Source organism: Miniopterus natalensis, chromosome 6 (assembly GCF_054644295.1).
Source record: "Miniopterus natalensis isolate mMinNat1 chromosome 6, mMinNat1.hap1, whole genome shotgun sequence".
Lineage (NCBI taxonomy): Eukaryota > Metazoa > Chordata > Mammalia > Chiroptera > Miniopteridae > Miniopterus > Miniopterus natalensis.
The window spans coordinates 25,464,116-26,617,548 of NC_142086.1; the positions used below are offsets into that span (position 1 = coordinate 25,464,116).

General features: G+C 37.3%; 5 protein-coding genes and 2 pseudogenes across 12 annotated transcripts; 5 read left to right on the forward strand and 2 right to left on the reverse strand.

The window, feature by feature from the left end:
- Window positions 1–77,428: 77,428 nt before the first annotated feature.
- LOC148092861 (U6 spliceosomal RNA) lies at window positions 77,429–77,523 on the forward strand (annotated as a pseudogene).
- Window positions 77,524–101,463: 23,940 nt separating this feature from the next.
- LOC107541192 (ran-binding protein 3 pseudogene) lies at window positions 101,464–106,761 on the forward strand (annotated as a pseudogene).
- A 43,198-nt stretch (window positions 106,762–149,959) lies between these two features.
- On the forward strand, window positions 149,960–921,722 carry EPHA6 (EPH receptor A6). The gene is made up of 19 exons (XM_087818112.1): window positions 149,960–150,341; window positions 205,575–205,639; window positions 293,622–294,285; window positions 483,218–483,373; window positions 497,319–497,654; window positions 615,096–615,220; window positions 656,427–656,589; window positions 684,975–685,083; window positions 690,253–690,323; window positions 693,627–693,752; window positions 722,834–723,019; window positions 768,622–768,747; window positions 784,708–784,769; window positions 808,147–808,356; window positions 885,159–885,308; window positions 899,661–899,854; window positions 902,075–902,146; window positions 911,690–911,839; window positions 912,890–921,722. Exons 1-19 carry the CDS (start codon window positions 149,960–149,962, stop codon window positions 913,002–913,004), a joined length of 3,462 nt encoding a protein of 1,153 aa, XP_087674238.1. The 3' UTR covers window positions 913,005–921,722.
- A 6,081-nt stretch (window positions 921,723–927,803) lies between these two features.
- On the forward strand, window positions 927,804–956,956 carry ARL6 (ARF like GTPase 6). Of its 3 annotated transcripts, none has more exons than XM_016199678.2 (9): window positions 927,804–927,823; window positions 929,180–929,281; window positions 931,569–931,718; window positions 935,721–935,782; window positions 936,757–936,825; window positions 940,824–940,918; window positions 947,294–947,423; window positions 951,099–951,154; window positions 956,265–956,956. In XM_016199678.2, exons 3-9 carry the CDS (start codon window positions 931,596–931,598, stop codon window positions 956,288–956,290), a joined length of 561 nt encoding a protein of 186 aa, XP_016055164.1. In that variant the 5' UTR covers window positions 927,804–927,823; window positions 929,180–929,281; window positions 931,569–931,595; the 3' UTR covers window positions 956,291–956,956. The 3 variants fall into 3 exon arrangements, with proteins under 3 accessions (XP_016055164.1, XP_016055163.1, XP_016055165.1); XM_016199677.2 differs by lacking the exon at window positions 927,804–927,823 and adding an exon at window positions 928,285–928,396; XM_016199679.2 differs by lacking the exon at window positions 927,804–927,823 and adding an exon at window positions 928,285–928,396 and having other exon boundaries at window positions 929,223–929,281.
- Window positions 956,957–977,110: 20,154 nt separating this feature from the next.
- CRYBG3 (crystallin beta-gamma domain containing 3) lies at window positions 977,111–1,077,891 on the forward strand. Of its 3 annotated transcripts, XR_015714664.1 has the most exons (23): window positions 977,111–977,259; window positions 994,289–994,355; window positions 1,006,241–1,006,671; window positions 1,010,884–1,016,839; window positions 1,018,388–1,018,432; window positions 1,018,674–1,018,789; window positions 1,019,945–1,020,092; window positions 1,024,568–1,024,704; window positions 1,025,897–1,026,011; window positions 1,027,156–1,027,191; window positions 1,029,267–1,029,400; window positions 1,032,179–1,032,305; window positions 1,039,030–1,039,172; window positions 1,039,279–1,039,405; window positions 1,040,243–1,040,275; window positions 1,046,235–1,046,344; window positions 1,049,512–1,049,638; window positions 1,066,290–1,066,429; window positions 1,069,168–1,069,291; window positions 1,073,339–1,073,497; window positions 1,074,836–1,074,995; window positions 1,075,777–1,076,107; window positions 1,077,414–1,077,891. XR_015714664.1 is itself a non-coding variant. In XM_087818113.1 (22 exons), the coding sequence occupies exons 1-22, from the start codon at window positions 977,111–977,113 to the stop codon at window positions 1,075,860–1,075,862; spliced, it is 8,670 nt and encodes a 2,889-aa protein (XP_087674239.1). In that variant the 3' UTR covers window positions 1,075,863–1,077,300. The 3 variants fall into 3 exon arrangements, 2 of the variants coding, with proteins under 2 accessions (XP_087674239.1, XP_087674240.1); XM_087818113.1 differs by lacking the exon at window positions 1,077,414–1,077,891 and having other exon boundaries at window positions 1,075,777–1,077,300; XM_087818114.1 differs by lacking the exons at window positions 1,039,279–1,039,405; window positions 1,040,243–1,040,275; window positions 1,046,235–1,046,344; ... (5 more) ...; window positions 1,075,777–1,076,107; window positions 1,077,414–1,077,891 and having other exon boundaries at window positions 1,032,179–1,032,292; window positions 1,039,030–1,039,118.
- On the reverse strand, window positions 1,068,715–1,102,396 carry RIOX2 (ribosomal oxygenase 2). Of its 4 annotated transcripts, none has more exons than XM_087818117.1 (10): window positions 1,102,353–1,102,396; window positions 1,094,607–1,095,077; window positions 1,090,966–1,091,085; window positions 1,089,777–1,089,905; window positions 1,084,787–1,084,890; window positions 1,082,125–1,082,227; window positions 1,081,190–1,081,361; window positions 1,079,084–1,079,172; window positions 1,078,223–1,078,309; window positions 1,068,715–1,068,811 (listed from the first exon to the last, which is right to left on the reverse strand). In XM_087818117.1, exons 2-10 carry the CDS (start codon window positions 1,095,036–1,095,038, stop codon window positions 1,068,758–1,068,760), a joined length of 1,290 nt encoding a protein of 429 aa, XP_087674243.1. In that variant the 5' UTR covers window positions 1,095,039–1,095,077; window positions 1,102,353–1,102,396; the 3' UTR covers window positions 1,068,715–1,068,757. The 4 variants fall into 4 exon arrangements, with proteins under 4 accessions (XP_087674243.1, XP_087674244.1, XP_087674242.1 ...); XM_087818118.1 differs by lacking the exon at window positions 1,068,715–1,068,811 and adding an exon at window positions 1,074,698–1,075,464; XM_087818116.1 differs by lacking the exon at window positions 1,068,715–1,068,811 and adding an exon at window positions 1,077,471–1,077,819 and having other exon boundaries at window positions 1,081,190–1,081,358.
- A 7,304-nt stretch (window positions 1,102,397–1,109,700) lies between these two features.
- Window positions 1,109,701–1,136,400, reverse strand: GABRR3 (gamma-aminobutyric acid type A receptor subunit rho3). Its single transcript, XM_016199735.2, is given in 8 exon segments — window positions 1,109,701–1,110,003; window positions 1,115,217–1,115,386; window positions 1,115,389–1,115,409; window positions 1,124,993–1,125,048; window positions 1,125,050–1,125,119; window positions 1,131,687–1,131,827; window positions 1,132,811–1,132,982; window positions 1,136,245–1,136,400. Coding segments are annotated over 8 exon segments (1,089 nt in total).
- Between the last annotated feature and the right edge of the window lie 17,033 nt (window positions 1,136,401–1,153,433).

Here is a 1,153,433-nt window from a genome sequence, read left to right on the forward strand (position 1 = left end):
ATGACAGCATTTAGTGAAAATATGAATGTCAGGAAGAGAAAATCCAGATCCATATTCTACCCTGTAATTGAAAGTAAAGCACATTTTTTTCAAGTCATAAATATGTAATTAACATTTGATTCTATTTATTGTTTATAAAAGAATACACATCAATACAGCAATTTGTCTGGCAGTATATAATAAGGGTAGATAACTAATTATCGTTAATATAGACATAGAATTTTAAAACACTAATTAACACCAGTGTGTAAGAAACATAATGAAGGACATATTCTCTGTTAATGAGGAAAGAACTTACCTCAAGACTTTACTTTCACACCTTATGCTGTTGAGTTCCTAGAGTCAGAACTTAATCCATAGTATGCAATTTTAACCACACTGAGGATCTTTCAAATTTGTAGCCAGAACCATATTGATAAAACTAGTTTACTTTCTATAAACCTAGCTTCAAAATTTCAAAGAAATCTAAGACAAGGAAAGATGCATTAACATTTGTTTTCCTTCTAATAAAATTATATTAGTTTTATTTGAGAACTTGTCTTATCCTTGAGAGTATTCATGATTAAAGCATATTTTATTTTGCAACATTGCAAAGTAATGTCAAAATACGGCTCTTTCTAAGGAATATAATCATTAGAAGGATGTTTGGCCCTATTGAAATTTCCTGGTAACTTTCCTACAGTCTTGGTTTTTCAGAAATATATATATATATTTCTTTTTCTTATTATTGCTATTTGGAAGTTCTTGGAAAAGCTACAAAGCTCGTGTCTTGTGAAATAAGTTCTGACAATGTAAAGCTAGATCTAAACCAATTCAGATTTCTATTGTTATTGGCTCAGCTGAAACAGTAATATCCTGGGTTTTCGATTGAAGGAATAGGCTTTATGAATATATTTATGATCAGAAATTCTACTTTAAATTTTGTTTTCTCTTGGTCCTTTCTCAGCAATCTTATTGTAATAGTGAAGCAGTGACCTTTATTTAGATTAAACTTGTCAGGGCATTGAAGCTTGAGAGAATTTTACAATCTTTGAAAATGGGATTACTTCATTTTTATTGAAAAGCCCCACAGGCAAATCATGGAAGACAAATAAAATTTTGTAAATGATTTCATTGATGGGTTTTTAATGACCAAGTTTGAAGGAAGTTAATTAGCATATCTTCTCAGTTTGTGAAAGTCTGAGGGGAAGGGCAGAACAAGAGACAGCCCATAGAAGATAGTGCAGCTTCCAGTTCTAGTGTCAAAATGAGAAATAAAGTCTTTCCCTTAACGGCACACAACACCCTCCATACAGATATAAGTAGACAAGAGGTGGGTTATAAAGTAAAATGAGTTCTGAGATGTCTTGTATACTCCGTAATTTCCTCACCAGTCCTGGAAGACTTATAAGAACTGGTACAGAACACTTGGGTGGACAGTCATACCTACACTTTGCAAAATGAAATTTATTTTCTATATTTCTCTGCTTGATGGGGACTAGGAAAGTATAACTAAGTAAAACTAATGCATAATATCAAAGTTTTTATAGATAAATGGCATAGGAATACTTTCCGAACTGGATGCTGCCAGTTGGAAAAAAAGGAATATTCAGGTCTTTTTAGAATTGCCTTTGCTGAAAATTTTGTAGGAAATAACCATGGATTAATCAGATTTAAACATTTCAAACAGGCAGCAGAATACTATTACCTCTCATAGATGTTTCAATGAAAAATATTATATAATAACCCACCTATTTGGAACTAGAGTGCAGCTTCCTTCGACATTCATCCCTACCTATGCATGGAATTTAAGGAGAGGAATTTAGCTTCATAATTATATTTAGTATGTTCTGTAATTAAAATTAATCAGTTTCTCTTCTAACAGCAATTGATGGCAGATGAGCGCTAATTAGAACGCAGTGGTTTTCAGGAGACTACTTTAGAGTGTGGATATTATAGTAGCAGGTACAAATTTTATTGAATACTGTTGTGTGATATTGGCTACCTTAGGCAAACAATCAACTTCAGTAAGTGAAAAATCATTCATAGTTTTCTGTCAATGTCTTTGTCATCAATGTTTAGTTTAGGAAAAAAGGCAAAGGTCTAGCTTGTTGTCAAGAGGTCATTTTGTTTTCTGGGCAAATCACTTAACCTCTTTACAGTCAAAAATTCTTCTTTATAAATTGCAAGGGTTGTCCAGTTGAACTGTACAGCTGTGCCTGTTGCTAAACATTCAAATATAAATCAGATTTTCTCCTGATGCTGTTCATACACTGGGGAAAGGCAGAGATGTAACTAACAGTTGCAGCCCAGGGTGTGGTCTAAGCTGAAAAAGATAAGCAGAGTTGTGAAAGCAAACCGGAAGAGGATTTCCAATTTTGAAAGCTTGTACTTTACAATAAAAAAGCTATCAAAAAACAATGACAGTTAAATGAGCTCTTAAATGGTGGGCATGACTTGAACTTGTAGAAAGGAAGTAAAACGCGATCCAAAAGGGCATTGTGAGTTACAGCTGAAGTGTTGCTGAATATACAAAGCTCTGATTTTGTACTGAGCCAGTGGCAGTCAAGGAACTATATAACTGAATCTCTGAAACCTAGACATGATGCCTCATTGGAATAATTTAATAAATTGTAATTAAACCAGAGTATGTATTATAGCTGCAATTTTAGTTTTTAATAAAACAGGGGTGGGGAACCTATTTTCTGCCAAGGGCCATTTGTATATTTATAACATCATTCACGGGCCATGCAAAATTATCAACTTAAAAATTAGCTATGAAAAAAGCTTCTTGATTTATTTGATTTTGAATCCAGCCTGTGGTTGCCTTGGAAGGGCCAGACCAAATGATTTCGAGGGCTGCATATGGCCTGCAGGCTGGACATTCCCCACCCCTGAACTAAAAACAGAAATATATAAACATATATCAAATGCTGTATTTTAAGGCTTTCTTGTTTCAATAGTTTCTAACAAGTGTTATAAGTATTTTCTTTCCAGCATCACCAGCTCCAATAACAAATTTAAATGTAAATAATTAACATGGTGAAAGGCTTTAGTCTGATGTGGAGAAAATGATAGAACATAGAAACATTGGTGCTAGTGCAGCAATATTGATTAAAAATATTTTCAAGTTTTACCTTTTTAGAAATACTGATAGAGCATTATCCCAACTATCGTGGTGCTCTGGTGTATGCTCTCAGAGGCACCGATTTTTTTCTTTGGATGGAAAAATGTGAATTGGATGGGAAGAGCCAAGTTATGCTCATCAGAATTACATTCTCAAGGCCAGGAAGGCAAGCATTTTGATTCTAATTATTGTATGTATTTCTTCATCTTCATATAGTGCCTTCCATGTTAAGTGTATTTTTGAAATAATCTTTGATGAAAAAATGAATGGATTTCCTTGAGGATAATACCTGCTTTTACCTGTTCAAATTGAGCATGCCCTGTTCTGTGCCTGTATGAAAAGGGTGATATATAATTGGCAAGAGAAGCCTCATAAGACCATAAGAATCTAAACTCAAGCCCAAAGACAGGACGTTTACTGCAGTTGGTCAGGAGAGATAAAACACCAGAAAGGACAGCTGTTGCAGAAAATAGTCTTCAAAATAGCAGGTAAGCCAGAATATGATAACCTTCTTGATGGAGGCCATAAAAGTCAAGAAAGCACCCTCTAGTTCCAACCAGGGCAGGGGGACCTATCAACGACTTCAGAAAGGTAAAATTGGCAAGTGTTTGGTGCCCTGCGCAGATTTATTCAGCAAAACTCAGAAAATAAAATAGTGAATAAAAAAGAAGAGAATTATTATGTGCTTATGTCATAGTTTTAGGACTGATCATTACAAGTTAGAGATAGAGGGACAAAACACTGTCTGGTACACATGTCAGCAAGTGATTAATTCAGTTGCGGACCTGGAAGTGAATATTTCATCCAAAAACAGAGTAATTAAAAATCAGGACAATTAAAAATTGAGTCAGGACAAAGAAACAAATCTCCACCTTAACCTCTCCATTAAGCCAGGCATTCTAGTAATCTGCCTCTATTTTTATATTCATTTATTTATTACACATGTGTGGCCATGTGTATATGCATATATACACCATTAATACAAATATAGAAGAAAACTGATAAGTGCAATAATTTTGTGACATATACACACACATACACTTGCAAACACACATGGCCAAGCTTCTCACAACCAAGAAAATACTGATTTTTTTCACATCTCCTGGCTTCACTGTTTGTCATTCAGTAAACGTATTATTGTGATTTGCAATTGTCTATGTGCCTTTTCTCTCTCCGTTAGAAAACTGTTAGTTCCTTGGGTATCACATAATCTTAATCACCTCCGCTTCCCAAGCACCTTGCTTATTTCTTTAGGAAGAGTGAGCTCTGGCAAATTTTTATTGTTGCTAAACTTGGTCAAAATGCAGAATACGAAAAGGACTTCCCTGTAGCATTAGCTTCCTAGGGCTGAGTGTAACAAAGTAAAAATAAACTAGTTGAGTTAAAACACAGAATTTTATTATCTTGGAGGCTAGAAGTCTAAAATCAGGGTGTCAGCAGGGCCATGCTCCCTCTGAAGGGCCTAAGAAAGAATCTGTCTTTGCCTCATCCAGCTTCTGGTGGCCCCAGGCTTTCCTTGGTTTGCGGCAGCATAACTCCAATCTCTGCCTCCATCTTCACGTGGCCTTATGCCTGCGTCTGTGTCCTCTCCTCTTCTGGTAAGCACACCAGTCACTGAATTTAAAGTCTCTCTAAATCCAGATGATTTAATTTTCAGATCCTTAAGCAGTTATATCTATAAAGTCTCTATTTCCAAATAAGGTCACACTCTGAAGTTTCAGGTGGACACAATTCAAACCATTACCTATAAATTGGACATTCCTATAAGAAAGTCAATGAGTGCATTCTTTCTCCATCCAACAAATATTTACTGAGCTTACTATGAATCAAGTGAAGGAAAATACCAGTGAACCAAATAGACAAGGTACTGTTTACTTTTTATTGGGGTGTGGAGGAAACATTGCAAATTAGATGATAGATAGATAGATGATTGATAGATAGATAGATAGATAGATAGATAGATAGATAGATAGATAGATAGATAGATAGATGATAGATGATAGATAGATGATAGATGATGATAGATAGATAGATAGATAGATAGATAGATAGATAGATAGATAGATAGATAGATAGATGATAGATAGATAGATAGATAGATAGATAGATAGATAGATAGATAGATAGATGATAGATGATAGATAGATAGACAGACAGACAGACAGACAGACAGATAGATAGATAGATAGATAGATGATAAATAGACAGACAGATGATAGATAGATATAGATAAATGAATAGATAGAAGACAGATACAAGAATGGATACATAAATATGACTATATACAAATAGAAGTGGAGCTAGAGACAGAGAGGTAAGGAGTATAATAAAGAAAAATAGGGCAAGAAGAGAGTGAAAGTTGTTACATCATTAAGGTTCTACTTCTATGACTTATATTAGCAAAGTCTATTTAAACTGTTAAGTCATATTTTGAATATGTGTCTATTTAACCTAGTAGCATTCTAATTTAAATGCTACTCAAATTGAATCCTTCTCATTCTCAGAGGACACTTTTGTACAAGTTATGGTAGATATTGTATAGAGTTATAATTTTTAATATTTATTTTTGAAAAAGGAAAGATGTCACCATGCTATTTTTACTCTCCTCCATGAAAACAGGTAGATATAAAATTTTAAAAGAAAAAAGTTAATTAAAAAAAAGCTGTGGTACATTTATACACAATGAAATACTACTCGGCCCTCAAAAAGGAGGAAAACTCATCTTTTGTGACAGAGTGGATGGACCTGGAGAGCATTACGCTAAGTGAAATAAGCAAGTCAGAGAAAGACAAATGCCATATGAATTCACTTATATGTGGAATCTAGTGAACAAATTAAACTGATGAATAAAATAGAAACAGAGGCACGGATACATGGAACAGATTGACAGCTGTCAGAGGGGAGGAGGATTGGGGGGCTGCATGAAAAAGGTGAAGGAATTAAGCAAAAAACAAACAAAAGAGGCAGACAAGAGTATGGTGATTGCCAAGAGGAAGGGGGTTGAGGTGAAGAAGGCAATGCAGGGGTAAACGGCGGAAGAAGGGGCTTGATTTGGGGTGATGAACACACAACGCAGTATGCAGGAAATGTGTTACAGAGCTGTACACTTGAAACCTGAATTTTATTAACCAATGTCATCCGGATAAATTAAAAAGAGAAATATAATTCAAAAAGAAAAGAGTCACTGACTAAGTATACTAGACGAGAATCACAGATTTGTCTTTTAATAACTACATGATGTTGAGATTGTTTCCTCACTTAAAAATGAGGACAGAAATCATCCTTCAATAGATAGTTGTGACAATTAAACAAGATAGTACATGTGAGGTGGTAACCTAGCAAATTATCTGGAACATACTAGGCTTGAAACAAATATTAATTGATTCTTTAATTACTGTTTCTACTAATATCCATAATAAAAAGGTGGTATAATCTTTGCTATCATCATATAACTATAGACAGTTTGATTGTAATTGAGTTGAATTTATGGCCATACCTCAGTCTGCAATAAAAGTTTTTATTAAGAAAAACTGAAAAAAAGTAAGAAATACAGGATTATTGTTAAAGGGTACTTTTCAGTCCCCCCCCTTTTTAATTACTTTAACCTATTGAAATCAAATCTTCCCTTTAACTATCTAATAGTATTCCCCTTCAAATTAAACATATTGCAAGGTAAATTATTTTAATGCAGTAGACATAGTTTTGTCATACTTCCAGGAAATTAATCCACCATACAAATGTCACGTGTTATCTCCTCTGATAGTTTCAAGAAAATGGATATTGAATAGCACCCTTGCTAGTGCCCCCATGCTGATAAGTAGTTTATGAATAATATGGGTAAACAGAATAGGCGTTGCATTAATTTGAAGCTGGGGATGATGTCATTCTGCCCTAAAAACTATGTCAGTCTTTTGGATTGAAAACCTGCTATTGATCAAGAGTGCGTATTTCTCTCCCACTTCATCTGCTTTTATTCTAATCAAAGTGATGCCAATCCTTTTGTTTTTAATTCAAGTCTAGGTATTTCTCTACTTACTGTCAAGATATTTAGATTTAGAAGTATCTGTTCCTTTTGACAGAACAAACCAGCAAGAGTGCTTTCTTTAGTTTGTCACGCAGTTTTAATAATTCTCTTCTTGAATTTAGAGTTTTCTTGAAATGGGCTGAAATCTAAAAATATTTCTGCAGAAGCAGATTTACCAGACATCTTAATTATTATGTTTCCCAGGAAAGGAAATGACAGGCTGTGTAAGGGAAGCTGACATGTCTCCCTGCAGCTATGTGCTTTTTATACTGGAACTTTAGGCTATTCTAAATTACCGAGGCCTGAGACTGGCGTGAGCACAAAGCCTCAGATATAAACCAGCTGCCACATAATGAAGCTGGTGTTAACTCCTTGTGATTTTCCCTTTTTGCCTTATGGTACGCTACCCAAATATGATACTTTTAGGACCATACAGATTTCTAAGTGGGCAGTAAAAATATTTATCTTGTTCTCTTTTTTTTCTTGAACACTGTTGTTTATTGTTCACTGTGGGAATCATTCCTAAGGATCAAATTGAACATGAAGTTGGAGCAAGCTGGAGGTGAAGAGGTTGGACTCCTCGGAGTGCTGGAGGTTGGCAGTTATTCTGTTGGGCTGATGCTCTTGACAACTATTGTTTGATTTGAGTCCCTGCCTACTCTGCTCAATGCCCTGTTTCCACATCAGGAAAGGAACTTGATCTTTGCACCTGCTGCCTCCTTGTTAGAGGGGAAGGGAGAAGCTCTTGGAGATCTTTGACTTAAGCAGCTGACACAACAGCACTGCACAGTAAATTGAACAGAGCAACCATGTTAAACTGTTTCCTGTTGGGAAGGTATTTTGAATTGTAGTGCCATGCTCTTTTAGCTTGTTTCCCGAATTTGGGGCACTCTACTGGGTATTATTCCATTGTTAAAATCCTCAGCCACGTCTAAGTACCGCAGCTAACAACTGTGTTATTTTCCATTGCACATTTAAATTTGCTCTTTTTAAACTAAGAATTTGCTTCTTGTGTTTTTTTATTGATTTATAAAAACTCTACACATTGAAAAATCATAATAATTTGCTGAATATAGAAAATATTTACCTAAATGATGTTTGCCTTTTAACTTGATAATTCTGTGTTTTTACTACTCAGAAATATTTACTCTTAATACAGTTCTATCAATCATTAAAAAAAAAAAAAAAAAAAGAGCCCGGCCAGGCGTGGCTCAGCAGTTGAGCAGCGACCTAGTAGATCCAGTAGATCACGGTTCGATTCCCGGTCAGGGAACATGCCCGGGTTGCAGGCTTGATCCCCAGTTGGGGATGTGTAGGAGGCAGTCAGTCAATGACGACTCTCATCATTGATGTTTCTATCTCTCTCTCTCCCTCTCCCTTCCTCTCTCTGAAAGCAATACAGATATATTTAACAAAAATAAATAAATAAAAAGAAAGTAATTAGTAAAATTGTCATTCTCCAAATATGAGGGAGTATCAAATGGGCCTACTTAACTTTGCGTTATTAAATCTCTAGAATTATGTGATTGATATATTCCATTTATAATATGAAAATAATGCCATGAATTTTTTATAGACAGTTATTTATAAAATGTTTATTGTCTACGAAGAGAAAACACTAGGATATTATAAATGTTAAAATGCTCTGGAAGTATCAGAAAATGGACTAAGTCTTGTTTTGGATCTAACACTTTCTTTTCATATTACCTTGGATATGGTTGACTGTCTGTTTTTCATCAAAAAGAAATAAAAAAACCCATAAAACAAACAAATAAAAAATCCAGACTTAGTAATGCCCTGCCAACTTCATAGTATAGTTGAAAAAACCAAATGACAGTGAAAATGTGACAGTGGCTGAAACACTGCACAGTGCTATAAAAATGTACATTTTTATCACCATTTCAGGGGATTTCTTTTATTGTTACAAATCGCTTGTTCTCTTCTGGGAACACAAATCAGCGAACAGTGTTGAATAAAATAATGAGTGGTGTGATTTTGGGAATGAGTGCCAACTTGATAAATCTAGTGGAAAAGAAGCACCTTCATTCACAATAGAGCATCCTGTCAGTCTCCCCTTACAAGTAAAATCCAGTGAAATCCATCAGGGTACTGACAGAGCTGTTATTAGGAACTCCTGCCTATAGACAGCTGAGCCTGATTGATGAGTTTATAAAAGTCCAGCCTCTATGCTGCTTCTTTATGAGTTATTCCAGAACATTTGCCAAAGATTCTTATATTCTATAGGTGGTTTATCTTAGCATAAACCTCAGATATATGGAATGTCATTTTCAAATAAGATCATTAATAAAAGTTATACCTATATGATTTTATAATAAGAATATTCTTTTCTTGCATCCAGGTTACTTTATTTCATTATGCAGCAATTTTGGTTTTGTACCCAAGAGAGATGATTTCAAGTGTTATCATCAATGATTTAGCCACTTACTAGAATTAATTAAATATTCTTATTGCTAATTATAATACAGGTAATAAATAACCTTGGATTATAAAAATGAGAAAATTTTATTATGTAATACTATTTAAAGTATTTTAATTGAAAGATAATAGAACATATCCAATATAAATATATGTATCCCTTTTTGATAAAATGAAATATTAAAATATCAATTACCAGATAAGTTGCAAGTCATGAAATTATATATCAATTTTAAAATGTAACCATTCACTCTTGCCATAACTCACTTGTAGCAGAGTTACAAGTCCCCTTTTCTGAGCCAGTGTACCCATTTCCCAGCTCTTGTGAGTACTGATGTCTAATGGCTCATAGACTTTCCCTTTAGGAAAACTGCCCTTAGCAAATAGTAGCTGCTTCACCAGAGAGGTCAGCACACTCAGAGGAAGCCCACAGCCAAGGACTGACTAAAACAGGGTCACAAAATTCTGGTCCACTCGCCTTAAGATGGGATCAACTTTGTGTTGCAACTCATAAAATTTAGACTCCAGCTGAGACCACATTTTTGTGCAGGTCGCCTAGGTCTCCATTGCTTTATTCTCCTTTCTTTATGTAAACCTTTTTTCCTAAGAGCATAACCTTGGTAAATCTTGCTCCCAAATCTTTGTAACAGTCTCAGCTTCTAGGTAAGTCAATATAAGACAGTTGGGCCCAAGAATGGCTCTAAGAAGCAGATTTTAAGGATTCTGGAGTTTGATCACCCACCAGCTAGCAAACAATGAGAGTGTCACATCTCCATAGTATAGTATTGATGTTTCTTAACATCCTATAGAACGTAATTGCTAATATTTTAACCTGCACTGAAATGGGGGAATGGAGTGAAATGGACCCCCTTATCTCTGACATGAGAGGTAGAGGGTAAATAATAATTATAAGGACTGGTTAATTAGGTGCCTATTATTGAGTACTAGTGATGTTTCGAAGAGAGAAAATGACCAGTTTAAGAAATCAGAAATCAATTTAAAGAAAAGTATGAGAGTCAAAGGGCCTCTGTGAACGCATATGAAGTAACCTTGATAGAGTATAGCCTGAAGCAGCCAGGCCATGGGTCAAGGTCAGGACCCAATCCTAAGAGTAGAGGGAATTCAGAAAATGCTGAAATCAGGGCTTTCTTGGGATTAGAATTTCTGGGAAGATGCTCTTGAGATTTTCCTGATCTTTTTAGGGTATAGAAATGGCTAAATCTTTATCATTAAAAAAAAAAAAAAAAAAAAAGCACTCTACCCTTCTTGAAGATTATTGTAAGGCTTTAAATGGACAAGTGTCTTGCCAAATACCCACTCAGGATCTGCTCTCACCTGTTCTCCTGGCCGACAAACCAGTCACTAGCATGGCTTGACTGGGGAAGAGCTGGTCCTGTATACAAGGAGAGATATTATAAACGCTACGAGCTACAGGTTCTGGCTAATAAGTACCAACAGGAGCCAGGAGCATATGCCTGAGTGGATTATGAGGCATCTGGAACAAGGGTGGATAATATAAAACTGGATATGTGAGAGTTTATTAACCTTCTGTGCCAGAGGATTTAACAACCTGGCAAGATCCCTCAAATTCAAATTCCTAGAATACCATGCTTTGGTTTCTGAGAAAGTGACCCACACTTCATTACCTACAATTTTAATCCATAAAACCCTATACACTTTAGAATTAGGTCTCTGCTTTGATCCTCAAGTTTAATATGCCGTCTCTGTGACTTGTTTTGCCTTATGCACACCTGCTACATTCCTAAATCAGTAGTGTTCTGGTCTGTATACCTCTCTTCTATTAGCAAGAATGCTGGTTTTAATGTGGTAAAATGAATGCATTGTTTATATTTATGAGCCGGGCATTCTAATATCATCCCATGTAGGCTGCCAGTATGTCCACAGTTTCAATAAGGTTCCCCAGTTTGCTTTAGAACCTGTTTAACAGATCCCATGAGAACAGGGACCACTGCTGACATTATTTCTCCCATGTGATCTTTTCATTCCCCTTTACTGGAGAATTACCATCCCTCATTGTTCTACTGAGACTGTGCCTTCTCTAAATCATCTGGATCTTAATTATAAACAATATTGTTAAGAGAAATTTCATTTTGTTCAGGCAATAACAAAAGTTCTCTAAATAAAGGCTCAGTAAATATCAGGAGCTTGAAGAGTTACTCATGGTTTTTAATCTAGTTGATACTCCATTTCATCCCTCTGCATGGTATGCCCAGAACAAGTACCTGAAGCGAATACATAAGAAATGGTATTAGCCTGGTCAGGTGTGGCTCAGCGGTTGAGCGTCAACTTAGGATCCAGGCAATTGGGGTTCGATTCCCAATCAGGGCACATGCCCGGGTTGCGGGCTCCATCCCCAGTAGGGGGTGTGCAGGAGGCAGTGGATGAATGACTCTCTCACCATTGATGTTTCTATCTCTCTCTCCCCCTCTCCTTTCCTTTCTCTGAAATCAATAAAGATATTTTTTTTTTAAAAAAAGAAATGGTATTAAAACTGTGATATGAAAACCTATGGGTCTGTGCCATGGACAGACTGATAATAGGGCTTATTATGAAATATAAACTAATTATTCTCTATTGTTCAATGTTTTATTGAATATATTCAATATTATATAATAATGGAAATAACTCAATATCTATAGATAAAAATTATATTTAGAAACAGATTCAATTATTAACTCATGATTGGTTCATATAAAATATGAAAAGGTGAGTAAACACTTCACAATTTTCTGTAATACCTAATTATTCCTTTTTGTACATGTGTAGATGTCTATGTTTTCACTGAAGCCGAACCATTTTCAGTTTTCTTTTTTGCTAGTTAAATCAAGAGTTGCTTCTAAAAACTACAGTTAAATGGCACTATATTTTAACCTATTCCCTGATGTTTTAGAAACCTTTACTATTGGTCACTTTAGGCAGTTATCTGTCTGTTCTACCCAATCAGTAGGCTCTGGATTAAATGGCTTAAAAAGATGTAAAAGAAGATGAGAAACCATAAAGGCAACACTTTTTTACTCTACATTGTTCATGTGTCCAGCCCAATTATTTTTATAGATGTTTCCCACTGTTGAATTTTTTATTAGACAAATATGACTTACTTAAAAATTATAAATTACCGAGAAAATTATTAGTGATCCAGTAAACACAATGACTTTTATTTCATATGGGGAAAATATATTAAGTAAGAATTTGATTAAGCAATTGTAAGGTGAATTTCGCCTCCTTATTTTGGGAATATGGTATTGTTAAATCTTTTGGTTCAGCAGTTTTTATATTAGACTCATTCATCATTTCATCACTACAAGTTTAGTCTTCATCAATAAGTGACTGAATATAGTTTCTCTAAAACAGTACTGAATTCTAATACTTTGGTTTACAAAATCTATGTAGGAATAAGTAGGGAAAGTTTTTAAAGGGAAAACTTTTATATGAAAAATAACACATAAAAAGTACACAAATAGTAAAAGTACATACACATAAATTATGACAAAATTAAGACAGCCAGTTAACTCTCAAACACGATAGAAAATAGACCTTTATATATATCTCAGAAGCTTCTCCTATAATTACTCCAATTACCTCCCTCCTCCTTCTTCAGAGTTTAATCATATTCTGACTTCTAACATCAGAGATGCGTTTTATATGCTTTTGAATTTTATATAAATAAAATTATTTGTGTCTGGGTACTTTCACTCAAAAATTTGGGAGGTTGAGCCATATTTTGTATGTAGTAGTTTGTTCATGTTTATTGCTGTATCATATCCTATTTATTATAAAACAATACATTTATCCATTCTTCTGTAGATGAACATATGGATGGTTTCATTTTGGCTATTACAAAAGTGTGCTACTATGAACATTCTTGTACATGATTTTAGTAGGCATTATTCTCATGGATATACATGGAAGTACAGAGAATTTCGGGGGGGAAAAACAACATACAAAGTTAAAATACATAAATCTATTGCGTTTCTTCATACCAACAACAAAAAACTGAATAATGAATATTTTTAAAAATCCACTTACTATAGCATCAAAGCCAAAGTAATTATGAATTGCTTTTTTAAGATGTACAAGATCTGAACTGAACTACAAAATATTACTGAAGAAAATTAAAGAACTAGAAGACGGAGGTATGTACATGTTCATCAACAAGAAAATTCAATATTGTTAAGCCATCAGTTCTCTGTAAATTTCTGTATCTATTAAAAGCACTTCCAAAATAATCTCAGTACAGCCTTTTCTTGGGGGAAATTCATATTTTAATAAAAAATGTATAGAAATGCAAAGAACATAGAATATAAATAGTATTCTTGAAAAAGAATAAGATTTGATCTCTTACATGCCTGACTTTAAGACATGATACAGAGCCACCATAATCAAGGCAGCTGGTATTTGTGGTATAGAATAACAGAGAGAAGGGAATAATGCAGAAAAAGAGTTTCAGAAAATTGCCTATGATTCCTTTGAGTTTACTCATCATTGAATCTGAAGTGCTAATTCATTGGTTAAAAGTCCTCAAGACCAGTCAAAGAACTACCCCAAACTGTAAACTGAGTTTATTTTACAGCTCACACCTGTGAAACATTTGTGATTCCCACCAACTAAAGTAAATAAACTCCATTGACAACTCAGAACATTCAATAGAGATGCCTAAAAGATCAAGCATAATAGAAACCCTGGATTAAATGCTACTCTAATTCTGCTTTACAAAATTTGGGTTAATAGTCCCAAAAGAGTCAACTGAATATGCAAGTAACATGCATACTTTCTAAAATGAACTTCAACACTCTTTACAGTGGGATTTTTAAAAAATCCAGATACCAGAAAACTAACATTTACAATGTCAGGATGCAACTGAGTAATAATTACTAGATGTGTAGAGAAATGAGAAAACATGGCCCATAACCAGGAGAATATCAACCATTAGAAACAAATTCAATAATGGCAGAGCTGATAGAATTTGTAGACAAGGACTTTTAAGCAGCTATTATACCACAAAATTTTAAAGAAAAAAAGGACTTAATGTGGGAGAAATAAAAGATAGAAATGGAATCATATAGTTTTACATCTGAAAAATATAAACTTTCAAATTAAAAAAATAAGATTATTGGGTGACTTAAGTGCAGACTACATATTACAGAATAAAAGATCAGTAACCATGAAGACAGCACTAGAAACTATATGGAAACAGAGAGAAAAAGACACACAAAAATCAGTATGACCTGTGGGACAATATTAAGCTACCTAGCATGCATATAATTGGGAAGGATATGTTGATTAAAAATATATATATTTTGAAAAACTCTCACAAGTTTTTCATATTTGAGAAAAATCTTAGATAAACACATCCAAGAATGTCAACAAAACCCAAGCAGGACATATAAACAAGAACTGCACTAGAGCACATCAAAATTCTATTGCTGAGCACCAGTGATAACAAAAAATCTGAAAAGCAACCCCAGTAAGAGACATATTCTGTACAGAGAGCAAAAAATTAAACAAACCCCAGAATCTGTATCAGAAATGAAAGAGACATGAAAAATATAAACCACCATTAAATTACCAAAGGACAAATGATAAGGTGAAACTAAAATGCAATATCCAGCAAAAACACCTTTCAAAATTGAAAAGGAAAAAAAGATTATTTCAGAAAAACGAAAGCTTAGGGAATTCATCAAAGGTAGATGTTGAATTACAGTAAGTTAAAAACATTTTTTTTGATTATAAGAAAATGAGAGAACTTTGGCTTCACCTTTGAGAAAAACAACTTGGAAGTTGTTACCGCCATCCTTACAAGAAGAAAACAATGAACAAAGTGAAAATAAACATTACTTGAATTCATCAAAGAACTGGATTTGCAAGAGATATCACCGCTCTGAAATCAGAAGAGACAGGAAAATGCAGAGAATCACAACCGAGATCAGAAACAGAAGCCTCTAGAGCTATAAACTGATAGGAGCAGTTAAATGGTAATTTTGATGAATTACCTACCAGAGGCATGAGACTGAGAAAATCATGGAGACCAGTCAGGGAATCTAGATTTTCATGGGTTTTACCTCCAAGTACCTCCCAGGAGAAAGAGCCCCTCATGGCTGTGGCAAGGGGAGGTGAATGTTTACTGTTTACGCTAATAAACAAAATATAAGTTCTTTTTCTTTGTATAGCCAAGGAGCATAAACAAGAGTCTCTTACATGTTTTAAGACAGTCAACTTCCAGTATGTGCAAAGGGGAGAAAATAATTTCATAAGCTTCCTGTACATTTTAGATACAATTTTAGTATACATTCTTCAAATTTTTATGTTTTTCTCTGTTAATCTTGTGCAATTTAAACAAAATGGTTTTCTCCCAAATATGTCTTCAGTGAATCATCACTTCAAATGCTTTATTGTAATAAACAATGGAATTACTTAAAAGCATAAAGAAGAAATGTTTAGGATTTCTGGTTTTTATTTTCTCTTTACCCCTAATGGCTTTGGAAATTCAAATACATTCAAAGTACATTAAAATAACCTTTTAGAAAAAAATCATAGAGTAAGTCTTTCTTCCTCTGAACACATAATGTGTATAAAATAGCACTACCTGTTTTATTTTGTGTTCCAAAACTACAGGGGATTTTAAGTAAGCCCTAAGGTTAGCATTCTATAAGTGCCAATATGGAAGAAGAATAGCACAGTTTCCTTTCTACAAATATTTTAGTGTATTTCTTGTATTTTAAAATTATGGACTTGCTATAAGTACACTTTGCACATGCCACAAAATTAGCTGTTTTAGTCCCTAGCTGTTTTTTCTCAGTGGTTAGAGCATGGGCCAGCAGACTGAAGAGTCCCCAGTTCGATTCCGGCCAAGGCCATGTGCCCCGATTGTAGGCTCTGTCCAGTCAGGGCATGTGCAGGAGGCAACCAGTTGACATGTCTCTCTCACATTAATGTTTTCTCTCTTTCTCTCTCCTCCTCCTACTCCTCCTACTCTCTCTGAAAAAGCAATGGAAAAAATATCCTTGGGTGAGGATTTTTAAAAAAATGAGCTGTTTTATGAGTATGGGCTTTTTAAGAAAGATTCATCTTACCGTGTGAAAGAAATTTCTATTTTCAAATGAGGTCTTTTATTTTAGAGATAACATATGCATTCTGGAAAATATTCAATGCTATATATTGTAGTATGTATATGGAATATCTGTATACAGGTACTCTACATATACATATTAAAAAAATCAAAGAAGATGTATAATCAGTTGTGCGTACTCCAGACATTATGAAAATATGAGGAAAATAAAAATTCTTGTGAATGTATAATTTAATAAATTATTTTGAACATGCATCAATGTTTTATTTCCATAAATGCAGCGTCATTTTCCAGGGTTAAATTATGTTTTAAAAGAAAAAGTGTTCTTTATTTTATTGCCAAAATGGCATTAAGATCTGGCACTCCCGCTTATAGAGTTCAGCCATGCACAATAACAGGAAACAACAACAAAGCAAGATTCTCTCCAAAGTATTTAACATATAGGCTTTATAGAATAAGTACTGCATTTTGCTCCTTTCTTGATAAAGACTCTTAGAAAGGCAGTCATAACACAGAAAATTTGGAGAGGGGGAGGGAGTAGGACAGAATACAGGATTTTGTTGAGAATTAATAATTCAATTTATGACTTGCCTAACCTATTTGAACACAGGCCTACAATTATAATTGCAAAGCCTGATTTTCAAAAGGGTACCAATCGAAAAACATGCCATACATTCTATGACAGGCATAAAGATTATACAGTAGCAAATTATGCCACCTTGTTGGTTTAAAATATCTTAATATTTGATATAAATATTTGTTTCTAGAATGACACAAAACAGTAAAAAAATCAATAAATAAAAATGTTAGTCTTTGTTTAGAAACTCTCCAACAACCATCTGTCTACTGTACGACACATGGTTATGTTTATCGCCTCTGTTCTAGAGCTTCCCCATGTATGCTTTTCCAAACCAGGATGGCAGAAAAATAAAACTGCTTCCTGGCTGGCTTTACTTACAGCCTCAATTTGACTGAAATTATTTTGCTGCCTTCTTTAAGATTAGAAAAAATATATATCAATTTATCTAAACTCATTGAAATTTTTATTCTTTCATTAAAACATGTTAGTGGTAGTTTAGGATATTTTAATACCACACTTGGAGAACCACAGAAGACAACATTCAAACAAAAAGTGTAAACAAGACAACTTCAAAACTTATAGAGAACAAATTGAATTAAATTTATAAAAAGAACACATAAAAATTTGGTTACATTAATATGAAATTTGCTATTTAAAAATTAACTATTTTAAAGTTGAATTGCTAATACTCATTCCCTGAAACAGTATACTGGCTCTTCATTTTCATCACCCTCCATTTACATTAAAAAGGCTTGCAAAAATCAAAACTGAAAGAACTCTCCTCTTTTTCTTACTTTTTTGTATTGTAATCATACTTATAGGTATAGAACCCTATAAGATTTATATTTCAAAAATGAATGTTAAAACTTCAAGTAGAAAAAGACAATACTGTTACAGTAGGCAACCAGTAGGGTATTAACAAAAGAGAAGGGAGCAAAACTGGCTAAGTCTGATTAAATCAGAAAGCCACAGCTTCGCCAACACCCCCTACTTCCCTCCACCCAAGGAAATAGCCATATCCTCTGCCAAAGGGACATTAATCCCTGAGCAGGCAGGAAAGACCATCTTTTCCATTTCCCCAGGGGAACAATCAGCCCGTTACTGGGAGAGGGGGTAAACAGTAGAGGAAATTTACTTTGCCGGGTGCATGTGCAGTAGAAACCAAGGTGGCAAGGGGTGGCTGGGGGGGGGAGCATCTTTCTACTAAGGGCACGCAGCAGATCCACTAAGTAGAAGCCAGATGACAGTGCAGACCTTCACGGCATGTGCAGTATGAGCTAAAATGGCAACCACAATGGAAGGTGTCTAGCCTGGAATAATCTGGGGAAAGGATCAGGTAGGATAAGGGCACAAAACCTCAAAAGATCCAGGAAGGGGACTGGATAAGCGGAGACACCAGCACAGTCTTGGGAAGATTCTGGAAAATGACTGGATAGTTTGAAAGAAAGCCTGTTTTCCCCCAAACCCAAGGAAATATAATCAAAGCTTAACAAATGTCCAAGGCGGGCATGTGCTCTGTCCTTTCATCAGGTGCATGGGGTGGGCAGGAACAGAGACTAAGCTAGACTACTGGAGCCTCAGATGCCCTGCTAATGGCACAGCAGGTGTGGGTCTTAGTGCTCTTCCTGGGCTTGGTGGGGACAAGTGTGGGCCTGTGGCCCCAGAGGCTAGACTTCTTCCAGAGTGAGACGGAACTGAGCCACCTGGTCATGGATGAGACATCAAGCATAATGTAATTAGGGGTAGTCCTTTGTTTTTGTTCCAATAAATCTTGCCACGACACCTCAAATTCCTCTAAGCATGTATCCTTGAAATGCACTTCCTGTGATACCATTGAAGAACCCTATTTCCTACAGCAACAATACTACTATAATTATTTGACAGAACAATATTGCCTTTCTGACCAAGCTCCATGCCCAAATGTCAGCTGCAGCAACCTAGGCGAATCTATGGCCCTTCCTCTTTGAAAACAAGCTTAGTATAGGTGGAGCCCTCAGGCATTCATCCCCAAAGCAACAATGTGAATTGAACTACTATTAATCTGATCCACTTCCACTGTTCCCTGACTTAGTAAATGGCTCTTCCCTCCATCAAAACCATGCAAATTTCTGCTGACATTTAGTATAATCTTGATTGTATGGACTAGCTCTATCAAAATTAGAATTAGATTTGACTTCTAGTTTCAAAAACCCAGAATAACAGTGTCTTTAAAAAACTTAGAAATGTATTTAACTCTTATATTTATGTGGCACTCTAGAGTCTTCATGTAAAATTTGTATTGTCAGGTATCTAGGCTCCTTCTGACTTGCCTCTAATGCATGGCCTCTTTGCCCACCTAGTTCAAAAAGGCTTTTCCAGTTCTAGCTTTTACATTAGCATTCCAGACAAAAGGAAGAATAAATTAAGGAGACAGGATAGAACCCATCACTTTAAAGACATATTACAGAGTTGGCACACACCACCTCTGTTTATATCCAAATGGACTGAACAGAACCACAACTATGTATAAAGGAAGATAAGAGATATAGTCTTTATTTTAGATGGCCAAGTACCAAGATAAAAATTGAGGATCATACTATAGCTATTTCTCAGCTATTCTTTTCCAGTTATTTATCAATTGAATAAAGCTCACCCGCTTTAAAATTACAGAGCACAGTAATTCTTGTTCTTACTCTCAAAAAACAAAAAAATTTCTGGTGACTGGTTAAAATGAGGACACCTTAGATGGTTATTAAACTATTGGATTACATTTTTGAGTTCTTGAGTTTCCTGAAAATGCATCTCTATTTTTGCCTTGTAGATTTTGCTGTCAAAATTCTGATACCAACCTGATTTTCTCTCCTTTGCAAATTAATAAAACTTTTCACCTTGACAACCCTAGAATTAAGCCTTTACCTTTAATTCTCAAAAATGTTGCCTATATATCTTGAGGCAGACCATCCCAAGATAAATTTCCAGGTACGAGAAGGACCATTTCAAAAACAGATTCAGATAATGTTTCTAGAAATGTTTCTTATATTTTATCTTGAAAATTAGCTTTTTCCCATTTTTTGGTTTACTGTTTCCCAGACTCTAAGATATCTATGTTGGGTTTTCTTACATCATCACCATCTTCTTATGTCATCACTCTGTTGACTATATATTTTTTATCTTTTTAAATAAATTTTTATTGATTACAGAGAGAGGAAGGGAGAGGGAGAGCTAGAAACATCAATGATGAGGGAGAGTCATTGATCAGCTGCCTCCTGCACACCCTCTGCTGGGGACCAAGCCCGAAACCCAGACATGTGCCCTGATGGGGAATAGAACCATGATCTCCTGGATCTACTAGGTCCATGGTCAACCGCTGAGCCATGCCCTCTGGGCTTGACTGTATTTATTCATCTCCTAAATTCTCCTATTGAATTTGGATACATTGAAATTTAGTACTGTGTTCAATTTTAAATGATTTTGTCTTTTTTATTTATTTCTGCTTTTTTTTGAGGTTTTGTTTTTCTTTTTTAAAGTTTAAATCTTAAGGATATTTAATTCAGATTTCAAAATTGTGACAGTTTTCCTCTGTTTTGAATTATTTTCTTATAATATATTTATAAAATATTTTGATTCTTATTGTCTAAATTTTGCCAAAACAGTTTGGCCTATGAATGTGGGTGGAAATAATCAATACAACCTTCTGGTTTGGCTTTTAAAATTCTTTGGGTTCGTCCTTTCTTTCTTCCCTCTCATGATCATCAGCCAGATTCAGATAATTTATCTGAGACTCCAAAACCCTAGGAGATGGTGAAACCTCCAGGTTAAAAGCCTGGAGTGAATATATGGGAGAGAACATCCTTCTACTTCCCTACTTCCTTCTCACATTTTGACTGAGTTATAAAAGAGCAGTAAACCTGACTCCAAACCTGAATCCAGTTGTCTTTCATTCTCTTCCTCTCCTCATTACTTTTTTTTTAATTTAACAAACACAAACACAGTGTTTAGTATGCCCTGGTAGATACTTTAAAAGCACAAGTATTAGCTAATACTAAGGCATATTTATGTTAAGTATATATCACATAGCTGAGGAGTGTTGGGACCAGACAGAGAGTTTGGTTACATTTTTTTGCTTTTTAATATTATAATACATTGCCTCTCATGGGACCATTTTCTTATGTGCTTTTCTTTATATAATTTCATTATATTTTATATAAATATATCTGCAGTAACAAGAATTTAATTTTATATTGTTAATATTCATCCAAAATTAGACTGTTTTAATATTAATTTTAAAATGTGAGATGCTTCAGTCTATGGTAATAACTCATTTCCATCTTTTATTCAAGTGTTAATTGACTAAGGTCTTTCATTTATCAACTTATTATTTAGTATAATTTTAATATGATGCATAATGTGCATTTGAACAATGGTGTTAACTAATGAGGAATAATTTTGAGAGAGCTGAATCATAACCACTAGACCTCCAGGGGGGAGGGGAGGAATAATTTTGATCCATACAGAGTAAAATTATAATATTTTTGGAACATTACATAACAAAGGTCAAAGACAATGTCACTGAAATAAGTTATATGGTGTTAAAATATTAATTCTCAGTATAAAATCTTCATCTCTGCAGTTCTTTTTCATGAAGGAAAGCAATTACATTTTTATATTTTAGTAATTTTAATGAGGCTTTTATTAAATTTTATTTTGTAGTCACAGAAAAAAAACAAACAGGCAATATAAAAGGCCTTAAAACACCCAGCTATTGGACTTAGAGGACAAAAACTTTAAAACATCTATTATAAGTACTTTCAGAGAAGTAAAAAAAGCCATGTTTAAAGAATTAAAGGAAAGTTTAATGACAATGCCTTATCAAAGAGAGACTATCAATAAAGAGATAGAAAATATATAGAAAGAGAAGACCAAAAGGAAATTGTGGATTTGCAAAGCATAATCATCAAAATTTACAACACAGAGACAATCACAAAAAACTAAAGCCAAATTAGAAAAAAGGTTGAAATTCCAGGTTCAGAAAACTTTGGCCCAACAACTTTGAGTAATAGTCTGAGGCATATTTGGAATGGGATGAATATATTTGAGATACATGGGGCAGATGCATTGTTCTGTAGAAGCTTCTTTCAATGTACAGAAAGTAAGTTGGTTGTTTTTTTTAATCCTTACCCAAAGATATGTTTTTATTGGTTTTCAGAGAAAGAGGGAGGAGATCAAACCCACAACCTAGGTATGTGCCCTGACTGGGAATTGCACCAGCAACCTTTTGGTGCACGGGACGACACTCCAACAAACTGAACCACCGGACCAGGGCAGAAAGGAAGTTGTGTTTTGTTTGTGTGTTTGTTCATGGATACATGTATATGTGCATTGGTTTGTTGTATGTGCATAAAAAAAGAGAGAAACAGAAATGAGCAAAGTGCAAAAATGAATTGGAATGGATTTTCAGACTACACTTGAACTGTATAGGTCTAAATATATTAAAGAAATTGAATTGATATTGATAAACTTCCATATAAGATAACACTGGGCTCAGATGGTTTCAGTGATGAATTCTACCAAATATTTTGAAAAGTAATGATACCAATTCTCACAATCCCTCCAGAAAATAGCAGAGAGAACATTTCCAACACATTCTCAGAGGGCAGCATAACTCTAACACCAAGCCAGATAAAGACATTATAAGAAAGAAAAAGTAGTCCGGCTGGCGTGGCTCAGCAGTTGAGCATCAACCTATGATCCAGGAGATCGCAGTTCAATCCCAAGTCAGGGGCATGCAGGAGGCAGTCGATCAATGACGACTGTCTCATCATTGATGTTTCTATCTCTCTATCTCCCTCTCCCTTCCTCTCTCTGAAATCAATAAAGATATATTTTTTAAAAAAGAAAGAAAAACTAAAGCCAATATCTCTCATGAACCCAGATGCAAAACTCTACAGAAAAAATATTAACAAATCACATTCAGCAATGTATAAAAAGGATTGTATACCACAAAATATAAAATTTATTCAACATAGGGATGGTTGATTCAACATTCAAAAGTAAATTACTATAACCCACTACACCAAAAACTAAAGAAGAAAAATCGTAAGTGCACAGCAACTAATGCAGGAAAAAATACTTGAAAATATCTAGTGCCCATTCATGTTAAAAACTCAGAGGACTAGAGAGGAACTTCCACAACTTGATAAAGAACATCTGCAATAAATCTAGGGTAACATCATATTTAATGATGAGAAACTAGGCACTTTCCCTTTAAGATCTGAAACATGGCAAGAATTTCCCTTTTTACCATCTTATTTACCATTGTATCAGAAGTCCTTGCTATTATAGTAAGGCAAGAGAAGAATATAAAATATATAGATTTGAAAGGAAGAAATAAAACTATTTTGTTTTCACATGACAAAATTGTCTATGTAGAAAACCCCAAAGAATCAGTGACAAAACTCCTGAAACGTACAAGTGACTAGAGCAAGGTCACAGTATACAAGGACAATGTACAAATGTCAACTGCATTCCTATATATCACCAGTAAAAACTGGATTTTGAAATTAAAAAGAAAAACTGATTTACAAGAAACCCTAAAATAAAATTTTTAAAGATAAATAAAACATACACAGGATCTATATGGAGGGAATTACAAAACTTTGATGAAAGGGTTCAAAGTAGATCTAAGTAAATGGAGAAAACCTCCATGACCATGGATTGTAGGACACAATATTGTTTAAGGCTATAATTCTTGTCAATTTAGTATATTCAATACAATCCCAATCCAAATCCAAGCAAAGCATTTTATAAATATTGAAAAAGTTATTCTAAAATATATATGGGAAGGCAAAAGACCCAGAATACCCAATGTACTACTAAAAAATAATGTTGAAAAACTGAGATTATATGACTTCTAGACCTATGATAAGGTTATGGTAATCCACACAGTTTAGTATTGGTGAAAGGCTAAACACACAGGTTGACAGAACAGATAACCCAGAAATAGAACCACATAAATATAGTCAACTGCTCTTTGACAAAATAAACAGGCAATTCAATGGAGAAAAGATACACCTTTCAACAAATGATGCTGGAACGTGAAGGGCAAAAAAGGAAACCAAACACAGTTCTTACATCTATCACGAAATTAACTCAAAATGGACCAAAGACATTAAATATAAGATGCAAAATATATTTTTCTTGAAGTAACATAAGAGAAAAGTAAGTGGCCTTGTTTTTGGCAATCAGTTTTTAGATGCAGTATCAAAAGCATAATTCATTTTTAAAAATTGATAAGTTGAACTGAATTAAAAGTAAAAACTTCTGCTTTGCCAAGTCACTGTTAAGAGAATAAAAAGACAAGCCAAACAGTGGGAGGAAATGTTTGTAAAATATATCTCCCATAAATGTTTGTAAAACTCATCTCCCATGAAAAGTACTCTTAAAACTCAATGGTAAGAAAACAAACAATTCAATTACTTAAATGGGCAAAATAGCTGAACAGATGCCTCAAAGAGCAATATATACCTAATGAAAAATAAGTATTTAAAAAAAATTCAACATTATTTGTCAATGAGAAACAGCAAATAAAAACAATGTGATTCTACTACATATCTATTATAATGTCTAAAATTCAAAAACAAACCAAAAAAAAGTGATAATACCAAATGTTTGTGAGGATATGGCACCACAGTAACTCTCATTCATTGCTGGTTAAAATAGAAAATGGTACAGTCAGTTTGAAAAACAATTTTACAGTTTCTCAAAAAGTTAAGCAAAATCTTACCATACAATCAAGCAATAAGCCTTCTAGGTATCTAACCAATTGAGTTGAAAACCTATTTCACACAAACCTGAATGTGAATATTTATAACAACATTATTAATAACTGTCAAAACACAACCAAGTTGTTCTTTAATAAGTTAATGGATAAATAAAGTATTATATATCCATAATTTAATTTGAGGTATAAATCTGGAATCATGGAATTTTATTCAGCGACGAAAAGAAATGAGATATTGCTCAAGGCCTCAGGCTTCTGGTCAAGATGGCAGAGTAGGTAAATGTGCTTCTCACATCCTCCCATAACCACATCAAAAATACAACTGAACTACAGAACAATCATCATTCAGAACCACCTAAATTCTAGCTGAACATACATCCCACAACTAAGGATATAAAGAAGCCATATTGAGACTGGTCGGAGGGGTAGAGACACAGAATGAGTTGGTCCCACAGGGCAGAAAAAAATCAGGAGGGATCCGGCTGGTGTGGCTCAGAGGTTGAGCATCAACCTAAGATCCAGGAGATTGAGGTTCAGTTCCCAGTCAGGGCACATGCCTGGGTTGCAGGCTTGATCCCCAGCTCTGGGCGTGCGGGAGGCAGCCAATCAATGACTCTCTCATCACTGATGTTTCTATCTCTCTTTCCCTCTCCCCTCCTCTCTCTGAAATTAAAAAAAAAAAAAATCTGGAGGGACATCAAGGATGCAGAGGTTCCCTCTGAGTAGCCAGGGGTCCCATCCCCACACCAGGCTCCCTATCCCAAGGTTCAAGTGCTAGGAGGAAAAGTCCCCATAAATTCTGGCTGTGAAAAACTGCAGGAATTGTGGCTGAGTGAGACAAAGGGCTGCTGGAGTCCCCAGCAGTACCTCTTAAAAAGTTCACACATGGACTTACTTCAACTCAGTCACTCTGAGTTCCAGCACTGGGCCAGTGGCTTTATGGCACCAGGGACATACAAGGAAGAACTGAAGTGTCTGGCATCAGGATGGCAGCTGGAGGGACAGCTTTCTCCCAGACAAAAGTGCTGGCAGAGCCTATGGTTCCTTTTCTGAGCCTTCCCCCCCCCCCCACCCCCGAGCCTGCAAGTGAGTGCCATATTTGAGTCTCCATTAACCTGGCTCACACTGATAGCCCTGCCTCGGTGACTCCCTGAAACACTGCCCCACCAACTTGAGGGCCAATCCAAGCAGCTTCAGAGGCTTTTCCACATGAATGGCCTATCTTGGCTCATGCTTCAACTTCCTAAAATCTTTTAAACAAGCAGCATCTGGCCTCTGTATGCCCCATACCTCTCACTAAGTGGCCCCAGGCCCAGTACTAGTGGAAGTCAGCCTTGGTTTGCAGCCTCGCCTCACCTGGGCACTTCCAAGCCCAGCACAAGTAGCAGCTATCTGCAGATCACTTTGTAGCTCATGCCAGGTGACCCCAGGGAGAACACAGCAAGTGGCTGACCTTGGCCTCCACCTCCAGAGTTGCCCTAGAGCCAGCACACCAGGTGGACAGCTTCAGACCACAATGAAGCACTGTTCAACCACCTCCACAGATTCAGCAACCTTGCTGAAGTAATTCTTGCCCATGAGGTAGGCCCCTGCACAGCTGATCCTCCATAGTGGTTGGAGCAAATCAATAGGCTTTGGGATAAATCCCTCCAATTGACATGCCAACAGCAATCAAGGTTCAACTACAACAGGAGGTTGTACACAGCCCACATGGGGTGGGGGGTTGAACCAGGAGTGCCCAGCTTTGGTGAACAGAGAGGCTGTGACACTGGACCCTATAGGACACCTACTACATTAAGTCACTCTACTAAGCCTGAGAGACATAGCAGCTCTAACTAATACACAGAAACAAATGCAGGGAGGCTGCCAAAATGAGGAGACAAAGAAACATGTCCCAAATGAAAAGAACTGACATAACTCCAGCAAAATAACTAAACAAAGTGGAGAAAAGCAATCTATTAGATGAGTTCAAAACATTGGTTATAAGGATGCTCAATGAACTTAGAGGAAGAGTAGATGAATGAACTTAGAGAGAACTTCAACAGCATAAAAAAAAAATGGAGACCACAAAAAATAATTAGTCATATACTAACTGAAATGAAGAATAAACTAGAGTAGATGAAGCAGAAAATCAAAACAGCAATTTGGAATATAAGGAAGCATAAAGCATCCAATCAGAGCAGCAATAAGAAAAAAGAATCCAAAATAATTAGAACAATATAAGGAGACTCTGGGGCAACTTCAAGCATACCAACATTTGCATCATGGGAGTACCAATAGGAGAAGAGAGAGAACAAGGAATTAAAAACCTATTTTAAAAAATAATGATTGAAAACTTCCCTAACCTAGTGAAGGAAATAGACATACAAGTGCAGAAAGTGCAGAGTCCCCAACAAGATGAACCTAAAGCACTCACACCAAGATACATCATAATTAAAATGCAGAAGGTTAAAGACAAAGAGAGAATCTTAAAATCATCAGAGAAAAGTAGTTAGTGACTTATAAGGGAGCTCCCATAAGACCGTCAGCTGATTTCTCAACAGAATTTTGTAGGCCAGAGGGATTAGCAAGAAATATTCAAAGCGATGAAAAGCAAGGGCCTACAATCAAGATTACTCTACCCAGCAAAGCTGTCATTTAGAATTGAAGGACATATAAAGAACTTCACAAACAAGAAAATGCTAAAGGAGTTCATCACCACCAAAACAGTATTACATGAAATGTTTAAAGGCTCTTCTGTAAGAAGAAGGAAAGAAAAAAAAAGATAAAAAGTATGAACAATAAAATGGTAATAATACATATCTATCAATAACTTAAACTAAAGAACAAAATAAACATGTAGAACAGAAACAGATTCACAGATATAGAGAACATTTTGATGGTTGCCAGATGGGAAGGTGTTGGGGGTTGTGTGAAAAAGGCAAAGGAATTAACAACTACTAATTGATAGTAACAGAATAGTCATGGGGATGTAAAGTACAGCATAGAGAATATAGTCAATTATTATTCTAATAACGGTGTCTGTACAGTGTCAAATGGGTATGAGATTTATCTGGATGATCACTTAGCAAGTTATATAATGTCTAATCACTGGAATATACACCTTAAATTAATATAATATTGTATGTCAACTGTAATTGAAAAATAAAAAATGATTTAACAATTTAAAAAATAATAAACAAACACACACAAAAAATGAGCTATCAAGTCATGAAGACCATGTATGAACCTTAAATGCAATTTGCTAACTGAAAAAAGCCAGCCATAAAAGACATTGATTATGATTCAAATTATGTTAATTTATGGAAAAGACAAAACTATAGATAGAGTTAAAAATAAATCAGTGGTTCCCAGGACTGGGAACGGGAGAAGGGGGAGTTGAAGAGGTGAAATACTGTAATGGGGAATGCATGTCATTACGCAATTGCCAAAGCCCATGGAGCTTTACAGTATAAACAACGAACCTTAATATATGGAATTATGTGAAAAGTCTAGGGATCCACGAATGGAATGCAGAATGTGACACAATGATCTAAGTGTATTACATATGTATGTAAAACCTCACTGGGGTGGTTGTTGGGGGAGGCAGGGCATTTGCTGACCTAAGTAACTTTAGAAACTAGTGGAGAGTGGAAGAGTAAAAGAAAAAGGAACTGTAAATAAGAACTATACTCAACAGATGGTCCCAACTAACTATGGTTCTACTTACAATTCTCCTATTTTATGATGGTGTGAAAGATATACGAATTCAGTAGAAACTGCACTTCGAATTTGAATTTTGATCTTTCCCTGGGCTATCGACAAGCGATACCATACTCTCTTGTGATACTGAGCAGCAACAGTGAGCCAGAGCTCCCAGTTAGTCTCAACAGTTAGAACAAGAGTCAACAACTGATACTCTACAGTGTATTGTGCTGCCAGGAATTTTTAGACACTGTGCTTTGTATTTTTGCATCCCATGATGTCTTCCAAATGTCCATCTGTGTCTCCTGCTCCTGGTGAGAAGTAGCAGAGGAAGGCAATTACAAATTATCCTTGACTTAAGATGGAGTTACATCTCAATAATGTAAGTGTCCTGAGCACTCTTAAGGTAAGCTAGGCTAAGCTATGATGTTTAGTAGGTTAGTTGTATTAAATGCATTTTCGACTTACACACTTTCAATTTACAATGGATTTATCAGGACACAACCCCATTGTAAGTCAAGGAGCGTTTGTAAGTTGATAAAGTTTTTCCCACAGGGAAGCAATTCTTACAGTACTACAGATGCAGATTGGAACTGAACAAATAAGTAAATGAATGGTGGGTGGAGGGAGCCAGGTTCTTACTGTAGAAGTGGAAGTACATAAATAAGCAAGAGGAGGCTGGAACAATCCACATGGTAGTAAATTATAGATGTAGCCATCAGTACGAACTCATTTCTAGCTTATTATAGATGCAGATGGCTACAGAAATATTTATAGGTATGTGTATATGCACGTTAGTATATATATACATTTCCTTATTCTGTCAGTTCAGCTAAAGCAACAACATACCAGTAGCAGAGTACACCAAGTACCACTATCTTTGTTTCTAATGTTCTTCTGTAGAAGATACTACAGTCCTTGGAAAAATGGCAGATCTAAGATGAGCAGGAAATATACATGATGAGATTAAAGCATCTTGTTGAGTCAGAGAATAAGAAAGTAGTCAAAAGATAAACATACATAACCTGTATTGATGGGGTGTGAAAAAGACACAGAAGTCAACAGAAATAATGGCCAAAGGTGGAACAAGTTAAGAAACAAAATAAAGTAATATTTAACTATACCCCAAAGTATAAAACAAATATCCATAATTCCATAATGAACTGATATATATAAATAACTGAATAAAAAATAAATGGGATAGAAAAGATAAATTTCCCATGCAGAATAATTCCAAATAATTTATGAAAACTAAATGTAATACAGTATACTGAATGGTGTCATAGAACAGAAAGAGAAGAATTAGGTAAAAACTAAAGTAATCTGAATAAAGTATCAAATATGATTAATGATATTATCCCAAAATTGGTTCATTAATTGTAACAAATATACTATATTAATGCAAAAAAGTTAATAGGGAAAACTATGTGTGAGATATATGAGAACTCTGTACTGTCTTCTGAATTTTTCTGTAAATCTAAAACTGTCCTCAAATGTGTCTGTTTAAAATAAAGAAAATGATGGAAAAAGATACCATGCAAACATTAATTTTTTAAAAGCAGGGATGGTTATATTATCACATAAAGCATAAATTGAATTTATTTTGGACAGCTACAGTTGTGAATAAAACTCAAGAAATTATAAACATAAGGACACTGCAATTTTAGTTTCACACTATTCACTAGAATTTCTTTTATATATAAAATCTTGAAATCAACAAATTACCTCTATAACATGTTGCTACATTATGTTGAAATTCTAAAGGTTAGACTCCAAGATGAAATGTTCTTTTCCCCATGTATTCTTTCTTTTATATTCTTGTAAATTTGCTAAGAAAAATGCCTGAGGCTCACTCATTCAGAGAAAAGGTGAAATATCGAGAATTTGGAGCAAAATTGGTTATTATATGTGAAAGTAAAAAATAAGTCTCCATCTGCAACAAGATATTTCTTGTACTCAAAACTGAAGAAAAAAGGAATTATCAGAATGTAGAAGCCATGGAAAATGATAAAAACAAAATTTAAAAGAAAAAACCCTTTTTAGCCTATTAATACAAAATTACCATACTTCTCACATTAAATATTACTGTGTAAAGGTTATTTCTACAACAAGACAAGAGCTAATTCCAATCATCATGATATTGTAACTTTATTATACATTTCCTTTTATAAATTACTAGAAAATATTTTAATTTTATTTTGTCTAATTTTTTAAAAGGTCTTTATTCCATAAAAAATTATATCATATTTCTACTTCAATAAGTAGAAATAAAATAACTTCTGAATAATTTGCTAGATTTAATACAGGGTTAGGCAAAACTAGGTTTACAGTTATGAGTATGCGCAACAGTATATATTCTTGTATTAATTATTAGTTATTTTGTAATTTTCCATGTGAACAACTGTAAACCTACTTTTGCCCCACCCTTATTTCCATCAATAAGGAAAATATGTTTTAAAAAATCAGTATCAATATGGCCAAATTTAAATCAACACAAACTGTGCATTCATTTCATTCAAAATATTAGGTATCATGAATCATTAATACTTGATCAATGTAAAACTCAGTTTCCTTAAATACACATCCTTTTTACATTAACTTTTAGTTTATTCCCCTTAATATTTAGGAAATTAGGATAAAAGCAGCTAGCAACATACGTGGGGATAAGAATTAGTCTGACATATAAAATGTATGTTGCTCACAGTTTTAGAAATATATTTACATTTTTGAGGTTTTTAAAAATTTCTACTACCTATAACTATGGAAACACTGGCTACTTAAAAATGACATACATAAAATATCTTTAAAAACAAATTGAAAATTTATAAGAAACTCAATCTCCAGCCCTACTTCGTCCATCTTCAAGCAGGAAAGTAAACATGAAATTATAAGAGCCTAATTTATTTGCATAAACGTAAAAAGCATAAATGAGAGGAACAGGAGTCCTACTGTACCCCTTAATCTTCAAGCTCAAAGAACTGGTCTGACCCAGATTATCTACAATTCATGTCCATTCCCATTTCCTCCCATCATTTTCCAGTGAAAAAGCAATGATCCACCTCACCCATCCCAATCCTACCCAAAGTCAGCCAGCCACCACTGACTCCTATTTCATTTCTTTGCATTATGAGCAGTCTTGCTTAATAGAATGCCATTAACATGAGGAGGAAACTCATGAAAGACTCTGCTTTGGTTGAACCTAACATTCCACATTACAAACTGCAGCTATATTCTTAAGTCTTCTCACCCATGAACTCTCAACTGTATAAACACACTGCAGCCTCCCATCTACCTACTCTCAGATTTTCATTTATTCCCCCTATCAACCCTGGTTTCCATAAATTCAATGACTTAATGAACAGATACATGACATTTATTTTATAGTAACATAAAAAGGACAACAAAATAAACTAGAAATATGAATACCTATCTGGAGAGATATCATAAAAATCCACTGGGAGGCAGAAAGGCTAAAAAGTAATTAAAAATCATTCAGTAAGATATTTCAAAGGTGGAAACATACATTTCCAACAAATTAACATGGGTGGAATACATTGTGATCCTTATCAAAATTCACTTTTATTTTCTTGTTTTGTTTAGCTTACTTTCACTTTTGTTATTGTTTTTCTAAATTTTGAAAATAATGAATTAGTATAAATTTTATCTAGTAAAATAAACATTTGTAAATATCCAAGAAAATGCTTTTTTAAATGTTTAAAAGGGGTATACTATATTAGATACTAAAAGTATTATAAAATTACAATAATTAAGCAAAAGGTTAAGAATGACTTGAGGCAGGGTTTTAAAGGTGCTCAAACTATATCTTATGCCATCAGGAATCGATTCATTCTCTCTCTCGCTCTTGCTCTCCCTCTCTCTCTTCCCAAAGTCTCCGTATTCAGCCAGTTTTCAATTCATACTTTCAAGATAGATGCTGTAGTATAATATCCTTTATTCTTCCTTACATAAAGTCAGTTGGAAAATCACAAGGATTTCTTTTCCAGGATATTTAGCAAAAAAAATTTAGCAAAATATTGCTTTTTTTTATCGAATGGCAATACTGAAACCAATCAATGTACTAAATGACTAAAGCCTGGTTCATTTGCTCTATAGATACAGTTTGAAGGCAGATTATTGCCTAAAATAATTTTTATCTCTACAAATAATACATGTCTAGCTTTAAAATTCACAACATTCTAATTTTCAAGTTTAATTTTATTATTTAACTATTAAATAATAAAAAGGCTGCATTTCTTTTACAGAGAAAATGTAGAACTATATGATGTAATGCAGGAAGAAATGGGATACAAAATGAAGGTAAATATATTTGTTTGAACTAAAGGAAAGGGACTTTTCTTTCTATTAACAATAAAACAATGGATAAATATAAAGAAGAGTTGGTGGTTGGAAGCAGAACAAGTATTTGCCTAATGGCCTACTCAGAAAGAAAGATTACATAATGGAAGTAAAGAGAAAATAATGAGAAAAAGCTTGAAGAAAGAGTGAAAGGTAGTGAGAAACTAGGTCAACAGAAGATGGAATTGACAGTCCTCTTGAAACTAGAGAACAAAAATTTTAGTTGCACCTAGGCACACAGTTACATTGTTTTATCTAAAGTAATTTAATGTTACTACTTGGACTGGACATACAGTATACCTCTATGATTGAGGTTTAATAAACAGCTGAAAAAATGGAATTGAGTAAAATGGCAAGAGATTAACTGATGTCAGAGATGATGTAATCTAGGCTGGATAGAAAAGAAAAAGAAGTCTGAAGTGAAATAACACACAGAAAAGGAACTGGAGATCTTGATGAAACTGAAAATGGCTATTGATATTGAGAGAGTAATAGAATAGCAAAAATAGGAGGCTATTTTTCAAAGAATGAAAGACAGGTTTCAGAGCTGAGAAAATTTCAGGAAATAAAATCTGGACTGTGACCATGGGAATGAGGTTGCTAGAATGACATCTGAATAAAGATCATTTGAATTTAACTGGAATTCATGAAAGTTTTCTTATGTCTTTTCTAGGCTAGTCCAAGTTTAACCAATGTTGTAATAAAATGGCTCTATGACTGATGGTCAGACAATTTGATCTAGCCCTAGATTCCTCACACTCTGTGTGATCAGGAAATGTAGAAGTAATTGTTGATGACACAGGATCCCCAACCAGTGTTTCAAGTCTCATTCAGATGTGTAATAAAACTCACCCACTCATTTTTTAAATTGCATTAAGGACCTCTCTTTGTCAGCCACTGTTATATACAGGAGGGATATAACAGCAGTACGATGTGGTCTCTGTTTTAAATAACAAAGTGTATTATTACATGTATTATTACGGAAGACAGGAGACACAGACAGATAGAGATGGAAGGCTTGAACCTAGGAAAGAGATCACAGAGGAGACCCCCTTTCTCTAAAGTAAATGGAGGCAAAGAGAGGGAAAATTATATTTTTTTTACTCCAGAGGAATCTTTTAAAGATGGGTTTTAAAACTAAGTTAAACCCATAATCCTCTTAATAAAAAAAAAAAATAGTTTGACTATCTGAAGCTATCTCAATCAGGAAAATTACTGGAACTGTTTTTGATTAATATCATGTTCAAATGATTATTAACAAGGAGAAATGTGGTGCACTACTATAAACATTTTAAATATTAAATTGAATGGATTCTCATAGTCTAACAAATAAGGAAAATTATGAGATTAAATCTAGGAACATAAATTTAACTCAAACTTAAATGCTCTTATATGCTATAAAACTAGCATAATAATCCATATAATTCAAGGGCATATATGTATACTCTTTATTTGCAATACTTTCCATCTAATGTGTTATTCACAGGATAGAAAAATATTTTTCAAGTTATCCCAGTCAAGAAATCATGAATACTTTAATATTCAATTTCTAACTTCACATGTATTAAGACTTTAAAATCAACTAGTATTCAATTTATTCATACTTTGCATTTACCAGGGTTCATGTCTGTAAATCAGTATCTCTTTATGACACTAGGATAACGAATTGTGCCCACACTGTTTGCTGCTAAGATCTAGGCATTTCTGCATGTGTTCTTATTAACTTCTAGGAAAGTTCTATTTATACAGAGGGCATAGGGTAGGAGGAGACAGACACAACAGACTTGACTTAATATCAAGCCTTAGTCTTCTGCATTAGACAGAAATGTTGTGTATAATACAATAACTATCATACAGACGTAATATTTAGCTTACTTAGCCCTCAATGGATTTCTCTCTCAAACCTGTGGCAGGCAGACAACAGAAATGAAGAGGTGAAAAATATTATGTACTGAACTCTTTAACCTTTGGTTATACACAGAACTTTTTTGAGGTCTTTTTAATACCACATTTAAAAAAAAGAAAAAATAAGTTACCTATATATCTTTCAAGATAAGCTAGGCTATACTATGCAACAGATAAACACAGAAATCAGTCTGATGTGATTTGGGGATATCTTTCTCCAATTTACAGCTAGAACATTTGGATCACATGCTCTCCTAGGTCACAATGTTAGAGAAGAAAAGCCTGAGGATGGCCCACTAGCTCTTCACTGTCTTGGCGCAGAAGCAGTCTATGTCCCCTCCACTCATAATTCAATCCCACAACTCAGTCACCGCGTCTCACCTAACTGCAGGGGAAACTGGGAAATCAAGAGTTTCTGTGAGCAATGGCGGGGGGGGGGCGGGGGAGAAATAAAATAAAATAAAATAAAATAAAATAAAATAAAATAAAATAAAATAATAAAATAAAATAAAATAAAATAAAATAAAATAAATAAAATAAAATAAAATAATAAAATAAAATAAAATAAAATAAAATAAAATAAAATAAAATAATAAAATAAAATAAAATAAAATAAAATAAATGAAATAAAATAAAATAAAATAATAAAATAAAATAAAATAAAATAAATAAAATAAAATAAATAAAATAAAATAAAATTAAAATAAAATAAAATAAAATAAAATAAAATAAAATAAAATAAAATAAAATAATAAAATAAAATAAATAGGATTTGGTGAAACCTAGGCTCACACGAACCTGTCACTGATGCAGATTAATGTCTATTTTCAGCATTAGTTGTTCAGGGTGTGAGCAGTGTTTTCCCAGCGGGTGTTGGGCACTAGGTTAGCAAGTATTTCTGGGGGCAGTGGGAGAACTTAAAGTACAAAGCTGAGCACCACTGGAGTAACAGCTGAGTTCTTCTGGAACAGTAGGGACAGGAGGAAGGCAGACCGGCCTACTCAATAGAAGCTGAGTGGCCCATCAGAGAAAAACATGCCTGGACTGTGGACTGCTAACCAGCACATGTAGACTTATTAATGAAAATATGTTGGTGAGGAATGGAGAAAACTAAGGTTACACATGTTTTAGGTTTCCCTCAATTTCTACCTTAATTCAATTTTTAAGTGGCCCTACTTTTAACTTTCAGTTTGGTCCAATCAAAATAAAATTATTGGCATCCTGAAGTTTTTATTGGTGAACTTAAGGTGAATCAGATTTAAGCATTTCATCTTTGAGTTTCTAGCTTGAAATGCTTTTGTTTTATTCTACCCTATTGTGTTCTGTAAATATTTGTTGCTTCTTTTTATGTGCAAAACATTACTAAAGGCAATGAAGGAAACAGAAAGTTAAATAAATGTTTCTTCACCCAAGGAGTATTCAGACAAATAGAATGGTAAGTTTACAAATAATTATGGAACAAAATATCGATAGGTGCAATAGCTGTGGTATAAAATGATATGGGAAATGAACAAAAGGGAACACTTCAGTTTGGAACCTAAAAATATACACACATATAACTTCTCTTTAAATATCCATCTCAATAATTTTCATGAATTTAAACATATACTTTGTAGGAATTAACAAACCAATTACTGATCTCTCTCAAACCCCAGATTATAATTTCCAACTGCCTGTTGAACACATCTAATATTACCTTTCTCCCTCCTCCTAACTGCTCGGCACCACTGTTTTTTTTCAGTCAAACTGGCTTAGAATCAATCTGTTATTGTTAATTTTTTGTTATGTATCATTTTCTATAGTCCATCAGTTGAAATTCACTTTCCCTGTTAACACTGTATGTCATCAGAGTTGGGAATTATCCCCCTGCTATAGCTTATTGTAAAATTATTACTTTCTGTGCACTATAGTTCCCCTCTTAATGTCCTTCTCTTGATGCATCTTACAACACCGCATTCAGCCACCGGCTCAGCCTTTCAATGCTCTGTCCTGTCTTACCCAAACGGAATGTTAAATGATTCAGAATCTATTTGGTTTATAACTCTTTATCCTATCCAGTATTATACTATCCAGTATACTGTTTTTACTTGCTTGTTTTATTATTATCCTCACCACATATTTATCTGCTTGAAGGCAGGAAACAATAATACCCTGCACTTGTTAGGTACTTAATACACATTTTGAGCTGAAATGAATTATCTAAACTACACAACTTAAAACTGAAAGAGGAAATGTGATGCCTCCAGCAAGAGATACCAAAATACATTTTAAATAGTCTCTTCAATATTCTATAGTATATAATTTAAACAATAATTAGAGAATTAATGGTATCAGCTGTATATTTCCAATTTTTAAGTATTTCTCATTGATAATACTCTGCAATCATGTAATTTGCTAGAATGATAATAGTCTTGGTTTCCAGACAAAAAGAGAAATTTTTCTACTTAGGTCCAATAGCTTCTTCCAGCCACACCACATATAGAAGTTTTAGAAAGACGGTGTTCCTATTTACCACTTTGTAAAAAAGAAGTGTTGTAATATTATTAACTCTAGGACAGCTTGCCAAGTCCCGCTAGATGTTGCAAAAAAAAGGTCAAATTATTTATACATTATTTTATGCTCCAGTATTAGTAATAGATTAAGGGGAAGCTATATTTAAGAAAAAAAATAGACCTTTTAAAGATCTCGAGTGGAAGTACTGCCAAGGAAAAATTTATGAGATCATAGAACTCTAGTAAAAATGTCAACTCGTCTGTTTCAGTGTTTTATACATTGGTTAGTAGTTGTGCCAGGAAATCTTTTCACAATAAAAAAGAATAAATTATGCCACCACTGCCCACAGAGAATGCCTTCCTTTCCTGGTGCACTGTGGCTTCAGTTCACTCCTGGAGCCTGCATCTGTCACAACAGTTTATGATTAGTAGAGAAGTATATTTTGAGTATTTCATGGAGGAGTAATTGGTTTATCATTCAGAGTACAGATCATATATCAAGGGAAAATGTCTAATACTAGAAATGATAAAATTATGATTGTATGATGTTATATATTGCTTTTTTTGGCAGAAAATAGGTTCATTCATTAAAGAAAGAGACTTCATTCTCTCAACATATTTAAAATGTTATGAGATTATTATAATATAAAACATTAAAACCTAAATAACCAAGGCTTTTAGTTTATAAAAATACAAAATCTGGAAAAAATGCCTTTTGTCTGGGACCATGATCTTAAATACTTTAAGACACTACAATTAAAGAATGTTATCACTGATAGTTTAAATATACATAAAAATTCACTATTTAGTCAGTCTTACAATAGCCATTTTAGGTAAAATGATGAGATAGACCGAATAGGAAATAACTGGTACCTGAAAGCGAGATGAGATTATGGAAGATAGCATATGAAGCTGAAAGTCAGCCACAGGTAGAAATCTACACTGTCAGGTACTCTTATCAGAAGCAATGGACATGACCCCAAAATAAAAACTGGCATCAAGGAGATCTACATGGGACCCATTCATTCTTTAATATGTATACAAATATTTATTAACTACTAGGTGCACTTCACTTCTCAAGGTAGTAGGAAAAGAATAGTAAATAAAACAAATAAAAATATTTTATTATAGAGCTTACATGGCAAGTGAACAGAATGCAAACAAATATAAATATATAATATCTGGCAATAATAATCTTATAAAGGAACAGAATTGGCTAAGGGAATACCTAACAGAGCCAGGTCTATGAATCGGGAATGCTGGAGGAGATGGAAGACTAGAAGAGAAAGCAGGTTGGTTGCTTCCTGTTCCTAATAGTGGGGGCTTAGCAATGGCTTTTCATCCTGGCGGTAACAGCTGAGACCAGCAGCAGCAGTTGATCCCAGGCTGATGTCTTTCCAACAGTCAAGAAAGAGTCTCATTGGGTCCCCTTAGAGACGACAGTGCCAACAGCCAGCATATTCTACACAGTCTGATCCCCGTATGCCCTCCCCTAACTTCAGAACACTAGGACCAGCCAAGTAATGTCCTCTCTTTATAAGTCTGAATTCCAGCTTCATGATGTCCTCCTCCAAACTTTTTAAATTTAATTTATGGGGGTGGCATTGTTTTAATATGATCATATAGGTTTCAGATGTGGGTTACAAGATCTGTATATTGCATGGTGTGCCCACCACCCAAAGTCAAATCATCTATCATCACCAAACTTTTGGTTTTTAATAATTTCAACCTTTTCTTTAGTTCCACAAGCCTTAGGAGGGGTAGCTACTTTCTGAAATAACTACTTCCATTGTCCCTTTTTTCCTTTTGCTCAGTTCTTTAATATCTACTTAACAATTTTTTCACAGTTTAGTCTCCGAGTTAAAAATAACACATTAGTTTGGTCTTCTAACCAGACCCTCACTGACACAGTTCTAAAATACAAACATATCATTCCTTTTTCTCCTCTCTCTGTGTATGTGTGTGCACGCACGCAAACATACACATCCACTCACACAAATTTGCTTCTTTCAGTGCTCTCTATTTCAGCTTACATCATCAAAAATTCAGCTATATAAGACAGAAATCAAATTGTTCTTGAAAACTTAATCCCCTGACCCCATATCAAATATCTCACTAAAATTTAGTTAAGTTTTTCTTAAATGTCTCTGAAACGCATCCCATAATCTTTTCCACCACCACCTTACTAATATATGCCCCAACACACTGTCCTTCAGTTGGTCCACCATAATGAGGACCTAATTAGATATTTCTATCTATTGTGTGTCTCCTGCACTCCCCATAAAACAGGCAAAAGATAAAAACAGACTAATATCACCAAATATTGGCAAGGGTGTGGAGCAATCAGAATTCTCATACATCATTGGTGGAATTATAAATTGTCAAACCATGATTGAAAAAAGCCTGACAGGTTCTCTTAAACCTTTCTTTTAAATGATAATTAAAGCAAAACTAAACACTTCAGGTGTTCATCAGCAGGAAAATAGCTAAACAACTGTAATATATTCATACGATGGAATATTATCAGGAATACAAAAGAACAAATAAGCACTGGTACATGCAACAAACAAGATAAATATCAAAAAATATTATGCCAAATACTTTACAAAAACTGTACTTGCACATGAATAGACAAGCAGATCAATGGACTAGAATAAAGGTCCAGAAATAGATGCAAGCACATATAGAAATTTATCAAGTATTATATGATAAAGGTGGCATTTCAAATTAATAAGGCAAAGAAAGACATTTTAATAAATGGTGCAGGGACAACTGGTTAGTCATTTGGAAAAAGATAAAATTAAATCCATACTTCACCACCATACTCAGGAATTTAATTCCAAATGGATCATCAATTTAAATGCAAAAAAAATGAAGAGAGAGAGGAACCATACAAATACTAGAAGAAAACATATATGAATTCTTTCTTAATTTTGGTGTCAGAAAAAAACTTTAATTGTATTTCAAAAGCCAGAGACAATCAACTATTGATTACTTAGAAATGGGAACATATATTACGGCCAAAAAATTTCCACAAAGTCAAAAGACTACTGATGAACTAGAAAGTATATATTCCAAACATAATATACTAAAAATGAAGCGTTAATATTCCTATTATGTAAACAACTCATAAATTAGAGATGCAGGACCAAAAACTCAATATAAAATTTTTAAAAAGACACAAAAACAATTCAAATTAAAAGTATAAAGTAACCCTTTAATTATGTGTAAATATATTTATCATTATTATTACAGAAATATGAATTAAAACCTCATTAAGATAACATTTCTCATTTATCAGGTTGGTGAAAATGAAAAAGAATGACACCACATTCTGAAGGCAAGGCTGTGGGACACCTGACACACTCACACACTGCTGTGGGGAAGGCAAGTGCTAGAACCCTTCTGGAGAGAAGTTTCCAGTAAATTAACACCATTACACGTACACTTACCTTTTGATCCAGAATTCCCTCCTCTAAAGATTTACTATAATTATACGCACCTCCAACAAGAAAGGAAAAAAACACTTATGCACAAGGCCATTCATTGCAAGATTATTTATAATTGCAAAATTTTAGAAGAAATAAAAATGTCCAAACCTTGAAGAAAGGCTGAATAAGCTGTAAAACCTAACTAGGTGAAGCATTATGCATCTGTAAAAATATTGAGGATCTCTATGTGCAAATATGCAGTGATATCCAGGGTATATTGTTAAATAAAAAAGCAAAGTGTACATTCCTGTGTATAATAGTCTAGCTTTCAGGTAAGAAAGAAGGGAGAAATTAAAAATGCATTTGTATCTGCTCAAAAAAAAGAAGGAAAAAAAATGAAGAAGAAGAAATTAATCAAACTGATTACCGGGGGTGTGAGTGGAAATTGGGTAGAAATATTGAAGAATGCAAATGGAATTGGGTTATCTTTTCCTGACTTAAGCAGAAGTAATTAATAATCATACTTTTCTATACAAAAGATAAAACCAAACTATTAACGAAAAGTGCTTTCTCTATTCATCTGTTAATATGATCACATATTCCAAACTCTGTAAAATTGTTCATTATTTATCTTCTCTACCTTACATAAATCCTTTTATGTCCACTGGACATTACTAAGGCACTTCAGAAAAAATAATTTCATTTATTTTTTTAATTGAATTTATTGTGACATTGGTTAATAAAATTATATAGGTTTCAGGTATGCAATTTTGTTTCTCTTGCCAGAGGAGACATAGAAAACATATGCTATGAGAAATGTTTAAGATCTTACTCCCTATTTTTTCTTCTAGAATTTTTATCGTTTCAAGTATAAAATTTAAGTCTTTAACCCACCTTGAGTTTATTCTTGTGTATGGTGGAAGAAGGTAGTCTAGTTTCATTGTTTTGCACACATCTGTCCAATTTTCCCAACATCACTTATTATCCCATTGTACGTTTTTGCTTCCTTTGTCAAATATTAATTGACCATTAAGGTGTTGGTTTATTTCTGGGCTCTCTGTTTTGTTCCATTAATCTATGTCTTTTTTTATTCTAGATGATGCTGTTTTGATTACTATAATATTGTAGTATAGTTTGATACCAGGTAGCATGATTCCTCCACCTTTTCTATTCTTTCTCAAGATTGCAATGGCTATTGAGGGTCTTTTGTGATTCCAGATAAATGTTTGGAATATTTTTACTACTTCTGTGAAAAAATTTGATTGTAATTTATAGTAATTGTGTTGAATCTATAGATTGCTTAGGGTAGTATGGACATTTTAATGATGTTATTTCTTCCTATCCATGAACATGGTATATGCTTCCATTTATTTGTATCTTCTTCAATTTCTTTCTTTGGTGTCTTATAATTTTCCAAGTACAGCTCTTTTACATCATCCTTGGTTAGATTTATTCCTAGCTATTTTTTTATTCCATTGTAAATGGAAGTGTTTTCTTAGTTTCCCTTTCTGATAGTTCATTACTGGTATATAAAAATGCAACTGATTTCTGAAATTTTATATCCTGCTGCTTTACTGAATTCATTTATCACCTCTAGTGGCTTTTGGTGGAATCTTTAGGGTTCTTTATATACAGTATCATGTCACCTGTAAATAATGAGTTTTATTTCTTCCTTTCCAATTTGGATGCCTTTTATTTCTTCTTCTTATCTGATTGCTGTAGCTAGGACTTCAGGTACTAAGTTAAGTAAAAGGGATGAAAATGGACATCCCTGTCTTCTTCCTGATCTTAAGGGAAACACAGTGTTGCCCATTGAGTATGATGTTGGTTGTGGGTTTGTCATATGTGTTCTTTATTATGTAGAAGTATGTCCCCTCTATTCCAACTCGGCTGAGAGATTTTATCATTAACAGGTGCTGGGATATTCCAAGTGTCTTTTTCTGCATCTATTGATTTGATCATATGTTTTCTATTTTCATTTCGCTTATGTGATATAGCACAATTATTGGTTTGTGGGTATTGCACCAATATTGCAAACCCAGAATAAATCCCATTTGATCATGGTGTATGATTTTTTTTTAATGTCTGTATTGATTTCAGAGAGAGGAAGGGAGAAGGAGAGAGAGAAACATCAATGATGAGAGAGATTCATTGATCGGCTGCCTCCTGCATACCCCCTGCTGGGGATAGAGCATGAAACCCGGCATGTGTCCTGACCAGGAATTGAAATGAGACCTCCTGGATCATAGGTCGATGCTCAACTACTGAACTACACTGGCCAGGTGGTGTATGATCTTTTTAATGTATTTCTGGATCCAGTTTGCCAATATTTTGTTGAGGATTTTAGCATCTTTGTTCAAGGACATTGGCCTATAATTTTCTTTCTTTGTAGTGTCCTAATCTAATTTTGAAATAAGGATAATGCTGGTCTTGTAATGATCTTGGGAGTCATCCTTCCTCTTAAATTTTTGAAATAATTTGAGAAGGGCAGATGTTAGTTTTTGAATATTTGGTAAAATTCATCTGCAAAGCCATCCAATCCAGGACATTAGTTTGTTAGGAGATTTTTGGTTTTTTATTACTGTCTCAATTTAACTAGTTGTAATCTGTCTGTCTAGATTCTCTGATTCTTAAGATATATATATCTTTACATGTATATTTATAAAATATATAGTTTTTAAAAAATCTATAGTTATTTTGGCCCCAAAAAATAATTTAATTGAAAACATGGCAATTAAGAAAATTCTTAGATATTAAAGCCAACATTAACTGTATTTAATACAGTTTTTAAAAGAGCATAGGACTGAATGTTTATTAAAGATAACTTTCAAAGATGTTTAAATTTGATTTTCTATTTAGTCAAATTTTTTAAAATCATTTTTTTGTGAAAGAAGATTCAATTGTAGAAGATAAGAGTTTGCATACATATTTATTTCATAAATAATTTCATTCTCAGGTCAACAATGAATGCTACTTTGAAAGAATATATCCATTCTTAGTAAGTCATCTTACTTTAAATGCATTCTTTAAGGCCATGTTCTGAAGTGCTTCTTCAAGTATTTTGACTTGATTTTAAATTCACTGCTCCTTTAGTAGCTGAACAGTCATTTGACAACAGATTACTTTTATGGTCATTTCATTTCCAACTAAGCCTTACACATCTGTTTTACTCATAAATTATAACTTCAAATTAATCATAACTCTGAATTAGACCATAAAAGAATAATATTATGACTTAAATGTATCAGTATGATCTTTGTTCAATGCAACATGGCTTTATAAGACTTTCCCAGGTTTATGATGTAAATTATGAAATATATTCTCTTTATTTCAAAATCAGCTTCATCATAAAATGATTCTATGTGTATTACATATTTGTGACCATCCAGACATCAATGTACGATTATATTTGAGACCAAATTTGTTAAAAGTGAACTATTAAAAAATACAGTAAAATGAATCATTCCACAATCTTTCCTTTTAGCAATATCATAAAAACTGGATAATCACATCACCAAAGGAAAAACAAGTAATTGAGATGACAATGATACTTTAACCAAGACTTCAGTCTTCAATGACACTTACACAAATTGAATTGTGCTAAAATTTAATTTGTAATGTAATGATTACTGAGAAAGGAGTACTTAATTTAGGCCATGTTAATTGACTACAGAATTTTTCAGTAACCAACTGAATAAATGAGTGATAAAGAGTGTAGTACATATGTTTTTATGTATAAAGCTGCTTCTACAAAATTCTAAGTGTATATACTTCCAAGTGCTTGCTGCTTCCTGGAAGGAGTTTAATCAAATATTATATCATAAACCACTTAAACAACATGAAACAAAGTTTTTCATTATTTAGTCTTCATTATTTAGCATTCAGCCATCTGTTCAATTAGAATTCCATTCACATATACACTAGGTGTTTTCCTCACAAGTTTAAAGTTAGTAACATGTCACTTCATATTTCAGTCATTATAGCAAACCATGCAGCATATTGAAATGTACTAAAATTTAAAACAAAACTGTTTCAAATCTAAGAATAATATGTGACCTATGATATGATAAGGAGGTCGACTGCATTTTAAGTATCAAGCAAACTTACCTAAATAATTGTGTGTGTGTGTGTGTGTGTGTGTGTGTGTGATATGCGTGAGAGTGCTGATCAATATTTTCAAAATGTTTTGAAAAGTTAAGTTCTATGAATAATTTTGTTGATGGATGCACATTACAGACTTTATCCTGGAATTTATCTCTTTTTTATAAAATGGAAAACAGCAACTTTATGTACATATCAGTTTAGAAATATAGGAATAGAAGCATAATTAAAATCATCATTTCTGAAACATAGAAACTCTGAAACTTCTAATATTATTCACCATTCAAAGTTGTCATCCACTCCAGAATGTCTCCAACAAATGTTTAACAAGCCTGTTTATGAACTACATTGATAAGGAACCTCATCTTTCTAGCCAGGGCATGATTGTATAAGCTTGAATTTTTTAAACCACTGATATAAAATTATTACTTGCACACCTTTTTCATACAACATGTAAATTCATGTCAAATTGAGTGAATTTTTCTTTATTATAAAAGTGGTGAATATATTTAATATGATGGTCATTATTCAGAATCCAAATAAATATGACAGGCACATACACGTATTAAAAAAAAGATACAGTCACTCACAGTTACAAAATATTGAGCAATGAAACCTAACAAAGGGTATTAAAAGTGTCATCCTTATTTTACATAAAAATGTAACCTCTGAGGTATAAATATTTAGATATTGTTTTAGATGGCATTATGTCTCCCTCAAAATTCATATGCTGAAGCTTTAACCCTAACCCCCAGTATCTCAGAATGTTACCAAGACAGGGCCTTTAAAAAGGTGATTAATTTAAAAGGAAGCCTTTAGGGTTGGCCTTAACCCAATCCAATTGGTATCCTTATAGAAGAGGCAATTTGAACACACGGAGAGACAACAGGAATACCTGCGTACTGAGAAAAGCAAATAGCACCTTCCACATCCAAGGTGTTCAAGTCAACTGCAGGAGGAAACCTGAATCTCTAATTTTCAGTATTCTGAGGTAGGATTTATGAAATGGATCAACATAAATTCATTGTCATAGGTCAAATTTAGAAAGGATTTAAAATAAATAAAAGCCCAGCCGGGCGTGGCTCAGCGGTTGAGCGCAGACCTGGGATCCAGGCGATCGGGGTTCGATTGCTGGTCGGGGCACAGGCCCGGGTTGCGGGCTCGATCAGTGACTCTCTCATCATTGATGTTTCTGTCTCTCTCTCTCTCTCTCTCCTTTCCTCTCTCTGAGGTCAGTGAAGATATATTTAAAAAAATAAATAAATAAAATAAAATAAATAAAAAACAAAATAATTAAACTGGTTATAAATATTTGATAATATTTTATTTTTCAATTACAGTTGATATATAATATTGTATTAGTTTCAGGGGTACAACATAATGGTTAGACATTTATATACCTTATAAAAGTAGTCACCCTGATAAGTCTAGTACCCTTCTCACACCATACATAGTTAATTTTAAAAATTTGTACACTGTACAAAAGTAAAGCTAGATGATCACCTAGCAACATACTTTGAGCTAATCTCCAAGCAGAGTTGGAAAACTCAGCTGGATAACAGTGTTGACTCCTAACAACATTGTGTTTTGGATATCATCATACCCTCTATAATTTATGTATTCATAATTTGACACATAATTACTGAGGACATACTGTGTGCAAAGCATATTTCTAGGCCTTGGGCAATAGAGCAGTGACTAAAACAGGAAAACCTGGTGCCCTAACACATCCCATAGTCTGGTGGGAGTGATGGCTCCTAACCAAGCCGATGCTTGTTACTAAGTGATTGAGCATAATGAAGAGCGGAGGGTGAGGGTGTAACAGGTGCGCTAGATCTTTAAAGGGCAGCTTTACGTGCTGAAATATCTCCTCCCAAAATGCACGTGCTGGAGTCTTGCTCCCCATTGCCTCAGAATGTAATTGTATTAGGATATGGGGTCTTTACAGAGACAGTTAATTTGGAAAGAGGAAGTGAGGGTAGGCTCTAATCCAATAGGACTGGTATCCTTATAAGAAGAGTAAATTCAGACAGACACATGCAGAGGGAAGATGATGTGAATGCACAGGGGAAGATGGCCATCTGAAAGTCACGGAGGAAGGCCTCAGAAAAACGATACTGCCAACATCTTGCTCTTGCACTTCTAGCCTCCAGAACTGTGAGAACATAAATTTCTGTTGTTTAAACCTCTTAACCTGTGATTCTTTGTTATAGCAGCGCTAGAAAACTAATACAGATGATCTGGGAAGAGCTCTCTGGGAAGTTAATTTTAGCAGAAAATAGCAAAATTTAATGGCTTTAAGACAGTACAACGAGACATCTTTGTAGCTGAAATAAGTTGAGCAAAACAGAAAAGGAGGGGAAAATTAGAGCAGAGATGAAGGCAGAGGGCAAATAACATTTTTCCTGCAAGACAGTTTGTCAGAGTAAATAATAAAGAAGAAATATTTATTACCCAAAATTTTTCTGTCTTCTCTTAAAAACACTAATCTGAAACACAAAATTCAACAATTGAAACTCATCTTCCAGAATTTCTAAACTCTGAAATCTCATTACAACCAGTGCTGTAGAGGTTATGTTATCAGTGGAGTAGAGTTCTTGGGATGCCATCAGGAAAAGAATTTCCTGAGGTCCCCATGGGAGGATGGGGTTTCTGGAAAGCTTTATTGATGATGTAACATTAAGGGCAGTCTCCTCCAAGGCCCCATTTCTGTCCATCTTGCCATGGAAGAAGTCCAACCTTGTCTTCAGCCAGAATTAAAGCCACTGCCCAGAATTTCTGTTCCATATTAAAATCCAGTCAAGCATCTGGCTAGTTAAACTTATGTTTCCAGCTACAGTCCATTGCATGTGGGGTCTGCATGGTCATGGGCCATGCAGCTGCTTAAGGCCACATGAGTATGGAGAGAGTGCACAAGTGCACAGGTGAGTACAGGTCACAGAACAAGCAAGATCAAGGAGAAGGGGAAAAGGAGAGTGGGAACTCTTTGTCTGGGGTTTTAACTTTCCAAGATTTTGTGCGCTTCTGATGGGGTCCACCTCCTAGCCAATCCATTATTCCCTAGGCTAGACTGAGAGGCAAGTGCCTCCCTACAACATCCACACTTCACTGCACATGCACCCATCTCCCCCTTTGTTCGATCGCTTTCCCTAGTGATCTGCAGGGAATGGACTGGTGGTTCCCGGGGGAGCATGGAGCTGTAGTTTCGTGGTGAAGCTGCCCAGATGACCATGCTTACAGTGTCTGGCCTCCCATTTGCTTTCTTCCTTTTTTAATATTAATTAGCTAATTACGATGGTAACAGTTGAAGTAAAATAAACTCTCCTATTGTTAAAAATTGATCAGCAATATCTGTTCAAATTTCAAAAAGCAAATATTCATTGAAAGCAGTCACATCTTTATGACTCGTCTATAAAAATAAATACACAAGTACTGAGGAATACAAGTAAAATGATATTTATTATGCCACTGGTTACAAGAGAAAATATTGGAAAATATTTGACTAAAAATAGAGCACTGAAGAATACAAAGTTTAGAGGAACACAAATTGGCGAAATATCCAACAGAAAGAATCCATGGTGACAAATAATTTGTGTTTTCTCCCTCCTCGGAGTAAAATTTTTTATCTCCTACTGTGTATGATATGTAATAAACTGGAATGTGGCCTGTTATAGTCTTCAAACAAATTTTGCTACATAATTTTATTTCTTCATGATGATAACACTGAGAATTAGATATTATCCCCATTGTAAAAAAAAATACACAAGCAATATAAGATTGAAAATGGTACAATCACTAATTCTAAAACCAGTTTCATATTAGAAACTCACAAGGAGCTTTAAAAACACCAGTTTCCACATTCCATGCTAGACAATTAAATGAGAATAGGGAGCAGAAGGGGGGGAGAATGCCTCTAATGTTTCAATAATTTTAGAACCATTAGAGTAAGTGACTTGATTAAAAGGCTGAGGTTGCATCAAGTAGATTCAAGAATGAAATGCTTACAACTGAAGTGGACGAATGATTTGCCACCCCAACATGTGCCTTTTAGGATATTTATTTTACTCTGGTTAATAAGAAACAAAAAACTGTGAAAGAACTTTTGACTCTCCCCCTTCCAGCCTAAAGGAGCTCAGATTTCAAAACCTGCTTCAGGAAAGGAAGCCTGGCATATTCACCTTAGCACATATCTAGCAAAACCTGTCTCCCTCTGTGTCCCACTGTTTCTAGATGGACCCAGCAATAATTTGTTAACCACATGTCTGCTCTTTCAGCTACCTGTAAATTGCTTACTTTCCTTCTGAAACCCCACACCCCTGCCCCACTGCCCCCCTACCCCTTTGTTTAGAATGGCATATAAGCCTCAACTGCACCAATGTGTTGTGGGTCTCATATCTAATAAGCTCTGCCCCCTCACATGTACATCCAAAATAAATCTTGGACATTTTCTCTACTTAACTTGTCTCTGTTAACTATTAACCCAGCTAGAAGAACTCAGAATGTGGGAGAAAATTATTTTTTAAACCACCATACATCAGTGTTACCGGAGAAAAATGTGTCTTGTCTCCCTGGCTGCTAGTGGGAGTGGGGTCCATGTGATATCCCGAGAAAAGGAATTTTCTGAGATTCTCATGGGAGGATTTGATACGGTAGAAAGCTTTGGTTCCATGGAATTATATCCCTGGTTTCTCAACGTCCCATTTCCCTTAGTCCAGTCATAGAAGAAGTATAGCTGGAATTTCAGTAGGTCTAAAATCAGAGCCAGTGTCCAGAATTTCCATTCCATATGGCAGCCGGGTCCAGCACAGCATCAGGCTAGCTGCAGTCCTTTAGCCCATTGTGAGTGGGGGTCCGCATGGCCATGGGCCACAGGGGAGAATGCCAGGAAACCAGTGGCGAGCCATGAGCCGAGTGTGCTAAGAAGAACCAAGAGAGCTAACTTCTTTGTTCAGGGGATTAAGTATCACAAATCTTCATGCCCTTGCAGTGGTCATGCCCGTTCTGGGAAATGACCTCTGTTCCCAGGTGTGACTGACAAGCAAGTACCTTCACTATGTTGTCCCAACTTTACTGGACAGTCTTCTAGCTTCCCTTTGTTGGACCCCTCCCCCAGTGTTTTGCAGGGAACATGCCTATAATGTCTGTCCTCTCCTGTTATTAATAAGTAGTTTACAATGGCTAACTCTGATACCATTATAAGAACCTGGTTATTAATAAAAGGAAAGGAGCAAAGGGGAGACTAGATAATATGGGATGCCATTTATACAGCTTTGCCAGGAAGCTACGGTTAACATTCTCCAAGTCTGTTCCTTGAAGATTGCTGGGGGAAACAGACACACGCCCAGCAAGGTCTGGTTGATGTGCGGAGTCAGTCACACCTAGGAGTGAGTCAGTGGCCAGAATAGGTGTGGCCACTGCAAGGACACGAAATCTGAGATACTTAACTCCTGAACAAAGAAAGTTCGCTCTCTTGGCTCTTGCTTTCTTGTTCTCTTGGCCCTCTTGCTCTCTTGGGACTCCTGTTACAGCGGGTATGGTCCCCTGCATTCACCCACATGGCTCATGGCCACGTGGGTCCCACACAATAGACTAATAGACTAAATCTAGCCTGATGATACATCTGACTCAACTGCACCAAGGAATAGAAACTTTGGACACTAGCTCTGCTTCTGGCCCTGCTGAATCCCCAGTTGCACCTTTTCTAGGACTGATTTAAGGGAAATGGGACTTTTAAAACTGAGGGATATAACGCTATGCAAATAAAAACTGCTCATTCTTCCATGCTAGTCTTATAAAATTCTTTTTCTCAAGATATCACAAGTACCCCACTCCTGCTAGCGACAGAGAAATTCCACCTATCCAATTCTCTGGCAACAACTCCAATATCAAAGGAAGAAAATAAATTTCTTTTATGCCAGAAATGAAGTGGACATTCAAAGACAAAGCAGTAAACAAAATGCCACAGAGACACTGAAGAGTTTCAGTCTTATATAGAACCAGTGGGCTGCAAGGACTTTGGTTCTGACCACCACGTGAAGACAGAAGACATGTACTTGGGTCTGGGTGAATGATGGAGCTGGAATTAACAGCTACACACGAAGACAGAACTATGAATGGGCTGTGTGCTTTCAATGCCTTCTTAGCCATATTATTAGATATCTTAAGCTTCTATTTCTCTTGCCAGTAGCACCAATTAAGAATGGTGAATGTGCCCGGCCAGGGGTGGCTGAGCAGTTGAGCATCAACCTAGGATCTAGGAGATCGCAGTTCCATTCCCAGGTCAGGGCACATGCCCAGGTTGGGGGCTCCATCCCCAGTCGGGGGCGCAGGAGGCAAGTGATCAAAGAGGACTCCCATCATTGATGTTTATCTTTCTATCTCCCTCTCCCTTCCTCTCTCTGGAATCAATAAAGATGTATTAAAAAAACAAAAAAGAATGGTAAATGTAATTTACACTTCCTTATTAACTTTCACATATTAATACTAATTGAATGCACTGCTGGAAATTAACACTTCACAAGGGCTTTCTTTTGTCAAGGACATTTCTGAACCATTGTGCACACATTTTGATTGAGAGTGACTAATAAACATTATCAAAGTCAAAAATCGACTGATGCTTCTGGTTTTATGTTCTATTTCCAAAAGTTTTTTGAAAAAGAAAAACCACAAAGCATTGCATTAGAATTTAGTGTGTCTTTTCAAAAGTTATGACTGCTGAGTATTTCAAATCAAGTTATGATACAAAAATTTTTAAGTCATCTGGTTTAAGATGAGCAAGAAGCCCATTACAGATCTACACTTAACACAGCGAATACAGATCATCCGGAATCCCTCAAGAAAAACCACAATTACAACATAGTCCTGTGATGATTCTCAGCTTCATAAATAATATCCCCAAATCTAAGGATGCAATAAATGCCGTCGAACTTTAGAACCTGGCTTTCTTTTTCCTATAAAATGCTATTTCTAAGATGTCTTTGGATGAAATATCTTATTATTAATGTATAATAAGTTATTTTAAATATGCAAAGCACAAAAAGAAAAATAGAATCATTAGCACATTAAAGAATTTTAAATAGTTCTTTTCTCAGTGAAATACTGATACTACTAATGGATCCCAAATTTTATCTGTGGTCCACATTTTTTGTGAATGTGTAGTTTCCTATTTTAACTCTGTGCAAAAACCCTAAAGTTCTATTATAAATAGTGAGTTCTGTTCAGGGAGCATCCATTTGTAAAGGAGGCTAGAGGGCAGAAGGGAGCTATCTATTCATTCAAAAATATTAACAGAATTCTGTGTGCTAGCACACTCTGATAGGCACATGGGTTCCATGGAGAAATGAAAAAAAAATAAACCATTCAGGAATTTCTTCCTTGAAGCAGGTAATATATTGCATATATCTAAGTTTCTCAGTATCACTTACAAGGAGCTGGGTGCCATCATTAAAAACCAAATTCTTGAATAATTTCAATACTTTGAAAGCTTTGAATATAGATCTTTACTACAGTTTTCACTGAAAGAGTAGATTTTACAAGGTTCATTACCTATCAAATGTTCCTAAAAATTTTTTTTTTAATCTTTCTCTTTCCAATGTTTCTTATAGCAACTTAGAGAAACTACAGAAATTGGTATTTCTCTTATACCAGTACAGTTCAGTAACTGCCACATAGTTACAGATCCAGCCCTCCTTCCTCTTCCTTCCTGGTATGTACATTCAAAACCTGACAAACATTACAAATATTACCTGCTGTGTACAGCTCTCGGGGAAATACAGATTTCATTCTACTCTACTCTACTCTACTCTACTCTACTCTACTCTACTCTAGAAAAAAAATCTCTACTACCATCATAATATTCACATTAACCACAAGGGCTGGGAAATAAAATTATCTGAATAATAAACATTTATTTGGTGACCCTGGATGGGGCAGTTAGCATGCTGAATGCTAATATGCTCTATACAGCAAACATGAGATCCTGTAGCCTCCTATGTTTATGATTGGCCTCTGCTTATTTATTAATAGTCAACTCCACAATTCTATGTATTCCTAGGTGAAGAAGAAACCTGTTTTGATGCACTCACTGTACTCTGGCTTCTAAATCCTACTAAGCAAGCTGAAGCATAGCCCCAGGACTCCATTTACTCTGAGTAGGACAGCTATCACCTGGCTCCTTTCCCACAGCAGCAGAAGTGAACAGGGGCATGAGAGGTCTGCTTTTACCTGTCAGCCTCTTTCCTTTCCTCCCCTGAACGAACAATCACTGTTTGGGCCTCATATCCACCACTCATTTTGTGCTCATGGGGACTTTTCTCTTTATGCCCATTATAGTCAGTGGCCTTAAAGGGTCCATACAGCTTTGACTATCCATCTCACTTCTTTCAAACCTCTCCCCTTTCACTCATCCTTCTGTAACTCACAATCTTTCATCACCAGAATCACTTCCAGTCCCATCTTCTTTGATACCTTTACTCTACTTGCTCTTAACCAAGAACTGGCTCTGTCATATGAACCCCGGGGACCCTATCAAGTCAAATTATCTTGAAAGAATGGTCATATTTGTACCTCATTACTGTGTCCAAATAATTTCCTTCCCTCCTTCCCATAATTCAAATTTCAAATTACTTGTCAAAATGCTTAATTCAGTCCTAATATTTAGTGATATAAAAATATATACATAGATGACCCACCCAATTCTCTAGAACTCTTCCAAGAATATCACTGTCTTTTATAAAAAAATAATACATCTCAAAAACCTAGAAGAGTGCCTGGTGAATATTAGAGGCTCAATAAATTTTTGTTAAATAATAAAAAAATGAGTCTCAGTACAAATTTGATTCAAGAAAAAAGGAAAAGATTAATGCAAATATTTCCTATTCAATGTGTTTGATATACATGAGGTAAGATGTATCCCTTATAAATGCCCAGGGCCTAGTAGACAAATTCTTCTCAAGAACCTAAGGAGATGTGATGACTGAATATACTGTAAGATCTGGGATGGGATCCTAGAATGGAAAAAAGGTATTAGGTAAAACCAGGAAAATCTGAGTCAAGGATGAACTTCACTCCATTATTTAAATATTATTAAAAATAATATATACTAGTTCATTAACTGTGACAGATGTACCAGGCTAATACAAAATGTTAATAATATGAGAAACTCAATATGGGGTACATGGGAGCTCTCTGTACTATCTTTGCAAATTTTCTATAAAGCTGTAACTACTGTAAAATTAAAAGTATAATAAATTATTTTCAATTAAATTATGTACCTATTAACATTGTCATTCTTTTAAGGATCGTCTACTCCAAACTTGGTACAGTATCCATAGTTCAAATAACAATGACTTAGAATATGCTTTCCAATAGAACTTCCTGAAATGAGGTAAATGTCCTAACTCTGTACTATCTAATTTGGTAGCCAGTAGCCAGATGTGACTAGTAAGCATTTGAAAGATGGCCAATATGACTGACAAAATTAATTTTTAATTATGTTTAATTTTTATTAACATGAAAGTAAATTGTCACATATAGATAGCTATTGCATTTGAATGGTGCAGATGTAATCAATTTTACATTGGTCGCAGAAGTTTTGAAATTATTATGATTTATTTTTTTCTACTGAGAAATTTATTGTTTTGACTGTTTTACCTTACAAAGGGCTTATTTTCCTTTAAGAATACAAATATATCATAGATGCACATTTACCTTAAGTTATTAACTCTTATGTAAAAATAGCCTAACATAGAAAATGATATCACTTATTTCTGAATTGGTATCAAAGTGTGAAAATTATTCTGTATTCTAGTGTTACATACCTAATCAATATAGTTGACAAGAAAAAAGAAAAGTCATATAAATATTAAATTGTGTTTTCAGTTATCAAGAGGAAAACACAAGGATTTATTAATATATGCAGAGGTATTTAATATTGCCAGATCTCAATAGGTAGATAACACAGTTCAAAAAGATTAGTGATAAACAGAGTGATTGTTTGCAGAAAGCAGTTTCAAATGATAAAAAAGACATACCTGAAGTTAGAGAACCCACATCTTTATTAGGGGGAAGAGAGACAGAAATGGAGAGGCAAAATTCCTCTAAAATATATAAGATAGGAAGATATTATAAAATAAAAAAATACAACAGTGAAATGTGAGGACTACACAATGTAGTTACCTCATAATAGGAACATATGTAGTGTTTTCAATGGCTATGATTTTCACTGCAGTACTAACTAATTTAGGGTGATTTGTTAAAAAGTTAGCAGCATTTTCCTAGATATAACAAATTTTGGAAGAGTGATTATTCTTTTTATTTCCCTTCTAATGTATACTTAAATTTTTATTAGCCCATACTGGAAAATAGACAAAATCTAAGCACTATCAATGGTGCATTCTATGGTTGAATCTATATTGAGCAAAGGTTATTATTATAGTCAAACAAGTCAGGTCATCACTTTTTTTCCTGTGGCATTTGAATAAATGGTCCCTGAAGAATAGTTCTTGAGTGAATTTTATTAAAGATTAGTTTTATAGTGATTTTCACTGCAAGATCTCTCTAGTGTTTGCTCTTTTGACATCTTTCCCTGTCTGAAATTTTGAAGAAAAACCTAATATATTCTCAGTTCAGAATATCATAACTTTCTAACCCTCTCCTGTGGTTACAACACATCAGTCACTTAAGGTCAGCATTATGAACATAATTGAAAATATGAGATGTGAACGTTGATGTGAACTAAATATAAAAATACATCAAAAACAAAATAGGTGTATTCATCTCCTAGGAAAGTAAATTTTTATTAAAAATTATCTACAGAGATACTAGTATATTTTTTCTCCCTTTAAGAAATCAGTATTTTTAAAATCAGTAATATTAAAAATCCATTATTTGTGGATTTCCTACCATTTAGATCAAAAAATTTTTAGGTATTTTTACCTTGGAATAAACCTAACTTTATGAATTAATGTTTTTGTCATTAGTTTCAATCAAATGAACATATCTAAATAAGAATCGCTCTTGCTATAAAGTTATAATGAGTCTCTTAAACCAGATATTTTACAATAAGTGTAAGCATAATTTAAGCACACATTTTGCTTGTTATTATTGATAACTTTTCAATCAGAATCCAGCATAAGTCAATCCAGCAACTATTAATCCAATAAAGGTTAAAGTTTATGTATTCAATACATTTTTGCTCTAATTCAAATTACAGCACTCAAGATGACAGAATAAAGTGAGGCTAAATACAAGTAATTATGTTTCCATCTCTACTTATTTGAATTGACATTTAATGTGACTAATCATAAAAGTAAAACATGTCAATAATCACATTAAAATTAAAAGAAGTAAGCAACATGCAAATTATTTCATCCTAAAATAAAAACCAAATTTATTACATTTTTACTACCAACCTTGCCATCACTTATGAACTCAAATGATGCTTTTCTTTGACTAAGAAATTGGTTCAAAATTGGTCAAGTTACATCTACTCCATAGCTCATAAATTCCAACTTTCATTATTCCATATTAGGATTGTTTAGAGGAGTTTGCTAGAATTATCTCCACAGATTGCCAGAGACATTGAAATCTTGAGATATTAAAGGTATTTTTAAACCAATGTAGGTACTGACCACAGAAAAGGGAGACAAGCTTTAGATATAGAGGAGGGCTCTAGAGCTGCCTGGAATTAATTCTTTCATTGTTGGATACGGGGGCAGTTCTTTGACAGGGGTCACATGGCTTGGAGTTAACACTGAAACACTTCAATATTTTAACAAGAAGTATAGCTGAGCAAGTGTGTACCACTCAAGAATTTAATTATAGCCTTCTTTCCTTCCGTCAGAAAATACTGTTAAAGAGGTAAGAGAATAAAAGTTTCCCAAGCCCTTAGTATTATATTATGAGAGTAAACCAGTGAATTGTAATAATTTATAGCACTACTGTAGGTCAAAGATGAAATGGAATTGACTGACTTCTGATAGAGAAATGAAGATAAAAGGTAACACCATATGTCAATCACCCGCAAGTGAGATACTGACTTCATTATAATGGTCATTTCAAAGACAGCAATCTAAGAGACCACCTTATTTATTATTTATTTATTTATTTATTTTTGTTAACCCTCACCCAAGGATATTTTTTCCATTGATTTTTAGAGAGAGTGGAAGGGAGGAAGGGAGGGAGAGAGAGAGAGAGAGAGAAACATTAATGTGAGAGAGACACATCTATTGGTTGCCTCCCAAAGAGAATTTGATTTTCACGAAGATCCTAGATCTTACATCTCCATGATTAACAAAGAAGTGTTTTTTTTTTATCACACCCCACAAACTGCAGTATTTTCTGGAATTAGGGAAACTCTTATGACTTAAAAAATCATCTTTCCACTAATGTTTGCCTAACCTTTAAATTTATGACCCCTATTTATAATATTCTTCACTCTTGGTTCCTATTTTACTCCATGTGCCTGATGTAAACTCAACACTCCTGAACTGATGTACTTCATTGATCTTATCAAAAGTCCAAAAAAAAGTTAACTTTACCCTGTCTTAATGTCTCTAAAATATTGCTTAATCACCAAACCCCAAAAGTTTGAAGCTAGCTGTAAGTTTCAAGGCAGGCCCCTTGACACTATTATATAGTGTCCCAACACTTTGAATAATTATAAAGTGTTTAAAATACATTTCATTTTCAAAATTGAGCTATAGGTTGCTAAAGTGTATATATATTTGGGGGACACCTTGTACATATATTTATTTACTTATTTACTGAATTTATTGAGGTGACATTGGTTAATAAAATTACATAGGTTTCAGGTATACAATCCTATAATACATAATCTGTATATTGTATTGTGTGTTCACCACCCCAAATCAAATCTCCTTCCATCATCATTTATCCCCCCTATACCTTCTTCTACCTCTCCCCAGCCCCCTTTCCTCTGGTAATCACCATACTGTCTGTGAATATGAGGTTTTTTGTTTGTTTGTTTGTTTGTTTGTTTTTTGTGTAATCTCTTCACCTCTTTTACCCAGGCGCAACTTCCCTCCCCTCTGACAGCTGTCAGTCCGTTCTCTGTATCTATGAGTCTGTTTTTAACTTGTTTATTAGTTGTTGGGGTTTTTTTGTCATTGGATTCCAAGTCATTCAACTGTATTCTCAAAGAAAAATAACAAACTTCTTTATAAAACAACAGATAATCAACTATTAAAAACAAAACAAAACAAGAAAAACTACCTCTCAGTTCTCAGCCTGTATCATTTTTTCATAAAACCAACCACGTCTTTCTTTGCTACATCTCTCATCCCTTTGCTTCTGTTACACGATCACTCTCCCACCCCCTACTCCTCTCCCTCTCTTCTCCCTTAATTATTTGACTCTCTTCTTCACAACTTTTAATAGCTTCTTTTCCTCTGCTTGACATCAAGTTGCAAATGTTCTGCTAAACTGTGTCTTTCATTGACAATCTCTTCAACAACTGAGCTTCATTTACTTACTTTGACTATTACGGTCACTAATCTAAGTCCCAATATTAAACTTAACCTTGAACTGATCGATGATCATTGCAATAACTTACTAGGCTTATCAACCTAAATACCTTACATTTAAACTCAAATTACCCAAGTTAAATTCTTGGCACTTCCAGGTACAATGGCAGATGGAGCAGACATGAGTAATACTATCACTCACACATACATCAGTCACACCACACATTCATATACCCTACATATACACATTCCAATTACATAAATCATATAAATTAGTTTAAAAACTTTTTAAAAATACATGGTTGCCCTAGCTGGTTTGGCTCAGTAGTTAGAGCATCAGCCTGCAGACTGAAGGGTCTCAGGTTTGATTCCAGTCAAGGGCACATACCTTGGTTTGAGGCTGGGTAGTTGGGGCTCCTGAGGGAGGCAACCAGTGTGACTTTCTCACATTGATGTTTCTCTCTCTCTCTCACTCTCTCCTTTCACTCTCTCTGAAAAGTAATGGAAAAAATATCCTCAGGTGAGAATTTAAAAAAAAGAGACGAACCTGAGTAATTCTATTACATCTCTGAATATCTTCAGGCATCAGCCTAACATCTTAGTATCAAAGGCAGCACCTCAGGTAGTCAGGGAATTCAGGCCAAAGCACACATTTAAAAACCTGAGCCAACAATGGTTCACAGAGTTCAAAGAAAGAACAGGATACATTAAAAAAAAAAAATTGAACGTTATTACAGAAAACAAAATATATATATAATAAAATGTATAGGTTACTTGCTAAAAAAGAGACACAGTGACAGAACTACAAAATAGTAACTAACCATAAAGAAAGAAGTAGAGATATGAAGAAATGAAAAACAGATGAGAAACTCTGGAAGGCAGACATATAATTAACTAATAGAACTTTCAAAAGAAAAAAAAAAAACGGGGGGGGGAGAATGAAGGAAAGTAAATGTTTGAAGAAATAATAATAGTATTTTCCAGAAATGAAAAGTACATGATTTTCAGATTTAAAAAACACTGATATTCAAAAGAGGATTTAAAAAATTTACTTAAGAGTTGACTCAAAACTGGTCAAGTTACATCTACTCCATAGCTCACATATCTTTTTTTAAGGAAAAGATATTTTTCTTTAAAAAGAAAAAATAAACAAGAACATTTTCAAATTTAATGCCATTAATGGTCAAATTCTTCCGAGCATTACTAAATACTGCATAAACACAACAATTAGATTTAGTGAGTCTCTCAGGGCAGGCACTGTGCACATGGTGAAGCTCTTTGTGGTGTCAGAAGAATAAACTCACATCCCTGCCCCACCGTTTACCAAACCAGGTAACATGAGAACATCACTTAGAGTTGTTTATGGAAGTGCCATGCTTCACCCGGTTTTACGCAGGCCTCTCCTTCTCTGAAAATAGGCTATTGGAGTTGACCATTAGGTGAACTGCAAGAAAGCAGTTTTTCAAAAGAAGTAAGAACGAATCATAAAAGACAGTCCAGGAATTGAAGACTGGTATTGCGAGCAGGGAGGCTCTCCTTCAAAATGTTCTGTAGCAGAGAAAGGCAACTAAGAATTTAACCAGGCAGGAAGCCAAGAATAATGAAAGTTTGATTTACTCTTATTTTTAAAATGAGGGTAGTTGAAATATAGAGGAGGGGAAAGTAATGGTTTATGAGAAAGAAGGTGATGAAGGGGTAAGTGGACGGCACAGATGTCGTACCTTTGCAACAACGAGAGAAGTGCTGGATGTGGAAAATACAAAGAAAGGAAGTAAAGATGAGGAGAAATCTGCACATACATACATATAAATATATGTACACATATACACACCTACATTTAATGCAGGAAGTGAATATATGGCTGAGAGTCAGATTCTTGGAGATATATGAGGCTTGAAGAGCAGGATAGGAAGTGCCAGCATAATTGATGGCCTAAACAAAATTGCAAAACGTAACTTTTTGATAAACATTTTTTAGTTAAAAAAATGTAGCTAATAAGCTTCATCAGATTTGCTTTTTAAAATAACTTTATACTCGTGTATATTAGTCTTCTGCCAAATACCATATACACTGTATCATCACAGAAGCAAACTAAGTCAAAAATGGCAGATTATATTAGCATAGATATTATGTCAAATATGTTTCACTATACTCTAATTCTTTGAAAATTTATAATGTATGTATGAATTATGTTATAATTCTGAATAACCAAACTAATTCCAATTTACTATTCATGTGAACAAGAGTTTACTGTGCATTAAAATGCATAACTCGTCTGATTCAATAGTCTACGAAATGTCAATTATTTTCAGAACAAGCTTGAGGAATTCAGAATTGCCTCAAGGATTTTATAATTGTAGACATACTCTGGGAAATGTACTTGCAAATTCCAAGTTTAAATTGTTCATGTTTTTGAGATTCAGAGTGATTCACCTAGAGAGTAAAAATGAGTGGGTTGTTTTCAAGAATTAGATCCGATACTTGTAATACAGCCTAAAGGCAAATAATTTCATCCTAATGCTTATAAACTCACAACATAATTTTTCCTGCCTATCATGTCCTTTCTCATATTGTTCTGCAAATGGGATTTTTTATACATAACCTATATGTCATAGCATTATTCGTTGTCTGTGCCCATAATAAAATATTCTATAATTATCCAATAAATCTGTTCTAGAATATTTACTGACTTTCCTAACCTCTTAATCTAGAAAATCCATTACGTCAGTATAGTGTAAGCTATGTATATAGAACAGCATATAGAATTGGTCAAATAGATTACTTTTTATCACATATTCTTATTTGAGAACTAAGAAATTAGGAATCCTTTGCAGTTAGTTTTGTCTAACTTCCAGGAAAATTGCAAATTTCCCCTTGGTTATCTCTGAGGCATATAACCTATTATTCTGAAAATAAAGTTGTGAAGATGTTGAATTAAAGTCCCAGTTCCTTTAATACGACAGCTAAGCCTTTTGGGTATCAGGATATTTCTCTTGCTATGGCTGCTACTGGAAAATGTTTTAAAGGAAACACATTTTGAGAATGTATATGTATCTGAGCAGCAGTATCTCAGAAATGGAATGTGTTCTGCTAGAGAAATATGTCAGGAACATGCTTCTTCCAAACTGTTCTCTTTGACTATATGGAGTAGAGGTTTCCTCACCAAAATGTTGGCTTTCTCTAATCTAAACAATCGGAATGGTCTACGTTTTTGCTCACTTGAATGACACAGAGGCTTGAAAAGAAAAAGTGAATTCATATCAGAAGTTGACTGAGAAAAACACCTCAGCAGTTGTCCTAAACAAACATTCCAAGCAAAGTCTCACAATATTCTATTAATTGTTATAAAAATAGTTGCCCTCTCTCTGTCTTAAATAATGAAAAGACTAGTGGGATATAGCCTAAGCATTTGAACAGAAATATCTTCTCAGCTGATATGGCAGGAGACTAGGGCAGGAAACTAGGGATTTTTAATGGTGCAGCCCAGAACTCTGCTTCAATATGTCTACACTATTCTCCTGTTTAGTAAAGACAAGACAGATAAGAACGCTTCCTTACAGAATCTTATATCACTAAGACTATTTTCTGCCATGTGAGCACATTTTATATCCATTTAAAAATCATGTAAATGTAACCTTAAAAACCTTATATATTATCATAAAATAGGCAAAGTATCATATTATGAACAGTTACTAGGTTCGAGAATCAGCAGACATAAATCCTGTTTGTTTTTTTTATAATTATATAACTATCTTCAGTTTCCTTACTAGTAAATTGCAACATTCAAATAAAATACGATATAAATGAATGTTTAAGTTGATACAATATGTTAGTCACAGCTATTACAACAAGGTTTACATATTATCCAATTTTATATAGTCAAATTGCTTAATTTGATGAAAAACATTTTTTAATTTATAACAATATGCAAATGTCTCTATTTGAATGACAAGAACCTTTAAGAAGGTAAGGAGTTAATCCTGTACTGTAACTTAATTTGCTGTAACTTTAATTTGGAGCTAAGCAGATGGCTAGAAAATATATGTGTCTGTGTATATTAAGACATTTTCCTTTATCAAAGTCCCCTACTTATTTTTACTTAATTATTTTTAGGCAGAAAATTTGAAATACATTGTAAAACTTCTAACACCTTTATATGCATTTTCTAAAACATTAATGTTTGGTAGAGTCAGTAATTGAACCGATAGTTCCTTCTTTCCAATTATTCAATTGCAGATCTAGTGTACTTAAATCAAGGTCTACTACTGAAAGAGAAACATGAAGGAATTTTTCTGGATAATTTAGTCCCAGAAGAATTTGACTGCATATATGATAGTGTGTCCTATCTTTTCTCCATCATCTCTGTCCTCCCTAATTCACTTAGAAGTGTCTACATATAACATAACCCTGTGACTACAGCAAGAGCAACTCTTAAAATAACTCTTTAAACAGGTTTCAAAAGGCAGCCTCATACACACCAACCTTGCAGTTTGTAACTTAAGTATCCTCCCTAAAACTAAGCCAGCAAGTTAGCTGTGACTCCAAAGCTGCTGAGTGGCTACAATTTACCTCACAGCACCCTGTGGATTTGGGTCCAGCCACATCCATATGTGCTCATTCAGTGAGTGCTAGTCTCTAGTTCAGCATCCTAATTGCTGAATTCCACACTCCCTTTATCACATCACTCATTCTTGTGAATTATAATTATATATTGCTCCCCCACCCTCTTGTCAACCTGTTTATTCTGCCCAGTATTTCAATCACCCTCCAAATATTAGGCTAATGTTTGCCAATTAGTTCCCACTACACTTGCTCTCTCAATTCCTCAGTTTTGTCTTGGTTTCACCACTTTTGCCTCTAAATCTGTTTTCAAATGGATCCATCAGAACTCACTTTCTCTCCACATGTTTTTTGTTTTGTTTTTTTCTTCTTCTTTTTTTAATATATCTCCATTGATTTCAGAGAGAGGAAAGGAGAGGGAGAGAGAGAGAGATAGAAACATCAACGATGAGAGAGTCATCGATCGAGCCCGCAACCCGGGCATATGACCTGACCAGGAATCGAACCCTGATCGCCTGGATCCCAGGTCAATGCTCAACCGCTGAGCCACGCCCGGCCGGGCACTGTCTCTCCACATGTTGCTCCCAGTGATGATCAACTAGATTTGAGTCTGCTGTGCGCTACCTCAGGTTGTTCATCCCAACTCCAGAGACAGCTCTTTCTTCTCTGTATCTTAGGCTGTCAATCTCATCTCCTTATGTCTGTCCTACTGCTACAGGATTTTCTCTTCTCTCTTAACTATTGCTTCTGATGACTCACCATAGCTGTGCCACCTTCTTTTGCTTTAACTTCAAGAAAAATTCTATCTGATTTGTAATTTACATTTGCATTTTATTTTGATTTGCACATATATTGTGATTAAGCCTTTACTTAATATTTTTAATTATTTTCCTGAAGAGCATACACTAACAATAAAATATCTATTCTAAAAAACTAATGTAACCCAATCTCACACACTAATGTAAAAGGTAACCCTCTTTAACACAGCTAGATTCATGGACATGGAATCAGGGAAGTCACACAACACCCCACGATGAGAGAGTATTCTTTGCTTGGTTTAATGAACTACTGTCATCATATTGAAATTCTTAATAATTTCATGTTTGAACTTGTGTGGGTTTTTGTTTTAACATGTTTTTATTGGTTTTTAGAGAGGAAGGGAGAGAGATAGAGAGAGAAAAACATCATCAGTCGGCTGCCTCCTGCACGCCCCTACGGGGGATCGAGCCCAAAGCCCAGGTATGTGCTGGGACTGGCAATTGAACTGTGACTGCTTGGTTCCTGGGTTGACGCTCAACCACTTAGCCACACCAGGCTGGGCTTGACATGAATCCAATGAGACAATGCAGCATGCACATGAGTGGAGAAGTTCCCTGCAGTCTGCATGTTCATTGTTCTTTGTCACCCTGGTCCCATACAGTATTTGAGGTCCTCATAGCACAGAATTCCACTGGACCTGTGACGCATGGGGAATCAGTCAGACTCCAAGCAAGTACAAGACAACCTTGCTTTGCCCTATTAATGAGAAAGCAGAGGCAATGCCAACCCAGAGAGGCCACCCTTTTCATTAGTACCAGAATTTGCTTAAATATAGAAAAGCAATGGCATGTTAAGGAACACAAATACCAAAGGAATCCTTTCATGTACTTTGTTTCTTGTGTTATTTCTCTGTATTAGACAACCACTTATGATGAAAATGATCGCATAGAAAGAAAGGGAAAGATATGGCAACTCTGTAGTTTCTTTTCCTTTCAGTCCTTCTTTAGTTACCAGAAGCTAAAGGTAGACTTTTTTTTTAGTATAATCTGTGTATATCAAAAGTGAAATAAAAACAATTCAGCTAGTTTTGTGCAGCATTCCCTCTATTCTGATAAGGATACAATGCAGAGGCATATACAAGGTAAAAAATACAAACTGTGTAATTTCAGTAACTTAATGAGTTCAAGGCTCTATACTTGCATTAAAAACTGGCATGGATCTCTCAGTTACGTGGCTGGCCCTCATCCTTCAAAACGAATTTGAATGCACTATTCAGCCTGTAGCTAATTAATCTTCCTGGACTTTTAGTGGTCACAACGTATTGATTAGAAGAGTAAATTTACCTCATTTCTTCTCCAGGGATGTCCATGGTTGACAAAAATATACTTGTGGTTTCTACCCTCTCTTCTCTTTTTTTATCTCCTCCCCTCCTCTCCAGTAAAGCACTATATAAAAACTTAGCAGTGTTTCTTCTTGATCAATGAGATGTCTCCCCTTTCTAACAACATTTTCTATAGCAGACTCTGTCCCCCAGGGTCTTAAACACATTAATGCTTCTATTCTGCTATTTTTCTTCATTTAGTGCCTCATCCTGAGAGAGCACAAGAAGACAAGCAGATTGTTTATCAAGGAGTGGAATCACTGTTGTTATACACAGGCCATGCTCACTCTCTGTACCCTTCCTATACTCAGTGGGATAAAGTAAAAAGTACCCAAAAGTAAAAAGTACCCTAATATATGCTTTTCTGCTGTTTCTCCCCCAAGTGTTTATTGCTACATTTTCTTCTAGCTATATGAATAACCTTACGGCTACCTTCAGGGGTATGGTAAAAATTAGGCTCTAGAATGAACTTCTTATGTGGTGTCCTCGACTTCACCTTTCTGGTCCTGGGAAGGGCCACACAATTTAAGTCTTGTCCTTGGAATACAACTTTCAAAATAAAATTAATTTGCCCCACTTTTCTCCATTTTAGTTTCAGCAGTTGACATGACAGTTGGTAGATCTTTTGAAAGTTTTTTGAAGATATATTATCTGCTATCTGCAGGTTATCTGTATTTGCATTTATATTAGAAGACCTTTGAAACATCTGCTTAAAACTTAAACATGTTAAATATTATGCATATATAAAATGAAAAAATAAAATATGAAAAAGTAAAATCTTCTCAAAGCATCCTACAACATAATTTATTATCCAAGAAATAAAATTAGTATATTCTATGTTTCTCAGTTATATTAAATTAAAATTTAATCTTAACAAACTGATATTCAATTTATATAAATATAAATTCATATTAAATTTTATATTTAATTTCTATTAAATCTAAAAATGTAGTGTTATCTCTAAAGACATAGTGAAATAAACTTTTATAATCTTTTATAATTCAAAAAGTAGAAAAATATACTGGTGTGTAAAGCAAAATAGTACAATTGATATCTTCTCAGAATGTATGAATTTTGGGGCACATAATTTTAATATTCAATTTCTATAACAGCATAAAAGATAGCATAGAGTCAGAGGGTGTAAGAGCAGATTCTAGACAACCCACCTGTCTGGGTTGTAATCCAAGCCCTCCCACTTACAGTGCAGTATGAACTAAGCAAAGTACTTGATTTTCTGCCTGAGCTTCCTCAGAATATGAGGGCACTAGAAATGACTATCAGAGGTATGTTATAATTATTACCTAAGTTAACATTTGTGAACTACTTAGAGCAATTACAGGTATATAATAATGGCTAGGTGTATTTGGGTATATAAAATTTGAGATTAATATACCTAAGTTATTAATACTATTTATAATGCCTAAATTTAAAATCACAAATCAGTGAATAGAAATGACTCCAAAAACTGGAAAGCCTATAAGAAAATAGTATTCAGATACTGTTTCTAATGATGACAAAATTTTATATTTATAAATTTATGGCATTAAAAAGTGTTCTGTAAAATTTTAGCTACTGTCTAAATGTACAATTTAGGATGCAACATAGGTGAATTAACTATGCTTTGGTAGACCATAAAAAGGTAAATTCGAGTTCAAATAAATTACCTAAAAATGTGTAAGAGAATCAGAATGACAAAAATGCCTCTAGGAAGTTAGCCAAGCCACGAGTCATAAGGTTCACACACATTGCACATAATGACATAAAATATAAACCAGACCAATCTTGACTTACCACTAATTTTTTCACCGAATTATGCTCACTACAAAAAATTTTGAACTATCATAATCAAGCATTGATCCAGTCTATATAATACTCATATATGTACTCATTTCCACCGCAGAATATACCACTTTAAGATATATGTTTCAGAACTTTGAGTTTACACACTGTGAAATTAATACGGCTGAAATAAACATTATCTTGTCACTTTCATACTAGAACCTGAAATTGAGTGGGGTTGAGGTCACCAGGAAGAGAGCAAGGATAAATGAAATCAAGTTGAAGCATGTTCTTGTTTGCCATTTCTGAAATCAAGGTAAATCAGAGCCCTTTACATTCAACACTGGCTACAACTCTGTCTAGCAATAGCTGAAGAGAAGCTCATCAGTTCTGGAAACTGAGATCAAAGGTATATTCTACAAAGCCACATAAAATTAAATACGATCTGATTTTGTTTGGTTTTCTTTTCATTTTTATGCACAAGTTAACTATTTAAACCTACAGTTGAAATGAATGGATCCATTTTAGAACAAATAACAGTGTATACCTGAGTAGAATTAAGATAAATTGAATATATATAGTTGTAAAATTTTAGTAGAAAAATTAGATGGCGAATTGAATGAATTTCTTCCACTGCTCAAGTCCTAGCATGTAGACGTTCACTGTGTATTTTGAACCCCAGGCATGCTGAATAATTTTTAAAACCTGACTTAAAATTTTATGTCTTTATTCTTTGATTTAAGTTATTCCAGGATATCTTCTGTCTAAAATGCAAATTAAACTTAATTCAAATGTTGTTTCGCGTCTGAAGTGATGACTGATCCGGGCCCCAAAATGAATTATTCTCCAGGTTGTACTGCCTTTTCAGTTCTTCCCCCCATAAAGCTTTTGTCCTGTGTAACAAGGCCTTTTCTATCACAGAGGGAAGAATTTATTCTTCAATCTGTAAACTTATACAAGGAAAGTAAGGGTCCTAAATATATTCTAAGTTTTTCTTCCATACTTTAGAACTTTTACAATCTAGGTTTTAGTAGTTATTGAAGTTGAGATCTCATTTTCATTTTTATCTAAATGGGAATGAATTTCACTAACTTCACTAAGTAAGTGTTCCGGTATTCCCCGCCGTTTGAAAGCCACCTTCACCATGCACTCCATGCTCAACCACTCAACGTGTTTATTTCTTGATTTTCCATAATGTTGCACTGCTTAATTTGTCCTTCAGTTCCAATATTATATTATTTCTCATTGCTATACTTTAAAAAAAAAAGTTTTGATAGCTGGGACAAGTTTAAGCTTTATGCATCTCCCATTGACGGACACACTGGTTATTTCCACGTATCAACTATTGTGCATAATGCCTCAAGGATACAGATAACTCTTTGAGATAGCGATTTACTTTCCTTCAGAAGTGAGATTAGTGGGTCCTATGGTAGACCTATTTTTAATTTTTTGAGGGACCTCCATACTGTGGCCCATAGTGGCAGTGCCCTTGATCCTGCCACCAACAGTGCACTAGGTTTCCCTATTATCTACATCCTCCCTCACGGACATTTGTTATTTCCTGTCTTTTTTATAATAGCCACCCTGTGAGGTGTGATGTGACATCTCATTGTGGTTTTGATTTACATTCCTATGATGATTAGTGATGTTGGACTTGATGGCCATCTGAATGTCTTCTTTTAGAAAATAGAAAATGTCTATTTGGAACCTCTGCCCGTTTTTAATTGGATTATTTTATTTATTTATTTTGCCCTTGAGTTGTAAGAGTTCCGTATGTATTTTGGCTATTAACCCCTTATCTGATACATGGTTTTGGAGTACTTTTTCCTATTTCACAGGTTGTCTTTTCATTTTATTTAGGCAAACGCACTGATTTTGCTTTCTCAGCTAGAATGTTAGTACAAAGTTCAGGGTTTGTGCTGGGGCTATAACCAGATGGGCACTCCAGATAAAGCAATTTGGGAAAATTTTAATATGTGTGAAATTTGGAACACACAGTATCATGATGCTATGAAATGATGCAAGTAGTCAGCAACCAAGAGAAGAATATTCAAAGAAAGTAAATCTCTCGCCCAGCCGGCATGGCTCAGCGGCTGAGCATCAATCTAGGATCCAGGAGATCAAGGTTCGATTCCAGGTCAGGGCACATACATGCCCAGGCTGTGGGCTCAAACTCCAGTAGGGGTTGTCCCTCTCCGTCTCCCTTCCTCTCTCTGAAATCAATAAAAATATAAAGAAAAAAAAAGAAGGTAAATCTCTCTTATCACATAATACCAAAAATGGGCTTTCCCCCCATCTATAAATTTCTCCTACAAAACAAAAATTTTAGTTCTTTCTTTTTTTGAAGTTAATCGTAGAAATCTAAAATGTACAAAAATATCTTAAGCGCATTAAAATGATATGTATAAGATCTTCACAATACAATCTCCCCAAATCGTGGTTCTACTCAGTTGATTTTTCCAAGTTTCTCCTTCCTTGCCTTGGCAAATTCTTTGTAAAGTTGTCACCATAGCTCACCCCTCATCCTCATTTTTGAGTAGTCATCTCCTATACTAACTCTGAGTTTGGGAATATGATTGCTTTGGGCAACGAAACTTTAGCAAACTTAATATAAGTAGAAACTTAAAAGTTCTTATCCATTGGGACTCCCTCTGTCTTAAAGTTGTTTGAACGTAGCTACCATGTGAAATGCAGACACACCAAAAAAGTTCACTGAGGAGCCACATCCAAGAAATCTCTTCTGTATCTGGACTTGATTTAAATGATGAAATCATGAGATTCAACTTTTGAAGGAGGGCGAGTATATCTTCCAAGCAAAAGAGTATATATTAGTCTAGCAGCTAGAGAGTTAAATGACACAAATTTTTTGCCAGATGGCCATAATAATCCCCCATCTTGCATCTATGTCCTTGGGCTTTTCCTCTCAGACTCGGATTGGCTATGACTTGCTTTGGCTGTGACTTGCTTTGGCCAAGGGAGCATATGAAATACAGTACAAGGAGAAACTTGAAAAGTGTTTGCTGTTCCAGCTTTTCTTCTTTGAAATGGAATCACCACATGGAGTAAGTTAAAGCAATCATAAGGCACATGAGTGAGTGTCACCCAGGATTAACAAACCCTTAGTCTACCCAGCGGCTAACTATATCTGAATGATTAAACTAGGCAAGGCCAGCAGAGGCATAATGCATCTAAGCTGAGGCCAAATTCCCAAACCAAAGAATCAGGAGCTGATAAATGAGTATTGGTTAGGCCATTAAATTTTAGGATATTCTGTTACATAACAAAGGCTAACTGATTTAACTCAAACCCTATACTCCACCTTGGCTAATCCACATTGTGACCTGAACAATAACTGCAATCAGAGAATAGGTTTCTATCTTTTGGGGGGGGGGGGGGCGGCGGGGATCTGCATACAGCATAGTCTCTATTTTTTCAGACTTATTCATGTAAAACTATTTTAATAATAAATATTTTATAGATAAGTGGGGAATACATAATTTTCTAATATTACTTTTTACTCACATTAATTATCAATGCTTTGCATTTTCCTTTCAGTTAATGTTAATTGAAAAAACATACTGAGAAAATGTATGACGGTTTACCATGAAATCAATGCCAGTGTTATTTCTCCAGTAGCTAATAAGCAACCACTTCTGGCTTCCACACATCTATTAGGTTTTTCAAGAAAACAACCATATTGCACGGCCAGGCGTGACTCAGTGGTTGAGCGTCGACCTAGGATCCAGGCGATCGGGGTTCGATTCCCAGTCAGGGCACATGCCCAGGTCGTGGGCTCGATCAATGACTCTCTCATCATTGATGTTTCTGTCTTTCTCTCTCCCTCTCCTTTCCTCTCTCTGAAATCAATAAAGATATATTTAAAATAAAAGAAAAAGAAAATAACCATATCAACTCCAGAATCATGATATGATTTTGAATTATTACTAGTCACTAATATTTCTTCATATATGAATACATGTATAAGTATTTCAACTCATGATTAAACACGTCAATTCATAATAAATTAGACTGTAGCATTTGTAACTTTGATGCTTTTTAAAATAAAAGTGATTTCCTGATCCAAATACTTTCAATCATTTCAACTGCAGAAGCAAATATTTATAAAGCCAGCTGTGCAATGAATCTCAGAGCCCTAATAGTATACAAAAACTCCACGGATCCCACTATCTTCATGTCAGATATGGAAAGAAGTGCTGGGAGATCCAAGAAGGAATATCAAATAGGAAGCTTAATAAATACATGAGAACTCTGGACCCCAATTCCAACTTCTCAACCATTAATTAACAGTAAAGAAGAGGCAGCAACAAGTATGGAGTGGGCAAAGAAGCAAATCCAGTTCTGTAACTCTAAGTATACTGTCACTTAATACAAAGGAGTTGAAAGAGTGGTGGCTTAGGATCCTCAGATCTAGACTTAGTGTCAGAAAAGTGCCTTCAAAATTTTCTTAGGGGCTCTTTTTAGTTGGAAAAAGCATCATCCATGGTTTCAAAGTACACACTTGTCTCTTAATCATTCTTCTTGTCTACAATACCCTCCATCTAGTCCATTGTCTTAAGGATTGTTTTCCTGAAACATTTGTCTAATCAAGCAACTCTCATGCTTCAAAATCACCCCTCTTTCCCCACTATCCACATCATGATGAGAACACTGCCCTTACCATGGTGAGGAGTCAGCTCTTGTTATAAAACTGTGAGTTTTCAGTCCCAAACATAGGCAATTACAAATGCTTCAAGAAAAAAGCATCCTGTTCCCCCTCAGCCACAGACACATGCACTCACTCACACACTCACAGTCTCATACACACATACACACAGCAGACTTGGTACACAGCCAAAGCACTGCAGTTTCTAAAGGGCACTGAGTTGTTGTCAAGGACTCCCATACCCCTGGATGGTCATGTCTTCTGCTAATTTGAGGTGCTTTCATTCCTAGATCTCTTTATCTAAGGCCTTAGGCCAAGGTCCCATTTCTGGCACCTCTGAGAAAGCCTTCTCATGGGGAGAGAGAAACCTTGAAGACACTTCCCCACTCTGACTCAATACCCAGTACTTTTCCACTCCCAGTACTTCCCCACTCACTCTTCCCCTAGCTTTAGGTTCATAAAACTGCCAGTCTTAAGTTGGGGCTTGTCAACAGTGAGAGGATCTCATCCATGTCTGCTCTGATCCTCATGACTTTTGACCAGTGCACCTTTCCATGGGAAAAAATGAAACAGAGTCCATGCTTTCTCTGGGTTTAGCTTCTTGCTTATACCATTTTTTGCATGTTGTTTTAATTCTTTAACCAGCTATTCAGACAGATGATAGCTCAGCTCTCTGGCTCCTACCTCAACGGAGCTCCAGACATATGAAGCCTTGTCAGGACTTGTCAAAGTTTGCTCCAATGTATTTTCAGGGCATCTTTTCCCTCTACAACTTCCCCCATACCTCAGATTCAGCCACACTATACCTGCATCAGTTTCCAAATTTATTCTTTCTTACCCAGTAGTTTGGAACAGTTCTTTGTGTAGAACCTTCCCTTTCTCCCTGCCACTAAATAACAGAAAAATAACTAATATTACTAAGGAACAACTGAGACATTACTTCCTCTCTAAAGTTCTGTACATCTTACTTATATGGGATTACCTTTATGCTCCCCTGAAATAATAAGAGCTTTACCACAGTTTTATACATACCAGGTTATATTGCAAATTTTTTTCACGATTTAAAACTTATGAATTGTTTATTTCTGGAATTTTCTATTTAATATTTTTGCACTGTGGTTAACTGAGAGTAACTGAAACTGGGAAAGTAAAACCAAGGATAATGGGGAAAAATTACTGTATTTTAAATTGGTTCTGCATAGTTAATGATAAAACATGGCAATCCAATGCAAACATGATTTTATTGTAAATCTTAGTATTTTAGCCATAATGAAAATATTGTTCATGTTAATATCTATCATTTCTAGACACACACACTTTACCTAAAAGTGTGGTCAGGTACCTCTGCAGATAAGAACAGCATTTGGGACAATGCAACACCGTATCAGCTGCTCTTCCTCCCCCTCCCCCATCCTTTAGTTTTGTGGGTCTTTTTTGAAATAATATTAATTTTCTATTACAGTTGATATATAATATTAGTTTCAGGTGTACACCTCAGTGATTAGACATTTATATAACTTACAAAGTGATAGCCCTAATACATCTAGTACCCATCTGACCCCATACATAATTATTACAATATTATTGACTATATTCTTTATGCTTTACTTTACATCTCCATGACTATTCTGCAATTACTAATTTGTATTTCTCTCTCTTTTTACACCCTCACCCAAGGACGTGTTTTTATTGATTTTAGAGAGAGGAGAAGAGAGAGAGAGAAACATGGATGTGAGGGTGAAACATTGATCGGTTGCTTCCTGCATGACCAGGAATCAAACCCACAACCTCAGTATGTACCCTGACTGGGAATCGAACCCATTTTGACCTAGCCCTGGAGCTCAGAGCAAGTGAGTCCTAATAAGTCCACACGCAGGCCTTTAAAGGGGAACGCCTGACACTCCAGCAGCCCTCCATCGCACTAAGCCTCAATCTCTGACGGTCTTCAGAGCCAGAATTTATGGGGACTTCTCTCCCTAGCACTGAAACCCTGTGTTGGAGGTCCTGAAGTGGGGCTAGGACCACTTGTTTCTCAGGGAGCACTTCCACAGCCCAGATATTGCTCCTGATTTTTAACCACCACATGTGGGACCGGTCGGTCCATTTAGCATCTCCCCCCTCCTACCCATCTCAACCTGAATTCTTCTGTATATAAAAGGTGTTTGTTTAATTAAAAAAACACCTTATATTCCTAATAAAGATTCTTATATTTTTATCATAAAAGTGAATTAAAGGTTCTGTTTAGTAATGTGTTGAACAGAAAGATGATAGGAGTAGGAAGGAACTCTTGATTAATTGCTTAAACATTTTTGCGAAGCATATCTAAACTTGCATTTATCTTTGCTCAAAGATTTTATATAAAATTATAGTTCTGACATTCCTATGAATTGATGTAATTGAAAAGCTACACAATGAAAAACTTCCTCTACACTCTAAGAATTTCTGTAATAAATGTAATACCCACTGGAAAAAGTTGAGTTTTACACATTAATGTTATGAATATTGTTTAAATAAAGCATGGTATTAAAAAAGCTTAGTCTTTGAAAGAACAGTGCTTTTCTTACTTTGTGGATAAAATAATCAAAATTGTAATTTTTTTATTCTCAAAAATACAAAGTAATATTTAAAAACTTTTGCTTTTATGCAAAGCCAAGAATTATGTAAGAAAGAAAATGTAATCAACTCTACTTTAATTTTTGCTTTTAAATAAAAGAAATATGGACAGGGATCTTTTTAAAATAATTCCTCCAGAAACAAACCACTGTCACTTTTTCCTTATGTCAAACTCTATTCCTTTGATTCTTGGTCTCAAACTCCCTAATTTTTTTTCTTTCATTTTAAGATTTTCATGTATCATAATTTTTTAACTTTATCTTAATTCCTTTCTTTCCTCACTCTTCTGTTTTGCTTTATTTATTCCACTTCCCTCTCCTGTATTAAGCATATAGGTGGTGCCTTTTTGAAAATTGTAAGAAAATCAGATCCTATTGTTCTCTTGAATAATTTTTTTAAAAATTACTCTGAGTTTTTGTTACCTTTATTTAGTAAAAACAGAAGCTTCTTTTGAACATTTAACAGAATAGATTTAATAGCTATACAAAAATATGTTTTTCCCAAAATCTTGATCTGATCTTAAAATAATTTATTCTGATGATTGCTGTTCAGCATTGTAGTTATCATAATTAAAGATTAAAAACTGGCAGAAGTTTAGAGAAAAAAAGTAAATATATCAACTTCATACATAAGAAAACTGTTTTTCACATCTAATGTCATTTAGAATAATTCATTTTCTCTAAATTGGATTGTCCTAACTTAATCATCACTCTGTCAAAAAAAAATTACAGGATATTTAAGTTTCCACAAATAGTTTTAAATTTGCATGCTTATATTTATAAACAGAGATTCAAACTCTATATTTTGAATTGCACTGAAAGCATAGAAACATATCTAAGTTAACAAATTACATCATTCACACCAGAACTATAAGAAAAACTCTGACTCATTACAGTGCTGTTTTATAACCTTTAATCAAATTAGTAATTCTTCCCTCAGTTTAGCTCTATCTACAAATAAACATCAAAATAATTGTAAAGAAAATAACTTCAGGCTTGATAGTATGAGTGAAACTGGTGAAAACTAAAAAAGATACAACCACTTGAAGCCTCTGGTCCTAAGGGTGATCAAAAATTAAGAAATATCTATATAAAAGAGCTATAACAATCTGTTAAAAAAGAAATGACTTTGTGGTATTTGAACCAAGAGCCCTCCCTTTCACCCTTCTCCCAACCCAGTGAGGTGAAGACTACACTCTAGACTGCTGCAGCCAAGAACACAGGGAGAGGTCCTCTATCCCTGGCACCTAGATGGACAGCTTTCTTCCACAGAGAAGCAGAATATTAGCATTTCTCATCTGCTCTCATCTATCTGTTACTGCAGCTAAGTCCTGGGGGAGTGCAGTTTTAACCACATAGAAACTTCATTTCTTTACAATGACCTTTTCTCCTTTCTTTCCTTTTCATTCAAACTGGCCTCAGCCAGCACCCTGACTCATCTGCCTCCTCCTTTGCACATCCACTGCCTTCATTGTGAAGCCCTGAGGACAATGAGATTTGGTCAGCATTTTAGGAACAAACCCTCGGGTCTGTTGACTCACCGGACAGTTTCTGTCAAACTACAGATAACATTTAGGCCTCAGTTGTGTTTCAGCTCCAGGCCCAGAAAAGAGGTAAAACCAGATGAAGCGATGCCATGGCTGGCATAGGGATAAGAGGCATTGATCAGCTACCCCAGACCCTAGCACTGACCAATCAGTAGAGACCACAACCACAATCCTAACTTTCTTAGTCATCATGATTAATAATTTCCCCAATATATAACCCATCCCCTGGAAGCCATCAGGGAGCCATGTCTTTGAGTATTAGCTCTCCTGTCTCTGAGGCGGGCCACTTGCTAAAAATAAACCCTTATATTCTTTGTTGCAAACTCCTGTTCATGTCTTATTGGGCTTTGATGGGTGCAGACAAACGCACCCCTTTAGTTTGGTAATACAGATGCAAGGTAGGACACTTGTGGAACAGAGGTTCTGCTTTGTGTGTGGAGCTGCTGAGAATACTGAAGTCCTAATCACCCTTGTTCTAGCTTCTAAAATTGTTGTTTTAAGTCAAGAGAGGACTCAGGGCTCTGCTCCCTCCAAGCCCATCGCTCAGCTACTAGAGCAGGGGTGTCACTCAGACAAGAAGCCTGCCATTGTTCCCATTCTAGCTACTGAGCTCTGGCTCAAGATTTACTCTTGAGTGGAGAAGCAGACCAAAAAACATAAAAACTCCTAATCTCTCCCCAAAGAAACTGACTTCATTTGTAAAAGAGTAAAGAAGTTCAAGCATAAAGGTACTCTTAAGAACAGTGGGGTCATTAGTCAATACAGCGGGTCCTGATGCTAGACTTGGCATCGCTCCATCTGATTTTGCTGCTTCTCAGGACCTGGAACTGAGGCCTAGACATCACCTCCAGGGGTTAATACTTAAGGGAGTGGTTGTGCAAGGGCTTATAGTCTTGCCCGTTGCTAGGCACCCGGGCTCTCCCCACTTGTGACCCTCTGTACCTGGAATATCGTTCCTGTTCTGCTCATGCCTATCTAACTACCTAGGAGAGTTACAGAATAGTCACAGGGATGTAAAGGACAACATAGGGAATATAGTCAGTAAGATTGTAGTAACTATACTGAGTATCAGATGGGTACTAGATTTATCAGGATGATCACTTTACTAAGTTACATAAGTTTACCAAGTTATATAAGTTATATAAAGCCTAATCACTGGTTGTATACCTGAAACTAATATAATATTGTGTATTAACTGTAAATGAAAAATAAAAAAAATATTTAAAGTTAAAAAAAGAAGAAATGTCTTAAATATAAAATGGTTTTTAAAAAATTTTAAGTGAAGACATTTTGGGAGCTTGAATTAAACATCTAGATTGTGCTAATTCACTCTTCGCTTCACTCCATAAACGTAGCCTAATCCAAACAACTGGCAGAAATGCAGGAGGCCACTTTTTGTATTGTAAAAGCTATTATTCATTTTTAAAAGATACAATTTGTACATCACTGCAGGCAAAGAAAATACATTAGTGATATTTGAATAAGCACTAGATCAATATGCTCTAAATGAAGCATTTTAGGATTTCTTTTGAGTATTTTATTATCACCAAAGCAATTATAAAATATGCCAGGGGCTTCTAAGAAGTTGTGCTTATATTCATGTTGATCAGTTTCTCTAGAAGAGAAGCATATATCTAATTATTTTGTATATAAAACTATTAAGAAAAAGAAACAGTATTTTTGTGCTCACTTTGGCAGCACATATACTGAAGTTGGAATGACAAAGAGAACATTAGCATGGCCCCTGACCCAAATTCAAGAAGAGTTCCATATTTAAAAAATAAAAAGAAACTACTTTGAATGAATATACTTTATATTGATAATGCTGATATTATTTTGTTATTATCTATATAATAATGTCTTGCTATTACCTCTAAGATATATATGAAAATATATATTATTTATATTGCATATATATGAAAATTTGTGAAAAAAGTGAAATCCTCAAGGAAGAGGATTTCCTCTTCTTTGGAATCCTCATGGAAGTGAACTAGAGCTTAGTTTCATAGAAATTGGTGGAATCGTAATTCTGTTTCTATGAAATACCAAATGCTTATAGAAATCGTTTTAATTTTGGTAGAACCAAAGATAGTTTTAATATTTGATAGTTCCTGAGAACGGTGTACCAGATAGCAATGCTTGTAAATAAAAGTAACAGGGATTTAAATAAGGTGGGGTGGGACACTTTTCTCACATAAAAAGAAATTTAAGCCTGGCCGGGCGTGGCTCAGCAGTTGAGCATCGACCTAGCATCCAGGAGATAGGGGTTCGATTCCCGGTCAGGGACATGCCCAGGTTGAAGGCTCGATCCCCAGCAGGGGGCATGCAGGAGGCAGTGGATCAATGATGACTCTCTCATCACTGATGTTTCTGTCTCTCTCTCTTCCTCTCCCTCTCAGAAATCAACAAAGAATTAAAAAAAAAAAAAAAAAGAAATTTGAAGGTAAGTTGTTACAAGCATTCCTGCAGCCTCTTAACAATATTATCAAGACTCTGTGTTTTTCTTTCTTCTCCAGTATCTTTTTCCCCACCATGGTTGCAAGAAGACTTCAGATCCTAATAAGATAACTGATGGAGACATTCAGAAGCAGGAATGGGATGGAGTCAGAAACAATTGAGCCTTTTACTTAATTTACCAAAGGGAGTAAGGAAAATATTTGTAACACTCTCAAGCTGACTTCCCCTTACATTTTCATCTAATTTGCCAGAAATGGAACCATGGACAACCTTAGCTGCAACTCTGATGGGAATATATTCAGTTTTATGTTTTTTCCTTAATATTTCAAGATTAGCAACTGAGAAAGATATTAGGAATAGCTAGCTCTTGGATAATCTAACCAATAATATCTAGCAAAAGTACTATGAAACAAGAAACTATTGAGACACATATGTGTGTGCGTGTGTGTGTGTGTGTATGGAGTAAGTTTTAAATATTCCAGCATATGAGAAAGTCTTTGGGTACAATTTTCCCACAACTAATTTATGTATGAAACTTCCTTTTGAGTTATCATTTTTTCCAATTTTTTAAATAATTTTGTTGCTACAAAAGAAGTAAAATCTGAATCTGGTGCTAGTCTACAAAAAAAATGTGACTTAAATTCTTTTCTATTATAAGATTGTTTCCAAAAAATAATTCCAATTACTATCCTTAACAAAAAGTTTCCGCTACCAACTCAAAGACTATAATTAAATTTTGGTCTGTTCACATAAGTCCGATTTTCTTATTCCAAGAATATTTGGACTTTTCCAACTTTTTGAACTCAAGCATAATAAGGGAAGGAGAATTCTTCCCAGGCCCAGTGAAGTGGGGCTTGCCCATGTTAGTTTTTACCAATGGAAAGTGAGTGGAAGTGATGGATTCCACACCTGATCAGAAGTTCTAAGAGTCACTGAATAATCTTGCTTATTTCTATTTTCATTTCTCTGGATAAATATATGAAAGCCAAATTAATTTATATACTTAATATTTATACCAGCAGAAAACTTTTACGTTAACTTTCTAAATAAGCAAATAAGCAAATACTTAAAAATATATGTGATTTTTATAAACAGTCTCTATCACCTGACTACACTGTGCTCTGTGGGAAGGCAGCCCCATCCAGTTGAACTCTGGGGAAATATATCTAGGTGTTTTGTACAGACAGAAAACACAAGATCACTTGCGAACATGACAGCAAAGCCATCCCCTCCAGCTCCTTTTCTGATGCATTTGCTCAACTTGGGCAGAGACTCTTTAAGTTCTGTGGGGAGAAGTGATGGTAAATCATTGAGCTCAGAGGCTGCAATGTTTAATATGGTAATTTTGGGGTAGTGTTATAAACTATTTCTGCAGCCCGTTCTCATGGGCCTAAATTAAATCTTGCTCCAACTGGTAGCTCCACTTCACCAGGGCCATGAAGAAGACAGTGAGCTGAGTAATTCTAGAATGTAGTAAATTTTATTAAATTCAAAAGCATCATGATCCTAATTGAGGCACTGACAGAAATCCTAAGCTCAAAGATGCTTTACAATGAATTACCCAGTGGTCTTTAAAAGCAGGCTAATTAGAGGCAGGGGCCTTTATCAGATGATGTCATAAATAACTAAATATTTTGAAATATTTTGGTTTAATAAAGTCTATACCTTCAAATTAGCTCACATTTTCAATGCTTAATTCTATGTAATTTAAGAATATTCAGAATGATGGGCTTCTAAATTATTATAAAGTATTACTTTATTCCTTGAGAATACATTTATATACTTCTCAGTAAAATATATTTAAATTTTTCTTAGGCAGTTTTATTATGTTGACAAATACTAAGATTAATCTATATATACTGTGATATTAAAAATAGTTGTGAACATTTAAAAAATAAATCTAAATATTTATAAGAACACTGAAAGGAAAAAGGACAACCAAAAGACCTAAAGCAGCAATAACAACAGAACCTTTTGTTTATGAATTAATGATGCATGTAAAACGCTCAATTCAACTATGTTTATTTGACCAAGATATGCTGTGTAAAATCTTGGCTAACTAAAACTAAGTTTGTATAACAAGTATACTTATATAAAAGTAAAATAAAAGTGATCTACATCATTACGGAAATCATATGTATGAGGAAGAAATAGCCAGTATTGTTTTTCTATTACAAGGACATTTTCTTCTCAAGCTGTTCAGTCACAATAAATTTGAATATATATAAAGCTACATAGTTCCTTTAAAGTGATGCCTTTTATTTCATAAGAAAGTAGTTGTCTGTGAGGTTCAGTAAAACTTCAAGAATGTTGATCAATGTAATGGTCTTATTTACCACTTGCCTGCTTTGTTTTTCATTTACATTTAAATGTGCAACATCTTACACTCATCCCTGAATTCTTGCTGAATTAGATAATTTTGCCATTGGAAGCATGATGATGGTCATAAAAGTAACTATTATAGCAAATGTCTAACCTTAGAATTATGTTTAATGAGATGCTTCTGGTTTGTTTCAATCCTTTATTTGCCTTAGGAAATGGGATTTTGGGGGAGTTATGATGGGTTGTAAATTTTATTCTGAAAAATTCTTTGCTCCCATTTATTCTAAAACTTGTGTAGAGAATAGTATGTTAAGATTAAGAATATAACATGAGTTTGGGGAAGAGAGAAAGATCATAACAGGACTCATTTGTATAATGTATGAAAGTTTGACTAAATAAAAAACTAATTATAATATATTCATCTTCTAATGAGTAAATTTAATACTTTACAATAGCAACTAATCACCTGTGCATATTGTAAATCAGTTAGAACCATAAATCCAGTAACTCAGAGGTGCTGATTGATTTTACTTACTGATAGGTTTGTAGTCTGACTGTTATCTAGTTAGTCACCGATTCACTAGTCAAGTAAAAAAACTTTATGTGATGCAAAGGTTTTATTACTTAAAACTTGAAAATATAAAATAAAATAAAATTGTTGCCTTATTAGGAAAAGTAACAGAACAAAATGATGTAAAAATAATGAATGCACTTAGAATACCTCATATACTCTTTACTGTTATTATCGCTTAAAGGGTGTCCGGAAGCTTGGTTATTTTTTTCAAATCACTTTCATTTGAGTGTAGTTCTTAAGGCATGAGACTGAATTATGTCTAAAACAAAACTAAAAGCCAACTTGTGTATCTATACAGTATACTAAGTTAGTAGTGTTTTTCATTTTGTTTTGTTTTTCCTCATGAAACTAAGGTATTCGCCTTAGTTACAGGCAGGCTGATGATTTCAAAGATAGATGCAATTGCACCACACATCTGTTTCATCCCTTACCTCTGGTATCAAAAATGTAATCCTCTTGCCAAAGGACACCAACCTAGATGCAGTTCTCTATTTTAACAAAGTGAAATAAAATTGCTAACTGTTATTTATTTCAGAGCTTTTCCCTGATTTTGTTTTCATATGCAAAGGAACAGAGGTTTGAAAGTGTATGGCACTTTCTTGGCCTGACTCTTCACCCCTTCCTCATGAATACAATGGCTATGGCCTCGTCTTAGCAGTAGATACTCTCCATTCCTTGATTATGGGACCTATTTAGCTTGCTTTGACTAATGATATATGGGCTGAAACAACAGTGTTGAGGGGTTAGCAAGCATCGTATATTTTTAACCTCTATTTTCTCTACCCTCAAGGTTCTTCTGGTTGGTCTAATAATCAAATAGATATGAGACAGATTAGCAAGAGAAAATAACCAAATTTAATACATACATATGTATGGAAACCCCACATACATGGGAGAGTGAGAGACCCCACAGGCATGAGAGGTTCAGAGACACAAAGGGAACATAAGACATCCTAAGCTAGGGATGAGGTGATGCACCCTGGGGGCTTCAAAGGGTCACTGCAGGCTAACAAGCAGAACAGACATTTAGGAAATAGGCCTTCCCCTGTAGATAGGTCAGAAGAAGTTATCTTTGATAATGTCTTATTGTAGGAGAGGCTTCTAATTCAAGTTCTTCTAGGTAAAGGAAAGGGAAGAAGTTTCTCTTGAGCCTGAGGCTAAAATTGACTTTAGTTCAAAGTAATCTGTATACTACTGAGGAACATCTTGTGGTAACCTATTATGAACCCCCACACTTTCAATCTCTCCGTGAGAGCAGTATCACTTGGCTGCCTATTGGTTGAAAAAAGATGGAGACATGTGGAACAGACCCAGAGCTGAAAATTTTGCATCCTAGAGTAGGTTAACACACAAATTCATATGTGAGAAATAAATATTTATAGTTTATAGATTACTAAAGTGTCAGGTTTTATTTTATGCAACAAAACCATATTACAGCACAGGTAACATTGGAAAATAGTTAAGGAAAAAAAAAAACACCTATAGAAGGGCCTTTGAATGGCCATAACAAGGTGTTTATGCCTCATTTTTCAGGCAATGGAAGATTTTTAAAGCAATGTAACTAATCTAATCTTAAAAGATTATACTAACAAAGTACTAGTACCTAATTAAAGAGGATAGAGGCTAGGGACAAATTTTGGAAGTGATGCTGTTGAAAGTACTCAGTAAGAGAGTTTGAGATGATGAACTGAATGAAGCATAAGGAGAGACAAGTTTAAAGAAATATATGGAGATTTCACAGGAAAAAGTAAATTAATGGGTGTGGTGAGAAGAGGAAACAGCTGCCCATTCAGTAATATGGTTGCTGCATTTTTGGTTTTGGTTGATGTTCTAAAGCAATCAGGGGTTAGGTAGACAGCCAGGTACCAAACCTTTTACTAAATCAAAGAAGTATTTAGAAAATCAGTAGCTATTAGAAGGTAGAAAGATAGTAGTATAATTAGATCATCTGATCCTCAAGTGGAGGGATTTTTAAATAAAGAAGTAAAATTGATTGGAATGTGTTATAAGGGGCCAGAAGAATCTTTTAAATATATTTTCTTCAAGACATGAGAACATAGGGAAGAATCCTCCATTTCTACAGGGTAGTGAGAGCTTCAAATAAGATAAAAAGGTAGAGAGCATAATAACCTAGGAAAAGTTTAAGTGTGTTGAGATACTTTTTGACAACTTAATATATTTATTAAAGGTTTAAGTGAAAGAATGAGACACTAATTGAGAAGATGGATGATAGTCTATAGCAGTGTTTCTCAACCAGGTTGATTTGGCCATCCATGGGACATCTGGCAATGTCTGGAGGCATTTTTGTTTGTCACAGCTGGGGGCAAAGTATAGGGGACATGCTACTGGCAAGTAGTGAGTAGAGGCCAGGATGCTGGTAAACATTAAACAATGTACAGGGCATTCCCCCACCACAAAGAATTATCTGTCCCAAAAGCGCAATACTGTTTAAAATGAGAAACCCTAATGTGGAAATTAGTCTGGAGCTGTGGATGAAAATCAGGACAAGAAGTGATATGAGAGACTAAAGCAAAAAGAGAATGGAATTAAAGCTTCAAAAAGCTGTTGTTCTTTTTGGCCCTTGTTTGTCTCACTTTAAATTCTAATTTATATGGTTTTCTGAAGCACATGAAAACCTCTGATGCACATGAAAACCTATGTGTTTTAAGTTTTTAATAAATACTTTAAAAAGAATAATGTTTTCATCCTGAAGGAGAATGTACATAACTCCTCACTCCATAAGTGTGGGCTTCATTCCAAAAAAATACAGTGTAGCCCTGGCCTGTGTGGCTCAGTTGGTTGAGGATTCTCCCATGCACTGAGAAGGCTTTGGTTTGATTCCTGGTCAGGGTACATGCCCAAGTGGCAGAGTCCATCCCCAACAGGGGGCATGCAGGAAGCAGCTGATTGATATTTCTCTCTCTCCCTCTCACCCTTCCACTCTCTCAAATCAATTTTGAAAAAACATTCAAAAATACAGTATAGAAAGAAGAAAAATAGAGTAACTTCACCGTGGAGAAACCTGACAAACACCACTTCAACTGGGTGATCAAGATCAACATGAACAGTGATAAATCATGTTAATAATATATATCATTGATATAATGTAATAAAAATGACACTTTATCTTTGTGCTCGTCCTTCTAAAATTCATAACTCCAGTCTAATCATGGGAACATCAGGCAAATTCCAATAGAAGGGCATCTTACAATATACCTGCCTGATACTCCCCAAAACTGTAAAAGTTGTCAAAAAACAGGAAAGTCAGAGAAATTATCACAGCCAAGAGGAGTCTGAGGAGACATGACAACTCAATGCAGTCTGGTAACCAGAATGAAATCCTGGAACAAAAAGAATATTAGATAACAATGAAGAAAATCTGAATAAACTATGGATTTGTTAATGTAAGAAATATTTAAGCCTGTGAAGAAATTTTGTGAGTTTGAGGCAAACTGTGGACAGATGTGGGGAAGCAGAACCTCAGCTGATTGAGATAATGCTCTGGAGAATGGCAGTTTTGCACCTTGTTTTATACATTACAATTAAAAGAGAAGACTTAAGTGGGTTACATGAAATTCATTGGGAGAAAGCAAAGCAAGGACACCTGTGGGACTGGATAAAAAGTAAAATGATAGACTCACACTTCTTTTACTTAGGTGGGTGTAGGATACTTAAGTCAACAATTAACTAACAATGAGGGGATTTGTGGTCTCTGCAGAGTGTTGCCTGTGCTTTGAGGGATCCGGAAAAAGGAAAATTACTTTGACATTTCAATGCAATGTTACTGTAGATGCAAAAAGACAATAGACAGACTCAGTTAAGGTAAAGGTTGACCTCTGTCAGGGAAGATACTGGCCTAGGACAAGACTACCCACCACAGACTGCTCTTTTGTTACAAAAAAGTTTTAATTTCAGACCATCCTTTGAGGTTACTTTAAGACTCTGAGTTTGTAAGGCTGCCACACAGGCCTTCCCTGAGCTAGTTAGGTTAACATGTCGCTCCTTTTCATCCACAGATTTTAGCCAGCAATATTAATATACCAATATTTCTTGGTTAATTATAACAAATATACCTCAATGTTATATATAACATTGTCATTTTAGACAATATAAATATCCTCTTTCCATCATCTATCTATTAACTTTTCCATGATTTTCATAACATACTTTATTAAATAAAAATTTGGAAATTTTTAATTAATTAATTTTGGCTTATGGTTTCGATTGTTTTTTAGAAATTTACTGTATAATATATATATGAAAATCAATAATAGTCTTTTCAATAAATGATATTAAGAAAAATGGAACTCCATATGGAAAAATATGAACCTCATATCTTACACAAAAGTTAAATTAAAGTGGATTATTTACCTAAATGTAAAATGCAAAACTATAAGACTTCAAGAATATGTAGGAGAAAAATAGGTGTAACCTGTTTGGTTATGAGTTTTTAGATAGAGTACAAAATACACAATCTATGAAAGAAAAAATTGGTAAGTTGAAATTTATTAAAATTAAAAACACTTTGTGAAAGAAAGAGAATAAAAAGACAAGCTACAGACTAGGAGAAATGTTTGAAAACCATATATCTGAAAAAAATTGTATCTAGAATATACAAGGAACCCTTTAAAAGCAACAATAAATGCAATCTATTAAAATTTGGGGAAAAGATATGAATAGATATCCATCAAAGAAACTGTACAGGTGGCAAATAAACATATGAAAAGATGCTCAACATCATTTGTCATTAGGGAAATTAAAACAACAATGGCATACCACCATAAACCTATTAGAACAGCTAAAACCCAGAAACTGACAATAACCATTGTGGATGAGAATTCTAAGCAATAGAAAGTGTCATTCATTGTTGGTGAACATGCAAATGGTCCTCAGCCACTTTGGAAGACAGTCAGGCGGAGTTTATAAACCTAAACAATCTTATCAGATGACCCCACAATGGCATTTCTAGGTAATGACATAACTGATTGAAAACTTATGTATACAATAAGACCTGCATGTGAATGCAGCTTTACTCATAATCACCAAAATCTGTAAGCCGCCAAGATGTCTTTCAATGGGTCAACTGATAAAGTTGGTACATTCAAAGAGCGGACTACTATTCATCAGTAAAAAAGAATTAGCTATCAATTCCTGCAACATCATTAATGATTCTTAAATTCATATTGCTAAGGGAAAGATACCAGTCTTAAAAGGCTACATGCTGTTTGATTCCATTCATATAACATTCTGGGGGAAAAACCAAAATTATGGAGACAATAAAATGATCACTGTGAGGGCTGTGAGGTGGTAGTGGTGAGGGGGTTAAAGCACAGTGTCTCTTAGGGTGGTGAAAGTATTCTGTATGATACTGTAATTTTGGAGACATGACACTATGCATTTGTCAAAACCCATAGGACTTCATGGCACAGAGAGTAAACTAATATTTTTAAAAATCCTTTAGGTGGTTGGTGAATCCCAGAACAACCACAGGAACTCATCTCATGCTTCATTTTAGTCCATATCCCTATATCCCTAGGAATAAAAGCTATTTTTCCATCTGTGTCATTTTCCTTCTGTCTAAAGAACTTTCCCTAACAGTTCTTGAAGGGCAGATCTGACCATGATGAATTATTTCAGTTTTGTAGCCTGGTTGAGGCCATTCATTTTCCTAGATGTGCCCAAGTGGAGGAGTGAGTTAGAGGACTACCATGAACCCTTTCTTTCCTTCTAAGGCAAATATGGATTTTAGTCTTGGAATATAAAATACAATCACAGAGAATAATTGAACAGTAAGGTTGCCAGTTTGACCATATGTTGTAAATTTAAATACACACCTTATAAGCCCCACTTTCGCTCTAGAAATACATGTAGACAAGGAGATACGCACAAGAGTATTAGATCCTCATTGTTTGTAAATATCAAAATTATATATATAAATAAATAAGACAAGTAAAAGCTTAATAAAAATTGTATATCAAAAGGACTATAGTAAATATATATTTACATATAATACAACTTAATACTATATCATAGACAAAGCAAATGAATTGGAGTTATATGTATAAACATGAATAAATCTCACAAACATATTATGCTAACAGCAAGTTGAAGAAAAAAATGCAGTCATTATATCTTATTTATATAAAAATAAGCAATTTTACAGTCTGCTTAGGGATCTGAACATATGTAGATAAATACAAAGATATGCATATGAATTCCAAACACCAAATCTGTGATCTTAGCCATCTCTGGGTAGGAGAAAAGGAAATGTGTTCAGAAAGAGTAATAGGGGCTAAAACATGTTTGAAAATTGTATTACTAAGAAAAGTAATGGGCACATTTTTCTGGATTATAAATAATCTATACTTAAACTTAAAAAGTAATTACCATAAACTAAAAGAATAAAAACTTTTTCTGTGAGGAGGCACAATTGTTGAATGGCAGACACTATGATAGTTTCTATTAAATTATAAATTGTATGGAAAACAAAATCCTATACTTGTGTAGTTTAAAACAATAAAGGAGTTTATAATCCACTGAGGAATTCACAAAAGTAAAGAAATACAGAATATATGACAGAGTACAGATTATTACAGTTTCAAATTGAGGGCTATTTTTATCTAACTGGATGGATTAAGGAAATCAAAAGTGACAGCAAAAGCCTGTGTTGGAAACTTACTTATACATTACTGGTCAAAAAATGCAGACACTATGAAAAAAATTAAAATAAACTGAATGGAACATAAATAATTGCTTTAGTTAGAGCTAGATATGGATTTCATCAATTCCTCAGTGAGAGTTCTTTTTAATTTGATTACATCCTTAGTACCTTGTCTCAATGTTATGTTACCAAATAAAAAAAAATTATAAGTATTTTTTGAATTTTTCAATTACAGTTTACATTTAATATTATGGTAATTTCAGATTGACAGCATAGTGGTTAAACATTTATATAACTTACGAAGTGGTCCTCCTGGTAAGTCTAGTACCCATCTGGCACTATACAAAGTTATTACAATATTATTAACTATATTCCCTACGCTGTTCTTCACATGCCCATACAAACAGAAAATTATACACTCTTCTCTACCTACTATGAAGAATCACTCATTCTCAACTCATTTTTTAAAAATCTTTACAAATTTTTAATTTAAGCAATCTATCCCTATATTATAGTTAGAACAGATCTTAACTAATAAATTATAACTGACAACTGAAGTTATGATACTGGTGCCTACAGTGGGCAGACCAAGTAACCAAGTAAGTGTTGATGCTTAAAGCAGCATTTTCCAAATAGTAATGAGTGCCACTCCAGCTGGTACTAATTATTCAAATTTTCAAAAAAGTTTTGATCACACACATTTAAGAAACTTGGGTTAAATAAATTTAGAAAGGCTTCATGTCCATTATGAATTCTCAAAGCCTTTTATATGCTAATATGCCTTATGAATTATTGGGTAGAGTATACATTATCAAAAGTATCTGTGCTTTCCAAACTCATTTGATAATGGAAACTTTATTTTTATTAACTCCCTATTATCTGAATTTTGTCTTAACAAAGCTTGCTTGTAAATGGGCATAGACATGCATAGACATGCCAAAATTCTAAAAATTTAAGAAATTATAAAGTAATTGACCTTTATAGCCATTTTGATATTTATGTAAAATGTTGTATTTCAGCTTTCACAAAATCTAAAAACAACAGCTTTCACTCAGTCTAACATATTTTAAAGAAATAAAACATTATCTCCTTCAACCAACTGAAATATTGCCATTATTCCTCTGGCCTAAGTTTAATTGGAATTTACAGAGAAATAAGATAAGGTATGAAGAACTTTCCACCAACTAGAACAAGGGAATAGAGCACATTAAAAAAGAATTATCTGTCCCCAGACCTTTTTCAAACAGCAGGTGAATGGTTCTTTCTAAAATATATAAAGAATATTCTTTCATTAGGCAACCCCCAGAGTACATTCAATCTTTTGGTATCCATAGGTGACAAGAGGTCATAAAAAAAATTGGATATCCACTTTCCTAATAGGTCTCTAAGTCAGGAAATGATTGGAAGCCATTAAACCAGATGATTGTTAAGTCTTTTATCAGCTTGAATGTTTCTACAAAAACTTACTTCAGTTTTTGCACTATAGTAATAACATAAAACTTACATAGCCATAGGCTTTATGTTGCTTTAAATGTATTCAAATCCTAGACATAGCTATTTTACTGTCACACAGAAGGATATCAAACATGACTAAATCATTCATTCTGAAGTTGCATAAGTATAAGAAATGCTTAGGTCTTCATAACAGATTCAGGAGGCTTTTACATAATTTTTGAAAAATGTGTTTAAGTTTCTGGAAAGATAATTGACTACCTCCATCATAGCAGCATATCTCATTTAGATGAGCTGAGCTATAGAGTGTAGCATTGTTTAAAATTACCCTGGAGTGAAAGAGCTCTTGCAATGAAACAATGCTATCGGTTTTGAGAACTAACTTTAAATATTGGTATAGTCGTTCAGATAAATGAAGCAAGAAAAAGAAAAAACACAGTTATGGAAATAGTAGGAAAGGGAATATCTAATGATTTATGATAAGTCAGTGTAATATAATGAATTTTAGTATTATGAATAGAATTATGAATGAAGTTAAAAATAACAACAGAATTCTTTGGTATTCTTCCATTTATAATTTTTTTTAAATATAAATAACTGTTACCTAGAGCTGGGCTTTTACATTAACATTCTTACTTAAAAGAGGTAGACTTACTAACATGTCCATCACAGTTTTATAGCAGTAAGTCACTGAAAAGATGCAGTATAATTGTAGCTGTTATTCACAGTTTTAACCAACATCATGTCTACTCTCTAGAGATGATTACAGAAATGATTTTCTTTTTCCATACATCTAATTAGCCTGAGTGCAGTGGCCCAAAAACTGCTAGACTATCCTGGTTTTTCTGTCTGAAGAACGTAATAATAAATTGTGGATAAAAGAAAGTACTGTGGATAAAGGGGAAATGGAGAAAACAAGATACAAGCCACACAAGTGGTCCACATAGAGACTGAGAAGGAAAAAAATCTAATACAATAAGCACCTATTCTGTTGAAAAGAGTAGTGGGCTGAGGATCAGGAAACCAGCTCTGGGTAATCCTTTCTGGTTAATCTCTTGAAGACTCACTTTTCACAATTTTAAAATTAGAGTGAGAGGAATCAAACAAATAAATTTTAAAGTATTTTCCTGTTTTAAAGTTCTAGATTCTGTGTTCAAATTATAGAGGTCTTTGTGTGTGCATTTGTGTGTGTTTTCTCTTGCTAAAATATTTTGAGAATTAAATATACTTAGGGTATTAAGGATTCTGCATTCAATTCCCATGTGCAGAGGGTTTTTTCTCCTCACACCAAACAGTTCTCAGATACCAACCGAATGTCTGACAATTCAACCCAAATTCAGACACTACCTGGAGATAACATCAGATCCCACTGGTTAAAGCCTCAATCCTGCAAGACTGCTATCCATCCCCAACCATACCACACACACACACAACACACACACACACACACACACACACACACACACTCCCTCTCTCTCTTCAAATGCCAATCACAATTTCAGGTGACTACCTGTACTTCTGACCTACCGCAGACAGACTGGAGGTTCAATTAATTTGCTAGAGTGACTCCGGGAACTCAGAGAAACATTTTACTTACTAGATTACTAGTGTATCAAAGGATGTAACTCAGGGACAGTCAGATGTAAGAAATGCAGAGAGCCAAGTAATGGGAAAAGAGCTCAGAGTTCCCATACTCTCTCCTAGTGAGTCACTCTCCTAGCATCTCCTTTTGCTTTTGACCTAATCAGAACAGGGAGATATAGCAAATCTCCTGCAAAGGAATTTTCTCTTCAATCAACCTAGATTCCTTTCATGTTTTAATAAAGTAGACTTCTATGCCTTATTTTTAAAATCTTTGTTACAATAGTCATTCTCTTACTTTAGATTTCATTCAAATGAATGTCATAAGCAAAATATGATATTCCCTTACGCTATGCTCATTGTTATGATCTATCTTAACTTTGAAAAGAAACTTTCAAACCTTAATGCAGACAATACTGCAGTGAATATCACTGATTATATTTGTGCAACAATAATAAAAGAAACTATTTCAAGAGGGCTTACATAAAAGCATCAGGAGAATGCCAATGTATAGCAAATCACAAGCATAAAAACAAACACTATGCTGTACCTGATCTGCTCCATAAGGCAATGTAGGCTAGGAAAACATTATATGGACACATCTACCTCACAACAGTAATTAACTGGGCAACTAGGTAACTTGGACATATTAGTTACACAATGAAAAATACATCAACTGAATACTTTCTCTGATAAAACAATGGGACCTTTTATAATTTGGAAGTGTTATCTAATTATAGATCTTAAATGTCAAATCTTTAAGAAGTATAATTTGAAATGATCTTATTTTAGCTATTTTCCTACTAACTTTACCAAGTCTACTTTTTCAGATGCCTTATGTTAAAAAACACCTTATCTATAATGCTGTGAAATATATAAGCATAATGATTTTTAGAGATAACCATGTGAAAATTAATAAATTAATAAATTGATACTTGTAATTGAAAAAGAAAAAAATGAACTCTGAAAGGATGCTTTGTTTAAGCATTTTAACTAATTGAATGAATAAGCGTAAAATATGATTATACACACGCATTTGTATAATATTAATAACAAATAAAATTATTTTATACTATTAACAAAAATTCAATCTTGAATATAACATTCAGTTTAAACTATGCCTTAATCACTATTTTCATTTAAAAAATAAAAATGAATGAGGCTGGCATTTTGATATGTTTATTAATAAAAACAATAATGTAACTTGATCAATGAATGATCCAGTTACATGTAGGCATTGCTATAATTTTTAAAAGATACTAAATGCCATTTCAAATTCAACCTAAAAGTATATGTAAACTTTGGATGACTCACTGTATAGGTATTTTGTCATAACTGCTTTTGAAACACCGATGTCCAAATGTTTCTGCAGACTAGGCATTAGATTTACATAGACCCAGCTGCACTTTTGTTCTTTGGTCCCTTTGAAGGAAGAATTCTATTTTAGAGTAATATTAAATTATAATACCAGGCTACATGCCTCAGCAGAATATAAATTAAAAAAAAAAAAAAAAGCACTGACTTCTGGTTTTGGCTCTGACAAGTAAAGACCTTGGAATTTGTCACTCCTCTCTCAAAACAAGCAAAAGCTGAACAAACTGAAAATCAATGACTTTAATTAGACTTATCTCTGACAATTCACGTCACAAGATAAAGCCCAACCCGAAATCTGTAAAGAAAGGCAAAAACAGACTCAGCCTACATTAGCTTACCAGAATCAGAAGCCACTAGAGATATAAATTGGTAGAAACACTTAGATAATATTGACAAATTGCTACAGGCAAAGTGTACACTAGTGTGAGAATGAGAAATTTCTGGGTTTCATAGTCTTAGGATTCCCCCACATTTTCATAGTTGTAATGCCCAGGATACCAACCAGGTTCTCATGATGAAGAGACAAAAAATACTCTTGTGTTTCTGGCAAGGATGGGGAAAGAAAAACATTTTTATATATGCCTAGTATTCTCCCTAACAAAGGACTACCCAGCAAAAGAAAAACTTTACCAGAAACTGATATCACATGGGTGAAGGGAAATTACCCAACTACAGCCCTTCTAACTTTTCACCTAAGGGAGAAAAGGAAAAAGCTGAGAAACGCTTGTGAGATCACAAACCAGGGACCCAGACCCACTAAAAGAATGAGACAAACACAGGAGTCCAGAATGCGCCTCCTCCTCTTACATCGCACCACTACAGGGTTGTAGTATAGCAACATTGTTATATGGCTTAAAGGGCCACAAAGACTGTCAAAGAAGGAGTGTTTAGGAAAACTCAAAATCCACAGAGACAACTTAAAAAACAAAGCAAAACAAAAAACAAGGGCACTAGAGGATATGGAAGCTTAAAGCCTCTGAAGCTTAAAGCTAAAGCAAAGATTAAACACAGCCCCACATCCAGAAAGATTAACATAAAACCTTACACTAAATGTCTTTTACCTCAGTTCCTATTACCTGATATATTATGCTTGGCTTTCATCAAAAAAACCTACTAGTACGCCTCGGGGGAAAAAGGTACAGTCTAAACAAAGAAAGAAAGGTCTAAATCAAATTTAGATAAAATGAAAATATTGGATCTATAAAACCAGGAGTTTAAATAACTATGACTAACAGGCTAAAGGCTGTAGTAGAAAAAGTAGACAACTCGCAAGAACAGATAGGGAATGGAAGCTGAGAAATGGAAGCCCAAAGAATTAAAAGACATACCAGAAATCAAAAACCTTGTGATAAAAATGAAGAATTCTTTTGATGAACTCACCAGGGAAGCATCAGTGAGCTTTAAGATGGGTGCATAGAAACCTCACAAAATGAAATGTAAATTCACTAATTGTGGAACAATTTTGAATGTGTAATTACATGTTATTGTAATACTAGAAGGAAAAGAGACAACAGAGCTGAAGAAATATTTGAAAAACTAATGAAGGAAAATTTTCCGAAGTTATTTTTAATCACCAAACCACAAAACAAGAAAACAGTTCAGAGAACACCAAACAGGATACATACCAAAAATCTAAACATAGGTGTTTTGTATTGGAATTGTACAAAAACAAAGACAAGAAAAAATCTTTTAAGCAACCAGAGAAATAAAACATCTGACCTATAGAGGAATAAGAATGACATCCACTTCTTATTAGAAACCACACAAGCAAAGAGATTCTGAAGTGAAATATTTAAAGCGTTGAAAGATAAAAAACCACCAACCTGGAATTCTTTATGCAGTCATAGTATCGTTCCAAAGAAAAGAGGGCCCATGTGACTCAGTTGGTTGAGCGTCATCCCATGTACGGAAAAGTCAAGGGTTCAATTCCTGGTCAGGGCATGTGTACAGATTGTGGGCTCTATTCCCAGTGGAGGGAGGGGGGGTGCAGGAGGCAGCCAACAGATGTTTCTCTCGAATCTATGTTTCTCTCTCTTTCTCCCTCTCCCTATCTCTCTAAAATCAATAAATACATTTAAAAAAAAAAAGCCAGAAAAGAGGAAAAGCAATACTTTCTCAGACAAATAAAAACAGGCAATTATCACCAGTAGATCTCTGCGTAAGAAATGCTAAAAAGAAAAGAAAAGAAAAGAAAAGAAAAGAAAAGAAAAGAAAAGAAAAGAAAAGAAAAGAAAAGAAAAGAAAAGAAAAGAAAAGAAAAGAAAAGAAAAGAAAAAAGAAAAAACAACAACCTCACAAGGAGTGTCAAAATATGTCAGGCTAAAACCATTAAGAGGAATAGACAAATCCATCGTTACAGTTAAAAATGTAAACTTTCCTCTTCCAGTAATTGATAGATCGATTAAGCAGAAAATGACTAAGCATACACTTGGTAGAACTGTACCATGTACCAACTAGACCTAATTAAATTTTGTAGACTGTTTCATCCAAAAAAGGTGATTAAATGTTACTCTCAAGTTTACGTAGAGCATTCACTCCTAAAGAGCACATTTGGGACCATACAACTTCTCTCACAAATGAAAAAAAATGAAATCTTACAAAGTGTTTTCTTAGATCCTAGTGGAATTAAACTAGAAATCAATAACAGAAAGATTGCTGGAATTCCCTCAAATATTTGGAGATAAATAAAACACTGCTAAATAACATACTGATTAAAGAAATCTCATGGGAAATTTAAAATGTATTTTTAATAAGTTGAAAATGAAAATTTATCATAATTTATGAAATGTGGTGAGTGCAGTGGTTATAGGGAAATTTATAGCATTAAATGTATATATTAGAAATGAAGAAAAATATAAAGTAAATAACCATAATATCTGCCTTAGGAAACTAGGTAAAGAAAAGCCTAAAGAAATCACACAAAAAATAAAAACAAAAGCAGAGATCAATAAAATTGAAATCAAGAAAAAAATAGAGAAAAATCAATAAAATCATTGAAAAGACAAATAAAATTAACAAATCTTTAGCTAATCTAACCAATAAAAAATACAAAAGGTACCAAAGGAAAATATGCAGAACTGACACAGTATAAATCTAAAATGACCAAATTTACCTGTAACTGAACAAAATTAGATATTTTCTATAAAAAAATGGTCACATTTTTACGTACTTGAAATTTGCAGCCTGTGATTTTGAATCTAGGACACTAAATAGTTACTATTCTTATTAATTGTCATGTCAGAGATTCAACAAAGCTTTTCTTACAGGAGGAAAAGCACAGATTTGTAGAATGATCTTATTTAGATACAACAACATGGTTATTAAGAAATTTACCTTCACATTGAAAAATTAATCATCTCATTAATCTGTCAGCTTCCTATGAATTCTGACATGATAGAAGACTATGGAAAAGCAGTGAAAAGGACTGTGTATCATGAAAACAATTTAACATCACATTTAGCACTGTGATTAAGTAATAGCACTGATTGGTCCCTGGAGTAACATACACCCATAGATTAAGTGTCAAGACTGAAAAACTGCACTTTAGATCACGGCCTTGCTAACCTAAGAAGGCTTATACCACAAAATAGCCACAGCTTCTGATATGCTAAAATTAGTTAACTTGAAAAGATCTGTGGTTAGAGTTCATTTATTTAAATTATTTCATATTTCCCTTCATGTAAATCATTCAATAACTAGAAAAATCTAATAAAATGAAAAAAATCTAAGATAATACATAAACTATTTAAATAAATTCTACCTTTAATTATCTCATCTGGCTAAGGATATTATTTAAGCTATAAGTACTATATCTGATTTCTGTGTTAATGATTTGTGAACTAGACAAATATATTATCAGTAGAGAAGTCTGAAGCAGAAATGTCTTCTAGAGAATATATAGTGATAATGCATTTAAAAAGTTTACTGCTCAGACTTGAACCCCACTAACTAATAGTGAGGGAAATAATATGCTGATTCAAGGACAGAATAACTAGTATCACATCAAACAATATCACAAAGACTATTTCCTCGTCACCCCGTACAGTCTAGACAATCTTTTCTAATAACAAATTACCCTCAACAATGTATGTCTATAGCCAGCTTCCATTTGGCCTTGATTTGTGACCCAGTAGGGAGTCTGGCCCATGTGTAATGGGAATATGAAGTTTCTCCAAACCTTCCCTGACATTTCCTTATGTCTCTCAATTCCTGGTTCCCTGCTGTGCTGACTGAATTTGCTATTCATTTCCTCATTTCATATCAAAATCTCATCAGAATTACTAACATCACTCAGAGGCTACACCTCTCAGAACACAAAGGACCATATCTATTCAGTCACTTTTCACTTGCGATTTTAGCCACTCCATGATTTTAAAACAGAGTTGGACTTTCTATATTTTGTGTGATTACTCAATATAGGTTAATTTTTTCTGTTCTTGGTACTGTTCCCACATTACCCTAAACTATTCAATTCACAAATAGACATAATTTTATAATTCATAAAAACATAAGTACTTAATTTTATTAACTTTTAGAGGCTTTTAGTTGTTTTGAAAAAAGCAAATGCTTTAAACAATAAAGGGTGTTCACTGTTTTTTCTAACAAAAAAAAACAGGTTTAGGCACAGTTTGACCTGAGATCTACCTTAAATTCTCTGTGATAATTCCTAATCGGAATTTAGTATTATGGCAAGATGAGAGGTATTAGTCTAACTGACTTAGACCAATAAGGACCCAACTCTGAAGCTGAAGATGGGGATGACTCTGCCCATTTATTTAGCTAATTTATTAGGGTCAGGTAGAATGTTGGGGTCTACATAGCATCTGTACATACCTCAGAAACCTATGAAGGTGTTAAGCTATTCAGAATTCTAGGAAAATACATTGGCCTTTAGAAATGTCTGAGCTATTATAAAACCAGTCCATTTTCTCCCCCAAAAAGAGACAACACAAAGTTTCCAATACCTGTGTCTGTATGCGCAAGTCCACATTCCCCAGGGATATTCCATTTTCTTTGCCAGCCCTTCTTCAGGAGCCTCTTTTATGGCCTAGTGATATATGGTTAAACCAAGACTTCTCTTCCTATAACATTTTAACTATTCCATGGTAATAATTACATGACTAATGACTCACCTTTGGAAACGAGAAGGATTGACTAGGATATATGTAGGATTCATTGGTCATAGCACATATCATAACTAGACTCTTCCCTGGCAGTGTAATGAATTATTTGGTCAGTAAGCCTGGCAGCTTCTAGTTTTGCTGTCTGGAAGAATAGCTCTTGTTCACTGTCCTACATGTCCATACCTGGAACAGGCATAGCCACGATGTCTTTCTGGGAACTGGATCAATTTCACAGTACTCTTATTAGAAGAGTTCTGTAACCCAAAGGATTAAATAAGCAACCAGCTTGAAGATACTTTCACAATGCAGTCTGCTGTAGTAGACCAAATCACTTTCCCCTCTCTTAATCCTTCCTTTATCCATGCCCTTTGTCATATGACTCTGGCCCTCCCGCATGAAGCAGCGTATATCCTTTGCCTTACTAGTTTGGTACAGTCATTTGACTCATTTGGCCAATGGACATGATTCAAACAGGGGACTGAAATGTGCATGTCTATTTGAGCTTGCTTTCTGGTGCTTCTGCCACCATCATGAGGTCATACCCCAGAGGTCCACTGTCCACAGAGGTATAGCCACAACAGAAACCAATGGTTTGGAGACAACCCAGCTGGGCCTAGTTTACATCTACGGGGATGTGAGTGAGAAATAAAGCCTTTTGTATTGTACACCACTGAGTTAAGGAGTGTATTTTTACAAAGCATTGTTAAGAATATAGATGACAGTGACAAAATTGGTACAGTACTGTCACACCAAAATTTTCAAATATGTAGCATTGTCTTTGGGGCCAGTAGGGGGAAAAGCAATGGTTATAGAAGACTGAAAATATAGATAAAGAAAAAAACTTTGAAAAGATAATGGAAAAATTGACAATGAGCAGGGCTGAACCCATGGAGTGAGACTTTTCATCTTGAAGTAGTGTGGTATGAGTTTGGTCAAACACAGAGCACCAGTGTTGATAGCAGCAACATAAAAGATAAGAGGCAGAACATGCCTATAACCATCTCTAGAATAATTCTCTAGGGCTGGTGGCTGTGGACACATCCGCTAAGTATTTACTAAAGTATTCCAGTAATGGACATTTTAGTGACATTTCATGGCACTCATACAGCTAAAATACAAAGCCTACAATACTTACCTGGTACAATTTATAAATACAATTTGTAAATACAATTAGGCAGTTGAGAAGCTTGGCAGCCGGTAAGATCAATTTAAGAAAGACAGTTTTCCTAAGAAATGCTTTTAATCATTAAAAAGATGTACAACTTCATAAATGTAGACTGCTTATCTAAATCATCTGAACATTTTAGAAGAGAGTATGGTTATCCTAAATATAAAATAGTCTTCACACTACTTGTTTACCTTCTCTTGTTACAGTAACTGGGAATGTATCTTATTTTATGAGAACAAGCATCATATCTGTACCAACACCATGAAATAATCTTGAATTGATCCCTGCACTGAGTTTATGTTTTTCATTCTGTGTAATTGAAAGAAATTTAACAATCATAACCCATGTTTACATTTTACATCCAATAGAATTCACATAGAAACGTTGAATATTTTGCATTTTTATTAGCTCTCAGAATCTGGATCACAAATATTAGTTTTATAGTGAGTCTGGCAAATCTTATTACAGTTTCTGTAGTAGGAATATCTTAAACATAAGATAAGTGGGTTTAACAGATACTATTTTGAAAATATTATAAAATACTTAACAATATAAGAAATATTTCCATAATCTGAAAAGAATGACTTATTTTGATTTAAGTACAGATATAGTCATTCAACTTCTGTCAAGCATTTCCATACTTTCTGGCCTAGAAAGTCCAAGTTCCTATTATATTTTTCTTGCCCCAGCCCTAGAATTAATTAGTCCTTAAAGAATTTGTGGCTCCTTTTATTAAAGAATGTTGTTTAAAACCAAGCTCTGGGTGCATTTATTAAATATACCTGTCTTCTTTTTCAATACCCAAATGTTCTTCAAGATGGTGCGACATAAATAAGTGAATCTTGAGTTTTCCTCAATCTCACTTAGACTGTTTTGAGAACTAAGTGGAACCTTTACTTCAGGTGGAACAAAATTTGGAAAAATGTAGAGGCAGAGATAAACAGAAAGCACAAAGGCACAATTTTGCTTTACACTCTTTTATTATGATTTTGGTGGTCTGTAATAACTCCCATTTGTGGACATGGTCTGATAAAAATCTATTTCAAACCTTTTTGAAAGTAGGTATGGTTAAATAATGTATTTAAATTTAATTATAGTGCACTTAAAAATGAAAAGATTTCAACAATTTTAATTTTTTGAAGTAACATGATTTATAGTTTTAGAAATAGTCATTAAATATATTGGAATATTCTATAAAATGTTAATAAGAGTAAAAATATCCTAAAATGTTCATTGCTCTAAAAAATTATATTTTTATCTCTTATTATACAACATAATATGTAATACACACACAGACACACAGACTGGAAGCATGAGAGAGAAATACCATATATTTAATTCATCTCAAATCACTACAGTTTGTATGTTTGTGTTTTCAAATGAGCAAGTTAATCAGAATAAGTCGATAACAAAATGTATGAATCTGTTTTACTCCAATGGTCTCGGGCTGGGTGAAAAGATACCTGAAACCTTAATATAAATATGCTCCAAATAATTCCTAAGACATATTTATACTAAAGATTTGTTGTTTATATGAAATTCAAATTTAAGGAGGTGTTCTGTATTTTATGTAATAGCCCTATCCTAGTAGGACAGGACTGAATCAGACTTAGTAAGTTATTAAGAAAATACGGTGACACTTCATGCACACCTAAGCATGGAGTAAGAGTCCAAGGTCCTACACAACCATGGGACTTAATCAAATTCTAATGAATACATACATGGATATTCACTTATCTTTTAGTGATGTGAACTCATAAGTACATTAAAATTTCAATATGGCTTCCAACAAAGCTTACTATGACCCAAGAAGCATGGGGAAGCCTCCCTGAAAAGCTGCTATTCCTGCTCATATGCTTTATAGTACTGGTGCTGTGGTCAGGAACAATTATGGAAGGCTGTTTCAGTTGCATACAGAATCATTATCCTACTCTCTGTCCCTGTCTTCTGTACAGAAAGGGACTCAGGGTTTCACAGTAGGAAGAGTTTCAGAATTAGAAAGCCCTTGTTTCATTGGCTATCCAAACTGAAATTTAGGAAAAGAATGAACAAAATCAGGTTCATGTTCTTAATTTGTGTGTGTGTGAACTGTTTTTGAATTCCTACTAGAATCATATAAAGAGAGAGACAAAAATAGAATTATGTACCGTTTCAGAAAGAGAGAGAACAGCTAAAATGGCATAGAGAATACTGGTAGTAGTAAAAGTTCTAGAATTGGGTACTTATTAGAGGACAACAAAAATTTGCTATCTTTTGTATTTATCCCTCAGTTATATTTTGCCAGTAGAGACTGTATTACAGTACAAATGGAAAAATATTGTTAAGTGCATGCATTTGCTGCCCTAGTTTATGAAAGATCATCAGTGTTTTCAAATTGTGCATAAAAGTAAAAGTAAATTATTTAGCCAAATTATGTCAGGAAATAGGGAGAAAAATAAAAGCATAATTATGCTTTATTTAATATATTCTCCAAGGTACACATAGTAATTTGTTTCACTACTTGTAATACATAGGGGTATTTCTAATAGCTTTTCTTCCAGATATTTATCTGTCAATCTCCAACTCATTAACACTACTTATTAATATTTTATTTGGAAGCAAAAATCTTAATTTGTAATATACTGTAAACTTGATATTAGTATGTATACATTTTTTAAAATATAGGCAGTCTTCACTGTACATAATTGTACAGTGACATAAAAATGACTTTACTAGCTAAACTGTACAAAGTAATATTACTAAAATGGAAGAAATTATAATTTCCATGACCTTTAAAAATATTTGTCAAAACATTAAAAACTCACTCTCAAGTATGTTTAAAGAAAAAAAAATATATATATATAGCTAATATTTATTTTGTACACTGTACTTTCTTCTTTAGACATTTATACATTATACATTAAAACAATTCTTAACATTTAGAAACATTAAGAATTAAAGTGACTTATTTCTTTGTATAAAACATGTCAATAGTTTGACTAGTGCTTGCTTTCTGATCGTACTATATGGAGTAAGTGCCTTTCCTATGCCTTGTCATACTGACGTCAGGTGGCCCATGGGGATGCCAAGGGAGGCCTCAACCCAGTAGTCCAGGTTCTTGTCACCACACAAGAAAGAATTCAGGTTCAAAACAGAAAGACTGAGCAAAGCATAACAGGTTTATTTAAGTAAGCACACAAGAAGGAAGTGAGGACAAACTCAGAGAGCAAGTCGTCCCTACAGGGTCTGGGCGGAGGTTCTTATCAGCTATGGGTAAGGGGAGGGAACGGGGGTGGTTCCTAGTCTTTGGTTGTGGTGGTGGTGAGTGCAGACCATCCCAGTCCTTCCTCCCTGGATGGCGGCTCTTTTTTGGTTTTCTTGAAACTGTCATAGTGATATGGAGGGCAGAATGGCTTCAAAGCCTTGGTGTAGGGCAACATGGTTGCCAACTTTGGCTGAGACCAGATTTTGTTTGTCTCAACTGTTTCTTACCCCAGAAAATTGGGGGGACAGGTGTCTAGCCACAAGTTACATGTATAGTGTTCTAGCCTAGAAGGGGAGAGAAGAGGTAGAGCCCAGGGCCTCTGTTCCCTATGCTAGCTTTCCTGCCTCAACACTCCCAAGTTTTGATCAGCTTCCAACCTTATATCCTTTCTATTTATAAAGTCATGAACTATCTCCAAAGTTTCTTTAATGTGAAGTTTGTTGCCAACATCAATGCCTGATATCTTCCTCCATTTTATCACAACTACTTTTCTCATTTACATGGATAAATTTGCCTTTACTAAGTGCCTCTACAGTCTCTAAAGCTATTCTAGAATTCTGTTTACCCAAGATTTCAATTTTATTTCCAGCATTATCACTTTTTGTTTCCTTGCTTCATTTCATCTTTGTTGGACAATTCCCTGTTTTGATTATCCATCTTTATAAAATGTCACCTGAGTTTATCAGGGGAAACAAAGAAGCAATATTACTTAGCTTTGCTTTCTGTGTGTGAACTGGATAACAAACACACAGTGACCAATCACTGACAGACCTTGGAAGAAATGACATGATTGGTCACTGATCATCATGTGCATCTATTATTTACAGAGCTCTGTGGACTGATGAGGTAGCAGCCAAGTTTATGCTTTATGCGATTACTCAGTTAATATACTGTAGTAACTGAAATTTGAACTGTGTTTTTAGGGGGCTGGGGTTAGTTAACTAAACCGTGGTGAATGAAATTTGTTCATGTTGAAATTGCAAAGCTAGAACTGTTTGTATTTACTGCAACCAGAACTAGGCTGGATATTAAACTTAATCAGTAGAAAGCTTCCCTCATTGACCGACCAGGTGACTCAGCAGGGTTAACAACAAAAGGCTAACTTACAAATAAATGAGCAAACAAAATTGGAACAGACTCATAGACACGGGCTGAACAGACTGATGGGTGTCAGAGAGGAGGGGTTGGAGGACTAAGTAAAAAAGGTGAAGGGATTAAGATGTACAAAGTGGTAGTTACAAAATAGTCATGGGGATATAAAGTACAACATAGGGAATATAGTCAAGGATATTGTAATAACCATGCACGGTGCCAGATGGGTACTAGATTTATCAGGAGAATTACTTTGTAAAGTATGATTGTAGAACCACTATGCCGTATACCTGCAATTAATACAAAAAGAAGGCTAATTTACAGAGCACTTAGCTTGTGCCATAAGCCTCAAAAGAACCTGCAAACATGTACCAGTACCCAAACAAATGTAGAATATAAGTAAAAATATCATGCTTATCATGTAAATCCATATAGCTTCAAGACCAGTGCCCTAGTTGCCCCAACCATATGGACACACATAATCCAATCTTACATACAAATTCTGGAGTTCTCACTACTTCTCAGCCTCTATATCACATGCCTCCATCAGTGAGAGAGCTCAGTACAGAACAAATAATTTTATAGAGACCAGCATTCAACTGAAACTTTGAGCTCATTAGTCTCCCAATAAATAATAGCTATGAATAGTGCTTCTGCCTTATCTCCACAAAACTTGGTCTATGATTCTGTCAGTTTATATCTATTATTTTTGTGATTATCTATAAATATAGAACTTGGGACATTATCTAATCCCATCACACCATATTGGACTTTTGGTCCATAGAGCTCACATCTATTCCTTTAACTCAGAATCCTTCCTTATCTAATCACTTCATTATCTGCCACATGGGTTCTCTCTTCTAAATACCAAGGAATTCCCCCAAATTGTACGTAAATATTAGGTTCACTTTATATACAACCATAGTTATGTAAATTTCTTCTATTCATTTTCCTTCCATGGAGAAAAGAATAAACGACTTGAGAAAATGAAAAATTATATATACTAAATATACATATATATGTATATAAGTTAATTTATAAACATATATTTTCATATATGTAGTGTATCTAATATATATTAGGTATAAATATGATATATTTATAAACATATATAAAATTGTGTATGTGCTGAGAATTAACAAAGATTTAGAAAGGCTGAAAGAAAATTTTTAGCAAAGAAAAGTTTTAATAGAAGAGATAAAAGACATCATTCACCCAAACTACACGTCCTTTACATGTTTTTTATTTTTCTATAAAACAAGAAAATTTTTGTTTGCTTTGAGACAGATACTAAAACTTTGTGGGTATGATCCTCAGGAGGAAGAAAAGAAAAACACCCTAAAAAGCTTATTCTCAGTAGTCAGGAGCTAATGTTAAATTCTTTAAACTGACATTACCAGAGTTCAAAGATTGTTGTAAATGTCAGCAATCAAATCTACAAAGGATGTCTCTGAGGATGGGATTAGGCAGCAAACACATCCTGAAGTCAACTGTTAACCTCAAATATCATTCTATACTCCAGCAAAACATCAAGGAGATTAGAATCAAGGAAAAAACACACACTAATTGGTCCTTCCTAACAAAGGTCCGCCACAAATAGTAATTTAGACCTTCTATGAATACCCAGAAGAACTTATTCTCTGCCTGTGCAGCAATCTTCAGCTACAGACCCTTAGGAGACACTGCTTCACTTTGTGTGGCTGAGGAGGATCCACATGAAAGTGCAAAAGATTAGCAAAGACAGGCATTAGGACGTGGAGTTGGGAAAGAAGCAACCAGGGCTGACCTAAGAGGCGAGAATCAGCAAGTGCATCACTTCCAGGCTCAGAGCACACTGAGCAGTCCTATCTCAGTAACAGTCAGATGGGCACAAGCACATTTTAGAACCAAGTGACTCAACTGGAGGGAAGAATTCCCAGGGAATACGCTGAGCCACAGAATCACGCCATAAAGAAGCAAAACTTCTCACCAAAGCTTGAACATTCAGCAACAAGACAGCGAGAGTTAGTCCCCGAGCATGTACTTTTCCATGTGCAGAGGCCTGCGGTTCACATTCTTTATCTTCTCTTCTCTCAAATTAAAAGCAAAACATAACCTACACACACAAGCACGCTGTGCTTACCAAATGCTTTGTTAACACTCTGACCTTGAGCGGCGAGGTTTTTGGTTTTCAAAGGCAAAGCCTCCGTGAACTCGGAGGCTCTGAGGGGGACGCTGAATCTGAAAACACCTGCTTCCTAACAGTCCTAGGTTTTAGGAGTTTAATACGGCCAAAACAGTGTATTTGGTGACAGCGAAGTTTTCATTTCACTCGGGTGGTATGGATCTTTATTCTTCCTTCACTTTTCTACTCAAAAGGCATTTATTACTGACCTAAAATGTGGCAAGAGCTTTATTTTCTATTGATTAGGAATAAAAATATAAAGGAGAGTCCCTACCTTTAAGAGCTTCTATTCCAGGGGATCGGGAGTGATAAAGGGAGACGCAAGTAGAAAATTCCACGATCAGCTCTGAGCATATTAAAAACGCGAACTTAAAAGGTTCCAAGTTGGCCAGGGAAGCGCGCATGCGCAGGTGGTCCCGCAAGCAGGCGAGCGGGGGGCCGCGCGGGGCCTTGTGGGAGGAACTGAGGGAGAAAAATGGCGGACCCGGCGAGGGAAGAGGTCAGCCGGCGGCTCCAGCCCCCAAGGGGAAGATTCTTACCGAGAAGATGGAAATGACTGCCGTCCTGTCAAGAGAGAAAGGATGACCTCTTTAACGCAATTCCCACGTTCACAGTCAGTATCAAAAAGCCATGTTTTTATGCCGTCAACGGGCTGCGAGCCGTCTGCAGGCAGGTCTGACGCAGAACCAGAGGAAGGGAGCGGTGCGTTCCGGTGAGGCCGCCGACCCGGGCCCACGGCCGGGCACCCAGCGCAGGTCGGCCACGCCAGAAGCCCAAGAGGCGGCAGCACCAGCAGGCTCAGTGTCCCAGCGGGTCACAGAGGAACCGCGACATCTCCCAGCAACGCCAAACGGAGAAGTCTGAGGAGGAAGAGCCCCAGAAAAAATGAGTCTAGCGATACTTCTGAGGAGGACCGTTGTGAGGAAAAAGTGCAAGTGGCACAGCAAGCGTTTGTGTTTGGGCAGAACTCTAAGGACAGAATTAAGGTACTAAACGGGAATCCCGAAGCAGCTGACGTGGAGGATGCCAGACAGCGCCAATGGAGGCCAGCCGTTTCCTTCGGTTGGATCAGCTCCGGTTTAGACAACTCGACCGGTAGTGCCCAGGCTGCCGGGGCCGCTTGCAACATTTTTGTATTTGGCCAGAACCGGAGCGAGCGCGTATTGGGCCCCCTGCATTAAAGGAGGTCACTTCAGATGCCAACAGGGAAAACTCGGCTGTCACGCCCGGGCCTGAGTCCTAGTCCCACGAGGCTACCTCCCAGAGAGAGTCCCGGGTCCAATCAGCTGCCGCCTGCACCCCGGCGACATCACAAAGCGTTTGCTGGAAAAAGTGGAGGTCGTCACCGGCGAGGAGGCAGAGAGCAACGTGTTTCAGATCCAGTGTCGGCTGTTCGTCTTTGACAAGACCTAGCAGTCTGGGTGGAGAGAGGCCAGGGGCTGCTCACGCCCAACAATAAGGCATCAACTGACCAGTGGGCGTTACAGCCCCAAGTAGTGATGCAAACCCGGGTAGCCTGCGGCTAATCCTCAACACCAAGCCGTGGGCCCAGATGCAGATTCGCAAGACCAGTGAGAAGGGCATTTGCATCGCAGCCGTGGATACCGAGGACCAGGACATAAAGGTCTTTCTGATATGTGCTATATGTGCGGCCCTGCCCCACCGCATCCTGGCCCTGTGCAGCCGCGTGGAGCAGGAACAGGAGGCCAAAACATCTGCCTCAAGCCAGGTGCAGCCCCATTGAATGAGGATGACAGTCACGATGACAACGAGGAGGCAGCACTGACGATGAAGGGGACATAGCAGCAGGAGCTGGCCCCCCGGGAGCCTGCTGCTTTGTCCTCTGTCTACCCATCCGTCCGCCCCTCACCGGCAGCCTGGAGTGGAGGAGTTGGGGAACCACACTCCCCACTGGGTTGGCTGCAGTCCAGGTTCTCACTGCCTGTTAAGAAGCCGACTCAGGAACTGCCCAAAAGTGGTTTGGGACACAAGACCTCATCATATTGATGAGTAAAACAAAAAGAACATTTCTTCCCTCCCCGCTTTGAATTAAAATGGCACCTTAAGACTTGTCACAGCTTCTCACTGGGACTGGGACGCCTGGTTTCTGCACCCTTCTCATGCCACCGCCATGCCCGTGAGTTCTGCCACCTTTCCAGGCTACCAGGTGTGTCCCCTTGAGTGTAAGCACTTGCCCTGCTGGATGTTCTGCTAACTACTATCTTTATCTCCTGTTTCCCACCTTCTGATTTGGGGGGTATAGTTTTAGATTCCCCCTACCCCCAAAATTTGTTTTTGGTTTCACATATTAAGTCGCTGCTGTGTGTGGAGCAGGGGCGTCTCCTGAGTCCTGGGTCTCGCTATGGTAATGGCTTGTGTGTTGGGGCCTTACTGGGGAGGTGGGGTGCTAGGAGAGCTGTTGGAGGGCAGGCCCCCCAGTTGTTATCCACCCCGGGTTCCTCCAGGCTATCACAGGTGTTGAGGGGTAGGCCTGATGCCTGGTGAGAGCTTATCTAGAAAAGGGTCACTGGATCTTGGAGGGTTCCCATCCCACTCCCCTCCTGCTTGCCCTTGTCACATGGGGCACACATCATCAGGCACCCCGGGCACACACCTACTTCCTGCTGTTGGCCATTCCTTGCCCAGCCCTGGACATCACCACCCTCAAGGCCATCCAGGGCCAGGGGTCTCCATGACAGGCAGGGGGGGTCCCTAGCAGGGCCTTTGAGGAGGGCAGGGGACTGGTTCCAGACAATAGGCCACCACACCAATACTGGCAGCAGGCACTGGAGCAGGCCCCATGCCCCCACCCCTACCCCCTAATGAGGATCAAAAGCCCATGTGGGCACTGCATGCCTTCCAGAAAGGTCCCTGTACACAGGCCTCTGAGGGATTTCAGAAGAAATTTCCCACCCCCACCCACCCTCATAGGCAGGGAGATAGCGTGGTCTCCGAAACTGTGCAGCCCACACCTTGGGTGGACTATAGGCAGCAGAGCCTGAGCCATAGAAACACGCCCCCTCTACCCTCCCCACCCCAGCAGATCTAGTCACACTTCTCCGATTGACATTTTAGTTATTAGTGACAAGTAAAACCAGATAATGCCCATGTGTTTTGGAGCATTTATGTAAGATTGTGTAATGAAATGTATTTGGGGAACTACAATTAAGACTTTTAACTAAAAAAATAAAACAAAATATGGACTTGATCACTTTTTGCCTTTCCAGATAAGTAATTACAGAAGTTGGCAAATATTCCTAGCCCCACACAAGCAAAAAAATTTTGCAAATGATGTCAATTGGGACATAACATTATTAGATGTGGGGCTAATAAGAGATAGTGTTCAAAATGTTGATTCTACAAAATAGTCTGGGGTAGATTTAATGTTCGCGAAAGCAGTATATGATAATGATATTATATAATATCAGGGGTGGCATCCATCATTGTATTTATATTTAAGTTTAGTTTTTATTTACTATATATATTTATATAATTATATTTATATGTACATTTATATGTGTTATATTACATAATGTATTTGATTTATATATTTTGTGGTCAACTTATGTAGTGAATGCAATTTTTCCAATGTTGTATAGAGAGCAGAAATTTTTTGTTTTATTCTTTGCTATATTTCTAATGCCAGAGCAATGCTTGCAACATAATAGATGCTCAATAGTATTTATTGACTATCATGTCATGTAACAGCAGGAGTAGGACTATATTATCAGATTTTTCTTACCCTCTACCTCACAATGATATAGTCAGAGAAATGCATTAGTGAAGGGTAAAATTAGAATTAATGTCTTTAATTTGATGCTGTTTATTTTATTAGCCTATAGGTAATTATCATGTCTCTAGTAGCCATGTGGGTTACAAACATGAAAGGAAATACACTATTTTGTGGAGAGATTAAAATTTTGCCATGTCAGTATTGCTTGATAATGAGGGTTACCCATTACAGATGTGTCTTCTGCAAGGAAGGACATGTGCATAATATTGTGATGCATTTAATAACACTAAAACACAAAGACACATTATTCAAGTATCTATCAATCTTCTGATTAAATCAAAGATAATGTCAGTATGCTCTTATTATGTCTTCCACACCTTACTTACACTTTTACGGAAGAAAAAGCAAGTTTTGTTATTACAACCTTTGTTTAATTTAAATTTATTTTGCATAGATATATTCTATTATAATAAGTTTATGATATATAATATAATATATTCTATAATATAATATTCTATTATAAGTTTATGATATATATCATATATAATAATATGATAGTTTTTTAAAATAATACAAAGTTTTAAAAACTATGTTTATGTCTTAAAAAGTCAGTTGATTTAGTCAAAACTAAACAGTCTGACATGAAATACTTGGACATGGTTAAAATTGTAAAGGTGATATTAAAAAGACTGAAATTTTGAAAATACCAGTTAAACTCCAAGGATATAAAATTGGTTCATTATTTGTCATGAAGCATAATTGGGGTATCAGTACTAGAGGTGGCCTAACATTAGGATCAAGATCTTCATAATGGTATACAAAGACCGCAAAGAGATTGTCTTAGAAGGAATTTCTAATTCCTCTTTCTCAGCCTCTGCAGCTCACAGTGCTTGCCCAAGTAACACACTTAGTACCTTCGCCTTTCTTAAGATTGGCTCATCCCGATTGCGCCTGCCCAGTCTGACTTATAAGTCTGGCCGTTTGATTGTCACCTGGTTTACATCCTTTTTCAATCTGACCCTGTGACTAATACCATAATTTTTCTACAGCTTTGTACTATCTTGAATTAATTTTCTCCAAGGCTGATACAGGTCCTGTTTCCCAGTACTTCATTCTCCCCAGTGGAGTGTTTGACCCTACTTCTATGAAGTTGCAACTCAGGGAGATACATACTGTTTTGTTATATAATTCTACATAGAAATGGATTTACCCTGACAATAATGGAGTATAAGTATCACTCCAAGTATAAGAATCACTGGAAAAGGCACCTTTCAAAGCCATGTGCCTAATTACTTTCCATTATTTTGTGTTCTTTTTCCATAAGAGAGCTGGCAAAATTATATAAGCTTTAGGTCCCATAAAATGTGGGTTGATGTCAGCTTCAACTACAGCAATAAGAATAATTCAGGCATATTAGGAAAATAGTGAAACATTAGTAAAGAAACGATGGATACAATTATAGCTGGGACAGAATGAAGCCACCTACTCTCACAGCTTATTTTCTATTTTCTAAAATAACGTGATTTTATTATTCTAGTCCCTTCATTAGCATAACATTACTATTCCAGAAGACCTTTACCCAGGCATATAAATATATTGTTTATTAGAGGAACTTCATGAAAGACCCATCAACTTTTCAATATAAAGCATTAACAGTGCATGTCCTATGACTCTGAATCCTTAGCCCCCAAATCTTTGCTATTTCTACCAATCTTAGAGTGTTAAATCCTGATTCTTACTCAGTTCTAACCAATCCCTCTTCACCTCCACATTAAAATACCTGCATTAAATCAAGCTGCAAGTCATCAATAAAATTTAATGTTGCTAACCACTCCCCCCCATGAGACATTTGCAAAACTCCTGTTGAGATGGTCTTCTCCCTTACCATGGTAAGCAATAACTCAGATCTGTCTTAGGAATAGATTGTGTTGGTGATATTTGGGGATACAGCACACAACAGTTTACAAGCCCCTTTATTTATCTACCTGAAGAGAATGATTTTGACTGTAAACATTTCTAAATTATGACCAAACTGAATAGTTAAGAGTATTTAATTTGCTAAAAGATGAACAGATAAGTACAGCCTGGTGATATCCATAGTTACCTTTATTAATTTTTCAACATCCTTTGGATGTTGGATATAAATCAGAATTTTAACATTTAAACAATCTGATTTTTCTATAATTTTTCAATTTCTTCTAAAAGTATGTAAATATTTATGTAAAAATATGTAAAATTGTAAAAGTCAAAGCTTTAAAAAGTAACATCTGGTTTTTTATAGGAAACAAATGGAGCAGAGTGAATTTTTGGAATTGATTAAATGTTTTATATATAAGAATTCTTTTTCTTTCATTTGATTTCAAGTAAGAGTCTTAAACCACCAAGTTTTAATTTCAGAGATAGGGGAAATATAAGGTCAAGTAAAGAATGTTCTGGTCCCCATTTTCAATTTATTCAATTTAGTTTCTAAATATATGTGATTCCCTCTTATTTTCTATATCTGCAAAATTGGAGCAAAAAAACAGGAGGGGCAAGGGCTCAAGTCTGCATAAAAGAAAGAGGAGACAGCATGACAACATGACAAAAATAATTACTATTTGAAAATATTCACTCATTTTCATTGCCTCAGAGACAAAGGAGAAACCCTTCGCCGATTTCATTTTTGCAGCTCCACTATCCTGCTTCTTTCTCTTTCCATTCCTATTGATCCTGATGTTCATTTAAACCAATTTCATTTTTGTAACAATATGTGTGATACTGACATGAGGAAATAAGAAAGAGGAATAAAAATCAAGGACCCATAGTCTATAAGTAGGGATACTGTGATGCCTGTGACAGTAATAAGCTTGGTAATAGCTCATAATTTGCTTTCGAGATTGGACATAATATATTGCTAGAGATAGAAAGAAAATAAAGATAAAGGGTGTGGATAAATCTGTTAGATGAAAATGAGGGATGTGAAGAACCACAGGCCAGGTCAAGAAATACATCCGGAATCTTCTACAAGGTTAAATCTTTATGATTTAACCATTTACTTTTCACCTTTCTTGAAAAAAGAAATGTAATCTTTGTTTAAAGAAACTTTTGGTATTAAAAATTCCAAAATAAACCAAACCAAAATAAACAAGTCTGCATAACAAAAAAGAAAAAAATTATAGAGAAATAATTTTTCTAGATTTTTTCAGAAAAATAAAAAAATGAGTAGGCATGCATTAAGTGTCTATACCTTTATATAAATATGCTAATATTATATAGTAAAAACGGGCAATGTGAAACACCAACTGTGATATAAATAGAGAAGATATTTCTGCTGCTACGATAATATTTTTTCTGCAGCTTGAATTAGTCCTACATCTGCTTCTGTCTGTCTTGATAGTCTGTTTTAGATCGTAAATTCTCAGAGGTCAGGATCTTTGGTCTCGAGTTCTTTGAATTCTCCGTCAGTTTAATATGTAAACTAGAATTATGAAAATCTGTGACAATTGCCTGAGCTAAGATACTCATTTTCACTTAAGAGATACTCATTCCACAACTTGCTCTTACAGAAGGCTATTCCCCCAAATCCACATATTTTTATTTATAAAACCTCCATGTATGCTTCACTCTGAGTTAGACATTTTGAATTCCAAAGTTACTTCTTTACCTCTTGTTACTGCTAAAATTAACACTTATTAGCATGATTTCCAGTCCAATATAAGAGGACAAAGCGTTTTTTCACAAGTTGGTTTCTTATAGAAGTGTTCTGTAAGTCATATTCCAAATGCTTAACCTCCCCCGTCCTCCCCCCCCCCCCCCGGGTCATTGCATGACATTTTACCCTGCTCTTTACCCTAATAAGAAAAAAAAAAGCCTGGTTCACAGGTGACAAAAATAACAAATTTACATTTGTCAGATGTCTCAGCAGAAAATATAATTCATAATTGTTTAAGTACTTTTTCCTCATAATATTTACTTATCTCCCGGAATTGTGTGTCACATCAATATTTCCCCCCTTCATGAAAGTCAGGCAACGGATGATATGCCCCTACTAACATTTGGAGGAGGAAATATAACTCATTTTGAAAATCATCTGGGTGGCAGCCTTCCTGTTTTCAAAAGTATTGGAGTCACTGGGATCTGAGATTCTGAATTTGTGTTTCAATTTACAGTTAGAGCACCATTCATCTCTTGATTCTACTACGGAAGCCAGATATCAGATCACAGAAAGCCATGAAGTAATGCTAAAAGAAGAAATATCTCTATGCTTCAGGTCTGCAAAGGCCAGCAGAAACTGAGACTATATATTTACTGATAAGTAAAGTTATTACTGCTCAAACAAAGTCCTTTTGATTGAAAAACAGCATTTCTCTATTGTTTGACAGGCTTGGAATTGTTACTTTGCTTTTAAGAAATCCATAAAAGGGGGAAAATTAGTCCCAGTGTCCTGGAACAAAGGAGATAGTCAAGTGAAAAACCTCTCTAGGGTTCACACAAATGTTTTCATTTACATAAATCAGCATCATTCTATCAACTCATTTGGCAAGGATCAATTTGAGGATAACTCTTTTGCTAAATATCCAAAGAATCACTTAGGATGACATTTTTACCTTGGATTTTCTATCACACCTCAAAGTTATGCAAAAAGAGAAGAAATCCTGTCGTCGATTTGTCCAGCCACAACCCACGTGAAATTATTTCACATCTTAGGAAGGGACCCAAGTTATGAATTCACCACTAGTACATATAGCACCCTGGATGACTTCAATACCTCCTGCCTTGGAGCAGATGAATGTTCATCAGAGGGGCAAGCGGTAGGATGTTAGCCTTTGTTAGTTCCCTCAGCCAGGTGCCTCTGAGCTATTAACAAATTACACAACCATATGTGATAGCCGCGGGCCCAGTCAGCAGCTTTGCGCCTCACCTGTCCTGATGGAATTATTGCTCTGTGAGTTTGTTCTGGGTTCATCATAGCACAGGGTTGTGGAACACTTATCTTTATTAATTAGGTACAGAATACATGTTCTATAATTCTAATTAGACAAGCTTTAAATGTCATGGCAAGGTCTTTTTTTTTTTTTTAATCCTCACCTGAGGACACGCTTAGAGAGAGGAGGTGAGAGAGAGAAACATCAATGTGGAAGAAAAACATTGATTGGTTGCCTTCTGCACATGCCCTGACTGGGGATTGAACTCCACAACTCAGGTGTGTGCCCTGACAGGGAATCAAACTGGCAACCTTTTGGTGCACCAGAAGGCTCCCGACCAACTGAGTCACACCAGCATGGGTAAGCAATATACTTCTTGAGTGTTCATCTTTCTTGTCCTTAGGAACACTATCGTCTATTAGATATTGCCATAGGTCTCTTAGCTATTGTCAAGGCCTTACAGCCCATTTTGCAATTATGTTCACCTTGACACTGTGTTAAATGCTACCCCCCACCTCTGCTATATTCTATAAGCCTATAACCCACAATGACTATGGAGTGATTGGCTCTGTAGCAGCATTTTCTGTTACCAACCTGGGACTACAAAGGAAATACATCACTGCACTACTAAATGATTCAAGTAACCCCCCGCCATTCACATTTTCTGTATCATTTTAGTCAGGGGAATGTTCTCTGGGCCTGCTCAGGAAATGTAGTCAAATGGCATATTCTTTGTTCTTATATAATAAATCACTTCTAACAAGTCTACCTTTTTGAACATTTTGAGTTTCTCCTCAATATACTACCAAGGAAATTCTAGTAATTCCTCCTACTCAACTATAAGCTGCCTTTTTTTTTCCAATTTAAATTTCCAGTTGTCCATTTTCAACAGCTTATAAACAGATAACATCTTTTTTTGCCCAAGTTATGGGAGAGCACTTTCATTTAAAAAATCTCTCACTTATCCAGCTGTATGTTCTTCCCTCTCTGGTCCAGTATCTATAAGTTATATTCCCAAATATGTTATATATATATTAGCCAGCTGCAGTAGCTCTTTCATTGAACAATGTCTTTCAGCAGCAAGGATAGTACCTCTCTCTGTAGGCTTTACAAAGATTTAACTTAGTCATCATACTGGAAGAAATGAAAATAGTTGGAAAGCAACACAGGGATCACAAGCATCATCATGTAGGGTATTTTCTTCATGCGAAGCCTTTGCTTTATCTCCAATCAAGGAGTAGCAGATATTCTCTAATAGCCAGGCTTGTGGTCCTGTGCCTTAAGACGCATTCAGTACTTCAACTCACCTCTCTTCTTTATGCCCCAGGTACTATTGGTCCCACAGGAATTAGACACACATGAAACAGACCTGAACCCAATTCACGACTTAGAGCTGAGCTAGACAAGCCTAGATCAGATGAGTTGCAAACAAATCACAAACCAATGTATGTAAAATGAAACGATGATTATTCATATCGCCTGAGTTTGGGAATGGCTTTGCCAGGCACCAATATTATTATGAGTTGCCTGTTACAGAATAATATTCACTTCAAAAACTGTGCCATTAAATTAACATATACCATTTCATATTTTCTCCCAGGAGTCTGATGATCTTATTTAATGTTTTATCAACTAACGTGTCTTTAAATCTTGAAAACAGCAACCATATTCATTGTTACATTCTTGTAACATAAAAATTAATTTTCATCTAGCATATATTACAAAGGAGAGAGAGTTCAATAACCATTTTTCCTAACTTGTTTTGGATTCTAACCAATTAACTAACCAATCAAACATTAATAAGTAAATAAAAGAATGAATGAACAATTGAATAGAATTTAAATGAACTTCAATTTTCTACAGACTTATGTTTAAATGTTTATTCTAAAGCTACCTAGTTTTGTTCATTTTAGCAGACTATGTAAGTTACTGAGATATAATTTTCCAACTGTAAAACAGGAATAATCAAATGGACTTCCAAAGAGCTGGTGTAAAAATATGAGTTATATGTGAATTTGCATATCACATTATATATTGTAGGATCTGGAAGACAATAGTCACTCAGTCAATGTTTTTTCCCCTTTTTCTATTCCTCCTATCACTATATTTTTAAAAAGAATAACCCTGAACAGTAATATCTGTATTATGACTATCTCTACAAATTTTTTTCAAAAATACCTAATCATTTTGATACCTAGCTTAATTTTTGTTCAACTTGTCCAGATATAATTTTGGTATAATTATGCTGGCTTGGTCTTATATGTATTAAAAATATGGGAAATCAAGATTCTTAGGAAACTTATAAGGAAACCATAATGCCAACAGGACAGTCATTCTAGAAATACACATAGAATATATATATCGAAGTTCTGAGTTTTAGTTTTCTGGTACTTTAGTCTGTGAAATATTCATTCATCTTGAATGTTTTAAAATATATTTTTAGTAAACAATGGGTATAAAATTGAGATGGAAACTTTACCCAGGAATCTAAAAACACATTTTAAAAAGTGGTTATACATTAATTTCACTTTTTTAGGTGTTTAAAATAAACTTAAAATACAAGGAAAATGCAGGGATAGATAGTTGCTGTTTTTCCCTGATATCTGCTTCTCTCCTCTCCTACTACTGATATTCTCATTTCCTACTGACAAGTTCACTCTTAGGTTCTCAGCCACCAGGTTTGAAAGATTGCCCAGCGAGGAGTGGACGTAAGGTTCCTGAGTGGCTTCAGCCTCAGCAGATCATGCTTCTAATGCACCAAGGAGACCCCTAACGGGTGCTTCTAGGAGAGAAAAAGTCCTTCTTATGAGGAAATAGACTCTCACTACATGGAAAAGGGGATATAGCCCTGGAGTGTCCCTTTTTGATGCCAGGAAAAGAAAAAGTCTATCTGAAAATGGAACTAACCAGAGAAAACAAAGCCAAGAACTAAAGAGACACTGAACCTTCGTCACATCTTTTGAGTCTGAATCCAGGCTTACCTGATGTCAGAGGCCTCTCTGGACTTTTAAGTTATCTGAGCCTGTAAACCTGAGTCTTGTGTTCTGCAGCTTGTCACATAAAGCATAATAACTGATAAAAAAAGCAAGGAATGACTTACAGTAGTGCCCCCTATCCACAGTTTCAGTTAACTGTGGTCAACTGTGGTCTTAAAATACTAAATGAAAAATTCCAGAAATAAACAATTCATAAGTTTTAAATTGCTCTTCATTCTGAGTAGCATGATGAAATCTCATGCCTCCCTTTTGAGAGGTGAATCATTCCTTTGTCCAGAGCAACCCTGCTATGTATACTACGGGCCCCATTACCGTTTAGTCTCTTGGGAACTGTCTCAGTTATCAGATTGACTGTCACAGTATCACAGCATTTGTTTTCAAGGAACTTTTATTTTACTTTAATAATGCCCCCAAATGCAAGAGTAGCAATTCTGACAATCCAAATGTGCCAAAGAAAGGATGTAAAGTGCCTCCTTTAAGTGATTACAGTACAATAGGTGAGAAAGAGAGAGGGGAGAGAGATCACATTCAATTACAGGCAACACATTTAAAATCTACTTGTGAATTTACATATTCAACAATTATTAAACTACACATTATTTTGTAACAGTTACAATATCTATGATGTTATTTAAATTAAGAGAATAAAAATTTTTCTAGAAAAATATTTTTAATTTTCAACATCCACACTCAAAGAAAAACATATTTTTACTATTGCAATTTTCTGGAATAGACAACTATAATACAATTTTTTAATTTGTTTTTAAAAATAGAATTAATGCATGGTCTCAGTTTATCTCTAGAACAGGACCGATATTTGACTTTAGAAACAACTTTTCTTTCATCAACAGACATGTGGCTCCAAAACTAGATTAATTCCTTTGAGTTTAGAAAGAGTTAAAGCAAAAATAAGAATGCTGACTTTATACATAGGTGTTTATTGTTACTTGGAAATGACAGGAGGGTATATAAAACAGAATATTTATTCTTATATTGAAAGGAATGGAGTACTCGAAATTTCCCAGAAAGATGGAGGCTTGAGATTGACATGAATAAACAATCTTTCCTCATAATTTCTTCTGTAACATAAAACAAGAGTCAGAGCAAGAAAGCTAATAAAACAGGAAGAGTTTTAATAAATAACTGCATACACACATACACATATAAATATATGCAAGTGTCAGAAAATTCAACATTTAAAAAAATCTTTAATGAAAATATTGGTGTTAGCAAAACTGTGGAAGAAATAGAACTCTCATGTATTCCTGATAGGAATGTGAATTGTTATAACCATTATGAAAAATTGTCAGCATCTACTAAAAGAAGTCTATTCTTTGACTTAGTAATTACATGCCTATGTTTGCACCCAACAGAAATGCATACGTATAATCACTGAAAAACAAGCTCCAGTATGCTCAGAGCATTGCTATAAATAATAGCTTCCAACAGAAACTACCCAAAGGCTTATCAGCAGCAAAACCAGTAAGTAAATTGTGTAGTCCCACATCAGAATCCAGAATATCAATACAAGTAAATAAACCGTAAGTACACATGATGATATTAATATATTTCACAAATAAATTATTGAGCTAAAAAATCCAGATTAAAAAGATCATATACATTCCATTTATATAAAATTTTAAAATGGCAAAACTAATCTACACTGTTAGACTGTAGAACAGTGGTTACCCTTGGATGTTACTGACTGACTGAAAGGAAGCATGAAAGGAGCTTCTAGGATAATGGTAATGTTTTATTTCTTGACTTAGGTTTGAGTTACAGAAGTTTGTGCAGATTGTGAAAATTTATTATTTATGACTTTTCAAAAATTATTTTTTAAACTCCTTAGCAAAAGAGTGTTGATTCACAAACTGGACCCATTACATGGAGGGCAAGGAGAGACCAAAGAAAGAGGCAGATCACTTCAGATTGGTAGGTGGCAGTTTTCATAAACAAGGGAACTTAACATAAGAGGCATGTCTTGGGCATCTGGAAGACAAATAGATCACTACACCACCCACCAGAATCTTAAAAGTTTATATGAAGCCCTTAACTGGGTTCAGTAATGTATACCATCCAGATAGTCCCAACACCACCTTACTCCCTCAGGGCTGCATCCTTGAAAATGGCTTTGTTGGTGGGAACAGAGGGCAGATCATACATTCCAAGGACAGGGGAGGGAGTTAAGAGACTCTGATTGCACAGATCCAGCGTAGAGGTCAACCAGAGGTTTTTCTCCATGACCTCCTCCAACAAAGAAACATTTATTGTCTCACATAATTGAAAACTTCAGATGTAACACAGGCCTCAGACAACCTATTTCTCAGGTACACAAAGTGAGTCCATTTCTCAACTCTGATTTCTCATCTGTATTTACTTATAAGGCAATGTATGGTGTGAAGAAAACTTCCAGCCATTCTAGATGTTTCCTTTCAAATATAAACCCAATAGAGAAACTATTTCTCATTTAATAAATGGCTTTTGCCTAAACAGACTGTACTCAGCTGTGTAACCATTCTTTGAGCCAACCAGGAGAGCTACCAGGAGTAGAGAGTACTGATGACTATGGTTTCAGTCACACACCCTTCCTCCCATGAAGGGTGGTGTGGGCTCTTTTCCTTCCAAACTACTTAGACTAAAAAATGGGAAAAAGTGATTTTCTATTTATAAAAAAAAATGAACAAACAAAATACACTTTCTTACTAGAAATAGAATGAATGGATGTGCACCTGAGGTCAAGATAACCCTCAAACAACATAGAGCAGTTTAGTTTGACTTTGAGAGCTAGATCAAAGCATCAATATTCTGAGTGTCTTAAGGGGAAGGTTTCATCTACACTGCAACTTATCTTGAGTGAGGTGCTTAAAGAACCTGGAGGATCATGAACATAGCTGCTTGGAGGACTGATATGTTGCCAAGTCCTGTGGACATTGATGTATGCTAGCCGGGATGATTATTGCCTATGATGTCACTGTATTTGAAAACATGAGCAAGCGAAGAAAACAGCAAGAAAATAAAAAAAAAACAGAGGTGGAAACGAACAGCATCTCACAAGAAGTGGAACTAATTGAAATGTCAGATGAGACAAATACAGTAATAAGATCTGTCAAGGACATCAAATATAAAACACTTTATGAAAGAACAAAAACAAAAATAGATTTTCAATTTAAAATTCTCAATAGTTGAACTTTTTAGTTTTTAGTTTAAAAAGAAGTTATGGTTGAAAGTTAAATTGACTAAAAAGATCTAATGAAAAAAATACAAAATATGTAGAAAGAGGTTCCTCAAAAAATTAAAAAATGGAGCTGCCTTTTGACCCAGTGATCTCACTCCTAGGAATATATATATCCTAAGAACCCTGAAACACTAATCAGAAAGAATATATGTACCCCTATGTTCATAGCAGGGCAATTTACAATAGCTAAGATCTGGAAACAGCCCAAGCGCCCATCAGTAGGTGAGTAGATAAAAAAGCTGTGGGACATTTACACCATGGAATACTATGCAGCTGTAAAAAAGAAGGATCTCGTACCCTTTGGGACAATATGGATGGACCTGGAGAAAATTATGCTAAGTGAAATAAGCCAGTTAGAGAAAGACAAATATCACATGATCTCGCTTATATGTGGGATCTAAAGAACTTAAACTGATGAACAGAATAGATTCAATGACATGGAAGCATAGATGAGACTGACAAACCTCAGAGGAATGGAGGAGGGCGGGTGGGTAAAGGGGGAGAGAGTAATTAAAGAATTTATATGCATATATGCATAACCCAAGGACACGGACAGTGGTGGGGAGAGGGCCTGGGGAGGGGGATGGGACAGGGTGGAAAGGGTCATTGGGGAGAAAAAGGGACATCTGTAATATTTTAAGCAAAAGTAAAACAAAAAAGAGTATAAATAATGGAAATCACTAATGAAAAACAAGAGTTAGTGAGGGCATAGACAAGAGAATTTTCATGTGTATAAAAAGTGTTCTGCAGTTTAAAAGAATGAGAAGTTATAGAGGAGAAGTAATATTTAAATAAATCAAGAAATTTTCTTTTATTTGAAGAAAGATTTGTGCCTGAAGATTGACAAGGCTCCCTAGATCCTGGGGAGGATTAATAAAAAAGGTCATTTACTAGACTTATCCCAGTGAAAATTTTCAATTCCAACAGTAAATATAAGATCTTATAAGCTTCTGAAGAGCAAGTAACTTTTAAAGAAAAGATAATCTGACTTATAGATTGTACTCACTTATAATATTAAAATTTAGCAATCAAAGAAATATAATCTCCTGAGACCAAAGGAGTTAGATTCAAGATAGTATTCACCTGTCAGGGAAAAGGAATGACATTTTCAGATATAAATGGATTCTGAGTATATATCCCCCATGTGTTCAAGGAAAAAAATTATGAAAATAAAGTAACGAAATGACAATTAAATCAGAACTAAGATATTGTAAAAAATGAGGATTATATTGGGGAAAAGAGTGGTAAGTAATGACTTACAATTTGCATAATTACTGTAAATGGAAAATGTCATTATGATTGAGAAACTGTAATAGTGCTGTAAAATAAGGGTCATAAAAGAAATGAGACAAACTGTGAGGTAAACCCTAAAACTTGATTTCAACAAAATCCAGGACCTTGAAGCCATAGGAAATGAATAAAAGCATTCTAATTGTACTCAAATCTAGAATAATACACAGCAAAAACAGTAACTACCCAGTACCCATTTTATTTTTCTTCCTAGTACTAGAAATTGAATCTTATTCATAGCAACAATGTATCCAAATAAAAACATGCCGTTTCCCACCAGGCCTTGCAGGTGGAAGAGCCATGTGAGCAGGGCCAGGTGATAGATACAGGCGGGGCCTTCGGCCTGATGGCTGGAAGGGTGCTGAACGGCTGCCGGCTGGGATGCAGTGTGTGCCTACTTGGCCCTCTCTCTTCCCCCATTTATGCTCGGAACATGAATTTAATGGCTAAAGGCCTTGAGACAGTACAGTAAGATAAATGGAAAAGAAAGAAAAGTTAAACCAAAAGTAGGAAGACAAAATTAGGAAAATTAATGGAAATCGCTAATGAAAAAATGAGTGAGGGCATAGACACTCATGTTAATGCTTAAAGGTTACGCATTAATCTTTAATGCTTCAAATAATGAAATGGGGGAAAAGAAGGATAATGAAGTATAGATTTTTAAAATTACTAATATGAGAGACTAATACATGTCATTTGCAATAAAATAAACTAAAATCTACATGAAATGCATTATTTACATGCAATGTGCAACTTAATAAAATTGGCCAAAGAGTAGAAATCATTAATATGCAATAGAAGAAATTATAAAAGTGGTTAAATATTTTAAAATAACATCAATATAGTGTTTTACAACTAGTTTATTGTAGTATTTTAAGTAGTTAAAAAAGGGTACAGAGTAATGTTGGATAAACTGTAGTGTATTCATACTTTAAATCTGATCTCATCAATTGAGAGAAATTTAAGTCATTTTATTTAATAATTACATAATATTTCAGATGTGTATTATGTGAGTAAAGTAGCCTGTATTACTGTATTATGGAATTATGAATTAATTTTCTTCATTTTGTTTACTAATATCAAATGGCAATACTGTGCTTAATAAAGCTATATTGGTTTTCATGAGACAGTGAGTATGAAAGATTGACAAGCGACCTGGGGGAAAAATAGGGATGTAAAGGAAACATACTTCTGAGGCTATTGTATTAATTTTTTGTTGTTGTTTTATCTTCACCTGATGATGTTTTTTCCATGCTTATCAGAGAGAAACACATGGATGTGAGAGAGATATCAATTGGTCGCGACCCTCACTCAACTCAACGGGGTCCAGGGATGGAGCCTGCAACCGAGGTACGTGCCCTTGACCAGAACTGAACCCGAGACCCTGCAGCCCGCAGGCCCACGCTCCCGCCACTGAGCAAACCGGCTAGCGCTGCACTTACTCTATCTCCATTCTCCATTCCTGTCCCACCCTCCTTTATCTGATTTTAATGTCCTTTCTCTATTTAACTATCTTCTCGAAAGTATAAACTAGGAAAAAATTATTGAAAAAATTAGGCACACAATAGTAAGGTTGTTTTAATTTTTCCCTTTTTGACTACATTGAGAAAGTAAAGCACACATACACACACACAACTTTGATTTTACAGAAAGCATGTAAGTAAGCACAAACATTTTTGCATTTTAAAATATCCTTTAGCCAAGCAATCTCCTTTGTATCACTTCACTTTATTTTTAACAACTTAGCCTTTACCATTCAGTTATCTCTCATGCAATGCCATGTTCTTCCTTCAAGCTTTCCTGAACCTTCCAAGTACATAATCACTTTTTCTATAAATTCCCAGAGAAAGTTATTACACCTTATCTAAGGTTTTTTGTGGTTTTTTTTACTACATACTTGAAATTCAAAGTATTGTTTTGTACAGCAGTTTAGTCTCTACCCCTTTGCTGAATACATTCCCTTAGTCCCTGTAGATTCACTCTTCAACCTTGTCTACCCTGAGCTCTGCCCTGAAGGCTGTCCCATCAATGAGCTGCATAAAGGGGAGCCCTGAAGAGTTTATTTTGACATTACAGTGCTTTCGAAATCACAAAGTAAGGCAGAGCTACTTAAAAAATTTTAAAGGGCTTAAACAATAGGTCTTATACAAATTATTGAACTATTGCTTCTTAATACATTACTTTTAATGACTTAAAATTAAGTTCAAAATATAGTAATTCTTAATAGTACACAATATACCAATTACTGTGAAATAGTCTTTAGAAGCGAGATGAATTAATGCAAAACAATAGTTTTTATTCTTCATAAAATGCTGAAATTCTAAATCTAAGCAGCATTACCTGGAATTTTTATTTTAATGCCGTTTCCTGTTAGAATCCTTACTGATGCTTCTGAAAGACACTTCTGATAATACAAGTCCCTCTAGTGGCATCTGATGTGAAATTTGTAATATAAATAATGTTACCATTCTTTTTACTGCTTAGAGATACATTAGGGCATTTAAACATTTATTAATAAAATTGATATTTAGAAATGATGGTACCATCAGTCATTTACTTGTTGCAATATTTATTCATTCTAATATATAATACATATTTATTCTTTGTGTTGAATTAATTTTAAAGTTGATAAATAAGAAGATCACATTTTCCAACTCAAAAGGGGCAGTTTGATATGAGGCAGGAAGACTATAATTCTTGACAGATAGTCTGTGCTCGATGTTTTATCCACTAATTCATTTAATTTAATAAACAATGAGCTTATACAATATATTTTATCATTTCTGCTTTAAGAAAAATAAAACAAAACTCAGAAAATAGTATCATGTATATAATTCGTGACAAAATACAGGGTTCAGACACGCTTATCTAAGGTTTTTTGTGGTTTTTTTTACTACACACTTCTACTTAAAATAAAGCTGTATAAAATGAAGAGGAAGACTGACATGTAACCAGAAAAATGTGACAGCTCATTCTAAGCTGACAAGTAGAAGGGCAACACTAAGCTGCAAGGGGGTGAACAGGTCAAACAGAAGTTTCTAAATCTCTAGAATTCTAATGTAGTTAAATTGGTGCTCTCATGCTCTTCCACATTTCTCTTTTTAAATAGATAATGTCTTAGTGAAAGATAAATTAGTAAATGTCTCGCTTCCTTTTTAAATAAAGTTTTAAATTGGACCATGTAGCTTATTGTATTTCTGATGGTTATTCACATTCAGATTTCTGTTGAAATTATGTAAGGGATACTCTATAGTATGCTGATAAGTAATATCAGTCCACGTCAGGAGAGAAAATAAGATACACAACAATAGGGCATTTCTTATCGGAATCTTTTTTTTTAGTCAAAAAGACATCACAAAGAAGTATAGTTGTATAGGAGATGGGGAAAGCCCACTTTGGGATCCTCACCCCATTTTTCTAGGGAAAAAAACACACACCTAAATATTAAAATGTTGATGATTCTACTTTATTTTTATTTTAATTAAGGTGTAATCTCTGAATTATAATCATGCTATTATTTTAGTACTCATGTTTATAGATCTGATTAATATTTTAATATGATGTGCTTATAAAAGCAAATCTAATATTTGCCCATTGCCAACTGTTTCTAGCATGCCCCAAATCTGGCACTTCTTTCAGGTAAAAAAAAAAAATAACTCTAGTATTTCCATATTATTACCCAATTAAGTCTACCTTTATGATACTAGTTCTTTCTCTGTCCTGGGGATAAAATCTCAACAACAACAACCCCTGCTATTCACATTCTCAATCCCGGGGAGAGATCTGATGTACATTATCTCTGGATGTGACAGATGTTTAAAGCTGACTTTCCCCCTTGAGGGCATTTTCATGGGCATGGAGAATGTAGGCCATAGAGATCCTACATTATTGGGGACCTTTCCCTTAAATTGTCCTTGATGTGATGTGTATCTTTTCTAGCTGTTTGCAGATAATTCCTACCTTCTTCTCTGGACTTTAAATATTACAACTCCAACCTTTTTCAGCAGTCATCTCTCAGACCATCCAGGTAGCCATTTTAGACATGATATAAGACAACATCATGGTGCTTCTTTCATTGTTAGCCATAAAAAAAGAATGAAATATTGCCATTTACAAGCACATGGATGGACCTAGAAAGTATTATGTTAAGTGAAATAAGAGGGACAGATATCTCATGTTCATGGATCAGAAGTCTTAACATGTCAAAACTGCAATACTCTCCAAAAGATGGCAATATTCAATTAAATGTAAGAATAAAAGAAGACATTAATGCAGAAATACAAAGGATTATAAGGATAGTAATATGAGTTACCATATACCATCCAATTAGATAACAGATGAAATAGGCATATTCCTAAAAAGACCCAAATTATGGAAACTAACTCAAGAATAAATAGACCTATAACAAGTAAATAGATTGAATGAGCAACTTAAAACCTCCCACAAGACAAGCCCAAGCACTCTGGCTTCACTGGTGTATTCTACCAAACTTTTAAAAAAGAATTAATAACAATTAAAAAAAAAAACAGAAGTGAGAACATTTTTCAACTCGTGCTATGAGTATTTCCTTGACCCCTAAGTCAGGCAAAGACATCACAAGAAAAGAAAACTATAAGCCAGTATCTCTTATGAATATAGATGCAGAACTCAACAAAATATTTGCAAATGCAATCTAGCAAAATAGAGGAAGGATTGCATATCATGACTAGGAATACCGGGTTGGTCTAAAATCTGAAAATCAATTGATCTATCCACAGTTCTAATAGAAGACAAAGGGCACATGGTCATTTCAATAGACACAAGAAAAGTTTTTGAAGAAATGCATCACCGTTTCATGATACGAACACTCAGCAAACCAGGGGTGGAAGGGAACTTCCTCAACTTGACATAGGACTTGATATAGGCATTTCCAAAAAATCCACTACTACGTCATACTAATGTTGAAATATTGAATGTTTTATCCGTGAGATCAGGAGCCAAACAAGGACATTAGCTTCCCCCTTCCATTTACTGTTATACTATAGGTTCTGACAAGGGCAATCAAGCCAGAAAATGAAAGCAAAAGCATCCAGATTTGAAATATAATAGTATTTCAAACTATTTGCAAACTATCTCTATTTGCAAATTACATGATATCATATATAAAAATCCTACCAACTCCAACGCAAAACTATTAGAATTAATAAACAAGTTCAGTGAGATTGTAGGCTACAATATCAATGTACAAGAGTCAATTGTATTTCTATACACTAGCAATGATAATCCTAAAATACAGTTAAGAAAAAAATTTCATTTACAATAGTATAAAAAATAAAATCTGTAGGAATAAATTTAACAAATGAAGTAAAAACTTATACTCTAAATGATACAAAATGTTGTTGAAAGAAATTAAAGATATCTAATTATATTGAAAGGTATCTTGTGTTCATGGATCAGAAGTATGAATATATTAAACCTGAAATACTCCCCAAGTTGATTTATACATTCATGGAAATTCTTATCAAAATTCTAGCTGGTGTTTTTGTATGCAGAGAGCAAGAAGCTAATCCTAAAATTCAAGTGGAAATGCAAATAAATCAGAATAGACAAAACGAATCTTGAAAAAAATAAAGTTGGAAGACTTACTTCACAATTTCAAAACTTAAAACAAAACTACAGTACAAGAAAACAATGTTGTACTGGCATAAGGATAGGCATATAGAATAAAGTCGAGAGTCTAGAAATAAATCTTCATGTCTCAGTCAACTGAGTGTGCCAAAACAATTCAAAGAGGGAAAGAACATCTCTTCTACAAATGGCACTAGAAAACTGTATAATTTATATTCAAAAGAATAAAATTGGATCCTTTGGACACACCGTATATAAAACTTAATTCAAAATGAATCATAGACCTAAGTGTAACAGCTACCACTATGAAACTCTTATAAGAAAACATAGGAGTAAATATTCATAAACTTGAATTAAGCAAAGCCTAACATCAAAATCACACCAAAATCACAAATGACAAAAGGAAACTAGATACATTTAACTTTATCAAAATTAAAAACTTTTTTTTTTTGCTTCAAAGCATATTATTAAGATGGTGATAAGAAAACTACCCAGCCCAGTCGGGCGTGGCTCAGCGGTTGAGCGTTGACCTAGGATCCAGGCGATCAGGGTTCGATTCCCGCTCAGGGCACATGCCCGGGGTGTGGGCTGTGGCCGATCAATGACTCTCTCATCATTGATGTTTCTATCGCTCTCTCTCCCTCTCCCTTCCTCTCTCTGAAATCAATAAAGATATAAAAATATAATAATAAAATAAAAATAAAAATGTTAAAAAAAAAACTACCCAATGGAAGACAAGTTTTGCAAATTATATCTGAGAAGGGGCGTGTACCCAGAATATATAAAGAACTCTTACAAGAATGAAAAATGAGTAGCTTAATTTTGAAATGGGCTAAAAATCTAAGCAGAGGTTTCTCCAAAGATGACATACAAATGGCCAATAAGCGCATAAAAAGATGTTTAACATCTTTAGCTATCAGGAAAATGAAAATCAAAACCACAATGAAATATCTCTTCACACCCACTGAGATGGCTGTAATATATATGACAGATAATAGCAGGTGTTGGCAAGGATGTGGGGAAATTGGAACCCTCAGACACTGCAACCACTTTGGAAGTAAAATGGTGCAACCACTTTGGAAAACATATCGGCAGTTCCTCAACAGGTTAAACATAGAGTTACCATATGAAAACATACTTCCACACAAACATGCACACACGTTCTTAGTAGCATTATTTCTAATATTCTTTTTTGAAATATACATTTTTATTGAATTTTAGAGAGATGAAAGGAGAGGAATAAAGAGAGAGAAACATTGATGAGAGAGAAAACATTGATCGGCCGCCTCCTGCACGCCCCTCACCAGGGATTGAGCCTGCAACCCGAGCATGTGCCCGACAGGGAATGGAACTGGTGACCTCCTGGTTCATGGGTCGACACTCAACCACGAGCCACACCGGCTGGGCTATTTCTAATGTTCTAAAAGTGGAAACATCCCACATGTCCACCCACTGATGAATTAATATATAACGTGGTAAATCTGTACTACAGATTATTTGCCAACAAAAAGGAATGAAGTACTCATATATACATGGCTAAGCCTTGAAAACATTATGTTAAGTGAAAGAAAGTCACAGAAGACTACATTTTGTACAATTCCATCTATATAAAATGTCCAGAATAGGCAAATCTCTAGAGACAAAGTAGAGTATCTGTTCCCTAGCGCTTAAGGAAGGAAATGGGGAGAAAATGGGAAGTAATTCTAATGAGTATGGAGTTTAATTTGGGGGGGATAAAAATGTTCTAAAATTGTGGTGATAGTTGCAGAACTCGGAGTATATACTAAAAACTATTGAATTGTACAATTTAAATGGTTGAATTGTATGGTGTGCAAATTACATTTTCATAAAACAAAGAAAAATAAATAGAAATATATTTACAGCAAAAAGTTATCCAAGCAGTGGGAGAAAAAAGTAAAATTAAGATTACATTTCAACAGGTAAGCTTTTTTAGCATATTGTTTATATTTATAATGTCTTTAATTACAGTTTCATTGTTTTATTATTTTACTTTTAAATCATATTATTGGCAAATACAGGAGACTTAATTTTGACAATAAAACAGAATGTAAATTTTGTCATACTTGAAAATGTAAAATAACTGTGTAGATAACAGAGAATGGGGGATCGAAGAGGGAGTGATATAAGGTGAAAGAAAAGGGAAAAGATCAAGATCTATTTTCTAGTTGATGGAATAATAAATAGTAACCTAAGTACATTAGTTAAGTATATCATGAGATATATTCAACAGAGAAACAAAATACTGATATAATTATGTTTGGGGATCAGGAAAACAAAGGATGGGAGGGAGAAGAGGGGAAATAAATGCACAGTAGAAATGAAAGGAGTTATAAGACATCTTTCAAAGCAAGGACAGAATAGCAGAGTTACAAGTTACAAAAAACATATAGTTCAGAGATGTGGAATTAGGCAACAGAGGAACAAGAAGAGAAACAAAAATCAGCTATGTCTGATAAAAGATGGGAAGTAGGGGAGGGCGAAATATGTTAGTTTTCTATTATAACCTCTTGATATAGTTTAAATTTTGTAACTAAAGAGCATTATGGTGTAATTTTTAAAAAATGAGATTCTTAAAATTGCTCCAGCCTAACATTTTCTTCAAAATAGTGCCAAGGAACTAGATTTATGGAGTTTAAAAAAGTACAACTCTTGATAGATGATAGATAAATGGATAGATAGATACTGTCTTTATTAAAGGGGAAAATTACATGTATATAATTTTAAATTTTGACCCCAACCATGTAATATATATATGTATGTATATTTACATATATGTACACACACACACATATATATATATAACTTTCTTTACAGCAACCTGAATATATTTTCAGTATGGAAGGACTTAGGAATTGTACGATTCAACTACTTTTCTTATAAAGGTTTAGGGTACAAAGATCTGATATATGGATGTTCACCATAATGTTATTGTTAAATAAAACTTAAACAAAAATTATCCAAATATACTTTTAAAAAGCAAAGGGTTAAAGAAATGATTATATACTCATACCTTAAAATACTTAGAAATCACTAAATGTGTTAATTACCAATATTTGTTGACATGAATACAGGCCACCTTATACTAAACGAAGAAAATTCAAGCCATAAAATATACTCTGATCTTTGAAATAAAAATCACAAGAAATATTACATAGACAAACTAACCCAGGGACAGCCCTTGACTCTCCAAAATAACCAGAATTTCACAATGTATTTTATTTTATTTCATAGTAAAAAATATATCTTAAATGCTTGAGAAACTTGCAAATTTCCTTTTTTACCACTCATCCATCCAAACTGGTCCTGCTCTGCTCACTGCTTTGGGAACAGATATGACATTAAAATAGAAATGAGTCTATTTTTGGCTTTGTGTTTCTTTATCTCATGGAGAAAATGTATTCCCTGAGGTCCTGCATTAGAGACTTGGGCTACCATGTAATGAATAATAGGAGTAAGACATGTTATATTTCTTCTTTCTCTCACTTTTTCAGGAAAATTATTCCTTTAAAATGTGGTGGAAAAGATCAGAGGAAAATGACAAGCTCCTAAAAATCAAGTGGGGTCTTGAAAAGAGACAATTTTTGCACAGTTTTCCAGGCTTAGTAATAGAGGTTGGAGGATGCAAAGCGTGAAGTCCCTCAGATTGCCTTAGCAGTTGAAAAGGCAAAGGAAGCCTGTACCCAGGAACACTGCTACTGCCTGTCATCTTCACATTGACTTGAAAGACCCATACCTTGAGGAAAACCTGATGCCTTTCTGCATAGTAACAGGCACCCCTTCCTGCACCAGGCAGAAACTTGGACAAGTGGGCTGCCCAGGACGTCAGCCTCCACCCACGCTTTTGGCCGCGCAGTTTGGGGCCGTGCAAAAGCTATGCAAAGCTACCACGTCTGTCGCCCAGGTAGGGAGCTAGAATGCTGGAAGGGCTCTCCTGAGAGAACGGAGGTATGGGACGTACCTCAGACATCTTCCTAGAGCTTTCCATGTCCCAAATGGACCTGAAGGAGCAGAAGGAGTCCCATGCACCCAGAAGTAACATGGACATGGTTCAGAGAGCCATAGGTCCTTCAGGAAGACAATAAGGAGTGGATTAGCTAAAACCTGAATGAAGAGATAGTTGAGGAAAATACAAGGTGAAAATAGTATCAGCAGAGGCTGATGCGAATAGGCACACTGACACTTGATGTCCCTAACCCCAACACTGAAATTCGATGTCCCTAACAACACTACCAATAACAACAAAATATTTTTACAAATAGAGCCATAACCCTGAAAAAGGAGTGTGGGGAACCCCTTAAATAAATAATGAGATGATGTTTCTTATGAAATAGAAGCCTGAAATTAAAATTAAGTTGAGTTTGCCCTGGCTAGTGTTGCTCAGTTGGTTGGGTATCATCCTGTGCATGGAAGGGTTGCTGGTTCGATTCCTGGCCAGGGCACATGCCCAGGTTGCAGGCTCAGTCTCCGGTGAGGGGTGTGCAGGAGGCAGCCAGTCAATGTCTCGCTCTCACATCGATGTTTCCCTGTTCCTCTCCCTCCTTTTCTCTCTAAAAAAATCAATAAAAATATAAAAAAATAAAATTAAGTTGAATTATAAGAAAATGCTATTTTTTTGCACTCAAGTTTGTGTAATAAGATGCATATTTGCTAACTTAAAATAACATATCATAGCTACCTTTAATAGCCAGGTCCTGACTAGAATTCTAGAAGCCTTTTGAAAATTACTCTGCTTAACTTACACTTCTTCTTCCCAACGAAGAAATATCTGAGGTACTGAGACATATTTGAGCATAATATCGGAGACTGTTTTATATATTTTTATAAAGGTAAACAAGATAGCACTAGAATTGACTCAGGTGATCGTTGAGGGGGAAAAACTAACTGAATAATTTGATAGACCTTAACTTTATCCTTGAGTATTTTTAATTTTATTGATGATATTTTAACTATCCAGACTCCAAAATTTATAGGACCATTCTATTCAACTTTCATTTGATTATCCAGACAATGGCAAATGCTTACACCTCTCAATGGAAATTGAAGAACTAATATTATTGGCAGTGTTCACTTTCCTAACTCACTGGAGCTTATTTAAAAACCTTCCTCTGGCATCTCAGCCTGTCGATGCTCACTACCTGATCCAAACATCACCATTTGTGAATTATCAGCATTTTCTTCAATTAACCCTTTTTCAAATGCACCATAAAGACTCCATATTTTCTTCTACTCTAGGAGCCAATATTGTAAATCATGATCTTTATGAGTTATGACTCTGTAATATTAATAAGAAATCACCACGGGACCACACAACCTAAAGATTCAAAAGCAAAAATATTGCATTTTATGAACCTGAGGGGATTATTTTATTATTTTTTTACCTTACTTGCCAACACAAACTCCTTTCCTGGGATGCAACCCAATGGTGAACCCAGAGTAAAATATCTGACCATCTAAACTTCATTCATGCTTTTGCAAGCGCTGTCTACAATAACTAGGGTTTTATAATATGAACTTTTCTATGTGTAAAATTTAGTATCTTATTTGTAGTCAACCTTTGGGCAATCAGGAATAACAGTAAAGACAATTATACTGATTTCTGTTATTAAGAGTCAAATTCTGAAATATTTGCTTTAAGTAACAAGAACATATTCTTCCCAAGCCTGAAGAAACTTGCTGACAAGCCTGCCTGGTTATGTATTCTATACCCACAACATAGAAGAGGGCTGTTTACTCCACTAATGAGCACAAAAAGCCAGCAGATGTCTAGAACCAATTTGGCAGCTCCTAAGCTTTATATCCGTATTCCAAGAATCCATTAGCTAAAAATAATTTATAGAAACTGAAATGTCAGAATTCTACCAATGCCATATCCATAGGAGATCTAGAATTGGAAGATCACATTGCTATATGATATTTCTCACCTAAAAGCAGCTGAGAGAATTGGGTAAACACATCTGAAATATTCACATAGCATCATCAATGTCATAGTTAAACTTAAAGTTTGTCAGCATTCTTAAACTTAAAATATTAAATAATTTCACATGTGTAGCCCTTTCGGTGACTAGGGATGGGAGAACCAGAGAGGAAAGGTTGCAGCTTATATTTTTGTAGATCTTATTTTAATTAGTTTTTTATGGAAGTCAGTTTACAAAGCTGTGGCCAATTGACCTGTACTCTTAATTTTCTGCTTCTGACCCAAATTTATCTTAATCTACTACTTGTTTAAGTGTTTGGGATATTTAAAACTACTTTCTGGGGAAACACTCTGCCTCAAGAACCCTTTTGATCCAACCTTATAACAGGACAGGTCTCCATTTGACAGATAATATATGTCAGACTCTTAAATTAACATGGTAAGATGTTAATTCTACCACCTGAATATTATTGTGAGTCATACTTACAGTCAGTAATGTAAAATATGGCACCCTAATCACTACTGTCAATTATAATATTAGGCTGAGTGAAAATTGGTACTTATAAACCAACATGAAATATTTGTAACTGGGAAAATATTATTTAAGGGGCACTAGTTTTTTCTTTGTATTGTGCTAGGATCTTTGTAAATATGTTCTCAGGCCAAGGCAAAGCTGCTTACCTGACTATATTATTAGTGTTATACAGACATACCTTTTCTAAATTATAACTTAATTATATGGTTTGGGTGCCTTTTATTTGATAATACAAGGAATATTCACTCAAAAATTCCTTCAGTACCTCTTTATTCTACAAAAAAAACCCCTTATTATCAGCATATTGAATGCCCTGTATACTGTGTAGGGGCTGGGGGCAAAAATCAGGGTCAGATGCTCCTATGAAATTTTAGCTTATACAAATGGACACACAAATTATAAAAATATATAAATATACAAGTTGCTACATGCATGGGTTGCCATATATCTGTGGTGCTATGAAAGTACAGAGATGGCTCACTTAACATTGCAACTGAATACAGTTTCAATTATGTTATCCAATATCCCTGAGAGGTGGGATCATGTTTATTTCTCCTAGAAGTCAATGAAGAGAAGTATGTTTATCTCCAAAGAGAAATTATATGCTTTCTTATATTGTATTGTGAGAACTAGATAGCCTGGGGTAATTTGCCTTTTCATTTTGACTTTAGTTCATGCAGTAACTAACATATACTAAGTGCCTGGTAAATGTTTTTTATCTTTTCCAAATTAGCTTTTGATGTTTACTTGTAAGGGCCTTGTTTTACATGTTTTTTGAATTGTATAATTTTACAGCAGCAGGGGTTAGAAAGATAATCTTTTTTAATCCCCTAAAGTTTCAAAGGGATTAATTTAGGCCTCAAGATTGTAAGTAAACTAACCAAGATTACATATCTAGTTACTTGCAGAATTTAGATTAGAAACTAGGTGACCTGAATCCTACTATTTTGCTTTAGTTATGTTATCTTTCCAAATGATGAACTAGAAATCGATGGCGACAGATCAGAAAGTGAGGGATGGGAGAAGAAAGATAAAAAAACAAAAGAAAGAGAAAAAAAGGAGAGAAATTTGAAGAGTTTAAAATTTAGTTTTTTCAATATTTAGATATAAAATTTTAAAGATTGCAACAGTTAAAAACCTCACCATAAGGTGAAATATTATTCTCTTGCCCATTTTTTTGATAAACAGCCTTGAACTCACATATAATGTTTATAATGCAGCAGAACATGTATCTTTCTTCAGGGATATGTATTTTAAGGTGTAAATGTGAACAAATTTATTTTTCCAGACACTTGAAAAATAATGAGAATTACTCTTGCTATTTTTCCTAAAATCGATTAGTGTTTTAAGACCTAAATGCTAACAGCTCAGGCCTCCATACTAACAACCTTACTAACATTCAGCCTAGTATGGGCTCTTAATTCATGAGGAGAAATAATTTATTAATGAATATAATTTTGTTTCTTTCTAAAATATTTATAAACTGAAAAACACGTTTGTGTGTTTGTGCCTGTGTGATTTGTAAAATTAGGAAAAGAGCACTTGTCTGCTTACAATTCATAAGGCTAAACCTGCCATGTATCTAATGTTTGTTTGACCAAAAGAAAAAAAGAGCTCAATTTTATATATTTGTTAGTGCTTGGAGGGAAAAAAAAAAAAATGCTTATTGAGATTTGTTTCCGTTTTCTATTGCTGCATAACTAACTGCCAAAAACTCATGATTTGGAACAATTTATTATTACCTTTGAATTTGGTGAAACAGCAATTTTAACTATGGCTATTGCCCATTATTACCTGTGGTCCCATGGGCTGATTGAACTCAAGCAGGCAGTTTTTTCTCAGGGTCTTTCTTGCAGCTGGGGCTGGAATCTTCTGACAGATCAACCAAGATGGCTCATTCACATGACTAGCAGTTGATGCTATTAGCTGGAAGCCAAACTGGGGCTGTCAACCAGCACACCTACCGTGGTCTCTCCCTGTGCTCAGGTTTCTTACAGTATGGGGGGCCATGATCCAAGAGGCAGGTTCCCAAGCCTCCCAAGAGGCCCATGCAGAAGCTGAAATGCTTCTCATGGCCTAGCCTCACATGTTCCAGGGAACCACTTGCACTGGATTCTAATAGTTCAAACAAGTTATCACACCCAGTCTAGATCCATGCTGATGAGGAATTAACTCTACCTTTGGATGTGAGGAAGTAACTGTTAGCACCCATCTTTGCATATCATGTACCAAAAGAAGTCTCACCAGTATCCTCACACAAATGAAAACTCACCTGCTGACTGCATGGGATGGGTTGCAGGGGATACATCTCACCAAAACATTCTTCAATAAGCGATTTTGAATCTGTTCAAGTGTATAAGTTTGTGATTTAGATTCATCCTCACTCACAAGTTTTGCTGTAAAAAACCTGTAAATATGAATTTACCCTTTAAATTTTAAAAATAAATTATTATGTGCTGTTTACTTTTCCTTCAAAGAACCTCAACACTGCTTTCTTTATACAATGGAAATGAAATCAATCATTTTCTTTGTCATTATATTTTTCTTAACTACTTTTGCATTTTCACTATTGACCACTACTGACCAGTTATTTCAATTACAAGACTGTTAAGACACTTATTAGTGGACCTAAAACTATGAATAAAAAAGCTAAATTAACCATATATTCTATATGCACAGATATTAAAAACAGAATGATGAACATTCTGTTTTGCACATGTTTTTTATTTATCATATTCTGCGAATTTTATCTGAATGCTTTCTCTGGTATAAAGCCAGAAATAACATAAAGTACAATTGTGTTGTATATCTCATAGAGCTTTTGTTATATTAGTATTTTAAGAACAACTCCATCATATTTTACACAGCTCCCCAGCAAGCAGTAATATTTTCAGTCATATCAATACTTCCTTAGCTTAGCTATCTTAAAGATCTGCCATTCACATAAAGTATTTATCTTTCAAATATTGGTGGAAAATCACAATAACTTATGGTTTACATTATTTGGGCCCAAGGGCCTTATCAGTTATTATTAAGAGCAGTGTAAGTCTCCCTACAAGAACATATTTTTTGATAAGCAATCCTATTAGAATTCTCCTTCAGCAACATGCCTACCATTTCACACATCCACAAATATTCTCACTGGTTCATGTTAATATCTTCGCTCTTTGCTAATTACCAACTAATTTATCTACCCTTAAAATGCAAATTAACACTGCAATTACTATTAATTTATGGGATTATTTATTTAATATTTTGTCTTATTATTTTATTTGTATGATATTGATAGAGATTTTTTTTCTTTCTATTAAATCCAAAGCAGTCTTACAAATGCCAAACTACTCACCTCAGCAGTCAGGAAGTTTCATTTTGCAACCCAGTTAAGTGAATCCCCAGAAGTGATAACTTTTAGATTGCTTTGGATAAGCTTCTGATACTTCTGTTGTTGCCAAGTTATCACCTGAGAAATACTGTTCCGGTTCTTCAACAGGGTAATGCCACACCTGTGTACCCATAACTCTCCATCGAAAGTGTCAGGGACATATCAAGTTTCATTCCATATTTCCTAAATCAACTCTGGTATAAAATGATATCTTGAATACATGTGAACCAGTTATCACCAGGAATGCTACTCTTGTCCTACAAGGCATTACCTAGTCCGAAAGGATATGGTGAGGTAAGGATTTCAACAGAAAGCCAGCAGGATGAGAGGAGATATCCCATTTCTGAAAAAGAGGTTACAACAACTTGGATCAGAAATGGCTGGCAAGTCTGGTGCTCAATATTCTCTACTAGTCCGACTCTGGGTATTGCTTTGTCTGGGATTGAGGTTAATCTGGGGATGCTTGTTTTCTGCCCTTATTACTAGTAAAGAATAAAAGCAATTTCACAGCAGTATTAGAAGCAGGCCATTAACTAATAGAAATAGGGATTTCTGGAAGACAGATAGAAGGGCAGGAAAAAAGTAAGCCAGATTAAAACTGGTCTATTAAACATATGAGTTGTAGGCTGTCACCTAAATGAAAATCTATTTGTATTTCCTCTTGTCCCTTTATATTATTTTCAGTGAGGAAGGACATTTTCCTTAGCACCAGACAAATTTGGACGTACCACATGAGTATTCTGTTTTAGACAATGAATAGTCACTGAGCCTCATAATCATAGGCTCAATTTAGAATGCAGAATATCCATCAAAATACAAATTAAACATGAATTAATTCAAGAGTATGATTTCTTAAAATATTTCCCTCCTCCTCTAACTCTTACTCCTACATTAAACCCTGAAGAAGGAGGCCCAGCCGGGCGTGGCTCAGCGGTTGAGCTTCGACCTAGGATCCGGGAGACGGTGGTTCGATTCCCGGTCAGGGCACGTGCCGGGGTTGCGGGCTCCATCCCCAGTCGGGGGTGTGCAGGAGGCAGCTGATCAATGACTCTCTCATCACTGATGTTTCTATCTCTCTCTCTCCCTCTCTCTTCCTCTTTCTGAAATTACTAAAGACATATTAAACAAACAAACCACCCTGAAGGAGGATAGCTGCTTTTAGCTACAACGATATAGTTCATCTCAACTCTCTCTTCATAGCCAAGGCTTTCCACTCTAGCTGTGGTTTGGTCTACAAGGAAAGAGCCAAGATTTAAGGGGAAATGAGAACTTTTACTTGGATTGGGTAGCTTCTCTTTTACACTGACTTTGTGTTCCTTTCTCATGAGATGATACTATAAATTTTTCAGATATTTTCTCCTCTGATGATCTTTCTCATGCAGTTCCTTTGAACTGAGAAAATGCATCTCTGTTCCAATTGGACTCCAATGGCTCATTCCATATTCCCTACAAACCTAGTGTTTATCTCCTGTTTTTTTAAAGAATTTTTTTTTTTTTTAGAGAAGGATTGGGTTCACAACAAAGTTCATGGGAATGTACAAAGATTTTCCATGTACTCCTGCCCCCAAACATGCATAGCCTCCCTCATTATCAGAGTTCCTCACCAGCCTGTACCTGTTACAACTGATGGCCCTACATTTATGCATCATGATTTTCCAAAGTCCACAGTTCACATTAGGGATCACCCTTGGTGTTATTATACATTCTAAGTTTGGACAAATGTGTAATGGCGAGTGTTCATCGTTATAGTATTATACAGGGTATTTCCACTGCTCCAAACTTCACTGTGCCCACCTTTTCGTCCTTTCCTGCTTCCCAATCCCTAACATTGATCTTGCTATTTTTATTTTATTTTTATTTACTTATTTATTTATTTTTAACCCTCACCTGAGGATATTTTTTCCATTGTTTTTCAGAGAGAGTGGAAGGGAGGGAGAGAGAGAGAAACATCGACGTGTTCCTCCCACACCCCTCCCCACCCCCCCCCCCCAGGACAGAAATCTAGCCTGCAACCAAGGTGTGTGCCCTTGGCTGGAACTGAACCCGGGACCCTTCAGCCTGAGGGCTGATGCTCTAACTACTGAGCCAAACCAGCTAGGGCAGGCGATTGATCTTTTTAGTATCTTTGTTTTGCCTTTTCCAGGAGGTCATATATTTGGAATCATATAGCATGCACTCTTTTCAGATTGGCTTCTTTTACTTAATAATATGCATTTGAGCTTCACCTAGGTCTTTTTTCTCCTTTTAAAGAAGTTTTATTAACACTTATTGGGGCGACATTGGTTAATAAGATTATATGTTTTAAGCATACAATTCTATAATACATTATCTGTATGTTGCATTGTGTTTACCATCCAAAGTCAAGTCTCCTTCTGTCACCGTATATTGAGCCCTTTCACTCTTCTAGCTCACCCCACTCCCCTTCCCCTGGTAACCACCATACAGTTGTCTGTGTCTCTGAGTTTTTTGTTTGTTTGTCCTATTGGTTCATTTGCTGCTTTCTGTTTTATATCCCACATCTGAGTGAAATCTTATGTCTTATTTCATTTCCTTTTAATATTAATGAATAACATTCCATTGTCTGGATGTACCACAGTTTATCCACTAATCTACTTGAGGGAACCTTGGTTGCTTCCTAGTTTTGGCAAATATGAATAAAGCTGCTATAAACATCTGTGTGCAGGTTTTTGTGTAGACATATGTTTTCAACTCCTTTGAGTAAATACCAAGGAGCATGATTGATGGATGATATGGAATGAGGGAAGGTTAAGACACTTGAAATAAAATATACTAAAACAATATAGTAATTACTTTAGAGTACAATCAAAGGGTATTATCTTCTTTTCAATTTTCCACATATTCCATGATATTATTATATTACTTTTAAAATTTAAAAGAGTAACTTAAAAATAAAAATATGTTCTAAATTTGTAGCAAAACATATCAATTGTCCCAAATGTCTTTTAGATTTCTGGCATGAACACGTTACCATTTTCATAATGGCAAGGGAGTAAAATACTCATAGGTACATCCTTCTTGAATTTTCCCTTTTTAAAAAAATACTCCTCAGTTATGCATAGTATATTTGTGAAAAAGTCTTTATACTCACACACAGAATTTTAGCATTTCGTATAATCCTCCTATTCTCTCTGGCTGAAGATCTAGGAACTTTTCCCATGAGGACTTGAGTCCCTTATTTTTGGTACTGTCTTAAGCACACTGAATGCAGATTACTTAGTCCCTGCTTAGTTGATAAATACATGATAAACTCAAATCTGGCTTTGGGAACAATAGTTATTTCAGTAAGAAACTTGGTGCTGAGCCACAAAAAACATAATAATATAGATAGTGAACATTTTGCTAACTCTTATACAGCATATGACTAATTTAATTTTTTAACTTTTATAAAAATAGAGGCTATACTCTAATTCTTAAATTACCAACTTTGTTATGTCTCTATGTATAGTTTAAGAATATAGAATAATAAACAAGGAATTTTTAATTATTCAGAATGATCTGAGCTGTTTTTCTTGAAGACGAATGAGGGCAGAGTCTAGGTATGATTTTAAGAATACAGAAAATGACTTTCCCTTCTGAAAATATGTATTGTAGTTCAGAAGCCAGAAACATTGTTTCAAAGTCGTCTTCAATCGCTCAATTCATGGTTTAATAGGCTTATTGTTAAAAATGTAAATTCTTTATCTGAAGAGTTAGGCACTTGAGCCATTTCTAGTCACTAACAATATCCAAATTATCAGGAAGTCCTATACTATCTACTTTCAAAATACATGGAAAGTCCATCCATGGCTCTCTCTCTATCCCTACCCAAAGAAAAACCACTATTATCTCACTCCAGAATTACTGCCCTAAACTCATATTTCTTCTCTCTGCTTATAATTTTGCCTGCATTACAAAGAGCAGACAGAGCCCTTTTCAAAATGTAAGAATCATTGCCCTGCCTCTTAGTAGCATGCAACCTATATGTTTTAGTATCACCATTTCTAAAAATGGGTACAAAAGAGTACCTACCTCATAGGGCTGTGACTATATATTTTAAAATTAATTTTATTGTTGAGAGTGTTACAGATGTCCCCCACTTCCCCCCTTTGCCACCCTCCACCTGGCTGCCTCCCCACTCCAGATCTTCACCTGCCTATTGTCTGTGTCCATGGGTTATGCATATATGCATATAAGTTCTTAGATCAATCTCTTTCTACCCTCCCTCCCACCTTCCCTCTGAGATCTGTCAGTCTGTTCCATGCTTCCATGCCTATGGTCCTATTTTGTCCATCAGTTTATTTTGTTCATTAGATTCCATATATAAATGAGATTGTGTAATATATCCTAAGGATCCTGAAACACTAGTCAGAAAGAATCTATGCACCTCTTATGTTCATAGCAGCACAATTTACAATAGCTAAGGTCTGGAAACAGCCCAAGTGTCTATCAGTAGATGAGTGGATAAAAAAGCTGTGGCACATTTATACCATGGAATACTATGCAGCTGTAAAAAAGGAATATTTTACCCTTTGAGACAGCAGGGATGGACCTGGAGATTATTATGCTGAGTGAAATAAGTCAGTCAGAGAAAGATAAATATCATATGATCTCAGTTATATATGGAATCTATTGTGAATATTAAATTACTTAGCTTGTATAATGCATTTAGAAACAGTGAGACACATGATGAGCACTTATTACATAAGTGCTGTTTTGTCTGTTTTGTTCATCGTTTTAATACTCAGTGCCCCACACACAGTGCAAAACATAATAGCTGAATTAACTTGTTAGTAACATTAGGAGACAGGTGCTATTCAAGAGGAAGATTTTAAGAAAAAAGTGAAAAAGTAACCCGCAGGAGTCACAAATGTGTAAATGTTGGGGCATGAGAACAAAGCATGAGGTCATTTGTAAACTGAATCACAGCTGGGAAGAAGATTCACTAAAAATATTCCAGGACTTGAGTGTAGTTTCATAGAATTAGATAAATTTTACCTAAATAGATAACACAGATAGTATATGCAAACTATATATGTGTACACTTGTGTATATTTGGGTCAGTTTTCAGTGATTATAAGAGAGGTAGCATAGCAATTAATGGCCAGCTTTTGGTCCGGACTGCCTGGGTTTTGGTCCCTGTTTTATCACCTGCTGGCTGGGTTACTGTTGACAAGTTCTATGCTTCAGCTTTCTAATTTATAAAATCAGAATAATAATTGCAACTACTTCAGAATGTTGAGAATTGAATTCCTACTTGTAATTAATACTTGTAATTATTATCTGAAATTAATATTGTACTTTGAACAGTGTCTGGCACATAGTAAATACTATAGAACTGCTTGCTAAATAATATAAAAATTAATACTTTTTACTTCATCATATTTCAAGATTTGTTTAAGAGATTATGACATTTTTATTGTATTTTTTTTCTTTCTTTTTTTAACTTTGGTACTTATGACAATTAAAGTTATAGAAGGAAACCATGAAGAGACAAAATTTAGGATGAAGTAAATGAAACAGTATTGAACAGATTCTCTGTTTTTCCTGGGGACCCTCATATTTATTTATTTATTATTTTTAAAAAATATATCTTTATTGATTTCAGAGAGAGGAAGGAAGAGGGAGAGAGAGATAGAAACATCAATGATGAGAGAGTCATTGGTTGAGCCGGCAACCCGGGCCTGTGCCCTGACCAGGAATCGAACCCCGATCGCCTGGATCCCAGGTTGACGCTCAACAGCTGAGCCACGCCGGCCGGGCGGGATGCTCATATTTTAAAAATCTACTATCATAAAAACGGGATCCTGATAGTGTATTTAGAAAGTCAGAAAGGAAAACAAAACAAAACAACAAAGACAAACATTAGTATCTAAATGAAAGACTCCTCTGTTTCTTTAGCAAGTCGCTGGCTGAGTGTTAGTTGAGGGAACTTCACTACCTTTCCTGAGCCCCTCCGTTTACTAATTTTGTGGGACCCGGGGCAGCAGAACAGACACAGTGGGCATGCAGGGTTGACGGCAGTCCCCGAACCATCTTTAGAATTGTAGCATCAAAGGTTAGGCACCTTAGGCAAGTAATGCTGTTCAGAATGGAAATTATTTTTTAATAATGTTATGAGTTTCTATCAGTGACTACTATTAATATCTTCCAACCGACTCAATGTAATATGCAAAAGACACATCACATCAGACTAGCTCTGAAGACAGTGTAAACACATGTAGTGGCAGAGTTATTGTTCCAAGAGAGCTGCTTTTTTGTTTGTGATAAGCATTACTGGGTGCAACTGAATTTCTATAGTAAGTATAAACTCTTTTAGTAGAGTTGTACTGTGTGCACTGGATGTTTACATGGTTTTCAAGTCCCTTTTTTATTTCCCCCAATTATCAATGTGGAAGTAATGAAAATAAAACTATATACACATATATAAAATACCGTACTATCCATTGTGGTAGGCACTGCCACATATGGCTATTTAATTTTAAATTTATTAAATTTAATGGAAACTGAAAACTCAGTCCTTCGGTTGTACTAGAAGTATTCAAATACACAAAAGCTGCATGTGGATGTGCTAGTGGCTACTGTATTGGACAGCACAGATATAGAACGTCCATACCATTGCAGTAAGTCCTATCAGGCATTAGTTTTATTAGCATTAATATATAGCATTTGTTTTGGATAAATCACATATAACCTTAATATTTTATTTGAAAGTTGCACGTATTTTCAACAAACAAGACATTTTTCTTTTTCCTTGGAATAAAAATACTCACAAACAAGCATGAAACTTATATGTATACATATAAACACTACATTTCTTAAATATTTTAATCCTTGGTGAAAAGTAAGTCAGAAGCAATAAGTCAGGAATAGCAGTTGACTATATTAATACTAATCTAAGTCAATCAAGTATTTGTTTGCATTTTTCATTTATTTGGAAAATTTTATTTTCACCAAAATATCGAGGATATCGAAGATATTACAATTGAATTCCAAATACTGTGAATGTAAGTATACTTCTAATACCATAAGTGGAATTTATCAGTGAAACACTAAAGGACTTTCACAAAAGGGGTCTATAGTGGGATTTAGTTCCCTGAGTAATAAAAAGCCATTTTCATAACAGCTCAGAATAGGCACAACATATACATAAATATATATTATTCACATATAAGAAATTATAGTTTTAATGACTCAAGTATTTATTGATCTTTAATAAACAGAAAAGGGACAACTACATACTATTTTTACAGTTTAAATGTATAAGTATTAAATTATCCTTTATGAAAAGTTAATAAAGGTGGTAAATTTGACCAAAAAGACAAATATAATTAGTATTTAAACACAATTATTTAGCACATATTTTTGTAGAGGTGTAAAGGAAACATTCTCTGACTTTTAAAAACTTTTTAAGGTCCTTGGGATGGTTGGATATGAGGGTCAAAGTTAGTCAACAATATTAAAAACCATATGCTAATTTTAAATGATTGGTTTAACTGAGTTATATAGAATTTTAATCACCCAATAATTATAAGATGACATTGAGAAATGTTTATGTTCCATGAAATAATTTTAACAACCTTAGTTAAGAAATACATTGCGATTAAAATGATATAGAACCCCTGACATAAAAGGCAAATATTAGGCATAATAAGTTTTTATAGGGTTGTTATAGGTCACTTGGAAATATAATGAGATGTCACTCAAGATTTGTTCTTTTATTTTTTATCAAGTTTAATATACACAAAAAAATATAGAACTTAAAAAATGCAAACATGGTTCTTGATTTTGAACTAAATTCAAATATTAAAAAATATTTTTATAAAAAACTTGACCCACAAAATCCAGCTTAAGAGATACATTAAGGAATCAATCACTTCTCTTCTTCTAACACCTTAATCTATTTCTAATTTGATTGTAGTAAAAGAATATATTTTGCATTATTTGTATCAAAATAATTAAAATGTTGACAGTGGTTATTAATATGGATGTTATTAATAAATTTAATATTTAACTATTTGACATACCCAAGTATTTTTATCACAAAACCCATTTTTTACTGAAGCAGGGCATAAGGTGTCTGAATGCAGGTATAATACAAGACAAAATACTAAGTCTATTTTGGTACACTAATTTGATACTTGAATAGAAATTAATAGCAGTATTCCTGTTACCATGTTATCTTATTTGTTGTGATGGAAATAATCATGCATACTTCAATATAGAAAGAGTTTTTTTAAAGGTAGTTTTACCTCTACAATTAGTTGTTTACTGCTTGAATTTTAGAACATGTGCATGATTATTGTTACAACTGAATGAAAACAAAATTGTTTTAACAGAGCTGATCATTCTGGGGCACGAAAGATAAACTGAATAATATATCACTAGTAAAATTAAAATAAATTTAAATGTATCATTTAAAATATTCTCCACATAATTTAGCTAAATTTACTTTTTGTGGATAATTGATGCCACACAGACTATTAAATAAATTTTATTTAAAAAATTCAAGTTAGTTTAATTGAGTTGAATTATTTGGCGATTGTGCATAACCTTTAATATTGTATTTGATGTTAGTATAAGTTCATGCACTAGTTTTCAGAGGATGAATCAATCCAAACGAAGAGTAAGTTTAACTCAAGCAGATGTAGTAACTATAGATATCCATGTCTAAGAGGGAAGAGGTATGACTCCTTTCCTCTTTCATAACTAATTTGGAACTTCACTAGGGGAAATTATAGAATGATTTGTGTTGGAATAATTCACTTCTTTGCCCTTCAATATAATACAAACTCTTGATGATTAGAAACTAAATATGATAATCTTTGTACCTTGTCCATAATGCTCAGCACAAATGCACATGAAAATCTCACTTGATAAATGGTTACTGAATTAGAAAAGTACTAGCAAGGATGTTGTCGTTGAATTACAAACACATAAACACGTATGTATTATTTATATAAGTGATATGTATATGAGATGTATACGTATATTTTTATTTTACCATAAAATATCATACACACAAGAACAAAATGAAGTATCGTCGCAGATAACACCACAGTTCATTTTATGTAGTCTCAAGTTGATTTTTTTCTGAGGTTTTTAAGATTCAATATGCTACCAATAAGGTAAAATACCCAGCACTGTTTTGAATTTTCTATTTATCAAAAATATTAACTACATCCTAATATCAAAGAAAACATTCTAATTAAATATGTGTTTCCCCTGATTACATATTTTCTTAAAACAAAGGGCCTCAAATTTACCTCATTTAAATTTGTGGATTTTTTTAAACTTTAGCTGTCCACATGCTATTTAGTTGTCCACAGACCACTTAATCTTTCAATTGATTAATATATTAAAGTTAATGGTATGGCAACTATAGTATTGTTTGCAGCATATCTCTAAATTTTATATTAACAAAAAGACTCAGATGACTTTATCTATTCAAATTACTAAACTAATATTTTAAGACCTGATGTTCTGACACACTTCAGGATTAACATTGTTTTTATTTATGTTGCTTCCACCTTGACCGTTAGACAATAAAATTACAGATATAAATGGAATAACTTACTCTTCTATCAGAATAAAACACTTAAGACTTTCTCAAGCTTTAAAACATGCTGACTATTAAACATTATACTAATCCTTTTTTTCCTCAAAGGAATTAATTGCAGGTTAAGTCTCTCCTCCTTTCATCATGTTAAAAAGCAAATAGTATTTGTGAATACTATTATTTCTACCATAAATGAAAGTTCAGACTAATTTTAGTGTCAGATGTTCTATTTAATAAAAATGTGATCAGTCTTACCTGAATCCAGACCAATGATCTGAAAGAACACAAAAGAACTGTCAACAGTATAGTATTGAAAAATGAGACATGAATGCTTTTCTGAATATGGGTGTGATTTAAACAGACAAGTGCAGATAAATCTATATGAATATCGCATCTGGTTCATTGAGTGGCTTATAATTTTTAAACTGTCACAGGTCAGCAGATACATCAACACTGCTAGAAAACAAAAAAGAAAGTACATTTCTGTTAAATACAGTTGCTTCAGCTCACATAAGACAACCATGACAATATTTTAAAAAGTTAGTTTTAAAAACAAAATTTTTTACTCATATAACCATTAGCAGCTCTTCTCTGAATGAAGAGAATCTAGCATATAAAAAGAGCTCAACAAATATTTTAGAATGAATACACATATGCATGTTGTATATGTGTGTATATATAAATACATATTTATATGTATATAACGGTGACACAAATAGTCAAATGGTTATGGTAATTCTTTTTACAATTATGTTTTAAAATTGATAATCATGTCAAACCCATGAAATCACCTTATAGCCAAAGTTTATGATAATTATATTTCAATTCATCTCCTCTAAGTTTTACTTGAAGACATTGTCTTCTAGGCAATGCAACAGACAATATCTAAACATATGAAATATGTTTATTTTAATATTGAGAAAAATGTTGTAATTTTTTTTTTTTTTTTTTTTGCTTAAAAATCCAAACCAGAATGTGACAATCAATTATTTGACCGGGTAAAAGTAATATATTATACCATAGTTGACTCTGACTTATTTAAACAAACAAAAATTGTGAATTTAGGTGAATTGTAGGCCAAGGTGAGGCTAGGAATCCAATGTAATCAAGATGTTTTTGTTACTCTGAAGTAAATAATAGATTACATTTCACATATTGTGCCATGATTTGTAATTAAGTGTAATTCCTAGAAATGAACCGTAGCTTGTATTTTCCCTGCCTCCCTCCCTGTATTATTAGAACCATTTCCTTCTAGCCTAATTTAAAAAGAAGCTTCCTGGTGTTCCGTTTATATTGCATTCTCTAAAATGTTATGCTCATGCAAAGTATCAGAATTTTACATTTTGATATTAAATATTTTTACTCTAGGAATTTTTTTCATTTAAAAATCTCCTTGCAAGTCTAGTTAATTGAAAAATCAGAATTTTAGAAATAGATTAACATGGTTTACATTTTGAACATAACAGTATTATACATTCCTTCAGTTTCTCAGAATATAGTATACTTTAGGCATTTATAAGGAGAGTGTTCTTTGGATATAATTTTTCTCTTAGTGAGTTATCACTTAAGTCTATAAAACTATTCACTATAAGTCAACAGTTAAATTTTGAAACAATTATAAAAAGGTCATGGAAATATATTCTTTGATAATAAAGTACATAAAAAGATTATTTTGAATCAAAACATCAGCATAATGAATCATTGAACACTTCCAAGAAAATTATTTATTTAGACATTCAATTTAGATTACATTTTAGCCCTTTACTTTTACAGTTTGTTCACTTTAAGTTCAGTTTGCAAATGCCCCTGTGGTCAGTCAGTATCAGTGAGAATGGTAAAATCAGCAGCAAAAGCAGATTTTACCTCTTTAAGTACCAACAGATAAACCCCATGCTTGGTTATCTTTGCGGAAGTGATCTGCGCACGTTTAAATCGGCGCGGACACCTCCGAAGGCGGCGTCCGCCAATCAGAAACCTTCCTCACGGGCAGGAATCCGGGCCGGCACGTTTCTCCGCGCGCAGCCGCAGGAGACGCGGGCTTCCTGGGCGTCTTTGCTTCCAGTTGACTACAACTGAAACCCTCAACTGAAGTATGTCCCGCACACGCCCAAGGCCGCAAAACCTTGAAGGGGAGGGTCCTTTTCCAAAACGCTCTAAGAGCCGAAGGCTCCTGACCCCTCCATTTACTATCCCCCCCGACTCCTGCCCCTGGGCCATTTCCCTCTCGGCCCTCTGCCCTTGGTAATACAGCTACTTTCTCTTCTCGGTTCACTTTTCTCCACTGCCATACTTAAAAAAAAAAAAACCAAAACGTTCTTATGAGTTTTGAAGGGGGCCTAAGTCCCTTCAAGAAGGAAAACGAGGGCGATGAGAGCGAATCAAGTCCCGGAGAACTCCCCACCCTAGCAACAGGGGTCCTCCGCGCGCAAGAACGCACGAGGCGTAGGGCGAGCGCGTTCCCCCTGCGCTCGGGCTCCTGGCGCCACGAACGGTCTCCACCTGCGCGCGGTGGAGGCGTTTTTGTTGTCGACTAACCCCCTCTAGCGCCGAACTGGCAGCATCGAGCCGCGGCGGCCGGGCCAGCCGAGCCGGGCTGGGCGCAGCTCCCCAGCGCTCGGGGCTCCGGCCCTGCCCTCGTGCCCGCCGCGGCCGCGGGGCGACGGCGTGAGGACCACGGATGCCAAGCCCCCTTCCTATCAGCCCTGCGTGCTGCCGCGGCCCTGGCACGGGCACCTTGAGGTTCCACCAAGTGGACAGCGCAGCGGCTCCTGACCGACCCCTGCGAGCGCTGGGACGGAGCGGGGACCCGAGAGGGAGGCTCACGCGCGACAGCGGTCAGTCCGCCGCGCTCTCGGCGCCGCCGTGGACGTGGCCACGCGCGCTCGGCCCTTGGGCTGCTCCGAGCGCGCGATCCGAAGCTGCCACGCCGTGGGCGCTCGGGCCCCTGAATCCCAGCGCCCACAGCGGCGACAATGCTAGTGACCTCCACCGCGAAGTCATCCCCGCGCGGCGACGCGAAGACCTCGGCGAAGCCGGGCGCCAGGCACCCGACCGCGTCCAGCCTGACGTGACTCCCCGGCCGCTGGCTCCCCCCCCTCTGCCTCCCTAGGATTCGGGGCTGCGGAGGAGGCCACGGAGCCGAGGCGCTCGCGCCGGGGGGCAAGTTTGGGCGACCGGCGCTGGGGATCGGTCCGGCTGGTCCTCCGCCACCAAGCTCGCCCTGCACAGGGACGGAGACAGAGAGAGACAGAGACAGCCCGCCCACAGCGCTCAGCCCCTCCGGCGGCGGAGAGGTGAAGTCTGGGGGAAGCGGCGTCGGGAGCCCGCTAGCCTGAAGCGCGGGGCGCAGCTGCCGAGAAATGGGGAGCAAAGTGCTTGGGGGACTAGGTGCTGCTTCAGAAACGTCGGTGAAGCGGCTGCCAAGGCCCAGGTGCGGCGCAGACGCGGCCGAGTTGGAAGTGTCCGGGGTGCGAGCCGCTGCCGTCGCCACAGCAGCGAGGGGCTGAGGGCGCAGCTCCCCGGCTGGCTCGGGCCCCCCGCGGCCGCACGTCCCTCGCTCGGCTCGCCCCGCACAGGCCCGAGGAAAGTTCCCGCGGCCCCCGCGCGGGCTGCCGGCCGCCGCGCCTCCCCCCCGCGGCTCCGCGAGCGCACGCCCGGCCCGGAGAGGCGCGCGGGCCGCTGCCCCGGCGGTCCCGCCCCCGTCCCCGCCGCGAGGCGCCCGCCCCCGCCCCCCGCTCCCCGCCCCCGAACCACAGCCCGAGCTCGCTCCTGCGCGCGCGCTCCCAGGCCCGAGCGAACAGTCCTCGCGCGAGCGGGACGCGGCGGTGGATGCGATTCCGCTCGCCGCCGGCCGCCGGGAGCTCCCTGGCGCCGCGGGCAGCGCCCGCCCCCGACGCGGCTGCGCCCGCCCCCGGGCAGCCTGGACCCTCGTGCCCTGCGCTCGGGGCCTCGCGCGGGGGGCGCCCCGGGACACCCCCTGCGGGCCGGGTGGAGGAGGAAGCGGAGGAGGAAGAAGACGTGGACCCGGCCCTCTGCCCTGCACGGAGCACCTGGCCGCGCGGCTGCCGCTTCTCTCTAAGGGGGAGCCGCGGCGAGCGGGGGACAGCCATGGGGGGCTGCGAAGTCCGCGAATTTCTCTTGCAATTAGGTTTCTTCTTGCCTCTGCTGACAGTTTGGCCGGGAGACTGCAGTCACGTCTCGAGCAACCAAGGTAGGGGCCGGGGCGGAGGGGCGGGGGGCGGAGGGGCGGGAGCTCGCGGACCCCGCGCCCTGGCGGCCGGCGCGCGGGTCGCCTCGCGCAGGTAACTTCTTCCCGGGATAGGCTGCTCTTGGCTCGCGCCCCGAGGGCTCCAAGAGGTGCCCCTCACCAGAGCTCCCTGTCCGCCTTGCCTGGCACCCGCGACCTGACCAGCTGCGGTCCCTGCAGCCTCCAAATGTCTTTAAAGGGACGCGTGAGCCTCAGGCGCAGCCGGGTGCCCCGCTGGCGGCCGCGGGCTGCTCCGGGCGGCGCGGTCTCCGCGGGAGGCCGGTCTCCCCGGCGCGGGCCTCCCGGAGACTCGCGCTCTGGCGCCCGCCCCCCCTGGGTAGCGCGCAGGGGCTCGCGCGGCTTCGGGGAAGCGCAGCGCGGCCGCTCCGCCGGTGACCGGTAACCGCGCCTCTGCCCCGGCGCCCCGCCGCCCTCGCGCCTCCGCGGCCGGCCCCTTGCCCCGTGCGGACCGCGTGTGACGGACTCGGTGGAAACCATGCCCAGACCAGACGCCCGCAGATCCGTGTCTGCGGTTTCCCGTTTCTCGTGAGCCAGGACATGGAGGGAGATAAGCAAACGATAGGTGTGAACATCCAAGTTGTGAACACGCGTCCCCACATCCAGCCTCGGCGGCTCGCCCGGGAGGAAGACTGTTTCCCTGGGTGACGTGGACAGTGTGTGGCGAGCGGGAGTCAGGCTCACAGAATGGGAAGCACTTAGAGTTTCTGAATTCTCTCTCTTCGTCTGCTCAAACAGTCTTTATGAGACATAGCTCATTGGATCTGCTATGATTTTTTTTTTTTAAAGAGCTATAAAAATATCACCTGCATAATCTAAAGACCCTCTTAGGCTCAGCAGCGAACAGCCATAAAAGTTTTCCAGCGTGTACCTGGCTGGATGCGCTCATGGGCAGTGTGAGGCCCACGGATATGTCACCGGTGAGGCCACACGGTTCTAAAGACTTCAGTTATAAAACTTGAATTATTTAACACACAAGGCCTCGGAGTAATTTGCAGATATAAAAATGGAGGTCAGATGACATAAGAGGGTGCACACTTTTGCGGGGGTAAGAAGGTTGGGAGAGAAGACAAGTGAAACAACACAGCTTTCTTTTTTTCATAAGCATAGATGACCATTTAATTTTATTTAGACAGATCCAGAGTCAATAGTCGATTGTTCTCATTTATACAGTTCATATTTTTGGCATGTTTTCCTAAACATTTCCGTTTTTGTTTTTCTGTTTTTTACCTGCCGGGTTGCAGTCACAAATGCATATGTAAATTTGGAAATCAGGCACAGCGTTGGTGACTTTGAAGATGTACCACATGATAAGTGCCCCCTGTAGTGCCATGCTCTCCTGTGGCTTGTGGTGGTGTGTACCTTCAGGCACATCCCCTCGTTTGGTTTTAAGGGCTATTGGCACTCAATAGCGAAGGGATGGTAACTGAATCCACCTGTGCAAATATAGATTGTTAAAAATAATGTAATTATTTACCTGGTCTTTTTATATTTTAAGGAGAGAAAAATAACTTTTAATAATTGGAAAATCAGACATTTCGGTTGTACTCTATGTTAGTATGTAGGGCTACTAAAAAAGATGTATACTTTGAGAGTCAGGTTTATTAGAAGTATTTAAAAGTTATTTCCATGCAGTGGTTTCCCTCAGTCAACATTTATTTATTCATTAAATGCCTTCGAGACACCAGTAACCACCCTAGGCTCTTAAAGATACTAACGTAAATAAGACACATATCTGAATCCGCACATGACTAACGTGCCATTCTACCAAAATATGTCAGGTGTTAAAGCATGACCTTTCAGATAATTATGTTAAATTAAAGGCATAGAAGAGTTACTTGTTAACCTCTTGCAGTCATTTTTATTTGTTCATCTATTATAAGGACTTTCCTATACTTTTAAAAGACATTGCACCTACAGTGTTTACCAAATATATATAATTTATGTGTGTTTTTATCAGTTAGCTCAACTTCATGTTAATAAATGAGTATTACTCAGTTTAGCCATCAGTTTAATGATCAGGATCATTAAAGACAGTCTACTAAAGCTCTTAATTTGAATTTCTGTTAATATACTAAAAATGCAGGCTATGCATAAGATTACACTTGGATAAAATAGTACCTAAAGGCGAAGTTGGGTGAAATTTAGTGGAGTTTCTCAAAAGTGTAGATTAAAGAGAATGTATGCTCAGAGTTTTTCATCAGATGTAAGTGGTTGCTTATAAAATGCTTTTACATCCTAAGTCACAGTGATTAGAAAGTATGCCTTATAATACCTTGGAATAACTTTCAAATACTGAAGTGATTATACTAATAGTTAATAAAATCTCAAACTTCAAAATGTTATTCTTATGAACACTTTGGGCGTATTTTCTTAATTTTTGGTTTCATAGATAGCATGAATCAAAGTACAGCTTACCAATTTTTAAACATTGAAAACATGGGACATTACAGAATTACAGTATGTATATAATGTAGAAAGATTGATGTAAAATATAAATTAGATTTCTAATACACATAATAAATATCAGTGATATGATTAATAGTCAATTTCAAGGAAATGGTGTTCATTTTCCTAGTAAATTTTCATCTTAAGAGCTAATGGAATCATGTTTTATGTTTAAAATTTGTTATTTTATGAAGGGTAAAATTTAATTTTTATATTACTTGCTTTCTGATTAAGGATATTAACAAAATAAAATTTTTAATGTTATCTGTTTTTACCAAATTATATGAAATTCTTCATGATTAAGATGAATGGATTCACTCTCTTCTCCCCACCCTAGTTTTCCATACTTAGACTAGGTAAGATAATGATAATGGCAACAAAGTGAACTATCTTATTTTTAACTGGGTGCTTAACATGGTGCTAAGAGTAACTTGACTATAGGAAGCAATCTTTCCTCTTGCCTTGCTGTGAAGCCGTGCACTATAAAGATGAAATAAATCAATTTGACTCTGTCTTCCTATTACCCAACCTCCTTGAATTGATCAGAAACTAGTGTTGCTTCCTAGATCACTCTGTTTAGTAGTGAAAGGTGAAAGCATAATCTGTATTCATACTACTATTATTCTAATAATTCTCTCTGTATTTAAGGTCTCAGGTTTTTGGTGTTTGTTTTTTTTTAAATATATCTTTATTGATTTCAGAGACAGGAATGGAGAGGGAGAGAGACAGACAGAAACATCAATGATGAGAGAGTCATTAATCGGCTGCCTCCTGCACACCCCCAACTGCGGATGGAGCCCAAAATCCAGGCATGTGCCCTGACCGGGAATCGAACCCCGATCTCCTGGATCCTGGGTTGATGCTCAACGGCTGAGCCAATCCCGGCCGGGCAAGGTCTCAGTTTTTATTTAGGTGTTGGCAATTTTTATTTTAAAATAACACATTTTGTCTTCTAATATGTATAAACTTTCATCTGTGCTACTGACACTTAGGTCACTCTAAATCACGGTCTTGTTGCGTATGTAAGTAACTACGTATATCAGTTATAGTGGTTAGAAGCCACCAGGGGTCCATTTACTCAAAGATTACTCTGACTTAGCAAATAGTACTGTATAGCCTGAAAGAGTTGATGCATCTCTCAGGGTGTGGCTTATTTTCCAAAAATCATCAATCAGATACTCAAGTAATTCATTAAATCAAAATATGGCTTGGATCAAGAATGTAGTGAGCTTATTTTACTACCAAGATTGTGTGAATTCCCCCCCTCCCCGGGAATTCGGTGACCAGTGAAGCAAGCAAAAACAGTAGTCTGACTTGTTAGTTTCATTGAATTTATTGCTTTGTATGAATTGAGTGTAAAATTCACTAAGTTGCATGCGAATATAAGTGAACATACCTGAACAGAAAAATACCTGCTTAATAAAATTTGTAGTCTAAAATTAAACTGCTGTAAGTATTGTTCACAAATTATAAAACCGGATATTGTTCTCATAGTAAGTGAAAGGGAGGAATTGAAATCTTTTTTTGAGAAAGTTCAAGAGTGACCTTTACTGAAAATATTTTAAAAAATGTTTAATAAGGGAAACTGGATGATTTACAAAGAATATTTCTAAAAGAATTTCACTTAGATAAAATTCATTTACAGGGATAAACTATTCATAGTTGTAAAGGTACAGAAGATTTTAATCACATGCCTTCATATGATTAAAAACAACCTGGAATGTAATTTTATTATACATTTACAAATTAAAATAAATAATTGTGTAATTCGTTGTTTTGATTAGTATTTGAAGTAGAAAGATAAATGTCATTAATATGCATTGATCATATAAGTGTTGTTTTCTCTGGGTTTGGGATAAGACTCTATCTAAAAACTTCTTGCAAAAATGTTATACATTGTTCTTTAAGGATCTCTTCTTCAAAGGAGAAGTAACACGAGTAAAGCATTTTTATTTGGATTTTCCTAAGAGGGAAAATATATATCTAATGGTACAAGACAAAATTAATGTTTAAATTACGTATTTTTACTGTTTTTATATTGTGAAACTTTTCTATAAAGAACTCATCTTACTTTTATGTTAAAAAGTTAAACATGAAGAAATATATTAGAGTAGAAATTTTTGTTTCTTCACTAATCATTGCAAGTATAAACTACTGAAGTACAAAAGGCATCATAGATTTCTTGTATTTCCATCTACCAATCCTCTTTCCCTATCACAGGCATCATCTCTCAGTCATGCTCTTTCTCTCTTCACACACACGAGTACTTCGAACTGTGTACTCCATTTGTCCCAAATGGCAAAAGACTAGGTCCTGTTTCACACTGTCTATCAAGCAAACCCCTATAGTAATTTTAAGCAATTTTCATTTTAAGCACATTATGGCTAGTGAGTAAAGAGATTGGAAGATGGCAAGAGTAGAATTAGGAGTCTATTGAGATTGTTTAGGAGAGAGGTTATGGTGGCTTGGCCTGGATTAGTGGAGATGTAGAGATAATAGATTTGAGATATATTTTGGAGGTTTATGGGACTACCTTATCCGTACAGAGAAATAAATGTAGATATTTAACATTTAAATCATTTTTTTCTCTTGGGGCCCAAATACGTTTTTCAGTGCTCCCCACAAAAATGAACTTGCTATGTAATTATTGGTAATAAATAGGGCATAAAAGGAGTGGGGTGAGTTGTCCATTTTCCACTTTATGTAGCTCAGACCCTGATTTAAAATATAGTCTTCATATACAGTTCTGCTATTTTAAACTGTTGTACAAAATGTACATTCATTGGATCAAAAAATGCAATTTTTTAATGCATTTCTCACTTGGTAATGTTCCCTCTATAGTTAGATATTTTTCAGAATGGATAATGGCATAAGTGAGTGGGGACATCTTCACAATGCAATATAGCAATATAACAGAGCCTAGTTTTTAGCTAACAAGGAGTAATATTTGGAAGTTTGGCTCATGCACCAGTTTTATTCATCTCTATTACGGTCAGATTACTGTTATTAAAAACAAAAAATCTAGGTGATACTAGATATAAAATAGGTGTGTTTTCAGATATTTTTCATTAGTCTTCTTTCCTCTCTGCATTTGTTTAAATGAAAAGAAACAAAGGTTCAGAAAGCATGTAAGAGACCAAGAAAATGAGATTTGGGGATATATGATGTTTTGGTAACCAGGACAAAGGAAGAAACCATTAGGTTTTCCACTAAATAATAGTAAATTGCATGTAATTTAAAAAATTTCCCTGACCAGTTAATTATTCATTACTTTGAGTTGTCTTTAATAGTACTATAGGAATGCAATTATTAAATATATAGAACAACAGTCATATATACTTAGTGTATATTTAGAAAATTCATACTCTGGAGATGCTTCATTTAAACATTTCCAAATATTCTTAAATATATATTCAAACATAGTAAATCTTACAGTCTGGTGCTTAGAATGTTCTGGAAAAATACTACTTGTATTGTTATTTCCTTTGATAAAAATTATGACTTCTTATAGGTATACAATTTTAGTTTTCAATAACAAATATTCTTAAACTGAATGAAGCCATTCATTCTTTTAATAGATATTTATTGAAGGCCTACTGTTTTAAAGGAAGTGTATTGACCATATGTAAGGGTTCAAGGAGAACTTTCCTTCCCAGAATATATGATCCAATGAAGAGTTTCCAGTCTCCTTCCAGATCTGACAGGAAAATTTTGTTTTCTTAAAATTAGATTTAAAATCAATGAGAAAAAGTTAAAAAACACATTCTAAAAATATGATAATATATAACAGTACTGGTGATCAGCCCTCATAAAGTATTTAGGTACCATTTCTTTGAAGGTAATATCTGTTATTTCATTACATTTTATCTCAGAGTAAAAATAAGGCCCTCAGCAATCACATATTAAGCATCTTCCTTGTGTTTGCTTGGTTCTTAGGCTACAACAATGATTATCTTACAGTCTCTGTTCTTTAGAAATTGACCCTGCTCTGTTGATGTTATATATCTTTGAGTGGTTGATGTTTACTCTTTAATTTCTTGATTTTTATAAGATGATCAATTTTATAGTAAATTAGACTATGTGGAAGAGAAGGAGTAAAGAAACATTATCAACCTTTTTATGTGTTTTATTTGTAAAATTGATTTGTCTAATGTTTACAGATGGGCATACATTCTATTTAATTACATGAACAGAAAACATAAATATGCATTTTAAAAACATTCATGTGTAGAAATAAATATTTCACATAGGTAATGGCATTCCGTGGACTGACATGTGGAGTGAACTTTTGTTTAAAGAATATTAGATTGGCTTATTTTGTTTTTTTTAAGGTGTGTTAATTATTAAAAAGAGTAATTCATATTGAAAGTGCAAATTTCCAGTTTCAAATACTAGCAAATGTATACCTTTTAATTGAGCTTTGCAGTGAGAATTTTGATGAAAGTGTGTATTTTCAGTACATGTCCTGAAAAATACATTCAGCTACTTTCCTAAGATACTGTTGAGTTATCTGGCCATTGGCCTGTTTGATGACCCGTACTTGGTGGATATGATTGAAAACTCATAGCTTTTCCTTCTATTTTATTTCATACCTTCAGGTGTTAAAGTCATGTTCACTTTATTTTTAGAGTTATTTTTTCCCTTTTAATTAAATGTATTGAGGTGACATTAGTTAATAAGATTATATAGGTTTCAACTGTACATTTCAATGATACATGATCTGTATATTGCATCATGTGCCCACCATCCAGTCAGATCATTTCTATCACCATATAGTTGACCCTTTACTACCCCCACAACCCCTTTCCCTCTGGTGATCACTATACTGCTGTTTGCGTCTATGAGTTTTGTTTGTCTTTCTTGTTTGTTCATTTGTTGCTTTCAGGTTTATAGCCAACATATGAGTGAAATAATATGGTTTTCAACTTTTTCTGTCTCACTTATTTATTATGTATGATATTCGCAAGGTCCCTCTGTGTTGTTGCAAATGGCAGTATTTCATCTTTTCTCATAGTTGAGTAGTATTCCGTTGTGTACATGTACCACATCTTCTTTATACAGTCATCTGTCAAAGGATCTTCAGTTGTTTCCATGTCCTGGCCACCATGAATAATGCTGCAGCTAACATAAAAATGCATCTGTCTTTATGAATAAATGTTTTAAAATTTTTTGGTAGGTACCCAGGAGAGGTGTTGCTGGATCATATGGTAACTCTATTCTTAATTTTTTGAGGAACCTTCCTACTGTTTTCCCTAATGGCTGTATACCAGTTTACATTCCCACCAGCAGTATGAGAGGGTTCCTTTTTTTGTACAACCTCTCCAACATTTGTTATTGCTTGTCTTGTTGATAATAGCCATTCCAACAGTTGTGACATGGCTTATATCATTTTAGTTTGATTCCTATTTCCCTAATAGCTAGTGAAGTTGAGCATCTTTTCATATATCTGTTGGCGATTTGTAAATCTTCTTGGGAGATGTCTGTTCAGGTCCTCTGCCCACTTTTTAATTGGATTGTTTGTTTGTTTGGTGTTGAGTTGTATGAGTTCTTTGTATATTTTGGTTATTAACCCCCTCTTGGAGCTGTTGTTTGCAAATATCTTCTCCCATTTGGTCAGTTGCCTTTTTGTGTTGTGCAGAAGCTTTTTAGTTTGTTATAGTTCCATTCATTTATTTTTGTCTTTACTTCCCTTGCTTTTGGGGTCAAATTCATAAGATCCTCTCTAAGACTAAGGTCCATAAGTTTAGTACCTGTGTTGTCTTCCATGTAATTCATTGTATCAGGTCTTATATTTGGGTATTTGATCCATTTTGTGTTAATTTTTGTATATGGGACAAACAGCAGTCTAGTTTCAATTCTTTTGCATGTGGCTTTCCAGTTTTCCCATCACCATTTATTGGAGAGTCTTTATTTTCTCCATTGTATGTTTTAGGCTCCTTTGTTGAAAATTATTTGCCCATGTACATGTGGTTTTATTTCTGGGCTTTCAATTCTGTTCCATTGGTCTATGTGTCTTTTCTCATGCTTGCTTTTTGATCATAGGAGGTACAAAATAACATATCCTTAGAAACTCCATGTTTAGGAAGTAGAAATAGTTAAGCAATTATTTTCATTATCTCTGTAGGTATCTGGAACAGATAAAAAGTAAGCACTAATGTAAATATATACATAATTTGTTCATTTATTTAATTAATTTACTAATAAATAATTATTCTTTCAGGTTGGCTGTACTATATTATGATACTTATATTTTGTGGAACAAGAGCATTGCAAAGAAAAACATGTTGTTAGATAGACATAGCATGCACTCTCCAGGATAAGGAAACGCACTTACCCACTATTTTAAAAAAAAATCAATGATGTATGGACATTTGCCTACCTGTGATGATTATAATAGGTATATTTGAAGCAACTTAATAAAGAGAAATATTTTATATACTAGGAAATAAAAAGCCATTATATTAATACGTATTCCAAGTAAGAATTATCTAAATTGAAGTGATTACCCCCAAATTTGAATTGTATCTTAATATCACCTTAATTTTTATTTTTAGTGGCAGAAATTTTTTCTTATGTTGCTATAAGATGCTGTTTTAATATTCCTAAAGATACCAGAAATTAAGTGTATAATAAGTGAATTTAGGTAGAGGTCAATGTACTTTATTCTAAAAATTGTTATCTCAGACAACTGAAGTTTATTTTTAAATATGAGATAACTATAAACATACCAAAATGAAAGAAAAATAGGGATAGAAACAAAAGCTGAATTATGGTACTATTTTAAAAATGAGTCTATGTGCCTGGATGAGCATGGCTCAGTGGGTGAGCATAAACCTCAGATCCAGGAGATCACGGTTCAGTTCCGGGCACATGCCTGGGTTGCGGGCTCGAACCCCAGCTGGGGGCATGCAGGAGGCAACTGATTAAGGATGCTCTCATCACTGATGTTTCTCTCTCTCTCTCCTTCTCCCTTTCTCTTTCTGAAATCAGTAAAGATTATATATGTAAAAAAAAATGAGTCTATTTGGTTAAGGAATCTCTTTTGTTATGTTTGTCTAGCAGTATTGTGGGTAGATCCCTTAGTCTCTGCAGGTATAGAAGTGTCCACTCACGACAAACAATCTTAGCACAAACTTAAAAAAAAAAAAAGCACACCAAAAATTTCCTTCCATTGTCCCTCTGGATTTAGAGTATACTCATATAATAGTTATCTGATTTAGTGAATACAAGTGAAAATAATTAGTAGTTGCCATTAAGTGTAACGAGAAATAGCTGAGCAAACAAGTAGAGTGCATTGAACAAAATCATAAGAGTTTTATCAATTTCTAAAAAAAAAAGAATTAAAATCTGTACTTGGTCCACTGGTAAACAGTATCATGCCTGAATGAAAAAAAAAAAAAAAAAAAAAAAAAAAAAGCATGTAATAGCCAGGAAAATTTTAGAATACTAGGACATTTAATGAGGAAAGTTCATTATTATATGCTCAATTTAATGAAGGAGCAATCAGAAAGAGATCTCAGTTTTTAATCAGAAAAAGAAACACAAAATTTCAGAAGTGCATGTTACTGGTATAGCATATTGCTTAGCATGGTTTAAAGTAAAAATTAAGATGCTCCAATTTTACTCAGTGTTATTTTCATGACACTATATTAGGGCAAGAATATACCTATTGTGTAATAACTTACTCTCTTAGAGTGTTATAGTATAATAACTTCATTTTATAGATTAGAAAAGCTATAGATCATCCAGGTTATTAAAACAACCATTTGGTAGTTTGTTTAAAAAATTACATGTGTAAGTGCCTTTGTAACATTCACTATTTTATGGCCAGAAATCTATATATGTATGCATTGTGTTTTAGATTATTCAAGAGCCCTATTACCCAGTAAAATAATTAAAATTTAAGAATTTATTTTAAAGGTTAGTATTCTGAAGGTTTAATATCCTTGTTAAAACTAAGTGACTTTGTTTTTTCCTTAAAAATGTTACTGAATGTTAAAATCAGATTAAATTTGTTAGCCTTTTTTTATTAGAAAGTTCTCATATTTTTATTGCAATGTAGCTATAGTTACCTTTGGGTTTTTTTGTTTGTTCATTTTTATTTTTATCATTTAGATATAAACACTTTATTTCTTAATTTATATGGTTTATTCATGCAATTTCCTAGAATTCTCAAGTTTCTTAAATCGTAAATGTATATTCACCCAATTTTTATATGAAATCTATTAATATCTACTATGTTTTTTTCATTGTGCTTGGCACAGGAAATACAAAGACAGGCCACCACCTGGAATTTCTGAGAGCTTTAGATTTAACTAATGAGGCTGTTTATATGTCAGTGAATAATTAAGCATTATTTTATATATCGAAGCAATACGGATTTAGCTGTTACATAGATAAATTCATATCTATGAACTATTGCTTACAGAGATGAAAATATAAAAGTACTATTCTCAAGGACCTATGAATTGATATATGGAGACACTGAGAATAAATATTCATTCAATATATTCAATATATGATTTGGTGTGATTGCTAGAAATCAAATAAGATTTTCCCCTCTACCCCACCCCACTCCTGACCTTAGGACAATGTTATGAAATAGAAGAGATACAGTTGACAGTTAAACACTACCAATATAGAAAAAGTAAAATGAAGGGAAATAATATAAAATTTTGCAAACAAATAAGCATGTGTTACACATGAGAAATGAAAATGAATCTCACATTTATCAGGATACATCATGGATATATCAAAATAATAAAATAATTAAAATGAATGAGTCTTGCAGAGGCCTTAATTTTTAAGTTACTTTAGTTATTCTGCACTGAAAGATTAAAACTTATTCTGCATATAAATAAAAATAATTATCCAACTGAAAAATATCTTAGCTTGAGCACAACACTTTTAAATAAGTGGTATTACTTGTCTTTTTCATTAAAATTTTTATCATATTCTTTAAGAAATAGTATTTCTAATGATGATGGTTGCTTTTAAAAATATAACAACACACAGTCTAAAATTTAATGGATTATATGTTTTGCCTACTGATGTTTACCTATAGTTGAAGGTAAAATTGGCAATATCTGTGTGGTTTACATTATACATTAGCTTAAAGGTTAAAAATGTTTTTATAGCCCTAGCTGGTTTGGCTTAGTGGTTAGTGTTGGCCCTCAGACCGAAGGGCTCTGGGTTTGATTCCTGCCCAGGGTACATGCCTCAGTTGCAGGCTCGATCCCCTGCCCCGGTCTGGGAGAGTACAGGAGGCAACCAATTGATGTGTCTCTCTCACATTGGTTTCTCTCTCCCTCTCTCTCTCTCCGTCCTTCCCTCTCACTCTTTCTGAAAAGTAATGGAAAAAATATCCTCAGGTGAGAATTAAAAAAAAGATTTCTATAGTTTCCTTGTCATCTTCTAACATGTTAATTTCTTGTTTATTGCGATTCTCTCTGTCTTAAATCTATTAAATATTTGTTCTTAGCAGTGTTTGATAACTCTGAAATTGCTGGTATTCTTTAATATTTATCTTGGTAAATTACTATTTGATAGATCCTGTATTTTATGCTTGAGAATTGTGCTTGTAGAAGCACAGACAGACAGAAATTGCTGCCAGAATTTGGTATTTTTAAACACAGAAAAATCAATAGCAGATTATCCATGACTAGCTGTTGACATTTAAATTTGTACATTTAGAATGTCACAAAGCACTGAAAACTATCAATTTAGTTTCTAAAATACAGTAATATTCTCATTTTCAAATCCATCATTTTATGGCCCTCCTTCTTTCTCTGATATAAATATGTTTTTTAAAAAAATTAATTGAAATAATTACAGGTCTTTTGAAAAACTGGACTTTAAATGGTTAATTAATTGAAAAAAATTACAGCTCTGCCAGTTAACCTAATAGATTGCTCATCTCTTTGCCTGCCTCTAGGTTTGTTGTTGTTATTGTCATTATTATAACATCCTAGTGCAGGTATTCTTTCTAACTTATGAAAATATATATATAAGATATATTAATGTATTGATATATTTCTCTTTTAATCACTATATAATACCTAGAATATGGTTGTTTATTGCTATGTGATAAAATAATTTTAATTCCATGCCAGACTATTTATATATATGTCTTTAAAGTATTTTCGTCCACAGCAGATGATTTACCTAGGCTGCCAGAATCTGTTGTTGCCACACCTTACTAGATTGGTGATGTTTTCTGAGGTTTTATATTTGAATTATGAAAGGTTATGATTTTATATACACCCCACTGCAGACACATGACACGATATGAATCCTGTTCTTCAAATGCACCACTTGCTTGTTTGGAAGTTCTGCTTCTGATTTGGCACCAGATCTAGGAAGCTTATATGGTACCTACAAAACTAAAGGAAAAAAACACTAATTTTCTCACATATTTGTCATGATATATTTATTGTCCAAGCCAAGAGTATTTAGTTCAGTGCAGCTGCTTTCAAATTCTGGCTTTAATGTTTGCCCTTAATTCTATTCCCGTGCAAAAGTAGGGAATATGTCATGTGAATTGGACATTTTTAATTTATATCTTAAGTTGGAAAGATTATGATTTTTGCTTTTCTTATAACATAAGTTCTTTATATACTGCTTACATGTGTCATGTTAATTCAAGTGTTTTCCCCAAGTTGTCTTTTAATATATTACTGTTTGGATATCACAGTTGACTTCAGCCTCCACATTTTTGCACTTGTCATTTCTCCTCCCTCTTGAGATTTACTTCTGAAGATTCATGCTCATACACACATTGATGAATAGGCAGTTGGGAAATAAAATGTCCCCAATCACTCCAATACTACTATACTAATGATAAACTCCCTGCCAAAGGTCAGTTGTGGAACTGCAATAAATAGAACTTATTCTGAAGTGGGGTTTATTATCTTCCAATATAAATATATTGTCCCGATCACTTGCCTATTATTTATATGAACAAGAATGGCCGATGCATACCTAGTTATAGGTAGACGAGAGCAGGAGAGAAAGATAGGCTCAAACATAGGAATGTTTACTATTTGGTTAGGAGCCCACACGAGAGCAGGTGCATGTTGCTTTATTGCAAGTGTGACGTTTTCTTGAATCCTTGCACCCATACACAATCTTACAAAATTGTCTGGCTCTGAAAAACTTCTCCCTGGGTGGAAAAAGCTAGAAAGCAGTTGAAAGGGGGTTAAGAATTTGAGTAAGAAGTAAGGCTGAATCTCTGTGAGAGCAAGGATGATTCCTTCTCCAGCTATCATTTCTCAGCACTTAATATTTTTGGAGGAATTATAATTTTATGAAATGATGTCTGTTGATCTTTTCCTCAGCTTATTTTCTTAGTTTTTTGTGTGTAGAGAATCTTTGCACATCCTATTTAACTGTATTTTCTAGATATGTTATGGCCTCAGATTAATATAACATGCCTCAGAGGACACTATGACAGCAAATATTTCTTTTGAAGATGTAAAATATTCTAGAAAGCAATTAAGAAGAATGTTGAAAAATACTCATGCACTTGAATCCATTAATTCCACTTTTGTGAATTTAAACTCTGGAAATGAATTGATAAAGACAGGCCAAGATTTATGTACAGGAATTTTCATCTGAGCCTTATTTTTAAAACTGAAGATTGAAATAAAAGTAAATGCCCCTAAATAGAAAGTCTTTTTAGAAAGATAACTACCGTTATTTGGAAAAGTTTCTCTCTTTTTTTATTCTATTTTGATATATGTTTATTGATTTCAGAGAGAGGAGAGAAGAGGGAGAGAGAGAGAGAAACATCAGTGATGAGAGAGCCGTTATTGATCAGCTGCCTCCTGCACGCCCCCGACTGGGGATCGAGCCCGCAACCTGGGCATGTGCCCTGACCAGGATCTGACTACAGTCTCTTGGATCATAGGTTGCTGCTCAACCGCTGAGCCACGCCCGGCCAGGCTAGATATGTTTCTTAAATGAGGTCATGCATGTGGCATCAACAGGAGTCCCAAATTTCTCTGTTACCAGAGAGTGGAAAAACTTGTTTTGCTACTGAGAGAGAAATCAGAGAGGTGTTAGGAGAACAAGGAAAGAAGGCTTGCAAGAGGAGGAGTCTGATGGAGATTCTGGGATTATTTTAGGGTAGCCAAGAGGATGGTTTAGAAATGATGGTGACTGTTCTGTTTTGAGCTGTTTGTACTACTGAAGTGTTAACCTCCACCCCACCCACCATTGTCACCTCCAAAATTTATCAAACTCTGTTATACTCCAAAAGAATAAGAACATAGAAAAGGGGAGTAAAAATTATCTGAGGAAGGAAAACCAGTTAGACCACCCCCACCTCCCACAAGAAAATTCATGCAGGTATCAGTTTAGCTATTAGGTAAGTAGGGTTTTGCAGAGACTCCCCTCTTAGCGTCATAGGCCATTCAGAACAGCAGCTGGGTCAGGAATTCTGTTGTCATCTGGTCCTAAAATGAGTTCCCAATCTTCAGAGGAGGTAACATGGATCTACCTAACATGACAATATTCCCACACATAATTTACAGAGGGCAAAGAATTGACAAGAAAAAGCAGCATAGTCACCTATGTGTGTGCTTTTTCATATCAGGAAACACAGGTCAAATGTACAGGGGATTTTAGAGGTGCAAAAAGGAAAGTGGTAACTTTAACACTCTTACATGTGCTTGAAACACGCTTGTTCCACCTTCATTTACATAAATGCGTAAAATGGCTTGGCCAGCTTTGCTTCTGAAAATGAGCCCTAGAAATTAGTAGTTTGGCCATAATTTCCAGCCAAAGGGATAAATGGGGGGACTATCTTAGCAAAAGTGAAGGAATAGGGCTCTGTCTACCTTTATCTGCCTTTTTTTTGTGGATAATAAACACTATCTTATGCCCCAACGCCTCTACATAGCTCTGTCATACTGAGCTTTCCAACACATTTTGCAGTGACAGCCCCCAGTCCTTGACTCCCTTTGCTGCTTGATATCATTTGAGATCTGACTTAACATTCTCCCTGATTTTCAGCAACCAGAAGTTTAATTTTGATCATGTGCTATCATTGGCAGATGAATCTCTAGTAAGGGTATAATTTGAATGACAACATTTTCTCTACAAACTGGTTGGAGTCACCAGGGTCAGAAATAGATCCTAAGGCCATGTCATAAACAAAACCTGAGACTCAGATTTTATTTATTGGTTGTGTTTTGGTGGTTGGAAGCCATCCCAGCCCAACTCCGTAATGGCTGTAAAAGAAAGCACACTGTGGCATGCAGACCACTTTATCTTAGGCTAATATGTGCAATCTGTTTATCAAGAATACTTTTGCTTAAAAGTCTTAATAGTTCTTTTTAAAAAATTTGATTGGATCATTGCTTTCACTTTTGGCAAACTTATAAGAAGGGAAAATAAGCCCACATAATACAGAAAGGAAGTAATGCAGTGAAATACAATTATCTCCTTTTAGTCCAGGCAGTTTATTTCCTGTCAGTAACCTGCTCTCAAGCACTGTATGATGCTCCCTTCCTGATAAAATTATACTAGAAATAGCTGAATTAGGAGTCTACATTTTTTAGAAATACTCAAAGGAAAAGAGGTGGTGCCATTTGCTTGCTCTCCTGTTCTTGGAAAGTACTGACAATTTTTAAACATTTTGGTATTCAACAATTAATGTGTGTTTCTTCTGAGAACTGAGTATATGGCAGTACACGGTCCTATAAGAGCTGTCTTCCAGTCTCACGGGGAAATAGAGGAAGCATCTGCTGCTTGTTTTCTTTTCCTTCTCAACATTCAGATTTAAGGATTAAAGTTCCGTGTTAAATACTTATGATTGTAATACATGGGAAATGGAATATATTTGAAATACATTTTGTAAAGCTTGCATTATTGAATTTTGTTTAAAACTTTTAAAAATAGCTTACTTGGCTATTACTGTAGCTCTTAATACATTTCTACCCTGATCTAGTACTTACTATATATCTACACATACACATACACACATACATAACATACATACACACACACAGAATCTGAAACACTATGCTATTTGCTGTATAAACTCGAGTTTCTTTTTACTAGTGTGCAGTGATTTACATAATTTCAAATATCTCATTTCAGTGCTATAATTAAAAGAACTATAAATTTCAAGTGTGAGTACATTTTAATTTTTTCTACTGTATTTCAGGTCATATTGCATTAAGTATTCCAAATATAACAGTTTGAGCCTGTAGTTGTTGGGAAAATCAGTTCTAATTTTAGTTCAAAATAAGTGGATCGCATCTTTGCTTAAAAAGGAAAAACTTGAACATGTTTTACATTCAGCAGTCTTTCCCATTAATGCATATAAAAATGTATCTCTATTGATGGAGGATTTGACATACTAGGAAAAAATAAAGAAAAATGTGGTTTTCAACTGTGTATATTAACTTAATTTTACTACTTTAACTTTTTTATGCCACATCTCTAAGGTGAGTAAAAAGCACCCTTATTTTACTAATGGAGTTTATAGAGACATTAAGTTACTTGGCAAAGCTGATAGGACAAATTAGTCACCACAGAGGAAAAACAAAACAGGTCGTAGGCCTGTTAAATCAGTGTATTTTCTAAATGGGAAAGAAAATTTCAAGCACCACCTAGACTATTAAAAGTGCAAAGATATTAAATTTAATATCTTGAAACACAGTGTGTTTCCTTATAAGTAATGATAATCTGTTTTAAAAGAAAAGAATAATTATTTGGAAAAAAATCTTTATAAAGAAGAATTTGTTTCCTGGACTGTACAACTGTACTTTATTAGAAGTTAATACTCATGACTTTACTATTACCATTGTAATAGTAAGTATTATTGTCATTTTTACTCTCACATTCTTTTTATATATAATTTTTGAGACTATAAGTCTCTTTATTATGTGCTTTTGCTTCTCTGTTTATCATCTGTTTGTTGAAGAATTTATCCTAATATGTTTCAACTTTGTTAAGCACTGTGAAAGCAGCCTTGATTAATGAGCAATAATGATAATTTACGTAACTAATGAGAGGTTGTACAGTTTGAGTCTTCAGCCCCTGACCCTTCTCCATGTGGGCTCCTTTTAATTTTCCCTCAATTCCAATCTAGCATAGCAACTATCAAGTCTTAGTGTCTATAAGAATTTCTGCAGATCTTTTTAAATCATAGTTTGGTTAGTCCTACTACCAATGAGTTGCATATAGTGTTTGAGAGAGAGTGTTCAGAACTGTTCACTTTATTTTTGTGTGTCTATGAGGTGTTTTTTGTTTTTTTCTCAGTCCCTTTATCTTTTTCACCCAGTCCTCAAAACCCCCTCCCTTCGGACAACTGTCAGTCTGTTTTATATATATATATGAGTCCACAGTTAACTGAAATCATATGGTATTTGTCTTTCTCTGACTGGCTTATTTCAGGTCCATCCACACTGTCACAAAAGGTAAAATTTCCTTCTTTTTTTATGGACAAGTAGTATTCTGTTGTGTAGATGTACCCCAGCTGTTTTATCCACTCATCTACTGATGGGCACTGCTTCCAAATCTCGGATATTGTATATAATGCTGCAATGAACAAAGGGGTGCATATATTCTTTGGACTTAGTGTTTTGCTTTTCTTCGGATATATTCCTTAGAACGGTTCACTTTAAAGTAGCACTCTACCTAATTTAGATGACTGAAGAGATACCCATCTGTATCCATTCTGTTTCTTTCTTTATAAGCAGTAGGAATTAAAACTAGCTAAAATAAGCAGAAAATAAATTTATAAGAGATAGGAATCTGGGCAGCACTTGGAATCTAGGCATCAGGAATTAACCATCAGTCTCATTGGGCTGAATTTATTTCAGCCCTTTTCTTCTTGTAATTGTATTACTCAGCTAAAAGTCTCATTCATGCAAGAGTGAGTCTGATTAGCCTAGATTGGGCCATGAACCCCTGCATCATAGAAAGAGTAGGACCTCTTTATTGACAGCCTTTCTTTATGTCATCACTATGTGGGGCAAGTAATTCCTTAAAAATGCTATCACTAAAGCAGTGGTAATAGATGGCCAAAAGCCAGAATGTCTAATTACGATCATGTAATGTAGTCATCTAAATGACTTATTTTAGAATTTTAGCCCTTACCCTAAAAACTCAATTACTAAGTGAATATGACTTTGTCTAATTAGAGTTTATATCATTTGCCAGTCCAGCCCAGGGGATTTAGGCATCACTTTGCTACCACCCTCAATAGAGTATTAGCAATTTAGGAGGCATGTTATAATAGTATCATGAAGCCAGTCTCCCAAAAGGACAGCGTATATTGGCTTTTACCCAAGTACAATTTGGAACGTTCCTTGTTATGATAAAACTCTTACCTTGCAATGTAGAAGACAAGGAAAAGTATACATGGCCTGTAAACTTTTCTTTATAAGAAATTTGACTTACAGTAAATGGCTTATTCTATGTCCAAAATTTCAGTACATTCAAAACATTGTAAAATATTCTGGTCATTCCCATTTGTCTGTTTAACATGAGAACATTTATAACCCAAAATACTGCCCAATATTGATCTAACTTCCATACACAATTATTATGCCGTTAAAAATAAAGTGATTCCTAAACTATAGAACACAACTGATATGCTTCTAAGCCTTGTATTTTTAAAATATTCAGTAACATTTAAGGACTTGGATTATAAGGTTGCCAATGTTTCTTCTTAAAATAATTACTTGTCTGTGTTTCATTTCCCAGAAATTGCTGCCCAAATGCAGTGGCATAAACTCTTGAGTTTTTGAGAGCTTACTTTTGCTGGACACCATCCTAAGTACTTCAGTGGTATATTCAATTATGTAATCCCCACAACAACTTCTAAAGTAAATATTGCCATTACCATCTCCATTTTATACTTGAGGAAATCAGGACATGAAATAGGTTAAGTAACTTAACTACGCTAATGTCCTAGTACAATGTTAAAGGGTATTAATTACAAAGTGTCATGGGTAAGATTATGTTCCCCTAAAATTCATGTTTGAGTCCTAATGCTCAGTACCTCAGAACATGACATTTTTTGGAAATAGAGTAATTGCTGACATAATTTGTTAAGATGAGGTCATACTGCAGTACATTGGGCTACTAATTCAGTACATCTGGTGTCCTGATAAAAAGGGGAAATTTGAACATAGACATGCAGACAGGGAGGATGCTATGTGAAGATGAAGGCAGATATTTGAGTTATGCATTTACAAGCCAAGGAACACCGTAGATTTCCAACACACCACTGGATTCTCCCTCACGGATCTCAAAAGGAACATCTAGGTCTCAGACTTCCAGCCCTCAGAACTGTAAGACAGTAAATACCTGTTGTTCTAAGCCACTTAGTTTGGTACCTTGTTATGGCAGCCCTAGGAAACTAAAACATAGAGTAAGGATTAGGATGTAGGCTTTATGGCTCCAAAGCATTCTTAGCACACTGTGGTGTCTCCCTAAAGGTAAGAGTTTTGAATAAATACATCGTCCCTTACGATGTGAAAGAGATCTAGGCCAAAAAAGCTAATCCAGGCTAAGAGAGCTAATAACATTTTTCTGAAGCTTGAAGTACCTCTTTGCAAGGATGTTGTATGAGAAAGGAGCCTAAAGTACTACTTTCCTTCAAAACTGACAACAAAAGAGAAACAGGAAACTATGACTATAGTTGGATAAAAACATGATCTGAGAATTTAACCATAAATTATAAATTTGTATAAATTAAGTTTATTTAAATATAAAAAATGTGTCTCAATAAATCTCTAGAGAAAGAAAAAATCTTATGGAAGATCTCTGCTACTCCTGTTTGATGACTTAAAAATATCTCAGTTTTCATAGAATGTAACTTTTACATAAACCCCGGCTTTGAATACTAGTGAATTAAACAGAAAAAAAATGTAGTAGAAAAATGGGATTTTTATTACACAAAGACCGTAATGGAGAAATTCTGCATGGCCTTCTGCCTATGGCGTTTTCTAATTAAAACAGACAGCTGTGGAATAAAGGAAGAATCATGCATAACCTAGGTTTTTTTCTGTTCACAAATAAATGCAATGAAAGATGAAATGAGAAGGGAGAGTTAGAAGTAAGTAGGAAGTCCTTAGAAAGTATATTGATACCTCAGTTTTGACATATTAGAAGCAATAATTAAAAGCTCAAAACATCAGTTGCTCTGAACTGCCAAGAATGGAAAGGTAAAAGCCAACTTCCCTTAACTTTTTTTTCTTCTAACTCTAGCAAGTGATTAAAGATAAATTAAAGGGAGCCTTTCGCTTGGATTCAGTAGAGGAAATGATAATTTATAGAGCAGAGATAGCTTACTATTAAAGTTTTGTCAGTAAGGTGCTTGATTTGTATCTCCTTATATTTCTTTAATCTTTACCCTGTTCAGAGCTGCATAATCAAATAGGCCTGGGACTGAATCCCAGCCATATGCCTATTAACAATGAGTTTTTGAGAAAATGGCTTAATATATTGGCCTTTTTTTAATCATCTATAAAATAGCAAAAATAGCACCTCTTTAGTTTTGAGAATTTAGAGATAGAATATATGCAGAGGTACCTGGCCATACAACAATAATATAAAAACATTAATTATATTTAAGGACTTCAGTGCATTATTTCATTTAGTCCCCACATCTGAACTAGGAAGTGGGTCATATTATTTATTCCAGTTCAGCAGCTAAAGAAACTGAGAGAGAGTTTGAGGAATTTGTTCAAGAGCACAATCTTGTAGGTTATGTAGATTTTGGAATCAAACCTAGACCTCTACTTTTGAGTAGCAGAAACAACATTCACTGAATATATGACTAGTGGCCCTGTATTATGGATAAAAATATGAGTAAACTTAGTTCTTTATGAATTTACTGTCTAATAAGTGGGCAGCAATAACTGTTGTAGGTGTGGTGATAGAAATATGTACAGTTACCAAAGACTTCAAAGGAAGAGGTAGTCATATATACATTCATGCATCAGGAAAGACTTTATATAGGAAGTGAAACTTGAGCTGAGTGTTGAAATATTGTAGCTATTCATCAGGTGACTGGTGATTACAAATCATTCCAGACAGAGGGAGTAATAAATATAAGGACATGAAGATCACATATGATAGCATTTGGAGAAGGGTAGATAGTTAAGAGGTAGAGGCTATCAGGAGGAGTGAGGCAGGAATGAAGGAAGAAAAATAGACAGGGCTCAGAACATGAAGAGCCTTGAATGCCATGCTAAGTGGTTTGTAGTTTATCATGAGAATCTAGAGGTTCTTAACCTGGCTGCACATAAAAATCATATTGAGAGTTTTGAAAAAAATGTTCATACTTGGGTTCAACCCAGTTCTACCTTTATAAACACATTCTTAAAGAATTTAGAACATCTTTCCCAGCCATTCTGGCTCAGTTGGTTGAGTGTCTGTCATACCATGCACCAAGAGGATGCTGGTTCTATTCCCTGTCAGGTCTCACGCCCAGGTTGTGGGCTCAATCCTCAGTAGGGGGCATGCAGGAGGCAGCTGATTGATGTTTCTCTCTCATCGATGTCTATATCTCTCTCCCTCTTCCTTCTCCTCTCTCTAAAATCAGTAAAGGCATTTTTTGTAAAGAAGAATTTAGTATGATGTTAGAGCAATGGCGGTGTGAGAGATACCCTTGACCTCTCCCCCTCAAATTTTAACAAGTTAACCAACTATAATTCAACAAAGAATTACCTACTCAATACAGAGGCATTCCTGAGAGGCCCACACATTGAAACATCTAAAGGTGGCCAACCTGGAAAAAAAAAGAATTTAGAACATCTTATTCTTGTTGAGGTTCTATTAGGCATGTAGTAGGCCCTCAATAAATATTGGCTGATGTTAGAAGTTAGGATTTTTTAGCTATTACAACCACTCCAAAATTATTTTTAGTTATTTTTGTGAGTTAAATGAACAGAACATTTTATTTTCATTATTGAAAACTTATATAAGGATGTTTTATAATATAAAACATATTAAGTTAATGATGACCTAGTAGCTATCAACTTGATATGCTAGTTATTTATTGATGATTTACTGGTAAATAGCCAAAGGGAGCCTTATTTTGTGAGCAGCACATTCACATATCCCTTCCTTACCCAATTTTGTTAACATTAATATAAGGCAAATTGACTGCATTTTTTCATAGTATTCAAGCTGATAGTCTAGTTATTTCTCTATTTCAACTTCTAATACAGAATAAGTATATTAACTATGTTTTTTAAATGATACTACTTGCTGATTTAAAGCTTTTCATTAGTGCTTCAAAGGCAGAAAAGAATGAAATTAATAATAAAGTTTGACCTGGGAATAAAAAAAAAAGAAAGACCATTTAGTTCCAAATATAAGGATCTCGTAACTCTCTTCTTGGTTCTAAGAACAAGTAAAAAGCTGAACTAATGAAAAATTGATTCTTTTGTAAGAGAAGGGACAGACAGACAAATATAAGAAGTCACTGCTTCCCAAAGCAGAGACTCAAAAGGGATTCAGTTGCTTTGTAATCATGTCCAGCTATCAACAAAAATATCACAAGGTATACCAAAAGACAAAAATCACAATTTGAAGATCAAGCATTAGAACCAGACATGGCAGTGATGTTGAAATGATCAGAACAGCAATTTAAACCAACTTTGATTACTATGCCAAGTGCTGTAATAGATTAGTTAGATAGCATGCAAGAAGAGACGAGCAATGTAAGCAGAGAGATGGAAATCCTAAGAATGAAACCAAAAGAAATTCTAGAGATAAAAAACACTGTAACAGAAATAAAGAATAGCTTTGATGGACTTATTATTAGAGTGGGTATGGATGAAGAAAGAATCTCTGAGCTAGAGTATATATCAGTAGAATCCTCAAAAAACAAAACATACTGGAAGAAGAAGAAAAATAAAAGAATATTCAAGGACTGTGGGACATCTTCAGAAGGTACAACAAGCACATCATGGGAATAACAGAAGGAAAAGAGAGAAAGGAGCAGAAGGATATTTGATACAATGTTATTTGAGAATTTCCCTGAAATGTCAGACACCAAACCACAGACCTAGGAAGTTCAAAGAACGCCAAACAGGATGAATGCCAAATAACAACAACACTTAGGCATATTTTTAAACTACAGAAAATCAAAGGAAAAGATCTTTAAAGAAACCAGATTAAAAAAAAACACCATCCCTGGAGGAGCAAAGATAATTATATATGTCTTCTCAGAACCATGTAAGCAAGACGAGAGCGGAGTGAAATATTTATAAAGTGTTGAGAGAAAAACACCAACCCAGAATCCTGTACCCTGTTGAAGTTTTTCTACAGAGGTGAAGATATTCTCACACAAACAAAAAATAAGGGAATGTTGGCAGTAGACCTGCCTTCCAAGAACTTTTAAAAGAATTTCTTTAGAGAGAAGGAAAATACTTTGTCATAAACTTGGATCTGTATAAAGTAAGGAAAAGCAAAGAAGGAATAAGTGAAGGTAAAATAAAAACTTTATTTTTTGTATACTTCATTGATCTAACAGCTAACAGTTTTTTTTCAAAATACATATAAATAAAATGAATGACAGCAATGTTAAAAAGGGGTAGGAGAGGAAGCAGGATTTTTTTGTTGTTGTTATTATGAGGCAGTCTACCTACAAAGAGGTATAATTTATTTGCAAGTGGACTTGCATTAGTTGTAAATGGATATTGACTCAAAAGGAACCACTAAAATACGTTTAAAAAACACACAAAACAAACCCAAACATATGCTATTAATGGAGAGAAAATACATTGATATAAAAGCTTAATTCAAACGACAAAAACAGAAAAAGAATGAGGGCAAAGAGGAATAAAGAACAAGGGCAACAAACAGAAAACAAAAATGTTAGATGTTAATCCATTTATACCAATAATCACATTGAATATCAGTAACCTAAATGAGCAAACTAAAAGATGGAGAAAAATATATCATCCTCATGCGAAGCAAAAGTATGTGAGTAACTAGATTAATTTCAGACAGGGAAGACTTCACACAGCAAGGATATTTCCTAGGGATAAAGAAGGACTGACATAATAATGAAGGGATCAGTTCTCTAAGAAACATAACAGTATAAGACCTGTGACCATAAAACTAGAAGAAGGTAAAGGGGATAAGCTTTTTGACATCAGCCTTGGCAATGATTTTTTAGATTTGATACCAAAAGCAAAGGAAACAAAAGCAAATATAAACAAATATTACATTGAAATAAAAAGTTTCTGTGTAGAAAGAAAACCATCAGCAAAATAAGCAACCTATGCAACAGGGAAAAATACTTGCAAGTCATTTATCTGATAAGGGGTTAATATTCTGAATATATAACAAACTCACTCAACTCAATAGCAAAAAAACAAGCCAATTTTAAAAAATGGTCAAAGAAACTGAATAAACGTTTTTCCAAAGAAGGCATACAAATGCCCAACAGATACATAGATACTCTGCATTACTAATCACCAGGATAATGCAAATGAAACCAAAATGAGCTATTGCCTCATTTTTTTATTGTTAGAATGGCTGTAATAAAAAAGACAAGAGATAAGTGTTGGCAAGAGTGTGGAGAAAAGGGAACCCTTCTTCAGTGTTTGTGGGAAAGTCCATTGGTGCAGCCACTATGGAAAACAGTATGGAGGTTGCTCAGAAAATTAAAAATGGAATAATCAATGATCCACCAATCCCACTCCTGAGTAAATATACAAAGGAAATGAGTACATGATATCAAAAAGATATCTGTATTCCACCTTCACTGCATTATTATTTACGGTAGCCAAGATGTGGAAACAACCTACATATTTGTCAACAGATGAACAAAGATGTGAGATACAGACACACACACACTGGAATATTACCCAGCCTCGAGAAAGAAGGAAATCCTGTCATTTGCAACAACATGGATGCACCTTGAGGGCATCATGCTAAGTAAATAAGCCAGACAGAGAGAGAAAATACTGCATTGTATCACTTACATATGGGATCTAAACAAAAAGTCAAACTTATGGAAGCAGAGTGAAGAAAAAGCTTTGCCAGGTCTGGGGTGGGGTGGGGTAAACAGGAAGGTTGATGAGAGGGTACACATCTAAGGTGAATTAGATCTGAGGAGCTAATGGACAACGTGGTGACTATAGTGAATAACATGGAATTGTATTATTGAATTTTACAAAGAGAGTAGAACTTAGATGCTCTCACACACAAAGATAAATATGGGAGGTTATGGGTATGCTAATTAAGTAGATGAGAGGAATCGTTTCACAGTGTATACATATATCAGATGATCACAATTTATATATATTACAATTTTATTTGTTAGTCATACCTCAATAAAGCTCATAAAAGAAAGAAAAATTTTAAAATTAAGAGAGAAACTGAAGGCAGAGTAATTGACCTATGTCACAAATTATGTGTTGACCTTATAATAGACCCAATGATAAACTACCTTCATGCAAGTATTACACTTTTGCCTCTATATTTTCAAATATATGATTTACTTATATATTATTTCTGTTATGTATTTTTTCTATAATATAAAATTACTAATTCAGGAAAGACTTATAGTTTTATTGCAAATGTTTTCTCAATGAATTAAAGTGTTTTTATTCAATTTTTACATTTTAATATTAAAATATGATAACATTTTATATATTTACTTCCAAGTGATACATTTTAAAAATATTTTAAGTGGACTTTTTATATATTTTAATCATAGAAGTCAATAACTGATGTTTTGATTTCTTAACAGAGTTCTATAGTTGTCTTGTTTTACTTATATTTGTTTTTGTTTATTTATTTGGGTAATTGGGTTATAAGAATTTAGAGGTAGATAGAAAGCCCTCTGGCTTCTATTACTAGCAAAACTCTTTAATTTTTAGTGAAATGAGACCAAAATATATTAAATGACTTGTCCACAGTCACTTAGTAATTATTGGCAAAATGAATACTAGAACCTCTACAACACACAAACTATAAAATACAAAATTGATTTTCATTGATTTTCCTAACAAGTGTTATGGGATAAACCTTATCATTTCTAAATGGTAATAAACAACTTCAAGACTGAAAATTGTACAAAAAATATTGTCAAGAATTTCACAGTATTAAGGGGAAATAAGTGTTGATGACAATTCTCACATTACTTGTGTAAAATCTCTCCCAAGATCTATGTGATGGAGGTAAATTCTATAGGAAGAAGCTCTGAAATACCTAGAGACTGTATAATTTAAAAACAATTTTTTTTTTTTTACTATTTAGGCTATGCAGCACTTAACAAGTAGCTTTAATCTCTTTTTCCATAAACAGGACAGTCATATATTCCCTTTCTCATTCCCTCAAATTGCAAACTTTTCTCAATCCTGGTTCTGGTTCATAAATAACTACCAGGCAAAACCATTTAGGCAAGTAATAGTTAACCCAAATTTTGCTAATTTATTGAAATCATGGTAAAACATGTAAAAAAGCTTAAGGGAGTAAAAACCCCTTTCCCAGGCACCGCACAGACTTAGTTAGTTTGGCTGGCTGACATTGGTCTTTTTGTGACATTGGGCAAATATTTCAGTCTTTCTGAGCAACAATTTCCTCCTTGGTAAAATGCTGATAATCCTTGAAGTTTCTATTTTACAGGGTTGTTGCAACAGAATATTGTTTGTCAAAATGTTTTGAAAATTGCTGAGTGTCGCACAATTGCATTATTTCGTTGCTGTTTCTCAATAATGCTGGAATACCTTTAAACATTGTTGATCAAGTCATTTAATCATTCTTTCCACATTTAACGAACAAACATTAATTGAATTCCAGAAACTGTGATTCATGTTTACATGAAAAAGATGAGCCATCCCCCCTCCCATTAAAATGGCGAACCATCCTACCTTTCTCTCTAGTCAAGAAGAAAAACAGTGGGAGAGGGAAGGGCAGGCAATCCAGTTGCGTTTAGGTATTGTGATCATGCCTGTGCTCACCTCAGCCGGGCTGCAGCGTATGTCAGTGCCACTGCCTTGGCCTGTGCTGCCAAGGTGGATATTCTAGTCCTGAGTTATCAAATTGAAACAGGGCCAAAGGGGAAAGGAAGTCTACTGTTGTGCATAGATGATACATACTTAATTTTATCAACCATGGGAAGTAGGTACTATTACTGTGCCTTTATATATATATGTGTGTGTGTGCGTAAAAAGGAAACTGAGATAGAGAGGTTAAGTAATTTACCCAACACCACTCAAGACCATAAAAAGAAAACAGCAATGTGTGAGGGCGCCTAGAACGGGCAATATAAGATGGGGAGGCAAGAGGAATTCGGAGACAGCAGTGACTTTTCATAATAGTTGTTAACCATCAAATAGAAATGTGTCCTGCATTCTCAAGCTGTAATCCAGAGACAGATGGCAATAGCTTCTCTAAGAAGCTCAGATTTCTTAAGCACAGAATGGAGAAATATTAAACTAGTAATTATAATCCCATGTGATAAATTATCTACTAGGAATATGCACAAGATTTCCTGGGGGATGAGAAAGGGTGGTGCGACTTAACTCTGCACAGCGGAATCAATAAAGGCTTTTCACAGAAGATAATGCTTGTGCAGTCTTTTTGTGTGTGTGGTAAAATATAGATACCATAAAACTGACTATATTAACCATTTATGAGCGTACAGTTAGTGGTATTAAGGACATTCATATTGTTGTGCAACCATCACCACCATCTACATCTGGAACTCTTAATCTTGCAAAATTGAAACTCTGTACCTATTAAGCAGTAATTCCCCGCACCTACTCCCAGCAGGGCTTGAAAATCACCATGCTTTCTGTCCTTCCTCCCTCCTTCCCTTCCTCCCTCTCTTCCTCCCTTTTTTTTTTTTTTAAGTCTCCCCTCTTTTCCCTCTTCCCCATCCTTTGGTAACTGTAGTTCTAATCTCTTCTTACTAGGAATTTAACCACCCCCACTCCCCACCCACACACATAAGTGAGAACGTGCAATATTTGTCTTTCTTGGTCTGGCTTATTTCACTTAGCATAATGCCTCCTAGGTTCATTCATGTCGTTGTAAATGAAAGGGCTTTCTTCTTTTTTAAGGCTGAATATTATTCCATTGTGTATAAATAAACCAACCAACCAGTATCTTCTTTATCCATTCATCCATTGATGGACATTTACATTGTTTTCATATCTTGGCCATTTTGAATAATACTGCATGACCAAGGGAGTGCCAATATCTCTTTGAGGTAGTAATTTTATTTCCTTGCAGTATATATCCAGGTTGAGATTACTGCATCATATGGTAATTCTGTTTTTAAATTTTTTTAAATATGTTTTTTATTAATTTCAGAGAGAGGAAAGGAGAAGGAGAGAAATTAAAACATCAATGATGAGAGAGAATCATTGATTGGCTGCATCCTGCACACCTCCTACTGGGGATTGAGCCCACAACCTGGGCATGTGCCCTGACTGGGAATAGAACCATGACCTCCTGGTTCATAGGTCGGCACTCAACCACTGAGCCATACCAGCTAGACTGTTTTAAATTTTTTTATGAACCCCCATACTGTGTTCTATAATGACCGTACCAACTTACATTCCCACCCAAAGATTGCTTTTTCTCCACGTTATAACAATAGTTTTGACTTTTTTATAATTGCCATTCTAACACGTCTGAAGTGATATGGCCATTTTTAAAAAACATACTTTTTTTGATTTTTTTTAGAGAGGAAGGGAGAGGGAGAGAGAAGGAGAATCATTGATGTGAGAGCAGAACATCCATCAGCTGCCTCCTGTATACCCCCTACCAGGGATGGAGCCCATAACCTGGGCATGTGCCCTGACTGGGAATCAAACCACCAACCTTTCGAAGCATGAGATGATGCCCAACCAACTGAGCCACACCAGCCAGGGCAATATTGGCATTTTGATTTGCATTTATTGGTGGTTGGTGATATTGGGCATCTTTTGATATGCCTACTGGACATCTGTATATTTTGCCTGTTTTTAAAATTGGATTATTTGGTTATTTCACTATTGAAGAGCTCCTTCTATATTTTCAGTATTAACCCCATATTGGATAAGTGGTTTGCAAATCATTCCTCCTATTCCATAGGTTGCCTTTCATTTTGTTGATGGTGTCTTTGCTGTGCAGAAGCTTTTTGGTTTGCTTTGGTTTCACTTGTTTATTTTTGCTTTTGTTGCATGTGCTTTAGGTGTATATCCAAAAAATCATCACCAAGACCAATATCAAGGAGCTTTTCCCTTATGATTTCTTCTAGGAATTTTAAGGTTTTAAGTCTTACCTTTAAGTGTTTAATCTTTGAATGTTTTTTTTGTGTGTGTGTGGCATAAGATAAGGGTCCAATTTTATTCTTTTGCATGTGGATATTTAGGCTTTCCAGTGCCATGTACTGAAGAGGCTGTCTTTTCCCCATTGTGTATTCCTGTCAAAAATCAGTTTTCTCTATATGCGTGGGTTTATTTGCAGGTTCTCTATTCTGACCATTGATCTATGTACCCGTTTTTATGCACAGAATCTTGATTGACATTATTTATGATGTGGGAGAGTCAGCACCGAAGGGCTTTTCCAAAAGATTAAAGAGACAATTCCAAGACACAGAGAAAGAGCTTTACATTTCTGTGAAAGAGCAACTAATTAGTAGCTGCCTTTGGGGGGGGGGGGGCAGTGCAGAAGGAAGTACAGTAGAGGAGAAATTGAAAAAAAAATGAGGTGATCCTAAACTGTTTCAGGTCAGCGTGTTTCAATAATATTTTACTTTGGTACCCTTTCCACTATGATATAACATCTTTATATCTTTAAATATTAGATCATTTAATTATTTTTGATGTACTATGACAACTTTGGGTAAAGACAGTTTATTTTGGTTATACTATTAAAAGTATAATAAAATTAATTTAAAATTAAATGAAAATAGGCAGAATTTCATCTTTTTACTTGATAATACATTTAAATTAATTATTTAAGAAATAATTATGATTTTTCTACAATTAAAAAGTATATTTTAATATACCAATTAAAATGAATCTAATTGATATGGCAGAAAAATCTCTTAATATTTTGATACTTGAAATTTATCAAATTTGCACTAAAATTCTCAGTGGTTCATTTTTATAATGTTCACATTCTAGCTCTAAATGATGAAATAAAAGGAGGTCAAACTGCAGTTTCACGCATTTATCTGCAAATAACACATTTTGTGTGTTGAAAGCCTCCTCCAAATAAATGAGTAATTATATACAGTCTTATCATATTTTACCTTTTTAATGTAATTCTGCACCAGTATTTTTCATTGTTTCTACTTTAATTGGTGATCATTTATGGGTAGGTATTTAGTACTATGTGACTTAGAATGAGCAATTTCATGTAGTTTGTGGAGCCTGTTAGGCTGATTGAGTGTTCGCTTTATCTCCATGAACTACCGTTAGTTTGTATCCCTATGGCTTCTACAAGGGAACAATATGAATATTTTTATCTATTGATTAAAAAAATATATTTTCTGGAAAGCCCAAATTAAAAGTTTTCATTTGTACATTTAAAACTTAGTATCAGGGACCCAAGGGTTTTAGAAGACACTAGTTAGGAAATATAAGAGATGAGAAACCCTTAATTGATTTTAAGAAATAAGTATAGGGCCAGGCCAGTGTGTCTCAGTTGGGTGAGCATCATTCCTTGCACCAAGAGGTTGCTGGTTTGATTCCCAGTCAGGACACATGCCTGGGTTTTCGGCTCAGTTCCCGGTAGGGGGCATGCAGGAGGCAGCCAGTCAGTGTTTCTCTCTCATCTATGTTTCTATCTATCTATCCCTCTCTCTTCCTCTCTCTCTCAAAAATCAATAAAAACTATTTTAAAAAAGAAAGAAAGAAGTATAGGATCCAAGAACGTGGCAGAGTAGATGGAAGCTACACCCACCTCCTGCCAGGCCCAAACTGGAATTGCTTCCAGTTGAACTGCTTCCAGTTCAAACTGGATTGCCGAAGTAGAGCTTCCATCCAAGACCACAGTGTAGTCTAAATATAGAGCAATCAGTCTGAATAGCCAACTGAAGACTAGCTAGAGAGATGACTTATAATCAAGGATTTACAGACGAAAGCAAATTGAGACTGGTAGAAAGGGTGGGAAGGCAGAAAGGGCTGTCCCCACTCACACAGGTGGTGGCTGAGGTTACAGAGGGATATCTCAGCTGCAGAGGCTCCCTCTGAGAAGAGCGAGCTCTCAACCCCGAGCCAGGCTCCCCAGCCCAGAGCACCCGAGCCAGGAAGAGGCGCCCACATAACATTTGGCTGTGAAAATCAGAAAGTATTCTGCCTGCCAGGGAGAGATGGGGGTCTGCTAGAGACACAATCAACCTCCTAAAGGACTGACTCACAAAATCAAATCCGCAGCCACTCACCTTGGGCTCTGGCAGAGGGAGGGCAGAGTGGACTACAGTTGTGTGAGCAGAGGACAAGGAGAGTAGAATTGATGGCGGAGTAGAGGGACTAATGGGGACATGAATTGCTCCCTGGTTGACTTGTAGGTTGTGTATGGGATAGCAGTTTTGATTTCTCTTCTTACCTCAAACTTCAGCCTTCTTTAGGCATGAAGGTAGGATACTGGGAAGGGCAGTATTCAAAATAAAGGAGATACTGAATCCTGATTACTGGATAATGTCTTGGGGTGAGATAGAAATCAGAATTTGTTAAAGTTGGGTCATTAGAGTGACTGTTTAGAGGAAATAAGGGAGTTGTAATTGGCCTCATTGTAGCAATTGAGTTAACAAATACTGAATTTGAAAAAAAATTGTTTTGTTTCAAAGTTTTAAGGAAACCTATGAGAATTATAAAAGTAAAAAGCAAAAAGTATGGTAAATTAATACCATTTGTAAAATAGTTCCTGCTGTTTTCTAAGCATGGAGCGGTAGTCCATTTCCTAGCCACCTTTGGGTTGGGTGAGGCCATGTGGCAAGTCCTGTCTAATGGGTTTAGTTAGATCAGAAGTGATATGTATGTTACATTTAGTACTAGAGTAACACTCTCTAGAGGCTTTTCCCCTCTCCCATGGTGACCAGCGTCAGTCTGGTTGGTGGCTTCTCGTTCAGCCTTGGTTTCTGAGTTATTACCAGGAGTAGAGCTTCCATCCAAGACCACAGTGTAGCCCATTGAACTTTTAGAGTTTATTTTCTATGACATGCCCAGCCTATTTTGATATGCCTAACAGTATATATTGGCAAACCTTTTTATCTGATGCGGGGTAAAAGTATCCTGTATTAATCTGCATTTCTTTGAGGAAGGTTTAATTTCAGATGCTGGCAGCAGTGCCACGAGAACACCGAAGCTGCTGCCTTTGCCACTGCCACTGCCACAATTAATTGTGCCTGTGCTTCTTGCCATCGCTCACCCAGGATCAAAAGTCCGGGCTGCAACTTCCCACTGAGCACCTGTAGGTTGTGGTGCCTATAATACAGCTGCCAAGGAGCCAGATATCTGCCCATTAAGATCCTCTTCTGAGAGGCAGCCTCCCACCGACCCTGAGGTTTCCCAAAAAGATGTGATTCAGGCAAGGGCCCTACTCTAGGCTGGAGGTCAGAGGCACGAAAATGTCATATCTGAACATCTTAATCCCGGCATGAGTGAACCAGAAGTGCTCTCAGTCTCTGAGGAGCTTTATCCCAGGCCCAGGCGTGAATTAGGTTCACACCAGCGAACAGCAAGATCGTGACCACTAAACTGAGCATAGGTGTCAGGTGCCCTTTTCCTGGTCTTTTATATTCTGGTGATCGGTGTGGGAGAACACAAGGGTTAGAGCTGTATTTCATGATCAGGAAACTAAAAGAGTAATGTAGCTCCTCTACAGGTGATTATATCAGAAACGTTAGAGTTCCTGCAACGTATCACTGCCCTCCCTTACCTCTGAGTATTTCTTTAGCACTACATTTTAACTGTAATCTTATAAACAGGCTTCTATTTTTATCTTATTCTTTTAAACACTGTAGGTTTCAACTTTATGCTAACATTCCCTCAGTGATTAATTCATTACATATGGCAATGGGTATTAAGACGTTTACAGGTTTATTGTACCTTAAGCGGTTTTACTTTCTGTCTTACAAAATCTTTAATTTTGTTTAAGACATAGCCTTTCTAATGTCTTATGCTCTTTCACTATAAGCAGAGGTAATTCCCCAGGAAATAAAACCAACAGCATCACTTTCTCCAGGTTGCAATGTTCTATCTTAAACATCATTATTTACTTAATATTTCGAGTCAAGAGTCAAGGGGGGTTTGTTTTGCATGGGATGGCTATTTACTCTTGATATATACATATATATATTGTGAACTTTGCTTTTTTATTTATATTTTATAAGATATTTTTTACATATAGATGCTTTTTAAGAATCTGCTTTGGCGTTTCTCCCAGCTAAGGTTTTCAGTTCAGCATCTTTAAAATTTGATGCAGTCAGAAAATTTAAGGTGACCATATGTATTAGAACCCCAATTGAAAACACACAAATAAATGTGCTTTCATCACAGCAGAGTTCATGCTCAGTTTCCATTAAGCATCTCCATATAGGTGTAGGATTTCCTTTGTGCAAGTCGATACACATCCTCTGTCATTTTCAACCTTGTGTCAGTAGAGCTGTCGGCACCCAGGATTGTCCCTGCTCTCGTATTTTTGTTAACCTAAAATTTTGTTATATATAAATGCAGTGTTGAGAGGTTGAATTGGACAAAATATTTTGATCAAGCTGTTACCATTATTCCACCTACCTGAGATTTGTTTTTTTGTTTGTTTGTTTTAAGTCTTGCAGGAATAAAGATTCAGGGCTTATTTATTTTAGCTAGAAATGAGTATTAATGAAAATATTTTGAGACTTGATGGTGAGAAAGTATGAGAAGACATGAATAGCTGTATGATGTATGTTGTTTGAAACATGGTCATGTAAATAATGCTCTTCAACTATAGATATGGAATATTTATAGAATTTTTTTCTTTCTTTTTTTTGAAAGACTCTTTTTTAAATCAACCATTTGAAATATACATTTACTATCCAAAGTACCCCTGGAGCACTAGAACCTTCAGGAAGAGTGAAAATTGGTACTGACCATATCACTGAAATATTTTTAGAGTGAGAATGGCCTCTTTATGGGCACAGAAAGAGCTTATGTTCCCCCACACTGGGAGGAAGATTCTCTTTGAACTGCATAGTTGTTTGCTGTGAGGACTGTCCTTTGCATTGTAGGTTGCTTAGTACTATCCCTGGCACTCTCTTACCAGTTGTGACAACCAAAAGTGTCTTCAGATTCTGTTAAATATATAGGAAATATATAGAACTCTTTAGCAAAATCAGATTTAGGCTAGGTAGGAAGACAAGGCTGTTTGTCAATTTTGTGAGGCAATTCTATGCATGAGGGGGCAGTGAACATGTAGAAAGTATTAATGAAGTTGGATTTTAGCTTGTAGGAATCATGAACTTCTTGTCCTAACAAGGGAAATTTGAATGTTAGTGTTAAGAGTATAGGGATTGTATTAGAATGATTGATAAGGGATGCTTATGAGTATAATTATCACTTGGATTGACAGCCAGGCAAAAATTGAGCCTATATTGAGAGCTATATTGAGGGCATACAAATTATTACTTTGATAATACCCTGGAACAGCCTTTTTTTACATGACACCCTGATGATGATGTTTATGATGTTAAAAATAACAATACTTAAAAATAATAAGAAATGTTCTTTCTTTTATTTTCCACTTCTCTAATTTATACTTCGTGGTTTTTTTTTTTTAAGAAACCAGTATTGCTAAATAGATGTGCTTTTTTTGAATATATTTCTATTTATATAAAATGCACAAAGTATATTGGAACCATATGATTCTTTCCCAGTAAATCTTTCTTCACTAAACCCAGACCCATTTGAGTTCCACAGGCAGGTACATTTCACTTAGGCTAGAGGGTTAGAGGTAGTCATGACTGAGTAGAAAAGTTTCAGCAGTTTTTAACACAGCACCACAGATTCTGGTATTAGTTTAATTTTATATATTCACCCTAATCTCTAGCCTTCTCTGTCTTTTTCCTAAGACCAAACTGTGATTTGGCCTAGTGATGAAAGCTCTGTGTTTGAGTCCTTACTTGTATCTATAAACTTGATCCTCAAACAGTGTTCATACTCTGCCCTGAATATCTATAGTTAAACTTACCCTGACTGACCCTGTGACTAGATAAGAAAATGTGTGTCATGCATTATTCCTTTGCCCTTTTCAGTTATTCATATTTAAATTGAGACCAGCATCTGGATATATGCTACTCTCTATAATCAAGCTCTGACATTTTACTGTTTTTACTTCCCAAAGATAAAGGTCTTGCTGTATCTGTTTTATCTTATAGATTTCAAATATAATGAAGCATTTATGAGATTATACAAATTGAGTTTACATAGGTATAATAAAAACTGTATCTAGAAGAAAATTAGAATAATTGGAAAATAATTTTTACTTGAAGGGTTAAACCTTTTTTTTAAAGAATATAGTGATTTTGAGTGATCCTAAGTTATATAAAGTCTGAATTCTTACAGTACTAAAAACCAATTTGCTGTTATTGGTTCACTTTTTTTAAGGTTAAATTTTTGGAATATCTGAGTTGTGTTAGCCAGTTCAGAGTTGTGGCACAGTTTTTATCAAAGAGCAGTCAAATTGTTATGAAATGTGAAAGTGCCACATTATCCGCTGAAGAATAAATAAAAATGAGTAATTTCTCTCAGCATTTGTGGGATGTATCTGATAATTGTAACAGAACTTGACCTATGAAAGAGTGAGAGACAAGTATAAGATAGTACTTAGAAGAGAGGTAGAAAATGTGAGAAAGATCAGGACAGGTAGATACATGGAGCTGACTGATACATCTCAGAGGAGGTGAGGGAAGGGAAGAGATTAACCAAAGAGCTTACGTGCATATATGCATAGCCCGTGGACCCAGACAGTAGTGTACTGAAGGCCTGGGTGGGGCAGGGTCTGGGAGGAGGGGGGCTAGGGGGATGTTGGGGGACATTTGTAATACTACAATTTAAAAAAAAAGACAGTAACAAAGGAGGAATACCAGCAGAAATAAAAAGTCAACCAAGATCGTTCTAGCATGCATAATTCTATTCTAAGGGATGCTGATTCCCAATTCGTCCAGTAATGTGAGACCAAATAATTTAAGAGTATATAAATCATAGACTAGTTAAGGCTACCATTGAACAAGTATAGATAAAATGAACTATACTGTACATTCCATGGAGGTACACTTGTCATGCCCACTATTGTCTCCCCAGCACTTGACACAGAAACTAGTACAAAAACAAGACAAATATTTTTGAATTAATGAACAAAATTTTTAAAATGATGAATGGATGATTTTAAGAATATAGCTTTTGTGATAAAAAAAAATAATTTCCAGATTTTAATGGATTTTTCCTCTTTAGATAGTATAATTAAATGGCAGTATGTAAAAAATGTAAGTTATATTTCTCCAAATATAATCAATCTGCAAGAATTCAAAGTGGGAGCTTAAAGAAGGCATTAATTTGGTGAGCAGTTGTGTTAGGGTTAATCTTATGTTGTGCCCAGTTAACTTTCATTCAGCAGACTAGCTCATGTGCTATAATACAGAGACTTACTATCTGGCTGGAAATGAAAATAAAACCCTCACATCTGTAACTTTGATGATGCCTCTCTGCTCATGGTCCAAATGTCTGGTTATTGGTTTCAATAGATTGCTGAAGATTTTCTTTCTTATGTCCCTGTTTTGCCTGTCTTAACTTCCCAATAGCAATCAGTGAATTTCTAATCTTTACCCACAATGAAAAATAATGTATTAATTATCTCATTACTTGATTCAAGTTAGTAGGAATGGGGAACTTAGCACATATCTGTATATCCTTAACTGGTTATAGGTTAAGGAATATGTGTGTGTAAGGGGTAATATTCTACATGACACACTGAGTTCTGTAGCATCTTATCTGTTCTTCTGGTTCTGAACTGGCTCTATTTTGCAGTGCCAGTTCTAGCATATATTGTGAATTGCAGGGACAGTTAGCTAAACTAGTCATAGGCAGTGATGATGTATTTGAATGTCTTTTTGAAATGTGAGTGATAAAATCCTAGTATTTCCTAATATTTGAGAGTAAAATTATAGTCAGAAAGGTATAGGTCAGTGGGTACTTGAAGACAAAATCCTAGAGCTTACATCTGTTGAACAGTGTTTTTCAAATTGTGACTCCAGTAGGTTAATTTTTTAAAAATTGAAAAATAAAGCAAAAGGGAATAAAAATATAAAATTGTATCAGAGGCAAGTCTTGTTTTATGAAACTTTACTTCATTTCTATATTTACTGGTTCCTAATGTTAACTGTAAGTTGAAAGCTATTGAGAGAGCAGTGATTCTCAAAATATGGTGACTAGAGAATTTTGTGAGGAGGGGGAGGGAGAGAGGTAGGGAGGCAGGGAAAGAAAGAAAGAAAGAAAAGGAAGGATGCTATTGCCTGTCTCTACCATATGAGATTCTGAGCCAGTAAAGCTGAGGTGAGGCCCAGGAATATTCTATATTAACAAACATTCCAGATGACTCTAATGCAGGTGGTCTTTGTCTCATTTTGAAAATCAGTACTCTTGTGAAAATGGAAGAGAGAGACTATGAGCCTAAAGCTTTCTTCTGTGGAAGTAAAGGAAGATACTGTCTATTCTAATTGTTATACTAAACCAAATATTTCAGAGGAAATGAAATATAATTAAATCATTGGATAATTTTGTACATTTGGTATGTGGAAGTGATGTACAAAACTCAGTAATTAAATTTAATTCAACTGGATTTTCCAGTTAGTTCAACCAAAAAATGAAGTCAGAAAAAACTGAGAAAGGACATTTTATTGGATATGATATACCAAGTTTCTTTCTAAATTTATCTCACTCACACATCCTTGGTCCCATCTACCTGTCCTGTTTCTTCTTCATCGCCAGTGTGCCATCCCTACCCTGCATTACTCTGATGTCCTGTTAATCCTCAAACTCACCTTGTCCTCTCACCTCTCCACATTTCATGCCATTCCTACTGCTTGGAATACTCTCATTCTGTTGGTCTGCAAGAAGACTTCTAGTCATCACTTATGGCTGAGCCAAAATATGATTTCTTATAGACCCTTCCCTAATTTATGCCTGAAAACAGATGCTCTTACTCTAGTGCCCCACTGAAATTTGTGATACTTCACAAACAGTAATGCTCTTACTTTACCACAGTGTATGTATTTTTGTATTTCTTTGTGTAAGTTTCCTTCCATAGACTCTACATTCCTTGAAGGTCAGAACTCTATATGTTAATCCATACACTCCTCCCAAAGATTAAATATTGTTTAAAAAGCAATAATTGAATGGGATTGCAAAATGAAAATCAACAGGTGAGGAATTTAAAATAGCTAAATACATATAACTCTCCAGTTAGCAAATGGTTGAAAATGTCAATAAAAATGAAGTACACAAACATACATAGTACACCTTCAGTAGCTGCAAAATACTGAGAAGAGCACATTAAAGAGGGAGGGATTTCAGGTTCTGTTGTTATAAATTCAGTATTCCAAAGAAATAGATAATAAAAGAAATTAGTACTTTTTATCAGATTGTGTCAAAAGAAGTTACTAGAGCAGAGTTAAAGACCAGCATAGCCAAAATAATAATCCTGAAATCCCAATCATATGGGGAAGAAAAAAAGAGGAAAAAGGAGAAAAAGACTACTGAAATGAAATCATAAGTACTTACATACTTAAGCAGAAATGTCAATGGGAGCCTAGTAGGGGACATTTTATATATATATAAAATAAAGTATTTTTGAAGTAGTCTTGGGAATATTCTTTGATTATTTTTATATACACACATACAACTATATAATTATATATAAACTTATATAAATAATTATAAATATATAGAGAGATATATAGATATATATTCTGAAAGAATACACTCAAATGTAGGGGAGAAATTACCTATGAACAAGTTCTTGTTCAGAATAAAATAAGTCAGTGCTCTTAACAAAGAAAATAGTCAATGTATTATGGCCACTGTAGTTGGAGAACTGCTAAGAAAAGGGACATTAGAGGGTATTGAAAAGCATTTAAAAGGAGCTATAGAAGAGGCTACATCTTTGAAGTTAAGTATAGAGTTCCTACTGGTTTGATACTTTCATCTTGAAGTGGCCAGAATGATACCTTTTATAGAGCCCTTATTTGGTTGGGTTTTCCTATAAATTCAAATTTTTAATAAGTTATTTTTATTAGAGAAAAGATATATTGAAACCTCAAAAAGAAAGTTAGACTATTAATAAATCTCCATTCCTAGTATTGCTCTGGGACATAGTTATAAATTTTGATAACATGACTTTGTGCCTTAAGGGAGTAAATTGTGAATACAGAAAAGTGTGGAAGTCGCTATGGAGTAGAGAGTTCACATTATTACTGAGGAAAAGGTCCTCTCTTTCCTAAGCAGGGGACCCAAATTGATAATAATCAGCAAGATGTAGGTTACTTTAAGTGCGGGATCAATGACAATGATCTCATATACCACCTGGAATAAGGGCAATGATAAGTGATATAGTATATCATGTAAAATCTTTAAAAATAGGGTGCCTGAGAATATTTAGGAAACTGATGCAAACTTGTGAAACTGAATGACATAAACAATTTTGAATTCATCCTATCCAGAAGATTAAACTTCAATGAACACCCTCTTCTATCAACACCTTTGTTGATAACTGGAATTTCTGTGTGTGTTTTCTAGAAGATCAATACTTCAGTTGCTTCAGATCAACTCCAAAATGTCACATATTATAATGAAATGCTCCTACCATACCATGATAAGTGATGATGAAACCAAGCTAAAACGTTTGGTCAATTTAAAAAGAAAGACAACTTGCAAGTCTGTATTTATTCGCTAAGCCTTTCTTTATTCTTGTTCCTCTTGAAGAGGGTGTTTTCTCCACTATTCCCTAATACAACAAACATTCTGAGCAAATCTCAAGTGACCAACGTTTTGTTTCCATGTCCCTAGAGAATCTTGACATTCATTTCTCAAGCCTTTTTTCTAAGCACTCCTGCCCAGAGCTTCAGGACACACTGAATTTATTTCACATTCTTAAAAACATCACACTCTTTGAGCCTTCTCACAAACTAATATTCTCTCATCTTGGTGACTACTGACTCACCCTTGGTCTCAGTTTACATGACATTTCTTGTTGGACGTCTCTTCCGATATCTTTTTCACAACAGTGGGGAAGTGTCATGTTTAATGAGCCTCCTTAGACTAATGCATGTTCCACAGCCAAAAAGCAAAACTTTACCGTAACTAACCATTTATCTCCTAGAGGACACTAAGTTTCACGAGTTTAGGGACCTTCGTCAGCTTGTTTACCAACTTTTTTCTAGTACCTAGCAAAATGACCTATCAGAAGGCTATTGTAAGAGTCCAAATGAGAAATAATGGTAACCTTGGCATAAAAAATTCTCCCAATTGGTTAAGGCCACAGTGAACTCTCCCTTCTCTAAATATACTTAATATGTCCAGCCAAATTTTGCTTTTTACTGAATACTTACCATATGTCTGATCATATTATTTATAGATAACTTCATATTATAGATAAGAAATATGGGACCCAGAATATTAGAAGACTTACTAAAGATCACTAAGGTAATTAGTGTTAACACTAACTAGGCATAGTGCTTTTCCTATTATACCATAAAATTTGATTTCCATAGCTAGCATTCATGCTTCCAGAGGGCACCGAGATATGTACCCCTCCTGTAACTAGGTGACATAGTTGTTAAGGGCATGTCTGATTACATTAAGTGATGACTGTATTGAAATTTTATTTATATTTGTTTATTCATTTAGTTTATGTTATGCATATTTTTATTTGATTTTAATTTTCTGCCATTCTCCCTTCAAAACAGTCTCTGTGAGCTAGTTTTAACATCCTCCAATGAAATCTCAGGCAGGTAATGTTATTTTGCCATGACTTTTTAGTCACAGCATTTTACATTGCAAACATTTTTAATATTTAGTTCAAGAAAATAACCAAAACTCAAAAATTCAAACAACTCTGCACTTCTCCATCAACTTGATTTTGCTCAAAGCCTGGAAGCTTACAGTAGAGAAGGGGCATATGTTTAGGTTCTCTTCATAATCCCCCATTCACTGACTGCTGTTTCGGACTCACCAGCATCAAGCACAGCGATTAAGCTGAGAGGAGGACAGTTTGTCCCGGCTGGTTCAGTCTTGATCTGGCTTGGGCAGCACTCTCTCTAAAGGATTCCAGGACAGCTCCTCTCATGATGGCCCACATTTAGAATATGGACATACACACATCTGACCCCTAGGCACTGCTTTATGGAGTTCCCTCCTGGCACAGCCCTCTCTCTGCCCCTGCTCTCCTACGCCAGGCCACCTAGTCACAGACTGTCCTATCATCCTTATGCATCCTTATGCGCATTTAACCTTTGAGTTGGCCCTTTACTGTCTCCTGCACTAAAGTATCCCTTCTCCAACCCAAAATGCAATTCTTTCCAATCTCCCCAAATTTGATCACTTATATTAGTTGAAACTGGTCATCTCTTATGGTGGAAAGATAGGTTTTTAAAAAACTTTTAACTATGAGCTGCAGAGGAAATAGTATAGTAATTCACTTTAGGATACGTAGATATTGGCATATATCTATATCTCTATCTCTATCTCTATATGTATATCTATATCTATATCTATATATGTACAGTTCTTGGCTTTGAAACTTCAGCTTAATTTACAAGTCTCATTTTCAAATTCTGTATTATAATAATTTTCACACTTGTTGAATGATTCCTGTGTGTCAAACACAGCCCAGCATGTTCTACATGCATTACCTTATTTGCTATTTATTTCAAACTTTTTAAAAAGTCCCTATTGCTACTTACACTTTATAAGTTAAGGAAGCAAAGTCCCGAAGAGGTAAAGAAACAAACATACTCCAGAAAGCAAAGCTTATAATAAGAGGCATGATCATTTGAATTTAATATCAGCTTGTCCTGCTTTATAACCAAAGTACCCAAGCACTATGCAGGGCTTTTCTGGTCTTGCAAAGGAGAACAGGAGGGTTTAAGAGAGAGGAAAATAGAGCAGTCTAAAGTGCAAGAAGAATGAAAGAGATAAAGTTATTTCTAATACGTGAGATTTTAGAGGAATCCTGCTCTTTCTTTTTCATTTAAAGGATTCAACAAACAGCTATAAAAAATTAACGCAGCAAGACATAAAAGTTTACACAATTTTATATGGCTCTTTTCCTTACATAAAACAAAAAACCAATTACCTTAATGTTTGTTTTGAATTGTAGAAATAAAAAATCATGAAACTTGATTTTAAATTTAATTGATTTTATAAGGAGTCCTACTTCAGTGCCTAATCTCCCACAGTGTGAAATGGATAAATACCCAGTCAGAGTCAAACACATACCTATTGAGCACAAAATATTTAAGCTGGCACTTTTCAAGCATTTACCTGTGAATTTTATAATACGTCATACCTAATCTAAGCAACTGGACCAAGCTAATGAAAAAATCTTATGACAGAAGGCTATTGACATTTGTATTTGGTCTGCAGTTTCTGAATTAATCATGCTGGGAAGCTAAACTTCATGTCATATTTACTTCATGTCTTATTTACAGCTTTGAAGGCTGTTCAAGAAGACAGCTCTAACTTTGATAAGCATATATTTTCCCCTAGAAAATATCCATTTCTTTAAACTCTTCTGGAAAAAGCTGTTACTATTTGTTTTGTAGACCAGAAAGCAAAATTACAGTATGTCACTCATGAATGTCTAGACCCCAGCATTTTCATATGTGTCTAAATTGGATTAATAAACTTGGAAAATTTTGTAAGAAATAAAAGAATAAGTCTATTCAGATGACCTAAGAACAAGGAAAACAAATGCAATTTAGCCTGACATAAAAGATGTTTAATTTCTAAAATGACCAATTTACTCCATCTCAAGTAATTCTTAAACATTAAAAAAAATAATTTAGTATTATAGGGCATGATACAGTGTGCCAATCAAATTTTCAAATAAAACTTTTAAAATATGAAATTTTAAATATTTTTATGACAATGTGGTTATTAATAGTTTTCATAAATGTTTATTTTAATATATTTTTGCTTTTCAGAGAGAGTGGAAGGGGGAGAGAGAGAAAAATCGATGGGAGAGAGATGCATCAGTTGCTTGCCTCCTGCATGAGCTGGGGAATGGAGCCTGCAACTGAGGTATGTGCCCTTGGTTGGAATCAAACCCAAGACCCAATGCTCTAACCACTGAGCCAAACTGGCTGAGGCAGGAGAAAACTATTAACATTAACATAAGTTGCTCAGAAACTGTTTGCATGACGACTAAATGTAATGTGATATCCTGGAATAGGAAAAGGCCATTGAGTAAAAACTAAAGAAATCTGAATAAAGTTAATAATCATAAGTCAAAAAAGAAATCAGTTGTTTTAAGTGTTTTAAATTCTTCTTATTCTTGGGCAATAAAAATAAGATCTGCCATGTGTTTTTCTCTATAAAGAACAACCTAAGACAGAGACAATCTGGCCAACCAAATGTGAACCAAATGCCCAGAAGTTTAGATTTCTTTCCAAAATTATGTGGCATGGTCAGCAAATGTTATTCTGTGTCCTTATATGAAACTATGAAATCAACTCAGTAATTGGGATTTATTTTACTCACATGTAAGAATCCTTCTTGGAAAAAATATACTCTATTTTGTCATTAAAGAGTGTATGCATAGAACCAATTTTCTTTAAAAGAAAAAATTAGGCCTTTCAGAATTTAGCCAATAACAGGTTATAACTATGGAACCTATAATATGCCTTGTAAATAGTATTTGAACTGGCAATACATTTCATCAAGTAGAAAACATTTTGTTGTTTCAGCATTATTCAAAGTTAAGAGCTTTAAAATGGGTGGATAAAACTCTTTATTCCTTAAATAGAAATAGACTAAATCAGCATTATTCAAAGTTAAGAGCTTTAAAATGGGTGGATAAAACTCTTTATTCCTTAAATAGAAATAGATCTAGCCCAGCCCTGCGTAGCTCAGCGGTTGAACATCAACCTAGGATCCAGGAGATCGAGGTTCGATTCCCAGTCGGGGCACAGGCCCGGGTTGTGGGCTCAGTCCCCAGTCGGGGGCGTGCAGGAGGCAGCTGATCAATGACTCTCTCATCATTGATGTTTCTATCTCTCTCCCTCGCCCTTCCTCTCTCTGAAGTCAATAAAGTTATATTAAAAAAAAAAAGAAATAGATCTAGAGGGTTTAATAAAGTAAAACAGGGTTACTCCTTTCCAGTAACAGTACTTTCCAAGAAATCTTTGATCTATAATTTGGTCTCTTGAATGTGTTTACCTACAAGGAGGAAGATTCCCTGGGGAGACAAATCATCAGTGAATAAATTGTCCTTTTTGTTCATGAATTAGACTCTTGTATGCCTGATAAGCAAAAATTGGTGTCCTGAAATATGATTTCTTCTCCTTGGAGAGATAAAAACTGAGCTTCTCAGCCATGAAAGCTCAGGGTGGACTTTGGAGCCTGATGACTTCATCAAAAGGGTTTGTCAACATTTTACATTTCTTAACATAATCCATGTCTTGGGTAATCAATAAACTAAAACTGATCAATGTCTTAATGTAAGCCTGCATTTGCTTTCTTATGCTTAATTACACCTGAGAAACATGTGTTGGATAAAATATTCTTCATTTGCCTAAATGACAAAATGTCATTATCGTTTCTGTTGCATTGACTTTATTGCACAAGATCCTGGTGATAAACACTTTGATAACAGCACTTAATGACTTGTCTTCCCTACAGGCTGATGATGATAATGCCTGTTTTTTTGTTTGTTTGTTTTCTTTTATTTTTTTTCTGCCAGCAATGAAGCTTCCATCTGTCATTCTTTTCTCTATACTGAAGCCATGCTGCTCTTGGCATGGGTCACCTTTGTAAATGTTTCATTTATGAACCATTCTTCCTCCCAACTCCTCTGCAGTTCAGAAATATGCCACAAAAGAGAGCTGTCTTGCAGTTCATGCGCCTCTAAACCTGGCATGGTATTTGTTCTGTCATTACCTCTAGTTTCCAGTAGGAAGTTGTCCTATGTAATTCTCATGACTGTTTATCAAATAATTATGCTAAAAGCTGTTTCATGTGTAAATGATACAACTGGTTGCCTTAATATTTTATTTGTCTTCACACTTTTTCTTCCCATTTCTGTCTTTAAAAACTACTGTAGTTCCACAGGCAATACTACTTACCAAAATCTTTACTACGATTCAACTGAGTGATTCAGAAGACAACACACATTTTTTATATTTTAGACAGTCAAGGATGTTGAAATTATGGTACAAGGGTTAGGAAATTACATTTTTATTTAAAATATTCTTTTTGTAGCGCCTCCTCAGAATGTATATTATTGTATGCACAGATTATCAAGTTTCATGACCTGACAACTATGTTTTATAGGCAGCTGACTATGAAATCTAAGTGTTCACGAACAGTTTAATTGCTTTACAGAAGTCTTTAATATTGGCAATTTGAATCTACCTTCTTTTAGAGACTAAAGGAGCTAGAGTATGGTTAATATTTCTGGAGTCAGTTGGTGGGAATGTAAGAAAAATACAGCATTGTCCTTCAATCCCTCTTGTACTCTTTAGTGGATCAATTAACGAGAGCAACTCAAAGGGCAAAGGAGATAAAATCATCACCCATCATACAATAAGCAAACTTTCATTTGTTGTTCTTATTATTACAGACGAAGGCATGCTTCTGTGGAAAAATGGTTAATCAGGCCAGAGACTGTGGAGAGCCAGGTTGGAGTAATTACAAAGATTTAGAGAATTACTTGATTTAGGGCAGAGTAACTCCAAACAACTGGTAGAATAAGAATTATGACTTAGCCAAGTTTATACAAACACATAATATTAGAACGATGCAAAAAACAAAAACAGGTATTAAATAGAAGAAGATATAATTTAAAACAGGGAGTAATTTCTTGGTACATAATAAAAGTTGGAGTTTTACAAAGTATTTTTCAGTATATTTCTGTGAAGAATTGCTTATGTGGTGTGATTTTAGGTATGCTAGGAAAGAATCCCAAGTCATTGTCACCTGAAGGGTGCTATAATTCAGATTTAACTTGGATAAATAAATAATGACATTGAAGCATGCAACAAACTGATGTATTTCAGAGGGAAGGAGGGGGTGGGAAAAGATTAACCAAAGAATTTATATGCATCTGTGCATAACCCATGGACACAGACCATAGTTGGGTGAAGGCCTGGGAGGGGGTGGGAGCCTGGGGGAAGGGAGCAGTGGGGATACAAAGGGGACATGTGTAATACTTTCAACAATGAAGATAAACAAATACATAAATGATGCAAGAAGGAATAAGGAGAGATGAGTATTCATAAGCGCATTTGTGTGCTACTTTAGCTACGTTTTCTGGATTTGACGGGTGCTTTCAGTGGGGCAGCAGATGAGACGGGATAAGTTGAACACTGTGCACTGTTAGCCGTGAGGATAGGTGCACAGAGTTTAGGTTGACAGCAGGTAGCCGAGGGCGTTCCTTGCTGAAAGAGTTGGGGCCAGGGTGGACTCCAAAAGGCATAGAAAATGTTTGTCTTCTCACAGTCTGTTCTGTGTTCAAAACAAATGCCTACTTTGATTTTATTTTTTCTGAAGACCACTTTGTTCCTTAACCACATATGAGAGGTCATATGTGAATAGGCTTTTGACCTCTGCATTACAAACCAAGCACAATGGCTATTTAAATTTCATCCAGTGCCTGCCTTCTCACTAAGTCTGCACTGCTTTTTCAAAAGCTGGTTAAGAATGTGTTTTTGCCAAGGCATGAGTTTCTTGCAATGGCTCCTTTCCATTCACTCAGTTCAGTTACTCATTTCATTCAATAAACACACACACACACACACACACACACACACACACATACACACATACACACATACTCCTTGACCTTGAGGAGCTAGCTCATACTATGTTGGTAGAACTAATTTTTAAATTAAAGTAATAATGATTGTAACTTGATTTGGCCATAATTTCAATGGACAAAGGAGAAAATTGTCCTTTCAAAGTTAATATGTTTTATTTCAAAATTATGACAAGGCAGTTAAGGTTTTTACTTGATAATTTTTTATTTTTGATGACTAAAACTTAGATTAGAAAAAGTGCTTACTTCTGATGTTTACCTCAACTTTATTTTTATCTCCCACTCTAAGTGAAATGCTCTATCTCTCATGATAAATTTAGCAGAAATTTCTTGAATTTGGGATTATTTTGGAGAGGATCCTTCAGGTATAAAATTATTGTTTCCCTTCCTGTTGACTAGTAGGATGCACTTACAATCTATTCATCCCTTGGCACTTCTATAGAAACTAAGATAAGTGGTCCAATTACTGACAGTTTCCATGCTGATGTTGATGTGCTATTGGATGTCTGCCCTTTTGGAACAGCAATTTAATTCCACACAGTCTACTAAAGAGCTGCAGCCTTTCTTCATCTGAAGCCTCCAAACAAGGGCATTTTAATGTTTTGCTATTTTTACATGCTTGAATAAACTATGGTGTGTGGATTGACACAGAAATCCTAACAGTGGGAGTGAAGAAATTACACCAGGTGCTCCTTGAGGGTAGACATTTTATTTTATAAGCTTTCTATACCCTGCAATAGCTAGTATAGTCTTAAATATATCAGATTCAATAAAGCTTATTAAAATATGTCATAAAAGGCCTTAATGTAAAACCAAGTAACATTGTTGTGACTCTATATGTCCATAATGAAAGGTGAAAACTATTTTCATTATGTCCTCGTAAGTGTAATGGGAAAACAACAGCATTGTAGGGGGAAAATTTTTTCATTCAATTTTCAAGTAAAAAACTCTTTTACCTATATGATTTTTTTTAGATTCTAGTAAAAGTCATTTTTTTTCCCTCCTCAGTGCAAATCCACTATTCTTTCTTTTTAAAGTAAGGATTTTAATAATTTTTAGACTGTTCTATTATGTAGAAATGTTTTTTATTTATTTTATCGCTAAGAGTATTGCAGATGCCCCCCATCCCCCCCTTGCCCTCCTCCACCCATCTCCCCCACCCACCCCCAGGCCTTCACCTGTCTATTGCCTTTGTCCGTGGGCTATGCATATGTGCGTACACTGAGATGGCCATTGTATTATAGATAAGACTTTCAAATAAGTAGTCATAATATCTTTTACCAGAGCCATAAAAAATGATTTAAGTGAATTTAAAACCTTGAGTTTCAGAATATCCCCCTATGCCCCCAAATGGGAAAGTGTCCAAAACCCATGAGATTAAATGAGAAATATAAGAAAGGAAAAAACTAGAACAGCAAGAAGTGTCTCTGATGCTGTGGAAGCAATGGAGAGGACATTTAGGTTAAATGGGTGTATGTAATGCCCCGGCCAGTGGGCTCAGGGGTTGGAGCATCACCCCTTGCACCGAAAGGTCTCAGGCTTGATTCCCCGTCAGGGCACATACCCAGTTGGGGGTTCAATCCAGAGGCAACTGATCCATGTTTCTCTGTCACATCAAAGTTGTTGTTTTTTTTCTCTCTCTCCCTCTCTCTGTAAAATAAATAACACCATAACCTCAGGTGAGGATTAAATGGATATATGTAATAAATATTGTCGAGTTTCTGTGAGACATGAGAAAATCACATTTATTAAATGTGATTATAAGACTAGCAAATTTAAGGCTAAAGCCAAATAGACTTTTTCACCTGTTTAAACTCTGTGCAACTGAAACAAATGGAAATAATACAGGTCCTAAATGAGCTATGTAGTTTATTTATAGATCAAAGTGTTGAAGATGTCACAATAGAAGAATTAGGTATTACTTAGGAACATGACAAATTTTCTTTCCTCTTTTTTTAAACCGTGTAACTAACAACAATTCTGAGTGGAAAGCAGGACTGGGAGGTGACTCACTGATGAGTCTTAATGACCTTGCTCAGGTCACTAGCATTTATAGTGAACCTGTGATCCACACCTGGGTTCTCCTGAGGTCTCTGTTTTAAGGATTTATGTCTGACTGCAGGCTTTAGAAATGATTTTGAGGCTGAATTAAATAAAGCTGTGTTAAGCCGGAGACCCATACAGAAGTTCTTAGAGCAAATTAGGAAGGTATGGAATTGAGGATGAACATTACTAGTTTTAATCAGCTATTAACCATTCAGTATCTGGATGAGGTTTTCAGTGGCAGTTCTTAATGGTATATCTTACCTTCTAAATAGCAGGCTTGATTGGATTATTTGCCCTTTTTCCCTATTTGAGGTGATAGTGAAGGAAAATAATTTCTGGTTATTATAGCTTATTTTTCCATTGGAACTAAAAAAGAGTGATATGTGTTCCAGAAGAGACAGAGGCAGAGGTTTGAACATGCTTTCTGAAAAGTGTATTTTCTAGTAGAGTAGAAAGCTGAAGAGCATGAGTTCAGAAGTCCTAGACTTGATTTAATTATCTAATTTTGAGAAAGCTATTTAACATCACTATGTTTATATTACATTATCTTTCAAATAGGATTTCCCATCTCTCGTGTGGTAGAAATATAAGTTATGAACAATGCCTATATTAAAAATAAGCAACAACAAAGCAAAGTGCCATAAGTACACCTAATGAACAAATACTGATCTCAGTTTTTCGATAAAAGTAGTTTTGTTATTTTTAAGAAGTGAGCTTTTTTGGAAAATGTCGCCTTGAAAATAATACCACTATACAAACGGATATACCATGGATAAACATAATCCTGCATTTATTTAAAGCAATATATGTTTTATTTTTTAGGAATTAAACATTAATTCTGACTGTATGTCTGGGTAGATACTGCATCATACTCTACAGATCTAGAAGTAAGACTTTAATTTTTGTTGATCAAAAATATGCAATTATAGCAAAAGTAGATTAGTTAATGTAGTAACCTGAATGTCAGGATCTAAACAGGATGGCGTCCAAATAGACTCTTGTTAAATGTAGGTATATACACCCGCACAAACACATGTACTACTGCCTTTATGTGTTTTTTGACTTACCAAACTCTTTATTTATTATGACATGAATAAATACATTTTCATGTGTTCTCTTTAAATAAATTACAGGTGTTAATCTTACTACATTTAAAACCATGCCATTAAATTAAAAATTAAAAAGTATTGACTTTTACTGAAGTGAATGTCATTACATTATAATGTTTTTTTCCTCCTTTGGTTTATAGTCTTTTTGCACTCGAGTAGGGACTAGATAACTTTTGTTTAAAACCAGCAGGAGGAGCTCTCACCTTGCTGGGTTTAATGCAATTAGTGTTCCTGAAAAACCTGTATTTGTGGGGGTTTTATATATGAGACAAAAGATAAAATTTAAACATTTATCACGTGTAATGGTATTAAAGATTTCAAAAACCCTCAGTTTTTTATTTTATATAAATGTATAATTCACTTGTTTGGAATACAAATTTGAAACTTTACTGTTTTTATACATTTTTAAAAGGTATAATTGCAGTTTAATGAGGAAAATAAAGCAATTATGTATATTTTGTTTCTTGAAGCAACTAAGAAACAGAAAAATTCTTCCTAAGGATCTACAGTGTTGTAGTTATTTACATATTTTCTTTGTGTTTGTTTTGAAATGAATATACTTTACAGTTTACAAGTTATAAATATTGAGAACCAAATAGCCTAAATATGTTTTAGGAAAAATAATCTCAATTAATCAGATTAATTTGCCATAAATTCTATATGCAGTTTACAAAAAAATAAATCTCTGTTGGTAGACTTCAATTCATATTTTGGATTTTTGAACACTCTACTTCATAAAACCCCTTAAATGGTATGATTTGTAGAGTGTAATGATAAATTTTCCATAGAAACCATTAATGTGAAAACTAGGATAAAAACTTACGAAAATTCGGAATTAGATAAAGAAATACTGATGGTTCTCTGCATCCACAAAAATAAAAAAAGAAAACAAATGACTAAGTTTTATATTCAAATTTAAAAAGGTAGGAAAAAAACAACACTTAAGAAAAAGTTTACTTTTAAATGGTAGGAATCCAAATCTATTACTTAATGATCTCCAGAAAAATTATTTAACCTCACCTGAGACTCAGTTCTCTCATCTGTAAATTGAGTATTTAAAAAAATAAAACAAAACATATAGGATAATGTGGATATTACTGAAGAAGAAAATATAGAAAGCCCTTTCTATATTGATTGTGATTAGTATCATCATTATTTTACTAGCCTGTTAGGGAAATAATGATTTATTTCAAATATATAAATGTTCTAGATGACTAACATTAACTTTTTAAGTCTCCCAAAGTAGATAATGGTATGACATACTTCTGAATTCTTTTTAATAGACTATGCCAAAAGTAAAAATAACTTTTACTTGATAATGAGATAAGCTTTTAGTTTTGAATATTTATTATAATTTCAGCTTTTTTCTCTAATATTTCATTTATTTTTGTTATAGTGAAGGGAAACCAGATGTCATAAAGTATTTTGTGTATTTGTGGGTTTTTTTTTGTATATTTGTGTATTCATACGTGTTGTATGTGTACATATATGATATGTTTATATATTACCCTTACTGTACTCTGTTCCTTCCAGACTTATTAGAATTGTTGTTGACATGAAGTAGCTGAAACTATAAAGAAAGCCTTTGAAAAACTCTAGCCCCTTGTGTTTGCCATCATCTTTTTGTGATGGAGGTTAGCAATCGTTGAAAACCATTAGCTAAACATGTTGATTCATTAGGAGTAGAAAATGGTGTAAACTGATTTGGTTATTTCTTCTTCATTAATTAACTGAAATATTTCATTAACAGAAATGTCCCTTCTTTAACAATTTTGTTATTCAGAAGTAATTCATATGAAAAAAGCAAGATAAATGTTTTATTCTTTTCAGGTTATTTACAGCATTTTTTAAAAATAATGGCTTCCTAGGATGCTGTGAAAGTTATCAGAAAGTATATTTTATCATTATGAATGCATGGATTTAAGCATATTTGAAATATTTTAATCCTTTAGAGTCATTAACCTTGTTTATGATCAAGTTCTTTTTGGCCAGTTGAAGCCTATGCAAGTTGGTTCCTGACTCCTTTTTACATAATAGCCTTCCTGTTCCTTGGTATAAGGACCATGAAACACCACCAATGAAGTAATCTCATGAAATATAAAAATAAATGGAACCTGAATCACATCAAGCCACTAAATATATCTAGTAATTTAAAGAAAGTAGAGGAAATGGGGAAGCACTTTTCAATGATATCTCATGATTAGGAAAATCTGGAAGGTGTGACAAAACAACCTTGTTTTATTTAGTAAATTTGATATCAAGTAGTGAAAAAGAAAACTGGGTGGTCACTAGGAAAGCACCTATTAAAACAATGAGATCCTGCCGCACACCCGTTAGAATGCCTCAAACACTCGACGATCACCGGGCCCTGCTGAGGACATTGAGCAGCAGGAAAATCCTATGTAAAACTTCACAGCCATTTTGGATTATGACACTTTAAAAAAAAAAAAAAAAAAAGTAAGCATTTCTTGTGTAATGCAGTAATTTATATTTACCGTAGAAAACTGAAAGCATCCCATAAGAATCTGTAAATGAAATGTTATGGTGGTGTTATCTATAATGCCCCAACTGAAAATAGCCCACATGTCCATCAACTAGGTAATTCCATGCAGTAGAATACCTTTCAGCAATAAAAAGGAACTTCTTATTGATACATACAGCAACATAGATGAATCTCAAATGTGTTATGCTAGCATGAAAGAACAAGTTCCACTGGTTACCTGCTGTATGATTTCATTCATTTGACATTTTGGGAAAGGCAGAACCATTGAGACAGAAATCAGATGAGTGGTTGCCAGGGGCTAGGTGGGCAAGGGATTCACTATAAAGAATCACAGGTGAGCCCGGCCGGGCGTGGCTCAGCGGTTGAGCATCAACCTAGGATCCAGGCGATCGAAGTTCGATTCCCGGTCAGGGCACAGGCCCCAGTTTCCGGCTCAATCCCCAGTCGGGGGTGTGCAGGAGGCAGCCGATCAATAACTCTCTCATCATTGATGTTTCTCTCTCCCTCTCCCTTCCACTCTCTGAAATCAATAAAGATATATTTTTTTAAAAAATCACAAGGGCAATTTTGGAGGTGATGGAACATTCGATAGCTTGATTGTAAAGTGGGTTATATGGATGTAGGGGCTTGTCACAGTTCATAGCAATATACATTTAAAATGGTGAATTTTATTGTAAGGACATCATGCCTCAGTAAATCTAACTAAATAAAAGATCATAGGGAAGCTATTGATTAAAAATCACTTAAAAAGAAATGTTTACTCACTGTAATGGATAGTACTTATTAGATATTGATTTTCTGTTAAAAGAAGTTGAGACAATAGGAATATTAAACACTGACTAGATATTTGATGACATCAAGGAATTACTATTTATATTAATAAGTTATTGTAATTAAAAGGAATCTTTACAGTAGAAATACACACTGAAATTTTTACAGATGAAATGATATAATTATTGGAATTTTCTTCAAAGAAATCTTGCAATGGGAGAACATGAAATAAGATTTACCATAACCTGGTAATTATTGAAGCTGAGTGATGACTGCATGAGGGTCGAATGTACTGTTTTCTCTACATGTTAAAATATGTTTGAGAATTTTCCACAATAAAAATTAAGGAATTATAGCTCAGTTTTATAAATGTTTGGTGAATAGATTTTAACAGTACTGAAAGAATATTCTTCAATGAGTAGAGTTTATCCCAGAAATTTAAACATGGTTTCATATTTAAAAATCAATCAGATGTATCACAGTGATTCGAATAAAAAAAACTACAGAATAATTACAATGGACACTAAACAGCAGAGCCAAATAACAAACTCCTAATGGCACTTTTAAACTTCAAATTAAAAAAAAATAAAAACTACAATACCACTTCTTAACTAGATGAAGACTTAAAGTCATGATAAGATAACAAAGCATTGTTTCTCAAGGGCCTACTGGTGTCTGGGGGAATTGGAATATGTTCTAATTGTTTGTTTACATATCTGCCTTTGCCACCAGATATGAGTTACTTTTGGTCAGGAAAATGACTGGTGGTTTTTATTTTTGTTTTTGCTTCCCTTAGTAAGTATATTATCTGGCACATGCAATAACAGTGTAATCTATGCTTTAAAGATTCTGGATTTATTCATAATGAATTGTTTTCATACTTTGCAAATAATATATAAGGGCGTTTAATAACACAGAAAGAAGGTAGAGAAGCCTGCTTTAATACAGTTTTTTTCTTTAATGTTGTATAAAAAGACCATATGTGAAAGGTGGGGAGCAAAGGTGGTTATTTTATCAATTTTAGAAGACAGCTATTAAAAATGACTTTGTTATTAAATTATGTTTCATGTAGTATTGTTAAACACAAATTACATATTTTAAAATTTACTTATAACCACCTCATGCATGTTACCATTACTTATTATTGTTACATATTAATACTTAATATATACAAATAATTTAAAGTAAGTAATGCAACTTACTAAAGCTAATGCAATTAATAATAGGGTAGTTGACATTAATGATTTAAATAACTGATGTATTTTTTGTCAATTGAGATATTTATGCAAGTATTTATTTATTTAATTCCAGTTGTGTTGCTTGATACTACAACTGTGCTGGGAGAGCTAGGATGGAAAACATATCCATTAAATGGGGTAAGTTTGAATATCTTCTTGTTAGATATTTGGGATCTGTTATAATAAAAAGGAATGGTGAATTTTTGGCTCTTTGTAATACCCATTTTAGCATATAACTTAAATCCCATCGAAAAGATTAAATTACAGCTAGAAGTGGTGATCAGTGGGAATAATATGTAAAACATCTTTGCTTTCTTCTAAATAACTGCTCTTTAATACAGTGTTTATACAGAGTAATATTTGAATATCTCATAAATATTTTCTTCAGAAACAAATTTCTATGTGTATGTTTAAGATACTTTTCTGTATATATGTTATTTGGTAACCTCAGTGAGTATTTGTACATAAACAAATTTGAGCTGACCATAACATAAGTGGATTTTCCAGATAGTAACAATTTGGTTTTTATTAGAAACTATGAGCCCACTAAAGTAGTATGTGTTTTTTGAAGTTGGCAAAAATATACATTATGATTAGGTTTTTTTACCTGGTAGTAGTAACTTTTGAAAGGCATATAAGGATGTATAATTTACAAAGTACAATTTTTCAGGGACTGACATTATTTTAGCTATGGTTGTACTTGACTTTTTATGTTTCAGTATATTTTGCATTATTTTCACATTGAAATATGTTTCTACTTTATTTCAAGCTAAAATAAAAGGGTGGTTTGTGAAGCTTTTTACTTTGTTTTTGTCTATTTAAGAAACATCTTTAATAATGGAGGTAGTCAACTGTTTTCAGATACAGTTGGGTTAGCTTTTCTTCCTTTTTTTAGCAATTGTATTTTTCTCATTTATCACATTCTTGATAATTTTACATTGCTACTTCCATTACACCTACAAATTTAAATCTGAAAGGAGAAATTGACCCAAAGAGGTTTTAATTTTTTAGAATCGTTCAAATATTGCTGCTTAAATTTGACTTTTATATCAACAGTTATTTATTAAATATGTGTATTTTCATCTAAAAATTTCTGTGAAGAGAGTTAAATCTTCCTGTTTTTGATCAACAGGATGTTTTTTATTTGTCTTATAGACTGGTTTTATTTTTTTCTGAAAATATCTGAGAGCTTTATCAAATCATTTATGAGAAATATATCTTTTAAATTAAGATTATGCTTCAACCTTCATTATCTTCTCTCCATTAAAATGACTAAACCTAAGTATTTGTTGCATGTATCAAGTATGTCACATTTATCAGTTACTTTCAAGAAGTAAATGAAACTTTTTTCCTAGAAAACTTCTAAAATAATACATCTCTGTATAAGTTCTTAAACAGAGTAACTTATAAAAACTTACAAATAATTAATGTAGAAGGCAAACTTTTCTATTTTCTGAAATAAAGACAAAAGAAATATTAGAGATCCTGCTATCACTGCCCTCCTCTAGTCATAGCCAGAGAACCATGTGAGAATCGGAGTCAGCCCCCTGTCTCAGGGAGTGTGTTTGGCTTGATTAGGCTGCATTTCTGAGCAAACTGGCAACCGGGACACACGAGGATTTACAGTTAAAAATAAACTTACTACTATCATTCTTGTGATGATTTTAACATAGGTATTATGAAAGGGAGAAATTGTTACTACTGCTGGTTTATAAGTTACAGAGAGAGAGGGCAGACTTGTCTTAAAAGTGACTCTTTATAGTTTTCTATTTGCCAGACACGGCACTAGGAATTTTACATTTTATTTTCACAGTGGCCCTATAGTGAATGATGCACTCTAATTCAAAATAAGTTAGTTCTTACTCCGAAGCCTGTGTCTTTATCATGGCACTGCTGACAGAGAGGAACGTCGGAAATTCCAAATAAGGCCAGATACTTACGTGTCATGTTTGCATAACTGATTTAGATTTCTTTTCTCCCCTTGACACATAAATTGCTAGACTGAGGTGTGCATTTTGAACACCGGCCTAAGATTAGCAAGAGGAAAGAGAGAAAGAAGAGCGGAAGGAGACCGCAGGAGAAAAGAAATACGATAGAAGGAGGAGGGAAAGATGATTAAAGTTTATTGAGCATTTACCATATGCTAGGCTTTGTTCAAAACATGTTACTCACATCAGTCATATAAATCAAATACAATTTTTCCCCTATTGAAAGAAGTGCGAGTTAAGACTCAGATACATTCAATGACTTTTACAAGGTTACGGTGCTAGGATGTAGTACAGCAGAAATTCTCAGCCAAACGTATCCTAATCTTGACACTTACGGGTGGTCATTTCACAGCTAGGTGCTTTTTATTTCTTCTACAATTGTACCATATAAAGATAAAGGCCAACGACCAGGTAGACTACAGAGGGGAAAAAGTAACACGGAGATTTAGATGTTCAACATAAGTGGAATACTCAGGGACCTTGGAATGTCACTCTTGGAATCATAGGCTGTATTACTTTTAGATTATCCCCCAAATAATAATGCATAAATGGCAAGTGGCAGCAGTAGGGATACTTGAAAATACGAACCCTGGAACATACTTTCAAATAGATAGATCACATAAGTAAGTTTTAAACAAAATATACAGCCCCGACCAGCGTGGCCCAGTGGTTGGAGCATAGGCCCAAGGACCAAAGGGTCTCGGGTTTGATTCCTGGTCAAGGGCATGTGTCTGGGTTGCAGGTTTGATCCCTGGCCGTGGCCGGGGTGTGTGCAGAAGGCAACCAATTGATCTCTCTCCCCCCCTCCCTCCCTCCCTCCCTCCCACTCTCTAAAAATCAATGAAAAAAATACCCTTGGGGGAGGATTAACCAAACAAACAAAAAAGAAAATATACAACTTTATTTTAATGAAAATAGATTACTGACCACAATGGACTTTTACTTAATGCTATTTATAGGTTAAAACAAGGGTGGAAGTAGTCAGTGAGGATGAAGAACTTTGAAAAAAATGCTGCTCAGTATTGCAATAATGCAAACCATCTGGTTAATCAGTACTGCTTAAATAATTTAGAATCTATGGAAACTTTATCAGAACAAACATCTAAACCAGCACTTATTTCTGAATATTAAAGTTGTAATTATATCTATTTAAAATGGTATATTTTCCAGGTTCTCAGGTTTATTGAGCCATGCTAATTTGAATGCCAATTTTAACTAACGTTGCCTTTTTTTCAGACACTAATTCAGTTGCTTTTACAAATATGTCATGGGTAGAAAAGAAAACTTTATGATGTATTTGTCAATTTCATGGTATAAAGTGTATTTGGTATCTCTCTGGATAAATTATTTCCTAGTAACATTTTAATTGATGAAATTTTCTTTTTATAAAGATGGTTTTGAAATTATATAATGTACTATATAAAATCTAAGTCATTTAATAAATGACTTCATGGTTCTTTTTTTTTTTTTTTTACTTAAAATAGCCATTTCACCATTAGTATCATGCTGATATAGTTACAGGACTAGGCGTTCACTGTGTGCCTGTGAACAAAACCCTTAATGGTTACTTGAGTAGGAGGTGAGCAAATATAGAACATACTTGAATACTCTTGAGCAAATGACTGTTTAGACTTGCAAACAGGAGAAGAAAATTATTTATTTTCTGAAATGCTTACTTGAAAACTTATTTGTGTCAACTTTTACATATACTTTCTTTTAATTAATGTCTGGAGTTCAATTTAACGAATATCTATTTTATACTAATTGTGCCAGGTGTACTTTTAGAGGGTTTAAGACAGTTTTCATCTGCCCTAAAAGAGTCTTGAGTATAGAGGTAATTCTACACAGTCCTAAGTCCAAAGAAAGTGTCTTCAGGTCGTTTTGAATAATGTTTTGTGAAAGAATAATTAAGGAATGGATTAATCCTGATCAGGGAAAAATGGTAGTAGGATGTAACATATCAGCTTTTTGGCAAAGTGCATGGCTTGAGGAAAAGCACATAATTTTTAAATGTGTGCATTAAGTTTTAGGAGTAATGAGAATCATTTGTGTGTCTGGAGTGGAGGGATGTGGAGTGAAATAGGACTGTGATCATAGGCTAAGTCATATTGTGGAAGACTTGGAATTTACATGTCTTAATTGATCTACATAGTGTATATCTCAGTGCCAGTAAGTAAAAGTAAACACTTTCTGGATTCACTTAAACAAACAAACAAAAATTATTGAAGTATTTTTTGTTTAAGGCAATAATGTAGACCCTTAGAAATGAAAGATGCCTTGGAAATTTGGAAGGAAAAGATGTTGAATATATAGAGGGTGTAATATTACAGTCATGTGTCACTAAATGATGGGGATATGTTCTGAAAAATGCATAGTTAAGCAGTTTCATCCTTGTGTGAACATCACAGAGGACACTTACACAAACATAGATATTATAGCCTACTACACACCTAGGCTATATTGTATAGCCTATTGCTTCTAGGCTACAAACCTGTACACCATGTTACTGTACTGAATACTGTAGGTAGTTGTAGCACCATGGTAAGTAGTATTTGTATATGTAAACAGATCTAACAGAAAAGATACAGTGAAAATACAATGTAAAAGATAAAAATGGAATACCTGTATAAAGCACTTACCATGAGTGGAGCTTCCAGGCCTGGAAGCTGGTCTGGAAGGGTCAGTGATGAGAGTCCAGTGAGTGTGAAGGCCTACACTACTGTGACTTTATAAACACTGTCCCACCTGCCCTCCCCCTGTTTCCTTCCGACAAGGTCAGAAATAGGACGTTGTAGCTGTCAGTATTGCTCCATGAACAGGGATATGGGCTGGGTGATTGGAAATATCGAGGAGACACTGGCTGAGTAAGGCATAGATCACCATAATGACTGTCGGGAGGGAGTGAAAGGTGGTCTGAGGATTAGCAGAAATGAGAAATCAAGATGGAGAGATAAAGGAATATAGGTGATTGTTGTGGCAATGTGGTTTTGGCTACTGCACGTTGGAGCATTGGTTAGATTAGGAAACCTTAGTGGTATTCATTAAAATAGAGGTTATATAAAAACATTTAAAAAAAATTTTCACATCGAGAAGGTATAGAACTGACCCAATATTTTGACTTTAGAAATTTGTTTGTGATTCTATTGACCCATCTGGCACAAAGGGCTCTCTCTGGCATTGAACTGATAGAAGACACAAAACTTGCCTATGCTTTACATCATCACAACCTGAAAATATTTCCAAAGTACAGGGACAGGCCGGCTTCACACAATCACAGGAAGCTTTTACTAAAGTGGTGCTTAATACTGGTTAAGGTAGTTCCTAGGAACCTGTGTCCTTATAAACAGTCTTAGGTCCTTCACAAAGAATTTCCAGCAATGTCCTCTGAAGACCATCAGGCTAGGTCTGGGAGGCTGTAGCGCCTCTGAATATGTAGTGATAGGGGAAAAGGCTCCTCTGTGCTGGAACAGGTCATTGACTGACTGATTGGGATGTAATCCGTGCACTCACAACTGAGCTGCTGTGAGTGAGAGGGAATCTACTGTCAAGACCCACAGATATTGCTCTTGTCAGAGAAAATAAATTCCTCCTAAACCACATATCCTTCTTTTTCTTACAGAAAATTCAGCTCCATTGTATTCTTATGAGACCACTGTCATATATATGTGGTCCATTGTTGACCAAAATATTGTCATGTGGTATATGACTATATTGATATACTGAGAACTGAGTGGAATTGAATAATTATATTTGTATTGTGGTTGAAGCCCAGTTTTAGAAAAGAACATCTGAGAATTTGGACCATAATTCTTAAACTGTGTTCTTACTGTCTGTAATGTCAAGAATTATATGTCTACATAATTCAAAGCTCTTAAGAACTTTATTCTGTAAGTGTCCCTTCCATCCTTTATTTGTCAACATACTACATTAAGAATAAAATTATGATGATCTAGCAGAGTAGCTGAGAGTTCCTGGTAATCAATGAAAGAATGCTGCATGAATAAAATTTTTGCATAGCACTGTAGAAGTTATAAGTGCATACTGAAGAAGTATTTTCACAAACATTAAGTACCGGCATATGCCCTGGATTTTTTATTTGCTATGAATAACTAATAACTGGTTAATACTAAATCTTACTCTGCAGAAAAGTGAAGGACCTATTTCAATTTTGAAAATCTCCTGGGAAATAGACAGCTTAGTTTTTAAGACGTTATGCCAGTCTAATGCTAATGAGAAAAAAAGAAACATGAAATGTACTACTCATGCAGTAACTTTGTACAAAGGAAGAAACTTAAAAATATATCTGAGTTTATTATTGTAGTCTGCAAATGTATGAAAGAAAATTATATAAATTTTCTTGAAACTTTAACTTTCATGTTTCCTCTTTTCCTTTTGATATTTTAATTTATTCTATTTATTTTTAGCCAGTATATAACATTGTAAATGAAAGAGAAAAATACACTTATAATAAGAGGGCCTGTAGTTAAATGCTATATTAAAAACTCTTAATACCCGTTATAGATCAGGCCCATTCAATGCCACATAGCAGCGGGCATGTCATATTGGGGCATCTTGGCTGAATATTAACTCTGACTAATAAAAGCTAACTGCTAATAATCAGAAAAATAAAAGATTTTATAATATAAAAAAGATTTCGTGATTAAAAATTTATATTGTTTCCTTTGAGCGTTAGTAATTATATTTGATACTTCTAACAATGTAATAGCAGTGTAGCTTTTTAATTTTGATACTGTAATTGAAAAGAAAAGTGACCTGCTTGAGTAGCCACATACTTGTGATTAAAGGTACTTAACCTGAATAAAACCTGACCATTAAAACATAGCATTTCATAATAATAATTCCATAAGATATTATTTGATTTATACCTAAAATTACATGTACTTAAAATTGACAGAAAGAACATGATTTTTAAGAACTCCATCAACTTTCCTGAAAGATTTTCACCATTTGTTTTTATTCATAGCAATATTTTTAGCAAGAAAATGAAAAATTTGCTTGTCTCAGATTTTTTTCTCACTCTTCACATTTGGCACCTTATAGGTAGTTAAGTTTTAAAAGCTCATTTTTAATGCATACACAGTAGATCAGATCTTTGCTATAAAGTCATAGTGGACATAGCTGTCGGCATGCCAATATTCAAAATCAAACTTTCTTTTCAACAGTGAAGTACACTTTAATAAAAAATTAAGAGAAAACAATGTTAGTAGCAAAAAAGTGTTAATGGATATTAATTGCATTTTTTATTAAGCATGACCATTAGAGTTGGGAAAACTTTGTGTTCCTCTGATGCCAGGTGTTGGTTTTAAATAGCATGTTATATGTACATCCCGCACACTGTGACTGAGATGATCGTTATGGTTTGAATAGTGCAACATCATACTAGATGTGTGATTTTATCTGTTTAACATAGTGAATTAGAATTAGGAAATTTACCCTGAGATATTTAGGAAAATAAGGATATAAGTCATTCATGTCTAAATAAAAGCTGTAAGTGTATTTTGTATACATAAGTACTAATTATTTAAATATTAAAATGTAAAAAATGTTATACTAATTACTAAGTTAATGATTTTTATAATAAAAATTTAATAATTATAGAAGAGGCCTGTATTAGATATAAACTGAATAGAAAGATACTTTATTCCATAAATCAGAGATTATCACTTTCCAGTATTATTGTTCTGAAGCTGAAAAATCAAAATAGAATGTATTTATGATGAACACAATGGAATATTAATTTCTATTATTGTGTTAAATTTCTACATTTCATATCGTGACCATGCAGAACCCTATTTTCTTTAATCTGGACGTTTATTTTTATTTTTTTCTTTTGTCTCAAACTGGCCTCACCTAGCACCCTGACTCACTCACCTCCCTCTCCCCTGCTTAATCATTAACCCTCAGGACATTGAGGTCCTGGTCAGCATCCAATAGTCTTAGAAACAAGGTCCTGGCTCTATTGACTATTGAGACATAGTTTTCAGTCAAACTAAACATAATATCTTGGCCTCAGTTGTGGCTTAGCTCCAGACCCAGGAAAGCGGAATGATCCCACAGAAGAAATCCTTGTGAAATTGGACAGAACAACTCTATGGCGGACGTCAGGACCAGATGCAATAATCGATTACTCCATACCCTAGCACCAGCCAATCAGTAGAGACCACAATCCTAACTCTGTCAGTCACTATGATTAATGATTTTCCCCCTAAATATTCCATCCCCTGGACGCCATCAGGGAGCCACTTCTTCGAGCATGAGCTCCCTGTGCCTCGGCATGGCTCCATCTCCGGCCATGGCACTATCTCCTGTTAAATCCTTACTTTCTTGGCTGCAAACTCCTGTTAGTGTCTTGTTGGGCTTTGATGAGTGCAGGCAAGCAAACCCCTTCAGTCACTAACAATATAGTAAGAATAATTTATCCTAATTGCAGACTTCTGTATTGCATTTAATTCATTTTATAATACATTGAAATTCAAAACTATATGTATGTGCTTGAATTCTGAAAATACAAACTTCTGTTTGTATAGTGATAACTTCTGTTAAAATGCATTTGTAGTTATTTTCAAAACTGATTTTCTGAAGAGCTGAAGTTGGGTATTTCTCTCTCCCTACATGGAAGGCTAGAGCCAGAGCCAGCTGGAGCTGGGTATTTTCCCTCCCTCAAGTAGATTAGGTTCTGATAAAACCCCAGCAAGATAGGCTCTGTCGGATAAAATAGTTTCTCCTGAAGTCAGTCCTTTTTAAGAACAAAATGCTCTGGCATATTTCAAAGTGGTGTGTTTTTTTTTTAATATTTTCAGCTGTCCTAGACATTATATAGTGGGCTGAAACATTGCTTAAACAGTTTCATGAATTATGATTTTACTTAATTTCCCTTACTCTCCTGTTTTGATGCACTTAACTCTGGATTTTTTGCTTTCTCTTCACTTCAATCGCTATCAGTGGCAGTTGGCTGTATTTTCAAGTCCATTTAATCTGAAGAATTAATCAAGCTCTTATGCTGTGCTTTACATGACATTATTGTCATTATTCTTCACAAATCAATAAAGGGAGACTTCAGAGCTTCCCTGTGGTGTGCAGGTTGAGCAGTAGACCACGACGCTCCAGGTGCCCTTGGAAATTTGGTTCCACATATATGCCTTGGCTTCACAGGAGCCCTAATGTAAATTTCCGCCTCAGAATATTCAAGTTCTGAACGTGTCATGGATCTGCAGAACGAATCGTGCTAAAGCATTTTAAGTGCTTTTTCATTTAATCCTAATAATATCTACTTGATGTAAATATTATTAACACTATTTTATAGATTAAGAAAACTGAACCTGAAAAAAGTTACATAACCTGCCCAAGTTTGTGGTGACCTTACCCAAAGGAATTGGTACTAAAACCAGGGTCATCTCAATCCCCAAGCCAGCTTTTTAGCCATTCCGTGTACCTATAACCATGGCTTGATTTTCAACATTGTGACTGATGTGGTGAGAATGTAAAGTAGCCTATAAGGTTGTTCAAATGCCGTTTTAATGTAAGTTATAATGTTGTTAGAATGACAGATTTTGTGTAAAAATCACGTAGTTATTGAAAAGTGCCGAAAATGTTAATTCATCTTTGACTAAAGGATATCCCACACCAAGGACAGTTAATTATTAAGCGCTGTTGTTTAGTCAGTGGCATAAGAATATTTGGTACATGTTTAGATTGTTTTGATATTTTTTTCTATTAGAAAATAAATATTCCTTTACTGTATTTCTTCTGGATTTATTTCTTTGTGCCTCAATTTTAATAGCTATGTCTTTATACATGTCTGTTATTGACTACAAGCTAATTAAGTGTAAAATATGGAGTAGTCCAATCAAAAAATACCCTTGTAGCAATAAGTGTATTAGAAATGTTAGAGTGCTTGTCATTCTGACACCATCTACTAAGTAAACTGAGCAAGAAGCTTTGTTGAAGGATATCTGTTATGGTTAGTGCCACAGTGCCCTGCTCCCTAAATCGTATTTTATTGGGGCAGAGGTGGACAGCTGGTGATAAGTTATCCAGTTCACTGTCTCAACTGATACCTGCTGCCTCTCACGTATGATTTCCATACATGGCTAATCCAGTCAGGCTCCTCTTTAGGAATCCAGTATTCCTAAATTAAGAGCCGAGGAAAAGTAGTTATCAGATACCTTTGTCATAAAGAGACACTGAAAGACACATATAAAAGGATTAGAGCAGAGGGGTCTGTGAAAACCCAAAGTCATGTGCAAGTAAAAGTTTTAAGAAAGCAGGGAAAAAAAAAAGACAGCCTTTAAAGGGCAACCAGTTAGTAGTAGGAAGAAAGGCTGGCCCACACTGAGAAAAAGCTATCAGAAAAGGAAAGATTGGGATAGCCATCTTACTTCTAGAGCTTACGAGGTTCTTACTATAGCTGAACCTCCAGATCCAGTTCTTAGGTATTTTTAAAACGAATTCACTTTAATTGAGCTGCCAAATTGTAAAGGCAGATTGTAAACATTATCATCATCATCATCATCATCATCATCATCATAACAATGATGCAGATTGTAAACCTGATGCTGATGATGATGACGGTGATGATGATAATGGCAGATCGTAAACCTCCCAATAATGAATATGATGATGATGATGATAGGAAAAAAATAAGAGAAGGCAGTGAAACCCTGGTACAGCTTTGAGGCACACCAGGAAATACAAAAAGCCGTGGAAGGTAAAATTTTCTTAAGGAAAACATAGCAACATGAACCATCAGAGCTACAGGCCTTCTATCAACTCACACGTTGGTAAGTGACCTCCCCTGCGTGCCGGCAGGGTGGGAAAACAGGTGAATGAATTGCATAGTTTATTAGAATCCATACATTTTAAAATACTTAATAATTTAATACAGGAGCAACTGTGATTTGTGGCAATTCTCTCTCCACTATCTCAGAGCATTCCTTCCCATGTAGAATTCTCTGCTAAATAAATAAATAAATTGCCGCCTTATTCTTCACCAATTGAAACAACACATTAGATAATAATGAAGTTAATTCTATAGTGAGGAAAAGTAAGAGAAAAGCAGGTAACAATGATTAAGGAAATCAGAGGTGAAGAATGAACTGATATCTGTGAATATGTAATTAGTTTCATATTCTCTGAGCAGCTGAGAACTGTGTATGCAGTTAATTTTTCCAGTATCTCTGTTGTTCTTTAATTGTATAATCTTGAGGGTGTCTTCTCACAAGCACATATTTTTTAAAGGTATGGGTTTCCTTAAGCCAGTTACTCTTGATTTACATAATATAGTCTTTTCTTTGGTCTCTTTATTTTTTTAGTTACTTATGAAGGTTTAAACTTCCATTCTCCTATTTCCAGGAGAAGCTTCCAGTTTTTTTCCGTTTACTTTAAATAACTCCTATATTATATAATCTAAGATTTTGGTTTTATCAGAAAGTTCTAATTGTTTTAACAAGAATCATTCAATATACTTATAATGAAAGCCTACATCAAAACCCAAACAAGTATATACAAATGCTGAATTATCTTATGAAATCATAAGGGAATATTAGTAAAACACTTAACTAGATGAAACATCGTAGACCAGATATTTTTATAAATTTAATTGTTTGGATTTTAATTGATTCACTCACTCTTATGTCACATGACCAATCACCAATTCCCATCAATTCTACTTTCTAAAGCTTTTTCCAATCAGTCTCTGTCACCATTGCATCAGTTTGGCACCTCATCATTTCTTCTCCAAATTACCAAGATTATGTTTTACATTATCCACAGATTTAATAAAAGCTGTCTGAATAGCTAAATAGATGTACAAATAAATTATTTTAGATATTGGTTAGAGGCTGTAGTTTGGAACTCTCATTGGGGTTGCAATAGTTTGGCATTAACTTTGGGCAGAATCAGCTGTGGAAAATAGGCTAAATGGTTGTGAAAATTGAACTGTGCTCTTATTTAACATTGGTCTTAAGTACAGGTAGAAAAGTTTATCCATTTACTCTCCTTATTGCATTTTAGACAATCCAATTCATTTTCTCATTATCAATTTTCTCACCAAAATTTAAGTTGAAAGGTGGTTGGGAAAGATATTTACCTACGAAATAAAAAGGCTATAAAAGAGTTTATAAGCTATTTAAGCAACACCAATCAAGACATAATACACTTTCATAGAATTAATGACCAGGGGAGAACAGTTGATGATCTGAATCACATCTGGGAAATATTAACCCCAGATGGTTATTAATCCTGCATCATGTTATTATGATGAGAATAAAAAATAGAACATATGGGTTTTTAATGGTTGATAGATGGACTGCAAATTTTAGAGAATTTATTCCAACCAGTCAAGCTTTCAAAAAGCATAGGTCAAGATTAAATGTTAAATAGGTTTTTGTACTCTGTAGTCCATGAAATTAGTGTTTTGAACTAATGTGCCATAGTAAGCAAAATAGGTTCTTCAAAGGTTTTGACTGTTTTATTTTAGCAAACAAACCTGTTGTGCTAATAAATGTAATACTTAACTTAGTCTTCATCTTCCCTAAAATTAGTTGCAATGTATACCAAAATATTTCAATGTAAGTTAAAAAAAGTATTTCAAATAAAAGCATGAAACTGGGATTTTAAAAAATACACACACACACACATGTATTTTATCCTTTGAATGATCATGCATCCTGCATACCACATTTAGAGGGTAGAATTTAATCTGCATTGTTGATTTAGATAGCTCCATTTAATAATGTTTATTTAATCAAATCATATGCCAGCCTTAGATGCAGTGCTTTCTGATGCACCTTTAGAAGGAATTTCTTCCTGGTTTCTTTTGAGGGTTGTTCTAAGAAATAACCACATTATAAATCTTACAGTTTAAGAAATAGATACAGCAAATACCTTACAGTTATTTTTATTCTTTCTATTTATAATACTATATTTGTTGTTTGGATGATCATAAGTCTGGCTTGCCTATAACAGACCCGTTTTATTTCTGTTGTCCTAGGATAATTATTAATTGTGCCCTTTCCATTTTTAAAAGTGTCCTTGTTTGTATGATAAATTGTGTAGTTACTCTGATATTTCAGGCAATATTAACTGTATTACAAATAAACTCCAAATGTATACTTTAAACACAAAAGAATATTATTCTCACTCTTGTAATAGTCTAAAGTGAGTATTCCCATCATTTAGGAGTTCCTCCTCTCCAGGGAGCAGATAATCCTTTTTAAAAGTTCAGAAGGTGGAACCCTGGCTGGGTTGCTCAGTTGGTTAGAGTGTCATCCAGATAGGCCAAGGTTGCAGGTTCGATCTCCAGTCAGAGCACATACAAGAATCAACAATGAATGCATAAATAAGTGGAACAACAAATCTCTCTCTCAAAATAAATAAATAAAATTTCAGAAGTGGGACACAGTACTTCTCCACATATTTTGTTGGTTGTTACAACCCAGCTACATTACTACACTTAACTACAAGGGAGGCAGAAAATGTAAGTTAGCCTGGGAAGAAGAGGAAATGGATTTTAGCTGAATCGACTAAACTACTAGCTGTCACTCAATAGTCATTCTCCTCATTTTCTCTCATTAATGGCACCGTGATTTGGAGGCAGCAATGTGTCCATCTAAAAAATCTGACAGTTCCTAGTGTATTTTGCAGGTAGTTGTGACAAAACACTATGTTCTAGCCAATGAGATGAAAATGGTGATGTTTTGTGTTATTTCCAGGAATGCTGCTTAAAATGACCTCTTTCAACCAGAGGTCAAACCTTTTGGCTGCCACACTGCCCTTTTGCTGTCTAGAATGCAAATATGTTGTCTAGGACTTCAGGAGCCGTATTGAACCCTAAGGTGAATTTGAAGATGAGGTCACATGCTAAGAAGATAGAGATACCTGCTGCACAGTCATTAAAATTATATTTATACTATAGACCTAAATAACACTGGAAGATTATACTATATAATATTGAGTGAAATAAAGAGCAAAGCATTTCTGATCTTATTTTTTAAATGTTTATGCTGGAACAAACAAACAGACATGAAAGGAAGTAAAACTACTTATTAAGAATATCTTTCTCCCCTGGCTGGGCGTGGCTCAGCGGTTGAGCATCGGCCTAGGATCCAGGAGATCGAGGTTCGATTCCCTGTCAGGGCACATGCCTGGGTTGCGGGCTCGATCAATGACTGTCACATCATTGATGTTTCTATCTCTCTCTCTCCCTCTCCTTTCCTCTCTCTGAAATCAATAAAGATATGTTTTTTTAAAAAAAGAATATCTTTAGGTCATGAGACTATGGGTGATTTAGTTTTCTGTTCATATTTCTATTTTGTCAAAATTCTCTGCAATACATATATATTTATTTCATTATTATATCATTCCAATAGTGGTTTCTCTTTTACAAAATATTGTACTATGGTTTCCAGTGGTTCTTTAATATTTAAATCTCTACGTGCCCAATTATAATCACTTAATGAAAAGTAGGAATAAAATTTAAATGGTGAAAAACATGAAAATAAACATTCACAGATATTGTCTGCCTTGTTGCTAATTTATGCTCAGGATCTAATTTTAATTTCTAGCTCAGAGTAGTCAACAAATATTAAGTGAGAAATTGAATAACTCACTAAAATGATTCATTACTTTTTGAATAAGTGTGTTATAGAAAAATGTACTTCATAAATTTTCACTTACATAACACTTAATATATCATTAGCATTGTGCTTAATTTAATTCTGACATATTTATTTTCTGATCTAAGGTCTTATAGAATTATGCTTTTATTTCACTGAAAATCTAAAAAAGCAGATAAATTTTACACATGAAAACTATGAACATTGCACTTAAAGTATGCTCTGTATATTTCCTTATTTCATTAAAGTTTCATTTCCAGCATTTTGCCTTTGTTTGTAAACGGAATAGGGATAAAAAACAAGGAACATAATCCTGGATACAAAGTCAATATACAAAAATCAATTTTATTTCTGTATACTATTAACAAATAAAAAATTTTAAAGTTTTTTTTAATTTATTAAGAGAGGTAGGGAGGGAGAGACAAAGACAGAGACAGAGATTTTTTCCACTTACTTATTGGTTGATTCTTGTATGTGCCCTGACCAGGGATCCAACCTACAACGTTGGCCCATTGGGATGGGGCGACATTCTGACCAATTGACCTATCCGGCCAGGGCCTTAAAAGTATTTTTAGTGACATCAAAAATCACAAATACTTAGAGACAAAATAAAACTAAGGAAAAATGTAAAGGACCACTTTGTATTGGAAACAACAAATAGTCTTTAGAAAAAAATAAAGATTTATAGAAATGGAAAGTATACATATTCATGGATTGGACAAATTACTATTATATAATAATGAATTCTCTCAAAATACCTTATAGATTCAATAAATTCAATACAAAAAATACCTCATTTAGTGTTCTTTGTCTCTCAAATAAGAAATGTGATGAAATTAACATAACATAAAATTAATAATTTTAAAGGGAACCAGAGACTTTTAGTACATTCACAATGTTGGCAACCACCACTTTTATCTAATTCCAAAACGTTTCATCACCCCAAAAGGAAAGCCCATACCCATTAAGCAGTTCCTCCTCTTTCTCTCTTCCCACCAGCTCCTGGTAGTGAGCAATCTGCTTTCTGTCTGCATGGATTTACCTGTTCTGGATATTTCACTTAAGTGAAGTCATACAATGTGTGACCTTTTTTGTCTGGCTTTTTTCATTTAGCATATTTCAGAGTTTTACCTATTTTTACCTATGTTGTAGCATATACCATTACTTTATTCCTTTTTATGGGTGAATAATATTCCATTGTATGTACCTACCATTCAGGCAATGATGGACATTCAGACTTTTTTCACTTCATTGTTAATAGTGCTACTGTGCATATGCATGTATTTTTTTGAGCACCTGTTTGCCATTCTTTTGGGTGTATACTTAATAATGGAGTTGCTAGGTCATGTGGTAATTCTGTGTCTAGCTTTGTGTAGAACTGCCCAACTGTTTTCTTTCCCACAGTGGCTGAGGCCTTTTACATTCGCACCAGCACTGTATGAGGGTTCTGACCCCTCCACATCCTCACCAGCACTTCTTATTCTCTATTTGTTTTTCTTTCCTGTGTGCATATGGAAATGGAGAAGCCAATTCTAAAATTTTGTGCAAATTCAAAGAATACAAAGAAATCTGGAAGAACAAAATATTGAGGCATTGCACCACAAAATTATGTCTAAGCTACAGTAATTAACGCAGTATGATATTGGTGCAAGGTTAGGCAAAGTGACCAGTAGGACAGGCTAGAGAATATAACAGTACACCCACCATGTGTTACATCACCTGGTTTACAACAAGGTGACAGTGCAGTAATATAAGTAAAGTATTGTTTGCAATAAACAGTTTTAGGGTCAATTGGTTATGGAAAAAATGTGTATCTTTATCCTTTGCACCAGCTGCTGGTGGTTTGAGGGGTTCTTGGGAGGGGCTTCAGCGGAGGCCTAGGCAGCCGCCCGCTGTGTCCTGCTGGGGCCACCTGGGAGGGGCTGCAAAGTGCTCTGCAGTTGGTAGCTGCTGGTGCTTGGCTTGGAGGCCCTGAGATAGACTGCGCTGCAAACTACGGACGGCTGCCACTAGTGCCAGGCTGGGGTCAGGTAGAAAAGGGTACAGGAAGGCATGCCAAGGCCAGATGCTACTTCTTTTGGATTTGTGGGCCTTTTAGATATTTTAGGGAAGTCCGTAGCTCTGGCTGAGGCTGGCCGCTTGAGAGTAACAGCTGCTGAAAAAGGTCCCGGCCTGTGCTTGAGTTGGGTTGGGTGGGTTCTCAGGGAATCTCCAGCTCAGAGCAAGTGAGTCATCAGCAAGTAAATCTGTGCGAGGGCCCTTTGAGAGAAACGCCTGGGACTCAGCAGCCCTCCCTCTCACCTGGACGGAATCCCTGCTGATTTTCACAGTCAGATGTCAGGGGCACTTCTTTTCCTGGCACTGGTGCCCTGGGCTGGGGGCCTGGTGTGGGGCTGGGACCCATCACTCCGCAGAGACAACTCTTGCAGCCCAGATATCCCTTCCGATTCTTAACCATCACGTGTGGGTGTGGGACCAGCCCGTTTCACATCTGCGCCCCCCCACCTGCCTCCACGGGGCTTCTAGGGGTCCTGTTCTAGGGGTCCTGTTCTAGGGGTCCTGTTCAGCTAGTCTTTGGGTGATTCTCAAGGGTGGTGGTTCTATGGTTTGTAGCTTAGATGTAGTTGTGGGAGGAGGGGAGCAGAGCATCTACCCACACTGCCATGTTGACCGGAATTTCCTGGCAAGCTCCCCAAGAATTGACTTGATTTAAGGACTTATGTTTTTCCTCCTGAAGAAAAATCCACAGCTGTTATCTCCTCATGTATTGTTTCTTCCATCGTAAGACAAGTATTGGAATGTTTCCATCTGTTCCCTGTATTTCATAGCAGCTCTTTCATCATTTTAAATTCTTTCCTGCCTTGTAGAGTAAATCAGGATAAATTATCAGGGATACATTCCAATGTATATTTCCATATATTAGTCATTTTTGTGCCAGTCTTGCGTTTTGCCTATGTCTTTATTACCTACCAATTAAAACATGTGTGAGTCTATTCATATATATATATGTGTGTGTGTGTGTGTTTTATGTGTATATTTCTGGTGGCTTCTCTTTGCTCTCCTCTCCTTGTACTTCATATTCTGTTTTGCCTTCCCCCATTTTTATTTTACTATTTTATAATGGAAGTCATTCTATCATTTATATAATTGACATCTTAAATACATTTATAAATCTTTTCAGGCTGTATTGTGAAATTATTTTCATCCATATTTACTTTGTCACTATTGATTTTATTGGCTCACTTCCCTAGGATTCGATTTCTTTAGTTTGGCTCAATTCTTTGCTGCTAAACTAGGCCTGCAGATAGCTCAGAACCATCTTTGCTGGTTCTCAGCTTCCGTTCCTGTGTTGAAGCGGATGCTGACCTGGTGTGAGAAGTCGGCCTTCAGGCAGAAAGCCTGGCTTCTGGCTTCGGTCTCATGCAATGATTTTAGTTATTGACACCGCCTGAAGATTTAAGACTGCTGGCACCTATGCTTGCTTTCAGACCAAGGTCTCAGCAGGTCTGTGGCTTCGGCCATTTTCATTGCTTTGCATTTATGTTCTTTTTTTCTTCCAAGGAGCTCTTGTCTTGTTTTCATCCTGGCTGTGTAATTTTGATTTTGATTTTATTTTTAATTTTACATTTTATTTGTCGTTTCTCTATGTTGAACAGAGGAGGGCTATCAAAGCAAGGGATTATGACATCATCTTGGCCAGAAATTCAACATCACATAAATTAACACTGCTGACTTGCCTATTGGATAAAGGACCTTTTATATACCTGTTAGTTTTTGTAATTTTTTTCATTTATCTATTAAGGTTCAATCGTTTTTAAGTCCAAACCACCTATTTAAAATTTTAGAACCAGCCCTTTTAAAAAAGCATTAAAGATTATATTTTTTTAAAAGTATGAACAATTCTTTTGCCCTTTATGTGTTAATCAATAAAAAACTACCACAAAATTAAAATAGCTGTTTCCCCCAGTATCATTCATAACATTTCAGGGGAAAAGTCATATACAAGTAGTTGTTACAGTTTTATTATAATAAAAAAGTGTGATTTTTATAAATATATTTTATTGCCATTGCCTGCTAAATTCTCTCCAAATACCAATACATTGGTAACAAGGTTTTTGAACAAAAACCAGTTGGCATTCCATGACAATTACCTGTTTTATTTCATGTGTTTTATACTAGGCTTCAAGTACACACACACACACACACACACACACACACCACACACACACACACACACACACACACACACACACACACACACCACACACACACACACACCACACACACACACCACACACACACACACACACACACACACACACACACACACACACACACACACACACACACACACTGTCTGTCCCTGTTTATTGAACAACTTTCTTCTTACAGCAGCCATTTATTAATTATCTAATTTGCTTTCAGGTAGATCTTGGTAGGTGCTAGCACCAGACCACCCTGGATAAAGGCAGAGGGCAAGCTCTCCTTCGCTCTGGTTCTTCAGGTTTACACCTAGGAGGCAGAGAGCATGTTACTCGAACATAAATGCCTCTTTACTCGTTGTCAGCCCTGGGTGCCTCTTCTGTTCAGAGGCTTACTCTGTGTTCACAAATGCAGCCTGCGCCCGGTGTCCTCAGATTATGCTCCTCTACAGCCTATCCCTTCTATAAAATAAATGTGTATTTTGTCCCTGAGCAGATGTTAAAAAATATAATCAGAAATTCTAACGTGGCCACTTATATAGAGAGAGCAGCAGAATAAAGGGGAGGGATACTAACTAAAATTAAAGTGTCCTTTGAGTAAGAATCTTTCCAAATGGATTCCAAAATTCGTAAATATTTTGTGAATGTGTTGATTGACAGTGTAAATGATAACAGCAGAGACCTTCACAACAAATTTTGGAGCCTGGGTATGCGTGACGGAAGCCGTGGCATGGGGGAGTGAAGCAGGCCTCATGGGCGCGCTGGCTAATGCCGTCATTTGTGCTAGACAGTTATTGGGCAAAGTGTTTTATCCCTCAATACATAATTTTTAATCCTAAAAATTTAAGACATCAAACCTAAAAATGAATAAAAAGGAAAAGTATTGATTTTATAATGTTTTACATTACTTAGGTTTTAAGAAATCAGTGTTGTTGCAGTTACCTGTTTTGAAATAAATATTGCTAAAGAAGGAAACCCTCCATTGAAACTAATGATGCTGAATTGAAATTTAACTCTTAACGACAAGGACACTGCCTAAAAACAAAGTATGGCTTTACATGCTATCATTTTCTGTTTATTACCCAAACTATTTTTAATATTGAAACAATGATCTCTGCCTACATGTGTTTTAATATTTGTAATGTGACTTAAATATTGTTATTGGGAGTCGTGCTAAGAATAAGACACAGATTTCTATTGAAGTGGAGGAAACATAGCTTATAGAATAAATCTGTCATAGCATGAACAATAGAGAAGGATAGTTTAATAACTTCAGCAGTACTTTCTGGGCTTCATTTTCTCGCTCTCACAACCACACATCTCCTTTTGGTAGTCAGGGGAATCACTCAGCAGTGCAAAGGATTCTTCTATTCCCAGTGTTCTCCTGCTCATCAGTTACTTAAATAATATGTACAACCAATGAATCTTTATGTGTACATCTAAGAAATGTAATTTGTACGTAATTTCAGTAACCAATTATGACTTGCTGAAAGTACAACCTAATCAGGAATTATTATATATAATATTATACATTATGTCATGTATTAGATTCCCAGGGCTGCAGTGCAGCAGCAAATCTTCACTAACTGCTTATCTTAAAACAACATGAATTCTCTCACAGTTTTGGAGACAAGAGGTCTGAAATTAAGGTATTGGCAATGCCATGTTCCTCTGAAGAATCTTGAAAATAATACTTCCTTGCTTCTCCCAAGCTTCTGGTGTTTGCCAGCAATCCTTGGAATCCTTGGATTGTAGCTTTATCATTCCACTTTCTGCCTCTATCTTTACATGACTATATTTTCTTAGCATGTTTCTCTCTTTGCTTGGGCTTTTCTTACAAGGGCTCCATTAATTGCATTTAGGGTCTATCCTAATCCATTATGACTTTATCTTAACTTGGTTATATCTGCAAAGACTGTTTCAAAATGAGGTCACATTTGCTGGTTCTAGATGAACATGAAGTTTGGGAAACTGTTCAACTTACTATATGTCAGCATATTAATTTTCATAGTGATATAAAAGGTACACTCCTGATTTAAAGTAGAGCAAGTTACATTTAAATATGTAGACTGATTCAATGGAAGTCATTACTTTTGTTCAATGTCTGTATCTTTCTCTGAGGTTAACATCTGACATTCTGAGTAAACTCATTCTCATCAAGGAGTTGTTGGAAAGTTAAGGAGAGTTAAACACATACGCATTAGTAAAAGATATTTGATTATGTGCTGGTAGAATAATTGCTCCATGTCTTATATATTTTGGTCTTTCATTATAAACAATTCTTTTGTCATAGATGATGCTGTCTTTAGTGAAATCAGAAAAAAAGTGTTAAATATAACAGAATAATGGAAACAAAGGTATTTGGGAAATTTGCAGATATTATTCTAATTTTAGGAAATAATCTTAATTTAAGGGTTCTAACAACCCTTAAATAAATCTTGAAATGTTCCTAAAATGATAGAAGCATATAATCATTTTTTATTAATTCTTGGTGGTCTATGGATGCCTCCCCCACTGTCAGGCTTTGGTGTGCTTTGTACTATGAATCAATGGCAGTTACAATAAATCATTATCCAAACTTGTTCCTTTTTGAAAATGAAGTGAACACTATTAATAATTATCCTGGGATAATGGGCATAAACAGGCATTTAATTCTGCTAGCTATTATCTCTCTACTGATCTTTTTATTCATAATTGGAATAATTGAGCCTCTCAACATAGCAAAATGTAATGATTAGACATAGCTCCTCTAAGTCATGCTTAATATGTCACAGTTATTGTACTAAGACAGAGGATGGTACTAATTCAGTGAGATGACTGTGCAAATTGGTGTTATCTGTTTTGCATAATCCCACAGAGGAGAGAAACTACATACGCAGTTTCAAAGAAAATATAAAAGTTACTGTCTGCTTAAAATTTCACGTGACGAATTAAATAGTATTCTTATGCACATGTCTTTTTTCATCCCAGATACTTCGGTTACTACAAATGAAGTAAAAATATTGAATGCCATCAGAATATCATTGAAAATATTCTGAAAGGAAACTTAATTTTTTAAAGAAAAAAAACTGCCATTAATCTTGACGATAGGTTTTTTTGTTTGTTTGGGTTTTTTTTGGCAAAGAACCAGAATTTCCTTTTTAGGTTCTTCAATTTAAAATAACTTCCAATTCAGTTGTGCAAGTTCATTGGTCAAGTCTCATTTATAATAGAGGCTATGTGGAAGGATATATGTTTCAGAGATAATATTTTCAGTGTTCATAAGAAAAAGCAAAAAAACATGATAAGAAAATGCAAAACCAATCAAAACAGAGGACAGACGAAGAAGACAGTGAGCATAGGAAGATGGGGGTGAGGGAGGAAAGAGAGGGGCTTTGAGGAGCAGACTGTGGCTGTGGTAACAAGCACGGAGAGAGATGTCCAGCTTGGGACGTTCCCTTGTTATGTGCAGAAGGCCACTGAAGGAGCAGCCTTCCAGGAGGGTGTGACCGCGGGAGGGGACCCCGGCCCGCGCCAGTGCCGCTAAGCGTCCTGTTCATCTCCGTCAGCCATGGCCCCGCAAAGGCCGATTTCAAAGACGTGCTTATTACAGGGAGGACGGCACGAGGCATTTGAAATAGCAAGTGATTGATGGCATCATTACGGAGTCCTGTAGCTATTATGCAAAACCTATAATATTTATGTAAACAAAATGGGGGGGAAAAAACCCTGGAATACCCATGGGTTACCACATTGTGAACATTTTACCCAAAAGGCATTAATGTAACAGGCCACAGGTTGCAGATCAGCTGGCTGACTGGCTCAATGGGAAGTGGTAAACAGTAGTGATTCTAACTACACATTTGGCTGGGAATAGGAAAGAACTGATGTCATTTCTGTTGCATCAATTGTGACATTTGATGCCTAGAGCCTGAATGTTAGGAGAAGCTAAAACTTACAGAGAGTGAGGCCTTCTGTAAGACAAGACAGTTTTTATTAGCACATGAACTCCATCAGCCAGGAGATTCTGAAGTTCTCCGCAATAAGCACTTAGATGAACCTGAGTATATTCATGGGAGCTGCAGCAGGCTTAAATATTTGAGTTTGGTGTTCTGGCCAGGTAGCTCAGTTTCTTAGAGCATCATCCCAATATGACAAGGTTGTGGGTTCGATCTCTGGTCAGGGTGCATACCAGAAGCATCCAATGAATGAATAAATGAATGCAACAATAAATTAATGTTTTTCTCTCTCTCTCTAAAGATCAATTAAAAATTTTTAAAAATATAAAAATATATATTTGAGTATGCTCATAAGGAAACAGTACATATACTGGCTGTCAATGAAGGGAAAAAAATATATGTGCAGATGTATATATGGTTAAATAAATTAAAAAAAAAACTATTTAATTGACTATATGTGTAACACAGTCTCCTTTTTTAACTTAAAAATAAAACCTTCAAAAATTATTGGCACTATATATGTATGCACAATATACATACAATCATATGTATATTATAGAAAAATAATGGAAAAAATATTTGGTGTGTGACTTCCAATTGATTATACTGTGGTAACCCAATAATCTTCCTGGATTCAGGATTGGGTTGAGAGAACTCTGGGAGAAGATGACCTTTATTTATTTATTTTTATTTTATATCCTTTTATTAAAAAAATAGTAGAATTATAGATGATATTCATATTCATTTTTATCTTTTTAAAATAATGAAGGAAAATGCCTGGACTTCTAAAAAGGAATGAAATTATTAAAATTTTGGGTGTCATAACAGAATAAAAATAAAAGTACATGATTTATAACTTAAATTTCCCCTGAAGGAATGACAGCCTTCCTGTGTTGCCAAATGGATTGGAGTGGTGTCTTGGTCCTTAGGGGAAAAGGGTAGAGGGGAGTGTATTTCAAAATTCCTGTTGCCAAGCACAAAAGGAAGATACAGGCTTCATTTTATAGCTAAGAGACTACAAATACAATTATGATTTTTATGAGTTTTCAACTGACCACTGGCCACCTTCCAACAAATCATAGAAATAGTTGTGTTATAAACTATTTGGATATGTAAGGATATGTAATCATTTACACTAATTATGCATTAATGTATCAGTTCTGCCAAACATCTATTAATATGCAAGTTACATAGAACCAAAAAAAAGGTTGGACATTGTAATGAAAAGTATTTTTTTATCTATTGTACTTACAAGTAAATTACACGGAGTTAAGGACATCACTATGATTACTACAGAGAGTCAGATGATTCTGCCAGTGTCACAAAAGTTATTGCTCATTTAATACATTAGAGTATTATAGTGCCAATAAGAAAGACAATGAAAAGATGGGAAAAGACCATGGAAAGGGCTAGGGCACTTAGCATTTTGTGAGACTGCTGCATTGGGAAGGATGGGCACACTTGCTGTTAAATTGAGCAGATATTTAGCAAAAAGTTATTTTTAAAGCAATGGTTCCATTGTGTCTAGTAGGAGAACAAGAACCTCCCTCCATAATCCAAACAGAGGAATTAAAATAGGAAATTGTTTACAATGTGTTAAAAGGACTGGAGGGGTAAAAGGGGGGAGTAAATATACATAAAGACCTGCTGGAAACTACTGCTGCCCCTAGGCTGGAGGGGCCAAAGGAAGGTGATTACCCAGAGCCCCAGGTGGACTGCTGCTGAGGCCACTTCTGCTGTTGAAACTACTGGCTCCCATTTTTCAGCAAGCCCGGAGTCACACGCCTACTGAGGCTGCAGGAGCCTCGGAGCCCACAGTGGGCTGAAGCTCGTGGCCTAATTGATGACGTTGCTGGAGCCCACATCCTTGCTGCTGCATCGCCTGCAGCCAGTCAGTGAGACTGTGCTAAGGCTGCTCAATCCCCCGCCTCTGGCCTCTGCTGCCAGAGCCCCAAGCAGGACAGGCGAACAAAACTGCCTTTTCTCCTCCTGCTCTTAGTCTCCCACCAGCGTCTCTCATCTACAGGACCCAACTGAAGTTAGGCGGCAATGGATTCAGGGAAACTGCTGCTACATGTGCTAAGTGTATTCTTTCAATCAACAAGTATATGTTGAGCATCTGCTATGTGCTAGATATATTTTAAGCGCTGAAGACTCAAAAGTGAACAAAACAGACACAGCTTCTGCCTCTTTGGTGGTTACATTTTAGCAGAGAGGGGGAAAAATAATTACATGTGTATGTTACTGTAATGTAAAGTGGTGGTAAGCGCTAAGAAGAAATAAAGTAATGTCAGAAGAGTGACAGACTGATGGGGAAATGGCGACGGAATTAGGAGAGATTTCACTGATAAAAGTAATATTTGAGCAAAAATATAAAATAGTAAAATGATGGTGACTCATGGGTATTAGAGGGCAGAGTGCTCTTGGGAGAAGTATCACTTAGTACAAAGCCTTTCAAGCTGGGACGATTGCCGAGTATGAGGAAAAACGTGGGGCCAGCATAGATAAGTGCAAAGGGACAAGACTGGTAGGAATTGAGTACAAAGAGAGATCATCTCCCTTCCTCCTGCATTAATAACAATTAGCTCATTTCACTCATTCTGTGGAACCCTCTTTGAGATACTCTGTTCAAAAGGCACAGCAGAAATTTGTAGGTACCTGTCAGTCTTCTGGCACTGACAATACTTCTAAATTTGATGCACAAGATGATATGCATGGAGCTCCTGCCAAATAAAATTAGCTCTCAAAGACAGGGAAACTATAATATTTTACTTGTCAAATTAAAATTGTAAACAGACAATAACACGGACAAAAGGACATTAAAATTAGTGTTCTTATCATGATAGCAGTGTACACACGGAGAAGCAAGTACATAGCACCAACTTCAAAGCCAACACCATTGTTTCCTAGTATTACCATTTATGAGAATCTTGCCCAGGGGATGCAAAAGTCATGTGGCATGTGCTTGATGCAGTTAATTGCCTAATTTTCAAACATTTCTAAGAGAACAAAGAAAAATGGCTTTACAATTTAAAGTACATTAATTGAAAATATTCATGATACTGCAAATAGAGCTTCACTAAATCATAGGTGTTTTATAGTGACTTGGGTTTATTAAGAACTCCAAGGTCTTAAGATCTTTCCTGTTTTGTGAATAATTTTGTAGAAATATTTTATTTTAAAATTCTTTGTAAATTATTTTAAGTAGGATGTAGAATGTTCTTTCTGTGTTTGACTTTTTTGCTGTAATTTTAATGTGTTAGTCTGAGCATCCCATCAGTGAATCCATGACACTTGACTTAATCACCCAGCATCCTGAATTCATCTAGTAAAGTGTGAAAATACAGATTAAAACAAAACCATATGAATATTAATATATCTTTCTACAAATAAAATAAATACAAAATTAAATTAAAAGTTATTAATGTTGTTTAAACAAAACTAAATATTTTACAATTAAAATGATAAATTTTAGATTCTAGAATGGTAAATGTACCTGAATTGAAATATCTCATGTGTTTTGTCACTTGTAGGAAAACTTGTAAAAAAAGCTTGTAGCATGTGGGAAAGTAGAGTATTATTTATTCTCATCGGGTTTTTCTGACAATTATAGGAATCGCCAAGGGTGACAATCTCTATAAATGACTGAGAAGGGAAATTGGTTTTAGTTTACCATCTGTGGATATTTAAGTATAGTAAATTTTTAGGCTCTTAAGAGTAATGAATTTTACCTACACTGCAGAATCTCATATTTTAAGATTTTTAAATTGGAATACCTTTATTATTACATACCTAACCTATGTAGGAATGTGTATGTGCATGCATATGTGTGTACACACATGCACAAATATATATATAGGGTGTCTCAAGAAAACGTATATACATACTTTGAATAATCATAAAGGTGATGTTTATTAAAATGCATTGCATTTTTAAAATTGAGCTATCAGCTGTTAAAGCATGAATACATTATTTTGGGGATACCCCATATATTAGTAGTTCAAAACTCAAAATTACATCTTATAAAATCTAACTATGATAGGTCTGCTGAGTACAGATCATATTAAAAAATCGAGAAACCCAGTGAATTACCAAGAATATTTTTTTCTTTCTTTTTTCTTTTTTAAAAACACCCAATAATCCAGATTTCATTTACCAAAAAATTGCTAAGTATACCTGCAAGAGAGGTGGCAGCCAGATAACTTCCATTCCCCCTACTATTTTTTTCTCTCTTTCTCTTTTTGTTTTTACTTTTATTTTCGCAGATCCTGCAGTCTCAGATTTCCACTGTATTCTGACACCAACACTGTATGTGGAGTGGGTCAAATGCCACCACCTTGGTAAGTTTCACTTCAGCCCAGGCCCTTGTCTTCCCTGGTTCTCGGTTCCTTTCCTCTTGGACACTCTTCCTCACGCCCTGACACCTGCTCCACGGGTGCAGAGGCATTAAGACCCTCTGATCTCACTTATTTACCCCCTGAGCATCTTGAACACTCAGCCAGTAAGGGATCTTTTATCACAGCTGTTCGAGACATGCCATGTGCCCTTGTGCCCTGTCATATCTTTCTTTCACACATCTTTGTGTCTCTACCGTTGTCTACAGTTTCCAGTTACATTATCTGATCTTTTCCTTAATTTTCTGTGTTGCTTCTTGTCGTCCATAGGATACATAGCAGCAGCAAAAGTGGCCTAGGACAATTATTGAGTTAGGTGAGGAGTTTCCAGGATACCTTTCCTTCTAGAAAGTTTCGAGTATGGAAATTGTGCCAAATTTGGGTCGCTGGAAGTGTGTAGGAGAAACTAGGACACGGGGAAGAATGGAGATGTAAGAAACGACCTAAGGTTCTGCGGGGGAAGATTATTAGGTCTAGGTTTGCAAGATACTGAGGTTCCAGATGAATGATCCCTGGAATCCTGGTGGAAGTGTAGGTAGTGAAGGGGAAGGGAAATTGAGCTATTAATGGACAAAAGTAGTCCCCTGTTTTGCATTTATAAAAGATGACTTTATGCCACTTGTCATTCATTCTCTTGATGAAATAAATTAAAAGATCTAATCTATAAAATAATGTGCTTGCCTTTGATTTCTGTTATATATTATTCATTAAAATGTGGTTAGCACTTCCTGGAAAATTTTACTATAGATATCTTGAATGCAAATATTTTAAGTTTGACCATTTAGATATTTTATCTTATTTCCTTATTAATATTTATCATGCACCTGTTATAGTCAAGGGACTATCTTATAGGTATTATTTATTATATACCCTACTTTAAAAATGTTTGCTTTTATTTCTGTGTGTTTTTTCAGTTATTCATTATGATGAAGGAAAAGTTGTAAGTAAAATTTATTAGTTTCTAGTGTCTTACAGCTATTTCTAGACCTTTACCTATTATTGATAACAAGGGGAAAATGATTTTGATTATTTATTTTCTGTTGTTTTATAATTGCCTATTTTCTCATCTGTTGTTTGCATTGATAGTGCCTCTTTTGTATGCATCTTTTGTTTCATTGATACTCTTAATTTTAGTATCTTTAATATTCAGTAAAGATGTCAGGTTCCAGAGAAGATATAGGGATACTTCATGTTTCTACTTTCTGAAATTAATGATTATTTTATTATTGATTTTAAGATATCCAGTAGTCTCTCCCCAAAGTAACACATTTAGTGCAATGTAACAAAATAATTTACAAGGTATCTTGAGATAAGCAACCTTAGGAAAATGTCAAAGTTCAGTACCATTCAAACAGGTTATGTTTTTTTTTCTTTCTCTTTTGAGCCCATATTACATGGTTATGTAGAATTCCATTCAAAAAGCCAAGTTAGCCTTATTATTTAATTAATTAACCATATTCCTATTTTTTTTCTATCAATACAGGAATACAACTGGATAACCACAGAATTTTGCAAAATGTTTCAGCTGTTTCATTAGAGAATTGCCATATCTTATCACCAATGATAGGGAATGGCAAAACGAAATACTGACTTGTATAGCTTTTTTGATTGAATTTTATATTGCATATTCCTCATATTTTTACACCTGCATAGCTTATTATTCTTATCTGAGGCCAGTTGGTAGGGTAAAATTCTATTTCTTCATTCTTTCTATTAAGATTTTATCAATTTTATTTCATATCCCGAGATAATATCTATTGTTTATGGAGCAAGTCAATGAAGTGCAATGGGATCTAGGGGCAACTGGGTTGGAGGGTTGGTTAGTTATGAGAGGGCTACTATAAAGGAAAAGAAGTGTTGAGTTCTTTAGAAAATTTTACAAAAAAAGGTTTTTTCCCTATTATTATTGTAAACTGTTGATAACTTTGAAAGCAAAAGCGATTTGAGTTTATTTGGAGGCACTGTGAAATGAAAGGATCATCTTAATCTGGTTTTAAGGCTATGGCTTTGTTGATGTTAATCACTATGAGCCAGAAGTGGAGTTTCAGAGATTTGTAAAGTAATCGAAGCAGTTGGGAAAGATAAAGAACCGGCGCCAAAGATTTCTTTTGCTTTATATTGAGTCAGTCAGTGAGCAATCTCGTCTTTAAGGTTTTAGCAATAGACACAGAGGTATAGACAGACTTTTGGTGGCACACATAATATTTTTTATGTTTGTTCAGCTGGTGGTTTTGTTTTGTCCTTATATTAAAAAAATAAAATAGTTTGGAGAGATTTTTCAGGATAGAGCTAAGTGACATACTAACTTCCCAAAGAAGTTTTTAAATTAAGGTAACTTTTGTAGGTGAGAATTATTTGGGCACACCTCTCAGATAATTAAGAGAAAAAAAACAATAATTTATTTTAATGTCTTCTAGTCCACAAGATTCATAATCGTTGAATTGGTATTTAAAATTAAATAGCAGTGAAAACTGTGGCATAAATAAAAGACAATATGAATTTTGTTTCACAAATACCGTTCAAGACTTGTTCGATTTTTATTCTGCCCTGCTGTCGCCCTCTCGCTGGCATTTAAGAATGCCTACCATCCACGCAGGGGATGTTAAACTGACTATCATAGATGTACAGTAGTAATAAAAGTAACAATGTGTTTCTGGTTTCACTTAATAAAGTTATTTATACTTTAATTTTTTCCAGAAGGATATGAGACAACTGATCATAACACTGTTATTTCTGTGTATATTAATTTAGAACTTTGAAACTAAAGATGGGATAACTTTAATATATTTGAAATATTACATCTTAAGAAGCCTTCACAGTGCCTTTTATGTTGAAGGTGCTCATATATGTTTTTTTGTATAAATGAATAAATGAAGTTGGAAGACATGGCAGATTTCAGTGACCTGCATAACTCAACAGTTATGTGATGTGAGTAACTGGAATATCATGGCCTAAAACCTCAGTTTACCTAATGGGCAACTCTGGATGGGAGTCGTGAATGTTGATTCTGCTGCTGAATTTGTGCTTGACCTTGAACAATGTACTGTGTGTCCCTGGGCATATATTTCTTCGTTCCTACAATGTGAGGGTTGGTCTAGATACAATCTAAGCTTCCTCCCTTCCATCTCGTGTGTGTGAATAGGCTATTGATGCTTACACACTCCTATCAATAGCTTGTTAATTTCTGAGCATGACCAATTCATCTCCGGATCATTCTAAATGTCTGTAAAGTTCTCCTTATACTGAGCTCAGACCTGTCTTCCTAAGTTTTGCGTTGCTCATAAGTGTGCGAAGTGTGCCCTCAGTATATTCATAGAAATTATTGATGAAAGTGGCATATAGGACAGGACAGGGCATTGTGTTAGGGTTACATTTTTTAACAACAAAAAATTTTATTAATCCATTTCAAAATCAGTACCATTTGGATATAGCCATTCAATTAGTAGTAAGTAATCAATTAATTGTTCCTGTGGTTCGACCGATATTTCTCCATTTGTGCACAGAAAGACATCACAGTAAATTGACAGTTCCCTTGCAAAGTCCCGATCCGTTCTGATGGCTGCCTTTTCTAGGACGGGAGGGAAGAAAAAGGAAAGGGGGAGGGGGGAGAGAGAGAAGGAAAGGCAGAAGGGAAGAGGGGAGGAAGGACGGAAGGAAGGAATTCATTTACGTGGGTAAGAATTTCTCCATGTGCTGAAAGATTTCTACCAAATGTGCTGTAGCCGTCATGTTAAAAACAATCCTTCCTTGACAGGCCGTGTCTCACGCCTTCGCCCTCTTGATAGTGGGCAGCCAGTGTCCATTACTTTGGCTCACCTTCTTTTCGCACTGAAACTGCTTTTATCAGCTCTTAAAATCGTTAACTTCATGTTGCCGAGTATTTGGGCCTGTTCCCATTTTACTCATCTCAGGAAGATCTGACAGAGCTGATGGCTGCCCTATGCCTCTAGTTTGTAAATACTATCTTCCCTTGACTTCCAGGTTTTTGTATGCCGTGTATTTTCCTTCTGCTTTATTAGGGTTTTTCTCTGTCAATGATGACGGGTGATCCCAGCTAGTCAATGGCTTAAATAACATTAATTTAGCAGTGTTTAATTTTTCTCCAATGTTCCTTCTGAGCACCAGGCTTTTGTATCTAACTCTCTCTGACATCACCACTTCGATTCCTAACTCTAACCTGAAAGCACTGTCCAACAAGGAATTATTGATTCCTCTCACCCACCACAGCCAAAACAAAACGAACCCTATTCCCGCCTTTTCCCAGTCTCCATGGATTGGAGCCATAATCTCCCTAACTGCTCAGGCAACAATCTTAGGAGTCAGCTTTGATTCCTCTCAACCATTAAAATACAGATTCTGTTTAAACACTTAACTAACGGTCTTCACCACTACCATCTTAGTCCTGGCCTAGCAGTAGCCTGATAATTGGTCCCTTCTTTCTACTTCTTGCCTGGTTCTCTCCACAGCAGCTACAGTGATCCTTTAAAATTACACTATATCACTGTTTTTGCTCAAAACCTCCAATAGCATCTTTTCACTCTTAGAGCAAAATTCAAAGGACTTGATATACCCTGCAAGCATCCACATGACCAGGCCTGGCCTGCCTCTCCAGCCCCATCGTCTCCCACTCCCTTTGTTCATTTTGCTCCAGCCATCTTCTCGGATCTCCTTGAGCTTACCTTTAAATTCATTCTTTTCTCTGCCTTAAATGTTCCCTGCTCAGGTTTTCAGGTGGCTCCTTCCTGCATCATTCAGCCCTTTGCGCAAATGTCGCTCAAGCTGTCTAAAATAATCTTCTGAATTCATCATTCTTTACCTTTTACCCTCTCTTCTTTCCTCCCTAGCACTTATTTATTGTCCGTTTCCCCAGAACAATGTAAGTGTCTTGAAGTCTATCTTGTTTACCACTCTATGTAGAATTCCTGGCCCATATAATTATTCTTGATTGAAAAAACGTCATTTTTCTTTTAAACAATATCTCATTTCCATTGCGCTTATAATTTGCTGTGCTTCGGAGTGGCTTATGAATTGTCTTACTTTGATATATTTGCTTAAACCACAATAATGACAGTTTCAACCTTTTTTTCTGAAAATCAAGCTGTATTTTGAGGAGGAATGCTAATGGCTGTTATATTAAAATATTAGCCTTATACAGATTCCACACACATGGTTAGAAATGCTATTTATTTAGCTACAATTTTAAAAGTTTTCTATTAAATCTAATAAGTGTCTTTTGTAATTATAAAAATTTAAATATCATTACCTTGATTGAGATGATGGTTCCGTGGGTATATGCATATGTCCAAACTCATCATATTGCATACATTAAATATATGCAGTCTTTTGTATGTCAGTTATACCTCAGTAAAGCTGTTTAAAAAAAGTAAATAAAAATTTAAATTTAAAATTAAAATATCAAGAATGAGTTAAATATTTTATTTAAACCTCATATTTTGGGATTATAGGTCAGAAAGTGGATGCTATTTGTATTCGTTCAAGTTAAATTTTTTTATTCGAAGACTAAAACCCCATCTTATTCAAGTTAATCTCACTTTAATGAAAAAATATGGTCATTTTTTAAATGTTGGGGGCCTTAACTTCTTAAGAACACTTATTTCAATAGAAAAGTCATGGCTATATGTAATAAAATATGAAAAATGCACACCACCTTTAAGATCGCAGTTATCTCTGAGCATACCCATGGAATAGGGCAGAGGATATGACCTTTTGTGGTTATTTGTAAAATATTACTTTTTGAAGTAAAAGATATGGAATTAATAAAATCAAAGTTTAACATTTGTTCAAACTCGGTGCTGCGGAAATCTTGTCTGTTTTATATTATTACTTATAACTTTTGATATGTTTTAACTATTTTTAATAAAAATCTAAACAACCGACTATAAGAAAATTATAGTGTCTTTTAAATGAATTTATAGCCTGGTGATGGTTGGCTCTATGTATAACTTGAGTAAGTTTGCTGTTAAAGCTAATACTTTTTAAAGAATTTTATCTACCTATTTCAATTTATAGATTTAAATGCCTTTTTCACATTTTTGACATTATATCGTCTAAAAGTTATTTGTTTTTCTACCTCCTATTAGATGTCCTCTACTGACTATAGGATGTCTCAGTTTAGATGCCTAAGAACTGGAACACAAGAGATTTAAAACAGAAAGAAGCCATCTTAAATAAAGTTAAATAATTTTGGACAGAAATGGAACATAGTAAATGAAATACACTTTAAAAAGCTATGATTTATGTTCCAAAGTTTCCATTTTTTTAAGCTGATCATTACTGTCAATGGTGTCAATCTTCTGTGTCTTTTTAAGGTTTTCATTTTTGACCCCCTTCAATCAGTCATTAAATATACATAACATAACCTGTTCATAATGCCATAAGCATAGTCTGAAATTCGTTTGCCCTAATAGATGATCCCTTCATGTCAAAATGCATAGAATCACTAATGAGCCTTCTGAGTAAGTCAGGAACCAATTGCCAATCAATAGTGAAAACAACAGATGTGTCTTCATGAAATGTGTAGCCTCGGAGAAAAGAGAAACACGTCAACAGGAAATTTCAATATTTTGAGATAAGTGTGTTGATGTAAAAAAATACTGGCGACTATAAAAGAAGAAAGAAGTTACCCAGATCGTAGTGGTTAGAAAAAGCTCAGCAATAGCATCGAATGGGAGACTGAAGGTTGGGGAAGATTTAGCCAAACAAAAAGCGGGAAGGTGGAAGTTCTCCAGACATCATCCCAAGTCCTGGAGCAACAAGAGCAGAATGACTGGAAAGAAGACACGGCTGGCCAGGCGAGCAGCATGGTTCCCAAGAGGAAAAGCAGTGAGGGATGGAACTGGAAGCGGACCCAGGAGCAGCTTCGAAAGCCCTGTGCGTTACACATCACAGAATCTGGATTTCCCTGTGCGTTACACGTCACGGAATCTGGATTTCCCTGTGCGTTACACGTCACGGAATCTGGATTTCCCTGTGCGTTACACGTCACAGAATCTGGATTTCCCTGTGCGTTACACGTCACGGAATCTGGATTTCCCTGTGCGTTACACGTCACGGAATCTGGATTTCCCTGTGCGTTACACGTCACGGAATCTGGATTTCCCTGTGCGTTACACGTCACGGAATCTGGATTTCCCTGTGCGTTACACGTCACGGAATCTGGATTTCCCTGTGCGTTACACGTTACAGAATCTGGATTTTACCCTAAGGGGGAAACAGTCCAGTTCACACTTCAGGAGGATCCTCGGCTGCAGGCCCTGCTCCATAGCACTATGCATTGTTCAAGACAACGTTTTTATTAGGGGAGAAAGCCTTACCTCCCCAAACTTGCTCACATCCCCCCTTTTTAAAATGATTATTTAGAGAGAGAGAGGAAGGGAGAGGAGGGAAAAAAACACATCGTTGTGAGACCAGGACATCCCTCAGCTGCCTCCCACAGGCCCCACCGAGGGTCAAGCCTGAAGCCAGGGCAGCGCCCGGCCAGGACTAGAGCTGCAGCCCGACCCCGACCCTCCGAGCGCATGTGCTCTGTCAGCGCTTGGTGCTTTCCCTGCAGAGTACATTATCATTATAATAAAATAAGAAGTTGTGAGATTTCGTTAGGTGTCTGATTCTGCCCCTGGTTCATAACCTCTGTTAGGAGGGACCAAACTGCGGTTTATTGCTGTATCCTCAGCGCCTGTCCCAGTCAGTGCCTCTTCTATAGCAGTAGGTGCTCTGTGAGTACGAATTAAATGGATAATCTGTAGGGGTCTAAGTGCTATGAATGAGATAGTTTTCAAGATTAATGATTTAGCTAAAGATAACTAAAAATAAGTATTGATTTTAACTCTATTTTTGTCATTCTTATTTCCCCGAATTCATTTAACAAACTATTGTTGAAGGCCTTCTTGTGCCAAGTATTGTGATAGAAACTCAGGAAGGTAAGTGATAGGGTGTGTGAATAATAAATATTTTAAAAACGAATGGCTAGAGTTCAAGCAAGGGGTATTGTAAAGGTACACGCAGTGATATTAAATATACAGCTAAAGATACAGATTTCTTCCTCGTATCACAATTACAAAAAAGTTTTATCTTTTATGGATTTTTTGTATTCCTGAAGCTGCACGTCAGCTTTCACATAATTGTTTATGCCAGCATAGAAAGAATTGCCTGAATAAAACTTCTTTAAAATATAATTACAGCCCGGCTGGGCGTGGCTCAGCGGTTGAGCGTCGACCTAGGATCCAGGCGATCAGGGTTCGATTCCTGGTCAGGGCACATGCCCGGGTTGTGGGCTCGATCAATGGCTGTCTCATCATTGATGTTTCTATCTCTCCCTCTCCTTTCCTCTCTCTGAAATCAATGAAGATATATTTATATATATATATATATATATATATATAATTACAGACAGGCTGTTAGTAATTTGTTAAAGGGAAAACACTGGCCTGAAGGATCAGGAGATACTGATGAATTGAAAAGAGCTATCTTTATGTTATTCTTAAAAATCTAGGTAATTTTCTTGATCAATGATAAGTGAGTGCTTCTCTACTTAGGAAAGTGTTATCTAAAAATACAATGCCGGCTTTTTTTTTTAGCTGGAAAAGTGAATATGACTTTAGACACTGTTAGTAATAATGTTTTTAAAAAGTCATTTTACTTATGAACATCAGCCACAGATGTACTGATAAAAGTACCTGAATTTGAAGGGATCTGTTTAGGATTTTGGATTCCAAAGCAAATATTACACTGAAAAGTTCCTGACAAAATTAATTTCAGCTCTTAAAGTCAGCTCTTAAAGTTTGTAGTTTTAAAAGAACAGCAGTTCCAGAGAGCTCAACTCAGTTAAAGGGATGCCTCATATGAAGGAATTACTTCCTTATCTTTGATAGAATTAAATGGCAACGTGACAGAGTTTAGTAGAGAAACTCCTGTCAAAGGATGTAATGTATTATTCAGCAAGAAAAGAAAGTGGAAAGAATCTCCTTGTTTGCAAGGGGCATATGAAGATTTGTGCATATCCTAAAGTTACCTAGTTTGATTTGTCCCACCTTTTCTTTTATTGAAATAGAAATTAAAAGTATGTTGAAGAAAGTCATCTAAATTTTTTTTGTCTGATTGTGAGATAAAACAAAAAGAAATTTTATACAAATTAGTGAAACGACATTGGTGTCAAGAAAAAACAAACCTGTAAGATAGATCATTGAATCAGTTATTTTTTGTCAGTACTATTTAAATATCAAGTATGGGAACTATAGACTGAATCTAAAAGTTTGTAAAATCATGGGCATATCAAGGCATGCACTTTTTAAAAACTAAAAGCACTATAAAGACTAAGATATGTCTTCTTTAAAGGGAAATATGGGGAAAGGAAGTTAAATTATGGCAGCTAACACTTAAAATTTAATGTAAGGAAAATGTCACATATATTCAAATAATTGTGTCTTTATCTTGTTTTAAAATTGTGCATTTCTTTATGTGTTGTTTATATTTTAATGACAATATGAGGAGTCTTTTTTATAAGTGGTACATAAAAGTAATTTAGGTTAATCCAATTCATCTATACTTGAAGAAAATCATTGCTCCCTAAGTGGGAGATGTAGAATTGCTGGCTTAATGCATAGGCATGGTTAAATTGTGATAGTTTGGCTAAAATGGCAAGTGACAAGGGCAATTAATTCTAGAAACACCTGCTACTAAAAGTGGTGTGCTTCTAACTACATATATTTTGAAATTTAATTTTCACAAAAATTTTGTCATTTATTGTTGTTCTCATTTTATAGATAAGGAAACTGAAACTTATAAAGCATAATAAAATATTTTCCATAATACCAGCATTTCCCTTTCAGGGAGCCAATATTTAAATAAAGACATGTCTCACTCCAATACATGTTCTTCCCTTTTTACCGCCATAGCCCCCTCACATGATGATAATGGTAGTCATGGCAGCAGCAACAGTAATAATAATAGTGACAGCACACTCTTTAAAAAATGTTCCAGGCACTCTCCTCAGCACTTTATATACATTAATTTTACTTAACTGGAAAAGAGCCCTCTGAAATAAGAATTGTTTTGTCCTAGTTTTACAGAGGAGAAAAAGAATTTGGAAAACAGGAGAAACCACTAATTGTACGAATGTGTACTGGTTTGTGTTGTTCTAGAGATGCAAATGGAGAAATGCAGACCTTTAATAAATTAAAATTGTATAGATGCTCTGTGTTTCAGTGTGGTTTTAATGTATGTCATTTTTTAAATAATTAATTATTTAAATGCTATTCATTGAGTCCTGGAAAGGTTATGAAGCATTTAAATCGTAAAGAAAGAGAAGGCAGAGAGCAGACCTTCTGTATTTTGGAATGGGTAAAAACTGATGTGGACAGATTTGAACTTCTTGGTTCCAGGGTTACCTAAGAGGCATAACTGAATTTACCTTTTGACTTAGAAGCTTGAGAACAGAGCCTTGGGGAACTGATCCACACTGGTTGTCTATAGACAGGTTTCTAATCAGAGATAGAAATTGTGATGTTAATTATTGTAAAGGAGAAAGGAATATAAGCCTAATGGATAAATCTCATAATTGTAAATGCGGGGAGTAACTGGAATCCTCTTTTAGGCTTTTCCTTTTTTTATATATCATCTTTACTACTTTGGTAATAGTAACATAGGAGCATTGTTGCCATTACTTGATAGAGTAATAAAGATTTTAAGGTACTTACTGAAGGTCAGAGGGAAAAAAGAAGTATGTAGGAGTCATGAAGGAACCATAGGGAGAAAGCAGGGCATATGTTTGGAAGGACGGGAGAGAGATGGCTCCCGTGCAGAATGAGTGACGAGCCGGAGATTGAAAGAGCTGCCCTCCAATGGGAGGAACCAAGTTGGGCTTAATACAGCAGGATGTGCAGAGGGCTGTCCTTTAGATTGAAGGACATGAATTGCTACCTGAGAAAACCACTGTTGTTGTTATAGGTCTCCAGAAGAGGGGATCAATTGCTTCAAAATACCAGGCAATCAAGAAATACAAGAAGTCCCCCAAACTGTAAAGATCCAGTTTGAGTAACTTAAAAGAGATTTGCAAAATGAGAAATCATTTTGTCTTATTAGTTGACTTGTGTTGTCTTATGCTTAGTAATCTTCAAAAGTGTGGAAGTTTGGTATTTATGAACCACTGCGATATTTTTTACATTGCAACCCAGTACACAGACAAAGCTCTTTTTAGAAAATCATGAAAACAATACTTACCCAATTTTCTATCTTACTTTTTTCTAGGCTCCTCTCCCCCCCTCCCTACCTCCCTCACCCTTTCTCTCTCCTTTCTTCTACCCTCCTCGCCCCATTGCCAGTCATTACCCACTAAATTACTTTGATGACCCCATCAGGCTTGAGACTGGCAGTGAACAGAGATTGGAGCACAACATGATATGATCTATAGATAAGTAGATAAATTTACACATATGCTAGAGGTTAAAATAGGTTTTGAAAGAAGAAAGTAACTAATGCTATCCTTCTCCAACTGGATGAAATTACATTTTAAATTTACAGATTAAATTTTTATAGTCTGATGTTATTAAAACATGAAGAAGTATGCTTTTAAATCATTAACATTAAGATTTCAAGAGTTGTGCTATAATAACTTACAAGAAGTACTATTAGTGATAGTTAATTTACAAAGGAATTGCCTGATGACTAGAATTCCTTCATAGTGTGGAGCTCTTTCGGTGATGGAGAGCAGTGTGCAGAGCAGCAGAGAGATGAGTCAAAATAAAGTTAAAATCCTGTTGCATGCAATTTTATACTTCAGGATTTTACTTTATAATGTTTTTTGAAAATGGGTTTTACTATTTTAAGTAATTTATAGTTGACTTTACTGTTCTATTAAGGAAAATAAATATGTTTCATATTTCAAGCATGGTTTTGACATGTGTATAAAACATGATGGAAGATATCACACCATTTTTCAAAAATATCAGATGTTTGAGATATATTTATGCAATCTAGAAATAATTTACTCAAAACATGTGCCAGCAACCCTTTTCAAAGAGATTTTGAAACAGAGCATTTTGTACTGGCTCCGTCAAGAAGGTTAATGCTTACGGGGGGTGGGGGTGAGGGTGCCTGTAATTCTTTCAGCAGTAAAGATAAATTTAAAAAAGAAAAAGATTAACGTTTGAATTAATAAACCAGGTGACAAGTCATCAGACCATGCGATTATACTTGTCCCCTATTATGAAAAAATGTTTATGGATGTAAAACTTTTAAATTGCTTATAGTATCACTGAGATATTATTCAGTTTGTGGTAGGGAAAGTAGAAGTAAATGCTTTTGAAATCTTAAAAAATAATTGACTTTTATCGAGTATTTTAATCATAAATTGTCTTGATTTTATGAAATGGTGCTTTCAGAATTATTTATAATTTTTCAGAGATCATTCACCTCAATTTATTTTACCAGCCTTTGTTCTAATTGCATAGCTAGTAATATTTCTTATTTGTTCTTTAAAAAAAGTTTTTGATTCCAGCTTATAACAAATGATGACTAAAAGGCTACTGTGATTTGAAGCGTAATATGAGTCTTGATTCATTACTTTAGTTCACATTCTTCATACTTAAGTGTCTGACTAAGTTTCTATGGGGGCAGAGGTTTCTTTTTTATAATACTACATCATAAATTAATGTGTCCTGAATTAATTTTTAAAGTAAATCAAATAAATAAATGAGGAAATATAACTTTAATAAAGTATCCATGTTATAATTTTTAATATAAGCAGGCAAATTTTATAGTTAACATAAAGCTAATTCTGTTTTCTCTCTTTCATTATACTACATTACTCATAAATAAAATATGGGCCACAATAGAATATAGCCATTTATAATAAGTGGGTAATTGAAACAGTTCCTACTCTTTACATGGTTTAAGGATATGTTGTATTTTTTTAACATTACTATCAACAGTAAATAATTAGATAATATATTAGAATACTACTCTACAAACCAGGGAGAATATGAAATATCATGAACTTCAAAATTAAAGTATTTTGGGGGGAATGACAAAACTCATGGGTTCAGGTTTGAGAGCAAGGCTCAAATTTACACATCTTTTCATAAAATACAGCGTAAGAGAAGCCTGAGGAAGAATGTAGTTAAAGTTTGCGACAGGGTAATAGATGCCATAGAAATCCATAATAATATGTTAATATCATCTACAAAGTAATGTTGTCTCTTACTTTAAAATGACTCATTTAGGCACATCATGTAATTTAGCTTTAGGGAAATTTTTTAATATATGTGCCTATTTCAATAAGAAAATATCATTTTTCAGTCTACTGAGGCAGGGATTATAATTGGCTGTAACTACTTTTAGGTATTGGGGGCTACTTAATGGTTCATAAATGTAAAAGTCAATGCCTTTGGTCAAAGTAAAAATGTGTGTCCATCTCTAATAAGACTTTTCTTAATATTTCTTTATTTGACAAATCACTCTGCCGCAAGCTCTTTGTGCGAGTAAGAACAGTAGGGTATTTCTTTTCATTTTTCATACTGTTTTATCCAAGTATAATCATAGATGAAAAAGAGTGTATATAAAATCATAGTACATTTCTGAGTGTAGGTAAGTATGTAATTTGTGAAGTTTTTCCTTAACAGTTTCCCAGTTATTTGATTCATATAATCATTAAAAATAATTTTCTAAGTAATAGCATATATGAAAGCTAAGAGCATAAAACTTCTTGGAAATAAAAACAATAGGAGAATATGTACAAGTAGGCAAAGATTTCTTAAAGACTACTCAAAATACTTCTATAACAAATTAAGTTAAGGAAACAAGGAAAAGACAAAAGAAGTCTATTTTATGTTTTGCTTCTGATCACGATAAATGGTTGGTGGAGGAAAATATTTTAAAAATTTACCAAAACAGTTTAAATATATGTGAATTATCTTTTTTAATGATGTGTCTTCCAACAACAAAGAGGTTTACATTAAAATTGTAAAATTAAACCTAATTAGTTGATGGAAAAAGTGATTAAGTGATGAAAACTATAAGGAATTTAAGGGTATAATTTTCATCTACCTATCAGATAAATTAGAAAAATCTCCTTCATTACATTACAGTGTAGAGAAAGTAGAAGAAAATATTGAACAAAATAAAATCATGCCTTTACTTACTTAATTCACAATATATTAAGTGAATGCCTATTTAGTGCCAAAGATCTGCCCATCAGGAGTTCTTAAAGCTAGTGTCAAACTTCTCTTGGTCAATTAAGTTCTATTTACAAAAAACAAATAAACCCACAAACATTTTTATTTAAACTACCCTTGTGTTAATATGTAGACATTTCCTTTGCAATGAATTCTTTAAGGAGGACTTACTGTATATTTTTTATGATAGTGTGTGTCTGTAATATATTTTAATATATATGAATTTTACATTGTACACATATGTATGTGTATATTTGTAGGTTTTCAGGAAGACTACTCCTAATTTTTAAAAAAAGTAAAATTAGAGCCATAAAATGGCTTCAAATTAAATAAAATGTTTTATTCTCTGCAATGAAAACTTATATAATTAAAACTTACAGATATTGTAAAATAAAATAATTTGTTCCAGTTTTGAGTAGAATTTAAGATACTACTTTTTTGTATAGCCTTTTAAGAGGAATAAAGTTTTATTTAATCCAAAATTTTATGGATTACAAAAGGATATTAACTTTAAGCCATTCTATGCCCAGAACATTTTAAGGTCATTAACTGTATAAGAAAAAGAAGTTAATTCTAATACAGATATTTAAGGATATTATTGTCTTTGTTTATACAAATTATGTTTTACTTTAAGACAAAGATTACATATATAACTTTATCTAGAAAAATAGGAAAATATACATGGTGACAGCACTGTGTGATTTTTTTCTTCATGATTAGCACTACAATGGGAACGGGTTACCTTCTAAAATTGATTAAAATCATGTGATGATTAGAAATCAGTAAGCACTTTTTTAAAAAACATCATACATAAATAGCTGGAGAAACATATTAGTTAATTCCAAAATTATTTTACATGCTTACTTTTTATATTTATTCTGATTTTGCTTTTAAAAAATACATATATGCTTGGTTAGTTTTTTAAAACAAATATTCAGAAAATTAAATTTATTATCTTTAAAATCATGCATTTTTATGATGATCGTGTTTCTCCTAACATAGCTTGTTAAAATATTTATGATTGTCATGACTTAACAATGGCTAATTTCTCCAGGCCTTCATTGAGCTCTTCAATGAGAATAACTAAGGAATAATCAGTAATTTCCAACGATGCTTTTGCAGTTCACCAGGAGGTGATAACTTTTAATGCATTATGTGTATATTTGTGATAGCATAGAGGCCAAGTGGATGGGGTTTCTACCGACCAAGATTGTGAAAATTTAATCAAAAAGACTGATTGAAGTTGATTGAAACATATTAAGTGTATTAAAATCATCAGTCTTCCTTGATGAGAGAAAGAGAGGACAGGGAGGAGAGAAAGTAGGGGAGGGGCGGAGAGAGGAGGAGAAGGGGGAGTGGCATTTAATGAGAGCTCTGCCAAATCCTTACTCTGAAAATTTGTAACGAAATAAAGGAATTAAGCATTTACGCTCCTTTTCCGATAGGAATTCTGTATCTGGGTAATGAGATGATCTCAGTTCATGAGGGTCAGCTTTACATTTCAGAAAAATGCCTCCTATAGAAAGAAGGAATGATAGAATTAAAAAATCATCATTTTCCAAAAGTTAATGGAATGTTTAATTCAGAAAATATTGTCAAAGGATGTTAAAATAACTAGTTGAAATATTTGAGGGAAATAACTTTTTTAATTTAGAAAATAGAGACATAACCAAATGCGAGATAGAGACCTGAACTAGATATGTAGGCATTTGAAAATAGACTAGATTTTTAGATAGCATTTTTACTAGGCATGGTAATGGTATTATAGTTAGTAGGAAGCAGTATTTTTCAAAGATGCTGACTGAAGTACTTACAATTAAAATGTTATGATATCTGAAATTTAAATCAAATAATTAAAATGATAAAATATATAATATATTCATAATTAAATTGAAATGATGCAACTCATCGAACTTTATTTCCTGTATCCTTTACTGTTTTGGGGGGAAAATTACAAAATAAAATATTGAATGCACATAAATTATTCAGCGTACCATTTGTATTTTTTTTTTACTTTATCTAAAGCCAATAAGAGAACTACTTTTATAGTATTTAACATATTTTATATTAGTTAAATCATCTGAATTAGAAATAATGAAAAATTGATGAATCTTCAATAGAATTAATATGCAATATTTAGAAAGAAATTAAATTCCCTTAGTACATATGTCTTCTAGTAATGAATATTTAATTATTGGAGTTGTAAGTTTTAAAAATTGCAGACCTTTCTTTGTTATTCATCTATTGATAAATTTCTTCAGTTTAAATTGTTTTGTATTTTTTGATTGCACACTTTGCCAGACAAATATCTATATAGCAGATAGTCTAGCTTATTAGGTTTTCCCTAGCTCTACTCACTTTCCAAGTTTCTCGAGATGAAATTAGTTATAACAGAGTTCTGTAATTCTAGTTTCATTGGCGCCTTGCAAGAAGTGGGAAAACGGGAAAGATTCGGAATCAAGCCGCAGATCATTATGAAAAGTCGAGGCAGTTTATGACATATGAAAGGTGTTTGGGAGGGAAGAAGTTAGTACGAAATTACAGGGACACAGAGTAATTTACGACTATAAATTTGGAATTGAAATGGAAGGAAAGTTCAATATGTGAAACCGCTGCCAGTGGGTTGAGCACCCAAGGAAGAGAGCACAGGTACTTGTTGGCACCTGGCGCTGCCATTGAACTACTGGGGCGACCCTGTCGGACCGTAGGAAGCAACCGGGTAGCAGCTGTCATAAGAAATGGCCTACTGCTATAGTGTTTTATGATCAAATATTTTATAGCAGTTGATGAAAAAGGATCTGAGATGAGTTGAGGTGATGTAGTATTTTAATGTACAGGACAAACAAGTTTAACTTTTCTTACGTCAAAATTCTAGTACTTACTAAAATTTTTAGGACTCAGTGTATTAGGGCATTTTCCTTTTCCACACATCCCACCTCAGCGCGCACTCACACACACACACACACACACGCACAATCTTGACTGGTAGTTTGGTTTTCGTGAAGCAGTTAGTACAGTTTATACAAGTGATTTCCAAGAAAGAAGCCTCGCGCCCTGGCCGGGTTGCTCAGTGGTTAGAGCGTCAGCCTGCGAACTGAAGAGCCTCAGGTTCGATTCCCGGCCAAGGGCATGGCCCCGCTCGCACAAGCGACGTGCTTCCCTCGCATTGATGTTTCCCTCTCCCTCCCGTCAACTCTTTCTAAAAATGTAATGGGAAAAATATCCTTGGGCAAGGATCGACAAAACAACCAAAAAAAAGGAACTTTTGCAAAATAAGTGCCTACAGCCGACCAACCGCATGAACTCCATAAGGATCTACAATTTATTTTCTTCGATAACCTTAAAAATAAATTTTATTTACATCCAAATAATCTGCAAAATTGTAAGACTTTTGGTACCAGTCACGACTAGAAGTGAGTTGTATAAGGGCAGAGATTTGTACACACTTTGCTCACAACTATTTAAAAAATGACTTGGCAAATAGGATGTAATTAATAATTACCCTTTTATGGCCCCATATAACAATATGCTAGACCAAAGCTAGTAATCTTTTAAAAAATTAATGTGAAATCTTACAGTAACATTGCTTGAAATAATGCAAATACAGATATTACACATTTGAAAATAACTCCCATTTATAAAGCAAGCTCACCCTCATTTTCTTAAAAACCTGACAACAGTGCAACCCATATTTTACTCAGTTACTTTTGAAATTTAGCATATAGCATTAATATTGGGTTTTATTATATTAGCCAATTTAATAGACTAAAAATGTTCTGATTTGCAATACCCTGCTTGCTAATTAGCCATTGGAATTTACCATTGGTATCTCTTTTTCATAAATTGTCTAATCATGCCTTTCACGAGCTCTTAGGCCCTTACTTTTTAACTGTTTCCAATATGTATCTTTGAACTGCAATACTTCATACAATTTTAATGGTCATTATCTAAATATTTCATTCTAAGAGATTCCATATCTTCATTCTATCCTGACACATCAGGAAAAAAATGCAGTACCTACCACTAGAAGTGCTTTAAGGACTACATTTTTAGTTTGGTGCCTTACTTTCAAATATTTCAAATCTCTGATATTTTCCAGATTGTAATGCTCTTGAAAATTCATCACAAACAACTTTTTGCAACAACTTTGCTACTTTTATAACCATTTATCAAATAATTCATTTATTAGTTTTCAGTTTGGTCTATAACAAACAAATGATATCTGTAATTAAAATCAATCAAGTTCAGAACTTTAAAAAGAAGCATTAATTTTATTTATTTATCCTGCTTTCAATTTGCTGAACTTCCTCAATCTGTGGATTTCTGTCATGAAATTTAGAAAATTTTTGTCATCATTTTTAAAAATAATATTTCTTTCCCATTCTCTCTCTCCTCTCTGTTTGGGACTCTGAAAATATGTATGCAAGGCATTTTCATACTGGCCCTCAGGTCATGGAGATTCTATTCTTTTTTTTGTTTCAATCTTTTTGTTCCCCCCTCTGTATAATTTGATGTGGATGATTTCTATTAAGTTCTGTTTCAGGTTCACTGGTCCCTTTTTTTGTTCTGTCCAATATGTTATTAATCTCATACAATGAATTTTTCATTTTAGATACTGCATTGTTTAATTCCACAATTTCTTTTTGGTTTCTTTGTTTTGTTTTGCAGTTTTTTATATTTCTCCTGAATTATTTGTATATCTTTGTTCATTATAGTCATCTTTTCTTGCAGATTCTTCAACAGATTTATCATAATTGTTTTTAAGTCTACTCCAGTAATTTCAACATCTGGTTTGTAAGTTTGTTTCAATTGACAGTTTTTTGTCTTGATACTAGGTCACATTTTTCTGTTTCTTCACATGCTTTGTAAATTTTTATTGTATACTGGATATTATGGATAATATATTTTAGAGACTTTGGATATTTTAATTTTCCTCTAAAATTTTTTGAGTTTTCTTCTGGTGGGTAGTTAATTTACTCTCAGATCACATTGATTTTTCCTCTTTCTTTGGAGGCTTGGTTTTAGCTGTGTTGGGTCTATTTAAGGCTGTTGTGGTTTTGTACGTAGTTGTAGAGACAGTCCCTTATTCTGGAGACAAGCTCTTTATTTCTAAGGCATGACTTTTCTGGTGTTTCAATGGAAAGCCAGAGTGTTTACAAAACCTCTCTATTTATTTGTTGGGACTTGAACTGCAAACTTCTCTCCCTTGGAGTGGGCAGCTGCTAAAATATCTACTAAGTTCCCTCAGACTTCCAGCTGTTTTCCTCTGGGCTGCTTTTATCTTGTCCAGAACAAGAGCAGTTTGAGTGAGCTAAGGTTTGAGGAGTTTGTTTATGCAACTTCTGGATTCCCCCTTTTCTGGCTCCCCACAACTGCACGCCCACCCCCAATTTCTAGCTGCTCTGAAAGCCCAAAAGTCCAACCTCTATATTAACCAATAAAATAGCAGAGTTTTGCTTGAGCTCTTTTTTCCCACCTTCCAGCCACCTCCCTTCTCTGCTGTTATAATCCAAGGGGTGCCCTCAGTGTAGATGGGGCGCCTGAAACCCTACCAGTGTGATACTTTTCTTTCAAGTGTCGTCTTTAGTTTCTGCCTCCCTTAAGTCTCTTTCAGTGTCTTCATCACCCCCTTCCACCAGAGTGTATTATCATTAGCAGGAGACTCAGTCCAACATAAGCTACTCTGCCATTATCAGAAGCTAAAAATATCCCAGTTAGTTTTTTTCAACAGTCTCTTTAAAAGACGGAAATCTAATAACATTTAAAACGTTAGAGCTGTGAAATTTTATTTATCTTTTAAGATTTATTTTGTGACCCTGTGAGGCTGTGTTTCCAAGGTATCCCCCACCCCTCTTGCCATCATGTCCTGGCTACGCGTTATTTCAGCTTCTGTCAATATCATATGTAGATATTCTTATTTAGATCTTTAATTTCTTTTCTGCATAATTCTGAATATCTTTAATATAATGCCGTTCAACCAAATGAAATTTAATCTTAGGATTTTTTTTGCTTTATTAGGTCAGAAAAGCATTTAGCTTACCAGGAGTGCACTGGAGTATCAGTCTAGGAGAGAACGTCCAGAGCAGGAAAGGCCAAGCGTCCCAGGGTCATTGCTGCACCCTAGTAGCAGATTCCCAATAGGGACGAGAGGAGGGGGTGGATTAGTGTCCTTTCATCTCAGATTTAAGGACCTGGCTACCTTTGGTTCCACCTGAAAGCCTCTCAAAACCAGCAATCACTTGGATCATCTCCGACCCCTGCCCATTCCTAAACTTAGAATATGTATGCTGAGTTGGATTTGGAAATTTTGCTGAGAGACTCCCAGTATTTGCAATGGCAACTCAGCGGAAAACACTACAATTTTTCTACCATGATCTTTTCCCATTGCCATATGCTGTGTTTTTCACCGCAGGCCAATGCTATCTAAAGTGTCCACGGGAGAGAGGTGTCCCACGATGAGTTTCACCAAAAATGGGGCCACAGAGAGCGTACCGCTCCTGGTAGGCTTTCCTCAGTTAGAACGAAATTTTAAAGACTGAAGTATTTTTCAATTGTAAGAATAGATAATGCAACACTAGTACCCACACCACTTAAATTTTATTATTTCAGGTTTTCCAATCTCTCTCCCAAGGAAGAATCCTTTCGGTTAGATGTGTCCCCCCCTTTCTTCCTGCTGCTGACTCCGTTGGCCGCTGGTGACTCGGGTGCCCGCAGGCCCTCCGTGCCCTGGTGGCCTGGCCGGCTGTCCCCTTGATTCCCCGTTGCCCTGGAAGCTGGCGAGGCGGGCACTGCGAGCTTTAAAGCCAGCTCCTAACCGGCTAATCCTATTACTCTTTATTTTACTCCGTAATGGAGTCTGTAAGGAAGGGTGTTCATGAGCCGGCCATCACTCTCTTCATTGTATTCATCTTAATACTTGAGTATCCAATATGCTTAGAAAATTTGATCTTTTTTCCTTTAAACTTAAGTTTATATTCTATTTCTTATAAGATACTGCCTTTATTTTTTTCTTTTTAAATTTGTTTTATTGTTGAAAGTATTACAGACATCCCCTCCCCCCCATTAACACCCTCCAGCCACTCCTACCCCCTCCCCAGGCCTTCCCTGCACTATTGTCTGACCATGAGTTAGGCACGTAAGCATACAAGTTCAGTGGTTAATCTCTTCCTCCCACCCTCTCCTCTGAAATACGTCAGTCTGTTGCGTGCTTCAGTGTCTCTGGATCTTTTTTGTAAGTTCATTTTGTTCATTAGACTCCACATATAAGTGAGATCATGTGATACTTGTCTTTCTCTGACTGACTTATTTCACTCAGCATAATATTCTCCAGGTCCCTCCATGCTGTCTCAAAGGGTAAGAGTTCCTTCTTTTTCACAGCTGCATAGTATTCCATAGTGTAAATGCACCACAATTTTTAATCCATTCCTCTACTGATGGGCACTTGGACTGTTTCGAGATCTTAGCTGTTATAAATTGTGCTGCTGTGAACATAGGGGTGCATATATTCTTTCTTATTGGTGTTTCTGGCTTCTTAGGATATATTCCTAGAAGTGGGATCACTGGGTCAAATGGCAGTTCCATTTTAAATTTGACTGGCACAACCACTATGGAAAACACTGTGGAGTTTCCTCTAAATAAATAAATAAATAAATAACAAAAAAATTTAAAAAGATACTGCCTTTAAATGCCTAAAATAATTTGATATTTAAAATGTTTCTAATGTCAAGTGCACATGTGTATCGTCAATCTAATCTGATATACTCTTTCAAAGAGAAAGAAATTTGCCATTGTTCTGCAGTTACAGCTACTGTGGCTTGGGAACTCTATATTTAATTACTGAATCATGGACAATAAAGTTGTCACTAATTTCACCTGTATAATATGCTGGGTTTACCTGTCATAACTTTGAAAAGGTTTCTCTTGGATTGTGCTTTTGTTCAGCAAAATCTTTTCCCTGCTTTTTTTTTGCTTTTTTTTTCTTTCAAAATCTGCTCTTTGCAGTCCTTTGAATTCTCCTTGGTTGCATAAAGGGGCCATCTATTGGCCAGAAATGTATGGAAATCAAACTAATTTTATAGTTATTTTATGTCTTAACTTTAACACCTTCAAATTTAAAAGATGTATTTAAACATTAATCCTTTATTGTGAACTCTTATGAACTCTTTTGTAGATAAATTGGAAGGATTTTATTTGCTTAAGTTACGCCTGGTTTTTAAGACAACCCCACTTCTACCTTGTGTACTTTTTGTCTCAGCCAGTTGTCTGTGGGCATATTTTCAATTTAGTAGGTTTTCTGATTGTCCAGTTTTAAATGATTTTCTTTAAGTATCTGCAACATCATATTAGTGAACACCTTAACCTTAGAATTTTCTTTTGTTAAATCATAGGCTTTTCCCCCACAATATTGTATTGTTCATGTTAAAATAAGTTATTAATAGAATTTCCCTTTCAAAATGTGAACTATCCTGTTTTAATGAGTTTTATTCACGGGGTAAATAAATTTGCAGATATTTAAGCCACAAAGAAGGTTGTTTGTAAATATAATACTTCACTTGAACCTACTAGACTGTTTTGATTTTCAACTTAAATATTATCAGTGTTCATGGAGCCAGCATAGTTCCTGCCAAATATTCCTTCCTTGCAACTTTAGTCTTCATTTTTGCTGTTATAGGTTATTTTTAAAGATAAATTTTAATTTCATCTTATTATGCTGTTAACATTAAAGAAATTACATTAACACATTTGGGTTTTCTAGTTTTAGTTGCAAATTATCATTTTCATAAGTGATCATTTGTTTTTTAGAACTGTTTTTCCAGCATACCTTGTTATTTTTTAACTGTGGCTTTGAAATAACCAAACACAGATTTCTAGAATAATTAGATAAAGTATATCGAGCAGAAATAGATATTTCAACTGACTTTGTGTTTTGTTAAGCAGACTACATATTGAGTAACTAAAATTTTACTGGATGGATAACTGTGTCATAGCCATATGGTAATTGGGTATAGGAATATGTATAAAAATTTATAGTATTATTTTTAAATGTTTTCAAATATTAGTGAAGTTTAGATAACATTACGAGTTCAATAATGAACAACTAGGTAGGCAAATAAATTGAAATGAATATTAACAAATTAAGTACTTAAAAGAATCACATAATTCAGTTGTCTTTTTCCTAAAGGACCATCAATCCTCAATATGAGAATATGTGGTAGAAAAGTCATTTACATATAATAGCCCTAAATATTATCTTTGCTCCTAACATTATAAAACTTAGTCTTTTCAGTACTTGTTTTTATGTACTAGCATCATAAGGAGTAGTGATACTGTTTATAACTTATATCCACTTCAAATTGTAGTACAAGTGTTCAAATAATATTGGCTCTCTAATGTCTACCCAGGCCTGTGCAAGTTTAAATAATTCAGTAACACTGAGAGCACTTAGATTAGTGGTTACTGTTTTAGCAACCTCTCTAAGTATTTGTTACTATGCTTGTTTTCATTAACCTGAAAGTATACTCATATTACAACATTTTATGGATTTAGAAAACTACCAATGAATTATCAGTAGTTTTACTACATGTCATATAGTCAATATTGAGAGGAAATCAAGTCAAAATATATTTTTTACATTGTAACTAATTATACTGATAATTTGAATAAATTAAGGAAGATAAATATTTGCCAATGAACAATCATCTTTTTAGTTTCAAAGTTAGAAATGAAATTAGTGATATTTTCATTTTTGCTAAACATACATTTATATATAACTATTACATATGACATGTATATGTAAAACAATTCTATGTAGTACACATGGCAAGAATTCTTATTTATCCTTATTAAACAACGCATTTCATATTTTATAGACTGTATAAGAGCATATAATACTTAAATACTTTGCATATTCAGCTTATAAAGAAAGCACATTAAAAGTCCTAGAGAGTTCCAAAGTGTCATATTTCATTTTGTATAAAAGACATCATTGAAAATAATACAGTTTTCCTCAGAAATCATTTTCACACACGTATAGTTCTAAGGATGCTTTTGATCTGACTCACACATGTATATTTTCAAACATAGCCTGATCTGAGTTCATATAACTATATTTATTTTGAGGATATTGTTAATTTTACAAGGGAGGACTCATTAGTGAAAATGAGTAGGTAATGTCATATCATATAACACCTTCACCCTGCAACGTTGCTAAAACAGAATGGAAAAAAAAACCTCCTAAGGAAAATTTGATATAGCTTTCCTATGCTTTTCCAGACCTATTTTCAACACTGCTAAAAGGGGGGAAAATTCGAGAAGGCACTGAAGAGACCGCCTCACCAGACCCTGATGTTACTTCTCCTCTGGATGTACATGCTGCAGCTCCATAGGAGCCAGGTTGGAAAAGTTTCTAGGAAAACAACATATTCATTAATAGCATATATTTTTAAGCAGAAAGATTCTTTTTCTTTTGCAGTTGTTTTTTTAGGCCCCAGAGTTAAGTAGTTTTAAAAATCCATAGTTTTACTTTGAATTTAACATTTGTTTCTTAATTGTTTTTTTTTTTTTTTAAATATATCAATGACAAGCTCCAAATATTTTGGGGCTTCCCCTCAAATATTTTTGAAATGTAATGGCTTTAAAGCATGCAAATTTAGCTGATTAAAATGTCATGGTTTTATATTATACAAACTTAAAAATATCAAGCTATTATTAATAATTATAATGACAGTGTGAAGTTAAATTACTGTAAAAAACTTTATCAACTTTTCCAAGCACTTCTGTGTATACTACAGAAGTGGCAGTAGGTAGTTTCTATAATGCTCTTTTTTTTATACTTCAAACTCAATATAGACATATAATTGATCTTGATTTTAAGTCAAAGTTTAAAATAATAAGTGTTTATATAATGTCAATTCTTTATACCTGGGAAGACTGGAGATACAGGTCAGTGAGTTAGCAAAATGACCTTAAAATGACATATTTTTCTTTCAGACTGATCTCAAAACTTAAATTACAGGTTTTGTATATTTTGAAAACATAATGAAGCTCCACTCAGAATATTGAAATGCATTGCCATAAGGAAGGGTAATAGTAATTCTATGAATAGAGGTTGCACATAATAATTATAAGTAATGTATTTTTTAAAAAACACAGTTGAGACTTAAAGATATAAATGCCTAGCAATAATTGAAGTATATAAACATGAAGAACTAAAAAATAATTTAATTTTTACTTAGGAACATAATTTAAGAACTAATGAATGAATTTTATTTTTAAAGAAAAGTTCTAAAAAATACAATAGGTAATATACCCCAGGTAGTTTTCATTGTGAAATAATAGGTACACAAAAAGTAGGATTTATCTTTGTATGTATGTAAGAGCTAATGTAGAAATAGTATATGTGTCTACATGTCAGCTTAAAGTGTGGTATGTCTACAGATTAGGACATCTCTCTGTTCATAATTCTCTTGCTAACTTTTCAAAAGAGAAATACACAGTAATCTATACTAGATTTATAGCTTTTGATACATTTGCCTTTCATTTTATTATTGTTTCAAGGAGTATGTTTTGTTGTTGTTCTTTCCTTAGCACTAAATTGTGAACTACCTGAGACAAGTGATTATATCTCAATATACCATTTATGTTTCTGTCTCCTATGAGACAGAAAATTAATAAATTAATTTTCAAATAGTAATTACTTAGAAAGATTGCTGATAGAACTAAATGAACAAAGTCAGCATAAAAATAAATACTTGGCCAGAAATGTGTTTTATTGACTTGATTGAAAATAGGCTGTTGGTTCCAACATTTTGTATTAATTCAAAAGCACTTATAATTTTATCGGCCTGGAAACTGTAAAGCAACTTTGGCATATGTGACTACTCTCTTTCCTTATTGGTCTAAGACAGCGATTTGCAACCTTTTTCATCTCATGGCGCACATAAACTAATTCCTAAAATTCTGTGGCACACCAAAAAATATATTGTTTGCCCATCTGACAAAAAAAATAGCCATAATTTTGATTCATTCACACCGGCCCACTGTTGTGTTGCCTGGGTCACTTTTTTCCTTGCCAGCCTAGGGGAAAGAGGCCAGTGCCCTGCCTACGTGGCCGGGGTCGCGTGTTTCACACCGTCCGGAGGCGCGGCCGGCCGCCCGGGCCGCAGCAGGGCCTTTGAAAATCGTGGTCAGGACCGTGCTGACCTGGGCAGAGCCAGAATGGCGGGCCAAATTGCCCTGTAAATCTTAACTTTTTCTTTCCGTGCTGTATTGAGTAAGTACTCAATGGGATTAAATGTCTAGCCTCGTTTTCAGATCCAGTAAATGACAGCGGAGCGTTCGGTTCCTGAGACAGGCGCGGCCGCCGGCGTCCCGGACGGCACAGTGCAGGGGAGCCGGAGGGGAGGCGCCCGCTCCCAAGGAGAAAAGGGGGCAGGGAGCGAAAGCTTTGACAGGTTGAGAGAGAGGGGGAAACTTCATAACCTGGTAATTAGTAAGGAATTAATGTGTTTAAACATATTTTTTTCAGTGAAGAAGAAAGGGTCATAAATAGATTAGCTTCATGAGTTCGTAGAGACAGGTGAAGATAAGTAATGGCTCTACAAATACCCGCTGCCAGTAAATTAAGCAAATCTCAACAGAGGCTGTAAGAAAGGATGATAGTCCCTTAGAAGCAGCCCGGGGACTAGAAATAATTTAGTTCAAACCTCTAACCTTGTCTCATAATAGAGATTACATTTATATCCACATGTGTGTATATACGTATATATATATATATATATATATATATACACAAATAGATGTTTATATATATGTTTATGTGTGTCTATGTGTACACACACACACACACACACACACACACGTTTTACAATTTATAGGTGAAAGATGTACCAGCAACTTAATTTTTAGTTTCTTCTCCAGAAAATATATCTATTAAATAAAAATAAAGGAGATAAAGTGAATTTACAATTTTGGAAATTATCAATGAAATATAACAAAGATGAATTATGCAATTTATGATATATATTCTTTGATATTAATAGTGCTATTCTAATGCAACATCAGTTGTATTATATACATCAGCATATAAATTGCTGCAATATGTTTATCCCTTTCTAGCTACTATACATTTCTCTATAAAATTTCTTGAAAAAATCATTTATGTTGTCTCCATCACGTCTTCACGAAAGAGCTGTCTGTGTCCATCTTCTCTCACAAAACCATTCTCCTTAGGCTTTGGCCAACTGCTCTATGTATACAACTAAAGTCAAGATCACCTTGCATTATCAGAATAACACCTTGTCAGTGTAACACATTGTCAAAGTCACAAGTCAATTTTCAGCTTTCACCCTACTTGATTTATTAGCAGCATTTATCACATGTAATATCTACCGCTTTTTTGAAACAGTCATATCCCTTGGCTTCCATGACATTAATTTGTTTCTTGTCTTAACTTTCCTATTTCCTTGGCTGATTTCTCCTCTAGGGATCAATACTTTGACTCATAGTTATTGCCATTTGGTCTTGATCAGTCTCAAGGCTTCAAATATGTTAATGAACCTCAAATTGATATTTCAACTTGGACTTCTCTACTCCGATTTGTATGTCCAGAATTGTACCTGTTCAACATAGATGTCTGTCAGGCATCTTATATAAGATATCTAAATCTGAACTCATCTACTCACCTCAACCTATTCCTTTAATAGTTATCGTGTTTTACAAAAGGGAAATTCTAGCATTCCAGCAACTCCAGACAAAAATTTGGAGTTATACTTGACTTCAGCTTTTCTCAAATTTTATAATTGATTCAACAGCAAATTTATGTGGCTTTATCTTAAATATATATTCAGAATTTGATCACCTTTTAACATCATTACTGCAAGCACTCTGGTCCACGATACGATCATTTTCCCCTGGATTCATAAAATAGACTTCTAAGTAGATTTTCTGATTTTGTACTTACTGTCCCCCAAATATTCTATATGCCTTTATAGACCTGTGCTGTTCAGTACAGAGCCACAGAGGTGATGGGTTTCCTGAAAAGGAGGAATAGTTTTCACTTATTCTGTGTTTTCTGAATTGTTTACCAGGACAAATTGAATGAGTGGCTGACTCATATAGGACCAAGGCTAATAAAGGTTATGTAAGCCATATATTGATTGGAATAATGATAGGTTCCAAGCTTATTCTAATAAAAGTAGCATATATTCCTAGTCTGAAAAAATAAAAATATAGACCTGTATGACTTTGGTCAGAACACTTACCAATTCCATATTCAGTTTCCTCATCTGTAAAATAACTGAAATAATATCACTTATCTTTCTAGACTGTTTTGAGGGTTAAGAAAAAATAAGTGGAAAGCATTTAGTGCAGCATAAAAATGTAATTATGGATTTATTTCTATAATTAAAAGGTGAATAATATATAGATCTATAATGACTGATGAAATTGACAAATTGAAGTTGAGAACTTTAAATATATATATTAAAGGCCAAAGTGAAGGAAGGCAAATTTGCAATCATTAAAACCATTATTGTTCTAATGCACAGGAAATAATATCAGCCACCAAAATGTATGTGGAAAAGAGGAAATACGGAAAAACTGTAATAAATCAATATTTTTTCTCTGTAAAATTCTTTATGGGATTTAAAAAACAGAAATCTGTACATGTTTTGTATTATTTTTCCTAATCATTTTAAAATAAGTACAAGGGTAAAAATTGTGATTTTTATTTGCACTGTGGTAAAGTGTACTTTCCACATCTCTTATAATAGACATACTCGTTTAAAAATTTAACTATTTTAAAGATTAGTTGTTTTCATATACACTTTGTGTGCTTTGTATGTCCTGTAATTCATCAAGGAAACATTATTATTGCTCGTCAGCTACAGCATAAAAGAAACTAAAATTCTCTTTCACTACTCAGTCTATATCCTGTTACAGTTCATGTCTAACCCTGATGTAATTTTCGATATTTTAGGATATACTTTAAAACTTATTGATCAGTACATTCTTTATGCTATAGGAAGATGTTGCAAATCTTATTGATGTTACTTTGTTTTTCTGAAAGTTAGAAGACATATTCGATATTTTAAACTCAATCAATTTTTTTAAAAAAGTCAAGTACTTAAAATGTAATTACATTTTAATACAATTTAAAGATTTTATATTATAATATAAATTCATGGTAGAAGGAAAGTATTAATATCTTGTTAGTGATCTTTTCTTTAGTTTCCCACATGCCTCCTTATACCACAAATTTGAGGGATTTATAGCTGTATACCAGATCCAAGACAGATGGGAATCTGGCCAGGTTTTAATTGAATGAAACAACTATACCTAAATGTCGAGATGGCTTACTGGGTAATAATTAACCAGGGTTGATACACCAGGGAATTGGAGCTAGGTATAAAAGCTTCAGGGTCCCCAGAGCTGATGGGTTCCCTGAAATGAGACTGTCTTCCCCTACCCTGCAGGCCTCTTTTGACTGTATTCCAAGTTCTGGGTGAGTGGGACATTTAGAAGCCATGCCTCGGAGTCTTCTGCTAGCTGTTTATTGCCTGTTCCTCTGTATGGCATTTTGGTGTGTGCCCTTAGCCCTTCATAACACTAAATAAATGTGGTATTAGATGAAGCCTTGGGGTGAGATTACTGTGTCTGTTACACTTAATTGTTAATTCAAAATGAAGAACACTGCTGCTTATTTATAGGTACATATCAGATCTAAGAAAATGCAAATCTGACCAGCTTACTGATTCATAAAGAATGAGTTATAGGTGGTTTTTTTACTTCTTTTAAATTTAATTCTAATACAGAATTTAATTAAAATTATTCAACTGAAAATGATAGCATAAATCAAAGGTAGCTACTGGTAGTAAAATGTATAAAATATATGGAAAGGCAGTTTAGCAGCAAATATCAAGCAGCATTATTTACAATACCTAAGATCTGGAAACAGCCCAAGTGCCCATCAATAGCTGAGTGGATAAAAAAGCTGTGGGACATTTACACCACGGAATACTATGCAGCTATAAAAAAGAAGGATCTCTTACCCTTTGGGACAGCATGGAGGGACCTGGAGAGCATTGTGCTAAGCAAAATAAGCCAATCAGATAAAGACAAGTAGCACATGGTCTCACATATATGTGGAATCTAATCAACAAAATAAACTGAAAAACAAAATAGAGCCAGAGACATGGAAGCATGGAACAGACTGAGGATTCTCGGGGGCAGAGAGGGTGGGTAGGGAGTGGTTAACCAAAGAACTTATCTGCCTGTATGCATAACCCATGGACACACACAGTAGTGTGGTGAAGGCCTGGGGGTGGGGGGTGGGAATGGGGAGGAGGGAGATATCTGTAATACTTTCAATGGTAAAGATTAATTAAAATAAAATAATAATAATAATAATAATACAAAGAAAGGCAGTTTGATGTAGCTGATGAGAAGGTGGATGGACTGTGGGTTCAAATCTCTGCTCCATTATTTATTAGTTGTGTAACTTTGGGCACGTTATCTAACCACTCTATGCCTTGTTTTCTTTATTTATAAAATTAGGTTAATAATTAATGACTCCATGGGATTTTTTTTGAGAATTAAATAAGATATTTTATGATATATAATGTTAGCTGTTAGTATATGAAATTAAACATCTTTAACTAATAGGGATTGCAAGAAAATGATATAGGATTAAAAGAGGTAACAATTTTTTAATGATAAAAAACATCAAAAGGGGAGGAGAGGGGCATTGGGGAACTTATTTAATTCCTGAAATATTTGACTTAATGCAAATACAATTTTAAATTGTAATTTTTCTTTCTCTCTCTGCTTTTAAGTGCCAGTGTTTTCACTATTTTCCATTTTTCTCTACTGCTTAAATTTAACTCTTTTGGGACAACTCATCTATGGCTACCATAATTATACAGAACTGCATACTTATCAAATTATGTTCTACAATGCAGAAATTTTATCTGAGCACCAGCACCATAATCCAAGTTAACTACTGGAAATTCAAGTCTTAATATTAAATGCTTTATGTCTGTAAATTCAACAGTTTTAACATTAACTCTTTATTCTTGACCTCCCCTAAAATATATCCTTTCCATTCGTCTTCTAACTGATGAAGTTCTACTCAGGCAGACCTCAGTTTTAAAACCTTTAGTGACTTGCAGTTACATAAAGTTACAGTGTTTAGCAGACTTTTTGGGTTCTTGGAAACCTATTGTGTGCCTCCCTTTCCAATTTTATATCATTTCTTACCATCAGCCTTGTTTTCCAGCCACAGTGGACATCTTAGTGCCCTGTAAGTCTAATTTCTTCTGTGCTTCTCTCTACCTACTAGGGATTCTCTAACTTTTCTATATCTTGCTCTGGCCAAACTTCGTAATTGAGATTTTGATGTCATTCCTGACCTGTGAAGCCTAGAACCTCTTGGGCCATAGTCAGTTACTGTTCACCCTGTGTGATCCCCTGTGCTCAGTACTGGTGTTACCCTTATTGCCCTTTCTATTCTGAGTTGTTGTTCTCTCCCCCATGAAGGTGCAGTTCTGTGAAGCCAATGACTGTGTCTTTTACTCAGTTGTAATATATTAATTCATGGAAAAATGACTGTGGCAATTGGATTTTTAAAATTGAAACAACTCAACAATAGAAGTTGAACAGAAGCAACTAATCATTATTCATGGGAGACCATCTTCCAAAGATACTCTTACTCCTTGATAACTATTTGTCAACTCTAAAACCTCCTGATTCTCTGAAATCGTTTTTGAACGTTAATGTCTTTTGTATATACCCAAGTTTAACTTTATTTGCTTTTTATTACTTTATATTGCTGTACACATTACCACTCTCCTTGGTGATATATTTATTTTTTACCAACGTCTGTGATGTTTAGCTAGTTTTATTGTTAAATGTTGAAATATTTGTATTAAAATTAGTGATTTAAGAGAGGTGGTGATGCCTAATTGTAATTTTCTATAATTTAGGCCAAATGTATTTTTTCTTCTTTCAGTGTTCCTTGATTATGAAGCATATTTTAGTGTTGACTTCTTGGCCTTTCCTTTTATTTAATTAAGAACTGATATTTAGTGTTGGCAGCGATATTATGGTAGTGAAACAAATTTATTTTTTATTTTTTAATTGCTTATTGTTTCACATCTCATTTTCAAGATAAAATTAACTGAGAAATTTCTAGTAGAAGGGGAATTTTTTCCGACATGGTCAATATTTGTCTGACAACCAGATAATACTCCTATAACACCTACTATTTATCCTGCATTATTTTTTACCTATCACTTGAATTAACTCCTTGTTCTGATATACTTTATCTCATATTTGGGACATAAAGGAATCAAATTGTGCACCTTTTAGTTTTAGCATCTTTTATTTTAATGAAGATTAACTTATTTGATAAATCAATAGTATTTACAAACTATTCCTTACTAACTAGTCAGTAATTAATACCTCCTAGTAAAAAGCCACAAAATTTTTTGCTGAGAGTATTAAAGTATTTAAGAAATAATCCCTGACATCAAGAATATTATGACATAATAGATTATACACTCTATAGATCATTATCATAATTTTATTTTAACATATCTTATTTTACAGCTTATCAAATATTTTCATTTATGGAGATATAACATCTTCATATCAATTCTGTAAAGTCTTATGTTCTTTATTATATAGGTATAGATCTAAGATTAGATAAGTTTAAATAGCTAATGTAAATTTGTTCAAATTAAAGTGCTGAAACCACCGGTTAAAAATCACATATTGTAATTAAAATTTCCAGGTTATATTATGCAGCTCGTTCCTTTTTTACAAAGACAGAAAACAATGCACTTAGTACATTATAAATGCAAGCTTGATATCATAGTCCATGTACTTCACAAAAAGAAGAGATCTCTATGATCTGGGGTGGTCATGAAAAGGGGCACGGTCTCTGGGGAGGAAGAAACATAAGAGAAGATGACTTACTGTTTCCCAGCAACCTAGGGGCCTGGTTTACTTGACTCAAGCTAAGAGCAGAGAAGGTGGTTAGGCCTGATCCTAACAGCCAAGGTTCTTGGACAACTTAATCCTTTCTCAGCACCCAAACTGGATACTTGCTTCGTTGCTTCATACTGTACCAGGGAGTTGTCCTCATCACTTAGCAACCCCCATCCATCCATCCATCCATCCATCCATCCATCCATCCATCCATCCATCCATCGGAGGGAGTGAGCTAGTTGTGGTCTGAGACTTCTGTCGAATGACTGAAAGGCAGCACTGAACACATTGACTAGCATGTGATAGATATGTTTTCTGAACTTGCTTTCTATTAATTAGTGTCAGGGTCAGTATTTGAATTCAGGATTTTCTGGATTTTTCATAGCCCATTCTTTCACCATACACCATGTACTTATGTTTACATGCTTTGTTATATGCCAATAAAATATTTTATTGTGTTTCCTAAATAAGAAATTGCATTTGGAAATTCAATTTAATATTTATATAATTGAAAAACAAAATATAAGATTTATATTTTCAACTCTTAATTCACTGTTGAGAAGTTGTATCGGGAAATTCGTTTGATGTTAATATTATTGAAAATTATGTCAATTATCAGAACTACATTTACTTCTAATTTAAAGATTAATCATACATGTCATCATTTTTCCTTCCTTCCAGTGATGAGGCAATTTTAAAATTGCTTTAGAAGTGCCAAAATTATATAATCTCAATGCCAAAAGTCCATGAAGTAAAATGTGAAAGTTTGCAGCTCCTTCTTTCATAGACTTAACTGCTATTAAAACTTGCTATCTATGTTGCAAGATTTTTAAAAAAATTAAAATGATCTATTTCTACACATTTTTATGGTTATTTCTTTCCTTGACCTAACATGGGCAGCTTTCTATATCAGCACATGCTGATCTCATATTTGCCGTCCCCTCCTTCCCTGATATCCTCTGTCCTCTTATCCCCCGCATCCAAATCATTAGCAAGCTCTAGCAGGTCAACCTTAAACTACATCGAGAATCATTACGTTTGCTGCTGCTCTACAAATCCAGGCTCTGTCTCCTCTCCCCGGGACTGTTAAATAGCATCTTCACTGATGTCCCTTCCTCACTTGCCTCCTGAAGTCCATTATGCACACAGCAAACAAGATGACCCACTTAATGTAAGTCAGAGCTTGTCATTTCTCCAGATAAAACCTTAGAGTGGTTTGAAATCTAAGAAGAATCCAGAATCCTCACTCTGGCCTGCCGGAACATTGGCGATCTTGCCTCTCAGCTACCTCTTTGAACTCATTTCTTAACCGCTCCCACCCTTGCACACTGAACTGGAGTCACCTTGGCCCCTTGCGGTTTCCCAAATAAGCCCTGCTTGCTCCCAACTCCCGCCCTTTGATCTCCCTTCTCTTGCGTGAATGCTCTCCCCGTTTTCTTCTTGGCTTGCTCCTTCAGGTGTGTTTGAACTATCGCCACAGCAGAGAAGCGCTCCCTGATAACCTGCTGTGAAAGAACAGCCCCCTCATTCACTCACAGCTCCCTTACCACACCTCACTTCATTTTCCTCTTCGTACTTTTCACCGTTCATATTGTTTTTATTTTTATATGTTTCTTTTAAATTTATTTTTTAAATAAGCTATCGCCTAATAAGCATTCCATGAAAACAGAAACTTTGTGTTATGTATTCACTGATATATAAAATACTTTCTGGCACATAACAGGTTCTTAATAAATATTTATTGAATGAATTATTGAATGATTTGAATGATTAATGAGCTATATTAATAGCTGTAATATATTCTAAATATAGATCAACCATAACTAATCTATTGACCTATTATAAATATTTCATCTGTCTCTAATTATTCACCAGCAGAAATACTACTTGGTGAACATTCCTGTGATGTGTTTCCGTAGAACATATTTCTAACACAGTCACGTGCCACATAATGACATTGCAGTCAATGACCGCACGGCATAGATGACAGTGTTGGAGCTGAATTTTCTGCAAGAAATGGAATGAAATGTGGTTCAGTAGGAATTTCTTTTTTCTCTGGTGAGAGAATACCTGTGGGACTTAGCAATAGATTCCCTCTCACTCACAGCAGCTCAGTTGTGAGTGCACGGATTACATCCCAGTCAGTCAGCCACGGACCTGTTTCAGCACAGAGGAGCCTGTCCCCCCGTCACTACGTATTCAGAGGGTGCTGCAGCCTCCCAGACCTCGCTTGATGGTCTTTAGAGGGCATTGCTATAATTTCTTTATTGAAGACCTAGGACCCTGTATGAGGTCACAGGTCCACAGGAACTACCTTAACCAGTATTAAGCACCACTGCCAGTTTAGTAAAAGCTTTCAATGGTAATGTGAAGCCAGCCTCCCCCTCTACTTTGGAAATATTTTTAGGTTGTAATGATATTAAACATAGATAAGTTGTATTTCTTTCATCAATGCAATGCCAGAGAGAACACTTTGTGCCAGATGGGTCAATAGAACCAAAAACAATTTTCTGAAGTCAAAATAGTGAGTCCTCAGTTCTATACCCTCTTCACGTTGCACCCTCTTTTTATTAATGAATACTACAAGGTCTCCTAATCTGACCACTGCTCCAACAGGCAGCAGCCAAAACCACATTGCCATGACAATCATCTATATTCCTTTATCTCCCCATCTTGATTTCTTATTTCTGCTAATCCTCACCTTTCACTCCCTCCCGACAGTCATTATGGTGATCTATGCCTTATTCAGCCAGTGTCTCCTCGATATTTCCAGTCACCCAGCCCATATCCCTGTTCATGGAGCAATACTGACAGCTACAGCGTCCTATTTCTGACCCTGTCAGAAGGGGGGGGGGGCAGTATTTATAAAGTCTACAGTAGTGTAGGCCTTTACAATCACTGGACTCTCATCACTGACCCTTTCAGACCAGCTTCCAGGCCTAGAAGCTCCACTCATGGTCAAGTGCCCTATACAGTATTCCATTTTTATCTTTTATACCATATTTTTACTGTATCTTTTCTATGCTAGATGTATTTAGATATACAAATACTTATTATTTTGTTACAGTTGCCCACAGTGTTCAGTACAGTAACAGGCTGTACAAGTTTGCAGCCTAGGAGCAATAGGCTATCCCATATAGCAAGGTGTGTAGTAGGCTATACCATTTAAGTTTGTCCAAGTGCACTCTGATGTTTGCACAATGACAAATTGCCTAACAGAGCATTTCTCAGAACATCTCTCTGTCATTAAGTGACACATGATTGTAGTGAACATATCAAAGGTTTAAAATTTTTAATTTGAAGGGTCCCTTCAAAAAGATGGGTCATACATACGTATCTTTCCTCTATTGAGTGTTTTTATCCTTGGGTATGCTATATCTCTTATATTTATTCAGATTTCCGTGTTTTGATGTGTATTATTTTTATTTGTGAATAGACTTGATATTTCATTCTGTTCATGTTTTTTTCAGTATCTATGCAAGAAATATTTAAGATATTTAGTAATGTGTATTTTCCAAGGAGGCAGAAGGAAACAAGGTTTGACCTATGAAGAACTTGTGCTAACATTGTGGAATTAGGATTGGCTCTGTTCAATACTTGAATCAGCATTCCTAGACTTTCTTAAAACTCATATTTGGTAAATTTCAAGATTAATGTCAAAACGGAATGTATGATCCAAAAAAAGATATGATGATGCATCCAGAAGAAGGCAGAAATTTTAAAAATATGACTGAGGTCATTACTTTTTGTTCAGTAATCTTTATTTAAACCTTTACAGAAGGAATTCAGTAATTTATAATGAACAACACTCATTTTATTATCCATGTCAGTAAAGCTAGTATTACCCATCTTCTCACATGTTATGCTAATGATTTTTCAGATGAATGCATTTCCGTTAAAAAATAGGAGTCACTTGAAAAGTGTTGCAAGTAGGGACAAATGCAAACTGTGCTTTGTGTGTTATGAAAAAAGGCCTTGAAGAAATCAGCTGAAGAATAATGTGCTGGTAGCTCTGAGAGATAAAATGTGTAAAACATATGTCTTTTTCATAGTTGCATGAATCAGTGCTCAGTAGTAAATGGAGTACACATGCCCTCTGCATTCCTGAGCAAATGCTTCTGCAGGTCAGTGTCAAAAGGCTGCTAAATGGAAAAGTGTTCCATGCTGTAAAAAGAGCATAAAAGTAAATGTTAGAGCATTATTCAATACAGGTGAATCTCTTTACAAGCGTCTTTCTAAGCCTTCCGAGGAGGTAACAATTCATACACATAGAGAAGTGGCTTAGAGATGGGTAATTAGGAGAAATGTCTTCCTTTGCACCCTTCCCTCTCCCAGAAGGTTATTGAGAAACTGCTAATAAAGAGGCACATGGGTGATAGTAACAACCCTGATGAGTTCATCAGAAAGTCTAGGCCTATCCAGATAACTATGACCCATTGAATTGACCGGGCTGCTGCTAACCCAGCATAAATCAAACGCATATAAATAATGCACTTTCCCCAAAGCTAGAAAACAACTGTCAGGTTTTTGAGGTTCTGGGAGGGCATCTAATAGACTCTGTTGACATTTCCACTCCCTCCGCTTGAATGTTACGACTTTGGAATGAAAAGAATATATGTGAAGTGAAAGCAGGTTACAGACCTTAGAATTCCACAAAGAGGGCTTCTGACAAGATAGAAGATGCATTTTACAAAGACTTGAACGCATAAATGTGGCAGTAGAATTGTCCCTGTGATCAGGAAGGCATTAAAATAAAATTTAATAAAAAGATTAAAAGTTATTCCGATGATTCCACAAACCCAGTACAGGAGAGAAAATAGAAAATTTGAATCATAGTGATGAGAAGAATAAAAATAAAAATAATGGATTTGACTTCAAGTATATTGAACAAAGCAGGAATCATGTTCAGAGTGATTTGGAAAAATAAGTGACTATTCACAAGGAGCCATGGAAAGGAATGTGGGCAACAGTCGTGCAGTTGCATTGGTGGGTCAAACTGAAGACCCAGACGGGAGGGAGGTCTGGGAAGCAGAGGAGTATGTGGAGAATAGAAAAAGGGGAAATAGTGTTGACAATATTGGATGGCTAAGACTGTTAGCATATTACACACACAGGTTCTCCATTTAATTTTGAAAATTTGAACCAAATAAAGATACAAAATGGGGCCTCTGACCTCTGGAAATCTCTTCCTGCATGCACACTCGTGCTTTACTTACTTCTAATGAAACTCTCCTATTGCACAATGCAAAGAATATGCAATTAGGAATATATCAGAAACTCGTAACTGAAAAGAATAATAGAAGTTATTCAATTTAAGTCACTTGTTAATTCCTGTCAACATAGTACTGAGTGATGGGAAAATAATGGAATACTTAGGAGTAAATAACCAAGTTACTTCGCAGTTCTCATTAGTTAAGTAAAATAAAGGGGCTGGAAAAAGTAATTTAGTTCTGTTTGTTTTTATTTAACTTAAAGAGACTTCTAATGATGTATATACATGGGACCCACCCCCCCACCCCCAAACTGAACTATTAGACCACAAGGAGAGAAAAATGTAATAAAGTTATGCCTCGTAGCAAGAGTCTAGATCAAGTCTCTGAAGGCTCAGCGGCGGGAGTTTACAGGCCTCTACCTGTAAACTCATGTTCTTCAGTATGTGACTTACTCATTGAGTACTGGACTTTCTCCGTGGTGTGCTCTCACGTTCCTTTAACATTTTGGTTTTCAGTTCTGCTATTTGCTAGTTCTTTGACTTTAGAGTATGTGATTCAACTTTGTAAGACTCAGTCTCCTTACATTAGAAATGTGGATAATAATATTACCTGTCTCGTAGGATTTTTGTGAGGACTGAAGGTGATATCACATGTAAAGGTTAACACAGTGGTTCTACTCATTCAGTAAATACCGTAATAATATTGATCCATACTTTAATAATATTGGTAATGACATTTATTGAATGATTTAAATCTTGTACTGGCATTTTGCATGGCATCCTTACTATATATGTTTGTTGGAGGGAGAGATGGACAGCAGTGGACCATTAACATGAAATACACATTTGTTATTTCTGTTGCTAAAATTCATAGTCTCCATATATTGCTGAGGCTGTCCCAATAATTGTCTTACTTACATTTTTAAAGGGTCACTTTTGCTCCACTGTGGTTATTAAGTGGATCATGAGGGGCCAGGAGTGAAAGTAGGGACACTGGTCAGATGGCCATTGCAACGTTACCAGTAAGAGACGAACTAAGTTGTTGGCAAGAGAGATGGAGAAAAATTGACATACGTTGGATATGTTTGGAAAGTAAAGATGAATGTGTCTAGCTGTTGAATTGTGTGTCAGATATCAGTGGGACAATAATCGATTACTCCTAGCCTTTTGCCTAGACTACCTGGTAGATTTATTAACATTGGCAAGACTGGCAGAGAAGCAGAAGGCTGGAAGGATAGAATCAAGAGTTCTAGTTTAACCACGTTTTCTGATTGATGCCAGTTCGACATCTAATAGATCAGAAAGGCTGCTGTATGTATGAGTTTGGAGTTCAGTGGAGAGGACAGGACCCTAGATGTAAATTTGGAAATTGTTGGCACGAAAATGATATTTAAAGTCATCAGACTGATTGAGATGATGTAGCAGGAGAATGTAGATCTAACAAAGTAGTTGGAATAAGTCAGGATTTTATTTTCTCCCAGTATCTAATCCCTTCATAAGTGAAAATCCACATTGCTCTCATGGTCTTACATCACTCTGCATAATAAACTTTCAGATTTAGTTCATTTAGAACCAAATGCTAACTGGTTCTCCAACCTATACCCCACCCTAAACCCCATGTTTCTTAATTCAGATTTCTTAAAAGAAATATCTAATTGGCCTACATCAATCTAATAGTTCCTGACCATTAAGTTAGGGGCTAACCTCCCTTCACTAACCTGGATAACTTTCCTCTAGGTTAGGAACCAATATTTTCAATAATCACTGCATATTAGATATTATGCTACACATTGCACGTGTATTATCATTAAATCATTGAAATAAACTATGAGATTGGTACTTTTAATATATTTCATTGATGAATAATTGAGGATCAAAATAAATCTTTCAGATCACATAGCTCGTAAATTATGAAGTTGGAATTTGAAAACAAGCCTATGTACCCCCAAAATATAAACTGACAAAGAAAGAGTTATAAGGACTTAAACCCTGAGCTCCTTGTAGCCCTGTTTACCTATATGTGAAAAGACTTCACGTACTGTAAGGCAGACAAAAGCTACTAAAACACTAGAGAATAGGACTGACAATTCTAACAGCATTTAAATTTTAGAATCTATTCCTCCCAGAGACAAGCTCTTTCCCCTTATTTTCTGACATACTTTTCTGAGATACAGTTCGACCTTTTTCTTTGAGATTGTTCAGCTTGAAGCTGGACCATTTTAAATAACACAGACAAAGATGATCTACAACAAAGGATGAATATTATTATTTAACATTTATTAATATATCATTTAGTTAATAAAGATATAATTTACATATTATAAAATTCAGTGACATTTAAAGTGTACAACTTAGTGATTTGGGTGTATTCACAGAGTCGTGCAACACTCACCACAAAGTTTAGGACATATTAAAAACCCTGTTCCCAACATAGCAATCCTTCCCCACCCTCCTCTCACCTCACCCCTCCCCTTCCAGCACTAGGCAAACATTAATCTCTTCTCTATCTCTCTAGATATGCATATTCCAGACATTTCGTATAAGTGGAATCACAATATGTGTGGTATTTTGTGACTAGCTTCTTTTACTTAACATAAGATTTTCCAGTTTCATCTATTTTGCAGTGTGGATTTATTTTATTCATTTAGCATTTACTTACTGCTTTTTATTGTCAAATGCTATTTACTTATACAAATATACAGCGTTTAACTTATCCAATCATCCTCTGGTGGATATTTAGGATGTTTCCATTTTGGACTAGTGTAATAATGCTGCTATGAATTTTCATTTACAAGTTTTTGTGTGGAAGTATACTTTCATTTTTCTTGAGTATGTGCTGAGGAATAGAATTTCTGAGTCACAGGTGACTATGTTTTACATTTTGAAAAACTGCCAGACTATTTTCTTTTTTTAAAAATATATCTTTATTGATTTCAGAGAGAGGAAAGGAGAGGGAGAGAGAGAGAGATAGAAACATCCATGATGAGAGAGCCATTGATCAAGCCTGAGACCCGGGTATGTGCCCTGACCGGGAATCGAACCCTGATCGCCTGGATCCTCGGCCTACGCTCAACCGCTGAGCCACGCCCGGCTGGGCGCTAGACTATTTTCTGAAGTGGCTGTGCCACTTTGCATTTTCACCAGCAATGTATGAAAGATTCAGTTTCTATGTGTTTTCACCAGCATTGATTGTTGTCTGTCAGTTTATTTATAGCCATCCTAGTGGGTGCAGAGTGGTTTTTCATTTTGGTTTTAATTTGTGTTTCCCTAATGGTTAATGATTTGAGAGCTTTTTGTGTGTTTATTAGCCATTTGTCTATTTTCTTTGGAGAATTTTCTATTCAATCCTTTGCCCATTTTTTATATTAGTTTATTTGTCTTTTTGTTTCTAGTTGGAAGAGTTCTTTACACTGTATACAAGTCCCTTATCAGATATATGATTTACAAATAGTTTCCCCCATTCTTTGGGTTGTTACTTTCTTCATGATATTATTTTCAGCACAAAAGTTGGCGGTGGTTGTTTTTAATTTTGAAGTCCAAGTAATCTATTTTTTTTTTCTTTCTGTAGCTTGTTCCTTCCGTTTCATATCTAGGAAACCAGTGACTAGTTCAAAGTCACAAAGGTATACTCCTATGTTTTCTTTAAAGATATTTATAGCTTTAGTTCTGACATTTAACTCTACGAAGAGTGAAAGAAAGGGATCCAAATTCATTCTTTTGTACGTAGGTTTACAGTTGTCCTGAATATTATGTTTTACTCATGAAATGGTATTGCTCATGAAATGGTGGGGGTGGGGGGGAGGCTCTACTTCAGGAGATTAAGGAAGCTTTATTTAATCTGTGGCATTTGGTAATTTTCTGAAGTGTGAAAAGAATTTGGATGGGTCAAGAAGTACTAGGGAAGGCAGTCATAGGGAAAAGTAGAAAAGAGAAAGGAGCAGAATGTTAATCATTTCATTTTGACTATAGCATGGTTTGCAGAGCACCTGGAACCTAAACATAAACAGAGATTTAGAAAATGGTTCAAGTGCAAGAAATGCCCTTGGGAGGGGCCTCAGAATCATTACCCCCCTGCACCCTCACCCCCCAAGGCAGCTGCGCTTTTGTATTTGTAAACCAGTTCTCTAAAGTCCTTTGGTTAAGGACAGTTTTGAATTGTGTGTTAATTCCTCAGAGTTTGTGGCCTCCTCTGGCCTTACGGTTACCTTCCTCAAAGGGATTGGCCTGCATTAGAGTTGATGGGCTTGGGGGATGAAACCAGTGCAGTGCAGAAAGTGGTCTAGGTTAATGACTTCATTGACAGAGCTGACTAGCTTTGATGTCATCTGGTCTTAAAAATTCATTGGTTTCTCACCTATCTCATTTCTGGGTACATCATGACCTGTTGTACCCAGAAATAACATACATCCTTGTGTGTCATTCAATCTTGAGTGCCTGTTTTGACATTTAGAACAATTACAACTACCTTCCCTCTTATAGTTGAGCCTTGCCATCTGGCCTCTGCTATGCCAAAATACCATCATTCCTGTTGAAACTAGTGAACCATTTTCATAAGCAGACCCCAACTCTACTTCCAAATCTGGTCTTTGAAGGACAACCATAGCTGAGTTTTTAGGGTGAGGCTGTTTTCATTAACACAGTCCTTTTTGATTTTGTGAGGAGTTTGTTTTCAAGCCCATCCCAGGGAGGTGGATTCTTTAGTGTTATTTAATAAATCCAGTCTAGCATGCTCATCTCTATCAACCAACTCTCTTTTATCTGGCCTTATATTCAGTAGTCTTGAGAAAATGATTTCACAACTTCTGCCTGTACTTTATTAGCCTGGGCCTACAGTTCTTTTGATCAATAATCTCTTTCCTCCCAAGGAAGAGAGAGTATTTCTCCACTTGGGTTATATTGAAAATTAACTATAGTTGTTGGCTTATAAGCCTTGAAGGAGGTGGAGAGGGAGATCTTGAAGAGAACAGGCTTCATCTTACTTAGATATCTACCTGAGGTGAGAACACCGCATATCCTTTAAGCAAAGGGAGGTTATTTTCCTCTAACAAGGGCACCTGAGCCATTTCTGCAGGCCCAGAGGTATATGGAAATCTGGGGATTCAAGTTCTCAAATATATCCATTTGTCTGTATTCTAGGTCTTAATTCCTTCCCCATCCATGCCTGACTTTAATGTAAGAGACACAATTAGTCTGTGAATTCATCTTTCTTTGCAGTTTGGTTCCTTGCATAGTCATGTCCTGAGATTGGTTTGCATCACTACTGCCTCTTGGCTGCAGGAGACTAATGTTTCTATAAATGCTATTCTTTATTCTTTAAAAAACCTTTCATTTCACACCATGCCCTGAGTTGGGTATTGGCTGAGTTGAGCATGTCATTTTTCTCTCTTCAGTGCATTGATGGCATTTAACAGAAGCCATTATCCTAATAATTACCTTTCCTCCTACAGTGTAAATCTCTCAAATCCTTGAGATATTACATAAACCAATGCAACCCATTTACTTTATGATATCCAAGTTCACCACAGGTAAAAAGGTTAATAATTGTGATACTTAAGAATGCCAGGGGTTATCACTATCCCACCTACTGCCAGCGGTGGAGCCCTCATTGCCATTTGGCCAGTGAGTAATCAGTTACTGGGATAATTGCTTCCAAGAATCATTTTTTTGTAGCATCTTAGTTGCAGTTCCTTTGTAAGCTGATGCTGAAATGAGAATTCGAGTTCAGGCAGTTTATTCGGGAGGTGCAGAGAGCTTGGCTCCAAGAAGAGAAGTGACACAGAAAAAGGGTGGCCGCAGTAAAGGGTGCTTTCTTTATTAGGCTAGTTAATACCGTGGGTAATTGGAGCCGAATTCCACTGGAACAGTCAGGGAAATGGCATAAAACATAGGCTGCACGCACTAAATTCATGAGTTGTTTTTCCGTGGAGGGCTTTTCCCCAGGGGTGTTAATTACTCAGACTGCTGACCTGGTGTCTACACAGGCAGAAAAGCCTTCTGCAGTTTGGGGGAATAAAAAACCAGGTCCCACGCACAGTGTTGATTTTAGAGCATCCTGAAAGGCGGGAGGAAATGGCAGAGCACTAACAACAACGGATAGGGGAAGTGAAATTAAAGTTGATTACCGTCAGACCATGGAAGGCATTGAATGCCATTCAAGGAAGTCAGTTTTTAGACTTGATTACCTTTTGCACAAGAGAGTTCACTACATTGGTGTATAGGCCACATTGGGGAACAGAGACTGAATCGGGGAGTGCATTGGAGGGGGAATGTGACATGATGACCTTCCTCCTATTTCCAGTTCTAATCAGGACCCATACCCGCTTCGAAATACTAAAGCTACTTTTAGAAGGCTTCACCAAGTAGGATAGCATGTTAAGCATACTTCAGCAGTAACATGCCAAATTAAAAGAAATTCCATTCTCAAAAGAATTGGGAGCTTCGAATGCAGGCAAGCATTCCCAAGGTTACTTTCTGTATTCCATTTTGAAGATTCACAGATATTTTTTACCTTCACCTTTAAATATCTTGCTTTAGCTAAAGCAGATTAGCCTTGTTCTGGCACAAGGAGCTTGATGTAGGGGGACAGCATGGCTCCTGCCTGTATTTCCTTGTCTGCTGCACTTGTTCCGTCACCTACATGTGCCCTTTGAATTCCACTTAGTAATTTGTCATTCCCAGTAGTGGTTTGTGAAAGACAGGAACAAAAATTGGGTATGTAAGAAAAAACATTGAGAAAGGAGGAAGCACTGAGGAGCACTTTTAGGAGTAAACCGAAATCCACTTAGAAACAGAAGAGCAAAAACCAAGAGAAAATGTTTTCAGACCTTCATGCTAATCTAGTAATAGCTGCATTAATTTGTTATCTCTCTATATAAACATCAATAGGCAGACTCAAATTAGGGTAACTCAGGTCTCTGCTCACTCACGCTAACTTTAATCCCCTGTGAACCCCATCTATTTCTGGGATTTATGCTAAAAAACTCTCTCCTGTCCAACTTCCCAATGTTGAGGATTTGCTTACTGAGTCTACTGTAGGTTGGCTTTTTCTATCTTTGGGTGGAATTCTCCACCAGCATTCACAGCATATTGCAACAAATCCAGTGAAGAGACTTCTGTAGGGTGCAGCAGATTGCCAGACATGCTTGGGTATTTGTGTGTCCCCAGTGAAGACGATTTAAGTTGATTTTTTTAAAAATCTCATTTGTCATTAAATAGAGTTCTTTCGGTTTTCTCCTACTTGTTACATAAAAGTGACAAGATATGCTGATATATGAAGTGGTGAGAAAAAATATTATGGCTTAAACTGTTACCTCTTTTACATATGATTATATAAAGTGAAAAACAACCTCTGTGGTAATTATATATACAAACCTCTAGTATTGGGTAAAATACAGTCATATCCCTAAGATGTCACAGCCCTGTTCCCCAGTTTGCCAGGATCAGAAGAAATCATCCTTTTAATGTGGCTCTCTCCCAGATTTTCAAAATTGTAGGATAGTTTATTCATGTATAAGAAGTGAGATCTAGTTAGTCTCACCACTTCCCAGAAGAGAGATGCTTCTTCAGGCGGGGAGAGCCAGTCGTAGCTACCTCTAAATCCCGGCCACTTACTTCAGTGCCACGGTATTATCATGAGTCTATGTGAGTACTCTCTTGCTTTGTTTATTTATTTAATCCTACTTTCTACTCCCTCTTCTTTCACCCTAGATAACTGCTCTGTTGTATTTCAGGTGAAAACCTTTGCTTTGTATAAGCTCTTGGACACTGTAAATTCCCTTGTGAATACGTTGTTCTAGTTTTCATAAATGATATTGTACCGTAGATCTAACTTTAATCCTCACTATATTTTCATCAGCCCAGTGTTTTAAGGCCTGTCTTTGTTTCTGGGGGTATATTTACCCCTTCAATACTAACTTCTGTGAATATCTGATGATAATATTACATGCAAGATCATCAGATGTGCTTCCATTTATTCAGAGCTTCTTTTGAGATCCTAACAGGAAGGCCAGCTGGCAAAGCAAAGCTGTGGTTCACAGACTGCATCCCTACACTCATATGTGGATATGAAGCAGAGTAGAGAAACATGCCTCTGAAGCTGAGAGACAACTTAGTGATGGCTCAGATGAGCATTAACTATTTTTAAAAAGTTTGTTAGAATCTATTTTATTGCACTGTACTAAGGATTTGGGGCATTTACATTTGTGCTCCCAAGTTAGTCTGAGCCATGAGTTTGTTGTTGTTGCTATTACTTTTCATAGGGAAGCGATTTGTTGTTTTTTGGGGGGTAATAAATAAGATGTTTTATTTTTACTTTCAGAGTGTATGAATTTTCTAGAGTTAATTAGGAAGACTTTAGTCTGTGCTTGGTAATTCCATTTTGTTTAAAAAAAGAATTTTATGTTTACATATGAAATACAGATTCTATTCCCGTATATGTGTAAAATTATGGAAATTATAAAAATTTATAAATTATGAAGAAGAAAAATTCACTGATAAGCCCTTCTTTCAGAAATAACCAGTTATTTTAGTTTCTTAAGATATTTTTCTCCAGCTCTGTGTGTGTACATCTATACTTTCTCTGTGAATATATATGTTCATATATATACATACATATGTTACTATTATTATGTAAGACACAGGTCATAATATATGCATGTTTTTGAAGATGGAAAATATAGTTAACTCATTGTTTGTAATTCCATTTTTTCACCTAATCTATTATGGATATTTTCTAAGCCATTAAGTGCTTTTCTTTAATATTTTAAAAATTGTTGATTACAGTTGACGTTCAATATTATATTAGTTTCAGGTGTACAGTATCGTGGTTAGAAATTTAAATAACTTATAAAGTGATTCCCCCAATAATTCTAGCACCATCCTGAACCATACATAGTTATTAGATTATTATTGACTCTATTCCCTGTGCTGTACTTTACTTCGTCATGACTATTTTGTAACTACCAACTTGTACTTCTTAATCTCTTCACCTTTTTCACCCAGCCCCCCAACCCCTCCCATCTAGCAACCATCAGTATGTTTTCTGTTTCTATGAGTATCTTTCTGTTTTGTTAGTTTATTCTGTTCTTTAGATTCCACATATAAATGAAATTATATGTCATTTTTCTTTTTTCCCTCTGACTTATTTCAGAATACCTATTAGCATAATGCTCTCTAGCTTCACCCATGTTGTTACAGATGGTAAGACTTCGTTCTTCTTTAGGGCTGGGTAATATTCCATTGCGTCTGTGTATCGCCTCTTTATTCTGCTTAGATTTCTTCTGCATCCTGGCTATTGTAAATAATGTTGTAATGAACATAGGGATGCATATATCTTTTCAGATTAGTCTTTTGCATTTCTTCGGATAAATGCCCAGAGGTGGGACTGTTGGGTCATAGGGGAGTTCTAGTTTAATTTTTTAAACTAGAGGACCCACCGCGCTGTCACCGTGGCCGCCCCAGCTTGCAGTCCGCCCACGTGGCAGACTGGTTCCCTTTCCCCGCATTCTCATCAACACTGCTCTTCGTGGGTTTGCTGATGGTGCCATTTGACAGGTGACAGGCGGTGAGGCCTCATTGTTTCTATTTGCATTTCTCTGATAATTAGTAACATTGAACATTTTTTCATATGTCTATTGTCCATCCCTATGTCCTCTTTGGCGAAATGTTTACTTAGGTTCTCTGCTGTTTCTTAATCGGATTGTTCGCCTTTTTTATGTTAAATTGTATGAGCTCCTTCTATGTTTTGGATATCAATTTTTGGTGAATATCAGCTGTATCATTGGCAAATATCTTCTCCCATTAAGTAGGTTTTCTTTTCATTTTGTTGATGGTTTCCTTTGCTGTGCAAAACTTGTAGATTAATGTAACCCCATTTGTTTATTTTTTTCATTTGTTTCTTTTGCTCGAGGATGCAAATCCAAGAATATATTCCTGAGAGCAAAGTCAAACAGTTTACTGCTTATGTTTTCTTCTAGGATTTTTATGGTTTCAGGTCTTACACTTAAGTATCTAATCCATTTTGAGTTTATTCTTGTATATGATGTAAGAAAATGGTCTAGTTTCATTTTTAGCATGTATCTATTCAGTTTTCCAAACATCATTTATTGGAAGGACTGTCTTTACCCCATTGTATGTTCTTGCCTCCTTTGTCACATATAATTGACCATGTAGGTGTGGATTTATTTCTTGGCTTTTTATTCTTTGCCACTGATTGTTGTTTTTTTATGCCATAAATGTTCATTTTAAAATTATTTTTAATTACTTGATTGCATTCTATCACGCTGCTATATTCCCAAAATTTTAAACCTTATGATAAAATTCTAGAGGTGGAATTACTAGATTGGTGGCTACATACCTTCTTAGAGTTCTTAAATGTATTGCCACACTTTTTATGATTGGTGACCATCATATGCCAATATTTTTTCTAGGAAGTCCTTGTACTCTTCACTCTTTTATTATTATTTTCTTTTAGTTGTTACTCTTATAAGCAACATTCAAATGTGTAACAGTTGCTTTTTTTTGTGCAGGTGTGTATGTTTTAATTATTGGAAGATACTTTGGCTAGGCAATTTTTTTTTATTTTTGTATTCAAGTTTGGAAATAGAAGTCAGAATGGGACTAAACAATCTAAATAGGAAAAAATGAATTTTATGTGCGTGAAGAAAATTTAGAATGAGGAGAGTAGAGCCACATCTAATATGTAGGTTGTAGTTGGCTTATGTTTATTATAAAATCTGGGAGTCTTCATCTTTGAAAAATGGATATTTAACAATAATTCTTTGGTAACTGACATGTACATTTTGTCTTCTGTCAGGAGCTGTTATATACCTTCTATTTATATTCTTACATTTTTTTTCTTCTCCCCTTATGACTCATTTTTCTTGAAATGTTTTGTATATTCTACTTTACATTTCTACTTTCTCACATATGTAATATATTCATTGACTTGTTTCTATTAATTTACAAACTATTGTACTTTGCTTAAATTATCTCTCTAAATATTGACTATTTTTAATAAATGTTAGAACCTTTAAGTATATGTTAGGTGATACTGACTTTGAGTGCAAGCTTCTTAATTGTAGGAACCATATCTATTTATGTATATGTAGCACTTACCTTAACTCCATGTCCTTTTAATTTTTAGCTATTTGGGAGATGTGCAATATTTTGCCCATTGGATTTATAAATTGTAAACTTTTATAGAAAAAAATATAAGCAAACACATATACAAAAACATGTTTTCCATTTATTTTTATAGTATCTTCATATAAAAATATTTCACAAATATGTATTTATAACACCCTCATATTCTTCTATCTCTTAAGAATAGCAGATTAATCAGAGGTACACATGATAATTAATATCTAATCATTTTTGTCTGTTACAAAGCACCTAACTATAAAAGTTTAAGTTCATTTGTTCTGTATAATATACTTTAGAGCTGAAAGATTTATGTTGTTAACAAGACCTAAAAAAATCTATGTGATGCATCATAATGTTTTTTATTACTATGCTAACAGCAATTTTAGCTTATTTTCCTGTGGAATATAATATGTAATATTCAGGGATAGTTGTCATCTGTTGCTTGAAATTTGCAAGGAGAATGGTTGTTAAGCACTGTTATTTAGTTAGCTTGCAATTATTTTTTTCATAAGAAAAGATTAAACTTTTTCTAAAGGTTGTTAGAAATAACAAGGTAAGTTTATTACACTGTCTGGCTTTGGCACAGTATGAATTGTGTCAGATTCTATTTAAAGGCATACTGTTCTTTTAAAGTCTAACAGAAGGAAGCATATAATAGATCTAAACTGTACTCTAGGTGATTAATAGTTTGTGAAATTAGAAATGGGGCGTGTATAGGGAAAAGTTCTCAACTTGTCAGCAGGATCAAACTTCCCCTCTAACTACTACTAATCTGATATTCTAGCATAATTTTTATTAATTGGAAATCAGTACCGCAGTTATTTGATAAGAATAGTGCCTGTGTTTTTACAATTTTCCTGCTGCTGTGTTTGAGAATCTTTAAATACAAATATGCCACACAAAATTATTGTAAACTATAGTAATTTTATTCAAGTCAGGCATTCGTATATATCACATGTAATTTATACCTCTATGTCAATTAATGCAGACAAAATTTACTAGCCATTGGAGTTGATGATGATTATTAGATATATTTTCACATGTAGGATTCTGATGGCAAGCAAGCTTTGACCTACCAGGAACCATTTTTATGGAACTATAGTCCTGGGCAGAGTTAGAATTTTAATTGAATTGCAAAGGTCTAATGTATTTTGAAAAACCAAGTCAAAATAGATATCCGAGTGAAGTGTTAAACAACATTTTTTTTTAATCCTTACCTGAGGATACTTTTTCCATTGATTTTTATTTATTTTATTTTTTTAGAGAGTGGAGGAGAGGAAGGAGGGGGAGAGAGAGAGAAACATTGATGTGAGAGAGTCACACTGATTGGTTGCCTCCCTCACATGTACCAACTGGGGCCTGGGATCAAGCCTGCAACAGAGGTATGTGGCCTTGGCTGGAATTGAACCCATGATCCTTTGGACCGCGGGCTGATGCTCTAACCACTGAGCAAAACCAGCCAGGGCTAATCAACATTAATGAGCCAGACGTAAACTAAGAATCATCTTCTTACCTTGAAAGAATCTCTACAAATTCATTTTATTCATTTTACACATTACATGTCTATAACAAGAAAGCAGTCTTCTCTGGATTTCTGCATTAAGATTGTGCTTCTGCTCACATCTGCACTCCACCAAACCTTTTCTTATCGTAGGCACCATAAATCTTCTTTATCAAGTCCATTAGATGGGGACTGCCTTTATTTTACTGGATCTTTCAGTAGCAGTTGATATACTTAAATACTTTCTTCTTCAATAATCTCTTTTGTAATGTGTGTAGAACATCACACTCTTGGGGGTTTCTTCTCCCAATTTGCATTAACATGTACAGTTCAAATATTCATTATTTCATACTTTATGCTTATAAGACTTACAATTCATCATTTAATATACTTAAATATTATACCTTTCAGTTAAAGTATAAAAGGCTGTAGACTTTATTAGTCATTGAAGCAAAGACAGATGATCTGACTGGATCAGTAAGTGGTTTTTTTTATATTAAAGTTCTCTATTAAAAGATGCCTTCTAGGCCTTCTGGGTATTATATCAACTGCCCAGTTCACTCTTTCTCCTGATGCAGACACATTTCATAATACCATTTTCCTCTCCTCCTTCTTCCTCCATCCTGAAAGCGCGCGCGCGTGCGCACACACACACACACACACACACACAGAGAGAGAGAGAGAGAGAGAGAGAACCTCTCATTTCTAAACCTGAGTCTTTCTCCTAACTTAAAATGTTCATTAGCACAGTGCTGACTGGTTCATCTGATATTTGCAGGCTTCAGTTAAGTCATCTGATAAATCTATGTTCAGCTAAGTTATTACTAAACCTCTAAAATAAGATGATTAGTTTAGGACATTGCTCAAAGTTTATATCTTTCTCGATAATGCAGGGTGTTTAGAATCCTTATTTAAGAAGTGGTAAGTCTCCCATTAGTGGAAGCATTTAGAATTGTTTTAGTTAGAATTCAAACCTTCTATTATTCATTTGTATAGTCAACAAATATTAAGAACTTACTGATACAATAGTGAATAAAACAAAGTCCCTGCCCTCATGGAGATTCCCAGCGTCTTAAATGTATTTCAGTTCAAAGCCTCCATATGGGCCGATAGGACTTTTCTGCCAATTGTGGTGCTGGTTCCTCTGCATGTTCTTTGCAAACTCAAGTAAGTTGTTATGGGTGGAAAGCCTGGATGTCCTTCTCCATTGCTAGTGGGAGTGGGGTTCTTGGAGTACTGTTGGAATAAGCATTTCTAGAGGCCCCCACGGGAGGATGAGATGGGGTAGAAAGCTTTATTTGCATGGAATTACGTCCCTTGGTTTCCAAAGTCCCATTTCCCTTACTCCAGTCCTGGAAAATGTGCAGCTGGGGATTCAATAGAGCTAGAAGCAAAGCCAGTGTCCAGAGTTTCTGTTCCATGGCGGAGCTGGGTCCGGTTTAGCATTAGGCTAGTTGCAGTCCATAGTCCATTTTATGTGGGGTCCACATGGCTCTGAGCTGTGGGCGAATGCAGGAGCATGAGAGCCCCGCAAGCCAGGACAGCAAGCTCGTGCAAGAGGCAAGAGAGCAAGCCAGCAAGAGAGCAAATGCCTTTGTTTAGGAGCTTAAGTATTTTATATCATTTCCCTCAGAAAATTAAATATGGAACTGCCATTTGACCCAGTGATCCCACTTCTAGGAATATATCCTAAGAAACTAGAAACACTGATCAGAAAGAACTTACGCACCCCTATGTTCGTAGTAGAGCAATTCACAATAGCTAAGATCTAGAAACAGCCCAAGTGCCAGATGAGTGGATAAAAAAGCGGTGGGACATTTACACCATGGAATACTACACAGCTGTAAAAAAGGAGGATCTCTTACCCTTTGGGACACCATGGAGGGAACTGGAGAGTATTATGCTAAGCAAAATAAGCCAGTCAGAGAAAGACATGTACCACATGATCTCACTCATATGTGAAATGTAATAAAGAAAATAAACAGTGAACAAAATAGATCCAGAGACTTAGAAGCATGGAACAGGCTGAGGGATCTCAGAGGGAAAGAAGGGGTGTGTGTGGGGGGGAGATTAATCAAAGAATTTATATGCATATATGCATAACCCCTGGACACAGACACTGGTCTGGGGAAGGCCTGGGGGTAGGGTGGGTTTGGGGTGGAGGAGTCAATGGGAGGGGAAAAAGGGACATTTGTAATACTTTCGACAATAAAGATAAATTTAAAACTTTTTAAAAAGCAAGAAACTTAGAACTTCAACAGCATAAAAACACAGAAACCATAAAAATAAAAATACAAAAGGAGCTTAAGTATTTTAAATCTTCTGGTGCTTGCTGCAGTGGCCACACCTGCTCTGGCCAGTAACCTATTCCCAGGTGTGACTGACGGACAGGTACCTTCCATAGGCCACCCAGACGTCACTGGGCATGCAGACTGCAGCTGCCTGGCGAAGCTGCACCATTGGCATGCCCATAATATTTGGCCTTCCCTTTGCTCCCTTCCAGTTATTTAATAACTGGGTTAATTACAACCATATCAACGTTAATTCCCTCCTTTAAGGAAGGTTCCTCATCCATAAAACAGGGCTAATGTGCTTTAGTCTCTCTACCGAACGGCAATGAAATTAAATATGGTTGTGAGGTTATTTTTATATACAGTATTTATGAAGTACTGTGGCACCGAGCATGGTGTTCATGTATTGTCAGACATACGACAGGATAAAGGTAGTTACCACGTATGTATTGTAGAGATCCTACTCAAAGATGATATTTGCAGCATCTTTTTGACTGAAAATCTCAACTTTTTATATAAATTAAGGATTTTAGACATTCAGAGGATAGACTCTATATAAGAATTTTTAATCCTCATGAATATATTGTGAGAAGTTTTTAATCAGAAAATTCATTCCTTCTTAAAAGAAACTATTATTTTTCTATAATACTTTGATATTTTTACTAGGATGGTGCACCTAAAGTAATAAATGTATTTATAAAATTTGCTTAGTTTAGCAGTGTCTTCCAGACATGCCACTGAGTTCATACTTTTTTAAATGAATCTCTGTAGTGCTAGTAAAAAAGTAGTATGTTTGCCCAAAGTGAAATAGAAATGTATCTGCACGTGACGCATTTCACTTGTTTTATTCTTCAAAATTAGTTATCATTTAAATGTAGAGCCTTCACTTTTCTTCTGCAAAAACGGGTTGATGTTATTAACTACATGCCTAGCGGCAGAATTCAGGGTGCTAAGTTTCTAAGTTTATGTCAGTATGTGGACTCAAAGTGAGTAGTTCTGAGGAAAATACCTCTTTACAATAAGGCCACTGTAACAAGCTTTCCTTTGGTAGAGAATATTAGAAACTTATGATTTAAAAATTAATCCACTGTAGTGTCACATAATGAGATCGTGTGCGGTCAATAACCTTATTTGGATTCTGGAAGGTAAGATGTAGAATGTTTGGAACAGATCGGATATGTGCCATTTTACCAAACGAAGACTTGTTTTCATTCTCAGCTATACTATTTTTTTCATTCTAAGAATGAAGTTGAAGGTTTTTCCTCCTTGCCTGCCTCCCTTTCTTAATTTAAATTTCGTTTATGGTGAGGAATAATTAGACACTGCCACATACTGCAAAGCACTTGTGTCCCAGTTTCTCTGGAGACATAAACGCAGGTGGTCTAACTCCCAATACGTGGCTATACCACCGTGAGGGTCGAGAGACACTTTAATTCAATAAGACCGAGCCAATAATTCAAGTTTCAAGAAGGGAGACAGAGACAAACATGAAGCAAATCACACAGGGTTTATTTACCAGTTCCCAATGGCTCTTGGCACCAGCAGGCCACCCGGAGGATCCGCTGAAAGACACACACAAGGTCTGGGGGTGCGGCCCGACGGCGTCGGTCGCTGCAGCCCTCTGGGAGTTCTCCTAGAGAGGTGCGGGCAGAGCAAGGCAGGGTCAGCTTTCCCGGAGCTGGGGACGAAGTCTGTGGAGGGCAGACAAGCATCCAAGCATGTGGCCGAAAAGCCCCTGCTTTTAACAGCTGGGTTGAAGGTGTGGTGCGTCTTCAGTGTGTCTTATCAGGGTCCTACAGAGCGCGGGCCTGCTTGGAAGCCAGGGCTACAAAGTGTTAATCTTATCGTGGCACGCAGGCCTCACAGTTACACTCGGTCACACAAGATGAAGTTACTTATTTCAAATCTAATACATACATCACACTTATATTCCTGACTCTAATACACACACAAATCTATTTCTATAACAACTTGGTAGCAAGTTATACAGGGAACTTGATGAGGATTGTTACTTATGTGTTTATATGATTTTGTTGTTTCTTTGTTTTATTTTAATCTATCTTGAGATTATATTTTACTTTTGGAAAAAAATCCCTAATAATAGGCTCTCATTGCTTTATTAACTAAGCATCTACCAATATATCACTAGCTAATTTAACAAGGCATTTTGTCTTTTGGATTCTTTCACTTAAATGATCTTTTGTTATAGTCTACTTTTTTTTGCATATTTCCCCTTTATCTATTTATCATAACCACATTTTGAAGAAATGAATCAAGAAAAAATATTTTTGCACCCTATTTATTTTGCTTTTATGTATGTTTTACTTATTATTTTTATTTATTTTATTTATTTTTTATTTTATTTTAAATATACCTTTATTGATTTCAGAGAGAGGAAAGGAGAGGGAGAGTTAGAAACATCAATGATGAGAGAGTCATTGATCGGCTGCCTCCTGCACGCCCCCGACTCGGGATCGAGCCTGCAACCCGGGCATGTGCCCTGACTGGGAATCAAACCTCGATCTTCTCTATCCTAGGTCAATGCTCAACTGCTGAGCCACGCCCGGCCAGGCTATCTTGCTTTTAAGTTATAGCTGGGATCTGTTACAAATAGAGGCAGAAATAAATTTGAGACTTAACTAACTTTACTATTATAGTGCATAGCAGTGTTGTGCATGATATTTTAAAAGGCAGACAGAAAAGGGAAGAGAGGAAAGCAATTCCACATACATATAAATAAGTACTTATGCATTTAAGAAGCACAGGGAAAAGTAAAAACCAAAATATTTTTCTATAGCTGTTTCACTCTTCAATGTCGTTAGAGTATTTCCTTCCCTAGTCCCTAATATCAGCATATTTAACATTGATTTTTAATGATTTTTTTTTCTTAAATTAGACTGGCTTTGGAGCCGCTTAGGGTCCTAAGGTATCTAAGATGTGATTTTTTACTCTCCCTTTCCTCTCTAGAGATGAGTATGTAGTATGAAGGTAATTGCTCTCTTTTTTGCTACAGGTTTTTTTTAAGGTATGGCCCAAATTTGCATAAGTTATCAAAATTTATCACTACCATTTGAAATTACAATTAGCTTTCCATCAGCCCTTTCTACATTGAGAAATAGCCTGTCTTTTATTTTAAAAATTCTAAATTTGTTTTTGAAATAAATGTTTATATTTGCATTGAATTCTAAAGATTTTCAAAGCAAAGAAGGTATAACTTTGAAAAATATATGGTAGAAACTTGGATGTTTGGGTCAGTTTACCAGCATATTATCTGAATATTCTTGACTAGAAAGACTATTGCTTTTTTGTTCTTTGAGTAAAGAAAGCCATCTGATTCCACAATGACTGCCAGTTGCTTTAGGACTTAATTGCCTTGTTCTAACTTTTTATGCCCCAAAGGAATTCAGCTGTTTGCCCTAATTTATGCTATGGAAAGGAAAAAACCCTCACTGTGTGTGGGTGGGGATGGGTTTTTAGAGAACCCTTAGGCATAAATGGATTAAGTACTGTTCAGAGCTCTTTATATTTCCTATCACTTCTAACAAACATTTACATTAAATGGGACTGCCCAAGAGATCCATTAGCGGAGAAATGTTCTTGGGTGCTGTAAAGCATTAAGCTGTAAGCACACACTTTGGCAACTTCAGTCCTGTGCCAAGTGTTTTACAGCCGGTAAAAGTTCCTGCCCTTCTTTAAGACAAGAACACACATAAACATGAAATATTTAGATTTATGTAAACCTTGTAATTGATGAAATAAGCAAATCTGTCACTAATTCTACTGTTAAAATAGTTGGTCAATTCTATCAGCTACTTGCTTTTACGTAATAGGAACTGAACCTGAAATATTCCAACTCTTCTATTTCATGTTGTTTATTTGACTTTTTTATATTTTCATATAAGACTTAAATACTAGCATGTATAAAACAATTCACTGTTACATAATGTAGAAAATAACCCAGTAGAGCAAAACTCAAATTATATATGTATTAAAAAAGAAACTGGCATATTAAAAATTTTAGGAGTTTATTGAGCCAACATCAATTCCAATCAAGCAGCATCAAACCGAAAGCAAAAGGGTCACTGTGCAGACAGGCGCTGAGGAAGGGATTTATAGAGCAGCAACAAAATTATTTCATTGGCTATTGCTTAAGCAGTTGCTTAATTTGAGACAGTCTAGTTGGCTATTGTGACCAGTTGTCCTTAGGTTTTGATTTCTTAACCTTGAGACATTTACAGGAATTTGCTATAGAGCAGGTTTCAGTTTGCTTACACAGGCTCCCCAGGCCTTAGAGCCACCTCAGCCTAATGGTGTCCTTACTTAATGCTGCTGCAGACTAGAATATTTTGCAGACCGTATGTGTTCTTAAGGCTTGAATGAGTAGGATAGAGAGCTTCTTCTGTCCTATGGTTATTTTCTGAGTCCTTTTCAAGGAGTGTATACATAAATTACATGTGATGAATAGAAAAGCTTTGTCACTTGGGGTGTGTTGCTTAATGAAAGCTTTTGGTTAAACAAGAATCAGTTGTTTTCCAAACGATTGCCAGGAAGAACGTCTCATGACCCATATGGGGGTATTTGTTCTAAGAATGTAAATGCTGGATATGGTTCTTGGGGTCATCTCTAGTTGCCTGACGCGGCCCTGTAATGATTTAGGACAGAGGAAATACTGGCTTGATGTGTGAGAGTTAAGAGAAGATTGTGGTTGGGGCTATAGACTCAGGATTGGTTGGTTTGCATATGAAAGGTATTCTCCAGGCCCAGAGCCCTGTGCTGTCTCTATGAACTGGCTAGTCCTGGAAGGTGCAGTCTGTCCCAGGCCAGCAAAACATACAAAACACAGAAAATAAAGTTAGAAGGCCTGGTCCATACCTTACCAGGCAATTACTTTAATTCCTAGGTATTAGGGTGTTTTTTTAATCAGGAATGTGAAACAGAAATTACCTGTCTTTAGTTGGGCTGATGAGGATCAGAGGAGTTAACATTTGTTAAAAAGCTTTGACAAGTATAAATTCAGTATGTAAATAGTTGGCCTCAGGAATCATCACATCTAAGGTGCCCTTGAAGTTTCTTAAAGAAAGAACCCTTTGCTGTATACCTAATGTTTACTTAACCAAGACGTCTCATTAAGCAGGAAAACTTTTCCATCCTTCAGTTTGTAATTCATCTATCTACTCCTTGATTCAAAGAAAGGGCTTATAAAATGACCATGAGATAGAGAAAGCTTTCTATTCTACTCATCCTGGCCGTAAGAACAGATATAGTTTGCAAGGAATTCTTTTCTGCAGGGCATGTATGATTTATTTTTTATTTACTGTGTTCTTTTCTACATTAGGTATACTGGTAAATTTTTTATATGTTGGTATACTATTTTAATACCTACATAAAGAGAGTGTGTGTGTGTGTGTGTGTGTGTGTGTGTGTGTGTGTGTGTGTGTGTGTAAATAAGCCTGAGGAGTAGAGAATTTGGGGTTTAGGGCCTATTATGTAACAGCATGCAGCTGACTGAGTTGACCGACTTAATAGCAGAATTAATGACTGGTTTGATACATATTTCCATCGTGTGATTTCTACAATTACCAGGTTTATGTACATAGAAATATTTCCCAGCTGAGAATAAATTATGTAGTTGTTTGTTTTAAATAGGGACAAAAACTTTAACTCGCTGAATATATGTATGTTGTACAGGGCTAAAAGGGCCCCAAAGTGTATGTATATAGGTTAGTGTTACACATTAATCCTGTTTACTCTTCTCCCTGGGCTTATTGAATCTTATCACCCTTTAAGGTTCAAGCCCCTCCCCTTTGGCCAGACCTCCAAAACAATCCCAGTTCATGAGCATTGCTATCCTTTGAACGCTCACTAAGGCCCATGATACTCTAGGATGAAAAGTATTTAGATGGGCAATTTTATGTGAATCTCTATGAGTTTATTGGATCACCCTGACAAACAATGGACATGTATTCAGAATTCTTTTCACAGAAACTCACTGCTACTTCTGGAAAATACTCTGAATTTCAAGCAAGTAACTTGCAAATGAAAATTCTATATACAGATCATTTTTAAGTTTGCTTGGTGGATAATGTAAATGCTTTATTTGTGGAAATTTATGGTAAATAATTGAAAGTACTTAGTGTCATAATGGTTTTGTAGATTGAAGAAAGTAGCCACTCTATTAGGGACTATACTAATTAAAACTCAACTAGCCATGATTAAATGACTCTGTATAGCCAATTAAAATGAGAAACTACAAGTAGAATGCATTAAATAATTTTATTATAAATCACTAAAGTATAATATCAAGAAATTGAACACTTATTCACTATAAAATATAGTTTATCATTTCCACTAAACTTTAATAGAAATGAGAAACTATGATGATTAGCCTGTTTCCCCAAGCTGGCTATAAAGTTACCAGAATGATTTTTTTATTGAAAATTACAACTATATATGAATAAAATACAATTACAATATAAATTTATATGATAGAATTAAGCAATATTCTATGTATAAATATTGACAATAACAACTTGAAAGCACTCAAAGATTTTTATTAAAATTTTAAAAGGATAAATAACATTTTCTCTTTTAATCAGTAGCAGAATGCTTCTATGTTAACCCACAGAAGTAAAATATCCCAGTGATCCAGCTCAGAGTAAAAGCCAAAGTGCTTAGAAGTTTATAAAGGCTATTTTTTTGTTGTTCTTTCTTTGCTTCTCTGTTCTTATTACCTATTGTGCTTCCAGTGCCCACTCATGCTATTCCTAAAATATGCCTGTACATTCCTGCCTCAGGGTATTTGTACTGTTTTCTCTCCTGAAAGCTCACTATCTCATGTCCAAGACATTGGTCAAATGGCACTACCCCAATAAGGCCTTTTCTGGACACCCTGTTTAAAACTGCAACCTTCGTCTCCACCTCCCTGCCTTATTTTTTCTCATTGTACTTTCTACAATATTATGCAAATTATTAATTTACTATTTTTATTTCTATTGTCTCTCCTCACTCTAAGTAAGATCCATAAAGGAAGGGAGCTTTCGTTTAGCTAGTTCATTGCTGTGTTTCCAGTGTCCAGAACAGTGCCTGATAAATATTTCTTGAATAAATCTAAGGCTTATCTATGTCTATTTTCTATCCAAATAAACATGTAAATATTTAATTGAATAATGGTAAATATACCTCAATTTGTGGCAAATGGATATGAGGACAGATGGGTAACCAGAATGCATTTGTTATTGGTCTAGTTATTTGATCAGATATGACATTTTACATTCCTATAGTGTACTAGGAATGATTTAAAGTGCTTTGCATATATTAACTAATCTATGCTTTACAAAACCCTATGCAACCGGGTACATTTTGCATTTAAGAAAACCAGAGTTTAAATTTAGTAGCCCTTGGTCATGCAACTAATATATAGGAAGTTAAGATTTACCAGGACGGCTGGTATGTCCAAAACCCACACTCCTTACCAAAGGGCCATGGGTAAAATTCTGCTGCATAGTTGCTTTGACTAGTTTTATTTGTATCCTTTTTATTTATTTATTTTCTTTTGCAAAATTAGAAAATTTGAGAAGCAGTAATTTCTGTTTAACCTCTGTAGTTTTACAAACATTTCATTATTATTGTTATTTTTTGCAGTGGGATGCCATTACTGAAATGGATGAACATAACAGGCCCATTCACACGTACCAGGTATGCAATGTAATGGAACCAAACCAAAACAATTGGCTTCGTACCAACTGGATTTCCCGAGATGCAGCTCAGAAGATTTATGTGGAAATGAAGTTCACACTGAGGGATTGTAACAGCATCCCATGGGTCTTGGGGACTTGCAAAGAAACATTTAATCTGTATTATGTGGAATCAGATGAGTCCCATGGAATTAAATTCAAGCCAAGCCAGTATACAAAGATTGATACAATTGCTGCTGATGAAAGTTTTACCCAGATGGATTTGGGTGACCGTATCCTCAAACTCAACACTGAAATCCGTGAGGTGGGGCCTATAGAAAGGAAGGGATTTTATCTGGCTTTTCAAGACATTGGGGCTTGCATTGCCCTGGTCTCCGTCCGTGTTTTCTACAAAAAGTGCCCCTTCACTGTTCGTAATCTGGCCATGTTTCCTGACACCATCCCAAGGGTTGACTCTTCCTCTCTGGTTGAAGTAAGGGGTGCTTGTGTGAAGAGTGCAGAAGAGCGTGACACTCCCAAACTATATTGTGGAGCTGATGGAGATTGGCTGGTTCCTCTTGGAAGGTGCATCTGCAGTACAGGATATGAAGAAATCGAGGGTTCTTGCCATGGTAAGAAATATTCAAGTAATTTATTATACATTTAAATGAGAGTTTTTAAAGTTAAGTACTGTACCTTTCACATTGCTATGATAATATAATACCTATAGTTTTCAAGATGAAACGATTTTTTTCTTCATGTGAATTATTTTATGAGGGATTAATATAATAAATATATACATTTAAAAATTTTACATATCCCTGCTAAAGATAATCTATATGAATTGTGTTTGGATTTAGGACTCATAATCAAAACACAAATATAGAAATACAACTATTGCTTGGTAAATAGTAGCGAAGTAGAGATACTTCCCTCTCGGTCGTAAATTATTTATAGGTTTGTTTTCCATAGCACTGTATTGAATTTGTTGACTTCTTTCGTTGATTCTGTATTCATACTCATTAAAACATTGAGACTAAATAAAGAAAACACACTTTTATATACATAAGGAGTAATATGTGTGAATATTTAAAGATTTTATATATTTATAAAACACTTGGGTTTTGAAAAGTTCACTAGAGCCCCCAATGATGATTATGTTGGTCATTTGAAAAAATTAATATTTGCATAAAAATCTGCAGTATATTTTTAAGATGCACGAGCTACTTTCCTCCATTATTTAAAAATTTAAATATATTTCATTGAAGCTTATCAATATAGATTGAATTCAAAATTTTTATTCACTCATAACAAAGACTTAGAATGGAACAAAAATAACTCACAAATGATCCTTTGGGGGGACTCTATAAAATATTTCACATTGAAAAATATTCTAAAGAAAAATTCATATATATGAGTAATTATTCACTGAGATTAAGAAGACTTGTAAGAGCTTGGAATAAACATACTAGATATACGATCCATGTAGTTTTACCATGTTTTAAAGTAGGAGAAGCTAGGCATTAATTGGTAAAAATAGTTTTTAAAATACTTAGAGAATAGTTTTATAATTTAATGATTTATATGATTAGCTATTATTAAACATTTGTATTTTTTCATGGTGTTGACTACAGAATTACAGGTACTGACAACCACTGGTGGCTAGATCATTTTTACATAATATGTTTGTTCTGTGAAATTATATTCATATATATACACATATATATATTAAAATTCCTTCTACTGTTTGGCAAAGTCAATTTTGAACAAATGATAATTATTATCAGCTTATCTAGAGCTTCTGCTAGACTCATCAGTTTTTATGGCTTGTTACCTGGATTATAATTTATTTGAGTGCAGAAACATGAGTGGGTACAGTGTGTGTTCTTGATGTTTTGTTTCATATTGCACTTGTATCTTTTGATAACACTTTGTATCATTGACTCTATTGATATCTATCAACAAGTTATCTCCCAACCAAATCTCTGAATTACATATAATGTAAATGGCAGATTAATTGGAATTTATAGGAATAAACCATACCTTAAGTAGTAGTGTGACACCATATATATATATATATATATGTGTGTGTGTGTGTGTGTGTGTGTGTGTGTATAGTGGCACTATATATATGTATGATTTTCTTTTCTTTTAGTTTGCTCTGTTAGAACAATTAATTTAAGTTATTAATATCTATGAATATCTGCTATCTGTTAATCACCTTGGTATTTGGTAGAGATAAATATAAAGTATATGTTTCAGTTATCTATTACTATTAACGCAAAACAGCCCAACACTGATTAGTATAACACCACAATGATCGATGACTTCTCAAGACTCAGCAGGGCGGTTCTGCTTAATGTCAGTTAAACAGAGGTCACTCATGCAGCTGTTTCCAGCTGGGAGCTTGACTGGAGTAGGCATGTTCAAGATGACCTCTCATCCTCTATGGTCTTTCTCTAGATGGCCTCTCTAGATTTTTAAATCTAGTCCAAGCCTTTTTACAGTGCAGTGATGGGACTACACAAGGGGTGAATACCTGGTAGAATGTTTATAGTGAGCTACCAGTCTGATAGTATACCACAGTTCACTCTCTAGTCTCTCAAGGTTAATGTTTCTACTTCACGCACAAATACCCACGGCCTTTTCTCCTGCTTTTTCAATATTTTTTCTGGCTGCATAGTGTCTCTTTCTTTTTCCTTTCTCTGTAATGGAATTTTATTCATCCTTCAAAGTCTAGCACAAATGTCATGTGTGTGGGTCCTCACGAAGGTAATCCCTCTTTCCCGTGTACTATAATCTATACTAATTTGATTTAGTGTCTGTTTCACCAGGGCGGTCAGATCAAAGAATTGTATTTTAAAATCTTGTCTGTAATGAAAGGTAAGAAATTTATTGGTGTGAATGATCATAAGGCTCTGATGACTAGGCTCTACTGAGTAAAGATAAGACAATATTGATATACCTATGGCATGCTCAGTTTCTTCTCATTCCTTGAAATAAGAATGTTTTCTTCAGGGAGGGGTATAGTGTTTTAGATCTAGAGAGCCTTAGAAGATATTTTTACCTCTAATTTTATGAATCTGAATGCTAAGTTACTGAGGACAGACTGTTATTCCCTGGGTCCACTTAGTAACTAATACTAAGCCTAGATTTTTCTCAACCTGGCCTTTGTGCGTGTTCCTTCATTGCTTGCCTTCCACACGTCCCTTCCTTCTCCCCTTCCTCACTTCCTCCTTTCTTTCTCTTTCCCTTAATTTCCTCTTTGCAGGCATCCATGCCCTTACCTTGATGCTTTCCTGTCTGCCAAAGAGTGTAGAGGAACCCTAAGTTCTGGTCATTAATTAGGCCCTTTGTCCTACATTCATTTTCTGGAGCCTGATATGGGCACTAGCAGAACAGTATCTACACATCCACTCTGAAATGCAGGCTACTAAGAATGATGGAAAAATAGATAGATTTATCTGTAAATTTGCTGTTAGAAATGATAAACAGAATAAAATTACAATGAGGTTTTAGGGATTTTCATATTTATTTGAATGAATTTGATAATCTTGGTCTGCTATGTAACCCAAACACAATAAGCTGTTTTAAAATAGAATAATAAATCTATATTTACCCAAACTATCAATATCAAATTAACGATGAGTATTTATTTGTATCTAAATAATTTATTATATTTTACCCAAAATATTGTATTACTGAATGTTTGAGCATGTGATTCCTTTCTCTGTAATGTTATTAAGAAATATCCAGATCCAATTTTTTTTTTTAATTTTATTATTGTTTAAAATATCAGATCCAAATTTTAGAAGCACAAAAGAGGGAGGCACTCTTATCTTTGCTATAAATCAGGTTTAATTAGACATAAACATCATATTAAGCAGATATGGTAAAATTTAAAACCAAGCACAGTAATTTAGATTATTCTATTATACATAATAAGCAGTATTTTATTCTTGGCTCAAATCTCAACTTGTTTTTCATAACTATTTTTATTTTATTTCATAGGTTTATAATTAAAACTATCATACTTAGGCATATTGATTTTACAGACTTAATTTTTAATTGTCTTAATTTATTTCACTAAGGGTTTGAATTAAAAAATAACACTGATTCATAAAGCATTAATTTACCTCAAATAGTCTTTCACTTCATATATCTAAACATATTTTAACACTATGGGAGAAATAATTGGAAATAATTAACATGCAATATTGAATGAAATTTTGTTCATTTGTGATTATTGAAGTGACATATGAATCCCTAATAAAGCCCTCTTGGATCATAATTTAGAATAAATCTCATTAAGGCAGTGGCATTTGTACTTAGAGATATTAGTTAGGGTTTGGGATTTTAGACTTGAGCTCTATCTATCTGTCTATCTATCTAGAGATATATATATTAAGGACACATTCCTTAAGCCTTTAAGTATCATGATATAATTTAACAAAATAACATTTGGTTATGGAAATTAAAGTCCTGAAACATTGAGAATTTTTTTAAATGTTCCTCTTTCTAGACAAGTTTTTATTTATTTATGTTTTCTTCTAGTGCTACTTTAAAATTCAGGAGGAAAGGGTGGTGGCAATTCGTGGGCCACTGCAGTATTGTTCAGAGAGATGAATGAGGTATTCAGGGCCTTTAGTGACATAGCTATTGATTTGATCTCCTGAAGAGTGTTGTTAAGCTTTCATGGTTTTGTCTTCTGTTGCAGTTCAGGAGCCTTTATGCTTTGTGTTTATGATCTTCTGTCTAATCATTTATCAGAGACGATTGTGGAAGCAGAGAGCATTAAGAAATTTTGAGACACCACAATTTGATGGTGTTAAATAAGGGGTTTGAGGATATGATGAAAAGCTGAAAGGTGAAACTGGGATCAGTCAAAAAGGGCAGACTTATTGGTTCAAATAGTATTTTCACTTTCTGAAGGTTTTCACAAACTAAATATGAACTCTTACAATATAACTTTCAATTCCAAATAAAGCTGCTTTTTCATGAAGCAATTCTGGACTTTCACTCAGCTTGAGAAGAACATGAAACCAAGAGGCTTGGAGGGGGAATCTAAAAATGGAAGGTATTATTTCCAAGCAAAACAGAGTAAAGTTAAATAATTATATTATTTTTGTCAGAATTTTAAAAATAGGTTAAAACATACACTGGTTTGAAATGATTATTTTTAGTCAATTACTTTAACCGAATTATAACTTCTATTTTTGTTCCTATTCTCTGCTGACTTGAAAGTTATAAATCATATTTCTATACAGGCTATACCTATTTTTTAAATTCTTTCTTAACACATATATTTATAAGAGGAGATAAAATTATTCAGCATCTCTGTTTTCTTTCCAAACAGCACACCATGCCATCCATACAAAATTGCTACCTTTCCTGTGAATATTGTCTAGAATTTAGTTTTACCTTATAAAGGACCCAAATGAATAGGCTTATAAAGTCAACACATAGATACACCAAGATATATTAATAGTTTTTATATTTGGTAGTTTTTATCATTGTCTCATTTCTTCTGGGTTAATATTTCATTTGCTTAAGTATATGCTTTGGTAGATCTTCAACAAGGTTCTATAAGTGTTTAAGCTCTTTATTTGGCATGTATCTAAAACTACTTTTACTTTTCCTTCCCTCTTCAATGGTTGTTTATTTGATATAGTATACTAGGTAACTATTATTTTCCTCAACACCCTGAAAATATTATTTCTCTATTCATAAAAATCTATTGTTAATAATATTCTGCTGACAGTCTAATGTAATTACTTGGGAGATTACCTATAGGTTCCATATGTTGGGTACTCAGTTACATTATGATGTAACTGGCATGGGCTACTTTTTTTCTGCTTTGCATTCTGTGTTTTCAACCTGAGAAAGTGTGTTTCTGTGTGTGTGTGTGTGTTGTGACTTTTTTCTGTTTTCTATTTCTACAATGCCTATTAGATGTTTGTTGGAGAACTTCAATATTATCCTCTTTGTCTCTCATATTTTTTAATATTTCAACCTGAGCACAAAATTTCACGTTATGAATTTTCAATTTGAGTACACCTAGGTAACAATTTACCTCCTCCACTGAGTTATTTTATCTTCACCAGTTTTGGGGGGTTTTTCACTTCTCACTTATCAATGTTTTATTTCTACCTACTTTGTTTTGGAATTTCTTTTTCTCTTTTAGGGATATTATTTTATTCTTTGTGAATTTAAAAGTCACATTCATATTAATTTAGAAATTGGGTCTAACTTAATCTCCTGGGTGACATCAGCATCATGGCGAGTGAATCAATCCCTTTATCTCTCCCTTTTAAATTACAACCAAGAGGACATCCCTAGCTCAATATAGGATCTTCTGCATAACACATCAGAACACCTGAAAGATCCATACATCTGTACATGTGAAGGTGGGTGGATTAGACCTCATGGAGGTGGTGGAACCAGAAGAGCAGTGGCAGTAGAGCCAGTGACCAGAGGCTCTAGGAACTATGGTGTCACTGGGAGCCAGAGAACTCAGGATCTGGGGCAATGTCCAAGGCAGGGGCTTCAGGAACCATGGCTACACTGGAGACTCAGCAGCAGCAGCTGTGTCTGTGATAGGAGGCTCCAGGAACTACAATGATACAAAATACTGGGATTTCCAGGAACAGTGGTGGCATCCATGACCCAATGACATCAACGGCAGCAAAACACCAGCAACCTCAGAGGTACAAGCTGTGACAAGGGTGTCTGGTAAAGGCAGTGATGGTTGTGATCTAACTGATAAGAGAATTCAAAATAGGTGTCATGAAGAAACTCAGCCAGCTACAAGAAAATTCATAAATACAGTTCAGTGAGCTCAGGAATAAAATTAGTGAACAGAAGAATTACTGTACCAAAGAAATTGTAACTCTAAAAAGGAACCAAACAGAAATTCTGGAGCTGAAGAACTCAGTAAATGAGATGAAGAAGACATTAGAAAGCTTTAGAAATAGAGCAGACCACATGGAAGAGAGAATTAGTGAGTTTGAAGATAGAAAATTAGAAATGATTTAGGTAGAAATGAAGATAGAACTAAGATATAAAAAAAGTGAAGAAACTCTATAAGAATTATTTAATTCCATTAGGAAATACAACATAAGGATAATGGGCATCCCCGAAGATGAAGAGTGGGAGATGGGAGCAGAGAACTTACTTAAAGAAATAATAGCTGATAACTTCCCAAATCTGGGGAAAGAACTGGATATCCAAGTCCAGAAAGCTAACAAAGCACCTATCTATCTCAACAGAAAAAGTCTTTCTCCAAGGCATGTATTGTATTAAAATTGTCAAAAGTCAATGATAAAGAAAGAATTTTAAAGTCAGGCAAAGAAAGATAGACAGTAACCTACAAAAGTACTCCAATCAGACTATCAGAATATTTCTCAGAAACTCTATGGGCAAGGAGTGAGTTGGAATGACATATTCAAAATATTGAAAGATAAAAAGTCACCAGCCAAGAATAGACTATCCAGCAAAGAAATGTGATAAGTACACATTATCAGAAAATTATAAAGCTACTTCAGATTGAGGTGTTAAAGCCTGAAGTTTAGTATAAAGGTTGAAGGGGGAGGGAGGAATAAAACTAACTATGGCTACTTAAATTTGGTAACAAACACACAACATAAAAGGGAACAATTTGTGAAAATAAAAACAAAAATAAAAGGGGAGGAAGAAAAGAATGAACCTATGTAGTCAAATGAAGACAAGACACTGTCAGCCGGGAAAGGAGTAGCCATTTTATACAAACCACATGGTAAACACAAAGCAAGAGTCCAGGACAGAAACATGAAACATAAAAAAGAATAAAAATGAGAAAAATATCATAGAAAACCATCAAACTAAAATGGCAGAAAGAGAAGGGGAAGGAAATAATGGAGATACAGAGCAATCAGGAAACAAAAGCAGAAATGTCAGTAAGCTCTCATATATCTATAATTATTCTAAATGTAAATGGAATGAACTCGGGAATCAAAAGGCACAGAGTGGCTGGATGGATTAAAAAAACAAGACCCAACTATATGCTTCCTGCAGGAGATTCATCACAGCTCTAAAGACAAACGTAGGCTCAAAGTAAGGGGTAGATGATTATATTCCAAGCAAACAGTAGCCAAAAGAAAGCAGGTGAAGCCATGTTTATATGAGACAAAACAGACTTTAAGCCAAAAAGGCAAGACACAGATGGACACTATATAATGATAAAGGCTACAGTCCGTCAAGAAGATAGAACATTTATCAATATTATGTACCCAACATAGGAACACTAGGAACACCAAAATCTATGAAGCAACTATTAACAGCTCTAAAGGGAGAAATTGACAGCAGCACAATAATAGTAGGGGACTTTAACACCCCACTTACATCAGTGAATAGATCATCCAGGTGGGAAGTCAGCAAGGAAACAGCAGCCTTAAATGACATATTAAACCATATGAACCTAATGAATATACGCAGAACATTTAATCCAAAGGCAACAAAATACACATTCTTCTCAAGTACATAGGGAACATTTTCAAGGTTAGATTCTGTGTTGGTACACAAAACAAGTTTCAATAAATTTAACAAGATTGAAATCATATCAAGCAACTTTTCTAAGCACAGTAGTATGTAATTACAACACACGCCACACAAGTACAAAGTATCATAAAACGGTCACTACTGACAGCTATTCACCCACCGACAGATTAGAAAACTTAAAGGAAATGGATAAACACTTAGAATCATACAACCTTCCAAGACTGAATCGTGAAGAAATGGAAAATATGAATAGACCGATCACTAGTAAGGAGGTTGAAAGAGTAATCAAAAACCCAGGACCAGAGGGCTTCACTGCTGAATTCTACCAAGTATTTAAAGAAGATATCTACCTTTCTTAAAATCTTCCCAAAAAAATTGAAAGGAGGGAATGCTTCCTAATTAATTTTACGAGGCCAGTGTTACCCTGATATCAACACAAGACAAGAACAACACAGAAAAAGAAAATTACAGGCCAATATCTCTGATGAACATAAATGCAAAAATTCTCAACAAAATATTGGCAAACTGAATACAATAATGTATTAAAAGGATCATACACCATGGTCAAGCTGTATTTATTCCAGGGATGCAAAGATGGTTCAACATCCACAAAACAATCAGTGTAAAACTGGTGAAAAACTGAAAACCTTTTCTCTAAGATCAGGAACAAAATAGGACGCCCACTTTCACCACTGTTATTTAGCATAGCATGGGAAGTCCTCGCTAAAGCAATCAAGCAAGAAATAGAAATAAAAAACATCCAAATTGGGAAGGAAGAAGTAAAACTGTTGCTATTTGCAGATAATGTTATTTTATATATAGAAAACTTGAAAGATTCCTACAAAAATTATTTGGAATAATAAACAAATACAGTTAAGTTGCAGGGTACAAAATCAATATACAAAAACCTGTTGATTTTGTGTGCACTAAAATGAAAAATCAGGAAGAGAGAGATTAAGGTAACAATACCATTTACAATTGTGACAAAAAAGAATAAAACACCCAGGAATAGCCCTAGCCAGTTTGACTCAGTGGTTAGAGCATCAGACTGAGGACTAAAGAGTCCGGGTTCAATTCTAACCAAGAAACGTACCTCAGTTGCAGGCTCAATCCCCAGCCTTGGTCGTGGCATGTGCAGGAGGCAACCAATCAGTGTGTCTCTCTCACATCGATGTTTCTTCTCTCTCTCTCTCTCTCTTTCTCTCTCTCCCTTCCACTCTCTGAAAATCAATGGAAAACGTATCCTCCGGTGAGGATTAAAATAAATAAAATTAAAATAAAACAAAATAAAATAAAATAATAAAATAAAATTAAAAATACCTAGGGATATATTTAACTGAAGATATGTACTCTAAAAACCATTACACATCGTTGAAAGAAATTGAAGACACAAAGAAATGGAAAAATATTCCATGCTCATGGACTGGAAGACGTAACATTGTTAAAAGGTCCATACTACCCAAGGCAATTCAATCCCTATCAAAATACCAATGGCATTTTTCACAGATACAGAAAAAAATTTTCTAAATTTTTATGGGACTGCAAATGGCCAAATCAATCTTGAAGAAAAAGACCAAAGCCAGAGGTATCACACTTCCTGATTTCAAAATATACTACAAAGCTGTAGTAAACAAAACAGCATGGTATAGATAGACAAAAGACACATGGATCAATGGAACAGAATCAATATCCCAGATATAAAGCCACACACATATGAACAACTAATTGACAGCAGAGGAGCCAAGAACATATAAAGGAGAAAGGGAAGTCTCTTCAATAAGTCACGTTTGGAAAAATGGACAGACACATGCAAAAGAATGATGCTAGACCACTATGTTACATCATACACAAAAATTAACTCAAAAGAGATTAAAAACTTGAATGTAATACCTGAAATCATAAAGTATATAGAAGAAAACATAGGCAGTAAGCGCACTGACATTAGCCATAGAGATATTTTTGTGGATTTGAGTCCAGTGGCAAGGAAACAAAAGCAAAATAATTTTGTGGATTTGACCCCAATGACAAGAAAACAAAAGCAAATGTAAACAAATAGGACTGCATCAAACTAAAAAATTTTTGCACAGCAAAGCAAACCATCAACAAAATGAAAAGGCAACCTACCAAATGGGAAAATATATTTATTTGCATTTCTTATATCCAGTGAGGAGTTAATATCCAAAATATATAACGAAATTATTAAACACAACAACCAGAAACAACCCAATTAAAAAATGGGCAGAGAATCTGAATACACATTAATGTAAGAGAAAACAGACACATTAAAAGATGTTCAACATCACTAAATGTTAGGGAAATGAAAATCAAAACCACAATAAGATACCACCTTACACCTCTCAGCACATATGCTTTTCAACCAACCAGAATGGCTATTATCAAAAAGACAAGAGTCAAGTGTTGGAAAGGATGTGGAGATACAGGAATCTTGTGCACTCTTAGTGAGAATGCGAATTGGTGCAGCCACTATGGAAACCATTATGGAGATTTCTCAGAAAATTAAGAATGGAACTACCATATGATCCAGCTATTTCACATCTGGGTATTTATTCAAAGACTACAAAAACACTACTTCAAAAAAATATATATGCGCTTCTGTGTTTATTGCAGCATTATTTACAATAGCCAAGACATGGAAACAACCTAAGTGTCCATTGATGGATGAATGAATAAAAGAAAATGTGCTATATGTAGAACACTCACATAGCGAAATACTACTCAGACATAAAAAGGTGACATTTGCGACGACATGGATGGAACTTGAGGGTTTTCTGCTAAGTGAAATGTCAGCTGTAAAAAGACAAATAGTATATGATTTTATTCACATGTGGAATATAACACAAAATGTAAGAGAAAACAAATTAACAAACAAAAAACCAAAAACAAAAACAAATCACAGAGGCAGACAACAGATTGGGAGTTACCAATGGAAGGGGGATAGGGTGAGAGTAAAATAGGTAAATTGTATGATGACAGATGGAAACTAGACTTTTGGTGGTGTGCATACAGATTTTGAATTATAATTTCATACCTGAAATAAAAACAGAATAAAATAATCTACTGATGTTAGTGTTTTGGCTATATTGAAGCCATTAGTGTTGATTGTGTACTTTGGAATTGTACTTGCAAGCTAACTTGTTTTCCAATTCTATCTTTTTTTTTTTAATTTGGAGATTACATTGGTATTCCTGGTTGACAGGATTTCCAGGGATTCAGGAATTCAGACTTCTTGCATTTAGTGAACCAACCATGTCTTAGAGACTTTGTAGTTTTCTGTGTGCAGCTCAGAGATTGTAAAGGGGGTTGGAGAAGGCACTGATGCTTTTTAACCAACCCAGATCTTAAGAGACATCATTTTCTCTCACATACCAGCAACAAGAACTGGTTATATGACCACATCTAGCTGCAGATAGAGGTGGGTTGTTGTTAGGTGTTGTTCATGGCTCAGTAGTCACTTTCCAGTGACAATTCTCTATCCTGGAGGAGGGAGCCCAAATTTTTGTAGATATTTGGTTATTTACAAATAATATTTTACCAAGAATGATACTACTGTATAATATAATGAGGCCAGTCTCCTGTTACAATTTTTATGTATCACCTGCCTCTTGATTGTTAGATTAATCCCACATATTTTAGATTCTTGGTTTGGGTATATCCATGCACACACACACACACACACACACACACACACATTTGAAATAGGGTAATACTTAAAAGCTGAGAAGACAAAATTTTAAATTCTAGAGCCTTAACATGTCAAAGTTCATTTTTCATTTACCTTATAGTCCAAGGCATTCCTGGTTGTTGAGGACTTTCCTTTATGCAGAGGAAAATTAAGAAAAAATTACAGAATATTAATTGCACATTTTCCACCTGTAGCCCCACTATCACCTATGGCCTTGTAGTCATTGTATCCAAGGAGAGGAAGAAGGGGAGCATAGAGAGTGCTCTCCTTCTTAAAAGTCTTAGCATAGAAGTGAAATACAAGTTTTACCCACAGTCATCACACTTGTAAAAATTATTTAATCCATAGAGTAAAAGCTTTTTAGTGTAAACTTTACTATAAAAACATTAAGCTTTACCCCGTATAAATAATCAGGATTTTTTTTGATCAATTGATTAGTAGCATCAGTGTTCCGTCGGACCAAATATAAACTGAACTAATAATACTAAATGAAACATTCAAAGAAGACTTATTTCTGTAAATTCAAACTCTATTCTTTTTCCATAGAAATAAACAGGAATAAACTATTTTGAAGGGGGTGTGATTATTTCTATGTAGTATCGACAAATAGCAAAAGAGAACTTTCAGGATAAATCTTCCACTTGGACGGAATGCAGTACATTGAAGATAAAATGGCAAAATTTTACCAGAGAAGAAAACAATCTCATTTTTATTTTATATAAATACAATATTTATATTATTACATTGATATTATTGTAATATTGTAATATTATTACAATATTATTATATTGATAATAAGAAAAGATTGTTTTAATAAATCTATACATAATTCAGATTAAATCTTATTCTAAGTGTTATAACAACTATAATTAGTAAGGTTAATATATATACATCTTAAAATTCTGAGATAATTTCATGTTATAAGGTTTTTATTATATATCCAGAGCTAGCATTGGAACTACAGAGGTGTAACTGACTGTGCACACCCATATGAACAGAAATGAAATAATTTTCATTTTTAGTATTTCACATATTTAACCTCTATGGAGGTATGTTTCAAAGGGAAACATAGTTCTAGGAAAATAGACATCAAAGGTAAAACTTGATATAGAGAAAGGAGTGGATGACACAGGAGAGAAGAATTTCTGATATAAATACACGTTAACATGTTTACTTTGGTTTAAGATATCTTAGTTTTTGTGAGAAAGACATTCTTGATTTTATTTATAATAACAGTTACTGGGAGGTCATGATAAACTTAAATACACATTACGATGATATTGGGGGACATTCTTAATGTTTTTGAGTACTTTGAGATAATGACGTAAAAATTAAAGAAGTGACTGGTATCCTCAATTATGCATATGGCCTTTTAAAGAAGTAGGTTCTTTTCTGTACTTGAATTTTTTCTCTTTCAGCATATAATACTAAATAATAATAAAAATTTAGTATCATAAATAGTTCCCCATCATGATTCTGTATCAAAAATAAACTTTGATAACCAGTTACTATTTTCAGTCTGAACTTAGGACGAACAGTTTTTAGAATGATTTCCAATAAATATGGAATATAGTGTTACTGAAAATGGTAGTCTCAGTTTTACAGGGAACTGTAGAGGGGTGATAAATTTACAGAGATGAAGATTTCCAGTTGCGAGTTGCTCTATACAGGGACTATCACCGTATAAAGAAGCATCAGGACCAAAATTGATGGGAACTTTGGGAGCAAAAACAACAAGCTCTGCTTTATCTTTAACAGTGGAGAACGAAAAGGCATGATTTATTCCCATTATTTGACAGTATCAAAAGTGACTGCTATAAAAAGTCGTGAAAATCTCTTGAAAGATGCAAACCCTGTTCTGTTGGACAGAGATAAACAACCGTTGTCTTTGAGAGAATTCTTTATATAGGATCACTGCTTTTTTTTTGGTCTTTTTCTTAAGATGACAAATATCCTCATTTCTTTGTTTTCTTACTATTCTTGTTTTAAAGCTAACTCTATTCAGGATGGGTTATTTTTCACCCTACCACAGTGAAAAATCCTATATTCTTTATCTCTGTGTTGACCAATTAAATATTTTTAATAAAATTAACTAAAAATTTTAATTGATAAAACTTTGAAGTGACAATAATGTGAGAGCTTTTCTGAATACTCTATATTAATTTACTAATTGCATTATGACTAAGAGCATATTCTTCTTAAAGCCTAATTATAGGTGGGTATATTCACATGTAATTATAGATTGCTAAATGTGAACAAATTTGCCATGCATGTGAAATACTATACTTATGTAATTTTCTGAATTATAAAATAAATAGCAAACATTACTTAGATAAATGTTTTTATTCATGATGACTGCTAAAAATTTTTTTCAAAATTTCTCTGGCATATATTGAGTTGACCATAAAATTCCTATATATACGTATTGGTAAGATGTTATAATAATATATTTCCTTAGATGACCCATATTTTATTCAGTGAGATAAAGTTATTTGATCTTGATGGATTATTTTAATGTTGAATTATATATTTTTGTTAAATGTGTTAAAAATGGAATGAGTAAATGCTATAAAATGCAATGATTCACAAATTTGTTTTGGGTGATGTAAAGAAGACTAGAATAATTATATATATTTCACTGTGTTCTTGGATGAGAAGTTTAAATATTTGGGAGATATAAATGCTAGTTTAGTGTTGTAAACAAATCACATTCAGAATTCTTATTGTACTTGCCACTTTGAACTTACCAAAAACGATAGTAAATTTTATATGAATAAATAGAATGAGATATAGAAGATTATTTGAAAAAAACACAGTAAGGGAGAGCAATAATCTGGAAGATATTAAAATATATTTAAAGGAAATTATTTAAAACATGTAGAATAGCCCAGCCAGGCATGGCTCAGTGGTTCAGCATCAACTTGGGATCCAGATGATTCCCGTCAGGGCTCATGCCCGGGCTGTGGGCTCAGTCCCCAGTCGGGGGCGTGCAGGAGGCAGCCGATCAATGACTCTCTCATCATTGATGTTTCAATCTCTCTTTCCCTCTCCTTCCTCTTTCTGAAATCAATAAAGATATATTTAAAAAAACAAACAATCATTCAGAATGTACTTCCAAAGAGAAATTTTTATCAGTGTTACCAAGTAGAAAGGGAAAAAACAGACTAACTTACATGAAATAGTGTAACCTATGGTAAAATAGTGATTGAGATTGGGGAGGGGGGAGCAATAGTGATTTGGGTGTAGAGCTAGCACTACCACCTATCACTAAGCCCCAGAGGAATTATCTTCATTATTGAAAGTATCTTTCTTTAGAAAGTGGGTAATGGGCCTTCATGGTAGTTTAGTTTAGGGATCTATTTGGGCCAAGAAAAGCACCATAAAGAATTTCCTGTTGCAATAAAATGAAGCCTAATAGCAAAGTTATAACGAAAAATTTCTGACCTGTAGGATACAAATTAAGATTTCCATGGAAAATTATAATTATAATGAAATAATATTTTTGAAGGAAAATACTAAATAATTCTAAAGTATTTAAGGATGAGACTTTATAGGAAGGGACAATGATCTTTGAACCATATGTATTGGTGATGCGTACACAATTTAATTATTTGACTGCTGAATGGAAAAGATATCATTTAATTCTTATACCTACTAATGAAATTTGGAAGAAAGTCTGACATTGCATGTGAACTGTCTCTGTAAATGAATATTACTTTTCAAAGGGCTTATGATCAAAGGATGTAAGAATTCCTAAAGGAGATAGCAGTACTTTTTTTGAGAGCATTTCTCTCAGTGTGATAACAATTAATTTTATTTATTTACTGTCTGATGACCATGGACTAGTAGTAGTATTTCATGAGAAATGTCTTAATTTTGCTATGACAGCTTGCCTGTTTTCCCAGATGGCCAGCTTTCAAATTTGTCTTATATATTCATGAGGAGGATGAAAGTGTTAATTCTAATTAAAATGATGCCCAGTTCATTAGTAGGTAAAATAAAGCCTCCAAGGATAAGTAAATTAAACTGAAGATTGTTGATGAAAGTTTTATTATTGAAGAAGAAAGTAACTACCACATCATTGACTTTTTTGGTCAACATTTCACTCCTTTTTCATAGAAAATTATGAGTTAAAGTTGAGTTAAAAAAGACAATAACATTACACATAATAAGTATTGTAGAAAGGCTCACATATTGTAAGAAAAGTAAGGATAACATGTTAAACTGGAAAAATTAGTGCAAAGGTAAAAACTTAAAATGATTTTTTTATAGCTCTATGACTAAACAGGGTCTAAAAAACAACAGTGAAACTTATACCCTACATGCTTTTCCAAAAGATCTAAGATGACTTGAATTGCAAGTAATTCCATTTCTTAATACAGGATGACCTTCAAGATCTTTCTGGACCATTGCTTTTTTTCTGTTTGTTTTTGTCTGGACCATCTTAAATGCCAAAATAAAGATGGTGTTCAAGTAAAAGGATGTGGCCAGGTGGCTCATATGGTTGGAGCATCTTCCCATATGTCAAAAAGGTTGCAGGTTCGAGCCTGGACAGGACATGTATGGGAGGCAGCCGATTGATGTTTCTCTCTCACATCGCTGTTTCTCTGTCTCTCTCCCTTCCTCTCTCTTTAAAAACCAATGAAAGCATATCCTTTGGTAAGGATTTAAAAAAAAAAGCGTAGGTCTGGCTGGTGTTGGTTAGGCATCCTCCCGCACACTGAGATGTTGCTGGTTCAACTCCCAGTCAGGGCACGTGTCCCAGTTGTGGGCTGGATCCCGGGTAGGGGGCATGCAGGAGGCAGCTGATCCATGTTTTGTTCTCATATCAATGTCTCTCTCTCTCTAAAAAAAAAAAGAAAAAAAGAAAAGATAAAAAAGAAAAGTCAATAAAAAAATCTTTAAAAAACAACAATGCGTAAGTGTTGTAAGGGGAAAAGTCATTAAGGCTGTTTCTAGTTGTAACAATTATAATATCAAAAGGAAAAATATAGATAATTAAAATAAGATATGTTCGTGAAAGACTGAGCATACATAACACTCAAAGGGATACGTTGATATGAAACTTTCAGAATGGAAGGGGCCAGGGAGAGGGGTGGACACCGCTGGCAAGGACAGTGCTGGAGAGCATGGCCCCACATCCAGAAGGTGCAGCTGCCCCAGGAGCTCAAGTGGCTCGCAGGCACCGAGAGCATTCCCCGGTTGGTTTAGCTCACGGAAACAGGTGATTTTTTAAAATTAGAAACTGGAACTTTTCAGAGAGGAGATCTGTCAGAAGTGACATTTTTTAATTAAGGGAAAAAATGTAAAGAAATTCAATGTAAAAGCATTCAATTTCAGAATGACCTCAGGAATTGTCTTTTCTTCAGAATATTTGTACCCCTTGAATATCTTGCAATTTGTCTATTATTCTCTCCCCCCAAAATAACACCTTGATTAATCTTAAAATACAAAAGGAAAATCCCAAAGTGTTAAATGAAATAAACACTGAAGATTAGTGTCTTATTAAAGTAGCTTATTACAGGTATCGGTTGTCTAAGAAGCTTCCTGACCATGGTTGTTCATATAAGAAAGACAATGAATTGATAGAAGATAATGTGGATCCACCAAGAAAAAGGAAGTATGATAGTAATGAATTAGGATTCAATTCAGTTTGTACTGTAAAATTGTATGACAGCATTTTCTCATTTTGTGTATATAAAAAGTCACTTAAATGACAGTTCTTAATTATTGCTGCTGGTCGAATAATTATTTCTGCCATTTTACTTGCTTGCTACACTACTGCTTATATTTGATTATATAATACACTGTTTTTATATTCAGATTGTCACTTATATAGAAATCAAATTGTGCAAGCCACTCATTATGATGTCAAACAGTTAATGCATCCTCCAACAATAAGATCAACACTTTTTATTTTAATTGAGAAATATAAATTTTTGGCAATTTGGGTCCAAAGCCATTTCTTTGAGAATTAATATTTTTAACATAATCTATACTTAAAATTTTTCCCCATGCTGTTAAATATATTAATTTTAGAACTACTTTGTTTTGATCAGTTGAAACAATTAGTCTTTCATTTTTTTAGATGCATATGAAATATATTGCCATTAAGAATTACTTGAGTTTTCACAGAAATAAACTCTTTATAGAGATTATTACCTTATTAATAAGAAAATCCAAATTTCAGAAAAGAAGTAAACTGGATATAAAATGTTCTAATAAGGAAGAGTTATTTATTTACATTATAAAGGCTTTGTTTACTTTAAAATAAAATGTGTAAAGTTCTCTTAAAAAGCTAGAGATAACTGTAATAAGACAATTATAACAGCTTTATGAGTTATAATGACATACAATAAACTGTATTTTAAAGGGTGCAATTTGCTAAGTTTTCCTCTACATATGACCATGAAGCCATCAGCTTAATCAAGATAATGAACATATTTATCATATCTAAATATTGCCTCATGCAGCTTTGTAATTTCTCTCTTCTTGTCCTTCCTGTAACCAATCACAATGGCTCTATACATTAGTCTCTATATTTTAGTTGACATTTTCTAGAATTTTATATTACATAGATAATACAGTATGTACTCTTTTGCCTGACTTCTTTAATTCAGCATAATTATTTTGACATTTATCCAGGCACTTGCATTCATTACTTTTTTACTGAGTATTAGAACATTGTTTGGATATACCTCAAGTTGTTTATCCATTCACTTGTTAATAGACATTTTCATCATTAATAGACATTTTGATCATTTCCTGTTGTTGGCTATTACAAAATTTCTAAGAACATTTATGTACAATTCTTTAATTGGCCATATGCATTTCTTTTTCTCAGTAAGTACTGTGAATGGAATTGCTAGGTCATATGATGGATGTGTATTTACATTTTAAAGAAAATGTCAAATTGTTTTCCAAAGTTGATCCATTTTACATTTTCACTGGTGGTAGTTTCAGCAGCTCTGCATCCCCACCAACACTTTATATGGTCATTCTTTTTTATTTTAAACATTCTGAAGCTGTGTAGTAGTGTCTCATTGTGGTTTTAATTCTTATTTTCCCAGGGCTTAGTGATACTGAGTGTCTTTTCATATGCTTATTTGTCATCGTTGGTGAAGTGTCTCTTTAAATCTTTTTGCCCATTGGGCTGTTTGTTTACATATGATTGGGACTGGAGAGTCCTTTATACATTCTCAAAACAAATTCTTTATCAAATATGTGATTTGAACATGTTTCCCCTCATTCTGTGTCTTGTCTTTTCATTCTCTTATCAGGATATTTCAAACAGAAGTTCCTACGATGAAGTACAATTTACTGGTTATTTTTTAATGGGTCTACTAGTTCTTTTCTTAACCCAAAAATCACAAGGCTTTTTCCTGTGCTTTGTTCTAGAAGTTTTATAACTTTAGGTTTTATATTTAGGTCTAGGATTTATTGCAAGTAAAAGTTTTATAAATGGTAGGAAGTATGTATAGAATTATATTTTTTGTCTATTTTTAGATTATTTTATTCCTTTGATCTATTTGTCTATTTTTATACAACATCTTGATTAATGTAACGGAATAATAGATCTTAAGTCAGGAAGTGAAAGTCTTCTTTGTTGTTCTTTTTCAACATCGTGTTGGCTACCATAGGTCTTTTGTATTTTCATAAGAATTTTAGGATCAATTTGTCAATTCCTACCAAAAAAAAAAAAGTTGACTTGGATTTTGATTGGTATTGGGTTAAATCTATAAAATAATTTGGGAAGAAATTACATCCTAGCAATATTAAGTCTTCTGATTCATGAGCATGTTTTATCTCTCCATGTATCTTCTTAATTTCTCCCAGCAGTATTTCTTCAGTTTTTAATATATAACTATCCCAAATATTTTGGAAGATTTATCCCAAAGTATTTTATATTTTGATACTATAGTAAATATTGTTTTGTTAATTTTGATTTCCAACTATTTGTTCCTAATATAGAGAAATACTAATAATTTTTGTATATATACCTTACATCTTGCAACTTTCCTAAACTCATTCATTTTGAAAGTCTTCATATGGTCCCTAGACATTTTTAATTCCTACTTTGATGTCATCTATGAATAAGAAAAGTTTTCTTCCTTTCCAAATTGGACATTTTTTTTAAATTTCCTTGTTTCATTGTCTAGATCCTCCAGCACAAAGTTGAATAGAAGTAGTGAGAACAGATATTCGTGCCTTGTTCCTGATCTTAGAGTAGAAGCATTCAGTGTTTTACCCTTAAATATGATGTTAGTTGCATTCCTGGGATAAACTCCCTCTTTGTCATAATTTAATATCCTTTATAAATATAGTTGCATTTATTTCCATAAAAATTTTAGAAGACTTTTTTCATTTATGAAACTTATTCACTTGATATACCTCTTTATGGTTTTTGTATCATAGTAATACTGAGCTCATAGAATGCATTGGATTTGATGTCCCACTTTTCAGTATTTTGGAAGTTTTTTTCAGAATAGGTATATTTATTTTTTAAATGTGTGATTGAATTCACTAGTGAAGCCATTTGTTCCTGAACATTGGATTATTTCCTTACATGTTTGTGCTGATCATCACTCAACTAAGCACCCAAGGGAGCCCTCAAATGTTTTTTCCATTAATCAATCTCCTCTTGGGGTTTGGGTAGATATAGATGTAGATAGATATAGAATGTATATGTATATGTACATTTTTATTTTTCCTAATAAGCGTGTTTATTTATCATAACTATGCACTTGTTTCAACATGTGTAATTAGAGAAGAGTGAAAAATGTGTGATATTTGAATATAGGTGTGACAAATTGAATTATTGGCCCCAATTCTTCACTCTTTGCTGTATTCAAGCTCTTTCCTTTTAACTTTATAGTTCTTCCCATTAAAGGGCACGTGTTTTTCCAGACTCCTTGATTCTGGCCTCAGCTATAAGATTTTTATTTTTATTTTTGCCATTAGAATAAGAGCCTAAATTACTATTGCCAGTTCTGAGCCTGTGTATCAAGAGGCCTAGCTTGGTTTTTGTTTGTTCTCTTGCACTTCTGCCAGTAGCATCAGAAGAGCTTTACTAGTACTTGCTGGAGCAAACTGAGCCCAGACTGTAATGAGGAGCTGAGCCCAGACTATAATGAGGAGCCGAGCCCAGACAGATCCACAGGTTGAAGCAGGGTCACCTTGCCAAGTCGAGGCTAGATCAGATTTCCCCAGCAAAATCCTAAAATAAATACTAGGAGATGAAAAATATAGATATATCTGAATCTGCTTGCAATAGTAAGATATGAATAATACATACAAAAATCTAACAGATCTGGTCATTATATCAAAATGACAGGATGATATACCATGTAACCCTGGCCAAGCTAGAAAAATATATTATTTCTAGGACAGTCCAGTTTACAAGAACCTGAAATGGGCCTGCACACACCTAAGTCTGTTGGAACATGGATAAAGGGTCAAGAAAATGCAGGATGGCAAGACAAAGCAATAACTATCAATGATAACAAGGATAGAAACTTAATAATTATATTATCATGATCATCCATAAGGGTCCTAAGGTGAGAAATGCAAATTCTGTTATCTAGGCTCATGCATTAAAAGCTCTGTGGGATACACTGGAGAGGTTTCACAAATAGAGATTAACACTGGCCCAATACAGTAATTTCCTGTAGCCCTGTGGGTAAAAAGTTACTTGCAGTACAGAATCCAATGAAAGTGTTAAGACCTCTTTTAGGGCTTGTTTTTAAGAAGTTGTCTTTATTTAATTGAATATCATCTTTATATGAGTTTGTCAACAATGCTTTCCTTCATTTTAATGAATCACAAGTTGTAAAACAAACAAACAAAACAAAACAAACAAAACCTATAGTATAATCTAAATCTTATGGTCCCTGCTTGGCTGTTAGAATGAGGACACTTGCAGGCAATACGGGCAAAGTGAAGTAACTGACACTTGTTTTCTTCATTCATTCATCAGCAAGTTCCATAGACCCTACCCCAAAATCTGTCCCCTCCTCTTGACCAACCTCATAGATTAAGTCTGTACTGGAGTAGCCTAATATTTCCACATTTGAATTTCAACAGTCCGTTTTCCTCAGAGCAGCTGATCTTGTCTTTTCTTTTCCCTTGGCTTCACGTTGTCTTTAAAATAAAATTTCAATTCCTGGTTGTGGCCCAATAGGCCTGCCCTGCCCCATGATCTAGCTCTTGCCTGCCTCTGCAACTTCATCTCCTACATTTACCACACTTCATACGGACTGAACTACTCGCATCACATTAGCTTTTAGAACTCTCCAAGCTGCTTCCTTCTTTAGGGCCTTTGCATTAGTAGTTTCCTCTGTCTTAAATACCTTTTCATCCATATTAGTCTGCAAGGGCTGCCATAACAAAATACCACAGATTGAGTGGCTTAAACAACAGAAGTTTATTTTCTCACAGTTCTAGAGGCTTGAAGTCCAAGATCAAGGTGTGAGCAGTCGGTGTTTGGTTTCTGGAGATCTCCCTTCCTGACTTTCCGGTGGCCACCTTCTTGCTGTGTCTCATATGGCCTTTCCTCTGTGCACACACGCTTCTGGTGCCTCTTCCTCTTCTTATAAGGACACCAGTACTATTGAATAAGACCCCATCCTTATGATCTCATTTAACCTTGGTAACCTCCTTAAAGGCCCTATCTCCAAACTCAGTCACATGGGGTTCACCTATGAATTCTGGGTGACACAATTCAGTCTATAACACACCCTCCCTCTCCTACCACTTATATCATCACCTGGCCGATGCCTTTTCACTTTTCAGGTCTTATTTTCAGCATCACTTCTTCAGAGCATTCTTCCTTAACTATGGTTTATTCCTAGTATAATGTAACTCTAAAGGACTAGAGATGTATCTCATTCTGTTCACTTATCACCAAGGTCATTATAACCAGAATTGTGCTTGGCACATATGAGGCATTGAAAAAACATTTCATGAATAAATGCATTCTTACAGTGCTCGGGTTTATGGGCCATGGTTATTTCTGGGTGTGCCACACACTTTAACAACATATCTCCTACGCCATTTGTCAGAGGTGTATGTATACACCTGAGCTTCGTGATCCATGGCGTTATCCAGAAAGATAGACAACAATGTTATCCTAAGTATACCACTGAATAGAGTAACTGGCTAATTGAGGAGTTACAACCTGTTGTTATTTAAAAATTGTTTCCACCCAATAATTGCCCCAGCTACTTTATAATGGCACTTCTCCCCTTTTTCTCAGTTGGAAACAATTTTCATGACTTTTTTTTCTTGGACAGATGCCATAACCTTTTAGCCACTTGGGTTATTAGTTTATTCTATTATTGATTTTAAAATGTCAATATCAGATTACACTCAAAGCTTTTCTACACTTGCTAACAGCTCTTGTACGTCAAGAGTACTGGGGTGTAGGAGGGCTTCCAGACAACTCTTGTCTCTCCCACTCTCCCACTTCTAGGTGCCAGCTGTGATGTGACAAGAGAGGACAAATGTCTCCCTATGGACTCAATGAGATTGAAGTCTTCTTTTTATTGGTTGTTGCTGCTACTCAGGCTGACACTCACTCCAGATGTCCAGTGCCTGGCTGGCCTCCCAATGCCTGTGCTCCTCCTGTGTGGTATCTGCGTGCTCTCCCCTGAGAGTTATGTCACTGGTATCCCATTTCTTGAGTCACTGAAGAGGCAGATCAAGATTCACCTTTATTTCTCTCATCCCTTTATTCTTCATTAAAACTCAAAAAAGATAGCCGTTAGGGTGCCTTTTGCTTGTGGTCACTTGCTTCAGTGGGTATTAGAAGATTGGTTGAAGCCCAGGAGTCTTATTCATGTGCATCTGTCCCAAGGAAAGTTCACATTCTTGCTTCATCAAAGAGCAGGACATCTTACTCACCCGACCTGCTGACCTCCGCACCACGTCCCTCTGTTTTGGTCACTATTTTCATGGCTGGGAAGCATTAAATGATTCATTTATCTAATGTCTCACCAATTTTTTAGAAGAGAGACTATATCTGATTTAATGAATTAGAGGGGACATTTTGGTAACCTTAAATTGGAGGGGTTCTTTGACCACCTCACTTCATATTACCCTGAAAAAACAGTCTCTCTCATTACTCATTATTGTTGAGATGACTGAGGGCATTGAAAATGATGAATTCTACTGAACCATTCCTTGAGTTCGCTGGCACTAGCCATTAAAGTTTATATATCAGGAGTATGGACTCCTAGCAGTTATTGAATTCAACTTGGGTCTTTGTTGAAATTTTTGGTTGTGGGAAAATTCCCATTCAACATTAAGTTGCAGTAGCATTTACAGCATAATGTGCTTTATAGCATATTTCTTATATAAATAGAGATTATGAAAAATTTTCTACTTTCTCCATTTTTATTTTTATTTTACTTGTCATTTGTCATTCACACTCTCCTTTTGTAAGACTACATTATGTAAATTTGCATATCAAAGTCCTGATACAAATATTAATATACTTTTCCCAGATTTTAAATTTATAACTTACATATTAAGTATTTTAAATGGCCCTGGCTGGTGTGGCTTAGTTGGTTGGAGCATTGTCTCATGGACCAAAGGGTTGCGGGATTCATTCCAGGTCAGGGCTAATACCCAGGTTGCAGGTTCGATCCCCGGTCAGGGCATTTGTGGGAGGCAACCAATCGATGTTTCTCTTTCTCTCTTTCCCTCTCCCTTCCCCTCTCTCTAAAAACCAATAAAAAATAAATAAATAAGTAAATAATATATTAAATGTTTTTATATACACTATAATTTTGGTTTGCCTTTACATCTATTTTTTTCAAATTTGAATTTTCTTTCTCATAGGGATTCCTCCCAACCAGAATGCTATTAAGATTTCAAGGACTTTTTTTCTTATATTACTTACTTTTATCTTTATGATTTGCCTTTTAGAATCTGTTTTTTGCTCTGGTCCAGTGGCTCAGTTGGTTGAGGCATCAACCCATACACCAAAGAGGTTAGATGTTCTGTTCCCTGCCAGCGTTCATGCCTAGGTTGTGGGTTCCATCCCTGTCAGGGCTCCTAGTTTAGACAATCGATCGATCTTTCTCTCTTAGATCAATGTTTTCTCTTTCTGTCTCCCTTTATATATATCTCCATATCCTCTGGTGAAGATTTTTTTTTAAGTTTGTTTTTCATGTTCTGATTTTACTACTGTATATATGTACTAGGTGAAATATTAGATACAATATAAACAAACAAGACTAAAAGCTATTGTGAGAAAAAATACATTTTTCAGTCTTGTGTTGTATAATTTTTATAAGTAAAATCTTAGGGCTCTTAACTGTTTTATAATGTTCATTTTAAAATTAGTATCTATTTCTATTTATTTAGATAAAAATCCTCAAATAAAGAACTATCTCATTTCCCCTGCTAAGGACTTGTAAAATTCAGTTATTCATAAAGACAAATATCAGCCTGAGTAAAGAATAATCTGTAAGATTAGCAGAATGAATCTATTGCACCATTTACACTTTATACTCTGAAATTGATTCTTGATGCCTTTTAATGGAGGTAATATTTTGCATTTGAGGATATTACAGTAGGTCAAAGATTATACCACTTTCTCCCTCCTTCTCTCTCTCTCTCTCTCTGTTAGAGGAATTTTCTTATGAGAATGCCTAGTGGTTTAGTTCATTTCTTATTCTTGTAGACAGAAATTTGCATATCAAAGTCCTGATACAAATAAGCATACTCTGTGGTATTATGATACTCTGCTATTCTTGTTCTACTGAGACCTAGTGTAGGAAAATGCAGTATATTGGAGAAGACAGCCTAATTTTTCAAATATATACCAGTTTCTTTCAAATGGCAGAATACACAAATTTTTTTCATATGTTTAAATTAATACTGTTTCAGAACTGTTAGAGCCAAAATAAAGTATTGATTCCAGTCGTGGGAAGAGGTGGGAAGGGATGATTATCAGATCTCTACTACAGCTTGCTTTGATGTCATATAAAGAATGTTGTCATTTTTATAACTCTAAATTCTAAGTATTATGCATAAATCAGTTTTTGAGCTTTAGAATTAACACATATATCCTGACTTTTTTTCCTAATTGATCTGAAAGAAATTCTAAAAATAAACATTTTAGATTCTCAAACGTGAAAGTAAACAAAGCGTGAAATGAACACATGAATGTTTGTTCATTTTCTTTTGAGGGTCTGAAACTTAGAATGTAAAGCACATAAGAAAATCTAACCCAGATTTTCAAAATTCAAGAAATTCACCGGACTCATTTAACTCTCCTCTTAGTTAGCCAAGAGTTGCTTTCAAAGATATCACCACACTGAATAAGACACAGTCTCTGCCAGCAAAGAGATAACATTCGCAAAGCTACTCACTAATTGCTTCTATCTATTCTTCCCATTTTAGTGTTAGATTATTTTAAGTGACTCTTGATTCTGATTTAATTTAAAAAATTATCTAAAAAAAAAAGAAAAGAAACCACTATTTAATGTCAAGCTTTCTGGTCTCTGAAATCACTGGAAAATTGATTTTTTTTAGATATATATAACAATAAGTCTTTGTAAGGAGTTGGTTCTGATTTAATTGGAAATGCCACCTCCATAGGCATAAGCGTAAGAGGAGGCATGTAGTTTAGTGATGAGGCAGGCAGGCTCTGGAGTCAGAGCTGAGTTCAAAGCTCAGTTCTGTCGCCCACAGAGTAAGCTCTCGACCATCACCAAATGGGAAAAAGCAGTACCTGTGTCATAAGGCGTTTGTGAGGATTTAATGCATCATGTACAAGAAGATTTAGCACAGCACCTCTGACCTTATGAGCAGTCACTACGTTAGCTGTTATTCTTATGCAAAATGCCAAAACATACTTTTAATAAAAAGTAACATAAAATCCTCGTAGGGAAGTGCGTGAGAGAGAGAGACTGAATGAGTTGGAACTAAGGAGAGAGTTGATTTAAAAAAAGAGAGACTGATACTAGTGGTTTGAAACTGGGCAGAGAAACTTTATATCTGCTTCCTACAAGTGAAGGTGTTGATGCTGCTTGGAGAGTACTGGTCTCGGTAGAATTTTAGCTATCTTTAGTCTGTTAAGAATTGGCTTGAATGAATATTAACAGGCTAATGAAACCTCTGTCTGGAAATAAGGGAACTCAGTTGCTTGTTTAATGTACCAAAACCCAACCTTGTATAAAGCTTTATAATGATCTCAGTTCCTCTTAAAACTGTGAGGAAATCGCTTCTGTCCCAGATGTAGACTGCCTTTAAAGAAAGTATTTTTATTAACATCCCTTTGTGGCCATAACTACTATTCTGTGGTTTGAGTAAAAATACCTTGCTGATGACCCATTTATGTTTCTAATAGTTCTTAATCAAGAATGATACGCAACACAGACATTTCTACACCCTGGTCCCCAAAGTGCAATTAGGTATCTACAATTCCCACTATAACTGTCAGTGGCCAAGGTTTCTTTGTTATAATCTAGCATTTTAAACCTGTTTAGCATCACTTCAGAATTCTGATACATTTTATTTCTGTGTTTCAAAAGTGGAAAATAAAGAAAGAATTTAGAGAGGGTACAGAGGGTAAGGGTAACAATGCTCCATCACTCCACCCAGGAATGAGTGAAGGAACTGGTTTGTTTTGTATAGAGAGGAGGAAACTGAAGACTGGTTTCGTAATTAGCTATACAGAGGACAGAACTAAAATGCAGCTTTTATTTCCTGGGTGGATTTGTGGACCTTCTCTAACCATTTTAAACAACATTCTCATAGTTTGCAAAATGAAAATCATCCCCTCCCTTATGAGGGTTAAAGGAGATGATACAGATTAAATGTGGAATATAGTGCCTGGTAATAACAGAAGCTCAATAAAAAGTATTTCTCTCTTTGTGTCCTTTATAGATGGTGCGGTCACCGTGACTATCAAGACAGGAAAAGGTGGTTGTGATTACCTGTAACACTCAGGCGTTATCTGTGCCGCAGTACTTACCGTGGCATTCTCTCTCGCGCTTTCTCTTGCCCTCTCGCTCTCTCTCAGAAGAAAAACTGAAAAGTGATTTCTTCCTGCAACCACTACAATGGTTTTCACAATTAAAAGTTAATTTAAAAAGACCTTAAAAAGTGATGATGATTTTTCCACTTGATTAAAACTGAAAATTTCTTATTTTAAGTTTGTGAAAAAGGGGCTGTAACTGAAAGCACTGTAAGTTAAATAAAATTTCTTATATAATAAACACAACCAATTAATAAAATAATTATGTTCTTATGGATCATAACTAAATATAAACTTTGTCATTCGATAATTTTGTTCAATTATTGAAATGACAAAAGTTTTTTTGCTTCAGTCCGAGCATTTACCTCAGAGTCAATATAGGTCGTTTATTTTCCTTTTAATGCGTAGTATAGACTCAAAAACATTTAAAAATAAGAAGTAGCCCGGCCGAGTGTGGCTCAGCGGTTGAGCGTCGACCTAGGATCCAGGCGATCGGGGTTTGATTCCCGGTCAGGGCACAGGCCCGGGTTGCGGGCTCCATCCCCAGTCGGGGGCCTGCAGCGGGCAGCCGATCAATGACTCTCTCATCATTGATGTTTCTCTCTCTCCCTCTCCCTTCCTCTCTCTGAAATCAATAAGAATATGTTTTTAAATAGTAAATAAATAAAATATTGACGTTTTATAAAGTGCAAACAAAAACAAGGATTAGAAAATTGATTTCATTCTTCTATATCACAATTGCAGTTATACTTCCTACAAAATAACAACACAACCATAGTAGGAGTGGTGCTTCACTTCTGTACTTAATGTGGATGGAAGAATGACTAAATATTTACTTTCAAATATTGAATTTCCGAGCCCTGGTCGGTGTGGCTCAGAGGCTAAAGCATTGGCCTGCTCGCTGAAGGGTCGCAGGTTTGATTCCTGGTCATTGGCACGTACCTGGGTTACAGGTTCCATCCCCAGAGTTTTGGGAGGCGGCCAATTGATGTGTCTCACATCGATGTTTCTCCCTCTCTCCCTCCCTCCCTCCCTTCTACTGTATCAAAAATATCTATGGAAAAAATCCTCGGGTGAGAATTAGCAAACACAATATATATTTAAGCAAAATATGCTAGAATAATTTTATGTAAAACTTTAAAATTTCGTTCTTATGGTTTATAATTTAGCATTTAGTAATATTAAGAGGAAAAAGTAACATCATATATTATTTTTTAAAAATTAAAATTCCATGTAATATCTTTAATAATAGTTTATTTTAATAATGGCTTTTAAAAATGATTTGAAAGTAAATGAGAAAACAGCTCAAAGTAATTTATATGAGATAAATACTGATACTAAATTCTCAAAAATCATCATGCTGATTGAAAGAAGTTGGAACAGAGTACACACTGAAGCACGGAAGAGTGCACATTGAGTGATATATCAGTCTTTAGAAAATTTAAACTATTCTAACAGACCAACTGAGTCTGGGAGAGATGGTTTCCAAAGAAGCACAGGCACTAGGGTGATGGTAATATTTTGTAACTCTATCATGGTGGTGGTTTCATCAGAATTCACCAAATTGTACACTTCAGTTGGATGTGGTTCATTTTACAGGAATTATATCTCATTAAAATTGATTTTTAAAAGAAAGAACAAGGACAGTAGTTCACTTTACTGGTCTCAAAGTAAAGAAATGTAAGAAAATATGGAGGCACAATTTGTTTTTAACCAATGGATAAAACAACAAAAAATCCCATAATAATGGTATCATTTAAATCTAGTAAATGTTAATGACTGGGGCAGTATTAAATGGTAAGACTTTTGGATAAGCAATTTGTTAATACACTTCCAGGTCATTAAAAATGTCCCTACCTTTGGACACATCAATTTCACTACCGTGAAACTGTCAATGGGATAATCCAGAAAGATAAGTAACATACAAAAATATCTACTTTTCAAAGTAGGTTATTTAGTAGTTTTGAATCTTAGTCCAGATATTCAGCTGTGCAATAAGTATTTCATGTTCTCTTTTCCTTGAATCAATCTAAATATATTCTTAAACCACCTTCCACCAAAGAGGCAGGGATTCGACCTGAGTCGTCGTCCCTGCCTTCCCCGGTTGTGCCGTGTTGGCTGCTGGAGCCTAACGCAGTGCCTGTGAATCCGGTGCCTGTCGAATGATCTCCCGCTGGTCTGCGCCGGACTGCATCGCAGGCCGTCCCACTCTGTGCAGGGCCACCTTCGGAGAGAGAATGAGGCGCCCTCTGCTCCGCACCCTAAGTAGCCACCCCTTTGATGTCTTGTCATCATTCAGTTAGCGCCGTGGAACAGAGCTTATATCCCCAGTTCCTCTGTAACCCTTTCATTCTCTGACACTTTTCCTGCCTCTCCTTACCCCTCATGTTCTCCTGACCCCCCTTCCTCGTTCAGAGCATTTAATATAATCACTTCATGAGTTTAACAACTTCTTAGAACCTGTGTGCAGAGATGTGTGTAGTGCCTAATTACTACCTCATGATTTACTGTGATAAATTTATTTTAGTGAAGCATTTGTAAGCAAACTGAGTATCTAATAGTCAAGGAATGAGTTAGAAAAGTATCCACTGAATGAAATATCATGTTTATGCTAAAATTTAAGGACTAGAAGAAGAATCTATAATTGTATAAACTGTAAGACTTTATAAGAATTATGTGTATTTGTTATGATGAGGATATTATGAGAGTTTTCTTATCTTTTTAAATTATGGAATTGGTGTGTGTGTGAATGTGTGTTTGTGTGTGTGTGTGATTAATTTATCGAGAAAAGGACACGTGACTTTTTAACGTAAAAATGGTGATGTGGCCAGTTCAAAACCAAAGAGCTAGAAACTGCTGATGAACAGTAGTTACTCGTTGTCCCTGTTATGAAAGTTATGCAGGGTAGAAGAAGGGACTGAAAAGCTTTGAAGAAAATTTAAGGCATTCTTAGGAATGTGGCAATGGCAGTGCCTTCACCAAGGAACGTGGAAAATCCTGAGCAAGAAGTGTGAGGAGGCAGCTGGAGACAGTCTTTTCAGAAAGTGTACTGTGAACTGACTTTAGGAGGTGACAATTTAATATTTATTATATGCACTGTTTTATTGAAGCTGAATATTTAATCACAGTGATTGTATTTGAAGTGTTCTAAGTGTGCACTGATGTTAATCAAAACACTCTAAATAAAAGAAAACTTGCAGATAATTATATGGACATAATTGAATCCAGGAAAAACTGCAACACTTGATTTTAATCATACAGATGAAACAGTAGTCAGTTTGTCACCACAAATAAGCAATGAAATAACACCCTGAATTGATCACTACATATATGATGGATCTTTAAGAAAATTCTAGAAGTGATGCTGAAAACAAATTATTTAAAGATCACTGGTAAGCAAACAAAAAGTTCTAATTTTATCTGAAAAAAGTAGTAGCCATATGATGGTGCTTGGCTGAATAAGGTATCGTAATGCTGAATATATTCTATAGAAAATTGAGCATACTCTTAACCTAATAAGTAGATTAAAAGATGGTGTGGAATGTCAATTCAAACCAAAAATAAAAACCAAAATATTCGTAATTCCTGAAATGGGAGACAAATGAAAAAAAACCCAAGTTTATTATTATGAAAATGGCATTGAGTTTCAATAAGACTGCATTAGAAAAGAGCCCCAAATCAAAGCTGCATAGTTCCAAGAATTCAAAAAAAATGCTGCTATGCCAGTCATATTTTAAAAATAATGATATCTAAAATAATTTTTAAAAATACATGTATCTATTATGGTTTTATAAATCAAATGATTTTCTAAGAATTATGAACTAAAAATTAAAATAAACTCTATATTGGATTTCAGGTGATTTACCTTAATTGTTGTCTAATTCATTTTTAAACTAACTATTGACCACAATTCTGCCTTTCTGTATCACACAATAAGATTGTATTCTAAGCCTACAGTCTAATCCCTCTATATTGGCAAAAACAAAACACTTCCTTGATAAGTTTTAATTTGAACATTTTTTTCTCAACTGACATAAACAAATTGCTCTAATTGTTAAAAATTAAAATATAATCTATTTCTGAATTATAATTTATGTTTGCATTAAAAAAACCCGTCTGATCCTAGTGATGAGTTTTGCACTTTCTGACCTCCAATGAAATGTTAATGTGAACAGATGTAAACCCTGCCTCTGTTCCTTAGGGAGAGTTTTACAGTTTTTTATAATCAGTGCCATGGCAGGCCACTATCACAACTTAGGGATTTTCATAGGCTTAATATGTGAACATTTTTTATCCATGAAAACACCATTTAGTGTAATGTGAATGGCTTATCCAATTTTCTAAATAGAAGTTTCAGTTTCTGTTAGGATCTCTTTTAATTTCTGCTTAGCTAATGTGTTCTTTCGAAGGCTTTATCCCTTGCTTGAAGTCATGTCCAGCAATAAATTATTGTTCAAAACATTTAGAATTCAGTCGTACCTGAGCAGATGGCTTTTTTGGCTTTTCCTTTACCTAATTGCTTAAAATCTTCCAGATTTAGCTATTATTTTTAGTAGATTACCTACACAAGTTATTTTCAAAGTAGAACAAGCAATCTACTAAATAGAACCTGCACGCACACACACAAATAGTATTGATTTTAGGTTCCAAATTGAATTGTTTATGGAACTACAGTAAATTAAACAGTTAGATGAAGAGGTCTGCTTGTTCTTCTCTTTGAACTTTTCTGGGACGTGAGGGCAACTAAAGTTCCTCAAAATGCAGTTTGAAAACCCTTAACCATTGTTGTCCTGTGTGAATGTTAAAAATGATTTTGATAGAAAAAAATTATAGCTATATTTCCACATGCAATTATATTTTCAGAATATAATGCCAGACTCCTGAGAATCAATTAAGAGTAAATGTAAACAGTATTCTCTCTTTTTAGTACTTTGTTCCTGGTTTTGCTCTCAATTAAGATTTAGAGTGTCTACGAAATCTGTTTAGAAACCAGAAAAATAATATTTTTGTGGGCTTTTTTAATTATTAAATTTCTTGGATAATGTTGGTTAATATTATATGTTTCAGGTGTACAAGATTTAGAGTGTTTACAGAATCCCTTTAGAAACAATAGAAATAAAATCTTTAGGATAATCCCTGTAGGTCTAAAGCAGCCCAATTTTCCCTGGAACAAGAACACAAACAGTCCAGCAACTTTCAGTTATTTTGGCTTATCCTCCCTAGGTTGTTTCTTCCCAAGCTTTCTTTTATTTTCTTTTTTCTTAGGCTAGAGCAAGTACCTTACCTTTTCAGCAATTCAAGTGTCTCAGCAGGATGCTTTGCAGATAAAATTTCTCTTTGGTGTAGAACACGCAGTTGAGAAGTGAGCCCTGGAGGTACATAGCTTGTATAGCCACTAGGACTTTTTAGATGTTGCCCTTTTACCATCCTTCTTTCTTAGTAATCTCCCCAAGAGTATTTTGAAACAGTGCTATGCCTCTTCTAGTATTCGAAGAATTACTTCTTCCTTGACTCTTACTTAATATTTCATTCATGTATCTAGAAATCTTGTGATAACAGCCCTTAAGGTTCCATTTAAAAAAGAAATGGATTCACTTAAAGTAATGGATTGTGTCTTAATGATTAAAAAAAAATCTTCTCTACAGTTCTCTTGGGAATTTAGCCTTCAAAATTAGAGGAATTGTGTAGCATATTTCATATTCCAAAATATTTCTTTAAACATTTTTAACTTCCTTCCTGTAAAGATGGATGTGTCTGCCTTGTTGTCAGAGATTTCTAGTTTTAGAGTTGCATCTGTCATTATCTTCTTTAGTCCCTTGTTCTGTATCTGAATCTTTCTTCATTTGCTATAACAAAATATATGATGGTGCTTTGATTGAATCCTTACTGTATTTCAGTAATTAGTGTGGTTTGAAGAATGAAGTGTGAATTATATTATTAAATTTTAATTATTTTCTAAGATATTTTTGCTCTATTTCTCTCATAAGATTTTTGTCCTACTAAGAGAATGATTTTGTTACATATAGAATTTGATAAAACAGTTCATTTTGCCAGTGACATTCATTAGTAACACAGACTCTAGTACCAGGCTGATGAAGTCCAAATACACCACTGCCTGGTTTATGACCTTGAGTAAGACAGAAATCCTGCTGCTTACCTTTTCATCTATTTTACAGGAGTAATAATAGTATCTATCCCATCAGGCTGTAGGTAATATTAAATATGAAAATGCCTTCAGAGATTTCAGCATGATCATAGACACGTAGGAAACACCAAACAAATGCTAGATAGTATTATCTTTATTATTAATATGATGGTTCTCTTCATGACAAGAAGAATAGATACCTTTATTTAAAACCTGAGTCATGAATGTTTTTACATTTTAATCTTTCTCATAATTTCCTTGACTAATTTAAAAAGATGCCACTGGCAAGTAAGTCACTGTTTCTGTCCCCCGGCTTAGAGTTTCTTTGTTTCTGAAGGATCCCTTTGTATATATAAAGCGGGGTTTAATGGAGAAAAGACTTGGTTTTAGAGTTTTAGTCCTGGGTTCCAATTTGGGCAGCAACTTGTGCTGAAATATTCTGTTAAATTAATCATTTAACTTTCACATGTAATTTCATCATCATAAAATAGGGTTAATAATCTTACTAAATGATTATTTAAATGTAACAGTGTATGTAATGGCCCGTATTCCATTTACTGAGCAAGGGCACCCATCCCTCAACTAAGCGTTGGCTGCTAATGGCTCACAGCTGCCCCCTTCTCCAAAAATCGCCCTTGGCTGGGAGCTGCCTGGTCAGGGGAGCTGTGTCCCCTGCTAGCCTGTGGAGAAGCCCACGGCCATGGATGGATTGGCATGGAGTTTCTAAAGGCCAGGCCTTTTGCCTTAGTATGAGAAAAACTCTGGTTGAATTCATGCTCCCTGGTTCCAGCTAAACCCAGATTCTGAGCCTGCATCTTCGCGTAGCTTCTTTCACTGCCCTCTCCTGAGTCCTTCACATCCTTTGAAAAGAAATTCACAGTGCATCACATGTGCCTGAATCCTTGTCTTGGGCCTTGTTTCTGTAAAACAGACCTAACCAAATATATGTGAAATGCTTTGCAATAATGTCATGGTAAGCAGTTTTGTTTTGTTTTTGTTTAGATAGCATAAGAGACTGTCAGGAGGTTTTAAAGAATACCTTCAATAAGGAGATTTATTTAAAGGGCAAAACATTTAAGTTTGTTCATAAAAAAATTAAAACTAAAATAGAATTAAAAACTGTATTTAAACAGACTAAATGGTGGATTTCTTAACATCACTTATTAAAGCACCTATTACATGCCAGATCCGTGATAGTTAACTGAAAACAAAATAATAATTAAGACAGACACGGTCCTTATCTTCAAAGACCTTGTATTTCCGTGAAGTAGTTAAACGCACAACCTCTCTCACACACACACACGAAAATTGCAGTAACTCATGAAACTTTCTGTGAAGTTTCACACCATGAAATGGAGAGTAAGTACAGATCTAAACGCAGAGCAGTCGGGAAAGACTTTTTTTGATCAGGTGTCAGTTTGCCTAAAACCTGAAGAAGACAAAGGGGAAGGTGAAAGGGCAAAGCGCGGAGGGGAGAGCGTGGGGGGAGCAGCCTTTCCACGGGGCCCTGGCGTTCGCAGAGGGCGTTGAGCTCCCTGAGCCACGCAACCGGGCGGGAGGCACAGGGGAAAGGGAAGAGCGGGTGGGACCACAGGGGTTACATGCCGCGCTACAGAGTCCGCACTTGGCTCTTCATGTAGCCACAGGAGGCCACTGAAGGGTTCAGTGGTGAGGGCTGGGGAGGGACAGGGCTTGGTAAGAGCGTAGTGGTGATAAAGGGCGAGACAGGAGGCAGGGAGGCCGGGGAGGCTGGAGGAGAGACCCTGTTGGACAGGACAGGACAAGGGGAGTGGCAGAAAAAGATGTATTTCTGAAATAGTATTTGCAGATGAGTGAATGTAACAGTTCAGGAGGTGGGAAGTAGAGTCTGCAGGTAGGCTGGATGTTGGGCAAGAGGAGAACGTGGAAGAAGCCAAGGCTATGACGCCCGCTTAATTGCGGGCGTGGTAAACATGACACTGGCGTGAGGCATTGAAATGGAGATACTGAGTTTTACCTGACGGTCCAGATGCTCTGGACGCGCGTATCTGAAGGTCAGCAACATGGAGATAGTCTTCAGAGCTTTGGAACGGATGTGCTCAGTCAGGGAGACGACGGAGAAAGACTGAAAAAGACTGTGTCGAACGCTGCGAATCAAATGAGATAGTGAGTGAATGTCCACTGGCATTTGCAACTTACAGGGCTCGGTGAGATGGCCTTCGGGTGAAAATGCGGGAGCGGCAGGGGCTCAGGTTGGAGTAGATCGAGGAATAAGTGGGCGTTGAGGAGTAAAGATGACATCAATAGAAAAAGTGGGGAAAAGAAGAGAAATAATTAGTTGAAATGGGTTAGGAGCACCATGGAAACTTTTTCTTTTTAACTAAAAGTATATTATGGGAGTGTATATATAGTTTTGCTTGATTTCAAAAATTTATTAATTTTCAGCATTTTATTTTTAGTTTTTAGTTTCAAATATCCTGAAGAAACAAGATGGTTTTAAAATGGACATTAATGTAAAATGTACAAGCAGCCGATAGTAAAGAGTTAAGAGAAAAAGTGGCAGCTGCTTGCTCCGAGTTTACAGCTTTTGATCCTGGCTGTTTTGTTGCAGCCAGGGGACATTTTGAAGTAAGCTGTTAGGCGTTAAGTCCTTTTACTATAATTGGAGACTGTGCAAATTACAGCCTCAGAGTGAGGCCTTGTAACCTTTACTCTACTAAGTTCAATAAAACTGCAGAAGATGATGAAAAGGAAACATGACTCAGAGAGGAGAAAAAGAACAGAACAACCCAAGGCTTGATCTAGCAGCCAGTTGTTTGAGACACACTGCAGACTCCAGTGGGAAGGAAGGTAGTTAAATGAGAACCACATGTGCTGTGAATAATGATGCTGCTGATGATAATGCTATTTATTACAAATATATGCATCTGTGAGCACTGAATTCTTGATGTCCATTTGGAAATGGTGGATTTAAGCATTCCCAGCTCTGATTGCCTTTATTTTTAATATTTTTCAGATACTATCCATTTGGATCTCAATTCTCAAAAAGTATAGGGAGATACTAATTAAAATATATTCATCATACAGATGAGCTAATATTATACAGTGGAAGTCCTGATAAGGACTTTTAATTAATATTCTAAATATGGATCGTATTTCATAACATAAAACAACTTTATTATGTCTGAGATTTTATATCAAAATAGGTTGTTAAAGTAGGAAACAAATAAAAGATAATAGATCATGATTAAGGCATGCAAGCCAGTATCAGTTTATCATGGTCTTTGCTCTTAGGGATGGAAAAGCTTATTATGAATTCTTCATGTTTTGGGAACTTGAACTCTTTGGAGTGTTTTCAATATTATTATTTCAGCTCTCTTTCTCTGATCAATCCTAATTGATTTTAACTTAGCTATCACGATTGGGGATTCTTCTTCTCTCTGGAGATTCCAGAAATAAAATAATTTAAGTCTTTGGCTCTGTCAAATCATTCAGAGATCATTTATTTTATAATCAGTAACACCAGAGAAGTTTTGCAGTTGTTTACCATGGAGTGGGAAGCTTAAATTAACCATTTATTCTGAGTCTTACCTGTATTTTATGTATGCCTATGGATTCAAAACCTTATATATCATTGGTAAATATTCTGTACCTGCAGTGTTTAGAATTTAATGCTGATACTTTTGAAATGAATATAACGCCGAAGGACCTGTTTACTCAAGAATGCTAATAACCGGTATTCAGATAACTTTCTCATTTTCTTTCCCTCCCCATCTAATTACTTCTTGTTCCTAGTTTTGCTTGTTCATAAAAGGTTGAGATGAATTAGCATGCATCTTTATTTTATTTTATTATTTTATTTTATTTTATTATTTTCTCTGTACCAAGAATTCTTAGGTAAAAGCACCCAAATGCATGACCCCAAATGGGCTGACTTTTTCATTGCTCCCATGCATTCCTACAGAATTATATCCACACTTTTTTTATTGTCATAATTGCCACTAACTACTTGAAATCAAAAACCTTCCCTGGTTTTTGCCAATCCTTGTCTCTCCGATTTGATGTCTGGAGGTTGCAAATGGAACTGAGAATTTTGAATCTATTGGACATTACTCCTGGAAGCCCTGGCCCTTCCCTCCTGTTGGTGTATTAGTAATGGTGTGATGTGAATTGTATCATCCAGGCGTGTAACACACTGTCTGTAACCCAGATGCAAACCTCTAGGAAAGGATGCCCTTTTCCTCGGCAGCCTGTTTTCAATCTGCACATTCTTATCTGACTCTCCATGTCTCCGAACTTTCTGTTGGGCTGGAAAACCAGTGCTAGGTATCCGCCTCCCCATAGATCCATCCTTGGCTCCAGCCATTAGAGAACTCCCCCGCTTTCAAGCCGGCAAGGTTACTCGGCAGGAGGGACTGTGGATTTTTTAAATCTCGGACTGAACTCTGACTAGAAAAGCATGCGCTTGCCGACATCCAAATTCATGCAGTAAGATCAGACGTACTGCCTTGTGTATAATCAGATCAAACTAAAATCTTGACAACCCCTCACCACTCACATCCTCTATAGCAGCAGCTGGGGCCTGTTGTGAGGACTTGGCCTATCCATGTAGCTCCCTCCCAGCTTGATCTCAGCAGGTGAGGCCGCAGAGCAGAGGGTAGGAGGCAAAAGGCGGCTGTCATAGCAGAGTGGCCGAGGGAAGCGACTTCCTGCCGCAGTCACTGCCTCGCGTGAGTACGGCTGTGGTCTGGTGTTTCATCCGTTTTTGGCTAATCGTATAACTCTTTTTAGGTAGAGCAGACTAGACTTTTATTCTTTGTTATTTTTTTTTATGTATTTATTGGCTTGTTTATTTTTTAATTGAGTTTATTGGGGTGACATTGGTTAAGACAAGATAGTTCAGCCTTGGTCATATGTTAGGACCAGAGAGAGGTATGGTATTTCAGCTGCACAGACGGGCCAGCTCACTCTGCTTTGGCAGGGCCAGCCAGCCAGCTGTGTACGCCGAAACCAGGGCTGCCTGCTTTCTCCTTTTGGACCTTCGTCCAGCCATAGGTCCCTCAGGGGTATCCTAATCCTCTGAGCAGGAATATACGCTTATAAAACATAAGTGGGTCACTCTGTGTATCGGGAACCCTGGGAGACCTTTCCAAGAGCAGAGACACTCTCAGCAAACACTGAGAGACCTAACTGACCTTGTGCCAGGAGCTCCAGTGTGACAAGGCTCCTTCCAGCCTCGCACCTTTAGTTTTGACTCTTTTGATTTCCTCAGTGTCCATTGCTTTTTCCAATGTTCAGTTAAGATAAGAAACATCCTAAAATATAGCTAGTATAAAACCTAATATCTTTGTCATAAGGTTTTTAGAGATGTTTCCAAGATTTTTTAAAAATCCTAGAACATGAAGAAAATAAATCTGTTCAGCACCCTGGAGCCAACATGCCTGTTAATTGCTAGAGGTGATTGTCCTAAGGGCTGCCCCAGGCCCTACCCAAAGCCTTGGTGGCTGCAGGAATCAGTATCCACACTGGTTGGAAATCCCTGGTTTATATACAACACTCAGTTCCTTAGCATGACATTTATGATTTTTCACAGGCCATACCCTTACATCACCTCTCCCTCTTTCTCCAAGGCATCCTACTCTACAGGCCACATATAGTCTGTATGCATTCAATATAGTTTTAAGCTCCCAAGCATTTGCAGATATTACTCTCGACGCATGGACTGCTTGCCCAGTCTTTCTTGAGCTGGCAAAGTCCAAAGTATCTTTAGGAATTCAGCAAAATATTCATAACCTATCTTTTATAGAAAGATTTAGTTATTCCTTCTTTGTTTCCTTAGGATTTTTCTCATATTACAATCTTAAAATATTTCACATTGAACATAATTATTACTTTTTTAATCAACCACTCTGAGAAAGAAAATGAAATTAACTTTTGATTAATCAACTTTCATATGCCAAGTATGGTGCTTTGTGCTTTTACAAACGTGATTAAGTTTAATCCTCTAAATTATGAAGGTTAGTTGTCAAAATCATTTTTGCATGAGGGGGGGAAAAAAGATATTTGCAATCATTTTACAGTTTTCCTAAGGTGAAATATCTTTAGATGTTCTTAGACTTCACTGACAATGTCCTTCTCACTAGCACAGTTCTATATAACCCAACCTAACATGAAGATACCTATTAAAATGCTCAAGGAAGGAAGGAAGGAAGGAAGGGAGGGAGGGAGGGAGGGAGGGAGGGAGCCAAACAAACTACAAAACCACTGAACTGAAATCGCTGGGTTTCTTTCTGATACACAAACATAATTGGCTGTTGACTTTCAAATAATTGTTGAACTATACCTTAGAGTTTAGGGATAGAGTAAATATAATGAAAAAGTTGAATAAACTACAGAAAGTTTGTTTGTCCCAACTTTTTTTTTTAATTAAAGTGTATGTGTTAAGGTAAACACCAAGAACTAATGAAAATATAAATTAGTAAGCCTTTATAAATTATTGACAAAAGGATGTTTTCCATGTGGATAAGCTTATAAAAGAATACTTTATTGAGAAGACTTTTATCCAATCTGAAATATATGTAGTTATGGATATATTTCAATGTGTAATATTGTATGAATGGCTTTTAATTTATCCCATAGCTAAATTTGAATGCAAATGTTTCGGTAAATTATGCTATTTTTAAGATTTAGTACAGTATCTAAAGTGATATCTAAAACATCATGTAGTGAAGATGAAATTCAGTAATTTATAGTTTAAAAATGTAGATTCTCTTTCTCAAATGTCCCATTTTTTAATAAAATACCTGATACTGATATTTCATACCCTTTTAGAATTCAATCAAGATTGTTTCCCCGGCAGATGGCTACATGCAAAGCTAATTACAATATGATTAAGAAGGGTAGGAATGAAAATGATGAATTATTATAAATAGGATAAAGCGAAAATCACATAGTCAACACTTATCTGACATTGTCTTTTTATGAAGGGTGTGAAGCACTAATCTGCTTTAACCATGTTGTTTTTCTTCTCAGTAAAAAGAAAGGCAGTCAAGCACTCAAAATAATATTATCAGAAGTAACACAGAAAGCTATAGGTAAATCTTTAGCCTGAAATTCTAAAATGCCAGTTTCATTGTTTTCTGATTAAAAAGGAACACATAAGCATTTGGGGAGATTTTATGAATAAAGATTAGCAAAAACAATTGCCTGTAGTCCCATTACAGAAGATAATATACTTTCAACAGTCATATATATTTTTTGAATAGTTGTAATGGCAAAATGGCCATGTTTGTCAATAAAAATTGGCACTCCCTTTCTTGAAACAAGGTGGACAGAGATGCAGACATGTGGGTATTTGTAGTGGTGGAAGTTTGTGGACAGTCTCTTTTGGTTGACTTCATTTGCACAGTATACTAAGAAGCAAGGTAACTATCTGAGAGTGATGGGAGGCAGTGATGTTAGACACAGGGAAACAGTGTGAAACAGACATCCAGGAGTCTGCAAATAAATAGACTAGGGAAGCACAGTGTGATTTCTGGGAAGCATTAAACTCTTGAAAAAACATAAAAATTTCTATTTTACGCAAATTCCTCCATTATTAGAAAAGGATTATTCTTAACTTAAAAAGCTAATAAAACCTTACTACCAAGTCTACACAATGGTAGTATAAAAGAAAAAATCAAGCAAATTTCACATTTGAACAAAGACATCACAGTCTTAAAGAAAATAGACTTAACACAACAATGTGTAAAAGCTAATTCTCATGACCCAGTTGGTTTTATCTCAGATATTCTGGGATATTTTAATGTAAAATCTTTTAGTGTAATTCATTGCCTTAGTAGCTTAAAGGAGAATTATGATCATCTCAGTAGATTCAGGAAAAGCCTTTGATAAGATTCGGTATCTATTCATGATAAAGACTGTTGGTATAAAAGTAATATGTTGGAATGTTCTTAACACAATAAAAGATTTTAAAATCAAAAACAAATTTGATTGTGAAACTTTAGATGAACTGAGGGACTTGACAAGATACTCACTGTCATTTTGTTCAGCATTTTAAAAGGATAGAAAATAAGAATGGAAATGAAAAAATAAGATTGCTGTTATTCAGAGATGTTATCTGTATGAAAATCCAAGATAATAGATCTTAATATAAGATATAAATATAGAAGATATAAAAGACATAAATCAATGAGGCTCAGCAGTATCATTGAACACAATCAGTTTACAAAGCTGGTAGTATTTCTATCTACTAAAAGGAAACAATTAGAAATTAAAATTAAAAGGAAGATTCCATCTATGTCATCGAAAACTATAGAGGTCCTAGGAAAAGATAAAACAAGACCTGCAAAAATTCTAGAAAATAATTATAAAACTTTCTTGAATTATAAAACTTTCTTTATTTCTTGAAGGTCAAGAAATAAAACCCAAGTAGATAAATGTTCTATATTCATTAATGAGAACCTTCAGTTATCAAAATATATAAATGTATACCATGAATGTTGACAAAATGGTATGCAATTTATCTGAATGAATAATTCAGTTCAAAATTTTAATTTAAAGTTCAACTTGCTTGATCTTATTTAAGAAATCCATATGTGCCCTATCACCATAGATGCTCTGTATGTTCTTTTAAAGGTTTGATAGATTTTCATATGAAATTTCTATCAATCTGGAGGAAACTTAATATGAAAATCCATCTTAAACAAGGATTTCTTAAACAAGATCCATCAAAATAAACTGTAACTAAAAGTACTGAACATGTTAATCTAATCAATATATAAAATTATTTAAGAATATAAGAAAGCATTAAAAAGGTGAAAAGACTGTCCACATTCTGACTGAAGGAATTTATAGCTCACATCATGTGCCTGAAGTCTAGAGATTGGAAAACTTTGACAAATTATTTTAAAAAATAAATAAGCAGTGCAATGTGCTAGAATCTAATTAATATTTGTAAAATAGTAGGATAGGTTATTAAATAATTATCTTGCACAACTTCAGTTAGAAGGAAAGAAGTAGTGATCATTGGGAATCTAAGTTCACTAGAAGCAAGGCTTATCAAGGTAAATGAATTTTCCTTCTGAAGGAATTAGTGAAGAAATGCTGTAGTGGATGTCAATATCAGCAAGACATTTAGCTGTCATTCGCAATAGCCTTGCAGACAAATGAAGAAATATTCACGCTCCAGGACTATTGACTAACGGATAAATGTCTACTTTAATGGCATTGTCTAATGTATGTTACACAACTCCTCGTAGAAATATCATGTTTTAGCTTGGTCAGTACAGTTGATAAAGATGTCTTTTTCATAAAATCAGAAAGAATAAAAATATGGGATGTATAAATAATTCAATAAAACAAACATAATGCTGTCAAAGCTGAGAATTTATTTTGACAATCTAGATCAGCGATTGTCAACCTGTGTGTCCCAAGAATTTTTAAAACATGCCGTACCTGACTGTTTAGTCAGGACCACTGACCTCTGTTACCTTAGATTGTCAAATAAAAATAAATGACAACAGCAAACACAGCAATTGCTGTCTGGTGTGAATTGCTGTCTGGCAGATCAAAAAAATATATAAAAATATATAATATACTTTTTGTTGTGCTGCAGGATTTTAGTATTCAGTGTATATGTGCCATGAAATGAAACGAATCGCTGATGTAGATAAAGAGGTTATAAATTAGTAGGAAAGTTAAGCCAAGCAGATTTCGTTGTGCTGTGGCCAAATCTGTTGAGAGGAGAGAATTATTTGGGGCTGGGAGAAGAAAGCACTAAGAACGTAGCAACCGAGCAGCGGCTTGACTGCAAGGTAAGGTCTCGTGCCGGGGCTGGAGTGGGGCTCTTGCTGATGGAAGAAACTGCATGTGAGCAAAGGCATAGAGGGGAGAACTTGTGAGACATTCACAGATGGCTTGAATCTGACATCTAGGGATCGAATTCAAAGAATCTTGATGCTGTGTTGTGTAGTTAGGGCATTATTTGTTAAACAGTGGCACTGAAGGTGAATTGAACATAAAGTTTATTCTTGCAGCAGGATGTAGGATGTACTGGGTTAGTGAGAGACCTTGTGAGGAAGACAAGAATTGCCGTAAAATGTAATGTGATTTCGAGCTGTGACATCAGTGATGGATGAGATTGATGGGAGAAAAGCTGTAGGGGTCAAGTCATTAGAACTCTAATATTTGTTCACGGGGAATTCATTCATCTGACAAATATTTATTGATTGGCAGGCACTGAAGGAAAAACAGTGTACGAAATCAGGCAAAAATCCCCACTCCCAAAGAGCTTGTTTCTGGTGAGGAAAGACAGGTAATGAACAGAAACAAAAAAAGCAAATATTATAGTAAGTTATAAAACAAATGCTCTAAGGAGACACAAAGCAGTGAAGAGGAAATAGAAGTGTGGCAGGGGCAGGGGAGTGTACAATTTAATATAAGGTGATCAGGAAAGGCCTCACTGTATTTGCGATATTTGAGTGAAGACATGAAGGAGGTGAGGGACCCAGCTCTAGGGGTATCTTGGAGGCAATTTTCCCAGGTAGAACGGCCAGAAAAATGCCCTGAGGCAGAAGTATGTTGAAAGAAACATGAGGCTGGTGGAGCTGGGAGAATTGAGTGAATGGGACTGGAAATCAGGGAAGCACTGGAGAGCCTCTTCCTGTACTGTGAGAGGGCTTTGGCTTTTAGTCAGTGGGAGATAGGACTCATTGGGTCGCTTTGGTTAGAGAAGTGTCATGATCTGTCTTGTATGTTAACAGGATCACTCTGGCTACTGTGCTGAAAATAGATTGAAGGGAATAAATTAGAAGTCAGGAGACCATTTAGGAGGTTACTAGAATAAGCACCTGGGAGCAGTGAAACATTATCCTGGCAATTTAAGTTGGAGAAAGTATGGCTGTTAATAGGTGGATCCAATAGAGCAATTAGGAAGATTATCAGATTTGTTGTAAAGATAATGATTCTGGTGTTGGGTCAGGCTGAATTTAAGTGCAGATAGTGCTTTCAAGTGGATTTATTAATCTAGATTTAGAAGTCATCTGTGCACAGAGCTTATTAGTTAGTATGGAAATTATTTGGAAAATATGCTTAGTAAAAAAATGAAATTTTAGAGAAATTAAAGGAGGAGCATTAGGGGTAACTAAGAATAAGTATCTTTAAGTCATTTGAAAACTGTCAGAAAACAAGTCAGATATTTTCTTCTGCTAACCCCCGTCTTGCTGACAAGTGACCTAGGGCTCAAGACTCAGCCTAGGTCAGGTTTGAGTCAGAGCACTACTGAGAGGTTTGGATGTGAAGCCTTCGAATAAGTGTTAAATCCACATGCAATCATGAAGAGAGAGACTCTGGATACAAAAGTGAGTATCATGTCCAAAAGATTGTAATTAGCAATAGCGTTTGAAGCAAAAGGGGAAATGCAAACATGCCAGAACTAATTCACCTGTCATTTGGTAGCTGGACTCAGTGACTTATCTGCTCTTGGGCTATCTGTGACTTGGGCAGGGATGTGTGCCAGAGGTTAAAAGACATAGTAGTAAGCCTAAAGAGTATAAAATCCAAAATATGTGGGTTATTGCAAAATGTCAGTGTATACCAGGAAGCCTATGTTTCCTAAAAATTGAGTGTGTTGCTTTGAGAAAAATTAAAATTAAACTAAAATGGAGATCCCCATGTCAGAGATTTTTTTTTTAAGTGGAAATTCGAGCAGGCATAAGGAAATAGAGTTAATAATATCTCTATTATTCTCTAATTCCAACAGTATGTGACTATGAGACTGGTACTTGTTATTTTGAACACAAAGATTGTATGTGATAGCTTCTGCTTTGTATAATTCTTCCTTTATTTATTTGTCTATTTACAATTCTCGTAGTCTTAGACGGGAGAAACCAAAAGATTGTTGCTCATTTGTTGTGCACTCCAGGTGCAGAGAACTTTACCAGGAAGGCATCAGAATCCTATATTTCAGCCAGACCTTTTAGGAGTAAAGTAGACTAAAAAATGTGATCCACAGCATAACCTTGGAATTCACTCAATAAATTTATGTACTAATCTAGAACTTGAATTTATTTAGCACTGGTATGAAGAATCCTTTTGAATGAGGTTTCTATTGATTGAAAATATGGATCTTGTCAAAAAGAATAAGTTTATCCAGGAAACACTTCCTATGATACTATTTCAGACAGGCTTGTCAGAAGCCTTAGAGAATTGAGGGAATTGAGAATGACAACACCCTACTGGAGACAATCTGGGAAATAATTAATAAGCTATGTATCGCTCATTCATTTATTACTAAATAGCCTGAATAAGTTTATTTCTACTGACAAAATATCTTAAAAACGACCACTAGGACATGTAGAGTTTGAAAAGTGTCGCTAGAGAGCTGCCTTTTTTTCTCTAATAAATTGAACAAAAATGCTTATTAAATATGTTCTTTAAAGAGCTGCAGTATGCATGTTTATGTGTGGCCCAGGTTTTCTGGTGCTTCAGGCCTGGCGCCTGCCCTCCAGGAATGACTATTTTATAGAAAAGGTAAAAAATGTACATAATAATTATAATATAAAGCACCATATGCTATGCTTCATATGAGTGACATACAATGTTATAGGAAGTCTGATATGCATGTCATCTACATCAGAATAACCTAGAATACCTTTTAAAAATAAAGATCCATTGGCCTTGTTCAATCTAAAGTCATAAAACCAAAAACTCTGGGATGAGACTTAGGAACCTGTATTTTTTTAAAGCTCACTGAATATTAGATATGGCACCCCCAAATATTATATGTGTTAGCATACTTATCAAATATTGGAGGAAGTTCACTTCCAATTATTCTGAATCCAGTGAAGTTCCCTGATCCAGGTAGTGATTCTCAGCCTTGGCCTCACAGTGGAGTTATTGAAAGCTTTGCTGATGCTTAGGTCTCACCCCCGGAGTCTGATGTTCCAGACTGCAGCCTGGGTTTCGGGGTTACCCAGCCAACATAGATGATCTGTTCCAAATGTTACAGCCTATTTATAGAGCCATTCATGATCTCAGACATTTTCTACTCCATCCACTAGCCATACTGAACTACTTGCAGACTCCAAAATGATATGATGATGATAATGAAAATAATAGTGACCATCAGCATTTTTGTTATTATTTATTTTGTTATTGTGTGCCAAGTATTAATTTGTTTAACCCTCGTGAAAAGCCTATGAGGTAAAATGCTGTTAATTATTCCCATTTTACAGATGAGAGACAGAGTTAAAGTGACTTGCCTAAGGCCACAATGCTAGTAAATGACAAAGTTGGGTTTTGAACCCAAGGAGCCTGGCTCTGTAGTCCATTTTTGTAATATTTGCTCACACATGTGTACCCCAGCCACAAGCTCTCTCATATCATTGAACTATGTACTATGTATTTACACTGCCTTGAAAAACCTTCCTTCGACCTCTTACATGATAAATGTTTGCCATGTTCGATTCATAGCTCAAATGTCACCTTCTATAAAACGTTTTCCCTACCTTGCTGCCCTGAGAACTGATATTCCTGTTGTAGCAGTGCTCAAAGACTTTAATGTTTTTTTTAATTTTTGCTGTGTCCACACTACTGTGAATGATCCCTGAGGGAACAGAGTGTGTCCTATAAATGTTTTTGTAGTTGCCTTAGCAATGTCTGGAATATAATAACTACTCAATACTTCTTGACTAAGTAAATAATTAAATGGAGGAATACATAGTGAATGTATGGAAAAGCAAAAGTGCATTTTAGTTTCATATAAATTAATTTATTAAGAGGCAAAGCCAAAAATATTTCAGAAGCCATTATAAAGCTGCTTGAAGTTTGGATAGTCATGGAGTTTGGATTTCATTTGATTAGAGATAGTGGGGGATTATTGAAGATTTTAAGTAAGGAAATCACATGATCCATCTTGTTTCCACTAAGAGGACTTAAGTAAACCCAGAGGGACCACCTGAGAATACTGTAAACAAGTCTTAACATTTCAAGTCACCCTGGATACAATTTTATCTCTATCCAAGGATACCTACCTCCATCTAACCAAAGACTCACTGTGACTTGTGGTGGGGCGTGGAAGTGAGTAAAATATGAGGAATGAAGGAATGGTGCTAAGCCCTACTCAAGGGGTGTGGTAGGGCCATCAAGTATAAAAGGAGTTGCGAGGGCAGCAGTCAGGAAGGTCGGGCACAATTTGCAAGAGAAAGAAGAGTAATTCAGAACAAAAGCTGGGAAAACTGTCCAGGAAAAAGGCCTGCTTTAGCTGAGGCTGGGTTAAAGATAAGCGGGCGAGCCTGGAGGTTCTGGAGTGGGAACCTGTGCAGGTACTAAGGTAGAACTAATGAGTGAGTCAGAATTGGACTTAAAGGAGAGGGTAGGGGTTAGTTTCTTTATCACAGCAGGCACTTCATAAATGACTACTAAATTGACTGAACTAAAACTGCTAGGGAAGTGAAGCAGCGTCAATATCCAGAGACAGACCTACAGAGAAAGGCTGCGCAAGAGTGAACCCGTCCCAAGCAGCCGAGGCTCAGGGTCCTAGGAGCAGTCAGCCTCAATACTGAGCTATTATTTCCTAGACAGCTTACATATGTTCATCTCCATATGTTATTTCATGAAGACCCCTTACACTAATCCGGCAATGTAGGCTAGTGAGGCAGACATTGTGCCTTCCTTTTTACATTTTTCATAATAGAGAATCATAACTTCTCTCCAGAGGGACATTTAGAATTACCATGTACCTAACAAAGATTACGTTTCAGGGTCCTTCATTCTCATGGGTCCTTTCCCAAGCCCTGGTGTCTCTATCATAGAGGATGCCTCAAATGTTATGATTTCAGGACCAATAAAACCTTGGTTTGCCCTTGTGTTACACTTAACCCAGATGGAACTGGCTGGGGCTGAAACTTCAGATCCAGTGTTCTTCCTGTTACACCTTGCTGGCCACTGGCTGCCTTTTCTAACTTTTATGGTTAGGAGATTAATCAGTTCCTATGGGGCTCACCCTACAGATGAGATGAGAACATTCTAGACAATCAGCAGATGAAAAAAAGCATGTAGACAGGAAAGCAAGTAGACAGGAAAGCACCATTTGACAGCCCCCAAATCAGATTAACTAAACTATCTGAATCCCTGAAAAGAGGCACTGCTCAAGGCCTACAAATTTAATATTGAATGGCTAAAACCAGGCTTCCCAATGCCCTCTGTTATTCAAAAACACGTAATTGCTCTAAGGCTACTGAAAGTAAATATTAGTACAGAGAAAAGAATGTTAGCTTACAAAAAGCAGCATTTCTATTCCCTTTAAAACAATTTAATAAGTGCATCATTACAGAATGGCATAAAATATGACAAAATAATCTCTAAACAGATTAAAGTAACTTAAATAAGTCTAAGTAAGGGGAAGAATAAAAATGTTCATTGTACAAGTAGTTATATCATTATATACAAAATGAGAGTAAAATATTTGCATCTTATTTTGAAAAACATCTTGAATGTAACAATTATCAACAGTATGAAAAAAATCCTGTTTTGCTTCCAAAAGGAATTGTTCTCAGAAAAATGAAAATCCTTTTCTTATTATTTTATTTAGCCTATTTTATATGACAGATTTTCATTTTAGTTTCTTTGTTATTTGCTCAAGATGGATATTTTAGTTTCCATAAAAATCTTTTCACATGTCTGTGCATGTATATGTCTGTGTGCTTTTGTGTGTATTTAAGTTTCCAGCTTTCACTGTAACTGAGTAGTTATTGTGGGCATTTTTCCTTTTCTTTCTTTCTTTCTTTTTTTTTAAATAAACCTTTCCAAGGATAAGAGACCTTTGACTTCTCTTCCTATTGACCTTCTGCCATTTTCCACTTTCGTTCCTTCTAAAAGAAATTCCCCGGTTTGGGAAATAATGAGGACGATTCTGTTTAACTATGATTTTGAAAAACTAAATCTAAATTATGTATACTTACATGCTTCTAAGTAGTTGCATGGGAAATAGGCCAACACATTTAATTTACTTTCCTCCTATAAAATGTTGCAAGCTAACTCTTAAAAAGCACTAAACCAGAGATATAATCTAGGGTAACCTTCATCAGAATGACCTGGATTGCTTATTAAAAATAAAAGTTCCACTCTGGCTGGTGTGCTCAGTGGTTAGAGCATTGGCCACACACCAAAGGGCCTTGGGTTTGATTTCCTGTCCAGGGCTCTAACTGGGTTGCAGATCTGATCCCCGGCCCGGGTTGGGCAGGCGCGGGAGGAAACTAATCCACGTGTCTCTCTCACACCAGTTTCTTCCCCCGCCCCTTCCTCCCTTCCACTCTTTCTCAAAATCAGTGAAAGAAATATCCTTAGGTGAGGACTGACAGACAAAAAAATGCAAGCCCCACCCTGGCCCATGTCCTCCGTGGTTAGAGCGATGTCTCATGCACCAAAGGGTTGCAGGCCGATTCCCCATCAGGGCTCATACCCCAGGTTTCGAGTTTGATCCCTGGTTGGAGCATGTGCTGGAGGCAACTGATCTCTGTTTCTCTCTCACATTGATGTTTCTCTCTCTCTCTCCTTCTACCCTCCCCTCTCTCTAGAATCAATGAAAAGCATATCCTCGGTGAGGATTTTTTTTAAAAACCCAAAATAAACAAAAAACAAGTTCCTGTGTCCTAGCCAAAACCTACTGAACCTGAACCTCTGAGGATGTAGACTGAGGATATACATTTTAAACAAATTCCCCAAGTGATTCTTAGTCACATTAAAGTTTTAGAAGTAAGGTAGTATATAGCCTACTTCATTTAAGTCTTAGGACTGTTGCAAATGTATTATGATGTAGTTGCTAAGAATAAAAGGATATTCTTCATCCATAGAGAAAATTCGGGGAATCTTAGCTTTAAAACCTCTGCTAATTAAGATTCATGAGTAGAAATGGTTTGTTTATAGAAGGACTTTTGCCTGGATCATTAATTTTTAGAATGGTTTAAAATCTTTCAGGAATTAGATTCATCTGGAAATACACAGGGTTTGCCAACTGACACTCAAATGAACAGCTGAGAGCTTGAGTGCAGTAAGAGACATTAAGAAAACAGAACGAGTTGTTCGATAAAATGTAATGTTGGGGAAAAACTGTCCTCCAGGCATCTATTTCCTTATAAAACACTTGAAAATGTTTTTTTTTTCCTAATAACAAATCATATATGCAGTTTTTTAAGACTATAATTATAGTAAATAGCATTCTCCTACTTTTCCTTTAGGGCTCATTTGATTGCTTTATTTTTAAATAAAAATAATATATTTCCTAAGAGTTGACAATAATAAAAACTGTAGCACTTTATAGTAAAGGTTAGAAATAGAGCATCCCAGGAAACTCAGTTCTGCATTTTTAACTTTGGGAAAGTTTTGATATGACATAATAAAGTATGGTACTTTAATTTGAAAATGTAATTTCCTCTGCAGTGTAAAGCCTATTCTTAAAATATAATTTTCCTAGTATTATTAACACTTACTTTTACAAAAGACATTTAATATTATTGTAATTAGAATACCACCCTTACAGTAAGTCAATTATTTAGAGAAAATCAAATCAGTACTTAACACAAATACCTGGAAATGTTATTTATCTCACGATGACTGGTGTCATCCCTGAAGTAAACAATGCAGTATCCCAAAACTACCTTAAATCTATTTTAGGTACTGTATAATCCAACGTGCCTGGAATAGTCACAATTTACACCTGTTATCCCAGCCTAGATAGTAGTGGTGCCCATTTCACTACTAGTTAACCTGATTTAGATATCAAATTATCCTAAATTTGTTATCTTTTAAATTAGGCATTCCTTTGTACTAATAGGTAAATCCCCTTCTCCCACTTAAACATTTTCACAAACCCTTTTTTTGATGTTTTCACAAACTTTTTTGGGAGGTAGAATGATTTATTTTCCTGTTACAGGAAAGTCATGAGTGACTTGTGAGGTATGTTTTTGCGCTATGAAGGACATCTATTAGAAAACTCCACACACTTGAAGGTCCCTCTGCAGGTGGTAACATTTATGGCTGGACAGTCTCTGCAGGCACCAGATTCCCTGTCGTATCCACCTGCACACATTTACACGTGCATGCAGACACAGGACACTCCGCATGGTGCATGGTCCCTGAACCAACTAAGCCTATGTCCAGCATTCCCACCGTGCCTGCAATTGTGACACCATGTAAACCGGTTGTTAAATTGAGCTAATTTTTTGTCCTTGCTCAAGTCTGCATTTCGATCTGATTTGAATCCTCCAGGACGCTTGAAACGGGTGTTCCCATATTAATAAGACAAAGTGCACATCGAGGAAGGGGGTTTTGACAGCTGAGGCAACGTGTGACTTTCAGTTTCGTTGGCGAGCCACTGACACCACACTGGCTAAAACCTCGGCCCTGAGGAGGCACAGGCGAACAACTGTAGGAGCCAGACAAACTCTTCCCTCACTACCCCGTAACAGGTGGAAGCACTGCCACAACAGACGAGAGGAAGGGTCCTCCAGTTTGAACTTCTCCCCCAATTTGGAGATGTCTGTGCTCGCAAGTCTCATTACTTCATGTTGGTTCCTGCCTCCTGTGTTGTGCGCCTTCCCAGAAGTGGGAAAATGTCTAAGCAGATCTGTGGTGCTGCTATTTTGGTAAGAGGAGAATTGCTTGCACCTGGACCCAGCCGCCGTGGAGCCCCGTATCGACAGTGCAAACGGGTATAAAAGCAGTGGAAGTATGTTAGAACAGAGGTTGAGTACTTAGCCCATGGAGTTAAACAGACCTGGGTTTGGACCCCGGGATCCTCATTTACTTGCTCTGTGATCTTGGACAACTCATTCGAGCTCCCTAAACTTCAGGTTGTCTGTAAAATGGAGTTATGAAAAGTCCTTCCTTCCTTCCCTCGTGTATCGTGAGGTTTGATTGAGTGAAGACATTTCTCACCAGGCATTACACGTGGTGCCTGTTATGTTGATAGCTACAACCACCACAACTACTGCTACTGATATTCTTGCTTCTTTTATTTATATATTTTTAACTTTTTAAACTTATCTTTATTGTTGAAAGTATTACAGATATTCCCCCCCTTTTTCCCCATTGATCCCGTCCACCCTGCATCCCTCCCCCAGGCCTTCACCACACTATTGTCTGTGTCCATGGGTTATGCATATATGCATAGAAGTTCTTTAATTAATCTCTCCCTACCCACTCCCCCACCCCCACCTTCCCACTGAGATTCATCAGTCTTTTCCACACTTCTATGTCTCTGGATCTGTTTTGTTCCTCAGTCTGTTTTGTTTATTAGATTCCACATTAGAGTGAGATCATGTAAATCTGAATCAGGAAGAATCAGAAAACCTGAATAGACTAATAACAACTGATGAAATCTAAGCAGCAATAAAACAACTCCCAGCAAACAAAAGCCCTGGTCCAGATGGCTTCACAGGGGAGCTTTCTAATTCTTTAAGTTGTAGGCTTAGTTTACTAAAAATGTTTCTTGCTTTTTGAGGTAAGCCTATAGTGCTAGGAACTTCCCTCTTAGGACTGCTTTTGCTGTGTCCCATAGATTTTGAGTTGTTGTGTGTTCATTTTCATTTGTTTCCGGGAAGGTTTTGATTTCTTTCTTGATCTCTTTGGTAACCCATTCATTGTTTAATAACATGCTATTTAGCCTCCATGTATTTGAATGTTTGGGGGTATTTTTACTGTAGTTGATTTCTAATTTCATGTCCTTGTGATCTGAGATGCTTAATATGATTTCAGTCTTCTTGAACTTACAGAGACTTGTTTTGTATCCTAACATGTGGTCTATCTTTGAGAATGACCCATGTACACTTGAGAGGAATGTATATTCTGCAGCTTTGGGGTGAAATGTTCTGTAATTATCAATTAAATCCATCTGATCTAGTGTGTCATTTAGAGTCATTGTTTCTGTGTTGACTTTTTGTCTGGAAGATCTATCCAGTGAAGTCAGTGAGGTGTTGAAGTCCATAACTATGACTGTATTGCTGTTGATCTCTCAAAGTCCTTAAGGTTATTATTGATAGGTCCTTATTTATTGCCATTTTAATTCTTTATGCCTATGTTTCTCTCTCTATTTCTTATTATTATTATACCAGTCCCTTTAACATTTCGTGCAATGCTGGTTTGGTGGTGATAAATTCCTTTAGCCTTTTTTTTCGGTCCGGGAAGCTCTTTATTTCACCACCTATTTTGAATGATAACCTTGCTGGATAGAGTAGTCTTGGTTTCAGATCCTTGTTTTGCATTATCTTGAATACTTCATGCCATTCCCTTCTGGCCTGTAGAGTTTCTGATGAGAAGTCAGATGACAGCCTTATGGGAGCTCCTTTGTAGGCAACAGATTGCTTTTCTCTAGCTTCGCTTTAAGATTCTCTCTTTGTCTTAGATTCTTGGCATTTTAATTATGATGTGTCTGGGCGTGCACCTCTTTGGGTTCTTCTTGCTTGGGACTCTCTGTGCCTCCTGAACTTGTGTGATTTTTTCCTTGACCAGGTTAGGGAAGTTTTCTACCATTAGTTCATCAAATAGCTTCTCTAACCCCTGCTTGCTTTCAACCTCTTCTGGCACTCCTATAATATGAATATTGTTACTTTTCATGCTGTCCCACAGCTCCCTTAGACTGTCTTCCTGTTTTTTAATTGTTTTTTGTTTTTGGATCTCTGATTGAGTGGTTTTTTATACCTGTCTTCTAATTCACTGATCCGATCCTCAGCTTCCTCTAACCTGCTTTTCATGTCTTCCAATGTATTCTTTATTTGTGTTATGTCATTCTTCATTTATAACTGGTCATTTTTCATAGTTTTCATATCTTGGCATGTACCTGGGTTGCAGGTTCGATCCCTGGGCCTGGTCAGGGCTCATGTGAGAGGCAACCAATCGATGTGTCTGTCTCTCTCACATCAGTGTTTCTCTCTCTCTCTTCCTCTCTCTCTCTCCCCCCCCTTCCTGCTTTCCTTCTACTCTAAAAATCAATGGAAAGTATCCTCAGGTGAGGATTAACAACACCACCAACAAAAAAACAAATTACAGGACCAAGCACCAGGAAAGTCATTAATACTAATAAAAGCACATATCTCAATTATCAGATAGTAATTCTTTTTGATAAAAGGGAAATACCCCTAATGTGTTGATAAGAGTAGGATACTCTTGACCACTGTTTATAACTACACTAGATATTAACTTTCTCTTCAGCTTCAGGCATGAAAGAACTTCTTGTCTTATTTCTTAGAATGGAAGGGATAATTGAATACTCTTGTAATGCTGTCTTAATTTAGAGTCTGATCCTTTATCATTGGTAGCACTAATGTTTCTGTCTTTGTACAAAATGCAAGATAAATTATCTAGTTTTATTCTGTTCTTGTGATTATTATATGTTGTACTCTCATTTTTTCCTAATGATACTGACTTTTCTATGGATTTTCTATTTTAACTTAAACAATATTTTTATCACATTTTTAGTTGTAAGACAATTAGAATGATTGAGAGTATTAAAATGCATTGCAGCAGAAAAATTGGTAATGATTTTAATGGTTATTTTAAAATTCATAATCTGTATCTGTTCTTAACAACATTACTAACACCTTCGAATGTATCAAGGTATATATGTTTAAAAATAGTACATATGAATATGAACTCACATATGCCTTTTATTTGGAACATAAAGTAGTATAAAGTAATTAAGAGTATAATTGTAATTAAGTAGTATAATCTAATTACCAAGACCTTTTTGTCATTCTTTTAAATATAAGGATTCAAATGATCAAGAAATAATTTTTGAAGTCCTTAATTAAATCAATAGCTTAACTTTTCTTATATAAAAAAATAGACAAATCATGTAGTGAACTTCTCCTTATTCATCTTGAGCCTGCAACTAGACTTTTAAAAAATCATTTAAAGATCTGTGGATCAATTCTACTAATTTAAAGAATGAACTAATAGAGGTAGCTTGTCTTAGTGATTACATCAATAACGTCAGTAACATTGTTTTTATATTTTCATATTTGAAATGATTTATCAAAAACACAGAAGCCTCAGGATAATGCTGGAAAGAAAATGTCTTTCTGATAGCAAATGAAATCTAACCTCAAGAGCTTGACTTTTCATTCTAAAACTGGGGCGATCTGGGGTGAGAGGAGGAGGAATTGTCTCTGCCCAAACAGTGGAGTCTTTTGATCAAACACTAAGAATAGGAGATAAAGAAAAAAACAAGCCTGAAGTACATATACAGAAGTGAGGCAAATGGGGAGTAAGGGCACTATTGTTTTCATGGCTGTAGGAGCAAGAAAAGGGATCCCAGAAGAGAAGCGAGCAACTAAACACTCCTGTGTATCTGATTTTCAGTCACTGAACCCTATATCTGAGAATCCATTTTTTTCTCTCAAATGACTTCTTTTTATAATGATAGCCTATGTAAAGTAAAACCAGCCATCTCAGAGGAAAACAGATTTCTTTCTTTTGCATTCCATATACTTTCAATTGAAGCAAACCTCAGACACTGTAGGACAATCGCCTCTTTTGGAGAAGATAATCATTTTAGGGTTTCATAAGTGTAAAAGTGTAACACATATTGCTATTTCTGTGAGATGTTTTACTAGTATAGGATGTTAGTCATTAAAATGATTAAGTTATTTCAAATACTTCCTCATCAAGAGTGTTTTTATGTAGGGGCATAGGAAGATCTCCCTGTTCAACTACATGGCTTCCTGAAAACTATAAAATTAGGTCATCATAAATTGGCACATATTTTCACTTTAACAGTTTGGTCATTGAGAGTTGTGTTTTTGATAAGTAATTTAGCACCAGATTTATTATACATGTAACTAAAAATAATTAATAGAATAGATTAGGTAAATATTCATAATTGAAATTTATTTCTCAAGCACCATAAGACAAATGTGTTTACTATGTAGTAAAAATAAGAGCTAATGTTTATTAAACACTTCCTGTGTTCAAAACATTAAATCTATTACTTTAAGTATATCATCAAATCATCTATTGGATGTTATCCTCTTATTAAAGACAAGAAAGCTGAGATAAAATAATCAATATGGAATCAATAGTAATACCTAAATTAATTATCCTTATTAAGCACATTGTTACATTCTCTGGCTTATAATTTAAGGAAGCTAATGCATTATGGAGTGTATATATATATATATATATATATATATATATATATATAGAATATAAAGTAATTTCATCATTTCATCAAATGAACATTCATATTATTATAAGGAATTATATTTAATAAAATTTATGCTGGCCTTTTAGAATTAAGTAAAGCCATTTTGTGAATGATTTCAATAACCTAAACATTAGAAGAAAAAGTCCAGTGAATTCTTTCCTTTGTTCATAAATTTTCTCCTAACAAAGGATTACACATTCAAAATGATTAGTTAATTAATATCCTGCATTATTAAAGAAAGTCAGTTAACAGCCCAAAAAAACCACACTGGTAAACTCAGGAATAGAAACCCTGGAACTGAGAAGCAGATAACAGTGGTTTGGGTGGATAAGAGATTCCAATGGAAAGAAGACTTGCAGAATCTTGGTAATACACAAATCAGTGAAGAAGTCACAGCTAAGGCTTTCTTCTAGGACCCAAACACCAAGAAATGAGGTGACAGGAATTGGATGTGGAGTGCGTATTCCATAACAGGTAGAGGTGTACCCTGGAGGTATACAGGAGTTAGATATTAAATGGTTCTAGTGTCAATTCCAATGTGTGTGTGTGCGGGGGTTTTCCACACCACCAAGCAATTCTTGGACACCACTTCTGCCATCCTACAGTTCAAGCCTATTCTGACACTGCCTACCCAGAGATAATGTCAGATTTCACAGGTTAAGGTCTCGGTCCTGCAAGACTGCTGTCCCACAACCCCTTCAGACAGGTTGTCCAACTGTGCTTCTGACTGAGAGGCTATAGATTGGAGTTTTCAATCTATAAACCCAAAGACCCCCTCCTTGGGTTTGATCAATTTGTAAAAGCATCTCACAGAACTCAGAGAAACATTTTACTTACGAGATTACTGGTTTATAATGAAAGGATACAGAAACAGTTCAATGGAGGATGCACTGGGCAAGGTACTGGACAAGGCCAAAGAACTTCCATGCCTTCTGTAGGTGTGTCACTCTCCCCAAATCTCCAGGTGTTCACCAATCTGGAAACTCTTTGAACCCAGTCTTTTCAGATTTTTATGAAGGCTTCATTACATAGGCACGATTGATTAAATCATTGGCCATTGGTGATTGAACTCAATTTCTAGTCCCTGTCGCCTCTCTGGAGGTTATTGTGTCACTGAAAGTTCCAACCCTCTAATTACATGGTTTGCCCCACTGGTAACCAGCCCCATCCTTAGATGTTTTCTAAAAGCTACCTCATTAACATACAGAAGACACTTGTGTTGCCCTCATCACTTAGGAAATTCCAAGGGTTTTAGGAGCTCTGTGCCAAAAACAAGATGAAGACCAATATATATTTATTATAAATCATAATATTGTAGATGTGGATCAGGAATTGGACAGGAATGAGAATTATGTAATTTCCCCTTTCAGCAATAGGACTAAAATCAGAATGTAGTCGAGAAACAGATGCAGAGTGGGGAAAAGGAACAACATTGAACTGGAGAGCCAAAGGAAAGTGGCACTGTCACCGTAAATAGTCATATTCAAGTATTCAAAAAGCAGAGTCCCATAATTTTGTTGCTAGAGAAAATGGGCTCTTCCAAAGTCGTGAGAGAATAATTTCAAAGACTGATGGGGGAGAAATTTAAGTGTAGTGGCAAGATTTATTGGAGTGAAAAGAAATAATATGTCCTTAGGGTTGTAGAGAGCTGGTAGATGTAGCAGCAGCTGCCCTGAGGTTTTTGCTAATCCTCCATGTATTTTCTTGGTTTCTGGAACAAGCCTTCTGTCTTTCAAACTATTCAGCCTCTTTTGTGGGGTTTCCCAGGGCTGTGCTGGGTCTTCCCCCTAGCCAGTCATTTTTCTGGACTTCCTTAGTTTCATACCCTTATCCAATCAGATCCTTTTCCCAGGCTAGACTCTTCCCTTTATGGCTGCCATTTGTCTCCTACTAGGTATACCTCAAAGTTCTGTTTCATTCATTATCTGGCTTCTACCGCACATGTGCCCAGCAAAGGAATTTCCCCTTTACCCTTTATCCACCCCCCACCCCCCTTGTAATCTGGGTGAATGGGCTGGTTGTTCCCCTAGGGACTTTGGAAAGACAGTCTTCCCTGCCTGCTTGGAACCCCTTTGACAGAGGATATGGCTGTCCCCTGGGGTGTCTGTGAAGCTGTAGCTTCCAGACTTAATCAGGTTTAGCCAGTTTAGCTCCCTTCTCTTTTGTTAGTACCTAACTAGCTACCTACATTAACACTTTGCGCTCAGAAGTAACTTCCTCTTGTTCTTTATCTCAAAGAAACCCTGAGCAACTCAACAAGCTGCAGGGAAGGGTCAGTTCTGTGTTTCTGGAAGCTGATAGATTTGGAAAGCATGACCAGAGAACCATATATGGTCAGTATAAAATGGAAATGATACCACCAGTATGTGTTTATGGTAAGGGGAGGTGGGGAAAGAAACCTGGGGAAAGATGAGAAGGTAAAAGGAAATAACTGCCAGTAAAGCATCATTAATAAATGTTTCTCAACTGGATAACTGAACAAATCACTTAAAATTTTGCTAAGATGGTCTTGATAAAATTGGACAGAAAAGTTTCTATTTTTCTCAGTGCCATTCAGAGATAATGATATCTTCATTAATCTCATTTAAGTCTTGAGTGCTTCTTATAACAGCAAGTAATGCTGGCCAAGGGTTTTCCTAATTATTTTTAAAATTACATATCAGTTGTACACATACCCCCCACCCTCTTCTCAGAGTTGCTATAATCACTACTCTCAGGAAAGCTCCAAGCACTTCACAGCTCCGTTTCCTCCAGCCACATTTGTTTGCCAAGATTGTTACTTCAGGATTCATCCTTTAATGACTGTTCTTTTTCCAGAAAGCAAATAAATGGAAAGGAGAAAAGGCTTAAGTCTTCCATTTTTTTTTCACTGTTTACTGCTAAACCTATTCAAAATGTATGTACTCACAATTTAGGTAAAGCATATTTGAGTTTGAAAAATTTATTGCCAATCGAAAATATATATCTGGTGTGAAAATTATTGCTTTGAGCTGTGAGTGTCAAAATTCTTTGAACTAATGGGCCTTTACAGGGAGTGCATTATACAGAATAGTTTAAAATATGCAAACAATGCACAAGGTGATTTTTAGAGCTCTAAAATTATTCTGAGCCAGAACAAAATTTTCCTGATCTTTAAAAGATTTAGCTGTTAAATTTTTTTTTTTTTTTTTTTTAAGTCTTTATTGATTTCAGAGAGAGGAAGGGAGAGGGAGAGAAAGAGATAGAAACATCAATGATGAGAGAGTCATTGATTGGCTGCCTCCTGCACACCCCCGATTGGGGATCAAGCCTGCAATGTGGGCATGTGCCCTGATCAGGAATCGAACCTTGATCTCCTGGAACCTAGGTTGATTCTCAACCGCTGAGCCATGCCCTGCTGGGCTAGCTGTTAATTTTTAAATGCTGAACATAGTTGACATTTCTAATTGAATTGTTACTGAAATAATCACATCAAATTCCTTGGTTAAATGTTCAAAGTAGAGCCCATGAAATATGCATGTTACCAAATCAAAGCAAAGGGAGATTCTTCTGTATACTTATTTTTATTATGATAAATGTTAGGTGCCTTTTATTTAGAAATAAAATAACCTCTTAAGATAAGATATGCTTACTCTTCTAAGAAAATTTGAGTGTGTGGAACTCAAGGGGTTTATGCAATGTCTATTTTATAGTTAACTTGTTAGGTATCTGCTGTTTGTAAGTAAGTAAATTTAAAAACTTATAAAACTCAGTTTCTGATGTTGAGCTAATTAGCTTCTGATGGTGAATATTGGGAAAATACACTATTTCAAGGTGATGCTACATATCAGTAATATGTCCCAAGACCAAAGTTCTCAGTGCGGTATGTGTACTTTTGTTGTCCTATTAAATGAGTTTACATGTTACATGGATGAACATTTTATATTTTATTTCATTTTTAATTTTGTATGCTTGCCTTCCAGTCTATTCAAAGAATATAGTACTAGTTGTTTAGTTTTTGATAACTGTATAAAGTTTACTTTTTAAATAAATCTAAATTTTCTAAAGGAACTTTAAAAAAATTATGTAGATAATAATACATGTGGAACACAGATATTAACCACAAAATGATTCTCTAATAATTGATGATTAAGAACAACTCTAAAAACTCTCATGATAGACGTTTAATAAATATTTGTTGAATGATGATTAGTGAATGAGGAAAGTGTCTTTTTAGAACTTTATACTTCTAATAGAATTGTTGCCTTGTTATCGATGTTGTTGGCTCTCGGTTCTTGAGTTTGGCAAAATCAGAATTCAGAGCCAAGAACTCTAGTGCAAGAAGTTTATTTAGCATGCAAAGTGAAAGTGAGGATTCAAGTGGGCTGCTCAGAGAGCTGCCTTGGCCTTTTCGAAAGAAAGTCACAGAGGCAGAAGAAGTGAGCCAGCTGGGCTGTGTGGACTTAGGAAACAAGTTACAGAGGCAAAAGCAAGGCCCTTGAAGACAGGTTCAGGGGGTTAGCCTGGGACGAGCTACCACTGCTCACTGTTCCCCTGGTTGCAAGTCTCCTGGGGACCCTTAGAGCTTAGGACAGAGAAAGCAAAGATGAATGCCTGAAGATGGAAGGCCTGGATGTGCTCTAGAGAGACTGTGTACACTGGGTCCTTTGTCTCAAGGGTTTTTATGATTTCTAAAGGCAATAATTTTAAGGGAGGTCTTAGGGAAGGTTCTCAATAGAATATTCATTAGCTTTCCAGGTGTGTTTTTTAATATGCTGATTCATCAAAATGAGCATATAGGGTAAAGGGTCACGGTCTCTACTGTTTGGTCAGTGCTAGGGTAGGGGGATCATTGGTCATTGCATCTGGTTCTGATGCTAGCCATGGTGTCACTTTGCTTTTGCTGCTTTTCTGAGCATGGAGCTGAAACACATCTGAGCCTAGATGTTATCTCTAGTTTGACCAAAACTCTCTCTGGTCAACAGACTGTCTTGGTTCCTAAGCTTATTTGATGCTGATCAGAACCTCATTGTCCTGAGGGCTTAATGCTTAAGGGAATGGACGTGCAAGAGAGAAGGAGGCAGGTGAGTCAGGGTGCTGGACAAGGCCAGTTTGAAGTAGTTATCTGTCTCAGTTTCCCCATTCCACTTACTAAGGAATTTTCCTGGCCTCTTGCTATCCTGCCTCAGAATCAAGGAGGGAATACATCTTATGAATTTATTTTTCCAGTTAACTCTTTGTAATTTGTTTCATAGAGTGTTTCTCCACCTACCATATGTCCAATGTAGTAACATCTACGCCATTTGTTCTGTTGGGAGATCTTCTTTATATAACCTACACAGAAGAAAGAGTTAGAAAACATAACATTTACAAAGTAATCTCAAAAGAGCAAATTTCTGTAATGAAAACTAGATGAGGGATTTCTCAACATATTAATTAAATGTTCTTTTTAATATATTTGAATATGTATAAAATATATATGTCAGTTATAAAACAGACAATATGTACTGAGATTTCTAGGTCTTAGTTATCTTAAGGAACAGAAAGATTTCATAAAATATTTCCAGGAGAGTGTTACAGAAGACATAGTAGTGTTCCAAATGGGGTGAATTTCTGTTGATAAGACCCAAGAGAAGTACATAGGTTTATCTAATCAAAACAGATGTCTATAGCTACCACCTTTATCTACATTTTTCAGTAAACTGCCTCTTTGGGGCCTTCTTAGCACATCAAGCACCCAGTCAACAATTTAGGGACTATAGAGATTTCAGAATCTAGATTACATACACGTATTTTCATTTTTTGTTTTAATGAAGCTAATTCAGAAGTCAAATTTTTATGTGTCTGAGCCCTAAATGTCTCCCGAAGTATACCCAAATCAGTTCAGTGGCAGGTGGGAGTCAGCCAGGAATTAAAAAGAAAAAGCCATCACCAGATAATGCAAACTGATCTGAAAGGGTAGACAATATGGAACAGAGATAGTGAGCAATTTAATAGGCCAAGAGGGAAAATTTGCCTTTGTTTTCTGTACCAGCATCTCTCAGAATGGTGTTTAGCAATATGCAGTTCTCCGAACTGAACACTTTTTTCATCTTCATAGTACATCTTCCATTTTGGATTTTTAAATTTTTTTTTCCCTTGAGTACTATCAGTAAGTAATAGTACATTTTAAATGTGTATTCTGTCACCCCTTATCCACAGTTTTGCTTTCTGCAGTCAGTCAACCATGGTTCGAAAATATTACATGGAAAATTCCAGAAATGAACAATTCATAAGTTTTAAATTGTGTGCCTTTCTGGTTAGAGTAATGAAATCTCCCACTTTCCCTCTCCAGTATGTGAGTCATCCCTTTGGCCACTATATCCATGCTGTATGAACCACCTGTCCCTTAGCAGCTATATTGATTATCAGATCTGTTATCAGAGAGAGAGAAAAGAGAGACTGAGACAGAGAGAACTCATTCATATAACTTGTATTACAGTATATTGTTGTAATCTATTATTACTTGTCATTGTTAATCTCTACTGTTCCTAATTTATAAGTTAAACATTATCATAGGTATATATGTATAGGAAAAAGCATAGTATATAAAAGTTTGGTGTTATACTAGTTTCAAACATCCACTGGGGATCTTAGGATCTATGCCTCATAGATAAGGGGAAACTACTGTGTTATTTAGTTTCCATCTGACCTAGGCAAAAATCTGAAGAGCATGCTTTTTATATCATAAATTTATATTATATAATCTTTGAGTATTAAATTTGTTTAAATATTTATTCAGTATTTGGCATATACTAGGTTGTGTTGTGTCAAGAATACAAATATGAATTAGATGCAATCCATGATGTAAGCAGCTTCAAGTTCAGGAGGGGGAAAGGAATGTTTTCATTGTGTTTTCATTTGAAAGTGAGAGATATAAAGATTGTAGTTAATAAATGATAGCTGGAGATTTGGGCATGATGCTAAAAAGAGAAGTGTGTAAACAAAGTACAAAGTTTGAAGTCAGTAAGTTCTAGGTAATTGTTGGAGAAATGATGAAGACTTGAGATTGTTCAGGAAATATATACAGAAGGGAGGCAATGGCGGGAGAGAAAAGAGAGCCAAAGAAAGAATATAAGAAAACCCAGGTCCAGCACGTAAGCAAATCAAGAGCACATGGTAGGTAGTAGGACACTATGAGAGCAGAGGTTTTAAGAAGCAGAGAGGATCCAGCATTCCCAATTCTTGCCGAGAGTACACTGAGCACTGAGACTAAGCCATTGGCAACTTAGGCCAAATAAATTAGCCTTTGAGACAACCGTTTACACAGAGAGGGGAATGGGTTGTGAGAGTGGAAAGTTTGTTTTCTGAAATGTGTCAAAAAAGTGGAGCTGGCTCAATAGGGAGTCACAGCTAAAAAGAAGTTTGTTTAATGATGGAAAGACTGTGCTCAAGTATTTATGAGTGATGGACAAAAGCCAATGAAAAAAAAGCAAATTAAACCCCAAAGGTGAAAGGACTCAGCAAGGTGCAGAACAGGGTCGGGACAGGGCCTGAGCGCCAGGGGAGGTGTTCAGCGTGAAAGGAGGGTTGTGCGCCCCACACAGGCGGGTGCGTCAAAGGTGTGATGTTGTGGGTAACTTGGGAGCCAAAGCTGGGAAAGCTGAGTGGTCTGTGGTGTGTCGGAAGCAGGGCGATGCTGAGAGGCTTACAGAAGGGAGCTGGCGCTGGGAAAGGGAGCTGTGAGGAGAGCACACTCCACCAGCTGGAGACGAGTGAATGCCTTTCCCAGAAGCACCTGGGGCGCGGGCCTGTGCAGTCACACGGTCCACAGTACGTAAATGCCTCAACATAAAGGAATCAGAGTCTTCAGGAGTGTGTGTGCGTGCACACATATATTTACACATGCATATACCTATGTGTATAAGAACATGTACACACATGTGTGTATATATTATGTGTATATAATACATAGTGCGTATAGATAATATGTGGAGAGACAGACATACTCTTTGCTGAAGCTCTAAGGCATCTATTTTCATGGAGCTTCAAGTCAGAAAAAGTGGGAGCTTTTCTGAAGTTAGGAGAATTTAATTCTAGAAACTTTGCCACCTCGCTTAGAAAGGAGCTCGACGTAGTCATTAGGAAATGATCTATTTAAGGATTTCCTCAAATGGCATATATACGGCACTCTAATGATATAGCCTACAACATCTGTGAACACAGTAAAGTGTTTCTGGCAAATTAAGCATCTATTTTGAATTAAATATATGACAATATCAAAAATGAGTTTAAAAACATGCTTTTAAAGCAGTTACCAATATGGTTATTATGGTTATTATGAAATATTATAGTTCAACATGTAATAAAATAATAGGAAAAAGTAGAGAAAAGAAAGTGCACAGTAATAATGTGTTTTCTCTGTGGTCTGACAACAGTGATGATGATGTCTTTAAGGAGCGTGGCCTCCTGTTCTCCAGCTTCCCTGTGGCTCTTTCAGGTGTGGTCTTGCTCTTGCTCTTTTCTCTCCCTGGAATGTTCTGCCGCAGACGTGGCCTATGAGAAACAGTCATTCTTGTCTCAGACCACGTCAGGAAAACCTTCTTGGTTGTCTGATCTAAAAGAGTTTCCCTGCCATCCAGTACTTTATCGTATTCCTGGGTTTTCTTCAGAGATTTTCGCCTGTTTGCTTTTTATCATTAACCAAGATCATCTTTGCCATTCATTTGCTTGTGTATTACTGTGTACATTCCTTGACTACCATATAATTTTAGGAGAGCCTAGACATAGTACTATATAAATATCGCTCAATTAATGATTGAGAAAAATTAAATGACATGTATTCTGTATTTTATAGTTGGCAATGTACTTGGCTAATGCATTTTTTTTTTTAAAAATCAGAGGTGCTGTGTCAGGGAAGAAGAGTTGGAATTGGGAAAATTAGAAAAGGGAGACTGTGGGGTCTACCAATAGCACATGTATTCTCTGAACCAGAGGAACTCAACCTTGACCTCTAGATATACTGATTTGTTCACAACACTCGTGAGGCACAGTAAAAGTGATATAATGCCAATAATAAATTATTGGGGTTCATGAATATTTTTAATAAAATATTGGGGAACTAATAGCATTACCTCTGTAATGTCACTCATGTTTTCCTGTGAGGGAGAAGAGGCATTATAAAGAACTGGTATACTGTCAGTAACTATTTCTCAGGGCATGTTAATATGGCGATGATTTTGTAGTGTTTTTGCCCTAAATGTTTTTGGCATTTTGAAAATAACTTGTATACATCCCTGGGAGTGTTTTGTGGATTCTAGGAGTATCGTGCATGTGTGTCAAAGTAGAAAATAGTTCGAGAACTGCTCAGATTTAACCTTTGTTTTGGGGAAAGAGGTGTCTGGGTAGCTATCATTTTGTTGAGGGGAGAGATGACCAAAGTGCTTTTGTATCCATGTGCCTTATCAGTGCCTCATACGCTCAGTGTGATCTTAAAATTGTCTTTCAGATGATAGATTAATTAAATACATAAGTGATACAATTTAACTAGCATAATAAGACCCTATGAGATGTTCTGTCAATCGATAGAGTTAACTTCGGTGGTTTAGGCTTTTAAAGGGTGATTATTTTCCCCAAAGCACCCCATCATTAATTTAGGTATCTCCACTAGAAAAATTGGATTAAATTTACTCTTTGTCATTGATTCTAACAAGCTGGGGAGAATTTCATGAGTGTATATTGTGGTTTTTAACAACCTTAGGCCATTCTCTCCAAACTTCACATGTCTACCACCATTCCTTCTTCACCTTGCTACCCTTTTCGCTCTCTACCATGTCTTCTCCTATGATAAAAATAATGGAAGTAAACAATGTTATTTATAGGAGTTTGTCCCTTTCCTCTGGTTTTTAGGAACTGTTATGAGTCATATTGTGTCCACGATAAAGATTGTAAAATCCTAATCCCAAGTACTTGTGAACGTGACCTTATTTGGAAATAGTGTCTTTGCAAATGATCAAGTTAAGTTGAGGTCATGAGGGTGGGCCTTAATGTAATATGACACATGTCCTTGTAAAAAAAGAGATTTGGACACAGAGACAGACACTCGTAGATAGAAGACAATGTGAAGACACAGGGAGAACACTATCTGTAAGCCAAGGAACGAGAAGGGAGGCATGGAACAGATTCTCCCTCCGAGCCCTCGGAAGGAACCATTCCTACAGACACCTGCATGTTGAACTTCTGGTCTCTGGAACTGTGAGACAATATATTTGTTATTTAAGCCATCCAGTTTGTCGTACTTTGTTATAGAAAACAGACAAAGGAACAGAAACTAATTGAGAATCATGGGTTAATAATAATAACTGATTGGAATAATTTAAAAGTATTCAGATATTAAGTTATTAAGACTACAAACAGAAAAGTATATCTTTATTAATTATAAAGTAATTTACAAATACTTTATTTTTATATAAATTACTGTAGACAGTGCTGAAAAGAATTTCAGAAAATATAATTTACCCACTGCAAGTGGCAACTTATTGCCTGAATGTCAGCTGTTATCAAGCACTTAATCTAACTTTATATTTCCCTGTTTGGCATGGAACCAGTCAGCACTTAAATCAACCATGAATTTTTTTCTAGGTTCAGAAGTCAACTGCAATGTATGTTTTGTTCACAGCATATGGGTCTTCCATCCAGGCTTCAGATTAACTTTGACATCAAATGCTCTATAACTGCTTGCAGCATAGTGGAGCAAAGTGCCCTCTTCTATTTAGCCTGTCTTCTGTCATCTCTTTTATGAGGAGAGACTGCTTTCTCTCTTATATATGGCACTCCACACCACATGTGGCTTAGATTTATAATCAAAATGAGAAACTATAGATCTATGATAGATCTATGATATCACATCTGCTGTATGAGATTGCTTTTTCTTTTTTTTCTCAATCAGGACACAGAATCCTTAGCAGCCAAATTGTATATATTTTTTTTATCAAACTTCTTCCCTCTACTCCATGTTTCTTTATTACCAGTGCCATATGAATGAAAATAATTTATATATTGAAAATGCTATAACCTCCCCCTAATATTTCCATAATCTGGTTTCTTTTGAATAGCGCCTTTTCTTTTTCTTTCCTGAACATTAAACTGACTGTTAAATAAAAGAAGTTTAAAGAAAAGAATATACAGTTATTTTCTCAGATAGAGCCTAAACCAAACTTCTCTTCCACTCAACCTGGAATTTCTAACCAGTAGAATGAGTCCTTCACTTGCAGGCAAATACTACTTGGAGATCCAAGAACAAGTGACTGTCCGGAAGGCCCAAAATTAACTTACTCAGTCCTGTTATTGAGACCTGAACCAAGAATAAATATAATGTGAGGGAAGTGCTATAGACTGAATGTGTCTCTTCAAAATTCATATGTGGAAGATCTAATCCCAAATGTGGTGACATTCTGAGATAGGACCTTTGGAAAGTAATTAGTTCATGAGGGTGGGTCCCTCATGAGTGGGATTAGTGCTCTTACTAGGAAAGGTAGGAGAGAGATGATCTCTGTCTCTCTCTACTATGTGGGCTGGCCCTCTGTAAACCAGGAGGAGGGCCCTCGCCAAGAATTCAACCACGCTGGCCTCTTAATTTCAGATTTTCAGCCTCTAGAACTGCGAGAGAGAAACATTTGTTGTTTAAGCTGCTCAGTCTAATGTCTTCTATGAGAACAGCCTAAACTATGACAGCAAGGGAACCAAGAAAGACAGTAACCTCTTCTCATTCCTGAAAAGAAACTTCAGAGATTTTGCTACCCGAGCAATTGTGTTTTAAGAACATTTATACAATTGTTAGAAAATTTGTATACAAAATTTACTTTGCACAGGGGACGCTATGTCTAGTAATTTCTGTTAATATCTTAGCAATCAGTTAAACTTTTCAAAAGTCAATTTTCAAAAGCATTATTAATCAATTCAGAAGGGTATATTGTAAAACAAAAAATTTCTCTCCCATCTTCCTATGACCCTAAGCCTCTCTCACAGAGGTAAACATCGCTAAAATTTTTTTTAATATCCTTTGGGAAATAGTTTGTGCACATAAGTGTATATGTGAAAGGTTATTGCTATTTATAATCCATTTATGGGTAAATATATTTGTCTTCCCTATGTTAGTAGTGTAAATTATTGTTTTAAAATAAAATGTATGCCAGATTCAAAAAAAAAGAAATATCGGTGTCTCAGTATTGGGTTAATTTACATTTATTTGAATTCTAGCAAAATTGTGTATTTTCAACATGTTTATTGGCCATTTATATTTTTATTTATGAGTTACCTCTTCCTGCCCTTTATCATGTATTATTGATTAAAGTTTTTTATTGATATTTGAAAAATACAAGCTATTTTTATGCAAATTGAAGTACACTATAAATATATAAATTTTAAACTTGGATCCCTTTTCATATATGTACAATATATACACCATGTTGTATTTTATGAGGGTGCCATCATTTTTCTTGCCAGACTCCCTCTTGGTGGATATTTATATTGTTTTTATTTATTTATTCACTTATGTATTTAATTATTTTGGCCTGCTGCAAATAAAAAAAATCACACTTGAATTTTGAACTTATTTGATTACATGTGTAGAATGTTAATAAAATTGAAATAGGCATGTCAGTGGGCACATAGGCTCATGCATTTCATATTTTGATAGATATTTTCAGTTTGCTCTTAAAATTTTGACAGCAATTTACACTTCCAACAGCAGTATCAGAGAGTGCTTGTTTTCCCATACCTAAACCACCCTTACTACTAAATATTTTATTTTTAGATAATTTGTTAATTTTTATATATATATATATATATCTTTATTGATTTCAGAGAGAGGAAAGGAGAGGGAGAGAGAGAGATAGAAACATCAATGATGAGAGAGTCATTGATCGGCTGCAGCCCGCAACCCGGGCATGTGCTCTGACTGGGAATCGAACCCCGATCGCCTGGATCCCAGGTCGATGCTCAACCTCTGAGCCATGCCCGGCTGGGCAATAATTTGTTAATTTTAAATGGAAGTGTAATTAGCAATGTTTTCATCTTGAAATGTAGGAATAAGATTGTTCTTGAGATATTTTTGGTTCCTTTTTTTTTCTTATTAATTTAAATGAACAAAGACTCTCAAACTCCTTATATGAATAATTAACCTGATAGAGTCACAGGATTTATTTTATATTTATGCACAGAGGGAAAAAAAGAAAATCCCCAAACTTTTATATTTTCTTGTACCCTTAAGGAAACAGAGATAAATATATTTACTGGAATCAACAAGTAATGGGAAAAAATAAAGCAGAGTTGCAAACTTACAGAAATTGTTCTTTACATTTCACAACTCAGGCCTTATTCTCTGAATCTGGCTCTCTTAAAAGGCTCCTCAGTTCAAATAAAATTCCCAAGTCCTGTTTAGTGACTGATTACAGAATAGGGTTGCACATTCTCCTACACATCTCCAAACGGATTGAGGAGCACAGTTAACACTTTTGGGATTGTTCTCTATAAACCGTTTTATCAGAACGTGTTTTATGATGGAGGGCAGTGCCTGCTTTTCTGTAGCTGTAGGGAGAGAAGGAACATTTTTTTCTTCATTTTCTGGTATTTTTCTCTACTTATTAACACAGCCTGCAGCTTTAAGGCAAAACATGGGAATTATGTTAGTGAAGAGAGGGGGAAATGAAAGCACTTCTTAGAGGCTTAAATTATATATAATCAAAAAGGGCAAAAGAGAATTTTAACATGTGGTGTATGATACATGTGATGTTTTCTATCTATGTTGTTTTTGTCTGTTTGAATTTTTTGCTCATTTAAAAAATAAAGATAATATTCATATTGATTTGTATGTTAGGTATTTCGCAATAATCGTATGTTCAGTACATTTCATGGTTTGAGTAATTACATGGAAATACAGCATTTTAAAGTTCTATGAATAGTATCAGTTTACCATTAAAATATTTTAAGATCAAAGAAACATGATTGTTTCAAAATATTCTACTTTGAAATGATGTTAAATTACAATTTATAACTGGCTCCTGAACTTAGCATAACATGACCAAATAAATCACAATATTATAAAGAAATGTTTATTTCACCAAAAAATAATTTACACAAGTGATATGTATTGTTAGAACATGAAAACTTAATTTTATATTTAAATATCATTCCACAAACTCAACTTTAGGAAATATAGTCTTTTACTTGTCAACTCTCCCTTTTGCTCTCAGAAATGTATAGAATTACAGAACTTCAACAAACTGAGTCATAAAATTTGTATCAAACTTGAAGTAATGCTGCTATAAATATAAAGTGACATAGCATATGGCCAGCGTGTCCATGCACGGTGATGCTCTGATAAAATAGCTGTATGTGACCTTAAGCAAATTACTTTGAGTGTCCTGAAGAGTATCCAGTGCTCTGTGGTCTGTGCTTTTTATGAGTCAGACATCACAGTAGCTTGTTTACAGCCTAATATAATACATTTCACAGATTTCCATTTCACTTATAGATCATAAGGATGTTATCAAAAATAATTTGCTATACAAACTCAGATAAGATAGAGTAATAATGTAAGTTAAATGTTACCGTATGATTGGAGTTGTTTCTGCTTCATTTACACTTTATTATTTATTGTAGGCCTCGGAAACAAAACTGAGCTTCGATTTGATTTTGATTTTTACTTCTTAAATTACTTTTCACTTTTTTTAGTTAGCTAGACATGAGTATATTTCTCTCATATCAATAAAATAAATGCAGAAGTTCTGTTCTCTCTTTGAAGTTGGTGAGATAAAATTTCCTTTTGAGAGCTATTTGTTTATATTGTAATTATATTACATTATAAATTAAAATTATTTTAACAGTCTCTGGAGATTATTAGATTAATGCAAAATCAGTTTGTAGTAACTATCTTAAAATCTTGAGCTGTGATATTATCTTCATGCTAAAGTTTACAACTTTTGTGTGTAACTAAGGGATCATATCCTTTAGTATTTAAATTCAACTATAATTTAAATATGTGCCAAGCAAGCATTCCTCAAATTATAGTTTGCCTGTATTGTACTTACTAAAAATTGATTTTAAAATTCATTGATTTTTTAAAAATATATATTTAATTTTAAAGAAACATAACTGTTAAATATATTTATATGTAGTATATCAAGTATTTAATGTCATTTTACAATAATTAATGTTATAATTGTCCTGCTTTCTCCAGTGATACATTTAGAATATGGAAAGGATAATAAGTGTCATGGGCTTACCAAGAAGCAAATGTAAATATACACACATACACATAAACATACATTTATATATACAGATATACATCTATAAACATATATACATTGGTAGTTACTTAACATTCATTGGTTATATTTTGCTATTTAATATTTAAAATATTCTAAAGTTTTAGATATCCACTTAATTCTTCAAGAAATTTATACCATGGAAAAAAGTCAAAAGATGTTTTCTTATAAATTCTTATAAAGAATGTTTATTATTCTTATAAATACAATTTAAGAAATTATTAATTTTTATATCTAAAGAATATACACACCTATAATTTAGGGCTTTTAAAAAATATTTCAGTATTAGCCTGTTATCAAATTGTATATTATTAAAATTATTTTTGGAGAAATTAAATACTATGGGATTATTAGTGGAGAAATAGGAATCATGGCTTTGGGAAGCCCTGTAAAACATGTTGAATATTGTCCAATAGAGAAAAAGACTTACATTTTGTTTTCCTGTGGGAATGTCACAAAGGAGCCTTGTCTTCTACCAGGCACTGCCCTTCCCAAAGAAAAATTTTGGTTCTTTTTAGGAATGCCTAACCTGTGGGAAGAAAAAGACCTGGATGGCTTAAAAGAGAAAGAATTAGGCGGGTTCTAGGTGAGGTGGGTTCTTGGAGACTGAGGACAGTGGTGTAGCAGATCCTGTGTATGGAGTCTCCTCCGTTCTCCCACACTGCAGCAAGCACTAAGGAATGGACTAATCTCTACTAGTAGAAGGACGTTGGAGGAAATATTTCTGATGGGGATGTATTTCCAAAGACTGAGCTTTAAGTTTGGTAGCTTGGAAATAACAGCAAAGTTTCCATGGACTAAATTTAGCATGATGGGGAATTGGGCTTGATGATCAGATCAGAGACTTGGATGGCGAGAATCGCATTTGAACTGAAAAGGCATCTTTTTTCCCAAGCTTCCTGGACTGTGTAAGAAGCCAGAGACACATTATGACCTTAACAAAGGGTAAAAGGCCCTGCCAGTGAGGCAGGTGGCTATGCAGAGCCAATTTAATTGATTTAAAAAATAGGAAACTAAAATGTTTAAGCTATTCTTCACCTGAGTAATGTGGAAGAAATTTCTGCTCACTGCAAGGGTCTGCTTATTAAAGTGGAATGTGTCAGCTACTTCCTCAGTTAAAGCTGCAGCTCAGATCACAGCAGTGAGTAGCCAGTCACCTCTGTTCATTCCCTCAGACCGAGGAGGAGTTTTAACTGGGGAGCTATCAGAGACTCTGCTGGCGCAGTCTTACTATTATTCAGTCTCATCACTATCAGCATAGCTTTTATTGATTGAGTGCTGACGAGTCCAAAGAAACTGAAAATGTTTGTGACCTAATTTCCCATAAAACATTTTCAGTTGAGGAAACATATTCAGAGGTGTTGAGTCCCTTGCTAAGGTCACAGAGTTAATAAGTGGAAGCCCTGGGATTTGAGTTGGAGTTTATGAGATTCTGAAGTTCATACTGGAATTCCAGTCGCTGGAATTTCCTGGACAATTGATCTGATCAGCTTTTGTGGCAAATACTGAGCAAGTATGCTCCATGTGAGGTCAGTAGGCCTCCTGGGACTCTCTGTTCTTCGCTGGCCTGCCTGACCTGTCTGTCAGGTCCCTGGAGAAACATGCCTGAGCTCCAGCCTCATTACTGGTGTGTGATTTCGTGTTTCTCTCGTTTCTCCACTGGGTGACACAGGTTTCCTGGAACACACCTTGTATTTCGTGTCTGGTCCTCTCTACGCTGCTTCACTTCCAGCTTCCTCCGCTCCTGCTCTGTGGGGTATCCCCCACTTAGGCCTGGATGCCTGCCTGGGAGAGAGCTGGGTGTGCCTCATCCCTTTCTCGCTTTGATTGTCAGTCCCTAATGTCTCCTCCAAGGGTCAGTTTCCCTGGGTTCCCCCAAATGCTAAACACCAGCTCATTTCACCAGGCTCGGCCTGCTCAGCATTGCTTAGGAAAAGGGTCCTCGGTAAAAGCAGCACCTACCTGTGATACTCCCTCCAGACACTAAGAAAGTTTAGGGAAATGATTGCTGTGGTTTAGCGCAGCTTCTTCTGAAGGGCACATTCAGTATTTTATCACCACTCAGGCACTGAATAGATAGGATAAGAGCAGAGTCCTTAGAACCCTCTTCTATGGCAGGTTCTTTGACAGATTTTGGAGAGGTTAGGACACCCCCGTCCTAACCAGGATAGAGAGCAGTGTGGTAGAGTGGTCACTCGGGAAGTTTGGTAACCAGGTATTTACCAATTGGTAGAGACTTTAACAACCTGTAACATTGTATTAGTGGGTACTAACTGAATATAAACTCTGACTCTTATGTGTCTGAAAAGGAAGCAATTTTAAAATGATTACTGAAAATTGGTTAATAAATATCAAACCTGTTAATGAGATACTGAATTTTGTATGCTCTCACAGTCCACTTTTCTAACTGTTGATGAAGTAACTTAAGTTTTACAAATTAAAATAGTACCTGAGTCAATGGTCTATGGGCTTACTTTTCTCTAATGATTTTTATCCAGTGACGTTTCTAATGATGGGATGTCAACAATCTGAAACTTATGCAAAATAAATTTTCCCTTTGGTGTTCCCTGTAAAATGGGGAGAATTCTAGAGTCTCAGAAGTCTGTACATAGTCTAGAGTGTACTTCTGTACATTGTTTTCAAAGGCAGTTGCCTAAACATTGAAATCAAAACTATCCAGACCTATTCCATGGATCTGTTGGTAGCTTTGAACCCTATAATATGTAAATGGTAATAGAAATCTGTCATTATTCACAGGCTGCACAGCAGGGCCAGCTTTAACCTCAGGACTCCCTAGAAGTGGAAAAGTGACCTTTACAGAGCATTTGGTAAACCCATCAAACTAGAACCACCTAGAAAGTTCAGCAATTCCTAAGTTTTATGTCCTATCTAGTTTCAAAAACTGATTTGGTTCAGTGGTTAGAGTGTTGGCCCACAGACTGAAGGGTCCCAGGTTCGATTCTGGCCGAGGGCACATACCTCGGTTTCAGGCTCAATCCCTGGCCCTGGCTGTGTGCTAGAGGCAACCAATCTATGTGTCTCTCTCACATCTCTCCTTCTCCCACTGTCTCTCTTTCTTCCACTCTCTCTGAAAAAACAATGGAAAAAATAACCTCAGATTAGGATTAAAAAAAAAAAAAAGAAAGAAAAACCTGATCTAAAACCGATGCAATGTGGGTTTAATTGAAAATAAGCAGGAAGGTTATTTTCACCACTTCCTGAGTGAGAAACAGAGCAATATAAATTATATTGAAATTTTGCGTGTTTAATTGCTGAGTACTGCAATTGATAATTAAAGTACTAATTATTTAATGTAATTATATTTAATTATTGTAATTGCTATTCATATCTTACATCCTAATAGAAAGACATCAAGGGATTTTTTCATAAAATTTTTCCCTTGTGCTAAAAAAAAAATCAGGAATTTATCTTTGTTTAGTTGAAATAAGCTATTTGCTATTTCATTTATTTGACAATGAAATAAGTTACTAATTCTTTTGCCTTTTGGTTGCATTTTTTTACCAGGATATTTTACATTAAATGCCATGAAACACTTATAAATAAATAAAAAATTTAAGGTAGAAATAGTGTAATTTTTTTTGCATGAAATTATGGATTTGAACATTGTATATATTTTCTTGTAGATCACACTATAAATTCACATCTTTTTTTTCTCCTGTCGGGCATTACAGTATATTGAAAGGGCTGGTTAGACATTGTAATTTTCTTTTACTCTCAATTTATAATGTGTGACAATATATTCAAGTCAGTAAGTATGTAAATTACAGCACATATACGATTTGAAAATCAAGAAATGGAAGAGAAAAGGCAATCTAAAAGACAAATTCTAATTTATTATCTCTGATGACCTGAGCTTAATTTGTTTACATTTCACATGGGAAGCATCTCTTTGATATATTACATATAAAGCTGAAATACTGTGTTTCAGCTTAGATAATGGGGTCATTACCTCAATTTTAGACATTCTGTGCCTGAAATTGGGATGTATGATGGATGCATTGACTAAACAAAAATACCACAGGTAAAAAATATTTCTAGAAACTTAAGAGACTTGAGATTTATTTTTTAAATCACTTTCTTAGAAAGTATGGGTAATAGAACACAGAGAAATTACAAAGATTATACTTTTAGAATCAAGAAAAATGTAAATTTATATTTTATAGAGAATAAAAGAGTTAGATGTTTGTAACACCTGGCTATAGCCACTAATAACTATACTAATCTCTAACATTTATAGTGTATTTTGCAGGTGCAGCCATTTGCCAAAACTTTATGCGTATTATTATATTTAATCTTCACAGCAGCTCTGTGATTAAAATATTACTTTTCTTCCATTTTACTGGCACAATAGACACAAACAACACTTTCCCCCCAAAAATGAGCCATGTGGTTTTCTATTTGGACTAATTTTCAGACAGTAGAGTGATTTGCAAAATAGATTTCCGTTTAATGTTCCCTACGAAAGGTAGAAAGTAGTCTCAGAAGTTTTTTCTTTTTCCACTCTGTACGTGGTTTCCAAAAGGAGCTAACTCATGGCAACCAACAATGTTAAGACCTGTTCTACTATGAATCAGAATATCAGTAACCATAAAATCAGATACAAATCTATGGAAACCTATGTACACTGGATTATGTATTTAGGATGGGTCCAGTCAGAGCCAATGTTACCGTAAGAATCTAAGCAAATTAAACAATGTGAAGAAAGAGTGCAACGGTTGGTGTTTTATTGCAGAAGAACTCCATACAGAGCTTTACGAGCGTGGGCTCTGTATCCAAGAGAGAAAAGTTGAGCGTAAGAGTCACCATTTAATCACTTTATGTCCTTGGGAAATATACTCAGTCTCTTTAACCTTCAATTTTTTATTCTAAGATGAAGCTAATATCTATGTTAAAGAATTATTGTGAAGATTAAAGGAAAGGAATGACCATATTCTGCTCAGTGTGGACCTACTGCGCTCATTGCATGTTAGCTGTTTATTATTATATCAATGTTTTCATTGTATGGGATATATTACTGGCTTTGTCAAGATGGCTCTCAACCTAGTTGTCTTAGCATCATTTGTGGTGCTGTAGGGGGGAAAAAAAGTAAACCTTTAAAAAGATAAATAAATGCCAGGTTCCATCTCTATAGCTACTGAGTTAATGGTATAGTTTGCTTGGGAGACAAAAAGGCTCAGTTGATTCTGATGGGTTGAGAACCACTATAACAGGGAATTTGGTGTTCAGGAATATTCTCAGTTTAAAAGGTTTTTCTTTTAATAAATGGAACATTTTCCCTGGAAAGACATAACTTTGATTTTACAAATCCTTACCATCTTTACTTCGTTTACCTTAGCAGTGTGTGTGTTAACCCAGATCTTATTGTGCTGAGTGATGGGGATGTCATTGCTGAAATGGGAGCGGTGACAGCAGTTAAGTTTAGAGAGTAAATATCAATATTCAAGTGGAGATCATGGTTTCAGTTCCATCAGTATGGATAGTATTCCCTAACCTCCAAACACTCAGCCTCTATAAATTGTCTTGGAGGACAAGGCTTCGACCTAGGCAAAAATGATGTGTGTGAGCCTCTCCTTGAATACAGATTTTGGGGTCTGTTTTTTTTACCCACTGAATTTGGTAGACGAAAGTATGTCTACAGAGTTGTCTGAGTCAATTTATTCAGCATGTCTATTATTGTTGTCATCATCATCATCTTTATTACTTTGATGAGTTGCTAATGTTCTCTTCTCTGGCTGTCTAAAAAGCTGGTTCCTAATGCTGTTGCTGCTCTGTTCAGTTTGAAGCGTGACTCCTCAATGGAAGAAACCATATTGTAGTATTTAGCAATTCTACTCGGACATGCCTACGAACATCAGGAGGACATAAAAGGGCCAGTGTGGGTCTTGGAATCGAATGAATTTAAGTTCTTTGCCTGTTACATCACTAACTGGCTCTATTAGTTAGAGTTAAACTGTGGCAAAGTAAACAAATAAATATATCCCCAAATGTCCGTGGCTTAACACTATAGAAATGTAATGCAGCTATCTTCCACAGAGTGACTCAGGGAACTAATGCCCTGCCATCTCCTAACTCCAGTCTTCCTGTAGCACCTCAGAGACTTCCTTCTCCATTTGGAGGAGGGGGTAAGAGAACATGGAGAAAGACTACTAACTTATTAGGTATCTTGACCCGTAAGAGACAAAATCACCTTTATTCAGCAGCAAGAGTCAACCAGCAGCCCTATCTACATAAAAAGGGGGGCTGAGAAATATAACCCCTGGTTGAACAGTTACTTCTCAGCTGCAACTCTACATGTTGAAAAAGAGAGTACAAATTATTGGTGGGTATCTAGCTCTCTTACCAAACTAACTGTGTCACTTTAAAAATTGAATTTCTATCATTCTGATGCCTGATTGGAAAAAGGGAATAATACCCCTGAAATACAGGTAATGAAGATGAAATTAGATAATGTACATAAAGTATTTGACATATGGTCAGGCATAAAATGAATTCTCAATATACGGTGCATGCTATAATTATCATAACCATGTGCCTTGTGCTCCATATACAGAAGATGAACACTCCTTCCTCTCTTTAGTAAGGTGATGTTTTCTATTCCATTTATTATGAATGGTAATCTGTCAAATTACACCTACTTGTATATGCTCTTATTTTATGAACATCCTTTCCTACAGGAGTAGTAACATCAAATGCTTTCATTTTATGACTGGGGCTCTGTCAGGAAAAAACAGCTACTTTTCTGGGTTTGAAAATATCCGTTTTTTGGTTCACTGGCTTCATTAGCTTCAGACAAGGCATGAGGAGTTTCCTCTGTGCTTGCATAAGTCATGGTTAGATCACCCTTCCTGCTGCTGACTCTTGCTGCGTTAGAAAACCTATCCCAGTCAGAATATGAATGCTGTGCAGCATCAAACTGTTTGGGCCTTTTAGTAAAGTTTCTTTCATTCTGTGTTTTAAAATATATTGTTCCTATTAATGGTGTGCTATATTATTATGTTATATTCATCTTTGTATTAGTAAACTTCTTAGCATTTTTTGTATGCATATTCTAAAATGCTAGAGCAAGTTCTCAGATAATTTCTATTAGAATTTAGTCAATAAACATTGCCAAAACATTAGAGAAAAGAGTCAGTGACTTGAATAGAGTTGAATATTCTTATCAAGTTATAAAAAGTAAATAAGTTTTAATGGCTTTTCATTTTAATTATAGTTCCTGTCATAAAAATTATTTTCTCAGTTTTTTAAATGGAAGAACAGCAAGCAACAATTTAATGTCAATTGTCCCAGTCTCTCAAAGATTGCACAGTTTAACTTTAAATCAAAGTTTAAAAATATTAGTGCCAGGCAGCTATTTATCTTGAGTTATTAACATTTTCAGTTATTAAAATCTGGTTACTTCTTTTATCTTTCAATGATTGAAATATAAATAAGAAATAGAGGAAAATGTCAAGTGTTCTCATTCTGATTAGTAGTATAATTGTAAAATTCTTTTAGTCTCACCACGTAAATTATTTTTTAGCCTGCACATTTTAAAAGGCTTCAAGATTTTCATGGGAAAGAATTTTAGGAAAAATATTTGGGAAAACAGGAAAAGAAGACTGTAAATCTAAGGTACTGAAACATTAAGAATAAAGAATGTGGCCCGGCTGGGCGTGGCTCAACAATTGAGCATCCAAGAGATCGAGGTTCGATTCCCGGTCAGGGCACATACCTGGGTTGCGGGCCCCATCCCCAGTCAGGGGCATGGAGGAGGCAGCCAGTCAATGATGACTCATCATTGATGTTTCTATTTCGCTCCCTCTTCCTTCCTCTCTCTGAAATCAATAAAGATATATTTAAAAAATAATAATAAAGAATGTGACCCTCATTAAATAAATGTGATATAATATAAGGGATAAATGACTTTCAGTAAAGAAACCTGATTTCTAGGTTTGACTCTTTCTACTAACCAGGTGTGTGAGTTCTTGAGTAAGAAATCTATAATTTAGGAGTCTCAGTTTTTTTATCTTTAAAATAGGGACAAAAATGATTCCCATTCCCTATGATTAGTATATGATTTAAAAATTGAATAAAATAAGATAATGGGCTGCCATTAAAATCAATAAATACCCAGAAAAAAATACCACTCTCTCTTTTAAAAAAAAAATTAAAAGTGTTTTTATTGATTTCAGAGAGAGGGAGAGAGAGAAACATCAATGATGAGAGTCATTGATCGGCTGCCTCCTGCACGCCCCCCACTGTGGATCAAGTCCAAAACCTAGGCGTGTGCCCTGACTGGGAATCAAACCATCACCTCCTGGTTCATGGGTCGACGCTCAACCACTGAGCACGCTGGCCAGCAGCATTCTCTTTTTAATCAAAAACATTTTCTTTCCCTAATGGAAGAATTTTTAATGTGGGGGTGGAGGAATCCATCCTGCTCTCTATAGTTGTGGTTCCCTGCCACAACCTTCCTTTATAAAATTATGTGGCCAGGCTGATAGTCTTTCCCATTATTCCAACTCCCAGTAGACTAATGAAATGCCTGGTTTTTAGCTGAGCTCATTGCAACTTAAAATGTAACTATGTACATTCCCTAGCCTCCTTTTCAGCTATGTGTGGCCATGTGAGAATGTGTAGGAAAGTGTTGTCTGTAGCTCCTGGGATATAGCCTTTGAGCAGTGCCCTTCAAACTTTATAGTGTATCAGCATCAGTTGAAGGGCTTGCTAAAAACAAACAGCTGGCCCTGGCCAGTGTGGCTCAGTTGGTTGGAGCGTCCTCCCCCCATACACCGATGTGGTGGGTTCGATTCCCCAGCAGGGTGCATACCCTAAGTTTCTGGTTCTATCCCTAATCGGAGCTCGTACAGGAATCAACCAATCGATGTTTCTCTCTCACATGGATGTTTTTCTCTCTCTTTCCTTCCTTCCCTCCCTTTCTTTCTCCCTCCCTCCTCCTTTCTCTTTCTAAAATCAATAAAATAAACAAAAAATAAACAGTTGGGTGCCATCCCAGGGTTACAGATTCAGTGAGTCTAGAGAGGGGCTTGAGAATTTGCATTTCTAACAAGTTCCTAGGTGATGCTGATGCTGCTAGTCCTAGGGCCACAGTTAGAAACTCTGCCTGCTTGTCTTTCCTTCTGCCCCTTGGCCTGGAATGTGAATGTGATGGCTAGTGCTACATCTGAGCCGTAAGCTGGAAGCTGCATCCAGGAACTCAGAAAAGAAAGCTGAAAGCCTGCTTGCAGGAAACTGCAGAGGTACTGTACCAGCTATGAGCTGCCTACATCTGTATTTTTCTGTGAGAGAGAAATAAACTTCAAAATTGTGTAAGACCTGTTCATTTTCTATCCAACTAAACCACGCCTAATTATTAGTAATAAAATATATTAGATAGAATTGAAGCATCCCCCCTTTCTTACCCCTAGTTTCTGACAGTGGTCTACAACCCAAACACCTGTGCACATCAGGGAAATTTAAGCTTGATACCTGGTCAGCAACTGAGGAGTGAGGACCTAACATGAAATTCATGATATAGTGATTAAGACATTTCTGAGCTGGAGCGATGGGTATTGTTCTAATTTCTGTTATTTCTAACTTTGGTGTAATGAAGTGATTTTATATGTATCTGATGATATGAAGGAAAATGTACTTGCAAAATGTATCTTTGTATGGATATATTTAACCTCAGGAGATATAAATATATCCTATACTTGAGTATTGAAGGGTTTGGGGAGTTTTTTTGTTTTGATTTTTATTGTTGTAAATATTACAGATGTCCCCTTTTTTCTCCATTGACCCCTTCCACCCTGCACCCAATCCCCACTACAGGCCTATACCATACTATTGTCTGTATCCAAGGGTTATGCATATATGCAAATAAATTCTTTGGTTAATCTTTCTCCACCCACACACCCCCACCTTCCCTCTGAACTTCATCAGTCTGTTCCATGCTTCTGTGTCACTAAATCTATTTTGTTCCATCAGATTATTAGGTTCTTTAGATTCCACATATAAGTGAGATCATGTGATATTTGTCTTTTTCTGCCTGGCTTATTTCGCTTAGCATAATATTCTTCAGGTCCGTCCATGCTGTCCCAGTGGGTACAAGATCCTTCTTTACAGCTGCATAGTATTCCATGGTGTAAATGTGCCACAGCTTTTTTATCCACTCATCTACTGATGGGCACTTGGGCTGTTTCTAAATCTTAGCTATTGTGAATTGCGCTGCTATGAACATAGGGGTGCATATATTCTTTCTGATTAGTGCTTCAGGATTCTTAGGATATATTCCTAGAAGTGGTATCACTGGGTCAAAAGGCAGTTTCATTTTTAATTGTTTGAGGAATCTGCATACTGTTTCCCATAGTGGCTGCACCAGTCTGCATTCCTACCAGCAGTGTACCAGGGTTTCCCTTTCTCCAAATCCTCACCAACGTGTCATTTGTTGATTTGTTGATGGTAGACATTCTTACAGGTGTGAAGTGATACCTCATTGTGGTTTTAATTTGCATCTCTCTGATGATTAGCTATGTTGAGCATTTTTCATATGTCTCTTGGCCATCTGTATGTCCTCTTTGGAAAAGTGTCTATTCATGTCCTTTGGCCTTTTTTTAATTGGATTATTTATCTTCCTCTAGTTAAGTTGTATGAGTTCTTTGTGCACTTTGGAAATTCTCCCTTTATCAGACATATCCTTGGCAAATATGTTCTTCCATACCTTGGGGTTCCTTTGTATTTTGAGGCTGTTTTCTTTTGCTGTGCAGACTTTTTTTAATTTGATGTAGTCCCATTTATTTATTTTTTCTTTTGTTTCTCTTGCCCTAGGAGATGTATTGGTGAAAATTTTGCTATGTGAGATGTCTGTGACTTTACTGCCTATGTTTTCTTCCAGGATTTTTATGGTTTCACTACTTACATTTAAGTCTGTTAACCATTTTGAGTTTATTTTTGTGTATGGAGTAAGTTGGCGGTCTAGTTTCATTTTTTTGCATGTACCTGTCGAGTTTTCCCAACACTATTTATTGAAGAGACTGTCTTTACTCCATTGTATGTTCTTGCCTCCTTTGTCAAATATTAACTGACCATAATGGCGTGGGTCGATTTCTGGGGTCTCTGTTCTGTTCCATTGATCTATATGCCTTTTGTTGTACCAATACGAGGCTGTTTTGATTACAGTGGCTGTGTAGTATAGTTTGATATCAAGCAGAGTGATCCCTCCAACCCTGTTCTTCTTTTTCAGGATGGCTGAGACTGTTCAGTTTCTTTTTTGGTTCCATATAAATTTTTGGAATATTTGCTCTAGCTCTGTAAAATATGCTGTTGGTGTTTTAATAGGAATTGCATTGAATCTATAGATTGTTTTGGGTAGTATGGACATTTTAATGATATTAATTCTTCTGACCCATGAACATGGTATATTCCTCCACCCGTTTATATCTTCCTCTATTTTTGAGTTTTTTTATAGTGTTTGATGTCTAGTTTCATGCCATTGTGATCTGAGAAGATGCTTGGTATGGTTTCAGTCTTCTTGAACTTGAAGAGACTTGTTTTGTGCCCTGACATGTGGTCTATTTTTGAGAATGTTCCACGTGCACTTGAGAAGAATGTGTATTCTGTTGCTTTGGGATGAAATGTTCTGTAATGTCAATCAAGTCCATTAGTTCTAGTGTGTCATTTAAGATCTGTGTTTCTCTGTTGATTTTTTGTCTTGATGATCTGTCCAATGCTGACAGTGGGATGTTAAAGTCCCCTACTATGATTGTGTTGCTACTGACTTACCCCTTAAAGTCCACCAAGAAAATTTTAGGTGCTCCTATATTGGGTGCAAATATATTTATAAGAGTTATTTTCTCCTGTTGGATTGATCCCTATAGTATTATGTAATGACCTTCTTTGTCTCTTGTTATGGTCTTTATTTTGAAGTCTATTTTGTCAGAAATAAGTATTGCCACTCCAGCTTTTTTTCGTTTCCGTTTGTGTCGAATATTCTTTCCCATCTCTTCACTTTCAGCCTGTGTGAATCTTTTGCTCTCAGGTGGGTCTCTTATAGACAGCATATATATAGGTCATATTTTTTCATCCATTCAGCTACCCTATGTTTTTTGATTGTAGTATTTATTCTGTTTGTATGTAAGGTTGTTATTGATATATACTTATTTAATGTCATTTTTTCCCTTTATGCTGATGTACCTTTCTCTCAATATTTCTCCTTAAATTTAGCAGTCCTTTTAGCATTTCTTGCAATGCTGGTTTGGTGGTACTGAACTCCTTTAGCCTTCTTTTGTCTGGGAAGCTCTTTATTTCACCTTCAATTTTAAACGATAGCCTTACTGGAAAAAGCAGTCTTGGCTGCAAGTTCTTGCTTTTCATTACTTTGAGAAGTTCATGCCAATCCCTTCTGGCCTGAAGTGTTTCTGTTGAGGAATTCGCTCTCAGTGTTTTGTGGGTTCCCTTGTACGTCACTGTTTGCAATCCTTAATATTCTCTCTTTGTCCTTAACATTTGCCATTTTAATTATGATGTGTCTTGGAATAGGTCTCTTTGGGTTCCGCTTGCTTGGAACCCTCTGTGATTCCTGAACTTTCTCCCTGGCCAGCATAGGGAAGTTTTCTGTTATTTATTCTACCAGGTTCTCTATTCCTTGCTGACTTTCTTCCTCCTCCAGCACCCCTATGATGTGAACGTTGTTTCACTTCATCTTGTCCCAAAGTTCCCTTAAACTGTCCCCATGCTTTTTAAATTTTTTTTAGTTTTTGCTGCTCTGATTGAGAGTTTTTTTCTACCTTATCTTCTGATTCACTTATTCTATCCTTTGCGTCACCGAGCCTGCTTTTAATTCCTTCTAGCTTATTATCAGATACAGTATTCTTTCCTGGTTCTCATTTATCATATCCATATCTTGTTTCATGCTTTCACCAAGTTCCTGTGCCTTCCCATTAAGTGTCTTATGGTTCTCATTAATTTCCTTGAGCATCTTTTTAACCATTACTCTGAACTCTATTTCTGATAACATCCTTACCTCCATCTCTTCAAGGTCTTTTTCAGGTGATTTTTCCTTTTTTTTAGTTTGGGGGTTGTTTCTTTGTTGCCCCATTTTAGTGACTCATAGTGTTTGTATCTGTATATTAGATATATTTGCTGTCTCCGTGTCTTGTGGGGTGGGATTTTGTAGTGTATGTCCAGTGGAGCCCAGAGGTGTGTTTTCCTTATACTTCTGAGCTGTTTTCTCTAGGGATGTCCCTTTTGTGGGTGTTCCTTTTATGGGTTCTTGGTCTCTCCTGTTGTGATTGGGTCTAGATTGTTGTTGACCCATTCATGGGAGGACTCTCCACTCAGGCTGGCTAACTGTGAGGTTCAGCCACAACCATATCGTGTGAGCTGTTGTACAGGTGCTGACAGGGCAAAACAAAACACAACCAAACTGCCAGGAAACAAACAGGAACTTACAAAATATCCTGATAATCACAATGAAAACAACCCAAGAGAAGGTAGAATTGGGAGAGTGAAGTGAGAACACAAATACTAAAGCAATAAAGAAAGAAAATAATATATTGCTAATAATAAAAATAAAATAAAAGTATTAAATAGAGAAGCTACTGGGAGGAAAAAGGAGCAGAGGAAAGATTCTGAAAGGAAAGAAGGGTGAGCAAAAAAACAAGATTAGAGAGTAGGAATAGGAAAATGGTTGAGAAAAAAAAAAAAGATAAACATAAACAAAAAGACAGGAAGACAGAGAATAAAAGAGGAGAGAAAGAAAAAAGAAGAAAAGATAAAAAAAGAAAGTTTTGCCAATGGAACAAAAAGTGAGAGCGGTAAGGGCAGGGAAGGAGGGTAATGAGAGAGAAGGAAGAAGCATTAGAGTAAAGCAATGAACTTACTATTTATAATGATAATATCCCAGCATTAAAGCAGAGAATATCAAGAAAATCTTGATGATAGAACAAAAAACAAAACAAAACAAAAAAGCAAAGCAGGACAAAACAAATCCTAAAAAAATTATTTAAAAATTAAAAACAATTAAAAATTCTTTAAATTTCCTTCTTTTCCCTTTTTTCTAAAAATCAAAAAAGTCAACCAGGTGAGTTTCTTCTAGGCAGTTTATGTTGTCTGAGGCTCACTCTGTTGAATGCTGACTTTGGGTCTCCTGGGAGGTAGTTGTGTGAGAGCCAATGTCAGGCGTTGTCTAGGTTTGGCTCTGGTGTCCTTAGGTAGTTGGCTGGTCTGAGGCTCTCTGTGGACCAGCTCCACCTGTCAACTATTTTGCAACCTTGTAGTTGCCTGGTCTTACTCCAGAGTCTTCTGAAGAGAGTCTTTAGGGTGCAGGGTGGCTAGTGTAGCTCAGGATATTGCTCCCCTTAGAGGTGTCGCTGTCAGGCACTCAATATGGGGAAGTTAGTCTCTGCTTCAAAGCCAGCTCCTCTGTCCCTACCCTGTCCTCTGATTCTAGTTCCCCATACAATGGCCTGTTGCAGGTTCAGATTGGATTCAGACTGCTGCCTTTTCTGTATGGGCCGTGTCAGCGGCCTGGGCTCAGTGGGTTTGATCAAAAGAGACTCCAGTGAGCACACTGCCTGCCCAGCCCCCAGCAGGGGTTTTAAGCTTTTCCTCCAGTTCCCAAACAGTAGTCCCTGAGAGTCTTATTCTTGTCCTGCGAGCTGCTCTCCCTTCCCCCTCAGATCTGTGCCCTGTGGGGTATCTGGGGCTTCAGTGAGCTGTGCCAGACCTTTGCCTGTTGGGAGCGGTGCTCCTAGCCTGCTGGAGAGGTAGGCGTGCCCCTCTTTCCCAGTTCTGTTTGGCTGGTCTCACAGGGCGCTGAGTTCACACTCTCCACAATGCAACACAAGTCCCTGCTTTTGCTGGTTCACTTCCCCAGTGCAAGCCAAGAGGGGGGACACCGTTCATCAATCAAAATCTCAAAATAGCACAAAGCAACGAACAGGCAGAGAACCCACCCTGTGAGGACCGGGCACCCCCACACCTCAGAACCAAGTAGGACGGGGTCACAAAGTCATCCCCATACACGTCCCCTGCACAGCTGGTCTCAGTAAAGCTGGGGCAGTTCCTTGTGCACTGTCCTGTCTCTCTTTAGAGCAGGTCAGAAATCCCCAATTCACCCCACCGGCAGTTCCAGCTCCCCTCTCTGGCTGTGGGGGGACTCTCTTCCCCTTCCCCGTGCCACACAGTTCACATGCTTTCTGGGGTTCTACACAGTGCATTACAGGAAAGCAGAGGGTCCCTGTATGTGGCTGCCCAGTGCAGCCCTCTGGCCCCTTTCTAATCGGAAGCCACACACTATGGGACAGCCTTTCTTGTGGTCAGCACCCAGGGTGAAAGTCTCCTGTCCTGGCTGCCACCATTAGCAGCATTGTTTCACTGGGAAGGTGAGGTTCCCCTCCTCACAGGCACACTGTTCCCCTGGGTCCCTCTGCCCTCTTGCACGGCCTCTCCTTCCCCTCTCCTCCATTCTGGGTGTGAGATCCCCGCTTTTGGAGGCCGGTCCACCCTCCCAAGGGGAGGGAGCTTTGCAGCCTCTAACCCTCGGGCCTTGGAGCCCAGCACTGGCGTCAGAAGGGCCTCCCTCTTTCTATGCCCCCCCTTGCCAGACTCTATGATGTTTCTTCAGTGCTCCTTACTCAAAATGTCCAATCAGGTATATTCCTCTTGCTTATCCAAGCTGACTAAGCAGTATTTTAGCTGTAAGTCCAGTTCATGGCTGGAAGCAAGGGCGATCTGCTGCTTGTCAGAGTGCCACCATCTTCCTCCCCCATTGAGTATTGAGTTTTTATAGCAAAACTATATTCAGAGTAATTTAAAAGTGTTATTGTGTCTGTATTAGCACACATATATAAGCGTGTTAATGTATATACATATATACATATTTTAAATCTATGAGTATTTTATAGCAGTAAATAAATATGTTCAAGAGTAATGAATAATAATGAGATTTACTGACTCATTAAGTATTGAGAGGCTTGGCCTTCACCTCATGCCTTACGATCTTTCTAAACCACTGAATATCACTGAAAAGAAGAATATAACCTGCCGTGGGATATGCTGACCAAGGCATTTAAATTCTCAGTGGGACATAAGAATGCTCAGTATATTTAGGCACTTTTTACAGAAAGCTAAAATCATTGGTGAACTCTAGCTTTTTTTACTCAATTCTTAATTTTTTTTAAAGTTTGAATAATCAGGGGTTTTTAATAATAAAAATGTCAATTTTAACTGAAAATTGAAAACTGGAGGTTAGTATTTAATTTTATATAAGGAATATAGAATAAGATTTTGCTTTTCTATATAAATGTAGACCTTTACTGAGAAAAACAAACAAGTCAAATAAAGCCTTTATCATTTATTAACCAACTTTTAAAATCATAAGTAAATCAAGGTTAGGTTCCCACATCTCTTAATGTTTTTCTTCATTGTCGGAATCATTTAAATGAAATTCAAATTCCAACAGAAAAAATCCAATTTTCAGACATTTCAATCTTTCTTATTAAAGCAGTTATATTTTTATATTATGAGAAAAAATAAAATATAGCTTAAGAAGCTACAAGAATTTTTAAAAATATAAGTATTAAATATTTAAAGTTATATATGTGTTCCATAAATAATATTAGGCAATTTATAAAAATAACATAAATAAATTATAAAAGAGAAAAATATATAAAAACAAAGTTATAAAGAAAAGTACAAGCTTTTAAAAAGTGATATAAAGAATAATGTAAATGACTGAACCGTCAAGATTGGCGTCATTGCTATGGTTTGTTTTGTTACATAATTATCATTACTTTTATTCTGAAGGAAGGAAATACATCCTTAGGTAAAGAAGTCAGTAAGGTGAGAAAAGGTAACGTATTTTGTTATAAATCTACAAATGAAAGGGGTTATCTGGAACACCTTGGAAGCTACATCATAATTTATAACAGTATAATCTATCAGGAAAATAGAGAAATAATTGTTATGCTGTTCTGTCCACCATTGATAAATGTGTTTTCTTCTGTTTGGTGATTGCTAACAAATTGGTGTCTTCTGCTGTCAGCATTACTGTCAGAGTGCAGTTTTATTAAATTCTCATTAACATAATGATAAAATTAACATTAAGAAAACACGTTCACTAAGAATTTATGAGATTCTGTGCAATTAAGCATGTAGCAATATGGACAGAAATGTTGCAGAAGGCTGTGTAATAAAAAAAATATTTTAAAAAATCTGTAGAGGTAGTCAGTGACCTGAGACTCTAAACTGTTGATTGCTAGCTTGTTGATATGTTAATGTGAAGTAATTATTCCAGTGAATTGAAGCTGAAAGTCAACATGTATATTCATTAATTTAGTTTAAGCTTTCTTATTGTTAATCACAGTTAGGGTATCTATTTTCAGCAAACTGATCCACAGCTTTCCAATCATGCTCTGCCAACCATAAAATATAAACATTCTTTCTGATCAACTTTGTAATTTCTAACTAGGGAATGCTTTTATTATCATTTAAAAATGTTAAACACTTGTTTGTCTTTAACATTAAAAACTGATTTTTAGCACAACTCTGTTTAATATTGCATATAATTTGTGTTTTGATAGTCACAGAAATTTTTATCAGCATGCTTAGTAAAGCACCAGCTATATGTTTGTATGTTTTGCTAATTAGTGTATTTTTTCAGAAACAATACTGTGTGTTCATCTAATCCCCCCTTTTTTTTCTTCTTTGCTGCCCATCTGGATGAAATTTCCTAGCATCCCTTGTGGCTGTGTGGGGTCATGTGACTTAGTTCTGGACACTAAGGAGATTAAAATGAAATATACCATTTCCAGACCTGGCCCATTAAATGACCTGCAGTATTATCTGCGAAGCTCGCTCTCATCTTTCTTCTCACATCCTAATGATGAAAAGCCAGTGGAGAACTCCAAGGCCCCTAGGGTATAGAGAAGCAGAGATGGAAATAGCCTAGATCCTTGAGTGAACTTACTGAGCAGAGTCCCTCTACTGATTACATTAAACTGTGAAGTGAGAAATAAACCTGGATTAAACCATTTAAATTTGGAGGATCTCTATTACAGCTGCTGGTCCACTTTAAGATATCAGAGATTAGCAAAATATTAGAAATTGGAGAAAATTAAGAACAAAGGAATCCCTTACAGTGTATATGCATATATTTGTAGGTGGCAAGTTAAAATTCACTATAGGATGAAAGTTTATGGGAACACTATCATATTGGTCAAATCAACTGTACTATGAATACAGTAAGAACTGGCAAAACAAAAAATATATAGAAGGCATTTTTTACTTCTAAATTTAATCTCCTGTCTCTAGTCATAACAGAATAAAATATGCAAACAGACAGTCATCTAGTGATCAGTACCACAGTGGAGCATAGCATTCTCTAAGCAATTTTGGTGAATACAAGTAGGAGTAAACAGATTTTTTTTTTTTTTTTTTGTATGAGATACTCTAGATTTCTTTCTGATTATCACCCAGACAAATAACAAAGAGAAATAATAATGACATCATTCCTTAGGTGCTTCCCAGGTGCCAAGGTACTAGGGGACCCTATTATATACATTATCCTATTAAATGCCCACAAACACATTTTAGTGATGGGAAGGAAACAAGGTCAGAGAGTCTCGCTAACTTGCCCAGATCACATAGCTCTTGAGTGATAATGCTGAGATTTACCCTAAGCACAACCCATTCCAGAGACAGCAAATGTTCAATGAAGTTAGTAAGAAAGAACCAGAAAGTTTACTGAAATAAACAGACAGATGTTCCAGATATTTTACCTTTATTGCAAGAAATTTTGGATAATTACTCTTAACATTCTCAAAGTAATATGCCAGATATTACTTATTATTTTCCGCTTTTCTGTTTGGATTGAAATATCCATGTATTTTAGAAATTATTACTGAAATTCTCTCTCCTTATTGTATGATTTTGTCAGCTTCCAAATATAACTGCTACTTCTAAGTACATTTTTTTCTAAGTAAGATACTGAGTTAATAGCACATGTTTGCCTATCTGATTACCTTTGGAATCTGTAAGTAGATTTATTTTGCTAAAACAACACATTACTTTTCTCTTCAAAACTTCACACATGCACATGAATTTAGTGTATTTAAAAGGGCAGCATTACATAAAGTAAGGAAAAGGTAAAATTTTTAGTAAATGGCTAGAGATTACTAGGTAGCCACCTAAAAAATGAAGTTCTATTTGCATATCACACCTTACACTAGGGAAAATTTCAGATGCAATAAATAGTAAAATAAAAGTAAATAAATTTTTAAAAATAAGTTGCAAAAGGAATATGAGAAATCAAGGAAAAACTTTATTTTTCAGTAATCTCAGATTGTGGAAGCCTTTCTGAAATTCACATAATACCCAGAAGCTATAAAACAAAAGATAAATTTGATGACATGTAAATTTTTAAAAATCTGTAAAGTGTAAAACCATTATAAGCAAAGAAAAGCACAAAACTGGAAGAATATCTAAAAATTATTTCATAAACAAAGACCAATTTCCCAAATGCACACAGTTCCTATAAATCAATAAGAAAAATATTAGGGACCCAATAGAAAAATAGGCAGAAAATCTGAATAGATAACTCGGAAAATTAAGTACAATCTGCTATTAAAGACAGAAAGTGATACACAAAATTATTCATAATCAGGTAAATCTGTAAGTGAAATCTATATTTAAATATATTTTTACCTATTATTTTGGGAGGAAACAAAGTGTTTGATAACATCCTGGGTATGCAAGATGCAGAGAAACTGCTACCATCCTGTATTGATAGTGGGGGTTCAAAGTAGTGTAGCTTTAATGAGGCCTATTTTGCAATATATTCTGAAACAAGAAGTAAATACTTTTATATACAGCAATTTCACTCCCAGGAAATTATTCCATGTCTATACTTATGCTGATATGAAATAGCACATGCACAAAGTTATTAATTGCAGCATTGCTTATGACACCCATTCCCTTTCATAATCAAGTCATCTTGGATGACGCTGTCTCTTTATATGTTTGCTCTGCACAGCTTTCCTCATTTGATTCCTTTGTTAAAAACTGTGTTGTTTTCCTGTTGCCTTCTGAATCAAATCTATATGTCTCTACTTTTATTAAAAGACCTTTCATAAGCTTTGCCTATTTTCTCTCCCTTGCTTTCATAAGGATAGTTCTTTGTAATTGGCTGAACCCCATGTCTACTTCCTATTCAAATTGTTCTAACTCTTGTTTGCATGCTCTTTTCATTCTGTTTTTATTCTGGAATGCACATTTCTGATTTTAATAAGTCCATTTTTTGCCTGTGCCTTCCATGAGGATTTCCTTGATTCTGACAGGTTAGGTAAATAGAGCATATATTACGTTATTTATTACTTAACAAATGTTATCTTTTGGTATTCCTCAATGGGTTTTCTCTATTTCCCCCGTCAAATAGATTGTAAGTTTTTTCAGCCAAAGTATCTCATTTGGTTGCTAGAAGGTCATTCCTTTTAAAGGGAAATTATGCATTGTATATTTTAAACATTATACTTTAAAGCTTATATTCTCGGATTTTCAAATAAAACTACATGATACTTTTCTAAGCGCCAGAATTGTTATTGTACATAAGAGACCTAAGTTTCTCTCACTATGTTTAGCCTCATTTACAGCATAGCAGGATACCTTTTCTTGTCTCCAGAACCTTTGTAATTCTAGCTGGTACTTTCCACATCATGCAGTGCAAACCTAAGTAAACTGCATGCTAGGTAAAAGCTGCCGTGGTGTTACCCACCGCGGGAAGTAGTGGGGAAGGAGTTCTGGGAACAGTGGAGAGCTCAGGAGGAAAAGAACACATGAAAACAATATGCTGGTTATTATCAATAGTTAAACCAACTGGATAGCAAGTGTTCCCATTTAAAATCAATCAATGGATGCTAAAATAGCTTGGTCAGCATGAACCATTGATATTTGCAGATTTTGTTCATTCTAATTCTGGTTTGGGATTAGATAGTAAATGATGTCGAAGGGGCTTAAGGAAATGGCACAACTTCTGTTGCATTTGCAAACCCTATATGCCTATTTCTTCAAAATATGGCCACATCGTCAAGAAAGGAAGACAATATACGTAGGAAAAGAACACAAATCTTGGCTCAAAATACCCATGTAATGCTTCATTGTATGGCATTATGGAATCATGAGATCTAAGAGTTAAAAAGGATATTTTCTTTTTTTTCTTTTTTTTTTAAAATACATCTTTATTGATTTCAGAGACAGGAAAGGAGAGGGAGAGAGAGAGAGATAGAAACATCAATGATTAGAGAGTCATTGATCGGCTGCAGCCCACAACCCGGGCATGTGCCCTGACCGGGAATCAGACCCTGATCACCTGGATCCTAGGTCGACACTTAACCACTGAGCCACCCCCGGCCGGGCAAGGGGATATTTTCAATAAGCTTACCTTCCCACTCCATTTACCTCTGGCAGAAGTTATTGCTTGAGATGATACAGGCAGAGAATTGACCAGTCTATAAGGTAGGCTATCCTATTTTTGAATAGTTTTGCTGTGCAATCTGTATTCTCCAAGCTATCCCAAGAATGAGTGGACAGGTAAACATTAAAAAAACTAATGAATTTCTGGTGCTATTCGTACCTGATTTGGGACCTTGACTTTTACAAATACTCCTATTTATTTCTGGAAATTTCCAAGGGTTAACCTGAATGACAGTCTATTTTAGTGTCTGAAATATTGCAGTCATCATTCTCCTTCCTTGCTCTGGCTTCTAGTGTTGATGTCCAAGGCTCTGGTAGACACCAAATATAGGATCCATTCCCGTGGCAATTACAGTATTCCCAGGACTGAGAATAGGGCAACTAGAGTGGCAGATGACAGACTATACTCATAACTACCTTTTCGTCTCATTGTGTTTTGTACACTCCTTTGTAACTATTGATTTACTGTCAAGCTTTTCCTATGAGAGTATAAGATGATTGAGAGCAAGAAGTATGATTTATTTTATTTAGATTGTATTTGTTGAAAGAAAGAGTGATTCTAAGATTCCATCTTCAACCAAAATTATGCAATAATCACTTTTATTTGAGTGTGTTCTTTTTCCAGGGAAGGCTGCCTGATCAAACATATAAATGGACCTCTTGCAGTCTGGATCCTTATAGATTTGCATAGCTCAAATTTAGGATAATGGCTGTTTAGGCGTAAGGTAGAATCTGGGCTAGGTTTATAGTTAGTTTTGGTATAAAATGAAACTATCTCCCATGTGTCTAGTTCAGCTCAGTGGAGCAAAACAGAATAAAACTACCATTGCAGGGAAAGGAGAGCAGTGTTAGGACTGCTCTCCTGGACACTTTATACAGTTTCCTGAAGACTTTTAAGTAAAATTTTAAAGAGAGTTGGAAAAATAGTTGTCAGTAACTCCTTTAGTTGCAGTGAAAAAGTGGAGATGCTGAGATATTACTCTTTCAGCCTTTACAAAGTACAATTTTGGGGTTTCTTTGTGTGCTAAAGAAGGAATCTGGGAACAAACTCATGAGATGCAGAGACCATGGAGATGGGTATGTCAAGACGATGTATAGCATTCATTTATTCAGAATATTTATTGAGTAAGGGCAAGGCACTGTGACAAATGCTAACAGCAGAAAACTGGATGGACAAATGCTCCTGACGTTGTGAGCCTTTTGGCAGAGTGGAGGACAGACAAAATGTTGTAATTATTCAAATCACGTAATGATAGTCGCGGCAAGCACTGAAGTGATCATATATGCTAGCCTGACAATTTCAACCAAAATAATCATTGGCACTGAAAAGACTGGAGTATAGGGGAGGCATCATGTTGAGAAACATATGTTAAACCAATAGAAAAAAATAAAATTCTAGGAGGTATTAAGGAACACTGAAATTTTCTCTATTATATTTCTTCTAAGGGAAGTGAGGGGCTAAAGTAACTTTTTGTTTTAATCTTTACCTACAGGAGACAAATAGATGACATATTCATTGCATTTTAAGTTAATATCATCCAGTGAAAAAAGATAAAATTATCTTCATAAAGTGACTAAGATATTTGCAGGTGGTGTGGGTGATGGGCACAGATCACTAAGACCTGATAATGGTAGTGCCTCTATGTTTCGTTTGCCACTACACAGTGCTCATTCAGGAGAAATGTCAGATGACCACCCACGGTTACACAGCTAAACGGTAGAAATGAAACTCAGCTCCATTCGATTGTTGTGTCTGATTCACTTTCTATTCAAAAACTATTGTCCACAGTAAGCAATATTGTTCCAGATTTCACAAATTATTTTCGCTGGTGTTGATTTAATTTAGAAGCCCAGAAATGTTAGATCACCAATGTAAGCCCTTCATTTTACAGAAGAGGAAACTGGAATTCAGAGAGTTGTGACTTGGTCATATTTTTATCATAGGAATATTCACTTGGTCATAAGATTGGACCAGAGTTGTCTTAATTTGCAAGAAGCACTGCAAAATATATGATTATTACATATATTTATATTTAAATAATTTATATGCTAGTGCAAAGCAATATATTTCCTAGAAATTTTCTTATTGGAGATACTTAGAAAAAGGTTTGGAGAGAGCTTTACATATGAAAATGATACCACCTAGTGAGCTTCTGCAACTTTTTGTGAAAATTCCCCAAATTCAGCCAGGCATTAAAGCTATGAATTATACACCTAGAGGTTTTCATCATGTAAAGAGAGTTAGAGGTTATGTTCAGCAGCAAAAATAATTAATTTACAAATGTGGAATTTTCATGTGAAAAATTTAATTTTTATTCATGAATTTCTTTTTTGCATGGTATATATCCTTTGAATTGAGTTTTTAAGATCGATTATTGTGGTGTTCATTTGTTGTGAGTGAATTTTCTTTAAATTGTATTTGACATGTACCTAGTTAAGTACTTGTTTTCAGCTTTTAACATAATAAGCAATATGTGCTATCAAAGCTTCAATTTTCCTGCCAAGCAGAGAGTGACAGCTGTGTGGCAATATGTAATGCATATTTTCATCTACAGATAAATTGGAAGGAAGGAAAAACGGCTTCTGGGTGGGCAGGTCACCATCATTTAAATGAATTGTTAAAATTATATTTTTCCCTAGAAACAAAAATGTAATTGCCTTTCTGGTTAGATGCACACTGAAAGGCCTTATTTATATTGTTGTAACATATTTTCTCTCAATTTACAATTTTCCCAAGATCCTTTGGATTTTTTTTCATTTTTGTCACTTTTCTCCATTCAAGCAATATGCACTTACTTCTTAGTAAAGCTCCATGACATTTGCATAAATATATCTCTGAAGGACAGAACTGCTCAGTGCATAGCACTGTAAGTGAGACTTGACTCTTCCGCGTGCGTCTGATTGACAAGCAAGGGAACTGAAGCTCTAAGCAGACTGCCACTTAAAGAAGGTTCTCATGCTCACCTTAGTCTGGGAAAGGTTAGGCCCAGGTTCAGTATTTTAAATGTGCTATATTTTGACTCATTTTCAAAGTAAAATAAGAAATATCATTAATTATTACCATCTTATAATTTTACGTTTTATCACTAATTGTAATACAATTGTCCATGTCTAAGAAGGCGTAAGAGTGCATTAACTCTATTTCTAATTTATGTTTTAGTGCTGCTGCCTGAAACTTGAGATCCTCTCACCGATATTTCACTTTACGATATGTGGTTTGTAAATGTCTGATATTCATTATGGTTTTCACAAATAGCAAACAAGTGCAGATTTTATCTCTATGTTTTCCTTTTCTCAAGTTCCTTGCATACAACTGATTATTTTGGTATTTTATGTACTGGCATGTCTTTATTTTGAAACTTCCAAAAGGTTAGCCTGGGATAAAAATTTATGCGAAAGCTGTTGCTTACTAAAACGGCACAACTAGCCCTGGCGGTTTTGCTCAGTGGTTAGAGCATCGGCCCTTGGACTGAAGGGTCTTGGGTTCGATTCCAGTCAAGGGCACGTACCTTGGTTGCAGGCTCGACCCCCCGGCCCCAGTCAGGGCGCCTTCGGGAGGCAGCCAATCGATGTGTCTCTCTCACATGGATGTTTCTCTCTCTCTCTCCCCAACCTTCCACTCCTCTGAGAAGCAATGGAAAAAATATCCTCAGGCAAGGATTAAAAAAATAAATAAATGAAAAATTTTAAATAGCACGTCTCTTCAGTTCTTTGATACTCTGAGTAAATTTGATTCTGCTCTGAACTTGCATGATGTCATTTGCAATTAAGAGTATTAGAGAAACAAGTCTGTTATCTCTGCTGATTACGTCTACAATATTTAGGCCTATTAGTCTAATCATATTTGGGGACACTAGTCAGATTTGGGGACTTTAAAAAGAGGGAGAAAGGCTAAGTCCCATTTCTCCAGAGTTCATTTAGGGTTTGAGAATTTTATTGATTCAAAGGTGATAATACTATCTGTCCCCTAAATGCATAATGAAGTTAACTTTGTATGTGGACCTTAGTAAACATAATCTTTCTGGCTGAAAAAATATACCATGGAGGGTTTTCTTCTAGCCTCAGCTGACACTTTTTAGTATGCATATTGGACTTTTTTTTTCTGCCCAAGCAATATTTCATAGGTCTTTGTTCAGAGGATCCAGGTATGGATCTGCATCTTCTTATATAAGAAGGGCTTCTGAGTGCATGCCCCTTTCGTTGTTTTCCTTGTCTTGACATTTTCATTATAGAGTTAATACCAGTTTTCCCCCCAGTCATCATTATCGATAACTGACAGCACAGCATCCATATCCATATTTTCTTAATGATTCCCATGAGAGCCAGTGTTTTTCTCTCTTGTCAGTCATGTTTGTGAACCTCCGAGTTCAACACCTGACTTTTCTAGCTCACGGGTCTTAGAATTCTAGCACACTTGACTTGCTTTCAGTTATTCCAAAAACAGCTATCACTGGGAGTCTTCACTGTGTGTCAGGCCCTTGTTTCAACTGCTTCTGCTTCCCTCAGGCTGAGCAGTGTTTCTTAGATAGTGATTGTCTGGAATGGTTATATTTCTAAGTTACTGCACTCTGAGAACTACCTGTATGATCATCGTTTTTATTTTTATTGATCCTTTGTTAGCTCAGACTCCTTGGGACAGAACCTGAAGCACCATTTGCATTCAGAACGTTCCCTGGGGTTTCCTCTAGAGAATGCCACCTGTGAGAGAGTGAAGGCGGTGTGACTGGGCAGAGGCAGAAGCAGAATCGAGATATAGTTGCAAGAGAGGCTTCATCTACCCCACAGATTGCTCTGGAACTTAAATGGCCATTCAGAGTTGTTCCTAATTGAGGCAAGAGGATCCCCGTGGGCCTCCTCACTAACAATTCATCAGTGTGAGCAGCTACCCTTTTTCTTGAGGATGGTTCCCGGGAGGCACTCAGCTGTGTTCCAATAGCAGCCAACACTCCTTGCAGCTGACAGCTGACATAATGAAGGCCTCAGTCCACAAAAGGGATCTCGGTGGCATCCTGTAGTACCTACAAAGGACATATGTCCTAGCACTTGTCCTTTCCACACAGAAGTAATACCAATCAGCCCCTCTCTCTCTCCTTTCTCTCCTTCCCTCCCTTACCTTCCCTCCCCCCCCCCCGACCCTTTTAGTATTTCATCTGTATTTCTGTTGTGACATTTGTTTCAGTTACCTTTTATTGTACTTTTTCTAATGTGTTTGAATTAGATTTGTATCTACAAGGTGTGGGTACTTTAAAGGTAGAGGTTGTTCTAATTGTATTTCTTACTGCCATGTACACAGAGTTAAATCTTTTAAAAAATAGCTAGTGGAAAAAAATGCCCAATACACTTGTTTTTCATAGCTCACCTATAAAGAAAATTAAAACAAAGACTGTGTTCTATGCATGTCTAAAGTCACGAGAGAGAAGATAATAGAGTTCATCACTTTTTATTTCATTTCTAAATTAAGTCTAGACATTCTCTGCCCTAAAAGACTGCAGAAATATTCCTGGTTTAGCTTGGGGTGTGCTGGGACAGGTGGGCAGTTCCTGATCACCGCGAGGAGGAAGTGATTACTACTCATGGCGTTTGCTGCTATTCTGCTGTTCATTCAGAATATCAAACAGGCGTAGCAAAGCAGCGTTATCCCAGAGGAGCTCCGTGATGAACTAGGCCCCTTCTTCTCCGGACCTCCAAGCAGACGTCGTATAAACCTGAACCACATCTAGAAAAACGTGACACATCAACCACTCTTAATAACAAATGACTATTTTATAATTTGGTATGGACAGTTTCTTATATTTAAAGATTTTTAATTCCACCAGCAAATACAACTGAAGTCGATATACATTGGAACTGCTGGATTAGTTTTAAATGTCTCTTCTCGTTGTTATATCAGAACAAAATCTTATCACCTATACGAGCATCTGCTTAGATCATCATCAGTACTCTTTCATTATTTCACAATTTCAGACTTTTCCTTTGATGGTTCTAGGTTTGGTATAATTTTATCTTCAAATTGTCTCTTTTTTCAGTAAATATGAGTAAATGATAATCACTAGGCTCCTATATCTTCCCATTTAAGATATGTTTAGTATTCTTACTAATAACTATAGCTTATTATAATTTCCTTCATTGATTAAAACCATATGAAAAGAAAAAAAACACTTTTTTAGTTATGACTCCATTCATTCATTCAAAAACCATTTTGGAGCTCCCAGGGGATTCAAAGATGAAAAGGAATTTTTTCTCTCAAAATCCTCACAAGTGTGGTGAAAGATAATTATATATGAGCTGATCTGATACAGTTGCATAAATGCTCTCTGGCACTGAACAAAGCCATTGGGAGCACTGAAAACAGATCTAATTCTTTATAGAAGATTTGGTGGAAATAAAGTGAATGAAGTAAGTCATATGTGAGCCGATCCTTGACAGATGAGCCTGCGTTCTGCTCGGCATCATGAGCGTGCAGGGAAAATACCTCCACTGCAACCGGGAAATAGGCTCTATGGCAGGTAGTGGAACGTGGCAAGGACACCAAAATTAAAATCAGATCGTAAAGCGCGTTAAAACAGCTTTACCTTGTAGTGAATGGATTTCTGTGTGTGCTGATTTTGTGAAAGGGAATGACAATCATATCTTCATTTCAGGACAGAAGTTTTGGTTTTATGTATAGGACAGAATATCAGTAGAAGCCTAAATGGGATGCAATTTATATAATTCAGGGATGAAATCGTTGACAAATGAAGACAAGGAAAACTATCAAAGATATTTATTACCAGAGGGATAAAGAGGGTGCAGGAGAGGAGAGACAGAATTACTGGAGTTTCTAGCTTCAATGACTGAAGAGTGGTGAGGTTTGCAGGAGGAGCTGTAAGGTTTGCAGGAGAAGGAGCTGAGAGTGGCAGGAAATATTAATTTTAAAATGGTGTCATCTTCTATGACTGGCACAACCAAAAGAAGCTGGAAATCTGCCTCTGTAACTCATCCTCATGGGTATGTAGGCTGCAGTGAAATCATTGAAATCAATGAGAATGCTGAGAGACACACGAAGGGGGGGAGATCATGAGAGAGAATGAACAGAGAGAAAAGGAGCTGAGGGCTCACCACACTCTTTGTGGGCACCTGTCTGTCCGTTTATGTAGTTGAAATTATTGTATATGTTTATATAACATTTTGCGCTAAGAACTCTTTAACTTTGTTTTAGGATGTGGGAGTTAACTCTATTTTGGGGGCACTGCCATTATATTTTATCTAAATGTATCAAATAACTGCATGTAAAAGGCGCTTTTAAACAGAATCACCCTATTACCTCACTCCCTAGAAAAGAACCACATACCTAATTGTCTAGTTTTAAAAGATGACCAGTTATATAAAGAGTTTGTTTTTTGGCCCAAAGGTGGGCCAGCCCTGGAACTTTTCTTCTTCATTTCCTTTCATACCAAAGAAGTGAGATCATATAGAGAGAAAGGGAAAAAACCAGGAGGCAAATTATGTGCATGTATTTAATTTTAAAATGCTAGCTAACTTCAAATATTTTAGATTAGAGGATCATGCTCTTTAAATAAAGGTTGCAAGCTTGACTATGGTCTTTTGCAGTCAACTACACATCTAAATCTCACAAGATTTCATATGCTAGAAATTATTTTGATCACAAGAAGAAACCAAGTGTTAGAAGAACGGTATAACATGATTATTTTGTTAAAAAAGATACCAAAATATATTCCCTACATTTGGTAGTTACTTCATATAAATGAACTATGTATTATTTAATGCTACATTCATTTCCTTTAGTGTCTGGCACAATGTTAGAACATAGGAATGTCTCCTTAAAAATTTCCAGTCGCCCTGGCCAGTGTTGCTCAGTTGGTTGGGTGTCGTCTTGTGCACCAAAAGGTTGTCGGTTCCATTCCCGGTCAGGCACATGCCCGGTTTGCAGGTTTGAACCCTGGTAGGGGGTGTGTAGGAGACAGGAGATTGATGTTTTGCTCTCTCATCGATGTTTCTCTCTCCCTCTCCCTTCTTCTTTCTCTAAAAATCAATATTTTTTTTAAATTTCCAGTAAAAGGAGTATTACATATTTTTAAACTCCATTTTGATCTTCAAATACTGTTTCAAATAATCAGTATGCTTAGAATTCAAAGTCATTAATTTGTATAAACCCATTGAATAATTATACTGGCTTAAGATTTAATTTTAAGTTACTGGTTTAGAGCCATTTTATATACAAAGATTATTTCAAATTCTTCTGGTTCTTTTGAACCTATTTCGGAGCCCCGCCGACCTCTGATTCGGAATGCTGTACACCTCAGTGTGCATGTTGCTAAGACATGCATTGGAGTGCCGTTTACCTTCTTTCTCAGACTTAAGCTTCTTGCTTTAGTTCTGGAATCCTTGCAATTACAAATATTGTAGAATCAGAAGTTATTTTAGTTGAAAAATACCTTGAAAACTACCTAGTTCAATCACCTGCCTATTGTGTGCAGTATATTTAATAAACATTCATTCATCCTGGGCTAAACCTCCCAGAGACTGGCAATTCCCTGTCTTTTGATGCATCTCAATATAATGATCTTGTCTAACCCAAAGCTTCTCTTGCCTAGCCTTAACACATTAGTTCCTCTTCTCTTTTGAGGGGGAAGTGGCTTTCAGTTTTTCTCCGACACACTCATTTTAGTTTGAATACCTGGTTCCATTTGTATAGTGTAAAACCCATATGTTTTAGGTCACACAAACATAGCTTAATACATTATTTCCAAGCTTTAGTACCTATGATCTTAGGAAAATTGCTTAACGTCTCTAACATTCAGTTTTCTCTACTGTAAAATAGTATTAGAAACAAATGTCTCATAGAGGTTATGTAAGAATTAAATTTTTAAATGTCTAAAATATTTCCTTATAACACTCTAGCAATTTAATACATTTTCATTTTCTAGCCTTACTTCCTATGGTTACTGGTGGATCATTACTATCACCTCAAGTATTGTAGACACTACTAAGTAATACAAAGATTGTATTAGCTTTTGGGCAGTCTCATTGGGCTATCTACTCACAAGAAGCTGTCAAGGAAAATTGTAAGTCATTTTTGTACATGAACTTCTAGTTTTCATATCACCATCATATACGTACCATTTTTTCTCTTTTTTTACGTTATCAGTGGTAGAATACTTCATGTTAGAATCTTCCTATGGCTCCAACTTCTTGAGCAAACTTTTGAAATTCTGTTCAGTGTGTCGGCTAGATACCCAATTTGTCTTATGAATTCGATAATTACACCCACTTCACTCTTGCACCCATTTTCAGTCTCTTACCTTACCTGTACCCAACACATTTCTCTAGCTGCACGTTGCCTACAAAGTTATCATGAGGGGAAAAACTAGCAAATTCCTTGCTAAAATACATAAAATGACTTTACCTGTTCATTTACCTGGGCACAGGTCAGTCAGGGCCATCAGTTAGTGGGCTAGTGATAGGTGGCAGTGTCTCCAAGAAGACCAGGCAGGAGCAGGCGCAATAAAAAGCTGAGTCAGATCGTAGTCTTTATGAAGTACCCAAAATTAAAACCACAGAAACAATGTACCAACTTCACATCTAAAATCCAGAGAGAAATCCAATAACTGCAAGGACGTGAAAAGAAATGGGAGAAGACTGGGAGAAAAATAGGAGGATTCTGAGTGACATTTCTGAATGGAGAAAGGGAAGTATCTTTGCTTTGCCTTGATGAATGAAGTTGTTTGAACTTGTGAAAAGGGAAGCAACTGAGTGAACCTATATGCATAGTTTCCCATATTTTTATATTACTTTAGTTACTGACCCTACCTTTAAGTAGCAGGGGAGACTGTTTAATCTGTTAAATGATGTTTTTTTGTAAACCCATGTTGATTCCTTGTTTTGCTACCGTTCCTCTGCAGAATCTCTTAACCATAGAAACCTTGCTCAAAGTCAGAGGCTCAGGTAGTGACAGAGGCTCTACAACTGTCTTCCCAAGAGGTTGGCTCCAGTTAGCAGCAAGATTTAATTTTTACTGAAAGGATTATACTAGGGTAGTCCAGGACAGGAGATAAAGGAGACTTTTGCTGCCAGTGCCCCATTTCTTTACTTTCCCTAGAGCAGAGTGATCTGTTCCAGCTCTAAAATAATGCCCTACAGATACACTGAAGGACATCAAATCATCAGCCTACTCTGCTTTTCATGCTTACTGGCGTGCTTAGGTGTACTGGTCTGGCCTGCACATATGTTAAATATTTTCTATGCATTTTCATGAAGTTTACAACCACTTAATGCTTATAGGTATTGCTTTATATTTCCTCATTAATTATTTATTCAATGAGAAAATATCATGTGGCCAGAAACTAGCCTTGTTGGCAGAAATGTCTTCAATAGCAAGTGGAATAATTAGCATGTTTCATAATATAAGACTTAGGTTATAACTACAAATTATTATAAAATACACATGAAGTCATGATGTCTCATTTAAAAACAAAAACAGTGAGTGGAAACTTCACCTTAGTTCTCTCTTATTCAAATTATTCCCAATTGCTTCTCTGATGTCACCAAGCTTTGCGCTTGCAGGAAGAATCAGCTTGAATTTTGTGTCTCTATACTTAACAGTATCATCTCTCTGAAACAAAATTATAAAATAAAATGCCCATGGCCTTCAACTGAATTTACACATTTAAAGAAAATCAGATTGTTTTAATGGATTTTAGAATTGTTTGCTATTATACATCATGTTTGTTTAGTAAGTATGGAAATCTATTGATTTTATGTGTTTCAATTTTTCTACTGAATGTGTGAATCTTTCATAAAACAAAATATATTTCAGTGGGAAGAAAGAAAATAGTACAAATATCTTAGGCTTACAAAATTCTCCTGGAAACATAGAAATGGAGTGATTCATTATCAGCTTGAATACAGCATTTCATTACTAGATACCTAGCAGTAATAAAAAGCTGAAAGATTGTTTCATCCAGGTCAAAGATATGTTTTCTTCACCAATCGCCTTAAAAGCCATTTATAAAAAGTGTTAACTTTATGAAATTCTTCATATACAAGTCTATGAAAGTGGAAAGTTCATAATAAAGTTATATTATTAAAATATAAGTTTATATTAAGTATATATATATATATATATATATAAAGTACATATATGCAATATATTGATAAAGTAAATTCTGCTATTTGTAAAAATAAAAGGGATGATGATATTTGATGTTGTATTTGAAAAAACACTTTATTTACATTTTTTGTATACAGACAATTGTTCTTATCTATATGTAGATTTTTTTCCAGAATATTTTTCTTTTATCTGATTTAGAAATAACTATTGCCTGCGCTACTTTTAAGATCGATATCAAAAAGTATGCTAATATATATGATTATCATTTTATTATTTATGCAATGGCAAATTAAAATACTAAGGTACAAATTCACAACATTTTTGTTAAATTAAAAATGTAAAATAATAGCATATGTAGCTGGTACCATTAGTTGTGCTAATATTTGGGTTGCAGTGGAAACACTCTTGTCTTTAAAAATTTAGTAATACATTTAAAAATTCACATGGGCTATCACAATATATACATGGCTAATTAGTAATGTATATAACACCCTAGCTTCTCATCTTCTTTTTTTTCCTTGCGTAATAGTATTGCAAGAAAGGAGCTCATCTGCCAGAAGCAGCATTTGGATGTTGACTATGTAATGCTCAGGCTTATTGCCATCAACGCCTCTCCTTCCCTTAAATTTAGCAACACATGAGGTATAGGCTAATCCAATAAGATACCCCCTTGAAAAATTTAAATTAGGAACATAGTCATTAAAAAGTTAACCCATGTAGAACTGGGACAACCACTTTCAGGCATGTGCACAATTGTAATCCTCAAAGAGAATCAGAAGGATAAGTTGGACATGTGGAGAGAAAGGGTCAGTAGACCCTGGTGGCCTAAAGCAATAGTGTACTGAAGATAGTTTATGCCATTTCACAGGAACCAATTGCTAAATTTTGGAAACTTTTTGGAGGCGGGTTGACTTCAATTGATAGTTTGAAATCTGCCATGGTGGTGCATTTATACCATGGAACCTGGGAAACACCCCAAATCAGAGTTTCCCTGTCCCTGAAAGAGCCACATACACTGCCAGAGAAAGAGACACCAAGAGAGTAGTTCCCTAGATTGCTGACAAGTTCCTAGCTCTATATTCTGGCTTTTTCTCTGTGAAATGTTTCCATAGCCTTCTAATAAACTCCACATTTATGTTATACTCAGTGAGCACACACCACCCCCCACCAAATCTCCACACATACATCTTGACCAAGATAGCCTTAGAAAGGGAGCATCACAAATAATTAACTAATAGCCGTAATTCTAATCAGTACAAATGGAAGATGAGGAAACTAAGAATGGTAATTCATCATATTCATGAGAAATGTCTTAATGTTTTATTTGTACATATGGAAGCCTCCATACTTCTTCATTGATCTCTTATAGTTTAGATTCAGTCCTAACTAACATTGACAATTTGTTGGCACCATGGTGAGATGTTTTTCATATGCATTTCATTGTTAATCTGATCATCACCAAGAAGAAATTTGAGGATGGAAGAATAAAGAGAATAAATATAGTATCTTAAGAGAGATTTTTTATTAAGAACTCTGTGTTTTTTTAATACAGAGCTGTGACCAGTTTTTACCATCACAGGCATAAGGAGAAGTTGGATTTGATTAGTCAGAGAGTCAACCTGATTTTAAAAAAGAAAAGAAAAAGAGAAAGAAAGAAACAGAAAAATGCTAACCTGGATTTCCTTTCTGGATTTTCCCTAGCCTTGCTTTCACAATGCTTCCTCTAATGTCTTTTAGAGCAAGGTTAATAAATAGCTTGTCAAATATTTCCTTTAAAAGACTCATTCTTGGATATCATTCTAAGGGGAGGCCCCCACTCTCCCTTCTCCCTGTTTCATTCTGTTCCAGCTGAGCTTCTTCTGTATATAGATAAAATGCAAAATTCTATGGCACTGGGGCCATTCTATTGATCTTGGCAAGATATATGGAACATTATGTATTTAATCCTAGGAGTCACTAAAAGCCCAGCAACCACAGCAGGTCCTCCTTCAGCCCGTCTTTATTGACCTCAGAAATTTTAAGGTTAGGTATCAAATGTCAGTCAGCAAGGGGCCTGAACAGTTCCAGATCTATCTTTTGACTTGCTGGAAGCATCTTTACTGAAATACAGTGACTGACCCACTTTTTAAGACTTTACAAATCTTAATTGGGAGCAGCTTGATCCCCTAAGTGCCAAAGGAAGGATTTTATCTCATTAGAAGCAGTCCAGATGTATTACTTAGAGAAATGCGGGATGTAGTGAAGGATGGGCCTTTGGGCTATCAGGTTTAAAGATGGAAGAACCAATGTCTTGCTTGTTTTGTATTTATTTAGTAAAATGCCACCAGAAGAGACCATTATTTTCCTCCTTGGACTTAATGTCTAGTGATGTTTTAGGGCAAGGGTTAACCTTTAACTGAGAAAATATTTAGTTTGGATATATATTGAAACATGCTTCTATTGATTGCTTCTGGCTCACTGCATGAAACACAGAGCCTATGTGGATTCCTATGGAGGAAGCTAACTCAAGGCTGTTGTTGTTTTTTCAGTTACACTAGTATGAAATTGAAGTGCTCTACTAACCATATAAATAAGTAGAAATATTTCTAGAAAATTTAACATTACACCTGTTATCACTGTATATATATTCGTTAACTTTTCCCACTAATGCAAGAATATGGGCAGATATTCATTGGAAGGCAACAGAGAGCTGTATAATTTGTCTTCCAGCTTGCAACGATTTTAAACAGGTTATTTTTTGGTATCTTAATTATTTTAAATTTAAAATAGATACCAGGTTATTCTTTCCTTCCCCCAAGAGGAAATTTTTTTAAATGACCCTTATAATTATGTGGTGTTAGGAAACAAAATTCAACTGAGTAAATTTAAAGATCAAATTGGCTTTATTTAATGATTCATGAATTGGGCAGCATCCCATCTAGCAAATATAAAGGAGCTGCAGATAAAGGAGAGGTTTTTAAAGGCAGAAGAAGGGTGGGACAAGGAAGTCCTAAACCAAACAAAGGGTTATTTTAGGCAAAGCCATCTTCCTTGGGGGGAAGGGAGCGGTATTGAAAGGGTTCTGTCAAGAGGATCACCTCGGTAGTGCTGGTCTGGAAATCGAAAATTGGTTTGAGATTACATTCCTGTTCCCAGATCTTGGCTACTGTAAATAACGCTACTATGAAATAGGGGTGCATATATTCTTTCTGATTCATATTTCCGGGCTCTTAGAATATATTCCCAGAAGTGGGATCGCTGGGTCAAAATGCAGCTCCATTTTTAATTTTTTGAGGAAGCTCCACACTGTTTTCCACAGTGGCTGCACCCGGCTGCATTGCCACCAGCAGTGCTGGAGGGTCCCCTTTCTCCACATTCTAGTGGATGCATGGAACAGACTGACAGCTGTCAGAGGGGATAGGAGTGGGGGGGGGCTGGGTAGAGGTGGGCAAAGGGGAGAAAATGGGGACCTCTGTAATAGTGTCAGCAATCAAAATAAAGTTAGAAAGAAAAGAAAAGAAACTTCACTAAAGTATAGAATGTGTAAAAAGAAGATTACATTCCTGAGAAAGTTCCAGACTACAGTTAGTTTAGGTATTAAGACTAGGATTGTGAGATGGGTTTGGCACAAGTGACTCCACTTGGGGCCTGTTATATTTAACAGTAGAAACACAAATAACTGATTAAAGCGAAATAAATTAATTCAGACAGTATTATTTAAATACTTAAAGTGGTTAAGTTTTAGTTATTAATGAAATCACAGATTGCTGATCAAACAGCCTATGAGGTAGTCTCTCTCTCTCTCTTTTTCATGCACACACACACACACACACACACACACACCCCTCTTTCACTGAATTTCAAACCCAGTTATCAGTGCTTTCAGATTGTTTTAGAGTATTCATTTCATTTATAGTAAGGACATAAGAAAAGGCTATTGATGTAGTTCATCTTTGTAGAAGACTAAAAAAAGGCTTTTGAGTTACATGTCCCACTGTGCTTTGGTTTAGTGAATGGATTACAAAATGCAATTTATTTGAGATCAGAGGGCAGGCAGGCTTGCATCCTAAGGCTGTGATTATGTGACAAAAGCCTATCTTGGTGCAGGTATGAGATTTCTTACTACTTTAGAGGACAATTTTTTTTAGCTCTCACAGTATGGCTGGTCTCTTAAACTTTTGAAAAGGCACTGCCGTTTTTTTCCTTTGACCCAGGCTTGAGATTTATTGATTTAGTCCTGGTGGTCACCTAAGTTATTACTCCCACCTGATTCTAATAGCCAGTAGTTATAGTTCTGTTGTCTCTGAATCTACATCACAGCACTGGCTGCCTAGAGCACAGCCCAGGAATGTTAATTCCAGGTATGAGGATTCAGCCAGCATTCCCTGAGTACAGAAGAAAACAGAAATTTTCCTAGTTTTCTGAACAGCTGTTTCAGTCTGAAAACAAACAAAATAAAAATATCAAATTAATTCAAGATTGCTTTATTTTTGGCATTTAGCACAAATGACATCACAACTCCACAAAACTACCTTCAAATAACTACATAAAGAAACATAGTAAGGCCCTGGCTGGTGTGGCTCAGTTGGCTGGAAGCGTCGTCCCGAAAACTGAAGAGTCACAGTTGGGGCCCGTACAGGAGGCAACTGATCAATGCCTCTCTCTCAAAACAGTAAGCAGATCTTCTGGTGATTTAAAAAAGAGAGACATAGGAAGACATAATTTATTACCACATCACAACTAAACAGCTTTCTCCTGGGAATTTAGATGTTGTTAAAGAAAAAAATATTTATGCCACTGATTCAAGATGGTAAGTCAGACTTTATTCAAGGGGACTATTGTGATAATCACAATTGAGGCTCAACTACAAGTATAACAAAGAAAAGTAGAAACTGATAGCCCAGGAGTAGGCTTGGGGGTTCTGTGTATGAACATTACAAAGAGGAATCACCAGGGGAGGATTCTGGCTAAACCGACCTTGTTACAAAACAGAAAGAGTTCATCCACCAGGCACTAGCAGAGCCAAACACTAAACACTGAGAATTGCAGTGGGAAAAGATTGACTATTACATTATAGATGGTGCTACCCAGGAGAACAGGAAGCTAATACTCAAAAGCCCAAACTCCTCTATGGCACATAGGTTACAGATTATATAGGGCAAAATTTCAAGACACTGCGGGTTAGGGGTTTGGGGTTGTGCTGGGAGCTGATTGGGCAGAAGTGAGGTAAGGATAATGAATTATCTCTTCAGGTCTTGAGGACAGCTCTGAGGTCCTTTCCACCATCCCTCTGTCCCATCTCATGGGAAAGTAGCCAGGGGTTCATTCCAACTTAAGGCTCAGGAACTGAAACATAACTAAGGTCAAGATGTTATGTTTAGCCTGCCAGAGGTCCAGGCAGTGTGACCATTAGGTCCCGGCTGCTGTCTTCTGCTGACTTGGGGGCTGCTGATTATCCAGGGGAAGGGCTGGGTCTTTGAGGGGTATATATAAAGATATGATTTCTAGAGCTAGGATTTAAAACTAAATTTAGTCAAAGTCACAAAGACCCTTGGTTTCAACCTACCAAGATTCTTGTGAGGCAGGCCAAATGGATCAGATTTCACCTGGAGATGGTGGCGGCTAAGGAACACACCAGATGCCAAAGATGATCAGATACTGAGGGTGGCAGACTCTGGTTAAACTCACTTAGCAGGATGCTTGCTAAAATTGAACAATGCAGAGATGACCAAGGGAGCCCAAAAGTCAGGACCTAGTTGAGAAGAGAGTTCAGAGAAGCCTGAATAGAGTTTGGTGAAGTGGACAGTCTGTCAATATACCACACCAAAAGATGGCAGATTCTTCAAATTACACTGAAATGATTGCTACCAAGTTGTACAAGTGTTACATCTGCTTTGCTTTGTACTCTGCACTAAATAAAGAACAGTGGAAATTGAGAGCCCTCACTTTTGTAAAAAAGTATTTGAAGCAATATAGGATAACCAAATTTAATCCATCAGAACTGAAACTAGTTTATAAATTCAATCAGTTGATGTTTACATTTAAATTCACAAATGTGTGCTTTGCTTTTCAGATATATATAAAGTTAAATATATAGAAGTCTCTATTGTATGGATGTAATAGTAGTGTGCGTGTGATTTTTAAAATATAAATGAAAGTAGTGACATAAACCTAGGTTTATATAGGAATGGATAGATAGACGAATGAGAGAAGAAAGATAATACATACTTGTGAATATCCTCAAAGAACTGCATGAAAAATATAAACAGATCAAGCTTACTTAGAGTATTTCAGTATTAGTTTATTGAAAATCAGTAAGCGCATAAAGAATAGAATGGACCAATGGGAGGAGGTACACTAAAAACCAACAAAATGCTTAGATCTAATTGGAAAACAAGGAAAAATCAACTAAAACAATAAGTATAAAATAATAATATGGAAAAGTACCAATCCGTAATTATCTTGATAAGAGAGAGCTAACATTCTGTACATTAACCTGCCTCTATGCCGCTGTTTGTTGGGTTATACTACTTGATAGTTTATTGGATGTAGAAAAAGTCTAAACCCCAAACACTGAAAAACGAATATTTTTATGTAGATATTTTTACATTTTCCTTTCTTCTGCTACCAGAATGTTTATGTTTATGTCCCTGTTGGAATCACCTAGCTACAATCCTTCGGCAATCACTTCCGAAGTGTGTATTGTGTGGGAAGGGACAGTGGTAAAGGACGTGTCGATTATGTGCAGCAAAACTCTGCTGGAATTTCCAAGTCTGTTGTTTGATCAAAGTAAATATCACTTGGTGTTATCAGAGTGGACTTTATTAATGAAATTATTTCTCCTTTTCTTGGGTGGTAGTGGTAGTGGCTGGCGACGCGTGTAAACCGTGGCTCGTTCCTGAACCAGCCTTTGTTTTGTGCGTGGGGCCGGGCATGTGTCTGCAGCGTTCCGGCCTTCCTGCGTGCTCTCAGTACCTCCAGGCTTTGCTTTTCTTCTTCGTTTGTTCTGCTCTTACCATCTGTCGAACCAGATTCGCAATTCTTATGCATATGGATAGTTATATCGAATTTTCTTTTATTGTAAGTTAGTTTGGCCATAATTCAGATACAATTTTTATAAAATCCTAACTTTTTGGTTTTATCGACATCTACATACCTGATTAAACAGGTATTTCTAATTGACTCACATTTTTGGACTCTGTCTTGAATGCCATTTTTGTCATCTTTCTATACCAGTTCAAATATACCCATTACCTTAAACAGACTTTACAATATGACTTACAAAATTTTCATTTATACATATTAATCATTTTCTTTTTATATATCATTTCAGTTTGACAAATTCTTTAGCTATTCTTACGTTAATATGTATATTAATTCATCTGACATTAGGGGAACATTAAGAAGTATAGATATAAATTATGCTATGGCTACATAATATTTCTAATAAAACTATGTCTATTCTAGTCAATGTGTGCTTTCCTAGTTCTGACTACTAAAGTGAAAAGTATTTCATTTATCCTTCCTGTGGTTTTCTCTGCTTATAGCTAAACTGTTTTTTGGTGTGTTTTTTCCCTAGTGAAACAGGATAAACATTTTTAGAGGATATATTTCTGCAGAAGTTTGTCATATGATTTTATTGTAACCATTCATATGCCACTTAATTTGCACAGTGATCTTTAATCACTCAGTAGTTAATTCTATCATTTTATGGGAAAAATCAATAGTGCAGTTGATTTACACCTGCAAACACCATGATACTGCAATGGCAGATTAAAATTACCACAGCAGAGGAGCAAAGGAACTAGTAGTTAGAAAAGGAATATTATGCAAATTAATTCCCAAATGTGTGCTTTGCTTTTTAGATATGTATAAAGTTAAATATACAGAAGTCTCTATTGTATGAATGTAATAGTAGTGTGTGTTATTTTAAACTATAAATGAAAGTAGTAACATAAACCTAGGTTTATATAGGAATGGATGGATAGATTAATGAAAGAAGAAAGATAATACACATTTGTGAATATGCCTAAAGAACTGGATGAAAAATAGAAATAGATCAAGTTTACTTAGAATATTTCTTAGTTGTAATAATAATTAAGTTGAACTAGCGCAATCTTAAATATGAAATAATTGTAATATGAAATAATCTGGTGCCAGATTCCATAGTAAAATGATAAATAAAGATGAAGTATTGGAAAAATCTGTGAATCTTCATTAGATGTATTTTTTGTGTAATATTTAACACAGAAATCTAGTCCTTTCTTCCAAGAGAAGACAGTTACATACACATAACCTCATTTGCAAATGGAAAGCTCACAGTGACCTAACCAGATGCCTGGTGTATTAACTAGGAAACCTGCTAGGATATTGGAGCAAACAGGCAGTGGATCAGAAAAGCTCTCACTTCAGTCAAGGCGCATGAAGTAGTGAATATTCTCTTCTTAGTGTGCTGTCCTGGACTGTGGCTGTCTGCTTACACATTGGTAAACAGACTGTGTGTCAGCAAATCCGCCTCTGATGGTTTCAACCATAATCTAAATGACTTGCCATGTTCAAACTAAATGGGTATATTTTCCACCAAAAATTAAAAAAAAAAAAAGATCAGGCAAATTTAAGTATTCAAAGCTATAAGTTATAATACACCAAGACAACGAAATATTATCCATGTGTGAAACAGGTGTGAATGCTATTGTACTACTCAAAGAAGCTAGACCTCAAATTATTAGTTTGATAATAATGAAAGCAATATATATTTTTAATTAGGTTTAGAGGTCACTAAATAATCACAGCCATTGTATTACAGAGCACTCCTTATCCATTTATGACTCAGGGACTGTTTCCAGGTTTTGAGATACACATCATATATCAGACAGCACTTTCCACGGGAGGTACTTAGGATTTATTTAAGTGCTGCATATCAGATGCTATCTTTAAAGATCCCTTCAGGTTTTGATTACTGGATTTTAGGGAAATCCCAAGTAATGGGAGATGGGAAACTGTTAAATGATTCTCTCAGCCTATTGTCTTTCTTAATGTCTTATTCTATCCCTGTATTAAGAAGTCCTATATTTGGCAGGATAGATGGTTTTATTCGTGGTGATATTTAATGAGTTACTGGCCTCTTTTCTTACTCAAGGATTAAGTAAGAAAAACTTACTTTTTTTCACCTGATTATTTTCCTGCCTGAAATGGCATAAGGAAAAATTATCCTCTAAAATCACAGCATACCTTGCAGGGCTTAGCACTACAATCCCTAAGATGTTAGTTTATCAGGTGCTTTACTCTTAACCAGTTGAAGAAACAAAGCTAAGCAAAGGGACAGTTATAAAATATGGGACATCACCTGGAGAGTGTGGGACTGAGTGGAACACAGTCATGTAGAGAAGTAGGTAAATGAATACCCAAAGTAAATTTACAGAGAGAGATTAATGTATACTTTCTCCCAGAGCTAAGCTTGCTACTAAATTCAGTAGATATAAAATAATAAAATAGATAAAATGTTATTTGCCTGTGGGGATATTACTCTCTGACCACTTAATGCAACAGTTTTCCCTCTTGTTATAGCATAACAGCATTTTTAAATTATATATGCATATACAGTATTAAAATAGAATATTAGGTAAGTCCATAAATAGTGATAGGATGGTAATAGAAGATAACTGGTGTTCTTAGGTTTTCCAATGATTGGTAAAGGTTGAGATTTCTCTTGAAAGATAGTGGACATAGACTGTAGAGGCATGATATCCAGTAAAAGTGAGCAGCTACTGTGACTGAAATAGTGAGGTGGGTAAAGGAGGAAAGTGATTTATGTTGGGACTGGAATGCTGGATTAAGCCACATAAATTTGGTGCAGTCAACATTTGACAAACTTGTTCAAATCCTAAGTGACAAATTTCTTCCAGATATTTAGAAAAATAAATGCTGGAAATATTTATTGGAAGAATAAATTGGTATCAGTTATTTATGACTAGATTTTTCAAATGTTATTTGCTTATATCTGCTTTTCTTCTGCTTTCCTTGAAAAAAATTACCAGAATCCTCATCAAATACCTATAAGAAACAAGTGCAATTAACAAGCACATTGAGAATGACTGTGAAGGCTCTATAAATGCTTATACTGTAGTGTTAGGAGAGAGTTAAAATTATCAGGAAATATCCCTGTGTCTAATGCTAATTCTCAAACATAAGTCATACTGTGTTTTGTAAGATATGTCTGAATATCCAGAGTAGGAAGTCAGAAACTAAACTCATGATGTTTTCTATTCTTGAAATGTCACAATGGTGTTCCTTTTATGGAACTTGTATTAAAATTTTAATATTAATAATTGATGTTTTAACAGTACACATTCATACCATGTGAATGACTATACCACCCAGGAAACCAAAGAGGTCAAAATGTCTTCTCTAATAATGAGTTTAATTTGTTTCCAAGAGGGAATTCTGAATTTTATCCTTTTAAGCATATCAATATAATTCAACCTGTTAATGGCACAGTAGATTAATGATACTGAGTGTGGCATGTAAAATTCTATTAGTGGCTCAGAGGGTGATTTTAGAAAAGTACCCTTACATTTAAAGTAAGGAAAATTGCTTTTGTCTTTATTTTCATGGAATGAAAAAAAAGAGCCCACATAAATATAACACACTGAAGAAAATGCAGAATCAGTTACCAGTTAGAAACAAATGAAAAGTGCTCTAGCCAGTTTTGCCCAGTGGTTAGAGCATCAGCCTGTGGACTGAAGGGTCCAGGGTTCGATTCCCAGTCAAGGGCACATACCTCGGTTGCTGGCTTGATCTTCAGCCCCAGTTGCGGTGCATATGAGAAGCAACCAATGTGTCTCTCACATCGATGTTTCTCTCTCTCTCTCTCTCTCTCTCTCTCTCTCTCTCCCCCTTCCACTCCCTCTGAAAGGAATGGAAAAAATATCCTCGGGTGAGGATTAGAAAACAAAAACAAATGAAGGGTGATTTGATGTAAGATTTATATTTTGTGTGGATTATATATAATTACTCAAATGAAGTTCTCCCTCTGGATACGGTGTTTTATCAACATGAGGAAACAGCAGCTTTTTCAGTACACTATCTCCAAAGAAATATATTTAGACTATTTCTTTGATTTTTTTTTTTCCAGATAGAATTGTTTTTGAAACTTGAATGAGCAACTAATTAATGGTTTTCTAACTCTAGATAAATGTTAGAATCATATAGGGAGTGTTTAAAAAATACTGATATCTATGTTGCACACCTGAGAGATTCTGAGGTAATTGATTTGTGGTGATTCTTTTGAGTATAGACAGAGTTGTGAAGAAATGAGAGAAATCAGATATCATCCACTTTGAAATAAAGAAAGTATTTCCAAGATCTTAATATTGGGTTGGATTTCAGAGCATTTAACCAAGTGAAATTGTCTATTATAAAAATGATTCTCCTAGTAACTTTAATGCTTACGTTTTATGTTAAAAATTTAAGAACTAATAAATGCATCCCAAGTTAAGAAACCAGTTGCTGCATTATAACAAAAATGCATTAATAGCATGCAAAAGTCAAATAAAATTTTCAAATTTACTGATTTTTCCATGTATTCAAGTAAATAAAAAGAAATCAAGTAGTAGACTACAACCAGGATACATGAGGAAAGATATTTCAAATACTAGTATTGAATAAATAATTATGGCCCATTTATTTGAACTTAGAAATATGTATCTTAAAGACTTTTCATCATAACTGAGCACAAATATCAAAAATTTAAATATTTAGATTTATTATTTTTTAAAATGCCAATTTTAAATGTTTAACCACATTTAACAGAAAAAAATTATTGACATGTTTACTGACTTTTCATGGAACTTAGCATTACAACACTTGAGATAAAAACAAGTATGTCAGTCTTTACGGCTTTTAACTTATGTTACCAAAATACAAATAACTAATTCATTTTAATCTTATATGGATGACGCTTGGTTTGTTCAACGATACATTTTTGAACTGTATACAGAATAAAATGAAAAGAAATGGGAAAAAATAAATCTGTATTTTTTTGTGGATTTCATAAGAAATTGAGTGTAAAATCAGTACAGTACTTCTGCTATTTCCCCAAAGTCAGCAGAGAGTGAAAGCAGGAAAACAATAACCAGGTGACACTTGAACACTTGAAGGGACAGTTGAGGTATTCTGTCTAGCATGCAGGGGGAGATGACATGGTCACACAATGTGGACTTTAAAAGAACTCTGCTTTTTCAGAAAGGAGTAAGCTGTAAGTAGTTGAGAAAAATTACTTAATCTATTCAAGCCTATAAATTTCAGATCCAGTTGACCTTTCTAATCCTACAGACCTAAATGTTGCTGACTGTACCCAGCACCTAGCTCCTGTCATTTCTCTTTGAACCGTCTCCATCTAAAAATTTGAAAAACCATTTCTATTATAAAATGTTTTACTGACACACAAATAAGACGTTGAAAATAGATACTAATTACTAAAAATATGTAGGAGAAAGTCAACCCAAACTTTAATTTAAATTTATTTATTTACTTTATTGTTAACATCATTACAGATGTCCCCATCCCCCCCACCCTTTGCCCACTTCCACGCAGCCACTGCCACCCCTTCTCTCTGGCTATCACCACACTGTTGTCTGTGTCTACCTGGAGATTATTATGCTCCCACAGGTAGCAGCTGAAGGTCCCAAGGGATATCTGTGGGGGGTTCCCACTGAGGACTTTGGGACCTAAACCCTAACCTGGGCTTCCCAGCCAACAGCACCAGAACTGAGAAAGGTGCCCACATAACATCTGGCTGTGAAAAGCAGACAGGTTTCTGTCTGCTGGGGAGAGATGGATGAAAATGCGGGCACCCTCTTAAAGAGCCAACACAAAAAGTTTTGTGCATAGGCACTCACCTTGGGCTCCAGCAGAGGGAAGGCAGAGTGGACTGGAGCAGTGTGAAGAGAATCTAGGGGTGCTGGCATTGGAATAGACCTCAGAGGGCAGCCATCAGGATCTCTGTGCTGAGTCATTCCTCCATACTGCAGAGTACATCTTTCTCAGGCAGACATTTACCTTCCAAGCCGCTTTTGCCTAGGGGGAAAAGCAGTTGCCCCACCCTGCTTGAAAACCTCTCACGACACCCTGTGGAGTATCTACAGCCTGAGGCTCATTAAGAAACTGAATAACAGCTTCTGGGTGGTTTGAGTCTTTGCCTGATTTGCTTCTGGACCCAGGGCTTCGAAAAGCAGACCTTGGTGCACATCATGGTCCTGTCCAAACACACCAAGCTCCCACAGAGGGAACCACAAGTTGTGGAGTGTGAAAAACTTCAAACAGGGTACTCAAGGCCAGTCACAAACAGCGTCTGACATTGACCTGCACCAGAGACCCTCCAAAAAGACTGAGAGTCCTAGCAGATCTACCCAATACATAGAAACAAATCCAAACAGGCAGCCAAAATGGGGAGACAAAAAAACAAGCCCCAAATGAGAGAACAAAAGAATTCTCCAGAAGAAGAGCAAAATGAAATGGAGATAAGCAATCTGTCAGATATAAAGTTCAGAATACTGATGATAAAGATGCTCAACAACAGAAGAATAAAAATAGAAACTATGAAGGAAATTAAGAATGACATAGTAGAAATAAAAATTTAAAAGGGCATTGGAAGGAATTAATAGCAAATTAGCTGAAGCTGAGGGTTGGATCAGCAAATTGGAAGATAGGGTAGAAATAAAATCCTCAATCCGAGAACCAAAAAGAAAAAACAATTAATAAATGGGAGGACAGTCTAAGGGAGCTGTGGGACAGAATGAAACGTAACAATATTCCCATCATTGGAGTGCCAGAAGAGGTCAAAAGTAAGCAAGGGTTTGAGAACCTGTTTGAAGAAATAATGGCAGAAAACTTTCCTAACCTGGTGAAGGAAAAAGCCACACAAGTTCAGGAGGCACAGAGAGTTCCAAGCAAGAAGAATCCAAAGAGGCTCACACTCAGATATATCATATTTAAAATGCCAAGAATTCAAGACAAAGAGAGAATCTTAAAGGCAGCAAGAGAAAACCAATCTGTTACTTACAGAGGAGCACCCATAAGGCTGTCAGCTGACTTCGCATCAGAAACTCTACAGCCCAGAAGGGAATGCCATGAAGTATTCAAGGTAATGCAAAACAAGGATCTGAAACCAAGACTACTCTATCCAGCAAGACTATCATTCAAAATAGATGGTGAAATAAAGAGCTTCCCAGACAAAAAAAGGCTAAAGGAGTTTATCACCACCAAACCAGTATTGCAGGAAATGTTAAAGGGACTGCTGTAATTACAAGTAGAAATAGAATGAGAAACATAGGCATAAAGAAATATAATGGCAAAAGATAAGTCCTATCAAGAATAACCTTAAATATAAATGGATTAAAAACTCTAATCAAAGGACATAAGGTAGCTGAATGGATAAGAAAACAAGTCTCAAATATATGCCGTCTATAGGAGACCCGCCTCATAACCAAAGACTCACAAAATCTGAAAAAAAAAAGAACAACTACTTCTGGAGGACTTTAAAGGAGAGATCGACAGCAATATAGTCACAGTAGGGGACTTTAACATCCCACTGACTTTATTGAATAGATCTTCTAGACAACAAATCAACAAGGAAACTGATTCTAAATGACACACTAGATCAGGTGGATTTCACTGACATTTATAGAACATTTCACCCCAAAGCTGCAGAGTATGCATTCTACTCAAGTGCACATGGGACATTCTCAAAGATAGACCACATGTTAGGACACAAATCAAGTCTCTACAAGTTCAAGAAGATTGAAATCATATCAAGCATCTTCTTGGAAATTTATACCATGGAATACTATGCAGCTGTAGAAACGAAGGATCCCTTACCCTTTGAGACAGCGTGGTAGGTCCTGGAGAGTATTATGCTCAGCGAAATAAGCCAGCCAGAGAAAGACAAGTGTCACATGATCTTACTCATATGTGGAATCTAATGAACAAAATAGATCCAGAGGCATGGAACAGACTGACCAGTCTCAGAGGGAAGGTAAAGATAGGGAGTGGGGGTGGGGAGAGATTAATCTAAGAATTTATATGCATATATGCATAACCCGTGGACACAGACAATAGTGTGGTGAAGGCCTGGGGGACAGGGTGCAGGGTGGACGGGATTAATGGGAAAAAAGGGGACATTTGTATTACTTTCAACAATAAAGATTAAAAAAAACACACCTTAAAAAGCATAAGTGCACATGCACACCAGCAAACTGAAACTATAACAAGAAGCTGTGAGCAGTAAGTGTTAAATTGTGGTTTTTTGCCCAGCCTGTGTGGCTCAAAGGTTAGAGCATCCACCCATGCACTGGGGGGTCTCGAGTTCCATTCTCAGTCAAGGGCACATACCTGGGTTGCAGGTTTGATCCCTGGCCCTGGTCAGGGTATATGCAGGAGGCAACCAATTGATGTTATCTCTCATATTGTTTCTCTCTCTTTCCCTCCCCCTACTCTCTCTCTCTTTCCCTCCTCCCTTCCATACTCTCTAAAAAAAAAAAAAAAAAAATCAATGGCAAAAATATCCTCGGGTGAGGGTTACAAAAAGGGGGGTGGAGGTATTGTCCTGAGACCAAAGCTAATGTCAAAGATGCATCATGTAGGCAAAACCTTAGATTCCTAACAAGGTAGCAGGTCTGCACATATAATTTTTATACTAAAACAGGAACCCTCAAAGGGGAATAAAGTGATCTCAGTTTGATAGTATTCCCTAAAGAATATTTTGTGCATTTCTTTCTAGGAAAGCATTCCTAGTATGCCTTTAGGATTCCCACAAGTCATGTCCAATGAAATGTGAGCTCCTATACTAAAGGTACTCAACATTCATGGAAGTAAGTATAATTCAGCAGAAACAAAAATCAAATCTAGATATACAGTGACTTACATATTAAAATATCTAAAGAACTAAAAGATAGCTGTATTTTTAAAGCAAGATAGAGACTGCCAAAATGAGATAATATAAAAACTTTTAAAATAAAGATTAAGTGAAATAAAGACAGGTTAAACAGCAGCAAAAAAGATGAGTTCAAAGTGAGATGGGAGATAAATTTGAATAAATTTCTCAGAATACAACACAGACAGATAAGTAGTTGAAAAATACAAAAACATATGAAGTAGAATGAGAAGTCATACTATATATAGTGTTCCAGAAGTAGAGAGTAGAGTAACTAAAAATATTTAAAGGCATAAAGGACTAAGTATTTTCCATAATTGATAAAAGAATCAAATCAACAGATTCAGGAAGCTCAATATATAGTAAGTGTAATAAGTATACATACCAACACACTGAGATGAAATTTCATACCAAAGAGAGAAGATGTTAAAAACATCCAGAGAGGAACAGGACATATCACCTATGAAGGAATGACTATTGATGGATACTAAACTTCCCAAAACTTTGACACAAGCTAGACATACATAAAATGTTATATTGAAAGTGCTAAGAGAAAATAACCATCAAGTCAGTATTAATCATCCAGCAAAACTACTTTAAAGTATCATGGTTAAATAAAGATGTTTTCATATAAAAAAAATATTGGTTTTAACTCCAATATGTTTTCACTAATAGAATTTATGATGGTGTGTTTTTCCAAAAGAAGATAAATCATATTGGAAAGAAGGATACCCAAAAAGAAAATAACATAAGAATATCTAAGTCTCAATTTTATTCATGATTATACGTGATAAAATACCATTAAAAGAATTTTTTTTAACCCTCACCTGAGGATGTTTATTGATTTTTTTTTTTTTTTTTTTAGAAAGAGAGGAAGGGAGAGAGAGACAGAGGGAAACATTGATGTGAGAGAGGAATATTGATCGACTGCCTCCCATACATGCCCAGACTGGGGATCAAACCTGTCACCTACATATGTGCTCTGACCAGGAACCAAACCCGCAAACTTTTGGTTCACCAGACAATACTCCAACCAATTGAGCCTCCTGGCCAGTGCAAGAATTTCTATGTAATATGGATAGAATTACCTCTGGAATGTAAAAATTAACATTATAATTAATAAATATTAAGTATCTTTAATATTTAAAAAAATAAAATTTAAAACCTAAAAATAACTCGTAAAAGAAATTCAAAATTTTATATATTATAATACATAAATCACAATTATAAATTCAATGTGGAGACAGGTGACAGCGACTCCCCACTTTTCAAATTATTTGGAAGGCAACAACTTAAAACGTGTTCCTCATTGCCTTTTAACAGGGTCAGACAGCTCCTGCACCGAGTTCTCTTTGGGCCTTGGATTCTCCCATTTCTTCGTCTTTTCTGCCCTCTCATTGCTTATTCTACACCATTGAGTTAGCTTTTACTTGCCGAGAACTTACAGGCTGGAGTCAGCGTGGATTCAAATCTGGCTCTAAGTTGTGGACTCAAACAACCTAGTCTTCTTTATTTCAGTTTACACATCTCTAGAATGGAGATAGTCATAGAGCCTACAACATTGAAGTTGAGAATTGAGATAACAGATGCTAATGCTCAGAACAGCGCCTGGAATATGACAAGTACTTAGTATTGTTTTCTTTATAAAACATCATGTAATATTTTGATGCCTTTAATACGTAGAAATCAATTTAGTAAAACATTTATAGAACTATATTGATATTTATTGCTAAAAGGAATTAAATCATTTGCCAAGTGCCAGTAGTAGAATAGCTCTAGAAATTGATGTCACTTACTGTCTTTTTTCAGTTACATCTCCCTAAGTAATAATGGTATAAAAAAACTATCTACATCCCTGTTTTAACACTTAATGATAATCAGATACTAACTTTCTTAAAAATATGACATAGCTATAAAATCAACTTTAAAATGCTGAGTAAAGTAGGTTGCGGTTTGCACCATAATCGCGTCCTCATACGGTGGTGTGCGATCGAGCAGAGGGAGCAGGTCTGCATTGTGTTTGGTGTGAGCCTAACGCACCTCCTGGAAAGAGTCCCGCTCCTACAGCTACCTCAAAGCCTGCAAAATATCAGGCAGAGAAAAAGCTCATCTTTGAACAGTATGTATTCACCAAAAGTGATATGATCAAGAAGCATTATAATATAAACATACTATCGCGGCTCTCCATGGTTAAGTTGTTTCCTTTACTCTGGGTGATGGCAGGGTGTCCTTTGCTAGTATTCCCACCAGCGGTGTTAGAGAACTTCCTATTTTTTATCAAAAGGGTGGGCCTCAGGGTCGCATTTTTGCTTTCATTTTAAATTTTCTAACCAATAATGAGTTTAAGTATCTTCTCTTTTTTGGAATTGTTTTTTTTCTATGTCTTTTATTAACATACTTTATAGATTTAAAATTATTTATATGGAAAAAGTTTAAAGTCATCTAGGTTGATAAGGCTTATAAGAAAAGAAACGAGTCCCTGTGCACGCCCACCTTGTTTCTTACCCTGCTCCCAACTGCAATCAGTTTTCTCTCTATTTGTTTTCAGATTTGAATCTGCATATATCTAAATAAAATGCATATATTGCAGTCTCAGTTCTGGACATTATCTGTTATGGTAGATTAACATTTTTAACCAACTTTCTTCCTTCACATATGTTGCTAAAGCCATATTCCATGTTTATGTTACGATGCCATGAGTGTTGTTCACTGCTAGGCCATATCATTTTACGCCATATAACATACAAGGAAATAAAAATTTCTTTCCACCTACAGTTTTTATCCTGGAACTAATAATATCCTCATGTCTTTTTTAGTGTGCTTAACTTTTTTTAAATGTGAAGTAAGTTTACCTTGTTCTCTTATGCTCTATATCTTGATTAAAATTTTCATACAGTTAAATAGCTCATCTCTGTCTTTTTTCCATCTGCTTTTCTTTGGGTGGGCCCCATTTTCTTTTTGCTTTAGTTCTTCCTTTTTTTCCTTTTTATTGAATTTATTGAAGGGACACTGGTTAACAAAATTATTTAGGTCTCAGGGGTACAATTCTATAATACAGCGTCTGTACACTGTACTGTGTGCTCACCACCCCAAGTCAAGTCTCCATTTGTCACCATTTATCCCCCTTTACCCTCTTCCACCTCCCCGCCTGCCCCCTACCCCTGGCAGTCACTATACTGCTGTCCTTGTTCATGAGTTTTTTCTTTCTTTTTTTCCTTTTTTGCTTAATCCCTCCCCCCCCCTCCCCCAGCCTGTACGCCCCCAACTGTCAGCCTGCTCTCTAAGTATGAGTCTGTCTCTGTTTTGCTTGTTAGTTAATTTTGTTCATGAGATTCCACATACGAATGAAAGCATATGGTACTTTTTATTCTCTGGCTGGCTTATTTCATTTAGCATAATGCTTTCCAGGTCCATCCATGCTGTCCCAATGGTAAGATTTTCTTCTTTTTGATGGCCTAGTAGTATTCCATTGTATACATATACTACAGCTTTTATATCTGCTAATCCACTGATGGACACTTGGGCTGCTTCCAAAACTTGGCTATTGTAAAAAACACTGAAATAAATATATATTCTTTTGAATTAGTTTTTCATGTTTCTTCAGATAAATTCCCAGAAGTGGAATTGCTGAGTCATAAGGCAGTTTCATTTTTAACTTTATGAGGTAACTCCATACTGCTTTCCACAGTGGCTGCACCAGTCTGCATTCCCACCAATAGTGCAAAAGGGTTTCCTTTTCTACACATCCTCTCCAACACTTGTTGTTTGTTGATTTATTGATGATAGTCAATCTGACAGGCTTGAGGTGATATCGCATTGTGATTTTAATTTGCACCTCTCTGATGATTAGAGATGTTGGCATCGTTTCATATGTCTCTTGGCCATCTCTATGTCCTCTTTGGAGAAGTGTCTATTCAGGTCCTTTCCCCATTTTTTACTTGGATTGTTCGGTTATTTTGGTGTTGAGTTTTATAATTCTTTATAAATTTGGGAGATTAAGCCCTTCTCAGATGTATCATTGGCAAATATGTTCTCCCATTCAGTGGACGGCCTTTTCATTTTGTTGGTGGTTTCCTTTGCTGTGCAAAAACTTTTTAGTTTGTTATAGTCTCATTTGTTTACTTTTTCTTTTGTTTCTCTTGCCCAAAGAGATACATCAAAAAAAGTATTAGTGAAAGAAATGTCTGAGATTTTTACTTCCTATGTTTTCTTGTAGAATTTTTATCTTTTCAAGTCTAACATTTAAGTCTTTAATTCATTATGAGTTAATTCTTGTGTATGGTGTAAGAAGGTGGTCTGGTTTCATTTTTTTGTGTACGTATCTGTCCAATATTCTCAACACCATTTCTTGAAAAGACTATCTTTACCCCATTGTATGTTTTTTTCTCCTTTGTCAAAAATTAATTGACTATAAAGGTGTGGATTTATTTCTGGGCTCTCTATTCTGTTCCAGTGATCAATCTGCCTGTTTTTATTCCAGTACCATGCTATTTTGATTACTGTGGCCTAATAATATAATTTGATAGCAGGTAGCATGATTCCTCCAACTTTGATCTTCTTTCTCAAGATCACTTGCTATTCAAGGTCTTTTGTGGTTCCATATAAATGTTTGGAATATTTGTTCTAGTTCTGTGAAATACGCCATTGGTATCTTGATAGAAATTTCATTGACTCTGTTGGTCGCTTTGGGTAGTATAGACATTTTATTTTATTTTATTTTGTTTTATTTTATTATTTTATTTTATTATTTTATTATTATTTTATTATTTTATTTTATTATTTTATTTTATTTATTTTAAATTTTAAAATTTCTTTTCCAGGAAGTCAAATCATTTATTTTTTAATTTTATTTTTTTTAATTTATCTTTATTGTTGAAAGTATTACAGATGTCCAGTTTTGTCTTTTTTTTTTTTTAATATATCTTTATTGATTTCAGAGAGAGGAAAGGAGAGGGAGAGAGAGAGATAGAAACATCAATGATGAGAGAGTCATTGATTGAGCCCACAACCCAGGCATGTGCCCTGACCGGGAATCGAACCCTGATCGCCTGGATCCTAGGTCGACGTTCAACCGCTGAGCCACGCCTCGCCGGGCCAGATGTCCACTTTTAACCCCCATTGATCCCTTCCACACCACACTCATCCCACCCCCAGGCCTTCCCTATACCAAAGTCTGTGTCCATGGGTTATGCATATAAGCATATGTTCTTTGATTAATCTAATCTCTCCCCACCCATTGCCCCACCCCCACCTTCCCTCTGTGATCCTTCAGCCTGTTTCATGCTTCTCTGTCTGGATCTATTTTGTTCACCGGTTTATTTTGTTTATTATATTCCACATATGAGTGAGATCATGTGATACTTGTCTTTCTCTGACTGGCTTATTTTGCTTAGCTTAATGCTCTCCAGGTCCATCCATATTGTCCCAAAGTGTACAAGATCCTTCTTCTTTACAGCTGCATAGTATTCCATGGTGTAAATGTTCCACAGCTTTTTTATCCACTCATCTATTGATGGGCACTTGGGCTGTTTCCAGATCTTAGCTATTAGTAAATAGTGCTGCTATGAACATAGGGGTGCATAAGTTCTTTCTGATTCGTGTTTCAGGGTTCTCAGAATATATTCCTAGAAATGTGATCATTGGGTCAAATGGAACCTCCATTTTTAATTTTTTGAGGAAACTCTTAGTATGGACATTTTAATGATGTTAATTCTTCCTATCCATGAACACGGTATATGCTTCCACATACTTGTATTTTCTTCAGTTTCTTTCTTTAGTGTCTTATAATTTTCTGAATACAGATCTTTTACATCCTTGGTCTAATTTATTCCTGGGTATTTTATTCTTTTTGAAGCAATTATGAATGGGATTGTTTTCTTAGTTTCCTTTTCTGGTAGTTAATTATTGGCGTATAAAAATGCAACTTATTTCTGGATATTTATTTTGTATTCTGCTACCTTTTTTTTTTCTGCTACCTTATTGAATTAATTTAGCAGGTCTAATACTTTTTTGGTTGAATCATTAGGGTACTTTATATACAGTATCATGTCATCTGCAAATAATGACAGTTTCCTTCCTCCTTTCCAATCTGGATGTCTTTTATTTCTTCTTCTTGTCTGGTTTCTGTGGCTAGGACTTCCAGTACTGTGTTGAATAAGAGTGGTGAAAGTGGACATCCCTGTCTTGTTCCCATTCTTAAGGAAAATACTTGTAGTTTTTGCCTGAGTGTGATGTCGGCTATAGGTATGTCTTATATGGCCTTTATTACATTGGGGTATGCTCCTTCTGTTCCCACTTTGCTGAGAGTTTTTATCATAAATGGGTGCTGTATTTCATCAAATGCTTTTTCTGCATCTATTGATATGATCATGTGATTTTTGTCCTTCATTTTTTTTATGTGATGTATCGCATTTATTGATCTGCGGATATTGTACCAGCCTTGCATCCCTGGAATAAGCCCCTCTAAATCATGGTGTATGATCTTTTTAATGTATTTCTGGATCCAGTTTGCTAATATTTTGTTGAGGATTTTAGAATCTATTTTCATCAGGGATATTGATCTATAATTTTCTTTCTTTGTAGTGTCTTTATATAGTTTTGGAATTAGGATAATTCTGGACTTATAAAAAGAGCTTGGAAATGTTACTTCCTCTTATACTTTCAGATTTGATTTTCTCCTTGATTCAGATAGGTTTTATTTTTCAACTTTTTAAACAGGAATGTTTTTATTGCATAACGTAGTTATTTAGACTTTTTGGTTGCCTGTTTTCCTTATATATGGGGTTCTCTTATCTATTTTTATTTCTCTTTATTTTCTTCATTTTACTCTTAAGATAGTATATTTAGCTTTAGGGAATGACAACAGTAAAGAAAAAAATTTATTACACTATGCTAATGTTCTTTTTTGTGATTTTATTACCACTTGTTCTTATTTTTACAAAGGGAATTTTTTAAAAATTCATTACAATTGGAAAAATTTGGCAATTCCTAATCGGTCATGAAACTCTACTATTGGTCTAGTTTGTGTCAAAGAGCATTTACTGAAGGATTTTTTTAAATGTGAAGATTGTTTTTTGTCATTGAAATAAATCCAGCTATGTGATTTTATATTTTTACAAAGCAGCTCAAGGGTGCAATGTCATTTAAAAGAATAGGAAAATGCATTATATAATGAGTTGAGCCCTTTGTAGCAATTTCAGGAATGTATTGGTTGTAAAATTCTTTTTATCTGCTTTTACCAAATGAAAAGATTTCCAGTATGATTGAAGCATTGTTATAGAGTACACAAGAGAACATAGAGTTAAAATGGTGAAGTCTCAAAAAATTACCTTGTATTAGTTTTTACATAAGTTTTATTTTCAAAGAACAAAATTTTTTATTAAAATTAATTAACAAACTATTTCATGCCAGTATCACTTCTTGGAAACATTGAGGTCCACAATTTTTAAAATTAAAGTATAATTGACATCCACAATTATATAATATTTCAGGCATATAAAATAGTTATTTCACATTTGTATATATTGTGAAACAATCACCACAAGTCTAGTTACTATCTGTCACCATACAGAGTTAATACAATATTATTGACTATTCCCCATGCTGTATATTACATCCCTATGATGCATGTATTTTATAACTGGACTTTTGTACCTCTTGATCCCCTTCATTTATTTTGCCCCTCTCCCTCCACCCCACAAACCCTCCTCTGCTCTGACAACCACCAGTGTGTTCTCTGTCCATATTTGTTTTGCTTGTTTTTATTTTTTATTTTTAGATTTCATAACTAAGTAAAATCATGTGATTTTCGTCTTTGTCTGACTTATTTTACTTAGCATAACACCCTCAAGGCCCATCCATGTTGTCACAGTGGCAAGATTTTTTCATTTTTGCTGAATAGTATTCTGGGGGGGGGTGTGTGTGTGTGTGTGTGTGTGTGTGTGTGTGTGTGTGTGTGTGTGTGTGTGTGTGTGTGTGTGTGTGTGTGTGTGTGTGTGAGTGTGTGTGTGATAACTTCTTTATCCACTCACCCATCAATGGACATTTATATTACATTTATATCTCAGCTATGGTAAATAATGCTGCAGTGAACATATAGGGTGTGTTTATCTTTTCAAATTAGTGTTTTTGTTTTCTTCAGATGTATACCCAGGGGCAGAATTGCTGGATCCTATGGTAGTTCTATTTTTTAATTTTTTTGAGAGATTTTTATCCTGTTTTTTATATTGGCTGTACTAATTTATATTTCAACAGCAGTGCATGAGTGTTCCCTTTTTTTCTATAACTTTGCTAACACTTGTTTGTTTACTTTTTGATAATACCAGTTCTGACAGATGTGAGGTGATATCTCATTATGCGAGTCACCCTTTCTGGGGTGGGATTTTTAGCACCCCAGTGTCTCTGCCTCTTTAGTCATCTCTGTGTGGCCCTCTCACATCTCTATGTGGCCCTTTTATCTTTTGTTGTGGAGGTTCTGTTCATCTAGTTTTCAGGACTTTTTTGGAGGAAATTATTCTATATGTAGCTGTAAATGGTCTTGTCTGTGGGAGAAGGTGAGTTCAGGATCTTTCTGTGCCCTCATGTTGAACTGCCTTTGATGGTGGTCCACACATTTATTACTGGTAGTGTCTGTCCTTGAGAAATGAAGACGTTACCTGATATACTTATGGTGAGAATGAGATACCAAGATTCTTGATTTAGGTCAACAGCCATTCTTTCTGATTACTTCCTGAGAAGGTTTCTAGAAGCACAGGGAAAAGAGCCCAGGCAGAACCTGCTGAGGTGTCCCTGAGTTGAGGGGGTAGAGCCATGTGTCCAGGGATGCCATGGTAGCTAGATTTTGCAGAATAGAATACCAGAAAGGAGAGAGCTACACAGAGAGAAATTTCATTTTTGCCACAAGCTTTTTAAAGATTTTTTTCAAATTTCATTTTATTTTTTCCATCACGATTTATCCCTCTATGCTCTCTTATACCTCCACACCCCACCCCCGCACCCCAGCAGTCACCACACTGGTTATCATATATCAGCAAACTGATCCCAAAACATTTAGTTTAAAATATAATGTTTAGTATATTCTTTGGTTGCTCCTTTAAAATTAAACCATTATAGACATCCTATGAAAAATTATTTTAGAATAATGTACCTATATTAAGTGACCTGCCTATGACTTTGGCAATGTTGGTTAGTCTCTGCTTTTTGACCCTCTGTTCTTGAATATTGAACCTCCATTGTGGTTTCTGTGATAAAATTTTCTTGGTTTTACTCTACTCTTGTTTGCCATTCTTCCTTAGTACCCTTTGCCTGGCTGGCCTGTGCATTAAATGTGGGTGTTTTCTGAGAGTTCCAACAACAGCCTCTTTTTTCCCCCTCATTCTATATGCTGCTGGAGGATATCATCTAGTTTTATTATTCCTAATACTATCTATATGGTAATGTCTCCCACACTCTATCCCCAGCCCATCTCTCTCCTTAGCTTCATTTTCAATAATCACCAGCCTACTGGGCATCTCCACATTATATCCTCAAACTCAGACATCTTAAACCCAATCAGTTCAAAACTGAAATATTTTCACATCTCCCTACGCCCTCACTCCTTGCCTTTTATATTCCCTATCGTAGGCAGCTCACACCAGTAGTCACTGTATCAACTAAGTAGAAATTCAAAAGTGATACCTTCTATTCTCTTAATGTCTTATTTTCCATATTCAATTTCATTTATGTCCTACAGATTTTACCTTTCTTTAAAAACTTCCTCCATCCCTAGTTCATAATGCATTATTTTGTCTTGATTATACTAACAGTTTTCTACTTATTTCCTGCCTCTAATTTCTTTTCCCTCTGGTTCATTCTCCACACTGTTGACAGAATATTTTTTCTAAAATGTAAAGAAATTTAAAAAGTAAATGAAAAGAAAAGCATTTGTAATATGTGGAGTGATTTAAATTGTTCTTTTAATGAAAATAATTCAATATATTTAAAAAATACAAATCTTATTTTTGTGCTCTTATTTATTTATTTAAAATATATTTTTATTGATTTTAGAGAGAGAGGAAGGGAGAGGAAGAGAGAGAAAAATATTGATGTGAGAAACATTGATTGGCTGCCTCCTGCCCGCCCCCTACTGGAGATCGAGCCTGCAACACGGGTGTGTGGCCTGATCTGAATCAAACCAGCACCTTTTCCATGCACAGGACAGTGTTCAACCAACTGACCCACTCTGGCTGGACTTTTGTGCTCTTATTAAAAATCAGTAGAGGAAATAGTCCTCTCTTAACTTTTCTTCCTCACTTCAGTTAAATCCAAAAGTCATTTCAAAGCATGCTAGCATCATAGGCTCCAGCCACACTAAGGAAGCACTGGCTTCCTTTGCCTGAATCTCCTTTTGCTCATTTCTTCCTCTAGTGAAACCCAACTCATTCTAAAACACTGAACTTTGGATATTACCTCTTCTGCCTGAGCAGATATTTTTTTACATCCTTTCTGATAGAGTGAAGCGCAGATAATATTTATAACGATAACAAGATATACTTGAACACATTCAGTTTTTTCCAGTCATGGACATCTGCCTTTTGGGGCAATATGGTCTAGAAGTGACTCTAACATTAACTCCCTCCCACGCAGCCCACCAAGTTCTCTATGACAATTTCCTGTTTACTTGACTTTTCCCCTTTCTTTACGATGTTCTCTCTGAGGAAAGAAGTTGTACCTTTTATTTCTACGTTTCCCCAAAGCACAATGCTAGGCTCAACGTAAACATTCAGTAACTGCTTATAGACTTAATGAATGAATCTCATTCTGATTACTTGTTTTGTTATAAAGTTCTATGACTAGTAGAGAAATTTTACCAAGTCTTTCTGGAAGTGCGGCTTCTTCCTTTTTAGTAATGAACGAAAGAACGAACGAATGGTTTTAATTAAGTGATTAGTTATGCAACAATTGCACAAAGACAAAACTATATAAACATTCATCAAATTGATAGGATTAAAAAGTAAGCGTGCAAGTCCAGACTGGGAACATTGTACAGGGTATCTGACCAGCACCCTAATACTGTCAAGGTCGTGAAAATCAAGGAAAGACTATCACACTGTCAGAGACCAGGGCACATGACAACCAAATGCAATGTGGTCCCTGAGATTGGGTCCTGGAAAACTGGTGGAATCCAAATAAATCTATAATTTAGTTAATAGTAAGATGTTAATGTCAGTTTCTTAGTTTTGACAAATGTACTATGGTAATATAAGACGTTAACAATGTAGGAAACCAGGTGAGGGGTATATGAGAATTAATTCTTTGTTTTAATTTTGCAACTTATCTGTAAATCTAAAGTTATTCCCCCCAAAATGCAATTATTTTAAAAAGTGCAATTACAATTTAACAAATAACTTAATTGTTAACATAACACAATATACAGTTTTTTTCTATATAGTATGTGCACTCAGAAAACACTTGCAATAAAAAGCATACTTTGAATTTTAAAAATGCAAGTCTTTTAAAAAATTCAATGGAAAGCTATAATGTTCAAATACAATTTTTTTTATGATATGCTACTTGCTATAAGATTGATTTTGAATTAAGGTGATCTAAATGCTTTCATGATCACATTCTACAGTGTTAATTACCTGTTTTATATAAAAATTTTAGAATAGTTTTTATGTTTCTGTCAAAATTTTTATGTAAAACTCTGATCTTGAAATCAATATCAATTTACGCTGACTTTTGTATACCTGAATATTAGGAATGATTTTTAATTTTTATATTTTAAAAATTGCTCACAGCAAAATATGTTTGAGCAGTTGGTCTTTTCATCTATTACAAAAATGAGCCATTCCATTTTCTGACATCAGGGGACATATTTGAGGGGTGGGCGAGCATACATTTGTTTTTCCCTTTTATTAATGCTTTGCTGGAGGGCAAATGTCACTGTAGCCACTCTTTTTCTTTATTTTTTACCCCTCTTGATGAAAACTCATATAGGGAAATTCTGCACATGGGTTTCTTTGATGATTCTTTTTATTTTTATCTCCTGCTGTGACTTTGACAGCCAGACTGGCAGAGACAGAAATTTAAAAAAAAAGCCTGAAAGAAACATTATAGCCTCATGCTGTGAATTTAGAAGATGACAGGGGTTTTTTTGGCATACTTCCTCTGACCCAAGACTGAAAGAAGAACTGTCACCAGGTTACAGTGCTAAGAGGGAGTAATGAGAACATATTTTCTCACGCCAGCGACCCGGAGGACTTTGATGCATGTGGCTCACCCAAGTCAGTCTGAAACTCTGAGGCTAAAAATTTATTTGGTTGGTTCCAAAACCACATTACTAGGAAAGAGGCTTGGCAGTCCTCTGTGTACAGATTTCACAGGTAGCCATATAATAAGCAGTTATTAATGATAATGGCACATAAATTTCCCTTTCACACCATTGTACCAGCAAGAGTCTATAATCAGTCAGTCTGTCTGTCTCTACTGTAGCTGTGTACTCTAAAAAGAAAGATGAAATCAGTGTGATGGATTTGACCTTATTTTTTTGTAGAAAGGTGTCTCCAGTGCTATGTTAGGCAGCTGGGATTACAGTTCCAATAATGAGGATCCTTAGGGCTATGCAATAGTTAATAATATTTTTAATTAGGAAACTCAAGAATTGCCTTTGTAAAGACTTAAAAGTGTGAAATTCCTTAGCTTTACCATAAATCTTGAGAAATATGTAAGAGTAAAATTACTTTAAATAGAAATGGGGAAGAATTAGCTTGTGATGGTTATAAAATAATAAAATTTGTTATAATTTTAAATACATACTACTTTTAGGTACGATATGCCTAATTTCAAAAGTGGTTAGTCCATTAAAATGATATATATGTCAATGGAAGGTAGTCAATCTTGTTAAATTTTTTAGGAAAGTTTAAAAATGTATTTGTAAAACAGATTCTAGAATTTCATAAAATTGCATAACATGTTCATATATATATATGTATATATTTAAGTGTATATGATAAAAATAAAATGAAATGTTGTCCTTTAGATACTAAAATATGCAAAACAAAATTTTGAAATTGCAAAAATGTATGTATACACAAAAATGATAAAGTATCTCTTGGATATAATCTTTTTAGAGTTGGAGAGAACACAGTCTACACAAGATCACTCTCACTTCTAACATCAGTTGCAAGTCTAGAGATTCCCCAAACCATCCTCAGATTTAAAAATTTGCTAGAACAATTCACAGAATTCATTGAAAGCGGCTATACTCACAGTCACAGTTTATTACAGCTGAATGATGCAAATTAAAATCCGACAAAAGGAGAGGGCATGGTAGAGCCCGGGAGAGTTCCAAACACGGAGCTTCTACTTGTCCTCTCCCATGGGGCAAGACAGTGTTACAAGCCCTGGATCAATGTGTTAACAATACGCACAGACAAAGCCTGATGTCCAGCTTTAATGGGGGCTCCATCATATAGGCATGAGAGATTTTCCACGCGATTGATCTCAGTCTCCACCCCACAGGACATCAGCTGATACCAGGGGACTCATCCTAAATTATCACATTGTTGGTGTGGCATAGAACCTCCACCCTAAATTACATGGTAACCCTCTGGTTGGCCTAAGGCTCCCAAGCAAAGATACTCTTGTGGAGCCTGACATTATAAGGGTTTAGAGATGACCTTTAGGAACTGAGGGCAAAGGCTAGATTTCATTTTGGGTAATGCTAAATTCTTTACCAAAGCACCTAATAAGTGTGGGGCTATGTTGCTTCTGCCTTACTTTTTAAAAAGGTCAGTTATATCTAAAATTATTTATAAAATAAACATAAGAAAAAAAGTCATTACTATATACACAGCTCAGAACAAAGTATATTAGTATACATTAGTATGTTCACAGAATTGATTCACCCTTTTGCTTACTACATAACTTATTCCAGTTCATGGACATGTATTAGATTTTGTCAAGATGATAGAAACTCTCCTTACAGAGTTCTATGAATTTAACTCCCATCTTTTTAAAAAAAGTACAGAAATGTTAAATTCTGACGTAATTTATTCTGGTAAGAAGTCAACGTTTCCCTCCTAGGTTATGACTAACTTTGGTATAGAAGCAATAAAGAAATGATCTTTTCTACTAGTGTTGAGAAAAAGTAATATAACAAGAAATAGTCTCCTGCTCTAGTTAAAAATTTGATCTGTGGGTCAAATAAAAGCATAGAAACCTTCATGAATACAGTTCTGATTTGTATAGACTTTTCACTGCCGCCTCCTAAACCTGGCCTTCACTGTGGGATGGCAGTTCCCTGTGGGTTTCCCGTGTGTTTGCACATCCTGTCAGCTGCCTTTGTTTGGACTATCTTTTCAGAGATGTTTGTATAGTTAATCATTTGGATGAAAGAGATAGTCTCTCTCTCTCTCTAGCAAAGATCAGGTTTACTGTCCAGTATAATAAAGTTAATGTTTTATTCCGGGGCGAAGTTTTGGTGCCCTTACTGCCTCATATAAAAGAGCCAGCTTACTCTTCTGGCATGCAGCCCGCTGAGATGCGTATGTCACTTACCCTTGTGGGAACTGGGGTTTAGGAAACCAACACAAATGCTGATATCCAGTTACCCATGTAGATGCAATTAATACAGTCTTTTTTCTCTGATCCCAAAGTCTTTTGTCTTCTGCCAGTGTCCATGAAATTGTGGTAGACTAATATGTAAGCTTGCAAATAGGATAAAATTCAACCCCTTCAGAGTTTTTGACATTTCCTCTAATGTCATAAAAAGTGTTTCCTTTTGGTCTCCCCTCCTCCAATTTCTGACCTCTTTAATTCATCATAATATACCACCATAGGATCATTCTCTCTAAAGTCCACCTCATGCCTTCCTGTTTCTTGTTGATTAAAGTAGTACAAGCTTTAATTCACTAACTCATTCATCTATCTAAATTTTAAAGGATTCACTGCCGCTAGCTTGATGGACAAGCTAGTCATGCAGCTGGCCCCATAAGCCTAAGGACCCATGCAATTGTTTAAAATGGAACCCTCCAGTATTGGCCTAATGTACTCCCTTTCTTATTTTACACTATAATCTTCAAAGAACCTATGCTCCAGCAACCTGGACTGAGTTCCAAAATAGGTCCTATGGTTATCAAACCCATTTCTATACCTAAAATACTGTGCTTCTGGATTCCCACCTGTTATCAACCAGTCTATGCTCTATAGCCCTTTTTAAATTACAATTTCTCTATAATTTTTTTTATTTTGAAGTCCACTTAAAAGTGATTTATTTCACTTGTCTCCTTTCAAATAACATTCACTTATACTGTAGTCATTAGATCCATTCCTTTATCTTGTACCAGATGACAGCTGCTTATGGAAATGTAAAATATCCTGTATATCTTTTATGTCATATAGTGCCTTATGCTTAGTAGGTGCTCAATAAAATTGGAATGAGTAAAAGATTGAATATAGATATGAGAAGTACCCAAAGCCTCCCAAGCCAAACCAAAAATTTTCTTTAACCACCATCATCTGCCAGTCAAATGCAATTGATAGATTGGCTTTCTTCCTTCGGACCTGGCCACTTGAGCACCAGCACACACAAAACATAAAGCTTTCTAGTCTGAGTTTAGCACTGTCTGGGCCTTATTGGCCTCATTTTTAAGAAATAAATATTGTAATTAGGTTTTGTGCCTTACTGAGAAGCTTCAGAGCTCCTGACAAGTAATAAATAACCTGAAACAAATACAAAAAATCATTACATGAAAAGTTTTATGCTAAAAATGAGATAATTAATTTTCATTTTAATCAATATAATAACTGTGGCTTTTTAATTAAAATTACTATAATTTATATTCATATTATTTTAATCAACATTAAGTTTTCATAATATAATTATATAACAATATTATATGAATACATTTAGTGTTTTTAATAATAATAATTATTGAATGCTTACTATGTGTCAGGAATTATGTTAAGCGCTTTACATATAGTAACTACAATAGATAGATTCTACACTATTTCAATCAGTAATGTGACAAGAGAAAATAAAGCCTAGAGATATTAAGTAACTTGCCTGGGGACAAAAGTAATCTTGAGCAATAATGATTGAAAAACAAGATATCCAAAATCAGTCTGTACTTGAGGATTATGCTCCTGTATAAAGGCTGTGTTTTACTAAGTGTAATCTTTACAAGAGAAGCTGAGAGGAGTTATACTAATAGTGTTTAGGGTTGTTTCTCCCAAGCTTTTTAAAATCAGGGAAGGAAAACTATAATAGAGTTTGTATTAGCAGGTGGAGATAAAATTTAATATTGCAACAGCTCTCCAAATCTCTTTATCATTTTATAATAAAAATGAATTATGTAAAATAGTTGGTTATAGTAAAGTCAACTCCCAAAATAATAAACTAATTTATTCTTGAAGAACAACATATATGAAATATTTTAATAAGTAATTTTGAGTACTTGAACAGAAAGTCTAAAATATTCTAGAACTAACATTAAAAATGTATAGATGAGCAAAATTAAAATATTGTTGTTGTCTCTAGTTTTAACTAAGGAAAGACAATCTATGTTGGACAACATATAAAATAGACTTTTCATTTTACCTTGACCAGTGATTCAGTATTTACTCAATACCTGTTCTCCTTTACTTCACTTTGGCTGCACCACTAATGATTTCTCAAAGCTAACAATCAGAATGGTTTTAATGATTATTTCTTTTCTGCCTGTATAATGACTTCATTGCCCATTTCTGTCCCTCTACAATTATAAGGCAATAAGAAGGGAAGCTGACTCAATGTCTTTTTCTCCTCAGGTGAGACAAGGGGAGAGCATACTGGGACTGAGATCCAAAACAGCATTTTTTCACTGTCTCCTATGAAATCTCTTCTATTAATGCTTCACCTGCCTTGTATTATGTAATGCTACCAAGATGTTTAGATGCTGTACCAGTAAAAGGAGTACATTGTCACCTAATGATCTGAGAGTCTAAATAGGCACAGATATCAGTCACCTCTGTTAAATACATAGGAAAATTTGAAATTAATGAACTCTAGGATACAAAGAGAAGGATTTAATTTAATTAATATAGTGTATAGCTGTAACACTACCAGTTTGATAGCTATTTTAAATATCTATTATATACACCTTTTCCCATAAAGAGTCAATGCATCTAATTTCTGATAAGATCAGAATCAACATGTAGCTTTCATATATTATAGTTTTTCTTCATTGTACTTGACAGGTATTAAATAACTGATCAGAAATATAATTTTGAACAATAAAATTATGATTGCATGAATAGTTTAACCACAAAAATAATATAATTTGTCTCTTCCATTTCACTCAATATAATAAAATTACTCCTTGTCATCATTCAACCTTGTATTTTCAAAATGGTTACTATTAATATTAAAGCAAAGTGGTACCTTTAAAAAATTTTCTGAACACAACATGAATCACTTTCAAAAAGATTGTAAAATGTACATTTTTAAATAAGTTACCTAGATAGCACCCAACTTTTAAGAATAATCGGTATTTGATGAATGTTTGCTGAATACAAATCTCAGTAATATAGTTCAAAGGGTGGGGCAGGAACATAACTGTCTACAAAGAGTTGGTTTATTTTTTCTTAAAATTTCTGGGAAGAATTGATATATAATAAAATTCTAGTGATTTTTATTTATATCTAAATTTTGAGTATTTCTGCCTTGTAGAATATTATATAGACTCAACTCTGGACCTAGAAGTCATGCTGCTCATGACCAAGATTAAATTTCTCCTTCTGGCTGCACCAGGAATTCCAATATGATCAATTCTGATAAACACTGAAAGTCCCCAAAAATGTTTGCAAACTTAACCTAGTGAATTTTAGTATGGTGTCTCAGAAAGTTATACCACTATTTTTTTTTCTAATAGGATTTATAAAATTACTCTAAACACAGAATGAAAATTATGTTAAACGGTAATCTAAACGTATTTACTTTAATTATCAAACACATAAAAAGACTGAAATATAATTGGAATATTTTATTGTGAATATATTAAAAGTATAATGGCTGTATTCTTTTACAGAAGCTATGTTTCTTTGTAGAGGAGTAATATACATTTGAATAGGGATTAGTTTTCAATTTATGATATTCATTATATTATTAAATTGATCAAGGTGCAGTTAAAACAAAATGTACCAATATATCAAAAAATTATTTAAGCTTTGATGGAAACTATCAGGACACTGATACATCTGAATTATCACACTGGGAAAATATGTTTATCCCTTTTCTCTAAAAAATAAAAATGGAGTTTTATTTTTTATTTTCTTCTTCTATGTAAATTAATTTGTGCCTTTAAAATTACTTATTTCTTGTTAGGTAAACCTATAACATTTATAGTAATGCATTGATTACTATTATGCACCTGTTTGATCAAATTTTATGAAAATCAACTCACTCTATTTTTTTGAAAAGGCTGGCTACACCTTTAAGAATAGTTTCTATTGGGGGGCCTTTTGCTGGCAACCCAAGAGACATAATGTTGACACCACATGCAAGGAAACATGCCAGAGCCATCTGAATTAGTCCAGCAATTGAACTGAAATATGCATTATTTATTCACATCATTAGACCACATGTGAATATGTAAATTAGATGGCTATACGGGGAAACCAATCTAGTACTATATAGGATATCATTAAAATAGGGAATATACTTTGTTGCACTGTTCTACATCTTCTCTAGAGAATTTCAGCACTTTGAGACTCCAATATTATGCTTAATTTTTTTACAGTAGCTGAAGGAAAATTAGAAGATTAAATTTTTCTAACCTTAGGAATAGAATAAGTAAGATTTAAGTAAAAATTTTCCTTAAAATGTCAAGAAAGGCGGTATTGAGAAAGAAAACTCCAACTTCTAATGTTGCTCTGCATTAATGCTACTGTCAGACTCTCCTTTTTTTTTTTTTTTTTTTGTTATAGTTGAAGAATTTAAACTAAAACCTAAAAGACCTGGGTGGGATTTGTTTCTCTCCTCAGTATGCTGTAGAGAATCTTCTAGAAGTCATTTCATTTATTTTAAGACCCATTTTACTCACTGTAAAGGGCACATAATAGTGCCCTTTCCAAATAACTGGGTGATTATAAATAAACTTCATAAAAAGTATGAAAAGTGCTGAATTTAAAAATACTGTTGCTGCCCTAACAAAGTATCACAAGCTTAGAAGCTTAAAACAACACAAATTTTTATTTCATAGTCTTTTCATGTCAGATATCCAGGTTGATTTTACTGGTTTTTCAGCTCTGGGTTTTATGAGGCTGAAACCACAGTGTTGTCTGGCTTGAGTTTTATTGGGAAACTCTGAGCTTTGAAATTCATTCATGTTATTGACAGGGTCCAATTCCTAATGGTTGCAGGACTGAGGTCCTATTAAGTGGCCAAGTGTCAGCTGGCAGCCACCCTTAATTCCTAGGGGACTCTCAGGTCCTTGTGTGTGGGTCCTTGCATCTCATAACCAACAGTACCATGTCATATCCTGCCCATTCCGGGGTGCTCTCTAACTACCCCTTCTGCCACCTTTCTCTTCTACCTTTTCTACTTCAGCTTCTCTTCTGCTTCCAATTGGAGAAAGTCTCCTACTTCTAAGGGTTTGTGTGATTGGATCAGGCCCATCCAGATGGATGGATAATCCAGTACATTTTCCTTGTCTTAAGGCCCATAACCTTAGTTATATCTGCGAAGTTCCTTATACCATATAAGGTAACATAGTCACAGGTTCCAAGGATTAGGTCATCTTTGGGATACCATTATTCTGCCATACTATAATACAAATGTGAAGCTATTTTATTAGCTCTGTGACTAAAAATAGGAGAATGAGCTTGTGAAATTTAAATAATATAGATCAGAGTCAAGGAAGTATTAATGTTAAGACTAAAGTAACTAAATTTTTTCTAATTGGACATGAGTTCGATAAAAATTCTGATCAGAATGCTGGAGGAAGGACGACTTGTGGGGTAAATGGCCGCAGCTGAAACAGCTGTGTGCTGAAGACTAATTCTTAACATCTTAGCTACAAATAAATATACAGTTGACCAACATGGGTTTGAACTGCCCAGGTCCATTTTTATGCAGGTTTTTAAAAAATACTTTCAGTGCTTGGCTAGGAATCAGTGGGTGCAGGGAGACAGACTATAATTAAGATTTGGCGGAGTCAAAACTTATATTCGGATTTTTGACTGTATAGGGAGTTGGCACCCCTAACTCATGTATTGTTCAAGGGTCAGCTGTACTTAACAGAAGTTCCCTCCAAAATGTAATTGGATAAAATCAATGTTAAGTAAGCAGATGAATGTGAACATATCATCTATTGTTGGTAATTATTTACTTTGATGAACAGAGCTATTTATCCCAATGTAAAACAACCTTGATTAGTGTGTGAACAAAGATTTTAGAACAGAGTGTCAAAGGTATAATGAAATGAAATATTAATAAAAGTTATTTATTAGCAAATGTATGTCACGGTAAAACTGTATATATGCATTTATGACATAGGCAAGTTTGCTTCTATATAGATTTTAGTTACTCTGGCATTAACATAAATGCTTTATTTTTGATATTTTAAGTTATGTGATAGAGAAGAGGTCATCTGCCCTTCTTACAATTTAAAGACATTGCTTATTTTACTCTTACCTGTTTTTAATGTTAGTTTAATACTTTTCTATTTGATGAAGGAACTAAGTTCGACCATTGACATGTTGGTATTCCAGTGTTAAAACACAGTCTTTTTCTCATACACACATTTGAAATGCAATTTTTGTGGGGGTTAAAGGTGAAGAACTTATCTAAATGAAAAATTGTAAGGAAATTAATAACCATGTGCTTAATACTTAGTGTAACAACTCCTAGAGTTACCACTATTCTTGTGTAAGAAGTACAGTTTTATATTGAGGAGAAGTACAGTTTATTTTTAATGTATAAAATGTCATGGTGTTGCAATGGATCTGAATGACTCAGCATCCATGATGTACCCTTCCAATTTATAGAGAAAATATTAAGGTTTAGAGTGTTCAGTAAGTTCTGCAGTCTTATTTAGTGTAACTTTATATTGTCACAAATATATCACCCTAAACATGAGGAAATTACTAAAGTTTATGAATGTTGGGAAATTATAAACTCTATTTTTTTTTTGCAGATAATATATATTTTAATCACTATGGGTAGGTATAGAGTGAATTTCCAGAGGTTGTTTCTATGGTTGTTGTTTTGCTTTCTTTTGGTATAATTTTCTAAAATTGTCCATGTATACTTTAAATACCATTTTATTGAGCAATATGTACTAATATTCAACTATGTATTTCAATCCCTAAGTTTCCTAAGTCCATGCTTCTATTAATACTTTCTGTATTAATCAGGGTTCTCTAAGCAAACAGCGCCAATAAGATACATTGGCTCAGGTGTTATAGATTAGATAGACAGATGATGATAGATAGATGATTGATAGATAGATGATGATAGATAAATAGATAGATGATAGATAGATAGATAGATAGATAGATAGATAGATAGATAGATAGATAGATAGATAGATGATAGATAGATGATAGATGATAGATAGATAGATAGATAGATAGATAGATAGATAGATAGATAGATAGATAGATAGATAGATGATAGATAGATGATAGATAGATAGATAGATAGATAGATAGATAGATAGATAGATAGATAGATAGATAGATAGATGATAGATAGATGATAGATAGATGATAGATAGATAGATAGATAGATAGATGATAGATAGATAGATAGATAGATAGATAGATAGATAGATAGATAGATAGATAGATAGATAGATAGATGGATAGGAATTGGTTTGTGTGCTTATGGATGCTGAGAAGTCCCAAGATCTGTAGTCAGCAAGCTTGAGATGTAGAAGAGCCAATGATACAGTGTCTGAGTTCAAAGGCCTGAGAACCATGAGTGCTAATGATGGTGTAAGTCCAGCCTGAAAGCCAAAGGGCTTAAGACCCAAGAAGAGCCAGTGTTTCAGTCTGAGTCCAAAAGCCATAAAAGACCAATGCCGCATTTCAAGTAGCTAGGGAGGAGGAGTTACTTAACCTTTTTGTTCTATTCAGTCTTCAATTGATTGGATAAGGCCCATCCATGTTAGGGAGGACCATCTGTTTTACTCAGTCTACTGATTCAAATCTTAACTTATCCAGAAAGGCCCTCACAGACACACCCAGAAAAATGTTGGGCTAAATGACAGGGCACCTCATGGCCCAGGCAAGTTGAAACAAAATTAACCATCATAATCCCATCCCTTGTCAATTTGGCACACGTAAGTAGTTCCTTAAACTGTATTTAATCTTCAAATAAAGATAATACCAGGTCACAGTTTAATCTAACATCTTGCATACATCCAAAAACACACTTCTCCTTCCCTAGAATAGAAGGTAAAGTCTTGAGTGATATTTACTCTTCTCCCTGATATCCTGTATCTTAAATATGATGATGTAAAGGTCAAGATATCTTATGAAACACGGTAAGAGAATAAGAGAGAAGAAAACAAAGATATTTGTTATACACAAATACATATTTGAAACAAAATAATGAAGAAATACTCATGGCAATTACAGTCCTTATTTCTATAACCTGCCACATAGTGATAGCTGCTATTTTAAACTACTTTCTTCCACTACCCATTCTGTATTCCCTTTGCCTTCAGCAAGTACCTCAACTGGTCATGGTACTTTACTTGGTAGAATGGTCCAAACCTTCCTTCTGGGCCATTAGTAGTCCTGCCTGAATTGAGTTATTGTAGTTTTCCATTGCTGTTCATCACAAAGCACGATAATTCTAAGAGACACACTAAAGGATTTCCTGTGTCACTCTTCCCTCCATTGTGAAACAGTGTCCAACTTCTCCTTGGTAGTCAGAATCAGTCACGCAGCCTGAACAGTAATTCCCTTTTTTGTCTATTGATTCAGAGTCATTAGGAACCCAAAGTGGCTGGGCTGTTGTCTTAATTTTCAATTCAATGGAATCATTATTTTGTCTTCAGGTGGAAGCATTCCTCGCCCTGGAACTAAGACCTCTAGGCCAGCAGAGCATCAGGTTGTGTGAACCAAAAACAAGCATTTTGCTAGTGAGTCACTAAGGGTAACAGAGAGTGACACCACTCTCATTTCCATTCTTTGATCCTGGACTTTTGAGTTCTGGCTATGGGAGAAATAGCACCATATATTGGATGCTGAATCATAGCATATACACTGTACTGGAGAATCTTGCCTTAGCCCTACAAGGTATTGCCATCTAGCTAGCACTGTAACTGAATTTCCAAAAGAATATTCCACTGTTCTGTCAATCCAGCTGCTTCAAATTGTGGGGAATGTGGTAAGACCAGTAAGTTCCATGAGAAATGAATTATTGCCACACTTATTTTGCTGTGAAATTAGTTCTTTGATCAGAAACAATGCTTTGTGGAATGCTATGATGATGGATAAAGCATTCTGTAAGTTCACAGATGGTACTTTTGGCAGACTCATTGTGTTCAGAGAAGGCTAATCCATATCCAGAGTGTCTATTCCAGTAAGGACAAAATGCTGCCCCTTCCATAACGGGAGCTGTCCAGTGTAATCAACCTGCTACCAGGTTAGTGGCTGATCACCTCAGGGAATAATGTCATAACTCAGTATTGGTCCTTGCAGATTGGGCACTCAGCAGTGGTGCTAGTCAGTATGGCCTTGGTGAATGGAAGTCTATGTTGCTGAGCTCATGCATAACCTTCCTCTCTGCCACCACGACCGCCTTGTTTATAAGACAATGACACGGGTGGCTGGGGAAAGAGGTTGACTGGTATACACAGAATGGATAATCCTATTCCCTTGATTTTTAAACCCTTCTTTGCTGAGGTCACCTTTTGGTATGTGTTCACACGGGATGCAAATATCTTCACTCCTCCTGACCCCCGATTAGAGAGGTCTATCGACATAACCTCTTCCCAGATTTCCTTAGCACCAGTTTTCCAATATATACCTTCCAAGTTCCTGACTGTCCAGCCAAAAACAGGTACACTGCTTGAAGTTCTGCCCAATGGCAATGTCCTTCAAGACTGTAGCCTTTAGGGGTGTCCTAGAAAGAGTCTGTAGAACTGCAGCTGCCCACTTTTGGGTGGTAACTGCATATTGTGTAAAAACATCTGAAAACCAGGCTTGAGTCTTCCTTTCCTCTGTCAGCTGATTGTAGGCAACTCTCCATTGGGCCATAGCTGCAGGCTGAGAGAGAAGGTAGTGCACCAGGAGTGGAAAACATTGGCATTTGGATCACTTATTCAGGTAACTTAATTGTACAGTTAGGGCCTGGCCACATGCTCTTGTGCATGCCCAAATACATGGCTTGGTGTGTCAGATAACACCCAGTTCTTGATGGGCAGCTCAGATCACATAGTGGCACGGTGGTCCATGGTTAAGCATTCAGTCTGTAATAAGGCCTAGTCCAAGAGCTGTTTCTCAAAAGGGGAGTATTCAAGAGGATGGCAGGACTTTGCTCCCAAATCCTAAGGGCCCGAATTGAAGCCTGTCAGAGGCTTCAAAAAGCATCCTTCTCTGCCACCAACTCTTCAAGCACCATTGAAATGTGGCCCAAGTGGCAGAGCAATTTGCACAGTAGCCTGGACCTGTGCCTTTTCTTGTACTGAGCTCTACTCAGAACTAGCAGTTTTTGGGTTATTTGGTAAATGGGCTGGAGTAACACACCCAAATGAGGAATATGTTGCCTCTAAGACCAGAAAAGTCCACTAGATAGTCTGCCCTTTTTTTTTCAGTTGTAGGTAGGATCAGATGCAAGAATTTACCCTTCACCTTAGAAAGAAGTCTCTCAACTTGGCCCACAACAGCTCCCTAGAAATGTCACTGAGGTTGAAGTCCCCTGAACTTCATCACATTTATTTCCGATCCTCTGATAACCAAATGCCTTACCAATAAGTCTAGAGTAGTTGCTACATCTTGCTCACTAGGCCCAATCAGCATAATGTCATCAATGAAATGAACCAGCGTGATATCTTGTGAAACGAAAACTATCAGGATTACTGAAAACTAAATAATGATGGTGTTTTACTGGACTTTCCAACTGCAAGATAACTAGCTGCTTCTATGGTCTTTTTTGACAGAGATGGACAAAAAGGGCATTTGGCATACCAGGTACTAGGGGATGTACTAATTTGCTCTGGCAGTGAAACTACATCTGGTATAGCAGCTGCAAGTGGAATTATCACCTGGTTAAGCTTATGCTAATTCACTGTCATTCTCTGAGATCCATCTGTCTTCTATGCAGGCTAAATAGGAGAATTGGATGGGTATGTGGTAGGAATCAAGACCCCTGAGTCTTTCAAGTCCTTAATTGTGGTACTAATCTCTGCAATACCTTCAGGAACACAGTATTACTTTTGATTTACTATTTTTCTAGGTGGAGGCAGTTCTAGTGGCTTCCACTTGACCTTTCTCTCCATAACAGTCCTCATTCCACAGGTCAGATAACCAAGGTAGGTATTCGGCCAGCTGTTAAATATGTCTTTTCCAACTACGGAACAGAACTGGAGAATTAATCACAGAATGGGTTTAGGCACCGACTGAGAGATGAACCTGAGCAATGATCACCTGACCTTCATAACCTATTCTGATGGGTGACCCACAGTGATGTTTTGCATCACTTAGAATTAATTTCAATTCATCCCCAATGTCCAGCAGTCATCGAAAGATCTGATTATTTCCATTTCCCCAATGTGCAGTTACTCTGATAAAAGGTTATAGATCCCTTGGGAAAGGGAAAGGTCAGGGAGAAAGATTAACAATATAAATTTTTGGCAGTGAACCAAGGTCCTTTCCCAAGGGCATCTGTCCTACCCTTCATTCAAGGGCTTCTGGGTCAGTAAGTGGCTCAAGGTTGAGAATTCATTAACAGGCTATGACTCTGGTTTTTTATTATGGTCAGGCTAGACTTTTTTTCATTTGACGGAGAACTTTTTTTTAAAATCTTCACCCAAGGTTGTTTTCATTGATTGCAGAGGGAGAGAAAGGGAGAGGGAAGGAGGGAGGGGGGAGAGAGAGAGAGAGAGAGAGAGAGAAGCATGGATGTGAGAAACATTGATCAGTTGCCTCCCATACACGCCCCAATCAGGGATCCAACAGCAACCTGAGTATGTGCCCTCACCAGGAATCTAACCCACGACCCTTTGGTGCACTTGGTGACATTCTAATCAACTGAGCCACACCAGCAAGGACAGTAACTTTTTGCTTATATGGATCAAGAAAGAATTTAGTAGGCTTCCTATCTGTTTCCCTTCCAGAAACACCACGATTAGCTAGTCAACACCATAGACCTGTGTGAATCACAGCTTTGACTCTGCTGTGCATTATGGTAACTACTCCCACCTTGCCTTGGGGGTTGAGTGCCACCGCTTGGCCCATACCACCATGCAATCCAATCACTTCCATTGCATTTACGTTTCCCACTTTACAGTGAGTGACTGCAGTCCTCACTGTAAGGTTTGGCCTACAGAACAGAGAGATCATAGAATGTTTCAAAGGTGTTTTGCTCCCCTCGGCATATATTTCTTGTAGTCATGATGAAGAGGTATGTCTTCCAGACTCTCCTGGTGTGGGTCAGTAAGTCTTAAATGACAAATCTACTTCAACATTCTGCTATCTGGATACTAAGCCCTTGAATCCCCTCCTCTGCCTTAGATCAAGGCAAGTCCGGCATTTATAGCATGCTCACTGTGGCCATCTGTTGGTCCATGTTTCAGTTAGCCAATCAAACAAACTTAGAGCCCTGTGTAACTTCCCAAGCTGTAACATTAAATTCACAATCTCTGCTTGGTAAGTCAAACTCTTAATATCCATTCCTACACATGTTCCCCAGATTTCTGTCTGTATCAATTAGAAAATTCAAGAAGTTCTTTTGGAGTGAAGCATAGCTCCTCATCAGTCACACTTTGTACCTCATATTTAGGGGTCTTCTGGGATTTGAGTAGAATTACAGGTCTAGAAACAAAGAGGGGGGGTGAAGGTGGGTCCCGAGGAGCCAGCTTTGTCCTGTACAGCAACTACCTATGGAGAGGCTATTATAGTTTCCTCCGGCAATACAGGGTTAATCCCTTCAAATAGCGGTGGAGAGGATACTCCCAATGGGGGTGGGGAGGCCTTTTTCACTGCAAATAGGACTCATCAGAATATAGAGGCTCCATGTCCCCAGCTTCCTCCTGATCTTCTCAAGCAATGCCCTTACTTAACAGTAAACACCCATCAAGGCTAGGAGTTTCACTTGCACTGTAATTCAGCCAGTCACAGGATGAGATTCTGCATTTGATTTTCAGCAACCTCAGCCCTGCAGGCAGAGGAGATAGTCTCTACAGGAACACCCAGAAGCTTTCAGGTCATTTACATGGCACTTGAGTTGGGAATTTGAATCCCGGAGGTCATCCCTTTTTCCCCCAATTTGTTTGGCAACAATAGGAGCAGCTTACCAATATCATTATATTGTTGGTTTGCCCAAAATGTTCCAAGTATCATAAACCACTAGATCCTTGTTTCTTAGTGGTTGATCAAGAGTATCTAACGGAGATATTTTGTATCTTCATTGCTAGATAGTGCCATAGGCAATCAATGCTCTTTTTACTGCTGCAAATAGAGTAATTGACATCTTTACATCTAATAAAATCATCTTTTGTGCCTATATGTACCCACAGATGGCCATTTTAGACATAAATTTGGGCATTAGTAGTGGTTCAAATAACTAGTACTTCTTATAGATCTCATTTTAGGAACTATACATTTTATGGTAATTCAAGCTGGTCATTTTATTTTTTTTGTTTTCTTGATAAACAACATATCATACAGTTTAATCCAAATTTTGAATGTAATATAATAACCAACATCTGAGGCCTCTTATATGGTGAGCCAAGTTCCATATAGTTGAAACGCCAGGCTGTTGCTTCCCAAGGCTCCCTTTCACTAGGGCATGGCATGATGTAGTTTTACAAATAAGAGGGGCCAGCAAAAACTATCAGTATTCTTTCTGCTGATAAGTACTGGCAACGATGGCAGCTACATTTGATTTCCAGAAAGAGCAGAAGCAGCAATTTTATTGGCAGTATCCAATGACCTGTGTTGGTGATTCATTTTGGTTCATTTCACACTGTGGCACCTAGTGACCGTATCTAGTTGGAAGGTTGGAAGAGGTTCTGTGCCATCGTTTTGGATATAGCATCTGAATCCAGTTCTCTAACATTCCCAATACTTTTTTAATGAACTACTATTCTGCCTATATTAAACAAATTCTGTCACAGCAGTAAGGCCGTTCTCCACACATTAATAGAAATTATGTAAAAAAATATATGTAAATATTATTGTTGACTGTTGTTTTGGGCAATTTTATTTCTTATATGTTCTATGCAGACTCAGATTTCTTTAAGTTTAAATTACATTTCTTATGTTTTATTTTTTTCTCCTCTGCTACTTTTTAGTGTTATTATTTCCTTTAACATTACAAAACAAGTACTAGCTTGGTTTAAATATTATTTAAAACTGAGAACTGGAAATACTGAGCATTTGGTGTTATTTCAGGATATATTATATTCATATGGCATATGTAGTTCTTAGCAGTCAGATGCTATTGTGGGAGACCATCTTTTCTTTATGATTAAGTAATTAACTCTATCCTACTTTCTCTCCTCTCACAACCAATTAGTTGTCAGATCCTGTTGGCTCTACTTTTATGATGCCACTCACAAAACTTTATTCCTATTACAGCTATCTTATTCAAGGCTTAAGTCTTTCTGGAACTTTTATTTAATGAATCTTTCTTTCTTTAGTCACTTCTGCCTCCAATCCACTCTGGGGCCAATTTAATCTTGTAAGAGCAGAACTCTTAGCAATAATCTTTATTTCTCACCACTGCCAGCTAAGCTGAATATGAAATCTGCGGTTTAGCATGTAAGACCCTGCACACTCTGGCCTCAGGTCAGCTTCTCAAACACATTGGTTACTGCTGACCTAAACACAGGGTGTCCCCCCCAAAATGCACACACACTTTAAAAGCTGATAGCTCAGTTTTGAAAGTGAAATGCATTTTAATAAACACTGCCTTTGTAATTATTCAAAGTGTGTGTATGCATTTTGGGGGACACCCTATATACAGAACTAGAGCAAAACTGGCCATTTTATTCTTAATTAAACGGTGTCTTTACTTTTGCATTTGTATGTCTTTGCTTGTTCTGTTTTCACCGGCTGTGCTCCTCATTCCTAACCAGTAGCCTTTCCTGTAGATACCCTGACTTCACCAAGGCATCCATACACCAGCATATCCTCAATGTCTCTTGATTCCCCAGCTAAACATAAACTTCCTGTTTTCTAAAATCTCACAAGAGTTTGCCTAAATCCCTATTTCAGGGATTTACAGTGTATAATATTTCCAACATCAAGTTACATATATTTTTATAAATTATCCCCAATGGTGTATCTTCTGAAGCACAGACATATATATATGGCTTTAAATTTATAATCATTTAGAATAAGCATTTCTTAGATTTAATTCATTGATTATAGGTGTTTGGTTGGTTGCAGGTTGCGTAATGATCACAGGGCAGTGGAAATCAGAGTAAACAAATTCACAATGTCTGGCCCTAAGGAGGAATGGAAAAATGTTTGAGGCTAGTAACGAGCAGAGAAGAGTCAGGGTGTGTGGACTGAAGTGGAAAGACTTGAAGCGATTGCTGCTGCCTGGGATCATGATGATTCTGCCAGTTAAGTTTTCTGCAGAAGGGAACGATGCTTTCACTAGCATCAATGAGCACAACTGTGTGGAAGAAATTATCTAGAAAGTAGTAGTAAAGAGCCTCATATTGGAAGTTGAAATGGTATTATCTTTTGCTGATTAATGATTTCTTAGAAAGTGTATTTTAAGTATTCGGTAAGAATTGCAATGTTTCTTTCCCTATACAAAGCAAGTTTGCATTGCAGTCTGACAAATAACTTTGGTTTCAATTTAAAAGACAAGCAGATGAGTAGCTTTCTGCACACCTATGAAAATATGAGAAGTTATCTCTTCTATTTAGATTAAGCTTGCCTTCTAAGGGACCTCTATGTTTCTTTAATATTGAATTTGGGTGATTATAGGAAGCAATTACTCTCCCAAAGGAAGTTTTAAATTTAATGGAATAAGCATTTAGTAATACCATCTGTTGTTGTTATGTGCAAATATATAAGTGCTGCTGTGAAGGACACTAGGTGTGTGGCTCTTAGTCCCGAGTACTTACACAGTCTAAACAATGTGTTACTTTATATAATACCTTTATAGTTTTAAAGATGCCTGATAATTAGCAAAACATCTATGCTTTCACCCTTTGTAGTTATAACAGAAAAGCTGAAAACAAGTAATTTTTTCTTTTAACTAAGAGACAAACTTGTGATTGGTTTCTGTGGGTGGAAAGAAAACCCTACCTGTGAACTTATATATCTTGAGAAGATAGGTTATTACATGGATTGGAAAGTCAAATTAGAATAGAAATTAAAAGTGTTCTCTGATGATAAAAAATTCCATATTTGTTTCAATTTGGCAGATATTTTAAAATAATTGTTTTAAAGAATTTTTGAAGAACATTGAATTAGAATGCAGTGTTAGGGTTGCTATGCATGGTTGTTCATGCTGCAGACTGATAATTCCATGGGCCTCTGTACCTTAGAACAGGCTCTGTAAGTTTGCAGTAATAAATGGCTCCTAAATCAGAATGGATTGTCATAAAAAAATATTTTTCTTTGTTCATGCTATATGACCACTGCTGATCTCCTGCTCCTCTGCTGCAAGTCACCTTCAAGCCAGGTCCTAGGCTGGAGATAGATCTCCTATTAAGAAGCTTTGGTAGTGGAGAAAGCAGGGAGAGGAAGAGTAGTGAAGCACGTCCATGCTCTTAAAGCTTCCACCCATAAATAAGAGGAACTTCTGCTGATATTTTATGGAACAAAGTAATTCAGATGATTACAATTCACCAAGGCATGGATGTATAATCCTCTCACAAGATAGGACAGGGAGTACAATCTACCAGAGAACAGTAATACAACCTACCAGAAGCACAATTCAGATGAATGAATAATGCGGCTTGTATGTTTTCTATTCACTTAGAATCTTTATGTTTGGAATCTTCCTATACATTCTTAATTTCTTTAAAAACTCTATGTTGAGGTATGAATATTCATATTTTTTTAAATTTTTATTTAAAAGTAATCCATTTCCAAATTAACTAGAGAATTGATTTAGATCATTAACTTTTAAGTTCAAAACTCAATATTAATAATAAACCTAGCCAGCTGATGACTGTCTGTGCTTTAAGTTATAAGGTGTCATAAATTATTACTTTTATTATCTTTTATGTTATCATATTTTAAAGGATAAATAGTGTTCCTTGATATGTTTTTAGTGTAGAACAGCTTAATTTATCCACATTATATTAGGAGATAATCTGTTTAAAAAAACAACTGGCTGGTATGGCTCAGTTGGTTGGAGTGTCATCCATGCACTGAAGGGTCGTGGGTTCGATTCCTGGTCAGAGCACATGCTAAGTAAGGTTTGATCTCCAGTAGGGGCGCATATGGGAGGCGACCAATTGATGTTTCTCTTTCATATCGATGTTTCTCTCTCATATCAATGTTTCTCTCTCTCTTTCTCCCTTCCCCTTCCTGTCTCTCTAGAATCAATGAAAAACATATCCTTGGGTGAGAATTAAAAAATAGCAATAATAATAAAAAATAAAACAAACAGTAAAGTTTTTTAATAATTAATTCTAATGGCTAGTAAGTTTGAAATCTTCATAAATTAATATCTATCTTCTGAAAGAGATAGCTCAGAACTTTCATTATTATTTCTATAGCATCAATTTTAATATTATGAAGCTTTAATTACTTATTATATTACTACACAAATTGAGATTTTAGACTTTATCCCTCTCCTTGATTTCAGAAATGGCAGTATTTAAATAATAGTTGAAGGTTATAATATAATTCCATTTCAGATGGATTTAGTCATGAGAATCCACTTTAGATTTCATTTTAATGTACTGTATAAAGCCTATAAATTCCATCTTTTTCACATAATGGCATATAGCTTAAAGTAATTAATTCTGTTTATATTGTTACTGGCAGGATTGCAAATATCAATTGGTATGAAGTCATTGTAAAGTAATTATCATATTCTCTCTACTGTGACTCAAAATGCGTTTGTAAATTCTGACAGCCGCCTTGTTCTCATCAAAGAGAGGGACAGAATTAGCGAATCAGAACCCTGCTGTCCTTTACTCTGAAGCACTCCTTCCTTCTCATACGCATGGAGCGGCATCTTACACTGGTGCTAGCTGATCATATGTAGCAACACTTAGGTGCCAGATGGAGCGCTGCCTTAGATTCTCGAAGTGCGTCCAACACAGCCAGGTCCTCCTCAACCACCGAAACGGGTCACTGTTTCTTTATTTTAGCTCAGAACGCAGCTGTTTGCTGGTGTTTCGTGGCCAGCGTGGGCTGCCCACCTTCAAGCACTCTGCTCACGCTCAGTGTGGAATGACATCTGCTGATTCTGGATGTGCGAGAGCCGTGGTAGATTAGGTGGATCCAATCAGACACGCGGACGCCCCAGCAGATTCTCTTCTGTTGCATGTTCAGTGTAGAACACATTCTTTCAGTGCAATGGCTGGTAAAATTACCGTCGGTATTGACATAATATGCCTTTTTCTCTTTGCCTACCCTCTGCCCCTCTACTCGCTTTCTCTATCTGGTGTAAATATCCTTAGTATTGTGTATGGATGATGTGATTCCACTGTGTGCTTCTTTAGATGCTTACAATGGCCTCCCTCCCTCATTCTCTGACACACCTTCCCATTTCATTTGCCATGTATAGAATCACTGTCACATTAAAGTAAGGGCGCAGATACGTAAGATGCTAGTGCTTCATAAATTGCAGCCCTGTATATATTAATTCTCTTCTTCCCTCCTTCCATCATTTAACCTCAACATAGACCTTTAATTTGAGTAAATGAATTGGCCTTCCCATACTAAAAACAAAGTTTGTAGAGAATTTAACCCTATATGTATTTAATTAAAATAGATTTTTATATGCAATGCAGAATGTAGGCGTGAACAAGTAGGCTGTAAAAGAGCCAAAGCAGAAGAAAAGTGCAGGTGTTATGTGCACTTACAGAATACCCTCAGCAACTTCAGTAATACATCAGAGAGTCCTATGTGTTAGGGGGTTGGGAAGGGGAACAGTTTCATAGCTGAAGGCAATGAGCAAGTGAAAATTGTTACCGTTAATGCAAGGGCATTCTAGACTGTGAGGCCTCCCTTATGAAACTTCTTTTAAAACCTCAGGTATAATCTGCATGAATGAGCCCTTATTGGAGCTGTAATCATGCATAAAGCAGCTAACACAAAGGTTTGTGCTGAAAAGAGAGTAGGAGAGATGGCACCAGGTCAGAGAGAAAGTAAGAGAAAAAAATTCCAAGGAATGACACATAGGCACTCTTGCATATTGCTGATTGGAGGGCCCAAGAGCCCTTTGCTTTTATCTTCTTGAAAACAGTTCAATAAGCAGCAAAAATGAAGAAAGAAAGAAAGAAAGAAAGAAAGAAAGAAAGAAAGAAAGAAAGAAAGAAAGAAAGAAAGAAAGAAAGAAAGAAAGAAAGAAAGAAAGAAAGAAAGAAAGAAAGAAAGAAAGAAAGAAAGAAAGAAAGAAAGAAAGAAAGAGAAAGAAAGAAAGAAAGAAAGAAAGAAAGAAAGAAAGAAAGAAAGAAAGAAAGAAAGAAAGAAAGAAAGAAAGAAAGAAAGGAAAGAAAGAAAGAAGGGAGGGAGGGAGGGAGGGAGGGAGGGAGGGAGGGAGGGAGGGAGGGAGGGAGGAATGAATCACTATTAGTTGATAAACTAATCAGGAGAGAATTCTGTCTTACCTAGAGAAAGAGATAGTAGAAAATAGGAGGTTAGTATCAACTGCAGGTTTATGAGAAATGGAAGGCAATTCATATCACATGGTATGGAGACCAAAAATGTTAAGTATGTGTTTCTTGATGGATGAATGAATGAATGCTAAGAAATTAAGTACAAACATTTATTCCAAAGGTGTAGAAATCTAATGAATGAAAGGTGAGAGAAGTAGCTAAAGCCTGAATTTTTTTTGTCAGTTGTGGAAGAAATAGGTAGAAGATTGATGTGTAGGAACGTGATACCAGGGGGTCAAATTTGGAAGAGAAAACAGTGGCCAGAAATGCAGTCAGCCGTTTATAAGGAGTAAGAGCGAATGGAAGTAAGAACAGTAGGAATGGAGTGAAAGACAAGCATGCAAAAGATATTACAAAGATATAGCTGATGGTCTTGGAACTGGTTTGACATGGTGTGTGGGTGAGTTTGGAGCCAAACTAATGCCAAGATCCAAGCATTAGTGACTGTGAGAATGGTCGCTCTATTACCAGAACCGCGCGGGAGGATCAGAGTTAGCAAGACAGGCATGTATGTGTCTAGTGAGGAGAGGGAAGAACCACCAGCTCAACTCAGGGCATAGTGAGTTTAGCCTCCCATCAAGCAAGATGGTCAGGAGATCATTTGTAATAAGGCCGTGCAATCTGCAGGAGGCCGAAACCATGGAAATCACCAAGAAGTGCCTCTGCAGGAGAAACAGCACAGGCACAAGAAGAAACCTCGGGGAACGATAGATTAAAATAAAACAAAGGAGCGGTGACAGGAGCAGTCTGTACTATCAGATAAGTCAAAGCAGAACTATTAAAAAGGAAGGGAAATCAGCATTGCCCAAATCAATGTTGAAGTGGGGAACTGAGACAGACCTTTGGTAACTTGTTTATGGAAACCTTTAAGAATGTGATTTTAGTGAAATGGTAGGTCCGGAACCCAGATCACAATGGGCTACGGAGGTGGCGGGTCGTGGCATGAGCATGGCACACACAGACTGCTCCTTTTAGAGTCTGCTGTAGGACGGTGGCTTACAGAGTAGTGCGCTAAATAGGATATAAGTTTCAAGAAATGTGAAATATGCAAGAGCAGGAACTGTGTCTTAGCTATTTCCTCTCTCCTGTAGAGCGTTGTACGATTTGGGGCACAGAGAAGTCTCTTAACAAGTAATTATAGAATTAATGAATAAATGAGCAAGATGACCAACTGGAAAGCTATTTACTTTCCTGTCCAGATTCCTGAGACCCTCATCTTTGCAAGTATTTCGGGGATAGAGAGCTTAAGCAGCACTGTTTGCACTCCCCTGACTGCTGCTTATAACAGAGGGAACACCAAGTGCTGAGACACAATTCTAAGCTAGTAAAAATCAGTCATATTGTTGGACACAATCCCAAATAGTTTTTTTTATTGGACTGAATTAGATTCATTTCTAAGTGTTGCTTCTGACCCATGAATATTTATCACTGTAGGTCTGTGTGCAACTGCTTTGGTCATAACATTCCAAAAGTGTCTTGTCCTAAAATAAAGGAATCGCTCTAAAACTTAGAGATGCACTTACTGTTGTGCTAGCAATAGCTCAGCTGGCTTCCTCTGAATAATAGCATCATCAATCTACTGCCCTATTGCTCAAATGACCAGTTACATAGCACAACCAAACTATCGTAGTTTTAGAGATCAAGAATATTTACATTTTTATTGAGAAAATAGCATGCTATTCATGGCTTTGACCTTGGGTAACTGGTGATCTGAAAAGTGATTCATGGTCAGCAACAACAAAATGATTTCATAAGCTGACAGATTTCCATAGAATATGATTTAATATTGTCTAACTTGCTATATATTGCCATTTTCTATCACTTTTCATGCCATATACTGTATAAATATATTGAGCATGTTTTAAAGAGGTTTTGACTAGATCAAGACTTAAATTTTGAGACGTTAAATAACCTACTACTGGTAATGAATGTACATATAATATGTCATAAACGGCTTCTGCAATGTATTAAAACTTAAATGTCAAAAGTAGCATGGTAGTATATTGAGGGAAAAATTTGGAATTTATATTCAGTCTTTTAAAACATTAATTTTCAAACAAACATGAGCATATTAGTTTGGTAAGGCTGCTATAATAAAGTACCACAGACTGGGTGGTTTAAAACAGAAATTTATTTAATCACAGTTCTGGAGGCTGGAAGTCCAAATCAAGGTGTCTTGCAGATGACTGCCTCCTCACTGTGTCTCACATGGCCTTTCTTCTGTGCTCATCCTTGGCATCTCTATATGTCCCAATCTCCTATTGTAAAGACAGCAATCAGACTGGGATTAGAGCCCACTCTTAGGGCCTAATTTTAACTTAATTGCCTCTTTAAAGTTCCTATCTCCAAATATAGTTACATTCTGAGATATTAGGAGTTAGGGCTTCAACATATGGATTTTGGGAGAACACAGTTCCAAAACAATGAACTAAAGTGTTGGTAGAAATTTCTGTTCATACAAAAAATTCCCCACGATTCAAACAAATGTGGAAAATATTATGAAATAAATATGTATCTGGTAAATTCATTGTGAACAATAAACAAAGAAGCCACTACATTGTAGTGAATTAAGGGCTAGACTTTTAACCATATTATTTGGAGTCTAGTCTCAAAATATGCAAGGATATCAGAGAGTGATTCTGAACTATCAATAGTAGACACACAGTGGTTGACTCTTCCTAAAAAGGCAAATAAGAAAGCTAGATTTGGGGTATGGACACCAAATCTGTTTAAGCAATCCGAAGCTTTCTCTCTTGAGTGTCACTTCCATTTGGATGGATTCATTGCACAGTGGCTATCCAGGGACAGGCACAGCCAGACAATTAGAACTCATCTTTTTTTTTTCTTTTTTTTTAAATATATCTTTATTGATTTCAGAGAGAGGAAAGGAGAGGGAGAGAGAGATAGAAACATCAATGATGAGAGAGTCATTGATCAAGCCTGCAACCTGGGCATGTGCCCTGACCGGGAATCGAACCCTGATCACCTGGATCCCAGGTCGATGCTCAACCGCTGAGCCACGCCCGGCCGGGCAGAACTCATCTTCTTTTAATTGAAGCTTTGAATTGGACTGAGGCAGCCCAGGGTTGTTGAAGATGTGTCATGCAGGAAGTCATACCTCAGAGAAAAGGTACACAAATCTCTGCTACAAAGATCCCTAAGGAGGTGTTCTGGCCTCTGTACTTTTGGTTGGGCTGTTCCACTGATATTTCAAAAATATTACACTCTACATTTTTATATTTCATTTTACTACTTGGACTTATATTGTCTACAACCAAATAATATTAATGTATGTTTCTCATATGTTCTCATTAAATAGTAGTTTAAAATTTTTCTGAGACAAATAATTGTTCCCCACTGAAATTTCCTCCTAATACTGACTTTTTCCCCCAAAGTTATCATTATAAGTTTACATTATAGACTTGCTTATCTAAAAGGGAACAGTACTGAAAATAAATTTAAGAAACACACAGAATTAACAATTTTATATTGATAATTTTAATAAATGTATTACCAATTGGCTATTTAGAATTTATACTTTTTTCATTGTTTGCATATCAGGTTTTTTCTACTGGAACATGAGCAGTATTTGCTGTAATGGAATTAATGAATTTGAGCTTACTGTAACTTAGTCTTGACAGGAATATCAATAAATCAATCTAGCTTCAACCAGTCCTGATGATTTTGTGCAAAAGAAAGTGGCTCCAGGAACTCCATTCCAGAAGAAAATAGCTTTAAGAGAGTTAACATTTTGTTCATTGATATTTCAAAACTATATGATTTATCATATATTTTTATATAAAAAAAAGACTGTAGATCTAATTCAGTATGTTTTAAATAAGGAAGTTTGAGTGATGTGAGTGATAAACATAAGGCCACAACTTTTATTTGCTGAAACATGGGTGGCTGCTGGGACCCTATAGCCACAGGTAATAAAGATAAACATTTATAACAAAAATGTTTAAACATAGCTAGTTTCTCCCTTAGTTTCTTATGAAGGAAGAATACATAGATGTTGAATCTATTTTATTTTTTTTCTTCACTTGGGTTTTACATTGTCTTCAACATTATTTGAAAATGTTTATCTTATTTTTTAGGCTCAGCTGAAAGAGAGTGTTCATCTCTTTTCATTGTTTAGCTTAGCTTCACTTGATAACATTTTGCACTTGAAATTCATAAAGGACTTTCACATATATCTCTCTAATTTTTATGTGACCTAAGTAGTATGTTACCCTCATTTTCAGAAGAAGTTATAACTGAATAGAGTCAATGGAGTTTTCCAAATATCATTGTACTCTTTGACTAAGGTTTAAGTAAAAATCAAATAAAATTCCATAACCTTGGAAAAATATTAAATATCATAAGTAATCAAATAAATACAAATTAAAACAATTATATACAAATTTAAATTAAGAATTATTAATATAAAAATTTTAATACTCAAGATAGTAATTGGCAAGAAAACCATTCCTTTCGTATAAAACTGTAATACCTTTTTGCTAGCAATTTAGCAATATATTTAAACAGTGATAATTGCTTACCATTACTCAACAGTCCCATTAGAAATTTATCCTAAAAAAATAATTCTGAATGAGCATTAGGTGTTTTCCAACAAAATTATCTTTTCATTAAAACTATAAAGAAAATAGAAACCACTTAAAATGTAATAAGAGGATAGGCTAATTAAATTACTGTATATCATATATTTAAAGTGCTGTATATACATTAAAATGATTATGTAGAAATCTACCTAACACACAAAGATGTTCATATTTTATTAAATGAAAATTATGGTTTATAATAGAGTATATACATGCATATATGTTCACAAACAAAATTAATTTACTGTGTATGCATAGAAAAATGCTTCAAGGATATACATCTTAATATTAGCAGAAAATGTTTTCTTCAGTCTTATTGAGTACAATTTTTTCTTATCTATACTCATTACATTTTCTGCAGTGAACATGAATCTCCTTTGTTATTACAACCACAAAATTTAATTATTTCACTTCTGTATAAATAGATAGTTTTATTTACCACTTTTATTTGAATGCTTTGAAAAGGGATGAGTTAGTGACTACAGAACATTTCTGAATTCCTAGAACTGGAATAAAAGTCTTAACAGCAGTAATTAGTACAACTTCATTTACAATTAGAGCATTGTAATAGATAAGTCAAAAATGAGATTACACTAAATTATGCTATTGCCCAGCTGCATTTTATGTCTGACTATATTTTATGAGTTAAAACAGAATAGTATCATAACCCTATTTTAAAGATTGTCAGCTGTATATTTTGAGTCTAAAGCAAAGGGTTATCTCATAAAAGTTATTTATATCCTTTATGAATTCATCTAAAAACAGGTAGGCTTTTCTAGATAAAACTTTAATCCCTCAATGTTTATATTCTTTGATTAAATTGAAAGTAATGCCTAGTATTATAGCATTACAATATTAAGTATTAAAAATATAGAGGATTTTAAAGATGTCAGTTGTTATTGTTAGTGTTGATCATCTATGTGGTGTGTGTGTGTGTGTGTGTGTGTGTGTGTGTGTGTGTGTGTGTGTGTGTGTGTGCGCGCGCGCGCCCACACAGGCATGGACATGTGTGATTTCCTGGCTGTAACTTCTGGGAAGATCCTGCCATGCCAGCATTGTAAATGTGTTGATACTCCAAATCTTTTTCATTAAATTAACCAATTGATATCTGAGGCGATCGATGGGTTCTGCAGCAGCTGACATGCTTTCAGTGCAGCTAAATAGCAGGATTTGCTCAGTTCTATGTGACAGTTTTGACTGAATCAGCTCTTTTCCTCAGAATAATATAATGGCACAACTATTTAAAGATTTTTAAAAGTATCATTAAAATATGTTATATAGATAATATAGTTTTATATAGAGAACTATAAAAATATATACCTGAAATAATTTTCTGAATCATTATTTTGGAATAGGAGATGTTTGTCTTTGCCATGGTATGTATTTCATTTTACAAACTACTGCTAAAACCCCTTTTTAAAACATCTTAAGATTAAGATTATCATTCTCATAAAAAGAAGAGGTTACCAAGATTTTTATTAAAATTTGGGTATTTGATATAACATTATATTAGTCTTAGGTGTACAACATAATGATTCAATATTTGTATATATTGCAAAATGATCACAGTAAATTTAGTTAGCATCTGTCACCATACATTGTTACAAAAACTTTTTTTCATGTGATGATCACTCTCAAGTTTAACTCTCTTATCAAGGTTTATTTTAAAGCAATAGCAATTAATGCAACATGGAATGTTTTAAAAAATAAGGGAATCATCTTTGTTTCTTAGGTTCTGCACTCTGGAAATAACTTCCCACTCTGCTATTTCCATGGCCTGTAGCTTTACCCTCTGCTAGGTCCTTCTGATCCCAAGATGCCCATTCACCATATCTGCTAGCAGGTACTTGACAATATATTCTTCCTTGGGAGCTAAGCAGACCTGTCAGCCTGCTTCCTGTGTGCAGAATTTTGGGCCCGATGGTTCGTTTTAAGGTTTTAACTCTTGTTATTTAAACTAGTGGCTTTCATGGTAGTACAGCTCTCAACATAACTTCTAGTACCTACGTCGTCTTATCAGGCTTCCTGGGAAAAGCCATGCCCTTTGATATTTTCCTTGAGCCATTTTGTCTAACTAAAATGACTTACTGTGTGCCAAATTAATCAACTCACAGGTTTTAATAAAGTGTGTGCTAACCTTGCCCTTGAGTTAGTTTTATCAGCCTTTGCCACTCAAAACATTTCCCTTGGATGAAGGTGAGAAACAGGTGTTTCTTTCAATCCTACAAGACAAGAATCTTCAGGACTCTTTATTCACTTTCATTGCTCTTTGCAAAACAACCATTTTGTGTGTGTGTGTGCGCTCATCTTTGTATGTGTGTGTGTGTGTTTGTGTTTGTCAAATACAGACAGTAGCATTTAAGGTACACTAGTAATATTCAATTTCCCAATGTTTTCATCTAAAATTGCAAGTTGTTTTGGTATGTTATCAGTTTACCAAGTGCTTCACTACTGTATAATATGGTTTTCCCTCTCTAGCTCAATAACTATTCCCTAGCCTGGTCTAGGAGACAATACTACATATTTTAGGGCTTTTGTTCTTGTTATAGCAACACGTGATTGTTCTCATAGCTAATTTACGTAATGTGTTATAACTTAACTAGGTTATGTTATGATAGCCAATGATCCCAAATCTCAATGGTGGCTTAAAACAACAAAGTTTTACCTCTTGTTTACATTATACTTTAGCTGTGGGGGTTAGCCCTATGGCTCCTCTTCACTCATGCTGCAAGATCAGCTTTTGGGATTTGTTGTTCTGAGGCACACACAAAAGATAAATGATAGAATGATGTGATTGTTCTTGAAGCTTCTGATTAGAAATGGCATATATGATTTTTGTCCCTATTACACTGACAAGACGCAGGATAAAGTATAATGTCAATGGGATGGTGCAATCCTCTTACAGCGAGGGCAGTAAATGATTAGAAAAAATCAGACACTCTTATTCAGTCTCCCTGGATAAATAGAACGCAAATTAAAACAAGAGTGAGATTCATTTTGTTGTTGAACCAACTCTCAAAATTCAGGTCCCGGTGTCTGATGTGCAGAGAAACTCAGACACTTGCAGACAAAAAGGTTTATTTGGTTTGGCCAAAGCGAGATGAGGGAGAGCGAGATCTTTCAAATTCATCTTCCCCAAAGGGGCCAAGAGCTTTTACAAAACTATAGAGTAGGGGAGGGAGAGTTTCGGGAAACCGAGGGAGAACGCTGTGTTTCTTCAGGCACAAATAACATTGTGCAACCAGACTTCTGGGCATCTGAAGCTGGTCACAACTGTCTCAAAGGCATTTATTTCTTCTGTAAAGCAAACATAAATTCTCCTTGTGACCCTGAAGTTATGTTCTCCTGCTTGAGAACAAAAACAAAACAACCACCTCATTTTCCCACAGACCCTATTAGGCTCCCTTCACTCTCCAAATAGCCAACTGCCACTGGATTCTTGTTTAAGGGTCAGCATCTGAACCGACCCAAATTAAGGTAACATTGTTGCCTTTTTGTTCTTCCTCAGCTGCTTAGAAAAGTTTACAAAGGACTTGATTGCTGCCCAAAGTGCAGTGAGGGAACTCTCCAGTTACAATGCACCTTGAAGGTGACCTGGCGTCTGAAAACAGTGCCGGAGCCCTAAGGACCCATACAAAAAAATATCTCCTCAGTTCCCTCGGTGCTGTCATTTATATGTGACATACCTCTGAGTCTGGATTCAGCTTAGCTGTTAGTTTTCATCTGCTTGCTATTTTAACTTTCAGCTTCTGAATTCTCCCCCAAATAACTAAAGAGCACTGTGCCCCTGGCTCCACTGATGCCAGGTCTGCCCAGGAGATGACATAAATAGGCCTCTGGACTGCTCAGCAGCGGCATGGAGGACCTAAGGGGAAAGGGGAAAGAGTGAGCCCTTCGCTTTGGCCCTTTCAATCCCTGAGAGTTTCCTTGGTTGAAGGAAGCAACGCCAAAGCTTACGTTGGGATAAAAACGAAAGTTAATAGAAAGGAGATTATCTTACTGTGACTTCTTTCCTTTGCCCAATGATTGAAATAACAAAGCCACTTACAGTGAAAGGTCATTTAAGCAAAGTCTTAACAAAGAAAGTGCCAGTGTTTGAACATGTTTCTTTAAGAGTGAAATCAAAATCAGGGAAACAAAATAGTCTTTACTGGCCTGAAAGCTGATATGTATGTGTATGTAATTTTCTTCTACCTGGATGGTGACTGTGATTGAGAAGGGTCTGGGATCTCTGCAGCCAGCTCTCCCCGCTTCCCCTCTTCCCAGGTGACCCAGCAAGTTTATCGCTCTTGTTTCACAAAAGACTTCGCTTAGTCACTGGCGATTGCCCAGAGCTCCCGGGCCAAGCAGAGCACCCAGAGCCCTGAGGCTCCAGTGCTGTCGGGACAGAGATCTCCCAGACATGGACAGAGTCAGAGACAGGGGAGAACTCTCCCAGCTCCTGCTCTGCCTTAGCCAGTGCTGGGCATCTTGTCTAACAGAATAACAGAATAATGAATTTGGTTTTGATTATTTTTAAAGCCTTGATGAGCGATGGCTGGAGGCTTTGACTGTCTTTTCATGGACATGAGGGGAATGAGAGTTAAATTAAGCAAGACAAATTATCTGGGTATTATTATTTTTAATTTTCCCCATAAATGTAAGAATGGGCTTATGGGAAACACACATGTCACAGCCTGGTACTTGCCAATCCTGGTTGGAGGTTAGAATAGCCTTGGAAACATTGTGGGCACCCCCCGCTATCACCCTAATGATCCTGGTTTACTTAGCCTGGGGTATATCTGGGGCATCAGTAATTTTCAAAGGTCTTTAGTTGGGGTTACATTTAGAGCAAGACAATTTGAGTTCTAACCCTGGCTTTGCCAATATAAGCGGTCTTAACCTCTGTGGATTTATATTGCTTCTTTAAACAACTAATGTTTAATTTCAGATACTGATACATACTTCATAATGTAGAAATCTAAATCTAAATCTAATCATTATCCCTGACCTCAGGAATTAATTGGCTAATGTGGAGGGCTGGAGATGATCATAAATTAACTTGAGATTAATTGGTACAAATAATGAAAAATAATGACATCAAGCAATTGCTTTTTAAATTAAAAAAAAAAAAAATCTCAATCTCAGGAAACTGGTAAACTGGTTTGAGCTCAGCCTCAAATAGGATATTCTAGGTAAAAGAGCAGCATTTGCAGAGACTCTGGAGAGGGCAGAGCATGTTTGGGAAACAAGTTGTTTTGGAGGCTATGTTGATTGATACCATCGGCAGGAAGTTATGAAAACTTCCCAGGACCAGACTGTAAAGGGTCTTAAACACCAAACACTCATTCGGGTATAAGAGAAATAATGGAAATATGATAACAGTGTCAAAAATGTTGTGTTGTATGCACCCCTATGTTCATAGCAGCCCAGTTTACAATAGCTAAGATCTGGAAACAGCCCAAGTGCCCATCAGTAGATGAGTGGATAAAAAAGCTGTGGGACATTCACACCATGGAATACTATGCAGCTGTAAAGAAGAAGAATCTTGTACCCTTTGGGACAGCATGGAGGGACCTGGAGAGTGTTATGCTAAGTGAAATAAGCCAGGCAGAAAAAGGCAAAAATCACATGATCTTGCTTATATGTGGAATCTAACGAACATGATAAACTGATGAATAAAACAGATTCAGTGACATAGAAGCATGGAACAGACTGACGAATCTGAGAAGGAAGGCGGGAGTGGGGGGGTGGGGAGAGATTAACCAAAGAATTTATACGCACATATGCATAACCCATGGACTCAGACAATAGTGTGGGGAAGGCCTGGGGTGGGGAGTGCGGTGGGGGGGGGGGAGCGATCAATAGGGAAAATGGGGATATCTGTAATACTTTCAATAATAAAGATAATTTTTTTTAAATGTTGTGTTTTACATTTTGAGCAGTGTTTTCCAAATGCCCTTTAGGCTCCTACCTGGGTTAATTCTACAGAGAGGTTTTAATTAGCAAAACCAGGAATCAAACTCAAATATGAAAGCTGAATTCATGAGGTCTTAAACATCACACCATATTGCCTCAGGCTTCTCATGTATATTGTAACGAGATAAATCGTTCCTATCTTATACACTGGCTGTGAATGATTGAATGAGATAGTGCACATACGATGTTTCTCCATGCCTGATACATACTAAGTGCTTGGTAAATTATACATTTCTGTCCTATGGTGCTTTCAGTCTGGTAGACTCTATGCCTGTGTTCCCTCCAGCAATGCAAGGATGCGCACTCAGCATTTTTACCTGTAATGTTTAGTTACACACTGACTGACAGTCTCCATTACTCAGATTCTTAATATAATTTCTCAGTCCTCTCATCCAATTTAAATCAATAGATATTTACTGAAAGCTTAGGTAGTGCTCAGCAGACCATGTAGGAGGCCCTATGTTAAGTGTAAGGGGATACAAAAATGAATATGGCATGCTCTCTGCACTCCACGAGTCTGCAGTCCAATGGTGGAAATAGATATAGTCATAAATATCTAATCCCAAGTTCAGTATGGACATAGCCTTGATTGCCTGCAGGAGGCATATGTAAGGAAGATGTTAAAATCTTATAGTTCTGTACAGTTTGTTTTTTAATTAGGCCCAAGTATATTGGCTGATTTAAGTTGAAACATTTGGCAAAAAGCCTAAGGTACTCTGGTTCAGAAATTAAACATGAATTATAATCAAATTTATCTTAGGAAGTAGAGGGAAACATGTCTAATTGCTCAGTTTGTGATTTTTTATCTTTTTAATAACCAAGCAAACAAAAACTAATTTATCAATCGGACAGTTATACTGCATTTCAACATGAGTGTGTCCAAAAATATCAAGATATATTTTATAGAATTCGGTAAATGAAACTTTTATTTCCTCCCATAAATTATCAAGCAGTAACCCTTGTCAGTTCTCTACAGTCTAAACTCAAATCACTGAAGTAGTTTACTTATTAAACGCATCTATAAAAATGACAACACTGACAAATTGTCCCAGGGAGTCTTTTGATTAGCATTGGTTCTGTTTGTTTCTTCCATCTTAAATGTTTTATTAAGCATTTAGATTCTTTTTCATAGATACAGTCGATACTGGAAAATTGAAAGTTTCCTGAAGCCTGAAACCTATGAATAGTTGCTACAGAAACTTAAATTATTAATTGGGGTAGTTTTATCTTCCATACTGTTTATGCAAGTCACCTAATTCACATTAGCTTATCTCCTGGGGAAAATAAAACATGCAACCATTGGGGTATTATTTATCATTAAAGAAAAGTAAACATATCTAAAAATATTATTACTTAATCAAGAAATACACTTGAAAGGAAACCCCCTAGGAAGCAAATATGAAGCTCCTTTCAGTCATTTCATAACCTCTTTTTAGTTAAAGGAGCAGAATTATATCTTTTTTATACAACACTAAGTTTTGTAATTAGTCTATTTGCACCCTTCATCACACTGCACAGCCTCAGTGTTCTCATCTGGAAGGCAATAATACATATGGAGTAAAGCTAAATTTGGCTTCCAATCTTAATTAAGAAAGTACTGTTATGTACAGCAACACATAGCCCTGAGATTTCCCAATACTCAGTTCCCAGTGAAGACATAAATTCCCCACTGCCTGAATCGATACCGGTACACAGACACATAAGGATCAGAATCTCCATCGCCAGCTCATAATTTCCGATTGCTCACTATTTATTGGCGAGGTACTCTAACGAGGCCCTCTAATAGGTGCACACATAACCAGCATGCTGACAGTGTTGCTTTTACATCTCAAGGAGATGGCAGAGTCACGGAGAAACCTGCATTTTATGAAGTAGGGAAAATTACTGAAAGGCTAGACGTATATGAATATTACCCATCAGATACGACTCACCTATATTCTTTATACAAGAAACTTCTTCATGATACTCAAAAAATAGGCTCTCTTTCTGCGAAGAAAGACCTATTTATTGTAGAACTAAGAGAGAACTGCTGAAATTGATTGAGAAACCTATGAAGACATTTGAGGGTGAAGCTCTAGTAGGAGTATCCTGAGGGTATGTTGGAAAAAGAATATTAAGGAATATATCTTCTCTAGTGAAGAGTGATAACAATTTATGGATCATTCAGCTGGAAGATAGTTGAACCATTATAGACCATAAGAGTCATAATCACTCAATCAACAGATACTTACTGAGTAAACTCCTATTGCCAAGTTGTGTTCTAGGCACAAGGGTAAGTCATAAACGAGAACGATATTTTCTGTTCTCAAGAATAGCAATAAAAAGTAAACTAATAAATGAATAAATTAAATTCAAATTGTAGTAATATTGTGTAGAAAATAGGAACATGCAATGTGATAGAGAGAGACTGGTTAGAGGATCAGTCCTAAAGCACAAATTTGGTATATTCTAGACAGAGCAAGGCCTGTCTGACTGAAACACATTGGGGGTGGAAGAGAGGGATTCGAGAGGTAGACAGGGGCAAGATCTGTCCTTTAGGCTATGTAAGGAATTTGGATTTTATTCAAAATGTAATTCTAGCAATTAGAGGGTTTAAGCAGGAAAGTAAAGATACTTTGCTCTAGAGTCTCCACCCCTAAAGGCCGCCTTGCATTTTCCAAAGATCGCTCTGACTATAGCGTAATGTGGTGGGTGCAAAGCAGAAAGAGCCATTGGAATAATTAAGGCAAAAATACGATGGTGAAGTGGACTTGGTGTGTTAGCAGTGGAGAGGGAGATAGAAGGACAAATTTAGCGTTTATTTCAGAGTTAGAGCAACAGGAACTGATACACTGATTTGCCTGCTGGAGGCAGAGTTAGGAAACCATGTAAGACTTTCGATGTTTATACAGATTGTTTGTAATGGTAGAGAAGTTGTCACAAAACAAAGCGTCCTACCCAATTTTGAACAAAATTATTGTGTCTCTGCTCCAGAAATACTACAGGTGACTCTGATTATGATACTTCAAGGAGAAGGAAAGAGATTAAAGACAGGCCTAGAGAAAGCTAATGAAATGTTTAAGGGTAGAGATGTGTGGAATGATTGTGATGTGGAGGAAAAACGCCAGCCCAGGGAGTCAGAAGGCTTGAGCTCTAAGTACAGCTCTGTTCCCATCCCAAGGCGTGATTCTGAGGAACGAGCTTTATCTTTCTAAAGTTCTATCTCCTCCTTTGTAAAACAGGGGTGCTGTGGAAGATTATCTTTAGAGTCACTAATAGCTTACACATTTCATAAGCCTTTTTAGTCTTTTGCTTTGGAAAACTCATGGGTGACAAATGCATGATAAAAGTGTCTACAACTGTGTGTTCTAAATAGTTTACCCCACACAAATTATAGATATTTTAAACCTCGGAAAGAGTCTAGAACTCTGAAAAGAGTAAATTTTATTTATGTGAAAGGCAACACTGTTTTATTTAAGAAACAGTGAAATTATTAAGTATCTGCCTTATCCATTTTCCAAGTAATACTCAATTTTTTACATGTTAGGCTCCAAAAATATAAAGATCTTTTACATGATCAGATAAAATCATGTATAAGGGAATTATTATATAGCACTTACCATGTGCCAAATTCTAAGTGCTTTAGAAATACAAACTCAATTCTCAAGATACCCTTACAGGATAAGTGCTGTTTTTATAACTATCACATAGATGAGAAAATGAGACAGAGAAATTAACTAACTTTTCTAAGGTCACAAAGTTAATAAGTGAATAAGTCGAGATTTTAATGCAGAGTATCTGGCACTAGGGTCTCTGCCCCTAAATGCTACATTATATCTAAGGTGGATAAAGAAAGCCCTGTATTCTTTTTTTGAGAATTTAACAGAGAAGCAGTTTCTGGATTTCTGTGATAAATGGTTCCCCCTCACCCTGAGGAAAAGAAACTCAAATTCCATAGAAAGGAATTGTGAAGAAATAAAGGAGAATTTATGAACCAGAGACTTATGCATTCAGCAGAGATGATTGAATAAACTGAGTATACAATGTATGTTTGTTGAGTGAATCTGTGCTAGAATAGATTTCGAGTGGGTTCACTTACAACAGGAAGGTTTTCCCTACTAATCTTTAAGATGAGTTCATTAGAAGGCGGTGGGAGGGGGCACTAGAAAAGATCAACCAAAGAACTTATGTGCATGTGTGCATAGCCCATGGACACAGACAATAATGTGGTGAAGGCCTGGGGGCCGGGCAGGGGCTGAGTGGAGGGGGGAAAATAGGGAACATCTGTAATACTATCAATAATTTTTTTAAAAAGTGAGTTGATTAGAGTGGTTTAGAAGAAATGATATTCCCAAAGAATGACAGAAGAGGGGGAGCAGTGTTTGTTGGATATGTTGTAGAGCTATCTACTGGACTTGTATTTTCTTAAAAGCACATGTGAAAAATGGGCAATGATACATATGTAACTTTGTCATAAATCTTAGACTTAATTCAATCAACAAATCAGGTAACCACAAAATTAAATTCACTTGTCTCAAACAAGAACTTTTATTCCACTGAGTTGGAAGATGTGGAAAGACTTTTTTCTCCTGGGTTATCTTCTGCCACAAAGCAAACCTAATGCATTATTTTTAAAATTTGCTTTCATTTGGTTTGTTTACTGTGAGGGAACATAAAGTTAAAAATATCAAGTATGAATATTTGGATAAAATCAGACATTGCAAAACAAACATAATTTTGTTAAATTCTAAAGTGCTTTTTTGATTGTGTAAGAGAGACTGTTTTTATTAACTATACTTACAGCATTAAACCATGCATTCTAAATTCAATTTACTGTGAAATGGCAATTTATTTATGACACATACAGTCATGTGCCTTTTAATGACAGGGATACCTCCCAAGATATGTGTCCTTAGGCAATGTTGATGCTCAAACGTCATAGAGTGCACTTACACAATCCTAGATGGTCCAGCCTACTGCACACTTGGCTATATGGTATAAGCTATCGCTCCTAGGCTACAGACGTGTACAGCATGTTACAGTGCAAAACAACACAACATTAAATCAAGCACAAGAGAAAATGAGGCGGTCAAGGGACACAGTAACCATGAGATGTAGGAGGCTGTTGCCAGTGTAACATGCATACTGTTTTACCGCAAACTTTTTTTATAAGTAGAAAGATAAATAATAATAAAAAGTATAGTATAGCCCGGCCGGGCGTGGCTCAGCGGTTGAGCGCCGACCTAGGATCCAGGCGATCGGGGTTCGATTCCCGGTCAGGGCACATGCCCAGGTTGCAGGCTCGGTCAATGACTCTCTCATCATTGATGTTTCTGTCTCTCTCTCCCTCTCCTTTCCTCTCTCTGAAATCAATAAAGATATATTTATAAAAAAAAAAAGTATATATAGTAAATATAAACTGGTACCATAGTCATTTATTATTACCAGCCATTATGTACTGAACATAACTGTATGTGCTGTACTTTTATGCGATGCGATTGGCAGCGCAGTACATTTGTTTCCACCAGCATCACAAACCATAAGTGATACATCGCAGTGTGATGCAGGACCACTAAGACTTATATAGGCGATAGGAATTATTCAGCTTTGTTATAATCTTATGGGACCACTGTCGTATAGTGTATGCAGTTTGTTGCCCAAAATGTCGTTTGTTAGGTGGAACATGACTGTATTTGGTTAACCATTACTGCTGTTTGCCTGACTAGTTTGGGTACAGGAGAATTTCTTCCTTGGCCTTGTGAATTTTTGTGGGTAGGCTGACATTAAAACTTATGAATTTATCCTTTATCCCTTGCTTATAATGAGCTAGGTACCAGCTGAAAGCGTTACATAAATTATATTGTACATCATCCCAATAGATAGATCTGTTCTCAGCTCCACTTAACAGATAATTAAATTCAGACTAGCAGGGTTTAAATAACTTACCTAAGGCAATGTATTTCAACCAGTTGGATTTGATTATAAGATTTCTGTGTCAAAAGCCCAAATCCTATTCATAAAAATACAGTCAACAGCATTGACTTAAATATATTAAATATATTTAGTAAGTATGTTTAAACTACACTTAATCTATACCTTGTTCTTTGCCTATACTGTTTTTTAATCGTTTATCTTCACAATGTTACTTTCGCCTCTTTTCACCACTACCGCCCTCATTTAATTGTTGAATATTTCTTTTTAGGATCAGTGCCTTGCTCTTCCATCTGATCTTTTGGCTTCTTTATCTCATATTCTTCAGTTAATTTGGTACACTGTCAGAAGACTCCAGTTTAAATAAACTTGCATTTCTTTGTTCAAACATTTCTGTATTCTTTAGTATAAATACTATAAAATTTTTTAAGCTGTCTTATAAGACTCTTGATAACCATCCCCCTTTAACTACTTTATATCTCTCTTCTTTACACTGTCAACTTTTTATTTTATCCAACTTGATTTCCTCTCTGTGTTTAGGAACTTGTGATATTCGTTTTCATTTCAACATCTTTTTTTTAATTATTATTATTTCTAATTACCCATAGAAAAAATTCAGTTAAAATACCTCTAGGCCTATTTTGCCTACTCCATCCCATATTAGTATATTTCTGCTTGAAACTCCAAGCATTTATTATCTGTGCCACTCATGAGGTATTTAATCACATAGTGTCTGATATCATATAGCCTGAGGTGTATTCTCATTACCTCTTCAGAGACTGGGTCTTACATGATCTGTACTCCTGATTTCCCTATTATATTTTGAGTGAATAATAACTGTAGTCAATTATATACTTACCAAAGTTGTAAGTGTATTCTCACTTGAAAATACTCAAAGCAGCTCTGCAACTTTTGCAATAGCACCATTATTTTTATATTAATACTTCACTTTGTAAAGATGCAACAAAGAACAATTACATATGTATTCAAATTACAATATGCAGTCAAACATGAAAGCTGAATGTATTCGTCAATATGGAAATTTGAGACAAAAGTTCTAAAATTTCTGGCTTCAAAATAAAAGTGTGTATGACAATGTAGGATTAATTTTCTAAATAGTCAATGCTTGGATATGATATTTCTTTGGTAAAAGATGTAAGAAAATGTTAATTCCAGGTGTCTTTTGCAAGTGTTTTTGCCCCCTTAGAAGCTGTATCAGAATATTTATAACTTAGTAATACTTACTAAATATAAAAATTTTGGTTTTGCAAGTCAAAGAATATCAAAGACCACTAATTCATTTTTTTTTCACTTAACACATATTTATTGAGGACCTGATATGTACTAAGTACTATATTAAAGGGTGAGAATTTTAACACAAAGATATTTGTTTCTCACAAGTGCTCACACCCTATTGTGGTCATGGAATCAGACCACTGCAGAACAATCAAATACCTGCTGTATTGGAGGTGTGTACAATGGGCAGTTGGAACAGAGAGGGGAGACAAACTACTTGGTGTATGTTGATAATGCAATTGTTTTGATCCAATAGTACATTTCATTTTAATATCTGGGGTATATTTCAATTTAAGGAAATCTGATATACGAATGTTTAAAATAGATTATAAATAGAGTTCTGCTAAGAATTGCTCCGTTGTGTTTAAAATATTTGCACAATACATATAAAATGTTTGCACAAGAAGATCTATACAAAAATTTCACAAAATTTTATATGTAGACAGCTTCTGATTAATGGGATTTATAGACCTATAATAGAATGGCTACCTCTGTGGTTCCAGGTTTTTCAATAAAAACAGTTATTATGGGTCCATGATATGCTATAACTGGTTTTACAGAAGAACTCCTACATGCCATGAAAATTGGATTATCTGAGCACTAGCTTACAGGTGATCTGAGTGTAAAATAGTCATTGGGAAATTCAGGCTCAGGCCAACAGCATTAATGTATGGAATGGCTCTCTATGTGTGGAACTAGATATGAGCCAAATCAAGAAACTGTATTCTGATCGGACACATCACATCTATAAAACCTGCATAACCCTTCTGCTGATCATACAGCCATATAGAGCTATTACAAGCAATGCATTGAATGTTCTGAATCTTGAGTGTCTGCTATTGCTCATACAGTATTTCATCCTTGAATGTGCCCTTGTGATCCATGAGAATCCCAAATCTAAGCCATGCTGGCTCAGTGTAGTTATTGTACTTACACTGGATAGAAGATGTTGTTTCAGTTTATGTTAGTATTTCTAGAACATTCCAGTGAAATGTAAACCAAGATTTTGGAAAATCATTTAAAAATATTCATAGAAAGATAGTAAATAAACTACTGTTTAGTAACATCATTACTTGTTATTCAACATACAAACATTAATTGTGATACTGAAAACAAAGTAAAACTCAAAATATCATCATAATATTCAAGCACTATAGTTTAGCTGTAAAATAGAGGGCTCTTTATGGTACAAATACATAGGAAACACCCATTCACACTTCAACTAATGATATAAGTAATGATTTCAAGCTTCTATGGAAAAGAGGAAGAGACATACCGGAATACTTACTTCTAGGGAAGATAGATTCAATGAAAAGTTTAGAACATTTAAGTCATAGTGTAGTATTTTATCTTATAATTTTTAAGAAAAGCAGATGGTAACTATTTTGCTAAGCTTTATTCATATATATATATATATATATACACACACACACATATATAAAAGAATATATATATACACATATATATGTATGTGTGCATGTTTGTATGTGTGCATGTATATATATGTATGTGTGCATGTTTGTATACATATATATTCATATAATGACAAGGTATTGGCCTAAAGAATCAGAGAGACCTGGCTTCAAATCCTGGCTTATTCATATATCATCTCTGTGACCTTGGATAACTGTTAGAGCTTTTGTCTCCTCATTTGTGAAATGAGGATATTAATATTTATATGATTGATTTTGTAAGACTCAAAACAGTGTTTGAAAAACACTGATTTTTAGTAGACAATAAATTGTTGTTATATCAATTATCAATATGCTTAGTAACTTTGTGAAAAGAAACTATATGCTTTCTTGTTAGTAAAAATTTTATATATATAATTCAATGATTTTACATTAGTTTTCTGCACTATTTAGCTACAGAAATGCCACAAATAGATGACAGCAGGACATTCACAATTGTCAGATTGAAGAATGGATTGTGAATTTGTTGCTAAGCCAGTAGAAGATATGGTTGTCAAACTTTACTGAGGTGTCAGAGTACATGAGACTTTGAACAGTGATGAGAAAATGTAAAAATCATGCATGTAAACCATTGTTTTATGAGTCTGTTCTTCAATTCTAGTTTGAAAGATAAAATGGCTTGCTTACTTTTTCCATGAAGTGAGGTGGTCACATAAACCATTTTTTATGAAATAAAAGTTGTGAAATACTTTTTTATTTCTAATGGTCTGAATAAAGCTATATTTGGTTTGCTTTTTTACAAAAAAGAAAAGTGTCTAAGAGAACATAAAAGCATTAGTTAAAACCATATCTGTCAATTAAATCCAACAAAAAGGTGCTTTTTATTATGACAGGTATTTATAATCTAAATACCATCACCAATTGTCCTTTAAAGTTGTGGTACAGTCCTCATCGCTCTAGGTGACAAAGTAGGCATGCTGTTCCAAAAACAATGAATGGACTCTGTGATGAGAAGTCAGATTATGGATTAGAATGAACACAACCTTAACTTTTGGCCCTCCCACATGTGACTTCGAGCAAGTGTTGTAGGTACTCAGTGCTAAGAAAATGCCCCCCAAATTTAATGACTTAGAAAAACAATTTATTTTGTTTACTAATCTGTAGTTTTGGCCAGGACAGCTCATCTGGTTCATTTAGCCTCAGCTGGGGTGGCTCTACTGGGGCCTGAAGTATCTATCTACATTCCAGGTAGTTTACTCACCTGGTGGCAAGCGGTGCTGGCTATCAGCTGGGAGCTCAGCCAGGCCTGGGCCACGGGCCTAAATTCTCCACGTGAGCCTCTCCACGGCTGTTTGGCCTTCCTTTGGGCATGGTGGCTAGCTTTTGAAAGTTAGCCTAGGGAGTCATATGGACTCACTGTAATCACAAGTACACCCAGATTCAAGAGGAGGGAACATAAACCTGAATCCTTTATGGAAGGAGTATCCATGAGGCATTGTTAGAATCATATGTAGGGTGGGAGATATTGTTTAAGGCCTTCTTGGAAAACACAATCTGCCATACATAGCAAGTCACTTAATACCGCTTAATTTTAATTTCCATCTAAACAGTATTCTAAGCACCCTTCTGGTCATTTTATACATGTGAATTAATTCATCAAATCCTCACAGTAACTTCTCAGTTAGGTGCTATGATTTATCCCCATTTTACAGATGAGTAAAATGATGCACAGAAAAATAAGTTGCCTCAAGTGAGTTAGTAAAACACAGAAACAGAACTAAAAGTCATGTAATCTAGTTCCAAAGACCATATTCTTTACTATTCTTTGTAGCTAATTTTTATAAGAATAACTAAAAAAATTGTATACAAGGTGCTTTGCAGTTTCAGGCCCATTCTTGTTGCTCCCTGTTTAGAAATGGCTTTGCTTTTGCTATTATTACTAATGTATCTTACAGGGCATTACTGGCTGTTTTCTCTATGGAGCTGGTTTTACTTACTCATAAAAATAAGTTTACTCTGGCTTAAGGCGTACGCAGAAAAGGAATATTGAAAGAAAAAGTTAGAAACTGTCGTTACAGTATATCTAGAAGAAATAGTGGGTAGGAATAAGTATCTCTGGTTAAAGGATAAAAGTTAAATAGCATCTTAATTTAGTGTAGCTGAAAATATGACAGACTCAACAAGCACATTTTTAAAAAATCAGTGTGAAATATCAAGGAAGTAGTATTAATGGAGGCGAATTTCGGTTAACTAAAATATACGTGAAATTAAATACAAGTCACATTAGAAGATGAATGTTGGAACACTTAAAATATGATCTGTATTTATAGAAACAATATGGTTAGCTTTTCATGTTGTGCAAGTATTATCACCAGACTATATTCAAAGTGGTAATAAAAATAAAAATGGGTCGAATCTTACAAACTGCTGATAGAAACCTTTTTGCCTCCTTACCTTCTCTTCACCCCAGAATGGAAGCACTGGCCCTACCCTAACACGAGGCGCAGCTTTAGAGCTTCCACTGCGCGCCACCAACCCGACCACCAGCGTATTTCTGACTTTACCTTCCAAGTAACGCCCTGCCCTTGACCCTTGAATGAATGTGCTCTTTCCAAATTATAAATTTGAAAATTTTAATATAAATATAAATTTTCAAATTTACAAGTGAGAAAAGATGGTGGAAGTTAAAAATAAGCCTATTATATCCACTTGGTGCTTGTTAATGGCAACTTAGCTTGGTTTGCCCGTATGTATCTGTTTAGAATAGTAAACATGTGACATAGTAAAAAACCAAGACTTCTTTACCTAACCCAAACTTTAAAACTTCGCCGTTAGCCTGAGACCCGGGCGGTAGTCTTCTCACCGCCTTTGGCATATTAAATGGGGTGAGACCGCCGTGGGCCGTCTGGAAGTCAGCTCGGGGTTCAGCGGCGCGTGCGGGCTCCTTCCCCAGGCTGCCCGCCCTGCGCTCCCGCAGCGCTGCCAGGCCCTGCGACTCTTCAGTGGCCATGGTGAGAAGGTCGGCTGGGGCTTTATATGACGGGCTCAGCTCTGCTCTGCACTCCTGCAGCCGGCTCTGCAGGGAGGGCCGAGGGACAGGGGGACAGTCAGAACAAATCACATTTTCAGTGAAGGGAGAGGAAGTCTTCCCTCCTGAAGAATTCCGGCTCTTGTTGGCTCCCACGTTGGCCACCGCGGCCACCACCCTTGGGGGATTGAGGCTGGGCGTGAGAGGGCAGAGGGAAGCAGGAGAGACAGTGAAGAAGGATGTCCACTGTCTTCCTATTAGCAGGGCCATGTGCCACTTCCAGAGCCAAGGTGAGCGGGCTTGTCCCAGAGCCGGGCCCTGACCTGGTGCCACTTTCAGTCGATGCCAAGCTACAGCCCAAGCATGCAGGGGAGGGGCAGGGAGGGGAGGAAGAGGAGGGTGGTAGACCTATCACCAGCCTGGTAATACTTCATCCTTCATTCTTCTCCAGTATCCCTGCTTCCACTTACTTTCTGAGTCTTCAGATATCTGCTGGGAGTATTGTGCCCAGAGTTTATAGATAAGCCAGAGAAAGAGTGTGCTTATTCCATGCTTTAAAGAACCAAAGCTCCTTCTTCTGCATCTTTGGGATGAAAGCCATGTAGCCAACACTATGTTTTTGTAGGTCTGATGGTTTTTCTGTTTGCTTATTTAAGAGAAAGTCCACTTTAAACATGTCTTTAGTGGCAATGAGAAATTAGAATTAGTAGCAAGTCATTTTATATACATTATCTCATGAGAACTTTATAGTAACACCCCCCCCAAAGGAAGGTTAGGATGAATATATTGAAGCATGACTCACAATTTATTATCAGTAGACTTATATTTGTTCTTGAGATTTTCTTTGGGTTGTTATTAATAGGTTATTCTGAGGACACAAAATATTTATGTTTATTTAACCTTCAGGGGTTTTTTTCTTTTATATTTATTTTTCAATTATCGAATCTTTCCTGCCTTCCCTACTTACATGACAGCAAAATTTAATTTTTATAATTGCAGAACAGAAACTAGGAAAACAATAATGATACTGCCTAGTCTAATTTATTACACTTTGTGAATTCTAATGTTTTGAGAAATGATGTAGACCACATATTTTACTGATAAGTCATTCAAGTTTTCTGAACTTACAGACTATTGAACATCAATGAAGGAAAGACAGTCAATTATAATAATATCACTGCTTGTCACAGAAGACACAGTTCGATATTTCATCAAATAATGAGAATGATTTGAGCATTTCATCATTGAATGATTTCATCATTTTATCAAATGATGAGAACAGCATGATATGCCAGCTAGGATTTCTCATGATCCTTTGTCTTAAAGTTTTCTGATAATAAAAATAAACCTAAAAATATTGCTGGGAATATATAGCCAAACCATTCAAATTTTAAAATAAAGTATATATATAATAGGTCATACATTTCTTGATTTTGTCTTAGAGACGTGTGTGTTGTGTGTGTGTATGTGTGTACTTTCCAACTGTATTTCAATCAATACTCAATATCTGAAGATAATGAAATTTCAAACATCTATATGGGAAATTGTATTGCAAAGTATGTAATTAGTTTTAGTGGTATTTCAATAACTATACTCATATTGCGTGTACCTTTATTACATGCCTTTCTACAAAAATTACCTTTATAATATATACCTTTTATTATTATTTAAGCAATCATATTAACATCTTTTTGAAATAGAAAACTGTTTTAACTTAGATTATTTATTATGTAATTTTATGAGAATATATATATATATATATTGCATTTTATAAATCCACTATTACCATATTACATTGTATTTATTCTTTTAGCATTCTTGCTACTTTTATCAATTGGTGCATGGCAACATAAAATGAAGTTTTACAAATACTTTATAACTTAATACTTATTTGTAATTTGATTTTTTTCCTACTGAATATACTCAGTCCAATTATATGATTAGAAATTTAGGAAAATGTAAACTCTGTGTTAAATGTAGTTGGTTAAACATATCCATTTACTTTCATTACCTCAGAACACTTCACCAAAAGGAGTAAGGGGATATAGAAGGTTTACACTATCAAGGACAAAGAAAGAGGTGGAGGGAGAAGAAAATACATCAGGTGAGGAAGGTCAACATGTCACCAAAATTGTGGAAAATGAAAATCAAATGGAGGAGTGATAACTCACTTAGCAATGGTCCTTGGTATGACCACCTTTGGGGAGAGAAGCTGCTTTCCTTCTGTGCTCTTCAGTTTTGTATATGCCAAGGGGAATTGCTAGGTAAGAAGATATGTCTATCTATGTTCATCTGTAGTAGACACTGCCAAGTAGTTCTCCAAAGTGGCAGCACCAATTTAAACTTCTCCAGCAACGTATGAGACTGCCTATTGCCCCATGTCCTCAAAGTTTGTTTTGTGTGCCTTTTTCACCTCAGGCATTCTGGTAGATGGTAATAGTATTGCACTGTACTTGGCAATAAGTTTTTTTGTGGGTTTTTTTTTTAATATAGTTTTATTGATTTCAGAGAGAGATAGAAACATCAATGATGAGAGAGTCATTGATCGGCTGCCTCCTGCACGCCCCCTGCTGGGGATCAAGCCCACACCCCGGGCCTGTGCCCTGCCCGGGAATCCAACCAAGATTTCCTGGATCCTAGGTCAATGCTCAACCTCTGAGCCATGCTGGCCAGGCTAGAATGTTTTAGACTTTGTCTTTAAGAAACCATATGTAGTAGATAGGAGCTGTACATTATAAGAGGGAGTGAAACATGAAGATAATTAGAAAAATAAGAATTCAAGGTGACTAAAGCAGTCTAGTTTTTACTTGCGACCAAGATGTAGTAACATCTGCTGCCTGAAATAAAATCCGTGGAAAATATATGAAAAAATAATTTTTTAAGACATAAAACATCAGTAATGTAGGGCAGAGATCACAGAGAGATGGTAAATAAAGGAGGAGAGCCCTATAGTTGTCCTAGTTTAGTGTCTTGAGAGATTCCAGGCCATGCTGCAGCGAGGAGGGACCCTGACAGAACCCAATAGACTCCTTTCCTGGAATGGGAAGACAGATACGAGACCAGGGTGGGAAACCTTTTTTCTGCCAAGGACCATTTGGATATTTATAACATCATTTGTGGGTCATACAAAATTATCAACTTAAAAATTAGCTATGAAAAAACCTCCTAGATTTATTGAATTTCGAGTCCCGCCTGCGCTTGCTTTGGCAGGACCAGACCAAATGATTTTGTGGGCTGTATAAGGCCTGCAGGCAGGACATTCCCCACCCCTCACATAGTCAAGACAGCTAGATTTCACAAGGCAGAGTATGAAAAAGCAGCGTGCTTCTCTGAAATAGAACTCCAGGGAGCTGCAGAGATTCTCTGTGAGCGTTCACCTGAGTTTTGCTAATAAGCAGATAAACCAACAAAGGAGATAAAATGAGATTACTGAAAGCATGCAGTTATTCCAAAAGAAGGAAGAAAATAGAACAAAGAACAGATGGGAAAATGGAAAAGAAATAGCAAGAAAGACTTAAACCTAACCATTATCAGTAGTCATATTAAATGTAAATAGTCTAAGCATGCAAACTTAAAGGCGGGGTTGTCAGTTTAGATTAAAAAAAGACAAGACCTAGGTACATATAGGAAACATATTTTAAATATAAAAAATTAAAGCAGGTAAAAATAAAGGAGCACCAAAAAAACTTTTAGGGTTAACGGCTATGTTCACTATCTTAATTGTGGTAAAGATTTTGCAGTTGTATACATATGTCAAAACTTATCAGTGGAAGTGAATTTGGAAAAATAGGTGTGACCTCCACTGTGAAGGACTTTAATTGCTAAACTGAGTTTGGTCTTTATTCTAGAGACAAGGTATTAGCACATTTTTCTATAAAGGGCCAGATAGCATATATTTAAGGCTTTGCAAGCCAGTAGTCAAAATCAAAGATATCATGTACCTAGACCATGACTGGGGAGTAGATTTGAGCCGAAGCTGGCAGACCTGAGATAATTGCAGTACTACAAGATGTGTGGATTTACATAATAAAGCTGTAGAATTATAGATGGAAACTAAAAAATAGAATCACTGTAGATCTTCTTGATCCATGCATCTGTTGATGGACACTTAGGCTGCTTCCATATCTTGGCTATTGAGAATAAACATGGGAGTGCAAATATCTTGTTGATATCCTGTTTTCATTTCATTTGGCTACATACATAGAAGTGGGATTGCTGGATCATATGCAGTTATATTTTTAATTTTCTGAGGAACCTCTGTATATTTTGTATAGCAGCTGCACCAATTTACATCCCCAACGACTGTGCACGAGGGTTCCTTTTTCCTCCCATCCTCACCAACACTTGCTGTCTCTTGTCTTCTTAATGATCACCATTCAACAGGTGGGAGGTGATGTTATGGTTCCGATTCACGTTTCCCTGATGATTAGGATGGTGAGCATCTTTTCATGTACGTGTTGTTCACCTGTATGTCTTTTTTAGAGAAATTTCTGTTCACTTTCTCTGCCATTTTTAATTAAATTATTTGGGGTTTTGTTGTTGTTATGATTATTAAGTCACATGAGTTCTTTATTCATTTTGGATATTAACTCCTTATCAGATGTACGGTTTGCAAGTATATTCTCCCTTTCCATTGGTTGCCTTTGCTTTTTGGGGGAAGGGGGGTTGTTTCTTTGCTGAGCAGAAGCTTTTTAATTTGATGTAGTCCCACTTGTTTATTTTTACTCTTGTTGCTTGTGCTTTTGTTGTCATATTTTTAAAAAATTATTGCCAAGATGAATGTCAAAGAGCTTTTCCCTTATCTTTTCTTTTAGGAGTTTTACAGGTTTAGGTCTTATGTTTAAGTCTTAAAACTCAGGTGAGCACTCACAGAGAACCTCTACATTTCAAGTTGATTTTTGTGAGTGGAGTAAGGTAGGGGATTCAATTTCATTTTTCTATACAGAGTTATCCAGGTTTCCCAGTACCATTTATTGAAGAGATTATCCTTCCCACCTGGTTATTCTTGGCTCCCTTGTCAAATACTAGTTGAGTATTCATGTAGGAGTTTATTTCTGGGTTCTCCATTCTATTCTAGTAGTCGACATGTCTAACTTTTTTATTTTCTATAACTTTGTGTAGTATAGCTTAAAATCAAGAAATGTGATGCCTCCAGCTTTATTCTTCTTTCTGGTGATTGTTTTGGCTATTTTAAGTCTTGTGTTTCCATACAAATTTTAGGATTTTTCCCCCCCTATTTCTGTAAAAAATGCCATTGGAATTTTGCTAGGGATTGCATTGAATCTATAGATTGCTTTGGGTAATATGAACAGTTTAACAATATTAATTCTTCGAGTCCATGAACACAGGATACCTTTCCATTTGTTTGTTACCTTTTCAATTTTTTCATCAAAATCGTTCAGTTTCCATTGTATTGATCTTTCACTTCCTTGGTTAAATTTATCCCTAATTACTTTCTTGCTTTTGATGCTAGGCATTGGATTGTTTTCTTGTTGTTTTGTTTTATTGATCTTAGAGTGAAAGAGAGGGAGGGAGGGAGGGAGAGAGAGAGAGAGAGAAACATTGATGTGAGAGAGAAACATCGATAGACTGTCTCCCACACGTGCCCCAACCGGGGATTGAACCTGTAACCTGGGTATGTGCCCTGACCGGGAATTGAACCTGCCACCTTCTGGTGTTTGAATCAACACTCCAGCCAACTGAGCCATGCTGGCCAGGGCCGAGATTGTTTTCTTTACATTTTTATGAACAAAATCAATATAAAACTGATAGAAAAATATGTATAATAAAAAATGACAAATATAACATTAATATTGCTAATGAACCGCTCTTATGAATTAATAGAAAAGACAGGCAATCAATAGAAAAAGGTGAAAGGCTGTAAAAGGCAGTTTATACACAACTGTAACCAAATGGCCAATGAAAATATGAAAAAATATGCAACATTAGTAGCAATCAGGCAACTTCAATTAAACTAATAATGGTATTTAATTTCACATATTGTTAAAAGATTAAAGAAGGATTAATATTGATTACAGTGTAGTTGGATGAAAGGTTAGGGTACTCTCTTACATTATTGTGACTTTTTAGAAATGTTTAGGAGTGCAGCATGGAAATATGTGTTAAAACAAATAATAAACATACCCTGAGCCAGAGCTCCTACTCTTGGGAACTGAAATATAAATGTCATTACAAAGATGTTTATTTCAGCATAGTTTAGAAAGTATTTCTCTCAACTGGGAGATTGTTGTTAGAAATACTACACGCATATTACAAAGATATAATTGGTAATTGAGAAAAATAGCCTAAAGTTTATTGATATTATTTGTATTGTAGAATTAACAATAATAAATCCTTCTGAATATATATATATATACACACACACATATATATGCAGCAGTGTGTTGGCAGTTTAGGAAAGTGATATTTGAAGAGGAAAAGAGAAAGGACAGGTGAAAATAAGTCAAATTTTTAAATGGCATTTTAAAATAAATGTTTATACAAACAGGTAATACATGTTATGATCTCATTTATATAAACATAAATGTCTTTAATATATAAATAAAAAGACACTAAAAAAATCATTGTAGAAATGAAGATTTCCCTTGAAGTCCTATATATGTATAGGTTTTTCTAAAAGAAAATGGTATAAACCACCGAATCAGATAATCGTTAGCATTCCAACTGTATTTTTTGCAGTATTGACAAATGTTGGAAAAATATTCTTGTCTTGGGTGGTTTGTTTTTTGGAAATGAAACTTATATACCCTAGAAACAGAGACATAAGGAAGAAGAAGAGAAAGAAGAAGGAATATGCAAGAAAGCAGTTTAAAAGTTCTCAAGGCATAGGTACTGATATCCCATTTTTAATAAAAATGCAAGGAAAACATAAACCCACTAACTGAAAAGGTGTATAGAATAATCATTTCACTCACAGCTCTAGTAACCTCATATTAGATGTTAGTGAATTAATCATTTATTCATACACATTCAATTTTTTCAAGCATTTATAAAAACTAAATACATACTTGAAATATGCTAAGCATTATGGGTATAATATATTGGGGGTTTTGGGTTTTTTTTTAATGTATCTTTATTGATTTCAGAGAGAGGAAGGCAGAGGGGGAGAGAGAGAGAAACATCAATGATGAGAGAGTCATTGATCGGCTGCCTCCTGCACGCCCCCGACTGGGGATGGAGCCCGCAACCTGGGCATGTGCCCTGACCGGGAATCGAACCCCGGTCGCCTGGATCCTAGGTCCACGCTCAACCGCTGAGCCACACCCAGCCGGGCTAATATATTGTTTATATATTAAAATGATAATTTGGAGTTATTGGGTTGAAATATATTATTAATTTTACCTGTTTCTTTTTAGTTTTTAATGTGGCTACTACAGTATCTATATGGCTCATTTTATATTACTGTTGGACAGAGCAGGTTTAGAAGATTACTCTGTCCTCAGAATATACTAAAGTGTGCAAAAATGGGTGCTGAGAGATCAATTTTCAGGCTGTTCTCAAGAACAGTTTGACTATCACTGAGCTGTTCTAAAGTATTTTAAGAGATGTCTTAAGCATTTTAAGAGGATTCTGAAAGGAATTGATAAATTAGCTGAAAACTCTTTAGATAAAAATTATTTAACTTCTTGTTTTAGTTAACCAAAGAAAATAAATAAAAGATAACAATGTTTTGCTCCACAAAATTAAGTTGTAAGCAGCTACCTCATATGCTAAACAGTGTTTATGGATGAGACTTGAATGGCTGATAACAGAAAGAAAACAAAATGTTTATAGCTTTTGTCTATGTGTCTAATAGGTTTTATATCTGTACTTATAATAAACTTTTATTTATTTTTTATTTTTCTAGTTTTATTGAGAAATAATTCACATACATTACTGTATAAGTTTTAAAGTGTATAGCATGATGGCTTTACTTGCATAAATTGTGAAATGGTTACCTCAAGAGGTTTAGTTAACATCCAACATCTCATACAGATACAATTAAAAAAATTCTTTTGTAAGAACTCTCAGGATCTACTCTCTCAACAACTTTCCTTTAGGTCATATTAGCAGTGTTAGCTATTCATCATGCTGTCATCCCTAGTAATTATTTATTTTATAACTGGAAGTTTGTACCTTTTGATCTCCATCTTCCAATATTCCTTCACTCCACCCTTCCTTCTGGTAACCACAAATCTGATCTCTTTTTCCGTGAATTTAGTGTTTATTGTTTGTTTTTTAGATTCTACATATAAGTTAGATCAAACAGTATTTGTCTCCACTGAGTTTTTACTGTAGTCCTATAGCATACATATTCCTAATAAATTTATTTTTTTAAATGGTCTTTTTCAAAAAGTGACTTAAAGGACCTTTATGATATTTAAATTATATTTAAAATAGCACTGGAACACACGGATGCAAGCTCCCCTTTTCAATTTGCATATTCTCTATAAATTGGTATATTATATTTATAAATACTGTAATAAATATGTTATTTAAATTTATAGTTGGCTTCGACATTTTAAATTATTTAGCAAAGTGTTACAAGTGTATACTATAAAATATATTATTTTGAACTACATAATTAAGTAGAAAATAATTTTACTGATAATATGTATATAAACTGGATTTATTGAATAGCTAGTGATACATTGTCTTACAACTACCACATAAGATTACATTAAGAAATTAAATATTTACTAAAGAATATTTTATTTATGAAAATGTTAGTGGGGTAACTGTATTGTATTTATGTACTCCACATTTTGACAGGTTTAGAGAATTTTTTTCTTTTTCTTTTATTTAAAGACATTTTTAAGTCAACCCATAGCTTCGGGTGATTCTAATGTGCAGCCAGAATTAAGATCCAGGGTTGCAGACTGGAGCTCCTCAAATCCAGTGTGCATGCTGCTGGCTGGGAATCCCGCGTGGCTGCGGAGTCTGAGGCCCCGGCCTGCAGGCCCCGAGGCTGCGTGGAGAGCAGGAGGTGCTGCTGCTGCTGGTCCAGGGAGCGGACTTTGAGTGCTGAGGTCTGTCCAAGACAAGAGTCCCTTGAAATACCAAAAGGATTACCAAGCAGATAGAAGCTCTTTGCCCAGTTTCTCTAGTGGAAAGGGCTGCTTATTGTATTTTTATTTTTTAAACCTCTGAGTGCGCAAGAAAAATGACTGCCAGTAGAGCTCTAGGTCCTTCGTGCCTGTTCCAGAGGGAGCAGCCTGGGGTGGGAAGAAAGGATGGGGCTCCCAAACTCTGGAAAAAGCTTCCCTTATTCCCCTTCCCCCTACCCCCACCTTTGCTCTGTTTAATGTTACATATTCGGGGTTATTTTGCTGTTCCTGTTCTGTGCTGTCCCTGCCGCCCCCTCGCCCTTCCCTGCTCCCCCACCCCAACACCACCACCTGCTGACCCGCCCAGCCTGAGCTTGGCTAGGGGCAGCTGGCTCGCACCAGTGACTGCAGCCTGATCTCCTGCCCGGGTGACTGCATCCACAGTGGGGCAGGCCTGGCCAGGCACAAAGATGACCCCTGCACTGCAGGGCTCGCAAGGCCTCAGCCAGAGGGGCAGCCTCCTGCCTAGAGAAATGTTTTGATGATAGTGTTTTTAATGATTAGTTGTAATAGTGTTAATTAACTTATCAAGTTATAGAAGAGACTATGTTATTTATGTACCACTCACAGTTCCATAGATTCTGAATAACCAACCATTTAATAGTAATTTTACTGTATAGAATTGACTATTTCAATTTTCTTGAATTATTAGATCATTTATAAGGAGCATTTTTATAAAAGCAAACATAAACTATCAAAAAGAACACAGTTATAACATGTGTGTGTGTTTGTGTTCATGCCTGGTGCATAGTATACTTCTAGTATCAATAGAATTGCATTCATTTAGATTTGTACAAATATTCATCAACAGATGTACCTAAACAAAGATAGTTATTTATTTGGACTTACTTAGGTTGGAATTAAATTTACTTCAAAACATTCAATGGCCCTGACCAGGTAGTTCAGTTGGCTAGAGCATTGTCCTGATATGCCAAGGTTTCAGGTTTGATCCTGAGTCAGGGCACATACAAAAAGGAATCAGTGAATGCATAAATAAGTGGAGCAACAAATCAGTGTCTCTCTCTTTCTCTCCCCCCTTCCTCTCTCTTTCTAATATCAATCAATAAATAAAAAATTAAAAAACACACACATTAAATGGCAATTATTTTTTCTGTCCTAAATGCATAAGCAGAAGTCTTATGCATAGATTTATTATTGTTAAATTAGGATTTTTTGTATATTTTTAAATAGAGTATTTTGTGAAAATATATTGAATTTTTAAGTAGTTTGTTAAAACATGTGTTAAGATAATATATGTCACTGGAAGATTACTTTAATTTTGTATAATAGTGTTAATTTAGAAAGTGGCCAGCAGTGGTTTTTTTAAGACCAGAAACAACTAAGCTCTGTACCATTCTTGACCTTGGATGCACACCTAGCATAGGATCCTATTTTCTGGGTCTTCCATTCCTGTAAAAATTTACACCGAAAATGACAATATGGATTTAAGCAAAGAGAAAATGAGGTTCCATAAAACTTTTCATCATATAACTTCACTCATTGACATTTTATGTTCATGATTTTTTTGTGAAAATTTAGTCATTTGCATTCCATTTTCATGATTTCTGCCATACATATATAGCACATATACCTTATTTCCTCAATATTTATCTACCCATTTGTTACCTGATTTAAAATTTTAAAGTAAATGTATTTCAGTATAATAAATAGAAAAGTTATGTGAACAAAAAACCATCACTGCCGATTCAACCTGGACAGGATTCCCAGATTTGGGGTTCAGTGAATGGGGAGACTTTAATCAATCAGAACGAATCAGTTGTGAAACAGTGCGGCTGTGAAACGGGTTATCTGTTTAACCGCATGGATGTGGAACAGTTTGGGCGAGGTGGCCCAGGCAAGGAGGCTCCGGGGCCCCAGCGGCCACGTCACAGCTCAGCTCCGGCGGGACAGCTCCGCTCCAGTGCTACGGCTTCTGCCGATGGAAACTGACAGCGCGCTGCGAGAGACCTCACCACACCTGGCCCCTGATTGGCCCATTTCTATGCAAATAAGGACTCCAAGTCCTCACAGCTCACTGGGACCGAACTGCAGCATCCTGATTGGTCAGAATGGAGCCGCCTGATTGGTCGGGGAAGTGCAAATGCGGGGCGGTAGCTGCAGCGCTCTAGTTGGAGGGGGAAAGTCGCAATCTGATTGGTAGGATTCTGATCCCAGGCGCTCTCGGAAACAGCGTCCTCGGCGGGCGGGCGGGAGCGCAGCGCCGCGGGCGTGCGGTTTACTCTGCGGCTCGTCACTGCGCGTGAGAGGCCTCTGAACAGTGGCCCCTGGACTCTGGTTATAGACTTGGGCTTGATTAACCATAAGGCATCCTTCTTGACAGGTATGTTTTCTCGGGGTCCACAATTGTTTGCCCTAATAAATAAAAATGATTAAAAATAAAGCAATGTGGTTATCAAACTGTAGCTGAATCTTGCTTGCTAAGGTCTGTCAGTGTAAGGCCAGCTCTCATTTTGTTAAAAAAAAAAAATTGTTTTAGCCCTTAAGAAAGGCATTAAAGATTCCCAAGCACCACACTGGGACTTTCTCCTTGAGTGCTCCGAAGGACTGAGGAAGAAATGGAACATAAAGACATTTTGAACAGTGTGAGTCAATGTTACTTCACGCCGTCTCTCAGACTACACAAAATGATTGCCTTTTCGGCTGGTTTTGGACATCCCCACACTTCGATAAGCATTGCCATTTTGTGTGTGTGTGTGTGTTTCAGGTATGCTTCTAAAAAGTAGCTACCTTGAGTAAAATGTGAAGTCACTGTTGTATTACTAATTTTGAATAATTTAATTCATGAATATTAACGTATATTGACTTCTCTGTGTACGTGTGACACTGAACTCTGATGTGCAAAGTGTGTTTAAATTAAAATATGTTATACAGGTGCAAATAAAGGCACTCTAGCAATAATAACCCAAAAAAATGTTTTTTTCTATTTTTGCAGCTTGTAGACCAGGATTCTATAAAGCATTTGCTGGGAACACAAAATGCTCTAAATGCCCTCCACATAGTTTAACCTACATGGAAGCAACTTCTGTCTGTCAGTGTGAAAAGGGTTACTTCCGAGCTGAAAAAGACCCACCTTCCATGGCATGTACCAGTAAGTCTATATATTTTGCATTTGGAAATCTTATTTCAGACCCCTTTGGTCTCTTTATTCTAATTTTTCTTTAAATGTAGATATACAAAATCCTGTACCATCAATGTTATTTGTCTTTGATAATAGTCCAGGAAAAGTTTCTCTTTGTTCTCAGCAGTTTTCAACTGTTTGTAAAGTGTGTGTTTACTCCTCAAAATTCACATTGATCTTTGACATGCAAATACTAAACACTGGTTTGAAGACCTGCACATTTTCCCTAACCATAATCTATAGGAAATTAAAGTAGTTTAAGGCTACCTAAGAATCTATAAGCAAAGCTTTTCTCCTTTGCTCGAACCCTTGACCATTTTTTAGGCGCTTAAAGTAAGACTATCAAGTTTACAATGTGAGGAAACCCCTTCCCTATGAAACAATAGCCATTGTGCTATTGTTATATGGAAAAGTTTTGGGTTTTCTCTGACATTTTTCTTTAAAGGAAGATATTTTTGAGTTTGTTTACATTTCATTTCTCTCCAGTTTGGAGGTTGGAACCAATAGAATATTAAATCTAAATGTTAAGGTCACTTTAATGCATGCACAAAGAATTTTAAAGTATTTGTATTCTCTTATTATTAAAGTATTGTGAAATACCTGTACATTTTAAAAATAAAAGTGAATATATTAATGCATTGCTAGGCTATGCAAAAGTAAAATGTCACCTCTTAGATAGTTATAAAAATCTTGTTAAATACATGAATAAGATATTATAGTGAAATTTTGCCCATCTTTTTGATGAATTGGTGCCCAAATATTGCTTATCTTATATAATTCCTTAGAGGCAAAAATAGATTGAGATTATGTAGTGCCCCATATTCCTTGGGGACAGTGGAGATGTCCCATTTTTTTTAAAGGGATGCAGTTTTTGAATTTGTCTGCATTACTACAGACTTTAACATAAAATATTTTTTGAACACACTCAGTAAAAATGCAACACATTCATTAGTAGATGTAATTTTTGCTTTTGGGTTGTAAATGCTGGGACACTATTTTATTCAGAAATTTGTAGCCTGGGAAATTACTACCTAGATATTTTTTTCCCTAAGAAAATATTTTAAGTTTATAAATAGGAAAAGGAAAATTCTGAATATAATTTCTCAGCTGATGTGGAAATAGTTTTGAACAGGAAGAGCTTGAGATTACTACACACAGGTAATCTTTCTTGCACAGTTGCTGTATATCATATTGTGGACAAAACACTCCAGCTTAGGTAGATGGTGGAGTTTCAAATGGCTACGGTACTGCCAGGCAAGTATCCCTCAAATCCCGTATCAGAAACTGAATGGAGCTTCCTAAGAGAATGATAGAGGAGAATCTCTTTCTTTTATTTTCTTAGGTCATAAACAGACAGTTGACAAGTTAAAGGAATACATTGGGTCTTATCACTATAACCCTTTAGTGAGGTAGCAGCATAGGTAGTTGACAAGGCTTATAGTTGTTTGGAAGGAGACACTAGTTAAGGAAATAAATATGGGATACAACAAGTTCTGTGAACTAGTTAGTCACTGTTGAATCAGATATGTCTACTTACCAGGTTAATGTTTTGTGTTTCTTAGATTTTCTTTCTTTTTAAAAAAAATTTATTTTTTTATGCTTGGTATTATAAATTGTGTTTTTAAAATGCTTTCCTGCCTTAGTTATACTAAGTACAATTCAAAAAAAGTTTAATTCTGGTCATTGTTGGACAGTGCCTTAGACAGGGAACAGCATTCTATGTTGCTATCAGGGATTAAGAGAGAGAACCCCCAAAGAAAGCTGAAAGCTTTTGTCAGGTCTCCCAGGCTCCCCTCTCAAGGCTTCTCCCTACTACTTCCTTGAGGACTTCTTTGCCTTGTTTTAGCAAAGACTTAGCACAGTATGTCAGTAATTTATTATCTTTTAGAGTCAAATTATCTGAGCATAAATCTTGGTTTTGGTGCTTACTAGGTATGTAACCTTGGACAAATTATTTAACCTCTGGTAGCCTCTTTGCACCATTTGTGGAGATAATAACAGTACTTATCTCATTCTTTTGTTATGAGGATTAAATAAGTTAATATTTGAAAAGTGCTAAGAACACCTAGCATGTAGCACATACTAGGTGCTACACAAATGTTTAATACAAAGAGCTGTTCTCATACAACTCATTTTGAAATAATTTTTGATAAGTTAGTATTTAAATATTTTATGTTGATACTATTATCCTGGGCTCACAGCTTCCATCACCTGCATTCCTACAAACTGAAAAAATAGTGTACTGAATTTTAAGGCACTTTTACAAAATACATAATGTCCTGTACCTCTTTACCTATCTGATGTAAGTAAAATTTTTGAATTACACTCTAGTTAGATGAGAGATCCTTGCAATTATTACAATATATTCAGGAAAAGCAAGGACCATAACTCCAAAGCATCATAGCTCAATAGTCCATTAGGTTATTGGCAAAGGAAAATGACAAGTCAGGAGGTCATTGAACAATTAGACAATTAGACCCTGGCCCTCCTTAAGAGGTAAGTTTACTAAGGTAAGTTTACCAGGGTAAGTTTACCAAGACATAGAACTTTTATAGCCGTGAATCAAACAAGTAGTCAACCTTTCCTATCTTTCATTAACCACAAATAATAGTCAAATTTTAATAGCTATAAGCTCCCTTAACTTCTAGATCATATATCTATGAATTAGCTATTCTTTAATGACTTTATTCCAATAGTGTATTATCTAAAGGTCAGAATTTGGGTCAGGTGAACAGTCGATCCCATCACTTTCTAGAGTTTTTGTCAGTGTAAGCATTTGAAACTGCTTTCAGAGACTCTTCCAGGGATTTAAAAGGAGGCATTTTGCCCGGCCGGGCATGGCTCAGTGGTTGAGCATCGGCCTAGGATCCAGGAGATAGTGGTTTGATTCCCGGTCAGGGCACACGCCCAGGTTGCGGGCTCGATCCCCAGTCGGGCGCATGCAGGAGGCAGCCAATAAGTGACTCTCTCATCATTGATGTTTTTCTCTCTCTCCCTCTCCTTTCCTCTCTCTGAAATCAGTAAAGATATATTTTTTAAAAAAAGGAGGCATTTTTTCTTAGTATCAGGGGCAGAGAGATTTTGAATATATGACTTTAAAAGAAAATAAAGGAGTAAAATATTGGAAAGGACTAACCAGGACTTTGGCCGATAAATGGCATAGTAAGGAAAGAGTTCGTATATGTATTGTGCATGATTATATAAATGATATGATTTTAAGGACTCCAAGAAGTCATTCCTGCCTCTTAGTGTCATCAATAACCCTTAAATTTCTGGTTCAACAATGCATGTGATTTCACCATTAATAGTTCTAATGAACAAAATAAACAAACAAACAAAATAAAAACAGACTCATAGATACAGAGAACAGACTAACATTTGTCAGAGGGGAATGGGGCTGGGGGGCTGGGTGAAAAAGGTCAAGGGATTAAGCAGTACAAATTGGTACTCTGTAAAGTACATGATTTTCTAACCACTTTGCTATACATTTGTAACTAATACAGAATAATATTGAATGTAAACTGTAATTGAAAAAATAAATAAATATGTGTATAAACATATATATATATAAAAATTTTTATAGAGTTTTATAGCCCTGGCCAGTGTAGCTCAGTTGGTTGGAACGTTGGCCCCTACACCAAGGGATGGCAGGTTTGATTCCTGGTCAAGGCACATATGAGTTCCCTGGTTGAGGCACTGTCAGAACATGTGCGAGAGGCAACAGATGGATGTTTCTCTCTCACATCAATGTTTCTTACTCTCTCGCTTGCTTTTGAAACATATAACATGCATAATTTATTTAAATAGATGTTTTTTGTTAATATTGTATTCTTTTAGAGCAGTTTTAGATTCACAGCAAAATTAGGAGACAGTATAGAGATTTCCCACCTACCTTCCTACCCCAGAGGTGCATAGCCTTCCTCCTTGTCAACATCCTCCATCAGAATGATACATTGGCTACAACTGATGGACCCGCATTACACACCACAATCACTCAAAGTCCATGGTTTACATTAGGGGTCACTCTTGGTTTGTACATTCTATGGATTTAATGTATAACGACATGTATCCCTCATATATTATCATACAGAGTACTTTCACTGCCACAAAATCTGTGCCCCGCCTATTCTTCCTTCCCTCCCACCAACCCTTGGCAACCACTTATCTTTTTACTGTGTCACTTTTGCCTCTCTGAGTACCATATAGTTGGAATAATATAGTATGTAGCCTTTTTAGTAATATTTATTTAAGATTTTTCCATGTTTTTGCTGTGGCTGGATAGGTTATTTGTTTTTTAGTGCTGAATAAGTTTCCATTGTCTGGATGTAGCACAGTTCATATGTCCATTTTCCTACTGAAGGACAGCTTGGCTGCTATCCAGCCTTGGCAGTTATGAATAAGCTGCTAAACATGAATGTGTAGGTTTTTGGGTGGACATAAGCTTTTGACTCTTTTGAGTAAATATCAAGAAGTATGACTGCTGGATCATATGGTAAGAGTATGTTTAGTTTTGTGAGAAACCACTAAATTACTATTTTTCATTCCCACCAACAATGAATGAGAGTTCCTGTGACCCCACATCCTTGCCAGCATTTGGTGTTGTCAGTGTCATGGATTTTGTCTATCTCTAATAGGTGCATAGTGGTATATCGTTGTTTTAATTTGCATTTCCCTGATGATATGCGACGTGGAGTGTCTTTTCATATGCTCATTTTCCATCTATATATCATTTTTGGTGAGGTATCTACATAAAGATTTTTAGGTGTTTCAGATGGCTATAGTAGGGAAAAAAAAAGTCCCATATTCAGAGCTAATCCCTTGAACAGTTGTGTTGTTGTGATGGGGTAATCTGATCCTTGAACCTACTGGCCTGACTATTATTTTTAATTTCCTCTTTTGACATTTTGTTTTCACTAACTTCCTGCTCACAGCCTCTAAGTATACTCAAACTCCTATCATTAAAAAAATGCTCCCAGTCCAGTATTTTTTCTCCTCCACAAAAACACCTTGGAAAAGGAGTCTTCATTGGCTGTGGCTACTTCTTCACGTTTAATTTAGTTTTTATTCTACTGCATTCATATTTTTGCTCTTCACTCTACTGCAATCAGATTTTTCTCCCACTACTTTAAGTAAACTATATAAGAAAAATTAACCAATGATCATATTTGCTATTTTGCATTAGAAACACTTTTGTCCTGTTATGACATTTAATTTTTCTGATTACTCCCTTTTTCTTGAAGCCATCTGTTCCCTTTCAGTCTAAGACATTGCAGTCTTCCCATTCACCCTCTTAGTTTTCTCACCATTGTGTTTGTCGCTATTGCTGGGTTCTTTTCTTTTGCTCACCCATTAAATGTTAATTTTTCTCACATTTCTTTCTTTACCTTTTTGTCTTTTCACATATTCTCTGCCTCATGGTTTCAAACAGCACCTGTAAATAGATGATGCCTATATTTTATTATTATCGCAGTCTTCTCTCCTAAGGCCCAAAGTGTTCTGGACCTGACAACCTATTTGTCCTATGGAAACCTGCATGTATGTCCCTCCTTCTACCATATCACACTCCCCTTGGTTATTAAACTCATGGACTTCCAAGATGTTGAGCGTGTTCTCATTCTTAGCGCCAGAACTTTCTTCTACTTGAAATGCCCTGTAGGTCTGCCTAGGCCTATCTTCTTTTTGCCTTTCAGGCTCAAATATCAGTTCTTAGGACAGGCTTTTCCTGACCACCCATTCAAAAATAGGATCCCTCCCAGTTACTCTTTGAAAATATCAGATTTATTTGTATAATTGCTTCCTTGTTTATTGTCATTCAACCCATACTAGATCCAAAGGTCCATGGGATCATGGATATTCTTTCTTTACTGTATCTCTTATACTGATAATAGTACCTTGCAGATACTAGGCACTAAATAAATATTTGATGAAAAAGTAAACTAATAATTTCAAGCTTAACCTGCAAAAGGCAATTTTATTTCTTTCTACCCCAACGTGCTCATATACCCCAGCTTGTTTTCTTATCCAGGTGAATCTTTACCTCGCCATCCAAGCCAGAAAGTTTAGATTCATAAATCTTCCCCAACCTCAGCATGTTCAAGTGGTCACAGTCCTATCAATTCTACCTCTTAACATTTCTTCAATTCATTCCTTCCTATCAGTTCCTGGCCCTATCCTTTTAGTGAAGGCCCTTCAACTATCCCTTGGATTAATTTAATAATAACTCAGCAAGCCCCCTTCCTTTTCTTTCATTCCTCAAAATATTCCAAACTATTAGAAAATATTATTGCTAAACCAAAACAAAACCTTGATCATATTTCCATTTCTTCTACCTAAAGTCTTTCAAAACCCAAAATTGTAAGAGTTAATTCAAGGACATACAAAGTCCAGCTCTGGCCTGTCTCTCCCTCTCCAATTGTAACTATATTAGAGTCTCTCAAACGGTCCTAATACACAGTTGTACCAGCAGGATACTTCAAAGTTTGGGTCTTCTTGATTTTAAAAAAATTCATTGTCTTTTTTGCATAAACTACAAAATATATAAAGAAATTATGAATGAAAATTTTAAAATGAAATACTGAAATGTTTTCTGTATTTCTTAATCTACTTTACCAACTCTTAACTTTATTTCTCAGGTGACTCATTAATGTATGGTCTATGCTTTAAAGTATGAGCTGTGGGGGACACTCCACAATATCAAGTCTGAGTCAGTTAAGGCTAAGTACAGGAGACCCTACTGCCTGCCAAGTCTGTTACCAAAATAACTGTCTAAGGCTTTTCCAGGCCAGAAGGGAAATTGATCACTGAGGTTGAAGAAACAAAGGAAAAAAGACTTACTAAGAAAGTGCTTGTCAAGCAGGAAAGATAGAAAGCATGGAAAGGTCAAGAGAAATGAAATGAGGGTCTGCATATATATATATGGATGCATGAAAAGTTAGATAAAATATCATTCCACACTCATAGCACTTGTACTTTGATGTTTCTCATGTGTTTAAATCAGTAGGATTTTTTTTAAAGCTACTCAACAGATTCTGGAAGATTAATAGATTCAACAAACATTTGTGTTACCTGTTTAGAAAAATTTAAAACATAAAATGTAAGTTATATATGTAGATAATTCTAATGCACATCAGAGTTTCTTTTTTATTGTTCATTTAAATACACAGTCAAGTACCTTGTGTGTAAAACAGTATTTTCAAACTTCAAACTTTATTCTTAACACAAGACAAATATCATGTCTCTGTCTCTTTGTATTTGACATACAATAACAGTGATTGGGATAAAAGTGCAAAAGGTGGATTTACTTTTGCTCTAAGGCTAACATTGTAAAACATGGCTTCCTGATTGCTGGAATAATTGGCCACCTGAGAAAGTCATTATTCTGTCACTCTTATTTTGAGTTAGAACAAATAATGTGCTGGGATGCAGCAGGAGAGATGCTCTTCATTTCTGCTTCCCTTCTCCAGAATGCCCCTCCTGGGTGGGTGCAGGATGCTCACATCCAGGTACCCCTGCTCTGTTTGCTATATCTTCTTTTCCCCCCATCTCTTAGTGATTTTTCCCCCGTCTCTCCTAAGCGTGTTTTGTTTTTCCATCTCACAACTGAAATACAAAAGGGCAACTGATTGGTTAGGTGGCTCATTGCAAACCCAGTGTAGCAGCCACAATTTTATAAAGGCCAAAATAGAAGTTGTAAAGATGGATTTTATTACTTCTAGCAGGCTGTGCTATATTCTTGACTTGTCTTTTTATAGAAAATAACTCTAAATATTCACTCCATGTATTGCAATGGTATATTTTTAAAATTAAAATGACCTTTCCATTACAGAATAGATACCTGTATGTAATGAATCCTAGTTTCCCCAATACAGATCACTCATGTAAAATATCATTTGAGGTTCATGAAGTTTCCTAAGCACAAATACTTTAATTTTTATTTCAGCGGAGGTTCTTATACCAAATCACCTGGGAGAGGTTCCTCTATAGGAAGAGAATATTAAACAGTCCTTCTGCTGATTCTGAGAATGGAGTTACCACTTGCTTCCAGGGTGAATCTCTCCCTGCCCTCTCCTGTTGGCACTCAGAGAGCATTGTCCCACTCACTGTCATCGACTTATACACAGTAGACCATCTACAAATAAGCACCCATATCTGGAAAGAGAGTGTTCACAAGTATCCCCACAATGTTACACATTTTGAGAAAGGTTTATTTATTTGCTTTCATTTAGTCACTTATTGTTTTGCTTTTTCCTCCCAAATCATGGCCGTGCTTAGACTCTTCATATTTCTCTTTTCTCTTCCTAATGCATGATTAACTCGAACAGAAATTGCTGTATGTAAGTGTGCATGATTTCTCTTGTTTCATGATGTTATGGAAACTGGATCATTTTAAACTGAGAAGACACAAGGCCAGCCTTCTCATTATTTCATTTGTATTTTAGTGTGCTTTAATCATACCTGTGGTTTTGCCTTTTAACTCCTGATCTGCACAGCTACAATACATTTCTGTTGTTCTTACAATTAGTTATTCTATGGGTTTGGTGTTCTTTTCTGCATTGATGAGGATGGTTGATAACTGTTTTTTGGAATTTTCCAAAGGTAAAGTTATACCCATTCTCTCAATAGCATAGACATTTGGGGCCAAAATATTTACTTTTAAAGTTTTCGAGTGTCCACAGAACAGCATTTTAAAAAGTTTTTATTCCTTCCCAATGGATAGAGATGGGTGACTGCCCATGTGGTTATGAGTCTTTATTAGTTAATCTCAAATGTGACCATATAAATATTTCCTCTCACTTCTCAAGTCATGTGGATCAGGCTCTTGCAAAGATTATAACCTTGAACTCTGATCTCCAATATTTGTTAAATGTTGCCCTATGTAAAACATAATTCTTGAAAGATTGCACAAAATCATGCAGTTTGTTCATCCCCTTAGTTAAAGCACATGTTGCCTTTGGATCAAGCTGGACCACAGTAGACTTGTATACACAAATATAGATATGTCAGTGTAATATGTACATTTGGTAAGCATCAGTCCCCTCTTCTATAAAATAGGGATACTAATAACTACCTTATGGGTTTATTGTATAATTGAATGAAATAAATCATGTGAAATATTAAGTACACTTCTTAGGGGAGGAAAGTGCTTAAAAATGTTGAATGTATTTCTGAATGCATATCTATCAGGTATAAAAGTGGTCAGTTCTGCCTGAGGACAGAGGGTGTCCCAAAGGGGTAACACCTAAATAGAGCCATGTAGGAGTAGGAGTTTTCCAGAAAGCAAAAGGAGGTAAAGAAACAGCATGTGCAAAGGCATTGAGAGTGCAGCAAAGGGAGCGCGAGGCTAAGGGATGGGCCTGGTTATGAAGACATTTGTAGATAAGGTTGAGTTTAGGTTTTATTCTGAAGTAAATGGTATTTGGTCTATTGGGTTTATTTTTTTAATTTTTCTTTTCTTTAACTATGACTTTTATTTAGAACAGAGACCCTAAAAAGATTTATCAAAGTCATCATTTACAGTACTATGAAAACATTAATGGGAAACAAAGTCTTCATTTTAGACATCAGTTTAGTGACTGAAGAGCGTGCAGAACATTGAGAAAATGAGAACAAGTAGAATAGAAAGAATCCGAAGCACACGCACTGCTGCTATATTTTTGAGCATATTTATCTTAGAGATTTAATTTTCACTTGCTCTTCTACATATGAAATTATTTTAAATGCTCTAAAATAATATTGTTAAAAGAAATATTTTGTAACAAGGCAATAAATTGCTCGCTAATTTGCATGTCTTCAAAATTTGTATTGAACAATGCTTTCTAAACAAAGCACTATAAAACACTCTGTATTTACTAGACCTCCTCTGTCTCTAGGTTGAATGCAGTGTGGTAGAGCTAAAAAAGAAAAGAATCTAAACATAAAAATCCTAGCTATTATCCTACCCCTAATGCACTGCCTGACCTTGACCTAATTATAGCACTTATCCGGGCCTCATTTCCTTATCTGAATTAATTGTGATTTGGTTTCTTTCTCCCCCATGGTGAGGTTGAAGCCCCAGTTTTGTGATTACTTGTCATCCATTTCCAAATATACAAACATTTTATGAACAAAATTTATCAATAGAGCACAAATTGGTTTAGAGGAGGCGAATATAAAATTCTGTTTACAGATGTTCCTATTAAATATATTCTTCAAAAATTATATGGAAAGGACATTAGATTAGCAATATGGATATTGATAAAAGTTAAATTAATGGGGGTAATACAAAGGATGAGACAACTGTTAGAGTTTTAAATTACATTTATATGCAAATCTGACAATATATTTTTAGTACATTATTACAGTAGCAATGTACTTTTTCATTTGTTCCTATGTATTTGTTTTTCTTTAGTGAATTCTACAATTTACTCATTTGCAAAAGCATTTACCTAAATATTTCTAGATGGTTCAATGTTTTTTATTGTTCTCTCTGACATACATTAACATAGAACTATTTTCCTCTCATTTGTAAACTCATAGATATGAAAAAATTTGCTTTTTATTAGGAAACTGTACTACTACCTTCTTGGTAGTCATTAAATTAACAAACACATTTAAATTATTGCCAGGTGGTAACTTAAGAACTGGTAAAATTCGGCTTAATAGGTGAAAGCCTTTCATGACTTGATATCCCGTTATTTGGATCAAATTTTCATTTGGATCAATTTTTTTTTTTTTTAATATATCTTTATTGATTTCAGAGAGAGGAAAGGAGAGGGAGAGAGAGAGATAGAAACATCAATGATGAGAGAGTCATTGATCAAGCCCACAACCCGGGCATGTGCCCTGACCGGGAATCGAACCCCAAGCGCCTGGATCCCAGGTCGGCGCTCAACCACTGAGCCACGCCCAGCTGGGCAGATTTTTATTGTTTTTAAGGTTAAAAAAATGCATCTGCAAAACCACAGTTAGCTATAGAGTTAATGGGCAAATAGTCACTCTCCAGTCATTGTGAAAAAAGCCCTGTTTGTTTATGAGTTAATATATTTCTATAATTATAAACATGAAATATGTATCTACAGCAGTTGATGTAGTAACTGAAATATGACACTTAAGTTTATCTCCCTCTGTTTCAGCCTTTGTTTAAGGGTGTTCTGCCAAATGCTAAGGTTTCTCCAGATGCTTCTTGGAAAATGAGGCTCTAAGTGAAGCAAATTGTTTTACATTTGTTTCATTATCAATCTGCCGGAAGAATCTTAATTTGAGCACTGAGCTCATTTTTATGTGTAACATCTCATGGGACTAAAGACGTTGCACAGGATATATTTTGGGAAATACCCATTCTATTTAAAAACACTTTACATGGAAAAATTTTAAATGAAAGCAAAACAGAATCGTAGTCCACCTGCCCTCTGCTGCTGTAGGAGGAAGGTGGGGCCTGAGGCCAAGGGCTTTTCTGAGAACAGAGGAGACAGCACTGCCACAGTCTTCTCATCGCTTTACTAGTAGAGCTCTATTCCTTTTTTCCTTTCTAAAAATATATACATTTTTATTGATTTCAGAGAGAAGAAGGGAGAGGGAGAGAGATAAAAACATCAATGATGAGAGAAATCATCAATCAGCTGCCTCCTGCACACCCCCTACTGGGGATCGAGCCCGCAACCCAGGCACATGCCCTGACCGGGAATCGAACCTTGACCTCCAGGTTCATGAGCCGATGCTCAACCGCTGAGTCACACCAGCCGGGCTATTCCTTAAAAGAATAAAGGGAAATCCAGATTGAAGCAAAAAATTAATTAATTTAAAAAGGAAGAAGATTGAAAATATATTTTCTAGTTACTAGTAGAAATAAAATTGCAGTTTTTATGTAAGGTTTATTATATGATGAGCTTGGAAAACAGCTATTTGCAAATCAGAATAATTGCCCTTTTCCTGTGAAGTCATTCTGGAGGGTGAAGCGTGGAGATTGCTTTTCTTCTATGTAGATTACTTGGTTTGTTTTAAAGAAGAAACATCAACATAAGGAAATCCCTGAGAATTTTCAATACAGATGTCACCAAAAGGGTTATTGTGCCGACGGTATTTCTCCTCCCAAAGTGTCATGTAATCTTTGTGTAACTTGTAAATGATAACAAAGCAATCAGGCCACATTCATAAAAGCCCAGTGACACATAATTTAGTTGAATCTGAGAATGAGAATTAATTGTCTCTCTTTGTTCCAAGTTCTAAATCTTAGTAAATGATTCACTGCGTGTCATTACAGCTTAATATTTGCATGAAATCACAGTTTAACTGGCATAATTTAACAGCAATTAAAAAGCTATTTAATCGTCATGCAAATTGATATGAGAGCCCTTGAGTAAGAAGGGTGTCTGCCTTTTTTTTTAAAGTATCTCCAAGAGGACAGTTACATACTTGCAGACACCCATAACACAATTGATAACATTTTTCATATTTGTGGAAATATAAGTGAATATTAATTCATGTTTTCCATTATAAATAAGACAATAGAGCAACAATATGAACGTGCCATTCTGTGGGAAGACATTATAGTAATGAACATATATCTTTATTCCCCAGGCATAAGTCTAGGTTGGAGGTAAATGCTACACTTGTCCCTGTGCTCTAGTTTATAATCCCGGCCATATCTTCCTTTCTGAAGGCAGACATTCCTGTGTTTAGTGAATGAATGACTGTAATCCAAAAGGAGCATATATCAAAGCTTGAATTTCTTTCCAAGGAGAGAGTGTTGCAGAAAAATTCCTTCCTACCTTCTAAGCAAATTTTCGTAATAGCAGAAATTTTAAAAATTGGTATAGATTTCTTAAAAATAAGCCTTCTGAAAATAAGCAGAAATGTTATTTCATTAGTTATTTGTTCAGTGAGTTATTTTTCAAAATATATATTATAAGCGTAATCTCACAAAAAAGAATTCTTTGGTATTTCACATATAACACAGTGCAGTGTCTGGCATCTAGTAGACTTTCAGTTAATATTTGTTCAATAAATTACATGATACTGAAGTCTGAAGGTCTCAGATAAGTGTAAAAGATTATTGACAGAATTTTAAGAGAAGGATTTAAGTATGGAAAAAACAGAAAGAACACTAAAGGAACATGCTCTTGCACTCCTTGAGACCAACTTGTTTTTTGCAGTCTTGATGACAAATAAGAAGATCATGTGGGTCTCTTTATGAGCTTATAAGAAGACACTTACTGGTGCTTAGTAAAGTTAGTCTCAGTAAAAGTCTAGTCACCGTATCTTATGTGCCTTTTATGTCTTCCATATAATGCTTTTATCCCATGACGTTGACAAGGCCCTAATAAAAACCTTTCTCGTGCCTCCAGTTCCCCTTGCTCTTCCTATTCTTCCAAATTCTCTTTTCACCCTAACTTTATGGTCATTTATTTTCAACCTGTGAGAAACAGATACTTAGAGATTGTCAAAGGTAATAAATGGTCATTTTATCTACACACCAAGCATAGTATGAAGACTGAATACGTGAACATATATGTATTGTTATAACATATATATATGTGTATTATTCCTTTTTCAAATTTTAAAAATGGTGAAGTAAGTATTAAGATATAATTAAAATCATAACATAATTTATAATAATGTTTGGTTATTATATATTTTCAGTCACCAAATATTTAAACAGTATAATTATCATGTCTTTTGGAGATCTGCAGCTTTTGATATTAAATATTGAAATTCATATACCAAAAAATTAGATTATAGACTATCTTCACCCCTAAAGACTGCTTTCTTACTAGACTTATTTAAATGTTATTAATCATACGTCCTTTATGTTCCCATCCAAAGAAAGAGCTTGGACTATTATGAAAGACCAACAAGTGTTTATTGATGAAGTTTTCAAGTTAGCCCTGTAATTCATGGTCCTATACATATATATTTGTTTTTAATTGCTTTTCTCTAGGGCCCCCTTCAGCTCCTAGGAATGTGGTTTTTAACATCAATGAAACGGCCCTTATTTTGGAATGGAGTCCACCAAGTGACACAGGAGGGAGAAAAGACCTCACATACAGTGTAATCTGTAAGAAATGTGGCCTAGACACCAGCCAGTGTGAGGACTGTGGTGGAGGACTCCGCTTCGTCCCAAGACACACTGGCCTGATCAACAATTCCGTGATAGTTCTTGACTTTGTGTCTCACGTGAACTACACCTTTGAAATAGAAGCCATGAACGGAGTATCTGAGCTGAGTTTTTCTCCCAAGCCATTCACAGCTATTACAGTGACCACAGATCAAGACGGTAAGTTCCACCCCTGTTCTCTCAAAAAGGACCCATAATTCCCTTTTGATGCATAATATCCTTGGTGGATCGATATTCACTAAGGTGCAATCCTATATTCTGTGCACTACAGAGGTGATATTCTGGTGGTTGTTTCTTATTGTTTCCTAAGGTTCAGAAAGATATTTTTGTTATTCCTTTTTAGTAGTATGCTGAATTAGATACAATGCTTCTCTCTGTTGTCTAAGCATTTATGTTTCTTTATATAATTCTACATAATCCAATATATCTTAATGAGTAAGTTCATATTACTTACTAATGAATGTTAGACATAAATGAAACGTTGTTAAATGAATTGAAATTGTTGCCCCACTACACTGCTGTCCCTTTTCCATATCAAACAAAGCAAATTGTAAGAATTCTTTAATTATAATTCATACCTATATTGTGAAAATATTTTTGGCCAACATACTTAATCATGATCCTCTGTGAAAAGAAATAGCAAAAAAATCCAGGAATATGTCCAAATGCTATTGTTTAGGTGCAGTTTGTAAAAAGTAGTTAAACTGTCTTTTTTTAAAAATCTAATTGCTTTCAGTTAAGTGTTCCTTTTATAATGCTATAGATTTTTACTGCAATATAGTTAGGCACAAATACACCTATGATTTTTTTATAAGCATATATTCTCTTTAATTCTTCCCTAATGACTTATTGCAGAGCACAATACAGGAAAAGCTTCAGAGCTTTTAAAAACTCCCTTTGAGAAGCATTCATAAATCATGTGGATACACAAATGATTGTCTTATGGAAGAAAGTGTTGTATATGAACACACACATATATATATAACATATTTATAAGGATAAAACTATTTTTATACACTGCATTTGTTTGCTGGGTCTGCTATAACAAATGCCACAGACTAGGTGACTTGAACACAGAAATTTATTTTCTCACAATTCTGGAGGCTAGAAGTCCAAGATAAAGGTATCATCAGGGTTGAATTTATTCCGAAGCCTCTCTCCTTGGCTTGTAGATAGCTGTTTCCTCTGTGTTTTCCCATGGTCTTTGCTCTGTGTGTGTCTGTATCCTAATCTCTTCTTCTTATAAGGTTATTGTCATATTGGATAAGACCCCACCCATATGACTTCATTTTACCTTCATGACCCCTTTAAAGACCCTGTCCCCAAATACAGTCATATTCTGAGATGCTAAGGTTAGGACTTCAGCATATAAATTTTGGGAGGATGCAGTTCATTCAACCCCTAACAGATACTTAGAGCAGCATATGATGATATTTTTAAATATAAATATATCGAAAGTGTTGGAATACAACTAAGCAATAGAAAGGAACAAACTAGTGATACAAGCTCTTGGATTAACTTTGAGGGCACTGTGGTGAGTGTAAAAGTCAATCTCAAAAGTCGTCATACTGCATGATTCACTTGTATAACATTCTCGAAATATCACAATTAAAGATAAGGAGAACTGATTAGTGGTGGCCAGGGCCTAGGGATTAGGGGTAGAGCGATGGGTTGTGAATAGGTAGCAGGAGGGAGCCTTGTGGTAGTAATATAGTAATATAGTTGACTCTTAATTGCAGTGGCAGTTACCTGAAGATACAGGAGCCCTGGGGATTTTACCAAGGTCCGTTTCCTGGTTTAGATGTTGTACTAAAGTTACGCAGGTAGTTGACATTGGGAAAGATTGGGTAAAGGATGTATGGAACCTCACTATACTTTTTTGGCAAATTTCTGTGAATCTATAATTATTGGAAAAGAAAAAGTTAAAAACATTGCTAAACCTGTAAACTGTGCAGGAAGAAAACTTTAATATTCTACTAAAGCATGTTTGAAATGGTTGTGACTATTTTATTCAAAATATTATACATAAGTTCACTTTGCAGATATCTCCAGACATGCACCTGCCCTGGCCCGTGTGGCTCAGTTGGTTGGGCGTCATCCCGGGCACTGAGGGGCTGCCTGTTCGATTCCCCGTCAGAGCACGTTCCCAGGTTGCGGGCACGCTCCCTGGTAGGGAGTGTGCAGGAGGCAGGCGATCAATGTGCTGCTCTCAAATCTGTTTCTCTCTCCCTTCCTCTCTCTATAAAAATCAACAAAAAATCTTAAAAAAAAGAAAAGAAGAAATGCACCTAATAAATAAAGCAAAGACTAATAGTATTACACAATCACCATTTTTGTATTTACTATGCAATCCCCCCTTTATTTAACAAATAGCTCTACATCATAATATTTGCTTTTTAAGTTTGTTCAAAATGGAATTCTTAATTTTTCTTTTTTTTCTTCTTCCCCATCAATGAAATCTTGTCAAATGTACTTTCAGGATAGAACAGATTAAGGCCTTCTGTTTCTCTTTGCTTTAGCAGATTATTTCTAAGGCTTTTTTGCTGCTCCCTAATCAAAAAATACATCCCAGTATAACCATTCTTAACTACAGTGTATAAATAATTGTGTTAGAGTAAAAACAATACATCTCTTTAAATAAAATATATATTAATATGCTTCATAATTTCATACATACATACAGCAGCCTTTCATTCTAGGATTAGAAGAAAGATTATTTCATCTACTTTTCTAGTTAGCAGAAGGATGAAATATAAATTGTTTCTCACTTTAAAAATTTAGGAAATTCATTAAAAGTGTATTGGTGTAAGTGTAAAAGGGTATTGGAATAAGATGTAGTATCCATATATTGAGACTATACATTTTGGAAGGATGATATTATTAAGCAGTCTTCCCTAATAAGTGTATCTTTGTTGAAGAATGTTAAGAAACAATTATTGCTAATTTAATTTAACTTTTTTCAGATACAGTTAGTAATAAAAAAATTAACATGTATTTAAATTTTATTTGGAAAATATGTAAAGGTCCTAAACTGAACTCAAATATTACCACATATATACTTAAAATATTATGACCCGCCTTATGTACATGAGTGACTATCTCCATGTCATAATTTTTAGACACACCAAGAAGCCCCTCTCTCCTTGTGCCTAAAGTTCTGATATTAGAGAATCACATCTTTAAAAGTACAGATACTTCAGGTAAGGGTGGCATTATGAAGTAATTCACCTGTGGATGTATCATTTACTCTTTTTATATCAAAAGGGGTCAGATTCTAGTGTTGGGTAAAAGGATAACTTATAGAAACTGGAGTGTCCAAGAACCAAACTTCAGCTGCCATCATTGTAGCCAATATTTAAAAAGATAGTACTTTTACTGCTGCAGGGCAAGGGAGGGATTTCTGACCATTTCACCTGGTAGTCTTGGAAATTCTCTTTGAAGTGCCTGAGAGGCACTTTTCCAAAGCTATCTGATAACACATTGCAATTTGATTGGACTGGAGGGACCACAGTAAATGATTTGTTTCATTATGTGTAGGTTACATATTACTGTTTTTATACTAAAACATAAAAGCAATATGTGCTATTCACAAACCTTTAATTTATTCAACATATGAACGAACAATGGCGAGTGAGCCCTTATAAACCTTACCCGCTGGTGGGGAGGTAGATAATACACAGTAACTTGACAACTGTGTAATTAGTGCTGTGGTTAAGTCCCACAAAGTAGAGCAGCTCAGGATGCTCTAACAGCGTGTATCCCCCAGGTCTGCAGGCTAAGGGCTGCTGTTCCTGAGGAAACAGCGTTTAAATGAAGCTCTGTTCTGAGAGATGACTAGAACGTGACTAGGCAAAATGATGCTGGGAGGAGGGAGAGAATTCTGAGTAGAAGGACCCAAGAAAAGGTTGAGCAGCTGAGGGATGAGGCACTGATGACTAATATATCAAGAGCACCTACGTAGCTGGTCTTTTTCAGAGGTACAGAAGGATTTGAGGAAGAAACTGGAGATGTAACCTAAACTTCGGAGAAATGAGTGGGTGTCTTCAAATTAGCCAAGACAAGTTAGAGAATCAGCATCTATCAGAAAATTCTGTTATATTAGGGCTACAAGTAGGGAAAAGAAAATCAGCAGAATAATACTGTTCATGAGGTAACACTTGTATGAATAAGGAAATAAAATATTAGAGACCAAAAGGCTTAGACAGTTGTATTAATTATGCTTTCACTGCTTCGCGTATGCACAGTGTGGAGCATGAGGATAAAGAGGGAGTTTGTACTGAATTGCCTTTTCTTTCATGTAATCTTTTCTCATATTTAAGAAGTATTAGGACAACTACATTAAACAACCTTCACTTAATTGTTTGCTCTCTGTTTACAGTTAAACAAATGTAAAAAAAATTTTCCCCCCCAAATCACTTACAACCACTTAGCTGTAGTTATGGGAAACATTCCTTGATTATTCTGATTCTAGTTGGATAAATAAGATTAGAGATTTAAGACTATGACTCTCATAATTAGAAATCTTTGCAATAAACCTTAATTAACTGACTTCTATAACCCCAAGAGCTATATTTGTAACCTATTTTCATAGTTTATTTAAATAATCTTTAAAGGTGTTTCATTTAGAGAGCAAAACAAGAAAGCAACACATAGAAAATATTTGGTTTTAATCTTCAGTTCATGATGGGAAAACTAAGGTGTGTACTTCAGTAAAAGCAATTGTCCTGGTCAGAGACAGTACAGAAAAATGTTAATCATGGAGAATCAACCTGAAACAAATTGTGTTTGTAGATATTCTGACATGTGCAAAAACCTTTAGAAACCATGTTCAAAGTGAAAGACTTTCTAAATTACAAACCAATTCTGCTGATATTTGCTAAAGGGTCTTTAAAGCAATTATTGTCAGAAGCAAGTTGTCCAGTTCATTGGCTTCTTAAAATATATGTTCAGTGCTCTTACCTGTGCCATTGGGTGACTGTTCTGTATAGGTCTTGCCTTGGGCTCATCTGTTGATTACACATTTCATATACTTGCTCATGAATTAATTGAACTGACATTGAAAATAGATTTAAATCAACAAAGTTATTCATATATTTATAAATTTGAGATGTGTATGTAATTTACAGTTCACTACCTTTAGGAAATATAGTCTATTTCAATTGCCAACATTTTGTACATTGCTGGAGTAGGTAATTAGGGACACTCTAAACATTCATTCATCTTTATATCTGTACTTTAATGTATTTCATGTCTGAATCTCTCTCACAGTTCTCACTGTGTTTTCAAAATTTTTGACAGCAATTATTGTTTTCTAAAATCTGTACGTCTACTCAAAGTAAACAAAAAAAATAGTATAAAAGTTTTGAAATGCTTACGAAAGTACACTGAATACAAGCCAGTGGCATAATAAGTTGAAAAAGGCAACAACCATAATTTAAAGTAACAGATATGCTGTACTATTTATATTTTTCATAGCTCTTAAACATAAGAAAATTACATATTTTAAAATTACGGGCACCTTACATTGAAGGGTAAAATTTTCCTGTCTCCTCGGGTAAAGTGTTTCTCTTCTGAAAGGTACACTGAATGTTTCATTTATGGAAGATAATTGAAATGTCAATCTAGTTAATCATAACTAAATAACTCTATGGTCCATCCCAATATTAAATTGTAATAGAGTCTGCATGATACTAAGCTTTGTTTTTACTCCTGAGAAACATTAAATTACTTCCAAGTCGGGTATGGTTTGTGGCATGCATCTATTGAAGAAATGAATGACATAGAAGAGTTCCCTAGACCTTAGCAGTTAATTCCCTTAGGTTCCAGTGTCTCAGCTCTTGGTCAAGTACAGAAATTAAACTGCTCCCAGTCAGCTATGTCCACATGTTTCTCCCTCCCTGCACTGTAATCATATTTTGTAATACTTTGCTTTCTTAATCAATATGTAAGCTTCTTGTAACAAGAATGATGTATTATTTGACTAAGAATATCCTCAGCCTACATTGTCTGTAACTTGATGTACCTCTGTTGATTGCATTAACAGAAATTGGAGATGGTTTAAGTTAATTTTTATTCATTCATTCATTCATTCGTTCAAAAATATTTATTGAATATTTACTATCTGGAATTTTTCTATGTGCTAGGGTTATAGCAATAAAGAAGAAACAAATAAATGGTTAACAGTGTCCCTGCCTTCATGGACATTATATTTTAATGTTGAATAATGATATATCTCATGAAGAAGAATTAAGCAAAAAAATAAATACATAAACAAGACTTGGAAGTAATAGGGAGATGGGCATTTTTACATAGGAAAACCAAAAACACCTCTCTTGATAATATAATAATTGAGCAGATCATAAATGAAAGAGAAAACTCTGTGAATGTATAAAAGAACACTACTCCAGGCAGTGGGAATAAAAAGGGAAGAGCCTTAAATTTAACAAGGAATTTTTGTCTAGAAAGTAACGGGAAAATATTATTGCATATGTATTCTTTAGCATGTATTAAGTTTCATGCTCACTAAATCCTCTGATACTATACTTACAGAATTTGCAACAAAGGTTTTAATCAACACTAAGCCATTCTTTAATAGCAATCATATCTTTTTTTGTTGATCATACATTGTTAGAGAGAAATTTGTTTAACCCTAAACATGATTTTAAACAGTTGGCCTTTAGCCATCAGCTGTTTCTCTGAGGAATTCTCGTTTGCACATTTTGCAGGAAAGGTGACTATTTTCTTTAGTATAAAATAATATGATCTTATTGTTCTTTTGATGGCTCTACTTCAAAATCAACAATTTTAATAAAAAATAGTAATAGAGATGACTTATTAGATATGTTAAATCCTGTAAAAATAAATCTGGTTAGCAGTGAAAATAAGTATAAATGATCATATTTTGTATGATCCATATCACAGAATGTAAGACTCTACTTCATAGTTAGACAAATGTCTAGCAAATTGTTTGCCTATTTTCATTGTTGTTCTTTGTTTTGAAAATGGAAGCCACTTTAATTTGTTAACTAAATTCTTCCTACAAAACAATTTGACTGATTTGGATAACTGATTCATATGTGGTTACTATTAAATACTAGGGTTTTAAAAAATATTCTCTAAAAGCCTCTTTTACTTTAAATTAAATACTAGTAAGAGTTGAAATCACAATGTGTAAGAATAAAACTAAAAGATTTTCAATGTTGACAGCTTATTCTGATCATTATTAAAATGTGAAATGTCTTCAAACTGAAAAAACTGTAATTTATATAGATTGAAACTAATTGCTGACCTTTTAATTGGACAGATTCCATTTCGCATCTTTAGATTAAGTAGCTCTTTTTTCCTTCCATGTATTCCTCAGCACTTTTCTGTTTGGTTTGGATTCTTAAACAGTGAGTTCCAGCTACATAATTTGTGATGCCCAGTGAACAATGAAACTGCAGAAACCTTTGTTCAAAAAGCAGGAAAAAAGGGCCATGAAAGGTACTAAAATCTAAAGCTTTTTCCTTCCACAATTTCTCTCTCAAGTTGTCATTATGCTTTTTAATTGCCATTTAACATCCTTCTAAGTGAAGAAAAACTAAATTTCAAATTATTAGCATAAACTTTACCATCCATCTTTATATTGTTTAATGCTACTTTTAAATGTAAATATACGAGCATTTAATTCATACTTGGAGTCATGGAAATCACACAATTAGTTTTCTGTAGTCCCACCTCCACCCCATTCCCAGCCCCCAAGGGTGTCTCAAGAAAACCAGAGCAGGTAAGTATAAGCCAGACCCGGAGGATGGAAAGAGGAAGAAAGGGTGCCCTGCAGGCACTGAGCCAGCCAGAAAGCACTCTCTCTGCACTGAGATGCTTATAGGAAGGATGGAGATATCCCAGGGCTCCAGGGCCGTCCAAACCCGCAGTGGAAGAGAGGACTCCAGGGGTCTTTAAACCTCCTAACCAGGAACTATTGGCTATTTGCATGTGGTGGGCAAGAAGCTTGTCCTCCTAAATGTGGCCTCTGCAGAACAGAAATAGCAAACACACACACACACACACACACACACACACACCTCTACACTCCTCAGGGCTTACCTAGCTCCTCCCTGTGCACATGTTCAGAGCCCCACTGGAGACAAGAGACAGCCCAGGAATGTAATCCTCGGTCCTCAGAGGTCAGCCCAGTCACCTTCCGCAGGTGGAGGGTGGCAGCCATCAAGAAGTGGAGCAGGGATTGCAAGACTGTTTGGTGGAGAGCAGGAAAGCTCCTAGGAAGACACACCCCAGGAATGTGGGGAGGCTGCCAGAGGCTGGACCTTGCTTAGATCTGTGGCTTTAAGCTCCTAGTGTATGCTTCACTGTCCCATCAGACTTCACTTACAAAACATGAGCTTAAAGATAAAATTATTACAAATTTCAAGATGGCAGTAGGTGAGCATTTAACCCTAAGCAGGGTCAGGGAGGTGTGTAATTGCCAAGTCACACACTCATCAAGCCAGTTATGAAGACATTTTATGAAATAGTAATGTCATTGTTTTTCCCATTTATTTCTATGTCTTAGTCAGCAAATAGATATAATCTGTGACCAAGATGTGCCAAGTACTGTGCTGTATGCCACGTATTGAAAATAAAATGTGTGGTTGAGTGTTTGAGACGTGGTGCTTACTGTGGAGCAGCCAACAGTCATGCATTCTGTAAGACTTAGAAGTGAGAGCTTGCCTAATTAAACGACTAAATTAAATATGATATGATTCAATATTCACATTCAAGAACTGAGTGCCTGGTATGTTACTTACTACAGAAGTCCTTGAAATACATATAAAGTAATAAATGATTAAATAGTGATATGATAGGCAGTGAGTGTTGATATTTAATTTATCTAGTTTTATGAAAGAGACCCTAGTTGTCTGACCACACACTTATTCTGTTAAGCAGTGAGCAAAGTTTTTAGCAATTAAAGACTAAACACAAAAAAGTGAACTGTAGTTCCCTAATTTGCCTAATACTAGCTTAATTATTTTGATATCCCAATAGATCTTTGGGTAGATTTCATAGCTATTGATACCTTTGTGTTCTGCTACATATTGTTGTACTGAGTCACTTTCAATGTAATTATTTGACTTTTCCTCAAATTATGGCATGACTCATTAAATAATTTGTGTCCATTCTTTTAAATTGTGGTCCATATTACATATCTCTTAAGTAATCTTTCATAAACATGTAAAGAATTTATCAAGGATGATAAATATATCTATATGAGTCAAAATGTACTTTTCATTCCCTTTCATTTTGTCTTTAAAAACTTATTTTACTCTTCTGCTGAATCACTAAATGTCTAAGATATGTGCTACATTTTATTTTAAAGGCTTGTGCGAATGGATGAATGGATTCCCTCTCTTTCTGACATCCTATTTCAATGCTGCTTTATATAAATAGTGGATAGTTGGCTGTTTTCTGTCTATGAATTTAATTATATTTGCATAAGTTTATTTGCAAGTTATGTCCTATCTCATAATTTGCCATTTTAAAGTTTTTTATTGCTTTTCATAAAGATAAATGTGTTGGTCAATTGTAGATATGACTTGCACATTCAGATTTCTAGAAATAGGGAATAGGTTCCTATAAATGTTTAATGTGCTGCATATTTTTGAGTATTTAAAATGTTCAACTGCTGTTTTAATTTATTTTTGAAAACGTGAGATACTTGTGAGATACTATAAGCAGAACAATTAAACACTATTTGAAATTCTACTTAATTTATACTTAAATTTAAACTATAACTGACATGCAAAATTATTTCCTAAAAAAAAATTATTTTCAACCATCTGAATGTTATTAACTGAACTGCTGCCAACTTGTGTTAGTTTTACACTTATAATGTGTTAATTTTCAGATGCCTTAAAGGATCTCAAAAGAATATAAACTTTAGCTATGAGACATTAGGCAGGATGCACATATAAATGTTATAAATAACATGAAATGAATAAATATATTTTTATGTTATAAATAAATGTTATTTTTATCCCAATTCAAAGGTATATGTGAAAGATTTCCCATCCTCTTGCACCTTTTTAAATGACCTTTTTAGGATGGCCTTTCATGTATTTCACCTACAATACTCCTATTGCCTGTGGAAATGTTAGCCTATTTAAGAAGAAAATGGAAAAATTAAATTGTAGTTTAGGAAATGGAAGGTCACCGTTCTTTGAATCATCACTCTTAATGGATGGATAGACCATCAGTAGAACATTCCAGTTACATTATTCTTATTTATTTCATTTCCAATTTGTAAGTTTTATCAGCCACAACCCAACTTCAACTGTTCACCAATTTTATATTTCTAGTAGTCTGGAGAAGTTTTATGCATTCATGGTCATAAATCTTAAAAGAGCCATAGGAGTGACATATCAGATTAAGGTTCTTCTCAAGAAGTACCCCTTGAATACATTTCAGGGTAATCTGAGAGCCTCTCAGTTCTCTTAAATGGCTGCAATGGCAATAGTGGGCTCCAGAGAAGACTCCTCTTTAAAAGGAGAATGAGAGTCATTGAATCAAGAAAGCTTTTCAAAATCTGAATGCTTCCACCATCCCTTCTGGTACAGTAATGATGCCTCCAAGGAGCATTCCTGCAAGAACAAAAGAAAAAAAAACTACCCTATTGTGCAGTTACTGGTGATGAAAAAACATTTTTAAATTCACTTTTACATCTCAGACTCTTAACTTTTGCAACTCAGATCCTCAAAATAAGGAAGTGTTTGTTTTGTAAAAAAGATTAATTTTTATAAATAATTTTTGTAGAATCCACTTAATGAAATACCATGTTAAAATATTACACAATGCTTGAAGCTTCTTTTTTTAAATTTATCTTTATTGTTGGAAGTTTACAGATATACCCTTTTTTCCCCCCATCGATCCCCTCCACCCCGCATCCACCCCCCCCCCCAGGCCTTCACCACACTATTATCTGTGTCCATGGGTTATGCGTATATGCATAGAAGTTCTTTGATTAATCTCTCCCCACCCACTCCCCCACCCCCACCTTCTCCCTGAGATTCCTCAGTCTGTTCTATGCTTCTGTGTCTCTGGATCTATTTTGTTCCTCAGTCTATTTTGTTTATTAGATTCCACATATGAGTGAGATCATATAAAACTGAATCAGGCAGAATGAGAAAACCTGAATAGACTAATAACAACTGATGAAATCGAAGCAACGATTAAAAAAAGTCCCAGCAAACAAAAGCCCTAGTCCTGAAGGCTTCACAGGGGAGCTTTCTAATTCTTTAAGTTGTAGGATTAGATAGTTTATTAAAAATTTTTCTTGCTTTTTGAGGTAGGCCTGTAGTGCTATGAACTTCCCTCTCAGGACTGCTTTCACTGTGTCACATAGATTTTGGGTTGTTGTGTGTTCATTTTCATTTGTTTCCAGGAAGTTTTTGAGTTCTTTCTTGATCTTATTGGTAACCCATTCATTGTTTAATAACATGCTATTTAGCCTCCATGTGTTTGAATGTTTTTGAGTGTTCACTGTAGTTGATTTCTAATTTCATGCCCTTGTGTTCTGAGATGCTTGATATGATTTCAATCTTCTTGAACTTGTAGAGACTTGTTTTGTGTCCTAACATATGGTCTGTCTTTGAGAATGACCCATGTGCACTTGAAAGGAATGTATATTCTGCAGCTTTGGGGTGAAATGTTCTGTAATTATCAATTAAATCCATCTGATCTAGCATGCCATTTAGAGTCACTGTTTCTGTGTTGAATTTTTGTCTGGAAGATCTATCCAGTGAAGTTAGTGGGGTGTTAAAGTCCACGACTATGACTGTATTGCTGTTGATCTCTCCCTTAAAGTCCTTAAGGTTATTATTATTGATAGGTCCTTATTTATTGCCATTTTAATTCTTTATGCCTATATTTTTCTCTATTTCTTATTATTATACCAGTCCCTTTAACATTTCCTGCAATGCTGGTTTGATGGTGATAAATTCCTTTAGCCTTTTTTTGTCTGGGAAGGCCTTTATTTCACCATCTATTTTGAATGATAACCGTGCTGGATAGAGTAGTCTTGGTTTCAGATCCTTGTTCTGCATTACCTTGAATACTTCATGCCATTCCCTTCTGGCCTGTGGAGTTTTTGTGAGAAGTCAGCTGACAGCCTTAGGTAACAGCTTGTAGGTAACAGCTTGCTTTTCTCTTGCTGTCTTTAAGATTCTCTCTTTGTCTTGAATTTTTGGCATTTTAATTATGTTGTGTCTGGGTGTGGCCCTCTTTGGGTTCTTCTTGCTTGAGACTCTTTTCTGCCTCCTGAACTTGTCTGGCTTTTTCCTTGACCAGGTTAAGAAGTTTTCTGCCATTATTTTTTCAAACAAATTCTCTATTCCTTGCTTATTCCTTCCTATGATGTGAATATTGTTACATTTCATGTTGTCCCACAGCTCCCTCAAACTGTCCTCCTGTTTTTTAATTGTTTTTCTTTTTTGGATTTCTGATTGAGTGATTATTTCTGCCCTGTTTTCTGATTCACTGATCTGATCCTCAGCTTTCTCTAATCTGCTGTTTATTCCTTCCAATGTATTCTTTATTTCTGCTATGTCATTCCTCATTTCTGACTCATCATTTTTCATACTTTCTATATCTTTTCTCATGCTGTTGACCATCCTTACAGTCAGTATTCTGAACTTTGTATCTAATAGATTACTTATCTCCATTTCATTTAGCTCTTTTTCTGGAAACTTCTCTTGTTCTTTCATTCCCGGCTTGTTTTATTATCTCCCCATTTTGACTTCCTATTAGGGTCATCTTTATGTATTAGGTGGATCTGCTAGGACTCTCAGTCTTTTTGGAGGATCTCTGGTGCAGGCCAATGTCAGACGCTGTTTGTGACTGGCCTTGAGTACCCCGTTTGGAGCTATCAACAACCCAGGCTTGTGGTTCCCTCTGATGGGCTGGCTTGTTTCCTCTGCTGGGAATGGGTGCCTTTGGACAGGACCAAGATGCACACCAAAGTCTGCTTTTCCAAGGCCCCGGTCCAGAAGCAGATCAGGCAAAGTCTCAAAGCTCCCAGAGGTCTACTTCTGCCTGCAAGCTGATTGATCTTAGTCTCTTAATGAGCCTCAGGCTGTAGACCACAGCAAGGTTTAAACTCCACAGGATGAGGCAAGAGGTTTTCCAGTGGGTGGGGCAATTGCTTCCCCCCAGCAAAAGTTGCCTGGCTGACAAAGGTCTGCCTGAGAAAGGTGTCCTCTGCAGTATGAAAGAATGACTCCGCACAAGAGTCCTGTTGGCCACCCTCTGAGCTCTGTCTCCAGAGCCTGAAACCCCAGATTCTTCTCATTCCGCTCTAGTCCACTCTGCCCTCTCTCTGCCGGAGCCCGAGGAGAGTAGCTGCACACTAAACTTTGTACATTGGCCCTTGAAGAGGGTGCCTGCCTTTCCAGCCGTCTTTCCCTGGCAGAAAGAAACCCAGCTGCTTTTCAGAGCCAGATGTCGTGTGGGCACCTTTCTCAGTTCTGGTGCTCTTGGCTGGGAAGCCCAGGCTGGGTTGTAGGCCCCAGAGTCCTCTGTGGGAACCCCCCACAGCTAGGCTATCCCTCCAGACCTTCAGCTGCTGCCTGTGGGAGCCCAGCCAGCCCTCTTGTGCCTCTGCACTTCCTACCAGTCTCTATGCAGTCTCCACATTTCTTCCTTGGCTATGAGGGTGCTGTCCAGCACTTCTCTAGTTGCAGTTGATTATTCAGGATGGTTTTTCTCTATTTAGTTGCAATTCCAATTTGGTCCTGGGAGAGTGTCAGTGTAGCTTCCACTCAAACCGTCACCATCTTGGAATCCTCCCTAAGCTTTTTTAATATGATTAAACCGAACTGAAACCAGCCATACTAAAAGCATATAAAACAGTTCAATATATTCAAATAATTGGCACTTTAAATGTAGCATACTTTAAACTTATTTATGTCAAATTTAAACAAAATATAATGGGAAAAAGGCTTAAAGATCTTTCTTGCCAGATAGTATTTGCTTAAATTTTGGTTTAATAAAACTACTTATAAGAATAGTCTTTAGTAAATATCATGCACAAAATTTACTGATACTTGAAAAGTAAATGTTAGATATAGCTAACCTATGGGAAAATAATTAATTTCCCTTTTAGAAATAAAAAATAAATTGTTACTATAACATTTCTTTTTATTCTAATTTTCTCAATATAAAAGAACCCATAATGGTCGATGAAATACAGATAGTAACCAAATTGCGTTAGTTTTTTGATAGACTCTTTTATGATACCTCCTTGATATATCCTCTTCATTCATGAAGAATTAAAGTTTTAATGGCGTTTCAAGGCAGAAATCCTCATTCTTGTACTATGATCTAGAACTAAATTATCTTTCAGTTGCCCTCTACAAGTGTTCCATCTTTTTCCATTTCTCTAATTAATTCCAGTTTCATTCTCTACTTCCATAAATCCTGCCCCAACCCCCTGGTGGCTCACAGCCAGAGGAGGGAATGAAGTCACATACCTGTGGTTTTTAATCTTATTCTAGCTTGTGAAGGTGTCAGAAGCCCCATAGGCAGAGTATGGGAAGAATCACCGTTTACTTGACAAAAATTTGGCCAATAAGGACTTGATTCTGTAGGAAAACAGTAATTTAGAGTCAAAGGAGGCTATAATTATTGTTGCCTATTTATTAGATAGCTAAGAAGAATAAATATGCTTAGGGTTTAAAACAACCAAACCAATAGATTCTGCACTGCCTAAAGTTAACTTGAAAACATGGCAAACAGATGGTATCACTATACTGTATTTTGCATAAAAAGCCCTTTATTTTCAAATTCTCACTTTTTAAGAACTAATTGCTTTTCTTATGATTTCATTTCTTCACTCAAATTTTGCTTAAGTTTCTGTGTAAAAGTTTTCTTAGACAGTGTGGCAGGAGGTTTCCATAATACTTTCCAACAATTCAGTGCATTTTGTATGTCATCTGTTTTTGTATATTTAAAATGTCATCTGTTGCTAGGATAATGAAGGTGTTACATAAATGCAAATGTAGTGCTGCTCCATTTGGATACGACATTTAAAAATGGATTCTCATCCAAGAATATCCCCTTAAAACATAAAAAGTATATTAAATCAAAATCAACTAATGAATATTTAACTCACATTTCAGGAATTTGTTTTTCCAAGGTAAAGATAAAAATAGTTTCTGATCAAAGGAATAGAAGAAATAGCCTTCAAAAAAGTTCTTAATAGGCCAAGAGATTTAATATAGGATAAAAATACATCTAAAATCCATGGGGAAAGTATACATCATTGAATAAAATTTGTTGAGGAAAAAATCATTATTTAAAATATTTCAAGTTATCCTTAACTAAGAAAATACCTTAAAACAAATTCCAAGGTATTAAACAGATAGATGTTAAAGGTAAAATTTTAATTAGAAGTAAATATAAATACATAACTAAATAGTGAATGGAGAAACATAAAAAAATAAATTGCAAAGCAAAAGACAGCTGAGTTTAATAGAAATTTCATACATCAAAGTTATTCTAAGTAAGATGAAAATAAGTGGTAAGTTATATGGTAATATGTATCTAGTACACTAAAATCATCACTCTCTTTGAGTTCACTACTATATATTAATATCTGAGAAAGGTAGGACATTGAAAAAAACTATATGTGTGTATAAACATGCATTATTTATAATAAGGAAATGTGTAAATGTCCTAAATGACCTAAAAATAAATAGCAAGTAATATGTATTATGTCTGTAAGACAAACTGTTAAGCTTAATGAATGAAATTAATGCTACCAATATTGTAAGTGCCGTAGGATTGGAAACTCTTTATACATAATGACCCAATTATATATACAATTGTTGTGTACATATAGTCATAAGAAAACGAATAGCAGAAATTTCAAATGTTGACACATTTATGTGTGGTGGATTATGGTGGATTATTTCTCTAAAGTGACTCGCAGGTCCTTCATGATCTGGCCTCCATTATCATTTTATAGCTTTTTTTATCCGTCACCATGCTTACCATGTTCTGCATTTCAATTGTATGTTAGTTGTTTTTTCTATTGGATTTTTTCCCCCTAAATTTATTTGGTTAATAAAATTATATAGGTTTCAGGTAGACAATTCTATAGTATGTATATTGTGTTGTATGTTTACTACCCCAAGTCAAGTCTTGTTCCATCTATTGGATTTTTGATAAATGTTTATATCCCAAGGCCAAATATCCAAACATAGCACCTTTCACATAAAATTTATGCATTAAATATTTACTAGATAAATGTGTGAATTAAGTGTGTGGCTATACATACATATATACATATCCCCTCCACACACACACACTCACACACACACACATGCATATGCGAACATCTGCCAGACTCAAAGTGAACCTTTTAAAAAGCTTTAAAGCCATGATACTTTTGTCTCTTAGTAGTAAAGTGCTCACTTAGAACAGCAACAGTGAGCACTCTATTTATAGACCCATCCTCCTGTAATAGACCTGCAGAAGGCATAGTGTTCAGTTGTATAAACCTTAGCAGGAATGCCCTGAAAATGTACAGGAGAGATTATTGCCTATTTAGTTTTATGGATCTCTAGGGCCCAAATTTCATATCCTGCGTACGTAATTTAGTCTGCTATTTACCATCTGCGTGGCCATGAATTTATAGCTTATAATGCCATTCTTTTTTTTTTTTTCTCTTGAAATATCCAGTAGTTTAGTCATATGTACAGACAGAAAACAGCTGGTCCAAATCTGATCAACTCTGAGTTCTGGTCCCTAAACTGCTGCTATCCAGCTATGTAAATTCAGGCAAATTATTTAATCTTTCTGCTGGACTGCAAGTTCTTCATTTGCAAAATGAGTAGATTACACTGGATAACATGATGAGCATTCTAATATTCAGTAATTGCATTAATATGAACATTCTATGCACACAGTCTTTTCATATTTAAAACAGTTTTTTTAGAATTCCAAAGACTTCCTCTAATAAAAATAAGAAAATAACAGTTTAGAGATATGAAATAGTCTTTTGACACCTCCATTACCAATGTCACCCCAATAAATTCAATGAAAAAGACATCTCCCCCTAAAATTTATTATAACTTTCCATGCATACAGAAACTACTTTAGGCCATACATAGTAATATTTTGAGGTATTTTTGAAAGTTTGCCTTGGTGACCTCAAGTTGTGCAATTGTTTTCAGAGGGTAAAGCAGAAGAATCTCAGTAATATTTCCTCCCATATTGAAGTCCATATCTTTTTATTTTCAGAAAGAAAAAAGTTAAAAATGTATTACATTAAAAATCTAATGATATAAAATAGAAAAAATTTTCATTGAGCAAAACAATAAGAATGTCTTTTTTTCACACTCAGCTCTCTGTCACTTTCAAACTTACTTTTTTTTTTTTTTTTGGTTTATCACTTGTTTTGATTCTGTTTATTTCCCAAGATTGTACCTAAGTCACTTTCTTCGAAGTGATTTGGGTTTGTTATTTATTCCATCACTTAATTTCATTTTGTAATGAATTCCAAATATAATTTGGTCTTTCAACAATAGCATTTAAACTCTATGAGATCTGGACTTTTTCACTATATTTTATTGGTTGGTTCACTTTATCTACACAGCCTTGAACAGTATTAGGTATAAAGTAGCTGCTCAGTAAATAATTATTTAATACATGAATGAACAAGCATTTATTAAGACATAATGTGTGATCAGTACTATGTTTCACCAGAGTACAGGTAAGGAAAGAAGCAGCTAGCATGGCTTGCTCAAAGGCTTTACTTACTCTAATTGGGGCGACAAAGTTAGGCTTTAAAGTGACTAGCAAAGAATAAAAGGAAGCATATTTCTAAGCTAAGTGCTTATAACTGAGCTTGAATCCTTCCTGGAGGAGCTTGACCCTAAAGGAAGAAGAGCATTTGGATTGGCCAGACAAGCAGTGTTGAGCCCTGAGATTATGAAGCCCTTCAGCAGGAACAAATGTTCACAATCTGTGTCTGGCGGGGTTGTAGAAAAGCCTAATTCTTCATGTATGTATCTGAAGAAATCTTCACCGAATCAAGATTTACTCCAGTCAGTCTTCGATAAGAAATTTACAGAATCATACTCATTGAGTTTAGGAAATAATTTTGCATGCAATAGTATGGACTAGGTCTTAGTAAGAATATTACAGTCTGCTTCCTCAAATAGGAGCAATGCTGGATTCAGAGATTTGAATATCAAAGATGAAATTTGCCAGAGAGAGAAGCCTACTATTGGAGGGAGATTTCTTTTAAGGAAGCAGGCTTAGCGAAAATAAATTCCATCTGGTAGCACATTTACATGACACTGTTACAAGATGCATAGTTTTGATAGTGATTTATAAACAGCCATTAGAGTGGCGCACTGGCCTTCCCACAGCAACAGCTCTGAGCACTAAGCACTTTTTGGTCAAGCCTCTAGGATTCAACTGCAGGGTGTTCAGTTTTTAAAACGGTTTTTCATCGATCTGAGCTGTTGAGTTCTTAACTGTAGCTTATTTTCACTTTGATTTTGAAATCCATAAATGCCAGTCACAGCATTTAGGAACTAAAATCATTGGCACAGGAATTTAAATGAAGAGCGATAAATCAAGGCTGCCCATGGCTACTGCCCCAGCCAGATGCAAACACCACGACCACCGTTTTTAATAGCCTTTGCGTGCCTAATTTCAAATTAAGCGTGACAAATTAAGCAGGAAGTTAATTACTATCTGGAAACAAATAGCCTGTTGTTGACTGGAAAGGGCATCACAAAGCTGTGTTTTACCTTAACAGAATACCCTGAGGAAATATTAGAAAATAAAGAGGTACAAATAATGATTAGTTCAGGTGTAAAAAAAATAAAATAAAGGAGGGGGAAGTGGTATTATGATTCTGGTTAGATGAGTCCAGGTACATGGAAGGGGTCTTTCTCTGAGCATAGCTTTACTAGCCTAAAACCAGGCAGCGAATCCCCAGATGCCGCAGAATCTTGGTACCTACGTGGGGGTGCAGGAGGGGCAGGCTGGGGTACGTTTACCTCTACCCCTGCTGCCCGCAAATTAGAATGTCTGCCCACACCTCACATAGCTCCAAGGAACTTTAAGTGAATGTGACCTTAAAAGCTTAAAGATGCTATAAATCACACAATTGTTAACTAGTCTTCCCTTTATTTTTCTGTACCTGCTCTTCATGGCCCTTGTTGTCTTTAGACATTTATTGGACAGCAGCTTCTTTAAGTGACTTCCTGCTTGACAATGATTTTTCATAGTGTTTGAGGACATGCTTCAAGAACGAATATGTTTTTTGGAGTTTAAGTGGATTTTAGTATGATATAATTCAAAGTTCCTTTAACGTGATAGTTACAGATTGCTTACTGTGCCAGACACTGTTCCTAGCACTTACATTAAATCATAAAATAAATCAACCCAATAAGGCATTATTATAAATGTTTCCCAGAGGAGGAAACTGACACACACAGAGACTAAGCAAAATGTCAGTATCGCCAGTGACGACAGGACAAACCAGAATTTGTGCAAGGCAGTCTGGCACCATTAGGACACACCGCCTTTTGAAACCTGGGCCTGGAGAGAGCAGCAGTAGTTCTAAAACTCTAGTTATTTAGTCCCAAATTATTCACACCGGTCTTTTTGCTTCCCTACCTATGTATTGAAAATTGAGAACATACCCTTATTGGAAGATAAAGATTAAACACAAAGATTAAGATACCTCTTTTAGTAGTAATATGGTGAGCCACCAGACTAAATTTATAGACTTTAGGGTGGCTTTTGAGCTATCCTTGAAGTTCACGAGCTTTGCCAGCCTCTCACCACAATATCTTGCCTAAATAGAAGACTGTAAATCAAAGGACAGTTTTGAAACTCAAAATTATCCTCTCCCCTTAAAAAGTAAATGTCCATATGTCTTTCAAGATACTTGATCTTATTCTTGAAATAAGTATGTTTGCTATTTGTTAATACCCATTTGACATATTTTATAAATTTCAGAGAAAGAAGCAAAATTAAAAGATGTGTTTTATAAAGAAATGGTTCAAATTTAAAATGCATATATTCTCTGATATACATTTACACATATGTGTATTTTGTCAATTCCAAAAGGAACATATTTAATAAAACTCCACCCACTCCACCTAGCCATGCTTGCTAGTCTTTTGGATGCTGCCCTGAGACCCAGGCACATTCCTGCCTTATGGCCTCTCCTTTTTGTTACTTCCTTCAGATCTTTGTTGAACTAGCACTTTGTCACAAAAAACTTCCATAGCCACTTTATTTAAAACTCTAATTTTTCATGTCCACCACTCCTAACTAGCGCCATTCTCTGCCTTCCTTTTGTTATAACACTTATCACCATTTCCCATTTTACTCAAAAGTTTTCTGTCTCCCACCAACTTTAATGTGAATTCCATGTAAGCAAAAGCTTCTCTCATGTTTATTTGCTGTATTTCAGAACCTGGCTCATACGAGGCACCCAGGACATGTTTACTGAGTGGATGGATGGCTTGAAAGTTATCATTTCATGATAATTTATTAACCACTTTCTAACTGGTCTACATATATCGATAAATTAGAATTGATATAAAATTCGATAGAAAAACTAGTATTTACGGTTCAGCTATCTCTTTTATTTTGACATTTTAACTCTAATCAATTATTAAAATACTCTGCATAATCAGCATTTTGTTTTTAAAGCCAATTTTAACTGCTAAGCAGAATCAATTTATATTTAATCATGACCATACCTCCACTGTGAGCATGGCTTATAGGTTTGTTTCTGGGGAAATATAAAACATGTCAAAATTATTTTAAAGAACAAATGTTTAAAGGTGTCGTCACAGCCAATCTAAAGGATTTCTACTTTGTAAGTAGAAATAAGTCCAATTCATTACTGTATTCTCAAGGTCTAGTACAGTGCCTAGCAACTAGGGGATATTAGTAAATATTTATTGAATAAAGGAATACATGATTAAATAAAGGAATGCACTTTTAAGTTAAACTGTCATAATACTTTACTAAATGTCTTCTACTTAAAGGGAATATGTATACCAAGGCAAATAAGGTTTGTAAAGCACACATTCAGAGTACAACTACACTTCTTTATTTTTAATAACTAAAACATATAAAGATATAAAACAATTGTTATACTTAGGAAGTAATTTCAATAAGGAAGTTGACTAAAGTTATTTATTAATATGTTTATAAAAGATATAGAACAAAAATATCTTTAAGTTACAGAATTTTTGCATGACTACATCAAAGTTGTTTTCCATTTTTTGGTTATAAAGTTATAACTTTTGGTATAATTGTGACACACAAAGTTAAAAGAAGGAAAATATAAGATGGCGTGTGTGTTGCTAGAGCGAGAATATAATCTGGTAGACAGACGTAAGACTGAAGGTCTAGAAATCCTGCTTCTCATTATGATTCTGGACACAAATTTGAGTAAAATGCAATATCATTGTAGTTTTCTGTACCAAAAGTTTTCCATGACATATAAACAGGACAGTTTTCAATATTCCAAATTAAAAATCTACATACATAGATTCCAGATCCAGTCACATATCCCCCTATAATCTAACATTTTTTCTGTAAAGGGCCAGATAGTAAATATTTTCAGCTGTATGGGCCATATACTCTCTGTCAGGCTACTCGGCTCTGTCCTTGTAACAGGAAAGCAGCCCTAGATAACACATAAATGAAAGATCATGGCTGTGTGCTAATAAAACTTTATTTATAAAAACTGGTATTGGAGTGGATTCTACCCATGTTCCATAGCTATCAACCCCTGCCCCAAATGATAAAGTTTTATGTTCTTAGATAAAGTAATTAGATGCTTTTGCTTAATATACCTATAACTTAAAATCTAAAAAAAGGAAAAGGAAAGATTCCCCAAAGGACTAGGAAAGTTTTTCATGTAGAAATAAACATTTTGAAGTAGGTAGCTGGTAGTTTTATTTAAGAAAAAATTTAAAGGGGCATAAAGAAGGGTATTTAAGGCTTTCATCTTCATAAAATAGTATGAGACATTGATAATATGAACTAATGCAAAAATGAAAACATGATCAGTTTTTATGGAAATGCATACACATAGTTAAAATAATGTGAATTATTGGAGAATATTATGCTAAATGAAGTAAGCCAGTCAGAGAATGACAAGTATCACATGGTCTCACTCATATATGGAATCTAATGAACAAAATAAACTAATGAACAAAATAGGTCCAGAGACATAGAATCATGGAACAGTTTAATGAATTTCAGAGGGAAGGCAAGAGTGGAGGGGGGGGAGATTAATCAAAGAACTTACATGAATAAATGCATAACCCATAGATGTAGACAATAGTGTGGTGAAGGCCTGGAGGGGGGAAGGAGGTGGGTTCTGGATAGAGGGGATCGGGGGGGGGGGGAACATCTGTAATACTTTCAACAGTAAAGATAAAATTTTTTAAAGAAAAATAAATGAAAGGGGGAAAAAAACAAATTTTAGTATTACCCAAAAATATCCTCTCAACTAGCATAGGTAATGATCACATTTTAAATTTCTTCAGTTCCTCCAATTTCAGGATTCATTTGAAGATGAGCAAAATAAAACTAAAAATAATTTAATGGAGATAAGTAAAATGCTAAAATTTTGTGTTAACAGGAATCACTTCAACATGAGTATTATTTACAGAAGTTCCATGTTTTTTTAAAAATAAAACTGGGCTTTTGTGGAGATTTCACTATCACTAACAAATGCAACTTATTCCAGCTGTTTAGCTTCAGTTTATTTCTTGCTTTAAAACTTCTTAAAATCAGTACAAAAGATACTGGCAAAAGCCTGGGTCAACTGCTACAGTATGAGAGGACTATAACATTGAACTGATTCAAGCCATCAAGATAGAAAGACTGACCTTTATCCATATAACATTTTTCTTAACCTTGTCTTGATGAACTAACTACACAAACCCTTAGAAAACTAGTCAGAGTGAACTTAAAATGTCATACAAATATAATACAAAGAAGAGGAAGGATTACAATTTTGATATTTGGCATTTTTTTTTAAGTAGGCCTGTACATAAGTCTTTCACCAGAGATTTCCATGAGATGATTTACATATGAAGTCACTCATGGAAAGGTCAGTTTATACTTCACTCTCTGTTAGAAATAAGTAGGAATAAGTAGGTGTTGTCATGAAATAGACCCAGAGGCAGAATGGAGGGATCTGTAGCTCGTGTATTAAAACTACAGCAATTTGCTATTTTAATGCTGAAAGATGAGTTTACTCTGCTTGTTGTGAAAATTAGATCTCTACATTTTTGTTGTCCTATCTGTTCGCTTACTCAAGTGGTGGATATGAGTTTCTGTGCCTGTGAACATCCTGTTGACTTGAAAAAGTGTTAAATAGGAAACAATTCCACAGGTCGATGTAAACAAATGCAGGGTTTGCCCTCTTTTTCTTTTATTATTATTTTTTCTATAGGCTCTGTATCGGTGGGAGTTGCTTTATGCTTTTCTGAACACAGATGAATGGTCCTCTGATCTGAGACACGTGTGCCCACTAAAATGGAGAGCCATAGCCCAATTTAGATTTGCCTTCGTGCTGCCTGACAGAGTCCAGCGCCTACTAGAATAATAATTTAAGATCAATGGAAAGGAAGGAAGGAAATAACACAAAAATATCACTCACCACATCTTTCCTGAAACACAGTAGGCGTCATGTAACAGACCCTCAGATTAACATTGGTTGACTGGACTAAATTGGTGAATGAGTAGATGCAAAAGAATAAACTTGCACTTATATTTACTTTGTCTTCTCATTTCACATTTTAAATTAGAAGTTTTCTTACTTTGGCTCAGGCAGTTTTTTTCTTTTTTCCTCTCTTGACCCAAGTGGAAGAAGATAAAGATATTTAAGTCTAAAAAGTTGCGAAACGTGATCACAGTGAGGTAAGGTTAAGGTGGGGAAATTCTAGGCCCGAGAAACAGTAGTGTAAGTGTTCCTTTTTCCTTTTATAAGCAGGACAGACATTCAGAGCTGTCCTGGTTTTCTTAGCAACAGAGAGGTTCCTGGAGAATTATGTCTGAAAGTGGAGAGAAGAAAGATGAGTGAATAATTCTACCAATCAGGAATGCATTTGGCTAAAAGAAGCACAAAATCTGATTGTTTTCCTTAAACAAAAAAGAATCTATTTTTCTCAGATAACAAGAGCAGAGGTAGAGTCTTGCTGGAGGTGGTGAAGCTACTCAGTGATCATTCATAGCTTCAGGATCTGTCGGTTTTTCTGCTCCGTCGTACACGGAGTGTTGGTTTCTTCCCTCCTGGTTACAGCTGTCCATCTGGGCAGGATATCTGTGTTCAAGGCAGAGAAAAGTGTGTACAAGAAAATGGCAATAATAGCCCTGTCTGTCTCTTTTTATTGGGAAAGAAAAGGCTTTTAGCAAACCATAACCAACAAATTTCTCCTTATATTTCATTAGTCAGAACTTGGCCCCATAGCTACTCCTAACTGAAAGGCAGGCTGGAAAAGTCAAGTTTCGTGCATTTCATTTCCTATAGGAGAAAACTGCATCCAAGACCACGCTTGAAAATGGGTGTTGAGTTAGGACAACCTATAGTGTCTGGCACAGTAATCTTTAGCAAGTTTGTTCATTGGACTATATAATAGAGTCTGAGAAAAATCACCAATATGAACATTTAAATGTTACAAACAGTATTTAGATCTTAATTCTATTTCTAAGTTGGTAGAAGGCAGATGGAAGGCTAAACACTAAAACTTTTAGAAGTGGTTATTTTGGGCTGTGGGATGTATTTTAAAAATAGTTTACAATAAGTTTTTATTTTCTTATAAGAATGAAGAACAGATTTTTCTAGGATAATGATGATAAATCAGTAAGTTGTCTATATTTTATGTTTTTTAAGTAGATAGTTCTACTTTGTAAAATATTTGCAACTTATTAAACCGTACTGTGTGATTAGTACTAAACACTATCAAATGGTAAAGTATAGGTAACAAAAGCATAAAGTATGGTTGCCTGCCTCAAATAACTACTCTGGCTGGGGAGATCTTTACATGTTTTTAAATCTGAAATACGCAGTTGAATTAATCCATACATTGTTGTGCCCTGGTGATAATAAATCTTTTTCAAATTCACAAAAGACAAGGAATAACTATTTGAACTTGCTTTGTATGTTTTTGGATAGAAATTCACTTTAGGTAGAATTTACCTCTGCGTCACATTGGGAAGCCATGTTATTTTTATTGTACTTTAAACTTGTGAGACTAATTATTTCCTCCTCATAACCATGTTTCAAACTAGGGTCCATGGAATTAAAAGTGTTCTTGCACCCTCTCTCTCTCTCGTGTATCTATTATACATAAATGTGTTACTCATATCATACTTAAATGTTCACATAAAAACATTAAATAATTTTGAAGGACATATAGGCAAGTTTTGTCTCATCAAAATATAGTAAATATTTAGTAATCCAAAAAGCAATAGAAAAAATTTTGGAAGCAAAGATCAGGTGTTACACACACACACACACACATATACACACATACGCATGATTTAAATTCTCAATGTATCTAAAATAACAAACTAAAAGCACTAAAACCACAATTTTAAAAAGAAATCAAAGTTACTTATAACTTACTAAAACAATTATATTAGTAAAAGAATGCAAAAATTAGAAGTGGGAACTTTTACCTTTCAAATTAGTAGTGATTGAAAAATATATAATATTTGATTCTGGTTGAGGGTATTGCAAAATAAAACATTCATATACTGTTGGTGAGTTTAAATGCATTTAAGCTGTTCAAAAGGCATGTTAACAGTATTTATTAAGGTGCTTTAAATATTTACACCCTTTGCCCGGCCAGGCGTGGCTCAGCGGTTGAGCATCGACTTAGAATCCAGGAGATCGGGGTGCGATTCCCGGTCAGGGCACATGCCCGGGTTGCGGGCTTGATCCCCAGTCAGGAGCGTGCAGGGGGCAGCCGATCAGTGACTCTCTCATCATTGATGTTTCTCTCTCTCTCTCACTCTCTCTCTCTGAAATCAATAAAAAAAGATATATATTAAAAAAATGTTTATACCCTTTGACCCAGTAATTTTATTACTAATTAAAAATCACAGAAGGGCCCATCCAGTGTGGCTCAGTAGTTGAGCCCCAACCTATGAACCAGAAGGTCACAGTTCAATTCCCGGTCAGGGCACATGCCCCAGTGGCAGGTTGAGGGTTCGGACCACTGTTGGGGGCATGCAGGAGGCAGCCAATCAATGACTCTCTCATCATCGAAGTTTCTAACTCTCTCTCCCTCTCCCTTCCTCTCTCTGAAATCAATAAAAACATATTTTTTTTAAACTTTTAAATAAAAAATAAAATAAATAAAAATCAGAAAAGGTAGAAAAATAAATTTAAAAATAAATATATAATAAAAACAGTATTGTTTAATAAATTATGAACACTTTTGAAATAAATAGTTATGTAATATACAAGAGGAAAAATTTCCCCTTTTTCCCTTCAGCTGGTCTACTGATTAAATTGAAATACTACAGGAGAAAAACCAATTTAAATTTAATTTTGTATGTATGGGAGCCCCATAAAAATATAACTCAAAGAAGTGAACAAAGCAGGAAGTTTTTATATCTATTATGCAAAGAAACAATAAATTTGTTAAGAATTGACAAGACAAAGGGGTTTATCCTTGGGATAGTAAATTGGTAAAGAAGTAACAAGGCTTGTTTATGCAGCCTTCAGCCCTAAATTTCTTGTCTCTGATGATAAGGGTGCCTTCTACCCTCCTGGTACAGTGAGGATGACTTTCACGTGGACTGTTTATCTCCTGCTTTCAGGGGTGACAAAAGAGGGTCAGAATGTCCTCTTGCACTGTCTGTTTCTTAAGTACCTTTAATTCAAAATAATAATATGCCAAATAATAATATGACATGTTTTAGTGTGGCATATTCTGTCTCCTTTCACAACAAAGTCAAAGTTTACCAAATATAGAAACCAAATATATTTGTATAATTGTATTTTTCACACATCTTGGTAGATAAATGAAGCAAAATATACAAGAAAGAAATGACATAAGAAAGAAGGAAATCTTACCACTTTCGACAGCATGGATAGACCTGGAGAATATTATGCTAAGTGAAATCAGTCAGTCAGAGAAAGACAAATGCCATGTGATTTCACTTACATGTGGAACCTAAACAAAAAAATAAACAGACAAAATTGAAACCAGCTCATAGATACAGAGAACAGACTGATGGTGGCCAGAGGGGAGGGTATTAGGGGACTGAGTGAAAGGTGAAAGGATTAAGTACAAATTGGTAGTTACAAAGTAGTCACGGGGATATAAAGTACAACATAGGAAATATAGTCAATAATATTGTAATAATTATGTAGGGTGCCAGGTGGGTACTGGAATTATCATGGGAAACACTTGTGAAGTATATGATTGTCTACTCACTATGCTATATACCTTAAACTAATATAAAATAATATTGAATGTAAACTGTAATTGAAAAGTTAATTTAAAAAAAATAAATGACAGATATTTATTCATGTGGTTCAAATGATAGTGGAAACTAAATAAACAAGGATATTACTTTACAAGTTACCTGGCAATTAAATTATTTTTATAATATAATTTGGTTTTTTATTATTTTTGTAAATGTATTTTATAATTAAAACACTCAGCTTATAGATCCTTAAATTCACTGCTAATTTCACAACCTAGTATGACATGTACATAGAATATACTTTATTATTTTTTGACAGTTTGTTTTGATTGCCTAAGTCATTGTTAATAGGAGTATAATTTTTAGAAAAGGCTAAAAATAATGATAGAATTTAGAAGTGTCAATAATTAAAGTGACTCCACATTTAGAGAAAGCAAAACTACTCTAAAAATAGTTTGAAAAATAATGAAAAGATTTTGCAAAAGCCTTTCTTCCTATTGACACTCCTACAAATGCTACCAATACTGTTTCTACCTCTCTAGCTCTAGAATATAAAAAAGGAGCCCAAGAATATGTTGATAAAAAATCTCCTTCAGGGATTTACTTTCATCATTTTTTTTCTCTTATAGGTTAAGAAATCTTTTTATTCACCTAAGACTTCTTTCTGTGCTTAAAGCATGTTAACACAAAAATTAATATGTGTGTTCTTGACTTGCTATAGGGTATATTATTGCATTTGTAGTTTTTCATGCTAAAAGAAAATGTATTTCCTCTTTTTAAGCAATTCAGATTTGCCTTAGACAACATAATTTTCTGAGCAACTCCATTCTGCCTTTATGACGGATACGCATTCAAAGTTTCATAGCTTAACTGAATTAGGTTATCTTACTTCAGCCAAAACACGGCAGAAATGCAGCAAGACTGACTGCCTTTCTTCAGTTTTCCTAATTATTTGAATGCAGTAGCAGAGTTGCCAAGTTTTGACAGTCTTCACAATACTCTCCAGTGCAAAGCCTATAAAGAATGTCTCCAGTGCAGACTCAGAATGGCTTTTTTTAAACTCACTCATTGACAAGTGCACAATATTACAAACATATACAGTAATTATCATTGCACCACAGAGAGCCTATAGGTCATTCCCTGAATTCCCAGAGTCAAAAAATAGTCTATTGCTAATGGTTTAATTTCCCCAAGCCTCCCAGTGCCTAAGTACAGGGGCCATTGAGGATTCAAAAGACATATATAGCCCTTCTAGAGCACATCTCACATTTGGGAATTCAGCCACTCATTACCCTCCTCACTTGTGACAGAGTGTAATGGCCAGATGAAGGGTGATCAAGAACTAAATTGACCAATATAATTTACATTCAAACTGGGACATTTTTGCAATAAAATAGGAAGCTATTTATAATTACATCAGTACCCCAGGCATTAACATAGATTGTCTCAGGAAAAGCTAGATGTATATAGTTTGATATGCTGATAGAATGAATGAGCTTTTGTATGGACACATTTCTAAATGTGCAACCATTCTCATCAAATCTGTGACTTCTCCCCTGTGTGTATTATAATACATAAATATTACTTCATACTAAATACTTTTACTGAATTTTTATCTGCTTTATGTTTTAAATTCCTTCAAAGGTTTTTTTCCTTTTTAAAATTTATTTTTCAATTATAGTAGACATACAATATTACATGAGTTTCAGGTATACAACATAGTGATTAGACATTTATCTTACAAAGGGATCACCAGGATAAGTCTAGTACCCATCTAGTACCATATGTAGTTATTAAAATATTATTGACTATATCCCCTATGCTGTACTTTACATCTCATTGACTATTGTTATAACTTGCAGTTTGTACTTCTAAACCCCTTTCATCTCTTTTCACCCATACCTTCATCCCTCCCCCATCTGGCAATCATTAATTTGTTCTCTGTATCAATGAGTTTCTTTCTGTTTTGTTTGTTCATCTATTTTTGTGTTTTATATTTCACACATAAGTGAAATCATATGGCATTTCTTTCTCCGTGTGACTTTTTTTACTTAGCACAATATCCTCTAGGTCCATCCATGTTGTTACAAATGGCAAGGTTGTATTCATTTTTATGTCTGAGTAATGTCCCACTGTATATATACATATTCCACCTCTTCTTTATTCATCATCTATTGATGGACACTGAGAATGCTTCCATATCTTGGCTATTGTAAATAATACTGCAATAAATATAGGTGTGCATACCTCTTTTCAAATTAGTATTTTCAGTTTCTTTGGATAAATACCCAGAGCTGAATTGCTGGATCATATGTAGTTCTATTTTTAATTTTTTTGCGGGAACTTCACTGTTTTCTATAGTGGCTATACCAGTTTACAATCCCAGCAACAGTACATGAGGGTTCTTTTTCTCCAAATCTTCTACAACACTTGTTATTTGTTGATTTATTGATGCTAGCCAGTCTGAAAGATGTGTGGCGATATCTCATTGTGGTTTTGGTTAGCATTTCCCTGATGATGAGTGATGCTGACCATCTTTTCATGTGCGTGTTGGCCAGTGAATGTCCTCTTTGGAGAAATGTCTATTCAGGTCCTCTACCCATTTTTAATTGGAATTTTTGCCTGCCTTTTGTCTTTAAATTTTTTCAAAGTTTTTTAAAGATAGAAAAGTCCTATGGAGTAACTCTTATAATTTATACAGTATTTAATTTTTTATACAATTTAGGCCATAATTAATGTCATGTACATTTTCAATTTTTCATCAGTAACAGAAAATCAGTAGCCGCTTCTTAAAGGGTGTTCATTAAGAATTAATTGCTTTACCTGTCTTATTTTGATTTCCAATAAATTTCGTTAAAGCAAATATAGTGAAAATTAAAATCAAAGTTTAGTCCCAATGGATGCTAGTTTTTTATTGTATTAAATATTATCTCTTTTGTTTGAAAGAATAACACTACTTTGAATTTAGGACTAGTGATTTTATGCTACAACATTAGACATAAAGCTGTGTCCAAGACAAAAGGTGACCCTTTAATTGATAATTTAGCATATATAGGTAATTCTATAATTTTTACAAAAGAAGATGCCTGAAAATATGCTTTAAAGTTTATATTGAACTCAAATTTAACTTTAAAGTTAATAAAGGGATTTCCCGAGAGCTACATATTATAAAATATTAAACTATTTTTTATAGATGTGGTTTCCTTGAGCCCACTCATATCAGGCAACCGTCCATACTGGTGGGTGAAATTGCCGAAAGGATAGTCAGGCAGCCAAGTTTCCAATCTTCAAATAGAGGATTCCGGCACTCACTAAGTTCATGGGGTATGGGTGGAAAGAGGTCTATGTATTTTTACTACCAGAAGGGCCTCCACATGATTTTCTGAGTATTCTCACTTACCTACCTATCAGCACCCAGGACACTCAGCCACTGTCTAAAAATGCTAAATTAGGATGGATGGTTGGGGAAGAAAGGCAAAGGATTGAGGAATGGGCGCCCACTAGAGGTCTTGCAATCATAGATTTGCCAGGGCCTGCTGTCAGAGACTCCTGATGAGAGAAAATGTGGGTTGGAGAGTTGGGGAAAAGCAACAGAGAATCCTTAGCATGCAAGTATATGGATGATGTTTTATTATACAGTATTAACAGCCACTAACACCTACAATCAGACCAAAAAATACTCCTCTCATTTACCTTGGTGACCCCCCAGTCTTTGGCCCCAGCAGCATTCATGGAGTCACTAGGAATTAGGTATCAAAATACAAAGAAAGTCAAATTTGGCTCAATCATGCTTTGTTTCCAGTGCTTAGTAGGTATTCTAAGAAATGGGAACTATGAATCACTACAAGGTTGTGTTTCTTTCTAATCCTAGGAAATATTCCAATCACTAATTAAACGGTTTGAGAACAGAAATATTAAGATAAGCACACTTTAATAGTTTGTTGTTCATTTTCCATGAACATGTGATCAATAAGTCATTTTTGTTCCTTGATGGGGAAATCTGAGTGATTCTAAAATGGTTGAATTTTAATGCACTATTATAATCTATATTGCATCTACAAACTTATTAGTCGATCTTTTTCAGATATTTTAGAATGTTTCTTATATTGTCAGGTAAGAAAAAGGCCAGAACGTCTGTCTATTCCTGGTTTTGTCATTACCTTCAATATAGCCTAAAAATACTTGGTTGGACAGAGATATGTGTTATTGTTAATCTATTGATATTGTTTATAATTTATTAATAGTTTTGCTACTGTGAATGTTAGAAAAATATTTTTTAAAAACGTATGAAGTATTATTGAGTCGTACACTTGAAACTTGTGTGGTTTTGTGAATCTATGTTACCCCAATAAGTTCGATTTTAAAAATATTATTAGAACTCCCCTACCAAAAGTATGCTAAATTATGAAAAGAATATGTCACTCTAACAAATATGATTAAGAAAAAAAACAAAGAACCGTTATAAGCACCTTTTGAGTGCTATCAGATTGCTCAAGTGTGGAGAGTAGGGAGGCCTATAAAGCAGAGTGGGTCAGAGCAGGGGAAGTACAAATTACAATCATACAATCAGGTGAGGCTTAAGTGAAACAAAAGAGCACGTTACAAGAAAGTCCAAATCTAGTTACACAATATATCATAGGAAGCCAAGCAGAGAGTAAATGAAAACTAGCTACTATCAAGGTGGAGTCAAGGATGGAAGGTAACAAACTGTAAATGTTTAACGTTGGTTTTTACTGAAGACATGAGTGACATTTTCACTCCCAAATTTCCTTTAGAAGAAGAAAGGTCAGAGATATTAGATGAAACACTATCTAGCTTATAGGTGCTGTTAATCCTGTTAAAGTATAGAAATAACCACAAACAAATTATATTTATTGAAAACTCCAGAGCATTTTGAAATAAAGATGAAGTAGCTTAACTGCTGACTTTCTTTATCTGTAAAATAAGGGTTGATAACAGGGTTCCTTGAAGAATTGTTGTGAAGTTTAAATGCAATGACATAAAAAAATTTCAGAGCAGTTCCTGGCATGTTATAAGTGCTCTAATAACATTATTGTTTTTGTTATTTAGCAAACCAAAGGAATCTTAAATACACACACACACACAGGATTAGCGAGTAAACAAATGTTGAAATACAATAAACGTAAGACTCACTGATCTCTTAATCACAGCCTTTACTCTGCCATCTGCAGAACCTTTCTGAAAGCACTTCATTGGGGGTGGAGTGAGCCTTTACCCTTTATTTATTTATAAAATCCAGACACTGAACTAGATCATCCCTACTGTGTCTCCTAGCACATGTGTGATTTTTAGGATCTTATGCATCAGTAATGTTAACATTTTTATAGAGTTTAGTTCTATCATATATACATATTCTTAAATAATTGTAATATGTATATTTTCCTCATGTATCTCTTCATAAGTGTGAATTTCATACATTGTACAAACATGAAGGCAAGTTCTAATACTAAAAAATTGCTGGGAATCACTCTCTAAGGTGGAATCTTGAGTTACATTTCTAAAACTCTTTGATAATTAGCTGTGAGTACCTTAAACATGTTCTACAAGCTTAATAATTGGACTCTGTTTCCCTGTTTCAAGCAATAAACTTAACAGATGATATAGTCCAGATCTGGCAATTACTGCTCTGAATATTAGAGAACGGTTGTCTTTCATCAGTATATCTTTACATAATTCAAGCACTTGGCAATTTCTGTACTATTTTAAAATTTAGTAAACCTTTTTATCAGGGTTTTCTGTAAACAAAAGTAATTGACTTTGATTAACTTAAGTTTCCAAAGGGATCTCACAGAAATTTTAAAAGAAAATTGAACTATAGATTTAGGAAAGTGTGTGAGTTAAAGCACCCTCGGCTCTAGGAAACTTGGTGTTCTTCAGAGCCTTATTGTTGAGATGACTCAGGCCCAACCATTTTTGTTCTTTGTCAATACTACCGGAGTTCAAATAAACAAAATTAAGCCCTGCCATTCCTATAATGTGCCCCATACTTTTCTTTGGCAGTGGAGGGGAAGGCATTTAGCAAACTGCTCCATGAATACCATACACAGTCAGGGAAAAGGTCTCCTAGGAAAAATGAGATGGGTGACAAAAGTCAGGTGTTATCATGTAACTCTAGGGAGGTGTCATTAAAACAGAGGAAGAGTTTTGTTTTCAGTTCGTAAAGCTGCAATCTAAATCACAGTCATTAATTCAAAAAGTGTGTGTGTGCGTGTGTTTGTGTTTTAAGGTCACTGCTTTATTAGAATTATCCATTTAAATACAATTAACTTACAACTTCTCTTGTGGAAAAGGAAGCATGTATGCCAAACAGAAGGATGGGTCTGATTTTAATTTACATTATTTTTATTTGTATTTGTATTTGTATTTCTATGAGTAAATTTAGACAATTTTTCACATTGCTAAAGAAAAGCATATTATCAGTCTCCTTAATCAAGTGTGCCTATTGCGCCGATCAAGCTCTAGCTCTGATTCCAGTCATTTTCACTCCACACTATAGAATATACATAGAATATCCAAAAAGAAGCCTGAAGGGACTCAGAGCTTAAGGCAAATGAAGTAAATTGAGGTTGTAATAACAACATTATCAACATCATTATTATGAGTTAGATTTACTCAGTGCATCAGTGGGCCAGGTACTGTTCTAAACGCTTAACCTGTATTAAGACATGGAATCTTTACAACCTTCCTGAATGTAGTAACATTTCTCGTGATTTCACAGGTGAAAAAATTGTGGCACAAAGGAGTTCTTAAGTAACTTGTATTGTGGACAGGAAGCCAATGTAAGGTCAGAACATGGAGAGACAGAATGGTCTCCTATAGACAAAGGTGCCAGACGGGGTGCATTTTATCTCCCCATTTGTTTAATCTGTATGCAGAGCAAATCATGAAAAACTGGGCTAGACTTAGAGGAAGGAGGAGCAAAAATTGGTGGAAAAAATATCAATAACGTAAGGCATACAGATAACGGCTCCTTACAAAAGTGAAATAGAGCGCTAAAGCAGGACTGCATTTGAATATCACGAAGACAACAATCATGACTAGAGAAGAAATACACAGCTTTAACGTAGACAGTGAAAATATTAAAATTGTGAAGTATTTTGCTTGCCTCGGTTCATATAAATGCAAATGGAGACTGCAGCCAAGAAATCAAGAGAAGGCTGATGCTCAGGAGGGCAGCCAGGGAAGAATTAGGAAAGATCCCCAAGAGCAAAATGACTCATTAGAGACCAAGGCTAAGACCATCCACAGCCTCATATTCCCAAATACTATGTATGGACGTGAAAGGTGACAGTGAAGAAGGCTAATAGGGGGAAAACCTATTCCTTTGAAATAGGGTGTGGAGGAGAGCTCTTCAGATCCGCTGGACCGCCAGAGAGGTGAACAAGTGTGTCCTCGAGCAAATTAAGCCTGAAACACAGCTGGAGGTAAAAACCACACTACTGTAGCTGTCCTACTTTGGGCGTATCATGAGAAGGCAGGGTTCTTTGGAAAAGACAATAACGCTGGGTAAAAAGAAGGCAGCAGGAACAGAAGACCAAATGTGGGATGGATTGATTCTGTGAAAGAAGCCTTAGGCTTGAGTCTACAGGGGCTGAGCAGGGCTGTTGAGGACAGGACTCTGTGGGCACCACTCATTCATGGGGTTGCCGGGAGTCGGAGCCAGCTCAGTGGCATGTATCATACTCAAGGGTTCTGGCAAGATCCAGGTGGTACACTCAATGGGAGTTGGTTAAAAAGAATTTAATGAAGGGACTGTTTATGGAGAGATAGCCCAGGTTAGTGAAGGGGCAGAGATGAGGCGGTCTGAGGCACTCGCATGGCAGGGAACTATTGCCTTTGGGAGCCTGAAGGAGGAAGGGGAAGAGCTCTGTTCTGCAGACTGCAACTATAGCAAGGGAGTTGTAACCATGGAGACGCAGCCACTGAAAGTAACCAAAGGGCCAAGAATGGAGCAAAGATGAACAAATACAGGTATCTTTAACTGACTCTCCTCTTGCCCCCTACCTATGTTTTCCATAGGTCAGACTCACCAGAAATCCAGAAGTAACTCAGCTAGTGTGGTTCACATGGGTCAGCTTTCTGGGGCATCGAACAGGGCATGGATGGGTGAAGAAAGGGTGCGGGGAAACCAGCCTAACAAGCACATCTTAGTTATGTGACCTGAATTACGTAGCTGGTGAGCATGGAAGCTGGGCTTAAGTTCATGTTCTGAGAAACTGTCTGCCAGGGCATTCCCATAAGGACCCTTATGACAGTTCGCATATAAAAGGATCCCATCAACTCCCACTTTCTAGTAAATGGCCAGCCACAGAAAGCCCTCACCTCTAACACAGAACAGTCTTTCCTCATCTGAAATATTCTCAGACTTGCTCTTTCATACCCTTGAAGCCAAGGACTACTGAATGTACTTACCTACCAAAGACCACTTCCAAAAATCCCTCTGTAATAGAACGCTTGCCAGTACGAGGCTGTCTCTGGAGTTCCTCCTTTATTCCACAGCACTTATTCTCTCTTCTGACACCTTTAGGAGCCTCGTTGAAATCCAGCAAATAGGTTCACTTGCTGAAAGTTTATGAATAAATAGCCTGTGTGTAGTTCCAACTTAGTTTTTTGCCTTTGACAATGTTTAACTACTACCTTATACTGCTTTTTCCGAATAGCACTACTACACAACTAATAATTAGGAAGAACAAAGAACAGAAATATGCACAGGTACATGCTGTACCTTCCAATTATGGCATTAATTTGAACATGAAAATAGATAAGATGAGTAATAGATGATTACCTATTGAACACAGTAAGAATTGTGGAATCTGTACTGACAAAGTAAACAAACAAGCAAGTAAGTAAGTAAATAAAATAAGGGGAACAGGAAACTCATACAGCATAATGCCTTCTACGAAGGACTTAGAAAATCATTATTTTGCAATTATAATAGCAAAAGTATATCCAGGCTTGAATTATCAGTGAATAAAATCTGGGGGATAGGAGTGATTTGATGGGGAACAAGGTACTTACTTATTCACAAAGAAGATTTTCTCAAATTAGTTATTAATTAAAAATGGAAAAATTGAAACTATAAAGTGGATAAAACAACTGTACCTCAACAAAGTGATTAAAATTGTATCACCAATCAAGGATAAATTGTGTGCCTTGGGATGTGAGAATTCATAATTGCTTTTTAATGTTGAGATTTTAATATCACTTATGTTTTATTTCAAACAGAAATACATAACCTAGACGCATAACCTGAGGGAGTGATCAAGTAAAAATTGAGAGCATTAAACTCAAAAAGCTAGAAAAAAAGAACAAGAAATATATATAAGCAAGGAATTAAATAGGACAAAAAACAAATAATACATTTGAAAACTGAAGAAACTGATGTGTATAAATCAATTCTATGACAGATTATTCCTTATTATTGACTTGGAATGTGAATTTTCAAGTTAATAGCCAATAATATTAAAGAGAGAAAAAGCATACCTGTAGGTCAGTCTACGGTCTGTAAAAAACTGACAAATCAAATTAATTTAAAAATATTTTAGTCCTATCTTATACATTACTATTTTAAATATAAGATTTAAATATAAGATTTAAAATAGCCTGTATTTTTTTTATTTTGTGGACATTAAGACAAATAGGAAAAATATCTCATAAATTATGACAAATGTTCATTGAATACTTATGCCAATCTTTACTGTACGTTTGCTTTTGCTTTTTAAAATTAACGCTGAATTGTGAATAAATTGCCAAAGGAAATGATACAATGTAGTTTTCTCAAAAAGCCTATTATATGTTCAGAATGGTTTAGCAATCCAAGCTTCACGTATTTAAAAATAGTAATTAAAATTATTAAGTAATAACATTTGAACACACTGTGATAAATAATTTTTTTCGAGACTAAGAATAACTTCTAAAAATGACAAAGCATCAGGTTTCAATCTAAGCAATCAACTAGAGACACAAAATAAAGCAAATTTAGTTGTCTCTAAGATTATATTCCAAACTATAATCTTTACTTAGAAATGTAATAAATTCCAGTATCTCATAATCCTATTCTTCTAATCTTAAAACAATATATTCTTTCAAGGGCTGTTTTATACTTTTCTGTCGCTCATTGCATAACTCAGTGACTAGCATTCAACAGACGACGTGTGAGTGAATGAATAAATCCTTAAAACTGCAGATCCTTACAATTTTTTTTTTTTAATATATCTTTATTGATTTCAGAGAAAGGAAAGGAGAGGGAGAGAGAGGTAGAAACATCAATGATAAGAGAGTCATTGATTGAGCCCACAACCCAGCCATGTGCCCTGACCAGGAATTGAACCCCGATCGCCTGGATCCCAGGTCGACGCTCAACTGCTAAGCCACGCCCGGCCGGGCGATCCTTACAATTTTTAAAGAAATCTATTTCATATTTAGTCTTCATGACATTGTACACCTACTTTGCATAAAAGTAGAGTCAATACTTTGTCCCCAAATATATATTTAATCCTTATTTTCATACTAGCTTCTAAAATCTGTGTCCTTTTGTTACTTTTGAATAAAAAAATCTTTGCAAGTTTACTTGAAAAATTTAACCCCTTTTGCAGGGAGAAAGTCCTGTTAATTTAAGAACAGTCAGAGCTCTCCTTTCTCTTGTAATCTTTAATCTTCTGAAAACATCTCCCTTTAAACGTTTACAGATTTTTTCTTTTCTCTACCGACAAGTTCTATTTTGCATCTCCTCTCCCATTTTCTTTTGTTTATAAGTTTTAATTATGTGCTCCAGTTAATCCCTCTGTTCCTCTGCTGAACGAGCTTTTCTAAAAACATCTTCCAAATATGTGACTGTGGATTCCGTACTCGAAGGGGGCACTCATTTCCGAAGTGCAGGGTCAGCCCTATGGAGCAGAAGTACTAAATGACAAGACATGAAAAATAGTGGACTCTCCCAGATTTCACTCTGTTGTTATGATAGTGACTCAATACAGTTGTTACGAAATTGGGAGAAGCAGTTCCCCAAGGGCATTTCTTTCTCCACCCCATGAATACAGATATACCAAATCCTTAATTTGCTTACCAGAGCAGTAATTAGAGTGCTTGGTATACATTAATTATATAATTGCCATCTTTTATTCTGACATGGTTATGGTTTAAGTGCTTAGCATTTAAATGGTATTAGGTGAAGTCTAGGGGAATTTTTAACTATGTATCTCTTAAAAACTTGTCTGACCTGTTAGGATGTTACCATCTGGTAAACCACTGCTGGTAGGCATTGATCTGGCCACACAGTTGAAATTTAAAACACAAAACAAAATTCATCTTTTAAAGATAAACTTCTGAGACATAAATGATAGTTAAAGATCTCTGTTTTGTCAAATATTTAGTTAGAGAAAAACACGACTATAGTTAGGACATTGGATATGTAGGATATTTTGTTCAGGATGTTGGTGGTGTTTTTTCTTGGTTGTGCCATTATTTATAACAATAATAAATAATAAATATAATTAAACGTTCACTATACACATAAAATACCTTACACATTTACAAGACCAGATAAAGCGAAAATTAGGTATGACTAGATTTCAATCAGCAAACTTTAATAGTGATAGTTCCAAAAAGTAAAAACAAATTCTTAGGGATACCCCTTAAGAAGGACCTAGCAAGTATAATAAACAATGTCATTAGGTAAGTTGTAATCTTACTTTAAAATAGAATTCTTATTAATAAATTATGAATTATTAAGAAAAATCTGCAAAAGTAAGAGATAAACTTGTTTTTTAAATAAAAATAAGTTTATCACTCAAATTACTCAACTAAGTGAACCTGTTTCATTGATCTAAAATGTAACCACTAAACAATATATTACAATTGTTACATGTTCTAAAAATATTCCAAAAATAGATGTACATATATACTTATATATGGAATAAAATATATTCCAAATATATATATACATTTAATTTTGTTAAATATACTTGAAAAAACAACTTTTCTGCCTAATATTTGTAATCACTCTAATCAACACTAATAGTAAAAACTAAATTTTCCTTCTTCTAAAGTTGAGTTTTACTTTTCATATCAATTATTTAAGTGAATGTTTTTTCTAGTTATGAATTTAAAAATGAAAATGCTTTTTTAAAATTGTAATTGTATAAAATAAAGGGAGTTTAAAAGCAAGAGTCCACATAATACTACTATGAAGTCACCACGGGAATGTAGCGAACAGTAGTAAAGTTCGCTTTTTGTGTCCATATGCTGAGAGGGATTAACTATAAGGCAGCGCTACAACAGCATCTCAGTGTATTTATATTTCAACATTCTTGTTGATATATAAGCAATTATTTTAAAGGAGTTTAAAGACAACTGTATTCTATTTTTATTCCTTTCTCAAATGACTGGACAGATTTTGTATTTATCTTAATTCTAGATTTGCCTAATCTGATAGCTCAGGGTTGTACCAAAGCATTTTATTTCCATTCCTGTCCCCCGAATTTGCCCTAGTAATGGGAGTTTCAAACAGAGAGACAGGCTTTGCTTCAGTTTTATGGCTAATTTCCATAAGGCGCAACAAGGTTAAGACTCCCACACATCAATCTTAGTGCGGCTATGACAGCGCTTTTTCTTGAGCATAAGCATTAGATAACAATTATCACAATACCAAAAGAATCACAGCATTTCGTTTCATTCTTAGTTGCTTGTTTCTAGGATATGGGAAGCACTAGTAAATAATTATAATGTGAAGGTTCCTCCCTCACTTGATAATTCCTTTTGAAAATGAATTGTACTCTTAGGTCCCTCTTTAAATAACTTTCTTAATTTTGACACACATCTGAATTGCCTATAATGTACTAGGAATGCATGATTCAATCCTAGTTACCAAATATATAAAATAAAAGCAAATATTCTGTTAATCACAGATAACATAAAGATTATTTAATTAGCGTTTATTATTTACTAGTAACTAACCATTATTCACAACAATCTACACATATATATTGAAATAGTTTAGGATTGATTTGCTTCAATGCACTCTCTTCACCAAAGTTCAAAAAAATACACGTATAACCATTAATTTTTTTCTGAATGTCAGGAAAGAAAAAAATAATGCATGTACCCCACCTAAATATATAGAACCTAGGGATTTGAATTTTAAATTCTCACTTTATTGCAGGCTTCCTGATTAACTTGGGAAAATCACTCACTGCATTTTTTTCTGTTTTCTGATTTTGAAATGGTTATGTTCATTTCTTTAACATGCATTTTTAAAACACTGCCAACTGATGATCTTATAAAAATTTTCTCAATGCTTACAGAACAGAATGTTTTTTGGAACAAAAGTTTACAGAATTTGGTTTTATTATTAACAAAAAAACTTACTACATATACCACCAAACTTCATTTTCTCTTAAAATCCTAACTGTCATTTGACTGGATTGTTTTTCAGTCCTGATCAGAGTGCGTGTATCTGAGTGCCTGTGTTTGTGTTGTAGATCCCATATTTTTCTATTCAAGGAATATGCAGCTATATGCAAGCATATTCTTTTATTTGGGTAAGCTGTCCCTTTCAAAACTCATGAAAAAACAACCACCACCACCTACTATTTTGGAGCCAGATGCCCCAAGGGTTGAAAAGCATTATTTTGCCTAGAACCAGCACAAAAGAGAAATAAATGAAGAAAGCTTAGTTAATTTTTAAGTTGGAAGATCTTTTCATATTAAAAAGCATCCTAGGATGCCTGAAGCCACCCTTTGTAAAGAGTAGGTATTTTTCACAGTGTTTATTTTTATCTGAAAGAAAGTTTTAAGAGCACTGACTGTCCATCAGCATTGCTTTCACCACTAGACCCCAGAACCAGAAACCTAGGATTCATCTTTAACTCCTTTTATTTATTCTTGCTACCTACAACCCATCAGTCTCCACCTCTTAATAACTGTCACAGTGGCACAGTGCACTTAGGTACAATCTCATACGTGCCATTGTGATTCTTTTGAGTTAACAAACTATTGTAATCATCATAAGTCCATGTCTTTTTCCATATGAACAATGGTAAACCTACTTTTGTCCACCCCTGTATATTTATAGGCACTGCAATAAATTATTATATTTTATTTTAAAGTTATTAGTATTTTAAAGAAGAAAACATAATGGTTTTATATTTATCCATGTATTTAAATTTTGCAGAGCTCTGGATTCTTTTCTAAAGATCTAGGTTTCATGTGGGATTATTTCCCTTCAGCTCGAGGTGCTTCCTTGAACAGTTCTTAGAGGGCACGTCTGTTGCTGACAAACTCTCTTAGCCTTATTTCATCTGAAAATGTTTCACTTCACCTTCATTTGAAAAAGACAATTTCCTAGTTATATAATTCTATGACTTTTTCCCTTTCAATACTTTGAATATATTATTCTATTTTCTACATATCGTACCTTCGCTATTTTCTGATACAACCGTCATTATTGGGTCTGTTGTTGTAGGTGATATGTTGGCTCCTCTAGGTAGTTTCCGCTTATCATTGGCTTCCAACAATTTGGCTAAGATTATGCTTAGTTATAGGATCCTGCTAAGGATTTATGAACTTCTTGGATTTGTGGATTAAAATTGTCATAAATTTTGAAAAATTTTTTACTGTTGTCTCTGATATTTCTTCTGCCCAATTCTCTCGCTTTTCTCTTGCTTGGCTTCAGTTACACGTTATGCTAGAGTAGATCATACTGTTCCACAGGTCTCAGTGTTGTGTTCTGAATCATTATTGTCATCTTCACTGTGTGCTGAGGTTTTGGTAATTTCTATGATCTGTCTTTAATTTCACAATCCTTTCTTTTCTTCAACCTACAGATTCAATAAATCTTCATTTTATATATTATATTTTTAGTTCTAGAATTTTCACTTGGCTCTCTCCCTCCCTCCCTCCCTCCCTCTCTCTTTCTCTTTTTCATCTAAATAGTTTTACCTGTATTACTCATTTTCTTTCTAATTTTTTTACATATTTTTATTAGCTCTTTGTAAACATTTGTCTGAGAACTTGAATGTCTGAAACACCTGTGACTTGCTTATATTAATTTTTTTCTCTTGATTTATTGGTTACTTTCCCTGCTTTCCATGTCTTGTCATTTTCAATTGCATGCAAAACATTATCTTTCAAATTTATTCTTGAATGAACTCTTTGTGTGTGTGTGTCTGGCAACCAGTGTGAGGGGCTAATTCGTTGATCTTTTTAATAATTAAACTAGATGGGGACTTAGTTACATTTTTAGTTAATTTTAGTCCATCTATGGTTTCGTAAGTTTTGAAGTGGATTTTGGCATCTGAGCACTGCAAGACTAGGAAACCTGTCTTTGTTTTCAAGCTCTATTCTCATCTTCTTATATTGTCATTTACTTGGCAAAAAGTTCCATGGGACAATTGACAAGCAAAAAGGTCTAACTTGGTTTATAAGGCTCTCCAAAATTCTACTATAAGCCATGCCAGCTATATGTGGTTGTCAAAAGTTTGCCTGTTTTCTCTATTGGAAAACAGAGTCTTTTGATTGTCAAAAAAAAAGTTTCTTTGTCTGTGGAAAGCTTGTTTTTCCACTGATCATGAAAACTAGCTAAGTTACCCTTGGGATAGAAATGGCCCCTGGTTCTTAGTCATCTTGAAAGGGCTTGTTTCCCTTTGGAATTTAGTTTATTTGAACTATTTTGTGCCCTACCAAACTTCAATGACCTTAAGTACACATATTAAAATTGTGATTTTATCTTGTGTTTTCTCATTATTACAGTGAAAGTGATAGCCTTTTATGACTTTCTATATCTAACTAGTAGTGGAAGATCTTATAATATGCTTTCAAAAACATGATGTGATATGATTCAGAGTGGCATTGTTTCTCTTTATTTTCAAAACATTTTGTACTTTACGTGAACGTTCCTTCTTGTTTTCCGAGTCATCATCTATATTGTGATTTCAAGTTCTTCTATTTCAACACCTGAAATAACCAACTCCAGGTCTCTAGTTGAATGTAAGGCCTTGCTAACCATTCTCATGTCCTGCTGAATGGTATTGTTTATTTAGAATTTCCCCCATGCAAAGTTAAATAAAAGAGTATCTAAAACCTTATGCACACACAGTTTCATGAACTTCTCTTCTTTTACGCTTTTAATATCCATCTTTATAATATCCCAAATACACTGTATGATGTACAGTGGAAACTCCCAATTTAATGTATATTTGTACCTGATGACATTCCTTTTGATACTTAATAGTTTGTTTTCTCTAATTCTGAGTCACTTAAGCAGTACAAGAACAATAAAAATATAGTAACTGGTCTTATAGCATCATTTCTACTTTTATGTAACCAGGAGTGTACGTAGAAACAGGAGAATGTTAGAATTCACTAGTAGAGAGCAATTAGATAGTGAATCTTGATTCTCTAGAAATTATGGTAAGTATGAGAACTAACGACTCATGTTTTCCCTGTGGATCTTTAATTCATGCTGAGTTGTGCTGCTTGCTTCAGTATACAAAAGCCGAATAGCTGAGACCGCCTGCATGCACTGCAAATCTCCATGCTGAGTCACAAGCTGAAATATGAGTTAAAGATTGCTTATTTTTTATAAGTAAGATAGTAATAAATCTAAAGTGTTTGTTAAAAGTTGGAGAGAAGGAAGAAACTGAGTAGAAGAAAGAAATTAAGTAGACATTAGGTTAGTGTTAGAAGTAGGAGGGAAAACAAAAGTTAATTTAGAAGATGGTTAAAACTAGGAGATGAAAGGTTGATGTGACAAGCTTGGAACCCTAGCCCAGACTTACTGGCATGCACTGGTAACCAGTATCACGTCTGCACACAACAAACCTTTAAGTCAATCACTAATTGCCTCTTTATCAAGAGCTATTTCATTGGATGCTTAAAGAAAATTATCTCATATATCCAAAGCATCCTATTATGACTAAAATAATCATTTTGAAAGACAAAAAAGTTGTAACATTTGGATGCATACCTACCACAAAAGAAATAGATAAACTCGAGTGGATCAAACTAATTGTATTCTTCCAAGGAGGAAACAATTCTCTCTGTAGGAGATTGCAGATACAACAGATCGACTATAATTCCAATGATCTCTTGTAGATGTTATGAATGAAACCTATAGATTCAGATTAGATTTTTTTTTTTAAATAATATATGTTGCCCTCTAAGCAACTGACACCAAGATATAGCACAACATCCATTTCCACTTCATTTTTTGCTGACCATTAAGTAGGAGTCAGAGGATGGAAAATTTATGTAAACAAAGTAAAGATCAGGAAAAAAATAGGCACAACCACTTGCCTATGGAATTTATTAATTGCTTGGCATTAATAATTGTTATGACATTATAACATAAGAAACAGCTACATACTTAAATTTTTTGCCCTTCCCAAATGAAATCACTTTCATATATCTTCACTGGTCTCCATAAATACATATAAAGAAGTGTGGTCCACTGTGTCCAAAAACTTGTCTATAAAAAAAAAGGATAATAGACAAAGGGCAGAAGTAGAATAAAAAAAGGTGCAATATAGAAGATAAAAAACTTAGATATCATATAATGAACTTTATTTGTATGTAATATTTCTTAAAAGTGACTTTGAAAATGAGGGGGGTAACAGTGAAATTTTATTATTGGTATAATGTCATATGCATACAGTGGTTTAGAGCATTAAAAAGTTTTAGCAGATATATCATTTAATCCTTTTAACAACCCTATTAAATATTTGTCACTCCCATTTCACAGATTAGAAAGCTTGAGGTTCATACACTGAAAAGTGCCAGAGCCAGTATTGATCCCAGGCCTTTCTAGTTCACATCCTATGTTCTTTCCATCATCATTTGTATCTTCTGTAAGTCTGTATAAAATTTTAAAGCAAGCTACAATCATAATGCTATTCCATGAGGCTATATTTCACTAAACTTAGACTTACTAGAACTGGTTCTACATTAAGAATCCTTATGGAAATTTCCTTGCTTAAATATATTGCTAATTGGTTGTATATAATTAATCATTTTCATGTATCTTTTAGAATTCTAAGTTACTGGTTCATATTCTATAATTGCTGTAAAATTATTTACTATTACAGTGACTGACTAAGTTTTATTGAATACACTTTCCTACAGATACGGAAAAATATTAAGCAGTCTTTCTAGCTATTTTACATAAACCAAAAAGACAGATGAAGACTTACATAATAATTGAGCCAAAATCATTATTTGTTTTCTGAATTAAAAGTAAATTAATATTGACAAGTTTCATTCCCTAACATTAAAAACATGTTAAAGTAAAAACACCCTCTGATCAGATGCACTTGTATGCATTATGCCCCCAGCCTCCTGAGCACGAATCAAGAGGAAATAAACAAGTTGTGTGGTAGCTAGAAGGAAAAACTTACAAGTAAAGTGTCTTTCCAGAGACTGTTGCATTTTCTAAAGTGCCATGTGCTATATATTCTGATGGCCCTTTAAAAGTGTAGTGTTATAATCTATACCCTGATGCTATAAAACATATTTTATCATCCAGATTCAGGTATATATATATTGGAATAGCCTTGTAAATTTATGTCACTTATCTTTAGATTCATATTTCTTTACCCATATTAGAACATTTCACATTTTTCAGCTAAAATATCAACTCTACTATGGAACCAACTTTTTTCTTAGTTTAATTCCACAAGTAGCATTATATTAAGAATTGGAGAAGATAGGAAATGGGAATTACTCAAATGTTTGGGAGGTTTTCAATAAGACTAATTGGATTGAAAATGTTTACAATTTAAAAAACCCAACAGATTCTTAATGGATGCCAAAAGACAATAGCCCAGATGTTGTTGTTATTTATTTGTGTGATCCTGGATATTACAGTACACTTTCCAGCCCTCAGTTGTTTTTATTTATAAAATGAAAGAAATATACTAAATAAACTCTAAAAAGACTGTTTTTTGCCTCCAGATTTTAACTACATGACTCATTAATATTTTTAACTAATTTAACATAACACAAAGTTGTAATACCTAAAAAATCAATGCATATGTAAGTTGTAAAAGAGAATAGTACTTAGCGGTGACTTCTTAGGACAGGGAGAGTCTGTCTTCCATGAAAGACCAACAAAATCCCTAAAGCTATTTGTTAGAATTCTTGGAGCTGACCAGTTTTGATTATAAGAAATACCCCATATTTTGCTCTCCTGTGTAATGCGATCACATGGATGTTTTAATATACTACAAAAAATGTATTTACTGTTAATTCCATGATAATTATATTAATCACAATAGAGTAATAAAATTTTCCTGCAAGTTATTTTAAGGTTAATAGTTTTCTATTTATTTTTCTTAGAGCCACCCCTTTGATTGAACTCATACTACATTCTTTTACAAATTCATAACTTTGGGCTCCTTTTTATACTTATCATATTGGAGGGTTTTTTTATTAACTAATTTCTGCCCTCGATAAAACTAAATTCCTAATAATCCTAGCTATTCCTAATGTACAGTGTCTGACATTCATCTGAAGAATCCTTCAGGACAAGCAGCAGCAAGTGGTGGTTGTGGGAGATGAGATTACTAGGCATAGAAACCACTTCATCTGTGATGATTCCTAGAGCTGCTTGGAGATGGTCCTGCCCATTGCAAGAGGAGGAGAGGAGAGACAAGGTACAAGGCAATACGGAACCCTAAGAAGCAACACACGTAGAAACTGGAAAAGAACTGTTGGTTATAATGTAAATAGGAAGGATCACATTTGGTTTGCCAGTGAGACTTGAATTCAAGACTTGTAAAACGTTCTGAAAATTATCTCCTCTTATATCTTGACTCTCTTGCATTTAAAGTTTTTAAAATCCTATTTCATAAAAATGGATTGGTATCCCAGAGTCATCAGAAGTTTTCAAGTGATTCATTGCTTGTGCAAATACCTAAACAACCCCTAAAATCATGGTATAATTAGTAGCTTCACATTTTGTATTTTATGTTTAAAAGTTTTAATTGTATCATTTAATTTTACTCTTTAAATGCAAGAGAGTCAAGAGCCAGAGTTCTAGGTATCAGTATAGGCATACATAATTGAGAGTTTTGAATCATCAGGAGCTAAGGTCTGTTTAAGGGAAATACATAAATCTATACAAAATCACAGGCTTCAACTGAAGCAAAATAATACCATCATGGGGCATTACAATGTTGAAGTCCTGAATAGTTTTAAAACTCAAAATGGAGAGACGACAAATATAAGAGGACAGGGACATGGAATTGAAAGGGCTTTAACTAACTAGAAGGAACTATTATTCCATTTCATTGATGAGGAAAATTAATCTTAGACTGTATGAAGGACTCACTTAAAATTAGTAATTTAGAGTCAGAGATCCAATCACATAACTGAGCTCTCCTAAACTTTAATTCATTTGAAAATAAAATATTCTCTGACACCCCAATTCTAGTTGGAACTCAGCTCTGGTGCCCATCCATCCAAAACTAAATGATTGAACGTTGGTGTTAGTCTATTCCTTTATATTTAGATTAGAGTTCTTAACAGAGAAGTTCTCTTACAGTGTCAGTCGCATATTTATCATTACAGAGACCTCTTAGTGTGTAACTTATCTAACTTTTAGTTCAATTTAAACCACTCATCTAGTTGTATCCTTTTTGAAAAAAGAGAATTCTTTCTTCAAAATAAAACACCAGTTAAAAGGCAATTTTAAATTTAAATGAAATTCTATATTATACATTATAAAATATAAAAAATAACTTCTAATTTTCATTATTTAACCATTTGAGTATTCTAGACCCTTTCAGCATTTCCATGATACTTTTCTTCCTTTCAAATATGGAATAATATATATACATATATATATATAAAATTTCACTTTTTAAAAACAAGAAAAGAATTTATTTTATATATAAAGTCTATAATTTTTTCTTAATATTATCCTAGTATTTCTATATCCTGTTTCAGTTTAAAGACAAACTATTAGGTAAATTTAAATGATATCATTAAACTTTTAAACAGACAATGCAAAATGTGACTCCACCAGTTATGTCATGGTTTTAGGGATTGTTTGCACAAGTAATGAATTACTTGAAAACTTCTGATGACTCTGGGATATCAATCCACTTTTATGAAATCTCAGTTTAAAACCTTTTTCTAAAATCAAGAATAAATGATGTGCTTAGTCCCTCCCACCCGTCTCCTTTTCTATTTCTTCTCCTCTCTCATCAACGTTTTATTTCAAAACAGGCATGGGTTTATAATCTCACTAAACACTCTCAGAAAATAAAATGTTATCTTGTTTTAGGCCATAGGATATAGGAACATTTAGTGTGACACAGTAAGTTTCATTAGTAAACTAAATCTCTAGATTATCCAGGAATGGGGCATTTTTAATGATTTCAATACTCCATCACACCCTGCAATGATACAAAGAGGTGCATTAAAGCAAAAACATAGAGGTAGATTTTGGATTGCAGGGGTTTTTTCTTTCTCTGTTGTAAAACCTTAACACATTTTTACAAAATAGAAAGCAAATCATGAAGAAATGTAATGTGGCATCTGAAATCCACTAAATTACTAATCTTCCATTGGCCCATTTATTCTGTATTCTCTGGAATGAAGTAAAGGCTTAAATTTTTTCCTTAAAGGCAATAAGCAAAATGATAGCTGGAAAGAAACGTGTTATCTCACTTCCCATCCTTTTTCAAAAACTCAGTAAGAAAAGGTCTCTTCACCCAAAACTTGTATTGTTTTCAAATGCATAGCTCCCCTCCCTTCCTTCCACCCCCCAAGTACATAAGCTTGTGGGAAGTTTCAAGAGGATCCAGCACAGTCTGTGATTCTGTGGGCGGCACATAGCCCAGAACTAAAGGGAGAGAAGTGACACTCCTTTGGACCCAAGGGCTGCTTCTCCTTTTCTGGACTTAGAAACCTAACATATTTCTGACCTTGAAGGGGCAGCTTATTTACTACATCCTTGTGTGTTCTCAGGGAGAAAAGAAAAAAAAAGTATGAATTTAATTATATCCTTGTCAAGAGGTAATTCCATCTCAAAAAATTAATTTTCAGTGCTTTGGAGTTATTGCACATTAAAAAATATTGCCACACAAAAAACATGGGTGGCCTGTCACAAACATTACAGACCTATTGACCTTACATAGCTTCATCTGCACAACTATTGATTTTTCTCTGTCTTTATTTTGACATTTCATATGATTTCATCTAAGATTCATCACTGTGGAAATGTCAGATTTAAGGGTGTGCTTTTATTGTTTGGAGAGAGCAATCTTAGAAATGGTTTACTACTTATCTGTTTGAGGCAGTAGGCTGGATTCATCAATGTTGAAATAATTCAACATCAAGTTATCACACTTATTTTGCCAGAGGTTTCCAGATTGCTATTTTTTCCCTTCTGAGAAGTGAATTGGGTCATCACTTTGGGTTTTAGATGTCAATAATTTCTTAACTGGGCTTTAAAACACTAAACCCATGAATACTTTTAATTTGAGGACTTCCTTGGGTATGATTAACACAACTGTTAATTCAATACAGTTTATGTTGGGAAAGCGATGGGACATTAATACATTTCTAAATACCAATTACTTAGGACACAGTAAGAAATCAATATTTTAATGCAGTTTTATCATATAAGTGTTTTGTCTTGTCCAAATTTTTAAACTAGATTCTTCATATTGTGTACCCTCAACCCCATGGGATATAAATGGAGTTTTAAAGACCTTGCCTGGGGTCTGTGACCATAATATATGAAAATATGTGTCTCTCTTTTGCTTGGCTAGCTTTTGTAAAATCATATTTGCAGTGTGTTAAAAAATAAACTGAGGACTTCAATTGAACAGTGAATAATTTATGTATAAATAGATTGACTTTTGTTAGTATAAAAATAGGAGGAAGAGTCAACAAATTATTTGTGTTACTACAGACTAGTTCCAAACCAGTCAACATCACGTAAAAATCAAATATCCAGGCAGAACCAGCTACATAATTTGCAAGGCTCAGTGCAAAATGAAAATGTGGAGGCCTTTGTTCAAAATTATTAAAAATTTCAACAACAGCAAACATTAAACTAAGTGCGAGCCCCTTGTAAGTACTGGACCGACTGCACAGGTTGCATGCCCATGGAGTCAGCCCTGTCTCCAGGGCCTGTCCATGAAAATTTAACTTTCTAATTCCACTTGCTAATGAAGAACTCAGTCTCTTTACACTGCCCTTTTCCTTTCTAAAGAAAGCAACCTCAAACTGCGATAATCTATATACACACCAAAATACCATTAGCTAACTAAAATTGAGAAAAAAGTGAAAGTATGCAAAATCTCCTTTTGCTTGACTATTTTTTTAAGGTCTCTGAATGAGAGAAGCGTTTAAATGTACTGCTAGCAAAACTAAAAATAAAATAAAACAAAAGTACATTGTACTTAATCATTTTTATGCTAACATTTCCTGTTTGTGGGAGGCAAATCCAAGAGCTTCAAGCATCTCTCCATCTGTAAGCAGATTTGCAGAGAAATGCAGTGTTAATGAAAGTGGCAGTACACACAAGGTGACCTTTAGAAATTACCCACTATTCTCAAAATGACACTGCTTTCCACAACAAATAAGGAACTATTATCTGGGTTTCATGTTCTCAGCCACTTGCTATCCAAGCAGTAGTAATTGATTTGAAAGGATAGAAAGCATTACAATATGACGATATCTTATTTATTAATGAAACATATTCCTGTTGGCCAGAAAGAAATGTTAATAGAAGAGATCTTATGCTATAAAATACATTGGGAGACTTATTCCATATGATTCTCGAATTATGAGTGTTTGCAGTGATTTAAAAGCAACTCACTGTACTAAACTGCAATTACATTTTTAGTGACATGTTTTTTTCTTTTAATTGAATGTAAAAGCTAAGTTTTTTAAATCTTTAATGTTTTAATTATGGTATTTGATTCAGTGAAGAACAGTTCTAATGAGACCTGGCCTACATAATGACATTGCTCAGCGTATTGTTTAACCAGGTTGTCTTTCAATCCCAGCATTTACAACTTTCTTTTACATATTCAAAGCAGGTGATGTTATGCTAGCATGTGTATTAATGTTAATTGAAGTTATTCAGGTGGATGACAAAGAAAATTAGACCCCTCAGGGTATCATCTTCCTTTGTGGTTTTTTTTTTTAAACAGCTTTCAAGAAAAGGGTATATAAATTTGGACAAAATACTCTACTCCGCATGCCATATAGATTTTCTAAACATTTGATCATGAATATCTCTGACAGGATATACTTCTTATAAAAAGAGTTCAAACAATGAAATGAGTTTATAAAACATTGTACATAAATTCAGAAATGTAATTTTGACTATGAAATTATAAGGAAAACATTTTAATAAGTTCATTAATTTTGTTGATAAAAGTTTTATTCTGACAGAAGAAGAAAATGCAAGGTAGGGAAAAGGTAGATGCATGTATGAAATGAAAAAATAATTAAATCTATAGTTTAAAACTCTTATTAACAAACTGATGTGAGTTATGTTTAAAATAAAGTGTATATACTTGAGAATGAGGGATGGAGGAAAGTCAGGAGGAAAAAATGCATTGATTTAATGTGTCAAATGGTCATTTTTATATACATCAATACCAAGATCTGTTTCTAACTCATGAGACTTTATTTTAAAAATATGTCCATGGAACTTGTGCTATGCTTAAAATCTTTTGTACTCTGTGGAAAAGAAAACTCTAGAAATCTGTCATCCAAAGCAAATACTTAATTTTATATTAAATCCACACATTAAAAAATACTTTAAGAAGAAGTCCGATAAAATTGCAAAATGTAAATGGTATCTGTTGACTTTGAGCAGAAAATAAAACTAAAAGAAAAGAAAATTCTGTCTTTCCCCAGCAGTATCATAGGGAGAAAGACATAGAGTTTCAAAACACAAGAGAAAATACAGAGAGCAATATTTTAACTGAAATGTTCAAAGCTGAATAGAACTGAGAAAGTGTAGCAGCTGAAAAATAATTTGCTGTCTGCTAATCTAAGAATTATGAACTTTTAAAAATATATCTTTATTGGCTTCAGAGAGAGGAAGGGAGAGAGAGACAGAAACATCAATGAATTGAACCCCAGTCTTCTGGATCCTAGGTCAATGCTCAACCGCTGAGCCATGCCCTGCCAGGCTAAATTTTTTATTTTATTACATCTAACTGAAATTTTAAGCTCTCAGAAAATCCTATTTTCTCAACTGTGGTTATTAAAATTTTTGGTGTATGTGTTTTAAGTTGCAAAGCATTCTCCATTACTCCAGAAATTCAAGAGATAGGGATGACTGAAATATAAGAGATTGAAGCAGTGTGAAACTAAGTTGTATAAAATATACATATGTATTGCATGTACCTTATACTGTATGAGAAAGACTGTTACCGATTTGAGCTGAAAGTGAAATATGAAATCTCTGATGAGATTTCTAAGAAATATGATTTGCCTCATTGCAGGTCTTCTGAAATTAAACATGAAAAATGTCTTAATTTGCATTAAAATGGCCTGACCAAGCCACTAGTGCTGTGTATCAATGTTTTATGAATTCAAACAAGGACTCATACCATAATGTCCCTATTACAGAGCAGCTTCTCAGTGGCGGGTGGAGAGTTCAGTCTCCCAAACACTGCGAACAACGCTCTTGCCATTGAGGATGTCAGACTTTGTTTTACCCGAGAGTTACTATATTCAGAATAATTTATCACTCTTAGAGAATTCCAGATGGCACAATGGACATATTGTGATCTAGAAATATTCACATGAAATTTCCTTCAGCTATAACTGTGTCCAATAACTGAGTTTTATTTACTGTACAGACAGGAAAAGGCAACTGCTGCTAGTAGCTTTTTACAGAATTGTATGCAATATTTAGAGTGCTCTGTCTTTGACACTGTAAATCAGCTCGCCCTTCTTCTTATTTCCAGCCTATCGCTTTAAACAATATAACTTTCATTTTTATCCTGAGTAAATGTTTCTAGCTAGCTCAGTAGTGACCATCAAGGGGAAAAAAGAATTAATCAGGAAAATAATGTAACCAAGATGTGAAAATTACTCCATCTGCAGAGATTTAACTGCCCACAACCCATTTCTGAGAAAAAGTGAATTAAGGAGACTCCCTTAGAAACCACTTAGAACTTAAGAAGCATAAACTTTTATAACTTCAGGTAATACGCTCTTTAAAGAAGTTTCAGTTTTTTCGTCGTTAGTCAAGCATTTGGAAGCACACACATCAGGACACAGAAAAACCTTTTCCACAGCAAAGGACAAAGTAATTTTAAACAAACTGTTGAACTGCTGTAATTGTGGTGGGAAGTACTGAAAATCTGATGAGATTTCTAAGAAGTATGATTTGCCTCATTGCAGGTCTTCTGAAATTAAACGTGAGAAATGTCTTAATTTGCATTAAAATGGCCTGACCAAGCCACTAGTGCTCCTTAGCACAATGTTGTGTATCAATGTTTTATGAATTCAAACAAGGACTTATACCAATAATGTCCTTATTACAGAGCAGCTTCTCGGTGGCCGGTGGAGAGTTCAGTCTCCCAAACACAGAGAGCAGCGCTCTTGCCATCGAGGACGTCAGACTTTGTTTCATCAGGAAGGTTGAGCCTAGGATGCTCCTTGTTGTCACTTTTAAATTCAGCTACATTTTTAAAGAACCAGCAAAGTTTTCTGCTAGAAGTAATAAGCGGTAAATTACATTATAAAATATAGGAATACTTTATAATGCAACTGGTCCTCATCTGTTTTATATATTTACTAACTGTAAGTTTGCATATTAAGTTTTCTTAAGTGCAATTTTTCTATACCGTCCTAGGAAAATAATTCAGCAATTGCCTTTTTAGAAAAGCACTTTAAGGTTCACTTTGCATATATTCACTTAAGTAAAGGTTCTGTTTTTAGTAAAAGATATTTTTTTGTTTTGAGGACATGAAAATACACATGAATTACTTTAAATCTGCATGCAGTATGTCTTAGTGTAAACAGAGAAGGAAGGAAATGATGAATAAGAGGATTTCCAAGTTTATTTTTAAAATATTTATAAGTTCATTGAATAACAACAGTGAGTTCATTACATGCTAACATAAATAACATCTTTATGAAAGCCTAAATATATTCTCCAAAACAAAACAATATTTCCTGAGAAGAGTAGTCTTGGTTTATATTTTTAATTGATATTTTTAGTGAAACGATTGTAGATTCAAATGCTGTTGTAAGAAATAACAGAGTGAGATCCTGTACACTTCTTATAGACTCCGTCCAATTTCTTACTCAGTGGAAACATTTTGCAAAACTATATAGTACAATATCACAACTAAGACACTGGCATTGAAATAACGTACCAGTTTTATAATTTTATTCAGCTTTCCCCACTTTTAACTGTCCTCTTTGGGGAGTGTATGTGTATATGTTAAGTTATATAAAATTTTATCTCCTGTGTAGGTTTGTTTATCTATGAGGTGGTTTTATTTTGTGTGTTTTGTTTGTGTTGCCTTTTGTTTTACATCCCAAATCTAAGTGAAATGGTACGGTTTCTGTTCTTTTCCATCTACTTCTTCGCTTAGCACAGTGCTCTGAAAATCCAGCCGCGTGGTTGCCGAGGGCAGCACTTGGCCTTTGCTGTGGCTGAGCGGGCTTCGGGGGGCGCGTGGGCCACAGCGGTATTCAGTTGTCCCCCAAGATGTCAACTATCGCTACCACCACGAGGGCCCCACTGCTGCCCTCCACATCCCCTTTCCTTTGACAAACATTAATTTCTCTTCCATTTCTAAAATTGTGTTGTTTAAAAAAACACAGCAGTGAAAAAGATTTTAAATATATATTATATAACTGGAATCATACAATACGTAGCCTTCTGAGACTGGCTCTCCCACTCAGCGTAGTTCACCCTGGAGATTCATCCAAGTCGTATCAATACTATATTCCTTTTTCTTACCGAGAAGGGTTACGTGGTATATGTATCTCAGTTTGTTTAACCATTCACCTGTTGAAGAACATCTTGGGTGATCCATTTTTTAGCTATTACACATAAAACTGCCAAGCACATTCATGCATAGGTTTCTGTGTGAACATGAGTTTTCAATTCTCTGGGATAAATGCCCGGAGTGAAGTTGTGGGGCCCTATGGTAACTGCACATTTAGGTGCACAGAAACTGCCAAACTGATTTTTAGAGTGCCCGTACCATTTGGCTTTCTCACAAGCAAAATATGAGGGATCCAGTGTTTCTGCACCTTGTGTCTGAGTTCACCCCTATTTTTTATTTTAGCCACTATGTTACATGTGCACCTATGTATCACTGTAGTTTAAATGTTTATTTTCCTAGCGGTTCATAATGTTGCACGTTGTTTCATGTGCCTATTTGCCATCTGCATGCCCTCTTTAGTGAGATGTCTCTTGATGTCCTTTTCCCGCTTTCTGTTTTGATTGCTTTTTTTACTGTTGAGTTTTGAAAGTTCTTTATATATTCTAAATACTACTCCTTTAGCAGACATGTAGTCTGCAAATATTTTCTGCCAATCTGTAGCTTGTCTTTTTATCTACGTGACATGGGCTTTCACAGAGTAAATGATTTTAATTTCTTTGAGGTCTAATTTATCAGTTTTCCTTTTCTGGGTCATACTTTGATGTCAAGTCTGAGAATTAATTGCTGAGCCCTCTCCCCTAAATGTGTGCTTCGATGCTTTTTTCCTAAAATTTTTATGTTTTACATTTTACATAAAATTTACAATCTACATAAATTTACATGTAGATTGTAATTCACTTTGAGTTGGTATTAGGTTTATGTTGAGTTTCACTTATTATTATTATTATTTATTATTATTATTATTGCCTATGGATGTCCACCTGTTCCAGTGTCATTTTTTCTAAAGGCTATATACTTCCTCCATTGAATTGCTTTTCAGCCTCATCAAAAATAACTTGATCATATTTACATGGTTCTATTTCTGGATCCCCTATTCTGTTTTATGGATTTATATATCTATATGTTCTCCAATACTACACACAGTCTTAATGACGTTAGCTATAGATTAAGCCTTAATATCAGAGTTTCTACTCTCCTTATTCTTCTTTGTCAAGATTATTTTAGCTCTTCTAGAGTCAGTATCTTTCCATATGAATATTTAAAAAAACTTGTCTATGTCTACAAAAAGAGTTTTCTGGGGTTTTGATAGGAATTGCATGAATCCTATAGATTAATTTAGGGAGAATTGGTATTTTTACCATGCTTGGTCTTCCTGTCCATGAACAGTATAGCTCAAATAAGACCACTTATTTTGGTCTTATTTGATTTGTTTTTTCAACACTCTCTGATTTTTAACATTCAAATCTTAGATTTGTACTGTTAAATACATATGTTGCTATTTTATTTGGAACAATTATAAATGGTATTGAGTTTTTAATTTGGTTTTCACACTTATTGTTAATATATAGATATGTAATTGATTTTTATGTGTTGATGTTGTAACCTGCAATCTCGATGAACTCACTAATTAGTTATAGAGGGGTTTTTTGGGTAATTTTTCAGGGGGTTTTCTCTGAGGACAATCATGTCATCTGAAACCAGAAATAGTTGTATTTCTTCCTTTCCACTCTGTATGCTTTTTGTCTCTTTTTTGTTACCTTACTGCAGTGGCAAGAATGTCCACTACTGTGGTGGTGAGAGTAGACATCCTTGCTTTGTCTCTGACTTAGGTGAAAACATTTTTTTTCACCTTTAAGCATAATGTTACCTACATGGTTTCATATATGACCCTTATCATGTAGAGGTAAATACACTCGATTCCTATCTTGCTGTTTTTATCATGAGTGGGTATTGGTTTGGGAAAATGCTTTTTTGTCAGTTGTTTGATCAGATGGTTTTTATTCTTTAGCCTGTTGATGTAATGGATTACTTTCATTGTTTTTCAAATGTTTAACCAGTCTTACATACGTAGAATAAATCACACTTGGTCATGGTCTATAATTACTTTTATACATTTGCTGATATGTTGAACATTTTTGCATTTAAGTTCATGAGAGATATTGGGTTTTGTTTTTATGTGTGTGTTTTTATAGTTTTGGTATTAGGGTAACTGGTTTTAAAAAAATGAGTTGGGATGTGTTCCCTCCTCTTCTGGAAGGAGAGATTTTTCTGAAAGAGATTGTGTAAAATTATTGTTAGTTATTTAATTTTTCATAGAACTCCTCAGTGAAACCATCTGGGCCTGGACAGTTCTCTTAGGGATATTTTCATTTATGAATTCAACCATTTTAATGGTTAAAGGGCTATTCAGATTGTCCACTTCATCCTGGTTGATTTTGGGAATTTGTCATCATTGAAAAATTGGTCCCTTTTTCTAAGCTGTCAAATTTATAATTTTATTTTTTTCTTCAAAGAACCAAATTTTTGCTGAACTGTTTTTCTCTATTGTTTTTCTGTTTTCATTTTAATTGATTTCTGCTTTATCTTTCTATTTCCTTCTTGTTTTGTGTTTATTTTACTCTCATAGTTTCTTAAGGTGAAAACTTAAAATATTTTTTGAAACCTTTACTCATTTATAACTATTTTAGTGCTATACTCTAACTATATCACTTCTGTAGCTGCATCCAAATATTTTGACATGTGTTTTTGTTTCCATTCAGTTGTGCATTTATCTTGATTTTCTTTGAGACTTTCTCTTTGACCCATAGATTATTTAGCAGCGTGTTATTTAATTTCCATGTATTTTGAGATTTTTTTTGTTGTCCTTATTTTATAAATTTCTTGTTTGATTTCAATATGGCTATCAAACACACTCTATGTGATTTCAGTTCTTTTAAATTTGTAGGAGTCTATTTTACGGCCAATGGTAATAGTTTGTCTCTTTGAATGATCTATGGAATGTATTAGTCAGCTTGGAGTACTAAAACGAAATACTATAAATGAGTGGCTTAAACAACAGATATTTATTTCTCACAGTTCTGGAAGCTAGGAAGCTTAAAATCAAGGTGCCAACAGATTCAGTTCTTGGTCAAGGTCCTCTTTCTGCCTTCTCTATGCTGTATCTTCACATGAGGAAAGGAGGAGGAAGGGAGGGAGGGAGAGAGAGAGAGAGAGAAAGTTCTCTGATCTTTTCTTATAAGGGTAATAATCACATCATGAGGACCTTATCCTCATGACCCCATCTACACCTAACTACCTCCCAAAGACCTTATCTCCAAATACCGCCACATTGACAGTTAGGCCTTCAACACATGAAAATGTCGGGGGAACACAGTTCAGGCCACAGCAAAGTGCTTGAATAAGGAGTATCCTGCTGTTTTTGATGCAGTTCTGTATATCTCCAAGTTTTGTTTTGAATCATTAATATATATGACGGAAAACGGCAGAACTAAGAAATATGCCTTACATTTTATCCTTGTTGGACTTACATCCTATGTTTAATATAGGACTTATGTATGCCTATATAAATTATTTTATTCTAACAGACGTCAGACAGGCTACTGCATTCTTTCTTTGGGGGAGGGGGCGGAATTTTTATTTCTTCTGTTTATTCTTTCAAAGTACTTACAAAAGCTTTATTTTAGTATTTATTACAGAAGAAAGAGATCCAGGAATTATAATTCAATTGCATTTTTCTTGTCTAAGAGAGTTCAGTGTCTCAGAGACCTTTTACCATATGATCTACATGGAATGATAACCATTTATAGGCAGGGAAATTAATGCACAAAGGATGAGCATATTCCCCATTGCCACGTAGTCAGGCAGCAAAGCCCACATGTGTAACTCAGGTCTAGGAAATAGGTTGGTGCTTATTGTGCGTGGATTATCTAAGACTCAACTAAGTTCAACAGTTATTAAAAGGACACCAGCACCATAGGAAGAATGGAAGTAGTCAAAACAGAAATTTAACAAGATTTCTCATTAGACAGCATTCTTTCCTTATCTTATGTAATACTTTAAAACTGCCAGAATAGCTCAACATTTAAGAAACTTTTGTAAAACACAAAGAGAGCCCCTTATTGTGGATGTTTTAAATTGCAGATTGATGGCTGTTACTGGCCTTGCAGAGGGTGAAATAGGCAAATTGTGATGCTCTTCTTTTACCTGCAGGTGACGAGCCTCATCCCTGACTTATTATAAAGCAAATTTGCAATTTATTCAAAGCCACTGCTCGTTTCAAAGGAAGACTTTTAAATAGTAAATGACGTGTTCAGAGACCTACATGACCTTAATTTTTTTTTCCATTAGTCCCAGACACTCATTATTTTTAGGGTGCTAAACTTTAATTGGCCTGACCCATTTATTAAGTCATTCTGTTTCTCAATCATTCTCATTTTTTTACCCACCCCCCTACACATATTTCACAAGGCTAAAAGAATAAAAAGAAAGTAAGTGAATTCTACTTTTACTATGTCAGGGTTTATCTAGGAGATATTTCCAAAAAATACAGCCCAAAGGAGACATAACAAAACAGCATTTATCGCCACAAACACATTATTGGCATTTGTTCAACATTTGTGCTATAATTTTTTTCCATCTATGGTAGAAAGGGGTGAAATTAACTTTCAGGAATGCTCCATATTTGCTACTCTTGGACGACAATTGGGAAAAGGAGTCTGTCAGCCCTGAAAGCTATACCAGTTTCACTCAAAAAAGCATGAGAAACACAACATTCAAAAAAGTGAGTTTTATCAAAATAAAATAAAATTGATAGGCTTAGTTAATAAACCTATATGCACATCACAGTTAATACCATGAGAATTTACCTAGTCACTCTTAGAGGGTTTAGTTGCTCATGTCTGAATATACTACTCTGCTTGGGATAGCTCAACCATCTAAGAACTAAAAGGACCCAATGAATTGAATAAAGGATAGCGGGGTCAGACTGAAAGAGGAGTCAAGGATCACTCACAGATATTTGGCTTGAGCAACTGAGTGGGTGGATGATGTAGCCATTTTGTGAGAAAGGAAAGACCGACAGAGGAATGGTTTTATTTTGGCAATATTACATTTGAAATACCTCTCAGATTTCCAAGTGAAGGTGGATGAATGTATGAGTTTGGAGCTCAATGGAAACACCAGAACCATGGTAGTGTGAGGAAATCTCAGATAATAGTTGAGGCTTTTTTATTTTTTTATCCCACAAAGTAGTCTATTAGTCTTTAAAAGTCTATCCCCTAGGACCCTCTGCCTACATACCCTGCCACATTATGCAATTCTACATCTTTATCTAAGATTGGATCTATTGCCAGTCAGAACTAAACCTGGGTCATAAGTACAATTTCTGATTACAGTAGCTGTGTAATTAAAGCTTGATGAATGAAGCCATGCGCTATTTCTTTTTCTGTCACAAATCTGATATTTTTGTGCCTGATGTGAACTGCTTGACACCTGTGGTGTCTCTGAAATGTTTACCCTAACCTCTCTCTGAGTTAACTACCCAGATCACGTGACTAAATTTTTGCTTATTGTGTACCAATATAGCCCTTCACCTGTCCTGTTCACCTGTGGCCTTGCCCTGAGGACAATAGATTTCCATTCCAACTCAAGTGAATCATTCTCTGAATCTCAGAAACTAATATGCTGCCAACCCCATTATAACTGGCTCCAAGTATCATCACAACCTAGAAACTCTAGAAGACTTGCAAATACCTGAGATTTTTGTCATCTGTCCAGGCTGTAACTTTATCATGTTACTTTGGAAACTAGTTTAAGATCAGGGTGTTAGCTGTATTACTCAGCCCCTGAAGTCCACTATAGTCAATATTATTTTGATGCAAGTGACAGAAATGCAAAAAAATAGGTTACATGGCACTTAATGGAAAGGCATTAAAACATTTCACATAATCAAAAACCTTCCCATAAGAAATGAGTCTTCTCTGGGTATCTTAGGAAGTGGAACCAGGAACTAAGTTGCCACTAAGATTGACTCTCGATCTCTGGTTCTCTCATCTTTCTCTACCCATTCTCTACTATTGCATACAGGCCCTTTCTGAGAAGTTGGAAACATGGCTGTCTGCTAATGTAGACCTTCATCGTCTCTGCTTAATAATCTCAGAGACAGGAGAGGATTTACCTCTCACTGTCCTCAGTGAATTAACAATCTGTGATTGACTTGACTTGGGTAACATATCCACTCCTAAACCATCCACATAATCAGGAGAACAGAGTAATACGGTGGGCAGTCTTACCAGAATCACATAGAGGAAGCTAGAGTGTGCTAGCATAGGAGGAATGGGAGCAGATTCAAACAGTGGGAACCTCTCTTAAGTCCCAGCATGCTTCCTCTCTGGAACCCCCTGCAAGGGCCAACACACAGATCATCAAAGATTGCATTAGCCCGATGTTCATCCTGACCCCTCAGCCTCCATTTCTTCTTCACTCCTTCCTGTTCTCTCCTTTAAGGTCCTTTTTACCTTATCCTGGAGAGAAAAGAATAGTATCTGAGCATCGCCTCTGTCATGTAATATTTCACCCTGGCAATATGTTGAAATATTTAACAATACAGGCTTTGGGGCTGATCTGAGTTTATATCCTGATTCTGCCACTTATTCTCTTGATGACCTCAGACAAGTTACCTTATATCTCTGTTAAAAAGGATCCCAATACCAACCTTAGAATAATTGCTAGGATCAAAAGATATAGGAAGGGTCTCTGGCCAAGTAGCTCAGTTGGTTGGACCATTGTCTCATATACCAAAAGGTTGTGGGTTCGGTTCCAGTCAGGGCACATACCTAGGTTTTGGATTCGAACCGGTCAGGGTGCATGAAGGAGACAACCAAATGATGTTTCTCTCGCTCTCGCTCACTCTCCCTTCCTCTCCCTCTAAAATCAATAAAAATATATCCTCAGGTGAGAATTAAAAAAAAAAAAAAAGAGCCCGGCAGTGTGGCTTAGTCGGGTGAATGCTGTCCCTTGCACCAGTAGGTCACTGGTTCAATTCCTGGTCAGGGCACATGCCCAGGTTGTGGGCTCAGTCCCCAGTAGGGGACATGCAGGAGGCAGCCCAATCAATGTTTCTCTCTCATCTATGTTTCTAAGTCTCTCTCCCTCTCCCCTCCTCTCTCTGAAATTAGTAAAAACATATTTCTTTAAAGATATTAGAAGGGCTCTGGCCAGGTGTCTCAGTTGGTTGGAGCATCATCCCATACACCAAAAGGTGGTGGGTTTGATTCTTGGTCAGGGTACATACCTGAGTTGCAGGTTTGGTCCCCAGTAAGGGTGTGTAGGGGAGGCAACCAATTGATGTTTCTCACATCAGTGTTTCTCTCTCTGTTCCTCCCTCTCTAAAAATTAATACAAACATGTCCTTGGGTGAGGATTCAGAAAGTAAATAAAAGATATAAGAACTGCTTTTTATAGGGCCTAGGACCAAATCAAACATGTATTGCTATGGGCCCAGGCCACAAAACAGTAAAAGAACCAATACATAATGCAGAGGCAAATAGCAGCTCTCAGCTTGCCCCGGGCACACCAGTGCTCATGAGCCTGGCCGGCAGAAGTGGCTCACATCCTGGGCTGAACAGCAAGGACAGTGAGGTGGGCAGGCTGCCTTCACTGATGCCACGAAGGACATACGACAGCATGGAGCTCTGGTAGCTCCCATTGAGTTCTTCAAGAACCAAACCTCTTCTGTGCCAAGAAGGCACAGGCTGGGCTGGAGCCTGCTGGCTTGTCACAGGGCGTAGGACCTGTGTGAAATAGTGATAACCTAAATATTTTTTTCCAAATTAAATTTTAAAATAGATTAAAAAGTTATGAGATGGATATTTATACTCTATTAAGGGTAAGTGCTACCAAAGATAAGACTTATTCCAAACAGTGTAGTATGGAGTCTTTAGGTTAAATATTGAGGTGTTTTTCTGTGGTAAAAATTGTTGTTCAGGCAGTTCCTGACCAAAAGGCTTGGTGCATATATAGATGGTCTCTGTGGCTCCTGTACGACCATTCCCACCCACAGCTGGAGTCATTACTGTCACCATGATTGGAGCTCTGTCAGTTGAGATATAAGCAGATAGGAGTCCAACTAAGTGACAAGCTGGATGGGTGGGGAGAGGTAGGTTTGGTTTCTGCAGAAGTTTGTGACATCAAAGACTCAGATTCTTTCTCGCCACCTGATATCCTCAGCCTGTCAGCTTTTGCCCTCAGGCTTGTTCTTTCATAAACTCAAGATAACTATGGAAGCTCCAGTCAGCACCTTTTCACATAGCCATGTCCAAAGCCTGCAAAGAGAAAGTGGACGTTTCCCTCATGTATTAGGGCTGCCATAACAAAATAGCACAGACAGGATGACTGCAACAACAGATACTTATTTTCTCACAGTTCTGGAGGTTAGAAGTCTATGATCAAAGCACCGGTAAATTCGGTTTCTGGTGAGAGCTGTTCCTAGCTTGTAGACAACCACCTTCTCACTGCCTTCTCACATGGCATTTCCTTTATGCTAGTGTGAAGAGTTTGGTGTCTTCTTATAAGGACACTCGCCCTATTGGATTAAGACCCTGCCTTTATGACCTTATTAACCTTTATGACCTCATTATAGACTCTATTTACAAATACTATCATATTGGGGTATGGTTTTATATTAAATGGAGGGGTGCACAATTTAGTCCGTAACATCTTACTCATGTTCCTTTTAAAGTGTGAGGAAAGCCCGGCCAGGCATGGTTCAGCAGTTGAGCGTTGACCTAGGATCCAAGAGATTGGGGTTTGATTCACGGTCAAGGCACCATATCTGGGTTGCGGGTTCAGTCCCCAGTCGGGGTGTGCAGGAGGCAGCTGATCAATGACTGTCTTTCATCATCAGTGTTTCTATTTCTCTCTCTCTCCCTTCCTCTCTCTGAAATCAATAAAAAATATATATATAATATATATATAAAAAATATATAAAAAATATATATATATATATTTTTTTAAGTGTGAGGAAAATCTTTCCCAGAAACCCTAAGTTAACTTCTCCTCAATTAAACATCCACTGGTAAGGGAAATAAAATTACCGAGACTGTTTACCTGACAGGCAGAGTGGGCCCAGCCTCCCCTTAAGTACCTGAACACCCAAGGAGTGAATAAAATCTGACTTTGTTAGCAAAGAAGAGGGTGAAAATGCCTGTGCGGAGGTAACCAACAGCATTGAGTACAGTGTCTGTTATAAAAGCAATTTGGAACTTTAAGAGGTTTTGGTGCATTTAAAATTTAAGAGAAAAAGGGGCCTGAGCAAAGAGAAAACAGCTTCGAAGAGCTGGATCAACAACTGTGCTCTCAGACAAAAAGATTACTATTTTCTCTCTCATTGCCTGATTTTTATTTTTTAATATATCTTTATTGATTTTAGAGAAAGAAAGGGAGAGGGAGAGAGAGATAAAAACATCAGTGATGGGCAGGTCATTGATTGGCTGCCTCCTGCATGTCCCCCACTGGAGATTGAGCCCACAACCCAAGCATGTGCCCTGGCCGGGAATTGAACCACAATCTCCTGGATCATAGGTCGATGCTCAACCACTGAGCCACGCCAGCCAGGCTCATTGCCTGATTTTAATAAATATTAAATTTAATATATATGTAAAATTAATTTATATATATTTTTTATTGCTTTGACTTGCATTAATAACAGCAATTGAAAATTAATTTTTAAGACATATATTCTTTTCTCCAAAGTATCTCACTGTTCCATACCTTCATATTTACCTATATACATTGCTGAGAAAAAAATTCACTAAGAATTGGAGATTTCCTTTCAAGGATAGAGTGAGACAGTAGGCAATTGTAAAGAATGAAACATTGTAGGACAAAAAATATAGACATACATAGAGGACACACGTTGGAGCTAACAGTTTTGTAAGCTGGAGGGATTGTTACTGGTGAGACAAGTAGACCTCAGTTCTTGTCTTCTTAAAGGAAAGAGTTCAAGAGACAAAGGGTAGAAAATTAAGCAAGAATTTATTAACCATAGCAAAAATATACTTAGGACGGTGAAACAAGGAAAGATATAGAAAAAGCAACAGGAGAGCCCAGGCTGGTCTGCTCTGGATCACTGGGAAGTCAGGGAAAAGAGGGCCTTGCAGACAGCTTTAGGGGCTAGCCTGGTACAAGCTGCCGCTGCCCATTGCTCCCCTGGTTGCAGATCTCCTAGGGTCCCTTGGAGTTTAGGAGATATGTACCTGTGGGGGAAGAAGAGGGAGAAGGGAATGGCAGGGGCTCATGCTCCCTGGAGGGAGAGCATGCTGGGACCTTCATTTTCAGGGCGTTTAGGGGAGGTCTTAGGGGTGGATCAATAGAATATTCATCAGCTTTATGCCCCTGTACCAAAATGAGATTTATTCTCTTAATTTGTCTGTCCTTAGGTGTGGTCGACAAATGGCACTAATTGTATTTCTGTTACCTGTCTCCCTGAGTAGGGTGCTTTAAGCTATTTACCCTCTGGTTGGGGAGGAGAAATGCAAACCATTTACTCTCAAGTGCCCTTGGTTTAGGGAAGATAGGATTTACTAGGTGGCTATAAACTGCTGTTTAACTGCCTTAGTTTCCCTTTTCTGCTTGTCCTGGGAGATTTCCCCAGCTTCTTATTATCCTATAACAGGATGAGCAACAGGAAATAAAAGACATAAATAAAAGAAAAATGGTTGCAAATGTAACTGTGGCTCTTTCCAAAAAATTGGCTATAATTAACTTTAGGCAAAAAGCAGAGAAGTCTCTTTTTCTTTGTCCTACTTCCTAATCCATATAGCCCTGTGTTCGCAGAATCAGAACTCAGAGCATATGTAGTTTATGTGTGATTTTTAAAATAAATCTTACATCTGATACCTATTTTTAAAACTGAGGTATAATTTACCTATTTTATAGTTCGATAAGTCTTGACAAATGTATACAATTGTGTAACTGTGGTAGGCAGTTAGACAGACATGAGCAGAGCAAGGACTATGGGCCAGGTACAGAAGGTCACCAGGGCAGAAAGCCCCAGGGGCCTAGCAAAGGACAATTGTAGGGTGGGACCTCATCCCCAGGGTAACCTTTCCTCCCCTAACATATCTATGATCATTCATTTTGGACCCCCTGGCCTTTCCTCCCTAGAGATAACATTTAGGCCTCAGTTGTATTTCAGCTCCAGGCCCAGAAAAGCAGCAAAACCAGACAAGGGACACCAAGGCTGCCCTCAGGAACAGCTGTATTGCCCTGGCGCTGACCAGTCAATTAGTGGAGGCCCTGACTCCTAAAGGGAACATCTGAAAAGCTGATGAATATTCTATTAAGATCTTCCCCTGGGGCCTTCCCTAAAAGCTCCACCCTTAAAACCCTTAGGGCAGAAGGCCCAGAGCACTCTACCTCCCTGGAGCATGCCGCACCTTCCTCTTCCCCACCCCACCCCCAGGCATGTCACCTTTACCTTCCTCCGTCCCAAGCTCCTAAGGCCCTTCCTTTACCTCTATAACTTGTTTCCTAAGCCCATTTCTTCTAGGAATTACTTTTTCTATCTCTGTGATTTTCAAAGTAAATGTTCTCGTACAGTTTGAGTCTTCGCTCTGAATTCTTTCCTAGCCAAAACCAAAGTATCGAGGTTGCTGAACCCGAACCCCCAGGTCTGGTGTGACCTCACTGGTCTAACACCTGGTGCCATTCCCACCACCTACGACATAACCACTGCCACAACCAAGATACAAAACATTGCTACGAACTTAAACAAGTTTCCTCATGCCCCTTTGCAGTCAATATTCCACCCATAACCCAACCCTGGCCACCAATGTTTTGATTTCTGTCTCTATGGTGTTGCCTTTTCCAGAATGTCATTCAAGTGGAGTCAAACAGTGTGTAGCCTCTTAAGTCTGGCTATAATGCCTTTGAGATTCATCTATGTTGTTACATGTAGTAGTAGTTTGTTTTTATTGTTGAGTAGTATTCCATTGAATGAAATTTCTACAATTTGCCTTCTCTCCAGTTATTGGACACTTGGGTTTCCCCCCAATATTGGGTTATTTTTAATAATATTATTAATAGTATGAAAAGTATTATAATAAAACACTCAAATACAGTGTTTGTGCACAAGTTCTCAGTTCACTTGGGTAATACCTATAAGTGGAATCCCTGGGTTATATGGTAAATGTTTCTTTACCTTTAAAAGAAATTTCCAGATTGTTTTCAGAGTGGCTTTATCATTTTGCATTCTTATCAGCAGCCTATGGAAGTTCCATTTTCTTCATGTCATTGTCAACACTTGTCATTGTTTACCTTTTTTTATTTTAAATATTCTAACAGGGGTTTAATGATATCTCCTTATGGTTTTAGTTTTTATTCCTTAATGGTTTGAACAATGTTATATAGACCTTGGAAAGATTATCATGGGTTCTGAGACAGGGAGAGAAGGAGAGAGGAAAGGAAGGTTGGAAGGGGAAGGAGAGGAGAGAAGAAGAGGGAGAGGAAAGGGAGGAAGGAGAAAGAAAAGGATTGGATTTTGCCTGCCAAATGGTAAATTTGGAGTAAATGTTTGAAACCTAAGCAGGGTTATAAATTCTGGATTATTTACTACAGGGAAGTTAAAAAGCTAGGGAAAGAAAGGAGAAATGGACATGTTTGTTATCAATTGATACTAAGTATTGTCTTAGATAAGATAAAAATATTTCAGGTAAGAACTATGTTTGTTTTGTTCATTATTACATCTCCAGTGCCTATTATAGAGTACAAAAAATTTAATAAATGAATTTGATAAATAAATTCATACAGTGAACATTTTGAGTTTTTATTTTGGGTTCAGGAGGAAACAATGTACCCATTCACACAATAATTCTGACAAGGGTAATACAGTATATGAAACTTACTCAGAGGTACCAATGGAAATGAATTTGAGGCTGCCTCTACTAAATTCCCATTCCAGAAGCAGGTATTTGGAGGGGAAAATGGCCATTGTTAAGTAAGTCAAGCTTATAGATACTAGAGTAATAATTCTTAGAGAAAGTACAATTATTAGCTACTGCCTTTGACAGTGGTGGTGTTATTGGTGAAAGTGGGGTATCCCTTTCCCCACTGAGTACTGGGGGGGAGGGGGGGCTTATGATATCTTGAGAGGAAAAACATTCCAAAAGTCTCACAGGAGGATGAGTGATTTTTATCTGCATGGAATTATATCCCTGAGTTTCCAAAGTCCCATTTCCCTTAATCCAGTCCTGGAATAAGTATAACTGGGCTTCAGTAGAGCTAGAAGCAAAGCCAGTGCCTAGAGTTTCCTTTTCATATTGCAGCTGGGTCCAGTTCAGCATCAGGCTAGTTGCTGTCTATTAGTCCATTGTGTGTGGAGGGAATGCGGGGGAGCCAAGAGAGCACACCCCCTGCAACAAGAGTCCCAAGAGCACAAGGAGTGCAAGAGAAACCAAGAGAGCAAACTCCTTTGTTCAGGGACTTACGTATCCCAAATTTCACACCCTTGCATTGGCCATGCCCATTTTGGCCAATGACCTCTGTTCCCAGGTGTGACTGACAGCAAGCACCTTTGCGAGTCCCCCCAACTTTACTGGGCATGCTTCTGTCTTACCCCCTGTCCAGTCCCTTCCCCCAGTGATCTGCGGGGAATAGACCAGTGGCTCCCTGGGAGTGTAATGCTTTAGCTTGCTGGTGAAGCTGCCTAAATGACATGCCTATAACATTTGGCCTTACCCTTTACTCCTTTCCTGTTATTAATACCTAGGTTCATTACGATGGTATCATTGTGACAACTTCTTTCCTAAAACTTTACATGCTTTTTTGAAGTATATAATAGAAGTATACAATTCAAACCTATATGATCCTATTAACCAATGTCACCCCAATAAATTTAAATAAATAAAAAGAAAGGAGGGAGGGAGGGAGGGAGGGAGGGAGGGAGGGAGGGAGGGAGGGAGGGAGGGAGGGAGGGAGGGAGGGAGGAAAATACTCTTCCATAACATTCAGTATTTCGGAAATGAATTTCTATGTCAAGCACATTTTTAACACTTCAGAATTGAATTAAAAATTAAGTCTTTGTGGGAGCCATATGTCATAGGAAAATATTTTCAATTAGGGAAGAATCAACTTACAAACATCTACAGGTAATTAGTCTATGGTCTTATCTGATTTTCTAAAATGTTATAGTACCAACAAGACTGCTGGTTTTTGCTTAATACACTGATAAACATTTCAAACTTAATTTTGGGGCAATGATATTTTTCTGTTTACATATGAAAGAAAATTATTGTATATACATTCTTCCTGTGCTAATATTAAAGAGTAAAACAGTGTAAAATGGCAATGTAGAATAGAATAGTACGTGATTCCTTATAATGCACAGAATGCCACAGGCCAAGTATTGCTTCCAAAATTCTACATTCATCCTTGAAAAATATAACTCTGATAATAAAGATTACCCTGCTATTGTACTGCAAATTCAGTTGACTGTGATATCCACATGCTCACTCTGGTCTAATCATTTGATTTTATAAATTATTTTCTCTTATCTAACTTCAAAGTTTAAGACCAAGTGAATGTGCATGTGTATTAAAACTTGGCAGAAATAAATACCAGGTCTTTCTAGATTTGATCTTATTTTCTTCAAACATTTAAAGACAAGCTTGATTCCACATGTGAAGTAGAGTGGACTTTTTTCTTATGTACTAGCTTTTTCAGGTCACTTGAGAAACGTTATTAAACTTGAGAAGGTAATTTATCATTATCATACTCAAAAAGCATTTATTAAGCAACTAATTGTGCATAACAGAGCTACGTGAGCACAAAGGTAGTTACATAAATGAAATTTATGAAATGAAATAAATACAGGAAAATAAAAGATTGAGATAAAATATTAAATATATTAATATCAGAAAGGTATTTCACCATGTACCAATCTAAGATACATTCATTAAGTTTATCATAAAGTAGGGACAGTCTAGGAGCATATACAATTCAGATGAGACTCAAATGAGTAAACACAGGTGTTTTTTCTTTGATACATAAGGAAGTAGTATTTATGGAAATGATAGGACCTGGCAGTCCTTTTCAGGTTTAGTTTTAGTGGTAATAAAATTTTACTAATTGGACAATTATCAGAAATAATTAAAATACCTTAACAAATGAGTTAAACATTTCAGTAGCTTTTTAAATTATTATTGATTGTTTAGAGAGGGAGGAAGGGAGAGGGATAGAGAGATAGAAACATCAATCGGCTGCTCCCTGCACGCCCCTTACTGGGAATCGAGCCTGCAACCTGGGCATGTGCTCTAATGAGCAATTGAACCAGGAACCTCTTGGTTCATGGGTGGAAGCTCAACCACTGAGGTGCACCAGCCGGGCTTCAGTAGCTTTTTCTGGTACTTTCCTAATTCTAGTGCTTTTATACTGCCTATAAAAGAAGTTTATATATTCTAGCATTTATTTAGTACTTATCTGAGTATTGAAACATTTTCCACTAATGCTTCATGGAGTCTTAAAATTGATCTTGGTATAAGTTTTCATGCATTATTAAAATCCCCCTTCAATTTATTTTATATCAAACTTCCATTTTACTCTTATAAAAGTGAGGAATGTTATCCTTAGAGTTGTCTTTGATCAGGAATTTAATTTTTGAAAGCTTCAAAGGTCCATTATATGAAATGACAATCAAAGTTCAGGTCCATAGAAAAGCTTTTGCATGAAGCTAATTTCAAGTGTGTGAGTAATGCTTCAACTGTTGTAATCTCCAGTGTCTGTAAGAAAGGCGCAAACCTTTAGAGAATATTATTGAGTCAAGCTGACAATATGCTGGGAAGCAAGACCCCAGTTGCTCCAGAAAATGACAGTTTTGCCGTTCCTTTTATACATAAATAGGAAAATTATAAGAAGGTGGGAGAAAATAAGTCAGGGAAATCTCTAAGACTGGATTACAGGATAGTTAACAAGATTATGTGCTCCCTTGAGGGTGGTTACAGCTCCCAGGGGTTTGTAAAAGAGAATGGATTACTCTTGGCACATTCAAGGTGTGTTAACCTAGATGCACAGAACAATGCACAGGGCTTCTTAAGGCAAAAATAAACCTTTTATAGGCCTGGGGCATAACAATCCACCATGACCTGCCCAGTTAGGAATTTATGATCCCATCACCCTGTGAGGTTTCTTTCAGTCACTGAGTTTGTGGGATTTATCTAAGAGCCCCTTTCTTTGTTCACATCAGATATACTTATTTTTCCCCTCAGGTTAGTGTACCTCCCCTCACAAATGCCATTGCCAGCATTATCAACTAGTATTTGAGGCAGAAAGGTAGAGCACTATGCAAAACAACGGTGAGTCAGTATATATAATACATAGCTTCCCCAGGTGTCCAGTTTTTACACATGCATTCCCTTGTGGCTTCAGAGTTTCGTTAAAGGAATGAGTCACGGAGAGAAAGCAGAATTATGGCAGACACAATTGCTTGCCCGCCACAGCCCATTCTTTTTCTTCTTACCATCATCAGTGCAGTTTTGTGAAGGGAGAAATGTGCCCACCCCCAAGGGGAGGTGTTATTTTTGCCTAAATTAGTGCTTTCAATGAGACTTTTGAAGCGGAAAGTCTTCATTGAACACAGCTTTCTGCAGACAGCATTATGTTTACTATTTTCAGCTTTCACAACTCAAGTTCAGCTTAATGTCCCAGACACAGTGACAATTAAAAAACCCTCAAGGGTCTATGAATACCCCTTAGGGAGTAGTAGCACTCCTAGCTGAGAAACAATCTAAATTAATCACAGTAATCCTGTCCTCCTTTGTCAGTTTTTGTCTAAGAGCAGCCATGTGACATAGTTCTCATTGCCTTCATGTCAATGTCATTCTTTGGGCTGCTTTTAGGAAAATTTTCACTTCTTGACAAAGGATATAAGCATTGAGGAAAGAACTTTACCTTGTCAATTGCACTCTTACAGCTTTGGGTGCTACTAAGAGAAGATGGGATAACTGGGGTGTTAGCAGCAGTTGTGTTGCTCTGAAGCAAAAGGGCTGATTAAAAAAGTCTTCCCAGTGAGAATGTGGAAGCAAAAGGATAAAAAGCCCCAGGCCCCCGAAGACATCATTGACGGAAACAAGCTGGGAAGATGTGTCCAGGCTTTTATTGTTTATGGCAAAATTAGGCAAGTTATCAGTTACTGCAGATTAGCAAAATGCAGAACAATTTAAAAGACCTATCCAATCCATTTGTTATATTAAATTTTTTTCTTACATACTTGATTTTTAGATTATTTTACAAATAAAAGCATAGCTCAGAAGTGTTGTAGCTTTAGTTCTAGACCGTTGCAATAAAGCAAAGATTGCAGTGTTTGAGTTGCACAAAATCTTTGGTTTCCCGGTGCACTATACTATAGTCTATTAAGTGTGCAATAGCACTATGTCTAAAAAAACAATGTGCATGCCTTAATTAAAAAATACTGTATTGCCAAAAAATGCCAATCATCATCTGAGCCTTCAGCATGTCAGTGGAGGCCAGCGGAGGATCTTGCCTCGATTTTTATGGCTTCTGATTGATCAGGGTGGCAGTTGCTAAAAATTTGGGGTGCCTGTGGCAATTTCATAAAATAAGACAACAATGAAGTTTGCCACATCAACTGACTCTTCCTTTATACAAATTCTCTGTCAATGCGGTGCTGTTTGATAGCCTTTACCCACTTTAGAATGTCTTTCAAAATTGGAGTCAGTCCTCTCAAAATGTGCCACTGCTTTATCAACTAAGTTTATGTAATATTCTAAATCTTTTGTTGTCATTTCAACAGTCTTCACAGCATCTTCACTAGACGTGGATTCCATCTCTAGAAACCACTTTCTTTGTTCATTCATAAGAAGCAATTCCTCATCTGTTAGTTTTAAAATGAGATTCCAGCAATTCAATCACATCTTCATACTCCACTTCTGATTCTGATTCCCTTGCTATTTTTATCACACCTTCAGTTACTTCCTCCACTGAAGTCTTGGACCCCTCAAAGCGATTCATGAGTCTAGAATCAGCTTCTTCCAAACTCGTGTTAATCTTGATATGTTGGCCTCTTCCCGTGAATCATGACTGTTCTTAATGGCATCTGTAATGGTGAATACTTTTAGAAGGTTTTCTTTTTCTAAAAAATTAATTTAATTGTTTTTATTTTATTTTCATAGAGAAGGTTTTCAATTGCCTTGTTCAGATTCATCAGAAGAATCACTACCTATGGCATTGATTGCCTTTTGAAATGTTTCTTGAATAATTAGACTTGAAAGTTAAAATGACTCAGTTCACGAGCTGTGGAGTGGATGTTGTGTTAGCAGGTATGAAAACAACATTAATCTCATTGTACATCTTCATCAGAGCTCTTGGGTCACCAGGCGCATTGTCAATGAGCAGTAATATTTTGAAAGGAATCTTTTTTCTGAGCAGTTGGTCTCAACAGTAGGCTTAAAATATTCAGTAAAGCATGTTGTAAACAGACATGCTGTTATCAGGATTTGCTCTTCCATTTATAGAGCACAGGCAGAGCAGATGTAGCATAATTCTTAAGGTCCTTAGGATTTGGGGAATGGTAAATGAGCATTAGTTTTAATTTAAAGTCACCAGTGCATTAGCCTCTAACCAGAAAAGTCAGCCTGTCCTTTGATGCTGTGAAGCCAGGCATTGACTTCTTTCTTGCTATGAACGTCTTAGATGGCATCTTCTTCCAATAGAAGGCTGTTTCATCTACATTGAACATCTGTTGTCTAGTGTAGCCACCTTTATTAATTATCTTGGCTAGACCTGGATAACTTGCTGCACCTTCTAAATGAGGACTCGCTGCTTCACCTGCACTTCTATGTGATAGACATGGCTTCTTTCCTTAAGCTTCATCAACCGACCTCTGCTAGCTTCAGACTTTTTTTCTGCAGCTTCCTCACCTCTCTCAGCCTTCACAGGACTGAAGAGAGTTAGGGCCTTGCTCTGGATTAGACTTTAGCTTAAGGGAATGTTGTGGCTGGTTTGATCTTCTATCCAGACCACTGAAACTTGCTCCATATCATGATAAGGCTGTTTTGCTTTATTGTTTGTGTGTTCACTGGAGGAGCACTTTTAATTTCCTTCAAGAATTTCTGCTTTGTATTCACAACTTGGATGACTTTCTGCAAAAGGCCTAGCTTTCAGCTTATCTTGGCTTTCCACACTCCTTCCTCAGTAAGCCTCATCATTTAGCTTTTGAGTTAAAGTGAGAGGTTCACAACTTCTCCTTTCACAACACTTAAAGGTCATTTTAGGGTTACTAATTGGTCTAATTTCAATATTGCTGTGTCTCAGGGAGTGGTGAGGCTGAAGGAGATGAAGAGAGATGGGGAAGCAGCCAGTCGGAGGAGTAATCAGAACACACATTTATTGATTAAGTTCACCATTTTATATGGGAATGGTTCATTGCACCCGGAAACAAATACAGTAGTAACATCAAAGATCACTGACTGCAGATAACCATAACAAATAGAATAAGGAAATTTTTTTAAATATTGTGAGAATTACCAATATGACACAGAGACACAAGGTGAGAAAATGCGATTAGAAAAATAGCACAGATAGATTTGCTCAGCTCAGGGTTGCCACAGACCTTCAATTTGTAAAAACGTAATATTTGCCGAAGCTCAGTAAAGCAAAGTGTGATAAATAAAATGTGGTATATGTAGTGACCCTAAGAAAAGTATTGTAGAAAGACCACAATCAAAAGAAGTAAATTGAAACTATTTATTTTAATGTTTTATGAAAATAATATCTTTGTATACAGTGGTTATACCTAAAAGGGCACCTTAGAAGAGACTTCATCATACATCTAGTTCAATACCCATCATTTGCTTAATTTTTTATTATAAAAGCCTCTTCAACTAGTATAGCTTCAACCTGAACACTTCCATGATATAGTAATAACCTCCAAGCCATCCCCTTTCATTTTTGGACACTTGTCATTAGAAAATGTGCCTCGGTCTATTCCAAATCAAGCTCCCTATTGTTTCCCCTACATTCGTTCCATGCTTAAAGCCCTATAGAAAAACATCTAATCTCTCCATTCTTGCTGACAGGTTCTAATTAGGCACGCTTAACAACAGGAAGGCAGTCATAACCTGTGGGATGAAACCAATGTCAGAGAAATCCAACGTGGTGCATATAGACCTTGCCAAGTGACCTTGTACATCTCCTGCTAAGCCTGTTTGTTCTTCAGCTCACCATCCATTCATTGTCCTTTTATTACCATTAAACCTGCCATCCTCAGGCTCTATAAATGAATAACACACTTCATAGTTTATAGTTATTTAACGGGGACAAAAAAAAATGTGGCAGAAGTCCATCCTTCTGTTCATGCCAGAGTGCAATTTGTCGATTGAAGGATGTTAGTTGATACAGTGGAAATGGGCCGAAAAACTCATTTGGCATGCCAACATAGCTCTTATACAATGATTTTAATTTTAAAAATAGACTGTGGCCAGAGGTGACCTAGATCAGGATATTTAATGCTTATGAAATAGCAACTAAACATATCATCAAAAAAATTCTAAATCCCGACCAATGTCCATGTGGTTTCCAGCTAAAAGATTCTATTTTTTGTTATGCTTTTGTTTCTTACGTTAGAAAATTATTAGCAATCCCAGAGAGTTTATATTATAACTCTTATCAATTTGAGAGAAAAATTGAAATCTTGTTTTATTGTGTGTAAATTTTTGGAAAGATGTACATTGAGGGAAATTAGTAATAAAAACAAAACTGTTAAAAACATTTTTTCCCATTTCTTAAATGACTTGGTTTTGAATGATTAATAGGAGCAACCTACTCTAAAGAGTATAAAGTTCAAAATAGAAATGGATCTTAATTTGAAATAATTGATATACCTATTTTGGGATTAGAAAATAACTCAATATCATTAGAAGATGATTCTATATGATACAAGTTGGCTTAGTTTTTGCTGAAAAGAATGTTAACCTGTAAGTGGTAGAAGGAAACTCTGTTTTTGTTCATGATGTCTGTGTGTTGGAGCTATGGGGTGCAGGACAATGGAATATGGGAGTAAATGTTTACCAATATAGTATAACTATTATCTCTGATATTTGTTTATATTTACAATTAAAAGCATATCATCACATTTCAAAAAATATTTAGTGATAAACATGTCCCCCATTATTGCTGAAACTTGTAGCATAAGTCATGAAAACAAGATTGACAAGAAGAAATTATATAAACCAGTACAAAGGTCTGGAATTCTGTGCTAGACTTAAGCTTTCAATGATGAGAAGCCCATTGGCCCACTGGACTAAGCAGGTCAATTTAATTTCTCTAAAGTGTTTAATACACCACAATTTTGTATAGTGCCTATCTTATTCAGTAGTTTACACATTTATGAGAATGGTTATTTTTTTAAATAACACTCTGTGTTTATTGAATGAAGAGATAAATAAACGAATGAATGGATCAGTGAATGAATAAGAAAAAAATGTGCATTAATAATGTGGATTTTAAATTAATAATAAGAGCACTGCCTTTCTTTAATACCTGAGTAGCTTCTATTTAACCAGTCGTTCTATAGATACCAACTATAAACTCCAGATAAAAGATTTTTCTAAGCCCAGCCAGGCGAGGCTCAGCGGTTGAACATGGACCTAGGATCCAGGAGATGGCAGTTTGATTCCCCGGCAGGGCACATGCCCAGGTTTTGGGCTCGATCCCCAACAGGGGGTGTGCAGGAGGCGGCTGATCAATGACTCTCTCATCATTGATGTTTCTCTCTCTCTCTCCCTCTCCCTTCCTCTCCCTGAAATCAATAAAGATATATTTAAATATATATATATATATATATTTAAAAACACTATCTGAAGTCTCTGCAGATCTACTGTAAGGAGGCAGACACTAGGGAAGGTTGACACCAGGGGGAAGAGTACTGCACAAGACAAATTTCCATCTTTACTGTTTCTGGTTGGGATCATTTCTAGCCTATTGCCATGCTGGGTATCTAAACTGGGAGAGAAACCCCCCATCGTACTAGCAGACCAGAGCAAGTATAGCAGCTGGAAATAACCAGAAAAGAGAACACCATGCAGGGGAAACCCTAAATTCTGTGTTTAAACTCCACCCTAATTTCTGGCTGATCCCCAAACTGCATATATCTGGAGCACATACCAAATAGCCATGCTAAGGCTAAAAGAACTGTGCTGAGATTTCAAATGATACCCACCACAAAGGAGAGCATTTTCAGTATGAATTCAACCAAGTTTTCTACTTCCAGAAAAGTAATATAACAGAACACAGAGTCTTACAATGTGTCATCCACAATGCCCAGGATACAATTCAAAATTACTTAATGTAAGAATAGCTCAATGTAACTCAAACTCAAAGGAAAATGCAAATAATGAATACATGCCAAATTACTCAGATTTTGAAATTAACAGATAATCATTTTAAAGCTATTATTATAACTATGTTCAAGGATGTAAAGAAAGCCCAATAGAAATTATAGGGCAGAAAAATATTATGTATGAATTGAATAATTTACTGAATGGGGCTTATTAGTGATTGGAAATGGCAGAAGAGTTAGTGAACTTGAAAATAGATTAATACATGTTATTCCAATCTAAAGAACAAAGATAAAATTAAAAGATTTAAAAAAAAAAAAAAAAGAACTGGTGCCTCAGGATTCATGGGACAGTATCAAAAGTACATTTGCATCTTGGGAATAAAAGAAAAAGAAAGTGAGACAAAAAAAATAAATGAAAAAACAAAGGCAAAAAATTCCCCAAATTTGATGAAAAACCTGAATTTAAAGGTTCACGATGGTCCACAAACCTCAAGCAGAATAAGCACAAAGAAATTCAAATCTTATCCAACTATGTAAAAAAGAAAAAAAGGAAAATTTTGGAATCACAGGAGAAAATAGGTCATGTGTCTGGCTACAAAACATGGATCAATACAGATAAGTGGATTGAAATAATGTAGCAGATATTCTCTGACTAAAATTAGACTAAATTAGAAATTGATAACAATAGAACACTTAGGGGGAAAAACTATGTGGAAATTATAAAACACATTTTAAATAATCCAAAGAAAAATTATCAAGAGAATTAAAAAATATTTGGAATTGAATAATTAAACAGATCAAACCAAAATTTGTGGGATACAACTAAAGCAGTGCTTAGAGGGAAATATGGAATTTTAAATGCTTATAGTATAGCCCTGGCAGGGTAGCTCAGTTGGTTAGAGCTCCATCCCGATACAGCAAGGTTGCGGGTTTGAGCCCAGATCAGGACACATACAAGAATCAACCAATGAATGTATAAATAAGTGGAACAACAAACTGATGTTTCTCTCTCTCTCTCTCTCTCTCATCAATCAATAAATAAAAAGGTTTTTTAAAAAAGTAAGTGCTTATAGTATAAAAGACGAAGTGTCTAAATCAATAACTTAAGAAGCTAGGAAAAGATCAAAATAAAGCCAATGCAAGTACAAAAAAGGAACAATAAACATGAGAGCACAAGTATGAAAGAGAAAACAGGCACATGATACAGAAAGTTAACAAAGCCAAAGCTGGTTCTTTGAAAGAGCGTACGAAATTGATGCACGACTAGCTAGGCAGAGAGCAAGAGTGAGAGAAGACACAAATTACCCAGATCACGAATGGAAGGGGTGTTGTCACTTACTGATCTGATAGGCACTAAACAGTTAATAACAAGGTAATATTATGAACAGTGTTATGTCAGTACCATTCAGCAACTTAATCGAAACGGAGCAGTATGTGAGAAATTGGGCAATTAACAGAGGACTGGCTACGCAAACATCAAAGAGTCAGGGTAAAACGGGCGGTAGCAGTAGCCGGGCACCGCATCTCAATGCCCGTCACTCACTTTCATCTCGTCAAGGTGTTTACCCTCTCACGTGGTCACAAGAAGAGTAGCGAGTATAGTACAGTAAGATATTTTGAGAGAGAGAGACCACATTCACATAACCTTCATTACAGTATATTAATTGTTTTATTTTATTAGTTGTTGATAATCTCTTGTAGGAAAGAACATCATATATATAGGGTTCTGCATTAACTGGTTTTTTAAATTTTTTCAAATATTGTCAGTGAAGATGGTCAGACATTTTGCAACACATTCAGAAAAGCGTGTGTGTGTGTGTATTGTTTGTATTTGTGTGTGATTGGAAGACAGGATGACGTCCTGTGGCTTTGTTTCACATTGTGAATGTAATAAGATCCTGACCACATGAATTTTGCTCTGCCTTACCTCAACTGCATTTGGTTTATGTAACTTGAGAAAGTAAAATGTGTCCCTCTAAATGAGATCAGAGGAATCCCCAATAGAGGACATAATCTCAGATGGTATAATTTATAGGATAGGAGAAAAGTAATTAAATAAGCAAACAAAAACATTTAGTTTGCTTGTCCATTTTTACTGTCTCCCCCTTAGCTGTAACCCTTAGCTGGTGACCACACTAAAATGCTTCTATATAAGCTTATTTGTAAGGCCCTATTAGCTCAATGAAACTCACTGAGGAAAGTGTCTCTGTAGGAGACATTACTCAGCTCCCGTCTGTCAATAAGATGTGCCCTTTTGGATGGTTTTCCCAATGCTGCAATTGTGATGCACCGTGCTGAGCCTTCCATCCAATGGGGAGCAAGGCTTGCTTTGTGGTCGTTATGTATCAAGTGGGAGCCTCATTCTTTTTTGTGTGAACAGCACAAAAATTTCATAGGTATGCATCATTTTTTGGCACAGACCAGGCAGCCTCCCTCATTAACGTGCACACCTACAGTTGCTGTAACTATCAGTAAGAAGAGATGTTAAATAAATGGCTTTGTTTTTTCACCTGCTAGGTTCTAATAGCATCCCCAAAGTAATCTTGGTCTAACAGCTTGAGTCTTTTGCAAAAGCGATCAAGTGATCAATTCTTTTTAACAGTAAGGGGTAAACTTCAGAGCTGTGCAGAGTGCCAGGTGCAGAAACAGTTGCCATGAATAGCAGCAGAAATTTAGTATGAGTGATGTAATTTAACTTGGGTACCCACGAACAGATTTTCTTTTAAGTTGTTACACTGTGTCTGAAAGAAATGCTGCAGTGGGCCTAAAGGAAATCAGGCAGTTAATCTAAAAGCATGTTTTTTTTATTCATAAAATACTTCTTAAACATCTAAGATTCCCCAGGGTATTGGTTGCATGTAATGTACAGTTTGGTTAAGGAGAGAAATAAATACATGCAAATATGATTTAAGTACAATTTGAAAGGAAACGATACAATAGATTACTTCAATGTGCAATGACAGCAAACACCTTGGAGATTTAGGAGTGTCTTCTTTTCACAGAAATTAATGGTTTTGAATAACTTACGATTGAATTTGATAGAGATTGATGCATTCAATTTTATTATTCAGTATTGCCAATCAGCATATCTATTTTTGAACATGCCCACATGTATTTTTAAATAATTTCTTTAAACCGTGTACCTATGATAAACCACAATACATTCATTATAGCTTGAAAGTCTTTGTTATTACAAATAAAACCCTTTACGTGCAGCATTGGTAATTAAAACTCAGAAAATGAAAAAGTTAAGGTTTTTATAATATCTAATTATCATTTCACATTCAATATTTATTTACATATTTTTAGGCCAAATAGTAATTTAAGAATGTGATTTGTATATTATGTTTATGAGCTAATGAGACAAGATTTCACTTTTACTATTTCTGATTTTTTCCTTTAGTTTTGTAATCTAAATATATTTTGTTAATTTCATTTAAAAGAGTTGTATCTAGGCGTTGAAAACAATGTGGGTATATCCTGTTTCATGCTATTTTCTGAAAAATACAGCAACAAGAACCCTATGGGTTAATTGAATCCACAGTCAAGCATTCACACATTAATTAACTTGAAGGGAAGTCTATTGACGTATGCAAATTTCCAAGTCAAGGTGTCAATTTCATTTTTATTTTAATCAGATTGTCCAATCTGTGAAGGTGCTTATGGTCCTGGTTAATAAGGTAGAAGGACATGTGGAAGTTCATTAAAATTGCTGTAATTTTTCTGAAAAAAACAAACAAAAAAACCCTTATGTTTAAATTTGAAGTAATTTAATTATTTACTTCTAGGGTTCAAGGAAAATTCACTGCAGTAATAATTTGTAGATTTTGCTTTTTGAGCAAGTATAATTTATTTAGTATAGGAAGTAATTTGGAGGCGTTAATCCTAAAGTTAATCCTCTACAAACAACAACAGTACTTAAACTGGTGCCAGGTTTTTTAGTAGAAGATATCAAAAGCAATAAATGCCTCATATTGCCCCTGAACTATATATTTTAAAAGTCTCTGATGCTACAAAGACAAAAATAAATTATTTCTTTAGGTATCCAAACTTACGTTTTCTCCGAAAATTATAACATTTTAAGCATCAAATTGAAGTATTGGTATATGGGACAACCATTGGCCTAGAAATCAGAAATAGGTTAAAACTTAACCTCAAGGCTCTTTTAGCATGAAATTCTACAATCTACAGTGAGCATACAAACTTCTTTTTTTTTTTTAATTTTAAATTTCTTCAATTTACTTTTTTTTTAAAAGCTCTGGATTAGCTATGCGAACAGTGTGGCAGTTTTCTAAAGATTAGAATTACTTTATGATGCAGCAATTCCACTTCTAAATATATAGGCAAAAGAATTGAAAGCAGGGACTCAAACAGATATTTATACATCAGTGTTCATAGCTGCATTATTTACAATAGCCAAAAGATGGAAGCGACCAAAGTACCTACCAACAGATGAATGGATAAACAAAATGTGATATATATATTTACAATAGAATATTATTCAGCCCTAAAATGGAAAAAAATTCTGACACATGCTACAACATCAATGAACCTTGAGGACATTATGCTAAGTGAAATAAGCCAGTGACAAAGGGACAAATATTGAACGATTCCACTTATATAAGGGACCTAGGGCTGTCAAATTCATAGAAAGATAGTAGAATGGTGGTGGCCAGGGGCTGGGGAGAGAAGAAGTGGGAAGTTACTATTTAATGAGTAAATAGCTTCAGTTTGAGAAGGTGAAAGGTTCTAGAGATGAATGGTGGTGATGGCTGCAGCACCACGTGAATGTACTTAATGTCACTGAACTTTACATTTAAAAATGGTTTACACAGTGACCCATTTAAAAATGGTTAAAACAAAGTCCTGAATTAATGGAAATTTTTGGAGAAATTATGAGGAAGATTATGAAGGGATCAAATATCCAGCATTATTCTTTTGAGGGGGCGGGGAGGTTTGTGTTTTAGTATGATAGACCCTGGTTAATGTTACCTTAATCAATTTTTTGAAGTTTTAGTCTGTTTTCTTTCACAGTTGGCCTAAACTATAGTGTTCGCCCCATTCTGTTATAAATATTTTAGGGGAGGTATCAAGAAGGCACGGTGAATGAGCTGTGGAAAAGAATAGGACACAGGACTATTTTTCCTGTGACTGAGCCCCCTGTATTTATGCCATTAGTAGCAAAATTTCAAAAAACTGAATCTTCATGATTAGGATCATGTTTTAAAGTAATATGCAGAACAGTTACTAAAAACAATTTATTACTATGCAACTCTGGAGTCTGAAATTTATAGAATATTAACTTATACCAGCAAATGATAATTATTTTAATTATTTGCTCTTAGCAAAAATCAAAAGTCACTGATTTCTCAAAAGAAGATAGAAAGAAAAGAAAGAAGAGAGAGAGAGAGTGAGAGAAGAAAAGAGAAAGAAGAAAGAAAAGAAAGAGAAAGAAAAAGGAGAGGCCCTTTTAAATAATGTATAATTTATTTTGGAATTTGTTTGGTGATCACTTTTGAAATAAATTGGCCTGATTTTTTTGAAAACCACTTCAAAAGATTAATGAAGCACAAATTGAAGACTAGCTTGGGATGTCCATCTTAAACTATCATGAACAACTTTTCTAATCCAAGAAAACACCTTCTCTCGGGTTGACGTAGGCTTTAAACAGAAGGTGAAGGTGACATGTTAGGTTTCAAAGGGCTCCACTAAATACACAGAAAAAAAGAAAATTATATCTTAGCAAACCAAGATATTCTTGATATGTAGAATGTATTCATGGAAAATAAAAGGTTTAGATACTGTATATCCATTTTACAATAATTTGAAAGGCAAACAACTTGCTTAAATTTTGTGTTAAAAATCATAAAATATCAGCACTTTATATCAACAAATATTTGTTAAGCAGTTATTATTTACCAAGCAGTTAGCTAGTTCCAGGGATACAAATCTGCACAAGCTAGACACTGTCTAAATACCATTGAAGGACATAGGCCGTTCAGTGTATTATGTTCAGGGCACTACAAGAGCCTGTGAGACAGAAGGGGAACCTAATCCATCTTTGTAAGGTCCACGAATTTTTTCAGAAGAGTGAAATCAAAAACATAAACCTTTTAAGGAATAGATGAGGGCTTACATAAAAACTAATAAAGGTAGGGAGGTGATAAAGGTATTAAGGAACAGAAAAGAGATAACTGCTTTAAAATCCATAATTTAAGTCACATGTCCAGGGTGGGGTGGAAGTAGGTTTACAGTTGTGAATACAGGAAACAGTTTGCTCCTGTATTACTATTTATTAATTATTGTATTATTTTCTATATGAACAACTGTAAACCTACTTTCGCCCCACCCTGTATATAACCAAAACTTGTTTAGTATTTATTTAGAACTGCTACAATATGATAATTGAGTTTATTAGAGACATTTTGTTTTAAATATGTTTTTATTGATTTCAGAGAGAAGAAAGGAGAGGGGGAGAGAGAGAAGCATCAATGATGAGAGTCATTGATCAGCTGCCTCCTGCACGCCCCCGACTGGGGATCGAGCCCGAAACCCGGGCATGTGCCCTGACCGGGAATCGAACCCTGACCTCCCGGATGCTCAACCACTGAGTCACGCCGGCTGGGCACTTAGAGACATTTGAAAGACATTTCTTTATTTCAGCAATTTTCAACTGTTGTGCCACAAGAATTTTTTAAAACATGCAGCACCTGACTATTTAGTCAGGAGCACTGACCTCTTTTCCCTTAGCTGGTCAAATACAAAAATAACGGCAGCCAACACAATAGCCATCTGGTGTGTATGAATCAAAATTATACCTATGTTTTTTTGTGAGATTGAAAAAAGTTATATTTTTTGGTGTACCTCAGAATTTTAGTAGTTACTTTTTGTGTGCCATCAGATGAAAAAGGTTGAAAATCTCTGCTTTATTTGAAATATATTCCAAAGCAATTGAAGTCTTTGCTGTAGGTGAACCTCAGGTTCTATAGTGTTCTATTTTATTTCTTCTAAACACTACTGTAGCCACCATTAGCAAACATTTAAAATATCGTGATAGAAAATATGAAGACATTTCAGTAGATTATATTTCTCACTCCTCTACTTCTAGGAGTGGACACAAGCTCCCTCCTTAGAGCTCCGTGGTTTTCATAGAAAGAATCCATGGCCAAATTGAAATAAAAGGCTGTTTGGGGTTTGTCTGGTTTGGGTTTTGTTGTGCCCCTACTCCCAGTCAATCTGTTCTGCTTTAATCATCCTTAGGTGAGGGGTTTAACTTTGTTTTGTTTTTCAAAAACTATGCTTTGTAATGCAAAAAAGAATCTTACTCTCTGTGAGGAGTCAGATTCATTTACTCAATAGAATAAAACTCTCATTTGCTATAATCTGAATTCAAAGCCTACCTTTACACCATCAACATTTCTCCCTCAAAACAGTTATGGAAGATACTGAAATTTCAGCAGGCTCTTTCTAAACTGGCCTGAGAAGATTCAGCATGTGGTGCTGTTTGGCTAATACTGAAAGGCCACATTGAGTAGAACCTCCACACTGTGGTTTATTGATTTTCTCTGCATTTCTATCTAAATCTAGGCATTTCCGTTTTCCTGGTCTTAGTACTCTAGGCAGTTTCTTTTCTCACATGCCAATATATTAGATGGAGCATTTTTATTAACTAGTTAATTCAAAAAATATTTGTTCAGCACCTACTGTGTACCAGGCAGTAGTTGTGGTGCTCACATCAATGCACTGAATAAATCCTGTTGGCAACAGTTTAAAATTTTCCAGTTGTTGGATACTTAAAGAGCCCTCTTTTAAAATTAAGCATTAGATTGAATCACTTAGCTGACTAATGAAGAGGGCACTGTGGTTATATGCACATGTATGAAAATGGTATTTCTGAGTAGGTTTATCATTAGTAGAGTAACTAATCTCTGACTGGAATTAATAGCCCACAGTCATAGAAACACCTTTGTTTCCCTTCTCACTACTCTGTGGTGATAAGCAATTATTGGACATGATAGTGAGCAAAACCAACAAAAAGTGTATGTTGGAAAAAGTAGATAATAGATCATCATTATGTGATTATGCAAAATACGGAGAGCATTATATTGTAAGTCAGAAAACTTGTGTCATGTGCTACCCCTCACCAGTGACCTTAAACCCCTACAGTTCGTTGAACTTCATTCCTGCTGGTGTGAAAAGAGCAAGCACTTACCAAGTACCGCACACTATGTAGTATTCTGGGTGCTTTGAATGTATGATTCATTGAATTCTCACAACACCCCAGAAGAAGACATTGGCACTATTCCCTTTTCACAAATGAAAAAATGATGGTACATAAATTAAAAACTTGTCCAAAGTCACATAACTGATTAACCCAGGATCCGTGCTCTCTACCTGGGAGTGCTTTTATGATGCCACATCTGAGATAATAAAAATGAAAGAGCTTTGTAATCTACTGTGTTACATACAGTGAAGCGTAGAAATATTATTATTAAAGTGTGAATGATTAATACATATCCTGTTTTTTGTTGTTTTGTGTGTGTGTGAACTCATCTTTAAAGTAAATAGAATTAGTTTACCTTCCAAGTCAGCTAAAGTACTGACGTGTGCAGAATTGGCCCCCTAAGAAACTATATGGGAGAGCTGTAAGGAGGGTGAGATCCTGGTATTTATTTCCCTGGCTCCCTTCCTGCAGGGCTGTTTCTGGCAAGCCGTGATCCTGGCTGGCTGGCAGGTGACTGCTCCTTTCTAGGCAGCTCCTTTATAACTCTTTCCTTTAGCTTTTTTCTGGTTAACTGCCACTCTTTTCCATTAGACACAAAGATTGGAAGGGGTGAAATGTGGAAGGAAAAATATCAGGAGTTTTTCATTAGTTTAGCTAAGACATAAAGGTGGCTTGGACTGGTGTGGTGGCAGTGGAGATGAGAGAAGTGAATAGAGTCTAGATATATTTTGAAAGTAGAGGTAACAGGACTTGCTGACTATGGTTTGCATATGTGGGGTCAAGGAAAATGGTGGAGTCATGGTTGACTCTCAAGTTTTCAGCTGTAGCAACTGACTAAATGTTTCCAGTTACTGATGTGAGAAGGACTGAGGACCATTGGATAAAGGCCAACCGGCCTAGGTGGCTGGCATCATCTTCTTGCCTTAAGTGTGATATGATTCTTATCTTGGCTTCCATTTCGTGTTCCTTGTTTTATACGATCCATGAGTCCTACTGATTGATACAGTGATACTTTTTATGGCTGTTATTTAATTTCTATGTCTTTATATCATTTATATACTAATAATCAGTATGTGCCCTTCCTATATTTTATAGGTTGTAAATAATATCTGGAGTTACAGCTCCACTTATTTACCATCTTGGAGTATTTACTTTTATTTTCAGGCTGCTAATAAATAACAAGCTACTAGGTGAAAAAAAAAATCCAATTTTTCAGTATTCTGTTTTCTCCATAAGGATGGTAGATTTATGAAAGTACTGAACCATATGTAACATTTAGTCCCCACAGTGCCTAACCATAAGAAACAAATAACTGTTGATTTGGAATTGACAACAAAGCATTAGAGTGATCCTTTCCCCCACCCCATTTCCCTCTCCACCACCTCCCGTTTCATCCATATGGCATTTGCAGCTGGCATGGTAGGGAGCTCCAACCAGTTTGAGGTTTGGAACTTATAATTTGCTACTTATGATAACTGACTGGTGCACGAACAGAGACTTTAGTGCTTCTAATTATGAAGAAGGTTTGATTCTGCCAAGGAATACTTTCCATCTCAAAATTCTCACATTTCCTGAACATTAACACAAGACTATTACTAATTGTTTTTATTCATTCATTTATCCATTCATCATATAAGAATGCTATGTGCCAGTCTTACGAATGTAAATATGAATGAGAAAATTCCTAACCCCAAACAGTTCATAGTATAACAGGAAAAAAGTATAGTCCCAACATATTTATCAGATACTTTTTTCTCTCACCCTCTTATAAATAGTGTTGCTATATTATGGATTGTCCAGCAACTTAGCTGTACTTTATAATTTGCATACCACATAAAGTGAAAGCATATATTTGGGGTTCTTGTTAGACAATATTTATTAAATGCTAATTAATATCATGGTATTAGTTTAAATGCTATGGAATCTAAATGAGAAGAGGAAATCTATAGTGGCTATTATATGTTAAAGGGCTATTATATGTTAAACCCTTTAATATGTATTATTTTATTACCTTTAACATGACAGTTTTTCTAACTCCATACAGGATGACAAATGAATATTTTCTAGCACTTACTCTGTGCTAAGCACTGTGCTTTGTGTATTAAAAAATGTTATCTGATTTATATCTTTGAAGCAATATTGTGAGGCAGCAATTCCAGTCACCATTTTTCAGAGAAGAATCTGAAGTTCAGAGAGTTTGATTAAGTTGTGGAAGATTATGCAGCTAATGAGAGATGGAGCTGGGATGTAAGGCAGTCATCTGATTTATTTCTTCTCTTAGGTACTAGAGAATTCAATTCCTTCTTTTCTGGGGATCATGAGTAAGGGTGGAGAGGAAGAGCCTGTTCCTGTCAACAGCTGAATTCTACTGTAAATATGTTTAATCCATGCAAGAAGATCCACAATTATTTGAAGGATCTATGGTTAATAAAATTATATAGGTATCAGGTATACAGTTCTATAATACATCGTCTGTATATTGTACTGTGTGTTCACCACCCCAAGTCAAGTCTCCTTCTGTTACCATTTATCCCCTTTTACCCTCTTCTATCTCCCCCACCCCCCTTTTCCTCTGGTAATTGCCATACTGTTGTCTGTGTCTATGAGATTTTTTTTTTTTTTCTCAATACCTTCACCTTTATGGCCCAGCCTGGCAACCCCCTCTCCAACACCCCCCCCAACAGCTGTCAGCCTGCTCTCTATCTGAGTCTGTCTCTATTTTGCTCATATGGTACCTGTCTTTCTCTGGCTGGCTTATTTCACTTAGCATAATACTCTCCAAGTCCATCCATGCTGTCACAGAAGGTAAGATTTCCTTCTTTTTTTATGGCCAAGTAATATTACTCTGTTATATAAATGTTCCACAGCTTTTTTTATCCACTCATCTAACTAATGGACACTTGGGCTGCTTCCAAATCTTGGCTATTGTAAATAATGCTGCAATGAACATAGGGGAGCATATATTCTTTCAAATTAGTGTTTCTGGTTTCTTTGGATATATTGCCAGAAGTAGAATTGCTGGGTTATAAGTCAGTTCCATTTTTAATTTTTTAAGATATCTCCATACTGCTTTCCACAGTGGCTGCACCAGCCTGCATTCCCAGCAGCAGTGTACTAGGGTTCCTTTTCTCCACACCCTCACCAACACTTGTCGTTTGTTGATTTATTGATGATAGCCATTCTGACAAGCATGAAGTGATATCTCATTGTGGTTTTAATTTCCATTTCTCTGATGATTAGTGAGCATCTTTTCATATGTCTATTGGCCATCTGTATGTCTTCTTTGGAGAAGTGTCTATTCAAACTATACTACAAGGCCATAGTAATCAAAACAGCATGGTACTGGCATAAAGACAGACATATAGATCAGTGGAACAGAATAGAGAGCCCAGAAATAAACCCACAACTTTATGGTCAATTAATATTTGACAAAGGAGGCAAAAATATACAATGGGGTAAAGACAGTCTATTCAATAAATGGTGTTGGGAAAATTGGACGGATACATACAAAAAATGAAGCTAGATTACTTCCTTACACCATACACAAAAATAAACTTAAAATGGATCAAAAACTTAAAATGTTGGATTCGAACCATAAAAATCCTAGAAGAACACATAGGCAATAAAATCTCAGACATTTCTCATAGCAGTATTTTTTCTGATATATTGCCTAGGGCAAGAGAAACAAAAGAGCAACAAACAATGGGGCTACACTAAACTAACAAGTTTTTGCACAGCAAAGAAAACCATCAATAAAATGAAAAGACAGCTCACTGAATGGGAGAACATATTTGCCAATGATACATCCGATAAGGGGTTAACATTGAAAATTTATACAGAACTGGTGATATTACTCTTTTCTGATGAGACAAGTGGTTGAAAAATTTTTAAGTTCCCGGCTACTGTGATCACATCTATTTTTTTGTTAATAAGAAAAGTAAGTTGTTTTAAAAGATAAGGTAAAAATAGAATATTATTTCACAAGTCATTTATTTTTGAAGTAAAAAAATTGATCCAAGAATGACTTGTTATTTGAATTCATCAGCTGCAAAGTCAGTAACTATTCAACCTTTTAGAAAGTAGAATCAGTAATAAGAAATACTGCTTTTGAGATATTATAATGTGATTTGAAAGGCAGAGATGATCAGTTTTAAAAGAAAATGCTGCTTGATTCTGAACTTATCTTTTATTGCTCTCTAGCTTTATATCACTAAGACTTCCTATGTTGTGGTCAATTTTAAAAGCCGTACAGCTATGTCATTTCATACTCTGGATAACAAACTTTATATTCTCTAAAAAAAATTATTTTGCCTGTTTTTATCCCCAAATAAATCAGTTGTTTCTACAGTGTAAAATTATCCAAAAAAAAATTCATATGAAGCATTTGTTGGATACCTAATTTCTAAAACAAAAGAAAATTCTTTTTTTTTAAGGGTGTTGTTTTACTGTTAGAGCCTTGGCTTTTGATTTTCACTAGAAATAAAACTTTTTAAAACCTTTTAAGAGACCCAAATATGTTCCCCAATTTTATTTTCCTTACTGAAGTAATAGCTATTTAAACTTCTGTTTCTCTCAATACTTCCTATATTCTAGGCTCATTTTATACTTTAAAGGACTAAAGTAAAAGTTAAGATAAAATTCCAAATTTCGTATACCTCCCACTCTTATTTCCAAATTAATTCCTACTTCCAGCTTCCCAGATTCACAAGTGCTGTCTTACTTCCCCAGTCATCCAGACTCAAGACCTTTTCTCTCCTATGCATTTTCCTCTTTCACCTTTTTTTAAAAAATTTATCTTTATTGTTGAAAGCACTCAGGTATCCCATTTCCCCCCCCCCAATTGACCCCCTCTCCCTCTTTCCCACCTCCTCCCTAGGCCTTCACTCCATCATTGCCCATGTCCATGGGTTATGCATATGTGTGTATAACTTCTTTGGTTAATCTCCCACCCTCCACCCCTTTCCCTCTTCCCTCTGAAATATGATCATCCATTGCATGCGTCAATGTCTCTGGATCCATTTAGTTTGTCAGATTCTTTTGTTCATTTGCTTCTTCTTAAAGATGACCCTTCAACATTTCACTTAGTAATGGTCTGGTGGTGATGAACTCCTTTAGTTTTCCTTGTCTGAGAAGCTCTTTGAAGGTCAGATAGCTTTGCTGGGTAGAGCAGTCTTGGTGGCTCTAAATGATTGCTTTGCTGGGTAGAGCAATCTTGGTTGTAGTTCCATGTTTTTCATCACTTTGAGTATTTCTTGCCACTCCCTTCTGGCCTGCAAAGTTTCTGCTGAGAAATCAGCTGACAGTTGTATGGGTGCTCCCTTGTAGGTAACTAACTGCTTTTCTCTTGCCGCTTTTAAGATTCTCTCTTTGTCTTTAACCTTTGGCAGTTTAATTATGATGTGTCTTGCTGTGGGCCTCTTTGGGTTCCTCTTGTTTGGGACTCTCTGTGCTTCCTGGACTTGTAAGTCTTTTTCTTTCCCCAGGTAGGGGAAATTTTCGGTAATTATTTTTTCAAATAGGTTTTCAATTTCTTGCTCTCTCTCTTCTCCTTCTGGCACCCCAATAATACAAATGTTGGGCCTCTTAAAGTTGTCCCAGAGGCTGCTTATACTATCTTCAAATTTCCAGATTCTTTTTTCTTTTTGCTCTTCTAGTTGGGTGTTTTTTGTTTCCTCATGTTCCAAATTGCTGATTTGATTCTCAGCGTCCTCTATTCTACTGTTGACTCCCTGTAAATTATTCATTTCAGTTCATGTAGCCTTCATTTCAAATTGGTACTTTATTATGTTATTGATTTTCTCAGTTATTTCCCTGATAGTCTGCTTAAACATCCTTATAAACAAAATTCTGAACTCAGTGTCTCTGTTAGCTTGCTTGGATCTATTTCATTTAGTTCGTCTTCTAGAGATTTCTTCTGTCCTTTCCTTTGTGACATGTTTCTTTGCCTCCACATTTTGGCTGATTCCAGGTATTTGTTTCTATGTATTAGGTAGAGCTGCTATGTCTCCTGGAATTGGTAGAGTGGCTTTGTGTAGTAGGTGTCCTGTAGGGTTCAGTGGCTCAGCCTCCCCATTGACCTGAGCTGGGCCTTCTAGGTGCTCCCCTATGTGGGCTGTGTGCACTGTCCTGTTGTAGTTGAGCCTTGGTTGCTGTTGGCGTCACTGGGAGGAACTGACCCCTGGCCAATCAGCTGTGATAACCAGCTGCAACTACAGCCAAAGAGCTGCTGTGCTGGAGACACCCCTATGGAGCAGTATTTACTTCAGAGGGGCTTTGGTGTTCACCAAGTGCGCCCCTTGAGTGTGTCACTCATGGATGTGGTAGGGTTGTAATCCAGCGTGGTCAAGTCTGACCACCAGGTGCACTGTCTCTGAGGCCTCCTGGGAGGTGCAAAGTCAGCCTGTGCCAAGTGCCTTGCCCAGGGCCACCCAGCATGAGCTACATAGCAAACCACAGTTGGCTGCTACTTGTGCTGGGCTTGGCGGTGCCCAGGAGAGGCCAAGCTATGAACCAGTGCAGACTGCCGCTAGTGCCAGGCCTGGGGCTGCTTATCAAGCCGTATGCTGCTGCTTCTTTGAGAGATTTTAGGAAAGTCCTAAGCATGAGGCTCGAGAGGCCACTTGCACAGAAAAGCCCCTGGAAATGGCCTGGATGAGCTGCAGGTGGGGAGGGGCGGGGCCTCCGGGAATCACGGGGCGGGGCCAAAGGTGTGAGTCAGGTGCTGGCGACTCAAATATGGCGCCTGCCTGCCGGCTGTGTGCAGGGAGGATTTGCCAAAGGAGCAATGGCCTCTGCCAGCCCTTCTGCCTGGGAGGAAGCCGCCCCTCCACCTCTTGCCTGGATCTCAGGCAGGTTAGTTCCTCCCCGCGTGTCCCGGGTCCTTTCAGGCTGCTGCCCGGCGCTGGGCTCAGAGGGAGCGTCCGAGTGAGTCCGTGCCGGGCCCTTTAGGAGGTGCCGCTGGGGCTCCCGCAGCCTCCACGACCCTCAGCAACAGTCGGAGCTGGTTTCACAGCCCGGAGTTGTGGGGACGTCTCTTCCTGGCCCTGGAGCCCTGGGCTGGGGGCCTGCTGTGGGGCTGGGACCCCTCACTCCTCCGGGAAAACTCTCTGTTTTTTCCCCGGGTTTAAACTGCGGCACCGGGTATAGGCCCGCGGTGAGTCTCTGATTCAGCCCCAATCCGCCCGCGTCTCCGCCCCTCCTGGTTGTGGGGCTTCTGTGCAGCCAGGTCTCAGGAGGGTCTGAGTGACGGTGGTTCTGTATTTTAGTTGTAATTTTGATGTGGTTGTGGGAGGCGGCGGGTGCAGCTGCTACCTACCCGCCATCTTGTTTCTCCCTGCCTCTTTCATCTTTAAGATCCTCACTCTTACCTAGCAATCAGGAATCAGTTACCAAATTAACCATCGTTTTTTGGTATCTCTTATTACCACTCTTGCCCACGCCCCCATTGCCTCAAGCCTGGATTACTGTAAGTCTTCTAAATGTTCTCTTTGATGCTGTTCTTCCTTCGTCTTGACAATATGCCTAGATCCACTGCTTTTTTCCTACACTTTTCACTACTGAATTTAAATATTTACCCTGTTCTCTGATGATATTTATAACTTCTTATTTTCTTATTTTTGAAACTTTGCAACACTTCTTACAAGACCTAATTCTTTTATAGGACAGATATTTATTGAACATCTACTGTGTTAAGCTCTTGCAGGCACTGGGTACACAATAGTAAATCAGGCAAAACAATTTTTTTACCGTACCACCCTTTTTAGTCGATTTTTTCTCTTTCTCCACAAATTAAAAGGCATCTTTTATCCCCACCTAACAAAACCTAACTGTTCATGAGGTTTGGAAAACAGTTACTATGCTTTCTAGACACACTGGTCATGCAGTTCTATAGGCCTTTATTTTTCTCATTGCATGATAAACAGAGGGTATTTTTGAAAAAATATTTGTTTTAATCATTAAACTACCTCCTCCAACTTTTGTTGCTTCTGATTTAAGTTTAGTCTCTTTCACATCACAGAAAATACCAGGGAGAAGAATGCAGTGAATTCCATAATTATTAGTGTGTTAAACTATGTAGCTAAATGGTAACTTTACCACATTCTATTCCCATCAACTCCTGGGTAAGGAAGAGAAAGAAGAGGGGACTGAGGTGGCAAAAACTATTAAGTAAAATTTCCTGAATATACATTTTCTTCTCCCTTTTATTAATGTAAGCCACAAAACAAATTAATCAGTTTTCCCTAACTTTAACTATGGAGAATTAAGGACATTGTTTATTTTAAGAAAAGATGATTTGATGCATATCCTAGATAATATTTTTTTGCTTAATTTCCTGAGAAAATTTAAGTATAATATTAATAAATGAATTGTTTTAACTATTTGAACGCTTACTACAGATATAAAATTAATGCTTGAAAAAATTAATAATGGAATACTACTCAGCAGCTAAAAGGAATGAACTACTAATACATGCACCAATGTGGATGAATCCCCATTTACTATGCTGAAAGAAAGAATCCATACAAAGAAAGATTACATATCGTATGATTCATTTATATAAATTATAAGAAATGCAAACTAACCTATAGTGAGATAAAGCTGATCAATAGCTGTCTGGGGACAATAGTGGAGAAGGAATGGATTCCAAATGTGCAAGAGGACTCTTTTGCTGATAATAAAAATGTTTAGTGCCTCCACTGCAGTGATGGCTTCACAAGTGTATATATCTGCCAAAACAGCAAATTGTGCAATTTAAATACATACAGTTAATTAAATATAACGTATACTTCAATAAAGTAAGAGGAAAAAATTTGAATAACGGAGGTACCAAGATAAATGCAATCCAGTTTTCCCCTACCAAAGTACTCATTTTAATAAAACAAAAGTATAGAATTACTTTAGAAAGGTAAATTCACCAAAAGTAGAAATATTCAAAATAAAATAGCAGGCTTCTGAGTGGAAGGTCATCTGGCTAGTAGAACTAGTTGGTCTGGTGTTCGTTTCTCTTTTAACTGTCCATGAGGCACATATAAAAGCAAAATGAAAAAGCAGGACTATACCAGGTGTCTAGACAGTGAGAAACAATAGCATGTCGGCAGAATCTGAAAGGATTCTCTCAGTCTCTAAGGCAGAAAGAACTGGATTGAATAATTATCATTGATTTACTTTACTGAAAGGAAAGGGAGCTTTCAGCTTTTTCCACTCACTGTCTTTAATCCACTCTGCCAATCTGTGTCTTTTTTTAATCTCTGTCTTTTATTTGCTGCATAGATCATTCTCATTCAAAACAATTATTAGTACAATTGGATTAATATCTACCATATTTGTTACTGTTTTATATTTACTGTTACATATATCTTCCATTCTTTTGTTGTTTGCTTTTGCCTTTTGTGGTTTCAATTAGCATTTTATATAATTCCATTCTCCTTCTTTTTTTGGCATATTTGTTATACTTCTTTTTTATAACTTATTTTTTTAGTGGTTGTCCTAGAGTTTGCACTATACATTACAGCTAATCCAAGTCCATTTTCAAATAACGTTGTAGCACTTCATGGGTAGTGTCAGTACCTTAGAATAACAAAATCTTAATTCCTCCCTTTCATCTCTTATATCATTGTTATCATTCATTTCTCTTATATATAAGCATACATAAGCATATATGTGATATCTACACAAGCATATATATACATATACATAAGATGTATACATAAATTTATTTAAGCATACATAATTGAATACTTTGTTACTATTATTTTGAACAAACTGTACTGTTAGATCAATTAAGAATAAGAAAAATAAAAGTTTTTATTTAGCCTTCTATTAGTTTTTCTTCAATATTCTTCCTTTATGTAGTTATGAGTTTCTGACCTATGCTATTTCCCTTCTCTCTAAACAACTTCTTTTAACATTTGTTGTAACACAGGTCTGGCAACAAACTTCCAAAATTTTTGTTTGTCTGATCAAGTCATCACTTCTTCACTTTTGAGAGAAACTTTTGCAGGGTACAGAATTCTTGGTTGGTGGGTTTTATTCTCTAAACACTTTAAATATTTCAGACCACTCCCTTCCTGCTTGCATGGTTTCTGAGGAAAAAAAATCAGACATAATTCTTATCTTTGTTCATCTATAGGTAAGGCATTTCTTTTTTCTGGCTTTTGAAATTTTTTTGTTTGCTTTTGATTTTCCATAGTTTGAAAATGACATACCTTGGTGTCATTTTGGAGGCATTTATATTGCTTGGTGTTCTCTGAGCTTCCTGGATCTGTGGTTTGGTGGCTGACATTAATTTGGGGAAATTCTCAGTCCTTATTGTTTCAGATATTTCTTCTGTTCCTTTCTCTCTTTCTTCTTCTGGTATTCTCAGTAAGCATATGTTATACTTTTTGTAATTTTCCACACTTCTTAGATATTTGAGTGATTTTTTTTCTAGTCTTTGTTCTATTTTCTTTTTGGTTTTCAAGGTTTCGATTGACACATTCTCTAGCTCAGAATTTTTGTTTTTTCTCAGCTGTGTTCAGTTTACTTCTAAAGCCCATCAAAGGCATTCATTATGTCTGTTACAATGTTTTTTCTCTCTCATATTTACTTTAGATTCTTAGGATTTCCAGTTCTCTGCTTACATTGCCCATCTGTTCTTGCATACTATCTATCTATCCAGTAAAGCCATTAACATACTAATCATAGCTGTTTTAAAGTCCTAGTCTGATCATTTCAATATCCCCACCATGTCTGATTCTGATGCTTGCTTTACCTTTTTAAATTGTGTTTTTTTCCTTTGGGCATGTCTTGTGATTTTTTTATTAATAGCTAGACATGTTGTATTAGGTAAATGGAACTGTTGTAAATAAGCCTTTAGAAATGTGTTGATGAGGTATGAAAAAAGGGCAAGCATTTTATAGTCCTGTGATTAGGTCTCAGTCTTTTAGGGAGGCTATGCTTCTGGACTGTGAACTTCACATTGACATTGTTTCTCAGGTGTTTTTTCCCTCCCACTCAAGTAGAGCATGAGGAGTAGAGTGGGCTAGAATTATGTATTTCCCTTCCCCAGGCCAGTTAGGCTCTATAATACACTAGCAGGTTAGTTTCCTCTGAGGGAAGACTTTGTTAAGAAAAGAATGCCCTTGGATATTTCAAAATGGTTTTCCTCCTACTCCTGCCTGAATGTGAGGGCATTTTTCCCCCACTATTTAATATGAGAACCTGGTCAAGCTCCTAGAGATAAAACTCACAAAGTATGGTAAAACCCCCCTGGAGTTTTTAACTCTCAGAGTTGTCTGCAATGAGCCTCCAGCAATTTGTCAATTACAGTTCATGTTTTCCTTTCCTGGAACTGGTTCCAGTAGTGATTTCCACTCATAAGTTTCTCCAATTCTCAGGCAGAGGATTCCTGTGTGACCTCACCTCTTTCATGGATCCAAGAAGAGTTGTTGAATTTTTAGTCTGTTCAGGTTTCTACTTGTTATTTGGATGGAGTGGTGACTTCCAGGCTCCTTACATGTAGAACCAGGTCCACTGTCTTCATTTTGATTCAGAAATGTAAGCTCTGAACCAGAACTTTGGATAATTGCTTCTGCACTAGTAGATGCTTTTTTTTTTGAGACAGTGAGACTTCTTTCCAGCACTATTACTGTCTACAATCATGGATGGATTTATACTCATCAAAAAAATCAGGAAGTAAGGGGAACAATGCTAAGAAATGATGAACTATACTGGAGGTGGGTTTGGGGAAATAAGAATATAAGTAACAGTTTATGATATAGATTCCATATTATCAGGCTGCCAGACTCAAGTAATGAGGATAGGAGAATATTTAATAGAATTACATTTGGTAAAAACCATCTAGAATCTGAAAATTCAGGCACATATGCCTGTTGTCAAGCTCTGGGTCTAAGTATATGAGACCTGGCTCCACATGGACAAAAGTAGAGAAACAAGAATGATCCCCCTGTACTATGTTGCCAAAGTGCAGACTGGAGGGATTTCTTTCATTTGAAAGATAATTAACAGCAACAACAAAAGCCACCATGTGACCAGTTGAAAACACTTCAGAACCAAGGAAGAGAACATAATATAAACAATTAGGAGAAAGTTTGAACTTCTGAAAAAATCTTTTTTACTGTAAAAAGTAGAAACATAATGATTTTCAAAAGGATGTGTTTTGGTCTCATAGAGGAAGAATGCATAAAGTGAAAAGAAGTTGGATATGAAATGAGAGCTAGGCACTAATTAGAATTATCAGAAAAACAATATGTGATTTAAAAAATAATAATTTTGTGCTCACAAATTAGGGAGAGTCACAGTCTACCTGAAGGACATACATGGACCTTCTTAGCTATTGATGGTGTTGATGGGGAAATATTGTGACACAGACTTTTATGCCCAGATAAGAAGTACTTCTTATATGAAGAAAATGAAGAGCCTAAGATATTCAATGGCTACCCATGTACTTTTATAGGAAAAAGTATTCATGATACATTTTAGCTATGAAGTGAATCAAATATAAAAACTCAAATGGGCTAGTCACAGAATATTTTTTAAAGTGTAACTTGCCTAGGAATTTATTAAAAATAAATAATTCAAATTTATTTACATAGCAAAATACCCATCTTAGTAATATTGTCATAGTGAAAATTTTTTAATTTTCTTTTTAAATGAACTGTCTGAAATCTCCCATCATTAAAGCAACATCTTCATAATTTATTGCAATTTCAGAGATTACTACCTACAGTGTGTTTTATTTTGACATAATTTTATTTTATTCATGATTATAAAGGCAACCTCCTCTTCATAAAGATACTTTTTCTCTTCAGTCTAGTCAGTTGTCCTTTCAAGACTATGGCATTTTTTTCCTGACCTTTACTAATTATTTTAAACTATGTTGGCTTAATATGACAGGAATTCTAATAATTTTCAAGGCTTTCCAATTCTCCTGTAATACAAATATTTTAGTTAGCTTATATTTTCCAAATCAAAATAAATAAAACAAAACAAATTTTCTACTGGAAATATACCTGAAAGTGTTTGAGGTAAATGAAATAAACACCAAAAATGTTTTCCCTCAAAATATAGCTATTATATAAAGAATCTGGAAAAATTAATTAGCATAATAATGAAATTAATAGGCTATTTCTTTATTACTGATGCCTATTATATCCTACATACTGAGCTAGTCACTTTGTAGATATTAACTCTCTAAAGTCCCACAACAACCCTATTAGGTAGATGCTATCAGTATTCCCAGCTTATCAATGAGAAAATGAGGTATAGAAAAAAATAAGTGAATTCCCAAGAATTAATTAAGCTGCTGAGCCAGAATTCAATGTCCAGGAAATCTAACTCCAGATTTGACTTTTTAAAGTCCTACATTATACACCCCTATTAATAAGGCCACATCACACTGATGGAAAATGAATGTTAAATGGAGAAAGTTAAAGAGGCAGTCATCTGACTTTCACTTGATTCCTGTATCTCACTCATGAGAACAGTCATATGAATACTCAGAAACATTTTCTGATGTTCAGCAACTGAGAATATTAGTAGATTTAGTGGTTTTGCTGATGTGTATATTTTTATATGCAAATTCAATATTTTATTAAGACTTAGAAATGTTAGACGTATTCTGGAACATCAAATAATCATGCCTTATTAAATTAAACTTTAGTTTGTTGTGAGCTGTGGTTATTTTTTGGTCGACCAATTTAAGATCCCTACACCATTTGGGACCCAAGAGACTGCTTAGCACTAAGCCTAAACATTGGAAGCATTTATAAAGACATTTGGTTTATCTCTCAGATAAAGAAAATTAAGTCACTCATTGTTTTATTGTTATTTTTCCAGTAGACTGTCAGATTTCTATTAGAACAAAAAATATGTGCTTACAAATAAAGTAGATTCTGATTTATATTCTGTAATATAAATGTCTACAATGTTAACTATTTAGAAATGTATGTTTTACATGATCTACTATATGGATGATGAGAATATTGTAAATGAAAGTCTGATAAGCATATTAGCAAACGATTTAAATTACAGTAACTGATTCTGACATCCGTAGTAAATGCCAAGAACCATAGCTTTTCCAGCAGGTTCATGGAAATGTTCAGATAAAATATTCATGAATTCTCTACCAAAAGAAAAGCTTTTTATAGTCTTGTTTGACAGAGAATGACCTTTGCTTCAATAAGCTCCCATCTTTGCTCTAACTTAGTGTTTAGATGCCCTGCTTAGATGAATAAAACATACCATTTTTTTCTTTGTGTTTTCTAGTATATGTGATAATTAATAGAAAGAAAGACTTTGAAGTTTTAAATGTAGTAAATGGGTTTAAAATGAAAGGCATTAAGAAATCTTTGAAGATCAATTTCCCAGCAGGAAATTTGTCAAAGCAATTAGGATCCACTCTGACTTGGGCAAACACAGTAGTGCTCAATTGATGTGCTCTTTCGAATAACTAAAGCACTTTTAACTTTAGTGATCTGCACTAGTCATATGGTCAACCACCTGATGGTTCGTACAAAGATGGATCAATGGTTCAGTTATGTATACACACAAAAAAAACTTTATGAAGACAAAATCAGTCAAATACACTACAGTTGCTAATATGACAACAAAACAAACAGGGAACCATGAATTGGGTAATTTTCAACCAAATATACTATAGATTCAATCTAGGTCAATTTTATTATTTGTTCTTCTACCTTTAGTTCTTGTATTTCTTGAGAAGAAAGATGGTATTATTGCTACTGAGGTGTATTCAGAAAAGAATAGCAGTTAAGGTAAACAGAAAACCATCTATTCATATCCTGAAGATCTGAAAATGTGCTAAAACAGCCCTCTGTCCCACCACACCCTTTTAGCAAATAAGGTATCATCTGACACAAAGGAAAGTGCCACATTAATTTTTTAGTCATAGGACACCATTGATGCATTTAATCAGTAATATACTTACTGACCTAACCCAGTGGTAGTAGTGTATTCTATGGTATTGAAAGATTAATTAGGACCTCAGTATGTAGAGGTAGGGAATAAAGTGTGGAGTAATTAGTATTTCTTATATCCACCTCTGTATGTAAAGTCATGTGAAGATTTAATTTTAATAGAGACACTTACGTAACATGTTCCCAGACAAGGAATAATTGTGTCTCTGTTGTGGAAATTATAGATATAGATATAGATATAGATATATAGATATAGATATAGATATATAGATAGATATAGATATAGATATATAGATATATAGATATCTTCTGCCAAAACTCTCTGACATATACTGGACACTCCAGAAACATTGGAAGAAGGGCATTATCCATATTTGTTAACAACTTCTTAAAGAATTAAAACAAGTAAAATGCCAGATTTATATTATTGAAATGGTTCATTGAAAACACATGCCCTTAAAATTATCTAGCATATTGGCATGATTTCTAGCCTAGGGTTTTCAATTAATCAAGTACCAGTTGGTGACATGAGATTTATGTATGTTTACTGATCTGGAGAAATCCAAAAAAGTGTATTTGTTTGAATAAATGTTTGAATTTCCTGGACTTATCGTCTAGATCAGCAGTCCTCAAAGGATTTCAACAGAGTCCTATGACAAATTTTCAAAAAAGTGGTTCCTCGACCAATTAAGTTATGGAAATGTGCACATTATGTACCTTCTTCAGTACAGGTGGTCCCTGACTTAATGGTTTGACAAGATTTTTTAACTTTATGATAATGCAAAAGCAATATGCGTTCAGTAGAAACTATAGTTCAAATTTTGAATTTTGATCTTTTCCTGGGCTAGCGATATGCAACTAAAGGCTACCAAGACAAATATACACAAATTAATATATACATAGTAAAAAAACAAAAATCTGTCAATTGAAATAGATCTCTCAAGGCAAAGCAGAAGACCATGATAAGAATTACAGTAAATCACATAGTTCTAAAATTATTGGGGACATTAGTGTATACATTCAGAATGACACTCAACATATTTAAAATTTTATGGCATAGGAATTAACCACATGGAAGAGTGCTGGCTGTAAACCATAGATAGGTCCAGAGAGAGAGTGTCAGCTAAATGTCAGCATTACAACATGAGCTCTTTCTATTTCCTTGTTTTTCTATCACTATTCTTATACTTTCCTAATGTAATTTGAATATTCAGAAATTGTATGTTCCTGAATTCCAATATTTAGGGTTTTTTTAAAATTAACATTACCTTTTATGCATTTTTCACATATACTGTATAATTAATTATAAGTTTATGCTAAGAAAACAAATACTACTTGGTTACATAAACTCACCTTGCAAATGTGTAGATTAAACTTATTGAGCTTTATCCTTATACCTTTTTCCCTAGAAAGAGAATTTAAGGGAAAAAACCACAAAATTATTCAGCACAACATCTTACACTTTAAATGAAGTATAATAGTGTGGCAAAGATTTGCATTATGCATTATGAATAATAATTCTTAGATTATTTTAGTTTTAAAAAACCTATGTAATCCTATTAACTCCTGCAATAAATATGGAGCAATGCCATTTGGCTTGTTTAAAAGTAGTCCCAAAACTCAGAGAGAAAAAGTATAACCTACACATTGAATGCCTTTGAAGCTACTGTGAGAACATGTAGAAATTACGAACTAGCAGCCAATACGAGGAAACACAAGCTCTTTCTCTGCGTGTAGTCAGTGATTTGTAAACAACAATTACTAACAAGAGAAAATGAGAGGAAAGCACAGGGCCCAGCCAGGTGTTATTTTACGACGGTGATTTACTCTGCTGTTTGATCAATGATGAGAACAAAATCACCCACATCCTCAGGAAGCCGTGCCTGGTGCAGGGCAGCTGTGGGAGCACCTGGCCACTTGTCCTCTGCAAAGACAGCCTCCATCGAGGAAGAATCAAGATTCATTCCTCTTGGCTTAACTAGAAACAGTGCCAATGAACCTGCTGCTGCATTTCATTATTTCTTTAAAGAATGAACACAAGCAGTTTTCCAGCTCCATTTCTGGTGAATTGTCAGGGATACACTTGCATCCTCCTGAATCAGTGTGGCAGGATCAACACTCTCTGGAGTGGCCAGCAGTAGGACTCTCCCTTGCTGTACTTTCAGGAAACATACACAAAATTGTGACTATAGCTTTTGCTACCAAAAAGTAATAGAGAAAAAAACCCTAAAATGCAACTTTTTTTTTTTTAGTTTTATTGATTTCTAGAGAGAAGAAGGGAGAGAGAGAAACATCAATCGGCTGCCTCCTGCATGCCCCCCACCGGGAATTGAACCAGCAAACCCTTCAGCACACGGGACTATGCCCAACCAACTGAGCCACATCAGCCAGACCTAAAACACAGCCTTTAAAATATTTTACACCTGGATTATATAGAAAACATACAATCTTAGGGTTATATCCTGCAAACTCTGTTGAATCCAGCAGACTTTTACTGATGAAGAGATGTTACACTGTGGCTAGGGAAAGCGAGAGCACAGCTTATGGGGTGGAGCAGATGCGGGAATGAAGAAATGGATTTAGAATTAATGAAAAGGAGAATTGGGAGCACTCTCACTCAATAATCAAATAACTCAGAATATTTTTTGTTTTGCTTTTATTTCTCAATCCAAATACTTTTTAAATGAGACAGTTAAGTAATGGAAATATTGAAAATTCAAGAAACTAACTCAAGATGGATTTTAATAATATACACTTAAGTTATAGCATCATGTCCATTTTCATCAGTACCATATGCTCAAACTCTTATCATTTGGCAATCATCTTTCCTTATTTCATGATTTATTATTATTATATCATTAAATTATATATTATTATTTTCTTACATTACTTCTACTCTCATAAAATGATGGTCATGTACATGGAGTGTATGAATCAATTGGACAGTGCTCATATAGTGCCATAAATGATTTACCAAACAAAATCATGGAGAGCAGGACAACTGTCTGATAAGCCTTGTAATAAGATTTAAACAAGTTTTGAATTAAAGATATTCACATTAAAGTTTCCTAATGTATTTGTGTGGCACTGTACTAGGTTCTATGGGAGGTGCATATCCCAAAATGTGCCACAGTCACTGGGGTATAGCCTGTCAGTGCTAGTCTTAGTCTGAAATGTGCCTTTCACCTCTTAAATGTAAATCCTTTCCAGTCTGGCCCCATTTTTTAAATGAGAATAACTGTACCTACAAAGTTACAGTGTATATTAGGTGATTTAATGCATGTTAAAGAGTGTGGGAAGTTGAAAAGTTAAGTACAATATCTTATTATATATCCTATTAAAAAATAATTTGAAGAGCTTAAGACAGATAGTCAATTGCTAGATGTCATGAGAAATAGACAATGAATGTTTTAGGAATTCAGACATCAAAATAAATTCCATCTGAAGTGATCAAAGAAGTCTTAAGCTAGTTCGGGTTCTATCTTAAGGGGGAAAAATGGTAATTGCTGCTATTTATCTTATATTATGAATGGAAGTACTTAAATGTGAATCTCTCTTCTGTAACCCCCAAGGTTATTCATGGGTTATTTCACAGCCCCAAATGTGACTGAAATTTTCTTGTCTGTTTATCCTCCCTAGGGGCGCAGCAGTACAGAAAAAGATTTTTTTTCCTTCTTGAGACATCCAATAAGCAAATCCATAATACTTAAAAGGCTAATTTTTGTAAAGCTTCTTGGTTTTAAATACTATTGAATTTAATGGTCTTTCAGCTGCCTTTATCTGCAATTTTGTATCATCACAGAAATTCAAGGATGACAAAAATACAGGGCAAGACTAAGATTTAGTGACTCTTCCATGTGCCATATGTATTACTTTATGGTCATAGCTTATAAATAAATTCATGTGTAGGTTTAACTTGTTAGAATTAATTAACATTTTGAATTACATGTTTTGAAATTGAAACAAATTTCAAAATATCACTTGAGCTAAGTTAGTTCGTCTCTTTGAAATAAACTCGAATTCCTTTAAAAATTATGGATAATATAATCATTTGTTAATGTAATTTAAAATCACTAACTATTGGACAATTATTAGATTTATTTATGTTTTATTTTTGTTAGATCTAGTTTTACTAGGCTAGCATGGTAGCATAATGTACATAATTAGATAGATGATAGATGATGATGATGATGATGATAGATAGATGATAGATAGATAGATGATAGATAGATAGATAGATAGATAGATAGATAGATAGATAGATATAGATGATAGATGATAGATAGATAGATAGATAGATAGATAGATAGATAGATAGATGATAGATAGATAGATAGATAGATAGATAGATAGATAGATAGATAGATAGATAGATAGATAACCCACACCCACAGTTTAGTTTTATTCAGAGCAAAGAAAATCAAAACTTAATATTACACAAGAAGAAATTTAGCCATAAGTTTGGAATCTGTACTCAAACTACACATGCAAAGGGGACAGTATTCTGCTCATACAATTGATTTGCTGCCACATTTGTCTACTGTTTGTCTAATATTTTTAAATTTATTTAAATTGTTGACACTGTTACAGATGTCTCCCATTTTCTCACCCTTTACCCCACTCCACCCAGCCTTTGCCACATTATTGTCTGAGTCTATGGGCTATGCTGTATGCATATATATTCTTTGGTTAATCTCTTCCAGTACCTCCCAGCTCCCTCCCCTCTGAGATATGTCACTCTGTTCCATGTCTCCATGCCTGTGGTCCAATATTGTTTGTCATTTTATTTTGTTCATTAGATTACACATATAAGTGAGATCATGTGATATTTGCCTTTCTCTGACTGGCTTATTTTGCTTAGCATAATCCTCTCCAGGTACATTCATGCTGTCTCAAAGGGTAAGAGTTCCTTCTTTTTTACAGCCACATAGTATTCCATTGTATAAATGCACCACAGCTTTTTTATCCACTCATCTACTGATGGGCACTTGGGCTGTTTCCAGATCTTAGCTATTATAAATAATGCCTCTATGGACCTAGGGGTGCATATATTCATTCTGATTGGTGTTTCAGGCTTCTTAGACTATATGCCCAGAAGTGGGATTGCTGGGTCAAACAGAGTTCCATTTTTAATTTTTTGAGTTAACTCCATACTGTTTTCCACAGTGGGTGCACTAGTCTGCATTCCCATCAACAGTGCACAAGGGTTCCTTTTTCTCCACACCCTCGCCAGCACTTGTTATTTGTTGATTTATTCTGACAGGTGTAAGGTGATACCTCATTGTGGTTTTAATTTGCATCTCTCTGATGATCAGTGACATTGAGCATTTTTTTCATATGTTTATTGGCCATCTGTATGTGCTCTTTGGGGAAGTGTCTATTGAGGTTCTTGTACCATTTTTTTAATTGGATTGTTTGTCTTCCTGGTGTTGAGTTGTGTAAGTTCTTTATATATTTTAGATATTAATCCCTTATCAGATGTATCACTGGCAAATATGTTCTCCCATACAGTGGGTTCCCTTTTTGTGTTGTTGATAATTTCTTTTGCAGTGCAGAAGCTTTTTAGATAGATATAGTTCCATTTGTTTATATTTTCTTTTGTTTCCCTTTCCCTAGGAGATGTATTGGCAAAAATATTGCTACATAAGATGTTTGAAATTTTACTGCAGATGTTCTTTTTTAGGATTTTTATGGCTCCACAACTTAAATTTAAGTCTTTTATCTATTTTGAGTTTATTCTTGTATATGGTGTAAGTTGGTGGTCTAGTTTCATTTTTTCACATGTATCTGTCCAATTTTCCCAACACCATTTATTGAAGAGACTTTATTTACTCCATTGTCAAATATTAATTGTCCATAAAGATTCGAGTTGATTTCTGGGCTCTCTGTTCTGTTCCATTGACCTGTATGCCCATTCCTGTGCCAGTATCACGCTGTTTTGATTACAGTGTCTTTGTAGTATAGTTTTATATCCAGTACTGTGATCCCTCCAGCTTTGTTCTTTTTTTCAAGATTGCTAAGGCTATTCAGGTCTTTTATGGTTCCATATAAATTTTTGGAATATTTGTTCTAGATCTGTGAAATACATCATTGGTATTTTAATAGGAATTCCATTGAATGTATAGATTGCTTTGGATAGTATGGACATTTTAATGATGTTAATTCTTCCAATCCAGGAACATGATATATGCTTCCACTTGTTTATATCTTCCTCTGTTTAATTTTTGCAATGTCCTATAGTTTTCCCTGTATAGGTCTACTACCTTCTTGGTTAAGTTTATAACTAGGTACCTTATTTTTTGTTGTTGCAATGGTAAATAGGATTGTTTTTTCAGTTTCTCTGTCTGATAGTTCATTATTGCTATATAAAAATACCATGGATTTCTGCATATTAATTGTGTATCCTGCTACTCTGTTAAATTCATTTACTAGATTCTAGTAGTTTTTTGGTGGAGTCTTTAGGGTTTTCTATGTGCAGTGTCACATCATCTGTGAATAATGACAGTTTTACTTCCTCCTTTGCAATTTAGATGCCTTATATTTTCTCTTCTTGTCTGATTACTGTAGCTAGGACTTAAAGTATTATGTTGAATAAGGGTGGTGAAAGCGGACATCCCTGTCTTATTCCTGATCTTAAGGGAAAAGCTTTTTGTTTTTTCTCATTGAATATGATGTTGGCTGTAAGTTTTTCATATATGGCTTTTATTATGTTGAGGTATGATAACTCTATTCTCACTTTGCTGAAAGTTTTTATCATATATGAGTGGTGGATTTTGTCTAATGATTTTTCTGCATCTAATTTTTTTCAATTTTAAATTCATTTATTTTGTATTTGATTACTGTATACCACATTCTAAAGCTCATGGTCATATGAGAAATAAGTATGTTTTTTTCTGCATCTCTTGATGTGATCGTTTGATTTGTATCATCATTTTGTTTATGTGATGTACCACATTTATTGATTTGCAAATATTGTACCAACTTGCATCCCCAGAATAAGTTCCACTTGGTATGATCTTTTTAATGTATTGCTAAATACGATTTGCTAATATTTTGTTCAGGATTTTCGCTCTATGTTCGTCAGGGATACTGGTCTATAATGTTCTTTCTTTGTAATGCCTTTTTCTGATTTTGGAATTAGAATAATGCTTGCCTCATAAAGAGAGCTTTGTAGTCTACCCTCCTCTTGAATTTTTTTGAATAGTTTCTGAGATTTTGGTGACTAGTGTGTTAAATTCCTAGAAAATACTGGCACAACATATTTTTTAACTGCAACTTGACAGGTAATAATAAGGTCAGCAGAATCTCAGACTGGTCTAATTTGAGGGTACTTTCCTCCCCTTATATTTGAAAGAAACTGTACTATATAGCATCTGTCACATAAACTGTCTCAAATCCCTCTGGAATGATATAATCACCAGTAGAGGTGTACTGAAAACAGCAGCCTAGAGACAAGCTTAACAGTGAGCACATTAAATCAGCCAGTCATAAAACTAATAAAATAGAAATCAAAAAGGCACAGATTATGCTGAAAAGAGCTTTAAAGATAATGCTTCAGGTCTTACTCTATAATTAAATGCTGACAGTGCTGTGTCATTTTGACTCATCATTAATAAAGCGATTTTTCACTCTGGCCTCCACAAGTAGAGTTTTCTGTGCAAATATTTCCACATATTTTTCACTAATGTCTTGTTCAGCTAACTGCTTGCATCATATTGGCATGGCAGAAAAGGAGAGTGAGCAAGCTTTGTGTTACCCGATGTTAATATTGCATTGGGAGAGACACTGGAAATTCAAAGCTAAAGGCTTTTCAAAAAATAGAATAACATTAGCTCTAAGGAAAGACTGAAAAAAATTAATCCTGTATCACCTATAACTTAATCAGAAAGAGAAAAATCCTTTTTTTCCCTAATAAGAAAGGCAGAAAAGAAAAAATCTGATAGATTGTAGATTTAATAAAAAAATCTGTGAGAGCAGGATATTTAAAATATTTTTTTAAACAAAAGGAATGAATACTTTTTAAAAGTAATAAATACATTAAATGAATCATGTAATTAAATAGGTGTTTTTATTGCTGCTTTAAAAACTTATTTTTTTAAAACTTACCCACTTTCCCTGCTGAGCCATAAATGTATTCATAATTAAAGTATTTAAAGATAAATCAGTTGAACTGTTGTAAATTTCCTGTTGCTACTATGGCAAATTACCACAAACTTGTCTCGAAACAACATGTTTATTACCTTGCAGTTCTGGATGTCAAAAGACCAAAATCAGTCTTACAGGACTAAAATAAAGGTGACAGGAGGGCTTCTTCCTTCCAGAAGCTCCGGGGGAAATCTTCCCTTTTCCAGCTTCTGCACTCCTTGGCTCACAGCCTTCTCTTCAGTAGACAGGTTTCCTCCTGCCTCCCTCTTTTCAGTACACCTGTGATTACATTGGGTCCACCTGGAGAATCCAGGTTAATCTGCCCATCTGAAAATCCTTAATTTAAAAATTGCCAAATCCCTTTTACCATAGAAGAACATTCACAGGCTCTGGGGATTACAGTGTGTACATGTTGGTGGCCATTGTCCACACTACCATGGCCATCACGGGGCTGAACATACCACAGTCTTATTCTTGGGTATAAAAAGAGGCAGAAATTACAAAGAAATAAAGCACCAATTCTGTATTTAAGTGTCACACATATATATTTCAAATTCAGAACCAGGTTTCAACCACATGGGAATAATAATTATATTACAATTATCTCTGATTATAGGGAAAAAAAACAAAGGAAAGGCACATGCGGCAGATATTTTAGGATATGTTATACTATCCAAAGCACAATATATTTAACGAACATGTCCAAAAACAAGGCACAGATCACAAATAGTTTAAAGTATACCCTTGGGTTTCAAAATGTCAATTCACATAAATAACACATTTACAAAATTTCACAGTAAAATTATGTTACTGATTATGGCATGTCTCCTTTTTAACGTCTGTGGACTGCAACATTGCTCCAGGTTCTTGCTTTTCAGTTATACCTGTTGGTTCATTATCAAAGAAAAGGGGAAAATCACGCAGTCTTAAAAGTCTGTTCTGGTTTGTCCATCCTGGTCCATATCATTTATTTATTACATTAGTGTTCTTTTTTGACGTTTCATCACGTTGTCGATTGTATTTCCCCTAAAACCCCGCCACCCCCCCCCCACACACACACACCCTTTCTGGACAGAGGCATGGAGTAAAAAGAAAGGAAAAGAATAAAAAAGACAGGGAAAAGCACTAAAAAAGACAGACGAGAGGAAGGAAGGAGCAGGAAGACCCGAGGAAAGGAAGGAAGGAGAAGAAAGGATGGGTGAGCAAAGTGGGGGCGCTCGTCCCCTTTACGCCGCGAGGCAGAACTAGGAATGCGGTGGGAGCTGCCGGAGGAGACGGTCATGTCCTAGGTCATGTCCTAGGAGGGCTTCCTAACAGGAGCGATTTGAAAAAGGGAGGGGCGACCCTGGGAAGCAGGCTCTCCGCTGCAGCTGCTCAAGGGAGACGGCGTGGTCGGCTCCCGGCGACGTGGCCAGGGATGTTCTGCGTGGCTGAAAAATCTATTAAATGGCTTATAAGGTTTACCTTAATACTGAGACTCTACTGTTTAACATTCACGATTCAAGTTTGCATTGTCACAGAAACCTGTGCGCGTGTCCTCTCATTCTGCCCCTTCAGTTTCTCTCTTTCTTACCCAAACACACACGTCCCCACACGCGTACATACACCCAGTGTATAATCCGTGCCATGCCCTTGTGCTCAGTAGAGGATGGAGTATTAGCAATGTTTGATGGACCTTTAGGACGATACACACCTCATGACCCATATGATAAGTCTTGATGACAGTCTCAAAATAAGACATATATGTAATAAGCCCAAGTGATTTGAATGTGTTATTGTTTGATATTAAGAACATAAAAAATATTCAAAGGCAAGAGGACATTTGTGACATTGCCTCATTCTTTGCTTCTAGTTTTGAACACATTTTAGTTTTGTACATATTACAACTCTAAATACAATTAATTTTAAGAGGAAATGCAGTAAGTATGTTAATTTTCCACTTTTTTCTTGACATTTTGAGTTAATATCACAATTTGCCTTCACATCTCATCACTAAACTATTGCTGGCTCCTCTAAGCTTTAGTTCCTCACCTTTAAAATGGAGACGGTCTCATGGATTAATGAGCAAAATAACAGAATAATTTAATATTTCTCTGGGTGTCTTCACATAAGCATAAGAAAATAATGATTGTCTAGGTGTGCATAAGATCTCTTTTGTTAACTAATTCTGTTACATGCTTTTCTTTTCACTTTTTATTATGTAGTTTTTGGTAAACTATTTGAGATTCAGAAAATGTAGTAGTCAGAAAGGTTTGCTTTAAAACCCTTTTAAAGAATGTGGCAATCTATTCAACAATCATTTATTTTGAAGGTCAAAGCTAAGATTTTGAAGGCCTGAGAAAGGATGTATATAAGAAATATAACTCTACTGAAAACCACACTGAATACATAATCTGTGCAGGAAACATTGCTCGAGTCTTCACGTCTTCCAGTAGCCTCTGATCTGATAGACTCCAGAAGATATTATTTCCTTGCTTATTTCTTTCTTTCTCTCACTTTTTAGAATCCTAAGTAATTACCAGTGGTTGTCCTTCTGTGTTCTAAAATTTGTTTTTTCTTATGTGGAAGAATATATGTATTTTCTTCTTTGTATTTATTGGTACTACAGTGTTGTGACAATATCCAAATTCAGATGTTACATAAACTTGGGTTATGAAGAAAACAAATTTATTAAATATAATCAAAACAAATGCTTGAGGTTTTATATATTGAAGCCTTGTTTTAAAATGAGATTTTGTATAATGTTAGCCTTCTTTGAAAATAGAAAAGGCAGCCTTTGGGGTATATATTGACCTATAAGTTGTTTCCCACACCCTCTGCTTTAACTCAATAACTATTTAAAATGCGTGCCTAGTGCGTATTGATACAGCTCTTTTCAAAAGCAATATGCTAATACATAGTATGGCTCACAAAACCCAAATTAATTGAAGCCATTTTTTTCTGTAAGATATTTAACAACATCAAAAATTTGTCCTAAAATGTGAAAACACTAATAGGACAATATTGGAAACTTCAACATCCAATATTAAAGGAAAGATAAAATATCAACACAATTTAATATTTTAGCTATTAAAGTAATAATTATGGAGACTATCAAAATATGAACTGGGATTTGCAAGATATAGTTAAAAATAGAATTATATAAATTATGTATGTTTTACAGCTATGTCAAATATGGATATTTACTTATGAAAAAAAGTGCAAAGGTAAAGATATTTTTTAGAGTTTGCATATTTTTTTTTTAATATATCTTTATTGATTTCAGAGAGAGGAAAGGAGAGGGAGAGAGAGATATAGAGACATCAATGATGAGAGAGTCATTGATCGAGCCCGCAACCTGGGCATGTGCCCTGACTGGGAATCGAACCCTGATCGCCTGGGTCCCAGGTCGACGCTCAACCACTGAGCCATGCCCGGCTGGGCTAGAGTTTACGTATTTCTTGGACCCTTAAATCTATGTATACCTTCCTAGTTAGATAATAGATTTTCTTTTTCCTATTTTATAGACATATAGGAGAGCACTCAGAAAACTTAGGTGATGTGGCTATACAACTAATTGACCACTGGAGAATTGGAAATAGAAAAGATAGTACCTATATTTGAATCAATAATTATCCTAATATGCTGCTGCTATAATGGAATTTCTTATATGTTTTGCAAGGATTAAATCATTTGACATTGAGTGCCAAATAATTATGAGGCAAAATGTGATACACTGGTAATATTGCTTTATGTTATTGTACATTAAATTGAAAATTAACAATTACATTGTATACGTATGCAAAGGACATTTTCAAAAAGTATGATGAATTGATGTACTTAAATCAACTTATAATTTGTATAATTCACGTGAGAGTTTTAATTTTTTCATAAAGCACCATTTAATAGAGCATTACACTATAATTCAAAATCATTAATGCAGTTTCCAACAGGAATAAATTTATTAATGGTAGCTTATTTGTACTGAATGTGACTCAATTAAATAGTGAATTATCTGAGCGCTTTTTAAAATTTACCAGATTATCCACATCTATTTTATCTTATATCGCAAACTTCTCTGTTTCTTAGCAATTTCTATAATTATTGCTCACGTTTAAGAATATGTTTTAGTCCAACAATAATGCCTTTACTGAACATCTGGAAAGAGTTTTAAATATAGTTTTTGAAGTATTCATTTCCTTAGGAGAGCCAAACATCATTCTCACAGTTACAAAAACACCTGTCCTTCAGATACAAAGGAAGCATTCAGACATAAAACACTGAACTTAATACTTGAGGTTTTCTTAGAAATTTAAAGTATATTAATCATAATCATAGAGAATAAATTTTTTTCAAATCCTATTCTCACCTGTGATTGGTACATTTAAATAGATTTCTGAAAATGAATTAGAACAATATCATGAGTTCATAAATTATATTTCTGATTTGAGTTTACCACGGTAAGGTTTTCACATACTTTTTTAAAATATATGATTTTATTGACACTATTACAGATGTCCCCCATTTACCACCCCCTTCCACCCAGTCCCTCCACCACCACCTCCAGGCCTTCACCACACTATTGTCTGTTTCCAGAAACTATGCGTCTAAATATATGAGTTCTTTGGTTTATTTCTTCTTGTCCCTGCCCCCTCATCACCCCCACCCGAGATATGTCAGTCTGTTCCATGCCTCTATACCTCGGGAGTTATTTTGTTAGTCAATTTATATTCATTAGATTCCACAAATAAGTGAGATCATGTGGTATTTGTCTTTCTCTGACTGGCTTATTTCACTTAGCATAATAAACTCCAGGTCTGTCCATGCTGTCTCAAAGGGTAAGAGATCCTTTATTTATTTATTTAATTTATCTAATTTATTTTTTTAAGAGATCCTTTTTTTAAAACTGCATAGTACTCCATTGTGTAAATGCACCACAGCTTTTTTATCTATTCATCTACTGATGGGCACTTAGACTGTTTCCAAATCTTAGCTATTGTAAATAACACCACTAAAAATATAGGGGTGCGTATATTCTTTCTAATTGGTATTCGGGGGTTTTAGGATATATTCCCAGAAGTGGGATCACTGGGTCAAATGGAGGTTCCATTTTAAATTTTTTGAGGAATCTCCATACTGTTTTCCATAGTGGCTACACCAATCTGCATTCCCAGCAACAGTGTACAAGAGAGTTCCCTTTTCTCCACACCCTCACCAGCACTTGTTTGTTGATTTGTTGATGGAGCCATTCTGACAGGTGTGAGGTGATATCTTATTGTCATTTTAATTTGCACTTCTCTGGTGATTAGTGTTGTAGAGAATTTTTTCATATGTCTCTTGGCCATCAGTATGTCCTCTTTGGAGAAGTGTCTATTGAGGTCCTTTGCCCATTTTTTAAATTGTTTGTCTTTTGTTGAGTTGTATACGTTCTTTATATACTTTGTAGATTAACCCCTTATCATATGAATCATTGGCAAGTATGTTCTCCTCTACAGTGTGTTCCTTTTTCATTTTGTTGATGATTTCTTTTGCTGTGGAGAAGCTTTCTAGTTTTATGTAGTACCATTTGTTTATTTATTTTTTTTCCTTTGTTTCTCTTGCCCTAGGAGATGTATCAGTGAAAATTCTGCTATGTGAGATGTCTGAGATTTTACTATTTTCTTCTAAGATTTTTATGGTTTCATGACTTTCATTTAAGTCTTTTATCTATTTTGAATTTATTCTTGTGTATAGTGTAAGTTAGTGGTCTAGTTTCATCTTTTTGCCTGTGCCTATCCAGTTTTCCCAACACCGTTTGTTAAAGAGACTGTCTTTACTCCATCGTATGTTCTTGCCTCCTTCATGAAATATTAATTCACCATAACGGTTTGGGCCAATTTCTGGGGGTCTCTGTTCTGTTTCATTGGTTTATATGCCTGTTCTTATGCCAGTACTAGGCTGTTCTGATTACAATGGCTTTGTAGTATAGTTTGATATTTGGTATTGTGATCCCTCCAACTTTGTTCTTCTTTCTCAAGATTGCTGCAGCTATTCAGGGTCTTTTTTTGGTTCCATACACATTTTTTAAGTATTTGCTCTAGATCTGTGAAATACATCATTGGTATTTTAATAGGAATTGCATTGAATCTATAGATTGCTTTGGGTAGAACGGACATTTTAATGCTGTTAATTCTTCCAATCCAGGAACATGATATATGCTTCCACTTGTTTATATCTTCCTCTATTTAATTTTTCAATATCCTATAGTTTTCTGAGTACAGGTCTTTTACCTCCTTGGTTAAGTTTATTCATTGGTATATTATTTTGTTGTTGTTGCAGTGGTAAATGGGATTATTTTTTAGTTTCTCTTTCTGAGAGTTCATTATTGGTGTATAAAATGCCATTGATTTCTGGATATTGATTTTGCATCCTGCCACTTTGCCAAATTCATTTATTAAATCTAGTAGTTTCTTGGTGGAGTCTTTAGGGTTTTCTATGTACAATATCATGTTATCTGGTAATAATGACATTTTTACTTCCTCCTTTCCAATTTGGATGCCTTTTATATTTTCTTCTTGCCTGATCGCTGTGGCTAGGACTTCCAGTACTATGTTGAATAAGAGTGATGAAAGTGTACACCCCTGTCTTGTTCCTGATCTTAAGGAAAACACTTTTAGATTTTGCCCATTGAGTGTAATGTTGGCTGTGGGTTTGTCATATATGGCCTTTACTATGTTGAGATATGACCCCTCTATTCCTACTCTGCTGAGAGTTTTTATCAAAAATGCGTGCTGGATTTTGTCAAATTCTTTTTCTGTGTCTATTGATGTAATTGTGATTTTATCCTTCGTTTTGTTTTTTACATACTTTATTGAACAGACACCTGTATTTCCTTTCTAGGGGAAAAGGCAAATCCTAGTTCTCAATAACCCCAACATAATTACTCGTTTGTTTTATTCCCTAATATATACCCATAGGTTCAGAATTACAATAACAATACTACCATCAACAATATCCTTAGTAAAAAATTTAATAATTTTTGCAGGTTTTTAAAAAATCTTTAAAATATAACCCATTGAGATGTATGTTAAAGTTACTGTGTTTTAAAGTCATTATAAGTAGTTCCTCTTGGAGTCTATGCCTCCAACTCAATATACAGGTTTCTTTTATTTTTCTTCTAATTTTTCAAAATTGCTTTTTTAAATGTTAATTTGACTTCTAATGTTTTAAAATATTTATAAGATTCCAAAATAAATCTTCAAGGGGAGGTATATTTTGAGATGTTTAGCTTTTAACCCTGTGGTGTCCATCCTATTTCCTCTCATCTCCTAGGGGTAACCATTGTTATTATTTTTTATTCATAGGTTTCTCCTTATATTGTATCTTATACATTTTTCTCTGCCTTAGTTTTTTCACTTAAAATATATATCCCGAAATAACTCCACTGTAGTACTTATAGACAGTCACAATTCCTTTTTACAACAACATAAATTCTCTGGTGAATATAGCATAGTTTTCAGCCAGTCCTGTATTGATGGACATTTAAACTGTTTCCAGTTGTCACAAACAATTCTCAGTGAGTAGTCTCGTAAAGATCTCACTTTATATTTGTGATGTATCTGTGGAATAAATTCCAAAAAGCCAAAATATAAATGAACATACAATTGGCCTTAAGTTGTTGAATTTTCTTTTATAAGAGCTTTATTATTTTGCATTCCCACCAACGATGCATTTAGGTTTTTTTTCACCACAGCCTTTCATCAGAGGCTGGTGTCAGATTTTTGGCTTTTTGCCATTTTGATAGATGAGGAGTGGTATCTCAGTGTATTTAATTTGTATTACTCTTTTTACGAGTTTTAACATCTATGTAAAAAAACTACTATTTTAAAAATTTTAAAAACTTAAAATGAGAAACATTTTTTATAGAAACAAATTTATGATGTGTATATTTTAGGTAAATTTTGAATGTTTAACACAAGATTGCTTTTGGCTGAAATTAGATTGTTAAAACAATGTTACATAGAGGGGAAAAATCATGATTCTGAAAATAAACTTCAGAAGTCAAATATTTCAATTTTATTCAAATGCAACAGAAACCATGCAAAAGAAATAATTCTTACAATGATAAGCAGTAATTTACTGTAGTTAAGAACTTTGTGATACAAACTTTTAGAAAGTACTAAGACTTCATAAAGCTCTAAGTGTTGAAGAGAAAGAAAAGCGTATAAATGATCTTGTAATTGCAGAGTATTTCTCTATAGAAAATTTAGATTTGATAAAATATAGCAGCCAAGTGTAACATACTTCATGTCAAAACCAAAGCCAGTTTAAAGAAAAATGTCCTCCTATAACAAAATCAAAGATGATGACTTCTGCCTCTTATTCTTGGACTATATAAAATTTTCCAATATTCCCTAGTAGTATTTCTAAATACATTTTAATTATTTATTTAGGCTGGATAAAATAGATCCTAAGGCTACCTTGTTAATCTGACACCTGTACTTGATGTCCTTCTCTGCAAGAATTATGTATTTTTGGAAGACAAATATTAAAGAAAGGATTATGGAATATAATTCCTGCCAATTAATTCTTAGTTATTTTCTTTCATTTCAGCACCTTCCCTGATAGGTATGGTAAGGAAGGACTGGGCATCCCAAAATAGCATTGCCCTATCATGGCAAGCACCTGCTTTTCCCAATGGAGCCATACTGGACTACGAGATCAAGTACTATGAGAAAGTAGGTCTTATCTGGAGCTTCCTAAAAAGTTTCATATACATATATATGAATATATGTATATACTGAGCATGTTATTATACTATATTATCTTACTTTAAAATCTGTTCTTCTTTGGTACATACCTCCTATGTCTTTGAATACTCTCTAATTTACTATTGTGGGTATAAATTCTTAATTAATTTGTCTTGTTTTATGTCATTAAAGTAGAAGATACAAGATATTTATCTCCACCATGACTTACTCTAGGGAATTATACAATAGACTAAGAAGCAGTAACTCCTGCAACTTAACAGTTTTATTGACATATTTTTTCTAAATACACTTGGGAAGAAATGGTAAAATGGAATTACTATAAACTAAAAAGAGTTTGTGTAGGTCATATTCTTTGCCAATGGATTTAAACTTCCGGAGTCCACTATAATTTGGAAAGGATGATTTAAGGGATAAATGGTAATACCTGATTATTTAAAAATTTTTCTTTACATTTGGTCAGCTGTTTTATTTTATAAGAAACTAGTTCAAGATAAATCTGGTCATTCAACTGGTAAGCTTAATTTCCATTTTTGTCATTTAAAATTTTTCTCAATTACTATATTTTCATGAATTATATATTTACTTTATTGTTTTCACACTCTTTCTTTAGCTCCCCCCTCCACCATTCCTCACCATTATGATAGTGTTCCTATAGCAGACCACATGGTCACTTTTGATAGTTTCATTGTGCTAACACTACTCTGGAATATTGATAAAGGGAACATTAAATTAAAAAATTAAATGTACTAATTGCATGTAATATGCAGTGCTATTCTACAATAAGCAAGAACTTCTTACATTTCTGTAACTTACTAGAAGCAAAGAAACATCATAAATGAATTTAGGTCTCCTCTGAAGAAACACAGGGCAAGAAGAGAAACAAACGTGGTTTTCTATTCTATTGCTTCTGAACAAATGTAAGTTTGAAAAAGGGAGAGGTAACTCAGTAGCATGGCTGTATCCGTTTTGACACTCTAGTGATTTCAGCATTATGTAGTCAATGAAAACTGTCACTATCATTAATTCACATGGATAAATTCATAGTCTAAGACAGGAGGAATTTACTGAGTTTAAATTGGATTATAGATTCTGCACATTAGCCAGGCCAGCATGTGTTTAGAAATCTTGTTAGGCTATCCTTTAAAATGTTGCAACCTATAGGATGCTGTCACAAGAACACACAGTATTCTGTTCCCTAATTTAATAGATCTTCATGTAATTCATAAATTATGACCATTTAAAGAGCAATGCACACACACACATAAGCAACTTTCAGAATGAAAATATTTCTTTGTGTTTTATAAAGGTTGTATCTCATACACAGCAAATCACTCTTATTTTATAATCCTTTCTACATCATGTTTGGAGATGATGATAACTTACAATATTTCCAGATTCCATAGAAAAGGAACCACATTCATCCAATCAGAATTTTAGAAATCAGCAAGATCTGAAAGATGGCAATTGACATAATAGTCATATTTTCATTATGGAATAAATAATATTCTGAAGGAGTTTATTTTGTAAGAACATGGCAATGATCTAATGCTAAAAAATTAAACATGGAGTTGGAAGTCAAAGATTTCTAATTTATTCCTGACTCTGACTCTTGTTATGTTTATGGACAGGAAAAAGTCAATTAATCTCCCTATGTCTCAGACTTTATATTTACAAAATGGAAATGAAGATATCAACCCTTCTAGTAGATTGTAAAAGTTAATTATAAACAGACCTGAAGATAAAAAGCACCCTAAATCAGTATTAAATACTATTTAAGTGAGCATTAGGGAAATATTAGTGTATAATATAATATAAAATCAGAACACAGTAGTATGGGAATGGTGTACAAACTAAATAAAAATATTATATTTTTATACATAAATACATAATGTATAGGCAACCAATCAAAGATGTTGGAATATAAACCTTTCAGAGAGAACATAAAATAATGGACAGCATTACAACTTCTCCCAGCTATGACTTCAAAGTCTAACTATACATTTTACATATCTGCATTTATAACATGGTTTCTCCTTCCAAGAAAATATTTTATAAAGATTATAACTAGGGCAAATTATAATAGCACTCTTAAAGATAATTACCTTTATTAGGAACCTAAATATTGTTCAGTAAGAAAATCAAGGCACAAGTATACAGGGGGGCCAAAAGTACATTTACAGTTGTTTGTATGGAAAATAATACAATAATTAATAAATTATAATATAAGAATAAACTCTGTGTTTCACACACTCACAACTGTAAACCTGCTTTTGCCCCACCCTATATATGCAAATGATCCCATTTTTGGAACACAAATATGCCTCTATACATGTATATTTGCATGTGATTATATGAGCATAGAGAATTATAGAATGGAATAGGGTGTACGCCACATGCTCTTTCAGGTATTGCTTATTGGGGTAAAATGGGGTGCAGAATGAAGGTGAGGCAAGGAAGAGAGAGGGAGGTAGCAGTATAGATAAATGGGAATGAATGAATCTAAATAGCTTCGGTAGTTGTCTTAGATGGTGTAACCCAAAAACAGTGCCTGAAACAGGAATTTGCATACAAAGGATTAAGAAGACTCCCAGGAGAACTGGTGAGAGAATGGAGGAAGGAGGGACTATGAAGAAAGATGCCAGCCAAAGTCAGAGTGACTAAGGGGAGCTCTGTCTAAACTACACCTCAGAGCTCCTACCATAGAAACAAGGAAGCTGAGCTTCCATACTCTGATTCCAGTATATCATTGGTGACAGGCCTTAATGGAGATGTACATTTGGTATGTAGAAGAAAATCATAGGCACTTCTGGTCCTCTGTAATAACTCATGTAGTCCAAATTTAGGTATCTAAAGGAGGTGACAGTTACAAGCCTTTAAAAGCAAAACTCATAGAATCTGGGGGATGGGAGCCAGAATAAGTAGAGATGACCTAAGGGAGTCTGGTGGTCCACCAGCTATCAGCTAAGATACCTCAGTGTTCAGAGAGCTATGAGAGAACCTTAATTCTCAGCTGGTTATAATATTAATATTCTACTAAGTTTTTATTTTTTTACTTTATCTTTGTTGTTGAAAGTATTACACATGTCCCCTTTTCCTCCCCTTTGATGCCCTCCACCTCGCATCCACCCCACCCCTTGGCCTTCACCACACTATTGTCTGTGTCCATGGGTTATGCATTTATGCATATAAATTCTTTGATTACTCTCTCCCCACCCACTCCCCCAACCCCCACCTTCCCTCTGAGATCCCTCAGTCTGATCCATTCTTCTATGTCTCTGGATCTGTTTTGTTCATCACTTTGTTTTGTTCATTATATTCCACATATGAGTGAGATCATGTTTTCAATATTGGTGCCTCAGTCTTTATGTTATTTGAACCTCCCATTTCCTTTTATTCAAAGTTACGCTGTATTGCTAATAAGTAATCTATGAACAATCAATATTTACACCATTCTCTGAGGAATTTATGCTGTTCTATCCAGTTCCCATTGTGTTAGGAACATTCGGTAAATTGGGAAATAAGTTCACTTGTTTAGAATGTAAAGTGTCTATAAATATCTGAGGTCAAAAAAACATACTATTATTACCAGGGACTTTTGCTCAGAGAATATGTAATATTAGAAGAAGACACTGACCTGGGAGTTCAAAAATTTGAGTTTGACTCTAACCTTAACTTTCTTAGTCCTGATTTATCTTCGATAAAATAAGGGTCCAGTGCCCGGCCAGCATGGCTCAGCAGTTGAGCATTAACCTGTGACCCAGGAGATGGAGGTTTGATTCCTAGTCAGGGCACGTGCCTAGGTTTCGGGCTCAATCCCCAGTGGGGGGCATGCAGGAGGCAGCTGATCAATGACTCTCATCATTGATATTTCTGTCTCTCTCCCTCTCCCTTCCTTTCTCTGAAATCAATAAAGACATATTAAAAATAATAATAAGGGTCCAGAAAGATAAACTCTTACATTTCTAGGTATTTCCAAATGCTAATATGTTTGTGTCTATACAGTCATACATATGTTATCCCATCTCTCAAATAACTATATATATATATGTATATATATACACACACACATATATATGTATATATTAATCCTCACCAGAGGATATTTTTTCACTGCTTTTCAGGGAAAGTGGAAGGGGGAGAGAGAGAGAGAGAGACGTCAATGTGAGAGAGACATGTTGATTGGTTGCCTCCCACATGTGCCTCAACTGAGACTGGGCATCGAGACCGCAACCGAGGTATACGTGCCCTTGGCCAGAACCGAACCAGGGACTCTTCTGTCCATGGGCCAGTACTCTAACTGCTGAGCCAAACTGGCTAGGGCTCAAATAACTATATTTTTTTCACTTTTGTCTACTGAAATTAAATACATAAACACATATTTAAATACTTTACCATAGGGAACAGTGCTCTTCACATCATAATTATGTATAAAAGTTAAGACCCTGCTGGCATTGTCGAGGGTGTGTGTGTGTAAGGTGGGTATAGAGAAAAAACATACTGCTTTTGGTCATAACTAATTAGATATTCTCCATTCAATTCATTATACTTCCCCAATTTTTAGATACTTTTTTCATACTCAAAAATTGTTTCATATTTTTAAAACTCAAATTAATGTAGTCTGAATATGAAAAGGTACTAAAATAACAAAGAAAGCCAAGTAAAAGTTACCAAAACAATTTCTATTTCATATTTACACGCTAACTGCGTAAACAGATCCTACCTGTAATGAGGATACTGTTTAAAAACAAAACAATTTAGGTGATACAAACAAACTTCGTTTAATTCTTCATGAAGCAGCCAGCCTCCTTGTGGAGAACTGCAAAATGGGGCAGAGGGCAGGAAGCTCTCATAGGATCAACAACAAAGAACAAGGGAGAGGAAAAGAGGAAACACCTGGCGGGCGGGCCACCTAGTCAGCCCTGTTTGGGGTGGGAAGCGGCAGGAGAGCACAGAGCCCACAGGCGGCCTGGCGGTCGGGACTGGCGGACTGGATATACTGGGGCTTTGGTCACGTGGAGCAATGACAGGGCCATGAAAGTCATCTAGGTTGGGTGTGCTGACATGGCACCCAGGTCGGAGGGCTCCATCTTGGGCTTTGAAAGTTATTTCAGCAGAGCTAAGACATGCTCTCAACCCTCCGTCTCCACCTTCAAAATGTTGCGAGCCCTAGTACAGTTAAATACAGTGGCACCTCGGTTTTCAAACGTCTCCGTTGACAAACATTTCGGTTGACTAACCCCATAAACCCGGAAGGAAATGCTCCAGTTTTCGAACTCGCCCCGGAAATGGAACATACCACCCGGCTTCCGCCAAGGGCAAGACCCTGAGGCCCAGCCGTGGGCTGTGGATCCCTCAGTTTTCCAGCGTTTCAGGACTCGAGTGGTCCCCCAGGACAGATGACATTCGAAACCCGAGGCACCCTGTATATCAAAAACCCCACTGAGTGTCCCAGTCTCCCCTTATCTCTACCCTTCCGTGCTCTTTACCCTTTGTGTTCACATTCTTAATTTTCACACTCCATTTTTTCTCTCTGCCCATGGCACCCTGTCTCTTGCTTCTCTGCTCTTTTGTTATACTTATGAAATTGGCCTTAATGAGAGCCATTGTTGTGTGTATCTGACTCCTTCCCTATTTTATGAGCTCTGAGACGAGATCATTTTTTGCTCTTTGTCACCCACCCTGCAGTCAGTGCCTAATACAGCTGTTTGCTTCTGAGCACATTGGAGAGAAATTAGTCAAGTCCTCTTTTTGTTAAGAGCTCATTCACAGGAAATTGAGAAGAGTCACCAGCCACTGTGAAGTGACTCCTCCTAGAAACTAAAAAAAAGAAAGAAAGCCTCCAAGACTTCCTCTTCCTACCTGTTCCTAAGAAAGGCAGACACAGATATCCACCAGCTGAGAGAATGTTCTGAGAATAACGAGAATGGGGCCCGGCCGGGCGTGGCTCAGCAGTCGAGCATCAACCTAGGATCCAGGCAATCGGGGTTCGATTCCTGGCCAGGGCACATGCCCAGGCTGTGGGCTCGATCCCCAGTCGGGGGTGTGCAGGAGGCAGCTGATCAATGACTCTTTCATCATTGATGTTTCTCTCTCTCTCCCTCTCCTTTCCTCTCTCTGAAATCAATAAAGATATATTTAAAAAATAATAATAACTAGAATGGAAACTCGTGAGGGTCATGAGGGCAGCAGTTTCATGTGGCCTTCACACCCCCAGTGCTCAGAACGACGCATAGCTAAGAATTCACAGACAGTGGCCAATCATATGCCAGGTACTTCTTAAAGTGTTTCACATTGATTAAATAATTCCATCCTAATAATCCTTTGAGGTAAATATTATCCCTCTTCCATTTAACAGATGAGGAAACTAAGGAAGCTAAGAAACTTTGCCAAAATCACACAGCCAGTAAGTGCTCGTTAACACCGGCCTTGGTACTTACATCACCATCGGACTTCTCAGAAAAGTCAGTGCTTTCTGCTGATGCAGATTTTCTAGGTTCCCTGAGGCCAAACACTTCATTACTCTCTAATGCCCATTTTACATCTGTAAAATGTCAGCAGTAAAACATACCTATCTCACTAGGGTGTTGTGCAGCTCCACTAATTACCAACTGGTCTCTCATTTTGAGACATGAATCCCCCACAACACTTCATTACTCTTGTCTCCAGTATTTAAAAACGCCGTGACTGGTAAGGTTTTTTCCTTAAAGTTCTCTTGTTAATTCTCATCACAGTCAGCAGTTTTTAGATTTTATACAAAACTCATCATGAGAAGGGAAGCCTTCTTATATCCAGGTGGTCGATAATCATCTGTGTAAAATACGGAATTAATGTAATCTGCTATTGTTTCACCTAGTCCACCAATTTCAGAATAAGGTATCTGCGAGTTTTATATAAATATTTTTCATGTTATGAGAACAGTGTATTGTTAAAAATGATGAGGAGATTCATGGGAAGCTTTTCATTATGGGAAGTGTTCTCATCATTCAGGAATGACTTAAAGTAGCCTCTTTTGAGGGAAGGTTGAATCCATGGTGTCCTTTGTGAAAGCCACATACTTCTCAGTGTCAAGCATCGCACAATAAGTCTCTTTCTTCCTTCGCTCCTGTCTTATTCTACTGTCTCAAGGTAGATTTTCCCCAGATAACAATTCAACGATATCAGTCACTTTTCTAAAGATATATAGCCCATAAATCTGCATCTTTATTTGATTAAAAATATATGAAACAGTTACTGTAAAAATAATCAACTGAAGAAAGAAAAAACATACTTCCTTATAAAATGGTCAAGATCCAGTCATTTTATTTTGTTGTTCAGTCTTCCCTGGAATCCCCTCAGATACCAAAACCCTCAGATACAAAACCTTCCGGTGCTGAAGTCCCTTATATGAGATGGTGTAGTATTTGCCCAAACTATGTACAACCTCCCTTATACTTTCAATTATCTCTAGATTACCTATAACACCTAATATAATGTAAATGCTATGCAAATAGTTGTTATACTGTATTGTTTAGGGAGTAATGACAAGAAAATAATTCTGTACATATTCAGTTCAGACACAACATTCATAGGCCTAAGGACACAGTACATGCCAGCAACAATGTAACTTTTTTTTCAAATAGTTTTGATCTTTGGTTGGTTGAATCTGAGGATACAGAACCCACAGATATTTCCTTCATATGTTAGCCCAAGGGAAGAAGAGAATTTTCTCTTCACTTCCAGGAATGCTACTCTTACTCCCATCTACTATTTAGGTACAGAAATATATCACCTTCATTCATCCCCGGAACCCTCCTTCCCCGATTACTATCTAACCATCTTAATAAGCTGCATCTGTAGATGTTACATCATTTGAATGATATTAGAAACTAATATATTCATCTGAATCAAAATATAGTCAATAAAAGAACACGTCTGTTTTAGAAATAATTGAGTGTAAATTCCTGAGCTGTGGTAAAATTTCGTGTTCTTTTTTTTCTTTTCTGTTCTTTTCATAATTCTTATTTGTTGCAGTGTCAAACACAGAGAAATTGAATATGAACATTTGGTACTAATTAAAACAATATTATCTGATAGAAAATGGGCAGCAAAGGGATTTACTGATACAGACACTCATGCCGATTACCACATTGTGCAGCAGACACCACTGTGTAGAAGCCTGTCCGGTTCGTGCACCCGGGGCGTCCTCCCGGGGCCTGGGGCCAGTGCGGGCACTGCGTTGGCAATAGCATCTGTGTGGATGCTGTGTGGATTGAATGTATCAAAACGGAAAGAAATTAGGAAGACATTTCCTTTGTTTCATCAAGCATAGAGTCTGCATGAAAATTACAATTATTGAGTAGCTACCGTGTGTGTCCTGTTTCATAAGAGTTAAACTGTCTTTTGTTTGATTTTAAAACTGATTTTTTAAATTATAGAAGCTGGATGTCAGAGATTTGCTGCATCTAAAAAAGGAAAAAAAATAAAGTTGGTAGAGCTAAGTACTCTAATTCATTCAAAGCTTTAGAATATACCCAAATTTATAGAATAAAAGGAAGGTTATAAACATAATGAGCATCAAAAGTTCACGTTCTGGTTTTTGAGAACAATAAAACAATATCGTCTGCCCCGTGTGCAAGTGGCCTAGGATTCTATTGGTGGTTCACAGTCCCCAGAAGTGCACTTGCAGCCCTGATGTTCTGCGTAATACTGCACGTGGATCGCACTTTCACCTGCTATATTTCAATCAGCCATGAATTCCACATTTTAATTCCATTTCACATCCTAAGGTCATAATCAGCTGCTTTCATATCCCTGGTCAGACTTTTCTTCAGTTGCTTCCTCACCACTTCCCTGACTTCGATGTTTTTATCTCTTTTTTGATGCAATTAGAATAAACTAAGTTGTTTTCCAATCCTGAAACTCCATGATTACAGAAACTTAATGTTTTCCTTATATCTCATCTTGCTATGCAAAGTGATAGGAAACAATCAAGTAAGAGAAATGAAGGAATGGTAGATTTGATGTTTCTAATGAAAATAGGAAATGTTAAAAAAATTACAGAAAATACCTAAAAACCCCTCAAGATGAAAGAGTAATTTAATTTCTTCAATAATCTGGAAATCTGTATACTCTACAACCGAGTTATGCATTTCTAAGGAAAGAGAAAAATATAAGGTTATTTTGAAGTGATTGGTTACATCAATTTTTCACTTCCTATTAAAATTATCATTTGGAGGTAGACATAATTCGGTATAATATATGGCTTAGAGTAGAGGCTATAGAACCCACGATATCAAGTTACCAGGAGATCACAGCATTCCTTTAAGTAGAGGGAGGTGGTGGGAAGGAATACTGGAAAGCATTCTAGGAAAAGTATTTGGAATAATGCCCACCAAGAATCAGTGTAGTCAGGGAGTATGCAAAATTAGTATTTTTCTGTTATATTTCCATTTCTTCAGAAAATTTCTTCTGGGAAGCACCAAGGACATAAATTCAAACTTCCTGTAAATTTCTGATCTAATTTGGTGAAAATCAGAGAGACAAAAATCCCAGGCATCAATTATTCAAATATAACATTGCGGTGGCTTCAGACTGCATTGTCAGCCTTCAAAGAACTATTCTTCCACTAATGGAAAGTGTGAATATAATGTTGCTACTTTTATTTACAAGTCAGACATCTAACTTGCTATCTTTAAATGATGTTAGAGTAAATACTTACTATGTAATGCCTGTAGGTAAATCTTGCCAGATTTTTTCGTATAAATTTCAAGCTAAACGCTGCAACTAGATTATGTTTTCTAACCCTGAGCAAGTTTTCTCTTGATCACGGGCCCTATTAAAGTGTTGACTGAGTCATACTCCTCAGGGAGAAATATAAGATTTTCTCATTTCAAATGCAGTTAAAAACACAACCACATGTTTGCCTGTTTTAAACAATTACCATTTGGGGCTAGAAATACAAACATAATTAGCAATTCATAAATTTAGTTTTTCTCTTCTGATACTGTACTGTTACTCTCTTTCATCTGGCACTTAACAGGACAAGCTATAAATTGAACGAAGATGCATTTATTTCTTCTGAGGATCTTTAAGCCTGTCATTGTATGAAAAATCATGTGAAGCTATCTTGAGAGATTTCTAATAAAAGATGAGGTGGCTGTTTACAGAATGCATTTTGGGGGCTCCATTTTCTTCCAGGGACTTATTAGGAGATGCTAATAAAGGAAATGTGGACCATATAGAGAGTATGGCAGAGTAGCAACTTTTTTCTACAGCCAATCAGGAATTTGGTGGGGTTTCCGTTTTGGAAATAGTTCACCCCAATAAATACTTTTGTGAAAGGTGTGTATGTGTTTTTAAACGGTTTCTATTAGGTTCAGATTTTAATTAGACTCTGTAGACTGAAAATATTATAATATTATAAAAAAAACTCAATCTTTCAATAAAAATTTCCCCTTAAGAAATATGAGAGCTATTCTGTGCCTTTGCTGCCTGACTTGATTTGCAGATTTCTTTTACAAGCAGAGGGATGTGTGACTTATCCAGAGTTAGGAAACCTGCCTTTTTGGAGCAGTACGACCCTTACTTACTGCAAGGCCAAGATTTGATTTTGTTGAAAAAAATTGAACAAGTAAAAATGAGTTGGAAGCTAAAATGTTTGCACATTTCTAATTCTTGACACTACTTTTGCAGTTTTGAATGAAGGTAGGGAACAAAATCTTGGTGCTGATACCTAAATACGATTATGAAAAAACACCTAAAAACTAACATTTACTAAGTGCACTTTGCCTGTATTAACTCATTCTAAGGCAAGTTAATTAGCTGATAGCTACTTGAGAGATACCTACCTATTCATGATTACCAACTTTACCTTCCAGCTGGCAACTTAACAAGAAACAGTAATAAAAATATACTTAGATATTGATTAAACATTAAAAATGACTAGACTGTTCTTATTTCATTTTTCTTCTGTTTCTTATTTAATTTTTGTGGCTCATTATCAGTTCACTATTTTACACATAAGAAAAAAGCACTGTAATTTAGAAATCATAAAGCAATTGTAATAAAACTAATAGTCCTGCTATCATCTGTGTTTCTAACTCGTTGTAGACCATAGACAAGCCTTTAAACCTCTTTGCTTCAATTTTCATCAACCAAATTGAAAATGACCTTATTATATTGTTTTTAAATTCCTTTTCAGCTCCTTGAGAATCAAGGAACTAATGCTCTATCTAGTCACAGTGGATTTTGATGGACCTGGGTTAGAATTCAGGCTTTAACACTATTCAGATGAGTGGCCATAGACAACTAGTTATATTCTTATTTTCCTCATCTGTTAGGAGAGAAATAATAACTGCATAAGCTGTTATGAGGAAAAGATTAAATGAGATTTCTAAATGTAAATCATTCGATACATATAACCTACTAAAATCGATATTAGTTTTAATATTGGTACCAGTTTTGGTTTTCATATGTCCCCACAGTGCAGATCCTCTAAATTTTGTTACCCAAACAGAACTGCATTTTATCCAAACTGTAAGCATGATCACCAGAAGAATTATTCTGTTCCATAGATGATACAATAAGTCAAACAGGTGTGAAGATAGTAACTAATATGTAAACTACAGAATAGAACCAGTTCCTACATTTTAAAACTACCATCCACATCAATATTAACTAATTGATACCATCCCATGATATTATTTATTTTATGGTCACTGAAGAAGTTTTAATATAAGTATGTGATAATATTCTAATTTGGAAATCACAGTTGATTTCTTAAAATATGAATTTCATAGTTTATGAACTAAAACATTTGACATTAAGAGGCCAATTATATATAAATGTTCAGTAGTATGGTCATAAACATGCAAAAATTATTTCATTATTATTGGACTTTCTAAGTACATATTAGATATGTTTATGATAAAACAGGCAATATTTTCTTTGATACAGGATTCTCACTCCTCTATTTAGGACAAGTTTTTTACATATAAGGACAGTTCATGAAGCATGATGTTCTACTTATTTTGACAGATTTATTATTTTATTAGTTGGAGTAAATTACTCTAATGTGCCCATCTTTCCATGTCTTCCTTCATGGTTTTTGTTTCCTCTTTGAATTTCTTTATACTTCTTAAAAGCCAGAGTAGATTATGCAGAGGATCTATAATAGCCAAACATTCCCTTTCTCTCATTTACCATTTTTGCAAATAACAGTCTTCTCTTTTCCAGCTATTGGTCTTTCACAAAATAGAGATCTATGGAAAAATAGCAGTGCTGTGGTAAATAATTAACCTAATCATTTACAAAGAAATTTCCCAAACTGAAAGCATGAGAACTCTCTTAGAATTCTAGAATTTAAAAATACAAATGGTCATTAGAGCAATTTAATCTCTGTGCTATGTTTTAGGAAACTAGACATAGATTATTTATGGCTTGTGTGATATTGGCCTTAACATGCAACATAGGTGTCCTGAATGCAAGGCCATTTCTCTTCTGATATGCAGTGTTGCCTCTTCTTAGAAAGCACTACCATTTGGAAAATGTTATTTAATAGACTAACCTTATAGGAAAAGATACTGATCTATAGATATACTGTATTTGTTTTTCATTGTTGCATAATGAGTTACCCCAAGATTTGACAGCTTAAAAAATGAATATGCATTATCTCACAAAGTATCTGAGAATCAGGAATCCAGGGGTAGCTCAGCTGCATGGTTTTAGCTCAAGGTCACCGTGGGGTTGCAGTCAAGCTATTGGGGAATCTTGTTTCAAGCCCACTCACATGACTATTGGCAGGAAGCTTCAGCTACTCATCACCTGCTCCTGATCACAGGCAGTGTCTTTTATATTCTAATCTTAGAAGTTGCTATCCCTTCTGTCATGTTCTATTGGTCACATAGACCAACCCTGGTGTGTTATGGGAGGGGATCGTGTAACAGTGTAATTACTAGAAGGGGTGAGGATCATTAGGGTCAATCTCGGAAGGTGACCACAATATCACAGTCCTTAGAATAATCTTTGGTACTTCAGTTTGACTTCAACGGAAAAACTATCTGTGAATAAATCCTATATGCCTGTTCTAAAATGCCTGTGGTTTTGTAAAAATACTCTAGATAGTTCAGTGACACAGCCAATTCATTTTTTAGAATTTCTCTGGAAAATGGACTATGTTGTCCAAAATTTAACATGCAAACCTTAACTTTATACACATAACATCTCTTTTTTTCCAAATAACTCAGTCCTGTCATTTGAATAGCCCTTAGAATTGTTTTTATGTCTCTAAAATAAAAGTAAATTTAAAAACACCAGCGTATTTCACAGATCTAGAAAAAACACTTCAAAAATTTATCTGGAACCAAAAAACACCACAAATAGCCCCAGTAATCTTGAGAAAGAAGAACAAAGTTGGAGGGATCACAATACCAGATATCAAGTTATACTACAAAGCCACTGTAATCAAAACAGCCTGGTACCTGCACAAGAACAGACATAGAGATCAGTGGAACAGAGCAGAGAACCCAGAAATTGATCCATGCCATTATGGTCAATTAATATTTGACAAAGGAGGAAACAACATACAATGGAGTAAAGACAGTCTTTTCAATAAATGGTGTTGAAAAAATTGGACAGATATATGCAAAAAAATGAAAGTACACCATACACAAAAGTAAATTAAAAATGGATAAAAGACTTAAATGTAAGGCCTGAAACCATAAAAATCTTAGAGGAAAACATAGGCAGTAAAATCTCAAACATCTGTCATAGCAATATGTTTGCTGATACATCTCCTAGGGCAAGAGAAACTAAGGAGAAAATAAACAAATGGAACTGCATCAAAATAAAAAGCTTCTGCACAGCAAAGGAAACCATCAACAAAACGAAAAGGGAGCCCACTGTATGGGAGAACATATTTGCCAATGACACATCGGATAAAGGGTTAATATCCAAAATATATAAGGAACTCATACAACTTAACAAAAGGAAGACAAACAGTCCAATTAAAAAATGGTCAATTGCCCGGCCGGGCGTGGCTCAGCGGTTGAGCGTCGACCTAGGATCCAGGAGATCGGGGTTTGATTCCCGGTCAGGGCACATGCCCTGATTGCAGGCTCATAGCCGATCAATGACTCTCTCATCATTGATGTTTCTATCCCTCCCTCTCCTTCTCCCTTTCTCTCTCTGAAATCAATAAAGATATATTTAAAAAAAAAAAAAAAAATGGTCAATGGACCTAAATAGATACTTCTCCAAAGAGGACACACAGATGGCCAAGAGACATATAAAAAAATGTTCAATGTTGCTAATCACCAGCGAGATGCAAATTAAAACCACAATGAGGTATCACCTCACACCTGTCAGAATGGCTCCATCAACAAGTCAACAAATGACAAGTGCTGGCGAGGGTGTGGGGAAAGGGGACCCTAGTGCACTGCTGGTGGGAATGCAGACTGGGGCAGCCACTGTGGAAAGCAGTATGGAGGTTCCTCAAAGATTAAAAATTGACCTGCCATTTGACCCAGTGATCCCACTTCTAGGAATATTTCCTAAGGAGCCCCAAACACCAGTCACAAAGAACTTACGCACCCCTATGTTCATAGCAGCACAATTCACAATAGCTAAGATCTGGAAACAGCCTAAATGCCCATCAGTAGATGAGTGGATAAAAAAGCTGTGGCACATTTACACCATGGAGTACTATGTGGCTGTGAAGAGGAAGGACCTTTATGCCTTTGGCACAGCATGGGGGGAACTGGAGAGTATTATGCTAAGTGAAATGAGCCAGTCAGAGAAGGACAAGTACCACATGATCTCACTCATATGTGGAATGTAATAAAATAAACTGATGAACAAAGTGGATCCATAGACATAGAAGCTTGGAACAAACTGAGGGATCTCAGAGGGAAGGCGGGGAGGGGGTGTGGGTGGGGAGAGATTAATCAGGGAACTTGTATGTTTATGGGCACAGCCCATGGACATGAACATTGGTGTGGGGAGGGCCTGGGGGTGGGATGGATGTGGGGTGGAGGGATCAGTACAGTTAAAAGGGGGAAATTTAAATATAAAAAATTTTTAAAAATTAAAAAAAAAAAGATGTATACTCCATCATGCCCTAAGTAGGATTATAAGACATTGAAATGGTCTGGCTTGCCCAGCTGGGTGTGGCTCAGCGGTTGAGCATCAACCTAGGATCTAGGAGATTGGGGTTCAATTCCCGTTCGGGCCACATGCCCGGGTTGTGGGCTGCAGCCGATCAATTACTCTCTCATCATTGATGTTTCTCTCTCTTTCTCCCTCCCCTTTCCTCTCTCTGAAATCAATAAAGGTATATTTAAAAAAAAAAAAAGAAAGAAAGAAAGAGAAAGAAAGAAAGAAAGAAAGAAAGAAAGAAAGAAAGAAAGAAAGAAAGAAAGAAAGAAAGAAAGAAAGAAAGAAAGAAAGAAAGAAAGAAAGAAATGGTCTAGCTTAAATTAAAGACATGGTGTTTTACAAAAAAATATAATTTTTGGAGGGGCATGATGGGTGGGCCCGTGATCTTTGTCCTGTGTAATAAAGTAATTGGAAAAAGCAAAAAAGACCCCAACAAAACAAAACAACCCCACCACATTTGCAACTACACAATCCTATGCATACTTTTTGTTATGAAGGTTAAACAGAAAAATGTACACCTTTGGCCTTATATTCAGCTATAACCAAGGATTTATGTTGCTCTGACTCTTGCAAGACCTTAAAAAATTTTGATAGTTAAAGTAGACCAGATCCCATGAGAGCACGATTCCTTGGCTGTACAAAAGATTAAAGCTACCTTTGGAAACAGCAGAAATCTTCTCTCCCTACATAATCACTCCTACACAGTAAGGATACACACGAAAGTAGTTAATAATAGTTAATATTGTGTAAATAAGTAAGATCGTTAAAAATAAAATATTTGAACTTTTTTCCAAATCGACATTCGTTACAGTATCAAAAACAAGTACTGCTGTGCCACACAGCTGTATAAAAAAATCACTGGAAGATTAATAGATCAACTCATAGTACAGAAAATTTCTCCAAAAATGTAGCATGAATTCCTGCGCCCGTGCTCGTGTGTGTGTGTGTGTAGAAAATTAAATCAAAAGAGGCCATTCTCCAAGAAATATGTATCTGGGTTTGTATTACCTAATATATTCAAATAAATATCTTAATAAAGGCATGGCTAAAACCCGAGGCATTTTCCTGCTTCAGCCAATCCTCTGCATTCTGCTATTTGGCTCATCTTTTCTAATTGTTCATAAGTACCTCTCTTTAAAAAGAAATTTCTTTGAGGAAGGAAATTTAGAAAGATACTTAACATCCTCAAGAAACGCATCAGACCTTTCAAATTGAGAAAAAAAATATAATTACTGCAAAAGTGGTCTGGGAGTTAAACTGTTGCAGCAAAACTCTCTTCGCTTATTCCCGCATAGTAAGCGAAGTGTAGGAAACGGCTTCATTTCCCGGCTCTGTTATTATTACCCTGATTCCCCAGGGGGAGGCTTAAGTGTCTTAGATTCTCAAGTGAGGGGGAAAAACTAAGTCTGTACTCTGCTTCAAATAAGTAGAAATAATTATGAGGCTTCTCTGACCAGTATAATTTTTGCCTTGGAGAGTAAAGCAAGGCTCCTCGCAACAGCCATTATTAATGACACTGATATAATTACTATTTGAAAAGAGGAAATCTGCCCAGAAAAATCAATTATAAACCACCAAATGTTCCTTGGACTTTTCAGATAGGTTCTATGCCTATTGTCCCTCATGACCTCTCCATTAAGAGACTGGTTGCCTGTCCTGCTAATGGTTGCCTTCATTTATTTAGAGGGGATTTCTAAGCTTTTGTGTGTCATATTAAAATGGCCTGAAGAGCATTTCCTTATTGTCTTTATCTCAGAACAGAAGGGTCACTCTGGGAAAAACAGAATAATCCAGGTGGCTTTGCTCTAAAAAGGTAACTCAGAATTCTCTCCAGTTAGCACTGTTTGCCATGTAAACCCTGATGCTCGGAACACAGAGCAAACCATGGGTGATGATGTCACTGTCTCTGAAAAGTTACGGGGGAAAAGTTAAGATTGTCATTAGCAGTAGTTGTCTAAGGCAAGCTAACTGGGTTTGAGCATCTGCATTTATCAGCTCCTTTGTTTCTAATTTATCCCGTGGTACTTCTCTTAACGTTAGTGGATGTGTACCATTATAATCATCCAATATTAATTAGGCTCCAGATGTGAGTGGTGTTTTGTAATTCTGTCTTATCTATTCTTTTGACACCTTGAAGCTCATAAAATTTTGTAGAAGAAAATACAGCTGAAGGCAAAATTTGAAAGGAAAACAAACTGTATGAAAGGGTATAAATTATCCCAGGCGACAATACATTTTGAGGTTAGGATATGAATTTGTAAAAGGGCCAAAACAAACTTAAACTGGTTTTGTGTAATGGTCACCAACTTGTCTATAAATGTGTGTGTATATAATTTATGTTTTAAAATTAGATTTGTTGGGGTGACACTGGTTAATAAGATTACATAGATTTTAAGTATACATTTCTATGGTACATGATCTGTATACATATATAAAATCTCCTACCAAGTTTTTGACAGTCTGTTGACAGGAAGTATTTTTCTTGGTTTTATTGGAGGCACTTATTAAGTAAGTGGTCTTTGAATTGAATGAATGACATCTGGGGCTTATAGGAAATCCATTTAAGGATTTCTTTGTAGCACATCACAAAATGGACATTTCAAACACATTCATGTACAGTCTCTGATTTCTATCCCTTTAAGTAAGATGGTTAGAAACAAGGTGTCTGCAAACCATTTTCTTAAACCCCTTGAAAAAAATTACTCCAATAATTGAAATTCAATAATATGGAACAGTTAGTCCATAAAAATTTGCAATGCTCAAATCAGTGCTTCTCTTCTTCACCCCCACCCCAGTCAGCTGTTAAAAAAAAAAAGGCCCAGCTGGGTGTGGCTCAGCGGTTGAGCGTGGACCTACGATTCAGGAGACCCCAGTTCGATTCCTGGTCCGGGAAGAAACTAAAGTATATTAAATACCCATTATATGCCAGGATCTGAGCTACGCAGTTTTGCTACCTGTCTGACAGCAAATCTAGAATTCTTTTTTTATCATCATGCTCTTCCCTAAAAATTAAATCCAAGATTTTTTTGCCATTTAAAGTTACGTTAGAATTTGGAGTTGAATGAATTTCTGTAATAAAAATCCTTTATAGATAGGACTTTTTAAAATGTATCTTTATTGTTGAAAGTATTACAGATGTGCCCATTTTTCCCCTATCGATCTCTTCTACCTGCACCCACCCCCCACCCCAGGCCTCCGCCACACTTTCTATGTCCATGGGTTATGCATATAAGCATATAAATTCTTTGATTAATCTCTCCCCACCCACTCCCCCATCCCCACCTTCCCTCTGAGATCCTTCAGTCTGTTCCATGCTTCTGTGTCTCTGGATCTACTTTGTTCATCAGTTTATTTTGTTCTTTAGATTCCACATACGAGTGAGACCATGGGATACTTGTCTTTCTCTGCCTGAGTTAGTTTGCTTAGCATAATACTCTCCAGGCTCCTCCATGCTGGCTCAAAGGGTAAGCAATCTGTTTTTACAGCTGCATAATATTCTGTGGTTTAAATGTACCACAGCTTTTTTATCCAAGGACTTTAAATAATTAAAGAGATAAAATATTTTCATTTTGGCTTAGGTACTAACCCATGATGGGGATATATTTAATATTAACCACTGTGGCAAAATAGGAAGACAAGAGCATTCCAGGCAAAGCGAATACTTGTGTGAAAACCCAAGACAGAAAGGAAGTTCAAGGAAGAGGCAGTTTCGCTTGAATATATAGTAAGGGAGAAAGAGTAGACGAGACTGAAATGGTCTGCAGAAGAAAGCCAAGCTTACCGTCCCTCCCTCCTTCCCTCTCACCCACCCACCCACCCTTCTTTTTTCTCCTCACTCAACAAATAGCTAATGAGCATTGACACGTATGCTGTTTAGTACTGCAGATTCATTTTGAGGATAATATTTAAAAATTTAAATAGCATATTTGGTTAAAAATATACTATTTTGGTACATTTGGTGAAGAATGCTTAAGATATGATTAACTTTAATTTAAAAAAATTTTGCCCTTCATGATTATAGAACATTTTCATGACTTTCATTAATACTATTTAAATTTGAATTACTTTTACCCAATTCATCATTCAGGAAACTGATCAATTTTATACCTCCTATTCACTGATTTTCCTTTTTAAATGCTCAAATCAAGATAGATGTTTACAAATATATTTCTTTAAAATGTTTGCAATCATAATAATACTACATTTGATTCCTAAATTTATTTCCCAAAATATTTAGTTTGAAATGAATCTAAAACAAAATATTACATTACTTCAAAATAGAAACATTTCAGATAATGTATGTTCATGATCAAGTGCATACTTAAAATAATTATAATCCCCATACATCTCTCATTGGAATTTTCTTTTCTTTTAAACATACATGGTAATTACTAAGTAAAAAAGATTTTCCAGGGACAAGTTTCTGCCGACGTTTCTGTGACCATGCTTGTTTCCCATGCCAGATTGTGAGTCTTCTTGTGATTCATCTTTGTACCTCCAGCAACTAGCGCTTTGCTGGACATAGTATAATAATTAACTAAAAATTGATAAATAAGTGATTGTATAAATGAATGATTTGGTGCTCCTAAACTTCCACTTTATTTCTCATGTATTTTTTTATTGAAAAAAAAAGTGCTACGTCAGGTAGTCTAGGTAAAAGTTGGCTAATTAGCTTTCAGAATGATGCCAGAGTAGGTATTCTGAAAGGCTCTTCTTCTGCAGAAATAAATAGGTATGGATAAGGCATACTCTTGATGGTAATTTTGGCCTCACAAAAGCTAAGGGAGAATTCAACCCACTCTTCCCTGTAAATAACAACAACAACAAATCTGTACGTAAAGGAGAAACACCCCTGATGCAGCTGCCTGTCGAGTACAGTGGGCTCTCTCTGAGAGTGGATTTCTCAATACTCTGGAAGCAGCATTGTAAAGATCAGAGCATTGGGCAACCAGCTAGTAAGGGGAACTGATCCTGGGACTCCAGTGCAGAGTTGAGGTGCTCAAGAAAAACTAAAGTGACCCCATTTCAACAGCAATCTCTGGCTATTTACAGACGAACCAGTAAATCCTCTCTGGAGAAAAGCTTTCAAAATTTAGGAGTCAAAGACACCACAGATTAAGATCAGACGGTAATATCACAATCAAAGAACACCAAGCACAGGAAAAAGCAGGACATAAATGAGTCAGCAGAAACAATCAGCAACAGATTTAGAATCTCAAAGACTGCATATATTAAAGAATCATACATAGAACAGTTATATGTAATGTTTAAAATAATAACAAATGCAATCACGAAAGTGGGGAGACTAGAACTAAAATGAAACAATGCCATTGTTATAAGGAAAAAAACCAATGGATTAAAGAGTCATATATTCTACACACACACACACACATATATGTACACATATGATAAATAATAATAAAAGGCATTTAGTAAACTTGAAAATGTATCTGAAAATATTGCCCAGAATTTCCGCACAAAGAGACAAGAAAAGGGAAAATACAAAAGAGGAATAAAGAAATGTGGAAGATATAATAACAAAATCTAACATAAACTGAGCTGGATTCTACAAAAGGAAAAAAAAGGAAGGGAGAGTATGCAATACTTACATGAAAAATGGCGATGAATTTTCTAGCACCAATGAATTCACAAAATATAACATATCCAAAATAGGAAAAACAAGAATTTATGTCTAGAAATTTATAGTAGAATTGCAGAATATAAAAGAGACTGAGAAAGGGGACAATTTTATAGTTAGACACATAGAATAGATCATTGACAAAGGAATGACAATTAGAATTAAAGTACTCCTTAGCACAACAGAAGGCACTAGCAGAATTACTAAGTAAAAAAGATTTGCAGTGACAAGTTCCTGCAGACCGTTCTGTGACCATGCTTGTCTCCCATGCCAGATTGTGAGTCGTCTTCTGCTGCATCTTTGTACCTCCAGCAACTAGCACTTTGCTGGACATAGTGTAATGATTAAGTAAAAATTGAGAAAAAAGTGATTGTATAAATGAATGATTTGGTGCTCCTAAACTTCCACTTTATTTCTCATGTATTTTTATTGAAAAAAAAGTGCTGCGTCAGGTAGGCTAGGTAAAAGTTGTATCTGAAAATATTGCCCAGAAGAGCGCCCTTCTGCCTGCAGGATTAAACACTATTTCGTTCAAATTTTTGATAACAAACATTTGTCAACCCCAAGTCCTCTACAAGCAAGGGTAAGATAAAAACTTTTAAATTTAAAAAAAGAGTTTGTCACCAAAAGACCCATAATAAATGAACCCCTAAAAGGAGAGCCTTCAGTAAGAAGGAAAATAATTACAAAAGAACAGTATATGAAGCAAGAAATGAATAAATTAAATAGTAAATTTGTTCATAAATCTAAATAAACATTACCTCTATAAAATATTTCCGAAAGTGAACTCAATGGATAAAAATAGCATCTATGGTTCAAAAAATAAGTCATAAAGGAAATTAAATTATTTCTAATTGAATGATAATGAAAATGTTACATAGCAAAAAGCATGCCATGTAGTATGAGCAGTTCATATGATAATGTATAAGTTTCCATATTATAAAATAATAAATTCCAAAAATTAATGAACTAAATATCCTTCTTATGAATTTAACAGAAGAAAAAAAGAATTAACCCAGGGATAGTAGAAGAAAGGAAATAATTACAAGAGCAGAATTTGGAAAATAGAAAACAAAGATATAACTGAGAAGATGAACAAAATTGAAAGTTGAAAAGTCAATCAATTATATCAAACTTTAGATAGACTGATCAAAATAAAAGAAACAAGAAACTAAAAATTAATGAGAATACATGTAGAAATCGAAAATGTGAGTTTGCCAAGGTCAATTTTATGCACTTAAATGTGAAACTTCACATGAACTAAGTAAAAGTTTCATAGTATATTATTAACTAAATATAACAGAAGTAGATAACTTGAATAGTTCTTTAAATAGTTGTTTAATAGTTATAATAGTTATTTAACTGATATTTGAATCAATGAATAAAAATTGTCCTAAAATTAAGAGGTTATGCAGTTTTAGAAGTCATTTTACCAAACTTTCAAGGAACACATTATTTCAAATATATGCAAACACTTTCTGAGAACTGAAAAAAAGAGAAATTCTCTGAAATGCATTCTATATGGCCACAATAACCTCCTAACTGAAATAGAACAGCAGAGTAAATAATACCTATAGTCAAATCTCACTCAGAAACATTGATACAAAATCCTAAATTAGACATTAGCTAACCTATTGCAGCAGATTATAAGAAAACAAACCAAAAAAATGACTAAATTAGATTTCTTTCAGGAATGCATGGGGGTTTTAACAGTAGTTAATTTATAACTGAAATTTACCATGTTAGCAGATTAGAGGAGAAAGCTCTCATAGGTGTAGAAAAGGCATTTGATATCTAACACTGATTAATATAATTTTTAGAAAACTAGAAACATAAGATTACTTCCTTACAGCAATTAAAATCAAGTAAATATCCTTCTTAGTGAAGAAATACAAAACTAAATCTCCTAAAAACAGGAACTACATGGCTGTTTTCATTGCTTCTCCTAATATTGTAGAACCTAGTCATTTCAATTGGATTAAAACAAAATAATAAAATGAAATTTTATGAGTTGTAAAAAGAAAATATACATTATCCCAGATGGTCTGAGTCCATTTATAGAAATTCTCAACAAATTTACATGCTAGTTTTTTTAAATAATAAGATTAGAGCAAGGTGGCTGGCTATAAAAATTCAGTTGCATTTCTGCACACACACAGCAAACAGAAAATACAATTTGCAAAGAAAATACATTTACAATAGCAACATAATCTGTAAGTATTTGGAAATAAATCAAAATATCTTTCAATATATGCAAAAGAATTTTAAAACTCTATAGAAAGACATTTTAAAAGTCTGAAATAAATGGAGAATTCACATTCATGAATAAGAGAGACTATTATAGAGAGATTGTTTCTCCCCCAAATTATATGTAGACTCAATGCAATTCTAATAAAAGTTCTAGCAGGTCTTTTTGTAGAAATTGACAAACTTATTCTAAAATTGATATGACAACCCTGTTCCCTCTGGCAACCACCACGCTGCTGTCTGTGTCCACAAATTTCAGTTTTATACCCCACATATGAGGGAAATCGTATGATTCTTAGCTTTTTTCTGACTCATTCATTTCGCTTAGCATAATATTCTCAAGGTCTACCCACATTGTCGCAAATGGCAGTGTTTCATCTTTTCTTATGGCTGAGGAGTATTCCATCGTGTACATGTCCCACATCTGTATCCAGTCCTCTATCAGAGGACACGCTGGTTGTCTCCATGCCTTGGCCACTATGAATAATACTGCAATGAACAGAGGGGTGCATATATCTTTGTGAATCCATGTTTTCGAGTTTTTCGGGTAGATACCCAAGAGAGGGATGATTGTTGGGTCATATGGTAGCTCTATCCTTAGTTGTTTGAGGAACCAAACTGTTTCCACAGTGGCTGTACCAGTTTCATCCCACCAGCAGTGAATGAGGGTTCCCTTTCCTCCACAACCTCGCCAGCACTTGTTATTGCTTGTCTTGTCTCTAATGGACAGTATTCTCTCAAATGCCTGGCAAAGACTTTCAGAATTGCCTTGTCATCTGAGGGTACTTTCTACCCAATTCTTTTTCTTCACTTCTCTTTTCAAAGAGTCAGACCTGTATTGTGCGTTGTGGTCCAAACACTCTCCTTGCCTACTTCATCTCTTTCCCATTTTATCTGCACAGATATTTCCCTCCATAAATATCTTCACTTTGAGCATCATTTTGGAATCTACTCCCCAGAAGACCCAAGCTTACACAATCATCAAGTTGTTTTCCCCCCCATAACAACATATTCCTTGGAAAACTCTCTGAGAAATGCTGTTTTAAGCCAAAGTTTATTGCTACCAATTGAGGAAATTATAAAAACATAAATGTTTACTTATTTGTTTTAGTTCATTCATACTTTTATACAGGGAAAATATTATAAAATGCTGTATGTATCCCTTTTCCTCTGAATCCTTTGTTCTTTACTTTTAGAATGAGGGCTATGGAAAAATAACCCTCAGTGCCAAAGTAAATGGCTATAATATTTTTTAAATAACTTTGCCATCCTGTTTACCACTTTTTTATTTCACTGAAGCATGAATTGAAGCAAGGGCTCTAAGGAAGGAAAAAAGTAAATATGTTTTGACATAATTTATTGTTTTAAATGTTATAGTTTTATATATAATCAAGTAATTCCTTATAACAATTTTAATGCAAACTGATGAAAAAATCTACAAAGTAGTTATTGCTTACTGGGCATCACAAAATATTCTATGCCTCACAATTAACATACAGCCAAAAACATTTTTAACAGCCTCATTCTTTTTAAATTTAAAGAAAATTTTAAGTAATTTAATGAGTGTGGCATCTTTGGAAGAAAATAGTCCAATAAACTAATAAAACCAAGGTCTCTCTGACTTTGAATCACATAACGAGAAGTAACCTCATGGGTATCAAATCACAAATAATTTTTCCAAGGTGAGCAAATAAAATGTCAACAACATATAAAATATCTTAGGAATTCATTCATTCATTCACTCATTCATTCATGCATTGAAATAGGCTTATTAAACTCTAAGATACCTATGCTAAGTAATATAGATTTTTGTGGAATTAGCCTCAAATCTTGGAGCTTGCAAAAATAATCTACCTTAGAACTCATTTTCAAGGTAGAAAATGTTCTCTACTTAAGAGAAGAACATATTTGGTTTCAAAATTATGATTTGATTTTTATTCAGAGTAATTAAATAATTCTTTTAAATGGGCATATTCAAGTCAAGATGACTAAATTCATTACTTTAATGAGATGAAGTTTAAATGAACCTCTCTTCATAAAGCATTCATATTGGATAGTTTTTAAAATGCATTTGTCTTAATGGCTTCAAAATGTCCTTCCTCGGTACTCTTGTAGGGGAGGCTGAGTTAACAGCCTATTATTGTGTACTCCTTACTGAGCTGTTAATAGCTTTACAGTCTTTCAAAGAATACACCTGCTGCTCATAAAAACATTTATTTTGCTACAGAATTTGGCTGTGTTTTAATATCACGTATTTGCAGTGACCTTGTAGAATCCATACCAGTCTGACATTTTTAGAGGAAATAAACAAGAATCTATTTACTTGGGTATATCTATGGAAAATTAGAAAATAATTTGATTACTATAAGGGTTCTAATATTTCAAAAGTTGTTTCTCTTTAATAGTTTAACTTTCTTGGTAATTTTTTACACTATTTGTGTTTAGATTTTTGTTCCTGAAGTTCTGTTTTCTCAATTTACACATGTTGAAAAATACATGTTTATAATCGTGTGTGTGTGTGTGTGTGTGTGTGTATTAGAACTGATGACACAATATTAGAAATCTCAGCACTTCCACAGAACAATTGAAAAAGTAAAACTGTTAGAATTAATTTAGATTCTCTTTAAACCTTTAACAATAGAAAGTCATACATCTATAATGAGAAAATGTAAAGTTCTAGTGAGGAAGTATTCTGCAGTTCTTCATAGTTGAGTGGAATATAAATTAATTGTTTTTGGCTAAGTTTCAGTTGGCAAAGGAAAATTGCTCCCAGAACCTGTGTTTGATCCTTCTGTTTCACACAAGGACATTTAAAGACAGCAAGCAGTGCAGTCATTACTTCCACATGCCCCTTGATTCTTGTGACTTCATGTGTAAATCACAGCAGATGGATGGATGAAATACTTCTGTCCTATCTAACTTAGTTGTACTGAAATGTTTATAGCTATTACAGCTGCTGTTATCAACAACTCCATGGTAATTTTCCTCCTATTTAGTGAATTACACATCCTAACATTTTTATCTTAGCATATTTAAAAGACCACCATATAGTTCTTCTGAACACTTAATTCAATTGCTGATTAGTTCAATCAGCTATCAGTAAAGATATTTTATTAATGTCATCTGCAGTATGGCAGACAGACAGAGGTAGCTGATAGGAGTACAGTCTGTCTTAGCTCCAGAAACATGCCACATGCGAGGATTATTAAAAACAACTATTTTTAACCCCAGAATGGCCCCATTGCACCTGTGAAGGCTACATTAACAACTAGTTAACTGTTCACGCCCACAGTACAAGTAACTGGTTGAAGAACAAGTAACTGACCCTAAAGGAGGTTCTGTCATCTAAAGAAACCTCTAGATATTGGTGTTATTCTCATATGTAGATCTCAACTGCACAGCTAATCATGTAAGGCTTCAGATGCCTGGGCATTTGGCTGATTTACCCTTTAATTTTCTTGACATGAAATTAAAAGAGGAAAGTTCCTGTGGTTCTGGGTGATTAATTTACTACATAACCAATTTAATTATAAATTATATAGTGTAATTATTTAATTAATGATGCAATTCCCATCCACTGACTCAGAATATAGTTTATTATTAAAATATTACGTCTTACTCTGACATATGCCTCCACAAACTACACAACAATAATCATTTTATCTCACATTTGAGGAGAATATTCTAGTTTAGAAATCACTTTCATATGCATTCATATTCGATCCATCACAACAATACTGGGAGGTGGATGGAGCTGAGGATTTTATGTTCATTTTTTACTTGAGGAGGCTGTGGCTCAGTAATGTTCAGACAAGCTTAAATTCACCTGTCTTGTGAGTTACGGAAGACAGCCTTGTTTCTTCAAATTCCAATCCAGTGCTTTAATTAATAAGGTCACTCAGTTTATCAGTAGATATAGAAGATCCTGTTGAAACTATATCATAATTTAAAACCTTGAAAAGCTCTTAGTTTTTGGATCAGCAGCAAAGATATCCTAAACACAAAATGATGGAAAAATTGAAATGAAAGTTAAAATAAAGGAAAATAGTTTATCTCATTCTTTCTAATTTGCCTTCATTGAAGAACTTAGATAATAATTTAATCACTGTTATAGAAGAAATAACCATTTCATTCTTCTTAATGAGCCTCTTTTCTTACATTGTAAAAAGAGGAGGCGAATAGGTTTCTTGATATCGGTGGTATTTGATAAGTACTCAAAATCCCATGAAATATAGCAAAATATAAATGTGTTTAAATCTTTGTCAGACTAAGTACTTTGAATTTCAGAGTTTCTTATACCGTAATTAAAATTGTGGATTATTTATATACTATAGAATCTACATTAACTTTTTTATATTTGTGTCTTTATGTAATAAAAGGGGAGTATAAAAATCTAACAATACATAAATTTCTAAGTGATATGTAACTGTATTGCATGCATATTTGGTATTAGAAGCTACATACTGTAATAAATAACAGTTCAGAATCCAGAGCTAAACTCCTTAGATTCAAATCCCAGCTCTACCACTAACTTTTTGGGTGACCTTGGGCAACTTACTTGACGTCTCTAAACCTGTTTTGTCACCTTTAAGACTTACTTTATAATGTAGCCTTGAGGAATTTTCTGGGTATTGGGAGCACTTATAGAGCCTGCAACATAGTAAGTACTATCAAAGTGTTAACAGTAAAAAAATGTTAACCATTATGTTCCATTAATACTTTCAAATCACTTGTTTTGGCTAATTTAACCTGCCACTTCAAGCTAAAAAAAAGTCAAAATCCTTCGAAATATCAGATAATTAGAATGTTTAAGTTGATTAAGTTTTATATGTTAAGACAGAATTTTCAAAATTCTATCAGCCAATCTAGTGACAAAAAATGGGATCAATTAACTATCCCATATTAGACTGGGGACTATGAATTGCAGATTAATGTTCAATCTATTTATTTCAGTTTCCTATGACTACATAACAAACTACCCCTCAAAATGTAGTGGCTTAAAAATAATGATTTATAAGTATTACATCTTATAAGTTTATGGGTCAGGTATTTGAACCAAACACAGCAGGGGCAGCTCACTTCTGTTCCACAATTTCTGGGGAGGGAGCAGAGCCCAACTTTTCAATGAGAAGTGTAAAAGAATTTACAACCATGTTTAATTTTCCATTCTACTTCATTTTAGACCTGTAAAATACTACATTATTTGCTTTGCTTCTAATTTTTACTAAATTAAAGATAACTATTTCTCAGTACTGGGCCAAAGCAAATTTATTATTTTTGAATATGTATATAATTCTAAAATTTCAGTCTATTTAAATAATTGTATCTGGAAAATAAGGTAAAAATAGTAAATTTCTAAAAAGCAAAGCAAAAGAAAAGAAAGAGAAACGTAAACTTTCTGTTGTCACAAATGGCAATATTTCATCTTTTTTGTGGCTGAGTAGTATTCTATTATGAATATTCACAATATATATATCACATCTTTTTATTCAATCATCCATGAAAGTACACTCAGGTTGTTTCCATGTCTTGGCTATTGCAAACAATGCTGAATGAACATAGGGGTGCATATATCTTTATGCATATATATTTTCAGAATTTTTCAGGTAAACATTCAGAAGAGGGATTGATGGGTCATATGGTAGCTCTTTTTTTTTTAATATATATTTTTTTATTAATTCAGAGAGAGGAAGGGAGAGGGAGAGAGAGAAACATCAATGATGAGAGTCATTAATCAGCTGCCTCCTGCACGCCCCCGACTGGGAATCGAGCCTGCAGCCCGGGCTTGTGTCCTGACTGGAAATCAAACCGTGATCTCCTGGATCATAGGTTGATGCTCAACCACTGAACCATGCAGGCTGGGCTGGTAGATCTATTCTTAATTCTTTGAGTAACCTCCATACTGTTTTCCGTAGTGGTTGTACCAACAGTGCACAAGGGTTCCCTTTTCTCCACATCCTTACCAACACATTTTGTTTGTTGATTTGTTTGTTTGTTTGATAGCCTTTCTGACAGGTGTGAGGTGATATCTCATTGTGGTTTAAATTGGCATTTCCCTGATAATTAGTGATGTTGGGCATCTTTTCATACGTCTATTGGTCATGTGGAGAAATGTCTATTCAGTTCCTCTGCTCATTTTTTATCGGAATTTTTGTTTTCTTGGTGTTAAGTTGTATGAGTTCCCTATATATTTTGGATATTAACCTTTTATCAGATGTATCATTAGTGAACATCTTCTCCTATTCAGTAGGTTATCTTGATTTTGTTGATGGCTGGCTTCCTTCACTGCACAAAAACTCTTTGGTTTGATGTAGTTCCGTATGTTTATTTTTTCCTTTGTCCCTTTTGCCTGAAAAAACATACCAATTAAAGAAATATTACTAAGAGCAATATCAGAGAGTTCACTACCTATGTCTTCTTTTAGGAGTTTTATGGTTTAGGTTTTACATTTAAGCCCCAAATTTAATCAGTTTTAAGTTTGGTCTTGTTTATGGTATAAGTGATCCAATTTGATACTTTTGCATGTGTCTGTCCAGTTTTCCAAACACCATTTACTGAAAAGACTGTCTTTACCCCATTGTATGTTCTTGCCTCCTTTGTCATAGATTAATTGACCATATAGATGTGGATTTATTTCTGGACTCTCTATTCTGTTCCATGATCTATGCTGTTTTGATTACTATAGCCTTGTAGTATGGTTTGATATCAGGTAGCATGATACCTGCATCTTTGTTCTTTCTCAAGATTGCTTTGGCTATTGGGGTCTTTTGTGGTTCCATATAAATTTTAGGATTATTTGTTCTAGTTCTGTAAAAAATGCCTTTGGTATTTTGATAGGGATTACATGGAATCTGTAGATTGGTGTGGGTATTTTGGACATTTTAACAATATTCTTCCTATCCATGAACACTGTATATGCTCCCACTTATTTGTATCTTCTTCCATTTATTTCTTCAATATCTTACAGTTTTCCAAACACAGGTCTTTTACTTCCTTGGTTAAATTTATTTGTGGGCACTTTACTTTTCTGATGCAATTGTAAATGGGATTATTTATTTATTTCTCTTTATGATAGTTCATTATTTGTATATGAAAATACAACCAATTTTATGAATATTAATTTTGTATCCTGATATTTTACTGAATTCATTTGTCAGTTCTAATAGTTTTTAGTAAAGTCTTAAGGGTTGTTTACATATAGCATCATGCTGCAAATAGCAGTTTTACTTCTTCCTTTCCAATTTGGATGCCTTTTATTTACTTTTTGTTTGATTGCTGTGGCTAGCACTTTCAATACAATGCTGACTAAAAGCGGTGAAAGCAGGTATCTTTGTCTCAAAGATATCCTTGTTCCTAGTCTTAAGAAAAATGCTTTTAGCTTTTCCCAGTTGAGTATGATGTTAGCTATGAGTTTGTCATATATGGCCTTTATTATATTGAGGTACCTTCCCTCTATTCCCATATTGCTGAGAGTTTTATCATAAATGGATGCTGGATTTTGTCAAGTGCTTTTTCTGCATCTATAGATATGATCAAATGATTTTTATACTTTTGTTTATGTGGTGTATCACATTAATTGATTTGTGGGTATTGAACCAACCTTGTATCCCAGGAATAAATCCTATTTGATTATAGTGTATGATCTTTTTAATGTATTGCTGAATTTGGTCTGCTAATATTTTGTTGAGGATTTTTGCATTTATATTCATCAGTGATATTTGCCTATAATTTTTTTTTTTTCTTTGTCTGGTTCTGGAATCAGGATTTTGCTAGCCTCGTAAAATAAGCCTGGGAGCCATTCCTCCTCTTCAGTTTTTTGGAATATTATGGAAGAATGTATTAATTTTTCTTTGAATGTTTGATAAAATTTAGCTGTGAAGCCATGTAGTCCAGGATATTTGTTTGTTGGGAGTTTTTGATTACTGATTCTATTTTGTTAGTATTGTCTGTTCAGAGAACAGACCTCTTCTCTGGGGTAGGATTACCTTTTCTTTTACCCTAAATTTAATTAGTACTTTATCACAGATAAATTTATTTCTTTCTAACTTTATTTCAAAACTAGCTTATGTTTATGAGTAAGTAAATAATAAATAGCCACAGTATGAAAATGAGAAAGATTAAAGTGATATTTCTGGAAAATGAGCTTGCTTTGCCTTGAATTCCTCTACTTTCATGTAACACTGTTTATTGTCACTTACGTATTTAAAAGTTTCTTTGGTTTCAAATACCCACATTGAACTAGAAGAACCTCATGCGTGTGTGTGTTGTGCACGCACGCACACGCACCCGTGGTCTGTGGAAAACTGTCAGTTACTGCAGTCTCTTTATTTTTATTATATTACTTATTTTCTTTCAATGATGAAGATATTCCTCAGTTTCTAGTCACAGTATCTTGATAAACCTATATTTTATTATAAATGTTGAAACACTCATTTTATGTACATTTAAATACTATATTACCAGTCCTCTGAGGACATTCAAAGTCAATGACTGAATTAGATTATTGACTGAAAATATTTAGTTATTCAGAGCATAATAGGATGCTTCTCAATTGAAGATGATATCACTTATAACGAAGGTTTAAAATCTCTCTTTTGGGGAGGTGGGTCTATGTGTCTTGAAACTTAAACCATGCACTGTAGCTTTACATGTTAATCTTAATGAATCTAGTTCTTTTGATTTTGAAGAAAACAAATATATCTATCATAAAGTAGATGTGGGTCACAATTAAGACTCATAGACAAATTTTAAAAATATTAAAGTTCCACCATGGTAACAAAATACATTTATTTGTTTTTTGTGTGTTTTTTTTTTAAATATCTCTTTATTGATTTCAGAGAGAGGAAAGGAGAAGGAGAGAGAGATAGAAACATCAGAGATGAGAGAGTCATTGATCAGCTGCAGCCCGCAACCTGGGCATGTGCCCTGGCGGGGAATCGAACACCGATCTCCTGGATCCTAGGTCAACGCTCAACTGCTGAGCTATGCCCTGCCGGGCACAAAATACATTTAAATGGGAAAGATAAAAAATAAATCTTCAGAAAGTGTGTGTTTTTTTCTGTTCTGAATGAAGCTAAGGAATTCTCTCATCCTTGTATACTGAAATACATTTCTGCTTCCTTTTCAATGCAAGAAGCAGCTCTTACATCACCATGTTTTGTGGCCAATTTGGACAAATGTAAGACTCTACTTGATATTCACAAATTGTACTGTTTTTCAGTGAAGACTTTTCTACAAAACATTTTCTCATATTCTACTGGCATTCTCACTTTAGTGAAATTCTACCCATCTTACCTTTCTTGTTAGTCATTTTAGTGTAATTTAATTTCTTAATCTATATTCCAGAGTTCATCAAAGCACCATGCACTGTTGCCTTTCCAGTTTATGCCACTTCGTTCAGCCCTTTGTTCTAATGATTTAACTTTGAAAATGTTTAGTTGAGCCCGGCCAGGCGTGGCTCAGTGGTTGAGCGTCGACCTAGCATCCAGGCGATCAGGGTTCGATTCCCGGTCAGGGCACATGCCCGGGTTGCGGGCTGCAGCTGATCAATGACTCTCTCATCATTGATGTTTCTATCTCTCCCTCTCCCTCTCCTCTCCTCTCTCTGAAATCAATAAAGATATATTTTTAAAAAAAAAATGTTTAGCTGATATTTGGAATGCTCTTTATATTTGAAGACATCCACATAGGTGTATAGATATTTCCAAAGATACATAGTGTGTCATTTCTTAGTGGCATTTATGGCTAACTTATCCTAATTTTTGTCATAAAAATTGTTCTAACTAGCCTTTATGTAGTTATATTACTTGACTTAAACTACTAACGTCAGCAGGAATTTGCAAAATTTTCTAAAAACGTTAAGTTTAAATTTTGTGTAATCCTGAAATTTTTGTAAGGATTATAATCTTTTTTTCATTTTCCCCCTTTTAGATAAAATAATTTACCCATCCTCAATATTCTGATAAATAGGAATTCCTTAAATGTTTCATTCTCTGCTGTGTACATTTTCTCCTTTTCAGTCTGTATGTTGTTACTGCTGTTACCAAATTTATAATTCTTATAAATTATTTTTAAAAAAACTTTAAAAATGAATGACAAGTTTAAAGTGGTTTTCTATGATATACTTTTAAGAAAATCTCTAAGAAATTTTGGGATGGAAGTACATTCTTCAGGGACAGACATCAGGCTTTAAACATTTAATTTTTGCTTGAACACCACTATAAATATAGAGCAATAAAACCCATAAGAAAAATCTATATCCCATCTATACCAAGGTAGGTTACACAAAAACAGATGGGAAAGTAAAAGCTGAATAAATATTAAGATATACACTTTAAAAGATATTTCAGCACAAATATGAGGCTTTTCTTAAGCATTCTGTCTTGTAAAATATTTTCTGGCAAGTAAACTCTTGGCTGTTCTCCACAATGTTCCTAAGCAAACAAGCCAGCGATACAGACATAATATTATTGCATTTTGATCACAGAAGCAGTAAAAGCTAGCAAAACAGTTTTTCTCACCTCTCATTTGAATTGTCATTAATAGTGCAAACTAATTTTAAATTGCTAAAACAATATATATAATTTAAAAACTAAACTTATAGAGCAATTAATTTGTTAATTTCTTTATTCAATCACTTGGCTAGTATATTATGAGAGCCTACAGTGTGCCACCCTGCATATAGAGGTTAACAGGCAAGCAAGTGACATACATTTTTTATATGTTTTTATTGATTTCTGAGAAAGGAAGGGAGAGGGGGAGAGAGAAATAGTAACATCAATGATGAGAGAGAGAATCATCAATGGGCTGCCTCCTGCACGCCCCCTACTGGGGATGAAGCCTGATACCTGGGCATGTGCCCTGACCAGGAATTCACCCGTGACCTCCTGATTCATGGGTCTGTGCTCAACCACTGAACCACATAGGCCAGGCAACATACAACATTTTTTTAAAGACTTCTCATAGCATCTGCAGTATTACTTAACGTGCAAACCTATCATTGCCCTGGATTAAATGCACCACCTATTGAGAATGGCTCCTCAAAGAAATATGCTCTTACACATCTGCTGAAGCCTGTAAAGTGTTTTACACATTACTTTGCTTTTTTCTTACAACAAGCCTGCCCCTTTGAGATGGTGTAGCCTTCTCAGTTCCCATAGATGAAAATTAGGATTCCATTGATCTTATCCTAGCATCAGTCTTTTCTAAAGGTCACACTGTATTAATTTAGTCATTTCCCTAACACTAAATTTACCCACTATTTCAAGCAGTTAATTATCTACATCTATGGCAACTGTTTTCTGAAAATCAATTATGAATGCTTAATTCCAGATCAATATTCTTCTACCATCCGGTGTACCTTGGTGCCATCTCCTATTCTTGCTCAACATTTAATATTCGAGGAATGCATTTTATTTTCATTTTGGGTGAAACAAGGTATACATCAGAAGGAATGTAAGAAAAAATCATGAATGCATTTCCAAGTGATTTAGGGTTATCTCCTACTTTGGATTACTGGGGATAATCAAGGGTTGATTGTAGTAAATTATAGCCATGGTATACTAAATGGCACTTCTCCACAAGTGCAGTCAGAAAGTCTTGCACTTAGAATGTGTACTTGTACATTTTTCTCACTTATGCATAATTTGACATTTTTTCATAAGAGTAGTCAATATTTACCTAAGAAAAATATTTCTGAGCATCTCATCCAATAGGTTACAACAACCCAGCTTCTTAACCCCTTCTCTCCCCAAATTAGACACTCCATTTGTGTACTTGAATGTAAAAAAGAATGCAACTCTCTTGGTTACCAGCAATAGAAGCAACCCTGAGGATTATTAAAGGATGCAGAACATAGAATCCAAGGCAGAGCAGAATGTCCCAGCTTCAGGAAAGCAACAACCAGAAGAGATTAGGTTCTTCAACCTCAGTGCAGTTTCTCCTTCTGAATCTCTTCATTGTGGATTTGGTCTCATTGGAGAAGAAATCTGTAATTACTGAAACTTGCTTTTCTCCCTGGGCAATAAGCTTTGTTGGGAAGTTTTCCTCTAATGGTGCTGTTAACTTAGATCTGGACGCAGGGGACTCTGTGTGAGCTGGAAGCCTTCCCCATCTGTGCTCCTACATTGGAGAAGCAGGTTAGTAGCCCAGCACCTGATGACATGTCACGTGAGCTGCACTAGATATTCCCTATGTTAAATGATCTAAGTATTCCTTTGTGGATATCAATCAATAGACATTTATTCAACACTGACTATGCATCCAACAAGAGTCATTTATGTCCACTTTTAATATTGTATTGTTTTCACAGGAATCTATAGTTTACTGTCTCCTAGCCAGTAAAACAAGAGCTTTATCATTGGCTTACATAGGACATTGCTTTAAAAAAATGATTGTGGTAGTAGAGTGCTAATTTTTAATAGCACTTTTCCCTATTCCTGATCATTTCAACTTGGTATGACTTAAAAGGATAAAGAAAAATCCAACAGTCCTTTAATTGTCCTCTTAGTACTGTTCTGTGAATAAAGCCATTCAGGGTACCTTTGTACATCAAAAATTCTAGAAGAAATTCCTAGACCTCATCAAGCAAATTCCATTCCCAGCCCCAAACAAGAATATATGTTCCATGAAAGACTGGGTGAGTTATAAGCCCACTGTGTTTTCTAGAATCTGTCCATATGACATAATATCAAAAGAGAATAAAAATAAATAAAAGCAGAATCCTTGGATATGTTAACCATAATAGAAAATAATTTTATCTTTGTAACAACAAGTTAAAATCCTTGATGTTGATATTTATATAAAAATATTTTAATGCCATCAAATCATTACTCTCTGGTTCACAGGCTATCTTAAATGTAAAGTTATTTCTTAGTGATTACAACACAAAGTATGAAATAAATAACATTGACACAAAGTCTAATGTATTTGCGTATTTGCACTGGACATACCTTCCTAAATTAGGTAATAATGAAAAAGCACAACTTGAGTGGAAGCCACTGATTAGCTTTGTGACTTGTTTTGGTAAATTACATATTCTTTCTGGACCAGTTTCATCACATGCTCAGTGAAAATAAAAATATTACCAGTTCTTTTTGCTTCACAAGATTATTATGAGTATTATATAAAGAATGGTTGCCAATATGTCTTTAGATATATATATCTGTAGGAAAAAAACAAAACAGAGTACAACATAATTTTTAACCACATGTATAATCCAATTAATTTAAAATTTAAAATATAAAACAAAGTGGTAACACATTATAGAAATTCAACTGGACCCAAAGACTTTAAGAGAAAGCAAACCAGCTAAAAGATGACTGCTATGCAGACCTACTGAATCTACTTCTATACTTTGGAATAGTAAACCCAAGAGAGTGAGATAAGGAATGATGAAAATAAGTCACAGCAGAGGAGGGGGGACTTGTATTTCTCACATGAAAACGTAGAATTTAATTGCTTAGGTAGAAATTTTGTGATTGCATAAGCAAAATCTACCAGAGCGCCCTAAAATCTTACACATAGTGAACATTCAGTGAATAAATAAATAAATGTGTGGAATAAAAAAATTTTCTCTATGAGTAAATCAAAGCCTTGAAGGTGACTTAGCAAGGTACATATAGAACGAGAACCAAGATCAGGACCAGGATAGAATTCCAACCCAGAATTCTCTCCGCTCTGCCTTCTTTTGTTACATGCCATGTTACCTCATTGCAGAAAGAGACAGCCGTAAGAACTGGGCACCTGAGCCTTTCTTTTCATTGTTACAATTTCAGGTTGAACGCTTACAGGGCCCAGACTCTAGTAAGAGCATTTCTTTTAGTTACTAGGACGAGCTGACACTTACAGAGATAAAGCTAGGTTCAGAATTTTAGGTAAAAGAAAAGTTCAATGTGACAGTAAGATTAGACTCCCATAAAAGCCTTGATTTCTATCAGTTGGGAAGGAGCAGTGAAATTAAGCCACAAGATCTGCCCACAGGAAGAGAACTGTAAGAAAAGGTGAACATCTCTAGACAGCAATACGTAGGCCATGTGTCTCCTGTTTGGCAATGCCCAATGTTGATAATGTTTGCTTCGGAACTATTTTTTAAAATATATTTGATACAAATATATAAAATAGGAATTGTATATGCATTTATGTTAGGAAACAATATAGATAACAATATATTAAAGTGCATTGTTACTAAATGTTTCCCCCCCCCCCCCCCCCCGCAACCAGTGCTATTATCTGTGTTTATCCAAGGAGAGGCAATACAAGCTGTTTCACTTTCAGCGAACAAGCATTAATGCAGAAGGCCACCAGTGCTCTCAGCAGTGAGCACCCACTGTTCTATCCCAATCTAGTGTGCTTTGAACTCATGAGGTTATGCCTTTGGAGCTTCATCTTATGCCACTTATTTACTGCCTGACCACCTGTCTCGACCCCTAAACCTGTTCAAATAATAATCCTGTATCTGCCACAAAATTAAAAATCAGAGATTTTGGAAATTAATAAATCCTTAGAAATGACTGCTAATATATCATATAAAAACTTAATGGAATGTAAGTAGTGTAGTACTTTGAAATTTGTAGACTTAAATTACATATTTGAAAAAGCATACACTTGACCCTTGAACAATGTGGGGGTTTGAGGTGCTGACTCTTGGACATTTGAAAATTCATGTACTATGTATTTTGACTCTCCAAAACTTAATTATAGTCAACTCTTGGTATCCACTAGGAACTGGTTCCAGGACCCCATAGATACCAAAATCTGCAGTTGCTCAGGTCCCATATATAAAATGCTATAGAACAATGCATTCTGGCCCTAGCCTGTTTGGCTCAGTGGTTAGAGCATTGACCCTCAGACTGAAGGGTCCTGGGTTCGATTTTGACCAAGGGCACATACCTAGGTTGCCGGCTCGATCCCCGGCGCCACTCCGGGCTCGTGTGGGAAGCAACCAATCGATGTGTCTCACATCAGTTTCTCTCTCACTCTCCCCTCCATTCTCTCTGAAAAGCAATGGAAAAAATATCCTTAGGTGGGGATTTTAAAAAAATAATAAAAAAATAACAATGCATTCTGTGGGCCCTCTAACTCCAAGGATTCTCAACTACAGATTGAAAATACTGTTTTCAGTCCATGGTTGGTTGAATCCACAGATGTGAAACCCAGGATATGAGAGCTGACTGTATACTTATTGAAAAAAAATCCAAGTGTAAGTGGACCTGCCCAGTGCAAATTCATACTGTTCAAGGGGCCACTGTACTGAAGATGAGTGAGTTTAGCATGAAACACAAGAAATTAGAAGACAACATAATTAACAAAAAGAAAGTAGAGGGAAGAAAAAATAATTTATAGTAGGAACAGATATTAAAAGTAGTTGAAAACAAAGAAACAATTAGATAAATAAAGCCAAAAGTTGATTCAAACCTCTGGAAAGTTTGATAAAGAAAAAATATACAAAAATAAATAATATTAACAGTGAGAAGAGGATTTTACTATGGATTAAGCAAAGATGAAAAACACGTAAGAAGAGTTTTATGAACAACGGAGTGTATTGCCTGGCAAAGTGGAAAATGTCCGTGCCATTCAACTAGCAATTCCATTACGGCGCAAGCTCCAGAAAGACTCACGCCCTGTTCTGGGTTCAGCCGGGTGAATGAGGCGATCTCGCGGCTCTGGCAAAGCACCGGCTCTACCTGGTGACAGCTGCACTGGACTGGAGTTGATGTGTCAGCAGCAAGGCAATTAGCCAAAGTTCTGGGACAGGAGTGCCTGTTCTTGTCGTGGGTAAGTGCCAGTTTGCTTTCCCCAGAGCCTGGGAACACCAGGAGAGAGGGCTGCTGCACATGGGAGGAGGAACTTCGTTCCTGCTGCTTTCTGGGCCCCTCCTCCGCTCGCTCAGAGGTGGCAAGATGCAAGACAAGGCAGTGCCCACCACGCTACTGGGATTTAGGCTGGGGAGCCACGTAGGCACGCTTCCTACCTGAGGATTTTTATTCCGGGGAAGTAGCTACCGATGCACTTTTGTATCTAACAGTAGAAATGTGAAAATGCCGTTTGCAAAAGGTGTCCTTTATTCCCTGTAACTTTACTGAGTAGGAAATTACTATTCAGCTGTTTTAGTGAAGCACAAAGATATAGCAGATCATTATTATGGGGCCATTCCAAGAGCAAATTTTTGAATTTGTATCTTCTCTTATTGAGGATAAGACTAAATTCTTTCTTCAGGGCTTTAAAATTCTCTCAGTCATCACTTCATATTGTGAAACAGCACTCAGAATACACCGGAACTCATGTTGCAGAGAATTCTGTGAAAGGTGGAATATTCTCTTCTGGTATGTGAGACTGAAAAATCCAAAAGGTTTGCAAATTTCTACCAGAAACAACATCATCTCTTCTATTAGTACACATTTTCCTCCTACAATATGGGTGTTGAACCCCTAATTGTAAAGGCCTTGATCTTAGAAAGCTCCTTCTGTAAGCCCTTAGCAGGTGATTATTGCCATCAGTGTTTTCATAGGTTTTATTTCCTTGGATTTTATGATAGGTGGATATTCATTTACTTTCTAATCTCAAAACTGCCTAGAGGTAAACATAAGTTGAAGTTTGTCTGTGTTGTCTTTTTTATTTAAAATTTGCTGTTATTAACTCATATTTTCTTTGTACTTCATGTTTAATAAACGGTCTTATCATTGGGGGAACAGATGCAAATTCAGTTCCTCAGCTAGACACAAAATAACAATGTAGCATATAAAATTCTGACAAATAAGGCCATAAAGTTTTTAAATGATCTTTAAGATAAGAATTTTTTTCTCTCAAAAGTAGCTTAAGGGAAATAATTTTTATAGTTCTAAATCTTAAAGCATCACAAGCAGATAAATGCAGTTTGATACATTCTACATATGTGTAGATTTTTATAACTTCATTTGTTAGTTTGGAAGATCTTCTGAACAAGAGATTTTCAGGCAAAGACTAAACCTTGATGGGCATATTATAGATAGAATTTAAGCATTAAATGAGTGAGTCAGTCAATGACCTCAAAAGTCACTTCCATCTCTGAGAGTCTCTATCTCTAGATTTATCATAAAAACAGTGGCTAATTAACTTAAGGACCTTGTGGCCTAATTTGACCTATGAATTTAGAAGAGTTGTTCATACAAATACTGTTTTTTTCAGCTACCCTATTAAAATATAAAAATATATATATCAGAAAGTTACTGAACAATAACACTACAAAAACAGTATTAAGTTGAATTTGTCCCCACCAGCAGCATATTGTTCGGTCACTTACATGCACAGGTAAACTGAAATACCCTGTTCTGAGGTCGGGCCACTTAAAACCCCTGACAGACTGGGTCGCTCAGTCCCGTTAGTGGGAGAGGTAGTTGGGCAGCCAAGCCTCCAGGCCCGCCTCTGATCCCCAAGGCCTGGTAAGTCTCTCACACTTTTCTGCGTCTTCGATGCTCCTTCATGGCCACACTATTTTTAAATCGACCTCACAGTCACTATGTAACTTGTACATCTTTAAAACTAAACTGTGGTACCTGGGACAGGAGTCAAGTTGCTCTCACATTTAATCGTTTCATGTTTTCAGTGGACTTAACCTGAGTTGCTTCCACTGGGGAATCACTGAGTTTTGGAACCAAGCAGTTGATTCAGGATAAAAGATTTCAAACTTTAAAAGCCAATTAGTTTATGTTTCCTTTCACCCACAGGCCTACCCACGGATAGCGCCGGCATTCTGGCACTGCCTGCGGGTAGAAGTGAGGAGCGGGCACTTGACTCCTCCACCCTTGCTCCGTGCTCGCTGCTGCTGGGTCTGATGGGATGTGCCCCTTGCCCGCAGGGCGCAGCTGCCATTCTGTGTAAACGTGCTCTCGCACCACCACCACCCCTCAGAGTTGGATCAGAAATCCAAATCACGGAGAACACAGTGCAGTTTATATACAACGGGTCATCTTTATTAAAAAATCTCCAAGCCAACACCATATCATATGCATCCTAGTGATAAATAGCTAAATGATAAATTGTGGAAAACGATGCTTAAACCTCCTTTTAATCGATACTTTTGATATTCTGGGCATAATTCCCTGGCTTAACTTTGGAATGTCTCTAGGAAAAAGTAGAATAACTCTGTTTCGTTTCTGTTTTCTTCTTTTCTGTCCCCAGGAGCATGAGCAGCTCACCTATTCCTCCACGAGGTCCAAGGCCCCCAGTGTCATCATCACCGGTCTCAAGCCAGCCACCAAGTACATATTTCACATCCGAGTGAGGACTACAACTGGATACAGTGGCTACAGTCAGAAGTTCGAATTTGAAACAGGAGATGAAAGTAAGTTTCAAAGTATATTAAAGTAAGATGTTAATTTAGTATCGTTCCAATACTTGAAAATCTAATGTCTTGATGGTTAAAAATCTGATGTCCTAAATTTTTAATAGTCTTATCAAGCAAGATTGTGTTCATGCCAGTGGTCATACGGTCATACCAGTTAATGTTTTAGTGTTATCCTTACATACTTACATACATGATGCAAGGAATGCCTTTACATTTGGGCCAGTTGTAAGGTGGCCCAAATGTGTCTCTTTATGCAGAATTCATCACTTACCCTGTAACACAGAGTCTCAGTGGGTGGTGCTAACCTAATTGTTCACCGGTGTGGCACCATAATATGATATGAAAGAAAACTTGGTAGAGAAGAAAGCCATGAGCAAATGACTTTAGCGGTTAGTTCAAAATTATGCAACTTTGGCTTCTTATCTCAGTTACACCAACAAAAACATTGGTCAGGAGACAGGCTCCACTGGAATGCACATTATAGGTTTATATATAGGTGCATGGGCTTAATTAGAAACTCAAATTAACTCCATAGCTTCAACACATTGCAAACCAAAATGGGAGATGAAAGGACTAAGGTATTTCAACATCATGTAACATAAGCTTTGAAACGCCTTAGTCATTCTGAATCCAGCTCTACCACTGAATTCTTTTTTGGCTTTCAAAGTTGTCTTTGTTAGGATAATATAGGTGGCTCTTGCAGTGTTCCTGATTAGAAAAATGTCTTAATATCTAATCATAATGAAATTATATTCCCATCATTGACAAAATACCTATATTCATATAAGAATTCAAGAATAGAAAATTTATTATAAAACTCTTTATGAATAATGGCAATAATAGCTACCATTTATTGAGCCTCTGAAAATACCAGAAATGATGTGAAGTATTTACATGTATTATCTCATTTAAACTTTTCAACATTCAATGAGACACATATTATTTTTCTAAGTTTACTTGTGAGAAAACAAAAGCCTAGAGAAGGTGAACCATTTGTTTAGATTGATGCAGCTGGCAAGAAGCTAAGCTGAAATTTGAGGGCCATGGTCTGTACTCTTTCATTCGAATTATTAATAATGCTCATGATAAGACTACTAAATAGGCCACAGTTTTTCTCTAGTTTGTCACTCTTTCAAAGTGAAGCTACTTGAGTTTCAAATTCTGTGACAGAACAAGTGTTTTGTTTTTTATTTTATATACTGATGAACAATATTGATCCATAAGAAATTCTTTGGTACAACTATATCTAATGAAAAAGTGAAAAGGCACTGACATATTTAATTAAGAAGGAACACAGCATAGGGAGAGAGAATAAATAAATGAATAAAAAGAATACTTATAACCTGGATGTTTTATATCAGTGATAATTATTTATAATCCTGCTGGAGATCATTTTTTTTAAGCTAGCGATAAAATTATTGGGATGAAATTATAATTATCACAAGCATAACTCCATAATCAAACCCAATATTAAAAAATACACAAAGAAGTGTTCCTGCTGTGTCCTATTGACTATTTTTTCCCCTGACCACATGTCAAGACTTAGGCTAGGTGCAGAGCAAGGATGCAACTCCAGGCCAGTTTGCTCTGGAGAAGTTTCATCATGGTCCTATCACAGCTGTATTTATTGCCTCCCGGCAACTCAGTTCTCTGACTTTATTTCACATATGAAGGAATTCACCAAACTTCTTAAAAGTATGACATTTTGATTATTTCATTGAGTTAGAAATGCATTCCCAGCCCCGGCCAGGGTGGCCCAGTGGTTAGAGGGTCAGCCTGTGCACCGGAGGGTCTCAGGTTCAATTCCTGGTCAAGGGCATGTCCCTGGGTTGCAGGTCCGATCCCTGTCCCCTGTCAGGGCGCGTGTGGGAGGCAACCATTTGATGTGTCTCTGTTACACTGATGTTTCCCTCTCTCCCCCTCTCTCTCTTCACTCCCTTTCCCCATCCCTTCCATTCTCTCTAAAATCAATGGAAAAAAATATCCTCACCCCTCAGATCATGATTAAAAAAAAGAAAAGAAACACACTCCCAGACTCAGGGGGCTACATCTAAATAAGGCACCTGTGTTCATCTGGGACTTCTAGACAAGGCAGTCTCATCTAATAAGAAAACAATAAGTTCTGATCTACATATCAAAAATGTATTTTGGTTTCAACTCTAAACTTCAACGCATGCTTTCAGATGTTATGTAAAAGAAAAGCACCTTGAAATTCCTTAGCAGAAAAGTCCCATCCTCACCAGTGACCCAGTGCAATATTTATTCTTTTGGCAAAAAATGTAGAGGACACTTAATATGCGCCATACTCTGAGGTTCTGCGGATAAAAATAATAATAAGAGCTGTTGCCTTCGCGTGATTTATAGTCTAGATTTGTGGGAGGGAAATGAAAATGTAAATGAAAAATGTAATATTGGATGACATGTACGATCATAAAGATATGTAAAAGGTGCTGTGAGAGCATAGAGAAGAGGCCCTAGTTCAGCACGAATGGTTCATGAGAGATTTCAGGAGGATGAGAATTGGGGGCCCATTCATGAAAGGGGAGTAGCAAAGAAATAGCAAAAGCACTGAGTCCTGAGACAGCAGGAAAAATTAAAGAAGAACAAATCATTTGGTGTGGTTACAGTGAGAGACATGGAAGGGAAACGGTGGGAGCTAAAGGTGGATGAAGGGGCTCTTCTGGCCGTGTGAAGGGCACGGGGTCCCCTGAAGACTGAGGAGCCGCAGGAGGTCAATCAGGGAGTAACATGACCAGTAACAGGTGTAAGACTCTGCTGAGCAATTGACACAAATGATCATTTTAATTCTCACAAGATTATATCTATTTTTAGAAACTTAAGTAGCTTTACCAAAATATGATAACCAATCAGTGGAGGTGCCGGATTAGACCCTTAGAACCATCTGATAATGTGAGCAGTGGACAGCAAAGGCAATGTTCTGAATTACTGATTTGTAAACGCCAGGAAAGTGACTTTTATTAGACCCTCGAAGAGACAAAGTGTCTGAGAAGTATCTGAAAACTGTTTGTCTAAACCTGGAGTTTGGGAACATAGAATGGCTCCCAAGTCAATTTATAGCCTAAGGCAAAGTCATTTAAAGGATCACTTTTTATCTGGTTAGCTTTAAATTGCATTTTCAGAGCGTGCTGTTTATATCCAGAAGAGAATTTCGATGAATAATGCCATAGTAGGATATGGATAGGTTTACTATAAATTCAGGAATATAATGATATGAATCCCAATCTACAACATCAGTCTTTTTCTCTTCAAACCCTCGGAGCTCATCTTTAAATTTTTATGGCTTTTGTTTCTCAAGTAGTGCCTGCCTATTGTAACATCAACTTTATTATTTCATTATCTCGTGTGTATTCTGTTTACTTAACTAACTTTATATATATGCATAGAGAGGGGTGTGAGTTGGGGAGGAGAGATTAGGTACACTCTCATTTAATGGCCTGGTTCAAATTTTTTAAATTAAGCAAAATGAAGTAGTTTACAATTTCATTCTCTTAGCTGTACCTATTTTATTTGTTTCAACTTTTAGTTTGCTCATAACAAGTAAGACAATAATATAAAATATGAATTAATTTCTTTTCACGTTTATAATGTTCTTAATCACTTGTGCTCTACAAACATAGTGACATCGAAGGAACAACCATGGTGACCTCTCTTGCTCTTCCAGACCAGTGGTTAGGGTTTTTTACAGAATCAGAATATGCTAGTGGAAACTGGCTAACAAATGGAAAGGTTACTAATTATGACTGCGAGCATTATTAAAAGAGCCACTTTAACACTATTGGTTTCCTTTCTCCCTAAGTCTGTAGAACAGCCTCATTTCATAAGTATATATGGAGATAGACATAGGTAGATAGATGCATAGGTAGGTAGGTAGGTAGGTAGGTAGGTAGGTAGGTAGGTAGATAATAGATGATGATAGGTAGTTGATGATAGATGATAGATAGATAGATGATGATAGATAGATAGATAGATAGATAGATAGATAGATAGATAGATAGATGATAGATATTTACTCATATACATTCACAAAATACTTTCTTTTTATATTTTAATGCTGATATTTCAAATATCCACTAATCTCTCAGTGGATTGAGTGTATAGCTAAATATTATGTCCACTAACATCATTCCTTAAATGCTAATTATGTACTGGTCTTTTTATTAGGTACTGTAATCAATTTCCTCACTTTCACAGAATAAATTTTTCAGGATTACAGTAAACTACAGAATCAGTAGTAAGAAAATAAGAATATATAAATATTCTATGTGGCTCTTCTTGAAAGATGGATGGAAGATAGGTGGTAGTTAGCAGTTGTCTAATATAAGAATTTTCTCAGAATTAAAATAAAATTCATATTATGCCACAAAGCATCAAACACACACATACATATATACATATTAAATACAGGCCTATATGGATGAAACAACAAGAAATTTTAATGGCCTCATATTTGTTATTTCTGTTCTTATTTTCTGGAGAAAATGCGATTCTTTTCAATGGAGAAAAGATAATAATTAAAGTTTAAAAGTTACCTACATAACCAATTATATCCATATCCTTATAAAGTGATTAAATTTTTAATAATCTATTGAAATTGCACTCCACATTTTTAAAAATGTAATGCAAACAATTTAAAGATAAGGAAGTCAGACATTTTTTCTTACTTAAAATACCACCAGATTTATCTAATATTCAAGTGTATTTTAGAATAAAAGAAAATAATTTTATGTGTGTATTTTTAAAACCAAAAGAAAATATATCCTGTTAGATTACTGCCAACTTTAACATTTTAGTTAAATACTGGAAAAGAGCTTGTGAAGCTTTCAAAAGAGTTGAATATATGGCTTAAAACCAATTTTTTAAAAGAAAACTGAAATTTTACACATAATTAACAATTTACCTCTTCCATTGCCTATCCAAATGATCCTGGAGAAATACATTGCCAACATATAAACAGTGCAATTTTTTTCTCTGAAAAGATTAATTATACCTTAAAATTTAGCAACATGTAAATTTAGGTTTTCACCTGAAGGTTACATAAAGCATTTGTCAGCACAAAAACCACATCTGTCAACATTTTAAAATGTATTTTTTACCAAAAGTAGTAACTATGGACTAGATTGATACCATGTAAAATAAATAACCACACAAAAATCATCATGGTCAACATTAAGTAACCAAACTGTGCATTACTGAATCATAGTACAGTGGCGCCTCGGTTTTCGTACGTCCCCGCTGACGAACATTTCGGTTGACGAACACTGTAAACCCTCAAGTCAATGCTTCGGCTTTCGAACCCTCCTGGGAAGTGGAACCTGCCACCCGGCTTCCGCTGAGGGCAAGATCCTGAGGCCCAGCTGTCTGCTGTGGATCCCTCAGTTTCCCAACGTTTCAGAGCTCAAATGGTCTCCAGAAGAGATCGCATTCGAAACCCGAGGGACCACTGTATTTCAAAATAGAATCGTATGCCATGTCTTGCACATTTATGCCAAAAAAACTTATTTAGATACAAATGAATGCATTTAATCATGTCATGATTTTGAAAACATTTATAATATTTAGCTATTTTTACTATGGTTTCATATTTAAGCAATTTGATTTATTTAAACAATTTATAGTTTGGAAATGATCCTGAAGATGAAGGAGCAAAATTGTCTCTGCATTTTCTATTTCCTAATCTATTCTTTATGTCTCTATTTAACTGGTATATTTATATCCCACTTTGTACACTTAAAAACCCCAAGTCATTGGGTATTTTCTGCTGAATAAAATGTGAATTTCTCAACAAATATTCAAGTCTCCCTTCAGTCTAATCCAAATTGGCATCGTTCCTGTCCTAGTTCTCTCTAGTTATCATATACTCTGGGAAAATGTGTGGACGCTTTTATGCAAAAAATTTTCCTAATCTTTACTTCTAAGCTGCTTTTATGGCTTCCAACTGGTACATTCAGAAACCCATCACATCACAGACATTTAGTCCAGCTTATACGCTGTCCCTCCTGAAGTATTCCTGATCAGTCCAGCAAGAGATCATTCCTCTTGCCAGGCCCGAGTGGCTCAAGGGTTGACCGCTGACCTGTGAACCAGGAGGCCGCGGTTCGAGGGCACGTGGCCAGGTTGCAGGCTGTGCCCGAGGACACTGATCAGTGACTCTCTCTCATCATGGATGTTTCTGCTTCTCTCTCTTCCTTCCTCTCTCTGAAATCAATAAAAACATAAAATTTTTTTTAAAAAGAGATCATTACTCTTCCCTCAGACTTTCTGTAGTGTTTTATTATGCAAGGGCTTTATTCTTTACTAAATTGTTAGCTCTTTGAGGTCAGGAGCTACAGCCTACTTATCTTTGTGTCTCAAAAGATTTCTTGCACATTAATAGTTTTCAATATGCATTTAATCAAATAAATGAAGAACATTTATTTGAACATTTTCAAAAGGCTAAAATATGAAGAAATAGCATGTTGCCTACAAGTGTAAAAAGAAAGATTAAAATATTTTTATTTGCCACAGATAAGTACTGTTGCTTGCTTTGTTTTGGGCAACAAGCTGTAACTGGCTTGAGTTATGTAGAAACATGATGTATGCAATTTTAATTGCAAATTAATTGTTAATTCTAAAATTGGGGGCCATTTTAGGTAGAGTTTAATTACATTTTTGTTGTTGTTTAACATATTTTTCTCCTTAAACTTCTTTTTAAAAAATCTCTCTTATGTTTGATCCAGCCCATTGGTTGAAATACAATCTGTACTGCTTCACTTACTTAGGATGAAATTAGCTACATCATTATTAACAGCAGTCAGAAGTTTTGGAATAATTATTAATGGTGAAGCATGAAGCAGAAAGAGAACCAGGTGACCCTGGTGGAGTAATAAAAAAGTTAATTAATCAAGCAGGAGGCAGATTTCATATTTATGAGTCTACCTAGAAGAGGAAGAATTCTAGAACATAAGAATTTAATCTGAAATAATCTCCAATCAATAGCACACTTTCGATGTTGGCAGCCATAGCCATCTAAATGCTAACATCAGTAGGAAAGAAGAATTTCCTAGCAGTTAGGTTGTTTGAATATAAATTAGCCTACCTTGTGAGGTAATGAAGGACCCTCATAATAAGAATTTGTGCTGACGTGAGGTGGATACTTATTCAGCATGTCATAAGGAAAATCTCTGCTTTTGTTTAGGAGTTTGTGGTAGAAGTTTCATATAACTAATAACATCAAGATTTCATAATAACAGATAACATTTATTAAGTTCTAATTATGATTCAAGCACTGTTCTGTTCTTTATATGGCTACTAGGGCACTTAACCTCTGAAGTGGGTACTGTTAGCATGTCCATTCTATGGATCAGAAAACTGAAGCACAGAGAAGTTTCGTAACTTACCAGTTTCCCACAGCTTGTAAGTGTCGAAATGGGGATATCACAGCTTCAGGCCCTTTTCATACTAATGCTCAGAACCAGGACTGAGTTCCCTTTCTACTCATTCATTGTTTTTACTTTTCTTGTTCAGCTTGGTCATTACTTCTAATTTTCTCCATGATTATTTTTTATTCTTACCTCCAGTTTTTTACTCTCCCTTAACAAATTATATTTCTTCTTAAAATAATGGGTGTTAAAATAATGGGTAACAGATTTTCAGAAGACCATAATTATTTATAAATCACCATGCATTATGTTCAGAAAACTATGTGTGTTTTAACTCAGATTTCTGGATTAATGCACATACAGAAGACCAAATATGACACTCTAAAGGGGCAAAATAATGCAGTTAGTCTGGTTGCCTTACATGTGCAGGGACTTGATGAAGAGTAACTATTTGCATAGAAAATGGAAGTCTCCTTTTTTGTGCATTGACATAAAAGACATTTTACTTCAGTTTTGCCTGAATCAAATAAAGATTTAAATTATGGGAACCAGGTTTATGTATTGTAAGACACAATGAAGGCCTTCATATGAAAAATATTAAAGACCATAACTTTGCTCAATGGTAAAAAATCATTAACTATTAACAGGTATTTAGACTTGTAAAATGTGAACATCAATGTGCAGTGTTGTAATTTGGCTCATATCTAAAAGGGAACTAACAAACAGCAGTGGATCTATTTCTTAAAACAGAATATAGGTTTATTTTATGTCAGTAATGTACAGCAACACATACAATAATATGATTTCTTTGGGATATAAGCCATTATCCCTTGGTTGGAAGATTTTTTGAAATCAGGAACCATTTCTTATTCGTTTTCAATCTCCTACATTGCTTTGCATGTGCCTGACAAATGGAGGCATTCAATAATATCAGTGAATTAATGTCTTCCAGTAAATATTCAATAAATGTACATCTGTTGTTTCAAACAAATTACATGTATTTTATTATTCTACCTATGTATTTTCATTACCTTGCTTTTATTTGTTTATTTTGGGCACATATTAATAACAACATGCTGAATGCTGGTCAAAGGGTACAAAGATTCAGTTATGCAGAATGAATAAATTCTGGAGATCTAATATACAGCGTGGGCACTATAGTTAACACTGTATTGTATGCTTGAAATTTGCTAAGAGTAGACCTCAATGTTCTCACCACACTTATACACACACACACACACACACACACACACACAATAACTATGTGGGGTGATGGATATGTTAATTAGTTTGATTGTGGTAATCATTTTACAATGTATACTTTGATCAAAACATCATGCTGTACAACATAAATATATATAATTATTATTTGTCAATTATACCTCAATAAGGCTGGAGGAAAAAAGCAAAGATAAGTAATACATGTTCTCTGTCTTCAAGAAATTCACCACTAAACCACACTAGAGACTCTCATAATAATCCTTTATTTATGTCATTCTCAAAGTCTAATTTTAAATTGACTTGATTTGAGATGAGATGGATTTTTTTCTATCAGGCATCATATAAATTGCCTGAAATTTTCTGTCAAGCTGTTTGACTTTACAACCTTGAATTCTTCTAGAGAGCAAAACTGTTTCTCAGACATTTCAAATTGCTCCAAATTTAGTGAAAAATATATTAGTGCTTGAGGATTAGAGAGAGCCATTCTCAAGATGACACAAATCAGCTTAATTGACTTATAATTTGAAGTGGCTTTTTTAATATCATATTTTAATTGTCAGAAAAGCATCAAAGTCAAGGTAGAAAACCTAACCTCAATATAATCGTATGGAGCCTTTCCGTAACTGCTGTTGATTCTTAACTATGCTTAACCTCTCACCTTCATCTGTTGCATGATCATGTACTAAGCTCAAGACAGGATTAGGAGTATTGTGTGGTCAGTAGTTACTTCTGAAACAGTATCTTAAAGCATTAGGGGAGTTCCAGCTAGCTGCAGAGTGGTGCTGGTGGAGATACATAGATTCTTATAAGAAAAGGGTAGAAACACATGGTGCTGGTATGAGATTGTCCTTTGAGAAGGCACAGACTGCCAGGATGACACATCAAGGGTCTTGGTTCCTTTGATAGCTTTATTTCATATTTCTCAATTGAATTCTATCCACATGGCAATCCATGATTTTTCAGAGCTGAAAATTTTGAGAGTTTGATGAAAGAGTTGTCAAAATTCCCAAGTCAGGTGAAAAGTATTTTATATAAAACATATAAATAGTAAATATTATCTGCTTATGTAAGACATAGATACAGTTTGAATTTTTTATTTCAACAATACAGTATGAAATAGAAATTAATTTATCTAATGTGACACCTTTAAAATTGGTATTAACCCAGTGCAAGGTGTCTGATTTTGCTGTATCTCATTGTGACGTCACAATACTGAATGGACAAATGTTTATAAAATATATCCAGCCAGCTCTACCAAGACCTGTGTGGAGAACTAAGAAGCAGAAGAATTAAGTTGCATTAAACTTTACTTTTTTAAGAGAAACAGTAGTTCAGTGAATTTAAGTTGAGTAACAAGAATTCTTGGCAAGATAGCAGGAGTCCTTTAAAAGATTTAGCTGTGTGTGCACAAACCAGAGCATGATATGCGTGAGCACATTACTGTACTATAAAGACAGGCAAAGTTGCAGAATATGGCAACCTTACCACCAGATATAAAATAGCTGATTCACACAAACTGAATTTTATATCCTTTATGCTTTTGAAAAACTGAGCATCCTTTAAAAAATACCCTTGCGCTACAGTTATTTTTAAAATAAGTACTTATCTTATATTTGCTGGATACAAAACCAAAGAAGACTAAATGTTTGTTTTTTTCAGCATCAATTTTAGCATTTCTGTAAACAGTAAACATTGCAACATTACTTAATGAAGTTAAAATACATTTGTTTACATATATCCATACATATACATAATACATATATCCTGTATTCATACACGCTTCCTATTCTCATTCCGAGATGACGAAATGAAAATGGCAATGTTTTCAATATTGTTGCATAAGTTGTTATCCTTGAGAGTTGACAGGGTTTATTTCCAAATTTGATGTGAAGTTTGTTCTGAAATTTGACATAACGAGAGAGAAAATGAAGGGCACTTGGGAGGAAGCAGCAAAAGTGAAAGCAAGCAGAAGAATGTTTAAGTGTTTAATTTACTTAATCCTTAACTCAATCAAAAATATTAATGGATGGGCCAGATATAGAGGCAGGCACTGGGGATTCACAGATGGAAAGGATACACTTATTTCCTGCTTTCACAATAGTTAATGAGAGGTTCAGAAAACTAAATAAGATTACAGTAAAGGGTTATGTTTGATGTTTCAGGGAATACAGGGAGAAAAACCCAAACAAACTAGCATCGAGGAAAGCTTTTAAAAAGAAGTGATGTATTAAAAGAGACTTTAAAGTTAAATAAAAGTTGGCCATGAGAATCATGGGGGTGGAGAGTGAGGTGGGGAGTGGGGTAAGAGTATTGGAGAGCTTTTGTCCCCTCCTGTGTGCATGTGTGAAGGTGCAGAGATGAAAGAGAGTATGGAACTTTCTAGTAACTGAAGGAATTCCAATAAGGCTAGATCCATGGTTCTCAAAATGTGGGCCCTGCACCAGAACCATCAGCAACACATTAGAAATGCAAATTTTCAGGCCCCACCCCAGACCTACTAAATCTGGGGTGGAACCCAGCATTCTGTTTGCATAAGCCCTCCAAGGACCTGATGCCCACTGTGGTTAGGGAACCAGCAGCTTCATCCAAGAGGACTAGGGCAGGTAGGGGTAAGGAGTGATGGGGTGATGATCTTGGTATAGGTAATATAAGATAAAGAGCTGGAGTCACAGGCAGGGGCCATGCCGTGCTGACCTTTGTCTTGCTACTGAGGCTAAACCCACCCACCCCCCCCCTCTCTCTCTTTGTTTTTTTACTGTTTTATCTTCTTTCAGTTATCTGTAGTTTTGGAGACAGGCAAGCAGTCAGTGAGTTTCCCATAACTGACTGCTCTGGAACCATCTAATTATTTCCTCACCTTCATTTTATTCACACTAAAAATAAAACCTTCCAAATATCTTTTTCATTGTCACGCCTATTGCTGTCATAACTTCCAAATTCCCTAGAGACAGTTTTGGCCTTAAGGATTCACCTACTGAAGGTGCTGGAACCTTGGGAATTATTAAATTCTAACACATGCTTGATCTCTGCCAGCATGTAAGCCTGCATATTTCTCCTTGACAGTTCATATTTGGTCTCTGGACTTCCAAGACTGTGAAAAAAATCCTGCTCACAGAGCCTCCTGAGAAAACTGGAGGTGAGCCATCCCATGCCAAACCCTCAACAAGAATTGCTCAGTTTCAGAAGTCCTCGAAATTAAGTTATCTGAGAAACTTCATGAATCTAGGTATAATAGAGGTAAAGGTGATATGTTAGCAAAGCAAACTTAGACACCAAGATGACTATACCACACAAAGAGGTCACAGACTCATCTCAGGCTAGGTTGTAGATGTCTGTTCTAACTGGCAAAGGCAAAATGATACATTCAGTTAGGTGATTCAATTGGCATGTTGGCTTAAGAGGATTCTTCACTCTATTAATTTGTCCTCAATAAAATAAAGGGAATGTGCTAAATGATCTTCCCTTGCTCTAAAAATGGGACACTTCCTAGTGAAGCAATTAAGGACTTGGGCCAGACCAAGCCCTGCCACTCCCTATGTAGTAAGACCTAAGGAAAGCAATTTAGTCTGTCTAGGCTTTGGTATCCTCATCAGAAAACTAGAAATTTATTCATTTGTGTGTTCACTGATTCATTCAACAAATATGTTTGAGAATCTACTCTGTACTAAGTGCTGTTCCACATGCTATGGATATAGCAGAAATAGACAAAGACCCTTCATATTCTAGAGAATACATTCTAGAGAGGAGAGAGGGAAGAAACAAACAATAAGTAAAATATTTAGAATGTCAGGTGATACAGATGGTATGTTACCTAGATCTTCCCTTCAGGACCCAGGTATTTATTCTCTTCACTAGTGGGAGTGCTGCCTGCTGAAGGCTCATAGATGAATTCTTTTCCAGACATTGCTTGGTCAAAAAAAAAGCTGCATGCCTCAGAGTCATTCCCTCTCCCCAGGGGCTAGGCAGAATCCAAGACTGCTCAATGTGAGGTACAAAGATTAGTCCTATTGTTCAATTCAGGGCGCCTCGAAGAGGCAGTCTCAGCTCAGAACTCCCTGATGTCTGCTGAGGGTTTGTAGCTATCATATCATAGTTCAGCTGCTCCACTTTTTCATTTCTGCTTCTCTCACTCCCCCACATGTCCATGCTGAGGTCACTCCTAGACAGACCTGCTGCATGCAAACCTCCCTTGCAGAATCTGCGTCCCTGAAGCCCCATCTAAGACAGGTGATGAGAGGTGCTCTGGAGAAGTGTGAAGCTGAGGAGGAGAGGGAGTGCCCACCTCCTAATGTGGCCATTAAACGTTAACTAGCACTATAATCCTAATTATTACTGTGAGCTAGGCAGCTGGCAAAACCTGCATGGAGGAGGGCCTTAAACTGGGCCTTGAAGAAAAGGAAGAATATAACTAAGCAGAGAGAACAAGAAAATTTTTTACGATAGCAATTGATTCATGCAATTCACTTTGGCAGATGCTCCGCAGATAAATAGACAGCTAAAGAGAACTAGTGAAGAAGAATTTTGGTTAAAAACTGAAGCTTTTGACTTAACCCTGGATTTAGACATTGACTCCATCACTTCCTAGGTATCAGACTTTGGACAAGTCTCATGTTGTTAGATCTCAGAAATGTTGATTATTGATACTGATATTATTGGTATTTATTTTCAACCCTAAAATTCCATTATACAATTTCAATTTTAAAAAATCACAAAATAATATTCCTTATTGTCTTCTTGCATGTAGAGACCCTACTATAGCAGTCAAGTCATTCCCTGATTCTGTACTTTGACATTTATCCTTCATGCCCATAAGCTCACCCTGGAGACTAGTTGGCTAGTCTTGGTGTTAGTTTTTGTTTAATTTTTATAGGTGATATATAAGGATGAGTGGGATTCTCCAAAAAGACTTGGCCTCCCGAGGCTTAAGCACTGGAGAACTGGATTCAGCCAAGGAAGTTCCACACTTGAACTTCTGAGACACCAGATCTTAACCAGCACAGTAGGCAAGTCAGGGAACCTCCATCAGCTCCATTACAGCATCATTTTGTGAACCCAGAGCCACTGTCCCCCCTGTTTCTATGGTAACCAAATTATTTATGGGTTGGGCCACTTTTCTTTTAAATACTTAAATCGACAAAGATCTCAGTGCCAACAGACAATATAGCAGAGCAGTTACAAACTCAAACACTGGAACTAGACTGTCTGTACTGAAATTCTGGTTCTGCCACTCCTGTCCACATAGCCATGGCAAGTTAATTAACCTCTCTGAGCCTCAGTTTCTCCATCTCCGAAGTAGAGATAATCCGACTATCCCACATGACTGTCGGGAAGATTTCAAAGTGAATACCTGGGAAGTGTCTAGAATTCCGGACGGCACGTGTAAGCGCTCTGAGAAGAGTGTGATTACAGCAACCCCCTTCTGAGGGAGACGCCTCCACAGCCCGTATGCTGTTTGCCCGAGCCGGTGCTGTGAATCAGCGGCCTCTCATCTCTGTAAAGGAGGGAGAAAAAAATTTAAAAGGCAGAGGAAGGATGTAATTCTGGCTAGAAAACCCCCTTACGGTACCTTCTTTGGAATCCTCTTCAGTTTTCAAGTAAAAATGACAAGACTTATGTTTACGTACCCCACTATAAATTTTTTTTAAATTCAGTAAATAACTATCTCACCGATTTGCACAGGAATAAGCAGTCCAAAGAAAAATCCAGCTTGGCTGTACATTGACAATTCTATTTTGGCTCAGAGTAGGTATTAGTTATGCTATTCTATAAGTAATATTCCCAGACTATCTTGTTTGAGGAAGGACTTTACTTTTTCAAATTATGGGGTAGATACAGTTTTGAGATTATTTAAACTTTTATAAAATTACATTTTTACCATGCATAATGCCTGGAAGAGGGCTACTCTATTCTTTTACAAATTAATCCAAGTTTCTTAGCAAAGGGAAGGAGGGAGGGAGGGAGGGGGGAGGAGGGAAAAAGCACCAAGTGGGAACATACCAAAAAGATTTGGGGTTATCTAATTGCCTTAGGAGTACATTCTTTTTTCTCTCATGTTCTGAACTGCAGCTCAAAATTCCTTTAGAATCATTCTAAACCTTTGAGAGCTAATTCTTAGAGACTCATATTCATTAGAGACTCATTTCTCACTGTATTTATCCATTTTAGGAGCTTCATGCACCTTTTCATAACTAGCTAGCTGTCTTTTTGTCTTTTTCTCTCTCTCTTCCTGATTAAATTACCTCTAGGATGATAGATTTGAAATTGTATTAAACAAAAACATGCAGTTAAGATATCCAATTAACACACTTTTTTAAAGTTATGTACCTTTAGATACATTTAAAAAAAAAAAAGGCCCAGCCGGGCATGGCTCAGTGGTTGAGCATCGACCTGGGATCCAGGCAATCGGGGTTCGATTTCTGGTCAGGGCACATGCCCGGGTTTCGGGCTCGATCAATGACTCTCTCATCATTGATGTTTCTCTCTCTCTCTTTCTCTCTCCCTCTCCCTTTCTCTCTCTGAAAATCAAAGAAGACATTTAAAAACAAACAAACAAACAAAACTTCTGTACATGAGACTGTGTCTATATCACCATTTTCCCCCAATGCTTTTACACTTAGGATGGGGCAGATGGGGGGTAGAGGGGATCAGTGGGCAGGAAAAGGGGGGACATCTGTAATACTTTCAACAATAAAGATTAATTTTTTTAAAAAAAGATGGAGAGAGAAATACTTTACTAGGAAAAAAAGGTAGAGGGAGTAAAAAAGAAATTGATGGGGTAATTCTACCTTTGCATTGATCACTGGCCTCTAGAGGTCTACAAGGCTCCAGGACTTGAATACATATGTAGAGATGGAGCATCTCACTTGGTCCATGACTGAGAACATAGCTAAGGAAATCACATATGCACCCTTCCCATAGCTTATACTGGAGAAATTGGGAGATCAGGACAGGTGAAGAATGGCAAAGCTCAATTTGGAAAATAACAATTAGAAAAATACTTTTTGTCAATCTACAGAAGAAAGCAATATAGAAAAACTCACTTGAAGCTACATAGATATACCTCATTTGCCAGAAAAAAAGAAAGTAATACATGAATTAGTCAATCTAGTAAGTATATAGAATTTAGAAATTTATGTGTTTTGTTTTTTTTGTTGTTATTGTTTTCGTTAATACTCACCCAAGAATTTTTTTCCATTGATTTTTTTTAGAGAGAGTGGGAGGGAAGGAGGGACAGAGGGAAGGGGAGAGAGAGAGAGACAGAAACATCAGTGTAAGAGGAACACATTGACCGATTGCCTCCCACACCCATCCAGCTGGGGCAGGGATCCTGCAACTCAGGTATGTGAGCTTGACCAGGAATCAAACCTGCAACCCCTTGGTCCATGGGCCGACGCTCTAACCACTCAGCCAAACTGGCCAGGGCAAAAAACTTATGTATTTTTAAAAGGAATATAAGAGACATCTATTACATTTTGTTAATCATCCAAAATTATTTAATCAAAAATTTTGTTTAATAAAACACACCAAACATATATATAACTAATCTAAGTCATTAATGTCACACACTAGAATTAAAGTATTACAAGTATTGTCAAATTTCATGTTCTAGGAAGAAAGCTGAATGTTTTAAGCAGTAAGTAGCATGACTTTTTCTATCTGTATGGGATGCTTTCTCAGAAAGCTTGACTAACTAGATGGATGTTGACTTTTACTTGCATTTCTATTTTTCCTAAAAACTCTTTGAGGCAGCTTAAAACACATATACAAAATGTTTAATAAGTTAGCACTAGAAGTAGAAAATTGACCCATAAAAACAAGAGGGAGCCCTGGCCAGTGTGGCTCAATTGATTGGGCATCATCTCATACACCAAAGGGTTGCTGGTTCAGTTCCAGTGAGGACACATGCCTGGGTAGAGGGCTTCATCCCCAGTAGGGGGGATGGTGGGGGAGGCAGCCAATCAATGTTTCACTCCCACATCAATGTTTCTCTCTATCTCCCTCTCCCTTCCTCTCTCTCTAAATATCAATTTTAAAACTCTTAAAAAGGATCAGAGGGAGAAGAGTGTCATTTGATAATTATTACCAGAGATGCAGCGCATGTGTGCCATCTCTGCCTCTGAGCCTTCTGTCAGCAGCCAGAGAGTGAAGAAGTGATCAGGCCCTCATCATATGAAGCACAAAGGCTGTAGGAAAGATAGGGGGCATTGAGGGTAACAGCCTCAGGTAGAGTTTTTCGACAAATGCATAAATTTGTTTGTTTCATATGGTATTTTCTGACCACAGCTTTTGATAGAAGCAGACACAAGGTAAAATGTCACTGATTGAAGATGATCTTTCCATGCTGGGAGGGAGAAAGGAAGGTTACTTAGTACATCACATGCATAAAGACTTTAGAAGAGAAAAATATAGTAAGTGAATAAAAAGAATCACCCTTCAAATTTCTTCTCTAAATATTTTGTCCTTTGGTCAGGAACTGAAAATTAGAATACTCTAAGTCCCTTTAATTGCAGGTATCAAATATATCATGAGCTAAGTTAAACAAAAGGAGATACAAGAACTTCCCAGGACTGCAGTGGAAATGTGTAATAAACCTAGGCTTCAAAAAGGACTGAAATAAGAAACTGGAAGGCTCTCAAAATGAAAGGCAGCCAATCTTTTTCTTGATCAACACAGCCATTCATTTCTGTTTCTCTAAAAACTAGTTTTACCTGGATCTATGTCCATTTAGAAAAAGATACCTACCTGCCCCATAGCTTGAAAGTTCACATGTCCCCTTCATTTCATCCATGTACCAAAAGCTTCAAACCGACTGTGAATCTTTATCCCAGATTCCTGAGGGACTGTGGTTGGCCTAATTTGAGTCAGTTCACCATCCCTAATCCAACTCTTAGGACTGGGACCCAGAGAAGAGAGAACAGTCTTCCAAGGCCCTACCCTGAGGGCGGAGACAGTTTCAGAGGTAGGACTAATGAGATATCTTAGAAGATGCTTACTCAGAATTTTGAGTTTAGTCTTAAATAAGACTTAGAATGTGAATTCTGTATTTTCACATTGGCAGATGATGCAAATGCTTTAAAAATAAGGTAAAGAGATACAGAAATCTACTATTGAAGCCAAGACGCCCAAACAATATTTTTGCCCATACAAAAATAAAACCTCCCCATATTTGCGCTGAAATAGGCTGGAGGCAAAGCAAAAATTGTCCTTAGGAAGCAGATTTGTATCTGCTCCCGCAATTAGGCATACTCTAGATGAAAGTGCTGAGTTCCACACCACAGGATACAGTGAGGAGAAAAAAAAAAGGTGATTGTGGCCTGGACAATTTCCGAGCAGGTGTTCCAAATCATCAAAAAGACGCCCGAGGAGTAATGCTCCCATGGAAAAAGTTATATTAAGCTGCAGAGTTCTACAACATGCTTTCCAGGATGAGCTATGGAAAAGTATACTTGCACAAAATGGAATAGGTTGTCTTGTTTTGTAGAGTTTTGATCAATTGCCTTTTGTCTCTGAGAAAATGATTTTAGTTTTGATAAAGCTGATAGCGCACAGCTCTTTCTGGCTGCAGTAGGATGCAGAATTATTTGTGCCCAGAAATCAATTCTTGTTGTTGGAAATTAAACCCAATCATCAGCATAGAAGGAGAGGCTTATTGTTCTCTCAAGATGGCACATACCCAGTTTGTCTATAATCAGCATCATATTGTAAAGGATATTAGTTTAAAAGATGAATAAATAAAACACCGCTGTTTTATATTACACAAAATAGGGAGTGGGTATGTCAGGAAGTTTTTCCCTTTGAGTTCATTTTTAGAGGGGCATTTACTCCAACATTTTCAGAATCATAATACTAAGCCTCACTTTTGAGTCAAAATTTAGTGAGAGATCAACATGCAAAACAATCTTATTTTCTTGAAAATAATAGTGGTAAGTAGTGATATAATACTGTTCCTAAAACACTCTTGAGATAGAAAACAACCAGCTTGAGCGACATAACAAGCAATGAGACATTATTAGTACCTAGTTTGGAAATATTAAGACCCACTTACCCTTCTTTCCCTCATACTAGGATATTAATGTGGATAAATACAGTCAAATCCTTTCTTCCCTGGTTCATCGTACTAAATAATACTCTCAGTATCAAGTGCCAGAACCCCAGCTGGCTTAAGGAAAAGTGGGACTTGATTGCTGTGTGTGAACTGCAGAGTCGTGAATAGCGTGAGATTCAGGTCAAATCCAGGCTCTGAACCATGTTCTCAACACTCTCCTGTCTGTTCTGCTTTCTTCTTTGTTGAATTGACCTTCAGACCTTCAGGTTCTTGCCACATGTTTACAAGAGTTTATATCTCCAATAAAAATTGAAATTCTGAGTAAACTCACATCTACTCTACTCCTGAACCTGCTAACTTGAGAAAAACCACTGGCATGCTGACTGACTGATGTCACATTAAATTTTCATGATTCTCCCCTTACCTCTCAATCCTGCTTCCTATTCTGCCTATTGATCTGTGTCTCAGATATCGAAAAGTACATAGAAACAACTGCTGAAGATGTTGTGCTGTTTTGTGTCTCCATATTTGTGGTGTTTCTTCCAACCAGAATGTCCCAGTACCTACTCACAACCTTAGTGACTTGCAGATTAGTTCTAATCATTCCAGATTTAGCTTAATAATCACCTCCTTCATTTCTTCCTATGGAGGTTATCCCATATCACCTTCACACATACCTCCATTTTAAAAACAATTTTACTCTAGTACAATTAAAGCTTACTTATCTATCTCCTCACTAAAGAGAAACTACAATGAGGACAGGAAGCCAAGCTTTAGTTTTCTTTGTCTCCCCAATCCCTGTGTAACAGCATACAGCATATTCTAAATAATTAATATTTTTGTTATTTTTGAATGACTAATAAGTTGATGAATGAGAATTTCCTCAAGAACTTTTCTAGAACTTTTTCTAAATAATCAATGTGTGTTTTGTTATCAGGATTATTTTCTTTAAACATTTTTTCTATGAAAAATAGATTCTAAATAAATCTTTGAGTTTCTAAGCCTTATGAAATTTGTGATCTCTAATGGTAATACATTTAATCACAAGCTATTTACCTCAAATCATTCTAATGGTTATATTAAGAAGCTATATCACCTCAGTGCATATATATGTCTACCAATGTGCAAATGCCCACTATTAATATGGTACATGTTGAATAGTATTTGAATTTGAGCATCATTGGTTCCCGATCAATGATCCAGGGAATTTGTGAAATTTGTAAGAAAATTATTCTACACTGGATCTTTAAAAAAAGGATGGGATATGTATGTATATATGAAAACATAAGTTCAATTGCAAAAAAAAAAAAAATGTTATCGAAGACCTCTCTATCTCAGCTGCCAGTAACAATATGAAATACAGACAGTTACAAATATTTGACATTTAAAATGTTAACAGTAGTTCCAGGTGTTTGAATGGCTCCGCCTCTTTCCCTTGTTCTTTGTTGTGTGTCACATGAAGCCTACCTGTAGCGAGGCATCTTAACTGTTTATTAGGGCACACAGGAATCTCACTTTAAAAAAGGCAGGGAGTGTTTCATCTCGCTGCTCTACTTGCCTGTGCTTCTGCCTCTCCATCAGGGTGTACCAAACTTACATTTTCCAATTATAGCTGTATCATTTGGCATTTTTATTTGACAAGTAAATTAAGGTCATCAAGAAGAATGAATCTTGAAACCTTGTGTGTCCCAAGGTAGCCACAGTGTGATGTGCCGTGTTGCATTGTTTCTGGAGAAGTGGCAGGACAGCTGTAAAATCACTTTTGGAAAAGGCGTAATCCCAGCCTAGGGTCCCTACTTCAGCAGAAATGATCCATGAGGTTTGTCTTCATCCATCTGGGAACTCAGTAACTGGCTTACTTGAGTAGAACAGCGAATTTCACACCCCCCTCCTCTGCCCTTGCCAATCTTAGAGGCATTTTCCCTGTTCATAGATGGCATCACATGTTGAAGAAAAGTAAAAGAAAAATGTTAATACAATACCATGCTGTTTAGTCTTATGGGGCCTTCTGTCCTAAAACTCCTTGATATTTATTAGCTGGAAATGATATAATCTTGTTTATTTTTACTGATTAATATGATTATGAATAATGCATATTTATAAAAAAATTTTAAAATACAATACCATGCCAATTTCTCTTCCTTTAAATATCTACTCCTTCAAAGCTTAGGCAGGAAGATATAAATAAAAATTTTAACTCACGCTATTTTCTATTAATTTATTTCTGAACATATTAAATGCCAAAATACAAATGTGTAAGGATCATCTTTGTAGCTAGGACAATTTTAAGCATTAATATTACCAAATATTGCCATTGCTCCATTGCATTCCACATAGTGGAAGTTATCATCTAGCTGAATTGAAATGTATGTAGTAAGATGATCATCTGAACTAAAAAAATAGCTGTGGTGATAGGGTAAAAAGGGGTTGAATCTAAGAAATACTTAAAATTTAAGAATGACGGGGTTGATGATGAACCTGAAGGCAAAGCCGAGAATTGTGTGAGGACTGAGTCTGAGCATTCAGGCCTGGACATCCCTAGGAATGGTGTGCCCGCTGCAGTGGGATGACTTTTACCCTCTAGACGATGGGGAAGACTCTGAATATGTCTATTTATTATTTCGAAGAAAAATTATTTGGCCACACAATGTGGGATGGATTGGGAAGAGACACTGTGGAAAGGCAATCTAATAGAAAATTATAAAACTGGCCTATTCGCATGAGGCTGATTCCTAAAATGAAGCCGTGCCCATGGTAATGACAAGATAATATAAGACATGATAAAGATTTGACTCTGGAGGTGAAGTTGTAGGGAAGGGTAAAACCAGTGAAGATCTCACTTTTCAAGCCTGGGTAGCCAAGAGAATAACATAATCTACAAAATCGCAAGATTATGTTCATCTAGGAGCAATATTTCCTCAGCTTTCACTCGTATCTCACACTCTTTTGTCTGCATTACCATACTTAGTGTTGAGATTTTACAGACTGGTTAGTCTTCATTATATATTGCTATGTCTTTCTATATGTGCCTCATTTCATAGGGTAACATCATTCCTGATTACAATAGATGACCTAAGAGGGGGATTTCTTTTCCTGAAAAAAAAAAGCATGCTAAAGATTTCCTGTATTGGTTGTCAAATACCTTAAGGTTAATTTAATTTATTGGGCACTGTCATTCCATTACTTTGTTGAGATTTCTGCTGTGCTTTAAAAAATCATTTTGGTGAAATGATGAGATAATATCCCTTGACTTTTTTACATTTCATCAAAATTTGGGAGTCATAAATAAAACATGTGCATATGAAGCAAATATACGCCATTTATTCACTGAATAGCATTTTGAGAAATATCTGCTGCCTTATTCTGACTCCCCACCAAAAAAAAAAAAAAAAAAGTAACTTCTGCCTTCCATTACTTTAAAAAGATGTTCATAACAGAAAAGAGCTAACTTTAAAAAACGATTCCACAGAAAATGACACAGAATACAAATGACAGATTTTACTTTGAAATGTAAATATAAACTAGAATAATCTTGATTACAGAGAGACAAAAATCTTATGCTTCCATAGAAGAAAACTCTTTGGTTAAAAATAGCCACAATGTTTTCACTCATACTTTCCTGGAGGCATGGAATCTATTTTTTATCTTTTTTTAAAGTATTTGGAATCCAAGTAAAGAACTTCACTTTTTTTTCCTTTTAAATAGAAATAACTAAAGTAAACCTCATTTAATGTCATCCTGGCCCGGCCGGGCGTGGCTCAGCGGTTGAGCATCGACCTAGGATTCAGGATTCAGATCAAGGTTCAATTCCCAGCCAGGGCACATGCCCAGGTTGTGGGCTCTGATCCCCAGTTGGGGGCGTGCAGGAGGCAGCAGATCAATGACAACTCTCTCTCTCCCTCTCCGTTCCTCTCTGAAATCAATAAGGATATATAAAAATAAAAATAAAAATAATGTTATGCTAATGTATGCCAAGCATTTGCTAGGTACAAAGTCTTTGTTCAGTAACAGTTTTGAACTCTTTTTGGAAATTGCTTCCTCTTACGGAAGTGTGCTTCTTTCCAAATCCATACAATGAAATATATCATTGTAATATATTTATATTTCTCTAATACTACAACTTTATTCCATTAAACAAAGGGACATTTTCTTTTTAAATATGTTTTTATTGATTTCAGAGAGAGAAAGGGAGAGGGAGAGATAGAAACATCAATGATGAGAGAGTCAGATTGGCTGCCTCCTCGAGCGCACACACACCCCACCCCAACCCAGCATGCGCCCTGACCAGGAATCGAACTGTAACCTCCTGGTTCGTAGGTCAACGCTCAAACACTGAGCCATGCTGGCAAGGTAGAAGGGGACATTTTCAATCAACCAGTCACAAATACATTTCTTTTCTTTTTTTTTTTTCTTTTTTTTTTTTAAATATCTTTATTGATTTCAGAGAGAGGAAAGGAGAGGGAGAGAGAGAGACAGAAACATCAACGATGAGAGAGTCATTGATCGGAGGCAGCCCTCAGCCCGGGCATGTGCCCTGACCAGGAATCGAACCCCAATCGCCTGGATCCTAGGTCAATGCTCAACCGCTGAGCCACACCCGGCCGGGCACAAATACATTTCTTAATATGGATTTCATTGTGTTCCTTTTTTTCAAAGGTTTGCTCTCTGTGGAGTAACTTAATGTGAGTAAATTATAGTATACATTTTCTCCTACAAAACTAATTAGAAATAATCTCCTCAGGATTAAAAAATGAATAGGTGGTGCTAACAGAAAAGTTTCCATCACAGAGGAATTTGTACTGTACTTCCATTTCGTAGATAATTTTATGGTTTATTTGTCTAAATGTCTGTTTAAATTAATCAAGTCTTTGAGGCCTCTAACCAAGGAACAACTCTTCCCTCGTCTTCCTCCTTCCAACACATTGTATTTCCAAATTCCCAGTGTGCTGACTCACTGCCGGGGGCTGTGTATTCTCTTCCAGAGCACCCCAAAATTTCCCTTTTGCGACAGTTCTTACACTTGTATTATTTGTTTGCTGTCCGTCTTCCCCAGGGAACTGTAAACCAGGAGAGCAGCAGCTGTCTTCATTCATCATCCTTGTATCCCCAGTGTCCGTCTCGGTGCCTGCCATGTCGTGGGTGCTCAGTAAAGAGCTGTTGAAGGAACTAAAAAGTTCTTAACCTTAGATTCACATTTCTAAGCTTAATCTGCTCAATTTGATTAAATGTAGAAATCTGTACTTTCTAGTAGCCCCTGCCTTCTGGGAAGCATTATCTTCAAGCATACAGAATAATTGGATTCTTCTGATTAAAATTATGTTGGGTAAACTGCCTTCACATACATAGTATAGTTACCTCCAGGGTAAGTCTTCTATACATATCAAGGGGAAAGAGAGGATACAGATTGCCCACAGGTTAACCTGAGCCTTTCTTACCAGAATCATCCAATGTAAACAATTACTCAATCCACTTACTCATGTGTCAGGCCCTATGGCTTGAATATTATATTAGTTTCTTAGGGCTACTATAGCAAATTACCACACACTTCATGGCTTAAAATGACAATTTTTTTTTTTTTCCATTTCATCAAAATTTGGGAGTCATAAATAAAACATGTGCATATGAAGAAAATTTATACCATTTATTCACTGAGGGACATTTTGAGAAATACTTTATTCTCACAGTTTTGGAGGCCAGAAGCACACTCTCTCCTGAAGCTCTAGGAAAGAATCCTTCCTTGTTTCTTCCAGCTGCTGGTGGCTCCAGGCATTGCTTGAGTTGTAGCTGCATAACTCCAGTCTCTGCCTCTGTCTTCACATGGACTTCTCCTCTTTCTCTTCTCTTCTTCTGTCCCTTATAGAATACTTGTTGTTGTATTTTGGCCCACCCAGTTAATGCAGAATGATTGATATTCTTGATTACATTGGGAGAGGGGTGATGGAGATGCCATTATTTTACTTACTACAGATACTATAGGGAATAAAGTCCCTAATAAAAAAGATAGATTACAAAAATAGCAATTTCCAAAAAACATGATCGAAATTTATTGGTAGAAATAGTACAAGGGTCTGTGGGAATACATGGCTTGAGGACCTAACCAAATCCAAGCAACCAGAAAAAAAACTTCACAAATGATGCAATGTTCAGTAGGAAGACTGAATAGGAATTCACCATGAGAGCAAATTGGGCACATTCAAGGAACTGGAAGAATTCAGCATGGTTAGAGAATGATAAGAGATGAACCTGGAGATATATACTAGAGCTATTTGTGTAGAGCCTTGTTAACAAAGTGAAGGACTTTGGACTTTATCATGAGATAAAGACAGAGCTCTGTGACTGATCAACACCAGTACAATAAGAACGCAGAAATTATCCATCAGGACCGAGAGCTGCAGCAGGTCCTGAGTGTCCCTCTTATTTCTACATGGCAAACCTTATTCTTTTCACTATTTGATTGTAGCTTAATGTACAGCACTCTTTCAGGACATTTGGTCCTGCCCAAAACATCCACAGAGATATTTGGTTCATGCCAAAAGGCCCTTGAAATTCGGTCCTATCAAAAATGCTCATGAGTGTATTTGATACATGCGAAGTGGTCCTTGATATTTAGTCCTGTTGAAAACGACCACTCTTAAAATGTGAATTACAACAAAAATAACGTAAACAAAATTTTCACAAGTTAAATGTATTATTTTATGAATCATGGACAAATGTCTCCATGTACATTTTGGACAAGACCAAACATGACCAGATATTGAGGACCTTTTAGCATGGGCCAACTGTCTCAGGTGACATTTTGAACAGAACCAAATATCAAGTAGCAAGTCTGTAACACAGTATCATAGTAAAATTGCTCTGAAAGATTGTGATAAGGATATTTAATTCAACAATCTCATTTCACAGGCATAAAATCAAGGTCAAGCAAGGCTATGATTGTTCTGGGACATACAAAAGAGCTGGATCTAGCCAATTGTTGTGTTAGTGAAAATGGCCCTATAACATACTGTCAGTAGTATGGGCTGGGAGCCTGACGAAGCATGGTTGGGGTGCCAGCTTTCCTGTGTACAGGAAGTATGACCTTAGGCAAGTAATATACATAACCACTTAAACCAGGATCGATAATAGAACCTACCCATTAAGACGATTGTGCAGATAAATTGGATAATGGATTTGAAGCACTAAGCATAGTGCTAGAGGATAGTTTGCTATTAAATAAATAGTGGCTGTTGATGATGATGATAATGTTTTCATGATCATCTCAGCCTATCATTTATAGCTTTTTACTCCCAGTATATTAGTGCATCACATCATACACTCAAATTTTCGAATGACATTTACATATATATGTTATTCTCTACAAAGGAGATTAGGATTTAGGATTCCTAGTGCAGAGGGTTAAGAAATTAGATAGGACTATGCACTTTTCCTTGTCACAACTTTATGTTCTGTTACCTAATAAAAATTTTAATTAAAGCAAAGTTCATAAATATGTAATCACAAGAGTAGAAAAGAAGATATATTAGTAAAATGGGCAGTTTACCAAACTATTATTTAAATAAAACAACACGATTTTTCATAAGAGGCAATATGATTTTCAAAAGGCACCCAATTACATAATCTCCTCCATCTGAACTTTGAATACATGGTCTCAATAAATTACTTGCTATCTGGCTCCATGAAAATATATGCTCCAGGTTTAAAACTCTTGAACTATATTACGTATTTTACAAATACAGCAGTTGCTAAGTAAATAATGTTTTCTTTTTAAATGCCATTTTATCTTCAAAAGGTTAATGTTGTTTTCTATGATATCTGTTTCTTACAATTGTTATTCAATAATTTTTAGTAAGAAAATATGACCTTTTAAAGCATACATTAATTCCCATGATATCAATGCTAGTTTGAAGATTAGGAAATTCAGTCAGAACCTAATAAAAATCTTTCATACATTATATACTGGATAAGATGCAACCATTTCACTTGTCTCTGTACAAATTGAAAACTCAATATTCAAATAAATTGCCTGAAAATATCTTGATTAAATCATAGTGACTAAAATCTAATTCCAGCGTTTAATACATTTCTTACTGAAAACTAAACATAAATGACTATTGTTTTTATTTACATATAGGTTTCTTAAGAGGCATCTTAAGTGCTGTAACTGGTTTTTTACTGACTCAATAATAACATTTAAGGTTCAGATATTCTCTAGTAGAGATGCCATTTTTATGAGGAAGTTGTTCTGTTAATTGTTCTTGGGATATAAATTTGCATGTGATATACTGCGTACTTGATTCTCAGAGAGCTTTTCTGTTGAAGCCTTAAAGTACTCAAGTTTAATAAATTAATATGGTAGAGAATTAAGTAGTTTGCTTGTCAAACATATTCTTTCTTCGATTCAATTTGCTACTTATAACTGATTAGATTAGTGGATTTTTATAGTGATCAAAATAAAAATCAAGCTTTATTCAAGTTAAAGGATATTAAAAGGACTGATTGATTTAATATTTTGGAATATTGATAATTAACTGAATTATTATTGTGAGTTATAGCATAGGAAGGAAAAATGAAACAATTATCTAGAAGCCTGAATTCTGGTGGTAATCATATGTGAGCTTGGGCAAGTTCTTTAACTTCTCTGGGCTTCAGTTTTCTTATCACTGTTATTAAGCAATTGCCCATATCCTATCCCATAAAAATTATATCCAATTAAAATTTCAGTAGTACAAAGGAGAAGTGCTAATGAACTAATTGAACTAATATATTTTTAAAGGTTTCTAAAAGGCAGCCCATGCAGTTTTAAGAAATGATTTTGTCAGAGACAGGTAATATGTTGTTGCCTTATGTTATCTAGTCTTTTCATCAGTAAAGGAAGCTTTTAAATATCATTTTCTTAATTACTGCCAGATATCTGAGTACCAACTATTTATACCCTTGTGCTGTGAATTTATAACTTTAAACTTGAATTAAGCACTACTAAATATAAAAACAGTCATTTTTTTTTTAATCTGAGAAAAATATTTCTCCTTCACTTTTTAAATTAAATTTATTGGGGTGACACTAGTTAATAATATTATATAGGTTTCATGTATATAAGATGGTCATTCTTAAAATGAATTATACAATAGTTTTTCCACCTTGTAGAAAAAGACAACAAAACAGTGTGTGAAGCCCGGTTTGTTGGCAGAGTGTTTAAGGAAATAAATTAGCGCTTATATAAACAAAGCACTTTAGCCCATCTGCTGATTTGATTTTGCAGCACATACTCAATCTTAGGCGGTGCACCGCCCTGGCCAAGAGGCCGCGTCGCTTGAGCGCCGCCCAGGCACCGAGAAGTCCCGGGCTCAGTGCTTGCTTGGGGCGTGCTTGCTGTGGGCCAGGCCGGGTCCCCAGTAGGGGGCTGCAGGAGGCAGCCCATCCAGGACGTTTCTCTCTCCCTCTCCCTTCCTCCCTCTCTAAACTCAATAAAAACATTAAAAAAAAAAAAAAAAAAGAGGTGTGGTATTAAGAATCCCTCTACTTTATTAGTGTTTTTGTAAAAAAGAAGAAAGGGGTAGGCTGTGGGTTATGACCTTAATCTTCAGCCCTTCTTTGGGGTTTGCAGCCTGTGTGCCCAATAAAGGGCAAATATGATGGGGGTTTGGCATCCATTAGCACATTTTCAAGCATACACCAGTTGTGAAGTAATTTTGGTAATGAAATGTCCCCAGGAAATGTTCGCCTTGTGTCTGTTTCAGCTTCCGACATGGCGGTGGAGCAGGGCCAGATTCTCGTGATAGCCACCGCGGCCGTTGGGGGATTCACTCTCCTGGTCATTCTCACTCTGTTCTTCTTAATCACCGGCAGGTAACTGGCATCTACCAGGGTATTCCCAAGATTTGCGAATAACGGTTTTTTAACACTACACTGCGTATCCAAATGCTTTTAAGCGTAACAAAGCCCACCCGAGAGAAAAAGGGATCGGGTCCATTCTGCTCCGAGAGGGGACGTTGTGGGAGGAGACCACGGCTAGTTCTCTGTATCCACAGGCCTCGGAATGTGAGGCAGCCAGAGAGGTGATAGAAACACTTTGAAAGCTGTGAATGATGAAGTTCTACTTAATAAGTTAATTCTGAGTTTTCCCTTCACTACAGATTATGCCATAAAAGAGATTTAAAGAAAATTTATCAGAGAAATTGAACAATTTATATGAAAGTTCTTTATAAACTTAGTTACAGAAATATGTCATTTTTAATCCATTAAATATTGAAGGAATCTATATTGGAATTATATGAATTGGTTTTATAAATCCAATATTTCCTAACTTTAGAGCACTATGGATGAAAATTTAAAGTAACAATACATTTAATATAGCAGAAGACCCAGATCTGAATCCTGACTAGCTGACTAACTTCACCTATCTAAACCTTAGATTTCATGTATACGATCTTCATTCACATCTCTGTACTTCTGCTTGGTATTGACAATACAGAAATGTGAGTGAAGATAATATGTATGAAAGTATTTAAAAGAATAAGTGTTACTCCTTATTGAACCCTTGATCTTAGGCCCAGATTTTTGTCAGAAATTGTGAATATCTTCAGATCATCATATTTTCATTCCTTCTAGGAATACCTGGAGAATTTCCTAATAGTCTGAAACACACTCATCCTGAAAACTGCCAATGATTTAAAACTACAATAAGAATTTCAGTCCAGTCGTACATGTCCATGCTGACTCCAGCTAAAGTACACCATTTCTACTGGAAAACCCCAGTATTTAATAATGAGCCAAAATAACAAATAACTCCTTTCACGGCCAGTATTTCAGTGAACTAGAAACAACCCCTGTGTTACTCATTTTTAAAACTCTACTTATATACATAATTTATGTAAATTTATTGAAAATGACAGAGGATATGCATATGTGAAAAATTGTTATCTATACTTTTGACAGCAAATGAAAGTTTCAGATCTATAAACTGACAGTACTTAGAAGGCACTTATCCAGTGTAGGTTCCTGACAAAATATAACTGCTACCTGTTAAGAGTGTATCTGATTTAATTGTCACAAACCTACTTTTACAGAATTTATCAAGGAACAAAGAAACACATTAATATTCCAAGGTGGTTAAATTGAAATGGTGACTTCTTTAGGAAATTAACTGTAAAAGGGGCACATTTACCCTATGTTTACTTAAAAATTTAATGTGTATAAACAGGCATAGTATTACTCTTATAATTAACAGTGTCTTGTAATCTCCTGCTTTGGGGGCTGATTAGCTGATAGGAGAATGCTAACAACAATAAGAAAAATTATATACATATGAAAGAAAGCAGGAAATAATGATAAACTCACCCAATAAAAAGTACTAGTTTGGGCATGCCATGGCACCACCATCAGATATTGTTGGCCATCACTCTCCTGTTTCTCTCTCCCTTAACACTAGAGCTAACTAACCTCTCGCCATCATCAGCTTTAATACAATCGTCTTTTATAGTGGGCAGAAAACAAAGTTTGGTGTCTCTAAACCAACCAACTATTAGGTAGAAAACAAAATATTCAATACTATAGCCTTCAAATACCAAACATGACCTACAAAATTCTTAATGACTAACAGAGGACAACTGGCTATTTAAAGAAAAAACAAAACCCTCCACATCCTGGTGGAGATCTGAGTTTGTTTGCTTTAAAAAAAAAAAAAAAAGGTAAGATTTTTTTTTTCCCCCTGATCCTATCTAGTACTTTTTTGCAAGAAGAGGGATTGGAAGGCAACAATGCCTAGGACAGGAAAAAAAGATGCCAGAGGTTAATGTGGCAAGTCTGGAAAAAGGAAGGAAAGAAGAGAATGAAAGCATTTTAGTGCATGTAAAGTCACTGTGACAATTTGGTTGGGTTAAAAAAATTAAAATGCCAACATTTTGGGGGTAGCTACATGTTTAGTAAACTTTATTAGAAAAATGTTAAGTAGGAGAATAAACACTACTATATTTTCACTGCCATTTATAACATACGCACTGCCCATGCATTTGAATTTGGCGGCATTGATATCTTGATACTGCTCTATCATGAGTTGCACGTAACTTAAAGATAATCAGTTTGGAGCCTAGAAAGATTATTTAACTATTAAAGTTCCATGAAGTCCTACAAGGCGATCTTAATTCCAACTATATAAATTATATTATGTTAATTAGATTATAATAATTTATATGTGATGGTTAATTTGATTCAGAAAGACTATTTTTTTAGTTGAAAGTTTTTTTGAAGAAGCTTGGGGTACTTTCTTCAGTATAATTTTATTTAAACAGCAATGTCATTTTTCCCCAATTTAAAAAGAAATGACTCTAATTTCATAATGGAAATTGATTTAAATGACCTTTTTAATAGTAATTCCATATATGGCAAACTTGGATGTAATTCTTAAGTTAAATTCGTATGTATTTGTAGAACAGAGGTTAAGTCCTTATTTTCTCATAGAATACAGTATTTCTGCAAATGATATAAATAGCACATATATAATGATATAAACAGCAAATACCCATGTAGAAAAGCATTTCATTAAAATATCAGAAAGTATTTCCTTGGCATGAAAGCAGACTTATAGAACAGTGGGACAGAATAGAGAGCCCAGAAATAAACCTATGTGTATATGGTCAATTGTTATATGGCAAAGGAGGCAAAAACCTATGATGGGGTAAAGACAGTCTATTGAATAAATGGTGTTGGGAAAATTGGACAGATACATGCAAAAAAATGAAAGACCACCTTCTTAAACCATATATAAGAATAAACTCAAAATGGATTAAAGATTTAAGTGCAAGACTCAATACCATAAAAATCCTAGAATAAAACGTAAGGAGTAAAATCTCAGACATTTCTCATAGCAATATTTTTTCTGATATATCACCCCAGGCAAGGGAAACAAAAGAAAAAATGAAAAAATCGGACAGCAAAAGAAACATTAAACAAAATGAAAAGACAACCCACTGAATGGGAGAACACATTCACCAATGATACAACTGATGAAGGGCTAATATCCAAAATTTATAAAGAATTCATGCGACTCAACACCAAAAACAATCCAATTAAAAAATGGGCAAAGGACCTAAATAGACACTTTTCCAAAGAGGACATAAAGATGGCCAAGAGACACATGAAAAGATGCTTGAAGTTGCTAATCATTAGAAAAATGCAAATTAAAACCCCAATGAGATTATCACCTCACACCTGTCAGATTGACTATCATCAGTAAATCAACAAACAAGTGCTAGTGAGGGTGTGGAGAAAGGGAACCCTTGTGCACTGTTGGTGGGAATGCAGACTGGGGCAGCCACTGTGGAAGACAGTATGGAGTTTCCTCAAAAAATTAAAAATGGAACTCTGTTTGACCCAGTGATTCCACTTCTGGGGATATATCTAAAGGAACCCAAAACACTGATTTGAAAGAATACATGCACTCCTATGTTCATTGCAGCGTTATTTACAATAGCCAAGCTATGAGGCGAGCTAAGTGCCCATCAAAAGCTGTGGTACACTTAGGTAATAGCATACTACTTGACCATTAAAAAGATAGAAATCTTACCATTTGAGAAAGCATGGATGAACCTAGGGGTTATGGTAAGTGAAATAAGTCAGTCAGAGAAAAATAAATACCACACGATTTCACTTACATGTGGAATCTAAAGAATATAAATCAACAAACAAAACAGAAGCAGACTCCTGGATACAGAGAACAGACTGATGGTTGCCAGAGGGGAGGGGGGCTTGGGGGCTGGGTGCAAAGATGAAGGGATTGAGAAATATAGATTGGAAATTACCACACAGTCATGGGAATGTAAGTACAGCATAGGAAATATAGCCATTAATATTGTAATAACTACCATGCCTTTTGGTTACTGGAAATATCTGGGGGAAAGTATATGGTTGGCTAACCACTATGCTGCACAACTGAAACTAATACAAAATAATATTGAATGTAAACTGTAATTGAAAATTTTTTAAAATAAAAAAAAAAAAATTAAAAGAAAATATCACCCTAACACATAATAGGACAAACTTAAAAGAAGACATTACAGTCATTGTAGGTTACATATGTTTGGCCTAATAAACTTGCGAGAAGGACTGAAATGCTATCTTTTCCTGAAGCAGAATTTGAATACTACTTAGAGAGAATTTAATGATAAAGAAAAAATTTGTACTAAATTATTTTTAGCGTTCCATTTTCATGCTTGCCAATTTATATGACATCAGAAATTGCTTTAACATTCTACATGCTGGGGAAAACAATTTCAATTGCATAAGATAAAAATAACTCATTTTGAAATCTCTCTTAAGCACTTTGGTAGAGAAGCATTCGTTTGAGATTCTTCTATGAAAACTGTAAGACATTTCTGAATAAATACTGAATTTGCCATGGGATTTGAAGCAAAATTCATACTTAAAGAACAAATTGTGTGCCACAGATGTATTCTGTTTAACCATTTAGAATTAGCAACTTGATGAACTGTCAGATCATATGGCTGTTGATGAATTTATTCATGTTGAAGAAGTCATGGGAGATAAACACCTGCTTCTGTTCTTCAGAGCATGATTATCCCGAGAGAGAACAGACATGCTGCTACCAAATTTCTGACGTTAAAAAAAAATCATACCATTTAGCAGAAGATAGTTGTCTACATTTCTGAGATTCTGACTCAAAACCATTTTTTCATTTGACTTTTCATTTGTTGCACTAACTCTAGCTATTAGAAGTCATATAAGAAAGGACATGATAGTTATTGCTGATTATAAAATATTTTTCTAAGATTCCTATCATTTGGATCAATCAGCCCACTTGAGAGTGTTATTTTCTTATCTGGGGCTGATTTTGATGCATACAAAAAACTTTCTGTAGAGTATTTTCACATGTTATAAAGATGTTCTTAAAAGTGGTCTTTATGGTAAGGACTTTGCCCATGAGTGGTGTGTATTTTAATTGGCTTTGGTTCTCATCTAGCATAATTTGAAAAATTAGATTTTGTTTACTTTTTTTTAAAGGTGCCAATGGTACATTAAGGCAAAAATGAAGTCAGAAGAGAAGAGAAGAAACCACCTACAGAATGGGCACTGTAAGTAGTGGAGACTCTCTTCCATTGTTTTGTGCTGTTCCAGCAATTCAAGAGTTCCTTGTAAACCTGGATCGGTGAGTTAAGAAAGCCAAAAAATTTACTTCCAACCTTTCAGCATTAAAACTTTTCATCTGGTTTCCAGGTTTGTTGGTTGGAAGTGCACCTGCTTCTCATTAGATGATATTGCTTTTTTCCTAATTCTGCTTGCTGAAAAGCAAGACAGGCCGAATATGCTAAAAAGAAGACTGATTTATATCTAGCTATTTACCACTCAAAATGTCTCCAGTGTGTGAGTTGGTTTTATGTAGTGGAGCAGTGGCCACAGAAATATTATGGAATCCTTATTCCTTCTCGTAAGAACTGTCATTTAAACATACAACAAATCAATGTACAGTTTATTGACACTAAAGAAGAAAATCAGCTCCGTTACTCTGAGAATATGTATGAAATCCTTGAGCTGACTACAAGGTTATATCCATTTGAAGGATCTCTTCCCAAGCAAGCTGTAATTACCACTATAGTTGGTTTGATAGTTGCCACCCTCTCCTCCCCAACGCCTACTTCACCTCCATCTCCAAATGGCAAACTACTTTGTCAAGGCAGTTCCTCTGTAGTGAGACGCTGAATTAACAAGAAAGGGATGTTCTCTAATTAACCGCAGTGTAGAGATAATATGTGAGGCGAGTTGTTTAACTATTTAAGCTCATCTTCTACTTCAAATTGAGCCAAATGAATAAGGGACTTTTAAAACTATGTCACCATCCAGGGGAGGGAAGGGATTTAAGTGAGGAAATTACAAACTAGAGGGATGATTTAGGGCTATTTCTAAGGTTCACATGATTTCTCTGAGTGGTCTAAGGACCATGTGCATTGCAATATTCCACTCTCACTCACCTAAATTCTGATTCAGAAGGTCCAAGGTAGGGCCAAGACATGCATTTTCAGCAAGCTCTCCCAGGTTGTTCTTTTGTACAATAAGTTTGAGGCTCCCTGCCCTGGCAGGGAAGGGAGAGCTGAGACAGCCGATACCAGGCATGGAACAAGCTGGAAACGCTTTAAACAGATGCAGAAACATGGATCCAAACACCTGGACAGATAACTTATGCTGAGCAACCTTAAGATTCACTGGGGGGCCTTTAGAACTGAAATGCAGAAGAAAGAAATGTTCCTGAGGTATTTATTATCTGTTTTCCAACTAGCAGTTTAGCATAAACTAAACCAGATGGGCCCAGCAAGAAGCAACGAAAATAACCCGAGTTAGCCAAGGAGGCAGAAGAAAGATAAACCAATGTTTTAAAAGACCAGAGATAAGTTAAATGAGTAACCAATTAAAATCAGTACTAAATTGAGTTTTTTTCCCCATACGACATATATTGTGTGTACGAGAAAAACGTGATATTAACTAATCAGTTTATTCCTTAGAAATATGTATCATCTTGAATAATCGAATAGTTGAATCGTTAAAACACGTATTTGTTAATAAATAATACCTGCTTTCTGTGTCGAAAGCAGTATCAGTCCGATACCACTGGCCATCTAGTAGAAGCCACTGAACTTGAGTTTATAGTATTCAAACTGAAGTCAGAGCTCCTACTAAATTACAAAACTGTCATTCAGGATATATAAGAAATACAGGTTATCCATTCTCCTTTTCTCCCACCTGAACTTTGGGAAATCAAGAAAAGCATAGTAGCCCTGGCGGGTATACAGCTCAGTTGGTTGGAGCATCATTCCGTACCCCAAACGGTAGCGGGTTTGACTCCTGGGCAGGGCACACACCCAGGTTGCAGGTTGGATCCCTGGCAGGGGTGCATCCAGAAGGCAACTGATCAATGCTCCTCTCTCTATCTCTCCCCCCCTCCCTTGTTCTCCCCCTTTCCTCTCTCTAAAAAAAAAATCAATAATTTTTTTTTTAAAGCATAGCATTTCAGAATATTGTCAGGTCTAAGTATACCTAGAAATACGCTTCACTACTGCTGTTTTGAGAAGTACTAAATGTCTCATGGGTGCATATCCAGTACTAGAAGACAGCAGGCAAAAAAGGAATAAAAGAAATCAGCAGGCATGGAAGAACTCATGAAGCAAATTATTGCTAACAACGTTCATTTCATTACCTTTTCTAAACTCACTTAATTATCTGTTTGCTTACTTCTGAGATTTTTTTTCTTAAAAGAGCATGTTTCTAAGGAGACCTAGACGACACTTATGTGTTGATGGCTTTCAAAATCTAAGCCACAAAACCAAGTATCATCCACTACCCCACAAATTTCCATAGATCATTTCATCCCTACTAATTCATATTCAATAATAATTTATATTCAATATTATATCTATGCAAAGGCCAAACATTTTGCTGTGTGCTTATTACCTATAAAACCATACCTAAGGTATTTGGAAGTATACAGAGATGTATAAGAGAGGATCTCCTCTCCTCCAGGAGCTAGAAATCTAACATGGAAAACAACCCAAGGAGCAAAACGGAGGAGTGACCACAGGCAGTCTGTGATCTCTGCTGACACTGAAGAAGTTGCAGATGTATATGTAATGACATATTCAAGTTTTCCCAACCATCCCTGTCTTAACTGCCTGTGGGCAGTGAGCACTCCGTCCCCACCAGAAAAGTAGCCAGTGACCAGCTCTGTGCCTGGGATTCCTACCCTTCCCTCCCGGATTGACAGGGGGTCCTTTTCAGGATCATGTGCTTTCTGGCCATGGAAGCAACTACAGGAACACAGAGAAGGGCTATTATTGGTTGTCATCTTCTGACACTGTGCCTTGGGGTCTGTTCTTTACTGCCTAAGAGTATCTGGAAGCGGGGAGACCCCAGGACTGGGGCATAAGTTCAGGAAAATCCAGTGCCTTAGAGTACAAAGAGTCTAGGATGGACACAACAGGCTTGCTTGTTTGGGGGACAAGAGGTGGGTGGGAGAAGGCTCATGCCTCATTTCCTCCGTGCCCTGAGCTGGATCAGATGTGAAAGGTATGGGTTGTCAGTGGTAAGTGAGCTGATTAAACATTTTACAGAAATATAATTAAAAATGTGCTTTCTGGAACCTGTCAGCTCACTTTCTATTAAACCACCAGGTCATTTTACATTAGCAGCCAATAAAATTTTTATTCTAAGTACTCAAAGCTTTCATGGAGTGGGGGAGGATGGGGGGGAGGGGCAGAAAGAGAAAAAGAAATTTAAGTAATTAACAAGAATGAATATTTCAATAAGTGACTCCTCATTTTAAATATTCACAAGATGTGTAATTACTAAAAATATCTTTTAAACTAAAACACTCTTTTATTCTGTTTCAGTACGCTTCCCAGGAATTAAAACTTACATAGATCCAGATACATATGAAGATCCATCCCTAGCAGTCCATGAATTTGCCAAGGAGATTGATCCCTCAAGAATTCGCATTGAGAGAGTCATTGGGGCAGGTAAACATAAAGTCTACACTTTTGAAGATATAATTCCCTAATAGTTTAACTGGTTTATCAATATAATATTTTAAATCTTAGCAGTTTTAGTCATTGAAAATTTTTAAGAAATGAGAATTAAAGTTGTTATTTTTTTTTTAAGTATTTTAAGCGCCTTAATTCAGTTTCCAAACAATGAGAAAATTCAGAAAAGTTACTTTTAACATCTGTACTCTTCCTTCAGTATGGAGATAAATTACAATAAAACTAGAGTAATTCGGGAATTTATTTTTAAAAATGTAACTTCAGGAGTTTGTCACAGGTTATTATAGATTTACTCAAACCCCAACATCTATAGACATATACTATAATTACTACTAATATTGATGACCTTGAGGCTCTGCAAGATCCAGAAGTGTTCTGAGAATCATTAAGGGTAAAATTAGGATCAATATAGTTATACATTATTTTAATGTAAGTAATTTTCCCTATGTAGAATTTTCAAACACTCAGACCACTATATTATTAAGCTATTCTGGATAAGTACAAATTTATTGTGAATCAGCTTTCAAGAATTTATTCTATACATTACTTAGAGCACAGGCTAAGTCAATGTAATAAAGAGACCCCAGATTATTCATTCCTCTTTGAAGTCCTTGACACAAGGTGAATAATCCATGCTGGCCCAGGAGCTTTCATTCAGATCTTGAAAGGACTCGAGTTCCTTCTGTTCTTTGCTCTGCCTTCCCCTAGTGTATGTATCATCTCTGAATGGTCAAAGCTGGCTCACTAGCACCTCTCTTCCAGCCTGTGAAAAGATGGAAAGAGTTGTCTCTTTGGCTTTATTTTTAAGGCAATTACCTGGAAATTGCAAATATGTCTGTTCACATCTTAATGGTCCAAATACAGTAATGTGGACACACTTAAGTGCAAGAGAGTTTGGAAATATAATCTGTGACCAGCAACCATGCATGCAGCTAAAGTGGGGAGAGGGAATTAATTACTAAAGAGGGAGGAGAAACTGGATCCTGAAGGAGGGTATTGGTCTCCTCTAGATGCTGGATATCTGTGCAATACTTTGGACAGAGCAGAATATAGCAAGGCGTGGTCATTCCAGCCAGGTAGCATAGCTATGCAAAGGCCAAAATTATTCCTTATGCCTTTCAAAGCTTTTCTTCACCTGAAGGACCACCTAAATAATTAGCTGGGACCAGTGCAAAATGAAAATGTAGAGTTCCTTGTTAAAAAGTGATTAATGCCTGGCCAGCGTGGCCCAGTGGTTGATCACTGACCCATGAACCAGAGGTCACAGTTCAAATCCCAGTCAAGGCACATGCCCGGGTTGCAGGCTGGATCCCCAGTAGGGGAAGTGCAGGAGGCAACCAATCAATGACACTTATCATTGAGGTTTCTATCTCTCTCTTCCTCTCTCTGAAATCAATAAAAACAAAAAAAAAGTGATTAAGAATTTTAAGCCCTAGCCAGCTTTGCTCAGTGGTTAGAGCATCAGTCTGAGGACTAAAGGTTCCTGGGTTCGATACTAGGCAAGGACACATACCTCGATGGCAGACTCAATCTCAGGCCCCATGGCCATGTGTGGAAGGCAACCAATTGATGTGTCTTCTCACATTCGAAGTTTCTCTCTCTCTCACTGTCTCTGAAAAGCAATGGAAAAAATATCCTCAGGTGAGAATTTAAAAAAATTTTTTAAAGTGGTTAAGAATCTTAAGATAGCAACAAGAGCATTAAATAAATGGCAGGGCCCTTCTAAGCTCAAGGCTCTGCATGACGACTCCCATTGAACTGACTCTGTTTCCCAGGTACACAAAGAACTAGCACAGTCTCAAGAATTCCAGGGACAAGTGTAGAGAGTCCCTTGTGTCACTTGATTCCCTATGCACAGTGGATCATCTCATCTCTTATATAGCCAGGTCTCCCTCCAAAAGCTGACACAAGGGTCCTGTACATTTAATCCTAGTGCTTGCAGTCAAAAAGAGGCTGTCAAATCAGAAAGATTAAGAGCCTGGAATGTAGCCAGAGTCTCTGTCCATTTCTACTGAGCATAAAGAACATCAATAGGCAATAAAGGCATAATTGAAAAGAGTAATTGCATTATATTCATTTAGTTTGGTGGTTCGTTTTCTTGAGATAGCAGAAGAAGAGAGGAAGAAATGAAGTCGAATAACTCCGTCACACCGTGTCTGGCTTTCTTCTCTGACATGTTCTTTTATGCTGCAGTGTTCCATACTCTCATAGATACAGCAGAGCTTCTTCTCTCATAGCCCTCTGTGCAGAAATTAAACACCACTGTCTGAAATCATATTAAAAGATAAAATCAAATATCTAAAGTATAAACAAAGAAATTAAATTTTACTTCAGATTCAGGGTTTTTCCAGATCAAATATAGATTTTCCCCTGGAAAAAATGTGTAACAGACACTACCAAAGTAAACAATAAGTATTAATGGGACTGTTTTAATATCGTAGTCCCCCTGCTTCATCTAAACTCTGGTAAATTATAATGGGATTCCTCTCATTTGCCAAAGACAACATCTAAACCATGTAGTCAATCCTACATCAGTGTCTCCTTTTTATATTTATTCATCTTTGACTATTTCAACTTTCAGATAATATGATAGGCACCCTTTTACTGTTCATCTTCAGGAAAATCATAAAAGTAAAAATGTTTTATGAAACAAAATTGTTATAACTTTCCTCTTTGTGCTCCTGACCAGTACTACTCCGTTAATTAAATTCATTAGGTCATACTGGTCGAGTGGCTCAGTTGATGGAAGCATCATCCTGTACACCAAAAGGTTGAGGGTTTGATTTCTGAGCAGGGCACATACCCAGGTTGAAGGTTCGATCCCTGCCCTGGAAGCATACCAGAAGCAACCGATCAATGTTTCTCTCTCACCTCTCACATCGATGTTCCTCTCTCTCTCTCTTCCCCTTCCTCTCTCTCTAAAAAATAAACAAAACATATTATATCCTCAATGAGGATTAAAAACAATTTTTTTAAATGTATTAAGTTGCGTTTCTAAAACTCTAATTGCATGTGAAAAAAAGTTCATGAATGTGTGAACTTTTCCTACAGCAGCAGTGTGGAAAAGCATTGTTCAGTCAAACTAAATTAATAGAGTTATGTAACATCTATGACATAGTTGCACAATTGGTTATTTGCCCAATTTTTTACTGTAAATGCTTTCCTCAAGTTGTCTCATATCCTTTATTATTTCCCCCCACCTATTCGATTGTGTCTTCTTAGACTCCATTTCATCATCATCTGTAGGTGTTAGGTATTCCCCTGGGAATGTAAATTAAGGGACTTAAGTGGCTGTATAGGTGCTGGGCAGAGGTGGGGTAGAGTGGGGGACATGGGAGAACGAAACAAGATACCAGGTCTTAATAACTGTTAGGTAAAAGATAGTCAGGTCTGATAAAGGCAATGAGAGTAGCAATAGACTCACAATTCATTGCTGAGGGAAAATCTGCAAGACCTGCGTGATTTTTAACAAAGAAATAGGTGAGAATGTTTTCCAGGTTTCTAGTTGGGAGATGCAATGTGTGTTTATTAAATATTCCTTAAACGACTTATTAAAAAATGAACCCAAAAGAAACCACATTAAAATTTTAAGAAAGGAAAGAGCATGAAAAATTATAGCACACCTAACCCATAACACTTATTACCATGTCCACTGAAAATGTTTATTAGTTGGCCAATGTCTACTTATAAGAGGCACTGTGCCAATTATTTTTTTCATATTGAGTCATTATGCTCATCAAAGACATGTGTGCTCAACCTGTCTTCCACACACAGACTCTGTCCTGGGATTCTCAACTTTATAACTATCCAAATATTATGCGGCAAATCCTTAGAAAATTTAATTTGTCCTATATCTAGGCTATATACATATGTATTCTTAAAGTTTTTTATCTTTCACTATAAATTTTATTGTTTTTTAAAATGAGTTTTCTAGGATACTTTTTTTCTTTTTTTGTATATCGCTACTCTATTTAATAGTGGCAGATTATCTTTGCTCATCAATACAGGCCTGAATTTCCATGAAAATGCACATTTCCATTTGAATGAAGTGAGCAGCCCTGTTGCATAGGAGACTAACCAGATCATTTATCTCCTTTGACTTTTTGTATCATAAAATGAAATACTGTGGCCAGAGGACTATAAAACAGAAATTCCCAAGCTAAAAGAGCCAATTCAGATTAGGGTAGAATTATTATTTTATACATATCTTGAGATAATGAGGAAACTGGTAAACTGAATTTTAATCCTGAGCTGGAAAAGGTCATTGAAAGGCTGTCCCTTTTTCAGGGCAGTCCTGAACTTAGACCATTATAAGAAAAACCTACCAGCAGAGTATCTGTAATTTGGAAACATTATTCCATTGAAAAAATCATTTTTGTGTCTCTAAGCCCATAGGGCACCCTTCTTATTTTTGACCTTCCCTCTTTCCCTAGTCTCAGTGGAAATGCATAAAATCTCCCCGTCATTCATTCTATCCCTTTATCTATACAAAACTCATTATTGCCTCCACTATCAGCCTTATCTCCTCCTAGCTTAGTGTCACCGTATTTTTTCTCTCCCTAGAATAGCCCAGGAAGTTTTAACTGTTCGTTTCTCAGCAGTCATCTGCAGGTAACAGAAAGTCAAAAGGACAACAGAAAGGGTATAAAAGTGAGTGTCAAACCAGTGATTTATTCAGCCTAATATTTGGTTCTGGTATTGTCATCTTGTTTGAGGTCATAGTTGCCCGTTATGGTATATAAGGCAAACTATTTACTTTGTGTACCTCTCCTACTTCCCCTGTCATCCCCCAGCCAGCCTCTTATCTCTGCTCTAGAATCTATTATTTTTAAGTTATTTTTAAAACTCTCTTATTCTCTTTATTATTTGTGTTCCTCATCTGTAGCAGTATTTTTATACAATATGACAATAAGAAATGTAGGCAGTATGCCAGATGTGGTTTCACAATTTACTTTTTACAAGAAGAAAATTGTGTTTATGGATCATTTCCTCTATATTTAGATGAGATGATTTTATCAGATGCAGGTTTTCTCTTTGTCTTGCAACTTAAAGGATTTATGGTAGAGGCCAGATTAATTTTATTTTCTATTCTTAGAAACTCTTTTGTCCTATTAATAGACTAACAATAACATCAACAACAGATTCTGGCAAGATCTTTCTGCCTTTCACCGCAGAATTTCACAGGTTTCTAAATTAAATGATGTAATGAAAGATGGGCTTTATCCATTCCCCATGGATACGAATTAAAAAGACACAGACTGAAGTCAGACAGACCCCAACTTGTATCACAGTCTTGGTACTCATTCACTCTCTGACCTTCACAAATTTTGTAATCTTTCAGAAATTTGATTTGCTCATTTTATAATTAATTCATAATAATAATAGTTATCTTGCATAATTAATGCAAGAATTGGCAATGGCACATATTGATGAGTAATTTAGGAATGATATCTATGTTTTTCAGAGCTAGTTTAAAATTACTGATTAAAATGAAGTTTCAATTTTGTCAGTTATAATACTTGTTTAAGAAAGAAATAAATATATGGTTATCAACAAAAAAACAATATGGAGTGTAGGTTAAAGTACAACAAAATTAAAGTAATATAAAATCAAATGCATAATATGTACAAAATATAACTAAGCTAGAAGAATAAATTTATAGAGGACAGGTGTGAATTATAGTAGTTTATATTAATAATTTGCTTGATAAATTAAACTCAAATTATAGAACTTATTGTATACCTTACATTTACATAGTGAAATATAGAATCCTACAGAAAAGATTACATTGAGAGTTTATTTTGTATTGAGTTTTTATAGCAGGCAAGATAATCTTGAAGAGTTTTTTGAACTCTTACAGAAAATTTCCAATTTACAAAAAACATTAATTTTTCAAAAATTTTCCTTTGGCCTTTTTCTTTAATTTGTGTATTGCTAAAATAGTTGGTGTAATAAAGGATACTTATTTTCAAAAAAGTACTCCAAGGAGTTAGGGGAAGACTGGATATAGCTTATATAGAAAGAAAAATAATGATACATCCTCTTAAGGCTAACAGTCAAAAGAGGGGGGAAAAGATCCACATACCAACAGCAACAATGTAAGGAATTTTTATTCCTTACATTACTATAGTATATTAGTCACCTCTTGCTACATAACAAATTAGCCTTAAACTTAAAAGCAAGAACATTTACTATCTCAGTTTCTGTGGGTCAGAAATTCAGGCATGGTTTAGCTCCTGCAGGGTTCCTCACAAGATTGCAATTAAGGTGTCAGTGAGGGCTGGAGGGCTGAGTTCTCATCTGAAGGCTCAATTAGGCAAGAATCTACTTCCAAGCTCATTTATATGGCTGCTGTCACGATATAGTTCATTGAGGTTGTTGTAGTGAATGTCTTAATTCCTCACTGCTGGTTGGCTGGAGAACACTCAGATTCTTGTCACATGGGCCTCTCTAACATGGTAGCTTATTTCATTAAATCCAGCAAGAGTGTCTGCTAGCAAGATTGAAATCATAATCTGTTGTAATCTAATCATGAGAGTTACATCACATCACCTTTTCCATATTCTATTGGCTGTAAGAATATTAAGTTCAGACTGCACTGAAGAGGAGGCGGTCACACAATGGCATGAATGCAAAGATGCAGGGACCATTGCAGGCCATCTTAGAAGTCTGCCTACCACATATAGTAATTTTCTAAATTTGAGTTCATTTGGAGTTTTAAGGTTAATATGAATATAATAAAGATGGTAGGCTCTTATTTAAAACAAAATTTGGGGGATAAGATAAAAACTGTATACAATTCTGAATTTCTCTTTTGTAAAGAAGTAAAAGGTTGTTTATGCTCTATGATTATTCAATAATACCACACACTCATTAATGGTGCCTGAGAGGCCATGTGCATTCTACACTGGTGAACAGTAAGATGTGAATTAAGTCCATAAATCTGATTATATGATCTGAGTATCTCATATTATAGTTAGTCTAGCATGAGGTAATTAGTTGATTGCTCCCAGGTGGCACTTGTGTTCTCAGTCTAATTGTCTATTTATTTAACTAATGGCTTTTGTCTTTGTAGCCATTTTGGCTTATCCATTGCTATATAACCAATCATCCCAAAACTAAATGGCTTCAAATAATAATCATTTTCTTTACTTATAATTCTGTGGGTCAACAATTTGGGCTAGGCTCAGCTGGAGCTTTGAGTTTTGTCTTCCAGTCTCACGTGGGGTCACTCCTGTGAATGGTGGCTCAACTGAACAGTGTTGCTGTGAGGTGGTTGGTCTAGGCCAGGGGGTGGGGGGGCGGAGTCTGATCAAGGATAACTCATCTCTGCTCCATCTTTCCTCTTCTCCAACAGGCTAGACTTGGCAGTCTCAAGGCACTGTTCTAAGCAGATGGGAGAAAGAGTTGTATAGCCTCTTTAAGCCTTGGCTCTGAACTCCTATGATGTAATTCTGATATTTTATCTTGTTCAAAGAAGTCTCAAGGCCAATCAGATCTAACAAGGTGGAGAAATAGCTTCTACCCCTTGATGAGAGGAGCAACAAAGCCCAGGAGCACATATACAAAGATGGGAGGAATTTGTGGTCATATTTTACAACTTTCTTTTGTAAAAAACAAATTGAATCATTACTTTTCAAGCCTGCTCTGGATAACAGAGTATTAATTTATTTGCAATTTTGTCTCTAAATTCATTTTTGCTTTGCACTTCTAATGAATAACATTCATGTTTTGCTTATTTAACAACTACTAGGTAATCTGCCTTGGATTACATACTACATGGTGTACAAGTAAAGGGGCTCAGGCTGAAGACAGAAGCTAAGGAAAGTATAATATATAAGGTTCAAAAAAGAAGTAGAAAGGAGATAGAAAGACAGGTAGAAGGAAGAAGCATTATAAGTGAACAAAGCATACATATAAATTGTTATTGAAATTTAGAGGATCTAGAGCTCTAGAGATCACTGCACACTAGGCGATCCGATTGCATCATAGAAATGTCATTTGAAAGCTAAGGGATGCCAAGATGAGGAAAACACAGTTTAGACAGAGGAAGAGAGAAGTGGTAAAATAAGAGGTGTGGAGATTGTGGAAAGGAATTTTGGACAATTTCAGGAGATTTTATAGTTCCATGACACTGGCTGTTTTTTATATCTAATTTTTCTTCAAAGTCTAGGCTTTTCCTTTTTCTTTATGTGAATATAACTCTAGCTTTGCTTCTTGGCTATTAGTAATGTTTAGTGTCTTTTTAGTTTGGGGAATTTTTAGTTTTTAATGACATGCAAACTTTAAAATAATTAAAGAAAAGAAGAATGAATTTTGCTTTTACTAGGCAAGTAATTAAAATTAAAAGTAAATACTTTTCCCACTTCATGGTTGTTATGAGAAGCAAATGAGATAAAGTAGGTGTAACTGACCATCCAGCCTTTATCAGAACACCACCAGTGAAAATGTTCACTACCTTACCAGGCAGCCCATTCCCTTGAGAACAGTTCCAGTAAATTGAGAATCTTTGCGAGCAAAAATGTGCTTCCATGTAACACTGGATATAACCTTATACCACTACCCACTAGTGCTTGTTCTGCGAAATTGAACTTATACAAAGCAAACCCAATCCTTCTTCTACACTACACCATGACCCTTCAATATTTGAAGACAACATGTGAACCTCATAAATCTTTCTTTTCAAGTCTAAATTGCTAAACCTTTCAACCATTTTCATCTGACATGATTTCTGGATACTTCATCATTCTGATAACATTCCTCTGGAAAACTAGAGGTTTTCTCTAAGTCTTTTCAGAATTGAACCCAATATTCCAAATCTGTTCTAATCAATGAAGAAAACACAAGGCTAGCACCTTTCCTGCTGTGCCTCAATTAATGCAGCCTGGGTTTGCATTTGCTTTTTGAACGGCTGCCACACACTGTTGGCATAGAGAATACACCAGTTTATCTAGTGTGGTCTTTCTCAGATGAGTTGCTATTAAGCCAGGCCTATTTCTATACTTGTCCAATTGACTTTATTATGCTAAGTACAAGGCTATATTTTATTTATACACCCAAACTATATATCTATATAAACCATATATATATTCTATAGCTATTCAAATATTTTCTCATATTCCCATTTAATAAAAATTTTATCAAGTTTCTATAGGTGAATTTTCTCAAACTTTCCATTTCCTTCTCCATCTCAATTAGATCAGCCAGTACAGTTATCATCTGAATCATCCCTGAGTTATTCTGCCTTGCAAGTCAGTTATGTGTCTTTATCATAACTGAGCTCAGAGCTCTCTGTACGGCATTTATTTAGAACACTCTTTCATTTTCTCCTTCATTGGAATAATTATGTTTGCATTGTTTAAAATCTATTTTTTTATGATCTCACTTTTTAAATTAAATGTATTGGGGTGACATTGGTTAATAAAATTATATAGGTTTCAAGTATACAATTCAATAATACATCATCTGGATATTGCATTCTGTTTTTATGAGCCAAAGTCAAATCTCTTTTTGTCACCATATAGTTGACCCCCTCTACCCTTTGCTACCCCCCCCCTTCCCTCTGGTAGCCACTGCACTGTTGTCTGTGTCTGTGAGTTTTTGTTTGTGTGTCTCGTTTGTTCATTTGTATTTTATAGACGCCTATCCCTTATCTATAGAATCTCTGATCATGAAATTGTACTCAACCCATGTACCTTTTTTTAAAGCAGCACCCTAAAGTTTAATATAAATTATGGCCGGGACTTTTTTCCTAGGCTGTTAGGTATCATTAAATGAAGATGGCCATTTTTTTCCCCCAAGTTTCCACCCCCTTACACTTCATAGGTCTTATTTCAGAATTAGGTCCAAATAACAGTTTCTGTTGATTCTTTTGAAAGATGGAAACAGCAGCAAGGCAAGTACTTATGATCTTTTATAGCTTCTCATTTGTGGCTTTCATGGTGAAATAAATATACTCACAGGTGGGAAGGTGTGTTATGTAAGGATTGTGTAGAGCTTGAAGCACATGGACTTTCCATGTGGTCTAATGCAGTTCCTTGTTGAACGGAAACTTCTGTTCCTACAAGAATCTTTTCTATGATTCCCTCTTTTGCTTCATCCTATCAGGAAAGGCAGTCTGTCTTTGATTTTAAAAGTAGGCAAGAGTTATTGTTTCCATGCTTGATATAATCTTTAGATGTGTTGTCTCTTTCAGTCCTCAGAACACTAAGAATCACAAGAATCACATATGTCCAGCCCTAGCCGGGTAGCTCTGTTGGTTAGAGCATCATCCCCATATGCCAGGGTTGTGGGTTCAATCCCTGGTCAGGGCCCATATAAGAATCAACCAATGAATGCATAAATAAGTGGAACAACAAATCTCTCTCTCTCTCTCTCTAAATTAATTAATTAATTATTTTAAAAATTAAATAAATTTAATTAAATAAAAGAATCACATATGTTCATTTTCTAGCCAAGGAAACTAAGACATAGATTAAAGTACTTGGTCAAAGTGACTAATAAATAATAAGTAATTATTATTATTATCACTTATTAAAATGCTGATTAGCTTGTGAAGCCAAATTCAACCCGAGTAGTCTGAGTTCAGAGCCATAATCTTTATTACAAATGGCCTTTATTTGTATACTTTATTACAAATTAATACTTTATTACAAATAACCTTTTATATTTGTGAATTTATTCTTTATATATAAAAGTATCTTCTTCTGGCACTTGTGCAATTGCTATTTCTTAAACCATCTTTCCTTACCACGGTCTCCACCTATTTTAGGTGAATCTGGCTGCATTTCTTCTTGCTTTCATTCTGGCCATTCGTCAGTCTATCTTTTAGTCATTCCCCAGCTTTATGATGTAAAGACTACATCCTAGTTGCTGATCTGTTTCAGTGATTTGTAATAGAGTGGATTGTCACTACTTAACTCTAAGTGTATTGATCCACAAAAAATCCAAGTGCCTTAGCAGACCAACATTAATTTGGACATTGACTGTTGTCATGAGGTCATTCTTTAGGGTGAGATTTTAAATTCCCATCATCGGAGGCATGGTTCACATGTTCTTATATGCCACATCAGTCCAGCAGCAAACCCTGTCAGCTCTGCCTTCAAAATACATCCCAGCATCCAACCAATTTTTACCACTTCACAGCTACAGCTCTGCCCCAGCCATCAACATCTCTCCTGGCCTCCTTTCTCCCACCTTTGTGCCTCTGTGATACACTCTCCACCCAAAGCACGAGAAGATTTCCTGAAATGTAAACCAGAGTGTATCACTCTATGTTCAAAACCCTCTGATCACTTCATGACTCATCCAAAGTAAAAGCCTGTCCACCTACCTAGCTACCTCTTCAGCTTCATCTCGCACAACCTCTCCCTTGCTCACTGCTCTTTGGAAACAGTGGCTTCCTTGTTATTCTTCAAACACGCCTCATGCGCTCCCATCTCAAGACGTTTGTACCCGATGCTCCAGCTGAATGCAAAGCTTCAGTAACACCATGGCTCTTAGCTTCAGTAGCACCATGGCTCCTTTCTCACCCACTTCCTCCAACCTCTAGGATGATGTTACCTTATCAAAATCAGGAGAGTAGCAACCTTCCTCTCACACTCCTTGCCCCCCTTACCCTACTTTTTCTCTGCATCAGTTACAACCAACGGAAATATATTTGTTCTGTTCATTTTTCTTACCATCTGTCTTCTTTGTTTCTCACACTCTCTGTGGCACCCTCAGCCCTTTAAACAACACTCAGCATGTAAATGGATATAGAATTCATAGTTTATAAAAATAATGAGACTACATATTCATTCATTAAATGACTTTTGTCTTTAAAAGACTTATAGCCTAGTGTAAAATTAAGGTGAGGGAAGTGAGCTAGTATTTCACCTTGTACATCCCCAAGGTTAAGGGTCATGATAGAGGCATAAGGACACTTCGGCCACTAGGAGAATAGCGTTAAATTGAGGGATCGAGGAAGGGCAGCCTAGGAGGTGGCTTAATCCTGAAGGGATTGAAGAGTAACTGAAGAATGTTAGGAGAATTACATAGATTTGTGATTAAAATGATCACTCTGCTGTCTTGTGGAGGAAGGAGTGCCATAAGCAATGACTGGCAGTAGAGAAACCAGTAAGATGCAGGGATTCATGAGACCAAGGCATACAAACAAGTCTCAGTTTCTGACCAGAATGACTGAGATAAAGAACTTGGGAATATTTAGGGAAATGACATGTTGCGGTCTATGTGGGAAAATCCAGTAGCTTTCAAGCCAAGAATGGAAATCTGGCTATTTTGTCGTTGTTTTTGTCTTTTGCTTGTGAATATAATCAGAATCCTCAATTTTACAGAGTTTTCAGTCCTAAGTACATTTAGATGTTATGGCAATGACCTCTACAAAAGGGTGAAAATCACTGTGTTCTTGATACGTTTCATAATATCTTTTTACCCCATTATCTATACTTCCTATGAAGACAAGAAATAACAGACATTATAAAGAGATTAGTTGCAGAGTAGAGTCATGCCCCAAGAGAAGCATATCCACAAAATACAGTGCTCATTTTCGACATATACATGACCAGGACAGTAAGAGAAAAGTGAGAAGTGAATTTGCCTTGCTCCACAAAGATGTAAGCGAAGTTCAGGTTTGCTCAGCTCCTTGTTGGGTAGGGAGTGGTCCAGTTACTGCAGAATCCAATACCTGGTTCAGCACAGAAAAATGAAGAGGTAAGGGAAAAGAGTTAAATTTTATTTTTTTTAAAGTAAATTTAAAGAAAGAATAAATGTAGTGTTGTCTTACATTTGATGTATTAGCCTGTTAAGGTTCACTTGTTGATTGATGGAGCAAACGCCCGTAGCCTAGGAGAGCAGGGCAGGCACCTTTTACTCTAGTTTAATAGCACGTTCCACAAAAGCACTGGTCAAAAAGAGAATGCCAGATTTCTGCCACGGTTATAAATACTTCTTTATTTCTTCCACCTTTTAAAAATTTTAATTTTTAAAATCAGAGTGACTTGCACCTAGCGAAAATTATTTTTTAAAATAGAAGGGCTTGTAAATGGAAGGCACAAGCCTACCACTCTCCCCTCGACTCCTCATCTAACGCTGAGTCCTATTCATTTGTGACAATACTTTTTAACTGATTTTCTTTTCAAATTTCAACGGTTACTTCCATATCCATTTCAACATTAGACATTATCTATTGACTTCCTGTTATCACAGATAAAAATTTAGCTCTCCAATAATACCCACCTCTCCTCTCAGTATAGCTGTTACCTTTGTAACTGCTGTTACCTTTATATCCTTAAATATTATACTTAGGTCTCTATATATTATTCTAACAAGTATAGACATTTTTTATACTTACAATCAAATTGGAAATGTAAAAACAGCTTATTTTCAAAGTGCTATACTGATGTTTATAAAAATATTTCTACTGTTTCTGCTAAGATTTCTAATACGGGAGCTTCTAGAAGGGTAGGCATCATTTTTTGCCAAGCTAGGGAAAGAGAAAGGCTTAGCCTTTCTTGACCTGACTGGTGAATTGGGTAGGTCCTTTTCAATGATGTCACCTTCTCCTTAATGAGTTTGCTCTTCTGATGTCCTATTGGTAATATTGCTGGAAATTCATGGCTGAGTTTTTCTAGAGCAGCGTTTGGCAAACTATGGCCCACAGATCAAATTACCTATTTTATTGGGACACGTCCATACCCATTTGTCTACTTATAGTCTATAGCTGCTCTTGTGCAGAAACTGCTAGATTAATTGTTGCAACACAGTCGGAATTTTCCACAAACCTAAAATATTTATTATCTGGCCCTTGGCAGAAAAAGCTTGCCAGCCCTGCTCTGGCTGCTTCAGTACATCCAGACGGCCACGTGGGCAGCTGCTTTCTGGGCTCTGCTCCCCTGCTGCCATGTGGACCGGTGCACGGGGCTCATCCTCTCCCCTGGTCACTTAACTAATTTGAAGCCATTATTTCCCGTATCCTATGATCTCCCTCTCTCTCGATACCATTTTCATTTTGTTGGAACAAATTCTCTACTGACTTTCTTACTAAGAGTGGAAAGTTTGCAGAGTAATTTTCTGGATTCTTTTATATCTGAAAATGTCTTTTTAATAAATAAAATAAATAGTCAGGGCCTAGAATTGTAAGTTAAAAATATTTTTTCCTCTGAATTTTAAAGGTAGTGCTCTACTGTCTTTTAACAGACAGCACTCCTGCTAACCAGTGAAGTACCTGGAGGATTCTACCCTGGAATTGCATGTTAATGTGCTGCACACACAGAGGCTTTTTCAATCTGGAAATGTTTGCTCTTCCTCGCTCTGGAAATATTTGCTCTTTGAAAATCTTTAGTATTATTTCTGTGTAGTTTTCTTCACCTGAGTTCTTTTTACCCTCTCTGGGATTCCTATTAGTTACTTATGGAACCCCCTGGATTGAGTTTTCACCATCTTCAACATTAGACTCATATATATGTTGTTTGGGTTTGTTCTTTGTAAATGCAGATTTGTTTTATTTCATAGCAGATTTCCTCAACTATATCTACATATGTTCCAAGACTTTTATTGAGTATTGTTTTCTGCTATCATTTTAGTTTTCAGATAGCTCTCTAATTTTCTTATTCTTTATTTCTTTTAGCATCCAGATTTTTCTTGATAGATTAACTATCTTGTCACACAGCATTGCTGTTTATTTTAGTTTCCCTCTTTCTCTTTTATTTCTTTTGCCCCTCTTTCCTATTGGGGATTCTTCTCACGTGCCTGATGGTCCTTGGCTTTTCATTCATATTCACACGTGAGGCACTGACTGGAGGCTCTCAGTGAGAATGGGGGAATGTCTGCATCAGCATCACTTTGGGTGGTGAGGGTCTGTTTTATTGGAGATAGTCAAATATCAATATGGGTTGTGAATTTTCCCTGGGAACATATATTTTCTTTCTAGATAAGAATCTTCTGATATTTTATAGGAATTACTAGTCAACTCTTTCTTGTGAAACTTTTAAACTCTACCCTTGCTCTTTTAGGGGCCCATGTCTCACTTCTGCCCTTTGCTATAACGGTGCATCTAAGCCAGGAGTCCATTGATGTTTTCAGCTCGTGAATTTCTCTCCTTTCAACAAAAGTAACCTCTTCTCTCCCTTTTTATGCCCAACTACACCCATTAAACTCCCCAGTCACCACCTTTAAAAAATGTGCTGAACTGTCATCCGCTGAAGTCCCATCTCTCGTCCTTTGTCCTTAAGGGTTTACACCTAATGTTTTCCTTTTTATTATTAGAGGGCCTCAGAGAGTGAAAAAAGGTTATGCTACCACCTTTAACCAAAGCCAGGGCTACTATGTCTTCAATGGTCTACAAAATGAGACAAGCCCGGGAGATCCTCAAAAATGAATATACTCTTCTAATATATTCTAATATGTATTGATTTCTGACTCTCTCCCCTATTTTTAACCACAAACCCTTTCCATGTCATTTTTCACATTATGAAATAAAACTACAAGAATTGTTTCCTATGTATCTTCCTAGATTAACTAAATCAATTACTAATCCATATTATTCAAAATATTTTACTTTGCTTACTTTGCATTAAATAAAGCAAAAGTGGGTGCTGGGTCAGGAAATAGTCTGATCAGTTTTTATCTCAAAATATCAGCTAGTGTGTGGAAATACCAGTTTTCTAATTTCTCTGTATTTCTGGACTAAATGCAATATATTTGACTCTTCAGTTGTGGATTTTTTTTTACTGTTGTTCTTTTCTAATCAAAAAGAAACATAGCATCCATGACAACTGACATGCAGCTTTCATTTATTCCACTAACATGAACATGAACACTGTCATATTTTCCCTGATTCATAACTTTCTCTTCAGTGAAACCCAAACAATCATCCGACCTCCAATTATTTTAAAAAAAAAAAAGACAACAAAAAATATTTAGCATCTCTCTCTGCTCTCCTTGCAGTTTTATATGCCTGCACAAAATGCTTTTTAAAAGTTCCTGAAAATCCTACTGTTTATTAATCTCAATTTCAGAGTTATAGGATATATATTCACATTATTACAAATGCATTTTTCTTCGTTGCTGTCTTCCATTGGCCTACTGAGTTTTTAAAAATGCGATGCTTTTTAATCCACTCATCTACTGATGGGCGCTTGGGTTGCTTCCAAATCTTAGCTACCGTAAATAATGCTGCAATGAACATACAGGTGCATATGTTCTTTAAATTAGTGTTTTGGGTTTCTTTGGAAATATACCCAGAATTGGAATCACTGGGTCATAAGGCAGTTCCATTTTTAATTTTTTGAGGAACCTTTATACTGCTTAACCCATGGATTATTTTTAATGTGAATAAATAACTCATGGGTTCTTTTAATGTAAACTAGAAAATCCCTAGAACTAAATCATAATGATAAAACTACATCTTAAAACTTATGAGGTACAGCTGGTGCAGTACTTTATAGGTGAATATATGGTCTTAAATTCCCTACTTTAGAAACAAAGACCTGCTAAAAATTAATGAGTTAAGCATCCAACTTATTTTTTTAAAAGAGAAATAGAATAAACAGAATAATCACAAATAATGTACAAGGAGGGAAGGAGTAAATAAAATATTAAAGCCAGTAAAATAGAAAACAAAAATTAAAGGTTGTTTTTTAATTTATATTTAAAATTTTTTTTACCACATGTAGAATGTGAAAAAACAAGGAAAAGAGACATGTTAGAAGTCAAATTACTAGTCAGTGAGTAAACACTACTCTCCCCTCCCCCTCCATATACATAACAGTACTTTTCTTGTGTTTCTGGATTTTTAGTCTTTTACTGCTCACCCCACCCCTCCCTTTGGCAGCCATCAGCTTGTTCTCTACATCTATGGGTCTGTTTCTGTTTTTGTTTACTTTATTCATTTATTTTGGGGTTTTTAGATTCCACATATAAGTGAGATTATTCAATATTTGTCTTTTTCTGATTTATTTTACTTGACATAGTACCCTCTAGGTTCATCCATGTTGTCACAAATGGGAAGATTTCATTCTTATATATTGCTGAACAATAGTACATTGGATTAAGGAAATAAGCACTGGGCTTTTTTTTTAGGTTCAATGTATCATTGAACAAAAATTGTTTGATCACTTCTTTCAGCTTTGTTTCAAATTGTTCAGCTAGTGCAGTGGAGTGAAACCATAACAAATTTTAAATTGCAAAAATGTTGCTCTATAATGCTTAGAGTAATAACTCATGTGATATTTGATGGTAAAAGCTTTTTTAAAAAATAATAAAGAAATGGTATTGATTTCAAAGCTCTTTAAAAAAAGGATTTGTTATCCCTGGCTGGTGTGGCTCAGTTGGTTGAGTGTAGTCCCGAGCACCATGAGGTCACCAGTTCAATTCTGGGTCGGGGCACATGCCCAGGTCGTGGGTTTGATCCCCAGTAGAGGGTGTGCAGGAGGCAGCTGATTGATGTTTCTCTCTCTCATGTTTCTCTCTTGCCCTCTCCCTTCCTCTCTCTCTAAAAATCAATAAAAAATATATTAATATAACTAAATAAAAAGGGATTTATTCAAATAAATGATGTTATATGTAAGAGCATGGAAACTGCATATGCCTTAATAGTAAGTGAATATAAAAGGGTCTTAAGTACATACAGAAAAATACTATGTAGTATGATTACAATTTTATGAATAAAAAATATAAACTTTATGCTTAGGAACTAGATTAGAAAGATAGACACCAAATGAGGTTGTATTCCAGTTATTTAGCCTATGAGTGATTTCTTCTCTTTTTTTCAAGTTTTGCTGTAGTAAATTTTCTTATTTTAATATCACTGAATTTAGGTTACTTTTTATAATTGACAGCATCCACAGTTTCATTGGCAGCAGTATTTTCTTCCTAGGAATACATATAATAATGGTTTATGTTGCAATCTAGGACTCAGTGAAAAACAATATTTTTGGATAAATAAAATAATAAAGCACAAATTTTTTAAAAAGATAACATATGATGAATGTCTTCTGAAAGACAAAATTAACTGAATAAAATTTTACCTAAAACAATGTTTACGTTAATGGAAATAGTACTTTAACATGAAAGCAAAGTGTTTAATGTTGATTTTATTAGAACATCTGCCTGTTATTATCCTTGGAGACTATATAAAATCAAATTAAAGCGCCTACAGTTCTGAATTATGGTTTAATTTAAAGAGGTGGTAGTGATTTTCTGTGCATATTTTCTTTAAGATAAAATGATCTAATATTATAATTTTATTTATAAACCTTTAGTATATTAAAATTATAGAGAGTCTTTATTGCTATTAAAGATTTGTATAATACCATCTTTAATAGTAATTCTTGACACTCATTTGCTTTTTTCATCAAAATAATTATGTACCTATCTATGTATTTTTGGAAAGATGCTTTTTCTTTCATTTTTGAAAACATTATGACCACTACAGCTGACAGTCCACTAAGCTTCTCTTAGTCATGCTTGTCTAAACACAAGCCCTCCTCTTCGAATGCTGATCATTTTTATTGCCTGACTGAATTCCCAAATGTTTTATTTGTGCTACTGCAGGAATTCACACATACTGGGTAAATGATATTCTCCCATGGTTGCCCTCTCAAATAACACTTGGAAAATGTTTACTGGATATTTTCACATAGAGAGTTAAATGCTGATGAAAGCTGTCTATCATGAGGAATTCTGCCCAGCCATGCATTCGGTAAATGTTAGTTACCCGTGGCGTTCACTGTGATAGGCACGGGATTAAAACTAAGACAAAATTCCTGTGCTCAAAATTTTCACAATGTAGTGGGAGAGATAAATGAACAGAAACTCTCAACTAATAGGAGAAGTGCTGTTCATAGAACACTGTGAAGAGGCACACTGGAGGGTAGTAAGAATTTACACTTAAAAGGAGAACATCACCCAGCCTATAGTGGAAACTAATGTTTCAGAACTCACCCTGTCCCAAGCCCTGTGTTAAGAGCCGTTGTGTACTATTACAAATCAGCGGCTTTAAAACACACACACACAACAAATGAATTGTTTTACAGTTCTGGAAGTCAGAAGGCCAAGCTCAGTCTCAGTGAGTTAAAGTCAGGGTGTTGACAGTACTGATTCATTCTGGGCACTTCCAGGAAGGTTCTCTTTCCTTTGAATTTTCCAGCTTCTAAAGGCTGCCTGCGTTCCTTGGCTTATGTTCCCTTTACCATATTCAAATCTCTCTCTCTCCTACCTGTGTTGCCATCATCCCATTGCCTTCTCTGGCTGTCTTGCCTCCCTTTTATAAGAACCTTGTAATTTCATTGGGCCCACCTGGATCATCCATGGCACTCATATGTCAAGATCATTAACTCAGTACATCTAAAAAGTCCCTTTGCTGTACAGGCACACCTCATTTTATTTCGCTTCACTTTATTGCACTTCACAGGTGTTGTGTGTTTTTACAAGCTGAAGGCAAGACCCCCCCACTAGCAAAAAGATTGCAACTTGCTTGATTGTGATACTTGCTTTATTACAGTAGTTTGGACCCAAACTGGCAATATCTCCAAGATATGCCCATATAAGTTAACATATTCACAGATTTTGTGCATTAGAATGTGGACATCTTTAGAGAGTCAATATTCAACCAACCAAAGCTACTAAATGAATTAAGGAATGGAGATGGGAAAGTGGGTTTTAAGAGATTCGATGGACTGAATTGTGCCCCTACCCACAAAATTCACATGTAACAACCTTAACCCCCAATATGAGTATATTTGGAAATAGGGCCTCTGGGTTTTAATTAAAGTTAAATGAGGTCATAAGTACGGAGTCCTAACCTGATAGGATGAGCGTCTTTATATGAAGAGGAGGGGAGGCCTCTCTCTCCCTGACCAAGGAAAGGCTGTGTGAGGACACAGTGAGAAGGTGGCTGTCTTCAAGCCAGGAAGAGGGCTCTCACCAGGAACTGAATCAGCTGGCACCTTGATCTTGAACTTCCCAGCCTCCAGAACTGTGAGCAATTAAATTTCTCTTGTTTAAGGCACCCAGTCAATGGTATTTTTTCACAGAAATCCAAGCCAACTAGTACAGAAGGTGGTAAGCCTGGAGTTTAAGAGACAAGTTTGAACTTTGTGTGTAGATTTGGAACTTAACAGCCTAAAGACAGCTAAGTAGTTGGTGGTAGTGAAAGACATTACCCCAAGATAGTATGTATACTGAAAAGGGAATATAGCTGAGCGAAGAACCATACATTTCTAGTAACACTGTTACCCGGTACTGAATGCTCAATGGCCTGATTGTGGGAGAAGAGACTGGCAGGTGATTGAACTCGTCCTAGGAGTCATTTGGGGGATAGGGGGTGGAAGGTGAGGGGAGCACAGGGGCGTTGACCAAGAGCAGAAGTTCCTGTAACAGTAATAGGAGCTGTCAGAGGCAGGGCTAGGTACTTTTCTTCCTGTATCTCTGCAAAACTGATAATTATGTTTTATAGGCAAGGAAACTGAGATGCAAAGACATTGAGTAAGTTTCCCTGGGTCAGAGAGATTTTTTAATTAGATTTTATTTCTAATGTGATTCTTCTGATGGCAGAGAAGAAAATCAATTTTGACAGAGCATCAAGCAGAATTTTGAAATGCAAATATTTTTTAGCCTAAAGAGGAGCTCTTTCAATATGCCTTGAGGCAAGAGAGCAGGTGGTCTGAGAGGCCATCTGGTAGAGGCTGATACTCTGAATTTTAAAAATGTTCTAGAGGTAGAAGTACCAGTGAGTTTTGAAAAGTCAAAATATTACAAATAAGACTATTCAATAAGGAAGTAATATACTGGACTTTGTGATATAAGATATAGAGGGAAATTTAACTCCTTGAGGACAGTCTTCATATGGGAACATGTTCTAGCAGAAGAGAGTAAAAAGGCTGTTTAATGTTTGGAATGGCTGTTTAATGGGGAAAATGTGACTAATATGTTACTTAACTCACTCATTGAAGAAATCCTTACCCATCTCTTCATACGGATGTTAAAAAACTCATTGTCAGCTCTTAAAGAAATCCTGCTTCCTAACCTAGACTTTAAGAAACTAGAAATAAAGTATAAATTACATATTAAACATATCCTCTGGTATCAGGATATTTTTAAATGACTCAGTGGTTACATGAAACTTCTCTAAGACTCAAAAAGCTTTGCAAATATTTATACATTAATCTTTATCTCTTAAGAAATAGATGGGTGGTAGGTATTTAACCCATCCATGATGATACCAAAGCAGGGAAAAGTACTGTGACTTCCTCTAATGCCACAAAACTAAACAGTGGTGAAGCCAGAATTAGAAGCTCTGACCTCTAAGAACCTGTCCTCTCTCAGGCCGTAGTCTGTTTTTCCTCCTGACAAGCCCTGTTAAACATTAGAAATCTCGCACCATGTTGAATCTTTCTGTGAAGTTCAATCAGAAGCATTCAAATATCATTTCAAAAGATGTGAGATTGTAAGTGCTCTGAAAAACACTGTCCTCTTTCATTCGTGGAAGGTATGCTGTGTATCAGGAAGAAATCAGACAGAATTAGTCATAGGATTCTGGTATTTCATCCTTGAATGACAGACAGAGAATAAAATCGGGGTGGGCGACCCTCCTGATCACCTTAATGGTAATGGAATTTACTTTAAGACCTCAAAAGACAAATACATCCCTCTAGCACTGAATTAAAAGTCTTAAGTTTTTCACCTTTGTCTCTTGTTTTTTAACTTTTTCTTTGCTTGATACTTAAATTTTTTTTCTTGTTGCCTTTACACCCAGGAAGGAAAGCAGGTTGTGCATAGTTAACTTTTTAAAAAAAAAAACTGAATATGGAAGATGTTGACGCATCTCCTAACTGCACACGAGGAAAGGAAAGCAAGTGAGACTGCAAATAAAAACAAGTTGGCATGTTGGAAAACTCCCCAACCTGTACCTCTGCTCTCGGGTATCCCAACTTCAGGTTTAGGGTTGTTGGTTTTCCCCCTCACTCATTCCTTTCATTCATACAACAGATGTTAAACAGTTGTTTTTGTGTATTAGGCACTGTGGCTACAACATAAAATAAAGATCCTCAAGGCCCATGCCTAATGGCTTAGATCAACGATTTTCAACTTTTCTCATCTCACGGCACATGTAGATTGCTAAAATTCTGCAGCACACCAAAAAATATACTTTTTGCCAACCTGACAAAAATAAAAATTTTTATTCATTCACACTGGATGGGCGGCTGTTGGTTGTGCTGTCTGTTGTCATTTTTTTATTTGACAATCTAAGGGAAAAGAGGCCAGTGCCCCTGACTAAACAATCAGGTATTGCGTGTTTTAAAATTTCTTGCTGCACGCGGGTTGAAAATCGCTGACTTAGATTGTGGTTAACAGGACAGGGTCAGAGGAGGTGCTGAAATGGAGCGATAATTAATAAGTGAGTAAATGAATTTCAAAGATAATTTCAAATGGTCCAAGTGCTAAAAAGCAAAAGTAACGAGACAAGAATAAACTCTGCTTCTCATACTCACCACAGTTGTATTAATTATTATTGCAGGTATTCGAAAGTGGAGACAATTGTAAACCTACTTTTGCCCCACCCTGTATGTTATGCTCACACTCTCAAGCCAAAGATCCCGGGAACACACTGCAGTTAAAACAGTTGAGTCCAGCCAGGAAGTCCCACAGAATGGGGAGTGGTGGTGTGTCAGTAAGAGGGTCTAGATGGAAGCTGTTACAGGATCTGGGCTTTGGCTGGGTGCTTTGGGAGGGGTCTGCTCCGCATTAAATGCCGTTAGAAAGCAGAGCCAGCTCTGCGACTGCGAATCTGTTTTCAGTGCCTCCTGCTCACCCTGTGGGTAAGGGAGGGATTCTCACCTTAGGGCTATGGGGTGGATGAGTGCCCAGCACCCTACATTAGACAGGGGAGACGGACAGATATTTGTTAACCGCGTATCCTGGCAGCGAGGGCGAGGGGGACACCACACGCCCCCACACAGGGCGCACAGGGGTTGCGCTGGGGAGCCGAGTGGGCACCAGGAGCTGGGGAAGCCCAGCTTCACGGTACCAAGGGGTGAGGCAGCCCTTGTCCCCTGGGAGCGTGCGATTGGCTTGCTTGAGTCACTGCCCAGGCCGGCAGGAAAGTGGAACGTGCTCCTCAGGAAAAGGAGGAGCTGTGCCTGACCCCTGGGGCCAGGAGGCTGGCCTGGCGGAGGACCTTCCCTGTGGGAGCAGAGCGGGGAGGGGAAGCTGTGGTGAGGCCACTTGAGGCCCTCTCGGTTCCCCCAGATATGAAAGCGGCACAGAATACTGGCCCTGAATTTTAGACTTTAACCACGGTATCTTAATTAATCATACCTAGAGGAAGGGGGCACAAAACCAAGGGTGAGGGAGGTTATCATTGGTAAGAGGGAGCAGTGGTTTATTTTAGCCAAGAGAGGAGGGGGCGTTTCGTATTTGGGGCACTGTGGCCTTGCCTCTGTGCTTGGGCAGTGGTCTCATTTTATCGTGGTCTCCGAGTCACCTTGCCAAGGTTGGTCTGATGTCTGGTGGGAGAGCTCGGCCAGCGTCTGACCGTAGAGCTGCTATTTTTTCTTTCTCGTTTGGAAGGACCTGGTGGTAGTGAGAGAGAAATCAGATGGGCTGATCAGAGAAAGTTCGCTGAAGGCGAGACCTCACATCTTAGCCTTTGCTGCTAATAAGAAGCCATCCACATAGAGAGCTAAGGAGGGTGGAGACGAGGGAGAGAGAAGGGAACCTGTGCAGGAGGGCAACCGCCTGAAGAAAGGAGACTCCTCACGGCGCCTGGCAGGCATGTTTAAAACAGCCATCAAGAGCCAGGCTCTTTGCGTCGGGGACTCTCAAGGCGCTGGAGGTAGTGGAAAAGCAGAATTTTGGAACACGGGGAGGGATATTGTGGAAAGCCTCCAGAAGACCATGATGTGACAGTTCCTCCAAGACGACTGTCCCTCACTGCCTCCACCGGCCTCCCACACTTTTAGTTCGATTATATAGGCTTTATGTGGAAAATCCAATGCTAGTTGATATTTTAATATGACTCTACATATTATACGATGGGATTGCTTGTCCAGAAACGTTTTACCACCATCCAGGGAGATAGACGGGGTTGGCAGCCAGTGAATGGGCTGTCAGTGGCAGAAGGTCAATTATCCTAGATATAATTTTCTTTGCTCACTTGAAACTAGATAGACTGTAGTTATTTTTCCCCCCAGACTGTCTAATATCCAACATATTCGAGCTAGGTCTCCATTTTTATTTTATCGTGAAAGGTTTTTAATATATGGTTTTATCATTCCATCCACCTGTGCATATGCAGTTGACGTGTTTGAACGCTACAGGGTAGTTGGTTTAAAGACACCGTTGTTACCAGTTGGAAATTTAGCGTACTAAAACACAAAAATAGGAACAATGATAAACATCTCAGACAGCAGAGAATGGTGGTTATAAGCCAGAACTCTGGAGCCAGACTGTCGGGGTTCAAATTACAGCTCTACCACTTTCTAGTCATGGCACTGTGGACAAGTTACTTAGCTCATATGCCTCAGTTTCCTCATCTGTGAAGTGGGGATAATAATGTTACCTACCTCAAAGATGTGTTGTTGAGATTAAATATATATATTTAGTTTTTAGACCTCATTCATGATAGGCACTCTATAAGCGCTTTACCTTTGTTAATAGTGATGGTGGCAAGGTATTAGAAAGAAAAAAAAAGTTAACACCACATTCCTATAGTCAGTGATAAACTAACCAGTATATGTAAATGTTAACTGACCTTATTGAGGAATTATCTTATGGTAATATACAGGGCTCCCCTCTTGCTACAGCACAGTCATATAATGGATCAGTCTTTGACACCATCTGAAAGTATACATTTAATCTAAAATATTTTTTCCTCTCTGCCTGATATGTCTGATACTTCCAGGCCTATACCGGATAGGGGCTTTTAATGCATTCTATGATTGAATTTTTTGGACTTTGCCTTAAGAATGCACTACAAGTCTCAGATCTTTAATTGGGGCAGCCAAACTTAGCGTCACCGAAATAAATGTGATAACAACTTGATCATGAAAAGCTTGACATAAAGAAATCACCTGCCTGGTGTTAATAAGATACATGAATTTCAGACAACAGAAAACCAAAGAAAATTACCACTCTGCCTGTCTTGATGAAATACCAACAGAGCTCTCTATTTATTTCACTATACTTAACAGTTTATTTGAATTACTATGAAATGTTATCAGAAAATCAATTGGATTATGGGGTCCTAGCAGGTGAAGAGTTTTAAAATACTGCTGAATCTTTATATGTACTAACAGATTTATTAAGGCAATATAAAAGAAAAAGAGTAGAAAAATATTTGTTTTGTTCTAGATATTTATTACAACAAACCAGAGTGATCTCAGAAGAAATTTCAAGTATCTTAGTAAACCTGGATGTATTGGACATTAACTTCAACATATGCACATTTCTTTTCCCTCAAGGTTCAGAGGCTTAATAGAAAATTTTGAAAATTTATATCAATTGCCATTTTTTATGCCCAAGAGAAAATCTTTTAAAAATTGAAAACATTATTACAAATAAAGCTGCAAGACCAGCCAGGTGGCTCAATTGGTTGAGTATAGTCTCATACACCAAAAAGGTTTCGAGTTTGATCTCCAGTCAGGGCAAGTGCAGGAGGCAACCAATCGACATTTTTCGCCCACATCGATGTTTCCCTCCCCCCGCCCCATAAAATCTATAAAAAGTATCCTTGAGTGAAGATTAAAAACAAAACAAAACTGAAACACTAAGGCTTCTTTTCCTTTGAACGTAAGAACATTTAACCCATAACAGATTGAAAGTACCATTAAGTTAAAAAAGATTATTCTGGTTTTGATGTTAAATGATGCAAAATTTGTAAAACACCAATATCATATGCACTGAACTTAGGGACACATTCTATCTAGTCAGTGTTTTTTGTTTGCTTGTTTGTTTAATATATATAGAATAAACTCTCTTGTTAGACTGCTATTTCTTTTTTTCTTTATTTTTTCAATGTTTCTTTATCTTTATTGTTGAGACCATTACAGATGTCCCCCTTTTAACCCCACTGATCCCCTCCACTCCACATCCATCCCACCCCCAGGCTCTCCCCATACCAATGTCCACGTCCATGGGCCATGCCCATAAATATGTAAGTTCTTTGATTAATCTCTCCCCACCCACACCCCCCTCCCCACCTTCCCTCTGAGATCCCTCAGTTTGTTCCAAGCTTCTATGTCTATGGATCCACTTTGTTCATCAGTTTATTTTGTTTATTATATTCCACATATAAGTGAGATCATGTGGTACTTGTCCTTCTCCGACTGGCTCATTTCACTTAGCATAATACTCTCCAGTTCCCTCCATGCTGTGCCAAAGGCTCAAAGGTCCTTCTTCTTTACAACTGCATAGTTCTCCATGGTGTAAATGTGCCACAGCTTTTTATCCACTCATCTACTGATGGCACTTGGGCTGTTTCCAGATCTTAGCTATTGTGAATTGCACTGCTATGAACATAGAGGTGCATAAGTTCTTTGTGATTGGTGTTTGGGGTTCCTTAGGATATATTCCTAGAAGTGGGATCACTGAGTCAAATGGCAGGTCAATTTTTAATCTTTGAGGAACCTCCATACTGCTTTCCACAGTGGCTGCCCCAGTCTGCATTCCCACCAGCGGTGCACTAGGGTCCCCTTTCCCCACACCCTCGCCAGCACCTGTAGTTTGTTGACTTGTTGATGGAGCCATTCTGACAGGGGTGAGGTGATACCTCATTGTGGTTTTAATTTGCATCTCGCTGGTGATTAGCAACATTGAGCATTTTTTCATATGTCTCTTAGCCATCTGTGTGTCCTCTTTGGAGAAGTGTCTATTTAGGTCCTTTGCCCATTTTTTAATTGGATTATTTGTCTTCCTTTTGTTAAGTTGTATGAGTTCCTTATATATTTTGGATATTAACCCTTTATCCGATGTGTCATTGGCAAATATGTTCTCCCATACAGTGGGCTCCCTTTTCGTTTTGTTGATGGTTTCTTTTGCTGTGTAGAAGCTTTTTATTTTGATGCAGTTCCATTTGTTTATTTTCTCCTAAGTTTCTCTTGCCCTAGGAGATGTATCAGCAAACATATTGCTATGACAGATGTCTGAGATTTTATTGCCTATGCTTTCCTCTAGGATTTTTATGGTTTCATGCCTTACATTTAAGTCTTTTATCCATTTTGAATTTACTTTTGTGTATGATGTAAGTTGGTGATCCAGTTTCATTTTTTTGCATGTATCCAATTTTTCTAACACCATTTATTGATGGGTGTGTTTATACATAATTTGGTAAGCAAAGCATTGTCCTGTTTCCTTCCTAGCTTTTTTTTTTTATGCTTAATGATCCCGGTTGGGGCACATTCAGGAGGCAGCCAATTGATGTCTCTCTCTCTCTCTCTCTCCCCCCCCCTAAAATCAATAAACATATCCTCAGATGAGGATTATATATATTATATACATATATATATATATATATATATATATATATATATATATATATATTATATATATACAACTACACTAAAAGTTAATTTTCACGTATAGCCAACCTTTAGTTGACTTCCGTGAAATGGTCCAGGGAAATTTGGATAATTGGAATTGATAGTACTGCAAAAATTTAATTTGATCTTCTACACTTCAGCTTACATTGCATCAGACTATTGGTCAGATCTGCCTGCTAGCAAGTCAACTGAAGATGTGTTAATGTTCATCCCTTGCACCCTTCCAAAGACTTGTATAACATAAAGCACATGTATAATACTTTACAGTTGATAAGCACTTTCACATGTATTACCACTATTGATCTTTCCAATATCTTTATAGGGAAGGGACATTATAGAATTATGGAAGGTTTTATTATTATCATCACTTTATATATGAATAATTTGGGGGTCAAGCATCATGCTTTTAAGTAAATGCAGGTAATCTGCCCAGGATAAATTGTCTTAAATTTCAAGCTTTATTGAATTTATTGTGTTGCGCTGAGAAAGCCTCAGTCTTTTCCACAATAACTCTTCTAGTCAGCCTTATATCCTTTATGTCCACATAATTTCTTTTTACTACTTCGAATCTTTAAATCTTTGACATCATTTCCCTCACTCCCTTCATAACCCCTGTCTGCAGTGTAGCTGCTTTTCTTGAAATTCCAAATCATCCTCATCATTCAAGGTCCAGCAAAACTTCCACCTCTCCTGGGAAGTCTTCCGGCTCTCACCATTCTTATATAATACAGCATTTTCAGGGATCAGTTCTTATATTCTTAAATTGTTTCATTTATGTTTATCAGATTCTCCTACTAGATTATAAACTCCTGAGAACAGAGACCAAGTCTTATACTTCTTTGAAATTCACAGCACCCTAGCACTGAATATATATGTAATAAATCCATGATAAGTATTTGGCTATTATTTAATCTGTCCAATGGAGTCATTGCTGAACTTACTGTATTTGTATTCCAAACATGTGACTTATAATTTACCCTGTGTAATGACTTATTATAGTTGAGTTTAGTATGGTTTTTTCAATATGTTCATATTGACCCTATGAACAAATTGACCCTAGCATTGATTTCTAATGGCAGTGAAGCCCAGGCATATGGCCTGTGGGATCAATTCAACTACGTATGCCTGATGAATTCCGGAATAGAGCAAACATTTGACCCATATATCAGTATTGAGAACAGGAACAGGAAATGTTATGCAGTGATTGCTTTTCCATAGAATTACATTAGCATCGCCCATTGAGCTATTCATAATTTCTCAGCAGATCAGGGGATATCTATCAATGGTAGTTCCTGTGGCACAGCATATGAAAATGCATTCTGCTATTCATTATAAATGATGCTGACCAAGCACACTGTCATTACAGACTTAATATTTTAAGAAAGAAATATCCATGTGGAAACAACACACTTGAGAGTCATTACATTAAAAAACAGAAAGTTGGGACTACATGACGACTCAGTTCTTCTGGAATGTAAGTATTCTGTTTAAACAAATAAATACTTTTGTTCATATTTTAAGGAGAATTTGGAGAAGTCTGTAGTGGGCGTTTGAAGACACCAGGGAAGAGAGAGATCCCAGTTGCCATCAAAACTTTGAAAGGTGGCCACATGGATCGGCAAAGAAGAGATTTTCTCAGAGAAGCTAGTATCATGGGTCAGTTTGACCACCCAAATATCATTCGACTAGAAGGAGTTGTCACAAAAAGTAAGTACTGATTTCTTTCATTACTGCTTTTATATATTTATCTCAGTTCTTTTTATTTATGTTTTTAAAAAGCTTAATAGTAATACTGCAGCCATTAAGGGGATAATTTTATTCCAATATCATCTGATATCGCCTGCAGAGTCTTGATATTATGACAGTATCAGAGTTTGCACTGGTCACCAAAGAGCTTTGAAATGGCATTTATTACCTGTAAATCATTTGCTAATTTAACTTGAAGTAATGAATCAAGAGGAAAGGGTTATATTTTTTTCTCTGATTTCTATAAGCTATTCACTTTTTCTAAAGCTGTCTAAATTTCAGTATTACTAGAAGAAACAGTTTAAATATTTTGGGTCACTGAGGTAAAATACTTCCGTTTGGAAATAAATTGCATATACAAATAGGAAATGCTTTATCTGAAATAAAACATTTAAACAGAAAGTTCTGTGTGGAACCCATCTACATAAATACCATTAGGACTAAATTATTTTAATTTATATAAAATGAAAATAGAGTTACAATTTCTGAAATAAAAATCCTGTTTTCAATAGAAATACTGGGATAAAAGCCATTCCTTTGAAAAGAAGTTTCTTAAAAATCCACAGTTAATCACATTTCTAAGAAGTAGATGGGTATATAGTCACTTTTATTTGAATGCTGACAGCGCATAAAGCCTAAGTGTGTTTCTCCTTATTTTATTCACTAATGAATTATAATATAGAAAACCCAATACAGAATGGCATTTTAAAAAATGGATAAAAACAATTTAAATCTTTGAGAGGCACTGTTCTTTTATAAAACTGAAATTTCCTTGAAAATCATTTATATAAAATTTTAATTTTATGTCATACTTGGAAGCAGAAAAGTGTAAAAAGTTTCTAACTCTATAATTGACTATGTCTGAAAGTCAAGTTCTTCTCACAAGGCATCGCCCAACATGCTGCCCTAGGGAGAGCAGAAGATTCCTGATAGCTGAGATAGTTTGGAGGCCTCAGAAGAGTGCCTTTAATGACAGCTGTTGCAGTGGGCTGCTCCTTTAGCAGCCTCAGTGGGCCTTCCAGTATTCATGCCCTGCGGTGTTCCCTCCCAGACTGACTCGGATTGTCCATGTGCCTAGCCTTGGCCAATGACTAGCAATGGTACCATTGAGAGCATCTCGCATGTCTGCATGTTGGAGCTTTTCCTCTTTCAGAACTCCTTCCTATGACCCAAGGTTCAATGCTAAGCAAAGCCAATCCATATGGAGAGGATACAAACAGTATTGCAAAGGGGGGGATACTGAGGCTCTCCAGTTGGCAGCTCTAGCTGAGCTCCCAGCAATCGGTCAGCACTGAATTCCACCCTGTGATGAACCATCTCAGACATTGCACCCCTCCCCTCCACCACCACCACATGCTGCAGCTGCAGTTGACATCTTGTGGGAGCAAAGAATCACCCCACTCAGTTCAGCCCACCCATAAAATCATGAGAGATAATAAAATGGTTATTGTTTAAAGCCACAGAATTCTGAGTAGTTTTTTACACAACCATAGCTAACCAAAGAGATGGACCCTGGTTAGAACGCTGCTCTCACCACTCAGCTGGCGCAGATTAGGGTACATTATCTAACACCTCTATCTTTTACTTCCACATCTCTAAAGTAGGGCCAAAGTAACTTCTGCTCCATAGGAATGCTTCTCACAATTCCATTTGTAAATGTGTAAAACGTTTAGCACAGTGTGTGGCTCACAGTAAGCCACATTAAGTGGTAACCATTATTGGTGCTCTGTGCAGGCACCTGACACGTAGAGGTTGCCATTTCATTCTCACAGCAACTCTTCTGAGTATCAGTACCCACTGAATCTCAGACAGTCTAAGTAACCTTCCCAAGGACCCCTAACTCACAGTAAGTAGCGTGACTAGTGTTCAAACTGAGGTCTGTCAGACTCTAAAACCCATGGTTTTTTTGTTTATTGTTTGTTTTTGCTGTATCACAGTGAATAAATTATAGTTTTACACTTTAATCATCTTATCTGAATTAAATAAATAATCTGGTATTACTTTTTAAACATATTACTTTTTTAAATAAGGAAAATATTTAGATGAGTAAAATCAATGACCTCTAAAATGTAAAATTTGGGACCATTTAGCTATGCCATAATACTTAGAAAAGATTATAATCTAAAAGAGAAGAAATAACATGTTAATCACTTCTTTTATAGTTTCTGACTTCCTTGTTATTAATACAACATGAGCATTTCAAGTTATTCCTTTTGTTTTACATCTCTCTGGAAGGAGAAAGATAAATTTAAAGTTGGGTTATGAATCTTTGCAAAACATTTAAAATAACAATTTAAGTATGATATTGAATTCCTCTTATGTGTATTTATGCATGAAATATCTGGAAATAAGTGTCCAACAATAAATTCACAGGCTGAAAAGTATCAGAAATTTATTTTCTCCCTTTTGATAAATCACATTATGTGACTTATTCATATATTCCTGTGTGTTTTATTTACATGTTATAAAAACATGAACGTATATGAATAGGAAAAAGATTTATTATCCCTATGAAGTAGTAGGAATTATTTATTCTAAATCAACTGAATGGGTTTAATAAGATAGTCTGTGGCACTTGTCTGCCAGTGTAAAATACTCAGTTTATCTCACATAAACATCTAAACGCCAACACAGTGATTACTTTACATCTCTAACAATCTTGGCTAAAAACGGGACCAGCAACTTCAATGCAGTCAAATTTATATGGTCCCAAAGTCAAGGTCCTTGTTTCACTTCAAGAAAAAGAAAAAGAGAAGGTTGAAGGGATAAAAGAAAGGATCATTGAGAAAGGATAGATTCAATATGCTTTGAGTGGCAATGGCAATAACCATTATAGTTTTGATATGAAGGCCGAGCCCCTTGTTAGAGTGTTGTGGTGCTGCTGGGATGGGTGGTGGAGATAGCGAAAGGAGTAATTCCCGTAGAGAGAAGTGGGCAATTTATACTATTATCTTCTTGACTCCAGTGCTATGGGATTTTTAGGAGAAAGGCAATAAATAAATGAATGCCTCATTCCCATAAATACATGGTAATTATTCCAAGATTGCCCGTAAGTAGCTAAGAGATAGCTAGCAATTAATGCTCCCTAAGCACTGCCATATTGCATAGAAGGTAATACTGGCAAAGACAAACATGTAATATAGGTTGATACGGTCATGTGAGTAGAGTGTCCTGGGGTTCTGAGAAATTAGTGCACAGACTCTCTGTTGAAATTAATGCAAAATTATGGATCAAAATCTTCATCAGATCCTTTTATAAGTTCTTAATATGCATATGTTTCATCTTATTGTTAGGTTTTATCTCTGAGAGACACATGTTACAAAGTTCTTAGGAACACTTTTACTCTTTCACATGTGTGCATGTAACTACTTTTATTTTAAAACTGAAAGTTAAATGAATAAAAACTGTATTATATAAAAAGTGTATCTGATAAAAGTTAAACCTATTTATTTGATACACATCTCAATTTCATTAACCTGTTAAGATACAACTGATATAAAAAGAGATTAAAAAGAGATTAATCGAGCTAAACTTTATGCTTAGCACATACTTTTTCTCCAAGAACAAATAGAAACCATCAGTTAGAGAACAGACTTATAGTCATTAGTAGCATGGATAGCAGCAATTTGTAACAGGTAATGTATACACCGGTCTCATGAACTACATAGCCAAAAGAGAAAGTGCTAACCTTCTCTAAAAATATAAGAATTGTGGTTACATTAAGAAATACCGTTCAGACACCTCACTCCAGGAGACGGGGCCATGCAGTTTGAAATGATGATGGAAGAACCGAAAGGAGAGGTAATGATGTTCCTAAATCCCAGTTAAGTAGGTCACCACTAAATGTAGATATACTGACTCAAATAAATTGTAAATCCATTAAGAAGGAACAGAAGCCAATCAGGATAGCAAACAAATTCCCAAACATAACATCTTTTCATCATGGAACATTCCTAAAGACTCCGTGGGATAATACAGAAAGTGTAACAGAAAGTGCTAGGCCTGCTCAAACCCTTTTAAAATATCCCAAAACTTCATGGGTCCTTTACAGACAATTTTGATGTCATATGGAATCAAAGTCAGGGAGTCAGTTCACACCAGTTAAATACTATGTACATTAAAGGCACAAGGACAGCCTCTCTGGTCCCAAAATTGCACTCTATTTGTCAAGTAACACATTCCCCCACCAATGTGACGCCCGCCTCCCCACCTGGTTGTAACATCCTGCTACCAGCCACAAGGACTGGACAAGTCACTCAGCACCTTTAGGCCTCAGTTTTTCCTTCCGCACAAAGGATTGAAAATTGCAGATTGGACTAGAAAACAATAAAGACCAAATGTAGCTCTAATATTTTTGTATTTCATTCCTTTGCCAAAGAAGAGAATTGAGATGTTAGTGAGAAAAATTTGTGCCATTGATAACATCACCCCACCTCCAACTTAACTTCAGGTTCCTATCAGTGGTCTAAGAATAAGACGGAGAGGTTCAGGAAGGAACAAAACGTGTCTTCAGCGAAGTTTTTATTCTAACAATTCATAAGGTAGAAAAGGTTAGATAAAATGTTTCTCTAAGCTTTATCAAGGTTTGAATATATAGACTATACATTGCAGGGGGTAAAATATGCTGCAAAACAGATTGTGATGGGAGAAATTAGATGGTTGCTTTCTTGTGGAACTCAGCTACTCTGCTAGTTAAGGTAGGTTAAGAGTTTTCTTTTGTTCGCTTTTCCAAGTAACAGTTACTGAGCACCACCAGGTGTTACATACTGTCGCTGATTAAAACCTAGAGATAGACACAGAAAAGAAGGCCCCAGTGTTCTCGAGAAGCTCATTTGTTGCAGACAGTCCACTGGGAACCTAAGTTAGTAGGCCAGTACTTCCCAGTATGGTGCGGCTTGTGCTACTTTGGATACAATTATTCATTAATTTATTCATTTATTCACTCGGCGAATGTTTATTGGCTGCCCACTCTTCTAGTCACTTGTAATTAAGTAATAAAAAAGACAGAGCTGCTACCTACTGGAGAAAAAAAAAGAAATGTAAATACGGGGTGGGCAAAAGTAGGTTTATAGTTGTGAGTATGTGAAACACAGAGTTTATTCTTGTATTATTATTTATTAATTATTGTATTATGGATTTATATTACAACTGTAAACCTACTTTTGCCCCACCCCGTGTAGATGTGTTATCTTAGGTAGAGAGGAGAAGAACCTAAGCGAAGTGGAGGCGTGAGCCGCGCCAAGCTTGGCTGGGAGAGCTCCCGGCAGGGGCAACACGGTCTAAACCCTGGTGCTGAGGAAGAAGCTGGGTGTTAGGGGCGCACCCAGGACAGCTGAAGCAAGGAGATAACAGGACAGAGTGCATGCTGAGGGAAAAAGCGAGAGGCGGCAAGCAGCAGTGAGGAAGGTAGTGTGGCAACCCAAGTGAAAAATAGTAATGATGAAACGGATTAAGATACAAAGAGGGAGTATATTTAAGAGATATTTGAGGTTAGACTGAGAGACTTTAGTGACCGTTTATGGGGATAGTTCAGATGACTTCCAAGTTTCTGGTTTACATAAGTAGGGAAATGGAGAGGAAATTCCGGAGAAATAACAGATTTGGAGGGGAAATGATGACTTCTGAATTGGACGTGATAAGTTGGATGCACCCGGGACATTTAGGACTTCAGGAAGCCTCTGGAGCCCGGGTGGCCATCTGGGCTGCAGGCACAAACTGAGGAAAGCTCCACAGATGAGAACCGCTGGTAGCTGAAGCCGTAGGAGGACGGGCTACCCTGAAGGTTGAGAAGTAACTTCAGCAGCAGCGGGCAGACAGAAAACGACAGACGGCACAGCCTGAGAGAGAAAGAGCAGATTTCTGAGAACGAGGGACAGGTCAATAGAATAAAATGACCTGAGAAGCCAAGTAAGGTAAGGACTGAGGCATCTGGCCTCTGCAGTCAGGAGGGCGCAGCCCATCCAGTGCAGGACGGAGGCCAGGCTGCGTGGACCGCAGAGCCAGCGAGGCGTGTGCACACTGCAGTCAGGCAGATGGGTTTAAAAAACAAATTAGATCGCGTTGACTTCTTACTTAAGTTCCAAATGCTTAGCGTTCTTTAAGTTATTCATTAGTTCAAGTCTTACCTCTTACGTCCCTAACTGCTCTGTGCCAGGCGCCTTTGGAAGCATTAGGCGTTCGGCACCGAGTAAGAAAGCTAGAACGTCCGCCCTCATGAGTTGGGTGCCTGCGTCTACCTCCTCTGGTTTTATTCTCTTGAATTCTAGATTGCATTCATACTAAATGAAAATCACCTCGGAACTTACACTCACTTCTCTCCTTTGTCTCTTCCTATTCAAAATCCTTGCAGAGCTGGAAGAAAATGCACCGTAGATAACTATGCTACGAAAAGGCTGCTGGTACCTAGAAGGCCTCGCTGCCTCTGGACGCACCAGCTTCCCTTTCACCAGTGATGTCAGAGACCAGAGCGTTTGCTGAGATGATGGGTGGGGGCTCGGGGTAGCTCCTGATAAAAGTGTGAAAGAAAACTGATGGGGAAAGGTTAGAAAGATTGTGAGCATCTCTGAGAACCCGAGAGAACCTGGAGATCGTGGCAAAAGTTGCCGCCCCGCAAAGCACTGTTGATAAATGAGGGAAAGAGCAATAGCATGAGATTGAGAAGAGATTCAGCCCAAGGGAAGAGGAAGGATGAGACGCAGTGCAAAGAGAAGGTGTCATGATCTTGTATATTCTCCCTCTCTTCCTGCCATCCTTACTATTTACTAATTCCCTGTTACTGAAAATAGTGATGAATTACTCTTGTGCAATTTCTAGAGTCTCAGTGGATTCTCGGGATATTTATGACAAAGCATTTGCCACTGGGTATTTTAATTGTATACATATTGATAAATGAAAAGTGAGCAAAGCGTGACTAACACACGGTCATGGGATGACATAGTCTGGTTGGCCCCGTGTATCACACTCGGTTCAAATAACACCGGCTAATTGGGATCACCAGCTTATTTTCTTTCTGCCAGTGTGCTTCTCTCTTTACAAGAGGGAACACACTCTGTAGTCAGGAGGAATTTATTCTTGTCCCCTCAGTGTTTAGGTATCTGGGTTTCTCAAGGTCATTCAGTCTAATCACCTCCCTAGATCTTCCTACTATCTTCTTCCTGTGATTCTCTCCATTCCTTAAACAGGCCTGATAATTATTGGGTAGAGAGTAATAAGTAGCAGGTTAAAAAATTCTAGTAACAAGCTGTTCGGTGTGAAGATAACACTGTCAACTGTAAAAACTAGGAGAGAAAGGGGAATATAGTTACAATTTTATGCACACACAATATTGCCTTTTAATAACTCTAAAACTGAATAGAGCCATCTAGAGGGTGAAATCTTACTCATTGTCAAAAATAAAAATTCCTTCCAAATCGTTCATGGTGCAATTCGTTCTGGTAAAGAGTTTGATGGCTCTGAATTTGAGAGGAGCAATAGAGAATCTTATATTATAGACATGAATCTGTATCTATTCGGTCAGAATGAGAGCTATCCTGCCAGGCTGCAAGGTAAAGCAATCACTTAGCCACTATCAGGAACTTTAATCCTGGTTCCTGGTGGTCTTATTAGGCTTGGATAAAGACAGTAGAAGTCATAATCACTGAAAATGACTGTCCCCCCCATCGCTGCCCTTGTGCATGGATTTCTAATAGAAAGAACCCGTAAAACTAATGAATGGAAATATAGCAAGCTCCTTATTTATCCCATGATTAATATTTTAATATTTATTTTATTGCTGTTAGAATATGTTACTGTGACTGTTCTTAAATTTTCATTTTGATATAATTTCAGACTTAGAGGAAAGTAGTGGAAATAATATAGTTCCCATGTAAATTTCACTCATTCTTCCTTGACATCAGTATTTTACATAACCGAAGGACTATTATGAAAGCTAAGAACTAAACATCAGTGCGGTGCCATGCCTCCTTTTCCACTAATACCTTTTTTGTGTTCCACAGTCCTGTCTAGGGTCCCACCTTCCATTCAGTTATCACATCTCCTTAGTATCCTCCAATCTGGGAAAATTCTTCAGTCTTTCCTTGTCTTTCATGACCTTGACACTTTTCAAGAATACCAGTCAGTTATTTTGTAGAATGTCCCTCTTTTGAGGTGTGTCTTTTGTTTTTCCACGATTTGATTTGTGGTCATGCATTTTGGGCAGGAATATCAGAAAAGGTGTGTTTCTCCTCAGTGCATTCCATCAGGGGGAACATGATGGCCACACGCCTTATTCCTGCTAGATTACTCCATTGTAAAGTTACTCTTCCCCTTTTGTATTTAATATATATTTTGGGTTTGACTATATATATATTTTGTATTTAATATATATTTTGGGTTTGTATTTAATATATATTTTGGGTATATCCTGTTTGTCCTCAAATTTTCACTGCTAATTTTATTCATAACAGACCTTGCCTGTAACAATTATTACTATTATATTCTAACGGCGATCATTCTGTTCACGTTTTTCTATATTTATTAATCAGAGTACTTCTTTAAGGAAGAGCTATATTTCAGAATATTCTATGGATGGACTTATACAATGCACAGCCTTTTCAGTGTAGCCTGTTACCCTTAACGGAATACACTTGAGATTCGTGCATGTTTGTTATTGTTGAGTAGTAGTCCTTTGTAGGGATGCCCCACAGTTTGGTTCTGCATTCAGTCGTTGAAGGACATCAGGGTTGTTTTCAATTTGGATGATTATTAATAAAACCTCTATGAAGGTTTTATTAGTGTGATTAATAAAAGTGATTGCTTTAATAAAACCTCTATTCATGTTAGGTTTTGGCATGAACATACATTTGCATTTATCTTGCGTAACTGCCTAGCTGTGGGATGTCTGGATCATATGGTAAATGTATGTTTTTGTAAGAAACTGCCAAACTGTTTTTTAAACTGGATGTACAGTCTTGCGTTCCCACTAGTGATTGTGAGAGCTGCATTTGCTCTACGTCATCTGTACCTGATATTGTCATTTTAAAAATATGTCAGCCATTCCAGTGAATTTATACTGGAATCTCATTATTTTAACTTGCATTTCCCTAATGTGTGTTGATTTTTGACTATCTTTTCATATGCTTATTTACTATCCATATTTCTTCTTTGGTGAAACGTGTCTTCAGATTTTCATCCATTTTTCTTTTATTAGGTTTTTTTCCTCAATGTTAAGTTTGAAAAGTTTTTAAAATATATTTTCTGGATACGATTCTTTGTCAGAAATGTGATCTATAGATACTTTCCTTTTATGGATGGTGCTTCTTGGTGTGGCATCCAAAAACTGTTTCCTTAACCCAAGGTCACAAAGATTTTCTCTTCTACTGTCCTCTAGAACTATTATAGTTTTATACTTTACCTATAGATCGATGATCCAGTTTGAGCTAATTTTTACATGAATTATGAGGTATGGTCCAAGGTTCATTTTTATTTTTTGCATATAGATCATTTTACCACCATTTATTGAATTGTTTATTAATATAAAACTGGGGAGGGGTTTCCTCATTTTTAAGTTCCCATCTTTATTTAAAATCCATTGATGGCTTTCCTTCACCCACAGAACAAAATTCATGCTGCTGAATAGAGAAGCTCAAGGTTCCATATGCTCACAGCGTACCTTCTGTCTCCTCTTCTGGCTTATATTCTACTAACTGTGAATCATTAGTAATTTCCCCAAACATACCAGACTGCTTCTCACGTCACATATTGGATCATACGTGGCGCTGTTCTTGGAAAATCCTCCCTCTCCCCTTTCCCCATCACCCTTAACTCCACTCATAAGGGGTGACTGAGTTTATATGAAACAGTCTTTCTTAATCCCTCTACTGGGTTAGATACCGATGTTGCACTTAACCTGTTGAGCTATGATTACCGTGCATGGTGCAAAAGCCCGCTGTTTTCGTAGTCCTTACCCCATAGCATTAGGACCTCAGCACCCCTTTTCAATGCCCCTGTTTTTTCCCAGGACAGTCCCACCAGTGTGTGAGCTGAAGCAATGCAGCATCTAAACTGTCTTCTACCCCTGTTGGGGTCCCCTCTCCCCTACCCACTGCCTGCCATAGCCCTTGTGGAGGCTCCGCCAGCCCAGCCACTGCCCATCAATAGAACAAAAACTATCCTGCCACTTATGCATTTATCTGAGGTCTTTGAGGCCCCACAATTTTGCTGAGTCCTGCGCTGAGCAAAGTAAGGAGACAGGCTTTCTCTATCCACTTGGTGCCTCGGTTTTTCATTTAGTTACCAAAGCTGCGCTCATGGACTCAGGGCAGCCAGAATCTCTCTGGAACAGTTTCATTTGTTTTATGATGGTTCTTAATTTTCTGATCATAAAGGGCTAAATTCAGCGGGCTGGTCACCCCATTTTCTCCACTTAATCTTAGATTAATTTTCTCTTCTGCTCTAGCTTCACCTCATTGTTCCCTTAATCTCCCCAGTCCCAATATATTTAAATCTATTTGCTTTTAAATCGAGAAGGATATCTTGCATTATATTGCTGTGGGAGTTTGGCAAGGTTATCATCTGTTGAGAACTGTTTATTTTATTCATTGTGGTACCTAGCGTGGCGCTGAGCATGTATTGAGCATATGTTCATATGGATAAAGGAAAATGGCAACAAAAGGAAGGAAAAGGGGAAGGGAATGAAGTAAAGAAAGGACCTCATTTTCAAGGACTTCAAGCTCAGCTCTAAACATGAACATTCTCTTAAGTCAGTGACAGTCATACGAAATTGGCAGCTTTCTCATAATCGTGTTTCTCTGCACTTTTGCCATTTCTCCTTCCTCGGAAGAGCAACCGTAGTTAGCTGTTCTTTTCCCTCTGAAATTTTAACTGTCTATATCACATTATAATTATTTAGGTACGTACGTCTCTTTTTCTGTTATAGATAAAAATCAGCTTGAAAACAGCACCACCACTGGCCCTGGCTGGGGTGACTCAATCGGTTGAGTGGGTCGCATGCACTCAGAGGTCACAGGTTCGATTCCCTATCAGGGCACATGCCCGGGTTGCAGGCTCGATCCCCAGTCGGGGGCGTGCAGGAGGCAGCCGATCCACGTTTCTCTCTCTCTCTCTCCCCCTCCCTCTTTTTCTCTCTTTAAAATTAATAAAAACATATGTAAAGAAAAAGAAAATAGGACCACAGCTAGCTCATCTCCATATATACCCCCACATTACTTCATCCGTATCTCGTGTTATGCACCAAATCCCAGCTTTGAAACGGATAAAGAAATATATTATTGTGTTTTGTAGGCCTGATAAATAAAAGTACACACACCTTCATCCTCTGGCAATTGAGATACAGCAGCCGCATGATATGAATTTACTGACATTTGTATTATGTTACATCAATTACTGGGAGTGGATTTTATTCATTTTTCCACTCATCACAAATGTCAACCAAGACATCAGTGATTTTCTTTCTTTCAGAGGCAATGGTGGTTTCAGGATTCTTAGCCCTGAAAATAATGCATTGACCTTTCCCCTAAACATTAATGGTATGATTCTCTTGAAAGAAGCTCAGTTTTCACTTTGGTATAGCCATATATTCTATGGGACATGCTATTGGGACTGGTACAGCAACCCACAAATGCAAAAAGCTACAGGACCTCTGTGACATTGTCACTATTTCATATACTGAATCCCTGGAGTATTTCATTACATTGAAACGAAAGTATTAAAAAAAGGCCTTCCATTAGTTACTTTCTGTGATTTAATTTCTTTCATATAAATTATATTTTATTTTAGGAAGCTCAGGGATATTCCCTGGGGAAAACAGTTCAGGATAGGAAGTACACTGAAGGCTGCTGTTGAAACTTGGGGGGGGGGGGAGCTATGGGGAAGAAACGGGGAAGAAACGGGGTGAGCCTAATGGGATTTCTTAGTTTCTTCCCCAAAATGGAGAAACTAGTTCTTTGTTAAAAAGAATTTATAATTAATAAAATTACTTCTTACATGTTAGCTAAATAAATTCATTAAAATTAAAACTAAAACAAAGACTTCCCTTATGTCAACTCTCATGTTTAAGTTTTCCTACCAGAATGGCCATGGAGTCGATTGGTGACGGACTTAAAACATACTCCCACTAACTACCTCCAAGAGGAAAATATGGGAGACTTGTTATCAAATGAGGAAAGTTTTCATCGTACAGCATGTAAAGTTTAAAATTGCTATTTTTTTATAAGATGAAGCAAAGGAAACTGTTCCTATAACTAAAATACTGGTACCAGTCCTTAGGTATATTTCCCAGTTTTAGCTACAGGGAAGTTCTTAGTTGCTAAGGAGACCCACCCTTCAGTCTAATTATAGGGCGTGCCTTCTTACTAATTAAGAAATTGAGAGCTGGACCAGAAGACTGAAAGGAAAAAGGATTGTTAGGGAAGCCGGTAGGAATGAATGGACAAACCCCTTTCTAAGTCAAACTTGAATCCCTTCAGTGGTTTATGAAGAACCTAGTTGTAAATTTAATAGAATGAGGGGTATATTTTGCTTGTTAAATATGTCTCTGTCACAATAGGAAAAAAACAAAACACTTTTTAAAAGATACTATATTATTTAGAGACATTATGAGAAAAGCCACACTACAGTTTAGAGTCTTGACAAGTCAATCATGTAAAGACAAAATAAACACACTTCAAACATTAATCTCAGCATGTAGCATTAGAGGTAGGTAGTGTAATAAATACTAGTTTAGTAGTTTCTAAATTTTGTCCCAAAATACCTCTTCATTGATGTAGACATAATAAAATAACGATTATCAAGGTATAAATTCAGTATGCTCTGATTTTAAAAAGCTGTCGCTTCTTTTTGTGTGTTTTCTTAATGTCTCATAACCTTTGTCTTCCCCAAACTGAACCTTGTCCTACAAAACTTTGCTCACAATGGACACGCTAAATACAGTTAAAAGAACACATTAGAGAACCTGTTGAAGTCTACTTTGTGACCCTCTAATACCTTGAATTCTTTGAAAACAAATCCAATTGCCTCATAAACTGCTCTCTCTGCTTTTATACTCGCACAACCCTTTCTTCACACTCAGCTAGGGTGATTGTTGTAAAAATTGCACTTAGGGGAGAGAAAAAAATTCAGTCTTTACTTTGGCCTACAAGGTGGTTAATGATCTGGATCCTATTTCCTTCTCAGCTGTTATCTTCTACTCCTTTCCCCTCCTGACCCACCATGCTCCAGACCAAACCACCATGTGTCTTCAACACACCACACTCGGAGCTGCCCCAGGGCTCCCGTGTGTCCTCACTTACTGCCCTGACCTCAAACATCCTCGTGAGACTGGCTTCTGAACAGTGAACACCCTGCCTACATCCAAAGCAGCCCTCCGTACGTCTTTGTTCTGTTTTCTCCCCTTGGATATATAGTTCTGTGAAATCATGGAGGCTCAGGCTCTTCTGCACTGAGGAAAGTTCCAGCATATTCAGGAGTAAGCGCTTAACAGGTTGCTTTATAAAAGAATAAACCATTTTAACAGTGATATCATAAAAACACTACCATCCTAGCATTTCTGAAATTTCCAGTTTTACTCATGCCTTTATTTTGACACATTACCAACCATTAAAAATAAAATATTAAAATATTACATTTTTGTTTTTGATTTTTTGTTTGTTTTTAACCCTTACCTGAGGATATTTTTTCCATTGCTTTTCAGAGCAGTGGAAGGGGTGGGGGAAGAGAGAGAGACAGAGAGAGAGAGAAAGAGAAATATCGATGTGAGACTCGTCCATTGGTTGCCTCCTGCACGCACCCCAACCAGGGCTGGGGGGATCAAGGCTGCAACTGAGGTACCTGCCCTTGGTCAGAATCCAACCCAGGACCCTTCAGTCCACAGGCTGATGCTCCAACCGCTGAGCCAAAGCAGCCAGGGCTGAAGTTTAAATTTTAACTTTAAAAGTTTACATTTTAATAAAATGTAAACTGGAACAGGACTATGTGTTTCTATAATATATTGTTACAGCACCCCAAATTGGGTATGAGAGGATTCTTACCTTATTATAATTATTTATAAGTCGAATATATAGTTAATCTAAATACTTGGGAATTGGGATTATGTACTAAATAATGGAATTATCAAACACTACATATGTTAAGAATTATATAGTGAAGTCCTTCGAGTTTAGGTGAATTAGGCTGTTTGCAAATTAGTTAATGAAATAAACCTTAAAGAAAACTTAAAGCAAGACATTTTTTTAAAGTAAGTTAAATTTTACAAAGCAAGTTTATTGGAAAGCAAAGTGGATTTTTTAATTAAATGGATTCCTCCAAATAACAATAGTTTTTTAGTTCAATAAAATTATTTTCTAAACCAAGTTTTTTATTTGGGAGAGAATACACCAAGAATATTATTTTTTAATAGTGTTTATCTTTGGGTTAGAGCTTTGGAATAATTTTCTTTGTTTTTATCTTTGTACTTTTGCATGTTGTCTGTGTTTCCTATAGTAAATAAACATTGTGTTGGAATTTTGATTATACCCTAAAATGACACTTTTCTTTATATTAGCTTGAACATCCTTATTAAATTGCCACTTTTGTAGGTCAAAACTTGTTGAATATAAGGAATTTCATATGTTTCTACCTATGAGGTTTCATTTCTAATAAACTCAATTTTAGGTGCATTGGCCAACTAACAAGTAGAATCTTATGTGTATGCATATTTTTTTTGTAACTGAACCCTTGAAGCAATTGAGGGAAACATTTTACCAAATAAAATAATAAATTAACTAGTGACATAAACCCAAGTCATTCTAATTTAAGGAAAAACAAAAGTAATTTATTGGGTCACATACCTGAAATGTCCAATAGTAATCCAAGAAGAGCAAGATGCAGGGGCTTAAATGACTGTAAAATCATCCCCTCCCCCTGCTAAAAAAAAAAAAAATGGCCTCTACTTTTCTCTGCATGCTCTCTTTAGCTTCCTTTTTAGGCAGATTCTTTCCGCTTGTTGGGAAAATGGTTTGATGCAGACGTGATGACTAGGTTGTCCCTAGTAGGGCCACATGCCCATCTTTGACGTAATTGTATCACAGTGAATGGGATGGTCTAGCCAGACTATACCTCATACCAATCCACTCTGGAAGGCAAGACTGACAAGGACAGCTTGGAATCAGCAAGGGGCATTCCCCAAAATGAAAAACAACAAAGAAGTAACTGATGGCCACCAAACAGGTTTTTTTTTAAATTTTCTCAGAAAGTAATTTGTTTGATTTTTGTTTTTGTTTTAGTTTTTGTTTTTGATAGTTACAAACATAACTTTATGTTTGTATGTGTAATCTACATGTGACAATAATATACACAATAAAATTTTCAGGGTGAATAATAAAAGAACAAACTGTAAAGAAAGTCAGATATTTTAGGAAAAGAGATATATATATTGTTAACAGCAATAACTTAGTGTAGCTATGATTGAGCTGTTCATTAACTACAATTTATGTTTTCTTTCAATAGCTACTTATAAAGGAGTTAAGAAAATTAATAGATAGACTTTTTTCTTTTTATATTTATATTTGAACAAAACCAAAACTATAAAGTGAAAATAAATCATAAAATTTATGATTTAAAAAGTATTGCTAAATGTAAAATGTGACTGTCATTCTGCCACCCAGTCCCATGCCCTAGTGTTAACCCCTGAATTAAATGTATATAAATTCATCTAAATCTGTGCCAGTCTGTATATTGTTAACTGGAATCATGCTATCCAAGTTAGTTGTAATTTGTTTCTTAATTAGCAATTATGTTATTTAGGATTAGGTTTGACTATGAGTAACTGAAAGCTAGAATATGGTGGCCTAAACTAAGATGGAAATTTAATCCTCAGTGAAAGTTGTGCTGAGAACAGCTGCAAGAGAGGCTGGGAATTATAGTTCTTGTCTTGATGATCATGTTAACTGACTAGAATAATAAATTATTATTTGACATTAATTATTATTTAAAATACATAATTAATTATGTATTTTTCTGATGTTTTGACACCTGGGCCTTGCTAAGTCTGGAAAGACTACCTCTCCCACCTTCCACCACCTCCCACCCCCACAGGGCTAGCCAATTCCTAGAGCTAGTAGAGGACTCACCTGCAAGTGGGTCTTTTATATGCAAACCAACCAATCTAAATCCCAGTTCCCCACCTCCTTAATTGAGTACTCACATCCCAACCTATTATTCCTCTAATGGTAGACTTTCAGGGCTTCTGAGTAAACAGTATAGAAGGTTCACAAAATAGATTATTCCATATCAAGTAAAATAAAACAAACTATTAATATCACTAGCACTTCACAATACATATAACCAGTATCACCAGTATCTCCAGTATTACACAATACACATAACCATTAATAAGAGCAAGAAGAAAACTTGAGTTAACTTTTTACATTGCTCTCAAAATTCCACTGAAATGATAACAATGCACAAAGCGGGATAAATCTTAACGAATCAAGACTAATGGGAAGGATTTTTAAAGATTTTGATGAACATGTGGAAATGGAACAAGAGAATCGTTTTGAATAGGTACATGAATCAGAAAGGTGGGGTATACAGCTCAAAAAATCCCCAGGAAAATATGTCAGGAGCCATTTTTAAGAACAAAGAGGTGCTGAGTTGGCAAAGAGAGTGGAGATGGGAAGGCACTCAGAAATCAGGGCGACTGCAGAAATTCTACCAAACCTCTATTGCCCTCTGCCACACCCTGTTTCCACATTGCCTGGTATTCAGAGCCACTGGAAGTGGCAGCGTACACCCCGGGCTGCGGGAGACAGGCTTTCTAAAGAAGGAAAGCAAGGTAGCTGAAGAGCAGCAGAGCTCCCAGTGCGGGTGCTGCCACCCCGAGCAAAGCTTCCTGACGTTTTGCATGGGGCCAGGCGTGGGCAGCCTGGTCTGCTCATTGGTGATTAGTGCGTCCTGGGCCTAAACCTGCCGGGTGACAGCTTCGTCAGCTTTCTCGGAGGAACAGCCAGGTGTGCCAGAATTCGAGAAAAACCAGGGGTTCAAAAGAGAAGCAACAATAGGTAAAAGTGCAAATGGTGACCATAAAAATTATTCAGGAAACAGGAGAGAACCTTTTTCTAAATAGTCTATTTAATGTTCTCAGAGAGAGTGGAAAAGATGTTGCATTGATAAAATAAAGACAAGCTGCCACTGAAAAAGATAATCCAGCAAATTATCTGGTGTGAGGATCCAAAGCAGAGAATTGTTTAGACATGCAAGGAATAAGAGACTCTCTTGTTCTGAAATCATAATTGAAATTTTAAAAAAACAACAACACATGAAATAGAGTTGGATTCCAAAAAATAGTGGCACATGAACACAAAGAAAGAAATCCCATGAGGATAGCTACGCAGAATGCCTTGAGAACAATTACACTACATTAGAAGAGTAGTCCTAAATCGCCAAAAAAATATCTTTAAATATAAGAATGGTATGGATTTTGTGCAACAGTGTGATTGTGGCATTAGAGTATCTTAGTCACAAGTGACTAGCTACTAGTCACGTGCCTTCTAGCATTTAAATTTAAATTAACTATAAATAAATTGTAAAATTTGTTCCCTTAGTCACACAAGCCACATTTCCAGTGCTCAGTAGCCACATTTAGCTAGTGGCTCTAGATTGGACAGCACAGATTTGGAATATTTTCATCATCACTGAAAATACTGTTGAACAGCTTTGATCATGGTGATATGATGAGCATATCATTCATTTTTCAGCAGCTAGCCATTATCATTTGAGAAAATACCCATTGAGAAACTTCTTTTTGAAGAAGAGAAAAGACTGAGACTATAGCATTCATAACAAGATAACAAGTTTATATTTTAAAACCATCACTTTAGCTGTTTTGGTGTCAAATTAATTATAGAAATGCAAGTGCAGAAGCAAAATTTATCTAAAAACATCAGAAAAAGTACATGTATTCATAAGAAAGTTCCCTGGTTCACATATGAAGCAAACTGAAATGTGGAATGATCTATCCAATAAATAGAGCTTAACAATTAAGCTTTAATTTAATTTAACCTTGAGGTCTGCAACAATCTCCTTCAAAGTACACGCTTAGCGATAGAATTGTACTTCCTTCTCTACAAATGAATCGCAATAGTGGACTTTGCTAAGAATAATATTTATGTAAGCACACTATTATAAAGCTTATTTATTTGTATGAAATGTTTAGAATCAATCTATATGCAAAGAATGAAACAAAATCATATTAATAGTTATAGTTACAAGATTATGCAAACTTAAAAGTAATTGTATAGCTGACAATTCAGAAGGTGGAGGCTAATGTAGGGACATGAAATTTTTCATCTCACATACATAGTGAAATATTGATGAAACAATTAATAATAGAAATTTAAGTGATATCTAAAAGCATTGAGTTAATTAGTAGGGGAAAAACTAAAAACAACTAGCAGTAACTAACAAAACTCAGGAAGTCAATATCTTCCTAGGAAGTCATTGATTTTGTTTAAATAAGATAAATCAAGAAAACTAGTAAAAGCATATTACTTATAATTACTATAATCCTTAAAAGAACAAATAAAAAATATATAAAACATAGTTACCTCTGAGGAGCAAGAGGGTTATAAGAACTGGTAAACGTTTTGGTACTTGTTTAATACCATTTTAAAGTATTTATATTTTAACTGCATTGTGCTAAAAATAATGATAATATTATATTACTATATTATAATGTAAAATATTATACTTAATTTTTTCTCACCGAAAATTAAAATGCATTGGCAAAATTGCTGACTTTAGATGGTGTGCACTATGTATTACTGTAACCGCAACATACATTAAAAATAGCATTTCATAAACTTGGGCCATAGGATTGGTTCAGCTACAATAAAAGCAAACTTTTTTTATTTTATTAAATTTAATGGGGTGACATTGGTTAATAAAATTATAAAGATTTCAAGTGTACAATTCTATAATACATCATCTGTATATTGCATTGTGTGTTCTTTTCAAATTGTTCTCAGCACCTCCAGGCCCAGGACCCTGCATGGTTGACATTTAAAGAAAGAGTGAATAGATAAAAATTGCAAATCATATTGAGTATTAAAAACCATGATACATAGGTCATGACAAAAATCGCCATCCAACATTTTCTTTTCCCAAAAGGTAAATAATTCATACATAATGGATGGTGTACAAGGAAAAAAAGGAAGAAGAGAATAGTAACATTTTGTTGGATTGATCAATATAGAGATTTACTATTAAATGTGCAAGATCTCTGAGGCTAATGTCAAATCTGAAAAAGTTGTCGGCAGCTATTATACCCTTCAAGAGCAATTGCACATAATCAGAGGTCATAAGAGAATGAAAGCTTAGGCATGTTCCAAGTAAATGTCTGGCATATACAGCACCTTAGAGGCACAAAAAAACCTGAAAAATATCATTCCCAATGTCAGAAAAGAAGGTAGAAGTGAGGATAGAGGTGACTCTCATCAGCACAGAGATGATATTTACAATATCCAGTCCATATGCCAAGGGAGCAGTCGTTTACAGAGAGTAATAAAGACCAGAAGTGAGCCTAAGGGGTCTCCTGCCAAAATTCATTTTAAAAAATTAGACGTCGTTTCACATGCACATAAAAAAATCAATTGAATAAATATCAAAAGGAGTCAGCAGTCAAGAATAGCCCCTTGAAGCTCTCTGTATTAACCAGATGCCACAACCCATAAAGCACATTAAAAATATTCAAGGGAATGAGCTTAAGGAAAATAATTGAGTAATTGTGCATTTGTAGTAATATTATGAGTCTTGTTATTGCAGATGATCATTATAATCTATAATTGCAGCTTTTGAAGAGAGAGAATTCTCTGTTGGAATAACTATGTGTATGATTTACAAATTCTAAAGGGAAGTTTTTAAATTCTTCTTTCTAAATTATGCCTCCAACAAATCAGTCAGTAAGCTCTGTGTAACTATATATCAGAATATACTTGACTAGATTAGATATTGATGAAATAAAATATCATAATTCATAAATTATGAATACAAGTACATATATCCCCACATATTTATTAAAATTTTTAAACTTTCAAGTTCTTGCCACTGGAAGACCTCATAAAGAAAGGAAGAGTCCTTATGGAATTTACAAAGTATATACTGGAAGAGTGTCCCTATACTAAACCTATCAAACCCCCTCAATTTCTTTTTTATAATCATTTTTTTATTTTCAAGTACAGTTGACATACATTATTATATTAGTTTCAGCTGTACATTCCAGGGATGAGACATTACATACCTTAATAAGTGGTCGTCCCAATAAATCTCGCACCCACCTGGCACCATACATAGTTAGGAGAATATTATTGGCTATATTCCCTATGCTCTACTTTATATCCCCACGACTGTTCTGAAACAATCAATTTGTACTTCTTCATCCCTTCACCTTTTTTACCCATCCCCCAGCACCCCTCCCATCTGGCAACTGTCAGAACGTTTTCTGTGTATATGATTCTGTTTATTTTGTTTTTTAGATTCCATTATTGATAGATATGTATTTATTGCCATTTTATTGCTCATATTTTTGATCCCCTCCTCCTTCTTACAGAAGACCCTTTAAATTTCATGTAACATTGGTCTGGTGGTGATGAACTCCTTTACCTTTTTCTTGTCTGGGGAACTCTTTATCTATCCTTGGATTCCACATGATAGCTTTCCTGGGCAGAGTAATATTGGTTGTACGTTCTTGCTTTTCAACTCTTTGAATATTTCTTGCTACTCCCTTCTGGCCTGCAAGGTTTCTGTTGAGAAATCAGCTGAGTCTTGTATCAGGAGCTCCCTTGTAGGTAACTCGCTGCTTTTCTCTTGCTGCTTTTAAGATTTTTTTCTTTGCCTTTAACCTTTTGCATTTCAATTATAATGTGTCTTGGTGTGTTCATCTTGTTTGGGAATGTGTTTCATGGACTTATATGTCTATTTCATTCACCAAGTTAGGGAAGTTTTCTGTCATTATTTGCTCAAATAGATTTTCAATTTCTTGCTCTCTCTCTTCTCCTTCCATAATACCTATGAGCAAATGTTGGTACAGTTGAAGTTGTCACAGACGGTCCTTACACTTTCCTCATTTTTTGGATTCTTTTTTATTTTTGCTGTTCTTACTGTTTTTTTCTCCCTTATAGTCCAAATCGATAATTTGATTCTCTGCTTCATCTACTCTACTGTTGAGTCCCTGTAAATTATTCTTCATTTTAATTAGTGTATCCTTCATTTCTGACTGGTTCTTTTTTTATGCTGTTGGTCTTACTAAGTTCATTGAGCACCCTTATGACCAGTGTTTTGAATTCTATATCTAGTAGATTGCTTGTCTCCAATTTGTTTAGTTGCTTTAATGGAGTTTTGTTCTGTTCTTTTATTTGCACCTTGTTTCTTTGCCTCCTCATTTTGGGAGCAGCCTCCCTGTGTTTGTTTCTAATTAGGTAGAGCTGATATGTCTCCCAGGCTTGGTACAGTGGCCTTATGTAGTAGGTGTCCTGTAGGGTCCAGTGGCACAGCCTCCTGATCACCCAAGTTGAGTACTTGAGATGTGCCCCCTCCCCGCCCATGTGGACTATGTACACCCTTCTCTCGTAGTTGAGCCTTGATTGCTGTTGGCACCTCAGTGGGAGAGATTTACCCTCAGGCCAATCAGCTGCAAGAACTGACTGTAACCACTAACCACAGACTACCATGTAGAATCAGCTGTGCAGGGCCCATGCCACAGAGCAGGACTTACTTCAGAGGGGCTCTGGTGCCCACTGAGTCCACCCATAGAGTGTGGAGGTGGTTGGGTGGTGGTGCTTCAATGTGGTCTGAAGCTGTCCACTGGATGTGCTGGCTGTGGGCCTCCCAGGAGGTGTAGTCCAACGTCAGCCACCTCCTCTGTTCTGTCCATGGCCACCTGGCATAAGCTACAAAGTGATCTGCAGATAAATGCCACTTGTGCTGGGCTTGGAGGTGCCTAGGAGGGACCAAGCTGTGAACCAAGGCTGGCTGCCACTAGTGCCAGGCCTGGGGCCACTTAGTGAAGGTACAGGGCTTGCTGAGTCCAGATGCTGCTTGCTTGGGCAAATTTAAGAAAATCTGAAGCATGAGCCAAGACAAGCTGTTTATATGGAAAAGGCACTGGAAACAGCTTGAGTGGGCCCAAATGGGTGAGGCAGGGCCTCAGGGAATCACCAGGGCAGAGCAAACCGTGTGAGCCAGGTTAATGGATCTCAGATATGGCACCCACCTGCCAGCTCTGTGGGGGGAGGGCTCATCAAAGGAACAATGGCCTCTGCCAGCACTTCTCTCTGGGAGAAAGCTGCCCCTCCAGTTCTCTCCCTGATGCCAAACAAGTTTCTCCCCTATGTCTCTGGTGCCTTTCAAGCTGCGGCCCCTGCACTGGAGCTCAGAGTGGGGAGTGAGTCCCAGCAAGTCCTTTAAGAGGACTTGGGGCCTTTAAGAGGAACTGCCTAGGACTCTGACTCCATCTCACTCAGCCACAATCCCCACTGGTTTTTACAGCCAGAAGTTATGGGGACTTCTTCTTCTGGCACTGGAATCCTGGGCTGGGGGACCTGAGGTGGGGCTGGAATCCCTTGCTCCTCAGGAGGGACCTCCACAGCCAAGAAATCCCTCCCGAGTTTTTATCTGCCACACATGGTTGTGGTACCAGCCCATTCTGAGTCTCCACCCCTCCTACCAGTATCAGTGTGGCTTCTTCTTTAACCCCAAAGTTATAGGACTTCCGTTCAGCTAGATATCAGGTGGTTCTGAATGATAGTGGTTCTGTAATTTAGTTGTAATTTTGATGAGGTTGTGAGAAGAGGGAGTATCATGTTTACTTATGCTGACATCTTAGCCAGAAGTCCTAATCTTGCCCTCAGTTTCAATAAGAAACTGGAGAGTATAAAAAAATGATTCTGCTAAAGATCATACACTTAATATCACTAAAGCTAGGAGCATTGTTTTGAAATCCAATTTTGAACATGATTACTTGAAGTAAATTTATTACGTTGATTATCCAGGTTTATTTGCAAAATGTATTTGTCAGGGCATCTTTGGTGAGCAGTTATAGATATCCAAATCACATTATCTTAATTAATCCAAAGAGAATGTATTGACCTTTATAACTAGAAATCCAGGATATTTACCCACCAGTATGGGTGGACCTAAGATTTTATAAAGGGGAGGTGGGGGGTAAGTCTCTTGGCTATGCTTTCTTTATTCTGTAATGGCCTCACTCTCAGAGTGAGCTCTTACTATATGGCAGCCCATATATCTTGAGATGAGCCCCCACTACCTACTTCAATTCCAATGAATAATAGCCTTTATTCCCTAATAGTTTTAACAGAGGCTTGGAATTGAGCTTCACTAGCCTTACATGCCATAGGCTCACCTCTGGAGCTCGACAGGGCTATAGGGGTAGATTTAGTCCCCACAACTACCAAACAGAAACCACATGAAATGAGAGAAGGGAAAGGTGGTTTTTAAGGAAAATGAATGTGCTCTTCTAAGACTGAAGGAAAATGGATTGCAGATAAGCAAAAGCAGGAGATGTCCACTATTTTCAGTTGGGTTCATGTTTTTTTCTTAAGATGACACCACATCTGGCACATTTAATTGTAGTGTTGTAGAAGGAGCATTGGGAATGGAGGCAGGGAGATCTAATTGTTTGACCAAAGTATATTTATCAGTGTAATTCTATGAATGATTTGATGAAGGAAAAAGAACTTGGGTTCTTAGTTGGCTGGGTTCTTAGTTGGCTGGAGCATCATCCCATGCGCCAAAAGGTTGTGGGTTTGATTCACGGTCAGAGCATATACCTAGGTGTGGTTTCAGTCCCCAGCTGGGATGGCAACAGATCAATATTTCTCTCACCTTGATGTTTCTCTCTCTCTCTCTCTTCCCCTTCCCCTCTCTCTAAAAATCAATAAAAACATATCCTCAGGTGAGGATTTAAAAAAAAGGAACTTGGTAAGTGAAGGCTTATGTTTGAAAAATAAATCCAGGCCTGCTTTATTACACAACTTCAGAGGACTTCTTTCACACAGAAGACAATAGCAGAAACCCAGCAATGTTATCTATAAAATGGGACTAATCATACTTTTATCACATAGTGCTATGAATACTTAATATGACGTGTGTAAGTGTCCAGTGTGTGGGTTAAATTGCATCCCCCAAAAAGATACATTGATGTCCACCCCCCCCCAGTACCTCAGAATGTGACCTTATTTGGAAATAGAGTGGTCACAGATGCAATTAGTTAAGATGGAGTCACAATGGAGTAGGTTGGGCCTTAATTTAATAAGCCTGGTGTCATAAGAAGAGAGACACACAGGGAGGAGAATGCCATGTGACAACAGAGACTCATAGGGAGAAAGCAGCCATATGAAGATGGAAGCAGAGGTCAGAGTGAGGTAGGGGCAGTTCAAGGAGCACCACCTATTGCCAGAGCACCGCCTTAGCCTCTAGAGGCTGAGAGAGAGGCATGGACCCAGATTCTCCCTCAGAGCTCACAGGAGCAATCAACACTGCCAGGACCCTGAGTGCAGGCTTCCAGCACCCAGAGCTACCAGAGAGTAAATTTCTGTTGTTTTAAGCCACCCAGTTTGTGGTACTTTATTACAGCATCTCTAGGAAACTAACACAGCCAAACTGGAATCAGCCATGGAGAGTTAAATTTGGAAATATTTTAATTTTTTTTAAATACTGCATTACATATTTTAAGTCTACTGATATTTCAAAAATTAGGATATTCAACAGCTGTTGGATTCATATTGGTCATCTCATTGTATCTCTTTATAATGCTTGCTGCTTTTGCCTACTCCTGTCTAGAAAGTCTCTCTTGTCGAACTCCATACCTTTCTCTCCCAGCTCTCCTCCTATTCCTCTGACTGGCTATTTTCTGTGTTCTTTATGTCCTACTTTTCCTCTGGCCTTCAGTTTTGGTGGAGCCCAATGTTTGTCCTTCAACTCTCTCCTCTATTTACTGAAGGCATCGATGGCCACTCATGGATTACCAAATTCATAGTTACAGCCCAACATCACTCTTGGGAGCTCCAAATATGCAGGGGCTGGTTGCTCTCCTCCATTTAGATATCAAATGCACAGCACAAACAGAGTATGTCCAAAATGGAAACCAGACATTTCCCCCAAATATGCTTCTCCCCCAGCATAAACTCAGGAGTTATTACTCCATGTCTCTTCCGACACTTCGCATCTAACCAGGAACCAAGCTCTCTCATGTCTGCCTTCTTCATTCCCATTTCTGCCTCCCACTTTCATCTCCATTACAGGCTGATTTAAATCTCTCATCACTTTTTCCTGAATTAAAGAGAATCATATAACTTGTGTCGCTGCCAACATTTTTGCCTTCCTCCAATTCATCCTACCACTGCTGCAGGAGTGATCTTTATAAAAAGCAAAACAATAAACCACTCTGCTGTTTAAAAACCTTCAAGTTTTCCCACAGATTGATGGAGAGAATCTAAATTGTTTGGCAGAATGTTCGAGCCCCCATTGATCTGGCACTTGTCTCCTCTCTGGGTTCGTTTTTGCTCATCGCTGCGCTTCCCCAGTTTCTATTCAACCATGTAAAATAAAGCCCCAGAGCGCAGCAGGCTCCCCAGGGCGGCTCCTTCTGCAGGGAAAGCTTCCTTCCCCTTCTTCCCCTTCCCCTTCCCCTTCCCCTTCCCCTTCCCCTTCCCCTTCCCCTTCCCCAGTGGCAAACTCTTTTCCTCTTTAGATTCAAATCAAGGCTTCCCTCCTCCATATAGAATTGTGCCTTTCTTTTTGTCCCTGCTCAAATATATTATATTATTCATTTTTATTTTTATTCCTTTTATTTCCTACTCACATATCTTGCATAGCACCTGAAACACGGTGTTGCCCATATTATTTTATACACCTTTGTGTCCCCAAGTACTTCATGAGGACAGGGATTCTCCATGATGTATCTCAACATATAGCACATAATAAGTGATCAGTAAATGTCTGCTAAACTAATGAACAAAATAAGAAAATAAAGTCATAAATGGATGAACAAACATAAGAGTAAACATTGAATGAGCCCAGCAGTTTCCCAATGAAGTATTTCACTTGAGTAAATAAATGCTTGATGCTGTAGACATTGGCAGTAGTTAAAAGCACAGACTCTAGAGTCAAGTTGATTGGATTCTCTCCTTGGTCACTTATTGACTTGGGGCAAGTTACTTCATTTCTCTGAAAAACTTGGGATGTAATAGCTCTTCAATGGGTTGTTAGGAATATTAACTGAATATATGTATTATGAAGATTAAATAGTAATATAGTAAATGTTATACTTAATTTTATTTAAAAATCTTTTAGTGACATAAGATCAGAGGCAAGACTTTTAATTGGAAAGAATTCTTATTTTTTTTCTGTCTGTGTATATTGAAAACTCTTAAATTATTATAAACAGGGTTTCTGTAGCTCTCAGCACTTCCAATATACACACATAAATACACCCATTCATTGAAAATAACGAAGTTCTTTCTTTCCTGGTGCTTGTTGAGCAAATGTTTGCTGTGATCAGTCTTTACTCCCTAATGGCTTTTCTCTTTCTCTGTGCTGGGATGCAGGACCAGAAAGGAATGATATAAGTCATCAAGGCTTTTGTTGAGTCAAAAAGCCCTGTGGAATTAGACACGGAAAAAAAATCCCTTTAATGTGCAGAATTTATTGGCAGTGTTACTGGACTGCACTACCAATTTTTATCTTACCCCAGCTGCCAACAGCAGTTTTATGGTTTAAGTCCATAAGTAGAATAAAAAATTAAGTATAATAAAATAAATGTGTGATACAAATACAAATGTGAGGGATCCATAGATGTGATTGGTTAGGAAAACTTTATAGAGAAAAAAAGCCATGAATTGGGAGCTAAAGGATACATGGGACAGGACCAGGAAAGGGGGTGACATGGAGAGTGCTCCAGGTGGGCGAAGCAGCACCAGTAAAGGTACAAGATAAGAGCATCCCTGTTCCTTGAGGTGGGCCTGCCTCACCTGCCTTACGCGTTTGGTTTACATGGGGAGGAATCAGGGTATAAACCATTAGACCATCCTACGGAAAGCCTTCAATGCTAAACCATGATATTTTAACCCTACCCAAAATGTAATAGAAAGATTTTAAGGTCTGAAAGTTTGTGAAGATTAAGAAGTTTTGAAGAATACAAAGATGGCAGTTCTTCCGGAAGGGGAGAGCGTACAAAATTGCTGGAATAAGCTAGAGGTTGCAGTCAGGCCCCACCTCAAGGAAACAATCTCCTTCCACTAGCGATTGTAGAGTCTAGAAGCCAGGATATGGCAGCAGAGAAACCATCTTCAGATTCTGTTAAGAGCAGAAGGATCAGCAAGAGGAAAGTCAGGCTAAAATAGTTGACATAGAGCCAGGGGAAAAAAGTTTGAACCTAAAAGCCTAAACTCAGGGATAGAGTCTGGGATGGACAAAGTTGGGCAGGCAGAGCCCAGGACAGATTGTCACCAACATAAACGTGTCATAGTAAAAAGTTGTCAGTTGGGGACAGCAACCTCACTTGTTATAAAATATTGCTGCCAGGGTGGCCTGGGAACTCAATAAATCCTAACAGGGAAGAGTAGCAGCACAGGGACCAATTATTGCCGTAGTCAAAATTAAGGATGGTAAGGGCCAGAGGTAAGATGGTAGAAATGGGATTTTAGGGGTTGACACAAAGAAAATTTATAAGAAAAACACTCCTTTTTTAAAAAAAGTTCTAACCTGAGAAAAACCTTCCCTTGAAACCATTGCATATATCGGGTAATTTCTCCAAAATATAAGTGCTAATTGATAGATTCCGAAGGTGACTTGGAAGCTGAATTCTCGTACTTTTACAAAAGTCACCCTCTCAGTGACCTGGCTATTGCATTATCATCTCAAATGCCATTTTTTCCTTATTATTTTATTAATGATATAACCTTCAAAGGACAAAAGTTACATGTAAGTCATAAATCTTATTTCCCTAAGACCTAAAGAAAGTCAACCTTGAAACTCATGATAAAACTTTTTTCTCTATTTTACACCACACAACAGACACACGTTAAACCCCAATTTTTCTGTTACTCTGATTCCCTAATGAATTTGATATTCAAATATCTCTTTATTAAGATCGAAAATTAAGAACCTACAAAGAAGTGAATTCTCAGTTCACAGAAGACTAATTTCCAAGCCCTGGCAGTATTTATAAGCATCAAGGTCAACGTAAAATGTAGAAGGTCAATGCAACGTGCTTGCAAACAAGCTCTGGAGTCAGAACCACCATTGCCATGTATAGCACACTAGTAGTTTTCCTCGTATCCCTACTGCCACTTTCTGTTCCTAAAACTGTAAGGTTATTTTGACCCAGTTTTACATTTCCCCTCAGTCAGCATTTTATGCATACTTATATGCAAGCTACCCTTTTTAATCTTGGCAATTTATCTAAAGGAGAAACTTTCTTGGACCAGAAATCTATATGGTCCTGATTAATGACTGTGTCACCTTAAACACTAATTCCTTAGTTGCTCCTTTTTTCTGTTTTCTGATTTTGTTTTATGTTGCTATTTTAACATGCTTATTGGGTTATATGGCAGCCATGGTAATAGAAGACCTTAGCCAGGTAACAGAATATAATCATAATAAAGGATACTTCACATAATCCTTAGCCTTCTGGTTCCCAGGCTTTAAGTCTTATGTATGAGATATTTTTTATTTTTGGATTCTTATGTGATGTTGTATAGCTGGCTCAGAAGAGACAAGTTTTCCTGATGTGATATCTTTCTCATTTGCCTCTTGTAGGCCTACTATGTGCCAGATACTATGCAATACATTTTTCAAATCTAGTTTTACCAATCCTAATGAACACTACAGAACTAATTATTATTTTTCCTATTTCACAAATAAGGAGATTCTTGCAAAGATGTTAAGTAAGTTGTTCAATATCACCCAGTTTGTAGGTAGCAAAGTCAGGATGTGATCCATGTCTGTCTGACTCCAAAGCTCATGTTCCTTTATGTTAGGTGAAATCTACCTTGTGTCTCCACCTTCATAAGAAAATCCATATAGGTTATATTGCACTACTATGTGTATGATACTGCCAGCTTAATTATAAGGTGAGAAAGGTTGAGTTTCTTAATAAAGAATAATAACTATTTTTAATATTTTTTTAATTTTTCAATTACAGTTGACATACAATATTATATTTGTTTCAGGTGTGTACAACATAGTTATTAAACATTTATGTAACTTACAAAGTGATCACCCCATAAGTCTAGTACCCATCTGACACGATACATAGTTATTATGATATTATTGACTGTATTCCCTAAGCTGTACTCTACATCCCAGTTACTGTTTTTATAATTGGCAATTTGCACATCTTAATCCCTTCCTCTTTTTCACCCATCCCTCCAACCCCCATCCCCTGGGCAACCATCAAAATGTTCTCTGTATCTATGAGTTTTTTTCTGTTTTGGTTGGTTGGTTGGTTGGTTGGTTGGTTGGTTGGTTGGTTGGTTGGTTGGTTTTTTAGATTCTACATATAAGTGAAATCATATGGCATTTGTCTTTCCCTGTCTGACATTTCTTACTGCAACTTTTCAGTAACAACTGTGTCTATGTTGAATAACTGTGCCTCTCAAGGACTTGTTTTGGAAATTGTTGCACTATTTAAAAAGTAGAGAGTACTAATGAGATTCTTAATCTTTTTCTTACTTGCGTACAAGGAATTCAGTATGCCTTCCAAGGCCCAAAACAAGCAAGAGAAACTTAAAGGAATAAATATAAGACAGTGTGCTTTTTTCTTATATTAAGTAGAGTAAGGCTGCGATACTGGTCATCTGAAAAACACTAATGGATTTCAGTTGACCACAGGTTCAGTAATAGATAGCAGTGTGATGTCGCTATTATAAAAAAGCCAACTACATCTTAGGTTCCACTGATGTAAGAAAAGGACCTTTTTTAAGGGGTGAAAGACTCCTTTTATAGTCTACATCTGGTGATCAGTTCCAGATGACACATTTTGAAGATAATTGACAAAGGATTTTTCTTCCAAAAGTAGAGTAACCAGGATAGTGAGATTTTAAAACAAAGTGTCTGATAGATCAAGATACTATCCACACTGTATATTCCACAGTCAAAAATATAAGGAAAAAATGGAAGCAAAAATAATAGGTCTCTATAGGTATCATTTGTGTTGTCACATGCAGCTGTTCAGACTAATAAATGGAAGTGGCATAAAGGCAAATTTTGTGTTGATTTTGTATTAATTAGGAAAGCCTAGCAATAAATATAACTGACACACAGAGCATAGTCACAGAAATGCAAATAAAATAGTAAAAGAATCTCCAGATGTTTAGGCTCTTCTCAATTCTAAGATGCCTTGCCTGAAAAATAGCCATGATATTTTTCTTTCATTTTATTTATTAACCTATCATGTATTGTGTTCCAAGCCACTTTTACCCATCTTAATTTAAGCAACTTAGAAGAAAGCATTTATTTAATTACTTTGAGAAAGAATTATGCATTCCTCTTGGAGAAATCCATATTTCGTTACCCAATACAGGAATGCTTTTAATAATCTATAATAAAGGTTGAACTGATAGAGTCATTCAAATAACAAACATATATTGAGCAGCTAATAGGATGCTAATACAAATAAGGCTCAGTCTCTACTCCCAAGGAGTATGTATGTCCAGCAGAAGTGACAGAGAAGTAGAGGATTAATACCTGGGCACACTGATATGTGACAGACTAGAGAAGGAGGTTTCGAGTGAGCATGGTGCATCTATATAAACAAGATTGGGAATAAAAGAAAATCCTCTAAAGGAAGTAACACTTAAGCAGAGTCTTGAAGAATGGATAGGAGTCAATCAACTTGGTTATAAAGATGAGGAAAGGATATATTATTAGCACAAACAGCATGTAAAAAGATGCTATGGAAGTGTGAAACAGGTTAACAGGTTTACAAACCTACAAGCCTTTTCTTTTTCTGGGAGCAAGAGATGTATTAAACCAATTTTGGTAGATGTGGCCAGAGAGATTGACAAGTTGAAAAGTAACTAACAGAAAAACAGTACTATTCATTAACAAAGGATTAATATGGAAATTATATGATAAATTCCTACAGGTCTTTTTTTTTTAAATCCCATGATACAAAATGGGGCAAAAAGTATGGACAGCCAGTTTGCAAAAAATATATATATATATGATGGTAGGTAAAAATCAGAAAATATATTCAATTTCACTAATATCCAGTAATATGCAAATTAAAACAAAAATTAAATTACTTTTTACTTATATAACTAGTAAAAATTGAAGCAATTGATATCAGTGCTGGGGAGGGGAGAGGGAAATAAGAACATACTTGTCCTTCACTATTGGTAGGAGCGTAAATTTACGCAGACTTCTGGTGGACTATGTGGAAGTCTATCCTATTTCAAAATGAACATATTGTTTAAATGTGAAGCTCTATAACTGTGTAACTAGGTATATACACAGTACCCTAAATTGTCACAGGAAGAAAATGGTTAGATAAGTGATGTATTTGAAGAGTGAGTATTATGATGCAATTCAAGTTTAAACATGAAAAAGTAAGTTCAGAAAAAGATCTATTGTATAATCTCATTTATTTTAAATATTTACTAAACAAAACTATCTATATATATATATATATAAACTTACATGGCATACAAAAACATCTGAGAAGACACACGTCAAAACGATAGAAGTAAGGGGCTGGGATTCGATGAATGATGAAAGAGAACTTTCATTGTTCTAAATTGTTTAAATTTTAATAAGAATATATTTTTATATTATAGCATAATTTAAATTGTAAGCGTTATTCTCAAATCCGTGGGGAGCCGTTGAAAGGGCTTATAAAGGGAAATCACGTAAATGCATTCACATCTTGGTAATAGCCTTCTGCCAGCTGAATACCAGGGTATTGGAGAGAAGTTAAACTGGAGGTAAGGAAGTCAGTTAAAGTGATGGCATTCTGTTTAGAGAAAAAGTTATCATTTTGGGGGGGCGGGGAGGATTAGGGGCTGGGTGAGAAAGACGAAGGGATTGAGAAGTACAAACTGGTAGTTACAAAGTAGGCCCTGGGATGTAAAGTACAGCATAGAGAATATAGTCAATAATATTGTAATAACTATGTAGGGTGCCAGGTGAGTACTAGACTTACCGGGGGATCACTTTGTAAGTTATATAAGAATGTCTAACCACTGTGCTGTGCACCTGAAACTAATATAATATTGAGGGTCAACTGTAACTGAAAAATAAAGATATGGCAATAATCCAGAGTAGAAAGTAATAGTGGACTTAAATAAGGTTGCACAATTGCAGTGAAGAGGGAAAGGAGATGACTAAGAAAAATATTACTATGTAGAATGCATAGAACACCACCTCTTGGGATAGGAGGGTGATTGTGGGAAAGAATTCTAAATGCCCCGTGCTTCAGAAGGGGGAAAGGGTAGACATGGTCATACTTCCTCCATTTAGGGACATTTCCCCTTATACTCATTGATCAGAACTTAATCCCATAGCTTCATCTGGAAGCATAAGAAAGCCAGAGAATATAGTCTTCATTCTGGCCAGCATGTGCCTGCTCAAAGTAAGGGCTTCTGAAAGTGGAAGAAGGGAAGAGAGATTTATGGGCCACTGTCAGTCTCTGCCACCATGAGGTCAGCTCGTGACTAGAGATTTAGGACCTTCCTACGTCACCAAGTATGAACTGAGGTTGTTCCTTTAGTGGGATACCCAGCATGTGCTGTAAGCATGTTAGTCTCCAAACGCTGTTTCAGATGGGATATTTTCAGATAATGGCGATTATGCTTAAGTTTTTTCATAAAATACACATTGTAAGTCAAAGAAAAAAATCTCAGGAAAATAATGTTTCCTTCAAGACTGAATGTTTGAAAAAGCCTTATACATTTATACATTTATGGTATGAAATCATGCTAAAAGTTTGGTAAATCAATACTTCATAAACATACCCACACATACACATATCAACCCACAAATTTATCTTTATGCAACCACTTTTCTTTGATCTATATATGTCATTTACCATAAAAAAAAACTTTGTCTCATCTTTATTGTTTATTTCTTGACAAGCTATTCCACTATCCAGTATTTATCTTTGCCAGCACTTCTTTTCTATAAATAAAGTTTGCTAGATTATGGCTACGTCTATGCCTGAACGCAAACTTTCTGGGACTCTCTCCAAACTCATAGTTCGTGATTACAGTTAAGCAAGGATATTATGACTTGTTTTTTTCCTTTCCTGAAAATACTTCATTTCCTTAGGTCCCTGCCATTCAGTGCTGTGAAAATGTGATTTGAAGTTTAAATAGGGCTTTCTAATTAGGCCATGCTCGCTGATATTTTTCCAACCCTGTACCCAGGCTACCTTGGAGTTATATACACACAATTAAAGAACATCCAATTTGAGATCCATATGCCTTTGAGTATGAATGGGTCACTCTCAGTGATTGCGTTTGATCCAACTGCTCATTCAGCTGAAGTGAATTAAGTTTTCCAGGGCACCCGGGTGCCATTTAGTAAATTACCTCATCCAGCACACTAAATGTGCCTCACATGGGTGAATAGCTTTCTTCCAGGGAGTAGTTTCGTCACCTCAGTTCTCCACTGGCCCAACCTCGTTGATGCTAAAGGGTGATTCACATGACACAGTACTTACCCACAGCCTCAGACAAGACTGCACAATGATCTGCTCCATTTAAGAGCACACATGCCAGTATTTAAAGGATAAAAGAGAGAACTATTTTGTTTGGATTTTTTATAAATCAAATATAGGCAAAAGTGCATTATTGCTCCCTAAACTCTGAAACTAAAATTTTGGTGGTAAATTCACCACCATATAGTAAAATTATTTGGCCCCTTAAAAATATCAATAAACAACACTGGCCGGTGTGGCTCAGTTGTTTGGGCGTCATCCGGTGCACCTAAAGGTTGCCAGTTCAGTTCCCAGTCAGGGCACATGCCCGACTTGTGGGCTTATCCTTGGTACGGGGCATGCAGGAGGCAATCGTTCTATGTTCTGCTCTTACATCGATGTTTCTCTCTCCCTCTCCCTTCTTCTCTCTCTAAAAATCAAAAACTATTCTTTAATATATATATATATGTCAATAAACAGGCATCTTTCTCTTAAACTAGTAAACATCTACAGAGATGAGTGTGCTTATATAGCAATAAATTTCAATGTAAGTTATTTTTCACGTGCAAATATAAATGTTCTTTTAATTTTAATGCAACTCTGTTCTTCTCATAGATATTAACTCCAGACATTTATGGGTTCCTCTTCTGAAAACTAACATCCGGAGCATAAAATACTTTTCTGTGGTGCATTCATTTGTTAAATAATGCTTTGAAAGTGGCTGGGTGCCCAAAGAGCCCACGCAGAAATAAAATGCACTCAGACTGCTTCCAAATGTTTTCGCCTCCACATATGCATGTCAGGAGCTGCTGTTTCTCTTACACTGTCACTACATCCAAGAATCTATAATCATTCACCACCACTAGCAGAACATTTTAGCAAACTACCCAAATTTACATCCAAGCCAATACTTAAAATGTAATAAAAAGCATGTATGTTAAGTGAACCAGTAATCTAACGATACAAGAGCCCAAAATTGTCTTAGAACTAGCTCTGAAGAATACATTAATAGCGTTTTCAACAGTGAATAACACCTGCTAGCTCCCTTTTTCCCTTTGTAAAATCCATGAGTTTCCTTCCACAGTTTTCATGGAACAGGAGGTACTTGGGTCCTGTTTTGAACCCCGTCTAATGGCCTGCCAGGCAGCTAATGGTAAACAGTAGTGAAGTGGTGGCTCAGCAAGGGGCCGGAAGGTTGTCAATGGAGGTATTATTTCACATATTCTCCACAGGCCCAGTTCATGTAGCTCAAGAGCAATAAAATCAGGCTTCTTAGAGTCTGTTTCCATTTTCTCCCTTATTATCAGGAATGAGTGTTACCTCAGATTAACACCAGAAAGTTAAACTAATATAGGCCTGAAGGGTATCAAGCTTAAAAAAGAAAGTAATAGCTTCAATAAAAAATTAAAAGAAACAGTAAACTGGATAATGCCTGCCTCTCTTCAAGCCCATTACACACTTACGATTTTACTTGAAAATAGAGCCCAACACACTGTTATTAGTTTGCTTTAGGCCAGCAATTTTCAACCTTTTTCATCTCATAGCACATAAACTAATTACTAAAATTCTGCAGCACACCAAAAAATATATTTTTTGCTGACCTGACCAAAAATAAGCATAATTTTGATTCATTCACATCAGACAACTATTGTTGTGTTGGCTGTTGTCATTTTTTCTGACCATCTAAGGGAAAAGGCGTCAGTGCCCCTTACTAAATAGTCAGGTATTGCATGTTTTAAAAATTCTTGCAGCACACTAGTTGACAGTTGCTGCTTTAGGCCAAGGCTGGATTTGCTGGATCATATCTAGGAGAGTGAACCCACAGAGAATTAATTCTGAGTTAGTGCTCCCCTCACAGAATATCACCTCTATTCTGTGCCTCCCTTCTCCCTTGGACTTAAATGGTTCAGATTGCTCTGCCCTCAAGATCTTCTTAAATATGTAAATGATGCAAAACTGAAAAAAAATGGAGAGGATATGTGCGGAGGTCTTGTGTCTGGCTGTTAGTGTTCATCTATCTGTTAAAGAACATGAGCTAGTGAGAGTGGCTTTTTATGCCCCAGTATTATGACTCTAATGATATTTTGACTAACTTGCTAAACCAGTTGCATGAACCTTGTCATTTCACCTCAGAAGCTGCTATCAGAACCATCGATAACGTTGTCATGAGTAAGGAAGGCACAGACAGGCTTTACAGTTCCTGTTTTTAAAAGTTACCTTCACATTTGACCCCCATAAGCAACCTACCATGCCAAGGTCTGTTGGAAAGATAAAAATGAGAAACTTGTCAAGGAACTTACTCCACGACTTGTCAAGAACAGAATTATACTACAAGGGAAGTGTGTTATAAGTGCAGGAGGAGGAGCCAAGTAAGGTTGGTAGTGACTTTCTGCCAGTGTTTATTATCTAAACACTGTCTTGAATCTTTGTACTCAGAACAGACTATTGCCACGTTACCAAATGGAAACTGAGGCTCAGGGAGGTGAAGTGACTTGTACACAGTCATTCAGGACACTTGGGTTTAGCAAAGTTTGAAGCAGGATCCCGCGGACTCCAGCGCCCGTGAGCCGCTACTGGCGGCTCCGCCGCCCGCCGAGGAAGCGCAGGTGAGGCAAGATCATCCCGGGAGCGGCAGGACGGAAGGCCCCTGGCGGGGTGGCACTTGGCGGGCACTTAGAGTGGGCCGGGCTCAGGCCAGCCATTCTCACTCTGGGCTGGAAAGGAGGAACGACACATTCGAATAACAGTGAATATTCTATTATGTTTGGAGTAAAAGTGAAAGATTTTGAAATCATTCTTATACCTTGGGTTTGTGCCCAACAGTGCGGGAGATTTTGAAAATGTTTAACTGAGGAGTGGCCTGATCTGAACAAGAAGGACTCAGGGAGGTGTCCCCTTTACTGTTTCCAGCATGCGTGGTTACAGGCGGGGACATGGGAGGAAATCTCACGCACCTCCCTCGAGCAAGAAGTGGTACCGGGAAGAATGGGGGTGTGTTTGCCACCGCTGCCATCATGGTGCCACCCCAGCCATACATTTATGGTGTCAGAACTGAGGTGAAGTCACTAGGGTCTTGATTAGTTTTGTTCTGTTTGCTACTCTCAGTTATTTTCAAGACTAATTGTGTTCCCAAATTATTTTCAAGACCAATCAAATTTCAAACTGGTAATTACTAAACCAGATTATCCTGCCATCTAGTCTCTACCACATGGACGCCAAATGAGTACCATTCTGACCTGAAAAAGCGAACAGAACTTGGAAAGCAATTGAAATATCTTAGCCTTAAATGAAAAATGCTTGGTATGCATTAACACATTTGTTTGTCTGTGGCCCTGCCAAGGTTGTTGTCAGTATCTGGAAATGAAACTAAATCCAGAACATTCTCTTTCATACTTTGTATAAGGGCAGCGGCGATGTGACGGACCTGACAGCAGTAGCCACGCTGGCAGCAAATGGCCGGACTGGCCCATGGGCAGCCTTGCCAGATCACCAACGATCAGGTGCAGACTGTCTCACGCCCACCTCCTCAAGTGAGCTGAAGGACAAACCTCCCTTAAATAATGTGATGGGTAAACCCACGGTTCATAAATATTAAATAAATAGCACACTTTGGCTGTGGAGCTGAATGGATCGAGCTCAGAAACACATTGATAAATGCCGCTTAACAGCTCCTTAGCTGACTCCTTGGCACCTGAGGTGTAAAAGCATTTTTTATGGAACATATAGCTTAAAAGTCTGGCCTCAGAAAGAAGAGGCTGGGTAGGAATCCACTGACCAAGGCGCTGCGTGGTGGCTTAGTTGGGAGGGCATGCTTTTCAAGTTTAGTTCACACCTGTACCGCTTCTTACATAAAAAAAAAAGTCTAGAATTTCAGAAATTTTAGAATTTTAGTCTGTCCCTAGTTCCTAAACTGGCTCTTTATAAGCATTTAAAGTAGAAAGTCGTAAATCTCATTGAACTTTATAATTACACAGTTTTGAGAATAGGGTATTTATATTATTAAAATATACATGGTTGTTATGTTCTAACTCAGTCTAAAGTCAAACTGCCTTTTAACTATTCATATGAAGATAATTTTAATTCAACTCAGTAAATATTACATTGATATTTACTGGGATAGCTGTGTAGAGAAGACGTGCGTCGCTCATCTCTGCTTGTAAGGGATCACAACCTAGTGGGGAAGACACGCGTGTGAGCCAGAAGTCACCAGCTGGCAGCCCACAGGCTGAGGTCAGCTAAGAGGTGTTGTATTCTATTTCTACACTGTTCTTTTAAAACATTTGAATTCATTGTCCTTAGTCAGAACATTTATCCTTTAGTTTGACTTAATGCCTTTGTCACCAACCTGATGTACTTATTTATTGCACCTGATGGGCCCCTACAGGTTTTTGAGTTTGGTATCACAAAATTGTAAATAAATATACACTACCTATGATAGTGTTCTACCATTATTATAGCTGCTAAGATTATCCAGGAGCACAGAGGAGGGAATAGCAAGTTCTCCCAGGTATGCCGGGCATGTTTAGACAGAGGCCAGAGACCAGAGGGCCTTCCAGGCAGGAGAAATATCATGGAGGCTTGGAGGCATGAAATGGTAGGTCAAGTTTAGAAAGTTAAGATGGGGAAGGAGGGGCAATATTTATTCCTCACTTATTGAACACTACTGTCAGCCACTGATAACACGCTTCCTATATGATCCACAGTAATATGTGATATGTATAGTATTAACTCCATTTTTTAAATAAAAAATTGAGTGTCAGAATAGGTAAATAAATTATCCAAGATTAATGAGCCAGTGGATGGTAGAGTCTGAATTCAAAGTTCTGCCTGGCCTCAAGCCCAGGCATTTTCACTGTTAACCCTGATGGATATATTAGCAGATTGCCAATTTTCTCAGGACACTTTTTTTGGTAGTTAAAGATTCCAAGTCCCACTGAATCTAAAAATAGGTAAGACCACCGGACATAGCCCACACTGGGAGAAATAGAGGTTGAATTCAATGCAGCAAATGAAATAAAAATTATGTGTAAAAAAATTATAGAGCTAAAAGGAAATTTGGGGAAGTTCTAGTCCAAGTTCATCATTTCACAGGTGAGGAAACTCAGACATTTGAAATAGTTGCTTTAAAAATGTCAAAGAGCCTCTATTTTAAATATAAATTCAAATATATTTTTCGATAAATGTTTTATTCTTAATCAGTTTCAAAATATTTTAATTCTCTTTGTTAATGCTCTGGTTTCAAAAAATAATTTAGAGCAACCATAATTTTATTATGCCTCTACAAGTTTAAAAATAACTCAGGCAAAGCTGAAAATTTCTTTCTAGCACTGAAGAAATAACTCATAAAATGTAGCCATGAAACTGCTCTTTTTACTTCAATACTTTTATTACAACCTACTGAACAACAACAGGATAAGAAATCTATAAAATTCATATTGCAGTGACCTGAAGGATCAAAAAAAATCAGAAACAAAACAGTGATGGTACCATGATCTTTCATTGTGTTTGGTGCTTGAAGAATGTGCCTTGAGATTAGCTGTGCCGGTAGTTAAGGAGGAAAATACTAATTTAATTGTAGGCATATTTTGATTTATAAGAATTTAGGAAATGAACAAAATTATGTAACTGCATCTTTGGCTTAGCCTGGTTAGAATCATTTCCTGAAAATGATAGTGTCGTATCAAAAATTGTTTGATTTCCTATTTTTGTACTGGAAATGCGTATCGTGGGACCAGGTTAAAAAAAATAGGTGTCTTAATAAATATTTACTGAATAAATGAAAATGTCCACGAATGACTAAAAGGATAAATGAGTTATTCATGAGTAGAATAGTCTCTTTCACATTCCAAGCCTAATAGAAAATTAGCTGTCTTCTAGTCATTAGAAAGTGGCTATTGGTCTAGGAAGCATTTGAACAGGCAGAGCACTTCCTTAGATCCTACTGAAATACTTGGTTAAGGAGCAATTTGGCACCTTTCATTTAATCACTTATTTACTACCTTATTCAACTTGCATTTATTGAAACCCTACTCTGGGCATGTTCTGACCAAGTTAGAAGAGACCATGTTAGGCTTCCAGCTGGCCCACCTCATCTACCACAATGGGGCAGGAATATTTTCTCTACCATACCAGACAGAGTGGCTTAGTTTCTCCTAGACTGCCAGGCTATTATGTAAAGAGGCCCAAAGGGAGGTCTCCATGGAGTAAAACGTGCATTCTCCCAATGCCTTACATGAAAATGGCTCTTCTTACTGTTGTTGGTCTTCCTCTCTGGTGATGTAGCTGTTAGAGTCTGAGGCTTCATCCGCCAGCATAGAAAACTAGGAAGCATATGCTCAAACAAATATAATGGGATTATGGTTTTCTTCCCTCAGTGGAGGAACAAATATAGAAGAGAGAGACACTAAGGAGAGAAAACATGAGATACACAGGAATGGAGAGAAACACACAGTCTGACAAAGAAAGGACAAGTGAAATTAATAGGTAGATAGATCAACTGGTAGAGAAAGAGATGGAAAGGTAGAAAAGCTTTGAAGGTTCAGAAGTGAACATTCCTGGGGGGAAACAGCCCTTGGCATAGCATTTGGTTTAACAGACTGTTTTCATTGAACTTTGAAGTTACTCATACTGTAGCTCAGAAGTACCACTATTAACCTCAACCACACAGTTATGGAGTGGCTACTATGTACCAGTTACAGAACTCAGTGTGGATACTTAAGAATGAAGAAAGGATCTCCCCACTGAATGCATACATGCTCAATTCTCAGCTTTTCAAATTTTTGGCCATGCCCCCATAGTAAACATTTTGAGCCAAACTCTCTACTATATAAATACTAATTTTTTATGTCATATATATCTTCTGTCTTACTGTACTATATTTTTGTACTTATTATAAAACACAAATATAAAATACAAGTAATTAAAATATTTTGAATATTAGTTTTATATATTAGTGCAAAATGTATTAATATAGTGTCTGATTGTAAGTTCAGTTTATTTCAATACTTGACTTCAAATAATATATACACCACACACAGGCATAATATGCATGAAATGCTACATATGTAGGGCCTGGTTAGTTATGATATTAGTGTAAATCCATATTTTTTAATACTGTTCACAGTTACTTTTTGTGATCTCTTTTTATATCAGACTAGATCATCCTCACACTTCATATTGTAGTTGATAAAGAACTCATTATAGGAGTTGAAGACATGGAATTTCCATATTTTATGTGCTTGCTTGGGCCTTTATTACAAATTTTCTAATTATATCCACTACATAAGGAACAACATGGTCTTCTAGAATCACTGCCTTGTGTCAGACGAAATCAAGGCTCTGTCCTAAATGTTCAAGCCCTTGAAATAAATTTACTTCATGAATACTTTGGCATCTTTCTCACCATTTTATTGTTTAAGCACATGGTCTACAATATTCTTTGATCACACACCTCTAACAGTAAAAATTTTGCACACCCTCCACGGAAGTATTATGAGTATTATAATTTATTTAATATACATGCGTGCATGTATTTTAAGTTTTCAATTCTAAATTGTTTGTCTTTAATTAAGCCTGTGTATTCTCTGTCCTCACGTAGATCAAAATGAGTATCTCCAAAAATACAACCTAATGGGAACAACAGGAAAGAGTCATATCTTAAAAGTTCATATTATAGGGATATTGCTCTTATTAAACTTTTTTGCATCAAAATTAAATTATTGATATGGCATCTTCAAAGAAGGGATTTCTTCTGTTAGGGATTTGTGTGCTTACATGAGGGGGATAGTTCTGCATTAGAAAATCTGATCAATCTTTATCTCAATTTTTCACCTAAATAGGTGGAGTTTTTTAAATTACCACTATTTAATAATATTGTCTTATACTTATGATCTTTTACTTTCATTTAATTCTCACAAAGAGTCCCATGCGGTAGGGTCAGTTATTTTCATTTTATAGATGAGGAAATTGAGGCACAAGGTCACAGTTTGTCTTCTTTACACAAATCCTTAATATCTAATTTCCAGTGTAAAGTTATTTCAGGGAGATTGCTGCAATATCAAATTTAAAATGGAATTTTGTTTCATTAAGTTTAAGTGTTAAATATATTTTATTATAATTCTTTGAAAACTGGTTACAGGCCAGATTATTTTCAGGTAATCTAAGTAATCAATATCCTCCACTAATTGATCAAGCCAGATGTGAGAGGATAGGCCATATCAATTTCTGCTTTTTTCACATGGTGGTCTCTTGATATGACCTATTGACTAGCAATTTTTTTTAATATATTCTTTACTCTTGTACAATGTTTCTCAGTAGATGCTACTAGCATTTTGAGAGAGAATTCTCCTTTGTGCAAGTGGTATACCACTTTTTGCAATGCCTTTAGCATCCATCCTGACCCTTACCCACTGAACAGCAGTAATGTCTTTCCCCACTCACAATCTGTAATGCTCCGGAAGGGGCATGAGAGCCACTGAGCTAATGAAAGACAGACAAATCACTGACCCATGCAGCCAGTGACTTGCATCAACTTACCTTACACCACTAGTTAATAGTGTCTGTTGTCCATCTGATATCTGTAACTTTGAAATTTTATCATAGTAGGATTGCCAGATTTAGCAAATAAAAATTCAGGATACCCAGTTATCTGGGAACTCTATATTAAAAAAAATGCAATTAATGTCACATTCTGGTCTCTCTTTAACCCACCAACTCAGAATCAGTAGCAAACTGGAAACTCAAGTATTTGAGATTTAGAAAAATTTGTTAAGTGACACATCTTATATTTCAAGCTTGTAATGGCTAAAGGAATTCTCTCATCACATAAAAATCTAATTTATATTAGCAAACAATTACTCTACTGAATGTAACTAAAAACAAAATACTCATGAAAATTTACATTTCTCCTGCTATAGATATTAGACATTGTATATTCTTCAGCTACAGTATAATTACTTAAGAAAAAAACCAAAGAGAGTCAGCGACTTAAGCAATAGGGCAAACCAGACTCAAATTATCTCATATCCAATCTGAAAAAGGTTCATGAACTTAAATTCTTGTGGAATAAGAGATAAGGGAATTATAACAAAGAATAATTTCAGTTTTCCTGACTGAATTGTGAAAACTCAGCGCTGTAGTGTTTCATACAATCTCTATTGACATGACTGACCTTGAGAAAAATGATAAGGCATTATTATCACATAACATGATATCTCAACTGAATATGTACTCATGTGCACTAGTCTTTCTGTTTCTTTGTTTGTTTGTTTTAGATATTTTTTAAAAAGTGACAGTTCCTTAAGGAAGATAGGCCACAATGAATGAAAGATCTTTTAACCCATAGTAAAGAAACATAGCAAAACTATTATGAATAATGCAGCGAGTTTTTTTCTGAAAATGAAAGCTGCTATTAAATATGACAGGCTGTCACAACTAAAAAAAAAACAAGTCAGCAATGTAATCATAGCAATAGCATTATATTTGTATTTAGTTTCTTTCAAGGACTTAAAATAATGGAAATCTTTTCTAAGTTAACAGTTTAAAATAATGTTGGCAAAAATAGCAAAAACTCAGATTTAAAAAATCTCTAAATGTGAAGCATATTAACATTATTTAGAGTCCCTGCTCTCCATGCTTTTGTTTTTCTCCAAATTTCCTTTAAGATAATTACATTTATATCCCTTTTGGTTTCCTGTGCATGATTATATTATTCTTTTTCTTTGTGATTTAGTATTTTTAACCAGGCTTCCTATTACTTGGCTTCAATAAATCCATAATCAGCTAAAATTGGATTATTTTTGCTTTTCACAGCCTCTAATAAAACCTGGATTTCCTGTAATTATTCTCCCTGTTGTAAAATCACCATTTCTTTTGTGACTTTAAATAAGAACGCTGTATAAATGTGTGATACAATTATCTCCACCTGGTGCTCAGTGAAGTTCCTTCATTATGAGCATTTTCTCAGACAGTGACGAAGCGTTGCACATGGACACGTATTAACTTTGTGCTCAGTGATAAATATCCCATCAGTAACAAAGGAGAAATTCGTTTCCCTATTGGTGGAAAGTTAACCCTGAGCAATTTCTTGCCTGCTGCTTGGCACTTTGGCCGCACCTCTTGACGTTCAAGGGGCTCCAGCCCTGCTGTACAATTTTACTAAAAAAACCAGTGAAATCAACCCCAAAGCCAGTTTATTCACAGCACATGATTTTCTTTCAGTGGTTTCTTTTTTTTAAAGAAATATATCTTTTCTTGATTTCAGAGAGAGGAAGGGAGAGAAAGAGTTGAAACATCAGTGATGAGAGAGTCATTGATCGGCTGCCTCCTACTCACCCCCGACTGGGGATCGAGCCCGCAACCCGGGCCTGTGCCCTGACCGGGAACCAAACCGCGATCTCCTGGATCCTAGGTCGGTGCTCAAGCACTGAGCCACGCCCAGCTGGGTTTTCAGTGGTTTCTTTAACCCAGTGTACAGTGCATAGTACTCACCCATTAAAACATACTTGGTAACTTTGCTCTTTCCTAAAAATATCAAGAAACGCTAGCCTTTTTTTAGGAACAAGTTTCTCCATAGAAGCAAGATATACAGAGCATGGTATATTAGGTCCCTTTAATACTGGTCAGAGTTTAAAGAAGCCTCAAATTTTAACTTATTTTAGGTGAAAAATGTGTGTCAAGAAACAGAGTGAAGGCTCTTAAACACAAAGGACTTGCTAAATCTGAGTGTGGGAGGAGAGATCGTAGGTCTCTACAAATGAAAACTGCTGGACCTGGTGGTGTTTCGTAGGCCCAAATGAGATGCATTTCTCACAACAACCAGGGTAACTGGTGTTTAGGGTATTATTTTGATTTAAACTTAGATATGCCATATCTTACCAGTGCTCCCCATGCGCTGGTACTGCATATATATTAAATTTTATTCTGAATGACTTTAGCGGCGTTAAGGTCACTGAAACACCAAAATAATAAGCCCTCTACGATTCCAAAGTGCAGGGTTTCTCATTCATATTCAGACCAGAGCAATCTCCCAAACAGGAAGTGGCTCCTTATTTATCGTGGAAATAAATATAGTTCCACTATAGTGGAAACTTTGTGTCCTGGGAGTCTGTCAGTGACCTGATAGCACTTCCTCTCTACAACAGGCCTCAATTTGCTGGTCTATAAGATGAGAATTTTTTGACCGGATGATCTCTAAAGTCCTACTTTGCTCTGACATTCCTTTATTCTATAATTCATTATATAATTTTATGGGTAAATTTCCAGGTAGTTGACCTTTTTTTCTCTTCATAATTGCCTTCTTATAAATGGAAAAGCATATGGGTTCTACCTTTGCAAACTCTGATGTCTTGTCTGAAATAGAAAAGTGTAACATATTAAGAGTGGTATATGTTGTTTTTCTTCCCACTCTTTCAAAAACGTGTAATTACTGTAAAGTACAAAAGTTTTCCTCATTTGAAACACTGATTCTAACAAACCTGAAGTAAAGCACTGTTCCTTCTGGTGTAGCACAGACCTCAGACACTATTGTGACTATTTCTGCATGTCTGTAAATCACGTGGACATGAATTCTGCAAACAGACAATGTCAATACCATGCATTTATATCCCCTTTGTCAAATGTAGGTTTGGAGATTTTATCTTAGCATTCTGATGCTTCTAAACACTTCTTAATTGTAACTAGTTAAAGTAGTTTTCTTTTTAAAAAACTAGGTTGATTTTTAAAATTTATGAATAAGAATATTTTCCATTCCTTTGAATTTCATAGCTTCCTCGTATGGTTTGATGTCTTTGTTGATTATAGGTTTTATTCCACTTAAATGATCAACAACTTTTCCACAAAGAAGACTTTGATTAATGTCAATTTTTTAATCTCTTAAAAGGATCCTTCCCGGCCATTGGGATGGAGACGTTCTGCCCCAGCTTCCTGAGGGCAGGGTTTTTAAGTAGCATCCAGGCTCCGAATCCAGTGCCCGCGGGAGGATCGTTGCCCCCCAGGATTCCTGCTGGTAGGTATTTCAGGTGAAATTTTCTGTCGCCATATGCAACAGTGGGACTGTGGTCACACTTGATAGGCCACCATACAAAAATAAGTATTTCTAAAGAACATTGTTGAAAGAAATGCAAGTGACTATCATAAATGCACGAACCACATTTATGATACCCAATGCTGGGAAAATGGTATAAAGGAAGCGGAAGGGAGGGCTGTCACCTGAGCGCCCAGTTAGCAGAGTGCTGCCTCGTCTTTAGGGGAAGTTTTTACGTAAATAAAAACTACAGCTTCAGCTCCCAAATGTGTAACTCTAGAATAAAACAGGGATGGACTTACTCTGCTTTGCCATTTGGAATAGGCTAGAAAAGAGAATTAAATACTGACTGTTATTAACAGAAAAAGTAATTCCATACCTGGTAAGTTTATAGAGATTTAACTAAAATTCCATTTCACTAAAGAAAAACAATTTGGGGAAAAGCCAGAAAGTTAACAAAATTGAAATTTTTGGAAAGAAAATTAATGTGCACTTCTCCCTACAAATAACAAGCTGATCTAAGCCATATTCTATCAATGAGAGAAACAAACTATTGGATATTGAACATTTTAAAATGCAGTTTTAAAGTTTAGTAAATCAAAGTTTAGTGTGGATTATCCATTATTATAATCGCAAACTGTGTTTCCTCTGTCATTTTGTAAAATATCCAGCTGCCTTCTTCCCTTGTTCCTGAAGGATGCAATCCACCTTTATATTTTATATGTGTCTTAACAAAATAGCATTAGGATGTTGATTCTTGGAGTTTTTTAATCATAATTCTTGTCTTTTTATCATAATTAATAATTATGCTACAAATTATGATGATGACCATATGTATTCAAGAGGCTGGCCCAGCCAGCAATATACTGGGAACATTTTAAAAGACTGGGAAATCCAACAAAAACAAAATCCCAACATGCATATTTCTTGCATTTCTTAGCAAAATTATACCAACAAAGCCCGAGATTATTATATTGCCATTTTTCTTTTGCCTTTTAATTACACTTGCCTACTTAATTAAAACATACAAAGACTAACAAGCTATAAACATGCTCTGATGTCTTTTGGTTTTATCACTGGATATTTACTGATGTGGTTGGATACTTTGTGACCAGAAATGCCATACTGATAGAGTAAGAACCAAAAAAATTATGTGAATTCAAAATTAGCATTTTAGTTCTGATGAGCGTGCCACCTTTTTCTCTCCCTAAAAACAAAAAGGCTATCAGTTGCACAGGAATGTTCTTGTTGTTGTTGCAAATATAGAAATGTAACTTTCATAAATATTCTTAGTATCTCAGTGATTGGAATTAGGAGATGAAGGAATAATTTGTATTTTAATGGCTTAATTCTTAACTCAATGACAGCTCTTGGTGGATATAGGTATGTTTGGCAGAAATGACATAACAAAGTTCAGTAGTGACTTAAATTATCCAACATCACTGATGAAAAGTAAATAAATAACCCTTGTATAGCCAGTGAGGATGACAGAAGCAAGACGAGGTTTCTGTAGCACATACACAGAACCAGCTTTCCAGAGAGGAGCCTAAGAGAATGCTCTAGCATTTCTGTTCTTTTAGGCTTTAAGCCAAATTTGCCTCTAGCTTTCATAGGAGAGAAAACTCACTTCAGTTTTTCATGACTTAAACATAAATCAGGTGTAACAAAATTGCTTCATAAAAAGTTTATAGATCTAAACTTGTTTCTGTTCCCTCAAACAAATTTGCTCAACTCACTTCTCCTAGCTTCTGTATCTCTGGTAAGTGATCCTTGTACACTGTCTCTGCTACTTTCCAGCAGTGGCTGCTGTGATTTCCAAGGTAATTTCCTTCCTCTTCCATTTAACTATAGCTTATTTCCCAAGAATTTTCATTATAATTTTGTGTAAAGAAGAATGAAGCTGCTATCATTAGTTTTTATTGTTTCATTTTAAAAAAAAACACAAAAAACTAAAGTATCTCTTTGCCATACAATAGCTGAACTGATGACCCTTGAAGTCCCTACGCGGGCAGGGAGCAATTCCTCCCTTGACCTAAACCATGGCACTGTAAAAGGCTGGCCAAGGGTTGATGTCCTCTGGGCAGTAATTAATTTGCTTTCTACCAATTGACAGTACTTTGAGGGTCCATGAAGACTTTTGCTGTGTCCTTCAAAGAATCACAAAACTTGTCCTGATGATGATGCTAATTAAGTTTCTCAGTTACTTATGTTAATCAGATTTAAATGAGATACATGTCTTCTATAAACTCATTTCTTTGCATTCATGTCACACTGTGCTACCAAGGAGCGCTATTTTATAGCACTTAACTTATTTTTACGTTAACTTCAATAATAGAATTATTGAATCATGAGACCCAGAAAGCAGACAAGCCTGAAATTAGTATTTATGTAACAATTGTCAGTTATCTACATTGTTTACATTTGCCCCTCTATATCCAAGGGTTTCCCATCCATGAATTCAACTCACCACAGATGGAAAGTATTCAAGAAAAAAATCTCAGAAAGTTCCAAAAAGCAAAACTTGAATTTGTCACACACCGACCACTATGCTGAATTCATGCAAATGAAGTTATGTGCAGGCCTAGCCTGCTGTAGCCCATGTGGTATATATAGGTTAGATATATATAGGTATATATATCAGGGACTTGAGCATCCTTGGATTTTGATATCCTGGCTGGAGGGGGACTACAATTAATCCAGTGTGTATACCAAGGGATGGCTGTTTATAAACTTTCTCATTTCTAGAAAGGTCTAGTAAAGGCTTATTAATCTTAGTTTCAAACACCAGGAAGTAACTGGCTGAAAGTTGAATAGCAAGTATATTCATATATTTAATGCAGTGTCTTCCATATAGTAGTCACCCAATGAAGTATGAAAATCACAGGAGAGAAAAAGAGAGGAGAGCGAAGGTAGGAAGAGAGGGGAGAAGAGAGGAGAGAAGACAAGGAGATGGGGAAAGAAAGGAGTTAGAATGACATAACCGAATTTATATTCTTTAATATCAAAGCCTTTCCCATTGTGTTCCTTCCTATTCAAATTCTGCTCCTTGAAAAGAATGGATGTACCTATTCCAAACATGTTATTGGGCATGTACTCTAAAATGATAATAAGCTTGCTCTCTTTGCTATATCTAGTTATTTTTTTTAATTGAATTCTATAGTCAAACAGTACTTGGAAATGGGATAGAACATTTTACACAGGGTCTTAGACTAGTAGCTCACCTTATGACAGACTACCTCTACCAAAGCCTTTTATATTATTGAGGGTTTCACGTGCTTGACATACATAAATGAAAGCATGGTAATGAAGTCATGGAGAAATAAAACTATGCAGTGACAATAATGGAGTAACATGGAGGTTTCACGGATTTGGTTTTCTCTGTCACTTCACAATAACCATCTGACATCAAGTGGTATCTTAAATTTATGTAAAATCCAAATATCACTATGTGTCTTAAAAACAAAACTTATTTATAAAATGTAAAGGGGTATTTATTATCTGATGATTACTTAGAAAATAATACCCCAGATTGAGTAGGATTTGGATCAACACACTTCTAGCTTGCATTTTTCTGTCAGTTGTCTGTCACTTGCAGGAGACTGGAAAATAATGTTTTTCACTAATGAAGTAACTCATACATATATATAGATAGATTGGATTCTAGGCCAAACCGAAATGTATGCCTTAAACTAACAAGCTTTGCCGATTGTAAGTGAAGCCTATGAAAGAGGAAACGATGAAAACACGCCGCATGTGGGATTTAGAAATGGATAGATGCTAGAAAAAGAAAGTCCGTGTCGAAGGTCTCCCTAAGGCTTCCTTTGTGGTTAATCTTGGAGACTCTAGTTACTGAGGAAACACCACGTCAGTCTGTCTGCCTGTGCTCTAAATACAGGGCGATATATATGACCCCCTTTTGACGTTTTTCCCGGAGCTGCTTCTCGTTGCACGACGTGTTAGGTGACTGTCAGCACCTAAGATGCAGCAGGATGGAGCCAGTGGTTGTCTTCCCCTCATTGACTCCTGTGCCTCTGAATCAAATCACAGCAGGAATGTGAACACGTGGGGCTCAAAAACGAGATTGTCATCATTAATAACGAAGTTTAGTATCATTTCTTTCTTTACCCTTTGGAAAGAGATTTGGATGAGCCGTCAACTCGAATAGCCAGACCCTCTCATACCCTCATCCCTGTGCCCCGCCTGGCAGCCTTAGGAAGGGAGTCCGCAGTCCACTTCGCTCTAAACCAGTAGCAGATCCATCCTAATCCATCCTAATCCATTTCTACAGCAAAGGTCCCCAGTGCTGAGCCACTACTAAAATGCCTTCAAAGTCCATTAACAACGATTAGCAATACTTCCCTTTTTATAGTTCATGTGAAATCCCATCTCTGTGGAGTCAGAGCAAGTATTGCATGCGTTCTTCTTGAGTCAAGGAAAAGTTTTTATTCGGAAGGCATATCGTTTAGATGTTAGAAATAAGCTGGGAATGACAAATAGGGTTGGAGCTGCAGAGAATCTCGGATCTCGTGACTGTGGTATTATCGGGTTTCGATGCAGAAAAGCAGTCACACGAATATGTAAGACTAGGTGGCAGACTTCAGAGGAATGTACAGTGAGTTAAGGAAAATTGGCATGGACTCGATATGTCGAGGGAAATCAACAGTGGAAAAGTGTATACCTTTTAAATACAATCAAGTACAGAAAAATCGAGGCAAACCATTTTATTTCTTCATATGTTCAGGCATCCTAGAGAAAGTAACCTTGTGTTGGGTTCACAATTTGACATTTCAAAATTAGTCACTTTTGACAAGACAATTTCTGGTGACTGTAGCTCTGCTGAGGAGGGTTATTCTTTTTATATTTTTTGTAGTATTTATGACAATTTACCTATTTTATCTTTGACAAAATGTTGTTCCAATAAATATACATAAAAGATAAGAGACAGTGGTTTACTTTTTTTAGTAAGAAATCTTCAGGGGGAACACAATCTTCTTTGATTGAAAGGTATATGTTTTGCACATTTCTGCAGTTGAGAATGTTGCCAATTGCCCGAATGAGGTGAATGTGAATGAGTGTTTGCATGTACCTACTTAAAGCAAAAGCTAACTGTAAAAGGAATAGGAAAACTGGATTAAACTTGCAAAGTAAAATCCTCAGTAAGTGACTCAAAATGTAAACTGTGGTAAAAAGAAATACCTTCATCTGGATTCCTAACTCCTGATTTCCTAATTCCTTGTCATTTGTGTGGTGTCAAGACCCAATAGGTCCTTCAGTACCCACCGGCCACTTATCCCCTAGAGAACTCTCCTTTTCGAAAGTTTGTGCAGCCACAGGTTTCAGAAGGAAACCCTGAAGAACTGCAATGACTAGAAACTAGATTGGGGACCTGGGGCAGGACTGGGCAGGAGACCAAGATTGTTCTATTTCAGGACTCAGCAGAGACTAGAGAAGAGAGGGCCACCGATGCTGACAAAAAGAACACACCAGCCAACAGAAGCACAAGGAAGGTGACAGGAGTGTATTTAGTCATATACCCATAAGCCACCCCTTTAAAATATTTGCAACACTGTTAGTTACAGGTTAGACAGTCATTTAAGAACACATCGGGGGGTATATTGATAGCTTCTAAAACCAGCACAAGAGGGGCTAGCTAGGTCGTGTCAAGGTTGCACTCAATCTCTATGGCTTAAAGTCAGTGAGTTTATAGTCCAGAAAGATTATACAGCATCCTTTGGTTCTTTGCCTTACTTGAGGAGAAATACAAAGGTCACAAAATGACTTAAGACAACTTGAAGATACCACTTGGAATAAGAAAATTCAGGATGGGAACATCTACAGAATTGAAGGTATAATTTGAACCTTCAAATAACATTCAGTTCATAAAAATTGTATTGCAGAGTTTTATGAGTTTAAGCACTCCTCTGGACAGATGGCCCTGATGTTGGAGTACAGGTCACGAAGTCAGATTCCTTACGGATTATGCTTTCTTTCTTGGCCAAAAATAACATAGACTCTTCCCCTGAGAAAATGGATATGAAAAAAGACATGAAAAATCTTAAAAGAGTCTTAGAGTAACCTCCCAATTTTTACTAGTTCTTTTTGGTTCTCTATCACCAGATTCTTTAAGCAGTTTTGGCCTCTGACCTCAGCCGTGCCTTCTTATTGGCATAAATGCTTCTTTTCTCTTACTGTCATATGACTCTTTTCTAAATGTTTGCATAGAAACAGGAGGTTTCTGGAACCCTGAAATCCATAAATGAAGACTCTCAAGTTCTTAAAAAGTCAATGTTCTACATATAAAATTATATTTAACTGACATAGTGAGAAGCAGCATCTTTATGTAAGGCCAAGAGTGCATTAAAAAGAAAAAGTATACAGAGCTACAGGATGCATTTGATATCAAAGTCTGGAACATTTACAAAGAGAATCTCTTTCTTTTTTTTTTTTTTTACTGCCAAAAAGACATGAAAAATCTTAAAAGAGCCTTTGAGTGATCTCCCAATGTTTTCTAGCTCTTTTTACTTCTCTTTTCAGATTCTTTAAATAGTTTTAGCCTTTGACCTTAGTTATGCCTTCTTACTAGTACAAGTGCTTCTTTTATCTTACTATCATTTGAATAAGCTTGAATCTTAAAAAATCTGGATCTTATGTATATAATTCCTTAAATTCTCAGTTGAGAACATAACCTATCCCCTAGAGTTCTTCTTGCTTTATCATAAATTGTGCCATCTATTTTGGTCCTATTCAAAGGAACTACCAATGCTTTCAAAAGATTCACCCAAGAATGTTTTTCTCACAAAAAAATATTCTGAAAAGCTTTACACAGCTTGCTAAATTAGCTGGGTTTCCACGTGAATCAGTGTTTAATCTTTGTGTCATTGGGTTTTCACTTTAATTGGAAACATGACAAGAAACAGCTGCTCCAATGCCTCTTCCCCTTCGGAGAACCACACTGATTCCCACAGGGCAGCACTCGTGCCCTTGCGAGCCGCTGGGCCACTTAAGAACATGCGTAAGGTGGGGCTAGACCAGCCCTGCTACAGAAGGCGTCTCATCTCAGCGTTCATTCTTTTACTTTATAGGACAAAGCACAGTGGAAGTTGCCCTGTGGCACAATGTTGGCTTTTCATAGTTCTGTTCACAGAGGTCTTACAGGGAGTGTATTTAGCAAAATTGAATTAAAAAATAAAAATTAAACCTCTTTCAAGAGTTGCAGAAAACATTTAAAAATAACATTTTCCATGGAAGGAAGAAAAGGAAAGTGGTTAGTAGTTTAATTTATGTCATATATATAATTTATGTAACAAATGTTTTCTTCGTTATAATTAAAGTCTCGCCATAAATAACCCCTGTCGTTAATGTACATTCAATATATCCTGTCTAGAGTTTTTTATTTTTAAATTTTCTTTTGATTGGTGAATGATACAAAACACCTAAAAGTTGAATATTTTATCATTTCTGTAACTATAAGACACTTTTTTAAAAATTTATCTTTATTGTTGAAAGTATTACAGAATTCCCCCTTGCTTTTCCTGCACTGATCCCCTCCATCACCACCCCCCTCCCCCACCCCCTGCACACCCCCAGGCCTTCTCCACACTATTGTCTGTGTCCATGGGACCATAAGACACTTTTTTTTTTTAATCCTCACCAGGGGATATTTTTTCCATTGCTTTTCAGAGTGAGTGGAAGGGAGAGAGAGAGAGAGAGAGAGAGAGAGAGAGAGAGAGAAACATTGATGTGAGAAAGACACATCAGTTGGTTGCTTCCCACACTTGCCCCAACCCCAACAGGGGCCAGGGATCCAGCCTGAAACCAAAGTACGTGCCCTTAACTGGGAATCAAATCCGAGACCCTTTGGTCCCTGGGCCAATGCTCTAACCACTGAGGCACTGGCCAGGGCCATAAGACACTTTTGAAGGTAAAAGCACAGAGCATTTGAAACACTTTTGGAAAGTGATGATACTTTTACTTTCTCCAAAGGTTTCAGAACTCTTCTTAAATATTCAGGATGTGGGCCTTGGCCAGGTGGTTCAGTTGGTTAGAGCTGTGTCCTGGGACAACAAGGTTGCGGGTTTGAGACTGATCAGGGCACATACAACAACCAACCAATGAATGCACAGATTGATGTTTCTCTCTCTCTCTGAAAATTAATTTTTTTAAAAAATTAGGATATTTTAATAGTTTTTCTAGTGTCTTTTCCAGAGGTTTTACAGAAACATATCACATACTACTTCTGAATGTTCTCATGTATGCCTTTTACAACTGAAATTTCAACTGGTCAAGCTCTGTCCTTTTAATCCATATATAAATATTAAGAAAATTTAAAATAAATTGATTTGTAAAGGAAACTTAAAATCATTATCATAAGCTGATGCTGAGAGATGGGGGAAGCAAATTTCCTTAGCACATATTTCCTGTTTATGGAGAATACTATAGGGTTTTATGGATCTTTAAGATCCTAGAACTTCCCAAGGACAAAACATATCTGGGAACAGCACCGTGCCCAGTCCATAATGCCTTTCCAGGATGCATTTTTAAGTTGAGGCAGTGAGATGTAGGGTAATACTTCATGTTCTCCAGATTACTAATGGAGACCCAAGCATTACTTGGGGGATAGCAAGTTGGCCAAGCACTCAGACTCAAGCCAGAGCGCCTGGGTCAAGCCCCCGCTCTGCCCACTGTGTGTCTGGACAAGTTGTTTGAACGCTCAGTACATCGGCAGTCTTATCTGTTAAATTGAACTAGTAATTATACTCACCACGGGGTGGTATGAGAACTAAATGAGTTAGAACCGAGCCTAGCACATTGAAGAACTTGGTTTTTTAAAGTCAGTTATTATTATGCCTGTGCTGATTTAAATGTATCTATTTTTAAATTATCTACACAAAAGGTTTTCACAGGAAGAAATCAGGAACAAAGGCAGCCTAAAATTATTTATTTGACACAAGTTTAACTTGGTTTTGAACTTAGATATGATATAGTTTTTCAAGTCCTGAGAAGTCTCTGATGTGTTTTGTTCACTATCACCTAATGGTGATTAAACTATCGATTATTACATATAAATCAATTATATCTTCTATAATAATTGGGAAGCAAAAAGTCATAAATCAAATAATTTTAAAATGTTTTTAATTTTATCATTATCATTTTATTACTTTTATAAATATAGATGTAATACAAAATCAAGAAAGACATTTTTCAAAATGCATATGTTATTTAGAATTTTGCAGTGTGGTTAGTGTCTTATAGTGAAGACACGTTCTAACAGGAGGCATCTTTGGCAATGACTGTCTTTGTCAATGAGACACTTTAATTAAGAAGAAATCTTTAGCCCAGATGGTATTTTCAGTAGAAAGAAAGACAGTACTGAGTATTACTGCAGCAGTGGATGCAGAGGGTATGCTTTGTTTCTTTACCCTCACACCTTCTATTTGCTCTAGAACAAATCTAGATTAAGAAGCGCTAGCGCTTTCATAAAGCAGATCACTCCTCCCAATTCCTGCTCAGCAGTTTTATCACCAAATAAAATAATTTATTCTTCAGCATTTCTCCAAGGACATTGGAATAACCTCTAAATTTAAAAAAGCAAAATAAAGAAATTAAGAGAATCAAGTCAACATAGTTATACAGATTTAGGGGCTTCCAATAGCTCTAAGGTTAAATCAATTCCAGATTTACCACAAGACCTGTTGTTACAGGAACAAATCTGTACATGGAGTACAGCATAGCTTGTTAGAAATAAGACTCTACTTCCTCTAAATGCTATTCCTAAAAAACTATGTATTATGTTATTTATAGTAATAAAATATGCATTTTGATTATTTTACTCTAGGAGAAACCATCTTGTTCATTAAAGCAACTTCAAACCTGTTGATTTCAGGTTTTGGGATTTAAAATGACCTTTAAGAGCATCAGGAAAGCTCCTAAACATATTGACCTTAGTCATTTTTAGTAATGAACCTTTTTAACTCTGAAAGCAACTTTCTAGTTTAGGATAAACATCTGTCTAGTCATGAAATATAAACAATATTCCCATGTATCCATTCATTCTTTAGGCTGCTGTTGGGTGATTTACAATTTAGTATCAGGAAGTATTCCCTGTATTTTAAATACATTCCATTTCATTTCACCTCATACCTCAGGCAATGAAGGAGGTGTTAATTCACCTCATGTTATTATGTAATAACATGCAATATTACCAGTATACAAAGCAGGACTATATAGCCTACAAATGGGGAGACTGAGGCAGTGAGACGATAATTATGTAAGTTCACTGGCCCGAAGTGAAAAAGTCTTCCATAGCCTCCCATCTCACTCTAATCCCACAACTTCTAACCCCACTCTGCTGAGCACACAAGGAATAAGGTGGCCGGCCACCCCAATTTGTCTGGGACGTGAGAATTGCAGTGCTAAAACCTGGGATTTACTGTATCGTATAAAATATAACTAGCAGTCACTTTTACTTTGCTATAGGATATAAAAAAGTTCATGTCCATACCATACTACAGTAAAGCATAGAAATGATCCATTTTTAGAAACTATCTTTTGCTGCAGAGTAAACAAATATAATAAAAAGAGGGAAGCAGATAATTATGCACACAAGGGAAAGAAAGTGAACGTACGAACACTTTTGAGTGTCAACTACTGCCAGACACTTCACTAACCACATGCTTTCTCACTAAGCCTTTGAAAATCATACGTATCTTCATTTTATAGATGCAGAAACTGAGGGAGCTAAAAGAGCTGGCCCAGATCATGCATCTAATAGGTATCAGAGCTGAAATTTTAATTCTGCTTTTTCTCCAAAACCACCTATTTTACAATGCAAGTAATTTAGGATGTATTCATTTGTCACTCAGTTACTTCAGTACCTCTTTCTTGGTCTAGAATTATCCTTAGAGAACACCTTTATGTGTGTGTTTCTTCTGCATTTCATTCAAAAGAATGTAATTGAGTACCTACTCTTGAGACTAGCTCTTGTGCTCAATTGTGAACTTACCAAGAATTAGGCCCAAGTCCAACCTCGACTGCATTTCAGAGTGGGAGGCAGACACCCACCTAGTTAACCTTAACACCACGCCACAAGCTTCATAAAATCGTGTGGTTAAGTTGTAAAGGAAGGAGAAAGTAAACAGTCGAGTGTTTGCAAATGGGCAAGTGTTCGTGGGAGAATTGGTGATGGGGGTGGTATTGAAGCTGCGCTCTTTTTTTAAAGTGTGTGATCTTACCAGGTGGAGACGGTGAGGAGGCGGCACATAAAGCCATGCTTAGGGAATCATGAGTTACCTAGAGAACTGGAAAAACAGGAGTTAGGGGAACTGGGGGACATGAAAGATGACACTAGAAGCAGAGATAAAGGAGAGATTGTGAAGGAACCTAATTGCCAAGCCCTTGACTTTGATCCTGCAACAAACAATACAATAAGTAAAACTGTCTTTAAAGTAGGGTGGGACATTAACCCTCTAAAAATAAGCTGTTTTCTTATTTTTATCTCTCTTTCCACCATGCACTGTATGAGAGCAGGGATTTTGTATTGATTGAGGATGTTTCTCCAGAAACCAGAAATGATACATAGTAGGTAGGCATTCAAAAATATAATATTTGATATATCACTGAATGTTCAAAATAATCGTTGTACAAGCATTAGCAAGGAAAACTAGTAAATGATTTTTGCAGTAAGTTAAGCACACACACAAAAAATGTCAGAATCAGGGCAGTGATGATTTTCTATGGAATCAGCACAACTTAATAACTTCTGGACTAACAGGAGTTTACTAAAGTGAGAAGTTCAATATTACAATAGGGTTTCAAACTTGGGTAACAGGATGGATGGTAATGTTTTAATCAAAACAGGAATATGGGAGGAAAAGAAACTTCTGGAGAAATATTAAAAGTTTGCACTGAACTCACTGAGGATAAGACTTGTTTGGGACATGATCTGATAATCACCAGGCAATAGTATAAGAGAAAACAATTTCCCAGTTTTAGCACTTATCTTGTGAATAAAAGTAATTGTCTAATATATTACAATGTTGAAATATACATCACATATATCTTTTGAATGCCTTAGAGGAGTAAGAAAATCATTTCATTTATTATCAAATCCATCTGAGATTATAATTTTCTCTCTCTACTGCAGAAACGGGAGGTAGAAATAGATCAAATAACTGGCTTTAAAAGTACTGAACTGCAACCGGGGGGCAGGGAACACGGGCAACCTGTCAATCCAAGATACGAATGCAAATTTTATTATCTGGTAGACAAAATGTAGACATGATATAATGTTAAATAAACTAGAATTGATTTAAATCTGAAATAGAGTTTTGGGATTGTTGAGTTTTGTTTTGATTCTTTACATTACTGACTGCACATTAGAAATTGCCAAACTGATACAGAACACTACGTTCAGCACAAACTCATTACTTCTATGAAAATGTTAAATCTCTATAATCCCCTTCTTTCATAAATCATCACTGAAGCAAAAAAGAAAAAAGTATTTCACTTGGAAAGTATTTTCCCCTAGATTTAAAGAATGCCTTTCTTTTGTTTTCTGTAACAATAGCACAAGTATAGTCTCTTCATCACATGGTTTCTTAACACCACCTACAATTCATCTTAAGTATTAGGAAGCCGCCAATTTGAAAATATTTATTAGTCAATAGTTCATAAAAGTTCCAATTAAAACAATTGGTCTTCACAACAGAAAAAAATGACATGGGATCTTACGATCCACTGTGTTCAGATATCAATACGTGATTTGTTGCAGGACCTCAGTTCCAATGCAGTTTAAAATATCTGTAACCTTTTCTGGGCTATTTATGAAGAAACACCAAGGAAATTCACTTTTTGTGTGACTTGTAGAAATATTTTTGAAAATCTCTTAAATCAAACTGATGAGGCTTCAAAAAAGGATCTGTGGATTTGGAGACTTGACTGATTCAAGAATCTGGAGTCTGTCCATTGATTTCAGTACAATGCAAATACCAAGTTAATTCAGTGATGCTAGGCACTGAGTAAGTGGTTAAAATTGTAAAAAAAAAAAAAAAAAGGAAATAAAGTGAAATATTTTGAAAATGTAAAATGAGGATTAATCACCTCCAAATACATTTTCCAAGAGCAATAGTGCAATATATAACTTTTACATATTAAAAAATAAGACACAAGAAGCACTGCTACCGATGACTTCTCTCACCTAATCAGGAATTTGAAGAGTACTGTCGTAACTTCCTTAATTTCCCTTCAACTTACCTATTTTCTTGACTATAAAATGTAATCATGAACTGTAAAGTTGCTTGCAACCTTCGTAGTGTATCTAACTTCCCTATGGAAAACCACTGGGAAACACCAGCAGTGTTCTAAAAACAGCGCCTTAGTTCAGTGACAGCTGCTCTGGTTGATGCTATTGGACAAAATACAAAGATAGGGAGTTCAGGTGTGAAACTTCTAATTCGTAAGAAACCTAGGGAGTCTCCATCCAACTCTTTATTACCTTTAACGAGAAGATTAAACTGGTCACTGATGAATTTTAGGGTTGCATCAAGTATCTCCCTAGGAGTTATTAGAGAGAACTACTTTCAAAGCACTTTGTATTCATGTAGATCAGGGTCTTGCTGAAAGGCCTCAGGGCTGCTCTCAGGACCCATGGAACTGCGGAGGAACTCAGCGTGTTTCCCTGAAGCACCTGCTCCGCCCGGCCACGGAGCGGCCCTGAGACCCGGGGCCAGGGCCGGAGGCCGGCTATGGGAGGATGAAGGACAGCAGCCTGGCACGAAGCAGACGAAGGTGTGATGGGAATGCGACTGCGGGACACTCAAGGAGCAGGCGCACTCTCCATTCGGGGAGCTGTGCGGGGAGCTTGGTAGGGAGAGAGCGAGTTGGGGGTTCTCCTGGCAGGGGAGCCCCGACAGGGACGGCAGAGAGAGACAGGAATGAACAAGTGCAGGCGAGAACGACAGTGATGGCTCAGGAAGCGACAAGGCTGGCTGGGAGCGAGGAGAGTGGGCTTAGCAGGGCCTGGGGCAGAGCTGTGCTCTGTGAGGAGCGCCCGAGAGGCCCCAGGCCCCGAGGGAGGGCGCGGGCTCCGAGGCGGCCGCCTGGCACCACCGCTTACCCGCTGCTCGGCTCGGGCAGGGCGCTCAACGTGCTACCCTCCACCTCCTCGCCTGTGTAACAGGGATATGGATAGTATGTAGCAGTGTAAGTGAAGGGCTGGCAAGCTCTTTCTATTCTAGTAAGGCTGACATTCCTAAGGAGATAATAAATATTTGTAAAGTAACATGTTTAAAAAATTAAATGTGTTTCAGTAGCAGCAGTGGTCAAGGTAGATTGAAAAGTTGTGACTCCGGGCAGAAGAACCCAGGTAGTCATTGTAGTAACTCAGCATTTTCCCTCAACATGCATACTCCTTTATACATCAAACTGGAATATTGGTCACAGAATTTTTATATTTAAGTATTAAGATGACCCTTTATTTTTCCCTACCTTGCTAACCAAGTGTTTGCATCAGGCTCCTAATCTCTTGAGTTCTTTGAAACCAATGGCCAAATAAAAGATTTCATAACAAACTTTCAGATTTAAAGCCTGATTTTCTGGGTCACTGCCTGCAATAGTGCTGACAGTTCCTTTGACCTCAATATTTTCTGATAAAGTTCTTTATCTGTATGTGGGTGAAATTAATGGCTTTAAGGAACATTATAGAAATCCAACAAAATGGATGTCTTCTTTGGGTTCTCATTCTATGCATGATAAATTGGAAACTTTATTATTACATTTAACCTTTAGCACATCTTTCTTTAAAATATAGATTCAACTGTAAAAATCTAGCATTTGCTGACATTGTACTAATTTGTTACCGTCACCCTTTCTAACCCACAAGCCTTTGACTTCATAAAAGGGGCATGAATTACAACATGAGACCTAATATTTCCATGATCGGTACACATAATTTCTTCCCAGATCTTTGTACTCATGAGGAAAGACTCTGGGCACAGTGCAGATGAAATTGCTAAAAATTCCAACGAGAAGCAAGAAATATAGAAGTAAAAAGGAAATATGTCGTACATGTTTGTTTCAGATAAATAACATTCTCCCTTCATCTGAAATGAGTTTATCTTTTAAACTTGGGAAATTGAGCAGAACAAATAGATTCTTTCCTTTGAAACAAACCAAAGTTACTTATGTCAAATATGTTTCCTAAAAGAGGTATTAGGAACTGTAACAATTGCAAATAGATATGATAAAAAAGAAATGATGTTCAGTTTCTGATTTTAGCTTCTGCACTAGACTATGAAATCAGAGTTACTTATGTTTCATATGCAGCCTTCATTGTTCCGTTGATCTAATCTGTGTCCAATAAAGAGTTGATCAAGAATTATTACAGATCCCACCAACTTGGTAGCATTCATCAATCTACTGACATTTTTCTACTTAAAAGCCCTTAAAAGCAGACTATGACCGATGGTGTATCATTTCTTAGAGAGAATTTATGAATTTCTCTTTTCTGCTTTGCCTGAGGAATATTTCGGAAATGCTCAGTCCGATGTGATTCAGCCGTAATTACTGCACCAGTCTGGAAATTGTTCCACTACTGGCAAAGCAGCTACAGTAAATGTGTAAACCCTGACTTCAGCTTCTTTTAAGGAAAAGCTCAGGACAGAAAGAACATCATCTAAACAAACCAGCGATCGCGGGGCTCTAGAAAAGGAAGTGCTTAATTCCTTTGTAATTTGTGTTCTTTTTATGAACTCAAAAGAAATAATGCTATAAAGAAATGGAGAGATATCTATGTATAGTATGAGTACTTTCACAGAAGCACGCTGGAAAGTGAAATTCCTATCAATAAAAAACAAATAATTTAGCTGCCACAGCTGGAAATCTCTAACTGCAGCTCCTGTTTCTGTAATTGCTCTAATCCTGTGTGTTCCCTTGCTCTGTTTGCAGGCCGACCAGTTATGATTGTGGTGGAATATATGGAGAATGGATCCCTAGACTCCTTTTTGCGGGTGAGGCATTTTTTTTCTGATGGCATTTAAGTAAGCTATTCTGAGTTCTAGATTTAAATCATTTATCATCAATTAATTGTTGCATCATGTGACTCATGGATTTTTCTGTGAAGAACAGCAGCATTTTCTCTAGGGTGCATTTCTCTGATACTGTGATATATTAGAGCGTTACTAAGGGGGCGGCATATACATGTAATAATATAATTGATTTCTCTTATAAATTCACTTGCCATGTTAATATACATATATTTGAAATAATGTTATAAAGAAAGAGATTAAATGAAACTCAGTTACTTCACACAGCCATTCATTTTGCTTTATCACATTTAACTACTTAATGCTGAACCCCTTAAATTGATGTATATTGATCAATAATGAATTGAATTGATATCAGAAAACTGGTTTAATCAACTTTGTCCCTCTCAATTTCATTTGGACAACTATTCAGAAAGCAAAATTAAAAGAAATAAGAGAACAGCAGAGATTAGTTCTAGTACAAAAAAAATTTTAAGTACTCTTTTAAAGTGACTGTTCCTTAACAGTATGGTATGTAAAAAAATCGCAGGTTCCATTCCTGGTCAAAGAGACGTAGGTGGGCTGCAGGGTACATCCCCTCCCCAGTCAGGGGGTGTGCAGGAGGCAAGCAACCGGTGTGTCTCTCATATTCATGTTTCTCTCTTTCTCTCTTCCCCTCCCTCCCTTCTACTCTCTCTAAAAATCAATGGGGGAAAAATATCCTCATGTGAGGATTAACAACAACAACAAAAATTGTTTGTTTTATCTATATGCATACCTCAGAGGTATTGTGGATTCGGTTCCAGATCATCACAATAAAGCATATATCGCAATAAAGGAAATCACACGAATTTTTTTTGTTTCTGAGTGCATATAAAAGTTATGTTTACACTGTACTGCAGTCTATTTAGTAGGCAATATATGTTTATAAAAACAATGTGCATGCCTTCAGAGCCATAATCTTTTTGCTGGTAGAAGGACTTGCCCCGATGTTGATGGCTGCTGACTGGTCAGGGTGGTGGTTTCTGTAGGTTGGGATGACTGTGGCAGTTTCTTAAAATAATAACACAGCAATAAAGTCTGTCACATCGATTGACTCTTCCTTTCACAAATGATTTCTCTGTAGCGTACAATGCTGTTTGATAGCATTTTACCCACAGTAGAACTTCTTTCAAAACTGGAGTCAGTCCTCTCAAACCCTGCCACTGCTTCACCAACTAAGTTTATGTACTATTTTAAATCCTTTGTTGTCATTTCAACAATCTTCACAGAATCTTCACCTGGAGTAGATTCCATCTCAAGAAACCACTTTCTTTGCTCATCCATAAAGAGGAACTCCTCATGCATTTATAAAAGTTTTATCATGAGATTCCAGCAATCCAGTCACATCTTCCGTCTCCACTCCTGATTCTAGTTCCCTTGCTGTTCCCTTGCTATTTCCACCACATCTGCAGTAACTGTCTCCGCTGAAGTCTTGAACCCCTCAAAGTCATCCACGAGGGTTGTAATAAACTTCTTCCGAATCCCTATTAATGTTGATATTTCGATGTCTTCCCATGATTCATGAGTGATCTTAATGGCACCTGCAATGGTGAATCCTTTCCAAAAGGTTTTCAATTGACTTTTCCCATATATATCATAGTAATCACTAGCTATGGCAGCTATAGCCATATGAAATGTGTTTCTTAAATAATAAGACTTGAAACTCAAAATGACTTTTTGAACCATGAGTGGTTCAAACTACAGAATGGATGTTGTGTTAGCAGGCATGAAAACAACATTAATCTCATTATACATCTTCATCAGAGCTCTTGGGTGATCCTGTATATTGTCAATGAACAGTAATATTTTAAATGAGATCTTTTTTTTCTGAGCAGCAGGTCTCCACAGTGGGCTTAAAATATTCAGTAAGCCATGTTGTAAACAGATGTGCTCTCTTCCAGGCTTTGCTGTTCCGTTTATAAAGCACAGTCAGGGTGGATTTAGCATAATTAATGCTAAATCTACCTTCTTAAGGACCGTAGGGTTTGTGGCATGGCAAATGAGCGCTGGCTTCAACTTGAAGTGGCCAGCACATCAGCCCCTACAAGAGAGTCAGCCTGTCCTTCTCTCTAGCTATGAAAGTTGTAGAAGGCCATCTGTTGTCTAGTGTGGCACCTTCATTAAGCATCTTGGCTAGATCGTCTCCATAACCTGCAGACTCGCTGCCTCAGTACTCCCTGCTTCACCTGCACTTACATGTTGTGGAGACAGCTTCTTTCCTTAAACCTCGTGAACCGTCCTCTGCTAGCTTCAAACTTACCTTCTGCGGCTCCCTCGCCTCTCTCAGCCTTCGGAGAACTGAAGACAGTCAGAGCCTTGCCCGGGGTTAGGCTTTGGTTAAGGGGCTGCTGTGGCTGCTTTGGTCTTTCGCCCAGCCCACTAGCACGTCTCCAAGTCAGCAGTAAGGCCGTTTCGCTTTCTCCTTATTGGTGTGTTCACCGGAGGAGCACATTTCATTTCCTTCAAGAGCTTTCCCTTTGTATTCACAGCCTGTATAACTGGCACAAGAGGCCTGGCTTTCCGCCTGTCTCTGCCTTTGACACGCCTTCCTCACTAAGCCTAATCGTTTCTAGCTTTTAAGTGAGAGACGCACGACTCTTCCTTTCACTTGAACACTGACGAGGCCATCGGAGGGTTACTGATTGGCCTAATTCTAATATTCTTGTGTCAAAAGGAATAGGGAGGCCCAAGGAGAGAGAGACAGACAGAGAGACAGACAGAGAGACAGGGGAACAGCTGGTCAAAGGAGCAGTCGGAACACACACAGCATTTATTGGTTAAGTTTGCTCATCACGACACCCCAAAACAGTTACAGTAGTGACATCAAAGCTCACTGATCACAGATCACCATAAGAAATATAATAATAATGAAAATGTTTGAAATATTGCAAGAATTACCAATATGTGACACAGAGACACGAAGTGAGCAAATGCTGCTGGGAAAATGGAGCCGATAGACCCGCTCGTCGAAGGGTTGCCACGCACTTCAATCTGTAAAAAGCGGCGTCTGTGAAGCCTGATCAAATGCGGGGTGCCCGTAGCGGAACAGGGTAACGGAGCCGAGACGGCTCCATGAAGCTACATTTTAAAGTGTGTTCATAATATCTGTAATGTTTCAAAAGCCATCATATGCAACAAAAAATGTTCCTTAATAGCAACAAAACAAAAAAAAGGAATATGAAAAATATAATCCCTAGAGGAAACATTTTCACCCACAGCAGAGGTCACATGTGACTGTCACTGTGTTCTTCAAAGCACGCCCATGTACAGAGACATGGCCACTTTCCTAGCCTGTAAACCTCCTGCGCTTTGGCTACCTGAAATGCGCTGTTATTTTTCTTCTTTATTTTCATGAGACTAAACAGTCGCAAGCACAGCTTCTTCACTTGTCCATGTTATTTGGACACGTTCTGTGTATACCTCACCTTTTCCTCTTGATCTCATTTTTATCTATTTCTTTCTTGATTCCATGCCCCATTCTTTCAACTGCTCTCAGTATTAGCAGAGATGACACATTTATTCTGTGACTGGATGTCCAGATTGAATGCCAGAAGCTGAATTCGGCAAAATCATCAAGTTATCAAGGAGCAGTACTCCTCACATGACGCAAAATGAAATTCATAGGTGTGTGGGGACGTGAGCTATTTGTTTTTTCTGAAGCCATTCTCAGCTATAAAATAACTTTATATCTTGTATTCATTTGTCCCATAAAGGGGCCAAATTATTTTAGAATAATTTATCAGGATCGCCTGTGGTACTTGAAATGCAGATATACTTATGTCCTTTCATTATATTTATTCAAAAACTCATTTTTATCAGATAGATATTATTACATAATGATGCTTGGAAGAAGTTTTTATGTTTGGATCAGCTATATCCTAGAGCTGAATATAAAGGCAAGTAATGTAGCACATACCCAGTCTCAAATTGCTACTGGAAATTGGATCAAATGACTGCCACAAGCAAATTAAGAGAGAAATATTAGCTTCAGATACACTTTTTACCCTGCCAAATCATGAATCAATTAGAATATGTTCTAAAGAAAAGATAATATGTTATAAATGAAATATTTACTCATAAACATTCTACTACATATTTATGAGTGGTATATTTCATGATTTAAAATTTAAAACCTAATACTTTTCAGCTCTTATGCACCATGTAAGACATCATAGAGTCTGGGAAAGTAAATATTTCCAATTGGTGGTGGCTACCATTACTACTACTATCAGAACTTTAACATATTTCTCAACTCATCTTGGCTCTGCCACTTGCTGGCTGTGTGACCTTGTGACTTAAGCAAGTGACTAACTTCTCTGTGCCTCTCTTTGCCCATCTCTAAAATAGGAATATTAACAGTCTCTACCTCATACAAGTGTTATAAGGATATATTAGTTGATTATTGTAAAGTTTATAGAAAAATGTGTGACACGTTGTAAATGTTAGACTGTGAGGAGTCAAACTTAAGTCTTTGACTCAAAATGCCATGTTCTCATACAGCATGAATTCTACCTTTTTATTAAATTACTTACTACTTCTTCTTATAAGTCCACTGCCATCTCCCTTCTATGTGTCTTCTCTGCACATAGAATTTCTATTAAAATAAAAATGAGTTGGGAAATAGGGCCAAATAGTCTCTTTTTGACCTTTTTTAATATTCTTATACTTCTTTGTAATCATCTCTTTTATCCCAGAGCCTCAAAGTGCTTTATAAACTTTATGTCAATAGCAGACACTCAATCCCCATGGCAAGCAGAAATAAAATATATATATCCCACGCATTCTCAAAAGCGAAGTCATTTTTCAAACTCCTGCTGTAGAATGTGATCATCGCAGCTTCTGTGAACAAGAAGAAGGAGCTGGCTAAGTGCCCTGTGTAGCGGGAAGGCATCTGTGGCTCCCTAGTAGCACCCTCTGCTTGCCGGAGGCAGAAGAGATTTCCCTCTGGTCCCCCACACTGTTTGAAAAGGAGTGGTAGCAACACTAAGTACAAGATTTCAACCCAGGCCAGTGGCGGTGACTGTCTGTGTGTGATATTGCAGTGGATTCATAATTCTTACACTGTTTGGGATCCGTATGGACATTCCTGCAGATATTTATTGTATGAATAAGTGTGCATGTTTGTGAGCAATTGTGTGTGTGTGCGCGTGCATGCAAGTGCATGTGTGTGAAGGGGTGTGGGTGGGGATGTCACCATGTGTTTGCTTTTCATTTTAAAATTAAGTGGAATATCAGGCTGGCTGCCTGGAAAATATGACCTCACTGATATGCAGATTTTTCTAACTTTTCCAATTGCACTTAATTCCTAGTGTGAATTAAGTATAATGTTGACCACCATCCCTGGTTGGTTTTTCTCCTCTGTACATACGTATTTCATAAACACCTTTTGTGACACTTCTCTAACAACTGCTTGTCCCTAAATCTTTTAACTTCCATTTTAATAACAAAGTTAACTAGCAATCAGTTATAAAAATAGTCATAAAATATTTTGAAACTTTGAGATATCATATGTCAACTATAAAAGAGTATTCCTTTTATAACATTCGTCGAATATGGATTTGTTTATCATATTATAAAATTCAGTTATTCAAAAATATAATACCACTGTTTTTAGTTCAAGATGGTATATTATGTTCATGCTACAGCCTCCTGCTCCCACTCAAATCCTTTGACATGAGAGAAAAGACACACATACATTATTTACAAAGCACAATCACATGAGCAAACAATGAGTGTCACCCATAAATAACAAATATAGGAAGGGAGAAATTAATTAAGACAAAAGCAGACAAGATCAGATTGCATAAGGAAACCATAGCTCAGGACATGCTCGGAAAGGATGCTTGAGAGCAAAAAGCACGTGTGGAAGCTGGTGCTGCGCTGAAATGGAGATGCAGGCGGGGAGCACGGGCTGGGAGCTGGGAGACGATGATGACTTTCATCTGTGTCGTGTTGCAGTTGGGACGCCTGTGGAACATGCAGCGAAAATGTTCAGGCAGCAATTAGAAATATAATTCTGAAACTCAGTGGAAAAATCTTTGCTAAAATTAAAGATCTGGGAGTCAGTAACATAAACATAGTTATTAAAGCCAAACCATGATATTTCCCAGGAAGAAATGGGGAAAAGGAAAGGAGTTGAGCAAGGTTTTCACTCTGTGGCATGTCAACCTGAGGTGGCAGCAGGGTGGCATCCCCCAAGGTAACTAAGAATGAGATGTCAGAGAGGAGCAAGGAGGGAGAGGAGTGCACCTAAGAATAGAGCATTTCAGGCAGGAGCAAATAAGCAGTTGTATCAAATGCAGTAAAGAAATTTTGAAAGACAGAAACTGAAAAGCATCCAAGGGATTTAGCACTTAAGGGGACCTCAGTGATCTCAATAAGGGCGCTTTTAATGGGTTGATTTCAGACAGAAGCCACATTGCAGAAGGCAAAATGAGAGTGAAAGATAAATGGGACCTGGTAGGTGGAGACCATTTTTAGGGAAGAAGTGGGTGAGATAGCAAGGCGAGAGAAATCAGATGCTAGTAGACAATAAAAGAAAAATCAACAATCTTTTAAGATGGAAAAAAATTCAGACAATTTATCCCCTGAGGGGTAGGGAATCAAAAGAGAATACATTGGTACGGTAAAGTATCTCAGGAGATGGAAGGTACCATACCAAGGACCCTGGTGGAGAATTGACCTTGAGTAGCAGAGGCCTGCACACACCTGCCAAGGCCGAAGGGACTCTGTGTGGATCTAGAGAGATGTATGAGCAGAAAGTATTAAATCGAAAGAAGTGAGAGCTGATGATGTTTCATTTCTGCCTCAAGTAGGAGGACAGTGTGTGTGTGGGAGTCTGAGGACAAACTTTCATTTAAAGTGAATGTTCAGAGTAATTGCTGAAGTTAAAAAAAAAAAAGTAGCTGAATGGAAACAAAAAAGCAGGGTCATCATGAGCAGGTTCTACTCCAAGGAAACAGGTTTTTTTCTGGGCCCTAGAAAGGGCAACTAAAAGTCTTTACCAAGGTTTTTAGTGATATGACCTCACCCTTGGTCATGGAGAAAGTAACATAATTAACCGGCCGTGCTGACATCAGCTGATGCTGGCGAGCATGAGCGTGTCCCGGTCGTGGTGGGCATGCCTCTGTGGATTTTTGCAGAAACACTCAACCCCCAGCTGTCAGATGGAAACAGTAGACAGTATTGTTTATAGAGCAGGTAAAACAGCAAAACAAGGGTCCCACAGGGGAGTTGGGGTGCTGGCAAAGGAATCTTTATCTAGCGATATCCAGGCTAGATAAATCGGGGGTGGGGGCTTTATTGTGTAAAAGAGGAAGGATAGTTGTGTGCGAGGGTGAGAGGATGGAAGGGAAAGAAGACTGTGGCCAGCAAGTGGGACATTGGCAATGGTTTGTCAGAGCCAGGTCATACCAGCTTGCAGGAGGTGATGATTAAATAGCTGGAAATTTGGGGAGCTGTTTGTTAAACTGTTAGTAACTTGAAATTGGTCTTGATGGGAGTCCTTGCACCACAGAAACTGGCAGATGCTACCAATCAGAAACAGTTTACTAACACACTAGACTGACATTTAAAATTTCTGAAGTGAGGCAGTTTTAGAGATGACAGTTTCCAGGTGTGGGCCTAGGAATCTGTGACTAAAGTAAAAATGAAGATGAATATCTTTAATTAACTAACAGAGATAACATTTATGTGTTCTCTATGAGTCAGGCATTATTCCAATCCCATGCATTAACTCACCCAGTGCTTATGAAGGCGGTACGTGGTAGGTGTTACTACTATCCCCATTTTACCAATGTGAAAACTGAGGCAAAGCAAATTAGGTAACTTGCCCGATGTCAAACTACTGGTAAATCATTTATTCTTTTTTTGCACAAATATACGTTCATAGAATATAGTGGACAAGGCAATGTTCTTTAGTTTGGAATACAAAAGTGAACAAAATAAAAATTAAAAATCTAATGGGAGTAGAAATAAAGAATTGAGCAAAATATATGTGGTACATCAGAGGCGTAGAGGCCAAGGGGCATAGAGGTGGGCGTGAGAGTAGGTTTCAGTATTGAATTTAGTGGTCAGGGAAGGTCTCGTGAAAAGTAGCAGGTGAGTTAAGATGGGAAAAGGTAAGGGAGCAAGCCGAGTGGGCACCTGGGGGATAGATTCCAGAGTTAGAGCAGCAAGGGCCAAGGCCCTGAGTGGGAGCATTTGATACCCACAGAACTGTAAACTAAGTCCTTATGCTCTAACACCGTCTGCCTGCTGCCTAGGACAGTGCTGATTCGTGCCCATCATCTCTTCATAATTAATAGTGATCCTTTCACTGTGCAGTTAGCATAATAAAATATGTAGTCACCCTGTCATTATGGGTAGAGGAGCGTACCTAAGGGGAAGGGTGGTAGAAGATTAAGTCAGAGAGTGGAAGGGAGCAGAAAGGGACTCAGACCTTGGAGGGAAATGGTCTCACACTTGGCTGCACATTATAATCATTTAATTTAGAGTGTTTAACAATCCCAAGTTCCAGGCTGCACCCCTGACGAGTTAAATCAGAATCTCTTGGGGTGGGATACAGGCATCAATATTTGTTCAAAGCCCTCTCAGTTGAGTCTGTTATGCAACCATGTTGTAAAACTGCTGAAGTGGGACCTTGCAGGTTATTGCAGTGACTTTGAGTTTTCTCTGGATAAGATAAGAAGCTATTATAGGGTTTGGAGAAGAGACACAACATAATCTGTATTTTAAAAGGATTGCTCTGGTTGCTGTGTTGAGAATAGACTTTAGTGAGGTACAGTTGGGTGCAGGGACATTAGGAGGCTTTTGCAGTAATCCAGGTAAGAAGATGACAGTGGCTTAGATGAGGATAGTTGCAGTTGACTTGAAGGAAACCGGTGGATTCTGCGTTGCATTTTGAAATTTGAGCCAATAGGATTTGCCAGTGGATTGCATAAAGTATATAAGTGAAAGAGAAGATTCAAGGGCAAATGTTATCCACAAAATAAGGTCAATAATAGGCAATAACTACTTCCTACAGGTATTGTGATTATTATAGTGTTAAATGGCTAATAGGCCCAAAAATCCTAGAATACTGTCTGGCATATATGAAGGTCTCCATAATGTTATCTATTGTTTTTATTATATGCTTCAGAAGATGTCACTAAGAGTTTTAAATTAGTTTTTCTGTTACTTCCTGGTCTGTTTTTTTCTACTGGCTAAAAATACTTTTAATTTTCATAATTTAAAAAAAATCTAGATATACCTCATGAATGAGTATTTAAATAATACATGTAACTGCATATTATCATTTCAAAAGCAATGTGAGTCATTTGAAGAGTTTCCCTGAACAAATGAAAAGCAAATATTAATTTAAAAAATTAAAGGGATCTTTTAAATATTTATGTACTCAAATTATAAATCTAGTAAAGATGGCATTTTACCTTATGCTAGTTATATATTAATAATGAGAGCTGTATTTTATTAGCACACTTTTCTTGTAAATTGTGTCGTATGGAGTTATGTTTGTGCTGGTACATAAGAGTGAAATTAAGCTACAATAAATTCACTTTCTATTCAACAGTTAAAAATGTGAAGTTGCATTTATCCACCAATACCTATTTTTAAAACATAAAACTTATAGTTGAATTACCTCCCCCTAATCACATTTTTCAGAAGAAAATGTGAAACTTCATGTAGACTATTATTTATCATGCTTGTGCCAGCTTAATGCCAAGTACTATTCTAAAAATAATGTGACAGTACACATTTAAATATATGAAAGCAAGGTGTGCTTGGAACCCAACATAGGGTTGGCTGAACTTTTCATTTTAAATTAGAAGTTATAGCACCAACTTTCAATAGCCTGAATTTATCTCTTTAAGCATTTTAGTACTGTGAATGTATTATATCATTTGTAGTACCTGGTACCATGAAATTGTAGTTTATAATTTTCTTTATTAATTCTCCTTTTGTATACAGGACTTTACATTGATTTTTTTTCTTTTTTTTTAATCTTTATTGTTGACAGTATTACAGATGTCCCTCTTTTTCCCCTGTTGACCCCCTCCACCCCACATCCACCCCACGCCCAAGCCTTCCCCATACCAATGTCTGTGTCCATAGGTTATGCATGTGAGCATATAAGTTCTTTGATTAATCTCTCCCCACCCACTCCCCCACCCTGCCTTCCCTCTAAGATCCCTCAGCCTGGTCCATGCTTCTACGTCTCTGGATCTATTTTGTTCATCTGTTTATTTTGTTTATTATATTCCACATATAAGTGAGATCATGTGGTACATGTCTTTCTCTGCCTGGCTTATTTCGCTTAGTATAATACTCTTCAGTTCCATCCATGCTGTCCCAAAGGGTAAGAGGTCCTCCTTCTTTATAGCTGCATAGTATTCCATGGTGTGAATGTCCCACAGCTTTTTTATCCACTCATCTACTGATGGGCACTTGGGCTGTTTCCAGATCTTAGCTATTGTGAATTGCGCTGCTATGAACATAGGGGTGCATAAGTTCTTTCTGATTAGTGTTTCAGGATTCTTAGGATATATTCCTAGAAGTGGGATCACTGGGTCAAATGGCAGGTCAATTTTTAATTTTTTGAGGAACCTCCATACTATTTTCCATAGTGGCTGCCCCAGTCTGCATTCCCACCAGCAGTGCACTAGGGTTCCCCCTTCCCCACACCCTCGCCAGCACTTGTCGTTTGTTGATTCGTTGATGGAGCCATTCTGACAGGGGTGAGGTGATACCTCATTGTGGTTTTAATTTGCATCTCTCTGATGATTAGCGACGTTGAGCATTTTTTCATATGTCTGTTAGCCATCTGTGTGTCCTCTTTGGAGACATGCCTATTTAGGTCCTTTGCCCATTTTTTTATTGGATTGTTTGCCTTCCTTTTGTTAAGTTATATGAGTTCTTTATATATTTTGGATATTAACCCTTTATCAGATGTGTAATTGGCAAATATGTTCTCCCATTCAGGGATCCCTTTTTGTTTTGTCAATGGTTTCTTTTGCTCTTTTGCTGTGCAGAAGCTTTTTATTTTTATGTAGTCCCATTTGTTTATTTTCTCCTTAGTTTCTCTTGCCCTAGGACATGTATCAGCAAACATATTGCTACAAGAAATGTCTGAGATTTTGCTGCCTATGTTTTCTTCTAGGATTTTTATGGCTTCATGTCTTACATTTAAGTCTTTTATCCATTTTGAGTTTATTTTTGTGTATGGTCTAAGTTGGTGGTCTAGTTTCATTTTTTGCATGTACCTGTCCAGTTATCCCAACACCATTTATTGAAGAGACTGTCTTTACTCCATTGTATGCTCTTCCCTCCTTTGTCAAATATTAATTGAGCGTAATGGCTTGGGTCAATTTCTGTTCTATTCCATGGATCTGTATGACTGTTCTTGTGCTAGTACCAGGCTGTTTTGATTACAGTGGCTTTGTAGTATAACTTGATATCTGATGTTGTCATCCCACCAACTTTGTTCTTCCTTCTCAAGATTGCCATGGCTATAAATTTTTTAAGATACTTAGGAATAAACTTAACCAAGGAGGTAAAAGATCTGTACTTGGAAAACTACAGAACGTTGCAAAAAGAGGCAGAGGAAGATATAAACAAGTGGAAGAATATACCGTGTTCATGGATTGGAAGAATCAACATCATTAAAATGTCCATTCTGCCCAAAGCAATCTATAAATTCAATGCAATCCCTATTAAAATACCAACAGCATATTTCACAGATTTACATTGATTTTTATTGGTGTGTAATTTGTAATTATAGTGATATGTAGAGAAATTCCATTTTCCTGAACTCGTCTGTAGTTAGTCCTATATCCCCTTATGGCCATACTAGAGATTTTGAATTTACAGAACTAAATATTAGACTTAAAACTTACAGTTCTCAGCCATGTCTGCCAATCAGAATCACAATCCTAGAGAGATTTTAGAAAAGAGATATGTAGACCGAAGCAGGTCTGTTTTTTAAAAACTTCCACAGGTAACTGATGCACTCCAACTATAATTTACCATAACCATGGTGCTATGTGACACCCTGGCCCAAATGCCACACGAAACAATTTATATTTTTCTGGCTTTATTTAAGTGCAGCACATAGTAGCTAGTGTAGATTATCTTCATACAAATCTAAGCAAAATAAAATAAAATTCAGTAGTAAGCTTTGCAAGCTAAAGCTATATTGTATACAGATTCACTTTAAGCTCTTAAAATGCAATTCTGAAATCCAACTGGCATGATTCACAAATCCATATCTACTTTTCTTCCTAGATTTTTTTAAGTATATTAGTAATGACATTTTTTTAGTTTCCTCATGATTGAAATTTCTGATTTTATTCTTGGTGGCATCTCCCTTCTATAACTAAAAATGTAACTCTGCCAAGTTTAAGTCCAAATCCATGATCACTGCAAAAGAAAAAGCCTTGAAGGACTTAGTAAATATTCTAGAGGAAATTATAATAAGATTTTCAATGGGGGAGGCCACAAGAACCAAGACTTTGGTAAAAAAAAAAAAAAAAAGAGAGAGAGAGATTGAGTCTTCCTTGTACACGATTATTTTAAAACAAGAATGATTTGGTCTTTTCAAGTCCATAAATAACCTTAGCCATTGCTTTTTCAAATTTAGGAGCATTTTCAAGTCATGGCATGGACAACTTTCTGATTTAGAAACAGAAAAACTGAATTTTAACTTTAAACTTAAGTTATGCAAGTAATCGTCCAAGGACTGTTTTCCTCAAAGTCACTTATAAATCAATTGTTGAGAACTCAGAATGTATTTTCCTATAAATATTTATTTTAAAGATATTACTTAAGTCCCTAGGCAGACCTATAAAAGCCTCTTTAACACAGACTACAGTAAAGGACGTAGCTTCCAATACGAAAGGGGCCAGGAATTATCTTCAAAAGAGAATAAAAGGTGTGTTTTCCTCTGCTCTACATGACTTCCTTGAGCGAAAATTTTTAAAGGCCATTTTTCTGTGGCATTCACTCCTTTCGTGTTCTCTTGTGGCACCCTCCCCATCCCTTATCCCCAGGCTCGGCCTTTCTCCATCTGATAGAATTACCTGCAACCTGGACCCTCACCCACCCTTAATCTAAGCTTCCATTCTTTAGTTACCATAGATCTTAGCTGGATATAAGGTTAGACTAATTCATACTAGTGTGTGATTCACAAATACTATTTTAATGTCTTCATATTATTTTGCATCTTTTACATGAACTTACAAACCCAAATGTAATTTATTTTATTTTATTCTGGTAGTAACATGTAACATAAAATCTACTCTCTCGACAAATTTTCAGATGTACAATACAGTATTGTTGAATATAGGTGAGGTGTTGTACAACAGATTTCTAGAGCTTACTCATCTTGCAAAACTAAAGCTATCCTCATTTATTAGTAACCATATCCCCCTCCGCATAGCCTTTGATTTTATGAATTTGGCCCAATTAAAATTTTAATAATGGAATTTCAGGTGGCAAAACAAAAAAGTGAGAACAAGCAGACAGTGTGGGTGAGGATATTTTTGCACGAAGGGAACACAGAAGTTAACTCCTCTCTGTTTTTGTAGCTTTTCATAGATTCTCATCTTTTGTCCCTTACAAACCAATTGCATTTCAGACAAAATCTAGTTTTCTCAGAAAGGCCTCTGGTAACACAAAATTAGAGGAGACAAGAGGCTTTAAAAAGTGTCCACTGTTTGTATACCTTGATCTTTTGTAAACCGCTTAGTAAGTCACATTTCCTGCATAGCCATTTTATAGCTCAAGTCAGCGTTTTGGAAGGAGTAATTTTACAAGGCTTCAGATAACCCTTCTATTTTTGTCATTCTGTTTTGAAAAGCCGGTGCCATTTCTTATAACTTGTGGTTAGTAAACTAAAAATCTTTTGACACACATCTGAACCAAACTTTCATTCTTCATTTTGGAGCATAAATTGTCATTTTCCACTAGTGTTTATTGCACCAGATTTGTGAGGAATCTTTGGAAAGTCATTTATTTATTGCAACCAAGACACTGTATAATGAATTGTATTCTCTGTAAATGTTTGTTAAATGATGATGTGCGATTTTTATTAATTCTACTCTAGAATAGCAGCTTACCATCTACTAGGTATAGTTTTGTTTATCACTCATTTTCAACATTTCAAAACACTGAGTCACACTAATTATTTACTCGATACAAAGAAGCAATGCACATTTTTCAACCAGAAACTCTGAAGGCTATGATTTAAATTGTGGTCCACAGACTTTTCATACTTCGTAAGGCTGTTCTGTTGGTGGGCTCAACATTACTGTGATTCTCCAGTGAAGACCTAGAAAGAAATACAGCCGAAATCTGTGTAACATACTTAGCCCCCTTTTCCTCACTCTGCGGCAAAAATACAAGAATTTGGTGGTCAAAATCAGTCACACCAGAGTCTTGCCCTTACAGGTGAAGAAGGCTGCACGTGTAACAAATCCTTCTCATTTACTCATGATTTTCTCAGAGCATCTCTTATCTTACTTGCCATGGAAAATACTTCAAGAATATCTTACTACTGACTAAAAGCTTGAAGTATTTCCCTGCACTAAGAGAAAAATAAATTTAGCGCCATTCAATCCAGTGAGTATCAGTCTAATACCTACTGTGTGCCAAGCATGGTGCCAGGCCCTGAGATTTCCGAGACGAACAAGACTAGGTGCGCTCATTGCCCTAGGTGAGATTATGTTCAAGACCGTGGGAGAGACGGGCACACACATATGGTTTTAGCCAGTGTTGGTGTAGACAGGATGCTTTGAGAGCAGTGAAGAGAGAAACTTGGTCCATCTTTATTTCTCCACTTTCCTGACCCATCTCCCCCTCCATCCAATCCATTGCAGGTCTTGTTGGCTATGCCTCTAAAACAGATCTCAGACCTGGTTTAAGCCACCAGCTCCTCTCTCCCGTGTTAGTCTAGTAGCTTTCAATTTATCTCTCTGCTTCCATTCTCCATACACAAGTCATACACACACACATGTGAGCAAAAGTAGATTTACAGTTGTGAGTATGTGAAACAATTTATTTAGCAAGTAGACTACAAGAATGTGTAAATAATGAAGGCCAGCAATTTGAGCACTTAAGAGACTATGCCTGAATGCACTGTGCCATTGTGACATTCTTTTGAGTTAAAGCTATTGTAATAATCATAGCCTACATGTCTTTTTCCCTATGAACTGTAAACCTACTTTTGCCCGCCCCTGTATGTATATGTATATATATCATTCTCCAACTAAAATTCTTGTCTAACTTCTCATTACTTTTAGAGATTTCAAACTCTTCACCTTGGCTTACAAGACCCTGCCTGATTTTCCTCTGCCTGACTCTTCAGCCTCCCTCTCCTGCCTCTTCTCTCTCAACAAGCTCCAGCCCCATTGGCTTTCATTTCTTCAGCACAAACTCATCTTTGACTTAAGTCATCTGTACATGCTGGAAACTAGTCACGGGCTCCAACATGTCACTGTCTTTCATACACATGTTCTATATTTTGTAGTTCCTCATTATTTAAAAGCATCTCATTTATTTTTTACCTCTTTGTTTTCTGTCTCCCTGCCTCCAATTAAATGTAAGTACAACTGGAGCAGGCACCTTTCTCTTCTGCTTCCCACTTTGACTCCAGCAATTAGGGCAATAACTCGCCTGTAGTATAGCTGCTCAAAGAGTACTGTTGGGAAAAACGACTTGGGGATTCAGCAAGGACCTCCTAGAAGAGATGATACTTACCATGGGAAACTCAGATGACAAAAGACTAGAGGAGTATTCCTGGAGGAGGGAACTGTACAAGCAAAGCACATCAGATATGAAATAACATGTTGTAGGGGTGAAGTAAACACCAAAAAAATGAATCAGGACAAGGTTATAAAACTAGTGATAGGAGCAAGGATCTTAACTTTGTATTGAATACTGTACTTTATTCTGTCATTGAAAGGTCTTAAGCAAATGAGGGGCAGGGTGATATTTGTGTTTCGTAGAATACATTTGTTAAATATATTTATTATGTTGAAAAAATATATGTATTTTTAATATTGTCAGATAATAGTGTGATGACAGGAGAACAGCATAGCACTCAAACCCTACATCTGCCCAAAGCACAGGCTAAGTACTTGAGGTCAACCTAAGATGAATGGATGCGGAGAGACTGGAAGTGTCCGTGGGGGACAACCTGGAAGGCAGGGCCTTGAACACCATCGTCAGGAGCTTGCCTTACTGCGACTCGCTCGGATCCGGCGGGTGTTGTGCTCTGGGGTCTTAGACAGGGTCTGGGAGCGCTCTGCAGACGTTGTAATGTAGAGCTTCCAGGAAACACCTTCCAGTCAGGCTCACCCTCTCTGTCGCTTAGAGGTTAAGCTCCAGGTTTCTCAGCAGTCGGGTTGAGAGCGCAAAGAAAAAAAATGAAGACAAACCGAATTCTAGCTACTAAGCTCTGAGATGCAGTGTGTAAATATGCCACATTCGCTCTCTTTCATTTGAATCTGCCTTCCCGGGAAAATAACCCTATGTCATTAAAATATTCATAGTTTCTTTCTGATTAATCTCTAGTAGGAAGCCCAAAGATATTAAATCTCGGTGCTCTCACATTTTTCTCCTCCCCTCATAAACAATTCAATTCCATTTGAATTAATATTTATCAAGTGCTGACACAAGGCATGGCAGTCCAGTGGGTGCTGTGATAGAACCGCTGCCTAGAAGGGAGAAAACGCGTATCCAGCCTTAAGAAAACAACTCTTTTTTGTACAAGACTATGGGAATAATACAGCAATAGCAGCCAGTGCTCTACAAGATGGTATCAAAGACTATTTAATTCACTCACCATTTATTAACCACACACCATATTCAAGAAAACCAGTGTGTTCTAAAGCACACTTGAGGAGGCTATGCTGACAGGACTAGTGAAAAGAATATAGATTTTGTCTGCAGGAGAGAGTTGCATCTTCTGTAGAGAAATAGATTCGAGCCATACCTCAAGTTTGAATAAACGGGGCTGCTCCTCTCAGCCAGGCATAGACAGATAAATCCTCGCTTGTCGGCTTATCTGGAGTGTTCCAGTTTGTCTGTTTGTTTTTTGTTTCATAGTGTAGTCTCAGAGCCCTTTTATTCCGTGCTTTATTAAGCCAAATTATACTTCCCAGGCTAGCCTAGACTGGGTCATTATGGCAAAGTTTAGGCCAGCTCTTTTTCAGACAACTCCAATTGATAAGAATAGAGGCTCTGGAATTAGATTGCCTGGATCTGAATCCTCACTTGACCCTTTACCAGGTTATTAAATCTTGTTGTCCTTCGGTTTGACTATAAGATGAAGATAATAACTGCACTTATATCACAGAGTTGTTGGCAAGGATTAAATGAGACAATACCTGTAAAGAGCTCGTAACTCACTGCTTTGTAGTGTTTAATGAGTGTTAGCTATTTTCCCCTAGAATGATGTGGTAACAACTGAGGTATGAGTTTCCAAAAAATATATAGAACCATTTTTTGAGCTTCTTTTTCATCAAGGCCACATTTTATAGACAATATAGATGATAGACAGATAGATGATGATAGATGACAGATGATGATAGATGATAGATAGATAGATAGATAGATAGATAGATAGATGATAGATAGATAGATAGATAGATAGACAGACAGATAGATAGATGATGATAGATAGATAGATAGATAGATGATAGATAGATAGATAGATAGATAGATAGATAGATAGATAGATAGATAGATAGATAGATATAGATAGATAGATAGATAGATAGATAGATAGATAGATAGATAGATAGATAGATAGATGATAGATAGATGATGATAGATGATGATAGATAGATAGATAGATAATGATAGATAGATAGATAGATAGATAGATAGATAGATAGATAGATAGATAGATAGATGATAGGTAGATAGATAGATAGATAGATAGATAGATAGATAGATAGATAGATGATAGATAGATAGATAGATAGATAGATAGATAGATAGATAGATAGATAGATAGATAGATAGATGATAGATAGATGATAGAGAGATGAGAGATTTTTTACATCTGTGTAAAGACAGGTTGTGTTCCCCGGGAAACAGATCCTTTAAAGATTTTCATGAAGGAACTTTCCTGAGGACAAGTCTCAGGATCAACTCCCTTATTCCTTTAGCTTCTGGAATTTTAGAAGCTAAAACTGAGTTCTTAGCTCAGCTCCCCTCTGGGAAATGCCCTTGACTAGAGAAAGCCACCTCACCCAAGGCCATGACACGTTTACAGAGACAGCCTGCCTCCAGTGATTGATCCATGTGGAGTGTAAGACCCAGCTCCTTTTCCTCAATTTGGACCAACTCTGAAGAGTTATCCCAGATCCAGACCGTTTCATGGGCCATGCCCAGGCCGCCGTTGCGAATGCTCTGCACTTGAACTTCCTGCCGCCCAGTCTTGTTCTCTTCTATCCCTCACAGATGTTGATCCTGAGCATGTGTAATCAAGGACCAACATTCAGCAAACCTCATGAGTTTTACTGCTTCACTAGCTACATTCTGATATAAAACTACCCTTTTTCGTTTGTGTGGCAGAGAAGCATATGGGAATACTAGTACAGTTTGGTTTGGTGCTACTGCCTTGATTTATGTTTAGGCTTCTGCAGTTTCAACTCACAGAGTTTGGTTTTTGTGGTTTGGTTTTGTTAAGCCTCACTGAGGATAATTTTTCCATTGATTTTTAGAGAGAGTGGAAGGGGAGGGGAGAGAGAGAGAGAGAGAAACATCTATCAGTTGCCTCCCACACACTCCCTGACCAGGGCCAGGGAAACAACCTGCAACCCAGATACTTGCCCTTGACCAGGAATAGAGCCTGCGACCCTTTGATGCCTGTGCCGGCGCTCTAACCACTGAACCACACCAGCCATGGCTACCTTACAGAGTTTTATATGAGTGGAAATATCAACACAGTGAAAAAGGGCAGATGCATGTCTTAGTGCTGTTATAAAAATAGTTTTGACCTCATGAACCTCTGAAAAGATGTGGCGTCTACGGCCATACCACCCTGAACCGGCCCGATCTCGTCTGAGAAGATGTGGCGATGTGAATTAGAAATAAATATACTACATCGTATAGTCCCATGAAAGAACATAGAGAAAGTGGTTTATATTATTTTCAGACACTAAACATTCATTTTATAATGATGCCATTTATTGTTATAAGAACCGTGACTGCTATGTTGCTGATAAGAAAGCAGTTAATTCAAGTCTTTTCAAATATTGGTAATGAGAATAGTAAAAACAATTTTAAAATAACTTAAAAAATAGAAGAGGGACTACTCCCAAACTTATTTTACAAAGCCAGATAACAAGGCCAGACAAGGATCCTACAAGGAAAGAAAACCACAAGCCAATATCCCTGGTGAACATAGATGCAAAAATCCTCAGCAAGACATTAGCAAATCAAATTCAACAGTACATTAAATGTATCATACAGCATGACCAAGCGGAAGCTATTCTAGGGATGCAAGGGTGGTTCAACATCCACAAATCAACTCATGTGATACACATTAACAAAACGAAAGATGATAATCATATGATCATCTCAATAGATACACAAAAAGCATTTGACAAAATTCGGTATCCACTTATGATTTTTAAAAACCTCTCAACAATGTGGGTATAGAGGGAACATATTCAACATAATAAAGGCCATAGATGAGAAGCCCACAGCTAATATCATACTCAACTGTGACAAGCTGAAAGTTTTTCCTCTAAGATTAGGAATAAGGCATGGATACCTACTCTCACCACTTTTATTCAACATAGTATTGGAAGACCGAGCCAGAGCAGGTTGGCAAGAAAAAGAAAGTAGATCGATGGAACAGAAAAGAGAGCCTGTAATAGACATAGTCAACTGGTTTGTGGCAAAGGAGCAAATGCAATACCATGGAGCAAAAACCTGTCTTTTCAACAAATGGTGCTGGAACAATTAGGCGTCCACATGCAAAAAAAAGTCTAGACACAGAGCCTTAACGCTCTTCACAAAAATTAACTCAAAATGTATCACAGGCCTAAATGTAAAAGGCAAAATCATAAAACTTCCAGAAGATAACGTAGAAGAAAACCTAGATGACATTGGATATGGCAGTGACTTTTTAGATAAAACACCAAAGGCACAACCCAAGAAAGGAAGAATTAATAAGCTGGACTTCATTAAAATTTAAAACTCCTGCTCTGCAAAAGACAATGTCAAGAAAATGAGGAGACAGAACACAGACTGGAAGAAAATATTTGCAGAGGACACATTGATAAAATACAGTAACCCAAAATATACAAAGAACACTTAAAACTCAAAATAAGAAAACAGCCAGATTAAAAAATGGACCCCGAAGACCTTAACAGACACCTCACAAAATAAGATATATGGATGGCAAATAAGTGCATGAAAAGATGCTCCACATCATGTGTCATCAGGGAAATGCAAATTAAAACGAGACAGCACTATGCACCTATTAGAATGGCCAAGGTCAGTAACTCTGACCCAAAGGCCGGTGAGAATGTGAAGAGCAGAAACTCTCCCTCATTGCTGGTGGGAATACAGAATGGAAGGTAGGTTGGCAGTTTCTCACAAACCTAAACATTCCCTTACCATACAATCCAGCTATTGCCCTCTTTGGCGTTTACCCAAAGAAGTTGAAAACTTATATGCACATAAAAGTTTGTAGCCATAAACTGCTATATATATGCTATAACCACAGGTGTTGGTAGAAGCTTTATCTATCATTGCCAAATGTGGAAGCAACCAAGATGTCCTTCAGTAGGTGAGTGATAATCTGTGGTAGATTCAGACAATGGAATATCATTCAGATTCGTCACTAAAAAAAAAAAAAAAAAAAATCAAGCCATGAGGAGACATAGAAAAACCTTAAATGCACATTACTAGGTGAAAGAAGCCAATCTGAAAAGGCTACATACTATATAATTCCAACTATATAACATTCTAGAAAAGGGAAAACTATGGAGACAATAAAAAGCATCAGTGGTTCCCAGGGTTGGGAGTGGACACAACAGATTTTAGGGCAGTGAAAATACTCTGTATGATGCTATAATTGTGGATACATGTCATACATTTGTCCAAACCCATAGAATGAATGTTGAACACCAAGAATGAAGCCTAATGTCAACTTTGGGTGATTATAATGTGTCAGTGTATGTTCATCAATTGTAATAAATGTACCACTGAGTGAGAGATGTTGATAATGGGGGAGGCTATACATGTGTGTGAGCAGAAAGTATGGGAGAAATCCCTCACTCTTAATTTTGCAGTTAACCTAAACTTGCTCTTAAAATAGTTGTGTTTAAGAAAAGAAATAACTTGGTGCTGTGTGCCACCCTCAGAATAAATAGGAAATTAAATTTCAACCTGGTGTTAAATAACTATTTCTCTTTATGCTATAAGAGTTTATGTTACCAATTGGTTTTTCAGGAAAGTGAGAGAATTGTCTGACTCATATTAAAATTACAAAACCTACATATAATTATAACAACAAGGCTTTATTAAATAGTAACTATTATTAAATTAAGTCAGGGGCTGCTCTGTGTTTGTATGTGATTCTCACTACAGCTCTGACTTACTCTATTCTCATTGTACAGATAAGGAAACTGAGGCATTCCTTAGTTTTCAAATGGTTCATTAACGTTTCCTACTATGTAGCAATTCTCCATTCACAAGAACTGTGACACCAGGCAGCTTCATTTTCTAAAAGGTATAAGAGCGGCCTCTTTAAATTTAGCGTAAGCCTTTCTTGGCCAAAAGAATTTATGCTTTCAATTCTACTCAAAGGCTTTGAGGTTCCTAATAGAGGAGAGGTATGTAGAGCACAGGATAAAAGAGGCAAATTTCATCTAATAGTACACTGTCTAAGAAGATGGATTGGAAACATAAAGAGCTAATAACACCAAAGATTTTCTTTGCTGGATTATCTTTTATACATTAATTATACAGAAGACCCTGCTCAAATGGGTACTCTCGCCGTAGAATATTTCTTTTAAGAGAGGATTCTTTTTTTCCTTACTCTGCACTTGAGTTGGGTGATGCTGTCAGAGGGCTGTCAGGGAGATAAGTTGATATAGTAAGACAAAGTTTATTTCATTTGTATAAGCCTGTTCTTCAACTGACCAATGAATCATCGTTGCATGGGAGACTGTGTCACTGTGGTCTGGTCAAATCATCGCCATGTCTCAGCTGCTCTATAGTTTTAAGTCAGATATCCATGAAAACTGCTTAACTTTGCAAAATTTAAGATACTCTTATTTATGCTTCTCCCACACTGTATAAGGTAATATGACCCTATAATTTCTCACTGGAAATTCATTTTTAATATCATTCATAAATAAATGTTACCTGATGTGTAAAACCAACTTGAGAATTTTTTGTTTCTCTATGTCTTCATCAAAGACAACAATCTCCAAATAACTACATAGAACAATATGAATTATTTTCCGAACTTACAATATTTTTTATTTTCATTTTCTCTCATTTCTAGGGTACTATTTGTATCTAGTCTTATTGGTGTACACATCTTGCATGGATGACAGTTGCATGTTTTTTCTTTTTTAAAAAATTCTGTGTTGTTTTTTAATTAAGGTGAGAGGAGTAAGTATCCAAGGGAGTGACTACTACACAGCAGTGCTGTGCCTGGCTTGTTACTCATATTTCATTTAATCTTTCCAACTGGGAGCTAAAAGAGTCCAGTTTTCGGTCAATTCCCAACAACTTCCAATTTGCTGCATTCAATAAAAGATGGGAAAATCCGGTTATTTTCTCTTTGCGTGTTTTTTTCTTTCTCCTGCAGCTTTCCTAAACTTGTTTCTTGTTTATGCAATCAGTTTTTCTTTTTCCTGAGTGATTTTTTTTACCATATTTCCAGTTATCACGCAGCTTTCATCCTATCCTCGGTTCTGCTGCCCCTTCTGCCCACCCGTATGACTGGTTCGGCGCTCACAGCTGTGAAAAGTGGATTCTGTCTCCTTGATAGTCAATGCTATGACCTTATTGATTTTACTTTCCTCTTACAGTTTTTGAAATTATTTTTTCGGAACTTAATTTGGTTGGTTCCCTTCTGTCTTTTATTTGTTATCCTTCATCACTTCCAGCTAGATTTTTCTTTCCTTTAATGTCAAACAAATACTTACATTTTGTTATAAACATAGTCAGTGGTCAGCAACTTGATGCTCACATTCATCGGACCCAGTAAAATAAGTTCAAAGATTTTATCTATTACCACACACACACACACACACACTACACTAAATAAATCAGTGTGATTCTCTTTCAGAAACATGACGGCCACTTCACAGTCATCCAGCTGGTCGGCATGCTTCGGGGCATCGCGTCGGGAATGAAGTACCTCTCTGACATGGGCTACGTGCATCGGGACCTCGCAGCTAGGAACATACTGGTCAACAGCAACCTCGTGTGCAAAGTCTCTGACTTTGGTCTCTCCCGGGTGCTGGAAGATGATCCAGAAGCCGCGTATACAACAACCGTAAGTTTACATGTTCTTTCCCAGTAAAGCTTGTTTGCTTTCATTGTTTGTCATGTCATTAGAATAATTCTGGTTTTGTTTTTCTAATTTTCTGCTCCCGTTCGTCATTTTCCCAATTTAACATCATTATTTAGTTGAAAAATACAGTGGTACCTCAGGTTTTTGAATGTCCCCATGGATGAACATTTCGGGTTAGGAACGTGGTAAACCCGGAAGGAAACGCTTCGGTTTTCGAACTCGCCCCGGAAGTGGAACATGCCGCCCGGCTTCCGCTCAGGGCAAGACCCTGAGGCCCAGCTGTGGGCTTTCGATCCCTCGGTTTCCCAACGTTTCAGAACTCGAATGGTCTCCAGAATGGATTACATTCGAAACGCGAGGGACCGCTGTATTTACTCTATGTGAGTGCCTGATTTAAAACGAAACAAAGCCTTCTTATATTTAACTGTTATATTTCTTCCATTGTCCTGGCACTTTATTTTAACACGTTCTTGAGGCCCATGCCTTCCCGCAAATCTGCCTTTGCCTGAGGTATTTTTGACACTTCGTTAATTACCTCCTTTCAGTGAAGCTGTGCACACTGAAGACGGTGCGATCAGTTAAGCCAGAGACGGTGACGAGCCAGTGGCTGTGAAACGGCTCTGTTCTGTCCTCAGAGCAAATGTTGAGGAATGATCTGATCCTACTGAAAAATGAACAACCCAGGCTTCTCCGGAGATATATAAGCACACTCTACACCTTTATTTGAATGATTCTTGGGGGAAATGGGAGCAAGAGTAAAATTAACTAAAACTTTAGAGCCAGACTCTCATATGTAAGCTGTGCGATCGAAGCTTAACTCAAGAACACGTTGTTAGCGCGCTGAGCGCCTCAGCCGGTCGGCTGCGGATCGCTGTGGCCATTGTCTTGAGGAGTTCAGTCACAGAGTCTCTCTGCTCCTATTTTAAAGCTAATAATTTGTAAAATTATACCATATTCTGTTACTTTTAAACAAAACCCTTACCGTTGACTCATTTGATAGTCAACTTCAATGAGAAATAAGTCAGTAAAATTATTCAAGAGGTTTTATTCTCTTTTCTACCTTACACGTTATTTTAAAAGAGGCAAATCCATTATTTAGTTCCCTTTTATTTCATTTTCTCCGAGGTTTTTTTTGAAACTTCACTGTAAAAAATTACTTCAGATTGGATGCAAGCTTAATATTATGAATGAAACAGGTTATGCCCTTACGTGTTTGCTTTGTAGAATGCTCTCTATTCATTTATCAATGATATTTTCATTAATTTCTCCAACAAAGAAATACAGTTCTAAGGAAAATAAATTAATCTCTCAGAGTCTGATGTCTAAGTTAGCAGCATCTATTGATCTTTTAATTTGACCTAAAAAGCTCCATAAAAAATAAGTCTATGAAGTCTGAAAATAAAGTATTTATTTTAGAAGAAACATTATTTTCAACTCCATTTTCTTACTGGAAATGTCATGATTATTTTCTTTTTCTTCAAGGACTTTATTTTTGTCTCTTTTATTTTTATAATTGTATAACTTGAAGCAACTTTTCAAGTTATAGAATAATGCATACAAGATTTTTCTCTTAAGCATATTATCTCCAACCTTGGAGAATAGTGTTTAAAGTTTTATATATATATTATATATATATATATATATAATATATATATAAAACATAATACTTACTAACACTGCAACAAATACTACCTGCAAAAAGAATAAGATAGGAAATAAAGAATAAATAGGAAATAACTACTAGACTCTGACTGTATGCTGCTATAGGTATACTTGAAATCTTATTAAATAATATTTCAACTGATTTTTAAAAGAGGAAGCTCATAACTAAATTTAAGATACTAATAAAATTAGCAGGGTAGCCCAAATCTTCAAGTATATGTATGTTTTATTAGGTCAGGTTTGACATAAATTCTAGGCATATTCTCTGTCTGACATGATTCCAAAGGCTGAGAGGCCTCAAGTGCTATTTTAATTTAAATCTGACTACAGAATTAAACATCAAATTAAGTAACCAGAATATGAACACTCCAAAGAGTGCCTCTTAAAAGCTATAAATTATGTCTCAATTAAGAAATGTCTCTGAATTTAACACGTACCAACTAAATGATAAATAATGTAACAAGCACATTTTTAAAAATCTCAGAAATAGCTAACTTCTCAGGGGATCCTGGGGTACAAAATATCATACGCCGATTACTTGACTTTATAATGAACATGGACATTCACTGCTTAAAATGGCAGAGCTCTTGCTTCCAAGAGCTTACCCTTTGACAGGTGGACAAACTGATGCTTCCTTGAATTAAGTGTGTCCTAAAGGTCTGAAAAGAAATATCGAAGTACCAAAAAAGCAGAGATCTGGAGAAGACTTCACAAAAAAGATAAAACTTTAACCAAATATTATAAGATTTCATTAGGCAGAGAGTTGGGGGACAGGTCCGGATAGAGGAAACAGAAAGGTAAAGAGATATGGAAATATGAGGAAGTGAGTGGTCCCACTGATGAAACTGTAGACAGTTTGGAATTGGGGTGAGGACCAGTGGAGGGTCCAGGTTGTGAGGGTAGTTGGATGGTACTTCAAGAAATATGGAGGTTTTTATATAGCAACTAAAAAATGGGCATGGATTGATTTAAATAGGTAAATAACAAAGTGCATGCATGTCTTAGAAGATATTATTGACAACAGTGTAAAGGAAGGGGAAGGGAGGGGACTCGGACAGGAGGACTGGTAACCTGGAGACCAGTTAGACCATTACTGCTATAGATCAGAAAGGTTATGTGGCTTTAGGTCACAAATACTGTGTCTCAAAGTCAACATAATGCCAGATTGAGCGTTGGCATTCTGCTGAAATTTTGTGTAAAATTTTCAGGACTTCATATAAATATACTTAGGCCCCAAATACTTTTATTTCCTGTTAAAAATAAAATGAGATGGCTAGAAAACTGCCTAGTGAAGATATATCTCAATTCAAGCAAACCCTGAATAATAAAATACAGAAGAAGAAAGGTCATTTATTTGAAAATGGTTCTTTGTTTTATAAAAACATTTATATGGGAATAACTTTCAAGAGCAAGCTCCCTTGATACATGTTTTTTAAAGTATAACTTCATTTTTTGAAGAATGCTTCTTGGAATATATCTGTTATCCTAAATGATTTTGATTTTTTTCTCTTGCTGTGTAAGTATAATTGCTATTTCCTCATTATTTATAAATGGTTCTATAATCTGTGTTAAGAAGGGTTAGGAGGAAAGGGAGGAATGTGGAGGGTTTTAAAATCAGGAAGACATGGATAAAGATTTTTTTTGTAATCTTCAAGAAAGTAACCCTTAGAACAGTATGCAATATGGACGTTTTCCATTAAGATGACTTCACCAATTTAGAGAGCCACTTATCACAGAAAAGAGCAGTAAGAACTGGCTAAAAGACACACTGGAGGTGCCTCTTCCTCCCAGGAACATGCCCATGCCTTTCCTCTCTCCCCACCCCACTTCTTCCCCACAGGCATGTGTCTCCTAAACTCTAAGGGAGCCCATGAGGCTTGCAACCAGGGAGCAAGGGGCAGCAGCAGCTCGTCCTGGGCTAACCCCTGATCCTGTCCCCAAGGCCTCCTTTTCTCCGATTCTTAGTGAGCCAAACAGACCAGCCTAGGCTCATTTCCCCAGCCCTTTCTTATTTCATGTCCCCAGCTTTAAAAAATGTCCTCTAAAATTAAAAAAAAAAAAAAAGACAGGCTGGAAAGATGGAGTGACTAGTGTGATTCCAGCACTGGTTATTGTACTGAACTGGTCAGTCAGCACGTGTCAGATGAACAGAATGGTCACTGGAGCCAGAGGGGCCAGACCAGAAAGAGATGTGACAGAACAGATTACCCTGCCAAACTCTGCTAATATGAGTGCATCAGCGCCCTATTTAGAAGATGCATACATGTAATATATAAGAACGTATTATTTACATTATAAAATACACTAAAGTAAATAAAAGGGTGAGATTTATGACTACACATAAAAGAATTTCTTCCTACAGCTTGATTGTTTTGCAGGCCCTACTTTAGGTCTAAGACCTCTTCATTCAACATGGACATAACACAGTTTATCATGGAGCAATTGTATTTAAGGCCCTAATCCTTGGAAAGCCAATAACCAAAAATAAAGGGATTCCTTATTTTGAAGTTTTTAATTAAATTTATGGGGTGACATTAGTTAATAAGACTATCTAGGTTTCAAGCGGACAATTCTGTGATACGTGATCTGTATATTACATTGTGTGCCCACCACCCAAAATCAAACCGTCTTCCATCACCATATATCTGACCCCTTTTCCCTATATACTCCCCACCCCTCTTCCCTCTGGGAACCACCATACTGTTGTCTGTGTCTATGAGTTTTGTCATAAAGGGATTCTTGAGAGCAGATAAATGACTATTCAGAGAGAGGACCAAGAGTAACCAAGTACAGTTAAGCCAACAGATGTGCAAACACCAAAGCAGCATGGTGGCTACACCAGTAAGAGCAGATTTCCCTGGTAAGCCCTGTACTGAAATACATGGAGCCTTTGCAAAGGGAACCTAAGAACTGGCCATAACATGAAAACTAAGAAATGTGCATTGTGGGCTAAAGTTAGAAAAAAAAAAAAATTCACAAAAATAGGATGTAGATGAAAGCGTACCGGGCACCTAGTGAGGGGAGGCTGGCGACTGATGATGAGCACAGCTAAGGATACGTATACAATTAGCGGCACGGGGCCAACTTAATCTGCATGATATTTGCTGAGTTTGGATTGTTCTCATTTGATTACATGGTTTCCTATCTGATTATAATTTAGATGCTAAGAAATCTCTTCCTTTTCTGAATTTATTACACATTTACATGGACAACTGCTTTATATCCTGCTGCAGAGCAGGGACTCTCTCATTGGACTGGTGCTGAGTAACCAGTCCTAAACTTCCGTTGAAATGTTAAGCTTTTTTGCTCTCAAGTAAGAAAATTAGGTCTTATTTACCTAAAAATTACACTGAAAGATATGTATGGCTCACACTTATTCATTTGAAGGGATAAGTTTTATTTCAAACATAATGCCAGCGACTGTTCAGATTTTTAATTGTAGTGAATAACTCCTTATATTTTGAAGATCAAAACAAAATGGAAGAATTAGTTTATCACAATATCTGCTAAAAATCAAGATTTGCCTCTAACTTTCAATTGTGTTCATTTTGTGTTATCAAAGGCAGATTTTGCTTCTTAGTTTGACAACAATAATTCCATACGGGTACTTTCTTAGCTGAAACACAGAGCCTCATATTGACAACACATAATCTGTGTAATCACAATTCTGTTAACATGTTAATTCTCTTTACTTTGCATTCATAAGACCTTTTCCAAGTTCCAACTCTTAACCTCCTCTATACTACATAAAATATGAGAAAAGTCAAATCTCCTATCAGTCTAAGAAGGCACAGTCTATACTCCACATGGAGATAATTATAGCAAATAATGGAGCAGCAAGAGGGGAACATATTTACATGTGTATTTTAAAGTTGGAGAAAGACCTGAGCAACCTTCTTCACTTACCTAATTCAAGTGTTTATAAATCGGCTTGACTTTTGACATAAATTTTTAAATCTTGAGACATGCCCAGGTTGAAAAATAAATATTTTTAATATAAGTGAGATAAAAATTATTTTATTTAATTTAAATATTTCTTTATTGATTTCAGAGAGAGGAGTGAGAGGGGGAGAGAAAGAAACATCAGTGATGAGAGTCATTGATCAGCTGCCTCCTGCATGACCCCTACTGGGGAATCAAGCCCACAACCCAGGCATGTGCCCTGACCGGGAATTGAACCTTGATCTCCTGTATCATACATAGGTCGATGCTCAACTACTGACCCACGCCAGCCAGGCAATAAAAAATTATTTTAGATCATTCACTATTCTGCCTTTAAGTACCTTAACATAAATAATTGAGATTTGCCCTAGAGATCACACTTAACCTGCTAATAGAACATACTCAGAAGTTTCACTCATTTTTGTCTCTTTTAAATAAAAGAATTAACTGTAAAAAGTTATACAGTAAGAAAAAATTGTAAGTGCTTTCATTTAAAATCATATAATAACAGATTCACTGAATAAAAGGACTTATACTGAGAAATATTTCTAATTTCTTGGATTTTAAAAAATAAAATTTTATTCTTTGAAATTATTAACAGAGAATATATTATAGGATTCTCTGTCCATTGGGTCATTGATGGTGGAGGTGACACTGTGCTAACATATAACATTTCATCAAATGCAGCTTACACCACGTCTACCCTAGGTGAACCAGGCCCAACCTGAAGAGTAATTTTTACTTCAATTGTTTTTAAGATTTACCCAAGCTAAAAATGGAGAGCAGACCCTTAAATAGAGGACCATGAAACCTACTAGCCCCCAAAGAGCTACATATCATAGCACAAACAGAATTCACTAAAAAAAGTAAAGGAAATGACAGCTTCTTCTTGGCAAATGTAAATTCAGTAGCCTGAGCATAATGAAAAAAAAAAAGTGAGAAAAATAGCAATGTTATCAGAATACTGTAATGTGAAGATTTAAATAACTTTCTTTTTAATAAAAAGGAAGGTTCAATATAAACTTTGGAAGAATGAAAAAATAAATAAAATACTGGTCAGACAAACCAAATTCATGTCTAAGAAAGGGACTGTGCCATTTGGGAAATACAACAAAATTATTCCTCAAAAAAACAAACAAAAAAAAACAGTTCTCACTTGACAGAGACCATGATAGCTATCAGTCAAAGTCAGTCAAATGTATAGACCATTATAATTAGCTGAAGAGGAAGAGATTGATGTGCGAATATTAGATTTCCTAATTTCAAAGGAAAAAAGTGCCCTTGAACCAGCAAGTAATTGATGGATTAATTCATGAGAAGAAAACTGACAGTTTTTATTTATCTCTGTCAATATAAACTTTTTTAAAGGAAATTCTAATGATTTAATGTATAAAAGCTATATTCTCAGAAATTAATGTCTCTACACACTTTGAGTGCAAAGGCCAGAAAACAGACTCACAACAATAGAGATGAAAGGGTAACAAAGCTTTGTACTAAACCAGAGAAAGCATGTGTTAAATGCAAAGCAAGAGTCATCTTCAATTACTGTTCAAGAGGTAAATAGCATACACACCAGCTTGGATCACAGGCTGAAGGACCCAAAATCTTAATGGTAGATGTTTGGGATGGTAGTATCAAACGGGCACAAACCTTCTTTGAAATGTACTACTTGGGTGAATTGACAATGGCAGATCTTGAGCATAAGAGGGAAATGAGAATCCACAATGTCAGAGGAAATTAATATATAAAGAATCATTTCCTGAAAAAAAACTCATCTCCAGTGCTTAGAAAACAATGATTTGTGATCACCTCAGAACTCTCTGTAGTAAAACAAATGAAGAAGATATGGAGACTGCTATGCACAGAGGAGAAGGGGATTGAAGAAACGGATAGCTCTATCAGAAACCTGGAAGCTAGGGAGGACTCTCGAGCTCAGTCATACACACCGTGAAGAAGCCAAGCCAAGTAAGCACGGCACTCGGAACCCCATACAACCACATCAGAATGACAACGAAACTACAGAACAACCATCATTCTGAACCACCTGAAATCTAACAGAATGGAAATCCTACAACAAAGGATATAAAGGAGGAGCCACATCGAGACTGCTAGAGGGGCAGAGACACAGAACGGGGCTGGTCCCTCACCCACGTGTGGTGGTTGAAAACAGAGAGGGATATCTCAGCGGCAGAGGTCTCCACTAAGGAGCAAGGGGTCCCAGCCCCACATCAAAACCCCCAGCCCAGTGTTCCAGTGCTGTAAGGACAAGTCCCCATAACTTCTGGCTGGTAAAACCAGCGGGGATTGTGGCTTAGGAGACAGAGGCTCATGGAGTCCTAGGCATTCCTCTCACAGGGCCAACACACAGACTTACTCAGACTCACTGGCTCTGATCTCCAGCGCTGGGGAGGCACAGGGAGTCCCGAGCAAAAGGAATCCAAAGAGGCCCACACCCAGACACATCATCATTAAAATGGAAAAGATTAAAGACAAAGAGGAGTCTTAAAAGCAGTCAGAGAAAAGCAGTTAGTTACCTAAAAGGGATCTCACGTAAGACTGTCAACAGAATTCCCAGCAGAAACCTTGCAGGCCAGAAGGGAGTGGCACAAAATATTCTAAGTGATGAAAAGCAAGGACCTACACCCAGCAAAGCTATCGTTTAGAATTAAAGGTCAGATAAAGAGCTTCCCAGACAAGAAAAAGCTAAAGGAGTTCATCACCACCTAACCAGTATAACATGAAATGTTAAAGGGTCTTCTGTAAGAAGGAGGAGGGGGGAAGAAGATAAAAAAATAAAAATATGGATAAAAAAGTGGCAATAAATACATATCTGTCAATAATTACTTTAAATGCAAGTGGATTAAATTGTTCAATCAAAAGGCATATGATGATTGAATGGATAACAAAACAAGACCCTCAAATATGCTGTCTGCAGGAGGCTCACTTCAGATCAAAAGACACACACAGACTGAAAGCAACAGAATGGAAAACGACATTTCATTAAAGTGGAAACAAAACAAAAGAAAAAAGCTGGGGTAGCAATACTTATACCGGACAAAATAGACTTTAAAACAGAGTCTATAGCAAGAGGCAAAGAAGGACCCAGCAACTCCACTTCTGGGTAGTTATCAAAAGAAACCCAAAACAGTAAATCGAAAAGAAATATATATCCAAATATTTTTTGTAGCATTATTTACAATAGCCAATGTACAGCAACCTACTTGTCTTTATCTATGTGAATGAATATAGATGAGTGAATAATGAAGTGGTGCATGTATACAATGGAATATGACTCAGTCATAAAAAAGAAGGAAGCCTTGCCATCTGCATCAACACGGATGGACCTAGAGGGTATTATGCGAAGTGAAAAAAGTCAGAGAAAGACAAATGCCAGATGATTTCACTTATATGTGGAATCTAAAAAACAAAATAAACAAACAAGCAAACCGGAAACAGACTCCTACAGGGAACATTTTGACAGTTGCCGGAAGAGCGTCTGAGGGGATGGGTGACAAGGCGAAGGGATTTAGGAGTACAAATTGGTAATCACAGAATAGTCGTGGGGCTATAGAGTACAGCTTATGGACTATAGTCAATAATATTATAATAACTGTATATGGTGTCAGGTGGGTACTCTATTTATCTGATCATTTCGTAAGTTATATAAGTGTCTAATCACGGGGTTGTACACCTGAATTAATGTGATATTGTACATCAACTATAATTTTTAAATAAAAAATAAATAAATAACTTTTTTAAAAGAAAGTGAACAAACAAAAAGACAAGCCATGCTTTGGGAACCCCTCCATTTGTCATTTATGCAAAGCATGTACAAAAACAAACCCTTTGTCGGTACATGTAAGCCCTGTGTCTCTGCCATGCGTTCTAAAGCAAGGACCCTAAGGCCTGTACCTGGGGAGGCGTCACTGAAGACAAGAAACCACTGAGAAACTCTAACTTTCTATTCAGCACTGAAGGTTTGGTTTGTGACTTACCAGTAGTTGTTTTTTTGTTGTTTTTTCTAAAAATCATGAATCCCTTTAGATTTGTGTAAAATTTTGGAGAGCACGAGATTTATCTTTTACATTTTTTAAAGCTTCCAAGCACCTAGAAAAATATACTACTTAATGGCAGCTTAATTGCTGGTAATTAAACCAAAATAAAATCGTTAGAAAAAGAATGATTGAAACTAAAAACATTGTTTTCACTGAAGTCACATTTATTTCTTCTCTGACATCACTGTTAATCACAACCTACCAATGAGTGAGTCTAAAATAATCCTTAATGCTTGGTAAAGAGATGAAAGAAATGCAATAGAAAGCAGCAAGTGAAACAAACATTGAAGCACTTGTGACAACCAGTCCCGGTATGAACAAACAGGGAAATTAGTCCGGATGTTCACAGAGGTGGAAACTCTGTTTTAAAGTCTCTGAACACATTCTACCAAATGCTTTGAGCACAAAACAGATGCCTAGAGCATAGATAAGATCCAAGACAAATGGTTCACAAAAATCACATAGTACATATTATTGTAATACCTACAAATATCCGAAATACATCCTAAGTGCCAGTCGATGATAGATAATCACATGCCAGTCACATTCTCAGGACATTTGGCATACGCCCTGATGATTAACCAAGAACCACTGGAAACACCAAGGGCTTTTGGTTTTGTGTTCACAACATCCAACACTGTGTAATTCAGTTACTCTTCCTGCCCCCAGTGACTTTAGAACGAACCCAGAGTAAATGGATGTACTGGGAAGAGGCTCAGCAAGCAGAAAGTGCAGTGCTCATTGGCCCATCTCACTTGCACAGAAAAAAGACAAAGTGAGACAATGAACACAAAGCTACTGACTTTGGACCTAGAATTTCAAAGATATCACCTGAAGAAACAAAATCATTACTAATGCTAAATTGTGAGCTTTATCTCTGATGTCGAAAGAATGCTTTTTTCCATTGACAATAAAAAACTGGAAAGGAAAAGATAATAAATTCAGGCTAAATTGCATGAAAACTCTATGGAAAACTAACGTTTTCCTGGTGTAAACAGATTTACATCAATGGCAAGTAAATTGGAAAAGGTTATTTGTTATTTATGCTGTTTGTTGCAGACCATGTTAGCTGCCTGCCCAACTTCTCTTGTCACCTCTTCCTTGTTAATAAAATCTTTAAATTTAGATATTTGTAATGAGCTCAGGTCCAAGAAATAAATCATGACTTCTATAAGCCAGTTACATCTATACCATTCTCTTTTGCCACTTAAATTTTAAACTTTGGTCATTTAAATATAAAGGGAGGTGTGATTGGTGACTCTGGAAAAATTTCTAGTTGAGGTCTACTAGACATAGACTTGAGTGGAGAGCTTCCTAGTACTGGCCCTTTCTTTTCTTTATTTCCTTGGATATAGTTTTGGAAGGACGGAGTGTTGGAGCTGTGACAGACATCTTAAGGCAATAAGGCTAAGGCGACAAACACAATGCAGAGGACCACCAAGTAGGAAGATCAAAGAGCCTGGTTCTCTGATGAAATTGTTGAGCTTCTGTGTCAACAGAAACCATTTACTCCAGTTATTTGATTTAATTAAATGTCTTATTTGCTTGATAATTGGGTGTTGTATGACTCCATGACTTGTAACTGAAGACATTTTGATGTATAATCAACATATTAAAAACCTTCAAAGCTCGGCTGGGCGTGGCTCAGCGGTTGAACATCGACCTAGGATCTAGGAGATCAGGGTTCAATTCCTGATCAGGGCACATGCCTGGGGTTGCAGGTTCGATCCCCAATTGGGGGCGTGCAGGAGGCAGCCAATCAATGACTCTCTCATCATTGATGTTTCAGCTCTCTCCCTCCCTCTCCTTCTCTCTGAAATCAATAAAAATATATTTTAAATAATTAAAAACCTTCATATTAATAGATAATATAAATAGGAAAATGACAAAATGAAGAGTTTAAGTAAAATATCACCTCAGTCATACAAACTGACTAGATTACATAAGCAAACTATATAGTTTGAGGATGCAGTAATTATAATTTATTCATTTAATGTGCATTCCTTAATGTTATTAAGCAACCAGTTAGACAATAGAGATAAAAGTGCTTAGAAACTGGGGAGAAGACATCGGAAACAATGTCAATTAACCATTGCAGTAATAACAATGTTAAGGGAAAGTGTCGGTCCCATAATTGAATTCTCCCCCTCCTCTTCCAATAGGTCCCCCTGCAAATTTTCTTCTTTCATACACAAATTCCTTCTACCTCTCATCTCTGACACCCATGCAGAAGGCTATGGACAGCAGTAGGTGAAAGTCTTTGAAGACCCAGAAATAAAGAGAATGATCTCTTAGTGTTTGGTGATACATATTACAAATGCGGACATATCTCAAAATGTCTGTTTCCTTTTGCTTATCGAACTTTTTAAGTTATTCTGCAATGAATATTTTACTTTTATGATAAGAATAAAAACACTATGTGTTACAAAAATAGAGAAAGAAATAGCTCCTGTCAAAGTTCCGAGATATCTTTCTGACCAGTTGATTTAAAATGTCTTCTTCCTGGTATTAGTCAGTGACTAAACAACAAACTTGTTTCATTGTCTTAATGTGACTTGTCTAATCAAAAAGATGGCTAGGAGTCACTTCACTGGGCAACATTTATTTTTAAATGAGAAATAAGGAGATTAAGGAAATGGACATTACCATTACTGATTTTTTAAATGGAATTCTGGGCAATATTCCAAGAAACCTCAGAGTCTCCCAAAGAGTTTCAAATTCAGGACCCATTCCCCGTTGCCACCCCAGGGCCTGTTAATAAGCCCTTCCATCATCAACTTTTCCAAGCCCGAGATGGAAAGCTAGAGAAAGCGCTACAGAATCTTGAACTGTGCTTTTAAAAGACATAAAATTGCATTTCAAACATTATAAAAATTCCCCAGCATCCTTGTTAAGAAATAAATAAAATACTTTTCCCTCCATTCTCCATTTACTCTATTTTCTCACCTGGTTCTCCTGTGGTTGGATTATGCTAGTGATTTACCAATCACGTTCTCATAGGGCAAACACTGCAGCCATAGTTCATTACAGGAAAGCACTGGAAAGGCGGCTGCAAAGAGGTCTCCCCGAACCCTCCCTTGGGCCTCTCTCTCTCTGCAAGGACAGCTCTGAATGTGTCCGTGACCCAGCGATATATTCATATATTCAAATCATGACTTCTTCCAATTAACATGAACACACAAAATTGTACTGTACCTAGTTTTGCTTCTTTAGACGTGCAGTAAGAACAGGGCGTTATTATATGAAGCACACACATTACTCAGTTGTTTAACCATGCTCTTAATCAGTGTATAATAAGTGTCACAAATAGGCAGCTGCTAAATGAATTAAACATAAAGATAATGTTTTTTAGATTACTTTTGCTTCTATATATTGCATAATTTAGGTCCTAACACATTCTGGTCCTCAATTCTCTTCTTTTTATAGAAACTGAATCATTACCTCCTTTTACAGAGTTTGAAAATTTGTTTTTCATGTATGCTATAAAAGTAAATCTCTTTAAGGGAAGACAAAATTTTTAATTTAAGTGTTTATAACATATATTTTTAGAAAGGCTACAATTTCTTCCTTTTTAGAAAAGTTTTCTGGCTATGGCTCTTAGTGAAGTTGCAAATACATTTGCTTTTTAAAATGATTGCTACTAAAAGAAAGGCATAAATTCAACTAAGTTGTGCTCTTCCATAAAGTAATAACTAACAAGTCAAAGGGTCAGCTATGTCCTTATTTTCACCCCACCCTCCAGAGCTTCGTAATCAAGGCATTTCAACAGCCCAATATGAATATGGACCTGTTAAGTAATGGAGAAAACGTTATTTACCCAAGTGAGCAAGAATGAACTGTTTCGCTTACTCACAACTGTAAACCTACTCTTGTCCACCCCTGTATATAATATTAATATGGTAGACAAAGCAATGGTTTATAAATTTAGAGCTATAATTTTAATCTTAGCTTTGCCATAATTCGGTGAATAAACATGGATCATTAATTTAAAATCCTTGTGACTCAATTTCCATATCTTTAATAGAATTAGTATGAAAGCTGTTCACTCTCTACCAAAATGATGTGACAACCATTAAGATAAGCTAAGGTATGGATTATAGCCGCTATTGAGATGAACATTTTAGAATCACCTAAGGTATTTATCTAAAACGTAGAATCCCACCCGGCCTGGCGTGGCTCAGCAGTTGAGCGTCAACCTGGGATACAGGTGATCAGGGTTCGATTCCCGATCAGGGCACATGCCCGGGGTGTGGGGTCAGTCCCCAGTCGGGGGCGTGCAGGAGGCAGCCGATCAATGACTCTCTCATCATTGATGTTTCTATGTCTCTCTCTCCCTCTCCCTTCCTCTCTCTGAAATCAATAAAAACATACTTTTTTAAAAAAAGATATCTGGAGGAAAAAAGATCTCTAATGATAATTTTTCTTCAATATTGACTGATGTAGAAATGTATGCCCTCTCCAGGCACTTATTGAACTCCTGTGAAATTTTGTGAAAATACTTTAAACTCTGATATAACTATAACCTCTGGCCAAAATACAAACAACTTGTCTCAAAGAACAAAGTCATTTAGTTGCCCCAGTTGCTGAATTTTATCTCAGTCTTAAAACAATTATGTATAAATACAGATTATGCCATTGAATATTTAATATCTCTAAAGTTGATAGGGTTTCAGGACACGTGGAAATGGTTAGATTTTGCTTGAACTTCAATCTGCTTTATGGGAAAGAGAAGAAACTGCCAGAATTGTCATTTCTAGGGTATTGACCTAGAATATCTCTTCTGGTTCTAAAGGGAAATTCACTCTCCACATTCAACATTAGAAACTACAGTAGTCTTAGGATCACTTTGTAAAAACTACTGACGCTGAGAAGAAAAGAAAAAAAGACATAAAAGCGTGAGAAAACAAAACAAAACCTTCATGAAATCATCATCAAATGATGCTACCAAAGGTCAGGATGCGTTCGTACAGATTCGCCCCCTTGTGGTGAATGAATGGGACAGGACATTTGAAAGGTTTCTGGAAATAAGAGTGACTGTTTTTCTTAGTTCACTGAGATAGAAGATGTACATGCAAGGATTTTACTTATGTGTCATTTATTAAAGCTTAGTAACTCTGAACTGTTTTCCCATAAGAAGGGAGGAGGGATCAGAGAAAACTGTTTTCTAATTATTTAACTGAGAAGTTTCTGAGATTTAAATTGGGATTCCAAAATTGTACTTTAAAAAGGTTTACTCATTGTTTTTACCTCTTAAGATGTAAGGTATAAGTAGAAACATAATCTTGGTGAAAATATCAAGTGGAAAATCAGAAAAAGGAATTGTTAAAGTAAATGAATGCAAGTGTGTGTTTAAAACAAATCAGGTGAAAGATAGAAATAGAGAGAAACTTAATGAAAAAGAAAATCAAGCATGCAGACTTTTTACTGACATTTTTCATTTTTAAGTGCCAATGCTAAGTTTTTTTGTATATGAGTGCAACTCGGAGTTTCAGAATATTTAAGAGACCATGATGATGTCTCAGAGGGCAAGAGGGAAACCATGATTTTAGGAGAAGATTTAAGACAATGAGAGATTCTACAGATTTGGGCTTAGTAGCTTATATCTAATTAACATACATAAGGGGGGAAAGGAAAGATTAAAAACCCAACAACCTGATTAATCCCTAATTAATGAAGACAGAAGCAGTCAATGGTTAAATCAGAAATGAATATGAAAATATACTACTCCAGCGGGTTTTCTGTTGTATTGGGAAAATTACCGGAAATAATAATAGCAATTATAGGCACTACTTTGAAAAAAAAAGTATTTATTTTATGAATATGTTTTTCCAAATTTATTTTGGATATGAGGATAATAATACATGAATTAATTTTTAATAAAATAATTCTAAATTATTTTCCTGCATTGCCAGAGATCATACTTTAGATTATATAAATAAAGACTTTAGACCACATTTGTTCAAGTGAGATTTTCCCCATCCTACCAACACTATTACAGTTCATTCAAGTACTGGAAATAGCCCATAAAAAATAAGCTGTTTTAGCACCTAGTAAGATCACATGGAACACTATTTGTAAATGGTTATTTTCCTTACCCTGAAACAAGGAAATAGAAGGAAGTCTCGAGAACGCAGCAGGACTTTTTGAATTCTGTTTCTTCTAAATATTCCTCTTTTTTAAATTCCTACCCTTGAAAAGTTATAAAACGTTGGCAGAAAGAGGATTATAACAATCTTAAAATATAATACCATTCATTATGCTCCCTTTGGTATTTTGCACTGTTTTTCTGGATTTTTAAAAACATTACTATCTGTTAATATTTATTATTTTTCTAACTTTGCATTTTTGAGGTTAATCTAGGTCACATTTCAGCCAATACAGTTTCTAATGAAAGTTAAAAACAAAACAACAACAAACTCCTCCTGTCCCTCTACTCCCTAAATTGCAGCACTGTCCCCATTCACACTGGCAGGAAATGCAGTACAGCTGGACCTAGACTTTGGAATTTGAAAGGTGTTGGGACCAGACTGTAAAGTCCCTTGTCCCTCACTGTACATAGATTGAATTTAACTTACCTAGAACAATGCAAGATAAAAGAGAGGATAAGCTAAGTAGGCTACAGTTTACAAGAGATAACCAAACAAGAATATAAACAAAAATGAAATATGAATGTGGCACAATGTGACAGAAACATGTCCCATTAACACAGCATTCTGTGAGGTGTACTCCCTCCCTGATTTTGCCTGCACTGGCCCAGAATCTTAGCTGTCATTGTCAGAGTGCCTGCCAGTAAAAGCATCTGTAACGGCAATATCTGGAGAGTATTCTTCAATTCGGGATTTGTTGGGATGACAAAAGGATTACTTAAAATAGCCTGAACATATGAACATATGTTATGAAAATAAAATATATTTTACCATATATTAAATTAACCATGGCTCTACTCAGCGTGCAAGAAAATGGCATCCTAATATTAAATCCCAATTTTTTCTCAGTAAAAATTTGTAAAAAGGTATCCAAAGCATCTGTTTTGGTTTAATCAGACTTTGTCTAGTTTTTTATGACTCCTTTCTACATCTTGTCATTTCCATCAGTACATTTGCTCAAAGTTCACCTTAGTTGCAGCTTTTTTCACTGTATTTCTAAGGTGAGTTGCTTCCTATAATAAAGTGGAAAATACAAATTCCCTGCTGTCTTTAGAAATCCAGAATCTCTTTGTGTGGTGCCATGGCACTGCCAGCCTCTTTCTGAGTCATGCTACATACAGCATTTTTTCATGTAAATGGAAAATATTGATAAAGAAATTTTTTGGTATAATATTATCAAAGGAAGTTCAGAGAGAAAAGAATTATAGTTAAGATTGTGCTCCCTAATGTTGGTCAGCTTACCTGATGGTGTCTCTAGCCCCATGTTCATCTTAACAAATATATTAACATAGTCCAAGTGTGCCTCCACTGGCTTCAAATTCCCAAGAAATTCTATAGAACATTGGAGCTTATGATGGATGGGGCACTGTTACTGAGACACTTTATAGTTCATAAATCTTTGATTTTCAAGCTGCAAATTCTATAAATTTTAAGTAGTATAATAAGGTTTGTGGGCATCCAGCCTGAAATCCCTATCGGGAACTCTTTCAACCTAATTCTTAGCTTGGGCTGCCATAACAAAATGCCATAGACTTTGTGGCTTAAACAACAGCAGTTTATTTCTCACAGTTCTGGAAGCTGGAGGTCCAACATCAGTTGGACTATTATTATTCAGTTCCCAGGTGAGGGCTCTCTTCCTGGCTTGCAGACAGCCACCCTCTCACTGTGTCTTTATGTGGTTGAAACAAAGGACTAGTCTCCCTTTTTCTTTTTTTCTTATAAGGACACTAATCCCATCATATTGTCCCCACCCTCATGATTTCATCTACAGCTAGTCACCGCCCAAAGGCCCCACTTCTGAATACCATCACATTGAGGGTTAAGGTTCTGACATATGAGTTTTTGGAAGATACAGATATTTAAGCCATAATATTAACCAACTAATTAAGAGCTAAAAACTGGAAGTATAAAATTTTCCCTTGAAAGGAGATTAGGTTGTGTTTTCTGTGGTGATGGTTATAATTTGGTTAGTTACTCTTAAACCAGGCCATTAAAAGGTAAATTCTAACATTTCAGTAAAAGAATCCTACAATTAAAGTTGTTTTGAGATTTGCTTTCGTTTTAGGAATTCTCCTTAAGCATTACTACTATCCAATCACATTCTTTAAAATTTCTCTTTTGGGTTTAGACAAATTACAAACAAGTTGGAGGTTTTCACAGTTCGATTTCCACTCATTGATGTCCTCATAGTCTTTGTATACACAGGGCATGAGCTGCAGTACAAAATCAGCACTGCTCTGAGACTGCTCCTTGGCAGAGCTGTGAAAAGTACTTGCTCTTCAGATGGAAAACTACTTATCCCCATAATGTATGTCGAAATGTCAAAAGCATTGTTTATGTATGACTTAGGCAGCAAACATTCCACAGAGCTTCTCCTTAGGTCCTGGAAACCATCTGGAACTCAAATAGGAAACAGAGATCTTTTTAGCATCTCAAAATCTAAGAGCTGAGAGAGTAGAGAGGGGAGGGAGATGAGGAGAGAGAAACAGATAGTAGGCCTCTTGCTCTGGGCTTGGATAGTCAGCCTGTTCTTTTATGCAAATATCTCCTGATGCCCACTTTAAAAAAACAAAAAACAAAAAAGTTTAAGAAATAAATATTAATTAAACAAGTGAGAAAAAAAGACTGTAAAGATGAAACATGTTTTAAAACATAATAACCAATGATAAAACGAGATATGCAATGGAAGGTTAAAAAGGGTTTGGAAGGACTTTAGGAAATGGAGAGGGGATTCTTCTTTGATGAGGATCTCTTAGGAGGCCAGGATACAAGCCCTGTCCCCTACTGCAGCAAAGAGCCCTCACCTACAGCATCCAAACTAAGGCATCAAAATAAGCTGCCCTCTGTGAAAAGGAGTTCTGGCTCATCTCCCAGCTCACTTCATCTCTAACAATCCAGAAAAAACAGTCTTTCACCCTTCAGCTGATTTCTCAGGGAACTTTATGGGGGATATTATTTCTTAAAGTGCAACATAAAATAAATCTTTAGGGAATGCTTAAAGATGCCTATTTTTATAGCATACTCTTAGCATCACCTGTTAAAAACTAGAATAAATATATACTTGAATTAAATGTCCTCCAACAAGAAAATAGGTAAAGTGTGGTGTATCCATATGATGAAACATGTGTACTTCCCATATTTCTCATCTCCCTTTACCATTTTTTAAAAAAAATATGTCTTTATTGATTTCAGAGAGAGGAAAGGAGACAGAGAGATAGAAACATCAATGATGAGAGAGTTGTCATTGATCAGCTGCCTCCTGCAGGCCCCCTACTGGGGATCAAGCCTGAAACCCGGCTATGTGCCTTGACTGTGAATTGAACCTTGATCTCCTGGATCTTAGACCAATGCTCTACCGCTGAGCTACACCTGGCCGAGCTCCCTTTACCATTTTTAAGTACACAGGCTCCCAAGATGGATGATAATTAGATAGATAGATGATAGATGATGATAGATAGATAGATAGATAGATAGATAGATAGATAGATAGATAGATAGATAGATAGATAGATAGATAGATAGATAGATGATAATAATGATGATGATGATAGATAGATAGATAGATAGATAGATAGATAGATAGATAGATAGATGATAGATAGATAGATAGATAGATAGATAGATAGATAGATAGATAGATAGATAGATAGATAGATAGATAGATGATAGATGATGATAGATAGATAGATAGATAGATAGATAGATAGATAGATAGATAGATAGATAGATAGATAGATGATAGATAGATGATAGATGATAAATAGACATAGACATAGAGATGATAGAGATAGATTAGAGATAGAGAGATAGAGAGATAGAGGAGAGAGAGAGAGAGAGAGAGAGAGAGAGATGATATAGATCGCAACTTTTTTATCCTTTCATCCATTAATGGACACTTAGGTTGTTTTCATGTCTTGACTATTGGAAATAATGTTGCTGTGAACATGGGAGTGCATATATCTTTTCAAGTTAGTGTTTTCATTTTCTTAGTTTGTATTGCCAGAAGTAGAATTGCTAGATTGAATAATATTTCTAGTTTTAGTTTTTTGAGAATCCTCCATACTGTTTTCTATAGTGGCTGTACCAATTTACAGTCCCACCATCAGTGCACAGGGGTTCCCTCTTCTCCACATCCATGACGGCATTTGTTATCTCTCATCTTTTTTATTAAGGCCATTCTAACTTGTATGAGGTGATATCTCATTCTGGTTTTAATTGGCATTTCCCTAATGACTAGTGATGTTAAGCATCTTTTCACGTACCTGTTGACCTTTCATGTATCTTCTTTGGAGCAATGCCTATTCAAGTCCTTTGCCCATTTTTTAATTGGGTTATTTGGTTTTTTGCTATTGAGTTGTATGAATTCTTTTTATATTTTGGATATTTACCTTTTATCAGATGCATGGTTTACAAATATTTTTCCCCAATCTGTAGGTTTTCTTTTCACTTTGTTGATGGTTTATTTTGCTGTGCAAAAGATACTTATTTTGATGTAGTCCCACTTATTTATTTTTTGTCACTTGTGCTTTAGATGTCATATCCAAAAAAATCATTACCAAGACCCATGTCAAGGAGCTTTCTTCCTATGTTTTTTCCTAGGAGCTTCATGGTTTCAGGTCTTACATTTAAGTTTTTAATCCATTTTGACTACATTTTTGTGACTGATGTAAGATAGGAATCCAGTTTCATTCTTTTACATGTGACTATCCAGTTATCCCAGTACCATTTATTGAAGAAACTCTCTTTTCTCCATTGAGTATGCTTGACTCTTTTGTCAAATATTAGTTGAACATATATGCTTCGGTTTATTTCTGGGCTTTTGGTTCTGTTCCATTGGTCTGTTTGTTTGTGTGTGTGTCAGTACCATACTGTTTTGATGCCTAAAGCTTTTTACTCTAAAGTTTATAGTATAGTTTGAAATCAAGAAGTGTGATGCTCCCTGTTTTGTTCTCTGTTTTTTGTTTTTTTCTTTTTCTTTAGCTATTGAGGTATTTTATGGTTCCATATGAATTTTAAGAGTATTTTTTTCTGCTTCTATAAAAAAGAAATTCCACTGGAATCTTGATAGGGATTGCATTGAATCTATAGATGACTTTTGGTAGTATTAACATTTTAACAATATTAATTCTAATCCATGAACATGGGCTACCTTTCCATTTATTTGTATCTTTTATTTCTTTCATCAATTTCTTATAATTTTGAGAGTAGAGATTTTTCACCTTTTCAGTTAAATTTATTTCTACGCATTTTATTGTTTTTGATACCATTGTAAATGGGATTGATGGATTTCTTTTTCAGAAAATTCATTGTTAGTGTATGTTAATTTTGTATTCTGCAACTTTACTGAATTCATTTATTTAATCCAACATTTTTTTGATGTTGAGTCTTTAGAATTTTTTATATATAAAATCATACAAATAGAAGTAAAATACAAATTTTACTTCTTCCTTTCCAATCCTTGGTGGTCATTTTGTTGGGAGATTTCTGATTGCTGATTCAATCTCTTTAATAGTTAATTGGTCTGTTTCTTCTTGATTCAGTCTTGACAATTTGTATGTTTCTCAGATTTTTTTTTTATTTCTTCTAGGTTGTCCAGGTGATCAGTGTACAGTTGTTCATGGAAGATATGGAGAGTGAACTGTCTAGCTACCTCTACTTTTTTTGTCTTTTTTGTTACCATTTGCTAGAAATGTCTTTTTCCATCCCTTCACCTCTTAGTCTTTAAGTGTGTCTTTAAGGCAAAAATGAATCTCTTACAGGCAGAAATATTGTTGGATCTTATTTTTTTTATTCAGCCAAATAATGTCTTTCAACTGGAGAATTTAATCTGTTTACATATAAAGTAATTATTGATAGGTAAAGACTTACTGTAGCCATTTTGTTCATTGTTTTCCAGTTGTTTTATAGAGTAGTGGTTCATTGTTTCTTATCCTGCTACCTTTTTGTGCATTTTGATGTCTTTTGGTATCAATATGCTTAGACTTCTCCATCATGTTCTTTTGTGTAATTACTACAGGATTTTGCCCTATGATTACAATGAGACTTACATAATATATCTTAAACTTAACGCACCCTATTTTAAACTGATAACTTAACTGAAATGGAATTTGTAAATCTACTTCTCCTCCCCCCTCACATTTTAGATTATTGCTGTTACAATTTACATGTTTTTATATTGTGTAACTAATAACAGATTATTATAGTATGGTTATATTTACTACTTTTGGATTTTTTTACTTTTAAACTAGAATTGTAAGTGAATTATGCACCACTATTACCCTATTGCATAATCTGATTATAACTATATATTTACCATTTACAGTGCAATTTACACTACCTTTTGGTGTTTTTATGATATTAATTCGCATTCTCTTACTTCCACTCAAAGGTTTCCTTTGGCATTTCTTATAAGGCAGGTATGGTGGTATGAACCTCATCAGCTTTGGTTTGTTCAGAAAAGTCTTTATTCCTCTTGGTTCTGAGCTTCTCTGGGTATAGAATTTTTGGTTGACAGTTAATTTCTTTCAATATTTTGAATATGTCATCCAATTCTCTCCTGGCCTGAAAAGTTTATATTGTCTTTGACTTTTGACAGTTTAATTATAATGTGTCTTACTGTAACCCTATTCAAGTTCAAACTATTTGGAGTCCTTTGGGCTTTATGGATCTGGATGTCCATTTCTCTCCCCAGGTTTCTCTCCCCAGGTTCAAGCAATAATGGTTAAATAAAATTTGCAACCATTATGGCTTTAAATATACTTTCTGTCCCTCTCTTTCTCATTTCCTCTGGAATTCACATAATGTGAATATGTTTGTTTGATGATTTCTATTTCCTTGTCAAACTTCTTGTTTTGTTCATGCGGCCCTTTCCTAATTTCATATAATTGTCATATAATTGTGACAATTTCATATAATTGTCATATAATTTCATATAATTGTGTTCTTATAGTTCACTAAAATTCCTTAAGAGGATTATTCCAAATTGTTTGTCTGACAGTTCATAGATCACCATTTCTTTTGGATCAGTTGTTGGAACTTTATTAATTTCCTTTGGTGGTGTCATATTTACCTGATTTTCCATGATCCTTCATTCCTTACATTGGTATCTCCACATTTGAGTAGTTGGGCCCCTCTTCCACACTACAGGTTTGCTTTGTCAGAGATGCATCTTCACTACTCAGCTCTGTTTGGGTTTCTGGGTGTGACTGCTGGTAATATCCTTGAGCAGGTGGGGCCTACCATTATGGTCTTTTGGGGGCTAGGCAACTATTTGAGCTCTGAAAACAGGTCTGGGTATGGGTGCCACCTGCTGAGAAAGTCTGGATAGGACTGCTGGCTTGGTTACCTATCCAAGTGAGGCTATAGGATAGGCTGTGTGGGTTGCCGGGATCCACTGGTCAGGCTTATTAGCTGGTCAGGACTGGATTATACTCAATAGTAGATGGAGCTATGAATTAGCTTCCCTGCCCTGGCAATGCAGCAGGATGGGACCCAGGGCCTGTACAGCTCTTTGTTTGGTGACCCACATCAGGCCAGAGTGTGTACTGAATTCCCTGGTCAGATGAGGCCACCAGTTTTGCTCTAAAGACAGGAGAAGCCATGGGCTGTGCTCTTTGCAAGTGCCACTATGCATAGGGCTATTGCAGCTTTCCATGCTCCCTGGTAAGGTTCTTTGGTTGGACAAGATGAATACTGTATTCAGCAATGAGTAGGACTATGGATTATATCCCCTGCCCGGCACAGCAGGAGAAGCAGCTCTAAGGCCAGTAATGTTCTTTGTTTTCTTAAGTCAAGCTGAGCACAACCCAAGTTCCCTGACCAAACAGGGCCACTGGCTTTTCTCTGGGGACTATCAGCTCTGCCCACCTCCCTATCAGTTCAAGTGCTGGTGGCCGCACTGCTTCCAGGAGTTGTCACCAGCCCTTCTGGTCAGATGTGGACAGAAGACACTCTGCACAGCAGATGGGGCTGTGATCCAACTCCTTGCCTGAGAGAAGCAGGCTTTAGGGCCAGCAAATCTCCTTGTTTGAACATCAGAATTGGGCAGATCTGTATCCTGTCTATTTCCCTGGTCAGAATGAATGCCTGACTTGGTTGTGCAGATGAGCAAATCCATGGGTTGGGATTACTACCTGGGCACTACAAGCACGAATTTGGTCTGCCAAGCTCTGTGTGCTGGTTTTTGCCAGCCCCTCCTCCCTTCTCAGTGACAGTCAGATTCCCAGTGGTTGAGCCCCACAGATTCCTTTGCAATCTCCATGGTGCTCTGACAGAGTGACCCACAATGTTCTTTTTCCCTCCAGAGTCACAGGAAGTTCAGGAGAAACCTTTCTAAGTGGTGCTGTGCTGGCCTTGGGGAGGAGCAATGTGCCAGCATGCAGCTGCTTCTCTTACCCTTGAATGCAGTCTGTCTTGGTCTCTGCAATACAGGGAGTGCTTCGGCTTCACCCCTGTGTTCTAGGACTCTCTCAGCAGTGCTTGTTCCTCGATAGTTATTAGCTATTCTTCGTGTGAGAGGGAGCAAAGTCAGGAACAATTTATGTCACCTCCTTGGTAATGTCACTCTCCAGTTTTCCTGTTCTTGATGTAGCTCATCAGCACACACACCCCTCTCCACATTGTTTCCCCTCGCTTGCCTTCCCAGACTTGATCCAATGGCCACCCATTTCAAGAATGTGCTTTAATGCCTTGAATCATCTGTCCCCTTCATCTTCAACCTTGTCAGCCCTGAGTCACATACATTTTTCCTTTTATCTGTTTCTGTTTTCAGGCTTCTGAACGTTGCAATTTCAGTGACAAAGCTCTGCTGATAGGATTCTCTACTTTTACATTAGAACAACTGTTTGTGGGCATTTTGAGGATAGAGACTGTGTCTTCATTATTATTTCTATCCCTATATTAGTTAGATAGGGCTGGCAAAACAAAGCATCACAAATTGGGTGGCTTAAACAGCAGAATTTACTGACTCACAGGTCTGGAGGCTAGAAGCCCGAGATCAAGGACAGAGTAGGTCCTTCGAAGGGCTAAGAGAGGGAAAATGTCTCATGCCTCTCTCCTAGCTCCTGGTGGTTTACTGGCAATATTTGATGCTCCTTGGCTTGTAGAAACATTATCCCTATTTCTGCCTTAATGTTCACATGGTGTTCTCCTTGAGTACATGCCTTGGTATCCAAATTTCCTCTTTTTATATGGACACCAGCTATATTAGGTTGGAGGCCCGCCCTACTCCAGTATGATCTCATCTTAACTAATTAGACCTGCAATGACCCTATTTCCAAGTACGTTCCTATTCTGAGATCCTGGGGCTTAAAACTTGAACATAGGGATTTGGGGCAGACACAATTTAACCCATAACAGTCTCCTATGTCTGAGATCAGAAGCAATGAGAGGTTATCTTTCCTTGAACTAGAAACAGCCCTTGGAGAAGAGGTTTTTGTTTGTTACCCAACAATTATTTCTTGAACTCAACTGAAAGGAATTGAAAACATGACCCTTTCTCTTTCAGCTTGAGCACGTTTCTTCAGTGTGTGCCCTGATGTCATATGCAATATTCCAACTAGTTTATCTTTTAAGTATTCTCTTAAGTACCTCTTTCCATTAAACAGGAGAGCACTTTTTTTTTTCTTTCATACAATGTAGCCTTGGGACACTATCATATTAGTTTCCCTAATGGGTTCTTCTGACTTATAATGCCAAGTTTATTTAGGCTTGCATATGAAGTTTGATTGCATGCATTCATAACTAAGTTTCCTTTTTTATTTATTAATCAGAACCATCATATCTCAAAATTATAATTAGCTGGCAAGTTGTGGCAAACATATGCAAAGTTATTTATAGATAGCTCCTACCTTTTCTCTGAATGTTAACATTGTCTAATAAATCATGGATCTATAAAAGTGAGAGAATATCCAAACTAAATCTCTTACTTTTATTGAAAGCGTGACATTTTAGAGTAGCATTCTTAAACATTCACAGTATCTATAGTTTAATTAATCTGCTGCTCTAGAATTTGAGTCTTTGCAATTTTGAAATGACTCATAGGTGCTTTTACTATTCAACGCAGAGGGGTGTTGGGTTACATGTTCTAAATTTGTTTTATACAATATCACCTGAGAAAAGATGTTGCTTTAGATATATATAGGTAGGTACATTTCCATTTTCCCATTTAAATTTTCCCTTATACTGTAACAGGTAGAAAAACAAATTATCATGAAACACCTTTAGACATTTTCATATGAGTGCCTATATATAAATAAATGTGAAAGGTATTAACTGATATGGCTTCTTTTCTAAGCAGATATGATGAAAGCATCTGATTACTTCAAAATATTTAAGCAGGGAAAATTTAGGAACATACAACTAGAGCTTTCTGATTAGCTTTTCTCTTTTTTTCTTTTTTTTACCAGTAATTACTTAGGGAGAGGGAGGGATTGAGATAATCAAAACAAGAACAAATAAATGTATCTTTTGTAAAGAACACCCTGGGTAAGATCTGAAATAATATGGAAATCATGGCCAGTAGAGAGCTCAGTGGCCAGTGTCTGAAATGTCAGAATTCTTGTCCCATTTCTCACATTTGCCCTTTTTCACGGAGCAGACTAGAGAAGTGAATTACCCAGCGGAAGCTGAAAGGCTTTGGAAGCCGCTTCCACTCAAGCCTCTGTTCACCCTCCCATATCTTCTTGGGACCAAAAGATCAGGACAGTGAATACAGCAACCTTACAGAGAGAGCATAAAAACTGGATTTTCTCACAACAGAAAGATCGCAAAGAGAAGGTTCGCCAGATTTCTCTCCCAACTGAAGTGTTATCGTTTTACATTTGTGTTGTGAACCGGTCTATGCCTATGGGGTCATGACAACTTCTAAAGTATTTTTAGTAGGTAGCTTCCGATGCAAAGCACTTAAGGTGACTGAGAATGAACAAACGCCCTCAGGAACTTGCTTGAAGTTAAAATTAGAGCAAGTCAGGACAACTCTGCCTTGTGTATCGACAGTTACCATGCAAATATTTATAACAGACAAGTGCAGGACATTTCTATAATTTGTTCTGTAAGATCAATGAAGTCCCAGCTCTCCAGATGCCTAAACATATTGCCAGACAAAATATCATTCAAGGAAACTTAAATAACATCCCAAAGCCAAGGTTCTGTAACGTTACAGGCCAGGCAATCAGACATCTTCAGATTCACTGTCCAAACCATTTTAAGGATTATTGAGAGATCAGAATTCATCCTTCAGGTGAAGGGGAGCTATAGGCTTTTCTGTATCCCCCTACCCTGACTATACAAGAGGAGGAAGTTATCCCTAAAATATTTTAGCCGGTCCACATATGAATGCCACTAACTTCACCAATGAAACCCTACGTCTAACACCCTTTATGCTGGCTAACAACCCACCACCAGTTTAACCAGTGGGATTCCTTTTCCTGACATTCATTACGCTAATTATTGAAGTTTCTGGTATTGTTGCAGTACATAGAGCTGAATTAGTTACATCAGCCCCCCTGGAGCCCGGGCTTCCTTTTAGAGTGCTAGTGAGCTGTGGCTGAGCTGTGAGGTCCCAGTACCTGCTCACACCCAAAGTGTAACATACACTAGCTGTCAGTAACTTAGTAAATTACAGGTGGCATAGTGTTATAGCAAATCTCTCGACCCTGAGATCTTTTATGACCCATTATTTTATTATCTATCTGTCTCTTTCTGTTTCCTTTATGCCCACGCCCTCCTTTCTGCTGATGAGCCTTCCCTTTGGGCTTCTTCTCTTTCTTCCATTCACATGTCGGTGTATCTCTGTTTCTTCTCTTTATGCTCCTAGGAAATAAACATTTTCTGCCACTGCCCACATGGATATTTTCTTCAAGAGAAGTCTCTAGACCACCTGATTCAGAATCATCCAGGGTAAACTGTTAGAAAGAGATTCCTGAGCAGCACCTCTAAACTTCAGCTAGAAATCTGCAATTTTAACAGACACGCCCCTCCTCGTGATTGTCATACACACTTATATTTGAAAACACATTCTATTCTGTGTTCCGGTCAAGTGTAAGAGCCATAGTAAGCATACACTGTGCACAGGTTGGTTTTATTTGGTATTTTTACTTGGTGCATCTCCTTCTCAGCACATTGTGGAACCTTCATAAATATTTAATGTTAAGCACACTCTCAATTATTCAGGTGTGAATTAACTAGCTGATGGATATCCAGACTCTCAGTTCCTTCTGCCTTCTCTTTAATGCCTCTTGGCTATTTCTCTGGGGAACAAATCACTCATCTGTTGCAACTTGTTAGCAAGTTTGATGAAAGGCCTAGTGTCCAGGCAAATTGAAATGTGGTTGAGGGATTTTCTGTGCAATAAATATCCTACCCAAAAGGATCATCCCTTCTACAGGTAATAAAGAGCTAACTATAATATCCACCAATCAAACAAGCAGAAACAACCGACTTTACCCAATCACTGAGAAATAAAATACTTCATAATTAGCCTTACAGTTTACAATGCATATTGCAAAAATATCCATGTCAAATGCCATAAAGACAGCTAAATTATTGGGTAATTAAGCAGTAAAAAAAATTGTTTTCCATAAGGTTTTGAAAATGCCATTGATTGGTATTCTTAGCCAAAACTGGGAAGAAATTAGACAAAAGGGGACAAAGGCAGCTCTTTCTTCTCAGATACAACCACACAAATACAGTAGAAAGTAGAATATTTGGCCATCTCTAGTACCCAGGTTAAAAAGACTTAACTACTTCACCAACTTTTCCCTCACCTTTCTTTCCGAGGGGTTTTCTCAGACTTCCTAGGATATTATTGCCATGTGATGCGGTTATAAGCATACCAAGTTTTAGGACCTTTCTTACCCAGGGGCAGGTTCTTGCGTACCTGCAACTGTCTGGTCATGCAACACACAGGGTTGTATCACTCACTTTCAAGTAATTTCAGGACAACTCGACATGGGGATTCACAATGCCTTTAAACAGGGAAAAAAACAAAAAAAAACCTCTTAGTATTTGGCATAGTCATCGCACACTAATATATTCACTGTCCAGAGTCTCCTTATGACTCACCACCACCTCCCTCACACACAAGCTTCTGTTTCTTTCTTCAAAACAGATACTGTGAAGGATTCTCTAGTGTTCTCACTACACTGCTGCTATTCATTGACTAGGGATTCCTAGGTCTTTCGGGAATGAGGGTTTCACTCATCAATTCGAAGCCCTATAGGATGGCAAAGGACCTCTAGCATGGCACCTAAGTTTAAATTGTCATAGAGGATCTTCCAGAAGGTCTATATTAGTTTCTTTCAGGGTCCTGGGTGGCCCCTATGTGGTGTCAACTCAGTCACTGGCCACACATTTTTCAGTGTATCACCATAGTCTCAGTTTTTCCCTCTGTAACAGTGTAAGTGATACCACTTATGGGATTCATTCTAAACTTGGCCTTGGCTATATCACAGATGGCTTCCTGAGAACAGAAAGCCGGCTGAGTCCAGGAGACGTGGGGTTTAAGAGCAAGTTCACAAATAGCCATTCGATTCAATCATCGCCTGTCCCTCTCTCAATTCTGTCATTCCAGAAGGGACAGGTGAGGTAGGGAAGAAAGGGAACATTGACAGACAACATGGGGACTTCTCTATATGTCACAAGGAAGAAGCAGGTGATATGAATTCTTATCTGGTCACTGTAATGGCTTCTTAAGAAGCCTGCTTCAGTCTGTTGTTGCTTGATTGCAGAGCCGCATGTGAGAACTATGTGTTGGAAAGTGTAGGCTTATGAGAACATAAATGGATTATGCACATGGCAGAGTCCTTGGCGGAAGTCAAATATAATATGCTTAATTCACACAGTGCCTAATTATTCTTTAATATCGAGTCTCCTTGCTGTAATCTTGGTATTGTTTGCATGAAAGATAGGACTTTAAAATGCCTTTGACTTTGGATAGACTCGGACCAAAATCACTTAGTGTTTTTGTTTGAAAGTGCCCTGTGCACGCAGGAATTGTTAAGAAACTGTTGCAGGAGACTTGGGGCAAAAGGTGAAATTCTTGCACAGATTTCAATGCCAAAAAATTTTCAAGGTAGAAATAGGAGCTATGATTGTGATCATTTTATATCCAAAAGGTTTAACCTCCTTCGCTATGCACATTACCAAGCTGTTGAGATTCTCATTTCGGTTGGAACACCTTTGGCCGCCCCATGGTGGCTGCTGAGAACTTGATTTAGGATACACTGTGCACTATTGGGTGTGCCATCCATCACTGTTCCTGAAAGGATGAGCACTTTGTGCTCTCCACATGAAAAATGGAAAAGCTTCCAAGAATCTAGTTAAATCCCAATTAAATTTAGATTCAAAATTGTATTGTTCCTTTCCTGGCCAAAGGGACCAAATTATATAATAAGTCTTTTTCAATTCCAATTTCAAGTTCTGGTGCTTACCTATTAAATCACCTAAAGTGCTTTTGCAGGTCTACCAAATAATACTCCGACTTCCAGCTCTAAAGAATGCTACTTTCTGCTGCATATTTCTTGCCTTTATAATGAAAATCCCATGCTTTTCTCCCCGCATCTCTTCCCTGAACAGTATTTTAGTCTGGCCAGTCCTTTTTCCAAACTATTCTTATTCCTGCAAATTAGGTGGTTTTGTTGGCTTTCAGGAACAGGGATTTATTTACTGTAATTCTTTTTACACGTTAGGGGGTAGTTAGGGGAAGTTTAGATGGCAAAGAAGAATTGCACTATCAATGAAAACAGTGACGGTCGCATGGAGGGAAAAGCCAAATGCCTGGAGGAAAGTGGAAATACACTATTGCGTTCCTGGCCTACTGTTCTTTAGTTTTAAAAGAAAGCAGAAAAGAAGGAAGGAGAAAGAATGAAAGAAAAAGAAAGGGAGAGGGAGGAAGGAAGAAGGGAGAAGGAGTCCTCTATGGGAGGGAGGGAGGGAGGGAGGGAGGGAGGGAGGGAGGGAGGGAGGGAGGGAGGGAGGGAGGGAGGGAGGGAGGGAGGGAGGAATACCTTTGACCTTGTAGAAAAAGACCTCCTCAAATCCTGGTAAGACTGATTTCATTGTTACCATTTTATATAAGCTCCTACTCTCAGGGTCATGTGAAGGCAGGAACATTCTTTACTTTAAAAAACCTAACTACATATATTTTTCCTTAAAACCAATTTTGCTGAAATGGACTTTTCCTATGGAAACCTCAGCTTTGATGCATTCATATACCAAAGTGAAAATGATCTGGGTAGTGAGAAGGAAATGGAAATTTCACCAGGTAAAACTTCCCCATACCTCTGAGTAGAGTGTGTAGTACAGAGTCTCTGTAAATCAAATGCCTGTATCTAACCACAAACAAAGTCCCCAGGGAAACTGGCTATTAACAGAACCCTGTCTTCGTAAAAAGAATTCTTTTTTTAAATGAAGAAACCTCTTCGGAGATTAATTATCTTCGCACCACTTCCCCAACACTAATTTCTGTTTCTTTTTTTTAAAGTCAGAATTGCATATATTTGGTCTGCAAAAAAACATTTCTGAGATATCCTTTCAATAATTTTCATGTGAAAAAAACTTAAGGAAAGAAGGAAAACATAAAGACAGAAGGGGGAGAAAGAGAAAGAGAGAAATGATTGGTGTTACTCAGGAAGGGGAGTGGCATGAATATTTCTGCAAATTTCAGACATAGGTCAGGGGAGGAGATAAAACTATTGTTTTGAGTGAGTCGAATTCCCATTCACTTTTCACTGATGTCAGATGAGCTAAATTAGCAGTTATTAGAGCAGAAAGCTCCTCTGTGATTATCAGACAAGGGTTGTCATGTCTTGCCAGCAGCCCCACCTGATCTCATGGAAGACAGGTTAGGACCAGGCTGAGGCTATTGACTGGGGCTGGAGGCCGTATGTAAGCACAGGTTTACTACAACTCAGGGTCCTCAAAACAAGCTTTCTCAGGAAAAGACGCCAGAACAGAGTGAACCTTGTTTCATAGGCATGTATAGACCGGGCCCATTGATCGAGCCCATCTTCTTCAGAATCTCTTTGCTCAGGATTTGAAGCACTTCAGGCTGCACGGAGAAGCCAAGGACTCGCACCCCAGCAGGGCGGGCCTAGGCCATCATAACTGACATCAGCCTCATGTGTGTCTGACTGCTCTACCAAAGCACCTCCTGCTTCCTGCAGTCGTTTTTTAAATTATAGCTTTGTCTACTATTAACAAGAATGCATTTTACCCTTGATTTAGGTGATATAACTTTATGTAGGAGTAGGGTATAAACGCTTTTCCAGAAGTTGTTTCAAAATATTCTAAAGGAAAATGGCATTTTTTAAGAAAGAGCCAGCTATGCTTAAAAGGATGTGTATGCAGAAAAGCAGAAAGAAACCTAAAAGCTAAGCACAACACTATACCAAGAAAATAAAAACCTAGATGATTAGGTAGTGATTCATTGCCCAAGAAATAACGTCTATGTGAATGGCAATGGAAGCATATTAGCAGCACTGTGTTTCTTTTTTAAGTACCTGGAACTGCCTTTCCAACCAAGTGCACATATTGTCTCAATTCTACTACCCACCTGAGGATTTTAATAAGGCTACATTGATTCACACCAGCTCATTTACTAATGCTTCATAACACACTCTGGCAAGAACAGTTGCAACGTACTTCTTTCCAGCAATTCAGTTTTGTCTGAACTGAGCATGCAGTTTTTAAGAATATGTGGGCACTTCTTGCTATACAAAACAATTTTCTTTTTTAGGCAATAAAATGAGTTACCTAATCATTTTATTAATTAATAGACCCATATTCTGCATTTCAACCCAAAAAATAATGAAAACAAATTTTCTCTAGACAAGACCAGCTCCTGCTGGTGGCTGCTAGTGTTGTAGCCCTTGTGACTTAGAGGAATCAGGAAAATTTAATTACTGAGTTTGAATCAAGTCCTTGAAAGTACAGTACAATGGCTTGGGCTTATTGCAACCACTTTAGGAAATGGTTATTGGAGTCTAATAACTGACTGATTCAATTAAAAGGAGACAGGAAAACCATTTACTGAAGCAGGCACTGTGTTATTCACTGCTGTCACCTAAAGCACATCTCTGAAACCACAAGCTGGCAAGCCAGTGGTCCTTCATCTTGTTCCATCCTGGTCAATGTGAAAGGTATGGCACAACCCATTTTTTATTCACTTCATCAGGAATTCTCAGCCCGGAGGTAGGGTGTGCATCGGAATTCAGGGTGAGATTACATGAGCAATTAGAACCTTGGAAGATTCTGACGTATCAAGATACACAGTCATCAGGGGATTCTTGCTCCCAATCAGATGAAAATCTCATCGCTGGAGCTTGTGCTTTGCAGGAGACAAACTAAGAAGTAGCAGAGCACTGCTATTCATTTAATTCACAATAAGAACAGCAGAAAGCAATCAGGGACCTGCTTCAATTCTGGTTTCACTGTTAAACAAAATCCACAGGTGTTGGATGGGAAGAGCAATGAAGACCCAATAAAAAGTGACATCCAAAGACTCTACGTAGCATCACTCTTATTTTAGACCCTAGAAGACCAAAACCTAACTTCATCAGTATAACCTTGAAATTCCTTTTATGATTGATAGACAGGATGATGACCTTATCTGAAACATAATCTCTGTAGTCTCTGAACATGCATTTATACACCTTATATGGACAAAAACTAATTTTCTCCATCAGATCTTTTAATTGAACTTCAGGAATGCTTACATAGATAAATTGAATCTTACATCAAAAATGGACTATTGTTATAATGGATGTCAGTCTGTAGTCTTTTAACTTACAAGACAAAAGAATGACTGCCTTCTCTAAATTCTAAAATGTATGCAAGAGTGAAAAAAAAACATTGGAGGTGGTTAAAGGGGATCCAGCTCTGGGCAAATTCTTAAGGTAAAGCCAACAGCATTCCTGCTGCACTGGATATAAGAAAAAAAATAAAGGCATAAAGGAAAGTTCTGAGGCTTCCTAGGAACCTCAAAGGAAAGAATGACTGGAGGAGCATTTGGAGAGGGGGTGAATATTGCTTGATTTGGGATGTGTTAAGTTTAATGTGCCAATTAAATATCCAAGTGAAGATGCTGAGCAGAAACGTATATAAGGGTGGAGTTCAGGAAAGAGGTCCAGGCTGGAAATACAGTTTTGGGAGTCATTGGCATATAAATGGAATTTAAAACCGTGAGGATGGGTGGGATTGTCAAGAAAGGATAAGAATCCTGGGGCGCTCAGAGCTCAGCTCTGAGAGGTTGAGAAGAGCATGAGGAGTATACTCAACAGGGTAGAAAAAGTGAAGAGCAAGTGGTGTCCTGGGACCACGTGAAAGAAATAGCTCAAGGAGGGAGCTACCAAGGCAGGTGGGCACTGAGAGCTGGCCATTTGGTTAGCAACAAGGAGGGCCATTGGTGTCTTTGAAAGAGTCGTGTCAGTGAAGTGGTTGGGCAGAGGTTTGACTGGAGTGGGTTTAAAGGAAATGAGGGTGGAAACACTGAAGCCAGGAAGCACAGATAACTCTTCCAAGGAGTTTTGCTGCAGAGGGAAGCAGAGAAATGGGGCACAGAAGGGGAATCGAGATCAATAGACCTTTTTTAAGATGCCTGCATGATTATGAGAAGCAAAAATAGATGTTGCGGGAAAGGGTGGATTTCCTGAAGTTGTGTCCTTGAGTAGACAAGAGGAAATAGAATGTAGTGCTCAAGAGGAATGACTGGCTTTAGATGGGAGTGCAAACTGTTTATCTCTAATGCTAGAAAGAAATCAGATTACTTGAGTCTAAAGGTGGTCTCGCCAGTTTGCAGAAGGTCTCCTCGGATAGTTGTTTTCTCAGTCAAGTTGGAAATGTAATCAGCTGAAATTGAGGGTGAGGGAGGAGGTGTTAGCAGTTTAAGAAGAAAGGATAAGGTACGGAATAATCACCTAGGAGAGTAGGAAATTAAATTTTCTAGGGTTTTTGCCAGCCAAAGTGGCAGCGCCTAGCCACATATATCTACTGGACACTGACATATGACTTGTGTGACTGAGGAAATTAATTTTTAATTGTATTTAATTCTGATTATTTTAATTTTGATTTTAAAATTGATGCTATTCAATTCCTTTGAAAACTTTTAAGAATATTTGGGAAAGCTTGAGTATGTAACTAGCTCTATAGTTTCAATCATAAATTTTCTGAAATTTAAATACAGATCCTGCATTTTCTATGAACATTTAACATCCAAATGGAGAGGTGCTATATGTGTCAAATACACACCAGATTTCATAGAATGAAAAAAGTAAAACAACTCATTTATATTTTATATTGATTATATATTGAAATAATAATATTTAAATATATTACATTAAGTAAAATATATTGCTGTTCATTTAATCTTTTTATTCTATTTTTAATATGCCTTCTAGAAAATTTTTAAATTATACATATGGTTTGCATTATATTTTTATTGGAAAATGTGGACTGAGGAAAATGAAATATGATCGCAGGGCAATCTTAAAGGCTCAGTGGTCATGAATTTAAAGTGAAACCAGTCAACAGGGTTTTATGATTTTCTCCATCCATAGTCAATGGTATGTGTGGAGTGGGTGTGGAGCAAGGCAGGTGGTTGGATTTAAGCAAGGTTGGGCTCTTGTCAAGTGTAACAAAGCAAAAGAGGGTCAAAGTGCTTTCAAGAGAACTATTAAAATGATTGTGAAATTTAAGCTAAGTAGTAAAATAAGGACATGAAAGAGTTAAGAGAAATGAAAAAAGTAGGATCAATGGATTCCTGGACTTGGTGAATTTGACAGATTATTGAAGATAAGCTACTAGAGGAATGAGAAAGATAAGGTATGGTGGTTAGAGTATGAGCTGCTTGAAATTGAGATTATGGTGCAGTTTTGATAACAATGAGGTCTAGGATATGATCATAAGAGTGAATGACTGATGCAAGGTGGTGAAGAAGAGGAATTAAAAGGACTGAGAGGCCAGGAATTGAATTACAATGGATAAATAAAATTAACAATTAAAAAAGGAATAATATTGAGTGAGGGACCGTAATCCAGAAGCAAAAACCTTCAGGAAATGAGGAGGGATGACTTGGGGTATTGATAAATTATTGCAGCAAATGAGGGTGGTAAGTAGAAAGTCTTGGGAGTTGAGGTAGCAAGTTGGACGTTTTGAGGTAAGGTGATGAAACTACCTATCCCAGCCCAGTGACACGTGGCACTTACGACTAGAAAAACCATTCATGACATGAAAGCTGTACAGAGGATGATGTGTTCTCAAGCAAAATTCAGTTTTTAGTTAACAAGAAACAGATGAGGCATCAGAGAAGAGACTGATAATGGACCACAAGGCCCAGAAGGCACAGTGGAAGGTTTTCAGAGTGGAAGACCAGAATGGATGAAGTGAGGGTTGGCCAGGGAGACTGGTGTTTCTGTGGTAAATGACATAGGAGGAGTAAAGGGCCAGTGAGGTTGGTCCTGTGGTTTTCACAGCAGATTGTGGAGGTAAAACTGTGAATACTAGGGTTGTCTGGGGCCTCCCTTCACTCCTGCTATGTAGGTAAAGTATCCCAGGAAGGTGATTAATTTTTGCTTTACTAGCCTTTGACCCTGAAAGCTTAGCATTGAAACTGAGAGAAGTAAAATCTTCCATATGATTGTGTTTTTGTCCAGGACTCTAATAGTTTTGCTTTATATATTTTGGTGTTGGCTATTTTATATACAAAATTTTATAACTATTATTTTTTATCTTTTTTATATGAATAGTACAAACCTTGATCTCACTTTTGTTTCAGTTGACCCAGAATATTTTTTATAAATTCTTTATATTTATCCTTAGTGAGTCAATTTTGTTTCAGATATAGGTCTTATAAATAACAGGTAGGTGAATGTATACATGAGAAACAATCTAAGAGTCTCTATCTTTTAATGAAGAATTTAAACCATCTCCATTTATTGTGGTAACTAATATGTTTAGTGTTACTTTTGCCATATTAGTTTTCCAAATCATTTTTTATTTTCCTATAATAATCAATAACTCTGCTTATTTATTATTCATTAGTGATTTAGAAATTTTCTACTAGTTGTTACCTTTAAATTGTTTTTAAAACATATGTTGTGTACCTACCAACTCTCAAAAAGGAATTTTGCCTGGCTTTTACTTCTCTTGCCCCACCACTTCCAATATGTTAGCAATTACATGTAATCTGGAATCTATTCAATCCCTTTCTCATTTCAGTGGAAATTTGGAATGTGGAGGGCTTAGAGTTCCACACTCATGGAACTCTATGTGTAGTAGTAGACAAAGTCTATTGGTTCCCCAAAGTGCATAAAACAGTAAATCACTGCTCTTAATATGTGAAACACATCCTGTGGTACTGGTGAGCATGATAAACAAGGTTGTAGGAAGCTATTTAAAAGTAACACTATCTCATGCCTGATTAATGTGCTATAATATGGCACATGCTTAATGAGAGATTCATTAACTGGGATATAATTAGATGTTTAAATCAGTCCCTAGTCAATCATTTGCTTTTAAATACACCTAGGAGTAAATAACCTCAACTATTTTGGTTTTCACCTTCAGCTTATCTTCAACATAAACAGAGGGGATCCTGTAGCATGTTCATAGAGGTACCAGACCCCTCAATATGCCAAAGCATCTCTCTTTGAGAAATGCTTCCCTGGAATACAGCAAACAGGATGTGTTTTTAAGTTATTTTGAGTTCTGTGTTTCTCTGTCACGGATTCACCACAGCACGTACTTATTAAAAGCTCTTGGTAGGCTCAATATTAAGACACCTGTTTAACCCTTTGTGACCTACACAAAGTTATTTGACCATACGATCTTTTGCTTGCCTAACATTGGCAATTTATTTTCAATGGAACTTATTTGGGAAATTCTACTACATGATATTCTGTTGTGAAATAGTTAGAAAAGTCACTTTCACTTCTTTAGGGTTATATCTGATTACAGAGCTCCTAAGGAATTTCTTGTATCTTTGATATCTTCCAGAATTTTAATGAAATATCTCTGTCAATTTTGACTTTCAGCTCCCTCTTTCTCCTTCCCTGCTCAGGTCTGTAAAACACTCAACTATAAACCCAGTGGTGGAAATGGACCAAGAAACTACTGCCACAGGCACATATACTCAGACTTACCTCTGTTCTTTTATGTTCGAGGATTCGGTAACATGTCAAGCTCATAATATTCACTCCCTTAACCCCTTAGTGTGCCTTTCTGAGAGAGTTCCCTTGTGGAAACAGACTTCTGGCAGGCCAGGCCCACAAGTGTCCCACGTAAATACACACAGCCATAGCCCATATTCCCTGGGATCTCTCTACAGGTGTGTACATGTCTGTCTGTCTAGTTAGACTCTCTAGTCTAAAGCATATTTATTTTTATATCTGTACTACTTGTAATATAAATACTTGAGTATTGCTAAATTAGTGAGCCACACAACAAAAGTGAAAAGTGGTTGGGTTTCCCAACTTCTCAATTTCTGATACAGACATTCAACCTAAAGTTGCCAAGATATTACTTTAACTGTATTGTCATGGTTTTTTTATACATCAGTCTCCAAATATTTGGCACACTGAAGTGTTTTATTCTATTTTGGTTTTTATTTTTATTGAATTAATTAGGGTGACATTGGTTAATAAAATAATATATGTTTCAAGTGTATAATTCTATAACACATCATCTGAATATTGTATTGTGTGTTCACCACCCAAAGTCAAGTCTCCTTCCATCACCATTTATCCCCCTTTACCCTCTCCTACCTCCCCCCATCCCCTTTCCTTTGGTAATCACCAGAAGGAAATACTCTTGTCTGTGGCTATGAGTTTATTTAGTTTTTGCTTCATCCTTTCACCTTTCTCACCCATCTCCCCAACACCCCTCCCCTCTGACAGCTGTCAGTCTATTCTTTGTATCTACGAGTCTATTTCTATTTGTCTGTTAATCCACTTTGTTTATTAGACTCCACATATAAGTGAAATCACATGGTGCTTGTCTTTCTCTGACTGGTTTATTTCACTCAGCATAATACTCTCCAGGTCCATCCATGCTGTCACAAAAGGTAAGATTTCCTTCTTTTCTTATGGCTGAGTAGTATTCCGTTGTTTAAATGCACCACAGGACACATGAAATTAAAAGCACTTTCTTTTTTTTCTTTTTTTTAATTTTATTTTTGTTTAAAATATTACAGATTTCCCTTTTTCTCCCCAATGACCCGTTCCACCCCATCCCATCCCCCTCCCCAGTCCCTCTCCCCACCATTGTCCTTGTCCTTGGGTTGTGCATATATGCATATAAATTCTTTGGTTACTGTCTCCCCCTCCACCCACCCGTCCTCCTCCATCCCTCTGACATTCGTCAGTCTCATCTATGCTTCCATGTGATTGAATCTATTCTGCTCGTCAGTTTATTAAGTTCTTTAGATTCCACGTATAAGCGAAATCATGTGATATTTGTCTTTCGCTGCCTGGCTTATTTCACTTAGCATAATATTCTCCAGGTCCCTCCATGCTGTCCCAAAGGATACGAGATTCTTCTTCTTTACAGCTGCATAGTATTCCATGGTGTAAATGTCCCACAGCTTTTTTATCCACTCATCTACTGATGGGCACTTGGGCTGTTTCCAGATCTTAGCTATTGTAAATTGCAGTGCTATGATCATAGGGGTGCATATATTCTTTCTGATGAATGTTTCAGGATTCTTAGGATACATTCCTAGGAGTGGAATCACTGGGTCAAACGGTAGCTCCATTTCTAATTTTTTGAGGAACCTCCATACTGTTTCCACAATGGCTTCCCCAGTCTGCATTCCTACCAGCAGTGTACTAGGGTTCCCCTTTCTCCACACCCCCGCCAGCACTTGTGGTTTGTTGATTTGTTGATGGAGCCATTCTGACAGGTGTGAAGTGATACCTCATTGTGGTTTTAATTTGCATCTCTCTGATGATTAGCGACCTCGAGCATTTTCTCATGTGGCTCTTGGCCATCCGTATGTCCTCTTTGGGGAAGTGTCTATTTAAGTCCTTTGCCCATTTCTTAATTGGGTTGTTTGTCTTCCTCTTGCTGAGTGCTATGAGTTCTTTGTACACTTTGGAAATTAGCCCCTTATCAGATACATCCTTGGCAAATATGTTTTCCCAGACCGTGGGGTTCCTTTGTATTTTGAGGCTGTTTTCTTTTGCTGTGCAGAAGCTTTTTAGTTTGATGTAGTCCCATATGTTTATTTTTTCTTTTGTTTCTCTTGCCCTAGGAGTTGTATCAGTGAAAAGTTCACTACGTGGGATGTCTGTGACTTTACTGCCTATGTTTTCTTCCAGGGTTTTTATGGTTTCATGACTTACATTTAATTTAAGCCTTTTATCCATTTTGAGTTTATTTTTGTGTATGGTGAAAGTTAGTGGTCTAGTTTCATTCTTTTGCATGTATCTGTCCAATTTTCCCAGCACCACTTATTGAAGAGACTGTCTTTACTCCATTGGATACTCTTGCCTCCTTTGTCAAATATTAACTGACCATAATGGCGTGGGTCTATTTCTGGGGTCTCTGTTCTGTTCCATTGATCTATAGGCCTGTTGTTGTACTAATACCAGGCCGTTTTGATTACAGTGGCTTTGTAATACAGTTTGAAGTCTGGTAATGTGATCCCTCCCACTCCGTTCTTTTTTCTCAAGATGGCTAAAGCTATTCCGGGTCTTTTTTGGTTCCATATAAATTTTCAAAATGTTTGTTCTAAGTCTGTGAAATATGCTGTTGGTATTTTAATAGGAATTGCATTAAATTTATAAATTGCTTTGGGTAGTATGGACATTTAAATGATATTAATTCTTCCAATCCATGAGCATGGTATATTCTTCCACTTGTTTAAATCTTCCTCTCTTTCTTTTTTCAGTGTCACGTAGTTTTCCAAGTACAGGTCTTTTACATCCTTGGTTAAGTTTATTCCTAGGAATCTTATTTTTTTAGTTGCAATGGTAAATGGTATTGCTTTTTTAGTCTCTCTCTCTGAAAGTTCATTGTTGCTGTATAAGAATGCCATTGATTTCCGGATGTTGATTTTATATCCAGCTACCTTGCTAAATTCATTTATCAAATCTAGTAGTACTTTGATGGAGTCTTTAGGGCTTTCTATGTACAGTATCATGTCATCTGCAAATAATGACAGTTTTACTTCCTCCTTTCCAATTTGGATACCTTTTATGTTTTCTTCCTGTCTGATGGCTATGGCGAGAACTTCCAGTACTATGTTGAATAAGAGTGGTGAAAGTGGACATCCCTGTCTTGTTCCGGTTTTTTATGGAAATGGTTTTAGTTTTTGCCCATTGAGTATGATGTTGGCTGTAGGTCTGTCATATATGGCCTTTATTATGTTGAGGTATGATCCCTCTATTCCCACTTTGTTGAGAGTTTTTATGAGAAATGGGTGCTGGATTTTGTCGAATGCTTTTTCTGCATCTATTGATATGATCATGTGATTTTTGTCCTTCATTTTGTTTATGTGATGTATCACATTTATTGATTTGCGGATGTTGTACCAGCCTTGCATCCCCGGAATAAATCCCACTTGGTCATGATGTATGATCTTTTTAATGTATTGCTGGACCTGGTTTGCTAGTATTTTAGTGAGGTATCTATGTTCATCAGGGATATTGGCCTGTAATTTTCTTTCTTTGTAGTATCTTTATCTGGTTTTGGGATTAGGATGATGCTGGCCTCATAAAAAGAGTTTGGGTGTTTTCCCTCCTCTTGAATTTTCTGGAATAGTTTGAATAGAATAGGTGTTAATTCTTTGAATGTTTGGTAAAACTCACCTGTAAATCCATCTGGTCCAAGACTTTCGTTTGCTGGGAGTTTTTTGATTACTGCTTCAATTTCATTAGTTGTTATCGGCCTATTCAGGTTTTCTGCCTCTTCTTGATTCAGCTTTGGAAGGTTTTATGCTTCTAGGAATTTGTCCATTTCCCCCGTGTTGTCCAATTTGTTGGCATATAGTTGCTCATAATATTTTCTTACAATCCTTTGTATTTCTGTTGGGTCAGTTGTTATATCGCCTCTTTCATTTCTGATTTTATTTATTTGTAAAAGCACTTTCTACAAAAGTGAAATAAAAAGTCTTTATATTTTTACTTTTGTAATGAAAATTCATTAAGCTTTTTAAGTAATGGCTCTACCACACACATGCATAAGAAAATATACAGAATTAGCATCATTACCTTAACAAAGGCAAAGGTAAGTAGATAAAGACAAAAATGATAAGACGTTAGGTTAATGCATGAATAAGAAACAGTGAATAGCCATATAGAAGATATGGGGCAAAGGATCAATTCACCCAAGATAAAATACAAATTACAGTAAACAGGCAACGCTGCTCAGCCTCACTAGTAATCAGAAAAATGTAAACTAAAATAACAAGACTGTATTTTCAACCATCAGACTGGCAGGAATTTAAAAGATTTATAATATCCAGAGCTGACAGTGATAAATGGAAATAAGCACTTTCATACACTGTTGGTGGGAGTATAAATTGATAAACCTGTTTTGAAGAGCATTTGGCAGTCTCTCAAAATTGCAATTTGCAACTTTTAGCCAGCTAGGACTCTCTTCTAAAGAACTACTTTCACATGAAAACAAAGACTTATTGCAGGGTATTTATAGCAGCATTGTTTATGATAGAAAAAAAGCTGAAAACAAATATCCTCCAATACAAGAATTTTAAATTAATAATTATACACTCATGCTATGAAATACTAGGCAGACAGTATTTGAATAATAAATAATGAGGAGTAATGAAGCAGACTTTCATGCATTGACTTGGAAAGACCTCCAAAACATATTGTTAAATGAAAAATTTAAAGCATATTGGAAATTTAAAATTTGAGCATAATGCTATTTATATAAATGTGTGTATGTTGTTGAATGAATGAATCTGTGACTTGCAAAGGTTCTTTCAGCTACTCAAATACCTGGTGCACTGATCTGTTTTGAACGAAATGCTACATTACAAATGAAGGGGACAAATGTGCTGAAACACAGTTACTGTGATACCGAACTCAACAGTTATTACTAATTGAGAGAGGGTTGGGAAGTAGCTAACATGTTTTATACTATATAGTTCTGTATAATTTGAATCACTTGTAAAAAAACTGCATTGCACATGTAATTTTAAAAATACATTTACCCTCTAGTAATAATAAGGTTTGTTAAAGCCTGCCTGGCTTAGTATTTATATGCCAAGCAGTTAAAAGTTTATAATAACTGATTACAGACATGTGAGCAGCATTACATACTGACTCTTAGGAGCGAAAAGCCCCCAAATTGTTTCTTATCAGCCCATCTAATATAATAATTTAAATTAATTAAGTCTATTCCTTTTCTTCTTGTGTAGACTACTTTTCAGATCACCTGGTAGGCAATGAGCCCTCATATACAACTCTAGTCTGTCAGAGGAAGGTGAGTGATGTGATAAAAACCATCATGACTTTAAACAGGTCAGAGGAGTGGAGATGATGCTGAAATGTCTCAACTCTGATCCCTCAGTAGTTCACTTTTCAAAGTACCATTGAAAGCTAAAATTAAGATCATTCAAGGAAAGTAAATCATCCCTAGGGATTAATAAAGATATGGTATATGGAACTGTTAGTATTTACAACCCACCTGAAGCATGCCTTTTTTTATTGACCCTGTACTCGTTGACACAGAGAACAGACAGTGTCTGCCTGTGCGCCATACACTTTTACAATGCTTAGCAAGTAACGTCTCAGTTTCCATTGTAGACTATGATTCCTCACTGCTCATCTTGAAAATCCTTTGGCAGAAGTAATGATCTGCCTATTAAATTGTGGCTGAATCATTTGTGCTCAATAGAGGGTGCATTTAGTTCAAGCAATACATTTTCCAGCGGCGTGAACTCTAACTCAGGAGCCCACTGTGCACAGTGCACGTGTCCCATGGCTATTTTTCCAGTGAAGGACGCCGAAAAACTATTTAAGAACTCATTTTCCTCTTGATCTGTCATCTGTATACTCCATGGGCAGCTTATCTGTCACTACTCAATTGTTCAAAACAAAATGCATTCTCTCCTATTGGACTGTAAGAATTTATAAACACAGAGATGACCCATCTAGTTACAACTGAAATGTAACAAATGTCAGCAGCTGGCTGTAACCTCACTACATCTTTAATAACAAACAGCAAAACCTTCCCTTCCATTTTCAGTGCATTCTTGTAAGATTTATAGAAACCTTTTACAGTGCTTTCCGAATATCATTTTTTTTAATTTATCTTTGTTGTTGAAAGTATTACAAATGTCCCCTTTTTTTCCCCCTCACTTACCCCCTCCACCCAGCCCCCACCCACCCCAGGCCTTCACCACACTATTGTCTGTGTCCATGGGTTACACATATATGCATATAAGTTCTTTGGTTAATCTCTCCCCCTCCTACCCCCCACTACCCTCCCATTTCCTCTAAGATATCATTTTTATTGGATGTATCTGCCTTTTTGAGTCAGGAACCTTTAGAAATACCTGTTTCTCCTTTAAGTAAAAAAAGAGGTCTTTGAACACTTTCAAATTAAAATTTTTAATTAAGTTAAAGTCTCCTAATGTTAGATAACTCAGCCCTTATTGACACCGTGCTCTTGTGACTATGTACAACTTTAATTGCATTAGGTGATTTTTTTCCCCTGACCAATGTATTAAAAAAAGGCCTTTTCTGTAGTTGTCTGCCTTACGTTCCCACATGTCCTCTGATGTATGCAGCAACACTCACTCAACAAAGATAGCTCCTGGCAATAAGCCTTAACTGGGGAAAATTATAGAAAATAAACAGCATCATCACCCCCAATGCATTACTGCAGATGTAGTAACTATAAAAAGGGTAATCAAGTCACCCTCTGAGGTTTTCAATTGCTTTTCATATTTGGATCAGAATTAAAGTCATGAAAAATGAAACTTTATAATTTTACAGAGAGGAGAGGAGCTGGCAAAAATAGCTTGTCACAGTTTAATTTGAAGGTTTCTAGCTTATTAAAATTTTTCTTTTTGAGTTCTAAATTCCCTGAAGCATTGTCATCCAGGGACAGGGTACTGGCGGGCTGATTGAGTCCGCTGCTCACCAGCTCTGCAGAAGGCCTGTGAACTCTCCATGTCTCCGCCCTGCCCTGCTGTGCTTCGCTGAGCTTCCTTTCTGGCTGCAGGAGAACTGCAGCAGTTCCACTCGTCCCATCCAGGCTCACTTTCAGAGGGAAAAAGGAATTGTTCCCTGAGCCTTTCCAGAAGCCCCTCGGCTGACTGCTCGTATTCCAGTGGCCAGTGCCAGCTCCTAAATCAGTCACAGCAAAGGGGAGAGAATTACCGACGGTAGTTTAGGGAACATGACTATGTGGAATGGTGTGGGTCACCCAACAGAGTTCAAGTCCTGCCGAAAAGGAAGAAATCGTTGGGTGAATGTTTATTGGGTAGACGTTCAACAGCACCTGCTGTCCTCTGAGTTTATTGCTTGTGTGTACACATGTCCACCTCGCTGTGAGAACATGTGCTCACTGAGAAGGAGTGCTAGCTCATGTGCACATCTGTATCTTCAGTGCATGTTACGTACTCAGAAAATACTTTTCAATTAATGAATGGATGAATGAATGAATGAATGAATGAATATGAGAACTATTACCTAATCCATAAGAATAGGAAAAAAAACTTTACTGTGAAGTTAACAAAGCTTAAGTTTTGAGGTTCCTTGTAAGAACCTAAGGAGAGCTACAGAAATGTGTTGCTATGAGCATCTGTTATTGCAAAATTTGCAAATTTTAACTGCAATTGGTTAAAATTGCTGATTCTACTCTGAGTGACTGACCCTCTGTGACATGTCTCCCAGTGTTAGAGTGACCATGAGCATTTGGGGAATTGATCTATCAGAAAGTTGAGATGAGGATCCATTATTTTATTTCAGTGGGATATAGTCATGTGTTTCTCAGTCATTTGCATGTATAGTGATTTTGTTGCAGGCCACCTGGTATAGGAATGGTTTCCAGAAATATACCTTCATTCACCATGCTGAGTCATTACAGTGATACTAGGGCACAGGGTCAGAGACAGTGTCGAGATTGAACATGCCTTACTGTACCCAGTCCCAAAAGAATGCCAATAGCAACGGAAAAACAAGCATTGAAAGGGAGGGAGTCAGAAACTAGTCTGTTCAATTTTTTTTCAATTATCAAATATGTAAAATTATAAGTAGAGGAGTCAGTTCTTATCAAGGTTCAATCAATATATCTCTCCTGTCAAAAACATATTTAATAGTGCAGTGTATACAATTTTAAACCACCATACCTTTTTATCACTTTTAACGGATATTGTAGGAAACAGAATTTATCAGAATTCCTGGGTCTGTAGAGCACAAATCTGTAGCAGTACTGCAAACAGCAACTTTGTCTATAAAGAAACTTGATAGGTTTTCCCAAATTTAGCAACCATCATAAAAATTTACATGACATCACCCATAAAAATTATGAAACCCAAAACAATTTTTCTATACCACTATTAATAAAACCAAATTTCGACCAACAATCTAGAGGAAAGACTGAATACCCTTTGTATTCTCTTTATAAAAATAATTGTATTATAAAACTTTTGTCAAATGCAGTGGGCAAAGTTATGCAATCAAAAAATAGCCAATAGGTGTGCAGTTCCGGTGCAGCAACAGCCTAAAATAAGAATGACAGCAAATTTCCACTGAATGTCTTCTAAGGATGCTGCACGTGTTTACTTCTTTAAATGTATTCACAACAAATCAAAGAAACTACTGTATCAGCAGGATGGGCTATGTTATACAGTAGGGGCTTAATAAAATAAAGGTTTATTTCTGGCTTACTCTTCATATCCTGTAGCTAGAAATTGTGCTCTCCATGGTTGTCACTTAGATACTTAGCATGACAGAGCTTCCTCCATCTGGAATATCTCCAGTCACTGTAACAAGGAGAAAGGTAATGACAAATAGCACATTGACTCTTAAAAGTTTTGACTAGAAGTGACACCCATCATTTCTACTTACATTTTATTGACCAAGTCACATGGCCATGCCTAACTTCAAAGGAGTGGGCAAAAACCATCTCTTCATTTACTTGGAAGGAGAAGAACAGATACTTGTAAGCAACCAATCATTACTCCAGGTACTAATATCACTAGTTGACACATAGGGAAACTGAAGCACACACAAAATAAACTAGCCAGAAATTGCACAAATAATAAAATGTGAGGCTAAGATTCAAAGCCAGGCTCCAGAGCCCACAAGCTTGGCTGCTATACAGTTACCTCCTTTGATGTAATTCATTTGGTAAATTCCTAAACCCTGGAATAGCAAATGGCACTACCCCCAAGCATTGCATTCTAGCTGAGAAATTATGACAAATACTACAAACAAGATCCACACATTTTCTAGCTTAATAAGCAATATAGCTTAAGCTCTCAATCATTCTGTTCATTCAACAAACATTTCTAAAGCACATTTAGAAATTATAAATGATTATAGTTATTTATTATTTATTTGTTTATGATGTGTTGTTGCATCAGTTTCATCGAGGGAGCTAAGAGGAGGAACTCACCCAACACTGACTGGAGGAAGGAATTATCTAGAGATTAAAGGGTCATCCATTGAACATCTAACTAAAATTACTCGTTGCCAGTGATTGATTGCCTGCCTGCTCTTCTGTCCTTCTCTTTCTTTCCTTCCTTCTTCCCTTCCTTCTCTCCTTTGTACCATCTTCTCTTTCGTAATAATTTCTTGCATTCCTGGTAGATGGCAGGAATTGGAGGGATTAGAAGTCACAATCACAGCCATAAACGAGACGCACAAATGCACTGTAAGATTCAACGAGATACACTGAAAGTCTTCTGAAATTCAAACTCTACCCATATGCCAGATTTTATAGGGGCAGGACCGGGCTATAATTTGCCAGGATATGTTTATTACAGCTCTCAACCTGTGAATTTATTAGCATCCTCTCTAACGCATAAGACCTTTGCTTTCATTCACTGATGTGTTTACAGCTGACGTGCACTATCTATCTTTCCGGGCTTTTGTGCCCATATTTGTTTATACTGACAAATGGTGCTATAGCTTTATGCCTAGATAAGATTTCAAGTGTTTTTACTGAAATCACTCAGAATTCTGGTAAAAAGAAGCCTTCATAACCATCAGAGAACCCCCGATCTCGGATTCTGTGTTCTTTGGCACCTGTTAGTAAATACCTTACTACCTTCACTGGCTTAGGATATATTGTTTACTTGTGGCACAGAAAAAAAATATCTCCCATATTTTGTGGGGAAAATTCTGTGTCTGACTCTCAGGGTTCTGAGAGTTGTTTACAGCCATCTGGCAGAAAGCCTGACTTGTGCTTCACCTGCAATGATTTGTGTGTCAGGCTTTCTGTCTCTTACGGTGCATGAGAAGGACAAATGGAAGTCCTTTCCTCTGCAGTACCTCCCTGCTCATGAAAGTTACTTTGCCAAACTTTAACTACTCACATGATATCCTGTCTCCATTCTTAGTGTCAGAGGTCTCATTTTGCTTTCTTTCCCAATTAAATCTTTTTCAAGAACAAAGACATCTGTGCTGTGTTACAACTGGCAAGTGTCTTACCTCAAACTGCATCTTCAGTTCTCTGTATAGAAGAACAGGTGGTTGTATTGTTGACGCGGTGGCTATAATGGTCTATTCAAAAATGCTAGTGTTTTGCAAGAAGCTCAAACCGGAAGCAAGTGTTTTGTTTCATTTTAAATTGCCAGAGATTGTAGTATGATGAAACACAACAAGAATATTCCCTATTTCAATATGACTGAGAAGTTGTGAGAAAGGATCCCGATTTATTTTGTACCATATTTTCATTTCTGGGCATGAGGTACATATACCTTTCCACATAGTTTCTTTTACAGCAGGTGCTAGAATTTTGTTGAAACCATTAATATTTGTAGTATGATTATAAAAAGCTTGGGGAAACAAAACAAACAAATAAACAAAGAGCTATTTTTGTAGTAATGCTGCAAAAATAAGCAGCCCTCCCCCAAGTCTTCCCCTAGCCTCTGTTTCTCACTCATGAGCCTACAGGTCAGCCGTGGCAGCTCTGTTTGAAATGTCAGTGAGGTTCAGGTCTGTTCCACAGTTCTCTGGGACCCAGGTGGCAGGAGCTGCAGCTCTCTGGAGCATGTCCTTCTTGTGGTGTAGGGCAGGAGTGACAGCCAAACAATGCATGCTCATTGAAGCCCTGGTTGGATGTGACATGTGACCTCACTCACATTACACTGGCCAAGCAGGTCTTCTGCCAAACTCAGGTCAGTGAGGCAGGGAAGTGCACTGCACTCACAGTGGTCAGTGCCAGGGCGGGAGGAAAGGGAGACCCGTGACCAAATGACACAGTTTACCAGAAGCATCAGTTATCACTCTCTGGCTTCCCCAAATGGAATGTGGTAATTGCCACTGCAGATTTCTAATCATGTATTGCAGTGTACTTCAAGAAAAGCTACCTTTATTGGAGTATAGCTCTTCCATTATTTGATATGTAGTTTTCTACTTCTATTTATCTTTCATGACTTCAGTTTGGGTCAAACATATGATTCTATCACAATTCATTGGAATTGATATAAAACCACCTAGTAATACGGTTCTTTTTAAATGTCACATGTACTTCTACCCACTTCTCTAAATTGGATTATAGCTTTTTAAAAAACTAACTTGAGCTGTAGCCCACTTCTAAATATAAGAAAGAAATAATTATTTCAGTAGAAGAGTAAACCTCCTCTTATCTGTAATAGAGCCATACCTTCTATCCTAAATGAAGATTTTAAAATGTTTTCCGTATATTTACATTTATCATTATTCACTGAGTAAACCATAGATTATACTGTTTTAAATGCTCGATATAGTTTTACCTTTATTTCCTCAAAGTCCTCCTTTCCTGTGAACCTTGACATGCCTTTTTAATTGCTATAATGCTTCATAACTTGAAATAGTTTAAATATTTAAATATCTTTGGTTTAGTTTTTACACACATTAAATTCATAACAACCGCTATCATGTGAAGTAAATGCATTTTTGCCAAATTATACCATCTGCAGATAATGGGGACTTCTGAAATCATATGAAAGTTCACAGAATAAATAGTAAACTTTGGTATTTGTATTAAAGATTGGCCAAATGGTGTGTGTTCAAACATCTGTGCTGTTCGGCTTGTCACAAGTCCCAGGAAATACAGCACAGCCAACCATTTGTCCTTTCAGTGTCATAGGAAGATGCATGTTCAACTTCCTTAAGTTGATGGGCTGAAAAATATGTTTGATCTAGGCCAGATATATAAAATTTCATTTTCTTCTGGGAGCTAATTTTTGTTTGTTTGCTTGCTATTGTCTTTTATTTTTTCATTCCAGCTTTGAGAGATGAGGCCTACACAGGAGGTGAGCAGAGTTTTCATAGCTAAGACTCCAGGCAAAGGTGCAGCCTCCAGGAAAGGGTGCGGCCTCTCCTGGCAGCTAAGCCTGGGCTGCAACTGAGCAGCTGGAAACTCAGACCCTTGTTCCAGCAGCTGAGTGAGCCAGCCTTTGTATTGCTCTTTTGTTTATAACAACTTTATTGATATATAATTTGTAAATAACAAAGCTCGCTCAGTTAAGGAGTACAATTCAATAATTTTTCATATATTTACAGAGTTGTGCAACTATCACTATAATCTAATCTTAGAACATTTTCACCATGTATAAAAGAAACTCCTCTACTCCTTGGCTCCTTCCCACTGCTCTACAACCTTAGACAACCACGAATCTACTTTCTATCTCTATATATTTGCCAATTTGGACATTTTATATAAATGGCATGATATCCTGTCTCCATTCTTAGTATCAGAGATACAATCTGTGGTCTTTATGGCTGGCATCTTTTGTTAAATATAATGTTTTCAAAGTTCATCTGTGTTGTAGCATGTATCAATTCTTCACTCCTTTTTATTGCCAAGTAATATTCCATTGCATGGATATACCACTGTTTTGTTTATCCATTCATCATGAATGGACATTCAAGTTCTTTCTGCATTGGAGCTATTAAGGATAATTCTGCTATAAACTTTTGTGTACAAGTTTTTCATATCTTTTGGCTATATACCTAAAAGAGAAATTGTTGGGTCATGGTAGACTTAGACATGGTAACTCTGTGCTTAACTTTTTGTGAAGCTGCCAAATTGTTTTCCGAAGTGGCTACACCATTTTACAATTTCACCATCAGTGAATGAAGATTCTAATTTCTACACATCCTCGCCAACATTGTATTTGTCAGTCTTTTTAATTACAGCTGTTCTAGTGGGGGTGAAGTGGTATCCCATTATGGCTTTGACTTGCATTTCCCTAATTACTAATGATATTAAGCATCTTTTCATGTGCTCATTCGTCAATTATCTATTTTCTTTGGAATGATGTCTACTCAGATCCTTTGCCTATTTTTAAAATTAAGTTGTTCTTTTTTTATTGAGTTACAAGTTCTTTATATATTCTGGATACAGGTCCCTTATCAGATATGCAATTTACAAATATTATCTCACATTCTCTTGGCTGTCTTATCACTTTCTTGATGGTGACACTTGAAACTTAAAGTTTTAAGTCAATTTTGTTGATTTTTTTCTTTGATCACTTGTCCTTTTAGAGTCATGTTTAAGAAGTTATTGCCTAACCCACTACTACTACCCATTTACTACTGTGTTTTCTTCTAAGGTTTTAAAGTTTTGGCTCTTACATTTAGATCTCTCATCGACTTTGTTAATTTGTGTGTGGTATAAAATAGATGTCTAATTTTATTTTTTACATGTGGATATTCAGTTGCTCCATGCCACTTATTGAAAGACTATTTTCCCTCATTGAATTGTTTTGACCCTTTTGTCTAAAATCAATTAACCATACGTATTTATTTTTGACCATTTATTTTTGGACACTCAGTGCTATTCCATTGTCCTCTGTCTATTCTTATGATAGTACCACACTGTCTTGGTTCTTGAAGCTTTGTAGTTAGTTACAATCCAGTAGTGTGAGTCCACTAACTTTGTTCTTCTTTTTCCAAAATGTTTTGGGCATTGGGGATTCCTTGCAAGTCAGCTCAGTTTTTAAAGTCAAAATAGAAAGTTCTTCTTAGCCCACTTTCTCTTTTTGTTGCTTTGTTTGCTTTTTGCCTGAATTATACATAGAAAGCCTAGTAAATTACCTCAAAAAGTAAATAATATGGTTGTGATTGAGGGAAAGGTTCTTGAATTTTATAAATATACATATATTCATATACTAAAATATCTCTGAACTTTAGATATTAATCATAAAATTCTTGTTTAACAAATAGTATGTATTTGAATTTCTTACTTTAGTAACCCTAAGAGCCAATTCATAGAGTAACTTATTTATCCCCTTGCACAAAAATATCTGCTGAAGCAATAGCTGTACATTAATATTAATATGAACATGATTAGGTTTGGAAGGGCACAAACCACATGACATTCAGAGCAGAAAAAGGGGGAAATCCACTTGTAGCCCCTTCTGATATTCTCGATTTGAACTTTTAACCATAGAAACTTGTTTTGTGAAGAGAAGGGATCATTTCCTCAAAAACAGGGAAGAGCAGTCATAGAAAGGATTCATGGAACTGGAAAAATGGTTGCTGGTTTCAATGCTTTGCCCAGCAACCATGGCCTTTCCTTGGATCTGAGTTTATTTGGTAGCAAGAGTAATAAAGAGAGGCTTCCATAGCTGGCAGCCTCTACAATTTTAATGGACTCACCTCTTTATTTCCAAAGTTAGAGAATTTCTACTATAAAACTTGAAGTTCACAGTAAACACCTTCTTTATTGCATAGGACTTTTTTATTTTTCTACAGCTGAGTTTGTTAAAATAGATTATTTTCATGTGTCTTCCCTCTTCTTTTCTTAGCAGTTATGCAAAGGTTCTCTGACCGAATATAATTAACTTCCGTTTTCCTTATGTAAGACACTCTTAGTGATAGATTATTAAGAAGTACTTCTGGCATATATAGCAAACTTTTTGCAAATAATCTGTATTTGATCAGAATTTGTAAGGTGGATGTTTGGAGGGCATTTCAAGAACAAGGTTTTTCTGACTCAGGCCTTTTTATGGTAGAGTTGCCAGAAATGCCACAAATCTCAAAAAGGCCATTCTCCTAAACCAATTGACCCTTCAGTACTGAGTCCTCAGCTAGCTCAGGCATCCACTGGACCTCACTGCCACATTCTGAATAATTTATGTGATTTACAGTGCCTTGTAAAAAGCACTGGAACGTCTCTGCATGTGACCTGTTTGCTTTTGATTTACAGTGACATCTTTTCATAGCAGTGGAAAGTTGCTGAGAAACTTTGCTGAAATGTTATGTTTTTCTATTCATACTGATATCACTGTGGCTCAGTTATCAATGGCCTCAATTTTCTGCCCTGTTGTTTTTCAAATTAAAAAAATACATGTGGGCAGTCTGTTCACAAAGTCACACATTAAACAGCATTACCCAATAGATCATTAGCCTGTGTGCACTCTGCCGTTACCAGTGGTTACCTGACCTCTAGAAGCAAGGAGAGCATTATGAGCATCTATTAAGATATTAAAAGCTGTAATTTTATTAACGTTCCTTAGGGTTAGCTGGAATGCTTACATTGCAGCTCTGATGTTGACTCAGAGTGACGTGTAGTTGGTAAGTGGTCCTTGTCAAGGCTTCATGATGGCCTGATAATAATAAAGATAAATGAGGAAAATACTGTCTCGTTCAGTGAGACAGACATTTGTAAAGAAGACTGAGCACGTAGGAAGTGCTCTGCCCTGCACAGGACACAAGGAGATTCAGAGGACCTGCCAGTGAGCGCCTCGTCATTTAAATCAGGCAGCCAGGGAAAATGCTGAAGAGCACCAACCATGCAGGGAGAAGCATATAAATTGTTGGCAGAGAAATTCAGATGTCTGGATCAGCAGCACCACTACATGTTTAAAAGAAACCATTTTCTTAATAAAAACCTGGAATAAATAAAACAAATCATGTCTAGTCTTCTGAGGAACAATTGCTTCTACTATTTAGAGAATATAATTAGGGTGATTTCGTGGATGCAGTTATCAGCGAAAGTGATTGCATCAAAGACATATGAACTTTGTGTGTTTCACTGTTGAACAAGGATTTTGTATAGAGGGAGAAATGATGTTGATAAGATTGTGTATGGGATTTAAGACCATTGTTTTCTGGAATCTGTGTCTCAGAGCAAGTGTTTAGGCAAATTGAAAAGGCAAAATACAATAATATTAGCAAACTGTCTCTCAAATGGTCCAGTATGCGCTCAGTAAGTGTTGGCTGTTATCATCAGCATCATTATCATAATCACCATTTTCTTCTAGTGGATGGTTGTCATTGTGCTCAGTCGAGTAGACATCGGTTTTCATGAAGGTCTTCATCAAAGACAACATAAAGAACTCTTTTGTACTCTGCAAATTATCCCCATTGTACCCTATGTTAGCTATTTAATTTACAAATGGTCTACAATTAACTTTGATTATTTTATATCAAGCCCTGGAACAGTTACCAAAAAACCTAGTTTATGTTCCTACTCTACTCTCACTATTGTGTGACCTAGAGTAAGTCCTGTTCTCTCTAGGCTAGTTATAATAGATGATATCTATGAGTCCTTTTCATATGTAATATTCTATGGGGTAGCTCAAGGGACAGAATTTCAGGAAAAGTATTATAATCTGTCACTGGAAGTCAACTCACTTCTGCCCCAAGCAAGCTCCACATCTTGCGTAAGAGTGTCATTTCATTGGATGGAATCAATCACAGGCTGCGGAGACTTCTATCGCACAGTGTCAGCGCTTTGGGTATTAAATATTTACTAGGGATAAAAACCTGCCTTAACCTACTCGGAACCCAAAATTGAACTTTTAGAAACTATTCTATATCAGAGAGACAGATACCTTTTGTCTTCAAACTATCTTTTACTATTTGTAGTGCCTTTGACCTTCATGGGAATTCTATAGCAAATGAAGTCAAACTTTTTCAACTGTTTATCCCTGGGCAGTACCATCTGATATAAATAGTATTCCATCAAAATGTGTTTTTTCCTGAGGAAGTCTTGCTGTAATGCATCATCAGAGTGACAGCCAGTGTATTATACATTACAATAAAACATCCCAGAGCAAAGGTACATGTGATGATAAATTATGCTAATATGTTATTGTCATCATGCTATCAGCACTCTGAGAGTGATTTGGCGAGATACATCATCAGCGAGAGTATCTGATTTCATATTACTCAAAGAATGACACCATCATGGAAAACCACAAGCAGATTCAGTTGATTAATCGGGGTGGTGATATCCCAGTGCCAGAATTCACGTAGAGTGGTATATTAAAATGTCCTTTAAAAGTGAAAACAAGTTAAAGGGAGGGGAGTCCACGAGGTGAGGTTATAAAAGCACTGTCAATTTTAATACTATTACTGTAGACAGAGTGCATAGTTAACTCTAAACCAAGATTCGGCCTTTGTCCTTTATTCAGACATTTGACAATGATTTAGTTCTACTTAATTATCTTTAAGAAACCTGAGAACTTCTTATAAGAAGCTGTCTGTTGCAGGACCATGGGTTATCTTATCTATCTACAGTCTACAGGTGACACTTTGTGATGATGTATGCATTATGCTCCAAGTCACTGAACCAACCAGACATATCATGAAACCGTAGTTGGGTGACAGCTAATATATTCAGGACACAAGTTGATCGCTTTTGTTACGGCATCTTCCTTTCAACCGAACCTTGCACACATTAGGCACTAAAGAGACTTGATAAATTGAATGAATGATTTTCTTATAACTATTTATATTTAAAACCACAAAATAATGTCTGACACCACACTGTTAAATTAAAAGAGCCAGACACCATGGGCTACAAATAGAAAAAACTTTGTTTTACCTGGCACTGCTTGTTCTGTCTTGATCTCGAAAGCTAGTACTTCTTCCTTACAACTTTCTGGCTAAGGTCTCTGACCCATTCATAGTCAGAGGGGGTCTGGAGAGAAAGTAGGTAAACAGCAGGATAGATTTCACTTGACTGGTACTCTCTTGATTTGGCATTGACGATCTGAGCTTGCTGGGTAGTTAAAACTGACTCTCTGTCTCATAGAATACTTTCATAGGTTCTTTGGGGACCCACTCCCAGCCATTAAATGTCTTTTTCCTAAAGATTTCCTGACTGAGTCTGTGCCTATTAGAGCCTATGATCATTTCGTTACTCTCTGTTTTTCATCTTTTCTCCTCTCTTTTGGCACCTTTGGGACTTTGAACAAAGTCCCTTTGGGAAAAGAAAAAAACCTAAACTGGCCCCATTCCACAAGGCCCATATCTGATCCACAGGGAATATACCCTGTACCTATTGTCAGTGAAAGCACAACTGGACACTAACACCATAATTATTATAATAACTAACTTTTACTGAGTGCATACGATGGTCCAAGCATTGTTAAATGCATTGACTTATTAAACTTTCCCCAAAAGAGAAGGGTGGTATTATTATCCTAATTTTACTGATGAAACTGAAACAAAGAGAGATTGATTTACCCAGTGTTACAAGACCCAGAGATGAGAGAGAGCCAAGACTCAAGCGTTGGTGGTCATAGCTGTACTGTGTATGCTTTTAACTATAGCACTGAACTATAGGTTAGTATTCGCACCAGATACTACACTCAGGTTTAGAACTACATACTCATGTTCTCTCATTATAACAGGTACCAACCAACCAATGTCTCACCTTCAAGCTTTTCCTGGTCTGGATTCAAAGCAAGTGCCTGGTATTCCCCCAAATTCCAATGGCCAACAAAAATTTTCCCAGTGTTCCTATCAGGGTCCGTCGCTAGATTTGGCACAAGGGATGCCAACAACTACATTCTCTAAAACTAAGTATTTCCATCTCAACCTCTTCTACCTCAGTGATCTGGGTACTGAGCAACTGGTGACAAAACCAGTGTTTTTGTTCCTTTGTGTTTAAATCTCCCTTTCAAGCCTTGGAATAACGTAGGGCAGGTCTGGAACGTAGGATACCTACTATGTACTGGGTTTTTTCTCCTTGGCCTTTTTGGGCCTCAGCTAAAATTGAGACAGAAAGAGCCCTACTTTAATATCCTTTTACAAAAACAAAGGCTATTATTTTCTGCAATCAAAGAGGCAAGGATACGGAGATGTATGGCTTCTAGGAATGAGTGGGTAACCAGTCTCTTCGTCAGAAGTAAAAACCTTAAAAGATGACTGTGTTCCAGACCCCAAGAAACGTTTCAGGGTCATGAGGGGAGTTTTCCCTTCAGCTGATTGACAGGTGCAACTGCGGCAGGGCGGCCTGCTCTAGGGGGCTGCCAGGGGGCCACCGCTTAGGTTAGATCACAGTGAAGTTGGCACCAACCTGTCAGTGTGCGGTTTGGCTTGGAGGCGTGTGATCAGTTTCCAGAGCGTGTGACATATTCAAAGAGCCAAGGGGACACTGGCGCTCTGCGGGGCAGTCATTGCTCTGGCTGCCCCTCAGGAGGCCTGCCAGCTCTCCCGCACTGCTTCCATCTACCGCGCCCCGCCCCGGAGGGCCTGGTCTCGGTTTCATTGTCATGTCAAGTGAAGTAAATAATTAATGAAATTTTAAGATCAAATAGCCAGCATGTGTTTGCTTTATTCACCTATTTACTGGTAAGGACAATTAGTCATTGTCTTAAGAAGGAGGCAATATTAGTGACAAGCAAGTCCCCTCACAAGCTCTTGGCGTAAAGGTTTGTTTGTAAAACTGCTTTGTCACCTACAAAGCTCCTATTCCTTGTGGGAAACTGACCTCAACTTGTCTTTGCCTCTAAAAGTTGCAAAAGGAAATTCTAGTGCTCAAAAAAGGGAAACAGTAAATTATGAGATTGCAAGATAGTGAAGTTAATGTGTAAAGCTCTTTACTTTTATATATTCTAAACAATTCTTGGCACTTTATTGACTTTTGAGAAGCGGAGGGCAGCACCCCATAATGGAAAACCTTAGATCTGGCCCTTTTGCCGGTCACGTTGCCCTGGACCGTTTTCCAGCCTTTTCTGACCTTCATTTTCGTTGTCTGAAAATGGCTGCAACTGTTTTTCTTAACCGTAAGTAAACTGAGAACAGGATCTGCGCCTTATTTACCTTTATGCCCGCAGGTACCAGCTCAGTGCCTGGCAATAAATGCTTCATGATGAGTAAATAAGCCTGTGAGGAATCTCTGTCTTCCACTTGGAGGTGAGCAGAGGGGGCACAGAACGTTTCAGTGACCTGGTGTTACACGGCCAGGGAGGAAAATGCCGAGCCGCGGCGGGCTGCGAGAATAGGACCAAATCTCGGGAATTCTGGCGAAGGTGGAGTCCAGAAAGGAAGCACGAGTCACTGTAGAAGAGAGCACCCAGGTATATATAGACGAGTTGATTTCGGAAGCACAGAGCCGGGTGCTCCATTGAAGAGCTAGTGTACTCGCTCCCTGCAGGTACTCACAATTAATGACAAATTCTATAATGCTGTCCTTCTTGGTGACGGTAAAGAATATATAAGTGGAACAACAAATTGATGCTTCTCTCTCTGTCTCAAATCAATTAATAAAAAATTTATATATACGAGAGAGAGAGAGATCACAAGTATCCCTCTTGGTAGAGACAGAGTGTGTATATATAACAGGTATAGGATGTTGTTTCCCATTTTGAAATCACAGAAATTGTTCTCATTAGTATATTCTGCAGAGTGTTTAGATCAGAGACTAAATATGCAAAGAAATACTACTACTAATTACTCTTACATGAGTAAAGCACTATTGTAAACATTTTAGGCGCATTCCCTTCTTTAATCCAGAAAATGTTGCTATAGGTACTATCATTATCTTCACTTCATAGATGAGAAACCTGAGTAATGGAGAAGTAAGGAAATTTTCCAAAAGACACAAAGCCCCTAAGCACCAGAGGCAGGAGGCAGGTCTGAGCAGTGTGACCTGAGAGCCTGGGCTCTTAACCTCCGCACTTTACTGCCCGGGATAGTAAACAGAGAAACCTAGGACACACAGAAAGGAGCCTGATATGCAATTCCCCGGACCAACACAGAAGTTACAGCTTCATTCAGCGAGAACACAAGGCCTGGAAGAATCTAAGCTGTCTCACAAAAATCACAAAGAAATGCCCCGAAAACGTGAAAATTAATTCTTTTCTGCCACTATTTCCCTTATGCCACAATTTTCTATAACACGTGTTCAGATAAGCATTTTACTAGATACATTTTGTCTTAACTTGCATAAGACTAGAATAAATACCCTGAATTTTCAAGGGATGGCAGCAAGGTTGATTCTGTGGCAACCGTCTTAACCCAGGTTCCCTAGAAAACAGAGACCCAGAAAAGAATTTAAAGTGAAGAGGCTTTGTTTGGGAGGTACAGAACCAGGGCAGCTAGAATGAGGGAAAGTGGAAGGGAGGCAAGGAAATGTCTAGAAATACCACAGTGGATTATGGTGCTGCTGCTGCTCCACACGGACCATAAAAAGCCACAGCGATCGAGAGACGGGCCCATGGCCATGCAGAACTCCTCCAGAAGGCCTCACAGAGACCACGCTTTGAAACCAATCATGGAAAGAGGAAGGATTTCTCTCTGCAACTCCTCCCTGTCTCCCGTTTCCCACTGGCCAGCGTCTTCCGTATTGTGAGTGAATCCCGTGATCACAAGCCGAGTGAACTGGCACCTTCAATGAGCACATCAGATGCCAAGCTTCACATTCTTCAGTGAATCGTTCACGCCCATACGAGGTGGGAGCCACAATCCTGAGCCTACAGCTGAGGGACCCGAATGAGTGGAGGTGGGCTTGGCATTCCCAAGGCCAGTGCCCGGTCAGCCCCCAGGGATGGCAGCGTGGTCCAAGGGGCACATGAGGCTGACAGAAGCCAACATGTTCCCTAATATTTGTGTCACTGTTAAGAAATCAACTTCTTCATCTCAGCCGAACAGGGCATCAAAAATCAAGGCCACTGAGAAAGAACTATCTCCTTAATGTCTGACAACATCTAGGGGTGTCAAAAACCAAACTCTACACACTGAGTAAAGCGAAGTAGAAAAAATGCATTTTTTTATGAGGCTTTCAACCTGCAAGCCGGGAAACTCAAGGCTACAGGAGCAAGGAGTTGGAAATTGCTCAGAGACTTCGGGATTTTTATGGATAAATGCAGACCTTCTTTGGCCTTTTCAGCGGACCGATTGCCTGCTGGTCTTTCTTATTTAGATCAGGGGAGCTGGGTCAGGGGAACAAGGCAGTCCAGAGCCAGTGTGAACAGGCTTGGCATTTGGTGACTGACTGGTGTGCTCTGCAAATTCCTGAGAAAAGCTGTAAATTCCTGGAAAGATAGGTTAAGTTTCCTTTATGTGCCTGAGTTGACCATGTCCATTTTGTCCCTGGCATAAATGACTCCATTTTAGTTTGGTTCTACAGACGTGTAGAGGAAAAAGAAATACAGACTTACACACACACTACACATATATAATATATGAATACATATATATATAATATACATTTTATATATCATTTCATTCAATGTCATAAAATATTCAGTCCTGCATATTATAATCCAAGCACACTGGTGGATTTCCTGAAATATAAGTCTGAAAAGATGCGGGTCTTCAGCAACGGCATCCCGTTGGCAGAACAGGGCAAGGCAGCCCTGGCACAGCGGGGAAAGAGCGGGAAAGCTGCGGGATGTTAGGAAACCACACAGGCCACAGCACGGGAGGCAGTGAGTTGTGTCGGAGGGTGAAGAGAAGGGTGTCCCTGTGGCTGAGCAGAGCATAGTATCCAGAGCCCCCAGCCGCAGGTTATGAATGGTAGTACAAGACAGAGCTCATGGATTGTAGGAACAGGAATTCTAGCATCTGTCACTTTATTCTGATGAGACCTATGTACTGGGTAAGGGATAGGACGAGCATCCAGGTATGAGAACTGGGCAGAGATTCCTCTCAAAAAACCAAGCAGGAGCTAATGGACAAAGGGGATGTCCACAGGCTGATTCAATGTTGAGTCTTACAGCTTTAGGGGCCCACTGTCTAGAGGTAATAGTGGCCCCAGAGCCTGAGAAAGAGCTTGCTTTGCCAGTGATGGCTGAGCATCCCTTCCCGGGGAGATCAGAGGACTGTGGGACAGGGAGTCAGATTAAAGAGCCAGACAAGCCATTTAATTCCTTACTTTCCTGAATTAAAGTACATTGACAATTAACTATAGTGTTTAAGCCAAAATGTATCAAGCACTTATTTTATCTGATACTTAATACATATTTCAGACTAGCAACAAATATGAAAATTCTATAATCTGTTGTATAATTGATAGTCTACTTTAAGATACTTCTACTTTAACATTTTTCTCACAATCATGAGTTACACATTTTATGTGTGTGTGTGTTATAGATTTTATGTATATATAATTTCGGGGTTTTTACTAAATCTAATATTACTATTTGAATTTGCCCAATAATGACTACCTACCTCTTGACTGTTACCCAGTATAACTTATATTTATTTGGCACCCACATTCGCCTGTATTCCTTTCCTTTTTCATTTCCAGCCCCCATCAAGTGTAATGCAATCAAGTCCTTAAATCATAGGTAAAAGATTTGGCAAAATCTTCTAGCCATTTTGCCAAATTTATAACTTGAATGCCAAATTGAAAATAATGTCCGCTATCTTTATTCCTAATTCATTGTTCTCAGAGGTAACCCTTCCTGACAACAGCAAGAGTATCCTGCTCTGACAGTCCGACCTTTACACTCCAATTAAATATAAAAACATCTGAGTCTTTTCCACGAGTTGTGCTGTCAGGGCTAGTGTAACTTGACTGTCATGTGAAGCTCTTTAAATCAACCTGCTCTGGAAATATGACTGTAATACAGATTTTAGCATTCAGAAATATTCACTCCCCTTTCACTTACACAGATTTTGAGGGTCAAAGCTATGCATTTTTATCAGATATTTTATTATCTTTCAACCTTTGTGAAGATCAGTGTATTAGGGTAGAGGAAGAACTTTTTCTCCTTTAATGCTAACGTGCTTTGGTACAAGGGAAATACTAATGAGGATTTTTATTACCTATTAGAAGTTCCCATTGGACAACATGAGAAAGTTTTATTTTCAAGAATGGATGCAATGTTTAAATTCCATAATACTTTTGGAAACTTAAGAATCTAATCAAAATAGTTGAACACTTAGAAAGCTTAGGAAGGGGGTACAAGTGTGGAGTTTTGAATTTTTTTGGAAACATGGTGTTTCCAGGAGGAGCTGCTGCATGTTTCAGCAAAATTTAAACCATAAGGACCCTGACCTATAAATCAAGCAAAGAGAGAAACTTTTAGACATAGATTTTAGTTCTTATTATAATGCCTTTTTAAAATTTATCTTTATTGTTGAAAGTATTACAGATGTCCCCTTTTTTCCACATTGATCCCCTCCACCCCACACCCACTCCCCGCCCCAGACCTTCACCACACTATTGTCTGTGTCCTTGGATTATGCATTTGTGCATATAAATTCTTTGGTTAACTTCTCCCTACACACCCACTCCCACCTGCCCTCTGAGATCCCTCAGGCTGTACCATGCTTCTATGTCTCTGGATCTATTTTGTTCATCATTTTATTTTGTTCATTAGATTCCACATATACGTGAGATCATGTGATATTTGTCTTTCGCTGCCTGGCTTATTTCACTTAGCATAATACTCTCCAGGTCCCTCCATATCATCCCAAAGGATAAGAGATCCTTCTTCTTTACAGCTGCATAGTATTCCATGGTGCAAATGACCCACAGCTTTTTTATCCACTCACCTACTGATGGGCACTTGGGCTGTTCCCAGATCTTAGCTATTGTAAATTGCGCTGCTATGAACATAGGGGTGCGTATATTCTTTCTGATTAGTGTTTCAGGATTCTTAGGATACATTCCTAGGAGTGGGATCACTGGGCCAAAAGGCAGCTCTATTTTTGAGGAACCCCCATACTGCTTTCCAGTGGCTGCCCCAGTCTGCATTCCCCCAGCAGTGTGCTAGGGTCCCCTTTCCCCACACCCTCGCCAGCACTTGTCCTTTATTGATTTGTTGATGGAGCCATTCTGACAGGTGTGAAGTGATACCTCATTGTGGTTTTAATTTGCATCTCTCTGATGATTAGCGATGTTGCGAATTTTTTCATATGTCTCTTGGCCATCCGTATGTCCTCTTTGGAGAAGGATCTATTTAGGTCTTTTGCCCATTTTGTAATTGGATTTTTTTTAGCATCGTTCTGTCATTATGGACACAGAAAGCTAAATACTACTTCCCTTATCACTGTCACCCCACCATTTGTACTTTTAGGACGTGGTGAGCTAGTCATTCTGGCTTCAGATCCCATGGGTTGATGGAATCACAGTGTGTGCTTTCACAGTTTAGATCGTAAAATTCTTCATTTAAGAGAGTGAACTATTAAAATATCTAAGACTTTCTCTTCAAACTATCCTGAATAAAGAAACCCAAGTTTAATACAGTTGGACTGTCATTCTCATTTTATCATCAATGACACGAGTACTCACTGTACTAAATGGAAGATGTCTCTTTTTCCTTAATTATAAAAGTTCATCTTTCCGTTTTAAGAGATACTTGGGGAAGGGAGAGCAGGATCGTTTCAGGGCTCATGAAAGTGAAAGATGGACAGCTCTGGGCAGGAAGCAGTCAGCCCGGGGAGGCATCCTGACAGCCCCCCTAATGCACTACAACCCTGACATGAAACTTCCTCAAGATTCCAGAAAGAAGCCACTGGGGACGAGCCCATCAATAATATAAAACCTGGCTAAATGGTTCTGGTTGTAAACTGCTAGCAAATGCCTGCCCAAGACTAATTGGAGATGACCAAGCTCATGTTTCAAATGAAAAATAGGAGCATAGCCTTCCTCAAATGAGAGGAGTTTTCCAGCAAATTAGGATTTTTTTTTAAGTAACATATTGGATTTAACATTTCAAGTATTTTTCTACAGTAGTTATTTTTTCCTTTCTGAATTCTCAGGGCTCTGGTTTTGAGTTCAGTTTTGTTTACCAGAAAGATAGGAGAACAAGTTTAATGCCGTGAAAGATGTTTGCTTAGAGCAGTAATATGACAAGCAGAAGTGAAAGCATAGCAACTCACACATCACATAAAGCTTTCTAGCCAATGCCGACTTTAAAATCACCAGTGACCTAAAAAACAAAGCAAAACACAAAAATCAGACCAAGGGGATAGATGAAAACCACCATGTCAAAAACACAATCAAATAAATTGTCTTCTTTGTGCTTCGATAATAGGCGAAGCTCATGGTAACCCTAACTGCTTCAGCACCTTGACCTTGGGTTTATTTCTCTGGGGTATAGCATTGAGCCCATGTGAAGTCCTTTTTCCTGAGAAAATTTGTTGTCAGATGGGGGAAAAAATACCAAAAAAATTGGTTCTATAGAATTTCAAAAATGACAACACTGAAAAACCACCTTTCTGAATGAATTTTCTTTCTTCTTCCCAGTACACATGTGTGAGAAAGTGAAACAAAACAGAACAAAAAGTTGGACACTCATCCTTCTTCCGTTTCATGTAAACTACTTAAACTGTAAATTTAATATGGACTAGAGCATACAAACACCATTATGAATTAAATGGGAAAAAGTAAAAGGTAGATTGTTTTTTGAACATGGCATTATTGATTTTAAATATTATAAGAAATCCCCCTAGTCTAATAAGCAGGTCCTTAGAGGATTTTTCTCTAATACATAAATTTAAACTGTATGTAGATGACGCTTCTATAGTGCATGGTGGTCCTTTGGAAGAGAATTTTCCAAAGTTGGCTTCTGAATATTCCTCCCTCCACTTTGTTTACGTGATTGACTTGTACTGTCCGTTTGATATGTTAAGCAGAGTAAATGTCATTCCATTCTTCTCTGGAATCTGGAAATATCTAATCAGAGGAATTGAAATAGATGGCTTTAATGTATAAAATTGGGTGTCGTATGTGACGATGATAGAACTATTAAATAATGTTACTAATTCCTAGACAGGGCAAGATTCTCCTGCTTCGCCTCTTCCCTCTCTTAGTCCCCTAGACCCCCATCAGCAATTCACAAAGCAGCCAAAGTGATCTAGAAAAATAAAACAAAACCCCTAATTTTATCACCACATGGCTTGAAGCCTTTCAGTGGCTTTCCATTGCCACAAGAAAAGATCCACATTCTCTAAATGCCTTAAGAAGCACTTCACCATCTCCCTGCCCACTTCCCTAGCCTCCATGTCTCCTCACTCCCCATCTCACACTCCACTCCCCGCCACGCTCAGCTTCTCTCAGTGCCTCTGAATCCGGAGGCTCTCTTTTGTACCTGCTCTTCTCTGGCCTGGGCCAGCCTCTCCTCCCTCCATCCCTGCTCTCCTGCCCTCCCAACTCTCTTTAATCATAAACCTCCAATCCTCCATAAGGTGCAAGTCTAGATATCATTTTCTCTTGGGAGCCTTCCCTGACTCTCCCCTCTCATGGCACCTGTCACATTTCATCATTTATCAGGTGTCACCATCACCCATTAGAGCACAAGTACTTTCATGACCTTATGCTAAATCTCCAACATTCCTTCAGATAATATTGAGTACCTCTTACGCCCAGAGTCATTTATAAGCTCTGAGAAAACAGCAAAGAACCAAGCAAATAAAGTTCCTGACTCAGAGGACTTGTATTCTGTACACACAATGAATAGTTGTTGGCAAGAACAGAGTAAAAGAAAACAGGATAGTGGAAAACAGCAGAAATAGAACAGATAGAGAAGAGCACAGAGTGAAACGAGAAAGAACCAGAAGGCTTTCAAGATAAAAATGGAAAGGGCTTATAGACATCCAGGTTGATCTCTTAAAAGATCTAGCCTCATGACAAGATAGGCCCTCTTCTATTTAAAACTTTGCCATTGGCTTGTGATACCATTTGAAGATGGTAGACATCGGTGCTTACTTCATCCTACCTGCAGCCAAGTATGTCGGATTCTGTCATGTTGTGCCTTTCAGCTTTCCAGCGACACTCTCCAGAGCCACCTGCTGTCCATAGTGAACAAGGCTTTGGAGCCCAAACGGTACACTTAAGCCTGAACAAAATGAGCTGGGAGCTATTTCAAAAGCATTGCTTTTCCAAAATTTATTCACTGGGAAAATCTACTATAAAACAGTGAATATGTTATGCAAGTAAAATTAGACCTTTCAACCTGCTTGGTATGATGCATGATTGCACACACTTATTGCAGGTGATTCTGCCAGAAAGAAAGTAATTTTATTGTTTTATTAGACATTTAGTGCAAAAGGTCGAAAGAGAGGTTTAGGATCCCTGTCATCTTCTTATACTTAAAAAATAAAAATAGCTAATTTACACCCCCTTTTTTTTTACCATGTGAGGCAGATCTTTAAGCCACAACAAAATGAAGGTGAAAACAAACAAAGAAATCAAACCCAATTGCGCATAACTTGGCATACAGACAGAGTGATTGATGCATCCCACATCGTTACATCTATTTCCTAGGAACATTTCAGCTTACTGTGACAGTGTGAAATCCTATCGCCTGCCATTCTAAATGACTAATCAAGCCTCCCGTGACATGGCTACGGCTGACGGCGCCCACTTTGCAGCCACCGGCGTCCTCCTTGGACTCTAGTCGGCAGCAATTTCAGGCAACTTGCAGTTCCCTGGACATGTTATGCTTTCCCACCCCTCAGTGCCTTTGGACTCTCTGTTCTCTCGGAAAGGATGGCCTGGCCTCTGACTTACTCATGAAGCTCCTGCTTTGCTGTTAAACTCCACCTACAGCATTACCTGTCCGTGAGGCCTCGCGGCCTCGCCCGTAACCACCCCAGCGGCTGACCCTTCCTTCTCGCCGCAATGAATCCCGCAGAATGAATCCCGCAGAATGAATCCTGCAGAATGAACCCCGCAGACTTCTGCAGAAGCCCTCCCCTCTGGGCTGCCCCTGTTTCTTTCCTGCCAAGCCCCTCTACTGTAGCAGGATCTCCCTGATGAGGAGCATGTCTTTGTGATTCAAGCACCTGGCATGAGATGTGTTTAGAAAAATGTTTGATCAGAAAGAGAATAAGTGAATGAATGAAAATCTAATGCCACCAGCGACCTGCGGTGCCTCTCCAAAAATGCCCTTTATACAGCGGAAATTCAGATTGGGAATTGCCTTTTCTTGTGTTCCTTATCGCTAACCAAGTTCACAATGATGACTAAGAAGGAACTAAAAGCAGCATTTGAATTCCACTTCTGCAGTGAGACTGTGCTTTTCATTTTACATCATTTGCCTAATTCATCTCATCCAGTCATCCCCTCAGCAAATAACCGTCAAATTCCTATTATAATCATAGCACCATGCTAAATCCTGTAAAGTGGATCACAAAGAATGAAAGCCCTCCAAGAGTTTTATTTCCTTTCTGGAAAGACAGTTCATCTACATTTTAAAAAGCCAAATAGCCCCAGGCTGTGTGTCTCAGTGGTTAGAGCATCGCCCTGGGCACTGAAGGATGGTGGGTTCGATTCAGTCAAGGGCATGTACGTCGGCTGCACGTTCAGTCCCCTGCCCTGCTTGGGGCGTGTGTGGGAGGCGACCCATAGATGTGTCTCTCTCACACAGATGTTTCTCTCTCCCTCCCTTCTTCCCTCCCTCTCTCTCTCTCTCTTTCCCCTACCCCCTCCCTTCCACTCTCTCTAAAAAAAAAAAAAAAAAAAATCAATGGAAAACATATCCTCAGGTGAGAAATAAATAAAAAGACAAATAGTGGTACGTAGAAGGTATGTGATGCCAGGTGCCAGTGAGTGAGGCAGACAGTGGGTGTCATAGGCAGGCATAGGAGGAGCAATCACTTGAGTCACGCACAAAATAGGAGCTAAAGGAAAAGTTGACAAGACAGCAACCATGTTGGAATAATGGAATGAATGAAGTTTGATTGTAAATTTTGTTAGCTCAGACCCGGAGGATATAAGAAAACTGTCCTCCATACTTTAATCCGTTTGTCCCAATGTTAAAACCTATTTAGAAATACTAGCATTTTAATAATTTTCTCAGCCAAAGTCTACCTTTAAAATAGATTTGTTTGTATTAAACATCTTTGGGCATTTCCAGCCCCAGGTGCTTCCAGACTCTTCTCAAGTTCTTAACCGCCCTTGGCTATGAGCCCCTGCGCCCTGCCCTTCCTCCGGCGCAGTGCCTCCTCCCTCTGCCGGAACCCTGTGCCCTCTCCTCTGCTGAGTGCTCTTCAGTCTCAGTAGCTGTCCCAAGCAGGCCGCTCTAAAGATGTCCTTGCGTCATCTTGTCTCACCTGCTTGGCTACACTCAGAGCTAGCCTTTCTGACCATGGGTAGCTAGAGGTCACAGTTCCGCTCTGAACTGATGTATCACAACACCACATGCGACACCCACAAGAGACAACCTGCGTCTCAGACACATTCAATCAAAGCCGAGTGCATCTGGCAGGAGGGTCTAACTTAATACATAAAGTGCCTGTGGGCATGAGGATGGCTCGGGAGGCCACTGAGCCCAGCTCTGACCCTTTCTGTGTGTTTCCTTAGGCAGAAGGGGCGGTGGCTCCTTCCTCTGTTTTAACTTACTGGGGTATTACGTGTAGTAGCAAATCATAGAATATGATTCCTTTGCATGAACTGCAAGATCACAGTCCAAACTTGTCCATTTACAGAGAATCTGTGACTTACCCAAAATCACACTGTCCAAACTCCTCAATTTACAGAGAATCACACAACAAATTAGTGAACAAAGAGAAATTACAAGCCAGGCACTTGGCTCTAACACACTGCACTCTCCCTCCAGAGTGAGCGCCCTGGGTGTGTGCGAATCAGCACAATGTGCCCCAGAGTCCTACATACTTCCTCCATCCTGTTCTAATATTTGTTTTCAAACAAGGTTTGTAAATAATACTAGTGTAAATATGAACCTACCTCATTTTATGCAGCCTCTTTTCCTAATAACTGGATCTGAGTTTCCCCCCAAAATAAATAGTACCCAACTATGAATAGAAATAGTATTAAGTATTAATCACTGCTTTGGATTGGTATTTTAATCACAGGGCAACCTGATAAGAAAGGAAAATATTCACTCCTTAGTGGTTTACATCAATTTGAGGCCATTCAGATAAAAATGCTGTGTAAACAATCAAGGGTTATACACGTGAAGAATTATATTATCATTTTATATATTATATTTAGCATTTAATGTATTAAGTGTCTCAATATTAATGGTCCAAAATAATTAATCCTTTACTCCCTTTTATGATTTATGTGGTACATGAAACTATTACCTCTGTGCTAATTTCCAACTATAGATGGGAAGCTTAGGAAAACTTCATTCAAGTACACTGGGGAGGCAAGAATAAAAATAAAGTTAAAAAAGTACACTGCAGAGGGAATAGAGGGGTAAGTTAGCCTTTCGTTGAATAAGATCAAAAGGAAAAAAGAGAAAGAGCAACTGGGGAGGAACAAAGTAAGGAAGAATGGTACTGTCTAGAGAAAAATGGGAATTGTATTTTTAACTCTATTGGCATCAGCTGTCCCCTTTAGACTTTACCATACAGTAAAGTTGTACAACCATAATAAATGATAGGTCACTTTCAAAGCCCTGCCTTTACTGTCAGTGGTGTTTGTGTATCTACACTCAGATGCAATGGCAATCCTCATAATAATGTCCATTTTAATTCTCGCCCATTACAGCAACACTGTGTCCTGCTTTATCTATTCTATAGGATGGAATAGAAAATCTAATTTAACAGATGTCCCCCCAGAATAGTGTTATCCACTTAATGATGTAGCACCTATGTTCTCATCGAAAGAGAGTGCTGAGAAACAGACGACAATGAATTATTTTCAGGACAATTTAGGAGGAAGCAGGTGAAAGGATTCAGATTCTAATTCTCAAGGCTTTGAATAGCACTATAAGCTCTGTTTTGTTGCAGGAACAAAAAATTAGCATTCACAGAGCTGTTTATACATTTACAGAGTGCATAAAAATGTAGTATAGTTTAGGTAGATAGTGTAAGGCGAGGAGACTGAGAAAGTCTTTTCGTAGTTAAGATTTTTTTTTAGAGAGTGGAAGACAAAGCGAGTTAGCAATTCCTGTTCGTTTGAAGTCATTTCTCCTCTGTCCCTACTCTTCACGAAAAATATGATCTAAGTAAATTTCAAAAGTAGACAATTGTTTCATAATCAGAACAGGAGGTTGGGTTAAAGTTAGGGTGGGGGGGTGATAGCCACTTTCTAAAGGAGCCAGAAGGATAATGGAAGTAGGTCAAGTGTGTCTAATGAAAGACTTGGTGAGATAGAGTGGAGTGCTGGTACTCTGGGGAGCCCACGCCCTGTCTAAAGGCATTTAGATCCACTAAAAAAAAAAAAAAAAAGCCACAAAAATCCTAATTTCAGGCATATTTCAGCCCAAGGGCAAACAGTTGGTAAGCTCTGGATTTATAAAATCAAAACCCTGAGACCTTAGCGAGCACCCAAAGGTCCTTGGCATAGGGAATGAAAGACTGGAACAGAAACAACGGATAGAAAGTCTTCGTCCTATAGAAAATAATATGTTTGTGGCCTAAAACAATGCTTTTTATCATAGATTTATACAGTGCTCACCATGCTATAAAAACTGGTTATTAGAGCCAATGACATATTTTTAAAATACTATGCCAAAAAAGGTTCTTATGCTTACATCAAGAGTGCCTCAGTGTGATATCTGTGAATCCCATGATACTGATGCAAAATCTTGCATGCCTGTGTGTGTGTGTGTGTGTGTGTACATGTGCACTTTTGAGGGGAGGAGGTTTGTCACTTATCCAGTGTGTCACAACCCCATAAAGAGTAACACTCGGGAAACAGCAAGAAACCCAGAGAGAATCATTATTAGGCAGATCCAGCTGTAGGCAGAAATCGGGCTGCCAACATTCAACCATAGATAATGTTCTCTGATGACAGAATCCTACCGATGAAAGACTAAGACAAATGAGATACACCTTCAGTCTTGGAAGGGCACTGGTAGGACAATGGCAGGAATGGGAGCATGGGTCCAAAGCCACTAGACCAGGACACACAGATTTCCTCAAACTGGACAAGGTATGACCTAAGTTATAAGAGCTGAGTCAGAGCTTGTCCATCAGCAGAACTGATTTGGTGCCAGCCAGAGTGTCTTACATAAAAATCATGTACAGGACGATGGTTGAGCATTGTCCTGTGCGCTAAAAGTTTGCCAGTTCAGTTACTGGTCAGGGCACTTATCTGGGCTGCAGGTTCAATCCCCAGTTGGGGTGCATGCAGAAGCCAACAGATCAATGTTTCTCGCTTGCATTGATGCCTCTCTGCCTCTCTCTTTCTCTCTCTCTCTCTCTCTGTGTCTCTCTCTTTCTCCTTCCCCATCTTTAAGCATGTCCTTGGGTGAGGATTTTTTTTTTTTAAAAAAGAGTTGATTTGGTGCCTCTGGCTCTTAAAAGCCCTTGTTTGAGAAGATCACCGCTGAGCCTGGGCACTGTAAGGGGTGGGCTCAGTGACTCCAGATGAGGGAACTGGGACACTGGGCTGGGCTGGAAGCCAAGCAGATCCCCCCAAAAGATGAATTTTAAGTACATTAACTTAAGGAAACATTTCTTAGTACCTACCATATACTGGCAGCTAAGAGGTGCTTCATGTGGACTATCTCGTTTAATCCACTCAATAAATGTTACTTAGAAGCCAAAATGTGAGAAGCTTTCTGGACTACCAATGAATTTATTCCATCAGGGTCCTCAGTCTTTCTTCAAAGAAGAACAAATATTATCCTCATATTTCAGAAAAGGGTAAAACTTGGCCAAGATCAGTTAACCTCAATGAACAAGAGAGTACACGCCCTCAGAGACCTGATGGGGATGTAAAAGGCTTACACAATAGAATGTAGTTATGCATTATAATATAATAATTTATTGAATTGGGAATACAAACTAAAAAGAAATACTCAGAGATGGTCTTCTTTCTCAAGCTCAGTAATTCTCAAGAAAGTGAAAAATATCCTCTTAGAGTTATCTGTGATCGTTCTGTGATTTGCTGTGACTTCCCAGACACCATACTGAATTAAGACTGAAGATGCCACAATGCTGATTCCCCTACCAGTGCTTCCAAAACTGGACTACCTCTGCCACAGATAATCCTACTGATAATAAATTATAATGTAAAGTAACCTTTCATGAAACACATTAACTCTTGTTTGTTGGGCATCAGTACGTCTCCATAAATTGAGTTTTCCAAATAACCAATAGTTGCATGTTAAGAGTTAAAAAACAAAAAGTCAGTGTCCTTGTCCCATACCTTTCCAATATGTTTCATATTGTTCATTCTGTTGCCTTCTTTTTAAAAGGCAATTGAGTGCTTTTCACTCTTCCTTACCACTTAGAATGATCGCTGTGACCATTAACGACCGGCCTGGATGTAAATAAAACAAGAGCGTGCTTGACTCCTTTACTGTCTGTCATCAGGCTGTCTAGTCACACAGTCTTTGTACCAACTCATACAGCCTCTCTCCTTACGGTTTCATGGGAGCTGAGATATTGTAGGAAAATATTAAAACATTATAGTTTAGCATTTTATGATCATTAATCCAAATCCCCTCATTTTGCAGGTCTGAAATATAAGACTCAGAGTTAAGACTTGCCCAAATTCACACAATGAGTTATCGTCAAGTTGTAGCTCTTCTCAGAATATACAGTTCATAAAGAAAAATATTATTTAGTCAAAATTATAATTAGAAATTGCTCAAATTAATCTTTAATCATAGTGTGTGTGTTTTCTGTACTGTAATTCTTATAATCATTGACATTTGGGTACCACAGAGATAAACTGGGGAAATTTTTTTTAAAAAGGACAGTCTGCAGGTACATTGTTTATCCAAACCCATTGCCTTTAAGATAACCATCAACTCCAGTGAATGAGAAATGAAGAGAGATTCCTTTGTGTGTTCTTGTTTCTCCATGGAATTTTCTGTCTGGTTCCAGCATTAAGCCTCTGTAACCTTACTATATTTCAGTTGATTGTGTCGTCTGTTAAAGATTAGAGGATTAGATTCTAAAACACAGATGTTAGTTACCTAGACCTATAATATAACTCCACTCCTGGGGCACAGGGTTTACAGGTGTACAAGGCTCCTGGTTCCCTCGTCAGCACTTTTCCTGCTACAGCCTCATTACCTACTTACTAGACAACGGCCCTCAGTATGAGAAACAGGAAAAAGGTTTGCTAACAGCTCTTTCAGTGGGGATCCAGTTTGCTAACTTCCTGTTCCTCCTTCATATCCTAAGTAATTAAGCTCACCGTATAGGGGAGGTATTTAATAAATGAGAAGGCTTTTGATCAGCATCTTTGGTAACCTTTATTTTTCTCATAAGCATATGGTAAAGCGAGCTGTAATGTTCCGATGATCGTGATTTCAGATCTGAAGTACTGTTTGTTCATTCCTGAAACCTGAAACAAACAGCTGGCGGTTAATGCCTTGAGAAGAAAGTACCTTTGTGCATTACCTCTGTCTATGATTCAAGATCATGGGCCAGAATAGGCAGAGGAGATTAGGCCACAAGTCCATGCAGGCAATTAAAAAAAGAAGGCTTCTGCGCTTCTAAAGTGAGGAAGTGGATAGAGATCATGCAGTAATCTTAGTGACCGCTTCCCTTCTGGCTCATCTTGCACTTAGACATAAACCGTATCCAGTATGTATCTTCCCATTAGAAAAAGACCTGAACGCTTACCTCCATCCCACATACACTCGGAATTATGCCTGTTTATGCAAACTGTCAGATCCACGTGACCATGCTTTTTTGTTCATTAGAATTGTATCTCCAATATTAAAACTTCTGTGCCAATTTTTCATACTTCATTTTAAGATTTATTCTAGCTCACACTTTCCATTACAAGGCGACACTGGAATAGTATTTGGAATAAAGATGAACTGGCCATCTTCTTGCTGTGTCCTCACATGGCCTTTCCCTGAACCCGCACACCTCTGTTGTCTCTTTGTCTTCATCAGTCTTACTGGGTTAGGGCCCACGCTTATGCCCTCATTTAACTTTAATTACCTCTTCAAGGGCTCTATCTGTAAATACAGTCACGTTGGCGATTAGGGCTTCAACACACGGATTTTGAGGGTAGCAATGCTATTCATCAAACGTATCTTGCCCTTGAGGAAAAAAATAAAATCTTAAGAAGGAAAGTGATGAAGTTATCATTTATATGTCATATCAAGTTATATAAAATATAAACTTATATGTAAATAATTTATATGAGATGTCATTTGTAAGTGAATGCACATGAAATAACCTTTAACTCTGTTTTTTTAGCCTGTCCTAATGGAGCACACACAGATTTAGCAAAGGGTCAGCACAGCAGACTAGCAGTTCACACTCCCACGTATTGTTCTCCAGAACAGACAAAGAAAGATCCAGAGTCAGAAATGCCAGATGAGGCTGCTGCTCTTGCATCTGTTCTGAGGTCAAATCTACAGATTTGGCCTTTATTCTCTGGAAGTGTGGCTTCCACAAGCCTGAGACTGACTTAAGTGGCTTCAAAAGGCAAAGCCACAAACAGGACTGAGGCGCTTTAGTCACAAACATGCAATAAAACAAAGGCTGCCGTAGTACTGGTGTACAAATAAGCCTGAGTGCCCTTGTCCCCTCGTGAAGTACAGACCACACGAGTCTTTTCAGAACACTACCTATGTTCTGTTGGATCGTTGACAATGTTCCCATTTCTGAATTTTTTTTTAAACCTCACCCAAGGATATTTTTTCCATTGCTTTTCAGAGAGAGTGGAAGGGAGAGAGAGAAAAAAAATCAATGTGAGAGGGATACATCAATTGGTTGCCTCCTGCATGCGCCCGGAGCTGGGGATCGAGCCTGCAACCAAGGTACGTGCCCGTGGCGGAAATCGAACCCGGGACCCTTCAGTCTAACCACTAGGCAACCGGCTAGGGCCTGAATTTTTTTAGGCCCTGTGTTAGGATTGCCAGGTTTAGTAAATAAAAATAAAGGGCACCAAGTTAAATTTGAATTTCAGATTAACAGTGAATATTATTTAGTACAAATATGTTTCATGCAATATTTGGGACATACACAAAAAAGGCATATTTCATCATGGGACACACTTATAAAAATAGTATTTGTTATATATCTGAAATTCAAATTTAACTGTGGGTCTTATATTTTATCTGGCAACTCTACTTTGGGTTCAAGAATGAATCCTCCCCTTGCAAATCCCTTCCCCACCACCTCCCTCTTAAACTGCTATCACCAACTTGGTAAATTTAATTTCTTGGTCTTAATTTGGTGCTGCCCCAGAGGGAGCAGACCCTAGGTTTCAGACTCCCTTCTGTTACACTATGATATATGATTATGGATACTCAGTGTTAAAACATTAAAGTAAATTTGGCGCAACTTTTCTCCCATGCTGGAGTATTTACATCTTTATGTCAGTGTCCCATAATATTACTAGGATGCCATTACTAGAGAGTATTTGCTTAATAATGTGGAGAGGAATCTCTAAACTTCTAAATCTCTACACCCTGGGCTCAGTCCATTCACCTGTAAAATCCAGAGATTGAATTAAAGGTATTTTCCCCAAGTTTCCTACGAACAAGTCCTTGCTACAGTTCTTTAAAATGGAGGTTCTGTTAATGCTCTCATTTGCCTGGTGAAACCTAATTGTTCCTATTTCGGTTGAATCTCTTTTTCTCTTCAAGTAAGAAGTGTTTAGATTTACTAAATAAGTCGTGTTTAGATGACCCGATTAATGGCTTTCCCTTTAAAGATGTTAGATCTAAATGCCTCAAGGACCAAAGAATACCCCCTTTATTTCCTCCCACCCCCTAACCCTGACTATGCGCACAGAGGGCGATCAGAGGGAAGTGCTGGTGATGCTGGAGCTTCTTCGCGGTGGGTTCTGCCTGGAAATCCCTTGCTGGGCGGGGAGGCCGGCTCCGCAGCTTGAGGCCGGCCTGGGAGCCGCTCGCTGTTCTCTTCTGCCATCTAGTGGCATCAGGGCTGCCCTAGCCGCTCAACTTGCTGTTCAGAGCTGCAAAGATTTCAGAGATTGTAAATCAAACAATGAATTGTTTCATTCTTGTCGTTATAGTAAAAAAAAAAAAAAAAAGGGATTTATAGAGTGTTTCAAGAGATAAAATGTAATAAATGTTGATAAAAGTAAGTATAATACAGAAAGCCGACTTTAATACCTGAATAGTATAGACTAAATTCATGCAATTAAATCTCTTTAATATGTTCGGATGTTAACTTAAACGCTGAAGAACAAAAATATAAACTGGCCTAAAAGTGTTATAAGGAAAGATTTTCCTTCTCTGGTGATCTTGTGTAATGTTAAAGGATTTTTTTAATTTAAAATAAATGTAATCACAGCAGATGAAAATGAAAGAAAGGGAAAGGAAATTACATTCTGATAAACATTGAATTGGTAGAAAATGTCTCAGTTCTGTATTTAACCGCTTGTCTTCAATTAAGTTAGAACTTATTATTATTATTATTATTAATACATGCAATATAATGTTTAATGAATGTCGAATGGTACTTAGTTTTAATGTCCTATAATCTGGAACTTTCTTCAAATGGCATGATAGTGAGCTTAATTGTGTGGATCTAAAGTGAAAATAAATTTCTCTAATGAATGAAATAAAATATTTCTGAAGTGTGACTTATTTCCCATTAAAGCTATTTCCACTGAATAACTATTATAGGAAAAATATTTCTGAGATATTAGCATTATTCTGGTTTTCTTTTGACTTTTACTTAAAATGCCAACACTATCATGCAGTATTTAGGTCTTTCTAACAAAAGATATTTAATTGGAATGCCATTTCATTTTTAATACGCTTGCAAGCCAGCTGAGAAATCTCCAATTTGTTTTCCAGGGTGGGAAAATACCCATAAGGTGGACAGCCCCAGAAGCTATTGCCTACAGAAAATTCTCCTCGGCGAGTGACGCATGGAGCTACGGCATCGTCATGTGGGAGGTCATGTCCTACGGAGAGAGACCGTATTGGGAGATGTCTAACCAAGATGTAAGTGCCACCGATGGTTGAACTGCCATTTTTTTAGTGTAAACACATCAACATTGAGGGAGAAATACGCCTTTTGCCCTCACTCAAGTTAGGCCTGTGGCTGAGTTTAAAAAGCTAAGTAACTTCTCATTCTGAGCTGTACTTGGTGTCATAGGGTCCAGCTGACGGGCTTTCTCATGTGAGTACATGATCCGCATCCTAAATCTGGGACTTTCACGCCCATTGTTCTAATGTAGCATAACTGTGCTTATTCTGCATTAGACCTGCAAGTAACAGAAACAGAAAAAGAGTAATGTTTACCTTTTATTTCTTCCTTAGGGCAATTTAATGTGCCACTGTAAACAGCAAAGTAATTCAGACTATATATTGCTCAGTGGGAAAAGATTGAATGCTTCCAGGCAATCCATTATCAATATATGTCATCAGCTATGATTCTTTTAAGATATGTACATGACTTTCTGTGCATTCTGTTTTATCTATGAAAATTACCGTGGTGGTTAATACCATTACAGAACAGGATGGTTAACACATTTGACCTCATGACCTGTCCAGGATGATTGACAGCAGTCAGGAATACCCTGCCGATGCAAATAGGTGTGCGTCAGAACTGCAAATATATGTTAATCCCCTCCTTCCTTATCTCAGAACTCACGCTCAGGCCATTCGCTTCCTTCCTCAAAGTATCTAGTGGTTTCTGAGGCAATGGCAGTGGAGAATCACCTCTAATGAGATTCTAAGTGTTCAAAGGTGAAAACAAAGATAATGGAACTATAGAAAATCCCTAAACACACTCAGAGGACAACTACTGCCCCATCTCTTTCCTTTTTTCGAGCCAGTTGCTTGAGCAACCCCTCCACATCTCAGACCCCATTGTTCCATGCCAACTTCAAGTTGTCCGAGTATGTTAAGAACTTATTCAGGCCCTGGCCCGTGTGGCTCAGTTGGTTGGGTATCGTCCCATGCACCGAAAGGTTGCCCATTTGAGTCCCCGTCAGGGCACATGCCCTGGTTGTGGGCTCAATTCCAAGGAAAGGGCATGCAGGAAGCAACCGATCAATGCTTCTCTCTCATCAATGTTTCTATCTCTCTCTCCCTTTCCCTTCCTCTCTCTGAAATCGATAAAAACATTTAAAAAAGAAAAGAAAAAAGGGGATAGAGTGGCTTTCTATATAATATGCAGACAGAAAACACATTTTCAGAAGCTAATTTGTGATTTTAAATAATTATGGCATGGAAACTTAAGGTTTCCTTTTTAACTTTAAGAGAAAGACTTTCTTGAGGCCCTGGTCAGGAAGCCCAGTTAGTTAGAGCATTGTCCCAGTGCCAAGGTTGTGGGTTCAATCCCTGGTCAGGGCACATACAAGCAACTAATGAATGCATAAATGGGTAGGACAACAAATCAATGTCTGTTTTTTTCTTCTCTCTGTGTCTGTAAAAATCAATAAATAGCCCTGGCTCATGTGCTCAGCAGTTAGAGCATCGGCCCATGCACCAAAGGGTCAAGGGTTCAATTCCCAGTCAAGGGCACATACCTGGGTTGCATGTTCCCTGGCCCTTGGATCGGGTTCATGTGGGAAGCAACCAATTCATGTGTCTCACATCGATGTTTCTCCCTCCCTCCCCCTCTCTCTCTAAAAAAAATAATAATAATGGAAAAAATATCCTCAGGTGAAGATTAACAAAAAACAACAATCAATACATTAAAACAAAAAAAACTGAACTAAAAGACTTTCTTAAAAATCCTACACTTAAGACTTCTCAGATCTAATTGTTTGAAGTCACAGCAGAATGTCAAGGACCTATATAAAACGGAGAGTGTTTGTCCCTGATTGGTTACCACCTTTTAGCTTGTTGAATGAGTGGACAAAATGGAAACATCATGAAGTCTAGGACTCTCATAAGTTAAAAGGTTGTTGATGACATGATTTATCATTTGGAAAATCTTTATTCCTAACATTTAAAGTCACACTTCCTGAGACTGAGATAACTAACACCTTCTCTCTAACTATGCTTCAGAATATAAGGAGTGGGACGCGCATTGGTGAAGGAGTCATCTGAACTGCATCAAAATCCTAAACTGTCACTAACAACTCTGTCTCCTTGTGAGTAAAGAAAAGAGAGCTGGATTCAGTGCTTGCGAGAGTACATTTCCACTCAAAAAACTATGTTTCTAGAGTCATTTAAACTGAAGGCTTCATCTGCAGGACCTTTGGTGGCATCTCTGGATCTCAAGGTTCTATAACCTTCAGGTCTAAACTTGGCCTCCTTTGAAAGAACTGTTTCCCAGAGAGCTCCAAGTGCAGGGAGAAAAAAATCCAGACAGGGCCAGAGTATATCCTGTTAAACCAAGATGGGGAAGATTTGGGGAATCATGATATTCCTTACTGGGCCAGTTCCTCTCCAATAAATTATACTGTTTGGAAATATAAAAACACATTCCAAATCTACTTATTTAAAACTTTTTTTTTTTCTCTTTAAGAAGACAATGTTCTTAAAACTCTGGGCCATTTTCTTAAGTGCTCACTGGGTAAAAACCAAGTATTTCTTCACTGGTGCATCATTTTGATTTTAGAAAGACATTAGGCACCTCTAATCCATTTCCTAAACCCACTAAAAATATCCTAGAAGCTGTGCAAAAACAGTTTATGAGTACAAAGGACAAGTGGGCTTTAAAATGCCTTCTTTGTAAATGTTCCAAGGAGAACAAAAGATGGAGTAAAAATTATAACAGCAAAGGACTGTGAATGTGTTTCTCCTAAACAGAAACTGAAGGTATAATTAATTTCTTATAAAAACATTGCTGGTATGTATACATTTTCCAGCTTTGTGGTCATTTAATAAATAAAAAAATTTCCTCGAAAATTACCCTGTGGTAATAGCATATCGGTTATTGGTTTCCTCTGCTTGGAACTTTACTATTTGAATTATTTACAATGGGGACTGATTGCATCTCACAATATTGCCTCTTACTCTTGCCTTGGTAGCAGGCATGCATTGCGCTAGCGTAACTGGTATAGATTTGATTAAAAGGCTGCTATTGCCTGTGTACCAGTAGTCGGGCTTATAGAAAAACGGAGAAAAAGAAGGCCATTTTGAAAATTGCTTTGGTAGAATACATATTCAAATAAACGCAAAAACGCCCCCTGTAATATGGAAGTCGAAATAATGGGGATGGGCCTTTAGCAATTTACAGTGTCTTACACAGATCATTACACAAGGGCCACTCCATACTAGAGTCAGGACAATCTAATCAGAGACAAGAACTGGAAATGACTGGACCCTGTGTCACAAAATCAGGCTGCATTTCTAGGTAAGTGGATTCCACACCCCACCGTTCTTGACCAAAGCAGTGACCTGTGATTGAGAAAGGTTATAGAATTATGAGGACATTCAAAAAATGTGGCAAAGGGTTATTTTCTTCCTTCTTAAATTTTGGGGGGAAAAAGAGAATACATTCCGATAAGATCAAAAGTTTACTTCCAACCATATCACCAAAAAAAAAAAAAAAACCCTAAAACACTAATAAATGTTTTCCTCAGTGAAGGTTCTGAAAGCAAATTAAAGCAAAACTCATTATTATATAAAAGCTTTTGAAAGGTAAGGAGAAATAAAGCACAAAAATGTTGAGGCAGCGTCATGTCCCCAGACCCCAGTGAGCTGTCCCCTGCCAGCGCTCCCTTCTTGGGGAGCCGGCTCAGGAGCAGATGCTTGAGTGACATTCGGGCCTTCGGGCTTTCCAAGCGCTGCGAGGAGAATGGTGGGTTTGGTTTTGTTTTTTTAACGTCCTCGAGTCAGGGAAAAACAAGGCAAAGCCCAGGTCTTCAGTCTTGCGTGAGACGGCGAGTTCGAGCCCGGCCGCCTCCCTTAGGGGCGCTGGCTCCCCGCGGATGAGCCCTGCGGGATCGGGTGGGTTATTCCCTGCTGCGCGCCCTCCCGCTGCGCTGGCGTTTTCTTCTGTTAAGCACATTACACAGCATAAGTGTTGGAAGGTCTGCGGTGCCCTTGGTGTCATCTCTGGAGCTCGCGTAGCTCCTAGCATTAAAACGTACCCCCATACATAGTAAACAGCAATTATTTTGAACTTGGATGAAAATAACAAAATTTTCTCCTGTGATCCCTTAAAAAAAAGGGGGGGGAAATGCTAGAAAACAGCAAGACGTTGTAATACCTTCAATATGCCTGTGACGTGTTTCTGGTAATAGGCTAAATATGTTGATCATTAGAATTTGGTTTTAAGCGACTGGCTTAACTATTTTTAAGAAATTCAATAAATACCATACATTCTATAAACTTTTAACATCAAGACCCAAAATACTGCCGAAAAGATTTATAGTTTGGGGCTACAACAAACAACAGTGGGTCAATCTACATTCTTTTGCTAATAGGAAGCAATGACACTCCTCTTGTGACAGAATTAAAGATGCTTCGATCTCATTATGTAGAACTAATGTGGTGTGAGATGCCTTTGAAAACTGGGCTTCTATGGTGTAACTTAGAGGGTAAAGCATGTACTCTGGAGTAAGCAGGGGACGTGAACTTCAGTTCTGTCATTAACTAGCTAGTAACTGTAGGTAAGTTCCTTAAACTTCCTAGACAGCCTCAGTTCTTTCATGTAGTAATAATGCTAATAACAGTATCTATCTTAGAGAATTATATTGAAGATTAAATGAATTAATAATCTAAAATACTTGGCTCATAATAAGCAAGTTGTGATTATTACCACCGGTTAAACACGTCTGTGTACAAGGTGCGTTACATACACTATCTCTAATTCTTTCAAATCCTGCAATTGAGTATTTTGAATCCCATTATAGACAATATCTCAGAAAGCTTAAACCACTTGCCTAAACCTCTTCGCCAGTAAATTTCAGAGCTGGGATTTGAACCCAGATCTTTCTAGCTCTAAGCTAGTGACTCTTAACTGGGAGTAATTTTTGTACCCCATCCCCGACTGGGTAATACTTGGGTATAACTTTGGTTGTCACGACATGGGGGGAGCTGGTATCTAGTGGGTAGAGGCCAGAGTGCTGCTAAACATCCTACAATGCACAGGACAGCCCCCTACAACAAAGAATTATTCCACTCAGCACATCAATTCTTCTGAGGTTGAGAAACCCTCCTCGAAACCTATCATGATCTTTCCAATATACCTACTGCCTCACTAGAATATAGTGATGCACAAAGTTAATAATCTGGGGCCATGTAATACTGCAGTAAATAAAGGTGCTCTTGCAAACGATGTATACTGAAGAAGAACAGCATAGTATATCTCTAGCAGCACAACTGCTTTCCTTTGGGGACTTCCTCCCTCACTCCATATGATTTTGGGGAAATTGCCAATCGCAGAGCTCCCCCCACCTCTGAGGGCACAGGCTGGTACATGAACTCAGCTAGACGAATCATAATATCCATTTCCTGGCATGGATTTGGTTCAGGGTTGGGCAGGGCCCTAACAGAGCCAACCAGAATTCTCTGATATTGGTACATCAATTTTCACAGACAGAAGGTCTCGCTTTGCTGAGGTGGTTGAGCCGACTGCTGAGCTCTGGAGCGTAGAGAGGAATCAAGCACAAAGGCCTTTGCAGCGGGAGAAAATGAGGCCAGCGGGCCCAGAAAAGCACAGAAAAGCTGCCTGATCCCCGAGATGGAGCACTGCTAAACCGCCTTCCTAGCCTCGTGCATGGGAAACTTTTATATTTACTTAAGTTAGCTCGGGTTGAGTTTCTGTCATTTATAATCAAAAGAACCCCGAATAATATAGTATGCATGCTTTGGGGGCATATATTTTTTAAGATAGCGATGTATTCACACAATGTTGTTTGTCTCTACTTAAAAAAGGTAGAAGGCATGAGGTGTCCCCTTGAGGAGTGTACACTCTACTGGGCGGCGGGGGAAAGACTTATAAAAGCCAGAGCTTCGTGTCCTGGCCTACATACCGGGCCCCTTGAGAGTGAGGACGGGGTCTCCTAATTCCCCACCGACCCACATGCGCACCAGGCCCCGCCGCTGGCTGTGCTCAGTAGCCGCCGGATGGCTGCGTCGCCAGGCCCGCGAGGCCTGTCGTGGCCTAGGCCGGCGCATCCCTTTCTCTCATCTCCGTCCCATCCAATACCACTGACCTTTGGAAACATTATTCACTGAAACAGATTCTGCAGACTCAGAATTGTTCGCAGTAATAAAATATGCCACAGTCTGCAGAATGGAGGGATCCTTTCATCAAAACTATCTGAAATTTCCTAACCTCATTTAAAATCATAAAGCATGTTAACATTTCGTATTTAACTAAGCCCATAGCTCAGTTAAATTCACCAAACTGTAGTAAAAGTATAAAATATTCAAACAGAACATAGTTGAATTTTTATTGTCTAAAACATTACTTTCCTTATATCAAAATGCGCCTTGGTTGCAGAAAGTCAGACATAAAATTATACTTTGACCAAACAAATAAGAAATACAGGACATCTAGGGCATAACCAGTATTTGGAGAGGAGCAGCCGGAAAAGTTTTGATTAAGCTGTTCCTGCTTCCAAACAGAAATTCTGATTACAGGATCTTCACAGATATGCTGACTTCCAGTATGTTAAGCCAAACAGAATTTCACCTCTCTTTACTGCAGCATGAAAGATTTTAACTTACTACTTTCCTTTAGTCTTGTATTGTCGATCTTAAGACCTCAAGGGTTTGGCTCCTCGCCCACCATCCACCCTAGAACTTTTGTAATCCTCTGATTTTCAGAGTCTTGCTTGAATATATTTTGGTAACTGCTCAAAGACCATGAGTGGCCAGCTTAACCCCTACCTGGTCCTCGAACAACAACCAAGCTCTGGGTGGAGAGAGTTCAACCTTGTGCTGTGGGCATTGGCGACCCTGAATGAATGAGAATGAGCTTAATGTCGGGAGCCTATTCCTGGCTGCAGTAGCTTCTTCTGGTTCCAGATATAGTCTTTGTGGCCAAATGAGGGTTAGTAGACAGAATTGCTCTCTAAATGGTCATCTTGGCTACAGTTCATCAATATACATGGCCAGAATGGCTGGGTAAACTGTTGGGCAAGATCCAGGAAAGAAGGGGTAGACAACAGGGTTTGTACTATTCTAGGCAACAATTTAGATTGTGGTCTATGTTGAAAACCACACATTTGGACTTTTTCCCTCAGAGGCTTCTCTCCTTAAAAAAAAAAAATGTGTCTTATCTGGTATCTTCACTCCACCTGCTCTGCTCTATGGAAGTCCTATCTCATTCCTGACGCCTCCACAGGGACTCAGGAACGTCCTCTATTTCAGAAAAGAACAATCTGAATCATTCCTTTGCTGAGACAAGTATGCTAACTATTTCTGCAGATTATAAAATAATAAATAGTGTGTAATATCCCTGTTAAAAGGAATATTACGGATCAGCTAACCCAGTCCTTCTATTGTACTTACTGGTCATGAAACTCAGGCACTTTGAAGAGTTCAGTGACTTTCATGGTTGACTTACAGTCTCCATAATGATGGCTGTGGTCACTAAATTTGTAGTACAATGTACCCCAGGTGGTAAGAGTATAATCCGGGGGCAGGAAAATAATGGAACTTCTCTTTATGTTTATTTGTCTCAATCTATTATAAGAATGACTATTTATGAATGTCTAATAAGAATGACTAATTATGACTGTTATGATTATAAATGAATGTGTTTTATTATACATATGATATATTCAAAATCAAACCCCCAGCATTTCTTATCCTAGTTTCTTGCCCTTTCCTCCAAAGCACTGATTATCCTGTTACATACTATATCTTTTTATTACTTTGTTTACAGTCTGTCTCCCTCTCCCTAGAACGTAAGCTCCACAAGGGCAAGAAGTCACTGGTCCTACATGGGGAGCCACATGGACTGTAAACCAAACCACCATGAAAGAAGCAGCTATTTTCTCTTCTCTTCTCCTTTTTCTGGGAGTTCATTAGCACTGTCTTCCAATATCACTGTTAAATCCCTTACTATGCAATTCTAGGGAAATCATGTCGCTTCTCTATGCCTCACTTTCACAATCAACTTGTCCTGGGTTGGACTAGATAATCTTTATGGCCACCTCCAGGAGTAACATTTGTTTTCTGCTGTATCTCTAGTTCCTGAAGCACAGCAGGCACCCAGTGAATATATTTAAACGAATAAGTGATTGTATTAGTACAGTAGTTCTTGCACATAATATGCAAATAAATATACATGCATCAGCTGTGAATGCTCAAGAACTTTTTACTGGTAAGGGTATATTATAGTAAAGTTTGGAGCCTTCTGAGTTCTGCAATTTTTCGTTTTAAGTCTGTCGGGGAACTGGTTAAGACAAGGACTTAAATGGGGTGCCAATTCGGGAGGGTACTTGAAGTGAGGGCTCCCCTGTGCAGTGAGGACTTTACTCCTCTGAAGGAGCACTTCTTATTCTGGGGTGAGCCTGAACGGCCTGTTTTAGTCATGTCAAGGTACAACAAGCAGGCAAGCAGGAGCTGGGGTTAGAGTAGAGCAGGAGCTATGGTGACTGAATCCAGGGCTTCCATTACTTTGGATAACTGGTTGAGAGAAAAAAAACAAACACGAGTTCCTTCTGGGACTGAAGGGGCAAGTTTCTGCTTGAGATTCTGTTTTAAGAAGAGCTGGAAAGATAGGTATAAGCTGCCTCCAACAAGACCCAGTGGCAGGGAAGAGCAGTGAGTTCCTTTGATTAAAATTCCCTGAAGAATAGTGGATAGACTCTAGGCAAATGGCCTGGACCCAAAGTCTGAGTATTGGGAGTGGACAGAGGTCGCTGGCTGTAGCTCTCTCTGTACCAAGGGGCAGATGCTCTGCAGGGCCTGGCCACACAGGCTTTGTGTCTGGATGATGTGCTTTGGAGAGCAATGACCAAGTAGTGTGCCCAACTTCAAACCCCCTGCCGTGGAGGTTTCTGGACCTGGTGTTCTCCACAGTCAGCAGGCATCCCCAGGACCGAGCAGGGCTCAGCTTTGAAAGTAACACTCTGTGGCAGGGAGGAGCAATGGCCACGGTGAGCTAACCAAAACCCATGATAAATATTTAGAGAGGAGATATGTAACAGTCTTCTAAAAAAGCGATTCCCTGCACAGCCCAAGTAGTCCCTATCCAAGGTATTGCTCGGGGATGTTTCAGTGTCTTCCTGTTGACTGTCTCCTCCTTGTTGGCCTGGTTTAATAAAAGGCGCCCATTGCCTGCTTTGAGTCAGAAACTGCCAAGACAATTGGAAAACTCATCAGATTCAGCAAGAGCAGAACAGTCTGCTCTGTGCCCCAACTGAGCCTCATGTTGATTCTGAGCTGCTGAAAATTGCAGTGTCCATGACAAGGAGCCGGTCCGATCTACTTGGAATAACCAGCAGGTCTTAGATAATAACTTCTGACAGATCTAATTCCTTCCACCTAATCTAATTCCTGCGTGGAAATGATCGCTGCAGTCATTTTCACATTTTTTCACTTCATTTTAATTTTCTTCCTACATTTTTAAATAAGGGTATAACCTTGTTTAACTCTTCTCCAAAAGATGACAGCCTACAACTGTCATAAAACCAAACTGTTAAAAAATTCTCTCTAGTTAATTATCACCCCTTCGTATCCTAAAACAACAAACCTCAATTAGTCTTTTAGACAAAGCACCCGAATGCTCCCGGCTCCCTGTCAGTCCTTAATTAAGGAATCAGAAAATACCTACAAAGTAAAACTTCTCATGAAAGAAATGTTTACAAAGATAAATACTATATAGGTTTTCTGAAGCTCCTCTTAAAACATGACTTTTGTAAATCATATGTATTACCATTGGAGCCCTATCCTTTCACTTGACAAGGCATCATCCTAGAAGATGAGAAGAGATGAATAAAAGGAACAGTGGCTGCTTTGGGGGGCACTCGGCTCTCCCAGCTGAGGAACTGCAGTGTTTTCTGGTGGCCAGGCCAAAGGGGAAATGGGACGGTCGGAGGTGAAGACAGAGCCAGGGTCACGGTGAGCCACTGCAGAATTTCAGACATGAGAACACAATCACAGTTTCGCTTCAGTGGGCTTGCTTTGTGTACCTTGGGAGATGATTGGGGGAGGGAAAGGAGAGACAGGAAGACAAGTTAGGAGGCCAAGGCTATTGCAGTGATCAAAATGAGAAATAAATCATTCAGAGTGGAGCTTAAAAACAGAGCAGATTTACAACATATGGATACGGTAGAATCAGCATGACAAGTGAATTTTGAGCATCAAGGAAGGCAGACCCGATTAACTCCCTGAGCTTACTAGGAGGAAGAGTGCTACCTTTTGCAAAGGACAGAAATCCCAAGGGAGGGACAGGGTTAGTTTGGAACAAAATTAATCTAAGGCACCCGTATGATGACTTTATGAAGTGGTATGTCCTATAGCTGATAGATACGGACATCTGGAGAGGAAGCTGAGCTAGAGCTTCAGTGATGGAAGTCACAAGCAGATAGGTGAGAGTGGGAGCAGGCAGGGTAAGAGGGGGCCTAAGATCTGATTCTGGGGGAGTGGGTCAGGAACGTGGCTCAGGACTTGAACAGATGGTCTCTACTACGGCCATGATTCAGAGGCTGCCAACATGGTAATACCAGTCTGTTCTTCAGGGACTTGCTGGCTATGTGATATTAACCCAACCTGGTCATCAGCTTGAGCTTCAGTTTTCTTACCTATAACATGTGCATAACCATACTCACATAATAAGATATTTTGAGACCTTAATAAATTAAGCGATGTTAAAACACCTAGCCCAGAACTCAGCACCCAATAAGCTCCCAAGGTAGTATATGTTACTTGAATCTGAAATCAGAAAGCTCATCACCACTAGAGCTCCCAAATCACTCCTCGTCCTGTGTCCTCTGTCTTTGCCAGTTGACCAAGCCAGAAGCCTAGAAATCAGTCTTGTCGCCTCCCTCTACTGCCGCATCTAATCTCACGCCACTCCTGTATTCCTGCCATATTGGTCCCAGGCCTCGTACACCACAGCCAGCCTCCGCCAAGGCCATCCCGCCTCCCTCGGGACCCGTGCAGGCCTCCCTCTGGCACCCTCCACACTGCAGCCGCGGTGCACTGGCAACGCTAACGTCATTGGCTTGCTAAAGCCCTTTCCCCCTTTGCAGAAAGTTTATTTATAGCATGCAGAGTCATTAATAATCTCAAGAAATATAATTTTTATTTAACCTTCCAGCCTCAAGTATCACCGTTTCTTTCTTTGAAGACTGTTCTGGCCGCACGAATCTACTTTCATTCCCTGACCATTTCATTCGCATCGCCTCTTCCCGTCTGGTTGACTGTGCTGCCTTCTATATATTTCCTTTAAGATTCAGCTCACCTCCTCTGACAGCCTTCCCGAGGCTGTGTCAGCTGCTCCCCCCGGCTCCCATAGCTCCCTGACCTACATGGTACTTAACATAGTCACACTCCTCAGCCTCCTCCACTAGATCATACAGCTCCTAAAGTAAGAAATATTTCTTACTCATTACATTATACCTTCATGCATAGTATGCTCAATATCACACCTAAGTGACTAATGTATCTGTTCGGATGAATAAATTAAAAATCCATTAGAAAGATGTTTTATCTTTTAACTATTGTTGTGAATCATATTGCTTAAGTCTCTTCTCTGGCTGCATTGGAAGCCAGAAATTTTAGGTGTGTGATCTCAGGCAAATTAAACCTCTCGATGTTTAAGTGCCTTGTCTTTAAAATGGGAATAACAATAGTACCTAACTCATAGAGTTGTTGTGACGTTTAAGAGTTGATACGTGCAAATCATTTAGAACTGGCACCTGGAAGTCCCCAAGGGCTCTCAATTATTAGCTGTTACTATTATTGTCACTGTTGTTATCGTTGCTATTACTGTTCTCCTATAAAGTAGAACCCTTAATGTTTGATACCTGTCATGAACCAGGGCTCAAGATAAATTTCACAAGGTCACAAGTTAAAAAACTGAGGGAGCTTAAAAACCAGATAGTCAGCAAGAAGAAAAGCCATGAGTCACCACATCTTCCCACTGTCCCCACAGAGAGGCACACTGGGACCAGGCACACACTGAACACATTATGGGTAAGTGTTTCAGGAGAGAGACCACACTCTCCCATTATTCTCTCTCCGTGCAGGACAAGCAAGCACAAGAGCAACTTTGTCAAAAGAGAATCAACAGCCGGCTTGGCTCCAACTAGTCTGGGTTTGGGTGTCAACTGTTTACAGTTGTCGGGGAAGGTCAGCTCCCCAGCAGCCAAGGACCTTGGGGCCAATGGCAGATAGTCACCTCCCTGGACAGGAGGAAGAAGCCACTAGAATTAAAGGAAGCTGAGTTTAGGTCCAGTCTCACTGCCTTAGAGCAAAGCAGGCCCCAGTCTCACCTGGCTCGTTCTCCAGGCAAAACAGAGTGAGATCATGAGGTCATCGTGGACAATGCTGCTTGGTGCACCTATATTGTAGTATTTCCTTCCGAAAGGAATTGAATTGCTATCATGCTTGTGCTTTGAATCCATCTTGGGTACCTTGAGCCTCCAAGTTTCCTAAGAATCTGCTCCACTTTCAAGAAAAATCCAAAAACTTCTTCTATAACTTTTGTTAAGTCAATAACATTTATTAATATGTCAGGCACTGTAATAAGTGATGAGAATGAAATGTAGAGAAATAATCCCTGTTTTCAAGTACATCTAGCCTTAAAGGAAAGGCAGATGAAAAAGTACAATACAGTGTAATATATGCAGTAATAGAGATGTGTGCAAGACTCGGGAGCATTCAGAAATGACTCTGCTCAGTCGGAGATTACATTACAGTTTGCAAACTATGAAGTAAATATGAGTTTTTATTTGCCCAGAATATTAAACTTAAGATCCAAATAAAAGCACTGAAATCTAATTAGCAGATGCTATGACAAAAGGCAGCATGGTAATCACCCCTAACATTGTGTAAGTTGATATAAAATTGCGGAGGAAGATGTTATATCACGAAAACTGAAAACCATTTCTGCAGAATGGCCAGAGGAAAAGTTTGGAAGCTCAAAGGAACTAAGTTCAGATTCCTATCTGCCCCTATACTGTGTGAATTCAGGCAGCTTTCATGGCCACTCTGCATCGGCACTTTTTGTTTAAGAATGGGGATCATAATAACCACCATGTTGAGTTAATCTAAGCAGTAAATGAAGAAAACTATGCAAAGCATCTAGCACATGATAGAAACTCGGTAAAGGCAACTAAATTTTTTTCTCAGAATATAACCTCAGTTGCCATCTACTTTATTCTAAGCACTTATAATTAGGTAACTGTGGTAAATGGACTAGAGAGCTCTCCTGGAGTGGGATTTTTAAAGTCTTTCTATAATGAAATCCTATTTTTCTTCATACTTTTCAAAACTGTCCACAGTAGTTTTGAGGTGTTACAAGCATTTTTACACACATCCTGTTATTCAAAAATGTGTTGCAAAATGTCTTAAAACCCAAGCCTAGTTAGTAGCAAAAGTAGTCAGAAAGCAGGTAAGAAAAAATCCTGTTCAATAATGGAATATAAAATGAATAGAGAATTGCCGGTATCCTGACAGGTTAAAGTGTTCTGGTCACGGAGATGCAGATGGGATTATGAGAAATTCCCTATTACTAAAAAAACTAAAGCTGAGCAGTTAAGCGGCTCCTGAAGGCATTTTACCGCTCCTTTTTACAAACTGCCTCTAGCATAAATTACAGGTATTTTAGAGTAATATCAAGTAGTATCCATTTTTTAAAGAAATTAAAATAATATGTGTGTGTGTTTTAATTACAGAACACGTGCAGGTGGTGCTACAATAAAGGGTGTTCTGTTAGCAATATTAACACTTGCTTTTTTTTTTTTTTACTTTTTTGTTGATAACTAGAAAAAATACACACTGACTTATTATAACAGGATAAAAATTATTCAGGAATTCAGTGCTTCATCAAAAGCACATTTCACTTAAAACATTTGTCACACGTGGGTTGCACTAAATGCGTCAATCTTAGGCTGACTTTCTGATGTATTAAATGGGTTTTGAGAAGTTCCAGCTAAACCACACAAAAACTGGTTCTCAATACTGTGCTAAAACTTAACCTCCCTTCTGTACACCACATGTTTAAAAGACATATTTTCCTCTCAGAGGGATCAGAAGATGCTATGGAGATACTTGCAATTTTTGTTCACGTCTTTTGTATTTAGCCTTGTCTGGATGTTTGAATTCACGAGTCGTTTTCATGCTTACCAATATTTATTTGGCTTTGGAATTATACACCAAGTTATAATTCCTTTGTATAATTCCTGCATACAGAGGAGTTATAACTTAGCATGTGTCTTACCTGTCCCCAAAGGTAAGAGAATAACCTGTGTGTGCTTGCATTAGGTCATCCTGTCCATCGAAGAAGGTTACAGGCTCCCGGCTCCCATGGGCTGTCCAGCGTCACTGCACCAGCTGATGCTCCACTGCTGGCAGAAGGAGAGAAATCACAGACCGAAATTTACGGACATTGTCAGCTTCCTTGACAAACTGATCCGCAATCCCAGTGCCCTTCACACCCTGGTGGAAGACATCCTTGTGTAAGATGCACAGAGTTGATCTTTCCCCCTTGACAATCGTAATTCCTTTCAGGCTGTAGACAGACAAACAGAGAGGAGGAAGTTTGCCTTGATAGCCACCTAGATGTCAACCTTTTAGAAAATGGTGTATAAATATATTTTACTTAACAGCTGTAAAGGAACTTAGTAACATTTTAGAAATTTGATTTTTTTTTTTTCCCCACAAGAAAACAGATCCCCCTTTCCTCCGTATCTAATCTTTCTGAATTCCCTTATACTTCTCCTATGTGGGTCTCTGGTGTTTACATATTCTGTATTTACTGTATTTACTGATCCTTCCTTACTTTTATAAGCAGAGTATGTGCATGCCTGCAGCCCCTTTAATTTTCTTGTCCATTTTATGTATGTTCTGTCCCACTATTTGAAATGTCAGGCAAGATGGGCAATTTGTGAATCAGCCAGGAGCAAGGATGTCTCCTGCTGATATGATCACACCCAGCTGTTGTTCCTTTCCATTCCTAAAACCAGAGGAAGACAGATGACAAGAAAATGAAGGCACTCATACCCCATTTTTATAGAAGTCAGTAGAGCTGAGATCCACTCACCTCTGAGAAACAATTATGAGAAGGGGGAGAGCAGAAGAAAAAAATACTATCGTCTGTGTCTAAAATTATTAAATTTAAAATATTATTAAGTTGAAAATATATCTCTTTAGGCCAAATTGGACTTACAAATAACCAAAGTCTTTCCCAAACTCACTTTCCTGGCTCAGGGGATGGCAAACAGGATACACAGATATTTAACTTTAGGTCACGGGTTCAAGTCAGTGCAGGTTTTCAGTGACAGCAAGGCCAGAGGCTCTTCAAGGACTGTTTGAAAGGGGCCTCAGCTCACGGCAGAGCACATGAGAGTTCACCTCTAAATCACTAATTGGCAGCCTTACTAAAGTGAAGCCGAGCATGAAATAGCCAGAGATTAAACTATCACTCTAGCCCATCTTCCCTAAGGCAGGCCAGCACGGGAAGCTGTAAAGCGGGGCAGTGGGAGGAAGGAGGCCCTCTGGATTTTATCACAAAAGCCATGGCAACCTTTGGAGATTTTTCAGCAAGAGAATGGCACGATCACATTTGCATCTGACTCTAGGGGTGATGTAGCCTGGGAGTGAAAAACAAGGAGCCTGGAAACAGACACAATTATATAATTGCAGCAATACAAGCTAGAAAAAATCAGGGCCTGACTTACGAAGTGGGGATAAAATTAGGAGATGTTTTAAAAAATGGATTTATTATTAAGCAAGAGAAACAAATGTGTCTTCGTCATTGATTGAGTATATGGCAGGAGGAAGAGAGAAAAGAGTCAAGGATATTTGTCGAGTTCTTTTCTTAGACAAGCTGGTTGATGCTATTACCACTAAGAAGGACAAGTTTTTGGAATAGAAATGAGAACACTTTGAGCACGCTGCCTTGATGCCTGTGGGGCATCTAGGTGGAGATGGCCTATAGGCAGTTATATTTGTAGGTTGAACCTCAGGTGAAAAGATCTGGCCTAGAGACGTAGATTGTAGCTGGAGCTTTAAATGTGGTAAAGATATAACCATGGAGAATATAAAGAATGCAAATTAGCAGAGGGAAAGAATGCAACCCTCCAGAACACCAAGATTTAAGAAATAAACTGAAGGAGAGCACCCAAAGGACACTGAGAAAGAGCCAGACAGGTAATGAGGAAAGCAGGGAAGGAGCAGCATCCTAGGAGCCAAAATGGGAGATTCAAGGGGTGTGATATCCAAGGCCCCACAAAGCATCAGGAAGATAAAAAGTGAACTCCAGCCACTGAATTTATTTTTTCCCATTTATCCCCCATATGCCCTCTTCCACCCCCCCACCCCACCCCCGCAAGGTGCTCAGGTGCCCATGGGCAGCCTTTGCCAGAGAGTTTTCAATCAAGTTGTAAGACAGATTGCAATGGAGGAATGAACCTGAGGTCAGCGAGAAGAGCAAAACAAAGCACCAAGTCCGGTGTTGTTTTTTCAAGAAACCTGTCTCTGAAGAGAAAGTGAAGTAGTTAGAGAAAATATTTCTTGGCTTTTGTCTTTATATGTTTCGTGGAAGAGTCAGGCATGCTTCGACATTGAGGAGAAAGAGCTAGCAGAAAGGGCTCGTGGAGTGAGTCCGCATTAATGAAAGAGAACATTGGCACCTGTCAACTGAAATCACTTACTCTGGGCTTCTTGTTACGGTATAGGGTCAACGGACCCCACAGCCAGTGCCCACCGGCAGAGCTCTCTAGCTGTTCCGTGGCTATGCAAGCAGGCAGGTAAGAGCCTTCTTTTTGAAGAAAAGCAGATAAAACCGTTTCTTCCCTGCTCTTTCGAGATTATGAATGTTCATCACATTTGGAAAATACTGATGAAGAATCTAAGATGAGAAAATACCAAAAGTCGAAATGATCAAGAGGTAAAGTCAAGACAAGGGCTCACGCCCGAGGGCCAGAGGCCTGTGGTTTTAGTGGGCCGTGTGGATTCAGTGTGCAGGCGGGCGGGTGGCAGGCTCCGCGAGGCGCTGCCCACGGGGGCAGGACGCTGGTGCCTTCGGTACAGCCGGCAGTCTGATTCGATCCTCCAGTCTGATCTCTGGGAGACCAAATGGAAGTTTTTCTTACCGACTGGCTGTCCTTGACAAAAACATGTGCACCACTGCCTTCGCCCTTAACATGCTTCTGTTTCAGAAACGGAAAGAACCGGAGCTCTAAAGGTATTATGCCTGAACCTTTATCAGCATTCTTGTTTTCCCAGTAGCCCGAATGGGTTCCCCTGTCACCCCCGTACCCCCAGTGCTGCCCACTCACCCTGTCCCTGATCCCAGAGCACTGAGGCTGTTTAGGGAGAAGCGACATGGTAGATTAAAGGACAGCAGTGGGTTGCTTTATGCTTAGAAAACTGTGGCACTGCCCCTCCAGCCCCCAAGCACCAAAGCCCAGTCGTTTGTCCCAGAGTGACACTGAATTAAGGAAATGTGACAGTTTAGAATTTCCTCCCATATAGCTCTCAGACTGGGAAAGGAGCCTATAAGTGTGTAACCCACAGTGACTCTTATTAAACTCTCCTGCACTCGCCTCTTCTCTGCTATCCCCAGACTCCCAGGGCTCTCTCACACTGTTACCCTGGCGTAACTCTGTCATCCTCTAGGTCCCCATGGTTTTCATTCCACTTTAATTGCTTTCTCTCAAGAATTCACCTGAGAAGCTTTTATCCCGTCTCTTGACAGAGTAGTAAAAAGAGAAGAAATTAAGGCAGCAGGGAGGGATGGAGAAGGCTGGGAGACCCACAGCTTAATAATTTTACACGAACGTATTGGAAATTTCATGACTTTATATCTGTAATATTTCCTTTCAAAAGACAGAACACCCAGTAGAAGTAATGTGGGTCAGAGAAGGCTTTCACTGTTTGGAGCAGCCTCTCCAAACAATGCTGATGTTCTTGTGCCCGACACACTCCCGGGGGAGTGTTCAGAGCTCTGTGCAGTTCCCACCCTCCGCGCTTTCTCTCCTATTCAAGAAAGTATATGGGCATATAAGTGAACGTAGCTCTATTATAAATACAACCTTAAATTGATTGTAAAAAATAATTTTGCAAAAGCAACTTTATAATATAGGCAGTCATCCTTCCTAAGTGTGAATTTCAAACTACTTTCACTTTAATTTATTCTACAATAATGCCCTATAACCTCCTTTCAAAGAATTAGTTATAGCTATCACATTGTCCCTTGGAGAAAACACCCAGCTCGAGGTGAAGGCCACGTGGAGAATGGCAGCAGGAACAGTCGCCTGGCTATGGCATTTTTTTCCCTGGCCCTCTCCCCTGACCAATTTGGTAGCAACTCTCAACCCCACAGAGTCCAGGGTTATGGGGTCTAGTAGTTTAATAGCATGAAGCGGATTGATGGCTATATGGGTATTTTTTTACCCAGCCCTGCCTTCCCAGCCCCGCCAATTGTCCTACGTATTCATCCTCCAGCCTCGTCAACCCCATCCCTGATTCCCCACCCACGGCAGCCTGCTGGGTGCGTGTTGGCAGCTGGCCAGTGCCCTTTCGGACGGTGCTGCAGTGCAATAAGGAAATAACACTTTCTGACAGCCCCTGCTCCGGATCCCCAGACTGTCACTGTCAGAGAATTTTCAGATTATGGGCTCCTTGACAACAGCCGGGGATGGACAGCAGTTAACCAGATGGACCAGTCTTTGAGAGTCATTTGCCTCAAAAATCCTATTCTAGTCAAGCCAAGGCCTTAGGAATATGCTCACTACCTACTGGACCATAGTTAAGGATCTTATAATATTTTAACTCTTGGAACTGGAACCACCACTTTTCTTAGTGTATATAAATCTAGTTGAACTTTTAAGCACTTGGTTTCCAGAAATACATGAATCATAAAGGTAGAGAAAAATTCAAACCAGCATCTGAATTCGGAACTTCTGCTCTCGAGAACTAAGAGTTAACATTATAAAACTAAATGGCACTCCCCCCTGCATCTAGCTAGTAAAGTGCCTGGAATGCTGTCTTCAGAGGGCAATAACTTTCAACAACGTGATATACCTTTTTCCATTCATTTTGAAAAGACTTTGCTCAGTGCTGCCAAGGTTATACATAATCAGCACTTGCTAAATTGTTATCTCTGCGTTCCAGCTCATGAAGAACTTGTTTTGTTTGACCTCTGTAGCAAACACTTTTAATCATGTTTTTTATGACAGAGAAGTAACTAGCTAGACGAAACCCAATGTTGAATTGAGGAATTATCAAAGCTTTGTGGAAGGAAGACAGAACATTAAGTATTAATCAGGAAGTGTGAAAGTTCTACCCATTAGAAAATCTAAATTTAATTTATTTATTTTTATTTTATTTTATTTATTTATTTTTTTTTTTGTTTTTGTTTAAAATATTACAGATGTCCCTTTTTCTCCCCAATGACGCGTTCCACCCCATCCCACCCCCCTCCCCAGTCCCTCTCCCCACCATTGTCCGTGTCCTTGGGTTGTGCATATATGCACATAAATTCTTTGGTTACTCTCTCCCCCTCCACCCACCCGTCCTCCTCCATCCCTCTGACATTCGTCAGTCTGATCCATGCTTCCATGTCATTGAATCTATTCTGTGCATCAGTTTATTAAGTTCTTTAGATTCCACGTATAAGTGAGATCATGTGATGTTTGTCTTTCTCTGCCTGGCTTATTTCACTTAGCATAATATTCTCCAGGTCCATCCATACTGTCCCAAAGGGTACGAGAAACAGCCCAAGTGCCCATCAATAGATGAGTGGACAAAAAAGCTGTGGGGCATTTACACCATGGAATACTACGCAGCTCTAAATTCAATTTAGATGAACTGTTGGCATAAGATAATAATACTAACGTTAACACCAATACTAATGTTGATACAAAATCTAATATACATTGTCCATAATAACTTTTACTATTATTCGTTGAGAACCTACTATGTGCCAATCATTGTACTAGGCACTTTCATCTGTTAGGTCACGTATTCCTCACTATTTTGTTTCCGTCCCTCCGACAAGGAAATGAAGACCCAAAGAGGTTGACTTTCCCAAGGGTACCCAGCAAAGGATGAGTAGGTCAGGAATTTGAATGAGGTGCGCTGACTGCCCAGCCCTTGTTCTTTCCACTACACAGGATACACAAAAGGCCAGGATTTTTCACAAAACAGCACTGTTTCCAAAATGTGATTATAGGAAAGAGGGTACAGTTTTATATTTCCAGATAGGTTTTCTCCAAACTAATCAGACTTCATGATGAGTTGTATTAAAATCCCAAAAAGAATTTGTAGTGGGGCACAAGCTATTATTTTATGTTCCACTACAAATGCGTACAAGGATGGAGAGGCCGTGCCCTTGTCCGTGGGAGTAAGTAGCAAGTTCATAGTCCATGTGTCCATTCCCCCAAGATCCTCTCGTGATGCTCAGCCACTTGAAGAACATTAGTTGAAAAAAGAAAGTAGAAACTACAACAAAATAGAGAAATGAGGGAAGTATGGCTGTGGCAGCATAGTTCCAAAATTACATCCTCAGGCATTCTTGTAGATTGAATTTTTCCAGTGCTGGCAAATCTGTGCTTTGCTTTTTCCCCTTGCTGTGGCAGACATGACCAATCATCACAGCACTTTCCCGCTGAGCCCAGACGCCTCGGTATTCTGCTCAAGACCACATTTTGACAACCATGGCTAATGAATTGCAGTTGGCAATGCAATACGAAATCTATTTGTGTCCCCTGTTTCCTCACACAAATAGGCTCTCCGTGAGGTTCAGCGATCTATTATTCAAGCTGTAGGGACCATGCACTGGACACTCTGAGTTATGGGAGCTTGTTAAACAGCACTTTTCCTACCCCTCCTAATATTCAAACACACCTATAATTTTAAAATTTGTTTTGAATTTTAGTCCTTCATTCTTTCCGCCAATTATCAGGCTTCTTATAAGAATTAAATAATCATATCAATAAAAAATTCTGAAGACTTTATGAAAATGCTCACAAAAAATAATTCATGTTTCCCATTTAACACTGTGGAGAGTCACATTGCTTGGAATGAAAAGATATTGCCCATAAGCATGGAATAGTCACAAGATATATGGCATTTTGCAGCGTTTTTGAATAAAATTCCCTTTAAAGTTTATGTCAAAATTCTTTCATTAATTTACCTTGTGTTCAAGTTGAGTGTTAGGCCTAATTGTAGACAGGCGATGTGGTTTGGTTTTGTTTTGTTTTGTTGTGTGTGTTTTATTTTACTGTTGACAGTATTACAGATGTCCCCCAGCCTCCCCCCTCCAAAAGGGCAATGTTTTTTATCTAATTAAATAAATTCTTCCTTCAAAAGTTAAATAGGTAGTATGTGTATTAGGGGATTATTTTATGGATTAACTAAATAGTGTGAAGTGTAGTCCCTGAGTCATGAGAAGAGAAACTCATGGAAAGCATTGATATTGAAAAAAGTAAATACTGATTTTCTGGTTCTAGGTCCCGTAACCCTGTGCAACCTCATTCCACCTTAACTACCTGCCTCTTCCTCCACTCTGAAACCTAAAAAGACAGATATAAGCAAAACATTTTCACAATGCAAGGAATACATTAAGTAAACAGCATATTCTTTAATAGACTCATCCTTACATCAATAGGCACTCTTCCATTTAATGGAATTAAATGAAAACAGATTATTCAATATGAATCAGCCATTCTGTCATGGACCAAACTTTTTTGTAAAGCACATTCAAGTCTAAATCATAATTTATTTAATGAATTCCTGTAATACTTTCAGCATTGTGCTAATGCCTACAGAAAACAGAAAGATGTGAGATATGGTTCCTGCCATCAGGGACTTTTAACTTACTCTTAAACAACTTTTTTTTCTTTCTTATGGATTTTTCCCAAGAAAGTAATTCAATTGAAGGAAAAAAAAGATACATGCTTTAAAACTGTATAATCATCTATAATAAAAGAATGTAGTTAGCAATCTAAAAGTCTAATTTCAGGGAATTAATAATTATTAGGCATTAACATATAGAACATTATACACTCATTCACATAGTAGTTATGAAGACTGTTGAAATAGGCAAAATATTTATGATTTGAAATAAAGCAAATATGAGATAGAATGGACCCTGTCTGTACTGTTCTGCTAACCATATATAAATATAAGAGCTAGGAAAAAAGAAGTTATATTAGAGTAGTAAGGGGAGAAAAGCCTTTAAGCATGTAATGGATGTAATGGTTCCCTATTAAAACAAGATCTCACCTTGCAATAGTGCTTCTCAAGCACTATTGCAAATCATTTTAAATGGATCTATTACTATTACATTTATATGATGGCTATAAAACACGGAAAACTTTTGAGAATAAATACCTCTTTGCTTCTTTAAACTTTATTTTTCAATTACAGTTTACATTCAATATTATTTTGTATTAGTTTCAGGTGTATAGCATAGTGGTTAGACAATCATATGCTTTACAAGGTGTTCCCCCCAATATTTCAACTACCCACCTGGCACCACACATAGTAATTACAATATTACTGACTATATTCCCTATGCTGTACTTTATATCTCTGTGAATATTTTGTGACTACTAATTTGTACTTCTTAATCCCTGCCCCATTTTCACCCAGTCCCCTAACATCCCTCCCCTCGGACAACCATCAGTCTGTTCAGTGTACCTGTGGGTCTGTTCCTGTTTCATTTATCTGAGAAACCTTCTTGCTTTTTAATGGCAGTTGCAATACCTATTGATAAGCTGTCTAAGAACTTTCTAAATGAAAAGATGAGTACTATAGTCAACTCAAAGGGCTCATTAGGATAAAAACTTCTTGGCTGTATCAGTACTATATTTTTTTACATATTTAGATGTATTGAAAGTATATATTTATTGCACCTTAAACTGTATCGTCACCTATTCTAGCTATACTCCAGCCTTTTCCCTAATCTAAATTGATCGTAACGTATACCTGGGATTTCCTAATGCTACCCCTCCTCATTTTTCTGAGGAAAGCAGTAGACCCTCGACCTTTTGTCCTACAATATGTGCTTTTTAAAATGTGAGCTGCAGATTTTGCTGTGAAGACATTTCTCAGGTGGGCAGCTCCCACTAATCACAAAGAGCAGAAATTTCTAAGTACTCAGCAAATAGCAGACTGAATTTATCATTGTGCATGGTTGATAAGAAAGGGCATTTATTGTTTATTAGGTAATATTCCCGAGAATTCATGTGAGGGTGATGGTACCCAGCCCTCAAAGCCAGAACACTGGCAGCATTTTTCAACTTCGTTATAAGGGAAGCTGAGAGAAGAGTTATTGCACAGAGGCTGTGAACAATGAGGGGCCCCTGACCTCACTAAATCAACTGCCAGTGCAGCCGTATAAAGGCCAGAGCGTAACCAGGTTACTCAAGATGTGTGGAGAGAAGGGGGATTATGGTATTAAAACATCCTGGGAGCAAATCGTGGATGCTTTTCAACAGAGAAGTAGGCCATTTAAGTCATTTAGTATACTGAATGTCCTTCCATGACTTTTCTATACTAAGGACATAAAATTAGCAAATTACATTTCCACTCACCAAGTGTATGAAACTGTGAAAACTCAAGAGTTAATCCAGCAGCAGCTGGAGAGAGAGAGGAGTGGAAGGCATCTGACTATGCCTGCGCCTCAGGAACGGGACAGGAGTACGAAAGGAAAGTCGCTGAAATGCATTCTTTTCATTTCGTTCAGTTTCAACAAACTTCTTTGACAAGTACGTAAAAGACACGAAAGCCAGATTGTTTTAAAACAGGCCATCCATTTTCTAAATGTGTTTTATTTATGTTTGTAAGCAATAAGGGTACCCTAGGCATTTTGATATTTAAACCCAGTGACATTACTACAGCAGTGTTCCTTAAAGTATGTTCCATAGAAACTGGTCGGATAATTTAGGAAAACAATGCAGAAGCTATTCTGAATCCTCTTATGTATTCACATGGACATTTGAATAGGGAAGACTCTGAGAAATGCTACAATTAAAAACCTGTTTCGCTCTGTTTTCCATGGAGACCTTTACTGTTCTGTATTTATATATGAATTTTTATTTATTTGACAATACTTATTAATATAAACACCTCTAGGAAATGAAGAAATATAGCAACAGTTAAAGTATTTAGTGGTAGATGCTATAATAGCTTTTTAATCTTTGGAAATGATAAATCTTTGTTTAGGGTCAAAACATGATTTGTTCTGATATTTAGAATGACCCAGTCCACAATCAAATAGCATTGCAGCTTCTAGTACAGGAGAAGGAAATGTGGGTTAGCCTCTAAATAGGAAATATGGTAACAGATTTGAGAAGCGGTAAAAAGCACACAAGTAAAGGCTAAGCGTAACCAGACTCATGTGGACTAGAATCTAGTCACAAGATACGTGTATCTAGTGTATGTAAATTCCAATTATATATAAAGAGCAAAAGCCCCTGGATTAGCCTATCTTCTCTCTTTACCCCCATCCCACCTTCAACCAGTCCCCAGTTTAGGAAAAGATAAGTCAATGTAGCAATCAAAGAAAAACCAAATAAATGAATTCTAGGCCTTTAGAAGGGACTCCGTTCTGAACAATTCCGAAGGCACCTTTCAGAGTCCTCGGGAGTCATGCATTGCAACTTGTACGGCCATGCATAACATCTTTGACTTTTGTGCTCCCAGAGGCCCAGGTCCTGGTCACTTAAGGGTAGTTTAAAAGATCTGTAAGGTTAATTTTGATTGTTAGAGATTCTCTTTGGATTTTTACCTATGCACTGATCTTAGAACCTAACTCCCACTCCTATAACTTTTAACAGAACAATACCAGGGTTGCGTAGCAGGCAATGCCGTTGTGTTCACAGTGGAAGTATTCTTATTTCACGTGGTTTAATAGTATGTGCTCATATACTGTCAGTTTCTAGTTAAAGCTGAAATAGTTCAAATATGAATGGTAAAAGCATTATAATGAAATATTCCAATGTGAATGTTAAAAACTATGGCTCCGGTTAAGTCTCTATAGATTCTTTCATTCTTTAACTTTATAAATAATTAAAAGCAAAGTAAATGAAAGTTGGGTTAGCCTTCAGTATTCTAATAAAAATAATTCAGTGGCTCGCTTCTAATGGGAAAGTTTTTTATTACTTAGAAATTACGGATTTGACTCAAACACCAATCATTTAAAAAACTGTTACTCCTTTATTATGTAACATAGACTCTAGACCTAATAATTTTAAAAATCGTATATTTATTACCCTGAAATTCTAATAACATGCTTATTATTATAAAAACACTCCTACCATCAAGTATTTTTTAAAACCATACAAAATATAGTTAACATTAATTTTCATGTTATTAGGTAAGGAAGAGAATATAGTTTATTGCCAGAATGGCTTAAATGCACAATTCCAAGTTGTTTTTAATATAATTTCTAAAGTAAATTCCATTTTATTCTCTTTTTCTCACTTTAACTGATATAAAACTATTTTGCATATATAGTGTAGGTATATTTATATACCTACACTACATACATAGTGTGTTTTTGTATATACACACACACATCTCCTAGCCTTTCCAAAATAATACCTTTGCATTCTTTTTGTATTAAAACTGTAAGACTATCCCCAACTGGAATGCCCTTTGTGTCAGATCTGAGAAAAATACAGATTTCTGTATCGCTTGCTTTAAAACCCATCAGTGCTGGATTCCTTGTTCCTGTTAACCCCACATTGCATTGATTTTGCCTTGTGTTGGCCTTACTAACATCTGTGCTTTGGGCTATATTACCCTATGCTTGATGAATATACATCTTTTTCGTGCAATTGACAGCAGAAATTACTTTTTAATAAGTAATAAATTCTTGTTGAATGTTTGAGAACAAATAAGTGGAGGCTCAATCAATGAATTCACCATTAAAAAACCAGAAGGAATTACCACAGCAAATGCGAAAAAGGCAAAAGCGCTCTTTGGATTCGGTGGCAGGTCGGAAAGGGTGAGAGGGAACAGCCTGTGGCTCGTTACTCTCCTTGCGGGTGTTCCTCAAATTTGAAAACACGGTTTTATGGGCGAGAAACAGGTAAAGAGGAGTTAGCAAGATGTGAGTTTTCTCATGATGTATGAAGTGTAAGACCCAGGAGTGGTGAAAAGCGGAAGATACACAATTGCAAGTGAGAGTCCACGGGGAAAAGTGGCTGATGACTCTGAAGGAAATCGGGGCTGCTTTTAAGCGGAGCGTGGAAACATGAGCTCAGTGGGGAAAGAAGGGTGGCTGGCTTTGCTTCACCTGGCTTTAAGTGGCCTCCATGGTGTTTCTTCCCTTGCAGAATGCCCGAGTCTCCTGGGGAAGTTCCTGAATATCCTCTGTTTGTCACAGTGGGTGACTGGCTGGATTCGATAAAAATGGGGCAATATAAGAATAACTTCATGGCAGCAGGGTTTACATCTTTCGACCTGATTTCAAGAATGAGCATCGAGTAAGTGGCACTGGGGCTATCACTGGGTTTAGATGCTCCCCCCAGGGGATTATAAATTCAAATGCTCTATTAACGAGTTAAACTACCTTTCCTAAAGCTACTATGGCATTTCCACATCTTTCCCCACCATTTCCCAACTGGAAATAGCACTTTCAACTACTATGCTTTGAAAGAATGTATTTAATTCAAGTAGCTATTTAAAATTTTATAATGATTTCTAAAATGCATATTACCTTTGTTCACATTGTAGATTTACATCAACATAGTTTTACCTTTGACAAGTTATTTATCACATATGCTAATCTTACCTAGTGAATTCCTATTACTTCATCAAATGTAATAATTGTAATAATACAATATCATCATGACATCTCAGAGCTCCTTCTCTCTATTATTATGACCAGGCACTTTCCCACTGTCTCTAAGATTATCCTTTGGCTGGGTGCAATAAAAGTGCTCAAGATGTGCTTAAAAGATTAGAAACTAAAACTAGCAGGTTGAGCCATGTTAAATTGCCATTGTTGTAAAATAGTAATGGCAATTTCATATAGTTCGACATAATACAATGGCATTCTTTTTCAGATAATTGAAAGACCCTGAGAACTCAAATGGAGTTGACACTATAGATTCTACCCTACATACTATTTTGCTAAAACTGTTGAAAATGTATATAATTACCTAAATTATATAACCTTTAAACCTATGACATATCTGAATATTACACAAGTGCCTGAATTTGAAATTTTCCTTGTACCCTTAAATTTGAGGTTAACTTGATGGATTTGCTGGCACCAGGGAAAAGAAAAACGTAACAACTCTTAATGTTCCTTTATATCTCTGCTTAAACTTTCATTTTACCAGTTACGCAATTTGGGGACAAATTTATAAAGCAAAACGGACATGGTGCATATTTGCTGTATCTGTTTATTTCTTCTGTCTCATACTTAGCAGATCTAAATGTTCATACTCTCTATTCCCTCTCTCTCCCTCTCCCCTTCCCTCTCTCTCTCTCTTTCTCTCTCTTTCTCTCTCTCTCCCTCTCTCTCTCAGTGACATTAGAAGAATTGGAGTCATACTCATTGGACACCAGAGACGAATAGTCAGCAGTATACAGACGTTACGTTTACACATGATGCACATACAGGAGAAAGGATTTCACGTATGAAAGTGCTACAAGCGCCGGTGTTTTGTGCCTCTGCATTTCTATAATGAAAACTATTATCTCTCCTACCCCCTCCTCTGATTCTCCAAGCATCACTTTACAAACTGCAGTCTCCTGTTCAGACTACGGGGCACACACCTCTTGTTTATGCTTCCAGCCTGGATTTTAAAACCATGCTTCATAGCTCCTCTCTGAGTAAGCTGCAGATAAAACCCTGGCCCACTGCAGATTATCACTACACACGGTAAATCACTCAGCATGGATGTGTGACTTTGTGTAACAGTACCTGGGAAGCGTTCAGGGACTCAACAGAGGAATTCGCCCAGGTGTGGCTTCCTTAATGATGTATTTAGAGTTTGATGGTAAATGAGAAAGAAATAGTTGACCTTATTTTCATGCTTTGTGATCAAGTAGCTTCCAAATTGACATGCATATTTATTTGTTAGATGATTATACTTATAACTCTATGAGTCGTATTGTTACTTTATTTTATAATGGTTTAACTGTTGATGCCTGATGTTGTTAGATTTACAGAAATGAGCAATGATTTTATGTAGTGAATTCTTGTCAGGTGTGACTATGGTGAGAAGGGGGTTATCGGGGAGGGAAAGGGAGAAACATACTGTGCTTTCAAATCTTCTAAGGCTGGGTTTGTCTATTTTTTTAAAATAAACTTTATAGTGTCCTACATATTTCATAGTAGGTGGTAGTTTAGAGGCTTTTCCCCTCTAATTTTTTACTGATGATAGTACTATAGTACACTCTCTACTACCTTATAAAGATCGCCCCTAGAAAGGCCTTGGCTGAGTCCATTGCTCTAAAGGCCTTCACAGAGTGAAGTGTGGAATAAAACCATGACTATTTCCTCGGTTCTTTTTCACAGATTTTCAGAAGTAATTATCAAAGCACTAATGAAATTAGTTATTCTCAGTAGAATTGCTTGGAATAAAAGATCTAAGATTATAGCGTTGGAGTTAATGTAAAAAAGATTAATTTAATCTAAACAGAATTTTATAATAGTTGAATGGTGGCATAAGGAAATAAACACATCTAGCTGACTGATATTAGTGCATTTTGCAAGTTTAAGAATTTTTGTTTTGTTCATAAAAAATAAGTTACATGAACATGCTGAGCTGTTTCCCAAACCTTCCAAGAGACAGGTATCCATTGTATACTCCGAAAAGGACCTAAACAGATCTAACACAGGAACATATATAAATTTTGTGTCAACCTCATTTCACATAAAAACGTGAACACAGCTAAGGTGTGCTGTGGTCATAATCTTCTCAGAGGCTGTCAAAAAAGGCAAATCTATTTTTTAGTGAATTAAGCTGAGTCAGCTTATCAAAATAGTGCTGTATAGTGAACAAATTCAATTATAAAATCAGCTGTTCCTTGTGAAACTAAAAAAAATGACTGCTGTGCGAGGTGTAAGAGTAGGGAGAATGTGTTAAGGGAGGAAAACCAAAAGGCCAGGTTGTCTAAAGATGCTGATGTAATATATCAGTTTTTATTTGATCTCAGACATAAAGGTGCCTACCCACATTCTCAAATTCCTACCTAAATCACATTTTTTGGTGAAAGTAGCTTTCTTGTTATTAACAGAGACTCACTTCTTCTTTTTTTCTTATTTTCAGATTGTCCCATTAGACTACACTTTTCCACATATTTATTTTCTGCTGATTTAGCTCCTGATTTTTGCCTACCATAGCTTAATTTTTCTCGTGTTAAAAAAAAATGTATAGAGCTAAAAGGAAGAGCATTTAAAGAATTCCTTGAAGTATGCTGAAAAAGAAAAAAGTGGGAAATCCATCACTTTTTAAGTAAGTGTGTCAGAAATAGCTAGCAGCATTTTCCAGCCATCACCTGCATGGTCACGCATCACTCACAGACTGTCTGCAGTTTGCCTGATACATTTACACAAATCTGAATACATTTAGAGGAAATATAAAATATCCATATTTACCTGTCTTCAAATATATATTAAATAATAACAGATAAATAACAGATGTAAAACAGATTAAATTTATTAACCATATATATTTATTTTTATAATACAATAAAAAGTATTTAGAAAAATAAGGGATAGGATAATTATGGTCTTCCATAGGACTCTGTCAGCAACATCTGTATACTTTGATAAAATCTTTAAATTTCTTTGGGATGAGCATTCAGTATTTGCCACATTAAAGTTCTCTGTTAAGAAATTTTTTCTTAAAAAAGTCTGATTCTGACCTATATCTAGTTAATTTATACTTTTTTCTTCCCTAACATCTTTATCTAGTTTTATAAACTGTCTTTTCACTTTGTCTCTTACCCCAAATCCTCTTTAAAATTTCTTTAAAATTACATTTACATTTTTCAGAACTGTAAGCTTGATAATCCTGAGTGTAATTTTGAACCTCATTATGATCAGAGCAAAGTTGAAATATGTGTGCAATATTAAATGAAACATTAAAAAATAAAGATATATATTTCTTTACTGCCTATCAGTCACAGACTCCATGATCCCAAGGGTAATATAATATCCAGGAATATTAACAGTTAAATTATCAAATACATTTGAAATTTTTACATGAAATATTTTGAGACTTACGAGTGCACATATTCAGTAATTAAAACTTCAATATGCGTAAACATAGAACTTAATTATAGGAAGAAAATTAGTAACTTCCATAAATCACAAGCCTTTAGGAATAACCTTTGATAACTAAAATATGCATATATATTCATGTACATGCATTATTCTAAATTTCCTAATCTATACTACTGAGAGTCCTTCTGGATTTTGAAAATCAGACAGTTGAAGAAACCATTTTCATCTTATTTTCTGGGTGGTCAATTTCCAGTCTGTCGTCAACTCATTTTCTCATAGTATAGGGCATATCTGGAAAAAGATTTTAAATATTGCACAATCAAGAAGAGAGACTAGGTATGTAAATCATCGAATTAAAAAAGTAATCAGGAATTGCAAGGCTCTTAGCTTAACAAGAATCAAGAATTATAGCACTTTCGTGCCGTTATCTTATAACTGTTGATAAGTAAGTTATGCATGCCATAATCAAGATGATTTCTCTTATTTCACTCTGTACTACTCTTCAAAACCTATTCAACTATCACATGAATAAAACAGACTCCCAGCTACAGCTTTAAGGCCTGTCTCAGTCCATGAATGGAAAACAAATCCAAATCCAATCCTTGAAAAGCAGTCTTAACAGAGAGTCTTCTGAAGGGTGGTGAAGAACGAATTCCATTATCCATCTCTCAATCTCATTTCCTTAAAAATCCACTTTTATTTCTTTCCCTACCAAATTTCTACTCTGTAAAGCAATCAGTTAAATCTCAAATTTTTCAGGAATACTGGTATCTTCTTCCTATTCCTTTATTATTTTTCTAAACCTTCCTTTCTCAGTCCCCTCTGTTCTCTTCCTCCATCCCACCTCTTTTCGTTTCCCAGCTCCTACGACGCCACTCCTTACCCCTATCAGCAAAAGAAAAGTAGCACAGCACATCCAAGAAGATCTTACAGAGCTCCATAAAAGATGCTGAGGGTGGAGGGACGGAGGAATGTTGCAAATGTCATACTTTAATATTTTGGGTCCTACCCAATAAATGGGAGCATTTGCAGTTACAAAATGTGTGAGTTCTGGCTTTTCATTACCTGGAAGTTAAGTGCTTTGGAGAGTAACTTCCAAATGGATGATGACAATCCTTTTCTATAGCTTTAGCAAAGAAAATGTATTATTAATTTAAAATAAATTAGTATTTTAAGAATCAAAAACTGTTATTATCATCTCACATTGGTCTTTATATAACAAAGATTAGAATTAGATGTATCTCTTCTTTTAGTTTGATCACCTTAACTTTTCCAACCTCAAACTCCATTAAGTTAGAAACTGAGATTACTTCATGTTCAATTCAAAAAATCTGTCATTGCCTTTTATATGGAGACTTCAAAAGGTAGAGGAGTTTACTGAGTCAAATTGATGGCATTCTCCCATTAGGACACCAGACACTGAAGTCACCGTACTTTTGATTTTTATAACCAACATTTTCAACAATTTTTTAAACTTTATCATGTTCAGTAAAGGCAGTGCAACCTTTATTTAGTTCAGCTTAGCACATGAGGTGTCCCCGAACGCATACAATTTTATGGCAAAGATGAGCTTGGCTGTACTGTCCTTCCTTTCAAGTAATTCTTAAGCTTAAAACCTAGAGGTTAGAGCCGAGTTGCTATGTTTCCTGCGATTGCCATGTCACTAGGGTTAGCTCTTTACATAGAAAAATATTTTAAATAAACAAATAAAACTTTGTCCAGTGTGAAATGGATTAGCAATCCCTATGAAAAGAAAGAATTTGGGCCTTAAATTCTCACAGAACACGCCACACTTCCTCTGGCAGAGGGGAGCCTGCTTGCTGGGTTCTCGAAGACAGTCTCTCCTGTTAGCAGTGGAGCCTCCTCAGGAGTCACAGATTTATTTTTATCGTCCTGTGGCAGACTTTTCCATTCATATGTGGACTCACTGCCTCAAAGGTGCTTCCAATTAAAAAACATCGGCCACTTTTCAAAAACAATTCTGAGGTAATCTCTTGCCAAAGCCAAGTCACTGGTCTTAGTCAATGTAAGGGTAAGTAAGAACCTGCAGTAGTTGCATAAAATTCTTTCCAACACGATACATTTAGCAAGGGAAAGAAGATTACTCATGACTAGATTGAACGTATTGCCAGGTAAAGTAAAGGAACATAAAAATCTTTATTGCAGAAAAGTAAATATCCCATCTTTTTCTTACTTTTCCCTTAAGAAAACAAGTATTAGGTATTTCAAAGATTTCTTAGGATTAAAAAAGTTATTTTTTGTTTTAAGGAGATGACATGATATTCATGTCTTCTGGGGAAAAAAGGTCAAAATATCCAGAAGAAGATACAGGTCATCAAAATGTAGTTCTAACGAATTCTCTTATTTCTAACTAATAATTAAGTTCAAATTTCAAATTAATGATGGATTTATATAACATGTATTAAAAAGGACATTTACATTTTAATTGAAAGACTTGGGCTCTTTACTCTTAATTCAAAAGAGAGAGATTTTGTTCCGTTGGCATTTACCTTTATAGGATTTTAGAATAGATTTGAAAGTCTACCTTTAGCTCATCAGTGTTGATTCAAAATTACTATATTTAAAAATGAAATAAAAATATTAAAAGACTTTTCAATTACTATAGGTATTAAAGAACTAATAAAAGAATACACTTCATCTTTTAAAAAAAGAACCTGGCAAATACAAAGTTTTGTGTATCTCGATGATGCCAAGTCCCTTGCATTTTCTTATGTTTCTGCACTTTCTCATTGAAAGCAAAGTTCTTTCTAAACAAAACCAAGGAAGGTTCTTGCTTGAATTTCTGCACTGGTTAATCAAGAATATTAAATCTCTAAGAGAACTTTTTATTTGTTTTACTTAAAAGGAAAAATCTTCAGTTCCACTACCTTTAAAGAAGTACCTGACAGATGAGAATGAAAAATAGCTCTTATATGTAATGTAAAAACGTGGTTTCTACTTTAGATTAGAAAATAAAGTACAGATTATTTCCTGGGAGTTGCAAATTAGAAAAGTATCAGAATTAGCAAAAAATCTCTCAAGTAAAGCTCTGTCCTTATCAATGTTTCTCCATTATTTGTAGCCTCTGACAGTCTTTGTCATCTTAAACTCACTTTTGGTTAAGATAATAAGTTATCAACTCAAATAACAAATCAGAACAACTGAGCTATGGCTTTAAAGTGTTCTATAAAATAACAAAAGGAGGACACCCTGCTTCAGGATTCCTGTTTAGTTAGCATCAGAGGCTCCATCTCATTGGCCTTCATTGAAGGGAGCACTATCTTTATTCCAAAATAATATGTCATTATAAAGAAAACTCCAAGGACATGAGAAGCTTCATTTTTCATCTACCTAATTCAAATTTTATATTTAGGCATTATTCACTTTGAAGATAGACGTCCTTGTTTTCGTGAGTTAAATGTGAGCTTACATGACAAGTGACGTTGATATGAGCATCTCCATGCACATTTATAGATCAGCATCCTGAGAACAGACTAAATTTCCCTCTGTTCTGGAAAGACCAAATATCACTTAACTCTGAAATCCTGATAGGAGTGACTAGTGCTAAATCATAAAAATGACTAAACAATACACTTTCAAGATTTTTACCTCATTTAAAATGTCCTCTTCTATTGCTTTTTTAATAAATTAAAAGTCTCTCTTCCACATTTAGTAATTTGTAGAATGAAATGCACACATTTAGACAGAAATTGCTTTTGTTAAATTTTCATTTAAACACACCTTCACTCAGTCAGAGAGAAGCCAGAATATAATTAATTCTATTAGCTCATTTTTCATACAAAGCAGTAATTTTGCTCTCTTTAGAATTATTTACCCAGTAGTATCAATATTAAATTTATAATGTTTTCCTTTGACTGTACATGCTTTATTTATTGTCACATATCATTTTTGTCTTTGAAATAATCCTGCTTAAAATTCTGGTCTTTAAAAGTTCTATTACAAAATCAGTGGGCTCTCCTTTGCAAACTTATAGCTGGATGAGCCACATTTTGGTTTATGTGATTGATGTGAGCACTGTTAAATCTAACTTGTTTGAAAATCCATTGGTATTTTATCTAGAGCTATTATTGCATATCTTCAAAAGTATCTTTAACACAATACTAAATTTTGTGGACAATATAATAATAAGTAATGATTAGGGCTTTTTAAATTTTCTGCACTGCTTGGAAAATAAGGTTTAATGTGCATAAATGTTTGTCATTGTTTCTTCCAATGCCATATGTATGTATTCAACAAAAATTGTAATATCTATACTATGCAAAATCTAACTTTCCTTTTACAAATGTGCAGTTTTGATATAATTTTAGTTTTTTAGGCCTCCAGTAGAAAAAAACATCAAAATGGGAAATGGGAGGTTTTGGGGAGGGAGGGGGCACAATACCTGAGCAGTCCTAACAAATATGAAAATGATTTTAAATGTTACTATATGTGCTTTATTTCAGATACATTATTAATTATTTTGTTAATCACATCCCATCTTAGATTGTGTAACTGAAAATTTGAATAACTACAGGATATAAATTTCTTGGGCATTTTTTACAAATGACACTTCATTTTGTATGCAGTGCAAACTTAAACCACTTCATTTTGAATTCTGAAGGAATAATTGTTAATTAATAGTCTATGTTTCCTAAAGTATTAGTCATACCTTCTAGAACAATCTCATTTTTTAAAATCAGACTCAGAGCATGAATGCAGAACATGGAAACAGACCAAGTTCCATTAACATTGAGGAAAAAATGAAAAGGTAATACAAAGAGGAGTTTGTGTTAAAACTATTAATTACCTCATTTTAAAAAACACTATTAGAAAGGAGTGACTGAAAATTATGTTCGTATTCCTGGTAATTTTGCAACTAACATGCATTTTAAGTATAGGACTCTCGAAAACAAATAGGTCCACTAATATTTGTTTAAAAATATTGATGTATAAAATTAAAAAAGAATATTAGCAAAATATCAAAAATACAAGTTTTTTTTTCATTTTAATAACAGACCAAATGAGCACAGTTATTAACATTCCCATACTACTAGTTCTTTTGATTTTAAGACATATGTAATCAAAGAATTTGCCAAAAAAAATAAATTGAATATTGGACTGTCAAAGCACTTTCCACATATTAATAAATCATTCCCATTAAAGATTAAGAGGTTTTTCTTCTGCTTTATTAAATGTAAAACAGTAAGTATATATGATATGCAGATAAAAATAATTGAATTGAAAAGGTAGTCTTTTAGACTCGATTTATGCTTTATGCAGTTACATAAGTTTTACACAGTCTTAAATATTTTAAAAAGATGGTACCAGTATATTAACTCTATGTTATATCTTATGATCTCTAAATGTGTATATTCTAAGAGATTGCCTTCACTTTTCAGTTGTTTTAAATATCTTTTCAAAAGAGCTGCTTTATTTTTTATAACTCCATTCAGCCTCAAAATGCTTGTAACTTCCTAATTCTCAAAGAAGTTTACATCAAATACCATAACACAGTGGCAAGAAGTTATTATTTTTGAAATTACTTATTTTTTATCGAATATTGGCCAAATATCCCAAAATATCTGTTCGAGAAAGTAAACTTTTTACTTCCTCATGAATGAAAATACAAAAAGAAATCCTTCATTGGTTTTTAAGTATTCAAAATAGTAAACATATATTTTTATAGTAAGTGTTCACTGCTTACTATTTAATCAATTTTTGAAATTTCACCAAATGGGATATTTCAAACAAAAGTAAAAAGCCATCCCATTTTTGTATAAACTGCTTATTTTCTCCAAAACCTCTTTGAGGAAGCAAAACATTCACTTTCCTACCACACAAGTTTGATCCCTCTCCTATTAAATGAAATAGGTATCTGTAAAGAACAATAACAACAAATCACGATTTGTCCCGTCAGAGCTCTTTACACTATGTGGAACAGATGTAACAAACAAACAAATTAAAGGAAGTCGTATGTGTTTGCTGGTCCAAAATTGTATAGTTTCTAAATTTTAAAAATAGTATACATACATATATACTGCTTTATTCTAGATATATATTTATCCATAAGTCCATTCATTAAATAATGTTTATTGAACACAACCACACATCAGTGTCCTGTTCTAAACACTGACAAAGCAGGGTGACCAAGACAAGCAGAAGCCCTTGTCTCATGGAATCGACCTTCTAGTGGTAAAGACATACTGGAAAGAAACAGTGGTACATGTTATGCTGATGGTTAGATCAATAATGTTACATAGCATGGCTGTGCCTTCTTTATATTAAGTGGTAAGGAAATCTTCTCTGAGGATGTGACATTTAAACTGATATCTGAAAAGCATGAAGGAACCAGTCATTAGAAAATATGTAGAAAGAGCATTTCAAGCAGAGGGAATAGTTTAATGCGTGGGAGGAGTTTGGAGTGTTTGAGAGAACATTGTGCTTGGTACACAGTAAATGAACTGACAGAGGCAAAATTTAACTGGGGTCAAAGAACATTTATGAGGCTACTGCAGTAGTTAAGTAAAAAACAACTACTGGGTTTTGTTCAAGTGCAAGTAGAGCAGATGGAGAGAAGTGGATGGTTTTGGGGCATGTTCGAAACAGGGCTGCTAATGGATTGGGTATGCAGAGTGAAGACGTGAGAAAAATCAAAGATAAATTCTGCATCTCAAGAATAAGAAACTGAGTGCGGGAGAAGCCGGTTTGGAGGGAAAATCAAGAGTTTGGTTGTAGCACATAAAGTCCAAGACGCCTGTTAGACATTCAGATGGAGCTCTCAAGTAGAGAGTCTTAAATGAGAGTTTCAAGATCACTCAGGGCTAGCTTCAGTGTTTAGGAGTCATCGGTACAACGTGGTACATAAAGTTCTGCAATCACCTAGGAAGAGGCTTGAAGATAGAGAAGTAGGCCTTGATTGAGGTCTAGGGCATTCCAATGTTTAGAAGGTAGGCAGAGAATCAGAAACCGACAGAGGACACTGAGAAAAGTGAGGTAAGGTAGAGAAAAACCAATCGCAAGTGGTAACCTGGCTTAAATGCTTTTAAGAAGTCAAGACTATTACAAAACTATGGCCACTGGATTTGGCAACATGGATGTTATTCAAGACCTTGAGAAGGGCAACCTCTGTGAAGGAGTGAAGTCAAAGCCTGGTGGAAGTGATTAAGAAAATTATTTTCAGAAAGAAGGTGGAGTCAGTATCATGAACAACTTTTCCAAAAAGTTTTACCGTAAAGAAATCAAGAGAAATGGGGCAGTAGCCCGAAGAAGATGTGGAGTCGAGAGAGGTTTGGGTTTCATGTACGTGTTTTTAGAGAAGGGAGGCTACAGCATATTTATATAGTAATGAGAAGGATCTGGTAGAAAGGGGAAAACTGATAATGCAAGAGAGAATACAATTCTAGAAAAAGCCTTTGCAGGGAGAAGGCTTAGAATTCGTTGCATAAGTAGGGAAGTTAGCTTTTGATAGAAGACCCATCAAACGACAAGGCGGTGTGTGTAATAGGCAGGTAGTTTGATAGATTCGTGGTAGAAAGGTAAGAATGTTACTATGTGGGTAGTTTCATTTTACCAAAAGGAGATAAAACTCAATATGGGCATGGGAAGGGAATATAGATTAGAGAAGAAAGGTGTATTTGACAAGGGAAAAAATGAATATATATGAATATATATATGCGCGCGCACACATTTACATGTGTATTACATACACATAATCAATGAATATTTGTGTGTATGTTATACATGATGGTAAAAAAAAGACCTATTGTACAAAGTATTTTAAAGCCATTTTTACTAAACATTTTTGAGACATCTTATTTGGAAGATCTGAAACTGAATTCTGTGCTTTCCAAGGACTCTGATACAGTCTTTTTTTTCATATGTAGAGAAGTGATTACTTCTCAATGCCATATATCCTTTTCATGTTTTGTTATTTATTTTGTCTATTACAGAGTAAAAGGCAGAAATATTTTGTAGCTATTGTGTTATAATTCAAAGCCTATGAAAATTAAAATTAGTTTAATCCTGAAAGATGTGTATTGTATACTCAAGCTGTTAGTTTCTTAAAACACTATTTTGGAGGGTTTGAGCCCCCATCTGATTTTTTTTAAAAAAAAAGACAATCAGGCTCTAATTGTTCATTAAAACAATACTTTTTTGTTTGTTTTCACATGACATGAAAAACACCAATACCATCTGTCATTTAGGAAAAACAAATGGGCAATATGGCTGTCCTGTTAATGAGCACCCCCTATCTATAGGAATGATGTGTGATCTTCTCATTGTGCATGGAGCTTTATTTCTGGATAGGCTATATGTACTTCAATGTGTTGGAATTTATAGGTGCATATTTATTCCTTGGATCTATTGTAAAATTAGATTGTGAACAATGGAATAAGACTGCTCTCCTTTTTTTTTTCAGTTTTAGTATAGCCAAAAATATAAAGATATATATGTACATATAAATATGTATTTGATTAAACGTTTAATATTTAAATGGCTATTTCAAATATTAAATGGCAGATGTCGACAGCTGCAGTGTATTCAAAATAGTTATAAAAATCTTTACAGCACAAATCCTAAAAAGTTTATTAATACTAAATAGTACATTTATACAAGATACCTAGGTAACATCTAAGACATTTAATCCCTCATAGAGCAATATTTGACTAATAAAAAACTGCAGTCGAAAACATTTTTCCTCCCTATAAGTATGAATGTGATTTTTAAAATCTCTTTGTAACCTGTCATAAAGTTACGTATTACTAATTATGGATTTAGCACTGTACCATCTACTCTAGAAAAAGTGGGGGAAAGATCTGTTTGTGAGAATAAAAAAGTGCAGCACTGTATTATTTTTTTTCTCTTTGGTATTACATCACTATTTAGAGCTTCTATATTTGCCTTCCACTCAGGTCCCTGACACAGCCCATGTTCCCTTTTCTGGTTGTATCACAATGTGGTAGAGAGATAAATACAGTAAAAGGGTGTTAACAATAGAACTGCAATCCTACCTATTATCTACTTTACTATAACAGTGAAGTAGTCCATACTTACTTGAAGGTGGTATTGTTTTCATCTTATAAAAATCTACTGTAATATTATGATATTCCATGTAAATTTTCATGTGCTGGCATGCTTACAAGTTAATAGTGTTAGAGAATGCTCAGCTCTCAATGAGGGATTGTGGTGTATTGCATTACATATGTCATCTATTTGCTGAAAGAATATGGTGTTTAGCAAAACTACCTGCTGAGCAACATAATAAGATTTTTGTACAAAGTACAAATTACTAATTATTGTATTTTATTTTTCTATGATTTCCTAAGAGGCATTATCAGGGTCTTACAGATGGAGTAAGCCTGTTTATTAAAATATCTATTAGCAAATAAAAGTTACAGTTCTGGTGGTTGAAATTTGTGACTTTTTTTTACTGTATTGATGCATACTTAATATAATTTATTTTTTTTAATGTCTATTAAATCTAGATGCTCTTTAGATACATTAGTAATTCTGGACACAAAATCATAGGTGTACTTTTTCAAAATAATATCATTAAGGTCAAGACAAATTCACATAAATTGATATAAATAATTGGTACATATTTTTGTAGTGATTTTATATAGGCGAAATGTTTTTTCTAGATTCAAGTAAATTATTGTTCAGTGCAGAGGCACTACCTGTATAAAAATTGCAGATGACCAAAAGATACCTGCTCAAACAGCTTTAGACCATCAACATTCATTCCAAAACCTTCCAATAAATTACAAATCATGATTTCCTATATTAGTTTTAAAGTTTCTGGTAAGAAAATACATAAAAAGTATCATGAATTAATCAGAATAGTGCTGTATTCATCATCTCCCACTTTTATAATTCTTCTACTACAGTTCCAAAAGCCAGTATGAGATTTAAACTTCCAGTTAAGTACCTGAAACTTTCTTCCCTTATACAGGTATCTTAAGTAGCCTTCAGAAATCACATACCATTTTTGTAGCTGCTAAATCTCGTAACAAAATGAAGAGAGAAAAACTAACTTCTTAAATCAAGTTGGAGCAATTTTTACGCTGAGCCTTGAGTGTACTCTTGAGAGCTGTTTCAGTTGCAAAGCACCAAACCAGCAGATTCAACATATGAAACATTTATTGAGGCTGACATTTTCAAAACTGGCATTTTCTAGATTATTGAGTAGATTGTGACTGTTTCATCTCTAGTAATTATAAGCCATCCCATCAACTACACATCTATTTATTTAGCTAATTTTTTGGTAAAATAATTATGTATCTGCCTAAATTTACTGAAAAGTTAGATATCTATTTTCCCCATTATATTTCTAGTTTTCACCAAATGCTTTGTATCAACCAAAAATAGAACTCAACCTAGGGGCAGACTATATCAACTCCAAGCAGGAAAAATTAAGTCTGCCCACTAAAGTTTTCTAAAACATAAGATTTCTGCCTATCTCTAAGGAAAAAAGAAATCAAATTACGGCTATAAGCAAATTAGCTTCCATCTCTTATCAAAGTGAGTCCGAATGCCCAGACACACATGGCCAGAAGTTAAGGAACCACCACATTTTAAAATCCTATCCATATAATAAAAATTTCAGGACAAAGGAAGATGAAATTATTTATTGAACACCTACTATGTGCCAAACATATATACTTTTGTTATCCTTTCCTCAAAGTCAGTTCTTTTGGATATGCAACTATATCAGGGTTTTGTTTTGTGTTAGTTTTTGCATTTCAACAGTCACTAGCCCAGAACCACTTTTTTTCACTGTAAAAATAACCACATTTGAAAATTTGGAAAAGTAACCAAAAAATGCAGCCCATAATCATACACGTATAACCCTCCCCTCCCCCCGTCATTATTTTTGTATAATTTCTTCTAGTCTCTTTTCTCACCCTCCATTTAATAGGCCAAGTTAATTCCTAAGCCAAGGAGCAGGTGTGGTAGTAAACACGACACTAGGTCATGGGAGGGGGAATAAGTCCTATACTTATGGCAGCAAGTGAGAAAGGGAAACCCTCTGAAGAACGTCGAAGTCATGAACGCCATGCATCGGGAGGGAGGCTGGCGTGTGCAGGAAGATTGAAAGGTTGTGCCCCCCCCCCCCCCAAAAAAAGGGAAAAAAATAAATCCTAGTTCTTTAAACTTATTGCATCTGCAGTCTCAGCTTTGGAAAGCGTCGGGACAAAAATGTGGGGAAAACGTGTGAGAGTATTTTCAACTGGAGGCCCCAGCTGCACGCCCGGGAGGAAGCCGGCTTTCCGCCCGGGGCCCGCCCGCGCCTTTCCCGAGCCCTGCGGGCCCCTGCGGGCCGGGCTCGGGGCTGCACCCGCCCTGGACGCGGCGCCTCGTGGAAGCCCGTGCGGCGCAGGCGGCTGGGAAGCCGGGGCACAGGCACTCTTCTGCTTTTCTGGTGCGTTTTTTACGTTTACTTTTTACTGTTGACGCTTTTGCCGAACGACGCCTCAGAGCTCATCTGCTGAGCCCATCGACACGAATTAGCAGCGTGACTTCGCCGGGACCTCGGAGCCCAGGAGAGGGTCGGTGCGCGGGGCAGCGGGCGGCTCCGCGCGCATCTTGCCCCAGGGGCACAGTCGTGTCCTGCAGCCGTGGCCACCACGCGGCGCCCGCGCCCGGCAGCGACGCAGAGCCGCCTCCGAGCTCCGGGCGCCACCCGGAGAGCCTGCCCCTGGGGGCTGATTTTCCAAAGACAACGGGGCGCCCGGGGCTAAGGCCCCGCCGAACGCTTCCCAACAGGCTGTGCGCGCGCCCACGACTCCCATCGCGCTCGGCCGGGACCGAAGCTCCCCGCGGGGGAGGGAGGGGGCAGTTCGTCCCGCCGCCGTGCGCACACCGTCATTAACACCCCCCGGGAGGCATTGTGGGGAGCTCTTCAATCCGATTAGCAAGAGCTCGGCGCCGACTCGCCACCACCTCGGAGGAAGCGTGGCGTCGGGACCGGAAGGGCCTCCGGTTGCCAGGGGAACGCCACGCGCCGGGGCGCCCGCCCGTTGACTGACGCGCGGCGGAGGCCGAGGCCGCCGGGGCGCCCGCCTTGCGGGGGCGGCTGTGCGCGGGACCCGCGGTCCTTCCGCGGAGGCAGAGGGAACGGCCGAGAGTCGCCCGGCCAGCTCCCATCCCGGATACGGAAACGAGCGAGCGCGTCCACTCCCGCCCCGCCGGCCCCTGGGCCCGCAGACCCAGCCTCAAGACGCAGGTATGTCCCCGCCTTCCATTTTTGTAGCCGGCGGCGCCCCCCCACCTTCCCCACGCTCCCGCCCCGTCAGTTTTAGGGTTGCTCTCTCCCGTGTTTGCCACCCTGTGTAGTTATTTTAATGTGTGAGAGGTCGGAAGGGAGAAGCGGACTTAGGCGGTGAGTACCAGGGACCTCAGGACACTCACTGAACTGGTTGGAGCGATTTGTGGCGGGGGGTGGGGGGCACCTACCACTTCGGGCGGTTTCATTTCGTGTGTGGGAAGTGTCATTAAAATTTCACAATCAAAAACTGAAAGACGAATGAGAATGTCTATTTGGGGTAGTTAGGGTGTGCTATAATTCATTCTAGAAACATTTTTAAAGGTTACAAAGCACAACTCGGGGTGTTTTCTTTGCCCGACCCCTATCTCTGCGGCTTGCTTTCCAAGTTCTTAACTGTGAGTAAAATCCTAATTCTTCAGGACTTTTCTGGCAACAAGTAACCCTTTAGAAAGCAGTTTCTCGGATAACACCCAAGAGAATTTGATTAGCTGGTGTGCAGAGAGGAAACCAGTGAGATACAAAACTGAAAAGGTAGGTTGGAGCCAAACTGTGAACAACCTTAAAAGCTGTGCGTGAAAGTGTGGAATTTATTCTGAAAGCCAGTAGAGTTCCCAGTAGTGACCATACATCAGAAACACCTGGTAGCTTTTTCAAATACAGATGCCCTGATCTCATCTTCAGAAATACTCACCCAGTAGTTGATCGCAGTGTGCAGTGTGCAGCCAGGGTTGAGAGGGATGGCTGAAGGAGTAGGGAGCTGCAGAAAACTTTAATTGTATCTCCCACTGTCCACTTAGGACGTGATAAATAAATGTTGAGTGGCTTGAATTATCTTTTCCCTCTCTTCTTTCATGTATGCAAAAGTAAACTTATAGAAATGTATAATTACTAAGAAATAGAAGCATTTGATAGTTGTTTATAAAGCAACGTCAGTAAATGTAATTGCATCTTTAAAACGACTACTCTTTTAAATTGTATGTCACAAACATTGGGTGTTTGATAATCCATGAAAAAGGGATGGAAAATCACAATCCAAGTTTCTGTGAGAAATGAATATTCAGTATCAAGCTTTTGACAATCCGTGCGTCATAGTAGATGCCCAGAGGGGGATGATGTGAGAAGTGGCCATGTTTTTTAAAATCCGTTCAAAATTGTATGGAAAATGAAAAACTATATATGTCTTTATATCAGTATGTTTAGTACAATAAACCACAAAGTGACTTATAGCAATTTACTTTTAAAATTGTGTGAATTGTTTTATGATATCAGAAGGCTAGCTTAAATTAGATTCTACAAATGCTTATCCTTAAACAGATATAAAGGAATGGATTGAATGAAATTTGAATCTCCAACACAGGAGGAAAAATCGGTTCAAGTGGGACAAATCAAGTACCTGACATCAGCCCCTTTCCTTGGGTAAGGGAACTACGGCTCTGTTTTAAGGCACCATGCTTGGATGGGTCACTGCACCATTTTTTCCTGCACATTATTAGAATTCAATTTTGAAACTTCTACCCATAATGATCTCCCAAGGGTCCTAAGCAAAATTGATGATGCAGCTCCTTTCAAATGCAGTAGTTTCAGAAAGCCTTTATTGTTTAAGTTGCTGCAGCCTCGAGTCCTTCAAGGTATGGCCTTGTCTGGGATGGTGTGAGATAAAAAATACTGAAGGAGCTGTAAGATGACAGGCTTCTGGAACTTTAGATGGAGGTGAGAATAAATCAAACGAGGTTAATATTTGGAAAACTTTGAAAATGATGGTGCAGCCCAGCCGGGCGTGGCTCAGCGGTTGAGCATCGACCTAGGATACAGGCGATCAGGGTTCGATTCCCAGTCAGGGCACATGCCCGGGTTGTGGGCTGCAGCCGATCAATGGTTCTCTCATCATTGATGTTTCTCTCTCTCTCCCTCTCCCTTCCTCTCTCTGAAATCAATAAAGATATATTTTAAAAAAAGGAAGGGAGGAGGGGAGGAAGGGGAGGAAGGGAGGAAGAAAATGATGGTGGAGAGAGTAATAGGAAATATTTGGAACACAGGTGTGTTGTAGTTACTGGTGTAACAGTTCCAGCAGCCGTTGAGAGCTGACAAAAGGGGTAGCCTTCTTATTTTACCACGTAATAATGTTTTGGTAGGTGATGGACCCAAAGGGAGGACCTTTGGGAAGTTTCATTTGGAGGCATAACTTCTAAATTTGACAGTATCTTAGAAGAATATGAACAGGTTAACACATAGTGAGCAATATGTCATCAGCCGTTTTAGTTGACTTCAGAATACTTTGATTTGGATTTCCGATGGGTTTTTTTTTAATTTGCATTGGAAGGATTTTTTTCCCCGAAGAAAAACTTGATAAACAAATGAACACTTCAGGGATGAGTTAAAAAAACTTTTACAGTATTTAAGAAAACTAGAGGGAAGCTGAGGAGGCAGGAGTGGGTGGGGAGAGATTAATCGAAGAACTTATATGTTTATAAGCATAACCCATGGACACAGACATTGGTATGGGGAAAGCCTGGGGGTAGGATGGATGTAGGGTGGAGGGGATCAATGGGGATGAAGAGGGGACATCTGTAATATTTTCAACAATAAAGAAACTAAAAAAAACCTAGATTAAAATCAGATCAGTATTTACATTCTTATTTTTTGCTAGTATACTAGTTAAAGTTCTTTGAAAAGTAATACTTAGGCTATTTCAGATACATTACAGTTTAAGAAAACAGGTATTTATTAAGGTTTGAAAAAATTGTGTGTGTGGAAGTGTATATATATTACACATAAACTTGTTCCGAAATGAATTTGTGGCGACTTAACAGATGTATGTAAGACGAAGGGAAAATTAAGATGAATATATCAGAATTCTTTGTTTCTAGTGATAGAAAATGCAACCTAAACTGGATATAATCAAGCAAACAAACAAAAACAGTTAATTTAATGTTTATTACTTCATATTCTTGCAAAATACAACAATGGGGCTGGCTTCAGGAAAGGATTTAGCCAGTGGCTCAAATGATGTAGCCATAATCTCAGTTTTTCTCTGTTTTTCTTTTTTTTCCTCCTTTTTTTTAAAAATCCTCACTTGAGGATATGTTTTTTATTGATTTTGAGAGAGAGAGAGGGGAACATCGATGTGAGAGATAAACATTGATTAGTTGCCTCCCATACATGCCCTGACCAGGATCAAACCCAAAACCTGGGTATGTGCCATGACCGGGAATCCAGCATGCCACCTTTCAGTGTTCGGGACGACGCTCCAGCAACTGAGCCACACCAGCCTCTGCTTTTCTGGTCTGCCTTCTACTTTCTAAGTTTCAGCCTTAGGTTCTACATGACCCCCATTGCCCATACATTGTTCCAGATTTCCAGAAAGGGCTGCAGATATTTGCATGTATCACAAATGGTAAACTCCACTAGATACTGAATTTAACCACGTTTTCTTCTTAAATATACAATTACAATGAGAAATGTACAGTTTTTCAAGGGCATTATTCTTTGTTGCCAGAGGTTATAAGCTGCCAATCTGCATTTCAGTTAAGGCTCCTTTCTGGTAATCAGCTTATACTCTCTTTACTAAATGCCAAGCTACATAGACATGGTTTTCACATCACTGTGTCTTTATATTACTAAATTTTTTTATATACATGCTCATATTTTCCATACTTAATGTGCCTATGAGTAATATATATATATTTTTTTTTCTGACTTGCAGCTGGTTTGTAAATATTTGAACCACACTATGGGATTGCTAGACAGACTTTCAGGGTTGCTTGGCCTGAAAAAGAAGGAGGTTCATGTTTTGTGCCTTGGGCTGGATAATAGTGGCAAAACAACAATCATTAACAAGCTTAAGCCTTCAAATGTAAGTATCTTTGTTAGATGCTTTGTGTATTTTCTGATAGAGAAATGTGATATGCAGAATTATTTTGTTTGCCATTATAACTTCCTGTAATCATGTTATGAAATCCTGTTAACATTGTAGTACCTTAAAGTTGTGTCAGCCATAATTTGCAGTATACAGGAGTGGGCAAAAGTAGGTTTACAGTTGTAATACAATAATAAACTGTGTTTTATATACTCACAACTCTAAACCTACTTTTGCCAACCCCTGTATTTTGGCAGGTATATAGGTAAATCTTGATTATGTAAACTGGAATCTTTTCCAAATGTCTTTCTTTCATCAAAAGAACTTCATAAAATTGCCAAGTTTACTTTTAGGTAGCATTGTCTTCTTTTTGGCTCTGTCTTTACAAGAGGAGCAAAACAAAAGGAAAGGTAAATCATTTTTACAGGTTCTATGGATAATTAGACTGTTTCCCAAGAGTGAGGTATTCATATCAGTAGTAATAAGCAGGATGACTTTTTAAGTCATATAATAAGTGAAAGGATATTATTTTAATAACTAAAAAACATATAAAGCTAGCACATTCAACACAAGGCACATAGTTAAAGCTAGGTTCTGCTACATATAAAGAAAACCCACATGACAGTGGACTAAGTAAATAGAGGCTGTTTTTACTGTTGTCTAAGTAAACCCAGAGGCGGCATTCCAGGGCAGGTGTGGCAGCAACATGGTCCTGAGAGATCTAAGTATCTTCCAGCTTCCTGCTCTGCTATTTTTAGTGCTTGGTTTTCATCCTCAAGGTCTCCACATGGTCAGTTTGGTTAACTGTCGTATCTATATTCTAAGTCACAGGGAGGAGAAAAAACAGGGCAAAAGAGTAGGCCTTCTTCTTAAATAAGCCTTCTTTGAAGAGCTTACCCAGAAGCTTCAACGAATGACTCTTACTTTCCTCTCACTGGCTACTCCTATCTTAAATAAGGCTGGTTCCTTTAAGCAGGGCATATATTACTGCTTTCAAAAATAATAGGGGTCCTGTAAGTATAGAAGAAAGGGAAAATGGATATTTGGTAGACAACTAACATTTACAATTGTAAATACATTTATTTAGGTACAAACTAGTATCAATTAATGAAAAATGTTGAGTGAAAAGATAATGTGGACTGCACAGATAGGGCAAACATTAGGAAGCTGGTATTCTTAATGACTTAATGACTAGAGAGTGGGAAATATTGCTCCTAAATATGGTAATTAAAGCTAGACTTCATTGCCTCCAAACAGTGCTTCAGGTTGGGCAGAGTGACTTCTCCATTTTGTTTTGTTACAACTTCAGTTTTACTTCTGTTTATTTGGCTATTGCTTTGGAATTAAGAAAATGGCATTACTACTTTTCTTCCAGTCATCAGTCCCTGCTTCTGAATAGATAAGTTTGCCATTTAAAAGCTAACTAGTGGTGTATTTTCAGGTGGGAATTAGTTTGAGGTAGCTGGGATAAGAAACTGAAAATGGATTTGGAAGGTAATAAAGGTGTTTTAAGGGGGCTCTCCAGCCGAGTTGGGAATCATTTGAGATATACATGCTGAACTCAGGCAGAGATTAAAAATATATATATTAGCTTTATTGAAAAGCTTGATTTCAGAGAGTAAAGTTTAAGTCTGGCCAGAGGACTTGCTAACAGTCTCTTAAATTGAGATTTAGCCTCCCAAAATGTCAAGGTTTTTTCCTCAGGGTAGGATCCAGCTCTTCTAGGTTTACCGAGTAGCTAAGAACAGGTGAGAATACGTGCTTGCAATAAGCATCTGGCTCTCAAATGAAAGACAGGCAGGCAGAACGAAGGATGTTCAGTTCCATTTTACAAACTGAGCAAATAAGTCATTTTATTTTTTTCCCATGGAGAGGAATAAATTGGGAGAGGGAAGATGGAGAAACTGGGAATGCCATTTTAATGGAGTTTTCTCTATATGGAAACAGGGAAAAATAGATTCTTCCCCAATAAGGAAAAGAACAGGTTAAAGAGCCAACATACATGGGAGTCTGTCTCATGACCTAGGTGATTACAAGAAACTTCTTCATCAGTCCTTAAGAGGAAGATATAGCATCCTATCTAACTGGATGAGGTCCAGAATTGAATTTAGAGAACAATGGATGTGTGGTTAAAAAGTGGAACCATACCCAACTGGCCTCAAATAATTTTTTTAAAGTAGTCTCAAATAAGTACAAAATGATTGAAACCAGCGCCACAGTTAATAGCCCACAAATGGACCAACTCCTCCCTCCACCCCCCATCTCCCCACCCCACCACCGCAGCCACCTGCCCTTTAGTGCATACTATACTCAAATTGGGAGAAATAACATTCAAAGTACACAAGAGAAATTACAATCTCTTCTTCTGTCATCCCCAACAGTATAGTGATTTCTATCCGAAGACATGGTTATTATCATAGGAATGATCTTTGATATGGATGGGAACTTCTTTCTCCCTAAACAATGTTGGTCCTTTGAAGACACCTGACCTTATTTTTTAACTTAGTTATGCAATTTTTTTCATAATTTCTTCTGTCATTTCTAGAGATTTGGGGCAGAACAGGAAGGAAGCAGTGTGTGTTCAATATGTCATCTTGAAATAGAATTCTGATATTCCCATTTTGGACTGGTCTTGTGGAAGACCTACTAACTCTGCCTCATATACCATATTAAGGAGAACCCTCAGGAGAATCTGGGTACACAGCCAGTGACTGGGGCTTTTTAATTTAATCTTCTATTGCTTTTCAACATCCCTGTCTCTCTGTTGTCTCTGGTGAATTATGGAACTAGCAACTATCCTTTTCCACAGCACAATTGACCTCTAGTCCTGAGAGCAGACTAAATTGCTTTACTTTTAAAAAATAAAAAATCTTGGTGATAATAGCCAAGAGGCCACTTGAAGTAGGACTTCTTAAAGACCCCAAAACCTCTGTCACACAGGTACAAATATAACACTTGTGTCCTCCCTACCTTTGAACCGAAGAAGAGCCTCTTCGGAGTTTAGTATTAGAAACATTATCAGGAATGATCTACACAAAAAAAATGCAAGTCTCATTTTATGGTAAAGTAGTCCCATTTTTTGTGTGTGTATAAAATCCATTTCTAGATAAGTAAATACTTCCTGGACGCAAACTGGTTTTTAATACCAAGCTGTCCTAATGTTTGTTTATTGTTTATATATTGAGGTTGCTGCTGTTTTCTAAACTGATGTATACGGAGAGAGGGTACGTTTTAACTTGATTACTCGTCTCAAAAATCTGGTCTTAGCTGATTTTTTTATAAAGATGCACTTTATAAACATCTTTCTTTTAAAATTCCTATTTTTTCTCCCATTTCTCAACATAAATGCTGTCATTCTATCACATCATCCAATTTTAAATTCTTAGAATTTAAAATAATCTTAAATTATCTTACATATTCAGTTGGTAACTTGTTTATTAAATTTTCCTCCACAAATTTATATATATATATTTTTTAATATGTTTTTATTGATTTCAGAGAGAGGAAAGGAGAGGGAGAAAGAGATAGAAATATCAATAATGAGAGAGAGTCATTGATCAGTTTTCTCCTGCACACCCCCCCACTAGGGTCGAGCCTGCAACCCTGGCATGTGCTCTGACTGGGAATCGAACCTAGATCTTCTGGATCATAGGTCATTGCTCAGTTGCTGAGCCATGCCGGCTGGGCTGAAGGAGGATTTTTAAAAGCTATACTTGGGAGTATGGAGAAAATTGGGGACAAGAATAAAATTAGTGAGAGTAATTATGATAGCAAATGTTCATTGAGTATTTACTATGGACCAGACACTGTGTTGAGTAAACCTTAAACTTCTATAAATCCCCAGTGATCCCATTGCACAAATTAAAATTTTGTCTAATCCTGCCACCTCCTTAGTAACAGATTTTAGAATTGGAAAATCTGGATGGTTTTTTTTTAACCTGAGGAAAAAATTCATCTTTGATCGTTGCAAATTTCTAAGCTTTGTCTTTTCTCTTAAAGGCTCAATCTCAAGATATAGTTCCAACAATAGGATTCAGCATAGAGAAATTCAAATCATCCAGGTAACTCAATTCATTATACTTGTGACTAAAAAGTTGTGGGTAAAAAAATGATAGTATTAGATCTACCTAATTATTCCTCCTACTCTTAGAAAAAGTAATTTGTTTTTTCAGAAGTCCAGAGGTGTTAAAATATTTGTACCACTACCTCTGGGTTATTTTTCAGAATTTAGACTCTAGGCGAATGCTAGAGCCTAGCAAAGAAAACATCCCTTTTTATGTTACTCATTACAAAATCATATTTCTATTCAACAAATTTATTTTACGGCATTTGTATTTAAAAATTCACCCAAGTTGAATATTGTATATTTAAGAGTGGTTTCTTTTTTAAAAAAGATTTTTTATTGATTTTTGGAGCGAGAGGAAAAGAGAGGGATGGGAGAGAAACATCGATGTGGGAGCTTAACATCAATCGGCTGCCTCCTAACACACTCCCCCTACTGGGGGTCAAGCCCACAACCCGAGCATGTGCCCTGACCAGGAATCAAATCAGCAACCTTTCAGAGCATGGAAAGTGACTCCCAGCCAACAGAACCACACTGCCCAGGGCTCAAGAGTGGTTTCTTTGATTGAAAGCAATTTAAAAGTTTAAGTGAAAGTTACACTTTAGAGATAGTAGCATATAATATAGTCATGTTTTTTTAATTATTTAAATATGTTTTTATTTATTTCAGAGAGAGGAAAGGAGAGGGAGACAGAGATAGAAACATCAATGATGAGAGAGAATCATTGATCAGCTGCCTCCTGCACACCTCCTACTGAGGATTGAGCCTGTAACCCAGGCATGTTCCCTGATCAGGAATCGAACTTTGATTTCTAGGCTCATGGGTCAGTGCTCAACCACTAAGCCACACTGGCCAGGGCTCAAGAGTGGTTTCTTTGATTGAAGGCAATTTAAAAGTTTAAGTGAAAGTTGCACTTTAAAGTTAGTAACTTATAATATAGTCATGGTTTTTTGTGTGTTGTTTTTTTTCCAGTTTGTCTTTTACAGTTTTTGACATGTCAGGTCAAGGAAGGTACAGAAATCTCTGGGAACACTATTATAAGTAAGTATGTTTGTGAATGTTGGTTAACTAGAGGGGTATATTGTAATAACAAATAATGATTAGAAATCCAAGTGATCACATGGGCTGGGTTGCAAGTGTTTATTTTTCATATAATTTAAGCACATTTCCTAATTTTAAAAAAACTATAGTCATATTTCACATTATTTCTCATATCCATGAACTCTTTTAAACCTCGGACCTTTTCAAGTGCTGTTCTCTTTTTTTGTTTTTGGTGGTTTTTTTTAAAGGATGGTTTATTGATTTTTTTTTTAGAGAGAGAGGAAGGGAAAAGAGAGAAACATTGATGTGAGAGAGTAACATCCATCGGCTGTCTCCTGCACTCCCTCTACTAGGGATCGAGCCTGAAACCTGAGCATGTGCCCTGACCTGGAATCGAACCAGCACCCTCTTGGTGCACAGGACAGCACCCAACCAGCTGAGCCACTCCAGCCAGGCTGCTCTCTGTTTTTAACACTCTGTTCTACACTACTTCTCTGCTGCTTAAGGTTAATATATTCATACTTGAAGGACTGGCTCAAAAGTCACTTCCTCTGTGAAATTCACTGCTTTGCCAAGTTATTCTGTCCCAGTGTTCACGCAGTACTTTCACATCTCTGTAATCATATGTATTACATCTTAAAGTCTTGGGAACTTATTAAGGGTAGCGATTATTTTTCATTCAGATTATTTCTTCAAGGTCAGTAAATATTTATTGAATAAACTTTGTTAAAATAACTCCTCTTAACAGTTGATCCATTTGTTCTTTAAGCAATTCTAAAGATATTTTCAGCATATGCAAATCAAGCACTCACTACTCACTTTTAGATTAACATGTCAAGTTATTAGGATCTAAATGTGTTACACCGTCTCAAGATTTTCATTCAGTGTTAAAATGAATTCATTCACTTGGGCCCCTTCATTTAAAGGCATTGTAACTCACTTTTAGAATCTGAAACTTATAAACGATATACCTTGACTAAATGCCCCTTTGTCCTTATGAACTCTTGCCTTGAAATGATGACTGCCAGATCAGATTTTGGTTTTGATAGGCTAATTTTTTCCTGTTAATATGGAAATGAACATTTTCTTTCTCAGATAGGAACCAAGAAGATTTCTTTCAGACATTTTTTTCAATGAGTATTTTACTAGATATAAGACCTTTTTAAAGCATATATTGATCCAGAGCACCTCTGAGGTAGAGAGAAAAGAGTGCTTCAGATCTGGGTGTCAGTTTGGAAAAGGGAAAGTGGCATGTTGTGGTATCTTATGTTAAATTTCCTGAGGAAATGTGAGGGTTTTGGTTTTTGTTTTTCTTAAAAGAAAACCTGAGTTTTCAGTATAGTATTTTTAAAGTCCTGCTCCAATTAGGTGGTTAAAAAAAAAAAAAAATCCCTTTTAAAAATAATGTATTTCCCTGGCCTGTGAGGCTCAGTTGTTTGGGCGTTGTCTCGTGGACCAACAAGTTGCCAGTTCAATTCCCGGTCAGGACACAGGCCCAGGTTACGGGCTCTATCCCTGGAAAGGGGCATGTAGGAAGCAGCTGATTGATGTTGCACTCTCACATCGATGTTTCTCTCTCCATCTCCCTTTCTCTCTCTCTGAAAAATAAGTAAAAATATTTTTTAAATGAATAAATTAAAAAATAAAAATAGCCCGGCCAGGCGTAGCTCAGCTGTTGAGCGTCGACCTAGGATCCATGCGATCAAGGTTCAATTCCTGGTCAGGGCACATGCCCAGGTTGTGGACTCGATCAATGACTCTCTCATCATTGATGTTTCTACCTCTCTCTCTCCCCCTCTCCTTTCCTCTGTCTGAAATCAATAAAGATATATTTAAAATAATAATAATATATTTAGCTACTTTTTAAAAAATAACATTTATTTTAATTACTTTACTAAAAGCAAAAATGCATAGAAAATAGTACTCCAAAACAAGGAGACTTTTTCTTATTTGAACTCCCTTCAAAAGTTTTTTGGAAGAAGTTATTGAATTCACAAGTATTATAAATTGTAGGTTAAATGGTGAAATGGTTACTATTGAGTTTACAGTAATAGTAAATTTATTTTTTGTATCTCTATACTTTCCTGATTATTGAAGAACAAGTGCATTTTAAGCTATTAGACTGAAAGATTTAAAGGATTGTTTTAGAAGTATATAATGTACACTTTATATAATTGAGAAAGGAGCCTTCTAAACTATATACCACACATAGTTTATTATCCTGCTTTTTCAGTCAACATTCTATGATAAGGGAAATCAGGAAAAACACATGAAGACTGTAACTCTAATGGCTGCCTAATATTTTTCATATGCCTGCGCCAAAATTTGCTCAGTCATTTCTCTGTTTGGATAGGAAGGCTATTCTTGGTTTTTGAAGATTATAAACCTTCAATTAACATCTTGCTGCATAAGTCTTTGTCACACTTCATGTTTCCTTAGAGTAAATACAGAAATAAAATTACTATCTCATAGTAATTGAGCATATTTAAAGCTCTTGAAAGATATTTCCAGTTGTACCAGTTTCTATATCCACTAGTGTAGTATATGAATGTGACAATCTACATTTATTTTTTTAATTGATAGGAGAAAGTAGTATTAAAAAGTTTTATTTTTATATTTATGTGATTACTAATGATGTTGAACTTTAAAATCTTAATTTATGACTGAAATAAGTGATTCACAAAAAAGTATAAATGTCTAATAAAAATATGAAAAGATATTGAACTTCATTAGCAATTTATGAAATACAAAGTAAATAATATACTGTTAGATTAGCAAAAATTGAAAAGAATGATAAGAGCCATGCTGCAAAGGGGTAGGAAAAATGCTGGTAGTAGAATAAATTGATACAGCATTTCTGGAGGACAATTTATCAATGTTGATCTAAAACTTTAAATTTTACATATATTCCTAGAAATTTTATTCCTAAGAACAGATCTTTAAAGTTTCAAGAAATTTTAAAAAGGTATTTAAGAGGATGTTTATCTTAACACATCCATGCAGTGTAATATTTAATAACTATTCAAAGAAAGGATGCAGAGGGAATCAGTGATTTTTGAAGTGCCACTGTGATCTGTAAGTGAATCTTTAAACTAGTTCAGTGGCTGACTATCAGCTTAAAAAAATAAAATAGAATAAAATAAAAGCTATTTGTAAGTATTGTTTCAGGAGACCTATTCCAAATATATTTACATATACAGTGCTACCTCGGTTTTTGAATGTCTCCACTGAGGAACATTTCGATTGATGAACGCCGTAAACCCGCGAGTAAATGCTTCGGTTTTCGAACTCGCCCCGGAAGTGGAACATGCCACGCGGCTTCCGCTGAGGGCAAGATCCTGAGGCCCAGCTGTCAGCTGTGCATCCCTCGGTTTTCGAATGTTTCAGAACTTGAACAGTCTTCTGGAACAGATTACATTCGAAAACCGAGGTACCACTGTAGTTATGTGTTTATTGTATCTTAATGTAAAATGTATGTCTCACTATGGTTATGGTAAAAATTATTTGAGAAGCACTAGTGTAGAGCTTTAATGTTTCATATAAAAGTGGTTCAAACTATACTGTGAAAAAGATCAAGGAAATGTACATTCATGTCAGAAAGGCAGTGTATGAAACAGGAGGGTTACATTTGTATAGATGTAGATATTCATCTGTAAATACACAAAATGTCAAAATTGATTTACACAAAAATATTAATAATGATTATATTTGTATAATATGGTTGTAGTTTTGTAATTTTTTAAAATTACAAAATAACAAGTCATTAAATTTACCCTATTATCATCTAAGTGAAAAGAAATTATTTTACATGAACTATCACTAATGGTTAATATATTAATCACTCGTATGAACTAATAAGAAACAGCAGCAAAGCCTATAATGATAAATGGACATAGGATATGAAGAGATAATACAAGGTTAGGACATGCAGATGGATAATAAAGATGGGAAAATGTATAAGTTTATTTTTAATTTTTGTTATTCTTTATATTATGCAGAGATGGACAAGCCATTATTTTTGTCATTGATAGTAGTGATAGATTAAGAATGGTTGTGGCCAAAGAAGAACTTGATACTCTTCTGAATCATCCAGGTATATGTGTGTGCCTGTCAGTCTGTGGTATCTGTGCTTTGGGGTCTGTTTACATAGGATGTTTTGTTCTTTGGTTTTGGCAAAAAGTATTGCCTGCACTATACAATTACCTTTTATTATTGAGTGGAAGCCACACTGAAAAAATTAAGTTAAAAATTTTAAATGTTATTCATAACTCATAATATCTTTACCTATAGCACCATATATTTTTTAAATTGAAAAGCTTTTTGCAGTGTTTTTCAGGTCTATGATGTTTATTTCCCCCAAAATAAAAATGCCCTTTTTCCTGATTACTTAAATAATATGTGTCAGTAGCAAAATATGCGGATAGGAAAAAAGAAAGAAGAAGTAAAAATCCATGTATCTCAACACTCATTAAAATGATTTTGCATGTATGTGTAGTCACAGCATTTCTTACATATTTATTGTGGGAAGTCTTTTAAAATTCTTTCAAAATACCAGTATTAACAATTTGGTATTTTTTTTTTCATACCTTTATATGTGCCATACCATGTATCTATATCTGTTATTTATATTACACACACAGGCATCAAAGATATATTGGGGTCAGGCAGAAGTAGATTTATAGTTGTGAGTACTCGAAAAAGAGTTTATTCTTATATTATTACTAATTATTGTATTTCCATATGAACAACTATAAACCTACTTTTGTCCCACCCTGTTTAGGGTTGGTGGCTATGAGGACTGTCATTGTTATTTGCTAAAACAGGATTATATTCTATACACTTTTCAGCATCTTTCCATTCTCAAATAGTACTACATGATGGAAATTCTTTCAAGTCAGAATGCATGTATTTGAGTGTCCTTTTTGATGGTGTCTAATATGCCATTCTGGGAGTGTATCACAGTTTATTTACCTGTTGATGGAATTTTTTTTCACACTACAAATAATCTTCCAGTATGTATTGTGGAACTCTGCATTTCTAGCATTACTCATGCCTGAAAAAAAGATTTTAAGTGGTCTTTGTGCTAGGACTTGTAGAAAAGGGTAGTCTTTTAAAAGAAGTGTTTTAAAATCCTTCTTTTGAATTTGTTTAGAATTGAAACAAATAATTGGGGCTTTCTAACAGTTCTTGCTGTTAGCCACAATATCTTTGGTGGTTTTTGTCAGACAACCTCAAGCTTATTTAAATGTTTTTTGGAGAAAATTATCCAGCCTTACTTTTTGTGTGACTTTTTCACTTAAAAAAATTATTGGTCTTTTATCTGGGTTGGAAATACATTTTTGATTATGCATTCCTTTTGTATTACTCTTTCCACTCCTCCAAAGCATTGTTATGTTCACCAATGAAATGAAATCGTTCCTACAAAATCAGCTTCAAACATAATGGGAACCTTGGTTTTGCTGTATTCCAAAAATTTTGATATGTCGAATTGTCATTCTCTTTGGCCCTCTGTATCTTTTGATCTTTTATTTGTTCATTGACCTACTCACTGTTCAGTAGCATATTGTTTAATCTTGTGTTTTTCGCTTTCCGTTTGCAGTTGATTTCCAATTTTAAAGCACTGTGGTCTTAAATGTGCTTGGTATGATTTCAGTCTTCTTATATTTCTTGTGTCCCGGCATATGGTCTATCCTTGAGAGTGCGCTATGTGAACTAGAGAAGAATGATTAATCTGGTGTTCTGGGATGAAAAGCTCTCTAAATATCAGTTATGCCTATTTGGTTTAATGTGTCATTTAAGGTCAATATTTCCCTTCCGGTTTTCTTTTTGGATGACTAGCCATAGCTGTCAATGGGGTGTTAAGTCCCCAACTATAATTGTGTTTTTTTGTGTGGGGTTTTTTGTGTTTTTTTTATTGTTCACAGTGTTATAGATGTCCCCTCTTCTCCCCATTGACCCCTTCCACCCCGCACCACCCACCCCCCCAGTCCCTCACTACACCATTGTCTATGTCCTTGGGTTATGCATATGTGCATATAAATTCTTTGGTTAATCTCTCCCTTCCCACCCCCCTCCCCCATCACCCACCCCCCACCTTCCCTTTGAGATTCTTCAGTCTGATCCATGCTTCCATGTTGCTGAATCTGTTTTGTTCATCAGTTTATTAAGTTCTTTAGATTCCACATATAAGTGAGATCATGTGATGTTTGTCTTTCCCTGGCTGGCTTATTTCACTTAGCTTAATATTCTCAAGTTCCATCCATGTTGTTACAAATGGCAGTATTTCATCTTTTCTTATGACTGAGCAGTATTCTGTCGTGTACCTGTACCATATCTTCTGTATCCAGTCCTCTATCACAGGACACTTTGGTTGTTCCCATGTCTTGGCCACTGTGAATAGTGCTGGCAATGAACACAGGGGTGCATATATCTTTGCGAATACATGTTTTCTAGTTTTTCGGGTATATGCCCAAGAGAGGGATTACTGGGTCGTATGTTAGCTCTATTCTTAATTTTTTGAGGACTCGCCAGACTGCTTTCCATAGTGGTTGTACCAGTCTACATTCCCATCAGCAATAAATAAGGGTTCCCTTTTCTCAACAACCCCTCCAGCACTTGTTACTGCTTGTCTTGTTGATAATAGCCACTCTAACAGGTGTGAGGTGGTATCTCATTATAGTTTTGATTTGCATTTCCCTAATTGCTAGTGAGGATGAACATCTTTACATATATCTGTTGGCTATTCATATGTCTTCTTGGGAGAGGTGTCTGTTCAGGTCCTCTGCCCACTTTTTGATTGGGTTGGTTGGTTGGTATTGAGTTTTATGAGTTCTTTATATATTTTGGAAATTAAACCTTTGTTGGAGCTACTGTTTGCAAATATCTCCCATCTGGTTGGCTGCCTCTTTGTTCTGTTAGTTTGTTTTGCTGTGCAGGTTTTCAGTTTGATATAGTCCCATTCATTTATTTTTGCCTTTACTTCCCTTGCCTTTGGGGTCAAGTTCATAAAATGTTCTCTATGACCAAGGTCTGTAAGTTTGGTAACTATGTTTTCTTCAATGTAACTTATTGTTTCGGGTGTCATATTTAGGTCTGTGATCCATTTTGAGTTAATTTTTGTATATAGGAACAAACTGTAATCCAGTTTCATTCTTTTGCATGTGGCTTTCCAGTTTTCCTGGCACCATTTATTGAAGATAGTCTATTACACCTTTATGTGTTTCTGGTTCCTAACCCTAACCCTAACCCTAGTGTCTGTCTGTTATTTTAGTTTGGTAGTATTCTATGATTTTTTTCCCTCAGTTTCCTCTTTTTTTATGCTACGTATCTCAGTCCTAGATTTTGTGTGTGTGTGGTTACCATTAGGTATATGCACAATGTCTCACATTTGTATGTTAAGCAGGGAATCCTTTGTTGTTATAGCTGTCCCACCTATAACTTCAGGGGGAGAGATCTGGAGATCCCCTCATGTTGACATGCTGCTGACGTCACTGGTTTGGGTTTATTTCCTTCCTTGTAATGTCCTCATCTGATTTTGTATCAGTGTTACCGAGACCTCATAAAATGAGTTGGAGAGTATATATACTCTTTTTCTTTTTTGTTTTTGGATTTGTGTAGAATTGGTGTTATTTCTCCCTTAAGTGTTAGAATATAACAGTGAAGGGATCTGTGTCAGTATTTGATGTGTGTGTTGAGGGTGTTAGGGGCATGAATTATGGATTCCAGTCCTTGAATGATGTAAGACCATTAAAGCTGTATATTTCTTCTTGGGTAACTTTTGCTAATTTGTGACCAAATTTATTAATGTATCTAAGTTGTCAAATTTATTGGCATAACATTATTTATAACATCCTCTCATTATCCATTTAATGTCTACAAGATCTATGTGATATATCTTCTTTCCTTCCTGATATTGGTAATTTATGTTTCCTCCCTTTCCTCTTGCTCAGTCTTTTAAAAAGTTTATTGGTCTAAGAACTTCTGGCTTTTTAAATTTCCTCTTTTGTCATTACTTTCTACTCTTGATTTATTATGAACTGTCTCTACTTACCTTGTATTTCATTGTCTCTTTTTCAGATGGAAGTGATTTTACACCTTTTCTAATATAAGCATTTTATACCTTCCTTTCCTAATATAAGCATTTAAAGCAATATATATTCTCTAAGGATTTAGCTACATGACACAAATTTTGATAACTTTTTTTTAAATTATCTGGTTCAAAGTATTTTCTAACTTACCTTGTGAATTCTCCTTTGACTCTTGGAATCTTTAGTAGTATATTATTTATTGGGGAATAATTGTAGGTATCTTTTGTTATAGATTTTTATGGGGGAATTTTATAGGTATCTTTTTGTTATAGATTTTTAATTTAATTCCACTTGATCAAAGAACATTCTGTATAATTTCATCCTTCAAAATACATGGCCCAGCACATATGGTCTCACTTGGTGAATGTTCCACCTACAATTAAATAGAATGTATTTTTCTGTTGTTGCGTGAAAAGTTCTATAAATGACAGTTGATAGTGTTGCTCTTATCTTCCACATTCTTGCTGATTTTTTGTTTCTTCTGACAGTTTCTGAGAGAGGGATGTTGAAGTATCTATGATTGTGGATTTCTTTGTATTTCCCCTTTAATACTGTCAAGTTTTGCTTTATGTGTTTAGAAGCTTGTTTATTAGATACAAACACACTTAAAATTGTTTTTTGTCTTCTAGATTAATTGACCATTTTATAATTTTTAATGCCTTTCTTTTTCTTTGATAATACCCTTCATCTTTTAAAGCTACTTTGTCTGATAGAGTAGTGTAGCCATGCCAGCATGCATGATTTCCATCCTTTCACTTTCACCTTGTTCATGTGTTCAAAGTGTGTTTCTTATAAACATCATTTAGTTATGTTGCTTTTTTATCTATTCTTACATTCTCTGCTCCAGAATAAATTCCAGCTGGACTAATTTAAATGTAAAAATTACACTATTACAGCAGTAGAAGAAACTGTGGGAGATTTTTTAAAATAATTTTGGGTCAAGAAGAGGCCTTTCTAACTATTAACACAAAACCCAGAATCCTAAAAAAAAAACGAAAGAAAGAAAATCAATGACTGTGACTCCATAAAAAGTTTTGAATTGCAAAATGAACCATGAGCAGTCAAAGGCAAATGGCAGGCAAGGGAAACTATTTGTATTTCATATCATAGCTGCAAGGCTTATTTCCTTTCTACTTAATCCATTTCTACAAATCAATGAGAAAATAAAAACTAATAGAAAATGGGAAAACGATATGCCAAGATTGTTCATTCAAAAGGAATTATAAACATCTTTGGAATGTATAGAAAGATTCTTGACTTTTCTCAGAACAGGGTAAGTAAACACATTCTCATAGTACTTTTTATGTATCACTGGAAACACTCTTATACAATGTTGTTTAAAGTGTGATTTGATACAATTTTTAAGGTAAGGCAGTTAGATAGGTAATCGCTATCTATCAGAATAGCAATTTACATATCCTTTGACCCAGCAATTCCATTTCTCAAATTTATACAGCAGACATACTGGACCATTTAAAAAAGTTCTGCATTTTATTCATCACAACATTATTTATAGTTGTAAATATTGACAGCAACATAAATATATGTCATTTGCATCTGGTTAAATAAATTATGGCACATAGTACTAAAAGACAAAATATTCCACAATAGTTAAAATAATGAAGAAACTACTCTATATGTACTAATAATGGATAGTCTCCAAGATATGAAATTAAGTGAAAAGCACAAGGTATAAAAAATGAGAATAGTTTTCTACTCTTTGTATAAAGAATCATATATAATAATTATTTACAAATACATAAAATATTTCTAAAAACTTCATATAATGGTTGCCTATGGGTTGCCTCTTCTAAGGAGGACGAGTGAATGGCCTGGGACAAAGGTGAGAGGGACATTCTTTTACTGCATACCATTCTGTGTCTTCTGAATTTTGAACTATTTAAATGAATTATCTATGCAAAACAGGGGAAAATGTTTCCAACATTGGAACAAGGTAAAAATATCTTAAAATATCTAGCTTGTTACCTATAATACTGTGATTAAAATCTAAACTCAGGATCCATTTCATCTACTTCTATTTGAAATTTGCCTCCTTTGTGTTGACAATAAAAATGAAACAAACCTAATATTTGACACCTTTGTAGGTGCTACTCAGTGACTGCTTAATGAGACTCCTACATCCACCTCACCTGCCTTTGTGTTAAAGCTCCAACCAGAAGGCAGGTAGTCTTGGAAGAAGTGTTTTTTAAATTCTCGTATCACACAGATATGCCTCACAGTCTGTGTCTTTAAAAGTTTATGCATTTGTGGTATAGAAAGAAGTGATTGGGAAACAATTTTAGTGAATTTCAATTTTAAGGATTTGTGGGGAAATGACTGAAAGGCTGGAAGTATGATGATGGCCTTATTTTCTATTTCAGATATTAAGCACCGCCGAATACCAATCTTATTCTTTGCAAACAAAATGGACTTAAGAGATGCAGTGACATCTGTGAAGGTGTCTCAGTTGCTGTGTTTAGAAAACATCAAAGATAAGCCATGGCACATTTGGTAAAGTTTTAGATTTATTTTTCATTTTATCATTTTGAAAAAATCTCCAAGCTTCAGTGTTTCTTTTTCAAGCTCATTTTATAAGTGACCTAGCACGGGGGTGTGTAAGCTAAGGATTTGGTTTTATAGAATGTGGCATTTCAGGTGTTCATGAATTTATTACTATTAAAACCTTTCAAATATTTGGGGGGATAAAAAAATATAAACAACTCTTTAAAAGAATAAATTTAAACAGCCTACTCACTCACCCAACTTCAGCCACATTGATTTCCTTCTACACATTGAATCAATCAACCACAATCCCATCTCAGGGCATTTCCACTTGCTACTCCCTTTGTCTAAATCATTCTGCAAAGTAATATTCCTGGCTTGCTGTTGCACTTCCTCAGGAGAGAGACCTCCCCTGATAATTCTCTAAAATATCACTCTGCCTTACCCTGCCTCATTTTTTTCCTTTCTTTGCATTTTCTGTTGCCATGAGGCCTCTTCATTTTTTTCCCCTTTGTTTTATAGTCTGTCTTTTTACACTATTGCATTAGTACCATGAGAACTAGGGTTTTATCAGCTTTCTTCTCTCTGTTACCCCTGGAGTACATGGTACTTAGTAGGTTCACAATAAATATTTGCTTATATGAATAAATATAAATGGAAATACTAATCTTGCTTGAACATACTAATTAAGTTGAACTCATAAGTAGTGTCTGAAATTATTTTACATTGTTTATTAGATAGTATTTTAGCGCCTGCCACTACCTGTCATTAAGCTCCCTCTGTCCACCACTTACCTCCCCACCACTGCAAGGTATCCTTCTCTCTAGATTTTCCCTTTTTATAAGATGGTATCTGTGGAGAAAGGCTGAACACAGAGGCAGAGAAACCCACTACCTCTAGAAGAAGAAACAATGTGAAGCAAGGAGTTCATAGAGCTCAGAGACTAACTCTGAGAGCTAACCTTGGTGCTGAAAGAGGAATAGCCTGGAAGAGAGCTGAGGAAGCCCTTGAATCTCCTCAGTACTCAAGGCCTCCAGCACCTCTACCCAGGAGGGAAACACTGCATATCTCAAGTAAAACCCTCCTTACTTTGGAACAGAATAAAAGTCAGCATTTACTAAATGATTCTTGACTTGGAATTTGAGGTTCTGTGGTATTTTGTTGGTAAAGAGAGGAGGGATTTGGGGTAGAGAAATATCTTAAGATGGAACCTTAGCTTTTCTCTGCATCATTTAGGTAAATCCTACCTAAACTGATAATGTCTAAAGTAGAATAATTTTACATTTTTCCATTGTATTAAGTATTGTGAGTGCTTTGATAGAAAGTACAACATTCAAAAAATGGGTCTAATTAGTAAAAGATGCAGTCCTGCTTTTAATTTTGAAGAAGTTAACTTTGCAAATGGAAAAATCTATACTTGAAATAACTAGCACTTGAAATTTAAAACAATTATTGAGTTGTGACATCTAAATATTTTTCAGTGAGAGAAAAAGTAATATCCTGATGCTATAAAGATGTGGAATATTATATTTCCAGTTTCTGTGTTTTCTGTATAACTTATAGAAGAATGCCAAGTATTTCTTTAAACTTCTTAATTCAAACTGGACATTTCACTAAGTTTCCATTACTGCTTCATTTGTTAAGTTTGTTGTTTTATTTTTTGCAATTATTTTTAAAGCATGTATGACATTGAAAATACATTTATCCTTTTCAGTTTCAGAGATAAAGGTAACGTACAGTAATGTAGAGATAAAGTGTTGCATCTCTTGCCTCAGGCACAAGTAAACTTACTGGATGATAAAGGATTAGAGAGACATAAAGTCTGGAAAATTAAAGGAAAACTTTTATGGTTTATTTTTTACTATTGTACTAAACATATAGTTAGCTCTGATTTTCAGGATCTGATTGCAGTGTTGTTCTTCCTGTGTGTCCTCTGACTCAGTCCCTGGCGTGATATGTATATGTTTTTGCTTGTTTACTATCTTGTGAGGGAGCCAGATAGTAAAAGAGGTAAATAGATGTATGTACTGTCATCTGGGAAGGAGGAGAAAAATAAAGTGGGGCAATAAGATAAAAAGCAATGAGAGAGAGACTCCCTCTCTGAGGTCTAATCAAGATCAGAGAGCAGTTCACACAGGGTTTGGAGGAAGAGCCTTCCAGATGAAGAGGCCAGCAAGTGACACTATTGGGCGAGAAAGGACCTGGGATATTTCAGAAGGAGCAAGAAACCCAAGCTGACCGGAGCAGAGTGATCTGGGGGCATTTGTAGGACATGAAACCCCTGAGGAATAGCCAGGGGCCGTGTCACATAGGGCCTCATAGAGCATGGTGAAGACTTTGGCTTTTATTTAGTTACAGGTCTTATGATTTATTTGAAAGGAAAGTAGAATTCAAACAGTTGGAAATTAGTAGGAAAATATGCAGGATTTTAGTAGGGCAGTGACTTCTCCACCAAAGGGAAAGGATTTCCTCATTTTATTGCTTATTCAATACCGTAGTCTTGTTTGGGACTGTAGGTGTGTGATAAAATCAATACATTGATCTTTTTTGATACAAATATTTTAGTTAACTGATGTCTTGCTATTGATATGGATAATCTATAGTTTGCTTTGAATAATTGTTCGCCTCATGCTGTTTGTTTGTCTTCCTATTTTAAAATATATTCTTAATCTAATAAGTAATTCCTCAGAAGTAATTTCTGGTTTGATTAGAATCTAATTAACTCTTGTAGGTAATTTAGTACATTTTAAAATCATGCTTCAGTGCACTAAAAGGAACCCTAATTCAGAAAATCTAATAATGTATACTAATTACTATTATGCAATGACTATTAGATCAGTAAAATGTTATGAGAAACCATCAGTTGGTGTCTTGGAAAAGATTGGTACTCAAAAAATCCTTTACATTTTATTTTAGTTTATAACTTAATTATAATTATTTATAAAATATCACATTAAGGATTTAAGTTACTATCTTGAGAATGGTAAGATCATGAAAACACCCTGTTTTATGTACATATCTCAAATATTTAATTCCCATAATAACCATGTCAGGTGAATAGTAACATTCCCTCTTACAGATGCTAAAACTGAAGACAGGAGAGTTAAATAACCTATCCAGGTTCCTGAAGCCAAAAAGTACATAACTATTATTGAAATCTTCTGGGATTTTTCTTTTATTCTACTGGTTTTACCAAAGTTATAATTACAGGTTAAACCCTATAGGTTTATGCAACATTTGAAATCAAATCCCATTTCAAATAAAGTCACTGCATCCTATGGCTAAATTACAACCTAAGTCAAGCATTTCTAATAAATAACTGCTCTTGAGTCAGTGGGGCTGGGCAAAGTAGGAAGGGAGACTCTATAAAACTTTTCCACCACTGGAAAAATAACTCAAAGTAATGTCAGTCTGAGTACTATTCCTGAAATAACGTTTTATTGAAACACTTTTCCAAATGCAATACAAATTATGTCAATACAAGTTATGGATCATTTTCTCCTGTCTTACTCTGGAACACTCAGACTTTTATTTCTTATGTACATTCAGTTTCAGTGCTTAACCAGCTTTGCTCATATATGTGTTACTAGAATATATTAATTTGCCATATGGAAAATTGTAGTTATTTATCCTTATAGTTCTACGATATAATGAAATGGACATTTCTCATGGGTCTAATTTCAGTGCTAGCGATGCCGTGAAAGGAGAAGGGCTGCAAGAAGGCGTAGACTGGCTTCAAGGTACATCAGAGCACAGCCCATCCTCAGCCTGTATTTCCTTTTCATTCACGTTTTCTTTCCTTCTTTAACATTTTATTTTTATTATATCACTGCCTTTTTCCCCCTCTTGTTTCCATTTATTTCTGCTGTCAGAAAATACACTACAGTAAGTATCCAGTATCTTACTCCATTTACTTCTGTTACATTTTTCTAAAGGATTTATTTAAATAAGTATTTGCATTTTTACAGTCAATATACGTGACAACTGTAGAAATATTTTTAATTTATAGCAGTAAATTTCTACAAAATCTAGTAATAGAAGCACATTTGAAGTTTGCGACAAATTTTAGGCCTTACTGTCAGTTACTAAAATAAGTCTGCATGGTACGTATTTTAAGAATGCTTTACTCCATACATCTTCATTTGCACATAACGTGTTTGCACAACCTTTAGCACTCATTTAGAATTGTGAATGCTGGCATTCTGTTGGTGTTTTGTATATTGCAGCTCTATGTTATTGATCCGCGTAGCTCTCCTAGGTTGGTGCGGGCTTACTTTGTTATTAATCCTCACCCGAGGATATGTCTTTATTGACTTTTAGAGAGGAGGGAGAGAAAAAAAAAGGACATCGATCCACTGCCTCCATGTGCACCATACTGGGAATTGAGCCCGCAACCTAGGTATGGGCCTTGACCAGGAATCAAACCCACAGCCTTTTGGTGTGTGGGACGACACTCAAATAGAGCCGCCTGGCCAGGGCTGCACTGGCATTTAATTCTAGTCGCGTGTGATTCCTTTTCCTCCTCTGCATGTCATGGTGGATCTTTGAACCAAAGAAATACTACATTTATGTATGGCAAGAGTAGCCTGCTTACCCATACAATGATATGTTTCTTTGGTTCAAAGTACCAAATGTACATCTGACATATTTTTTATGTGTTATCAGTAAAATATGGCGTTATAGTTAACTGCACAGACTTTTATCAATCTTTCTCTTTTGTAGCCATCATAACATTTACCATTAAACTGCAAAGAACACCCTGGCCAGTGTGGCTCAGTTGGTTGGAGTGTTGTGCCATACAACAAAAGGTTGTGGAATCAATTCCCTGTTGGGGCACATACCCAAGTTGCAGGTTCCATCCCTAGTTGGGGTGCATGTGGGAGACAATGGATCGATGTTTCTCTCTCACATTAATGTTCCTCCCTCTCCCTCTCTCCCTCCCCCTCCCCCTCTACCACCCGCCTTCCCTCCCTCTCCCTCTCTCTAAAAAAGTCAGTAAAAGAAAGAAGCTAAAAAAAATTACATTAAAAAATAAACTACAAAGAACATTCTAGTTATAATTTTATAATTAAGTGAAGCTTAATTGAAAACCTCTAGTGATTCTCAGAATAACTACTGGAAATTTGCTGTGAATACACCAACTTAGTGTCTTAGATTGTGGTAAAGAAGTGGGCAAAGTTAAGGATCTGATTCCCACATAAAACCTTGGTTGCAGAGGAACATTCCAAAGAAGATACCAAAAGCATATTTTCAGCCTTGATTCTTATTTACAAGTGCTTATTATTGCTCACAATAAAGACATCATGGATCAAACCCCACTATTGTTCATAACAAAGTAATTCAGAGCACAGTAACCACTAAAAATATGTTGATATAGTTATCTGAATTTTACATCACAGCTCTAGCGTAGCTCTCTCTTCCCTTTTTTTTTTTTTGGTTTTCTTTTGTAACAATGAGGCCACTAGGTGTCAGTAACAATCCAACATCACTATGCCACTTGCCAGCTCTGGTCCTGTCACCTAATTTTTGTGTCTCTCTGACTTTTCTGATTCATTATCTTTGCATCTTACCTCCCAAGTCTTTGTAAGGAGAGTACATTATTGAAAATATTTTTGTGCCCTTATGTTGCCATATTTTTTTATGTAACTGTTACAACAGTTCTCTGCAAGGTAAGTTAGTTGTAACCCAGTTTTATGTAGGCATCATGTAATAGTAGTTAAAAAGAACTTGGGCTTTTGAGTCTAGCAGATTCATTCCACTACTTATTATTAATTAACAGCTCTTGTGAAGATATTTGTTTTCATCTGTAAAATTTAAAAAATAAAATGTCAAAATTGTTGTACAGATTAAATGAAACAGTGTATGTGTTAAAATCCCTAGCATAAGAAAACACTCAAATATTAAATGCACCCTTTTATCTAACTGCTCTATTTAATAATGAAACTTTGTACATAGATTAAAAAGTATGAATAGGAAATCCTTTGTTTTTATTTCTTATGCAATAGTGAACAGTTTGCAATGTGATACTCTTCTCTCTCTGGATTTGAAAAGAGGCAAAAACTTACTTTACAAAATAGGTAACAGTATATGGGAGACTTGCTGTACCTTTAACTAACTTACTATCCAAAAGTTTTTATGTAAATCTAACGGTGAAAGATGTTCTGAATTTATCTCTTCATTTTGTTTCCAAAATTCTGAAATTGCCTAGCTTGGTAAACAAGAAGGTCCTTGGACCAATTTAATTTTATTAAGTTTAAGGCTGACATTTCTGGGGTGAAATGTTAAATGACACATTTTGTGCCATGATTCCATTCTTTTTTGGAAGGATCCCCAGTCATTACCTGTTTATCACAGCCCAAAGACAAGAATCCCTGAGTAGACTGAAGTATTTTTTTAAACCAGCAGAGAAGGTATAAGCTGTTTCCTAGCTCTGAAACTTTGAAGTGAGATATTTATAAAAAGAAATCCTCCCACGTGACTAAGGAAGCTTACTCATTTTATCACTTTATCTGTAGGGGAAAGGGCAGTGCTTTCAGATTTTAATGTAAGACATAACCTGTTCACATGGGTGGTCAGTGAAAGGGGATTGAACACGCTGTCATCCCCCTCAACTCTCACTAACAGTAGAGGGACTTCTGTTGAAAGACATTAACCCTAAGGGCAAAAAGAATGAGAATGACAAAAACTGCAACCAGATTTTAGAAGTTGGACATCCAGTGAATGTTGAATAACTTAACAGATCCGATGAACGCTGAATGACCTAACAGACTTAAAGGCCTTTTCTCTTAGCAGAGGGAGCTGAATTCTAAGCTAGCACTGGGGAAAGTTGGAAAGCTAATTTACATTACACAGCCCCTCAAAGGCTCCATATTGGTGGAAACTGGAAATAAGAGAGGTGGGGCTGAAAAGAGAAGACGCATCCCTACATCTTTAACGCAAAAGAAGATTGAAGGTTCATTCTCTGCAGAGAGTCAAAGGGAGTTTCTCTGGACTGGAGAACAGCAGGCACAACTGTGTGTGGTAGTGCTGAACTGTAAACGAGGAGTAACTGGAAGTTTTCATACCAAATATTACAACCCTCTTCTGCCTTCTGCTTCTCCCAGAAAACACTGGCAGTAGGCACGAGATAGAAAGTGATCTTTGAGGAATGATACCAGCCTAAGAGGAAAGAGCTAGTGGTATTAACACCAGAGATTCCCAAGGGAATGACTTAGCTAGAGACACTAGAATGAAGACGACATTTGACAAGCCTAACACGCGTATCAACATTCCAGTCAGCTTTAGTGTTCACTCATGCATATGAGAAGATTGCAAAGGATCCCCAGGCATTTGAGGACCAAAACATTATGAATTATGGAACATAAACAGGAAAAGTAGGTTAGAAGTAGAATTTATATAGGGAAAACATTTCAAAAAACTAGTAGAGTATCAACAAAGAACCAAAAGATGAGTTCTTGGAAAATAGAATAGTAGAAATCAAAAACCCAATTAAAAGAAGATAAAATAGAGGTACTCTCAGAAAGTAGAACAAAAAAAAAAGACTAGAAAAGTGGAAAGAAAAAGTAAGGGGTCATGTTTCGGGGGCTTGATATCCAAATAACAGGAATTTCAGAAAGAGCACAGAAAATAGAGGGGAGAAAAATCATCAAGTAGTATTTTCAAGAACTGAATGATGAGTCTTTAGTTGAAAGTTCTCTTGAGAGCTTAATGCAGTGGATAAAAATATTCTAACCGTAGCAAGCACATCATTATTAACAGTTAACACTGAAGTCAGTGGAAGAGTCTACAAACTTCATGAGAAGAAAATAAAAGGTTTCGTGTAAAGGATACAGAATAGCATCCGACAGCAACACTTGGAAGCTGTAACATAATTGGGTGGTACCTGGAACAGTCCAAGGAGGAAATTAGGGAATTATGTTCTCCGGCTGTATCAATGTATCGTGACTGTAGAATTAAGACATCTTCAGCCACAGAAAGTCTCAAGAATGTATGTTCTGTACCTTTTACTAAGGTAGCCACTGAGGAGTACTCATTGAAAATGAGGAAATAAACCAAGGAGAAAAAATCAAGGGTCCTGAAACAGGAAAATAAGTACAAGAGTGTGGGGGAGGAATCCTCTGGATGACAGTGAAGATGCTAGAATGAGAGTGAAAGATCTCTTGTGAAAATAACTGGTCCAGATTAGAGAGTTTTGGAAGGCTCTGATGAAATTGATAGACTCTGTAATGTGCTTCATAATAAAGGTTTAACCAGTGTAGAGTAGTGGGATTGAAGCAGTACATAAAAAGCAGAGAGGCGGGGTTGGGGGGTAAGGAACAATTATTACCTCCAGGGAAAACAAAATGTAGTTGAATACAGAAGTAACTGGGGCATACACCTGTCTCAGCTGTGACTAGCACTGACAGTCACTGATGATGACCACATTACTTTGTTACGACAATGGGAGTATTGAAAGCATTATGGGGTTGCAGAGAGCAGCATAGGGATAGGTGAGAGCTGGAACCTCATATTAAATGGAAGGAACTGGTATTTCAACAGGTAATAAAGTATACTATTTAGAGATAAAGAGGAAATCGCCTAAAAGGGAGTTGGAAGTAGTTGCCTATCAAAGGCTGAAGGCGATGAGGCCAGGGACTGCTCATTTTTTATGCAGCCACATAGAACTAATTGACTGACTCTGTGCATATACGACTCGACAAAAAATGAAAACTATAGTATGAATTATGCCTTTTTTATAAAAAGTGTATGCATAGGTTTCTACTGTGTTGTTCTAGATTTGTCTCAGATTATGTTAAAAAATAGATTTTTCCCTGTAGAGACCAATAATTTCTTGTCTATTTTTTTTATCAGATCAGATCCAGGCTGTGAAGACATGAAAAGATAGTATTCGGAAACCTCAACGATTGTCAATTCAAGGAACATGTCTTAAGGCAAACTGAATATGTTAAATATTTTTAAAGATGGTAGTGCATCTTAAGAACACTTTATAATCTGCTTGCATTTATGGACTGAATAAACTTTATAAGAATATAGGACTTCATGTATGCTAATCTGGCCATTAATTATATGAAAATAAATCCTCAGAAGGGCTCACCAGAATTTTCAACTTGGTAAAGATCTACACTTGAGTGTAATGAGAATATTTAAAATCCATCTCAATATCTCAACATGAATTATTAGATCTTTAATGTATTTTATTTTTTATTGTCTTCAAAAATGTTGGTTTATAGTATGGCTGCAGTGTGCTTGTGAAAAAGAACTTTAAATATAAGGGACCATGGATAATTAATGTATATTAGATTTTTACTAAATGTCACATCAATAAAGCATAAAATCTAATGTACCAACTAGTGTGCTTTGTTTATGCTGAAAGAACAACGCTATGTTAATATTGTATTTGGTGTTTTACTGTTAGACACTTGCCAATCTGAGACCAAGTTACGCAGAAGTTATTTATCCAGCTAATATTTATTGAGCATCTCTGTACCTGTACTAGTCTGGCATCATCCTACACAATGGTGAAATAAAAAGTAATTAAGACATATTCCTTATCCTTGGAGAACTTAAAATTTAATGAGGGAGAATTTGAGAATTTTTTAATATATCATATCTAATATTATTTCACTGGCTGAATGAAAATACCTTATCTTAAGATTAAGAGTTATAAAAATGAATTAATGTGTGATTCTTCAATAATTATTATAACTGACTTCTTGTTTCTTCCTTTAAAATCCCTCCAGTCTGCTATAGTACTTTGTTAAAATAGATTGACTCACCAAACTTTTTTTTTCTGAGCATAAACTGCTACATAAATGTTCTTTAAAATTTTAGACATCTCAGGTATCCACCATATGCAGATTGTGTTATTCTCACAACTTAATTAGAGATCCTTAGAATTATGAACTCTAAATAGAAGCTCTGATTTTAAATCAAATCACTGGGAAAACCTGTGCAAAGCAATGGTGTCAATTCCAAAAAAGATTGCATATAAAGAAAAACTGGAATATTCAATGTGTAACATCTTAAACATCCTTAGCTGTGAAAACAGTAGAAATAGAAGCAAGAGGTGAGTAATAAAGATGTGTCATAGGTAGTGGTATGTTTCAGAGGCTTGAATAAAATAATTTTAAAACTACAGTAAAAGTTCTGTGATCCACTTTCTCATAGTCCTGAAATTCCAGTGGTTTGGAATTTGGCAAATGGAAGTTACCCAGGATGTGCCAGTGGTGCAGTACTCTCAGCTAGCTTGCCAGCCCTTCATAAATTGCTTTTTGATAGGGACAAAAAGCAAGACTCGTTGAGTTGACTCAGATGTAAAAAGGGCACGAGGCAAACAATGTAACTTAACAGAACTAGTACTCTGTAACTGATTCAAGAGGATGCAGAAAGGGGTGTTTAAGAGAATTGAAGTCTTCACATATCATACGGTAACAATGACAATAATAATAGTTATCACTCTATGATCTCTATTTTTGAGCAAGATATTATATCACACGTGTGATTTTGTACCATTTAATCCTCACAATAGCCTTATGTGGTAGGTTCTATTATATGTTTTATAGATAAGAAAACTAAAACCTATGAAGTTAAGTCATTTGCTGAAGGTCACAGCTAATAAACGGTGGTGCCGAGATTCAGAACCTATCTGTTTAAAATGGATGATTCGAGAGACAAGAGTATTTCAGATATTAGAAATATACAGGTGTCTGCCATAAAAATAGCTAAAAGGATTGCAAAGGTTCTCTCTGTGGAAGGAGATCAGGATGGGGTGGGAGTTGGTCAGAGATAAGGGACTATTATTTTTTCCTTTTGCTTGTTTTAACTGTTTAAACACTTCAGATTTTAAATTCTGGGCATAAAGGACTGATAAAAATAATTTTTAGGTTGCTACTCAGTTAATTAGTGTTCCGTAAACTACGGTAAGTCGTACCTATGCAAGTGTTTAGACAAAAGAGAAGTACTTTTTTTTTGTTTTCATCTCCAAATCTAATTTATATTCTGTAAACTTCCATTCTTACTCTGCACTTTCATGTCAAGATTATGTAGAAACAAGTTGGGCAACAATAGCCACAGGATGCCATATAAGTGTGTACAAGCTGAGGTTATTGTGTTTGTATTTAACATATACAATTAAAATTTATTGCATTATAAAGCTCAAGCAGGTGTTTTTTCATGTTTAGACATCACTGTGTAACAAAGTTTAATTTATAAGCTCTATATTTCAATATAACACCTCATAAAGTGTTCAAAACTTACCCTATTGTATGTTTTGCATTTAAATATATATGGCCATATTCAGCTCGTGCTTTGTAAATCACAAAAGGGCTAACATATATTTTTTTTCATTTATAGGTTGCCTGCTAAAATTATGAATTGTCTCCTCATTGCTCAAGTTATTTTTTTCCTTTGGAATTTTTGGCACATCATATTATTAGTCTTGCACATAGCTAAGACAAATACATCCTGCATATAACTCTGATATATTTAAAATGCTGTAGCATTTTAACTGTGTGCATATTTTCTGCTTTCTGATTATTCCCCCTTCTTAGTTTAAAAGATAAAAGTGATATTAAATGGATGTTAAAGTAAGTTGTTTATTTCTATGCCTGAAGAGAAATACTATAATGAGTAAAAAATGGTGGTTGTATTTAATTGACTGTTTCGGGCAATTTATTCCATTTTCGTAGTCATTGTTCCTTGTTAAGGATGCTTCTGCTAGGGTTTGCAAAGGACTTCCTCAAAACCATTGCTCTTCCTTCTGATCACTCCGTTTCCATGCCCCTCTTGGAGGCTTCATCAACATACAGCATTTTGGGGTGTGTTTTTTAATAGATTTTTAGAGAGAGAAAGAGAAACATCGATGTGAGAGAAAAATACCGATCAGCTGCCTCCCGCGCATTCCCCAGCCAGGAATGGAGTCCCCAACCCGGTATGTGCCCTGACTGGGAATCCAACCGCCACCTTCTAGTGTACGGGACAACCACCAACTGAGCCACACCGCCCAGGGCAACATACAGTGTTAAACTGTTTTCTGGTGATTTAGAATTAACCAAAACGGACAAATTAAATACTCCATATTTCAAGTTGCTGAATAATGCTAGAAGTCATACAGGAATAGCAGGTATTTTGAAAATAAAATTTAGTTAGAAATATAGCAGGAGTAATAAACATTTTTATAGTGTTGACTATTGTGTCATGCACTTTATGAGCACTGCATAGGGTGGGCAAGAGTAGGCTTGTAGTTGTAAGTATACACGAAACAGTTTGTTGTATTATTTATTAATTATTGTATTTCCATACAAACAACTATAAACCTTTTGCCCCACCCTATATACAGGCACACCTCATTTTATTGTGCTTCACTTTATTGCCCTTCACAGATGTTGCATGTTTTACAAATTGAAGGCAAGACTCTCCACGAGCGAAAGGATTACAGGAGACTTTATTACATGGTCTGGATTTGAACCCGCAATATCTCCAAGGTATGGTATGTCTGTATTAATTTATTTAATCCTCATAACAACCTTATGAGGTAGATGCTGTTATCTCTATTATACAGATAGAGGGTCAGCAAGATTTCCAAGACCTTATATCAACACATATCCCTTGAGCTAATAATTATTTTACATTTCTAAAGCCTTTCTTTTGAATATTTCTTTATTTAAATCATTTTTTCAGTTACAGCTGACATACTATTATATTAGTTCCAGGTATACACCCCAGTGGTTAGACATTATATAACTTACTAAGTGATCATCCCGATAAATCTCGTATCCATCTAATACCATACATAGTTATTAGAATGTTATTGACTATATTTACTGTGCTGTGCTTCACATCACCATGACTATTCTGTAACTTATAATTTGTACTTACTTTTATATATATATATATATATCTTTATTGATTTCAGAAAGAGAGGAAGGGAAAGGGAGAGAGAGAAACATCAATGATGAGAGAGCTGTCATTGATCAGCTGCCTTCTGCACGCCCCTTGCTGGGGATGGAGCCCGCAACCCGGGCATATGCCCTGACCAGGAATCAAACCTCAATCTCGTGGATCCTAGGTGGATGCTCAACTGCTGAGCCATGCCCAGCGGGGCTAATTTGTACTTAATCCCTTCACCTTTTTCACTCAACACCCCTCCCATCTGGCAAGCCAAAATGTTCTCTATCTATGAGTCTGTTTCTGTTCTGCTTTTTGTTTATTTTGTTTTTTAGATTCAATCATTGATAGGTCTGTATGTATTGCCATTATATTATTCATATTTTTAATCTTTTTAAAGAACACCTTTAACATTTTGTGTAAGACCGATTTGGTGGTCATGATCTCCTTTAGCTTTTTCTTGTCTGGGAAGCTCTTTATATGTCCTTCAGTTCTAAATGATAGTTTTGCTGGTTGTAGGCCTTTGCTTTTCATCACTTTGAATATTTCTTGCCATTCCCTTATAGCCTGCAAAGTTTCTGTTGAGAAATCAGCTGACAGCCCGGCCGGGCGTGGCTCAACGGTTGATCGTCGACCTAGGATCCAGGCAATCAGGGTTCGATTCCCGGTCAGGGCACATGCCCGAGTTGTGGGCTTGATCAGTGACTCTCTCATCATTGATGTTTCTATCTCTCTTTCTCCCTCTCCTCTCCTCTCCTCTCTCTGAAATCAATAAACATATATTTAAAAAAAAAAAAATCAGCTGACAGTCTTACAGGAGCTCCCGTGTAGGTAACTAATGGCTTTTCTCTTGCTGCTTTTAATATTCTCTCTTTGTCTTTAACCTTTTGCATTTTAATTATGATGTGTCTTGGTGTGGGCCAGGAAGTGTAGAGAGTCCCAAACAAGATGAATTTCTGTAAGGTCCAGTGGCACAGCCTCCCCAATCCCCCAAGCTGAGCACTACAGGTGTACCCTGCTCCCCATGTGGGCTGGGTGCACCCTCTTGTTTTAGTTGAGCCTTGATTGCTGTTGGTATGTTAATGGGAGGTATATACCCCCAGATCAATCAGCTGCAAGGACTAGCTGCGACCACCAATCACTGTGGAGGTGCCCACCTCACAGAGCACGACTTACTTTAGCAGGGCTCTGGTGCCTGCTAAGTCCGCCCCTTGAGTGTGTCACTTGTGGAGATGGTTGGGTGGTGCTTCCACATGGTCTGAAGCTATCCACTGGGTGCACTGGCTCTGGGGCCTCCCAGGAAGTGCACGCCAAAGTCAGCCACCACCTGTGTTCTGCCTGGGGCACCCGGCATGACCTATAAAGCAATCTTCAGATGGCTGCTACTTGCACTGGAGGCTTGGAGGTTCCCAGGTGAGGCCAAGCTGTGAACCAAGGTCGGCTGCTGGTAGTGCCAGGCCTGGGGCCACTTAGCGAGAGGTACAGAGCACATTGAGGCCAGATGCTGCTTGTTTGAGAGATTTTTAGGAAAATCTGAATCGTGAGCCAAGACAGGCCATTTGCATGGAAAAGCCACTGGAAACAGCTTGGGTGGGCCTGGAGTTGGGTGGGGCAGGATCTCAGGGAATCACAAGGGCTGGGCCAATAGTGGAGCCAGGTTGATGGAGACTCAGATATGGAGCCTGCTTGCCAGCTTTAGGGGCGCAGGGGGCTCAGAAAGGAACAATAGCCTCTGCCAGCACTTTCGTCTGGAAAAAAGCTGCCCCCCTCACCCCAGCTCTTGTCCATATGCCGGACAATTCAGCTCCTCCACGTATGTCCCAGGCTCCTTTCAAGCTGCTGCCCTAGCACTGGATCTCAGAGTAAGTGAGTCAGAGTAGGCCTGTGTGTGGACACTTTAGGAGGAACTGCCTGGGACTCCAGAAGCCCTCCATGTCACTGAGCTGCAATCCCCACTAGTTTTTACAACCAGAAGTTATGGGACTTCTCTTTCTGGAACTAGAACCCTGGGCTGCGGGGCCTGGTGTAGGACTGAGACCCCTCGCTCCTCGGGGAACCTCCACAGCCGAGATAGCCCTCCTGATTTTTAGCCCCCATGTGGGTGTGGGACCAACCCATTCTGCCCCTCCTACCAGTCTCAGTGTGGCTTCTTTAATTCCCTAGTTGTAGGACTTCTATTCAGCTAGGCTTCAGGCCATTCTGAATGATGGTGGTTCTGTAGTTTAGTTGCAATTTTAATGAGATTGTAGGAGGAGGCAAGTACCGCATTTACCTACTACTCCATGTTGACCAGAAGTCTAAAACCTTCTTTTTAAAAAAAGAAAAGAAAAGGGAGGAGCAATAGATACTATATTCAGCCCACAAAGCCTCAAGTTATTTACTGGCTGGTGTATTACCTAAAAATTTTGCCAACTCATCATAGATGATGAAAGTTAGACAAGAGGAGTTATAACTTCCCTATAGTCATGCTGCATATAAACAGAGGACCCCAGATTTTGAGTCTAGACAATCTGGCTCCAGAATCTGTATTCTTAACCTCTAAAGGCTTCTCAAAAAGCTAAAGACTACTATAAAATGGGATATAACAAGTGGAAATCACTTTTTAAAAAATAATTATATGAAAGATCCAAATGGCTAAAAGTCATGTTCTTTTCCCCCCAGTAGGATTGCTGTCTTGGCCTTCTGAAGTCTTTTTCCTCCTGTTCCTGTAAATGGGTGGCAACAGATGGGGCAAGTTCTGCAACAACAGATGTGTTAATATTTTTAAATGAATCACACAAAGATTATCCCCATGCATCTGGCAAAGGCTTCAGATTTCATGATTTTTACCAATATTTTGAGGTAAATAATGACTAGTGTTGATAGTCTTGAAATGTATATGGTAAAATGTGAAAACATTTATCATTCAGTTTGTTCATATGCATTTTAAGTTAGGTGACCACAAGGAACAAACAATAGCTAGAGAAATAGCATCTACCCATAAAAGACTAGGCCCAAAAATCATTATATATATATATATATATATCTTTCTCGGAAAACTTCAGAAGTTCTTCCAAATATTTTGTGAAATACCATAATGTTATAGTAAAATGTTACTAAAACAGGTTTATGCTTACTCCAGGTGAATGTAATCATTAAGTTGGAGTTAAAGCCAAGTTCATATTCACGCTCTGTCTACTCAGGCGCAGCGCAGTGTGTGTGTGATGGTGTCAGGATGCACCAGCCTGAGGTAATGAGAAGCTCACACTTCACTCCAGCGATTACTAACGTTTCTCCCAGGGCCATCTTGGGCAGATATATCTTGCAAGTATATTATTCTTACCATGTTTTAGGATTGGTTGTTTTGGTTTGGTTTTTTGTAACTTTTTTTCTGGTACATTTAGAAACGCTGGGGACAGTGCAACAAGGAAGAGCTTAGGGTAGAAGAAGCAACAGGAGAGAGACTAGGCGGGGCTGCCTTGGCTCCCTAGAAATGTTATGGTAAGGAAAGAAGTGAGCCAAGGCAGGGCTGCTGTCAGCCCACTGGAGAGTCCCAGAAAAGTGGGCCTTGGAGACAGGTTCAGGGGGATTAGCCCAGGACAGGCTACCGCTGCCCCTTGCTCTTTTGGTTGCAAGTCTCATGGGGTCCCTTAGAGCTTAGGAGATGCATGCCTGTGGGGGAAAAAGAGAGGGAAAGGAAAGGCGTCTGTCACTTAAATGTGATGCATCAGTTCTTCATCAGCTCTTGCCATTCCTTAGAACTTTATTCTGCATTTTTGAGATCCTGGATTTTTAGTACAGTGGTACCTCAGTTTTTGAGTGTCTCCATTGACAAACATTCCGGTTTACGAACGCCATAAACCCATAAGTAATTCGAACATGCCACACGGCTTCCGCTGAGGGCAAGATCCTGAGGCCCAGCTGTCGGCTGTGGATCCCTTGGTTTTTGAAAGTTTCAGAACCTGAACGGTCTTCCGGAACGGATGACATTCGAAACCTGAGGGACCACTGTATCTTAACTACTTTCCACTAATTCAGTGAGTTGAATTTATAGTTTCACAAAATATCACTAATTATCCCTTTTCACATTGTGAAACCCCAGACTGTGAATAATTTCATTTCATCTATACATAGGAAGACAAGATTTTTAAAGAATAACAAAGATTTCCGAGAGCTTATCTCAACATATATCTTGTTGTTAAAAGTTGTCTTTTCTGCCCTGGCTAGATGGCTAAGTTGGTTGGAGCATCATCCCATTCACCAAAAGGTGGCAGTTTCAATTCCCAGTCAGGACACATCCCTGGGCTGTGGGTTTGATCTCTGGTCAGGGTGCATACAGGAGGCAGCCCATAGATGTTTCTCTTTCACATCAATCTTTCTCTCTCTCTTCTTCTCTCTCAAAAAACTCAATAAAAACATATGCTCGGGAGAGGATTTTAAAAAGTTGTCTTTTCTAATATGACATATTTCTAACACAGGACTATTTTTTTTAATGTTCATGATATGTTTGCTGATTAAAATGGGGTATTGGCTCTATATAGGCAAGAGGCAGTATTTTTCTGCTACTTAGATCTCTGGATATAACAAGTAGAAATAGTCAATACTCATCACAGAACTTGCCTATGTAGGAAGTGGGAAGAAACTTAAGGAATAGACTATAGTTCTTTGTAAAAAGGAATCAGGACAAGCCTGAGGCTTCCACTCTGTACTAAGTAGGCAGCGTCTTAGTCTTTCTGTGAATGTGGCTTGTCCTACAGTGGAGTAGCGTCAAAGCAGCAACTGTGTTTAGAAAGCCTGTAATAATAATTCCTTTTACTATATATAACATCAGAATTACTAGCACTGCAGAAACCTTATTTAGCTTTAAAGTTTATATAGCACTCTGTACTTAACTTAATTGCATCCTTATTTTCAGTAGGTTCATTTAAGTATCTACTTATGTATTCTACCTCCCAGAAGCAAACTGAGAAAGAGTATCTACATACTAAGGTGACTTCAGAACAAAATGAAAAACTGTAATACTAAAAGTGCCTTATTCTAAGAAAACCTTGAAATTATTCAGCTAACTCGTTTTTAATTTTTTTGCTTTAGTCCTTCAAATTGTTCTTCAGAAGGCCTAAATTAATATCAGCACATAAGCATCTATTAAAGTAGTCCTCCAATCAACTGCAAACTGAAAAGTTTTTCTCAAAATTATTCTAGATCATGACTGTTTATGTTAGAGAGGTGTGCATGAGTTTGGTTTGCAAGGGCAGTAGTTGTGTTTAGAATGTTTGAGTCTTTATTATAATTCTTTATTGAGGAAGCTGCTGCATTTCATCTTTTCTTGACTGTGGTCTTAGTCTTGTCTTGAATATTCACTCACCATCTAAGATCCTGTTCTGCTGATTTCTATCTGAAGAGTCTTCTAAACAGGTGTATCATTAGTTCCTAGGATTCCCTGTGGAAAGTCTTAACATATTCTATTAAGTTGAACCGCATGTCGTTGCCATTCTGTAGGCCCAAAGTGGCTGAGTGATAGCACTTTTATATGGTTCTGTTGAGATCACCTAGAAACTTCTGAATGACTTAACTCTCGAGGACTGCAGAATTTCATTGGGAACACCAGGCAGCCAGAACCTAGTTGTGCCCAAAAGAAACGCGTGGCGAACAACAGAGCTACGGCACTTTGTAGTTTCCTCAAACTTAGCCACTAATCTGAGAGATTTCTTCACTTTTCGGAATATTGTTTTAGACATGTTTTATGAGTCATTTCAGAATATCACAGGCTCAGCATCTCTTGTTTCAGCTGCCACTCCTTGTGGGCGCCGGCCAGCTATATGTAGGTGTGACTTGATTGTGCCCCACATCTTTCATTTCCTGTTTTAGAGCTTTCGTATTTCTGCTCCCCCATCCCCACCAGTACCATTCACACATAGCCCAGCAGGGAACCACTGGCCAGTGGGAGGCAGAGCCAGTGAGGAAATTCTTCCCTCTCTCTGTTTCCCATCAATCGTCGACAGTCTTGAGACTCACTGAATATAGTTGCTGGGATGGTTCCTCTGAATGTAACAATTAGTCATATTTAGCAGCAGCCAGCTCCATACCATCATATTACCTCTCTCTTGACCTTCTTTATTGTTTTCCACAGCCTTACCCCCGATAAAGCTGCAGCACAGAATCCTTCTGCCTCAGCAGTGCTTCCTGAGGAACCGAGCTATATCCCAACACCAGTTCTCAAACTTTGATCAGAGTCACTTACGGTAAATGCGTAGGCTGAAGTTTGAGAAGCATCCCCTAGGACTTATTTTTTCTCTTTTAAAATAGACTTTATATTTAGAGCAGCTTTAAGATCACAGCAAAACTGGGCAGAAGATACCAAGATTTCCCACGTACTCCTAACCCCGCATGCGCACAGCCTTCCCCACTGCCCGCATCCTGAGGTCCTAGGAAGCACATAAACATCACCCTCAGGTAAGCATAGTGGTACCCAGTTGATCAAAGGCTACCTTAGAAGTTATGGTTCTGGATAAGTGGAGTAAACACAGTCCACCCTGTCTCCCCCACTGAATGCAACGACAGAACCTACCCAGACCAGCCATTTGGATGCATGGACCAGCTACATGAGGACTGGGAGAAGTAAAAAGTAGCAGGCAGATCGAAGAAGACCAGGAATTTAACATGCCACCAGGTCAGCAGTGAGTTTGCCCATTTTTTGTCCTTTGGTGTCCCCTCTACCTGGGCTTAAGGCTGCTTAAAACCCAGAATTGACCATCTGTGCAGAAAGAGCTCCAGAAGAAATTCTCTAATTTGAGCTCAGAGTGGGCAAGGAGTCTCCTAATGATGAGCAAAAGGTAAAGAAAGACTCCATTTTCTTTTCTACATTTCGTTGTGCACCAGCCCCCAGACAATCTCAGGGCAGCAACAGCAGCAGCAATCGCAGCAGCAGCAGTGGTGAGCCCACAGACAGCTCGAATTCTGAGGAAGGGGAGCCGCACTCTAATCGGGGAGCTGTGGTCCCAAAAGGATGTGGGAAATCCTCTTTACCTTTGTTCCCTCTCTCTTCCCACTGCTTGGCCCAGATGGGGACATACTCACAGGAAGTAATGTGGCGGAGTGGGGTTCATAAAGCCGCAGCTTTCTAGATGGAAGATCAAAAAAGGGGAACGAGAGAACTGGAAAGATTGGAGGAAGGAGGAGAACGATGAAGCAAGCCCCTAACGTTTATGGGTTCTTAGCTTCACCCTCAGTGTGGGTCTGAGTCTAAATAGCATACAGACTGAGAACTGAATTACAGTTTTGTTTTGTTTCTAAATATATCTTTATTGACTTCAGAGAGAAAAAGGGAAAGGGAGAGGGCGAGAGAGAGAAACATCAATGACGAGAGAGTCGTTGATCCGCTGCCTCCTGCACGCCCCCTGCTGGGGATCGAGGCCGAAACCCAGGCATGTGCCCTGCCTGGGAATCAAACTGCGATCTCCTGGAACCTAGGTCCATGCTCAACCGCTGAGCCATGCCAGCCGGGGGAGAACTGAATTACAGTTTAAACTATGACCCAAATCTAAAACTGGTCACTGGGTGGCACACACGTGGGCTAGATGTGAATAAAACTGAAAAGTTTTTTGAAAACAGAAACTACATTGAAACTACAACTCTGACAAGGCTGGTTGGAACTTTTGACCTGAGTCCAGGCTGAATGCCTGCGAAAACAAAATTTTCAACAATCTACATAGAACTTAAATAAGACTCAGACTTTCAGTGTAGAAGGAAACCAATTGATGTGTCTCTCTCACACATCCATGTTTCTCTCCCCCCCGCACACCCCTTTCCCTCCCATCCACTCTCTCTTAAAATCAATGGAAAAAATATCCTTGGGTGAGGATTAACAAAGAAAAAACCAAAAAAGTAACAGCCATGAAAGACAAGAAGAGACTGAGGAACTGGTCCAGAATGGAGAGTAAAGAGACATGACAAAGTATGACAGGTGATTCTGTACTGATCACTTTGCTCTAAAGGACATTAATGAGACCGTTGGCAAAACCTAAATGGGGTCTGAGGATAAGATGGTAGGATATAGCAACATTAATTTTTTATTTTGAGGGTTGTATTGTGGTCATTTAGGATTTTAGGAGATTGGTTATGTTTGTAAGAGTTATACTTCAAAGTATTTAGGGGTGATGGGACATGATTTTGACAACATACTTTCACATGGCTCAGGGAATAAAAGAGGTTCTTTGTACTATTGTAGTTTTTCAATAAGTATTTTTATTTATCTTCAAAATAAAAATTATCTTTAGATAAAAATAGTTTTATATGAAATAATAATGTAGAGCAAATGGCATTTTAAGAAGAACCAGAATAGAATACAGTAAATGAGCAATTTATTTTCAAAAAGAAAGTCTGAAATTGTCTCACTCTTATAAAAGTCAACTGCCTGAATATGTTGATAATTGCACCCAGTATGGGAAATGTGAGAATATACTTATAATTTTAATTATGGAATTCTTGAGCTTTGTAGACATAATACTGTATTGGACAAGACAGTGCTGCTGCCGATTTTTAGGGGGGCAGGAAACACCTTAACCACTAATGGTAAGGATGGACCAGGTGAATTTTTGGATTTTACAATACTAATAATAGCAACCTGACAACTTTTAGAGTGAATACAAGGTAATTAGCTGTGAGAAAGGCAATTTGCATAAGAATGTCACACAGCTGTCAAACTGTTTGATTCTTGTATACACTTGATTTTGGTCCTAAATTAAACATTTGGTGAGTAGTAAGACTTTGCCAGCCTGAGTTACTGGTCTAACCTGTCTGGGTCAGTAATTGGCACCTCTAAACAGGTTATGTAGGTTGCTTTGGGATCAGAGCAGCAGTTTCTCTACCTGCATATTTTTCATGCACTATTATTGTTATCCACTTTTTACTTGTGCAATTATTTTAAAGAATGTAGCAAAGAGTTCACTTGAAGTTTCGCGTTAACATACCAAAGCCATTGAATAGCTTTGTATTACATGTGGTATTTGATGATTCACAATGTAATAGCACCCATTTACTGCAATATTTCCTCACCAAATCAGAAAGAAACATACTATATGTCTACTGTTGGCCCAGTTTTGTATGCACTCATACGGGGCCTTGATATTGCTTTTGACTAGTGTGATATTCCTAATATAAACCTGTTTCAATCAGTGTTTTAACTGGTTGTGGTTGTGGAATTTTCTGATCCATGCTTCTGGAGCTGTGGTTTGTGAAATCTGTCAATGATCCCATGGTAACGTATTCCAGTCACCAAATACAGGGCGTGGAAGTAGTCAATAAATGTATATTAAGTGGGAGAGAGGCTGTAAAACAACCTTGCAAATGGGATATTATTTGTTTGTTTTCAGATATATATTCCTAATCAAATTTGGAGCACCTACCACTTAGAGGAATAAACACTAGGCCACTGATCTTTAGATTCTAGATATTTGTTTCAGAATTTTCCATGAGTTTGGTTTTCTTGTTTGTTTTGTTTTTCTGAACTGTAGTGGGTTAATAGACTTTTCAGTAAGTGTGTAAATTTTTAAGTTCTCTAACTACCTTCGTGACCTATGAAGGAAGAGTTCTGCCAATAGCCGCTTGTTAAATTTTATTTAAAGATACATTTTTTCTAAGCTAGATTGTGTTATATTTGCAAAATATACCTATACCGGTATATTACTTACACAATATACAAAGACCAAATATACCTACAGAATGTCCTTAAGTGGTAGGAAGAACTGGAATGAAAATGGCAGAATTCAAAATGAGTAAGTTCATTTTGTTCCCCTCAGGCTGCATGTGGTCAGTGGTTTTATAGGGATAAATTCTATACTGTGGTGTGGCCATCTGCTTCATTTGATGAGGTATATGACTGATCATTTGAAGTGGAGTTCCTGTCAAACCAGACAGAAGTATCTTTTTTTTTTTTATTTACTTAAAGTTAATATCAGTTGTGAGGTTCATAAAAACAACTGTTTGTTTTCTAGACTTGATAATTCAAAGTAATATATCAGTACATTTACCTGAATGAGAAGTAGACCAAATGCCATGTAATGGAAACGGACTACCTAGAGGCACTTATTTGTAGAACTGAAAGAAAGAAAAGTAGAAGATAGAATATATAAATAAATGAAACTTCTGAATGGATGTCAGTATGAAATCAATTATGAGAATTCTTTTTACTTTGATATTAGAGTCAAAATATTCCTATTTTAACTTGCCTTCTGTTTTTTCTCTTAAGTAGCTTTTTATCTTTACCAATGAAAGTTGAAGAGTTGAAGAAGGAATTCAGTTGCTAGTATAGACTAATGAAAATATTTGATATGGGGTGCTTTTATTATTTGCAAAACCATTTAAATTATAGTTTGATGAATTTTTACAAAGCTTCCCAAATGAAAGTGGCGTCACTGAGAAATGTACTTGCTACATTTCTAAAAAATCAAAATTGTGTCCTGTATACTTACCCTACACACAGCAGCACTTGGTTTTATAAGATCCATGTGGATTTTTTGTTACTACATTTAGCAATATTTTAAAATAAAAATTTTTGAAAAGTTTTTAGTGATATTATTTTGTACTGGAGTATGAAAGGTTTCTGTAGATGAGTATGTCAAGTTTATATTCAGCACCGTAGTTAGTACCTCAGCCCAGATGATAAGCAAAGTGAGTAGACTTTCTCTTACACAAAGAAAACTCACGTAAGGGAAATAATGCTAATCTCAATTTTAGATTAGGCAGCAGCCCCATGTGAAAACTGCGGTTCATCTTATATGTCAGCAAGTATCTTTTCCAGCTGCTTTCTCTCTCTAATCAAAACATTTGCTCACAAGAACAGCTGCTTCTATGCCTTGTTTCTAAACTGTTTGCAACAAATCGAACTGGGAACAACATGTACATAATAAGGAAACTCAGCATTCTGGGACATGAATGTTCTAAAACTTCAAAATAAGAAAGTCAATTCACAAGCCAATTACCTTTTTACTCTTAAAGCTTTATGTTTCATGAAGCCTAGATTTATAATCAACACTGATATAGTGCAGTTCAGAAATTTATAAAATGATTGTTCCAATAGATCATTAAGAATAGATTAAGTAGATCATTTAAGAATAGATCTACTTAAAATTGTATGTCAGATATACACAACACAATACATAGCTTATGTACTTAGATGAAATATTTTGGGAACTGAGTTTCTCATATAATACTAAATTATTATTCTAAGCCATAATTATCTGTGTCATGCTTATGAAGCTGCGTTAATAAAAGTTAATATGCTACATGACTTCATATTTTAGATAGCATTTGACTGAAACAAAAGACACATTAACTTGAATTGGTGCAAATAACTATTTTGGAATACATCTTATAATCTGTGTTTGCCAAAGAAATCTTTCTTCTATTTATAGTTTTTAGAATATAATGGTATTAGCTAATTTTGCAGTGTTTGAGAAATAAATATATTATTCTTAATGTTAATATATTTTCGTAAACTAATTTTTCATTGTAAGTATCATCATATGAAGTGAAGAAAGGAGTGATTTAGGTCAAACTAACACATCTTCATTTAAGCATTAAAAGATTTGTGTTTGAAAGATCTCAATCTCCGCATGTCCTAGAAGTAAAAACCAGACAAATAAAATAAAACTTCATGCATCCCAGAGAGGTCTGAATAACCAACCAGTTACTTAAAAATCCCACCATCTGCTCTCATTGAAGCAGCAAGGCTGAGGCATCTTCCCATTACAAACCCACAGCATTCAGAATGTAACATTGAGAAATGCGACCGTCTCCCCACCTCCCCACCCCTTATTTGCTACGGTGGTTCTTAATAAACACTTGAGCTGTACAAAGGAAAGGGAGGGTACTCTGCCGCCCAGTGTCCTAATTGAGCGCTTATATCCAGTAATAGCTTTTTGCATCCTGGGCAGCCTGACATTGCCCCCCATTGGCCATTGGCCGAGAACAGCTATTATTCTAGGAGGCAGCTAGTGAAGTGTCCCAGTCCATCTGCTAGCTTTTCATGGGCTGGTGCTTTCCTTGATGTTGACAGCTGTCTTAATATTCCTGGGCCACCTGCCACACAGTAAATACTGTGCTCTAAGACATATACAGAAGTTTATCCCTCCGGTGGACTTCTCAGGACAAAAAGCTTAGCATTTCTAAACTCCACTTGAATCCTGGTGTAAATGCTTCGGGGATCAGTACTTTCAGTACTTTCCTCATACTTTTGAGGTGTATAGTGCCTGTGCTTTGGGAGTTACAGTGTGATGGAGTTAGGTTTCCTGACAGGTCGAATAAGCTATAGAACTGCAGACTTTCTGTGGAAGTCATGGTGTTCACAGAAGATGGAGATAAAGATTACTGACAGTTATCTCCTCTAGTAAGCCTTCCTGGAACCTTCTAGACTAAGTTGGGGGTCCAGCCTATATATTCCTTTAGAAGGATTTCCCCTGTCATAACCTCTTGGCTCATGTTTCCTCAATCAAACTGCTCCTTGAGAGAAAGCATTTGGTCTTATCATTGCATCTCTAAGAATGAGCATGTGTCTGATACACAGTTGGCACTCAGAGATAGATCGAAGTTTTGTGGGGTCTGAATATTTTCACAATTTGGGATGGGGGGTCCTCTGTGAAGAAAAGTAAATATAAAATAAAAAATAGATGCAAAAGTGAATGAAAAAATAAATCATGCAATTACCAATCTTAAAAGGTTGACTAATATTACAAATATCACAAAGTCTAGAAAAACAATATTTTTTCCATTACCTGCTCAGCATAGCTCCATAGTACTTTTTTTCTTATATTTTTGGTAGTATACACTTTGATAGACTTTCATATGACAATGGTTTTTAATATCTTCTAAACATAATGGAAAGAATTTAGTCTAAAGTTTGTTGAGCATATGTATTATTGATAGAAGGGTATGTAAACATGTTCGCTGTATACTCACACTCGCTGTGCTACTGCCATAGGTTTGTACCTACAAACAATTTTGATAAATTCTGTTCTACCTGATTTTTATTTAAAAGTTTGGTGCACTAACAGTTATAAAAATTGTACATATCGCATTATTGAACATGTTGTTGTTATGAAGTTACATCAATTAAAAGTGGTCCTTCCCCTTTCAGTTTTGTCCTTTGATTCCTGGAATAATTTTCCACGAGTCTCCTTTTGCTATTGTACATTTCAAATCCCTTCACCTCTACTACACACATATTTTCAGAGTTAGGGCTCTTAGGATATGTTTATACCTTGACTAGGACCCCTGGTCCTACCTCTTGGGTGGAATGCTTGGTGAGTTTCACAACGGGTAAGTTGGAATTTATGCAATAACTTTGGAGAAGTTTACAACCACATAAATATATTCCACCAAATCCAAACTAAATGTATTCCCAACTCACATTCCCCAGATTACCCCAAAATTCCCCCAATAACTTCAGTACCAACTGACTCTAGGGATAGTGGGATGGAGGGAAAATCCAGGTAGAAAGAGATTGGGGTCTTAGTCAACTGCAGTTACATTTACTTTTGTAAATTTCACAAAAACATGTACTTGTGGTCACATTCTTGAGTTCACACTGCAAAAGACTGTGCTAGTGAGGGGCCTTGAGCTTCAGCTTCATCAGCTTCATAGTGGATGTGCTTCTGTTGGTGCTCACTAAACATCTCTGAACAACAGAGTGAATGAAGACTGCTGTGCTAAATTAGCACCTCTATGATCCTCACATCCTCCACCTTTACAGATTTCCTAATTCAGTCTTAGAACGGAGTATTCAGAAGCATTATTATGAGTTCACAATACAAGGATGTACGACATCTAGGAACTGATAAACATTAGAAAAGTAAATAAACAAAAATTCAGGAGTCACTGTTATGGCTTTAAGCTCATTTTTTCATAGACAGTTTCCTATGTATTGCAATTCAAGCACTTTGTTCCACCACAGAGTGGAGATTAGTCACTGTTTCTTTCATGAATTTGTTGCTTTTGAGGAAAAAAATATTTCATGGGTCTATATTTGGCCCAACTGTTTAGGGGCCTCTAATAACATTTACATTATCTCATATGGTTGCATACAGTCCATTAATAGAAGGGATTCTAGCCCTGGCTGGTGTTCATTTGGGCCTCGTGTGGCCACCAAAAGGTGGCATTTCTATTCCAGGTCGGGCACATGCCGGGATTGCTGGCTTGATCCGTGGTAGGAGGCGTGCAGGAGGCAGCCAGTTGATGATGTGCTCTCAAATCAATGTTTCTCCCTCTCCCTTCCTCTCTCTCAAAATCAATAAAAATATTTTTAAAACAAAGAAGGAATTCTAGCTGGACAACCGTTAGCATGACCATTAGCATTATTTCTATTCATATTATCACCACCAACACTATTGAACGTTTCTATATACGATTCTGATGCCTTCTCGTGACTATTAAACAGCATTTTCCTTGAGAGCTATTTTTTAGAGAAATTCTTATTCTTAGAGAAATGTTATTAGTAAAACCGTAATTCAGTAATAAATCTTACTGGCTCCCACCCACTTTTATCCCCAGAAAGACTTTGTGAATAATCCCCCTTCTGGATAGGCCGTAGGGATAGGGCTTTGGTCACAGTAAGTGGGAGACACATCTGGTAGTCATTTAACATTTTGGGGGGGAGATAAATTATTCTCTGGGCCTTCTAGCTGGAAGAAGCAGATGGCTTCATACCCCTCCTTGCTTTCCTAGTCTCTGGGCTTCCTGGTAAGGGGGCCTTTAATGGATATTCTCCCCAAAAATAAGGTGAGAATTGGGAACTTGTCTTACTCTAGTGTATTATTCTAGCTTTTCTCTATTTTCTCAGACTTTCAGAGAAGGAGAAAAGATTTGCAAAAGAGAACACAGTGATAATCTTGAGGGATAGTCTGGGATAAACCCACCTGAAGGAAACTGGGCTGATTTAGCTTTGGTGGGTCAAATCGAGCCGGAACAAATTAGGGTGAGTGTTTTGGGCTCTGCTGCAGTTAGCAGACGCTGAAGTGCTTCTGGGAGGCAGCTGTGGGGTGGCAGAGAGGCTCAGCAGCCACCAGCTGGTGCTGAAATGACCTGGAACTTGCAGATGGTCAATCTACTCATAACTCTTCCCCTCCAGCACTCCAATACCAGAGGTGGGATGACCCTAAGATACATTTCTTCCCCTCCCCAAGTCAAAACTGCCTTGGACATTTCATTTGATCTCATTTACTTATATAGGGTTTTTAGTGAACAAGCACGGCATTACACTTCTCTGATTTCTACATCCTTTCACGGGTTCTTTGGCTTTAAAACAAATAAACCAAAACAAAACACCTGGGGTGAATGGGCCACAATGTTTTCTCTACTAGCCACTAGGGTATACAAAACCAAGAAAATCCATACAACTGCATTAGTGAAATAAGTCCGACACAGAACACATACTACATGATACCGTTTATATGATGAATCTGAAACAATCACATTCATAAAAGCAGAGTTGGAATCTTGGTTACCAGAGCCAGGGGAAGAGGGAACGGGGGTATTAGTTCAAGGGCACCAAGTTTCAGCTGTGCAAGTCCTAGCCCGAGTTCCAAGGCACAGCACAGTGCCTGGAGTTAACAACACTGTGTCCTATACTTAAGATATGCCAAGAGCACAGGTCTTATGTGAAGTGCTCTTACCACTAAATATAAGAGAGAAAAAGAGGGTGGGCCCTGGCCAGTGTGGCTCAGTTGGTCAGATGTCTTCTGTGCACCGAGCTTGCCCGTCAGGGAACATGCCCCGTTTCGGGCTCTTTCCTGGTTCGAGGTGTGCAGGTGGAAGCCGATCATGTTTCGCTCTCACATGGATGTTTCTTCCTCCCTCTTCCTTCCTCTAAAAACCCAATAAAAAAATTTTTAATAAGAGGGTAGGAGGAAACTTTTTGAGGTGATGGATAGATTGTGGTGATGTTTCATAGGTGTACATTTATCTCCAGACTCATCACGTTGTATATATTAATTAGGTACAGTTTTTGGTACTCATAAAAATTTTAATAAAACCTAAAAAAAAAAAAATCCATACTACTGTATTGTTCCAGCACTTACAGGTTTGAATCACTTGTTTCAGGTCGTGTTATTGCAAGAGGGTTGGCGTGGTGGTGGCAGTGCGCAACGCGGTGAGAAATTCAAAGCGCGTCTGGGTGAGGAACTTTCTCCCCGCGCACAGCCGGCTGAGCAGCGGGTGCCGGCGGACCCCGACGACGGCACCTCCTTTCCGGAGGCTCGGCCCCGGGCTCGCGGCATCTGCAGGCCCGGAGGGGCTGTTTTAGCTGCAGAGCCGCCCGGGTCACTCTGGTGCTGCAGTTACCAGGAGCTTTCACAAACTTCAGTTCATAAACCTCTTTCAAAAGTCTGAAAATTCCGTGCAGTGACTGGGGCACAGAAAACAAATCAGTAACAAAGTCGGAACTGCGCGCGAAGCCGAACAGGCTGCAGCCGAAACTCAGCTGGGCCGGAAGCCGGGAGGCCGGCGTCGCGGGGGGCACGTGCCGGGCCGGGTCTCCCGGCGGACGGCGGCGGGACGGCGGCGGGGGCGGGGCCGGGCGGGGCCGCGGCCCTGGCTCCTCCCCGGGGCTGGCCGGCGGGGCGGGGGGCGGAGCCGCGGCGCAGGGCGAGGAGCCGCCGCGCGCCGGGACCTCGCAGCGCCCGCACCTCTCCCGCCCGGGATGGACCGAGCGACGCCGGCGGTCGGCGCCGAGTCGGTGTAGCCCTCGCCGGGTCCCGCGGCGCCAGGCCGGGCTCCGGGCGCACGACGCCGCCTCGCCCATTCCCCGCGGACGGCCCGGGACCGGCAGGCGCGCCGGGGAGATGTCCGGCGGCCGGAGGAGGGGCGGCGCCCCCTGGCACAGCTTCTCCCGGTTTTTCGCTCCCCGAAGCCCTTCCCGGGACAAGGAAGAGGAAGAGGAGGAGAGGCCGGGGACGAGCCGCCCGCCCGCTCCGGGCCGGGGCGCTGCCAGGTGGGAGTCTCGGGGACGTCGGGGCCCTCGCCGGGCTGCCCGGGGCTCGCCGCTTTCTGTTCTCCTTTCTCCGCTGCTGAAGTTTCCTCCTCTCCCGGCCCCCGGGCCGCACCTCTCCTCGCTCCTGGGCTTGTGAAGTTGGTGGCTGGCGGCCGGGCGCAGCCCGCTCTCCTCCCGCCCCCACCCCCGGGGTTCGGCTCCCGCTCCCCGGTCGCCGGCTCGGGGCAGCCGCGTCGCGCCGGCGGGGACGGGAGCGGTTGTGAGGCGGCCGAGCGGTCGCCGGGCGGGGAGCGCGCGACCCGAGCGCCGCCCGTGCGGGGCAGGCGAGGGGACGCCTCGGGGCGCCACCCCGCAGCTCTTACTTGGCCGGCTTATTTCAGTTTTCTCAAAAAACGATTTAAAAAAAAAAAAAAAGTATGATAACTGAGTTCCCAAGACTCCCATCAAAATATAAAAACGCCGCTCGTTTGAGTTTCCACTGCCTGGGCTTTTTCAACGCTGCCGCCCGCCTTTCCTTCCCGTCTCTCTTCGGAAACGTGTCCCTTCCCCCGATTCCAGAGGCCGGCCTCCAGCCGCCGGGGCTTCGGGAATGAAGCCGGGTCCCTCCTCAGTTGGCTTTTCTCCTTTCTCCACCCGCCATAAAGTCGTCGCGTGTGTGCGCGCGCGTTTGTTTTGGGGGTTGCGGTGGTTTTGACGCGCCTCCCTGGAAAAACAAACTACCCGCGGGCGAGCCCCTGCCCTGCCCTGAGGCGCACACAGCCTCGCGTTTCAAGGGTCGGTGAGAAGAGGGGCTTGCACTTCTCCCTCCCCAGGCTGCGCTGGGAGAGTGTGTGACTAAGCCCTGTGATGAGAAGGACGGGCCCAGAAAGCTGTGTTTACTTCGGGTTTTAAAGACTTCCCTCGAGGGCTTCAGAGGAGACAGAACTGTAGCTGGGACTGAGCTGCTTCCATTCCAGCGGTTTGGTGACTCGATTCTGGTCGGTTCTGGGTTCCAGTTCCCCTTCTGGTGGAACATTTACCTTATGACCAGCTGTTGATAAAATTCCACATCTTTCCAAGAAAGCGCCTGCTCCATTCGTAGATTTCTCCTGGGAAGTTTCAGCTCCTGTTACCCTGACTGTTCATGGAGAACTTAAAATTCAAAGTTACACAGTAGTTAAAAATAGTTTTGAAGCCTGACCAGGCTCGGCCAGAATGTCAGATCTGCGAGTTCGGGCAGCCGGCCTGTGGTGCCTGCCGTGGCTGTGACCCCACTAACAATCTTGGGGAATGTGGAAGCCGCGTGTAAAAGGAATCCCAAGTGGACTTGGGAAACCTGAGTCCTGTTAGGAAGGGATAGGCAGGCCGATTTCAGGTTCATGTCAGAATTGGCCTGAAACCCGGCCTCCCTGCCTTTCTGCCCAATTTTGGCTTTGGGGCACTTCTCCAGTCTAATCTCGTCCCTGGAGCTAACCGCTCTACCAAAGAGTCTCTGGTCTCCTTACCACTTCTCTATTCTCATTAGCTCCAGAAAGGCTCAGACTGTGGCCTTTGACAATGAAAATTTTCATTGTTGCTGATACGAACACTAATTTTGTCTTCATCTTTTAGAGTTTGCCAGATGTTGCGGGGATAGCAGATAATCCTTTGTGTGGGCGTTTTACCTTTTAAATGAACTTAAATCTTTCTTTTCAAGGATCTAAACACAAACAAAGCCTTTATTGAAAGTTTAATGAAACAAATGGAAATGCTTAGAGGTACCAAATGTCCCAGTAACACAACACCCTGGTGTTAACAAGATTGGAAACAGAATTGGGATTTGTCACTGTGATCTTATTTCAAACTGAAAGGGTATTTTGGCTGTTTCCGTTAAGAGGCAGTAAAAACTTTTAGTCTTAATGGGAGCCAGGTTTACCTTCTGTGCGGGTGATTTTAGATGCAGAGGGGCCCGCCCATTCAGCAGAAGTGCAGTGCTTGGCGGGGTAGGGATGCAAAGCTTCTAGGGTGTGCTGTAAGTTACTTGCACTTCACGTGGTGTGAACACATCATTTATGTATTGAGCTTGCTGCTGGTATAATCTCATTAACCTTCAGCAATTAAAGAAGCCTGTTGGCATGGACACTGTTTTATATGCAGATTCAGGTGTGGGCAGTCCAGTTGCTTGTCAGCACTTATGTCTTGGGTGGTTGACCAGATCCAGAAAGTGCTTATATTCATTTATTTTAGATTATACGGAGGTTGTAAAAGTAGGTTTACAGTTAATGTGGAAAATAATACAATAATTAATAAATAGTAATACAAGCATGAATGCTCAGTTTCGCATACGACTATAAACCTACTTTTGCCCACCCCAGTATAACTATGAAAACTGCAATTGAAGTTTTACATAGGAAACTTGAGAAATTTGAGTTCTGTGGCTCCCAGTTTGAGAATCACTGCTGTAATGTTTAGCCTAGTTTATGGCACACAAGGAACAGACTCATTAGAAGTGATAGGGGAGAACATGGAGGGCTTCATGGTGGAGGTGTTTTTAATGGAACCTTCAAGGCATTAGTGGTGTTTCTATAGGTAGATAATTTGGCCAGGAAGATAAAGATAAACTGGGAACAGGTGGTCTAGGCTGAGCAAGGACATGCAGGTGGTTACAATCTATAGGGGGCTGTATACGTTAGTGGACAGAGTGAAAGAGGCGGTAAGAAAGTTAGGTTGAAGCTGGATTGTAAAGGTCTCTAACAGAGTGATTTACCCCAGATTCTGAGAGGAGTAAGGCTCAGGCGTGTGGCTGGAACTTAGGTTTCTCTAAAGGACTCCAGGGCTCTGGTTTCTTCTCACACCATCCTGCCCACCACCCTTCTGAGCGCATTCAAAACACAGTAATATCTAAGCCACTTGGACCTGTCTTTGCCTTGCTCAAGGGTGGGTGACAATGTAGCCCATTTCAGATATATTCCTTTGGGCTGTTCCTTTAAGCGTACCAATATAGTGCTGTTGATAGAAGGTAAGAGCATCACTAGACTCAAAGACAGGGGCTGTGTGATATTTATCCTGGTGTCTCCTTTACCTAGGTCAGGTGAAGAGTGAATCTCTTTGATGATGGAGCATTAAAGCACTTATTAGTGGTTTTCAGCCAGGGGTAGTACACACCCCATCCTTGAGCATTTAGAAACCTGGAGGATCTTAAAGTGTCTCCATACAGTGTTTGCCTCTCAATTTAAAGTTCAGAGAATTTTTGCTTGTCACCATAGCTGGGGGTGTTAAATGGGTGAAGCCAGGAGGCTAATGGCTTGTTATGTAGGAGATACTCTCATAAAAATGGTCAGTAGTGCCCCCGATGCGTGAGATCTGTTGGCCCTCAAGTTCAAGTACCAACCAGTGTCGACCACAGCTTCAGGTATATGAGGAAAGGGAGCTTTGTTCTCTGCATTTTCATGGTAACTCTGTTTTCATCTATTTGAAAGCATTATAGAAGATAATCAGTAACTAGTTTAGTTAAATAGGAGATACCTGTGTGGTGTTGAAGGACCACAGTTTATGCCTGTGGTAATTAAAGGTGACTAGAAAATTCTAGAAGTCCTTAGTGGTGTGTTTTTTCTGGGAAGCTTGAGCTCCCAGGTTAATGGAAAGCACAGAACCTACTCTTGGCAGCAGAGTAGAAACATAGACTGTTTTAGAGTGTTGAAACTGTAGTGTTTTGTTTGTTTTTTTCAGGTGAAATATCTTTCTTTTGGGTTTAGGAGGTTTTATGCCAGATGGCTAATTTGAGGATTCTGTTTCTCGCTGATGGCATTCCTTGAAAACTAACTCAATTGTTCACTAAATGTGTTAGAGTTGCCCATGTGCCTCAGATTGGCCTGCAATAAATTTATGTAATCAGAACTTCTAACTGAATTGAAACAATGATAACATTGGGGGAGGGGGGGGTTTCTTCATTTAAAAAGGTAATAGCAAATTTTGTAAAGTAAGAGAAAAATAATATTCCCTCAAGATAAAATATTTCCTAACTAGAATTCTGATGAATTACACTGAAGCCCAGATATGCAGAAATGCTAATACAGCTGTGGTGGCAAGAAAACACCACAGCTGTATTGATGTAAAGTTAAACTCAGGAAAATGATCTGAGCTGTCTCCTGCAAAGAAGATCAGCATGAAATGAAAGTTAAAGAAGTCATATTTATTTTGAGTCTTTTTGGTCCATTAATTTGAGTGGTTGCTATGTGTCAAGTATGGTGCTAAGCAGTGGGGACACAAAGAGGAATGACTGACCAGAACTGTCCTCAAAGAGGTCATAGTTAATGGAGATAAATATGTGCATGTCTTTTCTCAAGATGAGCTCATTATAAGCCAAGCATGTTTTGGGGGGGTGGCGGGGAGGGTGACTTGTTTGGTTCAGAACACACTTACTGTTTCATGACTGTCAAATATTGTATGAGAACTCTAATTGGGCTTTCAAAATGCCTTCTCACATTATTAACTTTTCTCTGAGCATGGTTTCATTTGCATCCTTTGCCAAGCCAGTTCCGGGGGTGATGTGATAGTAACTGTGCCAGCAGGTGAGTGGAAGCTTTCCCTCCATCCCTCCTGCTCCTCCTGGACTCTGCAGGCTCAGCAAGTCATATAGATGGAGGCGGGAAAGCACATCCTTTCAGGAATCAGCATTCCAAGGGAGTGGAGATCCTTACACAAGATAGCTGGATGTTGATAGAGAAACAGATTGAAGTTTTGCAACCAGAAATAACTCAATATTTATTTAGTTGGCAGTAGTGGATGGCCAGGTACAGTTCCAGCAGGACTATCCCTCAGTGTCTAACCCCTGGGCATATTTAATTGGAAGTATCCCTAAGCAGTGAAACAAGTGTTGCTTTAGTCAGGTGGGGTTTTTTTCTGACCAGATTAGTGATGACAAAAGCTAAACCACTCTTTATTTCAGCCCTAATCAGACCCCAGCTCTATGCTTGGGGCTTTAAATACAGGGGTTAGCAAAAGTAGATTTACAGTTGTGAGTATGTGAATCACGAGTTTGTTTTTGTATTATTATTTATTTATTGTATTATTTTCTATAGAAACAACTGGAAACCTACTTTTGCCCATTCCTGTATATATGTTCACTTAATCCTCACAGCAGCCTTACGAGAGAAGTATCTTTACTCCATTTTACAGATACATAATTTAAATCTTGGAGAAGTCCAATAGCTAATCAAAAGTCTCACAGCACCTGTGATAGAGTCAGAAGTCATAGTCTCCTTCCTGAATTCATAGCCTACAGCATTATGTGACAGCCTCCTCTGCTGAACTTGGGAAGACCCATAAAAAAAGGCTGGCCTTAGAAAATGGTTTTGAATGAAAATGAAAAACAATAGCATGCAGCTGGACATCTGCCTGGATGTATAGTCCTGGCAACTGAGAGAAAGGAAAACGAAATGTACATATTTATACAATCTATAAATTTATATTTAAACACAGAAAGGGTCAGTCTCCTTCAGTAGAGGTACAAATTGAAACTATAGCAAGATACCATATTTCACCTATTTGATGAGCACAAAGAGTTTGATGTGGGGATGCTCATATACCACTGGCAGGAGTGGAAATTGATATACCACTTTGGGGAGAAATTTGATAAGTTCTGTCAATACTACACATTCATGTACTCTGACTCAGCAATTCCCCTGTAGGAATTCCGTCAGACATACACAATTCGCACAGGCCCAAAGTTCCCTATGCAAGTTTAGCCATTGCAGTGTTGTTTTAATAATCAAAAGGTGAAAAATAGTCAAGTTCCATCAGTAGTGGATTAACTGGTACATCCATGTGATGGAATATTATTACACAGCTGTCAAAAAGTCTGAGAAACCTTTTTATGTACTGATTAGGAAATATCTCCAAGATACATTGAAGTTTTTAAAAAGGCAAGATGCAAACCATTGTGTATAATATGCTCCCATTTGTATGTAAGAAAAGTATGAAAAATGTCTGTTACTAGTGTTGTATTAACTATTTAGAGGAGATGGAAGAATGAGTGAAGGAATGAGGAAGATAAGGGAGACTTTATTTTATACCTTTTTATACTTAAAAAATTATATGAATGACCTATGTGAGAAAAAAAATGGTTTAAGACCTAGTGAATATTTGTGTATAAAAGGGGGGTGGAGAATTTGTGTTCCTGAGTTGGCAAAAATTCTCCAAAGAAAGAATGAACTCCATTAATTTATTCAAGTGAGAAAAGTTACAAGTAAGGCTATAAATACATGTGGAAGTAATATTTATAATGCAGAATGATTTGACATTTTGATACTTTCTACAAGTATGAGTGAGGTTTATAATAAGTCTATAATATGAAACTGGGTGGAGTTGACAGCCTCAAAAATATCAACTCCACTCCTTTTTGTGAGATCACTTTTCATCTGCTTTGAGTAGCAGTGTGGCTGTGGGCAGGTCATCAGCCCTCTCAGACTCCTTGGTTATAAAGCAAGGGAGGTGGCCCTCATTTCTAAGGTCTCCTCCAGCTTTAGCATCCCAACCAAAACTCCATAGGGTACAAAATAAAGAAATATGCCTTATAGATCAGGAATACTTTTGTTTTACTAGAAAAGTCAAGTATGAAAATGCATTGGCTACTACTTCTATGTAATCTTTTCATTTTGGTCATTTGGTTGAAAACCTCACCAGTGTTTACCAAGAATTCATTTAGTGCCACTTGTACCAGGCACTCTGCTAGTCCCTGGAAATCCGGCAGTGACCACAATGCAGCGTGGTCTTTGGCCCAAAGCACTCATTCAGATTTGTGGGAGGCCAACATCTCACAAATCTTTCTTCCCCTCTTAAAATACTTTCCAAGGTGACACGCAGGAGCTGTGGCACATTTAACAGGCATGGGTCTATTCTTGAGAGTCTATTCTTACAAGAAGCTGTTTAATCTCATTAAAGCTGTTTCTTGTATTGCTGTACATATGTCTTAATAATTCTTTTTTTTTTTTTTTTTAAATATATCTTCATTGATTTCAGAGGAAGGGAGAGGGAGAGAGAGCGATAGAAACATCAATGATGAGAGAGTCATTGATCAGCTGCAGCCCGCAACACAGGCATGTGCCCTGACCGGGAATCAAACCCGGATCTCCTAGATCCTAGGTCGATGCTTAACCACTGAGCCATGCCTGGCTGGGCAATAGTTCTTTACTATTCTTTCTTGATTTATAAACTTCAGACAGTTTATATTGACTTCTGGTTATGGTAGATGAAGACTTAGCTATTTTACACCTCTTCTCACTTCCCTTTACTCATCTAGCCAAAATAATTGTTATAATTTCAGGATTAAGTCAAAAGTTTAGATTTATGTAAAATACAGTTTTGGTTTCATTGTTGCAGCATGCTTTTAAAGGAGGGTGTCTTTTTGTTGTTGTTAATCTTCACCTGAGGATATGTTTTCCATTGGTTTTTAGAGAGAGTGTAAGAGTGGAAGGGGGTGGGGAGAGAGAGAGAAACATCGATGAGAGAGAGACATCAATTGGTTGCCTCCGGCAGGCACCCTGACCAGAGGCGGGGATCAAGCCTGCAACCCAGGTATGTGCTCTTGACTCGGAAATTAAACCCTCGACCCTTCAGTGCCCTGGTCGTCACTCTAACTGCTGAGCCACACCGGCCAGGGCAAGGAGAGTGTCTTTTATATGTTTTTTGTGACCAGTAGCACAAATGGAGTGCCAGAAATTACATGAAAACAGTATTTGAGTGCTCTCACAAATGCTAGTTTCATGGAATTTCTACCAAATGTGTGTTAGAAATTGCTGCTTTACTCTTTGTATTAAAATTTATACAAAACACAGACACTACCTTAGTAGGAGATCATAATTTTTTATAACTGCCAGACTTCTTAGAACAAGTAATGAAATATTTGAAAATTTTGCATTTTGATTACTGGGAACAGGTTAGGTGAGATGTAAATTCTCAGTCTTTTATTGTCTTGGTTGTCAAAGCACCAGGGAGCGGACCCTGGCTGGAGGGTGGCACTGTGCTATATTGGTCAAAGCTGAGAATGTACTGTGACGCTTTTGATTTTTCTATTCTAGGCAGGCAGGTACAGATTTTATCTGGCAGTGTCATATATATTATGATAAAAAGAAGTTGCCATTATATATTTCTGTTAGTATTTTGTATTTGTCTGGTCTAAATTTATTGCTTGCATTTTCCCACAAATTTGTTTTTATTTGCTTTTTTAAAATCAACTATAATACTTTGAATTTTTTGTCTTTTTATAGTAATATATGCTTTTGTAAAACAGATATGAAATTATAAGAAAATCAAAAAAGAAAAAAAGCACAACTGGTAATCCTACCCACTCATAGACAAATACTGTTCTTCTAGATCATTTCCTATGTGCGTGTTTACATGTATACATATTTTTACGGAGTGAAAGGTCGCTTCAGGATTTGAAACTAGAATTTTTTTCATTTAAGAATGATGCTGTAAATTTTCTACAATAGTGTGTGTGTGTATATATATATATATATAAAATATTTTCATACAAATTATAAAAATTGTAGTAATTGAATCCTTTAAAAAATCTGAGATGCATCCTCACTTTTCAGAATCTAATTCTAATAGTTAAGTGTGTCTCTGCTTACATAGGGTTTGTATTCTAAGGGCAGAAAATAAGTCATATAAATTAATATGTAATGTGCTTTGAAGTAAAATAAAGCAGGGTGAGGGGATGGGACATGATGGAAATAGTGTGTCTGGAGTAATGTGTAGTAGATAAGATGGTCGAAGAAGATCCCTCTATTGAGTAACATCTGAGCAAAGACCTGGATGGTGTTTGAGCAAGGGCCTGAACAAATATGAGGAAAGAACCAGGCAGAAGAAACAGCCAGTTCCAAGGTCCTGGGGCAGGATCATGTTAGCACAGATGCAAGAATGGGCAGAGACAACAGAATGGAAGGGAGGGTGGATGTTTACATGAGGAAGGGAGCCAGGGGCCAGGTGAAGTAGGCTGTGGTAAGGACAGGAGATGGTATTTACTTTTTATTATTATTACTGATTTAGGGAGGGAAGGAGGGAGACAGACATCAATTCAAGAGATACATTGATTGGTTGCCTCCCGTATGTTCCCCAACCAGGGATTGAACCCGTAACCTAGGCATGTGCCCTGACTGGGAATCAAACCCGTGACCTCTTGGTGCACAGGATGGCACTCCAACGACTGAGCCACACAGGCCAGGGCTGGTATTTACTTTTTGAAAGTTTCACTTGGGGGGGGAAGGTGCTCACGTGCGTGCACATTCTCACATAGATTGTTGCTTTATCAGTGTCTGGAAGAATTCACAGAGAAGAAAGGATTTGAACTGAAGGTTGGAGGTGGGGTCAGCCTTGGTCAGGCTCTGGGAACTCTGGGAAGGCACAGTCTCTCTTGTCCTTTCATCTGTAGTGTCCCTCCCTCAGGAAAGTTTGTTGAATGGGATATGAATGAGGGTCCCATTTTATTTAATTTACTTATTTTATTTTTTTTAAATATATCTTTATTGATTTCAGAGAGGGAGAGGGAGAGAGAGAGAGAGAAACACCAATGATGAGAGAGTCATTGATAGGCTGCCTCCTGCACGCCCCCCACTGGGGATCAAACCCCCAGTCCAGGCATGTGCCCTGACCGGGAATTGAACCTCGATCTCCTGGATCGTAGGTCAGTGCTCAACCGCTGAGCCACGCCAACCGGACAAGGGGCCCATTTTAGAAGGCAGCTGGAATACTGTTTGAACTTACATCACAGAAAGAGATTCAAGGTATTGATTCTTGTGAGGTGGGTCACCAGTGTTCGGAATCTAAAGGGTATGAGGTAGAGAACTTTGGGAGAATAGAGCAGTTACTAATGCCACCTATAGGTAGACAGCTCAGGTACCCATCACACTTACCGCAGTTCTCACTCTGTAGCCTGTGATTGAACTGTAATTGTGGGTCTTGTTTTGGGGGTGTGAGCTGGGGGACAGGAAGTAAATTAGCTTCAAGGAGGACACATAAATTACAGGAGGGCAACGGACATTATGGTGAAAGGGCTATCAGAAGAGTGTAAGATTGCAAAGCAGCAGAGCTTCATAATCAGGTCTATTACCTTTCCTCCCTTCTCTGGATTTTCCTCCAAAGAGTTCTGAAATTCCAGGGCCAGATGTTTGAGCTAAAATACATGCTGTTTGATTGCAGCTTTTAGTTACCTTTTAATTTGAAGCGCAGAAATAGTGCTATAACCACCTGTTTTATATTCTGTTAATGGTCATTTAAAAAAATAGACATACTCCTCTACCACTGGCTGTCACCATTTATGAATGGACAATTTTCCAGATGGCTATTTGTAAATCATCAGTGTGGAACTCTGTCTTTATCCACGTAGAAGCAGGGTTGGAGATGGTGAATGGGGCTCAGGCCAGTGCAGAAAACTCCTTTGCATCCGGGATGTACCTGTAGTATGTCATTGGGCAAGGAGAATGCTAGGCTATTGTGTAAAGCTGTGCTTCTGAGAAAAAAATCCCTAAAGTGGTATAGTTGGACCTCAAGGCATGAGCAGACCCTTTGGGAGGGTGTGAGGATAGATAGAGTCCATATGGTATTTAAAGGCCTAATTGAAGGCTGAGAGGGTAGATTCTAAGGTAATAGAGGATAGGCCCAGGGGTAGCCTCAGTAACTTTAAGGGACAGAAGAAAATGTCTGCCTCTTTGTTATAATGCCCTAGTATTGATATTGATTCTGAGTTGGTTTCTTGGTCATAGTCTCTAACCACAAAGCCTCAAGGTTAGTCTTCCTGTTTCTTTTCTACTTACCCTATGATTGAAGGTCATATGGGATTTTAGATTTGGCAGAGAGCTTGTCTGACCCGTTCAATTTATGTCTTTGAAAAATCAGATCCAGAAAGATGCGTGCTCCTACGGGGCTGTCCTAAGGACTGTCCCTAAAACAGACACATGTCTGTTTTGAGTTTTTGCAAAGCATTTACTACTAGTAGGGAAGGGAGTGAGTAGGTAAAAGACCCCGTCTTCTTCCATATTATTTTTTCATTTGGCCCTTCAAAGTAAAGTCACCTGGAGGGCTGAAGTAGGAATTGATCGCATTTCAGGGGAAGGACAGGTTCTGGGTTTCATCACAGGAGTTGTGTCGAGTGAGCTCTGAGTTGAGGAGCAACATGCCAGGAAGGGAAGCCTGGTGAAGGTGCCCTAGAGGGATATGCCACTTCATGGACCCTGCCCGGCCTCTGGAACCAGCAGTTTTATGTCAGTGGAGGAGGAGATGTGATGGAGAGGTTCGCCCTGACTCTTTGCCTGTCTTCAGCAGTACTGCCAGTTCCTCTACTGCAGACCATACCTCTGCAGCAGAAGGGAAAGTCTAGAGTGAGAAGGTAATCTCAGGCAGCTGAGTGGGATGCAGAGGAAGGAGGGAAGGGAGATTTGCAGCAGAGGCCACTAGGAGTGGTGGGCAGTCCCTGTGGACAGTGGACTGGGGGGACTGTTCAGGTGTCAGGGCCTTCCCAAATCAGGACTACCTTCTACTAAGTGACCTTGTGTTTGGAGCTTCTCACAATTACTGCCAGTGATGTCAGCAGCACCAGAGATTGCCTCCTTTCTGGAAATGGCCAGGAATCATAGACTCCCTTGTCCCTAGAGAAGTAGGCAGACCTCCGGAAGACAGTTACAGAAGCTGTATTCAGCCCTTTAACATTTCCAGATTTTTCTGACGCAGCCACAGTAATAATATGAGAGAGAAAAAGGCAGAGTAAGAGGCAGTCCCAGCAGCTGTTCCAGGAGAGGGAAGAGAAGAAGAGCTTCACTCTCCCTCGTTGCCCCCACCCGGCATTGAGCGCAGTCTAGGCACGGTTCCTGTGTGTCTCTGTTGACCATCCCGGAAGTTACATTCTTACCACATGAGGAACTGACTGTGGGAGAGGCCCAGCAGCACCCCTGAGCTTCAGTCTGTGTTGTGCACTGAAAGATGGGATTTTTCTTGTTGGTCCCACACTGCACTTGCGATGCTCAGTGTGCTCATCAGGGCAGTTGCTCTTTGCTGGGACGAGTAGTTGGTGTTGGAAAATGGGTACTGTTTCATAGGAGTGAGTTTTCTAAATAATTGGTGTCTACCCTTTAAGCATCAACACATTCAGATATTAGTGGAGAGCCTTCTGATCAGATCCTTCGCTTCCCTATACAACTCCCAGTTGGTTTTAGCTGAGTATAGAAAGGCTCTCGGACCATTGTTTCTCAGAAATGTGGTCAGAGGGCCACCTGTATCAGAGCAACCCAGAGAAGGGGAGTCGGTTGAAAATGTAGATTCCTGGCATCCTTGACAGTCGGGCCTAGAAATCTGTTTTATAAAAACAATTGCCCAGGTGGCTGTGGGGCACCCAAATAGGGGTTCTGAAGGAGTGAGGGCACAGGTTTTGTCTGGTATGTTCACTGCTCCACCCTTAGCACCAAGAACATTGCCTGGCGCCTGAAAAGTATGCAGCACATACCTGGTGAGTGAGTGAATGAGTGAGTGCCATTTTCTGCTGCTGCTCTGCTATGGGTTTGGGAATCTTGTTAGAATTTAATAAAAATGAATAGTATAAGCTATCTTAAGTGACAGGATAGGGGCTCTCCTCTATGCAAATTATTTGAACTCTAAATGCTAATGTGCCCCTTTTTTCATGGCCCAGAGGTTTGTTTATTTTAAGTCAGGCATAAAGTAGGTAGATACTTAATGGCTGTACGTTGGATTCCTGGTTTTCAGCTCTGTTCTAAATGAGGTTGCTTCAAAAATGAGGAGCCTTTGTGTTACTTTGACCTTAATATTTATCTGGGTTATTTTAAAAGATTAACTTCCAAAGTTCTGTTAGCTAAGTAAGATGGAGCTATTTAAAAACCCAAGATAGACTTTTTTGTGCCTACGTGTGGTTACGAGTCCTGCCCCTCACCCCCTGCTGTGGAGCAAAATGTCTGCTTTCTAAAAATACTGCTATTGAAATATTCCCAGGCCCCAGAGGGGGTTAAATTGTGAGAACAATAGGCATGCCTTGTCATCTTTCATATGCTTTGAGATTATTGGGATTTGAATATGTTTCTCTTTCCCTCGAATTTTTAAGTCTGAGAGTACCACTCCAAACCTTTAGAGTCTCTTCTGTTACTTATTTTCTTAACAAGCAGACATTAAGTATGCATTGTTTTAAGTATCTTTATCTACTCTATTCTAATTTTTTGGTGTTTTTTTTAAGTATGTTTTTATTGATTTCAGAGAATTCGAGGGAGAGGGAGAAACATCAATGATGAAAATCATTGATCAGCTGCCTCCTGCACACCCCCCGACTGGGGATCGAGCCTGCAACCGGGTATGTGCCCTGACCAGGAATCGAACCTCGTTCTCCTGGTTCATGGGTCGATGCTCAACCACTGAGCCATGCCAGCCGGGCTGGTGTTTTATTTTTAATTCAACTGAAAAGTACGTTATTCCTGTTGAGAACACACACATTTAATTAAGAAAAAGAGTACTGTGTATCCCAATGGAACAGTGTTTTCTCATTAAGGTAAGCAAGGCACAAATGGAGTACCTCTTCAATACCATTTTATTTATTTATTTTTTTTAAATAAGTGATAGTTGAGTGCCTTCACAATGCCAGGACAAGGCTAGGCTCTGAGATGGAGATGTGAACAGCATCGTTTCTGAACTTAACGGGTTCAAATTCTAGTTAGAAAAATGGACAACCAGCCATTGTGTCAGAGCAGAAACGTATGTATGAGGGTAGTGGGAGTACAGAAGTGAAGTAGAACTAAATTGTGAATTGTGTAGGGTTAAGAGCTGGACAGGGTGGGGCAGGTTGCTACTGGCAGAAGGAAGGGGCTTCCTGGCATGTGACTTGATATATTCTAAGAGTGGGAAGGGCTTCTGTGAGCCACGGCAGGAGTAACTATCTCTATGCTAAGGACTTCACTTTGTTCATCAACTGATAGAGATTTGCTGAAGGAACTTTTGAATAGCACCGTGTCATGAGCAGATTTACAGGAAGAGTGGGGTTGAAGCAGAGCGATCCGAAACATGCTGAGGGGCGAATTAGAAGGGACTCGTGTAATCTGGAAAAGAAAAGAAAGCTCTAATTGACAGTGATTTTACAGCGAAACCAGAGTTTTCAAATGTGTTGTTTGCTTTACAGCTCCACACATTCTGAAATTTTGGTTTAGCAGTAAGATTCACAAAACTTAAACACAATGTAAGTTTCAGAAAGTTTTATGAAGTGTCAGGTATTAACTTCTTTTGGTGATTTCGGCTTTAAATTCTTCAACTGTTGGCTCAGTACAGTTACTTATGTGCTAACCTACAACAGTCTTTTTCTGGTACTGGTGTGTGTGCTCAGCATGGAAGTAATTACAGCTACTTGAGAAGACTGAGTTCTCTCTTCATCTATGGTCCCAGAGCTGCCTTTTCTGCAGAGCATTTGTATTGGAAACTTTTACCATTTCATTTACAATCTCACTAAGGTGGTAAGTTTATAAAAAGTCCTGTAAATACGCTAGATGAGCAGAATTTCAGGAATCTGGAAGCAGGAACTAGGAGAGTGAAATTAAGCACTTGTTGTATGTGTAAATAGATATTAGGTATGTCATTCAAAATCAATCATAGTTAGATAATACACTTATAATATCAAGGTCAGCATTATTCTTAATTATGCCCCGAATTCTTAAAACATGCTGTTTTTGCATGTATTTTGCCAATCTCTTTTTTATTTGAGCTTAAGTAGACCAGTATCAGTTGACATTTAGTTTTTTTAAAAAAGCTGGCCTGGCCAGGCTTGGCTCAGCAGTTGAACATCGACCTAGGATCCAGGAGATCACGGTTCAGTTCCCAGTCAGGGCACATGCCCAGGTTGCGGGCTTGATCCCCAGTGAGGGGTGTGCAGGAGGCAGCCGATCAGTGACTCTCTCATCACTTGATGACTACTCTTTCATATCTCTCTCTCTCTCGCCCTCCCTCTCTCTCCCTGAAATCAGTAAAGATACCTTAAAAAAAAAAAAACTGAATTATAAACAACCGTGGCAAAAGATAAGGCTAATAAAATAGGGAAAAAAGATAAGAATCCACTTACTTTAAAAGAACTATTTGAGACATTCTTATTTTATAGATACGCATATAGCTTACAATTCTGTATTGTACAATATTATTTTATTTTCTACTTTGGTCTCTGCTTTTTCCTGTAGGATTTCCTTGTGTTTAAACACACAGTTCATATATTTATCGTGTTTACATGCTTGCTTTTCTCACGTTTAAAAGGTTTAAGAGCAGGGCTGTATCTTATTAGTCCATCTGTTCCCTGCATAGAGAATGAGACTTAATGAAGTATAATCCATTGTATTTTCCAGGTGTTCATGATCTTTCTATCTTTCTTTGTTTTTTTGATCATTACCATTTTTTCCCTGACTCTGCATAATTGAACTGGATTTTATGGATGGAAAGTCTAAGTAGCATCAATTGTGTCCTGCCTTTCCACCCCATCTGCTTTGTGTGGCCTTTATCTGATCTGAGCTGTTGCCACCTCCTTCTTTCCATTCCCTCTACCACCAGGCCCCGTGATTCTGCATGTTTTTCCGCATTCTGTCACCCCCCTCTGAAGCTGTGTGCTTGTCCCCTGCCTGAGTGCTAGTAGGACAAAGATCAAATTCTGTCACAGGCCAGGCAGGTTCTTCATAATCTGGCATCCACTAACCTCGGTCTCAGTCTCATCTCTAGCCTGTCACAAGTCCCTGTGCTCCAGTTTTATATTAAAAACAAACAAAATATGATTTCCCAAAAATGCTATATTATGTATCACCCCCTGCCTTTGTACCTCCTCTCTGGGCACTTTACTGAGCAGGCAGCTGTTCCTTGATTCTTCTGTGCTCCGTAGCATTTTGTTCACTCAGCAGTTTTAACTTGCACCAAACTATTATTACTTTGTGTATCAGGTTTCCTACTAGACCACGTTTTTTGTTTTGTTTTTTAAATATACTTTTATTGATTTCAGAGAAAGGAAAGGAGAGGGGGAGAGAGAGAGAGAAACATCCATGATGAGAAAGTCATTGATCGGCTGCCTCCTGCACGCCCCAAAACGGGGATCAAGCCCGCAACCTGGGCACGTGCCCTGACCGGGAATCGAACCCCCATCGCCTGGATCCTGGATGGGCGCTCAGCCGCTGAGCCACGCCCGGCTGGGCTAGACCAAGTTTTACAAAGCCTCTGACCTACTTGTTCTTATTCCTCAAGGCCAAACAGTTCCCAGCATATCAGGACAGTCATGGTACTCTTGAGAGTGGTGTTACTTAATTTCTCTCGGGTTATGGAAATATGAAAACAAGATAATATATAAACTTAGAGATATAAATGTTTAGACCTAAAATGCCTATGTGCCTAATAGGCACAGTAGTTTATTATGCCATCTGAAAGGGCATCTGTGAAAGTATTCCAAACAAGACAATTAAAATTGACTATCTGGAAAATCAGATTCTTAGGGTGCCATCTGGGACACATTTGGGGCTAGATAACCTTAATATAAATAAAACCAAAGAGTGCTAGTACTTTCCAAGATTGTGATAGTTGTATATTGTTGCCCATTACTGTGATGCTGGTTATCAGCGTAAGAAAAGATAACACATAATGGACTCACAAAAATTTCTGAAGCCTGGATGAGCATTTAAAAATTTTTTGCAATTGCAGTTGGCATTTAATATATTATTTTCAAGTGTACAAGATATTGGTTAGACATTTCTCTAACTTACGAAGTGATCCCCCAATAAAGTCTGACACCATACATAGTTACTACAATGTTGTTGACTGTATTCCCGTGACTTTTTATAATTGGCAATGTGTACATCTTTATCCCTTCACCTTTTCTGGATGAGCATTTTTTAATGTTTTTTTCAAGTGTAAAGATTCTAATCAGTATATTCTTAGTATAACCGTTGTATATGAATCTTTTGAGCATTGCAGATAAAGGACCTTTCAATGTTTGCTTTAAACACAAAAGCTGTCTGATTTTAGTAATTATCTTTTAATTTCAAAAGAAACTATGGTTTTTATCTTTCAGTGTTGAAAATGAGCCCATGAGTACAAGTCAGAAAAAGGAAAATGTACTTTCATCAGAAGCAGTAAAGGTATAGTGTTAAATTAATATTTTATATCAAGCAAATATTTTTCTTAATTTCTGCTCATTCTTATTTTTTAGATTCTTTCATCTCATTTTACGTTCTAAAAAGAGCACCTTATGCGGAAATCCAGCCAAGCTCTACCAAACATTTGCATCTTAGGGTGGGGTGGATATTGGGGGAGAGGGCACCGAGGGAGTTGAAAGAGTGTGGGGTTCTTATCCCCGCTTGGCCACTAACCAGCTATGTGGCCTTCAGCTGAGGCGGTTAACTTCTTTGTGCCTTAGTTTTCTAACCTGTAAATTGGATCATATGACCTCCAGAGCCTCTTTCTGTAGGAAGGTCTTTGATTTATGTTGTGTTTTCTCAAATGCTGCTGAGAAGTAATAGTGCTTTTAAGGGTAGAAGTTAATAACATGTTCTCACATGTCACTAGTATGTGATATATTTGGTTAGCTCACATATGAACTGGCTTCCCTTCTAAAGTGTATAAGCTATAATACGCCTACCTAGATAGTTATTGACAAGTGTGGTTTAAAAACCTTGAAAATCACTAAACCTTGTAACATTTCTTTTTACCCATGAGAATTTTCTATAAATGAGGTGTTTGCGTTGTTTGGTGATATGAAGCCAGGTATGTGATCACATTTTGGTAGCTCTCCCACATTTGTAGAGTTTGGTCCCAGTTACTTTCCTTAAACCTGATTTGTGACAGTCAAGCATAGTGTGTACTTTCCAGATATTTCAGGGTAACTTATCTTGGTCAGTAGGACCAGGAAGTCATCTGAATTCATTACTGACGTGGGGCGCTTTTAAACACTATGTAAGGTTCAAATGCATTAAATATGGCCAAGATAAAGCTGTTTTCATTCTTTAGTACTGCTTTCCCCATCGTTGTAAGCAATATATATATGTGTGTGTGTGTATATATATATTTATTTATTTTGATTTTTAGAGAGGAAGAGAGAGAAAGAGAGAAACATTGGTCGGTTGCCTCTCATGTGCACCCTGACTGGGGATTGAACCGGCAACCTTTTGAGCCACCTGGCCAGGGCAATATAAATAGTTTTTGAAAGAAAATCAGTATCTGGTTTTTTTTAAAACTTTACTGAAAGAAAAAATTAGGATTACCTTGATTCTCTTATCTTTCTTCATTCCTTTGTGAATTTGGCTGCAAAATCCTGCTCCCAGGTTTGTTTGTTTTTGTTGGGGGTTTTTTTGATTTGGGGGAATTTTTTTGGTTCTTTTAAAATTGTTTTTTATTGATTTTAGAGAGAGAGGAAGGCAGAGGGGAAAGAGAGAGAAATATCAATGATGAGAGAATCATTGATCAGCTCCCTCCTGCACCCCCCTACTGGGGAACAAGCCCACAACCCAGCACATGCCCTGACCAGGAATCGAACCATGACCTCCTGGTTCATAGGTCAACGCTCAACCACTGAGCCATGCCAGCTGGGCCTACTCCCAGTTTTCATACCATCTCCCACCTCCTCTTTTGCAGCCACTTGTTAGCCAGCCTGCAGGTCTATCACTGCACAGATGGTAGCTTTCTCCTTCCATTTTACATGTCTTGATTTGTGGTACTTCAAGATTCTCACTTCTAATGCTCTGCATATGACCTTGCCCTTGAATTGCTTCACAGGAAGTGTTACTGGCGAGATCTCAGACTTCGAGTTTCTTTGACTGCCAACTCTTGCCATTCTATCTCTTAATCCCTCATGGCTTCCATCCCCACCCTGACCTTCGCCAAACCTTCCTGTTCTTGTCCTGTTCTTCCCTCTTGGTCTTGGCTTCTTTCTCTCCTCAACCTGTAACTGATAGTGTACTACTCAGCTCTAATCTCACTGTAAAAACCTTCAGTCTCCAAACTTGGCCTTCAGACTTGAATGTCCAATGGTGCTTCTTTCCACCTGCAGAGATTTCATCCAAAAAGCCACATGTTTGTGGAGTCAGTAAATATATATGGCAGGCAGATATAGTGGCTGGGCCTTCGTGATTACTGTCTTGTCTATCCATTCTTAATATCTTGCTTTGAGTGCCCAGGATGATTTCAGTTTGAGAACTGGGCCCCCAGGTAAATATGATTCACAGTGATGAGACTGTTTCTCTCTATAATTTGCGGCCTATGAGGTTCCTTATACACTGGCAGCCTAGTTAGCCCATAATAGAACAGGCACCATGGAACTCTCACTGTGGTAGCCTGAGCATTTTGGCCCATGTAACTGGTTTTTTATCTTCCAGAAACTACTGTTAGAATTTCTTCAGGGACCTGTTACTGCCAGGCATCAAAAATATGTATTTTAATAATACCAATAGTCAGCCCCATACTTTGGGGTAAAAAATGTTAGCAACGATATTTATGATCTTATTTTAAATAGTCTTAATTTTTTTGTTGTGTGGTGTGTTTTTTTACTCAAAATATTACAGAGGTCTTCTTTTTTCTTCATTGACCCCTTCCACCCTGCACCCACTCCTCTCCCTAGGCCTCCACCACACTATTGTCTGTGTCCATGGATTATGTATATATGCATATAAATTCTTTAATCTCTCCCCACCCACCCACCCCCACCTTCCCTCTGAGATTCGTCAGTCTGTTCCATGCTTCTTTGTCACTGAATCTATTTTGTTCATCAGATTATTGTGTTTAGATTCCATATGTAAGTGAGATCATGCGATATTTATCTTTCTCTGGCTTATTTCGCTTAGCATAATTTTCTCCAGGTCTATCCATACTGTCCCTTAATTTGTTTTGACATTTAACAAGTGTCATAAAACATGCATTTGTTGTCTTTCTATCGAATGTTTTCTGAGATGTAGTACTCCACTGTAATGACATGTTTCTTGCCATACTTCCATCTTGTTAACCTGAGTTCTGTGGTAATGCTTCTGTGATAAGAAAAAAAGTGTACGTTTTTCCTTGAGTCTGAAACATAACAGACTTATGTGTAATAAATATTCTTACACATTTCTTTTTGTGAGGTTTTGACTTTGAGATACCAAATCAAGATACTGAAGATTGGTTATAAGCTTAAGCTGCAGAAATTAATTGTATTTTTCAAGCAGCTAGAGACCAGAAGCTTTATATCATCTTCTGACATCGTTATATTCTTAGTTCTTAAAATATCACTTATATGCTATATAGTCATGTGCTGCTTAATGACAGGTACATTGTGAGAAATGCGTCATTTAGGCAACTTTGTCGTGGTGTGAACATCACAGAGTGCACTTACACAGACCTAGATGGTTCAGCCAACTATACACCTAGGCTGTGTGGCATGGCCTATTGCTCCTAGGCTACAAACCTTTACAGCATGTTACTATACAAAACATAAGATTAAATAAGCATAAGCCAAGATGACGCAGTCAGGAGATATAAACACCAGATGAGGCTGCTACTGGCATGACACAACATACTCCTTTTTTTTTTTAATTTTTATTTATTGATTTTCACGAGAGAGAGGGGGGGGGGGGAGAGAGAGAGATCGGTTTTTTGTTCCACTTATTTATGCATTATTGGCTGTTTCTTGTATGTGCCCTGACAGGGGCTCGAACGTGTAACCTTGGCATATCAGGACAATGCTTTAAGCAACTGAGCTACTCGGCCAGGGCTATGACATACTCTTTTACAGCAACCTTTTTTTTAAATAAGAAGAAAGAATACACTCTAAAACAACAATAAAAAGTATAGTAAATACATAAACCAGTATGTAGTCATTATCATTTTTAAGTATTATGTACTGTACATAATTGTATGTGCTATACTTTTATATGACTGCAGCACAATAGGTTTCTTAACAGCAGTGTCCCCACAAACGTGAGTAACATGCTGCACTACAGCGTTAGCAGGGCAGCAGTGTCACTAGGCGACAGGCATTTTCAGCTCTATTATGATCTGTGGCACCACTGTCGCATATACAGTCCATTATTGACCAAAACACTGTTAAGCAGTGCAAGACTGTACAAATTTTGCTGTTTTGCTAACATTGGGGCTATTTCTTACACTTGCATCTACTATTCCACTGTAATATGAATATTTTTTATATTAATCAGGTTTTTTATATCTAGCTGGCAAAACTTCCAGGTAGTTCACATTCTACATTTATTTCTCTGTGGGGTCTACAATCTTCTCTTGCAACCTTAGACTCTTGCCGCATTCGTGTCTACGGTTATTCATAAGAGCGGGACAGGTTATAATGCTCTGCTCCCTTCTACCTACGGCAGAGGAATATTCATGCCTTTCTCCCTTCCAAGGCTAAGCTCCCTAAAGACTCCTACCAGTGGTATTCGCTCTTACTTCCTGCCTTCTTTTGGGCCTTGCCTTGACTGCATCCATCCCTCCATCTTCACTGGTTTCTGTTTCTCTCAATTCATAAAATTTTTAAAACAGTTGTGTTTTCATTTTGTTGCTCTGGTTTTTTGGGTGTGTTTTTTTCAGTCTATTGTTTCACTTTATTCATACCTTTTACCCAAAAGTTTCTTTTATGAAAGTCTGTCTTAATCACTATTTAATTCTTAATGCTTCCTAATCGGACTACTCCCTCTCCCCTAGTTCCCTCAGACATGGGAAGCCTAGTACTGTGCCAGGCACACATGTTATATATACTCAACAAGTAAGTTATTAAATGAGTGAAGGTCATTCCAGGAAACTGGTGACTTCTTGCTAACCATATTCAGTGGCCTTTTCTTAATTCTTATTTCATTTAATCAGCAGGGACACTTGATTTTCTAAGTCTTGTCTCCTTTTCTGAAATTTTCTTTTTTTATCTTCGCTTCCATGATACTGTACTTTCTGGTTTCAACTCCTCCTGCCTCTGGCCGTTTCTTTCCATTTCCTTCACTGATTCTCTTCTGGCTAAATTACTATTCATGCAGATGTTTCTGTAAGCCTCAGCCCTCCTCAATGTCAATCTTCTAAAGTAATGCTTTCAATCTCATTGCTTCATCTTTATGATCTTAAATCTCTACCGACATCCCTCTTGAGCTCTAGACTTGATTGTCAGCATTTCAGACATTTCCATACAGATGACCTTTGATAGCTCAAATCCAGCCTGCCCAAAAGTCTCTGTATCTTCAGGGATGTTCTCTATATATATTTGGTTGGGAGAGAGAGGTGGTGGAAGGTAGGGAGGATCATTTAACTGCTTGGGATGGGGGAAGACCCCTGAGGCTCACGTTCATTTGGAGGTTTTCAACCACACTCTTTACTTCTAGTATCGTCAGATCTGCGCTTTTTCAGGTTGTCTGCAGGTGGATTGTTTGCCTTATCGTCAGAGTTCCCTGTTGTAGACACAAGGGTGGAAGTTTTTTCTGGTCATTACTGTGACTCTGTCTGCCTTTGCCCTCTAAATCTTTTCTGAAATCTCTTATCTGCTAATATCTACTCTCTTCCTCTCTTTGTATTTATAACTTAAAACAGTTCCTTTACTATCATTTTAAGAGTGTCTGGTACAAGAAAAGAAATGTGTGTGTGTATCTACAGTGTTAATCAGAACTTTTATCTCTCTCTATAGTTGAAGAAAGTGAATCTCAGATTGTTACTTGACAAAACTCCCGCTGTTAGGAGGCAGGAGAATTCAGATGCAGTTCTATCCCATCCTGTTTCCCATTTATTAACATAATTTATAAGATATATTCATAAACTAAATTTGTCAGAAAGAAATTCTACTAAAAAATTGATGAAAGGGACAGCCAGGGCTTCAGCCTGTTGTGTGGCTGGTGCCTTGATATCTCGGAATTTTGGGGTGTTGAATGTATTGGAAGGTATCTGTTTGGTTTGCAGCAGCGCCAACCTATCACGGCCTGGAGTGGCCCTACTCTGTGGTATGATGGGCGTACCCTATCCAGACGGAAACTCAGTGTGAGGAGTCACGGACATACTCTAGATTTCTATGAGTAAATTTGCCTGCACGAGTGACAGGTATTGAGAGCATTAAAGGGGACTCCAAAGAGCTCTCGTCAAATTAAAAGGGTTTCTTATTCTCGCCCAGTGTTTTCATTGGAGAAGTCCTTATACCACAACAGAAAGCAGTGGCTCTTCCCTTACATTATGTCATTTTGTCCCCTTTTCTTCTCACCTTACACACCTGCCCTGGTGGATTTGATTGCTGCCTGTGACAAAGCTCCTATCTGTCCTTCCATTCCTGGGCTTTAGGGTGATAGAGCCAGTTCGTTGATTGACCTTTCCTGTGAATGTCACTGGGTATGAGATTTGACTTACTCAACAAGTTGAACTCAGTGTATTTCACCTTAATTCCCTTTTCTTTCTGAATTCCCTGTCCCACTAAAATGTGCCCCAAGTTACCCAATCGTCACACCTGGGAATGATTCTACAATTTTGTTTCCCTCCTCTTTGTGCCAAGTTTCATCAGCAGCCCTTCTTTCCTGCCCATACCCTTTGCTACAGTATAGCTCAGACTTTTCCTGTTTAGATCAGCAATTTTTACCTATTTTTTTCCCCCCTGACACATGGGATAGATGACTGTCTTGGGTCACCTGGGGTTAAGGGCACTTCTTTAGCATATTATATATAACTACCATCCCTTTATCAGAAGTTACATGGAAATGAAAAATGAAAAGTAACACCACAGATACGTAACCTTGATTCCATTCTACAGCATTTTTAGAAAGTGAGATTGCACATACCTGTGTTGCAGGTTTGATCCCAGCCCCAGTTGGGGCGTGTGCGGGAGGCATTCAATTGATATGTGTCTCTCACATTTCTCTCTCTCCTCTCCCCACCCTTCCACTCTTTATGTGAAAGCAATGGAAAACTATCCTCCAGTGAGGATATTTTAAGAAGTGAGATTTCAGCTTTTTAACTAATGTAGTAACAAATTAGTTGTGACATCTCAGAACTGATCACAACACTGGTGTGTTAGGACATAAAAGTTGCAGGTAACTGTCCTTATGTTAAACAATGACCAGCTTGGGGCAAAATAGTTGATGGCCAACCTGCTTGCCCGTTCTAATTAATTAGTGGAAAAATAATTCTGTGATAAAAATACAATGTTATTTTTCAAGCAAAATTACTTTAATGCTAAGGGGATAAATAGCTCATCTCTGCGCCTTAACATTAGTGGTAAAATCCATTTACTGAAAAATATTGTTGAGGCAAATGTGTCAGTAGTCTGTATGGAGTTAACCAGCTAGCCCACCACAAACCAAATTCATTATGATAAAGGTAAATAGTGATTTATATTTTAAAGTTTAACACCACTTAAACTATAGCTAACTCAAAATATTAGTAATAATAAATGGGTAATAAATACTTTCCTCAAAATTAAGGAAATTTCAACTGCCAGGCTAATACTTTCCCTTTATTAGAAGGAGTAGATACACAGTGCAATATACAGATGATGTGTCACAGAACTGTATGCTTGAAATCTGTAATTTTATTAACCAATGTCACCTCAATAAATTTAATTAAAATATGCATAATTCAAAAAAAAAGATGTTAAGAGATTGCACTGGTCTCTTCATCTCATCATCTCTGCTTTTCTTTCTGGAACGTGTCACCCTTCTCTCTGACACAGCAGTCACTCCCTCCAACAGGTGTAGCGCTGGTCCACAAAATAGGAACAAAAAGCCATTTTTTTCTGTCTTGGACCTTAAACTGTCATCTTATGTCTTTCATTTTTTTTTCTAGTTAAAACATCTCTCAAATGTGTTCCCTTCCATTTGCAGACTGTCTCTGTTTCCTTACTACTTACTCACGGCTGAACGCCTTGAGTTTGGGGCTGTGCTCACAAATTCCTGAGCTCTTAGGACTGTTTCTCCTGCATTCCGGGGGCGTCTCTATACTCTTCAAACCTTCATTTATTAATCCAACAAATATTTGGAGCGTTTTGGGCTCTTATTGTCAGGTGCATTTCAAGGTGCCAGAGATACTGCAATGAATGAAGCAGACAGAATTCTTTACCCTTGTGGCTTTTACATTCTAGAGGAAGAAACAGGTATTAAATAATGTGAGAGAGAGAGAGTGTGTGTGTTTGATACTGGCAAGAACAAATAGGGGAAAAAAAGCAGAGAAGGGATATAGGCAGTTTCAGAGTGGAGGGGTTTACCCTTTTAAATAGGGTGGCTGGAGAAACTCCCACTGAGGAGGTAAGTAAAGATGTGAGGAGGTGAGGAGGAGCGAGTCCTACAGCTCTCTGGGGGAGGGCATTCTAAGCAGAGAGGCAAGGGAATGCCCAGTCCCCCACAGGAATGTGCCTGATGTTTTTGAAGACCAGTGACCAGGACAGTCTTCACCTTTCTTGACCTCACGGTGCCATTTGGCATGTACCCCCCTTTGCTTTTGGAAGTAATCGTTGACCTTATGCCTTTGGAGACTAGTATTCTGGAGGGTGAGCTGGTCCAGTTTGGGCCTTCTCCTGCTCCTTCACGGATTTCTTCTCTTCTTTGTGCCTGCCTTTTAATCTTTTTTCCCTAAAGGTCTTTGGTTGGTCCCCCTTTTACCCTTGCACACATTGTGTATCACCAATTGTATTCTTAAACTGTGTCCTGACTGCTTACTAGATATCCTGGCTTGTACATCACCAGGGGACCAAAAAAAAAAAAATCAACATTTGACATCTAAATAATTTGTAAACAACCCCCACACATACACACTCAAAGGCCCTAATCTCACCTCCCGTTGTATTTCTAATATCCATTTTTTGATTAACTACTCAAATAGTGGCCCAGTTTATAAAACTTAGTCATCTGTGACTATTTTCCCTCACCCTCCACTTCTCATCAGTCATCTTATCAACCTCTGTCCTCTGTGCCCCAATCTTCTGCAGCCACGCCGGGCCATAATAAATACACCTCATTCTCCTCTACCTTTGTACATGCTAAACTTTGTGTCTAGAATGCTCTTCTCACCCCTCAGGAGCAGGCTCAGATGTTACCACCTCTGTGCAGTGGTTCTCCCCAGTCCCGTTACTTGTGTCTCCCATTGTGCACATGCCTCTCGGGAGCCCCACACAGTGATGCAGTGATGAGTGTCTTACTAGACCGTAAACTTGTGAAGCTGCAGCTGTCTTATTAATCAGTGTACCTAACATTTCCCTGTATTTCCCTGTATTGGACATAAGCAAAGAAAACAGATGAATTTGGACCAAATGGTACTACCCTAACAGCATATCAAATTAGGGGGGAAATTTTAAGTTCCTAAGGTACATATGCCTTCATCAGTAGCTTTTATATTTTATTTGCAGGATGCCAACATCTTTGAGAACAACTGGGATCGATGTTTTGTCAGTGTTTGCTTGAATCCCTAGTGCTTTCATTCCACTCACTTGTTGGAACAATGGCAGACAGCCCTGTTGGCAGGCGGCACGGCCCTGGCTTGTGGCAGGCTGAACTTCATTGTTGTCTAAGCTGAGGGCAAAGAGCAGCTGTTTCAGATTAAACTCAAAATTTTAATTACATAAATAATTTATTGTGTTTACTTGGAATAGCTGCGTTTTTGCTGCTAGTTTCTTTTTTTCCCTAAATTTAGATACTTTTTTCTGGCTGAGGGGATTTTAATTATTGATAAAATTTTCTCATAAGATGATTAGGGGGGGAAAACTAAGCAACTAAGACATTTAAGGAAATTGGAAAAAAAATGCCCTTCAGTAAACTTAAGATACAGGAATTCTGGAAAAGCAAGCTAAAAGTTGAGGGGAAAGAGAAACCAGTGAGAGAGAGAGAGGGAGAGAGAGGGAGGGAGGGAGATATATATATGACTGAAAAAGTTAAATGTGAAGGCTTTTATTAGTTTAGCAAAACTAGTTTAGAAAGTAGTCTATTATACTTTGAAAGGAATTGTCAAGTAAAAATAGTAATTTAGGCAGTGAAATACTATTTTTGAACAGAAGTTATTTATCTTGAGATTTTGATAGTCAAAAAATGTAATCTCCTTGTTCTCATAATTCTTCCCTTTTAAAACCATTGCCCCAATTTTATGTGACTCTTCGTCAGTCTCTAAAGCTTTTTAAGAATACAAAGTTCGGCAAAGGTAGGTTTGCAATTGTGAGTACGTGAAACACAGTTTATTCCTGTATTGTTATTTATTAATGTATTATTTTTTTATATGACCAAGTGTCAGCCTACCTTTGCCCTACCCTGTACTTGCAATGTTGTGATGAGTAGCTACCCAGGATGAGCAGTCATTCATACTAGTTATAGAAAAAAAAAAAATCACGATTCTATTCGTGTTGTAGCATTAGTTCATTTGACACAGGAAGAAATATTATGACTGGAAATTATAACAAGTAAAGGACAAAAAAAATGCATACCTTTCATACACAGGAGCATTTTCACAATGTCACCTAGCGTATCTTGTGCTGCCACCCTGAGAGTCCATTTGTGCAGTTTGTGTGAGGAGAGGGCGCAGCTGATTTATAGTGTGGGCTCCCATCGTGACACCAGGTTGGCTGGCTGAGATGGAGAGGAGCGGGATCAAGTTACAGTCAAAACCAGTAAAAGGTAAGACTTTTAGTGACTCTAGAAGGCTGGTGGTATTCTAAATGTAGAGACTCACAAGTGATATTAAGGCCCTAACATACAGAAAAATGCTTTTTGTTTATTCAAAAATACCCTGACACCCAGGGTGGGAACAAACTTAAAATATAGTTTGCTCAAAATTAATTTCCTGGGCTAATGGGTTCTCATTTTCTCAGCCTTTCATATAAATTTTATTAGTGATTAGTGGAAAACTCCTTTGAACTGTTTTGAATTTGGGTTAAAACATGAAACGAGGTGAACAAATGACATAATTACAATGCTGTTGCCTTCTGAAGGATCAGCTTCTTACAGAACTTTGTCACGTGGAGCCCTGCAGTGCCCTAAGGTGGTTTTTACCTTGGTGTCCTGATCTCCTTCTGAGTCACACTTGAGCTTTCCTTTTATAAGCACTAGTGGGCATGACACCTGACAGAGACATCAGGCGCGCATTCCTTTTACAAGTGGGTGAGCGGGCATGTTTGGAAGGCTGGGTGAGCTGGCGCGCTGGCCTAAAGCGAATGAAGCTGTGGGGAGCAGGGGGCCGCGCCAGCGTGCTCTTTGATGCGGCAGTTTAACCTGTCCTCACACGGAGCACACGTGAATGCGTGTGCTTTACTAGTTCCTAGTTACGGGCAGGTAAAATGCACTCGGGAAGTATTTGACATCTGCAGGAATCCCCCGTGCTGCCCATGGTTTGCATTAATGTGCACGGCAGAACTTTGTGTTTCAGCCTGAAGAGCTTTCCTCTGCCTCGATGCCCCATGTTGCCGTCTTTCCTCATCTAAGGACCAGTCTTACACAGCGTGGCAGCTTCACGGGTTAACGCAACACTGAAATGATAAAGTCTATTTAGGTGTTACTTGTCTGCTGTACCGAGTGTTTGAAAATACTGTCCACTCGCTTCGTAATAAGAAAGGCTAAATTTAAATTCACATAAGGTTTACCTGGATCTGCTCCCTTCCTTATCTCCCCATGCTGAACCTCTCACTCTTCTCACTTTATACCATGACCTCCAGTCATGTCAAACTCCTTAGAAGCTGATACCTCACTAAACACAGAGGAGGGAAGAGGGAAGAAGACACACACGCATCACAAAGTCACTTTGTAGGTCTCCTTCCGGGGTCCCTTCCTCCAGGGAGCACCCCCTAGGCTACCTCCTCTGCTCTCACCGCCACCAGATCTGGACTGGCTTTCCCAGGTGTGCTGTACCTCTCTCTTCATGGCATTGACTGTGTAGCTTTGTGAAAGTTGTGCTCACTGCCCTTCAGTAGATTGTGAACTTCCCAAGGAAACAGAAGTCATCAGTCTTATTCATAAACATGCCCCAGGGCCTAGCTCAGAGTATATCATGCAATAGGTTGTCAGTCAATCTGTGTTATTTTTTAGTGACGATGCTTGTCATTCTCTGTTTGTTTTCAAAGACTCCCCAAAGTGAGCACAAAAGGAGCCATGCAGAGAAGCTAATCGCTCTTCCAGCGCCAGAAGATTCCAAAAAGTCAAATGACCTTTCCAGCCCCACTTCAGATGGCAGAACAGGAGAAAACGATCGACAGCCAAAAGAGAGCTTTTTTCAGTTTCTTGGTAACTTATTCAATATCTCCGGGAAATCATCTCTTGCTGAGGCCAAGCAGTCTTCTCTCAAAGATGACCGTGACAAAACTGAGAAAGATTTACAGGGCCCCAGGGGCCATCGTGAGGAAGGGGTCAGGGAGGAGAGGGAGATTTCCACGGACTCCCCAGGAACCCAGGCGCTTCCGGCAGAAGATCGGGAGTCCAACTCAGCTGAACTCTCAGGTGCCTTTTCTTTGGATACAGCACAAGACAGTGACCAGGAAACCAGTGGTTTCATAAAGTAAGTTTAAGATTTCCTTGCGGCAGAGTCTGAGTTTTGGACCTGGCTTTTGATTGTTATTTCTGTTAGTTAAAGGGATTGGAAAACGTAACCTGTGATGTTCCTGCTAGTAGGTTAAAAATTTTATAATTCTATATACCACACGTAATGTAGGGCCTTTTAAGCTATTTTATGGGGTGACACTAACACCTTTTATGTGCTAACTTTGTCATGGTACGAGATTTATTTCTAATTTAAGACTTCCTTGAAGTGGAGTATTTTCTGTTGTCTGAGTTTTTCCTGTATTAGGACACACAATGTGTTCAGTGCCTTCATTTGAGGAACAAATATGGTCCTATAGTTTGTATTCATAGTCTATCAGTATCTTTTCTTTGTGGAATATAATTACAGAGGTTAAGAGAAGAAATTAAATTGACCCTATCCATAAAACTAACCTTATGAACCTTTTCCACAACTCTAAATAAACTGAAATCTGCACAGATTTTAGGAGCACTTCACCACCCGTATGTTCTTTGCTTGATTAACAATCAATCGCTAATTTTTCTTTTACTGAGATGAGCCAGAAGGAATATTTTCTTTCTTTTTCAATTACAGTTGATACTCAATATTATATTAGTTTCAGGTGTACTTCAGAGTGGTTAGACATTTGTATAACTTACAAAGTGATCCCCTAGTAAGTCTAGTACCCACCTAGCACCATACATAGTTGTCACAATATTATTGACTATGTTCCTTGTGCTGTACTTTACACCCCTGCCTGTGACTATTTTGTGCCTGCCAATTTGTACTTCCCTAATTCCTTCATCTCTTTTACCCAACCCCCCACTCCCCCTTCCATCTGGCAACCATCTGTTTATTCTCTGTATCTGTGAGTGTGTTTCCATTTTGTTTGTTTTGCTTTTTAGATTCCACATATGAGATCATATGGTATTTGTCTTATTTCACTTAGCATAATACCCTCTAGGTCCATCTCTGTTGTTGCAAATGGTAAGAACTTATTCTTCTTAATGGAAGAGTAATATTCTACTGTATATGCCCTGGTTGGTGTGACTTGGTTGGAGCATCGTCCCATGCACCAAGTGTGGTGGGTTTGATTCCCGATCAGGGCACATACCCAGGTTTCAGGTTTGATCTCCAGTCAGGACACCTGTGGGAGACAAACAATCGATGTTTCTTTCTCCCTGACCCTCCCTCCCCCCACCCCCTCTCCCCCCTCTCCCCGTCCCCCCTCTCCCTCTCTCCCCCTCTCCCTATCCCTCCCTGTCCCTCTCTCCCCTCACCCTCTCTCTCTCCCCCCTCCCTGTCCTTGTCCCTTTCCCTTTCCTCTCCTCTCCCACTCTTTCCCCCCCCCATCTCTTCCTTCCTCTCTAAAAAAAAAAATCCAGTATATATGTGTACCACTTCTTCTTTATCCAGTCATGTCAGTGGACACTTAGATTGCTTTCATACTTGGCTATTATAAATAATGCAGGCAAGAACATAGGGATGCATATATCTTTTAGAATTAGTGTTTTGGATTTCTTTGGATAAATACCCAGAAGTGGGATTGCTGGGTCATATGGTAGTTCTAGTTTAAATTTTTGAGGAACCTCCATATTGCTTTCCATAGTTGCTGCATCAGTTTGCACCAGAAGGAATATTTTCTACCCCAAAAAATGTTTATAACAACGTTGAGTCCATTAGACAGTTTGTGTAACAAAGTACTCATTCAAAGCTAATAAGAATCTGTTCTATTGGTTTTAATTTAACCTCTACCTGAAAATTATTTTTATTATTTTAAGAGGTCATCAATAAAACTGTAGTCAGATTTTGGTGACAACTTAGGACTGTATAGTTCTCTGTAGTTTCAAAGTGTCTTCATATGCGTGCTTTCAGTTAATTCCTCGTAGCAGGCGTAGAGGTGGGCACTGGCCCATCTTACAGTTGTGAGAACTGAGACACCCAGATAGCTTTGTGTCTGCCTAAAGATGATGCAGTGGGACTTGCCCTATCAGATGTTTAAATGTGCTAATAAGGCTACATTAGTTGAAGCAATGTCGTACTGACGTAATATTTGCTATACATTTAAATGGAACAGAGTAGACAGTCTGGAAATAGGTCCTTTGTATATTTATGATTTGAACCCTTGAATGTGATGGCATTACATATTCTTGTAGTGGGAAGGAGGACTCGGGGAAATTGGTTAACAATTTGGAGAGAAAAATAAAAGCTACTGATCTCATTTTTATATTAAAATTAATTAAAATGGAATAGTGTGTTAAGAATATACAAAACTAAGCGTAGCTAAATGTGAATTATTTTATTTTGGTGGGAAACATTTTCTAAGCATGATAGCAACAGAAAGTATCAGGAAATGGAAGATCAGTAGTGTGTTACTTCCAATTTTCCAACTCCCTTATGCCAAGCAGTATCATAACCAATGATACATTAAATTGGCAAACGAGAAAATTATATACGAAAAATGTCCAATCACGCTTTAACTGATAAGCATTTTAGACACTAATAGAATAAATGAGCATACAATATAAACAAAGCATTCAAGTAGAAGAAATACAAACTGCTAATAAATAAGTGGAAAAAATGTATTCTCACTAGCAGTCAAAGAAATGCAAACTAAATAGATAACTTTTCTCCCATTAAATTGATAGCAGTAATAATAAATGATAGTACTCTGTGTGAGTCAAGTTGATGATGGCTGATGCTGGTATGTATGCACTGTTAGGAGTGGAAGACATGTTTTAGGGCAGTGTGTAGATTAGATTATTTCTAGTTGTGTACAAAGATGTTTACTGAAACGTTATTTATAGGAATGTATAATTGGAAACAAATGTCCAACAGCAAAAAAAAAAAAAAAAAGGTTGAATTGAGGTCCATTAGTCATGAAGAATTGTCTAAAGCAGTGCTATTGAAGATGTGGTCCCTGGATCAGCAGCAGCCGCATTAGAAACGCAGATTATCTGATCCAGACCTGCTGACTCAGCATGCCTGGGAGTGGGCTCAGCAGTCTTCTAACCACCTCTCCAGGTGCCTTTGATTCCAAAGTAATTTAAAATGGTGGCGGTTTTGAGGCTGTTATATGGGAATTGGGTAGAAAGTTTGTGCTTTTTCTTCTTTGGTTTTGATTTGTTAAACAAAACAAAAGAAATTAACTCCCGTGGCTGAAAGTCTTTTTAAAAGAAAGGTTTATTAGGCCATTGCTAGCACACACAAAAAAAAAGAATACTGGTACTGGTCTTGGGGCATGGAACCTAAACCACCAGCAGCGTGGCTAGGTAGGAAAGACATGTCCATTTCTCAAAGTTTGTAAGCATTTTTATACAGGGTGCCCCTTTCACTACTGATTAATTCCAGTGTGTTAAATCTGAAAAGAAAGAGACATCAATTGAGCTATCAGCTGTTAAAGGTGTACACATTTGGGGGGACACCCTATATGTCACGTACGGGGAAGAGAAGGGAAAGATACGAACCATCTGAAAGTATTTGCACTAGCTGTAGGCAAAGGGGTGGGAGGAGGTGAAGCGGGCAGTTCTGAGCTGGGTGCAGTCGCTCCTGTGGCTTGGTGGTGGGCATCAGTGTGGAAAGCCCCCATGTGGGCAAGAAGCAGAGGCCCCTGGGGTTCAATGGTGCCTGACTAAAATTATCTGCAGAAACAGCCACCTGGAATTGAATCCGAAGTTCCAACAGATGTACAGAAATGAGCAGTCTTTTGTCAAAGCTGGTCCACAGCTACGAACAGGCTAAATGACTTTATCTTCACGTAATTAAAAATAATAAACAGCTTTGTAATTGTTTTTATGTATAGTTGACTATGCAGATGCCCTTTATAATATCCATAAAGCCTTGAAGTATACCTGTTGGGTAACATTTTTTAGATTGTTTTCTATACATTAACTCATGCTTCCAGTGTAATTTATATAGGAAGCTACTTCTTTGTTGGATTGAAATTCTTCAGAAAGTCCTTTAATTCTTATATTTTCAAAATGTTGATACCGATGTTGAGAATCTCTATTGTCAAAGCTTTATTGTAATTTGAAAAAAAATTGCTGGCTTTGTAGCTTCTCTCTACATAGAAAAGTTAAAAGCCTTCGGGGTTATGAGATATTCTTCACCACAGTTTCTGAGATTACTGTTAAGTGTTTCTAATTATATTTCCTAATACCCTCATACTGTCTCTGTTTTGTGCTTGTTTCTGTTTTTTGTTTTTCCCCACAGACCAGCAGATGGTAAACCAGAGAGGCCTTCAGTAACATATGCAACGTATCGAGGCCCCAGACAAATTAGGAAATTTTTGAAGCAACAGACCGTGTTAGAAACTGCGAATCTCTTGGACAGAGGAAATGAAAGCTCTGACTCTAGTACAAGCACACACATTGGCCCTGGGAGTGAGATTGCGGCTGGGATGCTGTCATCTTTGTCATCATCTAGCACAGACATATCTGAGAAAGAACATATGCTTGGAGACCCATTAGAAGGCTCTGCTTGTAGCAGAATAAGTCTCAGCACAGAAAGCCATCCCACAAACAACCCAGAAGTGCTGAATATTGCTTCTTCTGAGGATGTCTTAAATGAAAATGGCCTTGGGGGACCTGAGGGAAATAGGTCATCCCCTTCTTCTGTGACTAACTCCAGCTCTGCTGTTGGAGACTCTGACTCACAGCACCATTTAGGTTATGTGCCAGTTTCTCAGACTGACAGAAATCTGGTATGTTCAGTGTTTACAGGAAGCTGCAGCAGCGCAGTTCCTTGCAGTCCAGACTTTCAGAGGGTGACTTCTACAGAGACCACAACAGAAGAAAACAACTCTGTCAGGAGTGATGGGACCCTGGTGCCAAGAGAAGAGCATATCAAGCCTGAGAGTCCTGCTGTTTCTCACTTGTCTTTTAATAAATCTGATGGAAGTGATACTACCAAACAGGAAAGCACAGATTCGCCAAGACCAGATAAATCAGTTAGGCATGACGACTTGCAGTCGCCAGAGAGTGAGGGTTTTGACAAGCCAACTGTAGATAACTCCTCAGAGCAGGCTGCCAAGCACACCGGTGCTCTTCAGAGACATGCTGGGACAGGCACAGAACTTGTAAATGAGGGAAACAGGTTGTCTGCCCAAGATGCACAGAAAAATTTGGCTGTTAAAGAAATCAGGCAAGAAACAGAAAGTGTCTGTGAACCCACAGCTTCAAGTCATGCAAAAGCTCCAGAAGATGGAATTGAGTCATTACCCAAAGATACTCACCAGTTGTGTGCAACAGAAGCCAAAAAGCTTGATTTGGGGCCACATGGCAAAGTGCCTCACATTCTTAGAACAAATCCGAAGGACCCTGCTGCTGCTGTAAAATGTATCAGTGAGTCAGCAGTTGTAGCATGCCTAGAAAACAAAATAACCCCTGAACTGACTTTTGAACTTCATAGAAATCACATTTCAGAATCTCTTCCTCACTCTCAGAGTCCTCAACAAGCCAAAGTTTCACCTGATACCAAAACCTCTCTTACCCTTGACTGTGAAAAATCAAACTGCAATGCTTCATCTCCTACCTTTGTTTCTGGAATTGGCATGCTGAGCCAGCTGGATATGCCTATTTTGAAGAATGAAGGGTCTTCTGTGCTCATTCAACCTGGGGATGTGGACACTGTGGGTGTTTCCAGTGAGCCTAGCAAATGCCATGAAGAAAATGCAGTGAATCGCGTTGAGGCTGCAGACGGGAAGTGTCCTCCAGCTGGCCTTCACCTTAAGCATGCATCTGTGATTCTCGAACCCAAGGATGTTCTTCCCAACAGTGAAAAATGCCAGGTGCCACTAGACCTTGAAGCCCGTGACACGCACCTGAGTGGCGTGGACTTGAGATTCGAGTACGAGAGCCTCCCTGAGGACCACAGTTCCATTTCATCTCAAGACCCTAATAAAGCAGAGTCCTTGCTTTCAAACAGTAAAGCAAGGAAGAGCACTCTAGAGAAGTCTGGTTCTCTTTCCTTGGACTCTAAAACTAATAACATTGCTAAAGTTTTATCAAGAGCTGAAGTTGAAGGTCAGAACGACGTTCCTGTGGGGTCACATTCTGGAGGAGGAAAAGCTACAGCCTTCTCCAAGATACCAGTTTCCCAAACAGGGTCTGGAGACATTTCTCAGGATAAGATTTCTTCTCCATTAGAAATTACAGATGTGCCGGCAAAGCCTATTTTATCAGAATTAACCTGCCCAGAGGCTGAACAGGACACAAGTTGTCAATTGAGGGATCATAATGAGATTAAAGAGAAATATTCAGATCCTGGGCTTAAAGAGAATGGCCAAGCTGAGGTTTTGCCTTCTGTCTCCAGATACGCAGGTGAAAAGGAAACAGAGGTAGAAGCGTTAGGTTCTCCTCCATTCCTCAAAAGCAACACTTCTGGGATTTTACCTCCTGTTCATGATGAAAAAGCCAACACGTGTGTGACTTATGAACCTTTGGATATTTGTGGGACTGAAAAGATTTCAGGTTCCTCAGAAGTGGCAGAACTCGGCTTAACTAATACTTGCCCCAAATTCCAAGAAACTGACAGCACAAAAGTAAATGCACCTTTTCTGGGTTCTGATACCACTTTGGGGGAAAATGCTTTTGCACCTGAGGACTCAGGCTTTCTTAATAATGTTCCCTGTGCACTGAGATCGGAAAAGAAAGCCTCACCTCACAGAGAGAGAGAGAGCACTCATTTCCTACATGGTGGCATTGATAACATGTCCTCCCATAGTAAGGCTGAAGGAGCCAGCGTGGTTACAAGTACACAAAATCCCCAGAATAGTGTTGGTTCTCTAAAAGTTACTACAGATGCCACACGCGAAGGTGCCTTAACTAACCCGCTGTACCCTACTAGCTTCTATTTGGAATTTGAAACATCTGTCTCAATAGGTGCAGGAGGGGCCCCTTTTCAGGAACATTTTGGCAATCATACTGGGGAGGCATCTCTTGACTCCCCAACTGCTGCCCAGTTTGACAAGCCTGTGGAAGCAGAGAAGGGAGCAGTTGCTGGGGCTCCGGCGTCAGTTAACAGCTCAAGCCAGCAGAGTTCTGAAGCCTCTGCTGAGCACATAGAAGCAAGGAAGAGAGCATGTGACCAACTCTGGGCCCTCAGAAGTGGCTTACTGAAAAAAGCTGATACATTGGTTGGTGAGATTTTTAATTCTGTTAGGGAAGACCTGAAATCCAAACACACAGTTGATACCTGCCAGGAGCAGCTAGCCAGATACAGTATCATGAATCCTGGTGCCCTGAAAGAAGACACGTCTGAGAAAAACCCATTGGGTGTGACACAGACAGGGATCCATCTGATAGAGCATTTGGAAGAGCAGGACTTGGAAAACATGTCAGGACTCCAAGGGGAAGGAAAGGCCCATGTTTCGCCTACACCTGGTGAGAAGAGTCTCCTTTTTGATTCTGATAGAATGAATGTATCTTGTTTGTTAGAAGATCAAGTTAGGGAATTAGTCAGTGAGATTATTAATTCAGCCCAAGAAAATATAACAAATGATGCTTTTGAAGATACAGAAACTACCTGGGAATCTGAACTTCAGGCTAATACTCCAAAAATTCTGAACAGTGATAGTGTTAAGTCTCCTGTAAGGGAGTTCTTGGCATCAGAACAGGTAGTAAATCAAAGCACATGTGGAATTAGTGAAAATAAAGTATTAGGTAGGCTCTTCTCTGTGAGTAACTTGCCTAGTGACACAGAGTCAATTAAAGGAATAGAAAGTTTTTCCTACCCCAAAACCCCATTTCCTGGAAGTGGAGCTGGACAGTCTGATGGTATAAACTTGCAGGAATCAGATAGTGTTTTAGTAGCTGAAGACTTGCCCCATAAAGGGTTAGATGATAGGGTAGAAACACGTGTACTTCTCAAAGAGGACTCTAAAGAGAAAATGGAACTAGAGTGTATGGATAATCGCAAAACTGGGACAGAGGATACCCGAACTCTTGTATCAAATGTCCAAAGGCCTCCATGTGCGATTGATGACATCCATATAGCCGGGACATCCAAAAGCAGTTGGTCTGATAGTCTTGTGTGTATGTCTGAAAAAGGCTTGGCAGCACACAGTAATAAAAGCACACCCCTTGCAATGTCAGAAGTAGGGAAAGTGCACAAAAAGGATACCGAAGTAAACATAGGGAAAATCGAGCTTATCCCTCCCATGTTAGAACTGGGGAAAGCAAACACAAAGGATGTGGAATTGAATGTTATGAAAAATGACGCCATCCCTCTTATGGCAGAAATGGGAGGAGCGCAGAAAAGGGATGATGAATTGAATGTCACGAAAACTGAGGCCACAACGGACAGTTGTAAAATGCAGGAAGTACACCAAATGGATGCTGAGAGGTATCATGAAAAAGTGGAGGGATTACCTGCCCTATTAGGAATGGAAAAGGCGTGTACGATGGGGGATACTGAAAGGGATATTGTCAAAACTGACTTGATGCCTGTTATGTCAGAACTGAAAGATGCCTGTCAGAAAGACCCTGAGGGGATTACTGGAAAGACTGAAGGGATGTCTGTGTCGTTAGGGATGGAAACTAGTTACCAAAAGCATGCTGAAGGTGATATTGGCAAGACCGGGGTGACATCGGTTGTGTCAGAAACGGAAACTATCTACCGAAAAGATGTGGAGGGAATTCCTGAAAAGGCGGAAGTGACACCTCCTGCGCTAGAAGTAGAAGGTATTTACCAAAAGGATGCTGAAGGACTTACAAGGAAAACTGAAATGGTACCTTCTGCGTCAGAAGTGGGAAAAGCACCCATGAAGGCAGCCCCTGCCTCTTTAGAAATGGAAAAAGCATGCAAGAGGGATGCTGAAGAGACAGTGGCAGCGATGGTATCCATGCTGTCTCTGATAGAAATGGAGAGAACATCCCCAGAAGGTTCTGTTGGAGCTGTCAGGAAACACCAAGTGTTACCTGCAGTGGTAAATGTGGGGAAAACCTGTGGGACAGGTCTGGAGTTGCTTGTTACACAGACAGAGGCCACCCCTCCCATACTTGACCCTGAGCAAACACCCCAAGAGTATGGCGGAGAGAGTATTGGAGGAATGGAGGAAGAGCTCACTGAAATGAAGGAAGGATTGATAGCACATGACAATAGACTTGCTTCCTATTTCAGGGGCTATGAATCACCTACGTTAAGTAAGGATTTTGAAGGCTACCCTGCCTTAGCAATGCCAGATTTTCAACCCATGGATACCATAGGAAGGCCAGACAGAAGGACATCTGTTACTGCAGTAGCTGACAAAACAAGAGATCCGGGGGATTATAGCGATGAAAAAGAAGACTCTAGCCTAGCCTTCGTTTCTCAGGACGAACGAGAAAATCCATCCTTCACGATATTATATGAAGAACCCCTTCAAGGTGACGACAGGCGTGCTACTGCCAAAGTAAGAGCAACACACTCTCTCTTGTTTCCTGATACCCCCCCTGGCATTCCTGTTGTCTCCTGTGAAAGGTCTGAGAGTAGAACGGACCTGGTCCATCATTTTGAAAGGAGTACTAAGTTAGGTGAGACATTCGATAGCGATAGTTCAGAAATGTTCTTATCAGTGGAGGCCAAAAGGTACAAGATTTACCCCTTAGCTTTGTCACCCATCTATGAGGATGACAGCTCTCAGGAGGACATTCTGTCCAACGAGGTCTCACCTGGTCATCATGGCTCCACCAAATCAAGAGACAATGCAAACCAGCCCTCTTCTGTCTTATCACTTCTGCAGTCAGTGTCAGAGCGTTTAAAGATGAATTTTGATGAAGACTATAGGCAGGAGTTAGGAGAAGAGGAGGAAGAAGTGTTGCATAAAGGGAACCTGAGGGCTAGGAGGAGGGAAACTGTTACCTTCAGGCTTCCAGATCCTCCCGTCACACTTGACCCTGATGACCAGGAAAGGACTGGAGTTTCTAAGAATTCATCTGTAAAGGCAAACGAACCTGCTACTCCACATCTGCAAGTTGGTCTGTGGCCAGAAAAGGCCTCATTTCTACAAAAGTCGGACCTGACCTCTAAACTACATTCTTCCGTAAAGAGTGCTTACCATCAGTATTTGCAGACTTCCAAAACCCACCCCTCAGAGAAAGGAGCCCAATTTGGTGGGACTTTGCAGCACCCAGTGTCAAAATACTTCCGTGCTCAAGACAACTTGGGCAGATTAAGCCCATTCACAGAGGTAAGTCATTTTGATGATTAGCGAAGTAGTGCTTTGGGTCAAAATGATCTAGAAACTTAAGAAAATCAATGTTTGGCGGTGTAAAGATTATTTCTAAAAATTCCAGAGGTTACTTTATTCTTTGGTTGAAGTGTAGCATAAGTTATATATTTTAGCTGAATTGTTACATTGAGGAAAAAATTGCTCAAAATTTAAAGGCAGAGAAGCAAGTTATTTTCCAGTTCTTTACTATATTTAGGTGTTTCTTTAAATCCTCACCAGAGGATATGCTTTTTTATTATCGATATTTTTTTTAGGGGAGGAGAGAGAAAAACATCGATAGGCTACCTCCCCTGTGTGCCCTGACTGGGAATCGAGCCTGCAACCTAGGCATGTGCCCTGACCAGGAATCGAACCCACAACCCTTTGGTGCATGGGACAATGCTCCAACCAACTGAGCCACACTGGCCACGGCTATATTTAGTTTTCAAACTAAATTAAGTGACAAGATTCTAAATTTTTCAAGGGACTGTTTGGGAAAATTGATACTTACCGTTGAGCTTACATGTCTAGTGGAAACATTTCATAATAGTTAAAAATATTTTAAATGTTTGCTTGAGAACCTCCTCTCACTTTAGTTACTCGTGTTGTTCATTCAAAGCAGGGCAGTGAACAGCCCAATTCAAAGAAAAAGAGCTGATAGCATTATAGTTGGAAAATGTTTTGAAATTCAGTTACACTTTCCTTCTACTTAGAAATGTTTAAATGTCTAATGCAGAATATTCACTGAATGTGGGACTTTCCTCTGCGGCATTCCCAAGGTAATGGAACATTCTCTAGGGGTCCCAAGGCCTGCATCTTTACCTGGAACAGCTTTAGGAGCAAATAGTAATACTTATATACCAACCAACAGCTTGCAAGGCAAAGCCATTTTTAAAAATTGATGGGATTTAAAGGAACGTTTCTTTAATGGTTCCCTATTGCCTCCCAGATCAAGTGGAACCTCCTCACCGTGTATCACAAGGCCCCAGATTCTGTTTGTGCAACGATGCCTCCTTTATGCTCTGGGTGCACACCCTGTGCCTCCTACCAGCGCACTTTTTCTCAAGATGGTTCTCTTCCTGGACTTCTTTCCTCTGCTGCAACATTTTTTCACTCATTGAAGTTCTGTTTTTCAAGGTCGTCTCCATACCACTTCCTCAGACAAGCCTCTTCTGAATCTCGGCATCGCCTCACCTCCATGCTGTTGCCGTTTCCCTTAACTTTCGTAACCCGACATTTTGTTTGTATGTTTACCTGTGGGTTTAACGTAGTCCCCCACTTAGAAGAGTCACAAGAGTGCGCTCAGCTGTGTCCCCCTTCCAAGCTGTAAGCTTCCTGAGGGTAGAAACAGCATGTTGTTTCCCTTCACATTTACCTTTATTTCCTTGTAGCACCTAGAGGTACACCTCGCACATAATGTCACTGAGTAAACATGAGAAATTGGGTTTATGGTGGCCAAGAAAGTGAACGATACATCTTTCCATTGATGTTTCTTAAGGCTTACTTCTCCCACGTTTATTATTTCAGATTGTTGACAGGAAAACTCTGAGGTGTAACCCAAGACCCGGGAAGGTAAGCGTAAGTTTCTTACACAGACTGATATGAAAAGTACGGTTACTTTTAGGCTTGGGGAGTTTTAAGTAAGTACTTTGAATTGACTGACAAAAGGATTATTTTACTCAAGGATTTAACATCTAAAGTAATGTCTACTTTTATATATTCAGGATATTTTATTTTCTATATTTTAGGACTTTTTACAATTTTAAATGCATTTTTTAAATTAGTTTTTGTGCCTGTTCTCTATATGTTGCAGATGGTTATCTATGATTTCCATGGAAGTAATTATAAACAAGAGGTCTACCATAGTGTTCTCGATACTACGTCATGGCCCTTTCCGAATGGGGTACTGATAAAAGTTGTAAGGGGCTGGTAAGAGATCTCATAAAATTTTATAGCATTTTCCCCCCAAAATTAAATGTTTTGTTGCCATTAATGCTTTTGTATTTTTTTTTTTAAATATATCTTTATTGATTTCAGAGAGAGGAAGGGAGAGGGAGAGAGAGAGAGAAACATCAATGATGAGTCATTGATCGGCTGCCTCTTGCACGCCCCAGACTGGGGATTGAGCCTGCAACCCAGGCATGTGCCCTGACTAGGAATCGAACCTTGATCTTCTGGATCCTAGGTCGTTGCTCAACCACTGGGCCACAACCGGCCGGGCTGCTTTTGTATTTTTTAAAGTTGCATTCCCTTTCCTCTCATTTTTGACAGAATATTTTAAAACATTATTAGTGTTTTATAACTTAATTGTTGTATTTCCTGTGGCAGAAAATATAGCTGTTCTTAGTGCCTAAAGCAGCAGTAAGTAGCAGGACCTAATATATACAATATAACAATCAAAACCATTGTATAACTGCATTATTAGCAGAATAGATTTGACTGAAGGCTTCAGTTGAATGAAGCATGGCTTTGAAAATGAGTTCAAAATTTGTGGGATGCTAAGGAATGTGAAAGCCACATACTTAAAGTCATTTGTGCAGCTGGCATAGTCAAAACATGAAGGATCCTTTGTATGGTGTAAAAATGGGGGGAAACTTCATTTGTTCTTATGGACCACGTCCCATCGATATGTTGGGGCCAGTAATTCAGTTACCCACTGGTCAGTGTTCATGCTGTAAGCATTGTGTAGTGCTAGCTTCATGTAATAAAATGGGATACAGGTTCACTGTTGCCCAGTGACAGGAAAACTAAAGAAGTGGAGTTTGGAATTGTTAAGCAATTGGTTTTAATATAAATGTATAGACATCTGTAAAGTGCATATATACATAAATATAGGCATAGGCCTAGATTAGAGTATTATATTCAGGAAGCATTATTTCCAAGTTTATTTTTTCTAATACTGTTTGTACCTAAAGTAGCATATATTATATTTCAAAAATAGGATTATACGCTGACAATGGAAAATAACCCAGATTTTAAAGTGCACATAGATAAGATGGTCTATGACTTACTAAGTATCATTTGTTTTATTACTCATTTCTTAGAAAATTAATTATAACTGATCATGCTTTTATGTTTTCTCAGCTGGATTTTATATGAGAGACCACATTTCCAAGGTCAAAAATGTGTGTTAGAGGAAGGGGAAAAGGTGTTAAATCGTGACTGGACCCTTCAGAACAGAAAGCATCCACAAAGAAACTTTGTATTGGGTTCTGTCAAACGTGTCTTAAAGGTAGAACTGTTGATTTTCTTCTATTTTTTATTTTGTTTTGTTTGTCCTGTAGTAAAGCTGTACATTGGCCTAGCAATGTTTAAAAATGGTTGCCGTAATTTGTGCTAATTTTATTCATCTTTATTATATTAATGATCTTTTCACATTATACATACAAAGTATTACATGAATGTTAAAATATTACTGGTAATCTGGACCATAAAATGGTACATGATGTAATATATATATTTGATAGTAATAAAAATATACCATTAGGCATCTTTAGGAAAATAGTCGATATTTCTAAATATATCTTTTTCTAGCGTAGATTTCTACTCCTTTGTGTCATTCTGTGTGTTTCTTTGTGTGTGTGTGAGAGAGAGAGAGAAGTGTTAGGAGACGGAAGGATGGAGAGAGGATCTTAGGAGTTCCTTCAGCAGTAACATAGCACGTGAGTCAGTTTAATTACTCCTACGGCAGTCAAGGACATATATTTTTTTCAAATTATGGGGATTTCTTTTACATGCTTAAGACAGAAAATCATAATGATTTGAATCAATGTTATTAAACCCTCAAGAGTTGTAGATAGCATACAGAAAAACTTATCATAAAGGGGTGTCTGCATGTATTTTATTTGAATTAATACTTCCTGCAAAACTGTAACAAACTCATGCCTGCAAATATCGGTGTCTGCTTTTGGACCCAGTACTGAGATTGACACTGGGAATAGAAATACAAGTGAGATAGGGTCTCTGGCTTCAGGTTGCTTAACATCTAGGAAGAGACAACTGAGTCACATGACCATGTGATGTGAAAAGTGCTCTGGAAGTCCCAAGGGCACACAAAGCAAAGGCACCTGCCTGGAGGAGGTGGCACGGGATTGGAATCTGGAGAAAATAAGCAGGAGTCGGGCAGCAGAGGAAATGCGGGGCAGGGGCGGGGGGGCAGTTCCTGGCAGTGTTGGTGGCACTTGCAGGGAGATTGGCAGCACAGCATAGAGGACAGTGTTCCTCTACAGTGCTCACTTCATTGGCTGAATCACTAGAAATTCCTTGAAATGAATAATTAGTTTGTAGGTGGAATCTTCTGAGATTTAAATAACTCATGGTTTTGTACGTGCCTTGTGAATGTCAGGCACCATGCCAGGCCTGGTGAGGGATAAAAGATAAATAAGATGTTGTAAGCAGCAACCTCCTCCAACCCCCATAATTAAACAACAATAAAATCAAACAAAAAACAAGTCTGTTGGGAATGGGTATGCAAAGGGGTATTTGCACGTCTGCCATTTGCTTAAAATATATTCTAGGAAAGAAGGCGTGCTTTCATTCCCCCCCCCTTCCATTGTTTGTCCTTGGAGTCTTGTTTAGATTGCCCTCTTAGTGCCCACGTATCTTGAGCAGGCTAGCAACTTTCAGTGAGGAAGGAAAATAAAACTATTGAGCGTTGAATGGAAAAGGCATTAGCATTGTTCTAAATATTTAACAAAGTAAGACTCAAGCACCAAACTGCTTCCTCTCTCCAACCGTGTCAAATGCTGGCTGTCAGTAGCTTTACTTCAGTTTCATGGTGGCCATTCCAGATTCCCCGAGGCCTGTGCCAAATTACCTTGTTTCAGCATCTTTTAGTAGTTCTCATCTGACTGGTCAAAACTTGAATGTTCTTTAAAGATAATATTTTCAAGGGTGTTTTTCACTTTGCTGTGAGTAGATACAGCAGATGCCATCAGCCATCAGCGGCTGTAGATTCTACTCTGGGGTCATCTTTGCCCCCCGGTAGAAAAAACGGGGGTGGGGTAGCAACGCAGTGAATCCTGAGTCAGGTGCTTTCTTTTCTCAAACAGAAGAAATAAGTCATGCAAATTCCTGTGTTTACTATGCATTTAACTTTTTTTAAGGAATGGCATTTTTCTTATGGTCAGAAGTTACTTAGGTTGCACCCTCATTAATGAGCCAAGAGGAGAGAGATCCGTTGTTAGATCAGTGACCAAAGGTATTTTATGTGCGGTGGAGACAAGTAGACTTTCTTACTGTTTGTTTGTTTTTTAACTGTAATTCATTCCCACCCTTTTTCTCTCCTGTAGATTTGTCTCCCTTCCAGCTAATTGCTTTAATAATCTAAGCTGGCAGATTTCACCAGAATACGCTTGTAAAGTATATCACGTCTAGAAAAGTCTGGGAGGAAGCCATATAAACTTTCCTTTGCGGAGAGTAAACTGTTTGTTGTTGCTAGGCTACTCTAAAGCACCCTTCAGTTGCTAGTGTTTACTGCCTTGGACCATCAAGAATTACACAAGTCTTGCGAAAGACATTATTTCTGAGAGTAGCCACCATGAAGAAAATGGAACTTATCACTGAAATCTTTTTCAGTCAACTGGAGAGAAAAAAATTTGATCCTCTAGTAAAGATAGTTGAGAGCTTAAGCACTCATTTTTATTTTCCATTTTCTAGCCATTGTCAGACTTGTTCCATTATGCTGTTTCCTTCTGTGTTGTGGTGGACTTGAATGCCTCTTAGCTTTTTCCCTTGTAAAGTACACCACCCAGACATTGTTTGTACAACACAATGCAGAGGAAGCTTATTTGTGTGAGACACTTAGTTATGTGCTCTCTTACTGCCCCTCCGATCCCTGGGGGAGCGTGAGTATGGCGGCAGCTCTGTTCCTAGAACTCTATTGTTAACAGCAAACAAAAGAGCCTTGAAGATTGACGGGTAACTGGCTATTCTGGACATCTCTGGCTACTTTTGAAATGAAACTTTAGAAGAAAATACATTTTTATACTTTCAAGAATATTTTAAGCAGTGGCTTTTTACTCTTACCGCATTTTAGAAATAACTCTGAAAATAAGGTTGTATCAGTTTGCTTGCTTTTACATATTGGGAAGAATTGTTGATAAATGATTAATAAGAGAACTCAGCTTGGGGAAATATTAGAAAATTAACAGTTTTAAAATTGCAAAACTGATTGTAATAAAAAATACAACTGTTCAGTCCCAATAAATGACACCTCTGATTGTTACTACATATACCTATTTTGTTAAAGCCATAATCATTTGAATTTCCTAGTGTCCTAGATGCTGCTGCTGAAACTTAAGTCATAGAATCAAAACACCCATGACTACTGAGGTAGACTGTGTGTTCTGACAGAGGCACATCTCTACTTTCAGGAAGGGAAAAATAATTGTGGTTTTGATTGCCTAAGAAAAGATGAGGTCATTTTTTAGCTAGATTTTCATAAGTAAGAATACAGAGAATTATCTCTTTAACTTCAATGGGGGAAACATTTACAAAGCTTAGAGAGGCCCGAGTGGGGGGAGTGAAGATAGCATGGAGACCAGTATGACCCAAGAGTCATGGAGAGTTAGTACAGATTACTAGGTTGGGGCTATATTGTAGAAAGGGAAACCTATATAAATTTAATGTGCTTGGGTCACAAGGAAAGTGGTGTTCTAATGAGCCCAGCTGTATAAAGAGTGGCCAGTACTTGACCGGTGGTATAGGCCTATAATCGAAGCCTTGGCCTTGACGAAGGGCCTTGGCCGTGGGAACAGATAAGAGAGAAACACAAGTGAAATTTTAAGGAAGGTTTGTCAGGACATGGTGGCAGTAGATGTGTGATAGAATGTAGGGTCAAATTTCATCATGCATTTCTTCTTCAAGCCAACTTGTACTAAAGAAAATAAGTGGAATACCACGAGTAGGAAAACATTTCCTTTACCCTCACCTCTAATGCCTACCTTTTTTGTCAAATGTAAGTTAGATAACACACTGAGGGTATAGTGCTTCTCTGTTACTTATTTTTTAATGTTCCCCATGAGATCAGCTTTTACTTAACTCCCTTCCTCCCTGTGGCCTCTGTTGTGCTTCTTAGAAGGAAGGCTTACAGACTTTTGGCACTCAGATAGTTTTGTAACTCTGAACATTGCTTAATTGGGACAAGACTTTTAAAGACAAAGCAGAAAATATTGGAGTAATACTTTTTCAGTGAATAATATTTATAATTTCCATGTTATCAGCATAAATCCTTAGAAAAATGTATTGATTTCCAGATTGGGAGAGGGGTTGGGGGCGGTGGGAGAAAAAGTGAAGGGATAAAGAAGTACAAACTGGTAGTTACAAAATAGTCATGGGGATATAAAGTACAGCTCGGAATGTAGTCGAAAATACTGTAATAACTGTGTATGGTGCTAGGTCGGTACTAGACTTATTGGGAGGATCATTTCATAAATTTTATAAAATGTCTAACCATTATGCTTTATACCTGAAACTAATATAAAATAATATTGAATGCCAACTGTAATTGAAAAATGTAAAAAAAAATTTTTTAAAGAAAAATTTATTTTTAAAAACTGGTATAGAGGAACAATATTTCCTTTATGCTGTAACTGAACAATGTGAATAATTGTAACTGCATGTCCAGTGTGTTGAGAATACTGGACTGTGTGTGTTTCTTTAGATGATTTCAAAGCCCCCTTTTTTTTTTGTTTTTTTTCTTTTCAGGATTGCAGTGTTCCAGAGATAGAACTTTGCCCACAGTCTGACCCAGCATGTTGTCCCATCTACATACAGAGAGCGGTTCCTAATTTGGAAGAGCTGAATATCCCCAAATCGATGTCTTTTACTGTGAAGTCAGGAGTGTGCGTATCCATTTCTCTTTATTACAGTGATTGATGGCCACCAGAGTTAACTTTGTGTTTCACATTTCAATAGGCAACACACGTATTTCTGAAGTGTTAATTTCATTTGTACTTTGGATACCCAGGAAAAACTGCCACAGGGATTAAACAGATTCTGTCTGTCTTTAGCTCCTATTAAGTCTTTGATGTATGACTCACAGGAGCAGAAACAGAGTCTCACACATCGTTCTTGATAGATGCACCCATCTCTTTTTCTCCACTAAGTTTTAGGACTGTGAAATAAAAATATGCCCCTGGCCTAAAATTCTGCAGCTTGAACCAGTTACTGGATACCTCTGCAGTGCCAGGCACATGGTGCCTCTTTGTTTATTACTCCTCTATGCCTGCAAGGCAGATGGAAAAACACTCATGTTATAAATGAGGAAATTGAGGACCTTGTCCCGGTCGAGGCCTTTCTGATTCCAAAGGTATCTTCAGGGGGATGGGTCTGAGTTTAGTCTTAAGTCAGTCCCAGATTGGCTAGAATCACAAATTCTGTGATACCTGGTTCAATGGATCCCTCTTTTCTCATTCACTGTTTTCATCTGCTTTGACAACGGTGCTGTAGAATTTGGGGGTCATGGTAGGACATCTTTCCTCATCTTCCCCAGCCATAGATTAGAATTCTTGAGCAGACCCAGTAATTAACCCTATCTATGAGCAGTGTCTGTAATTATCAAGTTTAGGTGGAAGCCAGATGAGTCTTTTGGAAATCTTATATACTGTTCGGAAGGCAGCCAATAGAACTGATACTGATTTTTAAAATGTAGGTCCAAGTTGTAAGATGCCTGGTAGAATCCCTACCTCTGATTGCTCCAATTTTAAAAAGAATGAAATATAGTGGGATGGTGTTGGCACTTCACTTATATTCTGCTTGAATTAAAGGGCTTGCACCTTTTAAGCACTGGAAAATTTTAATACTTGGAAAACACATGATAGACTTATTATAGGATAGGTAGTGTTTGAAGGTAAGTACTTAATGACATAACTCATTGTGTGCTTCTTGGAGAAGTCACTTTGAGTGTGTTTTATTAGCATAATTCTGTGGTGGGCTTTTGTTTTGTTTTTATGTAGCCCTTTTTACTTTAACTTTTACAGAACCAGACTATGGTATTCCTATTATATGTTAACCAACCATTCCTTTCTTATTTAGTTGGCTCGCCTACCCAGATACTGATTTTAAGGGACAAGCTACAGTTTTGGAGGAAGACCAGGGACTCTTTGAGATTTCTGCAACAGAAATGAAATCATTGCACCCACTTCAGATGGTAAGCAAATGTAAAAGGAAACATTTTTCCAGGTAACCATGAACCCAAAGTTGAATAGCTATGATGATTGCTCATGCACCTCAGTCCTGACAAGTGCTTGTGAATACTACTGAAGTAACCAACTACCAATTCATTGTTCTTCTGTTTATATTGTGGAGAATATCTGCGTGAAAAACTTTACTTTTTTTCCAGAAGACAAATGTCTGAATTTATTTTGTGCTAAGTTTATCACTACATGCAATTTCCATATGTGGTGGTCTGTGAAATTTTTGAATATTTAATGAAGTTTTGAATTTGTTTTTTTGATGCCTATTATAAATCACTTGTAAATTACACTCTTCCATTGTAATAATGCATGCTAAGCTCAGCACTAATAACAAATGGGCAGTTCTGTCAGTGGTGGCTTCCTTAAAGATAAGTGCCTGCAGCATTTATTTATTTTCTTGCAAACAATTTTATTTGAGGGAAAACTTAATTAAATATTACCTATGTGATAAACCATACTTGGTTGTTTTGTGCCTTTTTAAAAAATTAAGAACAAACTAAGAAATTTTAAGAAACATCATAATGTGGGATAGCATTAGAAACAAGTAGATTAAAGAATTAGGGTTTTTGTGAGAGGAGAGATACTTTTTTTCTCTACAACTTTGAGTTCACAAAGACATTAGATGTGATCAAAAGTATTGACAGAACATGGAAGCGGAAGTGCCCTCTCTAATGTAGAAAGCCCAAGTAATTGTAGAGAAGACATTTAGTAATAAGTGCTTTAGAAATCTGCTCTGCCAAGTGAGGTTTTTAAACCTAGCAACTCCACTCTTACTTTTGGGTACTCCGAAGTGGGATTAAATCTTCAATTGCTCACGTGTGCTTAAGGACTAAAATTCAGCTTCCTTGCTTGTAGTTATAATCTGGAAAGTATCTTTTAATATCTCCTGCCCCGTCTATATTGATGCAGAGAAGTCTGACTTGCTCTTAACTATTGTAGAGCTCTGTTCTTAAAATTTTAAATATACCACAACTTAAATTTAATTGGTGTATAATCTTCACTAAGCAGATTTTTATATAACTTATATGTGTCATGTAGTTACTTTCAAATATTTTAAATATTTATATATCTAACATTAAAATTTCTTGTCATCTTAAGGGTGGACTGAAAGTGGAAATGCCCATGAACTTAAAGGTACGTTTGGAACAAACTTTCGTAGTAGCCTAAGAAGTTTGAGTATTAATCTTTAAGTATTTTGAACTGTTAAAATAGAAAACAATTACTTGAACATATGTTAGCAATGCCCAGCTCATGGGTGTTGGGTGAGGGCAAGTGACTATACGAAATGGTTGCTGGAGGCCCAGGCTGTGAATGCGGAGTGGGGTGAGAAGGCAGAGATCGAGGTCCGTACTGAAAAGCCAGTCGAACCCAGTGAGCACCTGCTGACAGGTGAAAGGTGGTGAGTTTGATTTTTGTGGGGGGTGGGGTATAGGTGGCGGCTGGACGTTCAGGTGGAGACACCTAGCAGGTGTTTTGGGGTGATGCTGAGGGAGGTGTAGGTGGAGACGATGAAAACGGGAATGGTAGTGGTGCCACAATTAAGCACATTTGGGGAAAGAAAGGAAGAAATAGAATTATAAAATCTAAGAGAGATCAGAAAATAAAAGTGCAGTGAACAAAGCTACAAACAGGCCTCTGTAATGAGGTGACAGCACCTCCAGAGGCAGGGATGGAGGCAGTGAATTAGCCACTTTTCTCCTTTCCTCCAAAACATTGGGGCTTCCTAATTTATGGAGTTGTGGTATCACAAAACATTAGTTCTCTCAGTTGCATAGATGGAGTCAATTAGATCTTAATATCTGTGTGTATCTAATACATCTTGGCTGTGTGATGGAATCACACACATCTGAGGGTTTTTTTAAAAAGAATACTTATGCCTGGGTTCCACTCACACAGATACTGTTTTGGTCTGGGGTGTGGTCATACTTGTCAGAGCTCCCCTGGTGATTCTAACTTGTAACCAGAGTTTCAAACCAGAACTTAATAAATGTAGAATTAGCTGTGACACACCCTGAGCTGCTCCTGTCTCAGGCTCCTTGTTTCCTGAATCAGAACTTCAGATGCAACAGGCTGGGTCTGCCTCGGACATTGCAACCTGTTTGACAGGTTTGGAGGTGTGTGAATGGAATGGCTATCATAGATGGTCACAATTTTCAAGTTGTTAGAGGTTAGTATATGGCTTACTCATCAAAGGATTATTGCTTCTTTCTTAGTTTGTGTGTGTGCAGCATATGTAGATTGTATTAAACCCAAATAAAACTTCATTACTTCCAGTACAGCACCTGGTGAAAACAGGCAGGAAACTGCAGGAGCAGTGCTACATATTTATTTCAGTCTGTATAATTTTATCAGTTTTTAAAAACAAAAGAGCTATTACTTGCTAGTTCATTGTGTTTAAGCATGGGACTTTGTTCACCAAGGTCATGGGTTGCCAGTTGTACACAAATTATGCCATTAGCCACCAATAGTTACCAGGCAATAGAGTATGGAGAGAATAGCTCTGTTACCACTTCCACACACTAAGGGCAGCTCATCCTTGGGAATGAAGAGCGTCCAAGTGGTAGAAGAGAAAGACTTGTACCAATCCAAATTTGAAGTAAGTGAAGTGCTGGAAATGTATATCCTTCTACGCTTACAACCCCCGTAATTTAACTCAACGTGGAATAAAAATACTGTAATTTTTTTCAATTGCTTTTTATTTTTAGGAAGTTTTGTACTTCGACTCAAGAATTTGTCTCTCATTGAATAGTAACAACCATAGAAGCAATGTTATAAGAAACAGCATGTGTTTTCTCAAATCCATAGATAATTCATTATTATGCCCCAGAACCTCAAGAGACTTTTTATTCCTTATAGGGGAAATTCTGTAAACGTAAGGCAGGTTTGTATTAAATTCTACCCACAGGGGTAAACTTACAAAGATAATTCAAGAACCAGTTATAAGACAGTTTATCCTGTGAGGTGGCCTAGCATTTAGGTAACCAGAATAGTGTGATCAGACCTGAGTATATTAAAATGAGAGAAGTATGCTACTAATTAAGATATCTTTATGATGCTAAGGACTCATTTATGCCTTGTGACTGTCAGACAGTGTGCTCTGTTGTAAGTATATATTTAATGAAAAAACAGCAATCCCTATTTATGTTATTGTCTTCAGTGTGTATCCTGAAATATGAGTATGTTAAATTATTTTCTTTCATATTTTTCAGGTTATTATTTATGAAAAACCTCACTTCCATGGACAGGCCAAAGAGTTTAGCGAACATATCGATTCTGTCCCGAACTTTTTAAAAAATGATGGGGACTTTCATGGAATCGGATCAATTCGTGTCATCGGTGGAGTGTGAGTGTCATATTTTCAGTAGTTGATTTAGTAGTCTATTTTTAAAGGTCAGTACAAAAACTGTGCTAAGCAGAGCAAAGACCACCTGCCTCAGTCTGAAGATATAAATTCCTTTGATAATATGGGAAATGAAAAGCAGTTACTAATAGCTTTCTGTGAGCTCTTGGTATTATAGATTTTGAGGTAGAATAAATATCAAAAACAGTTTCCAGAACTTCAGCACTTAGTATTCCTAAACACAGTATAGAAAAAAGAATTATAAACAAAATTATTTCTTCTCAGGTTGTGAACATGGATGAGAGCCCTAGTTTTAATCCTATCTTCTGTTGATCTTAGCTGACTTTCTCTGCTGACGACACTGACAGCGAGCCCTCCCTCATTAAAGAAGCAGCCTGGTTGTCTGTTTCAAAGTCAAGCATGTTTTATGTTGGTTAACCTCTCTCTGGCCCTGAACTGCTTTTGGAAGCCCTCCAGAAACATTCCATTAGTCTCTCTGTTGATATGTTGGTTTATATGGAATGTTACTTCATTTTTAATTTAGGCCTTGGTACCTCTTGATATTTGTGCTAACATCATATAACTTGCTCATGATACACTAGCATAAGATGCTACTAAAATACTTTATTTGTAGAAGTTAAATGACTTTTATAAGATCACTCAAGCATCGTTTGAGTCTCGTTTAGAGACTTAAACTTTGCATTGTCTGGCAGAAAATCAAGTGGTGGTCATACCAGCCAAAATGGAACTATAAGAGATTATGCAATATACTAGATAGGTGGGCCATATCCGTAATTGGTCTGACATTTTTGGTAATCATTGAATTCTTTGTTTTGTTTTGTTTTGGTAACTATACTTATTTTCATTAAAATATATGTTTTTTTCTTTCAATTTTAGTTTGTACTTCTTTATTCTTGAATTTTAAAATTTTATTAGGGGCTTGAAGAACATGTGTTTTGGGCAAACACGTTGTTACTGTGTTGTATTCATCTGCAGTGTCCTCTGATTTGTGAACACACAGGCTGCTTGTTAACCCTTTGCTAAATATTTTCCCTCTGGGATCTGAGCGTTTTTCCCATTAACTGGATTGTGATTTGCATTGTTCTTTTCTACAACTGTTTTATAAAATTCTCAAGAAAATATTATGGCTTACAGTACAGTATGCACACTTTCATTTTTATATGGCAACTGCAGGAGGAAAATGGGACGTCCCCATGGAAGGACGAACGGCTGAGTTCGTTCTGCATTTTCACCGTTTTGTTCGCTGTTCACCTATATGTGGCATCGACTCATCCTCACCTCTCCCATCTTAAGGAATCTCGGGAAAGGGAGATTGATGGTTCTTCGTTTTCCTGAGAAAACATCTATTTTTTACTATCCCAGATAGATGTATAAATTGAATCTTAATCAGATTATTAAGGAAAACCGGGCAGAAGACTTTCAGACTGTCACGGTGTAAGGATTGGCTGGCCTGTCCTTCAGTACTGAGCCCTCTGTACCTTTTGTTCTTTTCCCTTCCGATGTATTGAAAGCATGTTTCTAGTGGCCTCGTTTACAGAAAAGGAAGCTTAGAATTCGAAAGTTTTCTTATGAGATTTATTTTCACATAATAGCTTAAGAATGAAGTAATGCTAGTTTCTTTACACATGACACATGACAAATATACTGAGATGTGTAAAACATGTTTATTCCAGCTCACATGCCCCCTTCCCCTTCTGTACACACACCTACGACACAGAGTCAGCGAGGATTCATGATTGCTGAGCGGCGACTGTAATTTTGCACCCTATGGAAACAATTCTTGGAAATATTTTTTACATCTTCACAGCTACAGTAGGGGTGGAGAAAGGAAAGAAACGGTAGCAGCCTTGCCAGGCTTCATTTTATCAAATTCCAGAACTCAGAAGTCCCCAACCCAGGAGCCCAAAGTAGCCGTCCTTAGAATGTGCGCGTGGAGTGGGTCCCACTCTAACGGCACAGTGCAGCTAAAGGCAGATTTAAGCAGGTCGACGCGTACTGTAGCATTGCTACTCTGGTTACTCCACAAAATGTAAGCTTCATGGAGGAGTTTAATGCCTAATGGTGTTTATCAGTGCTCTGTACTGATAGTTTTATAGTCAGGAAACCAGTGTCCCTGAAACGTACTGTTTCCATTATCACCACTGGTGAGATGGTGGGAGCATCACTTCCCACCGTAAATACCTCAGAAGTCCCTATATATATATGGGGCCACCAGGGCCCATACCAGCTCAGTCGTATCTCCCAGTTTCTCTTTGCTAACTCCCCCCATAATGTGTTCTAGATCTGAAACCTGGTGAGAGGCTCCTTTGACTTAAACCCTAAGTGAATGTTTAATATAGTAATCATTCTGTGATTCCTGAGGGCTCAATCAGTAAAATAAGAATGACTGTCTCTGAATCTCAGTGTGGGTCTGTAATTTGTCTCGTGGTGTATTTGTGCTTTCCATTATTTTTTACTTGGCAAACTGTTCTCCAGCCATTTTGCAATGTGGTATCAGGCCACACCACAGACATGTAATGAGCATTGCTTCGCTGCAATCCTGCAACAGTTAACCTTTTGTCAGGAAAAGCCTCCAGACTATAAAAAGTATTGATCCATAAAGCATGCGCCATTTGTCTTTGTAAATAGTAACAAAACAAAAAAATGTGTTGCTTTTTAAAATATGGTGATGTGCAACTAGGTGCTTTATCATGATTTTTTCCCTTGCTTTCTTGACTGCAGTTTTATTAATGGCTCAGTTGGTGTCCTCTGTATTTCTAGGTGGGTTGCCTATGCAAAAGAACATTTTAAAGGCCAGCAATTCCTGCTGGAAGAAGGAGATTTTGAAGACAGCAGTGCCTGTGGGGCATTGAGTGGCCCCATCTTGTCTTTCCGGTACTTACAAGCTGTGAGTTAGCTCCCAAACTCTTAATTTCTCCCTCTTCATCTTTCCGTAAAAACTGAACATGGCCTCTGATAGAACATGAGGTTATAAAATGTTTCTAAAACCTGAAGGCACTAAAGTGAACTGCGTATGAGACTTGCCTATTGTTGTTGTTTTTTAAATTGAATTGATTGGGGTGACATTGGTTAATAAGATTACATAGGTTTCAGGTGTTCAGTTCTATAAAATACATCATTTTGTGTGTATGTGTGTCTACCACCCCACGTCAATTCTCCTTGCATCACCGTTTATCCCCCCCTTTACCTTCTTTACCTCCCCCGACCCTTACCTGTTTTTCTTAACTGCCACGATTACTCTAGAACACTTACATTTACTTTCATCTATTGATTCCATGTTTTTTGAGTACCTGCTTTGATAACCGTATTGTGCCAGGTGCTGGAGATGTAGTGGCCAGAGACTCGGCCCCTGCGTTCGCAGAGCAGGCAGCCTTGTAGGGAAGTAACACTTACATCGGTGTCTGATACTGTTTGACTGTGATTGGATTGAGCTCAGAGTACTCAGGGTACTCAGAAAAAGGTCAGTAACTCCTATGGGAAGTGAGAGGAAGTCAAGATGACAGCTGAGCTGAAATTTCAAGTTCAGGGGTTAGCCAGTGAAGAACTTTAGGACAGGGTGAAGGGGAAAGGTAGGTGCTGTTTTGGCGAGAGAGTAACATATATCAAGGCAAGGATGTAAGCCAGTGGTTCTCAGCTTGGGTGATTTTACCCTCTAAGGGGCATTGGCAGTGTCTGGAGAAATTTTATATTGTCATGACTTGGGAGGCTGTGGGGAATGCTACTGACATTGAGTGGGTAGAAGCCAGGAATCCTGCTAAACACCTACAATTCACAGGACAACATCTCTACCCCCACCCCAACAAAGAAGGAATCATCTAACCCAAAATGTTAATAGCGCTGAGGTTGAGAAATGCCATGTTAAGTAAAAGGGGTGTGTGTTTGGGAAATGCAGTTAGGTCAGGGTGTTAGGGAGAACTTTGGGAAGATGTGTCCAGAGCCAGATAATGAAGGGCCTCGTATGTCACGTTGAGTTCAGATTTTTTTTTTCCTTGACTTGACCATGAACCACTGATCGATTTTAGACCTAGTGAGCTGATTAGATTAGTGGTTTAGAAAGATCTTTTCGGTGACTATGAAGAAATGGCACGGTGTGAAGGAAGGAAGTCTGGAGAAAAGAGGACTGGACTTTACAGGCCCCCAGTGAAAGGTGTGCAGGCATAGAGAAGAGAAGGTAAGTGCCGGAGAGTTCTGTAGGGTATCAGGACTTCTCAGACGTTGCTCATTTCTGACCAGCTCTGTACATGCTGATATGCTCAGAGGGGCATGTTTTCTTCAGATTCAGGCGTTACCACTGCAGTCTCTTTCCAAAATCATCTTTTACCCATATGACCTCTGACCTCTCTGGATAGTTAAAGCCCTCTTTGAAGGAAATGGTAATGAAGTGAAGGGTGGCTATGGGGTCCACGTGCACTTAGAATGTGCACAGGGTTTGCGTGCTCTGGCCCTTTAGGTTTCTGTCTGTCAGGGCCAGCAGCAGCTCTTTTGCAACCCCTCACCTGCTCAGACAGGAAGAGACAGAATGGGGAAAGAAGCACAGGGCACAGGGAGCATTTTTTGTTTTTTCCCATGGATGATCCTTGTCAGTAAGAAAGCTGGAAACCACTTCTACCTGAGAGAAATATATACAGGGCAGTCCACTGAAGACTGGGCCCTGAGGTTACTTGAGCGATGGATAGATAACCTTTGAGGTATTTAGTCCACAATATACAATGACCAAAGGTTTTCTCTCCTAGCCAGTCCTTACCTGACCACTAAAAGGCAAGCAGGACAAAACAAGATAGAGCCTTCATCTTTTTTTAAAAAAAGGTCATTTTAACCACACTGTTTGAGGAAACTATGGGTCATGATTCAACACATCTTCCACCTAGTACCAACCAGTTTTCTTTTCCCTCCTTATTTAAAAAAAGAGAGTCAAACGGAAGCATTGCTGATCCTAGAAGTGTTTAGTAATGAACGTGATGGTATCTTCCAAAGATGGCTGTGACTAAAACAAACAAAAAAACCAAAACCTCATCTGACTGCTTGAAATCTACCAATAGAAAAAAACGTGAAAAGATATGAATACTGTAACTATATTTATCGTTAAATAATTAGAAAATATTTGCTATACAATCCATGATAATATATTTGGAAAAATTGGCATAAATTGGCATGTTAATTAGTGCTGCATACAAAATTTGCAGCATTGACAAAAATGAGGGCACATAGTTTTTATGTAAATAAGTAAAAATACCTTCAAAGAAAACCTTCTAGTCTCTTTAAATTAGGTTTTTTTAATTAAAAGATTAGTTGTTAGGTTATAGTTATAGATGTTTTCATAAGCCTCATTATAATCTATCATTTTTCAAGGACCTTATTGCATACTTACACTTAATCTTCACAAAGGCAGTGAGATACTCATATGATTCCCATCTTGCAGATATAAAACTGAGGATATAAGAGGTACTGTGCCTGAGTATAAAGCTGTGATTTGAGGGCCAGTGTGCCTCTCTGGAACCTATGCCATATAATTCATTTTCATTTTTTACAAAAAGCATTTTAACAATGGAAAACTGAATCTCATTCAAACAAAGGTTTCATTTGTAGTTGTAAATATATGGTCATATTGCAGACCAATACACATATAAAATAAATAATTATTTACATGAACTTTCAGACAGTTTACTTATAATTTAAATTTATGCCCACTAAAATATTTTTTATATGAAATATACTAAAGTTACATGTTCAGAAAATTGAAAATTTAAATATGTATATATTATGGAAATGCTTTAAAAACTTGCTTATCAAGTATACTTTAAAAAATTTTACATTCTCTAGACATAGCATATAATTTGAGAGTTCTCTTTTTCTAAAAAATCACTTTATTGAGACATGATTGACATGTAAAGAGCTGTACATATTTAATGTATAGAACCCAGTGAGTTTGGGGATAAGTTACACCTGTGTAACCATCAACCACCATCAAGACCAGAGACATACTCATCACCTCCCCAAATTTTCTTCCATCCCCTTTATTATTACTTTTGTGTGTGTGATAATAAGACATAACGTTAAGGTCTACCCTCTTTGAAAAATGAAGTATATAATACAGTATTTAAATATAGGATTTAAAGCTTTGTGGTTGTCACAGACCTACATAAGTTAGCAAGTAGAATTGGTGTGAGACATCTTTTCCCCACAGGGACTCTCAGGCGTCTCTTAACCTTGGAAAGAGTGAAGTGCTACATTTAAGATCTAAGCTGAAGTAATATGAAATAAGAGGATAGATAGAAAAACTGCACAAGACACTGCAGTTTGGAGAGGACGACCAGAAATGTGTTCCCAGTTCCAAATGAGCCAGGCAGATGGGTCGACTTGGAGTTGATTATTTTTTAAAGGACAAGACCAGAAGGAATATAGCAGTATTTAGACTCCAGGGATTAAGGAAGGAATTTTTATTTTTTGGCTTCCTTGACAAAACTGTCTTGATAGGCTTGTTTTTCCTCAGTTTTTCATTAGCTTTTGGATTTGCTTTTCTGATTTTCAGACTTCGGGCCTCTTTTCAGATCTCTGAAACCAGGTGGAATGCAGCAGAGACCAGTATTTCTCCTAAATTAATGAATGTACTTGTGTCTCGTGTCACGTCGTCCACAGGGGCTGTAGCATAAGAGCTCCAGGGCCTGGTCAGCTGAGGGATTTTATGGAATATTAAAATAATCAAATTACTGATCCTTAAGACTTATCTTTGGTCCTGTGGCAGCTGCTCTTTAGTTATCTCTAGCAGCAGGAGTACTGTACCTGAGACTATATTAAACCAGATCCAGATTTTTCAATGGATGTAAGTGCCTTTTTTTAAAAATCATTAATTTTTCTTTTTAAAGTATCTTTATTTCAGAGAGAGGAAGGGAGAGGGACAGAAATAGAAACATCAGTGATACGAGAGAGTCATTGATCGGCTGCCTCCTGCACACCCCCTACTGGGGATAGAGCCCGCAACCTGGGCATGTGCCCTGACCGGGAATCGAACTTCGATCTCCTGGATCATAGGTTCGATGCTTAACCACTGGGCCATGCTGGCCAGACTGGATGTAAGTGCTTTAAAAAAAGAAAGTGGAATATAGATTTGAGGTCATTCCATCATTATTCCTTCTCAAGCTGTAGAGCTCCACTTTAATCAGTGTGACTTCTGAAGTTATTTAATTATGCCTAATAAAGCAAGGATGATAGTGACCTAGTAACCTTGTGGGCCTTACTCAGGATGTGACTCTGAGTGCCTGTTGCAGTCACTTCCAGAACAAGACAGTTAAAAGGTGGGGGGGAAGGGGGTTATTGCCTTTTTAAAATATTATATATTATGCTTTGTACACATGACCCTGGAGGTTCAGCTCCAGGTGATTGGAGTTGGCTTAGAGTTAGAAGTTTTCCCAGAAGGGGCACCATATTGACGGCAGCTCGTCAACTAGATCAGATATTGTGTATTTGATAGGTTTGAGGGAGAAAATGCAGAGAGGGTCATAACTGCGAGAGTGGTTCAGAAGCGTACTTAGAAAAAAATGGAAGGCAAGAGCTATAAGGCAAAAACCATGAATAAACAAAAGCAGAAGATGGAAAGAGGAGAGCGATGCCATCTGGGAGACCCCACGGCCCTTGGTCTAGTCTCTGGGAATGGGAGACAGAGCAGGAAGGACAAATACAAGCCATGTGAGTAAATTTAGTTGTGAACTCATGCACTGTCAGCACTTGCACGTGGCTGTGGACCCTGTGACAGTGGATTCCTCCTCTGCTCGCCTTTGTGGCCTGACCCTCCAGCCTGCTTCCCAGCTCACTCTCCTCACTGCTGTCACTCCCTCACAACCCACAGAATTGATTTGTGCAAATCATTGCTCAAGTAGAATACATCACATCATAGCACAAGTTATTTTAATGAAAGGGTCCAAATAGCACACATGCACATATATGTATTTATTTAGTTTTGTCTTTGTCCCATTTGACTCCAACATAAAACAACGAATGACCCATGTATATTTCAGCTTACCCTTGCTCCCCCATTTTTAAAACCCTAACCAGGAGCAGAGAGTAGGTAGTTATGGAGGTAGAAGTAGAAGCAGAGATGGAACATTCCAGAGTCACCAGAGAGAGAGAGGAGAGGTCCGTATAATTGAGAGCTGCTAAAGTCCTTCCCATTTTGGTTGGGCCTGATTTCATTGGTGGCTGTTGATACCGGTTCCCAACTGCCTTGAGCTAGTTAGGCATTTTCAAGTTGGAAGAGAGACAGGCATTTCAGGTACTTCAGATGATGGAAGTTTATATTGTCAATACAACCAGGTTTGTTGATGTGGCACCATGGCTGTAAACATCATACTTCAGTTGGGAGTCTATTTCTGGGGACTTTAAGGGGGCAGATCACTATTAGAGTCTTGATTTCATCTGGAAAATGGCAGATACATAGCTGTGTTTTTTATATAAGTGTGATTATCTATATACATATGTATATATACATATATTAATATGTTATATTAATTATACATATATTAATATATGTTATATTAATATATGTATATTACTCAGTATAATATATTACTCAGTTTTCTTAGTTGTAAAATAGGAATTATAGTAGTGTAATCTCATGTGGTTGCTCTTTTGAAAATAATGCACATAAAGCTCCAACCAGTAGTAAATGTAGAATATTTTCTACATTTACACTGTTAGCTTGTTGACTCATCATAATTATATTTATTCCGTCAAGTGGTAGATGCTTAAAAGTTTATCTTGATACACCATTTGGACATTTACATTGTTTACAGCTCTTTACTATTACAAATAATGCATCTTTGCTTATAAATTGCCTGCTGTTTAGTTTCTTTAAGAAACTCAACTTTAAACAAAAAAGAATTACAGGTTCAAAGAATGTTGACAATTTCAGCCTTTTAAATATATTTATAAGTTATTATCTAAAAAATCTGTCCAGTGTATATTTCCACCAACAGTGTTCCCTGACCAAACTGGATTTTAAAATCCTTCTTAATTTAAAAAATGAAAATTGTGTCAATCGTTGTTATTTTGAAATTATTTTTATTAGTGAAATTTGACATTTGCTTATTTTTAATTTTTTTGTAAATTATCTGTGTTTTTGCTGACTTATCCTTTTGGGTCTTAGAGTTTTTCTGATAATTTTGTTTCAAACATGTCTGGCTAAAAATATTTTACATTTTTTTCCCAATTTAATTCTTAATATTTTTTTCTTTTGTCAAGCAGACAGTTCTTTTCCATTTCATTTAAACACATAAAATCCCCTCCTTCATTGCCCATTGGCCATTTTGTTTCAAGTAGCTTTTGCTCTTTAGGCATAAGTGAGACTTTAGTTTCCTTTACAAGTAGTGTTATATATGGTGGCCTGTAAGTCCTAGCAATTTACCAACAGTTGACTAATTTCTATTTATATGTTTTCCTCGTTAAAGTACAACTTGAGGCCTTTTTTCTTTTTTTTTTTTTTTTTTTTGGTCCTAAAACAAGTTAGGACTAGTAACTACTAAAATTGTTTCCACAAGTATGTGAAAATTGTGCAGAGATTTCGCAGTCTGTAAAACAAAACGCATGCATTTTTCTAAACTTTCCTCTCCTCTTTTTAGAATTTTATAGAATCTTCCATCACGCTGTTTGAGTCTGACCTGGAAAGTGGGAAGTATATTGACATTGCAAATCAGGAGATTTCTGACTTAGAAGAAATGGGCTTCAGCAATGAAACAAGATCCATTCATGTTAAAAGTGGAGTGTAAGTTGTCTCCTACCTTGAGAGCCTGGGGAGGTTCTTTGGTGTCTGAAACTGTTGGGTGCTCGATTCTACATCACTTCTGTTCTTTTTCCTTTCCCCCTACTAGATGGGTTGCCTACGGGCAGAAGTTTTTCTGTGGAGAGCAATACGTTTTAGAGAAAGGGAAATACAAATGCTTTTTTGACTGGGGAGGATCTAATGACACAATCATGTCAATACGACCTGTCCAACTGGTGAGTTAAGTGTGACCGCAACTAATGCCAGGGGCGCGGAATGGTATGAGTGTGGAACCAGCTTCTCCAAAATGGAATTGTTGAACTACGTGTATGTAGAGAAAATGAAACAGCAGATGGAGTTCTGTAGCCTCCATAGAGAGCTTGTGTGTGATACTAGCACACTGATGAAGAGGCTCTGTAATCTGGTCCGTTCGTTCATTGAGCAGCGTTTCTTTAGTGCCTCTCTTCTCTGCCACTGTACTGTTTCACTGAGACAGGAGTAAGACTGCCCTGATGGGTCTCGGCGTCTTTGAGGAGATAGGCATGTGGACAGTTAATTATAGAATGACTAGTGGGAAAAATGAAGTGTGTTGGCAGTGGGAGGGGTGCAGGGGAAAGCGAGCCCTCAAAGCCTGGACAATTGGGGACTGTGCCACAGCGGGGATACATTGAGTGATATCTGAAGGGACAAAAAACAATTTTTCCAGGCAGGGAAGTGGAGCAGAAAGGGCATTCCCCAAAAAGCTTGTGGAATAATGAACACTACGGGATGGTATGGGTGCCCGTGAAATAGTTACGGGGGAGCGGATGGTGGGAAGTTCAGACACTTTTGTTCTAATAGGTATTGGGGCAGATTTTTCTTCCAGTTACAGTATTACTCAAAGTGAATTAGTAATAAATACAAAATTATTATAAGATAATTCAGTAAGTTATTTGAGGGTCATGGCCAATTCAAGAAATCTAATAAATTGTCTAGACTTTTTTTCCCCATTTTCCAAAGGATATTTTCAACACTTTCAAAAAGACAACAAGGATTATATGGTTAACAATTTTTTTAAATGTTTTGTTTTTCAGGAACCACTTGGGATAAATGAGCCTCCACATTTGGTATGTTTAAAAATAGCCTTACCTTGGGATTGTTAAATTGTTGACTAATAGCATATATGCCCTTCCTCTCAAATCCTTTCCCTCAGATAACTTGCGGCCGAGTCAGGGCGGTCTGCACTGTGCTTGGTACCTACGAGATGAAGACAGCCCGTCTCCGTTAGTGGTCGTTCCGGCCTGGATGTGGCCCACCTCCTGTTTTCTTCTGCTAGAGACTCCACTTTGGCCACTTTGGGATCATTTTGAACCTCTGCCACTCTTTCTTCCCTGTTGCCCATCTGTTCTTGAATGTTTTATTCTTATTCAGCACATGGAGAAATCACTGGCCATCTTGGCGTGCTTATTACGTAATTGTATTCCGAATCCCTAAATCAGAGATTTCTTAAAAGCACTAGTTAAATTGCAGCCTTCTTTATTTCTGGTGTTAGTGGTTTGAAGGCTTGGACAGTACTCTGGAGCCTAACGTTTGTTTATTGTCCATTGAAGGCTAGAAATTGTGCCTTTTTTTTTTACTTTTTATTGAATTTATTGGAGTGACATTGGTTCATAAAATTAAATAGGTTTCAGGTGTACAATTCTATAACACATCATATGCATATTGTATTGTGTGTTCACCCCAAGGCAAGTCTCCTTCCATCACCACTTATCCCCCCCATACCCTCTTCCACCTCCCTCCACCTCCCCTTCCCTCTGGCAGTCACCATACTGTGGTCTGTGTCTTTGAGTGTTTGGTTTTTGTTGCTTAAGTCACCTTCACTGACTTAAGCCAGGAGGGAAAAGCAAGTACCACATGATTTCACTCACATGTGGAATCTAATGAACAAAATAAACTAACAAACAAAATAGAAATAGACTCATAGATACAGAGAACAGACAGCTGTCAGGGGGGAGGGGGCTTGCAGGGCTGGGTGAAAAAAGTGGAAAAGAAATTGTGCTTATTTAGTGCTTGCTTAGTGCTTCTGATAACTCTGAGGTCAGGATTAATCCCATTTATTGAGGAGCAAAGCAAGATTTAGAATTTGTGTCATTTCACACAACAAATAGCAAAATAGGCATTATCTGGTATCGCCACTGAACCACAATTTCAGGATTTTACATCAAGAAAAATATTTCATGATAGGAGCTGTATTACTTTAGGAGGAAGAAGGAATGAAAAATTGCTTCCTCTCATTGTAAATAACAAATTTGGAAAGTTTTCTGTCTAAAAGCAAATATATTGATTGATTCTAATTATTTGACATTTGCTAACTTACATAGTGCTGAATTCTTCCTTTGAGTTCTATATTTCTCATGTTCATGTCAGTGTTTATATATTTCATATCAGCTTAATTTAACCATGTTTCTATTTACAGTGCTTCCAGGTTTCATTTTCTGATTAACTCAGGCCTATTGGGAACATTTCCTTTCTAAATACAGGGAGGGGCAAAAGGAGGTTTACATTTGTGCGAATGGGAAACACAAGAGTTAAGAAAGCTATTGTAATCATCATAACCTGAATGTCTTTTTCCATACGAACTGCTGGAAACCCACTTTTGCTCCACCCTATATAATCGAGCTGTGGTGTTTAGAGACACTTCCTGCCAGATATTTATTTTGAATCTTTGTAAAGTCCAGCTGTGGACTCTTAAAGCACTTTTCACATGAATCAACGTATCTTAAGAGTTAAATAGGGATAATTCCTAACTGCACATTTCTGAGTTTTAAGTGCAGATAGAAGTTACATTCTTTTAAGCTCTGTCTCTTCCTCCTACGTCCCTGTTCTTTGTGTGGACTTCCTTGTTTCGGGCAGATTGCTCATAGGGCTTTCTTCTTAGTATTTCCAGTCTGACTTGAAGAGAAAAGGAAGCAGTGCAGAGCGCCCAGTGGAATCAGCCCTTCATTTTCCTGGCTATGGCTCAGCTATTGCCTTGTGAAATAAACATTTCTGACAGGTGGATGGTAGCTGGGTATTTGGTCACATGCAGACAAAGTCTCCTTAGTTTAGCCAGTATCAAAGCTCATATTATTTCCACTGGACCCAAGTTTCGGAGCGCATTGCTTGTTTTACCCAAACAGAAAGGATTGGCTGGCACTCTGGTTCCGTTCAGTAGCTAGAAAGCATTTCTTCTTTATAAGTTGCTGTGACAGTCAGACTCACCATTCAGATGCTGTGTGCAGGTGAAGCAGTAGTTTTCTCTGCAGAATAAGGAAGTTATGTCTCGGAGTTCAAGTCAGAGAGAGAATTGTTTTTTATGCTGATGATTTGACAGGGAACCTCAAGCATCCTAAGAGAGGAAAAGCCAGAAAATGTATGTGGATAGAGATTGATATACATCATGAGAGTTATGTTAATAAAAATATTATTGCTGATGTGTAAGCATGTCCTGATGAGATGTGTCTTATTTGGAACATAGAACAATACCTCCTTGTATTGAGAAGATTGTTTCTGGCTAAAGCTCAATCACCAAGCCTGTTGCCAACTCAAAATATAAAGGATCATTATAGAGTTCTTCATATTCAGCAGGTGGCATTTTATTTTTTCTTCCCCAAACAAAACAAAAAACAAACCATGCGGATTGTGTTCATAATGTCATCACCCTGCTCCCCACCAAGTCCAAATCAGAAATTTCATTAAATTAAGTCTAATAACAGTGAGTTGAGTTTTCAAGGAGGTTGTATTCAGGTCCCATTCCCTGGAAATTCTAACCGCTTTCCCCCTTTGACCCAACCAAGGACTTTGCTTTCCTAGAATCTTTTTCAAGCCTACTTGCAAATACAATAAGAAGTTTGGATTTCTTTAAATACTGAGCCCCTGTTTCATTTTATGCATGATTCTGGCTGAGAAAAAGCAACTGGATGTTTTCTAGTATTGCATAACTCGGCCACATTGAATTTTAGAATGATTGCAGACTTTTAATACTTGTGGTTACTGTTATCATTGATGGCAGATAGGAAGACAGCTGTTTTAGTCAAATATCATTACGATTCAAGAGCAGTAGAGAAAAGCACTTATTCATGGTCCTGTGACCAGACCATCTTTATAGAATCCAAATGCCAGAAATCCTCAGGAAGTACTTCTCCAAGTAAAGAAAACCGTTCCCTGAGTAATCAGGGAAGTCCAGTTATTGTAGAACATGTAAGTGATGGGAAAAGTAGATAATGCTACAGTATGAGGCAGTGTGATGCAACGGAAGATTGGAAGCAAGACTGTTCTTTGTCTAACAATCAGCATGTTTGTTTGAAGGAGGCCCACAGGGCAGCAGAAAGTCAGACAGGGGAGAATGTTTCTCATAGAAATTATCTTAATATTGGAGTAAATAAAATTCTGATATTGTAGATAAATTGAGTATAACTTCTGTGTTTGGTTGGTAAATAAGCTGTTGAGTTTTTAGTTTTTCATATTAAATTAAATACCTATTACATTTATTCATATATATCATAAATGAAAAGTATATAGTAAAAAAGCATTTCTGCAAATCTTCATCATAAAGCAGTGATAATTTCTGCCTCAAAGGACAGTTCTAGAGAAGAAATAAGATAATATATGAGAAAAGGCACCTTGCCTTGCAAACCAGTGGTATAGTCTCTTTTTTCCCCCCTGTTCTTGTGAAGGATTATATGTAGATCTTTTTTTATTTTATTGTTGAGAGTATTACAGATGTTCCCTTTTTCCCCCCTAGATCCCTTCTACCCCGCACTCTTTTTTTTTTTTTCTGCTTCCATACAGTTCTATTTGGGGGACCAGTAAGAATTGAGCCATGCCCAGACGGCACAGAGGGCTGGGTGTGATTTGAAATAAACTCATCTTTCATTTATCTACTTGCTTATGTTCTAAGCAACCTATCTAATTTTTGTACATTTATTCTACATTAACCTAGAAAGGAAACCAAAATAGTTATCCAGTTAGCATTCCACAGGACCTGATTTTACCAAGAGTAGAAACCACAGTTTGTTATAACTAGTAAGTGCAGTGTTGGTTTCTGTATGGACCTTCCTCAGAACATTATGAGAATTATTCTATTCTGAGGCATTTGTGAGGTAGTCGGAGTGAAGTGTTACTTTTCTGGTGTTGCTCAAATTTTGAATAAACTAAATCTCATTTTAGGGCTAAAAATAAACTCAGATGAACATTCAGCCATGTTTTTTTAGTTTGGGTAAAGAATAGTTTAACCCATAAATCAAAAAGATACTTTATGGCAGATCGTGTGTGTGTGTGTGTGTGTGTGTGTGTGTGTGTGAATTTTAATTAATGCTTCTGGGTATGAACACAGACAAAAGTAGAGGTGGCTACTGTACGTGTCAACTTGCCTTGTCAGTTGTCCAGGACTTGACATTTCATGGTGAAATATTGAAGTATAAATCTTAAGCTCAACAATATGAAAACAAACTGGAAATACAAGTAGTGGGTGAAACAGCCATGATCTCTGTTCTCATGTGGCTTTTCCAAGTCTTACTGTGAATTAAGATAATATCTGCATGTAGGAGAAATTAATTACATTTTTGGAAGTTAAATGTGATTTACTTTTAGACTCATGTTTTCTAAGCCTTTAAAATATAGCCTGAAAAACTACTAACCAAAATATATGCTCTTATCAAGAAATTGAGGGGCAGTTTCCCTGGACATGTAGAATTGTTCTTATACAGGAAATTTTCCAGGAGTCTGTCTCACTTTGGACTTCCTTTTTATTGCTATCCACTGTGTGCACCAAGAGGACCATGGGGGAAACTTGCTGGATGTCACCTCCTTACGGCAGGGAGTCCCTTGGAGTTTTAATGCTCCAAATGCAGCCTGGTTTCACAATAGGAAGTCGTGTTGTGCAGGCGGCAGTTGGTCAGGGGAAATTGGTCCTCTCACCTCCCTGGTTTTGGCTGATCTTTGATATCAGACTAAGCAAGCTCAAAGCTGAATGATGTAGTCAAGAAAGAATTCCTCAGAACTCAGGGAACCTCGGCCTCTAAGGGCCCTGGGGAAGAAGGAGGTGAATATTCGCTGCTCAAAGAAGCCTGTTTTCCACGATGACCGCATGAGCAGCAGAGGGGGCCATGCTGCAGATCGTTCGTTATGACGCGTTCTTAGCCCGGCGCAGGCCTGTCCATGCAGGGTAGACCTGCGGGCCGTGGCATTTCAAGGCTCTGATGGATTATTGAATATTTACAGGGCTCATTAATTTTTTTCTCACCTATTATAGATCCAAGGTCGCTAGAGTTGTGGATACTGTATCTCTGGTCTAAAGGGAATTATAGTTGAGATTTCATGGGAGTGTTTTTTAGCAAAAAGAACTAAAATTAAAATGTCATATATAATTGTAAGCTGTACATTTAAGGTGTTCTTATCAGTAAAGTGCATCCTGTAAACCGAAGTGCATTACCCAGGCATCTTTCCTCCTTCACCGTAAACCTTCTACTAATCCCATCGTCACCTTCACCACCTGCTGCTCTGCGCTCAGGGCCAGCTCTCGCTCGCTTTGGGCACGTGCTCACTTTCTCGCCGCCTCCCTCTTAGTAACAGTGGATCAGGAAGACCTGGAGAGAGAAGAGGCATACCAACCACCCCTCATACTAACGCAAGCCTCCTTTGTGTTTAGCGCTAAATTGCTTATTATTTTATACCTGTAGTGTCATCGCAGGAGATAATCATTGTTTGATACAATGGACAAGGACCATGTTTTAGTGGAGGAGGGATTCTGATTTACTCTTATAGGTAGAATTGTTTTCAGGGCTTCTGCGTCCAGTATTTTGTGCAAGAGATAGATGAAAATGGTAAATAAATGATGACATTTCTGAAAACATGAGAGGGGGAAATGTAAGTTTAAGGAAAATGTCACCCTTGACATGGATTAATTGAATAATAAAACAGTCTAGTATTTCACTGAACTTTTTATAAGGACATGAAACTAAATGTTTGCTTTTGTGATGCTGTCAAACAATTGTCTTCTGTGTAATTTTTGTATATTCTTTTTGTGTTTTTGGTGTTTTTTTTTAGCTCAAAGCATTCAGTAAACCAGGGTTCCAAGGTGAATGTGTAGATTTTACAAAAGAAACTTCTGATTTGACTTCATTCATTCCATGCTCTTTTAAAGTTCTTCGGGGCTGGTAAGTATGCTTATTGAGTGTTTTCTGTTGTTGTTTTAAAACTAAATTTCTTTCAAATTTACAGATTTGACCTGTATTATTTTTTGCTTGCACAGTGAAATTTTAAAAATGTTTTTATTCATTGCTTAACCGCTAATTAGCCTATATTAACTTTGTCCAACTCATATTATGAGCCATTGTGTAACAGAGAGAAACAGGATGCTGATTAGCCCACTTTGGATGCATTTGAGTGACTTTTTTTCTTACTATATGTTTATTGTGTAGCATAATCGAATGCTATAAAAAATTAGTGGTTTTTGCCTGGCCGCTGTGGATCAGTGGTTGAGCGTCAACCCAGGAACCAAGAGGTCACCAGTTTGATTCCTGGTTGGGGAACATGCCCAGATTGTGGGCTCAGTCCCCAGTAGGGGGCGTGCAGGAGGCAGGCGATCCATGACGTTTCTCTCTCGTCCATGTTTCTCTCTCTCTCTCCCTCGCACTTCCTCTCTCTCTCAAAATCAATGAAGACATGTTTCTTTTTAAAAAATTAGTGTTTTTGTTTAGATAAGACATTCCTCAATTTTAAGAACTGTTTTTGTTTAGAGTATTTATCATCCCCATTTCACAGATGAGGATCCCTGGTTCAGAGTTAGGGTTTCCCCAAGATCACACACCAGATACCAGACCCAGCATGGCTTGGTCGTGCTTTATTAAGTCCTATGTTCTTCCAGCTGCAGCAACATACTGGATCTTTTTCACAAATATATGAAACGGTGTATAAGTCTCAAGGCTGCTGATATATATGTATTTATACATGTATGTGTGTATACATATATACTCTGTTTATTGACTTTATAAAATATACATAACAAAATTATTTTAACTATTTTAAGTGTACAGTTCAGTGGCATCTCTGTGTATCAAATATCTACCTAAGAACTCATCAAAGTCTCTTTATTCTTTAAAATACCTTGGATTCATCAATTCTCCTTTCTCTCCTGATCCAGTAGAGACTAGGATATCTTATTTTCTATTTGTGGAACTTCATCCCCTAATCAACCCCATTCCAGCATTGTATTACTTCCATTGCTTACCATAAATCAGTTATTGCCCGTTTATTTGCCCCAAATCTCAGCTTAATATTTTTACTATTCTGCTCTAAGTCCCATAGCTGCCCTAGCCGGTTTGGCTCAGTGGCTAGAGCATGGGCCTGCGGGCTTAAGGATTTCGGGTTCAGTTCTGGCCAAGGGCACGTACCTCGGTGGCAGGCTCGATCCCCAGCCTGGGTCGGGCATGTGTGGGAGGCAACCAATCGATGTGTCTCTCACACTGATGTTTCTGTCTCTCTCCCTTCAACTCTCTCTGAAAAGCAATGGAAAAAATATCCTCGGGTGAAGATTAAAAAGAAGAAAAAAAAATCCCATAGCCATTCTCTAATCCCAGTGAGATGTTCAGATTCTTCCAGGATTTACCATCAACTCGTCTCATTTCCCCTATTTATTCTGCAGTCTATCCTCATGCTGCCCCTCACCCTCCCCTCTGCCCACATTTACTCGGCTATGAATTTCCTACCTTAGTCTCTCTACCAGGGGTCAGCAGACTTTTCCGTGCTGTGAGCCCCGCGGGCTGTGTCCGGCTTCTCCACACTGCCTCTGTAGCACATGGCAGCCAGAGGCCGCACAGTGGGTGGGCGTGGCTGTGTTCCGGTGCAGCTGTTTATAGACATTGAAATTTGAATTGTATCTAATACTCACTTGTCACAAAATATCCTCCTCTTAATTTCTTTAAATCACTTAAACATGCAAAAACCAGTTTATTAAAGGAGACAATATAAGAACCGTGGCGATTGCTTCAGTACCTGGAATGCTTGAAGGATCTGGGTTTGAGCCCAGTTCCATGACTTCCCAGCTATGTAACCTGCAACATATTGGATGATCTCGCTCAACCTCAGTTTCCTTATCTGTAAGGAGGGATGGTAATAGTACCTACCTCAAAGGATTCTTATAAAGACTAAATACGTAATGCATGTGGAGGGCTTAACTCAATGCCCCACACATTGAAACCCTTTGATAAATGTTGGCTATAAAATGCTTATTACGTAGAAGGTATGACAGTAAGTTATAATGCCACAGAGCATTTCTGTGGTTTTCCAAAGTTAACCTGGTCTAACCAAAGTAGTTTTGGTGATCTTAAAATATAGAGCTAGGACTTAACACACCCAAACTGAAGTGGTAGCAGCCAATTCATCGATCCCTTGGGTTCCTTCTTTTCAAAAGGGCATGTCTTAACCAAATTTTTGATGATCGCTATATTGAAAGTAATATCAAAGATTCTAAAGGGTTTGTTTTTTATAGTATTAATTAGCTATCAGATGTGCAGGTAACAGACTTTATATACTGCTGTGTGGTTTTAGGAGTCTAGCTTCTAACTCAGAGTGAAGGCAAGCTCATCGTTAAGTACAGATACAAATTTTTATTTTCCCCCCATAAAAACTTTTCTAATGTGTTTAAGACCTTAATAATCACTATAATTTGATCCCAGAGTTTTGTACTTGAAGGCACTAAATGAAGTTAATATCTTTAGCTTAAAGCAGATGTCTTCTTTCAAAGTACAGCTCTATCATTTGATAAATTGGGGGGACCTTGGGCAAATCACCTAACCTTCCAAGCCTGTGTTGTGTTGCCTATAAAAGTAATGGTTTTATGTCCTGGCCAGTGTGGTTTGGTTGGAGCATCCTCCCATGCACCAAAAGGTTGAGGGCTCAGTTCCCAGTGAGGGCACATACCTAGGTTGTACGTTCAATCCCTGGTCGGGGTGCATACAGGAGGCAGCCAATCGATGCTTCTCTCTCACATTGATATTTCTCTCTCTCTCCCTTCCTCTCTGTAATTTTCATTAAAATCATATACCCAGGTGAGGATTAAAATATATTTTAATAGTTTTATCTCATGGAAGTTTTGAGGACACAGTGAAGTCTATGTAAAGCACTTAGCCTATGTCTGGCACATGGTGAGCAGTCAATAAATGACAGTGGTAGCTGTGTTTTTTAAACTGGTGGTGGGTATTTGCTGCCGGTCAGCATCTCGACTTCTATGTGGTACCCCGGCCCCGGTTCCCACAGCACAGTGATGAGCTGACGCTGCCAGCTGCCTCTGTCTGACGGAATGTCCCACGGCTTGTCTTTATAGCTGGCTCCTGTATTACCAAGAGGACATTTCTAATAACCAGTGTGTGTTAGAAGAAGGCCTCTATGCTGACCTTACTTCCTGTGGCTGCCCGACATCTGAAGTCAAGTCCCTCAAGCCCATTGGCTATGTAAGTACTTTGCTGAATGCATAATTATAAGACCTTTTCTTGTCCGGTTTAATTACCATGAATGAGAATGTGAAGTTGGAAGAAACGATACACGGGCAGGTATAAAAATTTGAACAATTTAATTGTGGATTGTAAAATTGAGATTTACTGATGAAGTCAAACCAAAACGTAGCATTAATATTTTCCTTCTTTTTTTGTTTTTTGTTCTTTTGTGTTCTTGAGCAGAATGCTAAACTCAGGAACTAAGGTAATACAGGCCTGACTTTTAAACCCAGTTTGGTACTTTAGCCAGTTTGGGCAACATTGACAAAGTTACTTAGTTTCCTCATCTGTAGAAGGTAATAACTTTATAAGGACACTGGGATATTAAATAAGATGATGCTTGTAAAATGCCAGTGCATGGTGAGCACTTGATTAGTTTTAGCTATTAGATCATGGTTATAATTGTTATAGTTTAATGAAAATAATTGATCTTTTTATTATTACATAAATCTCACCCTTTTTCTGCTACTCAGTATTACTTTAGGGCCTCACCCATGACTGGTATTGATTTCAAACCTTGTTTGGGGGAAAGCTAGGACTTTCCTGCCTGGCTTGTGCAGAATTATCTAGGTCACCTTGGAGGCCCACATTTATAGAGTAAGTGGTTTCTCCCTTCTGTCATATTTACTCAGAATTTTAAACATGAAACATCTGGGACATCAATTCTGAGCTCCTAGTTGGTAGAGCCTATGAAAAGGAAGTAGTGAGGATCTGGGATATTTTCCCAATGTCTGGTTATGGTGATTCCCTGGGAGCATTTGATCAAAGCAGAGATCGCCAGTGTGGTGACTCAAAGCCGTACATAGTAGCAGGAATCCCTCAGACCTTCCAGCCAGAGCTGGCTTTGGAGATGATGGTCCTACTCAAGATCATTGATCCCAGACCAAGCAGTGTGGTCTTACTTCACAGGGCATTCCTGGATAGAATATTCTTGGTATCAGGCTAAAAATAGTGTCTTACCAAGGATAAGATAGAAGCCTTGGTCTCTCTCAGTGGCCCCTTAGACACCAACTTGGGAAGACTAAGTGGCTCCTGATGCTTCCTGTCTGTGGGAGGAAAACTGTAGAGAAAAATGTGGTCTGGTCACTCTTTCCAGTTACTGACAAAACTGAACGGGCTTTGCAAAGTAGGCCACATTGACTGGGAAAGGAATTTTTTTGGGAACTTTTAGTGGTCAAACCAGCAGACAGAGACTTATTTGGTATTGACACTGAAAGCAAAATATGTAGGTCTAATACGACAGTACCATCTTGAAAGGATTTTATAGGACTGCTAATTCAGTGAGCTAAGCCCACTAAATTTCCAAGGAGGGAATTTTAGAAACAGAGTCAAAATTAAAGAGGAATATTACTGTTTTTCTCTGAAGAGTTGCAATTCTTTTACATCCCTGAGGTCAAAAAATGAATAATTTAAATTAGTAGTGAAAATAGAGAGGTTTTTCGCGTAAGTAGTATGGTGGCACGTCCCCGTTTTGACCCAGTGGAGCTCAGGCAGGGTAGGCGAAGGTGCCTCTTGGGAAGGATTCGAGAGCTGCGGCCTTTTCACTCCAGGAACTCATTAAAGGGTATATTCAGTTTGTGTAGGGACAGCTCACTCATTTTCTTAATGCCTTGGCATGGCATGCTTTAAATCTTTGGAAAGTCTTGTTGAAGACCTGTTTGGGCAGTAAGTCTGGTGTGGAAATGGAAGGAATATGAGGTGAATTTGGGCATCCCAGCAAAGACCCACAGGGGGACTAAGAGTCAGCCTCAGCAGGTAGCATTTCCTTGGAGTGGACCATGCCCCGCCCTGGAGGCGCTGGAGCCCCGAGCTGATCACACCTGTGAGACTGATGTGTGAACCAGAAGGTCGGCTGGTAATTTGTACCAGGTGGGTTCTGGCGAACGCTTGAGGGTTCTGTCCGGCGCATTTTCCTGCCTCTCTGGAAGAACGTGGAAACAGAATTAGTCATCAGAAGGTTTTCTGTTGAGCATAGATGTGGGTGAGGCAGATGTCTTGAGATTAGCTTGCCTGGGATAGCATTCTCCGCAAAAGAGACTTTTCCCACTCCCCAGGGTCCAGTTGCTTGCTTTCTCTAGATTCTGTGCCACCTTTCTCTGGAAAATGCTAAGCGCACTCTGCCTGACCTGCTGCTCCGACTCCTTCCCTATCCCCTCTCCTCCTACCGCGTTCTCTGTTAGGGATCGATGTGCCTGTTTCTCTATATTTGTTAACACCACTCCCTATGCCACAGTCCGGTGGGATTCTGGATTCATTCTAGAGAATGTTTCTGTCCAGTTGAGTTGACTTTATACGTATGTGAGCTGATCCTTTGATTTTGCTTTTATTAAAGTTAAAACTGTCGAATTCTGAGGGTGTTGCCTGTCTATAGTCAGCATTCCCAGACTTGCTGTGACTTAATGCTAAGTGTCATGGTGGTATATAATAGCAAGGAGTCTGAAGATTTTATCTCTGTACAAGATCAGTAAGTTTGCAGTGACACTTTGCTCCAGGCTGATTTCCATTTGTACAGACGTGACATTCCGAGGTCCGTGGGCGCGCCATTGGCAGTCATTTTGCAGTGAAAAAAGCTGGGAGCATAGTTTATCATTTTGCTTCTTACTAATGTGACCTTGGGCAAATCAGTTTTTTTGGACTCCGTTAACTTATATGTAAATAAACTGTTAGAACAAGTATTTTCAAATCTCTGACAGCCTCCAGCTTTGTTGCAAGTAAGTATTTGGGAATTTCTTATTGGAAATGAAAAATAATGTATCCAGCCTTAGGACTCACATCGTCTGAGGAAATAAGATGGTGGATTAGCTTTCAGTAAGGTTATGCTAGCCCTGGCCAGGGTGTCTCAGTCGGTTGGCACATCATCCCGTGCACCAAAAGGTCACCAGTTCAGTTCTCGGTCAGGGCACATGCCCAGGTTGCAGGTTTGGTCCCAGGTCAGGGTGTATATGGGAGGCAACCCATCGATGTTTTTCTTTCTCTCTCTTTCTTCCTCCCCTTCCTCTGCCGCTCCCCGTCCATCCCTCCCTCCTTACCTCCCTCCCTTCCCCTCTCTCTCAAAATCAATAAGCATGTCTTAGGGTGATGATTAAATAAATAAGTAAGTAAGTGAATGAATGAATGAGTGACTGAGTGAATGAATGAATGAATGGTTATGCTATATAATAGTCTCTAAAACCGTGGGTTAGGAGCTGGAGGTGGGTGGAAAACCTAAATAAAATGTTTCAGCATTGGCCTGGTGTAGTGTTTGGGGTAACCTGTTTTGTCATGTTTCCATGGGAGCAGCAGTGCATGCGCTGCTTCTGTAGTGCCTCCATGGTGGCTTGGCATGGAAACCGGCCTCCTTTGAAGTAATAATCCAATCCTGGCAGCTCTAAACAGGCACAGCCAAAGAAACATTGTAGCAAGAGGCTGTAGAAAAACTTCAAATGAAATAATGACAGTGATGACACAAATGTTGAGAAGCAGAGTGGGAACTGGCAGTCGTCCTGTGCAGGAGCACTGAACAAGGTACGCGGTTGTGAACAGAAGACCCAGTCAGCCACAGGATGAAAGGAAGCAGTGGTTTTACAGGTCTGGAGGGGTTTGGTTAGTATTAAATTTTCCACCGAGCCCACATATACTTAACAGTATTAACTATTGTGTATATTTTGAAAATGAAGGCCAACATCAGCTTCCGAATGAGACACTTCAAGCATTAGCCTTTAAATTCAGGCAGAAGACAAAGGCCTGTACTGTTACCACTTCTAGTGAACATTATTCTGGAGTCCTAGCCACGTTAATAAGATTAAAACTACCAAAAAAAAGTAAAAAGGAACAAAACTGTCGAGTATCTACTACAGATAACTTATTAGGGCTAATATGAATTTTTTTTAAATTGCAAGGTACAAGATAAATAGCAATTAAACCATAGGGTGCTTAGTATTAAATCTAATACAAGGCAAGTAAGTCCTATATGGGAAAAATTATAAAAACATTATTGAAGGACATAAAAGATGGAGAGATACAAATTTTTACAGATGAAAAGATTCAATATTCAAAGTAGTCTTCCCCCAAATTACAGTGGCAACTCGGTTTTCTAATGTAATATGTTCCAGAAGACCGTTCGAGTTATGAAACATTCAAAAACCAAGGTGCGATTTCCCATAGAAAGTAATGCAAAATGGATTAATCCATCCCAGACCTTTAAAATCAACCCGTAAAACAGCAATTTAACATGAATTTTACTATCTAATGATACCACAGGTCCATAAAATGATGCACCGTGAAAGCAATAAGCACAATATACTGTACTGTAAAAGCAATAATAAACAGTGTAAAAACAGTACTATAGATGATAAAAATGAAAATGTAATTTTTTCTTACCTGCAATGATGATAGTCATGGTTTGGATGGGGGGGTCCCCTACCAGAATCACAATAGGTGGCTGTTGCTCAGGTGTTCTGTGGTCCTCTCCCAGAATCACTGTAGGTGACCCCTCTCCTGCCATTCCTTCCCTTGGTTCTTTACAGCACTGACACCTGGTTCAGACTCACTGGATCTTTTCATCACTAAAAATTTTTCAATTGACATTTGCTTTTTCCAATATTTTAAAATTGGTCTAAAGTGAGACATAGCGTTATCATTGGCAGTGTTAGTGGCATGACTTACAGCAGCTTTATCAGGGTGATATTTTTCGACAAAAATTTGCACTTCAACCCATTTTGCGCACATTTCTTTGATCAGTGAAACAAACACTTTCTCCTCCCTCCTTCTCCGAGGACAGTTCCTCAGTTGCCACCTGTTGCTGCTCCGTCAGAACATCTGGAAGGTCTTCTGCGGCAAGTTCAGTCCTGTGGTCCTCCACTGACCCCTCCCCATCATCACTACTCACTTCCAAGCCCATAGACTGTCCCAGAGACACAGTATCCTCAGCAACAGGAGCATCCTGTTCAACATCCTTTAATACACATGCAGGGACAGCTTCTGGCCACAGTTTCTTCCATGCTGACTTCACTGTTCTGTGAGGCACATCCCTCCGTGCTTTGTCTATGAGATGGAAGCAAAGTAGGATGTTGAAATGATTCTTCCAGAACTCTCTGAGCGTTAGCTCTGTGTTCGAGGTCATCTCAAAGCACCTTTGGAACAGTGCTTTGGTGTCAAGCTTCTTAAAATTAGATATGACCTGCTGGTCTATGGGCCGGATAAGTGGAGTCGTGTTGGGGGGCAAAAGCTTTACATTGATAAAGCTGAGCTCTTCCGTCAACTCCTCCTCCAAGCTGGAGGGTGAACTGGAGCAGTATCCATAACAGGCAGGCACTTCATTGAAAGATTTTTGTCTTGGAGGTATTTTTTTACACTTGGCCCGAACACTTCATGAAACCCCTCAATAAAAAATTGCCTGGTTACCCAAGATTTGCTGTTTGCCCTCCACATCACATGCAGCTTTCTCTTCATGACATTGTTTTTCTTAAATACCCTGGGGTTCTTGGAATGGTAGACTAGCAAAGGCTTCAACTTAAAATCCCCACTTGCATTCCCACAAAATAAAAGGGTCAGCCTGTCTTTCATGGGCTTGTGTCCTGGCCGTGATTTCTCCTCCTTTGTCATGTAAGTCCTCTTTGGCATTTTCTTCCAAAAGAGGCCTGTCTCATCACAGCTTAAAACTTGTTGGGGAAGGAAACCCTCTGCCTCCACATAATCTTTAAATTCCAAGACAAATTGGTCAGCGGTCTTTGTAGGCCCTGGCAGCTTCACCATGTCTCACTATACTGTGTGTGCCACTTCTCCTAAACGTTTCAAACCACCCTCTACTTGCCTTGAAAAGATCACTTTTCAGCACTTGTTCCAGGGGTGTTTTTGATGAGGTCAGCATGCAGATGAAAAGCTTTTTCACAAATCATGTTCTCAGAAATGCTGTCACCGGCCAACTGTTTTTCATTTATCCATATGAAAAGCAATTTCTCCACTTCCTCAGTTGTCTGTGTTCTTTGTCTTGTGTTTTAACACCTCTTGCAACACTGGCTCCTTTAATGGCTTCTTTATTTTTTAAGATGGTACAAATTGTAGACTTGGCCATACCAGACTGCGTTGCCAGATCACATACACGGACACAACTTTCATGTTTAGAAATAATTTCCTTCTTCACTTCTATTGTTTTTCTGTTAGTGATTCTCTTGGCTTTGAAGCTTTTATCTATTCCTCACAGCAAGCGGTGATTGGCAGAGGGCTCCTGAGATGACATGACCACAGATTGATTGCACACAGTCACAAAAACAAATTGGTTGCAAGGGTACTCCTGAGATGAGATGAGCACAGATTGATTGCACACAGTTACCAAATAAGCCCAAATATCACCTCTGAGTTGTGCGGGTGCTCAGGACTCAACAGCTGACAGCCAGGCCTCAGGATCTTGCACTCAGCGGAAGCCATGTGGCATGTTTGACTTCCGAGGTGTGTTCAAAAACTGAAGCATTTATGTCCGGGTTTACGGTGTTCATAAACCGAAATGTTCATCAACGAAGACATTTGAAAACCAAGGTACCACTGTAATACAAATTCAGGCAAAATGCTTACAGAAGTTTTTCTTTTTTTAGAGGGTAACAAAACAAGCTTATCCTAAAATTAATTTGAAAAGAAATAGGGGTCCAAAATAGCCGAGATACGAAGAACAACAGGCAAGATCACGTGTCCTACCAAACATATTTCATCTACAGCCTAATAACTAAGACACTGGATGCTGATACCAGAGAGAGAAGCAGAGCAGTAGCATGGGAGAGCATAGGAGAAACCGACCTATGTAAGTAACAGAATTGGGAAAGTGGCAGAAACAGCATTACAGTGGGGCTGTTATGACTGTTAAATAAATGGTGTTGAGACAGTTGGCCCTTTACATGGATAAAGATTGTTAGAATTTTGCTTTACTCCAAACACAAAAAGAAGTTCCAGAGGGATTAATGGCAGCCTAAAATGAAAAACAAAAACTTAGAAGAAAACATAGGAAACTACCCTAATGCTATTGTAGTAGGATGGATTTAATCCCCAGACATACAAGTCAGTAAAAGGCAAGTGTGTTAGTGTCCTATTGCTGCTGTAAGAAATTACCACAAACCTAGTGGTTTAACAACAGAAACTGTCTTGCAGTCTGGAGGCCAGAAGTCTAAAAAGGGTCTTAATGGGGTAAAATTAAGGTGTCAGCAGGATTGCATTCCTTCTGGAAGATGCCATGGGGGAGACTCTCCTGCCCTTTTCTGGTTTCTAGAGGTCCCCGGCATTCCTTGGCTCATGGCCCCCTTCCATCTTCAAAGTGCATCACTCTAATGTCTCTCTGGCTTCTATCTCTGACCCTGCCTCTTATGTGGACCCTTGTGATTATATTAGGCCTATCTGGATAATGCAGACTAATATCCCTACCTCAAGATTCTTAACTTTTAATCACCTCTGCAAAGTCCCTTTGACCATGTCTGGTAACATTCACAGGTTTCAGGGATTAGGATGTGGACATTTTTAGGGGCTCAGGTAGAGGAGAGAGCGCATTAATTATTCAGCCACCACAGCAAGCTACAGGCTAGAATACATTTGCAGCCCTTACATCCTACAGAGGTTTAGTGTATAGAATATAAAAAGAGCTTTTCCCAGTCAGTTGAGAAAAAAGAAAAACCTATTTCCAAACTCCACAGAGGATATGAATAGACAGTTCATAGAAGAGAGAAAAAATGGCTGAGGACATTCAGAGGGTGAATGTCCTCACTGGTGATAATATAAGTGCAAATTAAAACGATAATTAGGTCGCATTACCTTACTTTAGATACAAACATTCAAAAATCTGACAACACCAAGGTATGATTTAGTGGCAGAGAAGTGGGATGATTCATTCGCAGCTAGTAGGAGGAGTGTGACTTGTGATGGGGGGAGGAAAAATGAGGATGTTTGTCACTGCAGTGATGGATGGAGCAAGCCACAGCGCATCCCTGTAAGGAAAGCACGACCGCAGTTACAGTGAGTGCAGGTGAGCTACATGTGTTGCTAAAGGATGTTACAGCAAGATGAATGTATACAGTAAGATACATTTCTGTGAAATTTAAAAACAAAGGATGCGTAACCATTAGTAAAGTATAAAAACATGAGCTGGAAGGATTCACAATTTCAGCATAGTGGTTACCTCTAGGGAGGCGGGGAATTAAAATTCAGCTGCACTGTTAACGTTTTACTTATTTATACAATTTGATACAACTGTAGTAAAATTTAAATGTGTTACTTTTGGGTGTTGGGTACATGGTCGTCTATATATTATTCATTCTTTTTGAAGTGTATTATAACTTTTTTTCTAAAGAGGGGTGGAAAGGAAGATGACCAGTTAGAAAGGCAGAGCCAAAATGAAACTGGTTTTCCAAGGCAAGTGAGAGAGGCTCCATGCAGAGGATCACAGTTCGCTCGCCAAGAGTTTGGTTTGGGAGCGTGACAGACTACTTGTTAGCCGCGTGACCTGGGCACTCTTCCGACAGCTCTAACCCTCAGCTCGCTCTTCTAATAAAATGTGAAGATTAAATGAGCTATTGCATGTTAAGCCTTTAGCACACGATAAGCAGTCGATATAACAGCTCATAGACAACAATTAATACTTACTGTGCAACATCAAGATTTGATAGGCTGAAGGTGTTTATATGATTTCGTTTTAAACAGGCCAAATAACATTTTTTGCCAGCACGCAGTTTGGTATTTCTCTGGAATGGAGTGGTATTTGAGGTGTACATTATGGTTACTTCCCTTGAATTCAGTCCATTTGTTCTTCGTTTTTCAGCCGTAGTTCACTTGGCAAAGAGGGGTGAAATGATATTGTCCGGCTGTACAGTTATGGCTCCTCTTAGTGGCTGATTGCTAGATATTTTTAAAATAATATGTTATATATAGAACCTAACCAATTAATGTAACCCTGAGCTACTGTTAGCACCTTTTCCATACAAGCAGTGATTTGAAACTCAGAGAACTAGGCAGTGTCAAAATACAAGTCTGTGTAGGTTTTTAAATGTCGAAAATTAGTAGTTACTTAGATTTTAAAATTTTTATCCAGTTGTGTTGATAAAATGTAGTCCTTCTAGCAGAGTACTTTCCCAGGGTTTCAGAGCTTTAAATTTGGGGGCAGACACGCTTGTTAAGCTGGTGGGGTAGGTAACAATAGGGGTCACACACACAGCCCAGCTGAGCAAGACAAAGTCAGGTGCTTCAGATAATAGCCCACCAGCCCATCAGAAATATTCCATATGACACAATTACTGTTACTTAGAACATGTTAGAACCGTAGCATAGGGATTAAGAACACAGGCTCTGGGACCATACTGTCTAGTTTCGCATGCCAGCTCTTCCACTTACTCTGTTTGGCCTGATAATGGTACTCATGCTGAGGGAAGCTGTGTGAATTAAATGAGTGACTACAGTTGTGCAGTCCCTTATCTGAATGTATTTTGGGAGTTGGAGTTTTTTATATTTTAAACAATAATATGGTTCATATTATGACATATAAGAAAACACTCCCAGAAAGGTTCTGGGCAGCACCCCATAATTAAACACATTCCTACTTCTGTAGCAAAATATATTTGTAGCTACACAAATTGGATAAATATTATAGTCTTCTACTTACTCAGGTCAGGTTTTGTTGCCAGATGAATTAGGAAAAGTAATTGGAGTGTTGGAGTTTTTTGGATTTCAGAGCTATAGGTAAGGGATTGTGGATGGGGATATATATATATATAAATAATTTTAGTTCAGTTTATGAGATGAGGTAGAGTAATGGGTTTTTTCCCTTTTTTCTTACTGCAAGTTCATTTATAAAATTTACTCAAGTATTTTTCTCGCTTAACCACACCCTCCCCTTTAGAAACTGAATCCTCTTTGCATGACTTAGACTTGACCCAGGAGGAATGTCCTGTTACTGCTGACACTTGAGAAGGGTCTTTGGCTCTGAATGGTCGGCTATTTTCTAGGTTGGCATAGACTGAGGCCAAGAGATTTGTAGAGCTCACATTGTCCTTAAATTCTGATGGTCTCTATTGTCCTTGGATAGTTTTGAGTACTGTGGCAGCTTCAGTTTCAAAGACTATTAATAGTTTATATCTCCTCCTACTTCGGTGTTTGAAAATGTATCAGAAACATACTATTTTTTAAAAATATTTTTAATATGCAGGTTATTATTTTATTGAGTGTTAATAGATTATAGATGTACACTTGTAAGGTATTTTTTTAAAGAATAGTTTATTGCTTTTTAGAAAGAGAGGGACGGGAGAGAGAGAGAGAGAGAAACATCAGTGTGAGAAAGAACATTGATTGGTTGCCTCCCACACTCCCCCCACTGGGGATCGAGCCTGCAACCCCAGGCATGGGCCCTTGACCAGGAATCTAACCTGCGACCTTTTATTGCATGGGATGATGCCCACCCAACTCAGCCACACCGCCCAGGGCCAGAAAAATATGATTTTACAGTAGTTCTTCAGCACTCTTTACTTCTGAATGATTACCTATTAACCACCCCCGCCATCTAGCCCACTTTAGCACTTACATTAACCCTCATAATCTTCCTAACCTTTAAGTTCATTTATAAAGTAAGTGTATTTATAAATTTAAGTATACCTATAAATTCAGACCATTTAACACAATTTAAATAACTTAAAGTCAAGTTCAATATATATCACACCCCTGGAGGGAGGGAATGACCTGAAGCTTGGGAACAATAGACGTCCTCAGATGAAAAGTTTGAGCACTTGGACTTCTGGATGATTTGTTGTTGCTGATATCTGTCTGCCTTTGTCAGTCGTTTTTTTTCCTCAGTCAGTGCTATTGGTTTATGTCCTCTGCTCCTTTATATATTGGGTCCCTTCGTGCAGCCTTCGTGATCTATATAAACTCATGAAAATATTATCTCAGTCATTTTCTGTGGTTCTTTCTCAAGCTCCCGGCGTTGATATTTTAAAACCATTTTTGTGACCCCCTCCATCAAACTTTGCATTGTTTCCCTAAGATAAACTTCTAGATGTACAATTGCTAGGCCATCTTTGAGTTGGGAATGAATTTGATGGCATTTGAGGGGTAATGACAGCCTTTTTTAAAATGTCTGTGTAGGCATTCTGCAAAGGAAAGAGGGGAAATGCACACAGGTACTGTTTTTCTTAGAATAATGCTTAGCATTTAAATCACATCTTCATCATCATTTCATGTTTACCTCTCTCAGATTTAAAACAGTTACACAAAGTCCTGGCCCATGTGGCTCGGTTCATTGAGCATGGTCCCAGGCACCAAAAGGTCACGGTTCAATTCATGGTCAGGGCACAAGCCTGGGTTTCGGGCTCCATCCCCAGTAGGGAGCGTGCCAGAGGCAGCTGATTAATGACTCTCATCATTGATGTTTCTGTCTCTCTCCCTCTCCCTTCCTCTCTCTCTAAAATCAATAAAAATGTATTTTAAAAATAAAAGAAATGCTAAAAAAATAACAATAATGAAATTTTTTAAATGAGACAATTACACCACTAAATATTAGCCATTAAATGCCTTTCACGTAGGTGTCTGTAGCTCTTACCACAGCGAACTCTGCTCAGGCAGTGTTGCCAATGGTTGATTGTGAGCCCTGTCCAGGCTCCTTGCCCTCCCTCACAAATTAGCGACTCAACAAGTAGTAAAGCGTGTGAAGAGGTAGCTGGAAGGCTTTCTTAAGAGCTGCAGGCTGAAGATGTAGACAGAGTTCAGCAGTGAAGCTGGAGCTTATCTGTTGGTAACGATGGTCCGTTTCTTTTCAGTCACCAGTCTCTGGGTGATTGAGAGTCTGCTGCTGGCTGCATGTCTAACCCATCACTGTTCTGGGCGCGTAGAAGTACATTTATTCTGTAAATTGTTGGGATGCTTCCAGTTTTTATTGTGCAGATAGCAGAAGAGGTGCCTTATCTTGCCTGCTGTCACTAAGTGACTGGAGTTGAATTTCTTCCCTGACCCGGCTGATGGCATTTATTGAGGGAAATCTGTGTTCCTGGCACCTTTTCGCTCTTAGCTTGCTGTCTCCCTGTTCACCGTGATCAGTACATTCTTTTCCAGTCTCCTCTAATCCCTAGCGCTGCACTATCCAGTTCCCTAGCACTAGCCACCTGTAGTTGTTTAAATTTGAATGAATTAATAAAACGAGCTCAGTCCCTTGGTCACAGGAGCCAGATGCTCAGTGGCCACGTGTGGCCAGCAGCTCCGTAGGGAAGAGCATGCGTGCCAACATTTCTATCACTGCAGAAGGTTCTGTGGGCAGCGCTTCAGACCTCCCCTGGTCAGCAGGTAACCTCTGCCAAATAATGTAAAGAGAAAATGACTCAGACCCTTACTGGCTTTTAAAACCTGAAAATTTCTTGCTACTCTTTCTCTGTCCTTTTATTTATGGGCTGACTCCCATCAGAAGTTCTGGACGATGGATTGGGCCTCTCGCTCCTTCCCCGGAACCATCCCTCCTGCCTTGGCGTTACGCAGCTCCTTTCTGTTGCAGGACCACCGCCCTAGTGCTCACCAGCGTGCCTGTAGGCCACTAGCTCACTCCTCTCCTCCTCAAACTGTTTCTAATAAGTAGGCTGCACACCCCATCTCCAGTGTCTCACCCGCACCCCTCTGCCCTTGCAACCTGGACGCCACCGTCATCTCCAACAAGCCACTCAAACAGCCGTGTATAGCTGCCTCCTGATTGCCAAACCCGAACAGCCTCATCGCAGTCTCCTCAGTGTCGCAGGAGTGTTTGATACTTACAGTTTCCCCCCTTCCACGATGATTTCTCTTTCGACTTTCCTCGCCTAGGTCCTGTGTTCAGTCAGCTCCACGGGCCTGTCTCCATCAGCATCCGTCTTCGTATGTCCATCAGCACAGTTCTGTCCTTCCGTTTCCATCTTCTCAGCTGTAACTGGCTCCAGTTATTACCCATGCCCGAGAGTCCCCAGACTTACTGTCTCCACACCTGAATTTTCCCTGGACTCCAGACCAAAAGGTCCAGGGTTTGCTGAATAGCTCTGTTGAGATTATCCAGCCCCTACCTCAGCGTTAAAACGTCCACTTCTGAGTGCAAGTTCCTCGCTCCCAAGCACATTTGCCCTCCAGGTTTCCTCATATATGAGAAGCTGTCCCACCCTGCCCCCCCTTCACACTTCCCGCGCCCCTCCCTCCCTCCCTCCCTCCCTCCCCTTGTCTGTCCTGTCGCTTTGCTCCTGTGATGGTTTTCCTGGCCACCCTTACCGGCCCTAGCCTCCCGCCCCGCCCCGTGGTACGCCTGCCTGGCTCCCTGTCTTTGGCCTGGGGTGTCCCCCCATGCCACTCCCTTTACTTCGTTCTCTTTCCTTCGCTCAGGTTGTTGCCAGATACACTTCCTGAAGGAACACAGACAGACAAGCATAATTACCTATTTAAATTTTTGAATAAACAACATACTCTCCTGGTTCAAAAAGTACCAAAAGGCATATAGTAAGAAACTTGGCTCCTACTTGTGCCCTTTTCCCTCTCAGATCCTATCCTACTAAAGGGTAGTCATGGTTAGTTTTATATTTGTTGTTTCAAGAACCTTTTTAAATATATATACAAACACACATCCAGGGTGGGGCAAATGTAGGTTTACAGTTGTTTGCATGGAAAAATAACACTGATGAATAAATAATAATACAGGAATAAACTGTTGTGTAGTCACAGCTGTAAACCCACTTTTGCCCTACCCTGTATGTGTGCCCATGTCTTTAAATTTCCCTTCCTTTCATCGTGGTAACGTAGGCAGTGTCCCGCTGTACGCTATTCCTCACTTAGTATTTGCTTCTGAAGGGTACGTCTTAGAGATCTTTCATAAAGATCTCCTCGTTTTTTACAGCTGTATAGAGCCGGTCCCCTCTGGATGGACTTTTAACTCATTCCCGATCCTTTGCTGATCCTTACACTTTTGCAAAGAACGCTTTCGCGACTCATTTTACTCGGTGGAGGTATTTGTGCGGGTCCGTTGTGAGAGTCAGTCCTTTGCTGACCGTGCCCAGTGCCTGCTGCTGCCCGCGCTGTGCTTCTCGTGTACCAGGCTGCAGGTACTCAGGCCAGCCCTCTTCCCCAGCCCTGAAGCCTCCGAGGACCCCCCACTGCAGCGACAGTCTCCGTCCTCTCGCTGGGAGGAGAAGCGGGCAGCTCAGTGGACGGGAGCAACAGTGGGAGCACGTGGCACTGTGTCTGTTGGATTCTGTAGTCTAGCTAATGGGTCGACTTGCTGTTCCCCCAACACCCCCCGGCAGCTTCTGTCTCCCTTCCTTTATACAGAGCGCCTTCCCTCGACTTTCCCCTGCCCCTCCAAATCCATTGCCTCCTCTAGACGGAGCTCACACGCTACCACATCCATGAACCTGCCTCGATTCCTGCTCCTTTCTGCTAAAAATAACCTAGCCTTCCTCCAAGTCCTCTCACGGGGCATACCCTTTCCCACCCTGAATTAGGCTCCAGTACCTGTGCAGTTGTCCTGATTTAGCTACTAGTTAGTAATGCCTCGAACACAAGGATGGTGCCTTGATGTCTTCTTTGTTTTTATTTTGTTAACACCTCAGGTCAATTTCCTTTATTTCTCTTTATCAAAATTTATTTTTTTTCCCCCAAGGAGGAAGGGATCCTATCTCTGACTGGGAAATAGCTGGCTGGGATGGTCCCTTACCCACTCAGAGGTTTTCCTGTTTAAACAAGGAATACTGGGAGTGTCGTCAGAGCTGGCATAAAGCCTCTCTTGGCATCTTTCTATGGGGGCTTCCTGCCAGTTTGCCCGTAGCCCACATGTGGAGCAGGCCTGTTACCCAATTTTTCATTCTTTTTCACTTCCTATTTATTTTTTAGTCCCACCTTCCCTCCCTCCCTCCCTCCCCCTTCCCTCCCCCTTCCCTTTGGCAACCATCAGCTAGTTCTCTATATCTATGGGTCTGTTTCTCTTTTTTTTTTTTTAATTTATCTTTGTTGTTGAAAATATTACAGATGTCCCCTTTTTTCCCCTATTGATCCCCTCCACCCGGCATCCACCCCCACCCCGAGGCCTTCTCCACACCATTGTCTGTACCTATGGGTTATGCATTTATGCATATACGTTCTTTGGTTAATCTCTCCCCACCCTCTCCCCCACCCCCCCACCCCCGCCTTCCCTCTGAGATCTGTCAGTCTGGGGTCTGTTTCTCTTTTTTGTTGTTGTTTCTTTATTTTTATTTTTTTAATGTATCTTTATTGATTTCAGAGAGAGGAAAGGAGAGGGAGAGAGAGAGATAGAAACATCAATGATGAGAGAGTCATTGATCAGCTGCCTCCTTCACACCGTCGACTGGGGATCAAGCCCACAACCCAGGCATGTGCCCTGACCAGGAATCAAACCCCGATCTCCTGGATCCTAGGTCGACGCTCAACTGCTGAGCCACACCCAGCCGGGCTTTATTTTGTTTTTTATATTCCACATATAAGTGGAACATATGGTATTTGTTGTCTGTCTGATATATTTCACTTAGCATAATATCCTCCAGGTCTATCCATGTTGTTGGAAATGGCAAGACTTCATTACTCTGTATTGCTGACAAATATTCCTGTGTGTGTGAGAGAGAGAGAGAGATCACATCTTCCTTATCCATTCATCTAATGATGGACATCTAGGCTTCATCCATATCTTGGCTGTTACTAGTAATGCTGCAGTGAACAAGGGGTACATATTGTCTCTTCCAATTAGTGTTTTTGTTTTCACTGGATAAACACCCAGAAGTGGAATTACTAAATTATATGGCAGGTCTGCTTTTAATTTTTTGAGAAATACACTAATTTACAATCTCACCGTCAGTGGACGAGGGCTCCTTTTTCTCCATCCTTGCCAGGACTTGTGCTAAGGTCTCAAAAATGTGAAAAACAAAAGAATTAATTTGCCTTAATAAATAAATATTGAACAGACTCCACCCACAAAAAATAGAGAAAAACATTTTTGGCTCACAAGAGACTTTAAAATATTTACCACAAGATAGACACTGATTTCTCACCCCCCAAAGCCTCCTGGCCTCCTGGCCTGGTGTCTTGCATATACTGAGGAACAGAAAAGAGCAATATTGATTCTGTTCTTGTCTGACATGAAGGGTTTGGGGAAATACTTGCTTCCAGTGCACAACTCGCCCCCATCCCTGTGCATTCTGGCTTATTATTGGTAAATTAAAAGTGCCTCCTCCCCCAGGAATGTTTCTAAGAGCCCAGAGCCATAAAGCCTGCGTTCTCGGCGGCTGCTCCTGCGGCTCCTGGGAAGCGAGGATGCCACTCTGATCCGTGTTCATTCTGTTGCCAGCTAAGAGCATTGGCAGGATCAAAATGTGGTCTGAATCACAGCATAGCCAGCCCTCACATGTGATTGGAAGGAGGTGTCCACTTTTATTATGAAATTAAGTTAGTTTTCTGAAACCGATTTTAATTTTTAAAGGAATAAAAATTAGTGGAATCTCATCTCTCCAGTGCAGTCCCGACTGTAACATCTTTAGAGGGAAGAGCAGAAAACTATGCATTTGGGAATACGGTGGAGCCAGGGTCCCCGGAGCTCTGCCTGGGGTGTCGGGGGGCAGCCGTGGTCACCCCGCACGCTGACGCTTCCTCCCTTTTGTGCTGCTAGGTGTTCGAAGAACCCTCCATCAGCCTTTTTGCTCTGGAGCATTGTGAGGGAAGAGAGTTACACCTAGAAGAGGCTGTGAACTCTGTTCTGAACAAGGACCTGCACTTCTACACCCAGTCCGTGTGGGTGAAAAGTGGGCTGTAAGTACGGGAGGGGGGCTTGGCCTGGTCCCGCCACTGTCAACGGAGAGTCGCAAGGTAGCTTTTTATCCCCCCGCTGCTGTTGGTGTTTTATCTGACGGTGCTCTTACTCCTCTGTCTCGGTGTTACACCGGTAGTTCCTGTTTAAAAGACGACCCTGGCCCATGCCTCCTGGGGAAAGAGCCCTGTGGGGGAGAAGGGCTGCCCTGTGCTCAGAGTGTGTGTCGCAGAGCAGGTCGACCAGATGACTGTGACCAGTTGAGCTCACAGGAACCTGATCAAGTCAGCAACTTGGGTTGAGACTATTGACTGTTTAAGACAAGCAACTATGTATGAGACTAGTGGTGTTTCACCGTGTTTTGATTTGACATCTCATGTGTTCTAGGGCTGTTTGCTCCAGGTGCTTGTTTCCGTGTTGGGAGCACCTGGGTTCGAGTGAGCCTGTCTGCCAGCCTTGCTGCTCACTCAGGTTGGGTCGGGTCAGGGGGACCCAGGCTGTCTGGAGCCTGCACTTTTACAGTCTGGGGAGATCACCTTAAGAAAAGAAATGAAAAAATTAAGGATGCATGAATTAGGTGTGAACTTTGCATATCTATATTTTTTTAACCTTCACCCAAGGATATTTTTCCATTGCTTTTTCAGAGATAGTGGGGGGGGGGTGGGTGAGAGAGAGAGAGAGAGAGACATTGATGTGAGAGACACATCGATTGGTTGCTACCCGCATGCACCCCAACCAGGGCAGAGGATTGAGCCTGCAACAGAGGTAAGTGCCTTTGGCCCAGCCAAACTCGGGACCCTTCAGTCCACGGGCCGACGCTCTAACCACTGAGCCAAACTGGCCAGGACCTCATTTCTATTTGGAACAGAATGGTAAAGGCCTGACAGATGAGGGGCCTGCCCTCTTCCTGCATGGCTGGTGCTGGGAACCAAACATCCACTGAAAGAACACACACAGCCCTTGGTGATTAATATGAAGAGGGTTGTTTTTATTTCCTATGACTTTTAAGTTGTGTGATAATCAACTCTGCATGTTTAACTATCTGCAGATAATGAAAGAGAAAGCCAAGAATATAAATTGACTTGAAAATTCAGTCAACCGTTGTAATAAATGGTTTTTGTATTACTCACATGTAATAGCAGTTTCAGTTTTTTTCTGCAAAGCACTTCACGTAGTTTGGTGTTCATGAAACGTAAATGAATTTGCTCTAAGTGTAATAACCCCCATATTATATTCTAGTGTATTTAACCCTTAACTCCGAACTGTATTCCATATCCCTGGATTTTTATACATTTCACAGCATTTTTGTACATTTATTTCTTTGCATTCCTAAGTAGAACTGATATTTATTGACCCATCTCTGAAGACTTGGCACCGTCTCATTTCGCTCTTCTGTACAAAACTAGTGCCATTTTACCTTGACTTTCTTACTTGCTTTCCACCTGCTCTCACTGCTCTGACTGCTCTGGATTTTCTGTAAGAGACTGGTGCAGAGAATAGGGAGTAGTAAAGACTGTCTGAAGGGTTTCTTCAGCTGCAGACGGCTTGTAGAAGACTGCTCAGTGCACAGCCAGCCAGCTACCCACAGTGGCGGGTTTTGTTTAGTTTTGTTTAATCCCCATGTTATTCCATATCTATGATCTGTGATGCTAACAGGGGCCGTGCTTTAGTTCACCACCCCTCACAGCTTTTCAGCTGTGCAACTCGCTTAGGTTAATGTATAATGAGGAGCAGTTTATTAAAACCTTGCCCAGGTATGTAACTGAAACTTCCCTGCCGTTTAAAGCACCTGCAAAGCAGGAGAAGTGGACGGGCCTCTGTGTCTCATGCTGGTCCTCCATCCATCGTTTAGCAGAGGCCGATCTGAGTTTGGGGAGCAGGTGCTTGGTGTGAACCAAGCAAAGCAGACCCGTGTCCTCCACACGTACTTTCTGAAGGTGCTGCTTGAGGTGACCTCAAGTCCTGTTGATAATTCCAGTCCTCTTGGTGATCCCTGTGTCCTTTCCTTAGCTGTCCAGCTTGACAACCACCTAAAGCAGGGCATGGCAGACTTTTTCTGGAAAGGCCTAGGCAGGCTTTTCAGGTTGTGGGTCGTCTCTGTCACAAATGTTCAACCTTTCGTTGCTGTGGAAAAGCAGCCAGTGTGACTCCATAGAAGAATGGGCGCGACTGTCTCATGCAACGTCGAGACTCCTGACGTGCATCTCAAAGCCCTGTGCACAGTCACACACCTCAGGTTCACCTGAGTTGAAGGCCCCGGGGTGTTGAGAAGGATTTGCACAGGAGCCAGGCCCTGAAGTGAGAGCGAGGTGGGATTTCTGTGGATGGTTTTAAGTTGTCCTCAGAGGCACTTTGGGGGCCCTGAAGGACACGTGATGATCAGCCTGTGAGTGGGAGAATAAACCAGTGTTTTGAACTGAGTAATAGTGAGGGGTCTGTCTTTGAAATTTAAGATGTAAAAAATGATAGTATTCTCAAAGGAAGACGGAATTTTGGAGCTGGAGGGAACCTTGGTTTGGAAGTAAAGAAACCAGAGTCCTAACGAGTCCACATCTTCTGAGCCCCAGTCCAGTGGGCTTTCTACTTGTCATCCCTGCTTTTTCTGTTAAAAAATAGAACTACGTACTTTTTTCTTAAAAGTATTTACAAAGCTAGATGTTAAAAAATGAACCCCACATGTTGTAATCTAGGGACTGCCTTTTGTTTTGAAGCCCTTCTTTTCTTTCCTGCTCTCATATAGGTGGATAGCTTATGAAGGATCCAATTTCTTGGGAAGACAAATCCTACTCGAGCCCAATGAGATCCCAAATTGGACAGCGTTCAGTGGATGGAAAACAATTGGTTCCCTCCGTCCTATGAAGCAGGTAAGGAGACAAGCAGCATACTATCCAAAATAGCTCGATTTTCTCATAGAAATGTCATAAACCACAGCATCTGAAATAATGGCCATTTCATTTAGGCTGCGATTTATGTAGCAGGGCGAGTGGATTAGGGTGAGAAATAGTGTAGATTTTAGCAATTCATAAAATTCTGTCTACAGTCAGTGTTGGATTTCAGCTTTCAGTCCAAAGTCTCAGTGACCATGTTCCTGTTTCGTGGGAAATTAAGGTATTATAAGATCTGTGGCAATAGGAATGAGAATGAACTCGGAGACCACACTAGTTTTACTCTCCAAGTATTTGGATTTTCCCCTCACTTATATACTACTCAGGATGGATCCTGGCAGTTCAATTAAAATTGTATTTATTGCACAGGTGCTTCCACTGCACTGAGGGGATGATCCAAACCCTGCAGCGTGGCGGGGTCTCCTGGCTCCCGCTGCCTCTCCAGTCTCAGCGCTCACGGTGTTCTCCTCAGTCCCATGGTGCGTCCGTGCTCCAGCATCCAGAGCACTGACCCACTCAGCTCCTAACCCAGGCTGTGCCTCTGTCTGCTTCTCCCTGGCTCGTTCCCTGGCTCCTTCTTACTCATCTCTCTAAAGGCAACTTGCGCACCAGGTCCTCAAGGATGCCTCTTTCTCCCTCCCTCCCAGCCTAAGTCAGATCCTAAAGACCTCGTGGTTCTTCTGTAAGCCCCTGCATGGGGTTTGTAACCATATAGTTATGGTCAGAGTGGGCGCTCTCTCGCTCTGTTGCAGGCCCCGTGGAGGCAGGGGCTATGCAGATTTCACTTATTGTACTACCCTAGTGCCTGGAACAGTGTCTGGTACATTGTAGGAGTTCAGGGACTACTTATTTAATGAAAGAATGAAAGTAAAAATGGATGAATGAATGTTCAACATTATGCAAAGAACTGTGGAGGTTTAAGGATGGACATGATTTCTGCCATATTGGAGCGTACGTTTGGGAGGTGAAATATACAACTCAAAACAGTAACATAAAATGCAAAACAGTGTGTGATCATCAAAAGTCCCAGGCAGTGCCTGGCTTGGGGAAGGGCAGTATTGATGTTTGTGGGAGGTGGAGGTTTCAGGGAGCGTGGGAAACCGAGCCAGGCTGTCGGGTCAGGTGGTCAGCTGATATGCCATTTGTTCTTTAACCCCTTTACAAATCCTTTCTTACTTGATTCCAACAACAGTTCTTTAAGGCAGGAGTTGTTATTCCCATTTCCTAGACGGAAAAGTAAGGCTCAGAGAGAGAAAGCAACTTGGCAAGAATCATCCCAGTGTCAGAACCAGGATTTGAACCAAATCTGTGTTCTTGGGTAACCACACCCTCCTTTCCTCCAAAATAAGATCAGTGTTTACAGAGCACCACTAGCATAGTTGATACCGGTGCCAGGGCTCTGATGTTCAGGTCTGACAACGTTAAGTGTTAAGTAGATGATAGTGAATAAAAAATAAATGTGTGGGTCATTGGTCTTGCTGCCTCTCTCCTCCTTTCCCCCTCCCTTCCCCCTCCCTTCCCTCTCTCTCACACACGTTCACTCTCGCCACTCTGTTCTAGTGGTTCAGATCCTAGCCCTGCCACTTGTCATCGGTGACTTTGGGTTGGTTATGTCACCTGAGATTCCTCACTGGTGAGACAGTGACCACATTGCTTACTTCTCACTATCATTGTGAGGATTAAATAAGATAATATATGTAAAGAGCTTGAGACAACCTCTGGCTCGTATTGCTGTGGCAACACATTTATTTTGAAAGCAGTGTTCACGTGTCCCTAGAGAGAATCAGAGAATCGCGGCAGAGCATGCAGTACAGGGCTTCCCGACCTTCCCTTCTGTCTGATTCCTCCCTCCTGGCACATGGGGTGATGGGTAACCGCATGGGAAAGCCGTGGGAAACGGCACGGCAGAGGTGGGACTTCATGTAGCTTTTACCGACTCTACAGTAATGTTTAATCCTGTGTCATTAGAAACTCGAGAATATTTCCCTCACTTTTGAAGGTGGTTCCTTCCTGGGAAAAAAGGGTCCCTGCCCATTGTTCAAGGGTCCTGAGAATTAGAGCTAGAACAGTAGCCTCTGATTCTGCATGGGAGCTTTTTGACATCATGTGTGTTGTTCTTCCTGCTTCGTGTGTTTGGAAATACCTGATTCCTATTCTGGTTAAACATTTATTTTCAAAATATTTTAACAGGGATTATTTAGGCCACAGCTTTGAAACCCGGCCAAGGAATTCTGGGTTTCTAAGCAGCATCATAGGTCTTACTGTCTTGTTGGTAAGGCTGTTGGTGCTGCTTTAGTTCATGCTCTTACCTAGAAATGTAGGAATAATTACAATGCAGTTCTCTCCGAGGCTGGGAATTGGGAAGTCACTGAGGCACTTACAATGCACATCAGTGTTTTACAGTCTAATTACAGAGGAGTCCGAGTACAAGTGGGTAATTAGTGCCTTGCTTGAGGTAATTGACACAAACAGTGACGTTTGTTCCTAACATAATTGGACTCTGTCCTCTGTGAAGGTCATGCCTGTCTTCTTACATGGACAAGGTAAGGAGACTGTAATAAAGATATACTGAAGCCTCAAGAATTAGTAATTGCAGTGAGAGACCAGGCTGAGTTAGAGAAATTTAAATCCATTACTATTGCATTATGAATGCAGAAGTTGTAGTTTGAAACACATAAAACATTTTGCCAAGGAGGGGTCTTTTCCACCTGCTTTCAATGACCAGGTAAAAATTTGTCTGTTTGCTTAAGTGTTCAGAGTGTTTATTCCCTTAGGACGGCTACACATGGCAGCGGTTTACCAAAATTCCAGTGGCCTCACGTTGCTCCATCAGAAATGGCAGAACAGCCACTGTGGGTCTTGCCGTGATACCTTGTTGCATTGATCTAGCGCTTACGTGTCTCAGCGAAAGTCCTCCCTTAGTAGATAACAGACCATTTGTTAGTATTTAGTGAGGTTCTAACTGGGGTGCCAGCACCCGACCCAGGCCGGGGCTGTTGAGTGGCCTGTATTTTATCCCATGAAGACGAGGCCAAGTCATGGGACTGAAAGGCCAGCTTGCGTGGAGCTTCCGCTGTGTGCTGTCTGTCCGTCGTCTCAGTGAATTCACTCTGGCACCTCTGGGCTGGGCTCACGCCCTGTGTCTAGGGGCACTGCGTGCTTTTCAGCACAGGCTTCAGAGCGTCCTGGTGGCGGCGGAGGGCTCAGTGCACACAGACCTTGCTTCTCCACATCAGTGTCAATAACCTTACTGTCTTAGGGGGCTGTTCTGGTTATTGATTCTGACGGACGGTGCAGTAGTCCCGAAAGCATTTAGCACCCTGACATGTACTAAGCTTTTGATAGTAGCTCTTATCCTTAAGGGCAAGTCCTAGATTGAATATTTTATTTTAAAACGTTCTGCGTATATTCCAGGTCCAGGGGATGGAGTCCTGTGTTACCCAGTTTTTGAAGAAGTAGTGAGTAAACATGCAGGGTCTCTTCCTTTGGCATGGAAAGGTCAACAGAGGGATCGCCGCAGCTCCAGGGCCTCAGCTGCCTGGGCTTTAGGACCTCCCCTAGCAGTCATTTGGAGCTTAGTGGTACCAGGACGGAGTGTCTCTTTAGTGTACTACGCCACTGTTAGATCCTTGTGGGGAGTACCCGGCCCTCGTGCCTACTCCCCTGCCTCCCCAAACACGGCGAGGGCACAGTAGTTCTTGAATTAAACTTGTCACGTCCCTAATTCTTCACCACCCTGTGCCACGTGGAATTCTCGAGAACAAAGGTATTATCTTCACTCTGCCAAAGGACATTTTCTAGAAAAGTATAGCAGAGATTTTACAGTTGGAGCTTTGTGCTCAGTGGTCTAAGGACTTGTCAATAGAAAATATCAATTTGTACATATTTGCTAAAGGGACTGAGTGAAACTGATAGAAATAAGCTCAATTCCGTCACCTCTCACTTTGCCTCCAAGCCTTCCCTCTGGAAGGACCGATTCCCAGATTCAGCAGGGTTTTGCTAAACGCTGGTTTCTCCTCGCCACAGCCTGCGGTGTACATCAGGATCAGGAACCGGGCCCAGAACGAGTACCTGACGGTCACTGGAAGTGTTGCTGACACCCGGGCGACCTGTGTGTGCACCTCTCCCTACAGCGGGAAGAACACCCAGGTCTGGCACTACTGCCGGGGGCTCTTCAAATCCAAGGTAAGCGCCTGCTGATTCCAGACCCTGCTTTTTGGTTTGGGGCTTTTTCTTTTAGGAATCAGAATCTTGCCAGATAAAATGGCCTGATAAAATGTGACTTCCTAGAAACAGTCTGTTCCATGATTATGTGGATACTGGTGTTTATGTTACTAAAGCATGTAAGTGAACTGTACTTAGAGAAGTTTTTGATCTAGAAAACTCCGCTTCTATTTTAAAGTAAAACCTAAGGTGGTCACATACTAAGGGTTGTCTCAATTATTTTTTTAAACCAATGATAACAGTCACTGAATCCAGATTGGACAGTGTGATTTTCAAGGTGAGGTGTTCCTTTAGGTCCCAGATGAAATGAGCTGTCTCTGTGATTCCTGACTGCTAGGGGTGGAATCATTTCATTTTCAAATTGTGCAATGAAGCCATGAAAGAAGCCATGACTGGAGAAAGCCTAGAAAATAAAATTTAGGTTTGTTTCTCTGTGACCCCTCCATTATGTTTTATGCTATGGGGAATAGAATTAAAGTTTAAAAACATCCCAAGTGTATTTTATTGAGTTGCCAATAGATTGTCTTCTTTTTTTCTCATGTTTCAACAAAAATGAAAAGCATTAAGAAAACTGAGCTCAACCTAATACAGTGAAGCTAACAGGGTTACTTAACATTTTGTTGTTTTATTTATTCTCACCCAAGAATATTTTTTCCATTTATTTTTAGAGAGTGAAAGGGAGGGAGAGGGGCAGAGAGAAACATCAGTGAGAGAGAGACACATCGATTGGTTGCCTCCCACACGCACTTTGACTGAGGCCAGGCATCGAGCCTGCAGCCGAAGTACGTGCCCTTGGCCAGACTCAAACCCAGGACCCTTCGGTCCGCAGGCCAGTGCTCTAACCACTGAGCCAACTCAGCCAGGGCTGTAGGCGTCCTCTTAAAAACAAGTACCTCTATTTCAGTACCATTTCCTCCCCTCAGCCATAAAGACTTTTTAAAAGCTTACTAAAATTATAATTATGCTGTATAGTATTCTTTTTAGATAAGACATAGTCACCTAATTCTGATTTGTTTACATGAAAGAAAAGGGGTCTGACTCGGGACTCGGCTCTCCCTCTCCAGAGCACGCGCTCGACTCCCCCCGCCCTGCACCTTGCCTTGGCCTTTGCCAAGCTCCAAGGGCCCTCCGTCCGCCTCAGTAACTGGTCCCCTGAGCCTGCACAGCCCAGCGGGCACACTTCTACCACCCCTGTAACTTCCCAAATAAATGTTCTCTTATAATTTGAAAAAGAAAAGGGACCCCATTCAACTGATTTCAGCCAGCATAGTCCTGCCAATGTATTTCTTAACCCTTTAGGCCAGTGACTTGTGCCTCGACGTGATTGGGGGCCGGGACACACCTGGAGCTAGAGTGGCCCTGTGGACCGAGCATGGGCAGTCCAGGCAGAGGTGGAGGCTGAACCGGAACGGCACCATCAGCTCCTGTCTCAGCGACCGGCTTGTCCTTGATGTGAAAGGTGGGCCCGGGGTGAAGCCCCGTGTGTCGTGTTTCTGGATTCCATTTTAAGTTAAACTTCCTCCTCCTCCTCCTGGGTAAAAGAAACCCTTATGTATCAGCGAAGTATTAAGTCATTTTAAATTATACTTGGAAAACGTTAAGATATGCTGCTTTAACAAAACCAAACCACCGGCTGTATGGCTCAAACAGAAAAAGCCTAAGGACAACGTCTAAGGTTTTTGTTCATCGGTACAGTTGTAAAATTTGTATTTGTTCATCCTATGATGTTTGGGATCAATTTTAAATTTGAACATCAAACCATAAAATACCATGTTTCTTAGAAGCACCTCTAACTTTTTGCTGTGACTTGCTGTCGTCCTTAAAAGCCATTAAAACTTGCAGTAGGTGCTTAACCTTGTTCTTTCATCCAGCAAGGTCAGGGCCGATATTGTTCAGGGCCGTTGCTTTAATTGGGTTAGTCGCAGCCACTGTTGGTGTAGAAACAAAAACAAAGTACCTGACACTCAGCCAGGGCTCTCGAGCGAGCACCCTGCTCTTCAGACTCGGCGACTGCGTAAGCGGGGTACCCCGGCAGTGCATCACCCCTCAGGTTTTCAGCCTGAGTCATGACCAGGTCCCATTGGAGGGGAACAGTAGCTAAGCCTGTTTAAACTCAGTTTCCCATTTCGGGCCACTCTGTAAATGACGTACTAATCCACCCAGACAGGCTGAACAGAGGCTTATGGACACTGAAGCACCTGTGAGAACAAATAACCTTTTCTTTGGAACTTCTATTTTAGGAGGAAATTATGACAAGACTCATGTCGTTGTAAATCAGCCCCTGGAGGGAGAAGAAACACAGAAATGGGACATTGAAATACTGTGAGGGACTCGGCAGCATCCCCAGAAAGAGCAAAGGGAGAAGCAGCGCCCTCACCTCCCTGGGAAAGGGAGCTGCTGGCCCCCACTCCTGGATCCGAGAAGGCGCTTTTAACTGACGCTCCCAGGTCAGACTGTCGCCGCTCTCCGCGGGAACAGCTCGGAATATTGTTGCCAGGTGTTCAGTGTTCCTGCGAGGAACACGGCATGGTTTCTGGGGAAGGTTCTCTTCCTGCTCGACCTCCAGTTTGGGTGAGCAAGTTTACTGAAATCTGTGTTCTCTCCAGTCCGCCAAATACGACTCCTGTTCCCGACAGCCATTATTTAGGACACTGGCATCATTATTTAGGGGCTGTCCTCCTGTGGTTGTTACTTCAACCCCCGTAGACATGGGGGTGAGTGCGAGGCCCAGGAAAATAGATTCCTGTAGTTCAGTCACACTTGTGCAAAAAAGTAATTTTTAGCAATATTTGAAGACATCCGATAAACCTGTTAAGCTGCTGTATTAGCTAAACCTCGAAGGTTTTCTATTGAGGCTTTTAGAACTGAAGCACCGTAAGGATTCGTACTTGTCACTGACCCCAGGGAGGGGCCTCAGCTTCATTGGGACAAGGCACAAACGCTGGAGCGTTTTCTGATGCCATCCTCTGCTCAGCCCTTCAGACTAACAAAGCACATGCCCTGTGACCATCCTTGCGCCCTCTGGGCCGCAGGACTCTCACCAGTGTTTCCTGTCCCAGTGCTGAGATCTCACCCTGGGGTTTTGCCTGATCTGCCTTCAAGAGTTTACTAAGATTGTTTCACCTACATATAATATAGTCAGACTTTTATTTGCCTGAAGTAAAGGGAAGTTTCACATGTTCAAATTAAAAGCAGGTAGTAGTTGAGAGTTTATCACTTTAAGTAAAAGTGGAATTGATTTTTCTGCGAAATGATAGAAAACTGTTTTCTACTCCCATCTTAAATAGCTTTTATTCAAGCAAAACCAGGTAGGATGCCATCTTGGACTTGGTTCCAAGTAATCATTGCCACCGTGAACTGTACAGTCCACATTTTGTCCTCCTGAGCTGGTTTTAAACTGACAACTGAGACAACTTCCCTTTAAGCCCCAGCTTTTGCCAAAAAGCAGGAAAACGTATGTTCTATTTTTATATAGAAAGATTAAGTTCTCCAATGGTATTTTTTAAAAATATCAACCTATATGCACTTTAGAATGTAAAATAACAATTGTTTAAACTCAAAGACCCACTATTTTGAGTACTTTTATAGAGACTTAGTCTTTCTGTGTAAATATTATTGGGGGGTCTTTTCCTTTAATCTCAGGCTCTTGTCATCTCTCAAGCAGCATCTATAAATCTCCCTACACCCACAGACACGAGCGCCTCGCATGAAGGTGGCCGTGTTATTTAATGAAACTCACAGGGGGAACTTTATTTTAAAGCGGGGGGGGGGGAGGGGGGGGCTTGTGTATACAAAAAGGTATGTATATTGTCATTGTAAAACAAAAAACAAGTTAAATTTTTTTTTTCTTCATGTTAATTGTTTAAATTTTTTCTAGAGCCAATGAGGCTCTTTAAAGAAGTTTCTTCCAAAGAACAAAGACAAAGCCAGGTAATGACTTTAAATTTAAATACCTTTATTGTCGTTGTGCCTTTTCTACCACACTGGATTAAATAAACTGGTCAAAAGTATGGTTCTGTCAGTTTTTAGGACACTCAGTAATTTGTCGTTCTTTCTTCCATGTACCTGTTAGTAGTACATATGGCCAGCAGGTAGGTCTCATGTTTGTGTAGGTGTATAAAGGCCTAGACTACCTGGAGCAAACACTCTGTCCAGAGGGACAACGCCAGGCTTTCCTTTTCCTCATCTGTAGCAAGTTTCAGGTCCTTGACAGAAATAGCTGAACTGTCCCAAATTTGCTTCAGTGCATCCACATGAGATAAAGGAAAGCGAAGTCCATGAGCCTAAAAAGGACAGACTGGTCAGACAGAATACTACGGGTGTCTCTGAAGCGACACTTTCATATAAACTCCCAACCCCTCCGTGAAGCATTATTTTTGATACCTACTTGTTTCAGAAAGGCCCAGCTATTCACATAACTTAGAGAACCACCCACTCCCGTACAAAAACACAGACTTCATGAAGGCCTCCTAGCAATGCCTCATAGGACGTTCCATCTTCCCTGCAGTCTCCATGTCCCAGCGAGTGTCTGTCCATCTCAGAACTGTGGGACCCGGTCATCCCCTCGCAGGGCTCCGCCTGCACGGCAGCCATAGACGAGCGCATTGCCCCTAAATCAGAGGTAACGGACTCCTCCCGGCCACCCCCGAACCGCGGGGAAAATGCTCGCTTTAGTCTGGAACAAACCTCAGCTTCCTCGTTTCCCATCATGTGTGTGCCTCTCCTGTTCTTTAAGGAATGGTAGATGTAAACCATCTTTTCCTGAGTTTCATCCTTTCAAAAGAAAAGCAGTAAGTTATCAGCAGAATGTCAAGGGCTTCGTTACTAGGAGGGTTTTCCAATAACGTAGGTCAACCCCAAGAAAAATCTCAAGGCCTCAGTGCTTAAGTGAGATTTATTGATGACTAAAGAATCGTATTGGCAAAAAGTTAGGATAGATGTGTGTATTGAACAGGTAAAACAGTACACCTGCTAGAGCATCTTCAGAAACAATTTAGTGAAAACAAACATTTATATAGCAACATAATGAAACCTGTACTTTCTTGCATCAAAATTTGACATTCCCAGGTATATAAAAATTTAAAATTTATGAAAACCAGCTATGTGATCTATAAAAACTTTCATTCCAATTACAGTAGCCTCCCAAGTGATCTCTACTTCCCTTCCCTCCTACACAGTGCAGTTCACTCTCTCCCCGGGCCTGTCATTCCCTGTCCTCTTAGATGAGGCTCGAACACCTGGGCCTCATATAGAATGTTTCTAAACTGATTGGTTATCATAGTAACTACGATTTTTTTAATGAAGGTGTGCAAAGACCAGGCATTAACCACTACGTGAGGGAATGAGAAAGGGCTCCGGGGGATGAGGGTGAACCCTCAGTGCCCACCAGGCAGGGACATCTGGAACAGCGAGGTCTGGGCAATAGCTGCTCTAAAGCCACAGCACTGAGCTGTGAGAACAGAGATTCCTACAGGGGAAGGGCAGGGGCACCTGAGACCCGTGTGGAAATGCCCTGAGGGGAGGAAACCTACCCCTCTGGATACTCACAGATGCCCCCTGATCTGGCATCACCGTGAGGACGATGTGGTCTCTAAACTGCAGCCTCACGACGCTGTCCAGCCTCGGCAACTGTCCACCTGGAGAATCCAGAGACAAAGCCAGTTTTCAGAAGTGGAAGCCAGCAGGATCCAACTTGTTTGCAGGTGCAACTGTTTAAGGAACACATTTGCTAACAATCTGCAGTGAATCCAAACGTGGGGTGCCCCTCCCACTCCGGTGTTTGCTTGCGCTGACGTTTACAGTGACGTTGACGTATAGTTTACATCCTTATGGAGCCCGTTCTCTCATAGTGAAGACAGACATGTAGTAAGATAACAGGAGTTGATATGTACATTAAAGAGAAATAGAGACAGGCTCCTGCCCTTCTACACAGAGCTCTCGTCTCCAGTTTCTGTCCTCTGTTGCTGCTTCGTCTACACGTGGACTCCAGAAGGGACACCTGAATCCAGATTGCACCACCCCACCCACCTATTACTAGCTGCGTGACGATGGCAAATTGTTCAGTGTGTGTAGGTCAAGCAAGTGTCATGTAAAAGCCGCATAGTAATGCTCATGGGAGGAAAAAAAATACTTTTCCAAATTGGAAAAAGCAGCCTTAAAGGCTCATCTTTCTTGAGAAAAGACTTACAGGATCATAGTTTACTGACTGTAATGGCTAAGACAAGGAAAACTAGAAAAATATTCTGACCCATCAACTAATACTTAGAAAACTCTGTTAAGTATTAAAATATGTGCAGGTAGCCCAGCCGATGTGGCTCAGTGGTTGAGCATCAACCTACGATCCAGGAGACAGGGGTTCAATTCCCAGTCGGGACACATGCCCGGGTTTCAGGGGGAGGTGCAGGGGGCAACCAATCAATGATTCTCTTATCATTGATGTTTCTCTCTCCCTCTCTCTTCCTCTCTGAAATCAATAAAAATAGATTTTAAAAATATATGTGATGGTAAAACATTTATTCTTTTGAACAGATACAATAAAAATTCCTAAACTTCCCCCAAAGATATAATAAAAATATAAATAGAATCATTGTTAGAAGGGATTGTTTATTCCAGTGGTTCTCAACTGGAGATAAATAAGGCTTTTATAAAAGTTAGTAAAAATTATACTTTCACTCAACGCCACTGAGACAGAGGAAAGCAGCCTGAGCGCGGCCTGGCCCACAGCTCTCGAGAACATCAGGCAGGCGGCTCCACAGAGACCAGTTAATACACAGGCCGGTCTGACTGTGAGAGATGGAGAGAGAAGCAGGACCACTGCATGGTCATGTCAGGACTCAGGCAAAAGAACACCGTCCAAACTGCACAAGTGACCAGACGGCCCCTATCCTGGCTGCTGTTGCTTTACCAGTTGTCACTTCAGCCTCATTTCAGTCCTGCTACTGGGTCAGATGTACGAGACCCAGTCAGAATCCCCCTACTTCCTGACAGCATTCATCCCAGAGCAAAGCCCCGCTTCATACCCTCCTGAACATCACCCAACTCAAGCCCCTTTACTGAGAGTGCCCACAATTCCCAGCAGAGTGTGGTTCTCTACGTTGCAACCGGTCAATAAACCCGACTTCGACCACAGGAGTGTGTGTTGCTGGTCTTTGCTATAGGACATGAAAATCACCATCCACCCAGATGTGTGTTAGGTCATTTGCAGCCTAAACCTGTCACAAAATAGTCACCTGGGACTTGGGGAAGGTCAGTGACAACCTTGGGCATATTCATATTTCACCAGCTGATGACAAACATTTTGCCCATCCCTGAGTTAATTCCAATGAGATCTCAATGTTTAAGGACTTAAAACTCCTGAAGAGGGTGAATACCAGAGGACCTATAAATACACATATTTCTCACCCCAAATCACAGAGCTTTCATTCCCCATTATGCTGGGGTGCAAGGTCTTTGCAAATGACTTGTGAGATGCAGGAAGCTAAAGCATGTGTACAGCATGTGCTGCCCAGCCACACACACTAGAGATGGATCCAGCTCCACATTAATTCTAAAATGCTTCAACTTTCCATGTGCTCAAAGAGAGGTCCACCCAGGAAAGCCTCCAAATACCCCACGTTAGCCCCTAACCACCCAAAAGAAAACATCAAGCTCCACCTGGTGTCAAAAGCTCTGCTCCGTCTCCCACGTAGTAAGGTGGGAGTCTGTTCATAACAAAATCCTTCTTCATGTCTGATGACAGCAGCTTATTGGTGCCTTCCAGACGGTCTGCAAGCGTCCTCAGAAAGCCACTCAATCTTCTTCTTGCAGCAGTTGTGGTTTCCACCTGCTAGAAACAGAGGGGAGTCCTGGCCCAGATTCCAGCAGAACTCAGCGCCTAGGTCCATCCCCAGAGCAGTTCCTGGTATAGACACAGATCCATGCCCCCCCAGGGAGGAGCTGAGGGAGACTAGAGCCCCTAAGAACAGTATCTCATTATGTCCTTGTAACCACTGTTCATCTTAAGATGCCTACTATTTGAAAAAAAAGATCCATTTTCAGGATTTTGCCTGGAAGGGGATCCCTGGAAATGAAGTCTTGGCTCTTGCCTTTCAGAAAGCAAGTCACTCTCCTAAGGTGACTGCTAAGGACAGTGAGAGCAACCTTTGCCAAATTCAGCACTGATTCACCCATCTTCTCAAATCCAGCCAAACAGAGGTGCTGTTTCCAATGTAAAACCGGGATGGACAAGAAAGCCGGGGAAGCAGCAGAGTCAGGCTCTCCCCTGGGCCCCTCCTAACGAGTAATCTTGCATTTGCTGCATCTACAGTTCTAGCCACGTCATGTATGCAGCCATTTCCTCAGCCAACATTCCCACAGCGCCTGCTCCTGCCGCCACGAAGGCTGCCTGCACAGCTCCGTGGGTTCTCTGGGTCACACAGAACGTGTGGCACTGCGTTCGTTCTGCAAACACCCAGCTCAGCAGGGTCAGCACGGAGAAGGGACAATGGCTGGCGTGAGAAGAATGAGCCTGGGGTCGCTCGGATGTCGGCCATGGCGGGGCTGGCCCGGCTGCGAGTCCCACTCCTTCCCCACCTGCCTTTCCCCCTTACCAGGAGTAGCTGCCGGGGGATGCCCGCCCTGAACGCTACGTCTTCCTTTGCGGCATCAAACACAAGCCCCGAGATGGTGTCCAAAAGGAAATCTCCCCACGAACTGGAACACACACCACCAGAAACAAAAGTAAACACACACAGAATATACAGAAACCACTGATTTCTAGTAAAGCCAAACGCTACAAAAAGAAGCTTCCGTCGCATTCCAGCCCCTCTGCCCAGGCATCCTGCGTTCATCAGTTTGACGTGACTCAGCATAAAAACCTAAGTGCTGGGTCACTCACGCTGTTCCCTCCCTCCCCTCTCCCAGCCTCTCCCAGGGAAGTTAGGGGCGGGAAGCTAGGCTTTATTCATGATTTCTCTTAAAGACAGCAGACATTTAAACACATGCTGTCATAAGGTAGAAAATTTAAGGGAGAGCTTTTTTAAAAAAAATACATCTTTATTGATCTCAGGGGACGGGAGAGGGGGGGAGAGAGAGAGAAACAGCCCCCAACCGGGAATCCAGCTGTGATCTCCTGGATCCTAGTTGACGCTCAACCACTGAGCCATGCCCAGCCGGGCCAAGGGACCAATTTTTTTTAATGTTTTTAACTGTAACAAATGTCTACGAGGAGAGCTTTGTAGAAAATTTTAACAGTCATTATAGGACCAAAAACTAAACTTTATGTACAAAACCCAAAAGCTATACATTTAGGTAACAGCAAGATCCCCGGACTGTGTAATTATCTGCAGTTACACGTTACATTTTCCGTCTCTCCTCATTAAAGAGTGGCACTCCTCAGTAAAACACCCATCAACACCAATTTCAAAAGAATCGATCTTGCAACTTGCTAAACTCTAGCAATGGTTTTACTGAGGCGAGTCAGTGTTCAATGACCTTTGCTTTCTCAGGGGCATTTAGAATTGGCTCGCCCCTAAAAGTGCCAGTGTGAGACACACACTCCGAGGGGTTGCTCTCTTTAAACATTTCTTATCTGTTTAAAATTTTCTTCTGTGTCACCAGCGGATCTATGTGCAAAATGGAAATTCACAGTATGACTTCTGCTTCTCACTCAGTAAGCAAATTAACATGTTTATGCTTCCCTCCCAGGCAAGTGGCAAAGAACAAAAGCCACATGAGAGCACTTTCCCCAAGACATCCACTACCACTGGGTGCCGTGGGCCCCCCCCCATGACTTAATATGCCCCCAACCTCACATCCTTGATTGAACTTCAACCTGGGGGACACATGCAGATCTTTCAGCCACACAAAACCACCTCTTCCTCTGCAGGGTCACAGGTGGGAGTCATGCGGCTGGGCTCCCGGAGGACTTTAACCGCAGTTAAACAGAGCTCTGTGCTTTCTGAGAGTCAGAGTGGATCTTGGGCCTTTCCTGAGTTTGGGGATAATACCTCTTAAGGAGCTCACTTTGGTAAAACAGCCCATTCACCTGTTGCTGTCCCACCCAACAGGCCCAATGTTCCAACATGCTACCCTAAAGGGGTGTTGGGGAGAGGCCCCCAAGCCCTCACCCTGCCACAGCGCCCTAAGGAGCACCGGGCCACCTCCAGGGTGCGGTGGTCCTTAAGTTATTTTCCCCCTTCTAGTCGGGCACCACTGACAGACCCGTCCAGCCTAGACAGTGGTCATGGTGCTATCCACAGCTCTGCCCCAGCCCCAGCCGACTAGAGAAGGGCAGGGTAGGACCCAGGGGCAGGCTACCAGATCCCCATTCTCAGGACTGGGAAATGGCAAGTCAGACACTTAGCAGAAGCACAAGCTAATGGGTTCAATGGGACGGGGAGGTGGAGAAGTGATGCTGGCTCATAATGAGCCAAAGTTGTGAGTAAACAGAAGCTGAGGAAGGAAAACAAGGGAGAGAAAACCAATTACTAGAAAGCCAGCTGGTGGCGGCAATGAGAAGTGAAAAAGGCCAGAGAATCTGGGAACGGGAGAGTGGCTGTACTCGGGACACCAGAAGACACGTGGACATTCACGTCCAAACTACGTGGCTGCCAAGGCCCAGAGCTCCTTTGCATTCAGGATTAACTTCTGGTTCCAGCCTCCCTGTGGCCTGCCCTGCTCCCAGTTCCTACAGCCCACTCCCTCAGTGGTCTCTGCTCTTCTCAGGAGGTGGCCTCGTTGACTTTCCATTCCTCGCTATGCAAGGCAAGTAAACAACAGGCATTTTTCCTAAAGGAAGCCCCGCCTCGGGCCAGGCTGCAGCTAGTTCCTGCAGTGTCTTAACCACCAGGTTAATTTCACACTGAAATGCCAGAGAAGGAAGCAGAAGCAGAGGTATGCTTACAAACTTGTTTTGCAAGTTACAGCTTTGAAGGTAGGAGCCTTGCTGTCCCTTGGGCCAGGGCCGTCCTCTCCTACTCTGACCTTCTGACCCACCTTCTGATTCATCCTTTGAGTGTCAAGCCATTTCGGACTACAGGAGCCTGAACTTGGGAAATCCCCAGGGTTACAGAGCCAGTTTCGTGACATTCCCAGAGGAAGGGCCGGTGGGCCAATGCACAATGGACACTAAAGGAATATGAAGTCAGCCAAGGAGCCTGAACCCCCCCCCAGGCCTGGATAAGTGCAAGGGTAGAGGCCAACTCCCTCGTGTCCTGCGTGACCACGGCCAGGAGCTGTCCCAGGACGCCAGGCTGGGAGGCAGGTGTTCACCTGTTCTGGTAGGTGCTGATGGTCAGGTGAGTGGAGTGGGCCAGCCCGGGCGGTGTGTCCGCTTGGTGAATGGTCCCTCTGGGGAAGTACAGCAAATCACCAGGCTGAAGGGAGACACAGAAAAGGGGAGAGCTAATAAGCACAGCTTCTCAGTCCTGTGTTTTACGGAGACAAATACAGTGGCTTTGAGTTTCAGGTCTCCCTTCTAGAAACCTCTGGCTAGTGTGCAGGGTCCTGCGGGCTCAGCTTCACTGTGTCTGTGAGGCTGTCACTGTCACCCCAGTCCTGGCGAGGCGCTCAGTACCTGAAGCCACTTTCTTTATTCACAAACTAAGACCAGATCTACCTGAAACTATGCTGCCCAGACCTCGGGATCAAGGAATTGATGCTTGGGGCCTGGGAACCCTGCTCCCTTCTCCACCCTTTGGTGGTGCCTGGAGAGTAAGAGCTTTAGAGCCACACAGCAAATTACCTACCCTCCTGAAGCCGGTTTCTTTATCTCTAAAGCGGATTTGGCAACAGCTCCAAATCTCACAGGATTACCTTGAGGGTTAAAGGAGATGCCATATCCAGAGCTCTCGGGGAATGGTGGGTGTGGGGCTGTGTTATAACTACTGTTTTACCCGCCAGGCCCTGACAACGTGTGAGCTCTTCCAGGCAGAGTCTATATCCGTCTATATTCCCAGAAGCTAGACTACCAGAGCATCCAGCACACAGGACAGCCTCAAGAAATGTGTCAATCAAAGGATGAAACACCATATAACCCTTCACCTGAAACTAAAAACTAGACGGAAGTAAAGATCAGGCACTTCCTTGGGAAGGTGAGCCGCCTCCACCCTGCCTGGCTCTCTCTCACGCCAGTGGACATAAATACCGTCCCCAAGTCACTCCTGCCCTGAGCTGCCGCCTCCCTAATGCCCCAGACCAAAGACACTCCGTGTAGCAGCTGCCAGAGGAGAGGAGAGGGGCTCCTGAGAGCCGCTTCTCTCCTGTGTGCAACCACGGGAAGCAGTCTGGCTCACTGGTTAAGAGCATGGACCCTAGAGGGAGAGCTCAAAAAATATCAGATCTAAAAAACTGGTTTTTTAAATGTTAAGATTTGCCTTAAAGCAAGAAACAATATACAATTATTCATATTCAAAGAACTATCTTGGAGGCTTACTTGCCATGAACCAAACTGACAGGGAAATCGGCAGTTCGAGTACATAAATGCTTTCCTCATACCTAAAGCTAGCCTTGCTGGGTGTTCCGGGGCCAGCCCTCTGAATGAGGCCCTCACACAAACGTTTCATTAGTTCATTTATTTATTCATCCACAAACATCCGATTAACACTTCCCCTCCGCCCCCACCCCAGCCAGGCCCTGTGTCAGGCACTGAGCAAATCAAAGACCTGCCGTCGGGCGGTACTTCCAAAGAGCAGACAAACATTTGAGAAATCAGAAGAGATCATAAACACAGCGAAGACGCACTAGCAGAGGAAGGTAGATTAAAAAAAAAAAAGTAGCAAATAATGTCGAGTGGTGGTGAACACGCTGCAAACACAAATAAGCAGAGGAAGGGAGGGAGTGATGCTGATGGAAGCGGGGGCGGGCGTGCCTAGGGTAAGAGGTGCCGTTTTATCCCAAACAGTCAGTGAGAACTCGCTCTGCTCGCGGGACATCTCAGCAGAGACTGTAGGAAATGAGTGAGCCAGCCACTGACGCCTGCGGAGAAAGGACTGGGGCGGGAAGAGCAACGGCCGAGCTCCCGAGTCTGGGCCACGCTTGGCGCGTTCGCGGAGCAGCTGGGAGCCAGTGTGGCTCCGGGTAGAACATGAGGGTGGAAATGATGGGGGCGGGGGGGGGCGGCAGGCAGCAAAGGGGCCAGATTACAGGGCCTTCTAGGCTGTTCTAAGGATTTGGCTTTTACTCTGGGTTTATTACAAAGTCACGGGGGCTGTGGGAAAAAGTATACTGTATCGCAAAAGGATCATTATGGTTGTTCCGTCAGAGAAGTCTGCAAAGGGGACACCAGGTAGGAGGCTTTTGTATAAATCCACGTCCAAGGGCTTTGTCCTAAACAGGCGGGAAAGTAGTGACACACTTACAGAGAGGAGGAGCCGGGGGACAGGGTGGGACTTGATTTTGATTTGAGGAACATGAAATTTACCATACCTTTTGCCTTTCTGATGGAGACAGTACGTAGGCAGCTGGACAGAAGTCCAGAGTTTGGAGACGTGGACTAGAGATCTAACACACCACTTAAGACACATGAGTGTCGAGGGTATTTAAATCCTTGAAAGGGGCCGTGGATGGAGAAGAGAGGCCCAGGAAATGAGCCCTGGCCCCCTGACCTGCAGAGGTGGGAAGGCTGACTGGGGACAAACAGGAAACAGAACGACTAGCAACAGTCAGTAAGGGGGGAAAAGAACCGAGAGAGAGGGTGCACCCCTGAAACCGTGAAGGCGGCGAGTGTCCCAGGGTCAAATGCTGCCAACAGGCAGGCTAAGATGGGGGACTCAGAGCTGACCACTGTCCTTGTCGGCGTGCGGGTCACTGGTAACCTTGAGAAGGGGGGTTCTGCAGGAATGGTGGGAAGGAAAGCCTACAGGGAGGGGCTCCCGGGAGGAGAGGAGAGGAAACCAAGGGCACTGTGGCAGGGCCCCCAAAGATGTCTGTGTCCTAATCCCGGCACCTGTGGATATTCAGGTTTCATGGGCAATGTGAACGACGGTTGCAAACGGAATCAAGGTTTGCTGACGGAGATTCTGGATTATGCAGGTGGGCCCAATGTAATCACAGGGATTCTTAGCCGTGGAAGCAGGTGCTGGAAATGAGAACCAGAGAGCAGGAAGCATGAGAAAGACAAGGCTGCCAGCTGCTGGCCTCCAAGGTGCAGGGAGGGCCCCGAGCCCAGGAAGCAGGCGGCCCCGAGAGCTGGGAAAGGCACGGGAACTAACTCTCCCCTAGGGCCTCCAGAAGGAATGCACACCCCCTGGTACCTTGACTTCAGCCAAGTGAACCCCTTTGGACTTCTGAACTGTGGAACGTTAAGGTAATAAATTTGCGTTGTTGTAGGTCTCTGAGTTTGTGTTGGTCTGTGGTGATCTGATCTGCAGCAATATATTGACATATACCCATCTCTTCCAAGGAATTCACTGTAAGGGAGGCATCAAAGTAATATTTTTCAATCCCTACAACCTACAATGTAAATACTGTGGTCTCCGTTTTAATAAGGGAACTCAGATTTAAATAAATAACCTGCCCAAGGACACGCAGCTCCTAAGGGTCAGCAGATGGATTCAAACTCAGGTTTATCAGATGCCCAAGCCACACTGGAGTTCCCACTACAGGGCGAGTTCACCCCAAGATCCTGAGTCTGGCAGAAGTGCCACAGAGGCGGCCCCTGGAGTGGGGAGGGGAGAGCAGGGATCCCCGCAGCCCCCATGCCCACCCCCACCAGAGCGAGTCAGCTTTTCTATTTCAGATACTGGGCATTTACGCAAAATCTCATCTGAGGAGTTGCACGGGTTAAAGACTCTCATGTAACAGACATACAACTGGAACGACCCTGCAGCACGTGCTGTGCTGCTCCTTCCAGGAGATTCAGGGCATCTCCTAATGGACTGTGACCAGGCCGGGGGTGATTAATGGGCACTGCTCCATCTGCTCGTTCCCACACCGTCTGTCTTGAAGACCACTGTGCAGCCCGGCCCTCTCGGGCAGCGCGAGTAGCCGGTCACCAGTCTGGGTAACTCAGCCCTGCCTCAGAGGCCATGGATGGCTTAGTCTTCGGCCTAAAAGTAATTAACAAGGAGCCTCAATAGACATGCTTCTCCAAGACCAGGGCTTGCCAAACTTTCTGTAAAGGGTCAGATAGTAAATATTTGTAAATATAGTCTACCCTGCGGTGTAATGTGAACGCAGTCCTGGACTGGACTTCAGGAATGAGTATGGCTGTATTCCAATAAACTTCATTTATGAAAACAGGCCTCAGGCCATATTTTGACCTATGGGCCATAGTTTGCTGACTGCTGACCAAGAGCATAAGGAGTGAAAGGCATCTTTATTGTTGTGTTTAAGTCTCCTACAGGCACCCACCCTAAAAAGGGAGATCATTCCCCCAGTAATTGGTAGGCGGGCAAAGATTCTAAAATCAAGAAAGGGCCACAAGGCACTGAGCAAGAACTGGACACTAATTATAACTTCAAGATGCAAGAGAAGACAAAGCAGTAACTATATGCAAGTATATCAGGTAGGCAGAATCTTTGAAATGGTTCGAATTAACTATTATCTTATTGACACTGAATTTATGTTTTGTAGGAAAAGGTATAAAGTTTAATGATGAAGGTTTTTTTTATCCCTTTAAGACTTCTTCTCAACAACCTCACCCACGGGGGACTGGTGTCCACGACCCCATCCAGGCTAATTGCTCAGAGGCTTTCTCAGCAGCAAGATGCCAATGAACCAGAACATGATCAAGCCACCTGGCTTCCCGGAGGAGGAGGATTCCCCAAGGGATTTCATAATTACTATTCTTCTGGTTACTATATGCAGCGGGGAGAGAGAAGAGTGCAGAGAGAGTCGATGCACAATGGGGAGGAAAATGGTCATTCTGGAATTTTACCAACAAAACAATTACGGGGGCCCTGGCTGTGCTCTGCCTCAGCAGCCTCCAGCCCCGTGCTGACCGCCGAGATCCCGCACAGCTGCCCAAGATCAAACCTTCCACTTCTACTCGAGAAAAGTCAGAGGACACCGAATTCATCATTCATTCCTGTTGAACGTGGATTCTATTTGGAGACAGGTTATTTGGAAAATAAACTTAGTGCTTCCTTGGCTCACTTCTACAAGTTACCAAGTCTCCTTTGGAAGCTGCAGGTGCTGGCTGCCTGGTGTGAGCCACCCGGCCCCGAGCCCTGGGCCCACTCCCACGGGGACCAGGACATGAACACTAAACCCCAAACCTGAGCCTGTCTCCGGAGCGGAGCCCGCGGTGGAGGCCCCGTACCTTCAGCGTGAACTCGTGGGCCGGCCTCCCGATCCTGTCCTCCGCCTCCACGCTGTACTCGCGCGCCAGGGGCACCGTGGGGTGGTAGAGGCGCCAGTGTTTCTGCCCCTCCAGCTGCAGGATGAAAATCTACGAGAGCCACACAGCAGCGTCAGAGCGCTTCCTGACGAGACAGGCGCTCCCAGAACATGTGCCCTCCCAGGGCTTAGACGAATTACAAGTTTCAGACGAAAAATAAAATGAAAGATCAGAGATACATTTCATTCCACTACCGGTTTTAACTTTTAAAAACAGGCATTCATGAGCCCTGATACCAGGAGGAGATTCATTCTTTTCACTGTCGCGAAGCCTCGCCGAGTTCTCTGTCCCACGCTAGACCCTCTCTCATTCTTTAAAGCTCCTATCAGGCGGCTAAAAGCCCTTAATCTCTGCAAAAGCCGAGCTTCGGGTATGACTGAATGTCTAACATCCTGAATATAATCCTTGGCAGGTAGGAAAGCTTCAAGTTTTTTATTCTTCATTCAGCCAAACATTTTTTAATATTCTGTTAAAAAATATTTTTTTTAAAGAACCAAGAACTTTTAAAAAATGTGTTGATATCAAATTGCTCTCAAAGGGGGGTGGGGGAGGGTAATGACTTTTTTACTAATTACTGTGTGTTCACACCTTGTATTGGTACAAAAATAAAACTACAAAGTACCTAAGCCAGAGAGTTAACTTTTTTGGCAGCCGCAGGAGAGTGAAATCAACGCCTGTCAAGGTGCCAGCGCTTCAGGGAAACCACGACCTTCATTCCAGCTGCCCTGAGATTTTCACAAACGGAAAAACTATATATTCCTGGCAGCTACAGAAAGGGAAAAACGAAAGCAGATGCAGGGACTGCTTTGTGACTTCACCTTATTAAAGACCATACGCTGTGAAAGTAAAGAGAACGCCAGTCACACTTCTCTGTAGATAAACTCAACGGGAACGTGTGGCTCTTGGTATCAGTCCCGCTGGAAACGGTCTGTCCCCTCCGAGAAGCAGGAAGGAAACCAGTTTGGTGGGAGTAATTCTGGCCCAGCATTGAGGTGAGGTCACGATCTCCAGAGACCGCACAGGAAGAGTGGACAGAGACCTGGCCCGAGAGCTGAACTGGCCCCTGACCTCTGTCCCGAGCCCGGCTCGCAGCCAACCCCTCCCCTCTCACCTCGACGTCATCATAATGGGGCGGCAGGCCCTGCGATCCGGCCGGGGTTATGTACACATTCGAGCCAACCAAGGAGCCAAAGTGGCATTCCAGCTTCTCCTGGATCCTCCAGAGTTCATCCTTAAAAAATAATAATAATAAGGAAAAAGAAAGAAAGAGGGAAGGTGAAAATACATTAGCAGTAAGGGGTGGCACATGTCCTTGTTGGCTCATCAGGTCTTTACTGCAGCTGTTAAGGTCCCGACACTGAGAACTAATAAGCGGTGAGGGAGCCGACACCTCGGCCCTCGGGAATCTTCTGTTCTAGTGTCCAGGCCACAGAAGACGGGAGCACTGACCGGGACGGGCAAGGCGGGCGACCTGGAGTCGGGCAGGATTGAAAGCGGGGAAATGACATGGTCCGATTTACATTAAACGCTCGCTCTGGCTACTGTGTGCAGAGTGGACTGTCGACAAGCAAGAGACCAGCCGGGAAGCTACAACGGCGTCAGCCCAGGCGAGGAACGACCAGGGCGGAGGGAGGGGAGAGGGAGGCGCAGGAAAGTGGAGGTGCACTGGGGAGGGGCACCGACGGCACCTGCTGACGGACGCAGTACTCCCGGGTCTTTCACTGGGACAGTCAGTAAGCTCCCAGTTCCACTCACCAAACCCGGAAAGACTGGCTAAAGAACAAGTTCCTGAAGGGGAAACAGGAGTTCTCCGTCAGAAATGGTGAGGTTGAGCGGCTAGGACCCCACGTCGAGGTGTCTTTACGTGAGCTTCTGGCTGTCTCAGTCTGAAGCCCTGGCAAGAAGTTACGACTGGAGACTGACATTCGGGAAGTCCCTGCACGAAACTGACATTTAAAGCAATGAGAGAAGAAAGCCTAACAGGAAAGTGGGTACAGGCGCAGGAGGGAAGGGGCCGAGCAGACTCCCTCTCCGGTCACTAATCCGCTCTTCAGGGTATAAGTCAGACGGGGGGGCCCAGAGAGGAGCCACATTTCCTGCGAGAGAGAAAGAAGCCTGACTTTCCCGAGGCAGGTGTGAAGGGGGAGGTGGGAATTAGGCCACTCAGACATCGTCAGCGTCCCGCGTGCCGGGTACTGTTCCTAAGAGCTCACCTACATTAATTACATGACCGTCCCAACAACCCTGTCTCTCACGGTGGGTAATAATCATTATCTCCAGGTGCAGCTGAAGAAACCAAGGCGAGAACACACAGCTAGTAAATGGTGGAGCCAGGATTCAGATCCAGAGCCTGTACCCTTAACCACAACTCTGTCCTGCGGCCCTAGGAATTATCTTACGCAAGACAAGTCGAAGGACACTGCAGGGCCCAGTTCCAAGCACACGAACGTACAGTGACCGGCACATGGAAAACACTGCAACATATAAAATATGTGCAGAGTAAACCAATGACCACAGCTTGGGAGTCAGTCCTAGCAGCGGACGGGAAAGGGATCTATAGCACTAAGAATATCAAGTGAGAAAGAACGGGGTCAGTGTGAAGAGAGCTTCGGGAGGGAGACACCTTTACAAAGTCCACTGGCTACTGTACTGATGGCTCTCGGGACTCGAGCTTCTACCTAACTCAAGAGGATTAATTTAATGGCATCTGAACAGCTCCAAAGAGTTACAGCTCCCAAAGAGTCTCACGGACACCAGGGAGGGGCTAGCGGGCCTTGGCTCTGTAATTACATTTATATGGTGACTGGAACCCTGGAAAGCCAGGGCTTCTCTCTTCTCCAGTGGCCTGAGAGGTGCCTCAGGACCATACGGCTCCCACCTGAAGCATCTGGGCCTGTCACTGATGACTTCATGTCTCTTCTCCTTAACGGTTACCGAAAACCCTCTCAACTGTACGATTTTCCCTTCTCTCCTGGAACTTTAGCTTCTAAATCTGCCAGGTGTGACCTACTACAGAGCGACCTGGAGTCGGTCAATTTCAGTCCATGTAATAGTTACAAGCTGGGTGACTTCAGCTGCTTGATCTGCAAAATGAAGACTCCCACCCGACGCTTGTGGGGAACGTCATAAAATAACTTATCCCTAATCCTATTTAAATCGCAAAGCAGTATGTGAGTGCTACTGCTTCACCGAGGCTGACTTAGGCGGGACGGGAGCTCTCACATCTGTCTTCTCCCTTAACTCATGACTCCCAACTGTGTCTGGAGATGCCAAGGACGGCACCAGACCGAGCGCGGGGAGGCGGAAGCCGCTCTCCTGGCGGGGTGCCACCTCCTCCCTCCACTGCCCCACCCACAGAATCAAGGCTGAGCGCCCCGGCTCAGACCGAAGCCCATGCCTGCGCCTAAACAAGCATGACAAAAGCCCTACCTTTTAATTAGCATCTTTAAAAGTATTGTAAGAATATGCCTTAAATTTGGAGTCAGAAGTCCTTACTTAGTAACTATGGGAAAGTCACACCTGTGAACTGGTTTTTTCCACAGGTAAAATGGAGACCACAATGACTGCCCTACTTCAGATGTCTGTTAGAAGGTTCAAGAGTTAACACACGTGTGAGTATTTGGCAAACTCCCCCAGAGGATGGTCACATGGATTACACAAAGCAGGTGGGGACAAGCATGGCTCCCTGGTTAACTCGCCTCCAGACTCATGAGAATAAGCTATGCACATTCTGAGACGCACTAAACGGGGCCGACCTGCCTCTTCCCATCCTGACGGTACCATGCCCGTTCTTACACACACACCACATTCCATCTCCTCGCGACATGACACTTAGAACCCAGCTTCCAGGGGAACAGGATGAGCTCCTAGAGCTAGAGGTCTCTCAACACTGGGTGTGTCCTAGTCTAGCCTGGGGGCCGAGTTTAGACTGAGAAAGCACATCCTTCCAGTTTTAATAAACATGGCCAAAGGGCTGAGTCCACAATGCAAAAAAAAAAAAAAATTATATATACAAATATATATAAAATATATATATTTATAAACATATAAATATACATATATAAAAAAATTTTTTTCTTGGCCACCTGGAACAAGGGGGAATATGCAAGGCTTAAGTAGATGAGCAGAGAAAAAATAAAAAGCTGGCCAGACTTGCAAATCGAAGCAATCCTCCACCGTGGGAGAAGCTGCAGGACCCAGCCCCTCGCTGCCACACGGGTGGGCTGCTGTTCATAAGGGTGAAGTCTCTTTCTTGAACACACATCTGGTATGTGATCCGGGCATAGCTCTGAAGCCTCCACCTAGGTGGACGCAGGCAGTAAAGGGAGGCAACGTCAAGAAGAAAATGACCACCCTGATGCTGCCTTACATGCCTTAAATGAGAAGGATGGGACAAACCAAACAGAAATGTCTACCCTGAACCAAAACACAAACCAGCCCACAGAACATGCTCCTGGAGGTGTAATGTTACTTCAGTAAACTTTATAAACTAGCAACATAATTTAGCTTTTGCAGCTCTGTGACACCTAACCATGTCCGCCCCGAATGTTGGACATTTTGTAACAATGTAGCCGAATGTAACACAGAGTCTCCTAATTGGGGATGCATTTGAAGACCGAACAGGTGATGCCTCTTCTCAAGCTGGCAGGAGGCAAATCGCCATCAAACCACAGGTTCATCCCTGAGCCGATTTGTGGCCAAATGGTAACACTTTAAACACTCGAGGGTTCTGCACGGAGGGGGAACTGTTACCTTAAATCTCTGAGGTTGGTGGAACTGAATGGTTGCCCTTTTCTGATCAAAATCTTTCCTTAGCTGAAGGAAGTGCGCTTTGCCATCTTTATTTAAAACCTTCTTCTTCCCATTGACACAGCGGCAGACGTTCACGTCCCTCCCATAGTACACACCCCGGCCGCACAGACTCTTCAGATCTGAGAGCTTGAACAGGGACTGGTAATACGCGGCCAGCGCAGGGTCGTCTCTCTGAACGAGAAGGGGCTTCTGCTCCCAGAATTCCTTGAAAAAAGTCTCCGTCTTGATGGGCGAGATGAAGCTTTCAAAGAAACCACTGGGGCTGTCGAAGTTTAAGGTGGAGGGCCCCCTAGCTGCCTCCACCTTCAGCTGTTTACAGGGAGCGGGCCCCTCTTCCTTCCCAGTCCCCGCAGGCCTTGCTTTCTTTGGCATGGTTCTGTCTTCGAGACAAAGCTGTGAGGAAACGCAAACCTACCGAAAGAACAAAGAACATGTGTTGGTGTTCCCAGATCGCGCTCACACAACCGCGTGACCATGAGCCCTCGGGAGACTCTAAGTCGGTGCCTTTTCCTCAGGATGTGACAGAGCCCTATGCCAACACCATTTCTTCCAAAATATATTCAGCCTCAAACGCCAGGTCACACGCTCACCTAAAGGAAAGCATGTTCTCCTTGTGCACAAGCACTGCGTTGTGGAATTCATCATTAGGAAGTATAATTATCCCAACTTAAACGATTCAACTCTCTCAGCAGTTCCTAGTCACGGTTTAGCCTGTGGCCATCGACACAGCAAAATTGAAAATCTTTTTAATTGGGCTTCAGTCTGCACCAGGCCCCTCTAATGAGATGTACTTCGACTGAAGAGCCACTAACAGCTGCCCACGGCCAGGTGCTCCTCGTCACAGCACCACCCCCACCCGCAGCCAACAGGTCCCGGCCGGCGGTGCCAGAGCAAGACGCTGCCGGCTTCCAGGTCTTCCTCAGCCACTCGAACCTGCTCATTTCCAATCTCAGCTTATTCCCGAACTGTGCCACTTTATCGGAAACCTCTCCTCCATTAAAAAACTAATTAGAAGCTGAAAAGTGAAGGCTAAAGACGGTTATATCCTCAGTCTTTAAAAAGCTGTAACTTTTGGAGAGAAACAAGATGGCAGGTTGGTCACAGCTGCACCCGCCGCCTCCCGCAACCACCTCAAAATCGCAACTAAACACAGACCCACCGTCACTCAGAGCCTCCTGAGACCTGGCGGCACAGAAGCCCCACAAGCAGGGAGCTGAAGCAGCACCGAGACCCGTAGGAGGGGCGGAGACGCGGGCGGGTCGGGGCTGAATCCCAGAGATGCGGCCGCGGGCCCACACCTGGTGCCACGGTTGAAACCCGGGAGGGAATCTCGGCGGTGGGGGTTTCCCGGAGGGAGGGGTCCCAGCCCCCAGCAGGCCCCCAGCCCAGGCTCCAGGGCCGGGAAGAGACGTCCCCACAACTCCAGGCTGTGAAACCAGCGGGGACTGTGGCTGAGGGTCACGGAGGCTGCGGGAGCCCCAGCAGCTCCTCTAAAGGGCCCGGCACGGACTCACTCGGACGCTCCCTCTGAGCCCAGCGCCGGGCAGCAGCCTGAAAGGACCCGGGACACTCGGGGGGGAACTAACCTGCCTGAGATCCGGGCGAGAGCTGGAGGGGCGGCTTCCTCCCGGGCAGAAGGGCTGGCAGAGCCCATGGCTCCTTTGGCGAGTCCTCCCGGCACACAGCCGGCAGGCAGGCGCCATATTTGAATCACCAGCACCTGACTCTCACCTTTGGCCCCGCCCCGTGATTCCGGGGGCCCCGCCCCTCCCCACCTGCAGCTCATCCAGGCCATTTCCAGGGGCTTTTCTGTGCAAGTGGCCTCTCCAGCCTCATGCTTAGGACTTTCCTAAAATCTCCCAAACAAGCAGCAGCGTGCCCCATACAGCTTGATAAGGGGCCCCAGGCCTGGCACTAGCGGCAGCCTGCACAGGCTCATAGCGTGGCCTCTCCTGGGCACCTCCAAGCCCAGCACAAGTAGCAGCCAACTTCGGTTTGCTGTGTAGCTCATGCTGGGTGGCCCTGGGCAAGGCACTGGCACAGGCTGACTTTGCACCTCCCAGGAGGCCCCAGAGACAGTGCACCTGGTGGTCAGGCTCGACCACGCTGGATTACAACCCTGCCACATCCACGAGTGACACTCAAGGGGTGAACACCAAAGCCCCACTGAAGTAAATCCTACTCCATAGGGGTTTCTCCAGCACAGCAGCTCTCTGGCTGTAGTTGCAGCTGGTCCTCACAGCTGACTGGCCTGGGGGTCAGTTCCTCCCAAGGACACCAACAGCAACCAAGGCTCAACTACAGGAGGACAGTGCACACAGCCCACACAGGGGAGCACCTAGAAGGCCCAGCTCAGGTGACTGGGAGGCTGAGCCACTGAACCCTACAGGACACCTACTACACAAAGCCACTCTACCAATTCCAGGAGACATAGCAGCTCTACCTAATACATAGAAACAAACAGCAGGAAGCAGCCAAAATGTGGAGGCAAAGAAACATGTCACAAAAAAAGAAGAGAAGAAATCTCTAGGAGAGGGACTAAATGAAATAGATCCAAGCAAGCTAACAGACACTGAGTTCAGAATTTTGTTTATAAGGATGTTTAAGCAGACTATTAGGGAAATAACTGAGAAAATCAATAACATAATAAAGTACCAATTTGAAATGAAGGCTACATGAACTGCAATGAAGAATAATTTACAGGGGATCAACAGTAGAGTAGAGGACGCTGAGAATCAAATCAGCCGTTTGGAACATGAGGAAACAAAAAACACCCAAGCAGAAGAGCAAAAAGAAAAAAGAATCCAGAAATACGAAGATAGTATAGGGAGCCTCTGGGACAACTTCAAGAGGCCCAACATTCATATTATTGGGGTGCCAGAAGGGGAAGAAAGAGACCAAGAAATTGAAAATCTATTTGAAAAAATGACAGAAAACTTCCCCTACCTGGGGAAAGAAAGAGACTTATAAGTCCAGGAAGCACAGACGGTCTCAAACAAGAGGAACCCAAAGAGGCCCACAGCAAGAAACATCATAATTAAACTGCCAGCGGTTAAAGACAAAGAGAGAATCTTAAAAGCAGCAAGAGAAAAGCAATTAGTTACCTACAAGGGAGCACCCATATGATTGTCAGCTGATTTCTCAACAGAAACCTTGCAGGCCAGAAGGGAGTGGCAAGAAATATTCAAAGTAATGAAAAATATGGAACTACAACCAAGATTGCCCTACCCAGCAAAGCTATCATTTAGAATTGAAGGTCAGATAAAGAGCTTCACAGACAAGAAAAAGCTAAAGGAGTTCATCACCACCAGACCAGCACTACAGGAAAAGTTGAAGAGTCTTCTTTAAGAAGAAGCTAATGAAAAAAGAATCTGAGGAAATAAATAGATCCAGAGACACTGACGCATGCAACAGACGATATATTTCAGAGGAAAGAGGGAAAGAGGGTGGAGGGTGGGAAGAGATTAACCAAAGAAGTTATATGCATATGTGCATACCCCATGGACACAGTCAATAATGGGGTGAAGGCCTGGGGAGGGGGTGGAAGCAAAGTGGGAGGGGTCAATTGGGGGGGGAATGGAACACCTGTAATACTCTCAGCAATAAAGATAAATTAAAAATAAAAAAATAATAAAAAGCATTTGATAAAAGCAAAAAGAAAAAGAAAAAAAAAGAACACCCACAGCATTAACCCCTAACACAGCACTCCCACCATGAATGTGCACACACATCACCTGGCCATTAGATCTGAGGCAGGGCTGAGCTTCTGCAGGTCTAACAAGCTCCCAGGCAGTGGTGCTGCTGCTGGTCCACAGACCACGCTGGAGTAGCAAGAGCAGCAACACTCCCAAGCACTGCCAAACTTCGTAACTGCCTCAGACCACAACCCAATCACACTTATTATGCAGGTGGGGTTAAAGAATGGTAATTCAAATTATATGAATTTCCTGAAACTACAAACTTCTATTTAAACTTTTTTTTTTTTTTCTGGGAAGAGGTGGTGGGTCCATGGCTTTCACCAGATTCTTAAAGGAGACTCTGTCCCCAAAAAAGGTTATAAAAACATGCACTTCTAAAAACCAATTTTTCCCAGAGACCAGTAACTTATAGATGTTATGGTTATTTTGTTGGGCTATCGGAATTGCAAGAACACTGTTTTCTGCTCCTTTGTCATTATAACTAAGCTATATTTCAGCTACAATGTGGACTAAGTACAATTAGTGGTCTGGCCTAGGAATAAGCCCTGGAACAATGTATTACATGTTGCAAAAACTGATTTATAAATAATCCTTTAGAATGCAACCCAAATGTACACTGAACAAAGTAGGAAGTGGAACTATCAAAATACAAAACTCTCTATTGACCTCATTTTAGCTTCTAAATTTTGTACCCACAAATAGCTCAGATCAAGTACTTTCAGTGGGGAAATAGAGGATGGTGGAGGAAAACTATTAAAAATAGGTACTAAAAGCTTGCATTGTAAGGGTAAAGGCTTAAGCTTAGAAGAAAAAAAAAACTTCAATGTTTTACAATGGATCATCAATGGGACAAAAATTTGCTGAAAATGTTTCATTTCCCTTTAAATTTTCCAAACTATTTTGATTTCTCAACCAAAGAATCAATGCTTCAGTGAGACAAAGTAACCCAGATATGCAAATAGATTAGCAAAAAGTACTGCCATCGTATGAAAGGCCAGATTATGGCTGACATCAGGGAATTTTGATTTTGGGAGTGTCCCCACCATCATTTAAATGTTAAGAGTGACTCACTGCGCCTAAACTGTTTGTGCAGACAATGTGGTTTATACTCAACATCTGCTTTCCTTCTAGGAGTCTGGGATTTGGGTAGTTCCAAGAAAAGGGTACTTAGGTAACTAGCCCCCAATTTAAAAAAAAAAAAAAATCCAGAGCACTGAGTGTCTAATGAACTTCCCTGGTTGGCAACTGTGTAGCTGTCACAACTAGTTGCTGTAACAATTAAGCACTTGGTCTCCTTTTGCTGTAATCAATCAGCTGGGCGTCTTAGCAAGTCACTGAACCCGGGGGTGCCCCGACACTTTGCTCACATTTAATTTTTTAAAACAGCTAGATTGGCTCAGACGGGTTTGTATCCTTAAAAGTACCCTATGATGAAAAAGTAGTTTCATATTCAGCCACACATCTCTCATTCCTCACAATCAGTCAGCTTAAACTGCAAGGGATGTCAGCAGCAGGAAGATGCAATTGAAAGGCTTTTCTTTAAGCACAATATATGAATACAGTATAAGCACATTCCTCAGGAAGTGTGCTTAGACAAAGTGTGCAGAATACTTTAGCCAAAAATATAATCACTTAAAGCATTTTTTCCATCTACAATCACTAACAAACCCTAACACTGCATAACAAATGCTTTTGTTAGAATATACATTTCACTATTTATACTGCCAAAAGTTACATCATTTATTGTTTCTCTATGTTCACACTGAAATGATTTGAGGCTCAGTTCATTGGGACCTAGCTTAGAAGTTACTGGGAAAATATACTATTTCTCTGATTCTCACACTATTCATAGTGTAAAAGAACAATTCTTTTTAACAGCCTTTGAGAAGTGAAGGGGAGAATAGATGACATTCCATACCACACTGAACATACAAAAAATTATAAGATGAATCACAATTTCAGAAACAGTAAAAAGTAAAAAAAAAAAAGTCTTAGAATCTAAGAAATATGATAATTAAACAGAAGAATGCTTTGTCCAAAAGTACAGCCCACACAAGCCTGCCTAGAAACTTCACAGACCACCCAAGCAGAAATGAGAGGAAATATTTTTATAAAGCTACAGGGGGCGGGGGAGCAAGCTTTGAAAGAGCAACTGTATCATTCTGTTGTACAGTGAAAATAATATAATGTTCTATGTCAATTATATTTCAATTAGGAAAAGTTTTTTAAAAAGGCAATTGTCCAATGTGAGTTGACTATAATCATTAAAATGTAAAATGATTAAATCAAAATAAAAGATCCATGGTTCATATTTTACTAACTACCCACAGATTTTTTCCTTTTTAAAGAAAACTAATCTAAACAACTCTCAAGGGTTAAAACTCTACAGGAAAACCAATACTGATACCCATTCTACAGCCAACAAATATAAACAGAGCCTTCCTATTGTTGAGTGTCCTAACCTTGTCTGTGGGAAACTACTGACAAGAAGTCTTAACAGAGCTTCTCAGGGGAAGGAACAGCAATCTGCACACACCCAGAACCGAGCAGAGGGAGTGGCACACAGGAGGTCCCCAAGAAATGTTTGCTAAGTGAATTTTTTTCCCTTTTTCATCTTTTGTATATAATTTTAGAGAAAAATCTCAAAAGCCTCACAGAAAACAAAGGTGGGGGGGGAACAGATGGTTTGTTCAGTGGGGAATATTCTTCTGACGGCAGCTGGCCCTTGGGTATCCAACAGTGTCATCAGAGCTGAAGGGCACCTTAGCCATCGGTGGCTATTTCCAATTGAGAGGGAGGTGTGTCTTTATAATCAATCTCCAGAGCAATGTCTTACAGGGCAGTGGGGTCGCCGGAATGCTTGTAAACACGCACATTTCTGGGCCTCTCACATCAGGCCTACTGGGTGAGCACTTCTGGTAACTGGGGCCCAGAAACCTGCATTAATATAGTCTGTTCTCTCCATAAATGTTAGGTCCACTAACAGAGAGGATGACAAACAGCTCAATTAAACACACACACACACACACACACACACACACCTCTGACAGAAAGGATACACTGCCTGTAACAAGGTGGCCAAGACCCACAGAAATGTCTATCAACTCAGAGAGGGAAACTGCTTCTCCTGTTGACCTAGAGCTGTGATGAGTGGGGGTTTGCTGTTGTTTTGGGGGAAGAGGTTCCATTTTAGAGGAAAAATGTACTGTACCTCATTAATGTACTTTAGTAACCACGAGGTTTCCAAAGGATGAAGCCAGAGAGGCAAAAACCGTCCAAGCGACGGTGATACAAACCGGGTAAATCAGGTTCCTCCACTTAAACCTGAGCCCAGTGCAATCAAAGGCCTGGCGCCGAATTTTAGCTAATTAGTGCAGCAATTAGACGCTGCGGCTCCCAGGACGGCGCTGCCCGGAACAGCGCACGCCGGGCTCCCCAGCCTGTTGGACGGCCCGCGGCTGGGCGGCTGCTCTGCAAACAGGCGGTGACGAGTGAGGGGGCGGGGGGGGCTGTCACTTTAGGTCGGGGGGGCGGGGGGAGGGGGGGAGGGGGGAGGGGGGAGGGGGGAGGCTGTCATTTTAGGTCTGGGGGGCGCGGGGGGAGGGGGCGCCGCGGCCCCGGGTCCCCTGCCGGCAAGGCCCGCGAGCCTGACTCCCGGGCACCGCGCCCCGACAGGGCCCCGCGTACCCTCCCCGCCCAAACTTTCCCGACGCGCGTCCCCGTCTCCGGGCCACCGGCGAGCACGTGGGCGACTCGTGGCGCCCGCGCCGCCCGCGAGCGGACTCCCGGCGCCGCGCCCGGCCGGCGGGTCCCCGCGGCCGCGTCCCCGGGCTCCCGGCCCCGCAGCCGCCCGCGCCCGCCGGCTCCCGCCCGGAGCTCCCGGCCCGAGCCCCGGGGAGGGGGCCCTGAGGGGGCCCCACACCCCCACCCCCACCCGCACCCTCACCCGCGCTAGGCCCCCCAGCGGCGGCCCGGCGGCTCCACTCACCCGGCGCGGCCTGTTGCGCGCGGCCCCGGGGCGGGCGGGGCGGGGCGGGGGCGGCGCGCAGGCTCCGGGCGGCTGGGCTCCGGCTCCCGCGCCACGCCCGGCCCGCGGGTGGGTGCTTCCGGCGCCCGCTGCCCTCAGGTGTTCGCTATGGACGCCCACGGGTCCTTCCTTGGGTGTTAAAGGAAATAAATGGGCTGCTTTTTTTTTTTTTTTAGTTAGAGGCGGGATGAGGCTCTGGATGTGGGAACGTGTTCTGGGGCAGCCTTGATCCTTTAACGGACGGGGAAACTGAGGCCCGGAGCGAAGGGAGCCGCCCGAGTTTCGGGAGCCGGGGGCCCAGGGTCTCCCGCCGCTCTCCTCTGGGCTTTCGGTCCATGCTCAGTGGGCTGAAGTGTGCACCGCTCGCTCCCGGAGAGAGAATGCGTCCTGGTTTTACAAGGACCCCGGAAATCCTTAACTGTGGCTACAGAAGCAAAGAACAAAAGCAGTCTGCGTTCCAGTCATTCAGGCCTGAGGCTCTCTCCTCGACTCTCCTCCGGGTGGGGAGGCTGGAGGGGGCGGGGGGCGGTGACACCCCTGCCCCGGCCCGGGGTCGGTGACACCCCTGCCCCGCCCGTGCCCTTCCTCACTCCAGACAACCCGAGGACCCCCCCCCCCAGGGAAGCTGTTTCACTGTCAAGGTCATTGAGACCTATGGCTGTTTCCTGCGCTCCAGTGACACGTGAGCAAATGGGAACAAAGTATCTATGCCCTTGTCTCGCGCTCGTTTCAGAGCAACAGTAACAGCGAGCCTCGGGCCGGCTCCGCGCGGAGGCGCCGGGCTAGCAGGTGGCCTCCTCGCCACAACCTGTGGGCGCCTCCCTTTTACCGTCGAGGAAACCGAGTCCGCGGAGATTAAGGCACTTGCACGAGGTCACAGGTAGGAAGCAGCAGAAACAAAACTGGAGCCAAACCGAGTCAGGCAACTGTTAGCTCTTTTTCACTGTTTTCTACCCCCCGTTATAACCCACAGGCTTCCTGTCCGATTCCAGCCGGGGAAACTCAGACTTCACATCAAATTTAGCCCCTTTTTTAAAATGGGCGGCATCTGTAAGAGTGTCAACAATCAATACATTTTTTTAAATTAGCCCTTTAAGAAAAGAAAAAAACTACAAAAAATAAAAATTAAAAAAATAAAACCACCTCTAATCTACTTGACATGATAGATTGGAAATATACTTTGCTCTTTATTTTCACCTCAAAACATCTACTCAAGATAATATACAACCGTGTTGATGTTACAGGGGCTCACACATGTCCTTTACATGGGAAAGCAGTGCTCTGTGTCTGTCATAAAGAAAAGTTCCACGGTCGGCTCAGAAAACCATTTGCCAGCATGCAGAAAAGGCCCGAGGGTGTCTCACGGGACAGCAGGGCGCACTGAAGCCAGCTCTGCAAGGGGAAATCACACATCTTGTAGAGGAGTTCCCCTGATGCAAAAATAGTCTTTCAGTGTGTTCTCTGCAATATTTTCATCATAATCCAGATTTTTTAGCATGGCAAGCAAGACGTTATGTTCATTCCATCTTTAACGGCAAAGGCAGTGCCTGTCGTGTCTGTAAGCAAAAGGAAGAGGGAGAGAAAGTGAGGCTCGTCTATGATTTTGCCCAGGGAGCGTCTAGAATCTGTGGCATTCCTAATGTACTGTTTACAGTACTTTGTTTTTTCTTTGTCTTTTGCTTTTAGTTCATTGAGTTTAAAAGGCCTTCCATTTCAGAGAACAAGAAGCAAACTACTCTCTAGTCCCCAACTTATTTTCTCCAAAGAGTCGTTAAAAAGTCAGTTACTTTGTTTCTATAATTTTTTCCTCATGACAACAGTATCGTAGATAGCTCAGTCCTGCGGGCCACTGGACACACCGCTGTGCCCTGATCAGGGGTGGGGACCTTCCTGAGGAACTGGCCCCAACCCCCTCAACCCACAGCAGACGGGTGGACCTCAGCAGATGCGCGCTTCCAGCCGGGGGCATTGTCACACAGGGCCTCGCCCTTGGGGTTTAATGCTGTGCGGCCACCGATTTGAAACTCGGTGTAACAATGCAACCTTCAACTTTGTTCCATAAGTGAAGTCTGCTGGAACTAGGGAGCGTGAACTGGGACTTGGCACAAGCAGTTCCGCCTCCTGCCATCCGGGATGGGACCTGTACCTCCTTCCCCGCACCCCTCCCACTGCCCCAACCCTCTCCCACAGCTGCCCCCCACGCCTCCCCTGGCAGGGCCCTGTACACAGATGCAGGGAGGGTGGGCTGGGGCGCACACCCGCAGTGTTTCTCGGCCCTGGACTGGCGGGGCACAGCGTGTTTGGAGGGTGACGGGGCTGGAGCAAGCCTCCCTTCACGTCGATTCACCATGCAATGTAAATATGACCTCATCCAGCTGACAACCTAATTAACAAAGCATGTGTTCAGCTATTTTGGGGTGGTGTGATAGCTCTAAAATTTTATTTGATGTGTGGGTTTATGTTTATCACACTTCTTGGACGTGCAAAACACTTGAGACACCAGCACTCACGTTATCTGAAAAAGAAAAAGGAGTGAACATGGGTGCGAGCACTTCCTTTCAGCCAGCTCGTCATTTCAGAAAGATGGGTACCTGCCTGCCCCTTTTATTTATTTATTTTTTAGTCATCAATGAGTTTATTCTTTAATATCTCTTAAATATTTCCAGAAATGATAATAGTCCAGATGCCAATATGGAGATAACATTTTGAAAATAAAAAAGCAGTCATTATTTTTCTAAAAAAAAAAAAAGTTAAATTCCTAGGGTATCTCATCAACATTATGACAAAATGGCATTGAATGAAATGATCTTATTTGAAATGATCTTATTTGCTGTCGTAGTTAAACTTAGCTTCAGCTATCTTTCTACACAGACTGTACATACAGTATAGTACACAGCTACGTGGATGGACGACAGTGGATGCCTGCCACTTTTAAAGGACAAGGGATGTCTGCCAGACTCCAGAAAAGTCTTACTACTTCACAATGGACAACATGTTTTTTAAACAGTTGCTAAAGACATTGCAACCTTCACCTGCTTTTAATTGGCTAAGGCAAGGAGTGGTCAGCTGCACCGTTTTCAGGAAGCCTTTGAAGGCTCCTTGCAGAAAGCTAAGTTTCTATCGCGTGTTGACCCTGGGATCAAAAGTAATAGCTCACCTTTCAAATGACCTGATTGATAATGAAACGGAGTTCGATGTTTCTTCCAACAAATTAAGCATCAATATATTGAAAAGAAAACTATTAGCACTTTTCTCTCTCCCTCATGAATATAACTCCCTTGTTTACCTGCCTCTTTGAATTTCTAGGCCCCTTCCTTGGAAACGTTCCTCATTCATGAAAGTCCTTCCTATTCCATAGTCTGGTAAAATCTCCTCCTTAATTATCCAGCATGTTCCGTCTTTCATCGTTTCTTTTGGGAGGGGGGGGAGTTCAAGTTTTTATAAAATCGAGGGCTGTGAAATAGCAACTGAAAGGTGATAGGGCTTTGAAACTGACCAGGTCTTTACAGTTTGCTGGAGTGTTTTAAAGCGGTGTTTACAAGGACAAAATAGGTGGCTCCATCCTGACAGAAAGAATGTCACACTGGCCGCTTTACCAACGGCCTGCTGGAAACACCAGCAGCGCCAGCTACAGAATTGTACTTGAAATACCAACTTCCTTACTCCCTCTTTCTCTTGATTCTTTGAGGATGTTGTTTAATCTCATTGGAATTTTGTGTGTGTGTGTGTGATTTGAACAGGCTGATAAGTGGCCCAATACAAAATGATGGAGGCTTTGTTTTTCGGGGAAAAAATAAACTAAAAATGAAAGAGTTTCTTCAATTACAGCAATCTATACCCTAGAGCTTCTGGAGAGACATGCGAGTGAGTCCGACCTGACAGGTTCTAGTCGCAAACAGGGATTCTTACAAAGGAAATAAATGTTGAAATTTGGATAGGGCTGGGAATTTCATTTGTTTCTAAAATAAGTTTACATCTAAATATTCTCTGTGTTGCTACTTGCAACCCATTATAATAGCATACAATAGGAAATAAAGCGAATGTCCCCCAGGAGGAGACGGGTTAAGTAAACTACGGGGGATGGGGGGACCCATTCAGTGCACTGCTCTGCACCATTAAAAGTTAGTTGGCAGGAGGGAAAAAATGGCATAACAATTGTTTATAAAAAAAAATTTTTTTAAATAAAGGAAACTTGTTTATGATCTAGAGAAGAAAATCTGATTGCAAGTGGCTTAATGTAGACACATTTCTGAATGGACTGCAGTTCAAGTCAGGAGCTAGGTCCATCCTTTGTTACTGTATCCCCAGCACCGTGTTGGTTATGATATGTGTTCAAATTAATAAATTAAGGTATATACAAAGTGGTTCCACTAGGAAAATATATTTTGTGCTTAGAAAAACTGTAAGACTATACATTAAAATGTTAACTGTTTAATTCTGAGTGGATGATTCTTCTTTTGCCAATAGGTATTTTTAATTTTTATAATGAAATTGTATTTCTTTTGTAATCAGAACAAAAACAATGAAATTAAGTTAAAAATATATCTCTTAGCTTTTCCAGAGCAGTCCCGCAAAAGGGCCCATTCCTCTTCTTAAGCAGTTTAGGGCTGGCTGGCTGTTTCTTAGTCTTAGAAAGCAGCTTATTTTCTGATATCCTTGCATTTTGTCCAAGCTTGCCCCTCGGTGAGCAATCGCACCCAGTCTGTTTCCAACTGTGATCAGTAAATGAAGTGAAAATCAAAATGAGGTAACTATTATGTGCTGTCTGTCACTCATCCATTTCCCATGTAAATGTGATTTCATTCTTCTTGAAATAAGAACCGAACCAGAAACTCTGATAATCCCTAACAGAAATGCAGCTCACAAGGACAGCTCTGTTCTCACGGACTTCACAAGCCTCCAATTTGAGGAGAAGAAACTGGCTAAGATCCATTCATTCGGAATAGTCTAACAATTCCCTTGAGCAGTAAACATATTTTATTTCTCAGTGTTAGACATTTATTGCTGAAGAACACAATGCCTGCATTTCTAGGTATTAACAAAAGTTGTTTGTTGGCCAACAGTTGTGCGTGAATGCTCCTCAAGAGCAGTGCGGGGTGTATGTGTAACACAACAGACACCCACCCTCGCGGCCGGGATTGCCCAGTGCACCCAGGGATGGTGCATTTGACTTAAAACTGTGAAATGGTGTGCCCGGGGGAAGCCTCAGACATCCTGAATGTTATAGTCCAAAGCAGAAGAAAAACAGCAAAGTCTGAAGAACCGGAGTTGGAAGAAGGGAAGAGTGTAGATTTGTTCTATTTATAGTTTCGTCCTTAAAAAAACAACCACCAAACAGAAGCACCAGGTATATACAGAGTAAGTCAGAACCAGAAATGTTCATCCAACTGTAGTGTTCTGCTAAAATAATAGCTACAAATTCCTAAGGAACCACCTAAAATATTAATCCGTTCTGTATTTTGAAAGTATAATCCTGCCCGGCCGGGCGTGGCTCAGCTGTTGAGCGTTGGCCTAGGATCCAGGCGATGGGGGTTCGATTCCCGGTCAGGGCACACGCCCGGGTTGCGGGCTCCATCCCCTGTCAGGGGCAGGGGCGTGCAGGAGGCAGCCGATCAATGACTCTCTCATCATGGATGTTTCTCTCTCTCCCTCGCCTTTCCTCTCTCTGAAATCAATAAAGATATATATATATAGTCCTGTGGAAATACTACCCCCTTTAAATGAAGCTTAAAAACTATTAAATAAATACTTATAAATTTTATTTATGGCCTCTCTACAATGAAATGGAGAACAGTTTTAAATAAATCGTATTAGCTCAAGTCTGGACAGTTTCCTAGAAAAATATAATCCTTGGACAGTTTTGAAAGAATTGGAAAAGTTGTATCAAGAAAATAAAATGAAGTGTCCCAGGATTAACCTGCCCAAGAGGGAAGTCATAACAGAAAAAGAATTTGCTTTCAAATCTTTTGCGCCCAAGGGGAAGACACACTTCTAGGCGGATATGTCATCTGCAGAGAGAATCAAGACCAGTGTCCTGGGGAACAAGGGGGGTGTTATTTGCCTCCTTACCGGACATGAAATAATTCAAGTCCATTTGGTTCACTTATGGTGAAATAAATGGCAATACGCTGAAAGTCATGCTCTTTAATTTATTTCCTTTAATTCAACCCCAGAAATCAAAATAGGAAGGGAAATATATATACTCCCTGCGACGGGCTTCTGTCTAAACCGCGTGTTTTTCACAGCGCGCTCACCGCAGAAGCCCGCACACGGCCAGTGTGCGAAAGGGATGCCGATCCCCGGAGGCTTTTCCACTTGGCGAACATCTGTTAGCACCCGCTTGTCCTCATTCACTTGGTGCAACCAAAGCTACCAAAGATCACTGTGGGATACGTACAGGTCACTCGGGGTCGCTGCATACGCGTCCCGAAGCATCTCCGGTTGTTTCTAAACTGAGAGCCCGCATCCCTTTGTGGAGGCGGTTTTCCTTCCTTCGGTTCCCGCTTTTCAGGACTCAGGACAGTGTGCACATCATCATCATCATCATCATTATTATTATTATTGTCATCATTTTTTAGTACATAACACCTAATAAAGTGCCTGGCACATGTGGGAGGTCAATAAACATGTGGTGAATAAAATAACTAATTAAAAACCTCCAAAAAGCTATGAAAACTATACCTCAACTGCAAAATTAAAAATGCCATTATTGAAGTGTGACTTTTACTTTAACAATTGGATGGAAGGCCCAGTGAAGTTTACAGGTTTTGTCCCCCTTGGACTCAGTAACAGAAGAGTTGCATCGGGGACATGAGATAAAGGCCCTGACTGGAGATGGCAGAGGGAGGGGCTCCGTGGGGCCTCCGCTGTCAGCGTCCACAGCGCCACCCTCATGCGGATGCTCTCCCGAGGAAGCCCCAGTGCCATCAGGTAATCTGGCACCTGGCTGGCACTAAGGAACAAAGTCCCCTTATGTTATTGTCATAGTCCAGTTTTATTCCCCAGTTAAATACAGAAAATTTACAGTTAGAAAGCAACGAGTGTCCAGATGAAGCAGTTACAAAGCCCTTGCCCATAGAAATTGTTTTTCCATAATACACAGGCCTGTGACTCTTATTGATGGGGTCGAATCCTCCTAAGAACTGGAGCTCTCCTGGCTGTAAATCAGTCAACTTTCCAATCTTCTTCAGGCCAGGAGACGTGACTGGCTGACTCTCAGTTCTGTCTAGCACTGTCCAATTTACAGTCAGTTGTTGTTGTTTAATATAATCTGACTCCAAAACAAGTGTTATATACTGAGACTTCCTCTTCACACATATGTACCCCAGTAAAACAAATTAAATATAATATACACAATGGGAAATAAAATCCATGAGTAGGTGTCAATGACATGGTGGTTCTCCAGAATGGTTCTGCCGACGTGCCCTCCCGGGGGTTTTCTTCTCTCTATCCTGGATGGGTCTGCACTGGGGCTGCCTGTGAATCTTCCTCTAATGGAGTCATATTCTGGGTGGAGAGAAAAGGAAGTCTGGTCCATGTCAGTCTCGCTGTCGTGGTGACAACCATCGAAGGCCATAGCTTGAACTGCATCAATATTGTACATTCCAGAAATCTGATAAAAAGAATTTTGTTAGTAAGTCATGAATATGGTTTTATGAATGGGAATTACAGTAAAAATCTAAACAATCAGGATTTTAAAAAATAGTTTCAATAAATGCTAAGAATGCTTTGCTTATTTTAAAGAACTCTGGTTTTGCTTCTGGTGTCTGACTAAAAGTCATTTTAATAATAAATGGAAAGCATTATCTTGGAGATCCATTTTTAATAGGGGTTTAGCAGAGTTTATAATTTTTTCCATAGAGATATTTGAGCATCATACAAATAAATGTTACAAAACTATAATGTCAATGTTTTCTAATTTAGTCCTGGCCTGATAGATTGTTACACTCAATGCCTGTGTTTCCCCAGAAGGAAACAGTTTCAGGTTCCCCCCCGCTTTGTTTCTGAGTAGTATGAAAGCTTTGGCATAAGTTTGTGAGTTGAAATTGAAAATGGTTTATCAGAAGAGCAATATAAGCCAATTGGGTTTGCTTCTCAATGTATTTTTCCTGTTTAGAGAAAACATAACAGTATGCCCAGTCAGTGTGTTTTGTCCAATAACAACAGTATCATCTGGTGATCCACTTACGCTTAAATTTAGGGTGTGGGTCTGGAATGATTTTAGCTGCTCTTTGGAAATGCAAATTGGCCAAGCCTTCCTATTTTTGCTGAAAAGTACCTATAAACGAGGCTAACATAACCAAATTAAACAACTTGACATTGGCTTATTTTTTGGAAGGAGCGAATTTTCAGTGCTTTCTGGCCTCAGCACCTGGTTGAATCTGAACTACCATTTCTCTGTAAGGCTTATTCTGAGGGAGAGAGAGGTTCTCTTTGATTCAGAGCAGCATCTAGGAAGCAGCTGTTACTAATTGCTTTCCGAGAAAACAAAATCACTTCTTGATCTACAGGGAAGTTAAAAAAATAAACAAATACGAACAGGCTACTACTGGATGAAATTATTCAGAATTCAAATTGGATGCAGCAGAGTAAATTCTGCCAAAATGTATATTTGGTTCATAGTGATTGAAAACCCTAATATTTTACTTAATTCAAAAAGACATGGAGACTAGAAATAAGTCAGACAGTGAAAGACAAATACCATATGATTTCACTTATATGTGGAATCTGAAAAATAAACAAAACACAAAGAGACTCATAGATGCAGAGAACAAACCGATGGTTGCCAGATGAGAGGGGAGTCGGGGGACTGGGTGAAAAAGGGGAACAGATTAAGAGATACAAACTGGTAGTTACAAAATCGTCCCAGGGACGTCAAGTACAGCGCAGAGAATACAGCCAATACTATTGTAATAACTACGTATGGTGCCAGGTGGGCACTAGACATAAATTATATAAAAGTCTAACCGCTGCGCTGTACACCTGAAACTAATATAACGTTGAATGTCAACTGTAATTGAGTAAAATTGTCTTTCATACTCAGCCAAAAAAAAATGTAGTTAAAAAATTAAAAGACATGGAAACTATTTATTCTGTGTAGTCAAACTAACCAGGGCCCCATCCCAAGTCATGTTGTCCCTTTTTGTTTTAATTGTAGAAACTTTCCATAATAAAATGGAAACGGGCAAAATACACATGAAAGGCGATCCAGACGGAATAGCTAACCTCAGAGAGCGCTTAGTAACATGAATGATACATTCAGGCTGGAGCTGAGGATGCAATAACTACGCACAGTCTCTCTACCCCGAATACTGCGGAGCCACCCCCTGGACACCCACTTTTCTATCCTAACAAAAAGGTCACTGTTGTGTTCAAGGAGGCACAGTCTCCCGTGAAGAGCCAAGGTGCCGTTTTCTCTCTCTATTATGGTGATTCAGAACTACCTGTGTACTTGAGTAAATCTTGCAACATTCAATTTACCGGTAGGCTGCTCATTCCCACAAGTGTATGAGTTGGTTTTCCCCATAGAAACTCTTTTAATGTTTTGGTCTTTAATTTTTCACTCCAGCCTATCAATAAGCACATAGCGAAGGCCTATTATATCTTAACTATAGGCTTGACTGTTTGGGACTAAGTTCTAAGTCCTGGAATGAGGAAAACATTCGGATAAGAAAGGAAATTGCTTCCTTTCTCCTTCCTGGGTAAAGGTCCACTCTGGGGATCATTTCTCCACAGCTCCCGCTGGCCTCCCAGCTCCTGGTGAATGGGGGGGTTGGGACCTGTGTGTGCCGTGGTAGAAAGTGAGCTTCGCCTGACGTCGTGACTTCATGGGAGCTCCTTAGCCTGGCATTCCTGGCCGTCCTCGCCGCCCCCAGTCCCCCGACCCTGGGGACTTAGGGGGGAGGCACTGGCGCGTGTGGCTCAGCCCCTTTGGAATCCTCACTGTGAGACCTGCATCGGCCTCCTGGTTTGATCTCTGAAATAAGGCTGAAGGAGGAGACCGTCTTTACAGGGAGAGTCCAGAACTGTCTGGCTTAGCCAGTGACCGAGAGAATAAGTATGTTTGATTCAGTGAGGAGGTATCAGTGGGCCGCCCTGCTCACAGACCTAAGCCGCTTTCTCCAAACGGCTTCATCAATAACAAAGGCGACACTATCAAGCGCATCGGTCTGGCGCACACATCTCTCTTCTCTCTAAAATTGAGGGAAGAGGTATCATCGATTAGGCCCAAACGCACAGACATGTCCTCCTGCCCTGCCCCTCACGAGGGCATCCCATCCCCTGAACGATCTCTCGTCTCCGACGGCTGTTTCCACTATTCCCGTTGAAGCTCCTGTCCCTTCACTCCGCGTGCTCTGGGCACCGATCACGGTAAGAACTTGACATCCGTGGAGCCCTTTATAGTTGGCAGAAGTTTCAGGCCTATTTACTATGTCATGTCATCTTCACAACAGTCCCGTGAAATAAAGAGGGAAGGAATTCCACAATTTTGCAAGTGCGTAATCAAGTTTAGGAGAAATAACCTGCAGACAAAGCTAGGAAGTGGCAGAGTCAGGTTTGGCATCACTTCTGACTCCAAATCTTATGCTCTTTCATTCTAACAACTATATGAATGCCAGGTAGAATATTTCTTGGAGATAATGGCACCTTTAAAAGAAGATGCTTAGGATGGCGGTTTCCAGAAGCTGGGGGAGGGGGAAGTGGGGGGTTTAATAGGTACAGAATCTCAGTTTTGCAAGATGAAAAAGTTCTGGAGATTGGTTGCACAACAGTGTGAATACACTTAACGGTAATTAACTATGCCCTTAAAAACGGTTAACATGGCGAGTTCTGTGTTATTTGTATTTTGCCTCAGTTAAAAACAAAAAATAAGGGCCCTGGCCGGGTGGTTCAGTCAGGTGGAGCATCATCAAAAGGTTGTGGGTTCAAGTCCCGGTCCGGGCACAGGCCCAGGGTACAGGCTCGATGTCCAGTCAGGCTGTGTATGGGAGGCGGCCAATAAATGTTGCTCTCTCACATCGATGTCCCTCTCTCCCCCTTCCTCTGTCTCTAAAATCAATAAAAACATATCCTCAGAGGAGCATTTTTTAAAAAAAGAATGATGCTTATTAACCCCAAAGAATCTCTTTTTAGTGGAACACAAGGAGACTGAATACAACACTAGCAAGTGGGAAAAAAAAAGTCCAGGATGAGCACCTGCGTTGTGTGGCAGGCGGGGGCGGGGAGACCTAGATACACCGAAGCAAAGGACACATAAGGTGGCCGCGGCTACTTCGCTGCCTCTCCTGGGTTAACCCCCCACCTAAAAAGGAAATAAGAGCATAGGACAAGAACAACAAATTCTTTCCGTTGCCACACGTTTTCCTCTGTCACCTGCCACTTCACAGGTTATCTGACTCCTTCCTACTCACAGTGTGGGCCACGGCCCAGCAGCGTCCGGGGCCCGTTAGCGATGCAGACGCCCGGGCCCCACCCAGACCCCCCGAATGACAGGCCCCGCACACTTGTGTGTAAGCTTCGGGTGCTCTCTCCCTGCGCGTCGCTCACTGTGGGTGTGTGTCGGGGGCACAGAAGCTCACCCTTTCAACAGAAGAGCTCGAGGCTTCTGCGATGAAGCAGAACCGGCTCCCGCAGCTTCGGCTCCAGGGGCGCACGGTGGGAAGGCGACGTTAGCATCGCAGGACTGGGCCGCCTCTGGGGCTCCGCGCCTGGGAAACTCCGGGGAAGTCACTTCACCAAAGCTCTGGGCCTCACTTTCAAAGGCGAGGCGATAGTCTCCGCAGGGCCTGCGTCAGGAAGCTGACATGGGGCTTCGGTCGTAAGAAGGGACATGAAAACATTCCCACAGGTATGAAATGCTCTCACTAGAAATACAAAAAATATAAACAATGTTTGGGTGTGCATAAATGCTCATATAGGAATTTCCTAAACCGGCGTGAATACATTACATTAAAATCATGTGTGCAAGTGTGTACGTTTATTTATGTACGTAGTCCCTTAAGTGTGTGCTAGCAAGTGAATTACTTTGACCAGTTAGGTGTCCGAAGCACAATATCGCATGTGGGTTCCTCAGCCACAGGGAACTGGTGCTCCAGGCCTTGGAGCGATGCAGCAGGTAGGACAGATCTGTCCATAGTTATTACGCAGTGTCACAAAATCATGTGGCAACACTAAAACCTAGAAGGCCCCTTACTCCCAGTATCCCGTGGGGAGAAGCACCTCCCTTTATGCTCTCCCGAGAAACAAGAAGAGGAAAGGAGTCCTAGCTCTTCATGGAAACATGTCCCTTACTGGTCGAGAGCACAGTCTGGGGTCAGGGAGGCCCAGAAGCAAATCCGGATTCCTCTTGAGCCAAGTTACCGCCCACCTGCTCCTATTTCACTTCCATAACATGAGGGTGATAAAAAAATTTTTTAAAAACCGACCCCTTGGGGCTACTTTGAGCATTTAACAGCATAATACGTGTTAGGTGGTTCGCACAATGCCAATAGGTAATCAGTGCTCATTAAGTGTTAGCTGTTATTATCATCACCACCTGCTTGGAGGGATGTGGCCAGCACATCACCCCTTTCTCCCAGGGACTGAGTGGGCACACTGGGGAGCATCCCCCACTCGGGAACCCTGGCAAAGGCCAACGATGCCAGGAAGCCGGCCAGCACAGAGGCAGGGGGAAAGGTCAATATTAAATTGTCAGCAGCGTGTAAACGGGCATCTTGACAAGGGGTATGGACTCAACACGAGGGCTGACGGCGGTGCCAGGAGAGCGTCTTTGCTGAGGAGCCGTTCACACTCTGGAAGGGATGTGACAGCCAAGGCAAGGCGGACCCTCCCCGCCTTCCGGAGCCGCTCCCGTTCCTCCGCTCCGGGGAGGGAGCTCCCGGCTGCAAACTCGGTGGGTGACAGGCACACGGACAGGGAGCCGCCCCCAGGTCCACGGCACGGCCTTGACGCAGGACACCTGGGCCCGGAGGCGCTCACGCCAGGGACGGTGGTGGCATGGTCAGCACCGTGGTGACTCCTGCCACTTGAGAACGGAGACAAGCTCAGTGACATACCCGCTCAGTTCCAGGTTCTGGTGCTGGATTACAGCAGGGGGTATGTCTTCAGAACAAGATCAATCTGGTGATCACAGGGTGGGGGTGGGGAGGAACCCCCGCATGTTAGCCTAATTCACATCTTTTTTTCTTTTTAATACAATGATTTTATTGATTTTTGAAGGGAGAGGAAGAGACAGAGAGAGAGAAACATCGATGCAAAAGCAAAACATCGATCAGTCACCTCCCGCACACCCCTCACCCGCATCGAACCCGAGACCCTTCAGTGCACAGGACAACACCCAACCAACTGACCACACCAGCCAGGGCTAGTTCACATCTTGGGGTGAAGCAAGAAGCTCTCCTTGCATTTCTCTTTCTACCTCTTTTTCTTGCCGACACCCCCATTGTCCATAAAGTTTTCTTCTTTCCATCTAAAGACTTCATAGCCTTGCCCTGGCCAGTGTGGCTCAGTGGTTGGGCATCGACCTGTGTGGCAAAAGGTCACCGGTTCAATCCCTGGTCAGGGCACGTGTCCGGGTTGTGGGGCTTGATCCCCAGTAGGGGGCGTGCCGGAGCCAGCCCATCGATGTTTCTCTCTCACATTGATGTTTCTCTCTCCCTCTCTCTTCCTCTCTCTCTGAAATCAATAAAAATACATTTAAAAAATAAACACTTCACAGTCTTTCAGCACTCAGTGCTTCTCGCCCTCGGGTGGGCCTCTTCTAACCATCCCAGAAAGGCAAACCGTATCCAGTTTGAAAATATCCTTCTAGGAAAGAAATTCCAAAAACCATTCCCACTGCCCTTCCCCACCGTTTCACAACTTTTACTGTTAAGAAGTTGTCTTCATGTCTCCCTTTAATCTTTCACTTGTCGAGGAGTGATCTTTATGGCATTAAAGATTGCTGTTCTCCACATTTCCCTTTCACGTGGACACTTACAAGCCATCATTGTAGCTACGCTTTGTCTTTTTTTTCCTGAAACTACAGTTCAACTGAGACTCAGGATGGAAGTGTGCTAGTGGAGGCTCCGCCCAGGGTAGATGTTTACTAAGCCAACTGCTAAATGCCAGTTACTATTTTCCCTCCCCCTCCCCTCTCCCTTCCCACCGCCTCCCCCCCTTTCCTCTCCCTCCTTTCTTTCCCTTCTTACTCTTTCTGCAGCGTGAGATTCAGAGGTAAGAGGCCAGGGTTCTGGGGGGACAATCGAGAAAGCAGAGACTGAGATTTCTTTAATAAAATGCTGGCCTTGGGGAAGGCTGTTCTGTCTACACTAATTTCTCAGAGGGATGTGCCAAAGTAGTGCCTGGAGAGAGAGGATAGGATTGTAAATATTTGAAATGTACACTGGCTGGCATGGTTTTATTTCTTAACTTCCCACCAGGGAGGTGCAAATGGAATCCTTAATGATTTTTATAAGTTGTGAGCGCATTTTAACGTCAACAGACAGGGTCCCCAACAGCAGGAAGAGCGCCGTGATTTACTCCTAAATGGACAGACACAGCACGGGGACAGCTTTCACCAACGTGTCTACCCTTCCTGCAGCAGCTCTGCAAGGCCCGCGGCTGAGGGAGGCCCCACCACAGACAGGGACGGCTCTGCTCCTCACTCCAGGTGGGGTCTTTCTGTTCCGATGATCGAGACCAGCACAGTCTGGCAATTTGACAGTCACCATGCGAGGGCCCGGAATCGCACCTCCACGCTGACTTTAACTACAGGAAAAGAAACCTGAATGCGTCCCAGCTCTCACCATTGAATGCAGCCCACGGCCTCCCCGAGCTCCAGGTTTCCCTGACAATGGGAACAACAGTTTGCATGTCTGTGGATGCTGTTTGCACTCCTTGCTCCATAAATATGGAGATGTGAGATTTTTATTAACATTACAGATGTCTGTGTGGCTGAAGCCAAGACTGTTAAATAAACATGCTTGCCTTTATGGCATGTTTACTCGCCATAAACCTAGGTAAATATTATCAGCCACGCGTTGCAGAAAATCAACAGGAGCTGAGGGTGGCTCAGTAATTAGCCTGAGTTTTGTCGGGAGCAGGACTGAAACCTTTCTCTCCGAGTGTAGAACCCATGCTTTTTACATGCAAACCTGCTGCCTCTCATTCTGGACCTGCAATGGAAATTGTCTTTGTTTTTAAGATTATAAACCAATTTCTATAGATGGAGCATCTCTGAGACAAGACACTGTAAAATGAGTGTAGAATTAGGAAGCACGAAGGCATCCTGTGCTTTTCAACAGGCCAAGCGTTGTACTCCCTTGGGGATTTCACTGGTAAAACCGAATGAATCCTAAACTAACATTCCTATTGATTAGCTTACTTCATTAGTTTAAAACGTTAGATTGTCTTCTCTTACTGATTTTCTATGATATGGAAAATAGAACTTGATTAATGGACAGTAACAGGAGCTTAATGGACAAAATAAGGGTTTAGAACAAACACACGAGTTTCCATGTCACGTATTTTAAACTGATGACTGTTTGGGCCAATAAAAAGGAATTGCATTATCTATATTTGCCAGAGGCCAATAAATTACCAGCTATTTTCTCTAAAAGGGTGCTTCGTCCAACTAATTTACTATAGTTTTATTTATTTTGAAACCAGCATGCCAGATATTCCTTGTTTAAAATGAGCAATAAACAAGAAATAGAGAGTGGGAGGAGGGATTGTTGAGTATGGGGGGTAAAAGCGAGGACACTGAAATATATGTTCCCCAAGCAATGGAGCTGGGAGTCAGCGAGTATTACAGCTACATTAACATACCACGTCTTGAGCCACCCTTAGAAATACAGTAATCTTGACAAATAGTATTCCTCCCAAACCCATTCAAGTTAACATCTCAATAAAGGAGTTTTGAATTATATGAAGTGACCACTTAGTCAAAGAAAGGTCCTGTGCTGGGATTAGAAAATTATCTTCTCGCCCACCAATTCTGCCAGGCAAATCTAGAAAAGGGTTAAGAGATGGTATTTAGTCTGGCCCATGGGTCTCAGCTGCCCTGAACCCTCGCGGTTTCACCATATTAACTCTTAAGGACGCATATGGGGTCCTAACAACCCGTGAGCCCGGGGAGAGTTCTTCATCTTTGGGTTTCATGGGCCATTTTTGTCGCCGTCCATGCTGGAGACGCTCGCTGACCGGTGCGGTGGCCGCAGGCGCCCCCAGGCCGCTGAGTCAGCCCACCCCTTCAGGGCTGTGGGGGGGCTCTTTTGAAGGCACAGGTGTCTGCATTCACTTTCAACTGAGTGCAAACATTTTCCCTGTCAGCCGAGGCAGAAAGCGAGCGTTACGTGATGTGAGGGAGAGGACGACAGGCTGGAGATGCCAACACAGTTAAGGCCAGAAACAACCGTCCCACGAAGGCAGTGCCGGAGCCCGGTGCCCTCCATGGTGCTTAAATACTCCTAGGTTACTTTTCCAGGTCTGCGGCATAACCTGTGGTCGGGGATATTTTCCTTTGAGTGACGGCATGCCTGAAAGCTTGGGTTGGCTTTTTCCGCCGCGTCTGTTTTCTGGTAAATGACACCAGTACTTAACGCACTGTCCGTGAGGGGCACGTCCCTTGCAGAGGGGCCAGGCGAGACAGATGGCAGCAGGGAAAGGGGGCAGCGGGAAGGGAGAGAAGATTCACTGCTCCTCCTTCCACGAGGGTTTAAACACCCTTGAACAGCTGGAGTCTCACCCCCTCTCCACACAGTCACATGTGAAGACAGGATAGTTCTTAACCCATCCCACACTCCAAATTATGATTGTCGTCATCTCTTACGAGAATTACCTAATCACAATGGACACTCCTGTGTTGTGCAGCCTCTATTGTTTTTGTTTGTTTGTTTTTATCGTCACCAGAGGCTATTTTTTCCACTGCTTTTCAGGGAGAGTGGGGGGGGGGGAGAGAGAAAGAGAGAGAAACATTGATGTGAGAGAGACACATCGATTGGTTGCCTCCCGCATGCACCCTAGTTGGGGTGAGCCTGCAACTGAGGTGCATGCCCTTGGCTGGAATGGAGCCGGGGACCCTTCAGTCTGCAGGCTAACACTAACCACTGAACAACCCAGCCAGGGTGGCCTCTATTGGTTTTTTATCTGAAACATGACAAGTGTGGATGGGTCTTAACCAGCAATGAGTCCTCATTGTTTCCAGTTAGTAACCAAAAGACAGCTATTCAGAACATGATAGAATAAACACTGGCCATTTAACGACTATGCATTAAGCACAAAAAATGTGCGGGGCACTGTGCTAGTCACGGCAGGAGCAAAAAAGATGACCCTTGTCTTAAGGAACTCACGTTCTACTAGAAGATAAGGCACCGACCCATCCCACAGCTAAACGCAAATCAGAGGCAGTAAGTTACCGTAGGATAGATGCAAAGTGCCGTGTGGCTCAAAGATGAGAAAGACCACGTCTGCTTGGGGCCATCAGTAAAGGCTTCTGGGTGTCGATAGATGGCAGGAGTTTGACAAAGACAAGTAGGAAGGGCATTCTAGGCAGAATGCGGGCCAGAACAGATGGACAGAGTAAGATAAGCTGTTAGACGTGAGGGCCTGTTTCAGAACATTGACTATTCAAACTGGTTAAAGCTTAGGCCAAGTATATTGGAGCAGGGATATGGTTGAAGATCTGAGAAATAAAAATTCAGGACACAAAGTTATATTTGAATTTCAGATCAACAACAAATAACATTTTAGTACAAGTATGTCCCATGCAGTATTTGGGATATACTAATACTAAGACATTATTTGGTGCTTATCTAAAATTTAGTATTTACCGAGTATACTATATATCGCCTGGCAGCCCTTAAGGAACACTTTGGATTCCAAGTGGAGAGTATTCACTCCAGTGGCACTTGAGAGGAGTGTATTGTGACCACGCTCATGGTTTAGAGATATTACTCTGGTGGTAGGATTAAACTGGGGCAGGAAGACCAGGAGGTCAAATAAGCAATTACAAGGCCTCTCAAACCCATGTGCAAATTAGTACAAAGTGTCTCTTCCTCTGGAGGATGTCAACCCAAACCATGTCCCATGGAGCTTGGCCTGGATTTCTGCTCCCTATTGCCCCATGGGTCAGATGTCACAAGGCCTTGTAAGATGGCCCTGGGCAGGTAGGGTCTGGTAGGGCAATCCAGGGTAAAGTTAACAAGGGTCCCAGCACTGGTCAAGGTAGGAGGAATGGAAAAGAAAGGATCAGTATATTTGAGGACTTTTATAGAAAAGGCTGACTTTAAACAGTTAGACACGGCAAAGCCACAGTTCCCATGTGTGGTCATGGACCGCTTGGGCTCTCCAAGACATTTCAGAGGTTCTATGCAGTGAAAATGAATTTTATAATAATACTAAGGCCTTATTTACCTTTTCCGCCGTGCTGACATTTGCACTGATGGTGTAAGGTAACGGTGGGGGAAACTGCTATTGCCTCAGTATGAATTAAGGCGGCAGCACCCAACTGACCTAGCAATCACTGTATTCGTCAACTCCCAGGATCACATACATATTCAAAATCAAGAAAATTGTTCATTTTATTAAATCACAGCCCTTGCGTACATGCCTTTTTTTTAAAAATCCTCACCTAAGGATTCTTTTTCCATTGCTTTTCAGAGAGTGGAGGGGAGGGAGAGAGAAACATCGATGGGAGAGACACACATCGATTGGTTGCCTCCCACACATGCCCCAACTGGGGCCCCGGATTGAGCCTGCAACTGAGTTTTGTGCCCTTGGCCGGAATCGAACCCTGGACCCTCCAGTGGGCTGACACTCTAACCACCCAGCCAAACTGGCTAGGGTTTGAGTACATACCTTTTAACATCCTGGTTGATGAAATGAGAAGTATACATACAGTTCTTCTGCCTACAAAGTACAGTGGCTCTTCGAGGAAAAGCAACCAGGTAAATGAGTTGCGAGCTGAACACTAGATATTTTTTTTCAAAGGAACACCACTTTTCCTCAAAAGAACAACTGACAGACAAGCTCTAGTTGTTCAGAGTTGAGTAGCTGCCAGACATTTTCTCAAAGCTGAGTAAAGGAAGCCTATTACTTGCAGCAAGACAACTCATAGTATTTGTTGCCAAATGATAACATTTGAGTTTTTGAGCCAAAACTAGATTGATGTTTAACTTGTATCCATCACTATGAGCTTGAAAGCATCCCACTACTCAGAGACTTTTTGATGGGGCTGGTGGTGATATTAATGAATGTGATTTTTTATATTGCATAATTGTAACCGAGTGAAGTGCTCGGTCTCTCTGACTCCGCGTTGTTAGGGCCTATGTTATTCCCATGGCCTTCCGACTAGCTCCTGTGTTAGGCATGGTCATTATTAGAGGCATTCTGCTTGGGGCTTGAGTTTTTACAAAAAGAGCCCCTCCCATTTGCCCTTCCCTTGACATAAAAGAAGCCTGAACTCTGCTTTCTTACGATGGATTTGAGGAACCACTAAGGCCCCCATCATCTTGATTTGGCACCTTCTTGATCAATGAACATTTTCTTACTCCAAACTCTGATGGTTTGAGTTTTGTTCTTTTGAAGCATTGGGCACATGGACTTTTGGACCAGTAATGTAATGAATTATATGAACATTGGGAAGATCTGTATAACTCAGTATTTTTCAAATGACCAATGCATAGGTAAAAACATCAAGTGAAAGTGAAAAATAGATCAATGGATTTTAATCCAATAGATTTTTTTAAATGTATAGATATGGCTTCATATTCCACAATACAACTAACCTTTTTTTAATTAAATTTATTGGGATGATATTGGTTAATGCAACTAATCTTTAAGAAACTGTCACTTGCTTATGGTTTTGGTACAATGTCAAGGAAGGCTATGCACAATTACCTGAAAATACTATTAAAATATGATTCCTTTGCCCAGCTGACGTAGCTCAGAGCCTGAGCATTGACCTATGATCCTGGAGATCTGGGTTCGATTCCCAGTCAGGGCACATGCCCGGGTTGTGGGTTGGATCCCCAGGTGGGGGTGTGCAGGAGGCAGCCGATCAATGACTCTCTCTCATCATTGATGTTTCTCTCTCTCTCTCCTTCTCCCTTCCTCTCTCTGAAATCAATAAAGACATATTTTTAAAAATATATATGACTCTTTTCTCCAAATGCATATCTGAGGCCAGATTTCTTCCTATATTTCAACTAAAACCTATTCCAACAGATTGAATGAAGAAGCAGAGATGAGAATCCAGCTGCCTTCCATAAAGCCAGGCATTAAGGGTTTGCAAAAATGCAAAACAATGCTGCTCTTCTCACTAAATTCCGTGTTTTAGGGAAAAAAAGTTATTTTTCTTATATGCTATTATGTTAACTTGTAGTGAGTTTAGTATTGCTATTTTTAAATGGATTAATACCTATAATGAAAAATTCTGTTTTAATAGCCAGCATGGCTAATAATGATAGATGTAACCCACAGAAACAAAAGCTTTCTGGGGGTCCTTAAAATTCTCTTAAATGCAACTGGGTCTAAGACCAGAGTTTGAGAACCACTGCCAAAGGCTAAGAAGGATACTGAGGGTGCAAATATGAAAGACTCAACAGATTGAGGGTCCTCAATAGAACAAGGAAAGTCAAGAGAATAAGTGGGGCTCGGGCAAAGGGGGGACAGTGCTTCGCTCAGTTTTGAATGTGCCGCGTGCCCGCAGAGCCGAGGGTGAAGTTCAGAAGGCGGCTGGAGGCACCATCTGGGCCTCGGAGACAGAGCTGAGGTAGGACATGGGGCTGGGACTTACTTTCATGAGGACAGGGGTCAGAAGGGGCTCATTCCATTTGACGGGAGGATCCAAAGCGAGCACAGTGTCGAGAGGGGTGGGAGGAGCAGGGAAAGAGAAACGGAAGAAGAGTGCAAAGGCGAAGGAAAACCAGATTAGCGCAGGGCCATGGGAACAAGCCTGCTGCCTGGGTGGTTCCCCGACACTGAGGCCCGGCAGCTGGCGCGGGCGCCCCCCTCTGAGTCTCGGGGACCTTGGCAGGCCGTACTGATCACACACCTTGCAGGCGACGAAGAGGAGGCTGGGCCTTGACCTCTACACTTTGTCCTGAGTGTGGAGAGGATGCCTACTAGTGTCAAAGGTTTCGGAGAAAGTGAAAAAGGGGAGACAGCCGAGAAAAGGCAAGTGGGATAGAGACAGTGGGGGGCACCGTGACCTGTATGTTATTTTACATGAACCTGCACCCCAGGTTCCTAACCCTGCGGGCTCGCGGGGAGATGCAAGAAGCACAGGGTTTCGGGGGCAACCTAAATGCATTTCGTGTCTCCCCGGTCACCCCGCCTGCCCTGGAGCCGGCCTTCATTGCTGTCGGCGTCACCCTGTGGCAGCTGAGCCGCAGCTTCAGGAATCTGATTGAAGACCATGTTTGTGACCTGCTAGAGACGGACAGACTTCCTCGCTCTGTCTGGAGGGCTGGGAAGGTGCCTGTCGTCTCCTCTGGGCCCCACACCACCCCACTGCCACACCGAGCTCAGGGGGGCTGCTCCCCTGTGAGGTAGGAGCCCAATAATTTTTCATTCACATGGTATGTTTCCCCTTGAAGATATTCAAGCTTTAAATGCTTGAAGCTTTTAATGGGGCAAAGAGGTGAACGAAGTATTAATATTAATGACCATTCGTGCCTTTCAACTGATCTTTTGAAGTATGCATACCATTTGCGCCATTAACTTAGAGATCACCCTTTCTGGAATGAATTGTGTGTTAATTACAAGGATTGTGAAGCACTTTATAGCAATCTTCTCTCTAGATGGAGCATTATACGTGAAAAAATAAAATCAGTCCAAAGGAGGGAGTTCTGCCCTGAGTCAGCCAGGAAGGCTCTTGGGTTCTCATTAAATAACATGCTATCTAAGCGCTTAGCGTGGCACCTTCCACTCGGAAAGGCCTCGGTGCCAGCTCGGTGGGTCTATATTGGTTCCTACAGAGCAGTGTGTGTGACCATGGCATAGGACACGTCAGGTGGAGTAGATGATAACACCGGCGTGGAAACTTAATGAGGCTGACGAATCGTCCCCACTTGAAATCTCTTGCCAACTGAAGTGCCACAATACCTAAAATTTCACTGTGGTTGATTGTGATTTGGGCATTTAGGTTAAGCCCTAATTTCTAACTAGCAATGGTGTTTCCAAATTCAAGCTCCCCTCTCCCCAAGAAGTGATTTATTAAAATACATGAAGTACAGCGTGAATTAGTTTGAAGTTTCCTTCTTCTGTGATGTAACCGTTTGTCAGGCAAAGTAAAATGGACTTGGGCAGAGCATAGGGAGGTTTCCCCAAAAGGGAGGAGAGAGATTTGTAAAGCGAGGCTGCTGATGCCTCATAACTGCACCCTCTCTCCTTGCTACCCGGCCGCTGGTCCGTTGGTGTAGCCTTCACACCCCCTGCCTGGCTCCCCAGGAGAGTCCAGTTGCAATGAGCCCTTGAGGCTGGCAGGATGCACACTGTGACCTGAGCACAAGTCTCAAGCGACCCCTACTAACCCCTCGCCGTCTTCCTCTCCGCTTGGCACCTATTCTCATCCACCGTCCTCCCGTAACGACATTTCACGAAGGTGAGGGGAGACTTACCCAGGGAAACTCCTGCAGGAACAGCTCTTGGGTGAATCCAAAATGAAACCCAGGGAATAGGTTCGCAGCACAAAGAAGAAAATACGCCTCCTCAGCACGAAGTTGATGAAAAGCCGATTGTACCAACCTGTGAGGAAGAGGCAAAGTTTTTATGAGAACCCGATTCCCCATAGAAACGCTTAGAGAAATGACCTGGTCCTTCGGACTCTAAGCTCTTACGGAGCATGGAACTCAACACACTCACTCTTGTTTACCCAGCACCAGCCCAGGACCTGGGCCTGGCACTCCTTCGGTATTTGTTGAATGAACTGAACTGCCATCTGTTTAATCATGTGTCTCAAATATCCCCCTTAAGTCTCACACCTGATGTTCATGGATGAATGGTAATTATATTTTGTGGGATGGCCTTTAAAGGCCTTTCTCCAAAATATGTTGTGTTTGCAGTGTGTCTGCAACTGGGCAAGTTTTCAATAAATGACCAATGAGTGCATGCAATAATCAATAAACCATTGATTAGCTGTGACAAATGAAATAAAACATTGTAGCTCGGCCGGGCGTGGCTCAGCGGTTGAGCATTGACCTGGGATCCAGGCGATTAGGGTTCAATTCCCGCTCAGGGCACATGCCCGGTTGTGGGCTTGATCGATGACTCTCTCATCATTGATGTTTCTATCTTTCTCTCCCTCTCCTTTCCTCTCTCTGAAGTCAATAAAGATATATTTTTTTAAAAAAAATTAAAAAAAAAAAGAAATAAAACATTTTATCTAAAGGAAAAGATTTGCAGTAGCCACTAGGTCATTGGATTCCAAGTTGGGATCCAGACAGCTAGGAATTCAGAATGGGGGTCGGGGGGTAGGTTATTTTTATTTCAAAGCCTCATGGGCACCATTAACTTATCTATGACAAATCTGAAGAAAAAAAAGGAACCAAATGATGTGTTTCTTTGCTTCTTGTTAAAATTATATAAACTCATGTTGGTAACATTGATTAATTTGTGCTGATCAAAAGCCCAAACGTGGCCACATATTTCGTTTGGGTTTCCCTTTTCACACTGGCTACAAGGAAGCTTAAAGCCAAATTTTTGGACTGTCTAGAGTATCTCCGAGTGCCATTCTCTAATAACCACATGCTAGGTTCTATATAATTCCTCACCCTTGTTTTTTCTTTCTTTCCCACACATTTCTAATTCATATTATCTTGCTTTATTTCACAATAACTGTGATCCTAATCTTATTAAGTCTTTACTAAAAGAAGGCAATAATAATGAAATTAATAAAAATGAAAAGATACCTTTTATGAATAAGTGGTAAGATTAATTTTCCCATGATAAATACAATGTATTTTGAGACAAAATTATTCAAAACACAGGGACTACAGGTTAAAAATTATAAAACAAAATCATAGAGAACCCTTTTACTAGTGTCAGTAGTAATCTCTTAGGAAGCCCAAGATAGAAACGTGTTAGATGGGTGAGGTCCATATTTAGGCATCCAGCTAACCCACACTGAATCAGCAGGCTACTCCTAGTATTCTATTCTCAGTTAAGTCCTAATTACCTTTCTCTTCCCTACCTGTTCCGAGGTTCTCTCTTACCATCAGTTGATATATGTTTCAATAACATTAAACAATTTCACCTCCAAGGGTAATAAAAGATGTACTACATAGTGTATTCTAAAGTCAAAATATACACATTACTTTTTAAGCTCCTCATTGCCTGGCATTACCCATGTCATAGCCCCACATCGATACTGTGTGCAAGTAAGAGTTCTGATTACGGCTGTGGAGCAGAATAACAGCATGTCCCATGTTACAGCTTCATTTAATTAGTGTGGATTAAAAGGGTTAAGGAAAAGCTGTGAAAGTACTTCGTAAAAAAAGACACTGTTACTATGTATGGTTTTAAGTCTTGAAATAAGTTTAGGTAACAAGGTTCTTTTTTTAATGCATAAATTTATGAATTTTTTGGGGGTGGGGGCAACCAAGCAAGAGAAATGTTGCTCTGTCCTGCGGTTCTTCAGAGAAGGCGAGACCTGGAAGGCACTGTGGTGAAAGCTGCAGGCCAGAAAGAACTCCCTTTGTCTACGAGGGAAGGTGGAACTGCCTTGGAAGGATGTGGAGCCCTCATTTTGGTTCGTGTTATAAAGAATCTGACTCCATTTCTGATATTTCACTGCCGACAGCTCTGCAGCCCCAGTTTCCCTTCTGCCTGACACCTGGACAAGCTGATTAGAAAGTCGGTGCTCCCTCTTTGTCACCCAAGATTGAACTGTGCAAGCCCTGCCCTGTGAAAGGGAGCCCTCACCCCCGCCCCCCCCCCTAACCACCTAAAGCCCCAAGCCAGTCGCCTTCCCTGTTCTCTCCGGCCGCTTTCAGACCTGCCTGGGAGCCTACCCCCTGTCTCTAGGAAACCTCATTGTGTGAGTAGTCAGTCTCTTTAGTCCCTTTTGGTCTGTGTGTGGCATCACACGTTTTGACGTGTGAACAAACGTTTAGGTGGAAGGGTCCGTCTGCCTCTCTCAGGTTGCCACAGTTGAGAAAGAAGGGCAGTTTATGAAAGAGAGAAAAGAGCTGGAGAGTTGGCAGCCAGGAAAATGGGAGAGAGGGGCAATAAATGGGAGTCAGCCCCACAACAAGGTTTGTACCCTGGACACTGTCACCTTCAGTGGCCTGTTCACGGTAAGGCCTCAACTTGTGTGGAAAGAATCAAGATGATGATGTTGGTGGAAATGGTGATGAGGCCGAAAGCTTCTAGCTAATATTTACTGAGCGCTTATCATATGGCACACAGTATTCTACGTTATTTATGGCAGGCAGTATTCTGAATTATTTAAAAGGATTAAATCATATATCCTCACAACCCTACAGGTAGAGAATAGTATGCAACCCATTTAAAGATGAGGAAAACTGAGGCACAGAGAGAGCAAACGGCTAGCCTAAGGTCACATTTCTAATAAGCGGTGGAGTCGGGATTTGAACTCATGCAGTCCTTCTCCAGGACTTGTACACCTATCGCCACACTGTGCTGCGATAAGGAGCCCTTGCTCAATGCACCCCGTAGGGGCAGGATTCATTCCTTTTTCCCTTGCAACTCTATAGTGCAGGATTTTGAGGAACAGTGAAAGGAAAGAGGGGCAGAAGCCCCCTCCTGCTTGTTCATATTGCCAGGTAGTGGTGGGGGGGAAAGTGAGGGCCTGGTGGCTCAGCCAGCAAACGAGAACTGAAGTTCCTTAACCACATGGGTTGGAATCGCACGTGTCCACTTAGACACGGGTTTCTTTCACCTTGTAAACACATGGTATAAACTTACGGTTATCGATAAACACGGTACACTGCGGTAAATGTATTTTCCTTACGATTTCCTTGATAACACTTTCTTTTCTCTAGTTTACTTTATTGTAAGACCACAGTATATAATACAGATAAAGTACAGAATATGTATTAATCAACTGTTTGTGTTATTAGTAACGCTTCTGGTCAACAGTAGGCTATCAGGAGTTGAGTTTTGGGGAAGTCTTAAGTGATACACAGATTTTCGACCCCGGGGTCAGGGCCTCTAACCCCTGTGTTGTTCAAGGTCAACTGTATAAACTATACTAGTGGCTCTTGTAATCAGACTCACAAGTACAGTTTTTTCCTGTAGAGGTGATTTGGGAGTGGCAGTTGTGGTGCTTTTTGTAATGATAGGAATGAATATAAAATATTAAAAAATTATTTTTGATTAGCTAATATCTTTAGACAGAATACTAATTTGAGGAGAGCATCTGAGCTTAGCTCTCAGGAGACCATGCTTAATAATTCATGGATAACGTGAGGCAGAACTATCACCTACTTGTGAAATAAAATAAACTTCTAAATGGTGATCTTTCTGAATGAGCCTAGAAATGATTATTGACATTTGAATACAACTTCCAAAATGCTTTACTCTTATATATTTTTATAGTCTTAGAGTCCATTTTAATTTTCTCATTTAAAAAATGTATATAACACATTTAAAAATACAAATTAAAATTGTTGAAATATAAATAAAAATTTCCCAATGTATACTTACTTCTCAGTGGTACTTATTGTTAATTTTTATATACATTACAAAATATATGCATAAATCCTTTTAAAATAACTTGGTTTTCAATTTTTTAAATTTATTATGGAGAAATAGTAATGCTACACAAACCATGTATATTTGAATCTAATTCTTTTTTTCTTTGAAAAAAAAAAGCCAGCCCAGCTGGGCGTGGCTCAGCAGATGAGCATCAACCTGGGATCCAGGTGATCAGGGTTCGATTCCCAGTCAGGGCACACACCTGGGTTGTGGGCTTGATCAATGACTCTCTCATCATTGATGTTTCTACCTCTCTCTCTCCCCCTCTCCTTTCCTCTCTCTGAAATCAATAAAGATATATTTTAAAAAAACAAAAAATAATAATAATAAAAAATTTTAAAGCCAAATTTTTATTTTTTAAAAATGTAACTACACTGAAATATTAATAATGTTTAGTACATTTAAAAACATTTAATAGCTTATTTCTGTGCAGTATCTTTTTCAGTGCAAGTATTTTATCTTGCCTTAGACAGACTCTAAAACATGAGCAGAAGAAGCTAAAAAATAAACTAATGTTGGACCTGCTGAGTAGGGCTCAAGAAGTCTAAGAAGCACAGATAAAGAGACAGCAGGGCCAATGGGATGGCTACTGGTGACATTAGAATTTTTAAGAGGATAGTTGGATATATGCTAATGGATACTTGTGCTTAAAAATCAGAAGAAATGTCATTGCTATTATTATTATATATGTTGTATATATTGTGTGCAGGAAACAATACTCTTGGATTTCTATGCTTCATTTTAATAGCATCAAACATTGCAAAGTCCTATTTATAATTTATTATGTGCCAAAGTTATTTCATCATAACAAAACTGAAGTGGAAAAAGCTATAAACTCTACTTTAATATGTATTATTGTTCATTCCATGCATTCTTTCATTTAAATATTGATTTAATTTAAGATTAAGAGCTTTAAAAATACTGATTAAAAACATATGTATATTTACTTATTTTAAGAAAGACAAAGAAGATGAGACGGAGCAGCAGAAAATACATCAAAATAATAACACAGTTATCTCTATGCGGTGGGATTACAAAGGCTTTTTCTTTAAACTTTTCTAAATTCTTTTCAAATTACCTCCCATTCTTTCCTTCATTCGACAACAGCTATTGAGCCTCTACTACGTGCCAGAGATACATGAATGATCAAAACAAAAACTATGCTGCTTATAAAGTCAGAAAAGCGATCAGTATTATTATAATAAACGGCATTATCTGCATAGCACAGAATTGTCTGCATAGCAGAGACTCCCAAGCAAGGCAGACACAAATGGAATGAAATAGGGCATTTCTTCAGGATCTAATAACTCAATAGCTGTTGATCCTAGAAAGTCCTTCAGCTTCTCTGTGATGTAAATTTTGGTTTCTCTCTTAAGGATGCTGGCTTTTAGATAACACCTTGATAACTTCTCTCCAAGGGCTAAGGGCAGAGTAGAGGGCCTTTGGGGGGAAAGTGGCCATCAGGGCAGAGTGAGTACAAGGATCCTAGCCAGGGCAGCTCTGAACCCCAGGGGCAGCTGCTGGCACCCTCTCCGGCCTGAGCTTGACTTCAAGAATCTAAAACGGCATCTTACATGGATTCTGTCTGAAATCACCCAGAATGCTAATAACCAGAGAAGGCTACTTCTAACTTTAGTTAGAAGGGATCAAATACAATTTTAAAAGGCGCCTTGGATAAATGCTGCCAAAAATACGCCTGTCATAGTAAAGAGTATACAATAGAGCCCGATTTTGAACAGATTCTCTGTTCTCTATTTGGGGCAATGATGCACTCGATTGATTCATTCATGCAGCTGATATTTACAGAGCACCAAGCATGTGCCAGACGCGTGCCAGGTGCTGGGGAGAAACGGTGAACGAGGCAGACACATTCCCTGCCTTCTTCCTAGTCGGGCACTCAGACCACAAAGCAGTTAAAGAAACTGTATCTCAGGCAGTGGTAATACCTGTGGAGACAAACACAGCTACGGACTGCTGAGGAAAGGGGCCTATTTCAGATAGGATGGTTGGGTTAACACTCTTTGGAGAGATGGCATCTGACAGAGCCCTGGATGAAATAAGAGAGCTGGTCATGAAAAGACTGGGGAGCAAGCACTCGGAAAGAGGGAGGAAAGGCAGAGCCGAAGCCCTGCAGGTGGAAGGAGACTGGTGTGTCTGAGGACAAGCAAGGCGGCCGGTCTGGAGAGTAGGATGTGGTGCAGGGTCGGGGTAGTGGCCAAGGTCAGGGATAGATCATGTAGGGCCTTGTTGGTCCTGCTGAGAAGCCTGAACTTTGATGATGTGAGCGATGAAAAAACACAGGGTGGTTTCTGAGCAGGAAAGAATTGTGATCTTTATGTTCTCTAAAGATCGCTCCGTCTGCTGCACTGAGAGTAGTCGGTGGGGGCCAAGAATGGAAGCAAGGCCTCTAGTGAGGAGCGGCTGCCTGAGGAGGGAAATGATGCACCAGCAAGGTGGAGGTGGCCACCTCTAAAAGAAGGGTGATACTATTGGCCAAGTGGGACGCTTGTTTGGATTCAGGTCTCTTCACATGTTACTTTGCAAACAGTAGGTGCACAATAAGTGTCTGGGAATTGCCCACATAAAATGCTTGACCTGTGCTGCTGTATGAGGCAAATCCACCGGATGCCCTGGACTCTTCAATGAAGAACTGAGGAAGGGAAATATGCTCACCAGTATTTAAGGACCCATTTCTATGTCTTCAGTACAGCACGAGATCCTCTTCATTGTAGGCATCTGAAACAAGAATATAACATTTTTAGAGTAAGTTCTTGTAAGCTTCACGAGTCTCTGTATCCTCAGTGCCTGGTCCAGTGACATGTATATTAGGCACTGAAAAATGTTTGGCGATACCCACACCTACCAGAAGAAAAAATCTCCAAAAATTAGAGCCTGATGACTGGCATAGTGTGAGGCTTTTATTGTGCCCACATGATGACTTAACGCTCTCCGATACCTGCTCCCATGTCTGCGCATTGAGTGACATCACAGCCGTGCCTCACAGCCCCTGGCCTGACCCCAGGTCCCTAGGGCCCTTTAGTTTCATAGATCTCATGGATAGAATTCCAAAATGAGCTGAGCTCATAAAGAATTTTCTTCTGTAAACAAATAGTGTTAAAGGAACTTTCTAATGGATTTGGGGAGGAGGGAGGAACATCTGTGTAGGAGACATCCATTAAGATTCCCAGCGTTTTAGCCTCATCATGAAAAACTACATTCAGCTTTTAAGGTGTCGTATCAAAAATAGCTGATGGGTCAAAGTCATTGACAGGAGCTGGCCTCAGATGCCTTTGACAGGGCTCTGATTAGAGGACCTATGTCTAGAGCTGGGTTTTTGGGGGAACCCAAGTACACTGAATAAAAGATTGTGACTCATATGGGAACATGAATTCCAGAGCTTTCCATCTTTGGAAAGTCTATGTCAGTCTACGTTAATAACATTAACAAAAATACACCTTCATAGGGAGCTGTTCCTTTGTAACCATTGTGAAAACCGAAAAATATATAATTATCGAAGCATAATTTTTCCCTTGAATCTTCTCATTTGAGAGGCAATTTGCCATCATCCTCATAAAAGAAAAAAAAAAGCAACTACATATTTTGGATAAACTTATTTAACTTCCATCAAGATTTTTAAATCCTTAAGAGCATGCTTAGTGCCGGGCAAGTTTGAGATGGTGTGTCCAGGTCATGTGTGTGCACCGGGAAGGAAGGCTTACGGCTTTCCAGCTCAAGGGAACAATTCTGAGTGTCAAGGGGAAACCCGCTGAAATCCATAAAGCACGTGGCGGAAACAGTTATCCTAGGAAAAGAGTAAGAAAAGGGAAACCGCAGGCCATGGAAGCATATGGCCAAATAAGCGTGCAATACTAAAGGAAGCGCTGTTACCGTCTGCTCGTTTGTGTGCATTTCAAGAGTAATGCAAAACAGGCGTTACCGTCTTCTATCCAAATAACGCAGAAGGAAACAAATCCAGGAAGGTGGATGATTTGCCGCAGACACAGAGTTCACGGGTGAATTCCTACCCTAATAATTGCTTCTGATCTCACCATTTCCTGCTCAGCTCCCTCTCCATTTTCTGGCTCCTAAGTGTTCAGAGAAACACACTTGAAAGTGATAATGCTTTTAAACAGATTAAGAGCCAAACTTAAATAGTTTCTAGTCATAAAGGACTGGGGGGGGGGGGTGGTAATCAAAGCCCATGGGTAAAGGTTTCTCTCACAAAGCAAGTTTGCCTGAGCAAATTCTCTTTCCAGGAGAGGGACAAGCCAAGTATTTTCAGTTATAGGTCTATGTGCACAATGCATAATGCAGGTGCCGTTAAGTCAAAGGGCTTGCATACTGATGAGGACTGTTTGTTTTTTCAAATTTTACATCCTCCTAGATTTTCCTGGCTTCAGGCAGAGGCTACAGTACTATGATCCTGCCTCAAAGTAAAAACTCTGGTCACAATAGCAGATCAGAGGTTCGTAAAAGGCCCCTGAGCGAGTCAGCAAGAAACAAAGGCAACAGCCGCTCCTACCCACAGTGCCCTCAAGTTAATCAGAGAAGTGGAATTACTTTATCTTCCGTGGGCTGAATTCTACTGTCAGTAGTCACCTAGCAGAACGCCGTGCCAGGGGGGTGCCCGGATGGCTGTACTCACTTTGGCATTTCCCTAGTACTTTAAAGTGGGAAGGGACCTCTGAAGTCTTTGATACCATCTTCTACCATCTTCATAGTACACGTGAATAAGTTAGCAACCAAGGAGGTTAGGAGTAAAGAAAACGTTACTCATGACCTTTGTTAAAGACCAGTAAGGAAGACTTTATGAAGGGGGGACTACAACAATGGAGCTTTTTAATAAGGGAGATAGATTGGGCACGACTCCATATATAACAAAGGAAAGTGGGCATTTACAGCCAAGGAGCAGGATGGGAGTCAGTGGGTAGAAAAGTACTCAGAGGAAGCATCCGGGGGAAAGGGGGATCACGGCTAAGTGGGCCTAGCAGGACTGCCGCTGAAGGCAGACCTGGGTGATCAGGCAGCACCTAGGGTGCTGGAGGATGAGGCCCCTGATCGGATGTGGCTAAATTGACTTAGCGAAACAAATACAAAAAGCTCCAAAGTCAGGGTATAGGTGGAGAGAGAGCTCAGAGGAGCCTGAGTAGAGTTGGGCCAAGAGAAGAATTTTGTCAATAGATAGTTCCAGAACCAAGCCTGGAACCAGGTGACCTGCTATCAGCTGGAACAGCTATGTAGACAATAATTTTGAGTCCTCATGTTTTCAGGGATTCCCCAAAACCACTCTCAAGTTCAATCATTAGCTAGAAGGACCCATAGAACTCGTCAAAGCTGTTACAGTAACAGTTACAGTTTATTGCACGAAAGGATACAAATTAAAATCAACGGTGGAAAAGGCGCCTAGGGCAGGGTCCAGGATACACCAGGAACAAGTTTCCACTTGTCCTATTCTAGCGGGTTATGTGGACAGTGCTCCATTCCCTTAGCAAGGACGTGTGACAACACGATTGGAGCATTGCCAACCAGGGAAGGTCCTGAGCCTTGGGCTCCAAAGAATTAATTGAGGGTTGGGCACGTAGGTGTGGCTGACTAGTCTCCTATCAGGGGTATCACCACATGTGGTCAAGGCCCCTATCATAATTCATGTAGACAACCCGGTGTAGCCCAAGGCCTCCGGGTAAACAAAGACACTCTTATCAGACAGGATACTCCAAGGGCTTGGAGGTTACCTCCCAGGAGCTGTTTGGAATGGGCAGGCTATGGACAACCGGCTGAGTTAATTCTTTAATGGACATTCCTTCATCAAAATAATTAATTTACAACATTTGACTCCTAGTGAAGCTTGACTCTAGTACTTATTAGTCCTACTTTACTCCAGTTTTAAAGTACTGTTGAAAGCAGTACTCTCCTTTAATTGCACTTTAAAAAACATTGACAGCCTTCGTGAAATGTCTGGCAATAGCAACTATGTACTTAAGTGAACAAGGTGTTTTTAATGAACAAAAATAATCTGTATTCGTTTCCTGTGGCCTCCGTGACAAATTACCACGAATTTGGTGGCTTGAAACAACAGGAACCATGATCTCACAGTTCCAGAGGCCAGAAATCTAAAACCAAGCTGTCAGAAAGGCCCTGCTCCCTCCAGAGACCCTAGGCGGGGAATTCATCGCCTTTTGCAGCTCCTGGCCTCTGCCAGCAGTCCTGGGCTGGTTGTTGCATCGCTACAATCTCATCTTCATGGTCACATTACCTGAACTCTTCCTATGCCTTTTACTTATGAGGGTACTTATGGTTGCATTAAGGTCCCAAGCAGATAATCCAGGAAAATTTCCCTAGCTCAAGACTCTTGACTTAATCGCATCCGCAAAGATCGTTTTTCTGCCCTATACAGTAACCTCAAGAGATTCCAGAGATTAGGACATGGGTATCTTTGGGGGGAGCTATTTTTTTCAGGATCTTTCTGGGATTTCTAAGACATGAAAAAAATTAAAGTGCTTAGATTTACCAAACATTTTGAGAATTACCTATAATAAGCTATCGGGATTCCTCAGGCTAAAATGACATATAGTACACTAAAAATGGGAGACTCTTCTAGCACAGCATCAGAACTAATGTTTTCAATAAAAAACATGAAAAAGGAAGTGAGGAAATTAGCGGGAACTGGTATCATAACCATACCTTCCCATGAAAAATGAAGGACATAGTTAAGAAAATTGTTTAGCGAATCCAAGATCCCAAGACTGCTTGGCGGGGTGCAGGGGTGCGGTGGAGCTGGTGAGTGGGAAAAGCAGTTTTGCATACGCATAAAATTGTGCGTCAGACTTTTAAGGGTTTGCGTAATTAATCTCCACTCTATTTGTCCAACCTTATTTCCTGTCATTGCCCAACATATGCCCAGGGTGGGAAGAGTTAGACTAGGAAACCATTCTTTAAAATCTGAAAGTTAAACAGGAAAAAAAAAAAATCACATCTTTTGCTTGTGTCGCAATTTCCAGCATCACTAAACAGACAGCAGTGTTGCGAGGTTAGCGTGAGGTGAGGCAGCCTTGGCGTGGACGCCGCGGGCCAGGGAGCCGAGGGCCCAGACGGCCTCCTCGCCTGCGGCTGAGGGCGTCCTGGCGAGTGCGCACAGTGCTCGCCACAGCCGAGCCGGGCCGTGGGCGAAGGACCTTTTAGAATGGCCAAGAAAGGTAGCAGGCACCCAGATCTTTCTGATCAATCTACGTTCACAAGTGAGGCTTTTGTTTGCTGTGCTAGGAAAGGAGAGCCTTTCATCTTTCCAGTAATGCCTGAGATAAAAAGTCATTGTAGCCCGGCCGGCGTGGCTCAGCGGTTGAGCATCGACCTAGGATCCAGGGGATCGGGGTGCGATTCCCGGTCAGGGCACATGCCCGGGTTGTGGGCTCGATCCCCAGTCGGGGGCGTGCAGGAGGCAGCCGATCAATAACTCTCTCTCTCTCATCATTGATGTTCCTCTCTCTCTTCCCCCCTTCCTCTCTCTGAAATCAATAATTTTTTTTTTTAAGTCATTGTAAAGTCCTAGGCAGAGAGACAAAGAGACAAGTCAAAGGTTGTAGGAACGTGGTTCGGGAAGCCCACTCCACACCGTTATCCAGACTGACTGCCACGGGAGCTAATGGCCTGTGAGCGAGCGGCTTATCTCACGTTATCAGATCAATTCCGGATGCAGCTGGTGAGCGTCAGGTGCAGAGCCTCCCGCTCACCCAGACGCCAGTGAATGCTGAGGGTGCCTGGGAAGCATAGAGTATTGGGGTTGGGGACCGGGAGCCAGTTAGAGCTGGGAAGCATCTCTACGTAAGCTCTCTGGCACGTCGCCCAAAGAGATCTCAGAAGAAAAGGACCCGAAACTCCATACTCCAGTATTTTGTTTTGATTTCTTTTCCCATTGTGAATAAATATTCACTTTTATAACTGATTTTGTATCCATAAATTTTATTATTTTTGTTAAAGAACCACCACCACGCCAAGTTGAATAAACCACAATCCCACAAAAACCTGGATACAGCATTTGTTGGAGCTGTTAGTGGAAAGAAAGTTGTCAGAGGTCCTGGGACAGAGGCAATGACTTTCCTCAGCTTGAGAGACAGAAAGTACCACAAAGTGGTGGATCTCAGGTTCAGGTTTGCGAAAGAATCACCCGTGGATTTGTTAAAATGGCACGTTCCCCAGAAGCTAGTTCTCTGTATGGCTAAGGGATTTGAATTGTTAATGTGCACCCCAGGTGAGGAGGTAAGGATGAGCGAGAAAGCTATATTAACATCATGCTAGCAGGAAAAAAAATTGGGTTGGTCAATAATTTCAGTTTGGTTTGGCTCTCAGATGCTACATTTAATATTTTGTTTGAACAGAAACTCTCCAATCATTGGGTGTGGCTAATATGTTTCACTTTACAACTGTTTACCTCTTAGTATCACTTATTTCCCAACAACACTAAAAAATTCCTTGAATTAACATATAATAGAACTTCGGCATTTATTATGCAAGCAGAGAACAAGTCTCAGTAAGCTACAAATAAGTCACCGCTCAGTTATGAGCTAGTTTGCTTTTTTAAGGTTCAGAATTGAGATACATTATATCGTTTCTCTTCTTCGATCTGAGAGTATCAATCTGGATGAGGATAAAGATAAATAAATAGAGTGATTCATTCATTACTGTACGACTACAGGGGATTGTGCGGGTTCCTGCACGGACTGCTTTAATAAGCATCTATTTGGAATCAGATGCTCAACCTGACCTGAAGGTCACAGGGCCAACACTGACCCTGTGAAGTCAATGGCAGGCATTGGGACATGCCAGTGACACGCTGAAGTGCCATTAGCTGGAACTACCATGAGAAGTTCAGGCTGAACAGCACGTTGGAAGGAGAGCAGGGTAAATGTTAAAGGGATTGAAAGTGAATTCAGTGTGGGACGAGGGAGGATGGGAAGATGATAAATGAGGAGCCAAAGAAGCCAACACCAGGGGTCACTGATAATTAGGAAGGCTTTTGAACTTGAGCTTGGAGAACCCGGGCCCGTTTTAGCTGATCTGAGTACCAAAGCTGACCTTACTCAGGAGAGAAGACGGAGGTTCAATTCAGGATGGAGACAAAGAGAATTTTTTGCAGACTGGGTCATTCAGGGATGATTTTCCCAGAGAGGGGAAATGAGAGTGTGTTCCCGGAGCTCAAGAATTGCAAGGAAACGCCAGTAAAAGCTCTTTGAGCCAGGGAGAGCTGGAACTTTCTAAACAAGGCATGTTTGAGTGGTGAGTACTAGTGGCGCTATTGCCTTGAGAAGGGTGGATAAAATGAAAGAAGTTTCACTTAAGGCTTGATACTGAACTGAAATATTAAATTAGGTAATGATAAGGAATAGAAGGATATTAGGTGTGCCCTGTGATTTTTTTCATTCAGTTAGCATTTGTGGGGGGTTTTGTTTTTGTTTTTTAAATATATCTTTATTGATTTCAGAGAGAGGAAGGGAGAGGGAGAGAGAGATAGAAACATCAATGATGAGAGGCATTGGTCGGCTGCCTCCTGCACGCCCCCTACTAGGGATGGAGCCCGCAACCTGGGCATGGGCCCTGACCGGGAATCGAACCGTGACCTCCTGGATCCTAGGTTGATGCTCAACTGCTGAGCCACACTCGGCCGGGTCAGTAAGCATTTGAATAACAATAACTAGTTGGAGGAGTCACTATAAATAAAAATATTAAGATACATATGAAAAGATTATTAGACCTCACAATGTAAGTAATTTATCATTTCGAGTCCTGCTTCCTTAAGACATCGTACTTTGTTTTCTTTCTCGCGCTTTTTTTCTTTTTAAATTTTTACGTTTAGTTGTGGGTTTTGCATATAACAAAAACAATATATAGACTCTAAATTTCAAAGCTTAATTCCATGAAAAACCACTATATATAAGCTACAGTTTATACATCAAAAATACTTTTATTCCAAAAAGTATCCCAAGGCAACTTTTGAAAATCTCACAAGAACACACATAAAAGATTCCAGGAAAGGGCATGAAATGCAAGGAATAATGTCCATAAAAATGTACACGAAATGACTCGATTGGACAAACAACAAACTAAGTCTTTCCAGATGGAAAATGGAGTTCGAAATGAAAGTAATTTAAATTCTCCTATTTGTGAAAGAGTTACTCCCCGGTTTTACTTTTAATCTCCCACCCCCATCCACAGGCTCGCAAAGAATCAAGCTCCCATGTTTAAAGCAGAAAACGAAGGGCAACGAGCACTGGCTGCGGGTCGCGACCTCGAACGACTGCCGGCCGGTGGGCGCCGTCAGTGAGCAAAGCAGAAGCCAGGCCTGGGGCCCGGGCGGCTGGAGGGCACGGCCCCTTCAAACACCTTCACCGCTAACGTGTTTAATACTTGGGGGGCGGTAGGAACAAGACTTCAAAACTAAAATCAAAACCAAAACGTATTCAAAGCTGCAGCTTCCCAGTGACACCTGCTCGGGCCCTGGTCGAGGACAGTGGCAGGGAGTATAGTGTTGGTAGGAAACAGAAGAAAACGACGACCGGAGATGATGGGAAGACGGCACCACCAAAGGGAACAACACTGGACGGGAAGACGATTCCCATGTAAGAATGTGTATCAGTTAGGTAAGAACAAGGAAACGGACACTGAGCGTTTGGAGCGATAAAGCATTCTTCACTTGGCATAGGAAACTACGCCAGCCTGGGCGACGCAAAGCTCTGAGACATGGACAAGTGAACAGAATTAGTTGTAGGTAAAAAGGCAACATATCTGAAAACAAAGGATGGAGGTGCGTGTGCATATACGTTAGCCAAGGTAATCAAGATGATTTCTTAGAGCAAAATCCTGAAAAACCTTAAAATGACTTCAAAGAAAAATGGCTCTGGTAATTATGAGGACAGGGAAGGTGGTTCTAAGGAGTAGAGAAAATAAAATGAGAAAATTATGGTAGGGAACATTAAAACATAAAAATAGTTAAAATGATTTTTTTTAATTAAGGGAAGGGGAAGGGAAAACAAAACAGCAAGACATACAAAATGACAAAGATAAAAAAAAAAAAAGGCTGAAAGGAAGTTGAAGATCATAACAATTGATGGGTTGGATGTTTTAGGGACGGTGGTTTGCAAATAAGACTCCAAGAAAATGCAGATATCCCACTGCAAACTAAAAGAATGGCAGTCTTTTGTAAATTTCTAGAAAATATAAGGGAATAGACTAAATTTTATTAATTTAAAATTTTAGTTCCCATAAATTAAAAAAAATAATAATTCTGCCCTAGCCGGTTTTGCTCAGTGGTTAGAGCACCGACCTGCGGATGGAAGGGCACGTACATACCTCGGTTGAGGGCTCGATTCCCGGCAACCAATCTATGTGTCTCTCTCACATCGATGTTTCTCTCTCTCCCTCCCTCCCCTCCACTCTCTGAAAAGCAATGGAAAAAATATCCTTAGGTGAGAATTTTTTAAAAAATCCTATGTCCTCTGCTGTTGTCTCTCTACAGACACGCAAAGTTAATATTAATTGAAACATTTGGAAGCAATCCATCAAGTATGGTTCAGTGTCTATGATTTTATGGGGAAGGATCGTGATTGTGATTTCATCTTCCACATATATTGTGATCATCCTTCCTTCTCGTACAATTGTTCCTGGTTCATGTTACACGACTGACTGGACCGTGTGGTCTTACAGCGCCCCACCACTATGACACCGCCGGAGGGCAAAGAGAAGAGCCCGGAAGGGATAGCCATTGGAATCAAAGGCAGAAAGAAGTGCCTAGAAGAGAGGAAAGCAACCACGACTCTGTTAAGCAACGTAGGAAAAATAAACAACATACGTAATTACAGTGATTTGTAAAAATACCAGTGACTCTGATACTATTGAGTCTCCAGCCTTTCAGAAAAAGACCAGCATCTAGAGAAAATTACCGTGTTAGCCTCTGAAATGCTGTCAACGCTTTCAGTCTGACATCTCTTCCCACTGGCACTGGAGACCCTTCAGGAAGAAGAATGGGCAATAGGCTGAGAAGCGATAAAAATTATTTTGCAAACATTCAAAGCAGAGAGAGAGCAATGTCGCAAAAATACTTTCAAGTTTTCTTAACAACACATTTCTCCATAATCTACTGATTTATTATTATATGTTCAATTATAATAATAAAGGCACATGCGCAAATAAATGTTATTCCAATAATCAATACACATTTGCTTGGGGACAATTCAATATTTTCCCTCTTACAGCATACTTACAGTACAAAAGTGGTGTTTCCAGTTTTTTAGTTTGGGGTGTTTTTTTTTAACTAGCAGTGATTTTAAAAGGAGCAACTTTTGTTTTTAAGAGACAGAGAGAAAGAGAGAGAAACATCGATGTGAGGAAGCCACATCAATCGGTTGCCTCCCACACACGCCCTGACTAGGGCCGCGGACTGAACCTGCAACAGAGGTACGTGCCCTTAGCTGGAATCGAACCAGGGACCCTTCGGTCCGAGGGCTGATGCTCTAACCACTGAGCCAAACTGGCTAGGGCAAAAGAAACAACATTTTGACAACACTGTCTAAGAGTGGGTAGGATTCTGTATTCTTTATGGTAAATAATCATATTTTATAGTCAGGAAGTGGAGAGGCCATGCAGTTCATGACTCTGGGAAATGTGGGAGCCTTTACTCTCCTGCTAAAAAACCAGCCTCTTTCACTTGCACAGTGCTCGGCAGGCCAGAGAGCAGTGATGACGGCAGATACACAGGGACACCACTGAGAAATGGCCCCTCCCACATCACAGTAACCACAACCTGCACTGGGGCTGAAGCAAACATTCTTAGAAATGCATTTGGTGAGAATATTCTAAAAGTCAGAATTGGAGCAACTTCAGACAGAGAGTTGCTGAGCTTTGTTGGCAGTTGGGTCTCAGAATCAGATTCACGGGCCCGGAGAACCTGAAAGAGGATGCAGGAGAGTCCAGTCCAGACTGAGACCAAGGCATTTCCCTGTTACACCTCACAAAGGGTCTCACCGGTTCCTGTGGGAGGGGTGCTGATGTTAATAACTTCGTTATTCAGTATTGTGCATGACATTTAATGCATATATATGCTAAAATAATGTATATATTTATACAGTCTTCATATGTTTTACCTCCATAGTGACCAATTCTCAAACTTTATTGTCCCTGTATTACATCTTTATAGGATTTAGCTCTGATGCTTTCTGTTTGCCTTTTCTCTTTAATTAGTAGAGGTATCAAAATAAAAATTCATGGAAAGATCTCATCCATGGCTCTACTTGGCCTTTCAGTGTGAGTAAATCTTCCCATTAAGTCCATTACCCCAAGGGAATGGAAGGTTTGGAGAGGCCTTAGACAGGTAGCACAATATCCTGAGCAAAATTCTTGCATTAGAGTCACAGACTGGAGTTCGAACACAGCTCCGCCACTCATCTTGATCTAAGCTTAGTCTTCTCACCTATAAAACCCAAGTAGTAGTATCGCCTTGAAGACTTGTTTGAGAACTAGAAATAATACACAGTAAACTCAACTGGTGCTCAGTAAACGACACTAAATGAATACTAAGGCTACTGCAATTCGGCAAAAATGTGAACCTGTCCCTAGAAATGCAAGCAGCTACTCCCAACCCTACCCTCAAATATTCGGAGAATCAGCCCATTTCTCATGGGGCACGTATTTTATGACATAACCTGAGAACAACTCATATTTAGAATCTTGTGACTTGTAAGTAGATCCCAGTTGCTGATCACGGTCTCTGTAAGCCTGGGGACAGTCCTATAAAGCCACCATGTAAGGACACTAGACAAGCACTGAGTCGAGTTCTCAGGGTTGTTTGAAAACTGGTCTGAAGTGGTGTAAAAACACGGCTTGTCCTTTAGGAATCGGTTCCTGGAAACATCTTACATTTCTTCTTTTCTCCCTCTAACTTACATTCGTCTTGTGGGGATGAGCTCTTCTATTTGCAAGGGAAGTGTTTGCCTGTGGATGTCGTCTGACCTCATTTTTGTATCCTTTGAGCTCCATGTTTGAATGTGTCTTACTCCTGGATCTAGGAACCTATACTGTGCCCTGACACTCTTGAGGACAGTGGGGGGGTGAGGGACATGTAAAAGCAAGATGCACAGTCGCAGGATTTTGGAGCTGGATAAATGCTCTAAGGTTCATTCTTTGTAAAGATGAAACTGAGTCCCAGAGAGAAGGTGGCAATCAGGCGCATAGGCTAAACACAGTGGAATTTGTAGTCATATAAACCCAAGGAAAAGCCAAACTTCTGCAAATCCCTTAAATACTCAGTTTGCTCCTCTGTAAAATAGGGGACATAAATAGATGGTTCCTACCTAATAGGGTTGCTGTGAGACTAAAACAAAGAATGCATGTCAGGTCCTTGGCCTGTTCCATTCAGATGCCTTAACCACCAACTTATTCATTACCTATTGGATCAGTACACATACAACATAAATAGTAACTATTTCATAAATACTACTTACTCTATACAGAAAACATCTGAAGCACAGTAAAAATTAAATAAATATTAACCATTATGACTATGGTGTTGATTTCCCAGGATCACGAACTAGAGAGCAGCACACACATTTATAGCCCTTTTTAAACACATCAGTCTGGTTTGTATGTATCGGGGATCAGGAAAGTTAAATGAAACTTACACATCTTATTTGTATAGTGCATTTAAGATACACTAGGTAATCTATTTCCTCATGTTCTCATTACAGCCATTTGCTAGTTGGCGAGGTAGAACCAATTTTAGCTCCATTTGACACATGAGGGAACTCATGCTCGGAGAGGCTAGAGACCTTGCCTTGCATCTAAGGCTGGTTAAGGCCGGAATATCGTCGGGCCCCCAGGCTCCAGTCTAGCCCGCCTGTCGACTGTAAGAGCGGTTTTCACAGCGTTAGCTTTGGTCTGGACTCAGTAGCCAGTCTCTAGGTGCTGAATTGATTTTCACATTAAAGAAACAAAGAAATCATCATCTATAAGACGAAAAAAAAAAAAAAAAGACCTTAGCTGTGGGAGATGTAAAGGGGAGGGAAAACATAAATAAGGGAAACGAGCCACAATTTATAACCCAAGTTAAACAAAAAGCTCCCCTAAATGAATACCCTCCTGTTTCCTCATAATGAGTCGATTCATCTTCTAACGCCTTATAAGTAAAAAGCACTGCAGCAGCAGCTGGTTTTAATGTTAAAGCTAATTAGGAAAACACATTAAGGCGAGAGAAGTGCTGAAGTTACTTTTAGCTCAAGAGGAAAGAAGCGTGTGCGCATGTTTGTGTTATGGACAAGTATAAGGAAAGAGCAGATAAATTAAAGCTTGTCTTTTATATCCTGCAGTCTCATTTCCTCAGGAAGGCGGCCCGGAGAGGAGAGAGAAATGGGTCACTGGTTTAAGAAGCTGTTCTGACCAAGACAAGAGAAGGTTAAGTACTAGATTTCACACAGCCACCAGACTGACACGTCTGACTGAATTTATGGGCTTTTCTGCCTGAACGCACAGGCCATGTGGACACCATTTTAGCCCCAGTCCATGATTGTCAGAAAAATTTCTTAATCGTGGGATGATTTGCCACCTGCTACTAAATAGCACATTTTAATTGCATTTTTAATAACCCCCATGAAGTAGCCTCAGGGAAAAAAATGTTTTTTAAAAAGCATTCTCACTTAAAAAACAAAACAAAACCAAAAAAAAACCTTTACATGTATCTGTAACCATCAAGATAATTGGAAATTTAAGGTCAATATTATGTTTTCCTGGGGCATGGGGATGATACGGGGAAGGAGAGTGAAAGCATAAATGTTTTATAATAAAAGCAGCAGGCACTTAGTAATCTACAGCAGTGTTTCTCAAATTGTAAAATGTACTCACATCACCTGGGGAGCTTGTTAAAATGAAGACTGTGTCAGAAAGCCTGGGGTGGGGCCTGAGTTTCTGCACTTCTAACCAACTCCCAGGTGATTCTGCTGCTGGTCCCTGAACCACTTTGAGTGACAAAGCCTGTCTAGAGTGTTTTTGTTTCAAGGTCCAAATTCAAGGACAGTCATTTTTATCTCAATCTTTCTGTCTTTCAACAGTCTAAAATAGACCTATAAAAACCCTTTCCTCTGGAATAGGAATTCATTTGATTGAGGAGCTAACCTGACAGGAACTGGGGCAGCTTCATGATTGGTGTTGAGAGCATGTGCATCTTTTCAGCTTGTTAACTGCTGCTCCTGAGATGCCAGTTCCGAGCCATTCCTGTGAGACGGGCGCCCCTTGTGGCTGAGAAGGCCCAGAGCCGGGCAACTTGTCCCATAAGATTTTCACCAACGGTGGTAGGGGAAAGAGTTTAGATACTTTTTTAATTTTTTTAAACATGTTCTTATTGATTTCAGAGAGAGAAAGGGCGAGGAAGAGATAGATAGAAACATCAATGATGAGAGACAGTCATTGACTGGCGCCTCCTGCACGCTCCCTGCTGGGGATGCAGCTGGCAACCCGGGCATGTGCCCCTTCAGGGAATCGAACCCTCAACTGCTGAGCCACCCCGGCCGGGCTTTAGACACTTTTTATAGAATCATAGAGACCAAGGCACAGAGCACCTGCCTGATAGCTGTAGCGTATGTTATCCAAACGTTGGGAAAGTTTGGTTGGGGGAAAGAAATGACTCTACTGAGAATGGTAGTTAAGTCAGGCATATTTAGGGGAATTGAGGTAAGGATAACACATTTGAGAAGTAGCGGTCTAAAAAAAAAGAAGAGAAAGAAACTGTCTTAGAAGTAAAAAACGGACACGTTTTCAAACCTGATTAATTTGAGGCTTCTAAAGTCTTAAATTAGGTTCAATAACTGAGAAATGCTCCATAAAAACAAATGCTCCAAGATTTAATCTAATACTGATCATCTAATTCAGTAGTTATCAAATATGGTTCTCAGACCACTACCTAGGAATTTATTGCAAATGCAAATTGTTGGTCCTACCCAGATCTAGTGAGTTAAAATTTGGGGGATGGAGTCCAATAACCAGGAGTGGCTCAGCGGTTGAACATCGACCTAGGATCCAGGCGATTGGGGTTTGGTTCCCGGTCAGGGCACATGCCCGGGTTGCGGGCTCGATCCCCAGTCTGGAGTGTGCAGGAGGCAGCCGATCAATGACTCTCTCATCATTGATGTTTTTCTCTCTCTCTCTCCCTCTCCTTTCTTCTCTCTGAAATCAATAAAAATATATTTAAAAAAAGAATCCCCCAGATGATTCTGATGCTCACTGAAGTTTGTCACTAAGGTAATAAAACCAAAGCCAGACCCTTAGAATTACAACGCAATGGATTCCAGGAAATTAAAAAACAACAAACAACCCTCATCAACCAGTTACCTGACGCACTTTATTTCACCACAAGGGACTATCAAGTCCCCCCCCCCGCATCCTGAGTCCCCAAAGTATCGGTTACTCACCAGAAGGCTGAACCTGTCCCACGATGGAGGCTCTGCCTTCTCACCCGCACAGTCACTTTTCTCCTATCCACACGGTTAATATTCTGAAAAGCAGTCGATTCGGGAACTGTGGGAGTGGGACACTGAGGCCAAGCACAGAGGAGCCTGGGTGGGTTCCGTGGAACCCGCTGTTTGCCCACACCCTGCGCGTGTCTGGGAAGCGCGGCGCTCTGGGCGAGGCGCAGGTGAAACAATCTGAGGGGAGGAGAGGCCTTGTCCCAAGCAGGCCCCCTCACGTGGCCCGCCCCTGCCCTCCTTACCTGCCGTTGCATCTGGGTTCCACCACTTACTGCTTTTTTCTTGGCCTTGAGCAAGTCTCTTAACCTCTCTAAGCCCCAGTTTCCACACTGGAACAGCAGGGACCGTGGCTGTCTACTTCCCAGGGGCACTGCCAGGGTGGAATGAGGTAGTGCCCACTGCCTGGCGCCAACACGCAGATCAGTCTTAGCTGCTAAAAGTGATCAAAAGAAAAAAACCTCAGCAGGGTTGTTTCGAAGGGAGTCAGGCGTTTGGCCTACTAGTTCTTCCACCACGGCCAGGTGGCCAGGTTAGGAGAATATTCAATACGATTTTATGGATATCGTCACGTAACCCAGCTTACAGGGTTCAGTTGAAGCACGTTGGTGTACAGGCAGGATATATCCATTCACTGTTTATTGAGCATATACTACTTACAACTAGTAAATAGCATGGATACTTACTAATGATATTTGCCCATTTTGGTCAATTTAAAATGCATAAGGACAAAATAAATTATCAATTGTTCTCATTCAAGAAAATATCATTGTAAAAGGTTTTTTTTTTTTTTTGAAAAGTAATGGCCTTGCCTGGCCAGGCGTGGCTCAGCGGTTGAGTGTCGACCTAGGATCCAAGAGATTTTGGTTCAGTTCCCGGTCAGGGCACGTGCCCAGTTGCAGGCTGGATCCCCAGTCGGGGGCGTGCAGGAGGCAGCCGGTCAGTGACTCTCTCATCATTGATGTTTCTATCTCTCTCTCCCTCTTCCTTCCTCTCTCTGAAATCAATAAAGATATTTTTTTTAAAAAAATTAATGGCCTTTTCTTGTGTTTTGGTCCTAATTTTCAGCTTCCCTGTGACAGTGCAGTGGGTGGTGACACAGGGGTTTTGTGAAGCTGACACTCACCTCCAAACCCAGGTCTTAGGGCAAAGTCGAGGTGCTCTATGGGGAGAAGTGGCTCGTGTTTCAGGGGCCACGCCCCCGTATTGTCCTTCCTCATTATGGCTTCTTGGTCACTGACTCTCCAAAGGGGGGAAATACTTTTGAGATACATATGCTTCTGGATGTTTTGCTTTAGATTGGGCTTCGGTGTTCAACATGGTATCCTCTGAGATACATACATGAAAGCGCCTTTTCTCAATTCATATTACACACGGCCAAAGCTCCGCCAACAGTTACCCTTTATGATATAGGGTGGGGCAGGTATGATACACCAGAGCTTGGAGCACCTTAAATGACAGACTGAGTTTGGATGTCATGCACTGACAGGCAATGCTTCTCAGAATGTGATTTTTACACCAGGAAAACCTGGTCGCTACCACCTGGGTGGAGGTGATCAAAATTCAGACTATTGTCCCCACCCCACCCAGATGGCCTAAACCAGAACCCAAGAAAACAGGGCTGAGGAACCTGCATTAAACATGCTACCTCAGTGATTCTTGGAGTCATGGACATCCAACTACCTTTGCCTTAAGACAGTAAACAAACAAACAAACAAACAAAAAAAAAACACTGCAAAATTGTAAACTGATGAAATAGTATTTTACAAAGACAAAGTGAGCAGAAAGAATGGACACAGGTTGAGATTAGAGGTAAAATCTCTGCGGCAGGCTTTAGAACTTGGGGGATGGCCATGGCAATGGCGAGGAACCCAAAGAAAGAAATGGATGGATTTGGCAATCGAGGGGGCCCGATGCCAGGTCCTACTCTGAAGTAGGTGAAGTCCGTCTTCAGCGCCAGAGCGGGCGGGGCCTCCCGGGCCTGTGCGGGGCCTCCCGGGAGTGCAGCCCCGCTGCTCTCTGGGTCTGTGGTTTCGGGCGAGCTGCAGGCTTCTCTCCCTGACTCACCTCTGGTCCTGTGGTGCATGCTTCTCAGGGCCATGCTCAGGGTGGCGGCAGGACGTGTGTGCAAGCACAGCCCCGTAAGCGACAGGCAGCCGTCAGTCCTCCCGGCCCAGGTGCTGCAGACTTTGCTCAGCTCCTCCTTCCAGAAAAGCATGCCTGTCATCCTCACCGCCAGCAACAGCAGGAACACAGGACCCTGAGGGCCTACGAGGTGAACCGTAGTCACTCTGAATTTCTGATATGCTTTTGCATGAATAAATGTCTTCTCCAGAAAAGAGATGTAAATTCTAATGTAAGACTTGGGGATGCAATTCCTTAACTGAGTAAAGTGATTTTGATGGTGAGAATTTCACATTCTGAAGCAGCAGGTGGAAGCAGCTAGTTATATACATATGTCCAGGCTTATGGACACCTGACGTTACCCAGTGTCTTCTTTCCGTAGGAGTATTTCAGGCTGAAATGCTCAGAGATTTATATTTGTGTTTTTGCCATTGATAGAAAAGGGGAAGTTGGCGGAAGAAATCTGTTTTGGGTAGAAGACAATGAATTTGATTTTAAACACATTAAGTCATTATATCCTATGAATAATTGAACACATAGAACTATTTCTTCCAATGATATAGAATTAACTAGAAAATTTCTTTCAAGGAGCTAGGATGAACTGTTTATTGAAAAAGGAATCGTTTTTATTAAATGCCTACTATGTTCAAGACCCTATACCACATATTTTGTCAATATTATCTCTTTGGCATACATCTGAATCACCTGGATTGCTGGGCCCCATGCCCAGAGTTTCAGATTCAATAGGCTTGAGATATGAGAATTTACATTTATAACAATTTCTCAGGGGAACCACTGGTCTGGAAAATAGTAGGCATTTAATAAAAGCTAGCTAGTTATTATTCTAAGAAATATGCAGTATAACTTTGGATGGAAAGTCATGAAAATTTTCGAACTCCTTTGATAATAAAACACAACTAAATGGCACATCACTAATGTGCCATTTCAGGAGCATAACTCTTCATGAGATTGGAAAGGATAAATCTTAATTAAGAATCCCAAGCACACTGAACACAGAGCCTGCTATCAAATGCACTCTTGGCAACATCTGAAAGCACATGTTCTTACCTGAGGGCTCCTCTGATGCCCAGCGAGATGTCCCATATTAATTTATATTTGAATTTACTTATACCTTATCTATTTCTCAAAAGGATTATGCGGCTTATATACCATCTAAAAGAATTTTGAAAATCTATGTACCCCTTCACACATATTTAAGCAGTCATCTACAATTTTTTTATCAAAAAAATTTAAATTACTTAAATATTGATCATTTAATATAAAACTTATATTCCTGCTTTTAATGTATCCATTGATTCTAAATACCCACATTATGCATTTTAAATACATACATAATAATCTCTTTTAAAACCAGAAATATTATCTCATTCTTTGTTTTCTTTGAATTTACATTTCCATTTTATTTCCTACCTAGAATTTTATCACTCCATTATACTTCTTGGCAAGGATATATGTATACACATTGAAAATAATTTTTAAAGCTTTTATAACTATTACAAATGGAGAAAAACATAGCTCATATACTTATTAAAATTACAAATAAAACCTTATTGAAAATATAAATCTTAATGAAGTGATGGTGCATTATCTCCAATTATTTCTTGTATCTATATATGGATATTACTCATTGCTACAATGAAACCAGATCTAACATAACTTCTATTACTAATTTTTACTTTTAAAATTTTTTATTTTTTATTGAGGTATAATTAACATAATATTATATTAGTTTCAGGTATATGAAATAATGACCATACGACATATTCATAGTAACAAATTTTTTTGTGTGATGAGGACTTTTAAGGTCTACTCTCTTAGCTACTTGCAAATATGCAACACAGTGTTATTAACTAGAGTCACTATGCTGTACATTATATCCCCATGACTGATTTTATAACTGAAAGTTTGTACTTCTTTACCTCCTTCGTCCACTTTGCCCACCTCCTACCTCCTGCCTGTGTTTTCTGTATCTGTACACTTGCTTTTTGTTGATGTTTTGTTTTTTTAATTTCACATATAAGTGAGATCATATGATATTTGTCTTACTCTATTTGCCTTATTTCACTTAATATAACGAACGCCCTCAAGGTCCATCCATGTTGTCACAAATGGCAAGATTTCCATTTTTTATGGCTTAGTAATATTCCATGTTATATACATATCACACCTTCTTTATCTATTCTCCATTGATGAATGCCTAGGTTGTGTCCATACCTTCGCCATCATAAATGATGCTGCAGTGAACATGGGGGTGCGCATATCTTTTGGAGTTAGTGTTTTCATTTTCTTCGGATAAATATCCAGAAGTGAAATTGCTGGATCATACGGTAGCTCTATTTTTAATTTTTTGAGGAACTTGCATTCTGTTTTCCACAGTGGCTGCACCAACTTACATTCCTGCCAACAGTGCACAAGGGTTTCCTCTTCTCCACACCCTCGCCAACACTTCTTATTTCTTGTCTTATCTACAACAGCCATTCTAACAGGTGCAAGGTGATACCTCATTGTGGTTTGGATTTACATTTCCCTGATCCTATTTTTTAATTTTCATAGATAAAAATATTGAAAAACTTTGTTCAGCTATATGTAAGTACATAGAATTTGAAGAAATTTTGTTTCAGCAATGTAACTGAACTATTTAAATTCCTTTATATTCTAAAATTCACACTGTGATCACATTGTTATTATTAACATTTATTTCTAATGATTTGTAACCTGACAAATTAGATTCTTCCTTCAATTTTGTTGAAAGCCAAGAAAGAAAGAAAGAAAGAAAGAAAGAAAGAAAGAAAGAAAGAAAGAAAGAAAGAAAGGAAGGAAGGAAGGAAGGAAGGAAGGAAGGAAGGAAGGAAGGAAGGAAGGAAGGAAGGAAGGAAGGAAGGAAGGAAGGGAGGGAGACGACCCAGTTTAGAAAAGAATGTGTTACTTAAACTGAAGTCATTCAGGACCTCAACACAGTATTTATAATGGTCTCTTTGTCCCCAGAGGATTTTATACATAGTAACACAGTAAGATTCAGGAAGAGGGGGACATATGCCTTTATTTTGCCAAATGGGACCGAGCAATCATGAAAGGGAGGCTATGAAGGATACTGTAGGAAGTTTTCAGGGGGTTCAATTTTAGGAAAGAGGTCAGAGGAAGTCAAAGATCCAGAAATGATTGTTTTAAACTATCTGGTAGGTTGCATGCACCTTGAGGGGTACATTATACTCTTGGAGTATAGGTGTCCTATTTGAAGATCCCTAGTTTATAAAAAAAAAAAATTTTTTTTTTAAAGACATACAGGGTGGGGCAAAAGTAGGCTTACATTTGTTCATATGGAAAAAGGCACGTAGGTTCTGATTATTACAATAGCTTTACTCTGTTTCGTGTACTCCCAACTGGAAACCTACTATGCGCCACCCTGTCTATGGAAAGGCCAATAAAATGAGGACTGACTAGAACAAGCAGACGAGAAAAGCAAATATGCTTAACAAGGGGCTTAATCTACGATGGAGCATCAGATTTAGCTCAGAGGTTTCTGGTCTTATTCCATGTATGTCTCATTCCAAACGACTCTGTGTGTCCTGCCCTCTCCCCCTGTTTAGAAAAAATGATTTCATTTTTAGTAGCTACTGAAAGAAAGCTTTTGGAAACTTCTGTCTGAGAAAGGGGGCTTCTGAGTCCTGATGGGACAGAGCAAAGAAATCTCGGCTCGTGGGAGAGTCTTACATCAGCGCCCTCGCTCTTTGTCTTTTCCCACAAAGTACTGTCTACATTGTTTGGGAAACGGGAGATGTAAGTTAGTTACAGTTATCATTTTTCTCTTTCAGTCTGAGCCTTTTCCTTCCTGGGTGAAACAAAGGAAATATTTCTATGTTACCTCTGCCTCTTAGTATCAGAAACTCTATTATAATTTTGTGACTAAGAAAGTGGGGGTCTGGGTGGAAGGAAAAGCTGGATTTTGAGTGGCTTCGGGGGGACTAAGGGAGTCTTTGAAAAGGGCGTATCAGGCAAAGAACTGGTTGAGAAAAAGCAAACACGTGCAAGTCATTCAGATGCATTGGAGTTTAATAAGTAAAGTGACAAGTCTTTTCAACTGAGTCACACCCACCTGGTTACTTCACAAAACTACTTTCCCAAGGGCCTGTGTGTTTGATTAGCTCACTAGGATCAGAACTTGAAAACAACTAGGTCTGACATTGAATAGACTACTTACCCAGGAATATATAATTAACAAGCATATTAAAAAATATTTAAACTAGAGGGTTAACCATGAGATACTAATCAAAACCGTAAGTACCATTTTATACCTATTAAATGAGCAGAAAACTAAAAATCTAAACATGCTACTGAGAATATGATGAAATGGGAACACTTATACTTTGCAGGTAGCAGTGTAAATATTGATAAAGCTCCTTTAGAAATCAGTATCAAAAGCTATCAAGATAATTTATATGCTTTGACCCAGTAATTCATTTCCAGGAATATGATAGTTTTATTGGTAAAGGGAAAATTACATTCATGAAAATATTTATTATTGTTATTTATAATAGTGCAAACTTGAAAATGAATGTTCAATAAGAAAGTAGGTGATTCTGGTATTTTAACCCAAAGTAATCACATGGAGTACTTAACAATACCATTATGATATCCATGAAACTATGTGGGAAATGGTTAAGAAAATACAAAATAGTAGCTAATTTTAAACATGAAAAAAATC

Bases quoted from the DNA above. Each gene is read 5' to 3' on its own strand.
- ARL6 (XM_016199678.2), top strand. From the start codon at position 931,596: ATGGGATTGCTAGACAGACTTTCAGGGTTGCTTGGCCTGAAAAAGAAG. The intron at 940,919-947,293 runs GTATATGTGTGT...TTTCTATTTCAG, and splicing joins TACTCTTCTGAATCATCCAG to ATATTAAGCACCGCCGAATA. The intron at 947,424-951,098 runs GTAAAGTTTTAG...GTCTAATTTCAG, and splicing joins GATAAGCCATGGCACATTTG to TGCTAGCGATGCCGTGAAAG.
- CRYBG3 (XM_087818113.1), top strand. From the start codon at position 977,111: ATGTCCGGCGGCCGGAGGAGGGGCGGCGCCCCCTGGCACAGCTTCTCC. The intron at 1,029,401-1,032,178 runs GTGAGTGTCATA...CTGTATTTCTAG, and splicing joins ATTCGTGTCATCGGTGGAGT to GTGGGTTGCCTATGCAAAAG. The intron at 1,049,639-1,066,289 runs GTAAGTACTTTG...TTGTGCTGCTAG, and splicing joins CCCTCAAGCCCATTGGCTAT to GTGTTCGAAGAACCCTCCAT.
- EPHA6 (XM_087818112.1), top strand. From the start codon at position 149,960: ATGCGATTCCGCTCGCCGCCGGCCGCCGGGAGCTCCCTGGCGCCGCGG. The intron at 483,374-497,318 runs GTAAGTCTATAT...GCTTTTCTCTAG, and splicing joins ACCTTCCATGGCATGTACCA to GGCCCCCTTCAGCTCCTAGG. The intron at 693,753-722,833 runs GTAAACATAAAG...TCATATTTTAAG, and splicing joins TGAGAGAGTCATTGGGGCAG to GAGAATTTGGAGAAGTCTGT.
- RIOX2 (XM_087818115.1), bottom strand. From the start codon at position 1,095,038: ATGCCAAAGAAAGCAAGGCCTGCGGGGACTGGGAAGGAAGAGGGGCCC. The intron at 1,089,906-1,090,965 runs GTGAGAGGGGAG...TGGCTCTCGTAG, and splicing joins CCCATTATGATGACGTCGAG to ATTTTCATCCTGCAGCTGGA. The intron at 1,077,820-1,078,222 runs GTTTGTTCCAGA...TGTCCTTTTTAG, and splicing joins TGGGAAACGAGGAAGCTGAG to GCTCATGGACTTCGCTTTCC.